The sequence below is a fragment of the Apostichopus japonicus genome, chromosome 14 (assembly GCF_037975245.1).
Source record: "Apostichopus japonicus isolate 1M-3 chromosome 14, ASM3797524v1, whole genome shotgun sequence".
Taxonomy (NCBI): Eukaryota; Metazoa; Echinodermata; class Holothuroidea; order Aspidochirotida; family Stichopodidae; genus Apostichopus; species Apostichopus japonicus.
In genome coordinates this window covers 12,247,283-13,400,715 of record NC_092574.1, presented here as the reverse complement: position 1 = coordinate 13,400,715, position 1,153,433 = coordinate 12,247,283, and the positions used below count along the sequence as shown (strand labels likewise).

The 1,153,433-nt window shown below is 36.9% G+C and overlaps 28 protein-coding genes, 6 long non-coding RNA genes, 8 other non-coding genes and 1 pseudogene across 108 annotated transcripts; 26 read left to right on the top strand and 17 right to left on the bottom strand.

Annotated features, from left to right (window-relative positions):
- Positions 1 to 21,919: 21,919 nt before the first annotated feature.
- On the bottom strand, positions 21,920 to 28,438 carry LOC139979607 (uncharacterized). Of its 3 annotated transcripts, none has more exons than XM_071990574.1 (4): positions 28,271 to 28,438; positions 25,159 to 26,606; positions 24,704 to 24,808; positions 21,920 to 23,672 (listed from the first exon to the last, which is right to left on the bottom strand). In XM_071990574.1, exons 2-3 carry the CDS (start codon positions 26,602 to 26,604, stop codon positions 24,746 to 24,748), a joined length of 1,509 nt encoding a protein of 502 aa, XP_071846675.1. In that variant the 5' UTR covers positions 26,605 to 26,606; positions 28,271 to 28,438; the 3' UTR covers positions 21,920 to 23,672; positions 24,704 to 24,745. The 3 variants fall into 3 exon arrangements, with proteins under 3 accessions (XP_071846675.1, XP_071846676.1, XP_071846677.1); XM_071990575.1 differs by having other exon boundaries at positions 24,709 to 24,808; XM_071990576.1 differs by having other exon boundaries at positions 24,737 to 24,808.
- A 5,361-nt stretch (positions 28,439 to 33,799) lies between these two features.
- LOC139979369 (nocturnin-like) lies at positions 33,800 to 54,160 on the top strand. Of its 2 annotated transcripts, none has more exons than XM_071990093.1 (4): positions 33,800 to 33,950; positions 38,009 to 38,086; positions 39,550 to 39,758; positions 45,973 to 54,160. In XM_071990093.1, the coding sequence occupies exons 1-4, from the start codon at positions 33,922 to 33,924 to the stop codon at positions 46,794 to 46,796; spliced, it is 1,140 nt and encodes a 379-aa protein (XP_071846194.1). In that variant the 5' UTR covers positions 33,800 to 33,921; the 3' UTR covers positions 46,797 to 54,160. The 2 variants fall into 2 exon arrangements, with proteins under 2 accessions (XP_071846194.1, XP_071846195.1); XM_071990094.1 differs by lacking the exon at positions 33,800 to 33,950 and adding an exon at positions 33,964 to 34,127.
- Positions 51,516 to 96,138, bottom strand: LOC139979368 (polypeptide N-acetylgalactosaminyltransferase 10-like). 4 transcript variants are annotated; one of them, XM_071990089.1, is made up of 15 exons: positions 95,864 to 96,138; positions 82,423 to 83,059; positions 73,865 to 73,976; positions 72,505 to 72,649; positions 69,882 to 70,048; positions 69,110 to 69,295; positions 68,169 to 68,358; positions 63,833 to 63,953; positions 62,635 to 62,745; positions 61,474 to 61,695; positions 60,618 to 60,698; positions 60,178 to 60,327; positions 59,251 to 59,423; positions 58,292 to 58,348; positions 51,516 to 55,435 (listed from the first exon to the last, which is right to left on the bottom strand). In XM_071990089.1, exons 2-14 carry the CDS (start codon positions 82,657 to 82,659, stop codon positions 58,333 to 58,335), a joined length of 1,911 nt encoding a protein of 636 aa, XP_071846190.1. In that variant the 5' UTR covers positions 82,660 to 83,059; positions 95,864 to 96,138; the 3' UTR covers positions 51,516 to 55,435; positions 58,292 to 58,332. The 4 variants fall into 4 exon arrangements, with proteins under 4 accessions (XP_071846190.1, XP_071846192.1, XP_071846189.1 ...); XM_071990091.1 differs by having other exon boundaries at positions 51,516 to 58,348; positions 95,860 to 96,138; XM_071990088.1 differs by having other exon boundaries at positions 51,516 to 58,348.
- A 6,023-nt stretch (positions 96,139 to 102,161) lies between these two features.
- Positions 102,162 to 170,133, top strand: LOC139980297 (protein furry homolog-like). Of its 6 annotated transcripts, none has more exons than XM_071991851.1 (55): positions 102,162 to 102,296; positions 104,789 to 104,919; positions 106,901 to 107,118; positions 107,528 to 107,581; positions 108,727 to 108,854; positions 109,609 to 109,639; positions 110,281 to 110,414; positions 111,340 to 111,685; positions 112,200 to 112,403; positions 112,630 to 112,923; positions 113,802 to 114,100; positions 114,648 to 114,788; positions 115,719 to 115,911; positions 116,560 to 116,727; positions 117,578 to 117,667; positions 118,499 to 118,770; positions 119,795 to 119,962; positions 120,703 to 120,900; positions 121,282 to 121,339; positions 122,350 to 122,441; positions 123,000 to 123,172; positions 123,824 to 123,990; positions 124,161 to 124,274; positions 124,625 to 124,779; positions 125,538 to 125,770; positions 126,031 to 126,311; positions 126,966 to 127,103; positions 127,828 to 128,159; positions 128,960 to 129,307; positions 130,395 to 130,498; positions 131,611 to 131,799; positions 132,371 to 132,605; positions 133,737 to 133,947; positions 134,462 to 134,560; positions 135,156 to 135,312; positions 139,590 to 139,822; positions 140,665 to 140,775; positions 141,721 to 141,918; positions 142,298 to 142,468; positions 143,989 to 144,129; positions 145,152 to 145,316; positions 146,907 to 146,933; positions 149,994 to 150,020; positions 152,475 to 152,756; positions 153,094 to 153,243; positions 153,952 to 154,020; positions 154,522 to 154,631; positions 155,239 to 155,498; positions 156,329 to 156,492; positions 157,270 to 157,320; positions 161,406 to 161,426; positions 165,884 to 165,991; positions 166,618 to 166,817; positions 167,434 to 167,531; positions 168,250 to 170,133. In XM_071991851.1, exons 2-55 carry the CDS (start codon positions 104,856 to 104,858, stop codon positions 169,185 to 169,187), a joined length of 9,612 nt encoding a protein of 3,203 aa, XP_071847952.1. In that variant the 5' UTR covers positions 102,162 to 102,296; positions 104,789 to 104,855; the 3' UTR covers positions 169,188 to 170,133. The 6 variants fall into 6 exon arrangements, with proteins under 6 accessions (XP_071847952.1, XP_071847947.1, XP_071847950.1 ...); XM_071991846.1 differs by having other exon boundaries at positions 135,156 to 135,426; XM_071991849.1 differs by lacking the exon at positions 146,907 to 146,933 and having other exon boundaries at positions 135,156 to 135,426.
- Positions 170,134 to 172,152: 2,019 nt separating this feature from the next.
- LOC139980300 (adenylate cyclase type 10-like) lies at positions 172,153 to 192,450 on the bottom strand. The gene is made up of 24 exons (XM_071991865.1): positions 192,228 to 192,450; positions 190,619 to 190,741; positions 190,204 to 190,338; positions 189,415 to 189,558; positions 188,576 to 188,781; positions 187,984 to 188,029; positions 187,651 to 187,694; positions 187,368 to 187,463; positions 186,669 to 186,819; positions 186,062 to 186,093; positions 183,755 to 183,873; positions 183,255 to 183,331; positions 182,203 to 182,386; positions 181,391 to 181,434; positions 180,552 to 180,720; positions 179,166 to 179,358; positions 178,259 to 178,626; positions 177,553 to 177,725; positions 176,627 to 176,950; positions 176,372 to 176,447; positions 175,839 to 175,986; positions 174,980 to 175,060; positions 174,361 to 174,408; positions 172,153 to 173,680 (listed from the first exon to the last, which is right to left on the bottom strand). Exons 1-24 carry the CDS (start codon positions 192,250 to 192,252, stop codon positions 173,441 to 173,443), a joined length of 3,246 nt encoding a protein of 1,081 aa, XP_071847966.1. The 5' UTR covers positions 192,253 to 192,450; the 3' UTR covers positions 172,153 to 173,440.
- A 3,236-nt stretch (positions 192,451 to 195,686) lies between these two features.
- On the top strand, positions 195,687 to 221,421 carry LOC139979437 (uncharacterized). Of its 3 annotated transcripts, XM_071990220.1 has the most exons (13): positions 195,687 to 195,986; positions 198,527 to 199,601; positions 199,949 to 200,090; positions 201,146 to 201,246; positions 203,230 to 203,298; positions 203,809 to 203,937; positions 205,188 to 205,231; positions 206,387 to 206,613; positions 207,081 to 207,142; positions 208,528 to 208,671; positions 209,405 to 209,686; positions 211,421 to 211,439; positions 215,979 to 216,070. In XM_071990220.1, exons 2-12 carry the CDS (start codon positions 198,540 to 198,542, stop codon positions 211,436 to 211,438), a joined length of 2,280 nt encoding a protein of 759 aa, XP_071846321.1. In that variant the 5' UTR covers positions 195,687 to 195,986; positions 198,527 to 198,539; the 3' UTR covers position 211,439; positions 215,979 to 216,070. The 3 variants fall into 3 exon arrangements, with proteins under 3 accessions (XP_071846321.1, XP_071846320.1, XP_071846319.1); XM_071990219.1 differs by lacking the exon at positions 211,421 to 211,439 and having other exon boundaries at positions 195,687 to 195,959; positions 215,979 to 221,421; XM_071990218.1 differs by lacking the exon at positions 211,421 to 211,439 and having other exon boundaries at positions 195,688 to 195,986; positions 215,979 to 221,421.
- A 5,775-nt stretch (positions 221,422 to 227,196) lies between these two features.
- LOC139980298 (rho GTPase-activating protein 7-like) lies at positions 227,197 to 402,679 on the top strand. 12 transcript variants are annotated; one of them, XM_071991853.1, is made up of 19 exons: positions 227,197 to 227,283; positions 228,496 to 228,706; positions 259,650 to 259,965; positions 286,304 to 286,340; positions 356,494 to 356,565; positions 366,028 to 366,109; positions 376,835 to 376,895; positions 383,134 to 384,778; positions 385,104 to 385,380; positions 388,842 to 388,907; positions 393,190 to 393,309; positions 393,820 to 394,055; positions 394,838 to 394,963; positions 396,036 to 396,169; positions 397,144 to 397,353; positions 398,624 to 398,770; positions 399,360 to 399,523; positions 400,219 to 400,344; positions 400,737 to 402,679. In XM_071991853.1, the coding sequence occupies exons 3-19, from the start codon at positions 259,663 to 259,665 to the stop codon at positions 401,026 to 401,028; spliced, it is 4,098 nt and encodes a 1,365-aa protein (XP_071847954.1). In that variant the 5' UTR covers positions 227,197 to 227,283; positions 228,496 to 228,706; positions 259,650 to 259,662; the 3' UTR covers positions 401,029 to 402,679. The 12 variants fall into 12 exon arrangements, with proteins under 12 accessions (XP_071847954.1, XP_071847953.1, XP_071847963.1 ...); XM_071991852.1 differs by lacking the exons at positions 227,197 to 227,283; positions 228,496 to 228,706 and adding an exon at positions 235,003 to 235,082; XM_071991862.1 differs by lacking the exons at positions 227,197 to 227,283; positions 228,496 to 228,706 and adding an exon at positions 245,654 to 245,810.
- On the top strand, positions 340,762 to 344,012 carry LOC139980301 (uncharacterized). The gene is made up of 2 exons (XR_011797517.1): positions 340,762 to 341,063; positions 342,807 to 344,012. It is a non-coding gene; the product is annotated as an uncharacterized lncRNA (long non-coding RNA).
- LOC139980302 (uncharacterized) lies at positions 345,476 to 368,275 on the bottom strand. Of its 2 annotated transcripts, none has more exons than XR_011797518.1 (3): positions 367,765 to 368,275; positions 351,475 to 351,617; positions 345,476 to 347,507 (listed from the first exon to the last, which is right to left on the bottom strand). It is a non-coding gene; the product is annotated as an uncharacterized lncRNA (long non-coding RNA). The 2 variants fall into 2 exon arrangements; XR_011797519.1 differs by lacking the exon at positions 367,765 to 368,275 and adding an exon at positions 357,402 to 357,471.
- A 3,457-nt stretch (positions 402,680 to 406,136) lies between the features above and the next one.
- Positions 406,137 to 442,601, top strand: LOC139980294 (tyrosine-protein kinase receptor Tie-1-like). 5 transcript variants are annotated; one of them, XM_071991843.1, is made up of 11 exons: positions 406,137 to 406,312; positions 414,754 to 414,851; positions 417,607 to 417,711; positions 419,022 to 419,117; positions 424,312 to 424,515; positions 424,954 to 425,124; positions 426,182 to 426,390; positions 427,074 to 427,197; positions 427,847 to 428,004; positions 440,008 to 440,130; positions 440,674 to 442,601. In XM_071991843.1, exons 9-11 carry the CDS (start codon positions 427,956 to 427,958, stop codon positions 440,814 to 440,816), a joined length of 315 nt encoding a protein of 104 aa, XP_071847944.1. In that variant the 5' UTR covers positions 406,137 to 406,312; positions 414,754 to 414,851; positions 417,607 to 417,711; positions 419,022 to 419,117; positions 424,312 to 424,515; positions 424,954 to 425,124; positions 426,182 to 426,390; positions 427,074 to 427,197; positions 427,847 to 427,955; the 3' UTR covers positions 440,817 to 442,601. The 5 variants fall into 5 exon arrangements, 1 of the variants encoding a protein (XP_071847944.1); XR_011797505.1 differs by having other exon boundaries at positions 406,143 to 406,312; positions 433,242 to 440,130; XR_011797506.1 differs by lacking the exon at positions 440,008 to 440,130 and having other exon boundaries at positions 406,143 to 406,312.
- Positions 442,602 to 447,844: 5,243 nt separating this feature from the next.
- LOC139980296 (uncharacterized) lies at positions 447,845 to 460,189 on the bottom strand. 7 transcript variants are annotated; one of them, XR_011797512.1, is made up of 9 exons: positions 458,219 to 458,429; positions 457,862 to 457,940; positions 456,065 to 456,204; positions 455,068 to 455,178; positions 454,601 to 454,683; positions 452,791 to 452,879; positions 451,802 to 451,870; positions 448,789 to 448,888; positions 447,845 to 448,003 (listed from the first exon to the last, which is right to left on the bottom strand). It is a non-coding gene; the product is annotated as an uncharacterized lncRNA (long non-coding RNA). The 7 variants fall into 7 exon arrangements; XR_011797513.1 differs by lacking the exon at positions 454,601 to 454,683 and adding an exon at positions 453,890 to 453,958 and having other exon boundaries at positions 458,219 to 458,428; XR_011797510.1 differs by having other exon boundaries at positions 454,601 to 455,178; positions 458,219 to 460,189.
- A 4,455-nt stretch (positions 460,190 to 464,644) lies between these two features.
- Positions 464,645 to 483,299, bottom strand: LOC139980292 (transmembrane protein 272-like). 2 transcript variants are annotated; one of them, XM_071991841.1, is made up of 6 exons: positions 483,092 to 483,299; positions 480,399 to 480,495; positions 478,882 to 478,992; positions 475,391 to 475,450; positions 469,516 to 469,719; positions 464,645 to 468,707 (listed from the first exon to the last, which is right to left on the bottom strand). In XM_071991841.1, exons 1-6 carry the CDS (start codon positions 483,098 to 483,100, stop codon positions 468,526 to 468,528), a joined length of 663 nt encoding a protein of 220 aa, XP_071847942.1. In that variant the 5' UTR covers positions 483,101 to 483,299; the 3' UTR covers positions 464,645 to 468,525. The 2 variants fall into 2 exon arrangements, with proteins under 2 accessions (XP_071847942.1, XP_071847941.1); XM_071991840.1 differs by lacking the exon at positions 483,092 to 483,299 and adding an exon at positions 482,853 to 483,068.
- A 1,122-nt stretch (positions 483,300 to 484,421) lies between these two features.
- On the bottom strand, positions 484,422 to 507,883 carry LOC139980291 (protein Red-like). The gene is made up of 22 exons (XM_071991839.1): positions 507,704 to 507,883; positions 506,805 to 506,877; positions 506,015 to 506,116; positions 505,416 to 505,475; positions 504,835 to 504,904; positions 503,440 to 503,534; positions 503,025 to 503,139; positions 502,540 to 502,619; positions 502,023 to 502,060; positions 501,266 to 501,429; positions 500,412 to 500,520; positions 499,718 to 499,757; positions 499,004 to 499,226; positions 498,276 to 498,350; positions 497,734 to 497,795; positions 496,693 to 496,719; positions 496,010 to 496,090; positions 494,551 to 494,617; positions 492,015 to 492,103; positions 488,522 to 488,633; positions 486,734 to 486,762; positions 484,422 to 486,182 (listed from the first exon to the last, which is right to left on the bottom strand). Exons 1-22 carry the CDS (start codon positions 507,711 to 507,713, stop codon positions 486,146 to 486,148), a joined length of 1,758 nt encoding a protein of 585 aa, XP_071847940.1. The 5' UTR covers positions 507,714 to 507,883; the 3' UTR covers positions 484,422 to 486,145.
- Positions 507,884 to 508,012: 129 nt separating this feature from the next.
- Positions 508,013 to 522,244, top strand: LOC139980293 (ubiquitin-conjugating enzyme E2 A). The gene is made up of 6 exons (XM_071991842.1): positions 508,013 to 508,224; positions 512,390 to 512,470; positions 513,650 to 513,675; positions 514,830 to 514,919; positions 518,426 to 518,514; positions 519,038 to 522,244. Exons 1-6 carry the CDS (start codon positions 508,181 to 508,183, stop codon positions 519,188 to 519,190), a joined length of 483 nt encoding a protein of 160 aa, XP_071847943.1. The 5' UTR covers positions 508,013 to 508,180; the 3' UTR covers positions 519,191 to 522,244.
- A 911-nt stretch (positions 522,245 to 523,155) lies between these two features.
- On the bottom strand, positions 523,156 to 536,310 carry LOC139979451 (ufm1-specific protease 2-like). The gene is made up of 13 exons (XM_071990245.1): positions 536,223 to 536,310; positions 535,115 to 535,289; positions 534,442 to 534,527; positions 533,399 to 533,615; positions 532,435 to 532,673; positions 531,736 to 531,826; positions 530,462 to 530,619; positions 529,821 to 529,923; positions 529,447 to 529,590; positions 528,170 to 528,447; positions 527,129 to 527,231; positions 526,262 to 526,386; positions 523,156 to 525,471 (listed from the first exon to the last, which is right to left on the bottom strand). Exons 1-13 carry the CDS (start codon positions 536,268 to 536,270, stop codon positions 525,385 to 525,387), a joined length of 1,854 nt encoding a protein of 617 aa, XP_071846346.1. The 5' UTR covers positions 536,271 to 536,310; the 3' UTR covers positions 523,156 to 525,384.
- A 162-nt stretch (positions 536,311 to 536,472) lies between these two features.
- LOC139979454 (solute carrier family 25 member 43-like) lies at positions 536,473 to 541,427 on the top strand. The gene is made up of 4 exons (XM_071990252.1): positions 536,473 to 537,189; positions 538,003 to 538,175; positions 538,833 to 538,967; positions 539,821 to 541,427. Exons 1-4 carry the CDS (start codon positions 536,676 to 536,678, stop codon positions 539,986 to 539,988), a joined length of 990 nt encoding a protein of 329 aa, XP_071846353.1. The 5' UTR covers positions 536,473 to 536,675; the 3' UTR covers positions 539,989 to 541,427.
- Positions 541,428 to 541,575: 148 nt separating this feature from the next.
- LOC139979453 (uncharacterized) lies at positions 541,576 to 547,111 on the top strand. Its single transcript, XM_071990250.1, has 2 exons — positions 541,576 to 544,613; positions 545,716 to 547,111. Exons 1-2 carry the CDS (start codon positions 544,340 to 544,342, stop codon positions 546,447 to 546,449), a joined length of 1,008 nt encoding a protein of 335 aa, XP_071846351.1. The 5' UTR covers positions 541,576 to 544,339; the 3' UTR covers positions 546,450 to 547,111.
- Positions 547,112 to 547,122: 11 nt separating this feature from the next.
- On the bottom strand, positions 547,123 to 556,392 carry LOC139979452 (iduronate 2-sulfatase-like). Of its 3 annotated transcripts, none has more exons than XM_071990247.1 (7): positions 556,293 to 556,392; positions 554,380 to 554,525; positions 553,938 to 554,115; positions 553,183 to 553,271; positions 551,280 to 551,675; positions 550,715 to 550,841; positions 547,123 to 550,299 (listed from the first exon to the last, which is right to left on the bottom strand). In XM_071990247.1, exons 1-7 carry the CDS (start codon positions 556,375 to 556,377, stop codon positions 549,626 to 549,628), a joined length of 1,695 nt encoding a protein of 564 aa, XP_071846348.1. In that variant the 5' UTR covers positions 556,378 to 556,392; the 3' UTR covers positions 547,123 to 549,625. The 3 variants fall into 3 exon arrangements, with proteins under 3 accessions (XP_071846348.1, XP_071846350.1, XP_071846349.1); XM_071990249.1 differs by lacking the exon at positions 556,293 to 556,392 and adding an exon at positions 555,536 to 555,981; XM_071990248.1 differs by lacking the exon at positions 556,293 to 556,392 and adding an exon at positions 555,680 to 555,981.
- A 23,592-nt stretch (positions 556,393 to 579,984) lies between these two features.
- Positions 579,985 to 616,444, top strand: LOC139979988 (TBC1 domain family member 4-like). Of its 3 annotated transcripts, none has more exons than XM_071991300.1 (19): positions 579,985 to 580,816; positions 597,098 to 597,790; positions 598,418 to 598,519; positions 599,903 to 600,026; positions 600,280 to 600,371; positions 600,844 to 600,990; positions 601,830 to 601,922; positions 602,487 to 602,609; positions 603,505 to 603,917; positions 604,766 to 604,905; positions 606,502 to 606,693; positions 608,066 to 608,218; positions 608,542 to 608,700; positions 609,063 to 609,214; positions 609,655 to 609,747; positions 611,281 to 611,440; positions 611,753 to 611,922; positions 612,840 to 613,070; positions 613,427 to 616,444. In XM_071991300.1, exons 1-19 carry the CDS (start codon positions 580,064 to 580,066, stop codon positions 613,670 to 613,672), a joined length of 4,236 nt encoding a protein of 1,411 aa, XP_071847401.1. In that variant the 5' UTR covers positions 579,985 to 580,063; the 3' UTR covers positions 613,673 to 616,444. The 3 variants fall into 3 exon arrangements, with proteins under 3 accessions (XP_071847401.1, XP_071847402.1, XP_071847404.1); XM_071991301.1 differs by lacking the exon at positions 579,985 to 580,816 and adding an exon at positions 596,752 to 596,770; XM_071991303.1 differs by lacking the exon at positions 579,985 to 580,816 and adding an exon at positions 596,814 to 596,893.
- Positions 616,445 to 618,661: 2,217 nt separating this feature from the next.
- Positions 618,662 to 639,232, top strand: LOC139979989 (alpha-N-acetylgalactosaminidase-like). 7 transcript variants are annotated; one of them, XM_071991310.1, is made up of 8 exons: positions 618,662 to 618,820; positions 620,148 to 620,315; positions 620,980 to 621,154; positions 624,461 to 624,635; positions 624,936 to 625,030; positions 625,790 to 625,951; positions 626,867 to 627,064; positions 638,864 to 639,232. In XM_071991310.1, the coding sequence occupies exons 2-8, from the start codon at positions 620,155 to 620,157 to the stop codon at positions 639,116 to 639,118; spliced, it is 1,221 nt and encodes a 406-aa protein (XP_071847411.1). In that variant the 5' UTR covers positions 618,662 to 618,820; positions 620,148 to 620,154; the 3' UTR covers positions 639,119 to 639,232. The 7 variants fall into 7 exon arrangements, with proteins under 7 accessions (XP_071847411.1, XP_071847408.1, XP_071847410.1 ...); XM_071991307.1 differs by lacking the exon at positions 638,864 to 639,232 and adding an exon at positions 638,250 to 638,750; XM_071991309.1 differs by lacking the exon at positions 638,864 to 639,232 and adding an exon at positions 635,653 to 636,841.
- An 822-nt stretch (positions 639,233 to 640,054) lies between these two features.
- Positions 640,055 to 640,126, bottom strand: Trnaw-cca (transfer RNA tryptophan (anticodon CCA)). Its single transcript has one exon. It is a non-coding gene; the product is annotated as a tRNA-Trp (tRNA).
- A 716-nt stretch (positions 640,127 to 640,842) lies between these two features.
- Trnaw-cca (transfer RNA tryptophan (anticodon CCA)) lies at positions 640,843 to 640,914 on the bottom strand. Its single transcript has one exon. It is a non-coding gene; the product is annotated as a tRNA-Trp (tRNA).
- A 1,435-nt stretch (positions 640,915 to 642,349) lies between these two features.
- Positions 642,350 to 642,421, bottom strand: Trnaw-cca (transfer RNA tryptophan (anticodon CCA)). The gene has a single exon. It is a non-coding gene; the product is annotated as a tRNA-Trp (tRNA).
- Positions 642,422 to 643,621: 1,200 nt separating this feature from the next.
- Positions 643,622 to 643,693, top strand: Trnaw-cca (transfer RNA tryptophan (anticodon CCA)). The gene has a single exon. It is a non-coding gene; the product is annotated as a tRNA-Trp (tRNA).
- Positions 643,694 to 646,222: 2,529 nt separating this feature from the next.
- On the top strand, positions 646,223 to 646,294 carry Trnaw-cca (transfer RNA tryptophan (anticodon CCA)). Its single transcript has one exon. It is a non-coding gene; the product is annotated as a tRNA-Trp (tRNA).
- Positions 646,295 to 648,210: 1,916 nt separating this feature from the next.
- Positions 648,211 to 648,282, top strand: Trnaw-cca (transfer RNA tryptophan (anticodon CCA)). The gene has a single exon. It is a non-coding gene; the product is annotated as a tRNA-Trp (tRNA).
- A 711-nt stretch (positions 648,283 to 648,993) lies between these two features.
- Positions 648,994 to 649,065, top strand: Trnaw-cca (transfer RNA tryptophan (anticodon CCA)). The gene has a single exon. It is a non-coding gene; the product is annotated as a tRNA-Trp (tRNA).
- A 790-nt stretch (positions 649,066 to 649,855) lies between these two features.
- Trnaw-cca (transfer RNA tryptophan (anticodon CCA)) lies at positions 649,856 to 649,927 on the top strand. The gene has a single exon. It is a non-coding gene; the product is annotated as a tRNA-Trp (tRNA).
- Positions 649,928 to 651,327: 1,400 nt separating this feature from the next.
- On the top strand, positions 651,328 to 690,276 carry LOC139979985 (kelch-like protein 8). Of its 5 annotated transcripts, XM_071991292.1 has the most exons (10): positions 651,328 to 651,518; positions 653,331 to 653,471; positions 674,912 to 675,656; positions 678,039 to 678,234; positions 681,364 to 681,507; positions 682,476 to 682,587; positions 683,596 to 683,780; positions 684,598 to 684,741; positions 686,122 to 686,323; positions 687,267 to 690,276. In XM_071991292.1, the coding sequence occupies exons 2-10, from the start codon at positions 653,344 to 653,346 to the stop codon at positions 687,388 to 687,390; spliced, it is 1,980 nt and encodes a 659-aa protein (XP_071847393.1). In that variant the 5' UTR covers positions 651,328 to 651,518; positions 653,331 to 653,343; the 3' UTR covers positions 687,391 to 690,276. The 5 variants fall into 5 exon arrangements, with proteins under 5 accessions (XP_071847393.1, XP_071847394.1, XP_071847396.1 ...); XM_071991293.1 differs by lacking the exons at positions 651,328 to 651,518; positions 653,331 to 653,471 and adding an exon at positions 653,509 to 653,626; XM_071991295.1 differs by lacking the exons at positions 651,328 to 651,518; positions 653,331 to 653,471 and adding an exon at positions 659,447 to 659,992.
- Positions 690,277 to 693,521: 3,245 nt separating this feature from the next.
- On the bottom strand, positions 693,522 to 716,818 carry LOC139979986 (uncharacterized). Of its 4 annotated transcripts, XR_011797418.1 has the most exons (4): positions 705,651 to 705,894; positions 703,724 to 704,954; positions 700,376 to 703,358; positions 693,522 to 694,964 (listed from the first exon to the last, which is right to left on the bottom strand). XR_011797418.1 is itself a non-coding variant. In XM_071991297.1 (3 exons), the coding sequence occupies exons 2-3, from the start codon at positions 704,907 to 704,909 to the stop codon at positions 702,997 to 702,999; spliced, it is 1,548 nt and encodes a 515-aa protein (XP_071847398.1). In that variant the 5' UTR covers positions 704,910 to 704,954; positions 716,663 to 716,818; the 3' UTR covers positions 701,501 to 702,996. The 4 variants fall into 4 exon arrangements, 3 of the variants coding, with proteins under 3 accessions (XP_071847398.1, XP_071847400.1, XP_071847399.1); XM_071991297.1 differs by lacking the exons at positions 693,522 to 694,964; positions 705,651 to 705,894 and adding an exon at positions 716,663 to 716,818 and having other exon boundaries at positions 701,501 to 703,358; XM_071991299.1 differs by lacking the exons at positions 693,522 to 694,964; positions 705,651 to 705,894 and adding an exon at positions 711,640 to 711,755 and having other exon boundaries at positions 701,501 to 703,358.
- Positions 716,819 to 722,284: 5,466 nt separating this feature from the next.
- LOC139980290 (IgGFc-binding protein-like) lies at positions 722,285 to 879,500 on the top strand. 2 transcript variants are annotated; one of them, XM_071991837.1, is made up of 118 exons: positions 722,285 to 722,583; positions 730,598 to 730,836; positions 731,877 to 732,022; positions 734,941 to 735,041; positions 735,927 to 736,195; positions 736,870 to 737,010; positions 739,136 to 739,176; positions 739,669 to 739,764; positions 741,767 to 741,967; positions 742,662 to 742,769; positions 744,652 to 744,885; positions 745,150 to 745,254; positions 746,042 to 746,152; positions 746,851 to 746,961; positions 747,307 to 747,513; positions 748,329 to 748,445; positions 749,786 to 749,911; positions 752,512 to 752,742; positions 754,111 to 754,227; positions 755,130 to 755,354; positions 756,393 to 756,509; positions 757,199 to 757,393; positions 759,066 to 759,179; positions 760,179 to 760,397; positions 760,516 to 760,629; positions 761,991 to 762,209; positions 762,781 to 762,906; positions 763,683 to 763,916; positions 765,356 to 765,454; positions 767,611 to 767,838; positions 770,206 to 770,304; positions 770,759 to 770,992; positions 771,594 to 771,701; positions 773,171 to 773,401; positions 773,897 to 774,007; positions 774,885 to 775,133; positions 777,704 to 778,978; positions 780,988 to 781,107; positions 781,813 to 782,006; positions 782,555 to 782,659; positions 784,364 to 784,510; positions 785,234 to 785,393; positions 785,959 to 786,132; positions 786,594 to 786,796; positions 788,352 to 788,541; positions 790,005 to 790,376; positions 790,783 to 790,896; positions 791,333 to 791,541; positions 792,330 to 792,437; positions 793,130 to 793,306; positions 793,941 to 794,085; positions 795,136 to 795,312; positions 796,189 to 796,388; positions 797,050 to 797,227; positions 797,458 to 797,583; positions 797,962 to 798,170; positions 799,232 to 799,336; positions 799,615 to 799,764; positions 800,601 to 800,748; positions 801,033 to 801,215; positions 803,072 to 803,274; positions 805,131 to 805,317; positions 806,596 to 806,709; positions 806,919 to 807,118; positions 807,442 to 807,573; positions 810,502 to 810,657; positions 811,572 to 811,716; positions 813,457 to 813,639; positions 814,322 to 814,530; positions 815,923 to 816,100; positions 817,248 to 817,358; positions 819,636 to 819,859; positions 820,468 to 820,578; positions 821,847 to 822,005; positions 822,729 to 822,891; positions 823,364 to 823,537; positions 825,091 to 825,296; positions 826,052 to 826,229; positions 827,289 to 827,393; positions 828,335 to 828,540; positions 828,922 to 829,044; positions 829,616 to 829,780; positions 830,607 to 830,757; positions 831,667 to 831,873; positions 832,922 to 833,133; positions 833,889 to 834,066; positions 834,596 to 834,712; positions 835,909 to 836,129; positions 836,758 to 836,874; positions 837,558 to 837,689; positions 843,943 to 844,063; positions 845,136 to 845,288; positions 846,386 to 846,588; positions 847,322 to 847,502; positions 848,128 to 848,241; positions 850,631 to 850,866; positions 851,717 to 851,824; positions 852,458 to 852,610; positions 853,032 to 853,185; positions 854,288 to 854,494; positions 855,388 to 855,599; positions 857,609 to 857,789; positions 858,947 to 859,066; positions 861,470 to 861,672; positions 862,196 to 862,324; positions 863,600 to 863,749; positions 864,209 to 864,332; positions 865,525 to 865,701; positions 866,582 to 866,784; positions 867,343 to 867,538; positions 868,096 to 868,230; positions 869,061 to 869,444; positions 870,206 to 870,351; positions 870,573 to 870,721; positions 872,640 to 872,730; positions 876,860 to 877,009; positions 877,711 to 877,915; positions 878,139 to 879,500. In XM_071991837.1, exons 1-118 carry the CDS (start codon positions 722,407 to 722,409, stop codon positions 878,480 to 878,482), a joined length of 20,865 nt encoding a protein of 6,954 aa, XP_071847938.1. In that variant the 5' UTR covers positions 722,285 to 722,406; the 3' UTR covers positions 878,483 to 879,500. The 2 variants fall into 2 exon arrangements, with proteins under 2 accessions (XP_071847938.1, XP_071847939.1); XM_071991838.1 differs by lacking the exons at positions 765,356 to 765,454; positions 767,611 to 767,838.
- Positions 879,501 to 886,082: 6,582 nt separating this feature from the next.
- Positions 886,083 to 915,629, top strand: LOC139980288 (tyrosine-protein kinase Fer-like; annotated as a pseudogene).
- Positions 914,268 to 936,695, bottom strand: LOC139980289 (uncharacterized). Of its 3 annotated transcripts, none has more exons than XR_011797501.1 (13): positions 936,538 to 936,695; positions 935,961 to 936,254; positions 934,381 to 934,520; positions 932,181 to 932,291; positions 929,893 to 929,981; positions 928,901 to 928,972; positions 924,622 to 924,721; positions 923,689 to 923,847; positions 922,746 to 922,938; positions 921,090 to 921,259; positions 919,581 to 919,773; positions 918,998 to 919,129; positions 914,268 to 914,871 (listed from the first exon to the last, which is right to left on the bottom strand). It is a non-coding gene; the product is annotated as an uncharacterized lncRNA (long non-coding RNA). The 3 variants fall into 3 exon arrangements; XR_011797500.1 differs by having other exon boundaries at positions 914,268 to 914,868; XR_011797502.1 differs by lacking the exons at positions 918,998 to 919,129; positions 919,581 to 919,773 and having other exon boundaries at positions 914,268 to 914,868; positions 936,538 to 936,694.
- Positions 936,696 to 936,734: 39 nt separating this feature from the next.
- LOC139980287 (methylmalonic aciduria type A protein, mitochondrial-like) lies at positions 936,735 to 944,027 on the top strand. Of its 2 annotated transcripts, none has more exons than XM_071991836.1 (5): positions 936,735 to 936,872; positions 938,437 to 938,559; positions 939,876 to 940,046; positions 941,523 to 941,758; positions 942,687 to 944,027. In XM_071991836.1, the coding sequence occupies exons 2-5, from the start codon at positions 938,493 to 938,495 to the stop codon at positions 943,020 to 943,022; spliced, it is 810 nt and encodes a 269-aa protein (XP_071847937.1). In that variant the 5' UTR covers positions 936,735 to 936,872; positions 938,437 to 938,492; the 3' UTR covers positions 943,023 to 944,027. The 2 variants fall into 2 exon arrangements, with proteins under 2 accessions (XP_071847937.1, XP_071847936.1); XM_071991835.1 differs by having other exon boundaries at positions 936,758 to 937,488.
- Positions 943,040 to 978,467, bottom strand: LOC139980286 (uncharacterized). 2 transcript variants are annotated; one of them, XM_071991833.1, is made up of 19 exons: positions 978,305 to 978,467; positions 976,047 to 976,142; positions 974,505 to 974,581; positions 973,015 to 973,095; positions 972,387 to 972,575; positions 971,751 to 971,843; positions 969,161 to 969,272; positions 963,776 to 963,841; positions 963,124 to 963,197; positions 962,087 to 962,187; positions 960,859 to 961,032; positions 959,418 to 959,637; positions 958,521 to 958,610; positions 954,417 to 954,655; positions 953,673 to 953,786; positions 951,271 to 953,313; positions 950,884 to 950,932; positions 949,294 to 949,470; positions 943,040 to 948,599 (listed from the first exon to the last, which is right to left on the bottom strand). In XM_071991833.1, exons 1-19 carry the CDS (start codon positions 978,342 to 978,344, stop codon positions 948,444 to 948,446), a joined length of 4,191 nt encoding a protein of 1,396 aa, XP_071847934.1. In that variant the 5' UTR covers positions 978,345 to 978,467; the 3' UTR covers positions 943,040 to 948,443. The 2 variants fall into 2 exon arrangements, with proteins under 2 accessions (XP_071847934.1, XP_071847935.1); XM_071991834.1 differs by lacking the exons at positions 969,161 to 969,272; positions 971,751 to 971,843; positions 972,387 to 972,575; ... (2 more) ...; positions 976,047 to 976,142; positions 978,305 to 978,467 and adding an exon at positions 968,734 to 969,096.
- A 4,508-nt stretch (positions 978,468 to 982,975) lies between these two features.
- On the top strand, positions 982,976 to 1,042,892 carry LOC139980279 (complement C3-like). The gene is made up of 38 exons (XM_071991823.1): positions 982,976 to 983,415; positions 987,798 to 987,970; positions 991,742 to 991,957; positions 992,807 to 992,859; positions 994,279 to 994,434; positions 994,942 to 994,984; positions 995,872 to 995,956; positions 996,377 to 996,476; positions 996,774 to 997,004; positions 997,555 to 997,770; positions 999,836 to 999,985; positions 1,000,542 to 1,000,610; positions 1,001,316 to 1,001,501; positions 1,002,640 to 1,002,810; positions 1,003,195 to 1,003,269; positions 1,003,470 to 1,003,527; positions 1,004,890 to 1,004,946; positions 1,006,047 to 1,006,368; positions 1,006,696 to 1,006,921; positions 1,008,336 to 1,008,545; positions 1,008,871 to 1,008,970; positions 1,021,416 to 1,021,517; positions 1,022,513 to 1,022,701; positions 1,024,664 to 1,024,739; positions 1,025,368 to 1,025,527; positions 1,025,872 to 1,025,952; positions 1,026,980 to 1,027,145; positions 1,028,996 to 1,029,204; positions 1,029,725 to 1,029,877; positions 1,030,180 to 1,030,248; positions 1,031,481 to 1,031,635; positions 1,032,421 to 1,032,508; positions 1,034,428 to 1,034,611; positions 1,036,012 to 1,036,098; positions 1,038,397 to 1,038,474; positions 1,039,881 to 1,039,964; positions 1,040,966 to 1,041,116; positions 1,042,154 to 1,042,892. The coding sequence occupies exons 1-38, from the start codon at positions 983,357 to 983,359 to the stop codon at positions 1,042,257 to 1,042,259; spliced, it is 5,094 nt and encodes a 1,697-aa protein (XP_071847924.1). The 5' UTR covers positions 982,976 to 983,356; the 3' UTR covers positions 1,042,260 to 1,042,892.
- On the top strand, positions 1,010,785 to 1,020,193 carry LOC139980283 (uncharacterized). The gene is made up of 4 exons (XR_011797497.1): positions 1,010,785 to 1,010,927; positions 1,015,549 to 1,015,614; positions 1,016,731 to 1,016,899; positions 1,017,850 to 1,020,193. It is a non-coding gene; the product is annotated as an uncharacterized lncRNA (long non-coding RNA).
- A 2,856-nt stretch (positions 1,042,893 to 1,045,748) lies between the features above and the next one.
- LOC139980282 (small ubiquitin-related modifier 3-like) lies at positions 1,045,749 to 1,054,340 on the top strand. Of its 4 annotated transcripts, XR_011797495.1 has the most exons (6): positions 1,045,752 to 1,046,486; positions 1,048,784 to 1,048,831; positions 1,049,338 to 1,049,415; positions 1,051,317 to 1,051,414; positions 1,053,201 to 1,053,266; positions 1,053,747 to 1,054,340. XR_011797495.1 is itself a non-coding variant. In XM_071991831.1 (5 exons), the coding sequence occupies exons 1-4, from the start codon at positions 1,046,469 to 1,046,471 to the stop codon at positions 1,051,398 to 1,051,400; spliced, it is 228 nt and encodes a 75-aa protein (XP_071847932.1). In that variant the 5' UTR covers positions 1,045,753 to 1,046,468; the 3' UTR covers positions 1,051,401 to 1,051,414; positions 1,052,298 to 1,053,074. The 4 variants fall into 4 exon arrangements, 2 of the variants coding, with proteins under 2 accessions (XP_071847931.1, XP_071847932.1); XM_071991831.1 differs by lacking the exons at positions 1,053,201 to 1,053,266; positions 1,053,747 to 1,054,340 and adding an exon at positions 1,052,298 to 1,053,074 and having other exon boundaries at positions 1,045,753 to 1,046,486; XM_071991830.1 differs by lacking the exons at positions 1,051,317 to 1,051,414; positions 1,053,201 to 1,053,266 and having other exon boundaries at positions 1,045,749 to 1,046,486; positions 1,053,809 to 1,054,340.
- On the bottom strand, positions 1,050,458 to 1,125,806 carry LOC139980281 (hyaluronan mediated motility receptor-like). 4 transcript variants are annotated; one of them, XM_071991826.1, is made up of 7 exons: positions 1,124,284 to 1,125,806; positions 1,122,586 to 1,122,681; positions 1,119,025 to 1,119,101; positions 1,053,735 to 1,053,815; positions 1,053,108 to 1,053,296; positions 1,051,633 to 1,051,725; positions 1,050,458 to 1,051,219 (listed from the first exon to the last, which is right to left on the bottom strand). In XM_071991826.1, the coding sequence occupies exons 1-7, from the start codon at positions 1,124,321 to 1,124,323 to the stop codon at positions 1,051,133 to 1,051,135; spliced, it is 663 nt and encodes a 220-aa protein (XP_071847927.1). In that variant the 5' UTR covers positions 1,124,324 to 1,125,806; the 3' UTR covers positions 1,050,458 to 1,051,132. The 4 variants fall into 4 exon arrangements, with proteins under 4 accessions (XP_071847927.1, XP_071847926.1, XP_071847930.1 ...); XM_071991825.1 differs by lacking the exons at positions 1,119,025 to 1,119,101; positions 1,122,586 to 1,122,681; positions 1,124,284 to 1,125,806 and adding exons at positions 1,054,382 to 1,054,458; positions 1,055,499 to 1,055,594; positions 1,057,370 to 1,058,298; XM_071991829.1 differs by lacking the exon at positions 1,124,284 to 1,125,806 and having other exon boundaries at positions 1,122,586 to 1,123,024.
- Positions 1,060,554 to 1,063,684, bottom strand: LOC139980035 (uncharacterized). Its single transcript, XR_011797432.1, has 3 exons — positions 1,063,274 to 1,063,684; positions 1,062,258 to 1,062,456; positions 1,060,554 to 1,061,819 (listed from the first exon to the last, which is right to left on the bottom strand). It is a non-coding gene; the product is annotated as an uncharacterized lncRNA (long non-coding RNA).
- Positions 1,067,226 to 1,111,711, top strand: LOC139980277 (complement C3-like). Its single transcript, XM_071991822.1, has 38 exons — positions 1,067,226 to 1,067,378; positions 1,069,908 to 1,070,080; positions 1,074,218 to 1,074,433; positions 1,075,050 to 1,075,102; positions 1,076,523 to 1,076,678; positions 1,077,169 to 1,077,211; positions 1,078,047 to 1,078,131; positions 1,078,566 to 1,078,665; positions 1,078,960 to 1,079,190; positions 1,079,657 to 1,079,872; positions 1,082,413 to 1,082,562; positions 1,083,103 to 1,083,171; positions 1,083,892 to 1,084,077; positions 1,084,846 to 1,085,016; positions 1,085,402 to 1,085,476; positions 1,085,680 to 1,085,737; positions 1,086,494 to 1,086,550; positions 1,087,314 to 1,087,638; positions 1,087,966 to 1,088,191; positions 1,089,615 to 1,089,824; positions 1,090,148 to 1,090,247; positions 1,091,250 to 1,091,351; positions 1,091,626 to 1,091,814; positions 1,092,219 to 1,092,294; positions 1,092,915 to 1,093,074; positions 1,093,419 to 1,093,499; positions 1,094,546 to 1,094,711; positions 1,096,551 to 1,096,759; positions 1,097,277 to 1,097,429; positions 1,097,719 to 1,097,787; positions 1,099,011 to 1,099,165; positions 1,099,774 to 1,099,861; positions 1,101,101 to 1,101,284; positions 1,102,655 to 1,102,741; positions 1,104,635 to 1,104,712; positions 1,108,740 to 1,108,823; positions 1,109,822 to 1,109,972; positions 1,110,982 to 1,111,711. Exons 1-38 carry the CDS (start codon positions 1,067,320 to 1,067,322, stop codon positions 1,111,085 to 1,111,087), a joined length of 5,097 nt encoding a protein of 1,698 aa, XP_071847923.1. The 5' UTR covers positions 1,067,226 to 1,067,319; the 3' UTR covers positions 1,111,088 to 1,111,711.
- A 580-nt stretch (positions 1,125,807 to 1,126,386) lies between the features above and the next one.
- LOC139979752 (uncharacterized) lies at positions 1,126,387 to 1,130,988 on the top strand. Of its 3 annotated transcripts, none has more exons than XR_011797318.1 (4): positions 1,126,387 to 1,126,797; positions 1,128,271 to 1,128,387; positions 1,128,829 to 1,128,944; positions 1,130,213 to 1,130,988. XR_011797318.1 is itself a non-coding variant. In XM_071990834.1 (4 exons), exons 2-4 carry the CDS (start codon positions 1,128,286 to 1,128,288, stop codon positions 1,130,429 to 1,130,431), a joined length of 423 nt encoding a protein of 140 aa, XP_071846935.1. In that variant the 5' UTR covers positions 1,126,387 to 1,126,797; positions 1,128,271 to 1,128,285; the 3' UTR covers positions 1,130,432 to 1,130,987. The 3 variants fall into 3 exon arrangements, 2 of the variants coding, with proteins under 2 accessions (XP_071846935.1, XP_071846936.1); XM_071990834.1 differs by having other exon boundaries at positions 1,128,271 to 1,128,373; positions 1,130,213 to 1,130,987; XM_071990835.1 differs by lacking the exon at positions 1,126,387 to 1,126,797 and having other exon boundaries at positions 1,126,857 to 1,128,373; positions 1,130,213 to 1,130,987.
- Positions 1,130,989 to 1,131,182: 194 nt separating this feature from the next.
- Positions 1,131,183 to 1,145,821, top strand: LOC139980074 (complement C3-like). Its single transcript, XM_071991439.1, has 13 exons — positions 1,131,183 to 1,131,212; positions 1,131,698 to 1,131,863; positions 1,133,721 to 1,133,929; positions 1,134,446 to 1,134,598; positions 1,135,079 to 1,135,147; positions 1,136,224 to 1,136,402; positions 1,137,310 to 1,137,397; positions 1,138,524 to 1,138,707; positions 1,139,608 to 1,139,694; positions 1,141,573 to 1,141,650; positions 1,143,194 to 1,143,277; positions 1,144,286 to 1,144,436; positions 1,145,432 to 1,145,821. Exons 1-13 carry the CDS (start codon positions 1,131,183 to 1,131,185, stop codon positions 1,145,535 to 1,145,537), a joined length of 1,584 nt encoding a protein of 527 aa, XP_071847540.1. The 3' UTR covers positions 1,145,538 to 1,145,821.
- Positions 1,145,822 to 1,153,433: the final 7,612 nt, after the last annotated feature.

Sequence of the window (1,153,433 nt, the reverse complement as noted above, 5' to 3'; positions counted from 1 at the left end):
GTATTTCGCCAGACTGGTGGTTTACCTTGGACCTTTTATTTTTCGCTCTCTCTATCTCTCTCTCTCTTCAAATCCTTTCTGTTATTTGGCTATAAGACAGTCACTGGAAATAGATTCAACTTGATGTTTTTAACTTATTTATTTGTTAGTATCAAAAAACTTCTAAAAATAGGTACGGTATATCTGTTTTTGGGTCCTTAAATTCGAATACATGTCCTTAATTAACATGTGGTCGCCAACACCAAAACAAAAAGAGGTTAACTCAGCGTCAAAGATTCAGTCAAACACATCATGAAGTTAAGCCTCTCCTCAAAACCGCCCGTGTATCTTCCATTAAGAGTTTTCCCGTCTGATAAGTGACACGATTCTTTTGGGAAAATAACACAAGAAGAAACATAACGGCAGAGGAGCCAACAGGTTTACCTCTGGTGACGTCATTAGTTTCCTCCAATTAAAAAGTACCGTCGGTGGTCTTCCTCTCTGTGTGACCAATTATTCGGAGCTTAAAGAGCAATTTGCGTGATTTGTTTGTCAGTCAGGGTTTTTAACTATTTTTAAGAACCGACGAATTAAGCACGATTTACCAAAGAATAAGGGAACCCAGACGTTTGGACGATAAACGGGGATAAAGAAAGGTTTTCTAGAGTTCGTGTTTTGAATTATGCACAAAGTGCTAACGATACGTGATCTTGTCCATGGTATCTTACCAACTCAGCTGTCAAAACAGGGCTTATTAGTCTTTTATCAGTCACTTTTTTCGTTCTTCTTCTTTTTTTGGTTGTTGTTGTTGGTTGAAATGCAACACGATTCTGTGCCTCTTAATTCTTACACGACAGGATGTTTCAGTAATACACATGCATGGACAAATTTTCCATCGAAGGAAAAAAAAAATGGTAATATCACATGAAAAGATCCACAAGGGAAAACTATTGACCTCGCAAAAATAGTTACTTTACTGTTACATTCCAAGACGAACCGGGACAAACTATGGAATTATTCACGAGTATGCAATATGTTCCTATACTCAGGCGCTGTCATGCTTGGCTAAGCAGCAGCCACGACTGATATACGAGCATTTCTTTGCTCGAGTGGCAAGAGCCCCCCCCCCCCCCCCTCTAAAGAAAATTCATTTTGATGTAGAAAACAAACTTGTGAATACATACGGACCGCTAGTTATTATTTAGACACGGGTATGGATCATAGAAAATATGTCACAGAGACTGAAATTTGAATAATTATTTTTATTATTTTCCCTATAACAGCAGTCTTTTATGACTGCATAATCGCAATTGCCGCGACCGTGTAACACGCTTGAACGACCATACATCATCATTACCCTCCATTATGCTGTAGTGCCTCTGTTTTTGAAAACTGAAATTAATTTAATATATATATATATATATATATATATATATATATATATATATATGAGCCATCACGAACAGACGACAATACTTTTCTTACAATATCCCAACCCAACCCCCACCTCCCTCCCTACCCCCACCACGTAACGCTTAAGAAAGTAGAACATCAACAACGACAAACCAAGGACTGAGAACTTAATTTTCGGAAAAGGATTTTTCTTTCCCCATTTTGTTTTCTCCGTTTTCCATAAATCATCCTAATTTCCGGTATTATCATGATTAATTGGCTATATATTTGATTGTACAACATACCATAAGTTTATCCGATTACTGAATCATTAAACTACGGCCCATTAACCACGATAATTACCTTCCCTTCCTTATTTATCTTCAAAGCTAAAGGTGTTCTCTTTCATTATGTTCGTTAAATCCAATCAAGCGAAACTATAGTTCAGATCAGTATATTTTCCAAAAAAACAAGAAGAAGCTATTTTATGTTTTATTGGATGAATTTGTAAAATTAAAAGTATAAGCTTTTGGTGATTGAAGATTACCTGAAAATGATTATGTACAGATAATTACATATATATAATTTAGTTGTTTGCACTTTTATTTATTGCACAGTCGTTTGACATTAGAATAATGCGCCAGTTATGATAGTAATGCACAGCTGCGCATGCGCTGAGTTGAACATCGTATTTACAGTCGAGAGGACGGGATTTTGTATAAAGAGCTGGGCAATTATTTGAACGTACACTATTTTAATTATGATACGGTAGCATGGAAACTGCGAAGTTCGGACACCTAAGCCTTAAAACACCTCAAAACTATAACTTCCTTTCATTGACAAATACGTAAGTACTTACTTGCACACGGGTCATTTTGGAGAGAAAATAACTGTAGCTTCGTAGGTTTTCGTGAAATTGGCTCTTGCTGTATATAGGTTGTCATGGTGAAATCGTGTAGTTCTTATGGGTGTCCGAACTTTGCAGTGTTCCGAACTTCGCAATACTGACTATACTGTACCATGACGGCGATAAACCGCCGGCGCACGTCTATGGCAAGCCATTGCTCAATCATTTCAAAACCCTAACGTATAACTTTTGCTCTCAACATATAGGTACAATAAACCACAAAGACCTCACATTACGCTTTTGTTATTTTTCAAGATCTCTCTCAGGTACAAAAGAATGCAGTCAACTGTCATTCAAACTCTTATTCATCCTTTTCTTCTTCTACTTCTTCTTCTTCTTCCTTTTGGGTCAAATTCCCCACCTAATTGCTTTTACATAAACCAAACTTTAGCTAATAACCCAACAACACAGAAACTCTTTAGAAAACACAGTATAGGTCATGAATACCAGCAGATATTAATTAATCTCTGTTTGTAATCGAGGACCGCATTCCGTCGCTTTTTGAGGATTAACGTTAAGACGTGCCATCCTGTGCCCTAGAAGAGTAACCTTACTACGCGTATGTGGATAAAACGATGCCCAAGAGGCTTTTTGGTTCCCTTGTCCGTTTTGGCGTATAAAAGTGAAATCGATACCAAGTTGTAGATTACGGTTTGGTCATCTATTTCTGACAACGATATTGAAAAGCTTTACTTAATAAATTGTAGTGTCTTGTATTTCTCTTTCTGTCTTGTATTTCTCTTTCTTTTAAAAGCCAACCTAAGGACCCAAATGTTTGCTTTTGGCAATCTTGTTGTTGTCGTCCAAACGCTTTCTCGTGTATAAGACAGTATGAACCTTGCAAGAAGTCACAGACAAAACATTTGTGTTTGCATTTTATTCATGATTAACATATGTTTGATAAAGAAGTAACGGTGGAGGAAGCAAATGTTTTGATGAATTTACGATTTGGCTCCTACTGGGGGATGTAAGATTTCATCATTGTTTGCAAACGTTTGAAGAGGGGGAGGGGGTGGTGGTGTCTATTGCACTTTTTACAATATTTTGTATACTTCCCGGGTATAATAACTTGATAATATGTTTGATCATAAGAATAGAGAACAAGCCGCACACGAGTTTAACCTATACTTGTTAAATACAAGTTCAAGTTGTGTCCTATATATATATATATATATATATATATATATATATTTATATATGAAAATCGTAATGAGTTGGAAAATCAAGAACAGTGAAAAAACTTTCAGCCTCCACCGGGATTCGAACCACGGGCCTTCCGCTCTGTACGCGGACACCCTAACCACTAGGCTATGGACGCTGATTGTATGTCCTGAGGTTCGAAACCGGTAAGGAATGTCGTAATTCCACTGTAGGCGTTTGTCACCTGTATCGAACAATACTAGTTCTGTTTTTGGTGACATATTTTGCCTTACTCTAGAGATCAAACATGATGCTAACCAACACGAAATCATTTGTGATTCCTAAAGCCGGATCTTGAAAGAGGTACTTTGAACAGACTATACATGAATATATATACTTTGAACAGACTATACATGAATATATATATATATATATATATATATATATATATATATATATACACATATATATATATATATATTTGTTCTAAAACAAAGGACAATCTGACTGACTGTTCATAACACGGCTATAGAGATAAGCAGAAATCTAACTCATGTCAGAATATATTTTTATATATCCTTACAAATGACATTATCTTAAAATATGCCATTGAATTGATACCTTTTCGCGTCCCTTGTGCCCTTCCTCTCATCCTCCCCGTCATATCTTAGATATATTATATACTCTTGACTACTTCTTTTCGCTCTGTTTGACACACTTTATCTCCTGTTTCACATTAAAGCTAAATACAGAATTCAATACTACAACAAGAACAACAAGAAAGATGTAGAAAGTTGCTTGAAATTGCGCTCTATTACAGTCTTCTGATCAAGAATATTATTTGAAAACTAAAGAACTACTTATCGATTTATTTGGTAACAAATACTTATCGTTGCAACAATTGAATGTTCAGCTTGATGGTGAATCAAAACATTGTCTCTACCCTCTAAATCAATCCATATATGTACACCCACAATCTAAACAAATATAGAAAAATATAATAAATATAAAAAAATAAATATAAAAAAATTGTCTTCTGTCTAAGGTTTTGTCATATTAGTATATTAGTCATAAAGAGAAACATAGGAATACGATATCTGAGATTGCTTTCCAATTCTTCTGTTTTGTTTCATTCGGATCTGCCGCCTCTGTTCAAGAGAAGATAAATATTAATGTAAATAAATGAGGGACAAGCTCAAGGGATAAATAAAAACGATTCTGCTTTGGCATTATTATACCTATTACATTTTATAACAAATGTATAAGTTACAAATGAAATTTTAATTTACACAGATATGATTTTTTTTTTTTACTCCGCGATATAACTTTAACTCGTCACCATAAGAAGTGACATAACATACTGACTGAAATCCATGGTTATAATCACCGATGCAAAATGAAGATGGATTGTTCGATAAAGATTGGAAATGTGACATATTCTTTTGGGGATATGAATCTTAAGAAATACATATATCTATTTGGGGGAATAAATAATTCATAAAATGTACTTTATTTATGTATAAAATATGGAAATCTCCATCATGCAATAATCTACAGTTTCGTACGTTATACTTATCAAATTTCATTGTAACAGATTTTTTTTACACCGATAATCATGCATTGGGAGCTGTATAGTTCATCCACACAAGAGAATTCGAATACTTAAAAGACGAGAAATAAAACAAACAGCTGCAGTGATTAAATTATCATATTTATGAATTATTCGTTTCTACAAAATATAAGAATATTTTACCTAGCGTATTCTTCCCACAGGTAGTTATAATCTGTATCTTTCGTAAAATATGAAATAAGTCATTATTTAGCCTGTAGAGATATGCGGACTGGCTCACTGTGGTTTTAACTGCAAGCGGGTAAATGACGCACTAGGGCGGCGCTAGGGACTTGGAGCAAGTGCCGTATTTAACGCCTTGGATGAAGCTATACCATCCTTCGCAGCAAATCAACCCACGTATACACGTCGGCGCTTTGAACCAATCTTTCCATCATTACCGATTCGGTAAACCGGCAATGCAAATTATGTTTGGTGACATATTTATATATATATATATATATATATATATATATATATATATATATATATATATATATATATATATATATATATATATATATATATATATATATATACATATACATATACATATATATATATATATATATATATATATATATATATATATATATATATATATATATATATATACACATATATATATATATATATAAATATATATATATATATATATATTCTCTTCAATATGAGTATTAGATTGTATGCCACTAGACACCAGAAATTCCTTTTACTGGTGAGAATTAATGTTATTTATTCGTGTTTTCGGGGATTTATCTTTGGTTTTTGTGTTTGTTTATGATAGACAGAACAACGCGAAGTCGATTACATCAACTCGACTTGATTTCAACTTGTTAAAGTTTATGAATTTGTAAGGTCAATGCCTTTCAGTATAATTCCCATATCTCTGTAGGGATTTCACGATAATGCAACAGGAAAATTACTCACGCAAGACCAATTCTGAAATAATATAGAGTATTCCCTTGTAGTAAAATCAGCGCGCCCCAAATCCATTAGTACCAACAACCATGGTCGAATATGTTGTCTATCTTCAAACTGTCTTGAACCATCTAACAAAATCACTCTCAATATTGATGATGTTTGCTCATTTCCCTTTCATGACATAATCTAAGATCTGAAAATGACGGAACACGGCTGGCCTTCAAAATCGACCCATATTATAAACTCTTATGAACCATTCCCACGTGACCTAAATAAAAACATTCCCAGTACTAGTCGAGTAGAGAAACCAAAACCAAGGGAAAATGCAAACCACGTGACCGTAAATGAACTCAAGAACTATAGAACATTTATCAAACATGCTGATTTATTTACGACATTCTGAACTTCTGAATATAGATTAAACTTTCTAAAATATCCTCTTCCCTCCCCCCTCATTTTCCCTGATCCTCTCCCTGCGTGCCCTTCCCCGCGAAGACTGGTTCTGAAGTCTCGAGATCTGATTCAGCTGAGCTGGTGAACATACGTCACGTGACCTGTAATACTTACGTCACTGTCCACGTCGAAAGCATATGTGGGTACAAACAGTGTCGTGTAGCCTAGATAAATAGAGGGCGGCATATATGATGACCAACGGCATCATATTTTATATATATATATATATATATATATATATATAGATACTAGTTTCGTAGTCTAGCAGCCAGCCAAAAAAAAATATGTTCTTGTTAAGTCAAAACACGTAACATACAGCTTAGTCAAGATTGTTTGTGTAAATTCAACAGACGTACCTGCGTAGAATAAATTAGAGCCAGTATGTGTCTGATTTTAAATACAGTTGATATTCAAACTTCTTGATGTAGCAAAGGTTTAGTGGTTACTACCTTTATTGGGGAAGTGGGAATACTCAATGAGAAAAAAAAAACTTAATTGGACACGAAATATATACAATTTACTTTTCAGCTTGTCTGGCAAATATGTTTTCATGCAATTCGCCCCTTCAAACAAATATTCAATTTCCTTACATCCCTCCCGCATACAACCTTCAAATCCGGCCAAGAGGAGCAATTTACACATATTTGCAATATTTGTCATCAATTTACAGGATTTACATTTCAGGAGAATATTGGAAATCTTTTGGACATATGTCAAGGCTTTTTTTTTTCAATTAAGGAACTATAAAGTGTCTCTGGAGACGAAGAAGATATCCAGTTTAAAGCAGAAACGATCAAAATTTTGTTCTTTTGATTTGTAGAAATGTTTTTTTTTTTTTAATTCTCCAGAAACGACAATGAAAAAATGAAAGAAAACGAAAAGAACACAATACGAGAATAAAAAACCAATAGAGGAAGAAAGAAAAGAAGCTGATGGTTTGTCCGGTAACTAAAAAAATAAGTAGGTCTTCTTCTTCTAACTTTCATCTTTTTCCCCCATTCCCTTGAGTCAAAAGAGACTGTTTTAATAGCTTTTGCGATGTTGGCACTAATCTCAATTTGGCAGGTCTGCAAAGCGGTGTCACATGACCGAAATGACGTCAGTGTCTTTCTAATTAGTAGAACTAGCTGATTTAAGTAATGAAACAAGATCCTGTTTTCTTAGAAAGCCAACAATGAGAGTTAGATCAATTTGTAGAACGATCGTGAAGGGAAATATTCTTTGTCAATCTTCCTTCTTCTTTTCTTTGATGTTTAAAGTAAATAGGGCCTAATCATATATAGCCTATACGGTATAAGAACTGTAGATTAGTGATAACTGGATGATTTAAAAAGGAAATGAACAAAGTAAAGTAGTAAAACGAGGTTTAAAAATGATAATTTAAAGCACCCCAGTGCAGAATAATTATACTGAATGGTGTCATCGGCAGCTTTGGTTTTTCTTCTTATTCTTCTCCTTTTGTATCTTATTTTTTCTTATTTGTGTACGTGTACGATGTATGTGTGTATGTATGTGTGTATGTATGTATATATGTATGTATGTATGTATGCGTGTATGTATGTATGTATGTATGTATGTGTGTATGTATGAGTGTATGTATGTATTTTAGATCCTGCTGCAAACAGGAACTCGCGAAGAAGCCTCATTGGCTTATCAAAGCCGCAAGCTGACCGAAGTCAGTCTCTATAGATTCATATTTAACGTCCATGATTATGAATTGTTAATTGTCAACAACTCTGTAACTGTACGACATACATTAATCTTGGAGTGACTCGAACTCGAGACCTTATTATTGAAAGGCACCGGCATTAACCACTGAGCTAACACTCCTCTTGTTTGATGTTGTTTGATACAACAACACAACAACAATTCTTATACTTCAGCAGTTCGTTAGCAAGATGACCTACCAAAGTTCACTTCAAATAAAGAAGATAAATTTCAAGAAAAAGATCAGTTTTCTTTTACTTTTGTTTTTCTTGTTTAATATGTGATTCGGATTTCTAGATGGAAATTTCAATCATTTGCTTTGCTGGAACGTTCTGCTTGGTAACAAAAAATATTGGCTATATAACTTCATCATTTGTAACATTATTGAATAATTTTTAGTGTTTATTTCTTGGGGTTTTTTTTGTGTATTTTTTTTTATTTGTCGCGAAACGAAACGAAACTACTTTAAATTCAAAATCCTACAGTAGCCTTAATCACGTGATGTCACGTGATGTCACGTGATCACGTATCCTACGTCACCTCGTCATGTCATCGGGTTGCACTTACTAATACATGCCAACAGTTAAACATGCAGCTTCAGGCTTCATCAATCAAAGTGGCTGAGCTACTTAGTTTAACATAACCAGAAATATATGATAAGAGGAGGCCTACTATTGGTCTCATCTAATACGGTTTAATGTTGCATTACTAATTTATAGTTGTTTTCATTCTAAGTTTAAAAAAAAAAGATCGAAAAAAAGGTATTATCATTATATATATATATATATTTATATATATATATATATATATATATATATATATATATATATATATATATATATATATATATATATACTTTTGTATGTGCAGGTGAAATTATGTATGTTATACTAGTTATATACTTCTTACCAGTTTTTACTACACTTTGTCAGGAGTTTAATATGGGTTACGTTGCATATTTTTTCCCAAAAAAATATTCCCAAACTAATAACACAATGTTAGTCTATTCTTTAATTCGAAAGCGATAAAACTGCCGCACAATCGTTGCTTTTGTGACCAACAAATAGAGCAGAACCGTACATAGCCCAATTCACGTCATACAGGTGATTAGAAAATAAATGGGACGCATGAAAACGGGTCACAGCTGAAATATTAGTCGTTAATGTCACAGAAACCTTATAATGGGATGGTCGGATCGATTGAGAGCTTTGGACTAGCAGGTTTACTGTGTGTGTACCAGAAGATAAGTCTTCTGCTGGGTGACGGGACTGACATGTTTCCCTATCGTAAATGAGGTTAAATGGTCGACGTTGTAAGGTTTGGTTCTATTGGGTATATGGTTAGTGTAGAGGAAGAGCCCCCCCCCCCAACCACCATCACCCCACTCCTCAGAGGTACGATAATACAGATGGAGAATGGAATGACCTTCAAGATAAAGACGAATTAAACTAATATGAAAATTAATAAAGACTTGAGAGGAAAACCAAATTGGAATTGAAATAAACAGGAATACATCTTCTCAAGGTAACATCCCGCCTAACCACTTTTTAGCACTCAGAATGTTCGAATGTGAAAATGTTTTACATACACATGTGATTAGACTAAATATACCGTATCGTTTTAACAGTATAAATAAATTGAGTGCTCAGTGAGAAGAAAAACTTATATAGAGGAGAAATGCACGCACATAACCGCACATATACACACAAACAGACAGTGATAAACTACAATTCAGTGACTCATTGCAACAGTCTAGCACGAATACGTAATGAGGCGACGAAAGGCCTATATACTTCCAGACTTTACGATTTTCATCGCAAGTATATAACCTGTCATAACTTCATCAATATTAGTTCTGAAACAAGATTTGTGAAGATATATCAAGAGGAATTTTTCGCCGACATTATGGCACGACTTTGCTCTTTGGGCGCTGCCTCTTTTGTATTTCAAGTGACCAATTTCTAACCTTCGAGTGGCTCTTGTCAACCTTGCAAATATTAAACATTGAAACGATTCAACTCAAATCTGACGTCACAGCCACTTGACGTAGCCGCTTAAAATCAATCAATAGCTGCTATGTTTGTCTGTTCTGTTTATGAACTCGACCTGAAATCGCTAAAAAGCTTTTGAAAAGTGTTAACGGACAATCAGACAATCTTATACCAATCGTTAAATTCGCCGTTCGCTGACCATTGTCCACCTCTAAAATTAAATATTGACTGGTGAATCGATGGGTTCAATGTATTTAATACTTCTGTGACTGGCGACTTAGAGAAAGAACATTTAAATGAACTTGAACTACTTGTTGCTATGGGAGATATATGTTGCCCAATAGAGGGAGTCCTACAAATTTTAATTTGACATATAGGTTAGTGAAACTTTTAGACATCTTTTTGAGTAACTCTCAATACCGTTCGCAAAAATACTAAAATCACTGTATTATAATCATGTATTTAGTACTTATTTGAAACGTGTCTCGGTACGGACGGCCAAACTTTGCATAACTACAGAAATATTAATACTGAACACGTTCGTACCGCTTTTGACATATCGATGCATTGCTTCAACATCTATGAAACATATAGCGCGTTGACATATTGAAATAGTAGCGCGCCAAATATTTTCAATCAATAATGCTATTTCTGCCTCTCTTTTTAGACTCAGCAACCCAGTATCAAAGTTTCAACTTGCATGCTCGTACTTAAAGTACTACAAACACCTAGCCAATTTGTCCCATATTCAGTACATTTGTGGGGTGTGATAATCTCATTCAAAATCTCTTGACATTTTTCGAAAAGTTCTTTCCGTTCCCAAGATATACACAATTGAAGCTTTGATTAACCTAGGAAACTCATTAAATAACTGCAAACTATGACGCAGAGTGTTGCATTCAGCAACACTTCTTAGTTTAGCCCTTTATCAGTTAACCCCTACTAAAAGCCCACATATATCATTTGAATAATGTGATGTTCCTCTTTTCAAAGAAGACAATAAAATATTTCCAAAAATCGCCTTAATATGCCAAGAACCTGTGTTCAGTGTCCTTGAAACAAAGGTTGTAAAAACAAAGGGATAACATAACTGAAAATTAGGCAGACTCCTCCCTTTACATCATCATTGTGCACAAATTAGCTAATGATTATTCCTATATAAAACTAGAATTAAGAAAAGACTTGTAAAATGGTCAATCATTTATGGACTTTGGTGGGACTCAGTTGCAGTTATTTTCATAATTTCTATGTTGATATTCCCATATAACGCTTGCCATCTCAATTTAGTTTTCGATATTTATGGCACGTTTGGCTCTCCGTATCTGGGCGACTAACTGTTACGGGTAGAATCTAATTAATTAATGTCTCGCTCCTAAACATTTAATTTTGTGCCAAAAAATGAATTAAAAACACGTTAGCGTTGCTTGTTAAACAAATCACAATCTTATTTGGAATAGTATTCGTTATAGGTTTGAAAACAAAATTCCCAAACGAACTTACAAAAAAAGTTGCATTCTGCAAGATACATGAAGGATCGCATACCGCATCACATGTTATATAGCCTATATATATATATATATATCTTAAACCCCAAGCATTTTGAGATCGACCCCTTTCCACGGAAACATGCAAAATGTTCCAAAAATAATGGTCATGCTCAGGTTTCTATAGAAACCTGTGTTGCAGTTTGTCTACCTGTTCCCTTGTTGCTGATTTTGATGCATTTCGACAACCCAAGATCGATAAGTAGAGGGACACGCGAGGGAAATACCTCTCTCACGCAGTCTGCTATCGTTCAGGCTTCTTTTAACGTGTTTGGTTTGAAGTCGTCTTCTGTTGGAAATTACACAACTTTCCTGCTACTGCAGGTGGAAAACAATGGAATGTGTCATACACCGGTACTTTTGTTTTGTATGATTATAGCGTAGCCATCGACTCCCCATCATTTCGTAACCCTGCCAACACCCCCGTCTCTCTCCAAACTCTCACAATATAAACCGAATACCACATATAAAAGCATTGACTAAAATAATAACACTTTTGCTATACTTGGAAGTTTTCCTACCACAACTCCCATTCAAAAGTTGTTTGAATCCCTCATTTTACTATGTATTTGTGTTTGTGTTTTCGTTTGTTTGTTTGTATAGTTAACACTGTACTGACATATACTTTCGTAAAATTACGAAAGTTAATGCGCATGTTGTAATCCAAAAAAAACATGTACCGTGATAAGTGGAAGATGACGTCATTAAGGCTTTGGAACAGTTTAGTCTAAGGATAGATCTACTCGTCATTTCTATTCCTGACGTTTTCGTCATGAATCTGAAGCCAAGGTTGGCGCCACTATAGATTAAGGTAACAATTTCTGAGGCAGATTGATTCTCAGGAAACGACTGCACACACACACACACACACATTTGTCATAGCCTGTTACTACAATTGTCACTTTGTACGTTGTATTGTTGTAAAGTACGAGTATATACATTAACAACAGCCAATCAAGTTACAGTAAATCTTATAACTGTTCAATGTGTTAATTTCAACCATAATCACTTTATTTTGCAAATCTGTAATCAATCCCATTTCTCGTGAATGTCACGTGACCAGGATGTCAGTTCACCGAAAATACATTGCCCAATTTACGGTAAGACGCACATGTGGTACATACCGCCTCTTTCGTGCAAATAGTGACCAAGACAGCGAAAAATATATCGTACATAAGAAAATAAATATTGTTTGCCACGGATTTACCAAAAACACGTCTAAGTTTACCACCATATCGAAGTTGCAAAGAACCAATCGCTTGGGTAGACTATTCTAACACACTACATTGTGAGTAAGTGTTATAACGGAAAATATAACGATGACCGCTGAGTTTTAGAGGTGAAGTTGGGATTTATTTCGGTAATAGCCTGTAATATGTGCAATATAAAGATATTACGAATACAACAAGAAGAGAACAATACAGATTACTCAGACAGTAAGCTATTATGACTATACTAGTCATATTAAGTGTCAACACATGTTTTATGATTGATCTTCACGGTAGGCTGCTGCCCGGTTATCCTACATTTTCAACTACAGCTTATACAGCATAACTTTGACTTGCTCACATTATAACCTACTTATACAGTTACATACCATTGTTCATTGAAGAAATCGGACAAGAGCATTGGGGTACCAGACATGATGAATGCTAACTTGCTACGTCAACTATACCCGAGGCATTGAGAGAATTTTTGAGTGTTTTTTCTTTTCTTTTCTTTTCTTGAATCAGAGGAGGCAATCAAAACTTTCTCTACGTTGGGTTGAAATTAGAACACAATTTCGAGAAATCCGTAACAATTATACAAAAGTATGCACATCATTCCAAAGGAAGAAACCTGAAAGGAAAAGAAATTTATTATTGAGTAAATTTTGAAGGGAAACCTGCTTTTGCAGCGAGAGACGTCCGACTGGAGCCATAATTCCCATTTGATGGTCTCACGATCCCCTTTCTCTTTCATTCCAACCTAGTTTCTTGGGAGTTTTTATTTCTGTGTCGCTGTTCTGTTTATATTAGCTATAAACATATCGAATTCCAAAGCCAAGGCAGTTGATGTCGGTTATTCTGTCCTCCTTATTCACTGCCTTCTAAATCAAACATTTTCGTGGAAGCTTGAACATTGTGTCTATATAAGTGAAAACAGAAACGGTGGAAGTTGCGTGGGGTGTGACTTTGATTTGAAAGGCAAGTCACAAGATCACTTCAAACAATTTCCCAGAAAATGGATCCAATGTGCATTAACCCTGTAAAAGCAACTTCTGACTTATGTAACACAGGATTTACTTAGGCCTTTACAATAAAAACCCGGACTTGATATTTAGTTACTTATCAGTAAAGGTTAATTGGCAAAGTAGTTGTATAAGGTCTAGTCAACAGGTTTTTGATCATTAGTTCAGTGAATCAAATAACCGGAAAGTTACGCAGACTCAATTAGAAGTATTCTAGATTGCTGTTCGTAAAGAAATATGAGCGAGATGTCTTAAACAAGCTTTGGCTGTTGATCCCGCCATGGACCTCTATCGTTTACTTCGGACATTTTTTTCTGCTGCCATACACCAGGGAACGTGCACAGAATTTCAAAGGTTTTGGGGCCAAATTCCAACCTTTCCCGACTGATTTAGGCAAAAGTTCATGGGTTTTCATGGAAGGGCCAGATCCGAATCCAGGATTATAGAAAGGAAGGGTGTATAGCACTTTGGTCATAGATGTCGACTCCCGTGTATGGGCGGAGGGGGGGGGGGGTCAGTGGTCTTCCAAAAAAAACAGCGAAAACACAATTCAGGCGTTATCAAATGGTGCATTCTGAGGCATTTTCTTTGGAATTACATTTCTAAAAAAGCTTTCTTTACATTTTATATTTTTAAATTTCTAAAAAAAAAAGATATATATCAATACATATATTTTTTTCTCTCTTTTTCTCTGCTTTATCGATTGTTTTTGTTTATTAAATCAATTATTTAATTCGTTATTGTCAAATCACTATCGCTTTCTCTCTTACAGGAGGACTAACCGACCTCGAGGACGCAGGGGACGAAACAAAATTGAACTCAGTGTAGTGAAAAGTTAAGGCATCGGCATGTCATGTTTGGGGTTCAGGATTCATTAAACGTATTCCCTGACCACCCAATTTAAAAAAAAAAAAAATACATTCTTCTCATCAATATTCATTAACAGTTAAGCCTTATAAAAAAAGACCAACAGTCAAAACAAAAGAACTGTCCTCCAGTATTTGACCTCCCTCATCAATATTCGTATACACTTAACCTTTAAACAAAATAATTATTTCAAACAAAAGCATTTAATCCCTAAACAATAGACTCATTCGCCTAACAAAGAAAGTGTTTTATAGAGGGACAAACAACATTACGTTCAATAGTTCCGACGTATGGTCTAGGAATGCACAGAGTAAATAATAAAAACTAAAATATGACTTCGTGAAGTTAATATATAAAAACAAAATTAAAGATTGCTACAGCTGAAGATGAATTCACGTTTTCATATTGAATTTTCAATCCGTCTCAGTTTATAACATGTTATGGTGCCATAACACATAGTCCATCCCGTCAGACTGAATTTACATAACAAAAACAAACAGATGTTGATTTCTCCGCCTTCATTCTAATCTGTGTATTTTGTTTCCCCCCTATAGTACCCCCTGACAAAACCTCATACATGGTCTTTCCTGAATCGTGCCAATTATCCTCTACATACTTCCGTAGTTTGTTCAATTTTTGAGTCTCTTGATTTGATACCGCCAAGACTGATTGCCGAGGCCGGTTTTGCAAACAGGCGGGATAGACATATTTCCCCCCCTCTTACCGGAATAAGACCTTCGGGGGAAAATGTTCAACACTTGTGGAAAATCTCTGTAGATTCAGCATGTATTCGGTTTCGCCAGAATGATTTTAGTTTGTCTCCGATATGTTTGTTTTGCTCTTTTCTTGTTCAATTTTGCAAATTTTTTAAATTGTCCATGATGGAGAGCGTCTGACGTCTGTCAAGGCTAGTTTTGCCACATTTGTTAGGCTACGTCATATGCAGTGAAGGAATCATTAACCTAACTTTAAAGCCAGTGATATTTGTCGATAATAATGACTGCATTCCATCGAACGTGAAAGAGCACATACGCTGTTATCCACAGTTAAATGGATGTTATAGGTATTGCAAAGTATACGAAAGAGATTGACACTGGCAGGCCCTAACTAACCGATGAATCTTTGAGGACATTGACTTTGCCATTTCTTTTTGTCTTAAAAAGTGTCTAAATACGTGTTTAGGAAAGGACGACTAAATTTCGGGAAAGCAATAATAGTCTAGTCCGTAGCGTGTATATATATATATATATATAGAAGTATGTTTATATATATACATATATATATATATAAATATATATATATATATATATATATATATATATATATATATATATATATATATATATATATATATATATATATAAAGTTGGTTGGTTGGCGTCTATCTTGGCGCAGAGTGCTCTATGTCCGGTGGACAGAGCGAAATATATTTTGAGTTGTCTGATGATCGCTCAACGCGTGAAACTCTGAGTTACAACTACTAGTGTTCCACTAGTCTCAACATATATATATATATATATATATATATATATATATATATATATATATATATATATATTTATATATATTTATATATATATATGTATATATATATATATATATATATATATGAAATGGAGGTAAACGACAAAGGGAAATGAATATATATGTAATTTAAATCGTAAGGAGTTGGAAAATCAAGAACAGTGAAAAAACTTCCAGCCTCCACCGGGATTCGAACCCGGGCCTCCCGCTTTATATATATATGAGCATCATTGAGACCCCTGGGATACATAATGGGTGTAGAACTGATCCCCGTGTGTTGTGAGACGAATTTTCTTTCAGGTTTGTCTGAATTATTCCCTTAACTATGATAACATTTTCGACAGGTTGATGACATTTCTCCACATAGAAATACCCAGGAGAATGACGTCAACCAGCAGAAAGGTGAGGTGACGTCAGCCTTTCTTTCTTTCTTGTATATTGTTAACGATGGCGCTTGACTGTAATGATGTATATTGTGGGTTGTGGCACTATACATACTGGACAGGGGGGGGGGGGGGGAAAGATCATTTGAAAAATGCTATGTTATATAAAACAAATGGGGTTAACCTGGTCACTTCATTGCAGGATTTAAATCGAGAAGTGATACCATTGTTAAGGGAAGCAGATGTACACAACTCATTCCCTAAAATGACTATAATCAAACAATATGGTTCAATATATAAACAAAAACTACTGTATCGTTCCTTGTATTTATAACTATTGTTATGCAATATATACGCCAATTCCAGCCAGCTTTCTTATTTATTTATTGGCACTCAAGTCAGATTTTCAAATTGAAAAAAACAAATCGCTTCTAAAAGTAGCTAGCAATCGATCAAAAGCCTATATGCTGTCAGCAAGTTGAACATTATAGGCGACGAGGAAAAGGCACAATCATACATCCAGAGAATTGTCATAATAATCGTATTAACATGTTGAAAAAGAGTAAATCGAAAAAATCCCCACACTGCTCCATTTTCCGCCATTATACGTTGAGATGAAACTTTTGACTACCAGACATCTTAATCAACTGCAGTGTTATATGAATTTCAGCAACATCTTATAGTACTAAACATTTTACCACGTGTAACGGAAACCTCGCTGAAGAAAACGAAACGTATAAATCTCAATACCAAATTTGCTTCGCAATAATTTGATCAGCAACGAATTCCTACATACATTATAGATGGACGTTTAGAACAGCATACGTATCGTTCTGCTGTCTTTTTTAATCTGTTTTATTAAATATGTTTATAAATCGTTTTAAATGTATTTGATATAAATGTCATTTTCAATAGGCCTACTAAGCTCGGAATCAATTTCGCAATATATAATAAATAGGCCTTTATCCAGTATTCTCGTATATTCTCGTATATTGACCTTTTAAAAGGTTCTAAAACACAGGAAGAACACAAGATATGTTATACAAACATGTCACGTTTGATTGTATAAACGACGTACTGTCTTGTTCTGCGGAACTCTAAATTGAATGAAAGCTTCTAATATCTGAAAATGTCAGAAACATTTTAGATCTTAGTCATGCCTATCGCAATAAGCTTTTAATTTCCAATCATTTGAAAGTGATACGCATCCACCGACATAGCCTATCGTTGACTGTGACATGCAAACGTTAACTTAAAACTAAAGAAAAGCACATGAAAGAAGAAATATTAATTCCAGTGATGTTAATTTTTACCGTGGCGAAGACCACAGAAGTAATACATGAAATGAAAAGAATATTCTGCAAATGGCTAAACGAAATTATTCTTAAAAGATGAGATAATCTTCCTCATTTAAAAGCAAGATTGTAGTTAAGAAATTTGTGTTCAACAAAAAAAAATCAGAGGATGAATTTCCAGCCAAAGTTTAATGATTGATCATGCGTATAAGATGTAAAAGCTGACATTTAATATCATAAAGTTTAAATTTTAAAGATTAATTTGTAAGAAAAAGATTCTTTAATATCATTTCTTGTTCACGTGTGGAATTATCAACATTAGTATGAAAATATCAGCATGAATCAAACTGTTTTGAATCAGCAATAATTATAACAAAATCAAGAAACATTTCTTTAAATCATGGACGTCCCTCAGAAAAATTTCCAGAAAGGGGTGGGGAAAACATCCTTCCTTAGCCGGATAAATCTTTAACCATAAAAAAGGACCCGTTAACCGTCTAAGTTGCACCGATTTTGACCTTAGTTTAGCAAGAGAGATGCAAGTTTGGGTAATATGACTTTCCTATTTTTCCTTCCTAGGAAGAACGAAGACAATTTTCATCTCAAATCGTATATTCGCTTGGCTTTCTCTAACGTGGATAAAATTGCCCGATTTCCTTTCGTCCGAGAAAATTTCAACTTGGGGTGTAGAGTGAGGCGGAACTGTAAGATATCACTACCCCAATAGTTACTCGACTTAATATTTGACCATGACCAAAGTGTCGTCAGGGATATCAATGTGTGTGTGTGTTCTATTACCAAAACGACTGTCGAGAGGTTATGTAGTATGAAGTATAGTTACATGCAGGCGCGGCGGAACGGAAAAATTATTGGGGGGGGGGGGCTAATGTGTGGAGACTATCTAAGCGGAGCGCCACCATCGGTTGGCGCGGAGCGTACAAGAAAATTTTGGGTTTTTTCAAACCCCCAGATGGCCGGAAACGGCACTTCCCGTGTGTTTTATGCTGCGAATACCTAGCCCTACACTATGGGTCTCAAGCCTGCAATTCCTCAGATTGCACGTAAAAGTCTGTAAAAACATTGTAATTTGTATATTTCGATGGTGTTTTAAGAGAGTAGCTATTACTCGTAGTGTACTCGCAAAGACGTTTTTGAGTGTAGTAAGGGCAGTGGCGGATCTAGGGGTATTGGTCAGGGGGGCAAGAATGGTCTGTAGGGGTGCTTTCGACACTATCTAAGCGGAGCGCTACCACAGGTTGGCGCGGAGCGTACAGAAAATTTTTGAGTTAAGTTACTCCCTAGATTGCAGGAAATGACCCTTTGCGGGCCTTGCTAATTTGCAGATAAACGGAGAATAAATAGGTGTCATCGCCATTTTGTCGGAAAATTACACCAACAGAATATGACAAATGTCAATAGGTATATGAGAGCGCAATAAAATAGTCAATAATCGCGAATAAGTTAAAAGTAGTGAAAAGCTGAAAAGGGCGCCAGCAGTCCATTTGAGTCCGTCAGGGGGGGGGGGGATCCGCCCCCTGACTGTATATATGGACGCTCCGCCACTAAGTAAGGGGATGTTGGAGAACTGGCTGAAATGAGGCAAGTCATTGGCCTAAGACGAAGTTGTGTTACGTTTACCGGTACTCACACTCACTGCTTCCACTTTTCACGGGGCGTGAAGACGCGGTTGGGGTGACAATGTGGTCTATAGCCAGGGGACGGGCCGAGGGACCAGGGTCCCCCAGCAATTACTAAAATTATTACACCTATATAGTATACGTGTGCATCGGACAGATCGACAAGTATGCATTGAAAAATGGGCAGATGCACGTTTCGGAGCCTTGGTAAATATTGGGGGGGCTTATCATGCATTTGCCCCCTCAACTTTTTCATTGCCCCCCCGGTTCCGCCGCCACTGGTTACATGAAACAACTTATAACATTACCGTTCCTTATCGAGGGTGAGACCATGGAGTAGGGAGTAAACAAGAACAGCCAGCAACAGCAGTTCAGCAAGACCTACCATTTTTAAGCTCTTTGAAACTGGTATTTTCATGTTAGACATTTTTACGACCAAGTCAGACCCGCGCTCAATTCGCTTTCACTTCAGTTGGACTGTAGAGTACGTCAAGTCATGCTTAAGGAACATTTATTCAAAGTCATGAATTCCTAGAATTCTCAAAATATCAGGTTCAAATTATATGCAATTAGGAGTAGCGTTAATGGTGCGTTACTGTCTAAGTTTTTTTTTCTCCTTTTAACTGCGTGTCTTGTTTCTCTGTTGTAAGCATAGGCATAGGAGACGGGGGTGGCTGCAGCCCCAACCAAATATTTTTGTAAAATTCGGGCAATATACTGAGAAATTTTTCGGGCACGCACCTACTGAAAGAAAAGTAAATTGCAGTTGCAATGGTAACACTGATATTATTATTATCATTATTATTGTAACGACTTGCCCAAAAATGATAACCAATATGGAAGGGTAATAACACGGCAAATGATTGTATGTAACTGCCTTGCGATGTAGCAACCGATGCATGCCTATATGATATGCACATCGACATGTTGAACGCGCGCGGAGCGCGAAAAATTTAGGCTATATTTTTCGGGCAAGTCGTTTCAGCCCCCAATGGTTGTAAACATACGAGTATGCGTTTTATTCCTTCGCGTCATACCTTACGTTATTGGCTGCTGCCTGCGATCCTGTACAGAGGTTTCTCGTGTGAATCAAAGGTAAGAAACTTCAAAGTTAACCTAGAAGAGGGTTGTAGTTATCGTTCCGGTAATACTAGATCGCTTTTGAGCAGCACGGAACTCCAAACAAATTTCCAGGGAAACAAAACTATTGTAACTTACGGACGGTACCGTACCTTAACCGTGCTTAAAACCTGTTGAACTGTAGACCTAAACGATCTAAGGTGGGTAAATACATCGGCATGAGAACTATGTACATGGTTATTAAAAGCGAAATTTGTATCTACGACATTTTCTATACATAAATGATATATGATAGTGACAGCTGCTGCTGTAAGGTAAAGTGTGGTTAAAAATGGTGGCGCTTGTCCAGAATGGCACAGTATTTATTTTGAGTTAGGTAACCGTTATTATAGTGTGACCGACTTCACAGAATGGTTCAGTTGTCATACATGTTTATGTGATATGAAAGAGGACAATAAAAGAAACACAATGGTGAAAAAACTGTTCAAATATCTTTTTCGGTTAAAGAGATATTCAAGTGTAAAGTTTTATCAGATTGTGTAGAAACTGCTGAAATCTGACTAGCTGTGATGTCACATCCTCACATTCCTGAAAAGTCTTTGTTTTTTCTCTAAATATTTTGTGAGATTTCATGACTTTCAACCAAAAGATATGTCAGGAGATCTCATATTTGTCAAAGGAAGTACTTGAGATTAAACACCTGAAGAATTTTTTATTATATTATTTTCAAATATGTTAAAAAATGTAAATAATTTTTAAAGAAATATATTCACAAATGTTAAGGAAGTGAGGATGTGATATCACACCCTCACAGTAAGTCTTTCTACACCAGTCGTTTTCAAAGAAACTTTGATATCTTCAAAGTGTCATATCTCCTTAACAGAGCATGCTATCATGGTAGTTTCTTCACTGTTCTTTTTGTCTTTCTGTGCTCTTTCATACAAAATAGACATGTCAAACACCTGAACCAATCCTTTAAAAATATTATCCCCTACTGAATGAAATGCAAGGGTAGGGTACTTGGGATTACAATGGGTTTAGCTAGAGCACAATCTACCGGGACTGTAGATGATTATAGTCCGAGGCCACTTAGAACAGAATGATGACCCCTCCCCCTCCAAAAAAAAACTTAAACTGCGGATGTAACTTGTTGGGTATTATACACAGAGTCAAAGGCGTGGGGAGGGGGTGGGATACTTGCCACCCCGCCTCTCTTCGAAAATCAAGTAGTCAAAAAAGAACAAACAAACGGGTCGATTCAATTTGGACGGTTATGCTAACCGATTTATTCTTACAATTATTTACAATTGTGTTAACAGGTAATTGAATTTTTTTTGTCACATATACCCGATTCATTTTTTAAATAGAAAATAAAAGTACAGAAGGCATTGCTTTTCTAGCAAATTATATCTGAGGGGGAAAATGTAAAAGAAGATCATCATATAAAAATTCAAATTAAGCAAGTACAATTTTTCTAACGAAACTTGTATCTACATTCTTTTCTCTATAGTGGGTGATATCTTGCAAAACATTTATGTTGAAATGTACAAAAAAAAATGTTAATCAGAATAAGTTATAACAGATTGAATGGAATGAATTTATTAATTTCTCACAAGAACAGGTGTAAGACTAATGAAGAATGAAAAGTAGAAGGAAGAGTTATCTTTTTGAAATGACATATTGAACTAGGAAATACAGTGATGAAAGAGACGAGGATAATATATAATATTATATCATAGATAAGTTATCCTGATGTGTTGATAGCCAAATCAGAATCGGAACAATTACATCCACAGAGCCATTTTGCACTTCTGTTTTCTTTAATTGAATTATGAAAACGAGAATACATTATTCCTTCTGCCATATTTTCCCGCCCAGTGACATTTTTGACGTGCCCCTAAAACTGTCCTTTCACAATTTAAGTATAATTATAAATTTCGTCTGGGTCTGATAATATCAGTACCACTAGAAAATATCGATGATAGGTTAATATAAATTGTTAAATTTTAGATCTTAAAAACTTTGCCAATTGAGAAGAGAAACAAAGAGGGCATGTTGTCATGGAAGCAGAAGACAAGATAAGATTAAGATAAAACATATTTCAAGTAATACAAAAGAGAAACAGTATACATATCAAGTAAACAAAAATTCCCATTTCCATTGCTGGTTTCGTTTTTGAGAAAAAAAGTTTTTTTTTTGCAATTTACACTGGGACAAAGTTTATTTGGATTAGTCCATTGCCTTATTTTTTTGTGATGCTTACACATGGACAACACATCAAACTGTGTTAATTTGATTCTCTACACCAGGGGTTCCCTAACTTGGGTGCATGAACCCCCAGGGGTGTGTGAGTCCATCCCAGGCAGTTCGTGAGACGTTTCTGAAAGTCAAAACTAGAGTACTTTTTGTTGAACTAAAATCTGATATATCATATAATTAAGTGATGTATAAAAGTAACTATCGACAAACTCTTTTTTTTTCATTACAATATTACACTATGAACTTGATCTTTTACGAAACACTATGCGTATTATAGTATAATAATGACTCAGAAAGTTGGGGGTTCGTGGACAACTCTGACATCCACAGGGGGTTCGCGGGGGGATAAAGTAAGGAAAACCCTGCTCTACACTTTCACTGATGCAGTAAACACTCTTTCGTCAGTGGCTTGATCATTGACTTTTCTCATCTCAACAATAAAACAAGAAGTAAGAAGCTAGCGAGCGGCTAGGGCAATGTGGCTCTCTTCAGAAGGCATGTGTTATGTAACATTGGAATCTCGGACATTTTATATGTAAGATGACCAACAAACATGCATGATCGTCCGTACGATACTATAGTACACAGTACATCGACAAATCTCAACCAGGACGTCCCGACACTCCTAAGTCTCGTATAAATGTTTTCGATTCGATTTCAGTGACTCCTCATCTCATTTGATTGGCAAGGACTTATACTCCTGTTGAGTAAACTGTTTCAAACTTTCCTTAATCCCTCAACAGCAAACATTCTAGGAGCAAATGAAAGAGAGAAAGCAAGAGATAACCATTGCATGTTAATTTGTCATAAAATATCATCACCTGCTCGCATAGGCGTTGGAAGTGGGGGGAGGGGGAAGGGGGCTGCAGCCCCTCCAACCGAATATTTTGGTGAAAATTCGGGGGTGAGAATTATTCTAGCACCTACTGAAAGAAAAATAATTTACAATGTGTCTTTCAATGTTTAAACTAATATTATTAGGATCATTATTATTGTAACGACTTCCCCAATAATTATAACCAATATGGAAGGGTAATAATACGGAAAAGGTTTGTATGTTATTGGCATGCGATGCATGCCTATACGATATGCCTATATGATGTTGAATGCGCACGGAGCGCACAAAAAATTTTGGTTATATTTTTCGGGTAAGTCTTTACAGTCCCCCAAATCAAATTGGGCTCCTACGCCTATCCGTGCTCGGTTCAAACAAAAGTTTGTGGTCGAAGTAGTGCGCAACACGAGGAGATCGAATCCTGTAAGCAGAAACTGACGCTTTTCTGCAGCATGCATAATTACCTTTGGATAATTGCAATTTGAGTCGGCGAAAGGGGTGATACTCTCAAATATACCGCCTTGGTGCAACATGTGCGGTATGTATTTTGCAGGAAACAAGGTTAGGGTAGCACTCGCTAGCCTAACCCATTGCAAGTAGTGAAGGCTGTGGAATATCTGCCGTTTACTTCAAAAAATAAATCTTTAACTTGGGACAAACTCTGGTGGATTCCGGTAACAGCTACCAGCTTTTACCCTCCCTCCTACTGGGAGAACGATTACAGTTTGTTATTCCGATATAACAGAGTAATGAATTAATCATGACTGTGGGTTGCAAAACCCCCCACCCTTCTACCTCCTCCCCTTGAAACCAAAAAGAAGAAGAAGGACGCGACATGTTTGCATTTCGGGTTCGTTGTTGATAATTAAAACAACTCATTTGAGCCTCTTCAGCATGCTGCACCACACTGCATCAGTTTGCACCAAACCTGTACCACAGGCACTAACCTGACCTGTGGGCAAACTATCTTCTTTCTTCACCTGATGCTTTTAAGTGAGAGCCATAGGCTCATCCATGCCAGGTTCAACATCCACCACATCGGCTGTAACACTCTGTAAAGGACAGAAGATATATCATAGGGTAGAGTGCCAAGTATGCCATAGAACAATAGGGTCTGTTGTCATTTCACAAATATATCTAAGGAAATAATATGCGTAACTGCCTGGCATTCAAAGTATGGGGAGGGTAGTAAAGCCAACCTGTCTTTTCTCTCATTAAACTTTCAACTATAGCGATATCCCATTACCTCCATTTTTAGTTATTATATAGTTATTACATCACAATATTTCCTTGAAATCACTTCAATTGAAATGAGAAAAAATAAAAAATTCAAAGAATAGGAAACTGAACAATAGAATAAATCCCCACCCCCCCCCCCCCAATTTCCCTTTGATTTACTCACGGATGCAGATATGAAAATCTCCCCTTCATCTGTCATGACCACCGTATGTCCATCCATATCTTTAAAAGGGTTCATCGTATAACAGCTCACGTTAGTCATGTGTGTAACCTTTTTGTCCAATCGGAGTTCAGCGATATATTTGTCCTTCGCAATGCTGTAATAAAAATCCACAGCACGGAAGGAGTCTTCTGTCTTCACCAACCAGAAGACGTGTGCAAAACCGTCGCAGTCTAGTTTGACGATGGCCGGGATCGCGGTCGAGTCCGACTCGGGAGGACGGAATTGGAATATCGTTTTCCCCTCCCAGTTTGTCACCAGAGCCCTTCCGGCAAACCCGCAGCACATGTACATCCGATCTCTGGAGATGGTTAGAGACCACACAAAGTCGACGACTTCTTGCACGACAATGTAGGTCAGGCCATTAAGGTCGGAATCAAAAACCACCAGGATGCGGTCCTTGTCATTAGCGACTACTATGCGGTTGAGGTAATGATCGGCAGCCAGTGCGCGAATCCTCTTCGTGTTCCAACCCTTGACGCTACGCCGTATATCCACTGACGTGTAGCGATTCGACTCTGTGTTTATGATACCCAATTCGTACTGGCAACCGGTTACAATCCGTGTGGTGTCGAGCATAGCTCCAAACTGCCACGGGTCAGAATGTTCCCAGGTGAAAGTCTTCTCAAACATGCTCCTGTCGGGTGCTCCGAGCTCGTAGGCCTCAATGATGGTTTTTTTTTTGCCGTTTCGTCCCAGGATCGCCACTTTGTTCTTGTCCATACTTATCAACTCGGTAATCTTCCACTCGGTGTGTTCGGCAAACGTCTGTATGACGGACATCGACATCCACTGGCATTCTGCGACTGCCCACTCACAGGCCGGGTCCATCGGGAGGCTTGCGACAGCGGGCTTTGAGTGTATGATTTGTAATCCATTTGGGCCCTTGCTCATAGCAGGAGCGGGTCTACCCTCCGCCTTCAGTCGTAACTCTTTGCTGCTTCGCTTTGCCTTTTCGTTTGCCTCCTTCTCGGCCACTGCTTTCTTCTCTGCCTTCTTCTCGCGGCAAAAACTACTCACCACTTGAACTTCTTCTTTCGAGAAATTGTTGGGGAATTTTTTCTTAAACTCCAGACATAAATTGTCACCCTTTGGTTGGTCCTGTGGAGGTGGCGGAAGCTCTCCGCCAAGGTATTTGTGGCGGGCATCAAAGTTCAGTCTGACTATGGTCTTTGTTTCACCTCTCGTGGTACTGGAATACAGACCTGAGTCGGCTTCCACGGGGCTATTTTCACCGAGACTGTTTGTAGCTTCCAGTGAACCCTCCGTGAGACTGAATAAATCTCCAGCGGGGATGCTGACGGCATGGTCGTCATGTGACGACCGTTGGCTATGAGACGCCAATCTTCCATTTTGACGCTTCTTCTTTTTTCCGTGTTTGGCCGGCATTTCTGGAATAATTAAAATAAGTACTATAGTTAGAAAGAGACTTTGAGCAAACAACTGAAGAATGAAACAATCTTGTAAGAACAGCCTATATGTCACTAATATCGGGGACTATATCAACAAATAACGACGCATATAACAGCTGAGAGTAAGACCACAAGGTCTTCCTTCCACATGACCTGATGTATACTACAGAAATGGCAATCACAATAAGTCCAAACTAACGACCCCTTGCATCTGAATAGGGGGAAAGAAAGAAAGTTATTTCATAAATTACAATCAGATGAATTCAATCTCAAATCCCTGACCGCTCATTAATATTCCTGAGATGGGAACCAAAACACAATCGAGCACATCTACTCATCATAGGCATCTATCTAGCAAGTGCAACATTGATTCAACTTGTGGTTGTTGAGATATCGTGTTTACAAGCTAGCCGTCACGCACACACACGCATATGCACACACATACTCATACATGCATACATAAGCACACATACACGCCAGCACAAATTGCAAAGGTTACTGAGCCTTGGGCATCGTAAGTAAAAAAGGGGAATATTGATGTGAAAAGACCATCCATATTATAAACCAAGGGATGATCACAATCATATAATTGTTTAGTTTTTACTCCTTTGTACCCGATCTCGACAGGTCCTACACAGGTCCTACCTGGTACGTATTCACTGTTATGGCTATGGTACAGCTAGTTTAACCATCACCATGGACCCTCCCATCTCCCGTCTTTTACTCACATTCATTTTGACAAATTAAACTATCATTACAACAAAACAGATGGCAAAGATACCATGAATCTTCTCGGGTGCATTTAGTTAAGGTTAGTGAAGCAATGCTAGAGGTCACCAGTCCACCTCCCAACCCCTCCCCTCCCCCTCCCAAACACAAGTGAAATTTACAGTGAGGGAGACTTAACTCATTGTCAACAACATAAGAGCTTCCATTTGATTTCCCATCTGTCATACTCACTGGTGTACAGTAAATATATTAAAATGGATTGTTGATAATTCCATAACACTCTCTTCTTGCCCAACCCCATCCCTTACAACAAATAAATTCCAGCAAGTGGACATTGACTCTCATCTTCCTCTGTAGTGCACACCTCTCCCCTGTGTTCCCCTATTTCACTAATGATAGAATTGTTCTACAAGCCTATACACCACAGGCCTACCCATGATTAAAAATTCAACGGTTCAACCAGGGAGCTACTATAACGCAGCTCCCTGATTCAACTATAGTACTACTATCCTAGACCGTGTTGTACTCTCCTTCTACATACGAAGCAACGGAACACACAAATTCCACATGATTGTTTAGTCCGCACTTTACTCACTGCAATGCATTGAGATATGTGCACTGCGGGTGTTGTAAGGACGTTATACAGAGGTACAACCAACAATCAAAATATAACAATCTACATGCAAAACTAGACTGCTATGAGAGAAACATGACGGTTATTTCGATCAAAATCTAAACCAATACATAAAATAACTAGTTGAGTAGTTTGGAAAATGCATGGTGTTGATACAGTATTCGCATTGCCAAAGACAATATATAATAGCACTTTTCAAAACAGCATCGACTTGAACAGGCTAGACTGTAAATGTTTAACCTTCTTTTCGATATTCAGATAACATACTCAATAAGCTTACCATTAGCTGCTCTAAATGAATCAGTTTTATTTATTAGTGTCCTTTTTATCCTGGTTTATTCCAAACAGTTAGGTTTCTGCTCGACATGAACTTGACTGTTCACGGTGTCTTATTCTGTACCGTGATGGGAAAGATGTACACGTTCACCTTCACAACACAAGGCCAATGGAAGGAACGAAGTACAATGGTAGCGTCACATAAAAGATTGTGCAATAGTAGGTGATTCCCCGATTTCGAAGATATCGTCTGCTCACGCCAAAGAGGGGTTTAGCGAAATTACGAAGTAAGAGAACATAACCCAGGCGGAAGTATTGAGATAAGTGGGTTCACGGACAGGGGTGGACCCAGAATTTTAAAGAGGAGGGCGTCCTGGGTTTTTGAAATCGACTCATATTTAGGGGGAGGTTGAGAATATTCTGAGGCATAGTTAGGCTATAAACTTGCTCTGTGATAAGGTCTGAATGTAACGTTGTGCTAATAACTAGATTTTTTGGTTGATTGGGGAGTGGGGGCGGGGGAGGGTGAAAAGTGGAGCAAAGACGCCCACCCCTGGGCCCTAATGGATCATCTTGCCTGATGCTAGGACTAGAAAGACAGGGAGTAGCTGGGCTGATCTTCAACAAGTTCTCTAACGATACAAAATAACCAAAATTCCTGAAATTTTATAGTTGGACCTGGGTTCATGGGCCTTGATTGAGAAACATAAATTAGCAGGTAAACTGGTTGCACAACGAGCACCAAACTTTGGCCCTGTTGATGAACTGCCATTTTTTCGGAACTGCACAGGTCATTTGATGAGAAAGGAATACCAGAATGCATATATATAGTATGAGACCTTCACGAATGAAAATACCAGTGTGAAGCATACAGGGGGGGGGGGGCACCCAGTCCACAGGGTGCTAGGGTACACAACAGTGTACTGAAGCATATAGGGGGCCCCAGTCCACAGGGTGCTAAGGTACACAACAGTGTACTGAAGCATACAGGGGGCCACCAGTCCACAACGTGCTTAGGCACACCCCAGTGTACTGAAGCATACAGGGGGCCCAGTCCACAGCGAGCTAAGGCACACGCCAGTGTACTAAAGCATACAGGGGGCCACCAGTCCACAGCGTGCTAATTAAGGCACACCCCAGTGTACTAAAGCATACAGGGGGGGACACCCAGTCCACAGGGTGCTAGGGTACACAACAGTGTACTGAAACATATAAGGGGCCCTAGTCCACAGGGTGCTAAGGCACACCCCAGTGTACTGAAGCATACAGGGGGCCACCAGTCCACATCGTGCTAAGGCACACCCCAGGGTCTCACATTCAAAGCCTGGGGTACATGTATATTTATCTCCGTAATTCCTCTCTTTGCAAAGCCAACTGGTTTGGTGTCTGTGCACCATTCCATAGGCATAGGAACTGACGATAAGGGAGCCGACCCCTCCCGACCTCAGCGTTGCAAATGAGGGCAGGGGTATGTGTTAACACCCCCCCCCCCCACACACACACACTCCTCGCTTTTTCCAATATGTGTGCCCTCAACAGCGGTGCTACATCATTCAGTTGGATCTTTTTTATAACCATAAAAAGCCTGGCCAGTTAATCAAATGACAATTTTTCGTTTCATACACCTGAAAATAAGTCGATAGGTCGATTTTTTTCTTTCGAAAGTTTGACTTTTCATGGCAAAGTTTGATGAAAACACTAAAATTCGTAGTTTAAGAAGAATTAGAAATTTGGACGGCAAATAATGAATGTCCCATATGAGCGACCGTGCATAGCTTCTACAAAACTAACAAGACGGTAAACTCCAGCGATTTTCTGCCCTTTTTTCACATTTGTATAGATTTCTATACGCCACTGCTTTGTGTCTTTCTGAACAAGCTTTCCATATAGTATTCATAATAGGACGGTAGCTATCCATATAACTATATTAGAGATCTATGTGGCTACTACAATTTGGATGATACTGAAATTAATTATGTATTTATCAATATACATAATTTGCTGTCCCACGTATATCTAATTGATTTCATTTCTTCTTTGAACCTGATATGCCTTGGTTCCTGCATCCCTGGTGCAGTTCTTGTGAAATATACTTTTCAGGAATGTGAGGATGTGACATCACAGCTAGTCAGATTTCAGCAGTTTCTACACAATCTGATAAAACTTTGCAATTGAATATCTCTTTAACCGAAAAATATATTTAAACAGATTTTTCACCATTGTGTTTCTTTTATTGTCCTCTTTCATATAACATAAACATGTATGACAACTGAACCAATCCTTTAACAGATTATATTTCCATGTATATATAGGCCAACCAGATTGTTTTGCCTTTTACGAACAGTAATGGCCAAGATTTCAACAAAAACTGGCACCTATAAATTACTTTTTTTCTTCTAAACATAAAGGCAAGTTTTAACTCACAAAAAGGACACTCTTCAATCACAGGGAACATTTGGAGGGGGCATAAATGGGCTCTTCTAATTTGTGAAAGGGTCACATTTGAGGTCTCTCAAGAAAATAGCAAGGGCCGGGGGAGGGGGGGGGGGATCTAGAAGTATAAAAAGCAAAAGCAAACAACAAAATGTTTGTGGCAAACGGTAATTGCTCATATTTCTCAAACCAAACTGACTTTGCAATTCGAATTCATCCACTTATACGATTATTCAATTATTATACAAAGACTTTTCGCAAGAGACCCAATGTGACCCAGCAATTAAAATCCTCCCCACGTGTATTTCTGTGCTTTACCCTCGCTACGACTTACAAGACTATAAAAGCACTGTAGCTGCCTATGACTTTGCCCTCTGGTCAGGACCCTCACCGGGACCTGAGAAATTTTATAGCAATTCCTCTTTCTGACTCAGTCCCTTTTCTTTTTTTTCCTCTTTTTTTGTTTCCTTTTTGCTTTTAAAAATTGTAGTTTCGGTGACTTCGTACCCCCCCCCCCACCTTCCCCTTATACTCCCAGTGAATAACAATGTAAATATGCTAATAATCAAATAAAAAATATCAAATAATGGTCACATATGCTAAAAATTTCAACGAGCATATATACGGGATATTTAATTGTCTTCATTTTATAATCCTCATTCATTGGCCGGGAATAACTTCTAACTATCAAGTGCGGTGTTTTGTATTTGTGTAGAGTCTAAAATAGTCGTATTATCACGAGACTTACTATCAACGTATTTTAATATCGTAAATAAGTATTACTTATATTATTATTAATCCCTAACCTATGTCGAACTTGTACCAATGTTAATCTCGACGCCAACCTATTATCGAATGGTATAGTTCAAAATAAAGCAAACCGGCGACGTACAAGTGGGACATGATCCACTGATGACCTTTAATTATTGTAGTATAGCTCCGTAACATTATAAGTAGGGTAACACATTAACCAGACGAATATGTTGTCATATGCGTTGTCAAGCACAAAAACAGCAACTCAACTCTGACAATTTTTCTAGATAGCGTAACTTGACAGAGTTATACCATACGCAGGTGCGTATCCAGGGGGGCGTTGGGGGCGCCCGCCCCCCGGGTAAGGAAAAGAGGAGAGAAAAAAAAGAAGAAAAAAGGGAAAAGGAGGGGAAAAAAGAAAAGGAGGAGAGGAAGGAAGGGAAAAGAAAAAGAAAAAAGAGGGAAAAAGGAGAAAAGGAGGGAGTAGAAGATAGCCAAGACCTCGGGAAGAGAATTAGATCCCTATTATATACACAGGGTAGCCAGTGACAGATCAAGGATTACGGAGGGGGTGTGCGCCTCACCCTACCCCTTACCCCGACAACTCCATTTTTGACGTTTCCGTTTTTCCTCTCTCACTTATGTACTTGAAATCGACCGAGTCGTCGGGGAATATAACGCATTTCGGGAAGGGGGCGATCGCCCCCCCCCCGAGCAAATTTTCTTTATGACATCGCTAGTAATTTCAAAATAGACAATGCTTAGATGCAACTTACAAGGCCTGGGAAGTGTCATTTCCAGCGATCTGGGAGGCATTTTCGGCCAAAATTTTTCTTGTACGCTTCGCGCCAACCCATGGTGGCGCTTCGCTTAGATAGTTTGCCTACAGGCTTCGCCCTCCCTTGGCAATTACTCGCTACACGCCTGTTCGAATTTGTAAAGCAAAGAGCAGATATAACATCATATCAATGAGCATTGAAATGCATGTTCCACGATGTACAGCCTCAAAAACTGTCAATGTGTGTAGTCAAAGGCGTAGGAGCCAGATTGGATTTCCAACATCCAACATATCGATGCCAATATCATATAGGCAAGATCGGTCATTACATTGTATGGCATCGTCTACCGCACGGTAGGTCAAAGTTGCACAGTATACCGCCGGATGCTAATGTAAACAACCAAATGTCTTATGTAGATGGAGAAAAACCATACAGATCCATTTATGTCAAAACTCTCTTTTACAGTAGTAATGTCGGCCAAGCTTACAACTTTATTTAAATTACCAAGGAGATCATTTTAAGCTATTCATTGCTATTTATTTTTCTTTCAGTAGGTGCACAAAAAAAAATGGGAAAACAATTGGGGGGGGGGGGGGCTGCAGCCCCCGCCTCCTACGGGACCTACGCCTATGTGTGTAGTGTTCGGTTCGATATACCTGATATCGGAAATATCTGCTATTTTTCTCTTCCTTCAACCAAGTTTTGTAAAAACCAGTATAAGAGGTTGCAATATTTCTACACCAATAAATTAACTGTGTCGGAATTTTCCAAAATTTCCTCACCAACATTCTTCATCATACTTTCCTCTACTCGTTCAATTTTCACCTGTCTGTTAGGGGTTCAAGGAGGTTTTTCTATATTGGTTGTCTATAGATTGAATTTTCTGCAACATTATGGGTATGTTTTCAAGTGATTTTATTCACGAGAAAAGTGAATTTTCAAATTCTCAACAAGTAATGGGCTTAAAACCTTCAAAAGTGGGGCTTTCGGATATTGTGGGCCGTGACGTAGAATAACCTACAAAAGCAATGATCCATAGGACATGCAATCAGGTCGAACATGATGTGTGACTGGTGACAATCTTCAAAAAGGTTATGGATGGAAAAAAAAAAACTTTTGGGAAATACTTGGTTCTCAGGCAAAAGTCTACATCTGGTTGCTCATTTTCAAGCCCGAGAAGTGCCATTTCCGGTGATCTGGGGGGTATCAAAACCAGAAATTTTCTTGTACGCTCCGCGCCAACCGATGGTGGCGCTCCGCTTAGATAGTAATTCGCGCCCCCCGGGTTAGAAAATCCTGGATACGCGCCTGATACGTCCCGATAACACCCACTTTTGCAACGATGGTTTATAGTATATTGTCCCGCTGGCAAACGAGTTGGTTCCGACATTGTGTGCATGTGACGTCCAATGAATATTAATATTTTTACGGCACGCAAAATAAAAAATGTATACACATATTTCACTCATTAGCACTCATTTCAATACGTGACCGTTTAATAAGCATTAACGTTTTCGAAATACAAACATGGATTGACGATTTTGACGGCCGCATAACAGCGTCACTAGGTACGTCGTCTGGTCCCTTAGGACCAAGGACCTGCGTACAATTTGCCACAAATTGTGTAGTGCTTTCCGTCAGTTAACAAAGTTACGCAATCGCTTACGTAAGCTGTTCGTGACATCTGTGCATGTGTCGCGGAATGGGGATTTTCCACACGTAAGTACGCATGCAATATTGTGTTGTCTTATATAAGTCGGCACCAAGTAGGAATTGAAATCGCACATGATGCACATCCATCAATTTTGCATATAGAAAACTTCAACTATTTTGACCAACGTAAACACATTCGCCCACTGTATTTTAATCATAAAATGTGTGCACGACCTTTCAATGGTTTGTCATTAACGGTTTTTGATTATTATTGCCTAGTCGTTACGAGTAAGGACAAAGGTATCGAGTACCGATTTAGATTGTAGGCTAGGCCAGCATATTCTGTACTAAACTTGTATTTTGTAACGAAGGCCCAGGCAGCTGTACCATAACTCGCTCAAATTAACATGGATCATAGTGTTTCCCAGTAACTTGAACCAGTAATACAGTACCGTATTAGTTTAAAAAGAATGTAATTATTGAAAGAGCTTAGGAACAAGGTAAAACTATTAAGAAAGTCAATTTGTAGCTATAATAGTATAAGCTAGGCCTCATATCTGACATTGTAGAGTCGGCACTCACCAGAACCACATCTTCACACAATGGAAGTGTCTGCTCTACTGATCTATATTTCTCTTATCTGTCAGAGAGACAGATGATATCCAGCATGTGTAGATTACCAATAGCGTACAATATACCTAGTATTACTTACTGAGGATTACATAAGCTTCGCTATACTCAGGATTACAATAATATTACTTATGGACGGAACCTACTTAACCCTACAGGCTTATTAATTATGACATATTTATAAATGTGCTTGACCTAACTCAATAACAAAATTTTCTGCAGGCCAACAAACTGCCATGTCTTTTTGCAGGAATGCCCTATAGGATGATAAGGCCTAAGTTCCTTAAGACAGTAATGGTTTGCATTTGGCTTTGCTATTTCAGATTATAATTCCATTTCAACAGTATATTGGTTGGCCTATAGGGTATTATTTTCCCATGTTGCAGGCCAGTGGAAAGACTGAGCACATACCCTCTAGTGGTATAGCAGTGCTGGACACTGTATTTAATGTAACTGTGGGTATCCAGTTTGTTAGCCTTTGCTATTAATACTTATGTATTAACTGTTATATGAACTGCTGGTCTATGTGTCCGGAAAATATTTTGAATTATAAACAAAGGCGATGTTATTGCCCAACTTTTTCCACTTCCTCGAACTCAGTGAATATGCCCAAATCGTGGCAAAATGTACACTGTCCTATTAAGTCGTACACAATAGTGCAGAGAAAAAGATTATTTAGACGGTAGCCTCTGAATGCAAAATGAGGCTTTAATTATAAATATAAAAAATTGAGAATAAGCATGTTGAAGACTGATAAAAGTCAAGATTTAAATCAGTTTGATATAAAGCCACCAACCCTGAATCCAATGGTAGTAGATGTTTGTTTTGCGGAGAATGAAAAAATATTTCACCGGCAGCACAATTATTTTGCAGACAAACTGTAAATTTAAGTATGAAGGTAGGGAGGAGGGGAGCAACAGTTTGTGAAGACACTCCCCCACAATTAACCATCACAGACTTAGGATATATATGCCAATTGATCAACTTATCTTAATTTTGATGAGATATAAAGCATTGGTTTAGACTCTCAAGATCAAGCCTTTTCAAAAGGCGACAGAAATATAAAAATCTCCAAATTGCTTGTTCATGTTGACCTTGCACATATCTCTGGCAGTACCCAGGCTACTGTACAAAAGACTGAGACAACACACACACACACATATATATATATATATTGATATACACACACACACACATATACACAGTGTATTGTGCAGTAGTATTGTCTAAAATTGAGGGCATTTGGTCATAGAAACTACAGTTGCTATTTTTCATTTCATTTCATTTATATCGTCTATGCATGCTTACAATAAAAATGTACAATAGTATAAACAGGACACTAGAGAACTAAGAAAAGTTCATTGAGTAGCGACCAAATGAAAAACAAAGAAAGATAAAGTAGGAAAAATGAAATAAAACCAATGAGAACCAAATGAGTTATTACAGTATACTACAATTACTATTTCTACTGTACACTGGAATTTATACTGTAGTACATATCAAACTTTGTTGTGTATGCCGTTGAAAGTGAGACACTATGCATGTCACTTCTAGACAGGTCAATATTCACGTAATAGCTGAGAAATATATATACTCGTAACTTATCAATCCCTTCCATCCACAATAGGACAACTGCTTTGTTCAGATCCGATACTCAAATGTGAAAGAAGTTATGGGCTCCAGCCATAACATTTATGTAACATGTGTTGCGTGTACATAATTAACTTAACATTGACTGTAGGACTAGGCCCTAGTTGGATTTAACTTACTGTAGTAATAAAGCAGCAGAGATGTTGCCACAATCAGCTGATATATGTGTATATAACTCGTCATAGTAAACTTACTTTGCACAGTCGACTGATTTTACATTACAGTGTACATAAAATCGTAACACAGTGAAGATGTTTTAGGCGCTGCTGAATAGCAAAATGACTTAACCCTGCATTATTACTTCACAAAACACAATTACATTAAATTTTGTATAAATAAATTAACATGACAAATTGATTTCAGTCTGCCTGCAAATGGTTCATTTGTTTATATAATAGAAGTTGTCTTTTATGACCTTTATTTTATTTTCTCTTGGTTTTAAAGTATTTTTTTTGTAATTGTGATATCAACAGTACTACATGTCGTAGAGATCAAAAATCAAAAGTCCGCTGTATCAAAAAATATAGATAATTAAGAATCATCAGGAACTTGACAAAGTACTGTAAATCTCTTATGTTCTGAAATACCGAATGTTGTACTTTGTGATATTGAACTTTTCCAATCATTATTTGCACATCATTATTCAACATAGCCCTTGTTTTAAGTGTACTTCATTATTCTAAGGATCTGGTTAAGTACCCCCTGAGAGTGTCCCAGTTGAGTCTTTAGAAGTCCCTGGCATAACATCCTACCATAAAGTTTACTCTTATTAATTTACAACCAATACATAAAAGGCCATGCAATGCTCACGGGAGTTGTTCAGTTATGAATATATAATGTATTTACATAATACTAAGTACGGTACCGTACACTATCGGCTTTGCTGTGTCATTTTTCGTTTTGTATCAGTTTCTATTAAAACTTTTACTTACTGCATTTTGCAGTCAAATGTATCTCTCATATCTTAATTCTTATTGTCACCATTTTAAAAATCAATTAAGAACTGATTTACTTTTGCTTGGGGATGATTCATGGTATTGAGTGATTGTAAGGTGTGTTTAGTATCATAAAGCTTCGTTTGCAACCAGAAATGGAAAAAAAAATTATGTCCAGAGAGGCAATTAAATAATACTGAGGATAAAATCTACAGACCTGTGTAGGTGCACTGTACTGTTCGTTGCTTGTTTCAAGAAATTTGGCCAAAACCCGCCAAGTACATATTTTATACTAAAAATATCAAAATTACCAAGATCATTTTAATAAATTTATTTAATGATTCCATTGGTATCTCAAAAATTCTCTCCAAGGTACACTTTCATTTTACTGTCATTCGTCAGATTGTGACAAAAAAAATTCTTCCAATTTTGATGACATTATCTACATCACCTGAAAATTTAAAAGTCAAGCTACTGTAAATGGACTGCATCTGTATTTTCAGACCACAATTTCAGAAAGTTTCAGAAAGGAACAAAATGACGGCAAAAAGTACCGCTTTTACTTTAAGTGTAGTGTAGCTGATACTCTTGTGGCCTCTTTATTTCACTGAAGTATTGTTTAACTTAATGTAATAAAATATTGGTCAGTGCCTAAACACAATCCCTTGGTCGAACCTTCTCTCAACGATTCTGTTTCTACCTGTTTCTCCATTAGTAGTACTGTAACCTTGTTCTTAAAGCTCAATGCATGATTGCCTGTAAGAGGCTACTTGCTCAATAAAGGGGAGGTCTTACTCAAGTGGCAGTCTCCCAGAGGGATTGGGTATTACAATTAGTCCTTCAATTATGCCGTAGTTTGGAATTTATTACGAGTAGACAGACCACTTTTTACAATTTTCTTTTTTTCAGCATGGAAACTACTCTGAAGGCTATTTATCGTGGTATACTCTTCCCAATTCTGAGGGGGTTTTCTCATTTTTTGCAAAGGTAAAATATTGACTATATAATATTTTGTAACGTAAGATATTTATCATTTAACCCAATTTTGTATAATTTTTGATGTGTAAACAGCTTCTTGTTCTACCGTATGAGAAAAGCAACTGTTCAGTAAAAGGGCAGTAAAGTCTTATAAGAGCAGTCCAGACTTTATTGTTACGAGTGGTGTGATGGTCAGAAGTGTGCAGTATAAGCCCTGACGAAGGATAAGCAAGTAGCTGACAACTGTGAGGGTAAAAAAGTACTTAAAAGAGAAGGGATCAAATTTGTTAGCTTTCATCTTCAATATCTGACGAAGTGTTTCATGTCATGAACCGTTCTTCGGCAAAGAGATTTTAGTTTTGATTATATAGTCAATATTTTGATGGCATTCAAGTACTAAAACACATTAAAAAAATGTAATTAATTGGATTGTGTAGTCAAGGTTTATTCAAGTAATAAAGAAATAAGTTGAACACATTTGAATGTTTTCATATATTTTGGCCCATTTTGCATGAAATGTAAAAAAGTGTTTTGATGTCAAAAATTTTTGTATGAAATCATTTTTTTGGCAAGGCATGGAGTCATTAATTAGTATTATATTTTTTTTTAATCCATTTGATGACAAAATGTAAGAGGATTATTATAGATTGATATTATCTAATCTTACTTCAAGGTGATAATACATGATACATTTGATGAAATAACTGAAGATTGGCAACCACACATAAGCAGCTAACATTAATGCACTCAAAAGTGTATTCCATTTGCAAGAATATTCAATTTAATCATGTAAGGTGGCTGCTAGTTTGTCACATTGAAAGCATTGTGGTCAAATGTCCATGGCAATGGACTTATGATCTAAGAAGTAAGAGAATTGGAGAGATTAAATATTAAACTGTGTCCTTGGGCAAGGCAAATTAATCTACATTGCCTCGCTTCACCCAGGTGCCTGTAAATGGGGGGCCAGTAAAGTCATAGATATAGTTGCGAATTGTGTTAGCATAAATACTATGTGATGGATTTGGACATGTCAGAACCATTTGGGTGTTAGTTGGAAAAAAATTGTCGATAGAGCTAAAGGAGGTACGATAAAATATTGGTACATTGTTGCAGAATATTTCCTTTTGAGATAAACGTCAGTTTCCAACACTAAGCCTTCTTATAAAGGATTCTCCTCTGCTATTTTCTACATGTCAAGTCTATGGTATTTACATATTGCTAACTGTATAGATAGATTTCCACCGTTATTACAACACACACTTTGAGGAATTTATAAAACTCATCTCAAATAGTGCTTTGGCCGCCATAATTGCTAATGCCTCAGCCTCACAAAACGTGTGGACGGTACGATGGATGTCAAATTTGACATATGATGGTGAAGTCTCTTTTCCTGGGCAATGGCTAATAGCCATTCTAAACTGAAATAAACTTGGCCTCCCTGAAACAGTTCGTTTTATTTGTCGTCCTTCCAGAGTTTCGTCCAGGAGACATTCCATCACCATGCCAGCTGTAGATCCGTTCCAGGCGTCTTCTCGGGAGGAGCTTCTCCATCTCTGTCAGCTAGCCTTCCAGGACCGCCCGCCTCTACTGAACAGGAGCTTCGTCGACGTATGTCCGTCATCGGTGGAGGAGTCGGAGGGGAAGACAATCCGCTTGATGACTTGGAATGCCCTTGCTGACGGTAAGGATTGACCTTCCTTCAAAAGTAAAAAGAATGTCCGTTGTTTGGACGAAGCTGGGAGGTGCAGAAAGAAATGTCTCATGTGTAGACGACGATTTTACTCCATTCCTCTCTTTGATTACCGGTCTCCAAAATTTACACACTTCCATCGATCCAGTCTTCAAACTGGTGTTAACGTATTCTTGCACTGCGCCCTCGATGACCCTCTGTCAGGTCACTGCCCTCTTCCTTTTTTTTGAATCTATCATTCAGAAGATTTGGAAAATATTTTTTTGGTACTGGATTGTAGGGACCTCTGGTAACCATGATTCTTTGTTTGTTTTCTTGGTCCACCATTTTGGAGCTGGATATCAAACTGGATTGGTAAAGCACAGGATGGTATTCCTGGAGTATTTTTTATCAGACTCTTCTTGTTCTGGCCAAAACATTTCCTCAAGCTTGCAATGCAAAGTTTGTGGAAGGTTGTTACTTTACCGGAAGCCTTCAAATTGCTTTTTTAGACCAGAATTCTGTGTTGAATTCAATATCTCCCCAATCTGTCATTTAATTGCAAATTCTTTAGCTTACAATGTTGCACTTTCCTCCAAAACATATTTAGAATATGTTTTGTATTTGAAAATATGCATTATTTCTTAAAGTTTGAGCAATCTTTGACTGAAGTGAAAGCTCTAGGGATCATTGAGTATGATCATTTGTGATTCATGTTAAGATCATAGATATAATGTAGTACGTCCCTTGGCAGATCAAGTTGCCAGCCGAACATAACACTTTGCTGACGGAGTTATGTCTATTTGTCACGGTTCAGCACATCGGAGACTTTCATGACAGCGTCTGCACAGGTCAGATCACGACATCCAGGTTTTAATGTCATTTGCAAAGGCAGCGTGTTCTGTGAATTTAACGCCCATTAATTCTACAAGGAGCATGGGGGGGGGAAAGGGGGCCCCTTGTCCTATCAATGTCTCGGTTCAAACACTCGACAGTATCGCTGACTCACATTCATTGGTCTTTAGTAATATCGTGTTTCACAGCCCCAGGTTGTGAACCCGACAACTCGGCTCGATCTTGTTCATGTTATACTGATCGTCAAGGTTTTCAGGCTCCTTCCTGGACTCCTGCGTCCTGCATCCAGAAACTGAAGTCAGCAACAAAATAAAAGAAAATATGATACATATATATCTATATGAAGTATATTTTAAGCAGTTTGTCAGTCTGAATTTAATCCCTATAAAGTTCATATCATGATGCCAGCCTACATAACTTCTATGGACAGCAGATAACATATATGTGAACCATAAATGTACTTTCCATAAATGATCCAATATTAATTTCATACCAGTTTTTTTTTTTTTTTTTGTGAACCGGGAAGAATTCCTGCAAATATCTTTCTTTAGTGTACAAGGTTGCCGTAGATGTGATGTCATGTCACATCTTAAGGACAACAGTTTACGTCACCGTTAGGCAAATGGTTTACGTATCAAACTCAGTTTAATTATGAGAATATGGGATTACATCTGCATGCAAATCATGTATACATTTTAAGTATAGTGTTGTTGCTATTGCAAGTTATCATAGGCAAATTTGTGGCCAGAAGCAATTTTTATTTTGGTCTTCATTGAAAGGAAGAACATCACATTATTCAAATGATATATGTGGCTGTGTAATAAGGGGGTAATTTATTAAGGACTAAAATAATGAATTTTGATGAGCACAATACCAGTTGTCAAACTTTGACATATTTAATGAGTTTTGCCAGATTTATCCAAACTTCAAATGTGTTTATCTTGGAAACGAAAAGAGCATTTTGCAAACTTTTAACAGATTTTGAATGAGATTATCACACACACACAATATGTACTAAATATGGGACAAATTAGCTACAGGTGTCCGTAGACCTTTAAAGAACTGCAGGACAAGTTTAGGTTTACAGAAACGATCTTTAGCTGCGGTTTTGAAATACCATTTCAGGCACACGATTATGCTCAAAGACATTTTCGATCAATTTCTTGGTGGGAACACTCAACCATTGTTTTCGACGGATTTAGGTATTTTATTTCGGTGCCCTCGGGTGGTGAACGCTACACCGGGTCATGATTCTGTCAAGGTTTTAACTCTGTCTTTGCGAAAGATTGACAACTCAATTTGAGATCTCAGTTCATTTACACCTACAGTAGGATAGTTATCAACTTCGAGGTGGTCTCATGTTACCGACAACAAGAATGGTTTCACCTTGACCTTTAATTAATATGTATTTTAATATCTCAGTTGTTAGGTTCAAGTCCCGGATACAGTTCAAGTAGTGGACACACAGCTGACAGTTTGTTTTTAGTTCTTTTTTTTTTTTTTGATACATTTTTATCTCAGGCTGTGTTGTTGTCATGTTGCCAATCTACCCATTTTTTTTAGTTGATAATAATTCATGTTGCCAGAAACTTGATTTTGGATCAAAACAAAATATCAGCGGATTAATCTAAGACATTCTAATAGACTTCAGTCTAGTTTCCTAATGATTATAGACATGTGTTGCCTAGACACATTCTGATATGTTTGTATGTATACCTTATTGTAGAAGTCTCATGCAAAGAGCGAATCAAAATTGCCAGTCACCCTCTTCCCAACAGCTCACAGTTTTCGACTTCAGCGAACAATTCTTTACACAGTTTGAAAGTTTAACACAGAATCCTATAGTCAAGAGATATATACTGTATATCAATGACATATTAAATAAATTTCTCGAGAAGTTAAGCGTTCCTCATTAATCTTTACTTCTTCTCGTTTCTTCAAAATATGCAAACAACTCAAAGGCTGTATTTCATGTTTATGTTATGTCAGTAATTTTCAAAAATAGTCTCAAGGGCAAATAGCTTCTCTTCATTCCTCTTTACAAAAGGGTTTTTTAAATTGCAACTTTCTATCACAAAAATGATAAAAGCCTTACAGTATATCAAAAATTTGGTCTGCACGTTTTCTCTCCTTTCACAACTTTTTGGTACAAAAGGGATTTCACCCCCTGTTTGTACTCTATGTCTTATAGTAAAGGCAGTGTATATCTCTGCATTTATTTTTTTCTGGGCCTCTATATGTGACAGGCAGAGTCCCTGGTCGTGTCATCAAATGTCGCATTATATTCCGGCAGGCATTTTCGAATCAGCTTTCTCAACTGTCACGTATCCGTTTTCCCTCTCGTCTTACAACATCTGCCTGGAAATGTTTTACCGATGAGCCTTGTTGTTTCAGTGGCTTGTTGCCCGGTAGAGACAAGGGAGAAAAAGAGGGATATAAACAGTAAATACAGTCAAAGAAAGAAAGAAGAGACCTTTAAAGATAAGGAACTTTAATTTCAAAAATTTAACAAGCCTTTGTCCTAGTTTTGTTAGAAGTTGAGAACAGTCACGGCCGATGAGCAAAGGGTGATTTGAATAGATCTCCCTTCCACCAACACATCTCACCAATGTGTTATTTAAATACCATGACAGTGCATACTCATGCTGTATGTGACACATGTCACAATTTTGTCCTGTTCCTCACTAGCAATGTCCCCAGAACTCCCTCCAAGATAGTCGTTTTGAGCCAAAAACACAGATTTCTGGCAATTTCTTTATTAAAGGAAGAAATTCAGACTTCAGAGTATCCGTGTACAGTAGCAGTTATCTATTGCTAATGTATGAGCATTTTGTCCATGTATACAAGTGGAATCTAGCCAAGAAAGTTTCTTCAACCTTTTTTTCAATTGCTGGGGAACAGTTGTGGAAGTTGAAAGCCTCAAGTCATAACATTCGACAGTCAAGTTTAATACAAACACTGGTAACTCCCAAGAGTTGAGGTACATCTGCAAAGTTCTGTGACCGTTTTTGGTTTCTAATTACAAACATTATTCCATGAAGAAGCCAAACAAAACAAAAACCCATAAATCTCCCGTCACTCTCTCGGATGACACATGTCTATTAACGACCGCTCATCACCAAAACGATTAAAAGGTGGGAAGTAATTACAACGTGTGAATCGTTCTCATGATTTTAAGTGAAATCGACAGTTAAAACTCACAATCTGTCAAAATTGAGAAACATTGGCGACTTTGTTTCCCCCTGGATTGCCTCCCTCTGGCTGTAAGGTTTTAGGGTCGATTCATTAATGTACTTTTGAAAAGAAAAAAAAAAGGATAAAAGGATAAAGTTACAACTATTGCAGATAGGGTAGTTTTTATCTGGATTGTTTGATGTGTGGACAGAATTTGTTATGATTGTGAACTCGGTCAGGTTACTTATTTGTCAGTCTATGTATGTTAATTAATGGATATAGGTCTGAACCTGGTGTGTATGTATGAAACGGTGTGTTTCCCATGGGTCAGTAGTAAGACCAAATTTGATCATTACAGTATCTATACAATCTTGGGTCAAAGACATCGGTCAGGGCTCATGGGCTTTTCATGTGTTATGTACTACGCAGATGACACTTACTCGTAAAATCACCACCAAATCAACTGACGGGTCGCTGCGGTAAAAAAATTTGAAGATTGTATCTGAGACATCAAGAGATGGATGGTAGCCAATTACCTTAAATGTTTAATGGCAGTAAGATAAATAATTGTTTGCATGTCAAATCGAAATTTTCTAACAATTTCCCAGATTTCTCTTCCAACTGTGGGTGCATCTCACATGTCTTCAATCAACACAATCTACTCGCAATCACGGTGCTAAGTTTGACACCAACTTAAACATGACATACCATGTAAATAACATATGTCCTGAAGTATCATGTGCTTTGAGAAAAGTTAGCAAAATTCACAAATACAGGTCTCCATAAACCAACCACCAAAAGCTGATTCATGCATTGGTAACATCCCGACTGGAAAATCACAAATGGTATCCTCATCGCTTTACCACTAAATGACATCTGAAGACTTTCAGCGAGTACAAAATTCTGCAGCTGGTCTCAACTCGCTCACACAAAAACAAGAGCACATCACACCAGTTCTTGGAGACCTTCATTGGTTATCAGTTTATCACAGGATCACAAATGCTCATCCTCACTTAATATATGGAGGCTCTTAGCCAACATGACAACTGACTACCAAACATAACTATCCTTTCCCATGTACTTTGCTCTTCTTTCCACGATCTCTTACAAACCCCTTCTGTTTGTACCAGTACTTACGGTATAAGAGATTTTCAATTGCTGCTCCCTGTCTTGTTAATAACAGTATTCCCAGTGATATTCGTCATTCTTTCTTCCTTAATCAGTTCAAAACCAATCTAAAGTGTTACCTGTTTAAAACTGCTTTTCAATTGCAATTTGTTTTCATTTTTCTGTTATTTGTTCAGCTCATTGAGGCACTTAAAAGTTGTGATCTAGATGGCCCTACTTCTAGTTTGTAGATGCAAAATATCACATAAGTAACTTCAAATGGGTATTAAATTTAATAGCTCACAGGAGGGCAAAATATGGATGTTATAATCTATGCGTAGATTCATGTAACTAATGCAGCTCTTGGAGTAATGGCAGTATATTTATTCACTCTTTGAACAATTTGAGCAGCCATGTTCTGTATCTTTTCTGGATCTCATTAACTGTAATTATGGAATTGTACTTGTTCACACAATGGTAAATGCGTATGTGTGTGTTGCCTACATACAGTATGTGGTACAGTGATATGATGAAAGACAGCACAGTAAAACTAGGAGCAGAGTTTGGTTTAAAACATCTAGCTGTTGGAGATCGTAGGTATGAAGAAGAGGTATCCATTTACCTGTTATGAAAGAAAATTTTGACTACAGGTAATAATACCAAAGTTACCAAAAATGAAAAACTCACCATGTTCTACTCTTGAAAAACATTTTGACTTTCTGTAAACACAAGCAGTTGAAACAAAATGATTAGTTCCTCAATTTGAGTGCATTTTACAAGTGATTAAATGACACTTTAGTACTGTAGATAGATATTTGATGTTGCAAGTTTTATTTTCTTGATCACATTCTTGTATAATAACATTCTTGTATAAAAAGACAAAAATAAAGGCAGTCATTGCTCCGTAAGTTAACCATTCTGTCTCATTGTGTGGTTCTTTTTAAATTATTAAATCACTTGATATATTACAGTGAGCCTAAGTTGGCTTTCTGCTCACTGTACGGCGACAGTCTCGTCATATTTTCCATCTGGACACCTCGGCTCACAATTTTTCCCTCTCAATTTTTTCCCTCTCATTTGTCATCAACAGCGTTATGCAACGGCACTGAAAATTTCATCAAATGTCCCAAAGAGGCTCTCAATTGGCAAACGAGAAAGTTTCGATGTATGGAGGAAATCTTGACGTACAACCCAGACGTGGTCTGCCTTCAAGAGATCGATCACTTCAAAGACTTTTTCCAGCCTCTGATGCGTCAGATCGGTTACGCTGGCAGCTTCAACCCCAAACCGGACTCACCTTGTTTAGACTGCCTGCATAACGTCGGTCCGGACGGTTGTGCACTGTTTTATAAAGAGGACAGATTCGACCTCTTGGATCAGTCGCTGCCGATCTTAGAAGCAGATAGACGAGGAAGCGTATATTACACGAATCAGGTGGCAGTCTTGAATAAACTGCAGCTGCGATCCCAGGAAGCAGGAAAGATGAGGCCGTTCTTGGTAGGAACGACGCATCTCAAGGCCAAACCTGGGTGGGAGTCCCTCCGCTACAAGCAAGGTCGCAATTTCATGGATATAGCCAAAACTATGAGCAACGGTTGCCCGATCATAGTCGGTGGGGACTTCAACGCCGAACCGGTAGAAGCCGTCTATCGATTGTTTGAAAATGAATTTGTCAGTGCTTACAAATCAGCGGGTGGTCTCAATCAGGAGCCTCCGTATACCACCTGGAAAATAAGACCCAGGGGTGAAATGTGTCACACCATAGACTACATATGGCACTCCAAGGACTCCATACAACCAGTCACACTCCTGCAGTTTCCGAGCGGAGACGAAATTGGAGAAAACCGTCTGCCATCTTGGAGTTACCCCTCCGATCATTTTTCGCTGGTCTGTGATTTTGTCATCAAACCGTGAGATGAGGTTGACCTCTGACAGCGCAGTGAGATTGTCATTATTGGTCACTGTGGTATACCTGTCTGCTGCCACCACTGCTCGTAGTACCATCCTGAAAGTTCCCTACATTCAATCAAGCCTTGAGCTTTGCTTAAGAGACAAGAGTTGCTTTGTTTGGTGCACGGTGCATAACTGCTAAGATGCGTATATCCCAAGCAGTGATGTTTTGTAGTCTTTCCATGGGTTGGGAAGGTATTTGTTATCATGCATCCTGAGAACCTCCTATACTGTTTGTGTGTGTGAATATATAATGTATACATTATAACTATACATTGGACTTTCATTTTTACCTGAAGATATATTGTAGTCATTTAGGACTAACAAAATGGGAAAAAATAACTAGAAATATATTAGAAAATATTTATTTGCCAAAACCTTTCTGAGAACTTTTTCAATATCCTATTTAACTTATTATGAAACTTAGATAGATAAAAAAAGAATACTTCTGGCAATTTTTGTCCATATACAGTATATATGCAATCTGCTATATGGTCAGTGTGTCTGCATATAACATATACTTGACAGGAAATTTGTTTGTATTACTGACTAGTTTCCTGAAAAATGTTGAACCGGGCAGTTGGATAAAAGATTAAAAAATGGCAGATCCAGTGTATTACCTAGAGATAGAAAAGTCAGTGAAATATTTTGGTGATTAGGGCAGGGCTGAAGTGGGTTAATTTTTATTATTTTTTATGATGGAAGTAAAAATTTGTGCTGTGTACGGTAATTTAACTTTGGTGACCATTATTTAATTGTCTAGCATATTTATAAAGTGTAACACTGATGACCTTTAAACCTGGATATATGTACCGACTTTATCAGCGACTAGAATGGTAAACACAGAGGCTTTTTTTATTTTGAAATTAATAGTCTCAAAGATGCCATTTTTAGAATTTCTCCAAACTTGTTAAAATTACTTCCACGAAACAGTAATTGGGATACATGAGAATTTACAGGAACAATTAGATGTTCAAAAAGGTTATGGAAGAAATGTGCCCTTTTCAAGAATGTTCCTTCTCTTGCCTACTGCTACTTCAGTATGTCACTTTATTGAATTCTTTTGTTTGTTTTGTTTGTTTGTGTGTTTGTTTTTTGTTCTAATGTTGCTATGGTAATTCACTATGCAAATCATTCAAGTGCGAGCTACCGTTGCTAAGGTAACCAGAATAGACTAATGTCACAATTTGCCTGAAAACATATCATTTATCCATTCTTCTTGTTGCTGTTCATTTTGCCTTATACATTTTGATGTGGTTTATTTACTTGTTACATACTGTATATAAATAGTGAAATATGCATTATGAGTATAGATACAATTTTTTTCCAGATATTATAGTTGGAAATCTTTATTAAGATCATGTAATATTATTTTTTTCTGGTTAGGTCTTGCATTTTGATTGTCCGAACAGCAGATTTGGTCGTCCAATAAGTATGTAGCAAAATAAGAAAGAATAATCAATATGTACACTGTAGGAGAGATGTGTAGATTTGGTGAATAGAACACCAATATGTACACTGTAGGAGAGATGTGTAGGTTTGCTGTATAGAACACCAGCTTTGGGCCAGCTTTTACTTCAGTAAAATCAAATTGATGGATGGGCAAGGGCGTAGGAACCGGGGGGGTTGGGGGGCACCAGCCCCCCAGTGAAAAATATGGAGGGGCGGAAGTATCATTCCGCCCCCCACTTCGCAAGTCAGAAAACCCCTTTTTCATTTCCAAATGAGAAAAAAATCTCATTTGGAGCACCAAATTGCATCTAAGGCCAGGTGAAAATGCAAAATTATTTACAAAATGGTGTGCTAAGTGCGAAGTATGCTATATTGCACCAAATTGCATCTGAGGCCACCTGGAAATGCTAAAAAAATCCAAAGGGGAGGGGGACACCCCCTCCCCTTAAGTTTACTGTGGCTTCCCTTGATATATAAAGTTATAAACAACATGTAGATGAACATGAACAAATTCATGTTTTATCACTTTAAAAGATATATTTTACATCAAATAGATATATTACTGGAAGCAATGTTTTAATTTGCATAATATCACACCACAAAGGATTGAATTACTTTTTGTTTAACTTCAAAGGTTTGTAAATGGAAACGTACAACAATACATTAAATTCAAGATATATATATTTTTTTGGGGGGGGGTGGAAGGGGTTATGGTTGCAAATGACATGATATATATTCAGTATGTGGAGTATAATGCTTGCCGAAGGGTGGATTATATAAAGTTGTTCCTATTTATCCTAAGTTATCATGCCAATCTTAGAAAGACAGCCTTAAAGACTTTGCTCTGCCTTTCAATTTTTCTTTAATTTCATGTTTAAAGTGTGTGATTAAGTTTCTTTCTTTTTTTGTTCTAGTAGACACAATTCTGTTACTGTTTGGGTAGGAGGCAGTGGTGGGGCGGGGGGGGGGGGGGAAGTGGAGGTCAGAAGTAGGTATTACTGTCAAGCTTACAAACTGAAGCGATAGTGTTAGATATATTTATTTCATGTTAATTTCGTCTTTGTAAACCAGACATGAAATATAGCACATTCCATGTGAAGTAGTGTAGTCTTTGCCTATTAAAGCACGGTTAACCTTAAAACTTGTGAGTTGACACACAGATGTGATAAAACTGTTTGATGAAGCAAGTTATACAACGAGGTAGATATCTGTAATTGGGTTTACTGGAGTTAATTCCCTTCTACCTTTTTTTCTTATTACCCTTTGATTAAACAATTTGGTTGGTAATAAATATGTTCATATCAAATTAACTTAAATAGTGTTGAGTTTTAATGGGTAATAAATATGTTCATATCAAATTAACTTAGTGTTGAGTTTTAATGTAAATTTATGCAATACTTGAGGCATTTGGTTGACTTTCAGTTGTTTACAAATATTAACAACAATTTCAATTGAAAACCATACCATCTGTTGAGCACTATGAAGTTAGTGCATTAACAAATCTGTACTTTTTATTTGGGAGGTGGGGGAGGGGTTGAAGAGGGTTAAAAAAGTTTGCAGGCTGAAAGGAGGGGAGAGTAAGGGACAACAAGCTGAGAACACAAAGTGCAAGATATGTTGAAACAAGCCAATTAAAATGCTTAAAACATTTATTCACAGAATAAGAAACTCAGCATAGGTGCATTTAATTGTCAAACTGAAGTTTACGAACTCTACAAGCATTGCGGAATTCAGACGTTACTTGAGTAACTCAGTGCATTAAACTGTAGGAATTTAGTAATGCTGTAAAGGTTTTATAAAACTGATCTTTCTAGATATGGTATTTACACCTGCTAAAGCTCCCAAAAACAATGTAGAAACAATTTCCGACCCACACTGTTACTCATAGGCGTAGGAGGCGGGGGGGCTGGGGGGGCTGCAGCCCCCCCAACCAATATTTTTGGTGAAAATTCGGGCAATATGCTGAGAATTTTTCGGGCACCTACTGGAAGAGGAAGAATTTGCAATGTGTTTTTCAATTTTTTGTGGTGAAAATTCGGCAATATGCTGAGAATTTTTCGGGCATCTACTAAAAGAATAATAATTTGCAATGTGTTTTTCAATTTTGTGGTGAAAATTCGAGCAATATGGTGAGAATTTTTTCGAGCACCTACTGAAAGAAGAAGAATTTGCAATGTGTTTTTCATTTTTTTTTCAGTGAAAATTCGGCAATATGGTGAGAATTTTTCGGGCATCTACTAAAAGAACAATAATTTGCAATGTGTTTTTCAATTTTGTGGTGAAAATTCGAGCAATATGGTGAGAATTTTTTCGAACACCTACTGAAAGAAGAAGAATTTGCAATGTGTTTTTCAAATTTTGTGGTGAAAATTCGGGCAATATGCTGAGAATTTTTCGGGCACCTACTGAAAGAATAATAATTTGCAGTGTGTTTTTTTTTCAAATTTTTTGGTGAAAATTTGGGCAATATGCTGAGAATTTTGCGCCACCTACCAGTGGCGGAGCGTCCATACAGTCAGAAGGGGGCGGATGTCCCCCTGACGGACTCAAATGGACTGCTGGCGCCCTTTTCAGCTTTAACCAATTTTTACTTATTCGCGATAATTGACTTTTATATTGCGCTCTGAAATACCTATTGACATTTGTCACATTTGTGGTGATGCAATTTTTGGACAAATGGCGATGACACCTATTTATTCTTCGTTTATCTGCAAATTAGCAAGGCCCGGAAAGGGTCATTTCCGGCGATCTAGGGAGCATCTTTACTGAAAAAATGTCTGTACGCTCCGCACCAACCTGTGGTGGCGCTCCGCTTAGATAGTGTCAAAAGCGCCCCTACAGACCATTCTCTCCCCCCTGACCAATACCACTAGCTCCGCCACTGGCACCTACTGAAAGAAGAATTTGCAAGTGTTTTTCTTATATTATTATTATTATCATTATTGTTGTAACAACTTACACAATAATTCTAGCCAATATAGAAGGGTAATAACACGGTAAATGATTTTATGTTATTGGCAGGTCATGTAATAACCAATATATGCCTATATGATATGCACATTAACATGTGGAAAGCGCGCGGAGCGCGCGAAAAATTTTGGTAATATTTTTCGGGCAAGTCGTTACAGCCCCCCCAAATCAAATGAGGCTCCTACGCCTATGCTGTTACTCACTACTACAATGGAGACTTTTATGAATTATTCAAGAAGAATGAGTACAAAGAAATATTGACACATTTGATGATACAATTTTATTCGAGTTGAAGTGGCAAGGCACAATGTTTAACAGACACCTGACTCAAAAAGTAAAATGTTTAAAATAAAAAGACGATATATCTAGATTAAGTAACCAAAAGAACCGAGCTAAAGAAAAGGTAGTTTTAACGTCTTCGTGAAATCCAACTTATCCTCTCAAATCTATGACAGTACATGTAAAGAGTATAATAAATAGTTATTTCTTTTTGGACATCCAATCATTGTCTGTTGAGCATAACATGATTTCCATGAATCCATGAATCAAAGTTCAATCAAAAGCACATCAATCAATCAATTGAATCAAATGGTTCAACAGTGTCTTCCACACTGACTGACTACATAATGAATCTCCAACCAGTTGGGACAATATTCTTAGGCTTATATCAGAGCCCTATATCTAAATATAGTACTCTGGCTTGTATCACCCTATACTGCCCTCTCATATCATGCTTCAAAGCACTCATACTGACTGTATGAACAGTAGCTAACCTTTGATCTGCTAGGCAGCATACATGGAGGAGAGAGGGTGCAGTACTTTGAAAATTGTCCCAACCCTGTGAGAAACATGATTCTTCCTTAAAGTGCATAAGAAACATGTGTCAACACCTAAAACATGTTTCAACATCAACAAAAAGAACACATTTTGGTTTGGAAAGTGGGAGAAGTCACATTGCAAATGCAGACAGCCACCTCTGCCAATATCAAAGATACAACAACCCTGACCTTGAAAATGTAAAGAAGTCTGACATGTGAAAGTGGTTGCCATGGCAATCTGTTCACTAAGACAGTGGTAGCTGAATGCAAAATGACATCTCTCCTTTCTCTCTCACTTGAAATTGAAAGCCCTTTGGCACTACTGTACTATCATCATAAATTGTTTCAAATAATCGAGAATTCCTCTCACATATTGGATCCGATCTGTGGGAAGAAAAGGGCGATATTTGGCTCCCTGATTATATAACATTTTGGCATGGATCTCTTTTCCTCCTTTTTCTTTGGAGGGTGGGGGGGGGGTGGCGAGGGAAGGGGGAAGGATGATGAAATATTGTGTGAAAACTATCACCAACATCAAGAACAAAATGAAAAACCTCCACAACAAGGAAAGGATCATTGCTATGCTCAGAAACGATCGTTGCTATGCTTAGAAAGATATACAAAAATACAGGAATATACAGTGAAATTTGGAATAAGTCAATTCTGCAATGCATCAGAAATTGTAGACACATGCAAACCCCCCTCCCCATGCAGACTACTGTGGCTCTCCTCATGCCCCACCCCCCACCCCAATTCTGTGTCATCACCATCATGAGTAAAAAAAAAAAAAAAAAAAAAAAAAAAAGTACAGCAGGACAAGACTTTTGTGCGCTTCCTTTAGCTGTTGCCTGCCATCCAACTCCGCATGCCATCTATCTACTAATAAACAAGGGATATGTGTGCTATGATTGGTAATCTTAGAGAGAAAAATATATAGAAAACTGAAATTTTTCAACAAGTACTTTCTAAAGTGCATCAGAAATTTGTTAAGGTTATCGGCATTGCCCCTCTGTACACTCCAAAGTATCATAGTGGGCCCTCATTTTCTAACTATGTGCTGTATTTTTCTGCCACCACCCCAGGGCCGTAATCCAGGCCAGGACACACGACCCCTTTCATCCAGGCTACTATGGTTCCCCCCCCCCCATCTGTGTCATCACTATCATGAACACAAAAACTTCATAAGCTACAGTGAGACAAGAGTATGGTGCCCCTCCTATAGATGTTGCTGCACCTCCAACCTCAAAATGTCCTGGCTACGTGCCTGTTCGACCCTCAACCCATTTTTCCTTCACTGAAATATCATTGTGTAGTAGTAGCCACACTACACAATTTTCTAATGCTCGTAGCACTGTGAACTGTTCATTCATATGTGCGTTCAAAGCAGTCGTACTGACAGTATGAACAGTTTGGAACCTCTACAGAATACAAACTGGGACATTCATACTGCCCATACTGTCAACATGAGTGCTTTTAACGCATAAAGTAAAAAATTGTCCCAAGTGGGTGTAGCCAGTGTATCAATGGCTGTGAACAATTTGAATGGGCAGAATGCAAAGGAAAGTACTTTTGAAAAAAAAATTAACAATATTTATACTGTTAAAAATGGGGCCACTACTACTGCTCTTAATGGCCAAAAACTAATTAATATTTTGTTGTCCCCATTCCGCTCATCAAGAGACACAGGTTAAGTACATTAATTACAGCCCAGAGACCAAACTAATTCGTTTAACAGTTAACGATAGTTGTGTTCATATAATGAACATAACTAAAATTTTTCATTTTAATTTCTCCCTCTGAATTTGTCATTTGTGGTTGTTACTTACACTCATGATGAGAAACAGTTTTTAATACAGTCATCACACCCTACTCAACAGACCAAACTTGGTGCAATTCGGTAACATATGATGAATTTAACATACATATCATTAACAAAATTTAAATTTCAGATTGTCTCTCTCATTGATCATGTCCAATGGATTTCTAGAATATAAATCAGATCAATTGCAAATCTTTCCACATTTTAAATGGGTTACCACTATAGCACCTATTGGTCTGAATTTGCCTATTTGTTTGCTTAATTAACTTCTAAATGGGGAGAATCTGAACTGAGTAACTATTCCTATTGGCATGACATTTTTTTTTGAGGGGAGAGGGAGGGGGAGGGGGTTGGCAATAGCATAATTAACCAGAACAGTGGAAATCTAAAGCATGCCATACCCTCCAAAGGTGATACTACAGTTGGTTATTTATACATTTTTTTTTTCACCCAAAATATGTGAGTTGAGAATTACTCCCCTCCCACCAAAAATCTTCTCCAAACCTATGTCTAAGACCGTACTTAACCTTTAAATATTCAAGATATACAAAATAAATGTCTTCTAAAGAAATTAAAAGTAACAACTTCTTTGAACCAAAACATTACCTGTCACATTTGATAAGACGGAAACATTCAACAACAAAAATTAAGGTAGTAATAATTTAGAATCAAAAAATAGTAGGAAGGATTTAACTGAATTTGTATCAACATGGATTTGTGGAACTGACTCATAGCAATTATCGTTGTAGTTACATTCACATCATGGCAAGAATTAACAAAATGCATTGAGTCGATTTTCATCTCTGGTTTAGTCTCTTTCATAAGGTTAGGTAGGAGAAACAATTCCTATGTTATTGAATAAATTCTTAGCAACATGTTTGTTTTACCAATCTTCACACAACAAAACATTTAATAAGCAAAATATAGGCAGACAGATAACAATAGGAAAACTGGAAAACCATGAAAATGTAGACTTTCTTTGCAACAATTTGATTGGTTTGCCTCTACTGTTGCTGTCTACCAAACATATTTAACTCGTTGTGTGCAATCATTTTCTCACATTGTTTATTATCATAAAATAATGATATAATAAAAAATAATTTAATAAATAAAAATACTGCCAGTTTGTTAGGCATTAAAAAGAAAAACTTGGGATCACCAAAAATCATGGTAAAAGGTACACACTTAGAGATCAATATTTTTACTTTTTGAAAGTTTCTGCGTATCTCGTTGTATTTACAGGAAATAAATTCAATACATCACATGTGGTGTAATGCTATATTTTATATCGAGAAAAGCAAGGTATAAATTTCCTGTGCAAATTCCGTCCATTTCCTGGTGCACAATGATATTAACAAACCAAGTATTCATTCTTTTTTTCTCTCCTTTCCTAATTTTGATATTCATGAACATCCAGTTCCATCTCACATACAAGTGATTATTGATTAGTTAGGATAAAATAGAGCTCGAGTTGTATCCAAGCACCATCACCATGGCAACGTGATCCATCCATTCATAAACTTACAACCATCAGTCATCAAGGTCTGTGATTTTAAAGGGAAAAAAATCTGATTCACAAACTAGTACATTTTCTTGAAATTTCATAAAACAGCTATATACAAAGGAATATGAAGATCTGCTCCCTTTGATCCCATGTTATATTAATCCCATGTTTATGTTAATCCCATGTTATGTTAATCCCATAACAGATTTCTGCCACAAAACATTGTTAATTTGTGCTGGCACTTTTCAATACAAACATATCTAACTATCAAACACTTTAAAGGACTACTCAAAACTTTCACCGGATGCAGAGTTACTAATTAGCCATCTTGGAGTGCAAAATGGTGTTTTTGTTTGATCGATTCAAAGATAAATTTCAACAAAAAAAAAATCCATATGATTGATAGAATTGTGACACTAGTGATAAATTTGTAACCTTCAAATTTTTAAAAGGTTTTCAAACTGACATTCTGTGAAATTCTATAGTGTAACTTGAAAAGTATTTTCTGGTGAAAAACCATAAGAAACTGTAATATATTGCTTGAAAAACCCCATCTCAAATATTGTGCCCCTATAAACTCGAGACATGGTTGGTCGAAGGTAATCTATTTAGACTGCTGAATCTTCCAACTACTACAGGAAGTTGGACACAGTAGGAGGTCTGTGATGTCATCTGGGCAAACACAACTATTCAAAAGCTTTACTTAGGCTATAACAATCTTGTAGATTTATCCTAGAGACCTGACACACTTGGGAATGCTTGCTTAGCGGTCAAAGTTTTCTGTATTTAGAATTCCATTGAAATGTTTCTGTTGTAGAAATATTCATTCCCTCTGTGGATAAATGATTGGAAAAATTATATATATTAAAAAAAAAAAAAAACACTTTCAACTGAAGTGCCTCAATGACATCATCCATTCTACTGTTGCCAGATACCTTTACAAAATATCACAAAATATGAAAAAGTCATGTCTTCGTGATACAAAAAGCTACGTGGATGTGGTTTTCACCTTAAGAGACAGAAAATTGTTCAGTAATTTTGATAAAGTGAGCAATATCAGCCACCATAAAATCTTTTGAACAACTACGAACAATACCTTCATTATTGATATATGCTATATTTTCCTTGTCCTCAGATAGTAATTTGCCAGTATCAAGATACGTAACGCATACCATTTCTTGTTCACAGTACTGTTCCAATCCTCGTGTGCATATTTTGCCTCCACATTTTCTAACCCTCCATACTTTAATGCATTTTTTTTTTACATCTTTTTTTTTGTCTTCAAAGTCTTAAGTACTGTCAATGTCACAATTTTGATTTTACACAAAATGACTATCAGACACACCAAGAACGTGTCACTGCTTTATATAAAATCAAAAAGTATAAAAAATTCTTTCTTCCAACTATGCCTTAGATCTTCCACATTAATCAAAATTTAAAAATCTTTTACGAGTAAACTGAAGAAAAAAAAATCTACTTGATATTTTTTTGAATTGATTATGGTGAAATTGAATCAAAAAATTTAATAGACAAAAAATGAAAATGGTATTCACAATAAATTATTTGTGGACAACATGCAGGGATATGCATTTCAAAACCAAAAGAGTTGCTTTCATAAGGTTAAACATATGAACAGAAATTGAGTAACTGAATAGATATATGCATCTTCGTTAACACAATAAACATCGTCAACAAACGAAAAAATGTCTAGTCATACATTGCATAAATGGATAAATATATATGACCACCAGATGAGGAACAGCCAACATTATTAAATCAAATAACTGGAGTTAGTTTGATACGACTTCCATTTAATTTCATACTAGAATTCAATTACAACTTTAAACAATATGGTTCATTTGCTTGATTAGTCAAACTCTCACTTCGACATAATCAATGAAGATTTTGGAAATGTTCAATTTCTTCTTCCTTGTGCATCTCATTACTGGTAAAGTGCAAATACACAGGCTGCGCAACAGTCTTTTAAAAAAAAATTCCCTATTAATTACCATTCATTTGGCGATTAAATCTAGTCAGGTGTGACCTAGTTTGATCATTTGCGAATTATTTGTATGCCATTTCTTGATTTGATAAAATTGCTAGAAATTGCTGAACCAAAAACAAACAGCTGCTTTTAAGACACATGTAATATTATTATTATTTTTTCAGTCAAGATGGTTTAGTTACCATGGCAACTGGAATATGCTTAAACAAATGACGATAAATAAGATTATTGTGATTCAAGCTAGCAATTAAAGCAGTACCGCCATCAAATTTAATAGTTCTTCTCATAGGACCATCCAAGTCTCACATAAGAACCGGCAAATCAAATCACACAAGTACAAAATAAATATCTTTTCTGCAGTTTTTTCCTCACAATAACTGTCAGCATACATTAAAAGAATTCAGGGTGCATTTTCTGCAATTTCAATCTTGTAGAGTTGGGGCATTTTAAAAGTTCATTGCAAGCTTATAACAACAGATTTATCCTCATAATGTAATATGTAAAATGTCTCAAAAAAAGAAAATGACATTGTCCTAAAAGTCTTAACAGATGGCAAACATTTTGTTCCCACAACTCCAAATCTCAAAAAGTTTCTTTCCTCATACACTTAGAAGCCATTTTTAAAAGTATCGACGACATTTTGTCGCACAAATTAATTTCCCTCTCTTTTGCATGTTTTGCATAATCAATGCGGAGAATTGAACAGGGAAGGCTCACGTTTAATTTTCTCATGCAGGATTGGATTGCCGATCACGTGGAGAGAACATTCCGTACGGGATACAAGACAATAAAGGAGAAATAAAGAGGGGGTTGGTTATACTTCCACGAACTGTACACGACAGGACAATAAATAGTATCCGACCCGTAACGATCAAACGGTACAGTACTTACCATATACTGAAAGTCAGTTGGTCTATAACGCACAACATACGTTACGAAGCAAACACCCTACAAAAATACAGAAACTGATTATTTGGGGCAAAAGTGTTAAAAAACAAGGTTTTACAGAAACTGAAATGAAATCTATGAATTTTAGTCACATGAGTGGAATTTTATTTTTTGTCATTTTTTTTGTCCTTCTTTTTTTGGGGGCAATTTTTTCCTTTATTTATTTTCTATTACTTTCTTAGTTGTCAATCTAAATAAAAGCTGTAGTTTCATATGCTACATCAGACATTTGCATTTGCTTCCATGGAGATATGAAACATCAGACATTTGCAGAGAAATGGAAAACAAGGGATATTGTAGTGGGAGTGGCCAAAAAAAATGCAACACTTTCATGGGGAGGTGAAACAAAGTTCCTCAAAATCAGTTGAAAATTTGTTTGTACAATATCTTGACCCTAGCTCTAGATATGGTGATTGTCCCATTCCAACCCCCTCCCACCTCCACTCCTCTCCCTTCCCAACAAGTGAAAACTGTGAACCAAATACAATTCACTCATTTCAATAACTTTCCACATGTTTAGAAGAAAAAGTTAGAATTCAATCTGAACCGTAAAGGAGTATATACTTCTCTGCCCAAAGCAATATTCTATGCCTTCTAATAAAAGAAAAAACATCCATCCACCAAACTATATACAAAATGAAATAACTACAGTAATGAAACTAGACTTTTTCCTACGTATGGAAATTCTTATACCTATGCATGAGATTCAAACATTTTGTTCTCTCTGCAATGGCAAGATAATGAATCATTCTAAAAAACACACTTAAATTAAAACGTACTATGTTAAACCAGTAAAAAGACAACAAACAAATTTGTTTTTCCTTCTTCTAGAAGTCAATGAAAGAAAGTAAGTGTGTAGAGGGTAACTTTAGAGATTGTCTCATCTTCATGTTGACTGTTACCTAATGTACTTGATGGGGTGTTTTGCCGCTAATTCGGCAACCTTCTTCTCATCTTTTATGGGCCACTTCCATTTTTGTGATTTGGCATCTTTGTCACAGTGGTTCATACCGATTTTCTCGTCGAATATATCAAGGCACATGGCGGAAACTGGATGGTAAACATGAAGAGTTTTCTAGAGGGGGAAGGGAAGAAGTAAACATTGTTAAGTTACTTTGTGCTAACGTTTGTTTTGGGTCAATTCCTAGACAGTTTTCTATGTTCTTGATTTACTCAGTGCAATTAATCAGCTCAGCTTTCATGTTAAATTTGTGTTTTTGTTTACAAGGATGCAATAGTTGGTTAATTTACCTCAACCGCAATTAACACCTTCACGCTTGATGCTTATATGCAAAGTATATGCTATGATATGTGCATCTGTAATAAAAGTGTGTTAAGCATATGTAAAGTATAAGCTAGGCTAGGTGCATCTGTAACAAAAAGGTGTGGTAGGCAGATGCAAAGTATAAGCTAGGCTTGGTGTACCTGCAATAACAATGTGGTAGGATTAGACTTATTCCTGATGTTTCTTTTGAGAATGAATGGCAACAGCTGTTGTGACAAAACTGTATGGTAGACCCACAACTGATTGCCAACACCATGGTGACATTGACATTGAATATTTATGAATGTGATGGGTAGATTAGAGATATGATATCACACCCACAGCTGATCACAATCACCAGGGTGACAACGATATTCTAAATATTCATGACTGTGACAAGTAGAGTAGTAGATGAGAGATACAATTACACCTCTTTGGCATCCTCACAAGTTGACCAGTAGAAGCACAACTGATTGCCATCACCGCTGTGACAGTGCCATTGTGAATATTCATGAATGTGCTGGGTCTAGGAGATAAGAGATAAGACATTTTGCAGAGTACTTACTGGATGGTAGACCCACAACTGATTGCCACCACCATGGTGACAACGATATGGTGATGGCTTCTTCCCCTTCTGGTAGTTACTAAAGTCTATACAATCCTTGGTTGCAAGTTCCTTCTCCCTCATGTCATCATGCCATGTGATTGTGAATATCTGCAGGAAAGGAAGAAAACCTTATTACCTAATTACCAAAGCTATATACTGACAAGAAATAATTAATTTATGCCTTTATTGGTGTCAGATTTTAGTTGTCTAATGATAATTAAACAGGGGGTAGAGGATTTACTGGGGGGTTTGATTTTGATTTCAACATCTATTCCTTGCCCAGACGTCACTTTTTCATTGTTATCATATAATCTAATGCAGAAACGGTAAATGAGGTTCTGCGACAGAACAAATAAATGATTTCTTATAGAAGATTTTAGAAAATGAAGAAAATTTACCTGATTGCTAGCCTTTGTACATGGTTTCAGAAATACTCCTGTTTCTTTAGTTAGACATTTGCCTGTCGAGACACTCTTCACCTGAATAAATAGGAAACAGAAAATGCATATTACAAAAAAATCAGTTTACCAAGTTTTGTTACTACTTTGGTAATATTATTCCACCTTAAAAGCTGCAATTTATATTGAATTTGATTCTATCAGAAGAATACCATACTCAAGCCAACTCCATCTGTTTAATACTGTATTCCAAAAATGTGCAATCCACATGGGATAATTTTTTGCAGCCTACATTACAATAAAAATTTTTAAAAAAACCTTTTGAATCCCTAACTGAGAAACACAAAAGATAAAGTGTGGCAAACCTGTCTGAGTCAATAGGCTAAGAATAAGGAGTATAATAAAAAATATTGTAACCTAATACATATCTTAGTTAAATTGCTGGATTGCGGGATATCCAATTATGTATGAATATGACATAGTTTGTTCAGTATAATGCATATTTTCCACCCATGCAGCACCAACTCTAGATTTAAGACTGACAAATCCTGTAACTGACACAAACCAACTGAAGTTCTCAAAGTGAAAGCAGGAAGTGTGCCTCAAAGTAAACAAAACGAGGGAATAAATTAATAGAAAGTGTTTTGGTCAAATAAGTACAAGGTCAAAGACATGGTGTATCTTATCAAAAAAAAAAAAAATTGTCTTAGTTCATCACTATGTTAGTTCATGTTAAACTATATCAACTGATACATCATGTAATGTTTATTACCACATAACCTAACGTCTCTGCCCTTCAAACTTCATCTACCCATATACTCATTTACTCAACATTTCTCCCCAAAATAAAACTCACTTCTCCCATGGTTCTCGGTTCGGGTTCCACTGCTGGATAGTACTCTAAAATATCTGGTGCTACTTCTGTCATAAACCACGTAAAATTTTTACACTTGAGTCTATCACGTAAAGCCAGCTGTTTACTGATGTCACCGAAATTGTTGCCACGGAGATAGGGCTTCCTCTTGTAAAAATGTTCTTTCCATTCATCCATCCATACCTCTACAACTCGCTGCAAGTTCTGTATGCAATGTACATGAAAACATAATTAGAAGTTAAAATTTCTATACATCAAAATTACTTAGGTTGAATAGCTACATATGTCCCATGTGTTAGGCTGTTATTGTCAAAACCACAATGATTCATAGTTTGTAAATGAAGCCTGGACAAGCCATTTCAAAGGAGAAAGAAACAGTTTTTGTGGGACGGGTAAAGGTTCTTAGTTGAGAGATTCCCCTCCCTATTGAAGGGCAATAATTGATTTTGAACAAAATGCCAATGCAGGTGACTAAAATCTCACTCAACGAAATGGTTAAAGGATTGTAACTATTCACAAGTTGTCTTTCTGTGCTGAATGTGGAGTAGCCGAATGGACAAATTATTGTAGGAGGGCTTACAAATGTATTGAATACAACTTAAGTTGTCTGAACTACCACAAATCTGGACATGTATTTAAATATTTGTAAATCCCCCCAGATGCTCACGGAGGACAGGAAAGTCCGGAAAAAAGTCCACCCCGTCTTTTTGCAGGGTGGTTTACAGCTCCCTAGGTAATCCACCACCCCTTAAAAACGCAAAATATTTGTAACAGTTAATATCAAATCCCCAAATCTTATTGGCTTGGCATTACGAATGATGGCACTGACCTCCACTAATCTCTACTTATGCACATTCTGATCTATATAACATACTGAAAGTTTAATTTTCAATCACTGTGCAGATAATCCAGTAATCCCACATCTGGGACACCGCCCACTTTCTCCTCCTCCATCAGGATCTACTAGTTAGTATTGGTAAACCTATATTTCTCCGATGAAGTCTCAATAACGGAACATCCATTTTGTTTTTCAACATTATGACTTTATTTAGTTTATTTAGTAGGCTGGAGAAGCAAATTTAAATCTGTCAATTCCTATCGACTGAACTAGAAATAGAAAAGAAGCGTCTGAAAGGAACTGACCTTTCCTATGACATTACCGCCTCCCGGAACAGAATAGGACATGAAGAGACGATAAATGTGGCCCACTCGAGAACAAGGCACTTCTTCCATCTCTCCACCGCACATCCAGATCTTGCGAGAGAAAAATTGAGAGATGAGACGTGAGATTTCTCACCCGCAGGCCGACAACAAATAGATCAGAAGTAACCTCATCCTACATATCTGCCGAAGTGTCAAACCATTAAGCACAGAGAATACCATGTTTGTGTTTAAATAGTTCCAATAAAATATATCTATAGCAGTCGGATAGGAACGTTTCCCAAGTTGATAAGAATTATCCGATCGAAAGGAATAATATGGCAATTAATGTAGGCGATTAATGTCATTGGTAGCTCGTCGTGTTGAGCGGTCAAAGTCTAAAGTCGAAGTGGTGTAAATTCGAACTAGTGAAACCACAAGCGTAATTGAGGGCGCTTACAGTTGACGGAAACAGTAGCAGCTAAGTACTGAGTACCACTATAGGCAGACATCTATGAGTCTGATACTTAAATGTTTCATTTGACATTGTTCCAGTTATATGGATAATATAGAGGCCGGTATTTCAGATAGAGAATCGGTAGGAATGTAAGCCTAGAATTCTATTTCCGCTTTGTACACATTGCATGGCACTTATTTTTCTAAATTAAAATACATTTTCTCAAGACTGAGCATTTGATAATTGTGGGGCATTAATTGCCACAAACTAATGCCACAAATAAACTGCCTGTATGTACGATCAAGTTTATTGGATGGCAAGAGAAAGAATGCAGCAAAATGCAACTAAGCTGCAACACTTAGCCTGAGGTAAGTATACATGTGACAATTCTAACATTACATCACTTGTAAACGTATACTCTCTGGCCGGGCTGGAACTTTGGTCGTGCTCAAACTTAAGCCTTCCTCATTTGGAGCTTAAAACAGGGTCAGAGAATGTGAAAGTTTGGAAATTTTGGAAATCTCTGTAGCAATTTCAAACTAGTCTGGAGCTATTTCCAACTGTTACTATATTTCACAAGCATTAAAACATCTTTTCAGAAAAAAAAATTGTGTGAAAACCATCTGGCACTATAATAGCACCAAACCGATCCCGATTATGTTCTTTACTTTTCCCGGCATTGCTTAAGCGAATGCGCCAGAATGGTGGGAAAGTTTCAAGCCCTGTTTCATGATATGTACTTACCTTAAAGGATAAATCATATTGTTCTCCTCCCCAGATTTCTAATCCATCATCATAGCCACCCAATTCTTCCATGAAGTACTTCCTATCGATAGCAAACAGGCCTCCCGCCATAATTGGAGATCTGTAAAGGTAGATTGAAAATAAATCTTGTTACTCATAATACACAAAAAAAACAACAACAACAGGACAGGTTTTAACTGCATCTGTGATGATAATTAACACAGCTACTAAAAATTACTGTTACCTATCGAGGGATGGTAGAGAAGATGGGTTAAAGAAGCAGATATCAATATGGCAGCCCTGGCAAAGGATATATAGAAAACAAGGAAAGAAGAAAGAAACAATTAGAAAATAGAATAAATACAAATAAAGAGAAGGATCTAGTGGATTTCATACTAATATGGATGCCAGTATAATATAGAGATATGAAAACTGTTTGATAAATGGAAAAAACACATACTGCAATAGAAAAAATATCATGATCTTTGACATGGCTGGAAGTTACTATAAAGGCAGGGACCATGTTTATACACGACAAGTCTAACATTTTTTGACATCTGAAGACAGGAGGGACAGAGAGAATCACAGTGTACTGTATCTGGGTTTGTCCTAGAGGACACTTGAAGGAATATATCTCTTGGATATGTTATCTGCAGAGGAGTACAATTAATAAAAACAAAAGAAATATGATACTGATAAAGAGATGAATTCCTAAGAATTGTTTTGACATCCTCACAGGGATATTCCAGCAGCAGACATTGCAACACTTACCTTAAAGAGAAAAGTATTCTATACTTTAAATTAAAACATCACATCCTTATCCTAAACTACAGATGATTGATTATGACCTATTTTGACTAGCTAACCCCCCTCCCCCTCCCCTCCCCCTCCTCCCCTCCCCCTTCCCCAAACCCTTACTCCAGATAGTGGATGACAATAGGTAGTCTGTTATGTCATCATGGTAGACATTCTTCAAATATTTTTACTTTCCTCTAATTTTCTTTTTCTTGATTTGTCAATATTCTGTGTTTGTAGAATTTCATCAAATTCCATCATGCATCCATTTCTATTTTGTAGAACGTATTTTTTTTCTCCCCACTGTGGATAAATTGACTGAACAATTATGCAGAAAAAACAGAATGATTTTCATCTAATTTAATTTACACTGTTGTTGCCAGATGCAATCACATAATAATTCAATAATACTTCAATCTTTGCCGCATGAGGCACATGCAGAAAATGTCCATCAAATTTTTCTAAGCAATTAATTTCGGCAGCCGGAACGTCCCTTTAAGACAAAGGTATCATTACCCAAAATAGAAATGTGACAACAAAAAAAGGAAAAAAAAGTGGAGAGAGAGAAGAGAAGATCATTTCTGCACTCTTTCCAATTCTAAGCCTACTGGCATGAAATAAACCTGTCCTGAAATGATTCTGTATTAGGTCCAATATGAGTAATGCCTTCAGAGTGTAACAGTGACAATCTACCTCCGACATAAATTTTGAGACTTTTTAAATTTTAGAACTGCCCCAGGTGATGCTATTTATCAGTCTTGTCTTCAGACTTCATTGACTATGCATAGGGTTGATCATTTTTCCAGTTGCATTTTCCCCGTAACTCATAACTGTATCGTAAACATTTGTCACTTAGACCCAGAGTGGTTAATGTTTCATCGTTGTCGGTAAAATTCCGTAAACAGGAAGGGAAGCACTGCTACATACTAGACATTCTCAGGTAATTTACAGTTAGATTAATGTAATGTTCAAAGCGGATGACGAGACTCTCCGTGCAACTTTTGCGCAAAAAGTATGAAACAAACAAAACAAATTATAACGTGAAAATCAACTTTTCAGCATTATTCTGTTAATGGCCTTTGGCAACGTGAAACATCTTCAAATATAGAAGTTTGAAAAATGAAAGATCTAAAATCCCTTGCTCAATTCTTGACAGACCTACCCCCCCCCTCCCTCTAAACAACTCCTGCCCATCCCACCTCAACCCTGTGTTTTGAAGACAAAAATGACCAAACCACATGGAAAAAAAATTGATCCTTCAAGCAGAAATACAAAAGTTAGAATATTGGTTATAGAGCTGCATTTTGTGTTGAATTTTCTGCGATCTGATGATGGCATCAAATGAAGAGACTACTGTTACAAACTGAAACATGGTTTCAACAGAATGCAAAATGCAGTATAAACAGCGAGAGGTTACATGTATGAAATATTAAACAGACACCTATATCTGTATAAACGAGTCCGCACATTCATATGTACGCCTGTATTCTCAAAGGCTTAAATTTTGCTTAGAAACTTAACGGCACTTATCTCCAGAGAGTGATATTTTCCAAATTCAACAATGAAAGAAATTTTGCAGCATGTCCATAGTTTTCATCTTCTGACGATAATTTATTCTCCTAGTTGATGAATTTCCTGGTTGATCAGTTCTCATTTTATCATTTTCTTGACTGTAAATCACATTTTCATTCATTAAATACAAATTCTAAGCTAAATCTCTCTATACATTATCTACAACACTAACCGCTAACATTCCTGTACATACGCCAACTTTCCCTCTAGATAACCCTCTATGTTAACTCTTGGAACAAGCCCTGTATCTAACCCCACCCCTAGTAACCCCATAGCGCTGATCAAAAAATACTAAACTTCTGTGTTAAGCAATATGTTTATTGCTCTAATTATGACTCCAATTAATGCAAACAGCCTGCCTATTACTAAACCCTGATGCTAACCCTGTTAACTGCTAAGTTTAAGTCCTTATGCCAGGCATTAAAGTTTAGCCTATTTACTGGCTAACTGACAATGAATTTCACCATTTGCCAGAAGCCCAAAAAAAACACTGGCATTTTTCTGTCAGTACAGAGACATGTAGCTTTTGTATTCATCCAAGGAAAATGCCCGAGGAAATTTGATTTTAGCAAGGACATCTTTCATATGTTTTTTAGCAAGCAGCTAAAACTGTGAAATAATAGGCTTGCATGCTAACCATATGCTAAACAAGGTTTCTTAACCCTGTATACTATTACCAAGTGTGTTAACTCTCAATGTTATCCGTCTGGCCTAACACCTACTGCAATCTCTCCAACCTATCCCCTAATGCTAACCTTCCAATTGAAAATTTGGTCCTACATCAATATGTGGACATACATCCAGTGTAGCAATAATTCAATTGGAGTGGAAACAAATTCAGCACAATGCCAAGGATTAACGAGGTCAACTGGAGACACACAGTTTATCCAAAGTAGATTTAAATTGATTTTTCTTTTTTCATTAGATCATAGAACTATCGGGTAACTTCTCCCACCTGGACATGTTAGGTTTCCAGAGCTCTGGAGTTACTCATTCTTACTCCAAAGAGGCAAGTCATTCCTAATTGAGATGTCCAAAACCCTGTCAAACCGAAGAGCACTTCCTCAGAAATTGATTTGATACTCACTGAAGATGCGCGACTCGCTTCGATCAAGTTGATTTGCTTGTCGACTGAAGAAACACAGTCTCGTGTATTCGGCCGAAAGATATATATACTTTCTCATCACTCGGCTTGGATGGGAGGACGAGCATATAGCTAAACAAAATCATCTGAGTCAACGCTCTGTCGCCTTTTGAGTTCAAGGCGACAGCTGCAAGCATGAGACCAATTGCATGGCAAGAGGTGATTGGCCTCAGGAGGTGGCTATCAAACCTCGAGGGAAGACGTCTTCAAGTTAATGAAGGGTGTCCCCGTTACATGAAACAACTGATAGGCAAAAGTAATGAAGTGCATCCTGGAACATTTGACAGTGCAGAACATTTGACAATGTGGAAGGGGGGAGCACTCTGCATGCTTCAGATGAAATATTAACACTGTCCCATTGGCAGTTAGAGTCACCTTACAAATTAGGCAATTATTTTCAGATTAAAAGGATGGGTCCGTCATCAAATGAGGCGTCTGGCTCACAGCAGTTTTGCTATCCGCAAAATATGTAATCACAGAACCTTCTATGAATGCCAACATTAAGTTAGATATCTGTGAGACTATATAACCTTTCTATGCATGTAACAAGGCAAGGCATGTATTTAGTTTTCACTAAACTAAACTGTGCATAACAAGTTGTTCAATATAAACAGCAATCACTCTGGTTTAGTTCTGTGTTAACATGGACAGGAGGCATCTTCCAAAGTTGCAAACCCGTTATATTTGAAATGTGGGCCAGATCGCTTGCAGTGTAATGTTAACAGCCCCCTAAAAGAAGTTGATAAAAAAATAAAAGATTATGCTCAAGTTTGCTCATGCATGGTTGTTTTCCTATCATTAACATTGCTTTACCACTTTCCATACCTGACAGGATCAGTAGCCTTGGACCTCCTATTTCGCTCTGCTTGGTTGATTGGAATTCTCTTGTAGTACAGCTCCCAGTCAAAGGCCCCTCTCATCACATCTCCAGCCTGGGTTTCATAGTGAAAGTCTTCGTTGGAGATGACGTCAATCATCGGACAGGCGATACGTTTCCTGTTGAGTGCTATTCTCTCTGTAAATTTTAACAGACCCCAAAAATGTTGTCAAGGGTGCACTATATATATAAACTAAATGGAAACTGGTAGATTATCCTTAAATCAAACATCATCAGAACATACTCTTCTGTTTCATCCAAAGGCAACCTTGAGAGTACACCAGTGCATTAGCTTCAGAGTGTTAAGATATGTCGGGAAATTCCCAACTACCATACTCATCAGCTACTGTTGTTGTGCACACTTACCTACGAATGGTACAAGTCATTTCACAGAAGTTTCAGAATGTAAGAAAAGAAAAATGAGGACAAACTCACCTAGCAACAGTGGAAACCAATTAATTCCCAATGGCTTCACAGTCAGAATCAAGTGATATAGGGGCAATTCTAAACTTAATATTTACATCCACTAATTCCCCATTACTATCCAAACTCGCCTAGCAACGGTGGAAACCAATTCCCAATGACTTCACAGTAAGAATCAACTAATGTAGGGGCAATTCTAAAATTAATATTTACAACCACTAATTCCCCATTACCATCCAAACTCACCTACCATAGCAATGGTGGAAGCCAATTCACATTCTCTTCACAGGGAGAGTCAAGCGATACAGGGGAAATTCTAAAATTAATATTTTACATCCACTAATTCCCCATTACCATCCAAACTAACCTAGCAACTGTGGAAACCAATTCCCAATGGCTCCACGGTGAGAGTTTAATGATGCAGGGGAAATTCTAAAATTAATATTTTCATCAGATAGCAACTCACCTAGCAACGGTGGGAGCCAATTCACATTCGCTTCACAGTGAGAGTCAAGAAATATGATTACATCTCCAACTGCAACTTTGGCACCGTTTAGTCTTGTTCGTATCAGACCTTCTCTCATCTCGTTTCGTAGAATTCGAACCTTGGGAAACTGTTCCATGTAATCATCCAGTTCCTTCTTCAGGTACTCTGTGGGTTGAAAGAAACACCCATTTACACAGCCTTAATACTTATTCTAAATAAATCCATTTTGAATGGTGAATATATCTTTACCTTCCTCAGTCAGACATCATAGAAATAATTGTACAGTCAATGTGCATTTCGATCACAGGAATGGCGATCACAGGAATGTTTTTCAAGAACTAGTATTATTCTTTGATTTAGCTATAGAGGTAACATGTTGCAACCAAGTGCTGTGAAAGATGCTTGGGTTATGACTTACTGTGGTATGATTAAAACTCACTTTATACTAGTTAAGACCAGTGATGACATCTGTCTATAAGATCATATACTAAATACTATTTGAGTGAACATCTTTGGTTGAAGACACTGTGCTATGAAGCTGTGTTTACAACTTACTCTAGTCTGACTAAACCTTGATTAAAATATATAACTCACTAACCTTGGGCATTGAAGTCATCTACAAGTACCAATTCTTTGATAAGCTTTGACGGCGACATATTGACGACTTTGAGATATGAAGCTGCAGTGATTACGAGTTACTTTTCCAGTGACTTTGATATGACTGAAAGTCACTTAAGTACAACTCACTAACCTCTGTTACTGAAGTCATCTACAAGTACTATTTCTTTGATCAGCTGTGGGGGCGACATGTTGAAGACACTGTGAACGGTTCGTTTCAGGGCTGAAAGAGCTTCATTGTGAAATGGAATGACTATGCTGGCTGTTGGAAGATCTTTGAGATATTTGATAGTCTGGCATCTATGGAATGAAAAAAGAAAAAAAAACAATATGGAAACATATTTGGAAAAGTGATAGCATTGTGAAATGCATATCATATATGTACATAAACATCGACAATCTATCCACAATCTATAATGATACATAGATTCAAAACACTCACAAAGCCAGCATACTGTTGCATGAAGGCACTTGAAAGATCCTCGTAATCTTTTACACTTTTAAAATAGAGTGCAAAAGGTTGAAAAATTTCCTTTCATTATCAGTCTTCCTTTTAACATGTGCTTCAGTAATTAGTAGTTTAGTAACAAAAAAAGCAGGAAGCTGATTCAAATCAATTTTCTTTCATAGGTATGGGGGTAGGGGGATAATACAGTAAACATAAGAGGTACATATATATATATGTGTAGACTACATTTATCCCATGAAGGAAAGGCTACTGTAAAGCACACAAGTCTTAACAAGAAAATTCAGTTCCTTCATGACCTTCGGATCAAGGTCATTAAGGATTCGTTATTAAGGACATCTGCTATAGACGAATGCAAGTAATATTCAATCTCAAAATGAATTTCTGCGGTACTGAATAAGATATTAAATAATAATTAGATTGAATAATATCTAGCTGTGCTTCATTTCACTAATACATATTCAAGGTCTTTCAGCCAATCAAGACTAGTACAGACAGAAATTGATTTTCACAAATTTTTTGTTGGGTGCATCGCACACAAGCCAAAATATGAAAAATTCTGATAAATTTGACTTGATCTCTACAGTCGTACCTAGTAATTACAACCAATGTGAACCAAAAATATCATTAATTCAAAAACAATATTAATAATAAAATAACAAAATAGAATGATAACAATCAGTGAGCTGGTTAGTAAGGCTAGCAAATAGAGGGTCTTAGAAATACGATAAAATTATAAGGTGCACGTCACATAACCTGTTGTTGTATAATAATAAAATTCTGATCTTTTGGAACATATATATCAAATTCAGTTGTAAGGTATGTTCACATTTCATTCTGTTCTGAATAACAAAATACAGTACAATTTTATAAACGTAACAAGTTACAATTCCCTCCATTTAATATCTCTATCTGGTGTTCATTAATATAATTAATGGGAATGGTCATGAGAAACTGTGGGAAAAAATGGGTAATAATTTGTGGCACCCAAAAATCAGAAACAAATACAGTAGAACCCTGCATTAACATTTTGTAAAATGTCAGTATTTGAGAATGTTTCTTAATTCACAATTGCCATAAACAACAGCACCTTCAGAACTATTATATACATATTTTAGCAATATATTTACTTTGTTGCATCAACAACAAGACAGCAAAATTACCAATTTACTGCAGATACAATGTACCCTTTATTATTTAGAGCGATTGGTTTGCCTTTAAATATCAGAAATTTAGCTATTTATACCACAATATCAGATCATACGTTTATCCCCATGAATTATGTTAGAAATTGGTGAACCTTTAATTCCATTGGCAAAATTTTAAATTGTAAGCTTCTGCATGGATATATTTACACTGTTCCATTTCGCATTGCTTTTGTGTTCGCAATATACAGTAACAGAAAGTGCATTATCAAGAGCCAGCAATGCGGTCTAGCGACCAGAAGCGATAGCTTATTGTGTCGCAAGGTGATTGGTAATTTTAAAAAATCAGAAATTGCGAGTTGCCGCTTCGCAATGGATAACACAGCAATTAGGAACTCAAAATTTCTCAAATTTGCATCAATTGCAAGAAATAGTTCAAAGCAACATTTCAAAAAGGGGAAATGAGGGGCAACACCCTCTGGATCCCTATCAGCAGTAGGCATCCTTCTCCCCTCTCCTCCCCATCCCCTCCGTCACCCCCCCCCCCCCATTCTCTAGCCAGTGTAACCCTCCCCCAATTAGAATTTACTCTGAATGTGATTTTCAAGTTTTTTCAAGGACTGCGCACACAACTAAGAGCACACTGGTTTTCAGCTTTCATTAAAGTGGTTATTAATATTGATAAAGACTGCACACATGCCTTGCGGGCAAACTTTATTCATCGAAAAGCAATAAGAAGCGAAGCACGGCGTTAGGATGCATTCACCCCAGGGCAGACTTTGAAAAGGTTGTGACATTATAGTAATACATCTTCTTTTTTTTTTTGTTAAATTTTTCTAGTTTTGTACTTTCACTGGCACAGAAAAAAAAATTAATTATAAAACTCACTTAAAATTACATGAACCAAGAGAAAAACATATAAAATAGAATATTAATAATAATACCATAACTTTCTTACTAAACACAAGGTTGTTTTCCAACAATGTGTAACGTATATGAAATTGTTTGATTTATGTATATGTGATATTTATGATATAAATAATGTGCCAATTTTTCAACAACTCCGAGAGCTACGCTTCACCAGAAGGATTCTATTTCTTGTTTGTGTGAGTGTAATTCATGTTTTATAGAGAAGATCGACTGACCCAGGATGACGTATATCTGGTACTGCTCTATCCAAAGAAACTAGGTTAGAAATTCTCTCGTTAAAACCGTTGGCCTTAACATCCTCACGGTGAGTCTTCTTAAGTTCTGCATCCAGCTCGACCTTCCTGCCTTGCTCCCCGGGACCTATTAAAAGGGAATAGGAAATAACTCCATTATACAGTACAGTATGTACGAAGAAGGGGGCTGCAAACTGCAAAAGATCTACCGAAGGTGTTGGATCAAGGGGGGGGGGAGGGGGGAGGTAGGGACTTACTAGATGGGAATATGAAATAACTCCATTATACAGTATGAACAAAGAAGGGGACTGCAAACTGCAAAAGATCTATGACAGGTGTTGGATCCGGGGGGAGGGGGGGGGGGAAGGAGGGACATGTTGAAAGGGAATATGAAATAACTCCATTACACAGTATGATTGAAGAAGGGGACTGCTAACTGCAAAAGATCTATCACAGGTGTTGGATCCAGGGGGTGGGGGGGTGGGACCTACTGAATGGGAATAGGAAATATTTCCATTATACAGTATGAACAATGAAGGGGACGGCAAACTTCAAAAGATCTATCACAGGTGTTGGATCCAGGGGGGGAAGGGGAGGAAGGGGGGGTAGGGACCTACTGAAAGGGAATAGGAAATAACTCCATTACACAGTATGAACGAAGAAGGGGACTGCAAACTACAAAAGATCTACCACAGGTGTTGGATCCAGGGGGGGGATAGAACTTATAATAGCACAACTATGCAATTAGACCTAATTAAAGACCTGTTGTGTATGCTAATTATACCTAACAATGTACCTTTAAACAACTACATAGTTATTGAATATTTATATATATGTTATTGAATATTTTTTTCTGGACCCCAGAACACCTCCCCCCTCCCTCCCACCACCCTCTCTACAAGGTAGTCTGCTTCAACAAAGCCAGGAATACATCCCTCATGTACAAAATCCTGGCTGAATTAAGAAAGTGTTACAATACACAATAAACAGAAAGAGAGGAGAGAAAGCATCATTGACAATGCAAAAATACCTACAATTTGCATCGAGAGCAGCTTTAAGTGATCATGGAAGTAGGAGATTGCAACCAATTTTTTTTTTTTTTTATGTATTTCCCTCAAATTATACCCTGTCAGAACTGCCAAAAAATAACATAAGGGTCTTCCTACCATCTTGTCTTCGAAATGAGAATAAGAATCCACACAAAAAAGAATGATGTAGGCACTTTGGGTGGTAGAATGAGAAGGAAGGGCATTGTTGACCAGAGGGGCGGTCACACAGTAGAGCAGAGTAAACAACTTGTAGTCTAGCAGATGACTTGGTTATAATATTGGTCAGTGCTCACCTTGTCTCATTTTATATTGGTTAATCTTGTCCCAGTCATGCCAGTCTATCCTCACTAACATTTCTTCATCATCTGATTTGCCTCCATCTTCAACCTCTTTATTACGATCAACCTACAGTTTTGAAATAAAATCAATTAAAAAATTCCAATCAAAGTTGCATTGGCCATGAAATACTTGAAAGGGTGAGGTGGGGGGGGGGGGAGGGATATGGTGGCACACCACGTTAGAATTAGAGTCATTTTCATTCTGCTGGTCTAGAGTGAAAAAAGGAGACCACCGAAGTCACATGATTTCCAGTTTTGCAGAATTAAGCTGACCTGAGATTGATCAAAAACTAAATAGACTAAGGTATTGGGCTAAAAAGAAACATTGTAGTAATATAGTGACTTAACCACAAAATCTTGCTCAGCTAAGATGTGTCAATTAACTAGCTAAAAGGGATTATCTAATTTACAGCACAGCACAGCTGTGTCTGTATTGTGTTACAATACTATGGATCACATAAGCAACAGTCTTACACAGCCAGGCTGCATAATGCTGCAGCCCCACTCAGCATCCTACTGTTGCCATGGTACCATCCAAAATATTCATCAACACAAGACTTAAAGTGTGTATAGCACAGTATACAAAGCAGCTGAGACACATTAAGAACTATTAAACTAGTAAATCAAATACCTTTTATTGATGATGATGATGCTAGGATCTATGCATATTCATATTTGGATTCTTGGAAGTGAACTAAATCTGATCTCCGACAGGCTCTTGTGCTATACAGCACATCACCAGGGTATTCAGTATTCAGGCACTGTATTTAAGCTTTGTACAGTAACCATACATACAGAAGAGCAAAACTGTTCCTAGGGTGGGACTTGGATGCAGAGAGAACACTTTCCATCATCTTCGATACAGATTCGAAACAGAACCAAACCCTGACAAGACAGTTCACTCTCCCTCGCCTCTCCCTTCTCCTATGCCCACACCAGTGACACCACTCCATCCCACTCTTCCCCCTATCCCCCCCCCCCCTCCCCCGGTTTCACATGTATTATAACCTAATTCTTCGCTGCTCTCTATAAATTTGTGGGTCACTATCAAGTTAATTGAGAATATAGTACAAAACCAACACAGGGAATGGAGGCCTCTTTACTCATTGTGTATGTTTTATTGATGAGCACTGTACTAGAACTGTTACAAGCACTGTTCACATCTGATGCTTTCCAGTACTATACTCAGCCCATATTTTGTAATGACATTTGGAGCCAGCCTGAGAGAATTGATTTTGACATTTTCCAAGATTTATTGATCTTCATATAGCAGGTGGAAAATATGTTATTGTATTGTAAAGGCCTCAGTGGTACTTTTATGTTGTACAGTAGTAAACTTGTCATATATTGTATCTTGCATTATAAAACAAACAGCTTTGTTGTCATTTCAAAAAAGTATGAACACTTTTTTCTTCTTCTTTCTCACTCTGGAATAGACAGAAACAGATAAGAAACAACAATATTTCAATTATGATACAGATAATAGTAATGTTAGTGAGTAATTGTGATGTAGTGAAATCCCTTGAAGAAGTCATCAAGTGGTCAAGAGGTAGTCTAATACCAACTATGTGGAGTCAACCTGTTCACATGGTTTTCTGATTTGGACCACTGGTGACCTTACATGACCTTTGACCTCCAGCAAAAATAGGAATTGCAACCAAGATCTTACAAAGAGGCATCTGCATATTTAAACAAATTGAGATTCACTAAGCTGAGCATATTGTGTTCAAAGCCTGTGTAGTATGTACAAGGTTTCAGATGTTGATAAATGCTGACATCAAATGAACTTTGACCGCCACCAAAATTCAAAAACTCATCGAAAGGCAATTTCAAGGTTCATCAATCCAGCTGAGCTTATAGTGAGTAAATTTGTTTGCAAGATTTTAAATTTTTCACCTGGGTTGACCTAAAATGACCTTCACCAAAATTAAGAGACTCTAACAATTTACACCTACTGTACAACACAGCTATGAGATTCACCATAGCTATTGCTCTATTGCTCTTCCAATACTTTACTTAGGCCATATTATAAACTGTTTTTTTTATTATTATTTATCTTTGAAAACCTGATACATTTGGAATACAGTATTTGCTTAGCTGTCAATTTCATCTTGTAGATAGAGAATTTCATCAAAGTGCAACACTGTTTCCTCAGTGGACAAATTATTGAAACATATTATAAAGTAAACAAAGACAATTTCTGCTGAATTGCTGATAATATCATTCATTCTATTGTTATCACATGCAATTACCATCACCAAATATAAAAAGATCAAATCTTCGCAATACAAAAGGCTATGTACAACTCTGTGGTTTTGGACCTAAAGATGCAGAAATTGTTTCCGCAATTTTGCTACTGTAGAAGCATTCAACAATAGCCACCAATAGAAACTTTTCAAGCCTCGAGGACTGGAGATTGGAAGACACATGTACTCTACCTACAAAATAATCAGTCAAACAGGCCGCTGTTGATAATTGATCATTATCGCTTTATTATTAGCTTTAATAAAACATTGGTTTGATTACATGGACAGATGTCTGTTTCATAGCAAACAATTGACTGTGTACAATATTCACTGATTATTATTTTTTCTCTCAAAAGTCTATGAATGATCATGTATTCATGCTGGCAAAACAAACAACGATTTAAGCTGACACAAGTCAATCAGCAAATAATAAGCATGAATGGTAAATCCTGATTATCCTGTCTCAAACAAATTAGTGATCAAAGCTGATGCCAATCAGCCAATATTGAATTTTACTTTATAAATTAAGGAAAGAGAACCATGGACCTACCTAAAAAAATGCTAACACATTGTGAAAACCTCAATATGTTATATTCACAAACAATGTAGCCTACACAGTGAATATTTTTTTAAATAAGTTTTTATTCATTTGTTGGGCTTTTAAAACTGTTTTAAGATCCTTTTAGATCTTTCCATTCATGGTACATCTCTATGGTAACATTCCAGATCTCATGTTATCCTGAAACTATGTAAAACACCTACACATGCATATTACATGTACAGTACAGCATCATCCTACCCACTAAATAGCTACCCTAGCACACTTTATGAACAATTCAGTTACCCTATCTCAGGAAGGAATTTATGCAAATTTGAACATATGACATTTCCCCAGCATCAAAGTCCTGTTTACAAGTGAGTGTTGATGTTGACGGAGCAAAAAGATGAAAAGTACCTGTGTCCTTAGAGAAAGGAATAATATGCAGGGGTGTACATTTCACCCTACCAGAATGGTCACGATCAAAGATAACACATGTATGCACCCTTTCAAATTATACATATAGGAGACAGATCTCACGACACATTCCTCTTGAAATATGAAATACATAAATAGGGTAAGTGCAACTTTTGTCGAGGTCCCCAAGGAGTGCAGACTCAATTTGCAATATTGAAAGTGAGAACAAATTATCCTGGTGGCGACTTCTAATAAATTGTGTTTCATTGGTTAGGTCATTGACTGATGAATGCTGACTTTTTACCCTACATACTGGCTTCCTTTTTTTTTCTTTATTCCTTTCTCTCTTTTTGGAACTCCCCAAACTTTAAAAAGCAGCAGAATACTGTTAAACTAAGAACTTGTTAAAACAAAATTTTGACATTTCCCCCTTTGTTGTAGATTTTTCAAAAGATATTCCAATTTCCAAAGGTCTGATCTCAACTTTATTTAAGCCCCCAAAATTCTCTGTTCTTTCCAAATGTCCTAAGGCTTTAAAGACCAAATATGGAGGCAATTTTTGTTGTTGAGATTTTCCATTAATTTAGGAGTTTACATACCCATAATCAACATGTGTAAAAAATAATCTTCGAAAACCTACAATAACCCATCAAAAACGACCACGAAAATGGACATTTTGGGTAGTCACGTGACATGAACCTCTGGAATGTCTGAAAACAGAGATTGACCCAAAGGAGCCTCTGGTCACCGTGTGACGTCAAAGTTTGTATACCGCGAAAATCAAACGCTGATATAGGCACTGTTTGTACACAGATATTATAAAACTTACTGGTTTATATATTTACGAGTGACCCACTTACCTGTCTCCCCACAACCTATGCACCGCATTCTACCGTGTCTAGAATGCCCTGGTAATCTTTTAACACTGTACACCCTCACTGGCCTTAATGGCCTTCCTTCATTTTTCTACCCACAAAGTGTCTCACTGTGTTTTTCGGAGTTAGACAAATTTTCGCGAAATTCGCCCGGATTACCTTGGATTTATGGTTGTGGGGAGACAGTCCCGCTGTTTGGTGGAAGCCGTCCGCCCTCTGGCTACAGGTCCAGGCAGATCCATGGCTCACAACAGCAGGGGTTTCACTGCTTCTACAGCCCTGTTCGCAGGTTTTCCAATAGTGGACATCTGCAAGACGACGGCGTGGAAGACTCCAATCGCTTCGTCGCCTGCTACTTATCGGACATATCACAGGCCGATTTGGCTTTGGTCGCTCGATGATACGAGCTCCGGGGGTCCCACCCCTCGGGCCTCCCACCATCGGACAGTGCCACTCGGTGCATAGGTTGTTGGGAGACAGGTAAGTGGGGAACGAAGTATATATTATAAAACTTACTGGTTTATATATTTACGAGTGACCCACTTACCTGTCTCCATTTCCCGCCACCCTCCCCCCGACAAATTTTCGCGAAATTCGCCCGGATTACCTTGGATTTATGGTTGTGGGGAGACAGTCCCGCTGTTTGGTGGAAGCCGTCCGCCCTCTGGCTACAGGTCCAGGCAGATCCATGGCTCACAACAGCAGGGGTTTCACTGCTTCTACAGCCCTGTTCGCAGGTTTTCCAATAGTGGACATCTGCAAGACGACGGCGTGGAAGACTCCAATCGCTTCGTCGCCTGCTACTTATCGGACATATCACAGGCCGATTTGGCTTTGGTCGCTCGATGATACGAGCTCCGGGGGTCCCACCCCTCGGGCCTCCCACCATCGGACAGTGCCACTCGGTGCATAGGTTGTTGGGAGACAGGTAAGTGGGGAACGAAGTATATATTATAAAACTTACTGGTTTATATATTTACGAGTGACCCACTTACCTGTCTCCATTTCCCGCCACCCTCCCCCGAGGGAGGTGGGACGCAGCCGGACGGGGGAGCGGTCGTTCGACCTGACTCATGACTCCTCGCGTTTCGTCGATAGACATCGCCACCCCCTGGGTCGCCTGCGGCTACTTGTCTATCGGTGGGTGTTGTTTCCTTAGTTCGGTTTACCAGGTTACTCTTTACCATCTAAGGTAGTATGGGCCTCGTCCCCTTGTTCAATTAGGCCTCTGTAAGTGTAGGGGGAGGCACGCCTACGGGGTGACGGAGGGCGGACCCCCACCCCGACTGTTCAGGGTGGGCTCCACCCTCCGCCTGGAGGCGTCAGCAGTCTTTGTTAGCGTTAGATTTTTCCTTCTCGGCGAGCTCGGCGGGTGGCAGGGTTTACCCGCCACCCTCCCCGAGGTCGCGTCAGGGGCCACTTTGTGGGAAAGTGGTCTCAAAATGAAGGAAGGCCATTTGGGCCAGTGAGGGTGTACAGTGTTAAAAGATTACCAGGGCATTCTAGACTCGGTAGAACCGTCTAGTACTCCACAAACGAAAATCAAACGCTGATATAGGCACTGTTTGTACACAGATAACGAACAATTGTACTGTTTTTGATTTCCAATTTCGAGCGTTTTAAAAGCTGTTAGCTTAAAACAAGAACACATGAAGGTTAACAACAAGTTTTAAGACAATTATAAGCAGAAATTTTAGTTAAATTGCTTATTTTATTAGCAAAATTTCCACTCAAATGGAGGCATCTTTTACATAGCGTAGCGTCAATAGGTCCGTACGGTACAATATACTTACATAGTACTTACTCGTTTTAATATCCAAAAGTATATAAACACAGAAAAAGTATCCTGTCAATAAACAAATTTAGCAGTGAATATCCTAATCCACGTTTCTTGTTCAATCCTGGGCGAAAAACTACTGTGAGTCTGTGTAATTCCATAGAGTTAGGTCTAGTTGAAACAGGCCTTGACCAGTACTAACATCCCACAATCACAAGACAGTCACTAACGAAATAAAACGTCCGATCGCTACATACTACCGTTTTTATTCAACTCCTTGGACCATCAGATGTCGGAATAAACAGAACGGACAATATTACACATGTATCACGAACTCACGATACTGGAATACAACAAATGAAATAGATAAATCCTAACATGGCTATTTACACATGCTGTGAGCCAACGCCGGCGAGAGTTGTAACTAACTACCGTACATGTACTAACAATGCTATACCCTTGGCACGGTATATATATACGGTCATCTCTTACAGTAAATATATTACTGTCAATTGCGTGATATAATGTTACATGTAAGGACGTCCAGGGCGTGTTTACGGTCAATTTCACATTAGCTATGTCCGACCATGGTCCGACACAGCTATCGACAGTATATAATTTTCACAGAATGAGACATTTGCAGCATACACAGAAGCAGGGTCATGCATGTGGACTCATGGGCATGAGATACTCCGGGTGCTGAAAAATCTTTCCGCGTGGATCTCAAAAAATTGATCCAAAGTCTGCGGCGTTTTACGTCGGTTCTTTTACTCGGAAATCTAAAAAAGCTGATGCTTTTGTTGGATGAGGTATAACTGCAACCTCCAACAACACAGAATTGTGACATTTTGAGGAAAAAGGAGTAATATCGTTGAATTTTTTGGCAGCTCAAGTATACGACTTTACACACTAAAAGTATAGTTGTGAGTGAGGTATACAAACGTTGACGTCACATGGTCACCTGATGTCTTAGGAATGTTTCAGGAATGTCTGAAATAGAAGCTGACTTTTCGTCCCATTTTTCACTTATTTAACGTCCGAAATTGGTAAAGTTAATTACAGCAATGTAATTGGAGTCAGTTAAGGATTACATACATGAAAAATGGTGGGATTTTATGTTCATCGAAAAGTCTCCATAGTTGGTCTTTAATACAGTATGTGTACATTCATCAAATTATAAGCATTGCATATATATACTGTACTGTAAATAGGCCTACAATGATGTATTTTCCCTTTCATTTTAAAGGTTTATTCCTGAATTTTCACAAACTATGAGAGTACGAGAGCCATTTATATTTATTTGCTGTATTATGTTTCAGATTTGCAGGTTTCGTATTCCCAAATATACCATCGACTGTACACACATGTAGTCTCAATTTCGGCTTGGATGCAGACACTGTGTACCCAGAGTGTAACCTGAGTACATTCATCTCCATAACACTACGCAGCTATGCAGGCAGCTGATCCTTGTTAGTTGTTACTGTGCATGTACCAATTTATTCATACAAATGAATTCATTTCTCCTATATCGGAAATTAACCCAGGGAGTAACATGTCAAAACTTGTCATGGTCTGTGTGGTTGATGGTCAGCTTTAAGGGAAAACAAAAAATCTGAAAGATTCGCATAAAAAAGACCATAGAATTCACGATTTGGTTCGACACTCTGAAAGACGAACCTTCAGACGATTCTTTTCCCAGTAAAATTCAAGGTACTATATACGGACATATTTCTGCCGATATGTTAGTACAGTAAAGACGTGAGGCTGGCTAGAAGTTAGAAGGGAATAAATATGTGGTGATGTTGACCCATAGGAGGTTCAAGGGGGGGGGAGGAGGGGGTGCAGTGCTAAATTGTTATCAGTTTAATAGGCTAGGTAAACTGGAAAGTGTAATAGTAGAGTCGAGACAGGTAGAGGAAGAGAGATCAAGTGCAGTAAATTCCAAATTTACAAATTTTAATATTAATAAGAAAATACTCTTCTGGACACTTTGGGTTGTAAGAATGAAGGGCGGGTCATTTGACCAGAAAATACCGGTCGCTAAGGGTGTACAGTGGTAGAAAGGTTGTCACTTCACTCTAGATCCTGGTGGAGAGAGAGTGCACACATTTTGACATGCAAGCAAGGAAGCAAAGTTAATACTAAAATCACAAGGGGGCAACAAAATGATTACCTTAAACTTTAAAAATAATTTATCATGTTCATGAATATATGAAAATATACCATTCCATTTTTATGTCTTCATTATAGAGACACATCTTACCAACAGCAAGTTCACCACCTTGTATCAAACTTCCACTCAAAAGTTTAACAGGTCAGCTTCTCAACAATATATACCACCCTGTCATGTCAACATAACAAACAACCATGAGGCGGATATATGCCATTTTACAGTACGTGAATCATGATGAAGCATACACTTCAGTCCATACTGTTAGTAATCAGCAAATTAAAACAGTCTGAAATTCAACAACACTACTTATTTCAGTCAATTATAACAAACGACATCAACTTAAAACTCGATATTGTTTGTTAGTTATAATGCTTATCAGCCATAGAGTATGAACTTGTCTGACACAGAATATTGAACAAGCTCGCAAGTTTGATCACATTGACCTGTTTACATTTCAAAACAAAAATGTTAAAAACAACTTTCTCACCTCATCTCGTATCGACTTTTTCACCTCCAATTTTTGTTCCCTTCCACTGTCACCCTGTTGATCCGGTCTGACCTGATTATCTTTCAGTAACCCCACCAGCGCTTTGCCGCCCCTCAGGTCTGATCCCCCTTCGCTGTCGCTGGATCGAACGTCGGACCTCATAATGACAATTCCAATAAAGAATATGATGCTGAAGGCAGCTAGGCTTTTAGCGATGTATCTCTTCCTGAATCGCATCTTGATGTCTGTACCCTCCCTCTCTCTCTCTTATGGTTGTCCGCTCGGGTTAACGACGATCACCGTCTAAGTCTCTCGTTTTTAATACCGACCATGAAAAGTTGATTATGCAAAGAACAGTCGGCCAGGGAGATCAGAGCACCGCATCCGATGTGAGCTGTAGCTTTCAAATCCAAGAAGGAGTCTTTCACCATGGTATCGATGACAGGCTAGTTTTGTCGCATTTTTTTCAGGGAGGAGACTGCATATGTCATATTTATGATGCGGGAGTTCTCGTATATATATATCCAAGGAGCAGATGGCCAGACGGCTCGTTGAGCGTTTGTTGCATTCCCACCTTAATGTGCCAAGACATCCATGGTCGAATGCTTACAGAAGTTGGCAACTGCTTCACAATAACCTATATTGATAAAAATAGAAGAGGAGCAGTGTAAAAGAATAATTGAAGTGTGTATTATGGAACGATATCGCTACTCATCGATCAAATACAGATATCGAATATTAATAACAGAAGGAAACTTTTACAGCTGGCACAGAGAGAGAAAGAAAAACACGACTAATTAAAAACAGGTTTGTCTTACAGTTTTGTTTAGTGTACCAATTGTACGTGCTCCCGTAGGGATTACAGATAAAGAGCTTTCTGATTTACAACCAGTCAGACAACTGCTAAACAAGAAAAAAAGTGTGGATAACATTCACTTTTTTAATTATTAAAAACTCACAAATGCCATAAAAAGTTATTTGAAACTGTTTCAGCAGCTCTTAACATCTCATTTGGGGAAAGAACATGTGAGACCTTGAATTAATCTCTCAGAGTCTCAAAAACATTGATTTCAACACACTTGGGAGTCACACCCTTTATCTCTAACATATTGGGTTACATTACTGATAGATAATGTGTAAATGCCAAGCTCTGTCTACACATCAACACTGTACACACACACGCACATGTACATATACCGCATAAAACATGCATGTACACGTACATGTTTGTAAGGTCTTTCCATTAAATACCGCCAAGGAAAAAGGAGAAATTATGCAATTTATCTACTTTTGCTCAGAGACGCACTTCAAAATGAACGGTGCGGTGCCTCTAGAAGTCGAACAATTTCTCTTGGGAAGATATCCGATCAGAAAGAATGCCATAAAATTGGGTAACTCTGACACTATAGGCAGTAGGTTAGTGTCTAATAACTGTGAAAACATAGCCCAGTGTGTAATGTATATTCCTCATCCATTACAGGAGTATTAGAAATACAACAGGAAAGTAGGCATTAACAGGACTTTTGCTCCCTGCAGAAACTTCTGGTGTCCATTTCACTATAGATGCACGAAGCAGAAGAAGGTCCTCAAAAGGTTACCAGTTCACTCTATGCGCGGTATAGAGTAAAAAGTGTTAAATTTTGTTGAATATTGAACTGAATGTTCAAAATTGTTCAAACTCTGACAGTTTCAAATTGTTTGAACCGAATGTTTGAATTTTGAACTGAAAAACAAGTACTTAAATATTCTATGAAAAGGATAAAAAAAATCCTTCTATTCAAGGACTCTGTAGAAACTTAACATAATAACATAGCAATTAAACATGTATGATTAATGTAGGTACTGTACCATGTCAATAAGTACGGTAGGATGCTAACTAAGGGGGCTGCAGCGTCATGCAGCCAGGCTGTGTAGGACTTACAGTATGCACACTGTACTCCTTAGTGACACACAATAGGCATTGCAGCTCTGCAGAGATTACACTAGTTTAATACCCTACTTTGTTTAGTATCAATTGATTTTATCTTAGCTGAGCAGGATTTTGCAGCTAAGTACAGTAAGAACTGCAGCTTTTCTCATTGACACAGTGCATATTATAAAAGTTACTGGTTTATATATTTACGAGTGACTCGCTTACCTGTCTCCTCACAACATTAGCACCCTATTCTACCGTGTCTAGTATGCCCTGGTAATCTTTTAACACTGTGCACCCTCAGTGACCGGTCCGATCCGGTCAATGCCCTCCCTTCTCATTCTACCATCCAAAGTGTTTACTCATGCGTTTTCGTAGTGGATTCAAATCTTTCGAAAACTGCCCGGATTACATTGGATTATTACCTTCTTTACATCCTATTGGATTTCTAAGCGTTTCAACAGCCTATTACAGCCCGATAAGTGCTAATGTTGTGAGGAGACAGGTAAGCGGGGAACGAAGTAAATATGTCTTTCCCTTTTCTTTTCTTTGTTTTTTAAATTTGTAACATATTTGGGTGGAATGTAGATACTGTTGACCTTCAAGCAAGAAGTTTATCAAATCATGTATTAGATCCTGTAATATTTGAGACTAAACTAAAACTTGAAAACCTCTCCCTGTTCTTACACTAAGTTAACACTCTTATCGCATGGTCTTCATTTAACATTTGTTCAACCATGTTGGGGGGAAGGGGGTACAGGGGGAGAGAAAGTGATGTACAGTAAATGAAGAAAGGTGATTGTTTGGAATAAATTTTCAAATCACACTTTACAGATGACAGGTGTGACAGCTTAGAGAAATTTGTGCACTTCAAAAGAGAATATTCAATATTTCAAATTTCTGATAAAATTATCTTTACTCCTGCCCAAACAAACAAAACAAGTCCCCCAAGTCCTACTTTGGCATTCCTTTCATTTGAATGGATCTACTCCATTTCGTACAATTAAGGTCAAGAATTTAAGCTAATTACCTGTGACAGCATTGGTTCTCGTCACAGCCTTTATTGTGCAGTTCTTGTCAGGGGAAATTATCATTTTAACATCAAAATTTATACAGTGCAACCGTTCATAATTCATAACACTATTCCATTCTAAATGTACAGTTTTTGGGGAAACAAATTCTCATCTTCAGAACCAAATGGCTGATAGCAACATATCCTTCTTTCATTCAAATTCATAACCAAGTATAAATCTCAATACATTGAGTGCATTATATGAAAGGGTGCATCTAAGATGCATAGGAATTTCAACATTGTGGGATTTCCTGCATTAACTTACATCACATCTTCACACTAATAGATCCATATAATGAACATAATGTGATGTATATATGTAGACTAAACTATAAACATCAGCATAATTTGTGGATACAAATAGGTATGCCAAGGTTTTTCCTCTATCATAAAACATCTGGGATCAAATGATTTAAACAGGTGTATAAGGTTACCTATATTTCTAAGATATCTATAGATGCACATGGGAAAGTGCATAGTTGTACACAGATAAGGACAGAGAGGAAATTATATTCACATCCCTGTACTGCACCACTCTGTTTTATGCTCCAATATATACAATGCCATCTTGCAACTAACTTTGACTAACTAAAACATGCAAACGCATGAACTGACTTAATGTATAGGCACATGTGTAGTACCAGGATATATAGCAAGCAATGTTTGTGTGATGTGAGCAAAGACATGTGTTCACCTCTCTCTGGAAAGTCACCTTGATTAAAGTTGACTGTCGATCCCTCTTTAGATACTGTATGGGAACATGCTTGTGTCTCTCCAGGTACAGTGTGCAAATAACATCATTATGTATGCACAAATATGCTTTATGACAAAGTAAATTAATAAACGCACCCATCAAAAGCTGGACTTCATGTGTCCTATGTACAGTATCTTGTTGTGTACACTGTTTTACCAGGAGAGTTCTGCAAATAGTTCCATCATGTATGCGGAAATATATATACAATGAATCAATATTAAGTAAATTTGTATAAGAACAGGCCATCGATACCTTGACAACAGAAAGTATCCTACTATACAAGCATAACATCAAGATATCTCGCTGGGAGAACGAGACTTTCCAGCCATGCCAAAAACCAACAGAGGTCGCTGTCCTATCGGTCCTATCTACAGTACAGTAGTACCGCAAAAGTCCATGAGCTGCGCGTCTCTGACTGCAAATCATAACATTACTGTGAATGGAATCACTAACTAAAGTATGTATACAATTTTCTCCGTACTGACAGAGCAAGAGATTTCTTGAAATACATTTTCCAGGGCTCAAACTAACTTGTGTATTTTAAAGCACGTTTTTGTCCGGCCAAGAGCAGAAGTGGAACCGTGAACTAGTCAACTACACAGCACATCTATAGGCAAGTTTTTTTGGTGGTGTTCGCATGCTTCTGGGGGCTTTCACACGATCATGTTATTTGAACAGAGATCCGTTAACAGTGCAAATCAAGCACTTAAGGGCTATAGAACCCTCTGTAGAAATGTTAGAAAGTCCATTATGCAATATCATTATCAGATCAATATGAACAAATTATCTAAGTTCAACACATTTATATATGAACATCCATATTGTAATTGACAAGATTTTTTTTTCTGTTGTTCTTATTTCTTTGGCCATATTGATTAATTGATTGAGTAATAGTGTTGCATGAAGGTCTGATACAAATACCATTACAACTCATTGGACAAAGTATGGAACTTGTTCTCCTTCAGTACCAAAGAGAAGTCTAACATCAATTTGGTAGAGTCGAACAGCTACAAACAGTCTTGTGACAATGAGTTTACAGCAGTTGGATACCGGGTCACTAGAGCAAACTTTCCACATTTATAATAAATCATAACAAAGTGCAATACTGACAATGAAGTATATTAGCTGGACAAGTCAACTTTGATTTCAACTACAAAGAAGAAAAAGTCTAAAGTGCATGCGATTGATAATGAAATGAAAAAGTCTCTAAGATGACGATTTGTCTTCTAGAATTGCTAACAAATCATAGATCTCTTACTACTGTACCTGTCTGGTGAAAACATTTCAGTGGGTGTCTCACTGTAGTTTACCTTTTTGATTGATAAAATTGCCAACTTGCCAAAATTTGACATTAATACAGTAACTATGAACTACTTTAAATAATCATTCACATACACATAAAAATTTGTCTCTTTGAGAGAACACTTAATAAAACATAGGGAATATCTGAGGATTATTCTCATCGTTGGAAATCACCATTCTCAAAACCATACCCATACTCCTAAAATTGTCGATTTCTTTCCAAAGTCTGAATAAATCAAATAATGCCATTTGTGTAAGTATTGTTCCCTTTGTGTACAGTTCTGTTTCTCCAAATTTAATACAACCTTCCAAAAATTTTCAATTTAGTTGAATGAGCTGCAAAAATCAAGTCTCCCTATGCCCCTCATTGTCAATATTCCCCCCCTACACCCACCCATCTCCCTGCCCCTCACAAGCCTACCACCACCTAATTCAATACACTGGTATTTACTTCCTCCAACTGGTTGTTTTCTCAAGCAACAATCGATCCTCCCACGCGAAGCTTATCGTCTGCAGAGACCTACTGTAGGCATCAAAAGTCGCAGAGATTGTCTGCCATCCTCGTCGATAAGATTACCATCTCGATATAACTTTTTCATAATTCTTGTCAAGTTCTAGAGCTCTATTAATATCCCTTGGGAGACAGATGAGCTCATCTTATTTACCCAACAACTTTCAACGGTCCACTGAGCTTCATGATGGAGCATTCTGCATCCAATTATATACCTAAATGATGGCCTGCCAAGGGACTCATTATGTGTGCAGAGACTGTAACCTCATTCCTCGACAGAGACGGATCGCTTTTTACCGCCCGTGCATCGGAACCTGAACAAATATCTGTTTCCTCTCAATTCCCCGAGTTGAGAAATGTTCCCGATGGACTAAAAAGCACTTTGACAATGTCAGCGATGGGATGGATATCTTTATCATATATCGTAGGATAACATTCATAACTGGTGTTAATACACATTTTTGCAGTTCATGAGTAGAAGATGGCATTTCAAACACGACTAAAATACGCACACATTTATTTCATATTCATGCATGCAATGAATAAATTAATTAATGCATTTCAGTTGTGGGAAAAGTTCCTAAGTTGTTAACTCCATGAGGAATCATGCGAGAGAGAAGACCCATAAATGGGGAAGTCATGGACAAGAAACAGAGAAGTAGTGATTCTCGGCTTAAAAAATAATTCTCAATAATTGCAGCAAGATTATACAGCATAATTAAAGCAAAGAAGAACTTTTGCCATCCTCACCCACTAAAATTGGATGAAAGGAATATTAAATATGAAATATGTATATGTTACACTTTAGTTTAAAACCCAGATCATCATGATGACATGGAAATTTCACAAATCTTTCAAAGCCATTAAAAAGCCAATGTGGCATTCAAAATGAAATATTGTCAAATGTGTAGAACACCTTTTTTTTGCAGAACCTTATTTACGGAGGGAGTGAGCTATTCGTTGACGAACAGATGTAAGTTCTCAACGGAGGAAGGGGACAGAGGGAATAGGAATCCACATCATAACTGTATCGCCAGAGTCTACTATTCACGAAGTTATCAGCTCTTACAAGTTTCAATCTTTTGGAATCCTCGTTAACCTCAGTTTGATCAGTTGCAATCGTATTTTCTGTAAAACTTGGAAATGTTTGATATTTAAAATAATCAACCAAAAACCCCAAAACCCATTCTGAATACATATTCCTCCCCACATGTTTGTTCATACCCCTCTGTTTTGCGGTGAGCACTACTTGAGGGAGGGAGGACGAGATTCATTAAAAAGAACAGCGGTAGCTTCTCCATGAAGGAAAGGCTGTAAAATTATCAACCAAAAATACAAAGAAGCATCCAAACATTCTAGATAAACATTTTTCTTAAATTTTATATTACTGTAGGTATGAATACAGGTTTACTCTCCTACTGTAGATATCAGTACTCAGCTACTGTACACACAGGCAGGACTAGGACTCATTGAACTGTTTAATCTGTTTCCCATAGCCGAGAAGAAATTGCTCCATCAATTAGAGCATAGCTCATGGCAATGCTTCACGCATGATTTGAATGAGTCTCAGTGTTTGAAAAGTATGCATACTTTTGAAATATGAATACATTAATTATGAAGGAGCGGTATAGACATACTGTCTCGTAGCCTACCTTGCTCTTCACAAGTATCAAATATGTGTGGAAACAAGTTCGTTACATGAGGAGATTGTTTACCTTTAGGATATATTGGCTAATCTTGGGTGGGATTTAAAGATAAAGCCAAAAATAAATGAGGAGATTGTAGTTTATATTTAAAAGCTTGTGGTTCACTGTGAGTAGAGCCTGCCAGCAAATTTAATCACAATTTCCCTGACCAGTATGAAATGAAATTGCAGCTGCAGGATTGAAAGAATCAATTAGTAACAGTTTCTCAAAACTAACAACACAGTAACCCAAGTCTTAAACGAAACTTTGTACTGCAAAATTTCTTATGAGGACAAGGATGTGATGATAATACTAATAATAATCTTTCATAATAATAATGCTGTACATTCATAAGTTGAAAGGACATCCCGTAGCAAGGGCACGCTCAATAATAAGAAGTACCATTTAAATATAGCTCTCTGCTCTAGGGGCAACCAGTGAAGTTGGTATTTAAGTAAAGTATGGGGCTTATGTTTAAATGTTTAGGCATCCTAAAAACTAGTCTACCTGTAGCAGCTGAATTCTGAATATACTGTAGCTTTGGTAATAGAGTCTCTGTTGTACCCCACAAAGCAATGAATTACAAAAGTCAACGTTACTTGTAATGAATGCACATTAGAGGTAGAGTAATGAGGTTACGAGGAGACAGGTACAGTAAGCGAGGAAGCCAAGTACCATTAAGCTAAATTATCTTTCATTGCAGTAATAAATCATGTGCAGCGCAAGGTTTTCACGCGCAAGGTTTCCATACACAATGCTTCAACATATATAAATCAGTACTACAGTAATCAGTAATCAGGCAATCTATATGCAGTACCTGTCCCACACACTCAGCCCCCAACCTCACCGGCACACAGAATATTACAAAAAGTTGTAGGGTACAATACATTTAAGTACAACCTAAACAGCTGAAATTTATTAAAAAGTTGCAAAACATTGCACCATTTTGCGTCTTAGAAGCACTTGGACCCCGCTCCACTTAGACCCCCCCCACAGCACAAAAGTGATGGTTGTAAATTAAAAAGAAAATCTGGACTGGTGGTGTAGGAAAAAATTCATTAAAAATGAAAAACTTAATTGGTAATGTATGAGCCCTTAACTTTAAAAGTCTACACATATGGCAGATTTATAAGATCGTTTCCATGGCAACTCAAATATTAAGTAAGTATATATATATTCCAAATGCAAAAACCGGCATATTAATTTCTTTCTCACATTACATAAAACCAGAGATGATACAGTATTGTGCCACTTTGAGAGGCTTTAACTGCATGTAAGGCAGGATATACTGTATCTAACTACTGTAACCATTAACAAGTCCATCTAGGCAGAATGGAAGTCCCTGTTTCTCATCAATTGCAAATTGTGACATTAACTTCCAAAATTCAATTTGCTAACAAGTTTTATTTTCATGGAAAACTATTTAATTAGGAAGATGGGGGATTTGCCTTCAAATCTTCGAGTACTAGAAAACTTAAAGCTGAACAGATGTGGCAGATGTTATATTATATATTATATATATTATACTAAACCAATACAGTCTAATACATTTAAGGTCATAGAGGGTGCACAGTGTTAAAATGTTACCAGTTCATTCCAGGCACGGTAGAAGGAGACGCTAAGGTTATGGGGAGACAGGTAAGCAAGAAACGAAGTAAATATAATGTCTCCTACTGGTAGAGTGACTTGAGATGAGGACCAACCCCAATTTTTAAATCACTAACATTGGTAGATTTCTGTCATAAATTCCTCTAGACATTTAGTATAACACCATACTAAACAAGTTGACTCAGTCCCTAAACAAGGTCAAAGATGTATACATAGCATAGTTTTGTATGCATCACAAGAGCATTTTCATCCAAATATAATCAATAATTGAGGTGAAAGCTGTACGCTACAAAAATTGTGACCATAAACGTATTCCTAATCAATAATATTAAACAAAGGTTCTTAACCACTAGTGCTCAATAACACTGTATGGCATACTTAGTCAAACTGTCTGTGTATCTGAGTGAACCTTTTTGGAAATTGAACATGTGTTTTGCTCTTATATCTTGATGCACTATATAAATTCCCTGGCCTTAAAGCCTGTATGAGAAGCCCCCTCCTCTATCCCTTAAGCACTGTTCATTAGTGTAGACAAACTGGTCCTCTATGCAAAAAACAGAATTTTACTGGTTTTTACCATCTTGAATGGATCGTATTCTTATCCATTTTGATATTTAAGTTCACAATTTTCAATGTGTTTTGCAAGACGGTAATTGTTCAAAACAGTACTTCACAGATTTTTCACCATTTGGTCACCATTACTGTATCTTATTAAATATGGTACATTTCTAACTTTGCACTGTGTATTCAAGATAGATTCAGTAATTTTCTGACATCTGATGTCTTATCAACATGGTTCTAAATATTCAAAATGGTTATTTCAGATTCTTAACATTTTGTATTCATTATTCATTTATCTTTTTTCTTTGTCAAGATAGTGCTTAAGAAACTTAAGAGTGTACAAAATAATCCTTTGTCCATATTTGAAATGAAACAGTACAAAAAAGTGTTCAAAATGGTAGATTTCACAATTTTACAATTTAATCATGTGTTTAGATATCATTGCAATGTCCTTCTAAACCTTAATTCAGCAATTTTAAATTATGGCTTGCTTAAATGGCTTGTTTTCTCAATCACGATCCCCAGACACAGAAAATGAATATAACTATGCACCATTAAAGCATCCAAATAAATATGAGCTTGCTAATGTTAGCTAATCTGATACACCAGTCACATGAGTTCTAACGGAACCAAAATTCTGTTTATATATTCTCATATCATTTCTACAAATGATAACCAAATAAAAGCAGCTGTGTAAATTAAAACTTTTAAGAGTAAATATGACAAATCAGATCACGTTTAAGACTGCAAAATCGTGCTATATATTAGTCCACAAGTTAAACACACTTAGGTAGAGTTTTAAGTCACATCTGGTACCACTCTAATGTAACAACAGTTGAAAATCAATTATGTAAATTTACATCAGCTCTAAATCCATCAAATAAACCAATTCTATCTTTTCTTAGTTTGCCCTTACCAATTACATTTCACAAACTGACAAACGATTAAATTGTTTTGGAGGTTTTGGGAGTTTATTTTTTTCTCTCCTTTCTCATAAATGGTTTGATTTAATTGTAGGATGTGATGGTGGCAGATGGATTCCAGGACTCAAATTTAAGGATTGAGAGGAGCAAGGATAATTTTGCCTTCGAGGACATCACAGCAATTAAGCTATCGAAAGGGTAAAATATCCAAAATATTAAAAGGTATCAGAGCTATTTCTTCTATAGAGAGAGAGAAAACATGCACAAAACATGACAAACAATTATGAAAGCATCACTAATTTTCAAATTTGTCTACACTTTAGTTAGACATTCTCAGATATATTGCTTCAGAATTCAGTGTACATGAACCATTTAAAACTAGATGCACTTTCCTTCTCCATTTTACATATTGCATTGGATTAAATTACTTTGCAGATATTTCACAAAACAAACAAACAAGGTCAGCAGGAGTAAAATTTTAAGGAATTACCCAGTAACCTTTAACTACAGTAGGTCATGCAAAAAGCAAAATTTGGTCATCCGAACAAGAAGGCCAATTTAGTGGCATCGAATGCTGATCAGACAACACGAGCAGACAGTACACCTGCATTGGGTGTGTTTCTGACTTTCACAACCGATATCATGTAACCAAATGGCAGACAATGCCTTACTGTGAAAGCTGTGACATCATCAATAGCATTCATGTACAGTACTTGGCAAAAAACAAAAACACTTGTTAATCCATAAATTGCAAACTTTAACACTGCACTAATATTTCTGAGTTCTAAACAATGAGATTAAAGGGTCATTCCAGTGGCAGACATTGTGAACACTGACCTAAAGAGAAAACAAGTTCACACTGTTAGTTGTAAACCCTGTATCCTATCTTGAGATATGGTCGATTGAATAGAACATATTTTGACTCAGGGATAAACCCTTTCTCACAGCAGGATGTCAATCAAGGTATGTACAGTAGGTTATCTTTAATGTTATCATGGCAGGTGGTCTCCAAAACCTTTACAAATGCTTTTATAATCTGCTGGATGGATTTATTTTTGTATAAAAGGTACTCCTTTCAGAATGTTTGCTTAAAGCACATTTGGAATGTTTGCTAAGCTGTCAATGTGCTCTGTACTTTCGTCAATAATGTTTTTTTGTTTAATACTCCTACTCTTTCCGCTGCGGAAATTCAATGGTTAAAAGATTACAAAAAATCACAACAACAAAAATTCACAAGCAGCCTGATCATGTTTACAACTATGCTATCGCCAGATGTATTCATAAAATGTCATCAAATTTCAAATGATCATATCTGCACCATATATACTGTGCCAAAATTTACAAAGATGTGGTTAAGAGTCTACATAAAGGTGCAAATTCATTCAACCCTATTTCTTACTTCATTATTTTCCTATTAATTTAAAGCTAAGTAGCATAAAATATTACCATTTCAGTGGCTCCACTTGATCCAGCATTGTATTTAAGAGGAGTTTCATACCACATTTAGTCATTTACACACACAAAAAGGTATTGAAATTTCATGATTGAAGCAAATGATTAGAAAAGGTGTTAATTGTTCATTTATGCTATGAAGAAGTGGTTTTGACCTTAAACCTGTGCAAATTCATACATTCCGATGATGTCCTAATATATCATTTTTAAGCTATTCAGCATTAAAATTTATAATTACAGTTGCTCCACAAACCAGCCTTGTATATTCCATTCCATATTTACACACAAAGAAATGGTATCTATGGAAACACCCTGATTTGAGCAAATGGTTAGAAAAGGTTTTAATTGTTGGTGAGTTGCAAACTGCTGTCAAAACTTAAACAATAGCAGGCAGATCAGCAAGAGTATGAACATATTAACAACATCAAAAACAGACAATTTTTGGCATTAATTGTCCCCAAATGAGTCCTAAAACACTGCACAAAGTGATAGCATTCACAACCAGTAGGCTCTTAATTTGTTACTATAATTTTCTAGATCTGAAAAAGTGACCAAATGTCCCAACATCATGAGTTCTACACATCAACCATATGGTTGGGTGAATTCAGACTTCACACAGGAAAGTTCCATCAACAGTTACCAAAGGTGCCACAAGGAAAGGATTTTGCATGAAAGTACTTTGCTTAGGGTATAGTTATGGCAGTCCCGACTCACAAGTGCATATCCAACTTTGCTTTACACACTGACACAGTACTGGATTTGACCACTGTATTGGAAAACTTAAGAAATTTCAGTACTAGGGATGGTGACTCTAAATGCACCATCTCTTGTACTCAAACCTATTGCATTGCATGAATTGCACTGCTGACAGTCGAAAACGTTCATCATTACGCAGAAAATGTCACACTGACATACAGAATCAGGGAAACACCAATATTTTAGCTTGTGTACATGAGCAACCTGCTTTTTCCTCAGAGAATTTGTTAGGGATACTAGCAACCTTAAATTGCACAACTAAGCAATGAAATTCATAAATTAATGTCCTCTACACATTTCAGCTTATGTTGATGCAGTTGTCCTCAGTTAGAATTTTTTCTTTTTTTTTCTTTTAAGTGTATGAAAATATTATAAACAATTTTGCTATCACACCATACACTCTGAAAGTAGCAAAAATGACCTTAATATGCTAGGCTTGTCCATGATCACTTTCTTTAACCAACACAAAAAAAGTTTACATTTTTGTACTGGTACCAAAATCATTAACAAGTTTGTAGTGAAACTTGCTTTAACTTTTAACGTCAGACGTCAAACACAATAGGAGACTCTTAGGAGTCCTCTAAATTGGGGTGGACCATGCTAATAAATGGTGTATTACACGCAATTTTCAAGGAATGCACTGTCTTTGTCTTAGAAACCGCTACCTCCTTCGCCAGTAGGCCTACTTAGTAAGTACATTACTACTAGTTAATAAATGCATGTATGCAGACACTTAACACTTCCACGTTCGCACAGACTTTTAAACAAGACACCAGTTATGCGAAAGTTGAGGCAATGAATAAACAAGGTAAAAATTTAACCAAAAATTAGATGGTATATCTACGCGGTACGTGCTAAATCTCAGATGACATTTATAACAAATTCTGCCTTAGTCGTTTACCTACCTTCCTTGTTCTAAAAGCCAATGGTTCTTCGAGTAAGCCCTACCTTCCAGTGAGACCATTTACCGTTGCTTACGGTGACTTCCTGATCAGCTGGTCTAGCGAAGTTTGTGTCCTCTTCAGTTCTTCGTTTGTTGTTCACTAGCTGTACTGTGTATGCATGGCTTGTTGCACTTTGTTGAAGTTCACCGTTACTCGTTAGTATCGGAAGTGCACATCATGCAAAAAGATCGATATGGCGAAGGTGAGCATGTTACTGCGAAGGAGTATTATTCTAATGTCTCCCGGGATTGTTGATTTCGGCAGCGATTCACAGCTTTTTAATTGTGCTCTTATATATGTTAGCTAACGTGATACAAATCCCACATATTGAAATACATTTCCATTCCGTTGCAACCAATCTGTGGTGGATCCCAGTATGCATTCGAACACACATCACAACCTATAACATGAAAAAGATATCAAATTGTAATCAATCTTCTGCTCTTTTGTTGGGGGGTTGGGGAGGTGGATCAGGAGGAGGGAAGGAGGAAAGGAGGGAAGGAAGGAAGCAGGGAATGGTACGGGATTATCTTGTGCAGAACCCGGGGGTTGGATGTACACCTTCCCCATTTGAACCTCACATAAAAGTGTAAATAAACGTAGTTATTAGCACAAACTTGTGTGAAGACCTAATTATACGACCCTAATTTATATAGCCTAAATATACTTCAGAATGCACCATTCCTAATTTATTTCTTTTTAAATGGGAGTCGGCTTCGAAGACTTCCAGCCGGGCCACATCTCGTCCTTTCAAATCATGGATCAACTAATATATGCACGCTGCCAGACATTATGTCAAGTTTTTGTCAAATCTCACTTCATGATCCCGGAGTATTACAAGTTGCGTAACCACGGGCCTGGGGGCTTATTCCGCTAAATATTTAAGTAGACAATGAGTGCTCCTGTTTGTATCCACAAACGTTGATCTAGGCTTCTACGACGGGGCTCCAATGTGAGGCCGGATCGCTATAGATGATAAAAGGAGCAAAGTTGCTTTTCCTTTTTTTCCAGGCCATATGCACGATGCCTTGCAAAAACACCGTGACCCACCCCGGCACATCCCCCTCCCCCCAACCCCAAAATAGGAATACACTAGGCCATTCGCCCCTGCTATAACAAGTCTAAGTGTGTGGTGCAATCACTCCTGTAGTTCAATGTGTTTTGTGTGCTTCCGGTAAGCATCAACCCAAATGAAGTGCGACATAGAAGTGACAAAATTCTATAACTTAAATGTCATTATAACATTTAGCGTAACCTTTTATATGACAAGATTATATATGCGTTGTCACTTGATCCAAATTACTGTCCACGCAGCTGGTACTTTAATACAAATAGAATGAAAAGACATCCGATTCATCCGGATATGCAGTTGGAAGTTGACACAAGGAAGAATAATTACATGATGAACATATCTGACTCTATCATAAAGATATAAAAAAAAATAAGAAGAAGAAGACGAAGAAGAAGAAACATCTTTTGAGAATATTTAGATAAAAGAATACATATGAACAATTAAGCTTCATAAATGTTTTTTTTTTTGTTATTCATTACTGAGATATACCATGCTGAAAATGATTGACTAATTGTCGGGGGAAAAGGTATTTATAAATACTATAGTATTGTCCAGTATTCAACGACACATCAAGTTATATTTTGTCTTAGTGTTACTATATTAAATGTTCTTGTAAGTCCTGGCATCAGTCTGTTCAGTTGGTCCTGCAGACTCCCATGAGTGCTTTATAACATCGGTCTATGGAAAGCTGTTATTTTACGACACTCATCATCAGCCACATTCATGAGGGAGAAGCCGAATGGCAACATCATTTTCATTACATTACGTCGGGTCACGACTGTCCAATTCACAGTTTTAGCTCATTTGGAAAATTTTACCAATTGGAAGAGCATTTCAGATGGGAACACCGTGCATGGATTTCTCCTGGATGAAAAATTCTCATTATTTTAGCTGCATGTATATTGGTTTCATGAATTGCTGCTTTATATGCCATCGCCTTAATTAATCCAGTACACGAGTGCCTACGTGTAGGCCTACATGCAAGTTTATATATATTTTTTGAAATTTGTGAAATTTACTGATTGTGGCGTTATTGTTATCGATAACATCTCCCTGGTTCATCGTTCAATTATGACATCAAGAAACGCCCACCATGCAGGTTTATGAAAATGAGAGGTGTAACAATGTTCTGTATTACATTTAAATGACACTTCCTTTCACTTACATATAGTTCATTTTATACATTTTCCAATGCTTTGAGACGCATTGACGTAAATTACGTAAAACTTCATTGTTTTATAGACAACGGGGGGGGGGGGGGGGGCATAACAGTTAGATTATTCGTTAGAGACAACTGGTGAAGGGGGAAATTAACGTTCCGATATAGGTTTATCTGATGCATTGAAAGAAAACAAATTAGTGTAAGTTTTGAACATTAATTATGGTGTACTCGTACATACCGGTATCACGTTACCAATTAATAAGTTAAATTAGTGTAAACCCAACTCATCTGTCATGCAAATTTTATGTGAAAATGTAATTAGCGGCGCTCATTTAGAGAGCTACGGTCATAATTAATTCTATTGGCGCCACTAGACGTAAAGATTATATATAGGCCTATGTAACTAATCGACTATATTGGGAAGACATGATACCGATATGTTCTTTTCCTGCGGCGATGTGATTTCTACTGGTCTGGGCTGATATACGAAAAATATAATACCATTGACTATATATCTTATTTCGAAGTGGGGCGTGCACGATATCAGGTCACTGTTGGTTAATAAAATTGCCCTCATGTTAGTAACGTGGTTATTATCAAACGTGTACAAATTGTACCAGATAATGCGAAAGGGATGAAGTTTCAATTTGCAAATAGGGTTACATTTAACGCTTTGCCTAGCGGTGTATAACTAGTCCGGAGCGTCGGTGTCTGGGCGCATTGCTTATTCATCAAGATATCCCAATTGACCGCTTCTTTTGATCTGCTGCTAGGCCCATCAAAAATATTATTTAGGAGGCTAGTGCAATGACGTACGTCAAATGGCCCCATGTGCTGTTTAAAACCCCTTTGAATAATCAAATAGGCCCTTCAATTAACCGGGCTCAATACAAAAGTATATATGTTTAAATTATTGAATATATTTAACTGTAAATATATAGCAAAAATGTTATGACACGTCGCTATACTTCTGTTTGTCAATCTCAGCACACTCAAGGGCGGCGGAACCGGGGGGCACAGGGGGCACGTGCTCCCCCCCCCCCCACTTTTCCTCAGGTTAAAAATGTGCTCTTTTTCTACATACAAATTAGGTGTCTCAAGTTAGCAAGAGGCCAGGGAACCAGAATGAACACTCGGGAAGGGCCGTTTCCGGCCATTTGAGGGGTTTGTAAAACCAAAAATTTTCTTGTACGCTCCGCGCCAACTGATGGTGGCGCTAAGCACAGATAGTCGTGCATACAACTTTGCAAATCCTGGCTACGCCCCTGACTTTTAATGAATTTCTGTGGGTAAAACTCAAAGCTATTTCAAATGGGAAAAATTTGTTAAGATATTAACATAATCCTTGTTTCCCAATTTGCACATTGGATATTGCAGTGCTAGTATATATGCATATCTTCCTTGAAAGGGGATGGGGGGGAGGCGTTGATGGAGTGATGTGTATACGCAAATAAGATAATACAATAAGAGTTATAAAGGGTACTAAATATAAGGCTGCATCAGTCCAATCGAATTTCTGCAAAGTGCCCTTTGATGTCGGTGCCCCCCCCCCCCAGATTAAAAGTGCTTCCGCCGCCCTTGAGCACACTGAGCGACCGTCGACAACTGCCATGTAGTTAGGAAACTCTCAAGTGTTCAGCTTTCCCGACGGAACTCGATGCGACTTAAAAATGGCTAAACTACTTTAATCAGTTGTAGTCGTAAGCACACTCACTGTAGTGACATTACCCAAGTTGAGTTGGGGCACTTTCAGTCGGGCAATATGCAGCTTCAAGTCGGGTGAATAACCAGTATACAGTTTTACACATTGTTTATTTGTTTATTATGGAAATGAGAATATATTATTTTTTATCTAAAACTTTTCTAGGCCCTCCTCACACATCTCCGGGCTCCTTCATTGACCGCCGGTCCCAGGAATGAATCCCTTGACGTCCTTCCCTTTCGTCAGGCATGGTCTGAACCAACCACTCGATATTTCTCAGTTCAAGGCTTATACATATGATGGCCGATGGAGCGAGGGCGCTGTACAGAAAATGAAGCTTTTGATCTAACTAATGACGATAATACAATGTGTAAAAGTAAGTTGGCCTGACGTTTCGATCCTAGCAGGATCTTCTTCAGAGCCTCTGAAGAAGATCCTGCTAGGATCGAAACGTCAGGCCAACTTACTTTTACACTTTCTATTACACAGGCTCTCTAGTGGATAAGCAGTTTGCTAACAGTTTTATTTTATTTTGACGATAATACAAGTCAGACCCGTTTATAGACATCACAGAAATTTATGTGATAGACATACGGCTCTAATACAAATTAGAGTTGCTTTATAAAGGAACTCTAATACAAATGTAGTTATTGGGCCTTCAAGTCGGAATGGGAACATGTGATCTTGGACTCCATCCACGTATGACAGTTTTCACGTTGATATACACACAAACAAGAGTGTTCCAAATAAATTATATTCTGTAACTGCCAAAGTTGAAGCTGCAGTGCCAGCGGCGTGGCCGGAGTCCACCGCCACTCCATTCTAGCTGGGAGGCGGGCACATGCTATGCAACATTCACAAGTATTTATTAGCACAATGTTTCGCCTAAAGCTAATTATGTCTTATTTATAGTCGAATAATGACTCAGAATGCATTACTATAGTGACGTCTAAACTTTGAGTATTTCTTTTACTGGAGCCTGAGGACTCCCACAGTCCCCTCCAACGGACCCCACAGCCACTATGTCCCTACCTAAATCAGTTGGGGGGGGGGGTTAAGTTTGCACTCCCCATCCAGCCTTCCTAAGCCTGTGCAAGTCAATGCCTCAGCACCATAAAACGGTATATCACTAGTAAATCACTTTCGGTTCGTCTGGATCTCTATACGTATCATAAAATGGCTTCAAATGCTACAAACTGCCTTTGCCAGTTTTATCAATACAATATGTAACTGTATGTAACTTGCCTAGACTGCCTAGTATGTTAAATTAACGGTCAGCTTTATTATCAGACCAAGCCTTAAAAGATTCTGCGACCCAAGGCTGGCCAGATACAAATAAGTTCCAGAGCATGTTTTCACAGGGAAGGAGGGGTGCCACCATAGGCGGCTAATTCATCACCTTTGACTCCAGTTTGCCCACGGTACCCCCCCCCCTTCCCATCTAAGCTTGTGCAATGACAATTATTGCATATGCAGGGAAATTGATCTCTATATCGTCCAGCATATGTTACGATCACTACGGACCTTCCACATTAATCCACCCCTATCTTTAATGATCAACATGATGAGCTATAAAATGACGATACCCATCAACCGAAGAAGAATGCATGGTGAAGGTATAATGTATCCGCCACGCAGCCAAGTTTAAAGTTCGAAAACCAATAAAGAGCCATTAACAATTCTTGTGCATGCAGTGATGCTGCATGGACCCAGATACTGATCGAGGTGCACTCTCGTTCATCGGATGGGCCCTTACAGTGACTGTGGAGAGAAGAAAGCGAAGCATAAATAAATAAGGACTATCCTGTTCAGCTTATCTTACCGTAATTTAGCCTACCTTTAAACCGAAATCATCCACAAAATGTCATCAATTGTTTCACGAGGCTTGTTAATTTTTATATTTTTAATTATAGTATAATGAGGAGAACATTGTGGATAGACGAAGTTGGTAAGGGGATATAATCGGAGCAAAAAAGTTTGAACCCCTCCCTTTAGACCCCCCCTCCCCCCTCCTGTCCAACACGACATGATCACATAACATCTGAACCCATTCCGCCTCCATCAGTGAAACAAATGGTGGTAGTTCACCCAGTATTCATGCCTCAATATTTTATACTTTAAACAACAGTGACTTTCACGCTTGTGTGGTGTCCCCCCCCCCCCCCACAAGTGGCATTCTCAGCTTAAGAGAACTTTGGTCAGATTTCTGGCCTTATACCTGTCACGGGGTTATGCACCAAACCTTTGCTTCAAACCTATGTCAAATAGTGGTTTGACCTTTCGAAGCAATATCTAGCAAGAGGCTTTTCTAGCATTTTAAGACGCCATAACTGGCAGTCCGACCAAATTATCATTAAAAGGAAAAACGTAAACAGAGCCTGAACAAGAAGATTTTTGGCGGATTCCTTTCACGATTTAAGTCCACAAGTTACTGCCTTGATGAGATACCTATTAAGACGTGAGTGAATGGCTTATCTTTTCGAATTTAAACACAATTAAGCTTTTGAAATGAAGCTAATCTGGTTCTTCCATGACTACGCTATTCTGAAGTTCTGTAGAAATATGTGTGATGAAGCCGTTCCAACGTACAATCGCCCTACAGCAAGACTACATTTTATTAGTTAACATAGGCCTAAGTACAAGTTCAATGTAGCCTAGCCTAGGCCTAGCCCCCACACACGATACATATTTCAGCTAGATTCAACGACAACACCTTGATAAAATAAATGCTTTAGAAATCCTTCATACATGCAAACCACAATTTCAAAAGTCATTCATTCAATGGCTGTAGACATGCACCCTTGCATGAACATTACAAAACTTTCAAAGAGCACTAAAAAAAATCACTGGGAAAAAAAACATAAAACATTCACGGAAATGTAAAAAAATAAAAGATTTATTAAAGGTTTATTACTGTCTTAAAAAGGAGCCACCGCTTTCAAAAAGTAAGACTGGTAACTTGTGACAGTAGCAGTCATAATGTCTCCACAACACACTAATGCATAGAATAGGCTAGAGCTTAGGCCAATACAATATGTATAAAACATTTGATTTATTAGTAGTCATAAACTTGTGTAAAAGTAAGTAGGCCTGACGTTTCGATCCTAGCAGGATCTTCTTCAGAGGCTAAATGACAAGTTACAGTAACAGAGGGGACAAAAACACGCACAGAATACAGACAGGTTAATGAGCACGGTGAACACAATGAGATGTATGAAAGGGGATTATAAGTAGAAAGCAACAGGAGAAGAGGAGAGGAAGGAGATAAACTGTGGAGGGAAAAAGAGAGGATTAAAGGCACAGGGTAAGGAATAAACTGGAGAGGGACAAAGACAGAAAGGTGAGAAGAAAAATGGAGGGGAAGAGAGCTGTGAGAGGAAGAGTGAAAGGGGGGGGGGGAGGGAGAAAGGGGAGAAGGAGTAGGGAACAGAGGAAAGTTAGTCATGTCCTTCCTGAATGTTCAGCCCATGAGGTTGAATGGTACGAAGGCGTTGCATCCAGAGCCTCTCTCTGCTGATACGTACTAGGTCAGGACGGCTACCTAAGGATTCAATCCCCTGTAGGGACATGTCGTTAATGGTATGGTTGGGAAGGTTAAAATGTTCTCCAACTGGGGTCTCAGTCTTCATGGTGTTGACTGTGGATCTGTGACCATAGAATCGCTTCTTGAGGGTGGTTTTGGTTTCGCCAACATACTGGATGCCGCAAAATCTACAAGAGATCAGATAGATGACATTGGTGGTAGTGCAAGTGATGTGACCCTTAGTCTTGTGTGTGAGTTGCATGCTGTGGCTGGTGATGGAATTGGATTCAACAATGTGGTGGCTGCAGACGATGCATCTCGAAGTACGATCACATTTGAAGGTACCATGCTGAATGGGTGTGGGGTTAGAAGTTAGAGGTGGAACAGCAGCACGTACAAGAAGGTCTCGTAGGTTGCGTGGTCGTCTGTAGGCGATGATGGGTTTTTCAGGGACGGCTCGTTGGAGTCTATCTGAAGTGAGGAGAATGTTGTGGTTGTTAGAGGTGATTTTCTGAAGGGCAGGAAGATTAGGGTGGAAAGTAACAACGAGGGGCAGCTTGTTGTCGCAATCTCGTCCCTTTTTGTCCTTCACTGCCAAAGTAGATGATCTGGAGAGGGAGCGGACTCTCTGAATGGCTTCACGCACCCTTCTGGCACTAGTCATAAACTTGGCGGAAAGGATGTTTCTCATATATTTTTGGTAGATTTAATTACAAGGAAATTCTACCTTCGCATCCACAGCAACGTCATTGGTTATAGGTTATCCCATGTCAGATGGTATCTTGGAAGTAATATTCTGGCCATTTAATGTTGAAGATCTAAAGTGGTGAACTTATGACAACATTTTATGTTAGTAATGAACTTAATAGTTTGTAGTGTTTCATTGCTTCAAGTGGTGATAAATTTGTGTGCAAGTGAATGTTATTGTGTAGGTCTACTATGAAAATTGTAAGTGATGAAGCATTTAGCCTGGCTGGTCAACTACTCAAGAACCAGAGGTGTAGACAAAGAAACTTTGAGGTACAGAGAATTGAGTTGCCTACTTTTAAAGGCAGATGAAGACTGAAGACTTTCGACAACTAATTAGCACAGCTCTACAGTGTCAATACTCAATAACTATACATTTGTGGTTGACACAAACAGTCATGTTGTTTATTGTTTCTCTCAAGTACACCTACACAGAGTTTGTTCAGAAATTACAGATAATAAATTTGCAAATTTAGCCTACCTTGTTTGTACTACAGAGATGCATACTTGTAAAAAAAAATGTAATGTTCAGGGTGGTTGTAATGTATGTTTTATGTCTTTACTCATGAAAATAATATAACTATTTTAAGAAATTCTGCATACAGATTGTAGTCTTGTGGTATTAAATTTGTTAAATTACATGGTTTTTCATTTCTTTCCTTTTTGATTGATTCTTACAGGTTATGATCAGATACAAGGTTAATATCTTTGGAGTCTCCTTTTGCTTGAGGTAGAGAGAAGCGCATCATGAGTGCCAAAGATGTTGAAACATCATCTAGAGCTTCATCTAGGAGAAGCGAAGGTACAACAGGTAAGCAATGATGGTCATGTCACAGGTCAAAGCAAAATTTACAGTTGAATCTGAATGTAAAAGACTTGTATCATTGGGGTCTGGTATGTTACACACATTTGATATCCAGTCATTCAAAACACTAAAATGTACACTAAATGTAATGTCAAACCCAAATTTAGCATTATGGGATATTCATCCCATCCTGTAAGTGCTCTCTGTGGTTAAGTAATGCCATCTACCAAATGGTGGAAGCTCAGTACAACCAGTAACTGGTATGACCTAACAGATTCTCCATAACTTTATAAAGTAGTCTTGGACGATTAAGCAATTAGTGGCTGTCTTTAATCAACTCCTATTTTTTCATTCCTGTAATCACTATGGTAAACAAGTTGCCAACAAGTGTCAGTGTGTCTGACTGCCGTTGCTTGCTAGTAGATGGTCCTATTACTCCCTGGTTGTGTTAGATTTGCAGCTCGTATTTTACTGTATGTGCCAGCGGAGTTTTAAAGTTCTGATTTGTTTGCATAGATGGTAAATAACAGTTCAAGAGGTTGATCCTGTGTACCTGTTTGTCCTTGCGGTTGGTTCCCTGGATATGCACTCTTTAATACAGCATATACAGCGTTTAGGTCAAATGATAATTGTTATTCCTATATTATCTATGTAAATTCCCATGTTGTATGTTAAAGTGCACATCTAATGTACTACGATTATCCAAACAGTTTATTTTAAAATCAAACATGTAAACAGTATTGGCAACAATACATGAGGTCAACTACAACTACTGTTTGTATCACCAGGGACGTAATATGCCTATCAGTATTGATGTGCAATGCCACGTTGAACACACTACTGGTGAAATTATTCATTGTGGGGTTCTCGAAGCTACTGTATTTGCTAGGATACCTTTAGGATACCAAAAATTTGACAGTGAACAATAGTTAACAGTTTAGTCGGCCATCAACCTTTCCTCTTTTAACAAAGCTACAAATGCTTGTACACCACTTGTATTGCTTTTACTACATACAGTAGGTGGATGGCCTAGGCCTTTCAACGCTCATTAAGATTAAGAGGTCTATTTGCTGTTCTTAGGCAGTATCAGAATCACTGCTGGAGTTAACTTAAGCTAGTCATTAACTTTGAAGTAATCAGAAACAACTTATTAATTATAGCGGTTACTACTGTAGTTTCTTGATTCTCTCAAGTTATGAACATTCCCATGCATTCTGGTTGAGATTGTTCCAGAATTTGAATACAAGATCAAGGAAGTACTTAGACTTCACTGTGCTCCTCTGCTGATAGTAGCACAAAGGCAGGGACCTTAGGATATAGGCTTTGTTGCAGTGTTTATATACATGTAATTAGGTACACACTGCATTGAATCAAACTAATGCAACTAGTATCAATTAGTGTCATTTGAAAAAGTGACCTGAAATAAGTGCAAAATGCTTATGAACAAAAATCAGGCTTTAGTTTTCATGATCTGCACTTAAGCTAAGATGTAGCCGGAGGAATAACACATTGTAGGGTACTGTACAGTATGTCATGTTTTGCTTGTGTTCTTCAAAGTGACTTGGGTTGAGGAAGGAAGTAATCACAAGCACGACCTGAAGTGTACATCACACCATTGTGATAAAAGGTTTTGTTTGTAATGTGCCCTCTGCTTTCTGTTCGTGTGTAGTGTAATGTTTCTGTTTATATGGTGAGAAAAACATGAAGAAGGTGATCATGTTGCATGCTCTCCTTTGTTGTAGTTTCGATGGCGATGGACAAGCAACATGGCCAATATGCTCCTAACATGCAAAGATGTATTTATGCCAGAGTTTTCACACAGAATCTTTTAAAGAGAATCTTAATTATGTTATTTTGTAAGTCAGAATATTGTAAACAAAATGTTCACACCTGAAAAACAAAACACTGTTTGTGCATTTTTTTACTTCTGTTAGTGAGACCTGTACAAAGTGAACTACCTTCATTCTTTCTCCTTTCTCTTTACCAGCCTCTGTGTACAGTGTCACTACAGATTCCACAGGTACTTACATCCCCTGGCTTGAGAGACAGAATGAGACCCAAGCTAAAGAATCGACGACGTCCTCCAACAGCTCAATATCCATCGACGTGAATGTCAAACCAGGTCAATATGTGCTCCAGACCTTGTTTGCAGAGTTCACTGTGCAGGCTCAAGTGAAGATTGAAAAAATCATGACGGATGCACAGGTGAGAGGATTCGCAATGGACAAAAGTGGTATCTGTTCACGACTTTACCCTCATGTTATCCCTCCTAACAAATATGCGTTACATTGGCATAAAAGTCTGCCCCGGACTCAAAACGAATGTAGAACTTAGAATTCTTGTGACAGTATCTCTTTAAAAAGTACTGTATTTAACTGCATTCCAAAAAGTGATTGCCTCGTCTGTGTTAAAAGTCATCAGAATCAACGAATTACTTTCTGCGTTTGTCTACAAGATCTCTCATGTTTGCCGGGAGCCCTGTTATGTCTGATATATTTGGTATACATGAAATTGTAAAAGATGTGTACATCATGTACTTCTCTTTTTTAGTGCCCCCTTGTGTCCTGTTTCCCTATAATGTTTTCTTTGATGCAATATCTCCAATCCTTTACAGAATGAGTCACTCTCCAAGTCACTTCAGAGAGGCGGAGACGAAAAGTTTGATCAGGTATGTCTGACGATAAAAGTAGGAAACTTTTCTTGTTGAATATATATGCAAAGGTTGCACTGCAAACAAAACTTGACCTCCAGTAATAAACAGTAGCTAGCAAGTAATCAATGCAATTGTGGTTCAGGTCATGTGGCCAAAGAGCCGGCTTATGTCCACTTATTTTAGTGATCTTCAAGTAAAAGGTGTACAGTTGAATTTCCAAAGTATTTACTTAATGAGATGATTCTATCTACAAAGGCATTTTGTTGCTTTGTCGCTATATTATCTATGCAAGAACTGAGGGAGACTTGGTTCCTTCATGTGAAACTGTTTGTTAGTGGTTTAAATTGTTTGTGTGTACCTGTAAGTTACCCAAGGACTATTGCATGTGAGTGAAAATAGTGTTAGGTAGGTTGTGTTCATGGAATACTAGTTAGTGTTCAGGGGAAACAAATTGTACAGTAAGTGAGCCTCATAATTTTTGTAAAACCAGTGATATTGTAGAAAATATTAGAGTAGAACCTAGTGGGCACTTCACTGAACATTTTAAGATGAAACATTCCAAGCTTCTCTGACCTTTTCTAAGCACTTTTTATTCCAACATAAGCGGTAGGGTGATGCAGCAAACAAGCTGTTAATACAACCGTGATGTCAATGCTAATAGGGCACGAAGCAGCTAGAGACAATATTTAGACAGTGTAATGGGTGAACTTGCTTACGACACAATATTTAGGCAGTGTAATTGTAGACAAACCAGTTAGTTCTGAGGTTTCTATGTAACAAATATTTAAAAAAATACTACAAAGGTGATACGTAAGCACTTGGCAGCACTATTTACATTAATGCCCTGAAGAAACGGTTTGATGATTACAACTTTACATTAGCATGCTGTAGTGACTGCATCCAGCAAACAAGTGATTTGCTTGACTGTTTACTTGACAACATCTAGTTTAGATTAACCACCACATTTCAAGAATTAGGAGATATGTGGGCAACCATTGTTAATGCTGAAGATCCAGCCAAGTTTTCTGTGCTTTGCTTGCCTAGGATTTCAGTTTGCGCATTGGTGGTTTGGAATATTGTGAAATGTCTAAATATTACAATAGTCACATTAGTTTACATCCATAAATCAGTATCTGTTAACCTAACTGATATCATTGCAGTTACTCAGTTCTTTAAGTGCTGTGGCTGAGCACTGTCTCCCATCATTGCTAAAGACGCTGTTTGATTGGTACAAAATGCAAAGCGAAGAAGAGGGAAGCTCATCTCAGGGATCAGCTAAGAGCAAAGAGTAAGTGTACTTCCTTGTATCATCTTTTTATGACATTTACATCTTTGATTGATTTAATTTACTTCGCTCCTCGCTTTTCACTCTTGCTCTACCCTGCCTGAGTGAACTGGTGACCTCCTTCAGCACTGTACGCCAATCAAAACCGGTCACTTTCCTCTGAAGTATGCTGGCAATAGAGCTCCAACATGCAGTTATATTTGTAGGAGTAGGAAAAGTAGAGAATGATGAATGGTTGTGTCTCATTGAAGTTCAATTATTTGTTTGGTGAATTTAACTTGAACAGGATAGTATCGTGCCTTGATAATATTTGCACAGCTTTGTGAATTTGGTCAAACTTTGTCATAATGCATGAAACATAAATTCATACTTTGATTGACACAGGGAAATATGCCTTGGAGATCAATGGTAGCCATGGAGATCATTGGTTGTAACACACTTCCAAAGCCAAGGTTCTCCTGACATTTGTTTTGAAAAATCTTGTCTCAAATCCTACCATCTCCAAGCTGAAATAATTCGAGCAAGCTTTCACTCCCAAAAGGTTGTTGCAAATTAGTACTGTGAGATAGAATGATTGGCTACAATTGTTTTTATTTCTGCAGTAAAATAACTGAAAGATTATTTACATTATTTTGTATCATATGTTAATGCAAAGTGAATACAACTGGTTTTTGAAAGAAATTTTGCTTAATATTTCCATCTGGTGATTGTCTGTCTATCTTTACCACTATCTAAAGTACTTCTTATTGTTTTACAGGGAAAAGGATTACGTCTCAGAGAGAAGAGATGTAAGTACTTAGAAAACGTTACTTGTCTTTTTCAGCCAGACACTTTGACATCATCAACAGCCAAGCTCTAAAAACAATTTTTTTTTACAAAAACTAAAGCAAATTACTGCCTTTTGAAATTGCCGTCTGAACTATGAACAAATTCAGAGAACACATGGAAGAGTTTGATAGACTCTTTTACATATGTATAAATGGTATAAGCTACACATATTAGGATATATCCTAGAAAAGGTTAGGATATATGCTACATAGTTTTCCGTTCTTAGTATTATTTATATGACCGTTTCATATCTTGTATTACCTGATGGGACATTTCATTAACTTTTTGTTATTAATATATTTGGATGTTAACAGGTATAATTTATTAAACATGACACTCTTTGTTCTATTGTGGTAAGGGTTTTTGCATTGATATTGTTTCATTTTCAAAATTAAATGCTGCCTTGGTTTGCATTATAATATGACCTCTGACAGAATTTCATATTAACATAACGTTCTTTGTTTTTACTATATAAAAAGATTAGGAATCAGTGGGAGCTTTTGTCGTCAATGTGACATTTCTTTGTTATCTGTATTACCAGCTGGATATTAACAGTGTTTTATAATAAACGTGACATTACTTTGTTATTCTATATTACCAGCTGGCTGTCGATGGTGTCTTCTGCCTGGTTCTCATTGAGGTGCTCAAGCAGCTTGCCAGACACCCTGTCCCAGAGGAGATGGTAAAGAATGTAGAAGACTTGGCTTTCAAACATTTCAAACCAAGGGAGGAGAGGTAAGCCATCCTCCTATCCTTTCCGGTTAAATTTACATTTTTTGTTTTCTTTACAAGTGTTTTGACTGTTGACAAATGATAAAAATAATTAGGAAATAAGTTTAATTGTGTTCAAGGGTTTGTATGTGTGTGTGTGTAGTTGTTCTCCAGATTAGTTGGCCATTTGACAGTGAGTTTTATGCAGGTGACTTGCTGTCATGGTTTTTAGCAGATATTAAAGGTCAAAATAAAATAAAACTGTTAGCAAACTGCTTATCCACTAGAGAGCCTGTGTAAGAGAATGTGTTAAAGTAAGTACGCCTGACGTTTCGATACTAGCAGGATCTTCTTCAGTGGCTGAATGACAAGTAACAGTAACAGAAGGGACAAAAACACCACAGAATACAGACAGGTTAATGAGCATGGTGAACACAAAGAGATATATGTAAGGGGATTAGTAGACAAGGGATGGAGAGTAGAAAGAAAGATATTAAAGGTAAATAGTGTTACTATTATCGATGGAAAGGTGTGGTCCTTTCCCAAAGGGGTGCATTGCACAGAAATCAGCTAACCTCTTATAATATCATCGTTTACTCACAAATAATGGTTGCTTTGGTTTTGGAGGTGTGGGCTGAATTGGGAGTATTCAGGAAGTGGAGGTCAAAGGTTAGTGAAGGTCATTTGATATATTTTTTTATCTTAATCAACCTTTTTCACAAGAGTTTTGACTCTAAACCAATTGAATTTTGATGCAACGAGGTTCAAGTTTTAATTTCTTTCTTATTGGGGTGTTTTTTTGTTGTTGTTATAATTCCATGATAGTCAATAACATTTTTTTGTCCTTCTCAAAATAAGTTGGGAACTTGCTGTCATAACCTCTACCTGATATATTTATCGCAAAGAAAGAGCATGACCAATGTATTGTCAATGTTTCTTCCATTTCAAGTGTTCAACCAGATCCTAACAGAGAAAACTTCCAGTTCATAGCAGATTTATATGCTGAAGTTCTGGGCGTTCTTGCACTAGACTCCTTCATTTCCGTAAGGAGACGTTTTGCATCCGAGTTGAAAGGTCTTCGGTCAGAGCCGCAGACAGAACACAACACCAAGGCAATAATAAGTTTAATAAAGGGACTGAAGTTTTACAGGGTCAAGATGTATCCTGTGGAAGCATTTGAGAACTCCTTTATGCTCTTGCATGAATGCGCTAACTATTACCTGGAAGTCAAGGATAAATCCATCAAATATGCCTTGGCAGGGCTTCTAGTGGAAATCCTCATACCAGTGGCAGCGGTGAGTCATTAATCCTTGGTTTTGCCTTTAAAAAAACACTATCATTGTATATATGTACATAATATCAAAAATGAAGAAATGCAGAATACTAACTAAAAGACTTGTAAATAATGCTATAGAATTAAAAATTAGAGGTATTATTAATTTAGGCTAAGTATTTTGTAATTATCAGATTTCTTTGTCATTTGTGCAGTGAAATAATTTTATTTATTTTTTATTTTTGAAAGTTTGTAACAACAGTAGAGCAATACTGTATGTATGCTCAGAAGAGACTAACAGTGATCATCTACAAAGGATATTTCTTTTTTGGGTCATTGGAGTTATTGTTATTTTAATGTTGATATATTTTTGTTACATTTAGGTTGTGTTAACTTTACTTGCATCTGTGTAGAACTGTAAGATAATTCAAAACTCTCCCAACACCCCAATAGATGTCCCATATATATATATATATATATATATATATATATATATATGCACATAGATATATATGTTTCTTTCTTCTTTCATATAGAAAGTGAACAATGAGGTGAATATCCCAGTGCTTAAGAACTTTGTAGATAAACTATATCAGCGGACAATTGACCAGTGCCCCAAGAGGAAGAAAGCCCTGGATATATTCCCTCTGATCACCTGCCTTCTTTGTGTCAGCCAAAAAGAATTTTTCCTCAACAAGTGGTACACATTTCTTGAGAAGTGGTGCTTCCAAGAACTCAAGGTAAGGCTTGCAACATACAAGAGTAGGATACATGTAAAAAACTGAGTTTTGTGTACTCAGTCTTCTACTGGCTTTACTTTCTTGGTATTTCTTGTAAAAGAATGGGGGGGGGGGGGGGCATGAGACTAAGATTTACCGTCTCTTCTGGGTCTATGTCATTGGTATCAAATGAGAAAGTAATATTTATGAAGCCTGTAACCTTGATACCCTTTCTCCCATACCATAGAACAAGAACCCAGTCTACTCCAGAGTGGCATTGGAGTCCCTCTACCGTCTCCTGTGGGTCTACGTCATCCGAATCAAATGCGAAAGCAATAATCAAACGAACCAAAAGTTGAGCGGGATTGTCAACGCCCTCTTTCCGAGAAACGACCGAAAGGTGGTCCCGAGGGATACCCATCTGAATATCTTTGTCAAGATCGTCCAGTTCATCGCTCAAGAGAGATTAGAGTACGCAGTGAAAGAAATCATCTACGATTTAATGGGAGTGAACAACAGAAACAGGGTACTGTATCCAGAGGTGAGTTTGACCGACAGTTTGACAACGTTAGAGGCAGAGTTGCGACGAGTCGTGACTCGAGGCAGCAGTCTTCTAAAGTGATTTAGCGATCGTTTCTTCTGCCAAAGATAAAGATGCAATGATTTGTGTCAATGACTCGACTGGGAGTCAGGAAATTCACTGATAATGACTCAGCTTCACCTTTTAATTAAAGTGACTTGTAACGACTCTGGTCAGAGGTCACAGGAAGTGACGATATGGTTGTGAATCGCAGTCTGGTAATGATGTATTACATCATCTATGAAAAAATTAAAGCAGAGGTTTGTAATGCAAGTAGCAAAGACCCCAAGAGGGGTGTATCATCATACTTCTTACTTATTTTACTTATTTCTGTACAGCGCTTGAGATTTTATTGGTAAGCGCTTTATAAATAGCACATATTATTATTATTACAGATGAAAGCGGAGAACATTAACCCTTTAGTACAAATTACCTTTTTGGCTGTCTGTGCTTGGCTGTCTGCGTCTTAATGTTCTGCAAGTTTACCAAACCTAAGACAAAAGCTTTAGAAGAAACTAAGACATCCTCTTTAATTGAGCATGTGTTTGGCCTTTCACTTCTAGAAATGTCATTTTCTAGACACGTCTGTGTTAATCGCATCCTAAATAAAAAATCTTACAAGGATATGAACAAAGGAGAACTGACTAAGAAAATTATAACCAATGGAAAAGAACGAAAGTAATTTATGGAACCCCGTTCTAGCCATAAATTTTCTTTGATCTCTTCCAGTTTGGGTTAAGTTAGTTCTTGAACATGACATGATAAAATGTTTAGTACTTGCAGCAGATATCTCATACCACAACTTTATTGCTATTTTTTCCAATCTTATTCTGTTCCAGAGAATAAATATCGGACTAAGAGCCTTCCTAGTCATAGCAGACAGTCGTCAACAGAAAGAGGGCGCTCCACCCATGCCGGCCACGACCCGTATCATGCCCTCCGGTAGCACACTGAGAGTACGTAAGACGTTTCTCAGCAAACAACTCACGAACGATGCCGCCAAGTCTATCGGAGTGGACGGCATTTTTGCGAGCATCAAGAAGGCGCTAGAGAACATCATCAGACAACTGGATACAACTGTCGGAAAAACACTCCTCATGACCAACGCTCAGTCCAAGGAAGTGGACGACATCCTGACGTAAGGAAACCAATCGAGAACAATCGTAATCTTTGTACCTCTGATGAGATCTGTTAGTGAATCTGGAGTCTTAGATGTTGCTTGTAACTAAATGATTGCGTGGATCTAAGCTATGACATTCATAAAATACAATAAATTAGCCACATCTTGCCTCACAAATATCCGTAGGAAGCGTTCTTTCTTGTGAAAGACTCATATCTTTGTTGATGTGAAGTCATATATTTATTAAGATAATCATATAACATAACAATGCAGAAACTGTAGAGAACTCCACTGTGTTAGTTTACTATGTACAATTGGTGATTCTTGCTTGTGTATGTATCTCTTACCTTGCCCCAAACTATGACCAAAGTTCTTTCTACTTTTGTTTTACTGTAGATGATTAATAAGAGAAAGTTCTCGGTGTTAAGTTTCCCAGTTACATTATATGGTATGTGGAAATGTGATAAATGCTTGTATCAAACTGAACGTAAGTTAAAAGAAGAAGTCGGCTGGATCCTCCATCTGAAATAAGTTGCACGAAAATGAATGTTCTTACTTCTTCCAGACCTGACCGGAAACCAAAGATAGAGCTGTTTCGTACCTGCGTGGTGGCGATCCCTAGGATCATTCCAGACGGTATGAGCAGGAAAGACCTACTTGAGCTGTTGTGCAGGCTCACCGTCCACAGGGACGATGAACTCAGAACGTAAGTTATGACAAAACAGGAAAGAAAGCATGTGGATTTAAGCGCTCGGAATGCAAATGATGACAACATTACATAGTAAAAAATAATATAATTTTAAATAAACTACCTGTGATGCACAGAGATGGTGAACTCATAATGTTAAGTCACGACCAGACAAGAAGAAGGTATATAGTTTTAACTTTAAGCCTTGCACAGGGATGACATTCCAAACATGGGGGTCATGATAAGACAGGGGAAAAGTAGTATATATGGTTAGAAGCACTAGGGCTGGACTGTGGGCTTAGCAATTGTAGGAACAGCAAACTCCGATGTAAACAGAATGATAACGAGACAGAAAGGGGTTAACTTAGTTGAAACTACTTAGCAGTTGCTATGCAGGCTGGACTGTTTTCTTGGAACCTTGGGTTTGTTTCTGTGGTTTGAATGTCTAAATAGAGAGACTTCTACTGCTGAATGAGGTGGATCTTCATTTCGTTGGCTCCAGATTGGTTATTGACCGAGTGTTGTAAATGACAGATGAAGGTTCTAACCATATGTTCTCATGTTGCTCCTTAGTATAGACAGCTTTAGTTCATCAACTATGATAGTTTGGGAAGAAACTCAGATAATTCCTCCCAAGTCTTAAACAATTCGTTCCATACCGATTTTCTCAAAACGATAATATTAAATAATACTGTAGACGAACCTAAAATAACAATGTCGATGTGTCTAATCAAGATTGTAGCATTCCGAGTGTTTATTATTAAGACAATAAAGGTTTGGCGTTGGAAAACTCGATGGTAAACGCAGGCATTAAACTAGTGTGTTTGATAGACACCAAAGAAACTGAAAAAAAGAGGGGTATGCAACGTTAGAGAAATATATTGAAACAGTTGAAATCACAGATGAATAATAGTCAGTTCTTGTTTTCCCATGATTTGTTTTTAACAGACTGGCAGGAACCTCATTACAGACAATTGTAGTAGATCTAGCCGAGTGGAGAGATGACGTACTGAGCTGCTTCACCACGTTTATCTTAAAGGAGGTGCACGATACCGTTCCTCTCATCTTGGAGAATTCTGTCAGAACGTTACTCAACTTTGTACAGCACTGGAAAAATGCTGTCAGCAGCCAGGAGGATAAGGTAGTTAATGAATACAACAGTTTAATGTGTGAACTTTTGCATAGCAAGTGTGAAAATGTTGTGAAAAATTATCGTTAAGTGATGAAAGTGGAAACAAGTATGACTAAAATGTTATATATATATATATATATATATATATATATGTGTGTGTGTGTGTATCCAGTAAAACATTGGCTGTGTCTTACCAATTTCCATGAAAACATGACTATTAGCTGATTGCTTCATCACCATTCTCTCCCACTTTTTGGCCTGAAATCCCTTTCCCCTCATAGTAAGTATTAAAGGCCCCTGCTAGCCAGCGGAGTCCATAAAGGGACATGTTTACAACATAACTGGACACAAATTTGTGCTAGACAATATTTTATCTTTCACATAACCCTATTGGATTAGCTTTCAGGAAGCTGATACCAAAGTTAATAATCCAAGAGAACCCTACCTTAACGGGTCAGTCCAAGAACTTTCATTTCTCCTGGTTTGGGTGTCATCAAACTCATAAATCTTTCTCTTGATTGTAAATTTAGACCAAGTATCAGTTGCTGCTCATATTTCAAGGGTGGTTTACGTAAAGCAATTCTTTCACAGTAAACGTCTTGTTCTTGTTGTCCTAATTGTTGGTGTACGATTGATTTTTATTTTCGTTTCGATCAGCTTCCAGCCCACCCTCCATACGAGCGGAATCCCTCAGCCTACACCCTGAACATGGTTGAAGGGGTTGCCTTGGTGTTCCTGTGTAGCTGTCGGCCCCTAGTTAGGAGAGTAAGCTACTCTCTCCTGAAAGAAATCAGAGCTCTGTTTGGTATCATGGGCTACTCAAGGGTGAGTTGAGTATATTGTTACTCTTAGGAATGGGTTTTAAGTTACAGAGTTCAGAGAAAAGAGTATGGAATTCAAGGGGTGATAATTTATCAAAGGAAGTTAAATATGAGTTGAGCACCGTGGTACTCACAGGAATGGTTTGAATAGAATTTCCAACAACAATTTAAAAAAAATACATATTTAAAAGAAAGAGTATCGAATTCAAGGTGCCATAATTTATCAAAGGGTTTATTAAATCAATTAAGGTAATATAAATTGTACATCTCTGCACAGCTCTAGAAAAGCTACAAAATCACATTTACTGCAGACTTGTTTTGAGTCTGTACTCATAGCTTAGCGTAGTTGCCTTTGCTTGTACCCACACTCCATCACATTTACTGGTACACTGAACCTTTTTTTTTAATCTAGATTAGATTTTAGTGCAAGAACAGGTAAGCAGTCACACCAACACTTAGATCCTTTAGTACTCGTTCTCGTACTCATAACAAAGGGTTATTATATTTTTACCTATATCTCTGTCGTTTTTGTACTGCAAAGTCTGTTGTAATGTATCATTATGTTCATAGATGCATTATCATATAGAAACCCATACAATCACACATGACATTAGATTGCAAGAGTTTTGGAGAAGTACGAGAATCACGACTGCCAAGTTAATATGGGAAATTCAAGTAGTCTGCTTATAATATGTCATCTTTGAAATATTTCTTGAAACTTTATTTCAAGATCAGTTGAATGTGTAGAATGGTGTGAATTATTGTTCGTTTGAATCTCTATTTTTTTAGTGTGAAAATATTTTAATTTTTCTCTAAGTTGGAACTAGAATATATGTCTCTACTCTTCCTCTCAGATGGATGATGATCCGGTCATCGATGTGCTAGACAGAGCCTGTCCTGGAATCGTGGAAAGTTTCATCAACCAATTGCCACCAGGAGAAAAGGTCAGTGGTCACCTTTTGTGTGTTGTCTTTGTAACTTTCAAAGGTCACGTTCGTACCAAAGTAATACACAGCCCTGTTAATAGCAAGGACGAACTGCGATTGGTACTTTCATGTCAGAAACATATTGTTGGGTAAGACTTTAAAGTGAGAAATGCTTCATTTTTTGGTTTCCAATGAAGATACAAAGGATCTTGTTTTGCCTGTGATCATTTTCAAAAGGAACCAAGTCTTGCTTTGCTCATTCAAAATTTCTTTTGAATTTACGCGCTCAGTTTCGTATCGATCCAGTTTTCTCGAGGTTACATCGTATAAAAGTGGTATTGCTTTTATAAGCTCACATAAGTTAGCATTTCTGTTCAGACAGCAGCAGCGTGTACTAAAGAATAAATGTCACAGCAATGACATCAACTACCATTAATAGTATGTATGTATGTATGTATGTATTTAAGATCCTCCTGCAAGCAGGAACTCGCGAAGAAGCCTCATTGGCTTATCAAAGCCGCAAGCTGACCAAAGTCAGTCTCTTACATTCATATTTACATCCATGATTATGAATTGTCAATTGTCAACAACTCTGTAACTGGACGACATGCATTAATCTTGGAGTGACTCGAACCGGGGACCTTATGATTGGACCTTATGATTGGAACCTTATGGGACCTTATGGGGGACCTTATGATTGGAAGCCTTATGATTGGACCTTATGATTGGGACCTTATGATTGGAAGGCACCGGCGTTAACCACTGAACTAACACTCCGTAATAGTATAGTAATCTGATATAAAAATAATCTGAGATTGTTTCTTTGCCATCTTTTATGAAACCACACAGGCCATGATCATCTCCCTCCAAACCATGGATCTTCACTGGGTACTAGAGAGATCCATCACCCAGTGGTCCGGCAGTACCTACGAAGCATCCACCAGCGACAGCCTCAGCAAGTTGGCTTCCAGAGGGATGGGAGGGTTTGATCCCTGGATCACCTGTATCGCTCGTTTCTTCGGCAAGAACTGCCTGCCTCACTACTGTCCGTCTGCGGTCAGCCATGCCTGGCCGGCTGTCTTCACCAGACTGACTCAACTCAACAGCCAGATTGATCCAAAGTAAGAGAAAAAAGAGGGAATAAATCCTAAAATTACCTCAGTTTCTATGATCTAAACTGTTGAAGTAGATATGTATGTTTGTATGTATTTTAGATCCTCCTGCAAGCAGGAACACGCGAAGAAGCCATCATTGGCTTATCAAAGCCGCAAGCTGACCGAAGTCAGTCTCTTAGATTCATATTTAACGTTCATGATTATGAATTGTTAATTGTCAACAACCCTGTAACTGGATGACATACATTAATCTTGGAGTGACTCAAACTCGGGGCGCTATAAAAAAGGAGATCTAAAAAAGTCTTGGGCGAGATCTGTTTTGGTTCAGTATGTAAGATATCTGCATCACATAGTTGTTATGGACCTTGAAAAGGCTCTCTAAATAATATAATGATGTTCTGTCATATATCTCTGTTTTCTGCACGATATGTCCATCAAGTTAGCTACCATATTTCGATCCAATAGGCTACTATGCAACTGCGTGTAGACCTTTACGTTGTTTCTCTACAGGGGCACAAGCAACACAGCATACATTATTCTGTTCCGTTTTATGCAACTTTATGGATATGGTCACATCATGCAGTACAACGTACAACTTGGCAGACATTCTTGACAGTCTCACTGAGTGCCAAAATGGTCACCTGAATAAATTTTTGAATCTGCCAAGTTTATGTTTTATGTCAGCCACATAGTTTGTTTATTTTGGATGTATTTTTTAGAACATGGCTGTGTCTCTAAAATACCACAATATTTGGTGAATCCTTTTATATTTTATTGCGTTTTTTCATAGTCCATTGATAGATTGGAACTCATCAAACTGATGAATGGTTGTCGAACAAACGCTTGTTGTTATACTTTGTCAAAGTGAAAGGTATCGAAAAAAGTTTAAACCATAAAAAAAATCATTTTAATTACATTTGATGACGTCCAAGATAACGAATAGCACTTCAATAAAATAAACAACAACATGCATTAAAGAACTCCTGAAAGTTAAGGTTGATTCATCTAAAGTCTCTATTTTACTTTATAGTGCCCCATCTGAAGGCAGGATGCCTCACATTCGACCTCGGAAGATCATGTACCCCATGGATGACAACCAGGCCCTCTGGAAGAACTACCTGGTTTGTGGGTGCAGCTGTGCCCCTGCCAGTGCTGGTTATCAGACCCCGAGCAGATGTCTGTCGCCAGAACCATCAAAGTAACTATCATGCTAATCTAACCAAATTCTCTTTTGTTCTTTTGAGGTGAAGGAGGGGGTGGAGTGGGGTAAAATGAGTGTTTTAACTGGGGGGGAGGTTCTTGAGGACTATATCCGTCCCATTTGCTAATTACAAATGAAGGTGATAGAATATGTTACAGAAATTTTTTGGGGGGGAAATGGAAAGGAAGATTCAATGTCCAAATTGTTGGATGATTGTTTTGCGGTTTTTTCATTACTTGCCCACACTTCCAGGCTTACGCTGTTCCGTAAAGTGTTGAAGTATATCCTTCTCAACCTAAAAATCTTGTTAGTATTTTTATATTTTGGAGTGTTTAGTTAGTAACTATAAAGTTGTTATATCCAAGCCTTTTTTCCTCTCTCTCTTTTTTTTTCTGGTTTGTTTTCCATCTTGTTGTATTTTGTTAGTTTATTCCTGTCGTCTAGTGTTTATTTGTGGTAAGGTAGGGTGCTTGCTAACATGCTCAAAAAATGCTTAAAAGGCCTTTGTTTTTGAGTCCCAGGTCAACCTGTCTACAGTAAATTACCTGCAGAATTAAAAATAAGAAACACTGTCCTGCAACTCGGACTATTAATACTTATTATCAGTTGACAGAAATTTATGGAAAAGAAAAGAAAAAAAAATTGAAAATTAAGTTTGTTAAATAAAAAGTAAAAATATTGAAGAATATTTGGTGATTGCTTTTTTTTGTGTAGCATGGTATACTTTTGTCTTGCAGTAGCGGGGCTACGTCGGTAGACACCCTGCAGCCCCCATCTCAGTTTTCACTGGGATTGGACAAGGTCCAGTATACGTCCACCTCTGTCTCAGCAGCAACTCTCTTCAAGCAGTTAGTTCCGCTTCTGAAATGTGAAAATACGGATGCAAGAGAAGCAGCCATTAACGGTCTCAGCTGGTCTAATGTTGCCTCATTCAGGTGAGAAAGTGACAAGAGGAAGGAAATATTGTTTGTTAATTTTGAGTTACATTTACAAAGTGGTACTGGCAATGGTGTGTATCTGCCGTACCTCATTCATCAATCTTGTGGTCAAAATGTAACTTCATGTTTACTCCTCTACAGCTGTATTTGATCCGAGAACCCATCTCCCGCAGCCCAACCACCACCTCTCCCCCCCCCCCATTAACCCCTCCCAATGTGGTTCTTTTTGTAAGGTTAGCATATTATATTGAAAGCTCATAGACCAGAATACAGTGACAGGGCATGGATCTATATGCAGTGAAAATATATTTGTACATATTTATTATTTCATGTTATTTCAGGTGTAATGTCAACATGTTGTTTTTCTTTACCCTACAGAGATTTAATGGATGAACTTCAACCATTTATGAAGGAAGCAACCGAAAGAAAACAAGAGGTTAGTTAATTTACCGTCAAAAATTTATCAAACATTGAATTATGTATTCGGTAGCATTTCTTTGACAGCGATAATGTTTGTCCTTCTTTGCTCTTGAATCTCTTCCTCCCAAAGAACAGCATTTGGTTTTTAAGCTATTAAGTAAAATACTACTTACCATGATACTAAGTAATTTTAAAGTAGAGTTTAAATGTTTTTAGGTAATGATAAATTTTTAAACTTAAACATTTACACTGTAATTCAGTAGCACAAAGTTTTGTTAGTTAATGATATAATTTTCAATTTGTTTTTATTACATAGTGTGATATGGTAACATTTGTAGATACATGCAGTGTTGACTCAGTAGTTAAGGGTGAATGGAATGTTGCTTACAACCAGTAATATAATTTCCTAATATATATAAGGTCCCTTATAACAAGTACAGATTATTCAGTCTTATGATCCTGTAATAATATCTTTGTCTAGTGATGCTCAAGGTAGCTATAATGGAGATCTCCAGCCACGCCCTAAATGAACAGAGGGGGCTGTAATATCGGTCCTTTCTAGTTTCACGAAACTTGACAAGCTGCGGTCTCTGAAATCACTGAGAATTCCACTTGAAGACTCTGTGACGGACTCTTCTGGGCAAACTACCCGCACATTCCCTAATTCACACATAGTGTGACATACTTGGACTATCATGGTTTTTACCACTCATACATAACTAGCAAATGTTGCCCACCGTTCACTTGTCAACTTTACACACGTCTGGTCCTCAACCAATCAGAAAGCTTCTTTTAGGTATCGTCATTCAAGTCTGCTATGCAGAGTTTAAGTTTTGAGCCTTAGTAAAACTTGACACTCAAGATCCCATCAAATAGTGATAATTATTGTTATGTTGTGTTTATCACCCCCTCTATATATATGGCCATGTTATTGATATTTGGCTGTCACTGTAAATAATAACATCATCCACAATATTTCTTTTATCACATCATCCACCAAATATATTTACCTTCATTTTTTAACAGAACATGAGGAGAAAACGGAGACGAGATTTCCTCAGAGTTCATCTGATACGTCTCTTTGAGTTACTCGCGGACCATGGTCTTCTAAGGGATTGGTAAGACCACAGGAAGTTAGAAGTAGCAAGATTTATATATTACGGGAAATACACGATGTTAGTTTAATTCGGGGTTAGCACGTTTAGTTTAGTGAGCTCAGAGGATCAGGAAGCCATTCACAGGTTCATTGGAAACCCTAGGTCCGAGTGGTATTAATGGACAAATAACAAATTGTATCTCTGTTCAAAAATGTGCAGTAAGATGCTGATAATTGGATTGGGTGTTCAAAAGTATTGTATTATATGGTTTGGTAACGTTACTTCTCATACTTTATTGTAATGTAACATGGAAAGATAATGTTATTAATGTAACAGACATTGTAATATGTGAAGATCGGCTGTATGAAACAATAGATTACGAATAAAGGATGGTAAAATGAAAGCAATTATAATAATGGGCTTCCCTACGTGGTGTATAGAATGTGTCAGCTTTTATAAAGCAACTTTTACTTTCATTTCCACAGTTGCTAGTTTTATTAAGTCAGCAATTTAAAATTAACCATTCGGTATGAAACAATTGATAAGACATCTGTTTTTTTCTTTAATTGATATTTTCAGTTGCTCTTGTACAGTGATCAAGGACTGTGCCACCTTGCATCAAACATTTATTTCCTACGTGGACGGCATGAGACAGGTCTTGGACGCAGAGGGAGACAAAGATTCACCAACATTAGTAGAGATTAGACTTCACTACAGTGGTTTCATTCATAGACTTATCAGGAATTTACCAGGTACAAACAGTCATATTCCCTGGATAAAAACATTGAAAGAACCAGAAATAAGTATTCAAAGACAAATAAGTCACTAACTGAAATGGAGATTAGACTCCACAACAGTGGTTTCATTCATAGACTTATCAGAAATTTATCAGATGCAAACAGTCCTCTTCATAAGAGAAAGGTTATCATTTCTATTTAGGTTTTACGAAAGAATGACCCATCATTAAATACTTAATTTCTGTCTTGTACACTTGTTGTATATGCTTTACAATGTTAATATACAGTTTTTCCTTAACTTACATTAGTGTAACTCACCAGATGTTACACCTTATATATTTGTCTGGTACAAGTGATTATAAAGAAGACATTTGCCAGGATTTTACCAGATTAACTTGTCACTCTTATGGAAAGAAAAATTGCAGTACCCAGCGATAAAGCAATACTATACTAACTATGCACTGTGACTAACCTTGTTTCTCTGTTTAGTAGAAAAATGATCAAATTCAAATTCATGTACCATGAAATATATGTTATTATCAATATGGTATAATATTTATATATGATAACTATATTGATGTTCATAGTTTATATGACATTATGTAACATGTTGGTTGTCGTAATCATGACGTTCTTTTATTTTCTTTCCTTCTTTTTTTGATATAGTGGAAAACAGGTCTCAGTTTCTACCGAACAAAGTCAGGCATAGCGCTTTCCATCTGTGTAGCTCGTGGTGTCACACTCTGGGAATGACTTATGGAGCCGTTGACAGAAATCCACCCTTTACTGATGAACCCCCGACTATCTCTGACCTGGAACTTGAGGCTGTCCAAGTAAGCAACATAGTTCTTCCTTCTAACCTTACATTATCCATACATTTTCTAGGCTTTTTGCCAAAAGTTGATATTCATTTTCATGAGTAATTTGTAGATGGCAATTGATTTCTTGAATAATTTGCTTTTATTTTTCTTTCCAATTTCCTTCTCCTATATTTTCTTACAAGGCCATGGGATCTCTCTTAGTTTGCGGAGAAGTCTTCGATGCTCACAGCCTGTGTCACGAAGGTCAGATATATTCCTGGCTGAATAAACTACTCAAGTGTAAGGGAGATGAAAGGGTGAGTCAATAAACAAACACAATAGTGAATATTACAAAAATTAATTTACAAATAGTTCAATTATTAACTTAATTGTTAACAACTTCTTTTGGAGAAGTGTATGCTCTATTTAAATAATTTAATTCATTCATTTAAATGTGTAAGGGCTGGATTGCTCAGTACGGTAGAGCACAGGACTCGAAAATGTCAGGTCACTTGTCCAAATTTTGTTTGATAAATATTTCTTTGTTTCTTTGTTTCTTTTTCAATTTTTATTTTTGTTTCATTAATTCCCAGTCAGTTTTCCATCACTGATTTAATTGATATATTAATGAACTGTCTGTCATCTCTTTTGTCAAATCCTTTCACAGATTGCCAAGCTGGGGAGGGAGACGGTTAAGCTTCTTCTAGAAAACAACTCTCACCTCCCTGAGGTACTGGAGATGGCTATCAGCAAGTGCTACACGGAGAGCAAACCTGTAGCAGACGGTTACTTTCAGGCTATAGCAAGCATACTAGCCGATGGGTATGTGGTCACCATGACAACTCATTTCAGTTCATATACAGATCCAAGTATAGTTTTTTTTTTAATCCTAGGGTTACTATTTATAATCTCAAGAAAGGATGATAAATTTACCATAGCCTGGGAAGTGAAGGCCATGGGGGGGCGGGGGTGGTGGTATGAGTTGAGGGATTCTCCCTTTCCTTTGTGAGAGAAGAAAGTAATGCCTTTGAAGGGTACCCATATAAAAAATATGAAGTTAAAACACTCAATCTCAAGTTGATTGATGAACTGTTGCTATTGACAATATGCCTCTCTGTGTTCAAACTTGGAGTTGCTATATAGCCAAACTGCCAAGATGCTGATGCCAGTCATAATGGGAAAACATAGGAAATGTGTGGGGAAATCCCACTGTTTGGTAGTTCATTTGTTTTGTACTCAAGTACTTTTTGATACAATATTCCATATGATCAGATTGACATCCTTGATTAAACTTGTGTCTTTATACTTTGTACCTCTCCTCGTCCCTCCTCCTCCTCAATTCCCTTCTCCTCCTCCTTATTCTCCTTCTCTTCATCCTTCCCCCTTTTCCTAACTCCGTCTCCTGAGGCTAAGGAAGCCTTCTACAAGTTGTTTTATAGCTCCGTCAGTGTCTACCCCTGTGATCTCCCATCTCTACCATCTGTGTGGTTCTTCCCCTTTTCCTCCTCAGTCTCCTCCTCCTCCTGATGCTGAGGAAGCCTTCTACAAGTTGTTTTATAGTTCTATTTTCTCCCCATCAGTGTCTACCCCTGTGATCTCATCCCTACCATCTGTGTGGTTCTCATGAAGACTGGTGATGCAGATACCACCATATCCTCTATAGCTCTCAGGCTCCTTCAAGTCCTGGACAGGCGGTTCTTTCCGGATAACAGCACAGAGGTCTGCTTGGAACCCACGCACGGTAAATCGCACAAAACCCTGGCTCAAGAACTCGCCAGGCTACACCCAGAAATCACTCTGTGGATGTTCAATGGTAAGTCAAATGATAATATACTATTGTCTTCTAGACTGCTCACTAAAGCTATTGTCTGTTTGTGTGTGGGCCTGTGTGTGTGTGTATACACATTTATATTTGTGTGTATTTTGCCTTCTGTTTTATATGTATATATATACATATATATGTATGTATTCTCATTACGGGAAAATGTTTTGATTGGCTGAGAGTGTCAGTAGAGTTTACAAATTACTGTATACATGTTATTTGTGTTCAATTTTTTTCCATTCCCTTCTCAGAAATTACGATGAGATTTGAGTCGACCACTGAGATGGCCGGTCACTTAGACTCTTCGCCGACCATGTCCAGGAAGATCCTCTTGGAGATTCTAATACCTTGGTTGTACAATATAGAACTGGTCGACTGCGATGTGGAGAACGAGGCTCAGATCAACATGGGCCTAGGGCGAGATGATCTGGCCGAGGACCAAGACGTAGGATGCCCGCAACGTAAGACCGGCTGGGGGTCTAAACAGGCCACGCAGGTGGTGCTCAATAATTTGCTGTCCATAACCCAAGAGGTGAGATTGTAGTTTGTAGATTTCTACTCCTCCTTTCCATACACCCTATAGGTTAACAGGGGTACTTTTACAATTTCAATTTTTATAATAAAGTTGTACTCCAGAGTAACATATAAGATGATTCCTTTTGTGTTGATATTTTTTACTTGCAATGCTATATTTTCTCCTACAAATAGACATTAATTTTGAGAAAAAAAGAGGCCATTCTGTTTCTTCATTTCTGATTGTCAAATATAGTATTTTGGACACTTACTGACCTCTCAATTATCATTTCCTGTAAATGGTAAACTTATATATATATATAAACATATTTTTTCCCCTCCTTTTATGTGAATGGTCAAAAATCTATTATTTTCAAAGTTTTTCCTTTTTTTTGCCTGCTCTTGTCATCACAACAGTTAAATTCACCCATGCATATTTTACTGTTGACAAATTGCCTAAATATTGAAACCATACCACCACTTTTATCCCACAATTTCACTGAATCATGGCAGAAAAATGAAGCCCAACATAAAAAGAAATAACATCAATATTTCTTTTCCTTTCCTTTCCCCCCCCCCCCCATCCTTCCACATAGAAGAAACACTTCGGTTTCCATGCAGCCAACTCCCCCGTACGAGCGTATTTAATTCTTCCGTCTGTTTCTATCCTCAGTATGGAGACGACTACCCGGTGGAGATTGAGTCAGTCTGGGTCGGTCTTTGTACCTGCTGGTCTAATAACATGAGGGTCATCTTGAACTACCTCCTTCAGTTTACGGCTATCATCCTCAATCCCGACCTCTTGCCATATGTAAGGCAGCCTCTTCTTCTCTTCATTCTCAGCTCTAGAATCCTAATCATCCTCTCCCTCCCCTTCTGATGTTTTTTTTGCTTGACAGTCAACAAACTTTAAATGTTATTACTGTGGAACCAGTTTTTTTGTCTATTATATTTGAAAATCTAGGTGTTTGGGAAAAATTCTTAATTTTTTGGCAAGGTAGTTCAATACAACATCTTTACAGTAGCATAGTCAGATTGAAGATTTTCTTAAACAGCTATTATAATGAAATGAAGAAATATCACACAAAAGTGGAATAACCGTCACAATGGTTCAGGCAATGTTCACACCTCCAGTCAATAGGCCTGGAGATTCTGTCCTGGCTCTGTGTATATTTTATCCTCAAGAATTTACGTGACTGATTCACTGTTTAAAAGATATGTGAAATGCTGTCATTCCTAAGACGTTTCACACCCAGTCCCTGGTTACAGCAATATGAGCCCTCTAGGTCAGTCGTCCAAACAAGCAAAGTCCATGCTGCTGCATCCCTTGACTGCTGATAGAAGCATTCGCAAGATTTTATTATTACACCCTATTAATAATATGGGGGAGATGGACAGTTCCCAGATTCTGCACCGTTTGAAACATTTCCTTCGGCATGCAAGTTAGCTTGATAAGTTCATTGTCTTCCTGTAAGAATAGTATTAAAGATAGTCATTCCTGATTGAACTCATCTTGTCTCTCCCCTCTGGTGTAGTTGAAGAGAATCGTCCGTTACATCGCAAGAGCCAAGACCAACGAACTGATGGAGCTGTTGATGAAGGAGATCCAGTCAGTGGAGGTGGTCAACTATCAGGTGGAGCGGTTGGAGGAACCGCCGTATTTCTCCATCATTGACCGTTCGTCCCTGCCTCACAGTGAGAGTGTCTCGTCTCTCGACACCATCGATAAGGACCACCCCGAGCAGATGCACGTGCGGGCGCCCTCAGGCGACAGTCAGAGTGGATTCGAAAGAAGGGGCAGCAGCGACGTTCATCAGGATAGCGTGGCTAGCAGCAAAGGGAGTGACAAGGGTGTGAAGACGGATGGGTAAGAATTAATGTGTTACGTTAATCTGCTTGACGTCGCCATGGGGATCTATCGGAGATTATCATTCTTTAAAGCAGTCAAGTCTTAAGTTAAAAATAGAAATAAAATCATTGTATATGAAAGAAGGGGCAGCAGCGACGTTCATCAGGATAGCGTGGCTAGCAGCAAAGGGAGTGACAAGGGTGTGAAGACGGATGGGTAAGAATTAATGTGTTACGTTAATCTGCTTGACGTCGCCATGGGGATCTATCGGAGATTATCATTCTTTAAAGCAGTCAAGTCTTAAGTTAAAAATAGAAATAAAATCATTGTACAGTACAGAAAAGATAAGAAAGAACCTCTTTGATCCACGGCGTCAGTCCTGTATAGCCTGGTCCATTTCTGAGACTGTTGTGTAAGGCCAAGTGTAAGAAGGACACATGTATGCTTTTTTTATATAAACACATCACTATATATATTCTCTACACTTTACAGAATTAGTCATGCATAACATAAAGCAGATAGCTTTGTCATTGTCATGTCATCAGATACCACAGAGACACAAGAACCAGATACAAACAAATAGGACAAAAATTGTTTTTTTTTTTAAAAAGATCTTGCATTTGATAATTACAGTTTTACCCAAGACCAATCCTCATATAGTGGTATCTAAGATGTCTTGTATGTTCCATACATTTGTAATTCTAGTACAGTATTCACACTGTATATATTTCCCTGCTAAATGTTAAATATAATACATTTGTTACCTGTCTCGTCGTTAGTGTGTGTCATGACCTTTTTCCTTGCATTTTGCTTTTCAGTCTGGCAAAGAGTGAAAATTTTAGCCACCACCAGAGTACCAGTTCCCTGACCACCACGCTGACCAGCAGCTCCTCCACTCCCAGCAGTGAGATAGCGGCCATCTTGGATCGATCCAAACCTCAGTTACCGATCCTGCAGGAGGTTGACCTCTCCAGCAAGTCAGAGCAACAGCTCTTAGACGACGATGACCTGGATGGAGTCGGGAATGACGATAGCTTCCTCTTATGGAGGCAGGAGTCTAAGGATGGACTGGTGGCCGTACGGATCCCTCTCCCTGTGGACATTCACTGTGGTAACCTGAGTGACCTCATTGAGAACCACGATATACCACAAGGAATCCTACACAGGTATGAAACCACAAACATCGTTAAGATGTTTATCACCGCTACAGTCTCCTTTATGTATGGCTTACAGTCTCCTTTATGTCAGTGTCACCGTTATCTACTGTGCCCTATTGGACACTCTGACACAAAATGTACTATGTAATGCCAGTTTATAACATTAATGTCCTCATGTGCCGCCTTTTTCAAAACTGCAAGAAAATACCTTCGGAGAGAAAGTGGGAAGAAGGAATAGGAGGAGGATGGAATATGGGGCAGTGGAATTTTTTGGTTGATCCGTTGATTTGGTTTTTATATATATTCATAAATGAAAGGCAGGGAGGTACTGTATGGACTTGTTAATTTTTCGTAGAGATCTGGTATCAAAATTAAGATCATGGACAATCTTCCTGTTAGAAAGTTCTTTTTGTTGTTTTGAACTCAGTTTCTGATTACCAAAAGGGCTTCTTATAACTTTCAAGAAGGCCTCTATGTGTCAAGAAAATGTCAGTATAGGCTAAAGTTTGTGTTGCAAACATGCTGGTTGGCTAATATTTCCATTAGCAACGTTTCCTCAAATTACACAATGGCTAACAGTATAGGCTAAAGATTTATTGCTACAGCTTATCGATAGGATAAATGATCACTATACAGCAGTAACAGACATCTTCAAACTCTTGCATGGGTTGTTGCAGTTGTTTGGAAACAATTTGGTAGAGTTTCTGTTGCTAGAATTTTGTTTTCGAATTTGGGAATTAAGAAAAGGTAATAGCCCTAATATCTATAGTGCAACTGTAGCTTGAAGAAACCTAGTTAGTCATTAATAGGAAATCTCTAAGTATTAGTTTTGATGTTCTCAGCAACGGGAACGAGATCAGCTCCTTTGTTTTGATTTTTTGAATCTCAAAGATCCAAAATATAAGAAGAAACTCTTTGTTTCATACTAAAACACACACACGCACCAGATTATTTACCAGATTCACCAGTAAAAGCTGAAAATAACTTTTGAAAGCTGAAATATTGAAAGAATATTGGAAATTGAAAATATATAACACATGAATTTCTGTTGGACATTAAGGAATCAAGTTTAATCTTATTTCTCTAATTTTTTCAGGTGTAATTTAGCAGTCATGTTACTGACGGACCTGGTCGTGGAACAGCTTCATCTTAATCTTGGCAATCACTACTTACCAATTATTCTTCATACAGTTTTTCTTGGTAAGTTGAAAACCTTTTGTGTTTACAAAGCAGCTGGTATGGTTTACTTAATGAATTGGACTGTGTAGTATTGTTATCAGTCCTCCATGTATGATTTCAAATTACACTGTTGCATTGTGGGTAGCTCCATTGACAATTTCCCCAGGCTTGGGTAAAGAGTAAAGATCTGAGCGTTGATAGCCATATTTATTTCAGAATATAATTTTCAGCTTTCTATATTTTCAGTTGCACATTTTTCTTTGTCCCCCACCCCAACCCCCCCCCCCCCCTCTTTCACACACACCCCACATGTCTTGGTGAATTTAACTGTCATCTGTACTGTACCAAATATGCTAAAATGTGAATAATGGTCACCCATCTTTAAACTAAAGCAAATGATTTCACTGCCCCTATCGATGATTTTTCGCAATATGAGACGTCTTATTGTCCACTTTTAAGTGTCCTTGATGTCTGGGAATGATTTTGATGGTCGGAGCCTAGTTGCAACCCAAATTATTGATCATTTCATAGAGTTTTTAATAGGATAACTTTGAGCAGAATGTTAGTACTTATATATGTTATTTCCAATAAAAATTGGCAATTTTGGGGGGTTAGTTGTCATTCTATAGCTATTCACCTTTCATGTTTGTAAATGCCACTTTCAGACTAAATCAATGATGAAGTCAGCTCCTTCAAGTTCAGGCCTAAATGTTAAAATTCCATCTCTTGTTTTCTAAATTCTATCAACAGAGCCCAAACAAATATGCTCTTTCAACTTCATACCAATAGCCGAGCCCCCAACAGATGATATATAGCTCTGTCCGTTGTTTTCAAATTTGAAGAGCTTTGTAATTGTTTTATTTGAAGCCATGAGAGTGGTATGATTTGCCTATTGATTTCTGTGCTGCTTCTGAGGAACTGACGTAATAGGCTGAGTGCTAAACTAAGTAATCCAGCCACTTTGATTGATGAGCCTCAGATGTTGAAAGGGTCAGTCCTGGAAAAGTAAAAAAGTGGTACAGAAATACAAACTGGACTGACATTCGGTCTTCCCAAAAGTCATCTTGTATGAAACTGCAAATTTATATTCTGATCAAGGTCTTACAATTTAGACCCATTTGTTACTCTCCCAGGAATGGACCATTCTTGGCCTTTGGTCTACCTCCACTGTAAGCAGCTACTCTTGAATCTGATGGTGATACTCTCCCCTCACGGGGACCACGCTGGGGTGGCCAGGATGCTGCTCCGTAACCATAGCGTCAGTGATCTCAACATACTCTTCGAACAATCACCACAGAACACCAAAGTTTTTAACTTCACTGGTGAGTACAATACACTGGTCTGGATGGAGATTTGCAACCAATTGTGGTTTCTACGGAGTCATTTACTGACAGTTCATCGAAAGTGAATGTTTCGTAAGGTTTCATGTGTACGCTTTTTGCTACAAAGCTTTCCTTGATTTCAGTGAAAGTTGTTTATTTGTAAGCAACTGATTGCTTGCCTACATGCTCCTACATTGAAATACCATTTCGTTTGTTACATATGTAGGCTCTGGACTGCAAGCAGCTGTGTCAAGGGTCACATGTACAGGCTTTTGATCACAAGAAGTAGCACCATTTTTTTTTCCATCTCAAAATCTAATAAATGCCACAAAAATGTTGGTAGCTTCAATATTGATTTGTCATGCTTAAATATGCAACTTGATTTACATCCATCATAAGTGTGTGTTTCTTGAGTTTTAAAGTGTTTAAGCTGATCTCGGTAAGTAGGTCACAACTCCGGTAGCATTACTCTAATACAGTGTAGGCATTGTCATCAAGCAGAGCCTAACTAGTCCATTCATTAAATTAATTTACTCAGGTATTTGTATCTTCTTTTTGTTTTACCTCCCAGGTGCACCAACCCCCATCCTCATACACCCATCCGAGTCCCCAGGGGAGTCCACGGACACTTCCCCTCTTGACAGCGTTGCCAACGTGATGGGGGCCTCCACCCTGTCCCTATCGAGTTCTGGAAGTGTCTCCACCGTGGTACCCTCTTCAGGAGGGGGGTCTACCAACTTCATCAACGGAGAAATCAGGAGCGAGGAAGACGCAGCTAAAGCCCTTATGGAATTTCTCGTTTCTAGGTATTTTTTTATGATTTTTCATTGGTTTCATTTATTTCAGTATAAATATAAATTTATAAAGAGGATAAGAAGTACATATATAAGGATAGGGACAGGGTGTACAGTATGTCACAGCTGTGTCTGTCATTCACTGTCTTGGTTTGTCCTGTTTGTGTCCATGCTTGTGTTGCTATGGAAATAATACCGAGATATTATTACAGTAAACTGGTTGTGCACAAACCATATTGTAAAGTTTTACAAAGTTTTAATGCAACAGTGGTGAGATATTTCTTTGCCTTGCAAGTAGCTAACAATGTGGTGTGCTGGCTAAATTGTTTAAAAATAAAACTTCTCTACTGATTGTTATATGCCAGAGCTAGGCTAGGTGCATCTACTATGAAGAGTAAGGTAGATGTAGGCAAAATCTTGATGTGTATGTAGCTGATAGTCTGTTTTAATGACCAATGAAAGTATAACTTTTGCCCTTATTCTTATGTGTCAAGGTAAAGCTAGGCTAGGTGCATCTACTTTGAAAATCAAGGTAGGTATAGGCAAAGAGTTAATCTGTACTAACGTACTAAACAGCTTTTTGCCATTTATTCCAAACGTAATGCTTCTCACTTACAATGTATGTTGTGCTCTGGTGACATGTATATGTGTCCGAAGACAACACAATGGAGATGCAAGAAATCGCTTTGACATATCACCATGGTCAAAAAGCTAATGAACTAATGGTTATAGTTATTCAGAGGACAAAAAGAATTAATCAGATTATACAAAGAGGTAGAGAAAAATAGTAGAAACAGTGCAAAGTTATGAATATATGAATTTATGGTAATATTTCAGATTTAATTCATTAAATAAGAAAATATATTTGTATAGTTTTATAGCTCTTACTTAAAGTCAGCCAGGTTATGCTGCTGACAGCTGCTGACAGCTTTTATAGAGGAATTTATGCCAGAACTGTAAAATCTACTGGGACTCTTATCTGCTGTGATAAATTGCACTGGACAACATTGATATTTCCACACAAAAATTCTTTAGGGATTGTAGGATGAGGTAATGAGCTTACCAACATATTAACCCATGGTAACCTATGTATCAGTCAGTAACTATGGTAGTAACATAACCAAAAACATCCGTCACTTTTAGGAAAAGTCGGCCATTGTGGAGTAGCGAGGAGATCACGCCGAGGTGTCTATCGATCAAGAGTGCGGAACAGATGTCCACATTCTTGCAGCACGTGGTGAGGATCTTTCAAAGTGGTCACCGTGGGGGATTCTTGGAGCAGCGATGGGCGGAGATTGCCCTCCAGCCCGCCCTCCAGGGATCCTCTAGACACTATGCCGGCAGGTCCTTCCAGGTAAACCTTTACGTCCTTACTAATTGTGGCATCGCAATGAACCAGTTATGTTCAACCAGTTGAAGTAATAAGTGTTAGGTGCTGTAGTTCACAAACATGTGTAGTAAGGTCAAAGGTCAGGTCAAGTAATGTAAAGCAAACACTGTTACATTTGTACTGTCTGCCTAGGAAAGGCAACAGAATGTTTTTAAATTTGTTCATGTTAGGTGATTGATTTGCTTGGCTTCGTATCTCAACTGCATGTCAACAAGAATACACTGATTTCTCAGTTTATTTGCTCCTTTAGTTTATAAATAGTGAGAGATTTAGTCAAGCTCGATAACATTGCTAATATGGGCTAGTTTCCAGACCATATCACTCACAATATGATGGTGCACATGTGAATCTTGAATAAAAGCAAGGGCTTATTATAATCATTGATCTGTAGCCTCAGTTCATGCATTAAGAAACTTCTATCTAACGTCTTGCTGCCGTCTTTGCAGTCGTAACATTTCTTATTTCATAACTTTGTCAGATTTTCAGAGCTTTGAATCCAACTCTGTCCTCAAATTGGTTGTCTGACATTCTGAGAAGATTGGTGGAAACAGTGACTGAGCAGGGAAATGAAACACAGGTTTGTCTTATTAGTTCTTTAATATTCAGATGGAATTTATTTTTATTTTTAATATCTTCCATTTCCCAACCAGCTGGTTGTTTTATCAATAACATGTTCCATGTCTGATCCCAGATTCTCTCATCACATAAATAGTCATATCAACTCTCTCTTGAACTTTATTGCACCTCATCTTCTCATCTAAATATGTCAAAAAGCTGGTAAGGACAAAAGGAATTTTAGCATCGATTTTTATAGCAAAACAAGGCTAGGTTCGATACATCTGCTGTGAATAATGTGGTAGGTCTTTGCTAAATGGTGCTCATGTGGGGCTTTGAAGAGTAACAGTCTTTCTCAAGGTTTCAAACGACTGTTTTGACACTTATGCAAACAGTAAGCAATACACCATGATTTTTCATGTTGAGAGTATATATGTTACAAATATAATCATCCGCTATAAGAGAAAATAACCTCCCTTGCCCCATCCCACTGTTCCCCTCTCCCACTCCCCCCCCCAATACTCCATCACTCTCCATTGCATCACAGGCATGAAGAACAAATGACCATGTTGATAGCATTTAATTCATACTTGAACGCTCTTCTCTTTCATTTCTAGGGTTATGTCAGCGAAATTCTGCTGACCTTGGAGAACTCAATCGATACCTTAGCAGCAGATCTGGTCTTCAGCGAACCCAGGGAGAGGAACAAGTCCACGGCAGGTCGTAAATCGGACTACCGTAAAAGCACTAGTAGCTTGTACATGATGTCGAGTGGTATGTACGATGGGGTGTCCAAGACACGGCACCCCACCCCCAGCATGAACATAACCGATGTTGGCAGCACAACTCCTACCTCCCCTCCGCTTGTGACCTCAGCCAGTCATGCAGGTACTAACACTTTATACTAATAGCCATGGACAGAAAGTACATAGCCCCCTCCCTACCTCCTTCCCGCTACTTTAAAAAAAAAACACCCTCCATTAATATAGTATATATCCAGATTCACAGAGATAAGAACTGAAACTTTTAGTTGAATTCATTCTCTAGTTTTCTTTAAAAATGTAGTTTACTAGAAAAATGACTTTTTTGAGTCTCTTTGGGAAACTATTCAGTTTCGTTTTGAATAGGTTGAAAGGAAAGTAGAATCGTTTTTTATTTTTTGTGTGGGGGGGGGGGAGGAAATATCTGACCTCTTTGTTCTTGGATCCATATCACATAGTTAAATTGATGCAAATTTGAGGAACATTTCTTGGCAAAATTCATTATGAATATATTAATCTCTGAGACTTGTTATCATTAAGTTAAAGCTTTCTTATTATGGGAGATTATAGGCTTGTGCAAAACAAGGCTTTATAATTCCATCACAGTTGCAAAAAAAAGGAAGAAAACGTTTGTATACAAGCAGATGCAGTACTTTCTGTCCATGGTGCCTGTGCATGTGTTCTTTTGTATTCTAACAATATAACCTGATTGAATGTTTATGTTTGCAAGCACAACATTATTATTATTTATACTTACAATCTTTGTTTTATTGACCTATTTTTGTATTGTAATGACCCACAAAAGTGAAACTGTTCTGTCTAATACTCAAAATATTCTAACAAATGTTTTGTTCCCTCCGTTTTGCAGAGGTGTGTCCTTCACATCTTGATTTCCTCTGTCTCCATTTTTGGAAACAATGAAAGCAAGAAAAATTGTATTAAAAAACAAGCAAAAAAGAAAAAAATTTGGTGTGAATGTTTCATTAGGTAGCTCAGTCAGTCTTACTTTAGCTTGTGTATCTCAGAGGTCGATCCATGGTCCTCAAATGTAAGAGAAACGGAAAAAGAGCAAAAGATGTAAAGCATGTCAAATATGTGCATCTACATTTGACCATCTTCTGTGATAAATATTACTGATATTCAAAACGGTTAAAAAACAAAGAGCTCTTTCTTGTTTCTACTGGTTCATACAATTTCTAGTCTTCATACAAAGAGAAATATAATCATGAGAATGCAACATTTGTCAAACACGCTTCAGATCGGTTTAAAGTGTAAAAGAAAGAGAGGGCTGTGTGTTCCATAGGTAGCGTTCTGTTTATAATGTTGTTGGAACCCTGTGGTGTTGTACAGGCTCTACTTTCTCACTCCTACCAGAAATCTATCCGTTTTGAAAGGAAATCTTTTAAGGTTATGACTGTTTACAGTTGAAATTACACTTAAGACCATCCAGTGTATTCGATGCATCAGTAAGAAACTACGCATTGCATCATGTTAAACTGTTGCTTATCTTTTAAAGGATGGTTTACGTACAATGGGGGAAGAGGTCATAGTTTGAAAAAAAATCGTTGCTGAAATATATTTGCCAAAGTATTAAAACCAGCCTATACACAAATGGGACATATACCCTTGTGCCTCAAAGACAGAACTCTTTTCTATATAACTTTGAATTTCTGATTAAATACCCGGTTCTATGTTTGTTTCGTTTTGAAGTGACTGCTATTCTGTTCCATTGCACCCCCTTTTAATATCTAACCTGCATGCATTTTTGCAAAGTATTACTGATGACTAACACACACCTTTCTACCCTAGAAACCCACCCTCAGACATTACACTGGCCAGCATATGCTACCCTGGAAACACAACCTCAAACATAACACTGGCCAGCATATGCTACCCTAGAAACCCACCCTCAGACATTACACTGGCCAGCATATGCTACCCTGGAAACACAACCTCAAACATAACACTGGCCAGCATATGCTACCCTAGAAACCCTCAGGCATCACACTGGCCAGCATATGCTTCCCTACAAACCCACCCTCAGAGACATAACACTGGCCAGGATATGCTACCCTAGAAACCCACCCTATATATATACATACAATTCTGAAAATTCCTGAATAGCATTTATCACAGGAATGGAATATCATTTCCTAACTGATCTTTGAGTAAGATAATACGAATAAGGAAGCAAGAGGTATCGTTTTCCTTTGAAGGTAACTAGCCAAATATATTTCCTCTTTCAATTCTGTTTATCTGTTTCAAAAATAACATGCATAAAGAGCAGAGCAATTATTATCTAGAACACAATACAAACCAGCGCCCTTAGTGTTACAAGCACTGCACACTGCCGATTCTAACTGAGGGCGATCCCTTCATTCAGATATAGCTTGGCATAATGTATTACTACCATATCACCTAACCCCTGCCCCCCCCCCCCACACACACATTCACCCTTCTATGTTAACTTAGGGGGTTTAGTTGTACCACTGATACTTTGCAAAACTGTTGCATGACTGACTGTGGTATTGTCTTCAGTTACTATTATTAGCAGCACCTGTAAAACTACAGACATCCCATATATAACATTAACAGACTGAACCTGCTCTGTTGTCAACCCTCGTTTAGCATATCTTGCAATCCCTTTGGCATTCTTAACTGCACCCTCTCTGTATTTTACGATTGTCTGAAGAATTTGTGTCTACTTTACGACGGGGTCGGAGCAAGCATGCAAGGTATGGTGTTCATTTGTAAGTCACAGCCCTGGAGCAAGGTGATTGAAACTTTGAATCATTGGTGTCATGGTGCCCAACAAAATATTTGGGTTTTTTACACCTGCCAGGACCTGATGTGAGCAACTGTTCTGAAACCAATATCAATCCAGTGGTATGAAATGAGAGGAGAATCTACCAGCCTAGCATATTTATACCAAAGTATAAATTGCCTAATCATAGAAATATTTTATTGATAATATTATTTGGCAGGAATCAAATTCCTCTTTGGAATCTGGTGGGAAGAGGTGTAAAGGGGCGTGTTGGGGAGGGGGAGGGGAAAGGAATGTTTCTCTACTTAATGCAGGTAGTAGGTACCCATTCCAATCTACACCATATATATAAAGTGATTGTTGAATAAAACTGTAATAGTACCTTTAGTAAACCACAGAAAGATATTTCTTTCTGTTGTATCCATTCTACTTTTTTCTTCAAAGTCTGGCTTAATTCTCTCAGTTTTAATCTGAAAAATAAGTGGAAAATTAGGACCTTTATCTCAATAACTAACAGTTGTGAACATTTGAAAAGGTTAAAGTAAGTTTAAGCCATTATCAAGAAGCAGAAATAGTAATAGAAGTTTGGTATTGTAACCATAGACTTCTGAGACAATATCAGTTTGTGATACTCCATGCTAGACCGTTCATCGGATGAACCGTATGTAGTCCCTATTAAGAAGCACCAAAACATACAATTATGTAATTATGCTGGCTCATACATTTATGAGTAAACATTCCACAACAGCTTTGCTTAGTCTGAATTGTATCATAGAGTGTCCTTTGATTGTATATGAATTCAGCAGTTGTATAAAAGTCTGTAGTGTGACTGGTTTATTAGTGCGTAGGGAGTCAATAATCAGTGAGTTACACATGCCTGTAATGTGATAAGTTTATTAGTTGCTACAGAGTTATGCTATTAATGAAGTCCTGAATTGTATCATAGAGTGTCCTTTGATTGTTTATGAATATTCAGCAGTTGTATAAAAGTCTGTAGTGTGACTGGTTTATTAGTGTGTAGGTAGTCAATAATCAGTGAGTTACACATGCCTGTAGTGTGTTATGTAACTTATTAGTTGCTACAGAGTTATTTTATAAATGAAATCCTGAATTGTATCATAGAAATGTCCTTTGATCGTATATGAATATTCAGGAGATAAATGAGCGTGTAGTGTGATTGGTTAATTAATTGGTAATGAGATCATTTATTACATAATATAAACCACCCTAGGCATTATCAGCAAGTTAAATGTGACTGTAGCGTGATCTGTTCGTTGTGTGGTAAAGTAACTTAATATGTCAACAAGTTCTTTTGATTTCATTATTTGTTGAAATTATTGGTAAAATTATTAGCAGTCCATATCATGTGTTGTTGATTAAATATTTATAAGTCTTATCTAAAGTAAAAGTTACATGATTTATTTTCTTGTTCACTTATATAGTAACACCAGTTAATGATTGTTCGCCGACCCCAACCCCCCTTCCCACCCTTTATCAATCAAAACATTTTTATGCATCTCAACCAGATTTGCGGAGCTACGGAGATCACCGGGGAAGGAGTGCCTCGGCAGTGGATATAGAGAAACCATCCCGTTTCCATGGTAGCAGGTCTCGTAGTTCCCAGTCACTGAGAAACCTCTGTGATCCGAATGTGGAGGAGAAATTAAACATCTTGGTTCCGTTATTCTGGACATTTGTGTCACTGCTGGAATCGGATAATGAATTTGAATTTTACCTAGCACTTCGATCTCTTGACAAGGTAATTGTGTTTTTCCCCGTTCTGTTGAGTGTTTGCTAATGACTGCATTTGTATTACCAATGTGTACAGTATATAAAGTCGAATATGTGTGTTATCTCACATATAGCTTTCAGCAAATAATGTATTCATAAAAGTATGCACCTTTTGATTTTGGGTTGTGGAATGGTTTTGAGGTTTGTCCAGAACTATTTTGAGTGTCTTATCTCTTAGAAAACACACTTAGGAAAAGATGAACATTGGAACACAAAAATTATGATTGTCAAAAAGTTCATCTGTGTTTTGCATATTTGGTCTTTTGTGTCGAAAAAGGGACGGAGCACCCTGTTAATTTAATGTTCATTGTTCTGTGGGATGCTTCATCATGTGTGAGAGAAAGGGTACACATATGCTACCTATGACATTGTGATATATATATACATACTTTCTGTTGTGTTCTAGACTCTTGGTTAACATTTGTCTATGTGTGTGAAATCATGCACTGCACTGGAAGTAATAAACATGCCCAAATAGTCTTTCTCCCTGTGCGAGATGAACAATCATCTTTGGTGCATCATTAGCAAGTTTTTTCCCCCCCCCCCCTTAAGTTTCTAACCCTTCATTGAGTCACACAAAAGACAAACATTTTTGTTTGTGTGTATGTCAGCAGCAAGCACTTCTAACCGAAGTCATCTACCGAGCAGTGCAAAAAATAAAAAATTTGTGTTTTACCCTGATATATGTAACAATCCACACCTGTGACCTAATTGACCTTCTTCTCTTCAGCTAGAAGTTTACTTTATTCTGGATCAGTTTTCCAATTTTTTAAGTTTTTTAGTTGTCGTCGTCACTTTCTCCTTCCTCAGCTGCTTAAAGTTCTACCACTCGATAGACCGGAAGTAAAGAAGAAACTCGAAGAGAATCTGGAAAAGTTGGATTGGAAACAGTTTCCTGGGATTCAGGGTTTGGTTCTCAAGGTAAATATAAAATATGACAAGGAAAATTTCCTTTTGTCATCCTACAGTGGAATACATTTTTGTAATTGTAATCTTCTAGTTTAAAGCAGCTTTCAGAATTTTTCCAGTAACATGGCGTTTTTTATAATAATATGATGTAATACTGTTGACTCTTATGCCTTCTTTTGACTTCAGATGTATTTTTGTGAGTTAGGTAGTAAACATGAAATAATTCTGACTTTTTTAATTGTTTTCTATAATTTTATTAAATTTGTTTTGCAAATTTGGTTTTCATTAGAATACAGGTCTGATATATCCCTGTTTTGATATTGTCATTCTCATAATGAATGGTCTATAAATTCGAGAGGTTTTTTTTAAGGACGTGATGATTTGAAGATCCATTCATAGTGGTGAACGTGTTTTCTGTCCTCACAAAGCATGTCCTCATAGCTGAAATGTCCTCACAGCTGAAATGTCCTCAGCTGAAATGTCCTCACAGCTGAAATGTCCTCACAGATGAAATGTCCTCACTGATGATGTGTTTGTTGCATTGTCATTAGACACACATTGCTAAGATGGTTCTCGGTTTTGTTTGAATACGTCCCTGACTCTCTCATTGCCGCTCCTTCTTGTGCAGTTCAGGACAACTTTGGAAATATTCATCGGTGATGGAGATGAAGTTGGGAATGCATAGATCATTTTAGTAGAACACATGACTTTTATTCCTATAAAGATCACCTTTTCCTAATGGTTTCTATTCAAAGAGTGCTCCACGTTTTCCATTTCTTTGATTATTCTGTCAGGAGTTGTGTTTCTTTTCTTGCTGTATTAAATATACACTTTATTTTCAAGTGAATCAACAGTCGGTAATTTTTTTTTTTTTGTAATCATCATATCCAAATTTATCAATGAATAACTGGACATTTTTGGTCTTATTCTATTCCTTTGTTTTTCAATCGCATCCAGGGTTTCACCTCAGCCATCACCATTGATTTAGCCCAGGTCCTGATCTCCAAATTGACGTTACACTCTCACCTAACGATCGTGGACCCGTTCAAAGCTGCCGGTTTCCCTCTCAATGTGGTGGCTCTGCTACCATACCTCATCCAACACTATGACCAACCAGACAAAATGGCTATTGAAATAACGTACAACATTGGAAAGGTAAGAACCCACATATTCTGTACCCACACACAGTCTGCGAGAGGTCTGTTTCGGTAAAACACAAGCAGTAGAACATTCGGCGGGAGGGTGGGTTTCTCAGTGATTATTTAGTCCTTCGACGAAAAACAGGCGTACATTAACTTTTGTAGTAATTCGTAATATTTTTTCAAGGTGGTCTCAAAAAACTGAGAGGCGACCACCTCACAAAAGGAATACCAGGGGGAAACCCTGTTTACTACGGGGAATCCTGTAAATTCTACCTTGAAACCGACAGTCAGAACATTTTGGAGATCCTTTCCAGAATTTCACACTTGTACCTTCCTCTTTGACTTGTCCTGGGATTTATCTACCTTTGAGTCTTGTTTTTCGTCTTCTTTAGGTTTGTCAGAACGACCGTCATTCCCGTATTGCCCAGCTGGCAGATGTCCTCAGGATGTACAGGGAGAAGACCTACAACAAGAAATGTTCCAGTTGGGTCGGCGTAGTTTGCAAGTATCTCCACGAGGTTTACTCCCAGTATAGCATTGCTATGATGACATTCTTAATAGAGGTAAGAGAACTCTCCCCCCTCCCCCCCACCCCTCCTAGAAAGAAGCGTAGTATGTTCACTCACACCATTTAATCTTGGTTTTCAGTGTTCTTCCCTGTAGTGGCTTAGTGATGTTGTTGTCCAACTATTGATAAACTCTTCTCAGTAAATTTAGTTACGCCTGATGCAAGTCCTACTTATGCTATGCCGTGCACACTGTCTGTTGTATTCAGATTGTCAGACCATATTTAGGCTGTGTGACTTGACCTGAACTGAGTAATTGTGAGTATATATGGTAATGTTGCCGAGGGGATAAAGGCAGAGGCATTTGAACCAATGAGGCTTAGCAATCGGGAGGTTTGGGGTTCGATTCCGGGCCGGGTCATAGTAAGGTGGGTTTTTCATCCAAGAGCAATCTAGGATTTTCCCATCTGAAATGACTTTCTAAATTGAAAAAGAATCAAAATTTGAGTTAAAATGTTGAATTGGAAGCCACCCGACATGTAAGTTGTAATCCATAAGCCCTTGGGGGCTTCTCCCACATTCGTGGTTGCTATAATGGCATTGAAGACTTGCCCCAAACCGTGTGCCGCACTCTGAAAAAAGTAAACTTTCCGTTGCTTGCCAGTGAAGTTTTTTTCTTGTTGCTACAAAATGCAGACAGTAATGAAATGTGATATTGTTATCTTTTATCTGGACCTGAGATGTCCATCGCTGCTATGTACACTGTGTTGTATTGACCATAGCTGCATGTACTGACTGTACACTAGTGTCTAATTACCGACGGTAGCAAGCTGTGTATCTATTTTCTGGGATCGATGGTGGCGTCTAACACTTCTGTTACACCTCATTCGAAACTAGATCAGATTACCGGCACTAGACATTTCTTCGTGCGCGAGTCTGCACTCCCTTTAAATGTTGTTAAAGTAACTGCCTGATTATTATTATTGGTTTCGATGATAATCTTAACCTTTAATAACCCTCCCCACACAAAAAACAGCTAGGAGAAATCTGTTTCCTTAAAAGTTGTATCTGGGTGCTGTCATTTTGTAAATATGCGATGTCTTAGTGCCATTAGAATCTGAAACCTTTCACTTTCTCTTTGTTCTTTTAAATTCCAAGATAAAATGGTTTAACTCTTGTGACATTGAAACTATTGCCATCACTAGATTGTGTTAAGGAGCCTCAATATATAACGGATTCAACATTTTCAAAACACATCTCAGTTACAGAAAGGAAACGTTGTTATAAGTAAAGCAAAACCTTAGAAAAATGTGGCATGTGTGGTTAATTGGTTTAAGTATGGACTCACTCAAGTCTTAAGCCTCGTCTGTGAAGAAATATAAAATCTGTGATACCTCCCAAAATGGAATGAGATATTTCTTTCTTTTTGTGGGGAAGTTGTTCATGACATTTTCCTCTTTCATGTTTTTCTTTATTTCTTGTTTTTTTCTTTGTTTGTTTTTGATAGTTCTGTATATCTCTTGTTTACATTCATTCATCGGTCTCATCGATAATTCTTATTCCTTATATTTTTTCAGGTGTTAGAGAAGGGTCCCTCCCAGCATCAGGGAAGCGTCCTGCAGATCATCGATAGAATGTTATATAACGTAGATCTGATGGCCGCACCGATGCAACAGGTCAACAATAACTTACTTCGCATCATAACCAAATATGTACATGTAAGTGACATCACCGTCAACTCTCTCTGTATCTTCCTTATGGCTTCATTTTTAATAGTGCTAGCTATTAACATTTCCTCAATAGTGTATGTTTTGGACACCTGTATATTTTATGTGAATACTGTTGAGAACACAGTTTGATTAATAACCAGTTGTCATTAATACAAATTGCCCGTACCAAGTTACACACACACATACAGAAGTGATAGAAACATACTCCTAATGTCACATGAGTGACAAATAACCATCACAGCCAAACATTTCCTCGAAAAGATATGTGTAAGTTAAAGGGCATATCATTTCTCCTCCAAGGCAAACTGAAACTATACCAGATGGATAGACTATTTAAAACTTGTTAGTTGCACAACTCTGTAGTAAATGCTCAGACAAACGAGGTATTTCATTTTTGGTCAGCTGTGTGTTTTAAAGTTTTTGTATATTTCTTGATACTATAAGGGCAGTGAGCCTTGATGACAAATTATTTTCTAGTTGACAGCTGAATGTTCAAATTTTCTTGATACTACATGGGTAATGTACCATTGAACCCCTAGGTGGCTTGCAAATTATTTGCTTCAAATGTGCAAGCAGCAGCAGTTAACCAAATACTTTCTATTTGTCAGCTGTTCATTCAGAAGTTGTACATTTCTTGGTACTCTCTCAAACAGAGGTACTATGGACCGGGAATTTGTTGATTAAATGCTTAAATGCTGAGACATATGCAGCTAAGAGGGGAGGGGGGGGGGGGGTGGTGTGTCCACTCCATTGGTGCCCCTCAAATGAAATTTGCACTCTCCAAACCATAAAAAAGCCAGGAAGATATGCAACTTTTCGTTCTACTGACTATAAGTCATGGAAATGATGGTAAATGGTGTCAGTGTACATAACCCGCATTCTGTGCCCCCCCCCTAGTGTTGATCTTATTTGCTGTGCTACCCCATCACACTTCTAAATATCTGGCGACACCACTGGGCACATGAGTCAGTTTTTCTCATTTCAAGCTTATGCATGACTTTCTGCTTCAGGGTAAATATTGGAGTGATTCACTAGAGATACTGAAGACCGCCGTGAAGAAGACCTCAACCATCGTAATACCCGAGACCAAGAGGCGGGGGATGTCGATGGATGCCAGTGTGCACAAGAAGGATCTACCAGGGAGGACCATGGAGTTTACTTTTGATGTCTGGAAGGTAAGAAAGAAACTGAAATAACCTTGTTAACAATTGTGAATCGTCTACAAGGTCCCACCCAATATACCATGTATCTTCATGATTATTTCAGTCGGATATATGTTAGGAATATCTGCAAATTTTGTAGAAAACAAGCAAAGATTTGTTGTTTTGTTTCCATTGTGGAGCTGATGTATTTTACTAGAAATATGCAGTCTTGTTTAAACTTAAGATTTGAAATAAAGAGTTTATGGTATTGAAAGATAGATATGTGCAATACACTACTTGATTGCTGCCTGAATATTAAAATGAACAGGGAGTGTTAACTTTGTATCAGATCACTAAGCTACACCCATCATGCTCTAAATTTCAAAGGAGGGTGGTCAGTTCTGAGTTTCTTTTTTGCTTTTTGGGGAAGGGGAGGGGTAGGTTGCAATCTTTACCTTGGGGAAGGTAATGCAACATTTTGTGTAAATAAAATCCGGCAATGAGGCACATACCTGGATTCATTTGATTCATTACATTCAGCACCAAGTTCCTTTGTCTCATATTTTGGACAGGCAGTTAGACCATTGCTGATTGGTTGATCAATGGTCACATGTCAGGACTAGAGCAGCGAAATGGTTTCATTAAAAGCAGAACAAAAATCAATCCCTTTTGTGCAAATTTTGATATTGTATTACACAAGTTTATAGCTTTAGTTGTAAGGATTGTCATTGCATCAAAATCACTGAAAATTTCTGGTTATTTTTTTTCTCTCTTCCTTGTGGACATTGGCTATCATGACAATGAGTGAGAATGTATGTAGAAGCTGGATAGCCTTATGCTAGTTTGAATTCAGATATAAATGCTTAAAACATGAAAATGTATTTCCTAGTCCTTCCTGCAATTGTATGTAAGCTGATTGTCTTAAGTAATGGATTTCTGTTTGCAATAAATATGACACATGAAACTATTAATATTCCTTGGTCCTCAATGTGACAGCTGAATGGAGGGTAGATGGTTGGGGGGAGATATTTTCTGCCAAACTGTAAAGACTAAATCCTCAATCTGTTTAATAATTTCACTTCAGTTGTTTTTGATAAAAACCTTGTTTTACCCTCATTGCCTCAAATTTATTATTTAACTCCTTTAAGTCCACAGTTCCTCTATGTTTACAAGGGTAACAGAAGTAAGCAGTCATTGGATCATTTTCTTACCCTGATATGATAGCGTATGATAATTGTGCAGTGCTCCAAACAGAAATGTCATATATAAAACAAAATAACTGCAAAACAATCTTTTTTGTGTTGTTTACCTTTCAAATATATAATATTAAGCATTCAAGGTTTCTCCCCCCCCCCCCAAAAAAAAAAAATCCACCTAAATGAATTGTGCCAAGCAGAAAGTTTTCTCAGTAAAAGCAAACATTTACTTATTCTCGTAAAAAATTCCTCAGTACTAAGTAAATCAAATATGCAAGTTAGATTTAAATCACCTTGAAAAACACAAAACCCTAAAATGTTATCACATTTAACAATAACTATTAAAAGCACAACTTTCAAAATTATTAATTTGTCTTTAATACTAACATCATCTTTATTTTTGGGGATAAATCTCTGATTTTTGCAGACAATTGACAGTGATATGCCACATTCTGTGAGTCTTTTTATTTTGATATTCTGTTTAATCTCTGTTCTGCAGTTGTTACCCTTTTCTTCTGTCTTCCTTTTCCTCCTCTGTAATGCCGTTGTTGTCTTCGTCCATAGTTACCGCACCGGTTTATGTACTCTTCCATAGTTACCGCACCGGTTTACATACTCTTCCATAGTTACTGCACCGGTTTACATACTCACCGCAATTGGTTGTCCTCTTGGTCTTCTCATAACCCTTCCAAATCAACATTGTTATCCTTGCTTCAATCACAGAGCCCTTCTTTTCTTCGCTGAAGCCCAAGTACAAGTAGAATAAAATTAAATGTCTTCACCTGTGTACAATATCCTTAACAGTGTTAAAGTCAAACTGGTTACAACTGGTAATCAGTTTGTGGAAAGCTTCTAGACCAAAGAATTTGATGGGGTGAAAGATCTTCAGGAATCTCTCATAAAGTCACAGTTTTTGAATATGTCGAAAATTTATAAAACGGGAATTTTATTTGTCGACCACTATGGAGGTGTCCTCTTTTGACATGCACAGACGTTCTGATCAGTTGTAAGGGGGAGGGGAGGGGGGTGGTTCGGTTGTTGTGACTTGGACACAGTGACGCTGGTAAATCTGTTCAGCCGGAAACACCCTATATAAGCTCTGTTAAACACCGAATTATTGGATGGCAAAGTTAGTGCAAGGTTTATTTAATTAAATAAGGTTTCTGTGTGAAACATGTTTTTGTATCCTTACACATCGAGCACACAAGCTTCAGGCTCATAGCGTAGGGGAGGGGGGGCAAAGTGGGCGACCAGCCCTCCCCCCCACTTGAGCATATTTTTTTATTTTTTTATGATATTGCTAGTAATTTAAAAATAGAAAATGCTTAGATGCAACTTACAAAGCTTGGGAAGTGTCATTTTAAGCAATCTGGGAGGCTTTTTTGCCCCAAAGTTCCTTCTACGCTTTGCGCCAACCCATGGTGGCGCTACACTTAGATAGTTTTTCTACAGGCTACGCCCCTCCCTTGGCAAATTCTTCGCTACGTGCCTGACAAGCTTCACATTTCATATTGAATAAATGGCGGCAATTAGCCTCTCTGTCATGAATGAATTTATTGTGTTGAAACACACTTTTCATGCTCTTTGAAAATTACAAAGTTTCACAGAAAATTTTTTTGTTGATAAGTAATGTAACAGCTTCAAACACTTCTACAAGGTCCTACATCTGGTTTCGTAGAATGATGACATAAGAAGGTTTACTTATTGATGTTCTAGCTGACCGAAATTCCAGATGTCATCTCATCAAAGATCATTCATGCTCTCAGTTAAAAGTTAAAGAACAATTAGTTTGTGTAATTCAGTAGTAGGATTACATTGTTACACAGCTTAGCAGTTTACTACTGATAAAGCAGTAGTAGGATTACATTTGTTACATAGCTTAGCAGTTTGCTACTTATAAAGCTCCTAGTATGGTCACAACTTGAGAGACTTCAAACTCTGTTTTCACACAAGTTCTTAACTTGATTAATTTTTCTAAATATTGTGTAGAAAATTTAAAGTTTGTTAGATGCAAGAAATCTAGAACGTAATTGTAGGTGTAAATAAGCAAGCAATTTTGAACCCATCTTTTAGTGCATTTTTTAAGTACAACAACTGCCGCTATTGATATTAGCTTAAGACTCATATATGCACTTCAGTGGGAAGCCCTTTGATTGTTATAGGTTGCGAATAAAAATACCTTAACAAAAAATAGAATATGCATATTCTATTTAAAATGTACACAAGCAAAAACATGAAACAAGCAAACATGAAAAATTATGGTGGAGGAGTTATTTACCCATGGGAATTGGTTTTCAATCCAAGCAGAAATAACAAATATCAAACTTCATCATACATTGAGAGGAAATACCCACTTTATAATCTTTTGGAATCCTCTTCTTCTGCTTCTTCTCCCCTTCCTATGTTCCCTCTTGTCTATGCCCATATCTACCCATCTCTTCAACTGTATTTCCTCATCCCTGGCTTTGTATATTTCATCCTGGCTTTTCTGCAACCCTTACATCAACCCAACCCCCACCCACCTCTTCTTCATTTCCTCAACCGCAGTATTCTTGAGGTATTCAACAGTCCCTTTTCGTATCGTCCACAAAGTGGAATGAAAGTATCTGCATATTTTGATACCATTAATCATTTCATTGTTTATATGTCTTTTAAATTGTTATCAACTTTTCTCTTTGATTATGACATAAAAGTTATACCATCATAATATTGAATGTTTGTTTGGTTGGATGTAAAATCACCAATGAAATATGATAAAATTTTCACTGCTTGTTCTTGTCGGACCATGTGACATCTGTTGATAAGGTGATGTCATCTCCTTGGACAACATTGTTCACACTTCCATCTTCACCTTAGCCGTTTGTTGTTCCCATCATTTTTAATATATTTGTTATTATTGATATAATATTCCCATTGCAAATAATTTGATGTAGTTGTTATTTATTATTATATATTAATCCTACAATTGTTCCTCTCAGCTTTTCATCACAGTTTGTTTTTAATATTAAGTGTTATTCATACCAAACCATATTTCTGTCAAATCATAGCTTGTGCAATTCCATTTATGCACACCTTTTATGAAGTATTTTGATGCAGTCTTCAGTGCTCTGACCACCAACCCCTTACCAATTAAACAATGATGTTCACTATAATTGGTAGCTGCTTATCCATTAGAATTTACACAAGGGTCAATCATCAACCCACTGGCCTCTCTGTCCTGGCTCTGTTAAGTCCATGGACATCCATACCCTTTCCCCTCCCTCTCAACCTGTCCCTCTCCTCCCTGCCCCTCTCTCCCCTCTCCCATCTTCCCTTCTTGTCCGTCCTCTCCCCTCCCGACACAGATCTATACACCCAGCTGCTGAGCTGGAACTCGTTGTCGGTAGCAACTGTCTGTCATCTTCAATAGCCACTAACCTAGTTGTATAATAATAACTAGCTATTACCTGCTCTGTATTTACAACAAGTGTCTTATTATGACCTAAATCTTATTGGTTTCTATTTAATCTCCAAGCATTCCATGTTTAGTGAGATTCGTGCAGTAAGTATTGTAATCACCCTGTGTGTGTGCCGTTTACCATTTTTTTGTTGCTGTTCTGTGCTGCTGCTCTGTTCATAACTTGCAAAAAACCTGTCCTGTTTGATTCTTAACAGATTTACAGTTTAATAGAAAAGCAGTTTTGTTCAGGATGGAGAATCATCTTGCCCAAAGTAATTTGTTTCGAAAATTATTTAGAAAGAGCAAAGAACTTGTTGAACAGGGTGGGATTCCATAGGAATGAACAAGTCCCTTACCGTTCCTTGTTACCATTGCTCCATATTAAACGTATGAAAGCCTATTTCCATAATTGGGACGCAGTTCAGATGAGGTCAAAATGTGAAAGCGATATGAACAAACTATTTCAAGAAAGAAATCTGAGTTGGATGACATACTGTTTAATATGAACCCTATGTTTAATTGATGAATCTTATTGTTTTTAGTGGAGGTCATTTGAATTCAAACAGCAGTCAAAATGTGAAAACACAGTATTTCCAGATGGGCAGTTCAGGTGGTTCTCTCATATTATAATTACATCATTTATGGTTGGCAGAGGTGAACATTTGAGAACCTTGTTAAGACAACATTGCAAGCAGGGAATCTCTGATGGATCATATTCTTTGTATGTGGATACTCTATCGAGTAGATGAAGCCTGTTGCTTTCATTGGAGGTCAAAGGTCATTTGATGTCAGGTGAATGTGAGAACCTTGTAAACATGTATCTTACGATGGGAAATTATCTTGTACCTGTTCTTAGTTTCATGGTGCCTCATAACTAAATAATAAAAAAAAGCGCTTATTGCATGTTGTGGAGGTCAAAGGTCACTTGCATCAGCCATCAAGTGGAAACCTTTTAAGCTCTAGATGTGAATCAATCTTCAGGGGCATCTTATGCCTATTCAAACAACTATAGATTATACCATCGAAACCTCAATGCATTTTTAAATTTTTGGTTAAAAAATTGAAATGAAAAGATTATTTCACATCAGAAGTCAAGCTAAACACATTCACTGTACATGATATATAAAAAGTATGGAAGAAAATGATAATTCCTCCCAAAAAAAAAAGGTTGAAAACTTTTTTTGATACAAATGATGATGATACAAGGACTAAGGAAGTGAAGTCTTTTTTTATGATGTAAATCATCAGATATTTGAATATTTTTAGCTGTGTGATTTTGCTTGTTCATCTCGCTACCTTCAAAGACTTGTTACCATTTGTACCCTCTCGTTTTTTTGTCGTTTTTCCTTTTTTTTTACTTATTTGTTACAGATTTCCCATTATTCATCTATCCTCGTGGACATCATTTCAACCATAGGCGTCATTATTTTTTGGATTAATCTCTCATTTCTGTTTGCGTATTACTGTGTGGTTAAGCAGCTGTTTCATTTCTTGTTGATAAAGTGTTTGATGCTTTTTCCATCAATCCAAATTAATCAAACTCTTCTAGCCAAGGTTCACCTCCGTTAATGAAGTAAAAAGTTGTAACTTTTGAAATTTTGAAATTTCCTACTGTCTCTGATTAATACTAATATCAAATTTTGAGCAGAAAAGTGTTGAGAATTGGAATGAAGTTCATTCATCAATCCTTCACTTGATTGAAAGAAACTAGAAGTGGACCTTTAGTTTGATCGTTTGCCATTTTTAATTTCACTAATTATTGGTACATGGTGGTTAAATTGTTCGTGAAAACATGTTAAAACAGTTGCAGTGAACGTTAAAGTTTTATTGTTTAATGTTATATCAGAAGTTTAAATGTTACATTAACATTTCATGTCAAGAACATTCTTGCAAATTCCATATGCTGATTTCATGCTTTCACATGTTGCTGTTTTTTTTTCAAAGTGACAACGAAAAAAAAAAAAAATGTTTGAAAACAGAAATTTCCAAAAATTGAATCTGAAAGTGCTTTCTGGAGGAAATGTTGATACGACTCATCAAGAATGCAAATTTACAAATTTGCAATTAAGCTGTTCAGACTGGTTGATGGATTTTAGATGTGGATTATAGAGTTCACAGGATTCAGTTACAGCCACACTACTCTTAACGGGATAATTTATTGAAATAAATTTTCATTAAAGTGAAAAAGAAAGAAAAAGCCAAACAATAGCCACCTTTTGCTTTTAAATGACAAGTTTTTTTGGAGTGAATGGAAAATGCATTACTAAAAGAAATTTATAACAAACTTTGTGAACATTGAGTTATGATCCCAATATATCAGGTTAATACTACGATCCCAAGATATCAGGTTAAAACAAGTTAAAACTATGCAAATCTGTTTTTTGGGGGGGGGGGGAGGGGGTCGGTAACAATTTTGTCTCTGTTATGGTATCGTTATTAAACACTCTTTGACAAGTGTGTCTCGCATTATCTGAGATTCTCATTTATATATATGTTATACTATAAATATGAATGAGGAACTAACTGATTGATAATATGACCTTTGACATTTGTTAGACTCCAATGATCAGCCGTCGTGTAGTGTCCATGCAGACCCTGTCGGCGTCGATGAGCGACGACTCCGCCCAGAGCACAATGAGCAGCGACGACAGCAGCATGAGCACGGACCCGACGGAGACAGGGGACCCCCAGTCAGCTACGAACAACGTCAACTGTCAGAAGATTGTATCCTCCGGGTGGAGGAAGCCAGAACTATCCCAGAAACGAACCAGAGAAAGGTTACTAAAAGTCTTCCACTCACTCGGTCCCGGCAGTGTCGACCTATCCAGAACCCCATCAGTAAGTCACATTTTTTAAAGTTCAATTCGGAATTTGTTCTACGGGATGCCGTGGATCAGGAGAATGTTGATCTGTTCGAGTTAAACCCAACAAACCGTCTTAAATTGCTTATATGACAGAGATCGTAATTAGGGACTACCCCCCATCCCCCCACCCCTCACCCAAACAAGCTAAGAATCGTCTTGTACCGTTTGGAAGATGTTTAAAATTAATGGATGTATCATTGTTCATGCAAAGTTTTGCATATCACTTTGCATGGAGTCAATATTCAAGTCTGTGTTTGGTTGTCTGCGTATTTACACTTTTGTTGTGACATTTTTTTTGTTTCCTTGACCAGGTGCTCTTCAGTTCAACGAGTATTGACAAGGATACCACGGGAGGGTCAGCTGAGGGGTCAGGTGATCCTATCAGTATTGAGCCTGACCCCCAAGGAGAGGGCACCGTTGACAGCATCTTTCAGTTCCTCTACCCTGAGGATGATCCTTCAGTAAGTCCCCCCCCCCCATTTAGACAGTAACAGAGCTCAGAGAGTTGATGATGGTGCTTGTTGAATATTCATAGATGGATCCAAGGAACTTATAGAGTTGTGCTATAAAAAATATATATAAAAATATATATAAAGGTACAATGTAAGGTTGAAGTTGTCCCATGATGATATCATAAATTCATAAGTGTCAAAGCAAGGTCACAGAAATGACCATTTCATCCAAATTTGGAATCTTTTCAACTTAGAAAGTCATTTCAAATGAGGAAACCGTAGATTGCTCTTAAAAACCCACCTTACCATGACCTGGCCGGGTATGCAACCCGGAACGTCCTGATTGCTATGCCTCATTGCTTCAAATGCCCCGTATACATACAATGTCAGGTTGAAGTTGTCTCATGGTGATATTAATTGCATATTCATGCATGTCCAAACAAGGTTACAGATCTGACCAATAAGAAGGAAATCAAAGATACTTACATGTGTGAATAATCATAAGGATCTAAAGGCGCTCTCCAATCAGTCCAATCAGAAAGAAGTGACAATATTAACTTTGGTTGAATTTTTTAATGTGAAATGTTCATCTCAAAGTTATCACCATTGAGATGTAACATTGAAAGCAAGCAGCTATTTCAGGCCACTCATTCAATTTGTCTGGTTTTCTTTGGCTAATTTTTTTTATCATGTAATTTTTTGATTATTTTTTTTTAGGAGGATCCATTCGCACCTCTTTACTCTGACAAGGAGGACAGAGAGGATGATGAAGATGACGCAGAGAATGTAAGTACCTGTGACATCACAGTCGACATTTATGAATATTCATGAATGATAAATCAAATATGTTAATAGATACAATAGACCTCAGCTAGGGAATCCTTTTGATCCTAATACCTAAGATTTATGACTTAAGTCAAAATGTACATAAATATTAGATAGTTACATGGAAGCTGTATGCCTGGATGGTGACATGCGCAAGGTACAGACCTGCTCATTGCGTTTGTATACTGAAATGATTACAATACTGATAGCCTAACTTTCATGAACATCCATAACTTTAATTTTCCAAAGAAAAGTGAAAGCTATTTTTTGGCTTGTGATGGAAAAAACAATAGAAAATAATTTCGGTTGTGTTTTGCTCTCTTTATTAGGTTTCAGAATTTTTCAAAGCTTTATGTTACGTTTATTGTCTCTCGGCTGTTTCAGATAGTTGTAATTAAACAGTATCGTCAATGGTGTAAGTTGTTTTTTGTAATATTTGTTGATATTTATCGATTCTTGCAGGATGCTCCTGTAGATCAACCGGATGATGATGACGACGACACAGAAACAACAAAGAAGGATGACATGGAACCTGTCCAGAGTCGGTCTCTTTCAGAGTCATCTAAGTCAAGGTTGGTGTACGACTATCCTATGTCCCCTCCATCCCCCCCTTCTCCTTCCTTTCATGTGCAGAAAAAATGTGGGTGAAATACAATTTTGTCCCCAAATTTGTATATGGAGCAATAAGTTCCTCTTGTGCTGAGCATTTGTTCTTACAGATCCCCTTATCATAAAAGGGAAAAATCCTCTTGCCTTCCCCTCCCCCCCCCCTCCCACCACCACGTAGTAATGTCCTCTACCTCTCCTCTAGTTACAAATACATAATCTATGTTCGGAGTAATGGTTGGAGTGATGAGTGAATCATCCTAGTGGTACTGTATATCACAATTTGTAAAAGTGAAACATGCATCAGTATGCCACAGCTCTCGTCTTGTACGCATGCGTCGTTTCGTAGCTTAACTTGCAAAACCAGTTTCTTTGTTGTCATTTCTGGAGAGTCACTGTTTCAACTCCTCCCCCCCCTGCCCCTCTGCATCTCACATATCTCCACCAGTTTGCCTGTCATCATTTCTGGCGAGTCACTGTTTCAACTCCTCCCCCTCCCACCCCTCCCGTCTCACATATCTCCATCGCTAGTATTTCTCTTTACAATCTAAATTTCACTGTCCTCCTCTCCAGTCAAGATGACGTCTCTGTGTCCACCCTCTCTCTGGCCCCTGAGCACTCTTGCTTCGAGTACATCGCTGTCGATGAGGTCGAGGAGTCCTGGAGGAGGCATGCGGATGAAGTAGTCAAGGACACCTTTGGACACGAAGCCGTACAAACCTTTCACGTCTTCGCTCATCTCTACAACGTCATGCAGCAACGATTCTGCAACCTCACCAGGGAGGGCTGTAATTATCTCGGCGATAAGATGAGGGGCGTAGCTCAAGAATTCTATATCCTTTCCATGACAAGTTTTGGTGTTTTTATTTTGAGATATATCTTGCACTGTGGAACATGTCCCAGTACAATGGGGGGGGGGGGAGGGGGTAAGCCTGGGCACACATGCCTCTTCATGAATGAAGCTTCTCATCATTGACTGTTTACACTTGGCTAGCCATCCACTCAGTTCAAGACCAGTTTTGTCAAATTTATAGATACATTTCTTTCTCCTTTTTAGAATATAACTTTGCCATCTGTTATTTATGCCATTTTTAAACTATAAATATACACATGATTCAAATGATTGATTAAAAATGTAGTAATTTGATCTCCTCAGAGGAAGATGCAGGTCTAGCAATGATTCCTTCTCCCTTTCCTATCTTCTGCTAATTTTGAGATTGTTTGGGAAAAAATAATGCAATGTATTTACGTCTGTGATAGTACTGTATTCTTTGAAGTGATACTTTGAAATTACATTTAAAAAAAAAAAAAAAAAACATTTGCTAAAATTCCAGATTTCAGATTACATCTGTCATTATGATCATAGATAGATAAATTTGAATAAGGTAATGGATATGATGATAATGTTTATTGTTTCATACCATTTTCATTTTTGGGAGGGAATTTTTAGATTATATCTCTTAGTATATATATGATACACTTAAAATAAAGTAATGACTAATGGATGCCATGTAAAATGTTTATTGCTTAATCTAATTTTATTTTATGGCAAATGGGGGGAGGGGAGATTGGGGGGAGTAGAAAGAAATGTACAGAAGGATGGGGCATAAAGAAAAATGAGACAAAAGTTCTGCTCCATATTGTTCTTAACCTCTGATTTTACTGAAGACCTTAGACCTGTTGTCGAAGCACACAGTATGTCCATTTGTCTTTGTGGACACGGAAGTCCTGATTGACGGTGGACTTCTACAGAGTCACCAGCATACAGTGATGGAACTGGATCAGCATTATGATACCTACATCACCAAGAGAGACTCGACCCACACGGTAATCCATCTGTTCACTCTTAATGAACGACTCATTTCACATTGCGAAAAGTCTCATTTATATTTAGAAGTGCAGTGGTCTGTATTTGCTCTAGGAAGTTTGACATTTTGTCCACGAGATTGCAGTTGGAATAGGACTGTAATATTTCTGCGGTCGAAAAGTGAGACACTGCGTCCCTCGCTTTCCTCTGAAGAAAATGTTGGATTTTTTTTTTAAAGAAGGCGACATTGCATTTTCTGCCAAGCGTGTGGAGCTAAAATTCAGTGATCAGTCAATGTTTGTGTGTTGAAATATGTTATATCATGCTTCCGAATTGGTCGCGTATAAATGATGCAAACAACATGTGTACTTTTGTTTCGTTTGCTTATCGTGAAAACAGTAATATTTTAGAACATCACAGAGACCCCCATAGATCTAGCTAATATAGTTTGCCAGCGGAATGATATACTTTTCGTTGCAAAAATGGGTCAGTCAATTGTATGGTAAACACACCTCTATCTAGTCCTATATGTGGTCATTGTGTGTCTTAGATTAAAGCTGTCAAAACATGGGAAAAAAGTTAAATTTTTGCAATTTTTCTCTGATAAAACATCCTCGAAATTAAAATTAGAGACATGGTTATTCCTATGACTGATTAAGGAAAACAACAGTGATGACATCAGAAAAATAGCAAATTTAATTGTGAATCTTGCCATAAACATGAATATTCCTGGCTCTTTGTAATATTTTTTAGATATTTTGTGCTTACTAAATATTCTACTTCATCTTCTATTTCAGTGTTTGGACGATATTAAGTCATCTCTCAAGAGACAGAGTGTCGCATCTCAGGTAGGTCATTTCTTCGTCATTTATGGTCAGATGACCTATGACCCCTTATGCTTCTGCTGTATCGTCTACAAGCCATTCTGTAGCTATTGCAATGTAATTCATGCAAAAATTTGTCTATTAGAAATGCTCTAGGCTTAAAGACAAATGGCTGATTGGCTGTCCAAGTTATATTTATGACGAGACCTTGGTATAATTTTAACAGGCTTTTCCTCTTTTTTGCAACGAATAAAATTTTGCATCTTATATATAATAACAATGAATGCAGCAAATTTTTATAGACAAAGAAATTTTCTGTTGAATGAAAAATTAAATTTTGAAGACTTTACTGGAATATTGCAATGCATATCAATATGTATGTGTGGAATATCACAACTATAGATTTGATCAGTGCATGAATAAAGAGTTTTGAAGAATTTTTACTTCAATTTGTATTCCCTTTGTTTAAGTTTGAAAATGAGTGCTGCATTCAGGCAATCCAATGCAAATAAAAATTATCCAATTGTTTTAGTTTGTATATTAACAAGCATTCAAAGATGGAAGTGAATCTGTAGTAATTAATAACATGTTTTAATTTATCCTTCGTTTGGCATGTCAAAGCTGCCAATTGATTGAAAATATCTGTTTAAAATATATTAAGGTAACAGTTCATAAGATATATTGCATTGAAAGTAAAAAGTCTACTTGTGAAAGATTGGTCCTTCCAAAAAATCCAAACTGAAATGTCTGTTAATGAATGTTGTTGGACATATAGACAAAAGTCGACCTAAAATGCGATTTTTGACTTTTGGTAGGCTGTACTACTCTTTGAAAGTAACGAACCAGCTTTCAAAGACAATGCAACCACACAGAGAGACAGGTTGGGTCCCCTGGGATAATTATATCACTGGACGCCATCTCTTTAAAGTCGGCATTGTTTTCCTTAAGTGTGTAAAGACAATGGCTTCCACTTAATTGGCCCCGGGGCGGGGTTACATGTGAGCAGAAGGAGAATGACCTATATTACATTTTGTGAAAAAGTTAAACTGGAATGTGATATGCAAGACTTGTGTACAATGTACATGTTAGTGACAAAGATACTATATAATTCTTCCAAAATTTCCTGCTTGAGTTAAAAATTAAGAGGAAAGAATCCTTGTGGCAGTCTCAAAGTGTAGTCTTCTATGGTTGAGATCGAAATTTTTTGTTTTTCCCCGTCTTTTTTGAAGGGGCGTTGGGGGTTTATCCATGGGGGCGTGGGGGGTTTATCAAGTCCTTCGTTCGCATTGTCTGTCTTGAGTGATACAACCCTATTTTGAGAAATTCTGAGAACCCTCACTCAAATGTGATGGATTTATGAAGTGAAAAACATGCTTGATTTCAGAAGCTAGTCTAGTCATTTAGAACATGCAAGAGTTTTTGGTCATTATGAATGACCTATTTTAATATGAAAATCAAGTTTCACACAGAAAACTTTTCCTATAGGGTTTAGGCCTGCAGCAATTTTTCTTCCAACTTAACAAAGATGTTGTTACTATTATTACAGATGTCGGCAATTTTTGCATGTTAGGTCTCTTTTGATAATATTTTGTGTCGAATGAAAGTGCTTGCAATTAACCAGCATATAGCAGTTGAAACTAACATGCTTTAAAAATATATTAAATAATAAAAAGAGATATTATATCATAGCTGAAATAGAAGAATTTTGAAGGAGGGGGGGGGGGATGTAGTAAAGGAACCCATTCTTCTTATTTACAGTTTATGCCGCAGATCATTCAAAGCTGGAAATAACTTTCAAAGCTATAAAGTTTTGTCATATTTCTGTTTGTGTAGAACAGGTGGAAAATTCTGTTAATAGTATGTCAATCGTTTTTTTTGGTCATTTCTGGATATTCAGTTTTGATTTGTAGTAGTAGTGCTATGGCAGCTTTTGTTAGATTAACATGTGCTCAAAGTTAGTGTCCCATTTCTCTTACTGATAACAGTGCAAGAAAGTCCTTCAAATTTGAGAATACGAAACTAACAGTTACCAAAATACATTCTGTTTCTTGAAGCAGGAGATATCTCAATTGTGTCTGTATCGCAATTAAAAATGAAAAAAAAGTTTTGGCTCAAAGTATTATTACGCTGATGGTTAACGAGGAGAAATCTTTGAAAGACAGAGTGACTTCCTTAAATTGGGGAGCATAAAAGGAGGTGGCTTATCTACTATGTTACATATTTTCTGCTTTTTAATTTTTGACTATTTTTCTAGAATATTATTGCAGCGTCCAGGAATAAACAGGTCAGGCAAATAACATAATAAACTAAAAAGACTCTCTTCTGCACCTCTGCTGTTATCAATAACATATTAATAATAATTAACATTTTAACGTTGATTAGCTTTATAATAATAGTATAATAGGATCTCATACTTCAAAAGATAAAAGATATAAATGAATCAGAGATGTCAATATTCAATAGCTTCTTATGTAAAGCATACGTTGCTGGTTTAAAACAATTTTTCGAGTTTGGTTGGCAATTCTTTTTTCCCCAAGCTGTACTAAAATTACTCCAATTAAGAATGCAATTGATCAACATAAGACACCGTACTAGATTTTGTTTATATTTTTGGTTCGTCAAATGAATAGTTGATGATATGATAAATGAATTTGATTTGATCATTAACGTTGATTCATCCATATAAATAAATAAATAAAAACTATATTAGAATTAACCATTTGTGAAGAAAAAATTGGAAAATTTCAAAAAGATTATTTCAAAAAGATTAAATTTTCAAAAGATTAAATTTTCAAAAATATTGAGATTAGAATTTTAAAAATATTAAAATTTGACAATTTCAAAAAGATTAGACTTTTCACTTAGTTAGGTGAGATGAAACTTGACTCGTCAAGCTTATGATAGACAATAAGTATGAAACTCAAATAAGATTTAAAAAATGTAATGAAAATCAATTTAAAAGGCTTAATATACATGATTCATGAACCTCCATGGTGATTTAGATTTTGCTGATTTTTGGAGAGAGGCAAGAAAATCGAATGAAAAATGAAGGGGGGGGGGGAATCACTTTTAATATGGACTTTCTGATACAGTATGTATTAGTGACAATGATATATTGTAAACTCAAATCCTGGATTGCAAATCATAAATGTGCACTTGAAAACAGGAAAACAATAAAAAATGACAAGTTTGTTGTTTTGCTGGGACTATGTAAGATTTTGCAAAAACTGGTTAAAAGAAAAAAATACATTTAACAGTACATAGCTTTAATTTTCATTTCTGCTCAAAAATGAAGAAAGTCAAAGCTTTGTTTAGCTCATATGTGACGTGTTTGTTGATTATTGCAGCAATTCTGTAGGAAATTTCGATCTCTGTTTCTTTGTATAAAATGATGGACTAGTGAGAGTATTATAAGAATGCCTACAGCAAGCAAAAACAATTATGAATACCAATACTGTACTTACCGAGTCTTACTGTACCCAAAGATGAAGTAGCTTTTTGAGTTAAGTTTGGTAAACTTTTTGCTGACTATGACAATAAGCCTCTTAACAAGGCAGTTCATTCATTAGCTTGACTAAATAACTTTTGTTTTCAAGGAATGAAGAAAAAGTGTCTGGGTGACATAATGTTTAGTATGCATTGTAATAATGAATGACTCCTTAATTAATGTTTTGATCAAACGTTGTTAGAAGGGTTCTTAGTTTGATTAATTGCAGTCTTATTGTTGAGTGTAGTTTCACTAGGTTAGGAGAAGTTGACGAACAAACCCTAGAAACAGCTATGAGGCGATATGCACTGTGATTTGTGGGGTTGTATTTAATACTTATATCCTACACACTCAGTATAAGGTAGATACTAACACTGACCATCATTGGTGTGGTGTCTAAAAACGTAGATTAATTCATAATAAATTATTTGTAGCACTCACCAGAACACAAGTATTGATACGTGTCATTAACACACTTATTTCTATGGGTATTTTTTATGACTGCTGTGTTTATTAATATTTCTTCCTAACAGCAAATCTATGTAGGTTCAAAGTAGTAACAACAACAATAAAAATGAAACCTTGTTTTTTTTTGTTTATTTTTAACCTTTCTTTTTCTCAGGATGTAATACACATAAACTCAGTAAGTAAATGGAAGTGGTCAGTGTATTTATATCACATGTGTGCTCCCTGCTGGCTGTTACAAAATACAAACATGCATGGCTGTCATAGCAGATACCTTAGCTATAATTTTTTTATCCACATCCTTATAGGCATGCTCAAATCTTTTGACTGTTCGTGAATTTAAAGATTAGAAATATTTTCTCCGATTCTGAACATTCATGCACTTTCACAGTAGGAAGAATGCTAATATAGAAGCCTGAATTCAAATTTTAAAGATTTTGTTTCCCACATTGGCTAGGTATTAGCATCCACTACAGTCAATCAATACTACTTGAGCAAGTCTAAAAGTGTTATGGAATTTAAACATCTCCCTGCTAGCTTTCAATTTGCTGTCAAAAGATTGTTTGAGTATTTTTTTTTTTTTTTCATTTTTTTTTTTTTTCAATCGTAGATAGCCAAATCAGTTTCATAGTTTCATCCTTTTGTACTGTTTAGTATATTTATTTATTTTATTTTTTTGCTGTTTCATATCAGTGACTAGATTTTTTTGCCATGTTATTAGAAACATCTCATTTTCAAGCCATGAGTCACCAATCTCTTCAAGTTAGTTTACCTTTTTTTTTTTCTCTTTTATCAGGATTATTATTATTTTTTTATGTATTTATTTTTTGCTTAATCCGTGTTCTCTTCACAGATTTAAGTCTCAATTCAACACCATTATTTCACATTTTTCGTCTATCTTTCCTTTGGGCTGTCACTACTGTAACATTTGTTCCTTAAAACCATCATATTAAAGACATTAGCATCTGAAACAGGAATCTTGAGAGACTCTGACTTTGTGATGCAAACCTACGGATAAACTAGACAGTCTATTGGCCTTCATTACTATACAAATTACATTTATCGTGTTCTATCATTCTTGCAGTCACGTTACCATTGCTCATCACCTCAGTGCCCAATTGCAGTGTTCCCCTCCCCTGTCCCTCCCCTCCAGCCCAACCCCTTACCTCTCTCACCCCATACCCCTTTGCATTTGTGATTCCCTTCCATTTCTGTAGAAAATAAAACACAGACCAAGTCAAATTTCTCCTTAAAAGTCTATGGTTTCCCAAATATTGATTATAATTGTTCATGAAATCTTATTGCTATGGTCAATCCCTCTAAAACTACACAATGTCCAAACCTGGGGGTTGTGGGTGAACCTGTCATAACATTGTAAATGAACCCAGTTATTCCCAAAAATATACTATAATAACTCTATTTTTATAATTAGTTAAACAAGGCTCTGTTTAGTCTTGGAACATTTTATATTGCAAGGCTCATCCGAGGAACTCGCAGCTCTGAGATGCCATCAAGAAAAATATAAACAGGTGTCTTATGTTTGTCTGCTTGGATGAAACCTACTTATTTCATGGATTGTGCCATCCGTACAATTTACAGTAATATTTCATTTTCTTTGTCTTGTGTTTCATATACTGGTTTACAATATTAATAATTAATGAAAGTTGTTGAGCTTTTTTAGTGTACCCTAAATCCAATGATATAGTGTCCACCTTAATAACATGTTTCCTCTTGTCCTTGTGTATCAAATAATAGGTCTTAATGTTTATTGTTGTCTCTTTTGATGTTCTTATTATTTGTTATTTTCTGTTTGGATGTTCAGTGAAACATCGTTTTCTTTTTGTGGTGGCTATAGTCTGACATTAATTTATACCAGTATCCCTCACCCAAACCTTCCATTCGTCTTATACATTTTCTTGGAAAATTTGGTTTAAAGTGAGGGCACAAAAGTGGACAGTATTGCCAAGGTAGAAGGGTGCCATTTTAAAATGCAAATAGTAAGAACAACGGTGCCTCAGTATTGGTACAGGCATATCAAAGAACACTGAGTGTCAACTCCCCACCCCCCCCCCCCCTCATCCCCTCTCCAACCACCCCATCAGTAAGTTAGTTCCTGGGATAGTACTGTCTGTGGCCTGGTTAACCATTTGATTTTGTGTTGAGGGGGTAAGCCTTAAATATAGAATTTTGAAAAGCCTGTCTCCCTCCTCAGTATTCTCCAGCTCACAGATAAGACTGCCTAGATGCAATTTGGGTTAATAATCATGTTAGTTTATATTTAATAGAGACAAATGCAACATTATGTGAAATTAAGACCTGATCGTCTCTTTACTCTGCTTAAACTTCCCGAGAAGTTAGGAATGTTCTGGTAGATCAATAATCCCAAGAGTAGTTTGAAATTAAGAGAATTAAAATTAGGTGGAAAAATGGAGATAATGTAGGGTTGATTAGGTAGAAAAAGTGGTGTTATGTAGCATGGGGGGGGGGGGGGTGGGGGTGTGGGAGAGAGGAATGCCTAAGAAAGAAGATCCTGTCTATCATCAGTTCAAACAGGCATTGAAAGAATATTATATTTAGATAAAATTTGTACTAAAGCGGGTATATATCCTACATGTGTTTATTCATTCCGGACTCTTTCCTTCCTTGTATATTTTAACCAAAGGTAAGGGTTTTTAAGTTGGTATGTATTTTCTGCAGTTAATAGTGTGCATAATACCCATTGTTGTGCTGTAGTTTACTGCTTTTGATGTGTGTTGGGTTTTGTATCTTATAAATCTAAATTCTCTTTAATATAACTTTAACTTTCTTAGAAAGTAGTGTCTGCCCCTCCCCTACAATATTTCATTTAATTTTTTTTAATATTGATTATATGGACATTTTTACTTTCCGGAGCTTAAAACATTTTGATATAACCTGTTGGAAACTCAATCCCAAACTCAATCTTGTTGGGGTGGGGGTGGGGGAAGTCAGCACTGTCGAGGGGGGCGAGAGGAAGGGTAGTCATGTCTGCTATAAGAAAAACCAACCTTTACAGAGTGAAATCTAAAAGCCATAGGTCATCATGGTATCACAATATCACCATCTCAGTACAAGCTTACAATCTAGTTGTTTTCATACTTTGTGTCATATTTTAATTAAATATAGATGATAGATTCACATCATGTAGACGATTCAGACAGTGCACAGTTATCACTAGTAACTAGCCAAAGATCACAGCTGTAGTATACGCAATCATACATACGCATGCTTCCAGTGTTGATGTGCTTGGTAGTTACACTACAAATTATAAATCTTCCTGGGTCAGAGACAAGAGAGTCTTGGGTAAGTAGAAACGATCCAATGATGTATAGAAAGAGGGTCAAACAGGGTCGAGAAGGGTTAGATTATTAACCCCCCCTCCCCCATCCCATGGAGATGTATTAGTTAGGTATATACAGTATTGTGTGTCATTAGGATCTAACAGTGGATAAATGTATCTTTTATAAGGAAAATGTTTGAACTTTTTATGTCTTTACCAAGAATTTACCGTCAGATTACGAAAGAATTGTACAAAGCGGCTGAATGCCTCGTTACTGAATGCCAAAATCACAATTACTGAAAGAAAAAAAAATCTAGTTCTATTATCAATCAACAGTTACATACTGTACATGTACAGATTAAGAAGCAATCAATGATGAGTGTTACATTACTTTAGTCCTAAATCTCATTCTATGAAGATTTAAAAACATTCCTGCTTCACTGCTCTGTCAAAATAGACATCGCACACCACCCTATCATTTCTGATTTCATGCCATTGATTTGTTTATTTCTTGCTGTGGAGGTTTCTTTCTTTATTTTCCACTCCATAAGGGCAGATCTCTTCTTTGGATGGCCGATTGTGCAAAAATGTATGAACGCGTGTACATTCTCATCCACATGATTTTTTTCTCTCGACCTGTCTTCATAGCCGGTGGGGTGAACTATGGATAATGTATCAATTGTTTGGAGGTGAGGGTGGGGAGGTGGGGCTTGGAGTTGTTGTTGCAGTAATATGTAGCAGTGTTCTTGAAGTCATGCACCAGATCTGTCATGATCTAAAATATGAATATGAAGGTTTGTTTTGATGATAGTGAAATTTGAAGACAACAGAATTATCCCCATCAAGTGGACTTTAATAAAGTTGCAATTTAAGTGGTCCTTACTATAAACATAACAATTTTGTATAAATTGGAAGAAGAAAGGATCTTCAGTTTTGAGAGTCAGAGCAAAGATTTGTGTATCATTTTGATATATTTCTTCTAACTAAACAAATTTCTTAAATTCTTTTTTCAAAGAAGTTAATATGTTTGATTTTCAAAAAAAAAACTTCAGAAGAATAATAGTGAAAAGAAGATCAAATATCAGATTAAATATTGATTTGCATAATATGCAAATTAACCAACCCATAGTGTTACCCTTAATTTCAAGAATTTCTTTCATTCTTTCAACCATGTCCAATATGAAAAATATCAAAGTTCTTATATTTTCATTATTTAACAATATAAAACAGTTCATCATTTGCCATATCTTGTGTTTAAGGACAATATGACTAAACTGCCATCGTCTGCCTTTTGTCTTTCTTTACCATTAATTTTGAATCGTTGTTCTGATTTGTAGCAAGTTGAACTCTGCCGTCAGCTGTATAAGCTCTACTCTCAGTTGAGGATGTTGTTCGACACTTACTGTAAGCTGGTGAACTCGATGAGAAACACACTGACGGCTCAGGTAGGTTAAAAACCATCCGATGAGGCTTAGAAATATAGGACAGAGTTTGGGGGAAATGATTATAGATGACAGAGTCAGTTTATTACAATAACACTTTGTTAGATTGATTGATGAATGCAGGAGGGTAATTGGCTGGGTAAGGGGAGAGGATGCATGGGTGGTGGGGTAATTTAGCATGTGGTCTTAAGATCTGAGTTCATATTTGTAATACAAAAGGGATGGTAACGCTGGTCCATAAACAGACCCGTAGTGAATCTGTACTGGTATTCCAGCAAAGTTACCTTAACTTGTAGTTGTACCTCATAATCGAGGAATTATTGAATCTATGATGATCTATAGATGATAGTGGAGTACTTGTACTGCACACTGTGTAGTCTTGTACTCATATGAAGAGGTGTAGGTGGTGTTGTGCATGTAATACAAATCTGTCCTATGATACTGTGCATTAACAGGGCTAGCCTATACATGTAGTCAATCATACTACTTAATACTTTGCTTTGTTCTATTTATGCAAGATATATCTTGCTGTACAGGAAGTGCTTTCTCGTTGATTGCTGTAGTTTCTTAAACCTCCTTGTCAGGTCTAGATGTAGTTCTTAGGAACTTGTCACCTTGATTGTTTACAGATTACGGACTTCTCTGATGAAGTAGCGATGGCCAAGATGGAGCTGAGGCAGGCTGCGGAGGAGGTTGAAAGGAACATTGGATCCTTCTCACCGGACATTGATGCATCCCATACCAAAAGAGAGGATGCCAGGAGGGCATTGAGGAACGAGATGGGCAACCGCTCTTTCACATCGGCTTTAAGGATGCTTCATGTTTACAGGTAATCAACATCATTGTAGTCATAGACATGACTTCCTGTGAGATCATTAATAGTCCATTGGTACCAGTAGGTGGCAGGAAGGGTGGTGAAAGGCATTCAAGGGGTGAGCCCATGGGTTCCAGAAGGTAGCAGGAAGGGTGGTGAAAGGCATTTAGGGGTGAGTCCATTGGTACCAATAGGTAGCAGGAAGGGTGGTGAAACTCATTCAGGGGTGATCCCATTGGTACCAGTAGGTAGCAGAAAGGGTGGTGAAAGGCATTCAGGGTTGTCCATTGGTACCAGTAGGTAGCTGGAAGGGTGGTGAAAGGCATTCGGGGGTGAGCCCATTGGTACCAGTAGGTAGCTGGAAGGGTGGTGAAACTCATTCAGGGGTGAGCCCATAATCCATGTAGTTTCATTACACCAAGAAATTATATTTTGAAAGTGCACCAAATATTTGGCACTCTTCCAAAAAATTGTGTTTATATATTCCCAGTGAAACCACAAAAAGCATGAAACTGCTTCATACATACTCCAGTAAAATGAGATATGCTTTCTCAAAGCACAGATTTTACTCTACAAGGTATGCTTATTTCTTGGGGCTTTTGTTATTGTCTTCAATTATTTTTTGTTGTAGATCTATGTGGACAGGTCACATGTTTGGTTCTGGAGAGGAAGACGATGAGGATATTTTACTTCATCTATTTTGCGAGCATCTCGCCGAGGGCAAAACAGGTCAGTTTCATCTGCTCTGTAAAGTAAACACTCTATACAAACAGAAAGAATGATTTTGTTGTTACTCAGTAGTACAATATTGTAAGCAATGCTATTTAGTTGCGTGAATTTTTATTTAATTTTATTGAATATATTTAAAATTACTATTATACCGAATGGAATGAATGGAATGAAATTGTGCTCTTCTAATTAATGTAATGTTTATTTACTCAAGAGACCCTTTGTTATCTTTAATTGAGAAATACTGCAAATGATTGGTTATATAGTTTAACTTTAAGATGAATCCTCAAACCTGCCCTGAAGTCTAAGCTGTTTGAATTTCTTTTTTAATTTTGAATAACTCTGACATCTCTCTCTACCAGGTTCACTTATTTTACCAGTCTTGTTCCGTACATATTAATATTATGAAGAGTTTTCATTTGTCCCCAAATGGGGCAAGTTAGGTGATAATTAGCCATATCAGTTAATGCAAGTGATTTACTATAAAAAGCAGCTGTGTTCTTGATGAATCCAGGAAACCTCTGGATTCGTGCACAAAATAGTCCATGTCAGTCAAAAGCTTTCATCGTTTGTAGTTCAGTCTTATTATTGACAGCATGTTTTGTTGATGAATATGCAGTCTGACCACGGTGTGATTGAATCAACGGTGTCACGACTACACATTTGTGATCATTTTCTATGACTAACTAACACAATTCTGTGTTATCCTTTCACACAGGTGTGATAGCCATCAGTATGTCTGCAGACGAGTTAGCCGGCATCTGTAGCCGGCTACGAGAGGTGAACATGCAACTCATGACGGCTACCAAAGGCGTGGAGATGCTGGAAATCCAGGAGGTGACGGAGAAGCACGAATCAGAGCCGTACGAGGGGGAGGAGGAGTACGGTAAGGGGATGAAGCATCTCAAGGGGAGCAGGGAGAGTCTACCAGAGAGAGGCGAAGAACCAGACGGAACCCAACAGCCGTCTCCACCGACCGAGAGCCCCAAAGCTGCTACCGGTGATGACATCATCGGTTATGCCGGTAGTGAATCCGTGGACCGGCAAACACCGACGATGGAGTTACAAGGAGCCACGTTGACGTCTTCCCTAGATCACAAATCATCGTCAAAGATCGGTCATGCCCTGATCGTTTACGCCAGCTCGGAGGACGAACAGGAGAAGGACGAGAGTTCTGTCGCCTCCGACGATACGATGAAAGGTGGCTCGGTCGCGGATGAGGTAGACTTTGAACTACTCGCATCGTTGAAAGAGGAATCGGTGGACGACCCCGAAATCTTAGATCTTGCTCCCGACTCCACACTGACATTTGGCCCCTCCACGACACTCTATGATTCTCAGGAAGGTGACCTTCGTCTTAATTCTCTCGTCGTCCCGACGATAGAAATACAGGCGGACACCGACAACGAAGAGGGGGGAGGCGAAGGGCTGTCTGTGGTTGCGGACCTTTCTGTCGATGGGCAAGTCATGATTGATGATGGGGTGAATCCTGATTTGGGTGGGATGTCTTTTGATGAAGAGGTTATTACTATTGAGGATGAGGGAGACAATGTGCCAGTCTCCTCCAGTGGTGCAGGGGAGGCGGAGGAGGAGGTAGTATGGCAGAGATTCAGTAGTTCTCAAGAGGCAGATATTCTTGATTGTACAGACCTCTGATTATAGGATATAGAGGAAATGTAGCTGGGAGTTTGAGTATCCATATGTAGAATCAAACTGACATGTTTGACTCTCTGTACTAGTATAGCATTATTGACAGCTATCTGCAGAAGCTGTGGTTATTTTTCAGTTGGTAATGTAGCTGGGATCAAACTGACATGTTTGACTATCTGTAACAAGTATAGCATTATTGACAGCTATCTGCAGAAGCTGTGGTTATTTTTCAGTTGGTAATGTAGCTGGGATCAAACTGACATGTTTGACTATCTGTAACAAGTATAGCATTATTGACAGCTATCTGCAGAAGCTGTGGTTATTTTTCAGTTGGTAATGTAGCTGGGATCAAACTGACATGTTTGATTATCTGTAACGAGTATTGCATTATCGATGGCTATCTGCAGATGCTTGTATTTTCAGTTGACATTGCAGCTGGTAGTAGCAGGAATTAACCGAGAGGCTTGACTTGCGTATGAATGTAGGATCACTGGTAGAAGCAAGTGAAGGCCATTTCAGTTGGTGTAGCTGTTTGTAGTAGCTGGGATCAAACTAACAGCTATACTCAACTATTGAGTATAGAATCATCTACAGCTATATCAGGATAAAGTTACTTTCAGTTACTATGCTAGAAGTCCTATTTTATAATTCATCATACAATTGACATCCAGATGCATCTATTAAGTCAAAGAGCATTGACTATCAAGTAAGTCACTCTGTCACGATCATACGGACATTTTCTTGTAATCTGTCGCATTGCAGAGTTGTATCGAGTCACGTCACTTTTGAAAAATTGTGACAGTGAAGTTGTGACTTGTCAAACCTCACCGTGTGAGAGAAATGCTCCATCAGTTTAAGAAAGGATTACTTAATTTTGAAATTGATACTATCCTGAGGTTTAGCTTGTTTTGATCAGTTTAATATCAAAATCAGAGAATATTGAATCGTCAGACTGGTGGAAAAAATGGCTTTCTAAGATACGCCTGAATTAATTTAGAAACAGTTTGAACGCTAAATTGTTACAAAGATCATTTCATGTTGTATATTTATTTTTGTACAATATTCCATAGGGCAGAGAGTTTTGTCTTGATAACCAACTGTGGTAAGCTATGATGTCGGTCAAAAATGGGCAAATTGAGATTTCTATCTTATACTTATATTACACATTATACAATTGCTCAGTAAAGTATCTACAGACTAAGTCATCATAATAACTTGAACGGAGGCCATTTTACATTTTTATATGTAACTGACTATTCAAATGCATAAATGCTAGAGTAGAGACCACTGTTGCTTCTTTAAACATCTTAAATATTCCTTAAGTAACTCTACGGCTGGCTCTGTTATACCATTAAATAGTGGACATTTTTTTATTTCTTCATTTGCTATGTGATTCCACTGAAATATGGACACCCAGGCCCGGAGTAAGTGTTTCGAAGGTCATAGGCACTATGCCTGCGAAGGCTTGAAGGTAAAAATTCCTCGACACTATCTAAGCAAAGCGTCACTACATGGGTTGGTGTGTAGTACCACACAAAGAATTATTTTGGCTAAAATGTTTCCTAGATTGTTGGAAATGACACTTTCCAGCTGCTGCAAATTTGCAGAAGATAAAGACATATATGAATATATAAAAGTTGCATGGCACTTTCTAACAGCTAATGGAACCGCCCAATAAATTGTTATGCAAGTTATGGGGATGTGGGAGTGATATACGGCCCATTTCTTATAGTTAAAAGGAGCAAGGAAAACGTATATTGTATTCTCTAGTTTACACACCTTTTCTCTATCTACAATACGGCTTTGCCTTTTGATTTATAATTTTGGTAGAACATTTTTATTAGAAATGAAAAAGTTTAGTAGAAAAAAAGGTACGTGCTCCATAAGGTATACAATGGCTAGTTATCCAGGGCTGTATAAGTTTGCCATTGTCTATAGTGCTGGTTTAGTGTACCTCACAACAGGTTATTTTATTGTTACAATGAAAGTTCCCATCAGCAAATAGGACTCATAGATAAACTTAAATAGCAAAGAAAATGCATGTTATTTTCTGTTATTATAGTCTTTACCCAAATACAGTCACATTATCAAAAAGAAACTCCTAATTGTTACCTTGCGCACTAAACTACAAAGGTTGAGATACTTACCAACATCAGAAATTAGCCAATTGTATATCCTTCTTGTGACGGTGATAAAACCATCGGACTCTTAATGGAAATTCAGAATAGCTAAAAGTTATGGTCTTATACCGTTCAGATTTTTATGATAGTCTGTAATATTATGTTCTTCATTTCTTGTCTATCAGGTATGAAATAAATCTAAAAGTCTGTCTTTTGCCAAGAGGATTTAATGAAACCATTTTGGGTTGAAAATTCCTTCTTGTTTCATTCATGAATTTTGTGTGATTTATCAATACTCGAAGTAGACACTGTACACAGATTGCTTTGAAATTGTCCCATATTTCTTCTATGTTTTAGTCAGTTGTAACCTGTAATCATTGTCATGGTTATGTAGAGCAATTGACCTTTGACACTGGCTGTATTCACACTTTTCATCATAGACTTGAGTTTTTTTTTATAGGTGTGATAAACAAAAAAAGGTCACACAAATGCAATGCTTATAACTTGATGAAGATAAAAGACTAATTTTGTTTTCAAAAACTTGTTTTGAAAGGTTTAGCAAATTGGTTGTGCTCATAGAAGATTAATGACATGAATTGGTATAATCTTCACATGGCTGTGGTTGAATTCATCAATATTGCTCTTTTTTATGGTTACTTTTTGTATGGCCACTACACATTTACATAACTTCTAAACCATTCAAGGAAATATTAGGTATCTGGCAACATAATCTTATATAAATATCACCACAATGTAGACCTAAATTTGAGGCAGTTGAAGTATAAACATTTATGTCATATATGACTAGAATCCTATTGTGGAATCCATGAAAAAGGCATATTTATTTGGGATGGAATTGAAAGAAGTTCATACTTCTCACAAGTCTAGTACAAAAACTTGCTTTACCTTCAAACTTGGACATTTGTTGCAATTTTCAAGAAGTGAACTGCAAGAATCAGTAATAAACTTAATTGCTTTCCAAATTCATTTTTTGGTCCGAAGTCCGAATAAGACGTGTGTACAGTTTCTATACCGAGTATAAGTACTTGTATTGGTATATTGTACTGATAAGTATTTGTATTGGTAAAGTGTACATCATCATGTATAGAAACATGAAGTATTTTTCTCTTTCTTTAGATTAACTGATATATATTTAATTACTAGACAAATAAATGAGTGCAATGAAAAAGTCCCTGTGTCCGTTATGTATTATTGCATTCCTTTCACTACTTTAAAAGCTGGAAACACGGAAATAAATATTTTGTCAAATACATGAGGTCACTACTGTGAAAGAGTCCAACTTGTGACCGTCCACACAATATTCTCATTTACAAATAATTGTCTGGAAAAAAGTTTTGCTGACAAGCTTTAAAGTTGGAAGACTTTTATGTTCGGAATGCCAGTTGATACCATTATATGGAGTTATCACCATATACATAATATTCATCTTACAGAGAAGGGGGTGTGATGGATTTCTGAGTATTGGTTCATCATTTGTTAATTTCATTGTCTGTCAGCTTAGTAAATCTTTGTTTTTCACTTTAGGTGAACTATTATAAAGCAGAGATACCTGTTTTGTAATGTTTATAGTCCAGTCTAAATTACTTTTTTAACAACCAGTTGGCCTTTAGGTCAATTTATGTCTGTATTAAGTTTGTATGTTTTAGTCACGGTTGTGCTAACAGTTCTACATAAAATAGTTGAAACTGATGAATGTGGAAGGACAGATGGAAAGATGAATATTTACCGATGTAAAATAAGAATGAAATTCAAACATCTTCATTGCTTCATTCCAAACAACATGATACCCTACAACTCTCTTTATTCCAACAAACACTGTTACCTACAGCACTCTACTACCTTATTAGTGGAAAGTAATTTCATCATTCTTTGCACTATCATGCACTATCCCCCTCCCCTCCCCTCCCCTCCCCCTAAAGACACAGATGTAAATGATGCCAGAGAAATGACTAGAAAGAAAAAACAACTGCTATATTTAAACTATTAGTTGCATTTATTTCAAAGTTTGGTTCACATAATCCATGATTGATTCTATCCATAAAATAAGTCATTTTCTGGTAAGATTTAAATTTGCATATTAAAATTATGATAGCATGATTGAATATTGATTCTTTTGTTTTACATGACAATAGTAAAGTAATGATATAAACAGATGAGGTATAAAATAACAATAGCCGCAGTCAGGAGGCTTTTCTTCAATCCAGTAGCTGCACATTTCACCGCCAATAAACTGACCGATTCAGAGTCCTCTAGACGCCCCCCATCAACCTCTTCGGATGAGAGGAGCTTGCTCTTACGTGCTGCCCTGGCTGCCTCTCTTGCCCTACGAGCTACGTCCTGCCATCTCTTCTGTGTCAACTATACAACAAATGGGTCAAACATGGAATGAAATTACAACTTTCTACTTCAAAAGAGGAGGAAAATAATGATTTGGCAATGACTGTCTGCCATTTCAACATAAAAGATTACAGCATTGAAAATGATATCAATATTATTTGTATGAAGAAAAATGTTTGACATTTAATCCCAATGGAAGTTGGTTTTTATGCAAAAAGTCTACTATTGAGGTCATACAAACAAAACTATTCAATGAATTTTTAATAAATGAACATTTTAGAAATATACGATTAAAAACAAAGGTTATAAAGTAAACATAGTTGTGGCGGCTTTGTAGATGACAAATACAAAAGCCATGATTTTGATATTTACACTCGAGCCTAAGCAGTGGTAGAGTGATGGTTGTTAATGGTGAAATTTAACCTAGTGAATGTTAGTTACTCATCAACACACAACTCAAGATAGGCTCAAGATGTGATTGTGATACCTTTGGGTAGAGAAATGTTTTTCCTCCCCCCCCCCCCGCTTACTGCCCTTCCATGCCTCAAGGACCTTCTTATTTGATGCGCTTGACTTAACAGTTGCAAGTTTTTTATCTACCAACATCTGAAAGTAATAATAAACAGTAAATTTGTTCTTTTGGCTTCTGTTATGTCCTAGAGGGACATTTCTATTTCATATATATCATGAGTTTCTCTCACCTTGACATCCATTCTTCGTGGTTTGATGATGAATAGAGATGAAGCAGCCTGATTGAATAAAGTAAATGATTAACCATCAATGATCAGAAACAACTTATATAGTGTGGAGTATTTATACTCATCATAAGTCAGCAACTGATCAAATTAAGACCGTTCGACAACGAGTAATAATGAACTAGATTCTGCTGCCACATATCAGCAGTAACTTTCTGTTTGTCATATTATATATTCCAATTCTCATTTTCTGAATCATTTTCCAACCATCTTCATAACCATATTCAATTCTAAAATTAATTCAAGCCACTCACTCAGAGATTTGAAGGTCATTGACATTTTACTCTTTGTGCCCAATTGCATAATTACCCAAAGTTAATGACAATGACTACCAGTCGCATGCACCATATATGTAATATCATAAGTTTCAGGGCCAACACATTTTTATCAGTTCAAGTGCTTTTCTGTTGAAAGCACAGTAGTGAATAGCTTGGTTTTTTTAATTAAAAAAATGTGAACATAAATTATCACACAATTATAACATTATGGATAATGTAACTAACTCCTGCAAAACCAAAGAAAGTGTCAAATCCATCTCCCTGAAATATAAACCAGGTATCCTTACCTGAGCTGCTATGGCATCCAGATGTTGGCTTTGTTCATGGCTCGGGGCATGGGCTTTAGCCTTCATGGCAAATGATATAGCCTGTAAGTAAAAGTATGGCATTAAAGCTACTATATGATCAGAGAAATCTGCATATATACACACATAAAGAGCCAGTGCTTGCTGGAAAACTATGCACATATTCAACTACAGTACTATAATCCTTTAAACATAATATTTACATTTTTATTAGAGAGGGTAGGACAGTGGAGGGATGAACTTTAATAATAAAGTACTGTGGAAACAAGGCTTCATTCTGGGGGGAATATTCTGAATACAATCCACAAGAGGGCCTAGGTGCAAAGTGATAACATTAAAGCAGAAGCTGCTTCTGGATGTTATCTCTTGTCATATCATCCTATGTCTACTTGCACTGTCACAGTGGCCTCCATAGCCTCCTATGTATACTTAGTATGTCACAGTGGCCTCTAGAGCTTTTCAAGTATACTTTCTATGTCACAGTGACCTCTATAACCTCCTAGGTATATTTACACTGTCACAGTGTCCTCTAATGAACTTACTCATGAAATGTTACTTACAAGCATTACTACCTTACAAAATCGAGTTATATAATATCGGTAGTGTACTCAGTGACCTTCAGAAAAGCTCAGAACATAATTTTATTAAACCAATTTTACTTCTCACATTTGATTCAATTACTTGAATGAGGTTCACCGAAAAGTTTAATAGTAAACATATTCAAGAATTGCAGCACAGGAGATAAATGTTAATCTCTTTATTCCAAGAATATAAATGAAATTAATATTTTTCTCTTCCATTATCCTGTATTAGTATATTACTCCATCATAACATTCAATACCTGCATGGTGTTACCCAGTGCCACAGCGGACTCTGCCGCATGGATCATGTAGTCGATGGACTTGCTGGGATTGTCGGCTTTGCGCCAGTGGTTTATCAGCTGAGGGTACACGGACTGAAGTGCCTGTTCGTCATTAAACTGGGGCTTTCTGGAGGAGGTGGAATGGTCATTTAAATAGACGTGACACATGTACATGAAACATTGATACTGTAAGGTGATCGTGTTGTTTGCACAGTTGAATTATATATGTGACTTAATTATGTAATATCTCATTGATGATAATTAGAGTAGTTAATGATTACATGTTGAAAGACTGAGATAGTGCAGAAGAAATGAGAGCACCAAATTTACAAAATCAAATGTTTAAGAAACTTATACACAGATCACTGACCGGGGAAATTTATAGCAATATATAAGGACTGAACAGGTCATATCTGACAGAGCATAGGATCTAATTCAAGCCAATGATTCGTTTACAGTATTTGTTAACATCTTTTAAGTATATTCCTTGAAGAGGTAATTAAAAGACAAACCTTTGGGATTTCAGGCTGCCAGATTTTTTACTCTCTTTCCTCGATTTCTTTGTCTTTGACTTCTGTGATTTCTTTCCTGTTAAAAGTACAATAAAAGCACAATACACACATGGTACTTAACCGGTGAAAAATCATAATCGTAACGATTTATGTGTGGATCAGAAGACAATAATTAAGACTGCATCCTGCATATTTCTTACATTTTTTAATATTAGATAAATTTTGCCGACTCTGAAGAATCTGATGAATACTTACTACCCTTTGGGTCATTGAGCTTCAAGTATTTGTTCTCTAGGAAGATGGCATACCGCTCGTGGAGTTTCTTGCATAGTTTCTGTACCAGTAAAGTGTAGGCTGTCTCTTGCAGGGTTACAGACTGGAAACGGATCAGTCCATTGTCAAAGATGAAGACACCCGCCGACATTAGCTCCCCGATGGTCCTGCGTACTTTGTCTGGTGGTGTGTGTTGCATTAGATGACAGAGAACTTCATCGTTGAACGAAGTCCCGATGATGGAAGCTATTTTAACGGCGACTCTTTCCACCTCTGGGAGTCTGTCTATGAATGCTATCATACAACCTGCAGAGAAGATTGGAAATATTACCACAGCCAGCCGTTTACTTACTTTATAACTTTAAAATTGGATCATCTTATTAAAACATTCATCACTGCATGAATGCCGCACAGGGGAAGGGTGAAGAGGGATTGCCATAAAGAGATAACGGTTAATTTTCAAATTATCTTGTTGCTATAGCAATCTCCACACCTCTGAAAGGCTTCAGGGTGTGTTTTAATCAGGTGAAACATTTCTCTTAACATGTTTAATACCTCTACAACTCCATCCACATGAGTCCCTAGGGTGAGCACATCTTACAGGGAGATAAGTCGGGGGGGGGGGAGGATGCTGAATTGACATCAATGCACCAAGCGTTAAATAATATTAATTGTACCTTGCCCCTTCTCAACTATTAAATAGTCAACAGGGAACATGGAAGTGTTTGTCATGCAAAGCTAGAATCAGTCAAAGGATCTAGTGTTCCAGTTATTTTGTTTAGGCTATCATCCCCTTTAAAGGAGTCATCACCCAAGGGTGTCTCCAACCCCAAAAAACCTCACTCACTCATTTCTGGGTGAAGAGGGATGTGAGCCGGGGGGGGGGGGGTATGCATCAACAAACCTACCTCTCAAAGAGTCAGGAATCTCCATCTCCATCAGCCGGACTCCTGAGGTGACCATACACTCTGGACGTCGCCCTTTGGTGACTATCTCCAGTTGGTTATGGTGGAGTAAGTTGAAGACGCACTGCTTCACCCATGACGGATTCAGACGGCCTTTCAGATGAGCTGTTAGCATACTGAATAGAGAGAAAGGAAATCTTGAACGATTGCATTAATGTCAAACACTTCCAACAGAATGAAACGCAAAATTACAAAGCATAAGATAAGAGATACATACTTTTTCAAAGGCTTTTATTTATTTTATTTTTATTTGATGTGAAAATTTGAATCAACGTATGTACCCGAAGTGCTGTAAAGCTTATCAGCTTAGTTGAATCATGCATTGTCCGTGAACCTACACTGGATGTGTATGTATGTGTATGAATGGTTATAGCGTAACTAGCGTAACTCATTCATACAACATCAATTGAATAACGATTTAGAAAACCAGTATAGGAAAAAGTGTCTCTATTTGGTGAACAGTGTGTTTCATTGAATGCTCAGGCTTGAACATAATACTAGTGACTATGTAAATTGAGAAGCTTTTCTTACACTGAAAAGCTTCAGGGAACATTGGAAATATACATGTTTGCACGCCTCAATTAATTTGTTTATAATTAATAACCAGTAATTATCCACGATGTTTTATAGTGTCACACATGATACTTACTTGGTCAGTTCCCTGGGAACTCTGCCAACTTCCAACAGCTGACAGAGCAGTGGTTCCATACAGTTGTGCTCTAACCCCCTCAGCTGTATCTGTTTGGTCTGAGGGTCCTCCAGGATCTTCAGGGCGTCCTCCGAGAAGCGGTCCTTGGAATGAGGGCTGACGCTGAATGCGATGATGGTGGAATCACTGACCAAGTCTTTCAAGAAACTCCAGGAGTCGCTGTCCACGTAGTGGGCATCGTCTATGGCTATCAGAGTGCCCACTTGACCGTCGCTGCGAGACTCTCGGACGATCATACCTATCAGGCGGTGGAGAGCCTGGGAACGGTCTGCTGACTTTAAATCATCGACGAAAGGGTTCGATGGAAGCTGTGGGGTTAATTGGAGACATCTAGAAGCTGCATATTAGGATCGTCTTGAACATTGTTTAGCATATGATTAGTAGAGAGTGTATTTTAAATGAAAAGAGAACAGCAGTAACATCACAGAAAGAAGAGTTAAGAACTTGTCTTGGTTTATTTAATCACTAAATTAGTGAATATAATATCACGTTACACCTATTGTACTCTATTATTATCAGTTTACTTGCAGAAACATAGCCTTTACCCAAAGCCTGGGGGATAAGAAGGAGAGTTCAGATATACTGCCATCACTTCACTGTGGTCATCAATCATCATTAGCCTATACTTTGAGCAAAATGTCTTCTCCTAATTAAGTCCATTGGAGGTAGATAAACTAAGAAGGATGAAAAGTCTTTTGCTAACTTTATGTCACTAAGATGACGTCATGTTAAAAGCTAATTACTCTATGGTTCAGTCTAGCTAACAACTGCATTATAACATAGCTTAAATATGATTTCACAGTGTTCAGTTAAAACTTCAGCGGGTTAATTGACCAGATAGATATACCTGTATTCCTAGTAAGTTATTCAACAGGCTAAGATATTTTGTGACTGATGATTTTCGGAATTGCTGTTGAAGGTGTCTTTCTTTCTCTTGAGCCTTGGTGTACCCACCGAGACATAACACTTCAGTGAGTACAGAGCAGATGGTGTGGTATGGTGTTGCAGTACTGCCAATATTGGGCTGAGTGCACACAACTCTGGAGAACAAAGTTATATTGGTTTAATAAATATCATTAAAAAATCACACTAAATTAGTCAACTTTCACTTTACAATTTCAATCGAAGGACGATTGTATTAAGAAGGAATTTTCTTCAGATTTGAGACTAATTATCAGACTTACTATAAAACTGAATTATGTGAACATGTTTTCAAACAACTTACAATACATAAACTATTAAAGGGCTTGCAGAAAGTCTCCTATTGATATCTTACTTGGTATTTCATGGCACACTAAACAATACCCTAACACAGATTTGAGTGGGGGAGTGGGGGTGGGGAAGTTGGGAGGGGGTGGGAAATTGGGGAGGGGAGAGGAGAGGAAGTGGGAAGGGAAAGTGGGGGAGGAAGCAGGAGTCAGACCAATATTCAATTTTGTTGAGATGACAAATTCACTGGTCTGAAAATTATAGGTTGGCAATGTTCTCTTGGCATGAAGTTTCAATACCATGCTTAGGTACTTCAAAACCAGCCTAATTATAGAGCAAAAGACATGACATGTTGGTATAAAAATCCTTCAGAACCACTTTTCATATCTTTTTTACTGTTTAAATATAACTCTATAGGTACTTGAGAGCTGATAATGCTTTTGTCTAACAATTCTGACCATTTCATTTCAGAGGCTGCTACCCAGGAGAGTAACACAAGAAGAATCAAAATGTTGTCTAATTTCTCACAGAGTGCAATTTAAGCCCGGGTCACATCTGCGCGATTCAACACGCGATTCAACTCGCAACTAAATCGCGCGAATCAGGAAGTTGCTTCTGAGAAGTTGCGCTGATTATGACATTGCTCTATTGCAAATCAACCCAAATCGACGGCGCAACTTTTATTGCGCAACAAGTTGATACCCGTGTCTAACTACGCGATTCAACTTTCAATTGTATTGCGAGTTGAATCGCGTGTTGAATCGCGCAGATGTGACCCGGGCTTTAAATATTCTCAGCACAAATATCCTCATCATGAAGCTGGCCGGTAGGCGCTGTTTGAATTTGGGTTTTTCTAGCCTAGTTATTCTCAGTACTCAAGTAGCCCATATCTATGCATCAGTGCAACAGCTTGAGAAGAGTGTAACACAAGGGAAAACATTAAAGGGCATATGTGTGACCTGCAAAGTCACCACAGAATGATTCGACAACTGGCATTTGAAAATAGACAAAACGCTTATCGTACCTCATGGAGTTTTTCAGAGCTACATCCATTATTGCTCGCAGAAATCGTGATTTACCAACTCCGGGTTCACCTTCTAAAACAATGAGCTTAGGACTTGGTTTAGAGCTCTGTCGTACATCTATGGCGACTTCAATCAGGTTGATAGACATCAAGAAATCTTCAACATAACCTACAAAGGTCAGAAACATAAACTATCAAAGAGATGAGTCGGGTAATGGTTAGAGAGTTTCACACGTGATACTTTCAACACATCATCTACATTTTGTCCCAACCAAATGTGTCCTTAATTTCAACTCAACAAGTAGTATTAATTCTGTAACTTACTGTACTTATCCCTCCGAGATATCAATTATTCTGTGCTTTGAGCACTGTTTGAAGGAGGAGTTTTGCAATGGTCTGAAAGTTGTACCATTCCTTTCATAATTTTACCTAGACCACTTCAAGACTGAACAATGTCCTTTCATCAAAGCACTGTTTAAGCTTATCTCTTTATAAATGTTCTGAAAATCTACAAATAAATTACTAGGTTCTCTTGATGTATCCCTTGCAAACCCCTTTCAGAGCCATGAAATTTTGTCACTGATCCCAGTTGGGGTCCTAAGACCCCAGTTTTAGAAGCATAGACATAATTCATTCTTTGTGCAAGCATCATTAAGGCAGAGTCATTAAAATGTTCTGAGAGAACACAATTCTTTGATTAAAACTTTACAGGGATATATACATTAACATCAGTGAATTTCCTAAAAAGACATATTGTGATCCATATTAATTTCTTGTAGCAATTGTCAACTTTGCTTTCTTAAACTTTAAATAAAGTGAAAACTGTTGAGATTAGTTACCAAGCATAGGATACTTTGACTCTGGAAGGCAGGAAAGTTGACCTCTGGAAATTAAAATAAATGATACTATCATTATTCAAAATGTTTTTCATCCTTTACATGAGTTATAAAGTACCATTTGCATTTTATACTTGCAAACCTCAGTTAGTGCATTTTGTTGTGTGTTTGGGGGGATAGGTGGCAAGGGGGATATGTGTTTGAAGCTCAATAATCTATTCTGCATGCGGCTCACTTTTGAATTCTGCTGTCTCTTACTCAGAAATTTCAAGTACACTTCTGACTAATTATTTGTAATTATTTCAAAGTAAATTCTGCTTAAAAGCACAAAACAATGCAAACCTTCTATGAAGAATATTAAACTACTAAGGCTGGAGACAAAGTAAACAACTCCAGATCACCCACACCCCATGTAATGCTTACTTCACCACAATCCTGTACCTATCAACAACCAAGTTTGTAATAAACTATGTATCCACTGTTTGCACAACTTTGACACATTTTACTGAACTGATTATTGTTTACAGATCAATGATGCAAAGTAAAGAAAGTATGTTCCCCCATTCCCCACTTTCTGAAGTTTGGATTGCCTCCCCACCACTTTACCCCTTCTCCCACAGAACAGTTTGTTGTGTAGAGATTCATAATGGAAAGTGGGTGTTACCAGTACCCCCTCCCACCAATGGTCCTCCTCCTCCCCCAGAATAACATTATATAATATGACTGGGCAGATATCATATCTACTTATAACAAATCTAATTTTATTATTATATTAATTATTTCTTTTTAAGTGAATCTATAAATTCCAGGCTTACCCTCTGACTTCCTTGTATTCATAAATGGTGCCAACATTTTCTAATCCTTTGAGAGTAACTTCAGGCAGCTCGACAAAGAATTGACTGTCAAATCTGGACCGCCTTTTAGTCTGTGTGTCACATGACACTAAACCCGGGTAATGCATCATCAATCGCGCTGCCATGTTGACCTTTGGCCCAATAACTGTCAAAAATGTTGACAACAAACTTTGAGCCATTAGAAATGTGGCATGATTACTCAATCACAATAGGTGAGCTACCAGTTATACAGTAGCTAATTTTTGGCATTGATTTAAAGGAAAGTTTTAAACACACAATTCCAAACACCATGCAACTCATTATCTTTCTTGTAAATAATGAAAAACACAAGTAAAAGGTTCAGTGACAACCTTAACATTTGCTGTATAACATGATTTAAACAATATAGCATTATAAATAACTGAGAGAAGAATTTAAGCTATGAATCAATGTCATTAATTAGTAAGATACTCAATGATTAGTAATTCATTTGGTGAAGAAAAAAAAGCTAGAAGATATCTCACGTTGCTCTAATGTTTAGTCTCTGTAAGATAAACACACTTGCAAACTGAATTGAAAACCGTTGCTGTAGGAGTGATCCAAGTGAAGGAAATGTGCCCTCCATCAGTTAAACCACATATGTTACACGAGAGAAATGCTCTCAGATCTGACAGAACATGAGTTTGTGCTTTGAATTCAACTTTTCACGGTCTTATCAAACCTTACAAGGCATTACCCAAAGTATGAATACAATGAACTGAACTTGAGGCACGATCCTACAGTAATGAATTTACAACATAAGCAAATGACTGTATTTGGTTCAAATAATTTCATCACCCATAAAACTTTTAATTATTCACCACATGCTAAATCAAATCAGGAACTTCTACATGTTTTTTTTTTACATTAAGAAGAAATCACTACTAAAAATGATAATTTATAATAACTGACCTAGTTTAAAACAAATAGTGACCAAATTACCTGGCCATCAAGTAACATGCAAGAAGCCCTCCCTATCTACATTATTAATATACCTGTATATTCATGCCTCTCTGGATGGCCAACAACACCGCAGAATACCTTGCCTGTTGTTACTCCAATGGAAATTTGTCTGAAAATAAAACAAAACCAATGACCTGCCAAATGCAATACTCTTACATACACATTCATAAAAGTAGGAAACAATATACAGACTTAAAATTGCTCACAATTCTTCTCCACAAAGCTAACAAATACTACAACAGCATCACAACAAAACACAACACAACAAAAGGATCACTGAAATAATCCTGACAGTATTATGAATATCAAGAAAATTGCAAATAATGGTGTACCTAATGAATGAACAATTTGTAATATAACTGAGCATAGACAACTAAAACACACTAGCCTTTGTCAGCCCCCCCCCCCATTCTCCACCCTCCCTTTCCCCACCTTCCCTTTCCCCACCTTGTCCATCTGAAGGGGTAATATTACTTCAAATATCTGTTGCATGAATTCATGAAGAAAGAAATTATTTTCGCAACAATCTTACTTGACTTCCACCAGTGCATTGACATTGTTTCTGATCTGTGATGCACATTGCAGGGTGTGGCTTACTTCATCTTCATGCTTGTAGCCCGGTAATCCAAACAACACCAGAAAGCTGGTTCCCTTCATTAAAGATAAAAACAAAGAAACATTTAAATGCCATGATCAGCTCAACTAATGGGTTAGTATTAAGAAGTCCTATTTTGTCAGTCTATTGTATTGTATTTTCCTAATGCAAGAAACTCTTTAGTTTTATCCAAAAGTTCTATTTTTCACTTAATTCATCCTCTAATTTTTCAGGGATGTCCAAACTAGAAATGCTTTATATAAATGATTGATAGTTACAGTACTGAATGAGAATTTTCACTTAACATACCACTGTGTTTTTTTTTTCTGTTAAGGTGGCATGAAGTTCAGAGATATTTACAACCAGATAAGAAATGACACTAAGATGAAATAATCTCTCACTATTGTACAGCAGTTTAATCCAGCATTTAGATACTTCAGCAACAATAACAACTCAGGACACATTTGTAAGAAAAGAAAATAGTCTGGATTATGTGGACAAAAGCCAGAACCCAAAATATGGGTAAAAAGTCTGGGCAAATCAATTTCTTAAGTTCTATAGTGTACATTGTCATTCCTATCGTAAATTGCAAACAGTATAGCATGCTTCATTATAGAAATAAACTACTGAAAATACACATTGGTATGTACTTTTACACTTCATAGATACCTTTTTGTGCTGTGAAAAAAAACTGAAACTGCCTGAGCAGTTATTATGTGATAATGAATGGTTGGATATCAAATATTGGATATCCAGATAATCCAGAATTAAGTTCAAAGTACTGCTCCTGGTGTATAAGTGCATTCATGGAATGACACCCGCCTATTTGTCAGACGATCAGTCCTTCCAGGTCAATACTTGTTATACCTTGCGTTCTAGCAATACACTCACTCTCACTGTTCCCAGGACTAAACTGAAAACCTATGGCGACCGTGCCTTTCCATCAGCCGGGCCCAAGCTCTGGAATGGTCTGCCCATATCTGTGCGGAGTTCTCCCACTCTCAGTCAGTTCAAGTCTTGCTTGAAGACTCATTTTTTCAAGTTGGCATTCCGTTAGGGTTGTACAGCGCTATTGAATACATTGTAGATTTTAGCGCTTTATAAGTTTATTTATTATTATTATTATTATCCAGGATGAAGATATCTGGGAGTCAGATCAAATATGTCCACATAATCCAGGTGTTGTTGTTTGTTAGGATGGAATGCTTGCTATAATTGTTTTCATGTACATTTTAATTGAAACAGCTAGTAGTCAGTAGTGGCATAACTAAGTGAAAACTAAGTGTGAAAAAGGATACAACTGTAAATGAATGTTAAAGCAATTTAAACTTTAAGGAGAGAGAAGGTAACACTACCCCCAAAATATGCAAGAAAGTCTAAACCCACTTCTAATTATAGCTGTTTTGAGGGTTTACTCAGATACTCTTCTGATTTGGTAAATGTTTGCTAAAATATTTCAAGTATTGCTTGCTTAACCTGACCTACTCCAGAAATTTACTATAGATTTATGGCAGCTTTAACAGTTTATGACCATGCAACAGAGATATGGTTTCAACTCATTGTTTGCCTCTCAGCTTTGGTCATAAATTACTCATTGTTTGAAGAGAGAAATAATCAATCAACAGGTTACAGATGGACATCATCAATAGACCAAAATGTACAGCAACGATTGCAATTCCATTACTAAAATTAAGTACATATTTTCAAATTAACTATTGATCTACTTGTATCCTTTAAGTTTCTTCTTCTCACAGACTTAGAAAGACAAATTAAATTAATGCTAAAAGTTTAATTTTGGATGACACAAATGGTTATTTGTTAAAAGTTGAACATTTACAAGGATGTAGTCAGTGTTGGTAATTTCTTGTGTAATACCCAAAGTCTTAAATTTTCAAATGTTTCCAAACTTGCATAAAATACGGCATATTGATTTTTCCAGAGATATATGGGAATATCATAGATTAAACTTAGAATGTAAGAGATTTGTTTATCTTGCAATGGCCACAAATGGTGACTGAAGTATTGCCTCCATGAGGCTAACTTTACTTGCATTTTTCTTAGCAATTTTGTGACAACGTTGATTTACTTTCACATAAAATGCAATATTTATATTTAATGGAAATGGCTAGTGAAAATTAAATTTTAAGAGAAGTGGATGAAAATTATATTCTGAAGTAATAGAGTATCAAACATCTTGTTAAAATAGCAAATTAAAAAATATTATTAATTGATTAGACACAATACCTTGTCGAATTCCAATATCTTGTTGATGAGACCTGTTGAAATACCAAAACAAATCTCTTGTTTCTTGAATTTCAAATCTCATATCAATTGAGTTCAAGTTTTATAGACAGTTCCCTAATTCTGAATTTGTTTCAATTCTGCCACCCCCCCCTCACCAACCTCCCCCCTTACCAAATCCATGATTGGTGGCTGTCAGAGCCACATCACATGTAATTACACCTTGCTGACAATGTGGAATACCCTGGCACAAAAAAGTAAGGGTCCTGAGTCTATTTGACAACTTTCTAACCATCAAAGTATCTGACGAATTATGATTACAAGTTATAAATATTTTATGCAATGATTAAACTTGACAACTTTAATCGCTCGGTAAAAGTTACTCATGCATGCGACAATCCTAAATCTTTAGAACAATTCTCCAAGTTCACTTTATGTCTTCTAATTTCACTTTAAAAATGTGAACTATCTTCTCCAATTCAAACATTCAAAATTTTACCAGTTTCATTCAGAAAAACTCTCTTCCTTGATCCATAAAACAAAATCAGTTGATTACGTATATATGCAACAATTAATTAATTAATTCCGTCATAAACCATTTCTAACTTACCTTGAAATTGTAAAACAGAGCTCTGGATTTGATCATAAACGTTCTGCAAGCTGTGAAGATGTTCATATCCTGACTCCATCTGAAGGCTTATGAAAAGGATCGACACCTCTCTCATCTCACAGAGATACTCCAACGGTTGGTTCTCGTCCACCTATATCAAAAGAAAATAAAAAAAATTATTCAACTTATTTACATGAATTAGGCATTGAGAGAAATTTGATTAAGTCATTGAAAAGTTGATTGACATACTGCAACATTAAACTTATCATCTCTGTACATGTCAGCTAACTAGCATTCATGTAATAATGTTAATTTGATGATAAAATATGTGCATAAACACTCAGGTAATAATCTAGCATTTAAAGACTGTGTAGCAGTTTTGAAGGTTTTGAATTTTTGTCTCCTATAAAATACTATGTCACCAAAATGCTTAGCGTCTTTGGACTTGTATAGCATTTTGACCATTTTAAAATGCGATGACGATTGTTGTAAAAGATTTTACAAGTTGCTAGATATATTTTCTTTCAACTGAAATCTGTAGAACTAAACACAGTCAAAACATTTACTTTTCAGATGGTAATTGTGATCATATATGTGAGTGAGCAAAAAGGTTAAAAATATTCTACCAATTTCTCCATACTTTTTATTAACTGCTATAAAGTAATAAAATTCCATTTATACATCAATGTTATTATTTACCTTCCTCAGGACTGGTGTGGCTATGTATGGTCTCATGTTGGTTTTCTGAGCTGCTTTTACCGAAAACTTTCGAACTGGAGGTTCTCTGTCTAGAGTCTGCAACGGATAAAATTAGTGATTAAAACATCGTGTCATAACATTGAATTTGTCTGCCTTACATTGAAGGCTAGTGTAAAATGTAAAATTGGAATTGGAAAAGTAAACATATAGTTAATCACTGTATATGCCTTAGGAAAAACCATAAGACACATACGAAAGCACTCGTTTATGTACACTGGCTCACCTTAGACTTTCTTGAAGGCTTTTTCTTCTTTGACGCTTTGGAATCTGTAAAAGAACAAAACATGGTCTTTTTACTCTCAAAACCATGTACCAGCAATGGTGGAAAACCCTCCTCAGCAATCAGAATATTAAAATGTGTGTTCAAATATATGTATGTATAGCTACTATATATGTATGTATGTATTCCTCACGAAAGGCTCCTATTACTACAACAACAACAACAAAACAATCATAATTAATTGAATGATTTCTCTTTGTTTGCAACCATGAGGTAAAAATGTTGATGATTGATGATCTTCCTAGAAGGATTCTGTTCAATTCCAAGATTTCTTACCTTTCGACAATTCTTTTTCTGCCCAGGTCTTCTTCAAAGCCATGATCTACAATAGACATATATAACAGTGAAATGACCAGTGAGTATATCTATATGCCATAATATGCACTAGTAGCTTCAATTAATGTGATAAATTACAAAGGCAATCTATATTAAGAAGAAAATTCAGTGGGCAGCATCTGCATTATGAAAATAACCTAGTAAAAACTCTCCGCATTGCACCCAAATATGCTGTATATACATATGCTTCATAAGATATTAGTCAAATATTGATCACTTTGCTCAGTTTTAATAAAAAGTTATGAATACCATAAGAGACTCCAAAACTGTCAAAAGATGTGTATCTGTGTGTTCTATGTTTTAAAACTTGTGACCATTTAGCAGATCTAGCATCCTTGGTACTGTATAGTCAATTTAACAACAAACCTCAAGAAGCATTTTACTACTACTACTACCCCCACAGCTTCCTCCTTTCTCTAATTTATCACTCCTCTGTGCTCCTGAATAATTTGACTGGCCAAAACCTCCTTTGAGGAATGGACATTTTGAAAACTGGTTGCAATTTTTAGCCATCATATGAATATAGCTATACCTTATAGTGGTCATCGTTCAACTTTTCAGCAAATATCCCTTTCTTCTCTGGACATAACTTCCATGCTTCAGAGTGAAGAACAATGGAGCCTTTCTCACAGAGCTTTTCTGTGTTGTTGGCGTCAGCCACAGCCTGTCCACTTGTCGAGAAATGCTGCAGTGCATTATTCCCAACAAAGCTGACAGAGATTGGGCCATAGGCAAGAGCTGTAGTGAAAGATAAAGCAAAACAAATTTGAAATTGATTGTCAGGGAATTATTTATCTGGTATTGCATTGCAAACTTCTATGCAATATGGGCAAATTGCTGAACAAGGGCCTTTTTCCTTCCATACCAAGTTTTGTGCACAGGAACTGTAACTTCTTCAGAAGCTTCCCTGGAATAACAACAGTAAGATTAACATCTCTCCAATAATACAGCAACATTTGCTCATGATTCATCATATTTTAATGTAACAACATAACATTGATATCTTTCCGTTTGCTTCAGTCATCTCTTTAAGAGAAAGAAAAAAAACTAATGTGCATTTCTTAAAGTTTTAGCAACCCTACAAAATTTTATAATATATATAGTATCAGATTGTAATATGTGAAAAAAATTGTTTAATTCTCTCTAGTTTTGCAGTATTTCTGTCATCACAATACAGAATGTGTTCCTGCTGTTTTATATTGTAATTATTTTCATTAGCTTCTTAAACTCATCCTTCTGGCCTGAAATCAAACCTGAATGTAATTTACATTTTATTCTTGGAAAAATAATGAAATACATGAAATCAAATCTGCATGCCATAGCAGCCTATGTAGCATCTGCTATAATTTCTGCTCAGACTTTGTAACCTACCAACTTTGACCCCAAGTAAGACTCCTATATCTGTCTTCCAATTGTGACATTGCTTTTGAATCTGTCTAGCACATTTGACTGCTTTCACGATTGCCTCCTTGGCCACCTCCTCTGTTGCCTGCCAGACCACTAGGACTGCATCTCCTGTTTTGAGCAAAGAGATGGAATTAATTTGGGACTAGTAAACTATGACCAGAAATTTTACAAGGAATGACAGATTTGAGAAAAGAAAGTGATCATATACTAATTACAACTACTAAATTTCAACTTAAAATGACAAAAACAAAATTGTTGACAAAATGTTTATTTTTCACATACACAAAAAGTGTAGGTAAACTGTGTAACAGCTATAAAAGGACCTGATATTTCAGGCCTGGCTAGATTCTATGCAGAGACAACATTTTGTCTACCCATCACACTTAAATTTGTAATATGCATACTATATATGCATATGCATTTGGGGATATTACATCAGTGAGGAATCTTGAATACTTATTATATACTTGACATATTGGAGCATTTTCCTTGCAAAACATCAAAGTTCTGATAATAAGTGAATATCAAATCATTTCAGTAAACATCTAATACTCATGATAAATTCATGTTATCATTACTTTGTATGGATTCCTAAAACAGAAAACTTAACTAGAAAATAGATCAAATTTTTAAAACAACTTTTGCTTTCTATCACTTAAAGTGAAACCTAGTAACGGGGAACAACAAACCATATATCCATTGACAATATTGACTAGTATCTAGTATGTCTAGTATCATATAATACAAACTCACCTGCAAATTCAACTATATCTCCATCAAGCTTTAAGACGGCATCCTCTATATGGCCTAGATAGTCATTCAGCGTTTTGGTGAATGCATCTACTCCCAGATTTCTCCTATTAAATTCCTCACACAATGCAGTAAAACCTTCAAAATATAGATATTAAAAAAGGTCAAAATAACCAAAGAACCTCAACTAAGACTATGCATCTCAGGTAACTGACAAGACATTTTCTTATAGCAGGTAATATATGTTTACATCACACATAACAAGGCTGATAAAATCCAAAACTTCAAATCTTTCAAATGGTAATAAAATATAACATGACTTGGTCAAATGATCAAAAGTTACAAATTCATTCAAAATTCAACTTTTAAAAGTGTAATTGGAAGATTGAGTTTTCAATATCATTCAACGAGTAAATACCTGATATGTCCAGAAACATAAGTACTCCTTCAAGATGTTGTACCATTGGTAGATGCTTTACCTTCTTTGATGCATGCAAGACCAGATCTGGAACATGTGCCATTAACTCCTTGGCCATCAAACCTAAACAAACCATAATACACTACTTTCTCTACTGCTTGAATATATTTTATTAATTCTAAATTTTAATTATGTAATATCTTAGTTTAATTAATTTAGATTGGCAGTAACATAATTAGTGAGCAAAGGTCACCCCAGGTACCAACATATCAATTTCAACCATCTACTTGCACCGACACCCTTCCCAAACATTACAGGGCAAATTTAAAATGGTTGTCTGGTCATCCAAGACAACAAAATTTCTGTTCGGACAATCTAAATCACCTTTGGAGGTTGTCCAGTGGGCAACTTGCTTACATCAAATTCAGGTTGCAATTTAATTAATATCCTGTCAAAGCTAAGTAAATGATAACTTGGTATCATCCTTTATCACTTTGGCGATACTGAAATAAAAGTAAAATAGTGGTTGGCTTATACATTATCCATCAGAATGGGAGTCTTACTGACCCAAAACCTGGAGCTCCATTCATCAAACTTATTCATCTCCCCTACATTGTACATATTGGTCATTCTTTTGTTATATTGCTACATTTTTGGGACTATCAATTTGCTGCTTGAAAAAAAAATGACCTGGTTGTCTACAGGACAACCAGAAAAAAAACCTTACAATTTTGCACTGCATTATACAGGTAAGCACAGGTAGCACTTACACAGTTTAGGACATTACATGTAAGGGTTTGATGATATGTAGGAATGAAATATGTTGTCACAGACTGCCTTTAACTTCCAAGTAGTAGTGTCAAACTTAAAGGGAAACTAACTGACTTAAGCCTATTATAACTACTACTAGCTAGGCCTAGTGACCATATAGATTAAATGCATAGGAAACAAATATCAGCAATAAAAAAAATATATAGGCCTAGAAGAAATAATCCTACAGTATTCTTTCTAACAATGTACCTTTTCTTATTGCATTTGCTATATCTAGATTAGAACAAATGATGGTATTTGAAATTCATTTGTCTATAATGTATAGTGTAGATTAGCATGTTGCTAACAGCAATACATTGCCAAAGCTGGATAGGCTTGGCCTATCTAAAGTATTGATAAATTAATTTGAAAACGAGTACTGTAAAAATTTGCTACTCCAACTTCGTCTTAAAGTTAAGTGAGCCACAAATGATTCACCTAACCATGCTACGACCTAAATAATGTTGCTAGGCTACCAGCACTGTCAGCAGTACCACTGTACTGTAGTTTACAAAAACGTAATTTAGCTAGCCTAGTCCTAGTAAGAGCTAACTTAGGCCTCGGCCTATCCAACAGGTTACAGGAAACTACGCAAGGTTAAAGGCTATTGGCTAATCCAATTTTCAAGTTTTGCTGAACATGCAGCAATTTGTGGATATTCTTTTAGTTTTTAAGTCGTTGGTTTAGGTAAGCCTAAGTGGCACTCTTCAGAACTAGGTTTCACTTAACGACCGCTAGCCTCGGCCTAACGTTAGGCCCTTTGGCAAGATCTTCAGTTTGTGTATCTAGCCTTGGTTACCTTTTACTTTTCTCTTTTGCGACATCTTTGTCAGCTATATAGATTCTGTCTCTCGGTAAGTTGCAGATCGCTTTCTAATTCAATCACGAGGAACTTTACCTCAGAATCCAAAATCTGATCATTGGGTGCTTGGTCCCATTAGCAAGAAATGATTGCGCTCTTCACGTACACATGGCCAATGTGATTAGGGAAAAGTGTTACTATGCATATATACGAAATGCATAACATCGGATATCTAGCGCGTAAGCTGTGATGTATCAAGATCACTTCTTAGCATACTGTTGCCATGCTATCGTGAAAGTCTATTACGTAACAGAAATCTGCGTTGTGATTGGTCGAAAGTGTTAGTAAAGCTAGCCTAACGAGGGATCTCAATGACTTCTCCAAAAATAAGTAAAAGAGCGACAGGCCAACCATGTACAAAGGTTTTCATACCAATGCATGCTGGAGTGTCAGTCGCCGATCATAGTGGGAAGCGGAGAGATTTGCTAGTGGATGCGTAAACAAGTCAACAAATGCGATAATGAAAACATTTTCCGTCCCTCATTTTGATTGCCTCTTACCATACGCTACTGAACTTATTTGCTTACTGAAAACATTGGTACGGGGAAGGGGGTTAGAAGGAGGTACTTGTTACAGCTAACTGGAGTATCATGTGCATTTGCATTCAAACATTTCTCTCATTTATTTTCCCTGACATGTGGGCCTATCCATCTACCACAGCGGCGCTCAACACATGTTAACCACACAGTGGTGATTTTTTTTTAATTAATGTGTGCAGGCAGCGCCAGTAACCTATATCCATGTCCAATTACCGCTGACACATACTCCAGCTCCAACCGCACGTAATCAACAAACACTATTACCTGCAGGTCAACAGGATTGTAAAATTTCACTATTGTCAATCAACTTGAATTCAATATGAGCTGACATTTCAGTTGAAATTGTTCGGACCATCCCTCCTTCCCTCCGCCTCCCTTTTCCACCTTTCCCAGAACCAGGTCCATAGCCACGCATTCTAGAATGGAGAGGTACCAACATCCAACATTATGATGGTGAAACAGCGATGTGAGGGCAGCAGTCTGCACGGAGTAGCAAGTACGGCCTCGAGTGCTCAGGACTGACTAAGACCAGGGGGGTTGTTATGGAACAACTCCCTGCTTAGACCAGGGGTGGACTACCAGAAGTGTTGTAAGTCCAGTATTAGTCTATCCGAGTGCCAAATACTTACGTGTAATTGAGGTTAAGTGTCACGCAGTGTCCGAAATCATCAATTAAAAATCCGAGTACCGAGTAAAAGTATGTCTATTACGAGAACTTTTCGAGTACTTTTGATTATTTAAGTTATATACAAGATCCTTATGCTTATAACGTGCTCCCGATCATATAACAGTTGGATGTCACGAAATTGCGCTGATCTTATTATTGGTTGCCAAATTCAGATGTCTCTGTTGATACTAGAATGAAAAATTGGCAGCAGCAAGCAATTTCCTGATGTGCAAACTGGGTGAGTCAGACTAATATAAATACTGCAACAATGCTACTATATATAATTGTTCCGTATGATTAGCAATATATATCACTCATGTATTCGAAATGTTCGTACAGCCTATGTTTACTGCGCGTGGTTATATATTCAGTTATACATGAATGCAGTCACGTAGCCAGAAATTAGAAAGTGGGGGGGGGGGGGGGCAGAATTTAAAAGGAAACATTATTATAGTTAACGGAGCGCCATAATGTACAAAGAATGTTTTTGCCTAAAATGTCTCCCACGTTGCAGGAAATAAACAATAATGAGAGTATTACATTACGTAGCTACGGTGGCTTAATAATTAAATAGGGACATTGAAAAAAGTATTCCCATATATCAAAATTTTGACCTTTTATCTAAAATCTTTCACTAAAAAGGTAAAAACAAAAATAAGAATATTCACTTAATAGGACCAAAAACAAAATTCATAATTTTACTTTCAGTCTTCAAAGGCTTTTAATGTCAGAAAAGGTCAGAATTTTGACTTCTCAATAGTTTGACTTTTTATCTCAAAATGTTGACTTAATTAATAGGTGAAAAAGAAAAAAAGTCAAAATTTATACTTTAAAAGTCAAAACTTTGATATAAAGTCAACATTTTGAGATAAAAGTCAAAATTTTCAGATTCGAGGACACGTCCTTTTCCCCTTCCTATATGTCCCTATTCCGTACGTAGCAGACGAACTTTCAGTGGTAAGATTGAAAAGGGTCCCATAGCTTCCTTGAACCTGCAAAGAGGGCTTTAATGATATTTCCTGCTTTTAGTTAAATGTTATTTTTCGGGGTACTCAAGGAAAGGGGGGGGGGGCGATCGCTCCCATTGCTCCCCCTGGCTACGTCCCTGCATGAATGTATGTACGGCACTGCTTGGAGTAGAGTCATGCGTATACGGGAGCCTATTCTATTACAAAGTAATGCATGCGTTCAACGGAATGCCAAAGTGATTAATAAATAATACGGCTACCTGTAAGGTCATTCGTGAGGAACTCGTATTAAGGTAATCGTCCTTGGCATGTACCAATTAGTACTTTAAATCCAGAGTAAACAAGTGCGAGCTAGTACTTCAGCTTGCGAGTACTCAAGGTTTCACTGAGTACGAGTACAGAGTCTGCCTACAGTTTTTGAGTACTACAACACAGCTTACCATTAAACCGGCTCGTAACCGGTCAATCCCCCCCCCCCCCCCCGCCCGCCCCGATAGGGAGAAGCAGGCGCTCGATTTCCTCTTGGTCGCGAAAGTGTTAGTTTCGCCTGATGCGTCAAAATGCTCCTCTTGTTTCAAGGCCTCAGCGCCGACGGTTATTTCACTGAATTGGTAACAATTAATCTGTACCCCAGATAGTTCTGTCTCAGGCCTCCTGTCTTGTGAATTTAGTAAAAAGATTGTCTGATCTAGTCCCAGATAAATGTATATAACACATCTTTTGGGGAAATTGACACCCTTGGAGTTGCGTCTTCCCGGGTAGTCGACAAGATTGATGAAGGGTGTCTCTCTGTTAATTTTACAGTTGATTCGATGTGCTGCCAATCGCTGACTTTTGAAGATGGACCACAAAGTATTACTCTATAATTCACACCATATAATCAAGAATGGTTCCTTATTGACTATACGTCACACCTCTCAATAATCAGTTAATATGGGGTGACGAGTACTTTCATCATTATCTATTTATTTATTTTTTGGACTAAATTTGGTTCATCAATCATTCTTTTTCTCCCCCATCAGCGATTATCAAGAGTAGTGATTGACACTGATATGGTTGTCATTCATACCCGGAAGGAAAGCGCTCCGGTTCGAGTCGCACCATCCCAATATTACGTATAGATCAGATCTGTACGTTCATCACTACGTCAACACACAACGTAATTACATTGGTAAGCCTATTCAGTATTTACAAGTATGTGTTTAGTACTAGTCATTCAATTTCTATGGTACTAGTACAGAAACCGTACAGTGACACCCGCTTGTATAGTGCACCATTTGTAACCATAAAGCCTAATACATGACACTATTGTGAGTTCGACTACTGAGGCAACTGTAGTAGTACTGACTGTCTAACCTGTTCTGTAGTTCAACGCTTACATTAATGTTGTTATTCGCGATAAACTACTCAAAGACAAATTTAGGGTGGAGAGGGCTCGGGCCCATTTTCTGTAACTTAGTGATGCAATAGTCTGTATCGAAGATAAACAGTTTACGTGAGTAACTGGTGTTCATTTTAACAGGTAAGCAAACTAGGCCTGGGCTAGGCTATGGTTAGCTATCTTACTTCTAAGGCCGTTAGCCTATTTTGGTCATATCTCGACAAAATCGTTAGGGCCTAGGTTACGTCTATCCAGGAACAAACAAGGCTATGGGCTAGGCCTAGATAGGCTAAGTGTAAGCAAAGCCAAACCAAGGTTTGACAGAAGAGATCAACTTGCTGATGATATTTACATCGTCAAGCTGGGCTAATTAAACTTGGTTGTAAGACACTGTAGGCTATACACTGTTGGCTAAGCAGTTAGACGTTAATCATGTAGGCCTAGGGCCTGCGCCTAACTTTTACAACTTAATGCCTGATTGAGTAGTTCAACCAGCCTACACCAATAACATAATAATATGTAACTTTTAAGGTCTTTTAGTTATGTCTTAGTTTCACATTAGGACTATGGGCTAAGCCTAGTGTATTTGGATTGTGACTGAGTCTCAAGTCAGTAAAATATGTGGCAGGGGATCGTGTGAAAGCATGGAGTAGAAAATAGCAGTTCCCTGACAACCTGATGTTATAGAATGTAAGCATGTAGTTAGCTATTTGTCATATAATGTATTTTCATCAATATGATATATGTTCTTCATCTCTATTCATAGAGCAATCAACTAATAAGATTAATAAAAAATTACTTACAGGTCTATAGGCTTGGAGTTGAAGCTCAAACTCCAATGCAAAGTTGAAGAACAGTGCTGCAAAACTGTACTACTGTTCATTGTGGTAGTTCTAAATTGACTTTCACGGTTCCGTAAACTTAGTAATTGTATTAGGCTACATGATGTTGTCGATGGATGCTGTAGTCGCTGTTTTAAATATCAGATTGTAACCACTTCTTTGATCTCACAGTTATACAAGCTTAAAGAAAACAGTCAAAGCGTACAGTGCAACAAAGAAACAAATCTCTTTACTTTGAGGCATTTTTATGAAAAAAATTGTAATGTTTAACACATTTCACACATCAAGAAAGTTATGCCTCTCCTTGGTGTAGTAACAGTTCTGACTTACGTCATTAACAAGTACAAATCTATTTCAACCTGGCAGAATTTGATCAAACTCGTGAAATTACACATTGGAAGGATTAAAAAGTAAAATCTCAGCAAAATCACTATTGGTCAATAAAAGAACAAATATGCTCTAAGCTTTGCAAAATTACCAAATGTATACCATTAATTCAGCTTTGCAAAATATCCATAAATATACCACCATATAGGTCTGGTCTGTAAAGTGTTGCTAATTGAATTCCTTAGGTAGTTGGTTTGAATCCCATCAAGTCAAATAGCTTGTGTGCTCTTTTAAGTTTAGCCAGTTCTAAGTTTTGCTCTGATCTAAGTAATGATCTGATATTAATAAAGAATAAGAATATTAATAAAGGCCAGAATATTTTTGTAGCTACTCTGTCAGTGATGACCATTGGTTGAACCCATCAATTTTTGAGTTTTGATACAACTATATCCAATATTATATATATACATTTGATATATGCATTTCTCCACTTCAGTTATAAGCAATGTTTTGTTGACTATGTTCCCTGTCAGTGGTCAGCCAAATGAATGAGACAGCAGGCAGTCACTGTGCACTTATTACAATAAAGTTCGTAAAACTGTACACTGTGCCTTAGCCAGGGTAATAAATGGGTACCTGCTAGGTCACTTGTTAATATCGTTTGGTGGGCTGGTTTGTGGCTGGACCCAGTGGGAAGTCCCCCAGTGGACACATTGAGTGCTTCGGCAGCGACTGTTGGAATTATGCATACTTGGGTGTCTGTGACAAGTAACTGATGACCAGGGGTTAAATGTTTTAAAAGTTGTGTGAGAATGCCTTGCTGTGATACAAGACTGTCAACCTTGAAACTTTTAAAGTTTGATATCAAATAAACAACAGACCTCATAGATATGCACTGAGGAGTTACAAATAAGCTGTAGATGGTCTTGTAAACAACTTGAACGGTGTAAGTTCATTCCATATCTGCTGAGCTGAATACTAACCAGGGACATAGCCCGGGGGGGGGGGGGGGAATAATGGGAGCGATCAGTCCCACTCTCCTATGAGTTCTCCGAAAAATAAAGTTGAACTAAAAGCAGGAAATATCATTAAAGCCCTCTTTTCAGGTTAAAGGAAGCTAAGCGCCCCTCAATGTTTCCATTGAAATTTCGTCTGCTACGTAATAGTACAATATTACTCTTATAATTGTTTATTTACTGCAACATGTGAGGCATTTTGGGCCAAAATTTTCTTTGTACATCAGGGCGCTCTGTTAAATTGAATAATGCTCCCTTTGTGAGAAATGCCCCTTTTAAAATTCCGCTCCCCCCCCTTCCAAATTTCTGGCTACGTCCCTGATACTAACTGTGTCTACATCAACCAGTAACATCTTAAGGCTGAAAATAACCTGTGACATAAGAATCGCTGAGCCAAATGTATGATGACGTCATTGTAAACGTATAACACCAAACTTGCATGGCTTATATCTACCGAAAGATATGAAATGCTTTGGAAATCTTTTTTTCGTTTCAGTTTCAATCAAGACATGGCCGATACACCCCCACCTGTACCAAGGAATCGACCTAAATCTCAGTATGTTCCACCACCAATACCAACCAACCGGCCCAAGTCATCTTACGTTGCCCCCATGTTTGGATCTCTGACAAAATCTCTGAAAAGTCAGTCATCATCTAAGCCAACCCCAACACCGAAACCGCGGACATCATGGAGTGACGAGCCTTCTCATCAAAATCACGCAAATCCGACGGCTCACTCCACGGCCAAAGGTCGGAAACCAAGTCAGACGAGCGCAAAGCCATCACTCTTTCCGAAGCCTCATTCGGGGACCAGCAACGGTCAAATGAGCGTTACTTTGGACACCGCGGGGGCATCCAAAGCCGCTTTTAAAGCGGCTATGGACCCCCAGACAAGGTCCAAAGCCATGACTAAAGAACAAGAGAAAGATGCAGGCAAGCTTGGATGGGGAATCACCAAAAATGCTGCTAAGCAAGCATCCATGGATGACTTTAAGAAGGCGAGTCAGGCGGCTAGTAAATCGTCATCCTCAGGAAAGTCTGCGTCTGCAGCATTTGGTGTTAGTTTAATATCAAGTCAAGCCAAGAAGGATAAGCCATTGATGACGCAAGATCAACAGAAGAAAGCTGCAAAACTATCGTGGGGTATAGGCAAAAACATTGCCAAAAATGTGTCTTTGAACGATGTTAAGAAAGCATCTAGTTTTGTCTCCGTTGGCAGTTCCAGTAATCAGCCGCAACCTCATCCTGTGGCAGCTCATAGGCCTGCTCCGACTCAACCCCCTACGGCGAGAGAGCGTCCAAAACCCACAGGTCCCAGCAACACCTCTGCAGGCCTTCCTCCACCTCCTGTTTCATCTAGTAGGAGTGTACCCCTCCAGACCACCTCACAGCCCAGGCCAACGGCTGGAAGTGCTTTCAGTTTAAGACCTCCAGTAAACGACCAGTCCAGAAGTCGGCAAAAACCCACCATCATAAGGCCAGGTGCTGGCGGTCAGAAAGCAAAACCAAACAGCAGATCATCATCGCCAATCCCTGACAACAATAATACCAGGAAGGGGCCACCACCAAGGGTAAGTTCCTGTCAGCAAAATCTTCCGTAAAGGTCAACAGTATCCTCCCCAAATTGCTAGAAAGTCGAATAATGGTCACCCTTCAGAGCAGTTGCATATTTTCAGATATATTTGTCTAATTTAACACTCTTCATTGTCAGCAAACTGTGAATATAACCGATATATCTGTATCTCTAATGAAATTGATTGATGCAACATTTTTGAAACAATCTATTGAAGGATTTCTCACAGTAGTTATCAGTACCAAGTTTGGGATCTTATTGGAATGATGGTACTTACTTTGCTGGTATAGTTGTTAGCTTTGTTTGAGAAATCCAAGTTTATTCTCTTTCTTTTGTCAAATGTAGCCCCCTGGGGGACCTCCTGCAGGGAGAAAAGGTCCACCTCCACGGCCGTCTTCGGTTCCTACGTCTAAACAGAAGGGTACAGCAGGTAACAATAAACCAAAACGTCTCGCTCCCAAGACGCCGTCTCTCTTGGAAAAGCATGGTGAGTATTAAATGAATCTTATTTACCATACAATCAAATATGACAAATGTTGTGACAAAAGTTTACAACAGTTGGTAATGTTCAAATTTTGTCTGGTGTTGAATTTGTCTCAGTCCTGTTGTATTATATGTTACCATTTAAGGAAAGGTTACCGCCCAACCCGTACTGCCTTACTGACCTCTACCTGACTAAACTCGAAATCGCCATTACCCAGTTTTCAATTTGCGTGAAGACCCATGGTCATAAACCTGCCCTCTCCCTCTTCACCAGATTGTTGTAAGCAAAGTTCATGTGTAAAAAATTAAACTTTCCTCGATGTAAACTTGTCATCGCTGCTGTAAGTACTCATATCTGTGTATGATGGTATACATTACCTTTGAAGTGTGACAATAGGACATATTATTAATGTGACGAATAACACAAATGACGATCGTTCTAATTTTCTATCCTGTGTTATCGTTTTAATCCCTCAGCCTGTGTGGTGTGATTTTCCTGAAGTGTCGTCACATTCTTAAGAACCATCCAAAGTGAGATACAATTAAACCTGTAGGAGTCTAGATAAACCAACCAAATGTTGTTTTCAGTATCACTGCACATGCCCCCCCCCCCCAAAAAAAAAGTACTTTTTATCTCTGGTACAAAGGCTGTGCAGGTTAAGCTCAAAAAGAGCACAGAAATAGTAATTACATACTTTACTTCATTCCTCTCCTACCTGTCTCCTTAACCTATGCACACTTAACTACCCTAGCCGATTACCTTATTCCAGTTTACATTTTCTGAAGCAAAATAGCACATTTCTAAACAGACTTTTTACTAGCTCTCAGAAATACAGATATTATGCCAAAAGTAAACTTAAGGATCGAGAGAGGCAAGGCACTTTTTTCAGAGTTTCGAAATTTTCCATGGATTTTCATTGAAATAGCTGGACACCACAGCAAATATATGTCAGATATCAGAAGGGCATTATAGCAATATTCGAACTTAACATTGGGTGCTTCGATCCGTAATTTTGCTATTTAACATGTCATAGTCTTGCAAATACTGTATTTTTGCAGGTCTGTCTTCGATAGAGATTACCCCAATGGCTCCATCAACAGGTTCGGACTTAGATTTACCTCCACGACCTGGCCCTGGTCACCAGCTATACAGACACACTGTGAGTATATACACTGAAGCAACATTTTGCACTGACATCTAACATAACATAACGTTTTGTTGTCTGTCAAGTTTGAAGTCATCACGAGGACAAATTTGAAAATTTCTGTTTTCCACTTTGTATGTCTTTTTGCATCTGCGAGTGCTCACTGTTCTCCCCCTCCCATGGTGAAAATAGGGGGGGGGGCATTTAAGTGAGAGTGATAAACCAGAGTTTAACAGCTATAAATGTACGGTTACCTGTCATAACATTCACTACCTCCAACATCATGATAACATCTCACTTCTTTGTGTGAGATGAGAGTCTGCCAAAGATCAGCAGCAGGGACTAATTCAGAATCTATTGTTCTTGAATCAACTGCTTGCAGAGCTTAATCTATCGTGTCTTATATGACTGTAAAAATAAAAACATTAATGATGGTAAGTGTCATACAGATGGTTTGATTTGGTTGAATTCAAGTTATATTTGTGTAGTTTCTCTTTTGTGTTTTTAAAATCATATTGACAATAAATTTAAATTTCTTTTCATGATTTACACTCTAAAATATTCAGATGCTGAAGTTCATTAACAGGTTTTATGTATCATTCAGTTGTCCTGAGTTTCTGAAATTAATATTTCACCTGTTTATAGAGTTTCTAGGACTGTCTTGGCCATGCCGTTTTACTTTCAATTGGTCAATGACTCCTGTTCAAATGATTTTTTATAACCTGATTAAGTTAATTAGCTGGTGCAAGCAGTGTTAACAAATTACAATTGCAATTGTTCACATCGAGTAGTTCAGTTATTAATTAGTACAACTACAGTACAGTAGATACTGTCTATATCCTAGATTGCAGTTGATGGTAAATTATTTCCTTCTTGCAGTGGCTGCTTGACTTTGAGATTAATCATAGGAAACGACAGCAATAATAGATTATGAAAGCAAAAAATTTGTGGTGTTTAAAGGGAAAATAGTAACTAGGTTTCTTTATATATTGAACCGAAAGTGAAGACAGTCCATGTGACTCTGACTCTGCTATATAAAACCCACTTCACATTCCTTTCTCGTTTCGGACAAATTCGGTCATCCATTTTTTAAAACATATCAAGCAAAGTAAGCGATAATTATTTCAAGTGTCATCCATGCATAGAGAATGCTGTAGTTGGAATTACATGACATCGGTATTTTAGTGCAGGAATTCCAGGCGTTCCATTCAATATTTTCTTCTAAAATTCATATTTAATATTTCCATTGCAATATTCATATGATGTAGATAGTGAGACCTCTCTGTTTGGTGCACTTTTGTTAACTAGATTAAGAAAAGGTTCCAGTTATTACATATTACATTTAGTTAATATCAACAGCCCTCTCTTTGTTTTTCTTTACTTTTTTTTCTTTTCGTTTTGAGCACTTTTGAAGGCCAACTTATGTGTTCTACTTTAATTAATTACTTGGAAAATTGTTGCCTAGATTACAGACAGCCTGCTGCAATTGCGCTGTGATTTCTGCCATATTAAAAACATGTAAATCAAATATTAGTTGACCTCATTAATATCACAGTAAATATTGGGAAATAATATCTCAATCAATTTGAGAACAAATTGTTACTGGTCATAGCAAACATCACGACTCATGGTACTCGGTCTACAATTCAGTATACTGATGTCATAGTGTATAGACTAAGGCTGAGCTGGCTGTGCATGTAAGAATTGGGACAGAGGCAGTATTAAGCAGAAATTAAATCTGAAGAGACATTTAAATCAATAACAAAATTGTAGCCTTTCTGTGTTCAGTCGTTGGTTAACGGACACAGTGAAGAGGTGCACCAGGATCAGCAGTAATGAATTTATTCTCTTTGATACATATACAGTGTTTGGAGAGTTGTAAAACAATCAGAATTATGAAGTGTAATTGTCTAATCAGTGTATATTCTGTTGTAAATCCATTTTGTGCTGAGTGAAATATCTTCACTGATTTTAAGGTCACGTCCATTTCTTCACCAGGTCTCCCAGCCACATGCTATAGCTCTGTACGATTTTGAAGGACAGGATGTGGGTGATCTCTCATTCAAGGTATGTCTCTCTCAAATTAACATTTCCCCAAATAATAGATAAGGAAGATGGCTTGGTGGATTGCCCAGATGCTGGTTACAGGTTACCTCCCTCCCTAGCAGCTAAGTGATTGGCAATCTGTATGCATGAAGCTCTAGTCACCGGGAGTAATGCTTTTGCACTTTTCAGACCAACTTTGAAGAAGACAAAATTGGGTGAATGGGTTTACTTTGAAGGATGCTTAGCAGACTGTTTGGTTAAATCCTCTGGGCAAAATTCTCTTGTCTCATGCCCTCCCCTCCTTCCCATCCCCTCCTCCTCCTCACCCTCACCTCACCTTCCTTCACACATCAAACTTTGCCCCTTCCAAATAGTCAAAATTTCAGATATAAATCTAATAGAATATTTGTAACAAGCATTTGAAAATAAAGTGATATCCTTTCAAGAAGATCAAAGGTCATTGAGCAATTGAGAGAAAGGAAAGGAAATGTTCATGATGCTAATCATGTGGTATCCTTTGCATTAAACTAGGGCGAAGATCTGATCATTTTAACAAGGAAGATCGACGCTGACTGGTATATTGGTAGCTGCGGAAACAGAGAAGGCATGTTTCCTGCGCAGTTTGTTCGTATCGTCAGGGACATCACAGAAGAGAGAAAGGTAAGATCTTTGTTTAAAGGCGAGGTCAGGTCAGAAAATCCATCATCAAAATGCATCATTAAATCTTTGACAACAGTCTGCTATTGCAAATTTACTAACACGTCATTGGTCACCTAGGTTTTCATATTTGAGTTAGGTAGGTTAATAACCCTAACTTCAGAAACTGCCATTTAAAGTTGCTAGATTTTGAGTAAAATGTTTTTGTAACATGCAGAAATATATTGTTAAAAGTTTATTGTCAGGAGTTTGTTTCCTGCTGGGTAGTTGTCCCCACTTTAAACTAGGCAAGAAAGTAGTACTTCCTCATCTTTTTCAAACATATATAAAGCTACACAATATATTCTTGGGAACATTGAACGTCCTGTAATAAGTGATGTGTGATTCATGTCTAATATGTGATCTTAAGGTGGTGTTATATGGTTTAAAATTGTGTGAAAAATGTGTGTAACGGCCAGTTTGAAATGGTGTTAGAATGGTGCCAACATTTTAGTGTAATTTCTGATAGGACAGGGTTTGAATGATTTTCAGTGCGTTGTATTAGACTGTCTGACTGATGCCATTATTCAGGTCCATATGCATATCCATGTATCCGTGTGCACCCAACTATCCACACCCTCTCCTAGGACATATCCATAGGAAAATATTCATGTTTGTGAAGGGTATGCAAAGGAATATATGTGGATATATGTGTTCTGTTGTTCATGGAATTGCACCTTCTGTATTAAGCCCAACTGTGATAAGAAACTACCATATGAAGTTTAATTAGCTAATCAGTATCATTATCAAACTCTCTTTTTCTATGCGTTATGGACTTGTAATGGATATAGCATACATGTGGAAAGTTTGAAGTTTGATTTGGGGATTTTGTTTCTTCTTGGACACATTATCCAAATTTTGTACTTTTTTAGACATTTTGTCCAAAGGAGTGAAGATATTGACATCATTGACTCGTAAGGGATTAAGTGTAATACAATAAGTTTGATCTGTTAGTTTCCATCTTCAATACGTTACATCATTGGCACAGCTGACATGGATTACAACTCTTTAAAATAGCAGTGAAGCGTGAGAATGCTGTGAACAAACAGTAGATGTATTATTGAAGTAATAAAGTTATACAGTAAACATATATACTACTGTTTACTGTGAACTCAGTCGGGTATGAAACTGATTATTTATCATAAGGAAGCTATATAGCGGAAGGTCATTGATTTCAGTTTATAAAGGTATTCATTTCCTTTGCACATTCGCAGGGAAGTGTATCATCAGTGTCTTCAGGAGGAACTGAAAATATATCGTGAGTGACTCTGAAATTACTTAAACAATTCAATAATTAAGTACTTTCTCATGATACAGGCTCCCCATATTGTGGGTATCTTGACTTCACATGTGTAGATAATTTAACAGGATTCAATACAGTTATTAGAAAGAGAATCTTTGGAAGCTACCTGCAAAAGCTTGGGAAATATGTCAACTGACTATTTGGTGCCCCCACACCCACCTCCAACCCACCTTTGTCCCACCTGTTGGACAATTCATCCAGTGAAGTCTTAGGTAGGGTTGATGATAATGCAGAAAGCCGTATTTCATAGTCTTTGGGAATACCTAGTTTGCTAGTTAAGGTTCAAATGATATTTATTTATACACCCAGCGGTATATTTGACATTAGATCATTTTGTTCTGAGCAGTTGGCTCAGTTTGATATTTAGAAGTATTTCACACCTTACCAGATCCACTGCAGTAACTATTGAAACCTTCCTTACAAAAAAAAAGGAAGTCTTTACCCATTCTCTGAAATAGGTACAAGTAGCTTGAAAATAAGCCTTATTATTAAAGTGTTCTGCCCAGATTCCTACACACAAATTAGGCTAGGTACATTCAGCTGTGAGAGCTTTATAAGCTAGGATAAGATTTGATGGTTGTTTTGAGGTTTAGACTACCAAAGTTTAGCTTTTTTAGGCATCTGTTAAGATTCTAGTCATGGAAATGAATAATGATAGATATTGTATATTACATATTGCTTTCTGCTAGATGCTCAGCTGTAGACACAGCTGCTTTGGTTAATTTGGTCCCTCTATCATATTTACATCAAATCCTTCTCATTAAGGCTGGTACCATCCAATTGGTTCCTGTCAAATATTCATGTCAATTTAACAGGTTTACTAACAAACAGTTTCATTTTCAAGATTTTTTAATTAAAAATAAAGCTATATATATGTATAGCTTTATTTTTAATTAATATTTAATTAGAAAACAAACTTAAAGGTCAATAAAAGCATCTGCTGTAATCATGTGCTATTTGTCTTGAACGATTTTATTCTCTTATCAGACTGTTCTCCATACTTCCATTGCTCACTCTCTAAGTATATATCATGCTATTTGTTTCTTTACTGGAGTTTCTCTGGCCGTGTCCTTGGTAACCATATTTACTAATCGAAATATATTCTTTCAGTGGTCCGAGATGCGTGGCCAAATTCGAGTACCAGAGCGACGAATGGGATGACTTGTCTTTTCCTGAGGGGGCAGTCATCAAATTGGTGGAGAGAATCGACAGTGATTGGTTGAGAGGGGAGTACAAAGGTCAAACTGGACTGTTTCCACAGGGATATGTTGATGTTATTGAGGATATAGCAGTGAAAAGTCCACAGGTTTCACCAGCTCTCTCTCTCGTTTCCAATGGTACGTTTTCTACTGTTGTGTGTTATATTTGTATAGCTTCACTTCAATCCCCAACTAGCTTACACAAATTGGTAATACTTAAAGAACTGTGCCCCAAACTCAGATGGATTCAAGGTTATCTCTCCCTTGTTTCTGGACACAATGGTATTTGAAGAGGATGATCATCCTTCCATAATACATATGAAGGAATGGCCTGTCTATTTACCATAAGGGTACGCTAATGTTGCGTTTGACAGAGAAACGATTTTTTAATCATTTAGGATGAATATTTCAAATATACTTTGAACAGTAGAGAATGTGACGTCATCTTCGCAAATGCATATTGGGACATAACCCATGCTGCATACAGTTTTTACAGTAATCACAACAAAAACAAGAATAACATTGCTCTACAAAGCATGCTATTTCAACTTGGACCTAAATGTGGTTTTGTAAGTAGTTCTTGTCATCTAATATTTTCTTCACAGATAATATTGTCACAGCATTGTTTGACTTTGATGCAGAAGACAACAACGAATTATCTTTCAAGGTAAAAACCTGTTACGTTTTTCTAACAAGTAGGAATCACAAGCATCTCAGAACTCTAAACTTTGTGTTCCTTAGTTAGGGGGTAGAAGTGAACCTTGTTTCAACTGTTAAGAACAAAGCCGGATATTCAGAAGTTTTTCCATCAGTGATTTATCCTGTATTTACAGGACTCATTGTCTTCTTCACATATTTTGACGCAAATTTTTGGAAGGAAAGTGTTCTGTTTTTTGCCCCACATCAAGTAGTTTCATATTTGAATATTTTTTTAATTTACAGGCTGTTTGTGAATTTTTATTGAAATTGCATGTTTCTTCTTAATTTCTCCAAGATGATAATATTTCTTGTGAGATTTTTTTGAAGAGCTACCAAATAATGATATTACAATATTTATTTCCAACACAATCCTCCTTGCTAAGTATGAGTTTCAATGTTCCAATAACTGAGACTATGGGACAAAACTCTATGAACCTATCACTATCTTCATTAATAGTCAATTGGTTTTACTGGAAAAAGAAGCATTTCATTATTACCAGTTGCACATGTACGTAATATAGGTCTGTGTGTACACACATGTGTATGAACACAGGTACACACCATAGGTCAGTGCAAACACATGTGCATGAACACACATGTACACACCATAGGTATGTGAACACACATGTGCATTGACACGCAAGTACACAATATAGATTTGCGTCAGATAAGAGATAAGAAAAACGAGCATAAACATCATTCTGCCGACCATGACCGTTTTCTTGAGAGATTTCCTGTGAGTCAGTTTCTTGCAATCGTGAGATTTAATCTACTCATAGTGCTGACGACATAATTATTATCTTGCCATTTTCATCTACAAATTCACTTGAGCATTTACAGCAACAGAAACTGCAATGTATCAATTAAGAAAATTAGGGAAAGATAAGTGCAGAGTTTACTTTGTCAGATATTTGTGAGATTCCTGTTTCTTTGCAAAGTGGGGGTTACTTTTTCATTTTCAGTCACACAACAAAGACCTCCCTTAAGTAAAATGGAAGACACCACTGTGTGTTGGTTGCATTAATCTTATGAATGAAGGCTGAAGTTACTACTATTGACCGTTGGCAAAGTATCCCTGCATCCTCTTTGACATAAATATCTTTCAGGATCTTGTTAATTATATGAGTAGTAATTCGTTTCGGTTGGACATATTTGTTATCAATGTCATTGCTAGGGTAACTTGTAATAAACTATGGTAACGGTACAGCAGGAGTGCTTGTAAATGATTTAACTGATCATTTTCCGATATTCTTATCTGACAACTTTGGTACATAGATTTACGTTGTGATAAAACCAATAAATGAAATAAGTCTCTTTAGAAATTAACTAACCTTCCTTTTTTGTTTGTTACAGGAGGGTGACAAAATTAATGTCAGCAGCAAGTTCAGTGATGATTGGCTAATTGGAACTGTCAATGGCAGAGAGGGAAGATTCCCTGCTAACTTTGTAGATAAAATCCCAACCAATTTATCACCCAGCTCTGAGCCAGATATAAAGGTTTGTGAAAAAGAGAAATTCTTCCCCCAGGTTTTTCAGCTGAGGAGAGTTGACAGTAGTTAGAGGGCCAAGGGAGGGTGCCATGCGGGAGAGGTTGGTGGGTATCAATTGAAATTGATATCTTGCATGAAGGGATGCCAACTCGTTAGGATTATTCTTGTAGGAGTGTACACAGGCTTTGAAGTTGAAATTATTGACGTGAAATAACTAGACACTATCCATTTCCCTCATTTCTGGGCCTGTTCTATTCTATTCATAATTTTAAGTTTGGAAGTCAATACAAGATGTACTTTCAACTCTAGCCAAAGATTTAAGTTACATTTGTTCATATACTTGTGTTTGGCTTTAGTACTGCATTGTGTTCTAAAGTATGTAGTTTTTCCGCGTAATGTGCAGTTCCTGTGTTCGTCCCACATTGTATATGCAAATTGAGCTAGTCAAAGGGTAAACTATTCTTTGAAAATTGTAATTTGCTTAGATTCAAGTGTCGAGCTTTGTTTTGACATTGTTAATAGTCCAGATGAATTGGGTGGATTTAAACAGATGCATAGTCCCTAGTGTATGAAAACTAACAATTTATTATTTTGTTTCAAGTGTTTCAAGGGACGAGATTTTGCAAAACCTGCAAACGTCTAACAAGGTGTACTCCTGCTTCTTCCTTTTAATTTTGATCACACGCTTACTTCAATTTACATTTTGAATCGTTATCTTTCGTCATCTTTTGGGGGAACAGAGCGTCGAACCGCACGCGTTTGTGCAGTACAACTTTAATGCAGAAGGAGATGGGGAGCTCTCCCTCAATGCGGGAGAGACGGTGGTGTTACTGGAGAAGATCGGAGACGACTGGTACAAGGGTAGATACAGAGGCCAGGAAGGGATATTCCCAAAGACGTTCGTCGAGGTAATCGTAGACGTACCGCAGAAGAAGAAAAAGAAGAGTAAAACGAAAGTGACGGGCCTGGGTAAAGCCAGGTACCAATTTGAAGGAGAAGCTGAAGGAGACCTGTCTTTCAGGGTGAGTATTAGCCAAGAGAAAATAATAATACCAGTGACTCCTGGGTGACAAATCTAGGGCTCTATCAACCAAGCTTAGCCCTTAGTTGGCGACAGACTCTATGTTGCCATTTCCTTGTAACCCACGGTCACTGGTTCGAATCCTCTTTTGTTCCGTAAATTTCTCGGCCCTTTATATTTGGCCCTCTTAAGGTTGCCCATGTACATGGCGATCTAGATAGTGAATGAATGATGTGGAAGCTGTTGCCTTTGGTCTGTTTCTGCATTCCATTTTTGCCTCTTGACAAAATCTTTATGGGAAAATTTAAATTTTATGACACTAACAATTTTTAAAATGAAATGACAGGATCAAAATAAATCTTCCTGATATTTTGAAGGATTACATTCACATAGCACATGGCACTTACTGTCATCCTTATTATGATGAAATTCTCCGACCAAAATTTCTCGAAGAGTTTTTACCTGAACATGATGAGGATAAAAGATGTCTATGAAGCATATCTCTTCAGTTTTTGAAATTTTCAAATAGTAGCTTTTGCTTGTAGTCTTGTTGTCATGACATCACCCGAATAGTTTCAAATCACCAGCTTGCATGAATCTTCTCTACCCCTTATTTTACTTCTGGAGGAAGGAAAATATGTAAAATGCTCGGAATGATTACGTCAGGAGAAACTAAGTTTGGAAATCTTGTTGCTTGCATTATTGTTTAAGTATGCATTGCATGTAGGTCGGTTAGTTGGTTAGCCGGTAAGTTTCTCTGCTATGCTTCCTTGGTCAGCCTCTCTCTCTCCCTCTTCTTGCCCTTTGTCCCATTCAAAAGTAGAACTTTTCAATCTAGAATTTCATCCGTGCCATTTGCTGGCTGGTATTTAAGGAAAGTTGGTGAGATATCCGTTGTCCTAGATCTCAATACGCAGCATGCTAAATACATCAGAGTGGCACATCACTCTGAATAATACTCTGGTTGCATTATTACCTGTAATTTTTCTTTACTTCAAATCAGCTTGTCACATTTGCAAGGTAGTGTCCATGAGCTTGCTGATCAGAAAATTTATCGCCAGTGCTTTTTTCCCACAAATTTTACCAAACATGGTCAAAATCTATAGAAACTCTTAAAACAATTTAGAACAAACATAAATGCTTAGGCTATTTCTACAGCAAATTTCTAACAAATGTTAGCCTTATTCTATGACAGACTAATTTTCTATGAGGGGCCAAAGAGAAACATAACTTGGAGCATAGGGCCCAGAGGACCCAAATCTCACTATACTAAGCATTGTGCAGGTTAGGCCGGTACAGTGCTCTAGCCTAACACCTCAACTAACGCCTAACACCTGCATACCTGAGTGGTGGAAGATTGCACGCTGTTTTTCTTCTTTTCCTGGGATGGATTAAAATATTACTTTTAGCCCTCAAGGCCACGTATTGGTCTGTGAAAAGCAGGTCTTCCTTTTTAAATCATTGACGTATTGGTAAGGGTAAGTAATATGCCATAGCTGCATTTCACTCCAGACATATCAGTCACTAAGTGGATCAGCTGAGCAGTAGCATATGGAAATGAAACTGTAACTCTGAATCCCCCCAAACCCCCCCAACCCCCCCCCCAATAATAATAGTAATAAATATAGAAGAAGCTGCTTTAAACAGAAGTGAATGAAATGTAATTTACATTTTGATATGAATTTATCTTTTCTGTTTTATGTGCATTTCTTTATATGCTATTTCTGTCTCCTAGTATCCGTGGGAGCTTTGAGGTTAGTCTTGAGTCTGATGTGGTGCTACGTAGCAGCATAATAACTTTTCGTTGTCTGATTTTTGTTCACCTTGTTGCTCACTTATTCGTTTTTCCTTTGGTGTTAGAGAGATTTTTCCTTTGTGAAAATTTGTATTCACAGTGTTATTTATTTGGTTTCTGTCAAGGTATTTCCCATTTCTGTTTGTCCATTTCCTCGCCTCTTTCCTTTGAGAGCAGGCTTGGGTTCTCTCTTCATCCGAAAAGGGTTGCATCGCAGTAACGGTGCAATCGGGGAATTTTTTTTGTCAGGAGAGGAATGGGTAGTGGGAGAGGCACAAAAGATGTTTTTGTATGAACCATTTATGGACATGATTCATGCATGATTAACTTTCATTGAAAAATGTTAATGTATTTCAAAAATTTAGAAGTAAAAACTTGTAAAAAGTGTAGTATTTCTGATGCATAGAGAAAAGAAAAAGGATAGTAACAGTTTCTTTATGTTGTTAAAACATCGTTCGATAACCTTTTCATAAACAAACTTGAGGCTTATGTCAGTTTTAGAGTTGCACAAAATCCATTGTGATACAGTTTCTCCAGACAAACCAGGGGTACATTTTAGAGAAAGATATTAAAACAGTTCATAGCTACACTGAACATTTGGAAGAGATTCTGTAACATTTGCCTAATATCATCTGTGCATTGACTTCACAAATGAAACAACTCTGTCTTTGGAGTAGTGACAGTAGTCACTTTGATCCAATATAGAGATACACTTCAACCGTGACAAGCATTCTCTACAGATCAATAACTCAGCGACCGTGAGAGTCATTATGTGGGGTTAATTTGCAGATATTAGTCAGTACAATTACTTGCTATAAAGAAACAAAAAGACTGTTACAGAGTTGCAAGTTGTGACCCATAAAAAGAATGAGGTTTAGGAATTGCCCCTGTCTACTCCGGAGATGGTCACTTGTTTCTAAATGTGAACTAGCATGTCACCTGTGCTATGGACGATGACATTTTTCACGGCTTGGAGCAACTTTACCTGTTACATTCTCATTTTGGGCAGTTGTGATTGATTTTAAATTTGTATATTAAATGTCTTTTGTTTATAGTTTAAAAAAAATATTTTGATAGATGAAGTGCTATCAATTTTATACTCCTATTGAATGTTATTTTGATGATCATTGATGATATCAGTAGTAGTTTTACTGTTTTGCTGTGTTCATTTATGGAAATACTTAAACATTTTACAATCACTGTGATCTTGTCATTTGTGACCTAGCTGATGTAAGGTTCCTTTCCTGGCAAAAGAATTTCTTTGTGTATATATATATATATATAGATATATATATATATATATATATATATATATATATATATATATATATATATATATATATATATATATATATATATATAAACGGTTTCTCAGGCATACTTGCAGGACTAGAGAGCCAAGCCAGATGTAACTAACAGCAAATTCACCCAGCCAACAGGAAGTTCCTTAACTTTGTGTGTAGTTTGTATGCAGCCAACCGGCTACCTGTTAATAATATATATGTTGTGTATGTCAAACATCGTCAAGGTGTTTGAACTGTACAAATATGTTAAGTTTTCTGCAATTTGAACCTTCTCGTAAGGTCACACTATTACTTCCCGACAACAGTAGCCTTTAAATATTAGTCTGAATTTCAAATCAGCTTCAAATGTTTCTTCTTCAGTTTATTTGCTGAGAAGAATTTGAAGAACAGAATAACTGTCTGACCACTAAGGTCTTTTCTTTTCTTGTCTTTCCCCCCCCCCCCCCCCCCAAGATTGTAGTTTTTCTGGTCAGATTCCAATCAGAATACAAACCGACTTCTTTGCCAAAGATTCGTTTTCTGCTTAAGTCCGTTGAAGACTATTTTTACATCGACCAAATAGCATAAAGATAGAATTACCGTCATCGGAAATACGGTATCCTGAAATCCTCTCAGACTCTTTGTAAGGATGTAATTAAATCTGCATCCATCTTCTCACATCCCTTCACCATCCGGATACTTCAAGACTTTAGAGAAAATATACCGTGACAAATTTCATGGGAAGCAACGTCTCGCTGTCTGTTACCCGACTATCGTGGATGTTGTTGTTGTCGTTTGACGAAGTCAACTCTTGTTTTTTCCGTTTCCCAGAATAAAAAACAGGGAAGATACTGTGTCGACCAGGAAGTATTTCTATCATCTCCAAAAGGAAAGAAAAATGCTTCCCTGTCGTAGTTAGTCATAAAGCTTAAAACTGGTTCAAGTTTCAAAACAAGCTGTATTTCCGAGCAGAGTGCAATCAGAGTTATCACGTTTCAGTGGCTTAGAAGTCACGAAATTTAAGCTTCTGTTATTCAACAGGAGGATCTCGGTGTGTTTGTGAAAGGCAACGAAATGACTTATTTAAACCAGTCTGGCTAAAGCATCCGGCTGTGTTTGTAATGTGAAATCTCTCCCGGCTGCAAATACACTCTAGTGCGAAACCTATTTTTATAGGGTTGATACACTTTAGTGTAGTAAGGTATGTCTCAAAAGTTGAAACAAGTTGTTACTTTTTCTACAAACAAAAACCTAGTAGTTAGCCTAGTCCTTTCATAGAATCTTGCAGTTCTTAGAAAGTATGTCACTTTTCTTCCAACAAAAATGAAAAAAAAAAGAATCAGAACAGGTAGAAAGAAACAGAGATCAATATCCCAGTCCTATAACACTTAATTTTTTTTTTTATAACCTAGTCTTAGCCTAAGTTGCTTGTAATATTTCGGCAAGGTATTTAATAATTTAACCCGTATACTCCTCTTTTCTGTGCAATTGCATAGTTTGGGAAAAGGTATCATTTTTGAACATGTTTATGTGGAACATTAATACACCAAATGGAGTAGTAGTTGGCTGTTATGTGTACCTAATGTGCTTCCTACTGTCTGCTCTGAAACTGAAAACAACAACAATATTCATGGTTGATTGGTTCAATTTAGGTGTATTTTCATCTGTCTATTTTCAATGTGTCCTCATTCTGTTTTGGTTTCAGTCAGTCTCTGAAGATGATTCTGTTTAGGATCGAAATGTCAGGCCCTCTGATATTTTACCTACACAGGCTTTCTTTCAGGAGATGAGAAGTTTGTTTTATATAAACAGTGTTGTCTTTTTCAGAAAGTATGTCTGAAAGTGGTCTCAATCCCTTTATGCTTCAAGTGCTTTAATGAATCAGTCAAGTATGTCTAGAATTGGCAGTTTCCCAAGATGGCAAAAAGGGAGGGAAGTTGCAAAAAAAGAAAGAGAAATGCCTCTTAGGTGTAATTCCTTTCATGTGTGATTTATCAGTACACTCTACAGTAGGCCATGTGTTAATGATATTAAACTGTGAATCCTCATCATGAAAATAGAGGGTCTCATGCTACCTTGACCTTGATGTGTACTTTAAGCTGTCTTAGAATATATTGGGCATGTCCATTCTATCTGATCTACCGGTTAAAGTTGAATGTGTACAGTCTTTGTTTGAGGCCAAGGCCCTCCTCACACAACTTTACAACTTAACCCCTGATCATTGGTAACTTGTCACACCCACATACCAAAGTGCACACAGTACAAGCAATTCATCCTGGGGCACTATACATTTTTACATTGAACCACAAGTTTGATTCAACTGTTGACTATGTTTTCAATCTTTCTTGTTGCTAATAAATAAAGTAAATCGAAAGTAATTAATGTTTGGGTAGGTGTTAATTTCTATTAAGATACATAAATGTCTTTTCTCTTTTCCAAGTTATATTGAAATGAAACTGTTTTGAAACAACTTGCACAACAACAGCAGAAAAAAAGAAGACATGGGAATTTCACTTCTGATGTTACCACAAGTCACTCTGAGTAAATCTCAGTTACTCTAAGTGCCATGCAGTTATTACAGTACGACTCTGACTTTCAGTTACTTGAAGTATTCGGAGGGGAAAGGATCGATACCCCGAGCTATCCATGTCACCTGTTCATCATTTGTATTGCATAGCTCGTCTTGTAACTGATATATTTGTCCATCTGGCAGCATAACATCTTAGCTGAATTTGTATTCCTGAGAGTTAGTTAGTCCATTGTAACTTTGTGTTTGTGTAGTAACTCTTGGTTAGGGTTGTGTGTTAACCAAACAAGAGCAAATTCAAGTTCCCAAGTCAATCTGTGTCTCTTCTTGCAATTCACAAAGAGACATGATTTATACATTCGGATCTCGTAATTTGTGAGTGACGTTAGTTCTTTCCCATGTGTCTTCTGTTCCTTTTAGCACAGACACACAGTTCACAGTATAGATAGCTCAACAAGCTTTTATCCAGGATCGTAAGCAGTATCCATTGATACTTGATATGGTGATTCCCCTGTCCCCCCCTCCCTAACCCACACCCCTCTTACAGTCTCAATCTAACGGGATTGGGGTTGAGAGTTGGTTCTAGTTGTTCGGTTTGCTGTGTACAAGCTGCTATCTTGGGTGACTTTTCTTTAAAATGTTACTTAGTGACTGACATCTTTCTCCTTTTTTTGTCCCTCTTTTACAGGAAGGAGATTCCATCGAACTTATCAAGCACATCAACGATGAATGGATGGTCGGAAAAGTAAATGGTAAAACAGGACAATTTCCTGTCAACTTTATTGATATTGTCAAACCCTTACCTTCCTGACATCCCTGAATAAGTAGATTCTTTATTGATAACTAATATTTGCTATTAAATCTTCCTTTAATATTCGGAGAAAAAAATTGCAGCTGGCTCTGAATCCCGTCAAGCACCTCAGAAAGGATCTCTTGGAAGAAATGCAATATGGTCATTGACTAGTTTGTATTTATGGGATTAAGGGATGGGATATAGGTGAATGGATTTAGAAGTGAGGGATATTTTTCACGGCAAACTTTGTCAAAGAAATGGCAGCTGGGATCACTGGTTCGAGATGCCGTGCAGATGATCCAGTTTTTGGGTAAAAACCTTCCGGCCCCACTATCTGGTTTCTCCACCTCCCCACACCTGCCGGTCAAACAAACTTGGACCTTTGATGGCTGATGGTTAATGATAAGATGGTTCTAGCAACATCAGAGGCTTAACATATGGCAGATTCTGTTTCTTGCTGTGTCAGTCAGCAGCTAAAGTCACTTGTTCAGGTTGTAGCTTAAGTGACTTTGTAATCTGTTTGATGAGAGTCGTAGAAGAGGACAACATCACCGGGACGGAGGCCTTCTAATGTATACGATGATGGTAGTTCTGAATGCTACAGGACACGTTGCCATGACTACTGAGCAACTCTGGAGATTGGCAAGTAAAGTCTGCTGCAAACATCCTCTCCATGGCCTTATATGCTGTAAATTCATGTGGATTGCATCGCCCGACAACAAACGGTTTCACAAATTACGTTTGAGTCTGTGGTGTTCTCTTTGATTTAACAAAACTTACGCACAGGAAAACCTGCCTCATATGGTTTTTATTCGGATGCTGGTGAAGACTAAGTATTGTATATTGTCTCAAATCACAGACATTTGAAACTATTTTCAGTTTCTCCATACAGTACACGGCTATCAGTGCCTAGTATATTAATAGAATAAGTTTGCACATATTACGAACTCGAAATTAAAATTACTGCCCCCTTCACATTCATCTTAGTCCTTACTAAAATATTGTATGAAAACTTCTGAATGTTATGTGAGTTCGTATAGTTTCCATTTGGTATGTACCTTTTGTCTGTACAGTGGGTTTCCTAAAATATTAAAAGCGTGCAAAACATTTTCAAATTTTTGCAACATTTCTGTGCAAAAAGGGATGAAACTTGTTGACTTTGGGGGAAAATGGTTACTTTCAGTCAATAATTTTAATGTCTGCACTCTGTTAAATTCTTTCTTTGAGAAACAATTTTGTTATAAATAAGACCCCATCTCATTTTTTTTGCAATATTGTTATTAAACACTAGAAGGACATTTGGTCTTTGATCATCCTTGCTAGGGTAGAGATTGACAATTTAGATGGTTGGATTGTGTCATATATCTATCCTATAGTTTCGTCATTTTCACAAGGAACCTCATGACCCAAGTTTATACACGAGAACACTTCCGAAGTATTTTGATAATATTCAGCTTGCCAGTACTTCTTACCTTTCTCCGAAGTTTCATATGTGAGGTATGACAAAAGTCTGAAATATTGAAACCAAAAAATAATGGGCTTCTGAAGTGAAGTACATTGGTACATCTTTTGGCTTCATGGCTTGTTCCGTCGTCAAGATCTAAAATTTTGAAATTTATTCATCTTATTTGGATGATATTGCATAATAATATATGATGCATAATAATATATTGCATAATAATAGATTGCATATATAGATTACATAATAATAATAGATTGCATAATAATATATGAGGTATTGCATAATAATATATGATGTCATATATTGATTACACACAAAAACTGCTTTTGCTTTGAAAGGATTATACAAACCTTCAATAAATAATTTCACTGTTTGACAGAATGTTGGTCAATGTATGACCCAGTGACCTCACCAAAATTAAGCATAGATTTGGAATGTGGAGGTGTCTTAACTGTGTCAGTGAAAACAGAATAAAAACAAAAATAAATGAAAAAAACTCACACAGTTTGATGCATTGTCCAACTGTCCATGGGGGATGTCACAAATTATTGCATGATGTCCAAAACAAATAAAATAAAATGAATAAATATCAAAATTTGACTATCTTGGCAACAAAACAATCTATCAAGATGGAGGCTGATCATGTGTATCCATTCACCTGCTGTTTCATATATTTTTGAATTAATAAACTTTGTGTACCTTTAGCAACCAATGATATAATTATAAATAAAATTCCCCTGAATAGCCCGGGTATTGTTGCTTATTTTGAAAAATCACAGCACAATTTCTCAGCAGTTTTGAGCTGGAAAAGATGATTATTCAACGCTTTTGCTGAAATGTGAAGAATAACACATTTTCACAGAGGTCCTTGTTCACATTTATTGTATGTTCTTACAATGTAGAAAATATTTTATACCACACTGGAAGCATTTTTTTTGGTCTTTTTTAAGTCAAAACAAAATAAACCATTTCGTATCGAATAGATGAATTGTGTAAATAGTTACAGCTTTGTTTACTTGTAAATAATAATCACTCTTTGTGTTCATTTTATTCTGTTACAAACTGTGTGCATTGTTTATTTAAAACCTATTGACAGAAATTGGGTAATAGCTTATAGATAATATTTAAAAGATTGTATTTTACTCGTGACTTTATCCATTTCAATATATTGTTTCCATAGCAATACTTTAACTGCCACCATGTTGGATGGAAGGGTTTTTTGTTGTCGTTGTTGTTGTAAATTTGACAGGGTTGAGTGTTAGCATCGAGTTTGGTGTCGAGTGTTTTTTTTTTTTTGTGTATGGAGAGAAAGAAAATAGTCTTCTGATTAATGGAGTAACCAGTGTTGATTTGGAAATGTTGCCTGTTAGGATACACAGCATCGTGAGGAAATTGACGCTGAAGAAATCTAGCCAGAGTTTCAGAGGGATAATGAAGGAAATTAAATTGGTGTTGAAAATTGTCTTTTGTTGCCTTTTGTTTAAGAAGAGTGACTGGTCAGTCATATTTAGAAGGGATAGTTCTATTTCTTTGCCTAACGTAGGTGAATTGATGTTAAGTCTTCTCAATGTGGAATGTGTTCACAACCAGTTATTGAGATGATAGCTCACTCTTCCAGAAATCAAGAAGAATTGCTAGGGGTGGGGTGGGAAGAGGCTTATCCACATCTCAAAAATTTTGCTGTTGGCAGAGAATGGATAAAAGACATAGAAGGACATCTTTACAGTCATTTTATTTGGGTGATTGTAATCTAGTTTAATACAAAGGGTTCTGGTAGCAAAGATTTAGTATATACTGTGCAACACATTGTTTTGACAAAAGCCTTTGATAAATAGTATAAAGCATTGAGATTTGTACTGCATGGATTGAATCAATTTCAGATGACATTTGTTCTTAGTGATTAGGTTTGTCAGACTGTGTTGATAGCTTATAAATAATTGTCTTGTGGTGTGTGCATAAAGACTTCAGGTTAACTGAAATAGGAGTGTACAAAAGAAAGTGTACGGAACATTTCAAAGATGTCGCAGTTTCAAATTTCACAAATATAAAGTTATGTCTAGGTCAACGTGGAAGTTTAGATATATGTATATATATATTTAGATATATATATAGATGGATATATATATATATATATATAAATATATATATAAACATATATATAAATATGGGATTTCAGTAAATAAACTAGGCATAACAACAAATTTACCATAATTTATGCAGGAAGCATTACTTCATCTATGGAGAGGCTTTGTAATTAAAATGTGATGAGAGGCTTCCTCATCAGTTTACTTTTTCCATAACAACATACTGGTCTAGACGAGTCTATGCTGAAATTGAATTCTTCAGAGTTAGATTTGGGATGTTGCCCTTACATTTAAGAATTGATATGTAGACTTCAAGAAGGATAACTTTTAAGGTACTTTTGCTTTGAGACTGACCAAATCTGAAAGGATAACTTTTAGTTTTGACATGTTGCCATGGTCCAATAGAGAGGGATAATTTTGATTGCTAAGTAATGATTTCATAGATATCCCAGTTTTCCAGATATTAACTTTATTAAAATGTCTCCAATATCTGGAATATTGCTTTAAGGATGAATGGATGGATGATGCTGGAATTCAGCTCCTCAATCCAGCCATTATTCGTAATGGTAATCCATTTTCTCTATACATTCAACTAACTCGTTCAAAAACGTTCTCTGAATTCAAACAAAAAAGTTTAGTTGGTAGATAATCACTTTTTGAAACAAATGTTTTGGGTACAGCTGTATCCTAGGATCCAGTGGTTAAAGATTTCAATTGGTTGGAGCAACAATGCGGTTGTACTAAAAACTAGTAGATCTGTTTAGCTAGATTGTGGGGTTTATCCCGTCATGTGTACATATCACATGTCACATATCACATATCTTACACAAGTACGTTGATAACAGTGTAGTGTGAGTACTACTCACCCCTTGTCATAGGCGTAGGAGGGGGGGCTGCAGCCCCCAACCAAAAATGTTGGTGAAAATTCGGGCAATATGCTGAGAATTTTTCGGGCTCCTACTGAAAGCAGAATAATTTGCAATGTGTTTTTCAATTTTTTGGGTGAAAATTCGGGCAATATGCTGAGAATTTTTCAGGCAACTACTGAAAGAAGAAAAATCTGCAGTGTGTTTTTCAATTTTTTTGGTGAAAATTCGGGCACTATGCTGAGAATTTTTTGGGCACCTACTGAAAGAATAATAATTTGCAATGTGTTTTTCAACGGTTAAACTAATATTATTATTATCGTTATTATTGTAACGACTTCCCCAACAATTATAACCAATATGGAAGGGTAATAACACGGAAAATATAACCAAAATTTTCCGCGCGCTCCGTGCGCGTTCAACATCTTAATATGCATAGGCATTTATCGGTTATTTGCGTGTGATGTAATAACCGAAGAATGCCTATATGATATGCACATTAAGATGTTGAGCGCACGCGGAGCGCGCAAATATTTGGTTATATTTTTCGGGCAAGTCGTTACAGACCCCCCAAATCAAATTAGGCTCCTACGCCTATGCCCCTTGTAACAAGTCATTACATTTTATGGTGGATTTGAATCATGTAAAGTCACTACGGGTGATGGTCCCGACGCAAGGAATTATCACCGTATTATCTCTATGGGGAAATGATTGACAAACTTTGAAATTTACTGACGTGGAGTCCTAACTACTGGTAGTACCAGATTGTTGTGGATTTCATCTTTTAATCCTTCATGTTAATCTTGGGTTGTTGTTTGTTTTTTCTTTGCACTGTATTTAACTGTATAATTTACTAACTGGGACTACCTTTATGGTTATAAGTTGCATGTTTGTATTATAGTTACAGATCAATAACCAAACCTTTTTCCTTATTTCTGAGGAGTACTACTAATGTGTTGTGAGTGTTTCTATGCAAGAAAATGTGATGGTCAAGACTCTGTATTTATCTAAAGTACTTAAAGGAGAAATGTCACATATAGAATACCATTTCATGTAGATTTCATTTAATTTATTTCAAAGTGGGAACTTAGATTTAAATGCAGTGACGACTAATTATGAATAATGATAATACTAATAGGAATGAGTCATGTGGGGTTACTAATTGCACTTGGGGAAAGGGGAGGTGAAGAGAGGTGGAATGTATGAGACAATCTTTTACAGAAGTATAACTTTTGCTGACTTAAGTACTTGAAGATTACGAGAAAGTTTCACAAGAAACTCTTTGGCAATCAGCATTTTGTGGGAATGTTCAAATAAGAAAGGATTTGCCTTTTTCTTTTTTGGTTCTTAGGAAAGTTTGCTTCTGCTTATATCTAAATTAATAACTGTGCACTGTTAAAATTAATGTTTTTTCCTTCAGAATCCTTCCACACATTTCCATAACATTCAGCAGGAAAGTTTAAATGTTTGTACTGGTACTAATATGTGGTGAACATTTCTTGTATTCACACCCAAATATGCTTCCCTCCATACACCCCTCCCCACTCGCACACCCACTTGTTGTAAAAACAGGTATCCTGTAAACACATTGGAATAAAAAAAACATGAGATTCAGTTAAAAATTAATATTTTCATGATTAATGATTATAGACAGACATTTTTCTCTCTGCAAAGCCTTTATAGTTTTGTCATAAAGTATTTTCTGGTTTCTATATCTTTTTGCTGGCAAATTAAGATGATACAGAGTACTTTACAAGGTGAATCGAACCACAAAGTTGAACTCCGTGGCTAAGAATCTTCTACTTTGATTTCTTATGAAATATACATCGAAAATTACATTGCTTGCATGATTTTTTCAGGAGAGCTTTGAAAGAAATTAAAAAAAAAGGTGGAGATTTATTGACTAATATGCCTGTACTTTACATGTATTCTGCTCTGTTAAGGTAGCATCAAGAAATCAAATATATTTCACAACCAACCTAAATCAAATCTATTCTCATCATTTTATTACTCTAAATATGTTATTACATATGATATAGCTCTTGGAACATTAATTTATATCCATATTTGTATCTATGGAGCACAGGGGGGTGGGAAGCTTCCAAAAAATGGGGGGGGACAACATCAGAGGGGCACTTTCCCATTCCACAACTACCACTTGTTATGCTATACACCCATACACACTGGCCATATCACTTCAATATGTATGATGTGTTAGTATGCTATCGATAATATTGATTGAGATTGTTTATTGTTAACGGTGCTACAAACAGATAGGGGATGCCATTTTAAAAATAGCATGTACAGACTAAAAATAAATAATTAAAATTAACAAAGGCTTAAGATATCCAAAAGACAGTTCTTCATCAAAGGGGCACATTTTATTTGCCAGTAGGGCACATTTGCCATTTTGGAAAAAAAGTGGGGCATGTGCCCCCCACCCACGGTTCCCACCCAGGCGCGTAGCCAGGAATTTGCCAAGGGAGGGGCGAAAATGTAGGCAAACTATCAGAGCCGTTGATACGGTATTGCACACTATCAGAGCCGTATATACGGCTCTGCACACTATCTAAGCGTAGCGCCACCATGTTTGGCGCGAAGCGTACAAGAAAATTTTGGCTGAAAATGTCTCCCAGATCGCTGGAAATGGCACTTCCCAGGCCTTGTAAGTTGCATCTTAGCATTCTTTCTTTTGAAATTACTAGCGATATCATAAAAAACATTAAAAAAAAAATATGCTCAAGGGGGAGGGCGCCTGCCCCCTTCGCCCCCCCTTGGCCAGGCGCGGCGGAACGGAAAAATTATTGGGGGGCTAATGTGTGGAGACTATCTAAGCGGAGTGCCACCATCGGTTGGCGCGGAGCGTACAAGAAAATTTTGGGTTTTTTCAAACCCCCAGATGGCCGGAAACGGCACTTCCCGAGTGTTTAATGCTGCGAATACCTGTTTAATGCAATTTCTCAGATTGCACCTAAAAGTCTGTAAAAACATTGTAATTGTATGTTCGATGGTGTTTTAAGAGAGTAGCTATTCCTCGTAGTGTACTCGCAAAGACGTTTTTGAGTGTAGTAAGGGCAGTGGCGGAGCTAGGGGTATAGGTCAGGGGGGGCAAGAATGGTCTGTAGGGGCGCTTTTGACACTATCTAAGCGGAGCGCCACCACAAGTTGGCGCGGAGCGTACAGAAAATTTTTGAGAAAAGATACTCCCTAGATTGCAGGAAATGACCCTTTCCGGGCCTTGCTAATTTGCAGATTAACGGAGAATAAAAAGGTGTCGTCGCCATTTTGTCGAAAAATTACACCAACAGAATATGACAAATGTCAATAGGTATATGAGCGCGCAATAAAATAGTCAATAATCGCGAATAAGTAAAAAGTAGTGAAAAGCTGAAAAGGGCGCCAGCAGTCCATTTGAGTCCGTCAGGGGTCGGGGGGCATCCGCCCCTGACTGTATATATGGACGCTCCGCCACTAAGTAAGGGGATGTTGGAGAACTGGCTGAAATGAGGCAAGTCATTGGCCTAAGACGAAGTTGTGTTACGCTTACCGGTACTCACACTCACTGCTTCCACTTTACACGAGGCGTGAAGACGCGGTTGGGGTGACAATGTGGTCTATAGCCAGGGGACGGGCCGAGGGTCCCCCAGCAATTACTAAAATTATTACACCTATATATATAGTATACGTGTGCATCGGACAGATCGACAAGTATGCATTGAAAAAAGGGCAGATGCACGTTTCGGAGCCTTGGTAAATATTGGGGGGGGGCTTATCATGCATTTGCCCCCTCAACTTTTTCATTGGGGGGGCTGAGCCCCCCAAGCCCCCCCGGTTCCGCCGCCACTGCCCTTGGCTACCCTCCTGTTCCCACCCCCTGATGGAGCACCTTAAAAACAGAGGAATTTGTTTTATGATAGAAACCTTTGTGTCATCCAATAAAATTGTGTTATATTAGCGTGTCCGCATTTTAAGCGGGAGGCTTGTGTTCGAATCCCGGTGGAGGCTGGAAGTGTTTGCACTGTTCTGGATTTTCCAACTCATTACGATTTCAATGATATATAAATAGATATATCTATCTCTCTTATAGACCAGTACAGCCCAATCATGCGCCAATATATTTTGATTCCTCCATGTCCCGTATAAACCAACGAGGTAAATGAATCTGGAGAAACTATCACACAGTAAATACGAGCGTACGCGCGTACCATGTATGGAGGGTCATGTGATGTGTTCCAGGGTGGTACTAATATACTACTCTCCCTATTACGCATGATGATTTCACCCAACTAGTACGTAAATGTGTTTGCGTGCTAAGAGCAGCAGACGACACCCGTTACCTAGCAATAACCGTGCCTGTAGCCTAACGTGATAGCTATATTCCCGTCGAGCAGCATTAGGTTCTGTTCCATGGAGAATTCAGTGGTTGCACTGAACTAAACATTTCCCCACATTTCCCATTTCTACATTCACTTATAGCAAGTAGTATTAACGTTAGGCCATATGCGACAAAGCTTGCCCCTAGAGCTGTATTAATAAGTAAGATCTATTATGTAGAAGGCCTGCCTTCATTCAAGAGAATAAGGTTGAACGTTAGCATATTAGCACTATTTCGTAGTCCTGAAGTACCAGTACCTTCTTACGCCGTTAGTTCCCATGTCCGATCCGTCTTGGTGCAAATCTTTGACGAAGTCACTAACACTGTTCTTGAACTGCTACAGAGAAATATCAGTTTGGTACCACCCTGGAACACATCACATGACCCTCCATGCATGGTACGCGCGCACCCAATTGACATGAATCCTCCAGATTCATTTACCTCGTTGGTATAAACCACAGTATTAATATGATAATAACAATGTTAAAATATGTCGCAAATTTAAAGAGCCTAATCGCCGAGCGTGAAAGGCATCTCAGAATAATGTCCCCCGTGATCAACGTAATTCTTGACTGGGCAACCAAAGATTTACCCAATCTCGATGTGAGGGGATCGGGATTGAGAGGGATCAAGTTGTGGTTTTCATGCGCACGCTTAATTTGGGCAACTAATGCGCACCCAGTTAGTATTATGTACGTGTTAAAATAATACACTGCCCCAACTTCCCAAAAGATATTCCACCTTAGACAAATATCTTTGACTTCCCCCAGACGGAATAAATGACGGAAACATGAATCCTATCATCATCGTTGATTTGTATTTATTTGTAGTACTGAAATGTGTCCTCGGCCAAAACGTCTTTCGATTTTCAACGTGCTGATGATTGACTGGTCAACTCCGACCCCTTCCCGATCCCCAACGTGGAGTCGTAGGTGAACTTTGAATGAGGAAAAGGCAACTCAACAACTGACCAGTAACATAACGGACAACCAGGCATCAAACGTTTTTTAGCTTAGATCAGAGAGTGGGAAGGAAGAAAGGTGTAAGGTAATGTTACAGTCTAAGATGGGATGAACAGGCTTTCCAAAACCTGAGGATTTTGATATAATTTCACAATGACCGAAATCCCTAATTGAGTGTCCACCGAAAGGCGTAGTCATTAGGGCTAGGTCTTTGTCGCACATTTTCTTATGAGCGTAAGTGGTAGGTTAGCCTCACTTACTGCCTGTGTGATATTCATTCTTGTTGTGGACATGTATACCCAGCATTTCCTTGCAGTGTGGCATTCTTTAGAGAACTCCGAAAGAATGTTTGTCAACTAACGTACTCTAACGTTGCTAACGTTATAGGCATGTTATTTCACGTTACTAGCCTACCCATGGGTCTGTACAGTTAGACACACACATCCACACAAAGCCAATAGGCTACAGACGTTCAGTACCATTGCCTCGCCAGGGGTGAAGAAGGAGCTTGGGATAGTGAGGGGTTTTTGCTAGGCCTATGGGTGTCGATAAAATGTAATGACCTACCAAAATGTTGAACAACACGTAGCCTTATCACCATTGGTTGTGACTTCAGGTAAGCTTGCTTTGACTTATGAAACACAAGGGACACAATGGTGATGTAAATCCCCATGTTAATTGACATTGTGAAGCGTATTCTAGTTATTGTTATTGTGAAGCGTATTCTAGTTATTTTAAATTGTTTTAAATGATTCGGGGTTGGAAGACAGCCAAACTGGTTCAAATTGGTTGAGTGCCCATTTGCATATGCTCATCTGCATATCAGGTTGGCACTCAACCAATCAAGAGTTTGGTAAGGGGTGAGTTAAAAGTTTACACCAATCGGGTTCAAGCAGGGCAGAGCGTGTGCCCTGTGCAACGCGTCTTAATTTGTTATTTTGGAATCAGGGGTTTAAGTGTTTCTTAAAGATTTATCGAGGAGTTGAAGTTTATCTCCCGAAGTCTACAGACGTAGAACAGTAGGCTCCGTAATTTATATTTACGTCTGTAGACTTCGGGCTCTTTACATTTTAATTATCTAAAGTTACAAGTTACAGTTTTATCCTGAATCAATAAAAGAAGACATATATTATGCAGTACCCGCTTTTCCTGATTATTTCACGTTTCACGCTCGGTTCTACGGTATCAGTGTAAGGCCGGGCTTACCGTTCCCGAACTACCTAAAATAAGCCTTACAATAGCAAATGATACAAGCATATGAAATGTTCTTAAAATTGATTTAGTTTTGAAATTCTAATGTACCAACTGGAATCTCTGTTTTAACCTCGTTCATACTTACTTTCATAGAATTTCATTTTATGCAGGTATGTTGCAGATGACAGAAGGTACTGGTGAGGACCAAAACTTTATGAAGAATTTATATCGATGAATATCTACAAATTTATGTGAAGGTATGACTGTATTCAGCTCCTAGCCCAACTTTACAACTACTGAGGTAAACTGTGTAGTAAATTGACTTTAATACTTCAAAACTTCCTCCACACTCTGGAGGGTTGATACCATAGGACAAAGAAGTTAGCCATTTATCTCTCTCCTGTTGGTAAGAGATCAATACAAAGACCTAAAAAAGTTGATATTTTGGTGTGCAAATTTGTCTCAGATTATTTTGAAAAAGTAGATTTCCTGTCTAACCCACCAGATGCAGTGCATGATACAGGTTTCCCAGCCTTAATTTCAAAGACAATATATCAGCAAAGTGATATTAGCTCAGTAAGATAATCAACCGAACCAACTTCGAGTAAAACAAAGGTTGCAAGTTTGACACATCTATGATGCATTGTTGTCTTCCTGTAATGAGAAATGATATTGAACCAATAGTCAATTAATCTGAAGGGCTTAGGAGAGGAGAACATGCTGCCTCTTTCACACCTATACTCTCCATCTCCAGACTGGTATTTCAAATTAAAAAAGGGTTTGGATTTTCTACCATATAGTCTGCTTTGGTTCTTCAGCCAGATGAGCATGTCATACCACAGATCTATAGCGAAATATATGTATTTTGCATGTATGATAAACTTGTATGTTACATCATAATTGCCACAAGTTGCCACCCCCCAGACTGGTCTATTTCCCTCCATTTCTTTCACCTAGTTCATGCCACCCCTTCCACTACATTGTCACCCTCTCCGCCACAACAGTAACAAGAAGTAAAAAATTAATCATAGAACAATTGCTTGTAGGTTTAAAAATTTGTGTTCTTCTCTCCACTCAATTTGGGCTGACACATTCAACCTGTTATTATTTTACATTGCAAAATTAATCAACTGAGCCTTTGTTTACTGAAGTGACTACTCTCTATTAAAGCTCACCTAAAAACACTCACAGTTCGATCATCACAGTTGTATCTATCCTTCATCTTTAATTACTATCTGTATATGAAGAAATTGTTTTCTAACTGTTATAATTTGTTTATAGACTCTCCAAGAGAATTCTAGCTGATCTTTTAGAAGCTAACATCTATATGCCGTCTTTGTTCTTTCAAAGAGTTATGTGGAAACTAGCCGTATAGTTTATAGCACGCAGTGCATCTGATTTACGAGAGATGAATAAAGTTGCCCATCTCTTTCTCTCTTTCTCCACTACTTCTCTGTGAGCATGGACAGATCAGAGTCTGATGGCACAGAAGGGAAACACAATTTTCTCATCTCTCCCGCCGTCCGTGTGTGAGGTCTAATTCGCATCTCGTAACATAGTATAATGCTTGTGGAGACTTTACGTAGTAGCTAGTACGTGCCTCGTCTGGACGAGTCTGTGATCGGTGGTTGTGGAAATAATGATATACAGAGCAGGCTGCAGCAGCTGTTTAGCAATCTGGTGAGTTAAACAATCATTTTCATACTCATTATTAGTTTTGCCTTTTATGAAATTTTGTACTTTTGCAGAGAGGAATGAAGGCAACTGCATCTATATATACATTGTTTTCAGATTATGGAAGAAAAAAAAAATTAAAAGTGTGGATCATGCAAGGAGCTGAGTATAATGTGTAGTGTATATATAAGTACCTTTATAAGGGTGTGTAGTCAATGACAATTTTTCATTGACTCTGTTAAGAAGTAACTGACAAACAGCCTGTATATTATTGAGTCAACTAGTCAAGATGAATAAATGAAATTTATACACAAGCTAGGCTATAGTGACACATGTTATCTAGTTAGCTGCCAACAGTAGCGAGGTATTGTTAGAGGTGTATAGGCGTAAGGTATGATACATTGTAAGTATAGCTGTAGAGATGATAAAGGCTACAATATATATAGTGGTAATCGCCCCTTTGGTGATAATTCCTAACTCATGCAGAATTCAAGGTTAAAACAGAAATTGATTGACACCTATTTGTGTGTGAGTAATAACGGTTTTTCAATTGTTATATCGTGTTTTAACTTTGGTCGGTGATGTTGGATGGTGTTAAAGGTTTCATTTCAAATCATGTTCAATCGGAACAGAACAGCCATGTGCACATATGCACAAGCTGTTTTTCTTTAGATTCGTACCCAGACGGTGGAAATTCACTGATTGATTTATACGCCCTTATGTTGCTGTGTGTGCGGCAGACAACATTTATAGGTAATCCTCCCATCGGCAAGATTCACAGCATACTGTCATAAATATTCTACAAAATTTTCTGTTCTTTATATTCTGTTTCAACACGGGACCAATATGTGTGCATTTGCACTCTGGTCCAAGGTAATCGTTATAACTTATTAAAGAAACTGCCAGCGTAACACTGTTAATTCTAAGCTTACAGACACCCTTAACCTCTAAACATCAAACTTTTAAGGGTCTAAACTGGTAAGTACATGATTTGGGAATTTTCATCTGTATAATGACGAGGTGATTGAAAGTTGTGAAATTACTTCATATTTGCACATCTTTCTTCATTAAGTATGAAATCATAGGATTTTGGAAAATATTGGACCCATTGTTGAAAACATGCATGCTGGGTATTTCGGTATACGTTACTTTTTCAAGTTATATGTACTAAATGAAAGTGTAAAGCAGTTTTGTAGGTACTAGTGTGAGAAATGTCAATTGCACTAATGTCAAAATCATATTTGCCCTCAACCACCCCCCCCCCCACACAACTTATCTTAGCCTTTGTATTTAAGCATATTCTCGGGTATATGGGCAAGTTTGGTTCCTTCCGTTCCACCCCTTTCCCCAACCAAATTTATCCCCAGGTTTGTGCTGCTCTCTATGTAGCAGCTTTGTATTTCATATCCATGATAAAGTTAACTTGTCTAAAGATTCCTGATATATGATAAGCAAAACCAATTGCATCTGCCAGCTTCTAAGAGGAAATGGCCTGTTCTTTTCTGCATGCGGTACTTTTTAATCTATTTGTTCAGATGCTAAATACTTGCATCAACTGCCACATTGCACATTACATCTGACTGGATCACAATCCCACCTAAACTTTAACAGTTAGAGTTGCTAGGTTCAACCTAGGTTTCAGGTTTGTTAAGCTGGTACGTTTCAACCTACTCCACCTTGTGAATATTCCAAGTGACTTGCGAGATATCTCGATGCTTTGAAGCTTTTAGGTTCTGTTTGTATAGACTATCGCCATGATCCAGAAGATAGAAAGTCTTGTAATATTTACTCCCCCAAAAATGATTCAATTTTGAAGTGATTCTACAACTTGGGTTTTCAAGAGCAAGAAAGATGGATGGCAATACACCAGATGGACCATTCTTAAGAACAGGCTCAAATGAGAGCCTTTTTTCTTTTCTTTTTTGCAATATTTTGGCCATCGTTTGAATCAATGTATTTTCCTACCAACCAGAAAGAAGCCTTATACTCCCAAGAAAGGTTAATGAAGCATTAAAACCCCTCACTATTAACCTTTATTCACATGTTGAAGCTTCAGTCGATCCAAGGTCACTGACACCCTCCAAGATTTGTTCACTAACTGGACGTTAATCAGTTGTTGGTTTTATCAATTCATTGAATCAGTCTGGCAGGCAGTAATATCACTAAATGAGCCACATGCAGGAAATTGCACACGAAATACCAGGTGGGGATGTAAACCACCAGTCCGGAAATAACAAGAAGAACCCATTTGAGTTTAAACAGCAACAGCCAAAAATTGGGAAATATCGGGACATGATCTTTAAAATTCATAAAAGTTGAAATCTTTCTTTCACTTTGGAAAGTTCTTCAATCTAAAATGTTACAACCAAATAAACTCTCCTTTCTTTTTTACACAATCGCCATTATTGAGACTTACTCAGACCAAACTTACTTGTGTTGATGTGATAATTAATATTTCATGGTATTGTCATTTCTCGACTATTTTCCAGTATTTCCTGGAATATTACCATTATTTCACCCCCCCCCCCCCAATCATAGGAAATATGCAACCCTGCTCTCATAATTTAAAATAAAGAATAAAAAATAGCAAAATTGTTTGTTGCTTATACACTGCAAACAAATTGCATAAATATTTTTGAATTGCTTTACCAATACCGAAAATCATTTCAGAAAATCCTTGTAATTGTCAGGGAGGAGATATCTGTCACTTTAACTATGACTAGCCAAGGCTTGAACCCACTACCTTACAGATGCTAGGGTCTTTTTTTTCCCTTCTTGTTTCTACATGAGACTGCCTTTTTCACTGTTTTTTTTTTTTTTTAAATCTTTTTTCTCGCTTGTTAAGAAAAGACACAGGGTACAATGTGTATATTAATGGCCATTACCACTGAGTAACAGTGCCTGTGTTGAAAAGCATAAAAATTCTACCCAATTTTCTGTGTGACTTGTCTTAATCATTGCATGGCATATTTAAATATACAGTGAAGATTTTTGCTCTCTGGGGACAATTCTAACTTTCATTAAACTTTCATGAAGTTATTCTAGCATTTGGCAGCATCTTAGTAAACTACAACACCCATCCTTTACAGGTAGCCATTAATTAATCAGAAATTGATAGTTCCATTCATATTTATATAAAGTTATGCAACGTTCAATTTGGTTCTGACAAATGTTTTGCCCAATGGATATTCTTTGTTTGAGAGTGTTTAGGCCCCAAACGAATGCTAATTGCAAATTAAGTTGATCAACAAATTTATGAATTCATTAAACTGAAATGTTGAACATTTTAAGCAAACAAGTTACACTGTCACATGACTATGTCAGTATTTCCTTAAAAAACGCTCTTAGGTATCAAAATTTGTGTTTTTCATTAAATTGCACTGTTAAATACTTTAGCTCATTGAATCATTTGAAGAACCACCGACAAATTTACTTTTTTCAGTATAAAAGTTACATATTCCGTCTTTCAAATTCTAAAGAATCCTCACATAATTATTTCCTCCCCAAAGTAGTTTCCTGTCTTTGCTGAGCCAGCATGCACTATATAGCTTACTGCAAAGCTCATCTATACATCTATATATATTATTTACTCGCTGTTTGCATCCTGCCATAACTAACTGTAATTTGCATTTTGATATCATCAAGATTTCACATCGCTGCGAATCACACTTTGCGGTTGTGTCTGTTGATTTAGGAACGTCGATAGAGTTGCATGTAACGTCTACATCCACTCGATGTCTGTTGCATAATATTTAACAAGATTTTGGGCAATCTGCCAAGAAAATATCTCCTGCGTACTTGTGTTCAGCCCTTAAATTTTTTACCCAAAATCCAGACTAGACTTCCGATGAGCCTTGGAGATGAAACAAAATTACTCGGTGACCTTTTGTCTGAAGTTTCCCTTTTCTCCCTGAAAACAGATGCACATGTGCGATAATTCACATATATGCCGTCGTCGTCGTTGGTTTTTCAGCATCTCGCGGACGACGTTTCCTCCGCTTGCAGCTGGGCAGCACTTTCCGTAGCTTGTTGAAAGACAGACTAATGCATAACAAGTTTGTTTTACAGTGGCATAATGAACAGTGTTTGATTAAACTACATCAGATTATTGTTTGACGTTACACGAGGGTTTGCTCTGCTGGAAGAGGAATCAGTTAAGTTATCGATTCGTATTGATGTCGATATTTAGCTATTGTTGTGACCAGTTTTCATGGGACTGTTTAGGTTTATTGTATATATTGTGCTTGTTTGCAACAGAACAAAAATTAGCTGAATAATGATCTATTGGAAAGAAAGTGCAAAGAGGGTCATATGTCACTACCAAAACAAAGCATAAGTAAAGAAGGCATTTTCTATCGTCAGTTGTTCAAATCATATTTTCCAAAAGGTGTGGTTTGGTTTACAGAAACAGAGATGTCTGGATGAAATACGGTATTCAGTACTTTTCAATAGAGTTGAATGAAAGGCGATGCAACCGAGTGGGCGAAGCAAACGAGTTAATTAACTACAGTGAATAACTCAGAATTAATATTTTATTGTAATTTTAGATGTTAATGAATATTCCTGAACCAAAAAATCTCAAACTGTCAGATTTTTCTTTGTTGGCATTTTTGCTAAAATCGGGAACTAATGTCAAAGCTTGTCAAAGATGTAACACAGCAAGGTTTGAAAGCGATGGGTCGACTCATATTAGGAATTTCAGGGTAGAAAATCTTATCTTCATAATAAATGTGAAGATTGGTATGTTAGTCACATGTATTTGATAAAGTCCTTCAAAGACAAACAGCTGCTAGATATTAGGAATGTTAAATAGGATTCTACATTTTGGAATAAAATAATAAAGTGACTGTTAACATGTCACTTGTTGAATGTAACACATTGTTTTAGTTCTGATATTGTCATATATTTTAGGATAGTTCCTCCGGTTTGATGAAGATTAAGTTTTCATTGGCTTCACCATATTATCTATCTGCAAGGCTCAAATACTCCTCTATTTCAATAAGCTTTTTTGTGTTTGGCTAGCAGTTTTACCAAACTCACTAATACTAAAACAAAACTCACTAATACTAAAACATGTCGCAATTTGTACACGCCCTTAGATTTCTTCACCAGGTGAATGCTTCTTTAATGAGTACTTATCCAATTTGATTCTCTTCTCAATATTTTACAGTCTAGACACTATGAAAGTAAAATGTAGATTTGAATATATTTCATACTTTTTTACCTGTACTTTTTTTGAAATGATTACTTACTAGTCAATTTTAATAGTTAACTACAGTATGGTTTTGGGATTTCAGTGTGGAATAGCATTATATAAAGAAAATCGTCAAAATTTGACAGAAGACAAGTGACGGTTATAAATCACAACGTAAGAGGTTATCAGAATTGGCGCAAATTGTAAATTGCTGAAAACATGCTAAACGTATAGAAATTTACTTTCTGGGAGAATTTGACCTTTCAAGGTTATATTCCCAGGCATTGAGGAGTGTTCAATAACACAATGGCAAGTCTCAGCAAGGAAGATCGTTGTGAGGGCAGTAATAAAATGCTTGTTGGAATTTTAGCACAGGTGACCAGTATTTTACTTTCTAGCATATTTGAGCTTATTACTGATGACCTTTGGGGAGCAAATATAGCATTATCTAGATTTATAGCAACCTAAAGGCTGCCGTGATCTGAGATAAATACTGTCAACGTTTTACAGAGCAGGTATCTTTAAAGGTCATCATATTGTCAACATTGGTAGTGGACAAAAATGTCATCATAATAAAAAAATGTGATTAGAAAGTTGGTAATGAAAAATGAAGAGTAAAATTGCCAAGGTTTCTGACCTAAATTTTAGGACGTATTGTACAGCATATTGTACCACAATGACCTGTACCATTGACCTAACACACTAAATGTGTCACTTTCATAGCCCTCTAAAGCATCGATAGAAGCTGTATTCAACTGGCGTATTCGACAAACCGCAAGATAAAATAGCACATGTATATTTCTTTACCGTGAACATTTAGAATAGATTTTGAGCTTGAAGAGGAGCAAGTTTAGCATACTGAGCCACAACCCATCTGATTGCTAGCTTGCCTTAATAATATCAACATTTTACACAAGATTTTCTAAAATGCTTTAAACAACCATCATTCATCATTATATTCACACTGTCTGTACTTTGATTTACGCCTTTAAACATCGGATTTCCATTCGCTGTTCTTTTTCTTCTTCTCCTTCTGCATTTCGTATCCAAGTGGGAGACCTTAATACCATTCATCAAAGGTGTAATTCTCATTCAGTTACCTAATTGATGAAACCTAACTACCATGAGAGGGGGAAAAAAAGAAGAAAAGGAAAAACTTGTTGCAGTTTCATTAGTCTCCGTTGTGATGTAAGTCATGGCTGCTGTCACTAAGGGTCTTCATTGTTTAAACTCCAAATCTTGTCATGTGACAATGCAATTGTGTTTTGATTTGATTTTCTGTTAAAAATCCTTTTGGCTTGTTAACATTTTGTATATATCTATTGTTTAATCCTTGTGCAGCCTTTGTTTGATCGATGCAACCATGACAACATTAAATGCATGTTGTGTAATTGACCAAAAGTCATTCTAATTTGTAACCAAAGCAAACCTCACAAACAACTACGTTTACTATACAATTTATATTTTCCAAATAAAAGAAAGAAATAATTTTCTTGTGTTTTAGAGCTCAGCAAACAAACAGAACCAACTATTATGTCATGAGTTCCAAAAAGTATTTTTTTATGTTTTGGGAAGATTCTGAATCCTCTGGAGGTTAGTCTCCATTGGATGAGATACCACTTCTCAGTTAAGGCAAACTACTTAAAGTTGGTGAGTTAGATGTCTGACCATCGCTATGCTAGAGTGGATAAAGGGCGGTGGTATCAGAAGCAATGACACCTAGCATCTATAAGGCTGTATGGGTGCAATCCTTCAAAGCCAGCCCAAGTAAGCTAGGTTTTTTATTCAGGAAAAATTCACAGATTTACCATCCAAAATGGTCTTTCCAAATTTGTGAAAAATCCAAAACAAGCTAAAACTGTTAATTGGATAGGCTCCTGGTGCAAAGTGTAAGTGACACACAATTTGTCTTCTCCCACATGCACATGTGGCTGATAAGTGTCGTAAAAATTACTACATCCCAGACTGACATTTCCTGATTGAGGTTCGATCAAGGGTGACCAGTACTTGACTTTCTGGCATTTTGCTGTTGTTTATTTTTTTTTATAGAAGTGGGAGCTAGAGCAGTGAGGTGAATGAGTGAGTGACTTCATAAATTTTTGTACTTCATTAATGTATCTAAACTGTGTGCATAATTACTGGTCATTATCGACTAATTAACCTTTAGAACAGGGTTTCTCTAACTTTATCCCCCCATGAACCCCCTGTGGATGTCAGAGTTGTCCACGAACCCCCAACTTTTCGAGACACGATCTGAGTCATTATTATACTATAATACGCATAACAGTGCTTCGTAAAAGATCAAGTTCATAGTGTAATACTGTAATGTAAAAAACCCAGAGATGAACAAATATTTATTTGGAAACTTCAAGATTAGATCAGCTCTTTATCTTCACGACGTACTGTCATGCGTACACCAACTTGACAAAAGTCATGCGGCCTGTGTCTGTTTCAAAATTCAGTTATTTATCACATGTACGGTACAGTACTACTTTGGCAACATATGCGTATGGAACGTGAAAAGAGTTTGTCGATAGGTACTTTTGTGCATTACTAAATTATATAATATATCAGACTTTAGTTCAACAAAAAGCACTCTAGTTTTGACTTTCAGAAACGTCTCACAAACCCCTGGGATGGACTCACGCACCCCAGTTAGGGAACCCCTGCTTTAGAATGATGTAAGCCTTTCCTATGCAAATATTATACAGATTTATGCATTGAAAAAGTGACCTATTTTTAAGCATACTCAAGTTTAATAGCGGTTAGGAACTAATCTTATAAGTTTCTTGTCAATTTTTCTTTCAATTCGATGCAGGCTGATACCTGTGTACTAAAAAATGGTGATTTTCGTCAAATCCGTTTCATATCGATTTCTGAGATTTATCGAATGAGAAAGGGATGTAACCGCCTGTCTACATTTTAAATCTTGCCCAAGGTTCAAGGAGAGAGTGGTTGAAATTTGACCCTGGATATAGTTAATAATTTCTTATCGGTGAAGCCATGTAGAAAGAAAGGATGGAACTTCTTAAAATAAGTCTTGGTCTGTAACGAATAAAGACAGTATTGTGAGACTTCGATGTGGATTTGTTCTTCGTTTTACTTATTTACAGACAGTTGTTTGACCTCCACCCTAGATTCAAAGTGAAATGTGATAAGGACATGCCTGAACTTTGGGTATCTACGTCAATCGCAACTAGGAATGTGATCAAAACGCCATTTTCCACATGCAACCTTCTTCGCCGTGTTGTCCTGGAGACATCCATGGCTAGGTTGCAACATCTTTCCTTGGTTATGCTTTATGCCAATGCATTGCTTGAGTTATGTACTTGTTTATTTGACTGGATTCAATGGTGTGAGGTAGTTGCTAATCAGGACCATATAGAGTTCAGTTGAAAATGTCACTTTTGAGTATGATGTTTCTAACATTTTTACGACACAGTGTAATGATAAATGGCTGCATGCTGAATTATATATTGGGACATTTTATATTTATTTCTTTAATACAATAGTTTAATCGTTTTTTTTTTCAACAGAACTTTGACAAAGTTGGCAAAAGAGATTTGTTTTTTGTTTTTTTATGATTTTAGAAACTAATCATACAATTGTAGAATAAATGAAGTAATAATGACAGCAGTGACAATTCCATTGTTATTAATATTTGGCAGTTTGACAGCACAAATGGTTCCATTAACTCACACTACTGGTCGGAAGAAATATAACACAAAGAAACAGCAAAACTTGAAAGAGAATTACCATATGGAAACTTTTGCTCTATAAACGGCCCGTTGTCGGAGAATTAAATGCTGTTGCACGCACAGGGGGCGTTGCAGTTTTCACTCTCCGAAATTGCTGTGAGAGCACTGCACACTGTACTGTGTTCAGATTAGCCGCGTAAAGGAGTACTTGACAAATTTCTTACGATGCTTTTGATTTGCTGTTGAAAAGTACAAGCCTTAATATTGACCAATCAAGACAAATTTTATATCACTAGAGAGAAGAGTCATCGAACTTTTCTTTGGCATAGGAAAGAAATTGGTTACGCAATCACACTCCCAGAAAGCACAATGCAAGCATTGAGAGATAGGGACATTTTGAAGAGGTTCACTGCTTCTGAAGTGGTTTTTACTTTTTCAGATTAAATAGTTTGTGGTTTAGTTCACACATTTTAATACGCAACGACACATCATTGTAAAGAGGACACAATATTCTTCAATATGACATAAGAAAGAGTTTTTTGAGTGCTATATTTAGAAAGTTATGAAAAGACTTAGCGCGAAATGTGCTTATTTTGTAGCCCAGATATTTGCTGTGTAACAAGATGTTTTGTGCCGAGTTCCGCAGGGATTCCATATGGGGATAAATATAGGATGTCATTTTAAGATAAATTAAGATATGTGTGCAATTACAATGTCAATAATTCTCAATGCTCACCTCAATGGGTTTCCTCTGCGTATTGAATGCAGTGATAAAATTTGGACGTCAGGAATCTCGTTTCTATTGTCTCGATTAACATAAATTTAACGTTTTTAATCATAACAATATTTCTAATAAATCTTCCTGTATGACTTGTTATATTGTATTAATTGCATTCCAGTATGTACCAAATGACACCCAATTAAAAATACACTGGTGGTGCAGTTAATCTTGCAACCACCATACTGGCCATGGTTTTGCTCAACTTGATAGACAAAGCAGCTACTGTACAATACTCTATGTTTTTCATTGATATACAGTACTGTATAATTTAAAACAGATTGATACCTTCTGCTTGAAATGTTGTCAGTTCAAGATAAACTTTAGGTGCAGTAGTGGGAGAACACCATTGACTGATGTGAGTTTATTGTACCATCAAGCAAGACAGTCCACAACTTATGGGTCGCAAAGGATTTTCGATGGGTCGCGAGTTTGTCTCAGAAATTGCTGAAAAGACTATTAACTTATCTTAATGTTGTGTGGCCGGTAATAAGTTGGACACTGAGGCCCTGTCTGCTGAGCACATGATTGCAAAGGTTGCCTCTTCAAGCCAAGATTGACGCACTTGTGGCAAGGAAACAGAGCCAACCATCACATTAGCATCAAGATTCCGGTGGTATTGGAATGTTAAATTTGGGAGGAGAGGGAGGGGGGGATGATCAATGGGCTGTGGTAGAATGCCAAACATTTTTTGCATAACAAAGCCCAAACACCTGATGATACTCAGAGGAAAAACACTGACCTATAAACCATCAGCATTAACTAATGTGATATATTCACTCTCTTTGGGATGTCTCTGTGTCAGTTTGTGACGTTACATATCGGGATGATGAAACTCATCCATAAACAAATTAGAAAGAAAGTTTACTTCAGCAACTATTCAAAATGTGGATATATTTCCTTTTACTTTCCCCTTCTCCCCCCCCCCCCCAACCCCACCAACAACTCTCCCATCCCTCTCCACCAAAGAAAACGAAAGACACACCTGTTCATTTTGCGCTATAAAGTAAGACCTATCAAAAATGGGAGGAATGCTGCCATCGTTGGAAGTTTGTAGCCACGCATCGGTTTAAAAATAGATTTCATCAAAATTTTTCTTGGTCAAAGTTCGTTATCCTCTGAGTGAACAAACTCTGTTGATCATTTGCCTGGGATACTTGAACAAGTCCTGAACCGTGGTACAAATTAAACAGCTGTTAATTGCAGCAGGGGTTGATATCATTCTCCTGGGATAGAATAAATATTCAAGCAATGCTGTTTTGCTTACCAAGAATTTAGGCAGCATAGCAACAACATCTACTTTATTGTTATTCTGCTATTTTATCTTCCTTGACACCAGAAAGCAAAAAACAAATATCCCAAGGAGTGTTCATACCATTGCATTATTAACCTGTGGAGGGGGACTTAACAATCCAGATCCTGTTCAATTGATAAGTCACTGGTCGTGTTCCGCACATCAACTCATCAAAGTTTAAGCCGGAAAGAAAATGTTGGGAGGTCCAGTTCCTGGCTGGTTTGCTCCTTTCCCCCTCCCCCCCATCTCTTAAATCCTGTGTCCTTTGAGGTGCAATGGAGGTAACCTTATGCAGTTTTCCTTATGCAGATACACCCTAATCCATTTCCAAATCAATTACTTATAAAATCTATAGTAAATCAGATTATTCGATAGAAATTTTTCTAACACAAAAAAGCTTTGATTAGTAATAGAGTAAAATTTGATGCATGTGTAACTGTGAAACACAGCATTGCTGATGTTTTATTGCGTTTCTTGCAGCCTAAATCAATTGTACAGTGGCTAGATGTATTCATCTTTCTTAGATGACTTTTAATGTGGTTTTGTTCCGTGCAGGTCATAGACCCATCGTTTGGACATGCAATCAATGGGTTACTGACTGACGCCTCAAAGTTGTACAGTACATACATGTACATCTCAATCTTAACATGCAATTGCAGTGAATTATCACAAGTACAGATTTTTCCAGACATGTCCTCTATTTTTTTGCTATCTGATCCGAGCACCTAAGTAGATTCACTAAATTTAAATTTTTCCCTAGGTTAGTTCTGACAAAGCTTTAATAAACAGAGATCGTAAACTTTCTCGACGGTGACTTTGCCATCTGTCTGTCTATCTGTCTGTCTGTCTGTCTGTCTGTCTATCAATCTATCCAGTTTCGAAGAGACCACACTGTGAATAGAACGGTTAGGGTTATATGTATTATGTAATGAACTGCAGCCAGTCAAGACCAGCTGCTTTATACATTATGTATATTGTGTATTCCTTAATATCTGATAATTAACTAAATCTATCATAGCAGCAACGATCCAACTGAGTGTTGTAATAGTCTGACGACAGTAGTAGTACTTACCATATCATGTGAATTAGAGAAAAAACCATATGTGTTTTGAAGACATTTAATTAGATCTTGTAATATCTGCGGATATAGTTGATGATCCCACGTAGATGCTGGATGTTATTTGGTGACCGTTGTTGAGGGTTCAGCTAACAAAAATTAACGTATTAATGTTGTTAGGCAGACTGTCATGTCATAAGATAGCATTTAAGCACTTCTGACAATGAAGGAAAAGTGTGCATCTTGATGATATCGATGATGTAGTAAAAGGAAAAGCAATCTCATTGATCAGATCACTATGAGAAGAACATCTAGTTGGCCTCTGTAGTAGTGTAGTGTAGTGTAGTGTAGTGTAGTGAGTGCTGTTAATGATGTCTAACATATGGTAGAAGCAGGCACGTAGAGCAAGAAGTGGCAACGGATATTAATCTAAAGGAAATATATATATATATATACATACATATATATATATATATATATATATATTTATATATTTATATCTTTTTCTCCTTTAAATTAATATAAACCTACATATATACATAGTTGGTTAGTTTGCGTCTATCCTGGCGCAGAGTGCTCTATGTCCAATGGACAGAGCGGAATATAAGTTGAGACTAGTGGAACACTAGTGTATATATATATATATATATATATATATGTATATACATACACTTTGCCTCAATATTATACTTGGCTACTATAAGTTCACTGAACCTTTAGAATACGCACCTACTTAAGTGTAAAAGAAAATTCATTACCAAAATTCCTCTCACAGGTCAGCCATAAAATTAAAGCCTCCCCATATCGGTAAGGTCTTTTGAGATATGTGTTAAACGTGAGGAGATTTAGAAACAAAAGCGAATGGGAAAAACACATTCTCATGGGAAAATTAGCACCATCTTATATTAACACTATCAGCCCGGGTAAGATTTCGCAGGTGCTAAATGTCCACAGCTAGTGAAGCGTTGTGCACGAAGCTATGGAGAGAGCTATTATGACTCGACAGAAAAATAAATCATAAATCGTATGAAATTGCTTTAGTTTTTTGGTTCTCATGATTTGTCCTTTTATCTTTAGATACTTGAGTGGAGTGATGAGCGAAGTGAATGGACGGAGAGGGAGGATGTAAAAAGACGATTAATTGTGGTTTTCTTTCATCTTTTTGAATAGCATAGCTCTCCCGTTTATTAAAAGAGATCATTGTCTTTGAAAACGAGAATACTAAGATATTCATATGACTTTGTATCTTCCTTCACTCCCCCCCCCCCCCCAAGAAGGGTCAGTGTTTTCTCTTCTCTTTCGAAAATAAACAAATAAATAAATACACATTTATGCCCGAATCGATCAAAAACAGGGAGGAATGGGCAGCAAATGCCCCTATATGTCTGTCCCTCTCTTCTCCCTCCTACCATTTCTTCACACCATTATCCTTCCCCCCCACTCCCTTCCTCAGAGAAATGAAACAGTCAATAATCAAGTAATCAACTGAATAACATCCAGATTGAACTGCAAAATATACTGGTTGTATATTTTCTTGATAAGCTTACAGACCCCCGGTCCACTTCCAAACACAGGATAATTATGAGTATCTTGTTTTGCTCCATATGGATAAATAGCCTAGTCATCATCCCATGAGGACATTGTTTAGCTAGCATGGTACATAGGATTCTGGCTACAGACTGGTGCCAGATTCATGTGAAGAGGTATGAATGAAGGTGCAAACAGTGGCCTAGCAAAGTGCAACAGGGTCCTGGGGCAGCAATAGAAATGTACCCCCAAAGGAGAGTCCACATTCACTTTGGCCCAAGCGCAGTTTGGGCTTGGATATGCAATTTATAATATTAATATTTGACACCTGTAGATGCTTGGATATGGCACTCTCAGGCCCTAAAGACTACATGTGGCCTGGCCCCCCTGTGGTGCAGGCCCCAGGAGACAGCAATGGCTTAGTAAATCCACTGGGTGTAAGCCAGGTGTTGTGATTTCTCTTTATAAGGCAAATCTTTTTTTCTGCAATGTCAGCTAACAATGGTACAAGTTTTGAACCTTTCTTTCAATTAATGCAACAAAGTAGGATGTACTCAAGTATTTACAAACATTGGAAGCATCAAAGCTTCTTTATATTCATCGCATTCATTTAAACATAAAGCTTTGTTCAATCAATGGCAGTTAGGTTGTTCCAATCTATGCGGTATGCATAAATACGGTGTGGTGTTTGTCGTAAAATGGAACATGTTGTTGTGGACCGCTCTCAGACAGTGATATCTACATACCAAATGATTGCAACATGTTACAGAAGAATAAATCACTCCGTAAGCTGTCATTAATTAAATTAATTCCACAACTTTAATAATTTTAGTATTTGTACCTCTTTGTCTACATCAAACTTATTACAAAGTTCCTGGAACAACAACTTCCACATCCCATTGTTTGGCAGCAGTTGCTTCTGACATAACCAGTGGATTCTTGAATACTCAATGATGTTCTGAAGACCTATAGGTAAACTGTTAACCAGTGCAATTAACCTATCATGCATCGAACCCCAGTGACTAAATTAAGATCTGGCTGGTGTTTGAAATCACTCTCAACATCTAGTGAGTTATGTCATTAGATAGGATCTTATGACTCATCCGGTCTGCAAATTAATTGCCGTTGACTTGTTTCTTTCTGTCACCATTTTTTTTTGGTGTCTGAGCACAATAAAGCTTATGTATCGAGAGTATAATAGGCCTGGTTGGTATGGTTGTATATGTTTATGCATGAGGAGGAAGATGGAAGGCTTTGTATTGTTTATATAATGGATATATATCCTAGCCACGGCATCATAGTGTGCCTTGAACCGCGACGTTCTCGTAAAGGTTTCATTTAAAATTTAATTACCGCAGTGCAGTATCTTACATGGCTGTAACCTTTGTCTAAGACCATCAGGGGCTAATTATGAAGTTCACACAGCATATCAAGTCAGGCAAGAGTGTCGACTGCCAAACATGTATCGAGGCTTTCAATCTGCGGCAGTTTTCGGTGGAAAGTGTTATGGAATATGATTCAGAGGTGTACATGTAATTGGCTAGTAAAATTTGTCTTTTAGTTATCACATATTAGAGGTTTTGTCTGATGATGGATAATATGACACTTGATGTACGTATGGAAGACAAAAGTTATTGCACACTGTATGACGAAACCACCATGATCTCAATATCTTGCTTCTATTAAGCTGTTTTGTTTTGTTAAAACCTGTCTAAGGTTGTTTACCTTTTGTTTGTCTGTTACAGCAAATTTTGCTGTCCCAAAAATTGTAGCAAAATATTTATATTGTGGGAGAGATGAGTAGGTTTTGGTGAATAGAACATCAGGCGTTTGGGCCAGTAAAACTTCGGGTGGATTGTAGGCCTACACTCTTATAGCTTTATTTCAGTATCTTCGTAGTGAGGGCGACACCAAATCATCATTTGAAAATGCGCCCTTTAATACCACTGCCATAACGGTTTACCTGCCTCCGGCATTTTAATAGGCTCTCGCGGTAGATCGCGGGAAATTTGAGCTGTGGAAGTGACTTTTCCACGCTCGTTTCCTTTGCTAGGCTTGGCAAATTGATTACGTAACACACAAGCTAGATCCAGACTAATAACCTTGAAAGTTGAAGAAGTGGGCAGTGGCAAAAAAGCATAGGCAGCCTTATTAAATGGCGGATTTTCAAATGTCATTTTACCTTTTCGTGGGTATATAGGTAAAATGTAATCTGAATTTGAGGTAAACAATTAAGGTAATCTGGGATGTCTCCAATGGTGATTTTGGTCGCCTAACAGAAATTTGTTCATAACACTGGAATGTTCTTTTTAAATCTTGAGAAGAAACACTTTAATTTCTCAGCAATGTGTTCATGCTTGAGTGTGTATCGTTGTTTAAAAGTAAATTAACAAAAGTATATCTCTAATTGGATTCAGTTCTCATATGAAATACTGTCAAACTTTTTCTGCTATCTCATGAATGCAAGTGTCTGCAAAGAACTTCATGGTTTAGAAGTTCTTTTCAAACTGTGGACTTTGTTTTAGGTGAGTCACACACGTTTGTGTTATAAAATGGTTGAATGGACGGTAAACCTTGGTCGTTCCAACTGACTGATCATAGCTGTAGTATGTCATGCAAACATTCAAAAGGTTTAAGTTTTCTGTGGATATGAGATTCCATGGAAACTAGTTTTATTTATTTATTTTTTGTGCATGTTCATTTGGTGGTATCTTAACAGCTTAACTTTGTCACCGCCACACCTCCTTTCTGTGGACAAGCATGGTTTCATAAAGTTGTGCAACCACAGGGATGGCCTACTGTAATACCCACAGTAAGAGGACCTGAAATGGCATGATTTTGTTGGGGTATAATATTAGTGCAGTTTTGGACCTGAGGATGATTTCTACAAGTGGCTTGGAACAGCTCTCTTTACTTGCTTTCTATAATAATCCGACTTTTACTTTGGCTTTTGCATATATATAATTGTCAATGATACCCTTAGGTGTCAAATAACATAGAAGAAACTGTGAGATAAAGATATGTACACAGATATACACATTGTATGTATGTATTTTAGATCCTCCTGCAAGCAGGAACTCGCGAAGAAGCCATCATTCATTGGCTTATCAAAGCCGCAAGCTGACCGAAGTCAGTCTCTTACATTCATATTTAACGTCCATGATTATGAATTGTCAATTGTCAACAACTCTGTAACTGGACGACATGCATTAAACTTGGAGTGACTCGAACTCGGGAACTTATGATTGAAAGGCACCGGCGTTAACCACTGAGCTAACACTCCTAGTAGACATTGCAGATCGCACACGGCATTTGAAATAATATAGAAACATTGTGAGTATTTCACAGTGAATAATTTAGTATTCAGTTTTGTGTAGCAGTTTATAATGCTCTGAAGTTTGTCTCTGTTAAAATATGACTGTTCCTGTGTAAAAAAGAAAACTGCTATACACCTTAGGACTTGTATAGCAAACAGTTTGACCATTTTGTGTAACATATTTGCGGTGCAATACTGGATAAAATTATTCACTGACTTCAAAACCAACCAACTGCAGACAGACAGGTGAGTTAATTTATCCAAAAGCAATCTTTTGCATACCTGAATCATTTTGGGAGTCCAGTTAATTTTGAGTACAAGCTAAGTAAATGGCCTTCCAACCTATAGATGAAAACAAATATGGAATATTGATAAGGTTAGAGTTTCAAAGTATATTTTCATCAGATAGGAAGTTATTCAGTTTAAGTATAGGTACAAGAATGCAATGATTACAGACAGAGCAGGCTGCATGAGGACAAAAACACTGCTAAGGTTATTGGTTCCCGCTATTATCAGACTCTATGGCCTAATACTCAATATAGACAATATTAGGGCAATAAGGGCAGCTGCAGTATTAAACTCTACATGATAACGGGTCATTACTACATAGACTTCTAGTATTGCAATTAACGTGTGACAAAATGTACAGTCAACATCAATTTAGGAAGTTGTAACAAAGTTAGGGTCATGACCTCTAGACAAAGAGTCACAGACTGTGACCTTTTAAATCATATTGTGATGAGTGTGTGATTGGAGGCCTTCTGATTGTTGTTGTTTTCAACATTAACCTTGAAAGTTAGTGCAGCAGTAGTCAGGATAATTTTGTTTCCCAATCATTCCTTTGTATAATTTTAATAATAATTCATTTTCCATTGAAGGTCTTTCTTAATTTTGAAAACATTTTCTATGATTTTTTTCAAAATAAACGATGTTCTTTTCACACCCTCAAAGATATATACTGACTTGCAAGCAAAACGAGAAAGTTAAGTTAATCTTTTCTTTTTCTACTAGGCCCTGCGAAATTGTAAAACTTCAGGCCTCGAAATCCAGGACATTTTACTGGCTATGCCAGTGGCTTTTTCTATTTGGCAGAGAAAAAAAATGTATTCAATGGCATTTTGTAAATTAATGTTGCTTTTTTATAATTCAAGGAAAATGCGAGTGGGAATTTGATTTTGGCCAACAGGTTTTTGCTTATGCAGTTGGCAATTTTTAGCAGTGGCTAAATTTACGAAATTCTAGGGCCTGAAGATTTATGTGGATTTTCGTTGATCTTATTTAGATTTTTGCAACATGTTTACATGTCACTGGTAACATAGAATGTTTCATTGTGTACATACCTCTTAGCTGATCAATCAACACATGTATTGAAAAAGGCTTTGAAGATCAATGGACAGATACCTTTGCTTTTAAATGGCAGGTAGTACTGTTTGGCCAATACGTCACTAGATTTTAGTGACAGTTATTTAGAGGCCTCCTATATTGTTACAGTCATTCTCACTTGTAAATACAAAATGATGTGCAATATTTGTGGCCACTACGTCACTTATGCCACTTTCGCTACAAGACTGAGAACATGTATTTTCCATGTATAATATTTGGGCAACTATGTCAGGACTGTAAACAGTAGGTTATAAAATGCAGATCAATAATTTCCCTTTGGTTCACAAAGTGATATGTGAATTTTTGTGGCCACAAATGTCACTATTCGAAGGCCTTTAATCAAGTCTCAAGTTCATAGTGTTTCCAGATAACAAAGCCAGGGGTGGGGGGGGGGTGTATGGAGAGTGCCACAGGCCTGCAAGGTTTGAATATGAATAATGTTTGTAATTTATATATATGTATAATATTTGTGGCCACTATGTCACTTATGCAGCCTTGGCTACAAGACTGAGAACATGTATTTTCCATGTATAATATTTGGCTACTATGTCAGGACTGTAAACAGTAGGTTATAAAATTCAGAACAAGAGAGTCTTGAGACTGTGAGTCCAGGTTTTGATTTCTATAGCACTTTTACTTTGTGAGAAACGATCCTTGTAAGAGCGGAGGGAAGCTGAGCTAAAGTGACTGGATTATATATTCTAACACGCAGACCATTAGGTGAGTCCCTTAGATGCAACACAAAACCCTTCATGGAATAAACTTGGATTCAAATGAAATGTTTTACAGTGTGATAAAAATTTGTCAAGGACAAAATTGTGTTGAATGTCACCCAAGGGGGGTACTCTTTTCGTTTATGAAGTGAAAAGAGCATGTTTTGGTTGAGTTATTAGATTTTATAAAAAGAAAGGATTGACTTGAACGTGATGGCTTGCCCTGAGGATGTCATCATCAATTTAGCCTTAAAGGAGCATTCCAGTGATTTAAAGCATATTTTAAAGTGAACTATAGCTTGAAAATTGGAAGAGCTATAGAAACATTACTAGTACTATAAAAGTTTGTCTTTTTACTTGGACTGTGACAGATCTTAAACTAAAATTCTATAACATCAGATGTACCTTATCTGCATAGGCTACATTTTCATGTATATGTTGTTTAACTTATTACTACAACAGCCATTTTGATATTTTTTCTTCCTCCAGGCACAAATTTTTTTTTGATATGTAGTGGACTGTTTGAAAAAAAAAACACTGCTGTTAATCCACTTTGTATTTCTATACTTGGAAAATGTCCCTTTAGGAATTTGTCAGTGCCACAGAAATACTTTGTGCCTAAACTACTTTGTCTGTGCCTGAACTACTTTGTCTGTATCTGGACTACTTTGTCTGTGGCTGGACTACTTTGTGGCTGGACTACATTATCTGTGGCTGAACTACTTTGTCTCTGGCTGAACTACTTTGTCTGTAGCTGGACTACTTTGTCTGTGGCTGGACTACTTTGCAGCTGGACTTCCTTGTCTGTAGCTGGACTACTTTGTCTGTGGCTGGACTACTTTACCATACTGGTGTGGGGTAGGGGGCGGGAGAGTGAGTAGATGGGGAGACAGTTTCCGTACCAACTTACTTTTAGAGAAATTTTATAAAATTAATCAAGTTCATTATGACAGATTTTGGGGCAATCACTTATACACCTTGAAACAAACTTATGTCTCTATATGTTTGCATGTTCCCGCACAGTCAAAATCCTAAACAACCCTTCCCCCCCCCCCAAAAAAAAAGTACAACCAGTACGTCACTGCACTAACACAAAATGAAAGTCATGGTAGGAGCACACATATACATATGCATGTACAACCGGGAGCACACATATACTTAATACCATGCTTGTACAACCAGGAGCACACATTTACCTAATATAATGCATGTACAACCGGGAGCACACATTTACTTAATATATTGCATGTACAACCGGTACGTCACTGCACTAACACATAATGAAAGACATGGTACGAGCACACATATACATAATATAATGCATGTACAACCAAGAGCACACACATACTTAATATAATGTACGTACAACCGGTACGTCACTGCACTAACACAAAATGAAAGTCATGGTACGAGCACACATATACATAACATAATGCATGTACAACCGGGAGCACACATATACATGTTCAACTGGTACTTCACTGCACTAACACATAATGAAAGACGTATATCGAGCACACATATTTTTAATATATTGCATGTACAACCGGGAACACACATATTCTTAATATAATGCATGTACAACCGGGAGCACACATATTCTTAATATATTGCATGTACAACCGGGACATCACTACACACGACTGCACCCGATGCGTCAAAACCAAATGGTCCGAAAAATGATATGATATTGAAATCTGGAAAATGTAGCAACTCTGTTATGAAAAAAGATGCCAACTGGTTTAGCATCTGGATAAAATAATCCAGTCCTAGATTTGACTTGAGTTCTTTGTCAGGAGGGAAGAGAGAATCTGTCGTCTCTCCTAATACCCAGATAAGACGAGACTTGCCAAGCATCCCTCGAGAGAGAGAGAGAGGACGCCACTTGTAATCAGGTAGCTACTCTAGTCAGCACGTACATGCGGGGAGTTGCTTTATATCCATGGCACATGTACACATGTTGACTCTGCAATGTTAGATACTTGGATTACAGTGATGGACTTGTAAATTAACTAACAGCTATGGTGTTGAACACTAAGAAAGCCTTACTAGCTATTTTTGCACAGGATTTCTTCTTAATATGTGTATTTACGGTGGAAATCAAAAGGTGAAAACACTTTGGCAACTTTATTTGGAAAGGAAACAAACAAAAACATTTCACTGCAAGTAATGGTCGTTTCCTTTATAAAATTTAATTACTTATTCAATGTTTACTTTGGAAATGAAAGGAAAATATTTTTGGGAAGGATTACTTTGGAAAGGAAAGCAAACAAAACAAACAAAAAAACACAGAAACTATTTCTCCAAACCTTGATAAAACGAATTATTCGTTGAAACTGGATATTCCTCTTTCACAAGCTTCGTGAAATGTCACAGAAAGGAAAGTTAATACTGGATTAGTTTAAAACAACATCAGATTAGTCACGTTTTCTTTCCTCTTTCAGCTTTGTTGTTGACAGACATTGTCAACTTCCTATCCATGTTTTGCTTACTATAATTTTTGTGTGTGAAATAGTGTTAAGATTGTACAAGTGGCGTTTGACTAGTGTTATCCATCACTGTAAATTAGGGTTCGAGGAACTGTATCTCGTTTCACAGCCGGAACGTTTGGAGACCGATAAAACCTTTTTCGCTACAAAACTACCGTGAAATTTTTTCTACTGGTACATGCTAGATATGTATTTTTTCATACTTCTGCAGTGAAATTTATGACTCAATTTCAAGGTGACACTATACCTGCGACTCTCTTTCTTCAAGCGGATAAAATGTTGAATGTGGAATGTTTCTCAGAGAACAGTAATCGGTACTTGCCTATATATAGATGCGTGTTCAATTGTTAAGGCTTATCAGTTAAACAAAGGCTACTACTCAATCTACAGTAGGGTAAGTATAGAAGTTGACAAAAGGGTTGACGAAAGATATTGTTTAGGAAATTTAGTTAATATTCTTGTGGAAATTGCATGACTTACCTTTTGATCCAAGCAATATTTGTTTTTGTATTTGGCTTATATAACAATTTCTTAATTATTTTGTATATAATTGGCTTTGTTTGAAAGCGATACTCTAGTCATGTAGGCTTTGTGATCAACTACACAAGACATATTGCAACCTATGTTATTTTATTAAGCACTGTTATATTGAATGCAAATAACATGCAAGTTACCGTCCAACCACACTTCAATAATTAATCTGAATTTAAATACTGTTAAATGATCAGGTTTTTGCTTTTAAGAACTTATGTGGCATGACAGATGGGTTCTTGCTGTCAGTCCATTTTGTATGATGTATATTTGATCAGATGCATACATCTGGTGGTATTGACATAGCTAATTTACTTGATACAAAGTTAAATTAACACTTCTACGTTTCTATTGATAAGCAAGAATCTCGTTATCAGAATTAATATCCTAAGCCTGGTTTATTGTGCAACTTTTGTTTTATTGCATGCATTGTTCATTTTTTTCTTTTCTTATTGTCTTTGTACGGGGGGTCTGCCTCGTAAGAGCCTCGGCTTTCTCAGACCTCCTCCACTTGTCACATACATTTTCTTCTATGATTGTGTAATATATTTTGAATGTGGAAACAAATAAATGAAATGAAATGAAATGAAGCCCATGGAATAGAACATCTTATTGAATAAACTTCATTGATTTAAAAAAAAAAAGTATAGGTTATCAGTATGCCCTATCTCCTCCAAACATTTAGCATGCTAAACAATTAATGCAAGAGATTTCCAAAACCATGTTTTTGTGGTTTAGACCCTTCCAAATTATTTCAAGAAGATTCTGAGGTCCAGATGCTTTGGAAGAAACGGCAAATTATCAAAAGGTAGAATTTGACATAGGCTGTCTATTTCTTGATCTTGGTAGCATATTTGATGGCATTCAAGATGACCCTGTATAAAGATATTGTTAATTATTAAACTAATATGCTGTACATGGAATAAGTTATGTCTTAAGATGCAGATTGTAAGCATTATCCTTGTTTGAATAATGTCAATGATGAACAAGCATTACGGTATTACACAGGTACAGTTCGCAGTAACCACCTATAATGCTTGATCTTCACAAAGTAATTTATTATCATATAGCTTTGATGCATTTTCTTTTACCTAACCGAGCCACGAAATAGTCTTGAACCATTCTTAAATGTCACAGAGCATGAATCACCTTAAATGACATCTGTATTGGCCCAAAATTTAAGCAGGCCTAAAAATTTGCTTAGAAGTAATTCGAAAAGTACTCTCCTGGAGTCTCTGGCCCCCAAAATTCTTCTGTTGCATTGATGATTTTTATAATAGACAATTAAATATCTCGGTGTGGATAACTTAATTTTTGAAGGGACAGTTAAAATGATTGTTGAAAATTTGAGTATGGGTGACCATTTTTTGACTTTCTAGCATATGTTTGGGGAAATACAGATGACCTTTCAAGGTCATTTGCCTTTTGCTGAGACATATGTTTGCTTATCATTTATAAATTGAGCATAGCTGACCATTTTTAATTGCTGACAATAAACCAGATTTAATGGTCATTAATACCCTAAACATTGTAAAAAGTGCAAATGCTTGTTCATTACTTAAACTTTTCAAAACATTTCACTAATATTACCTTTAACACTGAGTCATAATGCATATACTTTGTCTAATTGAGCACACGCCTTCATTTCTAGAAATCAATAATGGTGATTCACAAACCAGCAGGAAACCACTTTTGTCAACTTTCATCAATTCAGAATATCTTTATTTGTATATATTTATTTGTCAGTTTTCATTTTATATTATCGACTGGATTTTCTTCTTCCTTGAAAGATTGGCTTGATGGGAGATAGGGATCGAGAGAGTTTTTTGTGTTTCTTCTTTTATTTGGGGGAGGGAGGGGGGAATAGGAGGGGGCCTTATATATGAAACTGATATTTCAACAAATTGTTTCGCTTTCCTGTAGATCTTCTACCCACTGACCTTACGATTATCAAAGCCTGTTAATTTTATGGAAATTAATACTATATTACTCAGGTTAAAATTGAGTATACTATTTCCTAATGTATTCATGACTTACTTAACACCTGCTTAGCATCCCCCCTCCCCACTTCCATAGTTAATAAACTTTAGATCGACATGTCTCTTGTTATTGATTGATATCAGTAATTAGTTGGTCGACTGGGATTCGATAACAGCCAATTTTAAAGAGTCCTTGTCACTACCTCGTCAGCAGCAAACCTGTAATAAAACATTGCAAGGTAGTAGAAGAGAACTCAGGTTCACTGGGACTGGCATTAGACAGGATGTAAGTAAGGTGATTACTAGGACTTGGTTTCCTGCTTCTCTGCTTAAATAGGAAAGACCTTGGGAGGTATTGTTGTGGAAGATGATCATGTGACATTGTGTTTGGTAATATTTCCACTGTAACTTTGTAATAGTACATTCATATATCTTGATGTTAACGTTGGCTAGGCTGCGAATTAGCCGCGACCGATCAGCGTTCTCCGAGTTGTGTTACATAAGGGTGTTTTTCTTTAAATGTTCTCCTCGCTTTTGGAATTTATCAAAGGATCTAAATGGGTTAAATTATAAACTTGTAAAGACTTGATACAGATTCTTTGGACAAAGTTTTACGGGAAAAAATACGTTTGTAAGTATGAAGGGTTCTTTTGTTTTGTTCTTGAAGTTTTTGAATTTATTCCACATACATGTATACAGCATCCGTACTGAACTTGAAGTTTCAAATGTGATTACTTTTCCATTAGACATGTCTGACATGTCGCATCTCTGATCTAACATTGGCATGGATATTAAGGATTTGTTTTGGACTTTAGACAGCCAGGATATCTATGAAACATTATACATGGTGACATTACATTACTTCAATTCAATTCAAGTCAGTTTATTTCTACCAACATCAAACATATCACAGATACATCAAGTATATATTTAGGATGTATTACAAGTTGTTTGAGGCAAACAAAAAGAAAAATTATTGATCGGTAGGAGAGCCAGAATTATGCAGATTTTTTTTAGTCTTGAACCTTACGGAGAGAAACAAATGGTAGTGTATAAGAAATGGAAGAAAAAATATGAAGGATAGAGAGAAAGGGAACGCAAAAGTTTTAAGATTTCTGGTGAGATGATTTGAGAAAGGGAACACAAAAGCTGGACAAAACAAACAGAAACATGATGCTCTCTATAATGATCATCAAATGCAATTAATTGTAAGCGGCTAATGAACTAAAAAGATATACTTTTGAAGAGTGGATTTGAGAAAGGGAACACAAAAGCTGGACAAAACAAACAGAAACATGATGCTCTCTATAATGATCATCAAATGCAATTAATTGTAAGCGGTTAAAAATGAACTAAAAAGATATACTTTTGAAGAGTGGATTTGAGAAAGGGAACACAAAAAGCAGGACAAAATAAACAGAACCATGATGCCCTCTAAAATGATAATCAAATTGTAAGCAGCCAATGAAATAAAAAGATACTTGTGAAGAAATGAATTGAAGGAATGAATAGTGTTAATTACTTGAAAATTTCACTGGGCAGTGATATTCAACTGATATTTTTTATTTTATATTTCTTTCAACCTATCTCATATTTTCATGGATTACAATAGACAGTGGTTAAAGCTGAAAGTGAATATATCCCAATTTTTTAATCTGACTTGTGCCTGTGCAGTTAGAACATAAAGATGTTTCTCGTTGAACTAGGCTGCATTCATTGACACAACGAATCTAGTTTATGTTTGGGTGACTGGCCCCATAAATTGGGAGGGGGGAGGGGGGTTGGGAGGGAAGGGAGATTGGCAAATGCCCTTCCCCTTTGACAAGCACTTGATTATTTGCTTATCAGTGTTAATGAGATCTATGTCTTTTCTACTACTGCAATTTGTTTTCAGACTATTTTAAGTACTTTATGCACAGCCTTTGCCTAAAGAGAATACATTTTTCAGATATCAATTTACTAACCCATGGCACTGAACCCTACATATAAAACACTGAAATCAAATGCTCGGTCGTGGAATGAGCTCACTATCTCTTAACGACTAACATAGTCAACTTATATTCGTTGACTGACGAATATCAATCCGTCAATTTTAATGACACCATTCGATATTTTCTAACGATGTTCAAGTTAATTGCATCGGCCACATCAAAATCTTCACTGAAGAAGTATGAGACACAAAAAGCCTTTGCTACACTGTACGAGGTGCAACGTGACTATTAAAAGCCATCTACAAAGCTAAAAATAGGCCTGCACTTCTAAAAATGATTATTCCTGACACGGTAGTCGAAGTCGTCCAATTGTTAAAGCCGTAAATACTTGATCCGTCACACAAACGCCCGATCACCTCTCTGCAACCTTACATCTTTAACGACGTTTTAATAACATAATAGCACTTTACCGAGGCGGTTGCTCTTACGAGCAGGGAGATACCCCACTGATCGGGGACAATGATATCCAGGTGGGTGACAAAATACAGTCAGCAATCTTCCCTTTAAAGGAGTAATCTACCCATATAAATACAAATTATAAAAGACTATGGAAAACGTTTGAAGGGTTCAAATACCAGCGTAGTTATCATGGAAAGAGCCTCCATTAAACCTCCCTGCAGGGTACAGCTGCAGGGCACACTAAAAACAGCCCCCAAACTCCCACCCTTTAGAAGAAAAGGATACTTATCAGGCTGTAAACGACTGTAAAACGTTCTGAAATCCAATAGGATGTGAAGAAGGAAAAAATCCAATATATTCCAGGCAATTTCCGTAAGATTTTAATCCACTACGAAAACGTATGTGTAAACACTTTGGATGGTAGAATGAGAAGGAAAGGCATCGACCGGAGAAGCCGGTCGCTGAGGGTGCACAGTGTTAAAAGATTACCAGGGCATACTAGACACGGTAGAATGAGGTGCTAATGTTGTGAGGAGACAGGTAAGCGAGTCACTCGTAAATATATAAACCAGTAAGTTTTATCATATACCAGCGTAGTTATGGAGTTGATCTGTACATGGTGGACTGAATGTTAAAGTGGCAAAGATTGTAGAATACAGCGCTCAAACGTATATTGAATCGCTAATGTCCAGCATATTCTGGGTAAGGGTTGTGATGGTGAATGATAAATACTCCCACAAGGATGGCTCTTTCTCAGTTCTATGATTCTAAACATAATATATAAAAATTGTATGATTTTAATAAAGCTTTGAATAAGTCATTCCAAGCATTAGAACTGAAAATGAATGTTTTGACAAAATATTGACAGGTCAAATTACTGCATACCATTAATCAACTTGAAAGAAAAATTCAACAAATTAACCTGATGCTTCTTGTGGAAATATGGTTAATTTTTATTTCACAGATGTTTGTATTCAAATTGAAGTATGCTCCTTTAACATCAATTTTGATAAAAAGAAAAAGAAAAGAAACTAAACCAGTTCAAATTACTGTTTGAACAGTAACAATTTGGCTGGTTGATTCAATTTGTTGTACCGTGGTGATGATCACCACCCTTGTAGTTAGGGCGCATACCAGGATGGCATGCCTATCCTAGTGGGTGGCCAATTGCTTTCCCATGTGGTAGGGATTCAAAGATAATCTCCCAGTTAGCATAGATACCGAAACTTTTACCTAGATTATTCGCAATATATATATATAGGTTTGATGTGTCATTGCACTTGCATTAAAATACATTACCAGAAAAGTTGTTAAAACCTTTTTATTTTTAAATTTTTTTTTTAGCACTGTCCTGTTGTTACAAAATTGTTTTTTGGAATTTAAATTGATTTTGCATCTGGCAAAGTTCATCTTTCGTGTGCATGGTTTAAATATTATAGGAGACTTATCAGGAAAATGGCTATATCGTTTAATTGTCCAATTATGACCAAAGAAACAGGAGAGAGAAAATACAAAGAAAAGCTTCATAAAAGAATGCAGAACTTTCTTCAAACACAGGAAGTTTCTAAAAGCAGCTGTCACTTTTTATGTCGGTGGTTTACTGATTTTGCAGCACCCTATAGAAGAAACTAGGAAGTTGGTGTCTCCAGAGGATAGGGGCACTCCAAAAATGTATGTATGTAATCCTCCCTCCCCCACCCCCCTCTCCCCAGTGCACAAATTAAAGCTTGGCTTGTTACAAATTAGGCAGGACGATAAACAAATCTTTTAATTATACTGATTTTACTGATCATCATTTACTTGCGTTAACCTCCAAAAGTTCTGTTGATTCGGAGATGAAACAAGATCATCAAATGATGGAAAATGCAAAACTCTAGGGAGTTTCACCCTCCTTGACCCTCACTGAGGGCCATCTTATTACCATTTCGATGTGGCTACGCACTTGTGCCAGCTGTGACTATCTGCACTCTGTACCCCAACCTAAACATTTCTCTCCTTTTCCTGTGTCACCCCTTCCCCCCACCCCTCCCTCTTCCACACTTCCAATCGTCTGGTGATGGATATGTGGTAAGAACTGTTTTAGCCTTGATGTATCAGATTCCACTTGTACTGTTTTACTTGTATTGGTAAAGATGGGTATGTAGAATTAACACTTAACTAGCCTCCTATGTTGTAATTTTGTTTTTAACTTTAGTTCATGTGGCAGTGCTCTTCAGTCGAAACATAAACGGCTGAAGTTCACTGAAGTGCACGTCCTTTCCTTGACGACCAAATATGGACGCGGTGCATATCGCTGTAGAACTAGGCTTATACAAGTAGCAGTTGGCTCGGCTGTTAATGAGTAGTATGTTTGTCTGCATTTTTGAACTTCAGTCTTAATTCTTCACTATACTAACCTTCTTGTCAAGCATTCAAAGTTATCAGGTCTTTGCCGTAATTAAAGCCTTCTATTTTTGTCGTCAAACCCTTTCCATCATCCCTCCTCTCTCATGGGGGAAATGACCGTACACCCTTCTCTCTGTGTGTATACATATATTGGCACTCCAAAGAAACGGTAATCCCTCCTGCATTGTAACACTGGAGCAGCCTCGGGCTAGAATAGCTTCACCCAGATAGCTAGCCAGAGTGACGCAGTTCCAAGCAGATAAACAGCCAAGGTGGTATGGAGAGTGTTAGATAATGACAATTACAACCTTTTCACATTTCATCTAACACTCTCAGCGCTGTTATGATTCGTCCCTTGGGTAGAGGGCCCTACACAAGGATCCCTGTCGCCGGCAGTCGTCGTCGACGACGACCACGATGACAAACGGGAGACCGATTCCTCTCCTCGAATGTAGATCGTATTGAATGATGAAGATGTAACCAGTCTGGCAGCCAGGTGACGGTGGTATTCTCCTGTATATGAGAGTCTATAACTACGTCTGAGAGGCAACACGGCTGGGATAGATCTGCTCGAAATCTTAAAATGAAATGCCACTGCCTATTACTCAGACGTATGTTTGAAAAAAATAAAAATGAAAATAGAATGTGAAGATTAGCAGATCCGATCTAATTATCATGACGTGCATTATAAAGCGAGGGCTAGATCGTTTAATGAAGAGAGAGCCAAATATCTTGTCACGTTGTTCATTGCCATTGGTTACATTTTACTTCTTTGTGTGACTTATGTAAAGATTTCTAATTATGTAACTTTATTTTCCATGAGCACAGATCGTATGATCTGATTATCCAGCGATTATGTACACCCTGCTGTCAGATGTATGGCTTGAGAATGCTTTGTCTGTGATATTTCTCACATCTACCAAATCTGCTCTTCTCCCCCCCCCCCTTCGCTTCTCCCCATCCATCCACTGCTCTGTCCCTTCCATGAAAGGAAGCCATAACAGAGACTTAAAGGGTGTGAAGACTCGCCCAAAAAGAAACGTCTTATGCCGGTAATTTGACCTAGTTTTTCGAATGAGGTGTTACAGAAGTGTTAAACACCACCATCGATCCCAGAAAATACACACACAGCTTGCTACCGTCGGTAATTAGACACTAGTGTACAGTCAGTACATACAGCTGCGATCAATACCCACAACACAGTATACAAACGATACAGCGATGGACATCTCAGGTCTAGATAAAAGATAACAAGGTATCAAGTTTCATTACTGTCTGCATTTTGTAGTGACAGGAACAAAACGTCACTTGCAAGCAACAGAAAGTGAACTTTTTCAGATGTCCGCACGCGGTTTGGGGCGAGTTTTCAATGCCTTTAACAGGGACTAGCATGTTGGAAATATGTATTTGTATGATTTCTTCTATTACAAGGCTTATTTCAATTCTTAAAGAGGTTGAATTAATAGAACTTTTGATTTCCAATGACATGGCAGTTTCTTACTTTCTCGGGATAGGTGTTAAATATTTAACATAACAAACAACATAACAGTATCCTTTATTTCAGGGGTCTGTAGCAGTGGCGGAGCGTCCAAACAGTCAGGGGGGGCGGATGCCCCCCCTGACGGACTCAAATGGACTGCTGGCGCCCTTTTCAGCTCTTTACCACTTTTTACTTATTCGAGAATATTGACTTTTTATTGCGCTCTCATCTACCTATTGACATTTGTCACATTTTGTTAGTGTAATTTGGCGATGACACCTATTTATTCTTCGTTTATCTGCAAATAAGCCAGGCCCGGAAAGGGTCATTTCCGGCGATCTAGGGAGTATCTTTACTCAAAAAAATTTCTGTACACTACGCGCCAACCGTGGTGGCGCTCCGCGTAGATACTGTCGAAAGCGCCCCTACAGACCATTCTCGCCCCTCCTGACCAATACCCCTAGCTCCGCCACTGGTCTGTAGATAGACTGATTTCCTTTAAAGTTTGACAGCCTTGTAAACACTATGTTGTAGCAAGCATTTATAGTATGTATCACTTAACCATTTTTTTATATTTGGATTGCAAAATATTTTTTAAATTTTATCTGATGCTGTTATCGTAAATATCTTCATTTGATTCTTTATTTTTTAATCAATTCAAGTTGCTATGCGTTTACAGCTTCAGATTTTCTGTATTTTTTTTTTTTTACCATTCATTCGTGTCTTTCTTGGTAGATGTGAAGTCATAATGGCTGAAACATTTCCACGGACCTCTGGCTCTGGTCTCCTTAGGAGAGTCTTGACCCTCCGATCCGGTCAGGACACGCGTCCGCGGAGCAAGTCGTCCTTCAACGAGGGGGACATGACCACCAGGATGCATCGACCCAGAGCGGCATCTTCTCCTGTGACCAGCATGGCCAGTGAAGGGGGAATCCCAGATATATTTGTGACGATTCCCTGTGATGATGTCATCGAGGAGTCGCACGGAGGAGAAGGATATTCTTCAAAATCTAGAAAGGAGAAGAGATCTAATAAGCTAAGACACAAAGGGGTAAGTTTTTTTACTTTTTAAACTATTTTGAATAATTTTTAGAAGTGATGATGCTTATATTGATCATCCAAATATAGAATCAGAAGGGAATTGTTTTATTAAAAGTTTAATACCAATGGAGAAGGGGGTGGTGGAAGGAGATGAGAGGGTTTGAGAGGTTTAAAAGTTATGTTCCTTCTTAACAAACTTTAGCTGGAAATTAAAGTTGTCATCTCTATAAACTGATTTCCTTGTCACGTCACACCCCTTTAAGACAGTCAAAAGAGTCAAAGTACGCAGAAAATTAAAAATGAGGATATTACTCAGTTATTGGCTCATACTTATCAAACTTATTCTGATGTTGAGAGATAAAAACACTGAAATTGTGGAAAGATTTAAATGGTAAATGCATGCATTAAAGTGTTGGGCTCTTATCATTTTTGATGTAGGACTTGTTAGTAATACCATTTAATCATGTTGAAGTTCCTTTATGATGCGCGACCATTGTGCTTTGAAACTGGAAGTTGTACCATTATCAAGACTAACTCTCTGCCACCCCCCTCCCTCCCCGTCCCTGATGCACCAAATCCACCACATATCCAGGGCAACTCTTGCATCTCAATATATTAAACAAGCTTTGAAACCGACAGTGGTACCAGTTTTCAAGACTAGCTCAATGCCCCCCAAATGCACCAAATCCACATCATATCCAGGGAAAACACTAAAATTCATTACTAAATGGCAACTAACCAAAAGACATATTCCCTATAGACTATAAATTAAGTTTAGTAACCTTATTTACCTGCATACATTAGTATTTTTTAAAAAGACACAGGTAGGCCTACTGTAAAGGGAAACCCATCAATCAACAGTTAAGTGGCCATATGTGCAGTGCTCCTTAATAGTTTTAAAAGCCTGCCATCACTACATGATTAGTAACCCAAAATGGATTGCAATATCTTTTTAGGTATTAACATGACTCCCCATCTGGCTCATCTGCTGCTAAGGTTAAACTTTATGTGGTTATTTGGGGTCCTGAACACTGTTTTTTTTGTCTGGTTGCTAATGGTAACATTTTGGCTTAAGCTGGTTCTTTGTTAATGGGATACGGAGCTGTAAAGTGTGGGGGGGGGGGGCATACAATAAGGAGCGGCATAGATAACTTTAGCTGTGAACCAACAATAATTACTCTTTCAGATATAAAATTGCTGGTACAGAAAATAACTTAAAGGGTTGCAATTGTTAATCTCTTAACATTATTTGCTATCTTTTCTGGAAGATTTCAAAGTAAGCGGGCGACGCAGGAACCTATGACACTCTCATAATGTTGCATGTCTTAGTTGTGACTATGAAGTATCAGTTAATCCTGTATTATACACAGTTAGCATTGCAGAATTTAGCCAACATGTTTTACCCACTTAGAGAGGGACCTTCTCAGACACGATAACCAGAAGTGGATATTGTGCCTCTGTTTTGCCCCGAACAGAACTGTCTGTAGCAAACATTAAATTACGAATCTTTCCGGCTATGTTTTGTTTGCAGAATCCAGGCACATGCTTTGTCTACAACCCATCATAATACTCCTGTCCAAATTTTAAATTGAGGAAAAATGATACATAATTTTTGTAATTTCTTAGAGGATAGAAGTTTGATAAAAATTTCATATCTTCCCCATGTCCCTCTACCCCTTCCCTCCTGAGACACTAGTATTCCAACACTTGAATAAACTGTAACCAAAAAAATTACCCTTAATTCTATCAACTTTGAAAACCAAAATGTCACTGTAGGAATTAACTGCTAATTTGCTTCTTCGTGTCTGCTAGCAGTAATAATTGCAGATGTATGCAGTAACTGCCATTTTGTCAACCAAAACATTCAATTAGCCCTCACTGAATATCTTTCATTACCTTCCGTAGGAGCTGGGGCAATGGAATTTTCGTTTGATCTTGTTCTTACTGTGACTCACTCCCTTTTGTTTTTCATTTTTGGTACGTCGAGAGAAAAGTATTAATCAACGAGCTATATTAGCTTAGCGATCTTGAACTAATTTTGTCTGCGATCAAATGCCCCGGAAGCCTCCTCTGAGTGTCACACCGATTGAGCATTTGGGTAATTTTATTTGACTTTTCTCTCTCATGGAGAAAATCCACGTCGTTATTTGGGGAAGGAGCTGGCTGCGGTCCCTAATGAGTGGACGTGTTAATGACTGTAGCATTGTATTTGTTCTGTTTCTCTATTATTGTGTGACTCAGTTGCCTAAGGGGAGTGTACAGCGATATATAGCTCATGGGGATAATCCCCTTGCTTTTGTGGGATATATAGATCAGTTCTCAAACGCGGGAGAAATCTAGGATGAGTCAGTCAATAAGATGTGGTGTAACTCTTCAATTATCTGCACAAAATCTTCAAAAGTTATAGAAATAAATTGAATACGGAAGGCCACCAGAGACTGAGACCAAAATCAAATCATTTTGACCGGCAACTGCGTAGAGTAGAGGATGTTCAGAGGAGGAAAGAAAGTCAACGTAATTAAAGAATGTGCGGACGAGCCCTCTCAAATTTTGTCAAGAGAGTAGGGAAAAGCTGCACTGCTAGTCGATACTAAAATAGCCTTTGAAGGTAAATGCAGTTAATCAGCAGGCTCTGAAGATGATGTACATGTAGGACCTTACGCAAAGAGTGTGCAGAGAAGGAAGAAGTCAGCAATTAAATTGAATTTTATCTGCAACATTTAACACAGTTTTGAAAGGGATTGTTACAGCAATATAATAACAGTCCAGTTAAGAGGTATCTAGATGATCGTTATCTCACTGTAATCACGTTTTGGAACACTAAATGGAAAACAGCATACGATGTATGATGATGGGACGATGTAGGACTTACTGGCATACGATAATATATTAAAGACATGGCACTGATGTCATCAAATATCTAAATAAGGGATTATTAAAAGTTAACACAATGATAGACTACATATTATGACAAATAAAAATTAGACAATTAAAAGTAAGAAACACATGCTGCAAACTTAATTGACAAACTTAATTAATAATCGATTAATACGTTCATACGATGGCTGGGATAGAGTGCACAGTGGCTACCATGTAAATGTTTAGATTCTGAAACATGGCAACTTTTGATATACTTATTCATATTTCGAATAAAAATGCCTATATGAATATGCATAAATCGTTATGGTAAGCCATATGTTTGTCTAAAAGTTTGTAATCTTCTGATGGAGGTCACCGGCCTGATCTACAACGCATGGCAACTAATGTATTAATGATAGTGTGGTTCACCTTGAATTTGCACTGAGCTGTCAAACTGTTTCATAGAAATTACCTTTCGAGCAAAAGATTATTATATAATCATATTTCTTTGCAGGGGGTGGTGGAAAATTGACAGAATTGAATTGATTCTTGAATGATTTCTTTCATAATTTAAATATTTTGAACCATTCTGACATACAGCTTTTGATAAACAAGATTAATTTTGTGGGTCCTTTGTCAAGTTGGATTGGGTTTGTTCATTGGTAAATCTTTGAGTGGGGCTATCATGTAACTGTGAGATGTGCAAAGGTCTTTATTGGTTATGAAAGCGACTATTAGCTATATCAGCCCTCTTGAAAATTGTCCCAACCTTGAGGGAGGAAATGTGATTCCTTCTCCGGACCTCTGTGACTTAGCTACCTGCTATAAACTACCAGCAGTAGACTGCTACCAATGAACTGTATAATGTGAACGTTTCTCTGGTCAATCTGAATTTACTGAAGATGAATTGTAGAAGAGCGCCCTCTTATTATAGCAAGTCGTGTTTTGATACATTAACTACTTTGGTTTGCGTAGTAATGCAGCAGACTCACACACATACACACACACAATCTCCACTGTTAGTGCTATAGTGTGTGATAAAATAGAGGGCGTTTTACAAATTAAAAGATTCTGTGTATTAGTACTGAAAGAGCTCCCTCTTTTTGATGGAAAGTTTATAGCGCCAACCTTCTTCTGTTTTTTTTTGTTTAAGAGTATTCTGGATCTGTTCGGGAAGAATATAGGTGAGACATTAGGATAATCTCCTCTTCTATAAATCTCACCTGCAAACCTAAGTAGGTTAACCCCAACCTACCTTCTTTTTGTCCTGTTTTGAGTGATGTTTCAGCTGTGTTTCTTCTCCTGTTTTCATAAATCATGGAGGATTAAGAGGTGACAACAGGTTGTAGTTTCACCTGTAATAGCTTAGAAGGATCAGGAGGGGTGTTGCTGCAAGTGTGAGTTACAAGGATAATTCAGATGTAGAGATTTTTACTCATCTGTTGTAATCTAGGTAATCTTTGTAGTGACAGATGAAGTCAATCTCTTTACACATGTAGGCTACACTTTTTCACTAGATATTGCGTAGACTAAATCATTCATGAGAGTGATGAAATCCAGGTGTGTAGCTATTTTAAAGGCATTTTTAAGTATGAGTGTTAAAACTCATCACGGACAGTTGGTGAAATCTGTTGTGTGTCGGAACCCCGGCTCGTGATTTTCTTTTGACTTCATCATTGGCTTGTTTTGTAATGTTATGACTTAACCTGATTAACATTCATTAGACTATTAAACTTATATGGCTGTAGCTTTGAAACGAAGAAATGACTATAATGTGCTCGCAATACTCGTGAATTTGTTGAAGGGGTTGACTTTACTTCGATTGATCACTGAGCATAACATGAATAACCTTTAAGATCTTTCGGTTAATTAAGTTAATTAACACTTGTTTCTGTTGCTATAACTTTTGCTGTTGACTGTTACTGAATTAATAATTTTGAATATGTACAACTGGAGTCAGAACCATCTTTCCACTCATCCTCCCTCTCTCCCTCCCCCCCCCCATCCCAACCCTCCTCCCATCCTCATCCCCTCCCAACCCTCCTCCCATCCTTCTCCTTTTGGTTGTACAACTGAAATAACACCCATGAATATGAAAATCAAAAGTATCATATATGAGCAAAATATAAGGTAGAAAGAGCCCTGGTGATATGTCTGCCTATCACATTTGATACACACTTATCTCTGTAGTGTTCAATATTTCAGTACCATACATCTGCGGCATCATCCTACTCACAAATTCACTTAGACTTTGACTCAAATTTGAGAATATATTAATGAACTTTCAAGAAGACTAATTTTACCTAGAAAAAGACTGAACATTTTCTGGAAGCAAAAGGTAGTCACATTGTTCTGTAGGTCACTTCAAGTTCCAACCTCTTTCAAAATTCCACTGGGGGTTTTTAATCAAATTCTTTAAAGATATGTAGCATAACTGCCTCAGTCTGTCACCAAACATTTTAACTTTCAAAAGGTGAGTGTGTCTTGTTTAAAAAAGCTCACAAATTATCATCCTGATTTACTACTTTTGTGGTTTATATGTGGGCTAAATTTTTTACACACTTTTCTGTCCTGGTGAAGATTCTGGTGAAAATTCTTGTGGGTTGTGTCAGGTCTGGTGGAACCCCAGGGATGGCAAGGTATGTAAGGCCAGCCACATATAATGGCATGGGGTTAATGCATGGTATTCAGTGATATTAAAAGCTTAAATGGTTTAGGCCAAATATTATCTGATAGTTGCTTTATTACCTTTCATTGAAGTCTTCTTTCCACCATCCCTCCTGGGATCTGACATGTGGTGAAGAGTTGAGATCCTTCAGCTTCATTTAGAAGTGAGAGAGAAAGAGAGGAAAGGGGGTGATGGCATAAGATGGGAGGGTAGGAGGATAGGGAGTGAGATGGGAGAAGCAGGGATAAGAGGATAAGGGAGGAAGAGAATTCCCCCGTAGATGGGAGAGCATCGTTTGGGACAATTGGATGACTCCAAGCACTGGTGGAATATATGTCAGTGTAACGAACATGTTTGCAAGCTGTTTCGGAGTTTGATGAACATTCTGTAATTTTTTTCTAGTTAAGCAATGCCCACCCTGTCTATGAACTTTTAATAATTGAAAGGAGACATTAGGACTGTCTCTGGTAGATGCATTCTTTATAAGAGATTATTGATAACAGAAGAAAAAAGGGTTTATATTTATCAAAATCAAAAAACATGTAATTGCAAACCTGAAAGTATGTATGCTCCGAAATTTCGTTGTCATGGTGTATAGCCTTAGGGTGACGATAATACGCCAGGCACGGCCTACACGCACTCGATCTACGTAGGAATTAGCACATGCATGATACAGGACTGGAATTTCACGCGAGAATGCATGTGACGTAATGTGGTCACCGGATAGCTGGGGTCACTGTTGATGCAGGAGTCTTTACATTGCAAAATTGATATCTTTGTCTGGATCAGAACTTGGTCTCTGCCAGGATCATAATAGGAGGATTAGATCCGGATCTGAACTGCATTTACACTACAGCTGGCGATCTCGACGTCAGGATCAGATCCTGATATGGAGATCTGATCCGGATCTAGTGTAAGAGCACCCCTAGTCCCAAAATAAGCCTAGCAAGATAGGGTGGTGTTTGGTTTTCTGACTGAGAACTTTTTTGCTGCACGAAGAAGATACTACTAACCTAAAGTGAAGTGATATTGGTCAGTAGTGCAAGACGTTAGAAAATGTGGAGATTTTGCTTTCATTTGCAACTATTAAAAAAAAAAGTGGATTTTTATATTTTCTTTATCTCTGATTGTGTTTGATTTTTCTGCATGATTGGAAATATCCAGCTTTGGAGGATAAAAGTTGTTCAAAGATGAACTGAATTTTATCACAAGAAATAATTCAACTAAAGATAGGGATTACACCAAGTCCAATCATGTCAAGGTGGTTGTTAATCCCGAAAAGGTACTTGACCTTAATAAAATTCTATGGAGATATCAATCTCTTTTATTTATAGGATCTTCTGCTTGGTTAAATTTACCAGGTCTTTATTATTCAAGCTGATGAAATAATACAAAAGTGGGTTTAGGATAAAAAAAAAAGCCCAGTGTAAAAGTGGTTTAAAGGATGTGTAAAAGGCCCACTGGGAACAATGAAATGGTGTTCTGGGGATGGCTATATGCAGTGTACTCTTCTTATTGTACACTTGAATGGGATCTCAGGGAATTTATTAATCTGATATCGAACAGCATTTTAACCATTATAAGTGAGTCACCTTGTAACTGTAAAGAAGGGGTACCTGCCGTAAGAGCTACCAGGCAGTAAAATGCTTGTTGAAATGCCATGATGACTTGTAAAGCTATATACCTCTTGCATTGAGTTGTAACTTTGTGTCATTCTAGACCAAGCAAAGTTTAATATTCAGATCTATTCGGATACGACTAAATATGTTGTGGTTTACACATTGATCAAAACAGCTCCTAAGTTAGCAACTTTAATACTATCCACTTACATCCATTACAAAAATACTGAATGTCGCAAACCTTTGACACTTTATGTCCAATTTGGGTGTGGTTTTTGCTGGAATATTAAACGTAAGAAATTTACTTTTTCAAGTTTCAAGTTTTCTGTTTCAATATGGTAAAAGAGGTGCTCTTTTTCTTCTTTTTGTTTTTTCCTTTCTTTTTTGAATCCTATCCGTGAATGAAATTATTAAAGAATGTTTGTCTCAATTCTTACACGTGGTAGTAGAAAGGGCCAAGTCACTGCTTCAATATGGAAGTGTTGTAGGTTTGTTCCAAGTCTTGGTTTTTGTCTTGAAAAGTTTTGGATATTTACAGACTTTTTATACACACAGTCTTGGGTCAGTGGGAAGGACCTCTTCTGAAAAAAATGTTAAACTGGGCATGGTAGCAACTAGCAACAAACACAATACTCCTTTATGAAATACAAAGTAATGAAATAAATAATTGTGGCTGTTCACATCATGGATTGGTTACACAGCCCATAACATAAGCCAAAGTTTCTGCCAAACATGCAGATAGTTTATGAGCAGTCAGTATATGAAATATTCTGCATGTATATATCTTGCTGCATACTTGAAATTGATATTCATGTTTTAATGTTTTGTACTTATAGAAAATCTTTTGGGAGGTGTTCTGTAACATAGCAATCTGTTTCCTGATATCCCAAGGGGCTGAACAAAGTCACTTTATAGCTGAAAATGGAAAACACCAATAAACCTGCCCAACTTCAAAGTTCAAAGAGATGAAAGGTGTGAAATTAAAAACCATCTTTGTCTCCATTGCTTAGAGATGTAAGTACAACATTTTTGTGATTCCTTCAGTGGGAGGAAGCAGTTTTCTTTTAATTTTCACGTTGGCAACCAGCCGTGAAGAGGAAAGGTCCAAGGTCAGATATTTGGCCATAAATCTATTTTCAGGTTTTACTGCACTTGGAATGAGAAAGGGAGAAACATCCCTACAATTTGTTGATTGGGGCTGGTTTGTATCAGGATTCATCTTTTATTTGAATAGATGTTGAAGTAGATTTAATTTGGTACTTTCTATTCCCAACCCCAAGAGAGATCACCTTACATAAGGTAATCATCAAAATGTCAAGAAAAGTCAGTATGTAGGCTGGATATGGGAACCAGAGGAGAAGTGGTCACCTGGACCCCCTGTCAGTCACACACGGCCACCACCACCTCCTCTTGCACAGACTTATTGAGTGGCGGTGAGGAGGGTGAGATTACAGGACAGGGTTATGTCTCTGATGGATATGGGTGGTAACAGGACAGGGATACGTCCTTGATGGATATGGGAGGTAGCAGGACAGGATATGTCCTTGATGGGTATGGGAGGTAGCAGGACAGGGCTATGTATTTGATAGATATGGGTGGTAAAAAGACAGGGATATGTCCTCGATGGATATGGGAGTAACAGGACAAGGATATGTCCTGATGGATAGTGGAGGTAACTGGACAGGGATATATCCCCGATGGATTTGGGAGTAACAGGACAGGAATATATCCTCAATGGATATGGGAGGTAGGACAGGGATATGTCTTTGATGGATATGGGAGTAACAGGACAAGGATATATCCCTGATGGATATGTGAGGTGACAGGATGGGGATATGTCACTGATGGATATGGGAGGTAACAGGACAGGGACATATCCCTGATGGATATGGGAGGTAACAGGACAGGGATATATCCTGGATGGATATGGGAAGTAGAAAGGAGTAAAGATGGTGGTGCATGGGTAAAAAGGTTGAAGAAGAAGAACACATACATACAAGGAAATAGAATGAGGAAGAGACAAGGGTGTTGGGAGAGAGTGGGTAGATGGGTGTGGGGAGGAAGGTGAGTGGGGAGGTGGGGTGGGATGAAATGAAGACTAAAAAGAGCTTTCAAATGTGATGAGTGCATGGTTATTGAAGAATGGGGAGGGGGTGATCAGATAATGAAAGCAGGATGGACAGGTTGTTGGGGGTGGGAAACATAAGGCTACCATGCAAAAGCTGGACAGTGGAATGCCAAGGGGAAATTTTAAATGCTGACAGGGTGGGGCATCATCAGTACCAGTTGTTGAAAATGTCATTAGTGGATATGCAGTTTGAGGAGAAAAGGGATTTCAGGAGAAAACCACACTCTCCATTGGAGGGCAAGGAAATAGAATGGAGAGGATGGGTGGGAAGTGATGGAGGGGGGGGGTGAAAGTGAAGAATGTAGAGAGGATGGCAAATGTGATGAAAGTTTGTTGGTGGATGGGGGAGGTTGCGGGGCGGGGGGGATGGGATATATAAGACCATCATCCAAAAGCTGGACAATGGAGTACCAAATATTAAAAATATGGAATAAGGAGAGGGAGTGCGAAATAAAATAATTTTACTTTTCTTATATGTATGTCAGGCTATATTACTGTACAGTTTAAAATTGTCTTACTGTGACACCCTATCCAATGCAAGTTATATAAGACACAGTTAGTGGTTTAGTTTGTTATATATATGTCAACATGATATGGAACAAATGAATTGGCATTTGTTTGCACACCTCTAGGTGTAACGCTACTGTCAAGGTGTTGAAGTTTACATTTGCCACTCCTTTCAGTGTATCGAACCATGAACGATAAAACAACTTCCAGTCTACTTGATGGCAGACGAAATATTTAAAAAAAAGCTCGTAGGCGGAACAGCGTGGTTTTGTTGCAAAATCGATGCATACAAATATGTGCTAAATTTGGCACAAACTTTGACCTGTGTGTGTGTGTGTAATTATGCCAAGCAACAATTGAAGTCAAGAGGCGCTAACGCTGGAACAGAAATTGAGACCGTCAAATATATTTCCATGGCTACATTTGAGGATCCACAGCTGAAGGACAAAACTGTCCATGTCAGATCAGATTTTTATTTTACGGTCGTTAAAACTAGCTGCAAGTGTTTGGTTTGATCCTGTTAGTAACCCGTGATTACCCTCACAGAATATGCCACTATTTTAGCAAATCAAAGTTGATATCGAAAATTTAAAAATCAAGGCTTTCCCCTGTTGAAGTGTTTATATGCAGCAAGACAATGAAAAAATAATATTGAAGGAAACCCAAGAAATGACAACAAATAAAGTAAATGAAAATATATAATAACCAGCTGTGAAAATGATATTGACATTGAGTCGTTAGCTTGGCTTCTGTTTCGTTAGGATCAACAGCATCACTGATAAACTCTAGCATTTCCTTGTAGTCAAATATTATGACCACAAATTGAACTTAATCCATCTTAATTAAAATGGTCAACCACAGCTTTTTCTGTGTGTGTGGGTGTTTTTACTATATAGCAATAGAACAATATTAACCAGTATTTGCTAATGAGTAGTGGAAACCACAAGTTAAACAAACTTTTCAGTCTTTTGTTAATATTTTTGCCCAGATAGTATTTTTTTTTTAGTCATTGCCAGTTCATAAAATCACTGAACCCCCTCCCCCTCACTGACCCCAACCACTGATGTCAATAGATATCCAATTAATTACCCCCCAAAAAAGAAGTGTTGAGTGTCCATGTTTTAGAGTTAAGTATAAAATATCTAAAACTAGGTGCACATTTTTTATTGGGTTATTTCAGTTTAATATTTTTATTTATACATTTCTGTTTTCTGCTTTTTAATTTTTTTAATAGAAAGGCAAGGCAAGCAACCAACACTGTATAAATTAAACAATTGTAAGGCTAAAATACTGAAAAATTCATTCAAAGGGACTCTCCTTGAGGTTCTGACGCACAAACTTATTCTCACCTTTAATATCCCTTTGTGTTGTATGTGCCATCCCCACTACCCTTCTTCTCCCCCTCGTTATAAATTGCCCCAAGGGCTAATTGATGTCATACAGAACCCAATTAAGCAATGTTGTTTGTTTTGGCCTCAGCCTTAGCTATTTATAACCGCTTTTGCTACATGTACCCCCTTTCACCTTAACCGAGTCTTGCAAAATCAAAAGGCTCTTTTATCATGAAGGGACTATAAAAATAACCAAAGATAAGCATTGAGTGGTGGTTAAAAATTTAATTCAGTTTAAATATCAATATAATTATAAACTTGCAAGTAAATTTATATAAACATATATATATATATATATATATATATATATATATATATATATATAAACATATATATATAAACATATATATATATATATATATATATATATATGTATATATATATATATATATATATATATATATTGGACTGACGGGCGGACGGACATATAGGTATTGGTGGGTTTTCTGTTCAGGGTAAAGTTTGATCTTTAAGAGGGGTCAGTTCAAAGTAGATTTTGGATGAAAGACTTTCTAATCAGATGTTTGAAAGAACAGTGTTTGAGTTTGTTGCTGATATTAAAAGGATTTGTCAGTTTCTTCATTTTCATTTGATGGCAGCTTTTTGCATTGAGTCTAATCATTTCTTTTATTACTATAATCACAAGATCCAGCTTAGTTTTGTAAAGGTAATCAGTTGTGTCTGCATAAATATGCTAGACAAAGAAACTTTACAAACTACTCAGTATTATTCAGAAACCCAATGGAGCTACATTTCAGGTATTTTTGGCAACTATATGTATCCTTAAAATTTGGAAGCACTACTAAAATGATGGTATTTAAACTGTACAATTTACAGACCTTACATACAATATAGAAACCAAATGAAAAGTACTAGATTGGGCTAGTACTTGCTTCTCAGTAATTTCCCAAAATGTGAGGGTTTGGGGCTGCAACAGTAGCATATGAAAGTTTGTTTTCAATTCACCACATACTGCATTGCAAGCCTTTCACGTTTTATACATATATATGTGATATATATATATTTATGATATATATTATCCACTGCCAGCTTTGGAATATGTTAAATTTCTTTTACTAACAGTTACCTCCACGTTGATAGGTTGTACGTTACAATACACCCCGCTGTAAATGTGCACACTGTAAGGACTCCTAACTTATTTTTGGGTAAATTCTGAAGAAAAAAAAAAGAAAAAGAAAAAAAGGGAAGACAGAGAAGATGATCTTCTCTTTCCTACAAAAGTAGCATCCGAACTCTGTGTTTCTGTTCGGATGATTTGTTGCAGAGAAAAAAAGCATATGTTATTTTGAGTTTCTGAGGCTTTCTAGATCCATCTTACAACTTTGGTTTGATGATATGTGGGTGAGCTAGGCATAGCTGTCTACAACGCATGATTAGGTCTGATATTTCAAGGTGGTTGCCTTACCAACAGAGCAAAAAGCAAGAGGAGCAAGGCTGCAGAAACTCAGCTATTAGCTTCTATTTTGACAAATTTGTTTCGATCGGCAATATTTCTGAGTAGTTTATCCATTTGTCTGTACAAAAAAAATATAAGATGTAGGTGGGATCACTGTGTCATTTCCTTTCCTCCCATCTCCCTTTTCCTTGCCTTATGCTCCTTCTTAGCATACATAGTTTGTTACAAATTTAGAAAGTCGTAAACATTTGTTTTGAAAAAAAGACATAAAGGTAAATGTGTTTAAAAAAAAGGTTTTTTTGAAATAAACAATGATGAAAGTTTGAAATAAATTTGAAAAGTCAAAAGGCTGTGTTTTTGAATATTTAAAATATCTTTTAAAGTATCTTTAAACCAGAAAGCAATACTATATTGAGGTTTGATAGATGCCTTCATCTTAATAGGGTATCAGCCAATGTTATCCTTGTAAGATATCTTGAACAAGTTTGTTTATATATGAGTTCTGCAGATACCGTTGACCCTTGATGAATTTTGACCTTCACAAAAAAAAAAAAAATACATTTATAATCCAAATGACATCTCATGGAAGTAGGAGACCTGTCAATGTTAAATTTCCTTAGATATGCAATATATTGTATAACCATTACTAGGGATAAACTATGCCCAACTGATTGAAAAAAGAAATAAAATACAGTATGTGCAATTCGTAGTTTTCATTAATGCAATAAGGTAAAACGTAAAAATGTATTCCTTGTATGCCTTGATCTCACGATGACACAAATATTCTTCCTGAACAGCTGTGGTTCAACCACCATTCAAACGTAATATCTACAACATTTCAGCAGATCTGGACAAATGCTCTAGGACGGAGGATCAGTAGCATATTGTACGTTTTAGAAGATGACCTCTCATGACCTCAAATGACCTTCAATTTATAAACATGATCGCATGTATGGAAACTTAAATCACACAAACCACTCACGAAATTTCAGCCACTCGAATGAAAAGTTATGAAAATTGCAGTCAATCGAACACGATGGCAAATAGGTACTGAATTTTGACAAAATTCCACAATCCCTACAGCTCAACTGAAAAGCTTTCTGCTGACCTAAAGAGGCTTTGAGATATTGTACCTGCTTGAGACTAAATGGACATTTTGTACATTTGATTGATTTGATTGACAAGAAATAGGTTTGATCCACATTGTTGATCTTTGGACCGGAAATAAATAACTTTTTTGAGTTAATCAGCTTATCTGATACACACTTGCCTCTTTCAGCCAAAGAAACTTACTGCAGTGATTTTGTAGCTTCCACGCACAAGTCTCTTTTTATCGATGTTTGCTTATCTTTGCTACTCCATTACCCTAACTTTTGCCATAATTCTCCTAAATTCCCCCGATTAATGCAGTGTTTCTTTATTTTTTAAGTTTCTTCATTTGCCGCAAGATGACTTTAAGGCCTTTGCAATACCATTTAGCAATTATCATTCCATCGAAGTAGAAAGGGTTCAACAGTCCTTTTGAACAGAGAGAGAGTGAGAGATATACAGTACTGCATGTGCAGTGTAGTCTGTTAATTCACTGTACATATACAAGTAGCATGTATTCAAGACTTTTTGTGGGGAAGAGATGAAGCATTTTAAGCTTTCACACATACAAATAAGGAGAAATTGCAAAAAGGATAAAGAATCCAAAATGACACAATTGTGTAAGTCCATCAGAGTGTACCTTACAAAGCTTTAAGCTGGAAATCCTATGCTGAGCGGGATCCAGAACCTTTTGGCAGCTGGCCAGGTGGGTGTTCAATTTTAAGTCAGAAGGCTAAAGGTGATACTATTCTGGAAGTACTTTCCAAAAGACACTAATAAAGTCACACCTCTCCCTTACCCCCCCCCCCCCCCCACCCCTCCTCTCTCCATTTCTTGCTTTCTCTCCACCAAAATAGAATGAAAGTCAAAACCACTGAAGAAAAGTTTTTGTAGGAATCAAGGTCACCACATTACAACAAGATTAATAATAGGTTTGCTACCTCAGATATTAGTATTTGATCATTTCACTACCATTGTACACCATTGAAAAACTGTTTTACGGTCAAAGACACAAAAATTTTGACTAATTTTGAATCACAATGACCGACTTGTCATAATCCTAATTGTCTCAAATCATGTTGAATTTAGTGGAGTGTTATTAATGTACATTACAACTTTGATCCGTTGTGTTTGTTGTGTTTTATTCCTGTGTTCATCCCTTGTCTGAGCAGCTTGTGTTAAATACCATTTGTTTCCTAAGGGCCGACAGAAGAAATAAAGTATGCCGCATGAGGTACAGCTGGTCTTCCATCTTTGGCCTCTTGCCTTTAAGAAATTTTGATGAAAATTTTCAAATATAAATTTAAAGTAAAACATTCCAAAGGTGGACTGTTGAAATATACTGCCACTGAGAAATTTGATGTATCATTTTCCTAGAAATTTCATGAAATTTTCTACTTCAGTCTGTGGAATATGCAATCAACATATGAATAGCTAGCAGTAATTGGTATAGATACTGTAACAATTAGGCAAAGTTGGCACCCTATCTAGTCAAAGGTCATGTTTGCTTCAAGTCCACTTTCAAGTCCACTTTAGGTAAAGCCTGTGACCAATTCGATTATCAATATCTTGGAAATGCTAGTATAAAATTCATGCAAACTTTACTAGAAACCTTTGAATATGTAATGATTTTTGAAATTATTATTCATATTTTCTTCATGGATGAAGATTGCAATCTATTTAACATAAGAGATTACAGGTGAAACAATGAGCAGAATTGATGAAATTGAATGAATTAAACATCCCTGCATCCCTATACATAACTATATTTTTACGTACCACCTCCACATGTATATGTATATATATATATATATGTATATGTATATGTATATGTATATGTATATGTATATGTATATATATATATATATATATATATATATATATATATATATATATATATATATATATATATATATATATATACATATATATGAATGTTTCATGTCTCTATCGACTGTACGTCATTAATTTGATCTTAAGTTTGTTCCACCGTGCTGCAAAATATCATAAATCTGTCACATTTGTTAAAAATATGCACATCGCTGACATATCCATGGGCACCTCCCCTGTTGGCAACAGTAGGGCACTCAAACACTCATTGGAAAAGTAAATATTGTATTTAATTTACACCCCAAGCAGTTTTCCTCGATGAGAAAAATATGATTATTGGCAGATGATTACCTAAGGACATTGTTTCGAAGAATGACGAAAATTTGTGTCTGAAAGCAATTGACGTAGTCTCACATGCAATTGACATTAGCTGAAGGCAAATTGTACAGCGATAGATGGAATGGAAAACCATCTGTCTAAAAAGAAAATTGTTTATTATTTTCAAAGCTCAGAAACGTTTGCCAAGGACAGGCAACGCACAGGTCTGAAAACCATAAATTTAATTGTCTAATGGCTGTTAGAAGCAAAGACTATAAGATTTTCTAGGAAATCTAATCTAATCAATAGCATTTCATAGTAATAAATTATACCGTTCAGCATTTAGTCTTTGTAGTCTAGTAATCAGCACATGAACTGGCAGACTTTGTTGAGTTCAAGATGACTTTGCCTTTGAGAATGTCTGAAGGTCATAGTTTCATAGCTGCTGTTAGAGGCAAAACTTTCTTTAGAAAAGTATTTTTCATTTGAATTTTTCCACTTGCAAAGATTTGAGGATAGGGTTTTTTGTAGAACTTAGAAGATTTAACTTCAGCCTGCATCATTCAGGTTTTATCGATTGAACATATTTTTCAAGGTGTCACCTGTTCCGAGCGTTGATAAAATGTTCACTTTTCTGGTGGGATTTTTTTGATCAATTTTGAATTTTGAATGAAAGAAGTTCTCATCAGAAGAAAATATGTGGGGATTGTCATTTTTTTGTTTTTTGTTTTACATGACTGTAACATGTTTAAATCAAATAGCAAAGATTGTAGAATATGGAAAATTTAATTAGAAAGTGATTGCTAATGTTGAAGAAAGGAGATAGGAATGTAGCAATGTACGCTCTCCTTACCCTACATATATCTTATACCAGAGTCCAGTTCCTCCCCATTTGCCTTTGACAGTATAGGGTACCCATTCCAAAATGATGTGAAAAATGGCCAATATTTACTATAAAATGCACAGATGCATAGCATATATATATATATATAGTTTCTTTATTGACACAGAACCTCAGTATTTTCAGTAGTACATTTAGTAACAATATGTGTTTGAACCTCGAAAAACGCTAATCGAATTTGTAAACACTAAATTTACTTTTTGCAGTCTAGGCTTTATGTTGGATCAATTCCTTAATTGGTTTCAAAACATTTGTCTTTGTATATTTTAACTAGTACTTTGTCCCGTACCTCTCTCGTGATGGAGTTTATAACTATGGGGGGAAAAACCCCTCACATTCTTGAGATTTATAAGCCTGGCAGTTGATCAAATCTATGGCAGAACATCATTTGACATTTCTATGACAGGATTAGAGGTATTTTGCTTCCCTGCATTCCCTCCGGAATGTTTGAATTTCGTGAAATGTAAAGTTTTTAACTATTTGACTTAAAGAGAGACAACAGCAACATTCAAAATGGCAGACCTATATATGACCAAAGGAAAGTCAAAGACAATCGTTATGGAATAGAAGGTCAATTTAAATCCTTATATTTAATAACTTGATTACTTCAATTAAAAATTCATTTGTTGTATCAATATCTGTTCCTTTTTTTTCATCTTAAACTTTGCATTATTCAGCACAATATTTCTTCAGAGTGATTTTTTCAGCAAAGCTTGTGAAAAGTTTTCATTTTAGAATTCTTTTGGGTTTGGATGAAGTACCACTTTAACGTTCATACAAAGTGTTCCCTCCAGCTTGTTCTATTGGCTGTCATTGGAAGAGGACCCTGTTACAGGTTTCAGATAAACCCACATGAGAAAGATTTAGCATGGATGCTCGCTTGAGGTTTTATCTTTGATCAGTCGATTAGCTATATTTATTTTGTCTGTCTTCTTGGTATAGGGATCACAGTTGCTTACAATATTTCCATTTTTTAACGCTTACTTCCTAACAGTATTTGAATTAGAAAAAAAAACTTAAAAGTTTGAAATTGTAATTAAATAAAATTAATTTGAATAAATATATATACTTAAATGACTCAATATAAAAATAAGTGTAGATATTTATAATAATCATAAAAATGATATATATTGATAAAAGAAAATTAGCAAAATGGTTTGAGAAATAATTTATCAGTTCTAACAGCAACTATACAAGCAGATGTGGTAGATTGAGATCTTGTGAAATCATCTATCTATCATAAAGACTGGGTTAGTCATTCATTTATCATTTTACCGGAGTAATTGCAGTGTTATAGGCCTCTAAACCGCACGATTAGGCTATCTCTTATAGAGATTGAGAAATATGTGGATGGATATTCAACCCTGCATTCATTAAAGTGTAATAACATAAACATGTTTCATCATTCATGTCAGCTTTATGAGATTGATTTACGTTAATGCACAGTTACAGTACGAAACTTTGAACATGCAGACACACAAAGGCAAGTTAAGTCTCTGCATGTTCTGAGTCATAGCACTTTGTTTTGCCGACGATCTATTCTTCTCCGATTAGTTTATAATTTACCAATTTAATATTATCTGGTTCTTGGTGTTTCTTATTCTTCAGAAGTCTGTCCTTCTGACAACATATTACACCAGCCAAAGTTTGGTCTGTCAATGTAAGGATCGTAAACATTGGAATATATTCAAGTCTGAATTTCACAGAACTGTGCTATCAACAAGCTTTAAAAGTGAAATTCTTGTTATGAATGCAAATCATTTCACCTAAAAACACTAGAGACTATCTCTTTAAGTTCATCCGTATGACACAAACTTTTGCACGATGTATGATGTAGACTTCATATGCGACTCTCGCATCCCTCAATAGCTGTCATCGTGTCACAGGGTGATACACATCTCCCCCCCCCCCCTAAAACATACACACATCTGAAAATGGAAATATTGCAAAAAGCATCTGATATCTTTCCCCTGGATTAAAACCAAGCAAACGTGAATTATTGGCCTTAATTAACATCTGCATTTTTTCATAATTTTGTGAAATGTGCAGATTAATTTTCTTAATAAAAAAATGGATTTGAAAACAGCTTTGCTTTCATCACCAAACTTGGGTTGACAACCTGACAGTTCACATAGTAAATGTATGACAGCAAAGATATCTAGTCTTGTAGCCATTATTCTTCTCCACTTTTCGTGAAAGCTCCTGCTACAGTTGAGAACATAGTTTGTCTTTGCCAGCAGAAATTTTCATAATAAAATCGTACTTGTATAATTTGTCATTCGACACTTGCAAGCATTCATGGGCCTCCTCTCAACATGAGGTTCTCTTACAATATTAGAAACTTGATCTTATTGTAGAAAATATTCTTCTTACAAAGGAATGTTGAAGTTGTTGTGCGTCAAGGCAAGCTAGACGTTTAAAGCATATATATATTCATGTTGCATCTAATTATTTTGCATCCATAGAGCAATGTATCTCTTTTTCAACAGGCAGTCTATGAATGATATTTTCAGGTTGGGTTTTGTGTGATAGTATGATTAATTAGAATAGTAACCGAATTCGTCTTTTGCTTGGATCTCAAAAGAAATATAGCTAATTTTAGATCAACTTTTCCTTTATTTATCACAAAATTTATAGCTCTGTTTTTAAATTAATGCAGACTGTTGTAAGCAAAGCTTAATAGCTGTAAATTCCATACCACATGTAACAAATTTCATGCGTGATAGATTGATGGCAGTTTTTTTCTCCGAGTTTCTTTAATTTGAAACACTATATGGCCCATAAATGGTTTCCAAATGTATACCAGAATTAGATAACACAATTATAATCGTTTGGCAAGACGAGGCTTATATTAGGAAAGTCCTGGCATACTTTTAGCAGATTAAGCATACCAAATTTTGGGAACAGTACATGATTTATAGGTCTTTTAAATTACTTTTCATGTTTTAGTACAATTTTGTGACCAAAGAACAATATCTCAATCTGCTATTTGTAGCTTATCCATAAAATATTGTTTGAAGGGATTTATGGAGGAATGGGGAGGAGGAGGAGGGTGGGTGGGAGAGGGTGGGAGGAGAGTCAGATAGAGGGTCTTTTTAAGTTAAATTTGCTACATTCTGCTGATACCACAGTTTAATGATAAGGTGTCTGGCAATGAAACTTTCGCTTTAGTTTGACAGAATCACAACAGGATTATTTTAAATAAGGTATGCTTTGCAAATTAGAAAAATGTAATAATTTTTAGATAACATCAAAAGTGTGTGTGGGACACAAAATTTGTGTGTATAGCTCGCTGATTAGCATGGTTTCATCCATGGAGGCCTCTTCTTTAGATTGAGGTATATATATCTAATGATGTGTGGACATGACGTGGCTCGATCAAAGAGACACAGAGTTACAATCCAAGGGTGGTATGAGGCAGTTTTAAGAGGAGGCCCATCCAAAGGGCATTTATCATGCAAGTGGCAATATGGGGAAACATTGATATCATTATATCAAAACTGGAGCTATAAAGATTGACAGAGAAAAATAAATACTAACTGTGAGGTCTAAGTTGGAGAAAGAAGAAAGGAAAAAAAAATGATTTGGGTGAAGAACTGAAAAAAATATCATATTATTGGTAGAGCTCAGAAAAGAGGCTAAGGGGGTGGGTGGAGGGGGGGGGATGTGTGTGTGGTGGAGGGTTGAGCTTTGCTGGGTAAAGTACTTTGAGTATGAGCACAGTGGATTTGCTGGAGTGAAAGAGGTGATTTCATATAGTATTCTATAGGATGCTTGGGGACCAGACTAGTCCTGGGTAAGGAAGTTGAGGGGAAGGAGGTGACTTCATATATAGTAGACAATAGCATGCATGGGGGAAGAGGCTACCCCTGGGTAGGAGATTGAGGGGAAGGAGGTATAAGGGAGGAGGGGAGGAAGCAAAATGTACACAAGATTGGAAATGGAATGTGAGGGTTTAGAAAATGATTTGTACAAAAAGTAGCAGGGCATCTTGGAACTGTTAGCTCCTACATGCAGTAGTGGTGGCACCAGCCAAGGTAATCGGGGGGGGGGACAAAAATATAACACTGTTATGGGGGGAGGGGATCTAAGGTAAAGTGTTTCTCACTCCGTTGGGAATTTCGTGGCAGAGTGACTTGGATGCAAAATTGTGCTGTCATATGACTGTGGAGTGTTAGCTCAGTGGTTAACACCGGTGCCTTTCAATCATAAGGTCCCCGGTTCGAGTCACTCCCAGATTAATGTATGTCGTCCAGTTACAGAGTTGTTGACAATTAACAATTCATAATCATGGACGTTAAAATATGAATGTGAGAGACTGACTTCGGTCAGCTTGCGGCTTTGATAAGCCAATTAGGCTTCTTCGCGAGTTCCTGCTTGCAGGAGGATCTAATATACATATGACAATATTTCACATTAATGCATTGCATCGGAAGCTGTTTCTAATGCAAATGATTGCTTAGTTCTCTATATTTTGGATAATTGTAGCAGATCTGATTTGGGGCAACCCAGGGGGGGGGGAGGGTGGCAATTTCCCCCTCATGGCCCCTATAGTAATGTCACTTCCTACATTTTATGATGGTATATGCCTTATAAAATCCATGAATTCATAATTATCATGATTTATGATTTATAAATGGTTTTGTAGAATGAAACCTCCTGTTAACTCTTTAGTTAAAACTTTCATTGATTAAATTAAGAATGATACTTGAGATCTGTTCACATTTTGGTGATGTCACATGGTTATTTGTGAGATTGATTTAGTAAACAGTTTAACACAGAACATAAGTCATAACTTGTCCATATCTATACTGCGTGCCCACAGATCGATACCAATTTGCTATTAAATTAAAAAGATGCATACATCTTCTCAGCAGGAAATACAATCATTCTGCCAGTGAGCTCCTATACTTACAGTTTATAATCTTTTTGATAGTTCTGTTTTCTATTTAAAGGATTAACCCCCATAATTTAATTTTTTTGTGGAAAAAGAAAAATCTTGAAGCAGTATCAGTGTTTCCACTGTACTACTTTTTAGTTGTTTTCAATCATCCATGTGACATTCATGGTGAAACTAAATATATTAGATGCAGGTAGATAATGGTACACACATGTAGCAGACTTTATTAACTCTTGTGGGTTTACAGCGAATATATTATACTTGCTCACCCTGTGGAAGGTACGTTGTGGCTGGTACTGCACAGCATTACACTAGTTGTAGTACTTATCATATAGTATCATTATATTTATACACGGATATTATGCTACCATGCTAATACCACTGTCGCCATATTTTACAATCTAGTTGGTTTATTCCTCCGAAATCGTACTCCCTCGTTCGTGAGTCGGTCGGAAACGTATCTCAAGCAGGGAATTTTTACTTGGGGTTGACTTTTTAAGCGAATACGCTGTTTTTCAAAGAAGATATTGTTTTTTTTTCCTTTTGAAGCCATGATGCCTTTGTCATTGTCAAATTCATCGTCGTTATTCACATACGAACTTTTTGTGGTGTAACATTTCAACTCGTTTGCACACACTCGGTGACATTAACACCATCGAAAACTTGGGAAGAGAGAGAGAATCATGACTTTGCGATCGTGGAAAAATGAACCTTTCTAAGAAAATATATAGTATCCATCAAGGTTGACAGCCATGTAGACGTTTTTAACTTGTTTAAGAAAAAGAACGATGTTTTCAGCAGAAGTGAAACTCGGATTCAAGTTACGAGATTGCTTTCTCTGGAGTTGAAGGATACTCGGAATTTTTTATCAAGATTCAACCTGGGAAGAAAAAAAAATTGAAGCTTTTTCCATTAATCATATCTGTTTCACAATTTTTTTAAACTTTTTGAGCTTTTAAAGTGTGCTCTATCCTATTCATGTTTACATCATAAATATTAGCAGTAGTGATACAAAATAGCATGAATGTATTAAAATAAAGCAAGATTACTGAAAGGCCTAGGGGAACATGATTTACATAACAGGCCTTTTAAGATGACAAGGATGGATCAGATTTAAGTTGAGAGAAAATTCGAAACTGTGAGGTATCTCGGAGGAGAGTTTGATGCGTTGCATTAATTTAACCGAGGGATTCAAGCGAAATTGACTATCAGGAAAACTAAGTTGCAAGATGAATTCTTTGAAATCTTTAACATTAGCCAAGTTTTTTTCTCCAAACGACTGATTACCGGTAACCGCTAGAAACACCAATCTATAAAGAAATGTTTCAGATTCTTTCAGATAGGTCATTTATTACTTCTTGCTAAAACGTGATAACAAAAACGACCGAGAAATGAAACATTTTTGATGCTCCGAATATTTAAGTTGTTTACGTTTCATGAAGGTAAACTTTTTGAGGAAAGATCCCATGCTTAGCCAATTGAGTTAGGGTAGGTGTCTTTCACCCTGAACAGTTATTTTGCTGTTTCTTTGGGCTCATAACATGGATTGACTGAGCAGCCTTGATAAGTCGATTAACTCAGCAGTTTCTCGGTAAATGATTTTATTCCTCCGTCACAAACATAATTGGTGTAAATTCACGAATCGTCGGTGTCGAGGACTGTCTGTGACAACTAATCCCTTAATGAATGAAGAGATAAGCTATCTATATCAATCGAGAAGAAGATAACAGAATGCAGAGTGGCAATTAAAATTGAAGGGTTCTAATCTCATTGTAAAAGGAATCTTCAAGAATCCCTCTTTCGTCATCGGTTAGTAATCGTTCCGAGACTGAGTCATTCACAAAAACAGTGAATCCTTTACCTTTAATTTGTTTGAATCTCAAGAAATGAAAAGCAGAGCAGGAGACACAAAATGGCTTCCATGAACGGATCTATGACATTAAAGAGAGGTGTAAAGAAAGAATCACAATGGCACCGTGTATGTGCTCTATTGGATGAATGGAATGCTCCATTACCTGAGAAGGTATGCATATATTAATGGTATTATGTTTTCCAAGAATATTCTACTTTCAGAGACCTTGTGACCAGTGTCATGAAGTTGGTGCCATGTGGTGCTAAGGAAGGAGGCTGTGGAAGAGGGTGGGGGTAAGGGTGCTGGTGGCCGGGTAATTTTGTATTAATGCTTCCTTTTTGGCCAGTTTCATAAAAAAGAAGATGGTCTATTGGGGTATTCCATTGATCTGTGTGTGACTATTGTTACTACAGAGGCATGTATAAGCCATGCAATTTGGCCTTTAAGAAAAGGAATAGACTGGAGAAGGGAATTGGGGGGGAGGGGGTGGGTGGAGATTAAGGTTCATTGTAATAGGAGTTTAATTATTTTCCCCCTGTAATATCAGCTGGTGGAATTGACCTGACTACAATCAGCGTATGCTCACAAAGTTTTAAAACTATTTCTCCCAGTGTCTGAAAAGATTCTACTTGTATAGAGTAGTTTATCAGGTTATTTAGGTTTGTCGGAGACATTGAACCAAGAACTGAAAAGATTATCTACTGTTTGTGAATCACTTCCTGGAATGTATTTGGTTTTGATCAATTTAGCAAACTCACAAATGCTGGTGTATATTAACCCACACAGTGAATGGTTATTATTACCTGAAATTTGGAATGCTATTTTTATCAAAAAAAACTTTCAGTCATAAACTGATAGATATCATCTTTGCAGCTGCAAAATTGGCATTATGGAAACTATATCAGAGAATGCTTACTTCGCTTCTGGCTTACCTGTCTCCTCTCAACCACACAATTTCAGCACTCTTACTGTATCATGCCTACAGTGAACCGGTAACCTTCTTAACACTTTGCGTCGTCTATGACCAGACCTTGCCGGTCAATGACCTCCCTTCTATTTCTACTGCCCAAAATGCTTAGATTTTATTTTTGATTTTAGATTGTATTGTGGTAGACAAGGGCATAACTTGGCCCATAGATTGAGGGCAGAGCAAAACGGGAGCTATAGGAGAGGGACTAGGGTACTGGATAAGAGCCATAGGAAGAAATTTTCCTATCCTCCCCAAGAAGCCAGTACTGCCAACCGTAGTTTCATCACCAGCAATATTCTTTGCTGGAATTCAGTGCCATGCATTTAGAGAGCACACAGAGTATATGTCAACATATTGGCTAATTACATATTAGCAAACTTATAAATTTGAGTGGAAAATTATATTTTGAATATTATACTCATAATATACCGTAGATGGATCAAAGGTTACTCTTTCCTAAACATATGTTTGGTATTAAAATATGGCAATAATAAATGCATTGTTGCTTATATCCTTCTCATAGCAAGTCCCACTATTTAGCTGGGTTTAGGAATAAGTTTGACTAATACTAATGTAGCCAGCCATGAGTCGGATTCCCTTCTACTTATGCCTAAGTTTTGATTTGCTTGCATTGGTCATTTCTACTAATCCATGGTGGTGCAGCTAGGCTCCTCAGTTGTATTAATGCAGTATACAGGTATATGACCGTGGTAAAGTGAGACTTTTCTTTGCCATGACATATCTGTGGGAAAATGGATTTCACCTGAGGTACTAGCACCAAGCATTCAAACTTGTTTTAGGATTGGCTGCCCGGGTTCAACCTTTTAGATGACCCTGGATACTTTCCGACCTTCACCTTGATTGCAAAGATGAAATGATAAAAATATCTATGAAAAAAAAGTTGTTTTATTGTTGATGTATGGCCTGTAGCTGTCAACTGTCATCTATTTGTATTTGTCCACTCTATTTGGTTGCCATGGTAACATGTGGCCATACAAGAAACTCTCTTGCTGTTTCATTGGTCAATATTACGTCACATGATTTAAACATCTGTTTAGTACTCTAGGAATGTCAGCAGGTAGAAAGATGACCAGAGGAGAGAATAGCCCTTGACTGCTGTGCATAAAAGTTATTATTGTCACAGATCTGTTGAGATGGCCTGCCGATTGATGAAGAACAATGGCATCTCTAAAGGCATCAAAAACAATAAGACACTAATTACAGTACATGTGCCTGCCACCACTGCAAGCTTGGCCAGTAACGGAAACACACAAATATCTCTGAATTATGTGACATGAAAAGATATTTGCTTTACGTTTATATACGCTTCACAAATGAAGTGATATGATTATACTCCTAAGGAACGTCAGGTTGTTTCTCCTTCAAACTTGGTGTGTCTGCACGATTTGTGTAATGAAGTTCAAATCCTCACATGAACAAATAGCGACAGAATCAGAAGACTTAAAAAAAAAAATTTAAAATCAAAGTTACATCTTAAATCCATTGCAATGTTTTGAGGATTTCATAGCAAAATCTCCAACACTAAGCAACATTTTAGTGTTTCCAAATATCAACTAAAAACCAAAACATAATACTGAACACTTCATTTCCTTTAACTATAGCATAGTAAAGTAAGATAGAGAATTTAAGAATGACTTGTATCACCTTATTAGTATCATTAAGTCTTGCAAGATATTGTAATTTCAGCACCATTTGTGACGCAAGTGAATTGACGAAACCTCTTTGTTACATCATCAGCATTCCACCCGGCATGTAGCACAACTTAACTGACGCAGTTTTACTGGTTACAAAGAAATTACCATCTCACAAAGTGCAATAACATGTCTTGAATATTCATCAAGTCAACATCTCAAGAGCTTTCTGTCTGTTTATTTTCAGGTCTTGTCTTGCCTTCGTACTGCAAAGCAGAGAGCGGGTGAGTAGATTAGCATTAAGAGCTTTTGTGATGGAGATGGGATGGAAATTTTATATATAAAATGCTCTGGTTTATTCTATATTATTTTGAAGGGTCTGACCTTAAACTATTGTTTCTACTTTACGGTGTAGGTGAGAGTGAAGGGTTACAATGTATTAGTGATTGCGGTGTATAGTAATTGGGATGAGTTCCAAATTTTGAAGTAGAAAATGTGGCCCTCCAGTCACGCCCAAAATCAACTACAGGCGCCCTCTTTTGAGTGTTATAGTTTTGTGAAACTTGACAAGTTACACTCTTTGACCTCAGATCATAATGGTACGTACCATGAGTTGATTACTAGTGGTATATGTTACATAATGGTACGTACCATGAGTCGATTACTAGTGGTATATGTTACATAATGGTACGTACCATGAGTCGATTACTAGTGGTATATGTTACATAATGGTACGTACCATGAGTTGATTACTAGTGGTATATGTTACATAATGGTACGTACCATGAGTTGATTACTAGTGGTATATGTTACATAAGGTACGTACCATGAGTTGATTACTAGTGGTATATGTTACATAATGGTACGTACCATGAGTCGATTACTAGTGGTATATGTTACATAATGGTACGTACCATGAGTTGATTACTAGTGGTATATGTAGATATCGTGGTAGCTATTGAAGAAGAGATCTTATGAGCCATATTATAATTAGTCTTGACGTTTTTGTTTGAAGAGTTTTGTTTAAGTCAAGCAGACTGTTTTAAGCACCTTTACTTGTGTTTTCTAAAGTATTCTCTTCGTTCGGTGGGACCATGAACTATCACCCAGCGCGGCGTCAGTATTGACCCAAATTCACCCAGCGTGTTCGCATGCATGTCATTCAGAGATCGTTAAAAAGTACAGGTCCCGCATGTTAGGACTGATGTGACAGCACCCTCAGTTGAGATACTGGAGAATCCCTTTTGGATGCAAAGCTTTGAAGAAACACAATGTGTCAACGTTAAATGTCTCTGTGCGGCTATGACATCAGACCAACTTTACATCAAGTTCCAGCATACACAGGTTTCAAAGATCCCCATTTCAATCTCCCATCAAAGATTGCACATTTTACCAGAACACTTAGAATGTTTTGCTCTGTCATCAGTCAAAGATAGATTTACCTCTGAGCTATGGTTGCTGGTATGTTTTCCCTTTTGATATTTAATAACCACATCATGAAGTCATCACAGTCACTTTCACAGTTCAACTCGATTATAGAGATCATCATCCTCATTGCTCATGAATATTCAAAGGTTTATGATAGTCTCCTTCAACTCATTCTCACATTATAGGCTTTAATAATTGTGAGGATATATCATATCCTATAGAAAAATGCATTTCCATAAGCAAAAGAACACACTCGTTATGCATATGTCCTATACAAACAAGAACATGTCATATGGGTATTTCCTGGCTAGGCTGCGGATAATTGGGTGCACACTGAGTTCTATCACTGCTCATGAATATTTATGAGCTGAAGTCATCGATCTTGTCAGTAACACAATCCGTGATGATGTATACTGCTACAAGACTTGCGAAAGTCTAGTACACCTTGGGGAAATCATCGTTCACAAAAATGGAAATGACCATCACAATATTGAAAGATTAGTAACACTTTCTCACTGCTTGTGACAATTAAATTAAGATGTTCATCTGTGTGTTGAGTCTGTTGACTGTTAAGATACTGATCTTAACTGAAAAATAACAGGATACTGGGATAACTTTAAGAGTGGGTTGAGCTGTCTGTCTCAATAAAAAAGTAAAAAAAAACAGACAAAATTATCCTTATGAACAGTCTTAAATATCCAAAAGTGTAGTCTCTGGCATTTGCCATCCTTCCAATATTTATAACCAGAAATTGCAGATGGTCAAATAAAATTAAAGGTTTTTAGTGAAAATATATATTGATTAATAAATAAATAATTTATAGCAGGGAAAATATTTGCTCCCTGCAGGAGCTGACCAGTGTTAAAGAAAGTGTGATTTTCTCTGTACATAACCAAATGTTGTTTTAGTCCCTCGGACATCAAATTTGGACCTCAAACTGATTGTAGGTTCTAGTTTTCCTTACCAATTATAACCTATAAAACCTATAAAAAATACAACATACAAAAAATGGATTTTCCAAAACAATTTAAAAATCAACAATACCCATAACTTGTTTACCAAGCTTTAAAGGGAAGCTTCCCTCTGATGGCAGTGAAATATACGTTAACACCAGCTCAATGGGGCTGCAGACATTACTGTACATACCATGAGCTTTGTTCAACACCACATTGATAGACATATCTAACAGCTTCCTTCCCAAATATAATGAAGATCGGAGTTCACTGTCTCACCAATAATATAGATATTTGATCTTGGGTTAATGAGATAATCCTCATCATTAACCCCGATACCAAGCTGACCTGTCTTCCTCTCTTTGCTTGTCTGCAAGATCAATTATCTTGCCTAAAGTCCTTTTTATAAAACTGACCTAGAGTATACTAGACCAAAACATGACTCATTTGGTTGAATTTTATAGATGTTATAGAGAGTACCCTCTTCCTAGAAGACTGCTCCTGTCACTTGGACCCTCAGGGTACCCTCTCGTCGAAAGGAAAAGAAAAATTTATCGGATAGCGAAGGAAGGCTGTTAAAAACCCGCTTCCGTGATATAGCCACCATTTTTACTTGTCCATCGAGTGAATGAACACATTTGAGAATCAAGATTTCGTCGATATCTTTAGAAGATCCTTGATAGTGAATAGATATAATTTAAATCATTTCTTCCTCAACTTGTGGTTAATCGTCAAGCTCATGTTTCCAACCAAAATTGAATTCATCGCCCGATCTCTGCATAAGGGCCAAAGAAGTACATCGTCACTGCAGTACCAAAAGACGATTTAAGTAGAGTTATTGAAGAGTTATAGAGTTATGTTTAACATGGAATGCAGAATGAGACTTTGATGTTTATTTCTTTAAGAAGCAAAGCAAGAATATTGCAGAGTAGTTAGTTTGTTTGTGTTTTATTTACAAAGGTGATAGCAGATTAATCTCACAATGTCTGAGGATAACATATGCATACATGACTACTCTAAGCTCCTTGCATTTAACCGTGAATTTTGGTTGCTATTTTTCCTGCGTGGATCGCGTCATATTTGTTTCCCAGCCCTCTGATTGGTGCAGGGGTTTGTAAACTACAGCCTATGAATTTACCAGGCACACTAAATAAAAGTGAGATTGCTTCAATTTCATAATTGCCAGATGTATCGGGTTGATTGCTTTTTATCTTCTCGGGGACTTCTCATTATATTTAAATTCTTATATTAAACCCTCCCAGCGGGATTACAATCATTTCCAATTGCAGCCAGAATGGTTTCCCTTTGAAATTAGAAGAAACAAAACATGACATAGTTTGTCAGCTGTCAGCAAGTCTAGAATGTCATACAGGAAGTATGTTTTTATAGTGTAATTCATGTGATACTGATTGAGATAACTCTAATTAGCTTTAATTAGCATCTAATTAAATACACCCATGATTGCCCCAATAATCAATCATTTCCTTCCAAATTCAAAATATCTTCATTCATGCAATCTTTAAAGGTCTTCAGAATTACCAGTATGCTAGAATGTAAAAAAAAAAGAGAAAAAAATAGGGTTACTCAATTCGCTAAAACTGGAACAGGCATATTACTACCTCATTCTCTTAAAGTATTTATTTGAGACATTTGATTGTCTTCGTATTATGCAAATTTGACGGTTTCTGGGAATGATTTGAAGTATCATAATATGAAGGAAAAAACAATTTTTTTGGAAAGTTTTTCAGCAATTTGAACATTGTAATATGTGGGTGGGGCTGACAATAAAATGATCTTTAATATGTGGCTCTGTTCTACAATCAGGCAAGCAGAAAGTTGCCACTCCTAACATGACTGATATTTAATACCCTGGAGATCTGATATATCATCGCCTCTTCTGTGTAGTTAAATACATTTCCTTAGGGATGGGTGTTTCCCTTAATAGAGTTGTGTCTGAGAGGGTGTCATGATGACGTATTTATCCTTCTCTGCTTTCTGACCTGTTCCTCCATGCAAGAATCTTTTGAGATGGAAAAAAATGTTCAAACTTTAAAAAGTCATAAATTCAACTGCAGAATGTGTACTACCTCGTTTTCTGACAAGTACGTGGCAGAGTGGGCCACACCCTCGTCTGGGATATAAAGTCACAAAGGACATCCACAAGAATTAACCAGCTGATGACACTTGTAAAATATGTTGAAACAATTCTAATTCCGGCATGATGCTACGTACGTCCAGACTTTGTGACTGGGTGCACATATTTGCTTGTTCATTCATTTGATTCAAAGAACTATAATCCAGTCACTTTTTTAATTAAACAACATACTAATACACAGAACATGATCGCTTTTAAGGGGAAGAGATCAAGGAGTGCCCACAAGAAGCTTGGGAGTAGCTTAAAGTTCTAACATCAAGGGAAAACTCCCTCAGCTATGTCCTATGCTTCTGACGATATCGCAATAAATGTAACAGAAGCTTCTAGCAATAGCAAAGAGCTGGACTAGCAATAAAAAGCTATAAACATCCTTATTGTGAATGCTAGACATTCTCACCAGATGATCTTGTCTTCTAAAGCAGCTGCACACTGCCGACTGACCGCACCCCAACTCACCTCGTCTGCCCTGACCTAGTTTTCAATAGTCATGAAGACCCCATATGTCTAAGAACTGACCCTTCCCTCCCCCCCCCCCCCCCGCACACAGAACGACTGATCAGCACACAACAACTGCTTAATGTAAATTCAACGACTGGTGCTCGCCTAGGTCACATGTAAAATTGCTTCCCTGTGATTGGTTACAGTTGGTTCAGACTTCCAAGCTGCCAACTGAAGCCACTGCATGCACACACTGCCCGACTATCCACAATTCTCTACGTAACGACGGTCTAGCCGAGCAGGGTTGTGATCAGTCGGGAGCTTGAGGCTGCGGGCTTAGTAGACAACAAAAGTTCAATGCCTCCTCCTGAAAGTATTGTTATCACTGGCTGATAATGCACTGAAATGCCATATGGCTGTAGTCTGCGAAAGACTCCAGACATGACACATTTTATGATTTCTACATAATTTACGAGCAACAAGTGGAATTGTTTACATTCAATCAATTTCAGCTCATAGACCTTCACTTTATACCAGCATATCTGCCTTTTAATGCCATCTACATGTGACAATACTTATCGGAACAAAATATACAAAAGTCGGTGTCTTTCTGATGTATTTGTTTCGTGCAAACTTTTGACATATCTCATGACTCTTTGTAGGTCATGTGACACATTATCCATGGCAACCACCTGTTCTTCCACCAATCATGAATGGGATAACATAACATTACTGGTCTTGTTTCTTTTTTTATGGCTCTAAATGTTAATGTGTTGATAGAGTTTCCCAGTGAGTTGAAATGGACATATTTCAACAGATCTTTGAAGATCACTAGGTTGAAGAAGAATCTCAAGTATGAGAAATATTGATAAAGAATTCCTGGAAGATTCTTAACATAACATGATGCCACCACAAAAACGATTCAACTTTGCACGCCAAGTGACGCTAAAAGTAAAGGAAAGAAAGGAACGACTCGTAAAATGCTGTGGTAACGATAGTAAACAAAACAGGTCATTAGTGTTAAGTGAAAATAAACAGTTAGATAACTTGGATTACTCAATTTCTGAAGTATCGATGGTTGTAATCCCATTTTGTCACCTGTATCACTTTTTATCAACAAATATGATTTTCTAGAGTATGTGGGTTTAGAACCTGAGGAATTTTTCTTGCCAAGAGTAAATATGTTCTCTCTGGACTACTACACAAGTTTCTGTGTAAAGGTGAATATATTGCACTGAAGGAGGTGGGAAGGGGATGGGGGGGGTGGTGGGGATGAAATTATACGGGGAAGAGATAGGAAATGTGTAGTTTTTGGGCAAGGATCTGTATTCAGTCATGTGAAGGAACTTTTATCGATGGTAATCAACAAAATCATGAGTAAAGAAAGGCATTCAAATTTTAAGCATCAGTGCTGGTAGGTTTAGTGAATATGATTTCTGGATTTGTTCCAAGTATTGAATGTAGGTCCTGCCTATGTGACAAAAAAAAAATGGGAAACCCTAATTTATTTTTATTATAGTTTAATAAGTTCAACTATTCTAGATATGACAGTACAAACAGTTCATCTTCTTTATCTGATAGATACATGACATTCATACTGCTCATACTGTCAGTACAAGTGCTTTGAAAGTGGACATGTACAGTATAGCAAAAATTGTCCAAACAGAGTGCACTGAGCATGAATATTCATGAGCAAGTGGAACTTAATTACAATATAGGCAAAAAAATATAATTCTAACTATTCATGTTACGTCAAGGAAACTCTTGTTTGATGGCGCTTTATCGCAGCAGCATTCTTTGGTTTGCAATAAATATCGATTTCACTTGATATTGAGTATGTAGGTCAATCATAAATATTCATATGTCACTGGTGATATTTGCATTAAATGCTGATGTCAAACCTATCCAGCGGAGTCTCACCTTTACCGAATAACTTAATCGCCGCAAATTGTTCCGCTAACTGTTGGGATTTTTAAGCCTCGAGATTACAGGAGAATTTCCCCCAACCTGAATTCAGCCGGTTGCCATGGTAACACCGATACTGGCTCTGCTGATAGTGTGCTTTATCATGTTCTGTGTTTAGATGTACAGATTAAGTCAAGTAGGGTGGAAAGGAACATATCTCGTTCAACAAGAGAGAAGAATATCACTTCATCAATAAATGTTACATTCATGTGATAGCTGCATTAATGTGTTGGGACCTGTCACCATGGAGACAGCAAAACAAAGACTATGAAACACTGTGTCCTGGTTTAATCCAACTGTCAACATGTTGATAAATCCAGTCTCTGTGCCACCTTCAAATTTTGATGCAAAAAGTACAGACTTTACAAGAAATACAGAGAGAAAGAAAGAAAAAGATGGGGCAGTAATTTAAGCAGGTCTTTTTAAACAAGACTTTATCAGATTTAGTGAGTAAATCATTTCAGTAATTTTGCCTCCCCTCCCCCACCCCCCCCCCCCACATGTTATCACAAAATCTTGCTACCAAAGTCATATTACATTCAAGTATTTGACAGTTTACATGGTACCACACTTGCTCCCGTGAGACCTATTCCACTAGATTTTGGGCGCCTTTGGGTTTTATGATAGTTGATAATAAAGCTCAAAAGTAACTGCACCATTTCTCCAAAGAATCTCATACTTTTTATGACTATCTTGTAAGAAAAACAGCATTTAATATAAACTGCCAAATGTATCACCGACATGATATTCTTCGTCTTTAATTTGTCTATACTTAATATATAGTTTACTATGTAATGTATTAAGTACAGCTTGATCATAAATTTTACCCAAACCTATCTAATAAATATGTATATAGCAAATCCCTTGAAAACCATCATTACATGCAGGTTCCAACATTAAAACCTGCAGGCTGCAACATAACACCTGCAGAGGAACGTCAACCAAAAATCACGTTTCGTAGAGCAGGTCATTTCGTCATTACACATTAAGAGCATAAAACATGGCTTTGTGCAGTTTAATGGCCAAATAAATGTGATCTTTACATACTTTGCTAAGGTGTCATGTAGTAGAGTCATAGGTTGAATCTCATTCTGACATGAAATTTGTTGACATTTCTGGTTTCTTTCACCCTTTTTTTATTACGGTTAACGGAACTTGTCTTGTATTGAGTCAGATGTGAGTCCATGTAAGTACTTGGAATACCAGACAGTAAGTAATTGGTTATTATCTCCACATCCAGACAGAATCACGAACTCTCTCCAAGTTGAATTATTTCCTCAAGAATATTAGCCGAAAAACATTTGTTTCCACTTAACAATTTTTTATTTATTTTTTTTTTATACTTTTTACCAGTCTTGATGTGCCATGCATAATCTTTGGGTTATGTTAAAGGTTTATTAGATTTTCACATGATCTCTATTTTAGTTCTTGCCTGAGGTGACAAGCTCTGGCAGAGAACCTATAGGAACAAAAAAAGACTGAGAAAACTGCCTGGAAAGATTCTTGGAATCCATAATGGGTTGTGGCTGTTAGGTAAAACAGGATTGCTGTATTGATTTTCACACTTTTTTCACTAGTAGATATATATATATGTCGGCTTAAATCAAATTATTGCATGGTATATAAATATCCTGAAACTGATAAAAAAAAAATTAAAGTTGTTCTTTGTTAGATTTAATAGAGATGACATTATGAGCATTCAGCAGAAATATGCAAGGCTTTCGGAATTGGAAAAAAAAAGTTGTATCTTAAACTTAGTGCAATGCAAGATAATTGCCTGCATTTTGATAAAACTGTCAATTTGAAGCAGCCAAACATTTGTATAAAGTAGTATTCTAGTCTGTGTCTTTAGCTGGGCTGATGGCTAGCCATTATATGTGTAACTACTGCACGGTTTGATAGAAATGATTCACTGCATTACAAATCTATCCAGTATAGATGGACTTAATTCAAGCAATTTCCCCCCTTATTTATAGTTTTTACTTTGCGATTAGTTTCTTTTACTTTTCCCTATAAATGAAGATGGATGATATTTTATGTTCAATAAAAGTGTTATACTGTACTGTGTATATCATGATACGCAGTTTGACTTAATTGGTTAAGGAAAGAAATGAAGAACACATCCGAGTATGTTAATCACAGCGTAATTTCTTCATCCTCTCAATCATATATATATATATATATGTACCATCAAACAATATTCTAGGTTTCAGGGAGTGATGCATTCTGGGAAGATTAGAATAAATGTTACAACTGAATTTATAGTTAATTATGCATATTCATAATACCTTGTGAATCAGGATTTGACAGCAACAAAAATCACCCAAGAAAGAATGTGTGTCCAAAAAGTAAACATGGTGGCACAAAATTATCAAGATGTGCTTCCCCCTGTATCACCTCTGGTTACGTCACATCAGCTCTGTATTACACCCCGTATGAGGGCCAACAATGTTCCGTGCATTTTGAAGAAAGCTTCCCGGTTGTCTCTCAGGCACCATGAAATTTCTTTACAGTTGTGAGATCTACATTGCGAAGGATGTTGTCCAACAAAGTTAATGTTTTAATGGTAATTAAGTATGACATTGTTGCTTTTCATTTTTAAGCAACGATGGATCCTTTCATCCTTCTCCATCAAATGTCAGTGATATATTTCTGGTTGTTTGTTTTCTGCTATTGTATCGCATCGCATCGCATAAAAGAACAGAAACACTATACACAATTATCATCCTGTGAGCGAAAAAAAATGTCTTGAGCTAGAAAAGCAGGATGGTGGTGACACTGTTTCAACAAGACTAGATGTGTCAATAATAGAATCTGAGGGAATTTCTGTTCCAGCTCTTCAATTATAATCGAATGTAGCATATTCCATTATTAGATCAATGCGATACTAGCTGTTTTATTGGTACTCAAGATTCCACTGACCGTTCTCTCGCCTCGAGCGATATTCATTAGCTAAGAGGTAAAGGGCCTCAAGAAGCATTCCGGCTATTGACCTTCGGGCATCGTTGGCCTATGACGGGGGTATAGATACGTTGGGCTAAATATTATTGCGATAGTTATGGGGAAGATTCTTTGTAATTTGTATAAATTATGCTGCTATGTCAACAAAAGTTTACTCCTAACCGTGACGTAAACCGAAACAGACAGCATTTGTAAAGGAAAAGTAAAATGTATGCAAGATCAAATATGTTTTCACAGCTGTGAACTTGTATCGAAGAATTGAATAAATTAAGGTCTTTGCCCAGCTGTAGAATGTGATTTTCAAGTCCTTGAATGTATGTCAGGTCTAGTGTCATTTAAGCCTAAAATATATATATATATATATATATATATATATATATATATATATAAAAATATTACAAAATATATATATATATATATATATATATATAAATAAATAAATAAATAAATAAAATAATATATAAATATAAATATATAAATTACAAAATAAATATATATATATAAAAATATTACAAAATATATATATATATATATAAAACAAATATAAAATATATATAAAACCATCAGGGAGCTAGCTGCTCTCTGCAATAACCCTGTACTTGTTCTTCTTCCAATGGAAGTTTGTACTCAGTATGAAAAGTGCCCTAAACATGCAGAATTTCCAATTTATGCTGAATTCTTGGTTTTTAAGATTAGGTAACAATTTCGTCATGGAGAATAGTCACTTTTATTACTAAAAAAAATATATATATACATATTTATATATACATATATGTTTATATATATTTAATATATGATTAATGATTTGTACACATAGTTTATACCATCTCTACTCTAAACCCACACCACACAGTGCTAGAAAGTAACTTCTACCTGGATCTATACAGCATCATACTCGTAAAAGACCAAACATGTGCGTAAGCCTTGGTGTACAGATCACGACTTTGACTCAAACCGTTTCAAAATTAACGTAAACGGCGATAAATTCTTCACTATCTTTCCTGTTTGACTTGCCCATATTAATTCTACTATTTTTACCTCAGAGGTGATAAAATAGCCATAAAACTGTAACGAGATCCTGCTATTATCACAGATCAAATTCCTGTGTTGTTACATTACCCTAAAACCATGATGGAATTTCTGTGCAGTAGAAAATGAAAAATTGGTTCGATTTCCTGACGAGAAAGTGATCTTGATAGTTTCTTCTTTTAATTTGTAATATAAAGACGTATAAAGATCAGAAACAATGGCGTGCGTAGGATTTCAGAGGTGGAGGCGCCAGCCTTGTGATTCTCCCAACTGAATGGGGAGGGGCATAGGCGTAGGAGCCCAATTTGATTTGGGGGGCTGTAATGACTTGCCAAAAAAATATTACCAAAATTTTTCGTGCTCTCCGCGTGCGTTTAAAATCTTAATGTGCATATCATATAGGCATGCGTCGGTTATTACATCGCATGTACTTAAAAATACAATCATTTGCCGTGTTATTACCCTTCCATATTGGTTATAATTATTTGAAAAGTCGTTACAATAATACTGATCATAATAATATCAGTTTAACCATTGAAAACACATAGCAAATTATTTTTCTTTCAGTAGGTGCCCGAAAAATTCTCAGCATATTGCCCGGTTGGGGGGCTGCAGCCCCCCAGCCCCCCGCCTCCTACACCTATGAGGAGGGGTCTAAGGGAAAGGGGATGTCCACCTTCCCTATAGGAACTTTTTCACAGGGAAAACTAACTAGGCGCAAAATGATGCTATCAAGTACTAGTGTCAAGCCGGTGCAATGGTTAAGAAATAATTCATTTTTAACGATTATACTTGAATGAATGAAAACTTCAATCACTGCTGACATAGACTTATTTGCTTACAAATAATATAGGAACAATTAAGAAACGATTAGGCCTGTTTGAGTTTCACATTTGAGGAGGGGGGGGGGTGTCGTGAGTTTGTGATAATGATTAAGCACTGAAACACTGTGCTGTGTCCTGATTGGAATTTACAGCCAATGTAGGTAAAAGGTTACTCCCCGACTAAGTGATTTTCCCTATAGTAGGCTGGCTACGGAGGTGGGTGGGCCAAGCCTCCCCCACCCCAGCCTCGTCCAGATATGGACACATTACTAGTCCATGCTAAATATCTAATCTACATGAATTAATTTAAGAATGTCAAATTATGCATGTTTTTTCCTGATTTTTTTTCTCAATTTTTGCAGTTGTCATCATAAACCTGCAAGCATAAACCATGCTTCTGTTTCTTACTTACAATGCTGCAAACACTTCCAAGAGTGTGTCTTAATTGTAGCTGAGTGACACTGTGCAATTCCCACAATGCAAGTACTGCTTCCATAAAGCTTTATGAAGACTACAAAAATTGCTTTAGTAAGCTGTACACAAAGCAATCAGCTGTCATCTCAACGTCAGCCTGATAAAAGCAAATATCATTTGTACTTTTTTTATTATTTTGTGATAAATTAACTGAGATAATTATTCTTCACAAAAGCTTCTGCACGACTTTTAACAATGCAAGCTGTAAATAGCCACTCTCCCTGACTTAACTTGTCTTTTGACAACACTACTTCGGGATAATGCCAATTATTTCGGCAGATTTTGTGAAGCAGTAGGTGTCTTTGTCAAGTTCAATATCCAACTGTCTTTGAACTTTGCGTCTCACGGGCGAGACGGTGGCAAGTGGAATTATTCATTCTATCAAAAAGCAAGAATCAACAGCCTTACCGTAAAGAAAAAAACATTTCAATCGGTGGAGAGAAAGTATTGATCTTTAGAAAATGCACTGACTAAACCTGACAAGCTCAGTCTCAATGGCACCCTGACTGCCAGAGAGCTCTTGTTCACTTTCGTCACGAGGCTCAGCATGGCCTGGGAATTAGAGGTCAAAGGTTATCTCCTGGAGGTCTACTACATGCAATAAGCATCCCTCTTGTCTTGTTCGTTCCAACTTTTAAACCTTATTCACCATTTTAATTGTAAATTTCTTCCAAATATTCATCTCTGCCAAACTTCAAAGAAGAGAAATGTTTGTTCATATTTGTCTCAAAAATGTTTTTTGGAAAAAGTGCTGGGTAACTTGAAGTAGCAGCAGTGGCGTTACTGGTGGAACTGGGGGCAAGGGGAAAATCTGGGGGACATATATAGCATCAATTCTAGCACCTTATGAACACCATCATATGTCCAAACATCAGCTCTGGCACGTACACACAGCACACTGAAAACATCCACTTTTCAAGTGTTATTAAATAGGCCTACTTCTCAGTCCCCTTTAATGGTGTCAATTTATAGGAACTTCCATTTATTTTTACTGATTCCATTTATTTTGACTATCACTTTCATTTCTGGAGTAATAACTGACCTCCTTTCTAAATAAATGGCTTCCTGATCCTATAAATTGCCTACAAACTTTTTCATTCCTTGGACGGTATTTTCAGTTCTCTGCAGCGGTAAAAATGTCCAGCTGAGAACTGCAACAAGTTGTTCCATCCAGCTGCTATGTAATTTTTTTTTCTTTCTCTGTCCTTTTTCTTTTATTTGTCAAACGATGAACCAGTCCTTTTTAACGACCAGTGTGATATTGCAATCGCTGCAACGGGTTTACAATAGATATTCAATTTCTGGTGCACCGTGGGTACGATCCATGGGCCAGTACGAAACGTCCAAGATAATCTGTGTACTGCTGACCTATGTAATTGTCCTAGGTAACACCCACACCATCCAGACAGTTGACCAGTTGACAAGATTTATCTAAACAGGAATATTGCTAGAGGCTACATAAATCACACAAAATGTAAGCTATGACTTCATAATGACTCAATATGAATAGTAAATATTTGAAAAATATGGCTCGGATTTCATACTTGTATGTGGACTGCATGGAGTAAAACTAGTGCATCAGTGACAAATGTCAGTAACATATCAGCATGGTTCATCATCAACCCAATATAAAACTCAGTTGGTTTCCCCACTCAATTTAATTCATTTCACTTTGGGATCATTGCATGTCTTATGTCTGTTATATTGTTGGGAAAAAACTTCAAGTCAAGCTTGGAAGTGATATATTTGTACATATTCTATTCAAAACAAGCTTTTGCCCATACTCCAACTAACAAAAAGATAAAAAGGAAAATAAAATAACAAAAAAGCAAAGAAAAAATGAAAAATTATATAAAAAATTCATAGAAAAAGAATTATCATTACTTTCAGTGGATAACTTTTTAAATATGTAAAATTTGCTAACATTTTTTTTTATATGAAAAAGATGAAATGGTTTATTTAATTTGCCAATACTAAATAAACAAATTGGATAACAAAAGGTTGAAACTAATATTGTCTAACATTGATAGCTTCTGTTCAAGCATTGAAAGAAATATTTGCCAAAAAATGTTATCGTTCTGTTTGATTTATTGATGTAAAATAATGTTAACCAACTCCCTATCGAGAGCATATGTGCAATATTTTGTTGGAATCCCTTCACTTCCTGTTCCATTTGCATTCTGCATTTTTAAATGGATTCCAGCTTTTACTATGTACAATCTTTAAAGCAATTTACTGAGTTTTGCACAAGTTTATAATGTTTTGATGAAACCAGCCTGGTCTGTTATTAACATCAAAATGTCTTAGAAACTTCCAGGCTTTATTCCACCCTTCTGAATTAACAGACAATGCATAATTATTTGCCAGTTGTGTAATAAATTTGAGCAACTAACAAAATTAATTTGACATTTTCATAATGATCTGACTGATATCCAACTTCAAAATATCTAGAAATGATAAAAATGACCACTAAAATATGTTTCAAAGTGATATATCTTACTTTTCGAATATTTTTAACAGTTCTGGAACTTCCGTTAAAAGTGGTAATTAGTTGGAAAATCTGACAGTGAAAAAAATCGCAACCTTCACCAGGATATGAAATTTGAACCAGGGACATCCCTCCATATCTGTAGACATCCTTACCAACGGGGTGGGGGGGGGGCTATAGACACTCATCTCCCCCCACCACCGTAGGACCTCGCCTCCTCTATTGAGCAATCCTGAGTCCACTTCGGTGACATATAAATGCCCTAATGTAGAGATCATTCATGATGCTTTCCAGCTAAAGTCATTATTTCGATGTATATGTATTGTATATGCTGCTTTAAGTGATAGGGTTGGATTGTGGTTGAGGGGATCCACCCCAAGCAGAGATGAGTTGAATATAATCAGATGTGTGGTCAGAGATTGAAGTTACTAAAATAGAAAAATGCAATCATCTTCCCAAGACCTGATTACTCATCCATTTTGTGGTGATTTGCTCAATTTCTATGAAAAGTACAATTTTTGTAAGTTCCAAATGTTGTGTTGTTGACTATAGAAAGTAATGCACCTTATTTGTTTTCCTTTTGTGAAGGTAGAAGGAAAGGAGAAGGGGAGAGGGGAGAGGGGGAGAGGGGGGGATGGCAAAGAGATTAAGTAGTAATAAGAAAAGAAATAAGGGAATGCTGTGAAGAAAAGAAAGCACATTTGGCCAATAACTTTCTATATATTTTGAACATTAACAACGTTTTCTTCACGATTTTGGAGTAGCTGCAGTCAGTGCAGTGGGAGGTTGTCCTCTACACATTATAAAGAGAGAGGAAATACAGGAATTATACTACACTTACACAAAATATTGCCATTAATTAAATCATGTGCTACTAGTTTTGAAACTGCTGTTTAAGTTTAATATCAAAGCAGCACTGAACATTAACTCTTTAAATTGCATCTGTATGCTGTTATTGCTCCAGATTACATTCATGCTTAAACTTACGTTGGGTCTGTTATCACTACAGGAATATTGTATGATATAATAGCAGCACAAAACATTAACTTTGTAAGTTATGTCTGTATGCTGTTATTGCACCAGAGTTCATTGATGCACCTAGGTTTCATTGGTCTATATATGATCACTGCAGGCTATTGTATGATATAATAGCAGCACAAAACATTAACTTTGTAAGTTATGTCTGTATGCTGTTATTGCACCAGAGTTCATTGATGCACCTAGGTTTCATTGGTCTATATATGATCACTGCAGGCTATTGTATGATATAATAGCAGCACAAAACATTAACTTTGTAAGTTATGTCTGTATGCTGTTATTGCACCAGATTTCATTTATTCTTAGTCTTAGGTTCATCTGTCTTGTGATCACTATAGGCTTCTTAACTGTATGCTATCATAGCAGTAGGGTACGTAAGTTTGTCTTGTCTAGCTATGTTGATTAAACTTCGGTGTCAACCAGTCAAAACTGTGATTAATTACGGTTTCATAATGAAAAATTTCTCCCACAAGTTATTAGTTTCAAAATGAACAATTTCTCTCTCAAGTTATTGACAAGTGACAATGTTGAAATGTTCCACCAAAAATAGTTGAATATACCGATCCTAGGGGGAAATGGGGGGAAGCTGCCATTTCACAACGTATCTGTTTTCCTCCGATACTCTTTAGATGAAGTTCTCTGTTGCTTTCAGAGCGATAACATGCGAGTGCACCTTTGATTTACAATTTGTAATTCTGGGCAGGCTCCAACAGATATATGATCCTGTTGATGACAAAACATAGGAAGCATAAACTCTGATGATTATGTAAACCATGAGTAGACAGAGAGGTAGAGAGAGAGAGAATAAGGAGTGAAGGGCTGCTCTGTAATCTCTCCAATCATCTTATCTGTTCACCTGGCAGCTCTGTAGATTAAAAATTATCAAGACTGAACATGTATGTTCTTAGGATGTTCAATAAAGCAATAAATGCCATATTTAATCTTCTTCATTTCCAACCATGTTTTGAGTGAACTTGAAGTGAACTTTATAAATAAATCTGACTTTGGGAATGATCCAGTTGATAGTGAAAGAAGTAGGTTCCTTCAGCTTATGGATGAAATGATAAATACAAAAAACCACTTCACAGATCTTTCTCGATCTGTATAGTTTAGGTTTTATAACTGGAATGTGTTATCAATAGTCCCATATAGAACTAACTGACTGCCAGTGGATTTGTAAAATTCATGCCATGCACAAAGCATTCTGTGTATACAGCTATGAGACAAACGTAAGAAGTAAATAAGTGTCATAGTAGAATGCATCCACAAGTAAGGATTAGTTCAGTTTTATATGCTAATGAGTGATTGTAATCTGTAGTATATAACTGCATTATTTATATTCTCTAATGTACATTCACCATATATGTTTCATTCACCAAAGCGACTCTTTACGTTGAGTTGTTTTTGGTCAATTTTCGACAGGATCGAGACATGCTCGAATCATATCCCATTGTTTCTTTAGCTTTACTACAAGTTTGAATGAAGAAAAAAGATTAAAACTCATCATATCACGTCATGTCACATGACCACACATTACATCACACCACTTCACATCATAGCACATGACATCACATCGATCATGTACATCCCTTCTCTTCTCAAATGAGAAATGTTGGCTGCTTCTCATGCATCTCATTAGGGCCTTCCCTTACACCATGTCGCATGAGTAATATTTCTTCAAACAAAAGGATAAGGACTTGATCAAGTCTAAATAACACATTGCTACAACTTTTGATGTTTTCCTTTTGACATTTATTTTCTGTAATGGAGATACAAGTACTGCAAATGCTGACTGGCGAATATTGAACCTCTTGACATGACTTTATGGTGGCATTGGCTTCAGTACCAACACCGTTAATGTTCCACCTTGAAAATATGAAGATAAAATAATGAGGAAAATGAAAAGGTTCCCAGGTCCTAATGACATTATGACATCACAGATCATGTACAAAATGACAGCTGTCAGACATGGCTATTAAACTAGCATATCTCCCAAGTGAAACAAGATTTTTCTTCAGCTGTTTGAGGTAGTTTTCCTTCTTGGAGAAGATCCCTGTCATATATTGTACACCAAAGATGATGGTTGGGTTTCTGTGTCTGTTTTGACTTGTATGTAATAGCCTCCCCTATCCTCTAATTCTCTTGTCTTCATCATTAACTGACCCTTTGGACGATGCAGTACATATTTTTTACCATCTGTCTCTCAACAATGTCAGAGGAGATTGATAATTTTCAGTTTGTTGTCGCGGTTGCTAACAGCTCTGGGCATAAAGTAAACCTCGACTGACGACGTCGACGATCTCTAACGGTTTTTTTAAAGTCCGCTAAGGGCCTTGGTGACGTTATTGGAACAGACCTACAGGATAGGGAGACATAATCAAATCAATGGATAAGTGGAGGCCATTGAATAGATAGCAGTTCTGTTACTAGAGGTATCTGTTGCATGTATAATGTAATAAAAACCATATCAAACTTCATAACAAAGACAAAGGGAGAAATATGCAGGCTATTTAAGATGATGAGGCTGGGCTGCTGTGAGATGTATTCTAACAAATCATTAATTTCAGAAAAAAAAAAAGAAAAAAAAATTAGTGAGTATTTATAAGTTGAATGACCAACTGTATATCTTCTGCAAATGATGAGCTCAGCAGGAATAAAGTTCAAGGGTTTTGAAAGTACAGAGCTGGCAAGTTTCTGAAGGAAGAAGACGTAGTATCGTAAATAATCAACAATGAAAATAGGTTACAAATCTCCTGAAATCTCTTTCCTGCTGGTTTCTGGGTTGCACCAAATGAAAGTGGGCAATTATTATGCCCGATAACACTGCATGCAAGGTACCGTGAATAAATTCTGACATGCACCCCTTAGGGAAAAAAAATGGTTGTGTATAGCATGTTGCAGTTTGTCGCAGTTTGATGATGACGATGATGATAGTGATGATGATGATGATGATAGTGATGATAATGATAGTGATGATGATGAAAGTGATGATGATGATAGTGATGATGCTGATGATATTGATGCTGATGATGATGATAGTGATGATGATAGTGATGATGATAGTGATGATGATAGTGATGATGATGATATTGATGATATTGATGATGATGATACAAAGAATGAACTATGTAGTCTATATGCATTGACTACAGTACCAGCACTATTATGTCTCTTAGGATATCTTGTATTCAAACCAGGAAGCTATTACTATATAACAAAACTGTCTGGTTTGCAAGATGCCCAGGAAACCAGGATGATACATGTTGTAACAGTTGTGCTAAAATCCAGAGGGTTTAACCCTAAACATGAAGTACACACAGGTGCAACCACTTTGAACATTTTCAGCCACTTATTCAATGTGCAGCTGTGAAAATGTATAAATTACGCATTCCTGAGGGAATAACATATAACAACAGAAGGGAAATAATTGAGTGATCATTGAACTTGTAGATATTGTAGGGTAAAGCTGCAAGATTGCCAAACTGATGAAATGGTAGACACGTGTTCAGAGTGTAAAACCCCGATAAACTGTATCTCTGCCAAATCTTTGATGCTATAGGGACGCAAACAAGTACACAACGGAAATGAGTTATCACAATAAAATGATGAAAATCATATCATGAATGTTATTTAAAGGAACACTGTACATGAAGTGATACACTGTTAATATCCTGGATACAAGTAATCTGGTACAGCATAGAAAGTTTGGATAATATGGAAAAGATTCACATAGCAAATTCTGATGTTATGGAAAGATGAAGATACTGATACTAATTATGTATGAGAGTTGTACTGCAAATATTTTATGTTACCCAAAATATTACTAGCTGATATTTCAAACATAAAATATAAAATTATTCTTTGAATTAAGCATCTAAAGGGGTCTCACTTTGTTGAAGTATTAATTTAGTAATTTAGAAAGTCATTTCAGATAGGAAAACCATAGATTGCTCTTGGATGTAAACACCCACCCTACTATGCTATGACCTGGCCAGGGACTGAACCCAGAACCACCCGATTGCTAAGCCTCATTGCTTCAAATGCCACCACCTTTATCCACTCGGCCACAGCACCTGTGTTTCCTTTTTTATCGTTCATATGAAACAATACTGGTGGTACATTGGATGCATGATGCGCAATGCCTGTAAATATTAAGGAGAAAAATAGACATCCTTTGCTTTAGAGAAAACCATTTTGAAAATACAAGAAATAGGTGTCCTTAATATTGCTACTATAGTAGTTCTTCTCATGTACTGAGATATTTAAATCTTTCGATGGCAAATAAATTTCTTCATCCATGGACCTCCTAAATTGCATCATAAAACATTAACCCTGTGGCAATTTGAGACGAAAAAGGACATACAGGAGAGTTGTGATTGATAATGTTGGCAGCACCTCTTTCTAAGAAACCATCCTCACCCAGGATTAAAAAACTTCTTTGCCTGGCCTCTTCCCGAAGGCATTGATTCATGTACTAGCATCGTTCCTATTTTTGGGCTGGATGTATTAAAACATCTCGGAAAGGAAAGTCTGAGGCAGTGATAAGGTTGGGGATAAATCTCTTTGATGAAAAATGTTGAATTGCAGAGACGGTTTGTGTTTCACCATCAAATTTAACCCCAGCAGACTACATCGGTATCTACTTGTTTGTCAGTCAAGTCACAATATCTTTGTTGTAACTACTAACAAGCTAATCACATGATAAAAGTATGATATTAACAATCCAGAGTTTTTTATTCAAATTACGATACTCCATGATTACACAGATCCGTCGTGTGACTGAGTGAACTTGTACCTGTAGGTGCGGGTCTAGCTGTTTCTCAAATTATGGCTTTTACTACCCCCCCAAAAAAATGTCATTAAATTCAGAGTTTTTTTATTCAAATTTCGATACTCCATGATTACACAGATCCGTTGTGACTGAGTGAACTTGTACCTGTAGGTCAGGTCTAGCTGTTTCTCAAATTATGGCTTTTACTACCCCCCCCCCCCCCAAAAAAATATCATTAAATCATTCACCAAGGTTGATTCACTTTCTTTTCATCATCCCAGTTGTTAATGATGTAACTAATTTTTAATATGTGTTCATTTAGTTCTGAAGTATTTGAATATTTCCTTCCAACATCCTCTTTGTTCATCGGCTATGAAATCCTTGTCATGGCATGAACTTGAACGATCATCCCCTCTGACGTCCTCTCTGCTCAAGGTTTGACAATGAAACTTTAGTGGTATACTTTGACAGTATTGGAGCAGCCTGCCCAGAGGCTGCCAACTTTAATTGATTATATTAACTCAATACTGTTTATTTTGGTGTCCTATATTACCTGGAAAACAGGACTTTTAAGAGAGAAAACAATTCAGAAGTGGGGGTTTTTCAGCAAAATAAACTTCCAACTTTTGACAGTTTTGTAAGTATGCAAAGTATCTTACAATAACATCATCATCGTCATGTTTCATCGATTGACCAGAGGTCAAACGAGACAAGTTTCAGAGCCTAGTATATCTTCAAAAGATTCATCTTTGTAGCAGGCCATATAGAAAGAAAACTGTCCGGGTTTTCATGTGGTTGATAAACCTCTGCAGATGGATAGGAGCGCACACAATTTTGGCAGCTAACCAACATGTAAGATATGAAGGACTTGATCCGAATACTGGCTGCAAAAAAACCATCTAAATTGCCCAGAGTAACTACTACTATTAAAAGTGGTAAAAGTAACCCAAGTATTTCCTCATAGCAGATCTTACACATCGTCAAATATTTCAGACACCAAGAAGAGAGGGGTTTTCCCATATTAATAGCCCTTCACATAAAATTCCACAGTTTTTCTAACCATTTGTTCAATGATATAGCATGTTTTTGTGTAATATTAATAATATTAAATTTATGCTTATCCGAGAAGAGTGGGGTTTTCCCATTTTTATAGCCCTTTACATAAAATTCCACAGGTTTTCTAACCATTTGTTTAAACAATTTAGCATGTTTTTGTGTAATATTAATAATATTGAATTTATGATTAATTTCAGCTCGCTTGTTCTGTCTCTGCTATAGTGATTCTTAATGTTAAAAGAGTGTTCACTACGGCATGTCTTTTCCCCATTACCCTGGAACAGTTCTCCAAAAGTTTAGCACTACTACACAAAGCTTAGAGAACAAGCTTCAGAAAGTTTTAATTTCTCTGATAGTGTTAATTTTGAGGTCACGAAACTGCTCTCAATACCCTTTTTTCCCTTTTGACGTGTGTCATAAAATGTTTCCAAATCCTTCCAAAAATCTCTCTTTTTTCCATACATTTCTTCCATATTGCGACAGAGTCAATACACGCTGAGAAAAAGTCACTTTTCGCATCCTTTTGTTTGTAATCTATGGACGCCCGCCTCCAGTCTAATCCTGGGCTTACAAGAACCTTGAAATTAAAATATTTTCCTCTTTTGCCTCCCTCTTCCCATGAACTGTCTTTGTCAACATTATCTTAACAAGGGCCAAGATGTTTCTCTTTCATGTATTCCTTTGATTGCTAGACAACTTTGGAGCTGGTGACTGGCATACCATGTTTTACTCATAATTCTCAGTAAGACCACAAGGGAAAGAAAGAAGCCATTAAAACTTTTGGTTAGACTGTAACTAAACTTGGTCAAAAATGGAGTTGGGGCCAATACATACCTGGTAGAAATTTATGATCATGGTAAAAATGTGATTTATGGAGGTACTTTTAGTTTTGGCCCAAAATTTATTTTGGCAGAAGAAAGTCAGGATCCCTTAAATGTTTTCACCTTTGAACTTCATTCATAGACCATGGATCATTTGCTCTGGTTTATTTATCATGAAACAGTATTGGACAGCAGAATCCAAGCCCCCACCCCCACTTTAATATATTAAAATAAATTTTTGAGGGAATGGAATAAAAAACTGAATCAAAGCAAGATATGCCACAACATACTGAACTATCTATCTGGATATATTTTAGTTTAGCCCCATGACTTAAACATAACAGCCAGAGATATAGGAGTAAAACAGTGCCAATACTCCCCCTCCCCCCTGTTATTCATCCTCTGTCTACTTTTTTGGGGGTAATTTTCTTGTTTTAAATGATTTATAAAGCTTTTATTTCTGTGATTTTGATCTTTTGTACTCTTGTGTTGAGAGTTACAGAAAATATAACATGTAATTTCTATTCTTCAGTGTATCAACTTATTGTACTACTAAAGATACATTTGATTGACACATTCACTTTTATATGTTGCTAACTATACATTTGATTTGAAAGTCATACCCTTGTATTTTATTTCCATGCGTTCAAAAGTCCCGGACATTACCAGGTCTCACCTATTTCACCTATGACCTTAGGTACAAATCTATATCCAGGGCATATTAAGAGATGATTGGTAAAAGTATTTAATTGCATAAGTGAAATTAGTGAAATTTTTTTTTCTTGATTCTGTTTGTTGTATGAGGGTGTTGTCTATATGCCTCACAGTGTTAAACTTAATTCAAAGTGAGCAATATATTTTATGATATATATCTATATTATATATATGTATGCCATGAACCAGCTGATTTCATCTCCAGAGGATTTGACCCCATTTCCTCCCCCCTCCTCTTCCTTTTTAGTTTCATTGTGGTGACTGTCTCTTCTCCAGTGTCATTGCCAGAATGTGATTATCGCCATGGTTATGCCATAGGGTTATCCCATTATGGTAATGAGTGTAAGTGTGTCCTCTCCCCTGCAGATATTTTGGGATGTCACTGTTGAGAGCTATTTCATCCACAGGGTGCTCTCTTGAACCTTTAAGTGGCTCTGCCTCTCATCTTGGGATAAATTGTCCTCTTCCCTGGGTGAGAGCTAGGCAATCAACAAATCTGCAGTACTATGTATATATGTCTTCATGTCAATACTTCAAAAGTAAGCTAGATTTTTTGCCCCAAATGGTCAGTGGTTATTGAGAGCAGTTCTCTTTTTTGGGGAAGAGACAAACAATTAAGATGACTTCACCTTGGAGTAAGTAATGAGTATAGAAAGAGGAATGGATTTCAGAGTGATGGAGAGAGTGGGAGGGGAGGGGGGGGGGAGGGCTGTGCAACACTGTTTAGTAATTTATCCTTCTATAACACTGAGACCATGGTACCAAATATGTCTTGGCTCTTAATTGAATTGAAGTGGTCTTTTTACTCTTTGCCAGTTTAAAATATTAACACCGAATGGTTCTGGCAATTGGCAATAAGTCAAAGAGACGTATAATTAATTTGGTGTGAGCTCAGTGGTCAAATTAAGCTTGTAAAAGAAAGGAGGCAGATTGCACCAAAAGAGGACAGATGGGGGGGGGGGGAGGAATAGGTAGTGATACAATGGTGCTCCAAATCAGGCCTCAATTGGCTAATTGCTTCTGAGGGTGTTAGATTAGGAAAGGACAAGCAATATCTTTTTTCATGAAAGAAGGCTTTGTCATGCAGTGAGGGCACATGTATTTAAAAGAGGATGGTGTATTGTAGTATTAGGGAAATGAAAGTCAAACCATCAAGCGTTAACTGTGAACCATTATCTTTATTCCTGATATTTGGAAGAAAGGGGAGAATGGGTGGAGTGGGTAAGTGGATCGGGGAGGGGAGGGGGGGGGGGATGATGGGGAGTTTGCCAATGCAAATTGATGATACCTTCCTGCCTTGTTGTTTCCTGTGGAGTCATAAGTTTTGAATAAACATATAGATATAATCTGAAGAAGGTTCAGATAAGAACCAAAAGCTTCTAAACACAGATGCTTTCTTCATCTTTTAGGTTTTAGTCGGTTTTCCGCATTTTCTGCATTATTCATGATTATTAGATGTGGTAGAAGAACAGATTGCCAACGAATCATGCAACTCACAGATATAACGAAGGTTAGGAAACTCCATTCTTGTCCTCCCCATTCTACTCTCCCACCTCTACTGCTTTCAGACCTCGGATCTCTGCCCTCATCCCCCCCCCCCTACCCCATGCCCTGGTGAAAACATGCTAGTTTACATGCAGGGATTTTCAAGTATATATATATAATACAAGCATGCTGGTGTGTGTGGCTATCAACTCTTCTTGAAGCATCTTTCCATACAGAGAAGACCAAAGCAAGGCTTTATCAAGTGTAAAGGACTCAAGAAAAACTATAAGCTCGGTTATTATCACTTGCTGTCCTACAAGTTTTATTGCAGACAGAATGAGATGAAAATCGTAAATCAAAGGGAAGACTCACCCAATAACTATCCTACTTTGTGAGTCACCTTTGGAAGATCATGGGCGACCCCCCAACCACGAAAGGGCAGTGATGTTTACCCTGGACATAAATAATAGAGGCCTAAGGTGACAACCTCTATCAAAGGTGATTTAAGTTTGTGACATTGCTCAAATTTGACAAAGGAAGATGTACACAGAGACCTCAGACCAAAGACCAAATGAATCTTTTAATTTCTTCAAAAGTCTCGGTTCGTATTCAAGGAGAAGTCTTCATTTATATTTAAAGTAAACCGGTAGCATCAAACCTCAGTTGAGATTTTAGCTAAGATTGCTTATCATAGCTGGCTGCATATTAATTGTCTCCCTGCCACTGTTTGCCCCGCTATTCCATCCCATCCCACCCCACCCCACCTCCGTCTTCCAGCCCATCCCATCCCATCCCACCCCCTTCTTCAAGCAAAATCCTGATTAGCCTTCCTTAATATTTCAAATTATAATCTGTATCTTAAACTTTTTGTACTGATGATCCTTTGACTGACATCTTTGAATCTTGGAACAATTAGTTTCTCATTGAGTTATCTAATTGTCTAACTTAATCCTCAGTACTCTCAAATTTCAATAATTAATTTGGGAAGATAATTACCTCAAGGTAACAAAAGAGAGGTTTGGAAAGTTACATTAATTTTTTTTGGGGGCGTGGTAAATATTGATATACTTTATTACAAGATCGTAGACATCTGCAGTCTAAATGCTTTAATTGGGGAGGCATGACTTTTTGATGATATCAATTAGATCTAATCATCAAGAACAAAAGATGAACAGACCGACTATGCATATGAAGAGTGACCAGATCAAAATACCTTTTATGGACATTCTATCTGCTGTCATAATCCATCATTTTATGACCCTATCCCTTTGTGTTCTTTGGCCATTGCTGGTGCTGGACGATGAAAGTGCCTGAAATGGTTGACATTTCATCACAACATGTTTTTACCACAAAGGAATGAAATATTGACTGGCTTTTTGCTGTTTCACAATTAAGTGTCCTATTCGGTGAGTTCAACTTGAATCTAGAACTGAGCTGATAGAGGTGTTTTGTACCAATATCATTCCTTGGTTAAAGGTATGCTGTATTGGCCCCAAATATGCTAGATTTTCAAATATGGTCACCTTTGGTGAAATTCTTAAACTGTTTTAATTACAACCTTCAAGGAAATTTTCCTCATAGGGACATTCAGTCATCTTGTGTGTTCGTTAAAAATTGTTGAGAACAATTTGGAGAGTAAAGACCTCCAGGAAAGTACTTTTGAAAACTTCTAGCAATTATAGCGTGCTATATGTTTGGGGCCTATACTGACTACCTTTAACATTGATAATTGCTGAGAAGGGAGACGAATAACAATCACCTATGGGAAATGTGTAAAAAGTGACCTAAACAATATATTTGATGAGTTTTTAATGACATTCCTACAAAGAGGCTGTGGTCAGTACTTCAGTTAAGTTTTTCTTTTTGAAAAATTATTATAGTGAGATATGTTTAGATGAAGGAATCACGAATGGTAATTAGTTAAAAACCTAATTGCCTTTTCTTGTTTACTTAAAATTAATTGTGCTGACTTTACTCAGCTGTTCAACATCTGGATACTAGGGATCAACATATTGTAACAAATCTGAGAGGGGGAGGGTGGAAGGAGCTAGACGAAATAGTGTGAGGCGGGGGGGGGGGAGGGGAAGGCCAAACCGTAACGCATCTTACTCTGCTCTTTACTTAATCTATTGTCAGACATGGCATATTAAGATGACCACTTTTTTTCAGGAAAACCAGGGATATTAAATCAATATTCATCCTCTCATGCTGACCTCAAGCAGCGGGTCATACCGACTTTATGTTTAAAGAAGCTTTATGGCAATACAAAACAATGAAATGCCCTCAAAATTCACGTTAAAAGACGATTGCTAAATGCTCAAATTTTCTGTATTACCTCCAAGCAATTTAATCTCCTAGGCCAAGAAAGTTGAAGAAAACAGGAATGGTAATTTCATCTGTAATATGCAAAATTATGCATAGTTTGAATATGATTTACTGCAGATTTTGAAATCGTTATTAAAGTGATCTGTGTAGCCTTTAATCCTTGAGTGTGAACGAACTATGTAAATGGTCACATCGCATGTTTAAGCTGTTTTCTACACGAGGCTGAAAGTCAAATAGGCAAACTTATAATTATTGAAGGACACTCGTAGATATCCTGGGACAGAGCATAACACCCTGGAACAAGTCCAGGGACACTTTTGGATCTGGGAGAGCTAATGGAAATCCGGGACGGCTGATCACATCATAGTATGTTGTTCTGAGTTATGTAAAAGGGAACAGGGTGGGGTCAAGGGTGGAAAAGTAGGGTGTAATAATATTTTCAGGGCTTACAGTTTAGTACAACCATTATGTTTGTCATAATTATTATGCACTCTTGAGACCACTGACCACCTTTAAGTTCAAAGTAATCACTTGATATTAATTGCTCTACAATTTACGTGCTCCTGTAATTTTCTTGATACAAAGGAAGACAGAATATATAAAATACATCTGTTTAATCAATATAGTGTTTCTGCAAGTTTGATTAAATTACAGCAATTTCTAGGTTAACAGGAAGAAACATCAATTTTATTACAAATATAGTAGAACGACCTCGAATGATGACTTTTGTGCCCTTTTCTTTCCTATACGACTCTGCACATGAAACATAAATGTTTCATCTTTCTTTGAGAGGAAGTTCTTTTGTTTTACCAGTGAAAAGTAATCATGACTATCTATGACCACACCGAGGGTAAATTTAGTTTCATTTTGGAAACAATTTCTTGTCCGTTCAGTTAATTTCTTTTCCACCTTTGACTTCTATTTTTAAATCGCTGTATTTAATCTTCTTCTTCTTCTTCTTCTTCTCACAAAGCAAGATTCTGGGTTTGAACGACAATTACAAATGACTTGACAGCTTTGAGCCTAATTTGTCAAAAATTTGCCAAGACAAAAAATGGAAACCTTATTCACTAACATTCATTTACCTCAGAGACAATTTTTGTAAGAATTAATATTCAACAACAACATTTAATAGTAGTTAGACACACTGTGACTGAACTATCTTCATGTGTTTTGCCAAATTTCTATCATTGGAGATAAAGAGTATGTCTTCATTTGGCATTGTGTCTTGTATGCTTTTATTAATGATTTGTTTTAACTTGGTTCATCCCCATGAATTTGCTTAGAATTATGACTTTTTGTAGTGAATAATTTCAATTTAATCTTGTTTCACAAAATTAGGGTTGATTGATCATTATTTGCCTTAATCTGATTGTCTTGTAAGTTTGAAAAGTTTGAATATCTGAAACTAATAATTCCCGACTGTATTCTCCTCCCTGGCATGGGATCAATTCCGTCCCTGATTCAAGCATTTCCCAAACCCATGGGACAAAGATATGACCTCATTCTAATATTGGGAAAATTTCTCATGAAATTATAAAAAATAAAAAAAAAGGAGAAGAAACAGAAAAAGCCTTTGAAATTTTGCTCCATGAAAGTTGCATAAATATAACAATTTTCGAAGATTGTGACTTACTCCGTTACTTTTTGAGGACAAATTTTTTGTCAAAGGCAGCTGGTGTAATATCATTGCTATCTCAGATTACGAGTACCCCACTGGTCGGCAGAGATTCTAGACTCTTTCTACTTGGCTGAGGACATCAAGACCAATGTAACTTACCTGTCATATATGTAATAATTCCAAAATCATATGAAAACATAGTAGTTTATTAGATTCACTTTATTACCCAAGTGCACTTCTCAGCTGGTATGTGACAAGTAGATCACATTCTAGAGCCCTGAGGGTCTGCTTGATTTTGGAGAAAGAAGTCGTTGGAAAGGCAGCGCATAGCTGAAAGCGAGATCGAAGAAAGGAAGAACCACACGGGGAGGACACGGCGAAATGAAAGCAACATGAAAGAAGAGGTTATACCGTTACCAAAAGACTTTATTTTTGTTGTACAAATTGATTCTCTTTGGAATTTGAGATGAGATAGAGGGACAAGGGACATGTAGCAGAGGGAAAGAAGAACATATTAACAAATTGGCCCTCCATGGGGAGCTATGGCATTAAATTTATAGGAAGAAATTTGCATAGAGGTAACTGTCTTAAAGGGATGGTGTCTCTTCCTAAACTAACCTTAAAGAAAGTTTGATTTAAAAAAAAATTGCACTCGGCAATAATATCATGACAATCGTTGAATATATATCAATGAACAAAATATCAACCAGAGAAGAATGTTGGTCCTTAGATTCACCTGTACTTTAAGAATTTATGTTATCCTGGATTATGACACTAGTTTGTTTACAAACAACACAAAAGAAAACAACTGAGTGCTTGCTCTAGACAAATAGTTTCCATATAGATTGTTGGAGAGGTCAAATTGACTGTACTTTCAAGGTGTGCCTTTTATGATACTATCATAAATATATACTCTTCAAAATGGCTTGGCTCTCACCTTTGGAGCCAGTCCTTGAAATATTGTGTCAATATTTACCACATTCCACTACCTCAATATTGCTGATAAGGTAAGTCATTAAGATGCGGACCTGCCAGTAGGCCTGGCTGACAACTGAAACCTTTTCCAGTTCTTTTTAAGTATCATTTATTTAACAGATTTTATGGAGCCCAGAGGAGCATCAGTTTTGACCCTGTGTCTGTAAATTTCAACATTCTTGGCAGAGAGGAAGTGATATTAATTTAAAAATAGTGCACAGAATGTGATATAATTTAGCTGCTTTGATCTAGCTAGCTATAGGTTCCCTCAACAAAATTGTCATCTAAATGATTTCCTTCTGTAGATGGCGCAGAATATAAGTAACAACAAATACGAAACATGGGGATCCTGACTTTAATTCCAACTAGGAAAAATGATGAACATAAAAGAAAAAAAAGGAGTGAAACTTCCCTCCCATCCGATTGCCTGCCATCACCTCCCCACCTCTTATGCTTTGATGTCAAAATCTACCAGCTAGGGAGCAGCAGTTACTGAAAGGACAAGGGTTTTATCACTGGTCGAAACTTTGCCAATCTTCCTTCGAAGTGGGCAGAATTATACATTCTTTTGCACCTACTTTCTGTAAAGAACTTTTCCTGTGCCCTCACACTTTCCTTCTGAACTCCCTCATCCCTCCCCCCTGCCCCCCCATTCCCCCTTCCCCCGCCCATTGACATCTCCATCTTCAAGCCAGTGACTATAGTATGACCAGCTGAAATAATCCAGACAATTCCAATTTGTCATCTTTGTAAGCCAAAATTCAATGTAGATTTGTAAGCCTTGTCTTTAGCTCACAATCATTTGCCAGTTTGAACAAAACATGAAAGCTAAGACTATTTCCGCAGGTAGGAGAATGGGGAAGAGGGAGGTTTCCCCGGGTTTATGGTCAGTCTCCTACTTTTCACCCACTCCCCCTCCCCAACCCTGTCCCCATTGTTTGGTATAGTAGTCCACATTAAGTCTTGGCTTGATCACCATAAGCTTTTTGTTTCCCCCTTTTTCCCCTTTTTTTTTTAATCACTTTTTTCTCTGGTGTCGTCATAGTGATCAAACCAGTTGAGGAGAATTATACCCAGCCATTCCATCACACCCAGAATAGCTCTAGTATGTTGTTATCCATGACATAAATGTTCCATTAGCTAATATTAACAGACTTTCATGGGGCAATAAAAACACAGTCAACAGAATGAGAATTTTTTTTTATACCTGCGTCACTAAGGTTCCTCCTCTTCCGTCCGTACTATTTACACAGGAATTCAATCCGTGAACGAATATAGAGGACCGTTGTTGAGCAAGACAAGAGTCTATAACAGACATTTATCGATTATGTCTAGTCGGGAAGGAACCTCCTCGATCATCTCCCCAGTATGCGGGGAGGATGCTGCACAATCACGTGTTTAGTCGATTACAAATATACCTGGGAGCTGCCTAATCACAGCTCCCTGATACTACCATGGCTGAAAAACTAACCAGAAATTTAAAGGGGTCACAGGAAATAGGAGAATTTATGATAAGAGGAAGGGGGGATGGTATCTTTGGATGGTACCAAAAACTAAAATATTCACATATCATTTTCCTAATGCTTACCAATTATGGAACAGTTTAACTTCAGTGCCACTCATGCGGGCGGCGTTGCTAAAAAAGGGAAATATGATGGTTTATGACCCTGCCGAACAATGCGACCTCTGACCTTAACTAATACATACAAGCCATTTATTATTTATATTAGTGCTTATGGTTATAGCCAACCATGTTGCAAAACATTTAGCTTATCAGCAAGATTTTACCAATCAGAGGCATAACCACCAATTTTGTACGGGGGAAAGGGACTAAGATGTTATGTCTACCAGTGGAGGGGTCCCCATCCCTTTGAGAAATTATGGTAAAATGGGGGTTGCTTGGATGCAAAATGGTGCACCTTTGGAAACTTGAATTTCCTTTGACAATTTAGGTTATACCACATACTTATGTTACATATTTATGTACTGCACACTATGATTATCTAATATTCTGTCTGTTAGTGGGAGGAAGGGGCCCTGAACAACTCTTGATATTATTCTGGGGGGGGGGATGGGGTGTCTAAAGCCCAAACCCCCAGGAGTATACATTGTTGTGCCCCAGTTAGCAATCATTTAAAATATTGCATTAAAGCCAAGGCTATAGATATCTTGGGGTTAAATAATATATTGAACACACGATTAAAAACAGTTCTGTCTATGTGTTTCGCGCACAACATCATCTTGACAGACTCAAGCCACAGAGGCTGACAAGGTACTAACTGTTCGGGGTAATTTCGTTTGGTTAATATGAAACGGATCCGATTCATTAACTAAGAGATATCCTAATCAGTAGATTGTGTGTATTAATCACAGTAGCCTATAACCAAGATTGCAGAATGCTTCTCCTCCAGACATATTTTGATGGACTGCCTTTGTGCTTTGCCATCAAGAGTTGTATTTACGTCATGCTTTTGGCAGATACTCTCATCAAACAAACGTAGCTCGTCCGCTTAACTCATTCTATGAAGAAATACATTAAATATCATTAAAATACACGAAAATTCTATGGAAATAGCAAAGGGATGTTGTGATTTCAATTTAGTTCATTTGTGCATGTATCATCATATTTGCAACTTCATATTATAATATAATACACCATTCTCGACTCCCTGTGATCGTGTGTTTATATTTTTGTCCAGCATTTAACTGTGTCGAGAAAATCGAATATTAAGAAATAATTAAAAAATATCTTGCTTTCAAGCCGCCGTTTTGTGTAAATATATGCAACGGCTCCCGAAAAGTAGATGACAGGCTCTGAGAACAGAGATAATTTGGCGAGGAACTTTTTTAACCAATCACAGACGAGGGCGTCGTCCATGAACACCAATCGCATGTCTCTTGCGTAATGCACTCTCTATGTACAATCCTGGTAGCTGCACTGTTGACAATTTCTGATGACGTACAAGTACACTCAAAGTTACGTGTTGTGGGAATCATAGGAGCTTATGTGTAGTATTTTTGTGTTATTTCTGGATGTCTCTCCTGTGTTGCGGTTGTCACACCGCGCTGTGCTTGCCATATAGGCAGTAAGTTAGATCGGTCTTGAGCAAAAGTATGGACTTTGCCCTTCCGAAATTGATTGCCATGGCATTACAAACTGCCAGCCGAAGCATAAAATTGTAAACGGACGAATTGTTATCTCGGATTAAAGGTTTGGAACAGAAAAAGTTTGTAACCCAAAAGGGTTAGCTCTCTGACTGGGCTTGGATATCATTTTTTCAGTTCGCACTGGATTCCCACGACTCGCACATGCCTTCCGACTCGGCCAGCCTAATAACTACTGGGGCCAAAGTCATGTCTAAAGTGCTTGCAAGGTCCCTCAGTTTGAGGGACCCAAGAGGTCGATTCAAGTCCAATACATGGGACCGGGTTGTCAAGCGCGATAGAAGTCGGCGTCTTCACGGTAGGTAATTTTTTAATGAAGTTACTAAGCGCAGGATTAAAATTAAGTGCACTAAACATTGTTGTCACTGCACACACGTAGAACTGGTGTTAAAGCCTTAGCTTAGGCCTGCGGAAACAATTAACTACTGCAGGGTGGTTTTAGTTATGAAAATGTAGTGTCAAACAAGTGGAGAACGTTCACCATAGACCTTGTATCACACAGTATTAATTTATTTCAGTGCGCTCACAAGCCAATGTTCAAGTCTGGTACTCCATTACAATTTTACTGACCATGCAACATTACAAACAACGGTTTGCTGATTAAGATTTTGGTTACAGCCGCCAAAAACAACCCCATTACTACATTAGGCTAATTAGCATGTTACTGTTGGTCTCTCTCTCGTCCAGAAATCGTAGCTGTAGTGTACTGCCATCAAGTATTGAATAACTCTTAGCATCTTAAACCTTGCCAACATATGTCATGTGTTTGAAGTCACACTTGCAAAGCATACAACCCTTGAAATGTACATCCATGTGAATTTCAAGATTGCCTCTAGATAGTAACACTAAAAGCTGAGGCTTTCTTTAATTTCTCACATAACTTCACAGATTTGGAGCTTTACATTATATCAAAATTGAAAAAGTTGCTTGAGCTGATTAAGTTACAAACACTCAAGAAACAGGTTTCCTCTATTATGATTTATAAATGAATGGGATGTAGTATTTGTCTGTGAAAGTTAACACTATCTTTTCCAAATAATTACATAACTTTGATATAAATATATCCTCCTTGCCTCTGAAATATATGTTCTTTCACAAAACAAGCATTTTGAGATGATAAATTATTTTATCTTTAATCAAAAATTGTTGCTATTATTTTCATAATCGCAGTTAGTGATGCCAAGCCATGTTATTTCAAAATCAGACTGATGTTTTAGTGCCATATGTTTATATTACCAAGGTGCCCCATTAGTGCATATTTTTTGATTGCCCTGGAATGCCAGTGAAGTACAAGGTACACTCATAGGCAATTGAGGACACTGTGTGATGTATTCCTACACCCTCTTTACCTCAACTATGATTTACATCAACACGGCTGACTGCACCAACAGCCTTTACCAGTAAAATAAACACTTGTACGGATCTCATTTTTCAAGTTTACTGCATTGTACGGTTCCGTCTCTCCCAAACAGCACACATAAGATGAATTGCTGTAAAGTGGAAATAGGACTGCTGCAATGGAAGCAAGCAAGCTTCTATTACACTAGAACAAGTCTCTCTAAAAATGTACAGATTAATTTTGAGAGCGCTTGATACCCTTGACATTTCTGCCTCTTAAATCAGCATACATGTACCTGATTGGAAAGTTTGCAATTTTCTTGATTAGAAGGCTACAGATTTATCAGTATCACAAGCAGAATGATCTTAGATGGTTATTGTTTCTTACGATATAAGCAAATGTATGGAAGTATAGGGAAAGCAAAATAGTGACAGCAGTGAGGATTCATTGGGAGGTTGCCTACTTAAAAGCAGACGACGAGAAGGGGGTCAGGGTGTTTCAGGGCTTCGGGGTGTTTCAGGGGGTCGGGTGTTTAGGGGGTTGGGGTGCTTCAGGGGGTATAGGAAAGATGAGCTTTTCTAGTTCTGCATCATACTATATTGCTTAATTGATAGCCTTGTTGTAAACTCATGGAACTGAAAATGTGAAAACAGTTTACTGACTTGCCATGCAAAATACCACCTTGCAGTAGACCCACTATTTATTTAGGATTTGAAAGTGATCATATTTTCTTTTGTAAGTCATAACATGACCATTCCCCCCCCCTCCCCCATTTCTTTGATCCTCTCCCTAATCCATGGATTAAATATTTTTAAACTTTGACGGTGGGTGTGATATACTGTGCTCATGCTTTGTTTTACCAAAATAAGCCAGCAATGAATGAATATCTAACAAAGAATGAGTATCTAACAAAGATACTAACAAAAAATGAGTATCTAACAGAGATATACTAACAAAGAATGACATAATTTCGACATAAAGTTCATAATTCAGGGATCTTGGCATATCTACGACTGAACGCAAAATGCAGCGTTAGCTCAGTGTTTGCAACAAAGGGTTATGAATATTGCAGATAAAAAACTTAATATACAAAATCACAATAATGGCAATTAATTTCAGGTTTTGTCCTTCATTACAGAGTGGGTTTATAACTTTTGTGGTGGTCTGTTTTCATTGTCGATTAAGCAATTGCTTAGTCCCACAAAGTTTTAATTTTTTGCTTACAATTGACTTTGTAAACACTGTTGTAGTAACAGACACGTTCTGTAATTGCTAGTTCACCTCTCTCACACAGTATATCTTGTGTTGAAATAGTGTACCATAGTGCTGAAAAGCAATACCCTTTGCTGGGTATTTATTTCAGCAAATATTTTTTTGCAGTTGTCATAGTTTTAGGAAATTACGTATTCGTTCAGAGTGTAGTCTGTCATATTGAACACCTGTTTAAATTTAACAAGTGGCGGAAGTTTACTCATAACAGACAAATTGAAATATTGGATTCATATCTATTGATTCATTCCTCTGCCTCCTAACTATGCAAGGTCTGCTCATCAACCCCTCCTCTTCGTCCCTGCAGTCTCTTACTAAACAAGGCAAAAGGAATGAAATATTTTCAATGGATTCCTTCAACTGAAGTTGTACACAGGCGCGTAGCCAAGGGGGGGGCGAAGGGGGCAGCCGCCCCCCCTTGAGCATATTTTGTTTGTATGTTTTTATGATATCGCTAGTAATTTCAAAAGAGAAAATGCTAAGAAGCAACTTACAAGGCCTGGGAAGTGCCATTTCCAACGATCTGGGAGGTATTTTCAGCCAAAATTTTCTTGTACGCTTCACGCCAACCTATTGTATCTAAGGTCAGATAGTTTGCCTACAGTTTCGCCCCTCCCTTGGCAAATTCCCCGCTACGCGCCTGCTTGTACGATCTTCTAAATTCTGATTATGCCTTTTATTTTCAAGTATATACGGAAGTTGGCAGATAGACAAACTTTTGGCTCCGTCACGATTTGGCCTTGTTCATGTGGAAAGGGTAGGGGAAAGAAAAGAAGGTTGTACGTATCTTGACTTTGTATTCATTGAGCCCTATCAAATCAATGGCTTTTGCACAGCTGTTTAATATATATAATTATAAACCATTGAGTTTGGGTACAATAGGTGTTAAAAACTATGGCATAAAATTGTGAAATAACTGCTGGCTTCAACAAAGGAGGGGAAGGAGTAAATATTAACTAAGCTTTATGGTGTTGTAAAAGGTTGCGACAGAAGGCGGTCATTATAAAAGGTTTTGCGGTAAAGTTTGTTGAATTATTGCATCATGTGACAGCATGATGATCCTTCTTTAGTGAGAAAACACTCCCGGTTGGTTCGTAGGTCTTTCAGATGACAGAGTGGTGCTGGTTAATTGTGCCATAAAATGACATATACTGTTAGACCTGGCATTGCTGAACCTCTAGACATGGGAAGGGTATTAAAATAAAGATCCCTCCCTCTCCCCCCCCCCCCGATATATTTAATAATTAATAAATCAGTGAAGCATAATTGTAACCACCTTTACACTGTTTGCATTTTGGGAAGAAATAAATGTTGCATGTTCATCCGTCAGTATGCACAAAAATTAATTTAAAAAAAATGGTAAACCCCAAAGTCTGGAAAAATTGATACTGTCCGAATTCTGTGTGTTTCTCTTTCTGTATATTTGCTACAAATATATTATAGACAACAGTTTGCCATAAATGCCAGGGCTGCAGTACTATATACAGTGCACATTGATAGCATAGCATTTTGATTGCACTGTACAGGTAGTGTCTTCTTGTTGCACAGTTATGTCATAACTAATCGACGCAAAGAATTTGGTAAATACTGCTACTTTTAGGATACATTAAAATTATAATTGTAAGCACAAAAAATAAATTAAGGTTAACCCTACTTTCTGTTTCGGTTTCTTATACAATGTATATATAAATTACTGAAGGACATTTTAATCATGTCTGATCTCAAGAGTTGACCAATCACATCCCAGTCATTAATTCATGTGTACTCGGCAAAAAAAAAAAAAAAAGTACAATCCAGTGGGTGATTTAGTGGTTATATCTATTAAGCTCATGCTTCACCAAAGGTAAGTCTATCTTTGAACATAATGCTTCGAGTCATGTTCTTCCAAGATCACATCGCAATTTTTAAATCAGACTTTGTTTGCCCGACTTGTGTTGTGTTTTCCCTTTCAAGATGTTTACGGTTTGTTATCTTTTTTGGAGGAGATGGCTGTTCTTAAGAGGCAAGTAGTATAACTCTCATCACCAGGAATATCACATAAATCTTACCTTTGAGGAATTCTAACTTTTACCATCATGTAATGTTTCTTGAATCAACTAGTAACTCATCTCTCTGGAGCCTCCATTTGATTCATACCTAATGAATTGGAATTTAATCCATGCCACCGTGGATGATAGCGTCAGTATAATAAGAGCTTGTCTCAACAGAGAAACTGGCAAGGTATTTCATATATATTAAACTGACATGCATAAATGAACCTCACCTTGCTAACTCCACCTACAGTACTACTGCAGAGCTGGGAAAATGATATGCTAGGATTTGTTAGTTTCTGACAGCCTGTGCAATAATAAGAAGGAAGAATAAAATATGTAACAAAATTGCTAAATATATTCATTTAAATTTTAAAACATGGCAATGGTTATATTAATTGTGCTGATTTTAGATTAAATGGTCGTTTTACTATTGTAAGTACATACACAGCTGTGTTTGAAGTAATGAAAAAGGAAAGAAACAGATTGGTTCTCATTGGATGGAAAAATACAGCACAGTTGAATACTACTACCCTTATACACCGGAATACTATTCAATTAATGAACATAATGCAGTGCACTTAAAAAAAATATTAAAGGGAAACGTGTATAGTTTCAGAGTTTTGACAGCAAAAATGGCTTAAGTTGAATAATGAGTTTGGCTGACTGATTTATGTGGCCATCTGCCTCTGATTATATCACCAATGTCAAATGTAACACTGTGTTCTGATAATTCTTCATAGCTAAATTAAATTAAATATATATGTTGTCATTGTTCATCCATACATATATGGTCACCACTGTCCACCCATATATGTGGTCACTGTTCTTTCGAAGTTGATGTCACTGTTCTTCTGTTCATTTATAAGTCTAGTCACTGTTGGTCATAAGTGGTTAAGTAGTTTTCAAAAACGTTATGTGACCCGAAATGTAATCCAATTTGAGCACGTCTCTTTTAAGTCCATGGACTCTTTATGGCAGATTTAAAGTGTTCAGATTCTGTCGATTATAACTGACCAATTTTCTAATCTTCTTAAAAGTCTGACTCTTGATGTCCACCTTGCCACATATATATGTTCAATGAAGATGAAGTCTGTGTACTACAGTTCCCTACCATTCGTTAGAAGGGTTAGACTGAGCCCAGGGAACCTAACTTACGAAGAAAGAAGAAGAGGTAGGGGGCAGCAGATGCTGCACTTCATGTCCAGAGAGACCTTTAATCTAAGCCTAGTGTGGAGCCAGACACTTTGGTGTCAGTTAAACGAATCAATTATTTACTTTATCCGATATTTACTTTTACACCAGTAGCCCAAATCACTTCTGTCCTTCATCTTCTTACCTGTCTGTGCTTTATCCTTGCTTAAAATCCCTTTATCTTTCAGCTCAATCAATAAGTGGACAAAAGTTTTCACTATATGCTCATGAATTGAGGAGTTATTGATTTCAGCTTACCCTTTGGCCACTGATTTCATAGTCTCTTTATCTCTCTCTTTAATGGTTGGATTATAATCTAGAGACAGAAGCATGAAGAATGGGTTTCATATCACATTAAAGAGAATGAAAAGTAGATGCATTATATACAGTAGTACGATGTAGGAGCATCATAGTTCTGTGAAGAAGCTCCATGTAGTAGTAGCAGCACAGCACTGTAATAGTTCCTTGCCTCTCTAAATAATTGAATTTGTAAGTTGCTTTATTAGTTCTAAAAAGCGAGGTTGAACTAAATGGTAATCTGATATCTCAGTTGTGACTTTCTACATCCCAGACAGGCAAAGTAGGGGCCCCTCAGCCTGCATGAGGCCCTCGGCAAACTTTCTGCAGCTCGCAAGGTTTCCAAAACGCTTTTTATGGTCGTGAACTTAATGGTTAACGACAACGTGAAATATGTATGAGTTTGGGAAAGGTTGGATTTAAGGTTTATACAGCCTTTGTGATATGATTTCAATATAAAAAAGATGGACTATCTGCATGATAAGTTTCTGATCTTTATTTTTCTCACCACTTCACTCTGGATTGGGTACTTAAGTAAGGCGGCCTGCGGATTGGGTACTGATAAAGTTAGGCGGCCTGCGAATTAGGTACTTAAATTAGGCGATTTGCAGATTGGGTACTTAAGTTAGGCCGTCTGCAGATTGGGTACTTAAGTTAGGCTTAGGCGGCCTGCGGATTGGGAACTTAAGTTAGGCGGCCTAAGGGTAATTAAGTTAGGCGGCCTCCGGATTGGTTACTTAAGTTAGGCGGCCTGCGGATTGGTTACTTAAGTTAGGCGGCCTGCGGATTGGGTACTCAAGTTTCACCCTGGCACGTCAAGTCATCTTTTTCTTGTGCTCATTTCTCTGAGCTAGATGATTTTCCAATTAGTCAAAAGGAATATATACTGAATATGTACCACAACATTAGTAAGCAAATTACATTGTGTTTGTGTGTGTGTCATTCTGTTGTTACTGCCAGTAGGCCTTTCAGTACAGGTTCAGTACAAGTTCATCAGTTGGGATATTCTCGTTGAACTTACTAAGAAAGAAAAGTGCCTTGAACTATAAAAAAATTTGTAGCTTTATTGTGATATGACATATCATATTCTATAGATCTTTCTCCATTTTAGAAAACAGTGGAAATTTCAATTGAAGTAATTAATACACACAAGTTGATGGCCCCATAGTAAAGACAAGTTTGTTAAATGGTAGATGTGAGTTAATTCCTGATACAGTTCATAACTTGGATCATAAATGGTCTATTACAGTATGTCCCCATAGAATACAATGGGACCTAGAAAGTGCATTGTACTGCATAAGGTATCCATCCAATTACACTGATCTACATATTAATTGAACACGTCCTATTGACGGAGTATGGAAAGTGTGACATAGTTGGATTGGAATTCTGTCTTTCATTGTTCTACCTTTGCCGGGAAATTTTTAAAGTTTTCTTCTGGTTGTCTGTCGGACAAACAGGCTTTGCAATTTGGAAAATTTTGGTTGTCTAAAAATATGTAGCAAAATATCAATGACCAACACGTACATTGTAGGAGAGATGTGTAGGTTTGTTGAATAAGACTCACAACAGTTATTGTATGGGGATGATTTATCAATTTATCATTTTTACCTATTCAAGCTTTTTTAGTTGCAATGTGATCTGAATTTGATGTTAACAGCTGGTCGTGACCTCCAATGCTGATTTTAGTTGTCCGAACAGAAATTTGGCCCACTGGGACGACCATTAAAAATTTGCCCTGCCTTGGCATGCATTTTCTGAACTATTTGGGAATATATCTAGTGTTTTAATTTTCAAAGCAGATTTTCTTTCAAGTACTACATAAGCTTTGGTAATTATAAAGTTTTACAAATTCTGGAGTACAAAATAGTGCTATGCATCTCCTGCATTTGTGTATCAAGTTGGTTACTTTGAAATTTCACAACGTCATATAATCTGACAAAGTCAACAAGTTCAGTTCCGTCTGTCATTTTCACCCCAGCAAATCTAACTGCGGAATGTTGCAGTTTTGTGCTCTTATCTTTTAGAAGATTTTAACTATGGCCCAGCCAATTCCAAATTCTGGGTTTAAGAAAAGGTAGTTTACACAATCCAACTGTGTTATATGCATGACAAAGGTTAGAATTTGAATAATTGGCCATTTGACCAGCACTCCCCTTTGAATTTAATATGTTCTCCTCTGTGTAACAACTATCGCAGAGACTTACAATAGGTGAGTAGGTGAGATATACATGTAGATCCTTTGCACTGATGGAGAGCGTATAAAGAGGAAATGATATAGACTAAATGTAGTACTCTTCATAAATAAGTAATAAGTAACAAAATAGTTTTACTGCATTTATTAAAGAGAAGTGTAGTTCACAGAAGATATTTATATATATATTGACTGAGCATATTGCATCAGTGAAACTAATTGAATAGAATTGAAATAAAAACTTAACTGTTTGGGCACATTAAGTATCAAATGAAGCTTTGTTTGTTACACAATACTATATACATAGTTCATATGGTAATACATGTTAAATCATGAGTTAAGTCTTGATTGGGAATCATCTATGCTTTCACGGTTACCAAGTTGATTTGAAATTGCGTTTTTTCCACGAGCTGCTCTCTGCCTGCTTTGACAAGTCTCAGGTTCGGTCGGGATCAAAGTTGCTTGAATACACCAGGGAGTTGATCGAAGGGTCTGTGTTTAACCAGGAGGCTCCACGTAGTCGATCTGAATCAAAGTCGAAAATACGAGAGTCTTATACGATCCTGTAACCATCAGAATAAAAATGCCAAGCGGAAAACATCTGCACTTTGTAAATCAAGATGATGGGAGTGATGTTGCTATGGCCACACAGAGGTAAATGAAAACTTAAGTAATAAATTGATTGGCTAATAAACAGGTTATTTGATGGTTGTAAAATTGCCGCTGGCAATCTGAAGAGGACTGGGAAGATAATGCAGACATTTATTTTACTCCTCTCTTTACTTGTCTCCCAGTTAACATTAGCACTTGAAATGTAGGATGCTGCCTCCCCAGCTTCTGGTACTATTTTCAAAACCGGACCTGATTTTGGCGTGAGATCACCAAATTTTTAAGTGGATAATTAAAACTCTTCAATGACTAATCTTCATCCAATTACATTGTCCAAATAGCATCACTAAACACTCTTTCTTGTTATCTTCCTGTTTATTGTTATTGTTGGAACAAAGACAGTCCAGGTTGTCCAAGGATATATCTTGCAAGCTTTCTTTGAAATTAATTATTCCAAGTCACCATACCTGGTAGCCATCTTTAGACCCTCCCTCCAACCTCCCGACCCACCCCACCCCTAAAACCCTGTAATATAGTTGTTAAACTTGGCTTTATTAGTGTCGACAGTCTGCTTCAAAATCTCTGAGCAGAGAAGAAGCTTACTTGCATAATCTTGTGACTAATACTATTATGAATGAAAATGCTAGACTCACCTTAGAATGACCTAGGAAAATATTTCCCCAGAGCACCTGGTGTCTGCCTAGTACATGAACTTGTGGTTTTGGAAATGAATGAGAAGGAGGGTGCCATGAAGAGGGTAACCCCACATATAATGAAAAATGAAAAAAAGATAAGATTCAGTGTTGTGGTTCAAATAGTTTGAAACTGTCTTTGCAATAAAATTGTATCATAATTTCTTTTCTCCTATGGTGTGCTGCCTTTGTCATTCTCATGTTCAGTTTGCAATTAAACTGCACCTGAACCCATCTTTAATTAATTTTGAATTATTGCACTCATCTCTAGACCTGACGATCATGCACCACATACTGCTAGAATATCCTGACCCCTGTCCTGACCCCTAAATTCATCCGCCAATATAATCTATTAGATCCGCTGATGATAATTCTAGAATCCAGACTTCAACCGACCTTTATTGAACGCCTTGTCTAGAGATGGTAAAAAGCTGGAGTCCATTCTTTTGGCTTTGTGAGGAAAGGGTCATGTATCCAGTCAGTCAGGAATGAATTTGTCATGAACAGAGCTTTGGTTCTTGCTGATTATCATATGAGACTTTATTGATAATCACTGAGTATTCATGGTACAGTTAGCGGTTGTATAGAATGTACTAATTACAGTATTTCATACCCTCAACTATCCAGATGTTTATGATTTATGCGTATCATACTGGAAATTCTTGAGAGAGCGACAACTTCTGAAATATACTTAAACACCAGTCAAAACCTGGGGTGTGACTCCTGCAAACTTTTGGTGGAAATAACTCTTTTGATTAGAGTAAAATTGTCCCTGAGCTGTCTTCCCTTCCAGGAATTGCAAGTAAAAATGGTTTCCACTCAAATGTTACATTTTATGATGGTACATATATGTCTATATATACATATTTCTAATTTGATGTCACAGTGAAGCTTGTATGGAGGTAGTCAATGGCAGCAATAAGAGACCATATAGTTATTTTTCATGCAAAGTTGATATAATTTTAAATATGTGTAAAGGATATGAAATTAATACAATTCAAGACTTTTTTCCACCCTTCTTTTTTCCTATCCATTCAAATATTGTTTCTAATTTTCCTTGTCCGTTAAGGCCTCACTTTTTTTTAATATATTGACTACAATTTGATGAATACCGAAAGGACCCAAAAAACCTGTCTTAGTGTACTTTCTTCCTCTCTTTACCCGACTTCTGTATCGTAAATCAGGAAGAAAGAGAAAACGGGCAGCGTCCAGGGTTTTGAGGGTATTGAAGGTTCTGGAACACGAACCTATAGTTCTTACACCACAAATTTATAATACAAATTTAATACCCATATTTTTTTACGTAGATGGGGAATAACATTTAAGTTGATGGGAGACAGGTTGGTATCACTGCTAATTCATACCCATAACCAGTTGATTTTGGAGGTTCTATCAAACCTTTCTTTCATATACATGTTGCATTCACTTAGATACAAAAAGCTCTTTTAAAGGATACCACAGCATACTGTCCGATCTTTTCTCCTCTGCGTTTTTCCTTTCTTCCATCTTTTGTGACCAAAATGAATGCTTCTGTTTTCTGTCACTGACGTGACTTTTAGAGCCTCTTTTTCTGCTGGCATTTCACTCATGTCTCCACCCAGCCTCCCTTTTGAGATCATTTGATCCATGCTGCAATTAGCACCACTCTGGAATTCCAAACTTTTCATTCTTGAACTTCTCTGATTCTCAATGAAAAGTACAGGCATCAATAAGTCAAGTGGGTCAAATGACCATTCTAGATGACTGGTTGCCATAGAAACTGTCTCCTAGAACTCTGGTTGACTTGATGTAATGGGGATAATTATTCAGTAGGCCTTCCATCCAATACCCACAACATTCTTGGTTGGTAAGGCAAGAAGGATTTGTTTTCTACCCCTCTTTTTCACCTCTATATGCAGTGAGGAATTGTTGTAGGGCAGATATAAATTCAAACCAGCAATTAAAAGTTATTGAAAAGTGTATAGAGTTCACAGTGTATGGTTACCTCCAGATAGGAAACCCTTCCTAAATAAACAAGATCTTAGTCACCACATGAGAAAAGCTTTTGTTTGTGTGATGGAGTGTTGTGCAGATTAACCTGTGTACAAGTTGACCTAAACTTGAACACAGACTTGCAAACTTCAAAAGAGGCCTCCTGAAAGTCAAAAGAGGTCTCCTGAAAGAAATGTCAAAAAAAAATATAATAATAATAAAATAAAGGTTACCCAATTATAGGTGGTTTCGCTATATAGTGAAAAAAAAAATTATTTACAGACTTTTGGCTGTGAAAGCTTATCGGTGTTAGTCATTTGGAAATAAAGTTATTTACCTGTAAAAGTTAAAGAAAGGAAATGAAATCAAAACTGATTCTGGTTGAAAACAGCTGCAGAAGGGGGGGGGGGGGGAAATATTGTGGAATTAAATGCTTTGTTACAGCAATATTTTGGTTTATGGAAACTACTCCTAAGCTAGTAGTGATAGTATAATAACAATGCACTTATTTTTAGGTCACTCTCAATTTAAAAGTGTTCTCATATTTTATGCTGGCCTTTGTATGTTAAAGTGTTGCAATTTACTGTGTTCCCTTGCTTACCTGTCTTCTCACAACCTCAGCACTTCTGGCTTCCTAGAGGGAACTGGTAATCTGGTACTGTTAATACTACAAGTATGGTTGCGTGTCGCTGTACAGGTGTATACTTGGCAAGTTCTGTTACCTCCAATAGTCGCCTCATCTTATTTCACTTTCCCAATAAGTCAAAAGTCCAACGAATACAGGCTTACATTTCTGTACTTTTAGTACCGCCATCAGCCATTTTGCCAACTCTCCATTTCTGTTATGAAGTCTAATACAGGTATACATTCATTATGATGAAGATACATCTCCATATCTCTTCGTACATGAACATAGAACACTCGTAAACTTACATGTCTCCTCTCACCAAAAGCACTTCCGTATCTGCCAAATTGGTATAAATTTGCCAGCATTGCACATCTATTACCCATTCATCTTTCCTCTTTCTTTTGAATGAACTATTTCGACAATGCACAAGTACCATCACAGGACTTCTTCCAATCATTGAGAAACAGTTTTAGCGGACGTTCTTATGTTCTGCCTCATCGTTTGAAATCCTGACAATTTACTTAACTGTGAATAGAACATCACCCAGCTTTTATTACTAGTTACATAGTGATGTCATTTGACATTAATCATGATCGTGATCATTGGGTTTATTTCACCATCACTGCTTACAACAGGAGTATATAGATGTGTGACATGTAACATTTATATCCAGTGCATCATTCTGTGTGTCATTTTACTGGTCATTTGTCATTGTCTTATTTTGGCCACTTTGGCTTTCCTTACTCCACTGATGTACAGAAGGGTATACATTGAGGAAGCAGTTGAATACAGTTGAGGTCATTGCCCTTGGACTGTGGTTCTGTCATGTGAGAGTATCCCATAAGAGTTGTAAATGATCAGTTCTTTGTACACAAAATCTGTATTCTTAGCCAAAATATCCTGTCAGGTTTTTAAAGGAGATTAATGGTACAGTAGTTCTCCAAGTTGATTGACTCTAATGCAGGCGTGTGATACTTTAGAGGAAGATGATTTCAAATAATACCCTTTTCATCCGGGCTAAATCAGGAAAGAGGGCAGATACCATACAATAGAGAAGGGATGAAGCAATATTCAAACAAGACCATTCATCGGCAGAAAAAGCTTTTTTGCGGCCTGCAGTGATTGAAGCCTTTTGTAGTAGAAAAACCAGAGCCGACTCTGAAGTCTGACCACCCAAAGAATAAAGTCTGATATCAAAATTGTTAAAGGTTTGTACAGTTAAGTTGCTTGACAGCCCTCTCCCCCCCCCCAAAAAAAAAAAAAAATCCTGGGTGGATTGGTAATGTCATTGACTTTACCTCTTGTGCTGTTAGAGTTGATTAAAACCTCTTCTGGGAGAAACACATCTTGATTAACAGTGTTTTGTTTCTCCCGTAGGAAAGCAAAATATTCTTTAGTATCATGGCTTGTATGAGACATGAACCCATCATCTGAGCTAAAATTTTTGATGATCTAAGCCATCAACCCTAGAATCATTCTAGCTGTAGTAGGAAGTGTTTGCCATTGTTGAGAGAGTGAAATCAAATTCCAGTTGATTGGTATTTATTCTAGGACAACATGGTCGGTTCTCTTTCTCTTTACTCTTACCCCCACCCCCCTCCTCCTCCTGTCCTTCCCTTCATCCCCCACACTCACAACACAAATTCCATAATCCAAAAAGAAAGACCCATTTACAGAAGTTTACTTCTTGACAGAAAGGGAACTCTGAAGATAAGACTCCACATCAGAACTTTATATATAAGCTAAGGATAATAAAGAGCCCTGCAGTCTATCCAGGACGTTTTGGGAAGTTCAACATTGTTTGAGATCGGGTAAAGTAATTGCTTCTTTCTCCAGGCAAAGCAAAACAAAATAAAGACAAAACTCCTATTTTGAATTAAATTTTGAAGTGGGAAGGTTTGAGGTTCTCTCGTCTCTCTCTAGCATGCCTCTTTGTCTTTCATTTTAGAGGATTTATTTAAGAAAATAAGTTGATATTTTTTTTTAAATTCCAGAGGAGAGACTGAGCAATCTTTTCCTTCTATGTATACGTATATATATATTGCCAACTTTTTGCAGCTGTTAGCTACAATGTGCTGATTGATTACTCCAGTGACAACAGTGTTTTTGCTTCTTTTCTTGAAGTGTTATCATACTATCAGTTTGTTAAATTGGTTTGTGGAGTTGACTCCTGCTCGAGTATGTCTGAAATGTCCATCCGTTCACAGTTGCATCAGTTTTCAAAACTTGGGAAGATATTCCGTGTCCTTTCTGTAAAAGTCTTCAGTGATTGAAAGAATCTGTTTTTGTTTTTTTTTGCTGCTATTTTGAGCTTCATGTACAATCCTTAACTTTAAGAAACACCTCTGACCGCCAGTGTGTCTGTGGTAAAGTTGTTACGATGGTCATTACATGCTTCGAGAGAGTGCCGTTAAGTGCAAGCAAAACAGAATAACAAAACGAAAGATATTTCCCTTTAGGCCCGGAGTCTGTATTCACTTGTAACAATGTAGTGACTTGAGTCACTTTTGTCAATGCCAGCACCTATTCAGATGTTTTTGCAAGTAACGGTACGTCGAGCCCACAGGCCACTACTGTTTATTGTGGGCTAGTATCTAATCCACCTGAGTGGTTAATACTACGATCTTCTCGACAGAAAACGAAAGAAAGAAGAAAAGCGAAAACTCGTTCTACCACCCTAGGCTGATCTCCAAATGAAATCTTTCTGAGAATGTCTGTTTTAAAGGGCAGATTTGTTTTGGGGCCCGTAGAATACTCTCAAGAAGGTAAAACTTTTTGCCATCTATACCCCTATAGAAATCTCCCATCTAGTGAATAGTTTTTGAAATATGTGCTAAATAAAGTCAGTATTAGGTTGCATAAGTCGTCACAGTTTGAATTACATAATATTTAATAGAGTTCATACAACGAGATCAACATTGCAAACGGTGTGCGATCTAAAGTTAGAATAGTTGGATGTCATTTCTGACTTGCCCCTTTTTAATCCTGCCTCCTGAATGCATGCATTCTAAACCATGTTGTATGTACAGAAGTTGACAGAATATAGATTATCCTTTGCTGTGTTAAATTCAACAGTTTTGCATCTGTAAATTATGCTGGGATAATGATTTCTGTAAAAGGAAATTTCAAAGTTTGACCAATGACCAAATGTAATACTGTAGTTGAGAAACAGGTTCTCAGTAAATATGCCTAGTTTATTAATGCTCATGAAAATTTATTAGAACTTGTATTACAGAGAAAACCACCAAAACTTCCTCCACTTTCAGTGTCCAGTAAACTGTTAGCTAACATCGAAGCCTTACGAAAGAAAGCCACTGGCTCCCAAGTCTATTGCAACGATCTAAAAATACTCCCAAGATAATTGAAATGTGATGTATTTGACCTAAAGCAACTATGCAATAATGAGAAACTTTGTTTCAGCTGAAGATGTTCATGATTTACAAAAAACTGGATCAGCTCTGTTTTGTGGAGAAGGTGAAGAAATGTTCTGTGAGGAATAAAAAGGGGGAAGAAATGTCTTTTGGATATGGGCATAAATGGGCCCATATATTGGAATTGCACATTAAGGAAGTTGCATTGTTTGAAAGTGCTGATTTATTGGGAAATAGACAGTGTGTGTGTTGAGGGAGGAGGGAGGGGGGAGAAAGTAGAGGTGGGGAGAAGTAGGGGTGAGGGAGTTGATGTGAGAAAAAGTGAGAGTGATTATGTATCTTTGTTATCTCATGAGCAAGTTGTAGCCTTGCTAGAAGAAAGTTTAGCAATCATTCTTAATTTCTCACTTGTTATTTTCTTAATGAAGATTAAAAAACAGATTGAGGTTTTTAAAAGCCTTTCTCTACCCCTTTGTTGCTTGTGCAGGGCTAGCAGTGAATCCTTGTTTCACAGTTTGCATGATACTGTGACTTCTGGCTGGGATCCACCAGCAATAAACTGGGTTAAATATGTACATATCACCAAACAAGCAAGGGCTGGATAGCTGACTTATAATGTGCATGATGATGATATGTCCCTGGGTTTGATTTCCATTATAGTCTATAGTATTCTCTACTCTTTCTAAGTTTGTGTGTATAAATGACCTCACTTCCCAGTTGTGTATTTAATGTTGTTGATTTTGCAATTTATGTTCCTTTCGTATCATATTGAGTTAAAGTGTAATCTCATGACAATGACTATGTTCTGTATCAAGTGTATCAATAATGATACTGCTACTAGCAGTTTAATAAATTACTCAACAGTCATCGCTGAAACGAAAATTGAATTGAAGATGTGTGTGCAACTCCTCAGCCAGTCTATAGAAAATGAACTTCTAATGAATGAAGCCATTATGCCGTAAACACTTTCTTTTTGTACAGCAAACAGGAAATTGTTTGCACACTTGCCAATTGGTAAGGGAAAATACCCCTGGATAGGATGCAATATATTAAACAGTGCACTTAATCTTCTCATAATCATTAATAGCTGAATAATAATGGCTTCATTGTTTGACAGTCATAGTGATGTTACACACAATGGTCATGGTAAAGTGAATAATCTACTGTATGTTACAACATTGTCAGGGTCTCCGGTGGTAAGATGAAAAGTGCATTCACTAGAGATGTAAGTTTGGGGGAATTTTGCCCATCAAAGTTGTACGATAGAATGGGGTCATAAATCGCAATAGCAGAAGTAACATGAATGGCAATTTGGGCAACAGAAGGTGGTATCCTAGGTAAACAGATGTTTGAACAGATAATTCCTTTAACAATGTTCAGAATGCCCTGGTAATGTCTTAAAAATAGTCAAACTTTTGTTGAATAGGGAACAGAAACGTAAAATAGCCAGAAATCAATTTGAAATATATATATAAAGTGTCTGTATGATTGCAAGTCCCAGGCTCTATTGATTATCTGAGCTATGGACATACGTCACCTGCAGCTCAATTTGTGGCTAGTATTTGTGATAAATTGTATCTTGCCATATAGTAAATTTTGCCTGCAATAAACTGAATGGGGGGAAGAGAGGGGAGGGGCAAGAAAAGGGAGCAGGTGCTGTAGGGGAGGAGAGGTGACAGGGGGAAGAGAGACATCATAGGTGTTAATATCTAATCAGACATTTTGGTTCCTCCTAGAAGGTTAGACAACATTGTTTATGTTTCTCAATAGACAGTGGAAGAGAAACAGAGATTTCATAGTTCAGCATTGCTTACCTCGAGTATTTGGTTTTCCATTTTGCTAATCAGTTTGGAGGTTTTGACTGGGAAAACTTGCATTCTTAATATCTGTATGCAAAATGTATAGTTGTACTGTATACATGCCCTTTGTACAGCATTTGACTATGTGGTGTTAGATAATTTATTTCCTTTTGCAGATTTATATACATATACATATGTGCATGGAGGCATCTTCAGTTTTAGCACTGGTACAAAGATTCAAGGACTCTCTCTCCTTTCATCAAATCACGTTGGGAAAGGTTTAGCTCACTACTGTGACTAATCCACCTTGTTACCGTCGGTACAAAGGCACCCAGGGAGTCATATTGTGGCTGCCTATTTCCGTGACGGATTCAAACAGGGTTTAGTGTTCTCCCCCTCAACGTTGACATTGTTCCAGTATCCAGGACTCTCACCTTACCTGCCCAATGCCATCTCACTACAATAACAGTGTGCATAAAAGCGGAAGAATTGTCATATTCAGTCTCTCTTTTCAACCATTCTCTGGTCGATTTGGACACTTCACTCCCGATGAATCTCTGTAGGCTTTCCCATTCTGATGCTTTGATATTTGATTGAGAGGAAGGTGTGTCGGCTGGAGGATGATCCCCTCTCAGGGCCATCCTTGCGGACCAATACCCTCGGTTGATCACGGGCCTCAGGCGTCACTCCTGTCATCCTGATCGTCGTCACTCTTTAAGCTGCAGATCGATATAGATATCTATCTATATGTAGGGATATATATGGCATCCACATTGAGAGGAAAAACTATTCATAGGTTTCTGAATCATTTCAGCCGTTATATATCTTCCTGTTGTGCAGTTCCACCCTTTCAATCACCATGTCTGCTTGCCCTTTTGTTATCAAATGACCTTGTCTACATGCATTTGTTTGAAGTTGATATTTCGTATCAAGTTCCACGAAAGGATGTGTTTTCATCAGTACGTTTGGTATGTTGTCAGACAAAAGCATTCGTTGAACTTGCTTGTGTTTGCATGGACTGGGCACTGTTTGGGTAAATTGATGAATGAATCACAAGACCCCTACTATCTACCCTCACTGACTTTGGTCTTGTTTTACTTCTGGACCACCCCTTTATAACAAAGACTTTGGTACTAACTTCTGAAGAACTTGATGGTATAACATTTTTATCTACATATGGACAGGTTTAGCATTATTAGCAATCACAAATCCCTCCAAATATACAGATGCCCCTCAAATGATCAGTTGTTTACATCTCTGATAGTGCTATCCCTAGATCCCTGATTGCAAAATTTAATTGAATATCTGTTTGTTCAATCCCAAGACAAATTGGTCTTTAGTAGGGGAAACAGCCCCAATAGTTAACTTATATATTATAATCTCCACTAATGTTATCTAAGTGTATGACCTCAATGCATGCTCTCATTCTGTTGCTATCATTCAATTTCTAGAGCTCAAGCATTCCAGAAAATTACCATGGAGGCAATTTGGGTGCTTTTAAGGACTTTCTATTTCGTGATTTTGTTCCATTTGGGAATGGAAGTTTCACTCTGCTTCAGTGGTTGATTATAAAAAAGCTTTGATTTTTACCCCTCTTTGATTTTTAACCATCTTCTACCGGCCCAAATAGGCCTTTGTACAGTGTGAGACAGAACAGTTTAGGACAGACTTCGGTAGGATGTGGTTTAGTTTATGTAAGAAGACCAGGTACCAAAGTAGGAGGATGATTTTATTCATCTAGTAAGACTCTCCCCCTCCGACCTTCTTTTCAACGTATTCTTTGCTTCGTCTCACTCACTCACTCACTCTCTCGCTCTCGTAGTCTCTGTTTTATATTCTGATTAAACTTGTGATTAATCGGAAAACTTCTTTTTTTGGAGGCTATATATGTAAAGCATTGAGCCAGTTGGATGGGGAGTTTGTTCACGGTGCAGTTGGAATTCAGCACTGTCAAGAGGTGCACGGAGGAGATGGAACTCTCGCCGCCGGGCCCCGTTATGTTGACAAAGATATTAAAGACGGCTCAGTCATTGGTTTTACAGCAGTCCAATATTGATTCTCGATTCTAAGAGCAAAGTCGGCAGTAAGGAACCACTGGACTCGTATTTATTCGGCTCTATCTTTAAAGTGGGTTTGTCAACAGCTCAATCCTTCATACAAGCCAATTTAGCATCTGCAAATATCCTCTTAAGTACCATACTTTTGTATTGGGGTAAAGGTTGCTGCCCTGTTGGCAAGGCAAGAAGGTTACATGGAGCATCCAGAAGGAGAGTTTCAGAACAGGGTGTACCATCCGTTCACCCTACTGAATATTCAAAAGCACTGTATTTTCCGTCTCTACAAGAGGCCCTTTGTTGTCATCAGTAAGTACAGTATTATGAAAGTTCTGGAATAATTTTCTGGAGTTATTTTCTCTTGCTTAAATAGTATTCCCAAACTAAGGAGATCCTCTACGTGATGCTTGATACTACCATTTTGTACCTACCTTCCTACCCACCCCCAACCCCCCTCCTCCCCCATCCCATATATCCCTTCCTGTCTTCTCTTTCTTGTTGATTGTATTTTATCCTTCTTTGTATGTGGAGGTGAAAGTGAAGGAATCTGTGTCAATGCTTTGAGACAAAACATGATAATTTTATTGTAGTGATATGAGGTATGTTAGGTATATGAATGATTCAATATACACATGAATCATCTGTCTTCCCATGTTAACTGTACACTCTTCCACTATAATCTGTTTTAAAGAGAAGAGGTGTTAAAGGGAGGCTATGTGGGTGTTTAAGTTTGTTAAAGTTGTCAGTTATGCTTCATTTGTTATATCTTAGGGTAGCTGTGTAATAGCTAATCAATTCAGGAAATGTTTTTCATTCACTCTAAATGGGATTCTTTGCTAGCTCACAAGTTGTTTCCTTTTACACTTCTGAGAAGTGGCATTTATGTGGGTTCAACTTAAATCTTTGAAAAATGAAAAGAGGTCCATTATAGTACTAAGTACTTTGAATGTGATGTCTAGTTAGAGGTGCTGTAAAGCAATATAGAAATTACATGTGCATATGTGCACACTTGTATGTTAGTATGTCAATATTGTAAGACAAAAACAAATTGCATAATTCAATACCCGGTTGACCTTAAAATCAACGAGGTTCACGTTGTGAGTTCAAACGCAGGCTATTACTGAATACGTTCTTCCTTTTTTTTCCCTTCATAAAGAGATTTGGTTGCATTGCATTGTACATAGTAAACACAGGCCCCCGCTACAGGGACATAAAAGTGTTTGACCTTTATCTGTTTCAAGCTCTGCGCTGTAGCAAAGCAGTAGGAAAAAAGTGTTTCATACTTATTGTTATACACCTGAGTGTATCTTTTGCTATTGGCAATAATTGTTTCAAGTCTCAGGTATTTTGTGATTTCGGAAATTTACAAGTCATCCCTGCTGGTTTCAGGATGTTCCGGCTTTCCATATCAAGCAAACTTCTGCTGTAACCCAATAGATGTCAACATGTAACAAGCATATGTTAAAAACACTTTTTTGGCTGTGAGTAAAGTTAAGTTTAAAGAAATACTTGCAAAAGCATTTTTTACTGTATATAAGTGACCATATTTTACCACTGGGCAGGTAATTGAAGAAGCTAAGTAATTTTTATTTGACTAACATTTATTTATTTATTAATGGTTGTGGAATTTTGTTGGTATACATTTCTTTTGAATAAACATTATTCAAATGGCCTACAAATGTGGAAGGAGAGGTATATTTATCATGTGCAAAGGTGTCAGGTGAAAAATCGGTTGTTGAAGGCCAGCTGATCATTTTCAGTTCACACAAGACTTTCAAATCCATTTTGAAACGAATAACTATTTAGTGCCGTATGGTTTTCCACCTGGCAAAGGTTTTTAATACACTGGTTTAATAGACACATTAAACCGATCAATACCGACATAATTGCAGACGCTGTTGTGTCGTAGCGTTTAATCAATTTATCTGGGTTTGTTTTCTACCAGTATCTTTCAAGTTTAACTTGTTTACAACCCATATTTACATTTGGTGGCCTGGATTCTTGTGCAATATTACAACAACAAAAAACTTTTATTTTTTTATTTTTTTTATATTTCTATTTTCTCCAATAGATTCCCTTACAGGCACACCATATGGTAATAGCATAGTAGAGCTATAACTAGCTATAATAGTAGATGTAGTATTAAGGGGGTGTATGGGTCAATTCAGTTCATGACAAATATGTAACCCAAGCTTAGTTCTCATCCTCAGGGCTTCTTGTTGGTTGTAAATTGCCCTCCTCCCACCCTTGATGAAAAAATCCTGTCTAACTGGCCAGACACACGCTGTGACAAGCCGGGTTTGATGTGAAAAGAGTCCCATCCTGACCTAAGTCGTCAGATGTATATCAGGCCTCTGTGAAGGTACATCATCATACAATGTGGGTATACTGTACCCTCTCCACTACTAGAGTATACCTTTTGGAAGTGAAGTTTTGATTCTGGACATACAGACTGACTGTTTTTTTTTTCGGGGCTGATAAGGGCTTTGTGGTTTTAGGGATGATGGTACTACAATGTCTGTGATTTGCTGTTTTACTTGAGGATAGGGTAATCCTTGCTGCTTTTACTCACCATGCAGTTGGAAGTCTGACCTCAATATATGACCGTTACTAGCAAATTTTCGAGCACAGCTACTTGACACGGAAGTAATTGTTTCGCGCAAATCCGGTTCTACGGACTTCGGTTCGCTACTTCCATGTATGGATGTAATCGGTAAAATTCGCAAACATCCCAATGTCATTCGGGTTTACGAGTATCGTAGCTCGATAAAGGATACTTTAGAGACTCAAATACGATCATTTCCGGAAAGAAACGAAGATTTTACCAATAGAACAGTGCATTTTCTTATCGACGACCAACGCAAAAACATAAAGGTAAGTCAAATCGAGTCGACGTCTATCGTTATGTGACTTTCGCGTCTTAGACAACTTTTAACCGTAAAAATAGCATTTTTGTAATATATAAGCTTGAATCTTACTCATATTTTTCAGAAAAGTTGTAACTCCCCCGAAAAGTGTGATTTTTTGGTCAACGAAAATGGTGCTCCTATGTGGTTTTGGTTGCCCCTAATACATGTATCCTAACGTACATAATACACTTATACACGAAAGCACCGTATCCTATAACGTGCAGCCTAGCGCTATATGTCGACTATGATGTAGCTAGTGCTAGATTTGCAACGTCTCGTATTTTTCGTAATCTTTCTATTCGGCATAGATTCCCTTCATTTTTTGCGTTAATATGGAAAAATCAGGGAGTTGATAAGTCACGGTACTACTTATGGCTACTAAATAGTTAAAATTTAAAAATTCGAGGGCATAGCGGACAGTAATATTACTAGTACAAGCCTAGGCTAGCCAATAGGCCTACTGTAGTACTTTTGTATTTACTAAAGTAATATAGGCCTACTACGACAAGTTTTTACTACAGGTAGGCCCTAGCCTAGTTTTAGTAATACTAGAATACCTGCATAGTTTAGTCCAATTTTAATAATGGACTAAGGCTTATAACCTTCAGTTCTTAGCCTACGCCTTCTTGTCCTTGTGTAATAATTCTAAGGGGCCTGTTCTTGAAAAGATTTGGACTGCATCAGATACAATTTATTATTATTATACAAAAATTATTAGTAGTACTAGTAGACTGCCTTTGAACTATGTATAAGTTAAGATCATGGCTTATTATGAGTTTTATTAAAGCTGGACTGGGTGAAAATTTCCTCCATCCTGGGATCGGGATCCATTTCAATGTCACTTTGTTACAAGTGTTCAAGACCGGTATTAGATCCATGACTGAAGTCTAGGCCCAATTCCCTATGCTTAATATGTAGTTAGGTAGAGCAAGATACGTAACACAGAAATAAAACTAGCTTGCTTTATACTGCATACACTTTATACTTATTGCTATTACAGTTAGACCTACTGCTGGTACTTGAGAATAATTGCACCTCATAGAGCCATGTAGTTGTACATAGCTACTTATAATTCCAGGTGACTTAAAACAATATCAGGGATCATTTTGTGACAACATGTTTTGCTGTTAACGAGAGTTTACGATCTTTTTATTGTTAAGTTGTTTTCTATGATAGGTACAGTAGTAGAAGTACTTAGTTAGTCATTCACGTACAGCCTTCCCTATGTGTGTGTGTGTGTGTCACACACAGATTTCTCTAAGGTGCTTTCCCATGTATATATGACCAAAAAAGTGATTCCCAAAAAGAAGAAAAGTTTCATTCACTATTAAATTTGTTTTGTTATGTATAATGACTAACATTGCAAAATGCAGTTCCACTGGTATTAAGTATTAGCCCAGATAGCTTCCAGAGTTTATTACATCCTCATGTTTATTATCCTCATATCTGAAGTCTTCATATAAGATTTTATTTATAGAGATCTGTTAATAAATGTAGTCTCACATTCTATTTAATACTATATATCTTTAAGTTCCTAGCTCTGTTATATGTACCCGTAGTAAGAAGGAATGCAGCCTGTGGATCAGTTAAGTGCCTGTTGTTACAACTCTGCTCCAAACTATTGTTTGTTTAATCAGGTTGTATTATTAGTGTGCTACCTTTAAGCAATTTTGTTTTCTATATATATGTAATTTACATTTTTCCTCAGGTTCTGTTATACTCTTATAGAAAGAACAAGTTGTGTGCAGCAACAGGCTGTAATATACTCAGCAGTCTCATGCCTATTCTCTAGCTAACTCGAACAGGTTATTGGCCCAGACACATACACTGGAAGTTAACTGTGTAGAATAGATTGTTGTTTGGAATTTATGTGCTGATTTTGGAACCATTTCTTGGGAAATGTCGGTACTTAAAGTGGTTAATTTAGTCGTGACAACTGACCAATATGGCTGGAACAACAGAAGATATGACGTGGAAAATTAACAAAATGGATGGCTCGAACTGGCTGACATGGAATTTCCAGATGAGACATTTGTTTCTTGCAAAAGGCCTGTGGGCTATGAGGATGGCTCAGGAAAGTTGGGGGTTACTGTATGTGAGAAGTAGAAGAGTGCAAACTTGAAAAAGACACAACTGGCATTTTTCACCATTGTGCTTGCAATAGCATCTAGTCAGCTGGAATTAATTACAACAAGTGACAAACCAAGTAATGCTTAGGATGCCTTGCGTACTCTGTTCGAAAAGGATTCTCTAACCAACAAACTTCAGCTCAAGAAAAAGTACCTCAGAACTGAAATGGCAGAGGGCAAGTCAGTTGGAAATAATTTGATTTATATGAAAGGAATTATGGATCGTTGGGCTGCTATTGGTGCTCCTATTTCTGAAGAAGACCAGGTTGTTAAAGTTATATGTCAAGTTTGGACTTATTTATTTACTTTCTACTCTTACCTTTTACTTTTATATATTTGTCTTTTAATTTTAATCTTATGCTATATGTCACAGGTATATCTCACCATTTCAAAGTTACAAAACTATCCATCCTGCCACCTGAACTGTTGTTGCTATGTCATGCCTTCACTATGCCACCTTGAAATACCCCTTCCAGTCATAATGCACTTGACATTGTGTGTGATTTTTTTTCAGACAATATTATTGTATGAAGTCTTCACAGTATGAAGTGTGTTTCATTTCAAGAAGTATTCAAATTTTGTTAAGCTATTCCTTCCATTTGAACAAAGTATTTCACTTTGAAGTGATCGAAGTAATTTATATTTCATGCCCATATTTTCACAGGACATTAAAACATGTTCTTTCATGGAGAGTGTCACACCAAATGTTTTTGTTTTCTTTTTTCTGTTGCTTAAAGTGCCTTATTGTTACAGTTATAAAATCAATAAAAGACCAGGCAACTCTATTTCCACTGTTGACTAATGTTCTACTATGCATGTGCAAAAGAAAAAGAAAACAGCCCTACTCAAAATATTTGGTCAGAGTATCCATAGAACGTAATGTATCCAAACACGTCCTGTGTACTGAAAGTCCGCTTTTAATTAAAGTCCCCATATGTGGCAAAACCACCTCATCCCTCCAAAATACCCTAACTCTTCCCAAAGCTGGTGAACACCACACCCATCCCAAAGCTGGGAAACTCCAAACCCTTCCCCAAATCCGCTAAGCACCACATTCCCTCCCCAAAACCCCTAAAAACACCACACCCCTCCCCTAAACAACACACCCCTACCCAAGCCACAGTACTTAACTCCAATATTGACAAGTGGTTATGTAGTGTGATACATGAACCAAACAAGGATTGGTATTGACTGGAAAACTGTTAACTGATATTTATTGATGAATATAAGCAACAGATGAGTACCCAGCTTTGCAGAATCTCACTGAGTAAGGGCTACTGTGGAATTATGGTAAGTGGGTAAGTATAAATCATTTGGTATTGTAGGTATAAATCATTCGGAATTGTTGGAAGTTCCTTAGAAAGCAACTAGAAATAAGGTTTGGCCTAGGCCATGTTACCTTTGTATATTCGACATGTGGTATGACCCCTTCAGTTTTGACAACAGACTCAGGAAAATTTGTGTTACCTTAATAGTTACCACCATTAATTTAGCTAGAAAGGAAACACCATCTCCCTTGCCCCCTCCCCAATTTGTCTCTCTTACCCCTCCCATACGCAGCTCTCAGTAATTTCACATTTTACCTAATCATATATTAGAATTTGGGACAAAATTTCTTCCAAACCTTAGCACAACTTAAATTACTTAATTTCACGCCACAAAACCTAACATTCCTAATAGACCGTACACTAAAGGAATGGGTTCCACTACATTGAAAACGATTTGAGTGAAGTCTTGTCGGTAGTAGCCCATAGCATGCAAACGGCTTGGCGAAAGTCTACCTAATTTCAAAATGGCGGCGACAGCAACAAAATCGCCGAGTCGAGGTAATCGTTTTGTGACCGGCCGTCTTAGACAACCATTTTACCTAATCTTTACAGCATCATGTAGGAGAGTACAAGATCCACAAATGGGAGAACTTTTTTGCTGTAACTCTCTTTCGTTGGTTCGTTTTGACCTATTTTGTGTCAGTTAGGAATACATGTGTGAGGACGGAGTTGGATTGCAATCGTTGTTTCATAGGTTTTCGTTGATTTTTTCTCGGGTATCTTTGCCCTACCATACATTGGAATTACTTTTAATCCATTCTGTGAGGTTCCGGTAAGTTGTAAACTATCAATGTCTGTAAATTCTGTGAGTGAAAAGTAGGACCGACTTTACGTAAAATGCGGGCAAATTCAAATTTAATGATATGCGTGATCGTTGATCATTCTTCGAGGTCACGGGGTCAGACTTCCAACTGCATGGTGGCCTTCTGAATCTTGTGCCTCATCATCATATCAACAAGGATCTAGGAGCTAACAATATTTTGTCATATTGGAGTAACTTTGACCTTCTTGTAAGACAAACAGCTGTTGGTTGTCTCCAAAGGAGGAAGAACAGCTCTGAAAAAAGGAATTTATTGACCGAATTAATTTCTGGGGAATAGAAAAGACCCAACACAGATGAGGTGATTTTGGAATATCAATCAGATTGAAATGAAAGGTATTTTAGTTGGTTACACCCATGTACCCGTTGTGTTAATTGCTGTATGTCACAGTATGTGGTATAAACAGACTCCTTTTAAAATGACAAATGACTTAGAATATGTAAAAAAAGAAATTCTGCTTTCTTTTTCCGTTGTGACTTTTGACTTGCAACTTATTTTTGAAGATTCGTATGGTATTGTGGAACGTTCAGGTTTCAGTTTAAAAACGTTATGGAAATAAGTAATGTTTTAAATAGACTGTTTAATACAGAATATCGGTGGTTATTACAGAGTGCTGGTAATTCTTGATATAAAAGCTTTGTAATGAAACATTTCATTTCAGACGTAACTTGTTCTTTTTTAAATCTCGGTTAAGCATTCCCACATTTTTTGAAACTACGTTGGTTTTGATTTTCCTAATCCTGCATTCACAAGGCAGAGATCCTTGATTTACAATAAAAAATTACATTCCTGCAATACCGCCCCAGTCAATTTGTGTAAAAAGAAATAAGTTTGGCAAAAACCAAAATCAACTGGAGAATCATTCTGTCTTGACTCGTCTCCTTTGAAGCAACTGTTTTCTTTTCATTTGGTTTGAGTGGAATTTTGAGTGTAGATCTGCAAGCTACCTTTTGATGGAGTGAAAGAGAGAGGTATATTTATCCCCAGGGCTTGTCCCCGGGATTCTTTTAGAGGAGAACAGAAATGTTTAATTAACCAGAGCCGCTAAGCAATGTTTCGGTTTTCGTCCCTAATCCCTCCTTTTCCAAGTTCAAAAGATGGGGGGTTGGCTTACCATTGTGTTGTGTAAATTTTTAAGCCAGAATTTTAATTCTGGGGAGTTTTGGCGTCAACTCTGGCTTAACTGAAGAATGAAAATATAATTACCTTTTTTTTCCCCTTCTTTTTTTTGCTTCTTCATTCTGAAACTTCAAGTTTCTGTGGGTGATAGCTTTGTGCTAGAATGCACACAGGAATCATATACCACCCGCTGATATTGTCTAAAGAACAGATTACTCTTGCAAAAAAGGTTGGAATTTGTCTAGGTGTTAAAGTTTTAATTGTGTGTATCTTTGTGGGTAAATAGTGGATAAAAATAACGGGTGTGCGTGTGTGGTGTGTCAGCTGCTAGGTGCTAAGAAAATATGGCTTGGTTCATGCTTATTCACCCCTATTGAATTTGTTGTATGATATTTCATGCCCTGTTACATATTACCTGACACATTACGTATCCATGTATAATTTCTGAGAATGGCACCAATAGCTGCTATATAACCTATTCAAATTTGTGGCAATCAGATACCACACAACAGGAAACTGTTTTATATAGGGGTTTTACTCAGACACACATGTATGCAAAACAATGCCATATATATGTACACACTAAACACAAGAAGCTTGGCAAAAAGGGTAAATTTATTAATGCACCCTGAAGATCTGCAGCCCTCACAATTTTGCAAGGTCGTTGAGAGTGACTCCATAGTCTTCCCTGTCGGGAAACCAAAAAGGGAACAGTAACGACTAAACTTGAAGACTTTTTGTCAATGTCAAGTTCGAAAATGGTATAAGATTAGCAATATTCCTTACATTTCGACCGATAGGCTTAAATTAAATACAACCCCAGCAGTGAAGTAATAAATGGCAATACAAACAAGCGCATATGGTCATTGCAATTATCTTAGCTACAATCCATGCTCCATCTTTCCATTCTTCTCTCCTTAACAACCGCATCTTTCATCGATGTCAATCAAATTTTGATGCCTTTTTTTCCCCCCTTCTCTGGAAAGCGTGGCGGTGTATTTATAGATTGTCCCTATAAAGAAATAACAATAAAATAAGACAAAAAGAGAGAGGAAAAGAAAGAAAAAAGAAGCCTGCCTGCCAGACTGCCTTCTTGGCTAGTGGTTTATTGAGGTTTTGGTCAAGTTTACAGCTAACAAAAGTTCATATGCACGATAGTTATTGATGTTCTCATGGTCAGGGAGTAAACTTCTCCCGTTTTATTGAACAGTGGTCAAGACAGAAATTCTCTTTTTGCTGTCCTAGTGACCGTCAGATGACACCATGCAATTGATTAACTACAGCGTTTATCAAAGTCCGTACAGGATGGTTTTTGTCAATTTATCAACTATCAGTAGGGGAATCAAGAACTTTCCCAGAAGAAAGCCAAATTGAAGTGCTACTGTATTTTGTTATACACGTCTACAGTAGCTATTAAATCGCTAGCCATATTGTCTGTTACTGGTATGTAAGGGGGGGGGGGGAGAGAAACAGACCAGAGGATAATTTATTTTCGACTGAGGAAAGAGAAAAGACATTCAAAGCACCTAGTCAAATTTTGCATGAAATTCCTACATGGTATTCTCCAGATGCTGATAGTTATTGAAATCTTCTGTACTAGAAGTGAACTTGAAGCAAACAGGTGTGATGTCATAATTTCACCCTTGACCTTGGATTGGATAGGGTTCCAACGTTGGCCTAAGGGGATGTTGAGTTAAAGAATTATACCAATGATGGTAGTTTATTCAGACTGAGATGCATCCCAATTTTGAAATGGAAAATTATAATTAAATTTTGTTTCTTCTATGGCATCACACCTGTTTGCTTCAAGCTCACGTCTTGCTGCAAAACATGTGTCAACTTCAAATGTTGGTATCTTAAAAACGGTACATAAGAATTGAATGCCAATTTCACCAATATCCTTTAGAATATGTTTGGTTCCTCTTTCATATTTTCATTGTAAATTTTTCTTTGTACTATCCTTTTAAACTTACAAATCTCCATAGACTGTAATCTGAAATGACCAAAACTGAAAGCACTTGTTTCAGATGAACATTGAGTGTCATGCCAAGCGGGTATGAGCCAAAGCACCCTCCCCCCCCCAGGTCCTCGGTCACCAGTGTGCATAAAGTTGACAGTGTTTAATACTACTCTCCCCATCCACACTGTAAAACATTATCCATCAGTCCATATTTCCTGAGGACGGGCAGGCGTCCCTGTATTTCTGATAAGACCTTAATGGATCTGACTTTGTTACTGATTACTTTCAGTTTTCGTATTGTGTTTCAAGTATCTCTCTATTAGTTTGTAATGCTCTTAAGGAAGTATGCACAGTTGACAGAGAGAGCTGTTTGAGGTAACCCCCATGACCCCATTACAAGCTCATCAAATAATATCAAACTCATGTTTGGTAATGTTATACATAAATCAAATCAAATCAGTAATGTTTACATTCTTAGCTCTTGTTTCATTTCTTCAAGTTTGTGAGTCACTCTCAATGTTTGCAGATATGATTGCCCAGTAACACTCAAGTGGACTGGTTCATATGTGTGAGATAACCCAATTCTTTTCTTTCTTTTGTTGGTGGGAAGGTTAGAGGGGGGGGGGAGGAGGTGTCCCAGATCATAGAGATCTGATAAGGATGTAGCTTATATTTCTGTTGCTACATGTGTATTCATTTGTGATTTCCATGGCAACATATGCTTATATTGTTAGTTTTCGGTTTGTTATTGTGGGAGGTCGGATAACCTCTGATGTGTGGAGTTCATGTTTGAATGAAATCAATCTTTATGTCATGAAAGGGAACCTTGAATTTTCTTTTCTATCAAGTTTGTGTCTGAAATGCCCCAAGGGGCAAGTGGTTCCTCAGTTGTAGGTATAAGAAGGGTAGGAGCAGTTGCAACGGTAACAAAAAGTAGTAGGGATGGATCTGCGCTTTCCAAGTCGTGGCATATAATTCATTTGTAGATAGGGTGCCTGGATTTATCTAGGATAGGTGCCACATTGGGTTTAACCCAAATGATGATCCAATTGGATCTGCAATTTGTCAAATGGTAATTAACTTTATACTATAGTGAGAAGATCTATCATCTGTCCCAAAGTTCAGGTGCTGAAGTGTTTTCCGGTATAAAGTTGAATATATATATCTAGCAAATTTTGATCAATAGCTAAATAAATATTTAACTGTGCAAAAGAGAGAAATGAAAAAAAAAATAAAGAGGAACTTTTGCCTCCTGTCTGGGGTGACTTTAACAAGGTAAATAAGTTGCTGCATTGTCTTTATGCTCATCATAATTAAGGGGTTAATCAACGGTCTAGCGTGCGTTACTCACATGATTAATGCACTCCGGGTGTTAATGCTATCGCTGGATGCACTCGGGCTCCGCCCTCGTGCATCGCTTGCATTATCCCCCGATCGTGCATTAATCCTGTGAGTAACGCATGCTAGACCGTTGATTAACCCCGTTCATTCATACACTACCATTTGTGTGGGGGAAAAATCATAAAACAAAACATTTTTGGTTACATATAACCAAAGATTTATTAAAGTGATGCCCCGTAATTTTACCGTGCGTTACTCACAGGATTAACCACGGTCAGCTGACCTGAATGGACCAATAGGATTTAGGAATCTTTACTAAGAATGAATGAATAAATGTTTAACCCTGATGGATGGGTTATGATCTAAGTAATAAATATACAGTTCTGTGTATCAGTGTAGTGAGATCATTGAGTCATTTCTATAGACTGACTTCTCATACATCTCCATCACCACAGTATATGGTATATGGAGAGAGAAACCTGTACAAATGTCTAGCAGACTTTTAGCTGATCAGGGATGTTCATATCTAGTTTTAATCTGATCTGAAATGTACAGGCAGAGAAATTGGTGGCGCCCTTTAAGAATTCAGTGAGAGTTGATAATGCCAGAGATCAATGGTTTGTGAGGCCCTGTACTGACAACATTGTCCTGCTGTGTGAAAGTCAAATGAGTTGAAGGGAAAATAAAGAGGGGAGTGAATGGGAAGGAGGAGGGTGGTTGGTGTGGATGTGGTGGGTGGATGGGAAGGGTTACGTGTAAATAGAGAAGGACTGCTTATCAATCATCGGTAGTTAAAGATCATAAGTTTTAACATCCTTCCATCTCCTCCCCATCCTTCTGTCTCCTCACATACTTCGGATCAGTCTCTTTTTTCCCCGGTTAGATTGTTCCATTTATTTATTAGGGGTTTTGTACAGCAAAAAATGTGTATAATGCTCAATTTATCATGAGCACAACACTTAACATCCCTTACTTATTGTTGGTAAGATATTTTGTCAAAGAACAAATATCCCCAATAAAAAAAAAATGGTATAATCCAACCAGGGAAATAAGAGGCTTGATACCATCCTTCTACCTCTCCTTCATGCTAGTTGTCTTCCTTACTTCTCCATCCCATTCTTACACCCTTTATCCTTTCCCTACAGCTTCCTCTCCTACTCCCTCATCCTATCCTCTCCTCTCATCCTCTCCTCTCATCCTTTCCTCTCCTCCCATCCTATCCTCTCATCCTTTCCTCTCCTCCTTCCTCTGCATACCGTTGTTCTGTACTGCTTCAATTTGGCAGTATGTGGTTCGATTCGTCAAGTCTGTTTCATATCTCTATATAGAACTGTTTAGCAATGATCTATTTTTAAGATCATTTATGATTTAAGTTACTCATATCATCCTCACTCTGTTGTACTGCCATTCATATCATTTTAACCCATCCTGCTACCACCCCTCTCTGAACCCCCTCCAACCCCCTCATCTTCCCATCCTCTAGTATTGCATTTACTACACATTTTGCCATTTCTCCATACTGTTTACCATCTTTAATAGTTGAAGATCAATCCATATACTGTAATAACTTAGGTGATGCGTAACTGTATTTCAACCACTATATTCATCTCTATCCTTTTTATTTTCCCCTTTTCTTTTTTTGTAATCATTCTAGTTTCTCTTCCGATTGTATGTTTACCTGTCTTGACTGTTATAAGCTTTCTGAAAATCCCTGCCAGTCTTCAGAACTCTCTGGTTGTGAAAATCCATCCCGTTTCATGATGGTATGCTCTCGTAGTAATGGTGAGCTTTTGTGTTTGATGACTTCATGAACAGCCAGTGCTGTGAATGAAAAGCAAAGCAGGAAAAAAAAAGAAGAGTGGTTACACTTCAACAAGAAACTATTGTTAGTGGGTGATAATAGGAGGGTCCAGTTACAGATGAAGAGAAAGATCCTCTTGTAACAAAAGTTTTCCACTTGACTGGTCAGGTATGCCTGGCCTTTTCCAACCGATGTGTCTGCATTTCTATCAGTGCAGTGTGTAGTAGTAATTATCAGTGTAATAGTACATTAGACCGGCTACGACTTTTGTAAGAAGAACTAAATAGATGTTATTCTGCTAGGTCAATAATGGTAGCCATCTAAATTGCTTCCTTGGCAAATGTCTGAAGTGTCTGGAGTTTTATAACATTCAGTGCGATTTTCAAAGTGGAGGATTTACTGGGTAGTAGTAGACAAATAGGCTCTCTCCAGTACGATTGCTTAATTCTCAGAACATTCTCTGCACTCCCTGACATACAGTGGTATGTCAGTCACCCGTTACAGGCATGTTACTTACAAGGCTTTTATCTTTTCGCAAAGGTAAGAAGATAAGTTTTTCATAGTAGTCAGTATTTTAAAATGTTTAAAAAAATCATCATGAATTCTGTGATTATGAAAAGAGTAAATGTAAACATCATGAGGTTTCACAATATGAAAACTCCAGTGAAAAAATCATCCCAATACAAAGGTACAGCAATGGAGAGGATATTGTCATGTTTGAATTAGAAAACAAAATGCTGTCTACTGTGACACTGGTATTGGTATAACTTAAAGTCATTATGCTAATATGCTGGTGAATAACATGATTATTTACTTGATTGTGTTATACATTGTAAATATCTGATCAAATAAAGTACACACATTATTATATACACGTAGTTGAATAATAAATTGTACATGATATCTGACAAGCATGCTGTGTGTAATAAGACTCCATCTGACTTTATACTGATTCAAGCATTGCAGTACCCGTAAGGTTTTTCAAATTTTTGATGGTATGTCATTCTGTTCTTGATATTCATACATAATCAAGATATATAGATACATTGCATGTAAATTGAGCAATGACCTATGGAGTGGTACATGGTGTATCAGTTTTGTGTAGTAGTGTTAATTGGCCTGTTACTTTCAATTGTTCAGGGTGAGCAGCTTTTTGCAAGAAACATCTGCACAGACAAGGGTAGTGACGTGGTGTCTTTTGTCTTCACAGCCATGATTTATTCCTATGTCAAACCTTCCAGCAAAATCTTTAAAACCTTTAAAAAACCTTAAATTTTCAAAAATACTCTTTAAAACCTTTTTTTTAAATTTCAGTTAAAAAAATATTTTAAAGATTTAGTATAGAGTAGAAATATGTATTCAGTCATGCTAACCTTGGCATTGGGTATTAAGTTTTTGTAGAAATCCTGGCATGATTCATGCAGTGATACAAAACAGACTCACAACAACAGTTATTGTAAGTCAGGTACTTTAAATAAGGGCCATGGATGATGTAAAAATGGACATAGATGGTGATAAGTTACAAATTAACTTCATTTTGGGCCTTAAAACATTAATTTCATGTTCGAAACCTTTAAAAACCGTTATTTCTTCATTACAACCTTTACAAAACTTTATTTTGTTGAAGAACCTCTGGGAGGTCTGCTATATAGTTTGGAGTAGAAGTTAGAGACAGATGCAGAGGATTGGAGAAGCTGAATAATGTGAATTCAGATTGGTAAATGGCTTTCAAGGACATTCTTTCCCTTTTATGGCCATTAATCTCAAATCCCTCTCTCTTTGTGAAGATTGAAGGCTTACACAGTTAGTATGCTGTGTTTCCTTTCATGCTTAGCTTCACACTCCTCTGTGTTGTTGATATTGTTGACATGCAGTATCTTTTGTATCGTTACTTTATCGCTATGTATGACCATATCTGATAATTGATAACTGTGCACATCTTGGGATCTGGCCCCCGGACTTCTGCCAGAATAAGCAAAGAGTTGTGTGTCCCATGCAGGTGTTTGTCCGAGAAGCAAATATTGTATCTTCTTCAGTATTACTTATTTAGTTACTAATCAAATAATTTGCTTTCTATAGAAAAACCTGAAGTTTGAACCTTGCTTTTGTGTGTCCAATATGTAAATAAACTGTGGTCAATTGTGAATTGGACCAAATACCAACAATATTATGTTGTACCATGCAGATTTCTGAAAGAGAAAAATCAGCCTGTAAAGCTTATCCCAGAGGTCTGTTGCACTATATAAAGACTTCAGAATTTTACTTGCACACTAGTAAACCTGTGTGTTCCTAGAGATAGCTTTTAACCTTTTTAACTGTCTTGGAAACCAGAATGCAGCAGTTTAAAAAATATACATCCTTATAATTCCTTAAGTCGTTTGGTTAATTTGTCCTTCTTATTTTCTAATGTTAAATATTGCTCTTGGAATGCCAATTGTTTTTCAACATTAAGTATTGTTTTCAAGTATCAGCAATATTTTACTTTTATCAAAAAAACCCACTGTGACATCCCCAGATGGGGAGAATGGCAGCTTCAATGACAATGACTTTTAAACTACATTCTAACAAAAAATAGGAAGAATTGTCTGTCATTTGTTGGGGGAATTGTTCACTGCAATTACGCCTTTCACAAAAGTAAACAAGTCGAGTTGTGTCTAAAAATGCAGCAAAACATTCTTTGTATCTTGGATTGCTCATCAGAGATACCCCCCCTGTCATGTGTATCCCAATGTGTGATTGACCAAAGCAGTGCCAAGACTTGCTGGGATGGGTTTTAAAAGTTACCTAAGTTTCAGTTTGCCGGAATTAGAAGCATTCTATCAGCATCACTTAGAGTGAATGATATTGTACGAATTAATTGAATGAAACTTGATTCTAGAAAAAACCTTTCCTACAAAAGGCTTTGAATTCATTCTGGCCTTGCCTGTTTGTTCCATTAGTTCCATGTGTTATTACACGTGATGAAGCAAACAGGGTTATGCCCCTCTCTAATGGACCAATTAGGTACAATCTTTAGACTCCTAACAAAGAAATACCTTTTTGTTGTGAGTACAAATGTACAAACCTCTCTCTCTCCGTCCTCCCTCACTCTTCTTTTTCTATCCATCACCGCTAAGTAGATACAAAAACTTTTGAATGTCAAGAAACAAAAATGTACGTTTGATCGTTTCTCGGGGGGCTGTTTGCGGTCGCTGTAAATTTGTCAACCTATAGTACTTTGCTAAGCAAACAGTTTTAGACTTTTAAATTACCAAGTCTATGATCTTGAATCGAGGAAGGAAGTGAAATAGTGAAGAGGATAGAAAGATAAACAATTTGTTGCAGTAATTACCAGCTTGAGGGTTTCCCATTTGATGTATGCTGAAGAGTGTGCTTAGAGAATGACCCGCTCTTAGGATGTGTGAGAGAATGCCTCGGAGATTTATTGCATCACTTGCTGTTGTGCTAAAGCATCTCGTCCTCATGGACTGTTTGGGTTTCATTTTCAGTTTTGGTAAAAAATTCAGTATGTATTTTAGAGAAAACTTTCTCTTCAGTCTACAGATCGCTGGGCAAGGAATTGTAAAGATCGCTTAAGACCTGTAGCACATTTAATTGCAGGCCATTTAACACAATAATCAAGATCAACACATTGAGACTCGTAGATCGAATTGAGAGTTGACTGTCTGAGCAATTCTAAAAGTTCTTTAAAACAAATATGACCTGAATCATACTGCTCCTTAACACAAGTATATCAGTGCCTGCTATACATTCCGAAATATTGTATTTTACTATATAACAAATGAATGTAATTGGTATAGGGTCATCAGTGTAGTGGCCTCGCTCACTGAATTATGTCATAAGCTTGTCCTCTATCATTAATGAAATTAACTTAATTTGCCTGGTTTTGAGATCATTACTAAATATGAGTTAAATTGGATTCTGGTTTAATTCATGTTAAAGTAGTTTCTATTGATTAATTTCAAAGACATGCTTGACGGAAGAATAATTTTCACCTCACATGTCAAAAGTTTAAATTTGTCTCATTCTGCTTTTTGAAGAATTTTAAGACTTTTATTATATTACATTGTACACTACCTGCATATTACTCTGATCCCTTGAAGTGTGGTAGATGTGTGTATCTTGTATTTTATTGGTGATTAATATGCCTCGTTCTATGCTTTGTTGCAAAAATCCTCGTAATTTGCTGATTGTGGTGTTATTAATAGTTACAGCACCACTGTTACAGTAATTCCCCACAGTTGATAAAACAGGTGTACAACATGGCAGATGTGATAATAGTTGATTGTCGCCCTCTATTCCAGTTTCTTGCCTTTGAAACCTGCACTAAGTTACAAAGTGGTCTGTTAATGATAGTTATTAAAGAACTGCATTCTGCCGAAGAGATTTTCAACAGTTTGCATAAATAACATCCAAATACTGGTCTCTTTCAGTCTGACATTATTTACATATATTTTTATACATTTTAATATTTTGTATATTTGTTTCCTCCTCCCCCCCCCCCCCCCCCATCACATTTGTTTTGGTCTCAACTTTCAATGTGAGATCACTGAATGACACCAGCTGTAACAACTTGTCTAAAGTACACTTTAAGAAAAAAGGAACCTGTGAAAACATTATTCCTTAATTACGCTACCTAGGTTTTTTTACCATAACAGAAATATAATTACAAGTATTCCATGGTTATACACACAATGTTTCCAATACCACAAGGTACCTGGCAACATACATCCTAAAGTGCTGAGCAGACTTGTGGATTCTCCCACCTCCCCCCCCCCCCCAACCCCAACCTCTCCCCTTTTCCTATGGTTGTAAGTCCTATTTAGAATAATTAACTTAAGCCTTTAATAACTTTTGGAGGTTTTCACTTCTTTTGTTTTGTTTTTTTCATTGCAGAGATTGAAGCTACGGAGGCCTGTGTTTGGCTGAGGTCCACCGGTTTCCCTCAGTATGCTCAGCTGTTTGAAGGTGAGTCTTTATTCCCATTTTGTCTTAACATCTCATTTCAACCATCTTCTATTTTATCTGTATTCCAAGGTTTAATTTTGTTACTCCACTGTTTTCTAAAGTTAGGTTTCCCTCTTCTGTCCATCTCCCTGGCTTTGCTTTTTGCCTGCTCATAAGTACTGTTAAATGTGGTTTCATTGTTTGGGTTTGGAATAAAAGTTATCACTTGTAGTGGTTTTTGTTGTTTGTTTGTACTTGTATCTCAGCAAAATCTCATAGTCAGAACAAAGAGGTAAGAAAGAAGGAAGCTACTTAGTACTTTTGAGTAATTTCTGTAACTGTTTGTGTGTGTGTTTGTTTGTTTGTTTGCTTGCTTGATTACTTTCAAGTGCTTCATACAAATCTCATTACTGAAAAGTAGAACTAGAGAGGAGCTGTAGATCACTGTTGCTAGAAGTGCCTTAGGGAATACCACAGGACTATTTATCAGAAGCAGGCCGTGTTCCATGGGATTCAAAGCCAGGTTCAATTTAGACCAACAAGTTGGTGCCAATGGTACGTTTTATTCGTATTTCAATGCTTAAAATAATTTTAATATAAAAAAAAAAACTAAAAAAAAATTAGTGTTTACTTCGCTCCTCTCTTACCTGTCTCCCACACCAATTGTGGAGTGGGAGACAGGTAAGTATCGTCGCTCGTAAATCCCCAAACCAGTAAGTTTTGGGGGTTACATGAGGGTGACTTTTAAGTTACTACATCACATGCTTTCCTTCTAATTATTTAAGTGATGATGAACAGAAGACTAAGTCAAACTACAGTATGGGTTAATAGTCTAATTAACGGTGCACGGTACTTACATACTATAAGTTCTATTTGGTGGCTTACCAACATCGGTGTCTAAATTATTCTCACGCATGTACAAATGCATCGCACCAAATTGGCAGCGTTTGAAGATGAAAAGAAAATTGCGTAAGTGACAAAATTAAGGAAATTCTCAACCTTCGTGTGGGTAAGTTTGGAGGTGAAAAAAAGTTAATGATATGAAAACAGCAGGTCGGATATAATTTTTTTAAATTTAATTTTTTAAGTAATAATTGTTTATTAAATTAAATTATTTTTTAAATTTATTTAAATTAAATTAAAAGATAAATTGTTTATTAAAATAAATTAAATTAAATTAAACATACTTTATTTTTAAGTGATTATTGGCTAGGATTATGATATGACTCATTGGACTATATCTGTTTTGAATCTGTCATCATTCACCTAGGCCTTTGCCTTTATCATATCCAGCCAGCATGCCTGCCATTTAGATCTGTTATCATAGGGATCTTGGAAAATACACTGTTTTGCCTTCATAAGCATCAGGATTGTAAATCAAGACAGTTACTACTGTCCAGCTCTGGGATTAAAGGCTTGTTCCATTATCCACATTCCTGAGAGGGGGAGAAATGAGTCATCTTCAGAGACCATGCATCCAATACAGACCATGGTAATGATCGGTCTGTCCCCACTTGTCCATTAAACGAAAAAATGGGTCAAACAAAAGCTCTCCGTCTGTTGTGATGTGAAGGCTAGTTGAGGGATTTTATTAATGCTCTGAAAGTTTTAATAAATGTAAAAATGAACAGGGGATCTGAAACTAACCCATTTTTAACAGCATTCTCGGTCCCTCTGTTGTCAAATAGTAAAACTTTTTGTATATCTATATGGCACCGTGACACAAAGTCTTTTTTTTTTCCACCTTGGGGGGGGGGGAATTCACAGGTTCTCTTGAGTATGAAAGAGGTGGGATAATCCCCTAACAATAGAACAGCTTAATCTGATAGGTACATGTCTATCTCTTAGTATCACAAACTTTCGGTTATCTTCTTTTGAGTATTGCTGTAGAACTTTCCCCCATTGAAATAAGCAGACCAGATTTCTGGATCTTGTTCATGTAATTTTTTTTGAGATCAACTATTTCCTCATGATTTGGGATTAGACCAGTTGATGAAAAGACTGGGATTTAGAGCTTTAAAAAGTGTCTGGCTTACTCTGCCTGTTCTTTAAGTACAGATGTATTTACTATCTTTAGCATCTTTTCCAGGGGGGGGGGGGTGAAGGCGGAGGAATGGGGTTTCCCCACAGCTTCCCTGTGGAACAAAAAAACAATCCTGTTGTTTTTATTTTAGTACAAAATTTGGTACAACTGCTGCAGGGCTTGATACTTGAACCCTGCTTACATGACTGGCTTTGCAAGATTGGAATTATATTATTGCTTGTTTGCCATGTTATTTGTAACTGGTCTCCTCGTATTCTGAGTATTGCTGTTGACACTGTCCCATATATTTTGTGTCAGTTCTAGTTCTAACATGGGCAAGGTGGTGTATTTTCACAGCAGTTCCTAAGACCGAGATTATTTATGAAGGATTGTGACGTTGAATGCAGACAGAAAAACAGCAACAAGAACAGTTATTCTGAGAGAAGCGGACTTACCTTTTGGTTTGCAGTTAGTGACTGAATGAGTGAGTGACTGACTCAGGAATGTATTTCCTGGAGTGAGGTGGTGTTGGTAGACACCAGACCTCTTTGAACATGCAAAATCTCATGTTTTCATGAGTCATGGTATTGAGTCCAGTATGGATTAATAACATATGCCAATGTGACATTGAGGGAAAATCCATTTGCGTGGATTTGAAAGTGATATCGTTTTTAATAGCTTGTAAAGTAGGTCAATATATCCCAGCTTGGATGAGGATGGACTAGATACATAGTGTCTTTCATTCATGACAATGATATTCGTGCAACATTTGTATTATTACTAAGCAGTTTGCCCAGTCTGATTGAAAATGCCCTGAAGTTGAATAAATGGAATTATGCTCATGGACAAAAAGTAATTCGAGAATTATGGTCTGAGAGATGATGACGAATATTACCCAGCAGATAGATAAGTACTGTTTATTTGGTTTTGCTCATTTTAGCAAGATGGTGCCAAATTGGTCAGAAAATATATAGCATTTCCTTAATTTTTTTTGGAAAGAATACAAATGAGGAAAAGTTCCCAAGAACAGAGGGTATGACCGTTGGAAATGGCCTTGAGCTGTCCCTTCATAGCCGATAGCCCTTCATGTTGTAGATGGCGAGAGGAAGTCAGGAGAAGGGGAATCCAGTTTGACCAAATTTTAGCCAAAATTTGTGTTTTCTGTGTGATCTTAGCCTTTCATTATTCTTTGTCCTTACTTTACCCCATTTCTCATGTACGGTCCCTAGACATCTCCGATCACCTCCCATCGACCCCCCTTCCACCTTCCACCTCCCACCTCCCCCTGCCATTCATTTCAAGTTTTGTCCCTTCCCCTTCCCCATTGAACTATCTGGCCTGTCTCACACTGATCATGGATGGCAAAAGAGTGTCGGTCTACTTCCAGAAGCAAACCACTTACTGGTGATAGATTTCAGTTTGTGTGGGTGGGTGGCAAGTACAGCAGCCTGATTAACTTCTATAAATAACCATTTTATATTGATTGTTAAGATCAGGACGTGTTGCATTTGTCACCCTCCATGACGTTTTCAGGGGGGTGGTGGGGTGGGGGGAAGATGTGTGGGAAATTTGCTGCATCTTCCTAATTTACACAGTTTGACAGCATTGAAGATACAGCAGCAGCATGGCTAGTTTTGTGTTAACCTTTGCTCAAAACTGATTGGATGTTCTTCCTAAAATTTAAAAAAAAAAAATTAAATTTGATAACCAGTAGTTCCCCCTGGGAAGGACCATTACATTATCCGTTTGCCAACTGGACCTGATAGGGATTGATATCCAAAGGGGCAGATTGGAAATGAAGGAACCTAATAACACATTTAACATTAATATCAGTGTAATACTGCACATAGACATGTGCAAGGCAGTTAGTTGTACGGTCTGTAGGTATGGTATGATAGTGATGTAGCATTAACAGTGGTGGAGAGAGGAGGGCAGATCTAAAACATTACCAATTCAGTAGGTTAGGTAGATGTGAAAGTGCATTTGTAGAGTGGAGACAGGTAAGTGTCTTCATTTGTAAACACACAAACCAGTATGTTTTGGGGATTAGTATACGTTATCATGTCATGTTGTTCGTGCGAATGTTCTTTTTATAGCCATCTATCCCTATCCACCATCTTATTTTTTTTGGTGATCAATATAGAAATTTTGTAGATTGAAAGCAAGCACTATGGATAATCATTCTATAATTAATCTAGAATCTACTAAAATAGTATTAGCTTTGATTTATACTGGTAGTTGAAGGTGATAGCTGATTTTACAACCATTGTTGAAATCTGAAACTATACTAGGGTTTTAAATAGCTAGTTATTATTGGCCTAGCAACAATGACATGTGTTGTGTATGGATATTATTCATAAGTATTGATACCATGTCTTATAAACACATTTCTATTTATAGTATCTTATCATTTCCATTCTGATGATCATCGAGCTATAATTCCGATGAGTCTGCAGTAATAGTGTTCATGGTACATTAAACTTACAAAATAACCCACAAATCTTCTTGAAATTGGGTCATGATAACAAAATTAAAATAAGAAGGTCAAAGACATTGCAATGTGTGTATATATAAATATATGTATACACATTTATATATTTAGCAATGTGTGGCCAACAAAGAACTTGTTGAAGCTGAGGGAGAAGTGTCATAAGGGATGGTGGGGGGGGGGGGTGGGGGTTTGGAGTGTCAGTGGATGATGGTGGGTGGGTGGTGCTCTTCCTGAAGGTATGAAAATAATCTTGACTGAATGTAGACTTAACCTAATTAGCACCTCAGATGGAGATTACCAACATAAACTTACAATCATCTTATAAGGAAAGTTGAAACAGTGAAAGCTTGGTTCTTACGTCCTTCTACCTGAAGGAATTCAAAATAGACTTTACTCCTGACAGAATTAGTCAGTGTGTATACAAATCCCGGCTAAAAATAATTTAGAATAAACCAGGTCGGCAAATGGAGCAGGCAAACACGTAGACGTTGATAAGCCGACTGTTTTGCTTCTGTCCCCACTGACTTTGGGGGCAGTTTACTTTGGTATTAGCTACCGACATCATTCTCGGGGAACGTCCGACTTTGATCTTTCAGGCTATCCTAAAACCTGCTTCTAATTATTGGGGAAGGATGATAAACACGGACGCAGGCGGCCCGGAGAATGCCGTGTTAGTTATTATCTATCAGGGGACATAATTAACCCCTCTTGTCTTAGCACTTCTGATAGTTGTACGTCATTCAAGATGAGTCAGGCAACCTCTTTTTGTGAACCAGTGCGTTCGTTGACACACTTTTCCATCAAGCCACCACATTTTATAAGTTTATTGTGAGATCGGACTTGTGTGTGATCGCTGGAATTATTTGACTTTATCTTTGGTGGTCCAGACTAATTGGGTTTAGTTTGGATCAATGGGACATTGGAAAAAGGTTTCTGTACAAGATTATGTGATTTGTGTTTGGACAATCTCCAGATATGCTAATGGCTACTCATGTACGCTTTAACTTTGTCAGATACTGTAACTGACCGATGGAGGGTAACTAAGTAAATTTTCTTGGCATCCTTCAGATTATCCGCCGTGTAGATGTATATTTCCTCGGATTATATTTTGTCATTTCCTTTGTATGCTTCATGATTGAATTCTTTACTCCAACGGAAGGTAATTCGTCTTTGTTTTTCTTGAATGTATTTCGAGCGTTCTTGTTTAAGAGCGTCAGATATTTTCTCCGCTGCCTCACTTACCTGTCTCCTCACAACCCAATAGACAGATTCAAAATATCAGTCCACTGTAAAACACACTTCTAGGCACTTTGGGTGATTGATAACTGGAGGAGGGGTCCCGATATTACAATCTGGATATCAGTCCGATAACGATACCGATATTTTTATACAGCCAGAATGAAGGTCAAAACGCACTTTAAGTCATGCATTAATGCATAAAGTATTCAAATTTATAATTCGGCCATCGTAAGTTAATATAGTAACAGTAACCACTTGTGTGACTCTCATTTGCGGAAGGCTGTTTGTTAGTAAATTAGTAAATAAAATATGCGCATATGCTATAACACTAGTCTTAATCACTAACCTCTTTCTACGAACATATTCCCCAACAAGTTAATATCATAATATGCATGATGAAACATGTTTGCTTGCATGTTTTTAGGGGGAGGAAAACATAAGCCTATCCTTCCTGTTACTTCTGAAGCTAAATTTTACCAATACCGATATGCTGCCAATATTGCAAATATCGGCCGATGCCGATATCCCAAACGACTAACATTGTAATACTAGTCAGTCATGCATGCATCCATCCGTAGCATACATCTACTCCTTGTGGTAGTTTGTATATATATAAAGCTTCCTAAGGATCCGGAATACCTGCTTTGTCAAGCCTTTCGGTCTGCTTATATTTGCAATTTTTCTCTCATTGTTCTCTTCTAAGAGTCTTTCATTATACTGCAATTACACAAACTGACTTCCTTTCAACTTTAATGTTTTCAGTTTCATTTCTATTTCAATTAATAGTTTTGTAGATCTCAAGGGATGGCTGTGCTGCTGTATTATTGTCCTTGTTACAACAATAAGTGTATTTGCTATACTAAGTTGATATCAGCTTAGTTTTAAGTCCCTATGGGTGAATTGAATGTGGGGACGTTGTCTTCATAATAGTCAGTGGCCTGATGAACTCCTCTGCATGAAGTCTGGAGACGGTATCGGATACTATACTAAGGAGTAATTTCTGGTTGGTTTATTTATACAAGGAATCATGGCTTCCATCTCAGGTAGTACTACTAGTTCCAGTTTTAGATAAGCCAGAAATAGTTGCTTCTCTCACAGTCCATGTTGGAAAAAGTACTGGTCGGTTAAGAAACATTTTGTAATGTTTTCAGTATTTTCAGTACTGTACATACATTTATGTTAAACTGTTAAATAATAGACTGCGCTATTTATATTCAGAGTTCTCAGAACCGCTAATCGAATGCAATGAGATGAAATGGTCTTCTTCTCCTAAATGGCAAAGGGGGAAGAAATGAATTAAGTTTTCATTAAGAAATGTGCTGTTGTGGAGAACTTTTTATTGATTTACAGGATGTAGTATTTGCTTATCATTTTAAGTCAATGGTATATTTTTAATGTTGTATCAGGAGGTATAACAATGAAGACTATTGATGTCAGTTTTATAGCTAATATTCTGGTCGTTCCTCTACACCCATTTAACTGGTAACTTCTGTCATTAACCCGTCATTATAAAGTTGTGTATTACCACAGTATGTTTTACTAGGTTGCACTTGAAGCTTTCAGGTAAATTATGGTTTCAGAAGCACTTGCAGGATGTTCAGGACAAGATTCAAGTACTCCTTGATGAAGAAGAACCCAGAGACTATTAATCTTCCCACGCACATGGCAATTTGTGTACTTTGTTTACTGTGCATTTCAAATGTCTTTCTTGAATTCTTGTGCCATTCAGGAATTTCCGGGAGTAATTAGTGTTGAAATGGGGTTTTAGCAGTCTTGAAGGTTCTGAAGGTCTGAATTTTTGATCTTATGAAATATGATGGTTCCTGTTGACGAAAATGGCTATCCGGTACATCTTTGCATATCTTTATATGTATACATATATATATATATGATTGAAATCGTAGTGAGTTGGAAAATCCAGAACAGTGAAAAATCTTCCAGCCTCCACCGGGATTTGAACCTGGGCCTCCTGCTTTATATGTGGACACCCTAACCACTAGGCTATGGATGCTGATTGTATGTCTGAAGGTTCAAACCCGGTAAGGAAGGTCGTAATTCCACTGTAGGCATTTGTCATCTGTATCGAACGATACTAGTTCTGTTTTGGTGACAATTTGCCTTACTCTAGAGATCAAACATGATGCTAACCAACTGGAAATCATTTGTTATTCCTAAAGCCGGATCTCGAAAGAGATACTTTGAACAGACTCTGTTAAATGAAATGGAAGTAAACGACAAAGGCAAAAATGAATATAATTGAAATTGTAGCGAGTTGGAAAATTCAAGACAGTCAAAAAACTTCCAGCCTTCACTGGGATTCGAACCCGGGCCTCCCGCTTTATATGCAGACACCCTAACCACTAGGCTATATATATATATATATATACATAAATATATAGAGCAGAATTGCCAATGGCTCTTTGCTATGCGATACTGGATAAATTGTTCCATGCTTTTGGCATCTGAGGGTAATGCACATGTAAACAATTCCAACTTTTGTCTTTTGGATTAATATGTGGGATTAAAAAGCACTATCTTGTAGTTCAATCTGATGATTTGTTCTATATGTTTATTCCAATTACATTGTACCTCTAAAGCAATTTTCATTTCAAATAATCACAAAATTAGTTTGTGTTTAATTAGTTCATTTGTGGTTTGCATGTGATTAATACAAAACAAAACAAAATTGCCTGGGCAACAAGTTTCTCATAACTTGATGCTGGTGAACAATTTTAATTACAAGAATTAAGTGGACACTTTTTTGTTAGTTTGAGTAACTTAAATTGCATATTGATTGAATGTTTCTTTATACTTTAGATGTTTGTCAAAGCTGCTGGTTTGAGTTTTCTGTTGACAATTTATATTTACCAAACATACTGAGTGCTAGTTAAAAGAAGGTTGCAGTTGCTCATGCTAGGACTCCATCCTAGAGGGCTTTTTTGACCAAATGAAGGTTAAAGAGCAAGAAATAGGTTAGTAGGATTTGAGTCAATCGTCTGCATCACGCTGGGACACTTTTCAAAGAAGTATTGGCTCATAAAAATGGAACTTGGAAAATTTCAATTTTTCAATTTTTTTCAAAATTTCATTTGTTTGATTCAACTATTTTAGTGATTGCATTTGACTAGTCAAACTAATGACTTACAGCATCAAAAAGTTGATCCTTATCTACTCAACATACTGCTTCAAAGTCTCAATGTGTGTTTGCCAAATTAAAACTTGGACCTTTCCAGCTTACTGCCCTAAAACTCAGTAGAAATGACACCGTTCTATGCAAGTTTCATATAAATATTCATTACTTTTATTGTGTTATCTGTCGTTAAACATTTTGAGCTGAATAAAATTTGCCAGCATTTTTAACGAGTTTGTAGATCCTACAAACTTCAATCAAACTTTCCTCTGGGAGTAAAATAGGGTAACATTTTTTATATTTAATATCAATATGATTTCTGTATGTAACATAAGCCTTGTATTACAGCTTGTTATCAGTATCTTTAATAGTTGTAACTACTATTGGTCTTCTCCCATAAAACCTGTACTGTAAACTGATGAGTGAGCACTGTAATTCAGGAAACTGCCAGTGGGGAACTTGATTATAGCCAGTGGATTTACTTTTAATTGCTTAATGTGGTTAAAACTTGTGAAATTCTGGGCCTATAACTGTAATGACAGTGTTCATTAAGTCTGTAAGAATCTCTGAAGATTAATCCATTTCTATTTCATCCCACAGAGTCCAAGTTTCCCATCGAGGTCAACGTTGTGAAGAAAGACCATGATTTCTTGGAAGAGGATTTATTGGATCCAGTCTTGAGGTGAGTAGTCGTTTTGGCCAGTGGTCAGTGGTCAACAAATTTGCACTTTGGATAATCTTAGCAGAAAGTACTAGCTTGTTGCTAGAAATGATTCAAATGGTCAATTTCACCGCAGGAATAGTGTTTTTGCTGTATTCTTTCTCTCTGTTACTTCTGCGAAGCCTATCTGTAACCTTGCAAAATAATTCTTATAGAGAGAGAGAGAGAGATGATGAAAAAGTTAGAAAGACCTGATGTTTTGAAACAAGCAGGATCTTTTTCAAAGGCAAAGTGATATGGAAACAGAAAGGACACATTGAGACAGACAGATAGACAACTAAACGAACAGTGAATCAATAGAGTAAGAATAGACTGAACCTAGGAGATGAAACAGCTCAGGGAGACGAAGTAATTCTGGTAAATAAATTTTGTCGTTTAGATGTGTTGTGCTGAATGAACGTATTCTGCAGTATAATTGCCATCAAAATGGTCGCCATTTTTCTTACGTTGATTTAGCAATGTATTAGTGAATTTGACCACAATTTGTCACAACTTTGAACTATTGCACCTTTCAAAAAACATATTTAGGTTCCAACGAGTATTAAAAATTACACATAATGGAATTTTTGTATCAAATCTGACATGGAATCACACACACATCAATATTTTGAAATTATTAGTGTTTACACGGGTCCAAAAATCGGGAACCGGGTACCCGAGAGCCGTTACCCGTCGGGTATCCGGGTACCCGAGAAAAAATTGTTTGCACTCGTGTATCACGATTTTCAAAAAATTACATATTGGATGCTATAATAAATGAATTATATTCTCTACTGACAATGTTTTCATGTACAAATACGTACATGTAAGATAAGGTATAAAACCTTCCTCAATAATTCTAGTTGCCTTTGTTTCTTTCATTAACTTGTTAATAACTTCATATAATTAACATCACTAACATCGCACTGCCGCCGCTGCTAATGCTTGCTCTCCACCTCTATCAGACCATACAAATATCCAATTTAGCTCTTAAACAGTTGTTACTACTACTGTCTATTATGCAGGCCCAGGGTTCGCATTAGCCGCGAGATCGCGCGATTCGCGCAATTTGATCGCATTTGGTGTAAACGATTAGTAAAAAGCCACTTGCGATGATAATTTTTTAGTTAATCCGTCTATAATCCATAAACATCTCGTAAAATTCCTTGTCAGCCTTTCCTTTTATGAAATAAACGAACGAATATATAATTATTTCTTCCACATGGTAGCCTAGCAACACACTAAGTCAATGGGAAATCTGCCTAACCGTCGGTTTGCAATAAAAAAAATTAAAAAAAAACACTTCGCGTAGGATTCGGGTAATAAATTAGGAACCGGGTAGTATCGCGTCGGGCGGGTACCCGGGTACCCGGATAACCCGTGCAAACACTAGAAATTATAAAAGTAAACGTGTGATTGTGCTTACTATTTCCTGCTGTGTGGTAACCCCAGTACAAACAGACTATTCCTTGAAGTAAATAATTGTTGGTAATATTTAGGAGAAATTCTGGTAGATTTTAACAGTTCCTATTGAAACTATTCTAAGAAAGTTATAATCAAGTTAAAAAGTCAATACTGTGGATTCAATTTAGATCTGCAATTTTAGAGAAAAGCTAAACAGAGATGGACATAAATACCTGTCATGGGTACGGTTGCTTTAAGGCAAGAGGTCAAATCGTGGCCCTGTTGTTATGATGATGTATTACGTGATAAATGGCTGTACCTGTGCAGCAAGGTTCTTCAAAGTGTTATTGTTATATTTATGACTGGAACTGAGAGTCAGATAAATTGCTTTAAATTTAAGCAAAAGGAGATGAGTCATATCTCCTTTCGTAGAACAGACAAAGTTAAACCAGACAGGAAACACTGATGTGACTTGGGTCACTGGTCCAGGTATACAATACAAGGAAGAGGAGAAGTGTGAACTCTGAGGGATGTAATTAATGGAAGTATGCCAGTGTTTGTTTGGCTCTTAAAATGAAACACTTTAGTAATTAATATGAGTGAGAGTCTTAATGTTTAAGATATAGAAGTTACGTCTCACAATGTAACTTTCAAAACGGGAATGTTGACACCAGAGGGGTTGTGTTGTCATTGAAAGGTTGCTGCCTGTATACCCTCTTCCCAGAAATGTGGGTTACTGGCAGGTCTCACCAAGAATAAATGTTTTGTTGTAAAAAGGATGTCTAACTTACATATTGACATCACAGCAGTGGAAGTTGAATATCAGGTCACATCCTTGTTAGATCTCTCCCAAAATGTGGTTAAAGGTGTTTGATTCCATTAAATTTGAACATTTAAACTCTGATCAATGACATAGAAGGATGTAAGGGATATTTATAACGTTAGATTTCACAACAAGGAATAAGGTTTCATTACATCCCTACGGAATAATCTTTCTGAAACGGTTGAGGATATTAACTGCGTCAGTTTAAGAAGATCCGTGAAAGGTAAGAGAAAATAGAAAGAGAGAACAGTATCATTCGTTTTTAATGAAATACCTATTTTGGGTACTCTCAAGGGAAGGAAGTTTCATTGATTATGCAAAGAGGGACTTTTTTGGGGTTTTTTTTCATCTAAATTGTTTGTATTTTCTTTTAAAAGCAATTAACAAAACCAGATCATATCATAGTGGTGTGAGCTAACAGAGTTTACAATTCAGGGAATTGCTAATGTGTAAATGTATCCAACTGTGAAACAGTGAATCACTTATACAAGGGAAATACCCTTCCCTTTTGTGTTTGGTACTGATATTGTTCGAAACTGATTCTAAAAGGTGGCAAAGAGTTTATAATTCTATAGCAGCATGCATTTAAAATGTTTGTTTACCACCAAGTTGTTCTATTGACGTACAGTCCAAGCCTGTACGTCAAAGCGGTTTGTTAATTAAGTGTTTGGAAAGAAGTTACAATGGGCAATAAGCGCGGAAATAAAATTGAGGCAAACCTTGTCAAACTTTGTTGTTTTCGTCTCAACTGGAAAACGATTCCAGAAGGTGATTAACCAACATCGTGATATTGTCTCTTTGTGAGATAAAAGTAAAGAATATTCTGGTCGGAGAAATACAAAGCTCGTTCACATCATGTAGAGACAGCCGGCGTAATCTCTATTTTGTAATCTTTGTTTTACCGGTTACAAAACCAGAGACCAGATGTTAAAGTCCTCAACTGACCAGATCAAAAGCATTTGTTACTGGTGTTAATGGAACCCCCTCCACTGGGATTCCCATGAAAGGTTGTTTGAGGTTGCCATTACAAGGGGGTAGATTGACACCAATAGGGTAGTAAAGTTGTCCTCTATGGGGTTCAGGTGACCCACATCCGGGAGGGGTGCATTCTTTCCTTGGATTGAGTTTACAAGAGTTTATATGACTGGCTTCTTGGCTTGTAGTAGGGTTTCTTTGGTGCTGGTAAGAATGGAATGTATATTCACCTTTTGTTATTGTTATGTCAGGAAAAGGGGATTTGGAGTCCTGAATTGAAGGGTTCAATAACCCTTGAAAACTACTGATTGAGAAGGATAATGATAGGCAAATGATTGACGGTAATAGCTTGAAAGGACACAGTTTGCAAAATGCATCAATTGACAACAGCAATATGTCTACATGAGGGTGCGAATGAAGTCTGGATGGTTGCTATTGGAAGTAATAGAGGGTGCAGAAGTTAGCCAGCCAGCTTAAACTGTTATCACTCCCTAGTAAATATGAAGATGCATTCATGGGAAAACAGATGGGTAGGGTAATAGTTTCCAAAAAGGAACATTTGGGTCCTACATCACAATCGACATCCAGTGGGAATGACATGAGGCAAATTAACTAGGTCAGTTTTTAAGTAATATGACCCTCATTTAATACCACCTTCCCCCACTCCCTTCTCCCATCCCTCCCCCAGTTCACACTTTTATTTAGCACAGTGTTAACATGAGAAAGCATAGGTTAGGCCAGAGTATTAGACAAAATTCATTTTCCTTTCCTGTTTACCTAGGTATCACAGTTATTTTTAATTTTGATGGAGGAGGGGAGAGATGGTTGTTAAGGGAGGGGTTAATGGAGGGATGGGGGGAGGATGGAAATGTTGGGGATGTTTTTGGAGGAGGTGAGAGGCTTGTTCGTGAATGTTAAGTTGATAGTAGTACCATTATTATACCAAGAGATGGAATAAGTTTGTACTGGGTGGAGGAGGACAGCTCAGTGTTACGGTCGTCTCAGTTTTATATCTGTGCATGTGTGCACAATGTCAAGTATTGTCAGGAAATGCTTTGGCCAAATTGTCTCTTTAATTACTTACCCTACACACTAACCAACCAACTTGACTTGTAACCTGTCAATCATGGTTCTAAAGTAGATGCCAATTCACACTATTGAACAATGACCTATCAAATCATTGCTTACAAATGCATTCATGAGTTCCAGCTTGATCCTTTAATCCCCCATTGCTATAATCTCCTTATTCTCACTTCTCCTCCCCACTTCCTAGAATAGTCAAACACTCTGTTGTACCCCTGGTATCTTCTCCACCTTTTCCCCATGGACATTGTAAAGAATCACTGAGGATTATACTAATTAACAATGAGAATGTTTAAATACCCATTCACAGAAAGGCATAATGTGCCAAATTCCTTCTCTTTTCTGAACAGCAGTAGTTTTTCCAACCTTAGCGATGGTAGATTTATCTATCATCTCTCTGACATTGGTAGTTTTTGGTTAGATGTTTGGTTTAGTTTTGTTAGAGTTTTGCAGGCAGGAGATAGGATAAGTTTGATATCCGTGCAATCTTTCTACTTTTCTCACCAGTTTACCAAAGTTGATTGTAATATTCTAACAAAAATAAATTCAAGGTGTTTTGTTGACAAACAGGAAGTCGACTTTTGCTTTTCGCTTCCTTTTTGAAAGCTCTTGCTTTGAAAAGAATCACTGAGGAGTATACTAATTCACAATGAGAATGTTTAAATACCTATTCACAGAAAGGCATGTGCCACTTTCCTTCTCTTTTTCTGAACAGCAGTAGTTTTTCCAGCCTCAACAATGGTTAGATTAATCTATAATCTCTCTGACATTGGTAGATTTTTGCAGGCAGGAGATAGGATAAGTTGTTATCCATGCAATCTTTCTACTTTTCTCATCAGTTTTGCCGAATTTGATCGTTTAGTTCTAAGAAAAACAAAGCGAGGTATTTTGTTGACAAACACGAAGTCAAGTTTTGCTTTTTCCACTATCTTTTTGAAAGATCTTGCTTTGAAAAATTTAGTAGGCTTTGAATCTTTGCTAGTCTCAACCACACTAAGAGATTAAGTACATTGATATTTGGTTGCTTCTGTAGAGATGTTTTCTACAAGTTATTCAGTATCTTGCTAGGGAGCCAAACAAACTCACCTCCCCAAAGTGGGTAAAAGTACACTCAAATAATTAAATATGCAGCCCAGTTAAGGTAAAGTTTAAACATCGCATTGACCAGAAATTGTTACCTTCATTTATACATGCAAGATTTTGCAAGTATCCCGTAGTGATAAATTAGCATAAGACAAGAAGAGAAGGGAGATTGGATGTCTCTTGCAGAGATCACATGTGAGGCGGAAGAACGCACACAATTTTCCCTGTTCCAAAGCAAAGTCAAAGAAGAAAAAAATAAATATAGAAAAAAAAATTTGCCTTTGAAAGAATCACTATTAGTGACTATCAGTCTAGTTTATGTTTGATAAATAATCTTTAGAAAGGGCTTTATTCCTTGAATTTTGTGGAAATGTATATCTCTCAAGACCATTGGTTCACCTTGGCTGAGGGCGGCCATGTCCGTCTGTGCGTATGTTTCATTCAATCGTCTGTTCGCTGCGAGAAGTGATTGACTGATACAAGGTTGATGACTCCACAAAGAAGAAATCAATTATTTTGGAAAAGCAAAATAATCATTAGAAAGAATTTTGAAATGTCAGAGTTTAATGCTCATCTTCCCATTTCAAACTTGGAAGGTTGTGCTGTTCAACGATGTGCTCAGGGTTTTCGGCGGCAATTCAATTTGGCACCTTGTATTGATTTTCGCCGTCGGTTATTAGGGAGGAATATCCTAAAATTAGAGGAATGTGACTGTCACATGCGTGGCAATCTTCGCCAAAGAACAGCTGGAAGTTTGCCAAGGATTTTGAGTTCTCTCCAGATCGTTGTTTTTGTTTCCTTCTGGTACATAGGATGACGTACTCCATAAAGTTTCTGAATTGTCTGCATAGTTAGGAATTGTTTTCTGAGTGACTAATTACTGTTATTCATCTTTTAGCTAGAGACGGGGCAGTTGATCAAATAATGATCCATCTTAGTGGTGCTGATAGGTATAGAGGGCATGTGCACATCGACATCCCTTCCCCCTCACCCTCTTCTGTCGCCATAAAACCATAAAAAAAAGAAGAGGCTCCCAAAAATAGTAACACTCGCTTTGCTTTATACACTACAGGTCTATTGTAAATTTATTTTTTTTTTTTTTACATGTACGGCCTGCCAAGGGTACTGTCACATTTATGTCTTTGTCTTTCTCTGAGTTTCAGTAACAACGAAGTTGTATATATAGTGTTTGATTTGTATTGATAGTAGATGTAATTGATACATTGTGTTACAGCTATGCTTTTGCTTTCTATTACACCACTTAATTAATAATTCATTGCATCACAGTATTGATGGACAGTTAGATCAGTGTTGGCACAGGCAAACATCGACACCTTGCCTTCCTATGACGTAGTCAGCCATTCAGTTTGGAAATTCCAGCTGTTTTTATTTCTTTTTTCTGTCCTGCCATGCTCCCTGTTCAATGTATTTCAACGTACAACTAATGAACTAGGCATCTAGTAAACACAACTTGAAGCCTATGCTCCATACGCTTCAATCACTCATACACTATTACCACAATAATTATATGTTTGTGTGGGTGTGTGACCAAGGACGTCAGTGTGGATTGGATCTCGGCCAAACTTTGCTGGAAAAAAATTGCATTCGTTAATTTTCTTGATCAGAGACAAATTATTGGGGAGTCAAATGAAAAAAATATGCACAATCAACTAAATTATGATTTACATTTTCTGAAAAAAAAGAAGGATTCGTAGGTTTTTGTGTCGTTTGTTTGGTTGTTGCGTTGTTGTATCATTTGAAACATTTATTTACATTTCTTTCGTAGATGATCTAGACATTAGAGCAAATTGTTTAATTGTTGAAAGGTCATCAAAAAAGAGAGAAGATCTATGCTGTTTATAAATTGTGTTAAAAAAGCACAAAGTTGAAGACTTTCTGTGATTTTGGCCTTTTTCAGTTTTTCTCTAGAGAATGAATGTGTGAGGACAGTTGCTAGAGCTAGAAAAGCTCTTCACAGGACTCTTGCATAAAGAAAATTGTCAATTCTGATGATAACAATTCCACTTTGGTTTAAAGCTGAAGCATCTTCATGCATTAATTTTGGTAAATTTTAATGCTATATGATATACTATTGGCTGACCAGAATGCAGATCATCAGAATGGACTTAAATAGCAAAAAAATTGATATAGTATTTCCAAATGTTGCAAAACATATTTCTGGTATATGTATTATTCAAATTGCTCCATTGTATGTAATTTAAATGATATGAAAAAAGTCTGAGAGAGATTATAAATGTAATCATCAATTACTACCAAATTAAGAAATCAGTTTGGTGTAAAAAATATCATAGGTTTGCCTTAATATTAATCCCTTGCAATCTTGGTGGGAGTATCACCCAGTGGGTTTGGTAACATTTGAGAAAAATTGATCACCCAACATACCCACACGCAAAAAATAAGTTTTCATGTTTGTTTATATCTTTTAAAGCACTGTACAAATAACATAATATTATAGTATATATAATTTAATGAGATTCTCTGCCTGTATCTTACTTTATTCACTGTGCAAAAGTATAGGAAATTTGATCCAAATGGTTGTAGTATATGACAGGAGAAGTCCTTCAAAATGATAAATGGTCATCTAATGTCCATTGTGACCCTCTCTGTGACCTTGCGATTGACCCTGTAACCCTTGAGCTGGTTTCTCCAATACTGTCATAAAATACACAAAACACAGCAAGCAGCAATACCTGGAACTGTGTGACTAGCTTAAAAGTTTACTGTTTGTTTGTTTATTGAGGTGATATACCAGATCATCCATTCTCTGGCCCTACCAAGTTTTGTATATGATTCATGGGTGATCACAGGCTTTGGAATAACACTAGGCTACTCATCTTCTATGCATTTTTAAGGTGGGTGGCCCATGTTGGTCATTGACCTGTTAATATATGCTAATGGTCATCTGGATTTGAGCGAAAATTTCACCACACTGGTCATTCGTTTTTGTTTTTCTGACCCTCTCTTTCTTTTTTGCTTGTGCCAGTTTCATTATTATGTTGCTTTTAGTCTGTTTGTTAACTCACTGAGTCATGCAGCTTCTGTCATGACTCTGTTACTTTTGTGCATTGTGTTTGCTTTTGTGGATTTGGATATTGAGGCTAGGTCAATGAATAAAAAAAAGGAGCTTTTATATGTCCTAACATCTTCTGCAATGAGGAATACATAATTCACACGAATTTACTTTCTTTTTTGCTGTTTTGTTTTGTTTTGTTCTTGCTTCTTTCTTCTTCCCCTAGATTGGTAAAATGATTGCATATTATCTGCCTTCAAAATATTGCTTTATAGCAGGTCTCAGTTTAAAATACATTTATAATTTTGTGTACCACAAATTCTGACATGTCCCCTTGATTCTACTAAGCTGGGATGTGCTCAGGAAAATTTGAGTCCTGGACGGATTTGTGCAGCAGTGTGATCCAAGTCCTGGGGGAGGGGTCTCCAGAGTGTGGGTGCCCATTTTTGCAAAAGAAGTATGCTTAGATTGCAAATTGTGTCGGGCGGAAAGGTTTAATATACTGTTAGTGCTTGGCAGCATCGGAACTGCCAGGAGCAGCTGACCGGTGCCTCCCGGCGTGAGCCCATCCCTGCTAAGCACCCTTATCTACTAAGAATGATACGTCGTCAGCAGTATGATGGAACCAGCTAGTGTCTTGCTTGCAGAATAATCAAATTTGGCGTAAAGCAATTGTCCAGCTAAAAATCAGGTAGATTCTAAATAGCGTCCTGAGAAAACAGAGTGATTTAACCACAGAAGGCTTATTTGTTTTCTGAATTTGTCCACATTTTAATAGTCATTATAATGTCTAGGCTGTAAGGAAATGAGTCATGATAGTTGGTCTCAGTAATGGGTTCTTAAATTGTTTGTCTTTCTGGGAATCCTTTCCTTACCAAGATTAATCTTTTCTTGTCTTTTTAGTATCTGTGTTTATAATTATATAGATCAAATGTTTTCCCTCTCCATTCTCTGCACAACTGTTTATATTTAGTATTCTTAGTTTACAACAGTGCCCTGGGATGTGTGTGTCCTCCTACCACTTTGCTTGAGTAAAGTTTCTTCACCCCAACTTTCTCCTATGTACGGGAGAAAACTCTTGCTATGAATCAGTGGTGCTTGACACAGACAGCCAATCAACATCAAGTAGTGCTGTTTGACAGCCTGTGATTGGTTCAAATCCTGTGTACATGGCTCAATACATACAGATCATACAGAGTTGTAGTGTGTAGCTGTGCAGAGGTGTGTGAAATGTACAGGAAGTTGAGCACATGTTTGTATTTTGTAGTGTTGTCATTCAGGATTTGCGAAGGCAGATTACTGTAACTATAGAACCAGTCAGGAGGGTATATATTACTATTAGAGTTCCTATGCTACACCATATGCACATCAAATCAGATGGGATTTTTTTTGTGAAGGAGATTTTAACTCAATTGGAGCATTAACTTTGTGAGTTTGATCAAAACTGTCCTGTCGTGAAGTTAATCTAAATGGTTGTTTCAAGTTTTTCATCCTTTTCTCCAGGAGCTATCAGGTATTTATTTAAAAGTGAAAAATTTTCTCCTCATCTTTTCGAAAGTTCTTAATACAACAGAGTGTAAATCCAGCTATGTACTGTACAGTAGCATCTTGATCACATAATACAGTTTTGTCAATTTACTCATGGTTTGTTTTCTGCAATTTCAAATAATTCTTGTGTTTTGTGACAAATAAACCCCAAAATATTACAGGGAAGGGAGAAGAATGTGGAGGATTCGGGGTAAGAATAGCAGTAAGACCAGGGAGTTGTTCCATAACAACTCCCTGGTAAGACTACGGGAGATTGTGTGCATGGCCATTAAAAGTGTCCATAGAAAGAACAAATTGTTTAGATAAAAGTAGGTACTGTCTTGCTCGTGGTAGTTTAAGTCAGTTAATGTAGATGATGATACTCAAGGCAGTTAACATGTAAACTTGTGTTAACTTTGCTATCCTAACGCTTGATGACACTAGTAGTAGTAGTAGTAAACCTTCTCATAGCCACTTCTCTATGCTGCACTCCATCTCTGTGTAAAGTGTAGTACCTGAGAAGCTGAGAGTGTGCCCTAAAAATGTCTCTCTAACCACATTTGTATATCTTGCTGACCATATCCTACCTTTATGTATGCTTTGCAGTTTGCTTTCAAAGCCACAGTCGATACTTTGGTTTCCAGAGGATGTTGACGTATGCCATATACAACCTGCCTCTTTGAAACAATATTTTCCGAAATTTTGACCCTTTGGACTCTGGACTTGCCATTTATTTTCTCATAATTAACGAAGATGTATTTATTTTTTTATTATCTTTCAGACGGTTACAGATATTGAATAAATGTTCCAGTATGAAGATTGAGATGCCCTCTCATCAGACGGTGAGTACTTGGCCATCGGGTATGGCGCCTTCATGATCTGGGATAATTGATCATAACAATGTATTGCATTTAAATCAATAATTAGTCGAGAAATCACAAGAGAGTGTTCAAACTTTGAGGTACAATTCCGTTTGTTCAAACACAGTTTCTAAACAATTGCACACAATAATAAGCTAAGATGGATTTCAAGTGCCCGACGAAATTTCTGACTTGTTTCTGCAGCGACACTTCAAAAGTTAAGCGGATTAGTTAGCTCTCTTCTAATGAGGTTATGTAGAAGTTTTACAGATTTATTGCAAAATCCTACTTGACAAAAACAAAGTGGGGAAATTTCCAGGTTTTGTCGTCGGTAAACAAAGCCTTGCGAGTTCAGTGTATCACGTTTCAAGGAACATATCTACTCCTTTGTGTGATGTTCATTTGCAGCGTGGTTACATTGTGTACAGTTACCAGCAAGTTTCTTTCAATTTGTATACTAGATCCGGCCTCTGAGTCATTTTCCCATTGCTGTACATCGACCCGTAGAAAACTTCAAACTAGAAATAAAAACGGCTATCAAGTTGAAGGATGTAACAACGTGAGGAAGATTTCACGTTTGGGAGGGTGGGGGGCGGGGGGATTTCCAATAATTCATGCAATGTAGAAGGGAATTAAGCAACTTTGATTTATTGATAAAATGAATTTTTTAATTGATAAATAAATCGTTCTCAAACTACTTTTGAAACAGGTCTTTCTTAGTGTAAATAATAAGCTAGACAATGTCCCCAGTTATAATGCTCCAGCTTATCTGATAGTTTTATATTATCTCTTCTATGGGAAGAAGATACAATAAACTGTAGGTTTTTACTGCACAAGATATCCTGAGTCAAGAATACCCGGTTTCTAAATTTTGCATACATCTTTCCAGAGCATACAGTAACCCGGTAACACACTACAGTATTCTGTTTGTAATTTTTTTGGGTGGAACACTCTCCTCATATCAGCTGGTATTTTGCATACATGTCCTTATGCTATAGATTAATGTGGGAGGTACTTGAGATGGTCATACCATGCTGTGTAATTATCCCAAAGAGCAATCTTCCACCTGGCCTCCATATGTCTTAAAACCTTCAGTTACCATGGTAACATGCTAGTGGAGATAAGGTCTTGTCAGTTTGAAGGAAGGAATTAGTATCCATGGATTCTAAGGGAGATAGAGAGAGTGTTTTACTCTCTCTGGTCTCATCAGCAAGATGAAGTAAATGTCCAACCAAATCTGGTTTAATTTAACCCGACTGTTGTACCATATAAGTTTTAGGGTGTTTAATTTTAATATTCCCTGGCCTAACCTGTCATATGTAGTTAGGCCCTCTGTGTTCTGTCCGTTGAGGTCCATTCAATGGTAGGAAGCCTAGCTTCAAGGAAAGATGGAATGAACTTCACAGATAAAAAGTAGGTAACTGAACAACTGATAGTTGCTTTAATATTAAATTGATCAAATATGAATTCATCAGAAAATGTCATAAATGACAAACAGTGATGGAACAGAACAAAGGAACATTTAATCTTTTGTTTACTCTTTAATCTTTGTTTATCTGTTTTAATACCGATAAATTAAAAAAGATTTTCTTTTTTATGTTCTTGAACCTTAGTTTAGAGGTGTAAAGTTTGTTTCTTTAGCTAAATCTGTGGTTTAAGTTCATCATCCTGGTATGGGAGGGGGTTGTTAGTGTTGTATGGTTGCTTTTTGTGGTACATCTTAATATCTGACTAGCTTAGTTTTGATAAACCTGACATATTTATAGGAATGATCAGGACACATCAGCTCATGAAGAGAAGAAGTTTACTTTCTGTAAAGCCTTTCATCACTTTCTGAAGGTATGAAGCAATCCATGGATAGTTTAATTCCGGTGATTTGTGTTATTATTTAGAGCTACAGTCCTTCGTTGTCATGGCCCATTAAAACACTTATCAGAGTTGCATCAGGTAAGCTCTAGGAGACCAAACACAATGGTAGTGTACGTCATGGTTACAGATCGGTAAATGTCATCAGTCATGGCTCGTCAGTGATGGGTTTCAATTGTTTTAACTTAATTAAAGCTGTTTACATTGTGAATTGAGTTAGAAGATTAAAAATGACATTTTGAGTTGTTGTGACATTTTTTGTTCAAATTTTGCACTTTGTTTTAAAGGTTGCATTGACATTTTGATTGGGCAATCTTGTGAATATGCCATCAAACCGGCCTAAACCTGGGCCTATAATAGATTATTTCCAACTTGGGAATGCAAATATTTTCCCACCACAAACAGCTTATAGACCTGTTCAATATTCTCTTTACTATGTGTGTGTTGCTTGAAAGGACTGTTTCTCTACTTGGAAGCTTTAAATTGAATGCTTAGGTACTTGGTGTGCTATTGGGGAGATAACTGTTCAATGCACTGGACTTGTCAATAGTCACAGGTTGCTTTTTTTGTTAATGCTCATGGTATAAGCAGATGTTCCAGATTGATTGATCCAAGCTTAAGCCTATAGCACTTACATACTGATAGTACTACATATCACTGAATACTACATGTCAGCTCTTAGCTAGGAGACAACATAACTTCATTGAGACTTGTGCCAGGTTTCTACCAGTAAGTTTCTCCTGCAACATCATGGCATTTTACGTTGGTTTCTAAACTGAAAGAAACTGCTATAGCGTGATACCAGATTTGTTAGGGCCGGTGAGGGGGATGGTGGTGGGGGATTGTAGTGCGTGAAGGATCATGCAAAGGTAATAATAATGAAACTAATAGATGGACCATCATTGCTAACTGTTCTGTTAAATGATACCAACCTCATCTTTAGCAGTTGTACAAGGGAGGATTAATAATAATTTTAATTCCCTAATTCCCGTAGTGAAACTTACAATAATACTATAAGTCATTATTTTGTTTGTACTGGCTATAACTGTGACAGCCATCACAATGTTGGATATAAGTGTAAAGTCTGGAATCATGTTCACCGTTAGGGCTGGTATGATCTATATATATCGGTGAGATAATTGGCCTTCAGTGGTTAGATGTAGACCAGATTTGGCAAGGTCACTCCGGCCTTTCTCTTCCTCTCTGACAGGAAGTGACATGATGATAGTTCTCAAAGTCTTTGCTATCAAAAGTAATTCAATCTGAAATGTCAGCGTGATTAGTATTTTTAAAAGTGTCCATATAAAGGTACTGGTGAAGCAGACCACAACTGAAACATGGTTGTACTGTCCATGATATTGCAAGTCTTTTTTTCTTACTGTGCACAAAGTTCTCTGTATTCTTTATACAGACAGTGCACAACTGACCATATTAGGCCATTCACTATGGGTCAGGCTGCAATAGTGATTTCCACATTAAAAGCAGAGTTCCACTTTTACCTGTGTGTATGAGCAAATTACATGAAAGGGAAATATTATTCAAGATATGTCACAATTATGAAAGAAATTTTAGGCATCGGCAATTCCTAACTTATATTTTGTGGCTTTTGGGAGTCTACTCAAGACTGCCACTGTCAGTCAGTACAAGATGTAAATCTGGAGGAATTTTTGGAGCGGCGGGATTCACAGTTACGAGTTAGAGGCTAGTTACTCCCCCAACTTCCCCAAGCCTTAAATATTGTCCCAATGTTTTCTACTTCACTGGCAAGAGGCAACCTACAGACCCTTTTGTTTTATTTTTGGTACGATATTTGTTTGGGAAGAGCCTGATGTAAACTTGCAACTTTGGTAGATTCAACTTGCACGATTTGAGGAACTTTACACATTTAGGATATTATGTACATGTGCTTTTACAGGGGAGTTTTGAGTGATACTTTCTCTGGTACAACCAGAAGCATCAGTCTTAACCTTGAGCCTAGTATCAACTGTTACCACTAGCCAAATAACCAGACAGTTATTTTGATATCTTTATTGCTAGAATAAGTAGGTTATTAGAATGAGGGTGAAAGCTCTTTCAAAATGTCATTGTCTTAAGTTAGGGCAGTATTGTTTTGCTGCTCAAAAGAACTGATTTAAACATTGTTTATTGTTTTTTTCAATGACCAGTTTATTGACCTATTGTGGAATTCCTCGCCCTCCCCCTTAACAAGATTACTTGTGGATATAAATTGTATAGTAATTGGGACAAAGGTCACATATAAAGATGAATGAATTAACTGTTTTACCTAGGGAATGAATGGCCATTTCTTGACCACAATTCTGTCAGTCTGAAATACTCCATCCAAATTTTCCTATCCTATCCAGGGATGATGTTTCAGTTAATATTAAAGTCTCCAATTTGTCAAGAGTGTTCTTCACAGAAGCAGAACTACTCCAGGTATTTTCATTGTCTTGTGGGCAAATACCTAGTAGAAGAGATTGACCCAGTTAAAAGATATAAAAGAAGTATAAGACTTTTTGACTCAAGATTACTAATCTCCCATTGGCAGTGTCAAGGGTTGGTTGTACCCTAGAAGTCCTAATTTCTAATTGAAAAGTGACATGTTATTATGCGAAGTGAAAACAAAGTAATCATGCAGATTGCTTGCCTTGGCTTATTTAGAAAGCCATTTCTGACTATTACACCTGTTTTAACCTAATTTCATCATGAAGGCCTACATGGTCTACATATTCTCACACCCATCAGCTCTTTTGAAGTTTTTCAGTGACCCTGTAGCTCTGTGATTGTGTATTTATATATATATTTTCTATGTTAATGGTCTTTGTCAAGTCCATGCCCCTGCCCATGGGCATTGGACCTGCTCTTCCAAGTTGGGAGTCCTTTGTGGTCATGTCTCAACTGGATGTCTCTTGTAAAGTGTGAGGTAATTGTTTTTGGAGGTACTCTTGAAGCCATCCTACGGGCAAACTAGGTCTGACTGTGGCCAGACCACCGCTGAGCCGGCTTTGATAGGCTAATTGTGCATGAAAGGTTCAAGAACGAGTGAACACAGCAGAGATTCATACAGAAGCTCACTCATATTAAGTGTAACTCTCTAAATATCCTCACAGGATGGGTGTTGGTAGATCTTAGAATGGGTGAACAATGATTTGGGTGTTACCTTCACATGAAACATTGACCTGAGCAGTTCTAAGCTGGGAAATCAGAATAGAAATTGCATATGATACAAGTTTTTACAATTTTGTTTTGAAAAAAAAAAATTAATGAATACATCATCACGCTACATTTTGGTATAAGAAAAAGTCACATTTTGCACCTTTTTCATGTTATTTTGCCCATAGAAACTTTATTTTTAAATCCTCTGTTGCGCCCTGATATATGTCAGGACTGAATCGTTTATTCAAAGAAATACTAATCTCATGATTTTATCCCTCAATATTCCCTAAAAAGTTTGAAAAATGAACTTTTTTAAAAGGTCAGGATATGTAAAAAAAAAACAACCAGATAGCTGAAATTCTGCAAGTTTTAACGTTTCTTGTTTAGATTGGCAGCTGTGTACAGGTTTTTTGTTGTTGTAATGGTCATGATACTGTATATATATGCCGCCTTCTAGTATTTCTGTATTATTGTGGTAGATTACATTGAATACAGCATTCCTATAGGAAAACGGATCCCTTTGGCATTGTCAATTGATATCTACCACATCAAAGACTGCAAATATAGTATGATATACCTACTACACAAGTCATCTGCTTCAGTACACTCCATTTAACCACATTATTCACTAGATGCAGTTTCAACAGTTGAAGAAAAAAGCAAATTTGATTACATGGCATATGTATGTGGGATTTATATTTGTAATCTGAGGAATTTCTATAGGGGTTTTGCGGGCTTTCTCTGTAAAAACCAGGCGATGGTATGAATAAGGAAGAGAAATCTAGAATGCAAATGGGGGAGTGGATTCTTTGTGATCTGCTTCGCTCGATATCCCCTAAGGCAAAATCCTCTTGCAGGATTATCAACCGATGACGTGAATTAGGTTCTTCTTAGTGGAGTCGGTAGGGTACGCACAGAGTTCATTTCTTGCCAGGTCTATTATTTTCAATATAGTGAAAATTCTTTGATATGGCTCCATATCTATGTACAGGTCAAGAAGGAGTTGTATTTTCTCCAGGAGGTGTCACATTCGTGTCAGGTCACATGGAACAATGATATGTACATCTGCTCTATAACATGCTAACTTGCTAAGCATTATGACCAAATTACTATACACTATAAATGTAACAACTTTAGATGTCTAGAAATATGGGCAGGATCATGTTTTGCATATTTTTCTTTTCTCCTTGTTGTACAGCTTGATGAATCTGATGACGAAGATCCTTGTGCAATCAGTGAGAAATGGAGATACAGCCGAGGATGTTGGTCTCGACGGTCATCCAACAACGATAACAACGGCCTGCCGACAGAGCACCACCTCTCCCACTCCGAACACAGCTCGCCGACATTAGTGCATGCTCATGCTCGCCTTAACAGTAGCAGCAGAGAGAGCCTGACGACGACGGACAGTGAAAAGAATGAAGGCTACACCAGTGCTAGTAGCTTCGACAGCCCGGCTGTCTTTAAGAGAACTCCGAACGACTCAAGAGGAATCGAGAAGAGGTTGAAGGCCTCGGCTTCCAGTCAGAGCCTGCCGGTCAGGGAGACGGACCAGGGACATAATTTAATTTTGGACAACTGTGAAGTTAGCCACTCTAAGCCTGTGGTACAAATATCTCTGGATTCAGATCCCAAAGAGAAAGATAGCGGTACATTCGGAAGCAAGTGGGGTAGTTTTAAAAACAGGATGGGGGGAAGTTTTCGAAGGGCAAAGAAGACCTATCCGAGGGATGTGACAATCAGCGGGCCTGTGATGGTAGAGACTGAGCCGTTTCAGCAAAAAATGCAACAGATGAATTGTATGGATCTGTTGACCGCTCAGCATCACCTGGCAGCCGGCAGGCAGTCCATCACACCCCCGGCGAGAAGGCGGAGAGCCCAAAGTGAAAAGCACCCAAAGAAACGGTTCGGTAGGGTCTTCTCCGAGCCAACTTCGCCCTCCGCCGTGCGGAGGAGGCAACTGTCTGACGGAGCAACACAGGGACTCGGAGAGGAACTATCCAGAAGGCTCTCTCAGATGATGGACAACAACAACGAGAGGAAGGACAGTGACGATGTCTTTGGCGAACAGCCAGAGAACACTTCCTCGCCGTCGGTCACGACTAGAATTACGATAACCCAGGCTGAGAGATTCAATAGTGTTTCTTCACACGATACCTTTTCTATGAGATCTTTTGGGGATCCCCCTAAAACTCAACGATGTCTCAGTAGCAGCAGTAGTGATTCGTGCCAGGTAGCGTTACACCAACCGCCATGGCGTTCCCAAGAAACCATCGGCTCTGACATGGATCTCATCAACTCGCCCTCGGGCCACCGGGAACGGATACCGAGTTTTTACGATAATTTCCCGCATACGTTACATTCTAGCCTTGATAATGTACCGACCGGTAGCTCGGAGCAAGAGGACTCCGAGTCTGAACTCATGAGGGAGATTTACAATCTGAAGAATTTGGGTCATTTGAATGCTAACGATCTGTCCTACAGGGAGTTAGAGGAGGACACGAGCGGTCCTGCGTACGACAAAAGGAGCAGTGAAGATACCAAGTTACACCCCGGCTTGACAGCCGAGAGTGAAAAAATTGACATTCTGCATAACATCAGCGAGCTGTTACTCTCTGAAAAATACGGTGATTATAAAAAGGCTGACGAAAGGCCGCGACGGGGGAGAAGTAACAGTCTCCCGATATCGCCATCGGACATACTGGGAGAAGCCGGCGACGGCTTGGAGGAGGTGGAACCGACGGAGGGGAAGCAGGAAATGATGGGACTCCATGATGAATTAGAGAGGATTTTAGATGGAATTAATGAAAGCATCAGTGAAATTCAGGGCCAGATAAACAGAAGTAAGTACCTACAGTGTTGTCTCTCCATTTGGAAAGTTGTTTTGTTGGTTGTATAGTTTGAGTAGGTTTGCAAGTGTGTTAGTCAACATAAAATGTCAACATAAGTCAACATAATAAAGTGATGAAGATTATGATTTCATCAGAGAGGTATAAACTGGAAGTTGTAGTATGTTTTTGTTTCGATGCTGGATACTGTCAGAAGCACATCTGTTTCTGTGTGATTTAAAATTTAAGTCTAGAAGAATTATCGTCATTTGCAGATGTAGTGATGATGTGATGAGACACACTTTCCTATTACTTTAAATGCATATGATTGGTCTGACAGATAGCAGTCTTTCATCGGAGTCTCAAGTATCATCGCCAGCAGGGTCACACCTCTCTACACCATTCAACTCCCCCGTTCCATCTCCCCTCTCCTCGCCCAACTTAGACTCGGCACGCCACCACCAGGACTCGGACACCGGACTCGGTAGCCTCTCTCCCACCTCTGTGGATAATTCAAACGAAAAAGATGGAAAGACAGATTCGAAAGGTGGCGACAAGTCTCCCTGGAGGGAGAGGAGGGACTCCGGGGTGGGCAGTTCACTCACCAGACCAAGTGGGTAAGTTAACCCATTTGTCATATATCCATTACATGCGTGCAGATCGTTTTAAGGCAAGACTTTTAGTGTTCCTCAATTTATGACATATATACAAAGGTATGATTTTGTCCCATTTTAAAGTCAAAACCGTTGAAAGAAGTTCACAGAACCCTTGTTAGCCAAGTGGAATATGTAGCACAGAGCAAAAGACGTACTTACTTTCTAATAACAAGCAGTGTTGTAACATCACATCAGACATAAATTGTGGCACCACCAACCAACCCTCTATATTTGTAGGGAACTAATTGGTGGTAAAGTTGATAGGATGTCTGGAAATAAACAACGATGAAGAATGCCCTATATGTAATAAGGACAACTTTTTTATCACAACAGCAAATCTTAATGAGATTTGAAGTGACTTTCAGTTAAAGTATGCTCTTTAGCAAAGATTGGTATCCTCTTGGGCAGTAGGTAGTTTGCTATCTAGGGGGTTACTCTTCCTGCCCAGTGAACTTAATAGCTTTTATTGGAATACGAGAATGCCCACCAGTAGCCAATGATAATCAGGTGATCTCAAAATTGTTAACGTTAAATCACTTTGCGGTTTTTACTGATTTGCTCCTGAAAGGAAGTTATCAAATGACACTATCAGCTTCAATGTCTCGAATTCTATTAAAGAAGTAGCTATAAAGACTGCCAAGCTGCCAGTATAAACATGTTTCATTTCGAAAGAAATTTAAAACAAAAAACAGGATGTCAGAAAAAGACATAAAATTGGTGATCCACTGGGGGTCCGTGGTATCCCTCCCCATCACAAGTTTATTAGTTTCGGAATAGGAAACAGTTATGAGTATGACTTTGTCATTTATGATATTTTTATTCTTTGTCACTTTCTGGATCAGAATCAGGCAAAGTTAATTTCAAAGTGGAACTGTAAAGCATATTCAGATTTGGGACTGAGTGTCTGACAACTTTATCTGTTACTAATATCCAAAGGCAACATACAGGGTTTGCTCCAGCTTGTAGAAATGTACCGTTAAAGAGAGTACCATCAAGATAAGGGAAATATCAATAATGGAAATGTAACAAATATTGGATTAAATGAACAAGATAATATTGATTAGGAATGTATTATCAATTATAAAGTAAGCAAAAGAAGTCAACTTTAAAAATATGTACACAAAAGTACTTCTTCCTGGTCAGAAGTATGATAGAGGGATCACCTTTTCAAGTTGATTGGTCATTTTGAAAGTAGAAGCAAGATATAATATTGAAACCAAGCAAGCTGCCAAGGGCCATTTTATTAACTCTCCCCACCACCTCCCCCCCCAATATTGTTAAGTCTTTTGTAAAGACTCCCTTGTAGGAGATTCTGTAGGCGCCCTGTAAAGTACAAGTTTCTTTCAAGGCTTTTGCCAGATTTTCCTTGCCTGGAGCGAGAAAGGTCTGGGATGAAAGTGTGAAACAACATCCTTTTATTTGTTAGTTTTCAAAGTTGGGTTTAGGCTCCTCTTGCACAGATATGTTAGGGTCACTCTGTAACAAAGTGAACAATTGTGTGACTAAATTTGGCCTACAAATTTTGGTAGTGGTATACCAGAGAGGTTTTGTGAATTGGATCAATGTTTGGATTCTTGGTGTCTGACGGAAACATCAAAGGCCCCCTCCTGTCATCGTTCCAGTAGTATCAATAGTTGCCAACTGTATCACAGACTAACTTTGTGAAATTTAGCAAGATCAAATATAGAACTTTTACGACCATGGTTAATTAATCCGTTATATTTGAAGAATGAAATGACCACAAACTGGACAAGTACTAGATTGTAGGAACTGACTACTTTGGCAGTTTGACAGTTTGGTTACGACAAATCTTTAGTTATTTTGACTCATTTTTAGTATCATTTCAATCTATAACTTAATTCAACTAAATTACTGTAAAGTTAATTAATTTATTTTGAAACAACATGTTACTAAGAAGAAACTTGCATCTAAAATTAAAAAAACATAATAGGTCGATAAAGGAAAAGATTCCTCTGCATAGTCGAACTTAACTTCAAATCTTCAACATGCTGTGCAAGATTCGTTCTGTACAGAACTACTCCTCTTCCATTAGCAAAGTACGCATAAGATAAGAATGGAAATCCTTATCTTTTTACGCATGGTAGTGCTAATATCATCCATAGCAACACGGTGTATTATTTGACAGAAAGACTATTTTTTGTCTGTCTGTCTTGAAATTAATACCAGGAGCTACTGATAGATTTGATTACACACTTAACCGTAGTACTCATTCCTGCTATATATAATACATTTGATCGTTTCTCCCATTCTGGATTGGTCTCAGTCTTCTTCAAATATATCACAGTTACGTCTGACCTACCACCCTTCACATCTAATATCAGAATTAAATGATTGCCTCTCTAGGTACCATCGTGTCAGCCACTCTTGAGATTTTCATGCTTTTCATTTTTATAGTGCAGCAGAGATTGCGTCACAATGTAAAGGGGGGGGAGGTGGGGGTGAGAGGTGATGGTATACGATATCTTTGCACTATGGGATGCATTACACATAGGTCGCCCCCTCAGCATGGCGACAGCCATCGGCTATGTCATAACGTACGTCATAGCACAAGGTATTCTTAGTGAAAGTCTTATCGTAGCTTTTGATTTTGTCCAAAGATTCCGTTTTGATGATTTTCTACTAACTCTGTAACAATGTGACTGATTTCTTTGGGAATTTTTGTAATTGATTCCACTTGACAATGTGGGACAACCTGCTGGGTGAAGGTCTTCATTCTCATCCACTCCCTCTCCTGAATCATAAATCTTGAGTTGGGAGGACGAGGATGAGGAGGAGGAGGAGGGAAGCACCAGGAACTCTTCTCTGCTTCTCATCACATATTGTCTATCATCGGTAGTGTGGTCAGTTCTCTTGGAGGATAGGTTCAGTCATATATACATGTGTCACTAAGTGACTATTGCCTTTCTTCACTTGTTTGCTAACCTATCTTCCTTTGCACTTTCCCAACTGTCTGGAACCTCCTAACTTTAAATAATTGGTAAATCGCTCCTGCCCCTCAGAGTGTAAATAAGTGCTAAATCACAAACAAGATTCTTAAAACAGCTTTGTTTGGTTTCCCCCCAATTACATCCTGTTTTTGAAAAACATTTAGAATGTGTAACCTGTTGATATATCAATAATAAGGATATCATGAAAAAAACATCCTCCTTCACTTTCTTGTTTCACTGTCTGGAGGTAGTATTTGCAGTCCAGTAGTAATGTAAAATGGCAATTAGTGAACACATTTAAATGTGAGGTTGCTTGGTGGGCGGCTGGTTTGTGCGACGGGTGAAAAACAATGAAAGATAGACGCAAATATGGAAGGTTTGGAAAAGGTTTGTATTTGGTTGCTATGTACAGCTGTCTGTCGGGTATTCACATGATAATTATTAATATCTTTATTCTTTTCTTTCTTTGTTCAGGGGCAGAAGACCACGTATCCGCTGGCACAGCTTTCAAAAGTCGCACCGACCGAGTCTAAATTCAAGGTGGGAGTTTTATTGTCAGTTATTTTCTCTGCCCTGTTCACTATGAACTTTTCTTTAATATCTTGTTTTCATATCAAATTTAGGACTCCAACTTGAGTGGGTTTCTGTTGAAGGCAGTAGACTTCCTCTCTCTGGAGGAGACTTCCGTTAATTGCTTTGACTGATCTTATGGGAGGAAGACTTTTGTGACCACAGATATCATTTTCTTTTACAAATCAAGAACACACCTACTATTTAACCCTACATGTCTTCAAAATCCTTTTAGCGTAGGTTTTAATTTGAGACCTAAGATAACAGTTGGGCAAAAATGCAGCAATTATTTTGCAGCCCTCAGAGTTGTCACCGTGCTATTAATGCTGTCGGTGGTAAACTCATCAAGAGCTTTTGTAAACTGAACGTTCAACTAGTTATATATGATATTTCAATTCAAGATGTGTAGATTTGTGTATTAATGAATGACCTGAAAAGAAGTCTTGTCTTGTGTAAACCATGCTCTTGGGACAAACACTCGCTTTGTTTTTGTCGTTCCAAATCCATTTATGGAAATGTTCTATTCAGAAAAAAAACTGCATCTGGGAAGACCAAGCAGACTATTTTTGGGTCAATGAATCTTCTTTAGGGATGTGGTCATCACCAACATTCTTGTATGGCTTGAGAAGTCATACCCAATGTGGCTCTTGTTAGTGGACTGCTGCTACATGGTCAACCACCCACTGGGATCCATTAACAGCTTTGGTCTATTGGTCTTGTTTCCATGGCATCCATATCTATTAAAAGAGTGGGCAACATTGGCTAGTCAGGGAATCATGTATTCAGTACTGCACTGCACACTGCTGTACAAAATGGTCAAATTGTTATATATACATGTGTAAAGATGTATAGCAGTCTTTTACACAGTAACCATTGTTTCATAAGAGACACACTTTAGTGACTGCTAGGCAAAATTTGAAAATTCAATTCAATTCCCTATCAGTAACCCAGGAGGAGTACAGCAACATGGCTCTGAAAATGCCATTAATGTACGCTTCAACAAATTAATTAACCATATGGGAAGGGCCCGGAGGTGGGTGGAATGAGGGTGGTTATGCGTAAGAAAAAAATGGAGGGGAAACAAAACATACTAGAAACCATTGGTTACAGCAAGTTGCTTTATTGGTTCATGTCACAATGCAGAGTTTTGTAAGGATGCACAATAGTTATTTCATACACAATAAAGACAATAGAAAATGATTGCGTCATTAATTGCATCACAGCCAGTCAGTTACAAATCACAGTTGTTTCCTGATCTCATCCATTGACGTATCCATGACGACAAATAATAAAGAAATGAAAGGCAGGATGTTGTGAGGAGTTCATATCACATTTGGAGCAGCTTGTTTTCAGCATGTAATACATGATGTAAGGTATATTGTATGATGGCCCGTTATGTGCAATCTAGCAGTGTGCCAAAAAACACAAGCAAGAAAAAATTGATCAGACATAATTGTTCTTCTTGCAAGCACTAGTGTGTTTTCCCCACCTTCAAAAGGAGAGCTGAGGTAAAAAAAAACTGCCATTCAGTCAAATCTGTTACCTGAATTTGAAATAACATTGGTTTGATTCATTAGTGTGACTTTCAAAAATTTGTAATAGGATTTTAATGTTTAATGTGATTAATTTAATCTGACTACAGACTACGTAACAGCATTCTGTATATACAGGATACATTATCACACGTTCGCTTCAAACTATAAAGCTTATTGCACAAGTGATCTCTCAAAGGTAGATTTGTCAGGAAATGTGATATGTGACTTCTGACGTAACACAACCTAGATTGGGTTATTTAGGATCTAGTTTCAACTTTAAAATAGTCTGCAGTTCCGTATATGTAGGTGTTTCCATGGAAACTGAATGACCGAAAAGACAAGTTTATCGTGTGCGGTAGTTACTATTTATGTCCGTATGCTTAGGTTCTCTTCTCCAAAGATAAATTTAAACACGGTTCTTTGGAAAACTTTTGCAGTTGGTGTGGAATGAAGTGGAAGTTCATGTCGACACTGCTGAATATTAGGGAATTGTCAAAACATGGGAAAAGTTGATAAAGCACTCTAAATGTGAAAAAGTATCAGTGGCACCCTTCTTGTATTTTTTTTCACAAAAAACAAACAATATTTTTGAGAAATGATACAAACTCAGGTGAAAGTTTTGATTTACATATTTGGAATTTGAAGGATGCCGTATGCGAAGGTCATGGTGCAGCCTTCATGTTCATCAGCATTCTACATTTGTGGTGTGTTACGTATAACTAAATGTCACACCTCGTATCTCTCCAAACTAATTCGCTGTCATGGTAGATTCGTCATATCGAGGAAGCACCTGGAGAGCCATTTCATCCTTTAACTCTTTTCATTCTGTTGTTGTCAGCCTTCTGTCTGTAGATTTTCAAGTTTTCACAGGAGACTACCAAAAGCAACATCACAAACTCCTCTTGCCTTCAAGTTCACCACCCTAACACAAACACACAGGACAATACAGAGACAAACAGTAATTCCACAGACCTGTTGTGGTGGTACAAAAACCATTCTTGTTTTCAATGAGTCAATACTTTACATAGTCCTTATTTCAACATTCTTGTTAAGTACTGAAGTAAATGTTCTTTTGATAAGGAAAGCAAATGTGACATTCTTTTCTGGAATGCGTTTGGCTTTTAAGAGCAAAGAAATATTGGGCAATATTGCTGATTAGCAGAGGAACTTTGTAGACCACTTTGTAATGCAAATAAAACAATTTGTTTTGAAAAGTTCTGAAAGGCTTTCTGTCATTGGGATAACCTAAGCAGACCCATTATTGAGGAGGGATGCATGTGAAAGGTGGCTAAGTGCACGCAACACTTGTTATTTGTAATAATAGAAAAACACATGAACTTGAAGAAAATGATTGGTTTGATTGATTGCCTAACACACATTGTAATGTTTGAGATATAGTCAATTGTCTAGCATGGAGGCTTCAAAAAGACATCTCGTTTCAAATCTGTATGATGATGTGTTCTTTGCCACAATCGCAGTACATATTGACAAACTACTCATTTGATATTATCAAGACATTTACATTACTTCAGATGGTTCCTTTTACATCAGAGTGTTACGGCTTGTGATTTAGGGTCCTAACAGCTAGTGATTTTAGTGTCTAAACATGGGGGAAATATTAAGCTTTCAGTCTGCAGAAGCAAAATTTAAAATGAATGTAGAAGTGGGGGTAGGTCCTAGGGGGGGAAGGGGGACTTCTTTATCTGCCTGTCACTATTGCATGTTCAATACTTTTAATACCAGTGTTAGTTTAAACATGGCTCAATGCTATTCAGCAGAACCAATCTTGGTAATTCTGAATGAATTACGTTGTGTAGTCCTTTTAGTCACGATTCGCCTGGAATCAGTGAACCTGTATATTTAAGACAAAGAAGCATGTTAGGTCTGATTGTTTGGGGTGTGTCCTTAACAAAAGGAGAATATTTCTGACACAGTGTAGGGGGATGGGCACCAAACAATGGGTGGAAAAATTCTCAGCCTATTAGTGAAAACATAATTGTGGGTTTTTAGTTGCATTGCTACAACACGCACAGTGCTGCATACACACCGTGAAAAAAATATGTGTCAGACCAACTGCTGTTGTTTATTGACATTTACAGGAAAACATAACCAAGTATAAATAGACTTCACATTGAGGGTGGAATGAGTCTGCAGTAGGTCTGCTTATTATAGTCTAATTTCCAAGTCTGCAATGGTGTACATTTGCCATAGAAATTGAGTATCTTTGTTGGGAATATTCTTCCATTGAACTACAAAGGCTATTGCTTTGACATTCCAGTAGTTATGTAACATTGCAATGCTGATATTCTGGTATGGTGGAAGGTAGAGATTTTGTCAGACATTGTTGTGAGAATTTCACTGTAAACAGGATGGAAATGATGACAAATAAGTGGCTTGCTGCTGCCATGTCACAATGTGGAAGAGTTAGCATGGTTTTTCTCTGTTTTCTGAATTCCTGGCATTTTGTGTATGCCCCAAGCTTTAGACTGTTCTGTACATCAATAAACAGATGTGGTTGCCTAGGTTTATAATATTCCTTGGTCTTCCTGAGTCCTTAAAACATGTTTTGAAACCAGCTTGATTGATGTATTGAGCGTATCCTGAAGGATAGATTATAATGTTCATTCCTACAGTATGATGTCATACATACCTCAAAACATCAACAACAGGACGTTATTTTATATGATTTTTTTTTTATCTTTTTTTTTTTATTGCAGACCTTTCCAAATCAGCAATCTCTCTGTCAGCCAGTTGATGATTCTAAGGAAGCTATCCCTGTTGAGGCTCACTGCACTCATGGAGAAGTACTCTGTCTCTCATCGCAGCGGCTGGAGCTGGTAAGATAAACCTCTTAGATACTCTTGGGTTGATAGATGGGGACAGTATCACACCCCTGGGCAATAGGTGTTTAATGCAATACCTATACGTTTAAACCGGGCAGGCGAAAGTCTCATCCTCAATGACAAAAACAGAAAGGGAAAAGTTACACGCGATCCACTAAAATGTTTAGTTTTCTGAATCATCATCGGAGAGCCTCGACCCTTGACATTTTAAACTTAGTGCCGACATTTGATTGCATGTAATGTACAACTTTTCGTGTGTGCTAGGATCATCAACAGCCTAGAGTATGACTATACATGCAGAGCTAGCTAGCTTAGTGGTTATTCTAGCCATATACTGCTAGGTACTATCTGCTAGGAATGTTGAAACCAAGAGTCCCTACCTGTGTTGAGTATTGACTCATCGCACAAAGGCAAGTCTTTCTTGTTTTTACTTGTCTCTCTTATCATTCAAGATCCACTGTATTCAGACTTTTTTCTTCTCCTCCTCCTCTTCCACCTCACTAGGATGGTTCCTCGATTTAGAAAGCGAGGCAAAAGTCAAGAACTCTATAAGGACAGAAACACCTTTGGTGTGCCCCTTCTTCACAACTTGAGACAGTCAGGCCAACCCTTGCCCCAGACGATTCTTTACGCGATGCGATACCTACGCAAGATGGCAGCAGAAGCGGTAGGGATCTTCCGCAAACCGGGAGTCAGGTCTAGAATTCTGCAGCTGAAGAGACAGAATGAATCTGAGCCTGGTATGTTGCTATGGTAACTCTCTGATGAATAGTTCGCCATTGCAGTGAACCATGATTAGGTGTAATATCTGATGCCACTGGGTAGAGTTTTTGAGTTATAGGTGTGCTGGTTCTACCTGATAAAGGAGAAGCCAACCTATTCACCATCTTTGTCTTTTGTTATGGAAATGCTTGTTATGACAAACTTGTGCTACAAGTGAAGAAACTTTATACTCTCACTGGATGGCATGTAGTAGTTTATGAAAGCTATTTCAGAGGTTTGTTTGCCTCCTCTAGGAGGTGAAGTGAAGTGGTTAAGGTTTCTAAAGTAGAAAATGCCTGTACTAATTGTTAATGGTAGCCCAGTAGTACACTATGCATCAACTATTCTTAGATCTGTTTGTCTTGCATGACAACAGACAGTCCTGGTCAATTATGAGTGTGGAACAAAAGAATAACCACAAAATGAAACCAAAGTGTGTATCAATAAGTTCACATGGATGTTGATTTAGTGAGCTGAAAGATTTTTTGTTGTTCTTTTATTTTTTTTCTAACTTTCAGTTTTGATGAGACAAATTATAAGGGTTACTGTTGAATTGTTAGCTATTGTTAGCTAATATTATTGTTACTGTTATTACTATTATTACTATTGTTAGCTATTAATTGTTAGCTATTCTTGTATAGTAAGATTGAAACTGCTTGCATTCAGTACATTGTTTAATTCATTGATAGCTTTATAATTATGTTTGTTTTGTATTCCCCCCACTCCCAACTAATTGACCCTTCAACCCTTCTTCTCATAGATAACATTAGTTACGATGGTATGATGGCATACGACGTGGCCGACATGCTGAAGCAGTATTTTAGGGAACTCCCAGAACCTCTCATGACCGCCAAACTATCAGAAACTTTCATCAACATCTTCACATGTAAGTCGAGCAGCAAACTTTCTCAATTGCCACATTTCTTTCCCTATCGGTTCTTTTGCAGTTTTTTCAACCCTACCCTGCTGCTGGTTTAGTGTAAGAAGGAGTTTTGTATTTCATGTGGGATGCCAATAATGTTACATGCACAAGAAGATGAAGCATTGTTTTTTTGGTGATAAGCAGCAATTGTGGATAGCCTTTGATCTTTGCTGGTATCATTATCCAAAGTTTATTTTTCTGCTTACCCTTCCTTGTTCTGGCTGGTATCTGTATCTTGTTTACGTGTACATTCATCGTTGGTATAAGGTCAGCCTCCTACGAGGTCTTGCATCACAAGAGCTTTGTTTTAGATTGACGTCACAGGTGTTAACAAGTTTACAATTAGGAGGTCCGGAGTCCATTGATGTCATAGTTGAATGTTTGCTGTTAGGATTTATAAAAGCCAAATTTGATGTCATCATTTGGGTTGCTAGGCTCTCTCAGTCAGTTGTATGCCCAACACACAAACAGCTCAGGAAGTGATGAAATCATTAAAACCTTGAACAAACGTGCGCTTCAGTGTGTTATTGTTAAATAGAGAGGCTCTGCCGTGCGGACTGATAAAGATCTTGTAGAGAGATACAGGTAGATGGGTCGCTTCATAGAGGGGGCCAGGGGGGGGTGGGGATTGAAGAGGCAGGTATATCAGAGCTGAAGGGTATGTGAAGTTTCTCCTGATTTGCGACTTTCTATTATTCAGGAAATAAACAGCGAGAAAGAGAAAATGAAAAAGGGTACTCCCTCCCCACCCCACCCCCGACCTCATATCATAGATCCGTTCTTTACCTTCGATTTCACCTCTGAAAAGGAGATGTTGAAACAGTAAAAACCCATACAAAGCAATTGTTACAATTGGGGTTGATATGGATAAAAGTTAATTTCATGTTAAACTCTTGTTAACCCTGCCTAAGAAACTTTTTTCCTCAAGAGAGGCATATACCATGATGGATATTTGTATGTTCGCAACAGCAAATGATTGTGCGAGATTGGATCAGCGTGTGTTTTTATGATATCTTCCGTTTGTCTCACTTTACAGCTCAGATGCCCAAGGAGCTCCGTATTCCATGCATCCAGGCTGCCATCATGCTGATGCCAGACGAAAACCGAGAAGTACTGCAGTCTCTTCTGCTCTTCCTTACAGATATCGCTGCCAACTCGCAGGAGAATCAGGTGACCGAAAGATATTCCTATCATGACTACGCTTATCTTCTTCCAAGACGTTTTAGTACTAGTTGATCTTACTACTTATTCTGATGCATCCAAGTTTCCTCTAGAATTACTTGGACCTGTCGTCCATGGGTAGAGCCCATGAGTGCGGGGGGGGGGGGGGGAGGTCAGAGACCCTCTAAATACTTGAGTTAATTTAATGCATGTAACCCAGAGATGTTTATACCGACTTCAATAAAGAAACTCTTTGCATTAGCAAATTTTGAAAGCTTGAAACGTTGAAATGCTTTTGGCAGTGGTAATAGTCAAACAGAATCATGTTATTGCATATAACTGACAAGGTTACCTTATCACATCATATTGGTAACTTATGTTATGTGTTTGTAGTGTTATAGGTGTTACCCTATTACAAAAATTAACTTGCATCAAGAAGAGACAAGCCACTACTAATAGGCTGCTTAAACCAAAACCAAGTTAATGGAAGTAACTGTACATCATGTGCAGTGTAATATTACAAAATTGAAAGGCCCAAATATTTTTGTCCTAGCAGAAATCTTTTCTCCAAATGCTGAATCGAAACAAACAAGAGTGTTTTTGTGCAAACAAAATGTTTTCTGCGATTTTTCCTTATAGCTAGAAGATCCACTTTCCATTGTCCAAGTGGTGGCTTAGGAAAGGATTTGTTTTTATTGATATGTAATATTGCCTGGGAGTGAGATGGAATTACAACCTCAAGTTTCATGATAATTAGAGTTAATCTTCTTGTTAACTATCAAGTCGTCATTTCACCATAAATTTGGGTTCCCATGAGACTGAATTCTTGACCAATTGAATACCTGCCTCACGCTGAGAATAGAGGTTAGAAGGGGTGTCAATGTGACACTAGCAGAAACAAGTTGAAATCCAAATCAGCTTTGCTCGTATACGTAACATTTTGAATGGTATGTTTACTGTGTGTACGTCGTTTTCATCCTCAGATGACAGCATACAACTTAGCCGTTTGCTTTGCTCCTTCACTATTCCAACTCAACGTCTCTGGGGTGGCCACTGCGGGGCGCAGTCCTCAGACCCCCCGACGTGGAGGCAAAATGTCGCCGGGTAAACCGGACCAGAAAGAACTACTAGCCAATGTAGCCGCCAATGAGTGTATGGCTCTCATGATCCGAGAAGTCAAGAAACTGTTTATGGTAAGGATCCAATAACCTGAAATAATATATTAACTTTCAAAATTGAACCTTTGAGAGACAAAGGCAGACCTTTGTTATAAATGCAGTGTGATTCTTGACAGATAATGAAAGCTGTACTTAGCAGGCTTGCTAATCAAGACAGGTTAATTAGCTAAGCAGTAAGCATTAATCAAATTCCACTAATTTACTTTTGGTACTGGTTTTGGTCATTCAGACCGAGCCAGGCCGGTTAACATATACGAGATCCACGTAGTTCAAAGCACATCCGTATTCCCCATCAGCAAACTGTTCATAGCTTAAATCCAAAACATGTTTGTGGCCCACAAAATAACTCTCATAATCTTTGTATTGTTGTTTCCCCTTTACATATTTCTCTCTAACTTACTATGGTTAACGATAAAGGAATGACTGAATTAAAATTTAAGGTTTGAAAAACAACACTGTGACCTTTTCATACCCTCAAATTAATTTAAAAAAGCAGTTACAAAAATAAGGCAGTGGTATTTGATTGTTATGTTTGCTTACCTAATAAAAACCTTTCTTGATGATCGAAAGTGTAATTAAATTTGCATCGACTGACCGAGAACTTCTTTCCTTGAAGTATCTCTTCATCCTGTACCGTTTGATTTTCTATCTGTTCGTTCAGTCTTTTTTTTAAATATAAAAAAAAATAAGGATAAAAACAAACCTGATGGGGGTGTTGATTTGTTTAGGAGAAGCCATACTTGAGGCGAAGGTCATCATGCCAGAAGGCTTCTTTAATTTTTGGCCAAATATTGCGATTCCGCAAGAAAAACAAGTAGACGTGGGTGTTTTGACGAGTATGGAGATGAGGAGGATCCTGTAGGGATTTGTTATGACCTCATCATTCAGTAGTTAGAATATATTAAGTAAAATATCAGGCATGTGGGTGGACGAGGATGACATTTAGGAATCACTGTCGTCGGTAAAGATAAATTTAGAAAAATAAATAACAGATAGTCCCAGCAAGAGCATTTTTGCTCAAGGTATCTTCTGTAAGATGCAGGGTTATCCCCTTCGAAGGTCTTACATTCTTTTCACGAGAGACGGTAATCTCCGGGAGTCATCCGTTGGCCATCGTCTCTTTTGATGTGATAAGCTAGTAGCTAAATTTAGATTTAGATATCATCAAGAGATATATATTTTAGTTGCATCTTATTCCTTCAGGGATGGTTCTGCGATCCTTTTTAGTATTTGATGGTTCTGTTTTTGTTGTTGTTTTTAACTTGTCGACACTACTCTTTCCCAGGTTCCAGAAGAGCTTCTTGCCAAGTACAACTTCTCGTACATGGACAGGGGTGATGCGGTACCTCTGGAAGAACTGGGACGTAAAAGGGGGTCCAATTCCGGCGATTACCATAGCTATCTAGAGACCTGTATCCAAGGCCTGTTAAAGGTAGGTAGCAATAGCAATTGATTTTCTTCTTTGAGGAGTTAAAGTCATACTTATAGCAGTGAAGCTTGCAACAAAATAAAAATGTTTCCAAAGTTCTCTCGCAGAAGGATTAAAGATTATTGTTATCAAGTTATTGCTATATTGTTTACTCAGATTTCCTTCTATGATATGTGATGTTTATTGAGGGCGGTTTCTTTGGTGGTTGGTTCTGGAAATTTTATCTTTTTCTTTGGAAGTTGGAACTGAAGGGCATATGAAGGAGCCAATGAATTAGAGGTTCACAATATTATGGATTCTGTTGCCAGCTTTAATCCACTTTGAATAGATGCACAACTAGTTATCTCGATAGTTGTAATAAAGTAGCCCAAATTAATTCTCTCGAATCACATAGTAACAATGTGATCAAAAACATTTGTATTAATCATCTTAAAAGCAAAGAGAACATGTCTTGAATTGGGTTTCAGGGGTGTATTTCTGCTGGACCCTTTTAGCTGTTATCTCTTGATGCCCTCAATTGTTAATGCTATCATGTCTCCATCTGTCCTTGCTTTCCCGTTGGTTATGCTACAACCTCTTCATTTGTCTTCAGGAGTCCAGAGAGAAGTTCAAGGGATGGGTGGCATGCACCCCCTTAGATGACATTGAAGTGTCCTACAAGAAGGTTGGCGATGGCCATCCTCTCAGGTTGTGGAAGTGCTCGGCGGACATTGAAGGTCCCCCTCATGACATTCTACAACGAGTTCTTAGAGAGAGGTAAGATTTGATCAACGGATCATTGGATGGAGTAATCATTTGCATAATATTTGTAGAGCGTTGTTTGAGAGTTGAGCGTTATCAGTCAGTTTTTAATGCTTTTAGAAGTAATTGCTGCTAGTAAAAGATGTGAAACGATAATTTTCAGGATAAAATGTCTGACCAGTAGTTGAAATGTTTTCCGTGAAAGTTATCTGTCTCATTTTTTATTCTTTCATAACCGTTCAATAGAACCACATCATTACACATGGTACAAAGAGCAGCAGATAATGATTAACAATACATCGGAATAGCAAGATCGAGAATACTTATTTGCAAATTTTGAAATCGCCTTTGAGGCATTTTGCAATAATGTTATGGTAGACCATACAAGCACCATTTATTCTATCCAGTCAGACAATAGTTCTTCAGTGCGTTTTGAGAGGCAACAACATAATTTTCCCAGAAAACCCAAAACCAGAGACTATTTGGTCAGTACAAAAGAAAATACGAAGTATTGTAAATAAAGTCACTTCAACATACTAAAGAGAACACTGATATATACCAACCTTTGAAAAGTGAAAATTAAGCCTACAAGATGAATATAATTTAAGTAAGGTTGTAAGGTTAGTGGGGTCGGTAGATTGGGTTCACAGAGAGATGCAGGTAGCAGGGATAAATTCCAAATGTCATCGGCATCTTTCGTCTTATTTTAGACATCTGTGGGATGAAGATCTCTTGAAGTGGAGAGTTGTTGAGACGTTGGAGAATAATTCCGAGGTATTTCAGTACGTGGTGAACAGCATGGCTCCACATCCCAGCAGAGACTACTGTGTTGTCAGGTACGGTCATAGATGAATTACAACTTTGACACAATTTCTTAACTCTCTTACACTTCTTTTGAAATACTCTGTATTGGAAACTGCTTGTGAATTATGTGTCACTATGTGTATCTCAACGCTGTTCCTTTGAATTGAACTTTTAAAGCCAATGGTTACGCAAAGTGGTGGTAATGACTTTTGCATTGATCTTATACTAAAGTAGTGTTCGTATCTCTGTTTAAGGAGGTTAAACTTTAAGGAGATAGAAAGGTAACCGGTAGGAATGTGACCGAGTCAAGTTACCTATTCTCATTTGCAAATAATTGACCTAGAGGCGTTTTCTTCAACCAATTGTACTATGTGGTCATTAGCTTGAATAATAATAATCATCATCTGATTTCTTTCACTAACAGGTCCTGGAGGACTAATCTTCCCAAGGGGGCCTGTGTTTTGGTATCTACGTCTGTGGAGCACGACGACGCACCCCTCATAGGGGGTGTCAGGGGAACAGTTCTAGCATCCAGATTTCTGATAGAGCCTTGTGGATCAGGAAGGTCAAAGTTGACTTACATATGCAGGATTGACACTAAGGGACGAACAACGGAGTGGTACAACAAGGCTTACGGACACATCGTAGCAGGATTGATTAAGAGAATAATAGGCATGTATCAGCACAAAGCAGACGGGCCAGAAACAAAAGTCTGAAGGACAACTCATGGTCAATCGTCAGATGTAAAGAACGAATGTTGAACTGATGGTCCAACCAACAAGAGTTTGCAAATGCTAAATGCAGGATGATAATGTTACATAGTTGTGAAGTAACCTGTTTGCACCGTTATGGGATGCTAGTGTGTAAACTATAAAAAAAAAATACTCACCGTAACAATTCAATTTGTTCATCAGTGCTTATGTGCCAATGGGAAAGAAGTAACTCAAAACAGAAAGGAAAAGAAAAAAAAGAGACAATTTCGCACAAATCTGTTAAATTATTATTATTATTATTATTGTAAAGGTTTGTGAATACCGTTACTTGTAGTCAGTTCATTATGTAATAGTGAAATGTCATATAGCTAGTTGTAATATTTTATAGATATTCTGTCGTCAGCATCCTGTTATTTATCTGTGTGGTGGTTTATAATGTCCATAGAGATGATGTCATATGCAGCAGCAGCTCTCTCTCTGAAGAGGTTTACATATGGTACTTGGTAATTAGTCTTAATTTGAGATCACATAAAGCTGGAGAGATCGAGAGAGACAAGTGGAGTATGAAATCTTGAATCAATGTTAGAATTCCTTATTTTATCTTACGTACCGCAACGTTCACATATTTATTCAGGGATTCTTCTTTTACTCTTGCCAAACTTGTCTATTTTTTACTAAAAAATGTTCAGTCTGTTTTGTGTTTGGTCTTATTTTCTGTTTTATAACCATGAGGGCATAACGAAAAGAACTCTTTATTTATTAGTTATCTTCTTTCAAGATCTCGTCTAAGTTCATCTCTATTTTGGAAAACGTCAATTCCTGGAACAGTAATACATATGTATCGTATCTTGCAAGCGAAAGTTCATTTACAATTCAAGAAATTTTCTTTCCTCTATACATTTGTAGAGTGGGCAATTTGTTCTATGTGCGCATAAAATCATTATTTTCATACACCTTTCCTGTGTAGCTTAAGAGGTGACATCAGGCTAAACAAACCTTCATATGTGAATAGCTTATTAAAATATATTCAATATAGGATTGTGGATTCTGCAAAGCTGCATCTTTCTATCCCAACACCTGTTATTACAGGTTTTTTTATTTTCAAAGATTTTAAAAATTGTCTGTTTTTTTTTTTTTTTTTTTTTTAAGTTACAATCACAGATATTTCAAGATTCAGAATCGCCAATTTATTGCCAAAAATAAATTCAAGTGATAACAAAATTATCCACAGGCAAGAAGTTGACCATGAAAAGACTTTTTTTTTTTTAAAGTTATTGTTTTATTGTATTATATGCATATTCTCTATAAATATATGATGTCTTTCTTTGGAGGCTTTCTTAGTTTGGTTATTGCTATATATTATTATTATTTGTTCTATGCTACCTCTACCCTGTACATAGTGTTTCTGTGGGGAGGGGGCCATAAGTATTGTTGTCATTGTCGAGGCAGTCTGATGGTGTATGGAGCATAGTAGTGTATCAGTATGTATATGTCTCATGTAACAAGGTATATCTGTGTACATTGTACAAAGCCTATTTCATTCCTCTATTCTGCAATATGTGTAATCAACCAGAGTAACATACTACAACATATAAAGCCCAAAAAAACACAAAAACAAGAATAAATTATCGGTGGATACTCAGTTACAAATGAAGATATATATTTGATTGTCTTGTTTCTTTGTCATGTGCTACTTTATTTTTTTTTTACTGCCAGGTGGGAAGTCAGTTTCTGTTCAATGGTTTCTTCATAACGATACAGTTTGAGTTCGAACAGGACAAATGTTTCTAATATTTATTGTTTCTTCTCAGTACGACATACTACTGTTTTCATATCAGAAGATAACTTTAGGATTTTCAACATCTTTCAAGGGACCCCAAAGTCCCAGCTAGAAAAAGACAACCTGATATGTAAATTATGTCACACAGTTGATTGCCCTGATGATATCTGGGGAATTAATCTCAGGCTATGAGGATATAAGCTGAACTTCTCAGTATTAAATCATTTTGCTTTGTATAACAAACAATCATCTCCTTGAAACACCTATCAGCTAAAAATATTTGTTATTGAATCTCTTCAAAACAGAGGATACACTGTTTTACCATCCTTGCAGCATGTTGAAGCAAAAAAAAATACATGATTAGAAGATTTTATATTTTTATTTCCTAATATATTGATTAGTAAACTATTGTTTGTTGATTAACAAAACTTTCAGTTATAAGATCAGCAGGAACAATAGTTACTCACTAGGATGCAGGACTATTGAACAATAATACAAAACTGCCCGATATCAAGCTGAATAGCATCTCAAACATTCAAATTCTTGGCAGTGTCATCAATACTAAACGATGTGAACTTGGTATAAATATTACATGGCTCTTATGTTAAGTTTAGTTTACATAATACATTGGTACATAATATTGGTTTATAATGTATAATATTATATTATATAATACCAATTTATTATGGAGTATATTATTAGAATTAGATAATATGATTATAGAATTATTACTACTATGATACTATTATTGGCTTCGGTCAGCTTGCGAGTCTATAAGCCTCCATGGCTTCTTTCGCGAGTTCCTGCTTGCGGGAAGATCACATATACATACATACATACATTATTAGTATTATATAATACTACTATATAATAATAGGATTATATAAATTATTAGTTTTATATAATACCAATTAAGATACTACTGAGTTTTCCAACAGCCAAACGTCCAAATTATGACAATACATGCCCTTTGGCTAAATAGAAATGTTATGGCTAGTTTGAAAAACCAACTCATTTAGCTTAAATTTGAAAGGGAAGAGCCTTTAAACCCATACCAACACTACCCTTGAGTTATGGGATGATTGCAAAAGACTAATGGAATCATAAAATACATTGAAATTTGAAAAGTTATCCAGTTCAATAAGTACAAAGTTATGGAAAATATTTTTAAACCAGAATGCAAAATGCATTGAGGTTTAGATGACTTCTGCTTGTTAACCAGAAGTAGCTGTTACAATATAAATGGCCCAAACCACTATTTTGATGCACAATTACACAATGGCATGATAAACACAGGTCAGTATACTGTACATGGCAATACACACCTCCACCAAAAACAAGTATGAGAAGTATCCACGATTCCCAGCGTTAGATATCATGTAAAGGGTTTTAGAGTTTGACCTCTGGTGACCTCAAATGAGATTTGACCTCACAAGCAACAGATTCTTGTACTCAATATGGCAACATGAACAGTATCCATGATTTCTACCATGATAAATCATGTCTTAGCGGTTTTCAGGCCGCTACAAATATTTTTTAAAGTACTCGCTATTTGGCGACCGTGACTAAAAATCTGCTCGTCAAATTTCACTCACCACTAGGCTTATGATTGCTGTCCAAGTCTCCATAGTACAGATCTACAACATCAATACTTTCTGTGAAGAAAGATGCAATCTGTGCTACGTAATTGCTACGGATTTGACTGCTTTGAAATCACGTATCACTGGCAAACTTTTTGGAAGAACAAAGCAGTCTCAAACTTTTGTTCTTCCAAAAAGTTTTTCGCTTTTTATTGTTCCTCGGAAGTTGTATTTCAAGCAATAGCAGCGATGAAAGAGGGCGCTCGACGCATGTTGCAAGTGATACGTGATTTCAAAGCAGTCAAATCAAACCTTTGTTATTCATGATGTTTTCCGGTTTTGTGTTGTTCCTCGGAAGTTGCATGCTAAGCGATAGAAGTGTTCAATGTTTTAATGGTAAGTTTTTCTTCAAAAATGGAACGCAGGGTGTTGTTCAAGGAGTGAATGGAAGGAGGAAAAGAGCAGAAAATCAAAATGATATCTCTGGTGGAGATTGGAAGGAGGAAAGGCAGAATATTAAGATTTCACCTTCTAGGGTTTGAACCTTAGACAAGGTGTTTACTATGACAGTGATGGTATCTAACTGGTATTCTTCACGTTGTTGTGTTAACGAACCCTATTCTTGCAGTGGCGGAGCTAGGGGTATTGGTCAGAGGGGGCTAGAATGGTCTGTATGGGCGCTTTCGATTTTATCTAAGCGGAGCGCCACCACAGGCTGGCGCGGAGCGTACAGAATTTTTTTGAGTAAAGATACTCCCTAGATCACCGGAAATGAACCTTTCCGAAGAATTAATAGGTGTCATCGCCAACAAAATGTGACAAATGTCAATAGGAAGATGATAGCGCAATAAAAAAGTCAATCGCGAATAAGTAAAAAGTGGTAAATAGCTGAAAAGAGCGCCAGCAGTCCATTTGAGTCTGTCAGGGGGGGGGGGGACTGAATGGACGCTCCGCCACTGTTGGAAGCGCAGTGTATGAAGAGAGAGGGGAGGGGCGGTATTTTTTAACGGTTTGGGTTATCGCAAGCGTTCAACATGCTCAAATAATATGAATGAATGAGGTGGAATTCATGTCACTTTTCAAACATTTTTTTGAAAAAAATAAATTGAGCGAATTGATCGCTAGTACTCTTGAAATTGATTTTATTTTTGACGGTCATTGTCATGTTTCCCATATGTACATTTCTCATAGAAAAGGATGAAGTGCGAATCTGTACGTAATGTAATCAGAAATACTTTTAAAATGACACCAAAGAGACTAAAAATTCTTTTCGACTTTGTTAATAATGAGTAAATCGATGCTCAGGAGCCCAAATCTGCAACTCCCAGGTCCATATCTGCTTCCGTTCGGGAGATACGTGGTCCCAAAGTTCAAGATAGAAATACGTGATGACTGTTCTTTATAAGTGCACAATTTGGAAAACCCCCTCTTTTCAGCCCCCCTCTCTTGTCCTCTCTGAAACACCCATCGACATTAAAATTAGACGTGTAGTAGAAGACACCCTTGTCTTTGTTATACACCAATTTCGTGTAATTATCTGACCGGGAAGGGATTTTTTTTATGCAGGTAGGTTCGTACTATTGTGTATATTGAATAGCCAATCACAGCCAAGTTCATTTTGACGTCATCAAATATGACAAGGAAAGCATGAAACACTTAATATTTAAAGTCGATAAGTTCAACCTGACGTGCTAGCTAGGGCTGAGGTTAGTTCCAAGGTGTTTCGACAACACAGCTAGTTGACCTCTAACGTCACTTCCGTTTCGGATTCGCTGATCGTATTATGGAGTTTTGGGATGTGTTGGGGATAGAGATGAAGTTGTTAGTTACTTTTAGAGCATTGTTAAATCGAAATGCATAAAATCAAGTCAAGAAATGATGGAAACGAAACACTGAGTTTGCGGTACTAACTGTTTTCATCACTAAGGTAAGCGAAACCCTCAGATCTAGGCCCTAGGTAAAGTTGGTACACGAAACACTCAGTTTGCTGTAACAGGTGTTTGAATCACTGTGTCTGTGATGCCGTAATTGAAACACCCTGCATGGCATTCCAAGTGTTTGAATCACTTTGTCCTGGTACAGTAAGTGAAACCCTCAGAATGCAATACCAAGTTTTGTTGTCGAAACACCTTGAAACTAGCCTCAACTACTGTATAGCTGTGTTGTCGAAACACCTTGACACTAGCCTCAACTAGCTGCGTTGTCATTACACCTTGACACTAATCTCAGTGGAACCCTCAAAAAGCAATACCATGTTTTGTTGTCGAAACACCTTGAGACTAGCCTCAACTAGCTGCGTTGTCGAAACGCCTTGACACTAATCTCAGTGGAACCCTCAAAAAGCAATACCATGTTTTGTTGTCGCAACACCTTGAAACTAGTCTCAACTAGCTGGCGTTGTGGAAACACCTTGAAACTAGTCTCAACTAGCTGCGTTGTTGAAACACCTTGACACTAATCTCAGTGAAACCCTCAGAATGCAATACCAATTAGTATTGTTGTCGAAAAACCTTGAGACTAGCCTCAACTAGCTGTGTTGTCGAAACACCTTGACACTAATCTCAGTGGAACCCTAAAAAAGCAATACCAAGTTTTGTTGTCGAAACACCTTGAAACTAGTCTCAACTAGCTGGCGTTGTCGAAACACCTTGAAACTAACCTCAACTAGCTGCGTTGTCGAAACACCTTGAGACTAATCTCAGTGAAACCCTCAGAATGCAATACCAATTAGTCTTGTTGTCGAAACACCTTGACACTAGCCTCAACTAGCTGCGTTGTCATTACACCTTGACACTAATCTCAGTGGAACCCTCAAAAAGCAATACCATGTTTTGTTGTCGAAACACCTTGAGACTAGCCTCAACTAGCTGCGTTGTCGAAACGCCTTGACACTAATCTCAGTGGAACCCTCAAAAAGCAATACCATGTTTTGTTGTCGAAACACCTTGAAACTAGTCTCAACTAGCTGGCGTTGTGGAAACACCTTGAAACTAGTCTCAACTAGCTGCGTTGTTGAAACACCTTGACACTAATCTCAGTGAAACCCTCAGAATGCAATACCAATTAGTATTGTTGTCGAAAAACCTTGAGACTAGCCTCAACTAGCTGTGTTGTCGAAACACCTTGACACTAATCTCAGTGGAACCCTAAAAAAGCAATACCAAGTTTTGTTGTCGAAACACCTTGAAACTAGTCTCAACTAGCTGGCGTTGTCGAAACACCTTGAAACTAACCTCAACTAGCTGCGTTGTCGAAACACCTCGACACTAATCTCAGTGAAACCCTCAGAATGCAATACCAATTAGTCTTGTTGTCGAAACACCTTGACACTAGCCTCAACTAGCTGTGTGTCGAAACACCTTGATTCTAATCTCAGTGGAACCCTCAGAAAGCAATATCAAGTTTTGTTTTGGAAACACCTTGAAACTAGTCTCAACTAGCTGGCGTTGTCGAAACACCTTGAAACTAGTCTCAACTAGCTGCGTTGCCGAAACACCTTGACACTAGCCTCAACCCTACTGTCTGGTAAGATGGTACACGAAACACTCAGTGTTTTGTACCAAGTGTTTGAACCACTGTGTCTTTGATGTAGTAAGTGACACCCAGAATGGAATATCAAGTGTGTGAATAACCATGCATGGTGGGCAAAACCAGTTCAACCTAGTGTTTGGACTGCTATCTTGGTGTGAAACACTACAGAAAATAACTGAGCTGTAGAATATTAAAATAGCATACTACCTTTGTGAAAAACTACATAGGCCTGCTAGAATTTGAGATGTCTTACTGACATATTTTCTTCTACAATGCTTCGACTGTTTGTTTGATGTTGCATTGCAGCGCCGAAGCTGTTCATGGTGCCTGTTTGGCTGCTTCAAGGCGGAGACATTTTGGTTTCGGATTATAGGTTTAAGCTAATAGGTTTATAATTAGGGTTCCATTCACAGCAGAGCAATTTCTTTTTATTAAACAGGGTCATTTGGTAAAGGGACATTTGCACTGCATATATAGCGAACACTCAGTACATTATTTCATATCAAGTGTTTGAATGATGACCTCCATGTAATAGGAGGAAAATGCTTTACCAAGTGTACTGAGAGCATAACACTTTATAGTTTGTCATACTTAGTGCATGAAAACAATGTAATGTGCAAAATGCACTTAGGGTGACGTGAGTACCAAATCCTTTGAAACATGCATTAGAAGTATGCATATAAAAACAGAACCAGGTTATTATATTTTCAAATTTCTATGAATATCGTTTTCCATGCTTTCTTGGACAATTTTAAATAACAGAATCTGACACTGTCACAGATAAGAGACACAGGAATTGAAGATACCAATAAAGGTGAACCTTTAATTAAACATCATAAACAGCATGTGAAACAGGAATATATACAACAGTCCTAAGAAAGATGTATAACCAGAATGCAAAACTGCATTGTGGTTTCAATGTTACACACTTGATTTAAGTATTATAGCAAAAAGCATTGAGGAAGAGATGTGGCATTAAGAATATTTACAAAGACATTTACAAAGAGTGATTGATGACCAAAACGGTCTTAGTCTTCTATTTAGTACAACAGTGTAATAAATCAGCACAGGTAACCTGTAATCTCTGAAAGCTTTTCTTCTTGAGATATTGCTTTTACAAGGATTTCCGTAAATCCTTTGACCCCAAACCTTGATCTTTAAAGACAGTCAGGTTCTTTTATTCAATGTAGCCCACCTACATATCAAACATGGGGACTGTCAAATTTTCCATTCTTGAGATATTGTGTTTACAAGCTGCTAAGCATGACCACATAAACACACCCATGTACACATGCCAGCATGACTGCAAAGATTACAATTTTTATTGTTCAAGATTTCATATGAACAAGACCTTTAAATTTCACATATAACCAGATTGACAAAATAATGTATGACGTGGAACACAATTTTGCCACTGCTCTCCTGTATGGAGACCATTTTCTTCGTAAAACTAGGCCTTGTGCTCCTATACCCCAAGCTTCCACATACTGTACTTATTTTTTAGAATTACCTCAAATCATATTCGCAAAAGGGATCTCATTACACAGCAATCATTAAGTAAAGCATGAGACGTATATAGACCATTGATGAAAAGCTGCCTTTTCTGCAACTTAAATACTCAAGGGGGTAAATTGATTCTGAATCTATAATAAGTATTGAGTCTTACTCTGCCCCCCCCCCTGGCCCCCAACCCCCAATTTTTGTTGTAGCATCAGTATTAAAGGAAACAAAATGAAGCCTAAATACCTGAAGAAATGTCTCACCTAACGCCTATTTAAGCTCCTCTTATCCAGTCTAGTAGTATCTATATGAGATGAAAATATCTTTTGATTTAATCATCAGATTTTGGCAGTTAAAGGCATTGAAGACTCGCCCCTCTAAAAAAGGAAACTTTCTGTTGCTTGCAAGTGAAATTTTCTGCTTGTTGAGCTACAAAATGAACACAGTAATGAAAGTGATACCTTGTTATCTTTAGCGGGACCTGAGATATGTCCATCGCTGCATCGTTTGTACACTGTGCTGTAGGTATTGACCACAGCTGTATGTACTGACTGTAGTGTCTAATTACCAAAGGTACAGTAGCAAGCTGTGTGCGTATTTTCTGGGTTGATGATGGTGTCTAACACTTTTGTTACACCTCTTTCGAAACTAGGTCAGATTAACGTTTCGTTTTGCGCGAGTCTTAAAGTTAAAGAATTTGCTATGTTAGTGACTGATGATATGTGTTCCAAAGTCTACTCTTTTCCAATCACCAAAAAGGCAACATTGTCATGCTACATTATTACTTAGTACAGGTATATACATCTGTAGATAAAAACAAAATTGGCATATCTGGCATGTGTTAGGGGCCCCGTGCGCCAAGGAAAATAGGGATTTGACCCAAACTAAGTCCTGACCCAAATTTCGTATGTACCAGCTAGGTGTTCATGAAGTTTGAGTACCATACCGTGGGGGGCTTGGGACTGGGGGCTTTGAACATTTGCAACGCCTCCCGGAGATGGTTGACTGTATCTACTGTATATAACGAACTATATTTTATTTTGAGATCTCATTCCTGTGCAAAATCAATGCGTACGGAGAACTCAGAAAATATTTCTGTGTGTGTGCACCGTGATGCAACGTTGTGATTTTGGACTAGTCAGGATTTAGCCACCTTGGTCAGAGATTTAACCTGTGTAAGCGCTATAACCTCTTCTGCATGAAAATGGGAACTTTTCGCAAACCTCCACACTAGTGTCCATGGTTGATGAACAATAAAACGATGCACGATTAGGCTAGGCCTAAGGTATATATGTGAATTACATTAGACTTGCCTTATTCGAGTTAACGTCTATGGGCAGCGCAGGCTGAAGTCACTTTTCGGCAGTCACCAGATTTTTTGCCGGTGAGCACACACCAATCTACAGTGTATTTCTGTTTCTGTTACGTACTTGTTAAAACCCCTCTCGGGTATCACAACGAGGATGTTGTTACTCAGGGCAGCAGTGCTAGTAACACTAACAACCATACGTGGGGAATCTAGTTTTAAGCACCTCAAAGAATATGGCTCTCCTTATTGGCCAAGGATTGCGTATTCCAGACTTTAATAGTCCTAGGATAGAAACTATCATGAAAAGCAAGGAATTTGAGTACAGCTGTCACGTCTCCCTGGTTTCAAGAAGGGATTAGTCTCGTTTGGGACTGCAACAAGGCCATTTATAATTTGATAAAAAAAGCATGAGTCTGGCCCTTTTCCATCTTTCTATGAGGGGTTCCCATTTCAAAGTCTTTAAGATCTCAGTGACGCTGGATTGCCCTACAGAATCACGAGTTACAAAATGTGCTGCCTTCCTTTGAATTTTTTCTATTTTATCTTGGTCTGAGACGTTATCAGGGTCGCAAATCTGAGCTGCATCATGTTTATGTCAATGTCTTGAATAGTGTACAGTAGATAACATACAGATAATGGCTCTAGCTAAGTAAAGAAATGGTTTCTTGACTTAAACGATTAGTGTTTAGTAGCAAATAACAACTACACAATTATTTGAAATTACTTGAAGTTTAAACTTCTGAATAAGAGTATTTTAGCTCTGGCGATCAAGCTCACCATAGTACTTAGTGAATGTATCTATCGTTTGTTTTCACTGGCTGATACTGTGGTTTGGGTACAAATGTCCTGATAACAGCATGGTTACTTAGAAGTCTGTCCTGTCGTATTGTGTGTGTAAAGTTTTGGGCAAAATTTGTTGTCTTTTATCACTGAATTCATTTTTAAAATATAATCACAAGATATTGTCCATGATGAAGATGTGCTACACACAGTTAAGTAAGAAAAAAATTATTGTTAAAACTAGTAATAGTGGGTAAGAATCGTGCAAACAGCAGTGACTGTGTTGTGGAGGTTTTAGTAAACGTTGTGGATATTTACCCGAGTTTCGGTCAGATAAGGAACTTCACTTATTTACCAGATCATGATCACCCATTCATTAGTATTGGTGCCATCGACACAAATAAGAAATATGAAGCAACACCATAAAACATAAATTATTATGCAGGTGCGTATCCAGGGGGGGGGCGTTGGGGGCGCGCGCCCCCCGGGTAAGAAAAAGAGGAGAGAAAAAAAAGAGAAGAAAAAAGGAAAAAAGAGGGGAAAAAGAGGAGGAGGAGAGGAAGGAAGGGAAAAGAAAAAGAAGAAAGAGAGAAGAAGGAGAAAAGGAGGGAGTAAAAGAAAAACGCGAAGACACCGGGAAGAGAAAGAGGAACAGTGACATCATTACAGCGCTGAAGGGTAGCCAGTGACGGATCAATGATTTCGTAAAAGTGTGCCTCACCCTACCCCTTACACCGACAACTCCATTTTTTTGACGTTTCCATTTTCCTCTCTCACTAATGATCTATATATATACTATATATGGTCTATCATAACGCGTGTGTAGAATTGTGCTATGAAACCAACTGTGGCTGGTCTCGATCTCGACCGTGTCGTCGGGGAACATGACGCATTTTGGGATGGGGCGACCGCCCCCCCCCCATTCAGTATTTTTTTAAATGATATCGCTAAGTAATTTCAAAATAGAAAGTGCTTAGATGCAACTTACAAGGCCTGGGAAGTGTCATTTCCAGCGATCTGGGCGACATTTTCGGCCAAAATTTGCTTGTACGCTTCGCGCTAACAAATGGTCCTGGGTAGTGCCATTTCCAGCGATCTGGAAGGCATTTTCGGCCAAAATTTTCTTGTACGCTTCGCGCCAACTTATGGTGGCGCTACGCTTAGATAATTTGCCTACAGGCTTCGCCCCTCCCTTGGCAAATTCCTCGCTACGCGCCTGTTCGAATTTGTAACGCAAACAGCAGATATCACATCATATCAGTGAGCATGAAAATGGCGTTCCAGGATGAAAAGCCTCAAAACTGTCCGACTTGCCTGAAAAAATAACCAAACATTTTCGCGCGTTCAACGTGTCAATGTCAATATCATATAAGCAAGCATCGGTTATTACATCGCATGCCATCATGTACCGTACGGTCTGTTAAAATTACGCAGTATACCGCGGGATGCTAATGTAAACAACGACATGTCTCATGTAGATGTATAAAAAGCATGGAGGTCCAATTATGTCAAAACTCTCTTTTACATTAGTAATGGCGAATTAGGGGCTGCACCCCCGCCGCGCAGTGGCGGAGCGTCCATACGGTCAGGGGACGGATGCGCCCCCTGACGGACTCAAATGGACTGCTGGCGCCTTTTTCAGCTCTTTACCACTTTTTACTTATTCTAGATTATTGACTTTTTTATTGCGCTCTCATCTACTTATTGACATTTGTCACATTTTGTTGGTGTAATTTGGCGATGACACCCTATTCTTCGTTTATCTGCAAATTAGCCAGGCCCTGAAGGGGTCATTTCCGGCGATCTAGGGAGTATCTTTACTCAAAATTTGTCTGTGCGCTACGCGCCAACCAGTGGTGGCGCTCCGCTTAGATAGTGTCGAAAGCGCCCCTACAGACCATTCTCGCCCCTCCTGACCAATACCCCTAGCTCCGCCACTGCCGCCGCCCCTCCTACGCCTATGTGTGTAGTGTTCGGTTTCGGAAATATCTGCTATTTTTTTCATTTCCTTCAACCAAGTTTTATAATAGCCGTTATAAGAGGTTTAATATTTCTACACCAATAAATTAACTGTGTCGGAATTTTCGAAAATTTCTGACCAACATTCTGCATCACACTTCCCTCTACTCGTGCAATTTTGACCGGTCTGTTAGGGGTTGAAGGTAGTTTTTCTATATTGGTTGTCCATAGATGAAATTTTGTACAACATTATGGGTATGTTTTGAAGTGAGTTTATTCACGAGAAATGTGAATTTTCAAATTCTGAACAAATTTGGGGCTTAAAACCTTGAAAAGTGGGGCTGACGGGTATTGTGGGCCGCGACGTAGAATCACCTACAAAAGCAAAGACCCACAGGACATGCGATCAGGTCGAATATGACGTGTGCCGGGGTGACAATCTTCAAAAAGGTTATGGATGGAAAAAAAACTATTAGGAAATACTTGGTTCTCAGGCCAAAAGTGTACATCTGGTTGGTCATTTCAAGCCCGAGATGTGCCGTTTCCGGTGATCTGGGGGGGTATCAAAACCAGAAATTTTCTTGTACGCTGCGCGCCAACCGATGGTGGCGCTCCGCTTAGATAGTAATTCGCGCCCCCCGGGTTAGAAAATCCTGGATACGCGCCTGTTATGTATAGTAATTATTTAATAAAATGGTAAATAAATAAAAGGTTCAAGCAGAACAAAACTTAAAACCCTTGAAACACAAATCATCGAGACAAAAGGATTTAGTTAATCCAACCGCAACAATTAATATAACCTCATTAGTATAGAATAAACCTTTGATTAGGAGGTCTAATAACAGCGCCCAAAGCACGCAAAAAAACAGTACAGTAGTTTTATTGAAAATACACTAAACAAAACATTTAATGATCTGTCCAATTTATTAAGCCACTGTTCAACAGTCTAAAATGTAAACAACATTGAAGAAATAAATAGTCAAAATATCTGTCTCTATGAGTTAAAAATACTCTCGGAAAATATGACAATATATATTACAGGTACAGTATATACTTTGCTACAAATTCTGGGTATTTGGCTGACGATCGGTTAAACAGCTTCCACCTTTGATAAACCATAACACACAGTTATGGTCAGTGACTAGTCCAAAATGCCTAGCTAACGTTACAGCACTTGGTAAAGTAAGACCCCATTAGCTTACTGTTGGATCTGTTTCATTCTTAAATAATTATGCAATGTATACTCTGTAGCTACAAATTCTTCATGACCTTTTGCACATATCTTTCAGTTCCACAAGATGAGGAAAGTTGTGAAAATTTTACAGAATCTGAAACAAGCTCCTGTGACAGTAGTCATCTCCTGAAACAACACACAAAACCTTGACAGGTAAGAAAGGTTTGATATTTCATGTAGTGATTGATAATGAGTTTGACAACTGCGTACATATATACAAAAAATGTCTTTTGTGATGTTTGGATTGAAGTGTATCCCAATACAGGTCCAGTGACAAACTTTGTGTTACTGGACTTGGCTGTGTGCTGAATGTCATAACCACCATTCATTTAACATTGGGCAAGTACATACAATATTTACTTATAAAAAAAATTGAGTTCTGAGGAATTTTAACGCTTGTGTTTGAACTTTGGTATAGCCTAGTTACACATGATTCCAATGCAGGTCTATCCTACTTAGTAACCCCCCCCCCCCTCCACTTATATGCCCATTGGACACTGTGAGCTAAGTAGTATGGAATATTTATCCAAAGGTCATGTAGGGATACAGTGAGCTGGGCAAATGTTTTGCAACCTCAACTATAAATTCCTTGAAATAAGATGGACCAGGGTTCAAGATAAGCAGGGGCACAGTGGCTAATAGCACGTCTTCAACATATGAATATATGTCCCCTAATGTTGCCTATGTGTAAGTTGACACAAAATATTTAATTTGATAGGCCTGTAAGACATTAAAGCCACATATAGTGTTCATGGCAATCCTTAAAACATGTTCCCATGTCTTCAATGGGTCTTTCCTACCTAGTAGCCCCCTCTCCCTCCACACACACAAATCCATGTCCATTGCACATTGTGAGGTATGTAGTATGGAATATGTATTCGAAGATCATGAAGGGCTACAGTGAGAGCCAGCTAGGCCAATATTTATCATCCTCAACTATACATTCCCTGAAATAAAATGGTCCAATGTAGTGTTCAAACGATTAACCTAATCGGAATCAGAATCGGTACGATTATTGCATCTTTTTTTTTCTTTCCGAGAAACTCCGGAGGTTACTTGGTACATACAAAAGGATATCTAAGAGCCTTGTATTACAAGAAGCAAATGGAAACAGAGGAAAATCACAACAATAATTGTTTCTATCATAAACTTTATTGCCGATTTCGTATAAACGGGATATTTTCTCATTTTCAAATTAAATGGAATCGGAATCGGTACGATTATGAAAAAAATAATCGGTAATCGGTATTTTCTGTTATGCATTTATCGTTTGAACACTAGTCCAATGACAAACTTTGTCTTAACTGTACTGTTCATTTAGCTGTACATGTCTTCAACATATATGAATATGTCCCCCTAATGTTGCCTATGTTGAAGTTGACACAAATTGTTTAATTTGACATAAGACGGTGGAAGCAATGTGTGTACAAGAAAATCCCTAAATCAAGTACACTCGTCTTCAATGGGTCTCTCCTACTTAGTAGCCCCCCCTCCAAACACACAAATCCATGTTCATTGTACATTGTGGGGTACAGAATGTAGTATGTGGAATATGTATTCAAAGGTAATGGACATATAGGCTACAGTGATCTAGGCAAACGTTTTGCATACTCAACTATAAATTCCCTGACAAAAGATGGACCAGTAACAAACTTTGTCTTACAGTACTTGCTGAATGGCCTACCTACTACAGTATTCATTTAGCTGTGTGTCTTTAACATATAAGAAATATGGATTTAAGATGTCCCCCTAATGTTTCCTATTTATAATATATATATTCAGAAGTGGAGGCCACATGTGTTCATGACACACACAAGTCTATGTTCATTCTATATATAGCAGGAATTCTTTAGTCTATATATGAAGTAGTGTATGGAAGATGTAACAAAACATTCAATGGTTGTGTAGTGCCTCAATAGGAGCTAGACAGGTTTATCATCTTTACCTAATAATTTCCCGAAATAAGATGGACCAGTAACAAGTGTCTCACCCTCATGCGTGAATAGTTGTATGCTGATTGTCCTACTTACCATTCATTGATCTGTATTATTTCAACATTTCAATATTTTTTGAGGTATTGGAAATTTTGAATATCCTAATGTAACTCATTAAATATGTTACTCATATGGTAATGTTACTTATATGTAAAGGTGACACAAAATATTGTTTGAGATAGAGGAAATCACATCCACTGCCTATTTATTCATGTACATGTCTTCTCTCCGGTGGTAAATCCATAACTTTATGAACTCCCTGGAATAAGATGGACCAGTGACAAGTGTCCTACTACAGTATGCACACGCATGGATGGCTACATGCTGGGTGTCATATGTACAACATTCATTTTGTTGTAATTGCTGTAATTTCTTCAATATATTGCAAATTTTGATTATGTCTTGCATGCAAAAACTCCAAGTACGATCAGTGGCATAGTGAGCATTATCAGCACCGAGGGGCAGGGGGCCCTATACCCTGTGCCCTGGGGAAAGTTCCCTTGCTCCCCTCACTATGCCACTGCAAAAAATAAAGGGTAGTTATAAAAGTGTGCTTCAAAAGTACTAAATCATTCTAAACAACACATGTGTTGAATGACATACTTTAGTGAGGTGTCCAACAGTACATGGCTATGAGCTGAATATTGTACATGGACTGATTAACAAACATACAGTACAGTCCATGTAAGTCTACCATTACGGCTACTAGTCAGAAGAAATCACACTGTTGTAAATTAATTATGAGAATACAATATTTGTAGTGAATATGATGTTCTTGAATATGAAGTCAAAGGATACCTGAAATTCTTATATGCCAAACCATCAATATCTACCTATCAATTTCTTGTTGAAAGAATTAATTTCATACTTACAATTAATTTAATTGTACATGGTTCTTTTATTTTGGTTTTCAGGTACCCTGGAAGAAGATAGTGAAAGTAGCGATCTTGACCAAGCATGTTCTTCCAGATCAACCCCAAAGAGAGTTTGTCCAACAAGGCAAAAAGCATTGTTGCCTGGTAAGGAAAATTGTTATCCTTAAGCCAGTGACATATGCAGGGGTCCTCAAACAAAGTCCAATCTGGAAAAGGTCCACTTTTGCATTATGGCTCACACACAGTCCCACACATTGCTGAACCTCTATTGACTGCACATGACCTTTGACTGCCGAAAAAAACTAATAGAAATAATTCACTCACTATGGGTCATGGTGGCTTAGTGCCTTTTGCATTTAACACACAGGTTGTGAGTCTGAGTCCCACAGGTGGCATAGTCAATACGTTGAATCCTTGTGCAAGACACTTTACTCCATTTGCTTCAGTCCACCCATCTCTAAAATGGGCGCTAGCTTCGGCTAGGGGCTAGTTAGCAAGGGATTGACAGATTGGGGGAGTGTTTCACTCTAATTTTACTTGCATCATGGAAACCAGGTTTAAGCACCAACCTTCTGAGCCATCTGGCACAGAAGAAAACCTACCTACCTTCTCACTATGGGTAACCTACCCACCAAGTACTGTATAAGCTCAATTGAATTTTACCTCATTATATGTTTTTTACAAGGTTTCTATGTTTGACCTCTGTTAACCTCCATATAAAACAATATGGGTCATATAAACACTCGAAAGAATACACATACTAAGTATGAGCTCAATTGAAGTGTGTCTTGTCAAGATAAGGTTTTTACAAGGTTGTCAGTGTTTGACATCTGTTGACCTTTGAGAAAAACTATAGGGACCATGTGCTCACTATGAATAATCTACATAACAAGCATGAATTTAATTGAAGTTTGTCTCAAATTACGATGATTAAAGGTTAACAGTTTTTTACCTCAGATGAACTTTGACCTAAACCAAAAGCAATAGGGACCATGTACTCACAAAAAGGTATTCTACCTAACTAGTATGAGCTCTACTGAAGTTTGCCTTAAGTATCAAGTTATTATGTTTACAAGTGATATCACATGCATATCACTTACATATACACATATACATCCATACACACAAGCATGACTGCATAGACCTGTTTCTTTTCCTTCTGCTCAAGTCATAGTTGTAGTCACACTAGCAAATACTCAGTAAAGTACCGTACTGTATCTTAAATTGATGCTGAAGAATTGGTTATATGATGCTAAGATCAACTAGAGATAGCTATATTGTGCTAACCACCATAGCTAGAGAAGAGCGGATAGGGATTTTTCAATACCTGTTTGCCAAAAAAGATTACACTTAAGTAAAACTACTACCAGTGGCAATTCAATTACCTCTTGGGTTTATGCCTCATTCTGCAACAGATATCATTCATAGCATTTAAATTTTTTTTTTTGTTCCAGTTGATCCATATGAGGAGGACTGTGAAAGTGAAATGGAATCTGATACAGAGTCTTGGGAAAACCAATTGAAGAGATTACACAAATCCTTCACTACAGGTAGGATATTTCAACAATTTATTGATTCCTTGCCAAAGGCCGAAGGAATTTATGTGATGGTGATGGCGTGTGTGTGCGTGTGTGTATGGGTGTGTGTGTGTATAGTATGTATGTGTTTGTGTATTCATGTATAAGTATGTTTGGGTGCAAGGGGTAGGAAGCTTCCAAAAAGTGGGGGGGGGCACAACATGAGAGGGGCACTTTCTGATTCCACAACCACCACTCGTGTTATGCTATAAACCGATACACACCGGCCAAATCACTTAAATATACTGTATTTGATGTGTTAGTATGCTATCAATACAATTTTGGTGCACATAATAATTTAATTTTTTTTAAATTAACAAAGGCTTAAGATATCCAAAAGACAGTTCTTCATCAAAGGGGCACATTTTATTTGCCAGTAGGGCACATTTGCTATTTTGAAAAATAGTTGGGAGGCACATGCCCCCAGTCCCCCTCCCCCAAGCTCCTATCCCCCTGTATGCGTGCATGTATATGGTCATTTTCACAATCAGTGGTGTAACTTTTGTAAACTCAGGGCCAAAATTTCAAACACCACATATATTGAAATTTTTACTAACATCACATGTTAAAGGGTTCAAATTTTTGTAACTTCAACTTTTTGGAGCTTAAACATATACGTTTATGGGTGTAATTTTTCGGTGACTGTATGACTCTAGGAAACTTTATATTTTTAAGCAACCATATTTACACAGTGTTAAAACAGTACTCTGATTCAAGTAAACTTTAAAATGCTTAAATCATTATATGTTACTTAAAAATGAAAAGGATTTGGCAGAAAGTTTTTAAAACTATTACAGATATTTCCATGTTAACTGAAAATTTATTGGAAATCAAGGATTGTTTTTCTTAATTTTAACTTTAAACTATTTAAAAAAAAAAAAAGGCCAAGTCAAACACCCTAAATAATGTCTCCTCACAGAAGGCTAATATCCAATCCAAGTTGCCCAGAGCTCATTCTTCGCATCATAACTATACATGTCTTACTAGTTTAGTACTGAAAACAAAAAATAAATGTTTTAATTGTGACCAAATTTTGACCTTGAAATGCCCAAAATAGCCCAAAATGTTGTTAAAATGTGATGTTTGAGGACGCTGTTCACAGGCATCGTTGAGCATGTGACCCTGAAAATGCAGTTTATTGGTAGTCCTTATGCTAGTGAACCACCCTCTTAATTATTAAGCACCTGTATGCTATTGCTAAGAAGTTGTTGTCATTTGAATTACTCAAATCGGCTTGTACATTCATTTTCATACATATGAACTACGTGATTTCGCAATTTTCGAGTCGTGAATTTGAGTAGATAACACAAAATACACAACTTTTTGACTTGAGTTTTTAAAAATAGAGTCAATACACTCCTGAAAAATGGTATTTAAAGAAAAATTCAAATTTGCCCACAGCCCCAAATTGGACCCCCAATTAGGGCCAGAAGTGAGATTTCTTAAGTTTTAGGGCGCTGTTCGTAAAAGGTACGACCCGCTCAACATTTTTTGGGCACTTTTCCCATACAACTACCACTGCACAAGGATCCTATGCAAATTAAAACTCAAACATGCCATTGTTTGTGAATATAGAGCACACTCAAAGTAGGGCCAGAAAAGGCCCCTATCTCATTTTTTGCCATTTTAATACAAAAAATTGAGACTGTAAAATGTCCTCAAAATTAGCTAAATTCGAAAGCTGGTCACATGTCTTCCATAATATTTGCAATATCAGACATAAAATACTTTATGCAAAAGATGCCTCCAAACTTGACATAAATTTAGGGCTCTCAAAATGCAATCTGGATTTGGTTGCTAGGTGTGGCCATATCCTAGCAACCAAAAACTTTTCAAAAGTTTTTTGCCCAATTTCATCCTTTGAAACATGTGGCAAGACACCATATCAATTTCAGGCGATTCTGAGAGGGTCGACGTGGAATCGACCCAAAAATCTGTTGATTTGGCATGGATTGACCCAATTAATAAGGACCTTTTAAAAGATATTATCATACTGGTTGCTACACCCCTACAGAATTACTGTAATATGATTTTTAGCCAAGGAAGATGTTTATTGGATAGGTAGAGATAAAATTTCCAACTAACCTGTTTCGGAGGTGACAAGATGTTTCGGAGGTGACGCATGTTAACGGAAAGTTAAGAATCTCCCAGAAATTAAAACGACTGGTCATGTTGTCACAAATTTTACTCAAATATTACATTAGGGGGTGTGGTATATTTTAATAAGTTTAAAATAGCTATACTATTGTTTACATAAATCTTGGGCTGAAGAATGCTTTGTTTTGGAGGTGACGGAAAAGTTAACGGAAAAGTTAACATTAAATTTGAAATTTACACAATTCTTTTAAAATTTCCAAATGAAAAATATTTTAGGGCCCAGTTATTAGACACATTAGTTATTGTAATAATGCAACCATACTTAACAAAATTTACACTGCTTAATTAGAACTTAGTTGCAGTCAAACTTAGGTACCAATTGTTAACGGAAAATGTCACCTCCGAAACGACAAAATCTAGCCACCGGTCCCTTGGAGAAGGGAAGGGAAAGAAACCTGGGGAACACAATTGCATTTTAGTTTGGACACTTGTTGATAATATTAACCAAATAAGAACTGGAAAATACCTTCCACCAAAAAGTACAGGCTCTGACAAAAGCAGTGAAGTTGAAAGTGTCTGGCTGAACTAGCATATTTTAAGCATATTTATGGCCACCAAATCCACCTGAAGAAACCGAGAAAGTTTGTTAAGCTACCCAAGGTAGACTTCACTTAGGATGGTCAAATGGCAAAAAATCTATTATAAAGAATTCTGGTATTTGGTCACTGAGTTACAAAGCAATAAGTGCCAATATTGAAAGTTACACCACTGATTGTGAAAATGACCATATATGTGTGAAAATGTGCTAGAAAAGTGGTAATCCATGACCAATCATTTGCACTTAAGTTCTTGGTTTGGCCACCATATGGCATGAGACACTTAAATGTCCTAATTAACTGACTAGAAATGTCTGCAATGAACTTAGGAGGAAAATACATATGACCTTTAACCTACCTCTATAAATAAGACATGATAAATTACTATATTCTGTATATTAACTGTTAAGGTAGCATACGCCCAATAAAAGCCCCATTGACTTACACACTAAATCACAAAAGTAATGCCTTCTCTAAGTCTAGATAGAAGTTTTCACTTGCTAAACGCTACCCATCACTAGATAGCTGACAAGTTGGCCTTTCATGGCACCATCAATTTTCCATACCATGACCGTGAAAATATTTTGCTACGAGAGCCGGAAGTTTTCGTCACTTGTAAACAAACCTCTTCACTCGGCCGTAAACAATCTTCGTCCGCTGCTCCTGGGAGGGATAAACTGATCTAAAATTGCCTCAATTTTCCCCAATTTTTTAACCACATGTGCTTCCATTCATGTTCTTTAACATCCAAGCCACAAAAAAGCTCATCCTAATTGATAACATAACAAAAAAGTTGTTCTCCTGCTCCTAATTGGCACTTTTCCTGAAGGAGAACACTTGCCGTGGATTGATATAGACCCTAATAGGAGTATGCCACCTTAAGAGTTGATCTGAATGTCAGAGAAAATTTGTGTCTGCTTGGAGATGTGCTAGTTCTCCTGTTTCCTCCTATCCTCTGTTGCTTAAACTAGAGACATAATTGAAGCTAGTTGAAACTTTATTCATTTACAAACATCCTGAATTACGAATCTCCATTGTTGTCTTTATAGTCAAGACTCCTTACTCTGGGAGATTCAAGAGAAACATATCATTGGACAAGGAAGTGTTCATTTCTAGCAGATTTTCTGACTTGATTTCTACTATTACTACACTTATGACATGACATTTCCCAAACATGTATTGCTAATATTGTGGTAACCTGTGTTTGATAAACAAGGCCAGCAGGTGTGTTAAAGTTGATTTAGCTATAGAGAGTGCTAGTATACTAGTGATAAAGGTGACCGTTTCCTTGTTGCTTTCACGTCTTGTTTTACTTTGTCTGAGTTATTTAGGTTCCCAGTGCTTCAGTCGCATGTTCGATTTTCTTGGGAAATGTTAGGTGGGAATACTATATTACAGATTTGAAGGAAGATTAAACCTCAGATTTTATTGATACCATTTTTTTTTTAAGGAAGCTGGGTTTATCTGCAACCTGAATTTATTATACCTTGGCAATTCTGTACTGATATGTTTTAGATTCGCTTTGTTTAAATATACCGGTGAAAATATCAGTCTCATAAACATGCGGGGTGTGAAGTATTAAAGAGGTATGAAGGTAGTTTATACAAGTCATAAGTGTGTGTGTGAGTATTAAAGCATTAAACACTGATATTAATAGTCATCAGTGTGTCCCCTACACATACTAAAAACATCAAATAACGAGAAGTATATTATATCAACCCACAAAGTATATAAACTCACTGCGACATATTTCCACCCACCCATCTCAGTATAATGTAGAGAGGATGAAAGCCTTTCGGGAAGTACTTTGAACAATTTTAGCGTGTTAAGCATTTGGCCGATAATTGAAGAATTGTGGACAATGGTTAATTCATAGTACATTTAAATAATACCAAGAATGGGAGATATGAGTTAATCATATTGTCTTGGCTTATTTCAATCTCTGAGTCTGCTTAGATTCTGTGACGTTAGCAAGTATTTCGGTCTGAGGTGGGTGAAGGGTAGACCATTCTCATGCACTGAAGTCATGTGACAAGTGCACTCAGTCATGTGATAAGTGCACTTAGTCAGGTGATATGTGCACTCAATCAGGTGACAAGTGCACTCAGTCAGGTGATATGTGCACTCAGTCAGATGATATGTGCACTCAATCAGGTGACAAGTGCACTCATTCAGGTGATATGCGCACTCAATCAGGTGACAAGTGTACTCAGTCAGTTGATATGTGCACTCAATCAGGTGACAAGTGTACTTAGTCAGGTGACAGTGTGCACATGTCATATGATAATTGAAATCTTCCAGCTGAACAAACATGAGATGGGAGAAGTGTGCTCCAACTGTGGTCTGACTTCATTGTGTCAAGTCAGTCTCCTAATACTGTTAGGTTCAGTTATATTTTTTGTCGTCCAAAGTTGTTATTTAACAGAATGTTGTTGATGTTGAGTAACTTACAGCAGAGATGTTTGTGTCTACAGCCTAGCTCCAACAAGGACGTGCCCCTGGAGGATGAAGCCTGGTACCACGGCGCCCTGCCGAGACAAGAGACGGAGGAGCTGCTGAAACAAGAGGGAGACTTCATTGTCAGATTCAAGAGCGACGCCTCCGGCCAGTACGTGCTCTCCTGCAGGTCTGCCGATAAACAGAGGCACTTCCCGATCGTGAAACAAGACGATAGCACGGTCAGTCCATTGCGAGTTTTTAAACCTGCAGAGAGTTAACCTATCTATGACAGCAAATCAATCTTGGGACTTATTTTTGCTGATAGCTATTATTACAATAGTGCTTTTTTTTTAATTATAGCATAATATATATATATTATATATATATTATATGTAATATATTAGCATAGTAGCATAATATTTTTTAAATAAAAGCATGTAAAAACACCATGTAAAATACACATTTTAGGGTTACAATACCATCCTCTGTAGGCAGTGGTGGGGCCAGGGGTCCTCAAAGGCTCCCCTTCCACACATCTTGGTCCCCCTTCCCCTTCCTCCCTCACATTACAAAATTGAAATGGCATACTGTGTGTGTTTGATATGATATATCATTAAGCCTGACTTTTCTCCTCCACACAATTTTTTTGAATGTCTGAATGTTCTGGTTTTTAACAGTATCGATTGGAAGGAGGGAGTTTTCGGTCAATCCAGGAACTGGTGAACCATCACATGTCAACTCAAACACCGGTGACGAAAGCTATGATAATCAGAAATCCAATAAGTAAGGTCAAGGACGAGCACGACCTTCGACACAAGGACATCTTGCTGGACACCAAATTAGGACAGGTGAGTTTCATGAAAGACATAACGATTCAATCTTTTAAAGGGTGTGAAGACTCGCGCAAAAAAAAGAAACGTCTAATGCCAGTAATCTGACCTAGTTTCGAATGAGGTGTAATAGAAGTGTTACACACCACCATCAATCCCAGCAAATACACATACAGCTTGCTACCGTCAGTAAATTAGACACTAGTGTACAGTCAGTACATACAGCTGCGGTCAATACCCACAGCACAGTGTACAAACGATACAGCGATGGACATCTCAGGTCCAGCTAAAGATAACAAGGTATCACGTTTCATTACTGTCCGCATTTTGTAGCGACACAAACAAAACGTCACTTGCAAGCAACAGAGAGTTAACTTTTTCAGATGGCAGCATGCTGTTTGGGGCGAGTCTTCATTGCCTTTAATGGTAATGAAAAGTTAATTGGTAGATGAGTTAATTTCACTGACATTTACCCACTTTGTACCAGTGACCCTGAAACCTTGTAATTTTTGTTTGGCCAATTGACTTGTATTTGAAGCTAACAGGGATGACCATGTGTGCACAACATGTGTCATGTTGTTTACTCCAGTCTATTCCTATCAACACAGTATGTGTGTGCACTAATGTTGAGTTATTTGGGGAGATTCTTACTGTTGGTACATGGGCTAACGTAAGATGTTAGCTGAATTCTAGTGTATACCCCTTCAGCTGTAGGCAATGAAAAATTACTGTGTTAAGGTTTATTAAGCCACTGGTTGCCTCTCATGTGACATATATTGTGAGCTCTCATGTGACATATCACATGACCTCGCATGTGACATCTCCTTGTCTATACTACTGCTGCATTCTTTATTTAAGGTGGAAAAAAAAGAAGAAAAAAAGTGAATTTTTATATGAATATCTTGTTAGAACTGTATTAATTACAACCCATATGGTTGTAACTCTTCTCTATTGCACCCCAAGTGAAATAAAATATTAAAAAATGAAAACGGGGGTGGGGTGGGTGAGGGGGTGGGTTTGTTGACTGCATTGTTCTTTTAGTTTCATAAGCATCCTTTTTCTTGTGTACATGCAGGGACATTTTAGGTGACGTCCACAAAGTGACATTTAAGAATAAACCTGTCGCCGTCAAGACGTGCAAGGCCACAGTAGATGCTGCAACGAGAAGGAAGTTCCTCTCAGAAGCCTACATCCTCAAGAATTACAGCCATCCCAACATCGTCAAACTTATCGGCGTGGCAACAGACAGACATCCAATCTACATCGTCATGGAGCTTGTTCAAGGTCAAAAACCAGTAAAAAATGGATTTGACATCATTTCTTTTTTTCTGCCACAGCTATCAAAGTAGTTAGATTAGGGGGGCAAATTTGGCCTTTGATTTATTATGGAATATGGTACACCGTAAACATCTCATTGTATATGGAAACCCTGCCACTCTGGTTAGTTGTATGGAGAAGTATTTTCTGGTCGCAAACAACGTGAAATTTTATCGAAGAGGAAAATGTTTCCTCTCTGCTAGTTTAATAGCCCAACTCAAGATCTATGCACCTAACTGGAGATTTATTGGTTGATTGAATGTAACCTATTTTGACTGGCTTATAAATATTATAAATATCCTTATATTGTCCATATATAGCCGTATATCATAAATATCCTTATAAATATCTTTCTAAATATACTGTGATATTTTATAGAAATTGAAGTTTTGTACGGTGTATTTCTGGTTACACATTCAGAGAAGATTGCAATTATATATAAGCTCTTTTATTAGTTTTTGGCTTGCTCTACACTGATGTGCAATATGTACCATGAACAGAGGAACTTTATTTGCGTACGTTTAGGCTTGTATCATAATTAATACACACAAAACAGACTAAACAACAATAGATTTATGAGATGAAATCAGTGAATTGTTTAAAAAGATTGATTTTACTGACTGATGTTTGCTTCTCTGTCACCTTTGCAGGAGGAGATCTTTTGAAGTTGCTTCGAGATGACAGCAAGACCTTGAGTGTCCCCGAGAAGATTAAAATGAGTGAAGACGCAGCATCAGGGATGGCTTACTTGGAGGGTAAAAGTTGTATTCACAGGTAAACTAGAAATTGTCCTGGGATTAATAAACAGGTGTGTGGGTTTATGGATGTAGGCATGGGTATGCATGTATGCTAGTATGTATTTTTGTTGAGGAACAAACAAGAAGAACTCAGATAAGTAATCAGGACTCTTGTCTATTTGAAACTTTGTGTGATATCTGCTTTCAAAGGGAAAATGTCAAAACTGAATACTAAAGACAATTCTCGTTTAATACTTAACCAAATAAGGAGAATGGGACATTCCCACTGCTTTTAAAAATTAGACATTTTGCTCTTGATGGTTGTAATTGTAGAATGCTGCCAGTAAATTGTAGTGATAAGTAACTTTCTGTTAACAGATAGAACCTCACCACCATCATGCAACCCCCCCCTCCCCACCTCACAAAATTGATCTCCTATCCATCTACACGAATGTTAGAATAAAACACTCTGTGGAACTGAAATGATGTTAACATTATCAAAAATGCGGCAACATTAAGGAATGAAACCTCAAGGTAGGGAGAAATTTTTGGGAGAGGCCCAATAACGTGAGATGCCAAATGCTCTGTATATTACAGCAGATCTAGTAGATTGATATATGGTCACTGCCATGCTCCCACAGTATACCTCTGTAAAACTCATGGTCATGCTTTCTTCTCATTGACAGAGACCTGGCAGCGAGGAATTGTCTGGTCGGCACGAAGAATATTCTGAAGATCAGCGATTTTGGAATGTCGAGAGAAGAAGAAGAGGAATAACAGATCAACAGCAACAACATGAGACAGATACCAATCAAATGGACGGCCCCTGAGGCCATGAACTATGGTAAAGGTTGTGTATACATATGTCCAGGCACGTAGCCAAGGGGGGGCCAAGGGGGCGACTGCCCCCCCTTGAGCATATTTTTTTGTATATTTTTATGATATCCCTAGTAATTTCAAAATAGAAAATGCTTAAATGCAACTAACAAGGCCTGGGAAGTGCCATTTCCAGCGATCTGGGAGGCATTTTCGGCCAAAGTTTTCTTGTACGCTTCATGCCACTCGTGATGGCGCTACGCTAAGATAGTTTGCAGAGCCATATTTGGCTCTGATAGTTTGCCTACAGGTTCGCCCCTCCCGTGGCAAATTCCTGGCTACGCGCCTGAGTATGGCAAAGAAGTGGTAAAAGCAGTTACTGTGGGTCTGTTTCAAAACCTGCGTGTTCAAAACCTTAGAGAGTGTTGTGGACGATTGGCTAAGGCGTCGGACTTGTGATCCAAGGATTGCTGGTTCGACTCCTGCCTAGTCCATTACGTTGTGTCCTTGGGCAAGATGCTTTATCTCAATTGCCTCTCTCCACCCAGGGGTTAAATGGGTACCTGTGAGGTAACTTGTCATTGGGCGCAGTATATAACTGCAGCCGCCTGGAGGGATTGTCTCTGGGACAGGTTATCATTGACCAGGGATAACATATCTTCTGTAAAGTGCTTTGATACCTATTGCTGGTATAAGCGCTACATAAAAGTGAAATATTCTGTGGGTCTGTTTCAAAACCTGCGTGTTCAAAACCTTAGAGAGTGTTGTGGGCGATTGGCTAAGGCGTCGGACTTGTGATCCAAGGTTTGCTGGTTCGACTCCTGCCTAGTCCATTACGTTGTGTCCTTGGGCAAGATGCTTTATCTCAATTGCCTCTCTCCACCCAGAGGTTAAATGGGTACCTGTGAGGTAACTTGTCATTGGGCGCAGTATATAACTGCAGCCGCCTGGAGGAATTGTCTCTGGGACAGGTTATCATTGACCAGGGATAACATATCTTCTGTAAAGTGCTTTGATACCTATTGCTGGTATAAGCGCTATATAAAAGTGAAATATTCTGTGGGTCTGTTTCAAAACCTGCGTGTTCAAAACCTAAGAGAGTGTTGTGGACGATTGGCTAAGGCGTCGTACTTGTGATCCAAGGATTGCTGGTTCGACTCCTGCCTAGTCCATTACCTTGTGTCCTTGGGCAAGATGCTTTATCTCAATTGCCTCTCTCCACCCAGGGGTTAAATGGGTACCTGTGAGGTAACTTGTCATTGGGCGCAGTATATAACTGCAGCCGCCTGGAGGGATTGTCTCTGGGACAGGTTATCATTGACCAGGGATAACATATCTTCTGTAAAGTGCTTTGATACCTGTTGCTGGTATAAGCGCTACATAAAAGTGAAATATTCTGTGGGTCTGTTTCAAAACCTGCGTGTTCAAAACCTTAGAGAGTGTTGTGGGCGATTGGCTAAGGCGTCGGACTTGTGATCCAAGGATTGCTGGTTCGACTCCTGCCTAGTCCATTACGTTGTGTCCTTGGGCAAGATGCTTTATCTCAATTGCCTCTCTCCACCCAAGGGTTAAGTGGGTACCTGTGAGGTAACTTGTTATTGGGCGTAGTATATAACTGCAGCCGCCTGGAGGGATTGTCTCTGGGACATGTTATCATTGACCAGGGATAACATATCTTCTGTAAAGTGCTTTGATACCTATTGCTGGTATAAGGGCTATATAAAAGTGAAATATTCTGTGGGTCTGTTTCAAAACCTGCGTGTTCAAAACCTAAGAGAGTGTTGTGGATGATTGGCTAAGGCGTCGGACTTGTGATCCAAGGATTGCTGGTTCGACTCCTGCCTAGTCCATTACCTTGTGTCCTTGGGCAAGATGCTTTATCTCAATTGCCTCTCTCCACCCAAGGGTTAAGTGGGTACCTGTGAGGTAACTTGTTATTGGGCGTAGTATATAACTGCAGCCGCCTGGAGGGATTGTCTCTGGGACATGTTATCATTGACCAGGGATAACATATCTTCTGTAAAGTGCTTTGATACCTATTGCTGGTATAAGCGCTATATAAAAGTGAAATATTCTGTGGGTCTGTTTCAAAACCTGCGTGTTCAAAACCTAAGAGAGTGTTGTGGATGATTGGCTAAGGCGTCGGACTTGTGATCCAAGGATTGCTGGTTCGACTCCTGCCTAGTCCATTACCTTGTGTCCTTGGGCAAGATGCTTTATCTCAATTGCCTCTCTCCACCCAGGGGTTAAGTGGGTACCTGTGAGGTAACTTGTCATTGGGCGCAGTATATAACTGCAGCCGCCTGGAGGGATTGTCTCTGGGACAGGTTATCATTGACCAGGGACAACATATCTTCTCTAAAGTGCTTTGATACCTATTGCTGGTATAAGCGCTACATAAAAGTGAAATATTCTGTGGGTCTGTTTCAAAACCTGCGTGTTCAAAACCTTAGAGAGTGTTGTGGGCGATTGGCTAAGGCGTCGGACTTGTGATCCAAGGATTGCTGGTTCGACTCCTGCCTAGTCCATTACCTTGTGTCCTTGGGCAAGATGCTTTATCTCAATTGCCTCTCTCCACCCAGGGGTTAAATGGGTACCTGCTAGGTAACTTGTCATTGGGCGCAGTATATAACTGCAGCCGCCTGGAGGGATTGTCTCTGGGACAGGTTATCATTGACCAGGGGTAACATATCTTCTGTAAAGTGCTTTGAGACCTATTGCTGGTATAAGCGCTATATATAAGTGAAATATTATTATTACTATTTTTTTATTTTTTTTTTTTGGTCATAATAATTAACATTAGGGGCAATATAACGTCATCATCAAATGATGGCATGTTTTTTATTAAGCAAGAGGAATTTGTGCTTTGTTGCTGAAAATTATGAAGGTTATGAAACCTTAAAATTTAGCAAAAATTAAACACTTTAGAAACTAGGAATTCCCCCCCAAACTAGGGTCTGGTTTATTCTTGAGTTAAAAGTGGGGTTCTATGAAATATTAAGCCTCACATTATGATATAGCTTTGAATAACACTGAATTTAATTGAACCCTTTGCATTTTTATAATCAACAGGGCATCACTTTGGGAACAATTTAAAAAATTTGTGATTCTAGAAAAAAAATCATAACGACTAAAGACTTACAATAATTATATGGAAGGTTTTTAAAAAAGGACTATATATTAAGTCAGAGTGCTAAAATATTGATTTCAAAAGCTCAGATATACCTAACTTTAAATTGTTAAATTGGGACAAACAAGAAAGAAAGTTCTCAAATGCCAGTCAGACGGCTCAATATGGATTCCCAGAGCTCAAAAATATGATTTTCTCTAAAATTAAAATGTTAGTCTATGGAACTTAGAGCCTCTAAATATTAAAATGATTTTGAAATGTTTTGTAATAACTTCATTCAAATTAGGAATTGATTATATCATTGTTGCTTAATTCAGAAAGACATCCTCTATCTGATGCATTATTGTGGAAAAACTTAGAACCTCATTATTTTTGCCCAAAAAGTAAAACATATTTATAAGGTTTTAGCCTTAAAAAATTGTTAAATTTGGACAAACAGAAATAGAAAGTTCTCAAATGCCAGTCAGGATGCTCATTATGGATTCCTAGAGCTCAGAAATATGCTTTTCTTCTGAAATGTGTTAGTCTATTGAACTTTAAGCCTCTAAATATTTAAATGACTTTTAAAATGTTTTATTACATCTCTTTCAAATTTGGAATTGATTATATCATTGATGCCTAATTTAGAAGGACACCCTCTATCTGATGCATAATTGTGGAATAACCTAAAAGGTCAATAGTTTTGGCAAAAATTAAAACAAAATTATAAGGTTTTAGCCTTACAAAATTGTTAAATTTGAACAAACAGATATAGAAAGTTCTCAAATGCCAGTCAGGATGCTCATTATGGATTCCTAGAGCTCAGAAATATGCTTTTCTTCTGAAATGTGTTAGTCTATGGAACTTAAAGCATGATTTTTAAAATGTTTTGTTATAACTTCTTTTAAATTAGGAATTGATTATATCATTGTTGCTTAATTTAGAAGGACACCCTCTATCTTATGTATCATTGTGGTAAAACTTAAAATGGTCATGATTTTTGGCAAAAATTAAACAAAATTATAAGGTTTTAGCCCTACAAAATTGTTAAAATTTGGACAAAAAAAGGTTCTCAAATGCCAGTCAGAATGCTTATTATAGATTCCCATAGCTCAGAAATATCCTTCTCTCTTAAGTTCAAATGTGTTAGTCTATGTATTTTTATGCTTATTGAAATGATTTTCAAAATGTTTTATTATAACTTCTTTCAAATTAGGAATTGGTGATATCATTATTGCTTAATTCAGAAGGACACCTTCTATCTAATGTATAATTGTTGGTAAACTTAAAAAGGCCATGATTTTTGGCAAAAAAATTGTAAGGTTTTAGCACTACAAAATTGTTAAATTTGGACAAACAAAAATAGAAAGTTCTCAAATGCCAGTCAGGATGCTCATTATGGATTCCCAGAGCTCAGAAATATGCTTCTCTCTGAAGTTAAAATGTGTTATTCTATGGATTATTATGCTTATTGAAATGATTTTTAAAATGTTTCATTATAACTTCTTTCACATTGGGAATGTATGATATGATTGTTGCTTACATCAGAAGGACACCCTCTATCTAATGCATATGTGTGGAAGAACTAAAAAGGTCATGATTTTGGCCACAAAAAAAAAACTTGTAAGGTGTTAGCCTTACAAAACTGTTAAATTTTGGACAAAAAAAGAAAGTTCTCAAATGCCAGTCAGGATGCTCATTATGGATTCCCAGAGCTCAGAAATATGCTTCTTTTTGAAGTTAAAATGTGTTTAGTCTATGGATTTTTATGCTTATTGAAATGATTTTCAAAATGTTTCATTATAACATCTTTCACATTGGGAATGTATTATATCATTGTTGCTTTATACAGAAGGACACCCTCCATCCTATGCATTATTGTGGAAAAACTTAAAGGTCATGATTTTGGCCGCAAAAAAAAAAAAACTTGTAAGGTTTACAAGGCCTTACAAAACTGTTAAAGTTTGGACAAAAAAAAAAGTTCTCAAATGCCAGTCAGGATGCTCATTATGGATTCTCAGAGCTCAAAAATATGCTATTCTCTGAAGTTAAAAGTGGTAGTGTATGGATTTTTATGCTTATTAAAATGATTTTCAAAATGTTTCTAAAAATTCCTTTCACATTGAGAATGTTTTATATCATATTGCTTCCTTCAGAAGGACACCTTCCATCTAATGCATCACCGTGGAAAGAATTAAACTGTTCATGATATCTAAATTGGGGCCAAACACTCAACAAGTTCTCCAATGCCACTCAGGATGCCCATTACGGAACCAGAGCTTGGAAACATACTTTCTCTGAAGTTAAAAGTGGTAGTGTATGGATTTTTATGCTTATTAAAATGATTTTCAAAATGTTTCATAATTACTTCTTTCACATTGGGAATGTATTATATCATTGTTGCTTACTTTAGGAGGGACAGCCTTTGTCACTTACACATCATTGTGGAAAGAATGAAAATGGTCATGATATTTTGTTTTGGTGGAAAAATTAAAAATTCGTAAGGCGATATGAATAGTCTTACTAAATCAATTAACTTGAACAAACAAAATGTTCTCAAATGCCAGTCAGGATGCTCATTACCGATTCCCCGAGCTTGGAAACATACTTTTCTCTGAAGGTTAAAAGTGGTAATGTTTGGATTTTTATGCTTATTAAAATGATTTTCAAAATGTTTTTCATAACTTCTGTTACATTGGGAATGAATTATATAATTGGTGCTGAATTTAGGAGGACACCCTAAATCATATGCATATATTTGTGGAACAACTTAAAAGGTCATGGTAAAAAAGTAAAACAAAAATCATTAAGCTTTAGCATTACAAAACATTAAATTGGGACAAATATAAAAAGGTTCTCATATGCCAGTCAGGATGCTCATTATGGATTCCCAGAGACCAGAAATTTGCTTTTCTCTGAATTAAAAAGTGTTAGTCTATGGAACTTAAAGCCTCTAAATATTTAAAATGATTTTTAACATGTTTGTTTATAACTTCTTTCAAATTTGGAATTGATTGTATCTATTTTTGCCTAACACAGAAGGAAACCCTCCATTTCATGCGTAATTGTGGAAAAAAATTAAATGGTTATGACTTTGGCCAAAAATGATAAAAATCATAAGGTTTTAGCCTTACAAAATTATTAAATTTGGACCAAAACAAAAGTTTTCAAATGCAGAAACATGTATTGAGTTAAAATGAAAAGATAAAATGAGTGTGGCCAAAAACAAATTGAATCACAAGGCTATTGCCCATTACATAATAAATAATTGGGATCAAATCATTTTAGAAACAGGTCATTATTTTGGCAAATAATAAAAAATCATCATAAGGCAAACAAAATAAGGTATTTATAAGCATGTACAATATCATTATAGTTTAAACAAAATATGAAAGTTCTAAAATAGATTCACAGAGCCCAGAAATGTTCTTTTCTCTGAAAGTTAACCTTCTAAACATTAAAGTGATTTTCCCCAAAAAATGTCTATAACTTCTTTCAAGGTAGTAACAGATCATATTCATCTAATATAATTCAGAATGACAACTTCCAATCTAGGTATAATATTAGAAAGAATTAAAAATAGGTCACGATTGTAGCCACAGAAAGAAAAATGGAGTTAAAGGTGGTAGTCTTTAGAAGTTTTACCCTCTAAACATTAAAGTGATTTTACAAAAAAATGGCTATAACTTCTATCAATGTGGAAACAGATCATATTACTTAATTCAGAAGTAATAATAACTCAGAAGTAATAAGTACTCAGACGTAATAAGTCAGAAGTAATAATTCAGAAGTAAGAATAACTTAAATCAGAATGACAACTTCCAATCTAGGTATAATATTAGAAAGAATTAAAAAAAGGTCAGAATTTTAGCCACAGAAAAAAATGGAGTTTTAACCCTCTTATCATGCCACTTTTAGCTTCAGAGAAAAGCATAAAATTCTTGGTGCTGAGAATCTAACTTAAATGATTTTGTGTTATATGAAATCATTTTGATAATTAGGGACTACCACTAAAATAAATGCAAACCAGGGCTCTAGGAATCCATAAAGAGCATCCAGACCTGATAATTGAGAATAAAAGACATTCTATGCATAATTTTGGAAAGAATTAAAACAGTCATGATTTTTGCTAAAGAATTAAAAAGAAAAGTCATAGGCTATATATGGCCCCACAAAACTTTCAATTTGGCAGAAGTTTTCAAATGCCATTGTTGCATTTTGCTGAAGCACACCCTCCATCCTATGCGTAATTTTGGAAAGGCCTTAAAAGGTCATGATTGTTTTCAAATATTATCAAAAATCATTCAATCATTCAATTTGGACAGAAGTCATGATACTCATAATGGCATCTCAAAGCTCAGAAATGTGCATAAAATGATTTTCAAAATTTGTCATAATAATTTCTTTCAAATTTGGATTGTATTATATGATTGTTCCTAAATTCAGAAAGACACACACCATCCTATGCATCATTGTGGAAATACTTAAAAAGGTCATGGTTTAGCTAAAGAAAATCATAACTTAGTTAATTTAAATTTAACTTAAATTTAATTTTACAAACTTATTTAATTTGGACCAAATAACAATTTCTCAAATGCCAGTCAGGATGCTCATTATGGATTCTCAGAGCTAGGCCTCTTATAGTATTAAAATAATTTTATGGTTTTAGAGTAACAAAACTGTTAAAGTTGGACAAACAAAAATAGAAAGTTCTGATGTAAAAGTGTTAGCCTATGGAACCAAAAGCCTCTAAATATTAAAATGATTTCTTAAAATGTTATATTATAACTTCTTTCAAATTAGGAATTGATATAATTGTTGCTTAATTCAGAAGGATGCCTTCAACTTAAAAGTTAATTTTTTTGGGCAAAAAAATAAAACAAAATTATAAGTTTTCAGCCTACAAAACTGTTAAATATGGACCCAAAAAAATAGAAAGTTCTCAAATGCCAGTCAGGATGTTCATTATGGATTCCAAGTTAAATAGTTAGTCTATGGAACTTAGAGCTGCTAAATATTAAAATGATTTTTAAAATGTTTTGTTATAACTTCTTTCAAATTAGGAATTTATTATATCATTGTTGCTTGTGGAAAAAACAGGAAGGCATGATTTGCCACAAAAAAATCATTAGGTTTCAGCCATGCAAAAATCATTAAATTGGGACAAACAACAAAGGTTCTCAAATGCCATTCAGGATGCTCATTATAAATTCCCAGAGCTCAGAAATATGCTTTATACTGAAACTAATAGTTGAAGTCTATGAACTGTTAAACCTCTAAATATTAAAATAATTATCAGAATGTTTCATTTCACTTCCTTTCAAATTGAGAATGTAGCATATTATTTGAACTTAATGCAGTAGGACAACTTCCATCCTAACCATAATTTTGGAAAGAATTAAAAAGTCTGTGATTTTAACCAAAAGCCTAAAACAAAAAAATCATCAGTCAATAATATTAATAATAATAAGTAATATTTTAAGCGCATAATCAGCAACACTGCTCAAAGCGCTTTGCAAATGTAAAACCTAAAAACAAATAGTAACAAAAACTTAAATATTAAATATATAGAACCAATAAGGCATAAAATGTAAAAGCCCAACAATATAAAAAACACTCGTACTAAACGATAATAAAAAAAAATACAACCTGAACGCATACAGTCCAAAACAATTTCAGAAGTATGTAAATAGTAAAATAATTTTAAAAACTTAACAAAATGCACAAAAGATTAAATCATAGTCTATGTTTATAAATATAAATAAGTATGAGAAACAATAGTACAGTAAGACAATTATTGTAAAAGCCTAAAACAGATAGTAATAAACACCAAATGCTAAAAAAACCCACAAATTACTGCATAGTAAAGCATATTTCTGAGCTCTGTATGAAAACATAGGGAGCATCCTGACTGTCAATTGAGAACTAATTGGGTGTCTTTCTTAATTCAGCAATAATGATATTCTCTCTATAGTTTGACTAAAAGTTACAAGGACCCATTTTGAGAATCATTTTATGGTATAAATTCCATAGACTGCCACTAAACTTCATAGAAGAGTAAACTTGAGCTCTTGGAATCAATTATAACCATCCTGACTGGCATTTGAGAACTTTCGTTCTCCAAATTCACTAAATTTGCAGCCGTATGGCCCACATCATGACCTATTTAATTCTTTCCACACATGTGCATTAGATAGAGGGTGTCGTTCTTATTAAGCAGCAATGATATTATTCTTAATTTGAGAGAATTTATAAATGAAACATTTTGAAAATCATTTTAATAGGCTAAATATTCCAAAGATTACCACTTTTAACTTTAGAGAGAAGCATATCTGGGCTCTTGGAACATTAATGAGCATCCCGACTGGCATTTGAGAACTTTTTTATGTCTGAATTTGATGAGTTTGTATGGCTAAAGCCTTGATTTTTGGGGGAGGGGGAGAGGGGGGTCAAAAATCATGACCTTTTGAATTCTTTCCACACATATGCATTGTATAGAGGGTGTCCTTCTTATAAAGCAACAATGATATAATTCATTCTCAGTTTGAGAGAATTTATAATGAAACATTTTGAGAATCATTTTAATATGCTTAAAATTCCATATGCTACCACTTATAACTTCAGAGAGAAGCATATCTGGGCTCTTGAGCATCCTGACTGGCATTGAGAACTTTTTTTGTCTGAATTTATTGAGTTTGTATGGCCAAAGCCTTACATTGGGGAGATAAAAATCACGACCCTTTTAGTTCTTTCCACACATATGCATTGGATGGAGGGTGTCCTTCTGATTAAGCAACAATGATATTATTCATTCTCAACTTGAGAGAATTTATGAAACATTTTGAGAATCATTTTAATATGCTAAAAATTCCATAAACTACCACTTTTAACTTCAGAGAGAAGCATAACTGGGCTCTGGGAATCCATAATGAGCATCCTGACTGGCATTTGAGAACTTTTTTTTGTCTGAATTTATTGAGTTTGTATGGCCAAAGCCTTACTTTGGGGAGGAGGGTGGTAAAAATCATGACCCTTTTAGTTCTTTCCACACATATGCATTGGATGGAGGGTGTCCTTCTTATAAAGCAACAATGATATTATTCATTCTCAATTTGAGAGAATTTATAATGAAACATTTTGAGAATCATTTTAATAGGCTAAAAATTCCATAAACTACCACTTTTAACTTCAGAGAGAAGCATATCTGGGCATCCATAATGAGCATCCTGACTGGCATTTGAGAACTTTTTTTTGTTTCCAAAATTTAATGATTTTGTATGGCTTATAGCCTTATGAGTTTGTTTTTTGGGGGCCAAAATCATGACCTTTATAGTTCTTTCAATGCATATGCATTAGATAGAGGGTGTCCTTCTTATAAAGCAACAATGATATTATTCATTCTCAATTTGAGAGAATTTATAATGACACATTTTGAGAATCATTTTAATAGGCTAAAAATTTCAGACTTCCACTTAACTTCAGAGACAAGCATATCTGGGCTCTGGGAATCCATAATGAGCATCCTGACTGGCATTTGAGAACTTTTTTTTTGTTTCCAAAATTTAATGATTTTGTATGGCTATAGCCTTATGAGTTTTTTTTTTTTTTGGCCAAAATCATGACCTTTATAGTTCTTTCCACACATATGCATTAGATAGAGGGTGTCCTTCTTATAAAGCAACAGTGATATTATTCATTCTCAATTTGAGAGAATTTATAATGAAACATTTTAAGAATCATTTTAATAGGCTAAAAATTTCATAAACTACCACTTTTAACTCCAGAGAGAAGCATATCTGGTCTCTTGGTATCCATAATGAGCATCCCGACTGGCATTTGAGAACTTTTTTTTTTGGTCAAAATTTTTGGGATTTTGTATGGCTTACATCCTTATCAATTCTCTTTTTTTTTGGCCATTTTTTTTTTAGTTTTTTCTACACTGTATAGAGGGTGTCCTTCTTATTAAGCAATATTGAGATTATTCGTTCTCAATTTAAAGAAAGTACAAAGACACATTTGAAAATCATTTTATTAGTGTTCCATAGACTGACACTTACCTTCATTGAAGAGTATACCCGAGCTCTTGGAATCCATAATGAGCATCCTGACTGTCATTTGAGAACATTTTTTTTTCTTTCAAATTTAATGATTTTGTCTGGCCAAAGCATCAAGATTTTATTTCTCATTTTTGGCCAAAATCAGAACATTCACAATTTGGAATAAAGCACAAGGAAACATTTTGAAAATGGTTTTATTATGTGAAACACTTACAATCCCAAACCCTGCCACTTCATTGAAGAGTTTACCTGAGCCCTTGGAATCCATAATGAGCATCCTGATTGGCATCTTAGAATTTGTTTTGTCCAAATTCATTGATAATGTATTTCTTCACCCCACATCCCCCACCCCCCCAGGCCCCCAATTTGAAAAATAAGAATAATTTGTTAAAAACAGTTGACACATCATACTGTAGCTCTAGGAATCAATAATCAAATATATAAATGAAAACATCATAAGGCTCAGCTATAGTCCTGTTTAATTCCAACAAATCAGTTTTGATTAATCTAATCTAATCAATGGTCTAATCAATCTCTCCTACAGTGAATATATTAGTGATTCTTATTTTGATATTTTCATCATTTTCTTGACATACAAACTAGTAGGCCGGGTTGTCAGATGGACAACCAGTCAAAATCCGTAAAAAATTTGCCCCTAGCTAACATCGTAGCATGAAACATCAACAGACAGGTACTAGCATTCAAATCTTGTTCAGATTACATATTAAATTGATTGCATATATAATAAAATATATATATATATATAAATATGTGTTTTAGACTCTTCCATTCAACGTGAGACTTGCATCATCTATCTCCTCACAAATCAACCCGTTCTGCTTGTCCTCTCTCTATCCTCTTTCAGGAAGATACACGTCGCTCTCTGATGTCTGGAGTTATGGAGTACTCCTCTGGGAGATATTCTCCAGAGGTAGCACTCTGTACCCCGGCATGAATAACAACGAGGCCAGAGAGAAAATAGAGGGCGGTAAGTACTGAAAAACAATGAGAGAGGAATATGAAGTCACCTTAACCTTACCCTCCCCCTTTAAGGAAAATAAGAATATTGGCCAGATGAACTGGAAAATAATAGTACTCACTGTATACAATTCAAATTACAATTAAAAGATGATATATAATAGATAACAAAAGTTACACCAGGTGGTCCTCAGTTGGTTACTATAGTTACACAAGAAAGCCACAGTAGGTATAATAGAGGGTTTCCAAAGCTGTACCAGACAGTTAATGAATTATTCTTTGGGGGAGTGGAGGGGGGGTTAATTTTTGTAAAGCTGTAACTGCTTCCTTATTTTCATCCTCAAGAAAAATGCCACCTTAATTTACGTTAGATTCACTAACTACTGCTAGTTACATATATATATGAATGATAAAAATGATGTAGAAAAAAGTCTGACATTCTTGGAAATATGCCTAAAATGTCTCGTTATTGACCACTACCATAGCGACCGTTAGATGCCTGTGCCAGTTTGTCGTTGTCATGGTTATAAGCCTATCTTCTCCTCAATTTCAGGCTATCGGATGAACCAGCCTCCGGAATGTCCAGATGCCGTCTGGGAATGGATCCAGGCCTGCTGGAGGAAAAAACCAGAGGACAGACCAAACTTTTCAGAAATCAAGACAGCAATGAAGAAGATACATAAAATATTTAAATAGAATGTAATCTCTTTGTAAAAAATACAATTATTTCAACATCCAATAGTGTGAGATTCAGTCTGATACAACTCAAGGGTACAGAGGTGAAAAGCCACCATCTTTACAAATCTATTGCCAAATGCCAATGTTTGCTCAGGAAACATCCCAGAAATATGGCCGCCGATAACGTGAATCCTAAAGAATGTGATTGAGAATGTTTCATGTTAGCCGGTGTTTCCTGGTGAAGAAGAGAATGGATTATATGGGTTGCATGGTTCCCCTATCAAACACTGGATTCTTGGAACGATTGGAATCGATAACAGATTCAAAATGGATTATACATAGCATGGCATTTACCTACGTTTAGTTTGTTCAGGACAGTACTCATCCAATCATCGTAGAATTGCAGTCTTGTTAAGAAATGATCTATTTACAAATATTTGTCACCCTGTAGAGTTAATTGTCATTTATACAGTTTGAAACAGTTTTGATTAAGTAAGTGTACCTAAGTAAGTGTACCTAAATTCCAACTGATATACATTAATGGTAATTCTCGTTAACTATTTTGTCGTGGGATGACACCAGGTCTTTTATTTAAAGGTGAGATGTTGTTCATTGTCACATTGTGACGGCCATTAGCATATTTACCACAGTTACTCTGATATAGTTGATGGCAAAGTAAATTTGATCAGTGAAACAACATATATCTTTTTGTTCCAACTCTTTTTTTTTCTGTATCAGGAAATTTCAAATACTTCTTATAAATTAATTGGCAACAAAAAAGTTTGATCAATAACATCAAGGGAAATATATCCAATGAGTTTTTAGCCATGTTGGAGACACAAGCTGCTTCTTTGGTATTTGCTTTTGCAGTATTTGCTTTGCAAGAAAAGTTTGTATCACACTATTGGACCGTTTGCAGGCAAAAAGCTGGATTATTGATTTGAAACTATTGAAAAAATTTGAAGAAAGAAAGATGAAAATGAGGTTCATATGCAAAAGTTAATATTGATTGTCCCAATGTGCACAAAACATATTGATTGTTCAACATATTGAAATTCATACAGGCAGAGCTTGGTTAGTGGATTAATAACATGAATTCAATTCTCATAATGAATAATACAATTGTAATATTGTCTTGCAATGTAACAACAATAGATAATAGAAAACACATACTGCTAAATGGTTACTCATTACAATGGGGTCTTTTAAATAGCTCATTGCTGGATAATTACACGTACTGCTACATGGTCACTAATTTCAATGGGTCTATGACATAACTCATTGCTGGATCATTACATGTACTGCTAAATGGTCACTAATTACAATGAGTTCGTAAAACTAGGTCATTGGTTTGTATTAAATCAAAAAAAGTTTTGGATCGAGTGCTCATTAAGATGGCTATTTTTTTTCAGCATTTGTAAAAGAAATGCATTTTCTTTATATTTATTTAAGGTTAATGGGCGATTCATGTTCTCCCCAAAATTAAAAATCAATGTGTCACACATGATAAATTTTTCATTTCTGATATCTCATCATAATTTTGCAATATTTATATGTATCCCAGAATTGCTTGGAGGACTTTTGTCTCCTTTTCTGCCATTGTAGATATTTTTTTTATTTACACAGGAATAGTTTGTATTACATTTGACGGACCAACATTCATAAAGTTTTTTTTTTCTTTTGTGTTACAAAGTTAGTATTTTTTACCTCTTAGACTACATTACACACTTTGTGTTTTACTTTCTGTTCTTCAATGGTAACAAATTTGTTGTATCAGAAAAAGAGTTCCTTGTATTTTCACTTTCTTCTAAGTGTGTTTCAAAAAAACTTGATAAAAACTGCGCACGAAACAAAAATGTATATATGCCATAAGAAGACATGAAGTTTCATTCTTAACAAGAATTAACACAAGCAGAACTGGAGGAAATGTATACAAATGAGTTGTAAAGCCATGTATAATGCTGAACAATAATGCAACAGGTTAGCTACATATTTGTATCAATGATTTCTGTATTGGGGTAGGGGGGGGTGTTTACCTCGTAAACAAACCAATTCATTTTACCCTATATGAATATATGACAGGAAAGGAATAAATTGCTTTCAACCAAAAACAACAACTTTCTTGGAGCAATTACAGAAGCTTTATGCGTTTAATTGTAAATTTAATCAAGCCGACAGTGGTTAAAGTGGTTAACAAATCCATTAATCTTCAATATTTAACACTCAGATACTTTTCATATTTTAAGCACAGAAATCACATGGATCATGTTTGAAATTGTTCCACTTGGAATACATTATTTGAGGTTAAAGTTGTCTAAGTGAAATTAATGGCCTTCAGTTGCATTGGATTTTAGTATCTTGACAGGGCCTAAAAAAAAAAATGAACTTTTCCTCAAAATGCTCCTTTAAACATCTGGATATGAGCAAGATGCAATATGATGTATGTTATGTTGAAGATCTCAAACAATAGCAAGATTTTTGGGGTTTTTTTGTACATTTTTGTCATTTTTATGTTTTAAACAGTGTTCTGTTTTTTTCTGGTAGAGGGAAATCTTAACTTCACAGATATATATTATTTTGCAATCGTTGTTGTTCTTATTATCAAAAGTAAACTTTCTAATAATTATTTTTCTACAAAAATGTGTGAAATAGTTCTTTTTTTTGAGGAAGAAATCACAGAGATGGGCTTTTAACTATTACTTCCAAGTTTATCCAATCATGCAACATATTTAGAATATTTCCCTCTTAATCTGTTTATGTAGATAACAAAGGTTAGTAGATGAGTGAATAGTGAGTGGGGGTGGGGAGGGGGTAGACGAGGATTGATGGGTGAAAATAGGAACATTCGGTGCCAGGGACCAAAATTTGTAATATTTCATACAATGCATTATATCGTTTTGTAATATTTGATTTCAACATTATTAAAGGAAAATAAACTTGAGAAATATAAGATCATACATTCCTTTGTTATCATTTACTTACAGTTACATCTTTTATTTATTGTTTTGAAAAGAGAAAGATTATTTACAATAAATGGTTCTAAAATTTTGTGCAACAGAAAAATTATTTGAGGAATGAAGCAAAGAGCATTAGTGACCATTATTTAATTTCTAGCAGATTTGGTGGTTAAGCAGATTTTCTAGAAGGTTGTTATAAATTCATTTATTTCTGTACACAAATCTTGCTTATATTTCATTGCATATTTTCTAATTCCTACCACATCATGTTTGGCCACTATTAGCTTGTAAATAGTTTACCAAGTATTGACAACTTCCATTACAATTTGTAAATTAACCTCACAGTTTAGCAAGACTCTAAAAGTTTAGTAGCAAGTAGTTTTAGCTATTTTGCAGTAAAGTATATATTTTATCTTACAGATTCTCAAGGTTGTGTACCTTACAATTAATCCCATGAAAGGTGATATTATAAACATTGCTTCAAATTATAAGTTTTATAATTCTCTGGGTCTTTGTTTAGGGTCCAAATTCCTGGTAGGTCTAGAACAGTTCAAAAGTGTTCATATTTTTAATAATTTCCACAAATTCTCATGTTCCAAATAGCAAAAAATTTGAAGCTTTGCGCAGTTTCCTTCATGCATATTTTTTGGTTTTACTTAAGACTTCCAGTGGGATGGCTAATTAGTTTCTACCAAATAGAGCAACTTGTATCTTCATACTGAATCCTAATTCTCAGTCTTCTCTTGAAAACAAAGACTGTGGATTCAGTCTAGGCCTACAAACCTTGACATGCCTTATATACACCCCCTCATGAGAGTACCATACACCCCCCAATAAGAGTACCATACACCCCCCCATGAGAGTACCATGCTGAAGTCATCCCTCTAGTGATTACACCAGGGAGTTGTTACGTTCCATAACAACTCCCTGATAACACCACTTGCTAGCCGGTTTGGACAAACAGAAATTGCTTCACAGTTGGAACAAAACAATGACCTTGTTTAGACTCAAGTAACCAATGAGGTCATTTGATAAAAATTTCACTAGTGTTGTAATAATATATACATAATGAAAGAAAGAAAACAGAGTTCTCGTATTTTACTGACCTGTAATGTATGTGCGGAGGAGTTCTTGAAAGTCTCAAGCATCAAAGGAGTCTTGTGCTCTGCTGCCACAGCACATATTTGTCTTCTTCATAGTCACATGCATAGCTAAGTATCAGTACTGTAAGACAAGTACTGAACTCCAGGGAAGGTATTAAGGTGATATTAGTATAAACTAACACAAAGGTTAAATTAAAAAAATGTTATGAAATGTGTCAAACCACATAAATAGTTGCAATTGAATAATGAGGTTATGACAACATCCAAGGTTTCCTCAATCAAATCTCATTCTAGCAGAAAGGGTTTTTAAACTTATCTTTAACGTTAGAAATGTGTTTAGTGCCAGCAATGTGTTTGTCGCCAAGTCTACACAGTTCAGTTACAACATACCACTCTGTTCCCTACATAAAGTGGAAACAGTTGCAATATCCATTCAGTTTTCCTTAATGCTGACATGAACTTTCACAAGTTAAAATCTGAAAAAAACATCATGACTAAGACTTTTTTAAGATGTTTCTCCATACCCTATTAAACTTTAAAGAGGTTATGAAATGAAAAATTTTCATGTCTTGGAATGGTTTATCTACATTACTACAACACCGCCCATGCACAACTTTCCGTAAATACGGCTTCAAACGCCAGATATTCGCTGTCAAAGTATTCCCTAGAGACCTCTCGAGCTGCCACTCGTAAAAAAAAAGCAAAGCTGCCCACCGCAGTTCATCTGACGTCATCAAAGGAACCATTGTAGCCAAAGCCGACTCCCCGCTGTTTACCGATACGGCGTTATACAGTTTACTAAATGTAACCACAACACTCTTCTCACCAATTGTCTTCTTCCGAATCTTCCGATTCCGAGGAGATAGGACTTCACCTCTCAGGACATTCGTAAGCTTTGACTAAAATTATTTTCTTGAGGAAGAAGAGGAGGAAATAGTTTTGAGTGTGATGAAGATAATATCGGTGTTTTTTCTTATCAATTGAGCCCCTTGCAGAAGAATTGTAAAACGATCCCGATGGCCGAGACGTGTCGCTGCCATGTGAAGTCCCCCAGCAGAACGGTTGGACGACCCTGAACCGAAACTGGTCGGTTGAGCATAAACAAAACCACCGTTATTAAGACCTTCATATGATTTAAATTATCTCGAATGTCAATGATCCTGCTACTTAACTTCGTAGCGAAGCTTCTAGAATGTTTTGTCTTACAGTGCAAGGAAAATGTGACGTTCTGTACAGTGCAAGTGCAACCATATAGTACTAGTAGTGGTAACATGGGTCTAGACCTAACTAATAGACGTTGTATAACAGACTAGCCCGTGTAATTGTATCATCCAACTGTTACGCAAAATCACAACACAACGCCAGTTTTACCTGCACAAAAAAACCTTGCAGATCTAGTAGTGATTGTTTTGAAACCAACTGGCTTTAAGTTTTGTGCAAAATATTAGGTAACCAAAAAAAAAATCGTCATTTGCTGTATCGAGGAGGCCTATAGGCTATGGTCATAACAAGTAATTTGGCAACAGTATAGGCCTACAGGCACTCATAACGTTGTGCATGTGTAGTGTTTCGAGCGAGTCGTGTTCAAATTCTTCGATTTCTGTCATCTTTTGGAAAAGCTTGCAGTAGAAATCCGTATTGACTTGTGGTGGAGCAACCTGATATCATATATCGGCTCTGCATATTTAACAGTAACGAGATAAATTTACGTAAAAATGAAACACCAAATCTCAATTACTACGGAGCGCTGCATGCAACAGTGCAATGTTGTGTGTTCTCAGACGTCTCGGAAGTGAGCTGAGTTCCTCGACTGACGTCACGCCGCATTACCATAAATACAACAATTTTTCGAAAGTTTTTATTACCCTCGAATTTTTGATCGTTTATTCCTCGAGGATGCAAGCTTCGTTTGACACAAATTGGGTATCATTGGAAAGCTACGAGTATACAGAATACGATGAGAAAGAATTTTTTTTCCATTTCATAACCTCTTTAACAAACCAGTGATTTTTTACTCATGCCTTGCAATTTCTTTCTTACCTTCTTTCTCCACGGTGAATCTGTTTGCCCATAGTCGTACCGGAGTTCTTGACCATGTTTCATGTCTTTTAGGGCAAACAAACAGAGACAGACTCTTCCTTCAAGTGTCTGTTTCTTCATAACAGAATTGGCCTCCCTGCCAGTCTCATCATTTACCATCTTTGCAACACAGGCTGTGTCTGTAGCATCAATACTGAGGGCAACAAATTGAAAGTTTAAGTGGATTATAAAAACAATTCAGAATGACTATGAAACCAAAGGAGCAGGACTGAACAACTGTAAAAGTTGACACACTGTATAGAGAGCTACATAGACAGATCACTCATTGTATATGATAGTACAAGCCAAAATGAATTTTTGACAGGTTAAATAGGAAAATGAATGTAACATTCTGGAGGAATATGATTCAAGTCATATGTTTTGATGTACATTTGAAGTTGTCTCTTTTCGCACAAAAGTCAACCCCAAGCATCAAGTATGATTCCTGATTTGCAAGTTATTCATTCCAAGGTGCAAACATACAGTAGTTTGTGAAAGGTAAAAAAAAACACTTTGTTGTCAGTGCATAACTCTGACATCACCCTTGTTTGCTTCAAGTCCACTTCTGGTGAAAAATCAGTGTAATTCAAAGGTGATATCTCGCTCCATCAGACAAATCTTTGGAAAGTAGACTAGGTTTTATTTGTTGAAATATGCAGCGAATATTCTCAGGGAATTTAGGCTACGCCATGAAAAATAGTAGCGCCTTTCATTTTCTCCTGGTAATAATAAAATCCTACTCACAAATTAGCAAGTAGTGTGACATTCGAACCCTCCATTTTGTGAATATTTATAGAACAAAATATGCATTTCAAAGTTTAAATTGTTATCCTTAATGTTGTGAATAGTCAAAGAAAAATTAAACATTTACAGACCATAATATGGGAAGCAAAAATTTTAGCTTACCATTCTACAGTTCCACCATTCTCATAAAAGTACAAGAAGGTGTTGCCATCTTCCTTGGTTCTAGCTATTTTGGATGCCTCCTCAGGAGAAATTATTTCTCCTCTATACTCTAGCTAGAAATCACCTTGCCTGATTTACTTTGTTGCAAACACTCCTCTCCCTGTCAAGATGTCAAAAAAGGAATGGATTGAAAAAGATTTTCTGATACAGGGAAAGAAAATAGAAGAGTTCTTTGATGTTGTGTCCAATGTCTTCAATCTTGGACAGCCTCACTTCCCGCGTTCCATATCAGATTGGGAACAATCACAGAAGGCCATACACAGTTGGTGTTCTACAAGTGATTTTGTTCTTAAATAATCTCCCTTCTTTCTGCTCACCCCCATTCCTCCATCTGTACAACCATTATAATGAAACAGTAATGTTATCAAGACCAACTCTTCTAAATGAACACCCCCCATCCCCCCACTCACAAAAAGGACAAAACAAAATGAGAGAGACACTGGGCATGACCCCCTCATCCCCCCACCCCACCCCATTCCCAGTGGCAGGAAGAAAAATTGCTTTGTATTCATAATAGTATTCCATTGAGCAACAGTAAATGGCGGTAATTTCCATATTGGAACTAAATCAATTATCTCACTGGGACATTAAGTCATCTTGTGTGTTCATTTCGAATATGAGAACAGTTTGGAAAGTAAAGACCTCAAGGTTAGTGCTTTTTGAAACTTCTAGCAATTTAAGCATGCCAAAATTTAGGGCCAATACAGACTACCTTTAACATACTGTACTCCAATGTCAGTAAAAGCAATTTGACCAACGTTCAAGTTGAAATTTTTAGTCTTAGTTTTATAGTTTAAGCTGTGGATCATTTCCCACTTGAATTTGATGCACTATCATACAGAATATCCTAAAAAGGCATTAAATGAGATTTTTTTTACATCTTACCAATGGTATCAATGATGAACCTCACTTGAAAGTCTTCCTTATCACACTCTGATTGTACATGATGGAGGCAGTCCTGGTGTAGGGTGATCTTATTATGAAACTACATAAAAAAGAGAGATAACATCACAAAACATTTAAAATCATAAAAACAATACACATGCAATGACATTGAGAGCAGTAAGTTAAAAGCAGAAGCAAAACTGGATGATGTCCCATAAGTCGCCGCTTAAGAAATAATTACTACTGTTTAATCTAATAATAGGTAGAAAGTTTAAAGAAAGAATTCTTTAATATGGTTTGTTTGATTTTTTTTTTTCCATTTTGTATCAGAGACATGTTGCTCTGAAAATGAATGTTTGTTAAAAACAAATCCAAGTGGCAAGGTACTGTATGATCCAGAGTAGTTAAGACTCACAGCAACTTTTGATTATTTACAGCTTCCACACCAAAGATAGCCACTATAAGTACCAGCCATAACTAGTGATTATCTAATGGCAGATGATATTTCCTTTTGCACAAGTGTAGAATCCAAATTCATTTATAATCAAATGAGTTATTGGTTAAATGATAAAAAACAGGTTGGAGTCAGTGGAAATTTACCCTTATAAAATGGGAGTTTTCATTTGCATTCAGTAATTTATTTTGTTATTTTGAGGTTAATAGTAAGGGGCTGGTTTAGAAAATATCATGGTCCATGGTAGCCCCCTACTTTAAAGGTACAGAAATATTGCAGCACTCTATCAGTACCTGTTGGCCAACAGCCGGCTGTATGTTTAAAGTGAGGTTTTGCAGCTGATAAACTTTTGCAGAACTTTGCTTAAAACTAACTTGTTAGTTTTGTTGAAATACCAACAAAGACATCATGGTGAAATTTGTCAAATGTAGAGATAATTGTTTATAGACCTAACTTGATCAGTACCTCAAAACAAAATTGTGATCTCTAGAGTGACTCACCATGAACCAACTGGAATATGCACTCAACAATTAGCTTTGAATATATAAACATTTTTTGCACAGTAAATGTGTGAAGAAATTCTAGTTTCTGTATGGGGCTGAAGTTACTGTTACATTTTCTTGAAAGTAGTTATCAAAATATATGAAAATGCATTTAAGAAGTAGAAGCTTCTATACTATGTTTTCATTCATCAACATTTTGGCAGTTCGAGAAGATAACAGGTCATTTTGTCCCACTACCAGTTTGCACACTACCAGTGTGCCTATCAAGTAGAAATCCTTTCAAATTCCCACAATTTGATGTGATTTAAGTAACAATGAAGTTTTAATTTCATTGTTTAGATATGAAAAGTTGTAAATAAGGACAATTTTCCACATGAACAATTTACTTAAATGGCACAGGCCTTGGCAACTCATGAACATATGCCATCAATGCCAACAACCAATCAGGTGATGAGCTGAGACTTGTAATCACAGGAATTAAACCAATGCTCCCCTTTAAGATCACTACTCTCAGCTAATTCATCAGAGTCATCCAGGCACCTGATAGACAACAGAAATAGGACAAACCAAACTTTTCAAACCTACTTTTCTAATATCAAATGTCACCTGTACTAATGTACACATTCCATCAATGACAAGGACCATGTGTCGAGCTGAGACTTGCAATCTCATCCACTCAGGAAGGATAATTAATATTCATCATATAAGTAAGATATTTTGTAACATTTTAGTTCAATAACACTATTTTCATTTTTAAGATGTAATGGCTGAATTGTATGCATTTATGATGGTATTTCTTTGCTCTACCATGTGGTGAGCAAGTTGAGCAGGAGCCAGTAGGAGTCAGCCTAGCTAGAAGTTAACCTCAGACAAAACAAAAATAATAATTTGCATGCAGAGAGGAAAAATGTTCTTTTTCAATCAGTTTAGTTACTGAAATATAATGGAATATATGCATTTGTACTGTCCAACAAACATGTCATTTTGGGGTTCAATTGTTGTAAATTTTATTTTGAATTCATCAATCTTTTTCTTCATTAGGATCACAACAGGAAAATGAGCATTTTATCCACTTGTGTAATCTTTGTATGGACACTTGCCTAGTGGCCCTGGGCATGCTGGGTGAGACCTGCCCCAGCTGACAGCCCTTTCAGCTGCCCTACTAAATTGGGAGGGTCATAAGGAGAGGAGAATTGTTTTCAACAAGGAAAACTATCTAGACTTAAATGTCAATATGGTACTATCCATGATTAGACTCTTGCTGGTAATTGTTAAGGAATAATTAATGTTTATAGATTTTGTGTAGTTTCATGAATGAAAGTTTTTTGGATCACCTCATGACGGCATCAGCAGTGGGTTTGGAAAGTGGGGTGGCCAAATTTGAATCTTCTCACTTAATAAGTACATCAGTGGCGCACAAAGCATGATATTTTCTTTGGATCACACAAATAGCTGCATAAAGCCTTGATGTCTGAATAAGGGGCAGGGGTCTGAGGGGAGGGGTGTCCATAGCTTATTTCCCAGATTTAGCCATGTGTTTGGCTCTGAAATTATGGTATCTGCATAAAGTGAATCAGAGAAACAAAACTGAAGGTTTTGGGGAAAAGTGCAATGTCCACCCTTTCTTACCTTCCCTCCTCCCTCCCATGTTATCCAATCCACCCCCCGCCCTCCCTATCACACCTTCTCATGTTATAGATGTTTAGTGGGACAAGATTAAAGTAGAAGGCAGATACTGAGATACCAATAGGTTAGCACTAAAAATTGGAAATGCAAACTAACATGGCCAAAGCTATTTGCTATAGGCCTCAGTAAACCAAGCCCAATCACTAATATTCATGAGTTGTGCACCAAAACAATAGGGGTCACCAACTTCCCAACTTATAAACCAAGTATGGTATCACTCTAGTATGCATTTTGTAGAGATATTTTGTTCACAAGCTCATTGTCACATACACACCCAGACACCAACTTGATTGTATAAATTTTAGTTGCCTCCAGTATGGGAAGTAATTAACAAGGAGCCAATCAATTGTTTCAAGACAATACAACTCACTGATGTATGGTGTTTTCTCCTTCAGCATCATAACTACTGTGTTTATATCTTTGGCATCAATCATTTTGTCTATATAAAAGAAAAATATGTAATGACAACCTAGACCAGTCGAAATATCATGGCTTGTTTGCACTACTGATCATTTTTTCGCATGAAATGATAGTTAGTGTGAACTTTTCATTGTTTACCAACAATTAATCACATAATTAAATTAGTAAGGGATGAGTTTGCATATGATCAACCACCAATAGAAATGACTTCCTTGCCAAAAATGAGCTATTAGCCACAAAAGTTGTTATTAATTAACTTTTACTAAAAAGTGCAAATTGTTCAAATCTGCATTGTTGATAAAGTAATGATAATAATCATATTTACATGAGTTCAATCCAAATGGAAAAAATAAAATAATGTTATAGCCATACAGGAATTAACATTCTAGTTTAGCAAATTTAACAAAATGGTAAAATATTCTCCAATATGATAATTTCTCACTAGTACATGTTAACACCTACAGTAATCAACCAAGAAAATCTGGTAAAAAAAACCACAATTATTAAATGTAACAGTCATGATATGTTTTTGGACTAATTGGCATTAGAATGGAATGATCCACACAACACAAATACAACTTTATGAAATGTAACAAAACATTCACCCAATTATTGGCATGTAGAAATCTTGTATTGGTCCATAAAATTTGTTTTTACATTTTATGTTTGAGTTATAATAAAGTTTTCAAATTTTGGTAAGGTCAATTTATGTGTACAGCAGCACATTCCATGCTTGATGAAATTTTACCTACTTTATAGTTGTGTATATATTGAAAACTTAATTCATAATTAATTTATGGCATGAGTACCAACAATCCAACATAACATGGCATATTGGCTCATTTAACTATATAACCCAAGATTCCATTATAAGACATACACACACACATAATCACACAAAAACATGCAGACTTCACTATGTCTGATCAAACCTCTCACCTCTAATCTAGGATTTTAACTTTCTTGCTGGTCTCTTCGCACGAGTCCCTTGAATGATGATCTTTCAGCTTTGCATGGTGATTATCACACTGAAAATAAACAAGGTTTGAGGTTATAATGATGCATTCATAGTTTTAAACAGCTATGGACAACTTTTCTGGGAGTCCTCCTATTCCAAAGTTTAATCTTTCCCTACCCCTCCTCCACACCCATACCCACCATTCCCCAATAGCCTCCTTTACTCTCTTCTGCCCCCTCCCATACAATATGACAGGGAAAACTTGTAATACATGACTCGTAGACTGCTTCATTAACACTACTATGCCAAGAGTTTTAAAATGTCTTTGAATCCTAATTGTCACAAGCAGTTGACAAACTGTCCATACTTATCATGCCTTATCGATAACACAATGGCAATCCAATATTTGCAAATATTTAAGTACAATCACAAACAACATTAGCAATGGCAATACATCCAGGCCAGCCAAGTTGGTGTGATCAACAAAAATCAAAATTATGTTTCAACTGGATTCTCCACTCTGATATTCTTGTCCCGGCCTTTACTCTAATTCTGACATGGCTTGGACTCAGGACATGTTGACTTGGACTTGATTTTGGACAAGTGAACCTGGCTTAGAGCCCTGCTATATGCCTCACTATTGGTTGCTCAGATCATATTAATTAGGTCACATGGGAAAATACTATATTTTATGAATTTTTAAATGGTAAATCTGAACTTCTTCAAATTGGCTGGCCTCGAGATACTGCTACTGAAGTTGTGATTTTACTTAGATATTTGTAAAACATTAGATTGCCATGATTGTAGTTGTATAAACAATGATGAACCATAGATAAAAGTGCTTTTCCAATGTAACAGCATGTTGGGCAAGGAAATGACAGCTAAAATGGAAAGAGAACAGAAATAAAAATTACAGGACAAACATGAAATTACAACCACAAAAATTATAAAATTACAGAAACACATTCAACATTAATCAATAAGAAAAGCCACTGTAAGCTTGGATAAAAACAGTTCAGCACTGCAAGCAACAATTCCTGCTTTCCTGAAATGATGCAAGTGAAAGATAGTATAATTGACCCATGAACAGGAATTCCGATTCACAGCCTGACTGGACAAGCATAGCCAATGTTAGCTCACACATATAGTCTGTATGAAAAAATAATCAGAAATGCCTGCATGCACATAGCCACAACCAAAGATGTACAAATCATCAAACAAGAACATGAATAAGTAAATTCAGCCTGAGAGTTGATGATGGGGATATTTTAGGTTACAAACCAAAATTATCATCAAGTCATGCACCAGTGCTCAACCTCTGACCAGTGAGAAATGCTTAGGCGTACCTGATATTTATATAGGCTATCATTAATAAGAGAATGCTGAACTTGGTCTGTCATTTCTCCATAACCTGAATTTTCGAGACTCACAAAACACACATCATTTCTATTCATAGGAGACTTAAATCAAGTATCCATAGGACACAGTCTGCCCTTTTACAGATGTCATGAAAATCCCTTTCTAACCCCTCTACTTCACCAATTTCTGGAAGGACCACTTTCATCATGCCACTAATGAGCTTTCTGCCAAAGTCTAACTGGACATACAATATATGGCCAAAAGGCTAGGTAATTAAACTACTGATGAACAGGACACTCTTGTCAAAATGCAAACATTCTACAGCCTCTGATATGGCAAGGTTCATCCTTGGCTTGCACAATGACAGACTGACTACCCATATCAGAGATATTCATTCCTACAATCTGACCAAGGATAATAAACCATACTCACTGTCTCAGACTGGAACTGTTTGTAAGTTGATCCTTAACTGTTCCAGCCATCTGTGAGTCTACCTAGGTCCCCATCTATCAGTCCTGAGACAAGAGACACACCCCTTCACAGACCATACTTTGCTATAATCATGTCAATTAGTTCATTTTTCATTGCTATTTTATGTCTATTTGAAATTCATCAGTTCAACAAATTATGCTTTGAGGATGAATTTGAAAATTATGTCAACAAACATCACACTTTTTACAAAATATTTAACCAAGGCATAATAGCGCAACTGATGAATTTGATTTGGTATCCACCATGTTGTACGATATCTATATTTAAGCAGGTAATCATTTAAACACTTTAAGATGGCAGCAAAATGAATTGATTAGCTGCAAACTCTCCTGTCCATCAAAAAATCACTGCAATATGCCATATATTCAAGTCACAATTCATTCTCTGAATACTTTATTTCAACATACTTCCATCTATTTCTATCTGCAGGTTTTCCTTCCAGTGTGTCATCACTTAAATTCTTTACTCTAGTCGCCATCAAAATCTGAGTAACTACTGTACAGTATAGGATTGCCCCTCTGTGAAGATACAAATAAATTAAAACATGGTTACTATCTTAGAAACTTACATTATGGGTTATTCAATACATTATGGGTCCAAAAGTGTGGCATTTTGATAAAATATTTACTTTCAAAATTTAACAAAAGTATTGTGAGTAAATATTATGACATGAAAATAGTATTTTTATTGCATGTGCTACCAAGACACCAAGCTCACTATCTCCAAGTTAATAAAAGTCTTCAGTCTCAAAACCTGGTTTGATTATGCATATTAGCTTCACCTTTTTATAACATTTCATACTATTAGTATTATCTCAACACAAATTTGTTACAGTACTTGGCTATCAAATATTTCAATAACTATCAGGGTTGAAACTGAAATTTCTTTACTTTTCCAGGATTTTCCACTGGACAAATCAAAGTTATCCACTGCCAAATAAAGTTACTGACTGACTGGAGTAACATCACACAACACAAAACATGGTCTAGCCACTTACAACATCTTCAGATCTAGCTGGAATAGAGTTACTGACTGACTGGAGTCACATCACACAATATGAAACATGGTCTAGCCACTTAAAGTACTGCATCTTTAGATCTAACAGTGAGACCTTGTGAACTGTGAAGGGTTATTTCTAACAGGAGACCTTTTGAACCGTGAAGGGTTATATCTGAAAGTAACTTGCAATAAAAGTACTTTTGATTAAGGGCAGAAGTACAGGATGCTACTACAATTCCATGCTGATTGAGCAGAAAAGGAGAGAGCTAGATGCTGTCATTCAAATTGGAAGAAGAATGTGAGTTCCTCAATAAAAAAAGGCAGTAATTTTACTTGTCAAAATATTAGAACTTTACTTCTTACATTGTGTGAATATGATACTTTTCACAAACATTTGCTACTTACATTTGTCCTCACTAGTACTTAAGTCGCAATCTTTGGCCTTTGTCCTTCATCTGGTGTTGCCTGCCTACATGGTGTGCAAGGTAGAGGACATGCTTCTCACAACTGACACACTGTATTGCACATCTATTCTCCATATTTGCCTATAGGAGAATATACGAGAATAAAAAAAACTGCTGTATCAAAGATTATATGAGATTCTGTATGGAAGGATCGATAAACATTTTGCCTGTGAGTCAAGAAAAGTATCTCAATGGGACATAATTAAAGTAATCGTGTGTTGAAGCAGTGAAGCCTTGAGAAAAGTGAGGCAAAGAGCCAGATCATTTATAAGTCGTCATACATACATTGTCCATTCGACTTTGAAAACGGAATTTGATTTTACCCATTTTTCCGAAAGAGTAGGTGTACTTTTCACAAGAGAGACATGTTATGGTGACCAGATTAGAGTAGTAATTACTATACTCCTGACTTATAAGAACCAACTTTGAAACATTTTCTCGCCTCTTATGAACAAGTGGAGTGCTTTATGCAACTTTTAATGTCTGGAAAGTGTCATTTCCGGTATCAGAGAAGCATATGGCAAACATTTTCTTGCTTGTATTATTTTAGTGCTCCACTCAGATAGTGCCATAGTTGTCCCAGGAAAATGCAGTGAAGAAGCGACCCTCCCTTCACCTTCCACCCCACTCCCCTCCCTCTTTCCACACACCTACTTTTGTGTAATATTTCCATATTAGTCTGTGCATGCAGTTTTCAGTTAAATGTTAATGTTGCAAAGTGGGTAGTAGATTATGCAGGATAACAGATCCCACCTTATGAAGTGAGAGTGCAAACAGTTTGATGCATATCTACATTCAGTCACATATTGTCATCAATAGATGAGATGTTATCACGAGTAGTGGCTTGAGTGTGTTGTATTGCCTACAAAGCTTTGTCCAAACATGGTATGTGAATATCATTAGGCCTTTAAATCATAGTTGAGTAAATTTATGCAAATTGCCTGTAATTAAAGTTACTATCCAGAACATACCTGGCTATAGGCTTTGGCCTAGCCTACCTCAAGACTCTGATTACTGGCTAGGCTTTAGCCTGCTTTACTGCTTAGGCCCTAGACCCTTTTGCCACACTAACTTGTACATTGTTGGGAATATGTTGCAAATGGAGAATGTGTTTGAATATTTGTACAATTCTAGTAGATATATTAATAGACTGAAATATTGTAGGCTTCGTTATGACCTAGGCGAACCTACGTTAGAATCTTACTCTTCAGACTGGAAAGAACTGTGACCATATGCCAAAGAAATACGCCAAGGTGGATGTGGTTTTGTTCTGTATTTGTACGCCACACTATCTAAGCGGAGCACCACCATCGGTTGGCGCGGAGCGTACACAAAAAGTTTTGGTCAATAATGCCTCCCAGATCGCAGGAAATGGCACTTCCCGGACCATATAACTTACATCTGTAATTGTATATATGGAGGTTTCGTGTAATGAAAATTTGGGTGAAATCATCATGCGTAATAGTGATAGTAATATATTAGTACCACCCTGGAACACATCACATGACCCTCCATGCATGGTACGCACGTATTTACTGTGTGAAAGTTTCTCCAGATTTATTAAACTCGATGGTATGAACCATGTTGCGTCACTTGCACTGTTGCGGCTGAATTTTCCTCCACGCCTACGCGATACGCCAACTGTTGTACTTTTCCCTGGGGCAGTAATGTACGCCCTACGCCAAATTTATTGGCGAACACTTCCATACGCCAAAGATTTTTGTGTGAAAGTTCGTACTTTCCAGTATGGCTCTTCAGTAGACCAAGGGCAAGGTAGGCTATGTAAATGTCATCTTCAGTTATTCTGGCATGTGGATCTATCGTTAGGGATAAAGGATAAAGAAGGATAAAGATAAGTAAAATGAGGTGGTGATAATTGCTGTCATTAGGCTTAAGTCATTTCGCATCCAAAAGGACAGCCGTATAGCTGGTCTAGGCCTAGGGGCCTACAGTAGGCTAACTAGCCTACATCCAACTTTCCAAGGTCCAGTGAATAACAATATAGCACTACTCACTAGATCATTAGATGGGCAGACGACACTAAAGTAATTATATTCCTATGTAAATGCTTCTGCTATCGCTTCTTAATAATTACCTGTGAAGCTGCAGTACACTGCCACATTTTTGGCGAAATGCGGCACACGATATCACCATTTGGAGTGATTTATGTAAACTTTATCACTTTAGTTATGTCAAAGGCATACCGCATAGTGTTTGTACTTCGCGCTGGTACTTTCTTGCCGTACAAAGCAAGGCTGAGGTTAGTTCCGAGGTGCCATAGGAATACTAGTGAGGGCTTTTGAAAACGGAAGTACGTCACAGTTCAACTTCCCTGGAACTAACCTCAGCCGACGTGCTAGCCTGATGCAACAACATTGCTGCAGTAATCTCTAGCGAAGCTATTCCTTTAGCTTTAGCCATACACCGACTTAATTTTTAGTTTTTTAATATGAAATCTGTGTTCGTTCCAAAATTTTGGAAACCTGGTAAAAATTCTTTGCCACAAATTTCCTATCTTAGTGATCTTCTTAACGTATCATTGTGCATACGAATTGTTCAGGGAGTAGATTTGCGAAATTTGCAGTTGACACAAAGTATTATTACTTAGACAGTCATTGAAAATTGAAATAATAACAGACCTACAAATTGTATCATTAAAAGGCTAATAGGTTAGGCCTAATAATCATTCTTCTAAGTTTTGCCTTCACAGCTTCAGTGACACACATTACAAAAGATCTAGCATTTATCTAAGAAAGAATCAGAGGAACATTTTTTCATGTTGTATGTGATGTGTTGAAGACAATACTGTATTTGTATTGAGTTCACAGTAAAGGTTGCACTTGGGAAGTTATAAAAATGCAAAGAAATGAAAAAGATTTCTGAACAAAAAATGCTTGGTTTGGGTGAAAATAAAAGATAAAAACGAGCTAATGACAACAACAAAAAAAGATAAAAATCTAGCATTTATCTAAGAAAGAATCGGAGGAACATTTTTTCTTGTTGTATGTGATGTGTTGAAGACAATACTGTATTTGTATTGAGTTCACAGTAAAGGTTGCACTTGGGAAGTTATAAAATGCGAAGAAATGAAAAAGATTTCTGAACAAAAAAATGCTTGGTTTGGGAGAAAATAAAAGATAAAAACGAGCTAATGACAACAACAAAAATTTTCGGCAGATGTGAGATTCGAACTCACAATGCTCATACAGCATCAGATCGACATTGTTTACAAATCTTACTGCTTTAGAGTGAGTGACACGTGCATATTTGATGACGTCAAAATGAACTTGGCTGTGATTGGCTTTCAATATACACAATGGTACGAACCTACCTGCATAAAAAAAACTCGCGACCGGGAAAGGCTTTTTGTTTATATTATTTCTATTTGCGCCAAAAATAGGTGTTTTGTCTTAAAAAGTTAAAAAAATACCTCTATTTGGTACCCAATTCGAAAATAAACTTCAGCTCCCGAACGGTTTTTTGCCTCCCACGCCCTCACACAACACCCAATTCGAAAATAAATTTCAGATTCGTAATCAGCGTGTCGCGAACTACCAGAAAAGATACACATTTATCGCTTTTTTCGCCTCAAAAAAAGTAAGAGCGAAAAACTTTTACGACGAACAAAGGATTAAAATCTTTTGTTGGCCCTAAAAGTTTTTCGCTTTTCTATTGTCCCTATGAAGTTGCAAACTGAGCGAAAAAAGTGTCATAAGAGGGCGTAAAGGCGATAAATGTGTATCTTTTCTGGTAGTTCGCGACACGCTGGTTACGAATCTGAAGTTTATTTTCGAATTGGGTACCAAATAGAGGTACTTTTTTAACTTTTCAAGACAAAACACCTATTTTTGGCGCAAATAGAAATAATATAAACAAAAAGCCTTTCCTGGTCAGATAATTACACGAAATTGGTGTATAACAAAGACGGTCTTCTACTCCACGTCTCATTTTAATGTCGATGGGTGTTTCAGAGAGGACAAGAGAGGGGGCTGAAAAGAGGGGGTTTTTCCAAATTGTGCACTTATAAAGAACAGTCACGTATTTCTACCTTGAATTTTAGGACCACGTATCTCCCGAACGGAAGCAGATATGGACCTGGGAGTTGCAGATTTGGGCTACTGAGCATCGATTAACTCCTGTTACGTCATTTGGGCGAAATCGTTTTGGGGTCAATTTTGGCAGTTTTTATTTGCGCCAAAAATAGGTGTTCTGTCTTGAAAAGTTAATAAAGTACCTGTTTTGGTACCCTATTTTGTTTTATGTCACTTTTTTCGCTCAGTTTGCATCTTCAGAGGAACAATATTAAACCGCAAATTTTTTGGGGAGAGATTTGAAACCTTTGTTCGTCGTAACATTTTTTTGGTCTTACTTTTTTTTTGAGGTGAAAATTTTTTGTTGTTGCAAAGGCGATAAATGTGTATCTTTTCTGGTAGTTCGCGACACGCCGAGACAGCGATGGACATCTCAGGGCCTGGTAAAGATACTGTCTGCATGCATTTTGTAGCGACAAGAGAAAAACTTCACTTGCAAGCAACGAAAAGTTAACTTTTTGGTTCCTTGCTAAAAGCAAAGGAACCTATGTATTCAGGTTGGCGTGTGTGTGTGTGTATGTATGTGTGTACGTGTGTGTGTGTGTGTGTGTGTGTGTGACGCTTTAGCTTGTATGCACGATAACTCAACAAGGGATTGACTGATCATGATCAAACTTGGTGGGTGGGTGGCCCATAGTGAGTAGATGAACCCTATTGTTTTTGGTGCCCACAAAGGTCACCAAAGGTCAGTTATGGTCCAAAAACCCAAAATACTAAAACTGCAATAACTCCCAGTGCCAATGTGCGACAAGGTTGACATTTTGGGACTAGTTGTGAACTGGTTAGGGGAACATTTTGAAACTTAACGGTCATGTGATCTGAGGTCACCAAAGGTCAATTAATGTTAAAAAACTAGTATTTTTGCGATAACTTGAGAACGAATTATCCGTTAGGGTTGGGAGTTGCTTCAGTGTAATCCAATTGTCGACCCACATCTGGGTGACCCTTGACCTCAATTTGACCTCTGGTGACCTTTTCATGTTTTGGGGATTTTTACAGTTTCGATGCTATTTTCAGATGTCAAAGGTACTTCCGATCATAAATATCGATAGGTTGACCCCCGTGTGACCTTCGTGTGCGAACTTATATGGGGTCAAAGTTTTCGGTCGGAGTTAGGATGGCTGTACAGACTTATCGTGTTGATTTTTGGAATCAGCAGATCAAACTACATTTGAAACCAAGGTCAAAAGGTCAAAGGTCACATTAGAAAAAATGTGCTTAGTTTGGGAGAAAACGGGCGAAAAAGAAAATGTTTGGTTTTGATGCTAGATTTGGATATCAAAGGTACCTTCCGATCAAAAATGTCAATGGGTTGACACCCGGGTGACCTTTGTGTGTAAAGTTATACAAGGTCAAAGTTAATTTTCAGACATTTAATGCAATAACTCCCAGTGCCAAGGTGTAACAAGGTTGATATTTTGGGACAAGTTGCAAATGGTATAGAGGAATATTTTCAAACTTAACGGACATGTGATCCGAGGTCATCAAAGGTCAATTAATGTTAAAAAACTAGTATTTTGGGTGAGAAAATGGGCAAAGAAAAAAATGTTTGAACTTTTACAGTTTTGATGCTATATTCACGTCTCACCAATCAAAAATGTCAATAGGTTTACCCCAGGTGACCTTTGTGTGTGAAGTTATATGAGGTCAAAGTAAATTTTCAGACATATAGTGCAATAATTTCCAGTTCCAAGGTGTGACACGGTTGATATTTTGGGACAAGTTGCAAATGGTATAGGGGAATATTTTCAAACTTAACGGTCATGTGATCCGAGGTCACCAAAGGTCAATTAATGATAAAAAACTAGTATTTTTGCGATAACTTGAGAACGAATTGTCCGTTAGGGTTGGGAGTTGCTTCAATTTAATCCAATTGTCGACCCGCATCTGGGTGACCCTTGACCTCAATTTGACCTCTGGTGACCTTTTCATGTTTTGGGGATTTTTACAGTTTCGATGCTATTTTCAGATGTCAAAGGTACCTTCTGATCATAAATGTCAATGGGTTGACCCCCGTGTGACCTTCGTGTGCGGAGTTAAACAAGGTCAAAGTTAATTTTCAGACATTTAATGCAATAACTCTCAGTTCCAAGGTGTGACACGGTTGATATTTTGGGACAAGTTGCAAATGGTATAGGGGAATATTTTCAAACTTAACTTTCATGTGATCCGAGGTCACCAAAGGTCAATTAATGATAAAAAACTAGTATTTTTGTGATAACTTGAGAACGAACTGTCCGTTAAGGTTGGGAGTTGCTTCAATGTAATCCAGTTGTCGACCCGCATCTGGGTGACCCTTGACCTCAATTTGACCTCTGGTGACCTTTTCGTGTTTTGGGGATTTTTACAGTTTCGATGCTATTTTCAGATGTCAAAGGTACCTTCTGATCATAAATGTCAATAGGTTGACCCCCGTGTGACCTTCGTGTGCGAAGTTATACGAGGTCAAAGTTAAAAAATATTAATGAGGTCATGGGTCAAACGTGAAAAACTCCCAAGTTGCAATAACTTGGCTACTATTTATTGGAATTTCGTCAAACTTGGTATGATGATATTGGTAGATAGTCTCCACACACTGATGTGTGTTGCAATTGATATCATGCATGTTTATAAGGGGGGGGGGGGCCTAGCATTATTTCGTTATGAAAAGTTTGTATGCACAATAACTCACCAAGGGAATGACCAATCATTACCATACTTGGTGAGTGGGTGGCCCATAGTAAGTAGATTAACCCTGTTGATTTTGGTGCTCATTTCATGAATATTAATGAGGTCAAACGTGAAATACTCCAAATTGCAATTACTTGGCTACTATTACTAGTCGGAATTTCGTCAAACTTGGTATGATGATAATGGTAGATAGTCTTCACACACTGATGTGTGTTGCAATTGATATCAGGGCTTAGCATTACTTTGGCAACAAAAGTTTGTGAGCATAAATTACTGTTGTTGTATTAGGGCTTTGTTAGAAATTTCCCTATGAATGGAACTAATGAACAGCAGCAAGGAACCATGAAATGTTTTCATTCTGGTTCAGTGCGCGGCACCGGTTTTGGGCGAGTCTTCAATGCCTTTAAGTGTTTTGGTATTCTGACTGGTAGGCCTATCCTTCACGTTGTTGTGTTAACGAACCCTATTCCTGCCAACCGTTGCTGGCCTAGACAACACTAAAATTGCTCACAGGCCTAGCCAGGTTTGTTACGGTTGTCCCATAATCATAAACGTGACGAAAGTCGAACGTTACTTTTAAGGACTATCTATGCTGCAACTGCTGGAAGAAACTACTCAAATTGAGATCAACAGCCGATCCAGACAATAGGTCGTGAACTCACTGCCAACTAAGACCGTTTTACTCTATTATTTCGCACTGGTCATAGTAAAAAAATTTAACTAGACGAACTGTTAAGTTTCATTAACGCTGCCTGGTCACATCGAAACTACATCCAACCTGAAATTAATACGACGGAAAACGTTCAATAGAACTGCTGTACAACGTCCAATAGAACCGCTGTACTACAAAGAGAACGTACACTTTTTGCACGCAAAGTAAGTCTTCGAGCGGTTGGAATAAATGCAATTTAAATGCAATTTAGTTCCAATTTTCAGTTTTAGTTTCTACGGATACCCATAAGCTCATTTTCAATTGCCAACGGCCTCCTATTCGTATGAGGCGTAACGCACAGGTTATCTGATAGGCTGGTCGGTGGGAGATACGGTAGCTTATAAAAGAAAGAACCCACAATTTGGCGTCTGCAGTTTGGCGACTCCAAATGACCTACAAAAATCTTGCACTGAACGTGTACCAACTACATACTAAATATAATATTAGTCCAACCTTCCCTTATTGAGTTACAAAGTTTACACAATTTGACCTCTAGTGACCCCAAATGGACTTGGACCCCCACCACAAACAAAAGGGATCTTGAACTCAATGTGGTACCCCTTTACACGAAATTGATCCAAGCTGTCCTTCTTGTGATACCGTGTTTACAAGGTTTACACAATTTGACCCCTGGTGACCCCAAATGACCGTTGACCTCTACAAAAAAGTATAGGCTTTTGCTCCTAAATGTGGTCCTCCCACTCACGAAATATAAGATTGATCCAAGCTTACCTCCTTGTGATATCGTGTTTCCAAGGTTTTCACTATTTGGCCCCTGGTGGCCGGCTCCAAATGACCTCTGACCTCCCCACAAAACAATAGGGTTCTTCTACTCAATGTGGTACTCATATACACCAAATATTAGATTGGTCCAATCTTCCCTTCTTGAGATATCGTGTTTACAAGCGTGGCATCACACACACACACAGAACAGACTCCGCCTGCATGAATGGATAGGTTACGATCATCATCGAAACCGAAAATCTTTCAACCACCGCATAGCCTTTTAACCAAGTAAATATCAGGAAAAACAAACTACATTCTCGAATGAAAGGAAGTTTTCTTTTATGTATATTTCGGAGGAGTGTACTGACAAACTTGAGGTGGCTGTAGTATATACATAGGAGACCACACACTGATGACAAGATTAAAAGAAGATTAACAACTTAACAAAGGTACAACCTGTACACATGAGACATCAAAGGGCAGTAAGTGTTAAATTACACAGCTGAATATCGCCTACGCAAATACTTCTACATTGTAAATCATTTACACATAGTACTTTAATAGTGCAAAATATACCAAACGGCAGTACGTGTTAAATTACACAGATGAATATAGTCTACGCAAATATATACTCCTTCTTTGTAAATCATTACACATAGTACTTTAATAGTGCTAAAAGGGAAGACACTTGTCAATTCTTTAAGTATACAAAATTAAGATGGTTTAACAAGAGGAGAATACAAGCTTCAACATATCATCTAGCAATGTAGCATCTAGCAACCATCATCATCTAGCAATGGGTACCTATCTCACTTAACCATCACAGAAAACAAGCAGGGAGGGCAAAGGGAAGTGTTGAATAGGTTATTTGCGAGGGTACTGATTCACTGAATCTTAAAAAAAATGCCACAAATTTGTCACATTTCACCCCAGTCATTAACACAGAATCCATGAAAGTCCTAAAGCTTTGAGAATTCATAACTTCACATGTATCACTAAGGAGTATGTGTATTCGTATTGAGTATGAGATAACTTTGTATCTACACAGTTTTCTCATAGTCAATATTCTCACAAATTTTCCAAAAATTATAATAGTCCCCAAGATGAAATTTGTTACCAACTTTAACATAACTGATTTTGATGGTGTACAAAAGATGATGGCAGTTGATTCAATCCAGTATGGCAAAATCGATTTCAAAAAACAATTTTTTTAACTGATCTAAAAAGACTAATATAAAATACCTATTATAGTCTCACTACTTGTTTGCCAAATTTAAACCTCAACCTTTCCCCCGTACTGCATAAAATCTCAGTGAAAACGACACCGTTCTATGCAATTTTCATATCAATATTTATTATTTTTATTGAATTATCTGTTTTAAAAAAATTTGCCAGATTTTTCAACAAGTTGTAGATTCTACAAACTTCAATCAAAATTTGCAAGCCCCACCCAACAAATCTCTTGGTTTTATTTAAGACCATTAGGCTTAGGACTACTTTCACTTTCGTGGCTAGTCTGTCTTTAGGTCCCTTCTCTTAAATAGTATCTTTCTCTTGGTCTTTAACGATGTATCTTGTGAAAATGTGTCATTTCCTTCCATTGCAAGGAAAAAACATGTGTTTTCAGATGTTTCCTCCATTGAATTGTGAAAAGTGGACGATACAAGTATAGGACTGCATTAAAATCTTGATCGGGCCGCATGTGTAGACCATATTAGGGCAACAGGAAATAGATTGTGACAGCTTTTCTTCATTTTAAACCCACCTGGTCAGAGTGCATTTAGAATATGAAACATTGAATCTACTTCGGAAGTTTGTTTTCCTAAATTCATCAGCAAACAGGTATTGAGACTTTAAAACTCCTACAAACCTGTACCTAGTAGTGAAATTATATCAAACATGAGCATTAAAACATTCTTATTCAACAATACAAAGACTATGGCAGCTCCAATTGGGCAATACTTCAACCTTCCAAACCACACTTTATCAGACATGTGTATATATTAAAGGCATTGGACTGTTTTCCTAACAAGACTAAAAGTTCACCTTTATGGGCGTAACCCCTTCACACCGTTTATCCCCATGGTCTAAACGTCCAACAAGTTAATGACTAACCCCAAAACTGTATAACTTCAAGCCGTGCAGAACACATTGCATAGCACAGTGTATGTTTAATAGTGACTATAACAGGCCATAAGGACTTGTTTTTGAGTTATCAAGTAGTTTAATAGTGACTATAACAGCGCATATGGACTTGTCTTGTGCTATCAAGTTCCGCAGTCCGGTCTGCTGTAGGTATGCTGGTTGAGACATACACAGTTTGTGTGTACCTACAATACTTCCTCGTTACCATTGCAAGTATCGCAGACATTCATACCAGCAAAGTGGCGCAAGTCACAACAGTATACAAAATTTGCCTAATCAGTGAGGTTTCTTACATGCGAGCAGAAACATTTTTATTTCTTTATCTTTGTCCTTGAAATATTCTCCCAAAAGAGCTGGGTGAAATCTAACTCTGCAATTTGCCTTGGCAAGGTAATCCTATAATTTAATTTTGTGGAAGCAAACTTTTGAGAGACCAGCTTCGTCTACAGAGCTTTGAGGACTGTTATACAGACAGTAGTTTACACACATCATACTGAATAAGTAATTATATAATTATTATTATAATTAATTATTATGATTAATAATAATTTAATTATTGAATAAGTGATAGCAAATGATACAAACATGTAACAATTAAAAAAGAACTTACACAAAACAGAGAAAAGATAGAAATTTCTTTACATGTTCATTACTAACGTACGATTATGTTTTTTTGAGGTAAATCAATATCTTATAAAGTAGGACTGCTGCTGGTAAGTGTAATATAAACTTACATAATAAATATATCTAAACCACTGAAGTTGATAGCAAATTTACAATCAATTGTAAAACATTGAAATCTCTAAATTGCACTATTTAACTTGAAATTTAGATCAAAAGTAATTCTATGCACACTCACTCAGCAATACAAATAACAACAGAAATACAAAGAACACTCACAAAATACCTCTCATCAACCTGGAAGAGAGAGGTACACACTTCATCTGTGATTACCGATGAAAGAGAGTAGAATCCAAATAGCTTTGAGCCTTCTGGAAATGAGCTACATAGCTCATCTATGATAGCCTTTCACAAGAGTTACATGTAGCACTGATCAATGGTCACCTCTGTATAAAACCATACCTAACTGATTTTGAAGCAAGGTCAGTTCATGCGTGATTGCTAAAGAACAGAACAGCACGAGAGCTGAAATTTGTTTTCAAAGAAAAGCAACATTTTGATGCATATTTTTTGTATTGATATAGGAGTGTAATTTCTTTATCCGAAAGAAGAAAATGTGTCGTTGCCATTGATCCTGCAGAATTTAAAACATCTTCATTCTCAGTTACCACTTTGTCATTTTTGTGACACCATGTTATGAATTCCATATAAGGTATGTAGAAAAGAATTATTCCTCTCTCTGAAGGCTTCAGCTAATCATGTTCCAATTGTGTGTCCTGCATAAATATCACAACTTTCACAATCTTAATTTAAAGGATAACCAAAAATGACTTCAATATCTAACTGCAGTAGATCAAGAGAAACCTCAGAAATGTTAAAGAAATCCTTCTTCATGATTCGTTCGCACCATTTGTCACACAACTGTACAGTACTCTCTTGTGCAGGGTAGTTTGTGATAAATAATGACAGAGTCAGTTACCAAAATATTGAGCTATGAATAAAACTATAGAAAGACATCAAATATCACCAAACAAATTAAACTGCGGCCGACAGGAATAGTGATTTCATCCGAAGCTAAATACGAGATATAAACGGCAGTGAATCCAACTTAAACATCAAACTTTGTACATCAGAAAAAATGATATTCACTAAAGCAAATCTGCTTTTAGTGATGAGAAATATAATATTCTATGCAATTTTTAAGATTATGAGACATTTTTTTCCCCCCTTTGTCTGTTCTTAGTCTTCAGTATGTTTGATTAAATAAGGATGATCTTTGTAAATGAAAAGCTCGGCCTAGGTCGACGAGTCCTACGAGAACCATTCACTTGTTTATATTTAACAGCTCTGCGACTGGTCAAAATATAACAAAGCATCGTATGAAAGGATAACTATTTGCCGCCCTCTGTCTGTCCAGTTTGTGTGGTGTCATGTTTACTATGTTGATGCACCTGCAGCAGTACCGAGGGCAGCACAGCACAGACAAAGACAAGTGAAGGCACAGAAGATGTAGGCCAGAGTGGTAATCCAAAACGCAAAGTAGTAGACCACAGGGTTGCAATAGTGGTCACTCTCTATGTTAGTACTGGGAGGGTAATTCCTGTATATCCAGACATTTCCTGCCAAAAAAAGGTAAAACAGAATTCATGAGACTTGGCTATTATTAAACCTGGTCTATGGATGCATGCATAGCTTTCCAAAAAGTTGCTCAAAAGTTGCTCAATGTTGACGCATTTGTAGGTCATCATTGATTGAACTTTGAGTTGAACCACATTTAAGGGAGGATTCTATAACTGCATTGTGGAAACAATTTGAAGTATTTACGGTGACCATATTTTTTCGAGGAAATCTTGGGACATAATACTGACATTGACCCCCTGTTGGAAACATCAATAGTTATTTACATACACTAGAAAGTAGAAACGGTGGAAATTTTTAGTTTTGGTGGTTCTACATGTGTCAAGGATGATGGTCCCATGGCCCTATTTGTAACAACTCCTCCAGAAGCAATAAACTTTTCCATGTGAAACAACAGGCTATGAACATTTTTTACTGACTTGGGCTGCCTTTTTACGTGAGTCATGAAAGACATCTAATTTGTAATTGTAAAGAATCACAGCTCATGTTCAATCCATGTCGATGTAAGGTATTAGCCCAAGCAGGCAAAACTGAATCATTCAGGACCTTCTTACACATTAGAGGATACTCCTGGGACCACAAAGTTTTTCTGTCTAGAAAGAGAGCCCGCGTTAGGCATAGGTTTTGGTGTGTTTATTCAGACATGACTAATACGTCTTTAAGATCAGAAAATAAAAAATAAATAAGTAAATGAAAAAAGGAATAGGCAAACAAGTTGATATCCTAAAGGTATCCCCTCCCCCCACCAATCCCCACCCCAAACCTGTTCTTTTTCTTATTGTCTCTTACCTGCAATGAAAAATGCAAATATGAAGCATCCCAAGAGACGACTTAAAGCGTTGGAAGGGTTGTTCCCGTGGCTGTCGTCCTGATCCCGATTCTTATATCTCTCAAACAGATCGATCAGATTCTTCAATATATAACAAGAGCCGGAAACAATCAAGTAGATAGGAATCATCTTTTCTGTGGGGCAATCGTCGACGTATATTGCACCTGAACGGGAAAAAAAAGGAAAAGATAATAGAATAACAAATCTTGACATTTTGTGATGGTGATATTAACAACTTATACCTGATCTACTCTCCACCAGATGTAATTACAACTCTTGACATTTTGTGATGGTGATAACAACTTATACCTGATTTACTTTCTACCAGATGTAAGGTCCATAACCCTATAATATTATTACACAGTATTATAGGATTGCAAGTGATCCAACCAAGACAAAACATTAATATATCAACTTATCAACTTATGAAATTATTCCAATCAAATGCTAACAACTGTAACACTCTGAAACTCTTTCCTATTTACAATTCAAATTTTTTTTTTTAAATTTCAAGTTTTCTTTTTCTTTTGCCTGTCTGGTTTTAGATGGAGACATAAAATTGAGGACTATGATGTAGTATTTGTAATAGGATCTTATTAGTGATTAGTATCTTGAAAATTTATCATAATGTGCGGCACCAAAATCCGGGTCTAACAGCCTAATGCTTTGCATTATTTCATAAAATGCAGTCATCCTTGACTTCACAGTACTGGCAACAGAGCTGCAAAGACAACCTCATCAAATACACTTTATAAATATTGCTCCAAGGTTAAGTTGTGTTTCATGATTCAAACATGAAAGATCAGCAACAATAAAAACAATAAAAACATTGGCAATGTCTTCTTCCTTAGTTTACATGATGATGGAATATTTGACCAATCAGCAAAAGTTCATCTACACCTTCCTTTAAAATTGCTGATTAACAGGTTATGCATTTGAACAACAACTAGTGGTTTTGCTAATCCTTGGAAACCAATAACAACATCCAAGGTATTTATGAACAACCAACTATAAGACCTGTATCTAGTTTGGGTACAGTGGCCTCCATTATGAACCAACTATAAGGTAAATAGGTTGTTCCTATTGACTTTCTGATGCACAATAATGTGTGTAGCTCAAAACTCTTGCTTTCATTTCAAACCAAACTATAAGGTTTATAGGTTGGGTACAGTGGCCTCCATTATGAACCAACTGTAAGGTAAATAGGTTGTTACTGTTGACTTTCTGATGCACAATAATGTGTGTAGCTCAAAACTCTTGCTTTCATTTCAAACCAAACTATAAGGTTAATAGTTTGGGTACAGTTGCCTCCATTATGAACCAACTATAAGGTAAATAGGTTGTTCCTATTGACTTTCTGATGCACAATAATGTGTGTAGCTCAAAACTGTTGCTTTCATTTCAAACCAAACTATAAGGTTTATAGGTTGGGTACAGTGGCCTCCATTATGAACCAACTGTAAGGTAAATAGGTTGTTACTGTTGACTTTCTGATGCACAATAATGTGTGTAGCTCAAAACTGTTGCTTTCATTTCAAACCAAACTATAAGGTTTATAGGTTGGGTACAGTGGCCTCCATTATGAACCAACTGTAAGGTAAATAGGTTGTTACTGTTGACTTTCTGATGCACAATAATGTGTGTAGCTCAAAACTCTTGCTTTCATTTCAAACCAAACTATAAGGTTAATAGGTTGGGTACAGTGGCCTCCATTATGAACCAACTGTAAGGTAAATAGGTTGTTACTGTTGACTTTCTGATGCACAATAATGTGTGTAGCTCAAAACTGTTGCTTTCATTTCAAACCAAACTATAAGGTTAATAGGTTGGGTACAGTGGCCTCCATTATGAAACAATAGGTTGTAACTGTTGACTTTCTGATGGACAATAATGTGTGTAGCGCAGTACTGGTGCTACTCTCATTAAAATGTATTGAAGTACTCCTTAGGTTACCTCTTGGAAAAGTTTGTGCAAATTGAAAAGGGCCTTTGACCTTCTACTGTAGGTTTTCCTCATGGAACAGATACAAAGCCTGGTTAAATAATGCGAACACATCACTACTTTACACTATAATCCAACCTTTGATATTTGGATCAAGATTAAATTATCATAAACCTCTGTATGACCCCAGTGTATGATATGAGAATAGGGAACCACCGTGTACAGTGTACCAATTCAAAGCTGTAGTATTGAACCTATAGTGCCATCTAGTTACAACTACCGATGTCAGTACTTGGAGTTAAATAGACTCTAAGTTTCTGTGGGTTGTCTCTTTTGTCTTATTCAGAAATGTTTAATAGCAGAGAAGGTAACAGAAGTCTTCCGTACATAATATTATCAATTACTTTTTAACGGAAACTTGCCCAAGATAGAGTGAAAACTAAACAACATGACTCACCTAACCCCCCCCCCCCCCTCCCTGTACCCTTACACATGTAACAGACAGCCTCTATTCCATGGATACTTAACACGTAATGAATCCAACTTATACAGAGTTACACAAGACATGCATACCCGAAGAGAACAAAACAATGGAAGAAGTGTTCCTGGAATACACAGTATTGTATATACCATATGTATTCAATGTACAGTCCAATGTCCCCACCAACAGCCACATCAAAATGAATTGTTATCAAAACTTAACTGTAATTCTTTTCTCCATCTAAAGTGAGATTCACTGTAACAACTTTTGAACCTTAAGGTACATGAAACTTTGTACATAGTAAATGTCCACAAAAAGGAATTTAAGCTTTGGTTCAAACCTCTGTCATGGGTAAAGGTAGCCATAGCCATCAATAAAATATATGCAATAAGCCATAGTACAGTACTTAAAGTGTGATTGACATACAGGTAGTCATTTAAGCTCCTCCATTGGTTCAGAGAGCCAACTGGGCTATAACTCAGTCCTGATTATTCTATTGATTGACACAAAAGAGAGAACAGTCTACAAGTGAAATCGGTGCAATTAATTAAGCTTTTACAGAATTGACAAGTGTCATTGCATACAATTCTCTGTTATCATTAATGATAACAGCCTGAGAGAGTTTGAATCCAATGCAACTCTATGTATGCCTGTGTGATCGCTACAGTAATTATCAACTACATACCCAACTTCAAGATATTTGCTCTCCGTTTATAAATCAAACATCCCAAGACTGATCTTAGAATGCTTTGGGAGAAGTTAGAAGCATATATTACCAATGATAATGACATGGTTTACCTGTTCTTCCCATTTAATCCTAATTAGGATTCATGTGTTCTATCATGGAGCTATAAATCTCGTTTATAGCTCCATGGTTCTATGAACAATGGTAACAATTGGCTTCTCAAGAAATGAGGATGATTTCCTACTAAACTTGTCAATCCACTCAAACCTTTTATTTATGTTACCCAGGCGATCAGATAATCACAGATAATAAACAGTTGCAATTAACACTAACCGTATGGAGATCTGCTGACGGACATTAACTGAAGGATAGAGCTATTTGAACATCAAAGGATTAGACCCTAGCAACAAGGTAAAGCAAACCATAAACAAATAATCTCAGGCCTTGAAATTTGGCCCATTTACTGGCTAAATGCCAGTGGGTTTTGCCACTTGCCTGTTGAAAAAGTTCCTTTTTGATCTAGCAAGTGTTGCTTTTAGTAGAATGCAATAGCCCCCTCTAAAATGGGCTAAAGCAGAATGTAGAACAATTTGGGTACAAATGTCAGTTTGCCTAGATGAGAAAAATGTATCTATCACTGATGCTGTACTTTAATAATCCATGATATAACATCTCATTTAGATTGTAAGGAAACAAATATAACAAAAGTTCCTTTTCTTGACTTTTCATGTGTGTTTTAATACCGTCTTGCCAAATTAATTAATAAATGGTCTTTCACAATTTATCAAAGAAGCATGGCTTACACATGATTGGCTGGCACAATTTTTTAAAGGATGGTCCAGACAAGTTAAGTAGTATAAAGGGTTATCGGAATTTTCTGAAATGTTGGAAATGAAGGTTGTTGTGCCTTTGGGGAGGAGGGTCCATTATCTGCTATATTATTTCCTTAATATACTGATGAAATTAGGTCAAACTCACACATTTCTGTAACAAAATATGCCAACCTGCTGTATCATGCCAAATTTCAAAGAGCTCTCTTGAAACTGACCAATTAAATTATCAGTGTTCTGTAAATGACATATTCCTAACACGTGACTGCAAAAATTTATTGCTTAACCCTCCACTTGGAATGTTTGTTGTTGTCTGTTTGTAATATCGTTTTATGTTTTAACTTTTGTTTGTGCAGATGTATTTTATACGATATCCTACAGTATCATCTTAACTTTGATTTTATTTTCCTTTTATGTTATAAATTCTTCCTGTTAACATATTTTATGACTCCTCTTTATAAATGTTTATACTCACTCATCCAATATACCAACATGTAGTTGAACCACTGCATACTCTTTGAGTTATATTGTTTACAAGCCAAGCATAACATAAACACACACACACACACACACACACACACCATTGCCGTAGACTCAAGTGGATGAGTTAATGTCATTCAGTGAGGAATAGCACGCAGTTAATAAATACCCTGACCAGACGTGGTAGAACATCGCTATGATTCAGTGTCATTGATGAAGTCAACAAGTGTGTTCTGCCTGATTTGAGAAGTAAACAGTTGATCTCAACCATTTACTCACATCCAGTATTTGAGAAGTGAAGAAGTATGCAAACATGAACAGCTTCAAGCATTACCTAATATTTATTTACCCCCACCCAAACAATGAGATGCGCAAACCAACCAATTTGAGGTTCGTGTCTTAACCTTTACTAAAAAGTGTTATTTCATGGTCTGCAAATGCAAGGATGGTTTTGCATTCATTACAAAATTATTATACATGAACAATATACAACTATCCAGGCAGTAGCTCCTGGGAGACGTCACCCCCCTCCCCCCCTCCTCGGAGACTGTTTAGGACATGGTACACATTATATCAATCAAATTGTGAAAAAAAACATTTTCAGTGCTGAACACAAAATATGGAATTCATGGGATGTTCCAAAAAATTGTGGCATCTTCTGGAATATGGTCACCCATCGCAATTTACAAGAATAAAAAATATATAAATGAAATAAATACATCAAACATAATGGTTCCTCCCGTGGACAATTTTCTCCAGAGTATTCTGAATGATGAAACTTACAACCCTCATCATGCAGCACTGAGTTAGAGTATGTTCTGTGGCATAATCACAATTTCGTTTGTTATTTCTCGTGTTAAGTTTAATAAGACCAAAAAAGGTTGACTTTGTGGTTCACCTCCCAGACAAAACTTTGGTCCTTGACAGTTTTGAGTTCCTGTTCAAGGTATCAAACGGAAGGAGCTGTTCCACTGTTTACGCTTAAAATCCACTTTAAAAGCAGCAACATAACAGGAAGACAACTGTGTTTGCAAGGCAGAGCTGTCAATTACTTATAATATCACAAATTTAGCTGGTTAATTTAGCTTGTTAAGCAAGCTTCAAAAAAGGTTTTAATCATGAAAACACTGAATGGGTATCCCCCTCCTCACCCATCCCCCTCCTCAACCTATCCCCCTCCACCCCTATCCCCCTCCTCCCATCCCAGAAACCTGTCACCGATAATATGATCCTGTTTATAATAGCGATGAAACTGTATTACAAAAATCTATGATACAAAACTAAAATTACACAAGAAGCTCATTTTATTCAAATATTTAAATAGTTCACATTGAAGACTGAGAGGTGAAGAAAATTTTATTCGGCCTGTGAGCAGTTCTGAAAAACATGCACACACATAAAATATGATTATCACTTACCTATTACAACCATAGTGATGGGAACAGCCAACAATATTATCATAAAAATTGTGACAGCAACTGCAAATGAAAAGATAACATATGTAAATATATATTCATCAACTAAAAAAAAAAAACCCAAAACCCAGATGCTTAACAGTATTATCAAAAAAATTGTCTATTTAACAACAGTGGTACAGTATATTAAAACTGCTTTTTTTTCTTTCTTATAAATAACAGTATTGTACAGAAATAAAAAGGACAGTTTGTGTCTTAACCTTTACTAAAAAGTGTTATTTCATGGTCTGCAAATGCAAGGATGGTTTTGCATTCATTACAAAATTATCATACATGAACAATATACAGTACAACTATACAGGCAATAGCTCCTGGGAGACGGCACCCCCTCCCCCCCCTCCCCCATCGTTTAGGACATGGTACACATTATATCAATCAAATTGAGAAAAAAACATTATCAGTATATATTCATCAACTAAAAAAAAAACCCAACACCCAGATGCTTAACAGTATTATCAAAAAAAAAATTGTCTATTTAATAACAGTGGTACAGTGTATTAAAACTGCTTTTTCTAATAAATAACAGTACTGTACAGAAATAAAAAGGACAGTTTTAGCCATTCTGAAACTTAGAGGTTCCTATGAGCAAAAATGAATAACTTAAAAAAAGAACCGAAACAATTGTTCGCCTAGTTATCACACAGTATTCGTAGTTTTGTAACATGTTTTGTTTTCTCAAGGGGAAGTGAGACAGGGGAAAACCTACAGTAATCCATGATACATCTAATAATAATAAACTGCTTTTATATAATCTATAATTTTGTGAAAACATGGGTAATGTACCAGCAAAGCTAAAGACAGACATATATCTTGTTTGATGAAGACTTATAAACATGATCCTTTGTGGTTTAATAAGTACTGATAAAAAAAAAACAGAACACATTAGACTAGCTCTGTACTTGTTGTTGCCTAGCAAATTTCCAACCAGCAAGATTGTGAAGCTCAGAATTTGATTAGCCGATACTCTGTGCAAGCTAATACATTTGTACTTTAGAAGTAACAGAGATGATGTGAATTGTCAAAACATGGCAATAAGATATAAGAAAGGTAGGTAATTATATAGCTCATTCTGCAATGCAAAATTTTTAAGCCCTTTTTTATTCAGTTGTCTGGTCAAGTCATACTAGTATGAAAAATGACACAAAATTCGAAGCAAAGCTAATGTGTAGTACGCTGTAGGAGGGTAAAATTGTATTTCGGTTGGATTATTTTGGTTGGATTGTAGGCCTATGGCTATTTTTGTTTTTTTATTATTCCAGTACTAACTCAGTATCTCCAAAATGACAGCGGGTGACACCAGTTTATGATTTGACCTACTTGAAGTATTTAGCTATGTACAGTGCAATTTGAATTTAAGGCAAAACAACCAATTGTACACCGGACCGCTTACAACGCTGAATTTGGTTGTTCGAACAGAAATCTGGTCGTCTTGGACCATCCGACTTCCGTTAAAATTTGCCCTGTGCACAAAACCTAATCCACGGTAATAGTCTGAAGGTATCTTCACTTCTACCGACCGGTCCTGATAAAAAGGCACCTGTTAGTCCACTTGAGCTTAACTTGCAGAAAAAATCAATCTACCACTTAGCCCATCAAGGAGGAAATATAACAAGTTGTTATCTTATGTGAGAGCTCACTCCTGCAATGAAACAGCAGTGATGCTGAGACGAAACGGCTGGATTAGAGATGTACCACCAAGACAGAATGTAACAGCGAGACTATTAGAACAAATCTATCAGCCGGATACCATTCCTGGCTTGTTAACCAGCTGCAGTGAATTGAAAAGTTTTTGACTTGCGCATTGACACTCTTCTGTGTCAGTGGTTGCTGAAACTTCCTTTGATGTAATAATTCTGAGAGGTCACCAAAGTCTACATTTTGGCTATTAAACAAGAATGCCACATGTGGCCATTGAGAACAAAAATTTCAAGCACTTATCTATATACTGTTTTTATTTATAAATGTCTAAATGACAATTCAAGCTTTTTCTGTTCCTCTGAATAATTTCTTTTCAGGTTTAAAATCTTAATATTAACCAATCTGGCCTAACCAACAAGAAATAACAGAAATTAAATTTTTGCTGAGCAAATCATGGTCAATTTCAGTTTTCCTGTTAAGAATTTTCTGAAACTTTGAGATACTCTACATCATCTGAGTCTGCAAAATTGTGACAGTTGCAAGTTGTGGTTCTAGTAAAGCTATAATACTTAAAGGTCATCAAGTAATGGCCCATAGTTTGGCATGCTACAAAACTGCTAGAAGGACTTTCAAAAGGACTTTCCTAGGTTTGCTTCCTCAAATTATTCCCAACCCTTGAGGAGAGCAAACAATTCAATATCGCCATGTGCATAACAACTTTGGAGAGTTGTCAGTAAATGTTTACAGTTGAAATCTGAGCATGGGTGACCATTATCTGACATGCTAGCATATTTCCAGACAATACTGATGTTCTTCAAGGTACTGAACTTTCATCAATGCGTAATTTTGTCTCTTGGGTATAGAGTTAATTTGAGAGAAGAATACAATCATCAATTTACAGTGCTTGCTTAATACAATTGGAGAGGAGAGAGAATATATTCTACAAATGGTGAATAAGCACTGGCCAACTAAAGATATACTGTAGATCTCAGATGCAAATTAAAGCCAGATATGGTCTCCACATCTCAACAAGTGAGAGTAAAACATAGTATGCTGGCTTCATCCTCTCACATAGCAATTGTTACCCAGACAAGATATTTATATTTGAATCAACTAGACGATTGATTTGGTGGCATTTGCTGTATAGTCAGTCATAGAGGTATTTATATTGGACACTGCCCACTGATCAAGAGTAAGAATTCATCAATCAATCCATCCATCCATCCATCCATCATGCACTGCACTCAAGAACACATTACCATGATCATGAAGTTACCATACATTCAAAGATTTATAAATAAAAGCTCCTTGAACCACTCTTGGGTATTCCCTGTCCATTCAAGCAAACCCCTTAAACAAGGAAATAAATGGTTCACTACTGTATCTATTAACCTGGAAACGCTGTTCAGCATCAATCGCTTGAATTCACCAGCTAATTGGCAAGAGTGCAACAGACCACCGCATGCAGGAATGAACAACCCGTAAACAAGTAGTTCGGTCTCCGTGTTCTTAATTGGCCAAATCACATCAAGTGTCAGGTCCCTTTCAGAAACCACACGGTTCTTGCTCTGGATAACCAAATTATTTCAAAATCTTGCTTTCAAACACTGTGATCGTTGCTAGCACAAGCAACAGAATTTACCAAGATCGTTTGGTCTGCCTTGATTGGAGGAAGAACAAACAACACAATATTCATCGCAAAATCAACAAACCGCATTCGGTACAGTCTTTTCGCGTATTGAATCCTTTGTACTCTTTTACTTCTGAATAACAAAAACCCAGGTTGAATCACTCACTTGTGTTGAGAAGCAGTTTGATAAGTCTCTGAATGAAGTCCAATGCCCCCGATGAATTCTGTTTAGCATCTTGCATCTGTCCAAACAGACTCTGGTAAGACGGTGGTGCGTCTAAACAATGGAAGATTAAAAATCGATTGATTTGAAGAATTGAAATTCAAGCAGTTTAAAAGCAAATACAATTGAACAAATGCCACTTGATTACAGTAGCTCTGTTTTTTTTTCCTGCCTTTCTTTTCTAGTTCAGGAATGCAGGAGGGCCGGCTGTATTACTGCACTTTTATGATGACTAAAGTACAGTGCAAAAGACTTTGTATGAAGTGAATCTAGACCTATACTTATTTTAACCCATAAAAATCCCATAAATCTGTTCATAGTTATATTGATTGAGTAAACAACATAAACAAACATATTACCAATGTAGACCCTAATGATGCATCATTAGAGTAAACGAGTATCATTTGTCTACTCGCATTTGAACGTAGACTGCTGGAGTCTGTATCGCAGGGATGAGACTGAGCCGGGGAAAAAAAATCTGAAATTTATCGATCGCCGTCCTGGGGGAGGGGTTTAAGAGAAGGGGGTGTCCCCCTCCCCTTTAGAATTTTTTTGTCAGGTAAGGAGGGCTTAAATGCAAAATGGTGGACTCTAGATGGAATCTATCTCATCACGTAACTCGCCAAAAAAGTGTGGAATTTCTGCTTGTATAATTTATCCATTAGCTTTTTTGAACCAAAAAAAGGCTTTTTTGCTTGCTTTGTGCTACTTGATTCCACCACTGGTCAAATTCGGTGTTCCTTCCCTTTACAGTCCAGCATGTTCGGCCAAAAAAAAAATAAATAAAAAAAAAAAATTAAATAAAAAAAATAATAAAAATAATAAAAAACGCGAATTACGAGAAAAAACGCGAAAATGAAAAAAAAAAAAAATCGGAAATCCGCGTTTCCGCGGAAGAGTCTCATGCCTGGTATCGTGAGCACACCTGTGTGCAAACGTAATGTACACCTTACCATGTTTGGCTGTAAGACCTTAGCATCTACCTGAAGATGCTTTGATAGAGCATTAAGGTACGAACAAATGGTTATAATGGTGACATCATCCCCACTGTGCATGAAGAGAGCACATGACACACATGTGCCTACCCAAATCACACAAACTTAGGAGCAAGATGAGGAGAGTTGCAGTTTTTAACTTTGCTATATACATTAGTTCAGATTGACTGCAACAAGCAACTCCTGTTAGCCAAGAAAAAAAATGATCACAAAATGACAAAAAGGTGAGGAAAACAGCCAATCAAACCTATTCATGACTAACAGCCTCTAATCTTTCACACTTGGCAATTCGAATGTCGTTGACCTTAAATTCATTTATAATGCACGGTCGAAGCAAATTTTACCAGCCATATTTCACATTAAATAAATCTCACAAAATCAGTACACAGACATCACCCTCCCCTTCCCTCCCTCCCCCCCCAAAAGAAAACAGAGAAACAAAATGCATGAAACAGTTAGCTTTACCTCTAGGTGCATCTGAATATGGTGGAGGCAGTGGTTCTTCCCCGTTTGATCCATACTGTGGAGGGGGTGGATTGGAATTCAATCCTGCTTCTAAATTCTAACATCAAGAAGGAAACAGAAAATAATGCATTATAAATACCAGAAAAGATTTGAAAACTGCAATCTATAGAGCACTCTACTCTATATCTACTCTAGTCTATACATAGTACTTACAGTACTTGTGGAGTGTTAGCTCAGTGGTTAACGCCGGTGCCTTTCAATCACAAGGTCCCCGGTTCGAGTCACTCCCAGATTAATGTATGTCGTCCAGTTACAGAGTTGTTGAAAATTAACAATTCATAATCATGGACGTTAAATATGAATGTAAGAGAATGACTTCGGTCAGCTTGCGGCTTTGATAAGCCAATTAGGCTTCTTCGCGAGTTCCTGCTTGCAGGAGGATCTACAGTAATATACATACATACATACATACATACACGCATACATACATACATGTACATACTTTGCATAACCAGTCACCAATAATCCATCAGGGTGAAACACTATTGACCCAATGATGAAGTCAGTCTAGTAGATGGTTCAGTCATCCTACCATTTCCATCGATAATCGATACCTAATTGTCCAATTGACCTGTAAATTCACACTTTCATTTCAAAATAATGTCTTTTTTTCTGTGTGAGTACTTAATTTAATAACCAGAGTCTAGACAACAAAGTGTTGAAAGCTGAATCTAATGAAATTCATTTTGCAATTTCACTCTTAGTATCTGTTTTTGTTGTGAGGTTCAGAAATTAAAGGCTTCTTGAGTAACAGTAGCTGGATGGTTTCCACCAGGAGTAAAGATACTAAAATCGCATTTGTGGTAAAAAATCTCAGAAACATCAAAGAATATTCATGTGACATTGATAATAATAACAACACAAATTGAGAACCTTTCCTGAAATTTCAATCAACATGCAGTGAGTGGAAACAGCCATACAGCTCCATAAAATTAACAGGTAAATATTTTCACATGTCAAAGTTTCAATGACATGACGAATGAGTAAAAAGGAACTGTCTATAAACTCCATTGGATCTAAATGATGTACTAGTACTGTATTTATTAGCATAGCACTTGAGTTAAAGTTTGGTGCACTATAGACTTAAAGCCCACAAATTGTACTCATTGTCACAAACATTTCTTCATTTTTAATATCTAGCTTAAATTGCAATGTCTTAACAGCATACACACATATATTAAAATAATTTTGACAAAAATATTGATGAACATGTGGCCAACTTCCATCTAAGTACCCTTTGCTTAAATAATGGCACTGTGTCCATACGGTGGAGTATACTAGCAGAGTGGGATGTATCTGAAATAAATAATTCAAATGAGCTACAAATACTATCCTTTCTTTAAATAGGAATATTATACAGTAACAAGTGACATCTAAGAAATATCTACAGTATAAAGATATTTCTTTCACTCTCCATTGAACATTTGACAGATGAGCTGATGTGAGGAAGGTACATTTGAAAACGTTACTGAATAGTGATGATTTGGACAGGTCTACAAGAAGCCTGGCCTAACTGTGCAAGTGTCATCATTCTCTGACTGTACCTAAGTTGTGGAAACACACTGAGAAACAAGCTACTGTACATAGCTTACTTCAAGATTCCTTTCCTTTCAATTGCTATAGCAAAATCATGGAAATTTCCAAGTTACATGTCATTACAGACAGGTATTTTGACTAGACCCTACAGTGCAATCACTGATCAGTTTTCCCCCCAGGATGCCCCCCAGGATGCCCCCCCCCTCCTGACGGACTAAAATGGACTGCTGGCGCCCTTTTCAGCTTTTTACCACTTTTTACTTATTCGCGATTATTGACTTTTTTATTGCGCACTCATCTACCTATTGAGATTTGTCACATTATCCCATGCAAATTAGCAAGGCCCGGAAAGGGTCATTTCCGGCGATCTAAGGATGTATCTTCACTTAAAATATGTCTGAACGCTCCGTGCCAACCTGTGGTGGCGCTCCGCTTAGATAGTGTCCTTACAGACCATTTTTGCCCCCCCCCCCCCTTTACCAATACCTCCGCCACTGCCCACTTTGTAAACTAACTTACTGTAGTCCCACTACTGGGCCTTCCCTAGGCAACTTACTATAACGTTAAATGCAAGGTTTGGCCCTAAGATTGATTTAATCGTTATCCATATTTACAATCACAACACTAGTGTTTTCTTATTGGCAGGGTTTCGTTTCAGTATACTGAAGCTATTTAACTTAGAGCAGATAGTTGCCAGCAACACCCTCCTAAGTTAGATTAGTGTACCTTATGCTATAGGCCTTGACCCAACAAATCTCTGGTTCCACTCCCAGCCGATTCCAACAACAGTGCTATAGGATGGTACGCTTAACAATAACATTAGGCTTGTACTAGGGTCTAACTTAGACCAAGACTTACGTGATTTTCAGTAGATCCCTTTGACTCCATTCCTGTTTATAATTCATACAACGGTGGACATGCGTGTTCAGTACTGTGAGTTTGCGATTAACCCTAGGAACATTCAACAGGCACACATTTCGCTCTTATCGCACACTAATCACTCCAAATAAAGTTGTAACCAAATGCAGTCGTAACTAATTCTAGGATAGGTACGTGCGGAGCTATTGCAGTTTGTATATGTCGCTTGCTACACTTACCGATTGCATGGATATTTTACTCTGAACCAATCAGGGGACTGTGACCGGACGTTATAAAACTACAACACCAATGCTCCCAAATTGTCGGTGAAATGCTCCCAAATTGTCGGTGAAACTGTAAAGGAAATATCGACATGTGTAGTAAGTTAAGGATCCTTTGCCAATAATAAGGTTGATTTTTTTAAAGCAATGAATTTAAATGTATCTCAATTCGCAAAATAGTATCATATGACTGTCATAAGTTCACCGAATATCATGAGGGTATTTCCCAGTATCGTTTTCAAATCTGTTTTTCGTGTTAGTGTCTATATGGTCATTGACCTTGAATATCATGAGTCCAGCTGAAGGAAGTGACGAATCACAAGTTGTACATGGCCGTTGCCAACATTTGACAAGTTATAGCTATTAGTTCATTATTTTTTAGTAGTCGTCTTTAAGTTGAGCTGCCACCGATTTTCTTTACATCCTTGATTTAACACTCCCGAGTGTTTGGAAATTGTTCGTAGAACCTGGAGTAAAGTAAGCTTATTATCTATCCCATGCAAGCCACAAATACAAAGATAACTATGGTCACATATCCTGCAAAATGCATTAGGTGAACTGCCAAACTCTGTAACTTACAGCTAGAAGTTTATTCGAATGACATACAACAGGGAAATGGGGGGGGGGGGGAGGGTAGAGGTCCAGGGAAGGGATATAAGGAGTGACATCAATAAGGGATGATTTTTACCCAATTTTTTTTCATAACTACACGAAATGCAACGGATAGTTACAATATAGCAACAAGGGGGGGGTGGGGATTCATTTTGACTCTTCTCAGATATGACACTGCAATATATGAAGCAGGAAGCAATAAACCGTTTATGTCTTGTCTTGTCATTGGGTATGATATTCTTTTATCTGCTGTCAAAATTCTCACCCTTAAAGAGACAGCCATCCGATCAGTGATGCAAATGACGAAACTGATTTCATGAAGAATGAAATGCTAATTTTGGCATTGAGGGTACAACACAAATAACTGACCATTATAAAGGCATTGTGAAGTACTCTGTGGCAAACTAAACTAGTCTTTAACAATTGATCGCTTTTATTCAAAATCACTTGACTTTGTAATTCTGTTTGACTTTCCTGATCAGATATTAGGGTCACATGCCTCACTTGGCAAATGCAGTGTTTCCTGACAATATCCATTATTTCACTTTGTGACAAACAAAGGAAATGGAATTCCATGTGAAACACAAAAAGGTGCTTTACTTCCGTTAAAGTTACCAGGACAAAAAGCTTTTGTTGTTATTATTACTCAAAAAAATAACCAAAAAAACCCCATGAATTTTTTTGTAAGTTTTGGAGCTTGTAATTTTATTGTAATCCCTTAACATTGACCTTAATAGTTGCACCCACTGTGCTACCGATATTTCCTTCATTGGCATCATAAACTAACACGCATATACACACTGATCACATCTTTGGAACAATATTCAGTAGAAAAAAAATTAATTTTACAATCAGATGTGAAATACCAATATACGCCTGGTACACACAGCCACCAACTACATATGTACACATCACATGGCAGAATGAAACAAAAAATGTGGCATAGAACTTGAACCAGAGCACCAATGATGCAGTAGCTCAAACCGTTCAAATCTGAATTAAAGCGAATATTGTTCCAGCGAGGATGTACATTCTAATATTGAATGTCACATACCCCCCCCCCCCCCCCTCCGTATTGATGTCAGTTCACAATTTGTGTAGATGGCAAAGACATTGCTGTTTGACACCTTAACATAATTAATATCTTAAATTCAGCACTACTAGCACTAGGACAGAAGTTTGCACCTTTACATGAGATATGACAATCATGCTTACAAATTACAAATGTGTGAACAATGAATAATGAACCGTCTAGCATGATTTTACTATTTTTGTATTTCATTTTTGCATCTCGTAACATTTTCAGTGTCGGTCTCACCTCACACCATCAAACATAATATCACATTCCAAGATTCCAATGTCACATGTTAAATCATCATCACAGCACGACATTAGCAAGAAACTTGCTTCTCATTCAATTAACAAATTCTGCTAACACTTTACCACCTTCCATTCCACCAATCCGGGAGAGGGGGTCAGTTTCCCTAACCCACACTTCTTTTGCCTATACCTTATACCTACAAAGACTTGTACATGTAACAAGGTCATGTATTAAACAGATATAATTTCATGGCATTATGAAAGATATCTTTTAACACAACATGCAATAAAACAGATGAAGTTTATTTCTGCCTTTTGATCTTAAATTCCAAACTCAGAACCTTCAATAAAAAATTAACGTTGCTATTGAATGACGTTTACAGAAAATTTAAGCTTGGAATAAAACTTCTTACCAACACTTCTAAGGTTGTTGTTGTAATGGTACTTTTGAAAACATTTAATTCATGCAGATGCCCTTGACAGTTAAACATTTCTCAAACAAAAAGGTTAAAAATAGTCTACTAAATTGCAACAATGTTGTTACAAAGTTGATAGTGTCAGTTTAAATTTCTCTACTGAAATTAATGGAAAAATAAACTAAGAGTTTGTACACATGACAAATTAAGATGCACTTTAAATAGATTTCTACTGAGATTAACAAAACATATTGGATAGCCCTGTCTTAAGTTTCATCATCTCATTTAAAATAACAACAAGCTGTCAAAGCAATGGAATAAAGTTGTCGATTAATTTATTAATTCCTTACCCTTCTTATATCCTAGAATTATATTAATATTTTATTACTGCTGTCATGCTCACAGCCACATGTCAATCACCTGCATTCATATCAGCCAAGCCTGTCATAGCAAAGCAGACTCTGTGAAATCCCCTAGTGAAATGAACCATCACCCATTTCCTGTTCAATGTGTACAAGAGATCTTTTACAGCACGGTTTGGAAGTCCACTGTCCCAGTGCTAGGTTTCTCTGCGTCTCACAATTGATCTTGAAGGAGGATTACTCAAGTGAAAGTTTTGATAACTGTTTCAATCGAAGACATCCGTGAACTTTATTTCTCTTTGTTAATACTTTGGCTTCTTATCACCGCCTCCTCCTCCTCTGCGATAGGATGGGAGAGAAAAGAAAAATGAGAGTAATCAGAATGCAACAGACACCACAGATGTTGTAACGTTTGCTTTAAACACTTCATCAGTACTATGAAAATACCTGATATTGCTTGCATGGAATTTAAATAAACGTAAGTAACTAAAATTATGCAAATTAGAAAAGATTGCTTTAGACATGCATGGGGGATGATGGGCTTTACTCTTGTAACTTCCCATCAGTGGTGTGCACATGATTTTGAAGGTGACGGGGGAGGGGTGGGGTGGGGAGAAGGGAAAAACCCAAAATTTAGGTAAGGGCTACACTTTTTTTATGAAAGCACCAGGGGCCCTATGGAGGATTTCATAAAAGAAGAGGTGTGATGTGTTGTTGCTGGTGACTCCCATGTAGGGGAAAATTTAAACGTTAAATGATGCATTCTGATGCATATTTAGACTATCAAATATGACTAATATTAGCTCTAAATGCATGATTGTACAAATAAATCATCATTAATTCAAAATACAAAAGAAAAAAATTAATGTAGTCACATAAAAACAACTTACCCTCCTTCACTTTTTCTCTTTGAGATAATCTATTAACAAGGAGAAATTAAAATAATGAAAAACAAGAAAGACTATCACCAATAAGCCACCCTCCCCCAACCCATCTCCACATGCTTGGTCAATCTGAACCTACCATTGTCACTTCTGGATAGAGAAAGTGACAGTTACTTAAGCTTGTCCAACATAAATGGTTGAAATTATGCACAAAAAGCTATTTTGGCAAAACCATTTCAATATTCCATGATGTTAATTCCAAGTACCACATTACCATGTATTTAAAGTATCAGATGTATTAGGCCCTTCATTAGTAGCTACTGGGGTGGTGAACATCATACACATTTGGAGAAAAGCTATTTATCTATGCCTTTGACAGTTTAGTACACAACAGATACTGCATACAAACCAACCTAACGAATGTAACCCCCCCCCCCCAAAAAAAAATACATAATGTATGCTCCAAATTCACTGAGAATTAGATATAACACTGTAGGTCAGTCAACTCACAGAGTGGGTTGCAACTTGTCATGCTGTAACATAGTGAGAAACTAAGAATTGTGAAACACATAAGGTTCATCTGTTCCACTAATTGGCAGATGATACTTAAATTGTTAGGATTCATAACTTAGCAACGAATGTGGATAGTGTTTCACTTTCTAGTATCTGCTACCACCTATTGTATTACAAACACACTATGCTCGATATGAAAAGTGAGATTAATTAATCAAGGAAAACAGTCTCCTATGTCATAATCTGATAAGGTTTCTTCTTGTCAGTTGTACTGACGTCACGGCTCTCCGTTTAAGGATTACAGCAGGATGCTGGCAAAGGCTCATAAGAGGCATAAGTTCCCAGAAACAGGATATGAGCAGAGAGTTGTGAAAACTTATCACGCGATCATCGTGAAGGATGAAGAGTAGACCAAAGGATTAAATAAATTACAGGAAGAACATCAATCTTATGATACACATTAACTGACCAAAACTTTATGTTTATCGGTTTACACAACAATTCCATGATAATATCAAATTTGTTTGGATAAAACTAAAGTTGATTTATGAGTTCACAAGTGCTTCTCATTCACTGCTACAAATTGTGTCACAAACGGGGCAAATTTTAGAGCAAATATGAAGATCATATAAATGTATATATATATAGCACCATACCATGCCATTAATTTATTCAATATAAAGGTTGCATGTTTTACTTTTGCTGATTTTAAGGTCAAGGTTTAGGTATTATTACTTTTCTTAGGTAATTTTGATAAACAGATATTGACAAAAGAAATTGAGAGTCAGGAGCAGAATGGAGGAAAAAGTATTTAAGAGGCTCTGGAAGTAGAACATAATTTAAATTATAATGGAAGCAAAATAAGGGTCATGGAAAATGTCCTTCTCTTAGTGGTTTTATTGTCGCTGGAAAGATAATGTTCACGAAAACACAATTCTGTCGATTTCGATGAACCAACATTTCACGAAACAGAAGTTGCGCAAACATCAGTGGCTTCCAAACGAGACCAATAAAACACTGCATGAAATGTGTAGGATGCAAACATTTCCTGTATTAGCTTAAATAATCATACCTTGAGAACTAAGAGTACCCAAATTATTTGGAACCAAATAGATATCCTTAGGGATATCCAGGTATGTGTTATTTTCATTACATAACATGGCCTGAATGGTGATGCCACAGTATCATACAAATGGAAAAACACTGCTGGAAATTTGTAGACGAAACATTTTTTAACAAGAAAAAAGAAGAAAAAATGTGTAGCAAGCCTCTGAGTAATACCTGGCTGATCTGTTGCCACTCTCTGTCAAGAGCAGCTTTCTCATTCTTCTCGGTAAACATTCTTCTAGTTTTACGCCCTTCCGACATCTTTATGCCAAACTGGAAGGCAGCTCTGTAAGACACAAAATGGAGCCATAAAGTATTTAGTGGAAGAAGGTCTGGGTAGAAGCATATAAGAAAGTACTAACAACATTTCCTTAATACATGCACTAGTACAAAAGCATGAGTATGAGAGCATAAAAATGTACTTGAAAAAGACAGGTTGAGGACAGAACCTGGGGTTAAATAATTCTGCAATTTGTATCTCACAAACTTGAAGTAATTCTTAACTTGTCTTCCAATCTTCAACCTCCTTCCACCCTCACCCCAACCCCCCCCCACCCCCAGCCCCACTCCTTCCCTCCTAACCTACCCCATCTACTTCTTCACTTATCAAGAATGCAGACATTTTTAACCAGTAGGGGATTCAAACCAGTGACCTCTGGGTTACAAGTCCTTTGCTCTTCCAACTTAGCTAACTGGACCTTAGTTGGTGGTGATCCCTTGGTATAGCCATTTCTATGTAGGGGCACCAGTCAGAAGCCACCGAGAGCATTCAATACCATGTAACCAGAGATCCCATTCTCAATCAATGGAAGCCATAGAAGCCACAGAGCAGCAGGGAAGGGAGTTTAGGATAAATTCAGCTTTTCATGTATATAAATAAGTAAATGAATCATGGAAAACTGAATAGGCAATTAAAACGAGAATAAATAAAAACATGTCTTCATTAATGGCCATTAATGGCTTTACTACTTACATCATCAACATACAGAGTCTGTCAATGACCCATGGGATATCACTTAACAGATCATAACAACTAGACGAAACTGAAAGTTGCTTTCAACACTGCGCTCAACCAAATTCTTGTTAAAGTATAAGGGAAACCATCGTAACTGAAAGTGTAACTATCCCACATTACAAACTGTAAACAGAAGTTGTCCTTGACTGAAATCTTTGTCAAATTCTAGGAATGGCAATCATCACAGTTGAGTAGAAGACTCAAGAATGGTTATGACGAGGATCTATTTTAAGATTAATTACATAATCAGAGCTGCGTAGATATCTCTGTTCCTGTCCTGTCAGGAAGTAAGAGTTGCAGAAATGACCAACAACACAAGCAGGTACTTGTAACTTCTGGATTATTGGTTGCACATTTTGAAGTCATCATTACCCATCTTAGAAACAGAAAACCTATCGTCAACTCCACCAACCCCCAACAAACCCCACCCCACCCTTCTACAGCTCAAATCTTCCACCATGATATCACATCATATCACCACAAATGTTACTACATAACATGAAAGAAAGTTGGCATTGGCATCAGAAATAAAAAAAAAACCTTTAAATATAGACGTTACATTCATAAATTTGTGGCATGACAAGACAAGCTGGCATAAATCAGACAACAGGCAGAATATATCATCACAACTTAAAACAGAAGAAGAAGAAGAAGAAGAAGAAGAAGAAGAAGAAAAAGAAGAAGAAGAAGAAGAAGAAGAAGAAGAAATATCTCAATGTACTTATTTGAACAATGCATTTGTTACTTGAAAGAAAATCAAATGGATTAATGGTTGTGTAAGTTTGGTAGTTATCAGCAAACAACTGTTTTTAAGAAATAAATAAATGGTCTCTCCTTTTCATGATATCATATTTGCTACATATCTGCTAGTAGCATGCTATTATAACTATTCATGATTTTATCTTTGCTACATATCTGCTAGGAGCATGCTATTATAACTATTCATGAATTCATATTTGCTACATATCTGCTAGTAGCATGCTATTATAACTATTCATGATATCATATTTGCTACATATCTGCTAGTAGCATGCTTTAATAACTATTCATGAATTCAGATTTGCTACATATCTGCTAGGAGCATGCTATTATAACTATTCATGAATTCATATTTGCTACATATCTGCTAGTAGCATGCTATTATAACTATTCATGATATCATATTTGCTACATATCTGCTAGGAGCATGCTATTATAACTATTCATGAATTCATATTTGCTACATATCTGCTAGTAGCATGCTATTATAACTATTCATGATATCATATTTGCTACATATCTGCTAGTAGCATGCTTTAATAACTATTCATGAATTCAGATTTGCTACATATCTGCTAGTAGCATGCTATTATAACTACTCATGAGTTTATCTTTGCTACATATCTGCTAGTAGCATGCTATTATAACTATTCATGAGTTTATCTTTGCTACATATCTGCTAGGAGCATGCTATTATAACTATTCATGAGTTTATCTTTGCTACATATCTGCTAGTAGCATGCTATTATAACTATTCATGAGTTTATCTTTGCTACATATCTGCTAGTAGCATGCTATTATAACTATTCATGATATCATATTTGCTACATATCTGCTAGTAGCATGCTTTAATAACTATTCATGAATTCATATTTGCTACATATCTGCTAGTAGCATGCTATTATAACTATTCATGATTTCATATTTGCTACATATCTGCTAGTAGCATGCTTTAATAACTATTCATGAATTCAGATTTGCTACATATCTGCTAGGGGCATGCTATTATAACTATTTATGATTTCATATTTGCTACATATCTGCTAGGAGCATGCTATTATAACTATTCATGATTTCATATTTGCTACATATCTGCTAGTAGCATGCTTTAATAACTATTCATGATTTCATATTTGCTACATATCTGCTAGGAGCATGCTATTATAACTATTCATGATTTCATATTGCTACATATCTGCTAGTAGCATGCTATTATAACTATTCATGATATCATATTTGCTACATATTTGCTAGGAGCATGCTATTATAACTATTCATGATTTCATATTGCTACATATCTGCTAGTAGCATGCTATTATAACTATTCATGATATCATATTTGCTACATATCTGCTAGTAGCATGCTTTAATAACTATTCATGATTTCATATTTGCTACATATCTGCTAGGAGCATGCTATTATAACTATTCATGATTTCATATTTGCTACATATCTGCTAGGAGCATGCTATTATAACTATTCATGATATCATATTTGCTACATATCTGCTAGTAGCATGCTTTAATAACTATTCATGATTTCATATTTGCTACATATCTGCTAGGAGCATGCTATTATAACTATTCATGATTTCATATTTGCTACATATCTGCTAGTAGCATGCTTTAATAACTATTCATGAATTCATATTTGCTACATATCTGCTAGGAGCATGCTATTATAACTATTCATGATTTCATATTTGCTACATATCTACCAGTAGCATGCTATAATAATGTTTCATTTTTGCTACATATCTGCTAGTAGCACGCTATTCTAATATGCTGAACTTAACTATGTCTTTAGTTTTCTATTCAGCTTATAAAAACACGAAAGAAAGGTATTAACAAAAACAAATCAAACATATATATATATTGATCTGTAAATCTTACTTGGGCATTGCTTCCTTCTGGTTCATGTACGTGCTGTATTCTTCAGCTGTTTCAAAGTCCCACCGTCCAATAGGGCCTTTCTTATTACCCTGTAATGAGAGCAATGTTCAAAATTCATACCTGCCAATCAAAATGTCTCAGCAACCAGTAATTGATATTTTTTATGTTATTTATTTTATTTAAAGTGAGAAATAAAGTTTACAAATGCATCAAATTGAACAAATCTCTGACCACTTTGTTACATACCCCTCACAACCCAGAAGTAAATGCTAAAACAACAGTCCTAACACAACTGATTAATATCCCCAAGAACAGCTTATAGGTAAAAACCATAGAGAAGATTTTCTCTTTAACTGGTGACACATTCACACCTTAAGTTGCTGATCATAAGAGACAATCGTATCAACATTCATTTGAACTTGATCTCAAATGCAAGATACCAAAATGATTTCAATAAATCAGATCAATTGAATGTCTGCTTAATCTTTCTTTTTAGAATACTTTCAACCTATTGGCATTGTAGGTAAGGTTTTCTAATAGGTAAAAATCATAACCTAACCAAATTCACATCAAGAATAAGAAAACACATCAGAAGAGTAATTGACAATAAGTATAAACAAAACCCATCTTGTTGAGATATGGCAGACTATTGAATTACTTGATAAACAAGAGCATCAATGATGCAGTATCTCAATACTGGAAGTTTTAATTTTGATTCCTAATTTCAAATCTTTGCTCTGTCTCTACAATTATCAATATCAATCATGGTACAACAAATATATAACTTGCATTTTTGCTACTTTGCCACGAATAGTCTCTGCAGGTTACACTTTATCCTGCTAGTCTTGCCTTTAGCGCTCATTGCCTGTTAGTCGAAAGAACGACGTTGCAAGGTTTAGTAATGTCATAGAATATTTAAGAACTTGTTTTTTATGTGGTATCCTTCGTCTTAGGTCAGTCTCTGTTGGACTTTTTGGTCATATAGTTTGACGTCAATGACAACGGCCAAATTAGAAGAGGCGAACAACTCGACCATATTCTTGATGCCTGCCTTGAGAGCTAGGCCTATTGACCTACTGTATGTTACTGTAGACTGTAGTGGTGACTACCATCAAAACTGTGTCCACTTCTAGATATCAAAACAACCCACGTTTTTCCATCTCAATTTTTCGGACATGAAGATTTCATGGATTTATGACTTGTAAAAAATAATGTAAAAGAAGATTACAAGTTTTTATATGCAAGTGATGGGTGGCCTCCTCTTCCCCTAATAGCCACCTCAGTTCCTCTCCATTTTGTTATTTTATTTTAATTCTTTGTACATTTGATGTCAAACATTACAGGTTCAAAAGAAAGCTAAACATACTTCTTATAGCCTTATACATCTTATATCCTTATAAATAAAACATAACCTTATACAATTTTTATAGTCTTATCAAAGTTGTGATGCTATGGCCGGCTCCTCTTTTATACGTACCCATCAAACAAACTTACCCTGGTCCTTCCTAGGAAAAGCTGTCTGAACACCAGTACAATGCTAATGTGGCTATCACTGAAAGCCTAATAGGCCTAGGGGCCTAGGCATATATATTTTTAAATGCACTAGGCCTACAGTAAGTAGCCTTCAGAAATACAAGAATGTGTATACGTAATTATACAAAATACATAAGGGCAATCAAACAAACTTATCATGGCCCTTGCTCTGAAAAGCTACCTGAACACCAGTACTATCCTTAAATGGATGTTACAAAAACGAAGGCCTAATATAAATTAAATGCACTACGTTGAATTCAGCAGTACAGAATGTAATTAGCATGCAGTACACTAACACCTCACGTACCTAACTACAGAACAAAAAATTGTTCGCGAGGGTAGCCATTTTCGTATATGTAACATGTAGCTGTTATGAGTCATAGCCAATCTGCTACAAAACAGACTTGGGGGCGGGGCTTAATCATCAAAAACGGACCTTTTTACTAAAAGTAGGGGCAGCAGCTCAGTGTTGTTTTAAGAAAGAAAAATCATTTAAACATCAAATAAAGCAAATAAAAGCCATTAAATGTCATATACAAGTAGTAAAATTCTTATTAATACCTACCTGTAAACAACAAATGGAAGTTTAAAATTTTAATAAAATATATAATACATAGGACCCTATCTTAGACGATACCACTGTTGAAAGACAGTTCTATTCTATTCTCTTTCATAAAACATAAGTTTTGGAGCGTGTGCAAAACAGGTGTGCCAAAGTGTGTTTTCAGTCCAAATTGGCCCGATTTGGACATAAATCGGTGAAAAAGTCACAGAATGAGATACAATTCTGGAATAAAAAATAGTAACTTTTGTTGGTCTATATGATATATTCTTGCTCTGGAAATTCCAGAGAAAAAGAACTTTGTTTGAAGACACTGAAAAATTTTTAAGAGAAGAGAAAGTCCCACTTACTGTTACAATATCTCTATACATGTAATGTATTGAGATAAAAATTAACTAAAATGACGAAACCAACACAATTAAAACAAAAGAAAGTACATACCATGTCCATTTTTGAGTAATCGGCTTCCTCATCAGAATCTTCCAAGGCATCAGCCGTCTCCATGGCCCTTTAAGAGGATGGATAAAGCAGATGATGAAATGAGGCATATCTATTTATAGTTACAATCAAATGTTCCCACCTATGTAATAGGGTTTTCCCCTCGCATGAAGGGGAGGGTAAATTGGAAGTGACAGCGTGTTGCAGTCGCCACATGACAAACATTGAATGTGTGAAGAACACTTGTAGATGCATCAACAAGTTGTGGTAAGTTCACACCACTTCCATAATTGATGTAGGTCAATCCATTGATAACAGCTCTAAATCTTTGACACTTTATGTTCCTGTTACAGTGTGTAACAGTACCAAGGCAAGTTCTGCTTAACAGCAGTCAACATTCAATAACCAGTAGACAATTGCTGAATTGTTGAACTAAATTAAGTTATACTTTGTGATTCTATAGGAAAACAAGAACACCAAATCTGTCACTGAGTCCTATCATTACTGGAAATGACCTATTTGAATGCCTCCAATTTGAGTATGGAATGCCTACAATTTTGCATATGGAATGCGTACAATGACCAATTTGAGTATGGAATGCTTACAATTTAACAATTTTAGCCACTTGTTAGAAAAGTGCTTAAAAATCTACTGGCTAACATCAAGCTCTCACTGGCATTTTCCTGGATTACAACACACATCAGTTACTGTACAGGATTGTGAGAGCAGCCTTAGTATGTTTGCTGCTAATAAGCAGTAAATACAAGGCTTAGGTACAGAAATCATGCTGATTTTTTGACTACCGGTTGTTATTCGACTTACCATGTGTTTAAGTTCTCAATTTCTACTCACAGACAAATGCCTTCTTTTTTCTACTGGCAAAAGGGCAAAACCCACAAATCCATTTAGCCAATGTATAGCCTCAATGCTGAGGCCTCTATGCCTAGCCAACTTTGCATATAAGAATTGAGATATAGGCAGCTACCATATTATTTACTGGTAAAGATTCTATCTTTGTAGAGCACGAAGAAATAGTCCATACCAGCATCCCTAGTACATACATAAATAGTCATTCAGACCACTTTGCATATAAGAAGATACCAATTGTGGAGCAAGAACATCGCAATAGTTATACTCTTTAATAGCATAGTCAAACTGTAACCAGTCGATACATATTTTATGACACAGATAAAAGTGCTTCTTTTAGTCTTTCTGTCAAACCTTTGGATTTTGTTATAACAGAGGAAAGGGAAATTACTTCTTGCAGAAATCTCTGAGAGAGACAGACTAGTAGCTGTTTCATCAAGTGTTGTGTAACTGAAATACCAAGCTTAATACTACTCACAATGGTGAACTCTCTTCAACTACCATACTTAAGCTATCATAAACTATACCCCGTCCCCCAGCGGTTCAAGAATGAACCACTTGGTGAAAAACCTGTTTTTAGTCCATTCTTTCTTACCCTGGATAGCATTCCATGTAACTGTCTATCTTAGCACCTCGTGACTTTCCATGTGGGCGGCTGGCTCCTTGGAGGGCAATGCTGAAATCAGAAGCAAACTTATGAGTTTAATTTTGAGAAGTTTTTCTCACACTGATTTATAACAATTACCGAATAAATATACAAATTCACACAACCACAACTAACATTAACATATATTAATTGCAGAATATTTTTGCTTAAAAAAGAAGTAGTATACACGACACTAACTTTATTCATGCACTTCCTTTAGTCTACATAGATTTACTATACATAATGAAGTGCCAACTAAGTAGTACACGACACTTACTTTATTCATGCACTTCCTTTAGTCTACATAGAGTTACTATGCATAATGAAGTGCCAACAAAGTAGTATACACGACACTTACTTTAGTCATGCACTTCCTTTAGTCTACATAGAGTTACTATACATAATGAAGTGCCAAAGAAGTAGTAGGCTACACACGACACTTACTTTGTTCATCCACTTCCTTTAGTCTACATTGAGTTACTATACATAATGAAGTGCCAACAAAGTAGTATACACGACACTTACTTTAGTCATGCACTTCCTTTAGTCTACATAGAGTTACTATACATAATGAAGTGCCAAAGAAGTAGTATACATGACACTTTGTGTTATCTAGTCCACACTAAACTTACCCTTTCTCTCGTTCTCTTTTCTCAGCTGTAATCATCGAGTTAAGGAATCTTAAATGGGAGTATGCTGAACATTGAAGAACTCTGATAGCAAGGAGAGGAACCTACACATGAGATCCATCATGAAATTATCTAAAAGGTGCAGGAACCCTGACAACACTCAGTTAGAGTTTAGGGATGGTGTGTAATAAATTAGTGTGACCCAACAACACTACTGAAATATGATCATGAAGTCAGTACCGAGTTCAGGTGGGTATAACTTGCCGATTAATACATGCATCTCTCGGTTCTAAATTATTATGACATTATTCATTTGCAAGAACCTTTACTTCTGAAGGAATATCTGATTAGATGTACTATCTTCCTATAATTGTAATACATATATATGGTATGGTTAGAGGCTTGATCAAATTTTTTAATATTATTCTCATGAAATGCCTTACAATTGCAAACACATCTTTGCCTGATACAAGACAATAGATACCAATCACTTTCAATGTAGATGGTTTGGATAAAGCCTGTAGTCTTATCGTGCTCAGAGATGGTACAAAGATAACTTAAATGTGGTATTTAGTTCAGATCAAAATGTGCTACATCATGACATATACAAATAAAATTGTATAGTAGAGAGTGGTTATGAATGGTCTACACATCACCTGGGCTGCTACAAACCCAAAGGAAAGAGAATCTCAATAACATATACTACAAATATATCACACTGGTATTAGCATTCTTCACTTCTTCCTTATCAAAGAAAGGGTATCCAACTGTGCCAAGTATGAAGACAGCTGTCTGCCCATCTGTTGATAACATCTATGGATGATGTTTGTTAATATGTCCGTTCACCTACGAACAAGATTCTGATAGGATTGGAACTTCATCCCCTCAAATCCATTGTGCCCCACAATATAGAATCAATCATGATATCCCATGATACACTGTATTATGATCTGACACATCATCATTATTCTCACAACTGAGTAATGACCGTTGCCAATACCAAATCTAACTCCTTTTTGCATATGAATGAAAGTCAAAGGATATTTGAGTTCAGCATTTGTTAGTGTTCCGGCAAAGCGCTCTTCCTGGACAGGTTGCTCTGGCACCTACGAGGATAGGAAGAAACACTTACTTACGGTTGCCATTTATAAAGACATCTGTGATACACAACAAAGCCACCTATCCTTAATGCTACACCAAATGAACTAGTGCAGAACATCAAATATACTAAGCAGTGCCCTCCACTATGACAATATCTATATGTAGTTATAGTGTTTATTGAGATAAAAACATATCTAAGAATTAATGGGACCATCTTATCAATGACCTATTTAATACAATAAAAGTTTAAGATCAGAGAAAATTGTCAAAACTTGTGCTTGTCATTAGTAAGTGTAATCATACCTATTTAAATCTTTCCAAATTCAATTCAATTCCATTCAAAAGCAACAAACATGTTCTGAGATAACAGATCAGTTCAACATTTCAAATAAAAAACAAACATTTCAAGTGGATGGACATTGATTACTTAATGCCCTGCAATTCCCTTGAGGTAAGCAAACTTGTTCCCTATTTAAGATGATTACCTTACTACTGTACTTCTCTGTGATCTTCTTTACAAACTCACTGGATGAACCAGAAGGACCCTGTACATCCATCGGCTGCAAGATAAGACAAACCACGGTTTAATGTACAAAGAAAGAAGGTACAAACAAGGTATAATGTACAAAGAAAGAAGGTACAAACCACGGTTTAATGTACAAAGAATGGAAGGTGAAGACAGATATCAAGACAAATAAATGGTATTTATATTGCAAATTAATAGTAATCATGGATTCATTAAAGACCCTGTACATCCATTGGCTACAAGATAAGACAAACCACGGTTTAATGTACAAAGAAAAGAAGGTACAAACCACGGTTTAATGTACAAAGAAAAGAAGGTACAAACCACGGTTTAATGTACAAAGAATAGAAGAGTAAAGACCAATATCAAGACAAATAAATGGTATTTATTTTGCTAATTATTACTAATCATGTATTCATTAAAAGTATGACTAAGTGTGAGCTGATTTCACCCTGTCATTACAAGTAATACGCTAGCCTAAATGACCTATTGTAAATCAGTATAACCTTGTTACATTAATGTTTCAGATCATTCTTAAATGTGTAAAGCAACAATGTACCAGTTAAACTTCTACTGCTTCAATAAAGTACCACATGAATGTATGTCAAGATATCATGAAGAATAATATATTTGCAAATGGTTGCAAACTCAGTTTGATATTCTAAGAAGAAGTTGTTTATGATTTACATCTTCTTCTTCTCCTTTTGGTTTCTCAAAGTAGCTTCTTGGTTTCCTGTCTCTCTCCCTGTTGTCCCTGTTGTCCCTGTTCTCCCTGTTGTCCCTGTTCTCTCTCCGTCTCTCGTCGTCTCTCCGTCTGTCACGTGATCGGTCCTGGTCCCTGGACCTGTCCTTCTCTTTGCCAGACTTCTTGGTAAAATCAGGGACGTAGCTTCCGATATCGCCAAATATGCTGGATAGGTAAAATACGAAGCCTACATTACACCAGGAACTATGACTGCGTCAAATAAGATACTAAAATAAAACAAAACTGTTATTAAACTGCTTATCCACTAGAGGGCCTGTGTAAGAGAATGTGTAAAAGTAAGTTGGCCTGACGTTTCAATCCTAGCAGGACCATCTTCAGAGGCTTAATGACAAAATCATGAATAAGATACTTAACTGCTGTTTGTTTTACTTCTGACCTTACTTCAACCACAGTGAAATATATGCTAATTTTTCAAAAACACTAAACAAATTTTGAATCAGGTTTTATCAGTTGGTAGCAGATCTACTTTAAGAAAATTAGCTCCGAGCTTTTAATTTGCAAATGAGGCATTGCTTGCAATGCTGAATGAGTATGAAAAGGGTGTTGATTGTTTTTTTTCACAAAAGTTAGTTCAGTAATTTCAAGAATGTTAACATTATATTAACCACAATAAAAGCAATGCAAAGAGTTCTTACTTATCTTCAGTTGGTGCAGCTTTGTCTTCCTTCAGTTTACCTGAAAATAATGGAAATAAGAAGTTTTCTGTTTATTAAGCTTGAGCAGGTTATTACTCTATTAGTTCTTTGCAATAGAATATACAGTTAACATTAACAATCTAGATAGCTTAAGCAATTGTATTGTACTACACAATTAGAGGGGGAGGAAGAAATAAACGTTGTGATTTATGACAATAACTATATTGAACAAAACATATTATTATATTTTTGCTTTGTCCCGAATATGAAGCAAACTACGCATGGAAATCTATCGTTGACTCTGTCACAGTCTACAAAACGAATAACTGAACCTGGACCATGGACAAGGGGAGAGGAAAATGGCCCAACTTTTGGCATCGAGGTACAACAATGCTGAGCAAAACCTGTTTAGCTAGAATACAGTAGCTGACAAGGAAACACTGACAGTTGGCTGATAGAATGAGTAGAAACAGAATAAGTTTACAACTGAAAGCAGTTGGCGAGTAATTCACCGATGTGTTGTTGAAACTCTGTTCTTCATTGCGGATGACAACCAACAAGATCAATGTACTAATCCCTCTCTCCACACTGCTCCATCACTTTTATCATCTCACAGTTTGAAAAGAGAAATAGAGCATAGCATGCGAAACGAAGTTAACTTTGCTGGAGATGAAGCTGACACTGTTTCACTCACCTTTGTCCTTCTTCTTCAGTTTCTTGTTTCTCTGGCCTTGTCGCAGGTAAGAGAGAATCTGGGTCAACTTATTGATGACAATGTCATTGGTTGTTAGATTGGTGTGAGACTGTAATAATAACAATAGGAATGATATATTGTTATAATATTACTAACATCTTATAGAATGACTTCATGGCAAAATGATGCTCATGTTCATAGTCCTAATAGCTGTTTGTTCCTATTAAGTATTCAGTAGTTACAAAAAGGTTTACAGGCAATCGAATATCTTATATTGTTTTTGCACTAATGGCTGATCCCATGATTTCAGAATGTGACACATGACTACTACTGAAATGATGGTATCAATGCATTGTCCTACTTTAAAATTCTTGGTAGCCACATTCTCAAAGAAGGCATTCGGCATCTCACCTACTAATGGCTGTTGTATCACATAACTACTTCTGATTTGATGGTATCAATACCCCAACGTGTCAAAGCGTACTAAACAAAGTGAACATTATGTTCATAATGTGGTGTTAACAGAAACTTCAAACAGTTGAAGAAACACTTTTGTCCTACAAAGAGGTTTAATCCACCAACCAAAACTTCCATGGATAATGGAAGCTAAACGTTTACACCATCATGATTTGAAGATTGTAATGAAAAAAATATTCAAAATGTCAGTTGTCCAATTGCTATGGGTCAATCCTACATATGACATGAGAGCCCTCTTAGGATTGATGTCTGACACAGTCAATCGACCACACTGGATTTGATACCCTCAGGTTATGCATAATTGTATTTATTATTTCTCCATCATGAACAACCCAAGATGCTAACTTGACAATGACCTGCTGAATATTCATACTGACCTCTAGAGTTGGGCAATCTGCTTTGCTCCTGATGATGGTTGTGGGGATGTCACTCTCAGCATATTCATCCTCCAGTTCTACTTGGTAGGCCATCCTCCCCGGTAGAAACAGTTCGTTCACCCTCGAAGACTTCTTCTTGAACGTTGTGCGATAGATGCTACGAGCTGCAAGCAACAGGAACAAAAGAATCAGCTATTAAGAGTGGGAATCAGGATTCAGGTCTGAAGATGTTTCTTATGTTGCACACAAGGTCTTTTACACTAAGTTACCTTACTTGGAATTATGACATCACCTTCATCATGTCACTGGCTAAACACATAAACTAATTAACCTGATATCATTACAGATAATAAGGTTACACTTGCATTTGAATATCAATTTGATTTCAAAATGTGGGTCTTGAATAATCACTGTTTGCTGCTTAAATTTATGAAAATTATTCAAACCAAACTGGAAGTCAATGCCTTCATGAATAGCAATGTTAGACAGATACTATCAATATGATGCTGTTGAGAGTTTTCTTGTTTTTTTTTTGTACATGACATTTTTGGTAGAAGCAAAACCAACCTATTCAAAAACTTAATTAACAACTGATGATTTTCAGTACAATACACTTCAGACTTATCTATTGGGAATAAAGACAGTTCAACTCTCCCCTCCCCCCCCCCCCCCCGCCCTCCACATATCTCACTCCCCTCTACCAATACATAGGCATAAGTTTCTGTTTACAGAATGAATATTGCTACGTAGTACTTACCCATCCGAGTCTTAAACTGAATTGTGTCATCGATATCCCTATAAATACAAACACAAGAAAGGAATACAACTTACATTAAACACAATAGTTCTACATCTTCTGCATAATAATATTTCCAATTAATATTGGAAAAAATATAGTTAATTATGGCTCATCAAAATATTTTTTGAGGAATGTTCACTTCTGTCTCAAGGCACGTAAGTATTACTTTCTGAGGAAGTATGGTCAACATAAACTTTTAATATAAGTCATCAATACTCAAACATTTTATGATAAGTTTGACATAAACTTTACAAAATTACAACTCTTTCCCAAGCTACATTTTATTTGTTTTATGTAATACTTCTTTTTCCTGAATCCACAAGGGCCCTCTTCCACTTCAACAATAAAACTTTTCATCAAACTTGACATTTGAACCCAATGTTAGTGACTGAATGTGTCATTTCTCATCATCTAGTTTAAGTGTTTCCTCAGCTGTGATTGGAAGTACTTAGTTACCATGGTTACGGCCACTTACTGGTCTTTTGATGTATTTTGGAAACTTGTCTCCATTTCATCCTCTTCAGTCTTCTCTTTTGTAGTAATTTCTGCTCTCACCTTTGGAGAAAAGAAAATATGACACATCTCATTATAATCTCATTAATATGCATATGTTTACTTGGCCTTTGATAACAACTTACATTCTTTACTTTTTTCTTCTTCTTCTTAAATGCAAATGTTCAAACCTTTGTCACTCACTTGGTTTTCATCCATCATTACCTCACATTTCCTAATGCAGACATAGCAAATCGATGTTCTCTTCTATGAAACATTCAAACATGACATCAATTTTTATTCAAGTAATTTAAACCATACATACTTTAACACTCACAACAATACTGTAGTGACTGACTTCCAAAACAAAATATTTTGTGCTAAAGGTTTGTTACTTTTAACATAACAGATCCAATAACAAAAATTGGTGTGTTTAAAGGTCTTAGCAAGAGATGACTGTTCTATTACCTTCTGAAGTAGGGCATAATCCAGACCTTTCACCAAATGAGTATGTTCCATGTCACCTCCAAGGTACTTACTCTCCTCAATTAACTGCTTCCTCCTGTTGGCTGCTCCTTCATCACTAAGGAGAGAAGAAGATTTCTTATACTAGAAAACACACAATTTTGTAATATCGTACACTTGGAAACCTGTGTCTATAACTTGTGAATACAGAGATGACAAACTTAACTTCCCCTAAAAGATTAAAAATTCAGCTCAGATCGAGAAATATCTTTTTATATATTTGCGACATTGCCATTCATAAACACCACAACATATTAAAGAGACCTACCCAATGCTCTATCAATATATGTTTTATTTCTTCCTTTAAGCACAGCCTATTACTTGAGTATATCATCTCTTGATTGACTTTGGGACTTACTGTTTGGCGTCCGGAGCCACTGCTCTGTAATTGGCCGTAGTACTGACCACCTCGGACTCATCGTAGTCAGTCTTCCCCTCTCGACGCTCTTTGGCCTGAAACAAATTATATACATTATCTATCAGACTTGTAGTGAGTCCATATTCATATTCTAACATACGTACTTATACATGTCCTTGCTCTTGCAAGCTTTTAATATTATGCCAAGGCTATTTTGAAATCTAGCTTAGATACTAATGTAAAAAGTTAGAGGGCGTGACGTTTCAATACTAGCAGGATCGAAACATCAGGCCCTCTAAGTTTTACATATTTTCAGAACATAAGCTCATAAGCATTTTGCTCACACTTTTTTCTCTCATAGATAATAATGCACAATAAAGTACAAAAATGCACACCTGGAGCCTTGCACCTATACTCATAGTCCTACAAAGGGGAATTCTACTTGTACTCATGCCATTGTAATCATAGTCCTACCAAGGGGAATTCAACAAGTACTCATGCTGTTGTACTTGTAGTCCTACCCAGGGGAATTCTACTAGTACTCATGATGTTGTACTAGTACTCATACCAAGGGGAATTTTACTTGTACTCAGAGTGTTGTACTTGTAGTCTTATCCAGGGGAATTCAACTTGTACTCATGCTGTTGTACTCATGATCCTACCAAGGGGAATTCTACTTGTACTCATGCAATTGTACTTGTAATCCTACCCAGGGGAATTCTACTAGTACTCATACCAAGTTGTACTCATACCAAGTACTCATAACCAAGTACTCATACCAAGTTCTAGTTGTACTCAGAGTGTTGTACTTGTAGTCCTTCCCAGGGGAATTCTAATTGCACTCGTCCTCATACTGTTGGAATCGATCTACAAGTCTATCTATTAGGTCAGTATACAAATACCCATAGTTTGAGTCGAGCTAAATATTCTTCCAGGGAACACAAACAGAAAAAAATATCCAGTCATTCACCAAAATATGATTCCTATAGTATGAAAAGAACTTGCAAATAGGTGAACCTGATGTTACCGCTGAAAGAGGGTAAACAATACCATACAAATGATCAATATAAAGTCCACAGTTGAGAGTGTTTAACCTGATGAATATTTATGAATGGGTACTTAATTATTCATTTGAAAAGGGACTTTAAGGGATTTCTATTTTATCACAGACCATAAGATATCAATGTGATATTCAAGACATTGTCCATTTTCCGAATACTGTTAGAAATAGTTGACACTGTTGTATTGATGAAGTGTCCTACAACAGGAGGAAATGAAATTAGGATTCAACCTAGTAGCAAGCTTTATAGCAGATGGTGCTGCCTGATTACATTCTGACACCAATGTGACACCAATTGTTCTGACACCAATGTGTCTGGAAGATAAGTTGATTACCCTGTCTCTGTATTTTCTTGCCAGTTCAGCTTCTTTTTCCATTTCCTGTTTCTTCAACTTGGCATAAAAACTGCAAAAGGAGAGAAAGCAATTTAAAAATCACATTGATTTCATAATCTACCTGTACTTTCTTGTGACTGTACTTTACTCGTAAAAACTAGCCTCACGAAAGGTTTTGCTTAAATATTGCACATGTACACATTACAGTCCAATATACTATGTGAAAACATAGGAATACTTGTGACACTTTTTATGTTCACAAACAAAGTGGCCATTCGGCTGTATTTAATTGGCAAATTGATGTTTAGAATTCTATTACGGAAGATGTTGTTCTCCACACATTGCTAGAAAAGCTAGGTGGCAGGACTGACTGGCCATTTTATGAAATGAGATTTCTGTAAACGTTAAACAGTACATTCGTTCATGTACTGGCTAAATAGCGGCAGAATAATTGTCATAGTAACATACCAGTCAGGACTGAAGGAAAAGATATAGGCTGATAGGCTAGACACTGGATAGGCTAACGTTACCATGGAATATTACATACTCAAGCACTATAGGATGCATCCTCTTTAACCTACCTCTTCTTCTTCCTTCTCCTGGCTCTAGGATCATCATCTTCATTATATTCTTTCACCACTCTGTAAAGAAGATAAAATAAGACAGCAGTAAACAATAGGAACCACAGTAAAATCTCAGTGGGTGGTTTAGGAGAGAGAAGGGTGGATTGAAGGGGAATGGATGGGTCTGTTCTGAGAAGGGATGGGTTTGAGGGGAGACAGGATGGGTTTGAAAGGGGGACATGATGGGGAGAAGTATAACAAAGAGAATTTTCATATGATTCATGATTCTCAAAGTAGCTTTCGCAGACCTAACAATTTAAATTATACCAGTTGTGGTTGCGAATTTGGAGGGGAAAATATTAGTGACTACTGTACAAATGTCAACTGTCAACAAATCTTTGATAAGGTTCTGTTTACAACTAAGAGATCTATGCCAATCATTGCCAAAAATCACGATAGATGTCGGCACTTCTAGTTGAGCGTTAACAATATTAGCTCTAGTACCGTTAAACTAGTCTACTTTCTTGCATAAAATGGTGGTAAAAATTAACAGCATAAATGACACATGCTAACACATCTAAAAGTTACTGATTAAAGACCCATATTCTAATCCTCACCTCACTTCCTCTGAATCTCTTCGACTGGGAGGGGCTTCTCCAGGTTTTGCACGAGGTGTCATCAAGAGCTGACGAAAATCTTTGTTGGTCATGTGGACCACCCTGAGAAAACAAATGAAGCATATCAGCAATACTGACAACTGTCACAGAGTTATCATTGCAGCAAATGATACAAGTACTATCAGCGTGAACAAGAAACAGACAGGAGTGTAAAGATTTCTGCATTTTACTGATTCCATATATGTACAACAACTATAACCTTGACTCATCACCACTCATCTGGGCCAGCACTGGTTTGACATTACTGAACAACATGGTAACGACACATTATTGATACATTGATTATTTATTGATTAAGGTAAGGGAACAGAGTCGTGTACTAACGGCAAGTAAGCCAAATAAGCTTGTGCCTTTTTCATTGCAAGGCTGTTGGAATTTCCTTGAACACAATTATAATGATCATAATTATAATAATAATAATCAGCAGTTATTTTTAAGACGCTTAAAGCGACCACAAATGTGGGAGAAACTTGCAAGGGTTTATGACTTACACGTTGGTGGCAAATTACTTTAAACTAACAGCTTTTATGAACCCTTTTGTATCAACTACATAGAAAGGATATTTAAATAAGCTACAGTGACAATTACCATACTAACAATGAATTTCCATATGTAACATACACTTCACAATCCTGTAGCCAAAATTTGTTCATTGTGCATGTACAAAAAACTTCACTTATAAATTTAAACAATTTTGAAAGTGGAGATAACAAACTCATGAAAATCTTACCCAGCATCTGAATCCTCTGATTCCCTCCTAGCTGCTGGCGGTGGCAGCGGGTTAGAAAACGGTTCATCGTTTACTAAACAAGAAAGGAATTAAAGATATGAGATCATTTAAACTTTCCAATGGCATTTTAACATAAAGATTTTTCTACTGTCAAGTTACAATGGACCATTTAGTGAATGATCCCTTGCATGATATCATATGGAAGCTGTCTGGGTTTGAGTTCTCCATGGTGTGTCTGTGTGATTGTGCAAGCTTACTCAAATCTGCAGTACTTACACTCAATCACCACTACATGTAAGATACTTTGTAGGAATCACAAGAAAGAGTGTGTCAGTTTCTTGGTTTACATGTAACCTGGAATATTTGGTCAATTGTTGCAGGCGTTTGACTACCAGTCAGCAGCTTTTTCAATTCTTAACTCAAAATTTAAGCAAGCTGCGATTGTTTTCCTTTTAGAGAATTTGATCAGAATTTCAGGAAATGCTATCGGTTTCATTTCTTTTGGTTTGTTGGCATGGGTAATATATTTCTTCCTGATTCACTAACATTTTTACTAAAAAAAGAAAGAAATAGAGCGTTCGCATTATTGGGTTCTTGTGTTACTAGTACACTGCTACAGCGTTGCTGTATTTTGTATCTTAACGGTCAGGCTAATAACAAATAAGGCTTACTGTACCTTTCACTGATATAATATCAGTAGGCTAGGCCGTAGTACAACAGGTTAACATAATTTGACACATAGGTCCTAAGCAGAAACTATAGTTATGCTAGCCTAAACCTGTGATGCTGCGAGGGATCTTCCATTCAGACTAATACTATTGCTAGCATTACCCTAAGTATGCAATATTACTAGGCCTAACTTCATGTTATCCCATATATTTCTCAGTAAGCTGACTGACCTTCAGGCATTCTTGATCGTCTTTTCTTTGCTTCACTTGAAATAGAAAGTTAAAAATAAGATCAGTGTAGTTATTCAGTAGATCCAAAGGCAATCTCGCATTCAGTCAGTGGACAATTCCATTTGTACTGTACACAAAATTAAAGAGTTTGGCTGTTACTATTACTAGTATTACTAGTGCAGAGTTTTGTATTACATGTAGATACTAACTCAACACACACAGCACAGTCAATATAATAAATTTGAGGGCGCTTTCTTCTTTTGCAATTCCAGTCAGTGGGGGGTTACAACAGCCAAAAAAATTCTTGCAGCCGGAATATGACGTCATCCCTATAACATAACAACACTATATATTTTACAAGAAGGGAAACAATTGCACTTCAGAAAGTTACCCTTATTTCTGTTACTCACAATCTTCACCCCGAACTCAGAATCACGTCCAAGGAAGAGAGATTTTAGGGGCACAATTTTCACAGAAATGTCGACTCCCGCGAGAAGGCGTTTGATGAGAGACTTTACCAAGTAAGGCTAGGCCTATGTATGACTTGTCAATGCGTAGTTCGTCGTACGTAATTGTGTAAGATTTCGTGTAGGCCTAGGCCCCTACATCATATGCTATGTTTGTTAGGATGTGTTTTCGCTACTGCCTTGAATCGGTGTTGTATACATGTAGGCCTATAGTCCTGATTTCGTAATGACAATGAGCACTCCCAAAGTCCTAGCCTATGTTACTAACACGGCAGTGTTTGATTTTAAGAGGCCCAGGCTTAATTACTTTTTAATGTATTGTGAATGTAAGTACTGAGCTAGGCTATATGTTGTCATGAGTTATGCCTCCACAAGCAGGATGAATAAAGCAAAGGACTAACATCGGTAGCCTATAGGCTGGAAATATGGAATTGTAAAACACATTCACATGAAACCCTAGCAAAAGGAAGTTAGTGTCTAGTGATCAAAACTGCTCACAGCTTTGTAAACAGTAAGAAAGGAGTATCTAAAGTATGTGCACAGAAGGCTGTGTCATTCCGTTACATTCCGCCATAGAAAATGTGCTCTTTCCGCCTTAGAAAAAGGGCCATTCCACCGTGTTACTCCAAAGGCGGTAAAGCACTTTTGTGTGACGGCAAGAGGACAATGTGGGTGCACTGTAAGCCTATATGCACTGTATATTGCTTTGCTTCACACTACCTAGTCTCACATAATCCACAAAATCGGTCATTTAAATCAACGATCAGAATAGGACTTTTTAATAAACAATCTACCTAAATTAATTTGATTTATTCAACCAACTATATTATATATTTGAAGACAATGAATCAACTCTTAGGAACTTACAATTAAAACTATTCGATCAACATATACATTAAAGACTATGTTTCTATTCCCCAATCTTGTCTTAACTACAATTCAGTCTATCCAGCAAACCGTCATATTTGAAGACAGTGTACCTACTGTATCCTTCCACGCGATTCAAAGAAAGTTTCACCAATACATTTCTGTGTAAAGTCCATTCCTAAATGTACCAATCCGCCATAGGTTTCAAGCCTTTCTGCCATGGCGGAAAGGATGGAAACCTATGGCGGAATGGTATGGCAGTATGTACCTATGGCGGAATGGCACTGTAACCATGTGCACATGGCTTGTCGGGGAGTACCAGCAGTTAAAATCACCAAAGAGTAGTCATTGGTCACTTCATTATATTTATTATTAGCAACATATTACGCCCTGTACAACTTCAATGATAGCAGCTGCATTGTTACCCAACTTTATCATCCTGTGTTTCAAACATGCACATCGTTGGTTTATTAAAACCTTAATCATCTGAAACAAAGCTTAGTTATGTCAGACTATATCAGAGAAAGGTTTAAAATAGTGGTGGGAGTATTTTAATAGTTTTTAGAAATCAAACAAAAATCTTTGGGCAATCTCTTGTGTATACTACTGTTTACCTGACATGATAGGGTTTCCTTTTGTTTTCCATGTTAACCAGTGAATAGTATCCTACTGTTGTTAGGGTACGTGCAAATGAAGCCTTACCAACTCCACAGTTAAAGACGACCTTCCTGCCAAATATTTTAAGGTGTTTGGAAGGCTTTGGGAATTTTGTATTAAACTTCTTTTTTGTATTTAAGTAAGGTTTTAAATTTCAGTTGAACAAGGCAGGGATTGTCTTACACTTATTTCTAAACATCTCATACTATAGATCGACATTTTAATGAATTGGCTACCTATTATTGCACTGGTAAAAGCACAGACTACAAAATCGATGCAAACTGCTTTAAGTTACTTTGTATAATCCAGCCTTCATTATCCATGAACAGACTGAATTCTTAAAATATTGATGAATTGGTGAAAATATTTGTCTTATACTTGTCTTGATAAGCCACTGTGGCAAATTCCAAGTACCATCCCTTTTTACTTCATATGACTTTAAAAAGGCTTGTTAGTAATCTGTAGGGAGCATTTACACACTGACATATTTCAACTTTGTTCCAGATTTTAAATGGTGGACTAGACTACTGTATGAAGTTATATTTTATGTCCCTTGTTTCGAATAATCGTTTTCTTTAAAGGTCTACAGACATTGATGAACAACATTATCCTAATCACTCTAATAAGCGTTAGAAGTCATGAAATAGCTGCGACTCCCATCAACATCCATCAAAGATTGACCATTTCACAAGTCTTTCCTTAATTCTAGTTTTATTTATGAATTATTAACATTAGCTAGTTATGCACATTGATGATGTAAAGGGAGTGACTGCCAAACTTTCTCTTATGCTATCCCTTTATTTTTACAACCTTCGTTTCAAGGACACTTAAAACAGTTTCATGGCCTAAGGGGATTGATATGTTATTGTCTTCCTTGAAAAGAGGAACATTACTTTAATCAAATGACACTACAATTAGGGGTTAACTTATTAGGGGCTAAAATAAGAAATTTGGATGAGAGCAACACTCTATGTCATAGCTTTCACATATTTAATGAGTTTCCCAGATTTATCAAAACTTCAAATGAGTCTATCTTGGAAACAGAAAGAGCTACCTCCACTGAGATTTATAATGCACTAGTCACAATAAAACTATTTAGGATATCTCAAACTATGTTCTTAAGTTAAGTTATCAGACTTAAGGGTGAAATTAGATAAATAATCATATTTTCCCTTTGATTTAGGAACTTTTTTCCATAAAGTGACATGTTTACCTATTTTATTTAACTAAGTGCTGAATGAAGAGTCTTTGTAGAACTTTCGATCATCAAGAAGAAAATTTCTTTTGACTTAACTACCTACCAAATCTCTGTTAAAAGCCCTCTGAAATGTCTGGTCATGGAGATTCGAAGCATTGAAAGATTTACTAACATTGTCCATTCTTCCAAATTATATGAAAGCTTTTTTTCCCGTCAATTTGATCGTTTATTTTATTATTTCATTTGGTCCAACAAACCAGACAAAGTTCAATGTTCTGTATTTTTGAACAAGAAAGATCATGTTGGATTTATGGTAGATATGCAAAAATTCCTCTCAGAGCAGTAAGGTATTGAAGAATACAATATTTCCATTTTTGTTTGATACATACAGAATATAGAAGAGATGTGTAAGTTTGGAGAATGGAACACCAGTTTTGGGCCAGTAAACCATCATAGCCCTACGACTATTCGTTGTTTATTGTTGTTGGTTTATCTCAAAAGAGATGTACAGTAGGGTGACACCAACTTGCTTTAAATAAAACTATTTGAAGGTTAAGTAGTTACAATGCGATCTGAATTTGATTATTTAAACAAGTCTTCATTTACTGGACGTCCATCAAAGCTGATTTTGGTTATCCAAATAGAAATTTGGTCGTTTCGGATGATCGGACTACCATTAAAAATTGGCCCTGCCTTACAACACCTGTACTGGTCATTGGTCATGTGATGTAATTAAACAATTTTGAACAAAATCTTGCACAGTTTTTATGTTGTGTGTGTTTTTGTGTGTGTTTTTTGGGCGATTTTGTGGAAGTGCCAAACTTTGTTCACACATTCATGTGCCTTAATGCTGTCCTTCAAATACATTGTACACAATTGTATTGGACTGGTATTTGCTGTATAGGAAGGACTTTAATGTACAATTAACCTAAGTTATTCTGTTGAAAACAATTGAAGAAGGCAATAAACAAGATGGAAAAAAAAATCTGTTATACTTTATCTGTTTTTAAGGTGATAGCAACATTAATATCTTGTGATTACTCTTGTATGAAACAGCCAAAATGTTGCCATTGTTAAAACTTTCACAAGAAGAACAATTTAAACTTGTGGATGATTAGTATTTTCATCAAACAAGTCTCTTAGGATAGGAAGAAGATTTGGTTAAGTTTAGAAAGAAGACCCTTTATATGTAAGTGCAGTGACTTTTTCTTGATGATACTTTTGTGTTTGTGGAGGCTACTTTTTTAAAACAAAAAGAGCTTGCTTGATCCCATGCAAACATTTTGAAGATGATCCTGAGCTCGTAACGCTGGGACTGCAGACAGTGTACAGTATGTGGCATATATAGCAAAGTATGTTACAGCCACAGGTTTGCAGGGAAATACTGCCAAGTGCTAAGGTTGTAATAAAACTAAAAGCTAAAACTTTATATAGGACTTAATTAACAAAATAAATTATCTTTTAAATTTTAATGGACAATTTTCAACTTCTCAACAGATTGCAAGAAGATCCTCCTGCAGGGGTGAGTGGTGCACCAACAGAGAATAATATTATGCTTTGGAATGCCGTCATATTTGGGTAAGTAGCTCATTCAACGATTGTGCAATCTACTATATAAGGCTTTCAAGTGTGCTTTATTGTATGCACTACTGACATCAATGTATATATCCCACCACTTCAAAGTTCAAGGTTCATTTAGTGTTGTAAGAGGGTAATACCACTAAACTATTTCCAGTATCTACATAGCTCATAGCAGCAGTTTTGTAGTAACTGTATTTAATATATTTAATCATTTCAGTAAGAATGAAAGTTATCACATGCAATTGCCCTTCGGTATAGAATCATAGCGGCTATAGTCAAATTGTATGAGTAAAATTGCTGTTTATCCTCAGGTGATAGATCTATCACACATATCGGTTTCACCGAATCTAAACTATATTTATTTCCACTAGCTCGTTGAGCTTGCCTTAGAAAAAGCAAACAGATTTAAATGGTTTATCAATAGGAAAACGAGCAGACAGATGAATGAGGTACTGTTACTACTGTATAGTAAAGTGACCAGATGTCCCTGATTCGTGGGACAGTCCCCGGATTTCGGGGGCCGTATAGTGTAGATTCTACACCTTGATGTCAACATCAATATCTTGTCCCAAGAATTTCTGGAATAAAATATGGTCGTCACCTTAGTACATATATAGTTTGTGAAGTAAGATAATCAGTATTGGAATCATTGTGAAGTCACCATCACTTTTGTGAACAGTTCTAAGTGAGAGTTGCAAAATGACCATGTGCCCGGATTGATAGTCAAAGTTCATATATGTGTTTAGGGGACATTGCATCAATTTCCTTGAAATTGGTGCCAAGTGACAGAAAAAATACCAAGTTATTGGCTGCTTTTGCTACATGAAAGCAAGTTTGCACTTTTGTGGATACAGATCCTACGTTATTTCATTATTTGATAACTTTTGCAAAGAAATTCAGAAGCTTTATTTCAAACTTTCCATTATTACATGAGATACCTAGATCTGAGGCGAACTACATCCTGTAGAGGTATTTTCTGTTTAGCTTTATCAAGAAAGTGCAACGACTGTATGAAATACATTTCTTTTTGGAATGCCAGTTTATAATTACTTTCATGATTTACTGTGCGACAAGTGTCATGACACCATACCAATGTACAGAACTCCTCTTTTGTTGAAGTTGTCTTAAACTTGCTAATGTTAAATTCTCATTCTTTTGCTATTTTCTTCTATTTAGACCTCAGCAAACACCTTTTGAAGATGGTAAGTGTGATCTTCTTCTAACTGATGTATTTATCACCATACTGTTTACTAAACCCACTACCTATTCAAAGTGACTGTTAAATATCGGCCAGTACATGTTTTGAAACTACAATTTTGTCTGGTAGTAGCTGTTGTAGTAATATTGCAACAGACATTTGGTGTTTTACTCCATACTCATAAGTCCAAGACATTCAGTCTCTTATGTCGATGAGATCACTTCATTATCGGCAGAACAGAAAGCTCCATTCTGTTCAGAGTAGAAAGGTCTTTATGACATGCACACTAAATTACTTTGTTGCAAATTCAAATTAAATAAGATAGTATCGGGTAGTTGATTCCCACCTGCTTTTATCCATGAACATAATGTTTCTGATTAACTACCTCGTCAACAAGATTTTTTGGTCGGAAAATTGGAAATACAAGGAGACTGTGACAGGCAAGACCTACTGTACTTGCCATTACATTCTTAATTAACATTATCCTACTCCCTTACATTTATTATGACTCAACTATGTTTAGCTCAAAGGAGGAAGGAGAGTAGTGAATTGTATTGTGTAGGGTTAGTAAGTACTAAGTATGTACATCATGTGTATTACAAGGGTAGGTAACTATGTACATCATGTGTATTACATTATAGGAGAGTAGTGAAAGGTATGACAAGGGTAGGTAACTATGTACATCATGTGTAATACAAGGGTAGGTAACTATGTCCATCATGTGTATTACAATGGTTAATAACTATGTACATCATGTGTATTACATTATAGGAGAGTAGTGAAAGGTATTACAGCGGTAGGTAACTATGTCCATCATGTGTATTGCAAGGGTTAGTAACTATGCACGTCATCTTTATTACATTATAGGAGTGTATTGAAAGGTATTACAAGGATCAGTAACTATGTACATCATGTGTATTACATTATTAAATTAACACTACTACAGTGTGTTAAGTTAACAAGTTTCATGGTGTACAGTCTTCTCATATGACTTTTACAATACTTAACTCCTGGTCAAAGGTAACTTGTCACACCCACACATATGTGCATGCACACTTCAAACAATACTTTAAATTTTCATTTCAATGTAAAGCTGGCAGTTGCAAATGTCAGTAGTGAGCTTGTTACATATTAATTTTCCTCTATTTTCTTTTTTAGGAACATTTAAACTTACCATAGAATTCACAGAAGAGTATCCTAACAAACCTCCAACAGTAAGATTTGTCTCAAAGATGTTTCACCCTAACGGTAAGTATCTCAGTTTTCTGGTCGTAATTAAAATATAATTAAATAAAGAAGAATAGAATCAAAGCTCTCATCAATAGAGAGTTATATTTCTACCCCTTGCCAGTGCCCTTGATAACTTGGATATTGTAGTGGAATTGTGTAACCTTTCATGAATTTAACCTCATTGATTATAGAGGCACCAATATAATGATCAGTGTGAATATCTAGAAACACCAAACCAACATCATCACTTACTGTAAGGTTGTCAAACCTTACAGTGGTGAGCCATTTGAGGTATGCAAGGCCCTTTATGTGGTCTGCAGCAAGGAATGCATGCACTTACATATTTTAATTAGTGATGCAATTGTCACACTGTGTGTACCATCTGAGAGGTAACTTCTTAAATGCAGTGAGGTGAAACAAAGAATGTGGTACCCTATCAGCATGCTGAGATGGAAAACGAAGGCAGATTAATCTGTTTGAGAAGTTGAAAGACATGCTAACAGTTTGCAAATATAAGAATGATCAAGCATGTTGACTTGCTGCTAAAAAGACCCTTTCTTTCTTTGCAAAGAGTAAGTTCCTGTGGAAAAGAAAATGCAACCCTTATCATATTGTGTGATTGTAAGGCACCTTCGAAACATGGACAAGATGATATTTTTTGGCCGTCAAAATAGATGTTTGTGGATCTTAATGGAGTGTGTATTGAGACTTAATGAGAAAATTGATTTCAGCCATCTCCTGTTTTCTGTCCATAAATATATGCATGTGTCAAAAACAAAATGTAAGTTTTGAGATAAATGACCTAGACTGGTCAGTGGTTAGAACAGCATCATAAATTCCAACTGTAAGTACATCAAGACATAACTGTACACAGCCAGAGGCCACACTCCAGGCTGAGGCCTGAGAATTACACTGGTACATTACACAATGCACACGATTAAGAAACCACAATAAAACTGTATGTACTATTTTGGTTAACACTTTTTTTTTACTGCTTACACTCTCAATGAGTACAGTGCCTTCTAGTTCTAATGGCCTGTGTGTGTATAGTTCCTCTTGCAAGGTGGAATTATTTTGTGTGACAATTAACAGCTACTATAGTTTCAACCCACCATGTTAGTTTTGTATTTGAAGGAAGTGAACACTTAACATCTCAATTGTTGGTTTAAATACAAACAACGAGAGGATAATTGAAGTATTGTTCCAGTCTTATGGCAAATGAAAGATTGCAGTGTTTAATGATGGGACTTTCCCCATTTATTTAACATTTTGTGTGAGAAGAGTCGATGGTCAGTTAGTGTGTTTGATGAAATCAAGTTGGCATGTGTGAGAGTATGTATGTTTGTGTATAGTCTATATGTGTGTGATGCTTCAGCTTGTTAACAGTAACATGTAAACACATGGAAAAATTTGATCGAATGTCAAGAAGATATGTTCGCAAATGTAATATTTAGAATACAGCCTGCCCATAGTGAGTGCAAGGTCCTGTTGTTGGTCTTGGGGTCAAAGGTCAGCAGAGGTCAAAGGGGGAAAATCTTAAAACGTGTAAAATCTCAAGAATCAGAAGTTTGAGAATGTTTATACATGTATCAGGTTGGACTTGTGACAACCAACAAATGAGCAACTTGTGGTGGTGGTCAAAGGTTGTTAAGGGTCAACAGAGACTAAAATGTAGGAAGGAGAATGTTGACATACAGTATGGCATGCTTGGCATGTGGCTTGCTCATCACAAGTGCAAGGTCCCTGTTTTTTTAAGTGGTATCAAAGGTCCTTTAAGGCCAGCATAGGTCAACAGGTGGAAATAAATAAAAGCTCTTTAATGTCAAGAATTGTAATGCAACATAGATTGGACATATGGCATGCAATAAGTAGTCTTTAGTATAGGTCATTTGAGCTCAAAAGCAAGACCTGTAGACCTTATGAGTACTTTATTCTTTATTGAAAGAAGAGGAATGTTGACATCTGTCCTAACTCGCATGTGGCTTGCCTATAAAGAGTACAAGGTTGCTATTGTTTTCAGTGGGATTCTAAGGTCATTTAGGATATAAGTTGAGGTCAAAAAAGAACAACTTGAAATCTTGTTATCTCAAGAATCATAACTTGAAGAATGTTTATGCAGCATAGCTTGCGCTAACAGCATGCAACAAGTGTACAATTTGCCGTGGAGGTCAAAAGTCATTTGAGGTCAAGACCTGACAACCTTGTTAACTTAATATGACAAATGTCTTTCTTTGCATGCAACTTTCTAATAATAATGATTACAAGGTTCCTAAAGGCAAGCAGAGGTAAAAATGTAATAATCTTAAGAGCTTTATATGATCTTAAAAAAACTTAACTCGGACAATCAAAGCAAATTGCAGAGAGCAATGCTTTGAAAAGGATATTCTGGTAACACAAGATGATCGCTTATTAAAATTGCTGTTTTCTGAATCTGTAGGGGAAAACCACATCTTCATAGCAGTTTGTATTACATAGACACAAATATTTAAAATGTTGTGATATTTTGTAAATGCATCTGGCAATAGCAGAATGGATGATGTCATCAGGGCAATGCAGCTGGAAATCTGTTTTTATTTCTTGTTTATTTGTCATTCATGCATCCACAGAGGAAAAGTATATTTATATAAAAGGATACATTGCATACAATTCTAAATACAGAGAACTTTGATAGCTAAGCAAACATTTCAAATGTTTCCGGTTTCAAGGATAAATACACAAGACAACTATAATAGCATTTGAAGAGCATTTGCTGAGATGACATCACAGATCACCCCACTCTGATCCAACTTCCTGGAGTAGTTGAAGTAGTTTAGCCAGTCAAACTTTGTTGCATATCAATCAGCCATATCTCAAGTTAGGGGTAAGATAATGAGATGCGGGTTTCAATTAGCAGTGTGGAATATTTTTCTCTTCAATATAAGTTTTGCATTGTTTACCACCAGAAAATCCTTGTAAAGTATTGATGCATTAGTTATTCAACAGCTAATAAAACCAAAAAAACTGTGACAATGATTTTTATAGCCAAACCCCTTTTAGTAAGTTGCAAAAAAAAGCAATGCCTAAAGCTTGTATGAAGGGAAGTCAGCTTTTCTTATATGGCAAGTCAACCCATGTCGGTAAAACAGACCTCCATGGTCAACCTGATTAGATAGTAGTAGTGTTTCTAAAGTATGTTACTGTCTCACCAATTACTGCACAGTCTTTATGATTCTTTTCCTGTCCTTAATTTTACTGAAAGGACTCTGTCTATAATTGCTTCAGACTGTTATTATGTATAGAGCATGATTCGTCTTGTGTAATGAAAGCATGGTATGAGAGCTCCAGTATTAGTTGCCTTTAACCTTGGGAAGAGTGATTATGGAAATGTGGGCTGGATTAGCTTCTCTGAGGAAGAATATTTCCGTATAATTTGCATAAAATCATAATTCTGGGTGTCGGTCATTTGGCCATGGGTTGTTGTCCTATCTTTAGAGTATATATGTCAGATTGACATCTTATCGTGTCTGATATTTCTCTCTCCACAGTGTACGCAGATGGTAGCATTTGTTTGGATATATTACAGAATAGGTGGAGTCCTACTTACGATGTTTCTGCAATTCTTACGTCAATACAGGTTTGTGGTTTCATCATTTTATACTTATCCTCTAAGGTATGCTGGTAAAGCTAATGATATATCACTAAAAAGATGTCATTTAAAGGACTACCATAGTCGATTGGGTTCTGATGCTCGTACTGTCCAATCTTTAGTGAACACCTCATTTACCAGCTCAAACAATCTCAAAGCCATAGAGCTGTTAAAATTGTCTGCTTTTTCACTTTCACCATCATTTATTCGTAGGGTGCAGTACAGTGTACACCTGTGATACTGATCTCGTGTACTACAAGTAGTATCCCTTGTTAAGTTGTTATGCAACGCTCTCTTTGCTTACCAGTAGGAACTAGAAGTCACTTTTGAATTAGGTTAGTCTGGCTATTCCTGGATCTAGCCAGTGCACTGAGGTACTAACATATACATTAGACCAGTTTCCATTATTCATATATAGATCACAGGATCACTATATATGGTACCCTTCCACCATTCCATTGAAAATAGTCAGATTACTCCTTTAAGCACGTGGTTTCCTTCTACCCTTCAGTCTCTACTGGATGAGCCCAACCCAAATAGTCCTGCTAACAGTCAAGCGGCCCAGCTTTACCAAGAAAACCGCAGAGAGTACGAGAAGAAAGTCACAGCGGTGGTGGAACAAAGCTGGAGAGATCCCAAGACTCCTAATAATCCCACCTTATGATAACTCGTCTTCTGTATAAAAGTTATTTTAATTACATTTCTTTTGCTCGTATTTGTATACCGATACACTATCATGGAAGAAGGACACCTGTTGTCGTCGGGTGTGCATGATTTATGCAGCAAAGAATTGCCAACTCTGTGACTGTATACAGACAGGTCAAAATCTAAAAGGAAAGAGCCAGAAAATATTCAAGATTTGCCTCAAGAGGCCATTCCTTCTTGTTTGTGTTTCTTTGCTTTATCTTGCTTAGAAGGAAGGCTATCTTTTTTTTTTGTATGTTTTACTAGGTATTGCACTTTTTTCTTCTTCTTCTTCTTCTTTTTTTTTAATAATTAAAATGTTGATGCAGGTAGTAGATGGGAATGCATAATAGATGAAAGATTGCCAAGATTATTAAAAGTCTGACATCAGTTGATAAGTAGATAGTTCAACTCCTGTTGCAGTCTTATTGAAGTGATAAGTTCATTAACTATACCGTTGTCATGTATGGGTCCAAATCAGGTCCCCCCTACCTCACCCCCCTACCTCCCCCCACCTCACCCTTCCCCCATTCTCCCTCTCGATGATAACAAATATTCTTGGTTGTATTGTGTTTTTCAATAATACATATTTTTGTTTGTATCATGGTTTTTATCAGAAAACATTTAGACCATGAACTAAACATAATATTTAGGTTTAGATCTAAAGTCCTTTTAAGGGGGAGTTGTGGTTGGAGGGTAGAGGTTTGAGTTATAATTGTAGCTTCACTAGTAATATCAAATATCAAAGAAAGTTTAATATTCACTGATATTCAACAGTTTTATGTTGTTTTGTCCATTGTTTGTCTTGAGGTTCTTTTATGAGGAAAGATTTTACGCAGAAATAGAAAGAAGTATTGTTCACCTGCCTTCAGTTGTATAGGTTTAGTTGACTTGAGAACGACCAAAAAAACAAAACAAAATGGACCGTATCTGCAGATTTGAGTGCAGGGTAAGGCTTTTCTATTCAAAAGAGCTGATATTATTCTTCTTTTCTCACATTGCTTTCAAAATATGTCTGTTCTTCTTTCTAAAAAGAAATCATACTTTGACCAACTTTGGTATGTTACGTGAAATATGTTACGTGGAACTGATGATCTTCATATATTTTGGCAAAACAGCCAAACAACATTTACAACAACATTTTACAAGGAAATATTGCAAGAAATCTTGATGATTGTGTTAATCCAATCTGTTTTTGAAGTAATTAATGGTTTTGGAAGCTTGAAAGATTTGACCCTTATTGCTGTATGGAGTATTATTAGTGTCTTCCATATACTACTCTCAAGTATCGACAATTATGTTAAAGGCCTCGGTGGATTTATAGATAGCCTGGTGTATCTAAACTCAGTAACAGATATAACTACTCCTATTTGGAATACACTACTAACAACAACAAAATGATTTCATTCCTTTTCATACTCTTTAGCACAAATATCAATCTTTGCATAGTTAATTAATCTAGGAATATTACCTCTGGTCAATGGTCAATGAATAATTTACTCAGTTATCTGGTGCATACATTTTAAGAATTTAAATCGTTTTCAGCTTTGTACTAAGATAGCGATCAAATGAAGAAACAGTCGTTATTCAGGGAAGAGAAATCTGTAGGGTGAGCAAACTTGTCATTAGGTGGAGTTAAAATTGATGAATAAAAGTTAAGCACAGAGCTGAATGTGTGGGTGGGGTTTGTGTTAGTATGCGTGACAGATATGTCATGTATGTACAAACCACAATGGGTGAATCAAAGATAAGCACAGAGCTGAATGTGTTAGTGTGTTTTGTGTTAGTATGTATGACATGATTTGTCATGTATGTACATACCACAATGGGTGAATCAAAGTTAAGCACAGAGCTGAATGTGTGGGTGTGTTTTGTGTTAGTATGTATGATGTAATTTGTCATGCATGTACACCACATGGGATTTTCATGCTGATCTGTAGAGGCCAGATTTTCAAAGATATTGCTTTGACATACATGATGTTTATTGTAGCAACTAGTGAAGAACCATGGTTGTGCTATGTTGGTACGGTTTAACATCTGAATTGAGCATCTTCACCTTTGGTGACTGGAGCAGCATCATAGTGTGGGCCCTACCGCTGTGGTAAGACACCTCACTGACACGCCACTTCACTGACACACCACTTCACTGACACACCACTTCACTGTTAGAACCTCATGGAAAACAAAAAAATCATTATATGCTCATACTTTCTAACACTTGGTTATCTGGAAAGACAAGTGTAAACGTTAACCGTCATGTAATAAAGGCAAAGTAGTACATTATCTACATCAAATGTCCAAAGATTTTGAAGAACAGAATTAGGCTTTCTTTTGCAGTTGAGTTTTGCTCAGGTTGTGTGTTGCCCATTCTGTGTGAGCCTAAGAGGCCTTGAATACATTTGCATGGCAGGTGTCTCAACACAAGGTGTGTAACAACATCCCAAATCACTGAAGGGTTTTCGAAAAATGGTACTCAGAGGCAATCATGGAATATAACAGCAAAAAGAATGTGCCCAATGTTTCTCAGTATAGACATGAATAAAATTTGATGATGTATGCTCAACTTCAAGATATGTTTCTCTTCAGCTTTGAATGATTTCTGGAAAAGTTGGCTTATTTTGGTATCATTTCATACTTCATTTGTCCAATAATAGAGGTACCTATATACCTAAAGGTCTCTTTTTTTTTATCCATTTCCACTCTACTAAAAGTCTTTGACAGATTACAATGTTACAAACTGTCCAATGATAAAGTTGTCAAAGTGTTACTGTTAAGTTTCCCCAGCTTTGCATTATTGTCGTATATCGTTTTTGTTGTTTCTTTTCCCTCGTTTGGAAAAACAACTTCTTTTTTTTTTAAATATAAATCACAATTTGTTGTTTGAAGTAAGCTATTTATTTATGTGGCAGCTGGTAGAAGACTTTGGTCTATGGTAAAGGTATGCCACATATGTTTGAAATGTACAGGTCTGTATGATAATAACCCCATCAAATGTAGCAGTGGATGTTTCAACATGATGTACAGATAAACTGAACCTCACAACAAGTACTTTTTCATTTTTGGCTCTACATTCTATTTCAATTCAAGTATTATGGTCAGCAATCTTAGGAGTGCTCTCACACTCGATCTTGAGCATGGAGATCTGATACCCAGCTCCAGATCAACTTCCTAGTGTGACTTCCCCCACTTAGGGGAACTTCCCCCCCCCCAACCCACTTCAGGGGAGATCAAAATAACAAGTGTGAAAGCTAGTGGGTTGTGGTGACCCAAGATCGCAATGACATATGGTGTCATGTCCTGTTTATTGCCATAGAGTACAGCTAATACAAGGCAAACATTGATGTAACTTGCTGTGAAATGCATAAACTACGCTCACATTCTGATTGGCGATGGAGGATCAAATGTGGATATTAATGAAAAAGGGGAGTGAAAAGTTGTGGTTTTAGAACTTCGCTATTAAGATCAGAGGATTAAAATGCACCTCTACAAGGGATCTGCACTCAAGGAACCAAACCTCACCCCTTGTTAGAAGCAAGTTTGATCTGCCTGCAGCACATTCATAAAGGTTTATCCCCTACAAAAATCAGTTGAGGGAAATTTGAGTCCTGTGCACATCACTGACCTACTCAGGCCTCAAATTTATATACAAGTAGCTTAGGAATATCTATGACGAAAGTGTGTTATATGTAGCAGGAGTATCAAGATGTATTTGGACAACCCACAAACTTCAGAACATTTGCCATGAAAGTGTGGTACATCTAGGGAAGAGTTACTATTATTTTGGACAGTCAATAACATTTTAGCCATTCTGCAGTGAAATTAATGCAACAATTTGAAACTAAAATACCATAGAAGCACATTTCATGACAAGAAGTATAAGGGTGCAAATGCTATCAGGGACTTGTTGGTTGTCAGCCTCGGAAAAAGGACATAAATTTTCCACCATTTACATTACCAAGTGTATTATTAAAACCTGCTTAAAAAATAAGCATTAATTTTCTTTCACAAATCTTAAAAACATAAAACATAAAATGAGTGAACTTATTAGGAAGCAAACTTTCGATTTCCGATTAAGTCATGCTACAAGAATGGCATAAATGTAATTCTCATTTCTTTGACTGGTATCCATAATCACATTGCTAACTCAAACTGAGAACAAGAACACATAATATGGACTAAATTATAAACTAAAGTAAGATTTCCTTTCTGATGTTCTCAAGTCCAAAACAAGAATTGGAAAATATGAATGTCATGTCAATGTTTCAGTATTGACAAGTGATAAATTTGGCTGATACAGATAGCCAGGGAGAACCACACAATCCTTAGATTGAGCTGGTAGGGTTCTCAAGCCTAGGGCCTACAGGCATCTAGGAAATTGTATAAGCTAACCCTATCAATTGCATAGCCATCTGATGCGAAATGTAAGTGACAAGCCATTCAGCTTCTCCCACATGCACATGTGGCTGCTTAGCATCGTCAAATGACTACATCCCAGAAAACAAAGAAATATGATGACATTGAAAGCTGATTGTTTACGCGAGCCAGATTGGCACACAGTCTGCCAACTGTCGATCCTTTCCCTATGATAAACAAGCAAGGTCTCCAGGCCCCGAAAGATAAGTGTAACATTATCTATGCAACATGTAGGTGTTGTTTCTTAATGCAAAATGGATGAGACAATTAAAACTTCTTCTCTATACTCTACTGGATTGTATATCTACTGCATAGTATATCTACTGGATAGTATATCTACTGGATAGTGTATCTACAGGATAGTTTGTTTTCTACCTGTAACTTACACTTCCCAACCATATAGCTTAACCAAGGAACCTCTTGACATTTCTAAAATATTGCACAAGATTAATACTTTACTTCCCACTCATCCATGTCCTGAAGCCTCCATAATTCTTATCCATGGTTTTTCTCTCAATGGATTGAGATTCTGTCTTTTACTCAGAACAATGTTCATTAATTGTGAAGGACATTTTAATTACTTTTAGAAACTTATACGACATAATTTTCAACTAACAAAAAAGTTTACAGTGGTTGCCAAGTTTTTCAAGTTTTTATCTCTTGAAACTGTACATGCCATCACACAGTATCCAAGAATAAATGGCTACTAAGCAAAGGAATGTTTAATATGGATGAATTTCACCTTAATTGGGTAATTCTGATTTATACAGGAGTACAGGACATACAAGCTCTGAAGCCACAACTACAAATCTAAAATTTAGCCAAAAAAGCACCATTGTATGTTTCACTTTTTTTATTGTTTTCTTTAAATTGAGAAAGAACTTGGCTCAGTTCACTGAAACAAAACAATCTACATTTAAAAGAAACAATTGCATTACATTTACACATTCTATAAAAGGATCTGATGTTTTGAAGCATTGTTCTTCACATATAGAGAGTCAATATTCACAATTTCCGTAGAGTACATTTTCCAAGCCAAGAAAAAAATTCACTCCAGATGGTAACATGATTACAAACTATTAGTTGTCTTTCTGCATGATTTTCAATGATGTGGCAAACATTGCTAATGTTTCCAGGTTGGTAATTTGACAGCCTTCGGTTACAGACACAGTTATATACGACCCAATCACTCTTTACTTCTGGCATAGTTATGATAAACAATGCTATGAGATCTCTGAGAATGTGGTGACAATATTGCACGATTATATATACCAGCCAGAATGAACAAAAGCTGTGTAACCTTCAAAATGTCACACAAAATAGATTAAAATATTCACGATGATTTTCTGCTCATTAGAAGTAAATAGAATTCTTTTTTTGTCTTGTTCATTCCATAAGAACAAATTTATATGTTCATCACCCATTGCATAATTCACTTTTGACAATTATAAAGGGTGTTGCTGGTGAAGTGTTCTGGTGCAAATATTTGCAATCATTTGTAAGATTTTTAAATTATATCTTCATGCCACTTGAGAATGATCTGATTAATATTTTTGTTTGATTACTCCCTGAAAATCTGGTCAATAGTGAAAGATATAATAAACAACTCTCAAGACTTTAAGTTTAAAACCTGAGCAAATATTTGCTTTAAACACACAGTCCTTGTTTGCACGAGTTTGGTCCTCAACTGAAAATCTGAAGGTCCCCTAAGCCAGTCTTTTAAACTTTTCATCCATCAACAGTGTCCAACGAAGGGTTGAATTAAACGAGCACAGGTCGCTGAGGAAGGCAAAGGTTGTAGTAAGCAGTCTGATCCCAAAAGTCTGGACCTTGCCAAGCACACCATCCCTGACGATTAACAGAAATAGTCATCCGTGAGAAAGCGGTTCATTGGCTGATATATCTTAGCTGACGTTGCATGAAGTCAAGTGAAGATGTCATTTAACAATGCAAAAATTTGTCAGAAGTTTTAGAAAATAACTAAATAAACCTGCCACCTTTTATTTTGTCACTTTCTCAACTCTTTCTGGATAATAAATGCCAGTTTTGTTCAACCATTGCCTCAACTGGAGACAATGAGAAAGCACTTACCAAGTTGCATATAACTAATAACAAAATAAAACCTCCCACACCCTCAACCCACCATTTTTATTTGTCTATAAACTAGCCTCATGAACACAGTCAGTGTTTTTGACTGAATAAACTTTTCATTTACTTAATTTGACCGGTTATCAAACAACAAACTCAGAATGAAAGTGTTGTGCTCATGAGGGATATTACCCCTGGCAACATGGAGTGAAAGCTAGTATTTGTGGATTAATACTGGCAAATACCATCAAATAAATGGGCAATAGGAACATCCCTCATGTGCTCATGAGGGAAGTTACCCCTGGCAACATGGAATGAAAGGTATTTGTGGACTAATATTGGCAAACACAATAAAATAAATTGGCAATAGGAACATCCCTCAGGAACTGCCATCCAATTAAAAACTGGATAGCCACAGATGGTCAATGCCTTGAAAGCACAAAGGTGACAAACTCCATGTGAAAGAACAAAGAAAAATAATACTTGAGACTGCATACCCTGCCTGCATAGAAGAATTAACAACGTAGGTCTGTTAGGGATTCCTACTCACCTTGTCTTGAATAACTTTGATGTCTTCATCTCCTGTGTAATGTGGATCCAAAACTAAAAACTTAATGTCACCGGTCTTGCTACTGAAATCAACCCCTAGAATGGTGTGGGCCCTTGCACCACCCCCTGCAGGCAAAAGACAGGTTATCATATGAGTATGCAAAGAGACGATGAAGGAGGAATTTAAATGGAATTTGTAAAGCATTTGAACATCGATTGATGATACTGTGTTTCTTACACACCGAAGCAGGTCGGCACTTACGAAGAATCGATACATTATAAGTATTAAAAGTACCGACAAATAGTTTAAAAGTCAAAGCAAGGGTGGGCGCAATCATTTCTGCATGATGTCAGTCCTGTTCTTTTCATATAGCCTTCCTACCTACAATATTATATTTATTTTAATCAGCATCATTAACCATATGGTATACACATTCTTTCAGTAATAACAGTTATTTTAATTTCTACAGGACACTGAAACATTTTGGATTAAATACAGATGAAAATACTTCTTAGACATAACTATAAATATATTTTTATACACTGAAAAAAAGCTTTTTGAAAACTGACGATATTACCCAACATCAGTTTCACAATAAATCCATCACTGACATGGTGAGAATTCTGTGTGATAACTAGTTCATTTATTGTCTGGCTCATGGACAAGTTTGATGTTTTCTTAGCAATTAAGAAATCATAATTTGTGTACTATTTATGAATAATTTAGACTGTTTGACATGTCAGACACAGATACAAATAACCAGTTATATGTCCAATTCTCTATGGGAATACTGCTTGTTAGCCATGACTTCTGTTTAACAGAACGCCTCATTCATGATATTGTGGTTTCCCCACGTTATGTACTCACCACTCATTATTGGAGTTCCCTGCGTTTTAAAGTGGTGAGCTAATTCTCTTCCTTTGCTCACCAGATCAGCACCAGTAGATATAAACAGGATCTTGGAAGTGATCTACAGAAGAGAATTTTACAAATAAATCATACAAATAATAATAGCAAATTAAAATACCAACAAAGATACATACCTTCCCCATATGACTTTTCTTATTGGACCCTGCTTCCAATGAATACCTACATGACAAAATCAAACCACCATTGCAAAACAACTTCCAAAATATTGCATTTGTCTACCAATATTATAACAATAATAATAATCAGCAGGTTTGTTTTAGGACGCTTAAGCGACCACAAATGTGGGAGAAGCCTGCAAGGGCTTATAGTTTTCAACTTACACGTTGGGTGGCAATTCAACATTTTAACTCATATTTGTAATCTTTTCAATTTAGGAAGTCATTTCAGATGGGAAAACCCTTGATTGCTCTTGGATGAAAAACCCACCTTACTATGACCCGGCCGGGGATTGAACCCGGAACCTCCTGGTCGCTAAGCCTCATTGCTACAATGCCGGAACCTCACACTCACAACTACCATCAAAGACTCATAACCGCCACCCACCTCTTTACCCCTCTACAAAGAGTAAATATTAAGTAATCATACTCTGACATTATAGAAAGAAAACGAATACAGAAAATTTGCCTTCCGACTGAAATTGTGTTATAAGTCCTGGCATATTTGAAAAGCAGAGTAAAGCTGTACCTTTTTATGATGCATATGTAAATAAAGAAATTGGGATTTAATGATATCTGTTTGCGGAACTCTGTGTCAATGTAAATCAACTATAGATGAATTAAATTACATATTACTGTCTCTAAGTATTCTAGAAGGATTAACAAATGGTCACCATTAAGCTTACTATAAATGTTCTGGTGGTTTCAACAAATCAAAATTCCTTTGACGACATTTCAGCATATCAAAATTTTGATAAAATAGGAAGGATTTGTTAATAAAACAAGTCAAACATGAAAGAATAGTACGATTATAACGGCTTACATCGAGCAATTGATTTAAGACCGTGCTGACTTCTATGGACCCAATCCACTGCTTAGTTCCAACAAAGTTAGCAGGCTTGTCCTTGACATCAACCAGTATTTGTTGTATTTCTTTGTGGGTTGGGACAGGTTTATCAGTGTACCCCTGATGCCTGAACCAGGAGCAGAGGGTCTGTAGGGACCGGTAGGCACACCCCCAATGGTTGTCATTGAGTTGGTCTTGCATGTAGTGATGGTAAGAATAGGTACCCTGAACAAGAGAAACCTCCCCATCACTAACTGCAGCCACAATAGAAGTTAAAAAAGAAAAGATAAAGCTATATTTACAAATAGATGTTTGTAAATCTGTATTGAACAATACAAAACTATTCAACCTTAGGGGAAACATAAATACAAAACATGTAACCTATAATTATTCCTATACTCACTGGTATACATTTCAAATATGCTAGATAATAAAGAAAAATATAAAAAATAGTCACTCATGCTCCAGCTTCAACAAGCATTTCATTGCTAGTACCCATCAAGGCTTATTTCCCTCACTGAGGGATTTATTCATCTAATTCAAGACTCCTTTCAAGATTGAGAATTTGCAGGGTAACCCAACCCCTTTTGTCAGTTTTAAAAGCTGAAAACAATACCTGATTACCTTTAACTAATGCTTGTAGTCAACATGATCTATCCTGCCAACACAGAACTGAAAAGTTTGGAAAAACTTACTTATAGGGAGGATTATTTAAATAAAAACTAAAAATATAAACGACGAATAGAAAACTGACTGGGAAATTTTAAACAATGGAAATGAGGAAAAAAATTTATGGCAAGAACAGGATTCATACCAGTGATTTCTGGATAACAAGCCCAGAGCGCTGGGGTTGTAACCAGGTCAGAGGTCACTGGTTCGAATCTCATTCTATCCATACATTTCTCTGCTCTTTTCGACTACTTTACTTGTACACAACTATCAGGCCTAGATTTGAGATATTAGCATGATCTGCATCAGAGGCAAAGCTGCCATAATTAAATGACACAGATAGTTTCAGAGCAGATGAACAGATCATTTTACCTGTTATCTGTCATGCTGTTACATTTGATTCCAAATCTGGTAGTTTGTGCCTGATTGGGGTCTTATGTTATCATGGATAATCAGGAATGACTTTAAGCTGGGACATAAAGTGGATGGTAATAGCAATTGTATACTTTCTTAAAAGGTTGTTATATACTTGAGCATTTTCACTTCATTAAGTACATAAGATCAACAACTCAATAGTGACCTACCTCCTGAGGGGGGTAACCCCTCATGGGTGTTTGTGAGGTAGGGTTCCCTTCTGTCTTGTGGGAAGACAAATTTATTAAGTCGTCTAAAGTAAGGTCTATCAGTAGGTAATAAGTACCTTGTGTGAAGATCCTTCCTGACAAATTCTGAAGGAAAAACAAAAACAAGGAAATATTTAGAGAAATTTATCCATTACCCAACAAAATGATCACCTTCTTCAAATTTCACAGTTGAGATGGAAACTTATCTTGCAAATTTTAATGCGTTTACATTATTTTGGGAAGGTTTTATAACACAGCATCAAAACTTTATCTATATAAATCAGCTTGAAAAGTTGCTTCAAATATTATGATGTTTTAATATTATTTTGGCTTACCAAGTTCATCCTCACTGACTCCATCAGGATAAACCACAGAAATGAGATGAGAATGAGATGGAACCTTAAAGAGATATGGTGTTAAAGATCTGACTCCATGTTTCTGTAAAACAAAGGTTGATTGAAAAGGGATGTTGTTGAGTCACAAAAATCAAAAAATATTGTTTGAACATTTTCTTTAGTATTTAATCTGGAATTGAAAATTGCAGAGGTGAATGTCTCAAGTGAGAACAAAAATATCACATGAAAGAAATGAGAACAATATGTCAGCATAATACTCACAATAAACTCACTATATACAGTAGGTTTGTACTGAGAGTTTTTACAAGGGATCTGAATGCATACCTTTCACACACATTTAATTTTGGACACAACTGACCAATGACCAGTTTAAAGGTCCTCAGTATTGCCCTCAAATATGCTAGAAAGTCAGATAATGGTCAAAACAAGTATTTTACTGTCACTCTAATAGTAGTTATCCACACTTAGCTAATTAATTGTCCTTCTCATTAATCCTCAATGGTTGGGAATTATTTGGAGGATCAAAGCCTCTAATAAAGTACTTTTGAAAACTGCAAGCAATATTTAGAATGCTGAACTATGGGGCCACTATAAATGATGACCTTTAAGGGATGTCTTACCATGAAATTATCTTGCAAGCATCTCTCCATAGCTGAGACTTGCTTCAAAGCAGCATTCCGTAAACATTCTGGTATTAAAGTGGCTTTGGAAGTCGATGGCTGAGGCACAACAGTGTTAAGTGTTAAGTGGATTGACACATTCTGAACTTTCTCATCAACTGTGACGAATAAAGTCAAAGAAGAAAATTTAAGGTCCTAATCAACTTAAGATGCATCAAAGGCTAATAATCAGATACACTTACTGTTGTATTCTTACAAATTAATTGATTGCTTGTTCCAACAACAATAATTGTTTTTGGTAAATTACAAACATAATCTTTCTCAACAAGAAACAGCATCTTCATCTTTAATTAATAAATACTACAAGCTAATAATTGATCAATTATCCACTCTTACAATGTCTGAATATATCGTATGTTTTAAAGATTGACTAGATTGTCATGGACTTTTAAACTTGAATGTCAAAATAATACTGTATGAATCTATTCTTGAAACCTGTTGCTATGTAGTTCTGAAATAACAAACTACCGGCTCATATCAAGCACATGTGGCATTTTTCTGTGAATCTAAAAAAAACAAGCCCTAATCAAATTCAGTCATTAAAGTAGTAACACTGAATATTCAGTACATTCTCAAAAGGAGAACCTTTAAAAGTCCAAAATTAACTTAGAAACTTCCAATTCCAATGAAATGAAGGTCTAGCCCGTTAAAATATTAAAGTTGTCCACTTTTGTCGGACTGTATTTATACTGTATCTTTGTGTTATGTTTAACTTTTGTTAAGACTGTGAACCATCAAACAATGGCCTCATACCCTTAATATATACACTCTGATGTCTAAGAGCTGTGATTTACACATACTGTAGCCTGAAAGTTTCATGCCTGTAATTCCATGAGAATAAAAAATAGAGTCGTATCTAGCCAGTTAACTGCTAAGAGCCAGTGCCTCGCCAACACAGCTTTCTCAAAGTTCTGATGGATATCTCTTGTAACTTTATCAAACATAGGGTGTTAAAGTAAAGTACAAAGCTTTGTTTTTTTTTTAACATTACCACACATTTTCCAGTGATGTACGGAATGCTGTCACTTTCTTTGCATTTTCTTTTTCTTACCCAATGCATGTTTTGATACAAACATACATTTTGCACTTCCAACAATCCAACGACAAGATGATGATACCCATAAATTAAGTAATACACATTGCCTCTATGTATAATAAGGTTCTATATAAACCACAAGACCAACATTTGATTTATCCTTCTCTTCCATACTCACATGTTTCATACTGGACAGTTGGAACAATGTATTGTGAGGTGACTTCCTTTGTATGTTGTCCTGTTTTAAAGAGTAGAGTTACATCTACCACCTGCAAATTAAAAAAAAGGAAGAAATCCTCACTTATTTTAGAGACCAAGACCAATGAAGAAAAAAGCACAACAACTATAATACATCTCTTAAAAATTGAAATGTTGAGAATATGCTGCTTTTTACAGATATCTGCACTTCCTCTGGATAGCAGAATCAAAAACTCATTTATTTTACTGCTCACTGTCGAAGTTCCAAAATTTCTTTAATATCTGTCAATTTGGCATCTCAATATGTAGTACTAACAGTTGACACCTTTCATGAACTGGGATATACTTTAAGTGTATTAATTAAATCAACATTACTTAACTGTTACAGAAATGCTAGGATAAACATTTTCTACATGAATGTTTCACAAAATAATCTCTTCCCAAGTTTTGGCACATAATGTACTTCATGAATCATGCTTGGGCAAATAAGTGTACAATACCACTCTCTCCTTTATGATAAAGTTTTTAAGATGAATTCCCCGTCCTAATGGATCACAGGTACTCAAAGTGGTTGTAAAATGTGTTCAAATAGTACAGCATTCAAATTCGAACCCTGCTATGAATCTTTATGAATGTGTTAAGACTAAAAATATCTTTTAGAATTGGAAACTTTCTGCACCTTTTCTTTTTGAACTCTTTTTTTGCTTCCTTTCTTCTTTTTGGTTCGTACTTCGTCTTCCTCCACTTGAGTAAGCTCTAGGACATCTTCGACGGTACGTATGCTAGCACCTGTCACTGTACCTCCGCGGTCATTGAATCCAAAAATGAGTCTGGTTTCCTTGAGATGATAAACTACTTGACTGGACTTTAATCTCTCCTTTAGAATACTAAATGAATTCTCACATGCTTGATGAAAGTCTGAAAATGTAGTATAAGGAAGAATAGTTTGATATGGACATGTAATGTTTTTTTAGGAATATAAATATTTTTATGAACCTGGCAGTACTAGAGTTGTAATAAAGTTTGCACATGCAGGATACCTAATGCTAACAGTTGTTAATGAAACATCACACATAAAATGTCAGCCTCACATTCAGACTATTTTCTGAAGGTATCAGTATTAAACTACAACAGTCATAATTTAACTTTAATACTAACAACACCATGAGTTGCAACATTAATGGAGTCTTCCATTAACCATAAAATGTGTTTCAAATTTGAGCTTTAGGAAACTTATTGAGGAAACTTATTTGTTTATTTGGATTCTTCAAATGACATTAAAATCATTTTCCTCCCTAGAGTTATAATGCAGTATTGACAAAAGAGATTGCATCATCTCCATCATTTATTGAAAATATGGACGAACATTGACTTACTGTACACTCTGACAACAACAATACCTGGATGGGACACAGGCAGGTAGGACATAAGAAGGAGGAAGGCAGATGGAATTGATGCCTTCAGTTGTTAATGAACAGTAGTTCCCATGACAAGACTCGATGTACTGTAAAATTCATTGAAATATCCCATACTGCCAGGATCAAAGTAATTTAATCTCTGGCTTGGTATCAATTGATAATATATTGGCTAAAATATATCAACCCTGGCAAAATTAAAAAAATAGAAAGGAATTCAAAACTCACCATCTTTTGATGCATAAGTGAAATTTACTGATAGGTTCCCATTTATCCTGAGATAGATTAATTTGTTGAGATGTTCCTCAATTGACAACACTCCAATGTCACATGGCTGGAGAAGTTCTGATGAAGACTCGTACAGTGAAAAATTATCTCTGCTCGGAGCTGACCCTCCTGATGAAACATCCCAAAAGTAGAAGGCATCAACTTCATCATGAAAATTCTAAGTGAGAGAAATAGATAATGTAAAACAGTCATCACACTGCTAAAGTATAGGACTATTGCCTGCCTACAAGTATAGGACTATGACCACAGATTGCAACGAATGTAAAACATGAAGGTATACGCATTTGCAGGATGGGAAAATCAGTTAACCATAGTGCCTACTGCATCACCTACTCAAACTAAACAAAATCCCCCCCCCCCTACTGGCCCAAAAAAATGGGCTAAAGAGGAAGCGAATGGCTTAGGGATTCCTTACCAATGAATGGTATTGAAGGTTTAACAGTGGCTCACTAACAGTGGCTCACTTCAAGCGACCATTAAGGTTCCTGTACTGACTTATGCTTAATACATTTCAAAGGTTTTCTGTTTCTTTGTTCAGCACAACTGACCATTGCTTATCATGTAAATTCAATAGGACACTTCTGCATGTGCTTCCAGGTAACTTATTACTCAAGGCCTGATATGGTAAAGTAAAGAATGTTTCTGGCAACAGCAGAGTGAATGACATCATCATCATCATCACAGTTCAGCAGAAATCATTCTTTTTCTCTTTATAATGTACAAATCATATGTCTACAGAGGAAATGGTATATTTTACTTAAAATTTTCTAAACTTGCCTTGAACACAATGTACACTGAAAGCAAAGCAAACTTTACAATGTTCAAAGGCATTTTTTGTTGAACAGTTGCACCTCCATGTAACCATATCTGGGAGGGGTTTTGTTAGCAGTGTGGGATGTTAAACCCATCCCTTTAAATGTCACATTATCTGTCACCAGAATGGCTATTTAAACTAAAATGGTAGAAAATCTAGACTTGCATACCTTCGACAGATTTTTAACAGATTCTTTTGCAAAATCAGCAGTAACTGTGGATGGAGACACACACAGGATGCTATGAACAGTCGATCCTGGAATCAAAAATATATCAACAAATTAACCACAGAGAAAAATGGACAAAGTAAAAACTAAAACTTATCATTTAAATGATTTAAGTGATACTTAACCTACAATTTAATGGTGAATGTGAATTTCAGTCTCAGACCACTACCTTGGATGTCCATTTAAACATGGACATTGTATGGTGGTGCACTGGTGCAGTAAACCTACTACAAAGAGTGCTAAAATATTTTGTTTATTATATTAAATATTGGTATTGGAAATAGCGCAAAAATATTTGAAATTGTTACTTTAAAATATTCTCTATCTGTGTTTAGGCCACTTATTAGTAACCTGGCCTGATCTTTGCATAACACCAGCTTTGAAAACTTTCAGAAAAGCAAAAACACTGTTACCTGGGCAGAAAATAGGTAAGCCTTTCAACAGTGCATTTTCAATGGGAAACCGGAGTATGAACAAGCAACGAAGGCATTTTCAATTGAACGTATTCAATCCTTCATATTACTTATCAAATAAACAACCTTGTGGGAGGTCTTCTTTTTCTTTTTGTTAAGTTTAACAGATAAATTTGGCACATCTATTCATGAAATATTGTTACCTTCTTGTACATGTGACCAAATTTCTTCAACACTGCTGAGACCTTCTATGGTCCTAGGCAAGACAACAGCATCCAAAATCACAGAGTTCTCTGTACTAGAAGTGTTACCACATGAGATAAGGACTGCATGGTGCGTCTGATTGTCTGTCTCAACCAAACGCTTTATCTTTTCAAACTGTAAGACAAATGATAAGGAATGTATGATAGCAAAGCAACAGCGATATCTTAAACTGCAGTATGTCAAATATTGCACAGTGCAATAGGTTCATTTGAAATTACACATTCTCATACATTTTTTGTTCTCTTTATATAGCTATTCTTCTTTTTCTTTGTTTACTAGCAATGTTTACAAGCTGCCATACTCTAGCAGTAAGGTTTAGTTTAGTTTATATATTTCTACCATTTCACAACATACCAAAAAATATCAAAGTTTCATTACTATGTTAGGATTAACATACAGATAATGGTAGAGGATTCCGAATAACCATAAGCTTTTCTAGTCTGGTCCCTCCCCCCATCCCACCCCCCCTCCCACAAAAAAGTCTTGCAGAAGAAGTGTCAATGTTTTGCACATTATATTTACTCTGTAAGATAGTTGTTATTATATTTCAGTGTACACTGTATTGAAAAATAAACAAAGAGTATGAGGCATCTTTCTATCAGATGATTAATTAGGAGAGAAAGTCAAACATTTGAGATAAAAATTTGAAATTTCAGAAGTCTAAATGTCAAGGAAATAGACATTATTTTTAGATTAATAACTCCAGATATGACGTAACTAGTATGAAATAAAAAGTGGAAATTGTATCTTCCTTATTAAGGCTTAACTTGTTAAGTTAGTATAATGAAGTCAACTTTAACTCGATTTTGCTGTTACTAGATTGAATGCATAGGCCTAGGCTAAAATGGAAACACATTTCTCTGTGGTTTGATGAGACCTCAGCTCAGTCATACTACTGTAACCATCTGGCATAATCTGAAACTAGCCTCACGTGATTATTTTAGACCACATGCATCTGGTACTTTATTTTGACATGGTCTATTTCAATTAAAGCTACAATGTGTGGAAATAAAACTTAATCCCTTTGAGTTAATGAGTATATCTTACAATTTCAACGCAGCTGTCGAGCACTTCTATTTCATAGGGCGCAGCCATTTTCTAGCTCTGTCGTAAGAGATCACAAACTAATTTTCAAATTTAAATTAAATTCAGGATGATTAAACGGTACAGAATGGCATAATTTACTAATTTATATACAATATTTGATCAAACAGATCATGTTATATTTTATGATCATATATCTAAGCATGAAAAGATATATATATTCATTATTTTCATTAAGTTTCTGGCAATGACAACCAAGCGTTCCATGTTTAGCAGACGACGAATTTCGAAGCAGGACGTACCGTCAGAATCCAAAGCATAATTACTCAAGTTATGGACCAACAGGTCATCATTTCGAATGCAGAAAATGTTCAATTGTTTTTGACATTAGAAAGGAGGTAGATTACCAGTGTTTCTTTCGCAGATTCGAAGACCTCAATATAGATATGTCGGAGAATGGCTGCTACACGGAGAGACAACCGAGTAACATTTGTGCAAAACTTTACATGCACAGCTGTGGCAGGAATCACTGCAAGAACAGTAATATCACCCTTGGATGTGGCTAAAGTGTTAATGCAAGTTGGAACTAGAGATACCCATGAGGGTGTTCTTAAAACATTTAATAATGTGTACAATGCTCAAGGCATCAGGGCTTTCTGGAAGGGCAACTTTATGGGCTGTCTTAGGTTGGCTCCATTTAGTGCAATACAGTTTTCAGCATTTCATAAAGTAAAGCAGCACCTGGTTGATGACAGTGGCAGGATGAGTCCCATGCATGCAATGCTGGCAGGGTCTCTTGCAGGCATGGTTGCAACAGTCCTCACTTACCCAACTGACATGGTGAAAACAAGATTAATTGTGCAAAATGCCCAGAGAAAGAGATATAAGGGTGTAACCCATGCCTTTTCACTTATCATGAAAGAAGAAGGACTCCTAGCGTTCTACCGTGGGATGTTTGTATCATTAATAGGTGATGACAAATTTCAGTCTTTTGATTTAGTATAGCCTAATAAGTAATATAATGCCTATGAGTGACACCAGTCTTTGTATGCTTTTAGTTCAGGCTATCTTGCAATTTGTTCAATGTTCACAATGCAAACATTCTGTGCACCTACTTATATCACACTCATAACCGACATAATACTATAGGTGATTATTCGATATGTTTTAAAGTAAACTTTACTTTTAGCACTACCTGTATTGGGTTTCATCCGATGTGCATTAAAAACTTAAATGAGCCTTATTGTATTCTGTACCTGTAAGTTGTTGCTTCTAAGACTATATAGTTAGGCCTTAGAATGTCTATTACATAAGTGAAATAACATAATTCAACGAAGCGATAAATTATATCTCAAACCCTACAGAATTTCAAGTATTTTTCAAGTCCAAAATGTAAAACAATGGTTGCACCTGTTAGAAGTATGATACAGTAGTGCAAAAACTAAGTTAATGTTGGTGTTAAATTTTATTTTGTTATACTCAGTGTTCAACTTGAGTTCAAACTAGTGCTGTTTTATGTTGCCATGACTAGCCTTGAGATCAGAACAAATTATCTTAAACTTGTATACTTACAAAATTTTAATCAAATGATTGTTATTGATTCCTAACATTAGAGTTAGGCATGTGGTTAAAAACAACCATAATTCAGACTTAAAAGAAGGTATTGATATATCACTCTTCATATTAAATGATTGCACTCCAATATTTTACAGGCAAGTACCTTGAAAGGAACATGCAACCAGGACATCATTTGTGATGTAAAGTTCTGTTATTTTCCCATCAGGTTCATTGCCATACACAATGGTAACCTTTGCAGCATATGAAACATTGGATCAAGTTTGGAACAAGCCTCGTTATATGTACACTCCTATGCAAAGTCTCTTCAATGGATGTGTTGCTGCTGCCATTGCACAGTTGGCATGTTATCCTTTTGATACCATCAGAAAGAAATTACAGGTAGCTTACAAGCTTGTAGTTTCCAGGATTTAGTTTTTAACTCTTGGAAAACTACTTATTAGTAGAAATGGATTGCTTTGCTGCCTGTTGAAGACTTAAGACAGCTTACGAAAGCTTTAAGGAAAATATTCTGATAGCATAAAATGTAACATTTGTCTTGAAAAGGAAAACATGTTTAATTGAAATGGTTGATATAAACCTCATCATATAATTAGTGTCTTATCCCTAGATTCAGCCACAAGAATCTTCTATTTATTAAAAATTAATCTGTTTACATAATGCAGACATTTCACATACCTCTTTTTAGGTCATGTCCTCATTCCTCACATGCTATTTTATCATCATTGTATAATGTTCCATCGGCAACTCTTGACATTGCTCAAAACTCTTTTCCATCATAACTGTTTAAAATAATTTGTTTGTTCAGTGTTATACTTATGAATACTCCTCAGGCTTCCAATACTTCATAGCATAGGCTTGTTTCTAAATAGTCATGGAGTAGATCAATGCTGATCATTCAGTCATGAAATGTTTTGGAACAAGAACTCCAGGTTATTCATGTCAAACATGCAAAACTCTGGTTTTTAATTGTCTGTTAGGTAAGACCTTTTTTTTTTTTTATTCCACTTCTTTCGATTTTGTGATTCCATATTTAAGGCCCAAAGTCCTGTTATCAAAGATGGTGGAGGAGTTGATGTCCACTTTAGAGGTGCTATCGCTGCTGCAAGAGCTACTCACAGAAAATATGGGTACAAAGGCTTCTGGAGAGGAATAACACCCAACCTATGTAAGGTAAGTCAGTTGCATTGACAATGAGTTGTGAAAAGTGAACATTTCAATAGCTTAGTTTACCAAATTACTTTTACTGTTGTAAAGCCACGTCCTGCATCAACCGATAAATCAAGAATCACTTCTTAAGTACCTCGTTCTCAAATTAACTACTTGCGTTGTTGAGCCTCTCTTTTGCATGTATTGTCTTCCCATAGTCTTCCCATAGAACCGGCGTCTCCCAGTCATGAGATCCCCGGTTCGATTCCCCGCTGACAGCAATGTGTGTCGTCTGGCAAGGGTGTTGTTCAATAACAACTTCCCGACATGGACGTTAAATGGATGTGTGCCGAGAGATTGGCTTCGGTCAGCTTGCGAGTCTAAAAGCCTCCATGGCTTCTTTCGCAAGTTCTTGCTTGCGGGAAGATCACATATACATACATACATACATATTGGAATTAAGCCTTACTGGACTGGAGGTGGGCGACACATACCCAAGGAATCATGCTACTTTTGAAACATGAGAGGTGTTCATCTGGTTGTACAGTAGGTCGCGTGTGATGCCACTGAACAAATTTTAGTTGGCTGATTTCTAAACTAGTTGTACCAGCTCCTTTCAGATTCTTAAACCAGAAGACAAGGAGAAGTACATTGTAATTAGGTGTTTCAGTGAGTAAAAGTACTCAGGATGCAAAGTATGTAAGCCGAAGAATTGTTACTTTGATAAAGTGACCATCTTTGTCTTTACTGTGTGTATAATACTGTGTGTTTGGATTGGATTAGTCTTTGAACAGTTCATATAAGAGTCAGCGATTCTTCCATTTACTTGCAAACAGTTTGCCAGCTTCATAAAACCTTCACCTACTTTCCTTTGCAGATTGTCCCATATGCAGGCATTATGTTCATGACTTTTGAGGCACTCAAGCGGTCTATGCTGTATCACAATGGATATACTGTTTCTGTGTTTGATGACACTCCCAAGCCAGGCATAGATCAGACTATGCAACGTAGTGAACTTGAAGCTTGGCGGAAAAGACACACATGATGAAGATATCTCCGTTTCTTATCTTAATCACCCTTCACTGACAGATTCCTGAACTGTGTAACCAAGTTTCCCCCTTATCCCATACATCCATAAAGGCTTTAGGCAAGTATGTATTGGATAGGACACATAATTTACAAATGAAGTTTGTACTCAAATCATATCCATCCAGAAATTCTTTTGGGAAATACAAATTTGGGGCAGCAAACTCATTTTTTTGCTTGGAATTTTTAACTTTCCTAGTTATAAGAATTGTAGTATTACTTCAGAGAGTTGGTTCATACCCATGACTGGGCATTAGTGGTGTGATTAACTGTGTACACTGTTGTTGCGTGGCCTTTCGCCGTTAGTAATACGGAATGCCATTAGGGCCACACATGATCATATAATAAAAGTAATTAATGTACGGAATGATAATGTTAATGTATAGAGTGATAATATGAATATAAACGACGGATGATAGTATAAAGAGATATGAAAATGATATACTTTCTGCTCCTTTTGATATTGCAGAGAACTTTGCTATATTTTAGACATGATGGACAAAACGAAAAGGACCATGACTCAAAATGATATTAATTTAATACACAATTACAACAAAGACTTATTGAAAACTAATGTAGAGTATACATTTGACATTGAACTTCTTTATCATTAGCTGTATTGCATGGACTTGAGTTAACACAGTTGTGAGGTTTGCTTATCCTTTCACTTTATATCATTTCAGCCTACTACAGATGCATGGAAATTTACCATTTGCTTTCATTGCAATTCAGTATTGTTGTGCTTTGTTTACATTGATATACATTATACAAGCATGTTTGCCAGCAACTGCACGGATAAATCAATATGTATATCAAATAGCTGTAGTCGGGTAAATGACACAAAATACTTGCTTTGGTCCTCACCACGATTGTGATGTCAGGGAGTAATTTAGCATTCATATTTTGTGTAGCAATTTTGAATGCAGTTACACATTCTCTTATTAAAAAAAAATTATGGTTCCTGTGTATACAAACTGCTATGCATCTTTGCACTTGCATAGCAATTAGCTAGTTTTGCAATGCGATACTGGATAAATTATTCCCTGGCTTTACTTATGAAGATCAGTACTGAATAAGAAGTCCCTTATGTTATGCATAGGTATACTCCATAGGTTTTGTCAGAGAGATTGTTATAATCATTGTGTAATTTCATATTATCAAAACCATCATTGACATTGTCACTGTTTCGGTCCACTTGGCATTCCACTATGGACTACAACCAGACTTATGAAACAAGAAGTGTATCTCTTTATAGTACTTAGGATGGATAGAGGCATGTATTGTTATTACAACTCCAGTTACTTGATAACCAGAATGAAAGGGGCATTCCCAGGGAACTTTATCAAGTTCAGTTATAAATGTCTTTGTACAAGATAAATAAAGACAAAGAGAAATTGACCTAAAAGTATTTTTATTTATTTTTCAATGATAATCGTAACCTTTGTTGTCATGCAGGTTGATAAGTGTGTGTATATGCGACGCCTTGCTTGTAAACACGGTATCTCAAGAAGGGAAGTTTGGAACTTTGTACCAATCTCATATTTAGTATGTAGTTGTGACACGTTGAGTTCAAGAAGCCTATTGTTTTTTGTGAAGGTCAAAGGTCATTTGGAGTCACCCAGGGGTCAAATTGCAGATACCTTGTTTTATAATCTACCGTTATCTCATACTGACCAGCCTGTTAGATAACATGTGTGTTACACCCCATCAGAATATGAGAGGCTGTTGGCAATTGGAAAATAGCTTAAGGGTATCCGTAGATAAGAATCAGAAGTCTCCACAACATCTCCATTGACATAAGTGTGTCGGTAACTTTTGGAGTTGCCATATACGCCGCTGCATACATGCCTGTGCATAAAGGTGTGAAATAAACGTCTGTTTGTACACAATTTGCTATTGGACTGGATGATATCATTGTGACTCATAGGTATTATATTTTTGCTTCCGATGTTGAAGTTTTCTGTTATATTTTTGCAATTGTGGAGATTCAGTGCAAAATAAAAACTTCACGTTTGGATGTAGTAACGTTGGGAAATGACCAGGCGCCGCTAACGAAAATTAACTGTCGCCTAGTTAGATATTTTAGAGGCAAACCAGACGAACAATCTTGGGGACCAGGCGGTAAAAATCGCCCGGCGCCTGCTTAATGTACAGCTTGTAAGTGTACCACATTGAGTGGATCTTTGGTATAGATCAACCTGTATGCTGAATACAAGAAAAGTTCCATCTCCGTCATCATCTGCCAATGTGAATATATTGTTTGTCATAATCTCAATGCTTTTGCTGTAGTGCTATGATTGAAGTATGTTGTTCATCCTCGCTGTACCCTACACTCCCTACGGCCTTATTTTATACCAGACACAGAAAATCCTTAAGATATTAATCATAATTACAGTCACAGATACTTTCGCAAATTGCTAATTATAAAAAGTCGCCCATTTCTATTACGCAGTAGAACAATTAATAAAGTTTACAAGCGCGTTTGAAAACTAATTTGTTTTTATCTATAGCTTCAACTTTGCAATATTTAACTGTAAGTTTGCACCATTCGCTCACTTTTATGATTCTGTTGTTGAAAACAGGTTTACATATAGCACGCACAGAAGTTTCCGATTGTTTGTCCAAATGACCAATCCATTCCATTAGGGGTTGGGGGGTTCCTATTAGGCGTGTTGAGCTCGTACTAGAAGTGATATCCAAAACATCGGTTCAATTGCAACCATTTCAACTTATTGTATACCGGACACAGAAGATCCTTATGATATTAATCACAATAAAAGTCACGGATACTTTTGCAAACTGCTAATTATGAGAAGTCGACCATTTTTATTACGCGGTAGAACAATTAATAAAGTTTACTAGCGCGTTTGAAAACTAATTTGTTTTAATTATCTAGCTTTAACTTTGCATATTTAACTTTAAGTTTGCACCATTCGCTCACTTTTATGATTCTGTTGTTGAAAACAGGTTTACATATAGCACGCACAGAAGTTTCCGATTGTTTGTCCAAATGACCAATCCATTCCATTAGGGGTTGGGGGGTTCCTATTAGGCGTGTTGAGCTCGTACTAGAAGTGATATCCAAAACATCGGTTCAATTGCAACCATTTCAACTTATTGTATACCGGACACAGAAGATCCTTATGATATTAATCACAATAAAAGTCACGGATACTTTTGCAAACTGCTAATTATGAGAAGTCGACCATTTTTATTACGCGGTAGAACAATTAATAAAGTTTACTAGCGCGTTTGAAAACTAATTTGTTTTAATTATCTAGCTTTAACTTTGCATATTTAACTTTAAGTTTGCACCATTCGCTCACTTTTATGATTCTGTTGTTGAAAACAGGTTTACATATAGCACGCACAGAAGTTTCCGATTGTTTGTCCAAATGACCAATCCATTCCATTAGGGGTTGGGGGGTTCCTATTAGGCGTGTTGAGCTCGTACTAGAAGTGATATCCAAAACATCGGTTCAATTGCAACCATTTCAACTTATTGTATACCGGACACAGAAGATCCTTATGATATTAATCACAATAAAAGTCACGGATACTTTTGCAAACTGCTAATTATGAGAAGTCGACCATTTTTATTACGCGGTAGAACAATTAATAAAGTTTACTAGCGCGTTTGAAAACTAATTTGTTTTAATTATCTAGCTTTAACTTTGCATATTTAACTTTAAGTTTGCACCATTCGCTCACTTGTATGATTCTGTTGTTGAAAACAGGTTTACATATAGCACGCACAGAAGTTTCTGATTGTTTGTCCAAATGACCAATCCATTCCATTAGGGGGTTGGGGGTACGTATTAGGCGTGTTCAGCTCCTACTACAAGTGATATCCAAGACTTCGGTTCAAATGCAACCATTTCAACTTTTTATATACCGGACACAGAAAATCCTTAAGATATTAATCACAATAACAGTCACGGATACTTTCGCAAATTGCTAATTATAAAAAATCGACCATTTTTATTACGCAGTAGAACAATTAATAAAGTTTACTAGCGCGTTTGAAAACTAATTTGTTTTTAATTATCTATAGCTTTAACTTCGCATAGATGTATAGATAAAATATTTGGGTATGCTGCAAATTTAATCAAGATATTCAATATATACCAGGAACAAAGAATACAAGTAGAACAATTAATAAAGTTAACTAGCGCGTTTAAAAACTAATTTGTTTTTATTATCTATAGCTTCAACTTTGCATAGATGTACAGATAAACTATTTAGGTATGCTGCAAATTTAATCAAGATATTCAATATATACCAGGAACAAAGAATACAAGTTTCAGTTTATGAATTGGCTTCTTCCATCCACAAATAGGCTGAACGAAATATCATCGTCAATCATGGTTAAACGTAGTACCTCCGTGACTATTCTCGCTCTGTCTCGGCGAATATTGGTCTTAAGTTTGCTCTCTCTAGAGATAATGCCGATTTCGTCAACGATATTACCGACTGTTCGGCGGTATCGTATCTCTTCGACAAACGGCAGGTTTCTTGTTCCACGCGATATTCTGAAAACCGTGATAAGAAATCGAACAGATAGTGACGTTGAATGTGGAAACGGTGAGCTTTTCTTTATATTTTGATAAGTTTTTCCAAAAGATGAACGTGACATATTTTGCCTCACTCTAGAGATCAATCATGAAGCTATATCCACTTCGAAATATTTGGTGAATCCTAAGGCTGGAACTCGAAAGAGATACTCTGTTAAATGAAAAAAATGACCAAGGCAAATGAATATATATATATATATATATATATATATATATATATATATATATATATATATATATATATATATACTTGACATTTTAACTGAGTTATATATGTCCGCCAATATATATAGTTTTAATAAAATATTGAATATTAAATACCCAAATTAATAAATTAATTACTAGATTAATTTTAGTTTTTTAATAGATAAATTTACAATGAACAAAAATGTGTAGCCAGTATAGCCGTTAGAATCTTACACAGGATTCGTGTTTCCGCAGACATATACACCGATACATTGGACAAGTTATTAGTAAAGCTGGACAATCAAGGTGTGATTCCAAGTTTGTGGTGACATGACAGTTCTTGCATTACTTTTACACATTAATTAATCGTGAAAGATTTACAACATTTGTGTCTTTCATTTTTCTTTGGAGGTATTTTATTATATCAAAACCTAACCACTTGAAGTTCTTGGTGGCTGTTAGGAAATGCACATACATATCCTAGTTACGGTATGGGATGTGGTCAGCCCCCCCCCCAGTGAAAAATATGGTGGGGCGGAAGTATCATTCCGCCCCCCCCCCCCCCGCTTCGCAAGTCAGAAAACCCCTTTTTCATTTCCAAATGAGAAAAAAAAATCTCATTTGGAGCACCAAATTGCATATAAGGCCAGGTGAAAATGCAAAATTATTTACAAAATGGAGTGGGTGTTGAAGTGTGCTATATTGCACCAAATTGCATCTGAGGCCACCTGGAAATGCAAAAAGTTTCCAAAAGGGGAGGGCGACACCCCCTCCCCTTAGACCCCTCCCCCAGGCCGGCCACCAGTCTTCAGCCCCCCTCCCCCACTCAAAAGTACCTTCCTACGCCACTGCTCTCACACCATCGATCGATCCTGCTATTTACATTTGATCTCTCTAACTCCTGATTTTATGGCTGTTTAAAACAGACGTCAGCCTGTCACTTCCAGAGTCCCTACCATCAGCAGATTACGACCAATCTCGTTACGGGGAAATGTACGTAGTCTATGGAACTATCGAAGAACTGGATTTGGACTATCTACCATGTGATTTGAAAAACCGGTTAGAAACGACCTACCAAAGTTTGTTTTTTGCCATCCCTTACCGGAGCAGTGGACATTCAGGATTACTCATACTTGCGGAGATGACAGATGCAAAGAACCGTTTACCGTCACCGTTATTGACGAACGATAAGTATCGATTTGTCGTAGATACCATCGACGAAGACGGGGAGAGTGTAACGTTACGTGTAGGTGAGGACAGCTTGACGCTAGAAGCATCCAAGAACGTTTCTTGTCCAACAGACGAGGACATTGGGGACGATTTCGATCAACTTACCGGGGAAAGCCTGGACATGACCTGCTATCCAGAAAGATTTGATTGGGGATGTGGTTCAGTCCTGGGTTGGGATACAGGTTATTGTAAGTCCATTAAAGAAAATCTGTGTGAGATTCAACGATATGATGGTGACGTCTGCATAGATGTTACTACTAGCCGTTCCATCAGGTGTGCGGCATCTACGTTGAAAATCACATCTATGAATGGTGTTTTTCGTGAAATTCTTCCTGGATTGTTTGATACACTCCCATCGGAAAGTATTGAGACAGAATGGATTGATAGAGATCACGGTGTAAATATTAAATATCCTTGTCTGTCTCATTAGATTGATATTAGACTGAGAATTTTAACATTACATCATTTATATATCGATGAAAGGACACTAGTGAGCATTTTACTATGTGTTTATTCTATATATACCCAACTTATAGGTACAGTTTAAATATGTATTTATTCCATAAAACCAATATCTGATAAACATAACCTCTATACCAAGTATATGTTTAGTCAATGTAGTCTATTAACTAGTTCAACTTCATGATGCATGTGTCATACTCAGGATTGCCTTAGAGCTGAAGGGCTGGGGGGGGGGGGGTATTACTAACAAGAAATTGTTTTTTGTTTGTTCGTAAGGTGGCAGGATAAGGATTGAAATGGTTACCAAATGTACCGACAAATATATTATGGCGACATTAAGACATTTTCCATGGCCATGGATGGGTTCTAGGACCAAGGGGCACATATATAGCTTTATTGACACAAGCGACCAGTATGAGATTTTCAATTGTAATCCGAAAGAGAGAAGATCTTCAAACATTTCATCACGTGACCCTTGTCTTTTCATGAACGACATTGGAAACATGTCGATGATTTCTCTCACAATTTGTACTTGTCCCGATTCCCGGAGTCTGCCCTTCCTTCCAATAAAACACATGTTATTGATTAATTATATGTTTGAATACGTTTATTTTAAAATAAAGAGCTACATTTAATATGAATTAACTGGTCAGATCTTCAATTTCAATGTATTAATTTAACCACGTCAATTACAAGCACCACAGAATGGATGTGACAGAAAGGGTAATATACTCCAGCAATAATTTACTCGATCATTGTGTTGATTTTTTCCTTATGCTTCCTGGATAATTCTTCATTAAAATTTACTTTACAGAACGCAAAATATAGATATATCACCATTTTATACCAATATAATATTTGTAATCATATAGCAGCATTGTTCAAATATCCATCTCCAAGACACAGACCGATAAAGGGTCATTACCTAACCCGCCCTCCTCCCCATCCCAATCCCCATCGCTTATACAGATTCACCAGGCCCACCAATCCGAACTGTTCCCCTACAAGTAAAATGAAATTAACCATGGGTTGGATAAGTTTAACGCCATTGTCTACGTTCGGATATCATATATACAAAAAACGATTTGGATAGGTAGTCCGTGTGTGATGTCATAAATGTATCTAGAAGATATGCGCAATTGATATCGATTTGTGTGGTTGTGATATCCTGTCCAGGAATCATCAAGTTCTAGTATTAGAATGCATATTTATGAAACATAGCCCCACTGTATATATGCAATAGCAAAATCAGACAAGAAACACACGGTTAGAAGTAACATCGTTTGATGCGTGATTCGTTTGTGACGTCATGAATTTATGTACTCATTTATCACCTCTTTCCAACAACAATCATACTGCCGAGTGAATTTTGCATTTTCGCCAGTATATTTTTAGGCACGGTCCCCAAATAGCGAGTACTTTTAAAAATATTTGTGGAGTCATGAGAAGAAGCCATTTGTCTTTGATAGAGATCAATCTGTACACTGAATACAAGAAAAGTGACCATCTTGGTTATCAGCTGCCAATGTGAATATTGTTTGTCATATCTCAATGCTTTTTACTGGACTACTTTGAAGTATTTTGTTTATCCTGGCTATAAGCTACCACCTAGTGTGTCACATTCATATAAGACTATTCATGTAGCATCATTGAAACCACACTGCAGGTTTGCTCTCCGGTTCACAAAGTAATGCAGTAAATTGTGTAGCACCACTGAACAATAATTTGAATTGGCTCTTTATTTACTGTGAAATTGTAAAACATTTTGTACATATGATCATTTGACCTCTTAATGCTATCTACTGGCATGTGGAAGCAATAATTACTGTGAATAACACTATTCGAGTTGCAAATATTATACAAAGATTTTAACATAGGTAATCATTTGACCTCTAAAAGCTACATACTGGCAAGCAGAAGTGATAATTAATATGGGTTTTTCCAGCATATATTGCACAATTTTAATACAGTTACTCTAACGCAATGTACAAACAGATTATAAAATTCAACCTCATTTAAATGTAGACTGTTAATACTGGGCACACATACAAAACCATGACACTGCAAAGATGCTACATATTACCACAATAATTTGAAATTCTGATTTATTTCAGTACAAAAATAGATCTTTTCTTTCTCTCTTGCAATAAATAAATAAATAAATAAAGGGATCATAAGCTGTATAACGATATTTCGTATCAGTATAACAGATGTATCCTAATGTACATCAATATCACTAGTATCGCCAATATCAGTTAAGAGTGTCTATCCCACAACATTTAAGTCCTCAGACCTATTCAAAATTGCTGCTATGCATTGTTGTTGAGTGGAGTCTTCCATCAGGGATGAGACTGAGATGGGGGAAAAAAAATCTGAAATTTATGGATCGCCGTCCTGGGGGAGGGGTTTAAGGGGAGGGGTGTCCCCCTCCCCTTTAGAAATTTTTTGTCAGGTAAGGAGGGCTTAGATGCAAAATGGTGGACTCTAGATGGAATCTATCACATCACGGAACTCGCCAAAAAAGTGTGGAATTTCTGCTTGTATAATTTATCCATTAGCTTTTTTGAACCAAAAAAAGGCTTTTTTGCTTGCTTTGTGCTACTTGATTCCACCACTGGTCAAATTCGGTGTTCCTTCCCTTCACAGTCCAGCATGTTCGGCAAAAAAAAAAATAATAATAATAATAATAATAATAAAAAAAATAATAAAAAACGTGAATTACGAGAAAAAACGCGAAAATGAAAAAAAAAATCGGAAATCCGCGTTTCCGCGGAAGAGTCTCATGCCTGTTCCATGGATTAGGAATTCCTGATTTGCTAGTCCATGTAATAGAGTACAAAATAATTTGTGTCCACCATGGCAGTGATGAATAGAATACCTTCACATCCCCATTATTTGAGGAAGTGGACAGATTCTGATGTACACTATCGTCCCTCAGATAGGGGCGTTAAGTTGCAGTCCAATGCAGGTGCAATAATGGGTGCCTTTCTTTTAATTCTCTGAAAACTAAATAAAAAATAGAAGGTTTGATATAAAGCTGATATTCATCCACAATCATCACATGGATAGCATATTAGCATTGAAAAAGAGCTTCTCTTGGCTTCCTTAGCCTTGGGATTTACTAAGCAATACTGTATTCTAAATTTATAATGGTTTACAGTTCCTCCATCCTTTTTGTAAGGCTTTGGTTAAGTTTTTGATGATTAGTTGGTATTGGGGTTCATCAGCAACATTGTTGTTTTCTTCTACATCTTTTTCAAGATCATATAGTTCTCTGGCATATACATTTGACCAATCAGGCTTTGAAGTGTTTGTGTCAAAGCCTAACCACTCAGCGAAGCGATAATACTTGGTTTGTAGAGTGTATCCCATAATCCTGATGTCCTTGAGTTTTGGAACATCTGTATTATTTTTAGGTTGAATGTCTGGTCTAGGATATTGGCTAAATGTACAATTTTTCCACATTGATTCAGCACCGGCAGAGACAGGTTTAATAAGTGGTAAAAGACTGGTGCCTTCAGTGCAAAGTTGTATCTCATGTGACACAGAGGGACACTCGCTAACAGAGGGCAGTCCAGCTAGATCCACAATGGTGGGAAATATGTCTACTAGTTCCACAAAAGCATTTAATACTTTTCCACTTCCTTCTGTTTGCTGTGGCATATTTTGAAGCACATCTTGAAAATGAAATGTTATCATCTTCTTTTGATGAAAGCTCTCCTTCAGTAATGGAGGTACATGTATAAGTAGTGGCACCCTAGTAGCCAATGCATAGTTACTGAACTTAGCAAACTCTGAGTGCTCTCCAAGCTGCCATCCTGCATACAAAAAGAAACAAACAATTTAAAAACAAGAGCACATACAGTTACAGAATTTGCCTGTAGTCAAAGCAAACAAAATTAATGCCCCAATTCTTATATGAGTAGGCTACCGGCTAGGCTGATTTGCCACAAAGTTACTGCACCAAACATTGTCAAGGCCTTGAACACATATCACTGTGACATACCAAGCACAAGCAAATGCTTTATCAATAAATTTCTCTTCATGAGTACAGAACTCAAGTCTGTTACATAGCTCAATACTAACTAAAAACAGATGCTACTACGCAGCTTGCAACCATGAACACTTTTGTTACTTCATTTAATTAACTATCCAAACAGACAAAAATAAATAAATGAGCCATCATGAGCAATCTGTCTAATATGAAATAAACTGTTTGCTACAGTAACTTACCATGGTCTCCAATCAATACAATGATGGTATTGTCTGCAAGGCTGCTCTCCTCTAAAGCATTTAAAACTCTTCCAATCATAGCATCAACATAAGAGACAGCTGCATAGTAGTGTTGTCGAATCAGCAGCTGTGAATAGCAGAGAAATCCAATGGCAGGTATAAAATTATCAGCCAGAACCATCTAGACTTGGGATATATATATCAATTGTTTATGTAAATGACTGACTAACCACTAGATATACAGTACCAACAAAAACCAATGAAAAGTCAAGGAGCAATGCAATACTTCATTCAAAAAATGGTATAATTTTTCACATTAGCTAGTCATAAAAGTTTACATCATAAAATAAAAGACAACCCCTACTGAACACTGATTGGAATAGCAACAATTCTTGCTTTTCAGTATTTCAAACAAAACTTGAACAGTTAAGACAATAAAGCTGTATAGTCCGCGCGCATTATGGCATGGGAAATAATCTTCCAATGTAAACATTCTGCTTTGAAAGAAACTATTCAAGAAAGGAAAAATTGTGTATTAAAGAACACAAATATCTCAAATAATTACATGGTATTCATCAGGCATGGGGCCGTAAGGAAAGCTCAAGTTAAGCGCTGCTATGTCCTCTCTCTCTCGAAGGCTGGAGTAAGTTTCAAAAGCCACATCGGGGAGAGACGCTGGTAAATCTTTATTCGTGGCCATTTTGATCGTATCGATTGGGTAGAGACTTAAAAATTCTTTAGGAAACTTGAATGGAATGTGAGGTTTGTAGAATCCAAGACCAAGAAAGAATGGCAGATGTGACGATGCATTTGTTGATTTCAAACCGCTTGACATGTTTCTAATCATTGAGATGGCATTGTCAGCTAGTTGAATGTCTGGTAATGTGCCTTCTGGTTGCTGAGATACATCGACTGGGCATAGAAGATACTCGTGTCTGGTACCATCAGGTGATAAACAGACCTGGAAAAAAGACAAGCAAAAAAAAAATGTACTACTCTAGATGCATAAACCAGAAAATCAAATGGGTGTAGGGGGAAAGGGGGGGGTTGGACATCAACAGCACGATTGGCAAGGTTCCTGATTGAAAAACTTGTGAGTAGTCTCTTATATCTAAACTTTAACATGTTAGCTTGAAATTCTGCAATGTGGCGTGCTTGATTACTAAAATAGTTCTTATTGAAAAGCAACAGTTCACTAGATAGCTGACACATTCTCAGCACTCTTAAATTTCCCTGCCACAATCTTTGGATTAGCCAAATGAAACTGTCAGCTGAATCCAATTCAGCCTCTTTTATTCAATTGACAATTGATATCCTCCACTGCCCTTTGATGGCATTAAGTGGCCTTCAATTGTCCCAACTGCCCAAAGTTTTGAGCTACATGTACTTAAAAGCACCTCTCCCCCCCCCCCCCTCCCTCCCCCTTTCCTTTTATTTTGTGGTGCTCTGTTTTACTTCTCTGTATTGAGTATGCCACTATGCACAGCTGTAATATGTAACAACTTAGTTACCAGTCCTTGAAATACTGAAGAATTCTTTATTGTCCTCCCTCCTGTCCCTTTCTTACAACATCTGGACAGCCAAGAAGATAAAAAGGTTTCAGTATTACCCATACTGCCTGGGCATGACGATTGCATCATGCCATTCTTGCTATAAATCTGTTGCATAGCTTATCAGCGGTGACATATTTAAATCTCAGTCAAATACCCACAAAATACAGGAATGCATTAATAATACTACATTTTAAAAATCCATCAGTACAGCTACCAAAAATGCAAGACTGTTAAATAATGTTTACTCATGGGTAATAATATTTTATCAACCAGAAACAACATTTGTCTAACTGAACAATCATCAATTTGTTTGGATGGTCTGGGAACCTCAAGAAAATATTTTGAAAAGTTTTAGTATGCTAAGCTGAGATAACTAATCACATTTGGAGAATAAACTTGTAGGTTACATATAAAGCTGTAAGCAATATCGATTGCTGCTTTACCAGTGATGTGAAATCCAGTTTTACAAGTACAAGAAGTATTTAATATGATTGTACAAATGTAGTGTAGCTAACAGTTAGCCAAACTGTAAATTCATTTATACCGCAGGAGGCAGTTACAAACACCAAAATCAAAGGATAATCCTCACAGCTAAATGACTATACTGTAATTCTATAACATAGGGCTACACTTCTAATACGAGTACAACTCAACAGGTACCACCAGTAGCTACTTCCAACATTTTAAAATAACTGGAATGCCGATAGGCGTATTTTTTTGTGCACAAACGTAGACCTACATAGAAAATGCGAATTAAATTCTTGAAATGTACATCGCTGGCTATTGGTGATGAATAATGGATAATTCCATACTACCTGAGAAAAAGTGGAGAGATTAAACAATCATCAAATCAACCAGCTGGATGGGTGTGGCTTATTTCAAGTTTAGGGCATGATGATACCTCACATTACCAACCTTTTTCCGTTTATATTTTGTCGTCGATGGATGGTAAGCTGGTACAGACCAACTGTAAGGGTAATCATCAGTTTCATTTGAAGCAGTTCCTTAAAGCAAGAGACAAGAATCAGGTAAAACACAAACAAGAGAAGCACTGCAAGGTGTCATATCTTAGTACGAGATACAGTGCTAACTTAGAATCGACCAATGTTATAACAAATTCTTGTGTGGCATAATTTCTCCTGTCATCAAATACACTTCGATCTACAGGAATTTTGATAGTTTGTAGCATAAATAAATAACAGATGCTTAGTACCCCTGGCCTATTTGCATGTAAGCAGGGCTGAAGTCATAACTGTCATTAAAAGGAATATTCTGGCAGTTTAAGTTGATTGCTTAATGTTTTTAATTTTTGGCATCTTTTGGCCAAAACCACATCTTAATAGCATCTTCTACTGTGGAGATACAAATATTTTAATCATTCTGGGATTTTTCTAAATGTCGTGAAAACATGTATGGTGACAGCAGAGTTTGTGATGTCATCATGGCAATTAAGCACATAATGTCGTGGATTTTCTTCATATTGTACAAATCATTTATCCAGTGAGGAAAAAAATATTCTTGCCAAAAAAGTGGCAGGTTGATGAAATTATAAATGACGAGAACTATCATGTATTAAACCAACAAAATATTTCAAAGGTATCACACTTTAAGGATAAACCAACAACAATATCATAACAGGGATATGAATGATTCTTTTGTTTACCATTTACCATTATGAAATACTTTTCCCATAGATGCTGTAAAGTAACCATTTTCTTTAAAGTACTGTGGCAGTGTTGTAAAATTTCCCCCAGCATTCCTCCAATAGGTTTCAAGATCATAGACTTTGGTTGTATCTGGTCTTCGACTTGTTAAGAACGATGCACGTGATGGGGCACACAGGGCTTGCTGCAGCAAAAACCACAAAAGTGTACATATCAAAATACTTCAAGAATGAAAACATTTAATATTATGCAAACTGGAATGAAGAAATAGACTTGCAACAACAAGCTTTCCTGCATAGAATTTGGATTCTACTCCTTTTTTTTTATTACCCTTTGAGTTTCTTTTGCTCTTTATTGAGTCTTGCAAATATGACATATAAACATTGTTAGAGATTGGATATCACAATAAACTTAATCTTTTATCATTTCATTGTTATTAAATTCTCACCTGTGCATGGGCATTGGCAAACCTTATTGATTGAATGGCTAACTGATCGATGTTAGGTGTTATAACTGGGGAACCATAACAACCAAGTTCTGGTCTTAAATCATCCACGACCAAGAACAAAACATTTGGTCTTCCTTCTGCTTGATCTGTACAAACAGTAAAACAAAGTGTTATCCACTGCAAAAGATTGCTTCTTATCCTGTTAAGAAAGGAGTCAGCTGCTTTTGCACAGCATCACAGATGAGTATGTATTTCAATCCCTGCCCAAATAATTGAAACCAAATGAGAGAATAACATAGGGGCCCATACATTATGGTAAACACTAAACAGTAACCCAGATATGATACACGCTAAACCTGCAATATATTTTCATAGGAAAGCCATTCCAAAGCTACATTTATTCTGTGCATACACTTTTATCCTTTAGCTACAAGACTTCAATAAGGTTTGCAAAACTTCTGCCTACATTAAACTGGGTGTGAAGACTCACGCAAAAAGAAACGTCTAAGTTTACCAGCATATGGAACGAAACATTCACATATATGAATGGCTACTTGGCAGAACATTTGTGGCATTCTCAAGTAAAGCATTACTTCCTGTATTCCGTTTCTTCAGTTTACAATAGCACGTGGCACAGCTCCGTTTGTATCAGAAGCCCGTTTAGGAACCCTTTAATTCATTTGGCTCATTAAATTTATTTGGAACTCTACACCTTTAATTCAGTTAAGCGAATCATTCACGTGACACACCTATTCACTGACTGTTATTCTATTGATTTGGGAGGCCGCTATTGACAGAAACCAAGCCGATGCGAGCACACACGTTTAGCCGGATTATACAGTTGTTACTCTGCTGATTCGAAGTAAGCTTTCCCATTCATATGGTACGGATTCTAAAGTCAGGCAAAATGTACCTTTCCGCCATAGGTTTCGAACCTTTCCGCCATGGCAGAAAGGATCGAAACCTATGGTAGAACCTATGGTATGGCGGTATACCTACATGGCGGAATGGCACTGGAACCGACAAAAACTACTTGGTTACAAATTACAATACTGGTTATTTATTTATTATTTAACTGGGTTAGCGTAAAGCCCTGAAATACATAAGCAAAAGTAGAAATAAAAAGAAACTAAGGTATGGTATGGTTAATACATACGTGACATTCAGAGTATGCATAGGCATATCCCTATAGGTCGCTTCACAGACTTAACTAGTATTAATACAACCTGTACACGACATTGACCTAGGCTAAATCTTTATCGTGCATTGTGATCGTGTGAAAGCCTATTCCGTCGCTTACTAAATTCGGGCATAGGTAATTGGACTTGACGGTCACAAAACACCTTCCCACAAATTGATAAGATGATAGACACCGTGACGACTTGAATCTCCATCATTATAAGTTTGTCTGAAATTTTCTGCAAATGTGCTTGCCGCTTGATGATGAAGGTACTACCTCCTACGATCGGTCATCCTTCAAAATACAGCAATGACAGTATACAAATAATAAATGGTTATGAGTGCAATAGTGGCGTGCAAATATTTCATGAGTTTAAAGATGGAATGTCCATTCAACTCGGCTGCGCCTCGTTGAATGGAACAAATTACATCTTTCAACGAATGAAATATTTGCACTATTGCACGAATGGAGTCACTCCCAGAGTCACTCCCAAATTAATGTATGTGGAGTCACTTCGAGTCACTCCCAGATTAATGAATGTCGTCCAGTTACAGAGTTGTTGACAATTAACAATTCATGATCATGGACGTTAAATGTGAATGTGAGAGACTGACTTCGGTCAGCTTGCGGCTTTGATAAGCCAATTAGGCTTCTTCGCGAGTTCCTGCTTGCAGGAGGATCTAATATACATATACATACAATGAAACCATTCATTATTTGTTTTATACAACACCTTCAAATTTGGATGTAATTGGATGTAAAATGCACTCATGCAACAGATTGTTTTGAACAGACAGGTTCCTCTGCTCTCTTACCATTGAAAAAAGTGCTATCAAGAAAGTATAACACATGGTTCTACTTCATAGAGTGCAATAGAGCGGATTTTGCATGCAATCGACGAGCAATTGACCAATCAAATGGCCGGAATATAATTAGGTGTTGTAAAATATAATATATACAATAGTATAATGTATAATATATACACACTGAGCCCTAGTCGCGTCGGACGTTGCAGTATATGTTTCGTCCGGACACGATTTTTTTCTTTCTTTGTCGCTGTACCACAAAAAAAAAAAAAATCGCGTTTGGGATGAGTAATTAACTACTGTCTTTGTCACCGGCCAGCGACCCCCCTCCCCCCAACCGGTTTGCAATTGAACGAAGCTCTAGAGAGGACATAAAAAATTATTATGCAGTACGTTTTTTTACCATGTCCTCTCTCAAGGGCGTAGGAACCGGGGGGGCTGGGGGCTCCATCCCCCAGTGAAAAATATGGGGGGCGGAAGTATCATTCCGCCCCCCCCCCCCCGCTTCGCAAATCAGAAAACCCCTTTTTCATTTCTCAATAAATGATAACAACATTCGTCATTTTACTCAGAACATTTTGGCAGAAAAAAATCTCATTTGGAGCACCAAATTGCATCTAAGGCCAGTTGAAAATGCAAAATTATTTACAAAATGGAGTGGGTGTTGAAGTGTGCTATGTTGCACCAAATTGCATCTGAGGCCACCTGGAAATGCAAAAAATTTCCAAAGGGGAGGGGGACACCCTTAGACCCCTCCCCCAGGCCGGCCATCAGTCTTCAGCCCCCCCCCCCACTCAACCTCTCTAGATCGTCGTAGAAATTTGACTCACCGGGCTGTACTTTTAACACGACAGTTTCTACAAGTAATTAACCATAAGGTGGTTGTTTTATCGATAAGACCATGTGCCCTCTACCCAAGCAGACCGCTGTTCAAACATTTGTGCGTCTTGCCACCTTTTTACTTCTAAACTCAGTTCATGACATAAAATAACTTTTAGTTGTAAACTGAAACATCCATGTAACTCTCAAGTCTAGAAATATGTCGTGAAGCACCGACGAACTGTCGGCGAACGAAGCTGTGTATATGTGCTATCTCTTCGATGAGCTATGGGAATTACCCTTTCCTTTTGCTGTGAGATCGTGATGGGTGCAATGGCGTCGCCAGACATTTCAATCTTGGGGGTACAGCTGCACTATAATCAGGGGGGCACAATGTTTACTTGTGAATACCGTCCTGGGGGAGGGATCTAAGGGGAGGGGATGAATTTTTTTATTATAGGTCCTTAGATGCAATATCTGGTGCTATGTTTTGCAACTTGAAGTAACTTTATGTACAAGAATTTTCGGGCTTAGTCTGTCCAATATTTATGTTTTAATTGAGGCAGATAAAGTTTATGTTTGAGTATTTATTTGACACTACAAATCGCATCTGGGGGCACATGGGGCGCACGATTTTTGGGGGGAGGGCACGTTCCCCCTGCCACACCCGGCCACCCCTTGGTGACGCCACTGGATGGGTGTGCAGGGCATCCTGGTGCAATTAATTGTTCTCGTATGGCGGTGAAGGGATTTCTGGGGGGGGTAGCCGTCACCCAGGCTCTGCGCGTATTATTGAGACTGAATAATTGACGGTGCCAATTGTAAACTGTCACGCTTCCTGATCATGCATCACGTAGGCCTATTAATTTCAGTAAATAAAGGGCATGTACGTCATCAACGCATATTTTAAGGGAAGGAAGTGTCTATTGATATGTTATATAGACCAAGAGTTAAAAGGGAAAATGACGGGAAAAAAACGGTCTTTGATGAATTGCGCACTTTTAACAGCAAAAGTTTGCCGATTTTCTGAAGAAAAGGGACGGTGTCCTATACCTGTATATATGGCCATATAAACCGGTTTCCGACTAGACAATTTGCAACGTAATGTTACTTAATGCAGTGAACCGTGAGAAATTTGTTCAATAGCCTATCATTAGTTTCCGCAAAATTTTGGAACATTGTTTAGTTCTTCAGTTCAGTGGTTAAACGAAAAATTTCACAGAAAATTATTGCATGCTTACATTTCGACAGACCTCAACATTCAAGTCCTTATACTCATAGCCTTCATAGGCCTATAGCACTGATTACTTTCACGCAGTGACCGGAAAACGAGGAGGAAATAAAAGGGACTCAAATCAATGCCTATCATTGCTATGCGTTCCGTGGGTCAAAAACGGGCGTTCTTTCATAGCGCCCTTTATATGTTTACGGTTCTGATATACGGACATACACTGGTGACATATGATGACTATACCTCGATCAGTTGCCCAAACATCCTAAGGTTACTATATTTGCTGTCATCGTCTTCAATTCTTCCATCTTTATCAGGTGCGTATCCAGGGGGGCGTTGGGGGCGCGCGCCCCCCGGGTAAGGAAAAGAGGAGAGAAAAAAAAGAGAAGAAAAAGGGAAAAGGAGGGGAAAAAAGAAAAGGAGGAGAGGAAGGAAGGGAAAAGAAAAACAAAAAAGAGAGAAAAAGGAGAAAAGGAGGGAGTAGAAGATAGCCAAGACCTCGGGAAGAGAAAGATCCCTATTATATACACAGGGTAGCCAGTGACAGATCAAGGATTACGGAGGGGGTGTGCGCCTCACCCTACCCCTTACCCCGACAACTCCATTTTTGACGTTTCCGTTTTTCCTCTCTCACTAATGTACTTGAACTCGACCGAGTCGTCGGGGAACATAACGCATTTCGGGAAGGGGGCGACCGCCCCCCCCCCCGAGCAAATTTTCTTTATGACATCGCTAGTAATTTCAAAATAGACAATCCTTAGATGCAACTTACAAGGCCTGGGAAGTGTCATTTCCAGCGATCTGGGAGGCAGTTTCGGCCAAAATTTTTCTTGTACGCTTCGCGCCAACTCATGGTGGCGCTTCGCTTAGATAGTTTGCCTACAGGCTTCGCCCTCCCTTGGCAATTACTCGCTACACGCCTGTTCGAATTTGTAAAGCAAAGAGCAGATATAACATCATATCAATGAGCATTGAAATGCATGTTCCACGATGTACAGCCTCAAAAACTGTCAATGTGTGTAGTCAAAGGCGTAGGAGCCAGATTGGATTTGGGGGCTGTAATGACTTGCCCGAAAAAAATGCCAACATTTTTCGCGCGCGAAGCGCGCATTCAACATGTCGATGCCAATATCATATAGGCAAGATCGGTCATTACATTGTATGGCATCGTGTACCGCACGGTCCGTCAAAGTTGCACAGTATACCGCCGGATGCTAATGTAAACAACCAAATGTCTTATGTAGATGGAGAAAAAGCATACAGATCCATTTATGTCAAAACTCTCTTTTACAGTAGTAATGTCGGCCAAGCTTACAACTTTATTTCAATTACCAAGGAGATCATTTTTAAGCTATTCATTGCTATTTATTTTTCTTTCAGTAGGTGCTCCAAAAAAATGGGAAAACAATTGGGGGGGGGGGCTGCAGCCCCCTCCTCCTATGGGACCTACGCCTATGAGTGAAGTGTTCGGTTTCGATATACCTGATATCGGAAATATCTCCTATTTTTCTGTTCATTCAACCAAGTTTTGTAAAAGCCATTATAAGAGGTTGCAATATTTCTACACCAATAAATTAACTGTGTCGGAATTTTCCAAAATTTCCTCACCAACATTCTTCATCATACTTTCCTCTACTCGTTCAATTTTCACCTGTCTGTTAGGGGTTCAAGGAGGTTTTTCTGTATTGGTTGTCTATAGTTTGAATTTTGTGCAACATTATGGGTATGTTTTCAAGTGATTTTATTCACGAGAAAAGTCAATTTTCAAATTCTCAACAAGTAATGGGCTTAAAACCTTGAAAAGTGGGGCTTTCGGATATTGTGGGCCGTGACGTAGAATAACCTACAAAAGCAATGATCCATAGGACATGCAATCAGGTCGAACATGATGTGTGACTGGTGACAATCTTCAAAAAGGTTATGGATGGAAAAAACTTTTGGGAAATACTTGCTTCTCAGGCAAAAGTGTACATCTGGTTGCTCATTTTCAAGCCCGAGAAGTGCCATTTCCGGTGATCTGGGGGGTATCAAAACCAGAACTTTTCTTGTACGCTCCGCGCCAACCGATGGTGGCGCTCCGCTTAGATAGTAATTCGCGCCCCCCGGGTTAGAAAATCCTGGATACGCGCCTGTTTATGATATTATTTGTGTAATGGTTCGATAGTTAAACATTATAATAGAATAGTAGACGACGTACTATGGACCTTTCTTTTAGTAAACACTAAACCTTGAAACGAACATAAAATACAGCAGTACACAAGCTTAGAAACTATGCGTGAAGGAAGTACATGAAAGCGTTACTTATTAGCCTATGTGTGAGTGCTTTGTACTTTTTTACCTAAAGTTGTGATTAGGGGAACCAGGGGAGCGGATATTTTACTTTCAGCTGCATATCTCCCCAACCCTCCCTCCTCCGCCCCCCCCCCCACACCTCTCTCTTGGTGACCCCAGTGGTATACAATTAGTTCATATAGGAGGATTACATGTGGCGGCAGCTAAACCTGACTCATATTAATTATTCCGTGACTGCTTCGTAAAGTCATAGAGTTCATCTATAACTATTTGACCTTTCCAAAATGTGCGAACAAGTTTAAGGAAGACAGAAACTGCACTATCCATAAGCGTGGGAAGAGAGGGGCTCCCAATTCTCCCACTTTTTTAGAAACTTCCTACGCCACTGATTCATCAAGTAGGCATATCAGTACGTATGACTTCTTCACGGTGAGGGGAGGGAGGGGGGTTGGAGTTTGTGAATGGGAATGGGTGTACCGTGCGTGGTGAGGTTCAGTTTGTTGTGTCGTCGCATAAATATAAATATGAGTCATAGCAATTAATGTATATATAACTGTAGACTATTCAGTGATTCATATCTGAGAAGTGACCTGTCTAGGAATGTCTGCCGCAGTATATACGTCAGTGTGTATACAGGGCATATATAATAACCCTAGGGCGCTATAGCAATATAGTTTTATATTACTACACAGCGTGTAACTTATACTTCACACCAGGTGACCGACCACATCGACGAAACTCCAATATGTAAATGAAACTTTAAATGTAAGACTTTGCTGTATTTGTAGAAAGTTCTCTGACGTCATTGAAAAGGGTCCAGTCCTTATATGGACTTGGTCAATTGTTTCGGATAGTAATATGTTGTTCACCTGTTCAATCATTTGGTTGTGATTCATAACTTTACCAAAACAACGTACCAGGCCAGCTCCATGATGCAATTTCGGATGGTAACCAGAACGGAGCGTGACTTTTTCAGCGTTTTATCTCAGCAAGGCTATATGCGTGATGACTGCATGGGAAGTATAAGTTTCCAGGTTTTTCATTGCGATGAGTTCATGGGAATAAAGTCGTTGGAGTTGTTGACAATTCATAATCATGGACGAAAAATATGAATCTAAGAGATTGACTTCGGTCAGCTTGCGGCTTTGATAAGCCAATGATGGCTTTTTTGCGAGTTCCTGCTTGCAAGAGGATCTAAATACATACATACACATACATTGGTGAGACGGCAGCCCTTCAACCCCTTCATATTTTTGAAGCTGACATCCGTTTATCCGTTCCACTGTTGAATTTCCTTTATATACGTTATTCACTAGGCTCCACTATGGTGAACTAGTGATGCAATCTATTAGGTGACGTAAAACTGTCTTGTATAACTTGACGTCATTCATCGATAAATTCTTACCTTTATAACAAAGGATTTCAATACGGTACTAAGTTTTCAAGGGAATTTTCAATGAATGGTTTTTCAACTATATGTGAACAAACCATAGAAATTGATAAGGAATTTCTATGGAACAACTTTAGTACCCATTTTTTCAGTCAGTCGTTCGTGGTAAAAGTAAGTTGTTCCAAAAACGTTGTAAGTTAACTTTCAAGGGCTAAGCAAAACAATAACGGAAATTTTGTGATGTACGCGGTTAGTACCCATTGTATAAATGAATGATATCTGAATTAAGTTTAAGATAACTGAAATTTTTTAGAATTATTTCAGACATATGAAGTTGAATGTGAGATATCTGAATTAAAACTCCAGATATATCACGGTTGAAGATAAGATTCTTCGTCCTGTATATGTAAGGAAGCCTAAATATAGTACGGTCCATGTGCGATTTCAACCGATGTAATACCACCAGTCTCAATGCACTGAGTGACAGTATACTGTTTCCCTAATTGAGTTATTTCATTGCGAAAAACTCGATGCGAGTAACTCAGTAAGAGTCAGAACGAATTCCGAGAAGATGAAAGCTTTTAACAAAATTAGTAATTTAGCACTCTAAATTCTGGAGGTAAAAATTGATTGTTTTGCACGTGAAATTTAAAATCTTGTTACCAAATTGTTACGTCTGACCTTGACTTAGTGCTATCAGAAGGCAATAAGGCGAGAAAAGAACCTTTGGCAAGTTAAACGAGAATCGGACCTGCTGTTATCCTCGGAGGATTTTCCATCACCAATTAAATTTTGTTTTAGAGCGATGATCAACTCAATCACCGATAATTCGGGGTGGAACCGGTAGGAACTTATTTTAATTTATTAGAGCAAATAGTAAATAGCAAATAGGTGCCTATACAGGTGACGGGGTCGGGTTGCATGAGATGATGAGAACGGTTAAATTTCTTCCCACTAATTAATGTACAATTATTTAACGTCACAACATTGAATAGACGGTATTGCAGGTAAGGGAACACACATTGGGAGAAGGCACTAATCCCGACGGTGTACGCTTGGGAAGGGCAATGTGTATAGAAGGACCAAATTTACCATAAAGTAAGTTGCATAGTTGCAAGTAAGTTAAATGTATAGTAGTGTTCCTTTATGAAGGAACTCTAATGTATTGTGCAAGCGAGCTCCCTCCATTATCGGGAAATTCCCTCAGATTTGTAATTAGCAACATTCGAACCTTGGAAATGGTCAGTCTAATTTTCTCATCCGTGATTCATTCAAATACCTGTTTGAACGTAGCAGCCACTAAGAGCAGCCACTAACAGCAGCCAATAGTGTATACATCAACGTTACACGCCGTTGGCCACTGATGTTTGTACACTGTGACGAGCGCTGGGTACGCTGTGGCGGGAAAGTTGATCCCCAGCAGCCACTAAGGGCAGCCTAAATTAGCGGACAATAACAAGACTGCTACTTTTTCGTACCTGTTTTAAAGCGATAATAATTAACGCTATGAATACTGTAAAATGCCAATAATTGCACCATATGAGAGATGAGTTGTTGCTCTTTCATGTAATATAATTTTGGAATTTAATGGTGGACGAAATCTGCATCCATATTGAACTGAAACTTGTGATCCTACCAAATCTTGTGGAGAAAGGCGTAAATGGCGGCAATTTTTATACCATTTTTTTTTTTTTTTCAAATGTCTAAACAATTAATTTATGAGAATATGCAACAGTCAAGAGGGGTACAATGACGATGTTAAGTTATTCCTCTTACAAGTGGTATGAAAAAACAGCCAGTAACACTTTGATTTATTGAAATTCGATGGCTACAAACCGTTCGATCCTAACAGGAGTGGGATGCAAATGGGAAAATTAGCTCGAAAGGCGCGGTAATGTGTTATGATCCAAACGTATTATTATTTCAAAATCGGTTAATTTGAGTTATCGACCTAGTTAGTAGGTCCGGTTAGCATCAAATCAAAGAAAACAATTTCTTCTTTCACGTGTAATACCTACTATCGGTAACAAAGCCGAATTTTTGCCCAAAAGTGGCCTAAACGTTTTAAAATATTGATTTTTTTTTCTTTCTTCTTCAAAATCAATTAATTTTAGTTATGGAGCCTACTGGCATGTCTGGTTAGCACATTAAAGTAGAAAGGTTCCTCTTTCACGTGGTATACCTCTACTATCGGTAACAAAAATGATTTCTTGACCAAAAGTGGCCTTAAAGTTTTAACCCCGATACGGACATCTCTAAACGCGCTGTATATCTAATGTGTAATGATCCAAAAAATGATTGTTTTTTTCAAAAATCGATTAACTTTAGTTATGGAGCCTACTAGGATGTCCGAAAAGGACCACATTAAAGTAGACAGGTTCATCTTTCACGTGATGTACCTCTACTATCGGTAACAAAAATGATTTCTTGACCAAAAATTCCCTTAAAGTTTTAACCCCGATACGGACATCTGTAAACGCGCTGTATATACGTAATGTGTAATGATAAGAAAAATGGTTAATTTTTATTTTTTCAAAATCGATTAACTTTAGTTATGGAGCCTACTGGCATGTCCGGTTAGCACCACATTAAAGTAGACAGGTTCATCTTTCACGTGGTATACCTCTACCATCGGTAACAAAAATGATTTCTTGACCAAAAATGGCCTTAAAGTTTTAACCCCGATACGCACATCTCTAAACGCGCCGTATATACGTTATGTGTAATGATCAGATAAATTTATAATTTTTATTTTTTTCAAAATCGATTAACTTTAGTTATGGAGCCTACTGGCATGTCCGGTTAGCACCACATTAAAGTAGACAGGTTCATCTTTCACGTGATATACCTCTACTATCGGTAACAAAAATGATTTCTTGACCAAAAGTGGCCTTAAAGTTTTAACCCCGATACGGACATCTCTAAACGCGCTGTATATACGTTATGTGTAATGATCAGAAAAATTTATGATTTTTATTTTTTTCAAAATCGATTAACTTTAGTTATGGAGCCTACTGGCATGTCCGGTTAGCACCACATTAAAGTAGACAGGTTCATCTTTCACGTGGTATACCTCTACTATCGGTAACAAAAATGATTTCTTGACCAAAAATTCCCTTAAAGTTTTAACCCCGATACGGACATCTCTAAACGCGCTGTATATACGTAATGTGTAATGATCAGAAAAATCGTTAATTTTTATTTTTTTCAAAATCGATTAACTTTAGTTATGGAGCCTACTGGCATGTCCGGTTAGCACCACATTAAAGTAGACAGGTTCATCTTTCACGTGGTATACCTCTACTATCGGTAACAAAAATGATTTCTTGACCAAAAATGGCCTTAAAGTTTTAACCCCGATACGGACATCTCTAAACGCGCTGTATATCTAATGTGTAATGATCAGAAAAATGGTTAATTTTTATTTTTTCAAAATCGATTAACTTTAGTTATGGAGCCTACTGGCATGTCCGGTTAGCACCACATTAAAGTAGACAGGTTCATCTTTCACGTGAAGTACCTCTACTATCGGTAACAAAAATGATTTCTTGACCAAAAATGGCCTTAAAGTTTTAACCCCGATACGGACATCTCTAAACGCGCTGTATATACGTAATGTGTAATGATAAGAAAAATGGTTAATTTTTATTTTTTCAAAATCGATTAACTTTAGTTATGGAGCCTACTGGCATGTCCGGTTAGCACCACATTAAAGTAGACAGGTTCATCTTTCACGTGGTATACCTCTACTATCGGTAACAAAAATGATTTCTTGACCAAAAATGGCCTTAAAGTTTTAACCCCGATACGGACATCTCTAAACGCGCTGTATATACGTTATGTGTAATGATCAGAAAAATGGTTAATTTTTATTTTTTTCAAAATCGATTAACTTTAGTTATGGAGCCTACTGGCATGTCCGGTTAGCACCACATTAAAGTAGACAGGTTCATCTTTCAAGTGGTATACCTCTACTATCGGTAACAAAAATGATTTCTTGACCAAAAATGGCCTTAAAGTTTTAACCCCGATACGGACATCTCTAAACGCGCTGTATATACGTAATGTGTAATGATAAGAAAAATCGTTAATTTTTATTTTTTCAAAATCGATTAACTTTAGTTATGGAGCCTACTGGCATGTCCGGTTAGCACCACATTAAAGTAGACAGGTTCATCGTTCACGTGGTATACCTCTACTATCGGTAACAAAAATGATTTCTTGACCAAAAATGGCCTTAAAGTTTTAACCCCGATACGGACATCTCTAAACGCGCAGTATATACGTTATGTGTAATGATCAGATAAATTTATAATTTTTATTTTTTCAAAATCGATTAACTTTAGTTATGGAGCCTACTGGCATGTCCGGTTAGCACCACATTAAAGTAGACAGGTTCATCTTTCACGTGGTATACCTCTACTATCGGTAACAAAAATGATTTCTTGACCAAAAATGGCCTTAAAGTTTTAACCCCGATACGGACATCTCTAAACGCGCTGTATATACGTAATGTGTAATGATAAGAAAAATGGTTAATTTTTATTTTTTCAAAATCGATTAACTTTAGTTATGGAGCCTACTGGCATGTCCGGTTAGCACCACATTAAAGTAGACAGGTTCATCTTTCACGTGGTATACCTCTACTATCGGTAACAAAAATGATTTCTTGACCAAAAATGGCCTTAAAGTTTTAACCCCGATACGGACATCTCTAAACGCGCAGTATATACGTTATGTGTAATGATCAGATAAATTTATAATTTTTATTTTTTTCAAAATCGATTAACTTTAGTTATGGAGCCTACTGGCATGTCCGGGTAGCACCACATTAAAGTAGACAGGTTCATCTTTCACGTGGTATACCTCTACTATCGGTAACAAAAATGATTTCTTGACCAAAAATTCCCTTAAAGTTTTAACCCCGATACGGACATCTCTAAACGCGCAGTATATACGTAGTGTGTAATGATCAGAAAAATGGTTAATTTTTATTTTTTTCAAAATCGATTAACTTTAGTTATGGAGCCTACTGGCATGTCCGGTTAGCACCACATTAAAGCAGACAGGTTCATCTTTCACGTGGTATAACTCTACTATCGGTAACAAAAATGATTTCTTGACCAAAAATGGCCTTAAAGTTTTAACCCCGATACGGACATCTCTAAACGCGCTGTATATACGTTATGTGTAATGATCCAAAAAATGATTAATTCCTGTGTGGGCAATTGGGCCTTTGAGGTTGCTGCATGGGTCCCGTAACAGTTAAAATATGAAGTCGTTGGTATTTTTGGATACCGCAATGTCCAATAGGGCCAACACCTGTAAACGAATTATCCTGCTTTTTGTTAACATAATCAAATCACGTGTGGGCCATGGGCCCTTGAGGCCATGGTAGAGGATAAATTTGTAGTCATAGGTTTTTCTTTTTTTAATACCCGACAACCTTATGGTCCAGCGCCAATAAAAAGAAATCATACTGCTCTCTTTTCACATGATTAAATCATGTGTGGGCCACGGGCCCTTTCTGGCTGCTGTATGGGTCCTGGTACATCATAAAGTTGTTGTTATTAGTATTTTTGGATACCCCAATTTCCAAAGGGTCCAATGCCACTTTAAGAATCACCCTGCTCTCATTTCACATAAATGAATCATATGTGGGCCACAGGCCTTTTTTGGTTGCTGCCTGCATGGGCCCATGTACATCATAAAGTTGCTGTAATTAGTATTTTGGGACACCCCAATGTTTGACTGGTGTACCGCAAAATGAATTATCCTTGTCTCTTTTCGCATGATTAATACCATTTTGATGGGCCCTTCTGCAGGGCCCGTCACAAGGTACAATTACTGTCGTTGCTATGGTTCTAAAAGTATCTTACTTTGAGTTTTATCCAGCGCTTTTGCCTTGCGTCTTTCACATGATTAAATCAACATTTGAGCCCCCTATTTTAATTGAAGGCACATTTAGACTACATACACGCACATTGTGTGGCACGGCAGCAACACATAACCTTGAATCCTGGTCATAAACGGACATAAGCTGCCCATTAAACCCTCTGTCTCTTTTCAAATTTTCTGGGTTCCCGGTCCAGTTGAGTATCGAATCGATGCAGACTGGGTTGAAAGTAAACGCGGGCCAAGTGCAGTGCAATGCAATAAACTAGGCTCACATCACTGCAAGATGCGAGCCATCATAATGACGTCACAGGTCGATTTACTGCAAATTTATCCTCTACCATGGCCCAGACAACCTCAAGGGCCCATGGCCCACGCGTGATTTGATCATGTGCAAAGACACAAGGATTATTCTATAGTTGCATTGGACCCTTTATACATTGGAGAAACCAAAAAATACCATCTACGACTTTTATCTGTACCGGGCCCCAGGCAACAGCCATAAAGTGCCCATGGCCCACACATGATTTGATTATGTTAACAAAATCAGGATAATTCTTTTAGAGGTGTTGGCCCTATTGGACATTGCGGTATCTAAAAATACCAACGACTTCATTTTTAACTGTAACGGGGCCCATGCAGCAACCTCAAAGGCCCAATTGCCCACACAGGAATTAATCATTTTTTTGATCATTACACATAACGTATATATATGTTGAATTTGACATGTTGATAGACGTAATGACATATTGGTATTTTGTCTCGATATGTTCATATGGAATTGTAACATGTTGATATCGAATTGGACATATATATTAACTTGGACACTCCACTTTCTTTTTCGACATTTATGGAACGTTTGGCTCTCCGTACTCTTCGACTGTCTTTGTGTTATGTTTTAACTTAGTTTTGTATGATCTGATCATCTGATCACTGTATCGTCTCTGTATTCCAATCAGGTCTTGGTAATAAACAGAAAGTAATTCATCAATTCTTTTCATGTTGCGATCACTCAGCTGATTAGATTTAAGAACTTTCATTCTCTATTCAGCATGACCAATTGTTCGTGGTACCGAAACTTTACGAACGTTTCTGGAAATACTATTTATATCTACATCTATATTAATATGTCGGTTCAAGTCACCGAGAAGTAACCCAGACCAAAAAGCAGATGACGGTAATAAAACAGTCTCCAATTCTTTCATAAGTACTGGAGAGTAAAATAGATTGGGATCATACATTTGTTCTTGTATTCACTGGCGGATCCAAGGGGGGGGGCCAAGGGGGGCCATGCCCCCCCCCCCAAAGGTGAGCAAAAAAGTGTTTCCGAACATCCGCTAAATCGTATGATTGGAAATTTAAAAAATCGAGAGGAATAGCAGTGGTAGACTAGTCTAAACCTTTTTGTTTTCTGGTTTAAAATTAAATGCAGAGCTCCCAACTGACCCGCGATTCGCGGGAATTAGACCCGCAGTCTAACACCTAAACCCGCTGACCCACACAAGCGTCCGAAAAAAACCGCATTGTAATTGTCAAGTATACATAAAAAAAATTGCATCGAATTTTGACTTAGCAACCATCATTTCTTTAGCATTTAGCATAATAGAGTATAAAACCTCCTTTACAGCATCATTTGAACTTTTGAATTGGGGCGAGCAGCGAACATTTTCCTGCCACGGGAAAGAATGAATTATCACCTACCATTCAATTTATTGATGTTACACAAAAAAAAAGGCATATTTCTCAGAAAATTTTGGGTGACAAAAGCCTTTCTAAGTGCCACCATTTTACATGTAGGCATCACCAGGATTCAAAAAAAATTCAATAGGGGAGGGGGACACCCCCTCCCCTTATACCCCTCCCCCAGGACGGCGATTCGTGGCATGGACCAGCATTTGCCTTCTCAAGAGTTGGGAGCTATGTAAATGTATGAGCATGAGGATTTACAGTTTAACACCATTTTGCAGTTACAGGCTGGTTGTAAGAAATTTATAACCTATGAGAAATAAAATTTCTTGAGAAAGATGATCCCAACTTTCCTTTATAAATATTTTAGAAAATTACACCTGGGAAACATTTTTTTTAGAAGTAAATTAACATCACCATTGTACACTTTTGTCGCACCAAATTGCATCTGAGGGCATTCAGCAATAGAAAATTTTCCAAAGGGGAGGGGGGCACCCCATCCCCTTAGACCCCTTCCCCATATCACTCTAATGCCACTTTGGCCCCTCCCAAACAGAGGCCCTGGATCCGCCAGTGCTTGTATTTGATATGCTACTGGATGTAACTAAGTGTGAATATAGGGTTTGTCATGTCTCATAGAGAGTCTGTTTAACTTATAAGACGTTTTATTGTTGTGATAATATTACAAATTATACTTTTACAAAGAGGTAATGAGAAGAGAGATTAATATCGTCAGTCATTCTTTAGAACCTCAAGATCATACTGCAGGATGATTCGTACTAGTTAACAAAAGTATCCGATCGTGTGTTAAATGTACAATGTATTCCACACAGACTCCATGTTGGTTATATGTGGTCTTATGGTACGATGTGAAGATTTTCTTGTCATGCCTCAAAAAGGTAAATGACTAACTTCTTTTGAAAGAAAATACAGTACGACGAAAAGTTATCAATTTTATTTGATTACATATTTTGTCTATATAGTCTGATATTTCGGTAAAGGTGGAGCATAGAAGTAGATTTCATACAAACAGTAGCTATGGAGCACAAATATTCAGTTTGTTCGGACAAGAAGGACAAAATTGAATCATAATTAAATCTAATCAAGAAATCAGTTTTGTTAGGGGTCTGTATCGGGGTTAAAACTTCAAGGCCATTTTTGGTCAAGAAATCATTTTTGTTACCGATAGTAGAGATATATCACGTAAAAGAGGAACCTTTCTACTTTAATGTGGTGCTAACCGGACATCCTAGTAGGCTCCATAACTAAAGTAAATCGATTTTGAAAAAAATAAAAATTAACCATTTTTCTGATCATTACACATAACGTATATACAGCGCGTTTAGAGAAGGGTCTGTATCGGGGTTAAAACTTCAAGGTCACTTTTGGTCAAGAAATCATTTTTGTTACCGATAGTAGAGTTATACCACGTAAAAGAGGAACCTTTCTACTTTAATGTGGTGCTAACCGGACATCCTAGTAGGCTCCATAACTAAAGTTAATCGATTTTGAAAAAAATTAAAAATTAACATTTTTCTGATCATTACACATAACGTATATACAGCGCGTTTAGAGAAGGGTCTGTATCGGGGTTAAAACTTCAAGGTCACTTTTGGTCAAAAAATCATTTTTGTTACCGATAGTAGAGGTATACCACGTGAAAGAAGAACCTTTCTACTTTAATGTGGTGCTAACCGGACATCCTAGTAGGCTCCATAACTAAAGTTAATCGATTTTGATAAAAATAAAAATTAACCATTTTTCTGATCATTACACATTACGTATATACAGCGCGTTTAGAGATGTCCGGATCGGGGTTAAAACTTCAAGGTCACTTTTGGTCAAGAAATCATATTTGTTACCGATAGTAAAAGTATACCACGTAAAAGAGGAACCTTTCTACTTTAATGTGGTGCTAACCGGACATCCTAGTAGGCTCCATAACTAAAGTTAATCGATTTAAAAAAAAAATAAAATTAACCATTTTTCTGATCATTACACATAACGTATATACAGCGCGTTTAGAGATGTCCGTATCGGGGTTAAAACTTTAAGGCCATTTTTGGTCAAGAAATCATTTTTGTTACCAATAGTAGAGGTATACCACGTAAAAGATGAACCTTTCTACTTTAATGTGGTGCTAACCGGACATCCTAGTAGGCTCCATAACTAAAGTTAATCGATTTTGAAAAAAATTAAAAATTAACATTTTTCTGATCATTACACATAACGTATATACAGCGCGTTTAGAGATGTCCGGATCGGGGTTAAAACTTTAAGGCCATTTTTGGTCAAGAAATCATTTTTGTTACCGATAGTAGAGGTATACCACGTAAAAGAGGAACCTTTCTACTTTAATGTGGTGCTAACCGGACATCCTAGTAGGCTCCATAACTAAAGTTAATCGATTTTGAAAAAAATTAAAAATTAACATTTTTCTGATCATTACACATTACGTATATACAGCGCGTTTAGAGAAGGGTCTGTATCGGGGTTAAAACTTCAAGGTCATTTTTGGTCAAGAAATCATTTTTGTTACCGATAGTAGAGGTATACCACGTGAAAGATGAACCTTTCTACTTCAATGTGGTGCTAACCGGACATCCTAGTAGGCTCCATAACTAAAGTTAATCGATTTTGAAAAAAATAAAAATTAACCATTTTTCTTATCATTACACATTACGTATATACAGCGCGTTTAGAGATGTCCGGATCGGGGTTAAAACTTTAAGGCCATTTTTGGTCAAGAAATCATTTTTGTTACCGATAGTAGAGGTATACCACGTAAAAGAGGAACCTTTCTGCTTTAATGTGGTGCTAACCGGACATCCTAGTAGGCTCCATAACTAAAGTTAATCGATTTTGAAAAAAATTAAAAATTAACATTTTTCTGATCATTACACATTACGTATATACAGCGCGTTTAGAGAAGGGTCTGTATCGGGGTTAAAACTTCAAGGTCATTTTTGGTCAAGAAATCATTTTTGTTACCGATAGTAGAGGTATACCACGTAAAAGAGGAACCTTTCTACTTTAATGTGGTGCTAACCGGACATCCTAGTAGGCTCCATAACTAAAGTTAATCGATTTTGAAAAAAATAAAAATTAACCATTTTTCTTATCATTACACATTACGTATATACAGCGCGTTTAGAGATGTCCGGATCGGGGTTAAAACTTTAAGGCCATTTTTGGTCAAGAAATCATTTTTGTTACCGATAGTAGAGGTATACCACGTAAAAGAGGAACCTTTCTACTTTAATGTGGTGCTAACCGGACATCCTAGTAGGCTCCATAACTAAAGTTAATCGATTTTGAAAAAAATAAAAATCATAAATTTTTCTGATCATTACACATAACGTATATACAGCGCGTTTAGAGATGTCCGTATCGGGGTTAAAACTTCAAGGTCACTTTTGGTCAAGAAATCATTTTTGTTACCGATAGTAGAGGTATACCACGTAAAAGAGGAACCTTTCTACTTTAATGTGGTGCTAACCGGACATCCTAGTAGGCTCCATAACTAAAGTTAATCGATTTTGAAAAAAATTAAAAATTAACATTTTTCTGATCATTACACATTACGTATATACAGCGCGTTTAGAGAAGGGTCTGTATCGGGGTTAAAACTTCAAGGTCATTTTTGGTCAAAAAATCATTTTTGTTACCGATAGTAGAGGTATACCACGTAAAAGAGGAACCTTTCTACTTTAATGTGGTGCTAACCGGACATCCTAGTAGGCTCCATAACTAAAGTTAATCGATTTTGAAAAAAATTAAAAATTAACATTTTTCTGATCATTACACATTACGTATATACAGCGCGTTTAGAGAAGGGTCTGTATCGGGGTTAAAACTTCAAGGTCACTTTTGGTCAAGAAATCATTTTTGTTACCGATAGTAGAGGTATACCACGTAAAAGAGGAACCTTTCTACTTTAATGTGGTGCTAACCGGACATCCTAGTAGGCTCCATAACTAAAGTTAATCGATTTTGAAAAAAATTAAAAATTAACATTTTTCTGATCATTACACATTACGTATATACAGCGCGTTTAGAGAAGGGTCTGTATCGGGGTTAAAACTTCAAGGTCATTTTTGGTCAAAAAATCATTTTTGTTACCGATAGTAGAGGTATACCACGTGAAAGAGGAACCTTTCTACTTCAATGTGGTGCTAACCGGACATCCTAGTAGGCTCCATAACTAAAGTTAATCGATTTTGAAAAAAAATTGAAAATTAACATTTTTCTGATCAATACACATAACGTATATACAGCGCGTTTAGAGATGTCCGGATCGGGGTTAAAACTTTAAGGCCATTTTTGGTCAAGAAATCATTTTTGTTACCGATAGTAGAGGTATACCACGTAAAAGAGGAACCTTTCTACTTTAATGTGGTGCTAACCGGACATCCTAGTAGGCTCCATAACTAAAGTTAATCGATTTTGAAAAAAATAAAAATCATAACTTTTTCTGATCATTACACATAACGTATATACAGCGCGTTTAGAGATGTCCGTATCGGGGTTAAAACTTCAAGGTCACTTTTGGTCAAGAAATCATTTTTGTTACCGATAGTAGAGGTATACCACGTAAAAGAGGAACCTTTCTACTTTAATGTGGTGCTAACCGGACATCCTAGTAGGCTCCATAACTAAAGTTAATCGATTTTGAAAAAAATAAAAATCATAAATTTTTCTGATCATTACACATAACGTATATACAGCGCGTTTAGAGATGTCCGTATCGGGGTTAAAACTTCAAGGTCACTTTTGGTCAAAAAATCATTTTTGTTACCGATAGTAGAGGTATACCACGTAAAAGAGGAACCTTTCTACTTTAATGTGGTGCTAACCGGACATCCTAGTAGACTCCATAACTAAAGTTAATCGATTTTGAAAAAAATAAAAATTAACCATTTTTCTGATCATTACACATTACGTATATACAGCGCGTTTAGAGAAGGGTCTGTATCGGGGTTAAAACTTCAAGGTCATTTTTGGTCAAAAAATCATTTTTGTTACCGATAGTAGAGGTATACCACGTAAAAGAGGAACCTTTCTACTTTAATGTGGTGCTAACCGGACATCCTAGTAGACTCCATAACTAAAGTTAATCGATTTTGAAAAAAATAAAAATTAACCATTTTTCTGATCATTACACATTACGTATATACAGCGCGTTTAGAGAAGGGTCTGTATCGGGGTTAAAACTTCAAGGTCATTTTTGGTCAAAAAATCATTTTTGTTACCGATAGTAGAGGTATACCACGTGAAAGAGGAACCTTTCTACTTCAATGTGGTGCTAACCGGACATCCTAGTAGACTCCATAACTAAAGTTAATCGATTTTGAAAAAAATAAAAATTAACCATTTTTCTTATCATTACACATTACGTATATACAGCGCGTTTAGAGAAGGGTCTGTATCGGGGTTAAAACTTCAGGGTCACTTTTGGTCAAGAAATCATTTTTGTTACCGATAGTAGAGGTATACCACGTAAAAGAGGAACCTTTCTACTTTAATGTGGTGCTAACCGGACATCCTAGTAGGCTCCATAACTAAAGTTAATCGATTTTGAAAAAAATAAAAATCATAAATTTTTCTGATCATTACACATTACGTATATACAGCGCGTTTAGAGAAGGGTCTGTATCGGGGTTAAAACTTCAAGGTCATTTTTGGTCAAAAAATCATTTTTGTTACCGATAGTAGAGGTATACCACGTGAAAGAGGAACCTTTCTACTTCAATGTGGTGCTAACCGGACATCCTAGTAGACTCCATAACTAAAGTTAATCGATTTTGAAAAAAATAAAAATTAACCATTTTTCTGATCATTACACATTACGTATATACAGCGCGTTTAGAGAAGGGTCTGTATCGGGGTTAAAACTTCAAGGTCATTTTTGGTCAAAAAATCATTTTTGTTACCGATAGTAGAGGTATACCATGCACGTAAAAGAGGAACCTTTCTACTTCAATGTGGTGCTAACCGGACATCCTAGTAGGCTCCATAACTAAAGTTAATCGATTTTGAAAAAAATAAAAATTATAAATTTTTCTGATCATTACACATAACGTATATACAGCGCGTTTAGAGAAGGGTCTGTATCGGGGTTAAAACTTCAAGGTCACTTTTGGTCAAGAAATCATTTTTGTTACCGATAGTAGAGGTATACCACGTAAAAGAGGAACCTTTCTACTTTAATGTGGTGCTAACCGGACATCCTAGTAGGCTCCATAACTAAAGTTAATCGATTTTGAAAAAAATAAAAATTAACCATTTTTCTGATCATTACACATAACGTATATACAGCGCGTTTAGAGAAGGGTCTGTATCGGGGTTAAAACTTCAAGGTCACTTTTGGTCAAGAAATCATTTTTGTTACCGATAGTAGAGGTATACCACGTAAAAGAGGAACCTTTCTACTTTAATGTGGTGCTAACCGGACATCCTAGTAGGCTCCATAACTAAAGTTAATCGATTTTGAAAAAAATTGAAAATTAACATTTTTCTGATCATTACACATAACGTATATACAGCGCGTTTAGAGATGTCCGTATCGGGGTTAAAACTTCAAGGTCACTTTTGGTCAAGAAATCATTTTTGTTACCGATAGTAGAGGTATACCACGTAAAAGAGGAACCTTTCTACTTTAATGTGGTGCTAACCGGACATCCTAGTAGGCTCCATAACTAAATGTTAATCGATTTTGAAAAAAATAAAAACTAACCATTTTTCTGATCATTACACATTACGTATATACAGCGCGTTTAGAGAAGGGTCTGTATCGGGGTTAAAACTTCAAGGTCATTTTTGGTCAAGAAATCATTTTTGTTACCGATAGTAAAGGTATACCACGTGAAAGAGGAACCTTTCTACTTCAATGTGGTGCTAACCGGACATCCTAGTAGGCTCCATAACTAAAGTTAATCGATTTTGAAAAAAATAAAAATTAACCATTTTTCTGATCATTACACATTACGTATATACAGCGCGTTTAGAGAAGGGTCTGTATCGGGGTTAAAACTTCAAGGTCATTTTTGGTCAAAAAATCATTTTTGTTACCGATAGTAGAGGTATACCACGTGAAAGAGGAACCTTTCTACTTCAATGTGGTGCTAACCGGACATCCTAGTAGGCTCCATAACTAAAGTTAATCGATTTTGAAAAAAATAAAAATTAACCATTTTTCTTATCATTACACATTACGTATATACAGCGCGTTTAGAGATGTCCGGATCGGGGTTAAAACTTTAAGGCCATTTTTGGTCAAGAAATCATTTTTGTTACCGATAGTAGAGGTATACCACGTAAAAGAGGAACCTTTCTACTTTAATGTGGTGCTAACCGGACATCTTAATAGGCTCCATAACTAAAGTTAATCGATTTTGAAAAAAATAAAAATTAACCATTTTTCTGATCATTACACATAACGTATATACAGCGCGTTTAGAGAAGGGTCTGTATCGGGGTTAAAACTTCAAGGTCACTTTTGGTCAAGAAATCATTTTTGTTACCGATAGTAGGCTCCATAACTAAAGTTAATCGATTTTGAAAAAAATAAAAATCATAAATTTTTCTGATCATTACACATAACGTATATACAGCGCGTTTAGAGAAGGGTCTGTATCGGGGTTAAAACTTCAAGGTCACTTTTGGTCAAGAAATAATTTTTGTTACCGATAGTAGAGGTATACCACGTAAAAGAGGAACCTTTCTAATTTAATGTGGTGCTAACCGGACATCCTAGTAGGCTCCATAACTAAAGTTAATCGATTTTGAAAAAAATAAAAATTAACCATTTTTCTGATCATTACACATAACGTATATACAGCGCGTTTAGAGAAGGGTCTGTATCGGGGTTAAAACTTCAAGGTCACTTTTGGTCAAGAAATCATTTTTGTTACCGATAGTAGAGGTATACCACGTAAAAGAGGAACCTTTCTACTTTAATGTGGTGCTAACCGGACATCCTAGTACGCTCCATAACTAAAGTTAATCGATTTTGAAAAAAATTGAAAATTAACATTTTTCTGATCATTACACATAACGTATATACAGCGCGTTTAGAGAAGGGTCTGTATCGGGGTTAAAACCCTAAGGTCATTTTTGGTCAAAAAATCATTTTTGTTACCGATAGTAGAGGTATACCACGTGAAAGAGGAACCTTTCTACTTCAATGTGGTGCTAACCGGACATCCTAGTAGGCTCCATAACTAAAGTTAATCGATTTTGAAAAAAATAAAAATTAACCATTTTTCTTATCATTACACATTACGTATATACAGCGCGTTTAGAGAAGGGTCTGTATCGGGGTTAAAACTTCAAGGTCACTTTTGGTCAAGAAATCATTTTTGTTACCGATAGTAGAGGTATACCACGTAAAAGAGGAACCTTTCTACTTTAATGTGGTGCTAACCGGACATCCTAGTAGGCTCCATAACTAAAGTTAATCGATTTTGAAAAAAATTAAAAATTAACATTTTTCTGATCATTACACATTACGTATATACAGCGCGTTTAGAGAAGGGTCTGTATCGGGGTTAAAACTTCAAGGTCATTTTTGGTCAAAAAATCATTTTTGTTACCGATAGTAGAGGTATACCACGTGAAAGAGGAACCTTTCTACTTCAATGTGGTGCTAACCGGACATCCTAGTAGGCTCCATAACTAAAGTTAATCGATTTTGAAAAAAATAAACATTAACCATTTTTCTTATCATTACACATTACGTATATACAGCGCGTTTAGAGATGTCCGGATCGGGGTTAAAACTTTAAGGCCATTTTTGGTCAAGAAATCATTTTTGTTACCGATAGTAGAGGTATACCACGTGAAAGAGGAACCTTTCTACTTTAATGTGGTGCTAACCGGACATCCTAGTAGGCTCCATAACTAAAGTTAATCGATTTTGAAAAAAATAAAAATCATAAATTTTTCTGATCATTACACATAACGTATATACAGCGCGTTTAGAGATGTCCGTATCGGGGTTAAAACTTCAAGGTCACTTTTGGTCAAGAAATCATTTTTGTTACCGATAGTAGAGGTATACCACGTAAAAGAGGAACCTTTCTACTTTAATGTGGTGCTAACCGGACATCCTAGTAGGCTCCATAACTAAAGTTAATCGATTTTGAAAAAAATTAAAAATTAACATTTTTCTGATCATTACACATAACGTATATAAAGCGCGTTTAGAGAAGGGTCTGTATCGGGGTTAAAACTTCAAGGTCATTTTTGGTCAAAAAATCATTTTTGTTACCGATAGTAGAGGTATACCACGTGAAAGAGGAACCTTTCTACTTCAATGTGGTGCTAACCGGACATCCTAGTAGGCTCCATAACTAAAGTTAATCGATTTTGAAAAAAATAAAAATTAACCATTTTTCTTATCATTACACATTACGTATATACAGCGCGTTTAGAGAAGGGTCTGTATCGGGGTTAAAACTTCAAGGTCATTTTTGGTCAAGAAATCATTTTTGTTACCGATAGTAGAGGTATACCACGTGAAAGAGGAACCTTTCTACTTCAATGTGGTGCTAACCGGACATCCTAGTAGGCTCCATAACTAAAGTTAATCGATTTTGAAAAAAATAAAAATTAACCATTTTTCTGATCATTACACATTACGTATATACAGCGCGTTTAGAGATGTCCGTATCGGGGTTAAAACTTTAAGGCCATTTTTGGTCAAGAAATCATTTTTGTTACCGATAGTAGAGGTATACCACGTAAAAGAGGAACCTTTCTACTTTAATGTGGTGCTAACCGGACATCCTAGTAGGCTCCATAACTAAAGTTAATCGATTTTGAAAAAAATACAAATTAACCATTTTTCTGATCATTACACATTACGTATATACAGCGCGTTTAGAGATGTCCGTATCGGGGTTAAAACTTCAAGGCCACTTTTGGTCAAGAAATCATATTTGTTACCGATAGTAGAGGTATATCACGTGAAAGATGAACCTATCTACTTCAATGTGGTGCTAACCGGACATCCTAGTAGGCTCTATAACTAAAGTTAATCGATTTTGAAAAAAAAAATCATTATTCTGATCATTACACATTAAGTATATACAGCGCGTTTGGGGTTTTATTTTCGCCAATCTAGCGTTTTTTCGTCAACTGTCGCTGGTAACACTGGTTATAACAAACACACACGACCGCAGTTGTAGTACTGTGTGTCATGTCTTACTGTCCTTTTTTTCTTAGTGGTTGCTGTTAGTGTCTGCTCTTAGTGGCTGCTACCTTCAATGAGGCCATTCAAATGCGGACCGCGGGATGCTAAATCCAATTTACATTGCACTAGCACCGTGAACGTGAAAGCGGGCAGAAGGCATCCAACAAGTTCGAAATTCAGGACTTCCGGAATGGCTAAATTTGCAAAATACAAGAATTATTCGACAGACAGTGGCATGGGATTCACTGACAGTGACTTAGATAATTCTGCAAGTGATGTTTTCTCGCCAACATGTCTGGATGCTGGTGTGAAACAAGCTCCCATCATAGACGTTTCTAACGGTAATGACTCCGTCGCAACTGCGACTGATTCGGTAACTGTTAAAAGTGCAGGTTCAGGTTATAACGTTGCACCAACTGTTAGTGTTACTAACACTAAATCTCTTACCAATACCAGAATGCCGTCCTTTACATTAACTGTTAATGACTCTAATCCGAAATCCACTAGCAGTCATCTCACAAAAAGCCGTTCGGCAGATGATTACAATCCTAATTCATCGATGTATTTAAATGATCAGTATACAACTGGAAGGCCGAGATCAACTTCTGACGTTCGACACACACGAAGTAATTTGAGAGTATTTCAGCTTACTTATCATGGTAACATTACACTTGATAAAAGAGTTACACAAGCAATGATACCATGGATAATCGCTGAAAAGAAACGAAATAATAAGGACAAAGTGTCTCTATTATTACAAATTTCAGAGAAGGGATTGCTAGGCATTTCTGACGAGAAAGGGTCCATGTTATTTGAACACCGTCTTCACAATGTTTTCAAGTTTACTGCAGGTTACAATACCCTATTTGCCTATCAGTGGAAGCTGGATGAAGACACGCCAAGTTCGAAACTCTTTATACTGGAAGCAAAGCAAAAGCAAGATGTAAGTTATCATCCTTTCATTTGTTTACCTTTCATGAAGTTGTCATAGTGTATATCATTTCATGTAACACACAAGCCCTACCAACATTATGTAAAATTACTTTACAGGTCCATATACCATGGTGCATTTGTTCCTGATCAGTGGTACCTCACTAGCTTTTTTTAAGGCGTATGGGCCGATTTTTCTTCGCCAAATGTGCTGTGTTGATCCTTACTATTCATCACGCTATGAGCAATTTGTTCCTGTGATTGCTTCTGTATGTGATTTGTTCCTCCTGTGATCGTACCCGGCCTCTTTGGCTTTGGACAAGCGCTGTTCTTTTATACACACATGAATAAACAAACTTAGAGCATGGTGAATGACACAACACATATGAAAAACCAATGACAGTGTACGTACAGTCACTTCTTCGTAAATGGTACAAGTTTACAAGTTTTAGGGTTATCTGCTTTAAAACTATAAGTTTACGGTTTGAAGTTTGAACATTCACATTCCTGTGACAATTAGTAAAAACTTGTGCTTATGAACATTAAGGTGTCAGTAACTGTGTTTAAGTCAAAACAATTCACATAGATATCGATGCTCACCTACAAATGGTAAGTTCCATTGCAGAAGCGTAAAACGTAAAGTCGTAGGTCAAAAAGTTTCATTTGTTCCGTATGTTCTGTAGTACTGTACGTATAACGTACACAATGTTCATATATAATTACACATTATGTATACCAGGGCAGAGATACGCTCTGTACAAGGGATCAGTACGTAACAACTCCTAATAATGCACTCATAAGACAGCTTAGTGAGAGGTCGGATTAGAAGCATTTCGTCTTGAAGATGATGGTTGTAGCTGAGTCGACTACTCAAACCGAACAGAAGTATAGAAGATGTCACTGGGAACTGAATAAAGTTTAATAAATAGTCTATAGATCTGAATATTCATGGGCCTAAATGTTAATTTTGGGTTAGGTTAAGTATCAAGAGACAATTAATCCATTAGAAAGTTAATGTTTATGTTGTCCACCAAGAATGACAAACCTTTTATTGTACAGTAATATGGAATGTCAAGGAGCATCTTTTGTTTCTAGCTGTTCATATGTTAAAATTTGATAAATAATTATAATTGTCTCAAAATTCAACTTCAATTGTATCTTGTAGATCTTCTGGCCAAATTGAAGATGTGAACCTCCCTGTATGAGTGTATTATATTGTAATATAAACACCCTATTTAAGGGATATTGCAGTCAAAGACTATTAATAAACACTCTTCTTAATGAGATAAACATTCCACGCTGCTAGTTGAAATCCCCATATATATGTACGCTCATTCCTAGATACCTAGATATGGTTGACTGAATGTAACTTAATTTGACCAGCTAAACCCTTGATTCATACAGAGGGAATGGAATTACAGCTATCTTGGATGTCACCATGGAACCATAGAGTGATCTTGGATGTCACCATGATACCGTAGAGTGCTCTTGGATGTCACCATGGTACCGTAGAGTGATCTTGGATGTCACCATGGTACCGTAGAGTGATCTTGGATGTCACCATGGTACCATAGAGTGATCTTAGATGTCACCATGGTACCATAAAGTGATCTTGGATGTCACCATGGTACCGTAGAGTGATCTTGGATGTCACCATGGTACCGTAGAGTGATCTTGGATATCACCATGGTACCTTAGGGTGATCTTTGATGTCACCATGATACCGTAGAGTGATCTTGGATGTCACCATGGTACCGTAGAGTGATCTTGGATGTCACCATGGTACCGTAGAGTTATCTTGGATGTCACCATGGTACCGTAGAGTGATCTTGGATGTCACCATGGTACCGTAGAGTGATCTTGGATGTCACCATGGTACCGTAGAGTGATCTTGGATGTCACCATGGTACCGTAGAGTGATCTTGGATGTCACCATGGTACCGTAGAGTGATCTTGGATGTCAACATGGTACTGTACTGTAGATGTACTTCAAAAGCTCTTGTTTCCTATTAGAATATATTGAACTTGATGTTGTCAGATGTCATCACTGTATTTGAAAAATTTATATCTTTGCTGAGGATGAGGTTATATGACCTATTTATCAAGATGCAGAGAGCTTCCAGTATTTCTCTTAAGCAACTTCAAACACCCCTGTGCACCGGAACATATATTCTTTCGTACATGTTTGCTACTCGCTACACTTATGTAGCCGACATTCGTTGCAACCCTTGGATTGCAAAATACTGAAGTTTTCAACTGACAGAATTATAAGCCAAATGTCACATCATTATTTATATTAAGCTGGCATTAAAGCAGCATTTTGCGTTTGGTCGCCGTTTTCTATTTTTTTTTTTCGACATGTCCATCGAGTTTTTTTACATGATCAATCACAAAACAGCAAACTAAGATATCAGCCAAGTTTTTCCCTGCCAACATGGTTAATTGGCGAGTAATTAAGGATATTTGCAGAGAATGAGAAAAGTATCCACGACAAAATTCCACATTTAAAATTAATCGCATACAGTACCCCAAACCCACTAGTTTGAATTCAACTAATTAGAGATGCAGGTTTAGTTATGAGCCGTTGCTAAAAATAGATTCAAGACTTTGCGTTGGCACAACCAGGGAGTTGTTATGGAACTCCCTGGTACAACTACCATATAGACTGTACACAAATCAAGCTTGGTGTTGGATTACGTATTGGTCAATGACGTTCGTAGTGTTTAAATATTCATATTATGGGCGAGGTTAATTGGGATTCCAACGGAAAATATCTTGGAGAAAAACAAAGTTGAAAGTTGCAAATTTTTCGACTTTTATGCCACCATTTGAAGTAAGATTTAAATAGATAAACTAGTTATGTATGTCGTTATGACATAGTGGAGTCAGTGAGGTTGAGAAATATCATAGAAAAGGATGCAAAATGCTGCTTTAAGATGATAGCAATGACCAATATTCTTATATCATATTTTCATTCATGTTTCTTTAAAGGTGCAAGAGTAACATCTTGAGCAAGTCTAAAACTAAATGTCACAGAAATTGCTGGTCATATGTTTTTGCAAGCCATAACTTGAATGCTGTGTTTTGCTTTGACAATAAAAAAATCACAATTCAACAATGAGATGTCCTGCAACTTACAAGTCACATTTTAAACATAATTTTCCCTTACTGTATTTATATTTCAATACTGGACAAAATTTTACAGCACATTTTAAGGTGCTTGCAATGCAAAGTGTAATTGCTACTGACCTACTGTAGATGTAAACAGATAAACTTGGTTGATAGAATTGAAACTTATGAGACAGCTAGGCAGTATTAAATTTAATGATACAATATACATGCAACAGTAGTTGTTATGAATGCAAATGGTGTAGCATAAAGCTATCCAAACGAAGTGAAAGGAAATCCATACAATCATTCAAACTAAATTTTGCTTTCTAGTCAACTTTAGCAAAAGTTCATTTTTGCTGAGCATTGTTTGCACTGCCATTAAAGTGAAAGACACTGTCACCTAGTTTTACTGTTTAAAGGGTGTGAAGACTCGCGCAAAAAGAAAGGTCTAATGCCGGTAATCTGACCTAGTTTCGAATGAGGTGTAACAGAAGTGTTAGACACCACCATCGATCCCAGAAAATACACACACAGCTTGCTACCGTCGGTAATTAGATACTAGTGTACAGTCAGTACATACAGCTGCGGTCAATACCCACAGTACAGTGTATAAACGATACAGCGATGGACATCTCAGGTCCAGCTAAAGATAACAAGGTATCACGTTTCATTACTGTCTGCATTTTGTAGCGACACGAACAAAACGTCACTTGCGAAAGTTAACTTTTTCAGATGGCTGCACGCGGTTTGGGGCGAGTCTTCAATGCCTTTAAATCAAATGTACAGGTACAGTATGTATGTAACTTGTTGTATGTACCTTGTATGCTTATTCAATAAAATATGGACATCATCAGTCATTCAGTCATGATACAATAATATCTATTCATCATCAAGTTTATGTCTGTTTTCTCATACTATACAGTAGCCTGTGCTTCTCGATCAGGTTAAGTATATAACGGTAGTACACTGAATATTGGGTACAGTTAAATTATACTGAACAAAGATCTCAATAGAACTGTTACAGTAGACTTGTTCTTTACCTATTTCAGGTCTACAGTACAGTAGGAGGTTTATACAGGTGTTTGTTATTGACCTGTAGTTATTGTTAATCTTCTCAGGTTGGTATGTTATAGCTCAATTTACTGCCTTGGTAATCTACTTTACAACAGTGATATTTTACACACAGGATATATATGTGTGGATGTACTGTACACTAGCTAACAAGCTGTTCTGACTTTGTGTTGTTTACAACTGGAATGAACTGTTGTCCCCAAAGGCAAAGTACACGCAAGAAGTACCATAATTTTAACTGTATCATGTGTGAGGTAGAGTATATTTTAAGCAGAGATGGTTGAAAAGCAAGCAACTATTTATTCAAACCCTTGGAAAAAATCTTGAAGTAAATGATCTAATTTCCAACAGGTCTGTATGTATGTAGTCGTTGAAATTCTCCCAAAAGTGTGCATCAAATGCAACAATCTGGTGCTGACACACCATTGAAGGAGATTTTGGAAGGATATTATCAGGAATGATACAACTGGGCATCAAGCTGTGCCAATGAGAAAATAACACATTCCAATTTCCATTGAATTTGTGGGACACAAAATTTCATATATATTGGACTAAGTACTGTACAGTTTACTGTACTTCATGCAGTATAAACGTATATTACTCTGTGAGGTTAAGGGTTGGGTTATAAACAAAGGATGTGTGATTGTAACATGACTTGGACTATAGAATCAACCTGACCCCAATTGTAAATATATGGAATTTAACAGTAACTTTTTGCCTTTTGGTTGACAAATTTTCAAAATCTAGCAAAATATTTTTGAAATTTGGATATAATTGATCAAAGTAAGACAAGTGTACTGAACAGTTACATCAGGTGAAGGTTAAATAGTAAGTACTTGAGTACTTGGTACTCAACATTTGTAATCCCACCACCACTAACATATTGTATTTTTATTGTTTTTGTGTTAGGACAACCAGTACCCCAGAATGGGAAGTACGGTGTTAAGTGGAAAAATGTTCCATTAGTGCTGGTAGTATGAAAGTTGAAACTGTCCTTGGTATTGGGAATTGTTGCGGTAACTCGGAGAGTGTTAAATTACACTACCTGTCTATATATATACACAGGAAATACTGTATGCTGATGATGAGGTTTGTCCAAAATCCAAATCAAGCAGTCTTGGTTCTCTGCATTAAACCAATCAGAACTCCAAGTTGTGTCTGAATTAAGTACTGTAAATACAGCATGTAGGGAATTTAGCTTTACGAGACTTGGCTATTACATGTATGATGTATGTAATTTTGACATGATTACCGTTAAAAACAAAATGTCCAAATTTACAGCGAAAATCTGTTGAAAAAGTGTAGTTATCTTCTATTAAACTAGTGGCCTCTGTGTATTCAATTTACTTCCGTTTTATAGTGAGGTTCTGGTTGAAGACAGTGTACAAGGATACTTAACAGTAACTGCAATATTCAGCCGTGGGCCTCATTAAGGATGGGTATCAACTTGCAGTAGTACACATATAGTAAATTGTTATGTATTTCATTGAATTGTTACTCATATAAATTCTGTTTAGGCTATTCAAGATTCTAGGTACTGTTAGAACATACTGTGCTTGTGTGTACTGTGGAGTCAAAGTCTTCAGGAAATCAGAGATACACAGGAAGTTCTGTACACCAACGTGTAAGTAAGAGGTCAACACTAATGGATCTGTCTTGACCATAAATTTGCCTACAGCCACCCACTGATGGTACTACATCAAAATTAGTCATGCAGATCTACTTTGTTCAATTTTAATACAAGTTGTGATAGACCATTGCTTGTGGTATATGATAGAGCATTTATTTCATACAATGTGAGAGAAACAAACTCCTATTTAGGCTGCTGAATCACGTCAAGTTTCTATAGTTTGAATCTGATTGATACGGATGTATACAAAGAAGTGTTATTGGTTAGAAAGTTTGTTGATTGACTGCAATGTGAAAATGAAATGTGCTGAATGTAAAAATCCTAGGAGGGAACATGTATTTAGTAGTTTGAATAAATTTTAATCTTACTTTTAGTGATGCCAGTCAAGCAGGTTTGATGAACCTGTTTTAACCAAATGGAAGAAAGCTTGTTGGTTTCGGCATTTGACTCACCTTTTGTTCTCAAATGTGTACACGTACTGTATGGCGGGGTGAGCATTAATACCTCTGAGAGGGAAAAATCATGATCTGGATCCCTCTTCCCTTGTGTTCTCAAATTTGATATATCTAAGGCATTCGTTTCTGCTAGGTGACAACCTAATGAACCGGTGTTTGAAAATGGGAATATAAGGAATTGCGACTATCTGCAGCCAACAATTTCCTAACCTACATACTACCTCTTTATTTCCTCTTGAATGTGACTTTTGAACATTAGTTTCATGGAAACAATGTTTAATTTTTTAAGTGTATTTAAGTGTGGCAGATATCTACTTCTCCCTATCCACAGTGTTGATTGGACACAATCGCTGTTTCAGTCAATGGAGTGATTGCCAAACAATATGACAGAGTCACTGTTTTGGTTTCCATCACTTCCTGTTGATGCCACGGTAACAATATTGTTATCTTTATTCTATGAAACAGTGATTTACCTGTTCAGTAGGCTGGATTGAAGTTGACAAACAGCAGCAGAGTCATTGACCTTGAGAAGCAGCAAGTCATGCTACAAACAAAGCCTAAAATAGCTTATGTGTCGTATGTGTGAATTTTGCTCTACGATTAGACCTATCTTGCATTTTAAAGGATGGCTCTTGGCACAACATACATTATGATATGTTGTAGACCGTTCAAAAACATTGCTTTAATACCAGGTTGTATTTCAATACCACATTTATTTTTCGAGAAATGACTCTTCCAATTTTCTGAGACCCATTAATAAAATTGGCTGGACTAGGTAGTCTAACATATATATACCATTACAGGTAGGTCAGTAATGTCAGTTCCTCAGATGCAATACAAAGTTCAATGGGAAAACAGATTTAAATGGACATTGAATGTCATTCAATGGTGTTCTGTTATTCATATGAAGTAAAAACAGAGCATATTTTGGTTGAGTTGTTAGAATTTAGAAAACAATGGATTGACATTAACATTAAGGCCTACAATGAGGAGCTGCAGGCATCATCATCAGTTTAGCCTAAAAGGAGCTTTCCAGAGATAAAACATATTTTAAAGTTGAGAATATGTTGAAAAATAGAACAGCTATAGATATCTTACCATCTCTCAAATATTCTTCATTCTTGGACTTTAACATATCAAGACTACCATTCTGCTTCATGTCATCCTTTAATATTTCTTGCAATTTATAGAACCCATAAACAATGTTGGCAGATTTGTCAACAACTTTGTAAAGGTGATGTCTTAATTTCTAGGATAATTTTTTTTTTAAATTTTTGATATGAATTAAAAGATTCTATGCGTATCAAATTAATAGGTGGTGTTTGAAAGTTCTTTAAATAAATATTAAGCATTGTGGGATAATGAGACCGGAATCGACCTGTCACTGGGAAGGGACGATACGTACTACAGTAGGTTGTTGTGTTGATGTTTGTCCAATAGCACCTTTTACAGACATGCTGACTGGTCACATTCTCAGAAAGTTGGTCATGAAAGCATTTTGGTTCATAAGGATAATAGTAAACATGTGGATTAATGAGCAATTAAGCGTAGTATGATAATTAGTTTCCACTGTTTACCGGATTGCTACATATCCATAACCTTGAATGGGTTTCTCCATTGAAATTGGTTTTGAATTTTTGATTAGCTACCACCATTGTGAATGATTGTCCTATTGATTGTTTAACATTTCATTAGTCATTGCCAGATCAATAGCTGGTTAAAATTTAGTTGATGATCAAGGTCTTTCACCTTTCTTTGTTGTTTACACATTTTTCAATGTACTTCAGTTCACCTTATGTACAGACCTCATTGGATTTGTACATAGACGTCATGGTATAGACATCATTGGATAAACATTGAGGATTGGAGGCTAAGAACGGTGTCAATTCTGACTAGATACAGTTTATACAAAGTGAAAGGTGACTCAACTGGCAATTAAGAGGAGTAACCTCTCTCTTTCCTTTGTTCATGAAATGTTATTGTTCTGAGTTGGTAGTCATCCATTGTGAACAAACAGGATTGTGGTTTTATGAAATGAGATTTGTTTAGATTGGACAAGATACACAGACTAGTAGGATGTCTGTGGACAGATTACAATAGGAACAACATGGTGATGTTAAGGATGTGTATATAATCAGAAAAATCATTGCTTTATAGTACAAAGTATTGAGCGTAATAATAATATTTGGGCCTTGCTGCCATACCAGTCTCAACCCTGAAGTACCATTAAACTTTCTATACATGTGATTTCTCACTGCATGGGAAAAAATAAAATGAATTGGTTGAGGAGATTGAGAATATTGTAAGAGCTCATTGGTTGGCACTTGGCAGGAAATAATAAAATGTTCAAATTTTGTGTAGCAAATTTGAAGGTTCTGACCTTTCCCTCTTATAATATACTATAGTTCCTGTCTACAAACACTGCTAGATGCATCTTATGTACTTGTATCGCAATTTGAGAACTTTGCATAGCATTTTGTGATACTAAAGCAGATAAATGATTCCCTGTTGGGGACTGATAGGGGACTGATAAATCATTCCCTGGTTGGGGACTGATAGTGATTCCTTGGTTGGGGACTGATAGGGGACTGATAAATCATTCCCTGGTTGGGGACTGATAATGATTCCTTGGTTGGGGACTGATAGGGGACTGATAAATGATTCCCTGGTTGGGGACTGATAGGGGACTGATAAATCATTCCCTGGTTGGGGACTGATAGGGGACTGATAAATGATTCCCTGGTTGGGGACTGATAGGGGACTAATAAATGATTCCCTGGTTGGGGACTGATAGGGGACTGATAAATGATTCCCTGGTTGGGGACTGATAGGGGACTGATAAATGATTCCCTGGTTGGGGACTGATAGGGGACTGATAAATCATTCCCTGGTTGGGGACTGATAGGGGACTGATAAATGATTCCCTGGTTGGGGACTGATAGGGGACTGATAAACATTTCCCTGGTTGGGGACTGATAAGGGACTGATAAATGATTCCCTGGTTGGGGACTGATAGGGGACTGATAAATGATTCCCTGGTTGGGGACTGATCGGGGACTTACCTCTACATGATTCTAAGGTTTACCATTGAAGGAAATTCTGTCCAATGTAGGTACGCCCAGGGAAATAAGTAAACGCCTAATTTCAATGCACACGTAAACATTTTTAAATACTTACAATAGTTCAAAGTATGTATAATTGAGAATCAAACAAAGGTTTCCATAATAGACCTGAGTGATCTTGTTTAGAATGAGGTTATATTTACGTCACACCTCTCTTACCTGTCACCTCCCAACATATTATACATTCTTGCTCAACCGTGTCTAGAGCATTGGTAACTGTGGTAAACAGCATCAAGGTAGGATTCAAAACTTTGTACCAAAACTTCCTGACATAGCTATATTGGTAGCAATTTAGGATGTCAAATAATAGGCATAGATAATAGACCTGATTATTAAATTCCAAATAGACTTACTTATATATCAACATTGGAAAAAAGAAGAATCCCATTACATTCACATGTTGTCTGTACTACAGGTGTGACTCATATAGTAAATGAACTGGGACATTCAATTTGATCATTACAGTGACTCAAACCCGATTAAGCAAATATGAAATAAAAAACCACAACCATACAGTGCCCAGTTTGATGACTTTCACTGTATTGCTGTGATTAATTGTAATACTTGGAAAGGAGGGGTATTCCTAGGGTTCACAAAATAACAAAGCTGTTTGACCAGTGATTCATAATACAGTTAACAATGCACAATGAACAGTACTATTATCTATTATAACATTAGAAGTATAAACACTGTTGGAAAAAAAAATTGAAACTGATTGTTTCTTTTAAGGAAAATGTTAAGTCAATGTATCAGAAATTCAGAATGACACTTTAAATATTCTTTGGTAAATAAATTCATACTGTCACTATACAGTATACATGTTGAAGGAAGGCTGAGAAGATAAATGTGGACCTGCATTTATCAGAGCTTGATACTATTTATTATAAACATATATGGCCATGTTGGAGGATAAACCTTGTTAAACCTCAGGGAGAACGAGCAGTGGATCAGAGCCACTGTGCGAGACTATTTTGCTTAGTCTATATTGATTACTGCTCCTTAGTATGGCATAGATCTATGATGTATGATACATCAGTATTGTGTATTGCTATGATATTCCTACAGTTTATACTGCACAGTGTGTACAAATGTAAGATTTGTTTGAATGCTTCCCTCAAACTTCTTTGCTCTTCCATTGAGTAGTTAGTACATGGACTGTAATTTTCATAACTTAATGTAAAAAAAAAATCCAAGTGCTTAAAAAAACTGGCTTTCAGACACAAACATTGTGTAACACAATGAACAGTTAGTACAGTACACGGACAGTAATTCTCATAACCTAATGTAAATTCCAAGTGCTTAAAAAAACTGGCTTTGAGACAACAAAGAAATTGTGTAATACAAGACACCTTAATACTTAATTTCCCCTTTAACTTCCCTTTCCCTTAGTTACCCCCTACCTTTTTATTTAATCTGAAAAATATTGACCACTGTTTTGTAGCAGCCTGGGTAGTTTCTGACTTATTGGAGCATATCTATATGTCTAGACACAATTTGTTATTCCATCCTCTTTAAAGAGGTAACCACACTTGTAGGGGATTGCTCTGTGGTTGAGCTCATTTCTTGGAAATTTAATTTCCATGCTCAGGGGTTCACTAGCGTTTACCATTATTGGTCCTAACTTCCCATTTTTAAGCATGTTTTGAGGTATTTTATTGACCAATGTCTGCTACTGTTTAACCCATCATGTTATCTCACATGGTATAGTAGTATCCCTTTCTACAGTATACTGCAAGTTTCATCTGAAGCTGTTAGGAATTAGCTTCATCCTTAAAAGATCAAAATGAAGAACTGTGATCTTTTAATTAACAATAAAACCCAAAGACTGAGACTAAGACTATATATCTTCAAAGTGTGATTAAGGTGTAGTACATAATATATCCACACTTTGCTCACATAATTGTACAAAATAGGTAATAAATGGAAAATTTCTACTTTGTGAAAATTATTTTATTTATTGTTTTGCAATAGAAGAACCACCACCTAGTCTTACTATATAGGTATAGCAAAACAGTTCACTAATACATAGTGATTTACAAGTGTTTGGCAAGTAATGATTGCACATAAATATATGGATATTTAGTGATATTTGGATGCTATTGTATCAACAGATACTAAGTCTCTATGTTATTAGTTGACAAATGTATCATTGAATGCTTTATAGCATAATGAGGTATGGAATCCAATTATACATCATGTTCAAGCAGGTGATTTGTAGCGGGTACTCAAGTAGTCATATAGATATATATGACAATTTGAAGTTTTGGTAAATGGAAACCCATAAGAATTGATGTGTATTAGAATGCCCTGAAGTTAGGGATTATTGATACATCTTACTGCATTAGTGACAGCTAGTACTGAAGTTAAACTTATTGTATTCATTGGTGCCTATTGTGATATGTTTAAGCTGAAATGACACTCATTGAGCCAAGTGGGAACTACTAAATGGGAAGTAATACTTCCAATGGCGGGCTTAATGGGAACTGATGGGTCATGAAGAACTCAACAAACGTGGGAGGCCATTTTTAACTAATTGATGCAGATATTTGATAGTGTATGCGGTATGCCATACATATTATCAAGTAGGAACTGACATCTATTTGCTATGGATGCTACATTTAAGAGCAACGTGGAGCATTGAATCATCTATGTTTCTACGGTGAAGCAGGGAGTAAAGGCAATTTAAAATATCTGCATATTCATGACTTGAGAGAGTTGTATCTTGATCATAAGGCATATGTGCCTAAGTAGATGTGTGTAGTTTGTAAACATTGTACTGTTTCTAATTGTCTAAGTTAATTTGTATACTACTGTGCTATACTGAATGTCCTCCACACTGTGTATTCAATGTAAATCAGCTACAATGCAAACTTTCTGAAGGTCAGTGCTTGGGTTTAACATTAGAGCCAGGTTCCTTGTTTACTAATAAACCAGGAGGTTGCTTTAGTCTGAGCTGTTGATCCATGCAGTACTAAGTCTATGCAATCTAAATCTGCTCAAAGATAAACAGTGATAGAGAATCAGCCTCTGTATTGTCAAACACTGTCAGATGATAACAGAAGAAGGTAATAAATAGACACGGTCCCATGATCCAAACTGTAGACCTTGTGACAACCAGACTTTGTATGGTGGTGACCCATGGTCTGTTCTTGCTTAAAACAGCTTATGTTCCTGTATATATATACAGCATGACATTACCTGTGCACATACTAGGAGTACAAAGTATGTTGTTAATATGCTGTACTGCCTAACCTTCTCGCGCAGAAGTTGTCTTTATCCTTAGCTGATGTTGCTAAGTTGTTACTTGATCATATTTTTGGGATGGTGGGGAGGAAACACCAATCATGTGAAGACATATATATATGACATGTTAGGAAGGCAATTGCTTCCCATTACACAGTGTGATGATGGTTTCAATCATGATTAATTAAGAATGTGACACACAACTAAAGACTTGAAGGGAAATGGTTTTACAACAAACTTAAAAATGAAAGGAGATAAATTCACAGCAAGACGTTTAGCTTTCTATGTACGTCAACAGGACTTACAACTTTAAATTTGAGTAGGATTCCTAACTTACAATTCAAGAAAGAAGTTTGCAACTTCATAGGCCATATGTTATTCCATATTATTTCTTTGTCGTTGTTTATTTGTTCTAAAATGCAACGATTTTGATAACTTTAAGGTCTGAGACAGACTGTAAAATAGGAACTAAACATTACACTCCTTACCCCTTTTAATCTAAAAGTCAGTCAGTACACCTGATAAGTTGTACAATATGTATGTGATATCAATGTGGGTTTAATAATTTTTGTTTTGTTTTCCATCTCAAAGTTTAGTCTTTTTCTTCATAAACGTTTTATAGTCTCACAATCATAACATTTTAAAAAAAAAGTAGAAAATTTGCCTAAATTTTGTTAAATCCGCTAAAAAAATGTGATACAGGCACTTTGGATGGTAGAATAAGAAGGGCATTGACCAGAGGGGTTAAAGGTTACCATGACGTTCAAGGCATGGATAGAACGAGGGTGCTAAGGTTGTGGGGAGACAGGTCAGCTCATCACTCATAAATATCCCAACCAGAAATTTTTGCGATATTTCATTTGAATTTGTTAAGTGAACCATAAATGAGAGAACCCTGTACAATTCCAAGGTGTTTTTGATTAGCCTTAGTAACTGACATTGTTATTGAGTTAATATTTGAGTTGTTTTGTCAACTTTGCCAAACCTGATGGGTGTTGTTTATAATAAGATTCCAATAATAGCTCAGTTTAAGACATTCTTTCAGATTTTATCACCGAATGTGAACATTAGTAATGAGCAGGTTAATGGTTCAATTCGATTGGGAATATAGCGTGTAAACCAGACACCTTCTGGAAGTATAAACCACAAATTGAGAAGTTTAAATTGGATATAAAAAAAAAGATAAATCTGAATTTGTGACTTATAAATCATTATATTAATAAAAATTTCTTCTAGCTAAGCTAATGAGCAACATTGTTATGGTAATGTTAGTTTGAGATAGCATGTGAAAACCATTGCAAAAAAATAGCTTCAATGTGTTTTTTTAAACTTTACTACATTATGTTACTCAGAGCCATGGGACATTGTAATCAGTCCATTAGCAGTTTCCTGTTGTTCTAACCCAGTGTTCGAATAGTATCTATATAGGCAAGGTTGTCATCATCAAATCTACACTGTGACAGATTTACAGTAGTTCAGGTTTATCTCCATTTGCGATCAATGACCGCAGGATGCACGAATATGGTTATGGGAGGCAAACTGAGGTAAGAATAATAAATTTGTCAGATTATTGAGAAATAAGCACAACTCTTTAGTACCTTGTACAGTAGAAGCACTACGTCAGTGCGTTGTCAATTCTGTGTTTGTTGCGGATCGACAGTTAAAACCTGGAACATGTCTCTTAAAGCTACCCTCTTGAATTGATTTGGCCACAGTCTGATGGTTTGATGCTGTACAAAGGAAAGTTATGGTAACCACTATCCAGGGAATAATTTATCCAGCATTGCAAAAAATGCTATACAAAATGTTCAAGTTGTTAGATGCAAGTGCAAAGTTGTACATATATAGCAGTGTTTTACACAGGAACCATAGCAGAAAGTCAGAGACTTCTAAACTACTATGTAAACAAAATTTGAATACTAATTATTCCTTCTTACTGTATCAAACATAATCTGCTTCTATAGTCCACCAAAATTGCATCCTGACAAAAAAAGAAAGTGCCATTTAAAACTTCAAAGGGGTTGCAACTTAAGGAATTGAACATTTACATTAACACTTGTGGGACACAGAATTATCTGTAACTACTGAACTTAGTTCGGTTTGTAACACAGTAATTATGGAGTTCAAGCAAAATCATTGGTAACCACATAGAACTGTTGTTAGGTAGATAAAGAAGCAGCCAGAGATGCATGAACAAACATTACCTGGATCAGAAATTCAGAATATCAGCCCAGTGCAAATATGAAGCCTCTTGTCTATCTCAGCTGTTCCAAACTGCCCACATTAGCATGTGAGGAGGGTGGGAGGAGGGTGGGAGAGGGGGGTTGGGAGGTACATATAATTGAAACCAAATATATGCAAGCTATTGCTAATCTACAGTTCTACACATGCAGACCTACTGTGACTAACATGCAAAATTTGGCAAAATTGTTTGCAAACAGTTGCGAACATTATAGCACTGACCAACTTCCAGGATTTTGGGGTATGAGCCCTACAGTATCTGTCTAAAGTTGGGTAATTTTCTTCAAGCTGTGCAGTGAAATACATATACTGTACTTGTATGACAGTAGATTTAAATCCTCCAAACCAGTTAGTTTTGGATGAATACTTGTCAGCTTTTATATTAACTCTTATCAGCAACTTCTGGTAATTAAAACATGCTTAATTTTGTGTGTTATGGTAAACTGAGCTATGAGGCATGTTATGATGATTGGTTTACCTTCAGAGATTTAAGGCCCCATTTTACACCAATTTTTCATTCAGTTTGATTTAAATTTCGACCAAATGCAGAAACCTGCTTTTAGAGAAAATTACGATGGTCACAACTGCAACCAATTGTCCACACCTCAGGGTGCCATGGTCCCACATGGTGGGACAGAGTGCAACCACAAACCTCTGATTCTGGTCATACAGTAGGTGTATCAGCTGTGCCATACAGACTAGCCAAATCACATGCTATGGGTATACAGTAGGTCTGTACATAAACTTATTTTTTGGGGGAATATGAATTTTGTCTCACGGTCTCACCTCACCATTGCCCTTAGGAAGCAGAGTACAGTGTGAGAACGGTTGTTACAGCAGCTTGATCTCAACAGGGGATGTGTAACTTTGTGTAGATATTGTTCGCTGGAATGATCCACTTATCCCATGTAATCCTAACATTTACGGGAAGTGTCGTCTTATGTTTCATTAAATCAAAGATTGATTTGATAGTTATCTAGAGAGGAAGTCTTTGTGATCATTAACATATCGCTTTCAAAGTGAGAACGTAAAGACAAAAGAGAAGCCCAAGTCGTGTACATGGGTTCTGTTGAAGCTTTTGACATTTTATTATGGTGAGTACACACATGTAAAGTAACCAGTGTTGTCGATACTTGTACGATGCATGCGACTGTATACGGCTGTATCCAAGAAACAGATTGGACACGTTACCAAAATATTAACGATAGTCAGTTACTGTATGTACACTCCTATGAATTGCTGTTCAGGACTAGAAGCAATAAGTTTCAATGGGAATGTGAGAAGAGTAAAGTCCCCTGATTGTTAACTTATGTTCATTTCTGGTTCTTGCTAACTCTTCATCGGCAGCGCTTTATACAAACCAATTTTCTGAGGCTTTCCTGGAAATAATAAGAAGATGTGTTCTTTTGTTATCTTTTCAGATTGGTAGAATACAGGATACCATCAAGAACGCCACCAGGAATGCTCTGCAGTTAGACTCAGGCCGGTACCACAGTGCACACCAGGTTGGACGTGCAGCTTTGGAAGACTTGAAAGATAACAACTGCACGATGTTTGAGGTTTTGTATTGTGGTCGAGTGACCGTCAGCCACAAGAGCGCTCCGCCTTCACTTATAGACGATGCCATCGAAAAGTTTAAAGCTCATGAACAAGAAGTGCAAAAGAAATCTTTGGAGTCTGCCAAGAAGCATTACTCCTGTGAAGATCAATTGGATCGTTTATCTTCCGATTCCAAGGAATGTCAGACGACGCAGTTTCATTCTTTGGACGGACTCGATACGAGCGGTTCCCCAAGCTCCAATTCGGGCTCGGTCAACTCTGTTCTGACCTCTGACAGTGACAAAGATTGGGAACTATTACCCCAAGAGAGGGAAAGAGCAGGGTCAGGTGCCAGTGTGAATTCAAGGACTAGCGTTAACAGCGACGGACCCCGGTCTACAAGACCAACGCTGAGGAGACAAGACACGTTTCTCAAGTTGGTCACATCAAGAGAAACGAGTCATAATAGAACAATGGTATTTCAAATTGGAAAGTCAGCTCTGACCTTAATCAGTACTGACAAAAAGTCATTTGCTTTGACGAAGAAGTTCACAGAGATTTCGTTTTGTTCACAGGTAAGTTCCATTGAAAGGGTACAACCTAAAACTGTCTGTACAATGGGCAAGTGTTGATATTGAAATCCTATTGGTCTACTAACATAAATAAATAAATAATTTAAATGGTTGCATTAGATCTTTTACATGCTAAATACCTCAAGGCCGTCTGTATAAATATCAAAACTGATATTAACACGTAATAGCATTGGCCTGTTACATTTCATAAACGATGTAATTAATAGAACAAGGCAATTTGCATACAGGTAATTGGCTAAAAGTTGTTATGGATGATAAGTGAGTCAGGCCAATTAGCATCTGATTGTACCATTATGTACAAGATGCAATATTTTCTGAAGGCCAAACAAAAGTCTGTAATTTTGATTATACCTGTATGTATCTAATCTAATCAGCCAATTTAAGTGAGAATGAATTTCTTGCAAGTCTGGAGTGGTATGTTGCTGTACTGTTCTGTGGATTTATTAATCATCCCTGTGGAGTAGTAATTAATGTTTTTCAGGTCAATTATTTACATGTAGTTTGTTGTGAGTTTCTATCAGTGTGGAAGTCCAGCAAGCACTGCGTAAAATTAAACATTATGTACCGTGTTAGCTCTTTCCTTGAATATGATGTTGCTTTCTTCTACAGGGTATCAAGAATCCAGAGTATTTCGGATTCATCTGTCGAGAAGCTGACATCAACTCAACAATCTTCAAGTGCTATGTCTTCAAAGTGCAGGATGAAGCAACAGTAGGTGGTTTTTATGTGTTTTGGAAAATGGTGGTGACTGAAAACCATGTGGTCAAATCAGTTGTGTGGAAAACATATTGCAAAACATTTTGAGCCTGTTGAAAAAATCATTGCATGTGTTAAATTTTGCTCAGGTTACAAGTTAAACACTTATTCGTCACTGTACAATTTGTGGTAGACTGGGAGGGGTGGGGGGTGGGGTTGCTGGGGAGATGGAAATTTGTGTGCCACCTATTAAAGTTTTCCTTCTATCACCCATACTGCACTCAAACAATGAAACTTAAAAGTTGGGTTGCTTCTTTTTATTTTTGGATACTAAAACAGTACCTGACTAGCCAAATTTCAATTCAATATTTCAAATAATGAAGCAACCTTTGAAAATTGTGTCAATTAATTTAATTTTTTATATTGACAGTAATATATTGTCTTTAAGTAGTTCAGCTTTTTAATCATATGAAACCACAAATTGCTCCCTTAAAGTAGCATTCTTTTGATAAAAGACATACATGTCAAGGAAAAAATGTTCTAGAATTGTAGCCTACTTTTATTTGTGAGAAATATTAGACATTTGATAAAGTCGCACAGAATTTAAGCCCTGAGGATCTGACCTGCTAGGGCCCTCAAGATCGCAGTGTGGGCCCTATCATACTCAGGATCAGACCCCGCAATTGAGATCTCCCTATTGGGTAGGATCCTGGCCCTATCTTGTGGATCATGTATGACAAATTCTTATTAGACTTTGAGGAAAAAGGTACCTTTATAACTGAATGACAACGTGAACTGAAACTTGAGTGTGTTATAATCACAAATAACAAAGACAGTGTTTATAATACAATACAAGATTATAGTTGCAGGTATCATATGTATCCGGTTACAAATAATTCATTTTGATACCCACATCTATATTCCACATGGTACAAGTGTACTTGTGGGATATCATAAACTCACAACACGACAGAATTGGAAGAAATACGTACCTCTAAGGAACAGTTCTTGTGACCATACATTACGTTTTTTATAGCAAGCTCTCCCTCTCAGCTGTTACAAGAGTTCAGCTAAAACACAATGGTAATCATTCTCTATTGGTTTAATTTTTCTGTGAGGATTCTCATCTGTGTTTTAAATGTTACAATGTTGTTTCTCAATTGTGCTCGTTGATGGCTTCCATTTTTGTTTCAAAGGACGATTGAATTATTAACCACTCGTTCTAAGGGAAAACAAGTTTCTTTGAAGAATTAAACATGCTTTGGAGTTGCGTCATGGAGTTAACAAAAGACAGACAGTGTTGTAAGAATATCGTAAGGTGATAAGTAATTAATTTCTTTGTTAAGAATCTACTTTTAGTAGTTGTCTCTCACTGTTTACTATTATTTGCTCTTTCAGGTGGACACTGTCATGGCAACACTTCGTCAAGCTTTCTCTGCTGCCCTGCAAGAGAATAAATGTAGTGCCATCTGCGAAACTTGCCCAATGCACATTTATCATAAACTCTGCTTGGAGGTGAAAGGTCAGTGTCTGTATGTCGTATACACTATCGTATGCTTTGCTGTCCATCTACCTATATGCTTAATTTCTACAGGAAGTCCATGTTGCATTGTAATTTTTTTTTTTAAAGTATATCCAGGTTTTTCCCATGGATTTACATTAGGGTATTTGAACTGTTTGGTTTCCAGTGGAAATGTATTACTGAATAGAAAGCTGATTTGTTGATGAGAATTTTAACGTATCCATGGTGACATTAATTTTGTATTTTCCTTCAGATATGACACCAGAGAAAGCACTCAATGTCATGAGGAAAGTTGTAGAGACCTTAGAAGAGAAACAGAAGTCTTCTCTGGCTGCTTTCCTTAGAGTAAGTCCTCATGTCTGTCACTCCTGTCTTTAATACCCATTTAAAGCAAATTTGCTCAATTTGATACATATTGGTTATGTTTGCCATGAAGTGAACATTCCCCACTAAGTAAATATTTGAGCACAATGTATATTGTCAGTTTGTCAACTTTTGTGTATTCCAAATTCATTTGAAAACAGATCAGTTACCTTGAGAACAGGTAACTTTGCTAGATTAACACTTGTATGTTTACACAGTAGTATTAAAGATCCTGCCTACCACAATTTCACAGTAGATGTACCTAGGCCTAGCTTTATTCGAGTATAATCTCTTCTAAAAATGTGTATGGTCATCAAGTGATCAGACCAAATACCAAGGGATTCAATACTATACTCTGCTCCAGTCTAAATTCAGGGACAATTTACTGTGTGGTATACTAGTTGGATTCGTGCAATTACCTTACCCATGACTCACTCTCCATTTCTGTTTCTAGCTGGAGAGACCAGATGACCAGCAGTGTCAGAACGAGCTCATTATGACATACCTGAGATCCATGTATGAACAACAACAGGCCATTCATTCTCATGAAGCAAAGCCATTACCCTTTGAAAATGTCAACGAGTCTGTCCAAAACACTCAGGTAAATTGATGTCAATCAATGTACTTTTAGTTTTAAATCAAAGTTAATGCCTCACGTAGAGTTAGAACAAAGTTTCAAACAAGGAAAAAGAAAAACCCCTCAAATTACTTTGAGAGAAATAATTTATGCTTATAATTGATGAATTTTGATGTAGTTGTTACTGAAAATTAAGCCATTCATAGTTCTTTGCAAATCTGATTCCTCTTTCATTTTGTGTGTGGATATATAATTACAGCTTCCTTTTGACTACAGATTACAACTCAGAGGGAATGTTGAGAATTGTCTCTACTTTTGCATTACAATAGCATGTCATAGCAGCTTCATTTGTGTGCAGTCTTTGGTTATTACATCATGAATGCAACAAAAATCTAACATTACAAGCTTGTGTTCTTAAATCTCATTTATTCATGTCTTGGAAGTGAGGGAGACTTTAGAAGACATTATCTGATGTTTATGACTCCTTGCTAAAGTCAAAATGAATGTATGTGATGCTGGTGTTGATGTGTGTATGTATGTGTGTGATGTTCCAGCTTGTAAACTGCTCAGTGTACTGCTAACCTGTGTTTATCAAATTCCATTCAGTCCAGGAATCCATTAATTTTTTTGTGTATGTGGCTGTCCATATATTGTGCAAGTAATCATAACCTGAGGTATATTAGCATTATTTTATGATTAATACAGTCATTTTACTTTATTTTCCACTTTCCTCATTTACCTGGCTCCTGAGCATTTTTATTTTTAGGATGAATTCATATTTTGTGACAAATGCAAGTTTTCATCTGTTTACATTTGTGTTTGATAAATTCTCTATTGGTTGTGTATTATTGTTTTTACCCTAGCCTCCTACAAAAATAGAGACCAGTGCACCAGAGGGGGCTTTCAAAAAAGCTAAAAAATCTCTGGCAAGCTCCTTTGAAAATTTACTATCCAGGGTAAGTTCAAACAAGGAAGCTGTTATTCATGCTCTTCATTGACTCTACATATTATAATCTCTTAACACTCAGTATGTGCCCTCACTTCTCCTTACACTTAGTATGTGCCCTCAATTCTATTTTAAAAATGCAACAACTTTCAGAACTAAGTATCCTGATTCCATGAAACAGCACATTGAAAAGGGAAGTGCTGACAGTTATTAATATTTGAATGGCCCATATTTCTCAGTAACATAGTAAACATAATATTAAAAGCACATTTATTTTATCAAAGTTTGGCCACTATTGTTAAGTTTTGGTAAATTACTATTCTTGTCTTCATTCATTCTTTATGATATTGCTCTTGGATTTGACTTTTTTTTCATTTTTTAATTGTAAGTGGATACCTGTCATTCTACTTAAGAGATGTATGTATTTGGAACCAATTGACTGCTTTTACTTTCAATTCAGAAAATGATGTGTGTGACAAATTCATGGAATGTTTCATTTTGTGTTTTGCAAATCTTGAAATTTGGCAAACACACATTGAGACTTTAAGTGCCCATTTCTCTTGTGCATCAACAGAGTAAAAGCAAAACTAGTCCAGAGTCAAAAAGAAGGAAACCCCTGGTGAGCTTTAAGTCTCAACTGTCTCAACCGCCACCACCAGTGATATCTAAGACAGATGCAGAAACTAGTCCAATGGAAGTGAGTAGAAAGCATCTGTGGTAGTTCATATAAAGGTTCTTAGTTGTAAATGTGTGTATGTTAACAAACCTGTCCTTCGGGTAGAACATGGTGCCAGCCCCCCCCTTTCCCCTCCCCTCTTTTGAAATATTGCGTTCTTCTTCGAGCTCTGTTTGTTAGTCCATCTGATGATTTAGTATCTTATTATGCCTACTCTATATCTCTTCCTCTGAATTTTAATCCTATATAATTGGTTTTTATTATATTACCCCTCGACCCTTCCCCATCCTGATAAGCTTGCACTGCGTACAGCTTGGTCCGGGAACACATCCCTACACACCTTGTGTCAAGTTGTGTGTACCTTATTGTTTCATAGTTTAAGTAAACTGTTCTATTCAGACAGTGTTGTGATCTAAGGTATGCCAAATTTCTGTAAATAAAGCTGTCTATCCTCTCACTTCAACGTTATTAACCATGTAACACAGAAACATACTTAAAATATAATGTGATGTGTCCTCTTTCTTCCTTGTGTAGCAATAATTTGTAATTTCTGTGAAACTGGAGATTGACTGTCCAGTTTGGCATGCAAGCACAACAATGTTATAATGTGTGTACAATGTTATTATAATGTGTATCGATACAGTTACACATGCAAAGAACAGTAATAAAAGTAGCCAGCATATATAGTCAGGTTAAACCCACCATACTCCAAAGGTATTAAATGGCACCTTCTGATTATATTAATAATATGCATTTGAAACAAAGATAACCCCAACATTAAGTATAAAAGCAACTCCTCCTTTATTCCAGGCTGTCAATATCCTATGATTAAAATATTTACCTCTACATTTACATGTCTCCCAACCTTGAACTTATACATATTCATGAACATATTTTTGAAATATTTTATTTTCAGGAGAAACGACCATCTCCAGAACATTGTGCCTCTACACCTCATGTATCCACCTCTCCGTTATCTATCGGTAGTACCCAAGATAGAGGGCAGCATGTCAGACCTTTGTCAGTGTCACCCCTCACCCCACCAACCACTCTTTCCCTGACCACAAAAAATGAAGTCTCAACAGAGTCAACACAGAATGGTAGAGCGGCCTCTTACAGGGATGACCTACCAGAGCAAGAAGAACTCACCCCAGAGCCCCTTCAGAGGAGGAGAAGCAAAACTCTTGGAGATTGTCCCTCCCCCCTCTCGCCCATGTCCCCACCCCCTACAGCTAATGCAGTTCCCCTAAGCCCAATTTCATTTACAACTCCCCAAACCAAACATCCAGTGAAGAAGAGGAAAAGCTTGCCGCCACCACCGTTGAAAAGGTAAATGTTTGTTAACTTGTGTCATATTAAATATTACTCTTTGTTAAGGTTCTTCATTATGTATGGAATTGTACTGCAACACCCCTTCCCCCTCCTCACAACACCCCCTTCCCCTCCTCAAGATAAGAAAGAGAACAAACATTGGACTAACAGCAATTGCAGTGATAACACATGAAGGTTTATGTGTATGGTTTGATCATGGTGACTTGTCAAAGTATAGTGTGGGATTTTAGTAGTTGACATTTTCCATGTCAGTATTTCACTAGTATATCATGACCTTCAACTTCCACCCAATTCCCCTCCATCAAAGGAAGGAAAGAAAATCAGTAATGGCAGTGAAGAACACATAAATGTCATGTTTATCGTTTGGTTGCGGTAACTGGTGATTCTTGAAATTCTAACTGCAGTCCTATTTTTCAATGACATGGAAGTTTTGGCGATTACCACAAAGACTTATTGTAGACAAGAATGTTAAGGTCTTTCGATTTACTTCAACAGTGCTGTGTACAAAAAAATAAAACATGAAGATAAACCCACCCTTTGTATGTTTTTTTTGGCCTCCAGATATTTCCAACATGTTTTGCAACTTTCCTTTTGTTATTACTACAGAGTCCCTCCTCACTAACATAAAATATTTCCAACTATAAACATATGTCCAGAAATGTCACTCACTTAGTCTCTTTTAATTTTGAAGTTGGGAAAATGTTATTCTTTACTCCATCTTGCAAAATCACAGCTCATAAACGATGTCTGCTTTGTAGAAGACTTTAAGTCACCTGGCATCATTGTTTTAAATACATGTATGCTCTCTCTGCAGTTGTTTATGAAGGTATTTTATTTAACCACAGAACAATGAGTGTGGACATGGGAGGTGGATCACCATTCCCTGTGACTCCTTCAACGAGAGACAAGAGACGAATGTCATTCAGGCAAGCCATCTTCCAAAGGGTTGTGACTCCCATGAGTGAGAAGAAGAAGTTAATCACAGGTAAGAGGGAAAGACAACAAATGACAATCAGTTTAGGGCAGGGGTTCCCTAAATGGGGTGCATGAACCCCCAGGGGGTGCTTGAGTCCATCCCAGGGGGTTCGTGAGACGTGTCTAAAAGTCAAAACTAGAGTACTTTTTGTTGAACTTAAATCTGATATTTCATATAATTTAGAAATGAATACAAAAGTCGTACCTATCGACAAACTCTTTTCACGTTCTGTACGCATATGCTGCCATAGTAGTACCGTACCGTGCATGTGATACTTGATCTTTTACAAAGCATTGGTATGCATATTATAGTATAATGATGACTCAGATCGTGTCTCGAAAAGTTGGGGGTTCGTGGACAACTCTGACATCCACTGGGTGTTCTTGGGGGGGATAAAGTTACGGAAACAACAGTTAAGGGCATCAAAATAGTCTTGCCATTCCTAAGAGGCTGCAGAAGAATTCATCCCAAGTAAAATATGTATTTCTTAGGTAGAGAACTGCAAATACTTCCTAAAAGAATATATTCAAGATAATGTAATTGATACAGTGGTCTCTAAAGAAATATCGACCAGGCACACACATGCAAGTGGTAAGACCTTATGTCTTATGTTGATGTCTCTATCCAAGAAATGTTTTGTGAAGAGTGTTAAACTTTGAATGGGTTTCCCATTTCCATTTCTCACAAGTTCAATTTAAATATTTTGATCAATTGTAGCTTACAACTTGTTGTGAAATGAAATAAAAGTAAGGGAATTTTCCAGACTTTTCATGATACTTTAGGGTTATAGGTATATATTATGGTGAATCCCCAATACTTTTCTTTGAACTCTTAATCCTGAAGCAGTTTGTAAAGTAAAATAACCTTTGACCTTACCCCCTCAGGTTTCCTAAGTCAACTTGAATATCTAGTTTCTAGTTACTGTATCTGCTACAGATTGTGAAAAATAGAGAAAGGGGATTTCCACAGTGGTATAGTTGAGATTGCTTATAAATATAGAAATGTTTAGATTTGAAAACTGAACTTTCCATGAAGAAGTTATTTATACCGTGTGATCTGGGTTTAGGTTTAGGTACTACTTCCACATTTTGTGGGTATAAAGGTTTAGGGAAATTCCCAGCCTCTCAGTGCACTAAAACAACAAGAAGAAATAATGCTGTTATTTTTAGTTTCATAGAGGGATATTCCATGGTCAATGTGACTGTGTCAAAAACATGCCATGAATTGTCTGTATCATTAGATGAAAGCCTCATAGCTTTTATAAGAAAGTTATAAAGAGTTTATCTGGTTTGTGGAGTTGTATGATTGCATCTGGCAACAGAAAAAAAAATTGAAACGTTACCCAGACGATTGAACTTAAAAATCATTTGTCCATAGAGGAAGGTTATGTGTTTACAAACAATTTGAATTTGTTGCAGGCTAGCATTGAATTCAAAATGCATGAAATAGATTTCAATCACTTGACCGTTAGACATGAGGCAGAAGATTCTGTTTTCCCTAAAATACGAAAGTTAAAAGAGTCTGGAGGAGAATCACTTAGTATTAGGATTAATATATTTATAATTTTGCAAATAGAGAACATTTCTCTCATTCTCACTTCACTAGATATTTCTGAAGAGAGCGACGTATTTGAAGTGGAAGAGAACCAATCGAATGCAGATACCAATCAATATGGCAGTGAAGATGATAACACGGGACAATATCAGAGGAGAGACGCCGTGAGAGCACTTTGGAAGAGAGCTATCAAGGAGCAGATATTACTGATTAGAATGGAGAGAGAAAATACCAAATTGCAAGGTCAGACTTCTCAAAGGCTTTTTAAAATGTTAGAATCGGTTAAAGAAAAGAAATAGCACAACAACAAAAAATGTGGATTCCATGTGAAATTTTAGTTTAAAGGTGACAAATTCCCCAACCTTCAGCTTCGAAGGATGTTGCTTGGTGTGAGAGATATCCTAATTAAATAGTTGTGTCTGGGGGCTTTCATTTTTGGTTCCTTTCTGGAAGCAAATAAACCTATGCAGTCAGGTTAGTATGTTTGTGTTTTCCCCAGTCTGTGACACTTGTTTAGGTCTGTGATTACTCAACAACAGAGAGTGATGGATATTTGTCATACTTGCTGTGTAGATGTATTGTAGTGAGAAGGTGTGCCCTATCATTTTTGGCGCTGACCTTACGAATATTAATGAGGGTATGGGGTCAAACATTGAAACTTTACATTGCTGGAGTAATTCCTTAACCTTATGTCGGATTGTGGCCAAACTTGGTATACAGTTATTGGTTAATAGCTGGTACATGGAGACCTAATTGTTTTGGGACCATCTGGGCCTAACAATATCCAGGCCCATTTTTGGGCTTGGTGGGCCCAAATTTTACTTCCACCTCAAATGCACTTGGGACACATTCTTTGGGCCCGATATTTGTGGGGCCCAATATTTTGGAATACATTTGTTGGTTAATAGCTGGTACATGTGGGCATAAATATTGTGACATTGGGTGATGACATACAAGACTTTCATATTCCACTAAGCAAGGAACCATAGTTCCTCGTTGGGCTCTAATGTAGCTCTGTAATGTCATTGTGTGACTAGGACCTGAGAACCTTTTACTTACTCTTTGTTCTTCCTTTCATGATTGCAAGGTGGAATGCTAACAGTGGTAACATTGAAACCAATGCCATTATTTAAGTTGTGTTTAGAGCTTCAATATTTTAGATTCAATATTTTTTTCAAAACCTCCCTCCATTACAGAAGATAAATATTAATAAATGAATGTTCATTCTGGTTATGTCTGTCACATAGACCAATGTGGATGGTTGGGTTTATGTCTTCTATTAGGCAGTAATATGTATGTATTGTAGTTGCTATACAACAAACATGACATAGCAGTATTGAATTGAAATGTATCCTGACACGTCAATACTGTCACTTCATGGCTAGAACAGGATTCAAACCAGTGATCTCTGGATGTTACAGCCCACTGCCCTACCAACTGTGCTAGCCAGCCCTCAGTTTCCTTTTGGGATCCATCTATAGCTCAACTAAGGACTGAATAGCTCAGTTTGTAGAGCAATTTTAGGTTAGCCATGAATGTCTTTGCTCCCTTCTTATGTATATAATTTCCCAGTCAGTTTTCTGATGTTCACGTAACAGCGTCTCCTTTATTTCAGATCGTCAGAATGCCGTGAATGAGAGTAAGATGAAGATGAGCTATGAGGAGCTAACACCCTGCAACAAGGAAGTCCTTCAGAAATGGGACGCCATTTTGATGAATGCAGATGATCACTATTATCTCAAAGACGTCATTGACCTCCTTAAACAAGGTTAGCGTGAAAGTGGATCTCATCTTTTTGCCAAACTCTACAAATGTGGATTTTTTTTGTGCTTTGGAAGACTTCCTGTCCCAAAGGATATAACATTTGAAGTTATCTTTGATTACAAATTGTTGCCTTAGTAACTGTTCGTTTTCAAACTGTAGTTCCTTCTGATGATAATCATTTTGTCTCTTCGAGACTGGCAGATTCTTCCCCGAAAGACTCAGATTGGAGGTTCTCTATTGCAATAAAATGAAGAAGGAAGAAAAAAAAAACCCATTGGCATTGTTTCCTCAAATAATTCTGTGTTTCTTTTAATTTTCTTTCTGTAGGTATACCCCGTTACCGTGCAGGCGAAGTCTGGAAGTTTCTGCGGAGTCACATGGAACGGCGGCAGGCCTGTATGCTACAACCCTGTCCAGAATATGAACATTACAGTGACCTCATCAAACATCTGACCACCCATCAGCATGCCATCCTCATTGACCTTGGTACGTGAACTGAACCCCAACAGAAATGTATAGAAATGATTCCAACCCATGCCTGTATGTATCCTAGTTATGTTCAAGTCCCATGATAGAACGGTTAAAAACATGTGTCACATTATTCTAATACTGTGCTCAGTCCATAGGTAAATATGGGAAAGTTTCTTCTTTACCCTACTGATAAAGAGATCCAACATTGATCTTAAAAAGTGCTTGTATTTAGTTTCATATTTTAAGTAATATATTAAGATTTGAAACTATATTTTGAGAAAGAAGACATTACACTAAAGCCTTACTAACAAGGCAACATTTGTTTAACACAGATGGTCACTTTTTTGACAAATTTTTCTTTGCCAATTTTGGAGCAGGCCGGACCTATCCAAAGCATCCTTACTTCTGTCATCCTCTTGGAAGAGGCCAGTTGTCTCTCTTCAACATCCTCAAGGGATATTCTCTTCTAGATGCGGATGTTGGTTACTGCCAAGGACTCAGCTTTGTGGCTGGCTTTCTCCTCATGCACGTAAGTACGACCCACTCTGTAAGATACGTAATGAAGTGAAGGCGACAAGGTGTGTGAAAAATGAGGTAAGGCATGGAATCCTATCCTGTGTCAGCTTGTAGTTCAGTCTTTGCGTAGATGCAACCCAACTCAGTTATATGGAGAGGAGAGAACTTGGTTTGTATATGCGATGCCAGTAAATTTCAAAGTTCTCTATGTCATGTCAAGGTAGCTCAGGGTTAACTAGGCATATTTCCTGTAATAGTGTAACTGGTAATCAGACAAACAAGTCCAATGGAATTCGCCAATAGTGCAATGAAAATTTAACTTTTTGAGAACCACATTATTCAAATTGATCTTTTTTGGTCTGTTTTTTATTGATGACTTTTGTAAGTGATTTGATTGTGTAAGGTCAATGACATATTAAAATGTTTCACTCTGTACATGCTGTGTCTTTACAGATGGAAGAACAAGAGGCCTTTGATATGTTGGTATTTATGATGTATGGGCTAGGATGTCGGAGACAGTACAAACCAGACATGGTAGCGTTACAGGTAAGGTTTCCAGCCCTCATTACACACCCATCTCTCCTCATCAATTACAATGTCCTCTTATGTCAGTTATGTGATGCATGAATTACAATGTCCTCTTATGTGATGCATGATGTAGTTACAGGTAAGCTTTCCAGCCCTCATTACATACCCATCTCTCCTCATCAATTACAATGTCCTCTTATGTGATGCATGATGTAATTGTTACATCTGTTGAAAGATTTAAGAGAGCAAAGAAAGGAATTAGGGCCAGTGACCTCTTGGAGATTAAATCCTGTGATCTGCCAACAAGGCACCCCAGTCCAGAAGTGGTGGCTATAGGTAGTGAATGGTAAAGGTGTCCATCAGAACACCCCTAGAATCGTTCATGGTGTAACCAATGATCACAGTCCTGTATAATTACATGCAAGACAAAATGCATTAGGGCAAAAGTTGACCTGAAACTAAGGTTTTCAATAGTATTCTGAAATTGCGGTTATATGTTTTTGAAACTCTGGGGTAATAGTTGTATGTGTGCTTGGGTCAAACATGTTCAGAAACTGATAGTGCTTATGAAACTTGAGTTTTACCTACAGAATCCTGCATTAAAGTAAGCAGCAGTACTAATTTGACCCCCCACCCTCCTCTTCCCACCCTCCCTTTGCTCTCTAGTTTGATCAAACCTCAAAAACTTTTGAACCTTATAGATTTCTTGTAAATATTCAATATCTCTAGATGCATAATAAGCTTGCAAAATATATAGAAACAAAAGGCTGAACCAACTTGATTTGGGTATGGTTCAGCAAGTTAAAAGATGGTTTCCTGCCAAAGGATGAAAAGCAAGCATATTTTTTTCTTTCTGTTTCGAATAGTAAATTACATCTTACGAATTGACAACTTTCTCTTTTGATTCTGTGAATGTAACCCACACAAAATGGGTGCAATTAAAATATATAGTAGTCTAGCTTCTGTATGCTATTTTTTTTTTTATTGCTTAACAAATTCTATGGTTTGAGTTCAAGTATTTGTCCAACAGGAAATTAATCTTTGAAGGTTTAAAGTGTTTCCTATGAATGAATTCTTGTGAACTTTGCTCACTGTTTGATGAAGAATAATTTCATATCTGTGCTCATTTGTATGAAGCTTCTAATATGTTACAAAGAGACAAGTTTGGATGTTTCATTTACCAACCAGGCAGATTAGGGGATGTCCTTCTATTCTACTGAACATTAGGTTCTTATGAATGAAATCATATTCATCCTGATATATAAATTCTTTTCATATCATTTTCATATCAATTCAAGTAATTTTCAGAGTTATCCATGCGTATGTATGGAGGCCATGACTTATTGATAGAACAAAGGCATGTATGTGTTAAAAAATGGAGGGTGTCAAGTAACGACCATTGTTATGGGTTGGAGTGATTTTTAATTCGTGTGCTACTTGTAAAAGCTTTGAATGTGACAGGAGATATATCATGTCGATTGATATTTTTCTTAAACCCCCCCCCCCTCCCCAAATAAGTTACATAATGTGTTGTTTGTTTTGTTTATCCAGATTCAGATGTATCAACTCTCTAGGCTTCTACACGATTTCCATAGAGAACTCCATGATCATCTGGAAGCCAATGATGTGGGTCCCACATTCTACGCCGCTCCATGGTTCCTAACCTTCTTCACCTCACAATTCCCGCTCGGATTTGTAACCAGAGTGTTCGGTAGGTGGAAAAGCTCACGTCCTCATTCAAATCTACAAATACTGGCAGCTGAATGAATTTCAAACATTGACGAAAACCCTATCAATTTGCCAGGAAAATCTGGATTTACTTTGTTCCTTGCTTACCTGTCTCCCCACAACCTTAGCACCCTCATTCTACCGTGCCTAGAATGTCCTGGTAACCTTTAACACTGTGCACCCTCTATGACCGGCTCTACCAGTCCGGTTTCATTTCATAGCAAATTGATACTGGTCGGTTTGAATACCTAAGTTCCCATCATAATTATGTCTAATTTTGTCATTATTTTTTTAGATATGCTGTTTGCTCAGGGCCTGGAAGCCATTTTCAAAGTAGCTCTGAATATCCTGGGAAACCACTCCAAGAGACTACTAGACTGTGAAAACTTTGAGGAACTGATTGAATACATTAAAGATAAGCTGCCCAACATGACGTACATCGAACTGGAGAACATAATTTCACAGGTATGTCTTTTAGGATGAGAGTAAACGATTTTGCTTCTAATCTCAGGATTGTAATAAATGTTTAAAAACTGATATACAACAGAAGCCAGATTTAGATCTGTCAGACAAGCTGTAGAATATGTTCCTTGATAATTTCAACTAACTAAATATGGATATTAAAATTAACCTCTATAAGTTTGGGGTATTGTCTTGTTATTATATTCATCTCTGGCAAAGCTTAAATCTCCTAGGATTCAGCTAAATATGAAAATTTAACCGTCTTACATTTACTACTGATGATACATGAGGCTTATACTGAATGAAACTGGTGTGTGATCTCTAGTTATGTGGTGTGACAATCCAGGGAAGTGTCTACTTCCATATGTACAGAAAAAGGTTGAAATCCCTGTTCTGTCGCTTTCTGGGTTCTATCAAATGTAATTGGGGTGCGATACCTGGTAACAGGGCATGCTGTGTACTACTGGCGTCTAAGTGGCACCTCTATACTCCCTCACACCCCTCCCCTTCCCCTCCAGAAAAAAACATGTCTATGTAGGGTAGGCTACCAACTAGCACCTTGGTAGCTCGTCTGGTAGAGCATATGACCTGCATTCAGTGGTTTGAATCCCATACTAGCCAAGAAATCCTTCTTTTTCAAATTTGCTTCAAATCATCCTAAAGTCAATAATTTTGATATCTATTTCAAAATGTTTTCATTATTTTACTTTCAATTTTCTGTTCATGGATTGGTTCAGCCTGATATGTTTACAATAGGGAGAAAAATGCAGTGAGAACATTCACTGTATCAGAAAGCTTCTGCCATCCTCCCAACCCACTTCCTAACCCCAACCAGAGGTATAGACAGTTTATTGTAGATCGGTAGTGTTCACTCCTGTGTCACGGCGTAACTAATACTCAATCTGTCAATACCCTTCCAGTCTTACAACCTTGACATCTCGAAGGAGCTTCAAGCATTTGAAGTGGAGTACCACGTCATCCAAGAGGAGATGCTCCACTCACCGGTGCTGATGAGGTCAGGATCGACAGAACAGGAGCAGTTAGAATCAGCCAATCGGAACTTGAGAAGACACAACGAGGAACTCTTGGAACAGCTACAGACCGCTAGAAACACGATAAACAGCCAAGAGAGGACGATACATAATCTCCAGGTAAATGAATTGTTTGTTCTACAAAAGAATAAATAATATGTCCTTCAGGCTGGAATCGGAATTCAAAACTTTTAGAATTCTTGTGATCAGTATTTTAGCCAGTTTATTACTGCATTAATGTAACTATATAGACACTCCATTATTAAACTCACAAAGTTTTATTTAGAATAATAATAATATAAGTAAGTGGTTTTTGAAGAAATATTTAGGTTTTTTCTGTGTTTTTTTAATTGGGGAGGGGAGGGGGCGTGTGTAATATTTCACAAATAAGTTTTATTCAAGAGTAGTAGATTAAGTAAGATATGCAAAAGGAACACTGATCAAAAATCAATATTTATGTTCTTTTTTATTTACAGGAGAAAGAAGTTCAACAAAAGAGAGAGTTGGAGAAACTGTACTCTGAAAGATCTACTTTCTGTGCAACATTGAACAAACTTCTAGAACTCATACCACAGGATGCTCTTACAACTTCAGGGATCGATGTGCCAAATATAAACCTTTTGACGAGAGTGAAGTCTACACGCTCCAACAGTATACCGGCAAAACTTCTTTTTGCCCCGATGGAGAACGGACTACACAGAAATGGAAATAACAGCAGTTAGAGACTTTCAGAAGTTTTTCAGAGAGAAATCTTTTGATAACTTTGTGCAGTCTATACAAGGCATTAAAATATATTTGATGATTTTTTCCATTTTATGCGGAGGGTGTGGTGCTCGAAGACATGGCCGCACACTATTAAAGTATGTGGTTAATCAGTAACATATTCATAAGGATAATTAAGTTACTGAATGTGAAATCAGGTATCGGTGAGAACTGAGACGTAATTTAACAAGAGAGGGTGTCTTGATGGCAAATCAAGAGTTAAATCATGCTTGATTCATACAAGGTCTTTGTGGAAATGCATTTAATCTTGCACTATATATGTTAGCTGTGTGATCATTCAATACAGATGTTTATAATGGTTATGAAATATTGTGTCTAACGCAATGAGTAATGGAAGAGGTATTAAGTGTTATTTTCAGATTACGTTTTTTCCCGAAGGAGGTGAAATTATGTTCTTCCAGACTTTTTTACTATATCATACACTGGTACAAAGGCTTGGTATTTACCCATGAGCTGTTGCTAAGAAACCATCCAATTTATCTTTGTACTCATTTCATTATTTTTTGTACCACTCAACTTTTTAGACTTTTGGTGGAATTTAATATCTTTATGGATAATAAAAGCTTACCTTGTATTCCCAAAAGTTGCTAACTCTCTGATTATGCAAATAATTCAGACTTTATATCACCAAATTTTTGTATATGTTGAGTTTAACGATTTGAATGGTATGGATGTTTTTTGACAATAAAATACTATGAAGTGTTCTATGAAATACTACAATACATCTGTTATAATAAGGCCTTTCACATACCATTTTACTGGTCACAGGACAAAGATTTTATCATCAAATTTACTACCAGCATACATGGTACATTGTGATTGAAATTCTATAATCTTGTTCTTGAAAAGAAAAGCTGAAAAATCGATGTTGTAATAATTCCTTCTTCAATGGTTCCTTTGATTGAAGTTGATTTTACTCATTTAATTAATTCATATTTTGTAAGGAGGGAGCCATCTGTATTGATGATAAAAAAAAAAACAGCAACAAAATTAGGGGGTAAAGGAAAAAGTTGCAAATCAAATTGGCTATGAAAATTAATGATTGAGGTATATCTGAGTAATTTATGGGTATACAATAATATTAATATTTGAGTTCTAGAAAAATTTAATTACAAAAGAAAGAAAGAAAACACTACTGTCAAACGAAACAGTTTAATTTTGACTCGACTGCATTAAGATCTTGTCCCTGTTTACATTGCATTGTTTTGTACAATCCATACATGTTTTTCAGATAGTGTTATTTGTTCGATCTCTGTTCGTTCCGTAAGTGGCCTGTTTGTTATTAAATTAATTAAAATTATGCAAATCCAGTCAATAAATGACTAATCCAGAAATCTGAATTATCCAGTTACATTCCATATACCAGTATCTGCCTTGGAATTTGTTTTAAACTTGAAATTTTGTAGCAAAAACACAAATCTCTTCCAATTTCTAAGCAGTTGATCCTTCGCTTCCACTTTTCTAAGTACATTTGTTGAAGTTTTTGTAGTCATACTTTTTATCCAACAACTTAAAAAATTAAAAAACTTCCTACACTTGAAAACTTGAAATAAAATTTGATTTACAATCTCAATAATGCATTTAATTTTGCTTTGTAAATTATGATTGGAATCTTTGTCACGAATAAAACGTTTATTGGATTTCTTTAGATTAGTTTGATGAAGAAAATAAAAATAAAAGAGAGTGACAAGAAAAACGGGGGAAAATATAAATGCATTTTTTTTATTAACAATGAGAGGTTGAAGATCATACATGGATCAGGCATATGTATTATAGTAGCTGTAACCAGGCTGTGATCCGGTGTTACCATAGCAACCAGTGTAATTGTTATGATAGTGGTGTTTCATAGTGGATGTCTAAATGTAAATATTGATGTACATATTCTGTAATATTTACTCACAATGATGCCTTTATTTGCCAGTTTAAATTAACAATATTATCAACTTTATTTTGTTTGTAGGGGGAATGTGATGAGGATAATGAGGTGCAAACGTACGTACATGAGTTTATTATCGTAGTTCATGATTTGTGTTTACTAGAAGTCAAAGGAGACTGACCTAATTGAGGAGTAAATGGAGCCCAACAGTTAAATGAGCAACATTTACCTACAGGTAGTAAGATAGTAAGTTTCTGTTTTGTTTAGCATAAATATTTATGCAATAATTTATCTCAGTTTTTGAATCTTTAAAAGTTTAATAGAATGAAATAATTGTCCAAGAAATGAATGTTATTCCTGTGTTTTACTGCTTTTGTTGTCTGGAAAAGGAACATTAAACAGTATTTTGAGAACGTACAAGGAGTTTTACACAATAGCTACCAAAGTTTACAGAAATAGGGAAGTTACTACAATCAATAGCAAGCAAAACTCAGACGACTCCACGCTATGATTTAAAAACATATATAGAATATAATTGGCCTGGAAGTGGTTGAGCCTAATGGCTTATAGCTTACACTCAAGTGACTATCCAAATTACAATGGTTTTGGATTTATCTGACAATTTGGAACATCATTTCAGATGGAGAAACCATTGATTTCTCTCTTGGATGAAAAAAAGAGCATATAAATTAAATGGCCAAGCCTCGAACCCATGACCTCCAACATGTTAGGTTTCATTCCTAAATGCCACCGCTTTTGTCCACTTGACCGTAGCACTGGGCCCTCTGAGCGCCCTCTCTAGCTCATGTGTTCTCATCAATTGCGTGACACTTCTGAGAAAAAAGTATAGATAAAAAAGACAAAGATATATCGTGCAGTACTTTTGAAAATAATGGATGATGGAAAAAGTTTCTAACCAGTCAAGTAATTTGGTCTAATGAATTTTAAGACAAAGAGTGTTATATTTGGTTAGACTTCAAGACCTAATAAAACAGACAGACTTTAAAAGCTAGTAGATAATCCATAAACGATCCTTTTGGCCAAGGCTTTTAGTTATGAAAATATTTGTATTTATTTACACAAGGAAAGAATTCAGAGGAACAATATATGAATATTGTTTTATAGTTAAATCACCTATAAGCCAGTGTTTATGAGACCTGTATGGTACGTATTATTCTAGAAACATTTTGAAAGGGAGTACCATGTTAAGCTTCAAATAACTCAAGTCATGCTGTTTATTTATTATTTGGGACAAATTGGTGCACGGAAAATGGTCACCTCTTAAAGTGGCTCTGTTTCTTTGATATATAATTGTATTTTAAATAATACAGAAAAGTTTGAAGAAATATCTTCACTGAATTAAAATGCTCTGTACTAGCTTGAAACAAATTATTCTCTATTATTTATTATTAATTGCACATTATTTTGTTGACTATTTCATATTAAGTAGTTATTTGTGAAATACTCCATTATCATACAATGTCACATGTGATGCATTACAAGCACACAACTATCAAAATAAGTCTTTCTGAGGCATTGTATGGAGGTGTTGTAGATATGCAAATGTTTCAAGCATATATATGAGAAGGGGCAATGATTTAAAGTTTGGCTGTGGAGTTAAAAATCCCTGAAGGAGTTGTAGATGATTTCATTAACCTGAGTTTATCACAGTAGGGCATTGATAGATAAATGTATGTTTGCCATTTACCTTCACTCTTTCGTCTAGGATTAACAATCTTTGAGTTAAATGGCTCAATATTAATAAAGTGTAAAAATTAAATTTATATCATTTTAGTGTCTTCCATGGTATGTTTTTTGTTGTTGCTATACTGATCATGAGAAGTTTTATTGTTGTCTAAATATGGATTTTCAACTTTGGGCAATATCCCTTTCCCATTACCCCTAGTTCCCCGATATAGGTTACCCTTTTACACCTATGCTTGGGGCCAATTTCACTGTTCCCACTAAGTACCCCATTCCCCCTTACCTGCAGACACCCATGGTTTCTGGATGTAGCCATTTCTTGAAAAGTGGCCTTAGTTGCAGTGATGAGATGATAAAGCTCAATTTAACTGCCCGGTGGGTTTGGATATTTTACAAGCAACAACACTTAACTAGCCGTCTTGGCACTATTAGTTTGAGGGGTGTAATAGCAGAATGGTGAAATGTAAGAAAAGAGGGGATTAAATATCATAAAAGTCATCAAAGTTTTTAATAATTGATCAGATTTATAACGTTTTTTTCACAAAATTTGGAGTCAAATTATTTCAAGCAAAGACAAAAACCAAAGTTATATTGTTAAATTTCTTGTAACAGATTGAAATTTCTATATGAAGCAATAACGTTTAGACTAGTTGAATTTCTAAGATAAGTAGTCAACTTGTGGTACAAAATGTCACCATTTTAAAAGAAAGAATATACAGTTTTTGAAGAAATTACCGAAATTTTGACGTGAAAGTTGTAGACATATATACAAAAAGTTAAAGATAAAAAGAGTCGACATTTGCAATACACCGTTGTAGCTTTTACCATTTTTTTCCCTTTTTTTAAGGGGGGCCTCCAAACTCAATTTTTGGATATAGCTACCAGAGATGCTGATGTGGTTGATTTGTATTAACTACATGCCCTGCAGCTCACTGATAGCTTGTAATGTTCATTCTTAAATATCCACTTTTAATCCTTAATCTTCGGTATTGATCGGAACTTCTGGAAGTAAAATATCCGGTTTACCAACCTTCCAGAAACCATATATCCACAAACATCCTGTTATGAAATATGGCCCTCGTAGAACTCCATACATGTTTTCAACAGGAAGTCAATATAAGAACAATATAAGCATGTGACTTACATTTCAGAGTTATGATTTTTTTCCCTGGCCATTTCATCAAATATTATGCTAGAAAACGTAAATTGAAGATCAATCAATATTATTTATGATAATTACAATTACTAAGGACCAAATCACGAGAAATACTTCTGTGTAAATGATGTGATTTTGGCAGCAAGTTCAGTTCGGACTTTCTAACTTTCTAAGAAGCGAACATAGATAGGTCTGAAGATTAGAATATTTGATAAGCATATTCCTTCTTGCCATTTCTGGTCTCGTACAGTTTACTTTGTTGTCTGTCATTAGAATTTAGAGCTAAAATCTAAAGAGACGATAAACTCCTGCGGAAAGTGAAGATCTGAGCTCTCTGGTAGTCGCAAACAGGTACCTTTTAGCTACCCTTCTTGAAATGTGATTTTTAATAACTTAACTGAACTTCGTTGTTCAGTTTTCTCATTCACGGGCTTACATACCCGAGTGGCAATTACACTGTCATACTGACTTTACACAACTTAACAGTCACTCTCAACGTAATACTAATACTATGGGCAATGCATAGGTCTAATCCCCAGATCTATACAGTCAGTAGTGAGTTTACTTAGGCCTACTCATCATACCTTTTGACAAAGATCATGTGCAATATTTGTTCTTTTCAGCTCAGATAGGCCTAGGCAATAGAACCTGACCATGTGTAGTATACTACATTTCGAAGGGACCTGTGATACTCACTTGACATATTCCTTGCTGATCACACATTTATAATCCTTGATGTAAAGGGACTGGAGTTGAGCAAAGATCAAGTTGTTTTAGTCTTCTGTACTGTGGTGCCTTTCTTTGAAATGCACCTATCATGGAGCGGTACCTATTATAAAACACTTTTAGAAATTTTGATTTTACCATAGCAATGAAAATAAGGTTATTTGAAGTGTACTAGGCTAGGATGATTCTTAATGTGTTTTTTATACAAATGAAATCGAAGGATTTCAATTTGCAAGGCAGGATATAAATCATAACAATCCAGTTTGTAGGCCATAGGTTTTTTTGTTACTGTTTTGTTACTTTTCTTAAATACAGATAATGGGAGTACTTTGGATCAGAGGCTGTGCACTTATAACAGAATAAAATATCCAGTATTGCATTACAAACTGCGATGCATACTGGGAAATTTGCAATTCATTTACAAAGAAGTACAGCAAAAGTTTGTGATAAATGTATAGGAAGTTATACAGAAAGTATGGGTTCTAATAGTGACATTGGAAAATGGCAATGTCACACATACAAATTAGAACTGGGCAATAAAAAATCAATTCCCAACTTTCAAATAGCAAATTTGCTATACACACAACTGAATGGAAAAATTCTGGCCAACAAAGACATACATCATCAGGAAAAATTTTCTTGGTTTTACCTCAGACAACTAGTTGACAATAAATAACTTATTACATTTCATGGGTAGTACACTTAAGATCCATTATTGCTACATTAATTACTCAAGGAAATTCTGTTTCATTTTCATATTAAAGATGGACCTTTACACAAAAAAGTTAAATGTTCAATGGCTTCATAGTTATATTAAAAAACTGCCATGTATCTTTTAAAAATTGCTATATAATGTGAGAATTATATCACAAAAATACTATGCACTCTTTTTGCAAATAAAGTATTCACTGCATAGCAACATCATTTGTGCTATTTTTATGTCTTTCAACAGCCTAATCATGAAGTCTTTGATCCAGCAAGCCATTGTATTTGTTTGCTTTACCACCCTGGCTTATGGTCTCCAGAATGGCCTGGCTCGTACTCCACCGATGGGATGGCTCTCGTGGGAGCGTTTCCGCTGCAATACAGATTGTGATAACCATCCAGATAGTTGTATAAGGTAACAATCCGTGTTAAAGACAAGAGATATTCAATAATATTTAGAAAATCCATTGAAATCTACAAGCAAGAGTAATCAAACTTGATCTGATCTACCAAATACTCTGATCTGCTATAAAATATGGCTGTCATTTTTAACTCATACAAGATGACTGAACAATGACTGAATTTACCGAAGAGTTAAAACACTATAGTAGTCACTTGTTTGGGAATAGAAACAAAGTTGTGGAGATTCCTTTGTAAAATGCTACTGTATATGGGTGATACTTATTCTCCCACCCCCCCCCCCCCTCCCCTACTCTTCCCCAACACTACCATGCTGCAAAAACCACTCGCAGGTGAGTAATGTAGCAAAATATATATTTTACAGAACTTTTCATGTCCAGCTAGATTTGATTCATTGGTTTCGTTTTATCAGCTCAGAAATTGTGTTTTGATGTAGGTGGATAGGAATGCCTTTAGGAGACAATTTTTAAAGCTATTTCTATTTAAAAAACCTTGTCATTCATCTGCATTCTGCATATTCAATCAGTTTAGAACTTTAATAATGAGTAGTTCCATTAACATCTTGTTAAATTTATGAGTACTATATTTAAAAAGTTGTACATATTTCATAGATTGTTAATCTGAAGAGTATGAAAGTAACCCAGCATTCTTGTTTTCAGTGAAAATCTCTACATGGCCATGGCTGACAGGTTAGTGGAGGATGGTTACAGAGATGCCGGTTATGAATATGTCAACATTGATGATTGCTGGTCCAACAAAACCAGAGATGAAAATGGAAACCTTAACCCTGATTCAAAGCGCTTTCCATCGGGGATGAAAGCTCTGGCTGATTATGTAAGTAACTGAAGCATTTTAAGTGACTTCGGTAGGGACAAATTCATGGAAGAAACAGAATTATTGAAAGTATCCAATGTAGTCATATCTTCCAGGATTACACCGTCAGTTTAATGACCTAACATGGTGTTGATCATCAAGGAATGCACTTTGTATCTTGTGAAACATTTTCTTTGTTGTAAATTTGTCCATCTGTTCTAAAGAGGAGTATTTAGCAAAACTACCTTTATATAAGTTTAGATGTTTGGCTTGTATATTTGTCGTTGTGTCTGAATTTGTGTTCTAGCTGGATTTACTGAGCTTTATGTTTTGATGACAATATATATTTGAATAGTAACTACTAACATAGAATTTAAAATGCGACCTAAGAGACTTGTTAAGCAGTTACATGAATGAGAATATTATGAACCTCGAGTCAGATCATGATTTGCTATAAAGTTTTTGTAAAATTTGTTTTCTTAAACATAATGTTCACGGAAATGAATTGGTCTCCTGAATAAAGATGAACTGCGTGTGAGTTATAGCATAGGGGCTGTTGAGAAGTTTGCACCGTTTTTAGTCTTTGATTTTGAAATCACTGCATATGGGAGACAAATATAGTGTAATGTGAAATTCTAGAATAGCTCTATACCTCCCATGCAAATTTACAGAGGCAGCAAAATGATATCTTATGCACAATCTACCCGGTATTTGTTACATTTGGCAGACTTCTGCCTGCAAGATTGATCCTAGTTTATTTAACACAGTTCCAACATTAATCTTCCTAAATGTATGAATAATGCTGTAAAACATCAGTAAAACATCAGAGTTCTTTGAAGCCTGGGTTGAAAACCAGCTTCAATTATAGGATTTACTCCATGTTCCTTCTTCATGCATGTTGCACTTATGTGGCCCTCGCGTACAGTATTTGTCTCAGTTTGATGCCCCAATATTCGTAACATGTTATGCAGGCAAAAGTGGTCAAATCTTCCCGAACCGTGCTGCTCGATTGGTTATTGGCTAGTGAAGTTGTTGAAATCTTTGAAATGACATTCCCAAGTGTTCGCTATGCAGACTGGGTTTGTATTGGAAAGGTGTGACCACCTAGCGCAGTGTGCAGTGCTGTGGCACTAGTTTCATGTTCCGTTAACAGGTTGACATTCACATACAGTACTGTAATTACTAACGAGCTCCACTCGAAATTACGGCCACATTACGTCCGACTTTGAAGACAATTAACTACTGACAATTACCACTGACTATTATTGCCAGAGAACATCTTAGTGTGCACAATCACTTTTGAAAATTATTGTTCAGAACTGAACATTTTTATGCGGCAGTCAGTCGCCACTAATCATAAAATCCTTTTGCCATCTGGTTGATGAATTTTGTTTATGATGTTCAAAGATCAGATGATGTTTGTTTTTAGGCAGCTGACTCGGTGTATTGTAGCATCAAAGTAAGGATGCTGTATTGTGATCAAATAATCATTGCAGTGTTTGTTAATGTTAATGGTAGAAATGTGGTTAGAACCTGAACCATACTGTTCTTCTTTACGTTGGAGTCTGTGTTGAGTGAGTAATGCTTCTCCTGTTCAATGTGCATCAGAAACTTGTTTATTATTCATTTTCAAAGCAGAGAGAGTAGACTGAGAATCAACATGAAAGAGTTGATACATTTTCCACTACAGTAGCAGAGCTTGAAACGACATCTCTGTCCATGAAATGGTTTATGTGTGATATGAGATACAGTCAATACTGAATAGTTCCAGTGTATTATCATGTTGAATCTAACCTGTTTATTGTTATGTTAGATAAAGCAGCCTACAAAATATTTGTAGAGCCTCTTAAGCAGAGTTTTGTTTCTTGCCATTTAAGTGCATTGTCAGCAATGTATTATCTCCCTGAAGATAGTACAGTCATCACGTGCTAGTTTGTTGAACAAATAGACTGATCTAATCCTGAGGTCAATGGTTCTAATCCCGTCCCAGCCAAGAACTTCTTTGCTCATTTCAAATATGTATATAATGTCCCACTTAGCTTTCTGTCATTCACATACTTAGATTAATGTCAGAGGCAATCGTAAGTAGTGAACGAAATAAGTTAATTTGTTAAATGTTCAGTTGAGATCAACTCATTTTGAGGTGTGAAAATGAGACAGTAATTCAAAGGAAATAAGAAATGTTTAGTGTCTCTGTCCCCTTCCTTTCTTGTTGCTGTTGCTACTGCATCTGTACATGTAGCCAAGGGCGGCGGAAGCACTTTTAATCTGGGGGGGCACCAACGTCGAAGGGCACTTTGCAGAAATTCGATTGGACTGATGCAGCCTGATATTTAGCACCCTTCATAACTCTTATTGTATTATCTTATTTGCGTATACACATCACTCCATCAACGCCCCTCCCCCCTCCTCAAGGAAGCAATGCATACTAGCACTGCAATATCTAATGTGCAAATTGGGAAACAAGGAACAAGTTTCCTTTCGAGACAAAATGAGGTGAAATCATAAAGTCCAAGTCCCTGCACACGCGAACGATACATGCATGAAAGCAAATGAAATATGTCAAAATACGAAAGGATGGGGTAGGGTTATGTGTTTTTGAATGGTTAAACTGATATTATTATGATCATTATTATTGTAACGACTTTCCCAATAATTCTAACCAATATGGAAGTGTAATAACACGGCACATGATTGTATGTTATTGGCATGCGATGTAATAACCTTTGCATGCCTATATGATATGCACATTAACATGTTAAACGCGCGCGAAAAATTTGGATAATATTATTCGGGCAAGTCGTTACAGCCCCCCCAAATCAAATTGGGCTCCTTTGCCTATGGTAGTAAACATTTAAAACTTCCCGAAATATTTAATTTGACGTGGGTTTCGCTTTGTAAACTCTTTTTTTATTTAGAAATTTTTATGTAGAAAAAGGGCACATTTTTAACCTGAGGAAAAGTGGGGGGGCACGTGCCCCCTGTGCCCCCCCCGGTTCCGCCGCCCTTGCATGTAGCAGTACCACTGAGGGCTGTATCTGTACATATAAGCAGTAATACTGAGGGCTGTATCTGTACATATAAGCAGTACTGCTGAGGGCTATATCTGCACATATAAACTGTACCACTAAGTGACTTTTACTGGTTTACATTTCCCTTGTTAGCAGTAATTTAATTGGTTGACTGTGGGGTGTTATTCTTAGATTATTTTTAAGTCCTCAAATTAGAAATTGGTCAATTTTCTTGATTGTTCATTGAATTTGTCATCAATGTACTCATTATATTTCTATTAATACTTTAAATGAAACGTATCCTCACCCATTACAGATGCACAAGAAAGGGCTGAAGCTGGGTATCTATGGTGACTTTGGAAGTAAGACTTGTGCTGGTTATCCTGGGAGCTTAAATTACTTGGAGAAAGATGCCAACAGATTTGCCGAGTGGGGAATTGATATGTTTAAGATGGATGGCTGCAACGTAGATATCTCATTAATGAAGAAAGGTAACCCTCCATGAAATAATATGGATAAGTATTCAAAGTTAATTTACCTTTATGTTGAGGGTGCACAGTGTTAAAAGATTGCCAGGGCATATTAGGCACGGTAGAATGAGGTGCTAAGGTTGTGAGGAGACAGGTAAGCTCGTCAGTCGTAAATATCTAAACCAGTAAGTTTTATGATATCCTAACATGCACTCTGATGGAGACTGCTGTGATGTATTAAGCCTCCAATTTGATTTGAATCCGATGGGTCACCTATGCTTCATTTACTACAAGCTTGAAATCTTAACTTCCTACCCACAGGTTATCCAGAGATGGGACAATATCTGAATGCCACTGGCCGTCCCATCCTCTTCTCCTGCAGTTGGCCTGATTATGAGAGAGGCAAAGGCATCCCGGTTGGTACCTCCATTTGATTCCTTCCAGTTTTTATTTCTGCTTTCAGATACTCTTTCATTTTGGTTACTCCAGTAAATCATTTCATTCAAGCTCATTTTTGTCTCTGATGCTCTTGTCTTGTTAACACAACAACTCTAAAAACAGTAACCACAGCTGATCTCAAATCTAACATGTAACAACTGAAAGATCTCGGTTGGTTCTAATAGAGCTAGGGGGGCGGGGGGGCTGGAAAATCAGAGATGAAAACAAGTGAAATCTTGACATGGCACTTTGAACAAAGGTTTTCTAGACTGGAAGCTTCAGCAATCCCTTGGAAAGGCTATTAATACTTTTAAGTTTGTAAGTGCGTGAGCCTGCCTGTCAATCACATGACTAGATACTGAATAGCATTAACCATATCTCATCCAATGTACTGATAGGGAAGAGGGGGGAGGGGTGAGGTTGGGGTGAGGGATTTAATCTGGATAGAGCATCTCTAACACCTTCCTGTATATACCAGTAATCTAGAACATCTCCAATTCTGCTAGTAAGTGAAACCTGATCTCTGATACTCACTGTCTTGTTCACATATACAATACACACTGTTGTCATGTTGTGGATGAAGGATAGTTCATGTATCATATAACGATACTGGTGTTTACACTCTGTTAGACTGTTTAAATCATCGCTCATGCAATTAATTATCTCATGCGTTCGTTCATCAAGTCTTCCGCCAAGACAAGAAGTAATTTTTAGCTTGGTCTTTCCTTGTTCTACAGATAGACTACCAGTCTGTTGCATCTCACTGTAACATTTGGAGGAACTTTGTGGATATACAAGATTCATGGGACAGTGTACTCAAGATCATTGACTACCAGGCCAATATCACAGATCAATGGGGGCCGGTGGTCGGACCTGGAAACTTTTCCGATCCTGACATGGTAAGAGCTATAGTTACTCTCTTAAACTTTGACTCGTTGAGTTGCTCTGTACTTTGGCTGTCCCAGTGTCACGCACGATGTGATTGTTATGAGTCAGTCTTGGACTGCTATCAAAACAGTTGTTTCCACTAGTGAATGATAATTAATGGATGATCCCATCTCTAGTTGTACTGAAACTCTGTGGTTAACAGCATTCTCTGGGATATTCCAGTCTATATGAACAATAGTTTAATACAGTCACCTATTAAAACCAGAATCAGGATTTCAAGCAGCCTCACAAATCAGGGTTTCAAGCAGCCTTATGAATCAGGGTTTAATCAGCCATATGAATCAGGGTTAAGTAATGTAATCTGTATTGCAATGACAGAAACGTTTGCAAAATCAGTGAAAACATTAATAAAGGTATCACTGGACATTATAGTATGTTATAATGTAGTGCTCATTCAGATATGTCAAGTAAGCTAAAGTAAATTAAAAAAAAAGGTAACTTCTTAAATTGTTTGAGTGTACTGGTAAGCATCTGTAACAATGGATTAGACCTGATGAGAAATTACATTTTGGATTGAACAGTAAAGGAAATACATTCAGTTTGTTTTAATGGTTGAGTCTGTAGTTTATTCTATTGTCTTAATGGTAGCTTCTTATGTACAAAAGTTCAGCTTCATAGGGTTATTGAATATTCAGTGATAAATTTTAGTCTATTGATTGATTAATGATATATATTTTTGTTCATTCTTAGCTGATTATTGGAGATTATTCACTGAGTGTTCGTCTACCAATTGATTGATCTTTCAATTGATCAGTGACATGTTCTGTTTTTCATTCTAAACTGATTATGGGATATTATCTCCCAAGCTTCTAACGATTGATCGATCTATTGATTAATTAATGGTATGCTCCGTTTTTCATCACAAGCTGATTATTGGAGATTACTCGCTGAGTGTTTCCCAATCCCAAGCACAGATGGCAATGTGGGCTATACTAGCTGCCCCCCTCCTTATGTCCAACGACCTCAGGACCATATCTCCAGAGTTTCGTGAGATTCTCCTCAATAAGGAAGTGATCCAGGTCAACCAGGACCCCCTCGGCATTATGGGGAAAAGAGTTTTGCAGGTCAGTGGAACATTTTTTTGTTTTGATTTGAATTGAAGGAAGAAAAATAAACAGTTGCACCTGAGTTTATGCCGAAGAAAAGCATTCATTTCAAGAGTATTTGAGCAGTAAATAATATTCTAATTTGCAAAAGATCGGATTGGAATGGAATACTACAAAGGGAGGAATGCTGATCATAAGCTCAACTCAATTTCCACTACTGTCTGTTACAAAACCGGTTATTGGTTAAAATGATGTTATTTCCCGCCTTGTAGACTAAAGAAAAGCCACAATTTTAAGTCTGTGTTTCCCGTAAGATTTGAATATGGACTCCTCCAATTGCAGATAGGGGAGGGGGTTGGGGGGGGGGAGGATTGAGAGTGGAGAAGCTGTGGTGTGGAAAAAGTCAGTTTTATGCCTTTCTTTATGTAAGCCCAAGATGCTACTCAAATTCAAGTAAAGTTAAAGTTGAAATTGGAACCAAAAGAGACATAGATCTTAAAGGTATCGTAACAAGCAAATCTGCCTGATATATATAATTAAATGTATGATGCAAAATGAAAGGCTAAAACAAACCATACAGGTCATTTAGTTTCATCTGACATCATTTTTGGGATAATAGCCTTTTCATATCGAAAGGTCATTGGTAACTGACCTCAATGTGCGAAAGGTGAGATTTTATTCTGCAAGGGCGCCCAGTGTTACCAGTACCCAATTTTTCTCCTTTATTCTGCATTTGTATTAAATATGGGTCATATAACATAGTAATGACTATTGCATATTCATGTGCTTTGGCAGCATTTTCATTCACCTTTCACTAGTTACAGAACTAATATTGGGACAAAAACTCACAATCTTCGTAGTCTTTCACATTTCATGTTAACTTCAGCATTGCAGCCATCCTCACTTTGTTTCGCATAGATTTAGATATATGCTTTCTGAAAGTTAGCAAAGTCTAACACATTTGCTTTCTTTTATTCTCTCTATATTTCTCTCTACCTCTGTCTAAAACAATGTGATGACCTTTGACACTGTACAAGTCCTCCTATCCCTCCCTAATCTCTGACCCATTCCTAATCTAGAGAGCCTACCCTTCCCAAATCTCCCACCCATTCCTAATCTAGAGAGGGTCTACCCTACCCAAATCTCTGACCCATTCCTAATCTAGAGAGAGTCTACCATTCCCAGATCTCTGACCCATTCCTAATCTAGAGAGGGTCTACCCTACCCAAATCTCTGACCCATTCCTAATCTAGAGATGGTCTACCCTAACCAAATCCCAACCCATTCCTACTCTTGAGAGGATCAAGTGGTCTCCCCTAAAACTACCGTCAACCTTCAATGACAGTAGAGTGTTTGTTTCACCAGTCAAACATTTAGAGACTGAAGCCCAAAAACTTGAAACGATAAATCTGTTGATTATTTAATTTCTTCTCTTATTAACATAAAAACCCAAACACAAAATGGAATGAGTAGAAATACACTAGTTTTACGCAAGTTATTTAAAAATAGAATCACATTAAATCAAAGTTATACCACCGGAACTGAAACCTAGCTTGTAAATTAAGGTTAAATTCAAATCAGGCCCACCTTTTAATATTGGCATTAGTTAAAAAACCATATCAAAGCAGTTTACAGACTGGAGAGGACTCCTAGATGACCCTGAGTTTACAGGATATTGTGATTTGAATAGTAGCAGGACATATATTCCTCTAAATAAGATGCCAGCCTTCAAATCTATTTTGTTCATGGCACAGGACAACAAAATCAATGGATTAATGTCCCATACTAAAGTATTGACACCCTTTAAGTTGAAGGCTGCAACATCATGAGAAAGATGTATAAATTGTCCTACACCACATTGCCTCCATTCAAGCATCTGGTTCTCTCCCAATACTTTATCTACTAGTCTTTTTGTAAATTAAAGTTTTCAAGGAACACCTAATAAGCCTTACTGACATCATGCCGATGATTATCATTTTGCCTCTGGTGTAATTTTGTGAAAGGCACCCCCCCCCCTTCTTTTGACTTGCTGGTTGCACTCGATCACCAAATATCCACCAAGTTCACCCAAGATTTTGTGGAGTGAGATAGCAATTGGTGACTCTAAGACACAACCATACATCATTAACGCTACACCAATATTAATTAGAAGTAATGAATAACTCTCTCTCTCTCTCTCGCTTTAGTCTTTAAAATTTTCCTTCCCATAATACCAATGTCTATTAGATGCATGTTTATACTCAACAGCTACTTTAATCAATGCACAGAATCTGTAAATTACACTCAGTCTAGATTTGTTTCTGTCTCTCAAAGTACATTCACCTCTCCTCATTGAGCACTGTATCAATCACCTTACATTTCATCTCCACGTACAGAATACCACCAAAAATGTCCTTATTGAAGCATGGACCCGCCCACTGTCAATGGACGCTTACGCTGTAGCCTTTGTCAGCCGTAACATAAAGCTTGCCATCTATGTCAATACCACGCTAACACAACTGCAAGTCACTGGCTACAAGGCATACCACATTGTGGATTTGTACACAGGAGTCTACTGGGGGTTAATTGATGTCGATCACCCCTTGGTTGTCAAGGTACCACCCAATGGTGCTGTCCTTCTTAAAGCTAGTGTGACCATTTAATCCTAAAACTTTGTTTGTGGCGGGCGATTTTTTTTTTATGTACTTTGAAAAAAATTTCCAAATCAATTCTTTGTATTTTGCACTAATGGTATTAAAAGTAAGCTGTGATTTTGGTCAAACTGGAATTGTAGCTTTTCCCTTTGAGAGTGCCTTAACATTTGTCTAATACATTGTATGTGACATATCTATGTGATAGATACTGTAGCCTATCAACCTATACCTGACCTACTGTACATTGATCATCATTTGCAAATACTGCCCTCTATAAGTCCTGGAGTAGTTCTCATCATAGGGGGCAATAATGCATTTGTAAATTTTAAAGTGCTAGGTAGAGAATGCTTTCTCAGTTCCAGCTCAAAATATTGTATTCAAATACTTAAGATTGTATGCCTTTACGAAATATGAAAACATTGACAAGCATTGGTGTGTTACAAACCTTCATCTGAATATGTTTCTGAAGTATGGTATTGTCATATTGAATAAATATTCATGAAGAATAATAAGGACAATAGGAAGAAAAAAAAAATAATGAATTAAGCAAGAAGATTTGGTCTTTAAATAACCACAATGGTATCAATGTGTTAATATTTTCTTGAAGGTGTAAAAGTTTGATCAAAGTTTGTAGGGAAGGTATTTCAGAGTTTAAAGGAGCAGTATTTTGAATAATCTTTCATCAGGGTGAAGCCCTTTAACTTTCGGCAGGTTTTGCCTTGTAGCAAGTGTTCATCTTTCTTTTCTTTTTTTGTGTGTCTTATAAAGATAACCAGCTATTGAGACTGTTAAGATTCATTACAATGAATAATGTATTTCCTTGCTAATATGTCTTTCAATATCTTTTCTACAGTTGTTTTTTAATCTTAGAATAGCCTGAATTCGTTGCACTATTACAAAAATAATTTGCTTCTTGTGTTTTCATCAATCATGAATGTGATAAAAAACTATGTGATACTTGATTTTTAAATAGGAAAATTGACTAAATGTACTAGAAAAGAACTAAAAATATTCTCGTCCCATCCAGGTACCCTCAAAGGGTAAGTGTGAATGATGTTTCACATCTGTCTTCAATTCCAAACATTGAATGGGACACTAGTCAGTCAGTAATGATTTCTCAAAGGGAGGGGGAGGCTTGGTGGAATGGATATATGAAGTATTGTCATTCCTGATTAAATTACCATGACAATGGTTAAAGACTTATTGCAAAAATGGGTTATGTGTAATTTTAAGCTGCTTCGGTACTTAAAAAAGGTTGCTGTGTTATCCAGATGGCTGTATAACAGTTGCATCTATTTTAATTGCAGTAGAGGAAACATTGTGGGTTATGTATAAGCAGACAGTGACATTAATAATAAATGCTGATGATGTTTCACAATATCTACTTATGTTTATTTCTCTATTTTGGCCTTTTTAGATTGAGAGTAATTTACATGTGAATGCTCATCTAATGCCATAATTTCAGCCCCAAATATGCTAGACAAGTTAAATAATCATCACACATATGCTAGACAAGTTAAATAATGTTACACATTCAAGAAAATTTTTTACTGCTCTCTTCGAACCATTTCCCATTAATTGTCAATTAAAACACCTCATTATCTTGGTATAATCTGGAGGGTTGGAACCTCCATAAAGATACTTTGAAAACTTTTAGCAGTTTTTTTTGCATACTAAAGTAGGCAGCAATACTAATGTCCATTAACTTTTCTGCTTTTGCCATTGCTATGCATTTTTAAAAGGCACCAGTATGGTCACCAAATATGCTAGAAAGTCAACTGTCACTAATGTGGGACAATTTATGGCTCACTTCAGTGCATTTTGCATTTCGGAGAAATCTTATCTACTTCAAAGTTCCTCTATGTCTGGGAATAGTTAAAGGGCCAGGATCTCTAGGACAGTACTCTTGAAAAGTGCACCCTGTTGGCCACCATCTCACCCCCCCCCCCCTCCCCCCTTCTCCCATCTCTCTTTATCTATGAATGCTTCAGAACTATTTACCCTGTGTTACAATCAAATGAAAAAGAATACCATTCTATGTTATATATAGTTCAACTATCTCTGATTGCCACGGAGATGCGCCTTACCGCGACATTGTTGGTGAATGCATGTGGACTACTCAAACTTATGCTGCGTTTATATCTGCAGTGTGAACGTGTGTCATGGTGCATTTACTGTTGCAGCTAACATTCGCCTCGTTATCTTCGCATTATTTACCTTCATTTCAAACAATCATTGCATTTACAGCTTTGATCAGTCCCGTCCATCTTGTTCGTCCTCTGTTGTTTGAAACAATATATCTCTAAGCAGTTTAAATCTAATTTGTGTAAGTTCAACGTAAGTTCAACATTCCACAGGTGTGTTTATCCTGGAGTTAATGTTCATGAACAACACGATGATGCGTGTAGATTACCCTTCCATACTTAAGTTAAATTTATTGATCAATACAATAACGTTAATCTCATAGGACTGTCACGCGACTTCACTGGATACCATTTATCTTGGCATGTAGCGGGGCGAACATCCGTGTAAATGGTAAAGTGTGATAAAACAAAGTTAAGGAATACCGTAAGTAAACCATTGAACTAAACTGAAAACGACATTTCAAATCCGCTTGAACCCACCCACTTCTCGTCCTTCAACTCTAGACCTTCACCTTGCGTTCTATTATAATGCATAACCCATCACTACAATGTATTTTGAACCAATTGTATCTTTCGAAGGCTAAAGTGAGGTGGAAACACTGTCAGTACAATGGTCCATGTACAATATATACTTCAATATAAGAAGCAATTTATTAGCTTAGGCTTAGGCTTAATTCTCTCCTGGCCAGTAATCGCACATGTATTAGCAGTTTTGGTTATCGGTCCCGTTTAAGATTCCAATGTCTCCGTTACCCCATCTTTGTTATAAATAAATTCACATCAAGCTACGCTGTAATCTTTAAAGTTCTACGGACACCAGCTAGGAACAACATTGTCCTAATCATTCTAATTGGCATTAGAAATCATGAAAAAACCTGCAACTCCCATCAAACTCCATCAAAGATTGACCATTTTACAAGTCTCTTCTCGGTTCTAGTTTTATGAATAGACATTAGCTTATTATGCACATTGATGATTTAAAGGGAGTGACTGCCTAATTTTCTGTTACATTAATCCTTTCGTTTTTACAACCTTCGTTTCAAGGACACTGAAGAAAGGTTCTTGGCCTAAGGCGACTTTTGGAAATATTTAATTGTTCTTCTATGAAAAGAGGAGCATCACAATATTCATCACAGTATGTGGGGTTGATATAATTAGGGTTAACTTATTAAGGGCTAAACTAAGAAATATTGATGAGCCCAACACTCTACGTCATTGTTTGCACATATTTAATGAGTTTCCCAGATTTATCAAAACTTCAAATGTATATATCTTGGAAACGAAAAGAGCTTTTCGAAACAATTATTTAAACAGATTTTGAATGAGATTATCACACACAACAAATTACTGAACATGCTAGGTGTCAGTAGACCTTTACAGCTACGGCTTGCACTTAGGACGTAATTTCATGTCAATCTGACCAAACCATGTAATATTTACACATAATTAAACTACCGTCACTCTACGTTAGACTAAGAGATATATGTAGTTACAATGTGTCTATTTTGTGGTTATTAATCGTTTAATCCACTACCAAAACAAAATGTGTCCTACGAATGAAAGATATTGTTTTGTGTCATATGCAAACTTTATGACTAAAACTTCATCAGTTTTGCAGAACTTTCGGTCCATGGCCTTAATGGTACGTGGGCTTTGCTTTTACGGTTCAGTCTGTTATAACTGCAGATTTTAGCCGTAAATATCAGTCAAAAAAATAGTTTATATAGGCTAGCTATTTTAGTGATGGGCTTGGTAAAAATCATAAATGGATAAAATAACCCGATGGGAACCAATATTTCCACCCAAGGATCAGACACACACAGAGTGAGTATCGTGGTTTCCTTCTCTGCTTTCCAGATTGGTAAAGTTCAGGTCTGGATGAAAACCCTTCAGAGTTATGAATATGCAGTAGCGTTTTTAAACGAAGACGATTATGGAATGCCGAAGAATGTAACCGTCCAAATGGGATCACTCGGCATAGCAACAGGGATATATGATGTGCAAGATATTTTCATAAATAAAGATTTCATGGATTTCTCGACTGATGATAAGTTCAGCATCCTCGTACCACCAGAAGGGTGCAGGTTATTGCATCTTTACCCTAGTGAACTACGTCACGGTCGTTTTTGAACACTTGTATCTCAAAAGGTGGGAGGAGTTATAAGAGAAGGGTATACTGCTTACAACTTTCGCTGGTACGACGTAGACTAGGGAACATACTTCCACTTTGTAACAAATTCTGATCGACCTTCAATTATATCGTAGGCCTACACACATGTTTGAAGAAAGTGTTGCATCTGAATGATAACGGTGGAACTTCAACTTTCACACTTTTTTTGAAATATGCTATGATTTGAGACACTGATGTCATTTAAGGTATTTCGTAAGTGCAACAATTTTAGGACGCTATGATATTTCGGGTCAGTAGGATAATTTTTCACTAATAACATGCATGCTAAAATAAAATGCTGCCTTCTGCCACTTCTAATGAATTCTTCTTCATGCGTTTGCTTTCTCTCTCAGCTGATATTTCACACAACATAAGGGTCTTTATGCTGCTTAAATATGAAATTAGCCGATTCAATGTGCACAAGCATAGACAACTTTTAAAAAACAAAACATTAAACAATGAAGCGAGGATCGCGCTATTTCAATTGAGATTCTGTTTTACAGCATTTTGTTTCTCTAGCATTACAATTATGAGCACCATATAGTAATGGTTCATGGCGTTCAAGTATGGTCGTTCATTCGCAGAAAAAGGGTTCTTCACTGGCCCAAGATAAACTATAAACTGGTCACAGTTGGTGAACCTGTACCTGCTTGGTAGCCTAGGTAATGCGTCTGCGACAGCTTCAAATTATGTCATGTTTTTTTGTAGACAGGGTAGCACTGGCGTAGGAAGGTACTTTTGAGTGGGGGGCTGAAGACTGATGGCCAGCCTGGGGAGGGGTCTAAGGGGAGGGGGTGTCCCCCTCCCCTTTGGAATTTTTTGCATTTCCAGGTGGCCTCAGATGCAATTTAGTGCAATATAGCACACTTCAACACCCACTCCATTTTGTTAACCTAATTTTGTATTTTTACCTGGCCTTAGATGCAATTTGGTGCTCCAAATGAGATTGTTTTTTCTCATTTGGAAATGAAAAAGGGGTTTTTTGACTTGCGAACCGGGGGGGGGGGGCGGAATGATACTTCCGCCCCTCCACATTTTTCACTGGGGGGCTGGCGCCCCCCAGCCCCCCGGTTCCTACGCCCTTGCAGGGTAGGTAAGAATAGATGAAAGAACTTTCATTTTCAACACGCAAGTTGTTGAACTGTTCGTCACGAGCTTCTCTTTTGGTCACACATTTGAAAGTGGACGGTCATCAGGATCGGATCCAGGATTTAAATCAGCAGGGATGTGCATGATCGTCGAAGCTGCGCCCCATGTGTTGGTGGTGGTTGGGGGGGGGGTGGCGATCCTCCACCAGAAACAATTGAAATTTTAGATGTTACGTGAGGCATATTTATAATTACACTAAAGTGCACACGCAAGATTGTGCTATACATAGTAACTGCTTTATTTTATTTTTGAAGAAAGGCGGGGCGGGGTAAACCCCCATACCCCTGGATCCACGCCTGTTTAAAGGCGATAGAAACAAAATGAAAATAGGCTACGTAGGCATATCCTCGTAAGGGCAAGGGATAGGCCTAACTCTTCTTTTTACAATCTGAGGATAGAAGTTTCGCAAAATGTATCAATGTTAACTCGGAATCTACTTTATTGTATAGTTTGGAAAGTGTTTATAGGTGTAATCTGGTTTCTTTGCTCGTTATTTCAACTTTTCATCAGATTTCGAATACAACGGAAGCCTGGATGCGACCTATAAGTGATCACTGGGCAGTCTCTTTTCTCAACCGAGACCCCTCGACTTCTGCTGAAATCTCCGTTTCATTAGATAAACTTAAACTTCCAACGAAAAAAGTGGAAGGGTTCGACGCCCTAGATCTCTTTACCGGGAAATATTATGGTTACATGACACCCGACGCAATATTCAATTGTACGGTAGCCCCGAATGGCGTAACTTTCCTTCGGTTTGGCATGGCTGAATAAAGCAGCTGGTTGTCTTACGTCAGTTTAATCGTATAGTCTTACTTGTCTGGGCAGCAGACCTCATCGCTTTCTAGTCATGTAGCTAGGTTGTAGTGCGTATTAGCACAGAAGACATGGTCAAGTTAAATTCTAGGGGAAGGGGCACGAGAGGGTTATCGTACACTGCGGCGTATGTTATGTTTCAAGTTGCAGGTATAAAACATGGACTATATGTATCCATTGTGGAGCAAATTGAAGTTAGCTGCATTCTCAGATTAATCAGCCGCAGTCTACCAATTTACATACAGTACTCACTTGTCCGGATACTGTGATCGGCGGAATATTGACTTTGTTCCTCGTTTGACTTACAATGACTGATCAACTCAGATAAGAGTCACTTGAAGATGGTAACTATACTTCAAACCACATCATTCATAGTATTTCACGTGATATAAAAATGTCACATGAGAAAGCAAAGCCCGCGAAGTTAAGCTTAGAAAGTAACTTTATTACAATATTGTGATTACAAAGCACATAGTATAGTACTACCTTATAATACCCAGTAGACATACACAGGCATTTAAAATTCATTTAATCTCTGTCCACATCGTATACGTAATTCGTGTGTTATGAGTAAACTGAAAGTATATACTAATTGTTTAAAGTCATTGCTTCATTACGTAAAATGAAGTTATCTTGTCAACTTATGAAAGATAAGATTAACTGTTATTTCTCTTCGCTATTCCTTAGTTTTGATTTCTCATCTTTGCCTGGTATTGGGTATTTCTTTATTTGTAATACAAGCTCTATAATAAAACAGCACGCTACTGCAAGAGTCTCTGGTATACACAGAATCGCGTCATGATGATGGATTATATGGTTATGGATTAAAAGATATTTCTACGTATGTAAATTGCAGTAAATAAAACTTGATTATTATTGCGATACACATATCGTTTTGAAGTGTTTTATTCACAATTCTCTCCGTCTTATATTTTTTAGGGCAGATTTAACACCACACCTCCGTACCACACGTCCCTCCCTACACTACAAACGGTATACACTACACACCGCACCTCTCCAATTACATTGCTTTGATAACATAACTGATTGTGTTTCAATTTAGCTTCCGACACACAAGCAGACATATATCCACCTTCCAATTTATTTAGTGACACGACAAATTATTGACATATCAAGATTGTCTGTTGCGCCTCAAAACAAATTTTAGGAGTGAGTAGCTTATTCAGGACTACAAGACTTTAGGAGATATGAATTAAATCGCTGCTTTGCAGTTTAGTTGAGCGGAGTCTGCCGTGGATTTGATATTTCTGGTTTGCTAGTTGGTTTGTCTGTTCTTTCAATGGTTTCGAACAAATTCGTTCACCATAGCTGTAGTACAATGAGGATGAATGCGGGGTGGGGTTCACCTTCCTCAGTATTTGAGAATTATGCTTACAATTGAATTACGTATGCTATACCAATGTGTGACATCGGTACAAAAGTGGAAGACCTGTTGAAATGGGTGGGTGATGGTGGGGGGGGGGGGGGGGAGGTCGGTGAGGGATTCGAAGGGGTCGAGAAGTAAAGAAGACTAACGTTGACAAGCAAAATTAATCATCTCTGTAGGGGTTTATTACTATTATACTCCTCGTCTGATCTAAGACAACCAGAGACAATCGAACTGTATTGTTTTGAGATTAACATGTATGTCTCCTTGTTAAGGTTCTTGCAAGCAAACGTCAAGTTTGCGAGTAATCCCTGGGGTCATCGTGGTTCCATGACTTTAGCTCGTACCCGGACCTCTTCGTTTTCGTTTCCGAGAATTATCCTCGAACTACCGGTAAATAACCGGTGACATTTAATGGGTAGAGAGATCATACGTTCTGAGATTTATTGTTTCAAACTAACAACCAACCCCCCCCCCCCTCCCCCAACGCAAAATAAAAATCACCATAAAGAGAAAACCGTCACTTTTCTTCAACAATCATTTCGTGACATGATTAACGGAACATCCGCATATAATACACCTACGTCGCCGTATGCACAATTGACACGTACTGTACATCAATCAAATCGACCTCTTAGACAACCAACGTATCGTGTCAGATTTCATTTCCAGACCTTACCAGTCGTTTATCCTCATTTGTCTTATAAGCTTTGCAAATACCTTGTAAAAATCTGTAAGCATTAATAATATCCATGTATATCGTGAACTCTGTGAAGAAATAACTTGCAATATATGTCATCACATACCATGCTCAGAAATGTGATGGAAAAGAAAGGATTAAATTAAGAAAGACCGATTTTTATTAGATAAATGACAACTTTATACTCACTCCTATAACCTTTACTAGGTATCAAAGACTACGGAAGCTTGGATGCGCCCTACTGACGGCCGTTGGGCTGTTTGCTTCTTTAATCGTGGAACTACTATTCCGGAGTCATTTTCGGTTTCACTGAAGAAACTTGGTCTTCCTGTGGATCAAGAACTTGGATTTGATGCCCTAGATTTGTTTTCAGGAGAATATATCGGATTCATGGACTCTTATGCAATTTTTAATTCCACTGTCAATCCTAGTGGTGTCCGACTCTTCCTTTTCGGCCCTGCTGAAACAAAATGAATAATATTAGAATATTGCAGAATAACACAAAAAGTTACATTTGCATGAAGGAATCATTTCATATATTCCGTATCATTATCATACACTCATAGGATAAAGTACTTCTTTATGAATAATCCCGTAACATCAGTCGTTGTGTTTGCTTCTCACTATAGTGTGATTATTGCAGCTGAAGTAACGTGATTCCCACATCTGTAAGTAAATGCATATACTAACCCTGCATGGCTGCAGTGCTTGCCCGAGGTGCACATTTATTAAGAGCTGGCAACAAAACCAAATATATATTAATATATTTAAGACAATAATGATTAGAATGCTAATGGCGAAAAATCCTGTGTTTCTTTTAGATAAAGGAAACCGAAGTTTGGTTGAAACGTCTTCAATTTTGGGATGAGTGGGCGATTGTCATGTTCAACAGGGGTTCGACGAATGCCACCATTACGCTCCGCCTAGCTGATATCGGTTTTGACTACATGCTTGGCTATGAGCTGAGAGACCTATTTAAACACGTTGAAATTGGACATGTTGAGAGGTTCACGCAAAAGGAGTACACTATACCAGCAACAGGCGTCCTCATGGCTTACGCTTACCCTAGTGAATAAATCTCATGTGATTATAGTAAACGACTGATCGATCAAGGCTAACGTGTCGGCTAATTTTTTTCTACTATACTTCATGAACCCACGTCTCGTTTAAATACTAATAACCTGTTATTAAACCTAATTTTAATGTTTCATTTTTACCCATGTAGGGTGCGTGTCTGTGTGAGGGGGGGGGGGCGGGGGGGGGGGTGGGTCTAACGGGGTAGACTACATGTTTATATGATATCATATCGGATTCATAAGGAAAATCATTTCAGCAGGTTATAATAGAATATATATCAAAATTATTTTGTTAATACAAAGAGGAAGTACATTAACTCACGAAGTATGACCATATTTAGTCTTTTCTTCTTATTGTTGCTTCTTTGGTATGTCCATTTAGAATTTTACACAAATTATGCGCTTAGTCTGTGGCGACATGGGCGTGCTACGGTATTGAAAAGATGGCCAGTGTTTTTTTTTTTTAATAATACAATTGGTATTAGAAATTAAATTTAAATACGAAAATTACCCACCCCCCTCAGCCCCTACCCACACCTCATACACATTCAACAAAAGAGAGGTAGTGGGCAATCTCTTCCATGTCCCTTCTTACAGGTGTTAATGAATTATAGTCTCTCTATTGTTGCGACACACCCGCTATACTTAAAAATGTTTTTAATAAGAATTATTCATTCCCTTAAAAGTGTCTGATATGTGGTAAAGTGGAGCTGCTACAGGAGGTAATTTGCAGCACTGCCCCCCCCCCCCACTGTCCTTTGCCCGGTATATCAACCATCATAAGAACATCATTTAAGTAATTAAAACTAGAAAACTAAGAACAAAAATGGAAGAAATGAAATATGAAAAATCCGAGGCTTTATTCTATCGTTTTTTGTCAAAAATTATACGAATGAAAACGTTTCATTCCTGGCATCAGAAAAAAAGTTCATACAATGATCCCGACGTGATTCGAACACGCAACCTTCTGATCTGGAGTCAAACGCGCTACCGTTGCGCCACAAGATCTCGTCAGCGTTTACAAGATCAATGTGTAATACATTTAGGAATTATCTTAGTCACATGACTTAAAGATGTATAGTGAATGAGGACATCGATCAGCAAATCTCGACCACTAGTCACCCAAGAAATAATCTGATATAATACCAGCACCAATTGGCTCATGTGTGCTCTATAACAGCCCATGGTTCCGAGTAACAGTGTGCCCAGCCCCCACCCATTCCCTTCCACTTTCTACTCTACTCCAAGTTTAAACATATTAAACGGACATCATCCTGTATTTACATTGACTGCAACAAAAAATATTGAATACAGAATACAGAAGAAGTGGCATCGTTGTAAACTTTGACACAATTATTTTACCTCCATGACGATGTCACTGACTGTGCTGTTGCCAGATAACTAATTCATAAAACTAAACACGCAAACAGAGAGCAGCTTTGCTATTGGGATGCAGCAATATTACGTGGAATTGTAACATTTGCCCGGTAAAATCATTTGAAATCAATGTGATTTGAAGTTGATTGTATTAGAGTTCATATACAAATTTACGTAAAAAACTTAAAAGGTTTTTGTTCCAAAGGAAAACGTACACTTCACAGATAAGAGAGGAGCCCTATATACCCTTTCCCAAATCAGAGGCTTTATTATATCGTACTTTTATCCTCAAAAAAACATACGAATGTAAACGTTTTCATTCCTGGCAACAGCAAAAGTTTTAAGAATGATCCCGACGTGATTCGAACACGCAACCTTCTGATCTGGAGTCAGACGCGCTACCGTTGCGCCACGAGATCACTTATATGCAACAGAATATATTGTACTTATATTGCTTATATTTAGTATAGCCTAAATGTAAATTCTAAAATATCTTGCAATTACGGTGGTGATTGCATCATCCAAGCTAGATACTGCAGGTTCACGCTTAATGTAGGTAAATTATTCATTAAATGACCTCATAAAAAACTTTAGTAACGAAACGACTCAGAACAAGTTCATCCAAGTCCAAAAATATAAGTGTTACCAGTAATGTACGAGAGTACATTATGTTAAATCAAACAAAATAATGGTCATGTGCAAAGAAGAAACATTATATCTACTCCCCCTCCCCTCCCCTATCCATTCTTGAGTGTACTTCTAAGAAGTATATATAATATGAACTAAATTTGTTACAAATTGAGAACATGCATCCGCGCCCCCACCCCGCCCCACCGCAGACACACAAACACTCACCCACACACAAACCAGCATATCTAAAATAATGCATTTGCACCATAAATATCAAAGTAGACTTTGTTCATATTGGGCACACAAATTAAGTTCCTGATAATTATGCGTTTGGTGTGCCTGTTGACTACCGATCACTGGTCATGGCGGATTGGTCGGGCGGAGTGGCGGTAAGTACTCTCCAAATGTTGGTTTTCTATATTACACATGTATGTCCTTTCCTCATATTCACATAGCTCGGTTGAAATATTGATTCAATTGAAGCAGAACCGGGTCCTACATAGAATTTATAAGGTCAATATTCAGTATACGAACACCACTGTCTCTCCTCGCCCGCCCCCTCCATACCAATTCTGCAATACAAATAAACAATTAGTTTTATATTCTAATCACCAAACAACATGCACCTCTTGCCGTGATATTTTTATGTATAAAGTAAAATGTAAACTAGGTTCATTTACGTTGATGGTGATGATGATAAATTTGAAAAGTGAACAGATGCTTATAGACAAATATACTGATGTACTATAAAGGCGGGATACGTAACCAACAGCTTTAAGCATATACATTTAAGATACAAATACATAAACACTGTGTTCTAACCGTACATCATATATTTATAGGGACTATGAGACTTTGGGATATACTATTTAATTATTTATATTGTTATTAATATTTCAAAAGCGCAATAAAATTATATACAGGCTATACCTGAATTGTATACGCAATCTGCAAAAATGAACCAGATATGCTACAAGCGATCTGGTCAGATGGGCAGCGAGGGGGGGGGGGGTGGGGGGGATAGGATATCAAACTGTTAGTTTACTGGTAGTGTATTATAACATGAATTAATGCTTACAAGGCCTGGTCTTGTACTGGTGACAGTATATATATGCAAATGACATAAAGATGCACTTTGGGGTGAAAGTCATGGCTTCTCTCAACTATTTGTTTTCGAAATGTTGCTGACAACAGACGTCTCAAAAAGGGGAAAAAAATTTCCGCTGATCCCGACGTGATTCGAACACGCAACCTTCTGATCTGGAGTCAGACGCGCTACCGTTGCGCCACAGGATCTCATAATATGTAGAATATAATATATTGCTTATATTTAGTATAGCCAAATGTAACTTAGTATCTTGCAATTACGTTGGTGATTACATCATCCAAGCTAGATACTGCAGGTGTACACTTGACGTAACTGTAGTATGAAAACGATTCAGAACAAGTTCACCAAGTCCAAAAATATGAGTTTTACCAGTAATATACGAGAGTACATATGTTAAATCAAAAAAACTAATGGTCATGTCCACGTATATGCCACATAATAACGGAAGTGCCTCATACTTTAAAGTTTCAAAGCACTTAAACAAGACTCGTAAGTCACGTATTATAGTCAAACACACAGGGTCCGATTAGGTCAGCTCTTCAGAATAAAAAATAAAAAACAAGGGACACATATACGATGTTTATATGAAATAATATGTTTGCATTTCATTACAAATTTGGCTAGTCTCAAATGGTGTTTGATTTCATTCGTGCATGAGTGATATATTGCTTATACGAAGTTATATTTCTGGAAAATTTAGTTTTTATTATAACAGTAATATTGGGCTAAACTGAGGAACCCACGTCATCGTCCGTTTTGGTTGGAAAGGAGCATTCCTTCAAATACAGCAACCTATTTGTGGATATCTTAGAGACTGGTAAAAAGAAGAAACGTTACACCCCCCCCTCCATTCCCTCTCCATGCTTGTGTCCTGCGTTTACTTATCATCACTTAATAAAGTCGAGTTTTAGAGCATCTGTAGTAATTCAATCGAATAACATTAAACTATACATGATGTGAATGCACAGTAGCGGTTATAGGTTACTTGGCATAGGAAAGGGGGGGGGGGATTTTTTTCCCACTGATACTCCATGTATGCCTCTCCCTTTATGGAACACTGAAATATGCAATCGGTAAGTTTGTAAAACTACCTCCACATACACACAAACCGATATGAATGGTACTCCCTATGGGCAAGGTATATATGCCTTGCTCTGCAAAAGTCCCATTCCCTCTTCTTACCCCTCTTTCTTAGTCTGAGAGTGATTCGATGCATAGGGAGTTTTTTACCTATTCGTTCACAGACTTAATCATGTATCAACCATGGATGTTTGCACCAATGGCTGTTGAAGGTCATAAAACATCCAGATGATGCAATCATCGGAATAGTTGCAACTTTTATTTTAGTTACGTAGAAAACATGATGCTTCTACCGTTGTTTACTATATGATCCTGTGGCGCAACGGTAGCGCGTCTGACTCCAGATCAGAAGGTTGCGTGTTCGAATCACGTCGGGATCATTGTGTTAACTTTTTTTCCTCAATGAAATGGGATATGTTTTTTTTTAACATCTCCATATTACATGCTCTTCAGTTCAGTATGCTAAATCATGATTTAATGTATTACCTCTTTGTATTAATATAATAATTTTGTCATGTATTCAATTATAACCTGCTGAAAATTACTTTTCTTATGATCCAAAAAGTGTAGCTGCTAGTCGATATGATATCATGTAAACATGTACTCTACCCCGTATCCACCCCCCCCCCCGACACACTCCCTACATGGGTAAAAAGGAAACATTAAAATTAAGTTTCATACATTTTTATTTTTAAACGAGACGTGTGATTGATACAGAAGTAGAAGAAACTTAGCTGACATCATGCATACACACGGTAGGTGGAGCGTAATGGTGGCTTTCGTCGAACCCATGTTGAACATGACAATCGCCCACTCATCCCACCTTTGAAGATGTTTCAACCAAACTTCGGTTTCCTTTATCTAAGAGAAATACAGTATTGTTTTTCCATTAGGATTATTATAATCATTGTCTTCAAAATACAATGATATTTATTTGGTTTTGTTGCCAGTTCTTAATAAAAGTGCAACTCGGACAAGCACTGCTTGCAGCCGTGAAGGGTTAGTATATGTATTTACTTAATTATGTGGGAATCACGTTATTTCAGCCGAAAAGGAAGAGTCGGACACCACTAGGATTGACAGTGGAATTAAACATCGCATAAGAGTCCATGAATCCGATATATTCTCCTGAAAATAAATCTAGGGCATCAAATCCAAGTTTTTGATCCACAGGAAGACCAAGTTTCTTCAGTGAAACCGAAAATGACTCCGGAATAGTAGTTCCACGATTAAAGAAAAAAACAGTAGGGGGCATCCAAGCTTCCGTAGTCTTTGATACGTAGTAAACTTTTATAGGAGTGAGTATAAAGTTGTCATTTAACTGATAAAAATCGGTCTTTCTTAATTTAATCCTTTCTTTTCCACCACATTTCTGAGCATTGTATGTGATGACATATATTTCAAGTTATTTTTCACATGAATGACAGAGTTCACGATATACATGGTAACATTAATGCTTACAGATTTTTACAAGGTATTTGCAAAGCTCATAAGACAAATGAGGATAAACGTCTGGTAAAGTCTGGAAATGAAATCTGACACGATACGTTGGTTGTCTAAGAGGGCGATTTGATTGATGTACAGTACGTGTCAATTGTGCATACGGCGACGTAGGTGTATTATATGCGGATGTTCCGTTAATCATGTCACGAAATGATTGTTGAAGAGAAGTGACGGTTTTCTCTTTATGGTGATTTTTATTTTGCGTTGGGGGAGGGGGGGGGGTTGGTTGTGAGTTTGACTACAATAAATCTCGAACGTATGATCTCTCTACACCTTAAATGTCACCGGTTATTTACCGGTAGTTCGAGGATAATTCTCGGAAACGAAAACGAAGAGGAGGTCCGGGTACGAGCTAAAGTCATGGAACCACGATGACCCCAGGGATTACTCGCAAACTTGACGTTTGCTTGCAAGAACCTTAACAAGGAGACATACATGTTAATCTCAAAACAATACAGTTCGATTATCTCTGGTTGTCTTAGATCAGACGAGGAGTATAATAGTAATAAACCCCTACAGAGATGATTAATTTTGCAGCTGTCAACGTTAGTTTTCTTTACTTCTCCATTAACCATAATAGTTTCATGTTATTCAATTGAATAACTACATATGCTCTGAAACTCGACTTTATTCAGTGATGATAAGTAGTATTAAACTCAGGAGAAGGAAGGGAAGGGAGGGGGCGGGGGGGGGGGGTGAGCAGGTATAATGTTTCTTCTTTATATACCAGTCTCTGAGATATCCACAAATATGTTGCTGTATTTGCTCCTTTAAAACCAAGCAGACGATGACGTGGGTTCCTCAATTTAGGCCTTACATTATGTCAATATTACTGTTTATAATAAAAACTCAATTTCCCAAATAGCTTACAACTTCTTACAAGCAATATACCACTCATGCACGGATGAAATAAAAAACCATTTGAGACTATAGCCAAATTTCTAGTGAAATGCAAACATATGTTATTTTATATAAACGTCGTATGTGTTCCTTGCTTTTGTTTATTTTATTCTGAACAGCTGACTGAATTATACCTGTTTGTTTGATTATAGACGTTACACGCCTGGTATACGTACTTTGATCCTTTAAGTATAATGATCTTCCGTTATTATGTGGCATATACGTGGACATGGCCATTATTTTGTTTGATTTAACATAATGTACTCTCGTATATTACTGGTAACACTTATATTTTTGGACTTGTATGAACTTGTTCTGAGTCGTTTCCTAACTAAAGTGTTTTTGAAGTGATTATTTAATGAAAAGTTTATCTACATTAAGTGTGAACCTGCAGTACCTAGCTTGGATGATGCAATCACCACCGTAATTGCAAGATATTTTAGAATTTACATCTAGGCTGTACTAAATAAGCAATATAAGTACAATATATTCTGTTACATATAAGTGATCTCGTGGCGCAACGGTAGCGCGTCTGACTCCAGATCAGAAGGTTGCGTGTTCGAATCACGTCGGGATCAGCGGATTTTTTTTCTTTCCCTTTTACAGACGTCTGTTGACATCAACTTCTCTGAAACAAATAGTTGAGAGAAGACATTATACTCTCACCCAACGTGCAGCTTCATATCATTTGAACACATAATTATATACTATCACCAGTACTAAAAAATGGCTTTGTAAGCAATTGAGGTTATATTTAACTACAAGTGAACCAAGAGTTTGATATCCTACCCCCCCCCACCCCACTTCTCACCCCATCTGACCAGATCGCTTGTCGTATATATGGTCCATATTTTGCAGCTTGCGTATACAATGCAGGTATAGCATATCTATAATTTGGTTGTGCTTTGGAAATATTAATAACAATATAAAGAATTAACAAGCATATGATTAGTCTTATAGTCCCTACCAATATATGATGAACGGTTAAAACACATATATATTTTGTATCTTAAATGTTAAATTTGTATCATCACCATCAAGGCAAATGAACTTATAAGTCTAAATTCTACTACATGCATATAAATATCACGGCGAGAGGTTGCATGTTTTTTGGTGATTAGGATGTAAAACTAATTGTTATTTTGTATTGAAGAATTGGTATGGAAGGGGCGGGCAAGGAGAGACAGTGGTGTTCATGAATACAGACCTTATAAATTTCTCTGTATGGCCCGGTTCTGCTTCAATTGAATCAATATTTCGCTATGTGAATATGAGGAAAGGAAATGTGTAATATAGATAACCAACATTTGGAGAGTACTTACCGCCACTCCGCGCGACCACTCCGTCATGACCAGTGATCGGTAGTCAACCGAGCCACACAAAACGCATAATTATCAGGAACTTAATTTCTTTGCTCGATATGACCAAAGTCTACTTTGATATTTATGGTGCAAATGCATTATTTTAGATATGCTGGTTTGTGTGTGGGTGAGTGTTTGTGTGTCTGCGGTGGGGCGGGGTGGGGCCGCGGATGCATGTGCTCGTTACTATTGTAACAAATTGACGTGATATTAAATGATGTTAGGAGGAGATGTAGGCCTATATGACAACTTGGTTTTTATTTTGAAGGGTAAAGATGAACAGGGACCCTGCAATTTGTCAGTGTATACTATTACAATATGTTATAACGGAAACAAATACGGTAGGTATATACTGATATTATTTTAGGCTTCTTTTTGCAGGGAGGTTTGCATGATCACGTGGTAACCGAATTTTCCGAGCAGTGATTCTCCAGTTACTTTCTCACCATTGCGACATGTCTGATTAATTGGGCTGTGGTATTTGATTAAGCATCGACAGACAACCAGAAAGAATGATTCCTGAATCGTGCGTGGTCCTGTTGCGCATCGGTAGGCTATACAGCGCGTCTGACTACATATTAGAAGGTTGCGTAGCCTATTTGAATCACGTCAGCTTCATTGCAACAAACATATTTTATACAAAACGATAAACGATTTGTGTTCACCATTTAATATGTAAATAGACTGAAAGACGAAGTTGCTTCTAGCTGCGTAAGATTATCGGTGTGTGGTGTCTATTGGTTAATATAACGTTTAATTGGCTTTTCTAGGTATTTTCTACTATGCAACTGCTGTACCGTTGTACTGTTTTATAGATATTTTGCCATTCAATATTTTTTGTTGTAGTCAATGTAAACACAGGATGATGTGCGTTTAATATGTTTAAACTTGGAGTAGAGAAGAAAGTGTGAGGGGTGGGTGCGGGCTGCTTGGGCACACTGTTACTCGGATCCATGGGCTGTTATAGGGCACACATGAGCCAATTGGTGCTGGTATTATATCAGATTATTTCTTGCAGGAGGGTGACCAGTGGTCGAGATTTGCTGATCGATGTCCTCATTCACTATATCTTTAAGTCATGTGACTACGATAATTCCTAAATGTATTCAAATTGATCTTGTAAACACTGAAGAGATCCTGTGGCGCAACGGTAGCGCGTCTGACTCCAGATCAGAAGGTTGCGTGTTCGAATCACGTCGGGATCATGGAATTCTTTTTTCCCCTCAATGAAATGGGACATGTTTTTAACATCTCCATAATACATGCTTCACGTGGGATTGGTCGTGCAATATAAACACTAACTTTCATGGGATTTCATTTTTAAAAAGATCCCAATCACTTGAAGTTTGATTTCGTATGTATCGATTTTGTTCACACTGATTAAGTGTAAGGGATGTAAATTAACGGATAATTATCACAATCTCAATAAAGTAGCATTAAGTAGTCATGAAGAAATGTAACAAACACAAAAAAAAACAAGAGTATGAGTAAAAGACATCATTGCCTACAATAACTGCAGTAATGTTTTATAGTTGTGGGTGTGGTGCTTTTACATTGTAACATATACCGTATATCATGGGAATGATCCAGGTTTTTGAAAGTGGGGTGTGGGAGGCGTGTTGAAGGTGACTCCCCATGCATGTAGTGACATCTGGATACCCCCACCTCCTCAAAACAATTTAGACGTGAAATGGATCATTATGAGTCATTTTTAGGCTATAACTTAGGTCTATGCACGAACGGTTGGTCACTAACTATAGCTACATCTATTTTGGAGGTTTAGGCCGGTGGGGTGGGGTCTGGGAAGTTGCACAACCCTACAAACATGGATGTGCGCCTGGTATGCTTAAACTTGCATTTCTGGCATACGGCTGTTCAACATATATTGTCTCAATAAAATCATGTAGGTTTACTGAGATCCTGTGGCGCAACGGTAGCGCGTCTGACTCCAGATCAGAAGGTTGCGTGTTCGAATCACGTCGGGATTATGGAATTCTTTTCCCCCCTCAATGGAATGGGACATGTTTTTAACATCATCCATAATACATGCTTCACGTGGGATTGGTCGTGCAATATAAACACTAACTTTCATGGGATTTCATTTTAAAAAGATCCCAATCACTTGAAGTTTGATTTCGTATGTATCGATTTTGTTCACACTGATTAAGTGTATAAGGGATGTAAATTAACGGATAATTATCACAATCTCAATAAAGTAGCATTAAGTAGTAATGAAGAAATGAAAAAAAACGGATTATGAGTAAAGACAGCATTGCCTACTATAACTGCAGTAATGTTATATAGTTGTGGGTGTGGTGCTTTACATTGTAACATATACCGTTTATACAGGGAAAGAACCAGGTTTATTGAAAAGTGGGTTGGGGGAGGCGTGTTGAAGGTGACTCCCCATGCATGTACCTTTTACTGTAAAGGTACATGCACCTTTTACTGTAAAGCGCTTAGTGGCCTTTGTGATGTTAGGCGCTATATAAATGCTTTATATTATTATTATTATTATTATTATGTAGTGACATCTGGGTACTTCCACCGGCTCCAAAAACAATTTAGACGTGAAATGGATCATTCTGAGTCATTTTTAGGCTATGAATTAGGTTTATGCACGAAAGGTTGGTTATTAACTATAGCTACATCTATTTTGGGAGTTGGGGGGTTTGTAGCACAACCCTACAAACCTGCATCTGGGCCTGGTATGCTTAAACTTGCATTACTGGCATACGGCTGTTCCATTGTCTCAATAAAATCATGTAAGTTTACTGAGATCCTGTGGCGCAACGGTAGCGCGTCTGACTCCAGATCAGAAGGTTGCGTGTTCGAATCACGTCGGGATCATTGTAAAAACTTTTGCCAGGGATGCAACGTTTTTATTCGTATCATTTTTTGGGGCTCAAAGCTGAGGAAGGAGCTATTCTGCATGTCTTAAAAGTGTGACGAAAGAAATAACTATGTGTTACATCCAAAGTACTGATGAATGAGCGTTGTGTCAAGTTGGTTAATGTAAGTAAATAATAAGGAGCAAAAATGACCGTGATGAAACATTAATTAAGTTAGAAAAGAAAAGCAAATGGTTTGCTTAAAGCGAGGCTCGCATCATTGAGATTATAAAATGGAAGCACAGACATTTGTAGGATAGACCTGACGAAGTATACACTAAGAGTTTTCGGCTGAAGTAATTAGTATATTCAGACAACCGTATATAGGCCTTTCTCTATAGAGTTAGAAAGCATTGTGATCATGGAATCATGAGATTGACAATACGCCTAAGAAATAATTCCATTTCCCCTTGTTTGTCTTCGACCTATAGAATATATTTACCGCTATACACAGCTGTAGAAGTATAACAAATTGCAATAATTCACTTCATGTTCCAATTTTGTCATTTCTGTCTGGGTTCTCGCGATAAGGGCCACGACTTGCATCACCTCTTCTTAAATAAAAGGAAGAATCGCTTGCTCTGACTTTCCTTTATCGCGAAACACGAAACCTGTAACAATTCTTCAGAACTGAAACATATAAAAATATGTATCAATTTCTTCGGAAGTAAGTTTATCAACTTATATGTACTATCTCGAAACATGAAACCAATCAGCATTCGTCAAGTAACATTCGATGTGTTCGAACCTTTAAAGGCTGACTGCGTAAGCATAAAATTAACTCATATATGTTGCATGATCGTATAGAAAATCATATCTTTAATCTGTGTTGTTTTCCAGACGACTTTATCCTTCACGTCAGTTTCTCAGAGCGGCATATACTGTCACAAAGGCTCAAAGGGAGAACTTCTTAGACATTTATGACCTCAAATATGATATATTGCGAAACTGTCTAGGATGTTACGGAAACATACGGTATATCATTATATAGTGACGTAAAAAGTTAACTTTCTTTGGTAGAGTACGTGTCGTTCCGTTAGGGTCCGACCATACCAAAACATAAAAAGATAGAAAACATGAAGAAGTCCTAGTGGAATGTCCTTTAGTAAAGCTGTAATTCACGACATGAATATGTGAACTAAACGGTTTATCGGAGGAGGGCCGTTGAATAATCAGAGAACCTCGGTTGTCTCCTGGCACTGATTCAATTTTTTAACGTATCATTTATGGCAGGTTTCCACCACCGTAGAATAACAGAACCTTTTATCTATTGTGTCTATACCTGTCGATAACACTAACTTTGAAGAACCGCATTTTAGTAAGGTGCATAAGAGGTCAAAAAACACACTAGCCGCGAATTCCCTGTTACCACAAACTTGTATCGCAGTCGGACATACTGGTTAGTTCATATTGAAAAATTGCTTATATAGCATCGGTAGAAATCAGTCTGCCAACCATTTGAGTATTGTTTTCAGAACTGTGTGTATGATCGGCATGTCACATTGTGGCACGTGACGTTTTAAAGTTCAAGATCCTTCCTACATTGCGAGGTAAGACATTCATTTACGCTTAAATTTATGCTTGTTTAATTAAATTTGAATTTAATTGACAGTGAATGTAAATTCGTAATGCCAAGTGTTGTCAGTGATGCGCGCCACGATGGCAGGGTTTGTTGGGGTCGGAGCGGTGGGGAGTGGGAGGCGGTTGGAGTGGAGAAGATGGGTGTTTCGGTGATAAATATAGTAACTAAATGCCGAGGAGTATTTCTCCTGCTTTAATGATCTAATAAGTAAATAGGCCTCTCGTGAAACATTTTTGCGGAGTTAACCGAAAGTAATTACTACATCATGACGTAGGGGCTCAAGTACCTTTTCTGTTTCTTTTGTCAAGAAAATGAAACATGTTTAATGAATTTTCGGAGTCACTTCTTTCTTAGACTTGGGCCTTCATATGTGTTTGATATTGTGCTACCTCTTTATTTTTAAAGGTATGTTTTGGTTATTGCATGTGTAACCTGGTTTTCTACAATGCGACACGGACTGTTCTTAATCATGTGACTAGTAACCGAGAGGTATAGCCTACCTGAAGACATGCTGACACATTGTGCTACAAAGATTGAAAGCATGCAATTAGGCAAAATGTAAACAAGTTTGTAACTTAATAATGAAAAAATTAATGTTACAAGTTTGTAACTTAATAATGTTACAATTTTTTAACCTAATAATGTAAAATGTAATAATAAAACACAAGACCTATAATCATAGAATTTTAGGGACAAAGAAATTGTATATATACGGAACTAAACTTGATATAGGCTCGTTTTTATCAGTCACGAGTTTGACCAGACCATATAGGCCTATAGACATCTTAGTTTGAGGGTATTATTTCAAAACCCACTGCAAAGGAGTCAACATCGATTGCTGAAGGACGGCATGACGGAGAATTATCATAACAGGCCAATTGCAATGCATATCGAGTTGATGTAAATGTTCAATGGAACGTGCCCACATATACTGTATTGTCGCGACTAGATCTTATTATTTGTGTCATATCCAGTAATTTTCATGAAAATGACGAGTCGCCGCATCCCCATTTGATTATAGTTTTTTTTTTCTGCGAACCACTGCCATAACAGGGCGCCCTGATCGAGTTGCCAAAAATGAGGATTCTTCTTTCGAGGACCAATTCTGTAGTACCGGGCCCTGTTCCTCCTTATGACACTGCCCCTAATTCTCTCCTCCCTTCTCCCCCCCCCCCCCCCCCCATCAAAGAACGAAAAATTTACACTTGCCATGAAAAGTTGCCGAAGCCACGACGTTACTAAGGTAGGTCTCGACATCTATTCATGGAACAATTCAAACGATCGTCACAATTTGTGTTTTTGGTTGGATCGAGGGGCGCAATGCCTTAGGCAATTGATGAAATGAACTGTGTTTGATCAGGGAGTTCCATATAACAACTCCCTGGTTTGATATCACCAAGTAACCAAACAAGTTTTAGTTTCTGCAATACCCTATATTCATTTGAATGTGTCGTTAAATCGCTATGGTGAACTTACAGATTTTGAACTTGAAACTGTAAGCTGTCATGGTGACAACTATTTGTTTGCATATGTTAGCGCCACGTTAGTTCCAAGCTCGGACCGAATCACGGCATGTCGTTCAATGACTAATGATCTAGGTGTGAACCTATGTTTTTGGCAAAATGCCATAAACGATTATAGTAGTTGGGAGTGGTGTGATATATTATACAACATGATCAGCAATTAACTCAATAACCATAGCAGTATCATGAGTATGATTAAAATAAATCAGACTGTTGTTTCCGTTGTAAACAATCGAATGCATAAATCTTTCACTCAGTTTCAGATCTCAGATGTCTCTAAAGCAATCGTTTCGTAAGATTTTCAGACGTACAAGTGTTCGTCGGCAGGCCATACGAGACTTCCGTAATTTACAACCACAACAAACCGGTAAATGTGACAGCAACGAAGAACCAGACTGGTAGGTGTCCACTTTGTCATGAATGAATTCAAATCATTTTTTTAGAGTATAATATTAGCCTGGAGGGTTTTTCTTTAGTTGTTAGTTACTTTGAGAGCCATGTCAGAAACGATCGCAGATAACAAACACGTCGAAGAACCATTGACCAGTAAAGTGTACTTACTTTACATACTGTACCTATTTGTTAGGCTATGAACATTGTCAATGCATCCTAGGTTAGCATAGGACTGTTTTATGGTTATCACAACACTAATGTATTAATATTGATAGTCCTAACTTAGGCCTATAGTTTGCATATACTGTTCTCATAACAACGCAAAGCTGTAGACACTATCTGTAGGCATAGCAAAGTTTCTTTATATGTGAGGCTGTCTAAAGAGTAAGAAAACCTGTGAAACGAGTTATGCAAGCTTTAGCTTTTGTTGACTATTTAATTTTGGGGGAAGAAAATATTACCAACTTTAACTAATTGAGCCTACATACTTTCTCTTATTGAATAACATGTGTCAACAGAGATTGACTGCATCAGATTAAGTGATGTCATTACATGTTGTATTTGAAGGAGAAATAAGCCCTAGCCTTTTCTGCTTACGCTCTTTCTGCAGTACGCTCTTTTCGACAGAAGCAACACAAATGCTTGAAAACATTTCTTTCAACCTTAAAAATCAATTGTCACCAATGGCATTGCCATTTTGTTTGAATTCTGACAGTTCCTGCTTGTTTCGTGACGTAAGCAAGCCACATATCGCATTTTCAACAGAAAATGTGTTGCCAATACCAACAATAGTTAAAATTGCACAAGCAGAAGTAAGAAATATATTGTGTAAGATCAGTTTGTTTTCATTTATAATACATTCTACAAGGTTTAACACTTTAAAAAATGCTATTACTGCCAACACTAGTAACAGTTCTGCGATGGAGGGGCAAGCCTGGTGCTTTTCCTTGGTAGGTTCTCCTTTCTCTGGAGACCTTTTTCCGTCAGGAATAACATCATATAATTTTCCCTTCCCTGCTCCTGCCTCCCCTCTCCAGTTTACACAACCAAATGCTTGGCACTATGGCATTTTTGACCAACTTCCGAACAATCTCTGAGAACAAGTGTACAATTCATATGCAGAGAGGGGAATTGTTTAACTTATGATGTGGCTCGCTGACATTATTTTTGAAGTTCCCTCATTATTGAAATTAACATAATGGCCGCCAACACAGAACGTGTGAAGAAAACAATTTGAGGAAAGGTAGTTTTGACTAGTTATTTCACAGATGGTGTAAGAATATTAGTCTCTACTATAAGGTCACTGCAAACCCCAGGGTTTATATCTCCTTTAACCAATTAGTGAGTGAGATTAGCCCTCAAAGTAAGTCAGACCCAGGTTTTTTTTGTTGCCACTATAAAGGAGTACATGTTCAAATGAAACTTTGTCATGTTGAAGTTTTGCTGTACCAGGCACTAATGGCATATATGTAAGTTTTTTCTATTGGGCTCTTTGCATGCAGGTCAGTACTATTTCTTTTTAAGTTAAGTTTTGTTGAGATAGTTAGTTGTTATCATTTAATTTTCAGTCAACTATGACTTTCTCTTTCATTATTATTATCTTTTGCCACAGGAAAGTTGATTTTAAATTTATCCAATCTAAATATTTAAGGATCTCAATAATATTTAAGGATCATAAATATTTATTGTTCATATGTGTAACTGATTAAAGGTAAATGTACAGTAAAACAAATTGGCCCTCAATACTGTTCATAAATAATAATAATCAGCAGTTATGTTTACGGCGCTTAAGCGACCAAAAAGGGGGGATAAACCAGTAATGGCTTATGGACTACATGTCGGGTGGCTTCCGTTTCAACATTTTCACTCAAATTTGAAATCTTCAGTTTAAAAAGTCATTTCAGAGTGAAAACCCTAGATTTCTCTTGGATGAAAAACCCACCTCTCTATGACCCGGCCAGGGATCAAACCCCAAACTTCTCAATTGCTAAGCCTTATTGTTTCAAATGCCACCGCCTTTATCCATTCAGCCACAGCACCGGTACTATCCATGGGAACCCTACTACTGTTCATTGGGCCAAAAGGTTTTTCATTGGTCCTGCATACTGTTCTCCTGGCTACCAATACTGTTGATTGAGTCTTCAGTATTGTTGAGCATCAGTACTGTCATTTCACTGGCCTCCCAGTACTGTTCGTTAGGTCTCCAGTATCGTTCTTGACCCCCAGTACTGTTCATTGGGCCCCTAGTACTTTGCACTGGGCCACTGGCCTCCCATTACTGTTCATTAGGTCTCCAATATCGTTCTTGACCCCCGGTACTGTTCATTGGGCCCCAAGTACTGTTCAGTCTCCAGTACTGTTCCTCGGGCTTCCAGTACTTAACGTTCAGTGACCTCAGAGTACTGGTCATACTAGTGCCTTACTGCTGCACTTATGTTTGTAAACACTACGTTTGGTCAGCCAATCACAATCATTATAGGTTTCTGTAGATATATTTTGTTAATAAAAGTCAAGAGGTACATGCAGTGTACTATAGCTCTATATTTAAAGACATCTCAACTTTGACAACAACAGTATTAACTGTACTTTCATTTCTAGGTAGACTAATTGAAATTAGGTTATTCACAGATATAATTTCACTTTCTACTTTCCATGAAAAACATGGAAACTGATACAGTCCTGATGGCCTAAAATCATCTTAAGGTTAAAGCGTGTACCAGCCCATGCATTTGAAGTTGTATTTTGCAAGTCTAGTAGTAACTTTATTGTGTTCACAAAACAGACCTGTGTCGTTGTCGATGTTTACACCTTACATATTAGTCCGTCATTTTTCTGTGAAAGAACTAAGGTTTTTTGGGAGGGAAAAAACATTACCTCACAAGTCATGTGATTGTTGGGTAGTCTGTTATCACTGCAAGAGATCATTTAGGATATAGGTATCCATACATGTGTGTTTGTGTTTATAAGGGATTGCAAATTAGACTTAGTTAGATCTATATAGGAGGGTAAATAATAAGATAGTAAGTTACCAGTTCATAACTGGCACCATAGAAGGGACTCTGTAAACTTTGTTTTTCTCTGTCAGTGGCCCAAGTTTGCCCCACATCTGCACTCTACACTCCCTAACCATTAAATAAACACCATTCATCTATGAAAGGTTGGTACTTTCTCTGATCATCTGACCTCCTGTAACCCTAGAAAACTGCAAAAATGGAGGGAAGGGAGACTGAAAAGTACCAGACCATACAAAAGTCTATGCAGGTCTGAATGAACCTGCATAGACTGGTTGTTCCACTTGAGTACTTAATTTATCTATAGCTTAGGAGAAACTCCCCATAAGGGACTAATTTGTTAAGGTTTTGAACTGATAATGGCCTTCAGTTTATTGTGTACTGCAGTTTGTTTACGTCTCTGTGAGATGACTATCGTATTGTTTCCATTGATTTGTAAAGTTTGGCTTTAAATTGACTTTGCTAAGTTGTTGAATGTATATTAAAAAAAATGTCATTATCTCCTCTTATACTGTGTTTGTTCATATCATAGACAGAAATTGTTCATCTGATTGAAAAGGTCAACTTTAGGGAGCAAACTTGTGGGGACCGTTTTTTGAGGTATGCTACAGGCAGATCAGGTTTAAGGGTGTGATTCTCAATGTCAAAATGATATCATAACGATTTGCTTCGTTATTCATGAGATTAAACATAATACAATGTGGTCATTTTTTGTTGTTGTTGAAAAAGTAAATAAATAATAAATAAACAAGTAAATAAATAGTGAACCTACTGTACTTTTTGAAAAATTTAAGTTGCTCTACATAGTCATTATTGTAATTATTGTAAATGAGTCAGGACTGAAACTTCCCACTTAAAACTATTTCACTCCTTTGGCAAAATTGTCTCTCATGGAATGTGTTCTTGTTTGATACTGTCATATATTTATTTCTCAGCTTCATTCTTGAAGCTATCTATATGCCTAATTCAATGGAGTGGTCACTGTTAATTTAGTGGATTAAGTTATTTGCCTGTTGCACAGAAAAGTGATGTGCAGTCACAGTGTACTGTGTGTGGTAATAATATGACTTTCTGCCAGGTAAAGTTCAGCATTCAAATCGTTAATTGCTGCTAGAGCTATTAGTGTATGACAAGCATAGCCAATTACTTGAACACTTAAACTGCTACTTGGAAGTGCTACTACAGGTAGTTAAATAATAAAGAGCCATACCTTTCATCTGAACCTTCCTGGAATGAATGTTAACAAAAGCAAATAATCTGGAGACTTGATATTGAAACTAGAAACACTTTAAACAGCTTTTCATCTTTAGAAAAGAACTAAGAACATTTATTAATCATTTGAATGTGGTGCAGTGATATTTTGCACATGGTTGATATGTGCAGGCCTGTATTTTAGGTTGACATTCTCAGTGTCAAGTTCATCAGGTAACCAGCAAATCAATAGTCTTAATCTCAAGAGTGGAGCTATATACCTTGACCAACATCTCCATTTATCTGTCCAGTATGTCTCTCTGTAAATGTGTCGTCAATATGTCCTTAAAGTAACTAGAGTGCTAGTATGATCATGATGAAATTGTAGTGGTAGGATATCAAAGGTCATTTCAGTTAGTCCACAGAGCTGACGCTGAAGCGCTAAACAAAAGCATTGCAAACTTTCTGAAGGTATATTTGATCCATTCCATGACATCATAGACTATGTTATTTTATGTATTTGCTCCAGAAATATCTGTTAGAAATTAATCCTATTCACATTTTGAAATTTAAAAAAAACTTATTCAATCTTATAACAATAAAGATGAAAAGGATGTTTGTTATTCTGTGCTAAGATTTCATTCTGTGCCTAAATGCATACTTGAAATTATGATACTAAAGTTTCAAGAAAGCCAGAGGTTCAGGTGGGGGGGGGGGGCGGGAGGGTAGGTGGGATTGTAGGGATAGGAGGTGTAAGATACTCAACTGTTGTATAATAATTTCCTATACTGTATTTTAATTTTCTTAACATAGTCGAGTTAACACAAGAACTCTTGAGTTCTTTCAAATTTGATCCACTGACCCTAAACCTGTGTTACCAAAACCACAAATATTTCACTCCACATTTACATTCGCATTGGATCCGCACAGGCCATCAGACCGCAAGCGGGTAATCAACAAACAGTAAGTTACATAGAATAGTAAGGTACACACTAGTACAATGAGATACAAGTGCCTGACAGCAAGGAAATGTCACATGTTAAATTGTAATCTCCTGATCCACCAAGCTTTCAAAATTGTTATTATGTTCTTAAGCACTGGAGCTTCACACTATTAAGTTGATCTTGACCAGAGGATCAGATCCCCCCACTCACTGTCTAGCACTGTGGAAAATACTCTCTGTAGCACAAACCTCTAGAACAGGGATGGGCAACCTACGGCCCACGGGCCACATGCGGCCCGCCAGTGATTTTTTTGCGGCCTGTGAGATGTCTCAAGAAAAAGGGGAAAAAATAAATCTATTTTACATCATCACAAGAAACAAGCTAGCTGCTTAGAATTTGTCGGCACTAATGATGCTGTCAGGTAGGCCTATTATCCCCATTAATTATCAACTACTGTATTGACATAATGTTTTTGTGAATACAGATTAAGTACACACACCTATTGCTTGAAAGTCCTCGGAATCAAAGGTTCGAAATCAACAGCAGGTCGTTGGTTAGTTGCGGCCCAGTAAATTTTCACCCCTTATATTTGGCCCATTCATTCAAAAAGGTTGCCCACCCCTGCTCTCGAAGAAGGGCTTCTAGATATCTATATTACCATCAGCCCCCAAGACTGATTTGGTATAATATAATCCAACTAATAGTTCATTTTCCCCAAGATGGGTTTATATACATTGTGCTGGGTGTGACATGTTGTAGCTTGAGGCTTAAAATTTTCCAGAAATGGAAAACAAACTTGACAAACAATGTCTGCATGTTGTAGGACTTAAGATCATCACTCATCTGTTCCAGGAGTATAAGTTACACCATATTGAAAACAAATTGTATGAAAACTGAAAGAAAATATGACCTAATGAAAGGCAATTCCACAAAATTATTCGTCTTTTGAATTTTTGAACAATTTTCCCATCACAAACTTGTATTGAGTAGCTGTAAAGCCTTTGACTCCAAATGTTGTTACTGTACTTTCTAATCCTGTTATTTTGGATACAAATTCCTTGGACTGAAAAGAAACCAAATATTTCAAATTAAAGGTCAGTATCAAATTTCCAAAACATTTTATGATCTGATTTCTTAGTTTGATGGATAGGACATATTTTGCAAACTTGTGAAAAGTCAGAAGCTTTGCATTCGTTTTTTTTCTAGGGGATTAGATTGTGTTTGTTGGTGTTTAGCGTCAGTCTGTGCTAGTTATGGTATGCTAGAGTCGTATTTTAAGGATTAAATCTATAGTGAGAAGCCAAGCAGTTTAGTTGTTGGGTCAGTTGCTGGAGAAGATCATTTCACAATGGGAAGAATGTATCAACTTTTAAAACAAAGGTAAGTTCAGGATTTACAAAAATTACTAAAATAGTGTGAGCTATAGTGTTGTTGCTTGCTTTTGCTTTGCTTGTTTAAAGTAACATGGAACAAAGTTTATAACAGTGATTGTCAGTCAGTGGCCATTTTTCCTGCAAATCTCTTCATATGCTGATCGAAACCAAGCAAAAGTTACTCCACAGCACTTTGGGTTATTTGAAGCACAGCCAGTAAGATATACTGTAGCCGGGGTAATATTTACAGCACACCCAGTATAGATACAGCCTTGGTAATATATATCCAGTAGATATAGCCTGGGTAATATATACCCAGTAGATATAACCTGGGTAATATTTACAGCACACCCAGTATAGATAAATCCTGGGTAATATATATATCCAGTAGATATAGCCTGGGTAATATATATATATCCAGTATATAGCCTGGGTAATATATACCCCATAGATATATCCTGGGTAATATATATCCAGTAGATATAACCTGGATAATATTTACAGTACACCCAGTACAGATAAAGCCTGGGTAATATATACCCAGTAGATATAGCCTGGGTAATATATACCCAATAGATATAGCCTGGGTAATATATACCCAATACATATTACCTGGGTAATATTTACAGCACACCCAGTAGACATAACCTGGGGAATATTTACAGCACACCCACTTACATAACTTGGGTAATATTTACAACACACCCATTGTGTAGTAGTGCCCCTTTGTCTTCTTAGAATACTATTTGCAGAGCAAACCCAAACAAAAGTGAGACCTGTATTTTCAACAGTTATACATGGATGATTCCACGTGCATTGCCACAGGTGGTGATGTAGATATATACGTACAAAATACTGTAGGGCATAAATGCCATTGGGTCATTGATTAACAGATCACAATAATCATATTGAAAGTAGGTACCAAGGGTAGGAAATTGTCCAGGGCATCAAGTTTTCCATATTACCAGCCCTGGGATCAGCTATACAATATTTGTTGTCATGTGTTTTGGCATTCCTGTTGTAGGAAAAAATGTTGATTCACCTTATACTAGTTATTATGTGAGCAAATCCTTAGATTTACCTTGAAAATGATATGAAGTACTGTACAGTAGGACATTTATATGGGCCACTTGACATAAAAATGCAAATTGTGTTAAATAGTAAGCAGATCATGATGTCACTGGACTGTGAAGTTTCAGCTTCATGTTCATCTTATGCTGCATGTTTTAAATATTTAGGGTCATGTACACTAGTTAAACCGTATTGCTTCAGTTCATAATCCTTATAACCTGACATCCAACATGTTTTGCAGTATATGCCATATTAGGATATGCTTTGTACTATAGCAAATGTCATTTTCACGGCTGTAAAAGGAACAATTAACTTTATGCTCTTACATGTGAAAATCACTATAAACCTTTTTTGGCAACTGGTGTGCTCAACAAACTTTTGGTGATTCGAAAAGAAGAGGTTTTCCCTGTTATTTTTGTGAACACTCGGGGGAAGTACTCATATAATATGAGGGTAGATTTAAGCTGGTCAGGTAATTCCATAGGATTCGAGGAACCTTAAAAACCAAATCAAGCTAACATTATAAGAAGTCTACTTCGAAAGCAATATAACCACATGATCGTAAATTAAACTTTCCAAGGAGAGAGGTACCTTTTACTTAGAAATTGTACTTTTGACATTATAGACTGAGCTACGTCACTGTGAAGGTTGTTTTTAACAAATGGATCCATTTTGTGGCTACAGTGTCAGTAGCAATGTGTTGCTGTCATCAGTTCCAGCGATATTTATGGGGTTAGTTGGAAGAGGCAGTTGAAATAGCAAGGAAAGTTAATGATTTACGATATCCGTGTACCATATACAAAGTCAACTGGTTACATTTACAATATCACTTTGATGGTGACACTTCTTGATCATGTCTTTTATTAAAGAAATATGAAATCAAAAGTTTGTAGAGAGAGATGACTTGACAACATACTGTAATTTGACTAGATTTATGAAAAGTTGTAAAAAGCAATTTGTTTTCCTGTTTTATTCAAGTTTATAGCAAGTACTGGGGATTCCTTCCAAATGAACTTTTTACAAATATCAATCATATTTTGTACTGTTTTAGTCTCTGTTTGAATAGGTCAGTTGAAGCTGAAGTGATCCTAGGGAGACACTGACTGCTCAAAAGTATAAATTAGAAAATAAATATTTCGGCAAGAAATGCATCAACTAGGTTCCAAGTCAACTATCAGTCAAAGAGTTTGTTTATTTGTTATTATTCTTATCTCATCCCTACATTGCATATATACTGGAGGATGAGATTCTGTAGCCTGCCATTTACAGTTTGCTACCTGCCACACCGCCCTTGTCACTGTGGCACCGATCCTAAAAAGGAAAAAAGAAAAGGTTGTTGGGAATTCCTCTTAAATTGGAAACCTGAGGTACTTGTAGAAATGGTATCTACAGTATGTATGTCTCTGCTTTCATCTCTGCTTTCATGTTTACATCTAAAAATGACTGCCCAAAGTTTGACTGGACAGTGTTTTTATTCTAAATAATCTCTCACTTCCTCTGCCTTGTGCAACTGTGGCAGTTCCGCGGCATTGTGATGTCATTCAGGACTTTGAAATTTATTTGTAAATTAGCAAAGTACCGCAAATAGCTTTCAATCGTTATTCTAATATCAATTGGTCAATACAGGTTATTAGCTTTCTCTAATTTGCTTGTCTATTTCAGGCTGGGTAAGTTCTATTGTCCTCCTTGGTGTATTGTCTTTTCTATTGTATGCTCTCCTTGAAGGGTGCCCGTCTCTGCTGACCGACTGTATTGTTTATAAATATCTTGTCGTGCGTGGTCAAATCTAGGTCAAAGAAGAAAGCAGATAGAATTTTTTGAGTAAGTTACAAATTATGACAATATAGTACATTGAATTTTGCTCACATCTTTGCAGGATTAGGAATGCAGTTGAAGGGTAATACTTTACGTGGCTTCTTATACACAGTCTAAAAAGTTGACATACATCCTATACCTGAAAAGGAGTAAAACCAGAAGGGGATTAAAGGATGTGTGGAACGAGAGGTAGGGAAAGTTCAAACTGAAGCTGCCTATCAAGTAATTGTCATATAGATAAAGCACAGAGAAGTTAAATAAACACAGTGCACACATAACTGTAATCTCCATTGAAAGGAGCAGCATTCTTGAAAAGTGACATGTTTATTAACTGTTCTATAAAGAAATATAGGTTGTTCTTTTCTTCTCAATGTTTATAATTTCCGAGTGAAAGTAGTAGAGCAATTAAAATAACAATAACAAAGTTGCTTCCTTAAAAATATTATATATTCTTTTTAATAGCTATGATCAATCCACCACATTTGCCGATTTCTTGTCATGATTTGTGATGGGTTTACATATTGTGGCTTATTTCCAACAGTTAGAGTACTGTAATTTATTAGAGTGACTCCTCTCTACCCTAATAAAATTAAACTTCTGAGAATAACTTGGGGGAAGATTAGATGAGAACATCTACTGTATTATATATCATTGTCAATGTAATAACAGGTCATTTCAAGGTAAGCTGTTGGCTCATTGGAATCAGGTAAAACCAATTTTTTTATTTATAAGACAGGTGACCTTTCTGTATTTTTTACTGCTGTACATTTCTACATTATTCCAGAGCTTTTAGGTGACCGTAACATGTACACTGTACAACAAAACAATTTTATTATTGTATACTAGTTTCAAATAGTTGACTTGCAAAAGCTGCATGGAACTGAAAATTTAATGTGTTCTCTAACTTGTTCCAAATTTTGATAACGCCAAGCTATTTCAAGGAAGAAAGCTACCTTATTTCAATGAAGAATGGTAAGTACAGCTGCATGTGTGTAGGTTAGAATTTTTAGAAAGATTCAAGGGATTAATTTAGCATCTGCTTATGGTTGATTACCATCTGCGGCAGCAAATAACTCATGCAGTCAAGTTTCTTGTGGGTGTTTGTGTGTGGTTGTTTGTTTGTATACTTATATGTGTGCGCTATGTGAGTTATGTGATATCAGATACATTGTATCCTGCTGCCTCTAGCCTGAAATGCTCTTTAAATCTTACAAAGCCCATTCTGGGAAGGAAAAATTTATGATTTAATTTCTCTGGTGATAACCAAGAATTTATCAACTTTTATTTAATGGCCACATCTTGCGATAACCTTCGACCTACATCAATCTGTTAACCTTTAAAAGTACATTATGTGTTATACAGTAATGTCGGTAATTGGAGTTGGAAAGTAGCAAAATATGGTATGAACCAGGGTTGGGGAACAGTTGTAATCTCAGCTTGATATGTACCTTTAAAAATTACAAAAACCTCTGAATAGGTTTGTACAGGAATGAATGTTAAATCTAGAATCCTGGGGAATCTTGGAAAGGACAATGGCAGTATTGAGTGACTTTGTAAAACTGCTACAATCCCTCTCCTTCCCAGATCATCAATCAATCATAACATTCTGATTAAATTTCTTAGCATAGTGGGAGAATTGGAGAGTTAATATCTGAAATGTCATCTCTAAGTAACTATGTACAGTATGTTGTTTCATCTTGCACTACAACTCCCTCTTTTCCCAAGACACCTGTCATGCTCTTCAGGAGTCTAATTCTAACGGTTATTCCGCTTAATTATGATTATATTATCTCGAGTTCTTGACTGCTTGGAAAGACACCCCCACCCAGATACATGTACAGATCCCAGTTGTTTTAGATCTTACAGACAACTTTTCCCTCCTTGGGGTTTAACCGCAAAAAATGTGTCTGCCTAGTAGACATTTCTGGTAGACAATTTTGGTCTTATAAAGTTGTTTACTGTCTGGAAATTGATCTTCAGAAGTCAAACTTTGTATCAATTTGACTGACCTTTTGCCAAATATGCTGAAATTAAAAGTACTAAGAAGACTCAATTTTAGAGTGCCATTGAGTGTACATGCCACTTTCAAGGTTACCGAAATACTACGCCTATCCAATCATCTCTCTACGTACAGATACTACAGTTATACTGTGTATGATTTAACTCATTCCTCACTTACCTGTAATTGTTACTCATTCCAATCTACTTAGCTAACAACTATTTGTAACACTTCTGGTCTCATTATCATGATGATGACATGAAAAAAGTGCTGGCTTAAATGAAAGAAAAACAATAAAGCATGTTTTTTTATTTTACTGAATACAAGTCAACAGACTAGGTCATATTATCAACCAAACCCAGTTATTCCTTTTCATTGCTTCAGTATATTGAAACTAAATTAAATTGCGGCTGTGTAAAAGCAATCTGAATGGTTATTATTGTTGGGTGTTTGTTTGTAGCCCACTGCTTCTTTGCATATAAAGCAATAGTTTTGAAAGCAAAGTTCCTGGTACCGTGATTGTGCTAGTCTGACAATAGTTTAGCTAGATACTGTGAAGTTAGATCGGTGTCTCTGTGTTTCCTCACCGAATATCGCATTGTCTGTCACATACTGCTTAATCGTCCCCAGAATTGCCCTCAAACTTTTGCATACCACAAAGCTTCAAAACTCCACTTCCCTGGATGTACTGAGGAGTGTTGAATTAAACAGTTGTGTGTCTCATAGAGGTGAATTTGTTATGGCAGGTTTAAAAAGTCTTGGTGTCAGTACCCTATTATTTGTTTTTCAATATAGGTGGACTATTGATGACCCTAATAGGTCATCTGTGGTCCCCACCCCCTTCCTTTCTAACCCCCAAAAATTAGAATTCTAAAATCTCTTTAAATTCCCAAAAGATTCTTCCCTGTTGCCCTATGGTGGGTACATATATCACAATATCAGGCACAGAGAGTGGTCAAGTTATTAGCTAAGAAAGAGAACCAGAATGCAAAATGCATTGAGGTTTCGATGACTTCAATGCACTAGACTTCTGCTTGTTAGTATAACCAGAACTATAGCTGTTACAATAACACCATGGCATGCTAACATAGGTCAGTCTACTGTACATGGTTATTCACACCTCCATCAAAAGCAATATGGTTCTTGTACTCAATGTTATGAATCCATACACCAAGTATTACAAAACCAAACCAAATCTCTAATAAATTCGCACATTAAGGTTGCAGAGGAGTCCACCTATGGACAAGTTAGATTGGAATATGCTCACGAAACTTCAAAGAATCAACTTGAAAGAAGCTAATACAGGTCACTGGAGGTCAACCTGAGGTCAAAGGTCACCCAAATGCAGTTCAACTATTGTATTACAATAGCGTAACTCCCAACCCTGTCAGTGGTAGTTTCACAAGTTATCGGGAGAAAACACATTTTGACCCATAAATGACCTTTGGTGACCTTGGATCACATCATGGTTATTTTGGAAAATGTGTCCCTACTTCATTCACAACTTGTCCTAATATACCAGCCATGTCAGACTTCGTGACTAGAAGTTGTTGCAAAAATTAGCATAAGTTGGGAGTTTTTTGCACATAATCAACCTTGAATGACCTTGAATGACCTAATGGTTTTTATCAAAAATGTTCCCCTTGATGATGTGCACTCTGTCCTAAAATCCCAACCTTGATGGACATTTGGTTCTCATGTTATTGCAAAAATACTAGTTTTTGACCCCTAATTGACCTTTGTTGACCTTGGATCATATAACCGTTATGTTTTGAAACGATCCCTTACCCCATTCACAACTGGTCCCAAAATATCAACCATGTCGGACCCTGTCAGTGGTAGTTTCACAAGTTATTGAGAGAAAAAACACATTTTGACCCATAAATGACCTTTGGTGACCTTAGATCACATCACGGTTATATTGGAAAATGTGCCCCTACTTTATTCACAACTTGTCCTAATATACCAGCCATGTCAGATTTCGTGACTAGCAGTTGTTGCAAAATTAGCATAGGCTGGCAGTTTTTTTGCACATAATCAACCTTGAATGACCTTGGATGACCTGATGGTTTTTATCAAAAATGTTTCTCTTGATGAGGTGCACTTTGTCCTAAAATTTATTTGGCCTACAATGTACACACATAATGTTATTGCTAGAAATGTATCAAAACCAACCTTTGGCCCCTCATAACTTGAGAACTGGGTGTCCGATTGAAGCGGGAGTTGGTTTCCTATATTCAGCACATAAAGCTCTATCATATATCAACATATTGACAAACTTTTCTTTGTTCTGTTTTGTTTTGCCTCGTATCTCCTAAAATGAGAATATTTTTTAAGATTTGACCTTTGACCTTTGACCTTTTGACCTCGCGGTCAGATGTAGTTTGACACGCTGATTCCAAAAAGCAACATGACAAGTCTGTGCGACCATCCTAACTGTACTTATTAAAAAACAAAAACATTGACCTCTGATAACTTCGCACACGAAGGTCACACAGGGGTCAACTATGGACCATTTTGATGGGAAGGTACCTTTGAGATCCGATTATGGCCACGAAAATTCAAATAACCCAAAAAACTGATAAAGGTCACCGGAGGTCAACCTGAGGTCAAAGGTCAGCTAGGTGCGGGTCGACTCCCTGATTACAATAGTGTAACTCCCAACCTTCACGTACATTTGGTTCTCAAGTTATTGCAAAAATACTAGTTTTTGACCCCTGATTGACCTTTATTGACCTTGGATCACATGACCGTTATGTTTTGAAATGATCCCTTACCCCATTCACAACTGGTCCCAAAATATCAACCATGTCGGATCCTGTCAATGGGAGTTATTGCTTGTTTTAATATTTTGGTTTTTGGCCTCTAACTGACCTTTGGTGACCTTCATAGGCACCACAAAAAATAGGGCACATCTACTCAATGTGGTACTCATATACACCAAATATTAGATTGGTCCAAGCTTCCCTACTTGAGATACCGTGTTTACAAGCCAGGCGTCACACACACACACACATACACACATACATACATACATACACACATACACACAGTCTCCGCCTGCATGAATGCATAGGTTACGATTTCATCGAAACCAAAAATAGTAATCAAAACTACAGTATGAATGGTTCCAGAAAGGTAATTGAGGGCAGTATTGAAGAACTTAGCATGCATAGACTCTGGATGTGTGATCTGCTTAATTCACTTTGCCTTCCTCTTTGAGTACAACGTTTCCGTAAGCTGCTGTGTTGGACGATTATAACCACAATAGTAATTTCCGACTTTGCGATCCGCATTGTAGACATTGCCAAGTTTGCAATTCGCTGTCTCCCTCAAAATTTTGCAAGGTTGTTAAGAGTGACTCCATAGTATGCCCTTTCGTGAAACCAAAAAGAGAGAGCGAAGAAAAATAATAATCTGAAATTGCCAGGTTAATTCATTTGAAAGTTAAACCCTACACGTTTCTGGAGCATACTTGGGGTCATTTATCAAATGATATTATTTTTAAAAAGTATTTAAAGCTTGGTCCCTACAAGCTCAGATCTACAAGTGTGTTATATGAACATTTCTTGCTTTCTACATAGACACATTCTCTTTTCAAGTCAGTAGTCTTTGAGGGTAGCCTTCCTAGGGTTCGCTCTTATTATGTGAAGACCCTCAACACATTCCATTCAAATCCTTTCTTCTTAAAATTTTGTAAGGATTGTGATTCTTCCTGCTTCCAACTATTGGGAAAACATTCATGAGCAAATCAAATTCCCATGAATATTTTTTTAGTCATGTTTTGAGTTTTACTTTTGTGTCTTCTTCAAGGGGTGTTTGTTATAGCTGGCAGGGTTTCTAATAATGTTGTTTACATGATCAGGTACATTTTCATTTTAATCCTTCTGATTCATGTTTGCCCCAGATATGTCATGTATTAGCCGATTCACAAGTGCCTCATTATCATTGAGGTAGTGTCAAGTTTTGTTATTTTTCAGAATAAGATTAAAGCTTTTATGTCAACACCTCCCCCCCCCAAAGGGCTTCCAATTGTTGTTATGGAACAAAGAAAGAGGTTGACAAATACAGTTTATCTTAAGTTTTTGTTGACTAGGAGAGGTCTGGGGGAAAGTGAAGGGGCAGTGAACTCACTAAACTTCAAAAGTTTCTCTCCCGAATAAATCTAGGTTGGTGTACTACATACAGTTCATCCATAGTTGTCACAGGATTTTGGCTTACAGCCAGTGAAGATTATGTCACAAGCAATACATTGGTTTGTCTGTCTGTCAGTCAGTCAATCTATATGTTTGTGTTGTGCTTTCATGTGGGCTGGTGCTCAAAGTATCAGGCATTGCTAAGAAAAAAGAAGAAAAAAGACCCATTTCAAGTGTAGAAAGAGCTGTGAAACAATATTTTGAGTTGACAAATTAATTTGGTGGTAATGCTTTTTATTCAATAGTACCCATATTCATCACCTATGTACACAGAGACAATCTACAATATGAGCATGGGTTGGTTTTCATGTATACCCATCCATGGTACTAAAACCCTCGTGTTTCTTGGGAATATGAATAGGACATTATTACTCCTGCTTTTTAATCCTTTTTGGGATCTTTGGACTATTAGAATACAATGCTTTTGTCTTTATTGCAATCCCTGATGTTAATCATCTATGATAACTTCATTTTTCCTGAGCAGTTTTCTGCATATAATATCTCTCTAAAAGCTGCATGTGAATATGATGTTCAATATGCTACAAATCCGGTGCTATTGTACTTTAGGATCATATACAGACCTGTCTGAAAACAGAATCTGTTACCTGCTTGCAGCCTCCAAACTTACAATGAGAACAATAAGACATTAGTGCATAGAACTTCCAAGGTTTGCACATTAATAAAATGTTAAACATTTACATTAAATTTGTGAGAGCGTTTTTTACTGCTCTGGGTACTGTACAGTAAAGTTTTGAGGTTAGTAAACTTTTTCTGCTCTATGTAAAGTATTAAGTTTTAATGACCTAACAATAGAAAACAAGAAATGTGTTTAAAGCAGAATTATCTCACTGTCTTTTGTTTATATTGAGAAGGTATCCAATTATTTGTGGCTTGGTCAGAGTGACCTTTAAAGTACAACCCAACGTTGTTGTCATCATCATCGGTGAATACAGCTTTAAGACATACAGTGTAAAGGTATTAGACTTCCTGTTCTGTTTATTACTCCATCCTCAGATGCTCAGTTTGTCAGCAGCCAGTCAGTGAAAGTTGAAGAGCTAATTTGGCTCTTTAAAATTGCTGATATGAAACATTCAGTTTCATTCCAATTATTGGATGGATTTAAAGATTGCTTTGAAATTGACCACTGTAATCTTTTGATATAAATTGCCAGTAACCTTGGGGGCTTGCCCTCTCTGTTATCGCATAAAATTCCTTCAGGGTTCCATTTCAAATCATTTCTTCATTACCATGCCGCTACTGTACCCTATCCGGTGTCCTAATTGAAACTAATACGGCTGTCCGCAGCGTCGTATGTATTTAAATTGAGTCCTTAATGAGTTGCTACAGTAGTTTTTTACGCACATCAGTCTTTCTCCTTTACAGGAAGTTGAAATACCTGTCGATTCTGATAAGGGAAAATCGTATGTGACGTGGTGTTTCACAATTGCTGTGTGTATATTGCTGATATAAACATTTGTAATGAGTAGAGTTCATTCATAATTGCTTTATTAGGATTAAATTGTTACCACAGGAAATATAGATTGTGAAATTGTTAAGTTGAAGTGTTTAGAGGCCCTGTCGAGAAGAGAGCTACCTGGTTACATCAGATAGAGCAGTTTCACTTTCCCATCGATTTCCGAAGGTGTTCTTCGAAATATGAAACTTTCCTTTTCCGAGTAATTCGCAATAATTAATGAAACACATGCAGAGGTTTTGCTTAGGTGTATTAAAGTTGTTTATTGACTGATTCAGTTGCAGTTCTCCAGCAGTTGTTGTCAGATGTGTTTGGAAACTTGTTCAGTCTATTCAGCAATGGAGGTGAAATGTCTATGGTTTTTCTGTTGGAATGGATAGAGCTCGTTGCTATTGGTTTGTGAAGGGATTCTTGTAGCTAAGTTTTCTGATGCTGTTTTCATGTGAGAGGCATAAAAAGATCTGTACAGAGAAATGTAATGTTTTTTTTTAATGTAATCCTTGTTATAACATCGGAAGAAATTTGCTGACGTCTTTTTTACTCGGGGATGATTTTGTACGACAATGTGAAAAGAAGATGTTTTGAAGATATTAATTATTGTCATTTTGAGCACAAGATTTGTTTTCATCAGTGCTACCGTACAACGGCTTTGCTGCAAGATTTTTAATAGCTTTTCGACGACTCAGCAGCGTCTGGCATTCCTTGTTTAACATCACTTGTTCTCGCGGAGTCTTTGCAAGACTGAAATCAATATATCTTTGAAAGTTTGTGAAGATAAAATGCTTTCGTGAGTGCGTATACTCTGGTTTAGGTTTATTCTTCTCTCTTTACTTTTGAAACATCTGTCTAGTTTACTACCCCCAGGCAATGACTCCTCAATTCATAGATGTCAAACCTCTCATTCCCAGACGGAATAAACGGTCACAAATTGCTTCTAGGGCTTTGCATGTTGGAATGTATGGAGTACCTACAGTACCCTGGTTATCTTTACTACTCTATGTGTATTTGAAATAAAGGCAGTATAGCAAACCGAGTGTGTCTTTGTTGAACAGAGAAGATGGTATTTGGAATTTCAAGATGGAGAGAACACACATTTCACTCATCATATGAGCTAATTTGAGATTTATTTAAAACCAACCAACTGATATATGGAAAGCTAAGAATGATCTTAGGAGTTTATTTGATCAGAGATATTGGAAATTCATTAGGTCTGGCTGATAGGGAAAAAAAAACAAGAAACCTGCGGATAAACAAGATGAAAAAGTCATTATAAACGTTAGATAGAGGAGTCCCTTGTCATGACGTTACAATCTTACAGGTAATTACGGAATCATGATGAAAGAGTGGACCTGTGAATGATGTCAACTGACTGTTGATTCACCTCAAGGTGCATTAAGAGACAAATGAATGACATGGTACAGTATAATCATGTTGAGAATAAGAGCCTGCTAAATCCATTAGATTGAAAAACAGACTTTCATTATGTCATTGAAATCCAATTTGATTCCCGTTGAATCTACAAATCCATGTAACTGTAGTTAAAAAAGGTTAAATTAAGCAATTCCTCCTGCTCCATTTATCGGTAGTGATATGATCACTGTTGGAGGCTGAGATGACATATTTATGTGTGAAGATTAGTACTGTAGATGTATTACTTCAGAAGGATGGTAACCTTTTTTTTGTTGGAAATTAGTGTTTTCCATTTGGATTGCCAGACAAATGCCACTGGAGGCATGATCTGAAGTACAGTGTGCCATTTTACGAAAACTGACTGTTTCAGACTCAGAATTACTGTGGTTTTAAACCAGGTTGTAAGCAAGATTGACTTGTATTAGTTACTACCATATATAACTCATTGCCAAAGCCTTAAAGATGACGATTACAAAGCACAGGAGGTGGGTACTTTTCATTTTTGGACAATACTTTGCTTTCTTCCAAACAAGTAAACATAATCATTCTGTGGCTGGGCAAATCTCTGAAGTTGTAAGGACAGCTGTATAATGGGAAATTGATGTGTGTGTTTGTGGAGGTTTATTAGGTCAGTGCTATTGCAATCATGATGGTAAAGCAAAAGTGCTTTTGACAGGTGAGGAGACAGGTAAGCTCCTTGCTGGCAAATATCCCAAGCTGATATATTAAAGTTTTGGGATTATTTATAGCTTAATGCATGTTGGCAATGTTACATGAAGAACAGACACATTCTGTTATAGCCTGAAGGGATTGCTAAACCTTCAATGAACTTACGTTCACACACAAGTAGTGTGGTGGAACATGGGTTGGATCATGTAGTAATCATCAGTGATTCTTGTTTCCTACTAACTTCTAAGGCAATATGAACATGGTTTGAAAAAGCTGACAGGGAGTCTTTATACATCATTATTCTCTTTGTTAATTGTAATTCAAGAGCCGTGTGTAACTGTTCCATGTCCATGTCTTACTCTGCAGTTTGCTAAGTATTGGTTTATACTCCATAACATTATTACTTCATTCTCTACTGTATCTCACCTTCACACTGTACTGACCTTTCTAAAGTGAGTTAGCAGAAATGCATAAAAATCAGTATGTGCCAGAAGAAATATTAGTGTCATAATATCATATTCCACCCTCTTATATCCCCACCACCCCTCCCCCTCCCCCTCCCTTCCTGCAAATCAATCCTCCAGGGGCCCCCTCAATTCAGCCGGGATACTTTTAACGCACATTTGTAACGTCACGTACAACCGATTGGGAAATGCCTCTTCTTCGTTGTCAATACTTCCGTGCTCTATGGTTCCATTACGATACGCTTTTCTCCCATATCTTTGTGAATGATATTGACCCAAGTATCCATACCAAAGGTACCAGCACAGCCAGATTTGGTTGACTATTCCAGTCTCAGTTACGTCAAGTTTGGCAGATTTAAAGCGTAGTCCTTTTAAAATGTCTCAGCTCGAGACGGTCTTCTTTCTGGCTAGGTTTGAAAGTTGAGTTTTAATGACCTGAATCTTTATGTAGTCATATTTCCTTTCTTTTGTTTCACTCTAGCTGTTGTTTGGTATCATGTGAATATTCTGTGTAAAGTTCATAATTTTGATGACGATACGCTCTGCTTATAAACGGTATCCAGAACACTTTGATAACATCAGTCAGTCTTTACCCGCTTATTGCAGTCTCAACACAAAGGATTCATGTGCAAAAGTCTTTCTAAGTTTGTACGAAACTTCATGAAAGGTTTTGAGGTGTTCTTCATTTTCAAGTTGGAAAATTATTTTGATCATCTATTTAAGAGAGTTTGAAACTTTCACACATATCGAGTTGTTTTAAAAATGGAACGGAGAATGTTGGGTTATAAGGTACCTATTAAAAGAAACAGAAGGTAAGAACTTGGAAACTTATCTGAACCCTCTTTTCTGCAACTGAGGCAAAGTAGGTTTCGATTCCATAGTTAAAAGATTCTATTTTCTTCCTTCCTTCTACAGTAAGGCGGCATTGCATTCCAATTATTCCGTTTAAGAAAGGACTGTGCTTACAGTACCTCTAAACTTTTAAAGCTTTGCCATTCAAGTCGTTAAATCTAGCAATGACTGGATTTGCTAAAGCTTATCAGTGGTGCTGCTTCATCTCAGTCAAATTTGAAATGCAACAATGCTAATCAACTTTTGATGGCTTTAATTTAAATTTACAATCAGAACTATTCAATACCGGCTTGAAATTCTCAACATTCTGTACATTCTGAACAAAATTTCAGGTTTATCCCCTACAACATCAGACTAGACTTTGATTGAAAATTCATTCCCAAATGTTGATGCATTGCATTATAATAAATATGAATACTGTTAATGGAGAAAACCTATTGTCTACTGCTACCGTAAACATTCATCTTTAGTCAAACTGTAATATGACATGAGTTGCACAGTGCATATATTTGTCAAGTGGCATTATATATTGAAAGTGGTACTTCCTAGGTTTGTATTCATCAGTTGATATTATAACAAACAAATTGTTAGTATTTCTACTTTCTAGTCACCTTGTGGAATCTTGAAAGGGCATGTGAGCAAAAGTTTACCAGAAAACTGAATGACTTAACAAATTCTGATGAATCTGGGCAAAGACATGCATATATTTTATTGAGGTTATGGTAATTGCATCCCTATCAACAACACTGTTGATAGGGAGGCTTAAAGTGGTGACTTCATCAAGCAATGGATGGGCTGGCTAAGAACAAAGTTAAAATCCATTTTGCAGAGCAAAAAACTCAATCATGTCTTTGAGGTAATACAATAAAATCCTTATCTAACCAAATAAGTACTATCAATATCACTTTTGGAAATTGAAAATTGTGCATCTTCTAAACTTGAAATGGGTTTGAACTTCTTGTTTCCTCTCCGATAGGACGAGTTCTGTGATAATCATCGAGTTCACCAGCCGTACAGACTCGATGGCTATGGACGGGCCAACCACGGGGGAGACGTTTTCATTTTCCACCAAGACCGCTACCACATTCGAATGTAAGACACTGTGGAAGGATGCATACAGTGCCCTGCAAGAGATGTACAAGGACAGGTCCCTGTGCGATGTCACCTTAATTGCCGGCACGACTACCATCCCGTGCCACCGTCTGGTGCTGGCTACCTGCAGCCCGTACTTCAGAGCCATGTTTACTACGGAGATGCGGGAGAGCAGGCAGGATGCGGTCAGGCTGAACGACATCGACGAACAGTGCCTTGAGCTCTTGGTGAACTTTATGTATACATCCAAGATCGTCCTGACCGTAGAAAACGTTCAAAAACTGTTATTTTCAGCGTCTCTGCTACAAATCGAAGTGATATCAAAGGCCTGCAGCGAGTTCATGAAATGTCACTTGGATCCCACCAACTGCTTCGGGGTGCTCAGCTTTGCCGAGCAGCACGGTAGGATGGAACTGAAAGAAGCGGCCCAACGGTTTTGCTTTGAACACTTTGTGGCATTATCGGAACACGAAGAGTTCGTTCTGATGGACTTCCGTCACATGCATTCCCTTATCTCTTCTCCCGACATCGTCATCGATGACGAGAAACAAGTCTACAACTCAATCATTAGATGGATTCGACATGATGCTCCATACAGAGAGAAATATCTACCAGAACTGCTTCAAGAGGTAAGCTCATAATTTGTATGAATTGTCAGAAAATAACTTTTATGATGAGGAAGGATGACTGAAAGGTTTTGACATGGTTGCTGATCATAACTGAGAGTTGAAAGAATTTGGGCCTGAAAGAAAAGAAGACAAAAAAAACAAAAAACACACAACATTGACAAGTAAGGTCTCATAATGTAAGATACAGGAAGATATTATCTGTTGGAACATGCACAGTTAGGTGATTTTCTTCTTTTTTTTTGGCTCTTCTTGTTCGCTGTTTCTTCTTCTGCCATTCCTTGGTCCAGAATTGACATGGAAGTTGCATTCTGATGCGACATTCATTCTCAATAAGTACTTTAAAAAAAAAGTTGACAGGTTTAGGCTTGCTGTGTAGTTTTATGCCAAAGTTTTCCAGATTGTTTGTTCATTTGGTTTCATGATTTCTTGTTTTTGTTTTTTTGTCACTATGTCATCTTTCCTATAATTGGTACTTTAGGGGTCCTAGTTGTAGAAATATTCTACTATTCTGCTCGGATAGCTTCAAGTGAATGGAAGGCTTTTTCTGAGTCGGTTTGTATGCTGATGAAAGGTATTTGAATGGGTATATACTGTCCTTAAGGCTTAATATACAGTATATACCTTACCATTGAATTTGAATTCAGGATTTGTTTTCGTGTTCAAGTTTTTTCAAGTTTATATACAGGTTATTTGTTTCTTTCTTCATGATAGGTTTGCTAGAAGGGGGTCTGCTTATCCTACGGGATTCATTTTTCTGTTCACACACTTTGTCTAGACCTGGCATTGATTTATACAAAGCCTACCACCAGCAGTTTGCACATGTTTTGTTAGCTTCTGGATGTTGTTTAGTCTCGTTTCTGCCCAAGTTGGTCTTTCAAACTAAGTGAATCATGTAATTGGGAGTGTTAACTCTACTATTCCACTGTCCGCTTTGATCGTTTATGCATATATGACCTGTATTGTCTACTTTTTATTCTGCTTTTGAAGGTAGAGGTACTTTGAAGGTATCTAGGGCACTGAAAGGCGCCCACAGGTCAAAGACGGGCTAATCATTCTTAACAATTATCTGGAACTGTTACAGAATTTTCATTTTTTTTTTCATGATCAACAATTCTTCATGTTTCTTGCAAATGAAGCAATATTTTATTAGGCGAGAAAGGTTACTTCAGTGTTGAAAGGTACCTGACCGAGTTTCTTGTTCCCAACATATATAAATTTGCCTAACAGAAGAAAACAAAATACAAGAGGTAAAACTTCTTTAAGTTTGGTATGTTTGGTAAAACAAGAAGAAGAAGAAAGTGCCGGAAAGAAAATTATAATTTTCACCAAACTACAAATTTTTGGTCAATACAGAGTCAGACCAAATGCAACTACTGTACCTGTATCTGATAGTATTGCCATGGGGTCACATAGCAGTGTGGTGTTTGGCCTGCCACCTGTTTGATCTCCTCTTATGTATGTTATCTCACTGGAGTGGCAGTGTTGATTTCCGGTAATATTATGTTCTGTGTGTAAAGTTGTTGATGAATGTCTCGCCTATACCCTCCTTGGATCAGCATGACACAATTAAGTACCAACCAAATTAGTCAAACACCCTTTATCATGTATTTGTGTATTGAAAATAGCTTTGGCTTAATTGTCCCCAGCTGTTCTGACATCTGGAATTCATTTTCATTCTATGGTGCTTGAAGTGAATTTGTGGCAAATTTGCCACAATCCCATAGTGCTGTGCTTGACCATTATAGGAAAGATAAGGTACATGAAAATAAAGACTGTGTTTACATTAGACTGCGAGTATAGTGTGGAACCCTAAGCATAAGGATACCATTTGTAGTGTGAATGCGGATCACACTGAGTGAATTGCAACCCTGTGATAAAATAGGACCAAGGTAGAATCAGACCCCGTGCTCAGTGTTAAAATCACAATGAAAACACAGCTCGGGGGTGACCATTGACCCAGGACCAGTGGTGACCTTTAACCTCCATTGTTGTTACATAATTTATTTCACTCCTCTACAGATGTGGTGAAGTTTCATCAATTACAAAAAACATTGTCTTTCCTGAATACTTTTATCCAGACTACATGCTAATAGTAACTTAAATAGTGTTCAGCATTAACCGTTACTGCCATGGTAGATCACCGAACTTTGTAATCTGCAATTGACTATTTGTAGCTGCCCTGGTATCAATCTACGCAGGATTAAGGCCGCGTTATATCTGCTCATGTTTATTGATTCATACTGTACTGTAGGTAAGTTAAGTATGTGCTAGAGAAAATGAAATATTGACATTAATTAGTCTTTCTCTTTTAAAGTCAGACTGGTGCCTGATAATATCGCATAATTATTGTCTTTCTTTGTTTTGCATAATTTGCTTCTTCAGATTCGTCTACCTAGGATGTCTCCGACTTTCCTTACGGAGGTGGTAGAGAGCGAAGATATGATCAAAAAGAATCATCAGTGTAGAGATCTAGTTGACGAGGCAAAGAATTACCATCTGACGGTGAACAGACTCATTCCAGAGAGTCCTAAGCTGTTGAAGAACAATTCAAGAATGGTACCAAGAAAGAGCACTGCAGGTACAACATGAATAAATCAAGGATTGATCCTCATCCCCCCCCCCTTTATCCCACCCTAAATCACACCCAGTATCTCCTACCCAGCCCTGTTCATGCATCTGGACACAAAACCTTGAACTGAACGTTAGTGTTGACACTCCTCTCTTACCTGTCACCATTCTATATATGCACTCAAATCTACCTAGCCTACAAACGTTGGTAACATTTAAGCACTGTGCCCCCCCCTGACCTACTTGTAAGTTACAGCCAACTTTGGAATCTTGTTTGTTTTTATTTCTTCCATCTCTTGTCCTGGGTGTAAATTTTTATGAAAATGAAGGGAGAATTTGAAAGGATTTCAAAGGATTTGAAAAATGTTTATCACATAATTTGATTTGTAAATATATGTCTGAATTATTAAATGGTATGATTTTGTTGGTAACTTGTAGTTTTGTCAACTGTAATATGATGCTCTTCTCACTACGGGAATATTGGCAGCGGTCGTCTAACCCACACTTTGTAACACAAAAATTTTACTGAATGTAACTAAGACTGTAGTAAGTGTAAGCTGAGCCTGTGGGAAATATGTAAACAAGTTGTCTAGCAATTTGTGACAAGTGTCAGAATGAGTTCCCAACTGCCAAGATTTGATGACACCATCCCTAAAGTGGATTATAAATATTTACCTGTGAAATTATTTTACAGTATTTGAGCCTTGAAATTGTCCCAGAATTGTCCAAATTTCTATCCCTATGGGTGAGATTTGTTTGACATGCTATTTTAGTCTTCCTTTGACAATTAACCTGCTCTGACAGGCAATTTTGACCTTACCTGGTTAAGAACAAAAATGTAGATAATATGGAGGTATACCAAGCTACCCCCTGCCCTTTCAAGTTCATCAGATCCCAAGATAGTCTGGTGATAAGCACTGATAATAAAAATTTTGCTTCTGGGGAAAATATTTTTCCTGACTTGAGCAATAGAATTTTTTTCTTTTAAATTTCTTTCCCAAATGTATTTCCTTGAAATGTGATATATTAATTTCAAACTTAAATCTTTTGTGGTTGAAAGTTGGCATTCTTTGGTTGTTGTTTAACTCCCCTCAAATTTTACTTTGTTCAGGAATTAGTCCCAGGATCAGACAGTCTTTATATACTTTGCTCCTTGCTAACCTGTCTCCCCACAACCTTAGCACTCTCATTCTACCGTGCCTAGAATGGTAATCTTTCAATAGTGTGCGCCCTCTTTGTCTGGACCTCTCCGGTCAATGCCCTTCCTTCTCATTCTACCACCCAAAGTGCCTAGACGTCGTTTTGTGTGTGGAACTTTTCCTATCTTCAATTCATTCTGAAGAGTGTATTTTGAAGCCTTTTTTCACCTAATTGGAATAGGGAGTTTATCCTGTTATCTTTCTTGCACAGCCCGATAAGTATCCTTCTCTTTTGCGAAGGTTTCAGGAAGGTTTTGGGATAGCCCTTTTTCCGTTTTGTTTAGCGTTATGGGGACACAGATAGTAGTTCTGCGACATCCGATGCTAGTTTTCACGCCCTTTCGCCAACAGTATATAAGTGTATATTGTGTATGGTTCATGTGTACAATATTTTTTTTTTTACTTTCGTGCTTTCATCACTATTTGGTTACGATGATAGTGTGATGGCGTTCATGTGTGTGTATGCGTTTGTGATGCCCAGCTTGTAAACAGGATATCTGAAGAATAGAAGGTCGGACCAATTTCATATTTGGTGTGTAGAAGTACCACATTGAGTACAAGAAGCCTATTGGTTTTTCTTAAGGTCATTTGGGACCAGGGGTCAAATTGTTAGTACAATGTGCTTATCATGTATATTTAACTTTGAAGTTTCCAATCTGTTCTTTAGAACAAGTACCATTTTCAATTTCTCCTGGCCCCCCCCAATGAAATCTCCCATGCCTTCCTCCCCCCCAAAAAAAAAAACACCTCTCTGACTTCTACCGAATAAAATTAAGTTACGCGTACCACCAAAATTCTGCTGATTTGAAGCTGATACAAGTTCTGGAAACTATGAAAACCACAAATTTCAGGTGGCCTTACCCCCTTAACCCTCATCAGGGGCCCTATCACGCCGCCATAGCTTCACCATCCAGGCTACAGCTTATATTGGCCACAATCTGTGTCTCCGAAATGTTGCTGACAGTTTAATGCGCCCCCCCTGCCACTCCCCTACACATTTCCTCGTCTGATGATGCCACTGGTTACAAGTAAAGTCTAAATCAAATCTGACCTGTACATCCTTGTATTTTGAACTTGGTATATATATATATAGTAGATTTCAGGATCTGATATTTCCACATGGGATGATTTGGTCAAAATCATTAGAAGAATCCTGAACTCTGATACAGTACAAGTGTCTGGATCAAGCTCACAGTGGCCATTACCATGATGCCATCAGTGTGTGTGAGGAGGTTAAATGTAATAACAGGTCTTTGCAAACATGGCAGCAATAAAAGTTAGCTGGCTAGATCTTCATTGGTGAGATTTTAGAATTGAAAATTGATCTACTCAATCCAGACTGACAGCTAGAAATTATTTTGGGAATTTCAAGAGGCCAGATAAAATCTGTCGATCTGTGCTCTGGATATTGTGCTCCTTTAAACACACTGATTGGAGGAGTCTTGTTCTCCTTGTGGGACAATTTAATCATGTGCAGTGCGATCCAGTTCCTTCAATATAAACACAACAACTGATATATCATATATAGAACATACCAACCTGTTGGTATTAGATCTGATCAGATATTGTCTTTATGTACATTTTTAGCTGACATAACCTGAATTTTTGGATGTTCCCTGCTCCTTTCATAAGCCGCTAATATTCCAGGACGATAGATTATATGGATATATTTGATAACATACTCTGGTGTTGCTGTTTAGAGTAGAAATATTGGAAAAATTTGGGTAAATGTGATTGAGGGCATATTTACTTTGAAACAAACTATTTTTCTCCTCTTCCTATTTACTTTTGACTTGGAGCTGAATTTTTTGGATTTTTTCTTTAACTGTTTCTTTTAAATTTTTACTGTGAACCCAATAAATTCATGTTGCTGATTTGTTACCGAGCAAAATAAGAAGACAGAAAGAAAGAAGAAATATGGTTTTTAATTTTAATTCTAGGTGTCCTGTTTGTGATCGGCGGTAGAGGCTCCTCCGGGGATCCTTTCAAATCCACAGAATGTTTTGACCTTCGTAACTCTAGGTGGTTTTCAGTAGCAGACATGACCACAAAAAGGAGGCATGTGGGGGTGACGGTTGCTAACGGTGAGTACAAACTTGTGTTATGAACATTATATGAGGAGGGAAGAACTTCCCTTATAATTCCTAGAGGCGATCGTTATTGTCTGCAAATGTTAGCAAACTGCGTTGGGTTTGTCGTTGGTATCGTTGAGACCAACCCATGCAATATATTTAACATAATTGGCATCCCCTCAGTCTAAGAGTGCTATATGCTTAGAATTATAAATTTGGTCCATTTGTACTTTCAGTCTAAAGAATCCTCTGTGATTTTAAAGAAAAAATAAATTGTGACTGTTTTGTGAATAGAAAGTTTGTATGTACTCTCCACGACTTTGCAACATACATAAATAGCAAATGTACTTTTGTTATTTTGAAACTGTTATTTTTGCTTGATTAAACCTCTTAGTTTCTTTGGTACCCTTACTTGCCATCACTATAATGTTTCAAAGTGGTTGCAGTATTTTAGTCAGGTTTCTTTGCAGTATTTTAAGAAAATGTTTTATTCCAAACATTATGAGAAAGATCACACTTTTCTGCTTCAGCTATTCTAGCCTTCTCATAGTTTGACCACCTGAGCCTATCTCATCAAGGAAGATGGGGATGGGTGAGGGAGGGAGGGGGGGTTGTAGGTGATGGGTTAGGTGGGGGCATATAAGAAAGAAAGGAATTTTTTGAGGAGGATATGATGTCTTCAAGCATTAAATGCATGTCTGTAAACACGACCATTCATTTCTCGTTATGTTTTTGCCTCAGGGTATTGAGGTAAACAAAGCCAGATGTATTGTATAAAACCAGGAAGCAGTGCATTGATGGTTACTAATGGAATGTTGAGGTGAGGCTGAAACAATAAATACCATTTCATTTATCTGAATAAACTTGCAGGAAACAGCCGTTCTGGTGGTGAATTAGTGGCTTTTGGGCAACCTATGTGACACTGCAGAGAGCCCTTGTGGTTTTCCTCAAGCTGATAATTTATTTTCTTTGACCAACAGGTAAAGTCTATGCTGTGGGTGGATTTGATGGTAAAGAGCATTTGAACACAATGGAGGTATTTGACCCTCATTCCAACAAATGGAGCCCTGCTACACCCATGAATAAATGCAGGTAAATGTGTATAAATGATATCAAAAGTGCCCCATCCCAAAATTATCCCCGTCCTTTCCCCAGAGGAACTGCTTACTGATATCAGATAAAAAAATTAGTAGAAAATGAAATTCTATGATCCAGAATTATGATGTTATTGACTTTCATTGTTTTTACTCAGTAATGAGGCAGGTAAAATTTTGTAACTGGTCAATGGCTTAAACAGTGATTGTATCGATTTCTCTTAATTAGCTTACTACTGCTGTCATACATTAAGCCACAAATATGGTGCAGTGATGTGGAAACACAAAGATTTTCTCAAAGTCATCATCTCTCAGGAACAAACAGCTAAAGTATTCAATCACTGGGTAGAAATCTAGTGTCAAATGTGACTTATTCAATAACTTGGTCATGCATACTTAGTATGATTTATTGCACTTCAGTCAATTTTTGTCATTTTCTGTGTTTGCCAAGTTTATGAATGCATTGGTGTCAATTATGTTGCTGTTACTGGGATGGGAGATTTACAACAGGGTGCTGCTACAGTCGCTATGATACCATTAATCTTTCCCTTGCCTCTTCATAATAATCATAGTAACACAAGCTTGTCAGTGAAAGTGATGGATCTGTATGTTACAGGAGCTTGTTATCTGGACACTCCCTGAGGAATTATTACAGAGAAAGATCATCTTATCAAAGTTTTTTTATTTTTTTTATTTTTCGGATACATTTATGGCTGTAGAGGTAGGCATTGGCTTTCTTCCCAATTCCCAGAGCTATGATCTCTGAGTTTCCTGCGTTATTTTTGCTGCTCCATCAGTTTATTTCAGAGAAAGTATGTTTAGCCTATTTGTAGAGCCGATTTGACAAGTTGTTTACTCTTAACTTGAATTCTCGGTTTTTGTGTTAATATCAGACATGTATACAAAACGTCACAACTATTATACAGATGTGTGATTTTACCAGTTTTGCTTTAGTCCAAGGACAAAACCAACCTAAGAACCTTTACTTCTCCATTTTGTTTGTCAGGAGAGGCCTGGGGGTTATAAAACTAGGAGGTCCAATCTATGCTATCGGTGGCCTTGATGACAGTTCTTGTTTTAGCGACGTGGAACGCTACGACCCCGCCTCAAATTCTTGGAATTCTGTTCAAGCCATGAGGAGTGCTCGAGGGGGTGTAGCGGTGGCCATCCTGAATGGTCTGATATATGCAAGTAAGTAAACAATAATCATTGAAGGTAATATTAGGAAGCTTCAGGTAAGCTGTTTATGTGTGAGGAGGACAGGAGCACAAGTTAACCTCTAAGAGGAGTTTTTTTTTTGTAGAAACAAAGTGAGTCACATACAAGGTCAATCTATCTATGAGATATTTGATAATCAACATAACAGCATACTTATTGACACAAACCTTGTAAAATCGAGCAAATTGAGGAATGCAGAAGGATTAGCACGCCCATTCATACTGCTCTCTACAATATCGAGCAATTGAGGAATGCAGGAGGATTAGCACGCCCACTATCATACAGCTCTCTACAATATCGAGCAATTGAGGAATGCAGAAGGATTAGCACGCCCATTATGCTACATCATACAGCTCTCTACAATATCGAGCAATTGAGGAATCCAGAAGGATTAGCAACACCCATTATGCTACATCATACAGCTCTCTACAAATACTAATACCATATGTTAAGATTTTAGCTAAGAAAGATTCTCTGCAAAGCACAAGCAAAAAAATACAACTAAATTTTGCACTGAATTTTGGGAGATGAGAAGGTAAACTGTTTTGGATTTGATATGGCAGATTTGGTAGACTAATAGAAAACTATCTATATATATATATATATATATATATATATATATATATTTATTATGACATAGATTACCTCACACTTGCTTGAATGGGAGAGGGACAATGGGGAAACTAGGGGGGGGGGCAGGCTTGATGGTGAGAATGAATGACTAGTTCTCATTTATTATATGGTCTAGTCATTTGTCCTCATCATCCTTTTCATTTCTCTGTTTTCTCAGTTGGTGGTAATGATGGATCCAGTACACTGAATTCATGCGAACGTTATGATCCTTACTTGAACAAGTGGCACGAAATCGCTCCCATGAAGATGAGACGTGCTGGTGGTGGAGCGGTGGTACTCAATGGTTTCCTTTATGCTATAGGTAAGGTTAAACTACTGTTTGGTTTTACTTTGAAAATTGAATGAAACCATGCCACATAGTATATAGGTCTACAGTAGTATACCCAGTAGTTACCTTTATGCTATAGGTAAGGTTAAACTACTGATTGGTTTTATATATTGGAAACAGTAAGAAACCATGCCACATAGTATATAGGTCTACAGTAGTACCCAGTGATTACCTTTATGCTATAGGTAAGGTTAAGCTACTGATTGGTTTTATTTATTGAAAACAGTAAGAAACCATGCCACATAGTATAGGTCTACAGTAGAACCCAGTAGTTACCTTTATGCTATAGGTAAGGTTAAACTACTGATTGGTTTTATTTATTGAAAACAGTAAGAAACCATGCCACATAGTATATAGGTCTACAGTAGAACCCAGTAGTTACCTTTATGCTGTAGGTAAGGTTAAACTACTGATTGGTTTTATTTATTGAAAACAAAGAAATCATGCCACATAGTATATAGGTCTACAGTAGAACCCAGTGGTTACCTTTATGCTATAGGTAAGGTTAAACTACTGTTAGGTTACATTTATTGAAAACAGTTAGAAACCATGCCACATAGTGTATTGGTCTACAGTAGTACCCAGTAGTTACCTTTATGCTATAGGTAAGGTTAAACTACTGATTGGTTTTATTTATTGAAAACAGAAAGTAATCATGCCACATAGTATAGGTCTACAGTAGAACCCAGTGGTTACCTTTATGCTATAGGTAAGGTTAAACTACTGATAGGTTAAATTTATTGGAAACAGTAAGAAACCATGCCACATAGTATATAGGTCTACAGTAGTACCCAGTGGTTACCTTTATGCTCTAGGTAAGGTTAAACTACTGATTGGTTTTATTTGCATAGTACTAAGTGGCTACCTATATGCTAAAGAGACAGGGAAAACAATGCATGGTTAAGAGTACTTAATGATTTCTTTTATGGTTTACATAAGGTTAAACTCTCATATATTTATTATTTATTGAAAACATTGAATTATGTCACATCAGATAGGACTACATGGGTATGGATTGTTACCTTCATGCTTTACATAGGCATTGGACAACAATACATTGTAGGTGTACTGTATGTTTGGTTAACCTTTGTGTTATAGGTAAGGTATTAAAGTCTTGAAATCATCAAGCAGCCCCATTGTGTAGATCACAAGGATCTTGCAACATGGTAACTAACAATATTTTAACTAAAATACTATTGCATGGCATCTTTTTCACTCTTTTAAGACATTGGATAAGTTTTGACTTGGGTTTTGATCAAATAGAAGAACTTTCAAGAGATTTGTGCAAACCCTGTCCTTTTTGGATATTATCGATGGTCAAAGAAACATTGTTGTTTGTGTTTATTCCTACAGGTGGGTTCGACCACAGTGCTCCCTTGAATTCAGTGGAGCGATATGACCCACAGAAGAATGAGTGGATAGTAGTGAACCCAATGACCACCTGTAGGGGAGGGGTGGGTGCAGCAGTCCTGGCTGGTAAGCTTTATGCCATTGGAGGTCATGATGGAACCAACTACCTCTCCTCAGCAGAGTGTTACTGTCCTTACACCAACAGGTATGAAATTAACACTATTTGGTCTAAACCATAGACATCTAGAGAAGCTATGACATGTGAAGTCAAGAATTTAAATTATTTGGTCATGATATGCAGTGAAAGAAAGTTTGGAAAATTTTAAAAATAAATTGAAAAAAAATCTTTCACTTTAATTAGCTTCCATGAAAGTGTGCCAGACATTTTTTTTTATCCTCATTTCCTGATGAGATTCAAATTCAGAATGTCTGTTTTATTTGGACTCTCTGAATGTCAGATAATATTTCTTGCTCTGGTACTCAGACCATATTTGGAACATCCCTTAAATCATTTGAAGAATAATTCTTTCAATCTGTGAACAGTTTCCAAACGCATCCTCTCCAAAATTTATAGGTTCAAAATTTTCAAGTGTAATTTCAACGTATTTTATCAAGTTTAACTCTGGTGGCAGTGCTAATGACTGGAATTCATTGGAACGTTTCTCTTTTCGATATTACATTCAAATATCTGTGAGTTTAAAGTGTTTTTAGTTTCAAATGATGTAATGTAGGTAATCCCAGTCATTACTATGTACTTAAAGAGACAATACAAAACGAGAACTCATTGTTTCTACAGGATTTACCTATACGCAGGGCTGATTTCTACATTGTCTGTTGGACAATAACAAGTCTTCCTACTAGTTGTACAAGTACACACCCACATTTTAGTTTCAAAACAAGTAAATACGTTAGGACCTGAGCTGTTTTCATTATCAATTTTTTTCATGTGGGAGGAGGGTACTGGCAACTTAAGTTACCACCTATTAACAATCACACTCTCGGTATTTGCCGTCCAAATACGGTATTCATGTTAAGACAACCAAACTTTAATATTAACACGACTAGATTTCTAGGAGACTACCCATAGACTTAACTTCCCAGTGATTAATTCCCCAAGTTACTATGGTTCTTTCCTTCATATTTTTCAGCTGGGAAATTGTGACCAGTATCTCTAATTGCAGAGCAGGGGCAGGTGTGGCGACGTGTGACTGTCTGGTTTCATCACTTAAATTAAAAGAACCTGGCAACGCTAACCTTGTCAGCTGTGTTTGAGATGAAGTCTTGCTGCCAATCCACCAGCTGCAAGCCAGGTTTGAAGGAAGAAGACTCTATTATCTCTTGTATCTCACAGAGAACTCTTTACATGGGAATCGTCTTCTGTGGTCACATGCTTGTTGTAGAGTGATCAGACCTCTTACGAAAGAGTCTCTTGGTGACAATCTAGCTGGTGACGTAATTTGTCATTCCATTCCGTAGATTCCCTAAGTGCCTGGAAGCTGATCTGCGGGATGCATTTTGCGGATTTCTTGTCGACATGTTGTCTTGTCGTGGATTACGGTGCACAAAGAACCTCTTGGTTCATGATATTTTGGTGTGGATGCACAGGGCAAATTTTTTACAGTAGCCCGGTCGTCCGAGGCGACCAAATTTCCGTTCGTACGGCCTGATCAGCTTTGGAGGTCATGCATTTGACAACTACTTATTTGCATCAAATTTAGAGTACATTGTAACTAAAAATACCAAAAAAATAGATGAAATGATGAGTTGGTATGACCCTGCATCACTTTGGAGATACATAATTACAACTCTGGCTTGTGCCAGTGATGTGCAAAGGATTTCAAAGATTGGGTGGGGTTGGAGGGTGATGGGGACCAAGATTCCTGATTGATTTTCTTAGGGTATAGATGGACTTAAGTGCAAAGAAAATATTTTGAATGAAGGGTGTGGCTGTGGGTTGTTTGAAGGAAAATGCTTTGTAGGGGTTGTCTGGGGGTGCTAACCAGGAAAGAGAACTCAAAGTTTAAATGGCGCGATATGAGGAATATTTAGACTATAACCTAAGCCTAAAGTTAGGTCTTAAAGCAAGGTTGCACTCATGAAAACTTTTGAATTTTGTTCAAAATGGCAGACTGCTTAACTGTCTTCAGAGTAATATATACTCCATACAATTCATGTCATTGGTAATGTGTGGGAAGGAGGGTTGAAAAAGTATGACATAATGTTATATTCTAGTCAGGTATATGTAAAGAGATACTTGAAATCATAATTAATGGATTTACTCATACCCAAAAAATTTCAGTTTTTCTTATATACAAGCAAAAGTTTGAGAAAGTGAGCTATTTTCATGATCAATTCTTTCATGTGGGAGGAAGTTTGTGCTTTCATATCCTACGCCTTCTGTCACTTCTAGGCTGTCAGAATGTGTAGTTTCTGTCAGCAGTTCTATAAATTATCATTTTACTAATTTTGTTTCGTTTTCCTTTCAATAGATCCATTTCTTGGATTGTAGGTCTCTGTTTTGAGAATTGAAACTTAATGATTGTAAGTTATTTGTGTACGTACAAAGGAAACACGAGGCTTATCAAAAGAGGAAAGTATCAAATTTGATATTCTAGTCCAGCATGGATTATGAATTGAATATATATTTGAAAGATTATCCCAGGATGTGCTATATCACATCTGTTACAATCATGAATGAGAATTGATAACAAAATGTCCGATATATCTTGGTCTTGGGTTAAAGTTAAAATTTGGTTCATTCTATTGATTTGCAATTTGTTATAGATCAACAGAAATAGATTAAATTGCCTTAGTACGGAAGTGTGTAGCTGCCACACAGATTTTTTTTTTTTTTTAAGTTTTTGAAATTACAAAAAGACTTTCTAGATGTTTATATTTTGTTAACACTGTGTACATACATAATTTTAGTTAGTGCTGCAAATGTAATATTTGATCAATCTTGGGTGATTTTTGGAAACATTTCAATGTTCTAATACTTCATCAGTGCCAACATCAACTAGTAATTATACAAAAACAAAGAAGAGCAGGTTTACTTTCCTTTACTTTGCTATTTATTTTATTGCACAGTATCATGTCTAATGAAATGTAATATTCAATTTACTGCATTTAAGTTGTTTGTCAATGTAGCTACCAGACTGTTGTTTCATGGTTCAACTTGGCCTTTGCTTCATAGGTCAAGGGGAGGAAAACACTCCAGTCTTTTGACTGCTGTTATCATCAAAAGAAGTTGTCAAAAGCCGTTTAATAACTGTAATCAGTGGCAATGAACAGCCCTCCACTGAAGCTAAAAAAATATTGGTAAGTTACAGAATATGGTTTGAGATATGTTTAGAGACATCAAACATTTTGTAAGTTGTATCTGTCTTCTTGTGTTTTTGCTAATTACTCTGGGATATTTAGTCATTCCCCCTTCAGTGGATCTGTTCTCCAAGCTTGACTTTTTACCTTTAAGTAAACCTTGTCTTAAACATCATCAGTATTGGCCCCAAAATTTGTTCCTGCTTAAAAGTTGCTAAAGAAGTTTCCAAAAGTTGTTTTCTGAAGACTCAGATTCTTCACATTTGGGGCATACTCAAATTTGACAATTTACATGTCTCATTGTGGGGAACTAACTTTAATAAGAGTGGCTGAAATATTTCTGTTGAAATTTGTGGAGGGTTGACCAAAATGTGGCCTTCCAGGATGTTTGGGGGCAATACAGATGACCTTAAAGGGGGGGGGGATGGGGGGTTGTTGGTTAAAGAGATTGTCAGCTATCGGATGTGAACTGTGGACATTGTAGTGTATTGATAATAATGCACCATGTAAAGAGAGTAACATTTTAAATATTATCTTCCCAACATTTTCTCATCATGTAAGAAAGCTGCAAACCTTCTTGAAGCCAAATTAGCAAACTTAAAAATCAATAAATATTTACTTCTCTGAAATTTAATATTCCTTTATTTATCCCAAAATGAACTATCATCATATACATATATTTAAAAAAATTCAAAGTAGATTGAAACTACCATAGCAGCGGAAATATTAAATATTTTGACATGTACAATTATGTAAATATTATCATACCTTTAAAACTACCATGAAAGTTTGGAGATGTGAAAGAAATCTAGTATTAAAATGGAAAACAGAAAAACTCTATTTTGTCTTATTTGTGTTGTCATTTTTGGTTTCAATGATACTTGTAGTAATCGGATGTGTTTGGGGGATGCCTTGCTTTTAAACATGATATCTCAAGAAGGGAAGCTTGGACAAACCTCATACTTGGTGAGTAGTTGTACCACATTGAGTAGAAGAAGCCTTTTGTATTTAGAGGTCAAATGTTGCTTAGGGTCACCAGGGGTTTAATTTTGAAAACAGGGAAAAAAGGATATCTCAAAAAGGGAAGCTTGGACCAATGTCTTATATGGTGTGTAGGAGAACCACATTTAGGAGAACAAGCATATCGCTTTTGGTGGAGTTCAAAGGTCATTTGGGGTCATCAGAGGTCAAATTGTGAAAACCTTGTACACATGATATCTCAATATTGGAACCTTGGGCAGATATCATACTTGATATGAAGGTGTTTAACATTGAGTAAAAGCCTATTGAGTTTGGAGGATGTCAAAGGTCATTGGGGACAATAGGTCAAATCGTGAAAGCCTTGTAAACATGATATTGCAAGAAGGAAACCTTGGACAGATCTCATATTTGGTTTGTAGATGTACCATATAAATTTAAGGAGCCAATTATTGCTTTTGGTGGAGGTCAAAGGTCATTTGAAGTCAACAAATGCCAAACATTTACTTACTCCCCTCTTACCTGTCTCTCTACACAAACACACCTTCCTGAACATAATATCACAAGGGAAACTTGGACAGATCTCATATTTGGTTTGTAGATGTACCATATCAAATTTAAGGAGCCAATTATTGCTTTTGGTGAAGGTCATTGGAAGTCAACAAATGCCAAACATTGACTGCAATCCCCTCTTACCTGTCTCTCTACACTAATGCACCTTTCTAAACGTAATATCCCAAGGGAAGCTTGGACAGATTGCATATTTGGTATCTAATTGTACCACATTGAGTACAAGAAGCCTAATGTTGTGGGTGGAGGTCAATGGTCGTTTTAGTTCACCAGGGGTCAAATTGGTTTACACAATATCTCAAAATGGACTGACGTCATATTGTTGACGTATCTCTCACATTTAGTACAAGAAGCCTGTTGTTGAGTTCAATGGTCATTTAAGAACAGCCTGTGTCGTTGTGAATTTATTGTTTGTCACATGACACTGCTTTTCACTGTATTACTAAGATCAAGTATGTTGTACACCCTCACTATACTTTACGTCATATTCATGTAGAAAACTGCTCTAAACCACAATGCATTATTGCATTCTGGTTTTTGTTTGGGTTAAAATGTGGGGAAGGGGTGTACACTGCTAACCCCCCCCCCCACCTCACCCTTCCTGGGATCAGTGCACGATTGCCTGTGTGATTTAAATCCTTTTTACAGTAAAAGCAAAAAACACAAGGCATACATCTACAGTTCCATGCCTCCGCAAAAGGCCATTAGCTTGATAATGTAAATGGCTTACAGTGAACAAGAGACTCGGAGAACAACATGGATTGGTTGCCTATGAAACAATTATACAGAGAGGGGCGTCTCACCTAATAAACAGTGGTGTATCAGGATGATTCAAACAGACTGTTATTTCTGATCATGTTTTTATTATGTCATCTCACAAACATAGAACTGGTCCTCTCAGTAAGAACTTGAAGTACATTTGGAATGTTCATGACTCTTGTCAACCATTACTCCAACCTGAGAAAATTTGTAACATATCTTCCCCCTAAAGCTTGCACAGAGACTCAAATCACAGACTCCACTCTAGTCAGGGAAATGCTGTCCATTCAACCTAAAAATGAAGGGACTTGTGACAATGAACCCTGGGAGTAATTTCATAGTTTGATACATTCAACTTTTATCTAAGCCCCCCCACTTCCCCTCCCCCCCCAATGAAAGCAGTTTCATTGCTAAGACAAAAATAATACTCTCTCTAAATTTGTGGGTTTTGTTTCAAGCTCACTGCTCCACTTTAATCTGCCTGATTTCTCAAACCGATGGGAACAAAGTATCCTTGACATAGGTCATGATTCTAGTCATATTTTAACTGAGGTTAAAGGTCATTCTAGTATCTATCACTTCAAAGTTGGGGGAGTACAGCCATTTATTAAATGATAAGAAATATCTAGAATTTCAGGGGTAGCTTCACAGACTTGACAGAAACTGCTCATAAAGGGAAAAAATCCTCTTCCAAAAAAGATTGGTATGAGTATTTACTGAGTTTTAAACCAGACAGCAAAACTGCAGTGTGGTTTCGATGATGCTACATGAATAATCTTATATGAATGTGACACACTAGTTGGTAGCGTATAGCCAGGATGAACAACATACTTCAAAGTAGTCCAGTAAAAAGCATTGAGATATGACAAACAATATTCACATTGGCAGCTGATAAGCAAGATGGTCACTTTTCTTGTACTCAGTGTACAGATTGATCTTTACCAAAGACAAATGGCCTCTTCTCATGCCTCGACAAATATTTTTAAGAGTACTCGCTATTTGGGGACCGTGCCTAGAAATATACTGGCGAAAACGCAAAATTCACTCGGCAGTATGAATGTTGTTGGAAAGAGGTGATAAATGAGTACATAAACCTATGACGTCACAAACAAATCACGCATCAAACGATGTTACTTCTAACCGTGTGTTTCTTGTCTGATTTTGTTATTGCATATATACAGTGGGGCTATGTTTCATAAATATGCATTTTCTAATACAAGAACTTGATGATTCCTGGACAGGATATCACAACCACACCAATCGATATCAATTGCGCATATCTTCTAGATACATTTATGACGTCACACACGGACTACCTATCCAAATCGTTTATTGTATATATGATATCCGAACGTAGACAATGGCGTTAAACAAATCCAACCCATGGTTAATTTCATTTTACTTGTAGGGGAACAGTTCGGATTGGTGGGCCTGGTGAATCTGGGGATTGGGATGGGGAGGAGGGAGGGTTAGGTCATGACCCTTTATCGATCTGTGTCTTGGAGATGGATCTTTGAACAATGCTGCTATATGATTACAAATATATTGGTATAAAATGTGATATATCTATATTTTGCGATCTTTAACGTAAAGTTTAATGAAGAATTATCCAGGAAGCGTAAGGAAAAAATCAACACAATGATCGAGTAAATTATTGCTGGAGTATATTCCCCTTTCTGTCACATCCGTTGTGGTGCTTGTAATTGACGTGGTTAAATTAATACATTGAAATTGAAGATCTGACCAGTTAATTCATATTAAATGTAGCTCTTTATTAATAAAATAAACGTATTCAAACATATACCTAATGTTTTCGTCTTCTGCTGCAGTTAATCATTTGTTATTAGTGGCATAATTAATCAATAACATGTGTTTTATTGGAAGGAAGGGCAGACGGGAATCGGGACAAGTACAAATTGTGAGAGAAATCATCGAAATGTTTCCAATGTCGTTCATGAAAAGACTTGGGTCACGTGATGAAATGTTTGAAGATCTTCTCTCTTTCGGGTTACAATTGAAAATCTCATACTGGTCGCTTGTGTCAATAAAGCTTTATATGTGACCCTTGGTCCTATCTAGAACCCATCCATGGCCATGGAAATTGTCTTAATGTCCCCATAATATATCTGTCAGTACATTTGGTAACCATTTCAGTCCTTATCCCGCCACCTTACAAACACACATTAAAAAAACAAAACGATTTCGTGTTAGTAATACCCCCCCCCCCCCTCAGCCCTTCAGCTCTAAGGCACACCTGAGTATGACACATTCATCATGAAGTTGAACTAGTTAATAGAATACATTGACTAAACATATACTTGGTATAGAGGTTATGTATATCAGATATTGGTTTTATGGAATAAATACATATTTAAACTGTACCTATAGTTGGGTATATATAGAATAAACACATAGTGAAATGCTCACTAGTGTCATTTCATCGATATATAAATGATGTAATGTTAAAATTCTCAGTCTAATCTCAATCTAATGAGACAGACAAGGATATTTAATATTTACACCGTGATCTCTATCAATCCATTCTGTCTCAATACTTTCCGATGGGAGTGTATCAAACAATCCAGGAAGAATTTCACGAAAAACACCATTCATAGATATGATTTTCAACGTAGATGCCGCACACCTGATGGAACGGCTAGTAGTAACATCTATGCAGACGTCACCGTTATATCGTTGAATCTCACACAGATTTTCTTTGATGGACTTACAATAACCTGTATCCCAACCCAGGACTGAACCACATCCCCAATCAAATCTTTCTGGATAGCAGGTCATGTCCAGGCTTTCCCCGGAAAGTTGATCGAAATCGTCCCCAACGTCTTCGTCTGTTTGACAAGAAACGTTCTTGGATGCTTCTAGCGTCAAGCTGTCCTCACCTACACGTAACGTTACACTCTCTCCGTCTTCGTCGATGGTATCTACGACAAATCGATACTTATCGTTTGTCGTTAACGGTGACGATAAACGGTTCTTTGCATCTGTCATCTCCGCAAGTATGAGTAATCCTGAATGTCCACTGCTCCGGTAAGGGATGACAAAAAACAGACTTTGGTAAGTCGTTTCTAACCGGTTTTTCAAATCACATGGTAGATAGTCCAAATCCAGTTCTTCGATAGTTCCATAGCCTACGTACATTTCCCCGTAACGAGATTGGTCGTAATCTGCTGATGGTAGGGACTCTGGAAGTGACAGGCTGACGTCTGTTTTAAACAGCCATAAAATCAGGAGTCAGAGAGATCAAATGTAAATAGCAGGCGAGGATCCATGGTGTGAGAGGCATACCTCTCCCTCCCCCCATCCCCTCCCCCACCTTCCACCCCCACCTCTACCATAAAATTAGGAAAGAGTGAAAGGAAGGCAGAGAGAGGAAATGTAATCAGGAGAGTCTTTCAATTTCATTTATCACGTTAAGCAGCAACGAAGTCAAAAAAAAAAATACTTCAGTTCATTTTCCCGTTCTTCCCCAACCCCCCCCAAAAAAAAAAATAGATAAAATACGATTAAGTCGCAAGATTACTTGACCACATCCCATACCGTTATTAGGATATGTATGTGCATTTCCTAACAGCCACCAAGAACTTCAAGTGGTTAGGTTTTGATACAATAAAATACCTCCAAAGGAAAATGAAAGACACAAATGTTGTAAATCTTTCACGATTAATTAATGCAAGAACTTTCATGTCACCACAAACTTGGAATCACACCGCTGTACTAATGTCTTGTCCAATGTATCGGTGTATATATGTCTGCGGAAACACGAAGCTTGTGTAAGATTCTAACGCCTATACTGGCTACACATTTTTGTTCATTGTAAAGTTAGCTATTAAAAAACTATCTATATACATCTTAAAATTAATTTAGTATTTAATTTATTAATTTGGGTATTTAATATTCAATATTTTATTAAAACTATATATTGGCGGACATATATAACTCAGTTAAAATTTCAAGTACATATATATATTCATTTGCCTTGGTCATTTTTTTCATTTAACAGAGTATCTCTTTCGAGTTCCAGCCTTAGGATTCACAAATTATTTCGAAGTGGTTATAGCTTCATGATTGATCTCTAGAGTGAGGCAAAATATGTCACGTACATCTTTTAGAAAAACTTATCAAAATATAAAGAAAAGCTCACCGTTTCCACATTCAACGTCACTATCTGTTCGATTTCTTATCACGGTTTGCAGAAAATCGCGTGGAACAAGAAACCTGCCGTATGTCGAAGAGGTACGATAACGCCGAACAGTTGGTAATATCTTTGGCGAAATCGGCATTATCTCTAGAGTGAGCAAACTTAAGACCAATATTCGCCGAGACAGCGCGAGAATGGTCACGGAGGTAAAACGTTTAACCATGATCGACGAAGATATTTCGTTCAGCCTATTTGTGGATGGGAGAAGCCAATTCATAAACTGAAACTTGTATTCTTTGTTCCTGGTATATATTGAATATCTTGATTAAATTTGCAGCATACCCAAATAGTTCATCTGTACATCTATGCAAAGTTGAAGCTATAGATAATAAAAACAAATTAGCTTTTAAACGCGCTAGTAAACTTTATTAATTGTTCTACTGCGTAATAAAAATGGTCGACTTTTTATAATTAGCAATTTGCGAAAGTATCCGTGACTGTTTAATATTATGATTAACTTGGATTTTCTGTGTCCGGTATAAAATAAGTTGAAATGGTTGCCATTTAAACCGATGTTTTGGATATCACTTCTAGTACGAGCTCAACATGCCTAATACGTACCCTAACCCTTTAATGGAATGGATTGGTCATTTGGACAAAGAATCGGAAACTTATGAACGCTGCTTTGTAAACTTGGTAACAGAATCATACAAGGAAGCGAATGGGATGAGGAATGGGATGGGCAGAACTAATTTGCACATATCGCTAGAGAAAATGACAGCCATATTTTGTCAATAGTAAATTTCTTTTCTTCTATTCTATGTAGTATGGCAGGAAAAACTTACTTAGTTCAGCACATCTAATGAAAGTTAAACAAGCAGTATATAGCTGGAATTTACCTGTGCAAAATCTTGTCCAATTGAAGCAGTTGTGCATGTCGTTCGGAGGAACGTGTTCCTTACAAGGGCCCTTGGGGGGTTAGACTCCGATCGTCAATCGGTGGTTCAGCGTGAGTTTCGTCATGTTGTTGTCTTAAGTAACGACGTTCAAAACCCGTCGGGCGCCCTCCCTTGTACCTCGTATCCACACTGCAACAGGGGATTGGGCGGGGGGGGGGGAGGTAGGGGAAAAGACAAAAATACATAACAGCAACGTTACGACATATTTATTAAATCATCAGTCACCATACTCTCTTATACAATTGTATACAGAAAACGTTATCACAAAAGTTGAGGATTTGGTCTCCATAGCACTGTGGTCGTGTCAACTCTGTGTAGTATTACTTAAAGGCAAAAAGTCAAGCTGAGAACAGATCCACTGAAGGGAAATGACTAAATATCCCAGAGTAATTAGCAAAAAACACAAGACAGATACAACTTACAAAATGTTGGATGTCTCCAAACTTATCTCAAACCATATTCTGTAACTTACCAATATTTTTTAGCTTCAGTGGAGGGCTGTTCATTGCCACTGATTACAGTTATTAAATGGCTTTTGACAACTTCTTTTGATGATAACAGCAGTCAAAAGACTGGAGTGTTTTCCTCCCCTTGACCTAATGAAGCAAAGGCCAAGTTGAACCATGAAACAACAGTCTGGTAGCTACATTGACAAACAACTTAAATGCAGTAAATTGAATACTACATGTCCGAACGTAGAAAATGGCGTTAAACTAATCCAACCCATTGTTAATTTCATTTTACGTGTAGGGGAACAGTAAGGAATTCGGATTGGTGGGCCTGGAGAATCTGTATAAGCGATTGGGATGGGGAGGAGGGCGGGTTAGGTAATGACCCTTTATCGATCTGTGTCTTGGAGATGGATCTTTGAACAATGCTGCTATATGATTACAAATATATTGGTATAAAATGGTGATATATCTATATTTTGCGATCTGTAAAGTAAATTTTATTGAAGAATTATCCTGGAAGCGTAAGGAAAAAATCAACACAATGATCGAGTAAATTATTGCTTGAGTATATTCCCCCTTTCTGTCACATCCGTTGTGGTGCTTGTAATTGACTTGGTAAATTAATACATTGAAATTGAAGATCTGACCAGTTAATTCATATTAAATGTAGCTCTTTATTAATAAAATAAACGTATTCAAACATATACCTAATGTTTTCGTCTTCTGCTGCAGTTAATCATTTGTTATTAGTGGCATAATTAATCAATAACATGTGTTTTATTGGAAGGAAGGGCAGACGGGAATCGGGACAAGTACAAATTGTGAGAGAAATCATCGAAATGTTTCCAATGTCGTTCATGAAAAGACTTGGGTCACGTGATGAAATGTTTGAAGATCTTCTCTCTTTCGGGTTACAATTGAAAATCTCATACTGGTCGCTTGTGTCAATAAAGCTATATATGTGCCCCTTGGTCCTATCTAGAACCCATCCATGGCCATGGAAATTGTCTTAATATCCCCATAATATATCTGTCAGTACATTTGGTAACCATTTCAGTCCTTATCCCGCCACCTTACAAACAAACATTAAAAAAAAAAACGATTTCGTGTTAGTAATAACCCCCCCCCCCCTCAGTCCTTCAGCTCTAAGGAAAACCTGAGTATGACACCTTCATCATGAAGTTGAACTAAGTAATAGAATACATTGACTAAACATATACTTGGTATAGAGGTTATGTATATCAGATATTGGTTTTATGGAATAAATACATATTTAAACTGTACTTATAGTTGGGTATATATATAGAATAAACACATAGTGAAATGCTCACTAGTGTCATTTCATCGACATATAAATGATGTATAATGTTAAAATTCTCAGTCTAATCTCAATCTAATGAGACAGACAAGGATATTTAATATTTACACCGTGATCTCTATCAATCCATTCTGTCTCAATACTTTCCGATGGGAGTGTATCAAACAATCCAGGAAGAATTTCACGAAAAACACCATTCATAGATGTGATTTTCAACGTAGATGCCGCACACCTGATGGAACGGCTAGTAGTAACATCTATGCAGACGTCACCGTTATATCGTTGAATCTCACACAGATTTTCTTTGATGGACTTACAATAACCTGTATCCCAACCCAGGACTGAACCACATCCCCAATCAAATCTTTCTGGATAGCAGGTCATGTCCAGGCTTTCACCGGTAAGTTGATCGAAATCGTCCCCAACTTCGTCCTCGTCTGTTTGACAAGAAACGTTCTTGGATGCTTCTAGCGTCAAGCTGTCCTCACCTACACGTAACGTTACACTCTCTCCGTCTTCGTCGATGGTATCTACGACAAATCGATACTTATCGTTCGTCGTTAACGGTGACGGTAAACGGTTCTTTGCATCTGTCATCTCCGCAAGTATGAGTAATCCTGAATGTCCACTGCTCCGGTAAGGGATGATAAAAAACAGACTTTGGTAAGTCGTTTCTAACCGGTTTTTCAAATCACATGGTAGATAGTCCAAATCCAGTTCTTCGATAGTTCCATATCCTACGTGCATTTCCCCGTAACGAGATTGGTCGTAATCTGCTGATGGTAGGGACTCTGGAAGTAACAGGCTGACGTCTGTTTTAAACAGCCATAAAATCAGGAGTTAGAGAGATCAAATATAAATAGCAGGTGAGGATCCATGGTGTGAGAGGCATACCCCTCCCTCCCTCCATCCCCTCCCCCACCTTCCACCCCCACCTATACCATAAAATTAGGAAAGAGTGAAAGGAAGGCAGAGAGAGGAAATGTAATCAGGAGAGTCTTTCAATTTCATTTATCACGTTAAGCAGCAACGAAGTCAAAAAAATACTTCAGTTCATTTTCCCGTTCTTCCCCACCCCCCCCCCCAAAAAAAGAGATAAAATACGATTAAGTCGCAAGATTACATGACCACATCCCATACCGTTATTAGGATATGTATGTGCATTTCCTAACAGCCACCAAGAACTTCAAGTGGTTAGGTTTTGATACAATAAAATACCTCCAAAGGAAAATGAAAGACACAAATGTTGAAAATCTTTCACGATTAATTAATGCAAGAACTGTCATGTCACCACAAACTTGGAATCACACCGCTTTACTAATGTCTTGTCCACTGTATCGGTGTATATATGTCTGCGGAAACACGAAGCTTGTGTAAGATTCTAACGCCTATACTGGCTACACATTTTTGTTCATTGTAAAGTTAGCTATTAAAAAAAACTATCTATATACATCTTAAAATTAATTTAGTATTTAATTTATTAATTTGGGTATTTAATATTCAATATTTTATTAAAACTATATATTGACGGACATATATAACTCAGTTAAAATTTCAAGTACATATATATATTCATTTGCCCTGGTCATTTTTTTTCATTGAACAGAGTATCTCTTTCGAGTTCCAGCCTTAAGATTCACAAATTATTTCGAAGTGGTTATAGCTTCACGATTGATCTCTAGAGTGAGGCAAAATATGTCACGTACATCTTTTGGAAAAACTTATCAAAATATAAAGAAAAGCTCACCGTTTCCACATTCAACGTCACTATCTGTTCGATTTCTTATCACGGTTTGCAGAATATCGCGTGGAACAAGAAACCGGCCGTATGTCGAAGAGGAACGATAACGCCGAACAGTCGGTAATATCTTTGACGAAATCGGCATTATCTCTAGAGTGAGCAAAGTTAAGACCAATATTCGCCGAGACAGCGCAAGAACACCCACGGAGATAAAACGTTTAACCATGATTGACGATGATATTTCGTTCAGCCTGTTTGTGGATGGGAGAAGCCAATTCATAAACTGAAACTTGTATTCTTTGTTCCTGGTATATATTGAATATCTTGATTAAATTTGCAGCATACCCAAATAGTTTATCTGTACATCTATGCAAAGTTGAAGCTATAGATAATAAAAACAAATTAGTTTTTAAACGCGCTAGTAAACTTTATTATTTGTTCTACTGCGTAATAAAAATGGTCGACTTTTTATAATTAGCAATTTGCGAAAGTATCCGTGACTGTTTAATATTATGATTAACTTGGATTTTCTGTGTCCGGTATAAAATAAGTTGAAATGGTTGCATTTAAACCGATGTTTTGGATATCACTTCTAGTACGAGCTAAACATGTCTAATACGTACCCCAACCCTTTAATGGAATGGATTGGTCAGTTGGACAAAGAATCGGAAACTTATGAACGCTGCTTTGTAAACTTTGTAACAGAATCATACAAGGAAGCGAATGGGATAGGGAATGGGATGGGCAGAACTAATTTGCACATATCGCTAGAGAAAATGACAGCCATATTTTTTCAATAGTAAATTTCTTTTCTTCCATTCTATGTAGTATGGCAGGAAAAACTTAATTAGTTCAGCACATCTAATGAAATTTAAACCTGCAGTATGTAACTGGAATTTACCTGTGCAAAATCTTGTCCAATTGAAGCAGTTGTGCATGTCGTTCGGAGGAACGTGTTCCTTACAAGGGCCCTTGGGGGGTTGGACTACGATCGTCAATCGGTGGTTCAGCGTGAGTTTCGTCATGTTGTTGTCTTAAGTAACGACGTTCAAAACCCGTCGGGCGCCCTCCCTTATACCTCGTATCCACACTGCAACAGGGGGTTGGGGGGGGGGAGGTAGGGGAAAAGACAAAAATACATAACAGCAACGTTACAACATATTTATTAAATCATCAGTCAACTCTCTTATACCGTTGTTTACAGGAAACGTTATCACAAAAGTTGAGGATTTGGTCTCCATAGCACATGTGGTCGTGTCAACTTTGTGTCACCGAAAGCAAGGATTGTCCAAGAAACAATATCCAATACGTTCTTTATTCGGAAATGGTCAGTTTCTACTTCTTTCAAATGTATTGGATCAATTGAAAAGGAAAGCAAACCCATCCATATTAATAACAAAATTAATAAAATGAGTCACTACTGAGAGTCCAGCCTTAAAATTCTCATTTTTTTTAAAGACGGGCATCCTGTTTTGCTATAACATAATCGATGAAAATGTCTATAAATGATATCATAGAGTGTTTCAAACATGTGGTGTCATCTTGTATATTCAGTAATCTGCTTAGCATGTTAGTGTGTTATTTGTTAATGTAGCTGCTGAGATGATAAAGTTTTGACAAGATGGAAGCCCTCTGGTGTAAATGAAATGAAATAAAATTATTCTGTGTAAATATTGCAACCTTATCCTCCGGGAAAATGAAGCAACCCATAACTGACGTTAGGGCATGTTTGTTATGACATCAATTGTCACCTCTCTGATCCAATGGTATATGTCTACAGTTCGTTTGTTACAGAACATAGTTTCCATTACAATTTTCTTTTACTTATTCATGTTTATCTAATAAGGTAAGCATATTTAATGGGTATACTTTCCATTTTTGGTGTGAAGACTCGCGCAAAAAGGAAACGTCTAATGCCGGTAATCTGACCTAGTTTCGAATGAGGTGTAACAGAAGTGTTAGACACCACCATCGATCCCAGAAAATACATGCACACACAGCTTGCTACCGTCGGTAATTAGACACTAGTGTACAGCTAAAGATAACAAGGTATCACGTTTCGTTACTGTTTGCATTTTGTAGCGACACGAACAAAACTTCACTTGCAAGCAACAGAAAGTTAACTTTTTCAGATCGCGGCACGCGGTTTTGAGCGAGTCTTCAATGCCTTTAAGACATTTTTGGTGTGAGTTTCCATCGAAACACTGTGACACTTAGCTGATCTAGGTGCTACATCACTACATGAAGCGGTGGGTAGACTAGTCTGTAAAGTCATCATTTTATCTAGCCGGTACAACGTAATACGTGAGTCTATTTCTTTGTGTGATATTGAAATACGCAACATTTATTTAAATATTGTTAGTCTGATTTATCCTTCATACGTAACACATGGTCTAGTATCGAGATGAATATTGTTCAAGATCCTCGGCTAGTAACACTTATTCATATAGAGCGCCCTCTATTAAAAGGTCATACGTCAGGGATTACGAAACGTGTTAACTTATACGTATGCTCTAAACAAGTAACAAGTGTGTAATTATATGACGAAGAATCGGGTGAATGTTCGCAGTCAGAACGCATCGGTGACTTTCCTAAAAAACATTTATACTTCGTTAGTTCTGTATTCATCAAAGCATGGACACATAATAATATTGATCTTTTGTTGTCGGGGATGCCTTCACGGATGACAATTTTCCCCAACTCGACAGTTTTTCTCGTCTAAGTTTAGTAGGTGAGAATGTTCTACTGAGTCCATCTTCACTTTTGTCTTCCTGATGTTTTTCAGTTCTCCCGCTATCTTGGATTCTAAGATATCGACAGTTACGCAGGTCATCTTTGTCACCGACGACCCCCAACAAGGCTTTATGATGGATTGAGTCATTAAGAGTAATGTAGGTGCTCTGCCTTCTGGTCCGTTGGTAGCTATTTGAGGGCAGTTCCGGTGTCGATGGGGTCTCATCCCTCCCCGTCGTCTGGTTCGCTTCGTCCTCTGTAAATTGGAGAAGAAAGAAGGATAAGGAAAAGATAAGAACGTTATGCTATCTATGTATATACCGTCACAAAATTGCCAACATTAAGGTTTCCTAGTAAGTGTGCAAATTCAAGACCTCTGTGATGATATTGGTATATTACGTGGTATGTTTGACGTCGGTTCTAATCTTTGTGGGTCGGCAGGTTTTTCTTAGCAAGTGTGTGTTTGTTGGGGGGGGGGGGGGCACGAAGAATATACCATCATTCTGACAAAGCAGCCTGGTGTTGTATTGAATTTTGATATTTATTACTCCAAACTACATTTGTATCCCATTGGCTGGCCGAAAGTGTCGAACTCTTTAAAAGTTGACAAGTTTCTCTTACCAATCTCTTTTTGTCTGTTTATAAACTGCCTCACTTTCCTCTCTCGGTCTGCCTCTCGTTGCTTCTCCCATACGAGAGCCTTTGAGACCAAGTAATAGGGTTTTCTTGATGGTAACTTGAAGTCCTCCATGGCAGGCCGAACGGAAACCTCTGTCGACGTGAAACTTCCGTCACTTGTCTTGTGATATTTCTTTACTGACGTCACCAGCGGGGCATCATATTCCGGAATCTTAAAGCTCCGATTGGCTATTCCAATGTGATATTTGTGCATATCATCAACAAGATCTTGACGTTCCTTTTTCCTTTTGCTTCTGAAATTGTCCTCGTTTTTGGAAGATTTTGTTTCTGTCATATGCGAATCCAGTTTATAGTTTTCTGCTTTCGGAGCCGAAGTTGTTATTGGCGGCAATACTTCGGTAGATTTCATTTGAAGTTGCGTAGGTTGACTTGGTGAGCCAAGAGAAAGCTTTTCTGTATCATGGGATTTAATATCTGGTAGTTTGGTTACTTTCTGTGGATACATAGTACTCTCATGTTTAGTGTAACGAGGAATAGATTCTTGATTAGCTACAAAGACATCATCAACTACTGACCTAATTAGACTCGATTCGTTGTTTGGCAAGTCATTGTAACTATTATTAGGATTTGCAGGTCCGATCGGCGAACCGAGTCCACTCTCTGTTTCTCTTTCTTCCGACCTGGGTGTAAAAACTACCTTATATTCACCCTTGGATATGTCTCTTGTTTCCTCTTCGTCTAATTCGTCTTGTTCCATCAAAGGTTCTCCTCCTATATCTCCTAGAGGAAATACCATCCTGTTAGCTCGCTCTCTCGTTTGAGTCTGTCTTTTGATGGTCAGGTTTAATTCCAAACTTCTTCTGATGGCGTCCTCTCTATCTCTCCCCGCCTGCTCTCTCAATCTCCTCTGTGTATCTTTATGTCTTTTAATGCGAGCCTGCCTTTGCAACTTTCGTTTTTCGTTTTCTACTCTGATCAGTTTCTGGAATGACGTTTGTTGCATTTTACTCAGCTTGTTTACGGCGACGACTTGTTCTTTATGCCAATGGGTAAGTTGTCTTTGAAGTGATACCTGGTAGGCGTGGTTGTGACATCTAATCTCTGACGTCATCTCCGACATTTTGCTTTTCCGGAGATCTCCAAGGTCGTTAGTTAACACGTTTTTCATGATTAAAGGCGGCGGGACAGGCTAACTCGAATGTTATAATTGTATCTATGGAGTTAAAACAATGAAAAACATATTAATAAACACTTGTGGAAGATGTCGATGGACCGATAAGGAAACCGCAAAACAATAGCTTATTTCCAAAACATTTCAGAGTCGCAGGTTTTATAGAAAGGTAGAGTCTGCCGAGCTCTGTGTCTTCCTGTAATCTACTCTCACGACTTTCATGCGGTGGAAACTTGCAGCTCTGCCTTATAAGGTATAGCACCCTCCCTATGCCAGGGAGCAGCCGCTCTAGATGCAAGCTCACCCCCTTAACGGTAACAAAGGAAAAGGGAACAACAGTTATGATGAGGAATACATAAACAACTGTTGTATGTTAGGATAAGTTTGTTTTTACAGTCGTTACTGAGAAGGATTAACGAAATGGTTCAATTGGGCTTTACAAAACGTATAATCACACGAAAAGCTTACGAAGGCTGCATGAGGTTGCCAATTTTTGTTGAAAGCATGCTTGTTGGGTTTGGTTGAACATTTTTGACAAATTTACCTTACAGTGGCTCAAAGTGATATGCAATATTCTAGTATCACGAAGTACGTTGAAGTATTTAATGTTACTCTTACCGTAATACTTTTGGATTCAATTTCAGCCTGGATAACGATCTACTTCAGACCTACCTGCGTAGTATTCCTATATATGTCTTATTATAGTTCAGAATGTCTCCACATAATGGTAATACTTACTTGTGAAGAAAAGTCATCCAATTTCATCCTAGTTCAAAACTACACAGAAGCATTTATAGGTAAAGTGCCCACTGAACTTCCAAACTGACTTAGTCTGTGTCTTGGGTAAGTATAACGATACACAAACTCATATCGCTATCCTTACACGTTTATTGTATCTATTGATGATCTTTGAACCTCTAAGCCTAAGTTTCAATCTTGTTTCGATTTGTTACTAAACTATATTGTTATCAGCGTACACACTGTAACACTGTTTGTCCACGAAATGAAGGTCCCTGTAAGAAGATGAGCAAACTGCCACAATCCGATTACAAGTTGCTTTCATACTGAGCATCCGGGATCAAGACATTTATTAATTAACGATTGACAGTTTAATCAACAGATACACATATTAGACTTTACAGTATAACTGCATGGTAGTGTACGAATTCACGAAACCGGTACCACATACAACAAGAAGTATACAGAAATTTGAATTACTTTGGAGCGGCGGATTATCAAATACCGCATCATGTAAGTCGAAATGATGAGAGGCATATACACATAGCTGTATTGTTCTAAAGCCTATCAGATCCAGGTTATTCTTACAGTATGAGGTATCATTACAAATGCATATGGAAGTTGGAAAGAGACAAGATTAATACAAAAGAAGAGCGTGATATAGAGGGGGAGAAACTATAAATAGAAAATACGCCATCAGCTAAGCCTATACATTGACTAATCAGAGACAACGACATTCATGTAGAGTTATATTAAAGATCTGCTTTATTGGCTCCAATTATAGCACACTATAGCTTGGAAAGTTTTGTGATTACGTAATATCAACCTGCCACGGTGGTAAATCGACCTCAGATCCATAATTAGCCTGTATATAGCTTCTTAATATGGAACGCGAAAAGGACCACAACATATGATGATGTTAATGATGATCTAATTTTATACGATCATGTACTGAAAACTTACGATCATGTACTAGAAATACACGATCATGTACTAAAAATTTACGATCATGTACCAAACATATACGATCATGTACTAAAAGTATACGAAGTACTAAACATATACGATCATGTACCGTACAAACGTACGATGTACACCAACACAAATACGATCATGTAATAATAATGTTACGTTAAAAAAAAGCGGCGTCTGCATACGCGTATGTATATTCATATGTGGCGTATGCATACGAGTACGAATATTTAGTGTAAACTAATTAAGAACCATTAGGGTCGGTGCTTCGGTATCATCTTTGATATTCCTATGGGTACGCGTATTCAAACGACAATAATGGATATTCATACGCCACTTGTTTTTGTAACTTGCGCTTTTTCATCATTATCCCAAGTTTTCAGTACATGATCGTATATGTTTTGATGTACATCTTACGTTTTTAGTACATCTTCGCATGTTTTGGACATCTTAGTTTTTTAGTACATCATCTTAAATGTTTTGATGTACATCTTAGTTTTTTAGTACATCATCGTATATGTTTAGTACATGATCGTAAGTTTTTTAGTACATGAACGTATAAAATTAGATCATCATTAACATCATCATATGTTGTGGTCCTTTTCGCGTTCCATATCTTAACACCAGCATAGGCTCTTTGTGTAAACACTGCGTGGAAATATGTTCATGTCTACTTTGTAGTTACCATAGAGCAGAATATAAGACTAGAGGGCGCTCTGCCCAAAATAACTGTGCCAGCATGGAGACCCCGCCGCCATTACCAAACCGGCAGTAGGCTATAGTTGCTGAAAAACCTGAAGTGACATAGCGCATAGGCCGAGAAGACATCTACAGACTACAGTAGTCGCACTGTACTGAAAACGCATGTTAACCACCGTCGAATTATATAAGTCCTGCTCTAAATACAGGCGCGTAGCTAAGCGGGGGGGGGGGGCGCGAAGGGGACGACCGCCCCTTGAGCATATTTGTTTGCACGTTTTTATGATATCGCTAGTCATTTCAAAATAGAAAAAGCAAGGCGTGGGAAGTGACATTTCCAGCGATCTGGGAGGCATTTTCGGCCAAAATTTCTCTTGTAGCCTACGTTCGCGTCAACCTATGGTGGCGCTACGCTTAGATAGTTTTCAATGCCAAATCTACGGCTCTGATAATTTGCCTACAGGTTCGCTCCTCCCTTGGCAAATTCCTCGCTACGCGCCTGAATAAATACTAATACAAACAGCCAACCAGGATCATGCAAACAGTGAGCATTAACTGATAAAACAAGCTAGTGAGCTATACTATACTCAATTTTCACCCGCTCCTTTCTCGTGGTAGGAAAGTGGCTACACGTGGGAAGCGGTACTCACGTCCTTCGGAGGGGACGTTAAATTGCGGTCCCGGGAGCAGGACTACACACCCCTGCCTCGTTACTTCATGGCACTATTCGAAAAGAGAAGGCGAGATTCGCCGGTGTCCTTCCACGCACAAAAAACTTGGAACCTCAATAATTTCCGACTAAGGATTTCCTTAGTCTGTTGAAGCACCTTCGGGTGGAAGCATAATACGAGGTATACCATACCATATACTATACTCCTATAGAATGGTGGTTTCCAGGTACTGGAATGCCAAAGAAGATGTTAAAAGGTAAAAATTGCTGACATCATACACATGTTTCTCACATCATTCCTCGCGTCATTGCCTCGATACTCTGTTACATTTTCAATCGGTTGTTCACTTCTGGGACGTACCCTGATGCTCTTAAAACCGCTAAAAACAAAATTTTCAAGAAAGGAGACAATACTTTCGCTGAGAACTACCGGCCAATCAGTCTATTACCCTAATAATATTTCAGAAGCAATCTGTGATGTCAGTTTGACATAGTTCGGTCATTTGTGCATGTTACTTGCCTGAAAGCCCAGTCAATCTTTCCTTATTTTCCACGCGCAATTTGCAAAGATGTTGAAAAATGTCAATGCCGGTGTCAAACTCACAAAATATATGTCATGATATTTCAAAGTAACTTACCAGACTGTTTTTTTTTCTATTTCACTAAACTATTTGATGACCATATCAAGACATGGGATCTCAAAATAAAGGATGTTGGGAAAACTTTAGAGTAGCTTACAAGGCCTGGGAAGTGTCATTTCCAACGATCTAGGAGGCCTTTTCAAGTTTAGCTAAAAATGTTCGGTGCTCTGAGCGCCAACTCATGGTGGCGCTCCGCTTAGATAGTAACAAGACGCCCACCCAGGAAATGGTCAAGCCCCCAGCCCCCCCCTGAAAAAAATCCTGGCTACGTCACTGGGTATAAGATTCGACCAACACGGCAGCATACAGAACCGCTGTAGTCCGCAGAGCCCAATACTTCGATAGTGCAACTCATTTGGCCAGCGACGGCTATACCGTCATTTCACAGAAAAAGTTGCTATTATCAAAATCGTAAAATCTACACTGTTTGTCAATGTCAGAAAAAGATATTCAACAGGTAGAATAAAATTACCAAAGGAACATGAAAATTGTACTTGGTATGGCTACTATTAAATTGGTAAATGTTGGGAATATTATGTATAAATTAAAACGAATATGCTGTGTTCGGCACAGACATTGTTACCCCTATACATGCATATAACTTAAGCGTTGTAGGTTAGTCCATTATATTGACAGGGGTAACGTAAAATTAAATCAAAGCAAATAGAAATACATCTATAACGAGAACAACTGCAAGCTTGTACGGCAGATGACGTATAAGGAACATTTGTTTATGTACTCAGAAATGTATATTTACATGCCAACCTTACGCATTACCAGTAGAACCCCAGTGAAAAAATCTTACGCTGTACAGGAAAGATCCTTGCAATGTCATCTACGGATTAACTAGGACACACATCCGAAGTCTAGACATGCTAGGGTCTTCAACTTTCCTACTGTAGTTTTCATTCTTTATTTCATGGATGAATTTGGAAAAGAAACCAAATGTACGTAGTTTACTTTCAAAATCAACTTCATGAAAACTTTTATTTCCAATCTAAAGGACTCTAAAGTTTTGGCCAACTTATGGACCTTCCCCTGTTCATTGGATAACCATAGGCTTTGGAGGAGTTGGAAAGAGAAAGCGCCTACTCTACCTGAAATTATTTTCTAGATAACAAAAAGAAAAGGAAACCAGTAGACCATAGAAGATAAATTTCAAATAGATGTCAGGGTGCTCCCTTTTTCTATAGCGTATAGCTTAGAAATCATTACATTGGGAACCACAATAAATGTATATAAATGCATATATTGAAACTGTTGAAGATTCTGGAGCTTTACCCGCCAAACTTAACCCAAATGAACCAAGTTAATATCTGGTCTCTACTACCGACCAGAATCTTGATATGTGTGTGTAACCGCGGATACTAAAGCCAGTGACGCATTAAGGAGTAACCTAATCGCGGTGCAGCATTTTAAATAGGCCCACAAGGACTGTTCACAAATATTGCACTCTCGAGCTTTCTCTGCTGAGGAAGGGTTTCGTATGAATTCCCATTTTGATGGGTATCGGGAGAGAAGTTTAAGTAACTATATGCTAAGTTAAGACATACGAAAATGAATTGATTCTTGTGATTTTGAGACTTCTCTTCAGCCAACTGGTATTCATATTTTCCGGTCCTTGACACAAGGGCAGGACGGCCCGAGACTTCTCACAGGCCTAGTTAAGCCACTGACTTTAATACCCCTGACGCCAGATCAAGTAATTACTAAATGAAGAAAGAAAACTTAGACCCACATAATGCTATAAGCGCTCAGGAAACGACAGCAAAATACGGTTTAGATGTGCACACATTACCACACAAACAGGTCTACATATTACAATACATCGTCATATTGTGAAGCCTTTGGCGTGCCTTACTTTAAGTTGGTAACTGTTTTGCCTGGCCTGGCACATTCCCTCAGTTTTTGTGAAGAAAGCTGAAACGTTCACCCTTTCATAGTAAAAAGTACCCCCTTTTTTTAAAGCAAAAAAGGACCCTTTCTTCGTTATTTTTTTTTTAAATTAACGGTGCCCTTTGTATTCTTGAAATGTGAACAGTTGTTGTAAATTATTATTTTAAATGGGCAAGTGTGTTGAAACTTATTCAAATACTGGTGTTTGACTTGCGGACTGCTTAGATGGTCCATTTTGTCGGGAAGGTTTGAGGTATCTTTGTGGTTCGATCTATCAAATCAAAGTCACATGTGGGCACCGGTGCCCCTCACTAAACTTGTGCCTACATTGACTAGCCCAGCATTTCAGCACCGATAGTTATTTCTGAAGTTTGCATGTAACATGGAATCCGCAAATTATACGCATATAAAGTCGGCTCAGTTTATACTTACTGAAGTCAAGAATTTCTCATAGGCATATCATTGTACGTGACAAACACATATATCGTTGCCAACAGGAAAGGTTTACCATAATTTTCTTTTATCTTTGTTTACAAACCGTTTCTACCATATACAGCCAGGAAGCGATTAATCTTTTGTTCTCAAGATCGCACAAAAACAAACTTAGAGTTCACTGAAATTTAGGCTGAAAGTCGACATTCTGTTCTCTCTGAATGCTAACGTGTAATATAGACCCACAGTGCGGTTTAAGTCCACTCGGTCTTTTTTTTTGTATGTGATCGCTATACAGTTACCCAAGAACAAAGCTTTTTGGTCGCGCTGTGAAAGGTCGCGGGGAAACGGGTCGCGGGTTCTTTTACTCTTTACAATCTATTTACCCTTCAGTTTTTTTGATAGGTAACGAACCAGAACGTACACATCTATAACTTACCAACACAATGCTGTATTAGTGTTAATCGTGATCGGCAGAGTTGATACCTTAAAATATGTAAGTATAAAAAAACCAAGGCAAACTGTACATGTCTGTCTCAATTCACAGCGTGTGCATACGAAGGTTAACACAATTGCTGCACTAAAGCGCAAAAGCCCATCTAAGCGTTTTCTGTTTCTACTTTTCCTTTTATAATGATACTAAAACATAACATATGATTGGAACTTGGAAAATATTTACCGCTTTAAGTCTCCACTCACCTCCAGCCTTTTGGCTAAGATCATGTCTAGTAAATGTTCCCTTTCTTCTTTTCTCCCTTTCTTCCCACGATACGGTACTGCATACGCTTACATGATACTGTACATATCAGCATACGCTTGCATGATACTGTACATATCAGCATACGCTTACATGATATTGTAGATTCGCAATACGCTTACATGATACTGTAGATATCGGCATACGCCTATATGATACTGTAGATATCGGCATACGCCTACATGATACTGTAGATATCGGCATACGCCTACATGATACTGTAGATATCGGCATACGCTTACATGATACTGTCTCAGCATACGCTTACATGTATGTATTTTAGGTCCTCCTGCAAGCAGGAACTCGCGAAGAAGCCATCATTGGCTTATCAAAGCCCCAAGCTGACAGAAGTCAGTCTCTGACATTCATATTTAACGTCCATGATTATGAATTGTCAACTGTCAACAACTCTGTAACTGGACGACATACGTTAATCTTGGAGTGACTTGAACTCGGGACCTTATGATTGAAAGGCACCGGCGTTAGCCACTGAGTTAACACTCCACGCTAACACTCCACATGATATTGTATATAGCAGCATACGCTTACATGATAGCCTACTGTAGATATCAGCCTACGCTTCATATCAAGTTAATAAAACAATTAAATACGCCATAATTCAAAACAGGCGTTTACCAACTGTTAGTCATTTGTGTTGCAATACTGTAGGAGTTATACAAGAATGAAATAATAAGCCTTCCACATAATGTGACTGACGATAATAATGTCAACCCACGAATAGATGGGTTCAAGGTGGAACCCTTCTAACACCGAGAGTGGTAAATTAAAAGCGCAGACCCCCTGCGTTACTTCGAACGATACCACCATATAATAAACCAAACATGTATAGTTCTTAACTATATATGTGTAAGCGGGCACAGCATGCCTGGCGTATGTACCCATATAGGATTATATGTAATGCTCAAGAGAGTGGATGGAGGATAGACACAGCATCTATAACTGAATGTCTTTAATTCTGATATTTACTGTTAGAAGTAATTAAGGAAGGTAAAACACATTCTCGCAAAGGTTTTCGATTATATCGAACCTTTTCAATAAATTCGTTACTTATCAAACAACAGGAAAATCCTCATTTAGTATAACTGGTGCACCATGACCGTGGGGAACTCGATTTACTTTACATTTGACTCTGATGAAAACAAATATTTGGTTCTTTCATTGCTCAGCGATCCATCCCATGCACTGATCCATGAAGTTATAATTATATATATATATATATATATATATATATATATATATATATATATATACACGTGTATTATGTTTATAAACACCTAGTCAAACATATAGTCACTTGCTGGAAACTGACAACAGTGATTCTACAATTATTTATGAAACGGGATTTCTATCAAATGCCTCTCGGTTTGGCAGAGACTTTGAGGATCAGTGTCGTCACAAAGTCATTTCAAGTTTGTCAAAGTCATGTGACAAGTGATTTAGTATTATCGCAAGTCGTGTCAAGTCACAAGTAAATTTTTCTCAATTCAAGTCAAACCAAGTCACAATTCCTCTCTTTTTCATACTAGTATAAGTCTTTGAACAGCTCAGTGCAGTACATACCATGTGTCTCTCAAGTTGTAAGTGGAATGTATAAGAGATATTGAGCACAATATAGGCTGAATACTTGTTACAATCGGGCATAGCATTCCCAACTAAAAACTTGGTAGTGTCTACTTTGGTGATGTAAACAAGTCAGGCATATACTCAATTCAGGTCTCACGTCGTTTGGTTTTATCGCATGTCAAGTCATGAGTCATGTATCTGCAAGTCAAGCTACTCCTTTTACAAAACTCCTAAATCCGTTCCTGCAGTGAGCGGTTCGCGTAACCGGCCTATAATGGGACTTTTTGGTTAATCATTAGGACACCAAACGTACAACTCGAGATATATGTTTCTCACTTTATGACAATAATTTTAATACTTTAAATTATCTCAAAGTTTAGTTCCGAGGGTTAACCTTTAAGAGTGTAATATTTTTCTATTTAAAATTGTTCATTTTAGGTGTCATTGGAGCAAAAGTCAAAAGCACTGGCTTAAATTACTGACCTCTTTTAGAGATTTGTCTTTGCGATAAATTTGCTCACCCGAATCAATCTCTTCAATGCAACAGCTTGTTAAGGTCAAAATGAGGTATTAAATGAGAATGTAACACGTCCATTATTGAAAAAAAACCTGTTCGTTATGAAAGATTTTTTGATCGTATATAGTGATACTAATGGCAAGTATATCGGCATTATGGGTTTTCACTTATATAACTATACGCTTATAATGTAACAAAGATGTAACAAAAGAGGAGAGAAAAAAGAGAGAAGAATAAAGGGGAAAAAAGAGGGGGGGGAAGAGGAGGAAGAGATAAAAAGGAGAAAGGAGGGAGTAAAAGCGCCAAGACTCCGGGAAGAGAAAGAGGAACAGTGACATAATTACAGCGCTGATCCCTATTACATCATGACACAGAGTAGTCAGTGACGGATCGAGGATTTCGGAAGGGGCGTGCGCCTCACCCTACCTCTTACACCGACAACTCCATTTTTGACGTTTCCATTTTCCCTCTCTAACTCATGTATATCTATACTATATATGGTCTATCATAACGTGCGTGTGTGTATGGACGCCTTAAACAATTGTACAATTGTGCTATGAAACCAACTGTGGCTGGTCTCGAACTCGACCGAATCGTCGGGGAATATGACGCATTTCGGTATTAGACCAGGATCTATATGCGAATTGCACTAGACCTGTGTCCTTCGATGCAATACTGCCATCAACAGTCAAAAAGGTTATACACTCCGACCTAAGTGCTAATTGTTACCCCAAATCTAGTACCGTAACTCGTACATTTAATCTAAAAATAAATTCCGCATGCGATTGGAGAATTGAGCACATTTCTTGTGAATATCATGTAGTGGATCCAAGGGCGTATCATGATCCACAGGTGATGCGATGAGGTCGAACATGCATGTGTGACTGGTGACAATCTTCAGAAAGGTTATGGATGGAAAACAAACTATTGGGAAATACTTGGTTCTCAGGCAAAAGTGTACATCTGGTTGGTCATTTTCAAGCCCGAGAAGTGCCATTTCCGGTTATCTGGGGGGTATCAAAACCTGAAATTTTCCTGTACGCTGCGCACCAACCGATTGTGGCGCTTCGCTTAGATAGTAATTCGCGCCTCCGGGTTAGAAAACCCTGGATACGTGCCTGGTAAGCGTTGTTTTGGCAGCGTTTTCATGAAATGCAATGTAATACTGTAATATCGTATATATAGTATATATCCCCCATTAAAGCGATAGAAGTTTTATTATGTTCATTGTACCATATGGTATTATTTTACGTGATAGAAAGCAGTCACCCATAAACTTATCATATAGCAAAGTATAAACTTCATTGTTTTGTATTGAGAATCACCTATATATAACCAGGGCCTATTTTGAAAATGGATTGAATTGTAGTATAGCCTGAATAGCTCTTCAACAACCATTTGTCGTTGAAAATGCGATATATATATATATATATATATATATATATATATATATATATATATATATATATATATATATATATAAATAAATAAATTAATAAATAAATATATATATATGTATATATATATATATATATATATATATATATATATATATATATATATACATATATACATATATAAATATATGTATATCCAGAGGTTTCGAACCTCTGGACATACAATCAGCGTCCATAGCCTAGTGGTTAGGGTGTCCGCGTACAGAGAGGGAGGCCCGGGTTCGAATCCCGGTGAAGGCTGGAAGTTTTTTCACTGTTCTTGATTCAACTCGTTACGATTTCAATTATACATATATATTCATTTGCCTTTGTCGTTTACCTACATTTCATTAATGTAAAGTTTGTTCAAAAGATCTCTTTCGAGATCCGACTTTAGGAATCACAAATGATTTCGAGTTGGTTAGCATCATTTTTGATCTCTAGAGTAAGGCAAAATACGTCACCAAAAACGGAACTAGTATTGTTCGATTCAGGTGACAAACGCCTACAGTGGAATTACGACCTGCCTTACCGGTTTCGAACCTATGGACATACAATCAGCGTCCACAGCCTAGTGGTTAGATTGACCGCGTACAGAGCGGGAGGCCCGATTCGAATATCCAGAACAGTGAGAAAAACTCCAGCGTTCACCGGGATTCGAACCCGGTCCTCCCGCTTAATATACGGACATCCTAACCACTAGGCTATGGACGCTGATTATATATGTACACACACATATAGGCCTGGTCACTTTAGATTGGTCAGTACAAGTATCAATTATGAAATTATTGTAGGCATTATAGAGAATATATGGTAAGAGAGAACCAGGAAGTTGTCGGTATTGCTAAATAAAGTAACTTGTCAAATAATGAAATGAATATACCTCATAGCTATTAGCAGCTGATAATCATAGCATGGTATTGTAACTATATATAGGCCTATATCTCCAATAGCCATCCTCCGAACTTCGGTGATAGATATCGTAGAATTTAACGCAATAATGACGTATAACAATACAGACGTGTAAGGTCACTTTGAAGTTTTTCACCAATTTACTTTGATCCCTAAACCTAGACTAATATCACATTTGCATACAAGATGTAGCCTTGCCTGGTATATGAGACTTGGGCTGACACGTTATTTTCATTAACTGATGAGATTAATTGCCAATAATTGACTCTTATTCATTTGCACCTTTGTGCATGATTAAAAGAGAATAAACTATAGATGTAGCACACAAACAGAACATTGCTCAAGTAACTTAATTGAGAGAATCGGGTGTAAAGTTGAGTATGTAGGCCTATTGTTATATCGTTAACACAACGGTCTACTGTTCTACACACATATATCACACACACGCACAAAGAAATAAGACATTAAAATTAGCTATATACGAAGTCGTACTCACACATAATGCATCCAGGATACATCTTTATATGTCCTATAGTATCATTTCGTTATAGTGTTGAGTTAAATTATGTGTTGCTTTAATATACAGCATTGTATAGCTTCATCGTAAGCTATCAAACTTCATGTGAGATATCTTTCCATAACATATACCCTTAGCAACGACTCGACTGACGACACGCACTGCATTATAGCAACAGATAACCTTATAGCGCTTTAAATAATATTGGTCGTTGGTAAATATTGGGTTAAATTATCAAATGCATTCAATAGAACACCCGGTGCCGCTAATAATATAACAGTTGCCTCTCCGTTCATTCTATTATCTCTCTATTCAGTTGCTCAGGCTATTAATTGCTCTACCAACTGTTTCGTTATTGATTGAGGGTTTATTTTTAGAAACGGTAAGAATATACACAAATAAAACACTTTCCCTCTCTCTATAGCTTCTTGAAATGACCAGTGATGAAACCAGAGTTTTGAACTAAGAAAAGGAATGTACAGATGGGCTTAGTCCCCCCCCTTCCCACCCTTTCTCGCTAGACCACACATTACCGTACATCAGGGTGTAAGGTAGACCTAACTCGCAAATTTCCAATGCATCATATCTTTATTTCATTTTAAGCAAACAAGTCACGTTGTAATCGAAAAAACACTATGCAGATCCGCCACACTCCAAACGGGAAACTAGCAGTTTCTGATAGTTTTTGTAATCTAAAACAGTGACTACCACCCCCCCCCCTTCTGAGAAACCTTACCCCTCTCCTGTTGCGTAAACCGAAGCCTTAAAACTGGGAGAGTGAGGGCACGAATTCATGTTTTTGCGACTGCCAGATAGTTAAGTTCAATCGTAATAATGTAGTAAATAAAAACAAAAGTTTCTGCATAAACAGGAAACTGCCAAAAGTTAGATGATATCCCCCTGGTAAACTAAATGAAATGTGTGTATATAACCCTATCCCTTCCCCAATTGCCACTCCACAATCTGTTCTTCTATACATGTTTATTGACCCCCCCCCACACCAACTATAAAGTCATGGACACGGTTCGTCAGGCGCGTCAGGATATTCTACATTCCCATACTTGTAGTTATATTGTGCAATAATACAGTAGTTATACATTGTATGTGAACCGTGGGGACCAAGATAAACGGAGGCATTTGAAGCCATGAGATCGCCGAAGGTAACTCCAATGTATGAAGGAGTTGGGAGGGGGTTCTCCCCCACCCCCTCCCCAAGAAAGAAAAATTAAAGTTTCGACGTGTAATGGTGCATTCCGGGCACATTTTGGAGATTAATTAGGTCTGCAGGCAAGATTGTGGTAATAACCTGCAAGAGCTGTGCTCTACACGGCTCGATCAGGGTTTTTAATTCTGGCCATAATTGTGCTAATAATTGTAACATCTGTCTCAAATTATGATTGTGACATAATAACGGTTACTGAAAGCGAGGTTCGTCGCCGTTTATCTAGGCTTCACTCATTAAAGGTTGCTCGACTAGATAAGCTTTCACCACGGGTTTTAAAACAATATGCAATTCAATTAGCAAATATTATTACGTTTATTTTCAATCAGTCTTTTACAACTCAATCTATCACTAACTTATGGAAGTAGTCTGGTATTATACCCGTATATCCAAAATTAGTTCAATATCCTGTTTAAACGACCCGTTGCCCTTACTTCTAAACCAGTTAAAGTCTGCGAACGTACCTTTAGAATATTCATTTTAAACCATTCCTTGCATCATTTTTGATCCTATTCAGTTCGCACACCAATCGAGTCGTATAGTTGTGAAGACGCCGTCCTCGTAATCCTGGAAAGGCTATATTTTAGAGCATTATTACCGATGGCATTATGCTCGTGTCATGTTTTTCGATATTTCATCTGTTTTCAATACCATACAGTCTCATATTTTGGTCGAACAAAATTGTCAATATGAAGGTTTCGGCGAGCCTAATTCATTGGATCATGAACAAGCTTACAAACAGAACTCAACTTGGAAAACTTAGACCAACTTGCCGTTCTGATATAATTTGTTCTAATATACGTACGATGTCAGTTCTTCAGAAGAAGGGTGCTCACTCATGAAATTTGCTCATGGCACTGACATGGTTGGTTTTATTAATGGTAATGATGACAATACCTATCTTAGTCAGTTACAATCTTTGGTAAATTATCTTGATGCAAATTTTCTTATCTCCTCCATGCACCTGTCACTGTCAAAGGGACTGTAGTCGATAGTGTTCATTCATATCAATATCTTGGGGTAGTATTGAAGGACAAATTGACATCAGGGCAGTGGCGTAGGAAGGTACTTTTGAGTGGGGGAGCTGAAGACTGATGGCCGGCCTGGGGGAGGGGTCTTTGGATTTTTTTGGCATTTCCAGGTGGCCTCAGATGCAATTTGGTGCAATGTAGCACACTTCAATACCCACTCTATTTTGTAAATAATTTTGCATTTTCACCTGGCCTTAGATGCAATTTGGTGCTCCAAATGAGATTTTTTCTCATTTGGAAATGAAAAAGGGGTTTTCTGACTTGCGAAGCGGGGGGGGGGGGGGCTGAATGAAACTTCCGCCCCTCCATATTTTTCACTGGGGGGGCTGGCGCCCCCAGGCCCCCGGTTCCTACGCCCTTGCTTGAGGGGGAGGGGGGGCATGTTGATGTTTTGGCAAAATAGTTAGAAAGATGGATTAACTCTAGTTCATTCATACTTAGTAAAGATTCCTAAATCCTATTGGTCTATTCAGGTCAGCTGACCGTGGTTAATCCTGTGAGTAATGCAAGGTAAAATTACGGGGCATCACTTTAATAAATCTTTGGTTATATGTAACCAAAAATGTTTTGTTTTATGATTTTTCCCCCACACAAATGGTAGTGTATGAATGAACGGGGTTAATCAACGGTCTAGCGTGCGTTACTCACATGATTAATGCAGTCCGGGTGTTAATGCTATCGCTGGATGTACTCGGGCTCCGCCCTCGTGCATCGCTTGCATTATCCCCCGATCGTGCATTAATCCTGTGAGTAACGCACGCTAGACCGTTGATTAACCCCTTAATTATACTGTCTCCGTAAAATGTCAAATTTTAATTTTCGTCCTGAAATTTTAGATATTTTCTATAATTGTACATTTACTGGAGTTTTTCGTTACTATTTGATCTGTTGGCATGGCAATGTCAATAAAACTGAAAAGAATCGTATTAATTGTTTTGTAAAGAAAGCGGAAATAGTGGTTGTGTTGTCTCAGCCCTCGGTCAAGTCGATCTACCATTGCCTCGTATACAGTCCAAGTTACACTCCATATTGGATGGTTCTTTACCATATCTAGCCACCCTCTTCATGGTTTACTTCATGATAGGCAAATAAACATAGGCGTTGGCAGGCTGAGACTGCCGTGTCTCAAAACTGACAGGCGCCAAGATTCTTTCATCCCCGTGCAATGAAGCTTTTTAGTAATATCTTACTGCATTGACTTGTGATAGTTGTACACTTTACTGTATTATTTATACACATATTTCTATTTTTCTATTTTGTTATCTTTCTTATATTGCTGTACGTGCGAGCACATGAATTTCCTTTTTGGAGAAATAAAGTTTTACTTACTTACTTACCCATAATAGTATTATTTTTTGAGGTTCGAAGGAAGGGGGGGGGGGGGAGTGGGTCACATCACACCTGTGAATATCACGAATATACGTATCATGGATTAAATGTTCGTGTCAGAGTTAATAACAGTTTTTTGTTTTGGCAACTTTACAGCACCACTGTATACTCTAAAACCATATCACGAGTTAAGTGGGTTTGCATGCTTTTGTGTATACTTAGTGTTTCTCAAGGTATGACTAATTGTGTCGGCATACAAGCTTGGCCGTTTTAGTGCCCTTCTACTTCGGTTGTTGTATTCTGTAATTTTAGTTGACGTTTACTTTTAAGGCGTCAAAAGTAGACTACTCCCACATATGATTTCAAACTCGTCGTCAAAAGAAACTGAAATATTTGTTTATTTATAGTAACCATAGTTATGCATATAATGTAAGGAAATTTAAATTAAAAAAGACAATTTTCAAGAAAAGCAAAAAAACTAGAATCCTGTCAGTGAAAGATATTAAAAACTCACAAACCTCGTGTAAGATGTAATGGTCATATACGTATTAGCAAACGGTGCTATGGTGCGAATGTAAACAAAAATCGAATACAATGTGCTGCGATCGGTTTTTATCTGATGACAGAAGTTGTGAATATGATATGATATTTACAACATAGGATATCAACAACATAGGATATTAACAACATAGGATATTAACAACATAAGATATTAACAACATAGGATATTAACAACATTAACAACTGTACAAATCATATGCGGATAGACCAGAGGTTAACTAACTTAAAAGAGGAAATAGCTAATCTATAAGTATCCTCTTGGAAATGTTAAAGTATCATTTTATATGCAATTCCTGTATTTCTTTACTTTAAAATATGATAATTTCACACCGTTTTTTGTTGGTGTACCAAAGTGGACTTGAAACAAACAAGTGTGATGTCACAGATGCGGAAGTACAAACAAGTTTTTCTTCAACAGTTGAATTATGAAGTGTGCATGCATAAGAATAACTATAGACACATATTTAATGGTATATTTTATTAGCTTAAAGGATTTCAGTATCATAGGCCCCAAATTATAGTACGCTATAATTGCTAGAAGTTTTCAAAAAGTACTTTCCTGGAAGTCTTTTCTCCCCAAATTTCCTCTCAGAGATTTTTAAGGAACACACAAGATGACGGAATGTCCCAGTGAGGACAATTTCCTCGAAGTTCGTAATAAAAACAGTTTAAACATTGTGACCAAAGGGGACCATATTTGAATATCTAGCATATTTGGGGCCAATACAGCATACCTTTAACACAACCATTTTGAAAGTTGTGCTCATATCCGATCCAAGATCATAACTAAAGACCAACTTAGTTTGTGGAAATTTGCACTATGAACAAGTGCATAATTTTGTTTAGATAGCTACTCACTTTGCCTAAGCTTGCGTATAATTTGCCGTGTATTTCCGTATTATCATGCGTTACTTTCTTGTAGCAATTTCCTAATTTCAGTTATATTAGAAATATCTGAATAAGAGAACACAATGATGGAATATTCGCCTGTTCTGAAAGGTAACCACCCACCACCCCCCCCCCCCCCCCCCTCATGTTGGGTGAGCTAGATTGACCTTGACTGAATAGTACGGTACCTCATCAAACTTTACGTTAGAAATTACCGACATCAAATGTCGTAAATAAGCGTCAACTCTTAACTCTGATACACACACAATCTGTATATTATGTATATATTTCTAGGTGACTTGTGCTTTATTAAGGTGAAAGTCATCATTTCCCTTGGTTCAATATGATGATTCTCGTCTGGGTGCAACCAACCAAATAGATGACCTCTTTCAAATGCTGACGTGATTCCCTTTTTAACCAATAGTTCACAGGTGACAAAGAACCTTTATGATTGTCGGTAAATGAAATAGTTATAAGAAAGCTGAGTTGGTGTGATATAACTAAAGAACAAGTGCAGCAAACCGTAACGACCCAAGGTAATTCATAAAGAGAACTACAGAAATCAACTAGGGCGTTTACTTTAACGCAAGGGCTCATGCTGAACGCCCGTCCCATGCTATACCACTGGTCATCTTTTAACGTGATCCAATACTCGTAACGGATTCAGGAGTCCAGCTAAAATAGCAGGAAATATGGCGGCGGGGATCTTCCCCAGTGATGGACGCTGGTATCTTAGAATACTGTCTTGTATCATTTTAGTCCTGTTTTGTGCAAATTTGGCTGAATGTCAGATACCATACAGAGGATCTTCCTTGGTCGTGCGTAGGACATCGCCAATTACGATCGCAGGACCTAATCTAATTTACACGGTAAGGCACCAACATGAATATTCAACGATTTAGAACTAAATTAATCTGAAACCCAACACTTATTACTCCAACTCAATTTTCTACTACCGAGGAAAGCCATACCTAATATCATATTGTTTTTTTATACATCATGTTATAGTGCACACTGCTATAACACATGTAAATGTATATTCTTATAGATATGAGCTATATCTCATTATGCATCATGTGCCACTTACAAGGTATGGACGCTGCACTACACTTTCAATGTCCCCAAGAACTGTCTCCAATGTGTAAAGACAGAACTAGTATGATCTTGAACTTGAAAATTAATCTCTTGAAGAGCATCAGCTCATCAGTACAGGCTAAAATGTTTATGCTTCTCCATCGTTTTATAAGTTGTAATAACTCAAAAACAAAATATAGTTTCTTTTAACCTCAAGTCACAAACAGAGCACCCATGTGGATGTCATTCGACTTTGGCCGATTTTTTTGAGCGTTGTATACATGTCATTTGAAGCCATAATAGTCTTTCCCAATGAGTCTTGTGTTGCATCCGAAGAACTCACCTATAATGAGTTATGTGTTAGGCTAATTAGTCCAGCTAATTTAATTGTTGAACGTATGGTATTTTTACCCAAACACACATAAAATAATAAATGAATAAAATAAATACGGCACGGAAATAAAGCATGTACAGTACTAATAGCAATGCTGTTTAGCAGGCGTACCATATCAAACTAAATTTATGGCAAAAGTAAATGTTTGATGATGATAAAAAAAAGACTGATGATTCTCTCACATATTCTTCAATCTATTTTCATGGTGTATCTTAAAGTTTCCATTTAATAGCTGCGATAAGCTATGAAAACCTTGCATGTTTTGTTAACCCATTGCAGGAAGTAACCGGACCAGGAAATAATGTACTATACTGTACTGTACTGTACTGTACTGTATATATATATATATATATATATATATATATACATATATATATATATAGATAGATATATGTAAATATATATATATACACGTCTACCTCCATTTCATTAACTAGTCTGTTCAAAGTATCTCTTTCGAGATCCGACTTTAGGAATCACAAATGATTTCGAGTTGGTTAGCATCATGTTTGATCTCTAGAGTAAGGCAAAATACGTCACCAAAAACGGAACTGGTATTGTTCGATACAGGTGACAAACGCCTTCGGAATTACGGCCTTCCTTACCGGTTTCGCACCTCTGGACATACAATCAACTCCATAGCCTAGTGGTTAGGGTGTTCGCGTACAGAGCGGGAGGCCGGGTTCGAATCCCGGTATATATATATATATATATATATATATATATATATAAACATGAAGGAAAAAATGTTTTGTGTCAGAATGCCAATACACTAATGGTGGCCAAACAGCTCCTAAATGATTTATCTAGGCATTTCCTACATGCATATCAGTCATAATTCGCAAAATATATATACAACAATTGAAGGAGTTTTGAGATAAGTTTGCTGTTATTGCTGATAGCGTTTTGCAAAGATTTTCACTCAACCCAATTGCGAGTGTATAATAATAGATGCTCTTTCAACCGATAGATTTTCATTGCGTAAAAGATCGCTTTGATTTAGGCAGTGTAATGGTGTAATGGCGATATTTTATCGAGCACCAATTAGCAGCTAAAAGAAATGATAAATAATTGGGAAAATGTACGAAGTCGCACTAATCGAGTAGCGGTTCAAAGAGGCAGTGAGGTACTTTATGGTCTTAAGACTCGCGCACACCTAGCTACTGTATATGCCTTGTTCTAGAGGAGCCCTAATGTAACAGAAGCCAAGCTATCTTCGTAGGTATTTTTTGCAGATGTGTTATGTCTAATTGTCTGAAACACTACAGTAGGCATAGATGCTTATTTTTGATTCTGCGACATGTTTTACTCTGTTCATCACTTACCTTTGGTGGAAAAAAAGTTAAATTTTATACTGCACAAAAACACACTTTTCCAATGTGCAATTACGTAGCACAATGTATCTGAATAAGTGCCTAACCTTTGTTCATATCCGAAAGTATATTGATGTTGTAGATCTGTACTATGGAAACTTAAACAGCGATCAGTGAGTGAATTTTACGTCTTGGCGAGTAGATTTTTAGTCACGGTCGCCAGATAGCGAGTACTTTTAAAATAACCTAGTTTCGAGGCCTGACAACCTTTAAAACATGATTTATCGTGGTAAAAATCATGGATACTTTTCATACATGGTATATGGAATTGCCACATTGAGTACATGAATCCTGTTGCTTGTGAGGTCAAATATCATTTGAGGTCACCAGAGGTCAAAACTCTGAAAACCATTTGACATGATATCTAACGATGGGAATCGTGGATACGTCTCATACTTGGTGTGTGGATGCATCACATTGAGTGTAATACCTCTATTGTTTTGGTGGAGGTGTGTACTGCCACGTACAGTAGTAGACTGACCTGTGTTTATCACGCCATAGTGTGCTTGTGTATCAAAATAGTGGTTCGGTCCATTTAGATTGTAAACGGCTATTTCTGGTTAACAAGCAGAAGTCTAGTTCAATGAAGTCTTCGAAACCTCATTGCATCTTGCATTCTGATTACAGACGATGGTCATGTCTAGTTTGAATCTCTGTCAGAAATAGTAAACCAAGGGCGTAGGAACGGGGGGGGGGGCTGGGGGGCTCCAGCCCCCAGTGAAAAATGTGGAGGGGCGGAAGTATCATTCCGCCCCCCGCTCCTCAAGTCAGAAAACCCCTTTTTCATTTCCAAATGAGAAAAAAAAATCTCATTTGGAGCACCAAATTGCATCTAAGGCCAGGTGAAAATACAAAATTAAGTTTACAAAATGGAGTGGGTGTTGAAGTGTGTTATATTGCACCAAATTGCATCTGAGGCCACCTGGAAATGCAAATAATTCCAAAGGGCCCCCTCCCCTTAGACCCCTCCCCAGGCCGGCCATCAGTCTTCAGCCCCCCACTCAAAAGTACCTTCCTACGCCACTGTAGTAAACATTAATTCAAGTTCCTCAAATAGAATATAGACTTAAACACTATAGCATGATCGATAGCTTCGATAGGGTCTATAGGATTAATATTTATAGCAAGTACGATACGGTAGGCCTATATATGAGTCGATAGAGAGGGCTAGGGTGGGGGAGTATATAACTGGTATATACAACCGGTTAATGTGGAATAGTGTGTGATTGCCGCAATTTTTTTTTTTAAATTGAGAAACCTAATCGGCCTATTAGTAACAAATTATAGGATTATGCCACTAATATACAGGTTGTAAAGTAGGCTATAGGCCTATAGGTTAGAACCTTTTGACAAACTACGAACAATGTCATGCAGATATAAGTTATGTTATTATATATTAATAAGTTTGAATTTAGTTAATATACAAGGGATGTAAATAAGAATACCCCTGCTGCAGTTGGGCAGTTCCAATTTCTTTTGTCCATCCAATGGCTACTAAATTAACTGTGTGGGCAACAGTGGATTTCTGATTTGGCATACAACATCATGCTCTACAAGCCACTGCTTATATGCTATGGTTTATGGAGTTCGAAATTTGAAACTTGTTTGTCGGGACGAACAGATATTTTGTCTGGAAAAATGTTAGAACCCTAGTCGTCCGGCGAACCCTTTAGTGATGCTCCTGCATACCCAAGAACAGTCAACTTCATTTATCACACACATTGTTGACATATATAATATGCCATACGGACAGAACCAGGCGCGTAGCCAGGAATTTGCCATGGGAGGGGCGAAACTGTAGATTCGGCATTGCAAACTATCTAAGCGTAGCGCTACCATGATCGATTAGCGCGAAGCGTACAAGAAAAATTTTGGCTGAAAATGCCTCCCAGATCGCTGGAAATGGCACTTCCCAGGCCTTTTAAGTTGCATCTTAGCATTTTCTCTTTTGAAAATACTAGCGATAAAATAGAAACATTATTATTTTTTTTTTAAATATGCTCAAGGGGGGGGGGGGCGGCTGCCCCCTTCGCCCCCCCCTTGGACAGAATGGATATGACCGAACTCAACCAAACCTCGAAATGCCGTTGTCTATAGATGTGTTGCTACATTGAAAATTCTCTCATCTGCAATATTTGTAAGCAAGGACTATGACGTTAACTGAAGAACCGGAATTACATCAAAAGGACATTTGTTGAGGGTCAGGGTATATGGAATGTTCTAAATGACACTAGTTTTGGGGACATTTTGGGACCTTTCACACAAACAGAAGGGGAAGGGGGGTGAATTAAGCAATTCTCATATAGCATATAGTACTTCTGTTTGAGATAGGTCCTAATGTTTATTTTTGTTGTTGTAGTTATGCGTATCTATGATATGAACATTAACATTTTTCTAAAGAATAATTCACTTGATATTCACAATAATTTACTTGGTAGGCAATGGAATAACGTGTACTCGTTGTTTAGCTATATAACAGCCTTATATAGGCTTATAAAGGAGTTAGGCCTATGTACGGAATTAAGTTGGACATGGAACGTTTTGTAAACAAGAAAAAAAAAATGCGGAAATATATGCCAATCATAAACGAAACATATCAAAATATAACGTCTTGTTTTAAGACTAATAAAGCGGAGCAAATAATACTTATATTTAACTCTCATGGGAAATGAATCAAACCACGATAAATACAGAGTGTGTGTGTGTGTGATTGAATACAAGTGAGATATGTCGGGAGCGTTCCCGTCACCACTATATACCGTGCATGCTGAACTTTAAGTGTCCAGCAATATTAAAGCTTTAATTGTTGTCAATGGCAAAATATAGGTGTCCGTGACGTCAAACGTAGGCTACCCTTTATAGTCACAAGAAAGCGTTTATATTACAAGGGTGTGGACACCTCTATTTGGGACACCATCATGTAAAGTAAATGCTTGGCATAGTTTAACTTGTGTGTTATAATCGTATGCTGTCGATCATGCGTCATAATAGAGAAGCGTGGAATAACGGTGACTTGTTTCGAGATGCAAACGTGCATTGTTTAACAAATCATTCGCTTTATCGATTTCTATATAGTATGCGATGTGTGTTTACATAGGTATGGGCCCCTATGAGAAACATTATGTATAGGACAAAAAAACCACAAAAAAACACACACAACAAAAACAAACAATAAACGAATGAATGAATTAAAACCCATGTAATGTTTATCATGTGAGTATTGAGGTTCATATGCTAAACGTTAAGCTAAAAGGTTAGGCAAAGTTGTGCTTTGTGTGAGGTTAAAAGAAGTTGAACACCTCCTTGTACCCACACGAGCCCCCCGATCAGTGCCTGATTCTGTGCCATGGTAAGTACAAAGTATACCCAATCTGTGTTTGAACTTAATGTGAAGACGATTTCTATAAGGCCTAATGGGTAACTTAATCAGGTATCGCACAAACTGAGTGATAAATGAATATGAAAAACGATGTAAAAGACTGTTCTAACCGATTGATAATTTGTAAGAAATTTGAAAATCGTAATTTGCAATTAACTATAGATTAACGCACTACAGACAAGTCATGATCATCGAATTTAACATGGTATGGAACTCTCACGCCACAGCACAAATTGTGTGCTCCACAATAGGAAAATATAGCAACAATGAATGGTCATGTGATGCGATCTCCGTACACATTAACCTGGACCTTCTACGTCAATGGGGGAGACGCGCAAAAAACATATACACCAACCACGGTGGGTCACGTGACGTACGTGCTCCCTTTCAACTCTCAACTCTTATGTATAGTACTCATTGAATGTCATCTTAAATTAGATGTGTGACATACTCCCAGGTGATACTGACATATTGTTTAACCCTTGCCAGTTCGCAATGATAAGAGTTCCGTAGACAACATAACGCCATTATAACATGTATAACGAGTCTAAAGACTCGTTAATTATACGGTAACATTGAGAATAATTACTATTTAGCCTTGGATAATAGTAGTATTTAGATTCACTCTCTGTTTCAGGAAAAAAAATGATATACATAGACCCTAGCTACTTTTCGAACATCTACTGCCAGAGGAGTAATAGATTGCGTGCAGCGGTTACGCCCATCATGATGCGCGCTTTTTTACTTGCATGTGTCGCACCACCATTAATTTCTCCCATTGACTTACACACTATATTCGTCACTTTCCAAGGCTGCTAGACTGCTAGAGCATAAGTAAAAGTTTTCAACTAACATGTCCAACATATGTTAGCTGATGGCTTAGGTTGCAAAGGGAAGGATGGTGGTGCGATGCCTGCCAAATAAGCGGTATGCATTGTGTACAGTCGTGATAAGCTACATGCGTCCCACAAATACCCCCAAAAGGATTTTTTATTTGAAATTGTGGTTAACATTGAAAACAATGAACTTAGCTAGATTTCGTTGTTCGGATAGCATCACCAGGAATTGGTAGTTATGAGATTATGACATTAGATGTTTATCGAATACACCAGTGGCGTAGGAAGGTACATTTGAGTGGGGGACTGAAGACTGATGGCCGGCCTGGGGGAGGGGTCTAAGGGGAGGGGACACCCCCTCCCCTTTGGAAACTTTTTGCATTTCCAGGTGGCCTCAGATGCAATTTGTTGCAATATAGCACTCTTCACACTTAATCATTAATTGAGAAATGAAAAAGGGGTTTTCTGACTTGCGAAGCGGGGGGGGGGGCGGAATGATACTTCCGCCCCCTCATATTTTTCACTGGGGGAGGGCTGGCGCCCCCAGCCCCCCGGCTCCTACGCCCTTGGAATACACATTCAAGGAGTACCAGAGATGAGTGCCGCCGAAGGGGCATTTGGCTTGTCATACACGTCACGCGCACAGAACTTTATACATATATACCAATTGTGTGTTCACACGACCCTCCATGGTTGGTACGTTTTTTTGTGGTCCAGATTTATGTGTACGCCGATGGTTTTGACAGCTTTTTTTCTAGTTTGGCGTAAAGTGATGTATAGTATCTGGTAACATACTCGAAAGATACTCTAGCATGCTGCAGACGACACTAGGAATACAGACTATTTAGGTATAAGTAGACATTGTTTGATTGATGCCACACTCTCAGATATTCAACCAAAGATTCAAGATTCAACAACAAAATGACCAGAACATTCTCAGCAGGGCAGTCATACAGTCATGTAAAGCGGTCACCTAAAAATGTAATGAAAAAGCGAGAAGCTGCTGGAAGCTGCCTGGGCGATCAGTGGACTTTGTTTGGTTCAACTTCTACTTCTAGTAGTAGTAGACTAGTAGGCTACTAAGTACTACTAAGCGCTTACGTACGATCCCATGGAGGACGATTGGTAACGTAGGTACTAAATGTCAGTATATATGCCTTTTGGCTAAGATCATGTGTAGTATCTGTTCTCTTTCGAGGGGAATGGTGATACACACCCGACGATGATCACACAGTCTCGATGCAAGGGGTCTGCGGTTGAGAGTGGATCAGTCGTTCGGTAGTTTGGTTTTCGTGCCTTGGTTCTTTCCTGAGTGACTTTTCCTATGAGTATCTTATAGAAGACTTTAGCAATACTCTTTTTACACACGTCTTTGTCAAGACATGATAGAGTACGTATGCCTAAAGGTGACCAGATGACCCCGATTTCCAGGGACAGCCCCCGGATAAAAATTGTACCCTGCAATTGTCTTAATTGGTTTCACTTAACTATCATCGATTTATCATCCCAATTTTGTTAAATGACTCACATTTATGTATATTTTTTAGCAACACACATGTTTCTAGAGAATGTATTATCACAGAAACTGCACCAGGCATTTGACCATCATTTTTTAAACACTGAAGTCTGGAATCCCAACATCCTGTGAAACCTATATGGTAAACATCATTACCAAATTAATGTCAAAACAGGGTCAACATCAATATCATGTCCCTGGAATTTCTGGGAGAGAAATGGTCACCTTAGTTTAGAGGGATACCAACATGTAATGTTACATGATGTTTTCATGGTTATTAAATGTTGTAATTTTGCTGTTTTACTTCCCAGGTAATTGTAGAAGATGAAATTGGGTTTGGCCTACCAACAGATACTTGTCCAGCTTCTATATCTACTTACACTTGCATGCTTAATATCCCTACTGGTGTTTCATGCTCTAATCAATTTCCAAGAGGCACATCTCCTAATGTTTGCCTCACAGATGCTAACAGTGCTAACTTAGGCTTGAGCTTTACAACTGAAGTCTTCAATGTAAATGGAGATATTGGTGTCATTTCCAGGACAATTAGGTAAGTATCCAAGATTGTGGAAAAGGAAGGAGAGGGGTTGTGGGGGGGGGGGAGGGGAAGGGGAGGGGATATATCAGATCAAGTAGTAAGGATTTCATGGTTTCCTCTCATTTCAAATGTGGATAAACTTCCTCTCATATTTAATTGACAATATCTTTAGGCTATTTCAATGCAAAAACTGACCTCTTGTTAGGGCAATTCATGTTGGGTGTGTCATTTTGATAAGCTCTGGGCTACTCATACATGTTGATGGCTAATGGCAGTACTCACATATATGTTGTTCAATAGTTAACTGAGCTCTCTTTCCAGAAATGAGCTATTAAATAAATAGCATAATGTTATCATGAAATAAAGTTGATTGTCAAAGACTCATGTTGTAATTACAGTAATGCCACCTTAAGTTATTAATGAGTACAATAATTGAGTTGATCACACTAGCAAATATTTTCAAAAGCATTATGAAAAAAGCTGTGATACCTCTTACATGAATAGTTACATTCCATCAGAAGAAAGAGAGATATTAAGAATGGAATGCTCATCTTCATGGGTGGGTGGAATATGGAAGTAATGATATTATGTTAAAATTGAGAGCTGTTTTTTTCTCTCAAAGTCAAGTGGTCTGCACACCTTTAGGCTCACAAAACTTGAGCTTTCATGAGAACTGAGCCAGGCCCTAGACCCACCAGACCTCTGGGATCCCTCTGAATCGATGCTGAGAATGCCTGAAAGTTATCGGTAGACTATGAATGTCGTCAAGCTCTGAAACTAAGTGTAAACATTCTCCAGCATCTGGACAAAACCTACAACCCACCAGAAAGTTTTCCAAAAGTGGGGTAGCACCCAGTAGCTTGCAGACAGTGGATCTACAGCATTACTTTCTTTTCTTTCCCCCCTGCCTGCAACATGCAAGTGTAAAAGATTTTAGGTGGCATAGTTCATTCCATGGATATCTGTAGCATTATTACAACTTGCAGCATGTATCAAGAGCTCATTACGTTATTGTTGTTACACATGGTCTTGTTTACTTACTTTACCTACAGTGGCACCACAGAATCTTCTGCAACCACCTTTGGCTTCATTGATGTAACTGATTTAAGAAGAACTGTGCTGAATCAGCCTCCGAGTGCAAACATGCTACCAATCGTCAGGGTTCCTGCTAATTGTGCCACAGTATTACAAATTCCAAGTTAGTTTCTTTAACTTCTATCATAGGGAGTGAGATAGAGCAGCAATCGTTTGATCTAGGAAGTGTATTGATTTGAAAAGTTCATGTCTTGACATATTCAAAGTATGTAGTGAGTTCATCGGTTGAAATACATCTTTAGATAGACGAAACACAAGCTGTTAACTTGGCCTGCAGATTCTGTTTTTGTTGTGCAAGCTGAAGTAAGTAAAATAACACAATTAACAAGAAGAGCTGGTTATTTAATTTTATTCAGTATGATCATCCAGAGGTGTAGCAATTTCAATGTTTGTTTCTAAACATACAAGTTATTTTTGACACATAGTTTGAATTTCAAGAATATAAAAAAAGAAGTTTAGTAGGCCAAGTTGATAAACATACATAATAGAGTTTGAGAGTTCTGAAACTGGTAAGTAACAAAGCAATATATGATGACAATGATATTTAGTGAAAATAAAAAAGACAACTCTTTCTGTTAATTTGTAATATTTGTAGGGATGCACAGGATTCGGAATACCGAATTTCCCGGAAAGACCCTAAAAATCCTGCTGCATTCCAGATTTTTATGTTTATAAATTATTTTTGTACTGTATGCCATTATTAAGAGAGCTTCCATTCCTTCTAAGCCCTTTCTTGCTTACTCTGACTTTCACCAACAGTTTTCAATTGTGTCAACTTACATACGATTTTAAATGGTGAACTGCTGATACCAGAAATAACATATATATGTTTATATATACATATATATATATATATATATATATATATATATATATATATATATATATATAACGACCCAAAACCTGGTCCCTTTTATTTTCTGCCTAAAATTCACAAAGAAGGCAATCCCGGGAGGCCCAAAATATCGGGTAATGGCACAGCGACTGAAAAAATTTCCAAATTCGTGGATCTCCTCATCCAACCTCTCGTTTCGGCCCTACCGTCCTATGTGCAGGACACTACGGATTTTATCCGGAAAATTGGGGAAATAAAAAATCTTCCCTTATCTTCTCTGTTAGTTACCTTGGATGTGTCTTCGTTATACACAAATATCCCCAACGAAGAGGGCATTACGGCCTGCACAAAAGCATTCAAACCGAAACGTGGCAAAACCCCCACAAAGAAAGAATTGGCGGAATTAATGCAACTTATCTTGACCAACAATAATCTGGTATTTGGCAACAAACACTACCTCCAAATTCATGGCACCGCAATGGGTACCAAAATGGCACCGTCTTTTGCCAACATCTTTATGGGAAACCTCGAGAAAGAATTTTTATCTCGACAAAACTTGAAACCACACTTGGTTACGTTACATTGACGATATCTTTATGATATGGACCCATGGTGAGGCAAATCTAAAACTCTTCATCGATGACATAAACTTGTTTCATCACACTATCAAATTCACTGCTGATTTTTCTGGACATGGCCTTCACTTTCTGGACACCACCGTGACCCTACAAAATGGTTCACTCAAAACAGACTTGTTCAATAAACCCACGAACAAGCACAACTACCTCTTACCAAGCAGTTGCCATCCACGTCACTGTACCAGAAATATTCCGTACAGTCAAGCGTTGCGCATTCGATGCATTTGCTCCTCTGAAGTCGATTTTGATTCACGCACTAAAGAACTGTCACAACACCTAAACAGACAGTATTTTCGGGGTACTATTGAAAATGCCATCAAAAAGGCTAAAAGCAAACCCCGTACCGAAACATTGACGTACAAAACTCGTCAAACCAGTTCCAAAAGGGTATCATTGGTTACTGAATTCCACCCTGGTCTCCCACCACTGGCTAATATCATTCAGAAGAATTTTCACCTACTTCAAGGCACCGAACGCCTGAAATCAGTATTCCCAGAATTACCTGTCATCGCTTTTAAAAGACCCAGCAACCTACGGGATATCTTAGTTCGGGCATCCCTTTGGGATGACACCCCATTAGGGGAAAGTAAAACAGAAACTACAGGATCATCGCCCTGTACACAAAATTGCAAAACGTGCTTACTTGTCGATTTGACCAGGGCCTTTCAGAGCAACCAAACCAAACGCACGTTCCAAATTCGGCACAAAATTAACTGCCTATCCAAAAATGTCATTTACCTCATCTACTGCAATATTTGTAACTTACAATACATTGGAGAGTCAAAAAACACTCTTAGAATGAGAATGACACAACATAGATCGGCGATCAAAACAAAACAGATCTACCAACCTGTTGCAAATCACTTCAATCTCCAAAATCATTCAATTGAGAATTTGCGTGTTATTGCCATTGACCAGAACGATTCTTGGACAGATAAATCTAGGAAAGCGAAAGAAAATTTCTGGGAACTAAACCTAAAGACCACGGCACCATTCGGTTTAAACGTCAGAAACGATTTGCTGTCCCAGATAAACCAAAACAATTCCTTTACAATTACGACGGAATCGGATTCAAATAATCCGACGCGGATTAAAATAATCCGAATTTCTAAAACTTCTGCTCAATTCAGCAGAAATCAGTAAGTCGCTTTGCCTTTACAACCATGCCGACATCTTCTCTATAAAACAGTTTCAATTCCTGCTACTCCTTGTCACTTTCGGTGATCATGCACTGAAGAAGAGCTAGTTTTGCTCGAAAGCTCTGCAAAAACCAAACATTGGCTGTTTTACTTCCAATCACTTACCTAATTCAATTATTGTATCTCACTCGAGATCCAGCCTTTCTCTAAATGCAGCATAGTTGTTTAACAGTTTTTCCGTTATTCCTATATATATATATATATATATATATATATATATATATATATATATATGTGTGTATATGGATATAGCAAAAATACAACTAATTTAACTTTTAAGATATTTCAACATTAATTTATTAGCAATTTCTCATGAGAATGTAGTTTCATTTCCTTTTATTATCTACAGTTTATGAGTCTGATCGTTTTGATACAACCAAATGTGAAATTGATAATACTGCTGCAGCGTGTGGAGGACCATGTGTGCTAGGGGGCGGCATATCATTGCAGGTATTATGACACTATTTGTCAGATTGATTGATGGCAATGTCTGTGTGCAAGTCATTCTCAATACTGCTAAGCTGACTGTATGCAGTTCCTTGTTCTAAAATGGCAAATATTCAGCTTATTCTGTTTTGTTTGCACATTGGTAGTTACAATCTCTGGTATATGACTACGCTGACAGGAAGGAGGAGGAAGGGGGAGGGGGTAGTGGAAACGAAGATCCTGTTGTTCTTGCTTCGGTGGTTTGACATCCATCCTAACCTATGCAGACAAGTTGACATATATGTGTGCATGTGCTGGTGGGTGTATGTGTGTGGATGCGCACTAGCTTGTAAGCACGGTATCTCAAGAAGGAAATATGTGATTCGTGTCATACTTGGTATATATTTTGGTCATGGTCAGTAGATGATCCCTATCGTTTTGGTAGGACTATCTTGCATATTGAATGTGTGGGCAGAAATAATGTAAAATTCTGAAAATGTCAATATCTCTTCAACAAAATATTCCATTTAGTTCATACTGGATTATGGTGATGTAATTACATAGTAAATACATAATTTTGCAAGAAGAAGAAGAAGAAGAACAACAACAACTGTACCTCATAACTATTCTTGTATGGATGGGGCTTAATGGGAAATCTTCAAAAAAAGCTTGTAAACACGATATCTCAACAAACAGGAATTGAATCATTTGTTTTCCCCTGTTGTGAATTGGAAATTACAACTCATATTGTTAAAGTGGGAATTTCCATGACTGAACTCTTCTACATCAGTAGGTTATATTTATGATTGAAATGTTTTGTTCAGTTTGGATAGTATCTTACTATATCAAGTAGATCCCTGTTTGGTATCCTGGTCATTTTATGATTGTTACATAATTATTCCTACATAGGCGAATCCATGTCAACTTACGATACCTGCTACTGGTGTCAGTGAGATTACTGTGCCCTTGGTGATCATAGACACCAACGTAAATGGCATTGAAATGAGCCGCACATCTCTCCAGTTCACAATACAGTTTGTGGCTGTGGCTGTGGCTGAACCATGCAACCTGTTGCAATTGAGCTCCACTGCCATCATCAGTGCTACAGGCTTGACCAGTGACTTACCCTTGGAAGCATTATACAATAACCCTTTGCAATATGAGCAGGGTGTAGTAAAGTAAGTTGTTGCTTGTAAAATTACCGCATTAAATGAGTAGCCTATGAAAGCTGCTGCATGAGTTTGTCATGTGAATGTCTTTGTCTAGTCGCAGAGTGGGGTATCTGTTTGTAGATGATGGTCCATATCAGAGAAAGGAGTATAAAACAAGTTAAACACTTCCTAATTGTAGACCTACTCTTGGTGTTATAAATACTACACAATACACAGACAATGCTGGTAAAGCCGAAGCATTTCCGACTCTAGACAAGAACTACAGTATCATCCAACTTTAAAGCCAATGACTGAATAACGAACAAGTTTGAGAGGGGGTGTTGCTAGAGTGAATTTCATGGTTACTGTTATACAGACATGAGTAAATTACATACTTCCAAAATAAAATGATTTTGTGAAGTTTTGGAAAACATTTTATACCAAAGTTGGACCATAATGCAAGACAGTCGCTATGTGGCTGTAAACTGTGTAGATCGAGTCAGGTAAGTCAATATGTTGTGAAATGTATGGTAAGACTCTTTGTTCAGTGGTTGAGCCACTCTTTCAGGGACGAGTGATTTGATCACAGTTTATTGTTAATTTGTAATTTTTAAAATCAATGTCTTCAGGCTTGCTTAATCCATTAAAACAAACAAGATATCACCTCATACCTAAAATGTGGATAATGAACTTGTTTTCAGTGGAGAAGCTATTGTGACACTAAGAGGAAATCAAATCACTGCCCCAAATACTCCTTCAGAGTTTCGATTGCGGTTTATTTACAATGAAACAACAGCTCCACTACCACAAACCACCTGCTTTCAATTTTCTGACCAATTCGAGTGAGTACCATTGTTTTTTCTGAGGGGTTTTCTTTGTATGATATATTTTGTGTCGTTAAGCTGACGTTATAATAGATTCATCTCCTCTGTATCGATAACTCTTAAGACTTTGCTGCATCATTCTATCATATCATATCAACTTAAAGGCATTGAAGACTCGCCCCAAACCGTGTGCGGCCATCTGAAAAAGTTAACTTTCCGTTGCTTGCAATTGACGTTTTGTTCATGTCGCTAAAAAATGCAGACAGTACAGTAATGAAACGTGATACCTTGTTATCTTAAGCTGGACCTGAGATGTCCATCGCTGTATTGTTTGCACACTGTGTTGTGGGTATTGACCGCAGCTGTATGTACTGACTGTACACTAGTGTCTAATTACCGATGGTAGCAAGCTGTGTGTGTGAATTTTCTGGGATCGATGGTGGTGTCTAACACTTCTGTTACACCTCATTCGAACCTAGGTCAGATTACCGGCATTAGACGTTTCTTTTTGCGCGAGTCTTCACACCCTTTAAGCCCTATATTGTCTTCTCTTGGACTGACTGGGAAGGGGCAGTGGTAAAGATAGAGAAGGGGACAGGAACATTTATACAGCTTACTTCTTGTCTTTAGCTGTAATTCATTCATACTTATTCAAAAGTCTAAAATCTGATTGGCTCGTTGTCTCCAGCCTACCTGGAATTAAACCACAGATAATGCATGGTTAGTCAGATGCATATCAGTTTCAAAACACAGGAAGAATCTTGGCTTGGCAAGCTTGTTTCCAGCTAGCCACCTTAAGTAAGTCAAATCAACAATCAGATCAAGTACAGTATAGAAACAAGTCCCTCAATGGAAACACCCCATGGGAAAATGATGACCAAAACGTCTGAAAAAGCAAACTTTTGGCCTGAAATATTCTAACCATAGGGTGCAAGCAACAATGATAACCTCATTTAGCAATGCTGACATCAAAACCGGTGTTAAATGTTATTAATATTATGGTGTTAAGTTACCATCAAAATATAAAGGGCCTATTGTTAGTATCAGCAGTTATTAGTTAGTGTAGTTTTCAAATTGGCGATGGAATCAAACAGGCAATTTTAAAATGTCCTGGGTGCAACAAAAGACGATATACACCACAATTGACTAGTCAATGTTAGAACACCATCAATATTAACACTTGCTTATAACCTCTAGGCCTACCGTTACAGACACAACATCCACAATATTCAGGCGACTGTATTCAAGAAATGCACATTTCAAGGAACAGTACAGGTAGACGTCATTATTGAAAAGAAAGTAAATGAGTCAAGTCCTCGTTCACACATCATTTAGTCTGATACCGTCCATTATAAAAGCCATTACACTGCAAATTTAAGTGCTTGCATGAGATCTCTCTTTTTTAAAGTGCTCACATATATGTGGTTGTGACTCAATTCATAAGAGTACATACAATTAAAGTACATACAATGTAATTTAGTCAGTACGTATGCATAGTACACATCAGTGACCATTATGTCAGTGCACTATACTGCTGTCGGTTCGTGTTGCTGTGACAACTGCACGTGTAGCATGCTTAGTGTCAGATCCTTCTGACTTAATTGTAGTGTTGTTCACTGTACTAAATACATAACCTATTTCTGTCATTCTTGGTACTTTATTGGTGCATTTACATTGGTTTGAGAATGTTAACTTTAATCAAAGAATAATAAAGAATTATTATTATTATTATTTGTTTTATCACATAGTATAACAAGGTGAACAATACAACATAACTGCAAATAAGTAAAAAATGTGAAAGGAAGTAAACTAAGAAACCCTTTTGGGCTTAATCAAATAGAGTTCTCCCATCAAAGAAAATGGATAACCTTAACACCTATAAAAGAACTCCCCCCCCCCTAAAAAAAATAGATAACCTTAACATATACCGAATATACATATACCAAATCGCAACATTCTGTTTGATGTTTAGTTAGTGTTTTGTATGAATGTACGATAATGCTATTTCTGGATGCACTCCGCATATGGACTAGTCGTCGATTGAGTTATACCTCCTATCCATGTATCGTCCTGCTATTCCCAATGTCATTCCAGTTTATCAGACTCTTTGATTAACCATTGTCACATACATGCTTTCTTCCAGTGGCCAACTCTCTGAGGTGTATTGCCATAACTTCCGACAAGGTGAACTACTATGTTTCTTTATATGAGCTGGTTTGGTGTAATAACTAAAGAGCATTGTCTTTCGTTAATTGTAATATGTGGTTTAACAAACTTCTAGCATGCTCATGCAAGTTTTAGTTCATCCCTCCTACCATTTTAACTGATAGGCTTTTTTTTTGTTATGAAGTTGGGCATGGAAAAAAAAAATTCTTGAACATATTGTTTTTATAAGCAATTAAATGTTACAAAAGGATGCGATGGAAAGCCATAATAGTACAAATAATTTGATCTAATATGCCCATAGAACAGCCAAACTTAATTTTGATGATTCCATTAGGAGCATGGCCTACTTGGAAAAGATACTTAATTAAGCTGATTCTTGTTATTGTTAGTTTTATTGTTCGATTGATATCCTCTTTAACTCAACAAACTTGTATGACTCATATGATACAAGGTTATATCCTTGTGTGAAAACATTTGAATATTAACCATTTTTTATCACACTTTTTTCAGGAAGAGCAACATTTGCAAGAGCTGCTATAGCAGGCACAGCTGGATCTTCACTCAGTGTAGATTTATCTGTGCGGCAATTTGGGCAATCACCTCTTAGTAAGTTACTTTAGTATTGGTATTAACAAATACTGAAAGATAATGTTGGAGATGAGCAATTTCTGTCGGCGACATACACAACATGAAGGAAGAGATAGCTTCACATTATGTTATAGGATATACTTTAATAACATGAGGGAATACATCCTTATGCATCAAGGAGGATTGCAAACTTTGTACACAGAACAGAATATTTAATACACATCACGGATCAGCAGACTCTTAAACAATATGACTCAGTATATACACAACATAGGGATGTATGTAATTACACAATATAATGACACAGCATGGATAATTATATACACAACATGAAGGGGTACATAAGTACACAACATGGATAATTAAGTACACAACATGGAGGGGTACATATGACACACCATTGATAATTAAGTACAGAACATGGAGGGGTACATATGACACACCATTGATAATTAAGTACACAACATGGAGGGGTACATATGACACACCGTTGATAATTAAGTACACAACATGGAGGGGTACATATGACACATCATTGATAATTATATACACAACATGAAGGGGTACATAAGTACACAACATGGATAATTAAGTACACAACATGGAGCGGTACATATGACACAACATGGATAATTAAATATACAACATGGAGGGGTACATAATGACACAACATGGATAATTGCATTTACAACATGGGGAGGGTTACATAATGGCACACCATGGATAGTTTCATACACAACATGGAGGGGTACATAATGACACAACATGGATAATTATAAACACAACATGAAGGGGGTATATAATGACATAACATGGATAATTACATTCACAACATGAAGGGGTACATATGACCCACCATGGATACTTATTTACACAACATGGAGGGATACATATTTACGCAACATGGATGTTTGCATACACTATATGGAGGGGTACATAATGACACAACTTGGATAATTACATTCACAACATAGAGTGGGTAAATATAGAATATTGAAAGTACATAAACAACATGGATGGGTACATACTTACACAACATGGATAAATACATACAAAACATGGAGGGGTACAGCATTACGCAACATGAATAATTAGTAATTACATACAAAACATTGAGGGTGTATATATAGAATATGAATAAGTTCATTCACAACATGGAGGGGTAAATTTAGAATATAGAGTTGCAAATATTAAATAACATGGATGAGTACATTCTTGAACCATTATGTAGGAGTACTTTGCAACTTAAAGTTGTTTTTGTATACACAACATGAAGGCACTACAAGCTTACCTTGCATATGGTAGTGTACATACTGATACTAAATGGAGAATTACATAAAAAACACATGGCAAAAGTAAAAAATAAAAAAAAACAAAAATCATGTTCATACTACAGATATAACAAAGTTCAAATCACTGTCAAGTGTCAAATGGTCACTTGTGAATGGTCAAAAATGAAAGAAACTGGGGGTATTGCTGATTGAAAACATTTTACCGCGGAATGGACTGTTGTTTGATTACCTACTGATTTTCTCTTTAAACATTTCTGTAATTGTTGTTATTAGATCATGTTATGTCACTTGAAACTAAAATATGCTCTAGTATTTCTGCAAAATTCATCTACTTTTATATCAAATCGGACTAGACCTTGTAAGAACCTCATGATACTAAAACTTGGAGGAAAGAATTAACTAAATGATGAAATTTGAGTTATGATGTTTTAAGTTATAGCGTCATATATGTTTGCCAAATTTGTGTTCCTATGAAGGAGTGCAGGGTCACTCTCTTGCTTCAAATGTCACATGCAAAATGAAACCTGTGGATATCAGTCAAAATTACACTTAACATATAAACCTAGCACACATTGAACACAACTGCTATATATGAACAATTGCATATGTGTGAACCAACAAAATTGAAATAATATCTAAAGCAAAAATCAAAATAAATATTAAACATTGCTTGCAACCTAGTTCATTACTTTTTTATGTTAAAAACTAGCTTTTCTGTTTCTTCATAGCTCTAACAACAAATGCCATCACCGGAAGTGGTAACTTTGCCGTTACCTCCGGTAATACTCTTTCCGGAGCACGTCAGGTAGAGTCGATTACTCTTCAACTCCCTTCTTTTGGATTTACTACAGTCCAACTTGGTATGCTCAGCATTGATGAAGTCAGAGGTCCAGAGTTACTAGTTTACACATATCCTGTAGGTTCCACTGGTGAGTTCTTCTTAAAACCCATGAATAGTTGTTCAAAAACAGTTTTCATTGTTTTTGCATGACTGTGGGTAGGGACTTATAATTTTGAGGCATTAAAACTAGCTGACAGTGAAGGTCTCTTTAATGCCATTATTTGTGAGCTGGTGTGTCCTTTGTGGCTCAAGTCTATAACTTTTCGTTGCAAAAATTCAGTGATTACCGTGTAAAATCTTTTTTGAATTCATATTTGTCCGATTGTCTAATATCTTTGAATTTAAGCAGAAAGTGCCCACTGACCTGAATGAATGATGAACACACTGATTAAAATCTTTTATTTTTTATTTCATTTTTTTTTTAAATTTTCTCTCTCTTTTAAAATTGACTTGACAGACTGTGTCTGATAGTATTTGTGTCATGTTTATTATAAATTTTTTATTTATTTATTCTATGTTAACGATGTATCCATTGGATAAGAATTTTTGATATCCAAAACAGGGAAATTTTGAAATTTCTTGACAGAGATCATGGAAGCTGAAGATAAAGGTTATACTGCGAGAGCAGTAAGTAGTTTCTTACATTGGAGGGCAGTGAATACAGTTAATACAGGGTTCTTTTTGCTTGTTTTTTCTCAAGGGAAATTTCGATTGGAAAGAACCAAAGTCTCATCATAACTAGATTGAACATTTTTCAACCTTTGCTGTATTTTTGCTTTCAGCTTCTTTAATCACTATTGAATCGTTATCAATAGTGCAGACTGGGTTTGGTGAATTCCTACGCGTAACAGCTTGCAAAAATGATGGCGGAACCTTAGGGGGTATATTCTGTGAGTATATATGTTATTGATGGTTGAGTGTGTAACCTTCCATGTGTTGGGAGAATTATTAGTGAAGAAAATCTTTGTTGGGCCATAAAATCTTCCTGCTTCCATGTGCTGTATAGAGGAAGAGCTCTGAGCTTGGCCAATATTTTATTATGAAATATGAACTTTGAAAAGGGAAAAGGTCAGGGGGGGGGGGGAAGGGAGGGAGCAGGCAGGGTCAGAATCTCCTTTTTATTTTTCGTGGGTGATTTTTTTTGCCATAATTTTTGTCAGGTTCTCACTTGAAGCAAAGGTTGCATATGGTCAACAGAAGTGCCTGCCTTCTATTGTCATTTCCACCAAAATATGCCTGTTCTCCTATGCCATTTGACAGCTAGTTGAACGGTGAGCATGGCTATTAGAAGTTGAATTTATTTCACAGACAGGTTTTCATTCTCATAGGCATGTCAGAAGCAATGGATATTTTCACAATGGAAAAACAAATTGCATATCTATAGCACACTTCACTTAAAAATGTAAGATTATTTATTTTCGCTAAAACAGCCAACAGTCTAATTTCATCCAACATGGACTGAATCAAAATGTTTTGAAAATGTTCTCACAAAGTCCTTTCAACTTTCTTTTGAGGCATTTGAAATGGCTTATGATTGGTTCCTTGCTGGAAGCCAAGGAGCCTATGCAGTCAGGTTTGGGAGTGTGTGCGTTCTGTGACACTTGCATGGGTCTGCAATAACTGAAGAATGGAGAGATGGATATTGTCAAACTATGTCAATGTATTATAGTGAGAAGGACACTGTGCCCTTTTTTTTTTTAGTGCTGACCTAATGACTATTAATGAGGTTATGGGGTCAAAATATAAAAATCTCTACTGCCATAACTCCGCAACCGTAAGTCAGATTGTAGCCAAACATGCTATACTGTTGTGGGTTTAAAGCTGGTGCATGCAGGCCTAATTTTTTGGGACTATCTGGGCCCCAAAATATTCCGTGCCAAGTTTTGGGAGACCCAAACTTTATTTCTATCTCAAATGCATGCAGGGACACATTCTTTTGGTCCAAATTTGTGGGGCCCAATATTTTTGGGACCCTTTAGACTCTTATTTTGTTTACATTGCAATAACTTTGGAACCTAAGTCAGATTGTAGCCAAACTCGGTACAGTCAATAGCTGGTACATATAGGCCATCTAGATGCACCCAAATTTGATTTAAAATATGTGGGGCCCAATATTTTGGCACCATTTGGGGTTCAGTTTTTTGGGAAAAAATTCATTTTGAGCCACTTTGTTTGGGCAAAATAGTTTTGGTACTATTTAGGCCCAATTTTGTTGCATTAACTCCACACCCTAAAATCGGATTGTATCCAAAGTTTGAATACAGTTGTTGGTTAATAGCTGGTACATATGGGCCTAAATATCTTAGGCCCATTAGGGCCCAACATTTTGTCAGACCCATTATGAGAACCAATATTTGTTTAGACTGTTTTTGGGCCCAAATCTTTTTGAGCCAACATTTTTCTAGACCCATCTTTGGATGGTGCCATAGGGCACTCGTGTTGGAGTATTGGAGTGACTGATGTGGTACCTGACCATGTGTGAAGTAGGTATTTTGATAGTAGACAGTGTTATATTATATCAACTGAATTTGGTATGATGATGATATTGGGTGATGAAATATATACAAGACATTTATTTTCCTTTAAGCAAGGAACAATAGTGCCCATAAGTTGGGCTCAAGATATTATTTGTTGATGGTTTTGTTTGCATGCCAGCATTGTTGTTACAGGCTTTAAACAACATGGAAAGTACTTGTGTCATTTTTACTTCATCGTAATGAAGTTTATTGGCCTACTCTATTTCTTTGTCATTTTTACAATTTTATTCTACAGACATTTCCGACGTGTCTGGTTTAAATATCATTGATGTGAACAATGCTGCCTTGGATCGTGTACTGACTTTTGAAAACTATTTCATAATTCCTGTAAATGCCGACTGTCAGACCTTTTTGGTGCCACTTGTGGAAGCTATCATTCCTAATCCCGGGACAGTCTCATTTGGCTTTGAAGCTGAAGGACCGTTCAGAGTCAGTGATGCTCAATCTATCATTTCATTTAACATACCCGGTAAGTACCTTGGGAATATTCCAGGTCATGAGGCCTAGTGCTTTTGATCATTAATCTGTTTCAAACACAAAATGAAGCAGATTTTTTATTATGAAAGCTTTTCCATGCAAGACAACAAACAAATTTGTAAAAAATATGGCTTTGTCCAGTCAAAAGTAACTAATATGTAATTGGTAAATTTCCTTTTCTTGCAAATTTGTGGACCAGTGTAATGGACCATCATGAATTTGTGTTCGCATACTATAGTTCTGTTTCATATTATAGGCCGGTGTGCAAATTCACCGTGTGGACCAGGAGTCTGTTCAGAGATCGGAACACTATGTGATTGTACTAACACTGGATTTACTGGTGACGACTGTAGCATTCCAGGTAATTACTAATTTTACTGTTAATCTTACATCAAAGACTGATAATGACAGTCTCTTTGAGGGTTAGAACATGTATGAACAGCATTGTCCTTACCACCCTAAAAGGCATTAAAAATCAAAAATAGCTGCAACTCCCATCGAAATCTATCAAAGATTGACTATTTTACAAGTGTTTTCTTAATTATACTTTTATTTATGAATAAACATTAGCTATGATGCATATTGATGATGTTGGAATATGGGCATCACCATTGATGTTGGTAGTATAATAGGGCACCTATTTGTTGGAATAATGGCATCACCATAAGTGGTAGTATAATAAGGACACCTTTTTGTTGGAATATGGGCATCACCATTGAGTAGTAGTGTAATGAGGGCACCTATTTGTTGGAATATGGGCATCACCATTGGTGGTAGTATAATAAGGACACCTTTTTGTTGGAATATGGGCATCACCATTGAGTAGTAGTGTAATGAGGGCACCTATTTGTTGGAATATGTGCATCACCATTGGTGATAGTATTGTTAAGGCATCAGTATGTCAGAAGATGTGCAGCATAATTTGATGTAAGTATTATTGAGGCAGCATATCTGCTAAATTGTGGGCATCCTCATTGGTAACATACAGTACAACTTTACAATGAGGTATGAAGCATCATCGGTTGTTGCATAGTATAATCATCTTATTGCTAGAATATGGGTAGCATGGATGGTAACAAAATCATGAAGGAAGATGATTTAAAAAAATTGTGGGTAAACAATGGTTTTTGGAACAATTTTCTTCACAGTATTGTGTAATCCCAATCCTTGTAACACTGGTGTGTGTTCTGTTGCTAACAATGCATTCAGTTGTGACTGTTCTGCAACATTCTTTGATGGAGCCAACTGTCAAAATCAACGTGAGATTTTCTTTTTTTCTTCTTCTTCTTTTCTGCTCTTTCTAATCTAAAAAAACACCCACTCAAAAAAGAAAAAAAATGAGGTTAACTTTGTAGCCAATAAGAGAAGTGAGCTCTTTGCAAATGACACCAGAAATATCTGTATACAAGCAATTTTATATAATATATTGCAATGAGTAAAAGAAACCTTCAAATTTTGATGAAGTATCATTCCTATGGTTCCTCATTAGTGACTATGAATTAACCTTATTCACTCAAGCAGATAACCTGATATCAGCTGAGTCCTTCAAGCTGATAAAATAAAAACAAGTATATAAAATAGTATATCAAGACCAGCTTCTCATGTTCAAACAAATGTGGATTGATTGGTGTGAGTTCATCATTGATAAATGCATGTGTTGTTTCACACAGAGTTTTAAGACAATTGCTATTATAACATCCGTGCAGCCCTGTGTTTACATAGTACCAAGCCATAACCTTACGACTGGGTGACCAGGAAATCGACTAGGAGGAAAAAATTAATTTGTGACACCAATTTTGTCTCTCCTCAGGAACTGGTAATGGGAAATTCTCTGAAATGATAAAATTCTAAAAATTGATATAACTTATTCAGTAGTTTTGTAACATATTTTATGAATCAATTATCGTCTTAAGCCTGCGATATTATCTGCTCTTATGTCCTTTTTTTTTCTTTTCAGTTCAGATCCAGTTTCCGATTACGACCTCAACTGTGCTGGAGAATGCTGGGTTTATCGATATCAATGTGTGTCTGAATAGTAATGTGCCTCGCACCTTTGCTGTTACCTTTGGTAGGTAAAATTTTTGATCTTTTGTATCTCAACAGTCATTTTATTACTCTGCTCTCCAAACAATTGCCCAGTAGGCCTGCATGAATCTCCCGGCTTCTCCATGATTGCAGATCATCCAAGTTGGCATAACGACGAGGGCTGATGGTTTACACTGGCATGTGTTTGAATGTATTTTTTTGGCCATGAACCAGCCCTCTCATTGCAATAACCTGCTATAAATACAGCTTTTACACATGCAAGGTTACATATAGCAGTCCTGCTCTAAATGATAAAATGATGGATATGTCTGATGTTGTTGTTGTTGTTGTTATATTTCTGATGCTTTTGTTTTACTCTCTGTGACAGGCTTAAGTGTAAATCAAGGTTTTCCAGCTGACATAAATGTTCCGACCACAGGAACCATTCTGGCCGGCAGTACTTGTGCTGCCGTCAGGATAGTCATCTTCAGTGATAACACCTTGGAAGGCACTGAGAACATTCCAGTGACTTTAACAGCAACAAATGGTGCAGTCGTTAACAACCAGCAAGGTGTTTTCACATTGATAATTAATGGTAAGCAAAAGAAGAACAGATTCTTCTTCTTCTTGAAAACATTCCCTGATGTGTGATAGCAGGATTTTACCCAGTGTTAATTTAAGATCACTGTCTTTGGTGAGTTAGTGAGTAAAGTGTATTATAATTCTCAAAAGTTCATAGCCACAGTATGTCTTTTATATATGGGACATGGTGAGTCTCAAATAGCCAAGTTCACTACTTGCTATTTGTTTTTGTATTAATCAACTCTACATCAAGCTTGGAAAGTGGTATGCACGTCACATGTACCTCTAGACCCAAAACTCACAGTGTGTATTTACCGTTATGACATTATTGAGACTCAGCAGCAATGTTGCTCTACTTTTACTTTTGCGTTGGCGCGTACTGATGTATTGTGGGGTTTTTTCCACCAAATTTTTGATAAAAATGACTTATTTTGTAAAATTATATAAAGAAGAAAGGGCCTTTATTTCTATTTGAATGGACTACAAATTTGACATTAAAACAGAGTGGTCTTGTGACTGAATATGTATGCTTTTCTTGATCTAAAGAATTGACATCCATTTATACACATGTTTCTCATCTATAAACCTTACATCATGAATGGTAAGAAGTCAAGAAGATTAGTTGTGTTTTGACAAATATTTTCCATACAGGTTGTAATTCATATATATATATTATTATTGTTGTTATTGGACCAGTATACATGGTGTAAGTCTTGATGAAGAAATACCACATTTTGTAATTCTTGTAGATATTTTTCCACTAGCTAAAGTGACTTTAGTGGACGTTGTGACTAATTGTAGTGTAATAACTTTCTTCCCCTTTTACAGAGGTTGATGTTTGTTTCAATAATCCTTGTAATGGTGGGATATGTACTGCACTTGGAGGAAATGCACAGTGTGACTGTGCAATAACAACCAACATTGGCCAGTTCTGTAATACGCCTGGTAGGTGATTTTGAATTTCCCGTTAAATTCTTTTTTTTTTCGCCCTCGCAATTGTGCCTTCGAGAGCTTGTTTAGCGCTTACGAGTGCCAATCGCCCTACGCCCTGTGTATTCCTGACACAGCCCAGAACTGTGTCTACAGTAAAAATGTGCCTAACATCACGGCAGCGTATCAACCAAGAACTGTGTTTACAAATGCTGCCATTGTTAATAGAACAGAAGATACTCAGCTGTTGTTGTACACTTTCAAATTTTGAAAGTATAATATTATTCTCCTTTTAAGTTTATACTAAAATCTTGTCCAAAAGTATTGTCCTTGACCAAACTTTAGTCTCCTTTAACTGCCTTTCTTTCTATCTCTAAAGTAAACCTTCATTTAATTTATCATCAATACATTCAATGTATCATCTATACATTCAATGTATCATTGTGTAATATTACTGAAGTACCTACAATATAGTTCAAAGTTACTAAAATTGAAACTTTTTCCACAAAAAGTTGTCAGAAGAAGTCTCACTTTTGGATCTCATCTGATTCGCCAAAAATTTGTTGCGAGTTTACTTTGGAATTCAATAAATCATTTGCATTTTGCAAATTTTTTAGACTGTACTATTGTTTTATCCATCAGTGCAGTAAAGCAAGACATAGCGATAGCTCAGGGTTTTGAATTCATTAAAGAGATTAAAGTCAGATCCTGTTGGGATACCATTACAACTTATCAGACATTTAGCTACATAATTAGGTTACTTTTACTACTACATAAAGTTTATTTATAAATTGCTGATCACATAAATGGAATGTTTGCAAATATCAGTCAAACTAACAGAAAGCAGAGTTCCACTGACAAGTTATCACATTACTCCAAAGCTAGTTTGCAATGTCTTCCACTTCAATGCTGTGAAGCACCTCTTGATTGCTGGTTACCTTTTTGGTCTTAAACAACAATTCTTTTTTTAGTAATTCCTACAAAAATAATTTTGATTTTTAAAAGTAATTTATGAAGTTCATAAAAAGATTTACAGCTGCAAGGGGAAAAGAGAGAAAAAGTATACCATAAAAGGAACAAAGTCATTTGCTCTACCTGGTATTGTTAGGAAATCGGAGTTAGTCAACAACCCATGGAAGACCTAGCCCACACTCTCATTAGGGGAAAGAACTAAAATGATATGAGAATGTGGTGATAAATTTATATATTTTGAATATAACTTACAACCTTTTTTTTTTTGCTGTAAGGGGGGAAAATCTTTATCCACAATTGATAGTAAAACTATTTCTGTATTTTTATTAGGGAAGTGACCAACATTTGATCTTGTACCTTAATGCCATATCTTCCTCTTACAGTTATGATACAGTTTGAAGCAGTGCCTGCGTTTATATCAGTCATGGAAGCTGCCCAAACCATCACGGTTCAAGTTTGCTTGGACTCGAATCCACAAACCCTACCCAGAACATTTGATATCACATTCAGTAAGTATCTTTAACCCTTTTTCTTATTGAAAGGAAATGGTGTTTAGCTTAAAGTCTCAATGTTTGTTGCCAAATTTTAACTTGCTGCCCTAAAAGCTCAGTGAAAATAACACTGTGCTATGCAATTTTCATATCAATATTCATTATTTTTATTCAGTAATCTCTCGTTAAACATTTTGAGCTGAATGAAATTCCGCCAGATTTATTAAAGAGTCCATAGATTCTACAAACATCAATCCAAATTTGCAAGCCCCGCCCAACAGATCATGCACCAATCAAATCTCTCTGTTTTGTTCACAAACATTAAGCGGCTTAGGCCTATAGGACTACTTTCAATTTCCTGGCTAGCCAGTGTTAGGTTTCTTCTCTTGAATAGTATCTTTCTTTTGGTCTTACCTGTATAAACGGCATTTACTGAGTATTTCTTCCAATTCTGGCTGCCCTTCCTCCTCTCGAGTGCATTTGGTAGGGCTTCCTTCTTCGGTGTATCTCTATTCCTATCCCGCAAAAACACATGTGCAATGGCGGAGCTTCTCCTTGGAGGGAACATACACAAGGAACGCCAAAAGGGACAAAAACACAATAGTAACATTACTGATGTAGCTTGCAAAATTGTGTTATTTCTTTCCATTGCAATGAATAAAAAGGTGTTTTCAGATGTTTCCCTCCGTGGAATTGAGCAAAAAAAAGTAGACGGTACGTTACACTTGTGTAATGAACATGTAGATATGGGTGGTCGCAGTGATTTCGTGGTAAATGGTTCGAGCCATAAGGGCAGCAGAAAATGAATTTCTTTCTCTCGATTGCAACAGCTTTTATCAATTAAACACACCTGGTCAGAGTGCCTTTAGAATGCGAAACAATGAATCTGCTTCAGAAGTTTTGTTTTTTACAAAATTGATCAGCAAACAAGTATTGAGACTTTAAGATGGTACCACTTTCAACTTTTTCCACTCTCTTGATTAATATTTCATGCATAAATCATGTCATTTACAGGAGTGTGAATATTCTATTGATTGTAAATCTGCTGCATGCAATCTATGGATACATCATTGTATGGTCTCTTTATATATATATATATATTGATATGCATGTATGTATTACTGACAGATGACTGTAGCTGTCATATTTTCGAGCCAACTTATTTATTTGTTTTTCCACAAAAGTACAAAGTAGAGGGAAGTCTTCCATAAGCTTAACAGTGTTGAAGACTCCCTGAAGAAAGAAAAGAAAAGATATATATACACATATACATAAATGTAATAACATATTAAATGTTCATTACATATGTAGTAATTATATACAAGTATAATTTGGTTGTAGTCAGTAACTAGTTATTATTTCCTTACATATAAACCACTTCTTAAACTATGTGACTGACTTTTTACTCTTTAAATCATTCGTTAGTAGATTCCATGTTTTTGTTGCATGGTTTTTAGGCTGGTGGTATTGTAAAGATTATAGTGGGCATAATTAGCAAGCCTCATGTTATGATTAAAACATTGTTGGAGGCAGCTGGTAGTAATCCATTCCAGGTCTTGAAAGCAAATAATGCAAGCTTAACTTTAATGAGATCGTGCAAGTTTAGTAAGTCAAGTTTCCTAAATAGGGGACTGGTGAACTCACGTGGGCCTGGGCTGAGTGTGTTATGTGGCGAATGGCTGCCTTTTGGAGTATGATAAGATTGTTAAGGTCGGTATTGTATGTACCAGACCAAATAATGGAACAATAAGTGAGATGCGGGACAATCAGGGTCTGGTATAGTGTTCTGAGAATGTTTTCTGATAGATAATATTTCAACTTAGATAAGATGCCAACATTTGAAAATATAGTAGTGCAGCTAAGTTTTACAGTCATTATTTACACCTAACTTGTGTAACCACTTTCTGGAATGCAATTTTGATCTACTCAGAATCAAATGAAAAACGTTAAGAATTGACCCAGTGAAAGAGAAAAAACATTGATGATGTATTTTGAGGCATGGGCAGGAGTTATTTTGCCTATTTACCAAAATGATACAGCGCAATTTACAGCATGGGCAGAGCATTATTCGGTCAGTTACTCAGGTGCAACACAATACTCAAATAGCAAAGCGTAGTACTTTTATGGTCTCGAATGACATGTTTACATTTTTTACATTTGGGTACTATTAGTTTCTTTCAAGGACAATTGGTGCTAAATTTCAATTGTTTGTATGACGTTTAAAAGAACATTATTTGGTTGAGTTGTGAGGACTTATAGAACAATGGATTAACATAAGCATTTAGGCATGCACTGACGTGCCAACGGAATCATCAAGTTATCCTTAAAGCAGCATTCCAGAGATTTCTGATATGTTATAGTTGAATCTCTTGAAAGCCTGAATAGTTATTGAAACTTTACTTGCAGTTAAAAGTTTCTATTTTGTTGGTCTATGATACTTCAAGGCTAATATTCTTCCTTTGTCATGTGTCTGAAAGTAAAGTACATGATCATATTTTAAGCTCATGTTCTTATCATAATAATATCATAAGCTCATGTTCTTATCATGTTAATGTTGACGGGGACATTTTTCCCAACAGTCTTCATCTTGCTTAATCGTTTTTTGCTCTCCTCTTTAGCCTTGACCACCGCATCTAATCCACAAACCAGTTTTAATGACATCGTAACTCCAACTGCTGGTGCAATTGGTGCCGGTCAGAGTTGTACAACCCTTTCTATAACCATAAACGATGACACTGTTACCGAAACGGACGAAACGTTCATCTTAAGTCTTAGTACCGCAACACCAGGAGGAATCCAGATCAATCCAGATCTTGACACCTACACTGTTATCATCCTGGCAAATGATGGTAAAACAAGCCCCTGAAAGTATTTTTAATCAAGCGTTAAATCAAAGAACATATTTCAAAGGTTTTAGTTCTAGTAGATGTTATGGAATCTTCTTCAGTGAAGGCTTTCAATGTGGAAATAATCAAGGCAAATACGATTCACTCTGCTTAAAGATCACCCTCTCACAAATATCTTCTTCCAAAACTCTTAGATGTGTTTGTTTGAAGGGTGACCTACTTTTGCTTGATAAATCCCTTCATTTCTCTAGGGAATGGATCAAAGTTGTCGTCATCACACATTTTTCCCCTCAAAATTTGGACTTTCCTTGTATAATCTTGTTGGTTTGGACTTTCCTTGTATAATTTTGTTGGTTTGGACTTTCCTTGTATAATCTTGTTGGCTTGGACTTTCCTTGTAAACATTGTTGTTTTGGACTTTCCTTGAAGTGTGATACAATTAGCTGTCGTATGATATGTATTGGTTAGGGATCACCACTAATGATGGTGTAAATGAATATTCTACCATTGGGATAGCACCCAGGCAATAGGAGTGTATTGGTTAGGGATCACCGCTAATGATGGTGTGAATGAATATTCTACCATAGGGATAGCACCCAAGCAATAGAAATGTATTGATTGGGGATCACCACTAATGATCGTGTGAATGAATATTCTACCATGGGGATAGCACCCAGGCAATAGGAGTGTATTGGTTAGGGATCACCACTAATGATGGTGTAAATGAATATTCTAACATTGGGATAGCACCCAGGCAATAGGAGTGTATTGGTTAGGGATCACCACTAATGATGGTGTAAATGAATATTCTACCATTGGGATAGCACCCAGGCAATAGGAGTGTATTGGGTAGGGATCACCACTAATGATAGTGTAAATGAATATTCTACCATTGGGATAGCACCCAGGCAATAGGAGTGTATTGGTTAGGGATCACCGCTAATGATGGTGTGAATGAATATTCTACCATAGGGATAGCACCCAAGCAATAGAAATGTATTGATTGGGGATCACCACTAATGATCGTGTGAATGAATATTCTACCATAGGGATAGCACCCAAGCAATAGAAATGTATTGATTGGGGATCACCACTAATGATGGTGTGAATGAATATTCTACCATAGGGATAGCACCCAAGCAATAGAAATGTATTTGTTATGATCACCTCTTAGACTGCAAATTGCCAATATCTTTCAACATGGCATTACCTTTAATATCATGATTGACAAAGTGAATAAACATGGAATTCTGCAATAGGACTGCATGATAATTTTCTCAGAATTTCAATTAGAAAAGTAGGCGTTAAGGAACTAAGATATCGTTGCATTTTAATGCTAGCTCTTATTTTATCTTTTCTTTATTTTACCAGTAAATATTGTTCCAGAGGTTCGGTTTCAAACCAGCCAATTTACAGCTACTGAAGCTGCTGGTACAGTAAATCTGAATGTGTGCTTGGACACTGCATCAGCTACTGATACAGTAGTTAGTAAGTATACCTCAACAGATATCAAATTGTACAGCGCAAAATGTATAGTGTATACCTAGCTGAAATAACTTTGTGCCCAGTTACCCAGATATGTTAATTATTACTGTAGTAGTTAATCATCAGATATTAAATAGATAATAATATATCTATATATGATCTGCAAGATGTGCAAATGTATAGTGTATACCTTCCTAGATATTAAATCGTGTTTAACAACAGATATGATAGCTGTTAATTTTGTACTAAGAATCATATATGTTAGCTGTTAACTCAGTACTAAGTATCAGATATGTTAGCTGTTAATTTAGTACTGAGAATCAGATATGTTAACTGTTACTCAAGTACTCAGTATCAGATATGTTAGCTGTTAATTTAGTAAAAAGTATATGTTAACTGTTACTTTAGTACTAAGAATCAGATATGTTAGCTGTTAACTCAGTATTAAGTATCAGATATGTCAGCTGTGAATTTAGTACTGGGAATCACATATACTAACTCTTACTTTAAGTCTAAGTATCAGATATGTTAAAATATTTAATATAGACATTTTTCATTTGAAATGAAGATAAAGTACAAACTTTGGTTTTTCAGAAAATGAAAGATGTCGGGATTATAAAATTGGTTCAGATTCTATAACTCACATTATATCTACCTTCATTTGGTAAAAAATTGATGAGGGTGACATAAAGGTTAGTTGCAGTCTTTAGTTTGGGTAATACCCAAATGAGGTTTTCCGGTGTTGGTAACCAGCCATAACAAAAGCACAAAAGAGCACTGATCAGGATTTATTCCCAGATTAAGCTTTAAAATATTGACTAGTCAGTTGACCTCTCTGGTTAAAGTTAGCTTCTGTATGCACAAAACGTTGTTGTTTAATAGTTTTTCTTTTGTTTCACTCCCAGGTTTGTCAAATAGTGCTCCCTCACCAACCAACTATGTGGTGCCTAATTCAGCCACCATATTAGCTACACAACTCTGCTCTTTGGATACTATAACTGTAGTTGATGATAACATTTTTGAACCAGCTGGCCACCAGTTCACAGTGTCACTAGTAGCTGTCACTCTTGGAACCGCAACCATTAATACAAACTTTGACACATTTGACGTCAGCATAACCGATAATGATGGTGGGTACTAGACAAGAAACAAGGTTGTTACACTTATCCAGAAAGAATGTCAGAGAATGTAGCATTTCCCTGATTAATCATGGTGACAAACATCCCCCTCAAAAAATAAGTAGTATCAGTCATTTAATTGAAAATAAATTCAACTAAGGACTGGCCTGGTTTGATACCCAGTTCTGTCAAACTGCACTTGTTTGTACCAGGGATGTGTCCAGGGGAAAGTGTGAAAGGGGGAGAGGGGATGATGTACAAAGAACATTTTTGCCAAATGCCTCGCACGTTGCAGGAAATAAACAATAATAAGAGTATTTTTGTATTTCGTAGCAGACGAACTTTCAGGGGAAAGATTGATAAGATTCGCTTAGCTGGCCTTCAACCTGAAAAGATGGCTTTAATGATATTTCCTGCTTTTAGTTAAATTTTATTTTTCAGGGTACTAAAAGATAGATTTGCGTCTATCTTGGCGCAGAGTGATCTTCGTCTGGTGGACAGAGCAAAGTATAGGTGAGAACTAGTTGAGACTAGTGGAACAATAGTAGCTGTTACCCAGAGTTTCACACATTGAGCGATCATCAGACGACTCTGTTGGTCAGACAACATCAGACAACTAAGTTGCTCTACTCTTGAACTGAGTAACAACTACTAGTGTTTCACTTGTCTTAACTAATTCTCATCTATATATATATATATATATATATATATATATATTCTCATTACAAAGAGTACTCTTTTTATTGGTATCTATGCCATTTAGCTGAGGAATACAAAGTCCAAAGAACAAAAAAGCATGTCAACTGTGATGGTGACTTCAATGATAGCTTGTCTTCTCAAACAGTTTACTGCAGTCACTCATTATATTACTCTTTGAACTAATATTATCTCCGAGCTTTCTTTTTCTTCTTTTTATTTCGTTCTAGTTGATTTCTAGTTATATCTCATAGGCTAATTAAGGTTTAAACTATAAAATCAATTCTCAATGATTATTTCATTTTAGTTACTGTGCAATTTGTGTCTGATTTTTGTTGTTGTTGTTGTTGACAGTTGTGACCGTTGGGTTTAGCCCTGTAAATTACATTGCCGCCATAAATGCTGACATGGTTACTCTGACGGTATGTTTCATACCTGCTGTAGCACAACAAGGAGAACTCATCGTTTTTGGTAAGTACCTTCCATTTGACTCATTCTTGAAAATGTTAAGTTTACATGTATTTTTTTCATGAAAGTTTAGTTCTCAAGACGTCATGGTTGTCTCATTTTTATTTCCCTTTGGTCAGGAAACTTCTGTAGCAATATACAGTCATTGTACAGAACATTGCTTTTTATACAGTCTCTTTACAGTTGAGAATACTTATCAGAGAATTGATCTGTAATTGAATGTAGTAAATGGTTCTTTTTTTCACTATAACATTAACTGTAGGCGAAATGTAAAGTAGCCAGACGCATTTGCAGAACACATTGTTAAACTTCTTACATTGATTTTAATGCAACAGATGCTTATTAAAAGCAACATTTTTTCAGCCTATTTAATTTGCATTTTAAACCTGGAAGGCCATTGGTATCGTCATGCAACGGTAAGACTACCCACAAGCAACCTTGATCTTGCTTTGAATCATGAGATGGGAAGGTTTTGGGGCGGTGGAGGGGCAAAAAATTGTTTGACAGTGTTTGTATGTTAAAAAAAAACACATTCTCATGGAATGCAGTTGTTTGTTGTCAGCCTTAGTTTAAGTTAACATGTCCTGAAGGTTATTGATTTGATCTTACCTTGACGAGTATATCGTATCATTAAGATGGTTGATATCTTCAACTCTCAATTTAATTTCATTCTTTTGTTTTTCGTAACACAGTTAGCAGTACTGATCAAGGCATAAACACTTTGGAATTTGGTGTAATCTCTCAAGGCCAGACTTGTGGACCCATCGATATACCAGTGGCATCCTCCAATCCACCAAGAACTATAGATTTTACTGTGACATTGACATCTGTATCGTTTGGTGTCATAAATCCAACTGCCGATTCAGCATTTGTGACTATCATGGATTGTGAGTTTATTGTCATAATTGATTTGGAGTGATGAAATCTTAATAAAACCTACTCTAACAGGATTCCAGCATATTATAGGTTTACTCAAATTTCTTTGAGAGAAAATTCAGACCTTTGACACCATTTATTAGAGCTCAGCTTGGGGGGGGAGGGGGAGGGGGAGGGGGAGGTGGAGGTGCTAAAATTTGTTGTACAAGGGTATCAAGAAAGGCTTAATTAAACAACAGACTTTGATACTATGTAGAAACCTGGACTGTCTCCCTCTTGGGAGTCCAAGCAAATGTTACTCATAGAATTCCAACAGACATGAGTTGTTTTGTACATCTTTGTAGTTAAATATACCTTATTTTTTCAAAATAGTGGATATTAATTGCAAAAGTAAAAATTTGGAATACATAAAAATTCAAAATAAAATGACCAAAGTAAAAAAGTCATATTTCAGGATAAGGCTAAGCTTATTCGGATGCTATGAAAACACTTGGGGTGTGTGTGTTGGGGGGGGGGTGGGGGTTGTGTTCGGGGTGGGGGGTGGGGGTGTACTGAAATTAAGCTGAACTAAGAATACTTTATAGTCTGGATATTTTTATATTTTTGGAATGAAAAGAGGGAGAGGAAGTTGCAGGAGTTCCTACTACATACAAGTAGACAGAGGAAAACTAATGTCAAAGAAGTCACTAAGATATATGAAGCTTATGGAATATGGAAGTGCCAAAGAGAAAAGTAATATTTAGAGCGAAGAACAAGAAGACTTGGAACTGCATGTATATAGAAAGAAAACCAATTGGTTTGGTGTAATTTTACAAGGGCAACATTCCATGTCATCGATGATTTGCCAATTAGGCAGTTGCGAAGAGAACGTCGTCGATAGTGTTTGATTTAAGACAAATAAACATTTCACGGGAGTGGTATGTGAAGGATCTTGTGAAGCATACAAGTTGGGCAAAAACTTGAACAAGCCACATATCGAAAGCAACCCATTAAAATGCATTTAAAGAATATTTGTGTCACTGGAAAAATACATGATTTGTTTCCATGGTTGAGATTTATATCAGTGTAAGAATAGCTCTTGGAATCAGTGGCGGAGCTAGGGGTATTGGTCAGGGGAGCGAGAATGGTCTGTAGGGGCGCTTTCGACACACTGTCTAAGCGGAGCGCCACGACAGGTTGTGCAGAGCGTAAAGAAATTTTGGAGTAAAGATACTCCCTATATCGCCTGAAATGACCCTTTCCGGGCCTTGTTAATTTGCAGATAAACGAAGAATAAATAGGTGTCATCGCCATTTTGTCAGAAAATTATACCAACAAAATGTGACAAATGTCAATAGGTATTTGAGAGCGCAATAAAAAGTGTAATAAGTAAAATAAGTAAAAAGTGGTAAAAAGCTGAAGAGGGCGCCAGCAGTCCATTTGAGTCCGTCAGGGGGGGGGGCATCCGCCCCCCTGACTGTATGGACGCTCCGCCACTGCCTGGAATAATTGGGAGTATTTATATTTTATATATTACTCATGATCAAATTGTTGCTATGCTTTATTTCAAATGGTTGCTATGATCACACTGCAACAAACTCAGAGTTTCTCCATGTGATGCTTAAGTATCTGGAAATTCATATGAAGCTTTCATGTTAGTATTTTCAAAGTCTTATCAAGTCATTTCGTTTGTTCCCTTTTCAGTACCTGTTGTCGGGTTCGTGCCAACAGCAGGTAATGCTGTTGAAAATGACGGTACAGCTGTAACATCAGTGTGCCTTGTTCCTGCGACACCTCTACTTGTACCAGTCACCCTAGGTAAGTTGCAACCGTGTATCATTGCTAACTGGCCGCACAAAGTAATGGTATGTTTGCAGCAGTGATGATGGTATCTGACTTTAACTAGCAACACTTCTTACTTCATCTTGCAGGCATTTAATAATCATCTGATGATCAGGGTTCTGCCATGTACACTTACATTACACCATTTGTGGTTCCTTTCTGAAAGCAAAAGAACCTTTGTAGTCAGGTCTGTGCGTGTGTGCGTGTGGCTGTATGTTTATGTGTGCAACACTTTAGTTTGTATGCACAATAACTCAACAAGGGAATGATTGATTAACGCCATACGTGGTGGGTGGGAGGTAAATAATAAGTTGGTGCTCACATAATGAATATTAATGAGATCACAGGGTGAAATGTCAAAATCTTCAAATTGCAATAACTAGGCAACCACAAGTTGTAGTTTCTTCAAGCTTAGTATGCACAAATCGGTGATATCCCTACACATGCTGATGTGTCCTGCATGTGATATCATGCATATTTATGAGGAAGTGGGGCTGATGGTTAGGTCACAGGGTCAAATGCAAAATTTTCAAAACTTGCAATAACTAGACAATCATAAGTCAAAGTTTCTTCAAATGTGTGATATTGGTAGGTAGCCTACACATGGCGAGGTGTGTGCAATTGATAACATGTGTATTTATGAAGGAGTGTGGCTTTGCATTGTTTACATGTTTGTATCATTAATAACTTCACAGGGCAACTACTGACCTTGCTTCATCATTACATACTTGGAGTGTAACCTGTTAATCAATTCAATGAGCAGCAGCAATAAAGGAACCATGAAATGTTTTCATGCTGGTTTCATTTTTGATCTGGTCTGGTTATATTCAGTGTACAGAATAACTCTCTAGAATCTCCCCTCCCCTAATAATATTTAAATATTCAAGTCTCACCTGTCAGGTTACACCGTATAATGCCAATTCCTTAAAAAAATCATTTTAAATAGAAAAATCTATATGCTTTATTTCTTGATAGACGTAACAACAGTGACTGCAAACACTGGAGACTTTACCGTACCTACAACCATCACCATCATTGCTGGTCAGATATGTGCCCAGCTGACAATCACCATTGTGGATGACTTGATTGTTGAACCAGCTGGTGATGTCGTTAGCATCACCATCTCCAATCCTCCAGCTTCAGTTATGATTGATAATGCAGCGAACACATTTACTCTGAATGTTCAAGACAATGGTAATATATATTTGATGTAAAGCTTATGTATCATAGCTAGATGATCCTTTCTTCAGACATGTCTAAAGTTTAACTAATGAATTCTTCTAATGTACCCCCTTTGATTTCATGCTTACAGATCAAACTGTTGGATTTCTGCAGCCTACAGGCAATGCACAAGAGAATCAGGGAACAGCCATGACCACGCTTTGTCTTACCCCAGCCAATCCTGTTGCTGTAGATTTGACTGTATGTAAGTTATCAGTGGCAAAACAGATTTATGATCTTAATCTCGATCACTCTCTTAACGCACAGAATTAATTCTGGCACTATGTACAGGTCTGGCAATAAATTTTACATTGTATTCTGTTTCCAAGAATGATAGTTAAGATGTAAAGCAATGGATTAAGTATATAGTACCATTCTACATAAATGCATTCCTTTGAGATATCATTCCTAGTATGACATGTAAGAGTGTTTTGTTTATGGGCAGTATTTTAATATCTGATGATACAAGAAACTATGGTTTTATCTTATGATACTAAAACACACTCCTTTAAGATCATTCCTAGTATGACATGTAAGATTGTTTTGTTTATGGGCAGTATTTTAATATCTGATGATACTAGAAACAATGGTTTTATCTCATGATACTAAAACACACTCCTTTAAGATCATTCCTAGTATGACATGTAAGAGGGTTTGTTTATGGGCAGTATTTTAATATATGATGATACTAGAAACTGGTTTTATCTCATGATACTAAAACACACTCTTTTAAGATCCTTCCTAGTATGACATGTAAGAGTGTTTTGTTTATGGGCAGTATTTTAATATATGATGATACTAGAAACTATGGTTTTATCTCATGATATTAAAACACACTCCTCTAAGATCATTCCTAGTATGACATGTAAGAGTGTTTTGTTTATGGGCAGTATTTTGATATCTGATGATATTAGAAACTATGGTTTGATCTCATGATACTAAAACACACTCCTTTAAGATCATTCCTAGTATGACATGTAAGAGTGTTTTGTTTATGGGCAGTATTTTAATATATGATGATACTAGAAACTATGGTTTTATCTCATGATACTAAAACACACTCCTCTAAGATCATTCCTAGTATGACATGTAAGAGTGTTTTGTTTCTGGGTAGTATTTTAATATCCTATGCTATTTGAACATACTCTTATTCATCTGGCAATCTTCATATCTGAACACAAAAGTAGTTTCATATGAGATAAGAACATGATCCTTAGATATCATTTGGAGTATCAGCTGTGAGCTTTTCCCCTTTGGGACACTTAAAAGTATTGTATGGTATAATGACATACCAAGCAGTTTTTTTTATATTCAAGCAACAGCCTGAATATTTGTATTGTTATGCATAAATTGATTGTCATTTTATAGTTCATGGCTAGTGGTTGTTATAGTGATGGATTTTGATGTAGCTTAGCATGTATGAAGTGAAAGTGCAAATAGACAAGAACTTCATGCACTGAAATGTGTAATTTTGGTAGACTCCTAAATTTCGATCGTAATTTCTTTTTTCCTAATAATACCGTTCTAGCATTTTTCACATATTTTTCCTTTATTTTTTTCTGGCAGCTGTGACTTTCCAAACAGCAGATAGTACTGAGTTTGCTATCCCTTCTCAAGCTACCATTCCTGCTGGTCAGACATGTACAACTGTTACAATAGTTATCGTGGATGATTTAATCGTGGAACCACAAGGGGACAGCGTTACCCTCACTATATCCAATCCACCAAACATATTGCTCATTGATCCCACCGCAAACACATTTACGTTAAATGTAATAGACAATGGTAAGATCTTTGGTCATAACAGTTAATATGTTTAGAACTAGCGTTGGACTCGCCCAGACTCAGTGATATAGCAAATATAGAGCAGGGTAAGAGTGATAGCATTGATATCCTCGTGAGGGGCTCGGAAAAGTTAAAGTAACTTATAGGATGGAATATGTACCAGATGAGCTATGTAGGGCAACTAGTTAATGGTGTAGTAAGCTACTGAGACTTTGTATGGTCACAAAGGTATTGCATTGATTACCTGGTGAGGCTATCGGTAAAGTTACAGTAACTTGTAGACGGAATATATACCAGATGAGCTATGTAGGGCAATGTGGTTGTATTTGAGTTGTACAGCTTTGTGAATGTCGATATTTCCATTGGATTAATCTTCCTCTTGTAAATACTGAGGTGACTTGTAGAAGAAAAACGAGTAGGTGTACAGCTTCATTTAGACTGGGAATGATGAAGGGCAAGGAAATAAGGTAGGTTTTGGAACTATGTGTCCATTTACAATAGGAAAGGTGGAGTTTACAGATACCAATAACAAGTGGAATCTCTATTCTTGTTTTTTCATCCTATGTTGCAGATGGAATGAATGGAATGGTAGAATTGGACTTTTTGCAGATGACAGTCATGGAAGGTTCATCCTTTTCTTTCCAAGTCTGTTTCACACCAGGCACAGATGGAAACTTTCCTGCTAATATCTTAGCCAGTATGTTAACAAATGTTTCTTTGCATTATCTTACATATGAAGTCATGTTTCTAATAAGTAATAACATCAATCTTGTCTTAGGCATTATGCAATCATCCCTAACATGGTTTGAGGAGTTTTGTGACCCATCAAATTTATGAGAAATGATGGGATGGTGAGTGGAGAGGGAAGGGGGAGGGGAAGAGAGATGAGAGACACTAAAATTGGTAACTTACAGCATCTGGGCAAATCTCTTAACCATTGGCCACTTCCAGATTCATGCATGTTACCTACTACAGCAAGTACTCTAGCTGTGAGGAAAACTGATTTAGTTTTTTTACTCATCCAAAGAAGCACAAAGTTAGTTGGACTTTATCCTCAATATTTGTTCAGTGATTATAACCAGAGAAACTTGAACTTTGATTCCTATATGCAGCATAGGCTATGATTACATTTGCTATGAGATGAATTAATTCCTGTGCGAGAACAGTAGCAGTATAATTCCTGTGCAATTACAGCAGCAGTAAAATTCCTGTGCTATAATAGAAGCAGGATTCCTGTTCTGCTTTGAGTATGCTGCAGGATATATGTTATCAGAAACTGAATGGAAATGATACAACATTTGGATATAAAACCTTGAGTCTTGGGATAATGGTAAATAATAATAATAGCAGCAGCGGTAGCAGCCAAAACAAGACAACAAAAGTAGATTCTGAATTTATCTTTACATGCAGATATCAACTTTTGTCCTTCTGTCTGTCATTTTGTCCTAACTTATTTTTGCAATTCATTTTCAGGTCTACAAGCCACCCCGATAACTGCAACTGCTACTGATTTTACAAACATTGATAGCCCAATACAATTTTCTCCTACTGTCGGTAACCCTTGCTCAGCTTCAAGTCCGTTCTTTGCAGTTGATGACACCCTCACTGAGCAATTAGAGACTTTCTCTGTGAGCATCATCAATGTGTTTCCGAGTGCTCTGGAAATAGGTCCTCCAGTAACTTTGGAGATTCTTGACCGTTCACTAAGTATGAATAACCTTGTTTTGTAGCAAATTTGATCACTAATTTTAAAATGTTTTAGTACTTAGTTAAATTAGGACTTTACCTTTGCAGTTACAAACATTTATAAATTGTTTAAGGACAAGAACATTGACTATAATGAGCATAATCTGAATGATAATTATGGTCATTATAAATTGTTTAAGGAAAAGAACATTGACTTTAATGAGCATAATCTGAATGATAATTATGGTCATTTATAATTATGATGATAATGACGATTGAAAGGATAGTCCAGAGGAAAAATGTTTTTGAGCGATGAAAGTATCCTGGTGAAATTTGCATCCAATCCCTTCTTGCCAGTCTCGAAATACTGATCATTGAAACTGTCAGTTTTGAATAAAAAAAAACGAACTTCAAGCAAACAGGTGTGATGTCATAGTTGCACACTGACAGCAAAATGTTTTTTCTTTACTTGATTTTTTACTTTATTGTTGTGACCACAGATTGGACGGGTTCCAACTTCAATTGAGGGGATGTAAAGGTATCCATAACCAGGGGCGTAGCCAGTATGTAGCACTGTAGTCTCGGGCCTACACTTTTTTGGCCAAGTTATATTTTTTTTTTAAAAACACAATAAGCTTGCATTCAAATCCATAAGCTTGCTGGACGAGTTTAAGAGTCTAGACAGGAAAACTATTGAATTGAACGTAGCAAGAGTATAGCTAAATTGAGTTACCTATTGTTCTGTCATCTAGGCTGTCATTTCTATCGCGTGCCGTTTCATTCAACACTCTACCCGCGGAAATGGACTAGGATCCGATCTTGTCAGTTTTTTAACATCTAGTTATGAACCCATTTACGCAGATAATATTTCAGTTGAGAAACATTCCACAGTCGAATAAGCCTATCATTGATTAACAGACTTTATAGAGCTGCAGCACTTTTTTTCTTGTAACTCCCTGTGCCAACCAATGGTGGCGCTCCGCTCGGATAGTCGTGCCTACAACTTTGAAAATCCTGGCTACACCCCTGATAACCCAATGACTGGTGTACCCATATTATAAAGCATCCCAGTTTTGAGGAAGCAAATTGGCTGTACAATTTTTAAAATAAAAGTAAAGCCTAGAAGAACTGTGTCATTGTGATTCTGTGACATCACACCTGCTTGTACAAGTTTACTGCTGCTGTACAACGGGTCCACTTGAAATGTTGGCATCTGGAAAATGCTAGGTGCGATTGGAATGCAATTTTCAGCAGCATACCTAGAATATGTTCATCTTTCCTCTGGACTATCCTGTGAACATGAAAGAGTCTAAACCCTTCTTTGAAATTTGTTCAAATAATAACTATTTTCATATCTACGTATTTTTGCCTTGTTTTGTTTATTTTTGCCTTTCAAGGGTTAAGACACCTGTTTATGATATCTTACATTGACCTTGTTTCTTTTACATTCTGTCTGCCAGGTTTACAATTTGACCCAGCTATCTATAATGTCAATGCGGGTAACCCCTTCAGTCTTCGAATTTGTAGGTCCTCCATCACAGGAAATGTAAACAACATTGGTAAGTCCTCCACCACAGCAAACTTAAACAACATTGGTAAGTCCTCCACCACAGCAAACTTAAAACAACATTGGTAAGTCCTCCACCACAGCAAACTTAAAACAACATTGATAAGTCCTCCACCACAGCAAACTTAAAACAACATTGGTAAGTCCTCCATCACAGCAAACTTAAACAACATTGGTAAGTCCTCCACCACAGCAAACTTAAACAACATTGGTAAGTCCTCCACAACAGCAAACTTAAAACAACATTGGTAAGTCCTCCACCACAGCAAACTTAAAACAACATTGGTAAGTCCTCCACCACAGCAAACTTCAACAACATTGGTAAGTCCTCCACCACAGCAAATTTAAAACAACATTGGTAAGTTCTCCACCACAGCAAACTTAAAACAACATTGGTAAGTCCTCCACCACAGCAAACTTGAACAACATTGGTAAGTCCTCCACCACAGCAAACTTAGACAACATTGGTAAGTCCTCCACAACAGCAAACTTAAATTCGTTTTTTTTTATATATTAAACAAACTTTGTCATCTTCAAGGAGTACTTGAAAAAAAAAAACCTCCTTCTAGAAGTAAGCCTGAGTCATTCCAAGGAGGGTTCAATACATGATGTTTATCATACAGATTTATAAGTTAGCAATTTCAACTATGATTAGACAAAGAAAAAAAAAGGGAAAAAATGTTTCTACTAGTTAGAGACCTTTAACAACATTGGTGCTATGTATATGTGTGTTGTTAGTACAAAATTAAGCTGTTATCATCTAAGATTCCAAATTTAATAATTCCTCAGCAAATGCATTCCTTTGGCAAATTCAATGAAGCCTTAGATACAATTTGTATAGAATTGGAAGCAACCAAAACAAGGTCAAGATTTGAAAAGAGGTATTTCCACAAGAATAGGAATTCAGTCACAGCGATTTATCTCAGTGTAGTTTGCTAGTCGTACAGAAGTATTGCCAAGAGTTGCCTGTTGAACTTCAAGATTTGATATGGCTCTCTTCTCATCCTGTATAATAGGAATGCCAGTATTTAATTACACTATTATACAAGAAGTGATATCAATTCCGCCTTGCTTTCATCTATAGTGGTCGTCTTTGTGTTTCGATGATAGTCGTAACCTTTGCATTAATGATGGCGTGTGCGAGTGTGTGCATTTGTGACGCCTAGCTTGTAAACACAATATCTGAAAAGGGAAGGTTGGGACCAATTTCATATTGCTGTGTAGAAGTATCACATTGAGTACCAAAGCCTATTGTTTATTGTGGAGGTCATTTGAGGTCACCAGGGGTCAAATTGTGAAAAACTTGTAACGTAAGCTTGGGCTGATCTCATATTTAATACGTGTATGAACCACAATGAGTACAAGAACCCTATCGCTTTTTGAGGAGGTCAAAGGTCATTTGGGGTCACCAGAAGTCAAACTTTGAAAACCATGTAAACATGATATCTCAAGAATGGAAGCTTGGGCAAATCTAATATTGGTGTGTAGAAGTACCACATTCAGTTCAGGAAGTCTATTGTTTTTGGTGGAGGTCAAATGTCATTTGAAGTCAACAAATGCCTAACATTTTTGCCTCACTCCCCTCTTGCCTGTCTCTCTACACTAACACATCTTCCTTAATATATAATATATATAATATCACAAGGGAAGCTTGGACAGATCGCATATTTGATATGTTATTGTACCACATTGGGTACCACAAGCCTAATATTATGAGCTGAGGTCAATGCTTGTTAGAGTTTACCAGGGATCAAATTGTAAAAAAAACATGTTCACACAATATTTCATCAATGACAGATGTTATATTTAGTAACACATTTAGTACAAGAAGCCTGTTGTTGAGGTCAGTGGTCATTTCAGGACAGCCTGTGTCTTTTTTAAAATTTTTTGTTTGTCACATCACACTGCTTTTCACTGTAGTACTTAAAGATCAAGTGTGTTGTACACCCTCACTATACATTACATGAGATTCATGAAGAAAACTGCATCAAAACCGCAATTCCTTTTTTGCATTCTGGTTAAGCGATGTAGTTTCAACTTACTTTGAATATGATAAACGTTGTCCACCAGTGGTGACTGCCATACGTTTGCATGATTGCAAACATTTTGAGTTATTTTCCTTTTTTTTTTTTGGTTGGTTTCTCCCAGGTATAACTTTCAACTTTGCCCCACCTACATCATCATTGGATTTATTCGTTATTGGCGTTCTCCCAACGTTTATTAACATACCATCCAACGCAATGTGTGAATCCATCGATGTGCCAACCGTAGCAGATACTGATCCAACCGTTGAGACATTTACAATCTCCATGACATCAGCCACAGAGGGCACCCTTGGTCCTGATGCCACAGTCAATATTAGTCCTGCACCCATTGGTTTGTACAAGCATCCTCTAAAATATGAGAACCTTACAAGGTCTGAAGTTGTTTGTAATGTAACATTCCCTGCTACATCATAAATTTGAGGGTTCACTCCATTATTATCACATAGGATACTTGTTAAATAACATCAAAAGGGCTGTTATGTTTCATAAGAAAATGCTTCACTTATAGGCCTAGAATGCTTTCATTATATTTGTACATAAACTTATTCCTGTTTTGCTGACTATAGGTTAAAATGCACAAAGATCTGAAAAATGTATGAGGAGACTGACAAAGTAGTTTATAATATGTGACTGATCCCGCAGGTGTAGACTGAGCAAGTAATGTATTACGTAGGCTGAATCTTTCAAGAGACTGACCAGGTGCTTTTGTTATATGGGATCGATCCTGCAGGAGACCGACCAAGTACTTTATTACATACGATTAGTCTTGCAGGAGACTGATCAAGTTCTTAATTACATAAGATCGGTCTTGCAGGAGATTGACCAAGTAATTTATTGCAAACAATTAGTCTTGCAGAAGACCGACCAAGTACTTTATTACATAGGATCAGTCTTGCAGGAGACTGACCAATTATTTTGTTACATAGGATCGGTCTTGCAGGAGATTGACCAAGTAGTTTATTACAAACGATTAGTCTTGCAGGAGACTGATCAAGTTCTTAATAACATAGGAATGGTCTTGCAGGAGACTGACCAATTATTTTGTTACATAAGATCGGTCTTGCAGGAGATTGACCTAGTAATTTATTACATACGATTAGTCTTGCTGAAGACTGACCAAGTACTTTTGTTACATAAGATCAGTCCTGCAGGAGATTGAACAAGTAATTTATTACAAACGATTAGTCTTGCAGAAGACTGACCAAGTACTTTATTGCATAAGATCGGTCTTGCAGAAGATTGACCAAGTACTTTATGACATACGATTAGTCTTGCAGAAGACTGACCAAGTACTTTATTACATAGGATTGGTCTTGCAGGAGACTGATCAAGTTCTTAATAACATAGGAATGGTCTTGCAGGAGACTGACCATTTATTTCGTTACATAGGATCGGTCTTGCAGGAGATTGACCAAGTAATTTTTTACATATGATAAGTCTTGCAGAAGACTGACTAAGTACTTTATTACATAGGATCGGTCTTGCAGGAGACTGATCAAGTTCTTAATAACATAGGAATGGTCTTGCAGGAGACTGACCAATTATTTCGTTACATAGGATCGGTCTTGCAGGAGATTGACCAAGTAATTTTTTTACATACGATAAGTCTTGCAGAAGAATGACCAAGTACTTTTGTTACATAAGATCAGTCCTGCAGGAGACTGACCAATTATTTCGTTACATAGGATCGGTCTTGCAGAAGACTGACCAAGTACTTTATTACATAGGATCGGTCTTGCAGGAGACTGATCAAGTACTTTATTCCATAGGATCGGTCTTGCAGGAGACTGACCAAGTACTTTATTACATAGGATCGGTCTTGCAGGAGATTGACCAAGTAATTTATTACATACGATTAGTCTTGCAGAAGACTGACCAAGTACTTTTGTTACATAAGATCAGTCCTGCAGGAGACCGACCAAGTACTTTATTACATAAGATCGGTCTTGCAGGAGACTGATCAAGTACTTTATTCCATAGGATCGATCTTGCAGGAGACTGACCAAGTACTTTATTACATAGGATGGGTCTTGCAGGAGATTGACCAAGTAATTTATTACATACGATTAGTCTTGCAGAAGACTGACCAAGTACTTTTGTTACATAAGATCAGTCCTGCAGGAGACCGACCAAGTACTTTATTACATAAGATCGGTCTTGCAGGAGACTGACCAAGTACTTTATTACATAGGATCAGTCTTGCAGGAGACTGACCAAGTACTTTATTACATAGGATCGGTCTTGCAGGAGACTGATCAAGTTCTTAATTACATAGGATCGGTCTTGCAGGAGACTGACCAAGTACTTTATTACATAGGATCGGTCTTGCAGGAGACTGATCAAGTTCTTAATTACATAGGATCGGTCTTGCAGGAGACTGCTCAAGTACTTTATTACCTAGGATCGGTCTTGCAGGAGACTGATCAAGTTCTTAATTACATAGGATCGGTCTTGCAGGAGACTGATCAAGTTCTTAATTACATAGGATCGGTCTTGCAGGAGATTGACCAAGTAATTTATTATATAGCATCTAACTTGCAGAAGACTGACCAAGTAATTTATAATTGAGGATTAGTCTGCAGGAGACTGATCAAGCTAAGGTTTAATATACAAAGAACTGATTGGTAATATAACTCATATTATATTAGTAGTTAACAATCATTTCAAGGGGTTATTTTCTGTTGCTTTTCTCCCTCAGTGGTATCATTCTCTACGACTGGATTTGCTGTTGATGAGGGCAATGCTATTGGACTGGAAGTTTGTAACAGCCGTGCGATAAATGTGGATAATGTCGTATGTAAGTTACCGTATCAGTTCCATTTATTGAGTGGTCACATCGATCATTGTTTACATGTCATTTATAGTTCTCTTACATCTCTGAATAATAATGCTTGACATTTTGGAATACTCTTATGTTGGATTACTGTGGGGGAGTGTTGTTTTACATAATTATTTCAGAATCTATATGTGGTACACTCTGTCGTACGCTAACCATTTTGGTACTGTAATTTATAACATTTGTGTTAACTATGCATTCGCAAAACACATAGTTGGGTTTATTCATTCAAGTTTTTGCAAATTTGAAACTACATTGCTGTATGTTAATTTTGACTGATGTTCTTTGACAAATTTATGGAGTTCTGCTCAACATCTTCAAGTCACATGTCTTTGGACTATGTTTAATTTGCATCTCTGACATTCCATTTTTGTATTTGTTGTTTATATCATTGTTTATTTTTGTTCTTTTTTAGCACTGACTCTCAACCCTTCACCAGGGGTAACACAAGCTGACTTTGACACCTTCATTGGCGCAGGTTTGCAGGTGGTCATACCAGCTGGACAGATGTGCGCTACCGTTGTTCTGGATACGGCTACTGACAATATTATTGAAGGAGACGAAACGGTTGGAATCTCAATTTCTGCTACTACAGTCGGTACACCGTCTTTGGCATCTGCCTCAGTGGTTATTTCAGACATCAATTCTGGTGAGTATTCAAATTAAAGAGTTACCATGGAAACACTTCAGCAAAATATCTCGCATGTTGTCTCTGCTCTGTCTCTCAACCTGAAGATGAAGCCAAAGATGTTCCCTTCTAATTATATAGTATCTTGAACTTCATTCCCCCCCCCCACCTCACGCACTCCCTGCCGCCCCCCAACATTTCCCCTCATCCATTAAGATATATCACCAAAGTATGGTAAAATTAGGTCATAAAATGTGGAAAAAAGATGTTCTCTTCTAATATATATTATCTTGAACTTTATTTCCCCACCTCACTCCCTGCCATCCCCTTCCCACCCCCTCTCAACCTCTCCCCTCATCCATTAAGATATATCATCAAATATGGTTAAATTAGGTCATAAAATATGGAAACTACTCTGATTTTTCCCTCAGATATTACTTTTGTTATGTTTATAAAATACAAATATATATACAATGGAGTCTAGCATTTCCTCCTTGTAACATGGAAACATTACACTGGCTTGCTTGATTTGAACTGTGGAATATTGTAACTCTGTAACTATGATAGTTGACAACTTGTTTGTAGAATTGCTCATAACAAATGAAGCTGTTTTATTCTGTAGGTGTTCTCCTGATGTTGGTCCCGAATAACATAGCATTTCCAGAGTCAGATCCTGCTGGTGCTCTCAGTTTGGTTGCTGCACAAACCTTGCCGGTCGACATCATGATCTGTAAGTAGTATTTAAGATATTGGATGGACGACTTAAGGCACAACGTTTAATTGTATACGTTGTAGATTGTTATAGAACACTGCTATCATCCAGGCACAACGTTTAATTTGTATACGTTGTTGATTGTTATAGAACACTGCTATCATCCAGGCACAACGTTTAATTTGTATACGTTGTTGATTGTTATAGAACACTGCTATCATCCAGGCACAAGGTTTAATTTATATACGTTGTAGATTGTTATAGAACACTGCTATCATCCAGGAACATGGTTTAATATGGATACATTGTAGATTGTTATAGAACACTGCTATCATCAAGGCACAAGGTTTAATTTGTATACGTTGTAGATTGTTATAGAACACTGCTATCATCCAGGAACAAGGTTTAATTTGTATACGTTGTAGATTGTTATAGAACACTGCTATTATCCAGGCACAATGTTTACTTTGTATACGTTGTGGATTGTTATAGAACACTGCTATCATCCAGGCACAAGGTTTAATATGGATACCTTGTAGATTGTTATAGAACACTGCTATCATCAATGTCTTGTTTCTATACCATTCTATACCATTTAAAGATCTCTGGGTCGTTTATGATCTCAAATAACAAGTTTTCAATGGTTTACCAAATTTTCTCAAGGACAGATGGTGTTTAATGTCATCAAGGGGATACTCTATTGTTTACATGAATGTTAAAGCAACATCTCGTGGTTGAGTCATTAGAATTCATAACACATATGGATCAATAACAGTAACATTAACGCATTTACCAAGGAGCTGACGTCAACATGGATGTTAGCCTTGAAGAATCATTCCAGAAGACAGGGCTTGTTTTAAGGCTGACTATTTTAGAACTGAAAATGACTATTGACAAACATGACTAGCACTGAAAATGTGTCTTTCTCTTCCTGGGGGAGGGACTATCAATACTAAATTGCTGTCTGAAGTAATCCTTCAAAGCCAGCGGTTGATCATAAACCATCTTCTGTCTATCAAACGTCCATAACCATATTTCTCAATCCCCAAAAGATGCCCTCCGTGAAATTGAGATTATTTATTGGAATTTGTAAGTTATAAGTTTATATTATTAATGTTTCAATATCAAAGCTAGTTGAATCATAAGTAAGTAAGAAAGTAAGAAAATGATTCAACCAATGGTCTAATCATTCTTTTCTAGCAGTGCCTGCAATCAGTAAATAAGTAGACGAAAGGCCATAAATTATACAGGACTAGTATTCTTCAAAGCTTACCAGGTTTAATAGTTTTTTTTTTTTTTTTTAGTTTTCTTGTAAAATTGCTAAATTGGTTAAATCAAAAAGATATCCAGAGATGCATTCAAAAGTTGATTGGTTTTATTGCTTATTGCTTTAAACAACATGATATAAAACAATCTTTTCAGATTTGCTTGGTCAGATTTTGAATGTTTTTTTCTTTTTTTTTCTTGTGTGTCTCTGTGTTATCCAGCCATTGGGGTCACACCAATAACAGCCACATCCGGTGCCGATTTCTCTCTCGTTCAATTTGTTGCTACGTTACCCGCTGGCTCTATTAGCATTCCAATCAATGTCCTCCCGATTGACGATTCAATTGTGGAGTTGGATGAGATCCTGGAGGTGTTCATCATCAGCTCGACAGGAAATACTCGAACAGTGGATGCCATGTCTACCTCAACTGTCACCCTTCTGGATAACGATGGTAAACATCTCAAACATTGCAGATTCTTTAATTCTGTAAAACCGATAAACCTTACATAAATCTCAGTCAAAATTAGTAGGGCTCTTCCCTCCTGCTTTCCAAAAAATAAATTAGCAGTTGATCAAAAGATTGTCTAAATAGAGTCCATCCTACAAATTCTTTTCCCCAGGCACTTTTTCATGTATATTAAATGACTTGCCAAAAAAAACAAAAAACTATAGCATTTTTCCAAAGTTTTTTCTACCTACATTGTCTGCAGTGATGCATAAGTAATCTACCTAATGGATACATTGTTAGTCTGATATTAAGAATCCAATTTCTATGCAACAATTTACCAACTAAAATTTATGCATAAACAAACATACCTTCAAAAATTTTCATCGTAGCACATTTAGTTTTGGAGAAATGACACTTAGATTGCTATGTGCTTCATTGTAATTCTTTATATTTAGCTATCTTTTTGATTAAAATTTTTTTTTTTGCATTTGTCTAAAGTTAGCAGCATTAGCCTTGTGAAGGATTCACCAAATCCGATAGACGAGTTAGCTGGTTTTGCAACTTTCAGGATCTGCTCAGCATTGAACCTTCCTGTTCCTGTACAGATAAGTAAGTATTTGTAAGTTAACTGTATTAATTCATAGCAACAAAGGTTTACAGGTGTCATTTGTTCAACATGTGGTATTTGTTCCTATGGACAACATCTAAACTGCTAAAAGGTTATACTCTGGCAATATGTGATGACTAATATTGGGATGACTTTCTTTGTTGACTTTCATTGCCATACAGCCTTTAGTTTTGGTGGCATATGTGTACATGTTACTGGGATGTAACAAAAGTGACAGGGCTACTTGCCTACATGTGCAAGTCCAGTTGTTTGTGTCAGATGTAACTCATTCCTTGAGCCATGCCCATTTGCTTCCTGCATATTTACATGTATGCTAAAATATTGAGGCCTTTTCCTCTAAGTTGAGGTTTTGCTCAGTTGTTGGCAAACAAGCAGCAAGTCAACTTGATTCATACAACATGTCTAAAATTTTGAGTAACCGGTGCAGTCTGCAAAAGTGTTGGATAAATTGACAAATGTTGGTTGAGTTTGGTCCTGTAATTGACATGGGAAGTGCTGTTATTGCCCTGTTTGTGACCTGAAATGGAAATCTAAACTATAGAATGGTGGTGACTAAATCCACATTTGCACATATACATTAAACGTGAGTATGATTTTCAGATAAATTTGAACACTCTTGGCAAGGAAATATGCTGTTAAGATGCAAAAGATTATATCTAGGAGCATGATCATCTCTCTCATGTTATTCAACTGTCTGCGAGTTAAACTATAGGTCTTACCTCTGTATACATTGTAGATTTCTTTTGATTTTTTTTTTTTTTTCTAGAATTATTATTGGTCAGTTTAGAAAACTTTTGGGGAAAGCAACTCCAGTATTCAGGGTATATTTAACAAGTACAAATGTTTCTCCCCTCATAGCTGTTAACGTGATAGGTGGAACTGCAACTCAAGGAGAGGATTTTGCTGTCCCAAGTGCACCCATGGTTACAATTCAAGCAAATCAAGGTGACAATGCATGTGTTCCATTTGTTGTCAACATCTTGGACAATGTTAACCCAGACCTAGCCTTAGAAGACTACACTGTCTCTATCGGGAATGTACAATCTCCTGGTGTCATTTCTGGTGTTCCTGGAGAGGCTTCCATCGTTTGTACAATCACAGATGAACGTAAGTTGTTTTTCATCTTCTGTATTTCCTTTGGTTAGTTCCCATTGTGTACCATGACTGTTGTTTGGTCCAATATGGTAGTTTTCTTGCACAGAGAAGAGCCAAACTTAGTAAATCATATTATATTGTCCACAAAGAACTCATTCTGAAACACATGCGGCGACCTCTAGGTTTCGTGCCATTCTTAAATTTCTCTCTGAACATGCTTGAAATGATTTTTTTTTCCAGTGGGTAGAAGCTTGCTGTGAACTGTTTGATTCACTTGTCATAAAATCACAACCAGGCCTGATGATGAGATGCAGGGGAGGGGGGTGGTGGCTCTGGCAAATATGTAGGGGGGTGGGGAAAAATACAAACTAAAGAGCATTTGTATTCTCATTTTCATACTTACGGAAAAAAAGGAAAAAGGAAGCCGGTAACAATAATTGTCCACAGGGCGCTGACCTGGCTCTGGTTGCCTGTCACCAAAAGCTATCAGTATATTGTATCAGCGATATATGAATTCTTAAAAACATAACGGTGGAACAGCAAAGACAGAGATATGATTACTTCAGCTCAGCTGAAAAAAATATTTTTCTTTTCTATATTGTACTAATTATTCATTCAAAGAATAAGGAAGGAGTATATGAAGTATCATGCATTTAGCTTTGATTTCAGAGCTGTTTAAAGCCATCTTTGCAAGGGATCTTATTGAAGGCTTGTTGTATTGGCTAGAGTTGTAAGCATTACAATTGTTATGTTCCGGATTCAAGTCCTCACCAGGAACGAGATTTTCTGGACATATCCAAAATTGCTGCTTTGCAGAGTCGTTGAACCAAGTCTTCCATCGATTTGGTATTTCTGTTTTTTTAATATGGAAATAGGGTCTAGTTCAGTTCTTCCAGTGGTTTTCAAACAACCTTGTTCACCATGGCTGCACTGCAGTGATGACAGATAGGGACTAGGGGTATTTGAGAAAGTACCACCATCATATCCGATAGGGGTTAGGGTTAGGGGTATTTGAGAAAGTGCCACCATCATATCCAATAGGGGTTGGGGTTAGGGGTATTTGAGAAATTGCCACCATCATATCCGACAGGGGTTAGGGGTATTTGAGAAAGTGCCACCATCATATCCGATAGGGGTTAGGGTTAGGGGTATTTGAGAAAGTGCCACCATCATATCCGATAGGGGTTAGGGTTAGGGGTATTTGAGAAAGTGCCACCATCATATCGTATAGGGGTAAGGGTTAGGGGTATTTGAGAAAGTGCCACCATCATATCGGATAGGGGTAAGGGTTAGGGGTATTTGAGAAAGTGCCACCATCATATCCGATAGGGGTTTGGGTTAGGGGTATTTGAGAAAGTGCCACCATCATATCCGATAGGGGTTAGGGTTAGGGGTATTTGAGAAAGTGCCACCATCATATCTGATAGGGGTTAGGGTTAGGGTTAGGGGAATTTGAGAAAGTGCCACCATCATATCCGATAGGGGTTAGGGTTAGGGGTATTTGAGAAAGTGCCACCATCATATCTGATAGGGGTTAGGGTTAGGGTTAGGGGAATTTGAGAAAGTGCCACCATCATATCGGATAGGGGTTAGGGTTAGGGGTATTTGAGAAAGTGCCACCATCATATCCGATAGGGGTTAGGGTTAGGGGTATTTGAGAAAGTGCCACCATCATATCGAATAGGGGTTGGGGTTAGGGGTATTTGAGAAAGTGCCACCATCATATCCGATAGGGGTTAGGGTTAGGGGTATTTGAGAAAGTGCCACCATCATATCGAATAGGGGTTAGGGTTAGGGGTATTTGAGAAAGTGCCACCATCATATCCAATAGGGTTGGGGGTATTTGAAAAAGTGCCACCATCATATCCGATAGGGGTTAGGGGTATTTGAGAAAGTGCCATCATCATATCCGATAGGGGTTGGGGGTATTGAGAAAGTGCCACCATAACATGACCCTCGGATACGGAGTCAAAGTTAAACGGCGGTCTCAGGAGCTGGATTGTGTGCGACAATTACACACCTGCCTTGAAGGTTATGAACACTCATCGAACAAGAAAAGTAAAGCTTGTCGAAAGCTTGTACATATCAATGATCATTGCATGGATAAGGTTGCAAGTGAGCTTCTGTCGGCTTCTTAAAATTTAGGAAATACCAAGCTACTAAACTTTTATCTAAGGATTATGAATAGGAAAGTGAAGCTTTGAAAGAACATTCCCAAGATGACATCATGGAACCCCTAGGAACTCCTCCTTCTGTGTTTCTTGTCTTCCATGTTTTGAGGAACTAAGAAGCTTTCTGGCAAATATAAGTTACCCTTTCAAACAATTTCATCTAGATTGTGGAGAAAAAGATGTCAAGATGGTTCTTTAAACTAGCAATGTGGGATGCTTCTGTCTTTTTCAAATTTTCACATCTTTGGGAGCTAACCAAGACCCCTTTTTTATACCCGGAATTCAGTGTATGACTGTGGTAACTTCAGAATAAAAACTGTATAGCATAATTAGTTCCTGAGATATTTATGGAGAGATGAATTCCAGTGAATATTTCTATAAATGCTTAACTGTGTTTGTTGGCTTTGACAGGTGCCTGTGATCCATCCACGAGTGGAGTTGAGTTCATTCTAACTTTGACTCCTCCCTATGATGCCGATGACAACTATCTCTACCTTGTCTCTACTTCGCCATTTGATGTCGAAGTCACAGTGACTGTAGCTGATCTCTTCAATGATGTAATGACTGTACCGCAGGATGAATCCAGGGTCGTACAACTTCCTGTAACCGTAGCCTTCCCAGTCAACCCTCCAGATACTCACGACTTGGTGATTCTTGTGGTCTCGACGGGTCCGATCAACTTGTATTCTCAGAACCGCAGACGAGAAGGGGGAACCGGAGACACAACCCAGATATATCCATACAGGAATCTTGGCAACTACTATGTAGTCACTGTAAGCCCTGGACCGGGCATAAACAGCTTTGTGTCAATAGCATCAAGGGATGATAACAATCTGGTTGCTATCACCTTGTCTACAGAATACCTTTTCAATGGTGTCTGGTATCAACCCTATGAAACAGCCTTAGTGACTCTGAATGCCCTACAGGCTGCATTCCTTAGCAGCCCCAGTGATCTAAGCGGTTCTAGGATTTTCTCATCGGCACCGCTGTTTGTTTTGGATGGAGTGGTGTGCAACAACATTCCCACTCAAAACTTTGGCTGGTGTGATCTGACCATGGAGCAATTACTACCTGCATTGAGTGTGTGCAGGCTTTCAGTGGTTGGACCAATACCAGGAAGGGATGCATACACGGTTCATTTCACTGGAGTGGAAGACAACACACAGGTCACCTTCAGGGGAGAAACTATCATTCTGAATGCAGGGGAGCAAGTGAGAAGATTTGTGTACAATGACAGAAACGTCCACGAAATCAGCTCCGACCAACCTATATACATTAACCAATACATAAGCTCCTTCACAGTTGACTTTGAGACAGGCGATCCTGCCAAGCTTGTGCTTCCACCTGTCAATGACTTCGGTGGCGCAGTAAGCTTTTTCGTACCAAATGTTGGTGGACGGAATGCGATCACGATCTACATTCGCTGCGTTGACAGGAATGGTTTGAACATCGATGGCTCCCAACTGACCACCTTTAACTATTACGTTGCCGAAGGTTGCGAATGGTGCAGCGTATCCGTACAAGACCTCGCCGTAGGCAGACACGTTGTATCCCATGACGATGACACTGTAACGTTTAATGTAGTCATCTTTAACCAAGAGACCCTCCTACAAGAAGGATCGGCAATGTCAGCAGGGTTCAACTTTGGCTGCGGTGACACTGGATGTGAATGTTTGGCACAGGCTAGTAAGTGTTGTCATCAATATTGTAATATATATTAAGTTAGTGTAGGTGCTGCTCTATTATTGAGACACAAACTTATCCACCAGCAGCTGGAACTTACATTGAAAAGCAGCTCCCCCAAAAGTGCATAGAGTTTGTATCAAGAGGTAGTGTAGTGAGTTTGTCCAATTTCATTTGTCCACCTAGGGTAATGCAGAACTCTGGATTTTTGTCTTTCTGTGATTTTGTACCATACTTGATGTTATCTAATAATTAATAATGTCATATTTTCACCAAAGACATTTTCAAAGATTTAAAAGTGAAGGATATCAAAGTCAGAAAGAGCAAAGAATTGACTAACCCCACTTTTTAGTGGCTCTCTAGTTTCATTTTTAAACTTGTTCAATTCCTCTGTCCTGCACATAAAGCACCAACAACAGGAATAAAATGTCACACATTTAGCCAATTGCTAATACATGCAACTAAGTAGAATATGTAATTGCCAAAATCTAGTTCCCACTTCCACAAATCAATTACTCAACTGCATTTGATGTTTACATTATTTAACAACTACTGACAGACAAATGCAAGTGCAATATTTTTCCTCTACTGGGATAAAAAAGAAAAAAACACTTGCAGTTTGCCTGTAAATAGCCTGAATTTTGAGTCTTGAACAAGACACTCATTATTTTCAAAACATTTTCTCAGATATTCTATTCAGGCATTATTTTTAATTTATTCATACTTTGCATTGTTATCAAAATGATGGGATTATCATGTTTATTTTAAATCCCTTTCATGAAATGCTGTATTGTGAAAGGTCATAGAAACCTGCCACACAGAGAACATTGACACTAGGAAAGAAAAGTCAATATATATATTAGTGTTTGCACGGGGTAGCCGGGTACCCACCCGACGCGGTACTACCCAGTTTCTAATTTATTACCCGAATCCTATGCACTTTTTTTTCTAAACTGATGGGTAGGCAAAATTTTCCCTTGACTTAGTGTGGTGTTAGGCTACCATGTGGTCGAAGATAACAGCAATAACGAAAGTATTCCATGGATATCTTATAACTGCGTAACATTTCAGCAAACAGAAATTATTGAGGAAGGTTTTATACCTTATCTTACACCTATGTATTTGAACATGAAAACATTGTCAGTGGAGAATATATTTAATTTATTATAGCATCCAATATGTAATTTCTTGAAAATTGCGATACACCAGTGTAAACAATTTTTTTCTGGGTACCAGGATACCCGACGGGTAACGGCTCTCGAGTACCTGTGACCCGTGTAAACACTAATATATATTGCATTAGTCCTGTTTCAGCCTGATATATGAGAGCATACCTTGTAAATGTCTGGCAGATATGACCATTAAGAATTCTCTCTTGATTTGAATTGCCATGATCTAGAAATGGGGTGTTTAATCTTGAGACAATGAAGGTAAATCGGCCAGTTTGCCTAGAAAGCCATAACCATTGTATAGAACGTCAAATAATGGTCTCTTCTGATCACACTTAAAACAATAGTTATTTAAATTCACTACTATCTGCCAACTATTAACATATAACAAAGAGCATTCAACTTTCCTACTTCCTGAAAAAGATTTACATGAAACAAAAGCATTGAAATTAATTGAGTACCAACATGCAAACCAACTACATAAGACGAAGGCAATGAAGTGAACTCAAAACCAACATGAAACTATTTTCATTAGTTATAAGCACTGAAATTAATTTACTGCCACCTGCAAACCATTGACCTTAGAATAATAAGACTTGTCTGATTTCCCATTTGAAACCTATTGTTCAATGTTTAGGAATAGAGATTCTTCTTATACAGCTCCAGGAAAGTATGTTTGAAATGAATTTGAGCATATATTCTAGCTGAGCTATTGATGACTAAAGGCACATATTCCTCATATGCAATCTCATCCAGCAACTAAAAGGCTGTTTTTTTCTTGTTTGGGCTATAACCACAATTTTATCAAACACTACACTTTCCTTTATTTTTTTCCACCTCTAGCTGATCCTTGCTTCCAACAGCCTTGTTTGAATGGAGGCATCTGCAGACAGAAACCTGATACTAATGCAGGCTACTTCTGCAGGTGTGCGGGTAACTTTGTCGGCCAGGATTGTGAATTCGGTTTGTAGCAACCTCTGTTTGAGTTTGTGTTTCTTTTTTTTTTGCTCTAAAGAAAGATACCATTGTTGTTGTTCAATATTTCGATTTTCTGTAAAAACAGAAGGATGTGGGAATTGGGTGAGTGGGTGGCATTTAATGGTTTAATTATTTTTAAGATTATTGAAATGAAAATGGGGATAACACAGAAAATGTTATGAACGTACTGTACATCACAACCAATACACCTTGATTCCTCAGAAGAAACATACAAAAATATGTGCCTGTTGAATAGGATTATTTTAGAAAAACAAAACAAACAGACTTTACTGGTTAGCTTAAACTACAAATTATGCCAACATTTGAAACCAGGTGTGGATTAAGGATTTTAACAAGGTTGGGGGAGGGGGTGTGGCTTTGGGGTCATTGAAGCTGACCCCCCCGCCCAAAAAGGAAAATTTATTAGAAAGAAACTGGTACAGTTTGAGGCATAATTAGGGAATAAATAAGGTCTTTTATATACAAGGTTGTCCTAATAACTGCTTTTTAATGTTTGTGAGTGGTTGAAAAGAAAGAAAAGGGGTGGGAATACATCGCCTGGGATTCATGTTTGGAAGCACATTTTATAGATGAAGATTTAGAGATATGCCATTTCGTATGGAGGCTGATATAAATCTAACTAATTAGTGTTATGTTTGACATCTAACTTTTTTTTTGTTGCCATTGCAGCTGCTCAGGTGTGCAGTATCTCCAATTCGAACAACTACGTGACTTTCGATGGAGAAGAGTTCAGTGTGAACAGTAACTGCAGATATACCTTACTTACTACTCCAAACTCTCTAACAGTCTTCAGTGTCCAGATCTGGTACAATGACTGCGAAGGTCAAATTGAATTTGTACTGTGTATAAACTATGGTTCACTTGTAAGTATCTCTGTTTGTTCTATTCATGACAAACATTTATGTAACGTTTTTGCACCTTTTTCTTGGCCCTGTCTCTAACTGTGAATAAATTTCTGAAGACGACGTGGATAGAGTAATTTCCTATACATCTGTCTTCTCTTCTGCACATGTCAATTAGGCCCAGTGAGATGCATGGGTTTTCAAATGTGCGGCAGGGGTGGGGGAGTGAGCAAGTTCTAAAATCCCCCACTGATTCATGTCCTGGCATGATGGGGTGGTCTTATTCTTTCCCGACTGAACGTAGATAAAAATCCCTGATTTAATATTTCCCCTGTGACTACAGATGAAGGTGACAGGCCTTGAAACTTCCCTTTTCCTTGGTTAAGTCATCAGTGAAGTGCAATATTTAAATACCAGTGTTCTTCCTTTTTTAGTTATTTATCATTTTAGTGGTTACTTGTACTTATTTTATTCTCTGAGTATATTTAACAAAGTCAAAACAATATAGTACTGCTTATGTCAGCTTCTGATTATAGTTGTCATCTTCTTCTTTGTTATCATTCACACAGATGATTTATCTCAGACCAGGTCATGTTGTTGAAGTGAATGGTGCCAGAGCACAATTCCCCATTGTTCTCGAAGGTGTCAAAATAACCAAAGTTGATGGAAAGCTGGTAAGGGCTGTTTTGTGCGTTCAGTATTTAAATGTTCTCAAAGGATACACATTATGAATATATGTCTATGAGTTATACCTGGAAGTATAGGTTCTGTTTGTTTCCTAAAGGGGGGAAGGGGGAGGAGAGGGGGAAGAAGTTCTGCTTAAAGGAAACTGTTGTAACGCCCCTTAAGGAGTGCCCAAAATTCCAATATTTCTACAATCACGATGATACCAATTAAAAGTATTAAAAATCCATATCTAGGCAAACACAATTTATTTTTGAAATCCCACCCACACTTTCTGTAAGCTGCCATTTTTGTTTGAAATTACCCACAATGCAATGTTTTCATGACATCACACATGCACCTCTGTAGAGTCAGACTTGCTACTATGCAGATTCCCTTGCAGTACCACTGTACACTAAACAACGCTCATATATGGTTTATGCTGAAACTACTGAACTATCACAGATGTTCAAATTATTTACAATGGTTGAATTGGACATTATTATCCAGAAATCTAAAGATTAATATCTTAAGTCATCATGGAGCCATCTTTCGGAACAAATGTGTTCGATTTTGAGTTATGTATACAGACAGATATACAGATGTAGCCTATGCCTAAGTTGTGTATTTTTCAATGTCCATCACAAGCATAGTACCGGTAACAAGTAGTCACTATATAACTTAGTAATAGTAACACTACTCGACATACTGTTACTGTGAGCAACACTTGGTCGATAAAAAGTAACTTCCATTCGAGCAATTCAACATGACTTAGGCCCCCCTTTAACCAAGACAACTAATGTGTAGAACCTGTTCCATCACCCCAACATAAGGTGCGACAAAAAATCGTAATTTTCCGAACAAAATGATTTTGCTGTAGTCCAGCATTTGGATGAAAACAATGATATTCACTGTGAGTTTGTGTTAACAGTCTGCAGCTTGCAAAATACCGATTAATGCAAATTTAACATATTATAAACAACAGTTAGCGTACGTATGCATCTATTATTCAAAATTACTTGAATATTGAAGGCATTGAACATTTTTGATAAATATTCCAAAGTCCTTCAAGTTGGGTAATAATTATTTGTGTAAATATTATTTAAGTTGGCAATGCATTTTCTGGAACTCTCTCAGGTGCAAGTATGACATCGTAAACAGCTGATTGTCTGCCTCCTTTCTTCACCAATATGGCAACCGACAGGATAGGGGCGGGGAACTTGAATTTATTTCTTTCAATGAAGTTGTGAAGGAATGACATTGTTGGCATAAATATGTATACTAAAAGTGTCAAGCAGGCAGTATTGCTCCCCATTAACCGAGAGAGAGGTGATCTCATCTTAAAGTATCGATCTATTTCTTTACCAAGAAGGTGTTCTGTATGCCTGAAAAGAAAAGCATCACATAGTGGTCAATAACATAAGTTCCTGTTTCACACTTTTAAAGTGATATTAAGAATTAAAAATAACTAGACAATATTTTCACAATTTTTTCCCTGTCCTTTCTAGTTTCATGAGGGAGCATATTATGCTGTTATTTGCAACCCTCCTCCTTTAACATGTTAGTCTTTAGTCTTTTATTCTTAATTCACATGGTATTTGACCTTTGATCTTATCTTTTATAATTAAAGATGACACAGGTTAGAATATGTTTGAAACTGGTAAAGACAAGTGAATTGTTTGAGGAAAAAGGATGATAAAATGCTTCTGTTTCAGGTTGTGGTGATCAACAATCATCGTATTGTCTATGGCAAGAACGGCTACGTACTCATCCAAGCTTCTACATCAATTAGTGGCCTCACCGACGGTCTATGCGGTAACAGTAACGGAATTCAAGATGAGCTCTCCCAGTTTGTACAATTTGTAAGTTTTGAACGTTACCACTTACTTCTGAAAATGTAAATGCACAATGTATAGCATACAGGAAATACTGAAGTCACAGGTCTTACTTCTGCAAATGTGAATGCAAAATGTATAGCATACAGGAAATACTGAATTCACAGGTCTTACTTCTGCAAATGTGAATGCAAAATGTATAGCATACAGGAAATACTTGAAGTCACAGGTTGTACTTCTGGAAATGTGAATGCAAAATATATGGCAAACGGGAAATATTGAAGTCACAGGTCTTTAAAATGTGACTGCACAATGTATGGTGTACAGGAATTACTGAAGTCACAGGTCATAAAAAGGCTTTACCTCTCATTGTCAAAATGGCCAGGGTTCTTAAGAAGATATTTAAATATGCTATAAAGTCAAATAATGGTCACACAAGTTTCAACTTCAAAACGCAAAATTGACTAACAGCCTTATCGTACATCTCACTTTAAGATGTTTAATTGTCAAGTTTACAACTCACCAGTGTCTAGGTATAATTTGTTGACCAGTACATCTTTAGAGGGGCTATTTACTTATAAGCAATACTACTAACCTCTAAATCATAGTTCTAACAGAAAAGAATTTTGTTAAAACCTAAAATTGTTATCCATTTCATTGTATAACAAAAGATACATTAACAGATTCATGTTCAAGGTATGATAACAGTAACTTTTGTTAAAAACAATGGTTGTTTTATTTTTTCTTCAGGGTGACGGTGCTGCTATTGCTTATGCAAACAGCTTTATCGATCAATCACTGCCCACCTGTATTGAGCCTGATCCATCAAGTGTTCCGCCATCTCCTATTTGTATGCCTGCTAATGTGGCGGCTGCCCAGACGCTCTGCAGCATTTTGAATGACATCAATGGTGAGAATGAAGGAAGAGAAACAAGAAAGAAAAACTAGATGATGATTCAATCAGCTCTAACTCAACAATGAAAATATCAAATTTCATAAAAATGGGGCTGCAATATTAAAGATCTCACTCCAATTTTTTTTAAGTATGGTTTCAATGAGTTTTTCCTATGGTATAGTACCTTTTAGAGAATAAGTTTTTGCATGTTAAGTATGTCTGTTGCGGTATGAGCTTATTTATTATGCAAAATTCTTTAAACATTCAATAGGTCTTAATAATTCATCTAAATATTATATCACCTGATACATTTCTCATTGTCATCATCTACTTCAATGATTCTGTTTTCTTTAGTAGCATTTATAGGAGAAATGATCCGGTAAATGTTTGTTTCTTGTTCAAATCCTATGTTCCAAACTGCAGATGAACTCATTCTTGTTTCCATGCTTCTGTAATTAGTGCAGTCTATCTCCCTTCTTGGGTTCACATTAAAGGCAGACATCATCTGTGTTCCATTAAAAAGTTATGAAAAATGATATTAATATTCTATTAATAATAAAAAAAAATCTCCTTTCCATAGGTCCGCTAAGCGGCTGTTTTGACACCGTCGATCGATCAAGATTCTTTTCAGATTGTGTAAGCGGTGTGTGTGCCACAGGTTCTTCTGATGCATGCTATCACGTTGAACGTTACGTCACCGCTTGCAGAAGGGAAAACGTCTTCCTCAAGAATTGGAGAACGCCAGCAAATTGTGGTAATTGTTTATCGCTTTGTTATTACATACTTCTCTGCTCATAACATATGTGAAAGCTTATTTGCTGTCATTTGCAAAAGTTTCCCATATATTTCTTTATGAATAAGCTGACATCCATAAATATATACATATAAAATGAGTGTGTAGCAAGTGGTATCTCAGATATATAATAAATTATTAAAGATCAACACACCGGAAAAAAATTCCACTTCACAACAGGTTTCAACCTTTTTGGAACTCATCAGGTAAAGATTGGAATCGAACCTGGACCTTGGTGTCACAGTCCTAAGTCTTTACCACTTAAGCTATGTACAGTGATTCTACTGGAATGAATTTGTATGATGCATATAAATATATATATATATGTATATTTTCGTATATGAAATGAAGACTGTTCATACCATGTAAAACCCACTAAGCTGTTTTAAATTACCAGCTGTTGTTTTGCCATCCACTTACAGAGCTGAATTGTGCTGTTGGTGGATTTGTTGATTGTCTGAATCCCTGTCCCCCTACCTGCTACGGTTATGTAACTAGCACCTGCGAATGTACGGACGGCTCTTGTTTTGAAGGATGTCAGTGTCCACCTGGAACTTTTTACTCTAAAGAAGGTTGCATTCCTCCTGCCCAGTGTGGCTGTGTTGCGCAAGGGCTTTACTTTGCGGTATGTTGATACTGTGATCATCATTCTCACAATATGAGTAAAGAACGTTTGCATAAGTAACGATTGTTTGGAACACTTCACCTGAACTTTCTTCCTGGGTCACACTTTTGAGAAGTGCACCACAGATCTATTGACTCACAACATTTTGCAACCTACTTCTGTGCGCACATGTGCAACATGGAAACCTTAGAAGAGGATCATCATTTGTTTGTTCTTTAACCTCATTGTACATCATCAGAGCACATGCTGAACATCACATAGTCGAGAGAAGTACCACTACATGATTATTGCTTTACAACCTAATAATACCTCAGTCACCTTGGCAAACACAATCAGTAACGTAATTGAGACAAAGGGCCATTATACTGGATGGCTTTATACAACCTCATTTTACCTCAGTGACCTTGTGAAACACGATCAGATAGTACGTAATTGAGACAAAGGGCCATTATACTGGATGGCTTTATACAACCTCATTTTACCTCAGTGACCTTGTGAAACACGATCAGATAGTACGTAATTGAAACAAAGGGCCATTATACTGGATGGCTTTATACAACCTCATTTTACCTCAGTGACCTTGTGAAACACGATCAGATAGTACGTAATTGAGACAAAGGGCCATTATACTGGATGGCTTTATACAACCTCATGTTACCTCAGTGACCTTGTGAAACACGATCATGTAGTACGTAATCGAAACAAAAGGCCATTATACTGGATGGCTTTATACAACCTCATTTTACGTCAAAGACCTTGTTAAACACGATCATATAGTACGTAATTGAAACAAAGGGCCATTATACTGGATGGCTTTATACAACCTGATGTTACCTCAGTGACCTTGTGAAACACGATCATATAGTACGTAATTGAAACAAAGGGCCATTATACTGGATGGCTTTATACAACCTCATGTTACCTCAGTGACCTTGTGAAACACGATCATATAGTACGTAATTGAAACAAAGGGCCATTATACTGGATGGCTTTATACAACCTGATGTTACCTCAGTGACCTTGTGAAACACGATCATATAGTACGTAATTGAAACAAAGGGCCATTATACTGGATGGCTTTATACAACCTGATGTTACCTCAGTGACCTTGTGAAACACGATCATATAGTACGTAATTGAAACAAAGGGCCATTATACTGGATGGCTTTATAAAACCTGATGTTACCTCAGTGACCTTGTGAAACACGATCATATAGTACATGATTGAGAAAAGCGCCACTTTGCTGGATGGTTTTATGCCTTAATGTTACCTCGATGTGCAGTTGAAGCATAATCAAATTGTGGAGACACATATAACCATACCTTGATGGTTTTACTACCTCACTATTCCTCAGTGTATCAGTTAAGGGAGATTGTGTTATTGAGCAAAGTGCCACAATTTGGACACTTCTGTAATCCCAGCATGCCACAGTGTGCATGTGAAGCGTAATCACATTGTTTGGGTAAAGTGCCTCTATTGGATTGCTTTGTACCTGTTATATATGACATTTCTTCAAAAAGTGTATCACTTTGATTGCTCCTTTCATTTTCTTAGATTGGTGAAACCTACGTGGATGAAACCTGCACTCAACGTTGCCTCTGCACAGGCAGCAATACCTTTGTGTGTGAATCGTATGCATGCCACCCGAATGCCATGTGCAGCACCAACTTTCAGAGACCAACTTGTGTCTGTGCAGACGGTTACAGTGGGGATGGTGAAGTTTGTATCCTGAATACAATTAAAGGTTAGACATATTGGTGACAAAATTTCTTCCCAGGAAAATGTTAAAAGTGTAAACCAGATAATTGTTACTTATTACTAGAGTAGATTGAGTGTTACCTCGTGAACAACATGAGAACCCAAATTTCTTGATATTAGGAAGCAAAAAGGGCTGCCAAACCACCAGTTTTCATCAATTTTTCACCAATCTCAACATATACCTGTACAATATAAACCAGCACAGCCAGCTTTTAATTGTATTAGTAATTGTAATGGTCTCCCTAGTTGTAATCCAAGGACATAACTTCATAAGCTTTTTAAATGTATTAGTAATTGTAATGGTCTCCCTAGTTGTAATCCATGGACATAACTTCATAAGCTTTTCAAATGTATTAGTAATTGTAATGGTCTCCCTAGTTGTAATCCAAGGACATAACTTCATAAGCTTTTCAAATGTATTAGTAATTGTAATGGTCTCCGTAGTTGTAATCCAAGGACATAACTTCATAAGCTTTTTAAATGTATCAGTAATTGTAATGGTCTCCCTAATTGTAATCCAAGGACATAACTTCATAAGCTTTTTAAATGTATTAGTAATTGTAATGGTCTCCGTAGTTGTAATCCAAGGACATAACTTCATAAGCTTTTTAAATGTATCAGTAATTGTAATGGTCTCCCTAATTGTAATCCAAGGACATAACTTCATAAGCTTTTTAAATGTATTAGTAATTGTAATGGTCTCCCTAGTTGTAATCCATGGACATAACTTCATAAGCTTTATAAATGTATCAGTAATTGTAATGGTCTCCCTAGTTGTAATCCAAGGACATAACTTCATAAGCTTTTTAAATGTACTAGTAATTGTAATGGCCTCCCTAGTTGTAATCCATGGACATAACTTCATAAGCTTTTTAAATGTATCAGTAATTGTAATGGTCTCCCTAGTTGTAATCCAAGGACATAACTTCATAAGCTTTATAAATGTACTAGTAATTGTAAGACTACCTAGTTGTAATCCATGGACATAACTTCATAAGCTTTAAAGTTTCCATTCCCCTAATTTTGATAATGTAATATATCATTTATGATCGATTTCTATAAAGTAGCTAGGTGTGGCCTAGCTAAAGAGGAGAGCATGGAAATCTGTGAGACAACAAGAAATACAAAACAACAACATGTTTTTACTGGGTCATTCATTGTAAGTGCATATGACCTGACCTTTATCTGACAGACGCATGCCGGATAGAACCCTCTCATACCGGTGAGGAAGATGTGGGCAGGTCCTAAATATTGGATATCTTACTTTGTAGGAAGTTTTAAATAATACGTTTTGAATTTTAGCAAGAATTTTGTCTATTACACATATTGTTAATCTCACTTTAGAAGTATAATCAACACTATGTAATCTGCACAATTTAATTGTGCCTCATTGATATGGTCAACTGTATTATTATTATGGATACACAAGTGTTGTTCTTCTCTTTAAAGGTATTACCACCATTACACCATGCTATGGCCAACAATGTCATGACTACTGCCTCAGTTCACCAAACTATGGCTCTGGTACCTATAACAACTGGGAGACTATCCTGTATGTGGTCGGCGTCCCGGGTGCTCTGGATATTCGGGTAGAATGTGATGATATCAGTACAGAGAGTGGAAAAGATTTCCTCCACATTGGACGGGGCGCAGATGTACCAGACCTGGTATGTGTCTGGCGGTATGACTTGTTGGGGGTGACAAGTCTGACTGGTGATACCGCTTTATTTGGCTGGGATTCAAACGATTGGCTCCTGTGGATGTACTTTAACACTGACAGAACTATTACAGATAGAGGTTGGCAGTGCTGTTTCTATGTAGGTAAGGGGTCATAGGTCATAAAACTTTGAATTATGTACCATTAAATCAATAGTCCTTACATTTTGTCTTGTAACTGGTTGTGAAATTATCATTGATATGAACTGATTCTCTTTTTTTTATTGACTTTATGTTGCAATACAGAGAAGTGTCACTGCTATTGTAGTGAACATTCGTTTTCCACTATCTTCAATGTCTTGTGCTGTTTTTCTTTCCAATGGGGATTTCAGATGAAAATTTATTTCAGGGTATTACGGTGTTGGAAATGCTTATTCTGAAACATATATATATATATGAATGTATGTATATATATATATATGTATATGTTTATATAAATCTAAATCTTTTGATGTTGGAGGCAGGTCTTCCAGTTTTTTTCATTAACAAACTTGGAATTAATCTCTCGCAGATGATCCTTGTCGAGACACTATCTGCTTGAATGGTGGTACCTGTGAGAAGATACCCAACTCAGATTTTGTTTGCAAGTGTCCCCGTGGTTTCACTGGGAGGTTCTGCGAAGAAAGTAAGCATTTGAATAGAGATTTACAATGCAGGTTTATGCGTTGTGATGTCATAATGTTTGGTGTGATGATATATCTATATATTCAGGTGGGATAGAGTGAGGTACATTGTGGGTGTGGTTAACTAGGTATATTGAGGTGAGATAGAATGAAGTACATTGTGGGTGTGATAAACTACGTATATTGAGGTGGAATAAAATGTAGTACATTGTGCGTGTGATTAACTTCGTATATTGTGGTGGGATAAAATGTAGAACCTTGTAGGTGTTAAACTGATGTTGTGGTGGGATAAAGTACATAGTGGGTGTGATTAACTTGGTATATTGAGGTGGGATAGAACGAAGTACAATATTTGTGGGTCAGGTGATGATATGCTGTCTTTATAACCATTTTTGTGTACCAGACGAAACTTATTTCTTTGTTTTATTATTTCCTCAGCCGTCTATTATTGTGGTTCCTACGGTGATCCTCATTACTACTCCTTTGATGGACTTTATTATGACTTCCAGGGTACATGTGAGTATGCTCTTGTGAGAAGCATACCAGCATCAGGGCTTCTGATTGAAATCACCCAAAGACTCCAAGAAACAACACAGGGTTCTAGGGTCTCAGCCAATGAGGAGATCATCATCGACATTCCCAACTTTGTGAGTAGTCAACATATCTCTACAACCTTGTGGGATCTTTCTTGAGTCCTAGAGGCTTTCTTTATGCTGGAACATCATATTCCAACAAACCAGAAAATGCCAGAGCTTAAGGAATCTATGATGGCTATATGTTTGTTAAGCTATTCCAGTTTGTGAGATATGAACCTATGTTAGGCTATATGTTTGTTAAGCTATTCCAGTTTGTGAGATATGAACCTATGTTAGGCTATATGTTTGTTAAGCTATTCCAGTTTGTGAGATATGAACCTATGTTAGGCTATATGTTTGTTAAGCTATTCCAGTTTGTGAGATATGAACCTATGTTAGGCTATATGTTTGTTAAGCTATTCCAGTTTGTGAGATATGAACCTATGTTAGGCTATATGTTTGTTAAGCTTTTCCAGTTTGTGAGATATGAACCTATGTTAGGCTATATATGTTTGTTAAGCTATTCCAGTTTATGAGATATGAACCTATGTTAGGCTATATGTTTGTTAAGCTATTCCAGTTTGTTTGAAACAGGTAAATGATTTACTGTAGTTAGTACTGCCATGATAGCAACTTTATCATGGTTATGCAAGAGATGCTCTAGGTAGTCGTGGTAACCTTCAAGGATGGATCAAGTACTATGTGATAGCTTGCATTGTAATGGAACATCATACTGTCATAAAATATACTAAGATTTTGACTATTAAACTAATCATCTCAGTTTTTGATAAATGAACAAAATTCCTTTATATATTTATATTTTTTTTTAAACCTTTAAGTATCTTCTCTGTTGCTCATAGGTTATTACTCTAGGACAGGGAGATTCAGTTTACATAAATGGAGATGCAACTTACCTGCCCTACCTCCCCAGTCAAGTTCTTTCCATTAAAAAATCAGGAGAGTTTGTGGTAAGTGTTTCTCTGTTTCATGCTTTAATTTTAAAGAAGCATTGCATGTGATGGCTCCCAAATTTATTGGGAGACCACCATCCTTAGTCTATGTCAGTATAATATTAAAGGCACCTGGACACCAAGATTTTCAAACAATTATGAACATGCGCAGGTAGATGTTTCCAGAACAGTCAAAGAAGCTAGGTGGCAATATGACTTGTGAAACTGTCATCCAGCAATCTGTGTTTCTTCTATGTACATGCACCTATGCGTACATATATAGAAATGGGGTACATGAGGACGAGTACATGAAAGAGTATGTGGAGACCAATTTTTTTAAGTTAAAATCACTAATGTGAGTTCACTTTGTAGAGTTCTTCGGTGTAACAAATTTTCATGACAGTACCTTGATAGATATAGCTTGGCTTGTTAACTTTCAATTGACAAAAGTGAAGTAATAGTGCTAAGAGTAAAAACATGAAGTGGTATATTGTCAACAGAACATGAAATAATTTGATAAGAAGAAATCAATGGAAGATGCATCTGTTAACTTTATCAGCTGGTGAATAAAGAGTAGCGTCAAGTTTTGCGAAGTGGAAGTTTTATTTTAATTTTATTTTTTGGTCATGCTCAATGATATGTCAACATTTCAACAACAACAACAACAACAAAAGTGATGGACTTGTATATTTTCTGGATTTATTTCAAAGGTTGTAAGAGTGACATTAACCAGCAGCCAAGGCACAGCAGATATCGAGATCTGGTGGAATGGAAACCACTTTGTCGAAATAGCCTGGCCTTCCACCTTTCAAGGATTGGCCAATGGCCTCTGTGGAATTCCTGATGGTGATGTTACCAATGACCATCAAAATAACCTTGGTCAAAATGTAAGATGTTACTACATATCACCCCTCCTCAACCCCAAATTCCTCATGCCCACATTCTGTACCCCCAAAATTAAAAGAGTCAAGTGGATTTTTATCACTTCCTTCAGTTCATGTTAAACAGACGTTATGGTTTTCTTTAAAATGTCACAACCGAACCTTATCTCGATGTAATGGACATAAGATGGGCAAAGAAAGTTTTCAATTCTCAGATGTGCTTTGCCATTGGATGTTATAAGAAAGTTTTCAATTCTCTGATGTGCTTTGCCATAGTAATTGTCCATACACTGCCTGTACAATGCAGTTACTATTACGCAATGCAATTTATACTTGATAAAGTGGTCAATGGGTGCTTGTTCTGCCAATAAATTTAAAATGCTGTATTTGTAAATGCAGGAATTTCCTTCCAGATAATACAGAATATGGAAAATTGAGCTAGGTCTGGAGAATCAATGTTGTTATTTCATATAACAATGATAAATATTAACAAATATCAAATTTGGCATAAGTTTCTGAAAAGAGAGGAACATATTCGTGGGAATGTTTCTTGAAAACTTGATCATTTCTATACTTTCATTTTGAAAGTAAAGATGTGCATTTTTTGCTTGAGTTAATTTTGTAATTTTTCATTTAACAGATTCCCAATGACAATCAGTTTGCTGCATTATTCAAAGTTGATGAAACTTGTTTTGACAATCCTGGCGTCTCTGATCCATGCGTTGAAAGGACAGAATCGGCAGCATACTCAGAGTTCTTCTGCAATATTGCCTTGGACTTCAACGGTTAGTACCAGAATAAATAGTGTTTAGCATTCAAAAGAAAGTTCCTGAAAGGTTGGCAAAGTGTCCCTCCCTCGTTGGGAGGCCTTTTCTCCCACAGAATGAAATGTTTGCTAGTAAATTAATACTTGCACAAATTTGTAGGACTGGAGTTTGGTAGTTTCCCTAAACACATGTTTCCTATCATCTTCACCTTATTAATATATATGTATATCTATATCTATATCTATATATATATATGAAGCTGTAATGATATGCATTAGATATCATACTTGATCCCTGACACAAAATGTATTTGATTTCTATATTAAACTATAGCTGCCTTAATTGAAATGCTGAATTTGCTGTGACTTTATAAGGCTAGCTAGTACACAGAATGACTGTTCTATTGTGGAGCACTTTTAAGAATTGCTTTTGAATACCTATTAACTTTAGTAATATGGTTTAAAGCTTTTAATGCGTGCATATAATGTGAATATAGAAATTTCTGTGCACACAAGAAATTCTGGTTATTCCAGCAGAATGTGTTCAAAGAAAGCTTCGCCAAAATGAGCTAGTTGGGGGATAGAAGCAAATCCATATAGCGAATTCAGAGGGATCATTATTACTGCTAATCTCTGTTTAATAAAAGTTTGCTCTCTAATGGGGCATTACTAGGCTCTTATCATTATTCCATGGCATAAATTGATTGATAGAAAGGTTGAAGGGCATGGCCCCAAAGCATTGTATATTATCCTTGACATCAGGCTATCACAAGCTCTAGATAATACACTTCACTAATTAAATATAATGGATAAAAAAGTATCAAGAGTTTCAACTTCAATTTCTATGGCAGCTTGGGTCATCGGTGATACAAGAAATGCTACCACCCCGCAAAGACTCTTTGCCAAAGAAATAAGAACTGTGATGTAAGCATTTTACTCAGAGATGGTGGATTTGAAAGGTGTGAGGGAATGGGATGGGGGGGTGGGGGTGGGATTATTATGACAGTGTTGGAACACCACTTCAGCGGGATGGTCATACATGGTGATATTTTTTTTTTTTGTGTAACAGGAGCATTTTTCCAGTGTGCAGCATTGTTACTTGGCCCCTTCAGTGCAAACTGTATGTATGATGGCTGTGCCACGCTGCCCAATCAGGAATATATTTGTGATACTATCATTGCTGCTGAGCATATCTGTAGGAGTTCTGGTGTCCCAGTGGGAAGTTGGAGAAGCAGTGAAGTTTGTGGTGAGTTTAAACCAACTTTGAATTTTAAATCCATAAGTTGATGATGAAATTAAATAGGACTACTTTCTATTTGAATTGAAAAAAGTTTGCCTTAACCCTGTCTTACAATCGTGAACTTGTTTATCAGCAACTTGAAGGATAACTTCAGGCAGAATGTTAGTCTATTTATGTCATATTGTAAGTTTAAAAGGAAAATATTTCAGCTAGAAGCACTTTTATAGCTATTCCAGATATTCATCTTTAAAATTTTCAAAGTCTCTGGTATGCTCTCCATTAAAGCTAACTTAATTGTGACGTCGACTCTTCGGTGTTAGTCCTAAATTTGACTGTTAATCCATGATTTTGTCAATTCTAATAACACAACGGCTTGTAAGATTGAAATCCTATTAATTACTTTGCACCACTTTGAGGACAGTATCAATGACTGTTATGGGAGAGGGGGGGGGAGGGGAGGGGGAGGGCAAAAACAGGAATGAAGCAGACTAGTAAATGAACAAGTATAGAATAAAGAAGACAAGCAAATAAACCATTTAAATAACACAAAGTAAAACTAGTGTCAGCCAGAGGAGTGGAGAAACAGACTGAATGATGTTTTATGGATCTGGTTTGTATTGAATGGCATGCCTGGAGATTTGTTTAGGTGCACCTACCATGGAAACTGCCAAATCAGCTGATCGAGTCCAGCATGTGTTATTCTGTGTGGTATTCATATATACACAGTCATCGCCACAGATTCCATGTTTGCTGTCACAGCTGTTAATACACATAATCCTGGATCTGGTTCAATGCATCAATGCCTCATCATTGACATCTTCTATCCAATTTTATGTGATTATGTGTTTAAACACAATGGGTTTGATTTACTCCCCGTTGCAGAGCCTTGTTGTCCTCCAAATTCGGTATTCTCCGAATGTGCACCTTCGAATCCGCCGACATGTGTGGACCCTAGTCCTGTCTGTGACCGTCCCTGCACTGCAGCATGTGTCTGTAATGATGGCTTCGTCTGGGACAATGGTGCATGTATTCCAGTAGAACAATGTGGCTGTTTTGATCCAACCACTGGCAACTACTACCCTGTAAATATTTGTCTTTCTTTATTGATTTATTTTTATTGCTGCTTCTATTTCTAATAAGAGCTTTGATACAATTTTGTTAACTTAAGTTATGTTGTGAACGGCAATTCTGTTTGATATCTGTCTTTTTGTTAGTTTGGTCTTCAAAATAAATGGGAAAAAAAAAGAACAGAAGAAGAATTAGAAGGATGTATTGACTGCTTTTAAACTAATCGACATGGCTACGTCAATGTCTTTTGAGTGCTGTGCAACTTTAATAAATGAATGCTGCAGCATTATTACTGCTATTTTTAATATATTCCTCTTTATTTAAAACATATATGTGCAAGCTAATCGTCTTACATCATAGTAGCTCCTTTCATGAATACTTTTAGGCAAGTCGCTGTTTAGGAAACTGTCAGTTACTTGCTTATTAAGTGAAAAAGCAAAAAAAAAAGACAAAGACCTCCCCAAATTTCAAAAAAAAAAATGACAGCAGTGTATTTTGGAAGCTACTTGTTGTCTGGTATTGTTGGTTTTCCAAGACTTAATTTAGCTATCTCTGATATATGTATTAAGATATATATTAATTAGGATTTAAGCTCTATACTGACTTCAATTATAGTCTGTGCAATATAATGCAAGACTTTTCGAAAGAATATTTACTATCTTCTTCTGCAAACAGCAAGGAACAAGCTTCATGAATCCTACCTGCAACGTGTTGACCCGTTGTCTCCCTGATGGCAATCTATTCCCAGAAGTTAATGCTTGCTTACCAAATGAACAATGTGGTTCTATCAATGGAAGGCCAGCCTGTGTTTGCAACAACGGTTTTGTATCGATAGGGGAAAGCTCATGTCAACGTGAGTATCAAGTAGAAATAAATTGTCAATATAGTTTAACACGTCTTAAAAAATAAAATAGTTTTGTTTTAATTTGAAGCACAAAATTTAAGAGTTGTTGTATCCTTCAGGAATGACATGATGGAAGCAACTAGGTTTATTTTGAATAAGTTTATGAAAACAGCAATAAAGCTTGGATAATTTTTAATCTAAGTGCTAAAGTTGCATCTGTATGACTTTTTCATTGACAGCTGATCCATGCTTCAATAACCCCTGCTTTGGTGGAGAGTGTCTGACCGTTCTGGGTGTAAACGGTGTGATCTCATTTTTTGGATGCCGATGTAACCGTGGCTTCACTGGACTGACATGCACTCAGAGTAAGTATTAAAGAAACAGTCCTTTGTGATAAAATGATGTTTATAACAGTAGCAAGGAAACTTGCTTTATCATGACATGATAGTTTGTATGAGTAGTATGGAACCATTATTCATCTTATTGTGATGATTTGCCTGAGGATTACGCACACTTGCCTCGCCTTACAGTGTTTTGTTCGTATTATATGGAAGTTATATCAAGTATTTTGTTAGATTTGTTTGTCTTTATCTTGGCTTAAGCTTTAATGGGTCAGGAAACTAGAAGTTGAAAGAGATTACTTCGTCATGCCTAAGTTTGAAACTCTGTTACAACGATTCTGTAAATATTCTGGAATTCTCCTCGTGTAATATATGTATCAACTCTCTCGTTGTTTGTTTCAGCACAACGCATCTGCACAGCATATGGTGACCCACACTACAGGACATTTGATGGTTCATTCTATGACTTCCAGGGCCGCTGTAGCTATGTACTAGCACAAGATGGATGTATAAACGGCAACCTCAATTCGTTCACCATAGCTGCCAATAATGAACTTTACGGAGCAGGTTCAACCTCTACTGTGACAGTTACCATTGAATTCCCTAATAATGTAAGTTAAAACATGAGGAAGCATCCTGCAAATGTTTGCAAACATGGTGATGTATTCTGTGAGTTGTTCACAAACATAATGGTGTCTGTTAGTGTTCTAAAAATAAATTAATAAAATTATTAATTATATATCATGGTAAGTGCTCATACACATGACATCTGTAAGTGATCACAGACATGATCATATTTTCTGTATTAGTGTTCAAAAACCATGACAATGTATTCTGCAAGTGTTCGCACACATGGTGATGTATTCTGTGAATTGTTCACATGATTTGTAAGTGTTCACAAACATGATAGTGTACTCTGGAGTTGTTCTAAAAGTAATGATATATTATGTAAGTGTTCACAAACATGACAATGTATTCCTCAAGTGTTCGCACACATGGTGATGTATTCTGTGAATTGTTCACATGATTTGTAAGTGTTCACAAACATGATAGTGTACTCTGGAGTTGTTCTAAAAGTAATGATATATTATGTAAGTGTTCACAAACATGACAATGTATTCCTCAAGTGTTCACAAACATAGTGATGTATTCTGTGAGTTGCTTACATGATTTGTCATTGTTCACAAACATGTGGTGTCTGTTAGTGTTCTAAAAATATTAATAATAATAATATATTCTGTAAGTGTTCATAAACATGACAATGTTCACTGTAAGTAACCACAGACATGATGTATTCTGTAAGTGTTCAATACCATGACAATGTATTCTGCAAGAGTTCACAAACATGGGGATGTATTCTGAGAATTGTTCACACGATTTTAAGTGTTCTCAAACATGATGAAGTATTCTGTTCTTTGTTCTAAAACTAATGATATATTCTGTGTAAGTGTTCACAAACATGACAATGTATACTGTAAGTAATCACAAACATGGTGATGCTGTATTAACATATTCACCTGAAGGTGTGTTCTGTAAGTGTTCACTAATTTGATGGTGTATTCTATAATTGGTGTTCACTTTGATTGAACCTGCCAATGTTCACTACCGTGATTGATTCAGTCTGTGTTCTGCCAGTGTACTGAGTCTGTTCTGTTTTTTCTTGGTTCGATAGATAATTGTATTTCACCGGTTTGGACTTGTCACTATCAACAACATCTTTGTTAGTTTACCAGCTGTGGTGGCTGAAGGAGTTATCTATCAAGTTGGTGACATAATTGTAAGTATATTTTACACTAAACCGGCTCATTGTTAAATGATCCCTACATTGATTTGCATTTTTTAGCCGATTTCTTCTTTCTCCATCGCATTTACCTGTGTGTACTAGCATCCCACAATTGTACTTAAATACATGTTATAGTAATGAAAAAACCACAGTCACCATGATCATGTCTCAGTACAAACGGATAAACTGTTTGGAATCGGAAATGTTCTCTCATAACAGTGAAGTGGGTTGCCCTTTAGTTATCATGTTGATTATCAAATTGTTTCCACCAGGTCATGCAGACATTAGACTTTCAAGTTGAATGGAATGGCCTCTCCAATGTTGACATCATTGTGTCGTCTACAAGTTCAGACATCTGTGGTCTTTGTGGTAACAACAATGGGCAAACGTCTGATGACTTGATAACTCAGGGTGGAAATTTGGTAAGATCCTCTACAAAATAAAGAAAAAAAAGTCAAATGGATTTGATCACTCTCCATATCTCATCCAGATTATCCAGTTTTGTTTCGTTAATGTCATTTGTTTCATTACGCTAATTCAGACCTGCATTACCGGTTTGATGTTATGATTATTTGGTAAGCGGCCACCATGGTAAGTTAATGAATAGATGAAAGCAACAACAGCATAGATTTTATTAAGCATGGACAAAAATGTATGTACATTAGATCAACAAGGATACATATAAAGTTGAGTATAGATATATATATATATATATATATATATATTTAATGTGAGTATGGATGACCATAGATGAATGAAGTTGAACATGGATATATATATATATAAAGTGAGTATGGATGACCATAGATGAACAAAGATGAACATGGACATATATATGTAATGTGAGTATAGATGACCATAGATGAATGAAGATGAACTTGTATAACCATAGATACAGAAGGATGAACACACTTTAATGTTGTTCCCTGTTTTACTTTATAGTGACCCCAATTCTCACCTTTGGCATCATGGCTAACCTCCAGGGGCGTTTATTGTGGCCTGGGCAAGGGTTCAAATGGGAGGAGGTAAACCTCCCTTTCAAGAATTTGTTTTTATGTGTTGTTTTTATCTTATATGATGGAAGAATATTTTGACATTCAAAAATATTTCTCAAGAACAAAAAGAGTGGTTTTATAGGAAATATAAGCCACAGCCATAAAAATTGTTTTAAATGTTCTCATTGAGTTTTATTTTGTTACTAGTCCAAAAGGTTATCCTTTTACGTCAACTTGCATTTCTGCTTCACCTCTTCTTACAGGTCACTGATGCAACAGAGTTTGGTAATTCTTGGCTTTACAATCAAGCGGACTGTTCGGTGTCTGCTGTCACTCCACCCAATCCATGCTTAAATGTTGATGCCTTAACCCTGTCTAAGCTCCGTACGCTTTGCAGTAGTGTACAAGTTGGTAAGATTCCAAGTTGTACTCAGTTATTCTGATAATTGCTAAGTTTAACATAGGTAGGCCTTTGTGTCAAAGAGAAGAGAAAACACACACTACTACTCTACAGTAAAAACCCTTTGTATACTAAATAAAGTAAATTATGTAGAAACATCAGAGGGCCAGACAAAGCAGAATCTTCATCAGAAAGAGTCTCCTTTAAGTACAACAGACAAGATAGTGATATCTTCAATGAAAAGAAAACCATATTTTGTTACATTGGAACCCTGATTTCTACCTCAATTCTACAGGAACTGGACAATGTGGTTTAAATATTAGTCCCACACCTTACTTTGAAGCCTGTTTGTATGATGGTTGCGCTAATCCAACTGAACTTTCGGGTCCATTATCTGCCATTTATGCCTACATCAGGGAATGCACCGGTCGTCAACTGTTGTCACCTGACTGGAGATTCCCAGAGGTTCTAGATCCAAGTAAGTTCACCAAATATTCTGAATTTTATGGATGTTTATACTAGTGCAGGGATGTGCCCAGGATTTCCTGAGTGCCGGGCATACCAATCGCTGCCCTGGGGGAGGAGTCTAAGGTGCTCAGATGCCGAATGCTGGCACTTGTGTAGCTTTTTAAGCACATACACAAGTACTAGTTTTGCTAACAATTTACATTTTTTAATTTTGTTTTAAGGGAAATATGTTACGTACCTGGTAAAAGTTATTAGTTTGTTTCAAAGAGATTTTACAAGGGACCAATTGAGAGCCCTAAGTAATGTTTCTCGCATGCGTAACTGATGCATTGTTAGTCTGTATGATTTTGGCATAGGCTAGGCCCAATCTATGTTGAATATATTTTTAGGAATGTCGGGATTTTAGATGAAAATAGTGCTGGGCGGGATTCACGATTTTTAAGACAGTGCTGGGTGGTAATTTTTAGTGCTGGGCGGGGCTGCCCAGTGCAGCCCAGCATGGGCACATCCCTGCCAGTGCTGATAGTCGATTAATTGCATAACTCTTTTGCGATTACTCCGATTATCACTCGGTTACAGTTATTAGGTCATCACTGTCATTTTCTACATTGCAGAAATACAGTCAAAACAAATCATTTCCATGGTGCACTGTTTCATTTGTTCTTTCGTGTCTTAACGTTTGGTGTCTAAATCATATCTATAACATTTCTTAAAATCGATCATAGTAAATCAACAACTTTCGAATAAATCTATGAAGCTACTATGACTACTAGAAATAATAAAAGCAAATGTGCAAACAATGAATAGAAGTAACACCTTGTAGTGGTGTGATGATTAGTATGCAAGAGTTTTCTGTAGAAGGACGTTCAACGTTCTAGGCTTGGCCCTGGCCTAGCGAGAAAGCAGGCACATTGAAATTAAACTACACCGCAATCGCCACACTCGATCAGACATCCAATAAATGTGATCCAGGTCCGTAATGAAGTAATTGTAAACATGTTTGAAGAAGTGACAAATACTTTGGCAATCGTAAAAGATTTATAACTTACGAATTTGTGATTATGCGCAATGATCAAACATTAATTGCTAGGACTGAATGTTGCACTGCAGAACAAGCGTTTTACTGACAAGTAAACGCATGAATCTAACCGGAGCAGGTGCTTGCCGATTTTTAACACAGCACAGTGCAAGAGTAGCCTTGTAAGAACCTTTACTTTTGCAATATTTGCTGACAAACTACTTAAGTGTTGTGTTTGATAGGTTAGGCCATTATTCAAAAGCAGTATATGTGTATTGTGCTAGTTTGTAGTCAAGTCATCGCAACTTAGGTTTTGAGCGTGATTAATAGAACTTCCAAAGTGTAATCGCGACTACTGGTGATTAATCGACGATTACGACTATCAGCACTAGTTATTACATAAAAAAAGGAAGCATTTAAAGTGAGAGTTTACCAGAATAGCACATAACAATATGAATTTTCTTTATATTAATGTTTTGATGCTTCAGAACTCATAAACTGAAGCCCATCATCTTTGTATTTCTCAACAGGAACACATAGTCACTGCTACATAAACCATTGTCCATCTCTCTGAGTAGTTTAAAAACCTTTATAATTCTTATCACTATCAATCCTGACAGATAAAGACAAAATTGGTTATTCTTTGCTTAAGTATGCAGAGTAGATTTACCAAATAATAATTATAGTACTCTGTGGTTTTTTTTGGATCATATATGGATGTAGGCAAGCAAAACTTCCACAAACGAACATGTGTTATATTGTAATTAGTGCTACAAGGAAATATTTCTCTTTATCTTCATTAATAGTCCTACTTCCAAAGTTACAGTGGTACATTATTTTCCTTCCAGCTAAAGACTGCCCCATAAACACCTACTTTGCGATTGATTCACCAACATGTGAGCCAACTTGCAGCGACCTAGTCAGCCAGGAAACACCCTGCCGTAATGAACGCGCCCCTCTCTGCAGATGTAGAGATGGATTTGTGAGAGAAGGTAACCAATGTATCCCTCTCAGTGAGTGTGGTTGCACGGATGGTCAACGCTACTACCCGGTATTTCTTTGTTTTTGTTTCAATAAAATTTATAAATTTGTTCTATAAAATAAAGATGATACAAATTGAACCCTTCATAATCATGTTAGGTGACAAAATGGTAATGAATAATTCCTGATTTAGTAACTCTTCCTCCTTACAAAAGAATTATGGTTTCAATGCTCCTTCCAAAAATAAAATATAAAAAATTTGGTGAACCAACAGATGGATTCATTTTCTAGATTTACTAAGACATTACATCTTTTGACCTGCCCCATGATTTGACCTTTAAAAGTATGATGTTTAGCAACATATTAAAAGATATTTGGTGACATATATGATGGATACATGGGGATCATAGAACCATTTGAAGGAGGAGAACAATAGTATAGATTTGCTTGTTTTTGTTTTTTTCGGCATTGTTCTATGGTTTTGATGCAGGGATGCATCAGTGAGTTGGATATGCAATGATTTCACTGAAGAAATAAAGCTTATCAGTCAATATTTAAGGGCTAGATAATCCTTCAATTTTAAACTTCTGATTGACAGGTTTTGAAGCTTTTGTTAACATTGTTTCTGTTTTCTTCTGTATTGTGAGCCTTTCCTTTCATACTATGAACACAAGCTGGCAAGTTTACAATGGTTTGTTTCACCAGATAGTGAAAAAAATCTGTACAATTTTATGAACAAAAGTATAAAACATTGTACGATGTTTTCTATATAGAACAATCTAATTCAATCAAAACTTCAAGCACGTCTCTCAAATCAGAAATTTTTACAAACTCCACACGTTGTTCTTATCAATTTCATACTAAAACAAATAATCTACTTATATACTATAATCGGCGTAGAACAACCACGATACTGCCCAATCGCGTCAAAAGTTGAACTTATCCATTCCCTAAATTTCAGTCTTCCTTTTACCCTAATACAAGCTTTAGCAGAGGATGTGGGGAATTAGATAGTAAGTGGTATAATGTAGGGATGCACCGGATATTCGGTCCGGCCGGACTATACGGCCGGATAGTGAGCAATTATCTGGTTCTGGTCGGATATTTTTCAAAATCCGGCTGGATCTTTTTCAAAATCTGGCCGTATCTTTTTTTAAATCTGGCCTGAATCATCCCTTAAAAAGGTGTTGGTATTAACTTAAATCAATGTAAACTATTTCCAAAACTTAATAAAAACATTCAAAGTAAGGAAATATTTAGGTTTAACATGTTAACTTTAGTTTTCTCAATGGTCTGACCCACTGTTTCTAAAGATCAACCAAAATAACACAACTACTGTAATAATATGAAGCTATTGCTGCTCGTTTCATACTTCTACTTCTTAATAATGATTTTCTTTTTTGTAATGAAAAATCCGGTTCCGGCCGGATTTTATCCGGCCGGATTTCATGTACTATCCGGCAAAATCCGGTTCCGGCCGGATCCAAAAATTTGGATCCGGTGCATCCCTAGCATAATGCTACTTAAGGTGCTACTAATGAGGGCTTACATGATGAAAAAACAATATGGTGGTTTCCTTACCAGTAAGAACTTCTCTTCAGAGAGGGTCTCCTCCATTGGGGTATCCTGCCCATTCACCCTTCCTTGGTTTACGTCTTGTATCAAGAGTGAAAAAAATATATATATATACAAACATTGTCAACATACCTAAATAGCAGGCATCATACAGTTGCAAGGGTGTACCTTTTCCATTTTTATTTTGTTTAATCAATTCCAATGTCAGTTTAGTATGGAGTAAAGAAGTAATTTAAATGACAATAAGCTTGTAACCAACAGGAGAGATTTTTGCAGTTGTAGTTGATGATCTTAATGGGCATTGTCATTGCATGATCTATAAATTTTTGTTTTACTTTTCGAATGAAACAGTTGGGCAGCCAATGGATAAGAGCTGGCTGTCAGGAGAAGTGTGTCTGTACCCTGAATGACCAAGGAGATGCTATTGCTGAATGTGTTGGTTATCTCTGCTCTGCCAACGCTATATGCGATGTCGAAAATGGCAGAAGATCTTGTGTATGCAGGCCCGGATTCTTTGGGAATGGGTTGTCATGTCTGCGTAAGTATTTTGTATGAACAGTTGTTCACAAAGTGTTGCAAAGATTTCCAAAGTGATGCAATCTAAACCATAATCTGTGCATATTTAGGAGTATTGTTGATCATCCTAGTTTTATAAATGTGTAAAAGTAAGTTGGCCTGACGTTTCGATCCTAGCAGGATCTTCTTCAAAGGCTGACTGACAAGTAACAGTAACAGAAGGGACAAAAACACGCACAGAATGCAGACAGGTTAATGAGCATGGTGAACACAAAGAGATAGATGTAAGGGAATTAAAAGACAAGGGATGGAGAGAAGAATGAAAGAAACCAACATGGTAAGAGGAGAGGTAGGAGATAAACAGTGGAGGGACAAAGAGAGGATTAGGGGAAGGAGGTAGGGAATAAATTGGAGAAGGACAAAGACAGAAAGGTGTGGAAAAAAAAGGATGGAAGAGAGCTATGAGAAGAGGAGTGATGGGGGGGGACAAGGGGAGGAGGGCGAGTTTATTCCCATCAGGCCAACTTACTTTTACACATTCTCCTAAACAGGCTCTCTAGTGGATAAGCAGTTTGCTAACAGTTTTATTTTATTTTAGTTTTATAAATGTCTTACTTTGAGAGCTAGTCCTGATCTTGTTCTAAAAGGTAGCCACGGTTTATAGCCTGATTTCGTTTAGGTTAAGATCTCATTGTTTCTCACTGATGAAATCATAAGCCCCCTCCCCCACAAATGAAATATATCAAGTTTGTGTGAAGTCACTAGATCACACCATCAACTATAATATGAAATGACATCTGGTTGAACTAGTTTCTAAAGTTCCATAATCATTTCAAATTGAGAGAATCTCAAATAACAGGCACGGATGTAGTCATGGTTATAGTTTCTCAGAATATGGCATATATGCAGCCTTCCAATAAACTGTCACTTTGTTAACATTTCAAGCTGGGAGTGGGATCAATGTGCCTATATTTTACAAGAACTGTATGATATATCTTTTTCAGTTTTGAAATTTAATATTTAGCACATTAAGAGACTAACAATCATTTGCTATTGATAACTCTGTGGTTTTTTCAGCTGCATGATTATAGGAGAGCTTATTTTCCTATAGGAGAAAAGGGTAAACTACTGATATGATGTAACCTGTGTTAAACTGTGTGATGAGATCAAAATAGTGGTAATTATACAATTCATTGATGATTTAAATCACCGACATTTGGGATGCACGAAGGTTTAGTCTCTGCATGCAGACAGTTTTTACAGAATGTCTTGACACTCTATTGCAATTTACTCTTCACAGCTTCCCAGTGCAATGCCAATCAATGTAGTAATGGTGGCACCTGCCAGGACAGGCCGTTTGGGAATTTCAGATGTATTTGTCCACCGGGAACATTTGGAGAACTATGTGAACAAGGTACAATGATGATTTGTATAATAATGCAATATCTAGGTAATTTTTATTGCCATCTTTGTGAAATATAGAATGTAAAACAAAAATTAGCCAGGGGATTTAAAAACATACCAGAGTTGCTATTATCTCTATTTTCATCAGTTTTATTCAGTCTTCTAGGGACAATGTGAAGGAAATCTCCATAAAATCCTCAATATTTTTTCATATCACAGGTGGAGCACTGTGTTACGTGTATGGGGATCCTCATATTGAGACATTTGATGGCGTGATGTACAACTTCCAAGGAGTATGTGAATATTCGCTAGTCAGGCCTTGTGGTAGTGCAAATACACCGTTTACAATTACTGGTACCTTTGAAAGCGTGCCTACTACACAACTGAGTGTTCTGACAGCTGTTACAATTACACTAAATGTAAGTACCCACAAACTTAAATAACTCTCTTCTCTGCCATATGTCCAGCCGATTGCTTTCATCTTTGCTATTCAAAAATCGAGTATCCAAACGGCATGCTAACTAGTGCAATTCAATTTTTCTTTATACAAAGTAGATTTTGTATCACTTTTATATTAAATTACTTTTCATTTCTCACTTCAAGAGATTTCTTTCTGTGTCTTAAAAGAAAGTTAATTGTCTTTCTTTCTATATTAACAAATGACTTGCGCAAACAACGTTTGGAAAGAGATATAAAGAAACCATTTCTTATGAGCTTGATTAACTCTTAATTGTATTCACAGCAAAACCAGCAAAGAGAGTTGGTGTTTGAACTAACAAGAACTCAAGTGCTCTTAAACAGTGTGCCAGTGAATTCCTTGCCATATTACAGCTTTGTAGATGATGTGGAAATACTATTCAGTGGAGATGATCTTGTAAGTTGCACATATATGTTATATTTCCCAACTCATTGCCATTTCAAATATATATATATTATGTTTTCAATTATATATAAACATAAATATATATATATATAAAAAAAAATATAAAAAAATAAATAATAATAATAAAAAGCTAATAATAAATAAAAAAAATGTATGTGTGTATGTATGTATGTATGTATGTATATATATATATATATATATATATATATACATATATATATATATCAGGCCCTTATATATCAGAAAAATACGGTCGCCAACTTGCCAATGGCGATTAGAATTTTGCGACTGGCGAGCAAAAAGTGCATTACACTCAACATTTGGCGAGTGGCTCATTCGCTCACTGTCTTTAGACGATAGGCTAACTATTAACTTGTGAGCCATTCAACAAAGGCCTAATGTTAAACATCACAGTGGAATTATATAAAGTGCACTGTTACAAGTATGTCCTAAGGAACAGCTCTGTTCACCAGCTCAAAACTAATTTGTTACTAATATCTCCAACTAAATGATGCACGAAAGGTGTACCCAAAATGCGTAGCGACAACTGGGTACCTTGTGTGTGCGATCGGTACAAAAGAAAACAAAGTTGTCAGCAGGTTAACCACAATCGTGCGATAAGGCCTACCTGACATGTCAATAAATTGAAAAATTGTATCCCAATTCACAAGTCAGTAATATGAGGCATAGCTTCGGCTTTTGTCAACAAACATTCAGTTCTGTTACTAAATTGTTGACCCTTATAAGCAAGAAAAGAAAAGACTAAACTTTGAATTCATCATGTGTTGAAGAACTTGGGAGTATGGCTGATCATTGTAGTACTTTTGCTGCTCAATAATCAGAACAACCCAGATGGCTTGAAGAAATAAAGGAGGAATTTAAAAAAGAGTGGGCTCAACTCAAGTCTCAAGTCAGTGGCAAGAATATTCCATTTGGTCCCCTATCCCAGCTTGTAATCCATGAAGGTGCAACTATCCTCTGTTGTCTGAATTATTTAAAGTAATGGTGGTTCTACCAGTGTCAGTGCTGCAGCTTGTGAAAGGGGATTCGCAACTGTCAATAGAATCAAAACTTCCCACAGATCACTTCTCTTGCCCCAGAGTCTAAAGGATTTAACGCAAATTTCTGAGAATGGCTCGTCCATAACAGATTTCAACCCTAGTACCACATCAATTGACAAGAGGCCATTTTCCGGCAAAGGACGACGTCACACCGACGGATATCGATCCCCAAACACAACATCAAAACGCAAATCACCACCAACGAGCGACTCATCAGATGAAGAACTAGTTTGCCATCCATATCTTCGAACGATTCAACTCCATTCAACACCATCATTTATTCATTTCCCCAAAGATAAGTTAGCAAGCAGTATTAATACTGCGAATTCGCAGGAACCTTAGCAGAAACAGAACATATCCTAAAAAAAATAAGGAAAAAAATGGCCGCGTATTTTCACAAAAAGTTTTTAAAGTATCACAATGTAACTGCTGTCTGAGCTTGGTGGTTTCTTCCTTCGTCAGCAACAGTAAATGTATATTACTATAAGAAAGTTTATTGCAGTGGACTTGAAGCAATTCCAAATCGCATTTATGTTCAACGACCAATGTCAATGGGAGATAACTGTGTAAAATCGCTCACTATTTTATGTGCATTATGTACGGAGATTTTTCAGGTGCGGTGACTTTCTACGAAGTATATTGATACGAATTGAACTTTCAAGGAAACAAACGTAAAATAATAGTTTTGCCGAAATAACATTACATTTCTCGAAATGAACAACAGGAAGTTTATTGGATTAATTTTTAGTCCCACAAAATTGATAATTCTCGAGACCTGACCAGTGAAAGCTGCAAGTTGGACACTCAGTAATCATCGATAATAATAATAATTTTCAGTACCAAGCGATATCTTAACTTGTTAACAAACTAACACATGCACTGATACAGTAGTCTGATGTCATGTCCAGTGAAAGTTACAGATGGTCAGCCATGCCATTGCTTATTTTTGTGGTCACTTTTACAAAGCAAGTCATAAACAATGTTTCACCGTTTTATATTTTCCTATGTATCATGTTTTAAACATTTTTGACGAACACAATTTAAATAGATCATTTTTGCTGTAAACAACTAACAGTAACACAATAACGCGATACCCTAAGTTAGGCCATACTACCTAGGCTTATATCACACAAACACTTAGCGAGAAAAAATGGCGAGTAAATTAACGTTTTGGCAAGTAGAATTTTAGACTCGGTCGCCAGTTGGCGAGTAGTTTAAAAAAAAATTGTCAAGGCCTGATAAATATATATATATATATATATATATGAATATTCACTGCAATTTGTATTTCATACTAAAAAGGTCTCCAGTCATGATTATGTACACATGATATATAAATCCATCAATTATCAGGACCCTTGCTATAAAAATATCAATTTGTAAGATTTTTTGTTCGTTTGCTTGTGAAAGATATATGATAGGGAGTATGTTATATGTTCTGTGACAATTAGGTGTATAAAGGTCTTCAGTCATGAATATTTATTGCATTATGTAGCTCATGATATAAAGGAACCTTCCTATCACAATTAGTCATAAATGTAACAGCATATCAAAACAATAGAATGCACTTCCTTCTTGACTTCACAAACAAGAAGATATTTCTATGCAAATTTGCAACCATGCATGGGTGTGGATATAGTTTGGTGTTGTAGTGATAAAGTGGTGTACACAGTCATGAACAGTTACCAATGTTTTCATGTTACTATATAAATGTCTCCATTCATGATGCCTCAAATAATGTGGGTAATTGAAGAGCCAAGTTGATATACCATTGGTGAAGTCTCCTTTGATACTGCTGTGATGTATATCAAAAGCAATAGTTTTAAATGAAACCTACCCTTTTTCTTTTTATCGCTAGTGGTTTAGAAGCGAATTCTTTAACGTCAGATGGGACCGTTACTCAAAGGCTGTCATAGAGATGAGGGACAACTTTCAAGCAACAGGCATCTGTGGGTTGTGCGGTAATTTTGACAACAATATAGGAAATGAATTCATCACCCTTGGTGGCCAGCAGGTGACTATATTTTGACATTCCAAAATGATTACATAATTCTTTGGTATCCATAAATGAGTGATCTGAATGGTGTCGTTTGATGCCGTACGGCATACAGTATAGCTAGGGATGGAGGGAGGCCGGGAGGGAGGGAAGGAGGCCAGGAGGGAGGGAGGCTGGGAGGGAGGGGGGCCGGGAGGGAGGCCGGGAGGGAAGGAAGGAGGCCAGGAGAGAGGGAGGCTGGGAGGGAGGCCGGGAAGGAGGCCAGGATGGAGGGAAGGAGGCCAGGAGAGAGGGAGGCTGGGAGGGAGGCCGGGAGGGAGGGAGGCCGGGAGGGATGGAAGGAGGCCAGGAGAGAGGGAGGCTGGGAGGGAGGCCGGGAAGGAGGCCAGGATGGAGGGAAGGAGGCCAGGAGAGAGGGAGGCTGGGAGGGAGGCCGGGAGGGAGGGGGGCCGGGAGGGAGGGGGGCCGGGAGGGAGGGAGGCCGGGAGGGAGGGAAGGAGGCCAGGAGAGAGGGAGGCTGGGAGGGAGGCCGGGAGGGAGGGAGGCCGGGAGGGAGGGGGGCCGGGAGGGAGGGGGGCTGGGAGGGAGGGAGGCCGGGAGGGAGGGAGGCCCGGAGGGAGGCCGGGAGGGAGGGGGGCTGGGAGGGAGGGAGGCCGGGAGGGAGGGAGGCCCGGAGGGAGGCCGGGAGGGAGGGAGACCGGGAGGGAGGCCGGGTGGGAGGCCGGGAGGGAGGCCGGGAGGAAGGGAGGGAGGCCAACAAAGGTAGACCAGCAATTTCAACAGCACATCCTTAAGTCTAACCAATTTTCTAGTTATGAGCATTTTTGGTCTTGCTTTCTTACTGTTTAAACTGTTTTGCTGTTTAAACTTTGCTTCTTGTCAAACTGATCTCTGAAAATTGTAATTTTCTTTTGGCTTTTGCATGTTGACAGGTTAATACTCCAGAAGAATTTGGTAACAGTTTCAGAGTGAGCATCTGTTCACTTGCATCTGCAGCACCTGTTGATCCATGTTTAACCAACCTAAACAATGTACCATTGGCAGATCTCTACTGTGGCATTATAACTGACCCTTTTGGTGAGAAACTGATACATTTAGTACTTAATTACATACATTTTGTAAATGTCTAGGAAATTACTATGGTTTAGTTCAGTTCAATGTATAAATGGAGTATTGCAAAGTGACTTGAGTGAAGCCAGGGCTCATGTTTAAGTTAATTTTTGCCTTCATATATGGTTGTTTGAAGGATATTTTGGTTCTTCAAATGAAAGCAACAAAAAGTAACAAACAATGTAAAGATTGTTATGACAGTTTTTCATTTATTTATTTATTTCACTGAAATCAAGTTTGGTATATTCAGTTGGTATAACAATTTAGTTCCAGTTGTACATATAGTGGTTTGCTCTCCAGAACTTTGCTGTTTAGGCTACTTTTCTGCTATTGAATAGACCTGAGGTATAGCCACATTTTAAAACAATAAAATATGGACCATTAGGGTTTTAAAAGTATCCTACTGGAGTTGCCTGATGTGGTGCATCGCACACATCGTGTGCACTAATGTAACTAAATTTATGCGCAGGGATATGATGATGGTTATGTACATGCAATTTTCCAACACTTGGACTTTTAAAATGGCTCGCCTTGCGCAAGAGCTGTACATAAGTAATACTACATTGTATCAATTTAGCCCTGTAGGTGAGTACCGTAATGTTGGGCTACGCTAGCCTGGTGTATCAGACTGAGGCTTAAGTCCTAGTGACTAGTCTTATGGAAATTGACTTTGCGAAAGTCTTGGACAGAGCTGTAGTGTAGAGTTGTAGACATTTTATGTGGTGTATGACACTGATCATGATTAATCAGGTTGGGTTGCGGAAATTCTCTGGTAGTGAAAATGATTTCCTTGAGTGCGATCATTTCCAGAAATGGAGGGTAAGCTCAGGGTACAAGGGCGTAGGAACCGGGGGGGGGCTGGGGGGGCGCCAGCCCCCCCAGTGAAAAATATGGAGGGGCGGAAGTATCATTCCGCCCTCCGCTTCGCAAGTCAGAAAACTCCTTTTTCATTTCCAAATGAGAAAAAAATCTCATTTGGAGCACCAAATTGCATCTAAGGCCAGGTGAAAATGCAAAATTATATACAAAATGGAGTGGGTGGGTTGAAGTGTGCTATATTGCACCAAATTGCATCTGAAGCCCCCTGGAAATGCAAAAAAATTCCAAAGGGGAGGGGGACACCCCTTAGACCCCTCCCTCAGGCCGGCCATCAGTCTTCAGCCCCCCACTCAAAAGTACTTTCCTACGCCACTGTCAGGGTATACAGCATGTACATTGCAGCAACATAAACTAACATGTGGTATGCCCACATAGTAAAGTACTGCATACACGTTGTACTCCAGCTAGCCTGTCATACGTGCGTGCATGCGGCCGTGAGGTAGAGAGCAAGCATGGTCGCGGCTGTCAGGGTCTGTAGTGTTACGAAGTATATGATACTGTACGCAGCCATTAGTGCTTATGTACAGTATGCACATTCTTTCTTTACTTATAACAAAATGTGCTAACTGCAAGTTAGTGAAGCGAAGGGGTGTGCATACAGCTAAAGTTTCGGATTTTTCCCTCATTACGGAACGTACCAAAATGCGATTTGTTTCTATTTAGAAATGGAGGGGGATACTGACAAGCTACTATCACAATTTTTATTTTGAAGTTTTCTTTGAAGTGTTCAACACTGTTGACTAGCTTATTTACCGTAAGTTACCACAAATAAGCTGTACAGTGTTGCTACCATTCAGTCTTAGGTTATTCTTAATTATTGTTTTGCAGGTCCATTTGTGAATTGCCCACTGGTCACTAGAAATCTTGCCTATAGTGAATGTCGAGGCGATATCTGTTTGACTGGTGTGTTAGAGAAAAGTTGTTCCATTATCGATGTCCTTGTAGACAGATGTTTGGTTGCCATAGGTGGTCCACCTATCGACTGGAGGCCGGACAGCAACTTCGACTGTCGTAAGTTATTTGGTGTTACAAACTTTACATTATTCTTTGGTTACTTCTATTTCCCCTTTTTTGGGGATTGTGTGCACCTTGTTTACTACTGATGCATATCTTGATCAATATTTTTAGTAACAAATTTGGCAACTTCAGATTGCATATTGCAATTATTACAACAATTACTAAAGAATGAAATATTGGCAGTTTAGAGAAATTAAAAGAATAGGTTGAATACATTTTGTTATTTTTGGTCCAACAGTTAGAATGCCACACTGCTTTGCAGTACTTTAGCCAGCCTGGGTTTTAAGTGCTTGTCATCAAGATTTCACTGTATAAAAAATCTTCTCACATCTATAAAAGTAAAGCTTATCCTATGAGGCAGAAACCTTGAGTTGGGACTTCTAATAATTCACAATTAACTTTCTGAATGAATTCATAGATTTAAGAATCATAATATCCTGGCATATACCTCCTAAGGCCTTTCTCAGAGAGCAATAAGTTTTTTTGCTTGAGACGACACTGTGGTACATAAAGAACACTGTAAACATGAAACGTTAAGCAGTTGAGTTTAGAGATGTTAAATGCAACATAATAAAATTTTAAGTTACATTTTTGTTATAATTTATATGTTTTTGTCTGTGTTTGCTAAATTTTTCTGATGGATCACAAGTATAGTTTTCCCAATATCTCTCAATAGCTGTGAACTGCCCACCCGGCTCATCCTTTAACAACTGTGTGAATGTGTGCACACAGTCATGCACTAGCAGCTTGATACCGCAGACTGACTGCAACTATCCATGCGTGCCTGGCTGTGAGTGTGATAGACCGGGTGATGTTTTCCAGGATTGGCAGTGTATTCCAGCCAGTCAGTGTGGATGCAGTGATCCCAATGGAAACTATGTTCAGGTACGTAACAGTCAAACATTTTTTTGGGGGGGGGGTGGAAAACTCAAAAAACTTCCTAAAAAGGAGACTTAGAACAAGGAGATGTATCTGATCTGCATGACTTTAAGAAGTTAGTATTGCTTCCCCATAACTAGAACAAGAACCTGATTGTTTTGGGCAGAGGTCAAAAGTTAGCAAAGGGCAAAATGTGAAAATCTCAAAATGCTGTATCTCCATAACCTGAATATTAAAGGAGCTCATATATGTGTGGTGTGGTCACCTTATGAAGTGTAAAATTTTACACAAGTTGGTGTAGGTCAATGGTCATTTAAGGTCATCAGAGGTCAAACCCTGAAAACCTTGTAAGCACCATATCTCAAGATAGGAAACTTCAAAAGAGCACATATTTGCCATATGGCTTCCCTTTAATGAGTATAAGATACCTAATGTTTTTGGTGGCGGTCAAAAGTTATTTAATGTCAGCAGTTGTCAAAATGTGAAAACTATGTATCCCTCAAAGACTAAACTTTGGTCAAGGTTTATATACGCATGGAAGATTATTCTTACAATGGGCAAAATGTCTACATATTTTTATGCAGGTCAAACATCATATGAAGTCAACAGAGATGAATACCTGCAAACATAGTAAACATGATATCTCAAAAAGGGAATATTGACAGTCATATTTTAAAAACCAAGTTTATAAGGGTTCACAGTGTTAATATATTATTGAAACCTTTTGGAAATTCATCTTCATCATGTGTGCTGCACCTAATGTTGATCAGTGTTGGCTACATTTATCATGCATATGGTAGTGGGAAAAATGCATTGAAGGTCATTCAAACTTTCTTCTGGCTTAGGGACATCCTCAGATAATAATCAGTGTTGGTTTCAGCACTCCAGTATGTGTAAGAACACATTTTTTATTATTCTTTAATTTTTTTTTTTGAAATTTTTTTTTTTTTTTAAATTTTTTTTTTGCCGAACATGCTGGACTGTGAAGGGAAGGAACACCGAATTTGACCAGTGGTGGAATCAAGTAGCACAAAGCGAGCAAAAAAGCCTTTTTTCGGTTCAAAAAAGCTAATGGATAAATTATACAACCAGAAATTCCACACTTTTTTGGCGAGTTACGTGATGTGATAGATTCCATCTAGAGTCCACCATTTTGCATCTAAGCCTTCCTTACCTGACAAAAAAATTCTAAAGGGGAGGGGGACACCCCCTCCACTTAAACCCCTCCCCCAGGACGGCGATCGATAAATTTCAGATTTTTTTCCCCCGGCTCAGTCTCATCCCTGTAAATAACATACATATGAAATCTAGACTTTCAGTATTATTTCAAACCACACTTTCAGTAGTATTTCCCTTGAACGTGTTAGCATGTATACTATTATTTCTCCTGATTTTTAGCTTGGTGGCACATACTTGACGAACAGCTGTACAAATGAATGCACATGCACCACTAGTGGGTTCCCTGATTGTGTGGCATTCCAGTGTCAGCCAAATGCCATCTGTGGCACAAACTTCGACCAGAGTGAGGTCTGTGCCTGCCAAGATGGTTTCATTCCAGATGGTCCAGATTGTATACGTAAGTGAAGGTTGTCTCTTGCAGTCATATAAACTCTCTCACATCAGAGTCAATCTCATCCAATGTAGTTTAAGTCAATTCTTTAGATTTTACCAGTTTAACAGTGGAATTATTTTCCTTTGTTCGTTTTCCCATACCCTCCTTATCAATTTTGCATTTTCCAGTCACAACTAACAGCAAACAAAGTCAATCCTAATTTTTCCTTGAAACAATGCTCCTGTTTGGATCAGTAATTATCAATAGTTATAGTTTAACTGATATCTACAAATTCATTTAGAAAGAAGCAATATTAAATAAGAATTTAATAAAAGTCTAATATAAACTTTTTATGATTTCAGCAATTGAACCTTGTTGTAGCAGCACAAGTTAAATTAATAGTATATGATGAAAATAGACTAATGTCATATTGAATCTGATATAAGAGATTATTATTCATGTTAATTTCAAACCGACAATCAAGAAAGGAAATTACGGAGGCAACCCATTAAATAACAACAATTCATTGCAGCTAATCAACAATAATGGCAACTTATCAGCATCACTTTAATAATAATGATTCATTTGTCATTATCCTTAATGACAGTTTATAGGCGATATCTATTTATGCTAATTTAATGATGTCATTCAATAACACTAAATTATTTTAAGCAATTAATTACAAATTATCACGATCAATTAAAAATGATATTTTATTTGAGGCAATCAATAATCGTACATGGTAGCAAATCAATGACACTAACATATTTTTAGCAATTAATGATAAATTATCACAATCAATGATATATATTATTTGAGACAATCTATAGCATACATTAGCAAATCAATGACACTAAAATACTGGATGCAGTCAATCATAAATGATCATACTTCTAATTTTTTGTGTGCTGTCCAACATGGGGTAAGTGTGTAGCCCCCCGGAGTGGTGCCTAGTAATAGGTAGGAAATGTTACTGGGGCGTTCAATCTTTCTATGTGGTTCTTTGTGAGTTTGGATCTGTTGAATAGTTTCAGTACCATTTAATGTCCAGATTGTACTAAAGCACTAGTAAATATACTGGCTATAAACTTTTGAGTATAACTTTCTGTTGGTAATGACTTATTCAAGAAGGAAACTTCTAACAGTGGTTACTTCTCTTTCCTTCCTTCAGCTGATCCATGCAATGGCCGACAATGCAGCTTTGTAGGCACTTGCGTCAATGTCGAACAAGTCACGTATTGCGTGTGCCCCGAGGGAACCAGTGGAATCGACTGTGAAATAGGTAATTAATGTAAGAAGGAGAGGGCAGTGTTAGTATAATAGTTAAAGGACAAAGTTAAACATTCCAATGAAGTAGTGACTTCATCTGTGGATCATTATTCATTTGTTTCAGACATTACAATAGAGCAAATCAATATTTTTCCACATGCTAGCCTCACATCGGTATGGCATAATTGATCTATTTTCTTCATGATAATAAAAAATTGAACCATTAAGGATCATAAAACTGTATCTGCCTTTCTTTTAACTAATTTAACTTGTCATAGAGGCGTGAGGCTATGAAAGAAGGCGCCTTCAACTCTTTATCAATTCAGGAGAAAGCCATGGTTTTCCCAATTGAAATGGTCCTATAAATTGTAAGAATCCAAAATGAGCTAGATAGAGCTGTAAATTTGGATAGCCACCGTGATAGTGGACGTGAAGTGTTAAGTAAGACGTATTCGGCTTCTCCCATATGCAAACACAATTGGCTACTTAGTGTCCTCAAATAACTGCTTTCCAGTCCTGACATTACCTTATGTGAGAGGAATAATTCTTGTGATGAAGAAATCTTCCATGGAACTATCTCAAAAGAGAGATACCCTATTTCAAATATCACGAGGATGCCGGTTTTTTAAATGTGTCATGAAGTCATTGTCCCAATAGGAGATGAAATCTCTTGACAAACTTTAGCTTGTTGTTTCTACTCTCCTCTTCATGGCAAGTTCAAGGGCGTAGGGGCGCTAGCCCCCCCCCAGTAAAAAATATGGGGGGCGGAAGTATCATTCCGCCCCCCGCTTCGCAAGTCAGAAAACCCCTTTTTCATTTCCAAATGAGAAAAAATCTCATTTGGAGCACCAAATTGCATCTAAGGCCAGGTGAAAATGCAAAATTATTTACACAATGGAGTGGTTGTTGAAGTGTGCTATATATTGCACCAAATTGCATCTGAGGCCACCTGGAAAAGCAAAAAATTTCCAAAGGGGAGGGGGACACCCCCTCCCCTTATTGTTACAATCTTCATCATTGTCGCCACTGTCACATTACAAATACTACCCAGGCTACAATACAAACCAAAAACAAGCAAAATTGAATAATGAAAAAAACCAGGAAATGTTTTTTTAAGCACTTCTACTGGCTCGATCTTTATCAGTTATGTAGATCTAGACTTGCCCAAGTGATCAGTCTAGTATAAGAAAGCACCCGTCTCAAACAGGATACCTTCCAAACCAAAGTCGAATTTTGTCTCTACAGCTAATTAGCTGTGTCAAATATGCATCAGGTATTGTCAATAACATATTAACCTACTGATGAAATGTGGGATCACCTACAGTAGCTTCTCATTTGATGTTACCGTAAATATCAGTGTAGCCTTTATCACTTTGCTAAAATTTTAATACTTTTTACTCTATGTGGTAAACATTGTGTGCTAAATTTTGTATGTTAAATTCTGTATAATGCTACATTTGTGTGCTTAATTATTAAACTTGAGTGCTGTATACTATGTTAAGCATATAACAATGATGTAGTAATTAATTTTTTTTTACATGATTATTAATCATATCTGTATTCTATACCATACATTCAAAATATATGTATTATTGTCTCCTATAACTTCCTATGTTATTCCGTGAACCTATCCTTTGCTGTATTAAGCATAGGATAGTATTCTATGCCATATGTATGACTGTATGATATGCTATGTTAAGCCAGCTATGACTTAATGTTAGAGATCTGAACTATATGTATCTATGCTAGTCCATACTTTGAAACAGGTAAGTTTATGCTATGTCATAAGTAGGGCGTGTTTATATACCAATCCTTATCCAATATGAAGGTAACTCTTACGCTTCACAATATTAAGGCATATATTCATCTGTATTATTGCTTTTGACTCAGTGCAACATCATATGAAGTATAATACATTATATGACTCTATGCTAGTCCATACTATGGAGCAGATGCCATTTCAAGCATAGAACAATGATCAAGACAGCATTTACCATGACACAGTACAGTCTCTGCTGTATTTAGGCATATAGCTCTATGTACTACAGCTATGCTTTGCCACATCATTCGTATTACTATACATAAATTTAATATGCAAAACTAGACCCTATAGCTATTTTCTGTGACATGTGCATTGGCGTTTTCTTAATTAAAAGAACAAAACAACACATATTGATGTAAAGCTGATCACTTTTAACATTGAATATTTTGAATTCTGCTGCTGATGTGTGTGTTGCTAGTGTCTGCTTGTCTTAAAAGAGTTTTTAATGTGTCTTGAATTATTGCACAGTTCTGGAAACCTGCTACTCATTTGGTGATCCTCACTTTGATACCTTTGATGGAGCCATCTATGACTATAACGGAGCATGCTCATATATCCTGGCAGCTTCAACGTCAGGACCAGAAAGTTTTCAGGTTATACAACACAATGAGAGGGTACCTAATGAAGTTACCTCCATCTCAAACGGTATCACTGTTACGTTCCCCAACCTCATTGGAGCACTGTTTGGTCAGGTGAGGTACCATTTATACTTTGTACTGAATATTTCAGACATATCAGATTCACATGGCATACAGATTCAAGCTCTCTAAGCCTGGCAAATTTTCACTTTGGTTGGGAGTGAAACCCTTCTGTCATTTACCCTGGTAGTGGTATCACTGTCACATGAACTCAGTCTGTTGCCAAAATTATATTCTAACATGCATGGTGTGGCAGTGGCAACATTTAGACAGCTATGTAGATTTATAATCCAGCTGTTTACCTGGTGAAATGTTGTAGAACATTACTGAAGATAAATTCAAGCAATGCAGATATGTAATGATCTCAAACCTTTGTGTGTTGCATTCTCAACAACCAAAATGTGAGATTTATTTTCTTACAGTTTATAGTACAATTTATTGAAAAGGAAATATTTCATGTGTTTTCCCACATTACTGCCACAAAACCTCCATTTAACACTATCCCATATGCATTGTAAAAATGCCAGGATTTTATCTGCCATGGTTACAGAGTGTAACTTCAATAAAAAAAAATCTGTCTTTTGAAAGCTAAAACATGGTGGATGAAATGGTTTTGAAAAAATTAAGAAGTATGTGAAATTGTCCTTTCATTCTGTATGCAGTCGATAGATGTGGACGTTAATGGTCTGGTGTCTGATGCAAGTGGAGTTCGTTACAATTTACCCTGGCAATTTCAGTCTTCTGTTCTTGTTGAAACTAATGGCATTTCAGTGGTATGTATATATGTATGAACAACTGTAAGTATAAACTTTGAAACAATTTGCTTTCAGATCCAAGAAAAAAGAAAAACTCTTACCGACCGAATGGTGAATTGTTTTCTAATTTATAGGAGCTGTAAGACTTTTTGGAACTGCATAGACCTCATGCATCTCAGGCATCTTGTGAAAATCCTGACAACTGCTCATTTGTATAAAACCGAAGAAACCCTTTTCATAGTGAAAGAACCTTTTCATGTTTGTAACTTTTTATTAAAGAGACTGCCTCTCTCTGTACATGAAAAGCAGGCTAACATTTCTTTGCTAAACTTAAAGAGTCCTTGTATTTACAAAACAATTCACTAGTATAGTGATCTGCAAACTATGGGGCGCACTACCCCAAATTGATATGCGAAGAAATACCTGGTTGGTGGCATAATTTTCCACACATTGGAAAATTTATCTACAGTTTTTGGGAGCTTGCTGAAGCCCATAGTCCAAGCCAGCTTTCATGCATTCCGAGAATCGATTTTGAAGCGGTGGGGGTCTGGTGGGTCCTGGGATCAGTCACAGAAGCTCCTGGGTGGTGGTGGGCCTAAAAGTTTGTAGACCCACTGCAAAAAATACGTAATCCCATTTGGATATAATTAATCTTATTGCACAGAGGTTTAATTTTAGCTGGAAGTTTAGAGGTGAATTTGCAGTTTACCCCCACCCCCCTCCCCCTTTTTCAAATCAAAATTTTCCTTGAAATTACTCCCCCTGCTCTTAAAGCAGTCAATTTTGAGTTCATAAATTTAGGATTTGGTCAGAAAAAGCACAACATTTCTACCCATATAGCATATATAAGATTTGTGTATATGAGATTTGGTGAGATTATACACATATACCCATTCATAAAACTTCTCTTACCTGTGTATATGTTTATAATGTACACAATAGGAGCAATCAATAGAATGAAAAAAAAATAAAGAAAAAGTTAAATATCAATGGCTGAATGGTTTGTCAATTTAATTTTATATGTTATCTACTTTAACAAGAATAATTTTTAAATTTGATTTACATTTAAAATGTTAGCTACCGTAACAATAATAAGTCAATATGGGCATTTTATAATTTACCGTAAACTTTGCATGTTAGATGTTAGTGAGGTATGAATAGCTCATAACATGAAATTAATTCACTCATTAAATCAAAGTGACACATTTGGGTGTGATTGTTTAATCATCTTAAATTCACATGATAGGCAGACATAAAATTAAAGGATGGATACATCTCTCCAACAGATCATTGCAACGACATTTGGTTTATTGGTGGAGTGGAACTACAGGGATCGGTTGATCAGTGTGAGCCTCACCCCCATCTACAGGATGCAGGTGGAGGGCTTGTGTGGCAACTTCGATGGCAATATTCTTAACGACGTGGCTGCTAGTGGCGGCATGCCGGTACGCAGAAATAGACCATGTGTTTTGATAATATCAGTGGGATATAGAACACTCTGAAATGAGGCCCCACTTTAGGTCGTATTTGGGGGTTTTGTGTGATTGTCAGTTTTGTCACCGATTTTGTTTTTGTTGCCGCAATAGTTTCTTCTGCTTAGATACTCATTTTTAAAAGCAAGTCACAAAATATGTTTTGCTCCTCAAAAAGCCTAAGGGAGGGTGGATTTTGTTTATGTCACATAGTTTAACCCTTCAATATTTTGGTCGGGACCAGTGGTCTTAGGAAGATACTTCACTGTGACAAGCTCATAGGAGTGAGAGAAAAAAAGAAAAAGAAAAGAAAAAAAAAACCTGATTTGGATCCTTCAGAAGTAAAGGACTGCAGTTTTCTGACTGGTCAGCAATTCAAAGCCAAACCTACCAAATAACAACCCAAAATACCAGTGAAAACTGATCCAAGTAAGACACAGTCCTATAGCTAATTCAAAAAGTTTGGACAATTAGTCGAAGAGATTTCCACATTTCGAGCTATTTTGTTTTTAACTTGATCTATTTCTATTGTAACTATGAAAGTGAACCTACATTTTTAGTTTTTGCCACTGATTATGTAAGCTATGGAGAGTTGATATGATTGACAACTCTGAATGGTAGAATGATTTCAATGCTATTGTGCTCAATATATTTCAGAGCTACAGTAAGATATTGTTTCTTTGTTGTCCTCTGCAGATCTCAGCCAACGCTTTTGGAAACCAGTGGCTAGTAGGTAGTATTCCATGTTCTTCAAACGGATTTGAAGGTGTCAATGACCCTCCAGCTTCTCCTTGTCCAGTAGAGTCAACTGATCCACTCAACTCGGACTCTCAGGCTCGCTGTTTTAGAATTCTTCAAGGTACTTCAATAGTTTAAAAACTACCTGTAGGATTCAACGGCAGTATAGTTTCCATAATTAGCAATTTGAAATGTTTTTGGAGCAATTCATTGGAAAAGAAAAAAAAATGAAGCATGTTCAGAGGTTGAAGTGATGTCCTTTCTTTCTCCAAAGTAGGTCAGAATTGCACAAATTAGTTTATGAAAATAAGTCCTTAAAAACCTCAGGATTAACGCTGTCACCAATTGCGTAGAACTCACAATGCAATTGGGTATTCCTATTTACAAAAGCTGAAATAGCACAGTTTTGTCTGTTGTACTTGGCATGTATATGATAGACTTACTTGCTATCAACTTCAAAAATCTAAGTCCAAGTTTGCATGTTCTTTGTCATGTTCTCCTATTGAATTGATCAGTTGTACACTAATTGTTAAAGGTGGATTACTTTTGAATATTATTTATGCTAAATGGTTGTCCATTTCTTTTACTACCAGGTGACCTAAGTAGCTGTAGTCTTGGAGCTGTTACATTCGCATTGGTGACGTGTAGACAAGACGTGTGTGCCAAGCAAGGAGCTGTCCGATCAGAGTGTTCTGCATTCACTTATGCAGCTGAATCATGCGCCAGTGGTGGCTTTGACACTGGAAATTGGAGAGGTGGTATTTGTGGTAAGTTAAACATTGGTCCTGGTCTTGCTGCCAGCATCAGGGATGCAATCATGCTTATGTCCTCCCATAATAAACTGAGGGGTTCTCATTCCCTCGCCCACCCACTTCTGAAAGACACATATGACAAAAAAAAAGTCCTAATGAATTGCAGATAAATATACAACATGTATGTCCGGTACAATTTAAACTCTTGAAAATGCTTCAATCATTGTTTTCAAAAGTTGCAAAATGTAGCACCTTTTTACATCTAAGTCCCATCCATTTAACCAAATTTCTCAAAGGGAAGATGGTGTTACCCTGGCCTCAACAACATAATATTACTCCTCCCTCATGAAAACAGATGGTAGCCTACAAGTGTGTATTCTTCATTTATATGGTATTAGATGTTGTGATGCATATATATATATATATATATATATATATATATATATATATATATATATATATATATATATATATATATATATATATATGAAATGAGTTGGAAAATCAAGAAGTGAAAAACTTCCAGCATCGACCAGGATTCTAAACCAGCCACTCGCTTTATATGTAGACACCATAACCACTAGGCTAAAGACACTAATTGCCAGTCCAGGGGTTCGACACCAGTAAGGAAGGTTGTCATTCCACTGTAGGTTTTTGCCACCTGTATCAAATAATGCTAGTTCTTTTTTGGCCCCATATTTTGCCTTATTCTAGCGATCAATCATAATGCTAAACCAACTTGGTGGAGTTGAGCCGGTCTGTGATCAGTCAGTCAGTGTGCGGCAGGCTTTAAAGGGTTCTGGTCCCAGTATCTATGGGCCAAGATTTGAATTTAGGATTCACAAATGAGTTCAGATTTGGATAAAATCAGAGTTGAGTTCAAATATGAGACCAATACAATACGTGACTAATGTAAATCCAAGTTAATGGCCAGATCTACAGTAGAATGATGACCTCCGTTTACTAGCTTTGCACCCCTGGACATGACATCTATTGTCCCTCACCCAATAGGTTGCTTAGGGTATTTGCACATGGAGTGGGAGGTATGTGGTCGAGTTCTGGTGAATGCTGGAAATGTTCTAGATTTTGCAATATACAACTGTTTTGACAAAATTTTCACTTTGTAACTATTCATCATACATGATATATCCTCACAAGTTATGTAAACATCCCAGGTGAATGTACAGCTGCCTGAAAAGCTTTTCAAACTCTCATGTGAGGGATGGGGGGGGGGGTTGGTTGGTTGAGGGGAAATATTATTGACATCTTAACAGCAATACCAGTTGTATGCAATATCATGGAACAGCCATGGGTGTCATAAATGGGGTCATCTTTTGTACATTTGCAGGAATGGGAAACCTCCAAAACTGCTTTCCCAAGATAAGAAAGATGTTCAAGCTACACTTCTGTTGTTTTTTTATCCTTATTGCCAATATGATGGATCAATTATGAAAATATGTAATTTAATGATGTCACATATACCCCCACCCCCTTGTCCTCTGTTATCAAGTCGAGTGCATGCATTTGAAGGTCATGATCATTCATCTGTGTTTGTATCCCATTTTCAGCAATATCTTGTCCAGGGCTCAGTCAGTTCAACCCACTAGCTACAGCCTGCCCTGAAACTTGCTTTGATTTACTCACTAATAACGAAAGCCCTTGCACCCTGGCTCCTAGAGAAGGCTGTGAATGCCCAACAGGTCTCCTGTGGAGCGCAGATGCCTGTGTCCCCCCAGAGAATTGTGGTTGTGTATCGAATGGTGTTTATTTTACAGTAAGTATATATACTAAAAGAAAGGCTCTCCTGAGATCAGTGGATGTCACATTTTCATTTGTTGTACACTTCAGATGGTATATAAGCAAAAGGTAAAGTTGTTGCACATTTCATGATGCAATTATTATATTTATATTTTAAAGTATGTAATACTGTGGCCATAGATTGAATTCCAATGGCTTTTGTCAAAGTCAAAGTATAGTTTGTACCACGTTGCCAACCTGTTCTTGAGGTAAAGTTTCCGATCTAACTGATTTGGCTCTGAAATCAGCAACTGAAACAGAGGTCATATCACCAAGTATAAAGTGGTGTCAGTACTGTATCATTCATCATTGTGGGTTTGAAACTATGTTAAATTAGATTTCTGATTTACTCATTCTCGGAAACCCTACTTTTCTCCTTCACTTTATAATCTTGTTTTTCATGAAAATATGAGTCACATGGTATGGAGAAGTTGGTGGGGGTAGGGTTGGTGAGGGGGAAGAGAAAAGGGGAGATATGGAGAAATATGGAGAAGAAGGATAGTGGATTTATACAAAAAATCTAGTACCTAACAGATGTACATTTAAAGAATAAACAGAAAATAAAACCATAACAACAAGCTGGCATATGTTAAGCATCAATTTCACCTCTATATGTATGTAAACCTCTTGGTGTATATAAAGTAGTGAAAATATCTCTACATGCAAAGCATGGTCATGTTTATTTCTTTGTGAAAACCATTGTGAGATATTGTATAATTGACCCTTTTCTAGTTGGGAGAAACATACTACACAAGCAGCTGTCAGCAACAGTGTACATGTCTAGGAGTGCAAGGTATTGTCTGTAACCCTGTTCAGTGCGACCCTGATGCTACCTGCATACTTGGAGACGATGGTCGACCATCATGTGTGTGTAACCCTGGCTTAGAAGGAGATGGACAAAACTGTGACGGTAAGTAATAATTAATGAAGGGACTTGTAATCTCATGTTTCCAAAATAGAGCTAGCAAACTCAAAATCAAGCTCACGTAATTATGCAACCAACAGTCAAGACGAAGTTGACAGCCTCACAGGAGCTTTTATTTCATACTATGACATGTAAAAGAAATAATTAAGTAGCATTTTGGAATGTCCCACACTTACCTTGAATGGCCGATACCTTTAGGAGAGTATTTACCAAAACAGGTGAACCTTACCTCAGAGGCGCAACAGCTATGGAGAACTGTCAAAGAAAGAGTCACACCGGTTCCCTTGCCACATCACTCACACTTGGAAATGGTGTAGTATTTCTGTACTGGAGTACAAATATGAAAACACTAATCACTTACAACTAGTGATAAATTGTTAATAAAACAGTTTCAGACATATAATTGGCAAATAATAAACAAGTTTAAGTTTGAAAAGAGTAAAGATATAATAGGATTTGAAACTCTGGAGTACAAATCCAGTCTGCTATACAAACTGATCTATCCAGCTCTTTAATAGTCTCTGGCTGGTCCCTATTCAGGCATCTCTTTGTTTGTATCCCAATCAGAAGCCACAATACCTTACGTACCTTGAAACCAGGGGTCACACCCCCAATTTTCATTCTGTACGAGCCAGAAAAGTGACGGGGAAGGAATAGATATTTTTTCTTCAAATATATATTTAAGTATTAAAATGAAAGGCCCAAAAGTGCCTGGGAAATTATAAACAAATATTAAAATGGGCAAAGATAGTTTGGCTAGGAGGGGAAACTGTGAAAAAGAATGAAAATGATTTAATCAGCCGACAGCAATGATTAAAACAATTCCACGACAATTTTTGTATTCAAAGCAGGTTAGGCTATGGAAGAGGCATCTGCTATGTATCATTTTATAGGCCAATTGTGTCTGTGTGGTTTGTGAAAAAAAAGTCACAGTTTTTCCAGTTCGATTTGAAGCATTGGTTGAGAATTAATGCAACCGTATGTACTATCGTAAATGAGGTACAGTTGTCTCACCTGTCTCCTATCCTATCATGTGTCTTGCAGCTGGAGACTGTCCTTTGGGCTGCGGAACCGGGCAGTGCGGTGACCAGAATGGATTTATCAGCTGTATCTGTCCAGAGCCATTCTATGGCCCAACCTGTGCACTTAGTAGGTCATTGTGTAGTACTAGTGTACCAGATTCATTTACTCTTTTATGATGCAAATTAATGTGTTCAGTGGCATGCATAGCTGGTCATAATGATAAAGTAATCATGTGTTTCTATTTTATGCTAGGCATTTCTCTTTTGCTCATTTAAAAGCAGGGATTCCTTATATTCATAGAGTTCTTCTTTGTTACAGTTCTTGAGTTATGTAGACCTCTCGTACCTTAATGCTGTGGCAGGCCCACCTTTTGCATCTTATGCTACATTTAACATCAGTTAAAAAAATTAAGAAGTCCATATAAGTCTATGGAATCTACACCTTGATAGGTTTTACTAGTTTTCTATGTGTTTTTCCTTACGGTAAATAAAAGCCACATACAAAGATTACAATAGCTCATTACACCAATTATTCTATTTGACTGGATTTTAGAAGTAAAAAATGAAACATAAAAGAAAGTTCACAAGCATTAAAGGTAACTACTGACCTTGCCTTATGTGTTTAGTGGAAATGGAGTGTTTCTGTGAATTAATGAATTAAACATATAACTGTGCATGAAACATCCACATTTTAAAAGGATGTACTCATCCCCAGAAATCAGTTTTTAATTTATTTTTTGATGCTGAATACATAAACAATGGAAAACTTGAAGCTACATTGTTTCAATATAAAACACATGGAAAACAACTCAAAGTCTTAGTAAATCATTTCAGATGTCGTACTCACAGGAAAACAGTATCTCAAGGACTATGATTTACATATCATTTCAAACAAGAACGTATTTTAATTCAGGAAGAACTTCTGTTTTTTAAATGTATTAAAATGTTAGTGAAGCGGGTAAAAAAATGCACTACATCAGGCTATAAAGTTTTGATTTGTTCCTCGTTAATCCTCTCTGAGTCATCTTTTGTTTTTGGTGGCTTTTTAATGTTTCGTCTCATCACCAGCACGAAGTTCTTGCGAGTTTAGAGGAGATCCTCACTATAAGTCGTTCGATGGAAGGCGCTTCGATTTCCAGGGGGAATGCTCTTACACACTGATGAATTTTAATGCCCCTATGTTCCCTAATGTACCAAGCGTAACGGTTTCTGCTACTAATGAGCCTTACTTTAACGGTGCCTCTACTACAAGAGAAGTCATTATTGAGTTTAATGTAAGTTCACATGGCGTAATAATATCGATTTGGATTGTCATAAGGAATTGATATTGATTTTAGAATCGATGAACGTGCCAAATTTCTTGCAAGTACATGTGTGAACAAACAGTGAGTGTTGTTGAGGAAGGCAGTAATTAAGCAACATCTTAATTGCTATGGCACACACTCACACAAATGGTCTCTTGAGTATGATGTGGTGGAATGTTTGCACTGACCCTATGTGTGACTCTCTTTCCTTGAACCCTATTCTAGAGAACAAACACATGGAGTGTTGACAAATACTACGGTAACAACAAAGTTCTTTTTAGACCATCCCACTTATTCACCATTACCTTTGATGTGTATAATAGTGTTCCATGCTTGTCATTTTCATTGCAGCCTTTGGATGATGGAGATACTATCATGCTTCTTCAAGGACGTGTTGTCACTGTGAATGGAAATGTTGTTGATCCCCCATTCATAGGAGATCAGTATGAGATTGTGGACTCTTTCGGCCTTGTGGTGAGTAAAAAAAATATCAGTTCGTACAATTGGTCCCTAAAAATAGGGATTGTCTCTGAACACCTGCAGTTCCTTTGAAACTGTAGAGCATCATTACAGTATGTCCTATGCAGCCTGGCTGCATGATGCTGCCAGCCCCTCAACATCCTACAGTTGACATATCACAGGCTTTTCCTGGTGGCCATGCTAATGCAGGAGAGTACATGTGTCGCAGGCTTGACTAGGTATATTAGGATCTTATTGATGACCAATAGTTTCTAGTAAACCTTCTATGATACATTGTAATACAATTGTAACTAACGATGAGTGGAACACCATGAAACACAACTTTATTCGTCTGTTTACCTGTAAACATTTGAACAGAGAAGGAAAGCATGATAACAAGTACTGCAATTGTGATACAAAATCCGTCAGTTGCAAAGAAATAAAAATTAGAAAAGATATTGTTCACAGTACAAGCAGTTGCAATGGCAAACTGTCCTTTACTTTATATAGAAAACTAGATCATCTCCACAACTTTAACATTTAAAATAATCTTCACCCTTTTTTCATTGTTTTTTCATTTTTGTAGCGTCTCATCACACTCTTTGGTTTGGAGGTTGAATGGAATGGAGTGTATGATGGTGTCATCTACGTGGATGATATGTATCAGGGTGAACCCATACTTGGTCTTTGTGGTCGATTCGATGGCGACCCAGGAAATGATTTTTCCAATCAGTTCGGTGCTCTTTTAGCAGTGAGTTGCCACAATCTTAGTAACTATTCATGAATTATTTATCAATCAGTTCGGTGTTCATTTACCAAGTAATTAGCCACAATCTCAGTAACCATTCATGAATTATTTATCAATCAGTTTGGTGTTCCTTTACCAGCGAGTAGCCACAATCTTAGTAACCATTCTTAAATTCATCCATGAAAGTTCTAACATTACCGTCTTCACCCTTTTGTTGAGTTATAGTAGTTACACTACACAAATGTATTAAATTTGAATGCTATTGATTTATACCATTTTTTCATTCAATTTTAAGTATATGAAAGGAGTGATTTCTTAACTGCATAACTGTTGCTTAAGTTTGAATTTGGAAGTGTAAGGAAAGGTATTCTACCTCGGGGGAAAATACTTTCTTAATAAGCAACACATATATGAGAGATATAACTAGCTTGGAAATTATGATCAGATACTGGAAGAGCAAATTCATTGTCTCTATATTCTTTATTATTATGATGGGTTAATCTTAAACTCATAAAGGGACAGACGGTTGTTGAAAATTGGCAATGTTGGTCATTTGGAAAATTTTTAATGTTTTTATCTGTTTAATGTTCCTATCCAGATATGAGATAACATGTAGAAATTACTCATTCAAATGACTGTGAATGAATGGTTGATTTAGTACTTGAAGTTGTCAACATATAAACTGTTTTAATTAAATTGCCAGGCACACGAATCAAGTTTTACTCTGATGTCCACAGTTTGAATTTCTCGCTCTTGTAGCTATGTCTAAGATATATCCCACAGTGTGCAATTGACATTAATGATCCCAATGAATACTTTCATTTTCTAGGATGCTAACGCCTTTGGCGCTGCCTGGCGAAATAATGATATCGCACCGATAAGTTGTACAGAGACATTAGAACCTGTCAATCCATGTGACAGTAATCCTTTGCTCCAAGTGCAGGCCGTTCAGATATGCCAGATCATTCAAGATACAAATGGTATGTGTTTCTACTCTATGTTTGACTCATAGATAAATTAATATTCAAAAATCTGGAAATATGCTCTATCATGCTTCTGCATCGTCAGCAATGATGTTGTGGTGAATGCTACTTGAAAATGTAGGACTAGTATTCCAGTATTCAATATTCAGCAATAATAGGGTGTCTAGTATTCAATATTCATCAGTAAATAGGTGCCATCTATTCAATATTCATCAGTAATAAGGTGCCCTCTATTCAATACTCAACAGTAATAAGGTGCCCTCTATTCAATATTCATCAGTAATAAGGAACCCTCTATTCAATATTCAACAGTAATAAGGTGCCCTCTATTCAATATTCAACAGTAATAAGGTGCCCTCTGTTCATATTCAATGTTAATAAGGTGCCCTCTATTCAATATTCAACAGTAATAAGGTGCCATCTATTCAATATTCATCAGTAATAAGGTGCCCTCTATTCAATACTCAACAGTAATAAGGTGCCCTCTCTTCAATATTCATCAGTAATAAGGAACCCTCTATTCAATATTCAGCAGTAATAAGGTGCCCTCTATTCAATATTCATCAGTAATAAGGTGCCCTCTATTCAATATTCAACAGTAATGAGGTGCCATCTATTCAATATTCAACAGTAATAAGGTGCCCTCTATTCAATATTCATCAGTAATAAGGTGCCCTCTATTCAATACTCAACAGTAATAAGGAACCCTCTATTCAATATTCAGCAGTAATAAGGTGCCATCTATTCAATATTCGACAGTAATAAGGTTCATCAGTAATAGGGTGTACTCTATGCAATACTCAACAGTAATATAAAAATATTTATAACTTGTGCTAGTAGATGAAACTATTATGATGTCTTATGGAGATAATTTCACTTTTTTGTATCCCTTTGTTGAACTTTCAGGCCCATTTGGCGACTGCATAGTGGCTCTCGGTTCAGTTGAAGTGCTTGCTCTGTATAATAATTGTTTGTATGACACCTGTTTCACACTTCCTGACACAACAGACCCAAGCATCTGTGGCAGTATAACAACATTTGCTCAGCAATGCCAAAGGGCTGGTGTAAATATTGCTGGATGGCGAGCATCACTCTCTGTTGCAGATCTCTGTGGTAAAGTATCTGTACAGCAGTTTGACAAGTCCCATTGGGGCAATTATCTTTCATTTGAATTCTGTGTGAACTGTAAAAGTATGTATTATTTTATGCACTGATTATGATGTTATAGTGGAATGGTAAACTCAAAGGAAAATTGAAATGAATTTTCAGTGGTTTTTTTTTCACTAATTTGAAGAGGGAAGAGAAGCAGAGAATTTTTGGATTAGAAGAAAGTAAAACAAGTGAGCAATGGGGTTACAAATCCTGCCCTCCACCAGCTGAAGCATCTAACCCTTAGCTGATTACAATCACTCTTTGCTATCAGTTTTAGTTCATTTGTGTTGGGTAGTTCAAAATGATGACCGTTCCTCAGGTGCTCATAACATGAGATCTTTTAAACTAGTCAAATTGTGTTATTAAAAATAATTGTTATTAGTAAATACTGTTGTTTTGTACTAGCTCTCATAAAAAAAAAAAATGAAAAACATCATACCACTGGACATTAGGAACAAATCCTCAAGGCTGTTTTGAATTGTAATGTTTTGACATATATAATGAACAAACCCACAAAATAATGGTTATGATAGTGATCGCAAACAACCTGAGCGTTGGATTAGTTTGATCGAAAACTGGTAAGCCTTTGTCACTCATTCTGTTTGGGTTTTCAAAATTTAATTCATATTTCCCCAGTTACTAGTCCACTTAAATGAGTTATGTATTTACATGATAGAATATTATTTCTGGGGATAAAACAACAATATTTCAGATAGCAGTGTATACTTCTTTCAAAATTGACAATTATGATTATAATTAGGCCTAAATTTGGTATGTAAACTAATAGAAATGACTAGCTTTAATTTTCTCCAAATATATTTGTCATAAATACCCACAGTAAAAATTGTGATAGAAGCAATGGAAGTGATTTAAAGATGTTGTTAACAAGTTTAACAAACACTTTACATCTTCATATCTTTATACGTATGATAATATAAATATTGCACAAAGGCCATAAAGTAAAAAGTAATATGCATTATTTAACCGTGTCTGTTTGAAATCTCCATAGACCCAGAGTGTCCCAGTGGAGCTATTTTCAGTGATTGTACGAGTGCCTGTCCTCGTACCTGCCGTGACCTCATCAGTAATGCAGATCCCACTTGCAATACCCCATGTGTAGAGGGTTGTGAATGCTCACCAGGACTGGTCTGGCAAGGTGGTATCTGTGTTCCTGAAAGTCAGTGTGGATGCTTCGATCCACTGACTAACCAATTTTATGCTGTGAGTAGCAGTGCCTAAAAATCGTCCGCAATCCCAAATTTGCTGCCAAAAATCCGCATCCCAAAAATATCAAATTTGCTGCCCATGTTTATTTAAAACAGCAGTTTGTATACCACACACTTTTCTTTGAAGAATGGAATCATGATATAGCCTCATATAAATTCCTTTTGAAGCCATACAAAAAGACCTAATTGCTATAATAGTAATTAAAGTTGTTTGTTAGTGACCATTTCTAGAATAATCATTTTTGGCATATATCGGAAAGTATGGTAATCATGGTATTTATTTTTTATTTGTTGGCAATCATTAAAATAAAATAAAAAATCTTTGAGTGTCAGATTGCTGTTTATCACCACTTCATCATAATCTGCTCTTACCTCATGATGTAATACAAGAATTGCCTGAGAATCATAACTAAATTTAAGTGGAGTTTGAACCTTTGTTGTTTAAACTCATGAAAAGTATTTGCCAAAAATTTAGCAGATTGAAGAAAGGTTCTCTTAAGCTTTGTGTCAGAGTTTGGGGTGCTGAGAGGCATGCAACATCCTGCTGCTAGGATGGGGTAGGTCATTGTTATGATTGTGCTTCATAGTTTTACACACGAGGCACTGCTGAGATAATCTCCATTTGTTTGATGTTGATTCAACCTTGCCACTGCAGAAATACTGCAGGTACGTCCGTAGCTTTTGTTTTCATTGTGCTCATGTGAGAGCCAAGGAATTGTGAATTATTGCTTTATAATTTCTCCTCTACAGCCTGGGAGAACATTCCTTCAACCTGGTTGTTCACAGCAATGTTTATGTCAACCCGGAGGCTTGCTAGATTGCACAATGGCTGCTAATTGTCATTGTGCAGCTGAATGCAATTTAATCGGAAATGCATACGAATGCGTGTGCCCGTTCCCCTTCTTTGGCGATGGTTTCACCTGCTCAGGTACATAAAATGAATCAATTTTGAAGGTCTCTACTTATGAACTGTATGTGTCATTATTTTAATGGTATTTGTCCTATCTGCCACAAGGTCAGTTACGTGTTAAGGATAGACAAAATAAATCAGGAAACCGGGTTTAATTGATGACCTTGAGGAAAACAGAATTATACAAAACATTTTATTAACTTGAAAGAATTGAGGTTAACCGTTCTTTCTCTCTCTCTTAGGTGTATGATCTTTCATTCTATAACGATACTATTTGTTCCTCTATAAATCTGTGTTCAGGAGTGAAACCTGTTGTTTATATATTGTGATAGAGTTAAATCTCTGCCAAATGATCATGTTTGTTTCTTAAAGGGGCTCATCCCATCAGACTTTTTGTTGTATTATTATGCATCATATGTAGAAAATCATTTATTAATAGTGCATACATTGCTTCTTTTCGTATTAAACTAGGTTCAAAGATAATGTGAATAAAACCTTTAATTTGCTCTATCTTTGTTGTCACCCAAATTGTTTTGTATTTATTTAGTCAATCCTTGTGTCATGAACGATCCATGTATACCACCTGCCATATGTCAAGCCACCTCTACAGGAGCCACATACTGTTCCTGTCCACCTGGAAGCTTTGGAAATAATTGTCAATTAAGTAAGTATCTTATTGGTTGCAAGTATAGCAAGTATACTGCTCCACTGTCATCAATACTTATTTGAAAAGATTACAGTGTACTGTAGTCACTGAACAGTGTAAAAGCCATAATCTGTATGAAGTATGCAATCAAGTCAGGATTGGATATGCTACCGATAAAGTTTACAGAGAGGCCTTGATATTCATTCTGTGTACTTGCACGGTATTCAGTACAGTATGCCAACACATTTATATGTATTTGTATTACACCCCAATTCATGTGGTATTCAGTACAACACGGCGACACATTCATGTGGTATTCAGTACAACATGCTGACGCATACAGGTGGTATTCAGTATAACATACTGACACATTCAGGTGATACTCAGTACAACATGCCGATACATTTATGTGGTTGGTTTTCAGAACGACAGGCCGATACATTAATGTGGCATTCAGAACAACATGCCGATACATTTATGTAGTTGGTATTCAGAACAACATGCTGATACATTAACGTGGTTGGTATTCAGAGCAACACGCCGATACATTTATGTGGTTGGCATTCAGAACAACATGGCGATACATTAACGTGGTTGGTATTCAGAACAACACGGCCATACATTTATGTGGTTGTATTCAGCATAGGCGATGCAGCCCAATTGATTTGGGGGGGGGGGGCTGTAACGACTTGCCTGAAAAAATAAAACCAAGTTTTACATGGCATGCATCGGTTATTACATCGCATGCCAATAACCTACAATCATTTGCGGTGTTAATACCCTTCCATATTGGTTAGAATTATTGGGTAAGTGGTTACAATAATAATGACAATAAATATATGTTCATTGAAAAACTCATTGCAAATTATTTTTCTTTCAGTTAGGTGCCTGAAAAATTTTCAGCATATTGCCCGAATTTTCACAAAAATATTTGGTTGTGGGGTCTGCAGCCCCCAGCCCCCCCTCCTCCCCCCGCATTCTACGCCTATGGTATACAGTACAACACGCCCATACATTTATGTGGTTGGTATTCAGTACAATACGCCCATACATGAGGGGTTTCTTTTTCCCATTATGAACTGTGAAAAAGAATATTCTGATCTTATTTTCTTGTCTTTACAGTTCGTGAGTACTTAAGTTCAAATTGTTTTTTTAATATGGACATAGTTTCCACATCAATTCGTAAATAAGCCTGTGACTTTCTTTTGCAACAGCATCCGGGGAATGCTGGGCCATTGAGGGGGAACTGTTTGTCGCATACGATGGGGAGGTTTTACCTTTCTATGGTCAGTGTGAATACAGACTGACTGGCACATGTTCACAGACTGTGTCAAATGCCTTTGATGTTCATATCACTCTAAGCGATGACCCGAACACCAGTATGTTCCAGAATGCAAACCAAATATCAAGCATAACAGTTAACGCTGGGACAGAGGTAACTTTACTCATCTTCTCATCACATCAGAAAAATGTTTACAAGTCGGTGGGGGGGGGGGGGGGTTGGGGTGAGAAGAGGGAGAGGCTGAAGGGAATAAGTCACATTATTTTCCATATTCTTGTTCATTCATTTTAAACCTTGCATGAAAGCACGTGTACAACATAGGATATATAAATTTAGTATTTTAAATAAAGAAAACTAGAATTTACTGGTTACTTGGCCAACTTATTAATGACTGCCAAGTTTGAAATGCCTTCCACAGGCTGGAAGCAATGGTATAAAGGTGCATCCTATGATATTTACAGTGTACTACAACTTCAAATACTTTGCTATGAGCATGTATTACAAATTTGCATGTTTAAAACACACACAAGTCACATGAAAAGGTCTCTTGCGACTTTTATACATAAGAGATATATGACTATTGGAAATGTTGAGTAAACACCTTATAGTGTTTTCTTTTGTACAGTGCTTTTAATACTGCATATAATGATCAGTATGGGGACGGCTTACAGATTAACTAGCTAATTAGGTAATTATTCCCATTTTCTGATGAACAGAAATCATTGACTTTACACAAAACAAGCTCATTCCATCATATTCCATCCTTCCTTTTCATCCATAGAGTGTTGTTGTGACTCGCATCGACTCTCCACCAAGCTTTACCATAAATGGTATGGAGTACACTGTTGTTCAATTAGGGGATCTGGAGATAGTGGCATGGAGGCTATTAGACAGAGTGGTGAGAGTTGTTTCTAATCTAATTTTAAAAGAATCTTTTGTGTCCAAAAATGAAATTACAAGCAACAAGAAAAGATCATTGTGTCAGTATATGTGTTTGAGTTTGGGTCAGTTGTCTATGTGCCTCTGTGGTCAACAGTGCTGTGTCCTTTTTGCATGTAGTGTGTTGAATAGACATGGCAAAACTCAGAAGAGTTTCAGAGAGTGTCCATGTGTAAGAAGGAAAAGACTGTCAACTCTAAAACTCTACACTACAAACATGCAAACGATGACCATGAAACGAGACAATTAGCTAAATGATCAAGGGTACATTAAAGGCTAAAAGTAACTTTAGACACCAAACTAAATAGATTAAATAACTTATCTGTTATTTATGAAGGGCCCTGGCTAGCATTATTGGTAACAACAATTTGTACACATACTGTAAGATAAGGGAATGCTTCATCATTACATATACTTGGAGTGTTCCCTGTGAATCCAATCAAAGAGCAGCTGCAAGGAACCATGAAATGTTTTCATTCTGGTTCTTAATCCTCCAAATATTTAGCCTGAATCCATTTAAGCAATTGTAATGATGTAAAATTCAAATGGAAATTTAATGCAAATAAATTGTAAAAGCCAAATGTAGTTTTCAGTCTTGTTTTTAGATAAACTAAATATTATCTGATCTCGCGATTCCTGCAGATCGTGTTCTTGAGCCGGGGTGTCATCATCTCTTTCACGCAAACCAGTGTCCAGGTCACGGTGTCAGCTGACTTTACTAATGAACTTTGTGGCATTTGTGGAGATATGGATGGCATTATCAGCGATAACTCGGTAAGAATGTTTGAAGAGCTAATCCGTTGTTATTAGTTACTATACGGGACAAATATGTATTATATAGACTGTACCCTTCCACTCATCCTTACACTATGTATGCATGTATGCAGACACCATGCTAGCATCGACTGTTATCCTTCCACTAATCCTTACACTATGTATGCAGACACCATGCTAGCATGGACTGTTATCCTTCCATTAATCCTTACACTATGTATGCAGACACCATGCTAGCATCGATTGTTATCCTTCCACTAATCCTTACACTATGTATGCAGACACCATGCCAGCATCGACTGTTATCTTTTCATTAATCCTTACACTATGTATGCAGACACCATGCTAGCATCGACTGTTATCCTTCCACTAATCCTTACACTATGTATGCAGACACCATGCTAGCATCGACTGTTATCCTTCCACTAATCCTTACACTATGTATGCAGACACCATGCCAGCATCGACTGTTATCTTTTCATTAATCCTTACACTATGTATGCAGACACCATGCTAGCATCGACTGTTATCCTTCCACTAATCCTTACACTATGTATGCAGACACCATGCCAGCATCGACTGTTATCTTTTCATTAATCCTTACACTATGTATGCAGACACCATGCCAGCATCGACTGTTATCTTTTCATTAATCCTTACACTATGTATGCAGACACCATGCTAGCATGGACTGTTATCCTTCCATTAATCCTTACACTATGTATGCAGACACCATGCTAGCATGGACTGTTATCCTTCCATTAATCCTTACACTATGTATGCAGACACCATGCTAGCATGGACTGTTATCCTTCCATTAATCCTTACACTATGTATGCAGACACCATGCTAGCATCGACTGTTATCCTTCCATTAATCCTTACACTATGTATGCAGACACCATGCTAGCATCGATTGTTATCCTTCCACTAATCCTTACACTATGTATGCAGACACCATGCCAGCATCGACTGTTATCTTTTCATTAATCCTTACACTATGTATGCAGACACCATGCCAGCATCGACTGTTATCCTTCCATTAATCCTTACACTATGTATGCAGACACCATGCTAGCATCGACTGTTATCCTTCCACTAATCCTTACACTATGTATGCAGACACCATGCTAGCATGGACTGTTATCCTTCCATTAATCCTTACACTATGTATGCAGACACCATGCTAGCATCGACTGTTATCCTTCCACTAATCCTTACACTATGTATGCAAAAGCCATGCTAGCATCGACTGTTATCCTTCCACTAATCCTTACACTATGTATGCAGACACCATGCTAGCATCGACTGTTATCCTTCCACTAATCCTTACACTATGTATGCAGACACCATGCTAGCATCGACTGTTATCCTTCCACTAATCCTTACACTATGTATGCAGACACCATGCCAGCATCGACTGTTATCTTTTCATTAATCCTTACACTATGTATGCAGACACCATGCCAGCATCGACTGTTATCCTTCCACTAATCCTTACACTATGTATGCAGACACCATGCCAGCATCGACTGTTATCCTTCCATTAATCCTTACACTATGTATGCAGTCACCATGCTAGCATCGACTGTTATCCTTCCACTAATCCTTACACTATGTATGCAGACACCATGCTAGCATGGACTGTTATCCTTCCATTAATCCTTACACTATGTATGCAGACACCATGCTAGCATCGACTGTTATCCTTCCACTAATCCTTACACTATGTATGCAAAAGCCATGCTAGCATCGACTGTTATCCTTCCACTAATCCTTACACTATGTATGCAGACACCATGCTAGCATCGACTGTTATCCTTCCACTAATCCTTACACTATGTATGCAGACACCATGCTAGCATGGACTGTTATCCTTCCACTAATCCTTACACTATGTATGCAGACACCATGCTAGCATCGACTGTTATCTTTTCATTAATCCTTACACTATGTATGCAGACACCATGCCAGCATCGACTGTTATCCTTCCATTAATCCTTACACTATGTATGCAGTCACCATGCTAGCATCGACTGTTATCCTTCCACTAATCCTTACACTATGTATGCAGACACCATGCTAGCATGGACTGTTATCCTTCCATTAATCCTTACACTATGTATGCAGACACCATGCTAGCATCGACTGTTATCCTTCCACTAATCCTTACACTATGTATGCAAAGCCATGCTAGCATCGACTGTTATCCTTCCACTAATCCTTACACTATGTATGCAGACACCATGCTAGCATCGACTGTTATCCTTCCACTAATCCTTACACTATGTATGCAGACACCATGCTAGCATCGACTGTTATCCTTCCACTAATCCTTACACTATGTATGCAGACACCATGCTAGCATCGACTGTTATCTTTTCATTAATCCTTACACTATGTATGCAGACACCATGCTAGCATCGACTGTTATCCTTCCATTAATCCTTACACTATGTATGCAGACACCATGCTAGCATGGACTGTTATCCTTCCATTAATCCTTACACTATGTATGCAGACACCATGCTAGCATGGACTGTTATCCTTCCATTAATCCTTACACTATGTATGCAGACACCATGCTAGCATGGACTGTTATCCTTCCATTAATCCTTACACTATGTATGCAGACACCATTCTAGCATGGACTGTTATCCTTCCATTAATCCTTACACTATGTATGCAGACACCATGCTAGCATGGACTGTTATCCTTCCAGTAATCCTTACACTATGTATGCAGACACCATGCAAGCATCGACTGTTATCCTTACATTAATCCTTACACTATGTATGCAGACACCATGCTAGCAATGACTGTTATCCTTCCATTAATCCTTACACTATGTATGCAGACACCATGCTAGCATCGACTGTTATCCTTCCACTAATCCTTACACTATGTATGCAGACACCATGCTAGCATCGACTGTTATCCTTCCACTAATCCTTACACTATGTATGCAGACACCATGCTAGCATCAACTGTTATCCTTCCACTAATCCTTACACTATGTATGCAGACACCATGCTAGCATCAACTGTTCTCTTGAACTTCTGATGTACCATATAAACTGGATCATTCCACTAATCCTTACACTATGTATGCAGACACCATGCTAGCATCAACTGTTATCCTTCCACTAATCCTTACACTATGTATGCAGACACCATGCTAGCATCGACTGTTCTCTTGAACTTCTGATGTACCATATAAACTGGATCATTCCACTAATCCTTACACTATGTATGCAGACACCATGCTAGCATCAACTGTTATCCTTCCACTAATCCATACACTATGTATGCAGACACCATGCTAGCATCGACTGTTATCCTTCCACTAATCCTTACACTATGTATGCAGACACCATGCTAGCATCAAATGTTCTCTTGAACTTCTGATGTACCATATAAACTGGATCATTCCACTTATCCTTACACTATGTATGCAGACACCATGCTACCATCAACTGTTATCCTTCCACAAATCCTTACACTATGTATGCAGACACCATGCTAGCATCAACTGTTATCCTTCCACTAATCCTTTCACTATGTATGCAGACACCATGCTAGCATCAACTGTTATCCTTCCACTAATCCTTATACTTTGTATGCAGACACCATGCTAGCATCAACTGTTCTCTTGAACTTCTGATGTACCATATAAACTGGATCCTTCCACTAATCCTTACACTATGTATGCAGACACCATGCTAGCATCAACTGTTATCCTTCCACTAATCCTTACACTATGTATGCAGACACCATGCTAGCATCGACTGTTCTCTTGAACTTCTGATGTACCATATAAACTGGATCCTTCCATTAATCCTTACACTATGTATGCAGACACCATGCTACCATCAACTGTTATCCTTCCACTAATCCTTACACTATGTATGCAGACACCATGCTAGCATCGACTGTTATCCTTCCACTAATCCTTACACTATGTATGCAGACACCATGCTAGCATCAACTGTTCTCTTGAACTTCTGATGTACCATATAAACTTGATCATTCCACTAATCCTTACACTATGTATGCAGACACCATGCTAGCATCAACTGTTATCCTTCCACTAATCCTCACACTATGTATGCAGACACCATGCTAGCATCGACTGTTATCCTTCCACTAATCCTTACACTATGTATGCAGACACCATGCTAGCATCAACTGATCTCTTGAACTTCTGATGTACCATATAAACTGGATCATTCCACTAATCCTTACACTATGTATGCAGACACCATGCTAGCATCAACTGTTCTCTTGAACTTCTGATGTACCATATAAACTGGATCATTCCACTAATCCTTACGCTATGTATGCAGACACCATGCTAGCATCAACTGTTCTCTTGAACTTCTGATGTACCATATAAACTGGATCATTCCACTAATCCTTACCCTATGTATGCAGACACCATGCTAGCATCAACTGATCTCTTGAACTTCTGATGTACCATATAAACTGGATCATTCCACTAATCCTTACACTATGTATGCAGACACCATGCTAGCATCAACTGTTCTCTTGAACTTCTGATGTACCATATAAACTGGATCATTCCACTAATCCTTACACTTTGTATGCAGACACCATGCTAGCATCAACTGTTCTCTTGAACTTCTGATGTACCATATAAACTGGATCATTCCACTAATCCTTACGCTATGTATGCAGACACCATGCTAGCATCGACTGTTATCCTTCCACTAATCCTTACACTATGTATGCAGACACCATGCTAGCATCAACTGATCTCTTGAACTTCTGATGTACCATATAAACTGGATCATTCCACTAATCCTTACAATATGTATGCAGACACCATGCTAGCATCAACTGTTCTCTTGAACTTCTGATGTACCATATAAACTGGATCATTCCACTAATCCTTACACTATGTATGCAGACACCATGCTAGCATCAACTGTTCTCTTGAACTTCTGATGTACCATATAAACTGGATCATTCCATTAATCCTTACACTATGTATGCAGACACCATGCCAGCATCGACTGTTATCCTTCCACTAATCCTTACACTATGTATGCAGACACCATGCTAGCATCAACTGTTATCCTGCCACTAATCCTTACACTATGTATGCAGACACCATGCTAGCATCGACTGTTATCCTTCCACTAATCCTTACACTATGTATGCAGACACCATGCTAGCATCAACTGTTATCCTTCCACTAATCCTTACACTATGTATGCAGACACCATGCTAGCATCAACTGTTTTCCTTCCACTAATCCTTACACTATGTATGCAGACACCATGCTAGCATCAACTGTTATCCTTCCACTAATCCTTACACTATGTATGCAGACACCATGCTAGCATCGACTGTTATCCTTCCACTAATCCTTACACTATGTATGCAGACACCATGCTAGCATCAACTGTTATCCTTCCACTAATCCTTACACTATGTATGCAGACACCATGCTAGCATCAACTGTTTTCCTTCCACTAATCCTTACACTATGTATGCAGACACCATGCTAGCATCGACTGTTATCCTTCCACTAATCCTTACACTATGTATGCAGACACCATGCTAGCATCGACTGTTATCCTTCCACTAATCCTTACACTATGTATGCAGACACCATGCTAGTGTCAACTGTTGTCTTGAACTTCTTATGTACCATATACACTTCCACTAATTATTTATTGAAATATGCCTATCACGTGTGCCATGATACCACGGATTTGCTCTCTGAATTGGTTATTTTGTACTACATATATCATGGTAATGTCAAATTTCTAACTTTCTACAATGGTGTAATATCATGTAAACACCAGGCCAGCAACATCTAATTTCCTGATGTGTTATAAATCATGCCAACACAACTTGCTTGCACATTAAAGTTTAGTTTTATGTCTTGTTTTGCATTCAAAAATTGGTAATCTAGCTTTTGTTTATCCATTTGGTTATATGTTAATGTAAATATATATACATATATATATATATATATATATATATATATATATATATATATATATATATATATATATATATATATATATATATATATATATATATATATATATATATATTGATTTGAATTATTCAAATAGTTAAATCATAGAGTTAAATCATAGAGTTAAATCATAATCAAACGAAATCTAGAAGCAATTGTAATGGGAAGTTTTCGCCACACTTTCAGTTGATTGGAATGTCCAGCTCATATCTTCTCTATCTTTTCAATCTCTTCATATTTAGGCCGTGTTCACACCGTTAGCTACTTGTGCAATTATTACTGAGAATAATCCCTGTGGGGATCTGGATGCCAGTAGTGTTACCATAGTTCAGACCAGATGTGGAGAAATATTAGCAGGCCCTCGTAAGTCTTTTCATATTTTCAGTTCCAGAATAGTACCAGAAAATTGCTATTAAATCATGTTGAAAATATCAGTCAAAGCTGGTTTCTAACCATGAATGTTTCCACATATTTTAGAGATGTGGAGGGAGGTAGAGAGGTATAGTGCTACCTTTACACTAAACTACAATCTTCCTCGAGGTAGTATGATGATAACTTTTGAAGGTGATTTAGTCTTGATTGCTATAAAGGCTCCAGAGCAAAATATAATTGTATATGTATTGTTGCATTAGATCTACATCTGCAGATGACTAAAGAAAATTTAAAAATACTTTCACTTAATTTCTATGGCAGACATTTGTAATATAATTTTTACAGATGAGAAAAACAGTTAGTTATGCACAGTTAGTTATGAAAACCCCCATATCAATATCTGGTCACTAATCTCAGATGCAGTTGACTGGATGCAACCTACATTTAGTAATTGAAAACTCCTGTATCAATATCTGGTCACTAATTCCAGATGCAGTTGACTTTTTAATATGGAACCCTGAAATGAATCAAAAAATGTGATCTCTGATATCGTCATGGAAGATGATCTGCAAATAAGAATTACTTTCCTAACACGATCTGCTTTGATATTAATTTATCATGTGGAAGTTTTGCTCTATAGCATTCTGTGTTCTCTGTTAATGTAGAATTCATCAAAGTGGATGTTTCTGAGTTTTAGTTGTTTATTTTTCCAGAAATATTTGTTGGATATATTATTGTAATGTTATAAAGGAAAGCAGAGGTATATTGTTAGCTCAATTTGTGTGGATGACATCATTTCACTGTGGTTGTTGCCATGGAGGTATTGAATTATCACTATGTTTGATACATTGAGACCTTTGCCATACAAATTGCTGTGAGAATGTGCTTTGACCTAAAGAAGCAAAAGTTTAATTATCGTATTTGTTCTTATTGTTTCCACAGCCAGAGAATATCAAGAAAAAGTTATTATATGAATAGTTATAGTCTTTAATTATTACAGCTAGTTGTATTATAAATAATATTACACATTAAAGTACAAAATGAACCTTTGAATGTCTTTCAGCTCTCAGCAACTGTCCAGCGACATTAATGTCTCAGTGCCTTGCAGCTGGTTGTGCTAATTTTCCGGAACCTGCTGCAATTTGCGCATTTGTGGATATTGCAGATAAACTGTGTCAAGGGTCACCACCATTAATAACAGATTTTCCCTACTGTGGTAAGCAATAAGAAGGCTGATCATTTTAGACAGTTTTAATTTGTTCATTATGTTAATGACCTATTAAAGGAATCCCATATCCCTCAATGTGTTTGCAAGGATCTATTTAATTTGGTAATTTGTTTTTCTTGATCTGCTGGTGAGTGGGGGCGAATTACCACCAAGTAAGGGATGGAACATTTGATAACAATCTCTATGTAACCATTTCTTTGGCAGTGAGTGGGGGAAAATTACCACCAACTAGGGGATGGAACATTTGGTAACAATCTCTATGTAACCATTTATTTGGCAGTGAGTGAGGGTGGGGGTGAATTACCACCAACTAAGGTATGGAACATTCGGTAAAGATCTCTATGTAACCATTTGATTGCCAGTGATTGAGGGCTGGGGGTGAATTAACACCAAGTAAAGGATGGAACATTCGGTAAAGATCTTGATGTATGTATGTATGTATGTATGTATATTAGATCCTCCTGCAAGCAGGAACTCGCGAAGAAGCCTAATTGGCTTATCAAAGCCGCAAGCTGACCGAAGTCAGTCTCTGACATTCATATTTAACGTCCATGATTATGAATTGTTAATTGTCAACACCTCTGTAACTGGACGACATACATTAATCTGGGAGTGACTCGAACCGGGGACCTTATGATTGAAAGGCACCGGTGTTAACCACTGAATTAATACTCTATGTAACCATTTCATTGCTGGTGAGTAGAGGGTGAGGTTGAATTACCACCAACTAAAGGATGGAATTGGAACCCTAATGTGACTGGCTTAAAGCATGTTGTAGACGAAAGCTTATTTATTTTTTTCAAATAGGTCGTTATCCCCTAGCCCATTTTTCATTGTTGTTTACTAAGACAAAGAAACAGGTAACCTCTCATCCATGCATGCTTACTGGTTAGTAATTCCTCATGGATTAAGTATAGTTACATATATGATACATTATATGGTGTAACTTTCCTTTATGTATAGTCATGTAATCCATGATCTTTGAATTTGTTTTCTTGGCTGGTAAATATTAAGGATAATGAAGCCGAGCTTCTGGGTTTTTCAACGCTTTTTCTAAATTGTTGTTCTTGTATTTGATACTATAGTGCCGGATTGTGGACCCTTTGCTCTATTTTCCACCGACATTGCAACATGTGAAAGGACCTGTAATGATCCATTCCCACTGCCAACTTGTCCTGTGACGCCCATGTCTGGTTGTCAGTGCGACGCAGGCCGTATTCTTAATAATGTCGGTGCATGTGTCCTTCCAGCCCAGTGCGGTTGTCTACAGCTCAGCGTTTACTATGAAGTAAGTGCCTGATAAATTAAGCTCTTCCATAAAAGTGATTGTAAACATTTGCGTTATTGTAATTTCAGATATGTCCACACTGCATGTAGTCCCTAGCTTGTGTAGAATATTCAATCATGCTGCATTGGCTGTGTACTTGAATGTTAGAATATTGCCTTCATAACAACAAAGTCACAACAACAAAATTGCCTTAATGTAACTAATCAGTTTCAACATCAACTCTCCATTTAATAATCATTGGAATATGCCAGAATTTTGTGACCATCGAGCACAATAATTACATTTAGAAAGTTTCATGTTCATTTTTCATTTCATTGCTCATGAAATATTAAAGGGGTTGTTAATTTGATATGATAAGAGTCTGAAAATTATATATTATAGACCATAACTTTGTCAAATTATGGATCACAGTGGACTATTTGAAGCATATATGCAAACTTTGGTCTGACTTGAGGCTCAATAATACTACATATCTTTCAAAGTTGAAGTTTCAAAGATTGAGTTTAAATTTTTTGCATCTCTTTTCCTCTAAGATTATTACATATTAACCTTGGTGCCTGATAATGCCCATGGCCAATGTTGACAGGTGTAATGATTTTAATGACCCCATATGTCATATTTCATCCCCCCCCCGGCCAGCCACTTTATGCTCTCCTCCTTCTCCCCCCACACTAAACATCCTTAGTCACAATAACTGTACCAATGATCATGTCTTGTAAATTCATATCAAAAGCCTGGGCAGACATACTATACTCCAAATTGTGATCAGCTGTGCATATGTCAACTTGGAGGATTTGCTAGCTGTACTCCTACCAATGGTTGTCCTTTACTGGCTACCTGCATAGAAATGCCTGGACCAGAGTTTATTTGCCAGTGCGATCCTGGTTTAAGACTTGAAAATAATGTGTGTATACGTGAGTAAAATTTTTTTCTAATGACCAGACTCAATCTCTTGGGCTTGAACCAGGCCCTACAATATCTCTGATGGGGTGGTACACATCTATATTTTGCCACCCGAATGACAACTCAATCCATAGCCGAGCCTTTTTCTTTTCTTTTATACTTTTGATATTTTGTAATATTTAATTGTGCCTTGGTTTTACAAATAAATCAAAACTAAGGTAATTTTTGCTTGATCTTTTGCACTCTATATGGACTAACGAAGACTTATAGCTGTAATTATATAAATCACATTGCGTAAGGTCAAAAGAGTACTACTTTTGCAAATTAGAATTATACTGAAAGCAAATTTCTTTCTTGTTTTCCTTTTTCTTTTTCAACATGGAGGCTGTGATTTAGAGGAGTAATTGTCAAGTTGCATAATTATAGAATTAACTGTCTGGATGGTGCATATCATATTGTTGTAAAGGTCATATACATTGCTGAGATACTGATAATTGAATATTATTGTAAAAAGTTAAATAATAGATAAACTGGTATCTGCTCTTAATAAATTATATGACACATGTTAAATGGCCTAGTACATGATAATTTAATTGTAACGATGATTATGCCTTTTGTTTTGAATTTTGATTGCAGCCGATCCATGTGTTGCTGCTCCGTGTATGAACGGAGGAACATGCAATCGACTTTCAGACACTGAGTTTGAATGTTGTTGTCTGCCTGGTTTTGATGGTGTCAACTGTGAAATAGGTATTTACTCTAGACTTTCTTTTGGCTCTCCCACAATTGAAAACTTAATCTAGGTATAATTATGGTATATGCTCAGGGTTTAGCTTATTATCTATAATCTATATAACTTGCCCCTAACTTGAAATATGTTGGTTGTGTGTAACCAATTTTGACAAGCTAAACATTTCCAACTATTCCAAGATGTTGGACCACAGTAAGGGGTCTGTGATATCATCTGGATAATTGCTCTTCAAAAACTTTACTTCAATTTTTCTGTATTTAGAATTTCATCAAAATGTTATCTTTTTTTGTTTGTAGAAATACTTCTTTTCATCTGTTGATAAATGATTGAAAATTATACAGAAATACATAGACATTTTCAGCTGAAGTGCCCTGATGACACCATCCAAATCTGCTGGTGTCAGATGCATTTGCAAATTATCACAAACTTCATGCTAAGCAATCAACTTAAGCCACTAGAAATATTTGTAAGCATTGTGAAGGCAAAATGTGTTTTGTCAAACACAGCTGAAAGTAGTACTATGACAGACACATTTTGTTGTGAAGTCACCACGTGACTATGGTGAGTTATGCAAGAGTGGTGTTAGTCACATGATAGGGCCACGAACCCTAATTTACGAAAAGGTGAAAACAATTTGGATAAAACCATAAATCTTGGGTGCTTGCTTGCTACAGCGCAAATAGTGCTACAGTACTACGCAAAAAATACACAAAAATATTTGTCTTTCAATAAAAAATGTATACCAAAAAGATGTATTGGTATGGTAGATGTGAATTGTTTTCATTTCTCAGCAGCTGCTTTAGTATTATACATTCTACTTCCCCTCTCTATCTGTTATTTCATTCTTGCATCTGATTGGCTGATATGACATCATGTGACCAATCTTGACCATCTGTTATTCTTCAATAATTGATAGTTTCCTTCATTAGTATGCACAAACCCGTAGAAAAGCATCAATTTTGGAGGGAATAGAGACTCTTTGTTGTTGCTAGGCAACATGGTGCAGTGCAACTTTCATGTTTTCAAGGGCACTGTGCTGACAAAGTACACCAGACATACAATATTCTGAAAATCAAAGCACTTTTCCAGTGATCTGTGGCTGCCTTTGATTTGTGAATCAGCCATGTCAGATATGGTTTATACTAGTTCATATTTGGAAAGCCAAAATGTTTGTTAATGCTAGCCTCATCAAAAAAATAATGAAAGAAGGTGTTTACAAACTAAATTAGGTCTTCTGTACTCATAAGTATGCGGAACTGAAAAAAAAAACACTTTAGTATATTTGATATCCTCAGGAATATAATGGCATACCCACAATGTCTCTTCAAAAATCTTTTCTTGCCTTAGTAAACTGTTGTAGCCTAGCCTATTGGTTTTTCATTGGTAGTCCTAATGTTATGCCTAGTTGAACAACTCATTCCAAACCAGCAACCTCTTCCAAGTAAATGGGAGTATTACAATTTAATGCTTCAACAGTTAAATGAGTTAGGCTAGCCTTTTGAGATCTCGTTAAAGGCCTAAGCTATAACCGAATCACAAATGATGATTGAGGTAAAAAAATGAACTGACAATCTCTCAAGTGATTTGATCATTATATCTCTGAATAAGAAAAGGAGCCTAGGTTAATAGGCTATAAACCTACTATAGACCTACAAAACAAACCTGTTTGTAACAAATGATGAGCAAAGAGTCCCTACTTATCAACTATTTTTCATAATAACTTGCAGCCTTCAGTCACCAATGAGGGTAAATGCGAACAACATATCTTTGCTGTAAGGGTCTTAACCTAGCGTTAATCACTACATTTTGCAAACATGTTTACAAATTTGTTTTGTAACTTTTATGCTACCGTCAGTACATGTTGTCAATTCTTGTGTAATCTTTGACAGTCATGACACCACACCATACACAGTAAACATATCAGCTTTTGCACACGTTATGTACCTAAACATTCATTGTTAAGTTCAAGGCAAAAAGTCACTGTCTTTTTCTTTGTCGGGTCAAAATACAATCAAACAGAATTTATGCAAGAGAAACCATCACAAATCCTTTTCTTTCATTGGTCGTCCTGTCATTGTACGTTTTTCGTAAATTTTGGAGTGTGTAATAGGAATAAATTGCTTTAGGCTGCCTGTTTTTGGCTCAGAAACTGTCTTGACCCTATATTTAAGACAATAACAGACACGTCTGCTCCTCATCCGTTATTCCCCACAATTTAGGGTCTCTACTGTTTATTCATCAACAACAGGCAGCCTTATAAAGCAGTTTATTCCTTCATCAATGTATGAAATCATTTAATAACATTCGTTTCAGTCAAAGAATTTTGACAGAAGATAAATAATGACATTCTACCAAACATGCTTGTGTCTTTCAATATCTTTCTCACAGAATTCGGAATTTGTAAAATCTTTGGTAACCCGTTCATTCAGACCTTTGACGGTTTTGGGTATCATTACATTGGCGGCGGAGATAACTGCCAGTACCTCTTAGCAACTGGTGCTGGTTGTATCACTGACAACAGTATCGTCGGTGTGCAAAACTTTCAATTGACTGCATCATTCAGACGAGGTTCCTCTCCCTCAAGCGCTCTGCTAGGAAGCATCACCTTCACTGCTACAGGCTTTGTGAGTATTAATACTAAGAGGTTGACTTTTATAAATTAGAAATGTGTTTAGGAAACATGACCTTCACTGCTCCAGGCTTTGTGAGTATTAATACTTATAGCTTGACTTTTATAAATCAGAGTACTAATACAGGAGACTCTAACTGTCATATATTTAAAGTTGAACATATTTGTAGCACTGCAGTAGTTGGAACATTGGACCAACAAATAACAATCATAATGTGTGTTCTTCAGTTGAAGCTAACACAAAGTTCAAGGGTACCAAGCCTTAGTTTACAGGACAAAATCTTGTTACTGCTCTGTCATCTATCTAGGGTTCAAAACATGAGTACCTACTATTGTTGCATTGTAGTATCATCCATTGTTGATCTTGATATATATGACTTACAACCATCATTGGACAGGTTCTGTGGTAGTGTACGTATGAACAACATATGTGGCTGCATTTTTAGACACTGTAGCTGCCTTCATTGTATTGCTTTTCAGTATGTAAACACTTTTTGGAGTGGCATTTTTAAGCTACACACCAAAAAAGGAAAACATCGATTAAGATTAGGATTAATTTTGCCTTCCTTTCATTGGTCTGACTCAAGAGCCCTTCAAGTGTAAAATCTGTTGCTAGCTGATGGAATCTGGTCACAGTGGTAGTGAAATCACATAGTGGAAAGATAAAACTAAACCACACATCAAGATAAAGAGATCATCTTTAACGTTTGACATCTGAAAGAATGGCTTCGACAGATGTTTGTTCTCTTGGCCTTGTGAACCTTGATAGTTGATAAAAGTTCCTCACTATAATGAATATCATGATTTGTTTGAATTAATTACTAGTTTGAATTGTTCTTCCTCAGCCAACCATTCAAGTCTTGACTGGAGGTATCTTGTTGTTGAATAACGTTCAAGTGTTTATGCCGGTTCAGTTTCCTGGAATCCTGATAACTGGTGTCTATGACAATATTGTAAGTATTGCATGTTAGCATTATCTGAGTGACAGCTAAGTTTTACAAATATTTTATAATTTGTAAGTGATAACAAGTTCCTTGTTTATGCATTATTCCATTTTTGCCCCCCCCCCCTCCCCGCCAAAAAAAAATGTTTAAATGTTGGTTTACAATTCTGTCAACTTAGTCAGCTGATTTATTTCTATTTCTTAGAGGGGAAGTTTGGAGCAAGGGACCATTTCTGATGAGAAAACTATATATATTGCTTGAGATCATAAAGTGGTTTGAGCCAATTAAAAGCCTTCTTCGAATGGCAGCACCTATCCATCATTGTTTTATTTATGACATCATGATTATCCAAGCAATTAAAACACTTATTTTTATAGGCCAGGGCGTTAACTTTGCGTAAAAGTGGACAAAAGTTTTTTGCTGCTAATTTCTCTATTTTTACATTTTAAACTTAGCTCTGTTATAGATTTGAATCTTGTCATAAGTTGTTATTTTTTCATCTCATGTAGATGATGCTTTTAATGTGGATATTTTGTGATTATTTTTTTTTTCTGTTTTTGTGTATTTGTTGTTTATTTAAAAAATGACTGATATAAAGATCTTTGAAAGAAATGAATGAATCTTTTAAATTATTTCTTTTAGATCATTCGATTTGATTTTGGATTGAACATTGTCTGGAAGGAAGGCTATGCTTTCATCTACCTCAACCCAGAATATGCATCGAACACCTGCGGTCTATGTGGTAACTTTGATGGCATTGTAGGCAATGATAACACGCATAGGACTACTGGAGCCGTAAGTAAATCTCTAACCATGACATAATTATTTACAAAATGATAAGAGTATACTGATATTAAATATTTGGTTTTGTATCCATTGTTCTTACACAAATCATGAACTAATAAATGCAGAGAGATTGTTTTTGCAATGTAATTGAGGGTTCCATTTCATACTTCCATATTAAATAATATAACATAAATGCTGGACATGCCATGTTGGATTGCAATGTGTTACATGCAGTCTTGTTAAAAAACAAAGTTGCTGTAAGTAATTAAATTTTACTGAATAGCATAGACAAAGTGCATTGTGTATTTTATATACAAACATTATTTACATGCTATGTTGCTATCTTTAATACTGTACCTTTGTTGAATGGAAAAGTGCTTTATACTCATTAAATCGGTTATGTAACAACCTTTACATATATTTTCTACAGTTGACATCTGTGAACCTTTTCGGTGACTCTTTTGAAACCGGGTCCTGTAATTTGCCTGCGGCTGTGACAAGTGGTCAGGATCTTTGTTTTGGAAAACTTACTGATACAGTGGCTGAAGCTGAGCTACTTTGTAGCAGTTTCCAAAACCCAACTGGTAAGGTTTGAATGCTTAATACCTTTTACTGTATTAAAGTTTCATGTTTATCAAATATGCTTTTGTAAGGAACCCTTTAAAGCAAACTAAATATGGTATATTCCCTGTTATACATTATGGTTTTTATCCAAAGTACCGTTTCTCTCGGTCTAGTCATATTTTGGGAGTATAATTTTATCCAAAGTACCATTTATATCTGTCTAGTCATATTTTGGGAGTATAATTTTATCCAAAGTACCAATTCTCTTTGTCTAGTCATATTTTGGGAGTATAATTTTATCCAAAGTACCAATTCTCTTTGTCTAGTCATATTTTGGGAGTATAATTTTATCCAAAGTACCAATTCTCTCTGTCTAGTCATATTTTGAGAGTATATAATTCAAAGTACCAATTCTCTTTGTCTAGTCATATTTTGGGAGTATAATTTTATCCAAAGTACCATTTCTCTATGTCTAGTCATATTTTGTGAGTATTATTTTATCCAAAGTACCAATTCTCTTTGTCTAGTCATATTTTGGGAGTATATAATTCAAAGTACCAATTCTCTTTGTCTAGTCATATTTTGGGAGTATAATTTATCCAAAGTACCAATTCTCTTTGTCTAGTCATATTTTGGGAGTATAATTTTATCCAAAGTACCAATTCTCTTTGTCTAGTCATATTTTGGGAGTATAATTTTATCCAAAGTACCAATTCTCTCTGTCTAGTCATATTTTGAGAGTATATAATTCAAAGTACCAATTCTCTTTGTCTAGTCATATTTTGGGAGTATAATTTTATCCAAAGTACCATTTCTCTATGTCTAGTCATATTTTGTGAGTATTATTTTATCCAAAGTACCAATTCTCTTTGTCTAGTCATATTTTGGGAGTATATAATTCAAAGTACCAATTCTCTTTGTCTAGTCATATTTTGGGAGTATAATTTATCCAAAGTACCAATTCTCTTTGTCTAGTCATATTTTGGGAGTATAATTTTATCCAAAGTACCAATTCTCTTTGTCTAGTCATATTTTGGGAGTATAATTTTATCCAAAGTACCATTTCTCTATGTCTAGTCATATTTTGTGAGTATTATTGGGGTAATATGCTTTTCCTTGCAGGATCATTCTCTGAGTGCATTTTAGCCAATCCAGACATAGCCTTAGACTTTTACACAAGTTGTCGAAATGATTTATGCGAATTCCTGCCAATACGGAGGTCTGTGTGCGATAGTTATGAAGCATTTGCTCACATTTGTCGCAATGCTGGTTTACCAGTGAGGGACTGGAGGAGCGTGTTGAACTCGGGTCCTGGAGACAATATTTGCCGTAAGTCTTCTTCGACTGTATCGTTAACAAATCACTTTGCTCCATTATTAATGGGAGAATCGAGTCTTGAGAGTTGAAACGATGTTTATTAAAATTAGCAGCATAAAACTAGACTTGTCATTCACCTGCTTCGATCTGATCTGGCATACATCAGAATGCATTCTGGTGACAGAACTTGTGAATTAGCCAAGTTAAGATGAAAGAAGAATGGGGAGGGGAGGGGGCAGGGAGGAAAGTCGGGGAAGTGGCTTTCCATATCTGCGAGTATATATATTAAAGTATGTCATAAATGCAATGTACTTTTGAAGATGATTTTGGGTGGCTGTAAGTTTTGCGGGCTGCAAGAAAACCAGTGGATGGTTTTGAGTTCGATTGATTTATAGCAGAAATACTAGACTTAGTTTATTGCATGATGTGAGGCGATTATATGTTGTGATGATGCATCCAATATTAGTGTCCAATATTTTTTGACTGGCAGTTGACAGTATAGTACAGTAAACTCATCCAACATCTTTAAAATGGTTCATATTAAAAGGGTTCTACCCTCTTTCAAACACTATTTTTGATTCATTGCTGAATGTTAAAGGTCATTTGCTGTCAATGTCTGTAAGCTTTGTAAACACAATAACCTGAAAATTAAACCTTAAATAAACTTCCTGCTTGATTTGTGGGTCCAACAACAAATTGTGGTTTGTGGCCAAAGGTCATTTGAAGTCTTCAGGAGGTCACGAAGGAATCACCAAGCTTGTTGGTTTTTCTGGTTAATTGTTCTTGTCAAACACTCATTTTGAAGTGTATGCGTGAAGAAAGGCAGGTATAGCCTACATATGGTTATGTGGCATAATTTGATATAATTGCTGTTTGTAAGCATAAAAATCTCATTACCTTTACAGGACCGTTCACTTGCCCTGTTGGCTCGACATACACCGATCGAATGATAACATGTCCACCAAGTTGCATCCTAGATCCAGCAATCGACCGTAAGCGTGATTGTCTGACAGTATACCTTGAAGGCTGTCGATGTGACCCTGATCGTCTGCTGCAAAACAATCGATGCTTATTACCAGAGGACTGCGGCTGCAGCTATAATAATGCGTATCTTCCCGTAAGTATCCATGTACAGGGCAGGGTATTAGAAAGTGATTTGTGACCGATCTGAAACGTGTCATGTGACAGTGTAAACAGACAACGGAATAGAGCAAAGATGTGTTTGAAAGGTATCAAGATTCTTCTGAGTGACCTCATTATCATTAAATCCTGCCAGGCAGATGTAGGTGGCATCGTAGTATTGCAGACGTCCTATTAAGCTAAGTTTCAGTGTCATGAATGTACAGGGAGTGACATTTGATCATCTCACCAGATTTCATGGTTTTCATTTCTCTTTCTTCTCTTGACAGTTCACCTACGTATTAAGCATTTAACATGAAAGACTAATTCTCTCATCAAAACCTGTATTTCAATGAAACTGTCAGATTTTTCAGTTCATAGAAAAGCAAAGGCAGGATTCCAAGTGAATTATCAGTATTTGGAGGACCCTTTTCATTACAAACATTTCCCTCCCTTGCATTTCTGGGCTCTTTTCAAACAGATGTTTGTAAACTCTTCATAAGTTTTCTGTTTCTGGAATGCAAAATAACTGCTTACCAAAGGAGAAAAACCTGTGGCTTTCTCAATAAGTTTGCCCTAATGATTCAAGTTACAAGTCTAGACTACTTTGTCTTAAAGGTCCAAGGACACCTACCCAAATTTCCCCCATATTCAGTACATTTGTTGTGTTTCTCATTCAAAATCTGTTGAACATTTTTCGTAAAGCTCTTCCTGTTTCCAACATATACACACTTGAAGTTTTGATAAATCTGGGAAAGCTCATTAAATATGTGCAAACTATTACATGTCGTGATGTACTCATCAAATTTCATATTTTAGACCTTAATAAGTTAATCCCTAATTACAAGCACCCCATATACCATTTGAATAATGTGATGTTCCTCTTTTCAAAGCAGACAATAAAATATTTCAAAAAATTGCCTTAGGCCCTCAATCCTGTGTTTGAAACAAATGTTTGTAAAAAAATGGAATAACATAACAGAAAATTTGGCAGTCACTCCCTTTACATAGTCTAGGTGCATAATTAGCTAATGTTTATTCATATATGAAACCTAGAATTAAGAAAAGCTTGTAAAATGGTCAATCTCTGATGGATTTTGATGGGAGGTTTCATGATTGGTAATGCCTATTAGAGTGATTAAGCAATGTTGTTCCCAAGGTTCTCCTTAGACCATTAAAGCAGTTCAGAATGTACAATCTCAAGTTGAAATCACAACATTGTTTATGGGGGGTTTTCTAGATTTTAGTTGGGAATAATCTATTTTTTATACTATTTTTAGGTTTTGCATTATTTGCCACTAAAAAATTCCCTGTATGAAACAACAAATCATCAACTTTAATGGGTACCATTTGGATTTTCTGAATGAGAATCACAATTAGTTGTCATTACAATAAAATTATTGCCTCAGTCTCTAATGATCTATTCGTTGTGATTTGTCAATTAATTAACATTTCTGCATGTGCATATGCTGTAGAAATAAAGATACATCAAATATTGCAAAAGCCATAATGTACAAGAAAGTATAGCTGGGTGTTGGTTCTCTATTGCCTTTTTTTTTACACACTGATGTCATAATCAAGCAAGCACTTTGGGAGGAAGCAGATTGTTGCATATAAACTATGGACAGCAAAGCTTAATACATTTGATTTGATAATTCAGAAAAGTGATGTTTGTATTTTATATATAAATAGATATATTTATGTGATGTTTGTACTATATATACAAAAATAGCTACATTTATGTGATGCTTTTGTCTTTTATACAAAATAGCTATATTTCTCAAGAAATAGTTTTGTAGGTTTAATGTCATTATGGCATAACGGACAAATCATGTTTAAAAAAAGCACTATAAGAGAACAGCATCTGGCAAAGCAAATATTATCAGGCTGAGAAAGTAACATGACCATATTGGTTGCAGTTGCCTTTGGCAAAATGTATTTTAGCAAAGAGATAGATAGTTGCCATGCAGTGATTGTAGCAACAACATTATTTCTTTTTGCTTTCAGATCGGAGAACGTGTCTTAGATCCAACATGCCAACAGGAAATCACCTGTCCAGCCAACAACAATGGCAACATTGTCATCCAAGCATTCAATTGTCCAACTGCAGGTGTTTGCCTCATTGATCAGTTCCAACAAGTTTGCCAGTGCAGTACCCAACAGGTTCTCTTCGAGGGGAGTTGCCTTGGTATGACATCTTTACACTTTGTTTAAAATAGTGTACTTATACAGATAAAGTTCTCACGTATCACCTGGGATCTCAAAATCTTTCGCATGGATCAGTCTTGAAAAGGAGTATGACTATAAGCAAAGTATTACTTTATGAAGTTATATCAAATGATGAGTTCTATTTGACTTTAGAATGTTTTGGAAAAAAACGCCAGGTTTTGGGCATCAATCAATCTTTTGAAATCTTGAGGTTGTAATACACCTTCAAGGGGGTAATAGATGATTTGCAATGTATGTTCAGTTTCATGTAGGATTCAGAAATGCAGATATATTGAATGGATATATGTATGTATATATATATATATATATATTTATATTTATATATATATTTATGTGTCCGCATATAAAGCGGGAGACACAGGCTGAAAGTTTTTTCACCGTTCTGGATTTTCTGACTCACTACAATTTCAATTATATATATATCTATAGATATATATGTAATATAGTATACCTATTCGTTAACTTGCAGCATTTCGTTACTCGAGTTGCATGCCTGCAGTAAATCTTTGTTTTATATATATATGTATATTATTTAGGAATCACAAATGATTCTATAGAAAACCTGGCAAATGATTTTATATATATATATACATATATGTAATATTTAGGAATCACAAATGATTTCGAGTTGGTTAGCTTCATGTTTGATCTCTAGAGTAAGGCAAGATATGTCACCAAAACAAAACTAATATATTAAGATACAAGTGACAAACGCCTACAGTGGAACTACGACCTTCTTTATCTGCTTTGAACCCCTGAACATACAATTAATTCCACAGCCTAGTGGTTAGGGTGTCAGCATGTGGAGGCTGAAAGTTTTTTCACTGTTCTTGATTTTCCAACTCATTACAATTTCAATATATATATATATATATATATATATATATACATATTTATGTAGAAACTTGACAAGCAGTGAATGTTTATAAAAATTGACTCATTAGTCTGAGGGCACACTGAGCAACAAATTTAAGCTATTAGGTGTTTACATTTGTGCTTGGACTAGTTTAATAGGGAAATACACATTACAAATCCCAAGCTACTGAATAACAAGAAATATTCAGAATTCAAACTATACAAAACATAAAAATTTCACTTTTGTTTTCAATCTTTCAGACAACCCCTGTTTACCAAATCCATGTACAAACTTGGGACGTTGTGTGATCGATGACCTTTTGACCGGTACATTTTATTGCGTCTGTAACCCTATGTCCACTGGTCCATCCTGCAGTTCAGGTCAGTCTTTGTGTTGTGTGCTATGTGAAAATGTGACAAGTAGAAATTGTGGTTTGGGCTTTGTGTGACTTGCCAGTCTTCTTTACACTGTCGTCACTGTAGTGCCATCGGGCATCATAAGAGCAGGGAGGGTCGGGGGATAACTGCAGGTCAATTAAAAGGCCAAGGAAATTATAAGAAATGTACTATTTTAATCTTCATAGTGCACTTGAAGAAAAAAATCAAGACTTGTTGTGACTCATTTCACTGTACATATGTTTAGCAATTTTGGACACCCCCATTTGGACTTTGTTATGGTACATGCTTAATTGGTGTGGTCCATGCTTATTTGATATGGTCCATGCTTATTTAGTATGGTCCATGCTTATTTGGTATGGTCCATGTTTATTTAGTATGGTTCATGCTTAATTGATATGGTCCATGCTTATTTGGTATGGTCCATGCTTATTTGGTATGGTCCATGCTTATTTGGTACGGTCTATGCTTATTTATTGGTATGGTCCATGCTTATTTGGTATGGTCCATGTTTAATTGGTATGGTTCGTGCCTATTTGGTATGGTCCATGCTTGTTTGGTATGGTCCATGCTTATTTGGTATGATCCATGCTTATCTGATATGGTCCATGCTTAATAGGTTGATCTTACAGTGACTCAGTGTTTTGGTTGATGCCCTGTGATAGCAATCTCTCTTTCTCTCTCTCTCATACCTGCTGACATATAGATATGAACTCTATGCTACATTGTCCTGTGTTGTAACTTAATGGGCATGCATGCATCTTGTGCTTTTACTATATAGTCTAGCTTTAATAGTAGACATTTGTCACACGATGATGCACCGTTAGTATACTCTTATATGCTCTGCTTCTTATATTGCTCTGTGCAGATTTAAGGCCTTGCAGCAGTTTTAATGGTATATTGCTAAATTATTGGCATACAGGTCTATCCTAGGAGTTTATGATAGGAAAGTGCACAGTATTGGTAGGAATTTCATACATTACGATCTTCCCTGCCTACAGCAAATATCACCCTGCCCCCTGTTTTGGGCCAAAAACAGGGTATATTGAATATCTACCTGAGTTGGTAATGTTAGCCATACCGCACGCTCCTCTGCACAAATTCATGATTAAAAAACACAGTGTAATATTTTTGTGGTCAAGCCAAACTTGTCTTCCCACACAGGAAAGTAGTGCTGGCCATTTATAATAGAACACTTGCGTTTACAATATCATACAGGTGGCTGGTCAATTAATTAGGTGTGCTCAAGGATGAATCCTAATGGCATTATCTGGGGTAGTTTATGCTATCAAGTAACAAATTCTTAATACTCGAGTGAGTATTTGAGGAGGACTGTTTCTCTATAGGCAGGCTCGAGCGCATGTACATTTGGCAAAAAATGGATGCAACTGAGTGCCCCGGGAATGGCTGGAGCACGGAGGTTTGCTGAATTTACTTGCTGAAGTGTTATTTATGATTTACAGCCTGCTCCAAACTACAAAAAGAGACCAGTGACATAATTGTCATCGGAGCCCAAGTGCCATACATAAAAGGGACCTCATGGTGTAGCCTAATTAATACCATAGAAATAACTTATTTGATAGTCTGTGTAAATGTCCCCATGGAGTAGTTGTAACTAAGATGTCCTAAGATGTCCTCATATTTTGTGTACTGCTTTGTAGGAGGAAGGATCGAGATAAGACTGTTTATATCACATACAGTAGGTATGTCACACATGGAGAAGATGCCGGCTAACCGAGGGTTGTTATTGCACGCTCCTACAAGCATTCCCAACTTCTCATGGATATATCGGGGGAGATATTAAAGCTGATAACATGGAAAATAAAAGGAAAATTTACCAAAATAAAAGGAAAATTGACAAAGCCACGCTGCTTTTTTACTATACTGAATGCATCATTTCTTGCAAATATTTCTAGTCATACTGCAGCATGGTTTCTGTATTTAATTAAAAACAAATATATAAAACCCATGGTTCAGATTTAAGAGGTTTCCCTGTATAACACTTATCCTGCAATAGTAAATTTACAACAGTTGTAGATTGTATTAATTTTGCAAATAAGGTTTTTGATAACTGTGATTAGTTCAGCTATTTAATTACCTATAATGGTTAGCAGCATTGTTTTAAGAATCAACTCATTTTTATTGCATATATACCAAACAGTACACAAGGAGTGAACCCCATGTGGATACAATTGTACAATTGATTGAGAGCCAGCTTTCATTCAGTTTATAAACCAACAAACTGATTAACCAACAAGTTGTGTTTCCCTTTTGTTTTTTCCCCTCTCACTCTTTTGAGTTTCTGTTTTTGCCTTTCTTTTTGTCTAAGTTGTATGATTATTTTTTACCAGATACATCAGTTGATACTTTTCTTTTTACTTTTTCCAGTTGCGAGACAGTGCAGTGTCTATGGTGATCCTCACTTCCGAACGTTTGATTTAGAGAACTATGAATTCTTAGCAGAGGGTTGTGAATATATTTTGGTGAGCAGTACAGCTGCGTTTGCAAATGATGCAAGAATTACTATCACCACAGAGCAATCTGTGGTATCCACAATCACGCAGGTGAACAGTGTTACCATTTCCGAAGCGGTAAGTGTTAACTGTATTAAGAAAGAGGCAAATGTGTAAAGTTTGTAATATATCAGTTTTTTTTTATTATCTATCTTTTAGTTTATAGCAGATGTAGGATGGCAAATATGGACCATTTGCGAGCCTATTGAGATATTGAAATTCAAATTTGCTGCAGTATGTGCAAGGCTTACTTTAAACAAAACAGCTACTCTCCAACCTAAACTCAAAATGCTTCACGTTACCCTCTCTCAAACTAAAACTGGTAAACTGTTATATTAATGGGTAACCTTTGTTTGAGATGGAGCTCCTCAAGAGCGTTTTAAGTTTGAGTGTTGTAAAAATAAAGCTAAGATATATGAAAATTTGACAGCTTTTGGTGTCTGGAGAAATAACTCCTCCAGCTCACTTTGCATTTTCTTCTATACTACAAAATTTCTTTAAGTCTCTGTGAATTGTACACTTTATTGTTAATTTACCCTTTTTTTTACAACCATTTAGCACCTGAATGAAAGATCTGATTTTCTCCTTGTATTGCTTTCAGGGTAATACTGTGGAATTCGTTTTGTCAAACACTGGCATCACCGTTTTGGTGAATAATTTGTTAGTTACACCTCCTTCAGCTGCTTCAAATATAGGACAGATCTACAATGCCGGTTTCAACAGCTATGTTGTAAGTATAGTCATGTTCAGCAAGATCTCATAGCATTACAAGTGTAAAATGTTATATGCATATTCATGGGGATTGATAAGGTCATTGGTTTTGGGGGCAATGATAGGGGATAGGATAGGAGGTTGGGGTGGTGTAACACCATGGTTTAGGTTAATTTATGTACTCAACAGCTATGGTCAGTAGTAGCTTGCTGGCTGCATTTAAAACTTTTAGCTAAACTGAGGTTTCTCTCAAGTGTAGTCACATTTATTCAACAGTATGAACTGTATTTCTGTGCATGGTTTGGTACTCTTACTGTCCAAGAAGGAACAAACATGCAACTATCAAATACTATAGCACACTTGATCGTCATACACTTCTTCCCATGAATACTAATATAGTTGTTACGAGTTGATCTCCTTGTTAGTTACTATAAGTTACTCTCATGAATTTCTCTGTTTGTTTGTTGATGTAGTCTTCATACTAATCCTTTTATTTAAATTGTTGTCATGTCTTTTTATTATGATTTTTCTACAGTTGTTTTGGGTATTCAAAATCATTATTTTAGATAAGTCCAAATACTAAATTGTATCAAAATACCCTCATTATGTGTTGTCGAAGGTCCTCATACATTTTTTATACTATATCGTCAAAGAATTGTGCTAAAATTTTCACATTCAGCTATTATGTGATGTTGTCATACAGTTGTTGTAATGTGTCCCCATAGAGTTGTTGTAAGGTGTCTCCATATAGCTATTGTAAAATGTCTTCATTTAGTTATTCTAAGATGACCTCATGCAGTTCTTATGATATAGTCATTGTAAAACATTTCCATTCACTTGTTATGACATATCCTCAGACAGTTATTGTAGAATGTCTCCTAAAACTGTTGTTATGATATGTCCTCAGACAGTCAGTTTAAAAAATCTTCAAATGGTTGTCATGATATGTCCTCAGACAGTCAATTTAAAATGTGTTCATATGGTTGTTATGATATATCCTCAGACAGTTATTGTAAAATATCTCCTAACAGTTGGTATGATATGTCCTCAGACAGTCATTTTAAAATGTCTTCATATGGTTGTCATGATATGTCCTCAGGCAGTTATTGTAAAAGATTTACATTCACTTGTTATGACATATCCTCAGACAGTTATTGTAAAATTTCTCCTAACAGTTGCTATGATATGTCCTCAGACAGTCATTTTAAAATGTCTTCATATGGTTGTTATGATATGTCCCCACACAGTTGTACTACTTTGAGTTATTGATCATCAATCTGTTCACCTTTTCCAGACATTTGTCTCTTTTGCACTTGGATATGAAGTTCGAGTCAGTCCACAGAGGGCAGTAGACGTAAAATACCCCACAATTGGGAACACACTGAATGGTCTGTGTGGAGATGCAGATGGTATTGCAACACTGAATGGTGCGAGTCAAGGAGTGGTATGTATTCTTGATCAGACTTAGTTTATTACAAGGAGTGATACGCATACCTTTGTACACCAGTGAATTTTGTCTTGTTTTGGACACTCTTAAACTCTCACACTTTAGACAGATTCAGAGTAATTATTATGTTCTTAATTTAAGTTAAATTCGAATATATTGGTTTCTTTGTACAAGAACTAATGTACAAGAAACATATGCTACTCTTCTCTGTCGATGTGTCTCAATTATAAGTCTCACTGTTTATAGAGCATTATCTTCAGACTTGCTGTATGTCTTCACAAAATGAGAAGAAATAAGTGAACCAAGTTGAGAAGATCATTTCACTCATTTAAATGTAATGAAGGGATTCAAAATCGATTGGTGTTAGCTAAAGTGTTTACTTTGTTACAATGATGAGAGATCAGATCTAAAATATAGGGTTTTTGGTATAATATTCTTCTATTTATTTCCTCTAAGATCAATACCTTTGGTGATACTCAGCGGGTACCAATATGCTTCAACCCACCAAGCAATGGTCCTAATGCATGCATACCACTCAATGATGGGCTCTGCAGCTTGCTGCTAGTGACCAATACTGCAAGTGAGCATTAACAAAATTACAACAGTCTTAATTAACATTCATCTTCATGTAATCCACTTCAGTTTCAGTTGAGTGTGAAGAGGTTAAGTACTTCCTTCTGAGAGGAATTTAAGAAGTATCACTGCAACTGTTCAGTGTATTAGTATTGGGTATACTACTAGTTTTATTTTTTCTCTGTAGTATTGATTGATTCAAACAATTTGTGTGGGATTGCCTGCTTTGTGATTGTTGGAACAAATGTACTCATAGATATCAGATCAGATTCAGTCTTGGGCAAGTATGTGTGTATTTCTACCTGTCTGTATCTTGGGCAAGTATGTGTGTATTTCTACCTGTCTGTATCTTGGGCAATTATGTGTGTATTTCTACCTGTCTGTATCTGTCTTCCCATCACTACTATATTGCCCCCCTCCCATCACTATGTTATGGCCCCTCCTCCCATCACTATTATATGGCCCCTTTTAAATTTAAATTTTCAGGTTTACAGTCTTGTTCAGGGCCAAGGCCTTCTCACACGACTTTACAACTTTAACCCTGGTCATTGGTAACTTGTCACACCTACACACCAGTGTGCACAATTCAATCAATCTCTCCTGGGGCACCACAGTGCACCACAACCATGTGTCCCCCGGGGGACTTCCCATAGGGTGCAGCCACAAACCGGCGCAAACAACTATATTTACAAGTTACCTCGCAAGTCCCCATTTATACACCTGGGTGAAGAGAGGCAATGGAGATAAAGCGCCTTGCCCAAGGACACAACGTAATGATCTGGCCAGGGCTCGAACCTGTAATCCTTAGATCACAAGTCCACTGCCTTTACCACTTGACCACAAGTCCACTGCCTCAACCACTTGACCACAACCTCCATCACTATGATATGGCCCCTCCTCCCATCACTATTATATGGCCCCTCCTCTACCACTATGTACTGCCCTGGGTGTGAGGCTGCCCCTACTCTCGGAGTATTTAGTCTGAGGATGGTATTATCAGGACATATAACATCTGATAGTCGATGGCATTGTGATACTGCATGCCATATGGCATGCAGTATCATGGCATAAGATGTTTATCATATTCCCCCAGAGATATTAGGTTTTGAAATGCACTGCAAAAAATTGTTTATCTGGTTACCTGCAAGTGGTTGGTATCACTACTTTCTTTTCCATTTTTGCTCCTATATTGCTGTCAGGCGCCCTTGCCACCTGCTTCTCTACGGTCAATCCAAGTCCATTTTATCAGGATTGCCGAACAGACTTGTGTAGGTCTGCTGATGCAAGTAAACCCTGTGCAGTGATTGCTACCTATGCTCAGTGGTGTAGAGATAACAGCATAACTATCCCGAACTGGAGGGAAAATACAAACTGTGGTAAGCATCATAGTTACTTTTAATATCGTTCTTCATGTAGGCAGAGTTCAACTCTTGTATTCACATATTCAACAAATTTGTTATTTTATCCTGAAACACTTTTGTGATCCCTGGCTGTTCAATTCACAGACATTTCAAAATAATAAAGAAGAAAAACGATGGAAACATGTGACAGATGTTATGTCAATGTGTGGTCAGTGCTGTAGATAGCACCCCCAAATCACAAGAGTTGACATAAATTAGACTGAATTTTGGAAGTGAAAGGGAGGGGAAAAATGCACTCGCCGGTGTGCAGTTTTGTCCCATAAAACTGGAAGGGGTTAAAGAGTTCCTCGTGAATAAATTTGTTGTGCCTACAAATATAGCTGCTTTTTGAACTTAACCCACAGAATATGACCAATTTTAATCAAAGGCTGAATAAATGTGTACAAAGAGGACAACACATGTCTTTTAAGAAATTGAAAATTGAAATATAAATATTATTATTCTATTGCGGAGATCATGAACCTTGAGTGATATTGGCAAGTTTGGAATAGCAACTGTAATTATATAGTTCTTAATATGTACAATATATATAATATATACACATCATGCTTGTTTCATATGCACAGAAGTAATGAACTTTCAATCCTTTTTCCTCAACCCTGCCATTCACTTTCCTTTCCCATTACATTTACCATCAAGAAAAAGCATCTGGGGAAGGAAAGCTGTTGGGACCAAGTTTCTTATGTTCATCTTAAAGTAGTAAATAGGTACTAGTTTGCAGAGAGTGTTCAAAGAATTATGTCTGTTATATGATATTATCAAAGAATTATGTCTTAAATATGATATCATCCAATGCATTTGTATCTATTTCTGCTTTTTATAAATATTTCACCAGTGATAAATTGTCCAACGAACTCCTTCTTTGACATCAATGCTCCTGCTAATCCTCCCTCTTGTGCGAATCCAAATCCCACACAAATCAATGACCCGTTGCCCAATGTTGAGGCCTGCACCTGTGTTAACGGCTTCCTCCTGGAAGGTACACAGTGTATTCCAGCAGCAGATTGTGGATGTACTTTTAATGGCTTTTATTTTGCGGTAAGTGTTTCGGACAGGAATTTGAACTGCAGTTAATTGGGGATGTATTTGTGGGTAGTTACTCTGCCGTCAGTGTTCCAGTCAAGAACATAATCTGCAATACAGTGTGGATTTATTGTTAGTGGTGTATTATACTTTGTGGTAACTGTTCTGGTCTGGACCAGTCAGCTAAAGTACAGTGTGGATGTACTGTAAGTGGTGTTTTATTTGCGGTAAGTGGTCTGGTTTAATAGACATTAATTGTAGTATGTACAGTGTGAATGTTCTGTTTGGGTGTTTACTTTATGCTGCCTTGTGCCTGGATGCCTGCATGTTTTATTTTGTTTTCTTATTCTATTTAATGGCCCATCATTTGTCTATGCAATGGGACCACAGAATATGGAACAACAGAATTCTGTTGCCCATCATTTGTCTATGCAATGCAAAGGGGGAAGAGGCGTTAGGGTGGATATGTGGGACAGGTTGCACCCACACCCTTTCATGGAATCCCAATCTATCATTCTTCCCTTTTGCCCTCACACATTTAATTCCACCTGAAATGTCTTCTATTCTCTACAGAGGAATCAGGTATATTCCTCTAATGATTGCTCCACAAGATGTCTCTGCCCTGCTACTGGAGTCTTCGATCCACTGGCCGATTGTGAGTTTGGCCTCCAGTGTAGCAGTAATGCACAATGTACCATTCAAGTGGGTGTACCAGCATGTGTTTGTGATTTGGGCTTTGTTGGAGATGGGTTCTCTTGCTTCCTACCAGGTAAGATTTCTATAAATATTGAAAACCATTTGTTGTAAATAGAGCCAAATATTTACTGCTAATACCAAGCACTTGCGTGTAAATGCATAAACAGTTTCATTCAATACGACCCAGAAAACGGCAGGGATGGGCTTTCAAGAGAAATTCAGCTTGTCATATATGAATTATGAATATATGACTACATATTCTGCAAACAAAATAGCTATACCAAGGATTGTCAACAATAGTTGGTAGAGCGCTGGGCTGGTATAAACCTGAAGGTCCCTGGTTTCGCATCCCGTTCCAGCTTTATATTTCCTTTTCTCTTTTCCATCAACTCTAATAACATGTTAGAAATTAAAGGAATAATGTAACAATTCATACAGAACTGTTACTAAATACCACAGTTATCAGTGCGAGTTGTAACTATGTTGTGTATTTTGTATAATTGTCTACCTAAGAGGTCATGGAAAGGCAAAAAGTATAAAAGAATTTGTCAAAATAGTATGTCCAATATGTAAGAGGCTGAACTCAAATGTTTTAATATAGGTCTGTATCATGTGACATTCTTCCTTCAGGATGTGGAATTGACACTTGCAGCAATAATGGCGTCTGTGAAACACGTATAACCAGTGTTAACCCACCAGACAACCCTGATTTCTTCTGTGTCTGCCCACAAGGCTTTGTAGGCCAGAACTGCTCCCAGCAAGTTGGTATGTATCCATACTATGTAAGACTAATAACATAGCTAAAAACTCAGTAAACCTTGAAATGTACAATTTATCTTAAAACAAGTTATATCACAATTTAGTGAATTTGATACCAAAATTATCATCTTTGTGTGTGTTTGCGTGTGTGTGTAGGAGGGGGGGGGGGGGAGGAATGACTTTAGTCCCTCTGTCCCTAAATTTGCATGTGATATGCACTAAAGATGAAGCTGCCAAGACCACATCAAAGTGGTCTGCCCTAACTGTTTGCTTGTCATCCACATGCCACTCCCCTCCACCCCACCATCTCCCCCCCCCCCACTGATCGACATGCTAATTGCTAGTCTGCTGTTAAACACAACAAAGTTGCAAGTTAAAAAGTCAACATTTTGAGACAACAAGTCAACATTTTGAGATAAATAGTCAAAACATTGCGACAACAAGTCAAAATGTTGAGATCATTAGTCAGACTTTTGACATAGGAAAGTCAAAATTTGCAGATGAAAATATCAAGTTTTGAGATAAAAGTGTAATATCTTTCTGAATTTTTATCGCAAAATGTTAACTTTCTTTTGTCACAGTTGTTGTTTTGTTTTGAGTTTTTGTTATGATTTGACACAAAAATAGATCATCTAGATGGTTACTACTCTCTGAATTAAATCACAGTAGCTAGTTATCCAGTGTGAGGATGTCCTTACTTGTGTGGACCTACTTCTACCGCTGTCCCTGATCAGTCCAAGCTAATCAAACCTGCGAGCGAGAGAAGCTTCAAGCTTTATTCATAGTCTGATTTTCTTAATAACTTGAATGACACTTTGTCTCGCTTTTTCAAACAGGTACAACACCAACCAGTTTGACAAGGACTTCCCTATCTGGCATGACTTCACCAGGATACCCTGATGCGTATCCAGAAGATGACAGACGTTTTAGTCAGTTCTACTGTCCTGGCTCGACCTACATTCGGTTGAGTGTCAACGAGTTTGTCACAGAGACTGAAAGGGATTTCCTATTTGTGGGTGTGGGTTTCCCTGAACAACCTCTCGACCAGCTGCTGCCCATAGCAAGAGATCCCGGGCAACCTCTCCCACCAGGGGTCCAAGCTTTTAGTGGTGTAAAAGGGTTTCCGGAGCCTCTGCTCTTTGCAACGGATGCAATGTGGTTCTACTTCGTAACTGACGGTGCCTTTAGTGTAAATGGATTTGACATTGATGTGAACTGCAGTAAGTACTGTGATCATATTCTCTGTCATGAGGCAAACACCTTGGTAGAGCAATTAGAGTAATATCAATCATTCAGGCCTTTGGCGTTATGATTCTTGTACTGTGACCACCTTACATGGATGATGCTGACCTTCTATGATGCCCCTAGACCCCCCCCCCCTGACACTTAGACAAGGGTTATAGCTTTATAATAAATGATGCTGATCTCTAGTGTTAGGTACTGAGGTCAGTTAAACTCAAGATGAACATATTCTCAACTGGCAATTATTTGGCAGTGAGTGTGGGTGGGTGGTTGTGTGTGTGCTTAAGACAACAGCCAGTGGACAACCAATGGAGAAGAAACAACTTTGCATGTTACAAAAGAGCACCCTGGCAGTCATGAACAGAAAACAGTAGCTATGTGTACTCTATATCAGCCACACATGTAGAGTTTCAAGATTGCATCTTAATACTAGATCATGACAGTCTATGGTTGATTCAGGTTGGGATCTCTTGGGGCATAGTACAGCCTCACAGGAGGGAAGAGGGGGGGGGGCTGGGGGGAGGTGTGAGGGTTGTTGCTGTCAACTTTTTAAAAACTAATAAATTGCTTTCTCTTTAGATTAGTAGATGTTCTGTTGGTAAGATCACACTATGCTGGCTTTAATTAAGGGAAGCTCTTTTGTTATTTATGTAGCCTTGAAAATAAAATATTTGGATAACATTGCAAGAAAAAATAGACACACCCCCTCCTTTCTTTATCTCCTTAACCTCTAATGTAGTGGCTGGACCAGTACCTGATGGAACCATTAACAATTGTTTTGATGGCGTGGGCTTGAGGACCATACCAGATCAAGCTCCATTTGTAATCAGTAGCTGTGAAACTTGCATCTGCAACAGTGGACAGATAATATGCCAAGTGACAGATGTGAGTATTTTTATCCTACATTTACAGATTCATTGCTGTGGTTTTGTAAACAATGATCCCTAAAAGTGCATCTTTGGATTGGTGATTGATAAACAAAAACAGATTACTGTATTCCACAGGAAGATCATCTATGGATTCACATGTGAAAAGAAGGAGAAGGAATCTCTTTTTTGCTGTAGTTGAATGTCTTTTATAGTGAAAGCTCTTTTATTTATCAACAGCAAACAGCCCTGGATAATACCTTGAATAATCAGGCTGAGTTGGTCCGGGGCCGATCCTGTACAGATGATACAGATTGTGCTGCACTGGCTGGATCCATGTGCCTTTTACCAACTTGTCTCGGGGCTAACTGTCCTGGAATAACAAACGAGTTAGTAGTTTCAATGTAATCATAATTTAAAGGTCATCAGTACTGCAGTATCACACTATTGTAGGTTAAAGTATACAGCATGACCAATATGCTGGTCCCTATTAATGTGTCCCAGACCGAATGGAAGTAAAATATTAATACTGTAAGAAAATTGCTAGTTCAGCAAGGCTAAATGGCTGTGTTAATAAGATGGCTCCTTGCAAAATATAGTGATTCAAGATGCAATAGCGAAGAAGATAAACATGCTTAAATGCTCATGGTAAAAATGTAATCGGGTGGTAGTTGCAGTTGCACTTGCCAACTCCGCTCTATAGTCTAGTCAACATTGCTATATATATATATATATATATATATATAAATATATATATATATATATATATATATATATATTTATATATTGGTGACATATTTTGCCTTACATATATGCAGGGTTATAGCCACGCCGGCCGGCGGCGGCCGATGGTAACCGCCACTCACGCCTGCCTGCCGGCATTGGAAGTGAATAAACAGTCCACCGGCCGGCACTAAAAAATAGTAAAATGCCTGTGAAATACAACAAAACTAACAAATTTATCTTTCCCTTGCCGTAAAACATGATAATAACGTCACCTTTTTTTGTTATTTACCAAAATACCCTCGACCCCCACCGGGGCCTTGCCCTGGACCCCACCAGGGGCCCTTAAGCGGGCCCCTGGACCCCTGGCCGTGAGATGCGAGAGCTTCGCTCGCTACGCTTCGCAAATTTATTTAACCAGCACTCACAATCTCCTAGCTATAACCCTGCATATATGTATATATATATATGTATCTGAACAACAACTAAAGATAGGTACAGCAGTGCTGTGTGTAAAATAACAAATTTGCATAACCATGGTCAGCAAATGTCTTGACCATCTGGCTCAGCTGCAGATTGCACAGAATGCTATAGATGTATCCCTCTGTTCAATTGTCGAATGATTTGATTAGAAGACAGAAATTTATTTTTCACAGAAAACTGTTATTTTCACAGTTATGATCACAGTTGCCACTGCAAGCGATTCCACCAACAGCTAATTCATTAAACTCATAGTTCATTCAAATCTTTTGGTCAATTTACATAATTTGCTTAAGTCCCTAAATAAGTTAAACCACAACATTTTCAGAGAAGAATAGCAAATTAGGTAGGAGTAAAGAAGAAAACTTAATAAATTTGATACAGTGATGGGGATGTGATTTTTAGGTCACTGGAATTGGAATCCTATGAAGAAACATTCTAAACATGATAGATTTTATGGAAATGTCTGGATTTGGCAATTCTGAGATTGGCTTTGGTTTTTTCTCTCTTTAGAGCCAAGGTATTCAGTAAATTGGGTATATGTTTATCCCTTTTTTTCACCCCTAGGTTACCCATTTTTAATCCTAATTAAACAACATTGTGAAGCAACTGACCAAGTTTTACTTTTAAGGAATGGAACAAACAATAGAGACATTTTTCAACATTCATGTGAAATTCAGTATTTGTTTGAGGTTCAATATGATAATTATGATGACATTACAAAACATTGTCACCTCTTTCTGTTGCATCTTTATTCTATAACTATCTTATGATTGAAACAATGAAACAAGGATGTAGAGTTTGGCTTTCATTGACAAATTGACGTGATAGTTGGACATTGTAATGTTTTGATATTGTTTTGCACCCTCCTCAAGATATACTTTGTTGTATAGTACCATCTAAAACAGAAGAAACAACATGGTCAATATACTAGTATTCCTGTACACAAATCGATATTTGTTTTCCTTGAACAACACAATAGACACTTTGAAATCTAATGATCAACTATCATGGGAAGTGAGTGGGGGTGTGGGGGGGGGGGTGATGGGGAGAAATCTGGTTCATTAACTCATGTTATTGTCATTCAATGTTCTCATCTTGCAGAGTTTGTTCCAGTGGAGATTCCCTAGAATTCTGCAGCTTTGACATCCTGTGCCGACAAGTAGATCTTAACTTTAATGAAAATTCTGTGATAGTGAGTAGCCAATTAATTTGACAGTTTGCAATTATTTCACCATTTTTAGGTTTTGGTTTTTCAATTGTTTTTCAAGTTTTAAACAACTACATACCCAGGTGATTAAAGAAACAACATCATTTAGTGGCTTTATATAATTGTTTGTGAGTTCATAGCTGGATCACTTCACACATGTACAAGTACAATTAAAATTTTTATAGCTAATTAATAAAGGCTGACTACCTCACTGATACATAGTAGGTGCATGCATCCTTCATACTTTTCCCTGTAAACTAGGCCCGGATGTACGTACCTCATTCAATGGGAAGTCTGTTTCCTACGACTCGGGTCTCTCAATTGACTTGTTCTTTGTTGAAGCCATGTCAAAGATAATGCGAGTCTCCGATTAGAACTTCTTCTAACATGTTTAAATTTGCAACTTTTTAAAGTCAAAGCTCTGTGAAATACTACTCAAAGGTTTTACCCTGATCTCTGGTGTGAGGTCCGTACTTATCATATGGACCATGATTGAACTGACAGACAATTACTAACAATCAAACACACTGCTGAGATACGACTGTAAAATAACGTTTCAATGGTGCTATTATTATTATTAAACAAAATTTCTATAGCGCCTTATCCAATCAGAAATTGCTCTAAGGCGCTTTACAGTAAAATACAAACAAACATGATATACAAATATATAAATCGATAATGTAAGGTATAAAAAGGGTAGAAAATTTGTTATATACAATCTGACAATAAATTGTATAAAAACTGCAAATGGAAAAACGAAAATGATACAAACAAGTTCTCAAAATTTAAAATATATATAAAATGTGAAAATTTTTAAAAGCGCTATAAACGCAAAATGGAAAATGCGACAATATATAGTATAGAAAGCACAGTTAATGGAATGCAGATCTAAATAGAAAGGTTTTGACTAGTTTTTTGAATTCATCTATATTTTGGCACACTATAAAGGCAGTGTGGTCTTGATGAGATATAAGTGTGCTATTGCCTACTGTCAACAGTGTTATTAGTTCTGGGCTGCTATAGTTACAGACCTACCAAGGTGTTTCTTGGCAGCTGCCTGCTATTAAACTTTAGTACAATAGTAACCATCGTTTGTGTTACAACCTTTGTAACACTAGGGCATTTACTTAGTAGGCTTCTACTCTGTCTACCTATAGGCTCATTGAGGTATGTATGTATGCGTGTGTGGGTGTATGTGTGTATGTATGTATGTATATTAGATCCTCCTGCAAGCAGGAACTTGCGAAGAAGCCTAACTGGCTTATCAAAGCCGCAAGCTGACCGAAGTCAGTCTCTCACATTCATATTTAACCTAGGTAAACCTAAATCTGGACAGATTACGTCAATGAGGAGACGCAAAAAAAATCCCATTTCAACAATGGAGGGTCATGTGATGTTATGCGCTACCCTGTAGCCTTTAACTCTTATAGTACTCCTTGAATGTGTATTGTACAACAACTAATGTCATGATCTCACAGGTACCACATTCCTGGTGAAGCTATATGGAGCATGGAATCTAGCTAAGTGGTACATTTGTTTACCTCCATTATCAATTCCAGAATTGCCATTTTGAAAATTTCTTCCAAACTATCCAACTGCAGCTGGGATGCGCATAACTTATCAAGACTGAACACAATGTACATAGATGCAATAAGAAGACAACAGGGATTTGCTGTTCCTTAGAAACACAGTCCCCTTGCCTTGTATGCACATAGACTGTAAATGTTTGAATAGATTGCTGGAGTCAAAATATATGCAGATCAAATCTTCTCTGACACAGGATGTAGATCTCAACGTCATTTATCATCCAAACCTACACAAATTATTCTCAAGTTTTACTGGATAAAATCATTTCTCACCGGAAGATCACAAAGAGTTAAAATTGGCCGTAGTTTTTCTTGTTATATCGATATTATGTATGGTGTTCCACAGGGGTCCGTTCTGGAGCCTGTTCTGTTTAATATTTATATTCGTTCTTTGTACATAGAAATCCAAAAACTTTGTTTTGAGATTGAAGGTTATACTGATGACCACCCAGGTTTACTAGTCATTTTCACCTAATTTCCAATACAAAGTTCTAACTCATCATGACATTCAGCAGTGTTTCTCTGTATTGTCTGCCTGGATGAACTCTCATTTTCTCTGTCTTAATCCAAATAAGACTGAAATTATTATTGTGGGCCCTGACAGTGTTTCACGTGACATTTACATTGGTGGGGCATTTATGTATAGATATATATATGTATCTGAAAAACAACTAAAGATAGCAGTGCTGTGGGTAAAATAACAAATTTGCATAACCATGGTCAGCAAATTTCTTGACCATCTGCCTCAGCTGCAGATTGCACAAGATGCTATAGATGTATACCTCTGTTCAATTGTCGAATGATTTGATTAGAAGACAGAAATTTATTTTTCACAGAAAACTGTTATTTTCACAGTTATGTCCCTACATAAGTTCAACCACAACATTTTCAGAACACTGCCCCCATCAAAGAAGAATAGCAAATTAGGTAGGAATGATTGCATTAGATTTGGCAATTGTTCAAAAAGTCTCGGTTTCTGGCTTGATACTGGTTTGAATCTTTGACAAACAAATTTCTACTACTGTTTCTTTTTGTTTTTTTCCCTTCGCAAACTTGCCAAACTTAAGCCTTTTTTAATCTTTGATCAACTGAAAATTCTTATTATTGCTTTAATTTTGTCCAAGCCTGATTATATTTTGTTTATATGATGGTATTGAAATTAAGCTTTTGAATAAATTACAATCTGTAAAGAATTGTGCAGCTAAATTAGTTTATGGCAGGAGGAAAAGAGATGGGGTGTCTGACCTCTTTCTGGAACTGCACTGGTTTCGTGTTCGTGAAAGGATCATCTACAAAATCATTTTAATTGTTTACAACTGTGTTAATGGTTCAGCGCCTATTTACTTAAGAGATCTTATTGTTAATTTTACTCTTTCCATTGCTACTCTCCTTGTTCCTAAGACGTTGATTGTGTATGGGGATCGGTCATTTGCCAAATCTGGACCTAAATTGTGGAATGCTCTTCCTTTCGAACTTTGCAGTATTCTTTCTATCAACCGCTTTAAGAAACTTCTCAAACATTATCTTTTTGTTAATCATGATACTTATTTCAATAAGTTAAATGCGAAGTAATGTTATTTTGTAATTGTTAAATTTCTCCAGTTTTGTATTTTGGTTTCAGCACGACCGTGCAAATCTTGTGTTGCAAGGTAGTGGTTGTGCATAAACTTTCATTCATTCATTCATAAAATGTCTGTTTACAGTGGCATTCTCTTGTCTAGGAATTAGCTTTTTCACTTTGAACTGACAAAGGGTTGTCACACAACCATCTGTTAAATAAATATCAATGTATTTTCGGACCATCCTATCAAACAACCAAAATTCAAACACTGATTAAGTTTGGGGCGATGCAGATTGAATTTATGCTATATATTTGCATGGTTTTCTTAACAGTGTTTTGCAATGCCCTACCCTTCATTCATTCATAAAATGTCTGTTTACAGTGGCATTCTCTTGTCTAGGAATTAGCTTTTTCACTTTGAACTGACAAAGGGTTGTCACACAACCATCTGTTAAATAAATATCAATGTATTTTCGGACCATCCTATCAAACAACCAAAATTCAGACACTGATTAAGTTTGGGGCGATGCAGATTGAATTTATGCTATATAGTTGCATGGTTTTCTTAACAGTGTTTTGCAATGCCCTACCATCTTTATAAGTTGCAGGATCACAAAACAGTCATGATTAATTGCAAACTACATTGCAATTTACTGCACTATGGGTGGTTGGTGGACTAGGACAGAAGTATAGAGATTACCGTTCACTAGGTTGACCAAGAAAATACAAACGTTGGATTTCTTGCTGGAATCACAGGATTTGTTGTGGCATAACAGTCATAAATTGGAAGTGTGGTTTTACCGGTAAACTGATTTGTTCACTAATGTCAATTGCTGTCTTCAGTGCACAGTCTGGTAGTGTCCACAAAGAAATCATGAGAGCTGTTTCTATGGTTACAGCTTTGAAGTAAATTTTAACGTAGATAATACTTCACTAGATTAACCATTGTTACATTTTCCCTCCGCAGCAAACTGATATCGTTTCTCTTTGTTCTGATGTCCGTCTCGTATTCGAACAAATTTCAGCCCCTTGTATGATTATTGAATGTGTTATAAGAGACCCGTCCAATCAAGGAAAGAGAGCTGCTGAAGATATACCAGGAGTTGAAGTTCGAGTTGTAAGCAACGCTTCCTTTATTTTTTTTCTCTTTACTTCTTTTTCTCAGTGATAAAACAGGTTAATATCCAATCATTTCATTTTAAGCCTAAGGTTAATGAATTAGACCATAAATTAATTAATGCATACCTAGAAGCTAATAAATAATCAATGTTTCAATCGTTTATGTACCTGTAATATCTCCCATAGACTTTAGATGTGAGGAAAACATTATTTTCTGCTAATTCAAAGCTATTTCTTTCTGTGAGGCTGCCTAGTTTGAATTACTGGGTTGCCCTAAAAGGTAGTATTGCATATTTGGCCTGTTTCACTGGCAAACTTAATTAGAAATACAATTTTTTTTAAAATTCAATTATATCCGGTAAGGCTGTGTTTTATTCTGTTTTGTTTTCATAGCTATTTAGACTCTCTGTGTTATAAAAAGTTGATACGGACAGAAATGAGTTTATGTGTAGAAGTCCCAAGCAGAAATTGACATTTTTCTAATGACTGAACATTGCAATTGGTTTGCCTTCTTTAGAACCTTTCAGCCTAGCTAGAACTAGCTGCAGATTTAACTTTGTTAAAAGCCAGTAATCAGTGGGAGTATCTCTTGGGATCTCTGCATTTTGAAATGTCTATTTTAAGACTTCATACAAGAAAGTCAAATTTTCTTGAAGTATTACATGTAGACTATTTTTCCTTATTTTCCTTCTACATCAGGCCGCTAAATCACATGTGAAATCTCAGGAAGAATTGGAAGAGGCAATCAAGCAGCTTGATGATCTATTCCCACAAATTTCTGCTGAAATAATGGCTAAGTTTAGTTACGTGTCCGAGGTGGAATATGTTAGAGGTGAAAATGACAGAATTTCCGTAGAAAGACCGCCTGGTCCCGATGTTAATGTAGTGGAAACGGAGAATACTGGTAAGTGCTTCTTTTAATTAGTGTTTCAAGACAACTACTATTAAATTTTGACTGCAGGGAAGTGGGTGGGGGAGGGTGGGGAGGGGAGGGGAGGGGGAAGTGAAAAGGGGTGGTTGAAGGTGTGATTTTTTACCTGAGTGTAAAAGTTATGTCCTAGTCTCCCCCAAGAATTGATGTCAAGTTTCATTGCTTTTACTAAGTATTAAACATTATATTTGCATAGATGCAGGCAGCAGTCCTTTGACATACCTGTTGACGGCTCTAGTTGTGATTTTGATGGTCGTTGCTATTGGGCTCACCATTACCATTTACACATACTACAAGAGACAGACCAACTCGCTCAATGCCAAGTTTGACCCAGCTTCACCCAGCTATCCGACGGATAACCTCCCTGAATCCTTGGAAATGGTTAAAGCTGAAGACAGGGATAAGGACTCTATCTTTGCTCGAAGGGTTCCCCTTGACGACAGCACTGGCAACAAGGACAACGTCTTTTCTCTGTCTTGGTCTCGAGATGAACAGGAGAACAAATCTAAGAAGGACAAAAAAGGACAATCTAATTGCTAAGCATTGATTTGAATGAGAGTTAATATAAATTAAACTCAAGTTACATTTAGGTATACCTCTTGAGAACTGTCCTCGACAAAGGTTGTTTAAGTTTATTTCTTTACTTTATAAACATCTTTTAAGTTATCTCTGTGATGGTGATGGAAAACTTGGTGTGATGATGCAACATTTTATGGTAATCTGAGGAAGATTGGGAGGGCTGCTGGAGTTTTAGTATCATCCACAATGATAAAAGGTGTCTTCAGAAGTCAACCTGTTAAGCCAATTCGAAGATACCCTCATATCGTTGCAAAAATGATCATATGTAATGTCGTTAAATCTGTCAGTGTTCTTGTTGTTAGAATAATGTGTCACGTTTTAATCATTTGCATAAATGCATATTATAACGGAACGAAATGAAAAACAAAAGGACTGCAGTACTTTATAAATGATGCATCTTCATATCTTTGGTAAACTTAATATATTCAATTCTTAGTAATGACATAATCTTCATGATGGTGTATGTAGTAATTTTGCAGACTTTAATCAAGAGTATAAAATTTTTGGTAGAAGATTGGCTTCTTTTTCTCTCCATTTTCATTTGTTTTTGCTCTTATCTTCAACTTTTGGGAGATCGTTGTTCTTAATAATAAAATAAGTGTTTTTGGATGTTTTAATCAAGCCAGGAATGTATATTTTGTCATTTCTTGAGAACCTATGTTCTCTTCATTTGTAGGTAAAATATTAAAATCAAGTTGTGGGATCATGTAATACTTGGTAGTTGATCAGTCTTACCATCAACCTGGAAAAAAAGTTCATTTAGTTTCATTTTATTATAATTCTTAATATATATATATATGTATCTTGCTTAAGTCAGAAACAAGATCTTTTTCTTTATGGTTCTATGGTAACCTATTCAAACTGGGATCAAGCAGGCCTTGTTCAAGGAGTTTCTGCATTTTGAAACTTAATTCTTTCAAACTACATGTATATCCTCAACCTTAGCTTTTATTCATTCAAATAAAGAAGCATATTCCAACTGCCCATTTTCTGACTGTTTCATAGATAACCTCATTTCAATATTTTAACAGAAGTCACAGGTGGACTTTCAATTGTGTGTGTGTGTCTGGGTTGGGGGGGGGGGGTGTTAGGGTGGTGGTAAGGGTGTGTGTGAGAGTGGATGTACTGGAAAGGGTGTGATTCATTAGAATACTTCTCCAGACTCTTAAATCTGTGTATGGATGTCCCCAATCGGCAATCCAGATGGCTAAATATCTGTTACCTTGACAACTCCCCCATCCCTTACCCCCATGGGTGTCAATTTGGCATAGGGGAACATTGATGTGTTGTGTCCCCTTTCCCACTCCCCTCTCACACCTTTTGGAGAGTCATTCAAGAATATTTTCCATCTCTGTTAGTCGCTTAAATGTTTCTATATATTAGTAACCTACAGCATCATGCAAACAACTACTGGATCGCCTGGTAATAAAGACTCAGTTTCATTTCAAATGGCCCATAATCCATTAAAGTTCTGATGTTCTTCTAAACATTGTAACCAAAAGTGAAAATTGCAGCATGAATTGTAAAATTTTCAATGATGCCAAATGTGCAGCAGTGTATATGAAAAGTTCATCATAAAAGTCACAATTTGGATACCAAGCGAAGATGAGTAATTAAATAGCCTTAAAATTCCAGCTGAGTACCATGAACACGTAATTTCAAATTTTCAGAGTCACAATTGTGCAAAGAATTTTTTTTAAAGAAAATCAATATTTTGAAGTAAAATAGTGAAATGTTTAAACTAAAGTCAAACTTTTCACACCAATAGTAACAATTTGGGGAATATAGTGGAAATTTGAAATGAAATATTTGGAGAAAGTATAGTGGGAACGTTTGATATTGGAAAGTCAAAGTTTCGAAAAAAAGTCTATATTTTGAGAACAATGAAAAGATAAAATACAACTTTTTGATTCCTTGCCGAAGGCTGAAGGAATATATGCGATGGTGTGTGTGTGAGTGTATGTGACACTTTGGGTAGTAAACACGATATCTCAAGAAGTTAAAGCTGGATGAATTTCAAACTTAGTGTGTGGGTAGCCCTTAGTGTATGAGTATATGAGTATATGAGTATGAGTATATGATCCCTATCGTTTTCCATGGAGTTCAAAGGTCAACAGAGGTCAAAGTCTGAAAACCTTGTAAGCACAATATCTCAAGGAGTAAAAGTATTCAAACTTCAAACTAATTAGTATGCAGGTAGCCCTTAGTAAGTAGATGTTCTCTACCTATTTTCCTGGAGGTCAAGGTCATTTGAGAGATCACCAGAGGTCATAGGCGGAAAACATTTTAAACGTGGTATCTCAAGAAGTTAAAGATGCTTGAACTTTAAACTTCAACTGTGGATTGACCTAGGATAGCAGATGATCCCTATTGCTTTTCATGGAGGTCAAAGATCATTGGGGTCACAAATGGTCAAAGGCTGAAAACCATGTAAAAACGATATCTCAAGAAGTTGAAAGTTGCTTCAACTATAAACTTAGTATGTTTGGAGCGATTAATGATTAGATGTTCTCTATCCTTTTTCATGGAGGTCATTTGAGGTCACCAGAGGTCAAAGGCTGAAAACCTTGTAAACAAGATATCACAAGACTTAGAGTTGCTTGAACTTTAAACTAGGTGTGTTGATAGCCCTTGTTAAGCACGTGATCCCTATTGTTTTTCATGGCGGTCAAAGGTCACCAGAGGTCAAAGGCTGAAAACCTTGTAAACACAATAACTCAAGTAGTAAAAGATGCTTGACCTTTTAACTTGTACTGTAGATAGACCTAGGTGATTAGATGTTCTCTATCCTTTTTCATGTAGGTCATCAGAGGTCAAAGGCTGAAAAACTTGTAAACATGATATCTCAAGAGGTAAAAGTTGCTTCAACTATAAATTTGGTATGTTGATAGCCCTTGGTGATCAAATGATCCCTAGTGTTTGTCATGGAGGTCAAAGTTCGTTGAATGTCAATTTTCGGTTACAGTCAATATATGTATAATTATTCAGAAGTGAAGTTCGTTTGACCTTCGACCCTCTTTGTATGGTATGCATAAGCAGTGGCGTAGGAAGGTACTTTTGAGTGGGGGGGGGGCTGAAGACTGATGGCCGGCCTGGGGGAGGGGTCTAAGGGGAGGGGGTGTCCCCCTCCCCTTTGGAATTTTTTGCATTTCCAGGTGACCTCAGATGCAATTTGGTGCAATATAGCACACTTCAACACCCACTCCATTTTGTAAACTTAATTTTGTATTTTCACCTGGCCTTAGATGCAATTTGGTGCTCCAAATGAGATTTTTTTTCTGATTTGGAAATGAAAAAGGGGTTTTCTGACTTGCGGAGCTGGGGGGGGGGGGCGGAATGATACTTCCGCCCCTCCACATTTTTCACTGGGGGGGCTGGCGCCCCCAGCCCCCCGGTTCCTACGCCCTTGTCAGGGATTCCTCTAAATGATTTATCTTTTGGTGGAGGTCCATGGATGCCGAATCACGCAGTTTAGATGAAGATGATGGTGGAGGGCACTGGCCGCCCTGCGCTCTCACTCTTGAACCGTGGCCCCTGAATCCCTAGCTACGTCAGTGCCCCTCAGCTGGTGTAACGTATGTCTACTACTCCTCCGTCCATTTTCATCGCATTAATAACCCTAACTTTTGAGGAGGAATCTATGATAAATGATGTGAATGTGATTAAAACTGTAGCAACATTATTGTAGAAGCACATATACAGAAGATCATGAAATAAAACGGCTGATTTTCAGTGATGTACAACATATTTCATACTTTTGGCAAACTAATCTAGAAGCGTTTTATTAGCTAGAAGAATATTAGTTTGTTGCGAATTTTAGTTTATTTGTGGTGACTTGATTGTATGTTGCAAGTTTTTATCCCTTTTCGTCTCAAAAGTAGGCCTATTAGAGGTAGGAGATAAACAATGGAGGGACAAAGAGATTAAAGAAAGCAAGGGCGCCGTTTTGTTTTGAAAATTGGTGGGGACGTGACTATCTAAGCGGAGCGCGACCATGAGTTCACGCGGAGCGTACCAATTTTTTTTTTTACAGATGTACCCCCCAGATTGCCGGAAATTGCATTTCCCAGACACAATTATGATCAAAAATGGGTCATTCATTTTAATATTTCACGGTTTTAAATGTTTCATGAAAAATAGTAATTAAAAAAATACAAGAATAAGAGTTACTGATGATAAATTTATCAAATACAAACATCATAATGAGCCGATATAAAACAAGAAATTAGTCTATCTTCACCTTCCTTCACCGCACTTTTGGGCAGTTGGGCGTGGGGTCCCATTAATATGTGCTCGGAGCTACACGCAAGTTGACGCAACAACAACAACAACAACAACAATGGAATACACAAACAAGACTGAACAGGGAGTCCTGCATGCCCCCCTGGTTCGACCGCTGGGTTCTGCATTAGCTCCCAGACAAACAGATAACAACAAATAAACAAAGCAGATGAAATAGAATATTGTGCTGGAGAAAGGCGAACAGGGTCAACTAGAGGTATGATGAGCAGCATCAGTCGTTGGAGTGCAAGATCAGCCAGTGGAAGGGGAGGAAGTGGCAAGTGTGAACTTAAGAAAACCGGTACGAAAGTGAATAAATATCGTGTTTACACGCTACTCTTAAGGCCCGGTCACACTACAGCGATATTTTATCGGAATACGGTCCGATTTTTCCGATTTTAGGACGAAGAGTGAGGTTTGTGGTAGTGAATGTAATGAATGCAGTGGAATATTCGAATACCTACTCCAAATCTGAGGGGTTCTGGAACAGACTACATTCTAAAGTGACGTCACATCGAAAAACGATAAAAATCGGAAGAGAAATCGGATAGCTAACCGATAAAAGGAAACGGAGTCAATATCAAAAGTTAGGAGATGGCTATTCCACATCGGAATGGCTCAACAGATAGCAAATCAGGTCCTTTATCACTGTGGCTAGAAGACCCGAACGAAAAACTGTCTGTTTCGATTCCTCTGGGAAAATCGGATAGTATTCCGATAAAAAATCGGTATAGTGTGACCGGGCCTTTATCTAAAAGTTTAGAGACCAGGTAGGGGTGGCTATCCTACCATCGGGACTTCCATTTAACGTCCTCGTCTGAGGGACCACGCGGCTACACACAGCATTTTGGAAACTTTTTTTTCCATTTATTTTTTAACTGTTAATTCCAGCGTTCTCAAACAACCCCTATCCATTTTTATATAGTCAAACTTTTGTATTTGAGACGTGCAATAAATGATTGCTAGCTCATGGACTACATACGGGGAACCCATTCAACCCAAGACTATCAGTAATCGGTAGCGACGTACCTCGTGTGACCTACCTTCCTACTTCAAACATCCGAATACTTTTCTTGAGATCTTTACGACTAACGCAGTATAGCAGGATATCATGGATAGTCGGATTTCCAAAATTCACTCAAAAGATGATGGGGACATGGTATACCATGTCCCCACCTCTGAAATTTTTGGTGGGGACGCGTCCCCGTGTCCCTGCGGGAAACCGCGCCCCTGAAAGGAAGGGGGCCGGGAATAAACTGGAGAAGGACAAAGACCGAAAGGTGTGGAAAAAAAGGTAGAAGAGAGCTATAGGAAGAGGAGTGAAGGGGTGGGGGACAAGGGTGGGGGGAGAAGGAGGGCGGCAGAGAAAAAGTTAGTCATGTCCTTCCTGAATGTTGAGCCCGTGAGGGTTGAATGGTGCAAAGGCGTTGCATCCACAGCCTCTTTCTGCTGATTCGTAGTAGGTCAGGACAGCTACCTATAAGGATTCAATCCCCTGTAGGGACATGTCGTTAATGGTATGGATGGGGAGGTTAAAGCAGTGGCGTAGGAAGGTAATTTTGAGTGGGGGGGGGGGGCTGAAGATTGATGGCCGGCCTGGGGGAGGGGCTTAAGAATTTGGAATTTTTTTGCATTTCCAGGTGGCCTCAGATGCAATTTGGTGCAATATAGCACACTTCAACATCCCACTCCATTTTGTAAATAATTTGCATTTTCACCTGGCCTTAGATGCAATTTGGTGCTCCAAATGAGATTTTTTTCTCATTTGGAAATGAAAAAGGGGTTTTTTGACTTGCGGAGCGGGAGGGGTGAATGATACTTCCGCCCCCCATATTTTTCACCGGGGGGCTGGCGTCCCCCAGCCCCCCGGTTCCTACGCCCTTGGGTTAAAGTGTTCTCCAACTGGGGTCTCAGTCTTCATGGTGTTGAGTGTGGATCTGTGACCATAGAATCGTTTCTTGAGGGTGGATTTGGTTTCGCCAACATACTGGATGCCGCAAACTCTACAAGAGATCAGATATATATGCATTAGTGGTTGTGCAAGTGATATGACCCTTAGTCTTGTGTTAGTTGCATGCTGTGGCTGGTGATGGAATTGGATTCAACAATGTGGTAGCTGCAGTTGATGCAACTCGAAGTCCGATCACATTTGAAAGTACCTGCTGAATGGGTGTAGGGTTAGAAGTTAGAGGTGGAACAGCAGCACGCACAAGAAGGTCTCGTAGGTTGAGGGGGTCGTCTGTAAGCGAGAAATATATCTGGAAACTATACAGCCTGTGGCGACCCGTACCTCGACCAGGGCATACGAACACAAGTTTCGATGGAGCTTTAAATTCCTCCGCCATCATATGCTAATGTACTATAAAGTCGCTATGAGAAAATTAGAAATATCCCAAATATGCTACATATCATTCTTCCGAGGGGTCCGGCCCGTGGACCCACACTGGGGCTCTGGGATACATTACAGGGAAATTTAACAATAATTCAGGATGTGTTGTTGTGATTTCAAAGGATAAATCGATACGAGAGAACACTAACGAATTAGGCTATCTGAAAATGTTAAGGTTACCGGGGGATCGGACTCGATCCCTTCCCGACCGTTCCACCCCAGGCTGTCAATAGCAGTGTACGCCAAAATCGGGAAAAATCTCCTATATGCCTCTCCTCTTAGTACACTATCGGCATTGACTCCGTTGAGTCTTGTATGTGAATTACGATCCAGTACAACCGCCCTACGATGAGAACTTCCTCTATAAATAACACTCAACATAAACCTGTAGGCAATCGGCAACAGAGAAGTGGGGACAGCCAGTGGGGGGGGGGGGGGGTGGGATGCCCTATGCACATCTCTCAAGTGCGGGGAATGACTTTTGGCGGACAGACACTGCGTTTGGTCTACTCCGTAGTTCATACACCCCTCCCTTGAAAAATGATGTTTCAGTGGGCAAATTGCGCAGTAGTAAATGGATTTAAGTGGATTTTGCGTAATATTTACGTGGGAATGCGATTCTCGCTAACCCATGCCTGAGAGAAAAAAAAAACGTTCGGTACATAGTTCAGTTACATGTATCTAGAGACAAACAAACAAGACGATAGAGACCTACGAACACACCCTCTCACTGTTCGTATACTAAGGCTCTACTATCAACAGGATTCTTTACCTTGACGAATACTACATGGAAGTATGTTGGCTAACTTCAAATCATAACTAAAATAGGTCAACGCGGAGAGAAGCGGCTGAGGTTAGTTCCAAGGTGTTTCGACAACACAGCGATAGTTGACCTCTAACGTCACTTCCGTTTCGGATTCGCTGATCGTATTATGGAGTTTTGGGATGTGTTGGGGATAGAGATGAAGTTGTTAGTTACTTTTAGAGCATTGTTAAATCGAAATGCATAAAATCAAGTCAAGAAATGATGGAAACGAAACACTGAGTTTGCGGTACTAACTGTTTGCATCACTAAGGTAAGCGAAACCCTCAGATCTAGGCCCTAGGTAAAGTTGGTACACGAAACACTCAGTTTGCTGTAACAGGTGTTTGAATCACTGTGTCTGTGATGCCGTAATTGAAACACCCTGCATGGCATTCCAAGTGTTTGAATCGCTTTGTCCTGGTACAGTAAGTGAAACCCTCAGAATGCAATACCAAGTTTTGTTGTCGAAACACCTTGAAACTAGCCTCAACTACTGTATAGCTGCGTTGTCGAAACACCTTGACACTAATCTCAGTGGAACCCTCAGAATGCAATACCAAGTTTTGTTGTCGAAACACCTTGACACTAGCCTCAACTAGCTCTGTGTTGTCGAAACACCTTGACACTAATCTCAGTGAAACCCTCAGAATGCAATACCAAGTTTTGTTGTCGAAACACCTTGACACTAGCCTCAACTAGCTGTGTTGTCGAAACACCTTGACACTAATCACAGTGGAACCCTCAGAATGCAATACCAAGTTTTGTTGTCGAAACACCTTGAAACTAGCCTCAACTAGCTGTGTTGTCGAAACACCTTGACACTAATCACAGTGGAACCCTCAGAAAGCAATACCAAGTTTTGTTTTGGAAACACCTTGAAACTAGTCTCAACTAGGCTACTAGCTGCGTTGTCAAAACACCTTGACACTAATCTCAGTGAAGCCCTCAGAATGCAATACCAATTAGCCTTGTAATCGAAACACCTTGACACTAGCCTCAACTAGCTGTGTTGTCGAAACACCTTGACACATATCTCAGTGGAACCCTCAGAATGCAATACCAAGTTTTGTTGTCGAAACACCTTGAAACTAGTCTCAACTAGATGGTGTTGTGACTGTTGTCGAAACACCTTGAAACTAGCCTCAACTAGCTGCGTTGTCGAAACACCTTGACACTAATCTCAGTGAAACCCTCAGAATGCAATACCAATTAGTCTTGTTGTCGAAACACCTTGAAACTAGCCTCAACTAGCTGCGTTGTCGAAACACCTTGACACTAATCTCAGTGAAACCCTCAGAATGCAATATCAATTAGTCTTGTTGTCGAAACACCTTGACACTAGCCTCAACTAGCTGTGTTGTCGAAACACCTTGACTCTAATCTCAGTGGAACCCTCAGAATGCAATACCAAGTTTTGTTGTCGAAACACCTTGAAACTAGTCTCAACTAGCTGCGTTGTTGAAACACCTTGACACTAATCTCAGTGAAACCCTCAGAATGCAATACCAATTAGTCTTGTTATCGAAACACCTTGACACTAGCCTCAACTAGCTGTGTTGTCGAAACACCTTGACACTAATCTCAGTGGAACCCTCAGAAAGCAATACCAAGTTTTGTTGTCGAAACACCTTGAAACTAGTCTCAACTAGCTGGCGTTGTCGAAACACCTTGAAACTAACCTCAACTAGCTGCGTTGTCGAAACACCTTGACACTAATCTCAGTGAAACCCTCAGAATGCAATACCAATTAGTCTTGTTGTCGAAACACCTTGAAACTAGTCTCAACTAGCTGGCGTTGTCGAAACACCTTGAAACTAGTCTCAACTAGCTGCGTTGCCGAAACCCCTTGACACTAGCCTCAACCCTACTGTCTGGTTAAGATGGTACACGAAACACTCAGTGTTTTGTACCAAGTGTTTGAACCACTGTGCCTTTGATGTGGTAAGTGACACCCAGAATGGAATATCAAGTGTGTGAATAACCATGGTAGGCAAAGCCAGTTCAACCTAGTGTTTGGACTGCTATCTTGGTGTGAAACCAAGGGCGGCGGAACCGGGGGGGCACAGGGGGCACGTGCCCCCCCACTTTTCCTCAGGTTAAAAATGTGCCCTTTTTCTACATAAAAATTGAGGTGTCTCAAGTTAGCAAGAGGCCAGGGAATTAGAATGAACACTCGGGAAGGGCCGTTTCCGGCCATCTGAGGGGTTTGTAAAACCAAAAATTTTCTTGTACGCTCCGCGCCAACTGATGGTGGCGCTCCGCTCACATAGTCCTGCATACAACTTTGCAAATCCTGGCTACGCCCCTGACTTTTAATGAATTTCTGTGGGTCAAACTCAAAGCTATTTCGAATGGAAAAATTTGTAAAGATATTAACAAGAAATAAACTCTAATTCCGAAGACTCCTACATTAGCAACTAGCATGATTTCACCTCATTTTGTCTCAAAAGAAAACTTGTTCCTTGTTTCCCAATTTGCACATTGGATATTGCAGTGCTAGTATGCATATTTTCCTTGAAGGGGGGGGGGGGGGGCGTTGATGGAGTGATGTGTATACGCAAATAAGATAATACAATAAGAGTTATAATGGGTACTAAATATAAGGCTGCATCAGTCCAATCGAATTTCTGCAAAGTGCCCTTTGATGTCGGTGCCCCCCCAGATTAAAAGTGCTTCCGCCGCCCTTGTGTGAAACACTACAGAAAATAACTGAGCTGTAGAATATTAAAATAGCATACTACCTTTGTGAAAAACTACATAGGCCTGCTAGAATTTGAGATGTCTTACTGACATATTTTCTTCTACAATGCTTTGACTGTTTGTTTGATGTTGCATTGCAGCGCCGAAGCTGTTCATGGTGCCTGTTTGGCTGCTTCAAGGCGGAGACATTTTGGTTTCGGATTATAGGTTTATAATTAGGGTTCCATTCACAGCAGAGCAATTTCTTTTTATTAAACAGGGTCTTTTGGTAAAGGGACATTTCCACTGCATATATAGCGAACACTCAGTACATTATTTCATATCAAGTGTTTGAATGATGACCTACATGTAATAGGAGGAAAATGCTTTACCAAGTGTACTGAGAGCATAACACTTTATAGTTTGTCATACTTAGTGCTTGAAAACAATGTAATGTGCAAAATGCACTTAGGGTGACGTGAGTACCAAATCCTTTGAAACATGCAGTAGAAGTATGCATATAAAAACAGAACCAGGTTATTATATTTTCAAATTTCTATGAATATCGTTTTCCATGCTTTCTTGGACAATTTTAAAATTACAGAATCCGACACTGTCACAGATAAGAGACACAGGAATTGAAGATACCAATAAAGGTGAACCTTTAATTAAACATCATAAACAGCATGTGAAACAGGAATATATACAACAGTCCTAAGAAAGATGTATAACCAGAATGCAAAACTGCATTGTGGTTTCAATGTTATAAAAAGTTATAGCCAGGATGAACAACACACTTGATTTAAGTATTTTAGCAAAAAGCATCGAGGAAGAGATGTGGCATTAAGAATATTTACAAAGACAAAGACATTTACAAAGAGTCATTGATGTCCAAAACGGTCTTAGTCTTCTATTTAGTACAACAGTGTAATACATCAGCACAGGTAACCTGTAATCTCTGAAGGCTTTTCTTCTTGAGATATTGCTTTTACAAGGATTTCCGTAAATCCTTTGACCCCAAACCTTGATCTTTAAAGACAATCAGGTTCTTTTATTCAATGTAGCCCACCTACATATCAAACATGGGGACTGTCAAAGTTTCCATTATTGAGATATTATGTTTACAAGCTGCTAAGCATGACCACATAAACACACCCATGTACACATGCCAGCATGACTGCAAAGATTACGATTTTTATTGTTCAAGATTTCATATGAACAAGACCTTTAAATTTCACATATAACCAGATTGACAAAATAATGTATGACGTGGAACACAATTTTGCCACTGCTTTCCTGTATGGAGACCATTGTCTTTGTAAAAACTAGGCCTTGTGCTCCTATACCCCAAGCTTCCACATACTTATTTTTTAGAATTACCTCAAATCATATTCGCAAAAGGGATCTCATTACACAGCAATCATTAAGTAAAGCATGAGACGTATATAGACCATTGATGAAAAGCTGCCTTTTCTGCAACTTAAATACTCAAGGGGGTAAATTGATTCTGAATCTATAATAAGTATTGAGTCTTACTCTGCCCCCCCGGCCCCAACCCCCAATTTTTGTTGTAGCATCAGTATTAAAGGAAACAAAATGAAGCCTAAATATATACCTGAAGAAATGTCTCACCTAACGCCTAATTAAGCTCCTCTTATCCAGTCTAGTAGTATCTATATGAGGTGAAAATATCTTTTGATTTAATCATCAGATTTTGGCAATTAAAGGCATTGAAGACTCGCCCCTCTAAAAAAGGAAACCTTCTGTTGCTTGCAAGTGAAATTTTCTGCTTGTTGAGCTACAAAATGAACACAGTAATGAAAGTGATACCTTGTTATCTTTAGCTGGACCTGAGATATGTCCATCGCTGCATCGTTTGTACACTGTGCTGTAGGTATTGACCACAGCTGTATGTACTGACTGTACACTTGTGTCTAATTACCAAAGGTACAGTAGCAAGCTGTGTGCGTATTTTCTGGGTGATGGTGTCTAACACTTTTGTTACACCTCTTTCGAAACTAGGTCAGATTAACGTTTCGTTTTGCGCGAGTCTTAAAGTTAAAGAATTTGCTATGTTAGTGACTGAAGATATGTGTTCCAAAGTCTACTCTTTTCCAATGACCAAAAAAGTAACATTGTCATGCTAAATTATTACTTAGTACAGACATCTGTAGATAAAAACAAAATTGGCATATCTGGCATGTGTTAGGGGCCCCGTGCGCCAAGGAAAATAGGGATTTGACCCAAACTAAGTCCTGACCCAAATTTCGTATGTACCAGCTAGGTGTTCATGAAGTATGAGTACCATACCGTGGGGGGCTTGGTACTTGGGGCTTTGAACATTTGCAACACCCCACGCACGGAGCTAACACAAAGTCAATGGGAGCTGTTTCATTTTTTTTATAAGTCAAAAACAAAATTGGCATATCTGGCATGTGATTCGGGCCCTGTGCGCCAAGGAAAATAGGGATTTGACCCAAACTAAGTCCTGACCCAAATTTCGTATGTACAAGCTAGTTGTTTATGAAGTACTGTACCCTGGATGAAGATAGTAAAAGTAGCGATCTTGACCAAGCATGTTCTTCCAGGTCAACCCCAAAGAGAGTTTGTCCAACAAGGCAAAAAGCATTGTTGCCTGGTAAGGAAAATTGTTATCCTTAACCCAGTGACATATGCAGGGGTCCCCACACAAAGTCCAATCTGGAAAAGGTCCACTTTTGCATTATGGCACGCACACAGTCCCACACATTGCTGGACCTCTGTTGACCGCACATGACCTTTGACTGCCGAAAAAACTAATAGAAATAATTCACTCACTATGGGTCATGGTGGCTTAGTGCCTTTTGCATTTAAGACACAGGTTGTGAGTCTGAGTCCCACAGGTGGCATAGTCAATACGTTGAATCCTTGTGCAAGACACTTTACTCCATTTGCTTCAGTCCACCCATCTCTAAAATGGGCGCTAGCTTCGGCTAGGGGCTAGTTAGCAAGGGATTGACGGATTGGGGGAGAGTTTCACTCTGATTTTACTTGCATCATGGAAACCAGGTTTAAGCACCAACCTTATGAGCCATCTGGCACAGAAGAAAACCTACCTACCTTCTCACTATGGGTAACCTACCCACCAAGTACTCAATTGAATTTTACCTCATTAAGATATACTGTATATTGTTTACAAGGTTTCTATGTTTGACCTCTGTTAACCTCTATATAAAACAATATGGGTCATATAAACACTCGAAAGAATACACATACTAAGTATGAGCTCAATTGAAGTGTGTCTTGTCAAGATAAGGTTTTTACAAGGTTGTCAGTGTTTGACATCTGTTGACCTTTGAGAAAAACAATAGGGACCATGTACTCACTATGAATAATCTACATAACAAGCATGAATTTAATTGAAGTTTGTCTCAAATTACGATGATTAAAGGTTAACAGTTTTTTACCTCAGATGAACTTTGACCTCAACCAAAAGCAATAGGGACCATGTACTCACAAAAGGTATTCTACCTAACTAGTATGAGCTCTACTGAAGTTTGCCTTAAGTATCAAGTGATTATGTTTACAAGTGGCATCACATGCATGTCACTTACATATACACATATACATCCATACACACAAGGATGACTGCATAGACCTGTTTCTTTTCCTTCTGCTCAAGTCATAGTTGTAGTCACACTAGCAAATACTCAGTAAAGTACCGTACTGTATCTTAAATTGATGCTGAAGAATTGGTCATATGATGCTAAGATCAACTAGAGATAGCTATATTGTGCTAACCACCATAGCTAGAGAAGAGCAGATTGGGATTTTTCAATACCTGTTTGCCATAAAAGATTACACTTAAGTAAAACTTCTACCAGTGGCAATTCAATTACCTCTTGGGTTTATGCCTAATTCTGCAACAGATATCATTCATAGCATTTATAATTTTTTTTGTTCCAGTTGATCCATATGAGGAGGACTGTGAAAGTGATATGGAATCTGATACAGAGTCTTGGGAAAACCAATTGAAGAGATTACACAAATCCTTCACTACAGGTACAGTAGGATATTTTAACAATTTATTGATTCCTTGTCAAAGGCCGAAGGAATCTATGTGATGGTGATGGCGTGTGTGTGTGTGTGTGTGCGTGTTTGTGTATGCGTGTATAAGTATGTGTGGGTGCAGGGGGTAGGAAGCTTCCAAAAAGTGGGGGGGGGGCACAACATCAGAGGGGCACTTTCTCATTCCACAACCACCACTCGTTATGCTATAAATCGATACACACTGGCCAAGTCACTTAAATATACTGTATTTGATGTGTTAGTATGCTATCAATACAATTTTGGTGCACATAATAATTTAATTTTTTTTTAAATTAACAAAGGCTTAAGATATCCAAAAGACAGTTCTTCATCAAAGGGGCACATTTTATTTGCCAGTAGGGCACATTTGCTATTTTGAAAAATAGTTGGGAGGCACATGCCCCCAGTCCCCCCCAAGCTCCTATCCCCCTGTATGCGTGCATGTATATGGTCATTTTCACAATCAGTGGTGTAACTTTTATACACTCAGGGCCAAAATTTCAAACACCATACTGTATATATTGAAATTTTTACTAACATCACATGTTAAAGGGTTCAAATTTTTGTAACTTCAACTTTTTGGAGTTTAAACATATATGTTTATGGGTGTAATTTTTCGGTGACTGTATGACTCTAGGAAACTTTATATTTTTAAGCAACCATATTTACACAGTGTTAAAACAGTACTCTGATTCAAGTAAACTTTAAAATGCTTAAATCATTATATGTTACTTAAAAATGAAAAGGATTTGGCAGAAAGTTTTTAAAACTATTACAGATATTTCCATGTTAACTGAAAATTTATTGGAAATCAAGGATTGTTTTTCTTAATTTTAACTTTAAACTATTTAAAAAAAAGATAAGGCCAAGTCAAACACCCTAAATAATGTCTCCTCACAGAGGGCTAATATCCAATCCAAGTTGCCCAAAGCTCATTCTTTGCATCATAACTATACATGTCTTACTAGTTTAGTATTGAAAACAAAAAATAAATGTTTTAATTGTGACCAAATTTTGACCTTGAAATGCCCAAAATAGCCCAAAATGTTGTTAAAATGTGATGTTTGAGGACGCTGTTCACAGGCATCGTTGAGCATGTGACCCTGAAAATGCAGTTTATTGGTAGTCCTTATGCTAGTGAACCACCCTCTTAATTATTAAGCACCTGTATGCTAATGCTAAGAAGTTGTTGTCATTTGAATTACTCAAATCGGCTTGTGCAGGCATTTTCATACATATGAACTACGTGATTTTCACAATTTTCGAGTCGTGAATTTGAGTAGATAACACAAAATACACAACTTTTTGACTTGAGTTTTTAAAAATAGAGTCAATACACTCCTGAAAAATGGTATTTAAAGAAAAATTCAAATTTGCCCACAGCCCCAAATTGGACCCCCAATTAGGGCCAGAAGTGAGATTTCTTAAGTTTGAGGGCGCTGTTTGTAAAAGGTACGACCCGCTCAACATTTTTTGGGCACTTTTCCCGTACAACTACCACTGGACAAGGATCCTATGCAAATTAAAACTCAAACATGCCATTGCTTGTGAATATAGAGCACACTCAAAGTAGGGCCAGAAAAGGCCCCTATCTCATTTTTTGCCACTTTAATACGAAAAATTGAGACTGTAAAATGTCCTCAAAATTAGCTAAATTCGAAAGCTGGTCACATGTCTTCCATAATATTTGCAATATCAGACATAAAATACTTTATGCAAAAGATGCCTCCAAACTTGACATAAATTTAGGACTCTCAAAATGCAATCTGGATTTGGTTGCTAGGTGTGGCCATATCCTAGCAACCAAAAACTTTTCAAAAGTTTTTTTGCCCAATTTCATCCTTTGAAACATGTGGCAAGACACCATATCAATTTCAGGCGATTCTGAGAGGGTCGACGTGGAATCAACCCAAAAATCTGTTGATTTGGCATGGATTGACCCAATTAATAAAGGACCTTTTAAAAGATATTATCATACTGGTTGCTACACCGCTACAGAATTACTGTTATATGATTTTTAGCCAAGGAAGATGTTTATTGGATAAGTAGAGATAAAATTTCCAACTAACCTGTTTCGGAGGTGACAAGATGTTTCGGAGGTGACGCATGTTAATGGAAAGTTAAGAATCTCCCAGAAATTAAAACGACTGGTCATGTTGTCACAAATTTTACTCAAATATTACGTTAGGGGGTGTGGTATATTTTCATAAGTTTAAAATAGCTATACTATTGTTTACATAAATCTTGGGCTGAAGAATGCTTTGTTTTGGAGGTGACGGAAAAGTTAACGGAAAAGTTAACATTAAATTTGAAATTTGCACAACTCTTTTAAAATTTCCAAATGAAAAATATTTTAGGGCCCAGATATTAGACACATTAGTTATTGTAATAATGCAACCATACTTAACAAAATTTACACTGCTTAATTAGAACTTAGTTGCAGTCAAACTTAGGTACCAATTGTTAACGGAAAATGTCACCTCCGAAACGACAAAATCTAGCCACCAGTCCTTGGAGAAGGGAAGGGAAGGAAACCTGGGGAACACAATTGCATTTTAGTTTGGACACTTGTTGATAATATCAACCAAATAAGAACTGGAAAATACCTTCCTCCAAAAAGTACAGGCTCTGACAAAAACAGTGTAGTTGAAAGTGTATGGCTGAACTAGCATATTTTAAGCATATTTATGGCCACCAAATCCACCTGAAGAAACCGAGAAAGTTTGTTAAGCTACCCAAGGTAGACTTCACTTAGGATGGTCAAATGGCAAAAAATCTAAGAATTCTGGTATTTGGTCACTGAGTTACAAAGCAATAAGTGCCAATATTGAAAGTTACACCACTGATTGTGAAAATGACCATATATGTATGTGAAAATGTGCTAGAAAAGTGGTAATCCATGACCAATCATTTGCACTTAAGTTCTTGCTTTGGCCACCATATGGCATGAGACACTTAAATGTCCTAATTAACTGACTAGAAATGTCTGCAATGAACTTGGGAGGAAAATACATATGACCTTTAACCTACCTCTATAAATAAGACATGATAAATTACTATATTCTGTATATTAACTGTTAAGGTAGCATACGCCCATTAAAAGCCCCATTGACTTACACACTAAATCACAAAAGTAATGCCTTCTCTAAGTCTAGATAGAAGTTTTCACTTGCTAAACGCTACCCATCACTGGATAGCTGACAAGTTGGCCTTTCATGGCACCATCAATTTTCCATACCATGACCGTGAAAATTTTTTGCTACGAGAGCCGGAACTTTTTGTCACTTGTAAACAAACCTCTTTACTCGGCCGTAAACAATCTTCGTCCACTGCTCCTGGGAGGGATAAACTGATCTAAAATTGCCTCAATTTTACCCAATTTTTTAAGCACATGTGCTTCCATTCATGTTCTTTAACATCCAAGCCACAAAAAAAGCTCATCCTAATTGATAACATATAGCAAAAAAGTTGTTCTCCTGCTCCTAATTGGCACTTTTCCTGAAGGAGAACACTTGCCGCGGATTGATATAGACCCTAATAGGAGTATGCCACCTTAAGAGTTGATCTGAATGTCAGAGAAAATTTGTGTCTGCTTGGAGATGTGCTAGTTCTCCTGTTTCCTCCTATCCTCTGTTGCTTAAACTAGAGACGTATTTGAAGCTAGTTGAAACTTTATTCATTTACAAACATCCTGAATTACGAATCTCCATTGTTGTCTTTATAGTCAAGACTCCTTCCTCTGGGAGATTCAAGAGAAACATATCCTTGGACAAGGAAGTGTTCATTTCTAGCAGTTTTTCTGACTTGATTTCTACTACAGTAACACTACACTTATGACATGACATTTCCAAAACATGTACAGGTATTGCTAATATTGTGTTAACCTGTACGTATTGCTAACTGCAAGGTGTCTTGTGTTTGATAAACAAGGCCAGCAGGTGTGTTAAAGTTGATTTAGCTCAAGAGAGTGCTAGTATACTAGTGATAAAGGTGACCGTTTCCTTGTTGCTTTCACTTCTTGTTTTACTTTGTCTGAGTTATTTAGGTTCCCAGTGCTTCAGTCGCATGTTCGATTTTCTTGGGAAATGTTAGGTGGGAATACTATATTACAGATTTGAAGGAAGATTAAACCTCAGATTTTATTGATACCATTTTTTTTTAAAGGAAGCTGGGTTTATCTGCAACCTGAATTTATCATACCTTGGCAATTCTGTACTGATATGTTTTAGATTCGCTTTGTTTTATTGTACCGGTGAAAATATCAGTCTCGTAAACATGTGTGGGTGTGAAGTATTAAAGAGGTATGAAGGTAGTTTTTACAAGTCATAAGTGTGTGTGAATATTAGATCATTAACCACTGATATTAATAGTCATCAGTGTGTCCCCTACACATACTAAAAACATCAAATAACGAGAAGTATATTATTTCAACCCACAAGGCATATAAACTCACTGAGACATTTCTTTATCTAATTGAACACCCACCCACCCATCTCAGTATAATGTAGAGAGGATGAAAGCCTTTCGGGAAGTACTTTGAACAATTTTAGCGTGTTAAGCATTTGGCCGATAATTGAAGAATTGTGGACAATGGTTAATTCATAGTACATTTAAATAATACCAAGAATGGGAGATATGAGTTAATCATATTGTCTTGGCTTATTTCAATCTCTGAGTCTGCTTAGGTTCTGTGACGTTAGCAAGTATTTCGGTCTGAGGTGGGTGAAGGGTAGACCATTCTCATGCACTGAATCATGTGACAAGTGCACTCAGTCATGTGACAAGTGCACTTAGTCAGGTGATATGTGCACTCAATCAGGTGATAAGTGCACTCATTCAGGTGATATGTGCACTCAATCAGGTGACAAGTGCACTCATTCAGGTGATATGCGCACTCAATCAGGTGACAAGTGTACTCAGTCATGTGTAAGTGCACTCAATCAGGTGACAAGTGTACTCATTCAGGTGATATGTGCACTCAGTCAGATGATATGTGCACTCAATCAGGTGACAAGTGTACTCAGTCAGTTGATATGTGCACTCAATCAGGTGACAAGTGTACTTAGTCAGGTGACAGTGTGCACATGTCATATGATAATTGAAATCTTCCAGCTGAACAAACATGAGATGGGAGAAGCGTGCTCCAACTGTGGTCTGACTTCATTGTGTCAAGTCAGTCTCCTAATACTGTTAGGTTCAGTTATATTTTTTGTCTTCCAAAGTTGTTATTTAACAGAATGTTGTTGATGTTGAGTAACTTACAGCAGAGATGTTTGTGTCTACAGCCTAGCTCCAACAAGGAGGTCCCCCTGGAGGATGAAGCCTGGTACCACGGCGCCCTGCCAAGACAAGAGACGGAGGAGCTGCTGAAACAGGAGGGAGACTTCATTGTCAGATTCAAGAGCGACGCCTCCGGCCAGTACGTGCTCTCCTGCAGGTCCGCCGATAAACAGAGGCACTTCCCGATCGTGAAACAAGACGATAGCACGGTCAGTCCATTGCGAGTTTTTAAACCTGCAGAGAGTTAACCTATCTATGACAGCAAATCAATCTTGGGACTTATTTTTGCTGATAGCTATTATTACAATAGTGCTTCTTTTTTTAATAATAGTATAATACATATATATATTATATTATACTGTATGTAATATATTAGCATAATAGCATAATATTTTTTAAATAAAGCATGTAAAAACACCATGTAAAATACACATTTTGGTGTTACAATACCATCCTCTGTAGGCAGTGGTGGGGCCAGGGGTCCTCAAAGCCCCCCCTTCCACACATCTTGGTCCCCCTTCCTCCCTCACATTACAAAATTGAAATGGCATACTGTGTGTGTTTGATATGATATATCATTAAGCCTGACTTTTCTCCTCCACACAATTTTGTTTAATGTCTGAATGTTCTGGTTTTTAACAGTATCGATTGGAAGGAGGGAGTTTTCGGTCAATCCAGGAACTGGTGAACCATCACATGTCAACTCAAACACCGGTGACGAAAGCCATGATGATCAGAAATCCAATAAGTAAGGTCAAGGACGAGCATGACCTTCGACACAAGGACATCCTGCTGGACACCAAATTAGGACAGGTGAGTTTCATGAAAGACACAATGATTCAATCTTTTAAAGGGTGTGAAGACTCGCGCAAAAAAAGAAACGTCTAATGCCAGTAATCTGACCTAGTTTCGAATGAGGTGTAATAGAAGTGTTACACACCACCATCAATCCCAGCAAATACACATACAGCTCGCTACCGTCAGTAAATTAGACACTAGTGTACAGTCAGTACATACAGCTGCGGTCAATACCCACAGCACAGTGTACAAACGATACAGTGATGGACATCTCAGGTCCAGCTAGAGATAACAAGGTATCACGTTTCATTACTGTCTGCATTTTGTAGCGACACGAACAAAACGTCACTTGCAAGCAACAGAGAGTTAACTTTTTCAGATGGCAGCACGCTGTTTGGGGCGAGTCTTTATTGCCTTTAATGGTAATGAAAAGTTAATTGGTAGATGAGTTAATTTCACTGACATTTACCCACTTTGTACCAGTGACCCTGAAACCTTGTAATTTTTGTTTGGCCAATTGACTTGTAATTGAAGCTAACAGGGATGACCATGTGTGCACAACATGTGTCATGTTGTTTACTCCAGTCTATTCCTATCAACACAGTATGTGTGTGCACTAATGTTGAGTTAGTTGGGGAGATTCTTACTGTTGGTACATGGGCTAACGTAAGATGTTAGCTGAATTCTAGTGTATACCCCTTCAGCTGTAGGCAATGAAAAATTACTGTTTTAAGGTTTATTAAGCCACTGGTTGCCTCTCATGTGACATATATTGTGAGCTCTCATGTGACATATCACATGACCTCTCATGTGACATCTCCTTGTCTATACTACTGCTGCATTCTTTATTTAAGGTGGAAAAAAAAAGAAGAAAAAAAGTGAATTTTTGTATGAATATCTTGTTAGAACTGTATTAATTACATCCCATATGGTTGTAACTCTATTGCACCCCAAGTGAAATAAAATATTAAAAAAATGAAAACGGGGGTGGGGTGGGTGAGGGGGTGGGTTTGTTGACTGCATTGTTCTTTTCATAAGCATCCTTTTTCTTGTGTACATGCAGGGACATTTCGGTGACGTCCACAAAGCGACATTTAAGAATAAACCTGTCGCCGTCAAGACGTGCAAGGCCACGTTCCTCTCAGAGACCTACATCCTCAAGAATTACAACCATCCCAACATCGTCAAACTTATCGGCGTGGCAACAGACAGACATCCAATCTACATCGTCATGGAGCTTGTACAAGGTCAAAAACCAGAAAAAAATGGATTTGACATCATTTCTTTTTTTCTGTGACAGCTATCAAAGTAGTTAGATTAGGGGGGCAAATTTTGCCTCTGATTCATTAGGGAATATGGTACACCGTAAACATCTCATTGTATATGGATACCCTGCCACTCTGGTTAGTTGTATGGAGAAGTATTTTCTGGTCGCAAACAACGTGAAATTTTATCGAAGATGTTTCCTCACTGCTAGTTGAATAGCCCAACTCAAGATTTATGCACCTAACTGGAGATTTATTGGTTGATTGAATGTAACCTATTTTGACCGGCTTATAAATATTATAAATATCCTTATATTGTCCATATATATCCGTATATCATAAATATCCTTATAAATATCTTTCTAAATATACTGTGACATTTTCTAGAAATTGAAGTTTTGTACGGTTTATTTCTGGTTACACAATCAGAGAAGATTGCAATTACATATTAAGCTCTTTTATTAGTTTTTGGCATGCTCTACACTGATGTGCAACATGTACCCCCTGAACAGAGGAACTTTATTTGCGTACGTTTAGGCTTGTATCATAATTAATACACACAAAACAGACTAAACAACAATAGATTTATGAGATGAAATCAGTAAATTGCTTAAAAAGATTGATTTTACTGACTGATGTTTGCTTCTCTGTCACCTTTGCAGGAGGAGATCTTTTGAAGCTTCGAGATGACAGCAAGACCTTGAGTGCCCCCGAGAAGATTAAAATGAGTGAAGACGCAGCATTAGGGATGTCCTACTTGGAGGGCAAAAGTTGTATTCACAGGTAAACTAGAAATTGTCCTGGGATTAATAAACATGTGTGTGGGTTTATGGATGTAGGCATGGGTATGCATGTATGCTAGTATGTATTTGTTGAGGAACAAACAAGAAGAACTCAGATAAGTAATCAGGACTCTTGTCTATTTGAAACTTTGTGTGATATCTGCTTTCAAAGGGAAAATGTCAAAACTGAATACTAAAGACAATTCTTGTTACTTAACCAAATAAGGAGAATGGGACATTCCCACTGCTTTTAAAAATTAGACATTTTGCTCTTGATGGTTGTAATTGTAGAATACTGCCAGTAAATTGTAGTGATAAGTAACTTTCTGTTAACAGATAGAACCTCACCACCATCATGCAACCCCCCCCTCCCCACCTCACACCATTGATCTCCTATCCATCTACACGAATGTTAGAATAAAACACTCTGTGGAACTTAAATGATGTTAACATTATCAAAAATGCGGCAACATTAAGGAATGAAAATTTTTTTGGGAGGGGCCCAATAACGTGAGATGCCAAATGCTCTGTATATTACAGCAGATCTAGTAGCTTGATATATGGTCACAGCCATGCTCCCACAGTATACCTCTGTAAAACTCATGGTCATGCTTTCACCTCATTGACAGAGACCTGGCAGCGAGGAATTGTCTGGTCGGCACGAAGAATATTCTGAAGATCAGCGATTTTGGAATGTCGAGAGAAGAAGAAGAGGAATAACAGATCGACAGCAACAACATGAGACAGATACCAATCAAATGGCGGCCCCTGAGGCCATGAAATATGGTAAAGGTTGTGTATACATATGTCCAGGCACGTAGCCAAGGGGGGGCCAAGGGGGCGAGCGCCCCCCTTGAGCATATTTTTTTGTATATTTTTATGATATCCCTAGTAATTTCAAAATAGAAAATGTTTAAATGCAACTTACAAGGCCTGGGAAGTGCCATTTCCAGCGATCTGGGAGGCATTTTCGGCCAAAGTTTTCTTGTACGCTTCATGCCACTCGTGATGGCGCTACGCTAAGATAGTTTGCAGAGCCATATTTGGCTCTGATAGTTTGCCTACAGGTTCGCCCCTCCCTTGGCAAATTCCTGGCTACGTGCCTGAGTATGGCAAAGAAGTGGTAAAAGCAGTTACTGTGGGTCTGTTTCAAAACCTGCGTGTTCAAAACCTTAGAGAGTGTTGTGGACGATTGGCTAAGGCGTCGGACTTGTGATCCAAGGATTGCTGGTTCGACTCCTGCCTAGTCCATGTGTCCTTGGGCAAGATGCTTTATCTCCATTGCCTCTCTCCACCCAGAGGTTAAATGGGTACCTGTGAGGTAACTTGTTATTGGGCGCAGTATATAACTGCAGCCGCCTGGAGGGATTGTCTCTGGGACAGGTTATCATTGACCAGGGATAACATATCTTCTGTAAAGTGCTTTGATACCTATTGCTGGTATAAGCGCTATATAAAAGTGAAATATTCTGTGGGTCTGTTTCAAAACCTGCGTGTTCAAAACCTTAGAGAGTGTTGTGGACGATTGCATGGCTAAGACGACGGACTTGTGATCCAAGGATTGCTGGTTCGACTCCTGCCTAGTCCATTACGTTGTGTCCTTGGGCAAGATGCTTTATCTCAATTGCCTCTCTCCACCCAGAGGTTAAATGGGTACCTGTGAGGTAACTTGTTATTGGGCGCAGTATATAAATGCAGCCGCCTGGAGGGATTGTCTCTGGGACAGGTTATCATTGACCAGGGGTAACATATCTTCTGTAAAGTGCTTTGATACCTATTGCTGGTATTAGCGCTATATAAAAGTGAAATATTCTGTGGGTCTGTTTCAAAACCTGCATGTTCAAAACCTTAGAGAGTGTTGTGGACGATTGGCTAAGACGACGGACTTGTAATCCAAGGATTGCTGGTTCGACTCCTGCCTAGTCCATTACGTTGTGTCCTTGGGCAAGATGCTTTATCTCCATTGCCTCTCTCCACCCAGGGGTTAAATGGGTACCTGTGAGGTAACTTGTCATTGGGCGTAGTATATAACTGCAGCCGCCTGGAGGGATTGTCTCTGGGACAGGTTATCATTGACCAGGGATAACATATCTTCTGTAAAGCGCTTTGAGACCTATTGCTGGTATAAGCGCTATATAAAAGTGAAATATTCTGTGGGTCTGTTTTAAAACCTGCGTGTTCAAAACCTTAGAGAGTGTTGTGGACGATTGGCTAAGGCATCAGACTTGTGATCCAAGGATTGCTGGTTCGACTCCTGCCTAGTCCATTACCTTGTGTCCTTGGGCAATATGCTTTATCTCAATTGCCTCTCTCCACCCAGGGGTTAAATGGGTACCTGTGAGGTAACTTGTCATTGGGCGCAGTATATAACTGCAGCCGCCTGGAGGGATTGTCTCTGGGACAGGTTATCATTGACCAGGGATAACATATCTTCTGTAAAGCGCTTTGAGACCTATTGCTGGTATAAGCGCTATATAAAAGTGAAATATTCTGTGGGTCTGTTTCAAAACCTGCGTGTTCAAAACCTTAGAGAGTGTTGTGGACGATTGGCTAAGACGACGGACTTGTGATCCAAGGATTGCTGGTTCGACTCCTGCCTTGTCCATGTGTCCTTGGGCAAGATGCTTTATCTCAATTGCCTCTCTCCACCCAGAGGTTAAATGGGTACCTGTGAGGTAACTTGTTATTGGGCGCAGTATATAACTGCAGCCGCCTGGAGGGATTGTCTCTGGGACAGGTTATCATTGACCAGGGATAACATATCTTCTGTAAAGCGCTTTGAGACCTATTGCTGGTATAAGCGCTATATAAAAGTGAAATATTCTGTGGGTCTGTTTTAAAACCTGCGTGTTCAAAACCTTAGAGAGTGTTGTGGACGATTGGCTAAGGCATCAGACTTGTGATCCAAGGATTGCTGGTTCGACTCCTGCCTAGTCCATTACCTTGTGTCCTTGGGCAAGATGCTTTATCTCAATTGCCTCTCTCCACCCAGAGGTTAAATGGGTACCTGTGAGGTAACTTGTCATTGGGCGCAGTATATAACTGCAGCCGCCTGGAGGGATTGTCTCTGGGTCAGGTTATCATTGACCAGGGATAACATATCTTCTGTAAAGCGCTTTGAGACCTATTGCTGGTATAAGCGCTATATAAAAGTGAAATATTCTGTGGGTCTGTTTCAAAACCTGCGTGTTCAAAACCTTAGAGAGTGTTGTGGACGATTGGCTAAGACGACGGACTTGTGATCCAAGGATTGCTGGTTCGACTCCTGCCTAGTCCATGTGTCCTTGGGCAAGATGCTTTATCTCAATTGCCTCTCTCCACCCAGAGGTTAAATGGGTACCTGTGAGGTAACTTGTTATTGGGCGCAGTATATAACTGCAGCCGTCTGGAGGGATTGTCTCTGGGACAGGTTATCATTGACCAGGGATAACATATCTTCTGTAAAGTGCTTTGAGACCTATTGCTGGTATAAGCGCTATATAAAAGTGAAATATTCTGTGGGTCTCGGGGCCTCGGGGAAGATTAGCTTTGGCTAACCGAGTCACCCTTTTAAAGGTTAATAAATAAATAAAATAAATATTCTGTGGTTCTGTTTCAAAACCTGCGTGTTCAAAACCTTAGAGAGTGTTGTGGACGATTGGCTAAGACGACGGACTTGTGATCCAAGGATTGCTGGTTCGACTCCTGCCTAGTCCATTACGTTGTGTCCTTGGGCAAGATGCTTTATCTCCATTGCCTCTCTCCACCCAGGGGTTAAATGGGTACCTGTGAGGTAACTTGTCATTGGGCGTAGTATATAACTGCAGCCGCCTGGAGGGATTGTCTCTGGGACAGGTTATCATTGACCAGGGATAACATATCTTCTGTAAAGCACTTTGAGACCTATTGCTGGTATAAGCGCTATATAAAAGTGAAATATTCTGTGGGTCTGTTTTAAAACCTGCGTGTTCAAAACCTTAGAGAGTGTTGTGGACGATTGGCTAAGGCATCAGACTTGTGATCCAAGGATTGCTGGTTCGACTCCTGCCTAGTCCATTACCTTGTGTCCTTGGGCAAGATGCTTTATCTCAATTGCCTCTCTCCACCCAGGGGTTAAATGGGTACCTGCTAGGTAACTTGTCATTGGGCGCAGTATATAACTGCAGCCGCCTGGAGGGATTGTCTCTGGGACAGGTTATCATTGACCAGGGGTAACATATCTTCTGTAAAGCTCTTGAGACCTACAGTATTGCTGGTATAAGCGCTATATATAAGTGAAATATTATTATTACTATTTTTTTTTTTTGGGTCATAATAATTAACATTAGGGGCAATATAACGTCATCATCAAATGATGGCATGTTTTTTATTAAGCAAGAGGAATTTGTGCTATGTTGCTGAAAATTTAAAAAATTATGACAGGTTATGAAACCTTAAAATTTAGCAAAAATTAAACAGTTTAGAAACTAGGAATTCCCCCCCAAACTAGGGTCTGGTTTATTCTTGAGTTAAAAGTGGGGTTCTATGAAATATTAAGCCTCACTTTATGATATAGCTTTGAATAACACTGAATTTAATTGAACCCTTTGCATTTTTATAATCAACAGGGCATCCTATGCATCACTTTGGGACAATTTAAAAATTTTGTGATTCTAGAAAAAAAATCATAATGACTAAAGACTTACAATAATTATATGGAAGGTTTTTAAAAAAGGACTATATATTAAGTCAGAGTGCTAAAATATTGATTTCAAAAGCTCAGATATACCTAACTTTTAATTGTTAAAGTGGGACAAACAAGAAAGAAAGTTCTCAAATGCCAGTCAGACGGCTCAATATGGATTCCCAGAGCTCAAAAATATGCTTTTCTCTAAAATTAAAATGTTAGTCTATGGAACTTAGAGCCTCTAAATATTAAAATGATTTTGAAATGTTTTGTAATAACTTCATTCAAATTAGGAATTGATGATATCATTGTTGCTTAATGCAGAAAGACATCCTCTATCTGATGCATTATTGTGGAAAAACTTAGAACCTCATTATTTTTGCCCAAAAAGTAAAACATATTTATAAGGTTTTAGCCTTAAAAAATTGTTAAATTTGGACAAACAGAAATAGAAAGTTCTCAAATGCCAGTCAGGATGCTCATTATGGATTCCTAGAGCTCAGAAATATGCTTCTCTCTGAAGTTAAAATGTGTTAGTCTATGGATTTTTATGCTTATTAAAATGATTTTCAAAATGTTTTATCATAACTTCTTTCACATTGGAAATGTATGATATCACTGTTGCTTAATTCAAAAGGACACCCTCTATCTAATGCATATGTGTAGAAAGAACTTAAAATGTCATGATTTTGGCCAAAAAAAAAAACTCATAAGGTTTATAGCCATACAAATTCATTAAATTTGGACCAAAAAAAAGTTCTCAAATGCCAGTCAGGATGCTCATTATAGATTCACAAAGCTCAGAAATATGCTTCTCTCTGAAGTTAAAATGTGTTATTCTATGGATTATTATGCTTATTGAAATGATTTTTAAAATGTTTCATTATAACTTCTTTCACATTGGGAATGTATGATATGATTGTTGCTTACATCAGAAGGACACCCTCTATCTAATGCATATGTGTGGAAAGAACTAAAAAGGTCATGATTTTGGCCACAAAAAAAAACTTGTAAGGTGTTAGCCTTACAAAACTGTTAAATTTTGGACAAAAAGAGAAAGTTCTCAAATGCCAGTAAGGATGCTCATTATGGATTCCCAGAGCTCAGAAATATGCTTCTTTTTGAAGTTAAAATGTGTTTAGTCTATGGATTTTTATGCTTATTGAAATGATTTTCAAAATGTTTCATTATAACTTCTTTCACATTGGGAATGTATTATATCATTGTTGCTTTATACAGAAGGACACCCTCCATCTAATGCATCACCGTGGAAAGAATTAAACTGTTCATGATATCTAAATTGGGGCCAAAAACTCAACAAGTTCTCCAATGCCACTCAGGATGCCCATTACGGAACCAGAGCTTGGAAACATACTTTTCTCTGAAGTTAAAAGTGGTAGTGTATGGAATTTCACGCTTATTAAATGATTTTCAAAATGTTTCATAATTACTTCTTGGGAGTGTATTATATCATTGTTGCTTTATACAGAAGGACACCGCCATCCTATGCATTACTGTGGAAAAACTTAAAGGTCATGATTGTGGCCACAAAAAAAACAAAAAAACTTGTAAGGCTTACAAGGCCTTACAAAACTGTTAAATTTTGGACAAAAAAAAAGTTCTCAAATGCCAGTCAGGATGCTCATTATGGATTCCCAGAGCTAAAAAATATGCTATTCTCTGAAGTTAAAAGTGGTAAGTGAATGGATTTTTATGCTTATTAAAATGATTTTCAAAATGTTTCTAAAAATTCCTTTCACATTGGGAATGTTTTATATCATATTGCCCCCTTCAGAAGGACACCTTCCATCTAATGCATCACCGTGGAAGAATTAAACTGTTCATGATATCTAAATTGGGGCCAAACACTCAACAAGTTCTCCAATGCCACTCAGGATGCCCATTGCGGAACCAGAGCTTGGAAACATACTTTCTCTGAAGTTAAAAGTGGTAGTGTATGGATTTTTATGCTTATTAAAATGATTTTCAAAATGTTTCATAATTACTTCTTTCACATTGGGAATGTATTATATCATTGTTGCTTACTTTAGGAGGGACAGCCTTTGTCACTTACGCATCGTTGTGGAAAGAATGAAAATGGTTATGATATTTTGTTTTGGTGGAAAATTTAATAATTCGTAAGGCGATATGAATAGTCTTACTAAATCAATTAACTTGAACAAACAAAATGTTCTCAAATGCCAGTCAGGATGCTCAGTACCGATTCCCCGAGCTTGGAAACATACTTTTCTCTGAAGGTTAAAAGTGGTAATGTTTGGATTTTTATGCTTATTAAAATGATTTTCAAAATGTTTTTCATAACTTCTGTTACATTGGGAATGGATTATATGATTGGTGCTGAATTTAGGAGGACACCCTAAATCATATGCATATATTTGTGGAACAACTTAAAAGGTCATGATTTTGGTAAAAAGTAAAACAAAAATCATTAAGCTTTAGCATTACAAAACATTAAATTGGGACAAATATAAAAAGGTTCTCATATGCCAGTCAGGATGCTCATTATGGATTCCCAGAGACCAGAAATTTGCTTTTCTCTGAAGTAAAAAGTGTTAGTCTAAAGAACTTAAAGCCTCTAAATATTTAAAATGATTTTTAATATGTTTGATTATAACTTCTTTCAAATTTGGAATTGATTGTATCCATTGTTGCCTAACACAGAAAGAAACCCTCCATTTCATGCGTAATTGTGGAAAAAAATTAAATGGTTATGACTTTGGCCAAAAATGATAAAAATCATTAGGTTTTAGCCTTACAAAATTATTAAATTTGGACCAAAACGAAAGTTTTCAAATGCAGAAACATGTATTGAGTTAAAATGAAAAGATAAAATGAGTGTGGCCAAAAACAAGTTGAATCACAAGGCTATTGCCCATTACATAATAAATAATTGGGATCAAATCATTTTAGAAACAGGTCATTATTTTGGCAAATAATAAAAAATCATCATAAGGCAAACAAACTAAGGTATTTATAAGCATGTACAATATCATTATAGTTTAAACAAAATATGAAAGTTCTAAAATAGATTCACAGAGCCCAGAAATGTTCTTTTCTCTGAAAGTTAACCTTCTAAACATTAAAGTGATTTTCCCCCAAAAATGTCTATAACTTCTTTCAAGGTAGGAACAGATCATATTCATCTAATATAATTCAGAATGACAACTTCCAATGTAGGTATAATATTAGAAAGAATTAAAAATAGGTCACGATTGTAGCCACAGAAAGAAAAATGGAGTTAAAGGTGGTAGTCTTTAGAAGTTTTACCCTCTAAACATTAAAGTGATTTTACAAAAAAATGGCTATAACTTCTATCAATGTGGGAACAGATCATATTACTTAATTCAGAAGTAATAATAACTCAGAAGTAATAAGTACTCAGACGTAATAAGTCAGAAGTAATAATTCAGAAGTAATAATAACTTAAATCAGAATGACAACTTCCAATCTAGGTATAATATTAGAAAGAATTAAAAAAAGGTCAGAATTTTAGCCACAGAAAAAATGGAGTTTTAACCCTCTTAACATGCCACTTTTAGCTTCAGAGAAAAGCATAAAATTTTTGGTGCTGAGAATCTAAATTGAATGATTTTGTGTTATATGAAATCATTTTGATAATTAGGGACTACCACTAAAATAAATGCAAACCAGGGCTCTAGGAATCCATAAAGAGCATCCAGACCTGATAATTGAGAATAAAAGACATTCTATGCATAATTTTGGAAAGAATTAAAACAGTCATGATTTTTGCTAAAGAATTAAAAAAAAAAGTCATAGGCTATATATGGCCCTACAAAACTTTCAATTTGGCAGAAGTTTTCAAATGTCATTGTTGCTTTTTGCTGAAGGACACCCTCCATCCTATGCGTAATTTTGGAAAGGCCTTTAAAGGTCATGATTGTTTTCAAATATTATCAAAAATCATTCAATCATTCAATTTGGACAGAAGTCAGGATACTCATAATGGCATCTCAAAGCTCAGAAATGTGCATAAAATGATTTTCAAAATTTGTCATAATAATTTCTTTCAAATTTGGATTGTATTATATGATTGTTGCTTAATTCAGAAAGACACACACCATCCTATGCATCATTGTGGAAATACTTAAAAAGGTCATGGTTTAGCTAAAGAAAATCATAACTTAGTTAATTTAAATTTAACTTAAATTTAATTTTACAAACTTATTTAATTTGGACCAAATAACAATTTCTTAAATGCCAGTCAGGATGCTCATTATGGATTCTCAGAGCTAGGCCTCTTATAGTATTAAAATAATTTTATGGTTTTAGAGTAACAAAACTGTTAAAGTTGGACAAACAAAAATAGAAAGTTCTGATGTTAAAGTGTTAGTCTATGGAACCAAAAGCCTCTAAATATTAAAATGATTTTTTAAAATGTTATATTGTAACTTCTTTCAAATTAGGAATTGATATAATTGTTGCTTAATTCAGAAGGATACCCTCAACTTAAAAGTTCATTTTTTTGGGCCAAAAAATAAAACAAAATTATAAGGTTTCAGCCTACAAAACTGTTAAATATGGACCAAAAAAAATAGAAAGTTCTCAAATGCCAGTCAGGATGTTCATTATGGATTCCAAGTTAAATAGTTAGTCTATGGAACTTAGAGTCGCTAAATATTAAAATGATTTTTAAAATGTTTTGTTATAACTTCTTTCAAATTAGGAATTTATTATATCATTGTTGCTTGTGGAAAAAACAGGAAGGCATGATTTGCCACAAAAAAATCATTAGGTTTCAGCCATGCAAAAATCATTAAATTGGGACAAACAACAAAGGTTCTCAAATGCCATTCAGGATGCTCATTATAAATTCCCAGAGCTCAGAAATATGCTTTATACTGAAACTAATAGTTGAAGTCTATGGACTGTTAAACCTCTAAATATTAAAATAATTATCAGAATGTTTCATTTCACTTCCTTTCAAATTGAGAATGTAGCATATTATTTGAACTTAATGCAGTAGGACAACTTCCATCCCAACCATAATTTTGGAAAGAATTAAAAAAAGTCTGTGATTTTAACCAAAAGCTAAAACAAAAAAATCATCAGTCAATAATATTAATAATAATAAGTAATATTTTAAGCGCATAATCAGCAACACTGCTCAAAGCGCTTTGCAAATGTAAAACCTAAAAACAAATAGTAACAAAAACCTAAATATTAAATATATAGGACCAATAAGGCATAAAATGTAAAAGCCCAACAATATAAAAAACACTCGTACTAAACGATAATAAAAAAATTACAACCTGAACGCATACAGTCCAAAACAATTTCAGAAGTATGTAAATAGTAAAATAATTTTAAAAACTTAACAAAATGCACAAAAGATTAAATCATAGTCTATGTTTATAAATATAAATAAGTATGAGAAACAATAATACAGTAAGACAATTATTGTTAAAGCCTAAAACAGATAGTAATAAACACCCAATGCTAAACGATAATAAATAGAACCCTAAATTCAGTCAAGAAAAAAAACACCTTTCAAATGTCAGATAGAATGCTTATGATGAGTTACCAGATATGCTTGTCTAGGATTAGTTTAGAGTGGTTTAAAAGTGGGAGCATCCTGACTGTCAATTGAGAACTAATTGGGTGTCCTTCTTAATTCAGCAATAATGATATTCTCTCTATAGTTTGACTAAAAGTTACAAGGACCCATTTTGAGAATCATTTTATGGTATAAATTCCATAGACTGCCACTAAACTTCATAGAAGAGTAAACTTGAGCTCTTGGAATCAATTATAACCATCCTGACTGGCATTTGAGAACTTTCGTTCTCCAAATTCACAGCTGTATGGCCCACATCATGACCTATTTAATTCTTTCCACACATGTGCATTAGATAGAGGGTGTCGTTCTTATTAAGCAGCAATGATATTATTCTTAATTTGAGAGAATTTATAAATGAAACATTTTGAAAATCACTTTAATAGGCTAAATATTCCAAAGATTACTACTTTTAACTTTAGAGAGAAGCATATCTGGGCTCTTGGAACATTAATGAGCATCCCGACTGGCATTTGAGAACTTTTTTTATGTCTGAATTTGATGAGTTTGAATGGCTAAAGCCTTGATTTTTGGGGGAGGGGGGTCAAAAATCATGACCTTTTGAATTCTTTCCACACATATGCATTGGATAGAGGGTGTCCTTCTTATAAAGCAACAATGATATAATTCATTCTCAGTTTGAGAGAATTTATAATGAAACATTTTGAGAATCATTTTAATATGCTAAAAATTCCATATGCTACCACTTATAACTTCAGAGAGAAGCATATCTGGGCTCTGGGAATCCATGAGCATCTTGACTGGCATTGAGAACTTTTTTTGTCTGAATTTAGTGAGTTTGTATGGCCAAAGCCTTACATTGGGGAGGGGGGAGGTAAAAATCACGACCCTTTTAGTTCTTTCCACACATATGCATTGGATGGAGGGTGTCCTTCTGATTAAGCAACAATGATATTATTCATTCTCAATTTGAGAGAATTTATAATGAAACATTTTGAGAATCATTTTAATATGCTAAAAATTCCATAAACTACCACTTTTAACTTCAGAGAGAAGCATAACTGGGCTCTGGGAATCCATAATGAGCATCCTGACTGGCATTTGAGAACTTTTTTGTGTCTGAATTTAATGAGTTTGTATGGCCAAAGCCTTACTTTGGGGAGGGGGGAGGTAAAAATCATGACCCTTTTAGTTCTTTCCGATATGCATTGGATGGAGGGTGTCCTTCTTATTAAGCAACAATGATATTATTCATTCTCAATTTGAGAGAATTTATAATGAAACATTTTGAGAATCATTTTAATATGCTAAAAATTCCATAAACTACCACTTTTAACTTCAGAGAGAAGCATATCTGGGCTCTGGGAATCCACAATGAGCATCCTGACTGGCATTTGGGAACTTTTTTTTGTTTCCAAAATTTAATGAATTTGTATGGCTGATAGCCTTATGAGTTTTTTTGGGCCAAAATCATGACCTTTAAAGTTCTTTCATGCATATGCATTAGATAGAGGGTGTCCTTCTTATAAAGCAACAGTGATATTATTCATTCTCAGTTTGAGAGAATTTATAATGAAACATTTTGAGAATCATTTTAATAGGCTAAAAATTTCATAGACTTCCACTTTTAACTTCAGAGACAAGCATATCTGGGCTCTGGGAATCCATAATGAGCATCCTGACTGGCATTTGAGAACTTTTTTTTTTGTTTCCAAAATTTAATGATTTTGTATGGCTATAGCCTTACGAGTTTGTTCTTTTTGGCCAAAATCATGACCTTTATAGTTCTTTCCATGCATATGCATTAGATAGAGGGTGTCCTTCTTATAAAGCAACAGTGATATTATTCATTCTCAATTTGAGAGAATTTATAATGAAACATTTTGAGAATCATTTTAATAGGCTAAAAATTTCATAAACTACCACTTTTAACTTCGGAGAAAAGCATATCTGGTCTCTTGGTATCCATAATGAGCATCCCGACTGGCATTTGAGAACTTTTTTTTTTTGGTCAAAATTTTTGGGATTTTGTATGGCTCAATTCTCATTTTTTAAAGTTTTTTCTACACTGTATAGAGGGTGTCCTTCTTATTAAGCAATAATGAGATTATTCGTTCTCAATTTAAAGAAAGTACAAAGACACATTTAAAAATCATTTTATTAGTGTTCCATAGACTGACACTTACCTTCATTGAAGAGTATACCCGAGCTCTTGGAATCCATAATGAGCATCCTGACTGGCATTTGAGAACATTTTTTTTTCTTTCAAAATTTAATGATTTTGTCTGGCCAAAGCATCAAGATTTTATTTCTCATTTTTGGCCAAAATCAGAACACTCACAATTTGAAATAAAGCACAAGGAAACATTTTGAAAATCGTTTTATTATGTGAAACACTTACAATCCCAAACCCTGCCACTTCATTGAAGAGTTTACATGAGCCCTTGGAATCCATAATGAGCATCCTGATTGGCATCTTAGAATTTGTTTTGTCCAAATTCATTGATAATGTATTTCTTCACCCCACATCCCCCCCAGGCCCCCAATTTGAAAAATAAGAATAATTTGTTAAAAACAGTTGACACATCATACTGTAGCTCTAGGAATCAATAATCAAATATATAAATGAAAACATCATAAGGCTCAGCTATAGTCCTGTTTAATTCCAACCAATCAGTTTTGATTAATCTAATCTAATCAATGGTCTAATCAATCTCTCCTACAGTGAATATATTAGTGATTCTTATTTTGATATTTTTATAATTTTCTTGACATACAAACTAGTAGGCCGGGTTGTCAGATGGACAACCAGTCAAAATCCGTAAAAAATTTGCTCCTAGCTTACATTGTAGCATGAAACATCAACAGACATGTACTAGCATTCAAATCTTGTTCAGATTACATATTAAATTGATTGCATATATAATAAAATATATAAGTATATAAATATGTGTTTTAGACTCTTCCATTCAACGTGAGACTTGCATCATCTATCTCCTCACGAATCAACCCGTTCTGCTTGTCCTCTCTCTATCCTCTTTTAGGAAGATACACGTCGCTCTCTGATGTCTGGAGTTATGGAGTACTCCTCTGGGAGATATTCTCCAGAGGTAGCACTCTGTACCCCGGCATGAATAACAACACATTCTCCAGAGGTAGCACTCTGTACCCCGGCATGAATAACAACGAGGCCAGAGAGAAAATAGAGGGTGATAAGTACTGAAAAGAGGAATATGAAGTCACCTTAACCTTACCCTCCCCCTTTAAGGAAAATAAGAATATTGGCCAGATGAACTGGAAAATAATAGTACTCACTGTATACAATTCAAATTACAATTAAAAGATGATATATAATAGATAACAAAAGTTACACCAGGTGGTCCTCAGTTGGTTACTATAGTTACACAAGAAAGCCACAGTAGGTATAATAGAGGGTTTCCAAAGCTGTACCAGACAGTTAATGAATTATTCTTTGGGGGAGTGGAGGGGGGGTTAATTTTTGTAAAGCTGTAACTGCTTCCTTATTTTTGTCCTCAAGAAAAATGCCACCTTAATTTACGTTAGATACACTAACTACTGCTAGTTACATATGAATGATACAAATGATGTAGAAAAAAGTCTGACATTCTTGGAAATATGCCTAAAATGTCTCGTTATTGACCACTACCATAGCGACCGTTAGATGCCTGTGCCAGTTTGTCGTTGTCATGGTTATAAGCCTATCTTCTCCTCAATTTCAGGCTATCGGATGAACCAGCCTCCGGAATGTCCAGATGCCGTCTGGGAATGGATCCAGGCCTGCTGGAGGAAAGAACCAGAGGACAGACCAAACTTTTCAGAAATCAAGACAGCAATGAAGAAGATACATAAAATATTTAAATAGAATGTAATCTCTTTGTAAAAAATAAAATTATTTCAACATCCAATAGTGTGAGATTCAGTCTGATACAACTCAAGGGTACAGAGGTGAAAAGCTACCATCTTTACAAATCTATTGCCAATGTTTGCTCAGGAAACATCCCAGAAATATGGCCGCCGATAACGTGAATCCTAAAGAATGTGATTGAGAATGTTTCATGTTAGCCGGTGTTTCCTGGTGAAGAAGAGAATGGATTATATGGGTTGCATGGTTCCCCTATCAAACACTGGATTCTTGGAACGATTGGAATCGATAACTAATTCAAAATGGATTATTCATAGCATGGCATTTACCTAGGTTTAGTTTGTTCAGGACAGTACTCATCCAATCATCGTAGAATTGCAGTCTTGTTAAGAAATGATCTATTTACAAATATTTGTCACCCTGTAGAGTTAATTGTCATTTATACAGTTTGAAACAGTTTTGATTAAGTAAGTGTACCTAAGTAAGTGTACCTAAATTCCAACTGATATACATTAATGGTAATTCTCGTTAACTATTTTGTCGTGGGATGACACCAGGTCTTTTATTTAAAGGTGAGATGTTGTTCGTTGTCACATTGTGACGGCCATTAGCATATTTACCACAGTTACTCTGATATAGTTGATGGCAAAGTAAATTTGATCAGTGAAACAACATATATCTTTGTGTTCCAACTCTTTTTTTCTGTATCAGGAAATTTCAAATACTTCTTATAAATTAATTGGCAACAAAAATGTTTGATCAATAACATCAAGGGAAATATATCCAATGAGTTTTTAGCCATGTTGGAGACACAAGCTGCTTCTTTGTTATTTGCTTTTGCAGTATTAGCTTTGCAAGAAAAGTTTGTATCACACTATTGGACCGTTTGCAGGCAAAAAGCTGGATTATTGATTTGAAACTATTGAAAAAATTTGAAGAAAGAAAGATGAAAATGAGGTTCATATGCAAAAGTTAATATTGATTGTCCCAATGTGCACAAAACATATTGATTGTTCAACATATTGAAATTCATACAGGCAGAGCTTGGTTAGTGGATCAATAACATGAGTTCAATTCTCATAATGAATAATACAGTTGTAATATTGTCTTGCAACGTAACAACAATAGATAATAGAAAACACATACTGCTAAATGGTTACTCATTACAATGGGGTCTTTTAAATAGCTCATTGCTGGATAATTACACGTACTGCTAAATGGTCACTAATTTCAATGGGTCTATGACATAACTCATTGCTGGATCATTACATGTACTGCTAAATGGTCACTAATTACAATGAGTTCGTAAAACTAGGTCATTGGTTTGTATTAAATCCAAAAAAGTTTGGATCGAGTGCTCATTAAGATGGCTATTTTTTTCAGCATTTGGAAAAGAAATGCATTTTCTTTATATTTATTTAAGGTTAATGGGCGATTCATGTTCTCCCCAAAATTAAAAATCAATGTGTCACACATGATAACTTTTTCATTTCTGATATCTCATCATAATTTTGCAATATTTATACGTATCCCAGAATTGCTTGGAGGACTTTTGTCTCCTTTTCTGCCATTGTAGATATTTTTTTTATTTACACAGGGATAGTTTGTATTACATTTGACGGACCAACATTCATAAAGTTTTTTTTTTCTTTTGTGTTACAAATTTAGTATTTTTTACCTCTTAGACTACATTACACACTTTGTGTTTTACTTTCTGTTCTTCAATGGTAACAAATTTGTTGTATTAGAAAAAGAGTTCCTTGTATTTTCACTTCCTTCTAAGTGTGTTTCAAAAAAACTTGATAAAAACTGCGCACGAAACAAAAATGTATATATGCCATAAGAAGACATGAAGTTTCATTCTTAACAAGAATTAACACAAGCAGAACTGGAGGAAATGTATACAAATAAGTTCTAAAGCCATGAATAATGCTGAACAATAATGCAACAGGTCAGCTACATATTTGTATCAATGATTTCTGTATTGGGGTGGGGGGGGGGGTGTTTACCTCGTAAACAAACCTATTCATTTTACCCTATATGAATAGGACTTACAACAGGAAAGGAATAAATTGCTTTCAACCAAAAACAAAAACTTTCTTGGAGCAGTTACAGAAGCTTTATGCGTTAAATTGTAAATTTAATCAAGCCGACAGTGGTTAAAGTGGTTAACAAATCCATTAATCTTCAATATTTAACACTCAGATACTTTTCATATTTTAAGCACAGAAATCACATGGATCATGTTTGAAATTGTTCCACTTGGAATACATTATTTGAGGTTAAAGTTGTCTAAGTGAAATTAATGGCCTTCAGTTGCATGGGACTTTAGTATCTTGACAGGGCCTAAAAAAAAAATTGAACTTTTCCTCAAAATGCTCCTTTAAACATCTGGATATGAGCAAGATGCAATATGATGTATGTTATGTTCAAGATCTCAAACAATAGCAAGATTTTTGGGGGGTTTTTTTGGTACATTTTTGTCATTTTTTATGTTTTAAACAGTGTTCTGTTTTCTTCTGGTAGAGGGAAATCTTAACTTCCAGATATATATTATTTTGCAATCCCATGTTATTATTATCAAAAGTATACTTTTTAATAATTATTTTTCTACAAAAATGTGTGAAATAGTTCTTTTTTTTTGAGGAAGAAATCACAGAGATGGGCTTTTAACTATTTACTTCCAAGTTTATCCAATCATGCAACATATTTAGAATATTTCCCTCTTAATCTGTTTATGTAGATAACAAAGGTTACTAGATGAGTGAATAGTGAGTGGGGGTGGGGAGGGGGTAGACGAGGATTGATGGGTGAAAATAGGAACATTCGGTGCAAGGGACCAAAATTTGTAATATTTCATACAATGCATTATATCGTTTTGTAATATTTGATTTCAACATTATAAAAGGAAAATAAACTTGAGAAATATAAGATCATACATTCCTTTGTTATCATTTACTTACAGTTACATCTTTTATTTATTGTTTTGAGAAGAGAAAGATTATTCACAATAAATGGTTCTAAAAGTTTTGTGCAACAGAAAAATTATTTGAGGAATGAAGCAAAGAGCATTAGTGACCATTATTTAATTTCTAGCAGATTTGGTGGTTAAGCAGATGTTCTAGAAGGTTGTTATAAAGTCATTTATTTCTGTACACAAATCTTGCTTATATTTCATTGCACATTTTCTAATTCCTACCACATCATGTTTGGCCACTATTAGCTTGTAAATAGTTTACCAAGTATTGACAACTTACATTACAATTTGTAAATTAACCTCACAGTTTAGCAAGACTCTAAAAGTTTAGTAGCAAGTAGTTTTAGCTATTTTGCGGTAAAGTATATATTTTATCTTACAGATTCTCAAGGTTATGTACCTTACAATTAATCCCATGAAAGGTGATATTATAAACATTGCTTCAAATTATAATTTTTATAATTCTCTGGGTCTTTGTTTAGGGTCCAAATTCCTGGTAGGTCTAGAACAGTTCAAAATTGTTCATATTTTTAATAATTTCCACAAATTCTCATGTTCCAAATAGCAAAATATTTGAAGCTTTGGGCAGTTTCATTCATGCCTATTTTTTGGTTTTACTTAAGACTTCCAGTGGGATGGCTAATTAGTTTCTACCAAATAGAGCAACTTGTATCTTCATACTGAATCCTAATTCTCAGTCTTCTCTTGAAAACAAAGACTGTGGATTCAGTCTAGGCCTACAAACCTTGACATGCCTTTTATACACCCCCCCATGAGAGTACCATACACCCCCCAATAAGAGTACCATACACCCCCCATGAGAGTACCATGCTGAAGTCATCCCTCTAGTGATTACACCAGGGAGTTGTTACGTTCCATAACAACTCCCTGATAACACCACTTGCTAGCCGGTTTGGACAAACAGAAATTACTTCACAGTTGGAACAAAACAATGACCTTGTTTAGACTCAAGTAACCAATGAGGTTATTTGATAAAAATTTCACTAGTGTTGTAATAATATATAAATAATGAAAGAAAGAAAACAGAGTTCTCGTATTTTACTGACCTGTAATGTATGTGTGGAGGAGTTCTTGAAAGTCTCAAGCATCAAAGGAGTCTTGTGCTCTGCTGCCACAGCAAATATTTGTCTTCTTCATAGTCACATGCATAGCTAAGTATCAGTACTGTAAGACAAGTACTGAACTCCAGGGAAGGTATTAAGGTGATATTAGTATAAACTAACACAAAGGTTAAATTAAAAAAATGTTATGAAATGTGTCAAACCACATAAATAGTTGCAATTGAATAATGAGGTTACGACAACATCCAAGGTTTCCTCAATCAAATCTCATTCTAGCAGAAAGGGTTTTTAAACTTATCTTTAACATTAGAAATGTGTTTAGTGCCAGCAATGTGTTTGTCGCCAAGTCTACACAGTTCAGTTACAACATACCACTCTGTTCCCTACATAAAGTGGAAACAGTTGCAATATCCATTCAGTTTTCCTTAATGCTGATATGAACTTTCACAAGTTAAAATCTGAAAAAAACATCATGACTAAGACTTTATCTTTAAGATGTTTCTCCATACCCTATTAAACTTTAACAAACCAGTGATTTTTTACTCATGCCGTGCAATTTCTTTCTTACCTTCTTTCTCCATGGTAAATCTGTTTGCCCATAGTCGTACCAGAGTTCTTGACCATGTTTCATATCATTTAGGGCAAACAAACAGAGACAGACTCTTCCTTCAAGTGTCTGTTTCTTCACAACAGAATTGGCATCCCTGCCAATCTCATCATTTACCATCTTTGCAACACAGGCTGTGTCTGTAGCATCAATACTGAGGGCAACAAATTGAAAGTTTAAGTGGATTATAAAAACAATTCAGAATGACTATGAAACCAAAGGAGCAGGACTGAACAACTGTAAAAGTTGAAACACTGTTTAGAGAGCTGCATAGACAGATCACGCCAATACATAAGATAGTCAAAGCCAAAAGGATTTTTTACATGTATGATAGGAAAATGAATGTAACATTCTGGAGGAATATGCATCCAATTCTTATTGAATATAACCCCTTTTTATCATTGATATTTGTTGCTTTTATTCAATGGACACATGATTGCTTATTAGACTGTTATTCTCTGTGATAACTTTAATTATGCTGATAGCTTATATATGATTCTTTGTGTAGTATAAAAGTTATTTCAAATTTAAGACCAACAACAACATGAAAAAGATTTCAAACACCAATATCAAACGTCTCTCAAATTAGCTTGAAAATGGAAAACTATCAAATGACTCCATATCAATACTTCTTTAATTCCCTGTTGCCCACCCCAGTCCTTGCTCACCCCCTCTTCCTCAGTAAATTAGGCTAGCATCCACTGCCAGATCACTACATCCAAAGTTGTACACAAGTCTATGCAAATTTTACTTTTGTCAACATGTGAATAGGCTGGCTTCTCCCATTTGACTGAGTGTAGTGTTAAGCAAAATGTGGTTGGCATATGGTGCCAGCACTCCCTTGTCCCTACCTTATAAACACCCATCCCTCTCTCCCCAGTCCTCCCCTCTTCCCAATTTATTATTCTTAGCTCCACGATCTACTTCCAGGTGACTACATGTAAAACTTGTAAGCATGGCTATGCATTTGTTTTGTTTTTCATAAAAAAAATTTTTTTCTTCTAAACAAATGTTTAGGCTAGATTTTCTGCACTTAACTTAGTGGATTGCTTTGTGCCAGCCACTCCACTCCCTACCTCTAGAAAAAAGTTCCTCCCTCTCTTCCACATTCCACAAAACATTAAATATCAACCTCTGGTCATGCTACCCTGAGTCCTCCCCCCCCTCTCCGTCCATCTGACAAATCTTCTGAAAGGAGACTTTTATTTGTAGAAATGTGTACCTAAAATTCTAGGGTAAGTTAGGTTACTCCCCAAAAATTACTAGTGCCTTTCATTTTCTCCTGGCAATAATAACATCCTTCTCACAAATTAGTGATTGATATAGTCAAAATTTGAACCCTGGATGTTGTGAATATTTATAGAAAAAAAATATGCATATTTTAAATTGTTATCTTTGATGTTGTGAATAGTCATAAAACAAATTAAACATATACAGACCATAAAATGGGAAGCAAACATTTTAACTTACCTTTCTATAATTCCACCATTCTCATACAAGTACATGGCAGTGTTGCCAGCTTTCTTGGTTCTAGCTCTATTGGATGCCTCCTCAGGAGAAATGATTTCTCCTCTTTATTCTAGCTAGAAATCACCTTGCCTGATTTCCTTTGTTGCAAACACTTCCCTTCCTGTCAAGACCTTAAAAAAGAAATGGGTTGAACAGGGAAAGAAAATAGAAGAATTCTTTGATGTTGCATTCAATGTCTTCAACCTTGGACAGCCTCACTTCCCGCATTCCATATCGGATTGGGAACAATCACAGAATACCATAAACAGTTTGTGTTCTACAAGTGATTCTGTTCTTAAATAATCTCGCTTCTTTCTGCTCACCACCATCCCTCCATCTGTACAACCATTATAATGATACAGTAATGTTATCAAGACCAACTCACCCACTCCCCCCCCCCCCACCCCAGAAAAGGAAAGTGTCATAAAGTTCCATAAAGCTGTTTCAACAGTACTCTGCATTACCCTGGTACTATACATATTACAAAATATGAGACAGACACTGGGCATGATCCAACCCCCCTCACCCCCACCCCTCCCCACAGGTGGCAGGACGGAAAATTGGATTGTCTTGATAATAGTACTCCATTGAGCAACAATAAATGGAGGTACTTTCCTTTTTTAAACTTGATAAATTTACCTCAATGGGACATTCAACCATCTTATGTGTTCATGTAGAATATATGAGAATAGTTTGGATAGTAAAGATTTCCAGTTGGCCTTTCCTATGTAGTATGTAAGCTAATGCTTGATCAATTACACTTTGAAAGCCAAAACTACATTCTGTAGAATACTTTCAAGTGGTTACTGTAAGCTCTTGTTTAGGGTTTATCATTCAGGTATGTTATTGCCCCACCTTTTCCAACATTTGAATCCCACAATCAATAAGAACATTTCTTGTCAAGTTCTATTTATTTTACTAAAATACTTTTCTCTGTTACCTTGCTGATTGATTTCTAATAGTGGTCTTTCTTCAGGAAACACTTACCACAGTTAGAGGTTGAAAAAGTTAGAGATATCTTTGAAGCCCTGCGAAAGGTTAAAACCCTCTATCATACTTAGTCTTGTTAAGACCATAGTTTCAGCTGCTTCAGTGTACACAGAGTACACCTTCCTTCTTTACACAAAGCTGAACACATCTTTGCTCAGAGTGCCCCCCCCCCCATCCCATACTTGATGTTTATATTCATTCCTAGGGTCTTGTACATTTCTCAATAGTTATCTTATCGTTCTGAGCTAAACGGTCTTTCCGATGTTTTAAGGCAGATTTGCCAAAGTAAAGTGAAGCAGCTAAGCAGATAGCCAGAAGGGCTCCTCCTTCATACATTCATGTATGTCCTGCATCCCACCCTCATGATTTGCTCTGTAAACACTGATCACCATGGCAGAGCAATTTTGTACAAATCCCGCATCTCTTATATGAATAAAGATTCATGTTGTTTGGAGGAATGTCCAAGATTTTTGTAACAGACAGAATTCTCAGCCAGGTGGTATTCAGTGAATGATCTCCTTCAGATACTGGGTATACTGGAAGTTATCTTAAACATGTTTCTCCATACCCTATTAAAGTTTAACTATGAAGTAAATATTTACTCATGCCTTGCAATTTCTTTCTTACCTTCTTTCACCACGGTAAATCTGTTTGCCCATAGTCGTACCGAAGTTCTTGACCATGTTTTATGTCTTTTAGGGCAAACAAACAGAGACAGACTCTTCCTTCAAGTATTTGTTTCTTCATAACAGAATTGGCCTCCCTGCCAATCTCATCATTTACCATCTTTGCAACACAGGCTGTGTCTGTAGCATCAATACTGAGGGCAACAAATTGAAAGTTTAAGTGGATTATAAAAACAATTCAGAATGACTATGAAACCAAAGGAGCAGGACTGAACTACTGTAAAAGTTGACACACTGTATAGAGAGCTGCATAGACAGATCACCCATTGTATATGATAGTACAAGCCAAAATGAATTTTTGACAGGTTAAATAGGAAAATGAATGTAACATTCTGGAGAAATTTGATTCAAGTCATATGTTTTGATGTACATTTGAAGTTGTCTCTTTTCACACAAAAGTCAACCCAAGCATCAAGTATGATTCCTGATTTGCAAGTTATTCATTCCAAGGTGCAAACATACAGTAGTTTGTGAAAGTTAAAAAAAAAGGTTTGTTGTCAGTGCGTAACTCTGACATCACCCTCGTTTGCTTCAAGTCCACTTCTGGTGAAAAATCAGTGTAATTCAAAGGTGATATCTCGCTCCATCAGACAAATCTTTGGAAAGTAGACTAGGTTTTATTTGTAGAAATATGCAGCGAATATTCTCAGGGAATTTAGGCTACGCCATGAAAAATAGTAGTGCCTTTCATTTTCTCCTGGTAATAATAAAATCCTACTCACAAATTAGCAAGTAGTGTTACATTCGAACCCTCCATTTTGTGAATATTTTACAGAACAAAATATGCATTTCAAAGTTTAAATTGTTATCCTTAATGTTGTGAATAGTCAAAGAAAAATAAACATTTACAGACCATAATATGGGAAGCAAACATTTTAACTTACCATTCTATAGTCCACCATTCTCATAAAAGTACACGAAGGTGTTGCCATCTTCCTTGGTTCTAGCTATTTTGGATGCCTCCTCATGAGAAAGTATTTCTCCTCCATACTCTAGCTAGAAATCACCTTGCCTGATTTACTTTGTTGCAAACACTCCTCTTCCTGTCAAGATGTCAAAAAAGGAATGGATTGAAAAAGATTTTCTGATACAGGGAAAGAAAATAGAAGAGTTCTTTGATGTTGTGTCCAATGTCTTCAATCTTGGACAGTCTCACTTCCCGCGTTCCATATCGGATTGGGAACAATCACAGAATACCATACACAGTTGGTGTTCTACAAGTGATTTTGTTTTTAAATAATCTCCCTTCTTTCTGCTCACCCCCATCCCTCCATCTGTACAACCATTATAATGAAACAGTAATGTTATCAAGACCAACTCTTCTAAATGAACACCCCCCATCCCCCCACTCACAAAAAGGACAAAACAAAATGAGAGACACTGGGCATGACCCCCTCATCCCCCCACCCCACCCCAATCCCAGTGGCAGGAAGAAAAATTGCTTTGTATTCATAATAGTATTCCATTGAGCAACAGTAAATGGCGGTAATTTCCATATTGGAACTAAATCAATTATCTCACTGGGACATTCAGTCATCTTGTGTGTTCATTTCGAATATGAGAACAGTTTGGAAAGTAAAGACCTCAAGGTCAGTGCTTTTTGAAAACTTCTAGCAATTTAAGCATGCCAAAATATAGGGCCAATACAGACTACCTTTAACATAATGTCAGTAAAAGCAATTTGACCAACGTTCAAGTTGAAATTTTTAGTGTTAGTTTCATAGTTTAAGCTGTGGATCATTTCCCACTTGAATTTGATGCACTATCATACAGAATATCCTAAAAAGGCATTAAAAGATTTTTTTTTTACATCTTACCAATGGTATCAATGATGAACCTCACTTGAAAGTCTTCCTTATCACACTCTGATTGTACATGATGGAGGCAGTCCTGGTGTAGGGTGATCTTATTATGAAACTACATAAAAAAGAGAGATAACATCACAAAACATTTAAAATCATAAAAACAATACACATGCAACGACAATAAAAGCAGTAAGTTAAAAGCAGAAGCAAAACTGGATGATGTCCCATACGTCGCCGCTTAAGAAATATGTTACATGCCCAGAGGTGTTAGGTGGGGCTGGGGTAATGAGGGGCCAGGCGGCTCATCCGGCTATAAAGGAGGAGAAGAGAAACAAGAAAGCTGATCGTTTGATTGATCGGACAGCAACGAGTTGTATTGAACTGCTTTACAAGCAACATGCTCGTAACTCTCAAAACAATTGAATTTAACTTATGATTTATAATATGCAACTATATACGAAAATGAATAAATGACTGATGATATAATTGTCAAGATGATCCCTGAATTATCCACGTGTACACTGCCTCCACACAAAAATATGACTAGTTGTTCAGCTGATCCCTGAACAATCATTGATGAGTGAATATGAAACTGATTATAAACAACTGTTGAGATGGTCCCTGATCCCGAATGTGTGTACTGTACATACACAAAGCTCCCCAGCTTTTGAGTCGGTCCCTGGAGTAATTCCCATGCCCAGGTCTATACGAACAACGTGTACACGCCCAGCCTTTCCTAGTTGCGTGACACTCAAAAGCTTAGGAATGCATTTACCAAATTCACACTAATTGGACGCATCAAAGTTATAAATGGCTAATAATGGCACCGTAAAAATGCTTGATGCTTCATAAAAAACTAGAAATGACATCTCAATACACACGACATACTAAAAATGAATGAATTACGGTGACGAATGTGTCGCTTTTGGCACTAAACGATGGCCATGACGACTACCTTGTGTGCCATCCTAACATACATAGATAACCTTAGGCTAAAGTTATTATTTTATCATATTTTAGCCCGATAACTCAGTGAAATCTGACATCCTGTTACCAAACTACTGTTACCCATTTAGAATAATATATAATACACATGTGAATCAGTTTAGCAGGTAATATAAGTCTAATTTATGCATCTACTCACCTATAAAGGAGGAGAAGAGAAACAAGAAAACTGATCGTTTGATTGATCGGACAGCAACGAGTTGTAACAGAAACTGTCCTTGAGCCCTCTATTACGACAATCAAAATTTTGAGGGGTCTACTAAATAGTTCACCCATTACAAATAATTACTACTGTTTAATCTAATAATAGGTAGAAAGTTTAAAGAAAGAATTCTTTAATATGGTTTGTTTCATTTTTTTTTCCATTTTGTATCAGAGACATGTTGCTCTGAAAATTAATATTTGTTAAAAACAAATCCAAGTGGCAAGGTATGATCCAGAGTAGTTAAGACTCACAGCAACTTTTGATTATTTATAGCTTCCACACCAAAGATAGCCACTATAAGTACCAGCCATAACTAGTGATTATCTAATGGCAGATGATATTTCCTTTTGCACAAGTGTAGAATCCAAATTCATTTATAATCAAATGAGTTATTGGTTAAATGATAGAAAACAGGTTGGAGTGGAAATTTACCCTTATAAAATGGGAGTTTTCATTTGCATTCAGTAATTTATGTTGTTATTTTGAGGTTAATAGTAAGGGGCTGGTTTAGAAAATATCATGGTCCATGGTAGCCCCCTACTTTAAAGGTACAGAAATATTGCAGCACTCTATCAGTACCTGTCGGCCAACAGCCGGCTGTATGTTTAAAGTGAGGTTTTGCAGCTGATAAACTTTTGCAGAACTTTGCTTAAAACTAACTTGTTAGTTTTGTTGAAATACCAACAAAGACATCATGGTGAAATTTGCCAAATGTAGAGATAATTGTTTATAGACCTAACTTGATCAGTACCTCTAAACAAAATTGTGATCTCTAGAGTGACTCACCATGAACCAACTGGAATATGCCCTCAACAATTAGCCTTGAATATATAAACATTTTTTGCACAGTAAATGTGTGAAGAAATTCTAGTTTCTGTATGGGACTGAAGTTACTGTTACATTTTCTTGAAAGTAATTATCAAAATATATGAAAATGCATTTAAGAAGTAGAAGCTTCTATACTATGTTTTCATTCATCAACATTTTGGCAGTTTGAGAAGATTTGAGAAGAGCAGGTCATTTTGTCCCACTACCAGTTTGCACACTACCAGTGTGCCTCCCAAGTAGAAATCCTTTCAAATTCCCAAGTACCTAACAGTTTGCCTCCTCACATCTATCCAATGTGTACTTTTAAAAATTGCCAGATGCTGTTATGAATATTCAAATATTAGGATTAACTCTCAGATATTAGTGACAAAATGTCATGTTCAGCAAATTTAGAGTGGAATATCATATGTTCAGACAGGTACTTTATTGCTGAGAAGTGATGAAGGTCAAATGTGGGTCATCAACATGCATAAATTTGATGTGATTTAAGTAACAATGAAGTTTTAATTTCATTGTTTAGATATAAAAAGTTGTAAATAAGGACAATGTTTCACATGAACAATTTACTTAAATGACAGGCCTTGGCAACTCATGAACATATGCCATCAATGCCAACAACCAATCAGGTGATGAGCTGAGACTTGTAATCACATCAGCAACTTAAAGGAATTAAACCAATGCTCCCCTTTAAGATCACTACTCTCAGCTAATTCATCAGAGTCATCTAGGCACCTGATAGACAACAGCAATAGGACAAACCAAATTTTTCAAACCTACTTTTCTAATATCAAATACAGTATCACCTGTACTCATGTACACATTCCATCAATGACAAGGACCATGTGTCGAGCTGAGACTTGCAATCTCATCCACTCAGAAAGGATAATTAATATTCATCATATAAGTAAGATATTTTGTAACATTTTAGTTCAATAACACTATTTTCATTTTTAAGATGTAATGGCTGAATTGTATGCATTTATGATGGTATTTCTTTGCTCTACCATGTGGTGAGCAGGTTGAGCAGGAGCCAGTAGGAGTCAGCCTAGCTAGAAGTTAACCTTAGACAAAACAAAAATAATAATTTGCATGCAGAGAGGAAAAATGTTCTTTTTCAATCAGTTTAGTTACTGAAATATAATGGAATATATGCATTCGTACTGTCCAACAAACATGTCATTTTGGGGTTCAATTTTTGTAAATTTTAGTTTGAATTCATCAATCTTTTTCTTCATTAGGATCACAACAGGAAAATGAGCATTTTATCCACTTGTGTAATCTTTGTATGGACACTTGCCTAGTGGCCCTGGCCATGCTGAGTGAGACCTGCCCCAGCTGACAGCCCTTTCAGCTGCCCTACTAAATTGGGAGGGTCATAAGGAGAGGAGAATTGTTTTCAACAAGGAAACCTAGCTAGACTCTAATGTCAATATGGTACTATCCATGATTAGACTCTTGATGGTAATTGTTAAGGAATAATTCATGTTTATAGATTTTGTGTAGTTTCATGAATGAAAGTTTTTTGGATCACCTAATGACGGCATCAGCAGTGGGTTTGGAAAGTGGGGTGGCCAAATTTGAATCTTCTCACTTAACAAGTACATCAGTGGCGCACAAAGCATGATATTTTCTTTGGATCACACAAATAGCTGCATAGAGCCTTGATGTCTGAATAAGGGGCAGGGGTCTGAGGGGAGGGTGTCCATAGCTTATTTCCCAGATTTAGCCATGTGTTTGGCTCTGAAATTATGGTATCTGCATAAAGTGAATCAGAGAAACAAAACTGAAGGTTTTGGGAAAAAGTGCAATGGTCCACCCTTTCTTACCTTCCCTCCTCCCTCCCATGTTATCCAATCCACCCCCCCCCCTCCCTATCACACCTTCCCATGTTATAGATGTTTAGTGGGACAAGATTAAAGTAGAAGGCAGATACTGAGATACCAATAGATTAGCACTAAAAATTGGAAACGCAAACTAACATGGCCAAAGCTATTTGTTATAGGCCTCAGTAAACCAAGCCCAATCACTAATATTCATGAGTTGTGCACCAAAACAATAGGGATCACCAACTTCCCAACTTATTAACCAAGTATGGTATCACTCTAGTATGCATTTTGTAGAGATATTTTGTTCACAAGCTCATTGTCACATACACACCCAGACACCAACTTGATTGCATAAATTTTAGTTGCCTCCAGTATGGGAAGTAATTAACAAGGAGCCAATCAATTGTTTCAAGACAATACAACTCACTGATGTATGGTGTTGTCTCCTTCTTCAGCATTATAACTACTGTGTTTATATCTTCGGCATCAATAATTTTGTCTATATAAAAGAAAAATATGTAATGACAACCTAGACCAGTAGAAATATCATGGCTTGCTTGCACTACTGATCATTATTTCGCTTGAAATGATAGGTAGTGTGAACTTTTCATTGCTTACCAACAATTAATCACATAATTAAATTAGTAAGGGATGAGTTTGCATATGATTAACCACCAATAGAAATGACTTCCTTGCCAAAAATGAGCTATTAGCCACAAAAGTTGTTATTAATTAACTTTTACTAAAAAGTGCAAATTGTTCAAATCTGCATTGTTGATTAAGTAATGATCATAATCATATTTACATGGGTTCAATCCAAATGGAAAAAATAAACTAATGTTATAGCCATACAGGAATTAACATTCTAGTTTAGCAAATTTAACAAAATGGTAAAATATTCTCCAATATGATAATTTCTCACTGGTACATGTTATCACCTACAGTAATCAACCAAGAAAATTTGGTAAACAAACCACAATTATTAAATGTAACAGTCAATGCTATGTTTTTGGACTAATTGGCATAAGAATGGAATGATCCACACAACACAAATACAACTTTATGCAATGTAACAAACATTCCCCCAATTATTGGCATGTAGAAATCTTGTATTGGTCCATAAAATTTGTTTTTACATTTTATGTTTGAGTTATAATAAAGTTTTCAAATTTTGGTAAGGTCAATTTATGTTGTACAGCAGCACATTCCATGCTTGATGAAATTGTACCTACTTTATAGTTGTGTATATATTGAAAACTTAATTCATAATTAATTTATGGTATGAGTACCAACAATCCAACATAACATGGCATATTGGCTCATTTAACTATATAACCCAAGATTCCATTATAAGACATACACACACACATAATCACACAAAAACATGCAGACTTCACTATGTCTGATCAAACCTCTCACCTCTAATCTAGGATTTTAACTTTCTTGCTGGTCTCTTCGCACAAGTCCCTTGAATGATGATCTTTGAGCTTTGCATGGTGATTATCACACTGAAAATAAACAAGGTTTGAGGTTATAATGATGCATTCATAGTTTTAAACAGCGATGGACAACTTTTCTGGGAGTCCTCCTGTTCCAAAGTTTAATCTTTCCCTACCCCTCCTCCACACCCGTACCCACCATTCCCCAATAGCCTCCTTTACTCTCTTCTGCCCCCTCCCATACAATATGACAGGGAAAACTTGTAATACATGACTCGTAGACTGCTTCATTAACACTACTATGCCAAGAGTTTTAAAATGTCTTTGAATCCTAAATGTCACAAGCAGTTGACAAACTGTCCATACTTATCATGCCTTATCGATAACACAATGGCAATCCAATATTTGCAAATATTTAAGTACAATCACAAACAACATTAGCAATGGCAATACATCCAGGCCAGCCAAGTTGGTGTGATCAACAAAAATCAAAATTATGTTTCAACTGGATTCTCGACTCATGATATTCTTGTCCCGGCCTTCACTCTGATTCTGACATGGCTTGGACTCAGGACACGTTGACTTGGACTTGATTTTGGACAAGTGAACCTGGCTTAGAGCCCTGCTATATGCCTCACTATTGGTTGCTCAGATCATATTAATTAGGTCACATGGGAAAATACTATATTTTATGAATTTTTAAATGGTAAATCTGAACTTCTTCAAATTGGCTGGCCTGGAGATACTGCTGCTGAAGTTGTGATTTTACTTAGATATTTGTAAAACATTAGATTGCCATGATTGTAGTTGTATAAACAATGATGAACCATATATAAAAGTGCTTTTCCAATGTAACAGCATGTTGGGCAAGGAAATGACAGCTACTGTAAAAAGGAAAGAGAACAGAATTAAAAATTACAGGACAAACATGAAATTACAACCACAAAAATTACAGAAACACATTCAACATTAATCAATAAGAAAAGCCACTGTAAGCTTGGATAAAAACAGTTCAGCACTGCAAGCAACAATTCCTGCTTTCCTGAAATGATGCAAGTGAAAGATAGTATAATTGACCCATGAACAGGAATTCCGATTCACAGCCTGACTGGACAAGCATAGCCAATGTTAGCTCACACATATAGTCTGTATGAAAAAATAATCAGAAATGCCTGCATGCATATAGCCACAACCAAAGATGTACAAATCATCAAACAAGAACATGAATAAGTAAATTCAGCCTGAGAGTTGATGATGGGGATATTTTAGGTTACAAACCAAAATTATCATCAACTCATGCACCAGTGCTCAACCTCTGACCAGTGAGAACTGCTTAGGCATATGATACCTGATATTTATATAGGCTATCATTAATAAGAGAATGCTGAACTTGGTCTGTCATTTCTCCATAACCTGAATTTTCGAGACTCACAAAACACACATCATTTCTATTCATAGCAGACTTAAATCAAGTATCCATAGGACACAGTCTGCCCTTTTACAGATGTCATGAAAATCCCTTTCTACTGTAACCCCTCTACTTCACCAATTTCTGGAAGGACCACTTTCATCATGCCACAAATGAGCTTTCTGCCAAAGTCTAACAGGACATACAATATATGGCCAAAAGGCTAGGTAATTAAACTACTGATGAACAGGACACTCTTGTCAAAATGCAAACATTCTACAGCCTCTGATATGGCAAGGTTCATCCTTGGCTTGCACAATGACAGACTGACTACCCATATCAGAGACATTCATTCCTACAATCTGACCAAGGATAATAAACCATACTCACTGTCTCAGACTGGAACTGTTTGTAAGTTTATCCTTAACTGCTCCAACCATCTGTGAGTCTACCTAGGTCCCCATCTATCAGTCCTGAGACAAGAGACACACCCCTTCACAGACCATACTTTGCTATAATCATGTTAATTAGTTCATTTTTCATTGCTATTTTATGTCTATTTGAAACTCATCAGTTCAACAATGTTATATGCTTTGAGGATGAATTTGAAAATTATGTCAACAAACATCACACTTTTTACAAAATATTTAACCAAGGCATAACAGCGCAACTGATGAATTTGATTTGGTATCCACCATGTTGTACGATATCAATATTTAAGCAGGTAATCATTTAAACACTTTAAGATGGCAGCAAAATGAATTGATTAGCTGCAAACTCTCCTGTCCATCAAAAAATCACTGCAATATGTCATATATTCAAGTCACAATTCATTCTCTGAATACTTTATTTCAACATACTTCCATCTATTTCTATCTGCAGGTTTTCCTTCCAGTGTGTCATCACTTAAATTCTTTACTCTAGTCGCCATCAAAATCTGAGTAACTACTGTACAGTATAGGATTGCCCCTCTGTGAAGATACAAATAAATTAAAACATGGTTACTATCTTAGAAACTTACATGATGGGTTATTCAATACATTAGGGGTCCAAAAGTGTGGCATTTTGATAAAATATTTACTTTCAAAATTTAATAAAAGTATTGTGAGTAAATATTATGACATAAAAATAGTATTTTTATTGCATGTGCTACCAAGACACCAAGCTCACTATCTCCAAGTTAATAAAAGTCTTCAGTCTCAAAACCTGGTTTGATTATACATATTAGCTTCACCTTTTTATAACATTTCATACTATTAGTATTATCTCAACACAAATTTGTTACAGTACTTGGCTATCAAAGATTTCAATAACTATCAGGGTTGAAACTGAAATTTCTTTACTTTTCCAGGATTTTCCACTGGACAAATCAAAGTTATCCACTGCCGAATAAAGTTACTGACTGACTGGAGTAACATCACACAACACAAAACATGGTCTAGCCACTTACAACATCTTAAGATCAAGCTGGAATAGAGTTCCTGACTGACTGACTGGAGTCACATCACACAATATGAAACATGGTCTAGCCACTTAAAGTACTGCATCTTTAGATCTAACAGGTGAGACCTTGTGAACTGTGAAGGGTTATTTCTAACAGGAGACCTTTTGAACCGTGAAGGGTTATATCTGAAAGTAACTTGCAATCAGGGACGTAGCTAAGGCCTGATGATTGGGGGGGTGTAGTGGCTGAAATTCCAACTGGATGGGTTTTGGAGCCAGAAAATTCCGACTGCTGCCTTGTACCCCCCCTCCCACCCCCGCACTAATCGTCAACGATACGGTCAGTGTCAGTCAGACACCCCATCTTTCGCGACTGCACTTATGTTCTGAACTTTTTTCGATACATTTGTACCTTATGGGGCAAAGATTTTGCTTATGTTGATGGCACTTTTAAGCTTCCATAGATTAGCATTGGCGTTTTAATTGTATACAATAGAGACAATATATATCCCAACGACGTAGCCAGGAGTTTGAAAGAGGGAACACCTTTTGCGATTGTTATGGAGGAGGGGTCTAAGGGGAGGGGGTGTCCCCCTCCCCTTTGAGATATTTTTGAACAATTGAAGGTCCTTAGATGCGATCTGGTGCAATTTGTTGCCAGTTTCATCATTATCATATGATATCATATTATCAGCAGATTTTGTTTTCCTGTTTGAATTCTTTTACATGTTCTTTTACATAATATATCAGAAATACATTTGACGAGCTTAACTGATGGACAATATAAACTTTCATATTTTGTAAGACAGCCAGATGTGCAGTGGCCTAAAAACAAATATCGTTATCGCCGTGTATTAGCAGTGTAATAACAACAGTTTTTAAACATATTTTTCGACACTGAAAGGGGGGAGCAGTCGCCCCCCTGCTCCCCCTGGCTACGTCCCTGTATATCCTGAACTTACTTGAAGCAAGCGAACAGGGTCGACCCACCCAATAGCAAAATTAATACATAAATTATCCAAATTGAAGCTGGCGAACGTTGTATTTTTTTTTTAGAGTATTCAAAATCATACAAAGTTTTGTATGGTGGAGTATAAGGATCGCGAGATACAATTTCTCAATGTGACGAGTAAACATGGTAAATATGACTGATTAAAGGTCAATTTTGATCGAAAATTTTATGTCACTCACAAATTACAAGAACATATGAAAATAAAAGTGCGACAGTCAGAAAAATTAGAGTGCGACAGTCGGAAATTCCGAATTGAAGCTGGCGACAGTCGGAAATTCCGACAGTCGGAAATTCCGACTGTCACACTCAAATTTTCCAACTATCGTAATTTTTACCAAGATTGGGGGGGGGGTGAGACACCCCCCCTCTAGCGAAGTCCCTGCTTGCAATAAAAGTACTTTTGATTAAGGGCAGAAGTACAGGATGCTACTACAATTCCATGCTGATTGAGCAGAAAAGGAGAAAGCTAGATGCTGTCATTCAAATTGGAAGAAGAATGTGAGTTCCTTAATAGAAAAAGGCAGTAATTTTACTTGTAAAAATATTAGAACTTTACTTCTTACATTGTGTGAATATGATACTTTTCACAAACATTTGCTACTTACATTTGTCCTCACTAGTACTTAAGCCGCAATCTTTGGCCTTTGTCCTTCACCTGGTGTTGCCTGGCTACATGGTGTGCAAGGTAGAGGACATGCTTCCCACAACTGACACACTGTATTGCACATCTATTCTCCATATTTGCCTATAGGAGAATATACGAGAATAAAAAAAATTGCTGTATCAAAGATTATATGAGATTCTGTATGGAAGGATCGATAAACATTTTGCCTGTGAGTCAAGAAAAGTATCTCAATGGGACATAATTAAAGTAATCGTGTGTTGAAGCGGTGAAGCCTTGAGAAAAGTGAGGCAAAGAGCCAGATCATTTATAAGTCGTCTTACATACATTGTCCATTCGACTTTGCAAACGGAATTTGATTTTACCCATTTTTCCGAAAGAGTAGGTGTACTTTTCACAAGAGAGACATGTTATGGTGACCAGATCAGAGTAGTAATTACTATACTCCTGACTTATAAGAACCAACTCTGAAACATTTTCTCGCCTCTTATGAACAAGTGGAGTGCTTTATGCAACTTTTAATGTCTGGAAAGTGTCATTTCCGGTATCAGAGAAGCATATGGCAAACATTTTCTTGCTTGTATTATTTTAGTGCTCCACTCAGATAGTGTCATAGTTGTCCCAGGAAAATGCAGTGAAGAAGCAACCCTCCCTCCACCTTCCACCCCACTCCCCTCCCTCTTTCCACACACCTACTTTTGTGTAATATTTCCATATTAGTCTGTGCATGCAGTTTTCAGTTAATGTTGCAAAGTGGGTAGTAGATTATGCAGGATAACAGATCCCATCTTATGAAGTGAGAGTGCAAACAGTTTGATGCATATCTACATTCAGTCAGATATTGTCATCAATAGATGAGATGTTATCACGAGTAGTGGCTTGAGTGTGTTGTATTGCCTACAAAGCTTTGTCCAAACATGGTAAGTGAATATCATTAGGCCTTTAAATCATAGTTGAGTAAATTTATGCAAATTGCCTGTAATTAAAGTTACTATCCAGAACATACCTGGCTATAGGCTTTGGCCTAGCCTACCTCAAGACTCAGATTACTGGCTAGGCTTTAGCCTGCTTTACTGCTTAGGCCCTATACCCTTTTGCCACACTAACTTGTACATTGTTGGGAATATGTTGCAAATGGAGAATGTGTTTGAATATTTGTACAATTCTAGTAGATATATTAATAGACTGAAATATTGTAGGCTTTGTTATGACCTAGGCGAACCTACGTTAGAATCTTACTCTTCAGACTGGAAAGAACTGTGACCATACGCCAAAGAAATACGCCAAAGTGGATGTGGTTTTGTTCTGTATTTGTACGCCACACTATCTAAGCAGAGCACCACCCTCGGTTGGCGCGGAGCGTACACAAAAAGTTTTGGTCAATAACGCCTCCCAGATCGCAGGAAATGGCACTTCCCGGACCATATAACTTACATCTGTAATTGTATATTTGGAGGTTTCGTGTAATGAAAATTTGGGTGAAATCATCATGCGTAATGGGGATAGTAATATATTAGTACCACCCTGGAACACATCACATGACCCTCCATGCATGGTATGCACGTATTTACTGTGTGAAAGTTTCTCCAGATTTATTAAACTCGATGGTATGAACCATGTTGCGTCACTTGCACTGTTGCGGCTGAATTTTCCTCCACGCTTACGTGATACGCCACGCCAACTGTCGTACTTTTCCCTGGGGCAGTAATGTATGCCGTACGCCAAATTTATTGGCGTACACTTCCATACGCCAAAGATCTTTGTGTGAAAGGTCGTACTTTCCAGTATGGCTCTTCAGTAGACCAAGGGCAAGGTAGGCTATGTAAATGTCATCTTCAGTTATTCTGGCATGTGGATCTATCGTTAGGGATAAAGGATAAAGAAGGATAAAGACAAGTAAAATGCGGTGGTGATAATTGCTGTCATTAGGCTTAAGTCATTTCGCATCCAAAAGGACAGCCGTATAGCTAGTCTACGCCTAGGGGCCTACAGTAGGCTAACTAGCCTACATCCAACTTTCCAAGGTCCAGTGAATAACAATACAGCACTACTCACTAGGCTAGATCATTAGATGGGCAGACGACACTAAAGTAATTATATTCCTATGTAAATGCTTCTGCTATCGCTTCTTAATAATTACCTGTGAAGCTGCAGTACACTGCCACATTTTTGGCGAAATGCGGCACACGATATCACCATTTGGAGTGATTTATGTAAACTTTATCACTTTAGTTATGTCAAAGGCATACCGCATAGTGTTTGTACTTCGCGCTGGTACTTTCTTGCCGTACAAAGCAAGGCTGAGGTTAGTTCCGAGTGAGGGCTTTTGAAAACGGAAGTACGTCACAGTTCAACTTCCCTGTTGTCGAAACACCTTGGAACTAACCTCAGCCGGAGAGAAGCGGAAGGAATCCGTCGCGCATAGCCAGTCATAAAACGCCATGCTGGGTCTAAGATGGCTATGCTTGTAATAAGGTTGAAAAATCCTTTCACTTAATGTCATTATTTCATGTACATTTATGCCGGGAAATGGCTTCACAATTTGGTGCCAGGTGTGTCGTCTGCTGTAGTAGGGAACCTAACAGAGCAAGGTATATGCGACACTTGAGCTTAGGCCTGTACACAATTAAATGGCGAACTGATGCCACCTTGAGATTGAACATAAATAATTATCGTTCGTGTAGCCAATTTGTTAGTACCACATGTAAAAATTCTAACCGAAGTCGAACTATTGAAAACATATCTTTGCCTCGATCTTGGAATTCGCAAAATAGTTTTTCTTCATCCAGTGCTTGTTCAAGAAGCAGCAGTGATAATGATTCTTCAAGGTCTAAGTTCTCTAGCGTTACAACTAACGATGAGTCGGACGTTACTGTCACAGAAAGTGAACCAACCAAGACAGATTTTGTCAATGACTTGGCAGATAGTTTGTTAGTTCGGAGAGAAAGATGGGCCCTGGCAAAGGCAATAACTCTGGCGGAATCTACTAACCTTGTAAAACGGAAAGAAGCACAAAGATTAATGTCAATGACACTGGAACATTTAAAAACTACAGAAAGCCACAAGAAGTTTAAATCTTCATTTAGAATAGGTGAGTCATAGACTAGCAATGTTTCATTCTAGTTCAGATGTTTTCTAAATTAATGTGTTTCAAATGTGTTCAAGATTGCGATACGTGGCGGAGGTTAATCACTGAGCATGTCGGATAGACGAGACTTAACTTACTAGGCTACTACTGTACTACTACTACTAAATGTGTTTGGCAGTTACAAACAAAAATTGATGTAAAGTTCTACTTGTCTACATGAAATCCACTTGCCTAAATCCTCCAAACTGCAGTACATGCCACTGCATTTTGGGAAACATCTTTCTATGGAGTATACTCAAAATGTCAAAATTCAACCACAAAAAAAGGAAGTGGAATGCTGGTTATTGTGCTCTTGAGGAGTGCTACATTGTTATCTGGTAAAATTTTGGCTATTTTGTTTGCATGCTATCTCTTTGCTTAAAACTTATCTTGTTTTTGCACATGACTTTTTTTCTTTCAATTTTTACTTTCACAATGTTTGTTTGAATTGAGATTGTTGGTAAAGATACAAGGAGCTTACTAGAGAAATATATTATTAATTTATTTAATTTTATTATTATCATATGGCATTGGATGTAACTGCACACTGAACCGAGTTTTACTGATATCCCTTCAGAGCTGCCGTTGGCTGTTTACATAGCAGCATTCAAGTTGGATGATGCTTGTGCAGATGGTTCTTGTAGTACCACTTGTACTTGACTGCAAAGTAGTGGGTTCCATCATACATCATAAATCTTTCCCTTTTTAAAATGCATAAATAAATTCTTGTCAGCATCAGTGAATCATTAATCATTGGATACTGTGTGTTTGACAGTTCTGGAACATAAAGTCTTATGCATGTTACTTTATGTATGATGACTATTGTGCCACCACCCTGCACGTTATTGTTATAAATAAATACAGTAGCTTTGTACAAAATCTTGAATATGTATTGAACTATTATCAACACAGGTTTGACCGGGCCTCCTGGAGCTGGTAAATCTACATTCATTGAAGCGTTTGGTAAAATGCTAACCAAATCTGGCCAACAAGTGGCTGTGCTTGCTGTTGATCCATCATCGTCTGTTAGTGGAGGTTTGTGCAATAACCCATGTTTAGGGATTTGTGTGTTAAGATTGTTCATAAGTACTTTGTATGGATCCACGATATGATATGACAACTTTACTGAATATCTGGTAATTTGAATCATCTATTATTGTTTTAGTTTCCCTTCTGGACTTGGGACCTGTGTTGCAGACAAAGTTTGAGATTTTTTAAAACCATTCATATTGCTTTGTATCTGTTCACCCAGTTGGTACAATTTAAGATTTTTGAAATACATTCAATATTGTTGTGTTTCTGTTCACCGAGTTGGTACGATTTATGGTACTTTCATGTCATGTATACATCAAAGCACTGTTGGGACAGTATGAGAGGTATGAATTGCAGAACTGAAACTACAACTACTCTGATATGTGACATAATTTTGCATAGGGTGATACAGTTAACCACTTAGCATTACAAAGGTGTCCAAACTGGTTGTCTTACAAGTGCTGGTCTCATTGTACCCTTGATGACTACTTTACAATGTACTGTACAGTCACTAGTCAATGGGTGTGGCCATTTCTGGTTTGCATTCAAACACTGTTAGTTAGACTTTATTTTTAAATCTGCTGTAGGAAAGGTCCTCATTATTTTGTTGGATTGGTTGGATAGGCTAGGATTTTGGTTCTTACTTTTCTTATGGGTTTCACTTACTTACTGTATGCCACAATAATATAATAATGAGTTTAAATGATATATTTGGTAAAGGTATGATTAAGCCTCCCAAACAATTTACAACTCCTCATCCTTTAACTCTAGACTAGTACAAATAACAGTTTTTCACCAGTAATTTTCTATCAACTCGGTGTTTGCATTCAGAGCAACTTGTTCACATATATGCTATACTTTGGGCAAAATGTAAATTTTTCACATTTAATTGACCGTTAACGGAAATTTACTTAGAAAAAAAATCTGTTAACTCACACCAACCAAGAAATTGGCTTAACTAAATAACAACTTGAATAATTTCCAAATTAAACCTAACAGAGATGAAGTTAAATTTTCTGGGACACAAAATGTTGTGGATAAATTTTACAGGGTGGAGAGCTGTAATAAGGAACACTCAAGTGCCCTGATGAGATGTAGGTGTATCCCAAAGTATCTGTGAATGTGACATGAATGTATGGTTTAATGTTAGAATTTTGGTATGTTACAACCAAATTACAAGATGCAGATTTAAAGTGTGTTTTGATCAGTTCATCACATTTAAGTGCAATTAAGAGTTGATCACATGAAACTTATGACTGTTACCCTAACATTTAGGACTAACAATTTTTCTTTTCCTTTTGCTTTATGACGTATTTTAGGATCACTACTCGGAGACAAAACCAGGATGCCAGAGCTTTCCCGAGACCCTAAAGCATACATTAGAGCTTCTCCTTCGTCAGGGACCTTGGGGGGAGTGACACGGACAACAAATGAAACAATATTGCTTTGTGAGGGAGCTGGCTTTGACATCATCCTTGTTGAAACAGTTGGTAAGGGATAAACAGTAAATTGAGCTGTAATTGATCTACCCACCGCCACCACTACCTGCTCACTCCCCTCCCACATAGACAGCGGGCAACTACCACAGGTGTTGGAGCAAGGAGAAGAAACTACAGCTTCTACCACACTTGAAAGTAGGGAGCAGTATGGATGTTCTTTCCCCAACATGTAAGATAAGAAACTAATATGGTGTAAAGGAGCAGGGAGGTGTCCAGTGACCTGATGCCCCTACTTTTGAAATTACACCTCCTCCTTTCCTAACTACTGATCCACTCCACTGCATCATTGGTGTAAAGTAGAAGGGGGGGACAGTGACCTGATGCCCCCTACTTTTGAAACTACTCCTCCTCCTTTCCTAACCACTGATCCACTCCACTGCATCATTGGTGTAAAGGAGCAGGGGGACAGTGACCTGATGCCCCTACTTTTGAAACTACTCCTCCTCCTTTCCTAACTACTGATCCACTCCACTGCATCATTGGTGTAAAGGAGCAGGGGGACAGTGACCTGATGCCCCTACTTTTGAAACTACTCCTCCTCCTTTCCTAACTACTGATCCACTCCACCGCATCAGTGGTGTAAAGGAGCAGGGTGGTGTACAGTGACCTGATGCCCCTACTTTTGAAACTACACCTCCTCCTTTCCTAACTGCTGATCCACTACACTGAATCATTGGTGTAAAGGAGCAGGGGGGGGGGGGGGGGAGTGACCTGATGCCCCTACTTTTGAAACTACACCTTTTCCTTTCCTAACTGCTGATCCACTCCAGGATCATTTAGCTTGACACTTTGAATTAGTGTCAAAGAGTGCCAGCCAATGGAATGATAACTATTAAGTTTCGTTCACCTTAAATCCTTGAATTACAGGTAGCTTAGAGGTTAAAAGTACAAAAACCTTGGATATCACACATGTAACAGCCAAGTTACTGAAATGTTGCAAAAAGTTACACCAACTTTTCGGCTCCTACAAAAAAACATTATTCTGAATGGATGTCTCAAACTGATTTGACTAACATTCTAGAAGATGCTTAATCACCCTGGACTTGTGTTTCATTTTGATCCGAGTATTGTCGGAGTCCTTCTCTTCCGAGTTCCGGTTCTGCATAGCAGGTCCGAATTCTAGAAAAATTTGACTTGAATTTAAGTCTGGACTCAAGTCCTATGACACTGGTGAGCACACTGTTGAAAAAAAAACCTTCAGGCTATATATGTGATTAAAATGTAACATTAAAAATTAAAGCAATCTTTTCATACTTTAAATTTTCTTTGGACAACTGACTCCACAATATTTTTGATTGTTTGAAACCTGATCAGATTGTTCAATAATGATTTCAAGATATGGCAGATTGGAAGTTTATAACCGGTGATTTGAAATTATCAATATTCTGTTAGTTTGAGGATTGAAGGAGAAGGAACCATCATCTATCTAAGATAAATAGACTTTTAATTATATCCCTTTGAACCTAGGTGTAGGACAATCTGAGTATGTAGTAGCTGATATGGTGGACGTTCTGGTGCTGATAATACCCCCAGCCGGAGGAGATGAGCTGCAGGGAATCAAGCGAGGGATTGTGGAGAGGACAGACATAGTCCTTGTCAATAAAGCTGATGGAGACCTGAAGATACCTGCGAGAAGAGTTAGAGGGGAATATACCAGTGCCATCAAAATAATGAGGCAGCGATCAAAAGTCTGGAAGCCAAAGGTTTGCAAGATGCCATGTTACATTGATATACAATAAGGTTATGACTTCTAGAAGAAACTAAATACAAACTATGAGGATCAATAACATCTGTATATACTGGAATTGAATCTACAAAGATCACCATACATACCTAAATTTTATTAGGTCAAAGAATGGTGATTGATCTTGAAACTGTAACTTGCATATCACTAACAATCTCATCACTAACAATTATATCACTAACAATCATAACACTAACAATCATATCACTAACAACCATATCACTAACAATCATGTCACTAACAACCATATCACTAACAATCTCATCACTAACAATTATATCACTAACAATCATAACACTAACAATCATATCACTAACAACCATATTACTAACGATCATATCACTAACAACCATATCACTAATAATCATATCACTAACAACCATATCACTAACGACCATATCACTAACGACCATATCACTAACGATCATATCACTAACAACCATATCACTAACGACCATATCACTAACAACCATATCACTAACAATCATATCACTAACAACCATATCACTAACAACCATATCACTAACAACCATAAATATCTGAATCCTAAAACTACCTATTGTATTGGAGTCTGTTTTGGAGGCTCCTTAAAAATGCATCAATAATATCTAACATGGAACACTGATCATTAACATGATCATGTGAACCAATAAACAAGAGAGGAATGCTGTTCAAGGTCATCCATCTTTCCTACAGATAAGCTAGAAAGTCAAGATGTTTGCTCATGTTAGTCACCCTCAAAGCATTTGCGCCACTTAGCTAGACCCTCTCTGAAATATCTCATGCTGTACCTTAACTCTTTCATGTCTACAGTCACCTACGGAGGGTCAGATTCCATTCTAGGAAATTACTTCTGGAATAAACCTTGTACCCTCTCTTACCCACAGGTCCTACAAGTGTCTTCCAAAGAGGGTACTAACCTGGACAAGACATGGGATTTGTTGCAAGAATTCAAATCAACCATGATCACACATGGTTTATTCCAAGCTAAACGCAGACAACAGCAGAGAGTGTGGATGTGGAGTCACATACAAGATAGGATGCTAGAAGCATTTAGGGAAGATACCCATATCAGTAATGATATACAACTATGGGAAAGAAGGGTCCTGGCTGGAACAGTCACCCCTGGTATGGCAGCCGATGCATTGTTAGAAAAATACCTCCCCAAGGGGAAGCATAAGCATGAATCAAAGTTTGTCAAGTCAAGGTGGATGGACAGGTAACTACTGTATAGTTAAAGTATCTTGTTGTGCTGCTTTTTTCAAAAAGCATTATGCCATGCAGAGAAAAGCTACACTGCAAACGCGATGAGATGCCTTTATTGCATGAAAACGTTAATTTATCGGCCATAACGAATAAAGGAATAACAAAGGGAATAACGAAGGGATCAAAGAGAATTTATATTGTTCAGTAACCTCAAAACTATCTTTTATTGGATTTTTAAGATAACCGCTTTCTGTTGAACCGAATGGGCTCCCTTTGAAATTTGGCTCCTAAGGCCTCACCATGAAAACTTTGATTCATGCTTCATTTCAAGAGTGTCAAAACAGCTTCGATATTTATGTCAACAGATATGTAGACAGATAACTTAAGAACAAGAATGGAATACAAAGATTGAACTGTATTGGTAACATTATATTTTACAGTTGTATCAAATTATTTATATTAAGTTATCAAATTACATTTGTGATATAAGATGTCTATATCATCTCTCTTTGAGATTATGTATTGAAGAGAGGTCTAACCAATACTTTAATATTTGACCAAATTACCTGATAATTATTGCCCTAGAAAAAAAAAGCTGCAGTTTAAACTCCTTCAATAACCTTGGTACTATACATCAATTGCAAATAGATTTCTTAATTCTCAGTAATGAACAATTGTGTTGGAGAATCTTATTCATGGAGACATCACAACTACAGGGCAAACTTTGAAAGGATTTTTCTTTTTTATTCTTTTTTTTTCTGGTTGACCAAGTCTGACGACATTTTGGTTGTCCTAGAAACATGTAGTGAAGTACCAAAGTATGAAACAATCAGTAGGACGGTTGTGTTTGTGTTTTTGCATAGAACACCAGCTTTAGGTCCATAAAATTCCCTTTCAGGTAGATCATAGGCCTTCAACTATTTTTACTTGATTTCATTTTTTTGGTTTCGATGATAATCGTAAACTATGGATTCATGCAGGTGGAGAGTGTTCTGTGAAACAGTGAATCCTAATAAAATAAATATCTGTGCTCTTTATGTATTCAGATTCAATCTAAAGTCTTCCTTTCAGTAGCCTAGGCTACGAAAGATATTACAAGAAAAAATCCCAAATATTACAAATAATGAGATCAGAACGGTGCTTGTTTGAATCTGTAATAGAAACGGCTGATTGGCTCAGTTTAAGTTCAAGTATTAGCTCCAAATAACAATACGGTACCTCCAATTCGAAGACCGATAAACACAAATTTCATTAGCCGTGTATAAAATCAGGAGACCGAATAGTCAAGCATTCTTAACATGGAAGAGGTTCTGTACAAAAAGTCTTGGAAGCTGGAGAACATGCTCCACAAAACATAAAGGGTGTAGGAACCCTAGGGAAGTGGCTCAGACAGAAATTTTTAATGAGTGGGCGTGTGTGGGGTTTTGGGGCTCCTTTACTTCATTGGTGGTGACTGATTGGATAGTGATGGGAGGTCATCAAATTACAATAAAGTAGTTCTGGACATTGGGTACCAAAAAAAGGTACTTTTTTAACTTTTCAAAACAAAACACCTATTTTTGGCGCATATAATTGCCAAAAATTGACCCCAAATCGATTTCGACCAAAAGACGTAACAGGGAGTAATAGGTGTTTCAGAGAGGACAAGAGAGGGGCTGAAAAGAGGAGGTGTTCCAAATTGTGCACTAATAAAGAACAGTCACGTATTTCTATCTTGAATTTTGGGACCACGTATCTCCCGAACGGAAGCAGATATGGACCGGGGAGTTGCAGATTTGGGCTCCTGAGCATCGATTAACTCCTGTTACGTCATTTGGGCGAAATCGAGTTTTTGTCAATTTTGGCAAAAATTGCAAAGGATAGGTACCCTAACGGGTTTTTTAAATCAGGTTTTTTGCCTCCCACGCCCTCACACAACACCCAATTCGAAAATAAATTTCAGATTCGTAATCAGCGTGTCGCGAACTACCAGAAAAGATACACATTTATTGCTTTTGCGACAAAAAGCTTTTTCACCTCCAAAAAAGTAAGAGCGAAAAACTTTTACGACGAACAAAGGATTATAATCTTTTGTTGTCCCTAAAAGTTTTTCACTTTTCTATTGTCCCTATGAAGTTGCAAACTGAGCGAAAAAAGTGTCATAAGAGGGCGCAAAGGCGATAAATGTGTATCTTTTCTGGTAGTTCGCGACACGCTGATTACGAATCTGAAGTTTATTTTCGAATTGGGTACCAAAAAGAGGTACTTTTTTTTAACTTTTCAAGACAAAACACCAATTTTTGGCGCATATAGAAATAATATAAACAAAAAGCCTTTCCCGGTCAGATAATCACACAAAATTGGTGTATAACAAAGACAAGGGTGTCTTCTACTCCACGACTAATTTTAATGTCGATGGGTGTTTCAGAGAGGACAAGAGAGGGGGCTTAAAAGACGGGGTTTTCCAAATTGTGCACTTATAAAGAACAGTCACGTATTTCTATCTTGAACTTTTGGGACCACGTATCTCCCGAACGGAAGCAGATATGGACCGGGGAGTTGCAGATTTGGGCTCCTGAGCATCGATTAACTCCTGTTACGTCATTTGGGCGAAATCGAGTTTGGGTCAATTTTGGCAAAAATTGTAAGGGATAGGTACCCTTACAGTTTTTTACAAATCAGGTTTTTTGCCTCCCACGCCCTCACACAACACCCAATTCGAAAATAAATTTCAGATTCGTAATCAGCGTGTCGCGAACTACCAGAAAAGATACACATTTATTGCTTTTGCGACAACAAGTTTTTTCGCCTCATAAAAAGTAAGAGCGAAAAACTTTTACGACGAACAAAGTTTTTCGCTTTTCTATTGTCCCAATGAAGTTGCAAACTGAGCGAAAAAAGTGTCATAAGAGGGCGCAAAGGCGATAAATGTGTATCTTTTCTGGTAGTTCGCGACACGCTGATTACGAATCTGAAGTTTATTTTCGAATTGGGTACCAAAAAGAGGTACTTGTTTAACTTTTCAAGACAAAACACCTATTTTTGGCGCAAATAGAAATAATATAAACAAAAAGCCTTTCCCGGTCAGATAATTACACGAAATTGGTGTATAACCAAGACAAGGGTGTCTTCTACTCCACGTCTAATTTTAATGTCGATGGGTGTTTCAGAGAGGACAAGAGAGGGGCTGAAAAGAGGGGGTTTTCCAAATTGTGCACTTATAAAAAACAGTCACGTATTTCTATCTTGAACTTTTGGGACCACGTATCTCCCGAACGGAAGCAGATATGGACCGGGGAGTTGCAGATTTGGGCTCCTGAGCATCGATTAACCCGTTACGTCATTTGGGCGAAATCGAGTTTGGGCCAATTTTGGCAAAAATGATCGATCTTTGATGAAATCGATCTTTCATCAACTTTTGGCAATTTTTATTTGCCCCAAAAATAGGTGTTTTGTCTTGAAAAGTTAAAAAAAGTACCTCTTTTAAGAAACATTTAAGAAACTCCTCTCCTATATGGATCTTAACCTTCATGAGGCAAAGGTTTCCTCTGATTTAACATCTGGAAAGGATATTTCAAGATCACCTACATTTAATTGTATTTAATGTGCAATTGGTGGTATTCTGCATATGATGAAATATATCTTGGTTTCTAATAGACAGTGTTCTTTGCCATGATCTTGGTGTCACATATTGATGCGATTTATGATGTATGAAATAAAGCCATCTCCATGTTTTTACATCAATTTTCAAACTGTTTAAGGCATTTTTGGTTTCAATGAAAATCGTAACCTATGCATGTTGGCGTATGTGTGTGAGTGAGTTTGTGATGCCCAGCTTGTAAACACGATATCTCAAGAAGGGAAGGTCAGACCAACTTCATATTTGATGTGTAGAAGTACCACATTAAGTACAAGAAGCCTATTGCTGTTATGGAGGTCATTTGGGGTCACCAGAGATCAAATTGTGAAATCCTTATAAACATGATAACTCAAGAAGGGAAGGTCAGACCAACTTCATAGTAAGTGTGTAGAAAAACCACATTGAGTACAAGAAGCCTACTGTTTTTGGCAGATGTCATCAAATTGTGAAAACCTCATTACAAGATATCTCCAAAAGAGAATCATGGGCAGACCTCATATTTAGTGTTTAGGAGACCACATTGGTTAAAAGAAGCCTATTGTTTTTAGTGGGATGCAAAGGTCATTTGGGGTCAGCATGGGTCAAATTGTGAAAACCTTGGTATCACGATATCTCAATACTGGAAGCTTAGGCCGACCTCTTATGAAGTGTGTAGATGTACCGCATTGAGTTAAAGAAGCCTATTGTTTTGATGGAGGTCATTTGGGGCCATCAGAGGTCAAATCATGAAACCCTTGTAAGCATGTACACCCTCACTATACATTACATCAGATTCATGAAGAAAACTGCTCATGTTACAATACATCATCAAAACCACAATGAATTCTTGCATTCTGCTTTTTTTCTCATCTTGCTTTGACTGTACATGAAGATAGATACATTTGAAACTAACAATTTATAGTACCCTATGAACCTTTTAAATTTAGCTTTGATCTATGTAAGAGCTTCTTGTTCTATAGTTCTGGTATGTGGATAGAAATGTCTAAAGGCAGTTCTCTTAGTTACCATCACCATCTTTCACATCTGATTGGGAAGAAACTGTACTTACAGGTGTTCTTGTGGTATCAGGGGCTTTAGGGATCATAATGTGGGCAAAATCACAGCTTTTGTTTCCAAACTCGTGCTTCATATTAGTATCTTACACTACCACTGTACCTTCAATAAAGTTGAATCATTCTTAATATTTACATCTTAAAAATTATCATTGCTGGCACAAATTTTCGGAAATTGTTTGCCAAGCAAAATTCTGCCTGGTCTCCATCTTTGGAGTGCAGATACCATGGCACAACACTGTAAATTAATTAATTCTTAGTGGTTTTACACAAAAAATTCAGTGTCTTTGTTCTCTTCATGATATGTAGTTTTCCATATAAGACGTAAAGAAGCACTGGTAGAAACGGCTTTGTAAACTGCAACAAGGTTTCAGAAGCCCTATCCCTATAACCCAGTTGAAAGGCACTTCCATCATTTGAAACAATTCTTCTAGGTACTTTAATAGCTCTATCAGCAGGAACTCTATTCAAAGACAAATTACCATGACAGAGTGGCAAAAGAGGGTTTAATAGCTTTGATTGTTATCTCCTGTCAGGAAGCCAAATTACACATCAGTTGATCAGCTGGCCAAAGGTGTTTCATTCTCCTTCTGTGTGAATGCCTTCGATGTAACAAACTAACACATCAGTTGACTGTGGCCAAAGGTGTTTTATTCTCCTTCTGGGTGAATGCCTTCGATGTAACAAACTAACACATCAGTTGACTGTGGCCAAAGGTGTTTTATTCTCCTTCTGGGTGAATGCCTTGGATGTAACAAACTAACAAATCAGTTGACTGTGGCCAAAGGTGTTTTATTCTCCTTCTGGGTGAATGCCTTCGATGTGTCAAACTTTCGCTTTCCTTCCGTTTTCTCTACTTTATCTTTCAGGGTCCGAATTGTCCGGGTTTTCTTGACATTTTCTTCCCTTAGTTTTGCAACCTCCTGATTTACATAACAGATAAGAAGAAAAAAAAAATGTGTGTGATAAATATTTTAATTCTTACCTACTCACACAAATGCAACTACAACTTGTGACTGAGATCATAGACCATACTTACAGGTGCCACTGTCAGCACTACTTTCTGAAGGAATCGATATACCCTGGGCTGTTCATGAGATCAAATTGTTAGGTTGTTGTAACTACTTGTGTATCTCAATTATACATATCCAGGCATTTAGGGTCAAAAGTTAAAGGTTTACAGTCTTGTATCAAGGTGAAGACATTTCACATGCCTGGTCATTGGTAATTCGTCAGACCCACACACTCGTGTGTGGACAATTACAAAACAGTCGTGCTCCTGGGGCTGCATTATAGTTTGTCACATCTTGGTGACTCCCGAGGGACTTCTTCATAAGGTGCAGCTATAAACCAGTGCAGGTCCCCCCCCCCCCATTTTTACACCTGGCTGAAGAGAGGCAATGGAGATAAAGTGCCTTGCCCAAGGACACAACATAACGATATGGCTTGAACTTCGAACCTGCAATCCTTACATTGCAAGTCCATTTGCCTTTAGCTATTGACAAATTTCTGCTTTGCATTCTAATATAATATTTTCCACTGTATTTACAATGTTTCAGTGGTTTACATAACATACCTAACTATTACTGACCTTCATCTCTGGGATGAGCCACTTACCTTTTTCAGTGCTAAGTTTTCATCATTGAGTTTCTTGACATGGTGAATTTTTTGTCTGTTATTCTGATGTCCCAGCAACTTGGTGTATCTCTCACTGAGTGCACGGAGATCATTCTCTGTGGAACTATGTTGCTGGAGGAGGCAGAGCTTCTCCCCCTCATACTGGTCAAGTTGCTCCTAAAGGTGACAATAGTAATTCAATTGTTGTGACAGGTTAGCAAGGAGGTATATCCAAAGGAAAGAGGCATTTCCACTAAGAAACTATTTCATTCTCTTTGCTTACGTCCTTTCACAAACAAGGATGTTCCCTATCAATTTATGAATGAAGATGTGGATAATTAGGTGCAGTCAACTAAAGCCTATCATGAATGGATATGAGACCATGATTCATATTGATCTGTCACAGAGCACTGAAAATATAAACTAAGCAAATTTCAGGGAGTGTTTTATCCTAAGTAATGTGTAAAGAAACCCTTACTTGCATCCATGAGTTCGAGAACTTTGCAAAAGTACAGAATAGCATCATACTACGTTCATATTACAAATGTCCCATACATTACATTGGTAAACCTATCATACGTTGCAAAACTTGCCTGACCAATCAAGCTTCATGACTAAAAATAACAAGAGCCTAAGGGCACTATGGTTCCTTGCTGTGTAAGGAATATTTACAAGAGAGCAGCACTGTCCTAAAATCGTTATGTGGTGTACACACACAATATTATTGCCAAATTATTTAAATTATTGCCAAAATATTATTGCCACACAATATTATCACAAATTAACCGTTGGTCCTTCTGAGGACCAGGTTTCTGATATGAGCAAGGGTTGGCTTTTTCTTGCAGAACTCACAGAAGAATCATCCTAACTGTACTTATTAAGAATTTTAACACAACCAAACAAAACCTTGATATCTAATAACTTTGCACACAAATGTTGCAGAGAAGTCAACTTATGGACAATTTAGATCAGCATATGGCCACGAAACTTCAAATACTTAACTTGAAAGTAACTAATACAGGTCACTGGAGGTCAAAGGTCACCCAAATGCAGGTCAACTATTGGATTAAAATAGCATAACTCCCAACCTTGATGGACATTTGGTTCTCAAGTTATTGCAAAAATACTAGTTTTTGACCGGTAATTGACCTTTGTTGACCTTGGATCATATGACGGTTATGTTTGGAATATGATCCCTTATCCCATTCACAACTTCTTCCACAATATCAACCATGTCAGACCCTGTCAACTGGAGTTATTGCTGTTTCTAATACTTTGGTTTTTGGCCTCTAACTAATCTTTGGTGACCTTCACAGGCAGCAAAAACAACAGGGCACACCTTCTCACAATGGCGGATCTTTATACTAAGTTTGACGGTAGTCCAACCTTCCCTTCTTGAGTTACATTGTACCCAAGCAAGTGTCACAAACACACACAAACCTGACTACATACAGTAGGTTCCTTTGCTAAAGCAAGGAACCAAAAATGATACAGCATTACAAACTTTCACCTATCACCAGAATTTTGTATTTCAATGCTTCTCACAAACTGTGCAGTTTACGATTAATTACGATAGTGCTATTGTTGTACCTGAAATGGTTCCACCTTTGCCAGCAATTCTTCGTATAGTGTCTTCCACCTAACGTAAAAGAGAAGAAAATGATCAAACCTCACCATTTTAACTTTATTATCAGAGTGAGGTCAATAGGATTCTTGAGAAGTAAGTAGGCTCTCTGCCATCCTTTTCTTCATAGTTCCATAATGAGGCGTTGCATGCATGTTCTCCTAAATGCATAAATTTATGAACTGCTTCAGTTTGAATTTGCACATGAAATTCCTACATATTGAATAAGCCTCAGTAATTCAAATTGGGGCATGCGACGCTTTAACAAAGCCACGTTGTATTCACAAATAATTGAATATATTATCACCTCAATACAAGCAAAACCAGGCGATTTTGTTAAATTGTCAACCTACTTTTTATCTCCTTGGGATTGCTTCAGTTCTTCCATCATTTTTTCAACTTTAATTTCATATTCTTCTTTCATCGATTGAGTGATGTCATTCCTTTCCTCTTGAAGTCTCTTGATTTCCCTCCCCTGTACAATGACCTTCTTCTCTGCAGTAGCTAATTTCTCTCTGATTGCCGTTTCATTCCGGCTGGTTTCATCTTTCAATCTTTCCATCTCCCGTTCTGTCTTCTTTGTCTCCTCTCTAGTAATCCTAATCTCTCTCTCTAGTTTGCTTATCTTACCCTCTGTCACTCTTTCGACAGAGTCCAATTTGGTCTTCCAATCTTTGGCTTCTTGAGTCGCTATTTTGAACCGCTTCTCTAGCTTTTCAATTTCTCTGTCTTTTCCTTCTTCAACGAAACCAAATTTTGACTTCTGCAGACGCAATTCTTTTTTCAAATTGCTGATGTTGGAATTTGCTTTCTCTAATTCTTTAGTCAGATCTGTGAGCTTATGTTCATTCTCTCTCTCTAGAGCGGTCATTTGTGACGCCTGAGAGGCGAGTTCTTTTCTCAGCAAAGTAGTTTTGACATTTGCTTGCTCAAGTTCAGCTTCCTTTTCTTGTTGACTTAGATTCATCTCAAGCTCAAACGTTTCCATTTGTCTCTTAGACTCTTCAATCTCCAGTGCCATGGCTAGAATCTTTTCATCCTTCTTGTTGCAAGCCTCCTCGTATTCCATTCCTTGTTTTCTGGCCAGCTGCGTCTCTGTGTTCAGTTTTTCCATAATCTCCTTGATTTCTTTCTCCTTTTCCTCTTCCAGTATCTGAATGTCTGCATCTCGTATAGACACCTCTTCGCAAGCTTTCTCAAAGTCCTTGGTGACATTTTTTAGTTCTTGTTTCCTTGCTTCGTTTTTGCCCTGCAAGTCCTGAATGGTGCTGGTCAGTATCTGTTTGGAGGCTTCCATTTCAGACATCAAGTTTTGAATTTCTTGGAATTTGGTGGCCTTCATAATCTGCACCTCTGCTGCCTGCAACGTCAACTCTTCCTTGGTACTCATCAAATCAAGTTCCTTTGCCTTCAAGGCTTCGGCCTTCTCCTCAATCAGCCGCTCATAATTCACTTTCTCCTTGTTAAAGTTTTCTACTTCCGCCTCCAGTGAAGTTCTCAATTCCATCAGCTCGTCCTGCTTTTCCCGTAACTGACGTTTTAGTTCTTCTTCTTGTGCGAGCCATTTCAGCTGTAGTTGCTCCGTTTGGTTTTCCAAATCTTCCATCAAGTCTCCTTGCACACTGATCCGTTTCTCAAATGTTTCCGTTTTCTCACGCATTTCCGCTTCCCGCTTCTGGAGACGCTCGCTATATTCCTCCAACTCTGTCTCTTTCTCCTGCATTAACTTTTGAAAATCGGCTGATTTTAAAGCTAGCCTCTCTTGAGCACATTCCAGGTCATAGGTCATGGTTTCCATTAGCTTCTGTTGTTGATGCTTCAGCTCGTGAATCTTCACAGATTGAGACTCTGACCTTTGTTGCAACTGTTTCAATTCCTTCTCCATCGATGAAATATCGTCGTTTTTCGCTTGCTCTAAACGACACATCTCCATATCCTTAGCGACCATCTTGTTCAGCATTCCCTCCAAAGTTTCCATGATATCCTCTCTCTCCTTCACTGCCTCTGATTTCCCTGACTCAAGTTTTCCCAATTCCTGGTCAAATTCAGCGATGGTTTTCTCCAACCGCTTGCAAAATACTTCGCTTTCCTCCTTATCGCTCTCAGCTTTCGTTAGACTCATAACCGTAGCGACTATCTTCTCGTTAGCTTTGACAAGTTCCTCCTTCAGCTTGGCTTCATCTTCTGCCCGTTTTTTCTCCACAGATTCTAATTCTGTTGACTTTTCCAAAATCTCTCTTTGGGCTTCCACTAACTTTCCTCCAAATTCTTCAACTACAGCAACATTCTCGGCTTCCAGTTTTCTCAGTTTCTCTTTCCATTCTTGGTTTGTTGTATTGATTTCATCTTGTAGTGACTTCACTTCCTTCTGGCTATCCTTAAGCAGGTCATTCGTTCTGAAAAGAAAACATGAGAAAAGATGACTTATTGTCAGCAAATATTCAGCCAAATTATTGGCAAAAGGTAGGGAAAACAATCGGTGAGCATTTAACTTCATAGCATTTAAAGTTTTACTTTGTAGAATGTAGCATTATGACTGGTTAGTTGTACCAAAACCAGATTTGAAAAACTGAAATAGTATAGTGTACAAACGTGTTTGCCTGAGCGAAACCTGTAGAAAACCACTAACTTACATGTCATGCAGCATGGTTTCATTCTGTACAAACCCAGAAGGCAACAGGGAAGATATTTCAATAGAAATTGATCACTTTGTGCATAAAAAAAAATCTTCTTTCCCTCAAGAAAATGAACTCACAGTGAAAATTCTTCAACCTGCATCTCCAGTCCTCTGTTCAGTTCTTCCAGTCTGGTAATGCCTTCTTTCAAATTCAGTAGTTCTGTTCCAGTCTCGGCTGCATGTCTGAGGGCCCTTTTTTTCCAAAATGAAAACAGTTACAGAACTGTTAGCTTAATACCAAATCAAGACAATAACAAAAATAATCATTATAACAAGAATAATAACAAATGCTAATATGTGTATTATTATTACATGTCAACTATTGCTCATCTCCACAGTGTTAGTAGCCTATTCCATAGACAACATCAACTTCACTCATGAATATAAAGTGTACATCACTTTCATCTAGTACAATTGAGGCAATGCCCAGCTTAATTAACATGCCTTGCTCTGATGTTGTTGGTTGACCAGACTAATTATCACCCTGGTTGCATCAAAGCTGAGATGAAAAGAAGAAGGCCCCTGGGCCTTTTCCTTAGTCAAACATGTGAAAATATGGTTGGAAGTGTGTTGGTATTATAATGTCTTATTACAAACACATTTTTAATTAGCCACATAAAAGACATGTGAGGTTCAAAATGTTTGACAGAATAAAATCATCCATCACATCTTCTCGTTAGCAGTCCTTCTCCAAAGACCGAATCCCTTCATCCATTTTATCATCCTAGTCCATCACATCTCCTCTTAAGCAGTCCTTCTCCTAAGACCAAATCCCTTCATCCATCCACCCCCCTCCCCCCACTAATCTGCTGTCATACTTACTCATCAAGTTCATCCTCCAATCTGCTAATTTCTTTCTCTAGACTGCTCTTTTCTTCTTCTTGCTCTTCAAACATCTTTTGAAATTCTCCTCTTTCTTTCTCTACTTCCTCAATCTTGGCTTGTTTAGCTGCCAGAGTTGATTTCAACGTCTCTGCGTTGTCCTCTAGGTCTGATTTCACCTTGTCTTCAAGCTCTAATTGATCTTCAAGCACTTTCAACTCCACAGTAAGATTTTCAAGCTGCAGAAATCAAAATAGAAAGTCCTTAATAATAATAATTGTTGACTGTGATGAAAACCAGTAACTCAGGCTCGGTTTCTGTTACGTTCGCATCAAGTCCTGAATGCCGCACTGAATTATGACCACAGCCAAACTTGATCCAATTTCTTTCTTCCAGGGGCAGGGGTAGTGCCACACACAATTCCATAGATAGTAAATTTCTTCTCCCATTTTTGACCTGGGCTGTACACTGAGCATTTAGGGGATCCAGAAGCTATTCCAATTTGAGTGATATGTTGAAAAAGAAAGCTTATATACAGGAAAAAGCAGAACATGGTCTCAAAGTTTTTATTGCACTTTTGATGTGTAATTTCAAATTTGGGTTGTGAAGTAGCTCCCCACATGATTGTGTAATTGGTCACTACATAGTATATACTGTACATAAATTAGTCCTCCCAAAGAGACGGTTAAGATTAACATTTTTTGGGGTCCTTTATAATGGAATACAGAATGCAGCTTTAATGAATCACACTTAAAGGCCTGAGCATTCTGAGGGTTTCAAAAGAAGTACTTCCAATAACCAGGCCACCGCTTCTATGTCAGATCTACTGTATGTAAACCCGCTCCCCACCCAAAAAAAAAAAATACTGGTGTCGTTCATTTTACTACCGTAACCTTTTTGTTAGAAATATTAAACAATAAAACCAAATCTGCCAACCTGTCTTGCACAAAAAACAAAAGATCTATAAAGTTATATCACAACAGATCAAAATCAAACTAAAACAAGATAGCGATCCAGAAAATAACAGAGACATCACATCGTTGGGACAAATCATCTCTGCAGTACTATTCTAGGCAACATAAAAGTAATTCAGAGAATAATTTATCCGGTACCGCATCACAAAATGCTGTGCAAACTGCTATACAAATACAAAGATGTATAGCAGTGTTTTACTGTCCAGGAACCATAGTATTTAGTATAGAGGCAAATTCAGAGATTTCAAAACTGCTACACTAAATTTTTCCCTGTAATTGTCACATTAATGTTAATGATGATATAAGCATTTCATACTAACATTAAAAGCAACAACCAACAGGATTTTCTTCACATTCCTAATCACTTCTCTGATGAGAGAGACTGCCTTTAAGAACTCTGAGAATTAGAAGACCATCTGATAGAAACCCCTTTTTCAATGTGTGGTAGGCCAACCAAAATTAACATTCAAATAATATCTTGAACCTCCTGTACTTTTCTTTCACTTCATGAACCAAATGTGTTCCTGTTGGACACTGTCTTAAGAACAGTATGTGTTCCTGTTTGACACTGTCTTCAGAACAGGGTCCTGTTTGACACTGTCTGCAGAACAGGGTCCTGTTTGACACTGTCTTAAGAACAAAACAGGGTCCTGTTTGACACTGTCTTAAGAAAAGAACGTGCTCCTGTTGGACACTCTCTTAAGAACACAATGTGTTCCTGTTTTGACACTGTCTTAAGAACAGGACAGGGTCCTGTTTGACACTGTCTTAAGAACAGAAAATGTTCCTGCTGGACAATGTTTTAAGAACAGAATGTGTTCCTGTTGGACACTGTCTTAAGAACACAATGTGTTCCTGTTTGACACTGTCTTAAGAACAGGACAGGGTCCTGTTTGACACTGTCTTAAGAACAAACAGGGTCCTGTTTGACACTGTCTTAAGAAAAGAACGTGCTCCTGTTGGACACTGTCTTAAGAACACAATGTGATCCTGTTTGACACTGTCTTAAGAACAGAACAGGGTCTGTTTGACACTGTCTTAAGAACAGAAAATGTTCCTGCTGGACAATGTTTTAAGAACAGAATGTGTTCCTGTTGGACACTGTCTTAAGAACACAATGTGTTCCTGTTTGACACTGTCTTAAGAACAGGACAGGGTCCTGTTTGACACTGTCTTAAGAACAAAACAGGGTCCTGTTTGACACTGTCTTAAGAAAAGAACGTGCTCCTGTTGGACACTGTCTTAAGAACACAATGTGTTCCTGTTTGACACTGTCTTAAGAACAGGACAGGGTCCTGTTTGACACTGTCTTAAGAACAGAAAATGTTCCTGCTGGACAATGTTTTAAGAACAGAATGTGTTCCTGTTGGACACTGTCTTAAGAACAGGACAGGGTCCTGTTTGACACTGTCTTAAGAGCAAACAGGGTCCTGTTTGACACTGTCTTAAGAAAAGAACGTGCTCCTGTTGGACACTGTCTTAAGAACACAATGTGTTCCTGTTTGACACTGTCTTAAGAACAGGACAGGGTCCTGTTTGACACTGTCTTAAGAACAGAAAATGTTCCTGCTGGACAATGTTTTAAGAACAGAATGTGTTCCTGTTGGACACTGTCTTAAGAACACAATGTGTTCCTGTTTGACACTGTCTTAAGAACAGGACAGGGTCCTGTTTGACACTGTCTTAAGAACAGAAAATGTTCCTGCTGGACAATGTTTTAAGAACAGAATGTGTTCCTGTTGGACACTGTCTTAAGAACACAATGTGTTCCTGTTTGACACTGTCTTAAAAACAGTTTGTGCTCCTGTTTGACACTGTCTTAAGAACAGTTTGTGCTCCTGTTTGACACTGTCTTAAGAACAGTTTGTGCTCCTGTTTGACACTGTACTGTATTTAATCTTTTATCTGCTAATATTTTTTCTTGAAGCTCTGTCAAACCAATATTCCTGCTCTCAGTTTTGCTTTCTAGTCACTTCGCCCCACAACCATTTCGCCCAACTGCCATTTCGCCCAACCAGCCTGGTCATTTCGCCCAACCAGCCTGGTCATTTCGCCCAACCAGCATGGTCATTTCGCCCAACCATCATAGTCATTTCGCCCAACCAGCATGGTCATTTCGCCCAACCGTGTTGGTCATTTCGCCCAACCTTATTTTTACTAATATTCAGTCAGAATAATATTACTTTTTCTATTCCACTAGTTCAATTTGATTTATTTTGGGTTAGGTAACTTCGTAATAGGTAAATAAAAAAGTGAGGTCTGCTCGATATCGATCGGAGTCTGAGCAGTTATTTCGGGTATAATATGGGAGGATTACACTACTTTAGGCCTTTATGCATACAATGGAAGTTATATTATTATACAAACACAGGGGAATCGGTCTTCATAAAAACCTATCAAACCTAACCTCTAAATCACTGATCCATCCTACTGACTAACAATTCCCGAAAGTTTCCTTATTAAATTGATTTTTTTTTTTATAAAACCCGTCCGTAATATTGAATTACTATATTTAATCAATGTAACCACTTTATCAATGTAACCACATATGTAATCACATATGTAATCAATTTAACCACGACTTCAAGTTTCCTTAATACTCGGTTCGTATCCAGTAACGTTAACAATTCCCGAACGTTTACTATATCAAACCTATCAAACCTAACCCCTAAAACACTGATCCATCCTTAAGATTCCTTAATATTCGGTTCGTATCCTGTAACGTTAAAATTCTCGAACGTTTCCTTACTAAAGTTATACAAAGTAAAGACTTCAAGTTTCCTAAATATTCCTTAATATTCGAACGTTTACTATCAAACCTAACCCCTAACACACTGATCAATCCTCAAGTTTCCTTAATATTCGGTTCGTATCCTGTAACGTTAACAATTCCCGAACGTTTCATTTTGAAATATCATATTTAATCAAGGTTGGGCGAAATGACCAGACTGGTTGGGCGAAATGACCAGGCTGGTTGGGCGAAATGACCAGACTGGTTGGGCGAAATGACCAGGCTGGTTGGGCGAAATGACCAGGCTGGTTGGGCGAAATGGTAAGGTTGGGCGAAATGGCAGTTGGGCGAAATGGTTGTTGGGCGAAGTGTCCTGCTTCCTCAGTTTTCATTTCTTACCTCTCGATTAGTGCTTTCCAATTTTTCTTCTGTTCCTTGCCTCCGAATCTTTTCTTGTTGGTTCATTGCTTCAAGAGATGTGATTTTGTCCTGTAAGTTTAAAAATCAAGCCACATCTGTTTGACTATGAAGCAATGGCATTAATACATCAAGTGACACATAAATAAACACTTTTGCATTATTGTGGCTATACAGAGATGTCCTTCTTTGTATAGCACCACTATAATGCAACAAGTGACATATAAAGAGGCAATGAAGCATGTATGTTCAGATATTTTGGCGGCTCAAGTTGATTACCAAGTAAAATTTGCTGAAAAGTTTCTGCATCTTTTAGGCAAACCAAAACCAAACACCCTCATACCGTTTTGTATTGCAAATTTATGAATTTTTCAGAGCTAAAGCAAACATTCTTAATGTATCTCATATCGAGGATACAACTACTAGAAGATTACAATAGCCTATTAAAATTAAAGCTGTTGTAAAGCACCCGCCCAGATGACATCAAATTGAGTTAGGGGCAAGATATTGAAATGGACTTTTCAATTAGCAGTGTGGATTATTTTCCACTTTATTATTGCATCATCACATTGTTTGTCACTAGCAAAATCTTGTTTATGATTGATATACATTTTGCAAAGCATTATAGGAATAGGGCCATGGGTGATGATGGCATGTGATGTAGATGTTGATTTCATACTGGGGCAAAATTGAGCATTACTTGATTATCAGCCAGTATCCTCAAAGTGTACCAATCAAGGGATTAGAGCTGATAATCGGGTCGCGAATGCTGCATCAATAGGCTGTTATATATTGACAACAATGAAAACCATATAGGATGTTCCACCACACAAATTAGTACATCAAATGAAGCCTTTTTTGGGTGTCCTGACAACTCACCTCTCTTTTATTAACAGAGTCAATCAAGTCTCTGTTCTGGGCTGTTAGGTGACAGCATTCTTCATTTATTTGTTTCACTTCACTTTGGTAGGCTGAAACCTGCCCTTCCAAGCTACAAATCTGGGAGGAGCGTTTCTGATCTGATTCTCGTTGAGAAGCTTCTAAATCTTCATATTTAGAGGTGAGAATCCTTAAAGTGTTTGTGGACGTCACTTCATTCCTGGACAAAAAGAGAAAAATAAAAAAATAATGTAGGCCAGAATTGTTTAAATTCTTTCAAATAAAAGTACTCACTCTGGTGGAAACACTAAGACTACACTGTAAAATTTTTGAGGTGATTGATGATAGATGTCAATTTATGTAACAATGATGGCATTCTGGTTGCAAAATGAAAAGGGGGGAAGACTGAAAGATTCAGGTGTCAAAAGCAGAAAGAATACTGCACCTGCTGGAGGAAGAAAGGCCCAGTTGTCTTGTGTTTACTTCTTTAACCTGGGGCTAATTTAAAGTAAAACAATCGTTGCAGCAGCCATAAAATATTACCCCAAAGCCATAGTGAGTAGCGCCCAGTTATGAGTGAAATGTGACACAGTTTGGTTAGATTGACTCCATGGTAGAAATCAACTCAAAGTGTAACTTTCAGAAATTTTCAGTACTTCATTCTTCTTCAAGTGAGAGGCAACATTGGCAGTACCAAACAAAAACAGGCTCCTAATTTCAATCAACCCCCCCCCCAAAAAAAATCGACTTCAATTGTAAGAACTATGAACATCTCATTATTCACAAGTTAATAATCTTTGGGTCATAGTTGCAAAAGTAAATCCAGTTTTAAGTATCAATTTTGAGGATTTATGAATTTTTGGTTGAGTATAAGGTGTTGAACACACACAGGAAGCTCCTGGTGCATCATTTGAATTTGTGTAGAAATTATACCATCATGCATATCATCATGCTAACTGACTCCCTGCATGCAACTGGAACAATTCTTAGGTTTGGTAATATTGCTGTAAAAGCAACTATCAAAAACTTAACAGTTTAAACACAGCTTTAAATGACCCTATTCTCTAGCTGGTAACAAAAATATACTTTCCTTCCCTCTCTCTTTCCAAAAGATATATAAATAAAACAAAATATTGGTTTAAACATATATATATATATAAAAAAATCTGTGATTATGCAACCAGGATACGTTAGCGCATAACTGGAAATGTGATCATACCTTAGAAGCAATGACAAAATGCGGGGAAATAAGTTTGATCATTTTGGGTATACACCATGGAATACTTTATGAAGATTTGGTACTTAGTCCATTCCGAACATTTCCAGTCCCTAAGCATCAGAGGCGTGACTGTCAATCATGGACTGTGCACTCGAATCCTTTATGTGCTACATATACAAGGAAGAAATCCCAGAATAAAAAAGTTTAAGATGAAATCCCTACTCTTCAATTCTTCCTTCCAGTTCCTGGAGTTCTAGTTGGGCATTCTTCAGCAGTGTCTTTGATGCAGCTATTTCGTCTGTGAGATTCTTTACTTGCCGTCTCAGGTATTCCACCACGGTGGCCTCCTTCCCGAGGAGATCATCAGATGCATCGAGAGACAGCAGGAATTCCTCTCTGAAATAAGGGACAAGAGAGCTGACTGAATCCAATTATTCTACAGTACAGTCAGAAAAAATGTGACACAGCAGCTTAGATTTCTAAAACCTGCCACATACTGCCTGACTCTCAACATCGACTGTGAATAACTGTTGACAGCTTGGCAGTGTGAGTGTTATGTGAAGACATGTTGACAGCTTGGCAGTGTGAGTGTTATGTGAAGACATGTTGACAGCTTGGCAGTGTGGGTGTTATGTGAAGACATGTTGACAGCTTGGCAGTGTGGGTGTGCATAAGGCTACCCTTAAGACTGTCCTACGGTTGGTGTGCAGTGGTCAGTTCTTTAGACAATGGGGTCTTCACGACTACGTTTGTTAAGCAGTCTATTTATAATGATCTTAGACTTTGTGAAACCCTTTTATGAACCTTTGACATTCATTTTGCATAAATGAAATGACATTACAAATGTTTCTGCAATCCAGACATAGAACATTCATAATGACACCAGGGTTGCCAGTTTGGCATTTAAACGCCAAATTTGCCAGATGCAAATGAATGCTCCGGGCGTTTTCTGTAGCCTACTTATTCAGAAAGAACAATGAACGATTTCATATTGTTTACGCAAGGTTGCATATAGCCTACAAGTCAGTTAATACACATACCCCATAATGGGTCAGCAAAGATATCACAATTGCACAAATTGCAAAACCACACAATTCCAACCAATATACTGGGTCAATTGAATTGTCATCATATAACAGCAAATTTGTTTTGGCGCTTTATTTTCCTGCACCCACTTTGGTTGCTAGTTTGGCCGGTTTGGTCACAGAAAAACTGGCAACCCTGAATGACCCTTGCTGTGTGCAGGAAGGTTTTAAAAGACTTGATACCAAATTCTTTTAGACATCAGCTTGTAAGCTGCTAAATCCTTCACTGACAACAGACATTTATTACAAGCGATAAGAACATACATATAGCACACAATCAATGAAAACACATGCTAGCCCTGAGCTGAGCCAGAATTAATATTACCATTCAGACAATGAATGTTGGACACATAACCAGTCTTTACCTTTCTCCTTCCAGTAAAGTTAGCTTCTTTTTCTTTTCTTCTACATCAAACTCCAAAGCTGCCAGTTTCTTTTCCATATCTACAGTTTTTGAGTCAAGAGACTTTCCAAACAGAGAAAAGAGGTTTGACTTGCCTTCAAGAAATAACACATTATTATTATTATTGTGCTCAGCTCTCCATGAGCAGCTAACCAATGAATTCCATGACTGATTTATTAATTGCACATCATTGGCTGCTAACACATACACACACCTTGCCCCCCCACCTTCCTACCAAAACATTTGCATCCTGATTTTGTCTGTCCCCCACCTTTCCTCAAAAACGTGTGCATCCTAATTGTTTTGTCCCCCCACACCCTTCCCACCTTCCTCCCAAACATGGGCATCCTCATATTGTCTGTCCCCCACAAAAATGTGCATCCTCATTTGTCTGTCCACCCACCCCCTCCATACCTTCCACCCAAACATGTGCATCCTCATTTTGTCTGTCCCCCACCCTCTCCCCACCTTCCTCCCAAACATGTGCATCCTCATTTTGTCTGTCCCATCACCCCCTCCTCACCTTCCACCATAACATGTGCATCCTCATTTTGTCTGTCCTTCCGATGCCCCCCCCCACCTTCCTCACAAACATGTGCATCCTCATTTTTTTCTGTTTCCCACCCCTTCCCCACCTTCCACCCAAACTTGTGCATCCTCATTTTGTCTGTCAAGACAAAAAAAACATACTCTCAGTATCAGTAGGCATGACATATTTCAATCCAACATTTCTAAATTCGACATGACCAGAAATAGCATATATATCCATCTGGTAATTACTGTTGCTTTTCTGAGTTGTGATCATCCAATAATGACGGTGGTCAGATTTGGCATACTCATGTTACAATGCAACGACACAATCTGTAACATCCTCCTCCTGAGCAACATGATATGTACAACCTTACTGTATCTCAAAAGAACCATATGAAAATCATATCCCATATGTGAATGCTAATGAGAGAATTAAAGCAGTCCTAATTTTCGCGAGTCAGAACTCACCTCATTTTTGCGGTGCGAAGCTTGAAGTTCCATTTGTAGATCCTTCACTTGGCTCTTCAATTTCTCTCCAATATCTGCCAGTGCGAGCAAAAGAATAACAGCATTTTGGAAACAATGAGTTTGTTATCGATTCAAACCTTTCTTTATCCTTATTGTGGGGGGAACTGAATCTCAAGTTATGTCAAATGAATACATGATAAACATCCACGATCGAAACAGAATATATTTATTATTAATACACTTCATACTTTTTGTATATTTTTTATTACATTTTTGAGTTTTTGTATTCAACTTTTTATTCAAATATTTATTATTAACATTACATGCACAGAGACAGGTTGTGTGACAAGGCAGGTTAAAATTAAACCTGCATATCATGTGAAAGAATATGAGGGTCAAGAAACTGCAATCACCACCTGGCACCTCCAGACAGTAATGGGAATATACTACTCAACTGACGGAACCACTTCATCTCAGGACATGAACAACTCTCGGAAAAAAAAATTCACTACAGGTTTACATGATCCTTAAGTTCTGTTAGCTTGGATGGTTGAATATTCATGAAGTTACCTTCACAAAATATCACCTGATTATCTTCTTAAGTTCCTCACAATGCAAATGCACCATGGCATGTTAGTTCATTTAAGCTTACCTTGATATTTTTTATTAGTTTCTTCCAACAGTTTCTCCCTCTTTTTCAGTTCTTCAGTTGCATCCTCTATGAAAGTAAAATTACCAAAAGAATATAGAGACAGTTTAAACTAAAATAGTCATGTTTGTTTTAAAGCTTTCCCTACCGGTTTACCATCAATGACATCAAGACACAATCTGAAGTAAAAAACAGGTACATTCTCAAAAGAATATGTAACCTTCTAACACTCACAGCTGGAAGAAGAAACTGAGATTGAAATTTTGACTTAGAATTGTGGAAAACTATAAATCCTAATCAATCACATGTCACAGTGTTTGGACAAAAGGACTGGCAGGCAAATATTTTTGGCAAGGTTTACAAAATTTTATTAATGCCGCAGCAAGGGGTAACTTGGTGAAAATATGTTTCATGTAGTTTATGAGCATCATTGACATGTTATGATACCTATCAAGGAAACAATGAATTTGTCTCTATGATGGAAAGGAAAAATACAGAGAAAAACAAACAAACACATGAAATGTGTTACAGAATACTATTGGTAATATACAGTATTGTGTGTAAAAGTAAGTTGGCCTGATGTTTCGATCCTAGCAGGATCTTCTTCAAAGGCCAAAATGGGAATATATTGTGTTAGGATATTGCAACATACCAGAGGGACAATGAGCTTGTTGAACTTCATTCCATTTCCCATATAATGCAATATTTCCCTTTCTGCAGTAGAAACATTATACTTGTGTGCGTGTGTGAAGCACTCACACTGGAAACAAAACTGCAATGTTAACAATTTCATGCTCACAGTGTGGCTTCCAGTGTCAAGTGCTCTGTATGCAAACAGAATATCATATTCATAAATAGCAGAGTATTTCTTTTAATTTTCTTGTTTGCCAGCGAGTCCCTGTCATGAGAAGTTAATTAATTCATATTATGTATATATATTTTTATGAAGTATACATAATATATAAATAATATATATAATTCTACAGAGAGGGAAGCCAACAGACTACTCTGCAACCCTCAACACTACAGACTCCTGGATTCTCAAGAAATCACACTGTAAGTGAAATGAGTCGTCCAAGACAGGTTTTGGCCTGTCTGCTCCATCGACCGACAGTTGGGCTGTTTTACACCCAAAACCTGGTCGCTTCTATTTTCTGCCAAAAATTCACAAATATGGCAATCCTGGGAGGTTTTGAACCTCTGGACCTACAATTAGCGTCCATATCCTAGTGGTTAGGGAGTCTGCATATAAAGCGGGAGGCCAGGGTTAAAATCCGGGTGGAGGCTGGAAGTTTTCTCACTGTTCTGGATTTTCCAACTCATTATGATTTCAATTATATATGGGCAGGGTCAAGCGGTAACGGAGGGACATTTGACTGTTTTCCTTACACATTTTGTCTCTCTTTGCATTAGTTTGAGGGAGTATGTTGCAATTTCTTGTGTGGTTATCTAGACAGGTAGTTACTTGCTTCATACCCATAAACTTAATTCTTGTGGCTGTTACTGTAGGGAAAATATGGCATGATAAACATCATGGTAACGGAGGGACACCAAATGAACACGTGTTTTCACACTTTTTTTGGAAGATGTCAAATCCACTGTTCTTAAGTTGCACTGACCATGTAACTTATATCAGGTGTTGGCTGGTACATTGCTTCACATACACCATGGAAAAATTAGATGAACAGGCATCAATTGTCAAATCTACAGCTGATTTCGTACAGTACAATTCCGATGGTAACGGAGGGACACAAAATGTTCAGTGTTGTTTAGTGTAGCCTTTTGCCTGTTTTTGCTGCTTAGATTCAATATTTTTATTGCTGTTGGACTAAAAGTTATATTACTTAGGGAAACAAGGATAAGAACATTAATCCAACAGCTTTGTTCACCAAAACATTAGCAATTTTAGTTGTTAATAAATATGTAAGAAAAAATAGTAAGAAATTGATTAAAAGAACAAGTTTAAACAGACCACTCTTCATCATTTAGTACTGTCTAACTGCATTATTAGCAACTGTTGGGGGGGGGGGGGCTGGTGGCTAGTGCACTTCAAAACACGTCAGTAAATCACATATTTAGAATAGACAGTTCACAGGTACTGTATAGTAAGATGGGGTAAAAAAAAACCGTTTCCTGAAAGTTTAACATAAAACTCGTTAGGTAGATGCTTAGGTAGATATTTTAGCATTGTCAGTTGACAAATGGGAATACCTTCCTAAATAGCCATAATAAAAATTTCAATCACAATGAGTAAAGGAGAAATTCCAGAAAAGGGGTGGTTTTTTTTTACCCCGGCTGTCAGTCATTTTTGGGGTAAAAAAAAACCCTGCTGGGGTAAAAAAAGTCCACACTGTTAAAACAACATACTACCAAAGAAAATGCGCAAAACCACCAGAAAAATTTTCAGCACACTTTAGAAAAGTTTTATTTGGGCATTTTCAATCGAGTTCTGCATGAATTAACCTATTGCCAAACGATAAACTCCGGGAAACACACCCCACCTTCTGAGAGTAAGCAAGATTCTAACAAGACTGTTTAATACCCCCTAAAACATTATTGACCATGTTTTAAGAGTTTTATTCTATATATTAGTATCACATCCAGCAGTGGGGTTTGGACTTAGGGTAGAGATTAATTTAGGACTCTAAAAATAACAAGATAACCATATATACAGCAGACATATATTGTGTTAGGCTATAACACTAGGCTAACATAGCAATAACTTAGGTTAAGAACAGGCAACAGTTAGTTATAAAAATGTAAATTATTATATTGGTAGAAATTAGAGGAGCATAGATGTACTCCCTGTGTCAATCATATAGCAATTCTAACATTCTGTGATAAATATAAACCATTTTGGGAGGAAATTAGGACTGGTCTTTTTTTACCCCAAACGGACACTAAACCCTGGGGTAAAAAAAACCCACGTCATTCGAGAAAAATGTCAGATCATGCGGCTACTTACATTACTGATTCATGTAGGTACACCTCTTGTTATCATAACCAAGAAACAAAAACCTCTATATCAGTTGTAATATTTTTGAGGGATAAAGTTAAAGGACAGTGTTCAGAACTTAAATATTTGCTATTTTTAGAGTATGGGAAAAATCGGCGCTAAAAGTATCGGTACGCCGATGGAAAAGAATAGTAACAATCAATAAAGTATGTCCAAATTGACTTGGGCACCATGGTTTTCACATGCATCATACAAAAATGTGTTTCTTTTTCTCACGAATTGTAGTGGGGGTGGGTTTTTTTTTACCCCAACTACCCTGTGGTTTTTTTTTACCCCGTCTTACTATACTGTACCATGTGCAGAAAGGAAATTTCATTACAGTAGTATGACAAAAACATTTTGTCTTCCAAATACTACTAGTACTTTGCAGAAACCACTTGGTGCAATAATTGATACTGGGCTTAAAAGTGAAATGCTGAGGTAACTTCTAACTTTAATGATAAAACCATACTGTAATAAAGCAGTGGTATTATAAAAATTTAACAACTATCAACAATAATAATACAAAAACATTTTGAGACATAACATGATACAGTGACAGTACAGTAGCTACTGTACTGCAGAGGTTCAGTATGCCTGAAAGTATTATTTGTGGATTAGAAACTATAGATGAATTAACTTCCTGCGATTTTTTATAAACTCAAAACAAAACAACAATATCATAAAAATAAAAGACAATATTCCAATCATAACTACTGTATGCTTTGAACATGTCTGCAAACTTTTCTATTATTTTTAATCCTGATCAACAAATTTTGAGTTTGCTCTTGCTGAAGGAAAGTGGCTTTGGAAGCTCTTGCAAATGGAAGAAAATGTCCTTGATTCTCACAGCTGAAATATTGCTCACAGTTTTGAACTGGTTGGCAATCAGCAGTGTATGAATGAAAACTTCCATTCTGTACCTTCCAGCCAGTGTTTGTGGTGTGGGGTTTTTCTAACTCAAAGGTAGCTATTCTTGACTTCCATAACTTCACATTCTGAGGAATTTATTAATGTTAGTCAAGCTGTTGTTCTCCTCACATAAACAGGAAGTCAAGAATTCCATTTTAAGAGCACAACTACTTAACAAGTAAACTCCCACTGGCAGGAATCTGTGCACAATCTTGCATTAAACAATTGTCCCTCCGTTACCAGTAACGGAGGGACACTACTTCACTTGTTCTTTATTTTAGCATAAAAGTAGCTAACTCCTTGGTTTAACTTTTCTTTAGTGGTTAATCCTATGAAAGTGTTTTATACAAATTATGAAATTTTTCCAGCATTGAATGACTGAGAAATTAAAAAAAAATGTATTTTCTTGGTAACGGAGGGACAGGTAACGGAGGGACAAATCAGGTAATTAGCAATTACTGCTAATTAACAATTTATAGACATTGAAGGGGAATTATTCCTGTGATATGCATAATATTGACCATGACTACTAGGCTGTGTAAGTAATCTTTCTAAGTCATCTTTGTACTAGGAAAAATTTGGTTTTAAAAATATCCCCAAAATTCAATAATTTTTGGCATAACACAAGTGCAAATTGGCATGTGTTATATATGTCTATAACTTTTTATTAAATTAGTATATTTTTGTTCTGCAAGCACAGTGGTAAAATATAACTCTTTACCTATCTAGCCATACCACATTTGACCATGTTCTGTACATTTCCAATTTCAACCCAATTGTTACATTTCCCTTGACCCTGCCCATATATATATATATATATATATAGAGTATAAAGAAGAGGACAACATGTAATGCCTTTAAATCCAAACATAATATTTAGAATAGAATAGAAATAACTACACGCTACACAAATTTTCAGACACCCTGGTCCTTCGTCAGGCGTAAAAAGAGTGATTGAAATCACGTTAGTCAACATAATCCCCAGACTGCTCAAAGTGCTTGAACCCGGAAAGAAATGCATATCCCTATTGAGACCCTGACAGTGTGAACGTACTTTAAGGATCAATTCGACTTCCTTCAAGTTTCCAAGATGGATTATAAAACAAACAAGCAACAGTGAAGCCGTTATGGTATTGGTCTGTCTTTTTCTTCCTAATTTTGGATGATCTGTTTCATCAGTCTGACTCTACTTGCTGCCAATAAACATTTTGATGTATCCATTTTATATGCGAAAGGAGTTCGTCTGCCTGAATAGATATTGTTGATAGTTTCCGGTATTTTCTGGTCACTACGGTTACCTGGGGCTCTGTGTGTATGTGTGTGTTTATCATCTACATGGCACAGTGCCCAAGGCATACAACTCGGAAGCTGAAAAGATTGTAAAGGTCGCAATGTTTCCTGAAATCACTTCCATGAACGTAAAACTTGAGGTTTAAGTACAGTACAGGTCCTTTAATGTGAGACAAAAAGAAATCAATTACCCAAAACCGTTCTGTCTTCCTCCAACGACTGAATTTGCGACTTCAAAGAGATAATGTCCACTTCCAGAGATTTCACTTTACAGCCCATCTGCGTTTCCAGTCTCTGTAGCTCCTAGAAAAGTTTTAGAAATATGTTAAAGTTAATCCAAAGTCAATGAACCTTAGTGTATTATCTCAGAATAATGGTACAAATTCTCTATTTATTTCAGAAACTGACTGTTCTAATCTTTGTTGATAGAAAGCCAGTTCATATGCATTCACACCAGTACACTCACTGTGGTCCAGTCTGTGACACAAAGGTCTGAGGTCAGATTCCTACCTTTGCCTGATGAGTCCAAAAACTGCAAAATGGGTCACACACACATAAAATATATATCAGTGTGTAAATTTAGCGGTCGTCCGAGACGACCAAATTACCTTCCGGACAACCAAAACTTGTCATATCTTGAAGTACTGGTTGCCCGGCGGACAACCAAAACTTTCAAAAAGGCTGGTTAATGTTCCGTGAAACAAACGGAAAAAGACACGGAAAAATGACATTTCAAATAAGAAGAAACTCATTCCAAACTCCGACTTCATCTAATAAATAATATACATAGGAAGGACAAGCCCTCACATTGACATGGACCACTCAAACCAAGCTTCATGGTATTTTCTGTTCCGTCCGTTTGTCAACAAAGGCCAATCAGAGTTCAGGTTTACCCCCACAGGCAAAGACCCCGCCCATCCACCGCCCACCACATTTTTTTTGAGAAACGAACACCAAGTACACACTCACAACTAGGTCAACGGAAAACAACAAAACACATTTTTGAAGAACATCTTTCATTATTTCTTTTCAAAAAACCACAACTTTTTCTGACAAGAACCAAAAGTTCTCCTACTATCGTTAAATTTGTTTGAAAATAAATATATCTTAACAATCAACTGCAAGGTACAGGGTTACCAAAACTTCATTACAGATATTTTCATGCTAAAAATAGACAATGATGCTTTACCAAGATTCCCGTGATTGATTGGCTAATAGTCCCTACCGATTGTTTGCAAACATTCTTGCATTTTCAGTGCTCAATGAACAAGAAGTAAGTTGTTTAACCACAATTACTTGCAACGTTTACTTTCCCTTGTGTAGAGATAACAAAGTTTGTGGTAAAGGCTATCATATGTGTGCACTCAAATATCATAACGTTAGGCCTTGTCTCATATTTGTAACGTACATTTTGACAACAATAACTGCTGGTACAAAGATGCACTTGAATTGTTTCTGAGACTATCACCTAATATTTTAATCATTGTTTTGATCAGAAAATGTTATGAGTTTTGTGGGAAGCTTACATATCTGATCTGGAAAGGATATTTTATCCCACAGTATGTTTCTTTTCTGTGCAATAAGAGTTGCTAACTAAATGTGCATTCATACCACAGTAGTTTCAGTTGCAAACTTTTTCGCGGCTCAATTGACCACGTGCTTCAGAAAAGTTTATTTTGGAGCAACATTCGTGTGTAAACTTACTTCTGTATTTTAGAACATTGAAGTTTGATTTTTTTTATCGACATTGCGTAAAAATCTATTCACATAGTCCTGTAATTTTCGCACAAATGATTGTTTGCAATGAACCCAGGATAAATGTTGGATCAGATTTTAAAGATTTGCGCAAGTGTAGTTGAAAATGAAGTTCGAACAGGCCTATGTAAATGCAGTACTACATGGTGGAATTTAGCGAAAGATATGCACACTGTAGGTACAGTGGTTTTGAAGAGTTTGGCTGTTGGAAGCGCTTCAAGGTCAAAGCATGGAGCTACTACAGAGTTGGCGAGTAGGGAAGTACAAGGGCGGATGAAGGAGGGGGCTGGGGGCATTTTTTTTTTAAACCGCAGGGTGGGCGAAAGGAGGAGTCGGGCGGGCCGCCCCTGTGAAAAACCGAAGCTAAGACACTGAGCCATCTGCCCTATAATATTGTGTATAACATTCACAAAGTATAGGCAGTGATACTACACTAGTATTAGTACAGTAGGTCATACAATAAACGTAATTGGTGTTCAATCGGGACGCAAGCTTTTTTTTACAGGACGCAAACTTTTTCGGGGGCTTGCGTCCCTGGGACGCAAACTTTTTTCCGCTAATAACATTACTGAAACTGAAACACTAGACCAGTACTATGACGCACCTACAGCTTATCACATGATTATTGTATCGTTACGCCCTGCAGCAAAACATCATGTACCTAACTAATGTACACAATCTTTGCTACAGTCAGCATTATTAGAAAATAAAAACCAACAAGGCCGCAGAAAGAAACACAGAATTTGATCTAGAATCCATGAAATCGCTCAACATTCATGGTTTCTTAGAAGTCCCAAACAAGTATTTTTTTCTGAAGATAAATTACTATAGCTTTACAGGACGACCAAAATTTCAGCAGGACAACCAAAAATTGGTGAGCTGGTTGTCCTGGGGACAACCACTTCAAATTTCTTAAATTTATATATATATATATATATATATATGTTACCCAGCATGTCAGAAAGTAGCATGTTAGGAAAGGATGTTAAAACAGGTCTACATTATTTATTAGGGTTTATAACTGACCTCAGTTTTACTCTGCAGCTGGTCCTGCATCAGGTGCATTTCTTTGTTTTGCTGGCCGTCATGTCGCTTCTGAGATATTTCTATTCCTTCCAGCTGTAAAAGAAAGAGATGGATTTGTATCATTCAGTGAACTCATGGTTACTAATCTTCAATCTCCACTTGTAAAGTTGGAATTAGTCTACATGAGTTGTTACACAGGTTATTTTTCTTCATGTTCAGTGTAATTGTAAATTCTCTAAAGCCAAACAGTTAAAGGGGGCATATTGCATTAGTTACAGCCGAATGTCACTGCCTGAACAGTTGTGTGTAATAAATATAGGCCACTTTTCAGTAGGCGCTGTATACCAAGCACACATTCTGTACATCGTAAAGTAAAGGAAGTTGTAATTGCAAAAGTTAACTTACAAGATCACTTTTAAAGGATGAGATTAAGCAAAAAGTTTAGTCTGGAAATGCTTAGTTCCAACAAAAACAGGAACATTCCAAGTGCAAGAAATGTTTCTCTAGCTATTACAGTTTTCGGATTATCTACCTTTCTGCATTTTTAAATGAACAAATGCCTAACATCTAGGAGTCTAGAAGTATTGATACATCTAGACTATGTTAGTTTCTATCGCTAAAGGTATAATCTGTTACCTTAGCTTTCAGGGTGTCTCTTGCTTTGGTAGTGTCAAGCAGTTGTTTCTCGGTTTTGGCCAGAGCTGCCTGTATTTCAGTCTTTTCTTTTAGTGTTCTCTGAAGATTACCCTCCAGTCTTGTAACTTCATCTTTCTCTTGCTGCCGTTGACGATCCAAGTAAGCCTGGTATTTGACCAATCTTTGTACCTTTCAAAGCAAGGAAAATAAAGTGTACACCAAGATCATGTTGTTTACATAACATAATCCACAAAGATCTAGCTTCAAATATGCCACAACAATTGAATCATGGTCATCAGAGATAAATGATTAAGATTGAAAATGTAGAGAATACTAAACATTTTGCCACATGTATATCTATGATTTTAAACCTGTACTGCAATAAGTTTGGAGTATATATAGACGGAGAACTTGGTTTATGATTTTCCGTAGTACTAGAAGTAGGAAGTTACCCACTAAATGTTATCAAATTTCTGCAGAAATGGACAAAGTAAATCTAAAGTGAATGTGTTGGAAATATTAACAACAAAGGAACTTTGCAAACTTGTTCACTTTGTTCTAGATGTTAATTAAATTCTGAAATACATTTTGCCACCTAACAAACTTATTTGACAAGTTTTCTTCTTACCTCTGATTCCAGTTCCTTGAGTCTTCTGTCATCTTGACTGCGAGAAACTCTCCTCTTTGTTTGTGTACTTCCAGATGGAGGCTGTGGAGCAAATGAAGATGCATGTTCAAAAATCCAGACATTTCAACAACAGCAGTCTTACATCAGCTCTGACATCAATTGTCAGTAATAATCACAATTTTCATTTATCTCCAGTGCTCACTTTTTAAAAACTAGAATGTCAGTCAGACCATGGAGTGGCATAGAAAGTAAGACACATATGATCCTTCTCCTCCCCCCCCTCCCATTGCCAAAGTTCTGTCACCTCTAAACTGACATTAAAGCAGCATTTTGCGTCCTCGACTATGATATTTCTCAACCTCACTGACTCCAGTATGCCATAACGACATACATAACTAGCTTATCTATTTATATTTTACTTCAAATGGTGGCATAAAAGTCGAAAAATTGCAACTTTCAACTTTGTTGTTCTCCAAGATATTTTCCGTTGGGAACCCAATAAACCTCGCCCATAATATGAATATTTAAACACTACGAACGTCATTGACAGATACGTAATATAACACCACGCTTGATTTGTGTACAGTCTATTGTGTACAGTGTCAGTTGTACCAGGGAGTTGCATAACAACTCCCAACGCAAAGTCTTGAATCTATTTTTAGCAACGGCTCATAACTAAACCTGCATCTCTGATTGGTTGAATTCAAACTAGTGGGTTTGGGAACTGAATGCGATTTAATTTTGTATGTAAAATACTCGCCAATTAACGTTTTTGGCAGGGAAAAACTTGGCTAATATCTTAATTTGCTGTTTTGTGATTTGATATATGTAAAAAACTCGATGGACATGTCAAAATTAGTAGAAAACGGCGACCAAACGCAAAATGCTCATGAATAAACATACTATTCACTGATTGGTGGAATTCAAACTAGTGGATTTGGAGATATGAAAACTTTGTCGAGGACACTTTTACTCATTATCGATATAAATCGTTAATTACTCGCTAATTAACGCTCTTGGCAGGGTGAAACTTGGATGGTATCTTAGTTTGCTGTTTTATGATTGATACACGTAAAAAAATCGATGCATATGTTAAAAAGGTGGAAAAAAGCGACCCAACGCAAAATGCTGCTTTAATAGTAAGTTATCAGCAGTTATTTAGTTTTATATTAGTTTAAAGATGATAAAGTTATCTAGATAAGACTTGTGCTTCTTTTATCATGCCACTCCATATCGATGGGCACATCAGAAATGGCTACTGAACTAAAATGAGGGTAAATAATTACACTAACTCAAACTGTAAATAAGCAGAAAAAAACTACTTTTCTATTTGAAACTACTTTTCTATAAGAAACTGCTTTGCTCTTTTGGGAAAAGCGTTCATGCATCTCCTGATAGAGTAAGTAGAGAACCTGGCTGTGTTTAACAAATTCATAAAAAAACATCCAAAGTTGTGTGACAATGCATCATTTGATGTATGCTTCACTTACGAGAGACTCAGTAGATGATACTTTTCTTAAAGGTGACATGAACAACAACGTGTTGTTAAGAGACTTTGGTGCCAGATCTAAAGAGAAAATGAGAATAAACAGTATTTAACAGGCACACTGTGTGGACAAAGTATACAAGGAAAATGTATCGGACCAGTACTGCATCGCAAAGATGCCAGTTGAAAGTTGCTGTGTAAGTGTGGATATACATGTATAATACAAGAACCATCAAGTAATTAAACTGAGACAAATTTCAGAGCCTACATAGCTGCAGCACAACAACTTGAACACTATATTATTCCCATACAATATATTACCAAAGGCCACAAGAAACACATTAACATGTTTCATTGATCCAGTAACAAACACTATATATTATTCACATATATATTACCAAAGGCCACAAGAAACATGTCTCTTGGCTCCAGTAACAAACACTATGTACAATATATAATCAAAGGCCACAAAAAACACATGAACATGTTTCATTGCTTCAGTAACATACTACAAAGACTATACTGTAGATGTAAGGGAAATGTTCAATGCAATTTAATATTTGAAAGCTTTCATCACTAATAGGCACTGTACTAGAATCTACTGCAGGTCTACTAAGGTAGGCAGCTACAGTAGGTACTGCACAATCAGTGTACATCCCGTACAAGCACCTAGTTTAGTTTAGTAGAAAAAAGGATCAGGAGGGACACTTAAGTCCCCATCAAGGTCCCTATAGAGAGAGGAATAAAAACTGAAGACACAAACACTCAGACCCGATTACAATGCTTAAAGTGCTTGTCCAAAGCGTTCTTAAACCCATTGACACTACTTGCAAGTTCAACTTTCTCAGGCAAACCATTCCACTCATTCACAACCCTATTAGAAAAAAAGTTATGCCGAATATTAATCCTACGATGCGACTTTTGGAGTTTAAGACAATGACCTCTAGTACAACTACTGTTAGCAAACATGAAAAAGTCGGTAAAGGATAAATTGTCGAAACCATACACAATCTTGAAAACCTGGATCAAGTCCCCACGTAACCTCCTAAGCTCCAGTGTGGTGAGATTCAACAGTTGTAACCGCCTATAATAAGGAACCCTCTTTAAGGAACTAATCATCCTAGTAGACCTCATCTGGACCTTTTCAAGTACTTCCTTATCCTTAGCAAAATAAGGGTTCCAGTTAAGCCTTGCCTTCCACCAGAAACACAAACAACACATTAACATGTTTCATTGCTTCAGTAACATAATGTAAGGGAAATGTTCAATGTCATTTAATGATTGAAAACTTTCATCACTTAGGCACTGTACTAGAATCTACTGCAGGTCTACCAAGGTAGGCAGCTACAGTAGGTACTGCACAATCAGTGTACATTCCGTACAAGCACCCAATTAAAGCTTCGCCTTCCACCACCCATATAAGTCTGCCATAGGTGAATAACCTGGAACTTGAGTTTTAAACTTGAAAGAAACAAATTTCTGGTTTCCTGAGGGGGCATGAAGAAAAGCATGTGGTACATCCTTGCCCAGAAGGTGTAAACTGTACCTTTTGGCTCCTTGAATCTCTCAGTAGTTGGCAAAGCCACACCCTGTGGCTTAGCTGATGCACTGACATTGTACTGGTCTGGGGCAGGTGTTGTATCTACAAACAAACAGAACCAAATGTTGAATATCAGGGCTGCTTAGTAAGGTGTACAGTATATATATTATATATTGTGCATCTACTTTCAAAATAGGCCTACAATCACAACTGGTTACTCGCTATTCACACCAGTAAGACTGTTCGCTGTCAATTAATTTCTTGATTCTGCAGTTTAATGATATATTATATATATTATTATATATTTGATTACAGTGTATCCACAGTCTTACAAACATTCAATTAAAACTATTGATTCAACCTGTACGTTAAAGACTATACATCTACAGTATTCCCCAATTGATCTTGTCTTAACTACAATTAAAGTCTATGCAGTGAACCATTTCATTTGAAGACGGTGTACCTATCCTTCTAAGAAAATCAAAGAAAGTTTCACCAAAATATACATTCCTGTGTAAAAATTAGAAATTGTAGCTTTCTGTCATATATTTCGATCCTTTGCGCCATGGCAGAAAGGATCGAAACTTATGGCGGAATGGTCTGGCGGTATGTACAGTACCAATGGCGGAATGGCACTGGAACCGGCTAGGTCTAGCCTAGACTGGTAACAACTAATAAAGCTACCACATATCAATTTATATGAAATTTAGATGATTTCTGGGTATCATCTGTGAGAACTCACATGAAGACAGTTGCTACATAGCCTGGCCTAGCCTATAATGTACAGTAAGATTTCTATAGCGCCTTATCCAAAACAGAAATTGTTCTAAGGCGCTTTACAGTAAAATAGATACAAACATGATATATAAATCAATGCTGTAAGGTACTGTATAAAAAGGGTAGAAAATTTGTTTATACAATCTGACAATAAATTGTATAAAAACTGCAAATGGGAAATCAAAATTTTGGTTATTCTAGGCTTACTGTACATGTTATTACTGTTCACTTACATAGCATCCCAACTCTAACGAATACCGTTATTTTCCGCACACGTTACTTTCCGCTGAAACAAAACGGTGTTTTCCGCAAACAAATTTGTCAGCAGAAAACAATGTTTTTTTCAGCGGAAAGTACCGGTTTGTTTTGGGAGGAACAGAATGACTGACTGAAATGATTAGGCACATGGAAGGATTTAGGAAGATGGAAAAGATAGGATTTGACTGTACCAGTCCGATTAAATGTACAATACCTTCAAGACTAGATTATTATTAGGATAGCTATAAGGTTGTAGCTTAGGCTGTAAGCACTAACTTAGGCTGTAAGCACAAGTTTAATTTTAGTTAAACAGTGCCACCTTTTTGGGTTGTAGTTTTCGATATGCCGTGAAGGTGAAAAAAGGTGAGCTGCCGTGACGATTTGGTCTCGCTAAAACTTTTTTTTTTAAAGCATCATTATGCGGACCAGTTTTTATACTTTATAAGATATTCAATCCTTCTTAACGCGGGCGTCCCTTTGCCCTTTTATCCGCCGACTGCCTCATACTTCTTTAATAATCCCTAATTACAAACACCCAAAGCCTGCTGTAAATTATAAGCAGCTTCACTTTTCTGACATGAACTCAGTCTAACCATCCTTTATTGATGTTGTTTGATACTTTCTCATGTTATTTTAATCATCCTGCCTAAATTTGGTATCCTAAAATTAAAGAAAATATAGTGTACAGGTAAGTGAAAAAAAATGTGTTTTCCGCAGACAAATTTTTTGAGCGGAAAGTAATCAGCAGAAAGTAACGTATGTGGAAAACAGCTGAAATCGCTCTAGCACTAGGCCTAAACTAAAGTTGAAACTTCACAGCTGAATCTGATCAAAGGAATTGTGAAATTCATATGACTGTAGCCTATTCTTAAAGTAATAGGCTACCGTAGATTAAAATCAAAGTTATTATCATTTACCTAGGCCTAGGCTTTAATTTAAAAGTAAGTTTGCTTAGCATCGAGAAGTTGCGATAATCCTAAACAAAACACTACTAAGTAGTACTACTACTAGCCCATTACTACAGCTAGCCTAGCTCTAGTCTTGCTTTTTATTAGCCTCGAGATAGGCTACTGTTAATGTGTGGGTTTCGGCGTAGTTGCGAAGAGTAAATGTCGGTCAAAGGTTTTACTAGCGTTAGGCAAAGGTTTTACTAGCGTTAGGCTTAGCCTGTGCCTATCACCGGTCTGCGTTATGGCTACAAATTTCGACTTTTCGTGATCTATCATTACCTTTAACTTCTAGAAATCTCTTAGCTTTTGGAAAGGACATAATGTAGAGATGATAACCTAACGAACTGCCAGCCGATGTCAATATTTGTTCGTAATTCGAACTCTACTTGTCGCGGCTGATATGTAGCTTTTAATTTGAAGATTGCTAGATTTAAATATCCAGCGTCAGCTGACTTCGGCCAATAGTAAAGGAAGGCCACAAGCTGTTATGGAACGCTGTTTGGTTTGCTTTGCTGTACACGGTATAATCGGTTGTAACTGATTTATTTATAACTTTTTGCATAGCAGGGGGTAACTCGGTTAAAATTTGAAATTGATCATATAAAATAAAAAGTTAGACAGTAAACGAGCAGTTTATGCATAGGAAAGAGAACGTAAAGCATACAAAGTCTGAAAAGGGACATCAAAACGTAGTGACAGAAATATGAACAGTACCGTATATGCCAGGGTTGTCCAACCTACCGCCCGCGGGCCACAGTCCGGCCCACCGCAGGTTGCGTTCGGCCCGCTAGAGATGCTTTACGGTGTGAAATTAAGTGAGCAGATTTATTTATAACAATTTGAAGCTATATAATCAATCATTCGAACCTTCTGGGTCCAAAAAACTGCATACAGGTCAGTTTGTGTGACACTCTCTCAGCGGAGGGGAGGGGGGGGGGGTGCCGGCTGGACTTTATTTATCTGTTTTATCAGGAAGGAAAATAAATCAGTGCGCTCCGCGCGCAGTGCTCACATTTTGTTGCCTTGGGCTTCGCGCAAAAAATCGAAAAAACGAGCGTAGGGTTCATGCGGCCGGCCCCTCCTTCATCATAACCATTCCATGTGGCCTCGATCCTCTGAAAAAAGGTTGGACAACCTTGGTATATACAAAGAAAAAACGAACTAAAAGCTTACAAGAGTTGACCAAAAAAGGGACATTTCAATGAAACCGTACAGAAAACACACAATAAGTGATACGGTATATATATATATATATATATATATATATATATATATATATATATATAGGCCTATATATAGGCCTATATATATATATATATATATATATATATATATAAATAGTTAGTTAGTTTTTACTGTTCCTTAGAGCCTCTAAGAAACAGTTAAAACTAACATGGAATAAGTAATACATTTCAGCTGACAAGATAGGTATTACTGGGTGTTATATACACTTAATAACATTATCCTTGTTGTGCATTTGTTCAGTATAGGCCTATTTCAAAGAACTAAGAAACTTTGCTTTGATACATGCACTGGCTAACCAGTGGCGTACCTGCCATGCACTGAGAGCTTTTTCCTGCCATAAAAAACAAACACCCGAAGGCCCTAATATCACTCGTTACAGTCCTGGCTACGCACTCAGTGAGATAACTCATTTATATATGTATATATATATATATATATATATATATATATATATATATATATATATACATATATATATATATATATATATATAAATATATATATATATACGCACTCAGTGAGATAACTCATTTATATATATATATATATATATATATATATATATAATATATATATATATATATATATATATATATATATATATACATATATATATATATATATAAATATATATATATATGTGCAGGCGCGTATCCAGGGGGGGTTGGGGGCGCGCCCCCCCCCCCGGGTGAGAAAAAGAGGAGAGAAAAAAGAGAGAAGAAAAAAGGGGAAAGGGGGGGGGGGCAGAGGAAGAAGGAGAGGGAAGAAAGGAAAAGAAAAAGAAGAAAGAGAAAAAGGAGTAAAAGGAGGGAACAGAAGAAAAACGCCAAGACACCGGGAAGAGAAAGAGGAACTGTGACATAATAACAGCGCTGATCCCTATTATATACGCAGGGTAGCCAGTGATGGATCGAGGATTTCGCAAGGGGCGTGCTGTGGCTGGCCTTGAACTCGACCGAATCGTCGGGGAACATGACGCATTTCGGTATTAGCCCAGGATCTATATGCGAAATGCACTAGACATATGTCCCTCGATGCAACACTGTCCAGAATGTTATACAACGCGAACTGAATGCTAATTGTTACGCCACTCCTAGTACCGTAACTCATACAATGAATCTAAAAATAAAACATTCCGCATGCGATTTGAGAATTGATCACATTTCCTGTGAATATCATGTAGTGGATCCAAAGGTGTATCATTGCCGGAGGGGGGGGGGGGGGCGGACGCACACATCATCATGAGATTGTTCCCACCTGCATGGAAACGCGCGCCCACAACCCTACGCCCACCCCTCTAATCGCTTTCCAGATGAGTTACGAAACCAGACCCATCATATACAAAAGTCTACTTGGATTATTTGTCCCCTGATTTTTTTTTTGGCAGATGCCCATGCATTTCCACAAACTAAGTTTCTAAGCAATGAGATCTATGACCTAAGGAGGTTTGGGATCATCATTGGGTCTGGGAAGTGTTATTTCCGGTGATCTGGGAGGTATATTTGCCCAAAATTTCTCGTACTCTACACGCGAACCCATGGTCGCGCTCCGCTTAGATAGTAGTCAGAGAACAGACACGCGTCCCCACCATTATCCATGACTGATCTGCGCCCATGCACCAACAAATAAACTGTGTCTGAATTTTCGAAATTTCCCTGACTAACATTCCTAAACATTCCTTCCTCTTCGCGTTCAACTTTGACTGGTCTGTTATTGAAGGAGGTTTCTCTGTATTGGCTGTCCATAGATAAAATTTTGTGCAACATTATTGGTATGTTTTGAAGTGAATTTATTTCACGAGAAGTATGAATTTTCCAATTCTGAACGAATAATGGGCTAAAAACCTTGAAAAGTGGGGCTAACGGATATTGTGGGCCACGACGTAGAACCACCTACAAAAGCAATGATCCACAGGAGATGCGATGAGGATCGAACATGATGTGAGACTGGTGACAATCTTCAAAAAGGTTATTGATGGAAAAAAAAATATTGGGAAAATACTTGGTTTAATCAGGCAAAAGTGAACATCTAGTTGGTCTTTTTCAAGCCCGAGATGTGCCATTTCCGGTGATCTGTGGGTTGTCAAAACCAGAAATTTTCTTGTACGCTGCGCGGCAACCGATGGTGGCGCACCGCTTAGATAGTAATTCGCGCCCCCGGTTTGGATAACCCTGGATACGCCCCTGATATGTGACTATTGTACATACTTGTCTGTAAAACTTTCTATACATTTTCACACTAATCCTAGAATGTCATTCGCCTTGTTTCTTGTTTCGTTATTTTTTTATTTTCGCTGCAACCGTTTCCATATTTCATTATAAAGACACACTGGTTCTAGTAAACCGAAGACAAAGTACCGTTTGTTCCCCTTTAACTTCCCTTATACCATAAATCAAGCACCTGTTACCACATTTGTCGTAGATGTCATCATAATCATCCTTTTCAAACTAAACCAAGGCTTTCAAAGTATTCCAACGATATTAATTCCAACGATAGCAACATGAAATAAGTCCATTCGAGCAGCTGTTGGAATCGTTATGATCTAGAGACATATATGGTGCGCCTATAGTGTGCTATAAGTCCTGAAATCGACATATGTCGAATTAAGTTGACATATCTCAGCTTCTTGTGCTCTCATTTAACGACCAGTGCCGCATGTTATTTTCTAGCGCTCTGATTGGACGAAAGCGACTTACATTCTGGTCAGTGACTTGTCGGACCGTTTGATATTGCAAGGGAGAAGTTATCCGAGATAGAGCCTTGGCACAAAAACCTGCAACTTGATCTACTCTCAAGCTTGGATCCCTTTCGATGCATGTCTATAAGAAATCTTTGCTCTCCTTCTCAATTTGATTACATAGACCTCTAACCACTCTTTGCTTAAAATGTTCCATTCTTTGTCTATATATTGTGACAACTTCGTAACTGAGTTAGAACAGCCGGATTAACAGTGATGTAGTACAAGTTTATGGATCCCTCGGAATTTCCACAAAATCACCCCTCGATTTGTCCAAGGCATCCTCCAGGATATGGTGAAACCAGATGCCAGTCGGGAAGGATATCGGGAGCTTTTGTACCCATACCAGCAAAGGAAGTATTACAGTGATCCGTATGCAACCAAATATACCCCAAAGATCACCCGTTTTTTTTAGGGGAATTTTTTGGTTTCATTCCAACTAAATAAATCAGTTAACAAAACAGAAACGATTGAAGTTGAATTCGATAAGGAATATAGCACATGTCGAACGTGACATCCGTTGTATAATTACATTCCAAGTAGTCACCTCCATAATCTACACATAACAGGAAGTTTACAGTAAGATATTCTTGACCTCGCAGGTCGCAGACTGGTACAATAACATGCATAATCAGGCCAACATCTATATGTAGATAAGGAACCTTGCCATAAATTCCTAGTTTCTTCAGTAAATGTTGTACGTGTATGGCGATATATATAAAAATTGCCTTTGATCTGATACAAATGGCCTGTCAAATTACACTGATCAATATTTTGGCAGTTGGCATGGTGTTTGCTAAACTTTAGTCTTCCTTTCCTGACCTGCACGTTCCTAAACGGGAACCTAAGATTTCTAAAGGCGGGTCTATAGCTGGCCCTGGTATCGGTGAGGCCGACTCCCAGGGTTTTCTGGGGATCGTTCGACAGAAAAAATAAAATGGAAATTTTTGACCGGAAAGTTGCTTATATAACTATTTTATTAAATGTGTATGTGGTTGATTAGGAAGGGTAGTGGGGTTGGGTGGTAACAACCTACCCCTATTGGATCTGCGCCTGATATAAACATGTACCTAAAGCGGAATAGGAACAAAGGGCTATCCTTATCCATGAGAGGCATCCGTATAATTCGTTTCCGTTGGAGTGAATTGTAATCAATTCTTGTTAGGGAAAGCTGGCCTGTTCCGGGAAAAGTTTACGACCAGCCCCATAGAGACGGATCTGCCCTGGAAATAAAACAACACCTCAAAGGCCGTGACCCGGACCTGTACAACACACAAACACACACGGAAAATACAAAACGAGTTGTTTCTTCGGCAGCGATTTCAGACGTTCCTTGGAAGCCATTCGTTATGGCGTTGTTACCAAGATACCTCTTTTTCTTTGCCTTGCAAGTTTTTGCGGTTTACGGGTGAGTTTGATTTCGGTCTTTTATTTCTATTTTGCACTTGCTCAAAGCTTTGTGGGTATTGCAATTAACGTTAGGTACCTAATTACATCTGTTTTCATAAGAAATACAATGAAATAGAACCGGAATAAAACGTAGGCTACATCTATAATCTATGAAATCAGGCGCATAGCCAGGAATTTGTCAGGGAGGGGCGAAAATGTATAGGCAAACTATCCGAGCCGTAGATTCTGCATTGAAACTCTCTAAGCGTAGCGCCACTATGGGTTGGCGCGGAGCGTAAAATAAAATTTTGGCTGAAAATGCCTCCCAGATCGCTGGAAATGGCACTTCCCAGGCCTTGTAAGTTGCATCTTAGCTTTTTTTCTTTTGAAATTACTAGCGATATCATAAAAACATTATTATTTTTTTTACAAATATGCTCAAGAAGGGGGGGGGGGGGGGCTGTCCCCTTCGCTCCTCCCCCTTGGCTACGCGCCTGTTGGAAATACTTCTAACAACATATATATACTCAATAATATATTAATAGATTTTCATTACTGTATTTTAACCAAACTGTTACCTCATCATCAACAATGAGCAAAAGTATGAAAAGGTATAAAATACTTCATTTGACAAAACGGAAGCAATAGCTTGAGAATTCAAGCTTTCATGTAGCATGTTTACTACAAATTCCACTGATTGTTAGCTATATATTGTGGGGTGTTACTAAAACGAATGACAATTGCGTTACACATAACGAATGACAATATGTTGTACACACTAATAAAATGCGTTGACTAAAACGAATGACAGTGAAGGACAGCACAGACATTTGCTTCAACCGGATATCACAGTTCAGACTTTGTGGGTATATTAAAGCCACGCAAACCGAGTGGACGCGAAGTGCGTGGCTAACAGATCTAGTAAAGAACGGACAAGATACAAACTCACCTTATAGTAAGCGAAATTGTAAATCTGATTTTAAAAAGTAAATTTAACGTCATTTTTCCGATATTAATTGTTAGAAACTAACAATATAAAACTTTATAAGTTGCCGGATGATTCATCTCATTGGATTTTTCGAGAAAACAGTCGTTGCTACTACAATTTTTATACTTTAATAATACGATATCATAGCATTTTCCACCCAAATTAATCGTGGACATATCAGTTTCAAACATACCAATTAGCCAGCACCTAACAATTACTTCAGTTATCTTTCTATATAAATCTACAGAGGTAAATGTCAAAAGCACAGCACTCAAGCGCATTCTCACACAAAAACTTTCCCTATGGTTTCTATCCGTAAATTACACCAAAACCCTGCAACCTGCACGTAACATGCGATTTTCCTCAAATCATTTTTGCCCAGAAAACCAATAACCGCATTTACTCCACTCATTCTATCCTTACTCATTCTATCTCCACTCACCACTGTCATTCGCTGTCCTTCGTTGTCATTCGGAGTAATTCGCTGTCATTCGCTGTCATTCGCGAATGATAATTAACCCTGTACAAAGTCAATTGTCATTCGGTCATTCGCTGTCATTCGTTTTAGTTTGTCCCTACATTGTGTAGCAAAACTTGCCTAACGTCCTTCCGACTGATCAGCTTACACGGACATTTTCCTTAGTGAAATAAAATATAAAGAGATTGCATTTCATGCGCACGTTTCACAGTTCTCTCTCTCTCTCGCTGAGTAGCAATATGAACCATTAACTATTAGACAAGGGTAGCGAAACCAAAGGGGCATGAGGGGAGGGGTAGGACGTACTCCGGATTTGTGGGGGGGGGGAGGTCCAAATTGCCTGCCTCTTTCCATAAGAAAAGATATTCCCTTTGGAAAGAAGTACCCTGTCCCCTTTTTTTGTAGTAAAATTTTCCTTTTGGTTTAAAAATTGCCTTTTGTTGAATATATAATTTTGTAATCAGTGCCCCGTAGTGGAAAAATGAAGAAAAGGGTTAACGAGAGGCACTATCGTGCTTCTGTTGAGAATCATTGTAATTACTTAAATTTGTGGTATACTTAATGCACATCAGTGACGTTTTGTCGGAATGTTTGAGCATCGGCGTAGGAACCTTCTCAAACCTGGGGTTGGGCGGAATTTTATCAGAGGCGATGAAATCAGTAAATGACATTTGCCAACCGAAGCATCGAATGCGTGAATTTCCCGTGGGGTTAGGGGGTCCAGAAGTTCGAATAATGAAGGTCGTCATTCCACTGTAGGCCTAATCGAGCCCCGTGTTAGCAAAGACATTGTTTTTAAACAGACTATCTATATTGATACAATGATAAGGGTAAGAAGACAAGCAATGTATACACACAGAATGGTATAGCTTCATGAACTTCAACAACAAAAAAAACTACCGGGAGGCTGCTTCAGGCCTGGCAAACCACCCTCCCTGGAGGAGAACTAAGAAAGAGAAAGAAAAAAATCCTTCCCAGTGGCTGGGCTGTTCCCCGGAAGAGAACTATTCTTCCGGTGTTTTCCAAAGTTAAGCTTATACTGTCCAGAGTAATTCACAGGAAAACAGCTTTTTTTACTGGAGGTACTAATTTTATAGTCCTCAGTCAAGTCATTAGAGTAAGGATACTTAAAGATCACAATCTTAGATTTATCTGGGTTTATTTTAACTACACCAGGTGCTGATACGGTCAGTATTTTTTATTCGAACTAATAATGCATAAAGAAATTCTCGTATTACTGATCCAAATAGCGAGGTATAGTCGGCGAATTGACTGCAATGTGCAGAATTAAGCTTATTGCAACTAAGGTCATTTGCATAAATACTTTAAACTTTGCATAAATACTTTAAAATACGTAGAGGTTCAAAACCAGGAAGGAAGGTCTTCATTCCACAGTAGAATTTTGTCTATCTATTTTTTTTGTCCTGTCAGTCTGTCGGTATGTCTGTCCGTTTATCCCTATCTCTATCTCTCTTTCTACATATCTCTATAAAAACTTATACGTGTTCTCAAGGTAAACTAAAATAGACATTGATAGAATACAAGTAATGTCACAATAATTGAGATATAGCTGTCTCGATATCAGATTTTAAATTTGACCAGAAACCACTAAATTCTGCGTTGTTTACACCTTAGGCCTATTCCAACAAAATCGCATTAGAGTACTTTTCTGAGTAAAGCTATTACATTGTGCTGTGGACTATCAAGAAGGTCGTTAGAAAATTGACCTCTTGGGAAATATCGACAGTGTTTATTGTAAGTTGTCATGTTGTGTGATACCGAAATCCCTACTAGTTTTCACCTCAAATTCAGCTGAGTGATGAATGGGAATGATTTAATTCCAAAAATTCGGCGATTTTGTATGAAAACGGTCCAAGTGGTAGTTTTTCCGTATCAAAAGTTCCGTTTAGAAAACGCAGAAAGTGTCATTGCATGTGAAACAAATAAACATCGGCTTGGGGTTCCCGAGATGCGTTCAGCTAGGTAGTACGTTTGATTGCAGAACACACCACAGATGTGGGCAGAAACTAAACATATCGTCACACATAGAAATCTTGGAATTACATGTTCCTTTACAATACATATTTTTGTATATTCCATGATGCAGCAATATATAGGTAGCCGGGGTCAATTTAACAGGTAAATCCTGTCCGATCGTGTGGTCAGGTGGTTAAGGCAGTGGACTATATATATATATATATATATATATATATATATATATATATATATATATATATATATATATATATGTATGTATATATATATATATAGTATATATAGCAGCACGAAAGTTTCATTAAAGTAATCCTTCAGCTGTTTAACTTTCTAACTTTAAAGTACTTGCTGTTAAATTGTTCCAGTGACGTGCTCAAGGGGATGGTGGAATGTTCCCCACCTTCAGTACGTGGAAAAACGTTTTTTTCGTTGTTGTTTTCAGTTTCTTCTTGAAAATTCAAAATATAATAATAGTATATTTATTAGCACAACCTTGCGTTTTGATCTAATTTTGTACCTATTGTCTAATATGCCTCAGAAAACGTCATTTTGATCTATAAGGGAAGACCCACAGCCCTTCCCACCTGAGAGTCGCATTCAAGATTCCATAGCCACACACCACTTTCTCTATTTATATTTTATCCACCAACAACACATTCAATCCCTCTACCTGCTATCTGTCGTGGGGTGGGGTTGGGTGAACTTACACCCCAATTCAAAATGTCAGGGTCTGAAGAAACTGCTACAAATGAGGGTACTAGGAGAGAAAGAGACTAACGTTATACATGCTTCGGGAGTGGGGCGGCGGGGTTGGAGACTTTAAGCAGAGGGCGTTCGGTGTCAATTAGGGGCACCGGGAAGTTGGGGGATCAACTAAGATGGTATGTATTTTTCACAACGGAAACCTAAACAATTGAGTCCTATACTTTCTACACCACAGTGATATTTTGATAGCTACCGTTCCCAATCTTGTAAGAGCGGGAGATACCGAGACCGTACTGGTTACGATTCAGAAAGACAACATCGGTGTTGCCCGCAGTGTACCGGTAACCGTCAGCTTCAAGAATGCCGATGATTCTCTCATCGCTGAAGAAACCATCAACATCCAAGAAGGTACATATTGTCACTTTTTTATCGTCACTTTCCTTTCACACAAAATTGTCATCATTAAAGCAGCCTGTTGCTTTTGTTTGGATAAGCTTTCTTCAAAATATGTATTATTATGATGTAATATTTACACATAATTGGTCACTCTTCAGTCTATAAGAGTGTTATGCAGAGACAGGGGTGATACGATTGCGTACAAGTTTGCTCCAATGTCGTGTGCATTATCCTTGTGTAAGAGGGACGTGGCAGTGGGAAGGTTGCAGTGGTTATAGGTGGGATTGGGTGGCTGGGCGAGTGGGGTGTGTGGCTGTGTCGCTGCGGTGGAGGCGTTTTCGTAGGTCGGTCCGCCACTGCTGTGTTACGTTAACACTATAATTGCCTGCTCCCACTTAGTTAGTCACTGTTTAATTACAGTCAAACATACTGAGCAATCTTGCTTTTCGTTCAACAGAATTTTAATGTTTCATTTGCAAACCCTTGAACTTTATGCCTATAATTCCATCTTTCCTGGTTTCCATCTTATAGGGAGTTAAAAGTATCGTATTTTCAAATTCGTTATGAGTTTATTTTTCAATTTGTATAGTTAAAGTTGATTATGGCGTCGCATGATAGAGAACATTTAACGCAAAATGTAGCTTTAATCGAAGCATCTTTTTGTATTCGGTCGCCCAATTTTGGACAAGTTTGCAAAGCCTATACTGGGTATCAGGCTATTCTTAAGTTACCGTTGCTATTGATGAAATTAAACACCATATAGGCCTACAAGATTTCCATTACACATTCCTGAATCAATTCGATCAGATTAAAATAGTTGGACACCCGGACAATTTTGCATACATCAGTGCTCATCAGATGCATAAAGAATATGAGATATTTATATTACTTTATCTTGCATCTGAAGATTGTCGGAGTAACACTATAATTTACATTTTCTATAGGAGAACTATATACTTTCGACACCATTATGTATGGAGGGATATAGTAACATATGGTATGTATTGATATTCCACACCGCAATTATAGTACATCCGTTTATAGCAATTGGCAGGAATATGCCTAAAATCATATTTTCTTAAAGTTGTTAATGCATATGACATTGAGAAGTATAGCCTCTATAGGTCAATATATAGGCCTACGTATTATGTCAAAAGAAGCCTGTATAGCATTAATTGTCTTTCTCTAAAACAATACCTGGTCCTTTCCGAACCCATAAAGAAACGTATCTTATAGTCCATGATAGACATTGCAACACATACATGTTTCTTAATTTCAATATGATTGTCTAAAATCGGCCAACTTTAAATCCTGTGTAGTGACCATCCTCTGGTGGAATTCTGTCCCTTATGCACCAAACTGCATGAATCCACGGTTGTAACGTCCAGTTCTGCCCGCTTTCCAGTAAATAAAGGACCTAGGCCTATATTCAGTGTACCTGTAGGTATACTATTACATGACATGTGTCCCAGTATCAGTAGGTCATATCTTTGGACCATTGCCAGATCCAAAGCTTCAGGTCCATTGTATTAGTGACCGGAAATGTACATTTGTTTAATGTAAGAAGTAAACGTATTGCCGTATGATCTGCTTGGTTCTCGAGTTCTAAATGAATGTTATGAAGGGGCTCTTGTAACCCTAATCCCAAGTAAAAATTATCAAGTTAAACTAGATAACTTATTGCAACCATTAGCATATTAGTTAGCAATTATTGTATACAATGTAGGTATCTGTTGTGAAACTGTTTTAATAAATACCCCAGCGACAACCTATGTACAGTAATTCTCTAATTTTAGACTTCTTCAACTTGATGCAATGTTTTTATAAAACGATGTGATTGGCCACTATAAATTTGTCATAAGTAATAAAAGGAAGTTATTTTCTGTATGACTGATGTGATGACTTCGCTCACAAAGCCTCACATTAGCGTTGCCATATACATTCTAAAAAGTTTTACGAAATTTTAAAAATCACTTCTCCGAGATGAAACATGATTTATATGGCGTTGTTTTCAACATATTGCTACAATATATTTATGGCAAATTATTAACGCACCGTAATATCAGCCTCGTTATTGTAAAATGTCCACAAAAATAAAATAACTCAGAGGATAAAGGGAGGAGAAACTAAACCCAACCCCCTCCCAAAATGGATCCATCTCAAGGTTTCACTAAAGAAAGTTTCAGTCAGATCTGGTCAGTCAAGCACATTAAACAGATCCTTCAGTAGGATATACTCTCACAAAAGAAGGTAGGACAAAGTGTACCAATTATTTGAGTGCCAGACTCTGGCTGCTGGGAGTGGTTGATCAGGCGCGTAGCCAGGGGGGGGGGGGGGCGAAGGGGCAGTCCCCCCCCCCTTGAGCATATTTTTAATTTTTTTTTAATGTTTTTATGATATCGCTAGTATTTTTAAAGGAGAAAATGCTAAGATGCAACTTACAAGGCCTGAGAAGTGCCATTTCAAGTGATCTGAGAGGCATTTTCAGCATTTTTTTTTACGCTTCGCGCCAACCTATGGTGGCGCTATACGCTTAGAGAGTTTCAATGCCGAATCTACAGTTTCGCCCCTCCCTTGGCAAATTCCTGGCTACGCGCCTGTGGTTGATATTAGCCTTGCCCTGAATCCTCAATTTGCCATTAAACAAGTAAACATTTTGAAGCATTTGTAAGTTCTACTTTTTTCGTTGTTTTTTTGTTTCTTCGCTTTTTTGTTTCTTACGTTTTATCTATACCATTGTGTAATTTATATGGGCCCTGCCCCCCAACCCCTCCCTATCAACCCCAGTCATCTGCTACTATGTCACACTTCTGTCAAAAGCATCATTACTGGTGATCTTTTGAGGGGAAAGCATGTCCAAACAAAATATGTCCTTTCATGGTGAAGAATATTACACCCATACATATTGAATTATCACTATGCATTACATCAGTGAAATAACTAAAAATGTAAAATCAGCATCACAGCCTTTGCACTTGGCCGACCCAAATCTTTATGAATTTGTTTGCCTACAGTGCAGAGGTAAACCTCCAATGTGTGTCCAAATAACCACATGTCCGACAGATACCAATTATAACAGGTCATTTCAAGTATTACATATCATAACTCCTTGGTCGTTCTCCCATACAAATTAGAAAACGCATTCCACGGTCATTGTACTCTGCATGAGGTGAAACAATACCTTTCACTGTCTGAGCCCCCCCCCCCACCCCCCTCCTCCTTTTTCAAAGACGTCTTCAAAATTAAATCCAAAATTAAATATAAAAGATAGAGGGCGACTGGCATTAACTGTTGGCTGGGTTCATATCTTGGCCCCTTTAATGCTGAGATTGTGTTGGCATATTTCCCTTGCCGTTATCAGCATGGTTTATTATACATGTATGTTATTAAGGAGGATCGAAAAAACGTCATGGCAAGCCTTTGAGATATTATAACGCAAAATGTCACTTTAGTCTTTTCTGCGCGAGCTCTTGCCGTTTAGCATACTAAACTTGCTCTCGTCTCTGTAAACTGAAAGGCTAAGCGGTAATGGTTTGGAAAATTTCCAAATGCCATGATACAATAGGCAACGTCGTCGGCTATATCATGCGACGGTGGGGAAGGATATATGCCAGTAAGAACTTCTGTCTATACTTGGGCTTCGAAAGTGAGGAACTTTTAATTTCTAAGTCAATGAGTAACTAATTGTATTGCGTAAAATTCGAAGATTATCATGAGATCCAAAATAACTACATTTAAACTGCATGCACATTATGCCGGATTTTTTGTTATCTCATGATGCAGGTGTAGATAGAGTGAACTCTGAAACAGCCCATGTGTACGTCAATCCAGAGAACATCCCAGAACTTGAAGCTGAAGAGGGAGATGCTCGTTATATAACCGTTACAGTGGCTTGTGACTTACTAGGATTTAGTCAAGACAAAAGAGTTCTTTTAAGTCTAGAGGGCGGATATGTCTTCATACAGACTGACAAGCCTATCTACACACCGTCAAAGACAGGTACGGGATTGAAAAAGCCAACAGCACTGTTGTATCCATGTGATGGATGTTCCTTTCGGGAAATTACGATCACGAAGAATGTCATATGATTACGAAGAGTATATGCATCTTTTAACCTACCTTTACAAAAAACTGTATGGGTGGCGCTCATGACAAGTATATTTAGTTGGACAACTCAACCTTCATAGCAAGTATATATATATATACTTATATATATATATATATATATATATATATATATATATATACTTATATATATATATATACTTATATATATATATATACCGATAATTCCAATATATCTATATAATGATATATATATATATATATATATATATATATATATATATATATATATATATATATATATATATATATATACATATCATTATATAGATATATTGGAATTATCGGTCCCCTGGAACCTTCGTCAGCAATACTTGGCGGTCGAATGATTTTTTTAAATTTGTTTTTATTTATTTGTATTATTTTTCGATATATAATCATTCGACCGCCGAGTATTGCTGATGACGGTCCCAGGGGACCGAAAATTCCAATACCTTTTCTAAAACGTTACTCCATATTTGTCAATTACGAGTCATATCTTAATCCTCTGGTTTTCTCTATTCATATTTTCTTTTAGAGTAAACGTGGATTTTCGTTAACATATATATAGATAAAGATCTATATATATATATATATATATATATTATTTATATACTTCCTTTAATTATCTGTCCATTTGTCTATTTTGAACGTCCTTTTATCAGTTTGCCTTTGAAGAAGATCATGCTAGGGTCGAAACGTCAGCCCCTGTAACTATTTTTTTTTATATACTTTTATCGACAGTTAAGACACGTATAATCTCTCTCAACCAAAGGCTTTCACCTCTACAACAACAGGTTAGAGATTACTCCTGTTTTTATGTTTTAACTTTTAATAACACCTACTATTTTTGTTAATTGTACAGAGCTTACCTTGTTGATTATTATACAATGATAGAAAGATGGAGTGTTCCGTTCAACTCGGCTGCGCCTCGTTGAATGGAACAAATTACATCTCTCAACGAATGAAATATTTGCACTATTGCACGAATGGAAACCATTCATTATTTGTTTTATACAACATATTATATTAAGATGGGTAAGATGCACTCATTCAACAGATTGTTTTGAACAGACAGGTTTCTCTGCTCTCTTACCATTGAAAAAAAGTGCTACCAAAAAAGTATAACCCATGGTTCTATTTCATAGAGTGGAATAGAGCGGATTTTGCATGCAATCAACGAGCAATTGACCAATCAAATGACCAGAATACAATTAGGTGTTGTATAATGTAAATTAGTCCATGTTCATTCACTACTAAAGCCCACGTCACTCTTATTTCAATGTTTGAATACTTACAGGTCAACATATAGGCATATTTGAGAATGTCCAATGCCAATATCATAAATTTTGCGGTAAAAACTCAACACAAAACAAGACAGTGTAAGACTAAATGTTACCTATACAGCACCAAGTAATATAGTATACAAAGACAATCACCGTAGTTTCATTAGACGCAAGTTACCCTTATTCATCGATCACAGACTTAACTGGTTCCTATACGTTAAAATGGTGAGGTAGGGGGGAGGGGGTTGGCAGGGGTAAGTTGTTCAGAGTTTTACTGTCAAAAGAACAAATAAGTAAAAGTTAGAGGCACGTGACTTTTCGAACCCAGCAAGATCTACATAACCAAAACGAGAGCAAACTAAGAATACATTAAGATTTACAGATGGACACACAGATATATCGGACAAATGATCAATGAAAAGAGCAAAAATAAAGAAGAGGGGAAAGATGAAAGGAACGAGTGACGAGAGGATTAAAACTATGCAGATAAACTCTGAGGAGTGTAATAATGGAAGGTCATTAGTAATGGAGGTAATTAGTATCGGAGGTAATTAGTAATGTAGGTAATTAGTAGTGGAGGTGGAAAGATTTAAGGGCATGTAGCAGGAAGGAAAATATGTGGATATGGATACGAAGGACGACTCGAGAATGTAGGGAGGGGAGGGAGGGAGGGAAAAGGGGGGAGAAGAGGTCATTCCTTTCTTGGATGTGGAGACCATTTAGTTGAATAGTGCGAAGGCGTTGGATCCACAAGCGTTCTCTACTGAGGCGAACTGGATCGATTCGGTACTCTAGAAGTTCAATGCCTTGAAGGATCATGTCCGAAATGGTGTGGTTATATAGGTATACGTGATGTCAACCCAACGACATTTCAACATTCATCTTTTCTATTGATTCGTAAAACTGTTGATGGACACTTTGTTTATACAGATTCAGCTTAACATCAGAACCCCGCAGGATATTGTTGTGGAAAGGAAGGATATTGCACCGGAAGCAGTGAGGCATGGCGTTTTCACTCATATTTTTCGGTTGCCGGAAGAACCGATGGTCGGTAATTGGAGTATTGTTGTTTATTACGGAAGAGAAGTGAGTGTCAATTTGTTATTTACGAAATTGAAAGTTGGTTAATTGTTGCTGGTTTCAATAGACCACTGTCACAACTTAAAGCTGTGATGTCATAATGTCAGATTACGATTATGAGAAAGATAAATATAGGCTATTATTAGAGAATAAAACACCTTTTTTTAAGTTAGAATTTTCAAGGCTGCCGCAATTCCTATCATCAATCGAAAGCTATGAAAGGAAGGTCAACAGTGCAAGCCATTGTTAAGTTCAAGTCTATAATGATATATGATCATATATATATATATATATATATATATATATATATATATATATATATATATATATATATATATACATATATATATATATATATATATATATATACATATATATATATATATATATATATATATATATATATATATATATATATATATATATATATATATAGAAATATAATATAATATAATGTGAGTACATGGCCAAAAACTTATTCCTATTTCATTAATCCATACCTAATTTGTTTAGATGAAATCAAACAGGACAGTTCAATTTGAGGTCAAAGAATATGGTAAGTACCAAATTTCTTATTACGGCAGGTTGTGCATGGGGTTTAGTGGGTAAGGTTACTTGAATACAGTGGCTGTTAGAGTGATGTTGACTATTGATCATTATATGTAATGGAAACAGTTAAAGGACTATATTCTGGTGGCTGAAAATGATTGCAAGGCAAAATGACTTAAAACGTATCTGCATAGGTAAATAACCTGAACGCATTTTGTACGGAGCTTTTACAGTGTATTTAATTATTAACGCGTGTATGTTTCAACAGAAGTGCAAATGATGCCGTGATAATTATAGGCAATTGAGCTGATTTTTAATTTTTATTATGATGTTTAAATCAAATAATATTCCTACAACAATGTTGCAATTTTATGAAGTTCTAAATATGGGAAACACTGACAACTAAGCAAACTTATCACTTCAAGGATTAATCAACGACGAGATTATGATAGTCAAGTAAAGCTTTTGGCGAACTAAATTCTGTCGAGGTTACACGGGAGGGATAAGCCAATGGTAACATGTTAAATTTGAAAGGATTTACTAGTGGCTGTATTTTATTGCTTAGCATTTCGTATCGCGAAGATATGAGGTGTTCCATTTTTTTTTAGATTTGTAAATGCATCTGGCAACAGTAGGATGATAGATGATGTCATCATTTGCACCACAGTTGGAATGTCTTTGTTTTAATTTTAGGTAAGGGTTACATTGTCTGCCACTAGAATATCCTCTCAAAATGAACATCAATCCTCAAAATGGATACGATGTCGATAAAAAAGTAGACGTGATATTTGCTATGCTGTGACAGTCTATAACATAGACAGTTACTATACTTGGACAGTGATGGGATGTTGAATACATTACCTACCGTTACTCATGTTTCTTTTCATGTTACAGTGCTTCCCACGTTTTCCGTGGAAATTCATCCTCCGAACTATATTCTGCAAACGACTAGGTTTCTCGATATTCTAGTGAATGGCAGGTATGGTATACATATACATAAAACTAACCTATATGCATAAACTAAACAGTTTATGTACAACACTACCTGCTATGGAGATGTCCGATATATATGTAATCATTACAGTATCAAACCAATGGAAAGCTATCACCTTGAAAATCACTACACCGGGCGAGAAAGGTGGGGGGCAGTGGGGATGGTAGGAATAACACATAGCTGATATAGTATGTAAACGGTATATATGGCTCATCATGTACCCAAGTTGTAAGACGGTCGAATGGTTGTTGGAGGTGGGCAGGACTGAATTTGTCATACGTAAACACTAATAGGCCTACCAAATAACCTCGCTTGTGGATTCATCTGTGATATTGCTCGAAAGTTTGTAACAAAGGTGTATTTACAATGTTCTTTAGAATTGAAAGAGAATCTTCCATCCCACAGATACGTATATAACAAACCAGTTGACGGGCACAGCGTCCTAAAGATAGGATTGATTGATCCAGATGGTGAAATAGAAATTAAAGAAACGGATGTCCAGCAGGTAAGTTTATCATATACACATGTACATCTGTTACTTAATATAGCTTTACGTTTCATTATTTTCCACGGACGTTTAATTCTCTAACAATAGCGATGCAATTTAATCAAAGAGAGTATATAATGTATAAATTCTTAAATACGTGGGAAATCCACTCGCATTGTGGTACCGAACTGATTAGTTCTTTGTTCCTGGTCACAAGTCATGAAGCAGACGTTAGGTCACAGTTGATTAAATCATTCTGTCACTCATAATGTTGCATGAGAAGATAACTTCAATGTTACTACTATTTGCCTTTAGTTGTTGGAGGGTGTAGCACATCACAACCGAGATATCAACATATTGGGAGACAACTGGTTTGATGAATATATAGGATGTAGCTTGTACCTGGAGACCACCGTATATGAAGAAGCCACTGGTCATTTTGAGAATGCCTCTGATGCATCAGTTAAGATTGTCAACAGCCCTTACATCTTCAGTCGGGAGAGGACTGTGCAGTATTTCAAGAAGGGTTTGCCATTTCAAGTGAAGGTACAAAAATGACGTAGTGTGGATGACCTTATACTGAGTTCTAAGCAACTCTCATTATAAGATTAGCATAGAGAGAGAGAGAGAGGTGGAGAGAGAGGATGGGGGAGGGGGGGGGGGGAGACTGTTAAGGAACTGCTTGTTTTCTGTGACTTGAAAATTAAAATTTAATTTGTGACCTTACGTCAGTCTTAGGAGAATAAAAGAAACCCCGGTAATGTACAGTATGATTGACATTAATTTATCGACATTATAATTTTACTTATGTTAATCAACTTTTTTCGTAAGTTCCAACCCGCTCAAAATTCTGTTGTGATTCTGTAGTTGTTTACTTCTTGTTCCATAGACTAAGTTAACGTATACAAATTAAAATTTAATTTGTGACCTTACGCCAGTCTTAGGAGAATAAAAGAAACCCCGGTAATGTACAGTATGATTGACATTAATTTATCGACATTATAATTTTACTTATGTTAATCAACTGTTTTCGTAAGTTCCAAACCGCTCAAAATATATGTTGCGTTTGTGTAATTGTTTACTTCTTGTTCCATAGACTGAGTTAAAGTACACAAATGGACTGCCAGCACCACGGGTACCTGTAAGGGTGGTCGCAACTGGCAAATTATCCGACAACACGCTTGTAAGTCTACGAGATGAACATCATAATATTAATGACGAAGAGAGAGAGATCACAGACAACACGGATCGCCAAGGAGAGGTTAACTTCAACCTTTACGTGCCAATCGGTTGCGAAGAAATCACCGTTAATGTAAGCATGCCACGAAAGTGTCCATTAGCTATAGGTTGCATCCAAAAACCCGCCGTTTGTACTGAACGGCAGGTTTTTCCAGTTGGTTAGCTGAGTGTTCAGTCCCATCTTTTCACACCTCAGTTGAGCTGCATATTCATCTATTATGCAACTCTTCACACAGCTAGTAGCCAAATCACTACCAGATCAAGGCAGACATGGCAAGGTGTGAACAAATCAACTCTTCCAAACTAATTAGTCTGTTTGCAGAAGAGATAAAGTTTCAGTAAGTTGAGGTCAGGAGAGCTGAAAAATGCAACATATGGCTAATGGACTAATTCTCATCATGAGCAATATTGAAGTGTTTTTTTTATAATTACAATCGTGTTTATAGTCCACAAAAGGACTTATAAAATTCCACGTCATTATGACGAAATGTTTTTTGTATTAACATTATAACAGTTGGGATCACAAACGATTTTACGGCATTTTCTCGTCCGTTTGGGCGTTGAATATATAGTGCTGAATTGTTACTACGATACGTTAGTCATGCACCGTAATCCACCCATGGACTACCAGCAATAAATGTACTATTCTATAAGGTAACTCAGAGTGAACTGAAATGCAACACACTGTACGTAATCCACCCATGGACTACCAGCAATGAACGTATTCTTATATGAGGTAACTAAGAGTGCACCACAACACACTGTACGTAATACACCCATGGACTATCAGCAATAAATGTACTATTCTATGAGGTAACTCAGAGAGCACTGTAATGCAACACACTATACGTAATCCACCCATGGACTACCAGCAATAAATGTACTGTTCTATAAGGTAACTCAGAGTGAACTGAAATGCAACACACTGTACGTAATCCACCCATGGACTTCCTGCAATGAACGTATTCTTATATGAGGTAACTAAGAGTGCACCGCAACACACTGTACGTAATACACCCATGGACTATCAGCAATAAATGTACTATTTTATGAGGTAACTCAGAGAGCACTGTAATGCAACACACTATACGTAATCCACCCATGGACTACCAGCAATGAACGTATTCTTATATGAGGTAACTAAGAGTGCACCGCAACACACTGTACGTAATACACCCATGGACTATCAGCAATAAATGTACTATTCTATGAGGTAACTCAGAGTGAACTGAAATGCAACACACTGTACGTAATCCACCCATGGACTACCAGCAATGAATGTATTCTTATATGAGGTAACTAAGAGTGCACCGCAACACACTGTACGTAATACACCCATGGACTATCAGCAATAAATGTACTATTCTATGAGGTAACTCAGAGAGCACTGTAATGCAACACACTATACGTAATCCACTCATGGACTAGCAGCAATGAACGTATTCTTATATGAGGTAACTAAGAGTGCACCGCAACACACTGTACGTAATACACCCATGGACTATCAGCAATAAATGTACTATTCTATGAGGTAACTCAGAGAGCACTGTAATGCAACACACTATACGTAATCCACCCATGGACTACCAGCAATAAATGTACTATTCTATAAGGTAACTCAGAGTGAACTGAAATGCAACACACTGTACGTAATCCACCCATGGACTACCAGCAATGAACGTATTCTTATATGAGGTAACTAAGAGTGCACCGCAACACACTGTACGTAATCCACCCATGGACTACCAGCAATAAATGTACTATTCTATGAGGTAAGTAAGAGTACACTGAAATGCAACACACTGTACGTAATCCATGGATAATGAACTATGTTCTAGTATGTGATATAGCTCATAATTATGCAAAATATAACTCACTGCGAATAATTAATTGTGTACTAGTATGAGGTATAACTCAGAGTAGAACGAAATACACCTCACTGCGAGCAATGAATGTTTTCTTAGATGCAGTAACTCAGAGTGCACCGAAATGCACATCACTGCGAATAATGAAGTGATCTTTATAGTAGTGAGGTTTAACTCAGAGTACAACGAATACACCTCACTGCGAGCAATGAATTTTCAGGTACCCATGCATGAGGTGGCACAGAGAGCAATGTTTTATTTTTCTCTCATCAGCTCGTCACATTTGATCAAAACTTAATAGTAAGAGGAGCAGAAGAAATGAACAGCAACGCCGAATTGACCTTTGTACTTAGACCTTATGAAAGCCCAGAGAATGGCAATGAGTATCTCGTCATACGAACGCCGGATCTAGATGTTATCAGAGTATGTTTTTTTAAATACAAAATCTGCACTGCCATGAACCCACGCAGAAAATGTATTAATGTCGCAATTATTCAATGTGTAAACCAGTCTGTATATGCTTGAGCATGGAGTCTTGTCTTCACGTGAGTGACAATGGTCAGCGCACAACTAAACGGTGACGTATTTATTCTTTATTTGGATATTTTTTCATTTTCTGATACTTACATGTATATTTATAATATCTTTGTTCCTTGGCACATGATCATATAACTGGTGTAAAAGGGATCATATGACTATCACAATATGTAACGTAGCCGTATCCTTGACAACATGGACAAAACAATTTCTGAGGCTTCAAAACATCCGTCCATGCACTAAGAACGTACTTGCATAAAATGCTTGGATATTGATTTATAACGTAAGGTCGTAGCTCATCTCGTGTCTGGTAATAACAGAAATGTCATAAACCTGATACGTATTTCATTGTCGGAATGAGTTATTCACGTATACTATGTTAAATGATGTTTTGTTTACTGACCTGCAGTGATTAACTATCACATATTTCATATTTTTTTAGTATGGAGATACTTTCAACCTGGACCTTTTTTTGGAACGACAAAGAATTGATATTTTTATCCATGTTTACGTAAGTGCTATAACTAAATCATATATATATATATATATATATATATATATATATATATATATATATATATATATATATTATATATATATATATATATATATATATATATATATATATATATATATATATATAATCCCGACATTCCTAACAATATATTCAACATAAATTGGGCCTAGCCTATGCCAAATTCATACAGACTAATAATACAACAGTTACGCATGCGAGAGACATTACTTACGGCTCTTAATCGGTCCCTTGTAAAATCTCTTTGAAACAAACTAATAAGATTTACTAGGTACGTAATATATTTCGCAAACAAAAAAATAATGTAACTTGTTAGAAAAACTAATACTTGTGTGTATGTGCTTAAAAAGCTTCACAAGTGCCAGCATTTGGCATCTGAGCACCTTCAAAAATCGAAAAAGAGGGACACCCCTCCCCGTGTAGTTTAAACGCCAACTAAATATTTCGAGCTTCCGTAAATTGTTATGTCGGACGTGAAAGTATTTTATTTATGGCTGTTTCACTTCCATTAATGATCAATATTTTGTATCTCATTCGAGATTCAGGCTTTTCTCATTTAGTTGTTTAACTGTAATATATAGGTTTAGGATATGACTGAAACTTGTTGACATGTTTTTTAAGATAAACACTTAATTTAGCAGATATATATCATACTAGTTTTCCTTTTTTTGTTTGTGACAGGTAATTGCGAGAGGTAAGATTATCCATGATGGAAGCAAGCAGGTTGGAAATATTGACGGATACCAAATCACTGTCACACCGGAAATGATACCGAGCGCCCGAATCGTCGCTTACTTTATTGGGGAAAACAACCATATCATAGCAGATTCTGTGAGAATTGAAGTCCGAAGAGAATGTCATAATCAAGTAAGTTATACTTAAACGGATATCTGCTGCATATCTACGTAAAAGAAACACATTCTAAAATGATGGTTGAAAATCCAACTTTAATAAACATAAGACATACACATTACATTACCCAATAATTTATATCTCATTAATAATCATGAGTGGATGCGGCTTAATGGAAAGTCGTTGAAATAAGCAGGTATATCAACAGACACAAGTTGAATCAATGTCATACTTGGGGGAGAGATGCCCTATGATGCTTGTAGCGACAATACATCGTGAATGACATGTGATTTCTACATTCATTTCTACATGTGTTTCTCATACATTTCTAGGTGGTTAGTCTATGCAAGGGCGTAGGAACCGGGGGGGCTGGGGGGCGCCAGCCCCCCCAGTGAAAAATATGGGGGGCGGAAGTATCATTCCGCCCCCCCCCCCCGCTCCGCAAGTCAGAAAACCCCTTTTTCATTTCCAAATGAGAAAAAAATCTCATTTGGAGCACCAAATTGCATTTTAAGGCCAGGTGAAAATGCAAAATTCTCTACAAAATGGAGTGGGAGTTGAAGTGTGCTATATTGCACCAAATTGCATCTGAGGCCACCTGGAAATGCAAAAAATTCCAAAGGGGAGGGGGACACCCCTCCCCTTAGACCCCTCCCCCAGGCCGGCCATCAGTCTTCAGCCCCCCCCCCACTCAAAAGTACCTTCCTACGCCACTGAGTCTATGTAATAACATACATGTCTAATCACCACTAAGCTTGCCGAAATGTATGAACTGGGTGTTTGGATTCTGGGGTTTATGAATATGCATATATAATTTAATCATAGCACGAAAACCGACGTATGACAATTTAATTCGACATATGTCGATTTTTTTTATCAAATCCATGGTGTCTGAGCGAGGAGTATGGGTGATTGGAAATGCGAGACTCATGGACATGACCAACAGGGATGCTTCGTGCCAACATACCGCCCACCCCCCCCCCCCCACCGCTACTACCCAGTTGTTGAACGGCTTAGCGACGTCCATGCAGGCTAGAATATAACATCACATTAGTTTCTTTGTGATGTTATCAGAACAGATATGTATAATGTTAAGATTACTGATACCAATATTCTGATGCATAAATATTTCACAACATTTTTCTCAATACAGCTCACCGTAGGACTTGTGGATATTGACAGAAGATCTTTTGGAGAAGCCGCGGAACCGAATAATCCAGTCCATTTTCGGATAACTGCTGAACCTGGTACCGATGTATCATTGATCGCCGTAGATAAAGCCGTCCTCCTTTTGAGAGATTTTCACAGGCTAACTAGTAAAAAGGTAACGATTGTTAGAAGATTATGTGGCAATTAGGTAACTAAAGGTTATACTTTACATAGTCTGATACATAATACAAAACTCTATACGTTATTTAGAGGTTGGTTATGTATGAAATAAAGACCGTTTTATCTCGTTAAGCCTGACAACCGATCTTCCGATCACTTAACCATGTGGTGATCCCCCCACTCGCTTCTCAAAAAAAAAAAAAAAAAAAACATTTTTCATGTGAACCGTTGGTCTGGTTACTGAGAGGGCCAAAATACGCTGCAATTATCAACCATTTACAAAATATCATTGCTTGAATAGGAAGCAAACAGGTTAAGGGAAACTATGATATAATTACAGTCAAGATTTACCGCAAAATGCTTTATTTTTTGCATTTAGATGTTTTCAACAATGGACGCACAAGACACTGGATGCGGTCCAGGTGGTGGAATGACCTCCGAACACATTTTCAAGGTATTGGAAGAAAAATTGACTTATTATAAACGAAAACAAGCAATTTCGTTAGTAACTGATTCCTAAACCACACACGGCAGGATTCCAAACGCATTGTTGACTTGTCCGTCCCAGTTCGGAGGTTTAATATTGAACTAACTATGAACACGCATTTCAAATGTTTGCTACGAAAATACTCCCTGTATTATTTGTTATTACAGAATGCTGGTGTAACAGTAATGGCCAGTGCCGGACCACTCAACGTCGGTGATCGAGAAGGTCTGAGAACCTTTTTTAACTTGAAACTTCACTGCATGCATGTTTAAAATCACTATCGTTAATATCTGAAATGAAACATTATGTCAACATTAACAATAATAAGGATGATGATAATGATGATGATAATATATATATATATATATATATATATATATATATATATATATATATACATATACATATACACACACACACATATATATATATATATATATACAGGGATGTGCCCAGCATGTACCGCCCAGCACTGTCCTAAATATCGTGAATCCCGCCCAGCATCTAAAATCCCGACATTCCTAACAATATATTCAACATAAATTGGGCCCAGTCTATGCCAAAATCATACAGACTAATAATGCATCAGTTACGCATGCGAGAAACATTACTTACGGCTCTCAATCAGTCCCTTGTAAAATCTCTTTGAAACAAACTAATAACTTTTACCAGGTACGTAATATATTTCGCCAAATAAAAATGTAAATATGTAAATTGTTAACAAAACTTGTACTTGTGTATGTGCTTAAAAAGTTACACAAGTGCCAGCATTTGGCATCTGAGCACCTTCAAAAATCTTAGACCCTTCGCCGTGATCAGAAACCCGGCACTCAGGAAATCCTGGGCACATCCCTGCATATATATATATATATATATATATATATATATATATATATATACATACACACATATATATATATATATATATATATATATATATACATATATATATATATATATATATATATATATATATATATATATATATATATATATATATATATACATATATATATATATATATATATATATATATATATATATATATATATACTTCGAGTTGTTTAGAATAGTGTTTGATCTCCTCCAATGGGATTCAAACCCAGGCTTATATGCGGACACCTTATAAAACGAGGCTATTGACACTTTGTCCTGCCAAATGGTTCGGACTCAGTAAGGAAGGCTATAATTCCACTGTATGCTTTTGCTATCTGTATCCAACAATGCTAGTTCTGTTGTGGTGACAAATTCTTTAGAAATCAATCATGATGCTTACCAACCTGAAATCATTTGTGAAAGCTGCAGCCTCATCTCGAAAGAGATGCTTTGAACAGAACTATCTCAAATGAAATGGAAATAATCGAACAAGGCAAACGAATATATAGACCTATATATTTGAAACGGTAATGGGTCGCAAAACACAGAACAATGAAAAAACTTCCAGCCTCCATCGGGATTCGAACCTGGGCCTCCTGCATTATATGCAAACACACTAATCAACCATAGGCTATGAACACTTTGTCAGTTCAGAGGATCGAAACCAGTAAAAAATATTTACAACTATAAAACTTAATTTGAACTTGATAGGTACTCACTGTGTAGCTGATGCCAACAGCCGTAGAAGACGGTCCCTTGAAGAATTACGTGAGTTTATTGAATTTGTATCTTTGTGTATATTCCTTATACACACTTTCACTTATAATCTGCCACTACATGAAGAAGCGAGCCCACGGTCGTCCGCGCGCAAGTAATTCCTCAGTAGGTTGAGTGACATCGACTGGACGGGCGAGTGTGTGTACGGGGTGGGGAGGGGGTAGTACATCACATGGATCTCAGAACCATATGTAGGGGTGCCGGCGTCTATATACAAGCCTCTCCTAAACAGTATTGCCTAACTGTGTCGTTTACCACAGAGCATCGACCAGTCCCTCAGAGCAGAAGGTATATAACAACTCTTGGTATCTAAGTACTGTCTAGAAATAAATATGATCAGTTTCTATAATCTTCTGGCTTGTCTCTATACTGCAGATGTATGACACTGAGTTTGAAGTGTCTTGGTGAATGGTAGAGTTGCTTACAAAGTGAGGCGTCTTAAACAATTTCGAAACAAAGAGAAACTAAACCCACCCCACACTACCAAACAAGAGCTAACTTTACACTGGCAACACACAGTGATTATGAAGTAGACAGGTGTAACTTCATTCACTAGAGATTATACAGAGCATGAAATAACTTAGATTACTTTAATCATTTAAAGGAAACTAAAGCAAATATATTTGCTGGATTCCTTGTAATGGAATCCCGGAAGGGAAAAGCACGGTCAACTAACACCTTTCTCTCGCCGAATACTTAAAATAACTGACTTAGGAGTTACTTATGACGCTCATCAAACAAGGCCTTACATTATCGTGTGCTAAAGCCCACCAAAGACTACACATGGACCAGTGTGCTCCTCTTCAGCAGAGCAGTAAGGCTATTAGACACGGAGTCACTGAATCCTGCAAACATGACTATATGTATTGAACACCAATGAAGGGATAAGGGAAATGTAAAAGAGTAAAGGGGCGGGGTGTTGGATATGTCATACAGGGGGACAAGCATACAGCACTCGCTATTGACAAATAAAAGGGGTTCTAAGCTATACTTTAAATAAACACGAAGTCCAGATACGAAGTCACTAATCCTGTGAAAATAATAACCTCTAGATATTCTTTGCTCTGGTTGAATTTCATCCAAACATACAGTTGAAGAATTTGGCAACGACGAAAGAAAGATATTTGCCTGCTCAAGAGGACACCGACGCCTTGGAAGTGGCTCATGTAATGAGACGTCGGAAAGATTCCAGCGACTTGCTCGGAAAAAATTTCCTGAGATGACAGAAGATGTCGGCGATGAGTTAACTAGAATTTTTATCGCCTGCTGTAAGAAGGCTGAGAGTGACGAATCCCGTGAGCGAAATATTGGTTTCGATTTTGCAGCTTTTGCTGATATTGATCCGTTCGATGATGGGTCAGTTCGATTCGATTTTCCAGAGTCATGGGCCTTTGACTTGGTTCACGTCGACTCGTAAGTATGAATCTACTTCGTGTAGCATTATTGAGTACTAAATTTGGATGGTTTACATGAGAAAATTAGAAATATGCGATGCTGGATAAGCTTGAATGATTTCTATCTGTTTATCCATAGTGTAACTCTACGTTAACATGTATGGTTAGCCAAATTACAGGTCATGTTATATTTGACATTAGTCAATCGAAAATATTTCATATGTCCTGCAAATCTGAAACAGGAACCGTTTATTCCCGTTTTCTCTTTTTGTTGTTTCTTTATAAGAGAGAAATTTCCTTACACAGAAGCGATGATAACGTGCATATACAATCCTTTCCCCAACAGTAACGCACCAGTTTATCAGCGGTACACCCTACCTGGAAGTATAACTACATGGTCCATACAAGCGTTTGGTCTTCATGAGAATTTCCCAATGTGCGTCATTGAACCAACAGAGCTGGTGGTACGGTCTGATCTTTTCATTCAATTGCTACTACCGTATTCTGTGAAAAGGAATGAACACGTGGAAATCCAAGCAGTCGTGTTTAACTATGGCAGAGAAGATGTGAAGGTAAGATCTTGTAGTTCTAACTACAGACTCATGACAGGTATTTCAATCTCAAATTATTGGATATAAAAACATTCAATCAGAAATTTACATTTAGACTGTTGAATCTCGGAGTTCCTGGCAAATGCGTAACGATGAGCATGAGAGTCCCGGCTCCTGGCCCAAAGGGGCCCCTTATCAGGAGGTCCAAGCAAGGGCGGCTGCACAAATGTTCACAAGGGGGGGGGGTCAGTAGGTCATGGTGCTACACACTACTTGATACTATCTAAGTATCATTTTTTTCCAGCCGGGGGGGGGGGTGTGGGGGACAAGTGCCCACTATAAAAAATATACTGTATGGAGTATAAGGGAGACTACTGTACAAATACAGTAATCAAACCAAAGCATATGCCTAATTTCGGCTGAAAATTTGTCTCCGTCTAAGTCAAATTACCTGTGCTTTTTTACTGACCAGTTACACCGAAGGCATCTTTATTCTTACCTTTCATTATTATATTTATATGAAAGCCCTGCCTTTTTTCAAATGAACATAGTTTAAAGTCTGTGGGGTGTTAGGTTATTGTTTTAGAATTTTTAAAAATCATATGTCACGATGTTGTACTCAGTACAACATAGAAGCGAGATTGTGAATCATCATGATCAATGTGTCACATGAATGGTAAAAAATGGAATCACAAGGAATGTTACTAATGTCATAGAATATCACACATAGTACAGTCAGTTGTTATCCCTGGATATAGATTATATAGTATTCATGATAAATAATGACCTTTCACTTAACAAGGCCTATTGGCCAGGATTGCATGTTTACAAATGCAGTACAAATAATAACTATGTCATCTGCTAACGGCACCGATATTAAAGGCAAGGTTCCTTGAATAATGTGAATGTTTTTCATGATAGCCCTCTCCACATGAATTCTAGCACTTGCAACTCAGGATTATAGCATAACCTTCAGAAGTTGCATGCTTCCCCAGACCAAATTGCCTAGTAGGTAAAATACTAAATGCAAATGTAAACTAAATAAGGGTGGTACCGTGTTGTTTAAGACTATCAGTTTGACTGTATGTTAAGCCTTTAAAAACCCATTCTATTCGTTTATCTGTCTGACTTTACATATTCATATATAAAGTCAAGGAAATACATTATGAATCTATTTGAGAATAAAGAAAGCACATGCCACATTATTTACAGAAAGAAAAGAATATTAAAGCAAGGGATATTTGCAGAAACCAGGAACAAGAAGCATAATGATCTTGCGTTGTCACTTTATTATAGGTAGTCGTTTTTTTGTTTCTGTTGAAAAAGAAGAAGCTATTTCTGATTATGAAGGCAGTTTTGGTGTACCATGTATAACAAAATGTCCGATATTGGTAAATGTGTTACTATTATAAAGAAGTATTATTTCTCATGGCAGGTAGCAATGGTTCTAAAAACACCACCAGAAATTTGTTCTGAGGGCACACCTAACGTTTTCTCAGCTAAGAAGGAATTCACTGTAAAAGCCACAGATACCTTCACTGTCACCTACGTAGTGATTGGAGTTAAAGTTGGAGAATGGCCTATCACAGTAGGTATTGGGAGCACCAAAGGCAGTGACGGCGTTAGAAAGAAACTTAACGTCATCGTGAGTTTTTTTTTCTTAATATTTCTTCAAATTAAGGCAATTAAAGGATGAATAATTGAAGTGCAACATCGCGCATTAAAGTGAGTACGGGTCCGGCAATGCGATAACATGTAAGTTACTACTTTGTGAAGCACAAAGCTCCCAAAATACTACGCGTCTAACATGGTATGACATTGGGGATTGCTTCTAAATGGCGTGCATGATACTCTCGGACCTCTCAAGGCGAAAGGGCCGAGAGTAATAGGGAGAGTGTATTTTCTGCTATTAATCGTATTTGTGAACTTCTTTAACACTTCATTTCTTCAATGCAATTTCATTCCATTAGGCTGAGGGAATCGAAAGAACGTTTCATCATTCAGTGCAACTGAATCCTCAAGGAGTCGACCTTAATCGTAGGCGAAGGGATATTCGAGAGACTGAAAATTGTAAGAATATTTAAAAAAAAAATCACATTCCTTACTTATGGCTCGAGCCATAGATTAATATCAAGAACGTGTATAAATATGTATATAACAGAACCTCTTCCACAATAGTTGACTTAGAGAAGCAAGTTCGAAAATTGATTATTTCGAGTTAAATACATTGCAAGCGATTGAGATTAAATTGACTAAATTATCAATAAAAAGACAAAGTTGTGATTGACAAAGAAGGAAAACAAAACGGTAATAAATTCGTTGGAATCACAACTCCAATTTTCCAGGATTTGTATCCTTGAATCGAGGATCACTTCATGTATGGGAATGGGTGAAGCAAATGTTGGAGCGGTATTGATGTGACCATAACGTCTGGCGCATACGATTATAAGTTTATGTGAGTATGCGTATAATAGGGATAGACTTTTATCAATATTTAAGCCTTAGTCTTATCCACAAGTTATAATTGTGTAGGTTTCTATGTGATATGAACAATGCAAGCTTATGCTTTGAATTGTCTCATCTCAATATGCTGATTGAAGTAAAAATAAATTATTAAACAGCTTTTTAATATATCCATGTGTACAGCTTTAGACAAAATTATGATCCTATCACTAATAATGAATATCACATTCTTTCTAAAAATGTTAATGAGTTAATGAGTGATATAAGTAATAATGTGACTACTACTAACTAATGTAGTTTTTTCCTTCTTTTCTAAAGACGGCGACTCCTTTTTTTTTCCTACGGGGAAGGAACGCCGTGTTGCCATGATAGAGTTGATTTAGTTTGCACGTTTGAAGCAAACAATGTATAGCTTCAGAAACACTAAACTGAATATTTCCGTGCCGTGAAAGTACATATAGATACTTATATACACTGTTAAAAATATCTGTCAGTTTACAGACTTTTTTAACATAAATTTCCGGTTTTTTCCCATCAACCAAAAATTACTGTATTTTTACAAACAGTTTGTATTGCTACAAAAACAAAATGTAATATAACGTATATTTTCTGTTTATTTAGAAAACAATTATTTTCTATTTTTTTAACAAAATTTGACTGCAATCATTAATATTTTTACAGAAGTAACTGTAAATTAAAGTAACAGTTGAAAAATCCTGTTATTTTACAACTTATATCTGTTTTATTGCAATAACATGATCGCACTGTTTTTTTTTACCATCAATTTGTATTTACTACGACAAAAAAATGTTTTTAAACAGAAACTTTTCATTTTTACGGAATAAACAAATATTTAGTATTTCAATTAGCAACACTATAGGGTCCCTTTATAGACCAATTCATCGTATGTTTCTTCAAGCACAATCTGACTGAACAATATATGGGATGCGCTCATCTCGGGTGTGTGGTCCAGGGACCCGCTTCGGGCCCTAGGTTAGTCAATGTGTTTTCGGGACCTTTGGGCGATGCCCATGCACGGAAGCTCTGGGGTTTAAAAAAATTGTGATCATTATTAACTGTCTTCAATTGGCATTGAATGCGCACTAAATAGACGAAAAAAATTCTATTTAATTTGGGCATTTTTATTTCAAATAATTAAAATTTGAGTAAATGCCGATCGATTTCGTGATACAGCGAGCATGTGGGTGAGACAGATTGATGTTGTTAAGGGTTGCATTGGAGTGGAAAACAACGTACAGCGTGTATGGCACACCTAATGCAGTCCAGTGGTTTCGCAATGGCTCGGTGACCTAAGGTCACGGTTTCCACCTGGGTTCACGAGTGTAACATCTGCATATTAACGTTTCCCGCCAAAATAACAGTCCACGGCCTGACGTATCAGTGCACAAGAAACTTTTTCAGTTATACGTACAATACAACAGCGCACCGAACTCCGACCACGTACGTACGTACACACTACTACTGCTTGCGTCCAGCATGCAGTACACAACACTAGCTGCCTTTTCACTGATGACGCAGGAGAATTCTTCAATATTCGACTGAGGTGGGTGTAGTGGAAGTTCATTCAAGTTTTGTTAGCAAATAAGTTGGTAGAAACATTGACTATTCATCAATAACAAATTCTTAGAAGGCTTTTTCTTGCCGTTTCGGAAAATCTGTTAAATGTTTTTGTATAACGGATGCGATAACTGAGCTTTATAGTTATAGGCTAGGCCGAATAACGAAGGGCCTAGCATAACGTTAGGCATCAGTGGCTAACGGTGGTCTTAGTCCGGAGCGATATTGATGAAATAAAATAATAGCCTAGGCCTATAGGCTTGGCCAATATACAGTTTAAAAACTTAGGTTTTTGCTATTGCCTGTGCGGCTGTAGCCTAAGCTATTAATATTAATAGGCTACTTTTAACCGAATTGTTGATTAAGTTTAAGCCAACATTACTCATTAGCTTTGAAAACTTATGATACCCAACAAAGCTTAGGGCCTAACAGTAATGCTACAGTAGTTTTACTGTAGGTTGAAGACTACAGTAAAAAGTGCAATTTCACCCTTGTTGAACTAACCATAGATTAGTTGAAAGCCTAATTTTAAGCAAGGGATGGCAAAGTGGGGATTTTAAGTAAAATTTCAGTGTCACATTGTTATAGTCTCTGTAGTGTTATGTTGATCAGCCTTTCAGGACACCTTACATAGAGTTGCAGATCAGCCCAGTGACAACAACCTGACTATGCCACAGGTGCAGAATATGTTCTTAGATCATGCCAAAAGCAATGTGTGTACTCGAGGTGTAATGCCACATGTGTTCTTTTAAGTGTGTTTATACAGACTTGGTCAAAATCTGTGCTGTATATGGCCAATAATTAAGGCAGATTTCACAGTTTGATGGTCCAAGCCAGCATAGTCAGTTTGAAGCACCCTGTACTGCTGTGTGCTCTAAATAATTACAAGTCTTTGTCATTAATTTGAACAACTCATGCATTTGAAATAAAAAAGATAATATTTTTTAATTTGTTCAATTATTTTCTTTGAAAAATAATGATGAAACTTTTTTTTGGTACAAAAATGGACGGACTCAACTCCCACAAATAGGTGTTGCTTAAATAATTGGTATGTACATTGTGAGAATGAAGAGCAACTGAAGTAAATTTTGCTCATTCAATGAAGATAAGAATTATGTATAAAATAAGTGGTGTCTCTTTGTCTTTATTGGTATTATGTACTTTGTGGATGTATCTCAATAAGTGACAATTTCCCAGATTATTTCCGTCCAAAATATGTAAAATAATGTATGCCTTATTTCTTGTCAACACAATTAAAAAAAATTACGATTTTGTTGTGTAAACATTGCTCAAGTGTATCTTATATAATAACAATAAAATATCCCCGATCAAACCTAATCTCCCGTAATTGTGTAGTTTTTCATAAATCACACGTTATGTCCGTCCAAATTTCCGTTACGTGTGACTTAATACATCGTCACGGATATAAATACGTATGGAAATTATTTTGTTCAGTGCACCCTCCACAATCTGCCTCTGATTTCGCGCTATTGGTAAACACCAGCTGTAACGTTCTAAACCAACACTTTCGTTACTATATGATACGGTGAAGAAATTCCGTCCCATGTGTTACGTGTGCAAAAGTGTTACGTGCGAAATACTATTTCTTACAAATCTTAAGCTCAAAACAAGAAACAAGGACGAATTAGCTTATTTTTGTATTTGTTTAGCATCTTTCTTATCGTAGTTGACATACCACACATAATAGTGTCAATGGTTAGATGTAAGGCCATTACATCGTAATCGGCCTAGCGCACGTTATGTTAGGGGACAGATAACGCTAGGATAACGTGCGAGGGGACAGACATTGCGCAATATCGGGCACTGCGAGTAACAAATGTAAACTTAAAACTGCTGCATCAAATTAGATCGTTGGACCATGTCAAGTATTCAGATGAAGAATTAACGCTTCTCCGATGTTTAAGTACACATTGTGAGCGATGTTTATGACTAAAATACAGTTTTTGCAAATGGCTGCCCTACATACATTTGTACTTCTAGTACCAGTTTTGCGATTTTTTGTAGTTGTATTCCTAGGCCTACTCAGTTTGCAAGTTTGGGGTAGTAAATTAGTAGCTGTCGCATTGCATTGCAAGAAAACAGAACAGGGAATGTGAGGACTGGGAAATAATGTAGTGGATGCCGCGAAGGGGAAGCTGGCAGTGATGAATTCGTGCTCATTCATGAATATTAATGAGGTCACAGGGTCGAATGTCAAAATCTTCAAATTGCAATAACTTGGCAACTACAAGTCTGAATTCCTTCAAATTTGGTGTTGTGATATTGGTAGACCATTTATACATGCTGATGCATGTTGTAATTGATACCATGCATATTAATGGGGAGGCGGGACTGAGTTTTTTGGTTTGTATGAATGATAACTCGACAAGGGAATGATTGATCAATAGCATACTTGGTGAGTGGGTGGCCCATAATAAGAAGTTGAACCCAATTGAATTTGGTGCTCATTCATGAATATTAATGAGGTCACAGGGTCAAACATCAAAGTGCAATGACTTCTCAAGCACATGTCAGATTTATTCAAACTTGGTATGGTTAGATTGGTATGTAGCCCAAACTTTCTGATGTGAATTTCACCTCATGCATATTGATGAGGACGCATGCTTAGCGTAATTTATGTAACATAAGTTTGTATGCACCATAACTTGACAAGGGAGCTATTGATTATTACCATACATATTGGTTTGGTGGCCTATAGATGAACACTTTTAATTTTAATACCTACTGTACATCAGTAATTTAAAGAGGTCAAAGGGTAAAAATCTTTATATATTGCAATAACTTGGCAATCAAAAGGTTGAATTTCTCAAACAAAAACTTGATATGGTGATATTGGTAGGTAACCTAGCTACACATGCTGATGTGTGATGCAATTAATGTCATGCACATTTATGAGGGGCATGGCCTGGCAATTAATTCTCTTGTTAATGTAAGGCTTTCTAACGAATTTCCCTGTGAATGGGTATACTAGTATACAAATTTAAACCAATGACTCCATAAGTTATTTTTGAAATTCACACATAACTCTGTGTCCGTCCAATGGTTATGTGTGAAATTAAACAAAGTGTTTTGTATTGTCAAGCTACATGCAATTTAAAGGCAGTTTTTGTGTTTACTTGTTATTTAGCAATGTTCTTAACATCTTTTAACACAAATCAAATTCTTTTCTCTTCTGAGTATGTTATTAAGTGAACTTTTACCTGATAATTTACCATAAATGTCCGTCCATGTCGGATGTTACAAGTTAAAAACCAATTATACAATTCTATAACATCAATTCAGTCAATTAAATGCAGTAATTAAAGGTGAATTCAATATGCCTGCAAACTTTATATTACATTTTCCCTTTTTGCTGTTGAATTCATTGCAATATATGTGGTGACAGTCAGATACCTCTGACTTAGTTGGAGTGTGTGAATTTATCCATACACTTGCTGTTCTACCCTTGCAACATATATCTGTAAGTTAAATAGACTTAAAAGTTAGAAATGGATGAAACAGAAACAAGTAGTTTGCATAACCATTCTGAATGTTTTCAAAACAATGCTTCATTCCAATGGTTATGGGTAATATTCACACATACTGTAACTCTGTGTCCGTCCAATGGTTATGTGTGAAATTCACACATAACTGTGGTGTCCGTCCAATGGTTATGTGTGAAATTGAAAAAGTTTTTGTATTGTTAAGCTAATTATGCAATTTAAAGACAGTTTTTGTGTTTATTTGTTATAAAGCAAATGTCCTTAACACATTGCAACAAAATCAAATTCTTTTCTCTTCTTATTAATTTTTTAAGTGAACTACTAATTGATATTTTACCATAAATGTCCGTCCAATCACATCAATGTCGATTTTAACAAGCTAAAATTAAATTAAGAATTTTTAAATAATATCTTTTATACTAGTTCTAGTCTGCAACATTGGTGCTTTCCATAACTGAAGAATTATTGGACTAGGCCTTTCCTTGTATCTCCTGGGGAATAAAAAGAGGGAAGGGTGAGATTCGATTGGATTGTGACTTTGTGTGACTCTGCAATTTAGAGTAGTAAATTTTCCAAAATTTGCACCATATTTTATCTTCTACATTCCATTTTCACTTCACTGAGATGTCAAAGAATAAAAAACATGTGTATTACATAACTTTCAACAAACTTAATTTTTTTAATACTGTGGGAGCTTTGGACCATCTGATTGTGAAATCTGCCTTAAACATTATTTAGTAATGAGTAGTCATGTAGACTGCCATCATGATGGCTACTGAAGTGAACTTTGACCTACACTAAGGTGACAATTAACTGCTATATATATATATATATATATATATATATATATATATATATATATATATATATATATATATAAAACTGCTATATAATATCCTAACTAGGGCCCTGTTCCATACAGAGTTTTTCTTTGTCTTGAGTGTGATTTAAAGTTAAACATAGACTATGAATCAAATCTAAGATTGTGGGTTACTCTTTGTAGAATGGGGCCCAGATCAAATTGTTATCCAATTTCTGCCACCAGACAACTTTGTATAAGTTTCAGGTTTTAAAATACAAGTTGCACATATTTCACTTTCCCAGGAGACAAGCAGTGATCAGGAGGCTGTTTCTGGCTTGAACTCTCCATCACCCTGAATGTTGTTTCGGGTAAGCTTCTTGAATGTACATTTCGGGTGTTTCTGTTTACAGAGCTTTGTTATTTTCATCAACAATATTTAAGCACATCAGATTTAAAGTATCCCTTGGATCCTGCTCAACATTTTGTTTGAATACTACTGATTGTTTTACCAAGCCTGTCTTTTCCTACCATTGATCCCTTGCTAGGCTCAGACTATAGTAGGAATTCCTGTTTCTTAATTCAAATGCAAAGTCTTCCTTTCCAAATTGTGCAATAGAGGTATATACTTATCAAAAGTGTTCTAAATGTGACATGGGAACAAATGTACTAGCTTTCAGTGTGGTAGATACTTGTTAGATACTGAGAAGCAGTTTTCCAAGATTTAGTATAATGTGATATTTAGATGAAAGAATTTATTGAAGTTACATCTTCTGGCTATGATGGGAAGTGGCTCTAAATATGCCACAAACCAGTCTGGCGGCAGTAATTTAGACTCAGTTTGGTGTAATGGCATAAGCAATCATCCAACTCTTACTTGGAAGCATCAGCTAAATCCTTCAAATCTCTCATTCAGGTTGGTTCAGAACGTTAATGTCCAGTAGTAAAGGTAAAAATGTAACAGAAACATTGTTTTGAGATTAAAAGAATGACGTGTACATATTTATGAATTAGTATAGAGGGTTTGTAGTCAGAATGGGGTAATTGCATTTGGCCTTTCAAGTTATGCATAAGGTTTGCATAGAATCCAAGATGCAAGGCAATAGATAGATGACCAATGCTCTTGTTTGGTGTGATACCTATTCTTACAGAGGCAGGGCAGAGAATTTTTTTCTTCCAATGTGGGGGAGGGGTTGTCCACTGATTTAGGCTTTGCATCATTCAGTGAAAAATCAGTGGGTTCTGCTTGCAATTCACTTTTGATCTTGTCAGTGCAGTTTCTAGGTTAAGTGTTTAATGGACATACCTTTTTTAAGGTCCCTAAAAAAGTTACTACTCTTGAGAATGTTACATGATAATCCTTCAGTAAAAGAATGGAAACATATTCTTAGTCCGTAACAGCACTAAAAAAATTCAATTTCGGAAAATAATGACAAAGTGAAACTCGGATTGACATTTTTATCTTTGTTTGGATATTGATATCACAGGAACCAAACTGTTGGCCGGGCGGAAGTATATGATCGCAGTTGACAAGGTAGTTGTCAATCATCTTATTGCTGATTTTCAGAGTGCCCTTGCCTACCTCTTTGCCACATACTATGTTTTAAACATTCAGTATCCTGCAGACAGCTGTGTGACATTGGAGTTCATCCAGAGGTAAGTGTTAATGGAATATGAATGAATATTTGTACAGTAGTGGTTATAGCTGGGATTGGAGTTGTAACTCATGGTAGTGTTTTCCTTGTTTAGTGTGTTTTCTACCAACACTTGGGAAAGACTTGAACCAGTGTAAAATTCAGTTGAGTAGTTACACAAGTAAGTCATAATTTGTCTGTCTAGAGAGAAGATCATGATCCCAACGTAGAATACCATTGAAGGTACTGTTACATGAAATTTGGTCATAGTCTAACTTAACAATTATTTACCTCAGTTTAGATGAACTGCTGCAGTAGGTGTTTAGTGTTAAATAGTAACAGCATCATTAATTTGAAGATCGTAGAATATTTATGCAGTGACATTATTTGTAGAGCCCTAGTCCCATCAACATTGGGATTAAACTTGCAACAAAATGCACAGCTGAAAAAGTCGATCCTGATCGTTGCTGCAAGAAGATCAGTGTCCTATTTCCTTTCAACTACAATCCACCTGCATTTTGTCGATTTTGAAGTTGATTCTTGTGTTTCATCGTCGGACTTTGTTTAAAATTTACTGCTTGTAGAATTGTATAGATGGGACCCAGGCTTTAATCCTTCAAACTGTACATTCCAAATTGATTTCATGGACAGTCTTCTTGTGGAATTGACTGTTATAAACAACAACTGTTTTCAAAAAAAAAAGTAATAAAAGAATTGTGAATAAGGAAATATGCTTCAAAATGTTTTGACCACAATCATTATGACTTTCATAATTATAAATACAAACTAATATGAAAGCAGTGTGAGTAGCCATTTAATTTATACCTGAAACAGTGAAGTGAATAATTAATGTGCAACACATTTTCAGTAGTATAATGTTTTAAAGACATGGTTTTCTACTGGTCAAGGTCAACGATGAAAATATTAATTCCCACCAAAAGTAACAAAAATCAACTTTTTTTTTTTTGGCAGGTGCTTTGTTGGAATCAACCCACCCACATCAGGAAAAAGTAGGAAATCCTCAGCCATAAATCCCAAAGTGTTGTCTCTTTTGGGACATATCAAGGATGAGTCAACAAAGTAATAAAAACATCAAACAGTGTAGTATGGTGATCAGTGGACTTATTTCGAGTTTAGTTACTACAGGAACCATTTAGAAACGTTTGTTTTTTTGTTTTTCTTCAACTCATTCAAAATCAAGTTAAGATGGTTACTTCTGGCTGGAACCTCAATGTCGCCTTTAGCCACTCTTAGTGTTTCCTTCATGTATATAGACATTCAGCTTATATGTAAGGAACGTTCAGGTGGATGATGTTTTTATGTACTACGATCAGTACTGAGTACACAGACATGAAATAATCTGCACACCAATCTCCATATTCTGTGCCTCTAAAGCAGAATGGTTTCAGATGAAATTTTGTTTTAGATAATTAAAGAGAACTGAAATCTATGCATTTTCATGGGCTTTGCATCACATTTTCTACCTAAGGTGGACTTGAAGCAAGCAGGAGATGAGACTGTAGAGTTTGTTTATGGAATTCTATTCATTCATGTTGGCATGTTATTCAGACATATAAAGTATTGATTAATATGAAGTTCTATTACTAACACTATATTGTTACACCTGTCTGCTAAAAGTTCACTTTTGATAGTAAATGTGACACCTTCTGTGACCTTACATTTCAAATTGCCCAAAGAATTGACTGCAAATTTGTGCCCCCTTCTATCCTCTTCCTAGAGTGCTATTCAATTGAAGAAAAATTTCATCCAGTGGATTTCCTGATCATAGCATGCATAAAGGCAGTAGCCACGAAAGGAAACTTTCTAATAAGTATAAATGTTTACAAGGACAATGGGTTCATTTTAATACCAGTGCTCATGCACATTGAACCATTCCTTAAATGGTGAAATGTTTGCCATTTTTCGTTTTCAGTGGTGAGTTTATACTATGTGATATTATTTAAACTACTTCATTTAAAAAAAAGTGTGATTACAGTGTGTAGTGCCACAAAACTATACTAACGTATGCTTGTCTATTACTGTGTGTAGTGTAGGGTCTATAGGAATTGCACTGCCTATGCATTAAGACCAAGTTTTCCCTTTCTACATCCCCTACCCCAGTGAAATACTCCATCAAATAATTATTAATGTACTTGTGAGAATATCCATTTCTGGCTGTAATTTATATTTTAGCCTTGGTATTCATAGACATCTGGTTTGGAATTGACAGGGCCTGAAGTTTATATTGACATGCACCATTTTTTTCAACATTGAAAAAGAGGTTTACTGTTTCAGTTTTGGACTTTAAGTTACTTCCTTGTTGATTTACTAAGTTCTGTGTTTTTAGTTTCCATTTTGACATTTGCATTGCAGAAATGATAGCATGTTCGTGATATCATGGCTCAGCTTTATATGAAAATGTTTGAAAGTTGTGTAATAATAATTAGAAAGTTTGAAGCTTATAACGTCAATTAACCCTTAAGCCTACCATGAAGGTTTTGGCTAATGATTGTTTTCCATTTGAAATGCCCACTTTGGGATAGTTTCAGGGTGTTTGTCGTCCCAAACTGGGGTCTTCCACTTCATGGGTTGAAAAATAATGTTTGAAACTGATTTACAGAAGATGATCATATAGTTGTTCTTGAATAGTTGGTCATAAGCCACATGCCTTGACCAACTCTATGGAGAATTTTTAATAATGTGAGGAGGCTGACATAATATAGTATATGATTATAATTACATTACAAAGATATTATTGTATGAAAAATCTTACTTTAGCTTAATATTCGGTGAAGAGCTTTTTGCAGTATATGCCATTTAGAAAGTTTATAATTGCAGTCAGTTTGTAAAATTAAGGGTCACATAGTTTGTGGTTTTTTTGGGCAACTTAATTGGCCCTAACCAAAGATAGTAACAAATGAAGTAGCTTTCAATGTATTGCTTTTGGTGTAAGGTGATCTTACCACCTCTTGAGAACAGTTGCAAAACCTGTATCTCTTATTGTTCCTATACAGACTTTTGTAACTGGTTTGTAATTGCCTTGGCCTGAAGTTTGTGATATCAGTCACCAGTCTTTTCTCAAATCTTGAAGAGTAGAATTATTGTTTCAGTGTTGAAGTTTAAGTTCTCTACTTGTTGTTTTATAATTGAGTTTTTGTGTTTCTAGTATCTACTTAAGAAGCTTTTAGTTTTAGTAAAGTGGTGAAAAGTGATAGGTTAAAAGCACCTTTGTATGTGCAGGTTTTTGGGGAAGACCTCACTCCAAGATGAATGAAGAAGTGTAAATAAAGGGTGAAAATAAACATGAGCATTTCAACGTACTTCTACCGTATATTTTTGGCGTATTCCTTAAGTATGTACTTTCTGTTTGTAGAAACCTTGCCGTAAACTAAGACAGATAAAACCCATCAATTTATTTTAATTGTCAATATCAAATTTTCACACTTATGTTTCTTCTTTATGGAATTGATAAACCATTAATAATTCACATAAAAAAATTGTTAAAGGACAGATTTGGTAGACAAACACGTTAAAAGTGTCTGTAAAAAAAAACATAAATTTGAATTTTATCAGAAGATTTAAGCAAATTGACTGAACGATTAACATCAAAATCCTGTAAAAAAGACAGAATTTAGGAGTAAAACCGTCTGCCAAAAAACAGACAAAAATTGTAATTTTATCAGACGATTTGGTAAATTAACATCGAAAACTTGTAAAAAGACAGAATTTAGAAGTAAAACCGTCTGCAAAAAAACAGACAAAAATTGTAATTTTATCAGACGATTTGGTAAATTAACATCGAAAACTTGTAAAAAGACAGAATTTAGAAGTAAAACCGTCTGTAAAAAAACAGACAAAAATTGAAATTTTATCAGACGATTTGGTAAATTAACATCGAAAACTTGTAAAAAGACAGAATTTAGAAGTAAAACCGTCTGTAAAAAAACAGACAAAAATTGAAATTTTATCAGACGATTTGGTAAATTAACATCGAAAACTTGTAAAAAGACAGAATTTGGTAGTAAAACACAACAAAACTGTCTGTAAACAAACAGGAATAAATTGTAATTTTATCAGAAGAATTCAGTTAAATATACATGAGAAAAATGCTAAATAAAACAGAATTTTTATGTTATTCTATTTAACAGATTATTCTTGTAAAAATTTTAACTGGAAAACTATGTAAAAAGAAAACATTATTTTCCAGTTAATTCCTTTTTACAGATTGTCTGTAAAAATAACAGGAAACGATTGGAAACTTTTTTTCCAATCGTTTTCTGTTAATTTACAGAAATTTTTTTAACAGTGTATACAATTACAACTAATCCAAGAAAAAGAAGAAAAAAACAAAGAACTGTTGAGCCTTAAAGCTCCCCTTGTACCTGATTCTGGTTGTATAATGTATCTACCAAGTTCTTAAACTTGACAAGTAAAAGGTCATGCTAATCAAGGAGTTGAAGAAAATTTAGAGGAAACTTAAGAAATAATGAAACCGTTCCCAAGTGTCAGTTTTTCCCCATTCTTCTTCCCTGATACAGGTGTATGGGACGCTGAAAATGCAGCCCAGTTAAGCTGTCTTGATATAGCCTTGCCTCCAACAGTTGTGCCAGGGACAGAGTCATGTCATATTAGTATAACAGGTAAGGATGGAATCATGTATTACTTACGCATTTATTAATTTAATGTCTCATAGTTCCTCATGGCTATTGTTCTTCAGACAGCTGACATTCAGTGGATCTTCAGTATAATCGACGGGTTAATGGCTGATCTCAAAGTACAAAGTATAGAAATGTGTAATTGATTAAGTCTCTCTCAATATGTTAAGTTTTAAGTTTTTAGTTTGAACCGTTACAATGGCAAATCACATGAAAATGTATATACAAAGACAACGTAAAGATTAACTACTGTGGGACCTGATTTTAGTGACAACACAAATGGGGAAATCTTTGTTTTCCAAAATCATCGTTCCAAATTTGAGAGTATATATATATATATATATATATATATATAATATAACGAAAATCCACGTTTACTCCAAAAGAAAATATTATTAGAGAAAACCAGAGAAATAAGATATGACTCATAATTGACAAATAAGGAGTAAGTTTTAGAAAATATATTGGAATTTTCGGTCCCCCTGGGACCTTCGTCAGCAATACTTGGCAGTCGAATGAGAAGTACAAAATGTGACACAATGAAAGTATGACGCTAGATAAGTGTAAGTTGCAATGATGGAATTAAAACCAAATAAACCATGACTATACAGGAAGCTTCCTAGGAAGCGACCGAAAATTCCAATATATTTTCTAAATATTACTCCTTATTTGTCAATTATGAGTCATATCTTATATCTCTGGTTTTCTCTAATAATAATAATAATACATATATATATATATATATATATATATATATATATATATATATATATATATATATATATATATATATATATATATATATATATATATATATATATATATACATATATATAACTTCGAAGAAAAATTGAGCGGCTGGTTTAAATAAATTGACTCTGTACTGGTTAGAGCTCATATAAATAACATATCATAATAATATCATATAAATAACAGATTAGATTGCTTATCGTACTCTTGCTTTAAAATTAATGCACCAGGTTCTCCTCTTGGACCCGCTATGACAGCCGTTGTGACTGGTCTGGGACATTGGATCCGTCAGCCAACTGGTTGTGGAGAACAGACAATGATTCGGCTGGCTCCTAATGTTTACGTCCTAAAATACTTTCTAGCGACAAATTCAGGAAATGAACAAATCGAAGCCACTGCTCTGTCCAATATTAATTCAGGTTTGTTTGGAAAACGTTGGAATACTCTCATTTTGCTATGTCTTTACCATACAATCAATTTTACGTTGCCCCATAAAAGAACAAGTTTACAACTACTGAAACAAATGCCCTGTACAATGATATATTCTCAATTCCAGTCGCCTTGCGTATGGAAAGTGACCGATACATCATGATGACGGTGTTAGGTCTAATGCAGAAAGTAAAGTCTCAGTATGTGTTGCCAAATTTAAATTTGACCTTTCCAGCTTACTGCACTAAAAGTTCATTAAAAATGACACCGTTCTATGCAATTTTCATATTAATATTCCTTATTTTTATTGAGTTATCTGTCCGTAAAAATTTGATCTGAATAAAATTCGCCAGAATTATTAACAAGTACGTAGATTCTACAAACTTCAATCAAAATTTGAAAGCCCTGTCCAACAGATCATGCGCCAAACAAATCTCTGAATTATGCTTACGACCGTTATAGGCCTAGGCTTACTTGTATCTTTCTCTCGGTCTTACCGATGTAGCTTGCGAAATTGTGTCATTTCCTTCCATTGCAATGACTGAACAGGCGTTTTCAGACGTTTCCTCTGTGGCATTGTAAAAAATGGATGATAATAGTATAGGACTGCGTTAAAATCTTGATTGAGCCGCATGTATAGACTATTTTTTTTTACATTTGTGTAATGAACATGCTGACATGGGCGGTAGCAGTGAGTTTAAGGTAACATGCTCATGTAATGAATTACATGATCTTAAATACAATAAATTAGTGAATGAATGTGAAGGGATGAAGCAATATATAAAGTTTGAAAAGTAAGTTCTTCTACACTACCGGTACATTTTAAAATCAAAGTGTAATTAATTGAAGGAACATTGGATTTAATTATGAAATAAAGCACATTTGAATTCCTCCAATATTAACTTGTTTCTATACTTTTGTGGAAATATGTGTACCAAGCAACAATATGTCAACTCTCGTCAGGCTTTCTGACTCCAATAAAATGTATTTAGTTTAATTTCATTTTAATACTTCAAAACAATTTTAGGATTCGACCAGTCACCTTTACATTACAAGCTCATCGTTGCGCCATCATTAGTTTATAACAGTCCCTATATAGCCATTTCTTTACTTGGGCTGTCAGTCAGAAGTCAGCACATTGTAAACTAACCGTGTACTGAGTATTTTCATAGATTTCACATTTTTTTTTTATATAGGCTTTCTTTAATAAGTAAATAAAAAATAAACCAGAATGCAAAAATGCATTTTGGTTTCGATGATGTAACATGAGCAGTTTTCTTCATGAATCTGATGTAATGTAAAGTGAGGGTGTACATGTTTACAGGGGTTTCACGATTTGACCTCTGATTACTCCAATGACCTCCACCAAAAACAATAGGCTTCTTTAACTCAATGTGGTACTTCTACACACTAAATTAGAGGTCGGAGTATTGAGATATCGTGATTACAAGGTTTTCACAATTTGACCCCTGGTGACCCCAAATGACATTGACCTCCACCACAAACAATAGGCTTCTTGTACTTAATGTGGTACTTTTATACATCAAATATGAAATTTGTCTGACCTTCCCTTCTTGAGATATCATGTTTACAAGCTGGGAGTCACAAACGCAAACACACTTACACACACGCACGCCATCATGAATGCATCTATGTTACGAATATCATCGAAACCAAAAAACGATTGGTAATATTTTTTTTGGGGGGGGGGGGTAGAACTGGATTGGAACCAGTGACCTGAAGGTTTTTGGTCATTCTGTTACTATATAGTCATTCCGTTGTAGTATTATTTTTAATAGTACAACTCTCTATCCTTACGAGTAGCATCAAATGTTTACTTGTTATGTTTTGTGTTCATTCGGTTAAGAGTGACATTCTCTACCCATAACTGTGTGCACTCCTATATCGATAATGATTGTTATAACGTATACTTTCCTTGGCTTTTCCTGTAGGTTTAGTTCGAGAAACAACCTATCGCCACGCAGATGGGTCGTTTTCAGCGTTTCTCAGTAGAGCGGGTAGCACGTGGTGCGTATAATATTGCGTTACCTCGTTATTCTTTCAGGAACTGACCTCTAATTGCCAAGGAAATTAGATTTATATCTTTTGTTGTCGAGATTTTCGTTGATGACTCGTGATTTTACGCAAATTTAGTCATATCGATTAAGTAATGTAAATTAAGTAATGTCTATCCAGGCGCTCCTTAACAAATATGTCTGGTGTCTGATATTGTTTATTGAAGTGGTTAACACTTTAGAAAAGAAAAGAAAAAAACAATTAGCCCACCATTTCTAAACTTTTTAATCTATAGGCTACCATTGGATCCATTGATAATGTAGTTGCAAAGAATTCTGTTCTGATTTCATTAAGTTATTAACCGAGTACCAACTTCAAAATGTAAGAGTGACTTCATTGTTCCAAGTGACAAGCTGTTTGTTTTCAATCTGTCTCTATTTCCTTTGAATAATCTCTCTCAAACACAGACACACACACAAAAGACATCAATTCCGAAGGCACTTTATTCTTTTGTATATTTCGTTTTGAAATTTGTATACCAGCTGACCAACCATGGTACCCCAATGCTGTAATCACGAAGGCACCAATTATACACTCATATAGACGTGTTCATTACTTTGTCGCGACTTGATTTATACAGGTTGACCGCTTTCGTGGCTAAGGTATTTTGTCAAGCCTCAGAACTAACTGCAGTTGATGCCATGGTTCCATGTAGTGCCATTGGCTGGATTGTGAGCAATAGACAACGTGCTAATGGTGCTTTCTATGAAGGACTAGCAGTTATTCACAAAGAAATGACGGTTAGTATATAACGAATGGTTCATCATACAACCATTTTAGATGTTTATTTCATCATATTAATCAGTAAGATAAAAACTGCATAAAAATGAAAATAGTTACATTCTGAGAAGAGGTTTACATGAAATCTAGATTATTCATTTTCACAGTGGAAAAATTGGCGTTTTACACAAACAATTATTGATGTCATTGTTGATATGTAAGACCCCCATTGAGTTAAATTGATTTCAAGTATATGTAGCTGTGAAACATAATTGGAATAGAGAATAAAGTTTCTTTGTTGAGCGTTTAAAACCTGAGCCACCTATGGACTATAAACATTCTCTGTTTGTTGTCGATTTTTCAGGGCGGTATTGAGGGTGACACTGCTATGACTGCCTTCACTTTAATCGCTATGGCTGAATGTAGGTCTACATGTGATCAGGTGGTGAGTACATCATTTTATATGATATTATTACTTTATTACTGTAATAGACATTACTAATGTTAACTTTTTTCTTCTGATTGATGATTTGGTTTACGTTGGTATTCTCAGGGTGTACTAAACATCAATAAACTGGGATCATACTCTATGATACTTCAAGCAATATCAAATGCCAGATACTCTTACCGTGTAGCTAGTAACGGTCGTCAAATTCAGAGCTGAAATAGATGATGGACTCGACGTGTCAGTGTAGTTTTATTTATTCAGGAAACTTCCACCTCTGTGGATAATCGGATAGTGCTTTCCTCTCTACTGTTACGGAAAAAACAGAAAAAAGCCTGCAAATAATTTACGTATCTAGGAAGACAATAAATGGAATGGAATGTATCGATCAAATATAATTCCCATTCAATCACCATCTTTCATCAATCTGTACAATTCTAATTGCAGGGGTTAAAACTAACACTTAACTTAAGCTTATAGCTACAGGATACGTTCAATTTATATCATTAAATGTACCTTACTATAATTCTAAGGACCAACGTAAGGGTTGGTCTGTAGATCTTCTGGTAGCGCCTTGCGAAGAATTTGAGATCCTTGCGAGACGATCGTTTCGACGAATGCTAACTTCTGTTCAAACCGATGCTGGCGAACCACAACCAGCGTATTCAACTAGTCGTTGAATAATAATATATATGAATAGGCATAGTATCTATTTACTGACAGCAAATGTAAAATATTAGTCTCTGTATGCCTTCAGTGCACTAATGTACGGTAAAACGCAAAAGTTATAGGCGGCAAAGCTTCAGACTTTGCCAAACTTAAGCACGTATACGAAAATGACCGAAAACGCATGTGGTTAACTATTTTAAAATTGTTATAGTTTTCGGTAGTTAATGGTGACATTCATCAATGTATTATGTAACGGTGTCACTATACAAATGCCGTAACGCTATAGTACCATAAAAAATAAGGAAATCTTAACAAGTTAAAACATAGTTTACTTGTTTGTTTTTCTTATATATTTTAGAACCCAGCTGCTAAGAACAACGCCATTTCTTACTTGGAGGATCAACTTGATGGACTTCAACGACCATATGTAATTGCTGTGGTGACCTATGCCTTAGCTCTAATGAATAGTGACAGGCGTGCAGATGCCAATATTAAGCTAAGATCTCACTCCGTCCACGATCCAGGTAAGATAGCAATTATAAGAAAAGGAAAAAGAATTTGTGAGCAGCAGAGAACATTATAATTATGTGGAATACTGGCTAATTCATGTTCTTGTAAATATGTGAATTCAAAATTTCGTTATCATGCTCACACCTTTCATTTAAAGGTTGGAATGTGCTTTGCTCAATGTAGCCGTTAAACCCTGAGAAACAATGAAAGCATCTTAACAATTGTACGCCGTAAGGCCCAGACCGGTAATTTTTAAGAAAGTGTATAGATGACTTTTAACCGTATTACGTGAATATGTGAAGTTATCACTGTAGAATCGCGGGTATGGTAAGAAAGTGGTGACACAAGAGGACTCAAGCAAAGACTGAAACCGTTTTCCAGTTTACAAACTGTATCGATAATAAGTTGAACTTGTCCGAATACTGACTTGTAACTAATGATATTAAGTGAAATAATTATATGAAACAAAGGTATAACGAACTCACACATTACTTGCTCACGGGAGACTCTTTATACTTATGATTATCCCAGGTTTACTCCAAAGACAAAGAAGATTCAAACTATCAGAATAAACAAACACACGCACACACAAATGGTAACAGTAACATATCCATCGCTTGTTTTAGGTTAAGAGTTCAAAGAATTTCTCTCCGTTTCCGGAAGTTAGCGTCGACGATCTCGTAGTCCCATCACGCATATACTTATCTTATTCCAGATTATATGAATATGAGTTTCTTTACCCCGGGTTATTTAGATGGTATAGAAGAAGTTATGGGCTTCCTCGAAATAATAAAAGAATTAAGCTGGGAAGGCGTTGCCCTCACTTCAGACGACTTAATCGAACATTTAATGTAATATAAAAAAAATATATATAAGGTGCTCCATGAAAGAATGGATAGAATAATGACAATAAGATATAAATGAATACGGTATCCAACAACGGTTCCTTCGTAGATTTAATTATAAAATTTTATGATATTAAAAGTATTATGGTGTTCAACAGCGGTTCCTTCGTTGTAAGAATTCGGGAGCTAAAAAGTCGTAACGGAATTTAAAACTCCTTTCGTAAAAGAATAATACTGATGTAGCTCTCCCCCTTTCCAGACCCCCCATGTCACTCCCTCTCTCTCCCCCCAACAATTTTCCCTCCTCATATGTACCTCTTCTGCTCTCTCCTCTTCTAACAACTCTCTCTTTCTCTCGCCGATACTCTAAACTCTCTCAATTTGTTTGACACCCTTCCCTGTTTCTCCCCTTCTTGCTTCCTATCCTATAGGTCTCATATTCCCCATCACCTATCCCATAATTTCGTGTCGTCCACACCCTGTAGGATCATACGTCACCAGCACCACCAACCATACCCGGATAGAAACGTACCCTCGCGAAAACACAAAATAATATTATGATACTATAAGGGGAGGAGTCTACTTACATCATTAATTACGAAACAACATCAATACTCTCCCCCCCCCCCACACTTCCCGGAATATCAGTGAACTTCAATATCGTGATTTTGCAGTAAGACGAACACTAACCTGATATTTTCTATCTGTGTTATAAGAAAAACTTAAACCCACACGTCTATCGCAACCCATTGGAGAACTCTTATTCAAAATAGGTGGACGTTGAGAAAACAAGTATTTGCTTGAGTTTAATTAATCAAGCTACAAGAATTAGTATTAAAAACTTAAAAGAAACGCGTTAAAAAGTGAGAAATAAGAAAAATGGAGACAGAATTACATAAGAAGAAAATAAAACAATTGTAACCAGTAAACACCCTGGTAATACTTGCATTTTCCAAGACGTCTTCCACGGCATTTTAATTACCCAGAACAATTTTCCTTTCGACCTATCTTTTTATAAGCTAAGAATTCTCGTGCCTGGGGTGCAGGCAACCAGCAACAAGATGGGCGACCATTCTGGTTTCAACGCCGTCCTTCAGCTCTTTCCGTCGAGACGACCGGGTACGCTCTCTTGGCACAGATCAAACTTCGTGAACTCACATATGCTGCAGAAATTGCAAACTGGTTATCGACGCAACAAAATTATGGTGGAGGATTTGTTTCTACACAAGTAAGATGATCGATTCAAGAATTCCCATATTTTAACTGGAAACCTCCCAATTAGTCCGTTTTTTCATCACTTTCACTGAGTTTATCACATTTACTTGAAATTTTCTTAACGTGGCCTTTTCTTTTCCTGCAAAAAGGCACAGCTGGTTAGCAATTTGTCTCGATACGGTTCATACCACGACAGAGCTCATTCTTATAGGCAACATATAAAGGTTAAACTAAGAGGAATGGCTTGACTAAATATTTGGGTTGTGTTGAAAACATGCAGACATTTACACGGAAGTGGCGTAGCAAGCTATAATTTTTAAGCGTTTTATCGAAATTGTGACTTGTTACGACAAACTTTCGACTACTTGTGAAAATAAAGCAAAAAATAGACGTTTTGTGAAGTAAACGAAATAACGAGTCTTGTCGGTCCCAAACTAATGTCTGTCCATTTGCTGTTGATAATACTTAACATGTACATTGAGCGTTCCATAATGCCAGGATTTAATGATCAAATTCATCTGCTTATTTTCCAGGACACGGTCATCGCCCTGCAATCTCTTTCGGAGTTTTCAGCCCTCACCGTAGGAGGTGACTTGAATCTTCACTGCAACATATCAGGTGCGAGTGGCTTCAAGACAATATTTCGGTTGGAAAATGAAGACACCTTACTTCAGAAGACAGTAGAGGTATACATGTAATTAGTGTTTTATATTGGTATTATATTAATTATAATAAAAATATGTTAATTATATATATTAATCATATTTACGGAATTCGTACATCTTACAAACACACACATGTATACAGAGCACGATACGCCAAGGTAGAAACCACCCAACCAAATATATATATATATATATATATATATATATATATATATATATATATATATATATATATATATATATATATATATATATATATATATATAATATACAGTTCAGATCAATGATAATTGTAATAACTGATTGTCTTGATTTATTTTTAGGTAACGAAAGAGAACATTAGAGACCGACTTTTTGTGGAAACGCAAGGAGAGGGAACTGGAACATTAAATGTACGGCAAGAATTTCATTTTTAACTTGTAATTTATTATAACGAACAGCCTAAACATAAATCGACATTGTAAACAAATAGACAAATTTCAGAGGTAAGCTTTGCTGAAACGTTTTATCAAATTTAGGATAGTTAAATTGTGAACAAGACTGAGTTCAGCAACCAAATCATAAATTGGATTTCTTCATTAACAAGACACCAATGTTCACGGAACATGAGAGAAGTGCCAATCTATCAGATTTAACCAATCCCCCAAAAAATATAAATTGCATTAGCCTGAGATACAATGGAAAGACTTGCACTAAGTTAGTTATGTGTAAAGTCCATATCACGTCATTTTGAACACCAGAGCATAATGTGGCGTGAAAATACACTGTGTAAACTGTGTAAACACATTTGGAGGTTAACGTTAGCAAATATATTTTTGGAAAGTATTTAAGCACGTTAAATTAGATTGGTCCGAGTGGAGGTTATACATCATCGTATGATACAAGTAAACTATTCTAATAAACTGCACACTTGATGGTAATTTTAAGATAAAACTAATATTTTGCAATAGAGAGAAGACGGCGTCGCATCAAATATAATGTATACGTACAAATGCATGTTGCAGCTATATCTTATGTTTCCACTCCTTTGGACCATGTTCTATCATCTACTATCGAATTGAAATGGAGCTCCATAAATCACAGTTGGTGATACTTGGTTGAAAGAAAACTTGCTATAACTTCGTCAATCATATAAAGACGATATGACGTTTAGGCTCTCAGGTTCTGTATGTATAGGTGTGCTGCGTATTACGTATCATGTTGTTTATGTTTTTCGCTCTTGTTCAAACCTTGAGATCTCCAGACACGTCCTTAATTAACATAGGGCTCTGTCATATGAGCCCTTTCTAGTTTCCCGAAACTAATCACTTCCGCTGATCACAAGACGACATCTTTTCAAGCATATTTTCACAACCATCACATATGTTAAGGTATCATTTGTTACAGCGCTTTCCAAAATCTTTGGAGATCTGTAAATATAGTATTAATCACGCTCAAAATTATCTAGAGCTGTATCTATACGGCTCTGTTAGGAACGATATGACGGCGATGATGGAAAGCCTCATAGATAATCTATTGTAGCTTAAGGCATCATTCCTTGTCCATCCAAACTACTGTCTTCCTTGGTGAATATGATATTATTGTGCGTGTTGGATTGATTATCAACAAATATATTCCACTATAGGTCGAAGTGAAATACAACGAAAATAGTAACGACAGAAGAGAACTGTGTCCATTTGATATGGTCATCTCTACCAGGAGAATTAACACGGATCAAGACCCCGATGAAGAAATACGGTACCTTGTGGGCGACGAGCTTTTAATTAACATTGAAGTTTCGTAAGTCATTGAGATATACAAATTAATAAATAAATAAATAAATAAATAAATAAATAAACAAACAGAAAAATAATATATAAATATATACATATACATATATATATCTATATATATATCTATATCTATCTATATATATATCCATATATCTATATATATCTATATATATATATATATGTATATATGTATATATATATATATATATATATATATATATATATATATATATATATATATATATATATATATATATATATATATATATATATATATTTCCTTGTGAACTTGACGTCATTAATCTCTTATAACATGCTAACGTGTTATACTGAAGAATAATCGAGTTGATTTCTGTGAAAGAAAAGCCTCCAAAATATATATTTAAAATGAGAAGTAAATGAAGATAACAACTTGACATGCAATGCTAGGTAAAAATTACTTTTGAATGGCACATAAAGAAATGATAAAATTGTACATGATGGTTGTGGAATAGAAAACTACGTATTCAGTAGTTTGGGAATATTTAATTCACAATGCAATCAGTACAATTTAATCCTGTTTCTCGAATGGTAAGAATTCAAAGCATTAGGTGTCTTTGTTGAGAGACAAATGATTTGTTCGGTTAAGGCTCATTTAGTTGATAAAATGAGCAGTTAGCCTATAATATCCAAACTATAGCACCAAATTTGACACATTGCAAATCTCTTTTGTTTATGTGTAGCGGTGTTAATTATAAACAAGTTACTTCCTCCAACTAAATCGTTCATACCTGCACGTTCTGATTTTTGTAGCTATTTGGGCGACACCAACACCAGCATGGGTATTATAGATTTTGGACTATTCACAGGTTTTACTCCAAATAAGACGAGCTGCGAAAAGGTAATGTGATCATTTACTCGTTATGACAAAATCAACCAATGTCAATTTATTTTTGTAATATTTTCTTCGGAGGCATGAAGTTCAGAATGCGTCAGTATTATTGATATCATTGTTTGATTTATGACTGCATGAACGAGGTAGCTATGTTTTTACCAGCGTATATGTTTAAAACATCTCATTAATAGTGAGAGTATACCGTAGGCGATATTTAGACAAGCCTGTTTTAAGAACATCCTCAGCAGTTTCCTCAAACTACAGAAATATGAATAAATCACAAAACCTACAATTTTAAAACGTTTACCGTCTTTGAACTAGTTTCTTGAGCAGAGACTATTACTCATAATGGTTTACGTTTCAATTTCTTTTTGCATGACAAGGGTTTAAAAATATCGACAACAAACCAGGGGCGTCGGAGCCGGTACAATATTCACGGCGCCAAAAAAGAAAGAAAGTAGGACTAAGGAAAAAAAATGGCAAAAAATAAAGAACCAAAATGAAACATACTTCAAAAATGTGTTTCAGAAGATTAATCGGGTACACAAACAGACAATGGAGAACGCACAGAAGTCTTTTTTTCAAGCTCTGGAAGGGCCATTTCGTGCAATCTGGGAGGCTTTTTTCAAAATTTTCTCCTATACGCTACGCGCCAACTATGGTGGCGCGTAGCGTAGTTTGACCTACCAAACGTCCCCCTGATAACTATGATAGATGGCCACACTCTGATCTGCCGTACCAATTCCAAATAGCTTCCAACGCCCCTGCAAACACATGTTAAGATAACCTTTAAGCCTACGAATAGTACATATTAGCATGTGTTTGTTCGATGTGCGTTGTTATTGATCATTGCGAAAACAGTTTGAAGCTTGAGATAAATCACATTGTTTATATGCAAAATTGTATTAGTTATTGAGTTAATCTGGTGAGGAGTGGAATATAAAGATGAATCAAGTTGCGAAGCGCACCCAGCTGATATAATACAGATAAGATATTATTTGGAGTATCATTGAATATGGAACATGTATCAACGTTTATGGTGTTCCTATAGAGTGCCATGAGTTCTGAAATCGACGTATGAGGAATTATGTATCCTCCAAATGAGACAGCGAGAAACTGACAAATGCCAAGTTTATTCGATATATGTCTAATATTTTCACTAATGACAGTTTACTTCCAGTCAAGAAAGATACACATTGAGATGTGACAAGTGTTCTCCATAAGAGTGCGAGAAATAAACAAATGTAAATTTTATTTGACATATGTCAATTTCTCGTACATATGGCGGTTTCTTCCAATCTAAAGCGTAATGACATGTGATAGAGTCCTCTTAAACAGTTGCTAGAAATTGTGATGTGTCAATTTAATTTGACATATGCCGATTTTGTCAAATCATAATCATAGAACTTGAATGAAACATCGAGAAAACGGAAATTGTCAGTTGTGCGCAACTCATCAGAAATCGATTTCTCGTACATTTAACGATATTGTCGATCTACGACTTATGACTGCCTATAGTCTTACGATAAACTTTCCATCTTTTCCAATAAGTTTTCAAAGGAATTTCAACTCATTCACAAATTGCTGCAACTCATGGACAGCTACTCAGGAACGGCGCGTGGCATATTCTATATCTGTTTTTGTTTTAATTATGATTGCTATAATTGAAAATGTGATAATACTTTTATAAATCAAATCACATATCGCCACAAGTGGTTAATTATTTCTTTCGTGTTATACATATACCAACTTTCAGGCTAATACTAGTAAATTATTTCTTTCGTGGTACTAATATGCCGATATCTCTGTAATAATTAATATTTGTAAGCTTTTGTGTAAGTATTCATGGATATAACTATAATACGCGATCGCATTATCTGAGTTATATGTTAACTTCATCCATGCAACTTTTTCACCTATAACAGGTCGTAAAAGAGAATAGCTTTGTCGCAAGATATGAAGTGTCAGACCGTTCAGTTATTTTCTATACTGATTACTTTCCCATACAACGCGAAGGCTCTATAAGCTTTGAATTTCAGGCTACGTGTGCATTCAACGTCACCAACATTCATCACGCAGCTGTTAGAGTGTATGACTATTACGATCCAGGTTAGTAACTAATACTTCATATAAAGCGTGATGATTTTCCTGATTTTAAGTTAAACGTATCTGTAAATTGCTTCTGTTCCTCGTATCTACACTAGGCTACACATGGAATACAATTCCAATGAATTAAATCGTTAAACATGTGTACGGTTGCCACAACTTGCCAGGCATAAGGTTCGAGTTCACGTTTGCATATAACCTTACATGGTCTTTTAATCTTTCTATCCATGCACTTCCCAACTTCTCAATAGTCTAATCCAATAATACTGTAGTGAAGCCAAATTTTGTAGTTTGCACCCTATGCATATTTTTGTGTTGTTACGTAATAGGCTGTATGTAGCGTTAGTTGTGCACATAGCTTTTGCACGTGTGTTTGTCAGTTCTGTACACGCTGCGATGATGGCTAGCAGCGTCACTGCAGAGCTCCGGGGTTCGCCTCATAAACCCCTTAGTCCTTAATTTGATTGCTCTCGTGTCATTAATTGCCCAGAGATACCCATATCTGGACTGTCTGGTTGTCAGTGAGGAGATGTCCCCCTTCTAAGAGAAAGGATGCCTCGGGTTTCGGCTTCAGACGAGAAGCCACGTTTCAATACGAAAACCACAATCAAGAAATCCCATAAAATGCAAATATGTCGTCTTGAGTAATAACAGTAGTAGCTTTTCACGTTCAAATGATCAAATCCAATTCAGTAAATGTTTCATTTATTTCCGACCGACTCTGCCAAATGCAAGAAGAACTATTTTTGTCCTTATATACATCATTGTGTTCATAAAATATAACGAAAGGTCCTTCCATATTGGGCCGCGCAAGCGACCCGCATTTATATACGGAGATATGTAAGTTTATGTATAGCGTTCTGACGTATAGGGAAGTATATAGGCCTGCATTCTGTAAAATTGTAATGACGCACGTGTACAAACTCGGCTAGGTTAACCGTGTGTGTGAACATTGGTTTCCTTGCATATGTGAGTTATGTAGACATATACTCCACAAAACACATTTAATGTATTATTTTCTAGGCGGCGAATCATATCATATGCATATCGTATGCTATATTAATTCATATCATAACTCCACATCGTATATGATGATATCACAGGTGTAACTTTGCAATGTCCGTTGCAGCTGTTACACAAATTATTCAGACGTCTCCAAGAGTCTAATAGGACTTGAATTGGGCTATAGCATTGAATAATGATCATGATTTGTTCAGTTTCAGAGCCTGCGCAAAGCATCTTCGCTATTTAACGTTTAATCATGCTCAAACTGGCAACTTATGTCAACAATTAACAGCATGTAGTTCATATCATATAGGCATATTTTAATATCACACATTAGTTTCGAAGTGAGTTTTCATAATTTTGTTTTTTAATGATCTTTTCAATCTGTTCTTTTATAGATGAGGAGTGCATACAATTCTATACAGGAGAAGGTTCAAATGTAGTACAGACGCTGTGTAACGATGACGAATGTACTTGTATTTCAAGTAAGTCGATCCATGTCATAAAGGCTGAGCTGATGGAAATTTATTTCATGTGTGATGTAAAAGTCAGGTTTGTACCCCTCGTGTGACAGTAGGCCTATAAAACACCCTCACGGGATCCACTGACTATCCTAACCGACAGGTTAAAGCCATTCCCACGTAATTTTCTACACTAGTGAATAATTAGTCCGGTTGTAGGGAGGTAAATCGATTCTATGAATGGTCCATTGTGCTTCTAATTGGCTCAGTTGAATCGGATTTCCTGATTTGAATATAATCAAATGTTTTTATTATTGTATCATTCAGGGGAAATTTTCCATGAAAGTAATTTCTCCGGTTGCATCTGTTATGATGGAGGCGGGCACGGAAGGGGGAAAGGGGGAGCGGGGTTGTCTCGAATAGAGTTCTCGAGGAAAGTCCTGCACCATCACCACATCAGTTTAGTACCTAGGCAAATATACCTTCTCGGAGTAAATGTCCATCCCGTGATAAAAACATTTCATTAGACAACAGTTTGTCACACTTCTTTTAATCATGACTTGTAACGAAAGCACATTAAAAATGAGGAAAACTGGAACAGTGTGCTTCATTAAAATGTACCACGATCTCTTCTATATCTACCTGAAAAATACAATTCAATTCATTAACATAATTGGTAGATTAATTACGAGATGTGCATACTTCCATTGTATTATCTATACTTGTATACAATAATGGTATACCTACAAGCAAAGAAACAAGATTGGGGCAACAATCCACAACATGGCATGACAATGCAGATCAGACCACATAGACGTTCTTAACTTGGTTATCTCAGAACAGATTTTCCAGTTGATGTAAATTAATCTATACTCTATTGATACTGACATCCAATAAAAACAACGTTAAGTAGCTTGAATATATATATATATATATATATATATATATATATATATATATATATATATATATATATATATATATATATATATATATATATATATATATATATATATATATATATATATATATATATATATATATATATATATATATATATATATATATATATATATATATATATATATATAGTAAATGTTGCATTTCAAAATCCAGAAACTGTTTGCCTTTCTTCAGCTTTTCAGATATGCATCTTGCATATGGTTTTTATAGTTAATGAACAGTCTTTCCAGTGATAAATTACTTACTAGTAAAAGGATCACAATGATGTTAATCTTGATATTTCAAAGTTCAATAGTGCAATAATGAAGCAAACTACTCCATTTTTCAGGAGGAGTATTCTCCTTTGAAGGATGACCTAGCTACAAAACAAAGCTACTTTTGACATCTTGTAGACCGTTACAAAATACTTCTTTCTGTCCATATGAATGTCTACACCATCACACACACACATATACACACAAATAAATAAATAAATATATATATATATATATATATATATATATATATATATATATATATATATAATATATATATATATATATATATATATATATATATATATATATATATATATATATATATATATATATATATATATATAATGACCATTTAAACATCTGAATTCATCAATTTTATTAGCATGGACTACTTAGTGTAACACATCGACCATTGTGTCGTATTTAGTACCTCAGATGCAACACAAGATTCAAAATGAAAACATCCATATGGACACAAAAAACGTGTTCATGGTACATTAGAAATCTAGAATATTTTTCTAATTTTTAAAGCAATGGATAAATATTCAAAATTTGGCTTACAGTGAGGAGCTGAAGTCATCATATATATACTATTCATTAAAGAAGTATTGCAAAGATTCAGCATTAAATGTAAAATATAATTTTGTCTTTGGCTATTACATATCGACCTAATGTCATTCTTAGGTCATTCTAGGTATATGGTCATTCTTTAACATCAGGTAATGCCTCCATTAGAGCTGAATCGATCAATTGAACCAACAAGATTATTCTAATTCTTAAAGCTTTGCAAATGAAGAGTGATAAGAATATCATTCTGTCATCAAAGCTAAACATTTGAAATGATCGAAGTAAACTGCTATACTCGGCGTAAAGTTGATCTTCTGCACAGATGTTTATGAGTTAACCTCTTCAGTTTTAATATGTCTTTATAAATATAAAATAAACTCTTAACTGCAAACATGTGAGAATTCCATTGAAAGTGTTCGGAGTGATCAGTCTTTTCTTGGAATGAATTCATTCACTAATTATGAAGCTAACTTGCCACAGAACCGTTCTTTGGGATTACGTGTGTTTTCATCATCTTCTTCTATCTTCTTTCAAGGTGAATGCCCTCCTTGTTTTGATAGACCGGATACTGGTGAACTATTGATCGCTGCGTGTGTTAGTGCTCAAACATATGGTAAAGTATATTTTGACACAAGATCTTTTTATCTGTCTCAGATATGCCTTAATTGTCATCATCACTGAAGACATTGTGTGCAATCCTCACAGCATCGACATTGGCCGTGGGTGAAAAAGCAGTATTAAACATCTGATACGAATTCTCATTTCAAACTTATAATATATTATATTCATTATCATTATATACCAATGAAAACAATCTTCAAGTGGTTGTTGGTATTGCAACGCTTGCCGAAAGTCAACAGTTTCAACACAGCGCATGTGAGAAACCAGAAAAGAGTGGAGATACCTTTAATGGTTAGACCAGTGAGAGATATATACGTGAGGAACGAGTCTGCAAACGGGCCGCAATACCTTACCATTAATCTAATTTGCTAAATGCATAGTGACCAACTAGATTAACTTGACATTACTAAAGAGTGAGCAGTCTGAGTATTCAAAACAAACTCAACTATGAGCAAGTGAGAAATTAAGATTCCTCCCGAGTAAATTCTTTTGTTCCAACAGTGAGTAATCGAAATCCCTAATTAGTAGATAGCATTAAGGTTGTGGGCAACTTCTCATGAGTATGACAGTGAGTAACTTCTCACTAGCACCTTACAGTGAACGAGAAGATACTCACAGGTTATTTGTCAAGGATATATGGTTTCAGATACATTACTGCTATAGTGGTTGAGTCATCAGAATGCACGAAATAATTTGTCAAGAAGATATGGTCTCAGATCCAGTACTGCTATAGAGGTTGAGTCATCAGAATGTATGACTTAATTTATCAAGGAGATATGGTTTCAGATACATTACTGCTATAGTGGTTGAGTCATTAGAATGTACGACTTAATTTGTCAAAGAAATTAGGATCTCATATCCAGTACTGCTATAGAGGTTGAGTCATCAGAATGTACGACTTAATTTGTCAAAGAAATTATGGTCTCAGATACATTACTGCTATAGTGGTTGAGTCATCAGAATATACGACTTAATTTTTCAAGGAGATGTGGTCTCAGATCCAGTACTGCTATAGAGGTTGAGTCATCAGAATATGCGAATGATATATTCTGGTCATTTTTAAAATATTTTAAAAGTGAACTTCTTGAAAACCGATCACATTAAAACCAGCCGTTGAAATTATTGCATTTCTCGTTGGATTATCAACCATCGATACTAAAATTCTGTCTAAAGTTTATCCTTTAGTTCGATGCTTGCAAGTAGTGATGATGCAACAAATAGCATGGTAGCGCACACTTGAGTTTGACTAGCAATTATTAGCGTTTTGACTGTATATACAAAATATTGACAATTATCACAGTACCATGGTGTTTGTTTATCCTGCTGCAGTCTATTCAAAACATGTCCAATATATTTTTTCATAATATTTCGATGTCTTTTGTTGTTCTTTCGTTCTAGTGTATCATTTGCAGGTTACGAACATACGAGAGGAAGACGGATACAAAGTCGTCAACGCAACTATTTTGGATCCAATTAAGAGAGGTAATGACAAATGACAAATGGAGGAAATATACGTTAAAAGTAGTACGAAATATATAGTTTCGTTCACCAAATGAACATCTTTTAGCACTAATTAAGTTACATTCGAAAGAGAAACTTTCGTTGCCTTGACATTTTTGGACACAGCATTATTCAAACGTTGAATTACTTCAAAATAAACCAGAAAGTATAAAGGCTATGACTTACCACTCGCTGTGCCGACAATTAATAATTTGAATGTTTATGCAGTATTAAAAAGACATTTGCAGACGGATTTATGGAGGAAATTCAACATTACTACAACAATATTTAAATGCTATATTGTGTTATAAAATGCTAGTGGTGGTAACCCAATTTGTACAGTTCAAAACTAGACTTGCTGGTATAATTTGGTTACTAATTGCTGCCATTCAACGTATTAACTTCGTTATATGTTGGATGGTCCTCTGTAATAGTAAGCAACGACTATTATAGAAATACTGTGCGAAACAACCGACAGATACCAAAGCAATCTGTAAACTTGAATCTGCAGCCAGAAGTAAGCATTGAAATCAATTCCACGTTGCAGTGAGTATAGTTGTGGATTTGACAACAATAGCCTTAAATGGAAACCAAGAAAATTAAATAAGCACAAAAGATTAATAAGAAGACTTTAATCGCAAAGGAACCAAAAACCAGATGTTATAAACGATCGCAGCCCATGTGTTGACTTGCTACACTCATTGCTATCGAAATTGTCTGATTTTGGTACGATTTATGATTTGTCTGATTTTAGTTTTTATAACAGTATCGAAGTTGCACAGAATCAACACAATTTTTGGAAATTAATTCTGCGATATCTCATGATGTCCAATACGTGCGCCAGCTTAACTTTCTGTATATATTTGAAGACATTTATACATTTCAACCATCAAGGGTTTTAACTAATGCTGCCATTCGTATGATGTTTCCAGAATTCCACAGAAAATGATATCTAATTACAAGCCTTTCTTTCGATTCCATAGGTGATGAAAGAGATGTCCATATGCATGACTCTCGTGAGTTCTGGCTCAGCAGAGCTTGTCGTTGTCCCGATATAAGAATTAGGCAGTACTTGTTAATTGGCAGTAATACATTGGAGTATACAAAACCAGACGGGAATGGTGCGGTTAAAGGGTGAGTGTATGTAGATGCCAACGAAGCATAACATGATATGTTATGTTACGTAATACTGTAACATATATATAACGATGACAAGAGGCGAACTTTGAATTTCATTAGATGGGTTGTCCGTTGACAAACTGAATTTGTTTTACACATTTGCGAAGACATGTCTCTCAACAGCATATTGTAGCTACTTTTCTTGCAAATAGACAGCTAGGTATAATGGACAAAATACTGGTATAAATTGAAAGTTTATTATGTTACTTAATTAATGAACCGCAACATTAGGGAAATACCATACTACTAAATCTTGTCTGTCTGTTGAATTTATGATGTCTAATTGTGAACTTTTTTTGAAACATTTCAAGGACAACCCGCTAACATTTTAGTAGAAAAGATATAAGCGTGTGATAAATATATTTGAGTAAAGTACAGTTTGTCTGGTGGAAATAAGTAACCATCAACAATGTCTAGTGTTCAAAACAAAATCTTCATATATGATAATAAGATAACGAGTACATGTCTTACTTCCTACCACCGGGATACTCTTGAAATATGTCATGATTATAATGCTTGTGATAGTAACATTTCGACTAACAGTTATATCACACATAGGAAAATTGCCTTGTTCCCATAATCACCACGAATGATATGAATATAGTGTGGTTTTAAATGCTGGTACGCAAATGCCTCTTTTTCAGTGTATCCTTGCTATATCTTTACGTGCTTTACTTTAATAAGACATGAGATTTTGAAATCATGAAGAGAAAACTTTCCTTTAGTTTCAAAAGTAATAAAATTAGCCGAACATGTCTGCAGTTATTTTTAAGGCCAACAGCTCACTAATTGGTTAGAAATGTAAGCGTTGTCTGCCAGACGCTTCATTTGCCACCTTTATTCCTTAATCACTGCAACAAAGTATTATATATACTTTTGTGGATGGTAATCACTACTTATTGGGTGTAAAGTACAAATGCTTAGGTCCAGTATCACAACATCTCATTATATTACCATCAACCGTCTAAACCTCTGTTTTTATTTATCTGTAGGTATCGCTACGTCATTGACAACAATTCAATCATGACACGTTGGAGAAAAAGTTTTCACAGGGAAGTCCGAATACCCATCCGCGATGGTAACAGTGGCTGCAACTAATTAAAAAACGTTGAATTTTAATTCAAATTTTTTTAAAGCAGCAACGTGGAATTAAAATAAGTAGAGAATATGTGGCAGCTGGTATTGGTATTAATACTCTATTTTTCCAATCTCTATTATCCATAATTTTAGAGTTAAACTTAGGTAGCATGTCTTACGACTTTTCTCAGATTTCATTTCATTTCTTTTCCTCTTATAACAAGAGAACGGAGAGCTGCTTTCAATCAGTAATCTGCAGGTTTTTTTTAAGTCTAACGTCGCCATGCTATAAATCAGTATGTCGTTCTGTCATTTGTTTTGATCTCATGAATAGGATAAATCAAGAGAAATAAGGTCAATTAAAGATATGTATCACTTTGGGACCAATGAGCGAGAGTTGCAAACTGCAACCGGAAGGTGGAAATCTTTGGAACAAGAGACATCCTAAAGAATTTTAATGAAGTGATTAGCCATCAATTAACTATACTTCTAGTTCTTAGTTTGAAGTAGATATTCGATGATTTTTTGAAAACTAATTAATCGAGCCTTTTTAAATGTGAAAGTGGTAGTAGAGTGGGTAGCTAAACATCTCATGAACAGTGCTATAGTTATATAGCTTTGTCTTTGACAATAAAGTAATGTTTCTCAAAACTATTTTCTATGAGCTTCTTCTTTTTTTTCCATACAAACTGCAAAAAGGGTAAATATAAATTTTCATGATTCAGGCAGGAACCGACATTTCCTTTCCCCGTATATATATAAAGGCCCAAACGCCCCGAAAGCCCCAATCCTCATATGTCTCCTCGTTATTCGTCACAATTAACCTGCAGATAGCAAATTCTATATGCCGAAGACATGTTCTCTTTAATAATTGCCTTGCACTGAATGCTTCAAGACTGTTGATTAACATGAGTTGATACCTTTCCTGTTAATTCTACCCTTATATACTTGTAAGACCCAAACGCCCCGAAAGCCCCAATCCTAATATGTCTCCTCGTGATTCGTCACAATTAACCTGCAGATAGCAAATTCTATATGCCGAAGACATGTTCTCTTTAATAATTGCCTTGCACTGAATGCTTCAAGACTGGTTAAGCTTTACGCATGCATACTGCATTAATAAACGCACCAGATATTACATAAACGTATATACATACACGTTCTCTAATACAACCTATGTACTGTATAAAAGTCCAATACACAATAAGGTGATAATAAGACTTCAAAAGAAACTTTAAAAAGTTTTCATTTCCTAAACAATTTTAAGCGAACTGTTTCTCTCTGCCGGATTTCGTATTTAAAAAAACTGAATGTGACGCGTTAATTACTACAGAAGTTAACTTCAACTATTAAAAGAATTTTAACAGAGTAATATCTTCCAAAAAAAAAAAAACTGCAAGAGGAGCATCCGTTGTTTTGACGTACTCTGTACCTATCCGTTTGAACGCAGAACGACCAATTGAAAGTATGTGTTGGCAGAACGAGACCAAAGTATGCATGTTTTGGTGTTCTTACTAAGCGCATTTCTTTTTCAATATGAAGTTTATCTTTATTTCGGCTAACGAAGATTAACTTATGCTACACTTTACTTAAATTAATAGCAATATGTCGAAACTATCCTTTAGCATTTGGGCACATACGCTCTTAGGGGATGGTTCTATGATCATGGACTAAATATAAGAATATGTACTAAAAATCTTCTTTGAGAATGCAAGTTGACGAAGAATATAGAAACATTTAAGATGTGCCGATTTATATAACAATAAATACGCGAATATGAACTTTTCATGATATAAAGGCGTCTTTGTTATTTTAGATGGCTCTTAAAACGGATTAGGTCTACATATAGACGACAAAGAAGACATCTCATTAATTAATTAACAAAAATACTTAATTATTTCACATATTTACAAATAAAATTTACTTTAAAAGTATACATTTTCAACTTAATGCTGAATCCACGTCATCTGAGACGAAACTCACAACAGCTAGTGAATGGGCTGACAGGTTAATATGGGGAAATAGATCAACATCAAAACTCACCTTTTTAAACCAGTTTTATAACTTGTTCTCTAAACATTATTGAAAGGATTACTAACTAGGGTGAATGCTATTAAAGAGGGGTTTGGATTTACTTTAATCATGTTGATTAAGTAAAACTATGACTTGTAGTATCAAGTAGGGGCAAATTCTGTATTTAAATGCAGGAAAGTTTTTAAAACAGTAAAATTGCACCGGAGTTTGTCATCACAATACGAGGTGTGTTATTTACCTAACGTCTTGCAATGAAACAAGAAAGACCTCTGAAATAATATGACATATTTCAATGTTAGTTTCTGATTGATATAATTCCGATGGCAACTGGAAATAAACATTAACCATGAATCTTTGATATGGAACAATAGATCGTCATAACGATTTCAATATACAACAGCTACTGCAAGGTGAATGGATCACTAAGAGACTTTAGCAAGGTGGCCTAAACTACATGTGAAATTGTATAAACAAATATTTAGGTGAATTGATATCAAACATATTGCCTCCTTTTTCATTGCTCTTCGTGAATCCAAATCATCCGTTTATTACCTCGATATCATTGTGAGATTAGATAAATCATGAGGCAGTAAAACAGGACTATATATGGCTGACAAATATTGTGTGAGTTACCTAACATATTTGGGTAGAAGTTTTAACAACAGATCTTTGAGATTCAAGGAGCAAACGGAAACCATTTTGCAAAGGACAAACCGTAGTCGCCAAACTGGAGCCTATAAACCTATAAACCGAACATGTGCGACTGATGTGTGCATCAAACGGCGTTCGCACATTGGAACAGTGTAAGGGGTGGTCAGTAATCCCGAAAATTAACACTTATTGCGCAGTACTGAGGCAGCCCGACGTGACCTTTATGCATGAACAATGCATATGTAATACATATAACGTTTATATGACTTATCGTTAGATAATAAGCCATTCTGCTGACGAAAACGTTCCTCCTTTTGCTAAATTTGGTAACTTTCGAGACGATTTTCGCGCAAAATATGTAAGGTGCATGTTGAACTTGAGCAGCTAACGGGCCATTAACTGTGAGTCACAGTTAATGGTATGCAGGCCGGGATGATACTTAAGCGCAATATGCTCGTTAACTGCTGATTTGGTATAGTTATAGTTTAATGTTCACCAGTTGTTTGTTTCAGAAATATACAAAAATTTCTATTATCAATTTGACGATGCGTCGCGTATTTTTGGCTCTCATGCGTGTGTAAGTGTGTTTGTGTCATGATGTATATTTGTGATACTTTTAAGGATAAGTCACCCAATATATAGCCTGGGCACGAATTCTAACTAATTCATTCGCAACCCCAGTCCCCTTTCCTTTTAAATGTGAATCACCCCAATGGAAGGAACAGCTATTACGCTTGATACTCATATGGCAAGCCAAATGCCTAATAATGAATGTTCCCGGTTTTCAGTTTAAACCCCTGATTACCAACCCATGAACCTGGAATATCTCGAATATTTCAGGATTACGATGTTAATAACGGTATTTGCCGATAATCCAGCTTTTCATCGAAAATCCAGGTTTTCGTCAAAAATCCAGGCTTTCGACTGATAATCTAAGATTATCTGGTGATAAACCGATTTTCGGTCGAAAAACCCGGATATATATACCAATAAATTTATCTCTCAGGTTTTCAACAAAAACGATAAATGTGGATTGTCGTTAGGAAAAAAGAAAGAAAGAAGGTTTATCGTCCATATAAATTTGCATTATCAATGGAAAACCTTGGATTATCGGTCCCAAAATCTGTAGCATCAACCGCTAAACCTAACTTGTATTACAGGTCGAAAATCCAGGTTCCTCAACGATAAACCTGTATCGTCGCTCGAAAAACTTGGAATATCATCGTTGAACTTGGATTATCGTTTTTCTTACATATTCGTATTAGAGAGCATGCATCTGACATGACATTTCGCGTTTTATGCTATGAATCTAATCTACATGGATTTATCCAGATCACTTCAATATGACTACCTAAGTCTCCGCGACGACAACATAAATAAAGTAATACATACGGCGCGCCATACTCTAGCACCGCGAAGATCGGATCCGACCTATGGCATGTGAAGCGGCATTGATACTTGTTAGTGTATGCCCTGAAGACGAAGTGCGGGAAGTCAGCACGCAGTCAACCAACCGCCGGCGTTTATTTCATCTATCCTGTCAAAATGTCTGAGCAGAAAAAGGTAATGTATCACCATGCATGTGCTGTTGAGGAGTTCACCACCCAATGTGATATATGAGTCTAACTCCTACACCAAACATCGAGAACAATATTTTTTTGTTCCTTGTAAACAAAGCTAACAAAAGTTAGGCTAGGCCTAACCGATTAGTCACAATGATATAGGCCTAGGCTAGGAAGCCTATAACCGGCCGTTGGGCTCGAACATGCCCAGCGGTAGGAACACAGGCCTAGCGTTACAACATGCACACAGCAGCGATCCGAAATTCGCGAATCGAAATAAGCATTTCCAGAACAATAACCTCGATTCCATGCCTTTCGGAAATATAAGTTGAACTGAAATGAATTTTCTCCAAATGCAAGGTTATTATCTAGACACAGACATAGTAACGTAGGCCTAAATGAATTCACGAAAGTGGGCACAAAACATCAATGATTGAGCAATTTACAACTGTTTTGCCTGTACTACTATAGGCGGGGGACGTGTCATTCCTCCATCGGTACTTTCCGCCATAGAAAATGTGCTCTTTTCGCCATAGAAAATGTGCCATTCCGCCATTAATTTGTATATGAACTATACCAAGCCCCGAAAAATCCACAAAATAAGTCACTTAAACCTACAATCAGAATCGTACTTTTTAATAAACTATCAGCCTTATTTTATTAGATTTATTCAACTATTATATATTTGAAGACAATCATGTATCAACACTTATGAACTTACAATTCAAACTATTCAATCAACCTGTATAGTGCATCAACTCCCCAATATTGTCTTAACTACAATTCAGGCTATCCAGCGAACCTTCACATTTGAAGCAGTGTATACTTTCCTTATCAGAGAATGCTTCCCTGATACATTCCTGTACACCAAGGTCAAATCCATACCTTAAATGTACCTTTCCGCCATGGCCGAAAGAGTAATGGAGTATTGTTTCTTCGTTTTAGAGTAATACTAACTTTTTGTTGTTGTTGTTGTTGTATCTGACATGAAGTGTTTTCTCTCCTTTTTAAAGTACTTAATGTAAAGTAATCTACAGACTAGTTCCTTAACCATCTCTCACTACTCGAGCCCTTTAATGATCTTGGGATTCTTATGGAAAGACACTGGTACACGGCACACAGAGAACTGAAATAACAAATAACGCCCAACCCTTCAACTTTAAATGGAATTGTTTAGAGGAAAAAGGGGTTCAGTCCTTTCGGTCATATCATTTTTTGTATTTGTATCGCCCTTAGCATTGCCCTGTGATGAATTTAAGTTCTGGTGTCACCGAGACGACGCTCAATGAAGCTGAACAAGGTGGTTGTATGTTTTAGCCCATTTATTCACACGCGTGGTTTGAACAAGACCACGGTGAAAACTAGAAAGTAAAGATATCAATACATCAATATACAAACATTGGTGAAATAAACACATGAATTGAACAAATTAATAATAACATATTAATACATTATATTTCTTCTTATAAAACAATGCACAAAAAGGAAGAAGTATAACAAATAACATTTGGTAACATGAAAAAAGACATAGAGAAAGATTGGCGACAATTACATTCTTTATAATTAACTTACAATCGTTACCGGGCAAAACCAACAGCACGACAAACTGCGGTGTACAGGGGTTTACAGGGATTAACGGCGGCTTTCTGGGGTTAACGGCGGCTTTCTGGGGTTAATGGCGGCTTTCTGGAGAATGTACAGAACACCAACAAAGTAATAACCTCTGGCGATATATTCTACTCCAGATACTCTTACAAATAAGCAAACAACAAATACACAGTAAAAAGGCAATAATAAATAACAGGCACAAGCATGCAGCGACACCACATTAAAGACAAATATCTATAATGCGATATTGACAATATCAAGCCCCTTAATACTTATATAAAACAATTAGAATACTTACATACTAAGGAACAGTGCTACAGGAACACATGCGACGCCTCTCTGAGCCAGGAGAGGAATGAAGCATGTGCACTTCAAAATACGTAATTGTGCATCGATTACATAAGTATGCAAATCGAGGTGGATATGAAAGGCAACTAGTAAATGGGCAGTATTGACCTCTGCCCGACCTCGAAAAAGCGGAAATTTCCATTTGGTCCCGCTAAGCAAATAGCACACATCGGCAACGATGACATCTGGTACAGTACATTTTGTGAACCAATAGTTCCCGCACTCATACCGCACTGCAATTTATCATACCTGAGCTAGGCGTACATATAACCCGCGTATATAATTTTTTCTGACTTTTTTGTCAAAAATGTTACTTTCTCCAATTTGTTTTTTTGTCTGTAGGATGTGAAAGATGAATCAGAACACATCACCCTGAGGGTAATTGGTTCTGTGAGTATCAATCTTTCTTTGTATTAAAGACATGTAATAACATAACATCATTTACTGTAGCTTGTCAAACCATTTGCCTGCTGATCATTCCAACGTTTGACTCATTTTAGTTATTATTTAGCTATCTCTAATACAACTTATGCAAAGCTGACATCATGAGGTAATGACATCAACCACAGCACTCGTGAAAATGGGATTTGAGTGATTGAACTCCTTGAAGCATTTGTGGGGATATACTTGTATTTAATTGCTCAAATTAAGCAATTTGATGCAAGACAATTTACAATTTCTTACAAGACAGTTTTGGCACCTTTAAAGTACGACTCCACGATATCATACTTGCACTATGTACTACTGTGTACTGGTTAGTAATTTCTTTTCGGTCGGTCCCCTGGTACCTGTTCCCATCACTAATGTATACTAAACAGTAGAATTTCCTGTGTACGAGTGGATGTTGTGAGAGATAATTAGTTTACCAACACCATCTTACATATTTTTTTTTGCAGGAAGGTTCAACCGTTCAATTTAAAATCAAAAGGTCAACACCCTCGAGGAAGCTGAAGAAAGCATACTGTGATAAGCAGGTATGAAAGCAGGATCGGTTTTAGTCTACCTAGCCAAATTAGAGTCTGCAGGCTTTGGCCACAGACATTTGACCTGGATCTCACCAAGAGACTGAGTAAGGGCCCTGTAGTCAAGGCTGGTATAGTCTGCTCCAGTACTTGATAATATTTTTCAGAGGAGCCTGTCAGGGCTTTGTCATGAGCCATGTTAACCCACCACATTTTGTTAGTGCTCACAACAAATGCATATATATATATATATATATATATATATATATATATATATATATATATATATATTTATATATTTATATATATATATAAATATATATATATATATATATATTTATATATATATATATATATATATATATATGTATGTATATATATATATATATATATATATATATATATATATATATATATATATATAATGAAGAGGACAACATGCAATGCCTTTAAATCCAACATAATATTTAGAATAGAATAGAAATAACTACACTCTACACAAATTTTCGGACACCCTGGTCTTTCGTCAGGCGTAAAAACTGAGTGATTGAAATCATGTTAGTCTACATAAGCCCCAGACTGCTCAAAGTGCTTGAACCCGGAAAGAAAAGCCATATCCTTATAGAGACCCTGACAGTGTGAACGTACTTTAAGGATCAATTCGACTTCCTTCAAGTTTCCAAATTCCAAGATGGATTATAAAACAAACAAGCAAGATCTTGGATCTCACCAAGAGACTGAGTAAGGGCCCTGTAGTCAAGGCTGGTATAGTCTGCTCCAGTACTTGATAATATTTTTCAGAGGAGCCTGTCAGGGCTTTGTCATGAGCCATGTTAACCCACCACATTTTGTTAGTGCTCACAACAAATGCATATATATATATATATATATATATATATATATATATATATATATATATATATATATATTTATATATTTATATATATATATAAATATATATATATATATATATATATATATATATATATATGTATGTATATATATATATATATATATATATATATATATATATATATATATAATGAAGAGGACAACATGCAATGCCTTTAAATCCAACATAATATTTAGAATAGAATAGAAATAACTACACTCTACACAAATTTTCGGACACCCTGGTCTTTCGTCAGGCGTAAAAACTGAGTGATTGAAATCATGTTAGTCTACATAAGCCCCAGACTGCTCAAAGTGCTTGAACCCGGAAAGAAAAGCCATATCCTTATAGAGACCCTGACAGTGTGAACGTACTTTAAGGATCAATTCGACTTCCTTCAAGTTTCCAAATTCCAAGATGGATTATAAAACAAACAAGCAAGAGTGAAGCCGTTATGGTATTGGTCTGTCTTTTTCTTCCTAAGTTTGAATGATCTGTTTCATCAGTCTGACTCTTCTTGCTGCCAATAAACATTTTGATGTATCCATTTTATCTGCGAAAGGATTTCGCTGAATAGATATTGTTGATACAGTTTGCGGTATTTTCTGGTCACTACAGTTAACTGGGGCTCTATGTGTATGTGTGTGTTTATTATCTACATGGCACAGTGCCCAAGGCATACAACTCGGGAGCTGCAAAGATTGTAGAGTCGCAATGTTTCCTGAAATCACTTCCATGAACGTTAAACTTGAGGTTCATTTACAGTGCAGTACAGGTCCTTTAATGCAGCGAGACAAAAGGAAATCAAGTACCCAAACCCGTTCTGTCTTCCTCCAACTACTGAATCTGCGACTTCAAAGAGATGATGTCTACTTCCAGAGATTTCACTTTACAGCCCATCTGCGTTTCCAGTCTCTGTAGCTCCTAGAAAAGTATTACAAATATGTTAAAGTTAATCCAAAGTCAATGAACCTTAGTGTATCATCTCAGAATATTGGTACAAATGCTCTATTTACTTCAGAAACTGACTGTTCTAATCTTGTTGATAGGAAGCCAGTTCATACGCATTCACACACCAGTACACTCACTTTGGTCCAGTCTGTGACACTAAAGTCTGAGGTCAGATTCCTACCTTTGCCTGATGAGTCCAAAAACTGCAAAATGGGTCACACACACAAATATATATATATATATATATATATATATACATACTGTATATATATATATATATATATATATGTATATATATATATATATATGTTACCCAGCATGTCAGAAAGTAGCATGCTAGGAAAGGATGTTAAAACAGACATTATATGTTAGGGTTTATAACTGACCTCAGTTTTACTCTGCAGCTGGTCCTGCAGTAGGTGCATTTCTTTGTTTTGTTGGCCGTCATGTCGCTTCTGTGATATTTCTATTCCTTCCAGCTGTAAAAGAAAGAGATGGATTTGTATCATTCAGTGAACTCATGGTTACTAATCTTCAATCTCCACTTGGAAAGTTGGAATTAGTCTACTTGAGTTGTTACACAGGTTTTTTTTTCTTCATGCTCAGTGTAATTGTAAATTCTCTAAAGCCAAACAGTTAAAGGAGGCATATTGCATTAATTACAGCCAAATGTCACTGCCTGAACAGTTGTGTATAATAAATATAGGCCACTTTTCAGTAGGCGCTGTATACCAAGCACATTCTGTACATCGCAAAACAAAGGAAGTTGTAATTGCAAAAGTTGACTTACAAGATAACTTTTAAAGGATGAGATTAGGCAAAAAGTTTAGTCTGGATATGCTTAGTTCCAACAAAACAGGAACATACCAGTGCAAGAAACGTTTCTCTAGCTATTACTGTTTTCGGATTATCTACCTTTAAAATATATGCTAAATCCCTGGCATGCTCCTTTAAGGCTGAAATGATGATACTGTCATGTGCTGAAATGGTAATCCATTGTTTTAATTAACCTCTAATTACTCAACCAAGACATTTCCTTTGAACTTCACAGAACATAACAGGTTAAAGGGCCAAGAAGAGCACATGCCCCGTGGAAAGTCCAACCATGCAACCCCAGCACAGGAATACACACAAAAACATATAAAAGGAAATAAATATATAAAAATTAGTTAATCAATTAAAAAGTGCACCCTTAACCCCATTACATACGACCACTCTTAGATAGTATCAATGTTTTCTTAAAAGACAGCACAGAGTCAGAACTAACATCCCATTCTGGCAAGTTATTCCATTCTTTCACAAGCCAAGTTTTCTAACAGCCAGACGAGAAAATCTTTCAGTAATTTTACACTATAACTATGAGAAATAGTTGCAACCTTCAAAAAATCACAAGCACCTAAAGAATCACTAATTGTGAGGAACTCATAAACCTGTATCATGTCACCTTGGACTCTCCTCAAGTCAAGTGTAGTTAGCCCAAGAGCTCTTAAACAACTTTCACAAGGTAGTTGCCAAATATTGGAAATAATCCTAGTAGCTCTCCTCTGAACCTGTTTCAGTACTACTAATTTATCCTTTTCATTAAAAGAACTCCAAAATTTGTGTAGTGTACTCAAGATGTGGCCTTACTAACTGTTATACAAGTTTAAAACAACATCTTTACTTAGGAGAAGGAGGTTTAGAACTAAGAAGCTAAGAAGGAGACTTTTGACCTGACAGTTGCAAATTAAAAACAAAAACAAACAAAAATCTACAAGGTACTGCATTTTTAAATTTAACAAATGCCTAACATCTAGGAGTCTAGAAGTATTGATACATCTAGACTATGTTAGCTTCTATCGCTATAGGTATAAATAGTTACCTTAGCTTTCAGGGTGTCTCTTGCTTTGGTAGTGTCAAGCAGTTGTTTCTCGGTTTTGGCCAGAGTTGCCTGTAATTCAGACTTTTCTTTTAGTGTTCTCTGAAGATTACCCTCCAGTCTTGTAACTTCATCTTTCTCTTGCTGCCGTTGACGATCCAAGTAAGCCTGGTATTTAACCAATCTTTGTACCTTTCAAAGCAATGAAAAATAAGTGTACACCAAGATCATGTTGATTACCTAACATAATCCACAAAGATCTAGCTTTAAATATGCCACAACAATTGAATGGTCATCAGAGATAAATGATTAAGATTGAAAATGTAGAGAATACTAAACATTTTGCCACATGTATATCTATGATTTAAACCCTGTACTGCAATAAGTTTGGAGTATATAGACGGTAAACTTGGTTTTATGATTTTCTGTAGAACTACTGTAGTAGTACTAAGTTAGCCACTAAATGTTATCAAATTTCTGCAGAAATGGACAAAATTAATAACGTTAATGTGTCGGAAATATTAACAACAAAGGAACTTTGCAAGCTTGTTCACTTAGTTCTAGATGTTAGTTGAATTCTGAAATACATTTTACCACCTAACAAACTTATTTGACAAGTTTTCTTCTTACCTCTGATTCCAGTTCCTTGAGTCTTCTGTCATCTTGACTGCGAGAAACTCTCCTCTTTGTTTGTGTACTTCCAGAAGGAGGCTGTGGAGCAAATGAAGATGCATGTTCAAAAATCCAGACATTTCAACAACAGCAGTCTTACATCAGCTCTGACATCAATTGTCAGTAATAATCACAATTTTCATTTATCTCCAGTGCTCACTTTTTAAAAACTAGAATGTCAGTCAGACCATGGAGTGGCATAGAAAGTAAGACACATATGATCCTTCTCCTCCCCCCTCCCATTGCCAAAGTTCTATCACCTCTAAACTGACATTAATAGTAGGTTATCAACAGTTATTTATTTTTTATATATATCTTAGTTTATGTATAAGATGATAAAGATATCTAGATAGGATAGGATAGGCACATCAGAAACGGCTACTGAACTAAAATGAGGGTAAATAATTACACTTCAATAAGCAGAAAGAAACTACTTTTCTATTTGAAACTACTTTTCTATAAGAAACTACTTTGCTATTTTGGGAAGAGCTTTCATGCCTCTCCTGATAGAGTAAGTAGAGAATCTGGCTGTTTAAAACAAATTCAGTAAAAAAAAACATCAAAGGTTGTGTGACAATGCATTATTTGATGTATGCTTCACTTACGAGAGACTCAGTAGATGCTACTTTTCTTAAAGGTGACATGAACAACAATGTGTTGTTAAGAGACTTTGGTGCCAGATCTAAAGAGAAAATGAGAATAAACAGTATTTAACAGGTACACTGTGTGGACAAAGTATACAAGGAAAATGTATCTGACCAGTACTGCATCGCAAAGATGCCAGTCGATCAAGTTGCTGTGTAAGTGTGGATATATATGTATAATACAAGAACCATCAAATAATTAAACTGAGGCAAATTTCACAGCCTACATAGCTGCGCCAAAACAACTTGAACACTATATTATTCCCATACAATATATTACCAAAGGCCACAAGAAACACATTAACATGTTTCATTGATCCAGTAACAAACACTATATATTATTCACATATATATTACCAAAGGCCACAAGAAACATGTCTCTTGGCTCCAGTAACAAACACTTTATTATTCCCATATATATGACCAAAGGCCACAAGAAACATGTTTCATGGCTCCAGTAACAAACACTATGTTATTCCCGTACAATATATAATCAAAGGCCACAAAAAAACATGAACATGTTTCATTGCTTCAGTAACATACTACAAAGACTATAGATGTAAGGGAAATGTTCAATGTAATTTAATATTTGAAAGCTTTCATCACTTATAGGCACTGTACTAGAATCTACTGCAGGTCTACTAAGGTACAGGAGGCAGCTACAGTACAGTAGTGCACAATCAGTGTGCATCCCGTACAAGCACCTAGTTAAGCATTGCCTTCCACCAAAAACACAAACAACACATTAACATGTTTCATTGCTTCAGTAACATAATGTAAGTGAAATGTTCAATGTAATTTAATGATTGAAAACTTTCATCACTTAGGCACTGTACTAGAATCTACTGCAGGTCTACCATGGTAGGCAGCTACAGTAGGTACTGCACAATCAGTGTACATTCCGTACAAGCACCCGGTTAAAGCCTCGCCTTCCACCACATATAAGTCTGCCATAGGTGAACATACTGAACAACCTGGTACTTAAGTTTTAAACTTGAAAGAAACAAATTACTGGTTGCCTGAGGGGGCACGAAGAAAAGCATGTGGTACATCCTTGCCCAGAAGGTGTTAACTGTACCTTTTGGCTCCATGAATCTCTCAGTAGTTGGCAAAGCCACACCCTGTGGCTTAGCTGATGCACTGACATTGTACTGGTCTGGGGCAGGGGTTGTATCTACGAACAAACAGAATCAATTGTTGAATATTAGGGCTGAATATAGGAAGGTGTACAGTATATATATTATATATTGTACATCTCCTTTCAAAATAGGCCTACAGTACAATCACAGCTGGTTACTCGCTATTCACACCAGTAAGACTGTCCGCTGTCAATCAATTTCTTCATTCTGCAGTTTAATAATATATTATATATATATTATTATATATTTGAAGACAGTGTATCAACTCTTACAAACTTTCAAACAAAACTATTCATTCAACCTGTACGTTAAAGACTATATATACATCTATTCCCCAATCTTGTCTTAACTACTGTACAATTAAAGTCTATCCAGTGAACCATTTCATTTGAAGACGGTGTACCTATCCTTCTACGAAAATCAAAGTAAGTTTCACCGAAATATACATTCCTGTGTAAAAATTAGAAATTGAAGCTTTCTGTCATATATTTTGATCCTTTCCGCCATGGCAGAAAGGATCGAAACTTATGGAGGAATGGTATGGCGGTATGTAGAGTGCCAATGGCGGAATGGCACTGGAACCGGTTAGGTCTAGCCTAGACTGGTAAAAACTAATAAAGCACATATCAATTGATATGAAATTTAGATGACTTCTGTATATCATCTGTGAGAACTCACATAAAGACAGTTGCTACATAGCCTGGCCTAGCCTATAATGTAGTACTAGTATGAATGTATTTTATTTATTTATTTATTTTACAAATTTTTATAGTGCCTTATCCTATCAAAAATTGCTCTAAGGCGCTTTACAGTAAAATACATACAAACATGATATATAAATCGATAATTGTAAGGTATAAAAAGGGTAGAAAATTTGTTTATACAATCTGACAATAAATTGTATAAAAACTGCAAATAGGAAATCGAAATTTTGGTTATTCTAAGCTTACATGTTATTACTGTTCACTTACATAGCATCCACGTTCTAGCACTATGCCTAAACTAAAGTTGAAACTTCCCGCAATGCCCTTTGCTGAATCTGATCAAAGGAATTGTGAAATTATATGACTGTAGCCTAGTCTTAAAGTAATAGGCTACCGCAGATTAAAATCAACAAAGTGGCTATTCTTACGACTATTCGTAAGAATAATTTCCGATTACGCATGCGCAGTTGCTACTTTTATGACCAGGAGTACTATTTTTACGACCAGGAGTAACAATAATTTCCGGTTAGGGTTAGTCTTAGGATTGGGGTTTAGGGTTAAAGTTAGGGTTACTCCCACTACATGCGTAGTTGCTTTATTTACTTTACTGCGCTTGAATTCGCCTTTGTCGTAAGAATAGTTTATAAATAATTGTTACAACTAGTTGTAAGAATAGCCACGGCCTAAAATCAAAGATATTATCATTTACCATGGTTAGGGGTTGGCAAGTAGGTTAAGGAAGTAGGGAATAGGGTTAGGAAGTAGGGTCGATTGGTACGGATTCTAAATTGCAGTAATACCTACCAAGGCCTACAGTAGTTTGCTTAGCATCGAAAAGTTGCGATAATCCTAAACAAAATACTAGGTAGTACTGCTATAGCCCACTACTACAGCTAGCCTAGGCCTAGTCTTGCTTTTTATTAGCCTCAAGATAGGCTACTGTTAATTTGTAGATTTCGTCGTAGTTGCGAAGAGTAAATGTCGATCAAAGGTCTTACTAGCGTTAGGCAAAGGTTTTAGGCTACTACTAGCGTTAGGCTTAGCCTGTGCCTAGCATCGGTCTGCGTTATGGCTACAAGTTTCGACTTTTCGTGATCTATCATTACCTTTAACTTCTAGAAATCTCTTGGCTTTTGGAAAGGACATAATGTAGAGATGATAACCTAACGAACTGCCAGCCGATGTCAATATTTGTTCGTAATTCGAACTCTACTTGTCGCGGCTGATTTGTAGCTTTTAATTTGAAGATAGCTAGATTTAAATATCCAGCGTCAGCTGACTTCGGCCAATAGTAAAGGAAGGCCACAAGCTGTTATGGAACGCTGTTTGCTTTGCTTTGCTGTACACAGTATAATCGGTTGTAACTGATCTATTTATAACTTTTTGCATAGAAGGGGGTAACTCGGTTAAAATTTGAAAATGATCATATAAAATAAATATGGAAAGAAACATGGGAAGAAAAAGAATTGGAGAAAAAATAAATAAATAATATTTAATTAAAAATAGGCCTACCACCTAAATAGGACTCGAACCCATGCCCTAAGGATCACTTCGGATTCATTGATAAACGCAGACTACCATTCCGGTTTTGATCAGCCAATCAGAATCGGGGAAATAATGTCAGTGTCAGTTCAGTTTTGGAGGGAAAAAAAATCGCAACCGGGCGAATGTTCCCAGAGGCCTTGAGTTACAAAATTAGTACAGTGCGTCGATGGTTGAAAGTTAGACAGTAAACGAGCAGTTTATGCATAGGAAAGAGAACGTAGAGCATACAAAGTCTAAAAAGGGACATCAAAACGTAGTGACAGAAATATGACCAGTACCGTATATATATACAAAGAGAAAAACGAACTAAAAGCTTACAAGAGTTGACCAAAAAAGGGACATTTCAATGAAACGTACAGAAAACACACAATAAGTGATACAAGGAGATGAAGAGACAACAGAAAATTAGTCTACAAAATGATAAGAAGGGAGACGGTGCTATAGTAACTGAATTCACTCGATCTTATACTGCATGTTGTCTAACTACAATATAAGTGATGAAACTTCAAGGATGTAAACATAAAAAAATATGCACAAAGATCTATATTTTCTTCTCCTATTCTAAACTGGAATAAGGCCACTGAGATACTGACATTTTGAAAACGACCTTTGGCTAGGCAGTATCTCCTAAATATATATATATAAATATATATATATATATATATCTATATATGTATATATCTATATATCTATCTATATATCTATATCTATATATATATATATATATATATATATATATATATATCACATAGAATGGTGGTCAATATTCACAAAGAGTGCTCTATGCCAAGGCAGAGCTATCATATCACATAATATACTTAACTAAACTATCATCATACTGCTACTCGGAGTTTCACGGGTACGTCTCGCGCACCGATCATCAGGTTGCCTGATGATCGGTGCGCGAGACGTACCCGTGAAACTCCGAGTAGCAGTATGATGATAGTTTAGTTAAGTATATTATGTGATATATATATATATATATATATATATATATATATATATATATATATATATATATATATATATATATATATATATATATATATATGCAGGCGCGTATCCAGAGGGGCGTTGGATCGAGGATTTCGCAAGGAGCGTGCGCCTCAGCCTACCCCTTTCACCGACAACTCCATTTTTGACGTTTCTATTTTTCCTCTCTTACTAATGTGTATATATATATATATATATATATATACTATATATATATATATAGTGTGTCATGACGCGTGTGTGTGTATGGACGCCTTAAGCAATTGTAAAATTGTCCTATGAAACCATCTGTGGCTGGTCTTGAACTCGACCGAATCGTCGGGGAACATGACGCATTTCGGTATTAGCCCAGGATCTATATGCGAACTGCACTAGACATATGTCCTTCGATGCAACACTGTCCAGAATCCAAAAGGTGTATCATTGCCGGAGGGGGGGGGGGAGGGGCGCACGTACACATCATCATGAGATTGTTCCCACCTGCATGAAAACGCGCGCCCCACAACACTACGCCCACCCCTCTAATCGCTTTCCAGATGAGTTACGAAACCAGACCCATCATATACAAAAGTCTACTTGGATTATTTGTCCCCTGATTTTTTTCGGCAGATGCCCATGCATTTCCCCAAACTAAATTTCTAAGCCATGAGATCTATGACTTAATGAGGTTTGGGAGCATCATTGGGTCTGGGAAGTGTTATTTCCGGTGATCTGGGAGGTATATTTGCCCAAAATTTCTCGTACGCTACACTATAAACAATAGTTAGCCAATATGACTAAAACAAACTAGTCACAACGATGCCTCTATCGACCAGTTTTTTCTAGTCATTTGACTATATAACATTAGTTTTGTGACTAATTAAATTAAGTTTTCTGACTAATTAAAATTAGTCCTACTACGATGCCTCTATTGACCAAAGCTTAGTCTAGTGACTAAAAATATTAGTCATTGCAACTGTGACTACTTATTTAGGTCACAAGACTAGTTTAAGATTAAGTACTGATTAGTTAAGAAATGAGATAGTGACACACATTGTAAGTTTCATGGTAATTTTCAGTATTATTGTAAAATGTGACAAATAAACATTCCATTTAAAAGTCACCTCATAAAGAACAGTAACAAACACTAAAGGTTAAAGAACATTTAAAACTAAAATAAATATTTATGGGAAAATTGGGAAAACTTATTTTTACAAAATTGTCAAAATCTTTTCCCACAGAACATCTTGAGAATACTTATGGGATTACTTTGAAATGCTCCTAAGCCATTAAGTTGGCAGTGTTCAACAGTTTTCAAACAATTAGACCCCCTGATGACCTATACCTACAATTTCTTAAAGACCCTCATTGTCCACTGACCATGCATCATTATGGGCTCCATCAGTTTCATCAAAATAACAGCATGGAAGAGATGTGGGCAGACAAAGGGAAAAATTGCGAGTATGCAGCTCAAATATAAAAATAGAAGTTTAGCCAAATAAATTATCTTAATTAATATTTTAATATACATAACATATATTTAATATACAAAAAATAATATATCATATTTATAAATTTATTTATAAAAATAATACCCCATGTCAAATCAAATGGTATAAAAAGGCCTTGAGTAGCTCTATATGACCTTAGCTGTTAAAAAGGGCCAGAAAATATCCTTATAATCTTCATCTCGAATTAGGAACTTGGAAGTGATATTATTATCAGTTTCTGACCATGGATGTGATGGTACAATATTAATGCAGAACATGTAAGTTGAATATGTTATTATCCTTGACGCAACATTAGGGTGGAACAGAAAACAAAGTAGTTAAAACATTTCTAGAAGTACTTTATCACAAACTATAAGTTATGTCTTGAATGGTAGAAACAATGCTGAGCTACAGCTACATGTTCCCCAGAGGACATCCCATATCATTGCAGCCATGAAGCGGTGCAAATGCTATATTTTTGAATTACCTCCCAGGGTACCCTATACACCTGAGTAAAGAGCGGCAATTGAGATTAAGTGTCTTCATTAAAGATACATACGTATCGACCAGGTTGGTACATGAACCTACGATCATGGAATCATGTGTTCAGTGCCCCAACCATTCCGCCACAACTTCTCTATATCTTTACGTACTGTGGTTATTTCAGTGATTGCATAATGCGCACTATATATCACAGATTGTTCCTTATATGTAACTTAAGGTAGCATAAGCCCATTTAAAGCCCCATTGACTTACACAATAAATTACAAAAGTAATGTAGTCTCTAAGTCTAGATAGAAGTTTTCACTAGCTAAATGCTACCTATCACCGGATAGCTGACAAGTTGGCCTTTCATGGCACTAACAATTTTCTTTATCATGACCATGTAGATTTTTTGCTATTCGAGCCGGAAGTTTTCGTCACTTGTAAACAAACCTCTTCACTCAGAGGTAAACAATTTTCCTACGCTGCTCCTGGGAAGCCTAAAGGGGTCTAAAACTGCCTCAATTGACCCAATTTTCTCACCACATGTACATTCATGCTCTTCAACATGCAAGCCACAAAAAACTATATTATGATTGATAACAGGTCAAAAAAGATGTTCCCGCTGATTTTTGGCACTTTTCCTGAAGGAGAACAATCGAAGAGATGGATATAGACTCTAATAGGAGTATGCCAACTTAAGTGAGAGATGAATTTTTTTTCATACCAAAATGATTCTTTTTATAGTCATCACAATATAAACCACAACATATTTCAATGCAATTATCATTTTTGGTCCATAAAGATGTCTTTTCAGAGATTTCAGTATGCACTGTGCAGTGTGTAAATACACATATGAGCAATACTGTGTAAGCAGTAACCAGGTCTACGTCTGCAACAACATTTCCAGTCACCAATTTTGATAAACTTGACCAAGTTGGGTGCATTTATGATTCTTGCAGGTTTTATTGGTATCCGGATCACAGTCCACTTGGTCTGGCTTGCCATACCTGCAGCAACATCATCCAGAGAAGGGTCAGCGGGGAGGGCTTTTTCGTCTCTGGCTCTGAAATGTGATGAAATTGAAAACTACTTTTGTTTAGCTCAGTTGATTCCTCCCAAACTGACCTACAGGACATACCCCAATGTATTCCTGAACTGTTTGGAACATGTTAAACTGATATTGCCTGTCACTTCAGTGCAACTGTTAAGTTACTTAGAATAAGAGAATTGAAGGTGTTCTTTGCCAAAACTGGATCATTGGGATTTGTAAACCACAGCCTTACTGTAACAGTATGTACAGTAGTCTAAAGGAAAGCTTACTGAAATGCTATCTAAATACACAGTTCACCTCAATAACATATCCAGTCCATTTAAAGGTTTATCCATAGGTTGTTACAATGTATTAAAGACAGGTGTAGGGGACAAGAGGTAGATAGGGGGCATAATTTGTGATAAAACATTCAAATTTGTTGCTCGTCAAAGAACAACAACGTCAGATTACCTTATTCTCCATGGGTGGCAAGCACTGGTTCCTATAGTTTCTACAGTAGATCTCCCATGGAAGTATCAGGATATCTATTTCTGCTGTCAGAGTTGTTTGGAATTTGTTGTTACCTCATCTAACCAGTTGAGTCCATTGATACCACAACCATTCAAAGTATATAGCTGTGAATGCTGAGGACTTGGCACATCAACTTTCTCTGAAAATTGACAAACAACAGAAAATTAATGATAGGCTGAGTAGGTTCAAAACCCCTTGATGCACATATGCAGGAGCAGAAAATGCATACCTTTGTGGATTATTTGCTAAATAAGACTCAAAACATTCTCTGTCCAGGATATTAGCACTCAGCAGCCACTCCACTTAGGATACAGAACCCTACAACATTGGGCTACAGCTGGTGTAGACTTGGTCTAGGAAGTAGGATACTAACATAGCGCCACTATTAACCTGAGGCCTAGGCCTAAGCTAACAACATTATGGGTATTTCATGCATTGAAACTGAGTTTTTGTTCTTAGTTAAACAACAGGTACTTCCAACTTTATCAAAAATAACCTAAAATATGAGTACCATGTACTTTGTACCATGTACTAGAGCAGAAGGTAAGTACCACTCCGAAGATCTTCAGTTCATAGTGCACGAAATGCAGACCGGGTTGGTGGTCGACGAAGTGTCTAGAAACTTGACGTACACCACAGGCGCTCGTAACATTATAGAATATAGGCCTAGTATACTAGCTAATAATACACATTTATATAAAATATGTCATATAAGTGTGTATTACTGCTTCTATAGTAGTATACATCTACGAGCGCATGTGGGCTACACTAGGTAGACTAAACTCCTAGCCTAGCTTCGTCCTAGCGTTAGCCACAGTTTTGCTTGCTATGGCCTAACGTTATAATTTTACCCATACTTCCAGCCAAACATATCGCGGATATTCAAACCTTCTTTGAACATTATGTCAATTGTGTCAATTATTATTTATTAGAATTTCAGTTGTGATTAAACTTACCTAACTGACCACATTTTGAAATTGCTTCTGACAATTTGTTAAATGATTAAGAATCTTCTTATTTTGTTGATGGCCCTGTTCTATCTGCGGTTAGGTAATAGCCGCAATGTACGACGTACGACGTACCACGTACGTGCATACAGTATACATGTAATCGCCGGCCGTCGTCTGAATTTTTGATCTCTGATCAGCTGAGCACACGGTATTCTACGGTACGATGATTGGATAAAAATAATGACGTCATTGGTCAAAGCTGAAGGTTATAGAAAGTAAACAAACAGAAGACTAGAATATTCTCGTCACGCTTACATACATGACATGCATAGTGAGTGTCAACAAAGTTCGTACAAATTTATGTGACTAATTTATGTTAGTCGAACGACCATGCAAAAGGGTCTGCAACTAACGAATTGGTGATGACTAGCTAACTCTAGTCACTGTGACTAGATTTTTGCCATTCGTGACTAACTAATGTTTACAGTGTACGCGCGAACCCATGGTCGCGCTCCGCTTAGATAGTAGTCAGAGAACAGACACGCGTCCCCACCATTATCCATGACTGATCTGCGCCCATGCACCAACAAATAAACCGTGTCTGAATTTTAGAAATTTCCCTGACCAACATTCCTAAACATTCCTTCCTCTTCGCGTGCAATTTTGACCGGTCTGTTAGGGGTTGAAGTAGGTTTTTCTGTATTGGCTGTCCATAGATGAAATTTTGTGCAACATTATGGGTATGTTTTGAAGTGAATTTATTTCACGGGAAGTATGAATTTTCCAATTCTGAACGCATAATGGGCTAAAAACCTTGAAAAGTGGGGCTAACGGATATTGTGGGCCACGACGTAGAATCACCTACAAAAGCAATGATCCACGGGAGATGCGATGAGGTCGAACATGATGTGTGACTGGTGACAATCTTCAAAAAGGTTATTGATGGAAAAAAAAAATATTGGGAAAATACTTGGTTTACTCAGGCAAAAGTGAACATCTAGTTGGTCTTTTGCAAGCCCGAGATGTGCCATTTCCGGTGATCTGTGGGTTGTCAAAACTAGAAATTTTCTTGTACGCTGCGCGCCAACTGATGGTGGCGCTCTGCTTAGATAGTAATTCGCGCCCCCGGTTTGGATAATCCTGGATACGCCCCCCAACCGGGCGAATGTTCCCAGAGGCCTTGAGTTACAAAATTAGTACAGTGCGTCGATGGTTGAAAGTTAGACAGTAAACGAGCAGTTTATGCATAGGAAAGAGAACGTAGAGCATACAAAGTCTAAAAAGGGACATCAAAACGTAGTGACAGAAATATGACCAGTACCGTATATATATACAAAGAGAAAAACGAACTAAAAGCTTACAAGAGTTGACCAAAAAAGGGACATTTCAATGAAACGTACAGAAAACACACAATAAGTGATACAAGGAGATGAAGAGACAACAGAAAATTAGTCTACAAAATGATAAGAAGGGAGACGGTGCTATAGTAACTGAATTCACTCGATCTTATACTGCATGTTGTCTAACTACAATATCAGTGATGAAACTGCAAGGATGGAAACATAAAAAAATATGCACAAAGATCTATATTTTCTTCTCCTATTCTAAACTGGAATAAGGCCACTGAGATACTGACATTTTGAAAACGACCTTTGGCTAGGCAGTATCTCCTAAATATATATATATATAAATATATATATATATATATATATATATATATCTATATATTTTGCTGCAACCGTTTCCATATTTCATTATAAAGACACACTGGTTCTAGTAAACCAGTAGAGACATATATGGTGCGCCTATAGTGTGCTATAAGTCCTGAAATCGACATATGTAGAATTAAGTTGACATATCTCAGCTTCTTGTGCTCTCATTTAACGACCAGTGTCGCATGCTATTTTCTAGCGCTCTGATTGGACGAAAGCGACTTACATTCTGGTCAGTGACTTGTCGGACCGTTTGATATTGCAAGGGAGAAGTTACCCAAGATAGAGCCTTGGCACAAAAACCTGCAACTTGATCTACTCTCAAGATTGGTTCCCTTTCGATGCATGTCTATAAGAAATCTTTGCTCTCCTTCTCAATTTGATTACATAGAGCTCTAACCACTCTTTGCTTAAAATGTTCCATTCTTTGTCTATATATTGTGACAACTTCGTAACTGAGTTAGAACAGCCGGATTAACAGTGATGTAGTACAAGTTTATGGATCCCTCGGAATTTCCACAAAATCACCACTCGATTTGTCCTAGGCATCCTCCAAGATATGGTGAAACCAGATGCCAGTCGGGAAGGATATCGGGAGCTTTTGTACCCATACCATCAAAGGAAGTATTACAGTGATCCGTATGCAACCAAATATACCCCAAAGATCACCCGTTTTTTTGAGGGGAATTTTTTGGTTTCATTCCAACTTAATAAATCAGTTAACAAAACGGAAACGATTAAAGTTGAATTCGATAAGGAATATAGCACATGTCGAACGTGACATCCGTTGTATAATTACATTCCAAGTAGTCACCTCCACAATCTACACATAACAGGAAGTTTACAGTAAGATATTCCTGACCTCGCAGGTCGCAGACTGGTACAATAACATGCATAATCAGGCCAACATCTATATGTAAATAAGGAACCTTGCCATAAATTCCTAGTGTCTTCAGTAAATGCTGTACGTGTATGGCGATATATATAAAAATTGCCTTTGATCTGATACAAATGGCCTGTCAAATTACACTGATCAATATTTTGGCAGTTGGCATGGTGTTTGCTAAACTGTGGTTTACTTCTCCCTTTCCTGACCTGCACGTTCCTAAACGGGAACCTAAGATTTCTAAAGGAGGGTGGGTATAGCTGGCAGTGGTATCGGTGAGGCCGACTCCCAGGGTTTTATGGGGATCGTTCCACAGAAAAATAAAATGGAAATTTTTGACCGGAAAGTTGCTAATAACTATTTTATTAAATATGCATGGGGTTAAAAGGAAGGGTAGTGGGGTTGGGTGGTAACAACCTACCCCTATTGGATCTGCGCCTGATATAAACATGTACCTAGAGCGGAATAGGAACAAAGAGCTAATTAGCTTATCACCTGTTATCTGATTTGCGCATATAAATGAACCATGCATTAATTAATATATAGTGACGAGGAGTGACGTACCTATATAACTAGTTGACAACCGGGTGGATCATTCCTTTGCCACCCCGTGCAGGGGATGGTTGGTGAATTGCCATCTAAGCACGGATCAGGCTGAATTGTTGTCGGAAGTGATTATATGCAGAAATATATAGGCCTATATTCCTGCACTCTCATTGGTCAAATATATGTCAGCATTAAATCGAATATATGCTGATATTAAATCGAAAATATGCTAGCATTTATTTGAATATATGCTAGCATTAATTCGATTATTTGTCTTTATGAATTCAAATTTATGTCCACATTAAATCAATTTTAAGTAGACATAAATACTGCCTACTGAGTAGCTCAGAATTAATGTCTGCATAAAATTGAATTTATGTTACCATTTAATCGAATTTATGACGGCACGAATATATGTCGGCATACATTCCCGAATTTTGTCCACTGTGGCCAATCATATACGTCAAGGAGGGTCTTTACCCCATATAAATTGAAAAGGGGGGGGGGCTCAGCTCTCCACCCAGCCACCCCAGCTACAAGAATATATGAATAGGCCTAGGTAAATTAGAGTGCGACAGTTCCAACTATAGTCAGTTTTACCAATATTGGGGGGGGGGGTGAGACACCCCAACCCCCCCCCCTCTAGAGACGTCCCTGATCCCTGAGAGGCTTCCGTATAATTCGTTTCCGTTGGATTGAATTGTAATCAATTCTTGTTAGGGAAAGCTGGCGTGTTCCAGGAAAAGTTTACGACCAGCCCCATAGAGACGGATCTACCCTGGAAATAAAACAACACCTGAAAGGCCGTGATCGACCCGCACCTGTACAACACACAAACACACACGAAAAGCACAAAACGAGTTGTTTCTTCGGCAGCGATTTCAGACGTTCCTTGGAAGCCATTCGTTATGGCGTTGTTACCAAGATACCTCTTTTTCTTTGCCTTGCAAGCTTTTTCGGTTTACGGGTGAGTTTGATTTCGATCTTTTATTTCTATTTTGCACTTGCTCAATGCTTTGTGGGTATTGCAATTAACGTTAGGTACCTAACATCTGTTTTAATAAGAAATACAATGAAATAGAACCAAAGTTAAGCTTACTGTCCAGAGTAATTCACAGGAAAACAGCTTTTTTACTGGAGGTAATATTAAGACTAATTTTATAGTCCTCAGTCAAGTCATTAGAGTAAAGATACTTAAAAAAGATCACAATCTTAGATTTATCTGGGTTTATTTTAACTACACCAGGTGCTGATACAGTCAGTTTTTTTTTTATTCGAACTAATGCACAAAGAAATTCTCGTATTACTGAGCCAAGTAGCGAGGTATAGTCGGCGAATTGACTGCAATGTGCAGAATTAAGCTTATTGCAAGGAAGGTCATTTGCATAAATACTTTAAACTTTGCATAAATACTTTAAAATACGTAGAGGTTCAAAACCAGGAAGGAAGGTCTTCATTCCAAAGTAGAATTTTGTCTATCTATCTTTTTTGTCCTGTCTGTCTGTCGGTATGTCTGTCCGTTTATCCCTATCTCTATCTCTCTTTCTACATATCTCTATAAAAACTTATACGTGTTCTCAAGGTAAACTAAAATAGACATTGATAGAATACAAGTAATGTCACAATAATTGAGATATAGCTGTCTCGATATCAGATTGTTAATTTGACCAGAAACCACTAAATTCTGCGTTGTTTACACCTTAGGCCTATTCCAACAAAATCGCATTAGAGTACTTTTCTGAGTAAAGCTATTACATTGTGCTGTGGGCTATCAAGAAGGTCGTTAGAAAATTGACCTCTTGGGAAATATCGACAGTGTTTTTTGTAAGTTGTCATGTTGTGTGATACCGAAATCGGGTGTTACTAAAACGAATGACAATTGCGTTACACATAACGAATGACAATATGTTTTACACACTAAAAAATTGCGTTGACTAAAACGAATGACAGTAATGACAGCACAGACATTTGTTCCAACCGGATATCCCAGTTCAGACTTCGTGGGTATATAGATCTATTAAAGTACGGACAAGATACAAACGCACCTTATAGTAAGCGAAATTGTAAGTCTGATTTTAAAATGTAAATTTAACGTCATTTTTCCGATATTAATTGTTAGAAACTAACAATAATATAATCTTGAAACGGCTCCAGTTATCTTTCTTCTATATAAATCTACAGAGGTAAAAAGCACAGAAAAACTTTCCCTGTGGTTTCTATCCGTCAATTACACCGAAACCCTGCATTCACGTAACATGCGATTTTCCTCAAATCTTTTGCGCAGAAAACCAGTAACCGCATTTACTCCACTCCGTCAATCATCAACACTGTCCTTCGTTGTCAATCGTTGTCATTCGCTGTCATTCGCTGCCATTCGCTGCCATTCGCTGTCATTCGCTGTCATTCGCGAATGATCATTAACCCTGTACAAAGTCAATTGTCATTCGGTCATTCGCTGTCATTCGTTTTAGTTTGTCCCCCGAAATCCCTACTAGTTTTCACCTCAAATTCAGCTGAGTGATGCATGGGAATGATTTAATTCCAAAAATTCGGCGATTTTGTATGAAAACGGTCCAAGTGGTAGTTTTTCCGTATCAAAAGTTCCGTTTAGAAAACGCAGAAAGTGTCATTGCATGTGAAACAAATAAACATCGGCTTGGAGTTCCCGAGATGCGTTCAGCTAGGTAGTACGTTTTATTGCAGAACACACCACAGATGTGGGCAGAAACTAAACATATCGTCAAACATAGAACTCTTTGGAATTATATATATATATATATATATACATATACATATATATATATATATATATATATATATATATATATATATATATATATATATATATTTATAGCAGCACGAAAGTTTCTAATTATCCTTCAGCTGTTTAACTTTCTAACTTTAAAGTACTTGCTGTTAAATTGTTCCAGTGACGTGCTCAAGGGAATGGTGGAATGTTCCCCACCTTCAGTACGTGGAAAAACGTTTTTTTTCGTTGTTGTTTTCAGTTTCTTCTTTAAAATTCAAAAGTATATTTATTAGCACAACCTTGCGTTTTGATCTAATCTTGTACCTATTGTCTAATATGCCTCAGAAAACGTCATTTTGATCTATAAGGGAAGACCCACAGCCCTTCCCACCTGAGAGTCGCATTCAAGATTCCATAGCCACACACCACTTTCTCTATTTATATTTTATCCACCAACAACACATTCAATCCCCCTACCTGCTATCCGTCGTGGGGTGGGGTTGGGTGAACTTACACCCCAATTCAAAATGTCAGGGTCTGAAGAAACTGCTACAAATGAGGGTACTAGGAGAGAAAGAGACTAACGTTATACATGCCTCGGGAGTGGGGCGGCGGGGTTGGAGACTTTAAGCAGAGGGCGTTCGGTGTCAATTAGGGGCACCGGGAAGTTGGGGGGTCAACTAAGATGATATGTATTTTTCACAACGGAAACCTAAACAATTGAGTCCTATACTTTCTACACCACAGTGATATTTTGATAGCTACCGTTCCCAATCTTGTAAGAGCGGGAGATACCGAGACCGTACTGGTTACGATTCAGAAAGACATCGGTGTTGCCCGCCGCAGTGTACCGGTAACCGTCAGCTTCAAGAATGCCGATGATTCTCTCATCGCTGAAGAAACCATCAACATCCAAGAAGGTACATATTGTCACTTTTTTATCGTCACTTTTTTTCACATAAAATTGTCATCATTAAAGTAGCCTGTTTCTTTTGTTTGGATAAGCTTTCTTCAAAATATGTATTATTATGATGTAATATTTACACATAATTGGTCACTCTTCAGTCTATAAGAGTGTTATGCAGAGACAGGGGTGATACGATTGCGTACAAGTTTGTTCCAATGACGTGTGCATTATCCTTGTGTAAGAGGGACGTGGCAGTGGGAAGGTTGCAGTGGTTATAGGTGGGATTGGGTGGCTGTTTGCGTGGGGTGTGTCGCTGCAGTGGAGGCGTTTTCGTATTCAAGGTCGGTCCGCCACTGCTGTGTCACGTTAACATTATAATTGCCTGCTCCCACTTAGTTAGTCACTGTTCATTCATACTTAGTAAAGATTCCTAAATCCTATTGGTCCATTCAGGTCAGCTGACCGTGGTTAATCCTGTGAGTAATGCACGGTAAAATTACGGGGCATCACTTTAATAAATCTTTGGTTATGTAAAACCAAAAATGTTTTGTTTTATGATTTTCCCCCCACACAAATGGTAGTGTATGAATGAACGGGGTTAATCAACGGTCTAGCGTGCGTTACTCACATGATTAATGCACTCCGGGTGTTAATGCTTTCGCTGAATGCACTCGGGCTCCGCCCTCGTGCATCGCTTGCATTATCCCCGATCGTGCATTAATCCTGTGAGTAACGCACGCTAGACCGTTGATTAACCCCTTATTTAATTACAGTCAAACATACTGAGCAATCTTGCTGTTCGTTCAACAGAATTTTAATGTTTCATTTGCAAACCCCTGAACTTTATGCCTATAATTCCATCTTTCCTGGTTTCCATCTTATAGGGAGTTAAAAGTATCGTATTTTCAAATTCGTTATGAGTTTATTTTTAAATGTGTATAGTTAAAGTTGATTATGGCGTCGCATGATAGAGAACTTTAACGCAAAATGTAGCTTTAATCGAAGCATCTTTTTCTATTCGGTCGCCCAATTTTGGACAAGTTTGCAAAGCCTATACTGGGTATCAGGCTATTCTTAAGTTACCGTTGGAATTGATGAAATTAAACACCATATAGGCCTACAAGATTTCCATTACACATTCCTGAATCAATTCGATCAGATTAAAATAGTTGGACACCCGGACAATTTTGCATGCATCAGTGCTCATCAGATGCATAAAGAATATGAGATATTTATATTACTTTATATTGCATCTGAAGATTGTCGGAGTAACACTATAATTTACATTTTCTATAGGAGAACTATATACATTCGACACCATTATGTATGGAGCTATATAGTAACATATGGTATGTATTGATGATCCACACCGCAATTATAGTACATTCGTTTATAGCAATTGGCAGGAATATGCCTAAAATCATATTTTCTTAAAGTTGTTAATGCATATGACATTGAGAAGTATAGCCTCTATATAGGTCAATATATAGGCCTACATATTATGTCAAAATAAGCCTGTATAGCATTAATTGTCTTTCTCTAAAACAATACCTGGTCCTTTCCGAACCCATAAAGAAACGTATCTTTTAGTCCATGATAGACATTGCAACACATACATGTTTCTTAATTACAATATGATTGTCTAAAATCGGCCAACTTTAAATCCTGTGTAGTGACCATCCTCTGATGGAATCCTGTCCCTTATGCACCAAACTGCATGAATCCACGGTTGTAACGTCCAGTTCTGCCCGCTTTCCAGTAAATAAAGGACCTAGGCCTATATTCAGTGTACCTGTAGGTATACTATTACATGACCTGTGTCCCAGTATCAGTAGGACCATTTGGACCATTGCCAGGTCCAAAGCTTCAGGTCCATTGTATTATTAACCGGAAATGTACATTTGTTTAATGTAAGAAGTAAACGTATTGCCGTATGATCTGCTTGGTTCTCGAGTTCTAAATGAATGTTATGAATGGGCTCTTGTAACCCTAATCCCAAATAAAAATTATCAAGTTAAACTAGATAACTTATTGCAACCATTAGCATATTAGTTAGCAATTATTGTATACAATGTAGGTATATCTGTTGTGAAACTGTTTTAATAAATACCCCAGCGACAACCTATGTACAGTAATTCTCTAATTTTAGACTTCTTCAACTTGATGCAATGTTTTTATAAAACGATGTGATTGGCCACTATAAATTTGTCATAAGTAATAAAAGGAAGTTATTTTCTGTATGACTGATGTGATGACTTCGCTCACAAAGCCTCACATTAGCGTTGCCATATACATTCTAAAAAGTTTTACGAAATTTTAAAAATCACTTCTCCGAGATGAAACATGATTTATATGACGTTGTTTTCATCATATTGCTACAATATATTTATGGCAAATTATTAACGCACCGTAATATCAGCCTCGTTATTGTAAAATGTCCACAAAAATAAAATAACTCAGAGGATATAGGGAGGAGAAACTAAACCCAATCCCCCTCCCAAAATGGATCCATCTCAAGGTTTCACAATATAAAGAAAGTTTCAGTCAGATCTGGTCAGTCAAGCACATTAAACAGATCCTTCAGTAGGATATACTCTCACAAAAGAAGGTAGGACAAAGTGTACCAATTATTTGAGTGCCAGACTCTGGCTGCTGGGAGTGGTTGATCAGGCGCGTAGCCAAGGGGGGGGGGGGGGGCGAAGGGGCAGCCGCCCCCCCTTGAGCATATACATATATTTTTTTAATGTTTTATGATATCGCTAGTATATTTAAAGGAGAAAATGCTAAGATGCAACTTACAAGGCCTGGGAAGTGCCATTTCAAGCGATCTGGGAGGCATTTTCAGCCAAATTTTTTTTTTTACGCTTCGCGCCAACCTATGGTGGCGCTATACGCTTAGAGAGTTTCAATGCCGAATCTACAGTTTCGCCCCTCCCTTGGCAAATTCCTGGCTACGCGCCTGTGGTTGATATTAGCCTTGCCCCTGAATCCTCAATTTGACATTAAACAAGTAAACATTTTGAAACACTTGTAAGTTCTACTTTCTTCGTTGTTTTTTGTTTCTTCGCTTTTTTGTTTCTTACGTTTTATCTTTACCATTGTGTAATTTATATGGGCCCTGCCCCCCCCCCAACCCCTCCATATCAACCCCAGTCATCTGCTACTATGTCACACTTCTGTCAAAAGCATCATTACTGGTGATCTTTTGAGGGGAAAGCATGTCCAAACAAAATATGTCCTTTCATGGTGAAAAATATTACACCCATACATATTGAATTATCACTATGCATTACATCAGTGAAATAACTAAAAATGTAAAATCAGCATCACAGCCCTTGCACTTGGCCGACCCAAATCTTTATGAATTTGTTTGCCTACAGTGCAGAGGTAAACCTCCAATGTGTGTCCAAATAACCACATGTCCGACAGATACCAATTATAACAGGTCATTTCAAGTATTACATATCATAACTCCTTGGTCGTTCCCCATACAAATTAGAAAACGCATTCCACGGTCATTGTACTCTGCATGAGGAGAAACAATACCTTTCACTGTCTGAGCGCCCCCCCCCCACCCCCCTCCTCCTTTTTCAAAGACGTCTTCAAAATTAAATCCAAAATTAAATATAAAAAATAGAGGGCGACTGGCATTAACTGTTGGCTGGGTTCATATCTTGGCCCCTTTAATGCTGAGATTGTGTTGGCATATTTCCCTTGCCGTTATCAGCATGGTTTATTATACATGTATGTTATTAAGGAGGATCGAAAAAACGTCATGGCAAGCCTTTGAGATATTATAACGCAAAATGTCACTTTAGTCTATTCTGGGCGAGCTGTTGCCGTTTAGCATACTAAACTTGCTCTCGTCTCTGTAAACTGAAAGGCTAAGCGGTAATGGTTTTGGAAAATTTCCAAATGCCATGATACAATAGGCCACGTCGTCGGCTTTATCATGCGACGGTGGGGAAGGATATATGCCAGTTAGAACTTCTGTCTATACTTGGGCTTCGGAAGTGAGGAACTTTTAATTTCTAAGTCAATGAGTAAGTAATTGTATTGCGTAAAATTCGAAGATTATCATGAGATCCAAAATAACTACATTTAAACTGCATGCACATTATGCCGGATTTTTTGTTATCTCATGATGCAGGTGAAAATAGAGTGAACTCTGAAACAGCCCATCTGTACGTCAATCCAGAGAACATCCCAGACCTTGAAGCTGAAGAGGGAGATGCTCGTTATATAACCGTTACAGTGACTTGTGACTTACTGAGATTTAGTCAAGACAAACGAGTTCTTTTAAGTTTAGAGGGCGGATATGTCTTCATACAGACAGACAAGCCTATCTACACACCGTCAAAGACAGGTAAGGGATTGAAAAAGCCAACAGCACTGTTGTATCCATGTGATGGATGTTCCTCTCGGGAAATTACGATCACGAAGAATGTCATATGATTACGAAGAGTATATGCATCTTTTAACCTACCTGGGTGGCGCTCATGACAAGTATATTTAGTTGGACAACTCAACCTTCATAGCAAGTATATATATATATATATATATATATATATATATATATATATTCATATCATTATATAGATATATTGGAATTATCGGTCCCCTGGAACCTTCGTCAGCAAATAATCATTCGACCACCAAGTATTGCTGATGACGGTCCCAGGGGACCGAAAATTACAATACATTTTCTAAAACGTTACTCCATATTTGTCAATTACGAGTCATATCTTAATCCTCTGGTTTTCTCTATTCATATTTTCTTTTAGAGTAAACGTGGATTTTCGTTAACATATATATAGATAAAGATCTATATATATATATATATTATTTATATACTTCCTTTAATTATCTGTCCATTTGTCTATTTTGAACGTCCTTTTATCAGTTTGCCTTTGAAGAAGATCATGCTAGGGTCGAAACGTCAGCCCCTGTAACTATTTTTTTTTATATACTTTTATCGACAGTTAAGACACGTATAATCTCTCTCAACCAAAGGCTTTCACCTCTACAACAACAGGTTAGAGATTACTCCTGTTTTTATGTTTTAACTTTTAATAACACCTACTATTTTTGTTAATTGTACAGAGCTTACCTTGTTGATTATTATACAATGAGTTGAAAGATGGAATGTTCCGTTCAACTCGGCTGCGCCTCGTTGAATGGAACAAATTACATCTTTTCAACGAATGAAATATTTGCACTATTGCACGAATGGAAACCATTCATTATTTGTTTTATACAACATATTATATTAAGATGGGTAAGATGCACTCATTCAACAGATTGTTTTGAACAGACAGGTTTCTCTGCTCTCTTACCATTGAAAAAAAGTGCTACCAAAAAAGCATAACCCATGGTTCTATTTCATAGAGTGGAATAGAGCGGATTTTGCATGCAATCAACGAGCAATTGACCAATCAAATGACCAGAATACAATTAGGTGTTGTATAATGTAAATTAGTCCATGTTCATTCACTACTAAAGCCCACGTCACTCTTATTTCAATGTTTGAATACTTACAGATCAACATATAGGCATATTTGAGAATGTCCAATGCCAATATCATAAATTTTGCGGTAAAAACTCAACACAAAACAAGACAGTGTAAGACTAAATGTTACCTATACAGCACCAAGTAATATAGTAAACAAAGACAATCACCGTAGTTTCATTAGACGCAAGTTACCCTTATTCATCGATCACAGACTTAACTGGTTCCTATACGTTAAAAAATGGTGAGGTGGGGGGGGGGGGTGGCAGGGGTAAGTTGTTCAGAGTTTTACTGTCAAAAGAACAAATAAGTAAAAGTTAGAGGCACGTGACTTTTCGAACCCAGCAAGATCTACATATAACCAAAACGAGAGCAAACTAAGAATACATTAAGATTTACAGATGGACACACAGATATATCGGACAAATGATCAATGAAAAGAGCAAAAATAAAGAAGAGGGGAAAGATGAAAGGAACGAGTGATGAGAGGATTAAAACTATGCAGATAAACTCTGAGGAGTGTAATAATGGGAGGTCATTAGTAATGGAGGTAATTAGTATCGGAGGTAATTAGTAATGTAGGTAATTAGTAGTGGAGGTGGAAAGATTTAAGGGCATGTAGCAGGAAGGAAAATATGTAGATATGGATACGAAGGACGACTCGAGAATGTAGGGAGGGGAGGGAGGGAGGGAAAAGGGGGAGAAGAGGTCATTCCTTTCTTGGATGTGGAGATATTTAGTTGAATAGTGCGAAGGCGTTGAATCCACAAGCGTTCTCTACTGAGGCGAACTGAATCGATTCGGTACTCTAGAAGTTCAATGCCTTGAAGGATCATGTCCGAATGGTGTGGTTATATAGGTATACGTGATGTCAACCCAACGACATTTCAACATTCATCATTTCTATTGATTCGTAAAACTGTTGATGGACACTTTGTTTATACAGATTCAGCTTAACATCAGAACCCCGCAGGATATTGTTGTGGAAAGGAAGGATATTGCACCGGAAGCAGTGAGGCATGGCGTTTTCACTCATATTTTTCGGTTGCCGGAAGAACCGATGGTCGGTATTTGGAGTATTGTTGTTTATTACGGAAAAGAAGTGAGTGTCAATTTGTCATTTACGAAATTGAAAGTTGGTTAATTGTAGCTGGTTTCAATAGACCACTGTCACAACTTAAAGCTGTGATGTCATACTGTCAGATTACGATTATGAAAAAGATAAATATAGGCTATTATTAGAGAATAAAACACCTTTTTTAAGTTAGAATTTTCAAGGCTGCCGCAATTCCTATCATCATATATATTATATATATATATATATATATATATATATATATATATATATATATATATATATATATATATATATATATCTATATATATGTATATATATATATATATATATATATATATCTATATATATATAGAAATATATATATAGAAATATATATATATATATATATATATATATATACATATATATAGAAATATAGAAATATATATATATAGAAATACAGAAATATAATATAATGTGAGTACAGGGCCAAAAACTTATTCCTATTCCATTAATCCATACCTAATTTGTTTAGATGAAATCGAACAGGACAGTTCAATTTGAGGTGAAAGAATATGGTAAGTACCAAATTTCTTATTACGGCAGGTTGTGCAGTGATGTTGACTATTGATCATTATATGTAATGGAAACAGTTAAAGGACTATATTCTGGTGGCTGAAAATGATTGCAAGGCAAAATGCCTTAAAACGTATCTGCATAGGTAAATAACCTGAACGCATTTTGTACGGAGCTTTTACAGTGTATTTAATTATTAACGCGTGTATGTTTCAACAGAAGTGCAAATGATGCCGTGATAATTATAGGCAATTGAGCTGATTTTTTTTTATTATGATGTTTAAATCAAATAATATTCCTACAACAACGTTGCAATTTTATGAAATTCTAAATATGGCAAACACTGACAACTAAGCAAACTTATCACTTCAAGGATAAATCAACGACGAGATTACGATAGTCAAGTAAAGCTTTTGGCGAACTAAATTCTGTCGAGGTTACACGGGAGGGATAAGCCAATGGTAACATGTTAAATTTGAAAGGATTTACTAGTGGCTGTATTTTATTGCTTAGCATTTCGTATCGCGAAGATATGAGGTTTTCCATTTTTTTTAGATTTGTAAATGCATCTGGCAACAGTAGGATGATAGATGATGTCATCACTTGCACCACAGTTGGAATGTCTTTGTTTTAATTTTAGATGAGGGTTACATTGTCTGCCACTAGAATATCCTCTCAAAATGAACATCAATCCTCAAAATGGATAAGATGTCGAGAAAAAGACGTGATATTTGCTATGCTGTGACAGTCTATAACATAGACAGTTACTATACTTGGACAGTGATGGGATGTTGAATACATTACCAACCGTTACTCATGTTTCTTTTCATGTTACAGTGCTTCCCACGTTTTCCGTGGAAATTCATCCTCCGAACTATATTCTGCAAACGACTAGGTTTCTCGATATTCTAGTGAATGGCAGGTATGGTATACATATACATAAAACTAACCTATATGCATAAACTAAACAGTATATGTACAAAACTACCTGCTATGGAGATGTCCGATATATATGTAATCATTACAGTATCAAACCAATGGAAAGCTATCACCTTAAAAATCACTACACCGGGCGAGAAAGATGGGGTGGGTGGGGGGGGGGCAGTGGGGATGGTAGGAATAACACATAGCTGATATAGTATGTAAACGGTATATATGGCTCATCATGTACCCAAGTTGTAAGACGGTCGAATGGTTGTTGGAGGTGGGCAGGACTAAATTTGTCATACGTAAACACTAATAGAACTACCAAATAACCTCGCTTGTGGATTCATCTGTGATATTGCTCGAAAGTTTGTAATAAAGCTGTATTTACCATGTTCTTGAGAATTGAAAGAGAATCTTCCATCCCCACAGATACGTATATAACAAACCAGTTGACGGGCACAGCGTCCTAAAGATAGGATTGATTGATCCAGATGGTGAAATAGAAATTAAAGAAACGGATGTCCAGCAGGTAAGTTTATCATATACACATGTACATCTGTTACTTAATATAGCTTTACGTTTCATTATTTTCCACGGACGTTTATTTCTCTAACAATAGCGATGCAATTTAATCAAAGAGAGTATATAATGCATAAATACTTATACGTGGGAAATCCTCTCGCATTGTGGTACCGAACTGATTAGTTCTTTGTTCCTGGTCACAAGTCATGAAGGAGACGTTACGCCACAGTTGATTCAATCATTCTGTCATAATGTTGCATGAGAAGATAACTTTAATTAATGTTACTATTATTTGCCTTAGTTGTTGGAGGGTGTAGCACATCACAACCGAGATATCAACATATTGGGAGACAACTGGTTTGATGAATATATAGGCTGTAGCTTGTACCTGGAGACCACCGTATATGAAGAAGCCACTGGTCATTTTGAGAATGCCTCTGATACATCAGTTAAGATTGTCAACAGCCCATACATCTTCAGTCGGAAGAGGACTGTGCAGTATTTCAAGAAGGGTTTGCCATTTCAAGTGAAGGTACAAAAATGACTTAGTGTGGATGACCTGGTTCTAAGCAACTTTCATTGTAAGATTACCATAGAGAGAGAGAGGATTGGGGGGGGGGGGCGACTGTTAAGAAACTGCTTGTTTTCTGTAACTTAAAAATTAAAAATTAATTTGTGACCTTACGTCAGCTATAGGAGAATAAAAAACCCGGTAATGTACAGTATGATTGACATTTATTTATCGACATTATAATTTTACTTATGTTAATCAACTTTTTTTCGTAACTTCCTACCCGCTCAAAGTTCTGTTGTGTTTGTGTAGTTGTGACCTTACGCCAGTCTTAGGAGAATAAAAGAAACCACGGTAATGCACAGAATGATTGACATTAATTTATCGACATTATAATTTTACTTATGTTAATCAACTTTTTTCATAAGTTCCAAAACCGCTTAAAATTCTGTTGTGTTTGTGTAGTTGTTTACTTCTTGTTCCATAGACTGAGTTAACGTATACAAATGGACGGCCAGCACCACTGGTACCTGTAAGAGTGGTCGCAACTGGCAAATTATCCGGCAACACGCTTGTAAGTCTACGAGATGAACATCATAATATTAATGACGAAGAGAGAGAGATCACAGACAACACGGATCGCCAAGGAGAGGTTAACTTCAACCTTTACGTGCCAATCGGTTGCGAAGAAATCACCGTTCATGTAAGCAATATTGAAGTGGGCTTTTGTTAATTACAATCGTGTTAGGCCACAAAAGGACTTATAAAATTCCACGTCATTATGACGAAATGTTTTTTGTATTAACATCATAACAGTTAGGATCACATACGATTTTACCGCATTTTCTTGTCCGCGGTTGGGCGTTGAATATATAGAAGTGCTGAATTATTAATATACGTTAGTCATGCACCAATACACCCATGGACTACCAGCAATAAATCTACTATTCTATGAGGTAACTCAGAGTGAACTGAAATGCAACACTGTACGTAATCCACCCATGGACTATAAGCAATGAATGTACTATTCTATGAGGTAACTCAGAGTGCACCGATATGCAACACTCTTTACGTAATCCACTCATGGACTACCAGCAATAAATGTACTATTCTATAAAGTAACTCAGAGTGCACCGAAATGCAACACACTTAATACACCCATGGACTACCAGCAGTAAATGTACTATTCTATGAGGTAACTAAGAGTGCACCGCAACACACTGTACGTAATCCACCCATGGACTACCAGCAATGAATGTACTATTCTATGAGGTAAGTAAGAGTACACTGAAATGCAACACCAGGTGCGTATCCAGGGGGGGGGCGTTGGGGGCGCGCGCCCCCCGGGTAAGGAAAAGAGGAGAGAAAAAAAAAGAGAAGAAAAAAGGGAAAAGGAGGGGAAAAAAGAAAAGGAGGAGAGGAAGGAAGGGAAAAGAAAAAGAAAAAAGAGAGAAAAAGGAGAAAAGGAGGGAGTAGAAGATAGCCAAGACCTCGGGAAGAGAAAGATCCCTCTTATATACACATAGACAATGCTTAGATGCAACTTACAAGGCCTGGGAAGTGTCATTTCCAGCGATCTGTGAGGCATTTTCGGCCAAAATTTTTCTTGTACGCTTCGCGCCAACTCATGGTGGCGCTTCGCTTAGATAGTTTGCCTACAGGCTTCGCCCTCCCTTGGCAATTACTCGCTACACGCCTGTTCGAATTTGTAAAGCAAAGAGCAGATATAACATCATATCAATGAGCATTGAAATGCATGTTCCACGATGTACAGCCTCAAAAACTGTCAGTGTGTGTAGTCAAAGGCGTAGGAGCCAGATTGGATTTGGGGGCTGTAATGACTTGCCCGAATAAAAAGCCAAAATTTTTCAACATTCAACATGTCGATGCCAATATCATATAGGCAAGATCGGTCATTACATTGTATGGCATCGTGTACCGCACGGTCCGTCAAAGTTGCACAGTATACCGCCGGATGCTAATGTAAACAACCAAATGTCTTATGTAGATGGAGAAACAGCATACAGATCCATTTATGTCAAAACTCTCTTTTACAGTAGTAATGTCGGCCAAGCTTACAACTTTATTTCAATTACCAAGGAGATCATTTTAAGCTATTCATTGCTATTTATTTTTCTTTCAGTAGGTGCCCAAAAAAAATGGGAAAACAATTGGTGGGGGGGGGGGGGGGCTGCAGCCCCCGCCGCCTACGGGACCTACGCCTATGAGTGAAGTATTCGGTTTCGATATACCTGATATCGGAAATATCTCCTATTTTTCTGTTCCTTCAACCAAGTTTTGTAAAAGCCATTATAAGAGGTTGCAATATTTCTACACCAATAAATTAACTGTGTCGGAATTTTCCAAAATTTCCTCACCAACATTCTTCATCATACTTTCCTCTACTCGTTCAATTTTGACCTGTCTGTTAGGGGTTCAAGGAGGTTTTTCTATATTGGTTGTCTATAGATTGAATTTTGTGCAACATTATGGGTATGTCTTCAAGTCATTTTATTCACGAGAAAAGTGAATTTTCAAATTCTCAACAAGTAATGGGCTTAAAACCTTGAAAAGTGGGGCTTTCGGATATTGTGGGCCGTGACGTAGAATAACCTACAAAAGAAATGATCCATAGGACATGCAATGAGGTCGAACATGATGTGTGACTGGTGACAATCTTCAAAAAGGTTATGGATGGAAAAAACTTTTGGGAAATACTTGGTTCTCAGGCAAAAGTGTACATCTGGTTGCTCATTTTCAAGCCCGAGAAGTGCCATTTCCGGTGATCTGGGGGGTATCAAAACCAGAAATTTTCTTGTACGCTCCGCGCCAACCGATGGTGGCGCTCCGCTTAGATAGTAATTCGCGCCCCCGGGTTAGAAAGTCCTGGATACGCGCCTGAACACACTATACGTAATCCATGGATATTGAACTATGTTCTAGTATGTGATATAGCTCATAATTATGCAAAATATAACTCACTGCGAATAATTAATTGTGTACTAGTATGAGGTATAACTCAGAGTAGAACGAAATACACCTCACTGTTGAATGAATGTTTTCTTAGATGCAGTAACTCAGAGTGCACCGAAATGCACATCACTGCGAATAATGAAGTGATTTCTATAGTAGTGAGGTATAACTCAGAGTACAACGAATACACCTCACTGCGAGCAATGAATGTTTTCAGGTACCCATGCATGAGGTGGCACAGAGAGCAATGTTTTATTTTTCTCTCATCAGCTCGTCACATTTGATCAAGACTTAATAGTACCAGGAGCAGAAGAATTGAACAGCAACGCCGAATTGACCTTTGTACTTAGACCTTATGAAAGCCCAGAGAATGGCAATGAGTATCTCGTCATACGAACGCCGGATCTAGAAGTTATCAGAGTATGTTTTTTTTAATACAAAATCTGCACTGCCATGAACCCACGCAGAAAATGTATTAATGTCGCAATTATTCATTATTATGAGCATGGAGTCTTGTCTTCACGTGAGTGACAATGGTCAGCGCACAACTAAACGGTGACGTATTTATTCTTTATTTGGATATATTTTCATTTTCTGATACTTACATGTATATTTATAATATCTTTGTTCCTTGGCACATGATCATATAACTGGTGTAAAAGGTATATCATATGACTATAACAATATGTAACGTAGCCGTATCCTTGACAACATGGACAAAACAATTTCTGAGGCTTCAAAACATCCGTCCATGCACTAAGAACGTACTTGCATAAAATGATTGGATATTGATTTATAACGTAAGGTCGTAGCTCATCTCGTGTCTGGTAATAACAGAAATGTCATAAACCTTAGACGTATTTCATTGTCGGAATGAGTTATTTTCATATTCTATGTTAAATGATGTTTTTTTTACTGACCTGCAGTGATTAACTATAAAATATTTCATATTTTTTTTAGTATGGAGATACTTTCAACCTGGACCTTTTTTTGGAACGACAAAGAATTGATATTTTTATCCATGTTTACGTAAGTGCTATAACTAAATCATATATATATATATATATATATATATATATATATATATATATATATATATATATATATATATATATATATATATATATATATATATATATATATATATAGATATATATATATATATATATATATATATAATCCCGACATTCCTAACAATATATTCAACATACATTGGGCCTAGCCTATGCCAAATTCACACAGACTAAATGCAACAGTTACGCATGCGAGAGACATTACTTACGGCTCTTAATCGGTCCCTTGTAAAATCTCTTTGAAACAAGCTAATAACATTTACTAGGTACGTAATATATTTCGCAAACAAAAAAATAATGTAACTTGTTAGAAAAACTAATACTTGTGTATGTGCTTAAAAAGCTTCACAAGTGCCAGCATTTGGCATCTGCAGCACCTTCAAAAATCGAAAAAGAGGGACACCCCTGTCCCGTGTAGTTTTAAACGCCAACTAAATATTTCGAGCTTCCGTAAATTGTTATGTCGGACGTGAAAGTATTTTATTTATGGCTGTTTCACTTCCATTAATGATCAATATTTTGTATCTCATTCGAGATTCAGGCTTTTCTCATTTAGTTGTTTAACTGTAATATATAGGTTTAGGATATGACTGAAACTTGTTGACATGTTTTTAAGATAAACACTTAATTTAGCAGATATATACCATACTAGTTTTCCTTTTTTTGTTTGTGACAGGTAATTGCGAGAGGTAAGATTATCCATGATGGAAGCAAGCAGGTTGGAAATATTGACGGATACCAAATCACTGTCACACCGGAAATGATACCGAGCGCCCGAATCGTCGCTTACTTTATTGGGGAAAACAACCATATCATAGCAGATTCTGTGAGAATTGAAGTCCGAAGAGAATGTCATAATCACGTAAGTTATACTTAAACGGATATCTGCTGCATATCTACGTAAAAGAAACACATTCTAAAATGATGGTTGAAAATCCAACTTTAATAAACATAAGAGATACACATTACATTATCCAATAATTTATATCTCATTAATAATCATGAGTGGATGCGGCTTAATGGAAAGTCGTCGAAATAAGCTTGTACAAGGTATATCAACAGACACAAGTTGAATCAATGTCATACTTGGGGGAGAGATGCCCTATGATGCTTGACTTGTAGCGACAATACATCGTGAATGACATGTGATTTCTACATTCATTTCTACATGTGTTTCTCATACATTTCTAGGTGGTTAGTCTATGTAATAACATACATGTCTAATCGCCACTAAGCTTGCCGAAACGTATGAACTGGGTGTTTGGATTCTGGGGTTTATGAATATGCATATATAATTTAATCATAGCACGAAAACCGACGTATAACAATTTAATTCGACATATGTCGATTTTTTATCAAATCCATGGTGTCTGAGCTAGAAGTATGGGTGAATGGAAATGCGAGACTCATGGACATGACCAACAGAGATGCTTCGTGCCAACATACCCCCCTCCCCCCACCGCCACTACCCAGTTGTCGAACGGCTTAGCGACGTCCATGCAGGCTAGAATACTGTATAACATCACATTAGTTTCTTTGTGATGTTATCACAACAGATATGTATAATGTTAAGTTTACTGATAACAATATTCTGATGCATAAATATTTCACAAAATTTTTCTCAATACAGGTCACCGTAGGACTTGTGGATATTGACAGAAGATCTTTTGGAGAAGCCGCGGAACCGAATAATCCAGTCCATTTTCGGATAACTGCTGAACCTGGTACCGATGTATCATTGATCGCCGTAGATAAAGCAGTCCTCCTTTTGAGAGATTTTCACAGGCTAACTAGTAAAAAGGTAACGATTGTAAGAAGACTATGTGGCAATTAGGTAACTAAAGGTCATACTTTACATAGTCTGATACACAATACAAAGCTCTATACGTTATTTAGAGGTTTTAATGTTATGTATGAAATGGAGACCCTTTTATCTCGCTAAGCCTGACAACCGCTCTTCCGATAACGTATACCATGTGGTGATCCCCCCACTCGCTTCTCAAAAAAAAAAAAAAACATTTTTCATGTGAACCGTTGGTCTGGTTACTGAGAGGGCCATAATACGCTGCAATTATCAACCATTTACAAAATATCATTGCTTTTATAGGGAACATAGAGAAGGTTAACAAAACGATGAGATAATTAAAGTCAATATGTACCCCAAAATGTTTTATATTTTCACTTAGATGTTTTCAACAATGGACGCACAAGACACTGGATGCGGTCCAGGTGGTGGAATGACCTCCGAACACATTTTCAAGGTATTGGAAGAAAAATTGACTTATTAGAAACAAAAAAGGCAATTTCGTTAAACTAGTAACTGATTCCTAACCACACACGGAAGGATTCCAAATGCATTGTTGACTTGTCCGTCCCAGTTCGGAGGTTTAATATTGAACTAACTATGAACATGCTTTTCAAATGTTTGCTACGAAAATACACCCTGTATTATTTGTTATTACAGAATGCTGGTGTAACAGTAATGGCCAGTGATGGACCACTCAACGTCGGTGATCGAGAAGGTCTGAGAAACTTTTAACTTGAAACTTCACTGCATGCATGTCTAAAATCACTATCGTTAATATCTGAAATGAACCATTATGTCAACATTAACAATAGTAAGGATGATGATGATGATGATGATGATGATGATTATATATATATATATATATATATATACATATATATACATATATATATATATATATATATATATATATATATATATATATATATATATATATACTTCGAGTTGTTTAGAATAGTGTTTGATCTCCTCCAATGGGATTCAAACCCAGGCTTATATGCGGACACCTTATAAAACGAGGCTATTGACACTTTTCCTGCCAAATGGTTCGGACTCAGTAAGGAAGGCTATAATTCCACTGTATGCTTTTGCTATCTGTATCCAACAATGCTAGTTCTGTTGTGGTGACATATTCTTTAGAAATCAATCATGATGCTTACCAACCTGAAATCATTTGTGAAAGCTGCAGCCTCATCTCGAAAGAGATGCTTTGAACAGAACTATCTCAAATGAAATGGAAATAATCGAACAAGGCAAACGAATATATACACCTATATATTTGAAACGGTAATGGGTCGCAAAACACAGAACAATGAAAAAACTTCCAGCCTCAATCGGGATTCGAACCTGGGCCTCCTGCATTATATGCAAACACACTAATCAACCATAGGCTATGAACACTTTGTCAGTTCAGAGGATCGAAACCAGTAAAAAATATTTACAACTATAAAACTGAATTTGATCTTGATAGGTACTCACTGTGTAGCTGATGCCAACAGCCGTAGAAGACGGTCCCTTGAAGAATTACGTGAGTTTATTGAATTTGTATCTTTGTGTATATTCCTTATACACACTTTCACTTATAATCTGCCACTACATGAAGAAGCGAGCCCACGGTCGTCCGCGTACATCACATGGATCTCAGAACCATATGTAGGGGTGCCGGCGTCTATATACAAGCCTCTCCTAAACAGTATTGCCTAACTGTGTCGTTTACCACAGAGCATCGACCAGTCCCTCAGAGCACAAGGTATATAACAACTCTTGGCATCTAAGTACTGTCTAGAAATTAATATGATCAGTTTCTATAATCTTCTGGCTTGTCTCTATACTGCAGATGTATGACAGTTTAAAGTGTCTTGGTGAATAGTAGAGTTGCTTACAAAGTGAGGCGTCTTAAACAATTTCGAAACAAAGAGAAACTAAACCCCACCCCACACTACCAAACAAGAGCTAACTTTACACTGGCAACACACAGTGATTATGAAGTAGACAGGTGTAACTTCATTCACTAGAGATTATACAGAGCATGAAATAACTTAGATTACTTTAATCATTTAAAGGAAAACTAAAGCAAATATATTTGCTTGATTCCTTGTAATGGAATCCCGGAAGGGTGTTGGATATGTCATACAGGGGGACAAACATACAGCACTCGCTATAGACAAATAAAAGGGGTTCTAAGCTATACTTTAAATAAACACGAAGTCCAGATACGAAGTCACTAATCCTGTGAAAATAATAACCTCTAGATATTCTTTGCTCTGGTTGAATTTCATCCAAACATACAGTTGAAGAATTTGGCAACGACGAAAGAAAGATATTTGCCTGCTCAAGAGGACACCGCCGACGCCTTGGAAGTGGCTCATGTAATGAGACGTCGGAAAGATTCCAGCGACTTGCTCGGAAAAAATTTCCTGAGATGACAGAAGATGTCGGCGATGAGTTAAGTAGAATTTGTATCGCCTGCTGTAAGAAGGCTGAGAGTGACGAATCCCGTGAGCGAAATATTGGTTTCGATTTTGCAGCTTTTGCTGATATTGATCCGTTCGATGATGGGTCAGTTCGATTCGATTTTCCAGAGTCATGGGCCTTTGACTTGGTTCACGTCGACTCGTAAGTATGAATCTACTTCGTGTAGCATTATTGAGTACTAAATTTGGATGGTTTACATGAGAAAATTGGAAATATGCGATGCTGGATAAGCTTGAATGATTTCTATCTGTTTATCCATAGTGTAACTCTACGTTAACATGTATGGTTAGCCAAATTACAGGTCATGTTATATTTGACATTAGTCAATCGAAAATATTTCATATGTCCTCCAACTCTGAAACAGGAACCGTTTATACCCGTTTTCTCTTTTTGATGTTTCTTTATAAGAGAGAAATTTCCTTACACTTAAGCGATGATAACGTGCATATACAATCCTTTCCCCAACAGTAACGCATCAGTTTATCTGGGGTACATCCTACCTGGAAGTATAACTACATGGTCCATACAAGCGTTTGGTCTTCATGAGAATTTCCCAATGTGCGTCATTGAACCAACAGAGCTGGTGGTACGGTCTGATCTTTTCATTCAATTGCTACTACCGTATTCTGTGAAAAGGAATGAACACGTGGAAATCCAAGCAGTCGTGTTTAACTATGGCAGAGAAGATGTGAAGGTAAGATCTTGTAGTTCTAACTACAGACTCATGACAGGTATTTCAATCTCAAATTATTGGATATAAAAACATTCAATCATAAATTTACATTTAGACTGTTGAATTTCGGAGTTCCTGGCAAATGCGTAACGAGGAGCATGAGAGTCCCGGCTCCTGGCCCAAAGGGGCCCCTTATCAGGAGGTCCAAGCAAGGGCGGCTGCACAAATGTTCACGAGGGGGGGGGGGTCAGTAGGTCATGGTGCAACACACTACTTGATACTATCTAAGTATCATTTTTTTCCAGCGGGGGGGGGGGGGTGGGGGACAAGTGCCCACTATAAAAAATATACTGTATGGAGTATAAGGGAGACTACTGTACAAATACAGTAATCAAACCTAAGCATATGCCTAATTTCGGCTGAAAATTTGTCTCCGTCTAAGTCAAATTACCTGTGCTTTTTAACTGACCATATACACCGAAGGCATCTTTATTCTTACCTTTCATTATTATATTTATATGAAAGCCCTGCCTTTTTTCAAATGAACATAGTTTAAAGTCTGTGGGGTGTTAGGTTATTGTTTTAGAATTTTTAAAAATCATATGTCACGATGTTGTACTCAGTACAACATAGAAGCGAGATTGTGAATCATCATGATCAATGTGTCACATGAATGGTAAAAAATGGAATCACAAGGAATGTTACTAATGTCATAGAATATCACACATAGTACAGTAAGTTGTTATCCCTGGATATAGATTATATAGTATACATGATAAATAATGACCTTTCACTTAATTAACAAGGCCTATTGGCCAGGATTGCATGTTTACAAATGCAGTACAAATAATAACTATATCATCTGCTAACGGCACCGATATTCAAGGCAAGGTTCCTTGCATAATGTGAATGTTTTTCATGATAGCCCTCTCCACATGAATTCTAGCACTTGCAACTCAGGATTATAGCATAACCTTCAGAAGGTGCATGCTTCCCCAGACCAAATTGCCTAGTAGGTAAAATACTAAATGCAAATGTAAACTAAATAAGGGAAAGTGGTGGTGCCGTGTTGTTTAAGACTATCAGTTTGACTGTATGTTAAGCCTTTAAAAACCCATTCTATTCGTTTATCTGTCTGACTTTACATATTCATATATAAAGTCAAGGAAATACATTATGAATCTATTTGAGAATAAAGAAAGCACATGCCACATTATTTACAGAAAGAAAAGAATATTAAAGCAAGGGATATTTGCAGAAACCAGGAACAAGAAGCATAATGATCTTGCGTTGTCACTTTATTATAGGTAGTCGTTTTTTGTTTCTGTTGAAAAAAAAGAAGCTATTTCTGATTATGAAGCAGTTTTGGTGTACCATGTATAACAAAATGTCCGATATTGGTAAATGTGTTACTATTATAAAGAAGTATCATTTCTCATGGCAGGTAGCAATGGTTCTAAAAACACCACCAGAAATTTGTTCTGAGGGGACACCTAACGTTTTCTCAGCTAAGAAGGAATTCATTGTAAAAGCCACAGATACCTTCACTGTCACCTACGTAGTGATTGGAGTTAAAGTTGGAGAATGGCCTATCACCGTAGGTATTGGGAGCACCAAAGGCAGTGACGGCGTTAGAAAGAAACTTAACGTCATCGTGAGTTTTTTTCTTAATATTTCTTCAAATTAAGGCAATTAAAGGATGAATAATTGAAGTCCAATATCGCGCATTAAAGTGAGTACGGGTCCGGCAATGCAATAACATGTAAGTTACTACTTTGTGAAACACAAAGTTCCCAAAATACTACGCGTCCAACATGGTATGACATCGGGGATTGCTTCTAAATGGCGTGCATGATACTCTCGGCCCTCTCAAGGCGAAAGGGCCGAGAGTAATAGGGAGAGTGTATTTTCTGCTAATAATCGTATTTGTGAACTTCTTTAACACTTCATTTCTTCAATGCAATTTCATTCCATTAGGCTGAGGGAATCGAAAGAACGTTTCATCATTCAGTGCAACTGAATCCTCAAGGAGTCGAACTAAATCGTAGGCGAAGAGATATTCGAGAGATTGAAAATTGTAAGAATATTTAAAAAAAAATCACATTCCTTACTTATGGCTCGAGCCATAGATTAATATCAAGAACGTGTATAAATATGTATATAACAGAACCTCTTCCACAATAGTTGACTTAGAGAAGCAAGTTCGAAAATTGATTATTTCGAGTTAAATACATTGCAAGCGATTGAGATTAAATTGACTAGATTATCAATAAAAAGACAAAATTGTGATTGACAAAGAAGGAAAACAAAACGGTAATAAATTCGTTGGAATCACAACTCCAATTTTCTAGGATTTGTATCCTTAAATCGAGGATCACTTCATGTATGGGAAGGGGTGAAGCAAATGTTGGAGCGGTACTGATGTAACCATAACGTCTGGCGCATACCATTATAAGTTTATGTGAGTATGCGTATAAAAGGGATAGACTTTTATCAATATTTAAGCCTTAGTCTTATCCACAAGTTATAATTGTGTAAGTATCTATGTGATATGGACATTGCAACTAATGCTTTGAATTGTCTCATCTCAATATGCTGAATGGAGTAAAATAAATTACTAAGCAGGTTTTTAAACTTTTTAACATAGCCATGTTTACAGCTTTAGACAAAATAATGATCTAAACACTAATAATGAATATCACATTCTTTCTAAAATGTTAATGAGTTAATGAGTGATATAAGTAATATTGTGACGTTGCCATTAAAGAAATTTAGTTTGCACGTTTGAAGCAAACAATGTAGCTTCAGAAACACTAAACTGAATTCCGTTCCGTGAAAGTACACATAGATATTTATACAATTACAACTAATCCAAGAAAAAGAAGAAGAAAAAAAAAACAAGGAACTGTTAAGCCTCAAAGCTCCCCTTGTACCTGATTCTGATTGTATAATGTATCTAAAACTTGACAATTAAAAGGTCATGCTAATCAAGGAGTTGAAGAAACTTAGGAAGAAATTTAAGAAATAATGAAACCGTTCCCAAGTGTCAGTTTTCCCCCATTCTTCTTCCCTGATACAGGTGTGTGGGACGCGGAAAATGCAGCCCAGTTAAACTGTCTTGATATAACCTTGCCTCCAACAGTTGTGCCAGGAACAGAGTCATGTCGTATTAGTATATCAGGTAAGGATCGAATCACGTATAACTTACGCATTTATTAATTTAATGTCTTATAGTTCCTCGTGGCTATTGTTCTTCAGACTATATATATATATATATATATATATATATATATATATATATACATATATGTACAAGAGATATAACTTCGAAGCTGCTTTAAATAAATTGACTCTGTACTGGTTAGAGTTCATATAAATAAAATATCATAATAATAACATATAAATAACAGATTTAGATTGCTTACCGTACTCTTGCTTTAAAATTAATGCACCAGGTTCTCCTCTTGGACCCGCTATGAGAGCCGTTGTGACTGGTCTGGGACATTGGATCCAGCAGCCAACTGGTTGTGGAGAACAGACAATGATTCGGCTGGCTCCTAATGTTTACGTCCTAAAATACCTTCTAGCGACAAATTCAGGAAATGAACAAATCGAAGCTACTGCACTCTCCAATATTAATTCAGGTTTGTTTGGAAAATCTACTTCGGAAGTTTGTTTTTCGAAATTCATCAGCAAACACGTATTGAGACTTTAACATGCTCATGTAACGAATTAAATCTTTAATACAATGAGTCAATGAATGTGAACGGTTGAAGCAATAAATAAAGTTTGAAAAGTAAGTTCTTCTTCACTACCGGTACATTTTAAAACCAAAGTGTAATTAATTGAAGAAAGTTACTCTATAGTCATTCCGTTGTAGTATTATTTTTAATAGTGCAACTCTCTATCCTTACGAGTAGCGTCAAATGTTTACTTGTTATGTTTTGTGTTCATTCGGTTAAGAGTGACATTCTCTACCCATAACTGTGTGCACTCCTATATCGATAATGATTGTTATAACGTATACTTTCCTTGGCTTTTCCTGTAGGTTTAGTTCGAAAAACAACCTATCGTCACGCAGATGGGTCGTTTTCAGCGTTTCTCAATAGAGCGGGTAGCACGTGGTGCGTATAATATTGCGTTACTCTTTCAGTAACTGACCTCTAATTGCCAGAGAAATTAGATTTATATCTTTTGTTGTCGAGATTTTCGTTGATGACTCGTGATTTTACGCAAATTTAGTCATATCGATTACGTAATGTAAATTAAGTAATGTCTATCCAGGCGCTCCTTAACAAATATGTCTGGTGTCTGATATTGTTTATTGAAGTGGTTAACACTTTAGAAAAGAAAAGAAAAAAACAATTAGCCCAACATTTCTAAACTTTTTAATCTATAGGCTACCATTGGATCCATTGATAATGTAGTTGCAAAGAATTCTGTTCTGATTTCATTAAGTTATTAACCGAGTACCAACTTCAATATGTAAAAGTGACTTCATTGTTCCAAGTGATAAGCTGTTTGTTTTCAATCTGTCTCTATTTCCTTTGAATAATCTCTCTCAAACACAGACACACACACAAAAGACATCAATTCCGAAGGCACTTTATTCTTTTGTATATTTCGTTTTGAAATTTGTATACCAGCTGACCAACCATGGTACCCCAATGCTGTAATCACGAAGGCACCAATTATACACTCATATAGACGTGTTCATTACTTTGTCGCGACTTGATTTATACAGGTTGACCGCTTTCGTGGCTAAGGTATTTTGTCAAGCCTCAGAACTAACTGCAGTTGATGCCATGGTTCCATGTAGTGCCATTAGCTGGATTGTGAACAATAGACAACGTGCTAATGGTGCTTTCTATGAAGGACTAGCAGTTATTCACAAAGAAATGACGGTTAGTATATAACGAATGGTTCATCATACAACCATTTTAGATGTTTATTTCATCATATTAATCATTAAGATAAAAACTGCATAAATACGAAAATAGTTACATTCTGAGAAGCGGTTTACATGAAATCTAGATTATTCATTTTCACAGTGGAAAAATTGGCGTTTTACACAAACAATTATTGATGTCATTGTTGATATGTAAGACCCCCATTGAGTTAAATTGATTTCAAGTATATGTAGCTGTGAAACATAATTGGAATAGAGAATAAAGTTTCTTTGTTGAGCGTTTAAAACCTGAGCCACCTATGGATTATAAACATTCTCTGTTTGTTGTCGATTTTTCAGGGCGGTATTGAGGGTGACACTGCTATGACTGCCTTCACTTTAATCGCTATGGCTGAATGTAGGTCTACATGTGATCAGGGGGTGAGTACATCATTTTATATGATCTTAAACAAAACAAGAATTGACTATGCTTTATTAACTGTAGTAGACATTATTGACATTATTGACTTTTTTCTTCTGATTGATGATTTGGTTTACGTTGGTATTCTCAGGGTGTACTAAACATCAATAAACTGGGATCATACTCTATGATACTTCAAGCAATATCAAATGCCAGATACTCTTACTGTGTAGCTAGTAACGGTCGTCAAAGTCAGAGCTGAAATAGATGATGGACTCGACGTGTTAGTGTAGTTTTATTTATTCCTGAAACTTCCACCCCTGTGGATAATCGGATAGTGCTTTCCTCTCTACTGTTATGGAATGACAACAGAAAAAAAGCCTGCAAATACTTTACGTATCCAGGAAGACAATAAATGCAATGGAATGTATCGATCAAATATAATTCTCATTCAATTACCATCTTTCATCAATCTGTACATTTCTAATTGCAGGGGTTAAAACTTTGACACTTAACTTAAGCTTAGCTACAGGATACGTTATATCATTACATGTACCTTACTATCATACTAAAGACCAACGTAAGGGTTGGTCTGTAGATCTTCTGGTAGCGCCTTGCGAAGACTTTGAGATCCTTGCGAGACGATCGTTTCGACGAATGCTAACTTCTGTTCAAACCGATGCTGGCGAACCACAACCAGCGTATTCAACTAGTCGTTGAATAATAATATGTATGAATAGGCGTAGTATCTATTTACTGACAGCAAATGTAAAATATTAGTCTCTGTATGCCTTCAGTGCACTAATGTACGGTAAAACGCAAAAGTTATAGGGGGCAAAGCTTCAGACTTTGCCAAAATTGAGCACGTACGAAAATGACCGAAAACGCATGTGGTTAACTATTTTAAAATTGTTGTAGTTTTCGGTATTTAATGGTGACATCTACCAATATATTATGTAACGGTGTCACTATACAAATGCCGTAACGCTATAGTACCGTAAAAAATAAGGAAATCTTAACAAGTTAAAACATAGTTTACTTGTTTGTTTTTTCATATATATTTTAGAACCCAGCTGCTAAGAACAACGCCATTTCTTACTTGGAGAGTCAACTTGATGGACTTCAACGACCATATGTAATTGCTGTAGTGACCTATGCCTTAGCTCTAATGAATAGTGACAGGCGTGCAGATGCCAATATTAAGCTAAGATCTCACTCCGTCCACGAGCCAGGTAAGATAGCAATTATAAGAAAAGGAAAAATAATTTGTGAGCAGCAGAGAACATTATAATTATGTGGAATACAGTCTAGTTCATGTTCTTGTAAATATGTGAATCCAAAATTTCGTTACCATGCTCACACCTTCTCATTTAAAGGTTGGAATGTGCTTTGCTCAATGTAGCCGGTAAACCCTGAGAAACAATGAAAGCATCTTAACAATTGTACGCCGTAAGGCTCAGACTGGTAAATTTTTAAGAAAGTGTAGGTGACTTTGAACCGTATTACGTGAATATGTGAAGTTATCACTGTAGAATCGCGGGTATGGTAAGAAAGTGGTGACACAAGAGGACTCAATCAAAGACTGAAACCGTTTTCCAGTTACAAACTGTATCGATAATAAGTTGAACTTGTCCGAATACTGACTTGTAACTATAATGATATTAAGTGAAATAAATATATGAAACAAAGGTATAACGAACTCACACATTACTTGCTCACGGGAGACTCCTTATACTTATCCCAGGTTTACTCCAAAGACAAAGAAGATTCAAACTATCAGAATAAACAAACACACGCACAAATGGTAACAGTAACATGTCCATCACTTGTTTAGGTTAAGAGTTCAAAAGAAGTTCTCTCCGTTTCCGGAAGTTAGCGTTGATGATCTCGTAGTCCCATCACACTATTATACTTGTACAGTCTTATTCCAGATTATATGAATATGAGTTTTTAGATTGTATACAAGAAGTCATGAGCTTCCTCGAAATAATAAAAGTATTAAGCTGGGAAGGTGTTGCCCTCACTTCAGACGACTTAATCGAACATTTAATGTAATATAAAAAAAAATATATATAGTGCTCCATGAAAGAATGGATTGAATAATTACAATAAGATATAAATGAATACGGTATCCAACAATGGTTCCTTCGTAGATTTAATTATGAAATTTTATGATATTAAAAGTATTATGGTGTTCAACAGCGGTTCCTTCGTTGTACGAATCCGGGAGCTAAAAAGTCGTAATGGAATTTAAAACTCCTTTCGTAAAAGATTAATACTGATGTAGCTCTCCCCCTTTCCAGACCCCCCTATGTCACTCTCTCTCTCCCTCTCCCCAACAATTCTCCCTCCTCATATACCTCTTCCGCTCTCTCCTCTTCTAACAACTCTCTCTTTCTCTCGCCGACACTCTAAACTCTCTCAATTTGTTTGACACCCTCCCCTGTTTCTCCCTTTCTTGCTTCCTATCCTATGGGTCTCATATTCCCCATCACCTATCCCATAATTTCGTGTCGTCCACACCCTGTAGGATCATACGTCACCAGCACCACCAACCATATACCCAAGTAAGGATAGAAACGTACCCTCGCGAAAACACAAAATAATATTATGATACTATAAGGGGAGGAGTCTACTTACATCATTAATTACGAAACAACATCAATACTCTCCCCCCCCCCCACTTCCCGGAATATCAGTGAACTTCAATATCGTGATTTTGCAGTAAGACGAACACTAACCTGATATTTTCTATCTGTGTTATAAGAAAAACTTAAACCCACACGTCTATCGCAACCCATTGGAGAACTCTTATTCAAAATAGGTGGACGTTGAGAAAACAAGTATTTGCTTGAGTTTAATTAATCAAGCTACAAGAATTAGTATTAAAAACTTAAAAGAAACGCGATAAAAAGTGAGAAATAAGAAAAATGGAGACAGAATTACATAAGAAGAAAATAAAACAATTGTAACCAGTAAACACCCTGGTAATACTTGCATTTTTCCAAGACGTCTTCCACGGCATTTTAAATACCCAGAACAATTTTCCTTTCGACCTATCTTTTTATAAGTTACGAATTCTCGTGCCTGGGGTGCAGGCAACCAGCAACAAGATGGGCGACCATTCTGGATTCAACGCCGTCCTTCAGCTCTTTCCGTCGAGACGACCGGGTACGCTCTCTTGGCACAGATCAAACTTCGTGAACTCACATATGCTGCAGAAATTGCAAACTGGTTATCGACGCAACAAAATTATGGTGGAGGATTTGTTTCTACACAAGTAAGATGATCGATTCAAGAATTCCCATTTTTTAACTGGAAACCTCCTAATTATTCCGTTTTTTTCATCACTTTCACTGAGTTTATCACATCTACTTGAAATGTTCCTAACGTGGCCTTTTCTTTTCCTGCAAAAAGTCACAGCTGGTTAGCAATTTGTCTCGATACGGTTCATACCACCACAGAGCTCATTCTTATAGGCAACATATATAGGTTAAACTAAGAGGAATGGCTTGACTAAATGTTTGGGTTGTGTTGAAAACATGCAGACATTTACACGGAAGAGGCGTAGCAAGCTATAAATTTTCAGTGTTTTATCGAAATTGTGACTTGTTACGACAAACTTTCGACTACTTGTGAAAAGAGAGAGAAAATAGACGTTTTGTGAAGTAAACAAAACGAGTCTTGTCGGTCCCAAACTAATGTCTGTCCATTTGCTGTTGATAATACTAAACATGTACATTGAGCGTTCCATAATGCCAGGATTTAATGATCAAATTCATCTGCTTATTTTCCAGGACACGGTCATCGCCCTGCAATCTCTTTCGGAGTTTTCAGCCCTCACCGTAGGAGGTGACTTGAATCTTCACTGCAACATATCAAGTGCGAATGGCTTCAAGACAATATTTCGGTTGGAAAATGAAGACACCTTACTTCAGAAGACAGTAGAGGTATATATGTTATTAGTGTTTTATATTGGTATTAATATATAAATTATAATAAGAATAAATTAATTATATATAATAATCATATTTACGGAATTCGTACATCTAACACACACACACGTACAGAGCACGATACGCCAAGGTAGAAACCACCCAACCAAATATATATATATATATATATATATAAATATATATATATATATATATTATATCGTGGAAATCAGGTGACTTATCAAGGATATACAGTTCAGATCAATGATAATTGTAATAACTGATTGTCTTGATTTATTTTTAGGTACCGAAAGAGAACATTAGAGACCGACTTGTGGTGGAAACGCAAGGAGAGGGAACTGGAACATTAAATGTACGGCAAGAATTTCATTTTTAACTTGTAATTTATTATAACGAACAGCCTAAACATAAATCGACATTGTAAACAAATAGACACATTTCAGAGGTAAGCTTTGCTGAAACGATTTATCAAATTTAGGATAGTTAAATTGTGAACAAGACTGAGTTCAGCAACCAAATCATGAATTGGATTTCTTCATTAACAAGACACCAATGTTCACGGAACATGAGAGAAGTGCCAATCTATCAGATTTAACCAATCCCGAAAAAATATAAATTGCATTAGCCTGAGATACAATGGAAAGACTTGCACTATGTTAGTTATGTGTAAAGTCCATATCACGTCATTTTGAACACCAGAGCATGCTGTGGCGTGAAAATACACTTTGTAAACTGTGTAAACACATTTGGAGGTTAACGTTAGCAAATATATTTTTGGAAAGTATTTAAGCACGTTAAATTAGATTGGTCCGAGTGGAGGTTATACATCATCGTATGATACAAGTAATCTATTCTAATAAACTGCACACTTGATGGTAATTTTAAGATAAAACTAATATTTTGCAATAGAGAGAAGACGGCGTCGCATCAAATATAATGTATACGTACAAATGCATGTTGCAGCTATATCATTTGTTTCCACTTCTTTGGACCATGTTCTCATCTACTATCGAATTGAAATGGAGCTCCATAAATCACAGTTGGTGATACTTAGTTGAAAGAAAACTTGCTATAACATCGTCAATCATATAAAGACGATATGACGTTTAGGCTCTCAGGTTCTGTATGTATAGGTGTGCTGCGCATTACGTAACATGTTGTTTATGTTTTTCGCTCTTGTTCAAACCTTGGGATCTCCAGACACGTCCTTAATTAAGATAGGGCTCTGTCATATGAGCCCTTTCTAGTGTCCCGAAACTAATCACTTACGCTGATCACAAGACGACATCTTTTCAAGCATATTTTCACAACCATCACATATGTTAAGGTATCATATGTTACAGCGCTTTCCAAAATCTTTGGAGATCTGTAAATAGTATAAGTGACGCTTAATATTATCTAGAGCTGTATCTATACGGCTTGTTAGGAACGATATGACAGCTATGAAAAGCCTCATAGATAATCTATTGTAGCTTAAGGCATCATTCTTTGTCCATCCAAACTACTGTCTTCCTTGGTGAATATGATATTATTGTGCGTGTTGGATTGATTATCAACAAATATATTCCACTATAGGTCGAAGTGAAATACAACGAAAATAGTAACGATAGAAGAGAACTGTGTCCATTTGATATGGTCATCTCTTCCAGGAGAATTAAAACGGATCAAGACCCCGATGAAGAAATACGGTACCTTGTGGGCGACGAGCTTTTAATTAGCGTCGAAGTTTCGTAAGTCATTGAGATATACAAAACAAACAAACAAACAAATAATATATAAATATATACACACACATATATATATATATATATATATACATATATTTCCTTGTGAACTTGACGTCATTACTCTCTTATAACATGCTAACGTGTTATACTGAAGAATAATCGAGTTGACTTCTGTGAAAGAAAAGCCTCCAAAATATATATTTAAAATGAGAAGTAAATGAAGATAACAACTTGACATGCAATGCTAGGTAAAAATTACTTTTGAATGGCACATAAAGAAATGATAAAATTGTACATGATGGTTGTGGAATAGAAAACTACGTATTCAGTAGTTTGGGAATATTTAATTCACAATGCAATTAGTACAATTTAATCCTGTTTCTCGAATGGTAAGAATTCAAAGCATTAGGTGTCTTTGTTGAGAGACAAATGATTTGTTCGGTTAAGGCTCATTTAGTTGATAAAATGAGCAGTTAGACTATAATATCCAAACTATAGCACCAAATTTGACACATTGCAAATCTCTTTTGTTTATGTGTAGCGGTGTTGATTATAAACAAGTTACTTCCTCCAACTAAATCGTTCATACCTGCACGTTCTGATTTTTGTAGCTATTTGGGCGACACCAACACCAGCATGGGTATTATAGATTTTGGACTATTCACAGGTTTTACTCCAAATAAGACGAGCTGCGAAAAGGTAATGTTGATCATTTACTCGTTATGACAAAATCAACCAATGTCAATTTATTTTTGTAATATTTTCTTCGGAGGCATGAAGTTCAGTATGCGTCAGTATTATTGATATCATTGTTTGATTTATGACTGCATGAACGAGGTAGCTATGTTTTTACCAGCGTATATGTTTAAAACATCTCATTAATAGTGAGAGTATACCGTAGGCCATATTTAGACAAGCCTGTTTTAAGAACATCCTCAGCAGTTTCCTCAAACTACAGAAATATGAATAAATCACAAAACCTACAATTTTAAAACGTTTACCGTCTTTGAACTAGTTTCTTGAGCAGAGACTATTACTCATAATGGTTTACGTTTCAATTTCTTTTTGCATGACAAGGGTTTAAAAATATCGACAACAAACCAGGGGCGTCGGAGCAGGTACGGCAGGTCCGGTGAACGCCGGACCAATATTCACGGCGCCAAAAAAAAAAGGAGTAGGACTAAGGAAAAAAAATGGCAAAAAATAAGAACCAAAATGAAACATACTTCAAAAATGTCTTTCAGAAGATTAATCGGGTACACAAACAGACAAGGGAGAACGCACAGAAGTCTTTTTTTTCAAGCTCGGGAAGGGCCATTTCCTGCAATCTGGGAGGCTTTTTTTCACAGTTGCTAGAAAATGTCAGGTGTCAATTTAATTTGACATATGCCGATTTCGTCAAATCATAATCATAGAACTTGAATGAAACATCGAGAAAACGGAAATTGTCAGTTGTGCGCAACTCATCAGAAATCGATTTCTCGTACATTTAACGATATTGTCGATCTACGACTTATGACTGCCTATAGTCATACGATAAACTTTCCATCTTTTCCAATAAGTTTTCAAAGGAATTTCAACTCATTCACAAATTGCTGCAACTCATGGACAGCTACTCAGGAACGGCGCGTGGCATATTCTATATCTGTTTTTGTTTTAATTATGATTGCTATAATTGAAAATGTGATAATACTTTTATAAATCAAATCACATATCGCCACAAGTGGTTAATTATTTCTTTCGTGTTATACATATACCAACTTTCAGGCTAATACTAGTAAATTATTTCTTTCGTGGTACTAATATATGCCGATATCTCTGTAATAATTAATATTTGTAAGCTTTTGTGTAAGTATTCATGGATATAACTATAATACGCGATCGCATTATCTGAGTTATATGTTAACTTCATCCATGCAACTTTTTCACCTATAACAGGTCGTAAAAGAGAATAGCTTTGTCGCAAGATATGAAGTGTCAGACCGTTCAGTTATTTTCTATACTGATTACTTTCCCATACAACGCGAAGGCTCTATAAGCTTTGAATTTCAGGCTACGTGTGCATTCAACGTCACCAACATTCATCACGCAGCTGTTAGAGTGTATGACTATTACGATCCAGGTTAGTAACTAATACTTCATATAAAGCGTGATGATTTTCCTGATTTTAAGTTAAACGTATCTGTAAATTGCTTCTGTTCCTCGTATCTACACTAGGCTACACATGGAATACAATTCCAATGAATTAAATCGTTAAACATGTATACGGTTGCCACAACTTGCCAGGCATAAGGTTCGAGTTCACGTTTGCATATAACCTTACATGGTCTTTTAATCTTTCTATCCATGCACTTCCCAACTTCTCAATAGTCTAATCCAATAATACTGTAGTGAAGCCAAATTTTGTAGTTTGCACCCTATGCATATTTTTGTGTTGTTACGTAATAGGCTGTATGTAGCGTTAGTTGTGCACATAGCTTTTGCACGTGTGTTTGTCAGTTCTGTACACGCTGCGATGATGGCTAGCAGCGTCACTGCAGAGCTCCGGGGTTCGCCTCATAAACCCCTTAGTCCTTAATTTGATTGCTCTCGGGTCATTAATTGCCCAGAGATACCCATATCTGGACTGTCTGGTTGTCAGTGAGGAGATGTCCCCCTTCTAAGAGAAAGGATGCCTCGGGTTTCGGCTTCAGACGAGAAGCCACGTTTCAATACGAAAACCACAATCGAGAAATCCCATAAAATGCAAATATGTCGTCTTGAGTAATAACAGTAGTAGCTTTTCACGTTCAAATGATCAAATCCAATTCAGTAAATGTTTCATTTATTTCCGACCGACTCTGCCAAATGCAAGAAGAACTATTTTTGTCCTTATATACATCATTGTGTTCATAAAATATAACGAAAGGTCCTTCCATATTGGGCCGCGCAAGCGACCCGCATTTATATACGGAGATATGTAAGTTTATGTATAGCGTTCTGACGTATAGGGAAGTATATAGGCCTGCATTCTGTAAAATTGTAATGACGCACGTGTACAAACTCGGCTAGGTTAACCGTGTGTGTGAACATTGGTTTCCTTGCATATGTGAGTTATGTAGACATATACTCCACAAAACACATTTAATGTATTATTTTCTAGGCGGCGAATCATATCATATGCATATCGTATGCTATATTAATTCATATCATAACTCCACATCGTATATGATGATATCACAGGTGTAACTTTGCAATGTCCGTTGCAGCTGTTACACAAATTATTCAGACGTCTCCAAGAGTCTAATAGGACTTGAATTGGGCTATATCATTGAATAATGATCATGATGGTTGCTATTTAACGTTTAATCATGCTCAAACTGGCAACTTATGTCAACAATTAACAGCATGTAGTTCATATCATATAGGCATATTTTAATATCACACATTAGTTTCGAAGTGAGTTTTCATAATTTTATTTTTTAATGATCTTTTCAATCTGTTCTTTTATAGATGAGGAGTGCATACAATTCTATACAGGAGAAGGTTCAAATGTAGTACAGACGCTGTGTAACGATGACGAATGTACTTGTATTTCAAGTAAGTCGATCCATGTCATAAAGGCTGAGCTGATGGAAATTTATTTCATGTGTGATGTAAAAGTCAGGTTTGTACCCCTCGTGTGACAGTAGGCCTATAAAACACCCTCACGGGATCCACTGACTATCCTAACCGACAGGTTAAAGCCATTCCCACGTAATTTTCTACACTAGTGAATAATTAGTCCGGTTGTAGGGAGGTAAATCGATTCTATGAATGGTCCATTGTGCTTCTAATTGGCTCAGTTGAATCGGATTTCCTGATTTGAATATAATCAAATGTTTTTATTATTGTATCATTCAGGGGAAATTTTCCATGAAAGTAATTTCTCCGGTTGCATCTGTTATGATGGAGGCGGGCACGGAAGGGGGAAAGGGGGAGCGGGGTTGTCTCGAATAGAGTTCTCGAGGAAAGTCCTGCACCATCACCACATCAGTTTAGTACCTAGGCAAATATACCTTCTCGGAGTAAATGTCCATCCCGTGATAAAAACATTTCATTAGACAACAGTTTGTCACACTTCTTTTAATCATGACTTGTAACGAAAGCACATTAAAAATGAGGAAAACTGGAACAGTGCATGTGCTTCATTAAAATGTACCACGATCTCTTCTATATCTACCTGAAAAATACAATTCAATTCATTAACATAATTGGTAGATTAATTAGGAGATGTGCATACTTCCATTGTATTATCTATACTTGTATACAATAATGGTATACCTACAAGCAAAGAAACAAGATTGGGGCAATAATACACAACATGGCATGACAATGCAGATCAGACCACACAGACGTTCTTAACTTGGTTATCTCAGAACAGATTTTCCAGTTGATGTAAATTAATCTATACTCTATTGATACTGACATCCAATAACAACAACGTTAAGTAGCTTGAATATATATATATATATATATATATATATATATATATATATATATATATATATATATAGTAAATGTTGCATTTACTAAAAATACTTCTTTCTGTCCATATGAATGTCTACACCATCACACACACACATATACACACAAATAATATATATATATATATATATATATATATATGTATATATATATATATATATATGTATGTATATATATATATATATATATATATATATATATATATATAATGACCATTTAAACATCTGAATTCATCAGTTTAATTAGCATGGACTACTTAGTGTAACACATCGACCATTGTGTCGTATTTAGTACCTCAGATGCAACACAAGATTAAAAATGAAAACATCCATATGGACACAAAAAACGTGTTCATGGTACATTAGAAATCTAGAATATTTTTCTAATTTTTAAAGCAATGGATAAATATTCAAAATTTGGCTTACAGTGAGGAGCTGAAGTCATCATATATATACTTTTCATTAAAGAAGTATTGCAAAGATTCAGCATTAAATGTAAAATATAATTTTGTCTTTGGCTATTACATATCGACCTAATGTCATTCTTAGGTCATTCTAGGTATATGGTCATTCTTTAACATCAGGTAATGCCTCCATTAGAGCTGAATCGATCAATTGAACCAACAAGATTATTCTAATTCTTAAAGCTTTGCAAATGAAGAGTGATAAGAATATCATTCTGTCATCAAAGCTAAACATTTGAAATGATCGAAGTAAACTGCTATACTCGCCGTAAAGTTAATCTTCTGCACAGATGTTTATGAGTTAACCTCTTCAGTTTTAATATGTCTTTATAAATATAAAATAAACTCTTAACTGCAAACATGTGAGAATTCCATTGAAAGTGTTCGGAGTGATCAGTCTTTTCTTGGAATGAATTCATTCACTAATTATGAAGCTAACTTGGCACAGAACCGTTCTTTGGGATTACGTGTGTTTTCATCATCTTCTTCTATCTTCTTTCAAGGTGAATGCCCTCCTTGTTTTGATAGACCGGATACTGGTGAACTATTGATCGCTGCGTGTGTTAGTGCTCAAACATATGGTAAAGTATATTTTGACACAAGATCTTTTTATCTGTCTCAGATATGCCTTAATTGTCATCATCACTGAAGACATTGTGTGCAATCCTCACAACATCGACATTGGCCGTGGGTGAAAAAGCAGTATTAAACATCTGATACGAATTCTCATTTCAAACTTATAATATATTATATTCATTATCATTATATACCAATGAAAACAATCTTCAAGTGGTTGTTGGTATTGCAACGCTTGCCGAAAGTCAACAGTTTCAACACAGCGCATGTGAGAAACCAGAAAAGAGTGGAGATACCTTAAAAGGTTAGACCAGTGAGAGATATATACGTGAGGAACGAGTCTGCAAACGGGCCGCAATACCTTACCATTAATCTAATTTGCTAAATGCATAGTGACCAACTAGATTAACTTGACATTACTAAAGAGTGAGCAGTCTGAGTATTCAAAATAAACTCAACTACACAACTATGAGCAAGAAATTAAGATTCCTCCCGAATAAATTCTTTTGTTCCAACAGTGAGTAATCGAAATCCCTAATTAGTAGATAGCAGGGGCGGCGATCTGTTTCAAATATTGGGGGGACATTTGCTTGGGTGCAGGCGAATTACTATCAAAGCGGAGCGCCACCATTGGTTGGCGCGCAGCGTACAAGAAAAATTCTGGTTTTGATAGCCCCCCAGATCACCGGAAATGGCACTTCTCGGGCTTGAAAATGGCCAACCAAATGTACACTTTTGCCTGAGAACCAAGTTTTTTTTCATTTATAACCTTTTTTCAAGATTGTCACCAGTCACACATCATGTTCGACCTCATTGCATCTCCTGTGGATCATTGCTTTTGTAGGTAATTCTACGTAACGCCCCACAATACCCGTCAGCCCCGATTTTCAAGGTATTAAGCCCATTATTTGTTCAGAATTTGAATAATAAATTCACTTCAAAACATATCCATAATGTTGCAAAAAATTCTATCTATAGACAACCAATATAAAAAAAAACCTCAACCCCTAACAGACCGGTCAAAATTGAACGAGTAGAGGGAAATATGATGAAGAATGTTGGTCAAGGAATTTTCGAAAATTCAGACACAGTTAAATTATTGGTGTACAAATATTAAAACCTCTTATAACGGCTACTATCAAACTTAGATATCATAGAAAATACCCCAAAAATATGCTTGAGGGGGAGGGGCAGTTTCCACCCTTCGCCCCCCTCCCTTGGCTACGCACCTGCGGTTAGAAATCTTGTAGGAAACAGGGCAAATGGAAACCCAGTGAATCCATATCGATGTGGATCATATATATGATTGTACGTACTGACACTCATACACAAGAGTCAAACCAAATTTCATTACGGAAGCGGTCCGTCTAGCTATTCATTTCGAAAAAAAAGAAGTAAAAACTACTTTCGGTCATATAGTAACAAATTGTGACACGGTTAGACAGGCACCTTGCGAGGAATTTGCCAAGGGAGGGGCAAAGCTTGTACCCAGACTTTCTAAGCGTAGCGCCACCATAAGTTGGCGCGAAGCGCAAAAGAAAATTTTGGCCGAAAATGCCTCCCAGATCAATGGAAATGGCACTTCCCAGGCCTTGTAAGTTGCATCTAAGCATTTCCTATTTTGAAATTACTAGCGATATCATAAAAAAATACAAAACAAATGCTTCAAAAAAACTATGCCACCAAATATTGGGGGGGGATATTAGATACCATATCCCCCCACCTAAAATATTGGGGGGGGGGGACATGTCCCCCCCGTCCCCCCCATGATCGCCGCCCATGGTAGATAGCATTAAGCCTGTGGGCAACTTCTCACTAGCACCTTGCAGTGAGCGAGAAGATACTCACAGGTTATTTGTCAAGGAGATATGGTTTCAGATACATTACTGCTATAGTGGTTGGGTCATCAGAATGCACAAAATAATTTGTCAAGAAGATATGGTCTCAGATCCAGTACTGCTATAGAGGTTGAGTCATCAGAATGTATGACTTAATTTATCAAGGAGATATGGTTTCAAATACATTACTGCTATAGTGGTTGAGTCATCAGAATGTATGACTTAATTTATCAAGGAGATATGGTTTCAAATACATTACTGCTATAGTGGTTGAGTCGTCAGAATGTATGACTTAACTTATCAAGGAGATATGGTTTCTAATACATTACTGCTATAGTGGTTGAGTCATCATAATGTATGACTTAATTTATCAAGGAGATATGGTTTCAAATACATTACTGCTATAGTGGTTGAGTCATCAGAATGTATGACTTAATTTATCAAGAAGATATGGTCTCGGATTATTACTGCTATAGTGGTAAAGTCATCAGAATGTACGACTTAAGTTGTCCTTTAGTTTATCCTTTAGTTCAATGCTTGCAAGTAGTGATGATGCAACAAATAGCATGGTAGCTCACACTTCAAGTTCAAGTTCAAGTTTATTTGTACCATCATCATCATCATTAATTTATATTTTATAACATGATTAATAGTAAATTAATATACTTACATATAATAAATGATATGCAAAAACCAGTATATATAAATATACATATGATGGGTAGAGGAGTCAGAATAAGCAAAGCTTTTCGAGTCTGACCCCTTACAAAAAGAGAAGGAAAAGAAATAAAGAAAATAATTAGCAATGTGCTAATTACAAAAGAATAACAGCAACATTAAAGAATGGTCTAAATATGCATGTAATTATATGTAATATGATGTCGACATCATTTTTTTCCTCAACCTATTTTTAAAAGTATATAAAGTAATATTCAATTCAGTGAGATTAGATGAGAATGAATTCCAGAGAGTAACACCACTTGAGCGAATCTGGGTCTGTCTAAGTCTAGTTCGTGAATATGGAATGTTTAGAGAATACATAGATCTCGTGTTGTAATGATGCATATTATATCTATAATGAAAATATGAGTTGTAAATAGGAGGAAGATTTCCATTATTAAACTTAAACATAAAAATACCTAGCTGATAATCAAATAAATCAAACATAGTTAAGACGTTCAGACTCTTAAAAAGAGGACCCGAGTGAGCAATATACGGCGCAATACAAATGTTACGAACTGCACGTTTTTGCAGTTTATATAAATTATGCAACAGTGATTTATTTGCACCTCCCCAAGCAAGTAAATTATAATTCAGGTGTGGAAGTATTAGAGTATTATATAAAGTTTTGTTTTAATCTATAAATAATTCGATTTGCACCGGCAATTTTACTACAGATATATGAAATATGATTTTTCCAGTGAAGGTTACAATCGATAATAGTACCGAGAAACTTAGTAATTGCTGTGGTTAATACAATAGTGCCATCAATATTGATGGGAATATTAGTAGTATCATGTAATTTATTGTCGAATATAAGAATATTAGTTTTTAATAAATTCACAGACAACTTATTTGCATTAAGCCAGTTAATAATATGAGTAAACTCTTTTTCGGCTTCTAGAATTGCATCAGTTATGTTATCCTTCTGAAATAAGATTGTAGTGTCATCAGCAAATAAAACAAAGTTTCCCTTAGTAGAAGAATGAGAAATATTATTAATGTATATAAGAAAAAGAAGTGGGCCTAAAATAGAACCCTGTGGAACACCAACATTACAAATGGACCTTGCAGATGTAACTCCGTTATAATATACATAGTTTATACGATTACTTAGATAACTTTGAAACCAGTTATAGGAAATTCCACGTACCCCATAAGCAAGAAGCTTCTTTAATAAACTAGAATGATCAATGGTATCGAAAGCCTTTGATAAATCAATAAAAATACCAACAGTAGACATTTTTTTTATCTAAGCCACATGATATAGTCGATAGCTGCAAGATAAGTTGAATAGTTGAATAGTTTTCCGAACTTGAGTTTGACTATAGCAATTATTAGCGTTTTGACTGTATATACAAAATATTGACAATTATCACAGTACCATGGCGTTTGTTTATCCTGCAGTCTATTCAAAACATGACCAAGATATTTTTTCATAATATTTCGCTGTCTTTTGTTCTTCTTCGTTTAGTGTATCATTTGCAGGTTACGAACATACGAGAGGAAGACAGATACAAAGTCGTCAACGCAACTATTTTGGATCCAATTAAGAGAGGTAATGACAAATGGAGGAAATATACGTTAAAAATAGTACGAAATACATAGTTTCGTTCACCAAATGAACATCTTTTAGATAGCACTAATTAAGTTACATTCGAAAGAGAAACTTTCGTTGCCTTGACATTTTTGGACACAGCATTATTCAAACGTTGAATTACTTGAAAATAAACCAGAAAGTATAAAGGCTATGACTTACCACTCGCTGTGCCGACAATTAATAATTTGAATGTTTCTGCAGTATTAAAAAGACATTTGCAGACGGATTTATGGAGGAAATTCAACATTACTACAACAATATTTAAATGCTATATTGTGTTATAAAATGCTAGTGGTGGTAACCCAATTTGTATAGTTCAAAACTAGACTTGCTGGTATAATTTGGTTACTAATTGCTGCCATTCAACGTATTAACTTCGTTGTATGTTGGATGGTCCTCTGTAATAGTAAGCAACGACTATTATAGAAATACTGTGCGAAACAACCGACAGATACCAAAGCAATCTGTAAACTTGAATCTGCAGCCAGAAGTTAGCATTGAAATCAATTCCACGTTGCAGTGAGTTTAGTTGTGGTCTTGACAACAATAGCCTTAAATGGAAACCAAGAAAATTAAATAAGCACAAAAGATTAATAAGAAGACTTTAATCGCAAAGGAACCAAAAAACCAGATGTAATAAACGACCGCAGCCCATGTGTTGACTTGCTACACTCGTTGCTATCGAAATTGTCTGATTTTGGTACGATTTATGATTTGTCTGATTTTAGTTTATATGCAGTATCGAAGTTGCACAGAATCAACACAATTTTTTGAAATTAATTCTGCGATATCTCATGATGTCCAATACGTGCGCCAGCTTAACTTTCTGTATATATTTGAAGACATTTATACATTTCAACCATCAAGGGTTTTAACTAATGCTGCCATTTGTATGATGTTTCCAGTATTCCACAGAAAACGATATCTAATTACAAGCCTTTCTTTTGATTCCAAAGGTGATGAAAGAGATGTCCATATGCATGACTCTCGTGAGTTCTGGCTCAGCAGAGCTTGTCGTTGTCCCGATATAAGAATTAGGCAGTACTTGTTAATTGGCAGTAATACATTGGAGTATACAGAACCACACGGGAATGGTGCGGTTAAAGGGTGAGTGTATGTAGATTCCAACGAAGCATAACATGATATGTTATGTTACGTAATACTGTAACATATATATAACGATGACAAGAGGCGAACTTTGAATTTCATTAGATGGGTTGTCCGTTGACAAACTGAATTTGTTTTACACATTTGCGAAGACATGTCTCTTAACAGCATATTTGTAGCTACTTTTCTTGCAAATAGACAGGCATAATGGACAAAATACTGGATTAAATTGTAAGTTTATTATGTTACTTAATTAATGAACCGCAACATTAGGGAAATACCATACTAGTTAATCTTGTCTGTCTGTTGAATTTATGATGTCTAATTGTGAACTTTTTTTGAAACATTTCAAGGACAACCCGCTAACATTTTAGTAGAAAAGATATAGGCGTGTGATAAATGTATTTGAGTAAAGTATACAGTTTGTCTGGTGGGAATAAGTAACCATCAACAATGTCTAGTGTTTCAAACAAAATCTTCATATATGTGATAATAAGATAACAATTTACATGTCGTACTTTCTACCACTGGGATACTCTGTGAAATGAGTCATGACTATATATAATGCTTGTGATAGTAACATTTCGACTAACAGTTAAATCACACATAGGAAAATTGCCTTGTTCCCAGAATTACCACGAATAATATGAATACAGTGTGGTCTTCAATGCTGGTACGCAAGTGGTTCTTTTTCAGTGTAACATGGCTATATCTTAACGTGCTTTACTTTAATAAGACATGAGATTTTGATATCATGAAGAGAAAACTTTCCTTTAGTTTCAAAAGTAATAAAATTAGCCGAACATGTCTGCAGTTATTTTTAAGGCCAACAGCTCACTAATTGGTTAGAAATGTAAGCGTTGTCTGCAATACATATATATATATATATACTTTTGTGGATGGTAATCACTACTTATTGGGTGTATAGTACAAATGCTTAGGTCCAGTATCACAACATCTCATTATACTACCACCAACCGTCTAAACCTCTGTTTTTATTTATCTGTAGGTATCGCTACGTCATTGACAACAATTCAATCATGACACGTTGGAGAAATAAATATCACAGGGAAGTCCGAATACCTATCCGCGATGGTAACAGTGGCTGCAACTAATTGAAACGCGTTGAATTTTAATTCCTGAAGCAGCAACTTGGAATTAAAATTATTTAGAGAATATGTGGCAGCTGGTATTGCTATTAATAATCTATTTTTCCAATCACTTTTATCCATAATTTTAGAGTTAAACTTAGCCGGGTAGCATGTCTTACAACTTTCCTAGATTTCATTTTATGTATTTTCCTCTGATAACAAGAGAACGGAGAATTGCTTTCAATAAATAATCTGCAGTTTTGTTTTAAGTCTAATGTCGCCATGCTATAAATCAATATGTCGTGTTGTCGTTTGTTTGATCCCATGAATAGGATATATCAAGAGAAGTAAGGTCAATTAAGGATATGTATCACTTTGGGACCAATGAGCGAGATTGCAAACTGCAACCGGAAGGTGGAAATCTTTGGAACAAGAGACATCCTAAAGAATTTTAATGAAGTGATTCGCCATCAATTAACTATACTTCTAGTTATTAGTTTGAAGTAGATATTCGATGAATTTTTGAAAACTAATTAATCGAGCTTTTTTAAATGTGTAAGTGGTAGTAGAGTGGGTAGCTAAACATCTCATGAACAGTGCTATAGTTATATAGCTTTGTCTTTGACAATAAAGTAATGTTTCTCAAAATTATTTTCTATGAGCTTCTTTTTTTTCAAACAAACTGCAAAAGGGGTAAATATAAATTTCCATGATTCCAGGCAGGAACCGACATTTCCTTTCCCCGTATCTATCAAGGCCCAAACGCCCCGAAAGCCTCAATCCTCATATCTTTCCTCGTCATTCGTCACAATTAACCTGCAGATAGCAAATTCTGTATGCCTTGCACTGAATGCTTCAAGAATGCTGATTAACATGAGTTGGTAGCTTTCCTGTTAATTCTACCCTTATATACATGGAAGCGAGCTGGTTAAGCTTTACGCATGCATACTGCATTAACAAACGCACCAGATATTACATAAAAGTATATACATACACGTTCTCTAATACAACCTATGTACTGTATAAAAGTCCAATACACAATTAGGTTACAATAAGACTTCAAAAGAATCTTTAAAAAGTTTTCATTTCCTAAACAATTTAAGCGATCTGTTTCTCTCTGCCGGATTTCGTATTTAGAAACTGAATGTGACGCGTTAATTACTACAGAAGTTAACTTCAATTATTAAAAGAATTTAATAGAGTAATATCTAAAACTGCAAGAGTAGCATCCGTTGTTTTGACGCACTCTGTACCTATCCGTTTGAACGCAGAACGACCAATTGAAAGTATGAGTTGGCAGAACGAGACCAAAGTATGCATGTTTTGGTGTTCTTACGAAGCGCATTTCTTTTTCAATATGAAGTTTATCTTTATTTCGGCTAACGAAGATTAACTTATGCTACACTTTACTTAAATTATTAGCAATATGTCGCAACTATCCTTTAGCATTTGGGCACATACGCTCTTAGGGGATGGTTCTATGATCATGTACTAAATATAAGAATATGTAAGTTGACGAAGAATATTAAAAACATTTAAGATGTGCCGATTTATATAACAATAAATACGCGAATATGAACTTTTCATGATATAAAGGCGTCTTTGTTATTTTAGATGGCTCTTAAAACGAATTAGGTCTACATATAGACGACAAAGAAGACATCTCATTAATTAATTAACAAAAATACTTAATTATTTCACATATTTACAAATAAAATTTACTTTAAAAGTATACATTTTCAACTTAATGCTGAATCCACGTCATCTGAGACGAAACTCACAACAGCTAGTGAATGGGCTGACAGGTTAATATGGGGAAGTGGATCAACATCAAATCTCACCTTTTAAACCAGTTTTGTAACTTGTTCTCTAAACATTATTGAAAGGATTAACTAGGGTGAATGCGATTAAAGAGGGGTTTGGATTTACTTTAATCATGTTGATTAAGTAAAACTATGACTTGTAGTATCAAGTAGGGGCAAATTCTGTATTTAAATGCAGGAAAGTTTTTAAAACAGTAAAATTGCACCGGAGTTTGTCAACATAATACGAGGTGTGTTATTTACCTAACGTCTTGCAATGAAACAATTAAGAAAGACCTCTGAAATAATATGACATATTTCAATGTTAGTTTCTGATTGATATATTACGCAAAATCAAATTCCGATGGCAACTGGAAATAAACATTAACCATAAATCTTTGATATGAAACAATAGATCGTCATAACGATTTCACTATACAACAGCTACTGCAAGGTGAATGGTTCACTAAGAGACTTTAAGCAAGGTGGCCTAAACTACATGTGAAATTGTATAATCAAATATTTAGGTGAATTGATACAAACATATTGCCTCCTTTTTCATTGCTCTTCGTGAATCCAAATCATCCGTTTATTACCTCGATATGATTGTGAGATTAGATAAATCATGAGGCAGTAAAACAGGACTATATATGGCTGACAAATATTGTGTGAGTTACCTAGCATATTTGGGTAGAAGTTTTAACAACCGATGTTTGAGATTCAAGGAGCAAACGGAAACCATTTGGCAACTTAAGGACAAACCGTAGTCACCAAACTGGAGCCTATAAACCTATAAACCGAACATGTGCGACTGATGTGTGCATCAAACGGCGTTCGCACACTGGAACAGTATAAGGGGTGGTCAGTAATTCCGAAAATTAACACTTATTGCGCAGTACTGATGCAGCCCAACGTGACCTTTATGCATGAACAATGCATATGTAATACATATAACGTTTATATGACTTATCGTTAGATACTTAGCCATTTTGCTGACGAAAACGTTCATCCTTTTGCTAAATTTGGTAACATTCGAGACGATTTTCGCGCAAAATATGTTAGGTGCATGTTTAACTTGAGCAGCTAACGGGTCATAATTAATGGTATGGAGGGATGGTACTTAAGCGCAATATGCTCCTAAACTGATAATCTTGGTACAGTTATAGTTTAAATGTTCAACAGTTGTTTGTTTCAGAAATATACAAAAATTTCTATTATCAATTTGACGATGCGTCGCGTATTTTTGGCTCTCATGCGTGTGTAAGTGTGTTTGTGTCATGATGTATATTTGTGATACTTTTAAGGATAAGTCACCCAATATATAGCCTGGGCACGAATTCTAACTAATTCATTCGCAACCCCAGTCCCCTTTCCTTTTAAATGTGAATCACGAATCCCATGGAAGGAACAGCTATTACGCTTGATACTCGTATGCGGCAGACCAAATGCCTAATAATGAATGTTCCCGGTTTACAGTTTAAAACCCTTGATTACCAATCCATGAACCTGGAATATCTCGAATATAGCAGCATTACGATGTCAATAACGGTTTTTGCCGATAATCCAGCTTTTCATCGAAAATCCAGGTTTACGTCAAAAATCCAGGCTTTCGACTGATAATCTAAGATTATCTGGTGATAAACCTATTTTCGGTCGAAAAACCCGGATGAGCGACACGATTAACCTGGAATATCTATATACTAATAAATTTATCTCTTAGGTTTTCAACAGAAAAGATAAATCTGGATTGTCGCTAGGATAAAAAGAAAGGAAGAAGGTTTATCGTCCATATACATTTGCATTATCAATGGAAAACCTTGGATTATCGGTCGCAAAATCTGTAGTATCAACCGCTAAACCTAACTTGCATTACAGGTCGAAAATCCAGGTTCCTCAACGATAAACCTGTATCATCGCTCGAAAAACTTGGAATATCATCGTTGAACTTGGATTATCGTCTTTCTTACATATTCGTATTAGAGAGCATGCATCTGACATGACATTTCGCGTTTTATGCTATGAATCTAATCTACATGGATTTATCCAGATCACTTCAATATGACTACCTAAGTCTCCGCGACGACAACATAAATAAAGTAGTAAAAAGGTAATGTATCACCATGCATGTGCTGTTGAGGAGTTCACCACCCAATGTGATATATGAGTCTAACTCCTGCACCAAACATCGAGAACAATATTTTTTTGTTCCTTGTAAACAAAGCTAACAAAAGTTAGGCTAGGCCTAACCGATTAGTCACAATGATATAGGCCTAGGCTAGGAAGTCTATAACCGGCCATTGGGCTCGAACATGCCCAACGGTAGGAACACAGGCCTAGCGTTACAACATGCACACAGCAGCGATCCGAAATTCGCGAATCGAAATAAGCATTTCCAGAACAATAACCTCGATTCCATGCCTTTCGGAAATATAAGTTGAACTGAAATGAATTTTCTCCAAACGCAAGGTTATTATCTAGACACAGACATAGTAACGTAGGCCTAAATGAATTCACGAAAGTAGGCACATAGCATCAATGATTGAGCAATTTACAACTGCTTTGCCTGTACTACTATAGGCGGGGGACGTGTCATTCCTCCATCGGTACTTTCCGCCATAGAAAATGTGCTATTTTCGCCATAGAAAATGTGCCATTCCGCCATTAATTTGTATATGAACTATACCAAGCCCCGAAAAATCCACAAAATCAGTCATTTAAACCTACAATCAGAATCGTACTATTTAATAAACTATCAGCCTTATTTAATTCGATTTATTCAACTAACTATTATATATTTGAAGACAATCATGTATCAACACTAATGAACTTACAATTCAAACTATTCAATCAACATGTACAGTGCATCAACTCCCCAATATTGTCTTAACTACAATTCAGGCTATCCAGCGAACCTTCACATTTGAAGCAGTGTATACTTTCCTTATCAGAGAAAGCTTCCCTGATACATTCCTGTACACCAAGGTCAAATCCATACCTTAAATGTACCTTTCCGCCATGGCCGAAAGAGTAATGGAGTATTGTCTCTCCGTTTTAGAGTAATACTAATGTTTTCTTTTTTTTTTCTTCCTTTTTTTTGTATCTGACATGAAGTGTTTTCTCTCCTTTTAAAGTACTTAATGTAAAGTATTCTACAGACTAGTTCCTTAACCATCTCTCACTACTCGAGCCCTTTAATGATCTTTGGATTCTTATGGAAAGACACTGGTACACGGCACACAGAACTGACAAATAACGCCCAACCCTTCAACTTTAAATGGAATTGTTTAGTGGAAAATGGGGTTCAGTCCTTTCGGTCACATCATTTTTTGTATTTGTATCGCCCTAAGCATTGCCCTGTGATGAATTTAAGTTCTGGTATGACAGTATATTTTGTGAACCAATAGTTCCCGGACTCATACCGCACTGCAATTTATCATACGTGAGCTAGGCGTACATATAACCTGCGTATATAATTTTTTCTGACTTTTTTGTCAAAAATGTTACTTTCTCCAATTTGTTTTTTTTTTGTCTGTAGGATGTGAAAGATGAATCAGAACACATCACCCTGAGGGTAATTGGTTCTGTGAGTATCAATCTTTCTTTGTATTAAAGACATGTAATAACATAACATCAATTACTGTAGCTTGTCAAACCATTTGCCTGCTGATCATTCCAACGTTTGACTCATATTTAGCTATATCTAATACAACTTATGCAAAGCTGACATCATGAGGTAAGGACATCAACCACAGCACTCGTGAAAATGGGATTTGAGTGATTGAATTCCTTGAAGCATTTGTGGGGATATACTTGTATTTAATTGCTCAAATTAAGCAATTTGATGCAAGACAATTTACAATTTCTTACAAGACAGTTTTGGCACCTTTAAAGTACGACTCCACGATATCATACTTGCACTATGTACTACTGTGTACTGGTTAGTAATTTCTTTTCGGTCGGTCCCCTGGTACTCGTTCCCATCACTAATGTATACTAAACAGTAGAATTTCCTGTGTACGAGTGGATGTTGTGAGAGATAATTAGTTTACCAACACCATCTTACATATTTTTTTATTTTTTATATTATATATATATATATATATCTATATATATATATATATATATATGTTACCCAGCATGTCAGAAAGTAGCATGTTAGGAAAGGATGTTAAAACAGACATTATTTATTAGGGTTTATAACTGACCTCAGTTTTACTCTGCAGCTGGTCCTGCAGTAGGTGCATTTCTTTGTTTTGCTGGCCGTCATGTCGCTTCTGAGATATTTCTATTCCTTCCAGCTGTAAAAGAAAGAGATGGATTTGTATCATTCAGTGAACTCATGGTTACTAATCTTCAATCTTCACTTGGAAAGTTGGAATTAGTCTACATGAGTTGTTACACAGGTTTTTTTCTTCATGTTCAGTGTAATTGTAAATTCTCTAAAGCCAAACAGTTAAAGGGGGCATATTGCATTAGTTACAGCCGAATGTCACTGCCTGAACAGTTGTGTGTAATAAATATAGGCCACTTTTCAGTAGGCGCTGTATACCAAGCACACATTCTGTACATCGTAAAGTAAAGGAAGTTGTAATTGCAAAAGTTAACTTACAAGATCACTTTTAAAGGATGAGATTAAGCAAAAAGTTTAGTCTGGAAATGCTTAGTTCCAACAAAAACAGGAACATTCCAAGTGCAAGAAATGTTTCTCTAGCTATTACAGTTTTCGGATTATCTACCTTTCTGCATTTTTAAATGAACAAATGCCTAACATGTAGGAGTCTAGAAGTATTGATACATCTATAGTCTAGATTCTAGACTATAGATGTTAGTTTCTATCGCTAAAGGTATAATCTGTTACCTTAGCTTCCAGGGTGTCTCTTGCTTTGGTAATGTCAAGCAGTTGTTTCTCGGTTTTGGCCAGAGTTGCCTGTATTTCAGTCTTTTCTTTTGGTGTTCTCTGAAGATTACCCTCCAGTCTTGTAACTTCATCTTTCTCTTGCTGCCGTTGACGATCCAAGTAAGCCTGGTATTTGACCAATCTTTGTACCTTTCAAAGCAAGGAAAATAAAGTGTACACCAAGATCATGTTGTTTACGTAACATAATCCACAAAGATCTAGCTCTTCAAATATGCCACAACAATTGAATCATGGTCATCAGAGATAAATGATTAAGATTGAAAATGTAGAGAATACTAAACATTTTGCCACATATATATCTATGATTTAAAACCTGTACTGCAATAAGTTTGGAGTATATATAGACGGAGAACTTGGTTTTATGATTTTCCGTAGTACTAGAAGTAGGAAGTTACCCACTAAATGTTATCAAATTTCTGCAGAAATGGACAAAATCAATCTAATGTGTTGGAAATATTAACAACAAAGGAACTTTGCAAACTTGTTCACTTTGTTCTAGATGTTAATTGAATTCTGAAATACATTTTACCACCAGGTAACAAACTTATTTGACAAGTTTTCTTCTAACCTCTGATTCCAGTTCCTTGAGTCTTCTGTCATATTGACTGCGAGAAACTCTCCTCTTTGTTTGTGTACTTCCAGATGGAGGATGTGGAGCAAATGAAGATGCATGTTCCAAAATCCAGACATTTCAACAACAGCAGTCTTACATCAGCTCTGACATCAATTGTCAGTAATAATCACAATTCTCATTTATCTCTACTGCTCACTTTTTAAAAACTAGAATGTCAGTCAGACCATGGAGTGGCATAGAAAGTAAGACACACATGATCCTTCTCCTCCCCCCTCCCATTGCCAAAGTTCTGTCACCTCTAAACTGACATTAATAGTAAGTTATCAGCAGTTATTTATTTTTTATATATATTAGTTCATATATAAGATGATAAAGATATCTAGATAGGACTTGTGCTTCTTTTATCATGCCACTCCACATCGATGGGCACATCAGAAACGGCTACTGAACTAAAATGAGGGTAAATAATTACACTTAAATAAGCAGAAAGAAACTACTTTTCTATTTGAAACTACTTTTCTATAAGAAACTACTTTGCTATTTTGGGAAGAACTTTCATGCCTCTCCTGATAGAGTAAGTAGAGAACCTGGCTGTGTTAAACAAATTCATTAAAAAAAACATCCAAAGTTGTTTGACAATGCATTATTTGATGTATGCTTCACTTACGAGAGACTCAGTAGATGATACTTTTCTTAAAGGTGACATGAACAACAACGTGTTGTTAAGAGACTTTGGTGCCAGATCTAAAGAGAAAATGAGAATAAACAGTATTTAACAGGCACACTGTGTGGACAAAGTATACAAGGAAAATGTATCGGACTAGTACTGCATCGCAAAGATGCCAGTCGATCAAGTTGCTATGTAAGTGTGGATATACATGTGTAATACAAGAACCGATCAAGTAATTAAACTGAGACAAATTTCAGAGCCTACATAGCTGCGGAACAACAACTTGAACACTATATTATTCCCATACAAAATATTACCAAAGGCCACAAGAAACTTATAACATGTTTCATTGCTCCAGTAACAAACACTATATTATTCGCATATATATTACCAAAGGCCACAAGAAACATGTTTCATGGCTCCAGTAAGAAACACTATGTACAATATATAATCAAAGGCCACAAAAAACACATGAACATGTTTCATTGCTTCAGTAACATACTACAAAAACTATACTGTAGATGTAAGGGAAATGTTCAATGTAATTTAATATTTGAAAGCTTTCATCACTAATAGGCACTGTACTAGAATCTACTGCAGGTCTACTAAGGTAGGCAGCTACAGTAGGTGCTGCACAATCAGTGTACATCCCGTACAAGCACCTAGTTAAGCCTCGCCTTCCACCAAAAACACAAACAACACATTAACATGTTTCATTGCTTCAGTAACATAATGTAAGGGAAATGTTCAATGTAATTTAATATTTGAAAGCTTTCATCACGAATAGGCACTGTAGGGCAGGTCCAAGCTATTGTATCCCTAGAAGCCAAATTTCAAACTTTACTGAAGCACCCTAAATTTGGTGTCATGTTAAAGCTGAATTATTGAAGTTTCAGATTTTCATAATTTGTTTTAATTGTTTTGCCTATTCGAACAATTACAGCCGACTAATTTGCATAAATTCAAATTGCAGTGTGACGTACGGGACATTTGGAATACTATTTCCCTGCCAGCAATATGAACTTATTGAATATAAGTTATGTGGGACATGATACAACATTCCTTCCAATAATTTTGACATATGTTTAGGGCTTCATCAATTAAATATGCTAATTAGCTAGTGTCCAAATACTGATGTCCCATACGTCACAATTTTCAGCACTTTTTTTTTCAAGTTTTGATATGGACGAACAATTTTTTTTTGGTGATATTCTGTAAAGATCTAATTAAGAACATTGTTCAACAAAATCCATCCCAAAAAAAATTGAAAAAAATATTCACAGCAAATCTAATTATCAAAATTAAAAATGTGACGTACGGGACAAAATATGACGTACGGGACATAGTGTGGGGGAAACCCTGTATTTATACATAATAAACATGCATGGGCTCCAATGGGGACCTTTACTGGAAACCTTCCAATGCTTACAAATTTATTTTGTTGAAAGATGGTAGTTGCAACTTATAATCCCTGCATGCCTGAAGAGCACAACATGGCTTCAAATAAACCATTGACTGATGACCACCAACGGCCAGGTGTTGTTCAATATACTATCGGAAGTCAATTGTGTGTGTGTGGGGGGGATACAGAATCATCTACAATGCTATTCAACATTGACATTGAATGAGTATTTGGTCTGGTAACCGATATTAGGTCTATAGAGTTTTCTTTGTTGTACTAGTTTCATAGATGGACATTATGTGGACCTTACTGTGGACATTTTGATATGTTTTGAATGGGATGGATCATATTTCAACTTGAGGGTCAATAGTGGGGAGTATGATACAGTGTTGTACAGTATATACAGTATACCAAAACAGTTTTGCACCAAAACTTTGCATCTTGAATCATTTGTGGTCTAACAAAGCTAGAATTGATGTTATGAGTATTTGGTCTGGTAACCAGTATTAGGTCTATAGAATTTTCTTTGTTGTACTAGTTTCATAGATGGACATTACGTGGACGTTACTGTGGACATTTTGGTATGTTTTGAATGGGATGGATCATATTTCAACTTGAGGGTCAATAGTGGGGAGTATGATACAGTGTTGTACAGAATATACCGGAAACAGTTTTGCACCAAAACTTGCATCTTGAATCATTTGTGGTCTAACAAAGCTAGAATTGATGTTATGAGTATTTGGTCTGGTAACCAGTATTAGGTCTATAGAATTTTCTTTGTTGTACTAGTTTCATAGATGGACATTATGTGGATGTTACTGTGGACATTTTGGTATGTATTGAATGGGATGGATCATATTTCAACTTCAGGGTCATAAGCGGGGAGTATGATTCAGTGTTGTACAGTATATACCGAAACAGTTTTGCATCAAAACTTTGCATCTTGAATCATTTGTGGTCTAACAAAGCTAGAATTGATGTTATGAGTATTTGGTCTGGTAACCAGTATTAGGTCTATAGAGTTTTCTTTGTTGTACTAGTTTCATAGATGGACATTATGTGGACCTTACTGTGGACATTTTGATATGTTTTGAATGGGATGGATCATATTTCAACTTGAGGGTCAATAGTGGGGAGTATGATACAGTGTTGTACAGTATATACCGAAACAGTTTTGCATCAAAACTTTGCATCTTGGATCATTTGTGGTCTAACAAAGCTAAAATTGATGTTATGAGTATTTGATGAATGTGTAGAGTAGATTTATACTTTACGCATTCCATGTTTTATGTAGTGGAATGATCTCACAAGTACAGTCACTGCTCTTTTCGATCCCCGAAAGAAGGAAATATGGCATTAAATTACCAATGACATTGTTCTGGCATATCCAAATGAATGTTTTTATGTAGAAATCAGCTTGTTATGGTATATTCAGGAATAAAACTATGAGTTTTCATAGTCAATTTTTATTTGGACAAATTGTCCCGTACGTCACATGTCCCGTACGTCACAGGACAATTTTCATTTGTGTAATCACTGAACTGGAATGGCTTCATCTTTTTTTCTAATTTGTTACAGTTTACTCCTTGGAAGGTTAGGCTATTCACTAGTTAAAACAGCTTGATCACTGCCCTCCTAATTTCATAGGGATTTCAGCTTTGCTCTTTAGTAAAAAAAAAACACAAAATTCTCTGGTCCAAAATTCTCTGTCACACTGTACATTAATTAAGATGGGACCTAATTAAAGCAAGTGTAGGAAATCTTCATGAGTTTGTAATAAAGTAGCAGCAATAACAAATATGAAAAGCTGAAAAAGTTTCTGGAAAATAGATATTTTATAACTTTTAGACACATTTAAGTCTCTGAAATGTCCCGTACGTCACAGTGCAAATAGCTTGGACCTGCCCTGTACTAGAATCTACTGCAGGTCTACTAAGGTAGGCAGCTACAGTAGGTACTGCACAATCAGTGTACTTCCCGTACAAGCACCCAGTTAAGGCCTCGCCTTCCACCACATACTGTATAAGTCTGCCATAGGTGAACAACCTGGAACTTAAGTTTTAAACTTGAAAGAAACCAATTTCTGGTTGCCTGAGGGGGCATGAAGAAAAGCATGTGGTGCATCCCTGCCCAGAAGCCTTAGGTGTAAACTGTACCTTTTGGCTCCTTGAATCTCTCAGTAGTTGGCAAAGCCATACCCTGTGGCTTAGCTGATGCACTGACATTGTACTGGTCTGGGGCAGGGGTTGTATCTACAAACAAACAGAACCAATTTTTGAATATCAGGGCTGCTTAGGAAGGTGTACAATATATTATATATTTTACATCTCCTTTCAAAATAGGCCTACAATCACAACTGGTTACTCGCTATTCACACTGGTCAGTAAGACTGTCAGCTGTCAGTCAATTTCTTCATTCTGCAGTTTAATGATATTTGAAGACAGTGTATTGACTCTTACAAACTTTCAATTAAAACTTTTCATTCAACCTGTACGTTAAAGACTATAGATCTATTCTCAATCTTGTCTTAACTACAATTAAAGTCTATCCAGTGAACCATTTCATTTGAAGACGGTGTACCTATCCTTCTACGAAAATCAAATTAGAAATTGTAGCTTTCTGTCATATATCTCGATCCTTTCCGCCATGGCATAAAGGATCGAAACTTATGACGGGATGGTATGGCGGTATGTACAGTACCAATGGCGGAATGGCACTGGAACCGGTTAGGTCTAGCCTAGACTGCAACTAATAAAGCAACCACATATCAATTTATATGAAATTTAGATGATTTCTGTATATATATCATCTATGAGAACTCACATGAAGACAGTTGCTACATAGCCTGGCCTAGCCTATAATGTACAGTAGTATGAATGTAGTATCAAAGTGGCTATTCTTGCGACTAGTCGTAAGAATAATTTCCGACTACGCATGCGCAGTTGCTACTTTTATGACCAGGAGTACTATTCTTACGACGAGGAGTAACAATAATTTTCGGTTAGGATTGAGGTTTAGGGTTATGTTTAGGGTTAGGGTTTAGCTTTATTTACTTTACTGCCCTTGAATTCGCCTTTGTCGTAAGAATAGTTTATAAATAATTGTTATGACTAGTCGTAAGAATAGCCACGGCCATGTATTTTATTTATTTATTTTATTTTATAAAATTTCTATAGCGCCTTATCCAATCAGAATTTGTTCTAAGGCGCTTTACAGTAAAATACATACGAACATGATATATAAATCAATAACGTAAGGTACTTTTTAAAAGGGTAGAAAACTTGTTTATACAATCTGACAATAAATTGTATACAAACTGCATAGGCCTAGGCCTAAGGGAAATCGAAATTTTGGTTATTCTAGGCTTAGCCTATATGCCTATACATGTTATTACTGTTCACTTACATAGCATCCAAGCTCTAGCACTATGCCTAAACTAAAGTTGAAACTTCACAGCAATGCCCTTTGCTGAATTTGATCAAAGGAATTGTGAAATCATATGACTGTAGCCTAGTCTTAAAGTCCAAAGATATTATCATTTACCTAGGCCTAGGCTTTAATTTAAAAGTAAGTTTGCTTAGCATCGAGAAGTTGCGATAATCCTAACAAAATACTACTAAGTAGTACTACTACTAGCCCACTACTACAGCTAGCCTAGGCCTAGTCTTGCTTTTTATTAGCCTCAAAGTAGGCTACTGTTAATGTGTGGGTTTCGGCGTAGTTGCGAAGAGTAAATGTCGGTCAAAGGTTTTACTAGCGTTAGGCAAAGGTTTTACTAGCGTTAGGCTTAGCCTGTGCCTATCATCGGTCTGCGTTATGGCTACAAATTTCGACTTTTCGAGATCTATCATTACCTTTAACTTCTAGAAATCTCTTAGCTTTTGGAAAGGACATAATGTAGAGATGATAACCTTACGAACTGCCAGCCGATGTCAATATTTGTTCGTAATTCGAACTCTACTTGTCGCGGCTGATATGTAGCTTTTAATTTGAAGATTGCTAGATTTAAATATCCAGCGCCAGCTGACTTCGGCCAATAGTAAAGGAAGGCCACAAGCTGTTATGGAACGCTGTTTGCTTTGCTTTGCTGTACACAGTATAATCGGTTGTAACTGATTTATTTATAACTTTTTGCATAGAAGGTGGTAACTCGGTTAAAATTTGAAAATGATCATATAAAATAAAAATGGGAAGAAACATGGGAAGAAAAAGAATTGGAGAAAAAATAAATAAAGAATATATAATTAAAAATAGGCCTACCACCTAAATAGGACTCGAACCCATGCCCTAAGGATCACTTCGGATTCATTGATAAACGCAGACTACCGTTCCGATTTTGATCAGCCAATCAGAATCGAGGAAATGTCAGTGGTCAGTTCAGTTTTGGAGAAAAAAAAATCGCAACCGGGCGAATGTTCCCAGAGGCTTTGAGTTACAAAATGAGTATACAGTACGTCGATGGTTGAAAGTTAGACAGTAAACGAGCAGTTTATGCATAGGAAAGAGAACGTAAAGCATACAAAGTCGGAAAAGGGGCATCAAAACGTAGTGACAAAAATATGAACAGTACCGTATATACCAGGGTTGCATGTCCAACCTACGGCCCGCGGGCCACAGTCCGGCCCAACGCAGGGATGCGTGCGGCCCGCCAGAGATGCTCTACGGTGTAAAATTTAGTGAGCAGATTTATTGATAACAATTTGAAGCTATATAATCAATCATTCGAACCTTCTGGGTCCAAAAAACTGCATACGGGTCAGTTTGTGTGACACTCTCTCAGCGGAGGGGAGGGGGGGGGGGTTGCCGGCTGGACTTAATTTATCTGTTTTATCAGGAAGGAAAATATATCAGTGCACTCCGCGCGCAGTGCTCACATTTTGTTGCCTTGGGCTTCGCGCAAAAAAATCGAAAAAACGAGCGTAGGGTTCATGCGGCCCCTCCTTCATCATAACCATTCCATGTGACCTCGATCCTCTGCAAAAGGTTGGACAACCTTGGTATATACAAAGAAAAAAACGAACTAAAAGCTTACAAGAGTTGACCAAAAAAAGGGACATTTCAATGAAACGAACAGAAAACACACAATAAGTGATACGGTACAGGGAGATGAAGAGACAACAAAAAATTAGTCAACAAAATGATAAGAAGTGAGACGGTGCTATAGTAACTGAATTCCCTCGATCTTATACTGCATGTTGTCTAACTACAATATCAGTGATGAAACTATGCAAGGGTGGAAACATAAAAAATATGCACAAAGATCTATATTTTCTTCTCCTGTCCTAAACTGGAATAAGGCCACTGAGATACTGACATTTTGAACACGACCTTTGGCTAGGCAGTATCTCCTATATATATATATATATATATATATATATATATATATATATATATATATATATATATATATATATATATATATATATATATATAACTATTGTACATACTTGTCTGTAAAATTTTATATACATTTTCACACTAATCCTAGAATGTCATTTGCCTTGTTTCTTGTTTCTTTTATTTTTGCTGCAACCGTTTCCATATTTCATTATAAAGACACACTGGTTCTAGTAAACCGAAGTCAAATTACCTTTTGTTCCCCTTTAACTTCCCTAATACCATAAATCAAGCACCTGTTACCACATTTGTCGTAGGTGTCATCATAATCATCCTTTTCAAACTAAACCAAGGCTTTCAAAGTATTCCAACGATATTATTTCCAACGATAGCAACATGAAATAAGCCCATTCGAGCAGCTGTGGGAATCGTTATGATCTAGAGACATATATGGTGCGCATATAGTGTGCCATTAGTCCTGTAATCGACATATGTCGAATTAAGTTGACATATCTCAGCTTCTTGTGCTCTCATTTAACGACCAGTGTCGCATGTTATTTTCTAGCGCTCTGATTGGACGAAAGCGACTTACATTCTGGTCAACAAAAATTTGTTGGGTAGAGATGTTTTAAGAAAATGTTGGTTAATTCTTTAACCATTATGGGTAAAATGGTGTTGGAAACAATTATCCAACGTTTATCCTGTATATATACGAGTCCATTTGCCCAACGTCTGGGCAATGTTCCCTCCAAAATATTGTCGTACAATTCGAACTGCAATGTGATCATTGTGAACGTACATTCGTATACTAACTACGCTGGAGTACTAGTGAAGGCATGTTGCGCGTTGCGACGTGATAACAGCACACTTCTACTAGATACGGTACATACGATCGATGTGCAGTAGAATATTCTTTGGTACATTCATGAGTATATTTTGAATTATGTCTTCCTCGTTCCCGGTTGATGATGGTGATGTGTTGACACTTTATCGAAGTTGGGGGGTAGAAGACTTGAAGGAATCATTTGAAGGTATAGTATTCATACCCCAAACGGATTGGCTAGAATATTACTTGGCCTAGCTAACGTTAGGCTGTGTCCGCCTACAGACTTGGCAATTTCCAAACGTTAGGTCAAGACTCAAGAGTATATATTGTGTTCGTAGCCCGTGCGTAGGCTAGGCCTAACTCTGCTGCACAAGATAGAGCGCGCTTGCGTATACGTTAGGCTACGGAGTATAACGTTATGCTTGTGTCTGGCGTGGGATAAGTAATGTTGATGACACTTCACCAGTCCTATGCTCACATTTTTCAGTTTTCTGAAGAAAGTTAAGAAAACTATTAAGATGTCACTAAGGATAGGCTTAACTAAGTCACCTTCATACTAGCTTACTGAAAATTGTTTTGGAAAACTTCTTAGTTTGAGTGTCATATATTACTTACTATTACAAATATAGTTGGGTCATATATTACAAATATAACTTAAATAAATGCTAGTATTGCCTGGGCCATATTGATCACATTTTTATAAATAAAATAGTTTCTTTTCCTAACTGTTCAGAAAAAGTGAGGGTGCAGGCAATTAACCTACAGAGAGTGTGATCAGAAGGGGAATTTCTGTGGTATAATTTGGGTAAATTGGTTGTTCAAATTTGAAAATTAAAAAAGGGAAGGAAATTGACCCAGTGGGCAAAAGGATGCAGGCAGGACAAGAAACTACTAATTTATACCTCGCCTCAGTATTACAAATGTTGATTTTTATTGGGGCTCAGCCTCACAATATTCATAAATTTATGGTTTAACTTTAAGTGTACAGTAGATCCTACGTCTGCAAAATTTCCACAAAACTGGTACAGTAGGCGTATCTGTAGGCCCGAGACTATGTGATCAGAAAGACAAGATTTTGACATGTAAAAATATGTCTCTTCCTTCTATCATTTTCTTTTTCAGGTATAAATAAATTGAATGATAAAACTTAAAGGGGCCTATGCCAAGGCTAGGTGTATGCATTTATCCAAAATATTAAAACCATAATGAACTTTCGATGACCTTTTGGTTTGGTTAACCAAGTTGTGTGGCATAATAAAAAAAAATGTTTGGTAATTTTGCATTGATTTATAATATATTATATATATCATCACTTTGCTGGCTCACAGCCAAATATCTGACCCGTGGTAATCATGTATCATTTTCAAGAAATGAAAAAAACCATTTCCATTTAGTAGGGTGTCATGGAGGGTAATGTAGTTCTTTGAATAAAACATTTTTGGCCCAAACTGTGTCATTTTGGTATCAAAAACGGTTGTAACTTTCTTCACGATAACCACATACAACCATGTAGATTTTAAGACTCTATCTGCTTACAGTAAAAACATAAAAAATCACTACTTGACGAAGGTGCAACAATTTTTTTAATGAATTCTCCCCTCCCTTTTTGGCACTGTTTTGATTTTAAAACTTTATGCTACTTTCTTTAAATGCTAGTTTTTTGTTGTTGTTATTTCAGAGAATGAGATAGACAATGCTGCGTTGTCCTTGTTGGATGAATCATGAAAGTACTATGAAGGAGCTCATACCAAAGATTGACACCAGGATGACATTTTTGAAGGGTTAGTGACAGAAGGTACTTTAAAGAAACTAAATGGGATATACATTTTTCAATTGTCTCAGGGTTGTAGATGGCAACATTAGGACTTAATTCTTTTTATAGTGATGAATGTTCTTACTTAAAAAAAGAGAGTAAATAACCCATTTTATGTGCCAAGGTCCCCAAGGAATTACAAAATGTCTAGGTTTTATATTTAAATTTAAATTCCCATTACAGGTACCATGCTCCGATTTATGTACATGCAATGCTCTTTTGAGAAATGTTACATGTTCTTACGTAATACACACTAACTGGAACAGGGAAAAGGAAATAAGTAACAGGGAAACCTATTTTAGCACTCCAAACCTGGATGAAAAGCTGTGGATGGCAGTATTAAACCTTTGTTGAGAACAATTACCCATAAAACTTAAGTACCTACCTACAAACACTGGTAGTATGATATGCTCTAATTCACAGATCAAAAGAAGAACCTTGCAGTCTTCATGCTATCAGTAATACTACGAGGTGTGAAGGGTAAAAGGGGCCATAGCTTGGCACAGCAATCCGTGAAAAGCTTCATCACTGTTCAGCCGGTAAGTAGTTTATTCAAAAAGGTAAAATTTGTTGGAATCATGCATGAATCAATGAATTTTGTGATCTTAATTTGGAATTGCTTCATAATCTGATTCCCATTGCAAATAAGGTACATTTAATTTGACAGAGATCATGTAGTCAACTAGTAATAAATTTTATGTTATTTGTGTTTCCCTTTCATGACTAACTTTTAAGAAACTTCTCCACATTAGAGGGTCTAAAAACTGTACAAATCATCCACTTTTGAGAGGTGAATAAACAGACACAACAATTAAATCATAGTTTCTCAACCGTAAGGTCATTGAGAATTATTTTCCTGGGTGTTGGGGGGGGGGGGGGGGATTGTGAGGGCAGATTGGTTAGCAGGGTTGCCAGCCATCCTGGAAAATGGAAGCAGAACCTTGAAAATTAGTTTCCCTTTTTCCAGTCAGGGAAAGTTAGGGAATTTGAGAAAAATGTCTCAAAAATCAGGGAAAAGCTAGGGAATTTGATTGGCCCAAGAGAGCAGTCAGTCTTATATATTGGCTCATGTCCAAAATGTGCAAAGACATATCACACTAGAAATAGGTTGAACTAATCATCAGGGAATTTTGAAAATTCATCAGGGAACTTTGTTGTCATGAAATGCTGGGAAACCTTCCCCCCGCCCCCACCCCACCAAAATATTTATCATGTCCCACGCTCACCTATATAAGCTACATAATGGAAAAAAATGAGTGGTCAGAGCCATCCAGGAGGCGGGGCTCGATTTCTAATCCCAGCCGTGTCATACCAAAACTGTTAGGCATGTTGATGTCTCGCTTGACCTTCACTGCAGAGTCTAAGTATTTGGTTGAGGAAACACTAGTAAGATTACTGTAATGTATGAATGTTCAAAGTTGCTACATGAAATAAATACTAAAAGGGCATCATGACCAAAAGATTATTCTGAATCTGTGTAAAGTTGCAAGGTCACCTATGTTATGAATGTGAATTTATGGCTATTATGAGAGAAAATATCTCGTGCTTCATGTGACGGAAATTCCAAGTTCACATAATTTGTCTATTCTGGAATCTGGTCAGAGATGCTGTTAGCTGTGTGTGCTCAGCAGTCAGCAGTTACATTCTTTCTTGTTCTGTCTAACTAAGGTTAGTACTACTCAGTACGAAGGTGTCACGGTCATATTCTGCATTGCATTTTTTTTTATTTGAAATGTCCCTCTCACAGTTAGGAATAAATTACAGTAACAGTCAGGAATAAATTGTACCTTTTCTTTTATAACTGTAGGAGGATGTTGACATAGAAGAATACGCAAGGACTATCAATGTGGACATGACGCCACAGCCCTTTGTAGTGTGCAGAGGCACCCACCTAACACCATCCCAGGCCTATGTTATTCTCGAGAGACATGCTCTGCCACAACCATCCCTACTGAAAGCAATAGGTGTTTGCTTTAAAGGGTGTGAAGACTCGCGCAAAAAGAAACGTCTAATGCCGGAAATCTGACCTAGTTTTGACTGAGGTGTAACAGAAGTGTTAGGCACCACCATCGATCCCAGAAAATACAAACACAGCTTGCTACCGTCAGTAAATATACACTAGTATACAGTCAGTACAAACAGCTGCAGTCAATACCCACAGCACAGTGTATAAACGATACAGCGATGGACATCTCTCTTTGTTACAGTTTTTCTTTAAACAAAAAGTTATGACTTCTTGGATCCGGACCTTGCTGCTTTTAATCATTTTATTGGTTCAATACTTAAGTTGGTTTTTGTAACTTAAAATTCTTTTACTTCTTTGCATGTTATCATTTTTCATAAACATGCACTGACTTTATGTGTCTTCATGGGAAAAAATGTTTGTATACGTTTGCTTATCAAATTCATCTTATCATTTTTTCCATAACGTGTACACATTGATGTTGTTTTGATCCTGCTTATGACACAGTTGAGGGTCTTTTTTAAGTCAAATGTACACATCTGACTATTCTTGAGAAGGGAAGCAGGTAATCAAAAATTTACACTTATAACTACTAGGGCTAGTGCTTTCCTCTCTACTGTTATGGAATGACAACAGAAAGAAAACCTGCAAATACTTTACGTATCCAGGAAGACAATAAATGGAATGGAATGTATCGATCAAATATAATTCTCATTCAATCACCATCTTTCATCAATCTGTACATTTCTAATTGCAGGGGTTAAAACTTTGACACTTAACTTAAGCTTAGCTACAGGATACGTTATATCATTAAATGTACCTTACTATCATACTAAAGACCAACGTAAGGGTTGGTCTGTAGATCTTCTGGTAGCGCCTTTGAGATCCTTTGAGATCCTTGCGAGACGATCGTTTCGACGAATGCTAACTTCTGTTCAAACCGATGCTGGCGAACCACAACCAGCGTATTCAACTAGTCGTTGAATAATAATATATATGAATAGGCGTAGTATCTCTTTCCTGACAGCAAATGCAAAATATTAGTCTCTGTATGCCTTCAGTGCACTAATGTACGGTAAAAGGCAAAAGTTATAGGCGGCAAAGCTTCAGACTTTGCCAAACTTGAGCACGTATACCAAAATGACCGAAAACGTGTGGTTAACTAATTTAAAATTGTTGTTGTTTTCGGTAGTCAATGGTGACATTCATCAATATATTATGTAATGGTGTCATTATACAAATGCCGTAATGCTATAGTACCTAACAAAATAAGGAAATCTTAACAAGTTAAAACATAGTTTACTTGTTTGTTTTTGTTATATATTTTAGAACCCAGCTGCTAAGAACAGTGCCATTTCTTACTTGGAGAGTCAACTTGATGGACTTCAACGACCATATGTAATTGCTGTGGTGACATATGCCTTAGCTCTAATGAACAGTGACAGGCGTGCCGATGCCAATATTAAGCTAAGATCTCACTCCGTCCACGATCCAGGTAAGATAGCAATTATAAGAAAAGGAAAAAGAATTTGTGAGCAGCAGAGAACATTATAATTATGTGGAATACAGTCTAATTCAGGTTCTTGTAAATATGTGAATTCAAAATTTCGGTATCATGCTCACACCTTCTGTTGGAATGTGCTTTGCTCAATGTAGCCGGTAAACCCTGAGAAACAATGAAAGCATCTTAACAATTGTACGCCGTAAGGCTCAGACTGGTAAATTTTTAAGAAAGTGTAGGTGACTTTGAACCGTATTACGTGAAAATGTGAAGTTATCACTGTAGAATCACGGGGATGATAAGAAAGCAGTGACACAAGAGGACTCAAGCAAAGACTGGAACCGTTTTCCAGTTTACAAACTGTATCGATAGTAAGTTGAACTTGTCCGAATACTGACTTGTAACTAATGATATTAAAGTGAAATAATTATATGAAACAAAGGTATAACGAACTCACACATTACCTGCTCACGGGAGACTCCTTATACTTATCCCAGGTTTACTCTAAAGACAAAGAAGATATAAACTATCAGAATAAACAAACACACGCACACGCAGACACGCAACCACACGCACAAATGGTAACAGTAACATGTCCAACAGTTGTTTAGGTTAAGAGTTCAAAGAGTTTTTCTCCGTTTCCGGAAGTTAGCGTCGACGATCTCGTAGTCCCATCACACTATTATACTTGTACAGTCTAATTCCAGATTATATGAATATGAGTTTTTAGATGGTATAGAAGAAGTCATGAGCTTCCTCGAAATATTAAAAGTATTAAGCTGGGAAGGGTTTTGCCCTAACTTCAGACGACTTAATCGAACATTTAATGTAATATGTAAGAAAATATATAAGGTGCTCCATGAAAGAATGGATTGAATAATGACAATAAGATATAAATGAATACGGTATCCAACAATGGTTCCTTCGTAGATTTAATGATGAAATTTTATGATATTAAAAGTATTATGGTGTTCAACAGCGGTTCCTTCGTTGTAAGAATTCGGGAGCTAAAAAGTCGTAACGGAATTTAAAACTCCTTTCGTAAAAGAATAATACTGATGTAGCTCTCCCCCTTTCCAGACCCCCATGTCACTCCACCTCTCTCTCTCCCCAACAATTCTCCCTCCTCATATGTACCTCTTCTGCTCTCTCCTCTTCTAACAACTCTCTCTTTCTCTTGCCGACACTCTAAACTCTCTCAATTTGTTTGACACCCTCCCCTGTTTCTCCCCTTCTTGCTTCCTATCCTATGGGTCTCATATTCCCCATCACCTATCCCATAATTTTGTGTCGTCCACACCCTGTAGGATCATACGTCACCAGCACCACCAACCATATACCCAAGTAAGGATAGAAACGTACCCTCGCGAAAACACAAAATAATATTATGATACTATAAGGGGAGGAGTCTACTTACATCATTAATTACGAAACAACATCAATACTCTCCCCCCCCCCCCCCACTTCCCGGAATATCAGTGAACTTCAATATCGTGATTTTGCAGTAAGACGAACACTTACCTGATATTTTCTATCTGTGTTATAAGAAAAAATTAAACCCAAACGTCTATCGCAACCCATTGGAGAACTCTTATTCAAAATAGGTGGACGTTGAGAAAACAAGTATTTGCTTGAGTTTAATTAATCAAGCTACAAGAATTAGTATTAAAAACTTTAAAGAAACGCGTTAAAAAGTGAGAAATAAGAAAAATGGAGACAGAATTACATAAGAAGAAAATAAAACAATTGTAACCAGTAAACACCCTGGTAATACTTGCATTTTTCCAAGACGTCTTCCACGGCATTTTAATTACCCAGAACAATTTTCCTTTCGACCTATATTTTTATAAGTTACGAATTCTCGTGCCTGGGGTGCAGGCAACCAGCAACAAGATGGGCGACCATTCTGGATTCAACGCCGTCCTTCAGCTCTTTCCGTCGAGACGACCGGGTACGCTCTCTTGGCACAGATCAAACTTCGTGAACTCACATATGCTGCAGAAATTGCAAATTGGTTATCGACGCAACAAAATTATGGTGGAGGATTTGTTTCTACACAAGTAAGATGATCGATTCAAGAGTTCCCATGTTTTAACTGGAAACCTCCTAATTATTCCGTTTTTTCATCACTTTCACTGAGTTTATCACATCTACTTGAAATGTTCTTAACGTGGCCTTTTCTTTTCCTGCAAAAAGTCACAGCTGGTTAGCAATTTGTCTCGATACGGTTCATACCACGACAGAGCTCATTCTTATAGGCAACATATATAGGTTAAACTAAGAGGAATGGCTTGACTAAATGTTTGGGTTGTGTTGAAAACATGCAGACATTTACACGGAAGAGGCGTAGCAAGCTATAAATTTTCAGTGTTTTATCGAAATTGTGACTTGTTACGACAAACTTTCGACTACTTGTGAAAATAGTGCGAAAAATAGACGTTTTGTGAAGTAAACAAAACGAGTCTTGTCGGTCCCAAACTATGTCTGTCCATTTGCTGTTGATAATACTAAACATGTACATTGAGCGTTCCATAATGCCAGGATTTAATGATCAAATTCATCTGCTTATTTTCCAGGACACGGTCATCGCCCTGCAATCTCTTTCGGAGTTTTCAGCCCTCACCGTAGGAGGTGACTTGAATCTTCACTGCAACATATCAAGTGCGAGTGGCTTCAAGACAATATTTCGGTTGGAAAATGAAGACACCTTACTTCAGAAGACAGTAGAGGTATATATGTTATTAGTGTTTTATATTGGTATTAATATATATAAATTATAATAAGAATATGTTAATTATATATAATAATCATATTTACGGAATTCGTACATCTAACACACACACACACGCGTACATACAGAGCACGATACGCCAAGGTAAAAACCACTCAACCAAATATATATATATATATATATATATATATATATATATATATATATGTATATATATATATATATAAATATATATATATATATATATACATTCATGTATACGTCATGAGTTGGAAAATCGAGAACAGTGATAAAACTTCCAGCCTCCACCGGGATTCGAGCCCGGGCCTCCCGCTCTGTATATATATTATATAATATTTATATATATATTATATATATATTATATAATATATATCGTGGAAATCAGGTGACTTATCAAAGGATATATAGTTTATATCAATGTTAATTGTAATAACTGATTGTCTTGATTTATTTTAAGGTAACGAAAGGGAACATTAGAGACCAACTTTTGGTGGAAACGCAAGGAGTGGGAATTGGAACATTAAATGTACGGCAAGAATTTCATTTTTAACTTGTAATTTATAAGAACGAACAGCCTTAACAAAAATCGACATTGTAAATAAATAGACAGCTCTATCAGATTTAACCAATCCCGAAAAAATATTAATTGCATTAGCCTGAGATACAATGGAAAGACTTGTACTATGTTGGTTATGTCTAAAGTCCATATCACGTCATTTTGAACACCAGAGCATGCTGTGGCGTAAAAATACACTGTGTAAACATCACATTTGGAGGTTAACGTTAGCAGATATATTTTTGGAAAGTATTTTAGCACGTTAAATTAGATTGGTCCGAGTGGAGGTTATACATCATCGTATGATACAAGTAATCTATTCTAATAAACTGCACACTTGATGATAATTTTAAGATAAAACTAATATTTTGCAATAGAGAGAAGACGGCGTCGCATCAAATATAATGTATACGTACCGTCATATTAAAAATGCATGTTGCAGCTATATCATTTGTTTCCACTTCTTTGGACCATGTTCTATCATCTACTATCGAATTGAAATGGAGCTCCATAAATCACAGTTGGTGATACTTAGTTGAAAGAAAACTTGCTATAACTTCGTCAATCATATAAAGACGATATGACGTTTAGGCTCTCAGGTTCTGTATGTATAGGTGTGCTGCGTATTACGTAACATGTTGTTTATGTTTTTCGCTCTTGTTCAAACCTTGGGATCTCCAGACACGTCCTTAATTAACATAGGGCTCTGTCATATGAGCCCTTTCTAGTTTCCCGAAACTAATCACTTCCGCTGATCACAAGACGACATCTTTTCAAGCATATTTTCACAACCATCACATAGGTTGAGGTATGTTACAGCGCTTTCCAAATGATCTGTAAATAGTATAATGACGCTCAATATTATCTAGAGCTGTATCTATACGGCTCTGTTAGGAACGATATGACGGCGATGATGGAAAGCCTCAAAGATTTTCTATTGTAGCTTAAGGCATCATTCCTTGTCTATCCAAACTACTGTCTTCCTTGGTGAATATGATATTATTGTGCGTGTTGGATTGATTATCAACAAATATATTCCACTATAGGTCGAAGTGAAATACAACGAAAATAGTAACGATAGAAGAGAACTGTGTCCATTTAATATGGTCATCTCTACCGTGAGAATTAAAAAGGAACAATCCCCCGATAAAAACCCGGATCAAGACCCCGATGAAGAAATACGATACAATATGGGCGACAAGCTTTTAATTAACATTGAAGTTTCGTAAGTCATTGACATATGTAAATAAATAAAATAAAAAATATATAAATATAAATATATATATATATATATATATATAGTGTAGCTTTATATAAATGTATATACATTCAAATATAAATAAATATATATATATTTAAGTAATATATATATATTACTATATAAATATATAAATAATATATATATATATTTATATACATTTATATAAAGCTACACAAGTGCCAGCATTTGGCATCTGATCACCTTCAAAAATCGACTAAAGGACGGCGATCAGTATACCCGGCACTCAGAAAATCCTGGGCACATCCCTGTATATATATATATATATATATATATATATATATATATATATATATATATATATATATATATATAAATATTTCCTTGTGAAATTGACTTCATTACTCTTTTAAAACATGCTAACGAGTTTCACTGAAGAAAAATCGAGTTGATTTCTGTGAAAGGAAAGCCTCCAAAATATATATTTAAAACGAGAGGTATATCGGACACGAACATGACAACTTGACGTGCATAGCTAGGTAAAAATTACTTTTGAATGGCACATGAAGAAACGATAAAATTGTACATGATGGTTGTGGAATAGAAAACTACGTATTCAGTTGTTTGGGAATATTTAATTCACATTGCAATTAGTAGAATGTAATCCCGTTTCTCGAATGGTAAGAATTCAAAGCATTAGGTGTCTTTGTTGAGAGACAAATGATTTGTTCGGTTAAGGCTCATTTAGTTGATAAAATTAGTAGTTAGCCTATACTATCCAGTCCGACATCACCTGGACTAAATTTGACACATTGCAAATCTCTATTGTTTCTGTGTATAGCGGTGTTAATTATAAACAAGTTACTTCCTCCAACTAAATCGTACATATACCTGCACGTTCTGATTTTTGTAGCTATTTGGGCGACACCAACACCAGCATGGGTATTATAGATTTTGGACTATTCACAGGTTTTACTCCAAATAAGACGAGCTGCGAAAAGGTAATGTTGATCATTTACTCGTTGTGACAAAATCTACCAATGTCAATTTATTTTTGTAATATTTTATTCGGAGGCATGAAGTTCAGTATGTGTCAGTAGTATTGATATCATTGTTTGATTAATGACTGCATGAACGAGGTAGCTATCATGTTTTTACCAACGTATATGTTTAAAACATCTCAATAATAGTGAGAGTATACCGTAGTCCATATTTAGACAAGCCTGTTTTAAGAACATCCTCAGCAGTTTCCTCAAACTACAGAAATATGAATAAATCACAAAACCTACAATTTTAAAACGTTTACCGTCTTTGAACTATAGTTGCTGGAGCAAAGACTATGCTCATGATGTTTTACGTTTAAATTTCTTTTTGCATGACAAGGGTTTTAAAATATCGACAACAAACACATAACAACAAACACAGATAACCTTTAGGCTACGTATAGTACATATTAGCATGTCTTTGTTCGATATGCGATATCTTCCAATCTAAAGCGTAACCGGGATGACATGTGATAAAGTCCTTTTAACCAGATGTCAGGTGTCAATTTTGACATATGCCGATTTCGTCAAATCACAATCATAGAACTTGAATGAAACAACGAGAAAACGGAACTGTCAGTTGTGCGCAACTCATCAGAAATCGATTTCTCGTACATTTAACGATATTATCGATAGGACATATGACTGCCTATAGTCATACCATAAACATTCCATCTTTTCCAATAAGTTATCAAACAAACTTCAACTCATTGACAAATTGCTGTAACTCATGGACAGCTACGCAGGAACGGCTCTAGTTTCAGTTATTGAGTGGCATTTCTATATTTGTTTTTGTTTTATATTATGATTGCTATAATTGAAAATGTGATAATAATTTTAAAAATCAAATCACACATCTGCACAAGTGGTTAATATTTTGTCAATTATTTCTTTCGTGTAATACATATACCAACTTTCAGGCTAACACTCGTTAATAATTTCTTTCGTGGTACTAATATTATCTCTGTAATAATTATTATTAATAAGTTTTTGTGTAAGTATTTATTGATACAGCTATAACACGTGATCGCATTATCTGAGTTATATGTTAACTTCATCCATGCAACTTTTTAACCAATTACAGGTCGTAGAAGACAATAGCCTTGTAGCAAGATATGAATCTTCAGACCATTCAGTTATTTTCTATACTGATTACTTTCCCATACAACGCGAAGGCTCTATAAGCTTTGAATTTCTGGCTGAGTGTGCATTCAACGTCACCAACATTCATCACGCAGCTGTTAGAGTGTATGACTATTACGATCCAGGTTAGTAACTAATAATTCTTATAAAGCGTGATGATTTTCCTGATTTTAAGTTAAACGTATCTGTAAATTGCTTCTGTTCCTCAGTATCTACCCTATAGGCTACACATGGAATACAATGCCAATGTATTAAATCGTTATACATGTATACGGTTGCCACAACTTGCCAGGCATAAGTTTTCGAGTTCACATTTGCATATAACCTTACATGGTCTTTTAAACTTTCTATCCATGCACTTCCCAACTTCTCAATATTCTACTCCAAGAATACTGTAGTAAATTCAAATTTTGTGGTTTGCACCCTATGCATATTTATGGGTTGTTACGTAATAGGCTGTATGTAGCGTTAGTTGTGCACATAGCTTTTGCACGTATGTTTTCAGTTCTGTACACGCTGCGATGATTTCTAGCAGCGTCTCTGCAGAGCTCCGGGGTTCGCCTCGTAAACCCCTTAGTATTTCCTTAATTTTATTGCTCTCGGGTCATAAATTGCCCAGGGATACCCATATCTGGACTGTCTGGTTGTCCGTGAGGAGATGTCCCCCTTCTAAGAGACAGGATGCCTCATATCATTACTCCACATCGTATATGATGATATCACAGGTGTACCTTTGCAATGTCCATTGCAGCTGTTACATAAATTATTCAGACGTCTAAGGGTCTTATATAGGACTTGAATCGGGCTATAGCATTGAATAATGATCATGATTTGTTCAGTTGCATAGCCTGCGCAAAGCATCTTCGCTATTTAACGTTTAATCATGCTCAAACTGGCAACTTATGTCAACAATTAACAGCATGTAGTTCATATCATATAGGCATATTTAAATATCACACATTAGTTTCGAAGTGAGTTTTCACAATTGTTTTTATTTATGATCTTTTCAATCTGTTCTTTTATAGATGAGGAGTGCATACAATTCTATACAGGGGAAGGTTCAAATGTAGTACAGACGCTGTGTAACGATGACGAATGTACTTGTATTTCAAGTAAGTCGATCCATGTCATAAAAGCTGAGCTGATAGAAATTTATTTCATGTGTGATGTAAAAGTCAGGTTTGTACCCCTCGTATGACAGTAGGCATATAAAACATCCTCATGGGATCAACTGACTATCCTAACCGGCAGGTTAAAGCCATTCCCACGTCATTTTCTACACTAGTGAATAATTAGTCCGGTTGTATGGAGGTAAATCGATTCTATGAATAGTCCATTGTGCTTCTAATTGGCTCAGTTTAATTGGCACTATCCTGATGCAAACCGTTCAAGTCATTATAATCTCTTACAGTTTAAAATATAATCAAATATGTTTTATTATTGTATCATTCAGGGGTTATTTTCCATGAAAGTAATATTTCCGGTTGCATCTGTTATGATGGAGGCGGGCACGGAAGGAGGAAATGGGAGCGGGGTTGTCTCGAATAGAGTTCTCGCGGAAAGCCCTGCACCATCACCACATCAGTTTAGTACCTAGGCAAAGATACCTTCTCGGAGTAAATGTTCATCCCGTAATAAAAACATTTCATTAGACTACAGTTTGTCACACTTCTTTTTATCATGACTTGTAACGCAACCACATTAAAACATAAGGAAAACTGGAACAGTGTGCTTCATTTAAATGTACCACGATCTCTTTTATATCTACCTGAAGAAATACAATTCAAGTCATTAACATAATTGGTAGATTAATTACGAGATGTACATACTTCCATTGTATTATCTATACTTGTATACAATAATGGTATACCTACAAGCAAAGAGACAATATTGGGGCAATAATCCACAACATGGCATGACAATGCAGATCAGACCACACAGACATTCTTAACTTGGTTATCTCAAAACAGATTTTCAGTAGTGCAATAACAAAGCAAATTACTCCATTTTTCAGGAGGAGTATTCTCTTTTGAAGGATGACCTAGCTACAAAACAAAGCTACTTTTGACATCTTGTAGACCGTTACAAAATAGTTCTATCTGTCCATATGAATGTCTACACCATCACAAACACACATATACACACAAATATATATATATATATATATATATATATATATATATATATATATATATATATATATATATATATATATAATGACCATTTAAACATCTGAATTCATCAATTTAATGAGCATGGACTACTTAGTGTAACACAGCGACCATTGTGTCGAATTTAGTACCTCAGATGCAACACAAGATTCAAAATGAAAACATCCATATGGACACAAAAGCGTATTAATGGTACATTAGAAATCTAGAATATTTTTCTAATTTTTAAAGCAATGGATAAATATTAAAAGTTAGGCTTACAGTGCGGACTGAGGAGCTGAAGTCATCATATATACCATTAAAGGAGTATTGCAAAGTTTCAGCATTAAATGTAACATATAATAATTTGTCTTTGACTATAACATTTCGAGTCTTTTAAATTCTGCCTAAGGTCATTCTTAGGTCATTCTAGGCATAAGGTCATTCTTTAACATCAGCTAATGCCTCCTTAGAGCTGAATCGATCAATTGAACCAACAAGATTATTCTAATTCTCAAAGCTTTGCAAATGAAGAGTGATAAGAATATCATTCTGTCATCAAAGCTAAACATTTGAAATGATCGAAGTAAACTGCTATACTCGGTGTAAAGTAAAACTTCTGCACAGATGTTTATGAGTTAACTTCTTCAGTTTTAATATGTCTTTATAAATATAAAATAAATTCTTAACTGCAAACACGTGAGAAATCGATTGAAAGTGTTCGGAGTGATCAATCTTTTCTTGGAGTGAATTCATTCATTAGGTATGAAGCTAACTTGGCACGGAACCGTTCTTTGACAATACGTGTGTTTACATCACCTTTTTCTATCTTCTTTCAAGGTGAATGCCCTCCTTGTTTTGATAGTCCGGATAGTGGTGAACTATTGATCGCTGCGTGTGTTAGTGCTCAAACATATGGTAAGTATATTTTGACATAAGATCTTTTCATCTGTCACAGATATGCCTTAATTGTCATCATCACTGAAGACGTTGTGTGCAATCCTCACAGCATCGACATTGGCCGTAGGCTACACAGCAGTATTAAACATCTGATATGAATTTTCAAAATACTAATATATCCTATTCATTATCATCATCTACTAATGAAAACAATCTCCAAGTGGACGTTGGTATTGCAACGCTCGCCGATAGTCAACAGTTTCAACACAGCGCATGTGAGAAACCAGAAAAGAGTGGAGATACCTTTAATGGTTGGACCAGTGAGAGATATATACGCGAGGAACGAGTCTGCAAACGGGCCGCAATACCTTACCATTAATCTAATTTGCTAAATGCATAGTGACCAACTAGATTAACTTGACATTACTAAAGAGTGAGCAGTCTGAGTATTCAACACAAACTCAACTGCACAACTATGAGCAAGTGAGAAAATTAAGATTCCTCCCGAGTAAATTCTTTTGTTCCAACAGTGAGTAATCGAAATCCCTAATTAGTAGAAAGCATTAAGGCAGTGGGCAACTTCTCATGAGTATGACAGTGAGCAACTTCTCACTAGCACCTTACAGTGAGCGAGAAGATACTCACAGGTTATTTGTCAAGGAGATATGGTCTCAGATCCATTACTGCTATAGTGGTTGAGTCATCAGAATGAACGACTTAATTTTTCAAGGAGATATGGTCTCAGATACATTACTGCTATAGTGGTTGAGTCATCAGAATGTACGACCTAATTTATCAAGGAAATTAGGATCTCAGATACATTACTGCTATAGAGGTTGAGTCATCAGAATGTACTACTGAATTTTTCAAGAAGATATGGTCTCAGATCCATTACTGCTGTAGTGGTTGAGTCATCAGAATGAACGACTTAATTGTCAAAGAAATTAGAATCTCAGATACATTACTGCTATAGAGGTTGAGTCATCAGATTGTACGACTTAATTTTTCAAGGAGATATGGTCTCAGATACATAACTGCTATAGTGGTTGAGTCATCAGAATGTACGACCTAATTTATCAAGGAAATTAGGATCTCAGATACATTACTGCTATAGAGGTTGAGTCATCAGAATGTACGACTTAATTTTTCAAGGAGATATGGTCTCAGATACATAACTGCTATAGTGGTTGAGTCTTCAGAATATGCAAATGATATATTCTGGTCATTTCAAAATATTTTAAAAGTGAACTTCTTGAAAACCGATAACATTAACACCAGCCGTTGAAATTATTGCATTTCTTGTTGGATTATCAACCATCCATACTAAAATTCTGTCTAAAGTTTATCCTTTAGTTCGATGCTTGCAAGTAGTGATGATGCAACAAATAGCATGGTAGCGCACACTTTAGTTTGACTAGCAATTATTAGCGTTTTGACTTTATACACAAAATATTGACAATTATCACAGTACCATGGTGTTTGTTTATCCTGCAGTCTATTCAAAACATGTCCAAGATATTTTTTCATAATATTTCGATGTCTTTTGTTCTTCTTCGTTTAGTTTATCATTTGCAGGTAACGAACATACGAGAGGAAGACGGATACAAAGTCGTCAACGCAACTATTTTGCATCCAATTAAGAAAGGTAATGACAAATGGAGGAAATATACGTTAAAAATAGTACGAAATATATAGTTTCGTTCACCAAATGAACATCTTTAGATAGCACTAATTAAGTTACATTCGAAAGAGAAACTTTCGTTGCCTTGACATTTTTGGACACAGCATTATTCAAACGTCGAATTACTTGAAAATAAACCAGAAAGTATAAAGGCTATGACTTACCACTCGCTGTGCCGACAATTAATAATTTGAATGTTTATGCAGTATTAAAAAGACATTTGCAGACGGATTTATGGAGGAACTTCAACATTACTACAACAATATAAATGCTATATATATTGTGTTATAAAATGCTAGTCGTGGTAACCCCATTTGTACAGTTCAAAAATAGACTTGCTGGTATAATATGGTTACTAATCGCTGCCATTCAACGTATTAATTTGTTGTTTGTTGGATGGTCCTCTGTAATAGTCAGCAACGACTATACTATAGAAATACTGTACGAAACAACCGACAGATACCAAACATTCTGTAAACTTCAATCTGCAGTCAGAATTAGGGAACATTGTGATGGATTCCACGTAGCAGTGAGTATAGTTGTGGTCTTGACATCAATAGCCTTAAATGGAAACCAAGAACATTAAATAAGCACAAAAGATTAAAAAGAAGACTTTAATCGCACAGGAACCAAAAAAACAGATGTTATAAACGATGGCAGCCCATGTGTTGACTTGCTACACTTATTGCTATCGAAATTGTCTGATTTTGGTACGATTTACGATTTGTCCGATTTTAGTTTTTATAACAGTATCGAAGCTGCACAGAATCAACACAATTTTTTTTAAATTAATTCTGCGATATCTCATGATGTCCAAAACGTGCGCCAACTTAACTTTCTGTTTATATTTGAAGACATTTATTTATACATTTCAACCATCAAGGGTTTAAACTAATGCTGCCATTTGTATGATGTTTCCAGTATTCCATAGAAAACGATATCTAATTACAAGCCTTTCTTTCGATTCCAAAGGTGATGAAAGAGATGTCCATATGCATGACTCTCGTGAGTTCTGGCTCAGCAGAGCTTGTCGTTGTCCCAATATAAGACTTAGGCGGTACTTGTTAATTGGCAGTAATACATTGGAGTATACAGAACCAGACGGGAATGGTGCGGTTAAAGGGTGAGTGTATGTAGATTCCAACGAAGCATAACATGATATGTTATGTTACGTAATACTGTAACATATATATAACGATGAGAAGAGGCGAACTTTGAATTTCATTAGATGGGTTGTCCGTTGACAAAACTGAATTTGTTTTACACATTTGCGAAGACATGTCTATATTTGTAGCTACTTTTCTTGCAAATAGACAGGCATAATGGACAAAATACTGGTATAAATTGTAAGTTTATTATGTTACTTAATTAATGAACCGCAACATTAGGGAAATACCATACTAGTTAATCTTGTCTGTCTGTTGAATTTATGATGTCTAATTGTGAACTTTTTTTGAAACATTTCAAGGACAACCCGCTAACATTTTAGTAGAAAAGATATAGGCGTGTGATAAATGTATTTGAGTAAAGTATACAGTTTGTCTGGTGGGAATAAGTAACCATCAACAATGTCTAGTGTTTCAAACAAAATCTTCATATATGTGATAATAAGATAACAATTTACATGTCGTAGTTTCTATCACTGGGATACTCTGTGAAATAAGTCATGACTATATATAATGCTTGTGATAGTAACATTTCGACTAACAGTTAAATCACACATAGGAAAATTGCCTTGTTCCCAGAATTACCACGAATAATATGAATACAGTGTGGTCTTCAATGCTGGTACGCAAGTGGTTCTTTTTCAGTGTAACATGGCTATATCTTTACGTGCTTTACTTTAATAAGACATGAGATTTTGATATCATGAAGAGAAAACTTTCCTTTAGCTTCAAAAGTAATAAAATTAGCCGAACATGTCTGCAGTTATTTTTAAGGCCAACAGCTCACTAATTGGTTAGAAATGTAAGCGTTGTCTGCAATATATATATATATACTTTTGTGGATGGTAATCACTACTTATTGGGTGTATAGTACAAATGCTTAGGTCCAGTATCACAACATCTCATTATACTACCACCAACCGTCTAAACCTCTGTTTTTATTTATCTGTAGGTATCGCTACGTCATTGACAACAATTCAATTATGACACGTTGGAGAAATAAATATCACAGGGAAGTCCGAATACCTATCCGTGATGGTAACAGTGGCTGCAACTAATTGAAACGCGTTGAATTTTAATTCCTGAAGCAGCAACTTGGAATTCAAATTATTTAGAGAATATGTGGCAGCTGGTATTGCTATTAATAATCTATTTTTCCAATCACTTTTATCCATAATTTTAGAGTTAAACTTAGTCGGGTAGCATGTCTTACAACTTCTCCTAGATTTCATTTTATTTCCTTTTCCTTCTATAACAAGAGAACGGAGAATTGCTTTCAATAAATAATCTGCAGTTTTGTTTTAAGTCTAATGTCGCCATGCTATAAATCAATATGTCGTTTTGTCGTTTGTTTTCAATTTGGGACCAATGAGCGAGATTGCAAACTGCAACCGGAAGGTGGAAATCTTTGGAACAAGAGACATCCTAAAGAATTTTAATGAAGTGATTCGCCATCAATTAACTATACTTCTAGTTATTAGTTTGAAGTTGATATTCGATGATTTTTTGAAAACTTATTAATCGACCTTTTTTAAATGTGTAAGTGGTAGTAGAGTGGGTAGCTAAACATCTCATGAACAGTGCTATAGTTATATAGCTTAGTCTTTGACAATAAAGTAATGTTTCTCAAAACTATTTTCTATGAGCTTCTTTTTTTCCAAACAAACTGCAAAAGGGGTAAATATAAATTTCCATGATTCCAGGCAGGAACCGACATTTCCTTTCCCCGTATCTATCAAGGCCCAAACGCCCCGAAAGCCTCAATCCTCATATCTTTCCTCGTCATTCGTCACAATTAACCTGCAGATAGCAAATTCTGTATGCCTTGCACTGAATGCTTCAAAAGTGCTGATTAACATGAGTTGGTAGCTTTCCTGTTAATTCTACCCTTATATACTTGAAAGCGAGCTGGTTAAGCTTTACGCATGCATACTGCATTAACAAACGCACCGGATATTACATAAACGTATATACATACACGTTCTCTAATACAACCTATGTACTGTATAAAAGTCCAATACATAATAAGGTGACAATAAGACTTCAAAAGAATCTTTAAAAAGTTTTCATTTCCTAAACAATTTAAGAGATCTGTTTCTCTCTGCCGGATTTCGTATTTAAAAACTGAATGTGACGCGTAAATTACTTCAGAAGTTAACTTCAATTATTTAAAGAATTTTAACAGAGTAATATCTTCAACAACAAAAAACTGCAAGAGGAGCATCCGTTGTTTTGACGCACTCTGTACCTATCCGTTTGAACGCAGAACGACCAATTGAAAGTATGTGTTGGCAGAACGAGACCAAAGTATGCATGTTTTGGTGTTCTTACGAAGCGCATTTCTTTTTCAATATGAAGTTTATCTTTACTTTGGCTAACGAAGATTAACTTATGCTACACTTTACTTAAATTATTAGCAATATGTCGCAACTATCCTTTAGCATTTGGGCATATACGCTCTTAGGAGATGGTTCTATGATCATGTACTAAATATAAGAATATGTACTAAAAATCTTCTTTGAGAATGCAAGTTGACGAAGAATATAGAAACATTTAAGATGTGCCGATTTATATAACAATAAATACGCGAATATGAACTTTTCATGATATAAAGGCGTCTTTGTTATTTTAGATGGCTCTTAAAACGAATTAGGTCTACATATAGACGACAAAGAAGACATTTCATTAATTAATTAACAAAATACTTAATTATTTCACATATTTACAAATAAAATTTACTTTAAAAGTATACATTTTCAACTTAATGCTGAATCCACGTCATCTGAGACGAAACTCACAACAGCTGGTGAATGGGCTGACAGGTTAATATGGGGAAATAGATCAACATCAAAACTCACCTTTTTATACCAGTTTTGTAACTTGTTCTCTAAACATTATTAAAAGGATTACTAACTAGGGTGAATGCGATTAAAGAGGGGTTTGGATTTTACTTTAATCATGTTGATTAAGTAAAACTATCATGACTTGTAGTATCAAGTACACTGAAAACTTAAATTGGTTCACCGACTAACAAAACGTTAGTCCATCTGGTGCCTCTCCCGACTAACATAGCCTTAGTCAGTTGCTATACCGACTAATTTATTCCTTAGTCAGTTGGATTTCTTAGTCGGTCATCTTAGTCCGTAAGCTTAGTCGATCAACAATTTCTTAGTTGGTAAATGTATATTAGTCAGTTACATTAGTTGGTGACATTAGTCGGTCTTTACCGACTAATTTATATGAGCCACCGACTAGTTTATAGCAGGTTTTACATTAGTCAGGATGGTGCCTCTCCCGACTAACCTTTCTTAGTCGGTATCGACTGACTAGTTGCACTGACTAAATTCACTGAAAGAATTAAACCCGACTAGTTTCACTGACTAGTATCACTGAAAGAAAAGAGAGCAGAAGAAACACAAATAATGTGTACGTTGGCAGTATTTATTTCTGATAAAACTTCTGATGTCTACAAAAGGCTGACTTTCGACAGATAGAGAAGAAATCACTGTAAATAAAATCTGAAAATCTGATTTTTTTTTTCCAACAAAGTTAAGACAAGTTAATGGATCAAACATGAATCGCAAAAGTATAGCACTGCACAATAATGCAAAGTTGAATCTTGGGCAAGGGTTCCTCATGACTTTCGTTTTAAAGTGGTACCCCAAATCGACACCAGTTAAGTCTTCACGAACAAAGAGTGTTTCTCTTAACTACAAATGGCCTCCCACTTGTCTTCAGGAAGCCAAAATCTGCACCATTATTGACCTGTGAACAGAAAATATGATATACGTGTAAGCACAGATACAGATATAGCACATGATAACTCACATTATCATAAACATACATTTACATTAAAATTTTATAACATATTGGGAGGTATACATTTAAATCTAGGTCCCTCAAATTATAAGCCAGGAATAGCAGCTTTACCAAATTATTATTAGCTTTGCACAGCATAACACCAAGTTATTTCTCAAAGCTTAATAATTATGTTAATCATGTTAATAATGATCCCAATAGACCGGGATCCCAGAGGGTTTGGTTAGCTGGGAAGGTAACCAATTGCCTTGTACATCACAATGTTCACAGTGCATTCCTGTATATGAAACCAGACGACTGGCAAACCGACTGTGGTGGGTGTGGCTGGGAGAGCAATTTTAAAGTCACCTGATAGCTAACCTAGATCAGTTTTCATGGTAACACATCAAAGTAAGTACAATATGTCAGGTATGGCCCCAAGAGCAACAAATGGCCATTGCCAGTAATTATTGGTGGTGGGGTACCCCTGCCAGTGATCTATAATTGACCCCTCAAGGCTGACCTAGGTCAGCTCATGAGGTAACCACTTGAAACCTACGGGAAAATGTTGGTTAGGGCTTCAGATACAACTGATGGGCATTGCCAGTAATTTTTATTGGTGGGATACCCCTGCCAGTAGACCCCCAAAATGCCCATCCCCCATTGACCTAGATGAGCTCATGATGTAACCAGTTGAAAACTACGGGAAAATGGTATCACTTCATATGTAAGGGATGGGAATTTCCAGTAATTTATATTGGGGGGGGGGGTACCCCTGCCAGTAGACCCCCAAAATGCCCATTCCCTCATTGACTTAGGTCAGCTCATGAGATAACCAGTTGAAAAATTACTGGAAAATGATAGGTATCACTTCATATGTAAGGGATGGGCATTTCCAGTCATTTACATTGGTGGGGTAACCCTGTCAGTAGACCCCCAAAATGCCCATCCCCCATTGACCTAGATTAGCTCATGAGGTAACCAGTTGAAAACTACTGGAAAATGATTGGCAGGACTCTATATATATGTAAGGGATGGGCATTTCCAGTAATTTATATTAGTGGGGTACCCCTGCCAGTAGACCCCCAAAAAGCCCCCCCCCCTCATTGATCTAGGTCAGCTCATGATTTAACCAGTTGAAAACTACTGGAAAATTATTGACAGGATTCTATATGTAAGGGATGGGCGGACACCAATATAAAATACTGGAAATGCCCATCCTTACATATGAAGTGATACCTATCATTTTCCTGTAGGTTTCAACTGGTCAAATCATGAGCTCACCTAGGTCAATGAGGGGATGGGCATATTGGGGGTCTACTAGCAGGGGTACCCCACCAATAAAAATTACTGGCAATGCCCATCCCTTGTATCTGAAGTCCTAACCAACATTTTCCAGTAGGTTTCAAGTGGTTACCTCATGAGCTGACCTAGGTCAGCCGTGAGGGGTCAATTATAGATCACTGGCAGGGGTACCCCACCACCAATAATTACTGGCAATGGCCATTTGTTGCTCTTGGGGCCATACCTGACACATTGTTCTTACTTTGATGTGGTTACCATGAAAGCTGCTCTAGGTTAGCTATTAGGTGACTTTAAAATTGCTCTCCCAGCCACATCCACCACAGTCGGTTTGCCAGTCATCAGGTTTCATATACAGGAATGCACTGTGAACATTGTGATGTACCAGGCATTGGTTACCTTCCCAGCTAACCAAACCCTCTGGACTCCCGCTCTACAGATTAGTGAAAATTTGACCAAACTTATGAAGCTTGCACGTAAATGATATACTAGACTGGTTTTTTTTTAAAACAGGTTATGAAAAGTATCTTAAATATCATTAAACAGTTGGGTACAATAGTTAAACTCACTCTTCCATCTTTTTTCTCTATGGTACTTGTTCCTTTGCTTTTTGGACTCTTGGATAAACTCTTTTGTTCTGCGAAGGGTACCAATATATCATCTTAAAACATGTCTTTAAGCCATATATAACACAGTTCTCCTCTTCTGTTGTTGCCTCCACACTGGTGTCGTACATCACAGGAAAGCTCACCCTTGACTTAGATATTTGGCTTTTCAATTCCTGCTGGAAGAAAGAAACAGCAAAGTATTCATCATTTGAAAAAAAATAAAATAAAGTTGTCACCACAAAGTTATGTGAGATTTGCTTCCACTATAGTCTCTAAAAACAATCCCAAAGTTTGAAGCAGACTGTATAAAGCTGAAAATTTGAACGAGAGTGTCATCACCATTGCAACCAGAATCAAATGCCCAGAATACAGAGATAATTAAACATGGGCTAAATCTTTGTTTGTTTTTATGATCTTTAAAAATATAAAATTTTAGAAACAGAAATGCACTGAGCCAACTTATTTATAGGCCTAATCGTTTTTAGTTGTTATTTTGCTTGCTCACATAACAAGCCTGTTTAGACCTAGGCTAGAGGAGAATCAGTACTTTGTTACACTAAGTTTGTCTTCGGTCGTTTTGATATAGTCTTACTAGTAGTACTAAAGTATATAATGGACCGGCGAAGACTAGAGAATACCCAGAGTTTTAGCAACTGCGTTAAACTGTATCATCTGATCTATTATTTACGCCAATGAGTTTCATTCAATCTAGGATCAAAAAGAGAAAACTAATTAATCTTAACCTTTAAACTTTGCTACTAAACAGATATGCTTGAATTACAAATAAATGTCAAAAAACATAAGAATCTAAGAATCGATGCATATACATATATACATAAACAGAATAATTTGAATTCGCGCAAGTGAACCCTGCACTACATTGGACAGAAAAAAAACGTGCAATTAGACCAAACTAAACATACTAAATTTTCCGTTACTTCTACATAAAATATCAATACAAATACAACAACTTACTCTTTTGGCAGTATACTAAAAGCACATGTTATAATAACTTCAGACTATCAAGCTTTCCTGGGGAAAAACGGTTAATACTTCTTACAGTAAGCAAGTCGACCGTGAAGGAATGTCGCAATTTTTTCCTGGGCGTGACCGGAAATTAAATACTAAAAAATGATAAATGAAAAGGTTAAATAGAACTGAAGCGTGCATCCTGACTGCTCGCAACATATAATACCGTTGACTAGCCAACATAATTTGTTCAGCCTACTGTGACTGTACGTTTGAAGGTCTAGCCTTGCTTATTCAATATCACAAAGCCTACCCATTTAGATTCACATGGGAAATTACAGGAAATCTTTACCAAATGAGTGTAGACTTCAAATAAACTATTGAGCCTTATAGTTCCAGCATTTGTTTGGGAATAAATAAGAAGATTATGTGCCACTGTTCAATCTAGCCCAATACACACATAACACATTGTTAATTGGTGTTTAGGATGCACACTTTAGTGTTGAGAATGCACTGCAGTACCCAGTAGAAGCCTATAGGCTACTCACTGTCATTGCACTTGTGTATTGCGAAACGCCAACGTGACAACGGTAGCGTTACACTAACCATAATACAGTACTAGTGCCAGTGGCCTAACAATTAACTTTAATTTTACCTTCAACTTAAAGGAATAACAGGTAGGCCGATGATGCAGTTAATACCTCCATTCTTCTAAAGACCTTCTTGGGTGATTTACGGTTGAAAGTTGCTTAGAGTGATCGTATGAAACTATACCAAGCCCAGCAAGCTGCCGTTGCCTCTCGGTTTCCAAATTGAAGTGAATCGAATTGGGTTAAAATACATTAGTCCGTCGACACCGACTAAGCTACGATTATGGCGTAAATCGGGTGTCCGTATCGTTCTTAGTCCATGGGTTAAAATACCTTAGTCCGTCCCCACCGACTAAGCTGCGATTATATTTTCCTTAGTCAGTGTAAACTAACTAAGAAGCAGCGATGAAACGAAGATTTTTGCTAGTCCGTGTGCATTGACTAACGTTACAGACTAATTTAACGTTAGTCCGTGGCAATATTGACTAGTTTATTTTTTCAGTGTAGGGGCAAATTCTGTATTTAAATGCAGGAAAGTTTTTAAAACAGTAAAATTGCACCGTAGTTTGTCAACAAAAATCATGAGGCAGTAAAGGACTATATATGGCTGACAAATATTGTGTGAGTTACCTAGCATATTTGGGTAGAAGTTTTAACAACCGATGTTTGAGATTCAAGGAGCAAACGGAAACCATTTGGCAACTTAAGGACAAACCGTAGTCGCCAAACTGGAGCCTATAAACCTATAAACCGAACATGTGCGACTGATGTGTGCATCAAACGGCGTTCGCACACTAGAACAGTATAAGGGGTGGTCAGTAATTCCGAAAATTAACACTTATTGCGCAGTACTGAGGCAGCCCAACGTGACCTTTATGCATGAACAATACATATGAAATACAGATAACGTTTATATGACTTATCGTTAGATACTTAGCCATTTTGCTGACGAGAACGTTCATCATTTTGCTAAATTTGTAACATTCGACACGATTTTCGCGCAAAATATGTTAGGTGCATGTTTAATTTGAGCAGCTAACGGGTCATAATTAATGGTATGCAGGGATGATACTTAAGCGCAATATGCTCCTAAACTGATAATCTTGGGACAGTTATAGTTTAAATGTTCAACAGTTGTTTGTTTCAGAAATATACAAAAATTTCTATTATCAATTTGACGATGCGTCGCGTATTTTTGGCTCTCATGCGTGTGTAAGTGTGTTTGTGTCATGATGTATATTTGTGATACTTTTAAGGATAAGTCACCCAATATATAGCCTGGGCACGAATTCTAACTAATTCATTCGCAACCCCAGTCCCCTTTCCTTTTAAATGTGAATCACGAATCCCATGGAAGGAACATCTATTACGCTTGATACTCATATGGCAAGTCAAATGCCTAATAATGAATGTTCCCGGTTTTCAGTTTAAACCCCTGATTACCAACCCATGAACCTGGAATATCTCGAATATATCAGGATTACGATGTTAATAACGGTATTTGCCGATAATCCAGCTTTTCATCGAAAATTTTCGCCAAAAATCCAGGCTTTCGACTGATAATCTAAGATTATCTGGTGATAAACCGATTTTCGGTAGAAAAACCCGGACATATATACCAATAAATTTATCTCTCAGGTTTTCAACAAAAACGATAAATCTGGATTGTCGTTAGGAAAAAAGAAAG

Coding starts and splice junctions, on each gene's coding strand:
- LOC139979607 (XM_071990574.1), bottom strand. CDS start 26,604: ATGCCGGCCAAACACGGAAAAAAGAAGAAGCGTCAAAATGGAAGATTG. Junction 24,809..25,158: donor AGATTTTCATATCTGCATCC/GTGAGTAAATCA, acceptor TGTCCTTTACAG/AGTGTTACAGCCGATGTGGT.
- LOC139979369 (XM_071990093.1), top strand. CDS start 33,922: ATGTGTCGCGGAATGGGGATTTTCCACAC. Junction 33,951..38,008: donor GGAATGGGGATTTTCCACAC/GTAAGTACGCAT, acceptor TCTTTTTTTCAG/CATGGAAACTACTCTGAAGG. Junction 38,087..39,549: donor TTTTCTCATTTTTTGCAAAG/GTAAAATATTGA, acceptor TCGTCCTTCCAG/AGTTTCGTCCAGGAGACATT.
- LOC139979368 (XM_071990091.1), bottom strand. CDS start 82,659: ATGCGATTCAGGAAGAGATACATCGCTAAAAGCCTAGCTGCCTTCAGC. Junction 61,696..62,634: donor GCGGTAATGTCATAGGAAAG/GTCAGTTCCTTT, acceptor CATTGCATACAG/AACTTGCAGCGAGTTGTAGA. Junction 60,699..61,473: donor AACCGAGAACCATGGGAGAA/GTGAGTTTTATT, acceptor CTATTTATTCAG/GTGAAGAGTGTCTCGACAGG.
- LOC139980297 (XM_071991846.1), top strand. CDS start 104,856: ATGAGTGCCAAAGATGTTGAAACATCATCTAGAGCTTCATCTAGGAGA. Junction 130,499..131,610: donor TCTTCATACAGTTTTTCTTG/GTAAGTTGAAAA, acceptor TTACTCTCCCAG/GAATGGACCATTCTTGGCCT. Junction 167,532..168,249: donor TCTCGCCGAGGGCAAAACAG/GTCAGTTTCATC, acceptor CCTTTCACACAG/GTGTGATAGCCATCAGTATG.
- LOC139980300 (XM_071991865.1), bottom strand. CDS start 192,252: ATGTCGCAAAAGAGAAAAGTAAAAG. Junction 187,695..187,983: donor AGAAAAAGAATTGTCGAAAG/GTAAGAAATCTT, acceptor GTTCTTTTACAG/ATTCCAAAGCGTCAAAGAAG. Junction 180,721..181,390: donor GTCAAAGTATCCTATGCTTG/GTAACTAATCTC, acceptor TGACCTTTGTAG/GTTATGTTGAAGATTTCTTG.
- LOC139979437 (XM_071990219.1), top strand. CDS start 198,540: ATGGCCGATACACCCCCACCTGTACCAAGGAATCGACCTAAATCTCAG. Junction 203,938..205,187: donor ACATCACAGAAGAGAGAAAG/GTAAGATCTTTG, acceptor GCACATTCGCAG/GGAAGTGTATCATCAGTGTC. Junction 209,687..215,978: donor AAGGAGACCTGTCTTTCAGG/GTGAGTATTAGC, acceptor CCTCTTTTACAG/GAAGGAGATTCCATCGAACT.
- LOC139980298 (XM_071991852.1), top strand. CDS start 235,018: ATGAGAGGGGGAAAAAAAGAAGAAAAGGAAAAACTTGTTGCAGTTTCA. Junction 376,896..383,133: donor AGATGCCCTCTCATCAGACG/GTGAGTACTTGG, acceptor CTTGTTGTACAG/CTTGATGAATCTGATGACGA. Junction 394,056..394,837: donor ACAGAATGAATCTGAGCCTG/GTATGTTGCTAT, acceptor TTCTTCTCATAG/ATAACATTAGTTACGATGGT.
- LOC139980294 (XM_071991843.1), top strand. CDS start 427,956: ATGAGACAGATACCAATCAAATGGACGGCCCCTGAGGCCATGAACTAT. Junction 428,005..440,007: donor CCCTGAGGCCATGAACTATG/GTAAAGGTTGTG, acceptor ATCCTCTTTCAG/GAAGATACACGTCGCTCTCT. Junction 440,131..440,673: donor CAGAGAGAAAATAGAGGGCG/GTAAGTACTGAA, acceptor CCTCAATTTCAG/GCTATCGGATGAACCAGCCT.
- LOC139980292 (XM_071991840.1), bottom strand. CDS start 482,882: ATGGAGTCAAAGGGATCTACTGAAAATCAC. Junction 480,496..482,852: donor AGGGATCTACTGAAAATCAC/GTAAGTCTTGGT, acceptor TCTTGATGTTAG/AATTTAGAAGCAGGATTGAA. Junction 478,993..480,398: donor ATATTCAGATGCACCTAGAG/GTAAAGCTAACT, acceptor TCCATTGTTTAG/ACGCACCACCGTCTTACCAG.
- LOC139980291 (XM_071991839.1), bottom strand. Junction 503,535..504,834: donor CAAGAAAATACAGAGACAGG/GTAATCAACTTA, acceptor AATTTGTTTCAG/GCCAAAGAGCGTCGAGAGGG. Junction 499,758..500,411: donor ACTGAAGAAGAAGGACAAAG/GTGAGTGAAACA, acceptor CATTATTTTCAG/GTAAACTGAAGGAAGACAAA.
- LOC139980293 (XM_071991842.1), top strand. CDS start 508,181: ATGTCGACTCCCGCGAGAAGGCGTTTGATGAGAGACTTTACCAA. Junction 508,225..512,389: donor TTGATGAGAGACTTTACCAA/GTAAGGCTAGGC, acceptor ACTTCTCAACAG/ATTGCAAGAAGATCCTCCTG. Junction 513,676..514,829: donor GCAAACACCTTTTGAAGATG/GTAAGTGTGATC, acceptor TTTCTTTTTTAG/GAACATTTAAACTTACCATA.
- LOC139979451 (XM_071990245.1), bottom strand. CDS start 536,270: ATGGCTGCGCCCTATGAAATAGAAGTGCTCGACAGCTGCGTTGAAATT. Junction 532,674..533,398: donor CACTTATGCATCAAAAGATG/GTGAGTTTTGAA, acceptor CTACATTTTCAG/ACTTTCATCAAGCATGTGAG. Junction 525,472..526,261: donor TCAAAGTTATTCAAGACAAG/GTGAGTAGGAAT, acceptor GTTAATCGTCAG/GGATGGTGTGCTTGGCAAGG.
- LOC139979454 (XM_071990252.1), top strand. CDS start 536,676: ATGGCTGCTACACGGAGAGACAACCGAGTAACATTTGTGCAAAACTTT. Junction 537,190..538,002: donor GATGTTTGTATCATTAATAG/GTGATGACAAAT, acceptor TTTTCCCATCAG/GTTCATTGCCATACACAATG. Junction 538,968..539,820: donor TAACACCCAACCTATGTAAG/GTAAGTCAGTTG, acceptor TTTCCTTTGCAG/ATTGTCCCATATGCAGGCAT.
- LOC139979453 (XM_071990250.1), top strand. CDS start 544,340: ATGAATTGGCTTCTTCCATCCACAAATAGGCTGAACGAAATATCATCG. Junction 544,614..545,715: donor TGACGTTGAATGTGGAAACG/GTGAGCTTTTCT, acceptor TGTTTAAAACAG/ACGTCAGCCTGTCACTTCCA.
- LOC139979452 (XM_071990248.1), bottom strand. CDS start 555,776: ATGATGGAGATTCAAGTCGTCACGGTGTCTATCATCTTATCAATTTGT. Junction 554,116..554,379: donor TTGCCAATGCCCATGCACAG/GTGAGAATTTAA, acceptor TTTTTGCTGCAG/CAAGCCCTGTGTGCCCCATC. Junction 553,272..553,937: donor GGGAAAAGTATTTCATAATG/GTAAATGGTAAA, acceptor TCTTGCTTTAAG/GAACTGCTTCAAATGAAACT.
- LOC139979988 (XM_071991300.1), top strand. CDS start 580,064: ATGGCTAAATTTGCAAAATACAAGAATTATTCGACAGACAGTGGCATG. Junction 608,219..608,541: donor CATTGACCTCCTTAAACAAG/GTTAGCGTGAAA, acceptor TTCTTTCTGTAG/GTATACCCCGTTACCGTGCA. Junction 608,701..609,062: donor TGCCATCCTCATTGACCTTG/GTACGTGAACTG, acceptor ATTTTGGAGCAG/GCCGGACCTATCCAAAGCAT.
- LOC139979989 (XM_071991304.1), top strand. CDS start 620,155: ATGAAGTCTTTGATCCAGCAAGCCATTGTATTTGTTTGCTTTACCACC. Junction 621,155..624,460: donor TGAAAGCTCTGGCTGATTAT/GTAAGTAACTGA, acceptor CACCCATTACAG/ATGCACAAGAAAGGGCTGAA. Junction 625,031..625,789: donor AGAGAGGCAAAGGCATCCCG/GTTGGTACCTCC, acceptor CTTGTTCTACAG/ATAGACTACCAGTCTGTTGC.
- LOC139979985 (XM_071991292.1), top strand. CDS start 653,344: ATGTCTCTAAAGCAATCGTTTCGTAAGATTTTCAGACGTACAAGTGTT. Junction 681,508..682,475: donor GGGGGTGACGGTTGCTAACG/GTGAGTACAAAC, acceptor TTTGACCAACAG/GTAAAGTCTATGCTGTGGGT. Junction 682,588..683,595: donor ACACCCATGAATAAATGCAG/GTAAATGTGTAT, acceptor TTTGTTTGTCAG/GAGAGGCCTGGGGGTTATAA.
- LOC139979986 (XM_071991297.1), bottom strand. CDS start 704,909: ATGAAAAACGTGTTAACTAACGACCTTGGAGATCTCCGGAAAAGCAAA. Junction 703,359..703,723: donor AAACAGACAAAAAGAGATTG/GTAAGAGAAACT, acceptor TCCAATTTACAG/AGGACGAAGCGAACCAGACG.
- LOC139980290 (XM_071991837.1), top strand. CDS start 722,407: ATGGCGGCGGGGATCTTCCCCAGTGATGGACGCTGGTATCTTAGAATA. Junction 739,177..739,668: donor TTGCCATAACTTCCGACAAG/GTGAACTACTAT, acceptor CACTTTTTTCAG/GAAGAGCAACATTTGCAAGA. Junction 877,010..877,710: donor CAGGAGTTGAAGTTCGAGTT/GTAAGCAACGCT, acceptor CTTCTACATCAG/GCCGCTAAATCACATGTGAA.
- LOC139980287 (XM_071991835.1), top strand. CDS start 936,894: ATGTCATTATTTCATGTACATTTATGCCGGGAAATGGCTTCACAATTT. Junction 938,560..939,875: donor ATCATCGTCTGTTAGTGGAG/GTTTGTGCAATA, acceptor GACGTATTTTAG/GATCACTACTCGGAGACAAA. Junction 940,047..941,522: donor CATCCTTGTTGAAACAGTTG/GTAAGGGATAAA, acceptor CTTTGAACCTAG/GTGTAGGACAATCTGAGTAT.
- LOC139980286 (XM_071991833.1), bottom strand. CDS start 978,344: ATGTCCTTTCCAAAAGCTAAGAGATTTCTAGAAGTTAAAG. Junction 969,273..971,750: donor AGCTGCAGAGTAAAACTGAG/GTCAGTTATAAA, acceptor AAACTTTTCTAG/GAGCTACAGAGACTGGAAAC. Junction 959,638..960,858: donor CTGGAAGGAAGAATTGAAGA/GTAGGGATTTCA, acceptor CTTTTTGTCCAG/GAATGAAGTGACGTCCACAA.
- LOC139980279 (XM_071991823.1), top strand. CDS start 983,357: ATGGCGTTGTTACCAAGATACCTCTTTTTCTTTGCCTTGCAAGTTTTT. Junction 997,005..997,554: donor GTTTGCCATTTCAAGTGAAG/GTACAAAAATGA, acceptor CTTGTTCCATAG/ACTGAGTTAAAGTACACAAA. Junction 1,038,475..1,039,880: donor TGTTAGTGCTCAAACATATG/GTAAAGTATATT, acceptor CTTTCGTTCTAG/TGTATCATTTGCAGGTTACG.
- LOC139980282 (XM_071991830.1), top strand. Junction 1,048,832..1,049,337: donor CCCTGAGGGTAATTGGTTCT/GTGAGTATCAAT, acceptor TTTTTTTTGCAG/GAAGGTTCAACCGTTCAATT. Junction 1,049,416..1,053,808: donor AAGCATACTGTGATAAGCAG/GTATGAAAGCAG, acceptor GTGTACTTCCAG/AAGGAGGCTGTGGAGCAAAT.
- LOC139980277 (XM_071991822.1), top strand. CDS start 1,067,320: ATGGCGTTGTTACCAAGATACCTCTTTTTCTTTGCCTTGCAAGCTTTT. Junction 1,082,563..1,083,102: donor CGGATCTAGAAGTTATCAGA/GTATGTTTTTTT, acceptor TATTTTTTTTAG/TATGGAGATACTTTCAACCT. Junction 1,085,477..1,085,679: donor CCTCCGAACACATTTTCAAG/GTATTGGAAGAA, acceptor TTGTTATTACAG/AATGCTGGTGTAACAGTAAT.
- LOC139980281 (XM_071991826.1), bottom strand. CDS start 1,124,323: ATGTCCTTTCCAAAAGCTAAGAGATTTCTAGAAGTTAAAG. Junction 1,122,682..1,124,283: donor GAGATTTCTAGAAGTTAAAG/GTAATGATAGAT, acceptor GTTTGTTTGTAG/ATACAACCCCTGCCCCAGAC. Junction 1,051,220..1,051,632: donor AGCTGCAGAGTAAAACTGAG/GTCAGTTATAAA, acceptor ATACTTTTCTAG/GAGCTACAGAGACTGGAAAC.
- LOC139979752 (XM_071990834.1), top strand. CDS start 1,128,286: ATGCTGCGTTGTCCTTGTTGGATGAATCATGAAAGTACTATGAAGGAG. Junction 1,128,374..1,128,828: donor CAGGATGACATTTTTGAAGG/GTTAGTGACAGA, acceptor TCTAATTCACAG/ATCAAAAGAAGAACCTTGCA. Junction 1,128,945..1,130,212: donor GCTTCATCACTGTTCAGCCG/GTAAGTAGTTTA, acceptor TTATAACTGTAG/GAGGATGTTGACATAGAAGA.
- LOC139980074 (XM_071991439.1), top strand. CDS start 1,131,183: ATGTACCTTACTATCATACTAAAGACCAAC. Junction 1,131,864..1,133,720: donor TCACTCCGTCCACGATCCAG/GTAAGATAGCAA, acceptor TATTTTTATAAG/TTACGAATTCTCGTGCCTGG. Junction 1,141,651..1,143,193: donor TGTTAGTGCTCAAACATATG/GTAAGTATATTT, acceptor TTCTTCGTTTAG/TTTATCATTTGCAGGTAACG.